The sequence below is a fragment of the Homo sapiens genome, chromosome 17, assembly GCF_000001405.40.
Source record: "Homo sapiens chromosome 17, GRCh38.p14 Primary Assembly".
In the NCBI taxonomy this organism is placed as follows: Eukaryota; Metazoa; Chordata; class Mammalia; order Primates; family Hominidae; genus Homo; species Homo sapiens.
In genome coordinates, this window is record NC_000017.11 from 12,153,752 (window position 1) to 13,288,548 (window position 1,134,797).

The 1,134,797-nt window shown below is 41.1% G+C and overlaps 3 protein-coding genes, 4 long non-coding RNA genes and 1 other non-coding gene across 26 annotated transcripts, besides 23 other annotated features; 3 read left to right on the forward strand and 5 right to left on the reverse strand.

Annotated features, from left to right (window-relative positions):
• Nucleotides 68,216-68,804: an enhancer, noted in NCBI's record as "OCT4-NANOG hESC enhancer chr17:12125284-12125872 (GRCh37/hg19 assembly coordinates)". NCBI's record gives its function as "activates a minimal SCP1, AML or CMV promoter by ChIP-STARR-seq in primed H9 embryonic stem cells {active_cell/tissue: H9 hESC(primed)}" and the evidence as "EXISTENCE:reporter gene assay evidence [ECO:0000049][PMID:30033119]".
• Nucleotides 230,590-230,793: a silencer, noted in NCBI's record as "fragment chr17:12287658-12287861 (GRCh37/hg19 assembly coordinates)". NCBI's record gives its function as "represses an EF-1alpha promoter that drives an FKBP-Casp9 reporter gene in an ReSE screen in K562 erythroleukemia cells {active_cell/tissue: K562}" and the evidence as "EXISTENCE:reporter gene assay evidence [ECO:0000049][PMID:32094911]".
• Nucleotides 277,385-277,834: an enhancer, noted in NCBI's record as "active region_11736". NCBI's record gives its function as "activates an Ori minimal core promoter by ATAC-STARR-seq in GM12878 lymphoblastoid cells {active_cell/tissue: GM12878}" and the evidence as "EXISTENCE:reporter gene assay evidence [ECO:0000049][PMID:35858748]".
• Nucleotides 301,292-301,904: an enhancer, noted in NCBI's record as "NANOG-H3K27ac-H3K4me1 hESC enhancer chr17:12358360-12358972 (GRCh37/hg19 assembly coordinates)". NCBI's record gives its function as "activates a minimal SCP1, AML or CMV promoter by ChIP-STARR-seq in primed H9 embryonic stem cells {active_cell/tissue: H9 hESC(primed)}" and the evidence as "EXISTENCE:reporter gene assay evidence [ECO:0000049][PMID:30033119]".
• Nucleotides 392,181-392,475: a silencer, noted in NCBI's record as "tiled region #9419; HepG2 Repressive non-DNase unmatched - State 12:CtcfO, and K562 Repressive non-DNase unmatched - State 13:Ctcf". NCBI's record gives its function as "represses a minimal TATA promoter and a strong SV40 promoter by Sharpr-MPRA in HepG2 and K562 cells {active_cell/tissue: HepG2 | K562}" and the evidence as "EXISTENCE:reporter gene assay evidence [ECO:0000049][PMID:27701403]".
• Nucleotides 396,217-483,436, forward strand: LINC00670 (long intergenic non-protein coding RNA 670). 2 transcript variants are annotated; one of them, NR_034145.1, is made up of 4 exons: nucleotides 396,217-396,326; nucleotides 430,809-430,970; nucleotides 436,690-436,997; nucleotides 481,250-483,436. It is a non-coding gene; the product is annotated as a long intergenic non-protein coding RNA 670 (long non-coding RNA). The 2 variants fall into 2 exon arrangements; NR_034144.1 differs by lacking the exon at nucleotides 430,809-430,970.
• LOC105371540 (uncharacterized) lies at nucleotides 438,001-452,209 on the reverse strand. The gene is made up of 3 exons (XR_934233.3): nucleotides 452,095-452,209; nucleotides 443,537-443,645; nucleotides 438,001-438,076 (listed from the first exon to the last, which is right to left on the reverse strand). It is a non-coding gene; the product is annotated as an uncharacterized LOC105371540 (long non-coding RNA).
• Nucleotides 476,716-477,915: an enhancer, noted in NCBI's record as "BRD4-independent group 4 enhancer chr17:12533784-12534983 (GRCh37/hg19 assembly coordinates)". NCBI's record gives its function as "activates an origin of replication core promoter dependent on BRD2, P300/CBP, MED14 and CDK7 cofactors, and independent of BRD4, by STARR-seq in HCT116 cells {active_cell/tissue: HCT116}" and the evidence as "EXISTENCE:reporter gene assay evidence [ECO:0000049][PMID:35650434]".
• Nucleotides 483,827-484,326: an enhancer, noted in NCBI's record as "H3K27ac hESC enhancer chr17:12540895-12541394 (GRCh37/hg19 assembly coordinates)". NCBI's record gives its function as "activates a minimal SCP1, AML or CMV promoter by ChIP-STARR-seq in primed H9 embryonic stem cells {active_cell/tissue: H9 hESC(primed)}" and the evidence as "EXISTENCE:reporter gene assay evidence [ECO:0000049][PMID:30033119]".
• On the forward strand, nucleotides 512,139-615,198 carry MYOCD (myocardin). Of its 5 annotated transcripts, NM_001378306.1 has the most exons (15): nucleotides 512,139-512,492; nucleotides 551,377-551,442; nucleotides 556,744-556,787; nucleotides 561,768-561,823; nucleotides 563,595-563,670; nucleotides 569,096-569,257; nucleotides 582,410-582,585; nucleotides 585,452-585,577; nucleotides 590,432-590,685; nucleotides 592,168-592,321; nucleotides 598,663-599,595; nucleotides 602,663-602,806; nucleotides 604,334-604,462; nucleotides 606,899-606,956; nucleotides 609,322-615,198. In NM_001378306.1, exons 5-15 carry the CDS (start codon nucleotides 563,655-563,657, stop codon nucleotides 609,891-609,893), a joined length of 2,724 nt encoding a protein of 907 aa, NP_001365235.1. In that variant the 5' UTR covers nucleotides 512,139-512,492; nucleotides 551,377-551,442; nucleotides 556,744-556,787; nucleotides 561,768-561,823; nucleotides 563,595-563,654; the 3' UTR covers nucleotides 609,894-615,198. The 5 variants fall into 5 exon arrangements, with proteins under 5 accessions (NP_001365235.1, NP_001139784.1, XP_005256920.1 ...); NM_001146312.3 differs by lacking the exon at nucleotides 556,744-556,787; XM_005256863.1 differs by lacking the exons at nucleotides 556,744-556,787; nucleotides 604,334-604,462.
• On the reverse strand, nucleotides 518,111-552,384 carry MYOCD-AS1 (MYOCD antisense RNA 1). The gene is made up of 3 exons (NR_104605.1): nucleotides 551,622-552,384; nucleotides 551,183-551,232; nucleotides 518,111-518,440 (listed from the first exon to the last, which is right to left on the reverse strand). It is a non-coding gene; the product is annotated as an MYOCD antisense RNA 1 (long non-coding RNA).
• Nucleotides 534,390-534,890: an enhancer, noted in NCBI's record as "H3K27ac hESC enhancer chr17:12591458-12591958 (GRCh37/hg19 assembly coordinates)". NCBI's record gives its function as "activates a minimal SCP1, AML or CMV promoter by ChIP-STARR-seq in naive H9 embryonic stem cells {active_cell/tissue: H9 hESC(naive)}" and the evidence as "EXISTENCE:reporter gene assay evidence [ECO:0000049][PMID:30033119]".
• Nucleotides 534,891-535,391: an enhancer, noted in NCBI's record as "H3K27ac hESC enhancer chr17:12591959-12592459 (GRCh37/hg19 assembly coordinates)". NCBI's record gives its function as "activates a minimal SCP1, AML or CMV promoter by ChIP-STARR-seq in naive H9 embryonic stem cells {active_cell/tissue: H9 hESC(naive)}" and the evidence as "EXISTENCE:reporter gene assay evidence [ECO:0000049][PMID:30033119]".
• Nucleotides 535,074-535,243: an enhancer, noted in NCBI's record as "experimental_46969 CRE fragment used in MPRA reporter constructs". NCBI's record gives its function as "activates a minimal promoter by MPRAs in K562 erythroleukemia cells, with activity observed for both the introgressed and non-introgressed 17:12592227 variant alleles {active_cell/tissue: K562}" and the evidence as "EXISTENCE:reporter gene assay evidence [ECO:0000049][PMID:34662402]".
• Nucleotides 537,706-537,875: an enhancer, noted in NCBI's record as "experimental_46971 CRE fragment used in MPRA reporter constructs". NCBI's record gives its function as "activates a minimal promoter by MPRAs in K562 erythroleukemia cells, with activity observed for both the introgressed and non-introgressed 17:12594859 variant alleles {active_cell/tissue: K562}" and the evidence as "EXISTENCE:reporter gene assay evidence [ECO:0000049][PMID:34662402]".
• On the reverse strand, nucleotides 606,383-636,533 carry ARHGAP44-AS1 (ARHGAP44 and MYOCD antisense RNA 1). The gene is made up of 2 exons (NR_104607.1): nucleotides 636,392-636,533; nucleotides 606,383-609,967 (listed from the first exon to the last, which is right to left on the reverse strand). It is a non-coding gene; the product is annotated as an ARHGAP44 and MYOCD antisense RNA 1 (long non-coding RNA).
• Nucleotides 635,674-636,023: a silencer, noted in NCBI's record as "silent region_8206". NCBI's record gives its function as "represses an Ori minimal core promoter by ATAC-STARR-seq in GM12878 lymphoblastoid cells {active_cell/tissue: GM12878}" and the evidence as "EXISTENCE:reporter gene assay evidence [ECO:0000049][PMID:35858748]".
• ARHGAP44 (Rho GTPase activating protein 44) lies at nucleotides 635,747-837,892 on the forward strand. Of its 10 annotated transcripts, NM_001321167.2 has the most exons (22): nucleotides 635,747-636,140; nucleotides 741,189-741,228; nucleotides 742,656-742,760; nucleotides 755,146-755,222; nucleotides 762,149-762,260; nucleotides 766,004-766,080; nucleotides 775,178-775,295; nucleotides 787,305-787,373; nucleotides 789,837-789,918; nucleotides 790,318-790,445; nucleotides 795,389-795,500; nucleotides 795,898-795,979; nucleotides 798,750-798,830; nucleotides 802,116-802,229; nucleotides 802,904-802,995; nucleotides 804,966-805,146; nucleotides 819,551-819,568; nucleotides 820,338-820,559; nucleotides 826,307-826,482; nucleotides 830,780-831,157; nucleotides 833,350-833,401; nucleotides 836,281-837,892. In NM_001321167.2, exons 1-21 carry the CDS (start codon nucleotides 636,088-636,090, stop codon nucleotides 833,355-833,357), a joined length of 2,325 nt encoding a protein of 774 aa, NP_001308096.1. In that variant the 5' UTR covers nucleotides 635,747-636,087; the 3' UTR covers nucleotides 833,358-833,401; nucleotides 836,281-837,892. The 10 variants fall into 10 exon arrangements, 9 of the variants coding, with proteins under 9 accessions (NP_001308096.1, NP_055674.4, NP_001308093.1 ...); NM_014859.6 differs by lacking the exon at nucleotides 833,350-833,401; NM_001321164.2 differs by lacking the exon at nucleotides 819,551-819,568.
• Nucleotides 662,058-662,147: an enhancer, noted in NCBI's record as "active region_11737". NCBI's record gives its function as "activates an Ori minimal core promoter by ATAC-STARR-seq in GM12878 lymphoblastoid cells {active_cell/tissue: GM12878}" and the evidence as "EXISTENCE:reporter gene assay evidence [ECO:0000049][PMID:35858748]".
• Nucleotides 705,921-706,260: an enhancer, noted in NCBI's record as "active region_11738". NCBI's record gives its function as "activates an Ori minimal core promoter by ATAC-STARR-seq in GM12878 lymphoblastoid cells {active_cell/tissue: GM12878}" and the evidence as "EXISTENCE:reporter gene assay evidence [ECO:0000049][PMID:35858748]".
• On the reverse strand, nucleotides 763,517-763,591 carry MIR1269B (microRNA 1269b). Its single transcript, NR_039747.1, has one exon. It is a non-coding gene; the product is annotated as a microRNA 1269b (primary transcript).
• Nucleotides 786,228-786,437: an enhancer, noted in NCBI's record as "active region_11739". NCBI's record gives its function as "activates an Ori minimal core promoter by ATAC-STARR-seq in GM12878 lymphoblastoid cells {active_cell/tissue: GM12878}" and the evidence as "EXISTENCE:reporter gene assay evidence [ECO:0000049][PMID:35858748]".
• Nucleotides 823,521-823,815: a silencer, noted in NCBI's record as "tiled region #8598; K562 Repressive non-DNase unmatched - State 21:Repr". NCBI's record gives its function as "represses a minimal TATA promoter and a strong SV40 promoter by Sharpr-MPRA in K562 cells {active_cell/tissue: K562}" and the evidence as "EXISTENCE:reporter gene assay evidence [ECO:0000049][PMID:27701403]".
• Nucleotides 837,861-864,276, reverse strand: ELAC2 (elaC ribonuclease Z 2). 5 transcript variants are annotated; one of them, NM_173717.2, is made up of 24 exons: nucleotides 863,952-864,276; nucleotides 863,320-863,370; nucleotides 863,111-863,181; nucleotides 862,017-862,081; nucleotides 860,688-860,745; nucleotides 859,456-859,524; nucleotides 857,912-858,031; nucleotides 856,862-856,920; nucleotides 852,170-852,228; nucleotides 852,002-852,074; nucleotides 851,238-851,350; nucleotides 849,728-849,823; nucleotides 848,690-848,828; nucleotides 848,523-848,605; nucleotides 846,405-846,523; nucleotides 844,661-844,757; nucleotides 842,796-842,934; nucleotides 842,189-842,227; nucleotides 841,952-842,061; nucleotides 841,212-841,311; nucleotides 841,013-841,133; nucleotides 840,674-840,752; nucleotides 839,936-840,080; nucleotides 837,861-839,294 (listed from the first exon to the last, which is right to left on the reverse strand). In NM_173717.2, exons 1-24 carry the CDS (start codon nucleotides 864,194-864,196, stop codon nucleotides 839,067-839,069), a joined length of 2,478 nt encoding a protein of 825 aa, NP_776065.1. In that variant the 5' UTR covers nucleotides 864,197-864,276; the 3' UTR covers nucleotides 837,861-839,066. The 5 variants fall into 5 exon arrangements, with proteins under 5 accessions (NP_776065.1, NP_060597.4, XP_024306629.1 ...); NM_018127.7 differs by having other exon boundaries at nucleotides 848,523-848,608; XM_024450861.2 differs by lacking the exon at nucleotides 863,952-864,276 and adding an exon at nucleotides 863,831-863,913 and having other exon boundaries at nucleotides 848,523-848,608.
• Nucleotides 863,592-864,092: an enhancer, noted in NCBI's record as "H3K27ac hESC enhancer chr17:12920660-12921160 (GRCh37/hg19 assembly coordinates)". NCBI's record gives its function as "activates a minimal SCP1, AML or CMV promoter by ChIP-STARR-seq in naive H9 embryonic stem cells {active_cell/tissue: H9 hESC(naive)}" and the evidence as "EXISTENCE:reporter gene assay evidence [ECO:0000049][PMID:30033119]".
• Nucleotides 863,604-863,713: an enhancer, noted in NCBI's record as "active region_11740". NCBI's record gives its function as "activates an Ori minimal core promoter by ATAC-STARR-seq in GM12878 lymphoblastoid cells {active_cell/tissue: GM12878}" and the evidence as "EXISTENCE:reporter gene assay evidence [ECO:0000049][PMID:35858748]".
• Nucleotides 863,734-863,793: an enhancer, noted in NCBI's record as "active region_11741". NCBI's record gives its function as "activates an Ori minimal core promoter by ATAC-STARR-seq in GM12878 lymphoblastoid cells {active_cell/tissue: GM12878}" and the evidence as "EXISTENCE:reporter gene assay evidence [ECO:0000049][PMID:35858748]".
• Nucleotides 864,314-864,393: a silencer, noted in NCBI's record as "silent region_8207". NCBI's record gives its function as "represses an Ori minimal core promoter by ATAC-STARR-seq in GM12878 lymphoblastoid cells {active_cell/tissue: GM12878}" and the evidence as "EXISTENCE:reporter gene assay evidence [ECO:0000049][PMID:35858748]".
• Nucleotides 942,215-943,414: an enhancer, noted in NCBI's record as "BRD4-independent group 4 enhancer chr17:12999283-13000482 (GRCh37/hg19 assembly coordinates)". NCBI's record gives its function as "activates an origin of replication core promoter dependent on BRD2, P300/CBP, MED14 and CDK7 cofactors, and independent of BRD4, by STARR-seq in HCT116 cells {active_cell/tissue: HCT116}" and the evidence as "EXISTENCE:reporter gene assay evidence [ECO:0000049][PMID:35650434]".
• Nucleotides 958,579-961,391: an enhancer, noted in NCBI's record as "VISTA enhancer hs1497". NCBI's record gives its function as "enhancer in: facial mesenchyme[3/5]" and the evidence as "EXISTENCE:transgenic organism evidence [ECO:0001131][PMID:17130149]".
• Nucleotides 986,974-987,594: an enhancer, noted in NCBI's record as "OCT4-NANOG hESC enhancer chr17:13044042-13044662 (GRCh37/hg19 assembly coordinates)". NCBI's record gives its function as "activates a minimal SCP1, AML or CMV promoter by ChIP-STARR-seq in primed H9 embryonic stem cells {active_cell/tissue: H9 hESC(primed)}" and the evidence as "EXISTENCE:reporter gene assay evidence [ECO:0000049][PMID:30033119]".

Consider the following 1,134,797-nt stretch of genomic DNA (forward strand, 5'->3'; position numbering starts at 1 on the left):
TAAATGATAAGAGGGATATCACCACTGACCCAACAGAAATACAAATGACCATCAGAGAATACTATAAACACTTCTATGCACATAAACTAGAAAATCTAGACAAAATGGATACATTCCTGGACACATATACCCACCCAAGACTGAAACAGGAAGAAATTGAATCCCTGAATAGACCAATAATGAGTTCTGAAATTGTGGCAGTAATAAATAGCCTACCAACCAAAAAAAGTCCAAGACCATATGGATTCACAGCTGAATTCTCTCAGAAGTACAAAGGAGAGCTGGTACCATTTCTACTAAAACTATTCAAAAAATTGAAAATGAGGGACTCCTCTCTAACTCATTTTATGAGACCAGCATTATCCTGATACCAAAACCTGGCAGAGATACAACAAAAAAAGAAAACTTAAGGTCAATATCCTTGATGAACATTGATGCAAAAATCCTCCATAAAATGCTGGGAAACTGAATCCAGTAGCATATCAAAAAGCTTATCCACCACTATCAAGTTGGCTTCATCCCCATGATGCAAGGTTGGTTCAACATACGCAAATCTATAAATGTGATTCATCACATAAACAGACCTAAGACAAAAACCACATGATTATCTCAACAGATGCAGAAAAATCCTTTGATAAAATTCCACACCCCTTCATGTTAAAAATTCTCAAACTAGATTGTGAAGGAACATACCTCAAAATAATAAGAGCTATATATGACAAACCCACGGCCAATATCATACTTAATGGGCAAAAGCTGGAAGCATTCCCCTTGAAAATCAGCACAAGACAAGGATGTCCTGTCTCTCACCACTCCTATTCAACATAGTATTGGAAGTTCTGGCCAAGGTAATCAGACAAGAGAAAGAAATAAAGGATATTCAAATAGTAAGAGAGGAAGTCAAATTATCTTTGCAGATTACATGATCCTATATGTAGAAAACCCCATTGTCTCAGCCCAAAGTTTCTTAAGTTGATAAGCAACCTCAGTAAAGTCTCAGAATACAAAATCAATGTGCAAAAATCACAAGCATGCCTATACATCAACAACAGACAAGCAGAGAGCCTAATCATGAATGAACTCCCATTCATAATTGCTACAGAAAGAATCAAATACCTAAATATACAGCTAGCAAGGGAAGTGAAGGACCTCTTCAAGGAGAACTACAAACCACTGCTCCAAGAAATCAGAGGGGACACAAACAAATGAAAAACATTCTATGCTCATGGATAGAAAGAATCAATATCATGAAAATGGCCATACTGCCCAAAGTAATTAATAGATTCAATGCTATTTCATTAAACTATCATTGACATTCTTCACAACATTAGAAAAAGCCATTTTAAAATTCATATGGACAATCCTAAGCAAAAAGAACAAAGCTGGAGGCATCGCACTACCCAACTTCAAACTATACTACAAGCCTACAGTAACTAAAACAGCATGGTACTGGTACAAGAATAGACACATAAATCAATGGAACAGAATAGAGAACACAGAAATAAGACCAAACACCTACAGCCATCTGATCTTTGACAAAGCTGACAAAAACAAGCAATAAGGAAAGGATTCCCTATTTAATAAATGGTGCTGAGAGAACTGGCTAGCCATATACAGAAAATTGAAACTGGACCCCTTCCTTACACCATATACAAAAATCAACTCAAGATGGATTAAAGACTTAAATGTAAAACCCCAAACTATAAAAACCCTAGAAGAAAATCTAGGCAATACCTTCAGGACATAGGCACAGGCAAAGATTTTATGATTAAAACGCCAAAAGCAGCCAGGCTCAGTGGCTCACGCCTTTAATTGCAGCACTTAGGGGGTCCAAGGTGGGTGGATTACCTGAGGTCAGGAGTTTGAGACCAGCCTGACCAACATGGTGGAACACTATCTCTACTAAAAATACAAAACTTAGCCAGACGTCATGGTGGGCACCTGTAATCCCATGGTGGGCACCTGTAATCTCGAGAGACTGAGGCAGGAAAATCACTTGAACCTGGGAGGCAGGGGTTGCAGTGAGCGAATATCATGCCACTGCACTCCAGCCTAGGTGACAGAGCAAGAGTCTGTCTCAAAAATAAAATAAAATAAAATAAAATAAAATAAAATAAATAAAAAAACGCCAAAAGCAATTGCAACAAAAGCAAAAATTGACAAATAGGATCTAATTAAACTAAAGAGCCTCTGCCCAGCAAAATAAACTATCATCAGAGTGAAAAGACAACCTACAGAATAGAAGAAACGTTTTGCAATCTATCCATCTGACAAAGGTCAAATATCCAGAGTCTACAAGGAACTTAAACAAATTTACAGGACCAGAAACAAACAACTCCTTTAAAAGGTGGGCAAAGTACTTGAACAGGCACTTTTCAAAAGAAGACATAGATGTGGCCAACAAACGTATGAAAAAAAAGCTCAACATTGTTGATAATTACAGAAATGCAAATCAAAACTGCAATGAGATACCATCTCATACCAGTCAAAATGGCTACTATTAAAAATCCAAAAAAACAGCAGATGCTGGCAAGGTTGCAAAGAAAAAGAAACACTATTACACTGTTGGTGAGAGTGTAAATTAATTTAACCATTGTGGAAGACAGTGTGGTGATTCCTCAAAGACCTGGAGGCAGAAATACCATTTGACCCAACAATCCCATTACTGGGTATATACCCAATGAAATATAAATCATTCTATCATAAAGATACATACACATGTATGTTCATTGCAGCACTATTCACAATAGCAAAGACATGGAATCAATCCAACGGCCCATCAACGACAGACTGGATAAAGAAAATGTGGTACATATTAGTCAGGCATGGTGGTGGTGCACACCTGTAATCCCAGCTACTCTGGAGGCTGAGGCAGGAGAATTACTTGAACCTGGGAGGTGGAGGTTGCAGTGAGCTGAGATCGTGCCACTGCACTCCAGTTGAGACTCCATCTCAAAAAAAAAAAAAAAAACAAAACAAAAAAACAAATCACAAATGCACAAGATACCAAGAGTGAAAACTAGCAGAGCAAATAAGCAGTAATAGTTACTTGAATTATCAGATACAGAATATAAAATGAATGTTTAATATGTTAAAAGGAAAGCTTGAAAGAGCCAGGAAAAGGAGACTATCAAATCTATTTAGAAGAAAAGAAAAGGATCAAATAAAACTTCAAGAATTGAACAATATAAAGATTGAAATAATAAACTCAGTGAATGATGGGATGGTGACTCCCATCACCTCCACCCTGACACACACACAGAATTTCCCTTCTCATTTTAGCAAAGAAAGAATAAAAACATGAGTTTTGTGTTGGTAAGCAGTTGTCTAGCTAGTGACTCTTTCCTCTCTTGCTTTTATTTAGATATTTGGTTAGTTAATACATTATATTAACCAATAATAAAGCAATGAACTCCTGTGAAAACAGAAGTTACAACTTTAGCAATAACCTATATCTAACCATACATTTTACTCAGTATCTCATTTTCCCACCTTTCCTGACAAAAGGTAATCATCCTGAATCCAGGTGGTAAGGGTTTGCTTGCTTTTCCTCCTAATTAGTTTGTTATATCTTTTCCCCCCTCCCTCCCCTGATAGATGAATGAATGGATACATGGATATATTTTGTTGTCGATACATAATAATGTACGTATTTATGATGTACATGTGATATTTTGATATTTGCGTACAATGTATAATGATCAAATCAGGGTAATTAAGATATCCGTCACCTCAAATATTCATCATTTCTTTGTGTTCATAACATTCCAGATCTTCTTTTCTAGTTATTTAAAAATATACAATAAATTATTGTTAACTATATGATATAGTTTGTATATTTGTTTCCTCAAATCTCGTGTTGAAATATAATCCCTAATGTTAGAGGTGGGGCCTGGTGGTAGGTGTTTGGATCATGGGGCAGATCCCTCATGAATGATTTAGCATTATCCCTTTGGTGGTGAGTAAGTTCTCACAACATCTGGTTGTTTAAAAGAGTGTGGCACCTCCCTGGCCCTACACCTTGCTCTTGCTCTGGCCATGCGACCTGCCTGCTCCTGCTTGCCTGCCACCATGAGTAAAAGCTCCCTGAAGCCTTCCCAGAAGCCAAGCAGATGCCAGCACCATGCTTCCTGTATGGCCTGCAGAACTGTGAGCCCATTAAATCTCTTTTCTTTATGAATCACCCAGTCTCAGGTATTCCTTTAGAGCAACAAAAGAACAACCCAATACAGTGTGTTACCCTATTGTGCTATCAGGCACTAGAACTTCTTCCTTCTAACTGTATTTTTGTACACATTACCCAACCTATCTTTGTCATCCACCTCACCCTTCCCAGACTCTGGTAACCATTATCCTACTCTCCACCTTCATGAGATCAACTTTTTAAGCTCCTGCATATGAGGGAGAATATGTAATAGTAGTCTTCTGTGCTTTGCTTATTTCACTTAATACCTCCAGTTCCATCCGTGTTGCTGCAAGTGACAGAATTTCATTTTTTTATGGCTGAATAATATTCACTGTGTATGTTTACCACATTTTCTTCATCCATTCATCCACTGATGGACACTTACATTGATTTCATATCCTGGCTATTGTGAATAATGCTGCAATAAACATGAGAGTGCAGGTATCTCTTGAAGATACTGATTTTCTTTCTTTTAAATATATACCTAGCAGTGGGATTGCTGGATCACATGGTAGCTTTATTTGTAGTTTTTTGGGGAATCTCTATACTGTTTTCCATAGTGGCAATGCTAATTTACCTCCCTGCCAACAGTGTATGAGCCTTCCCCTTTCTCCACAGCCAGCATCATTATTTTCTTTTTGATAGTAGTCATTTTAACTGGAGTGAGATGATATCTCACTGTGGTTTTGATTTGCATTTCCCTTAGGATTAATGATATTAAATATTTTACATATTTTTTTCAGATCATTTGCCCATTTTAAAAATAGGGTTGCTTGGTGTTTTTTTTGTTTTTGTTTGTTTTGTGTTTTGTTTTGTTTTTTGCTATTGAGTTGTTTGCAGTTTTTATATATTCTGGTACTATCCCTTGTCAGGGGAATAGTTTGCAAATATTTTCTCCCATTCAGTATAATATTTCTTCTTTCTGTTGATTATTTCCTTTGCTGTGCAGAAGCTTTTCAGCTTGATGTGATCTCATTTGCCTGTTTCTGCTTTGGTTGCCTGTGCTTTTGAGATCTTGCCCAAAAAATCTTTGCCAAGACTAATGTTCTGAGGTGCTTCCCCAATGTTTTCTTCTAGTAGTATCATAGCTTCAGGTCTTACATTCACGTCTTTATTCTTTTTTTATTTGATTTTTATATATGGTGAGAGATAGGGGTCTAGTTTCATTCTTTTGCATATGGACATCTAGTTTTCCCACACCATTTACTGAAGAGACTGTCTTTTCCTCACTGTATGTTTTTGGTACCTTTGTCAAAATGAATTGGCTATAAATGCGTGGATTTATTTATGGGTTTTCTACTCTGTTCCATTGGTTTACACATCAGTTTTATGCCAGTACCATGCTCTTTTGGTACGATAGCTTTGTGGTATATTTTAAAGTCTGGTAGTGTTATGCCTTCAACTTTGTTCCTGTTGTTAAGGATTGCTTTGGCTATTTGTTGTGTTTTTGTTTTTGTGTTTCTATACAGATTACAGGATTTTTAGAAATGGCTGTGCTTGGTGTTTTGATAGGGGTTGCATTGAATCTGTAGATAGTTTTGACTGGACATTTTAACAATATTAATTCTTCCAACCCATAAGCATGGGATGTCTTTTCTTTTCTTTTTTTTTTTTTTTTTTGGTTCCTCTTCAATTTCTCTAATCAGTGTTGATCATAGTTTTTGTTATAGAGATCTTTCACTTTTTTGGTTAAATTTATTCCAAGGTTTTTTTTGTATCTATCGTAAATGGAATTTACAATAAAGAACACTTACTACAAAGATTTACAATTAAAGGGATTGCTTTCTTAATTTTTTATTTATTTATTTATGTATTTATTTGTTTGAGATGGAGTCTCACTCTGTCACCCAGGCTGGAGTGCAGTGGTGTGATCTAGGCTCCCTGCACCTTCCGCCTCCTGAGTTTAAGTGATTCTCCTGCCTCAGCCTCCTCAGTAGCTGGGACTGCAGGCATGTGTCACTACACCGACTAATTTTTATATTTTTAATAGAGATGGGGTTTCACCATGTTAGCCAGGCTGGTCTGGAACTCCTGATCTCAAGTGATCCACGCGCCTTGGCCTCCCAAAATTCTGGGATTACAGGCATCAGCCAACGCGCCTGGCCATTTTTTTTTTTTTAGGTTGTTCACAGTTGGTGTATAGAAATGCTACTGATTTTTATATGTTGATTTTGCATCCTGCAACTTTATTGAATTAGTTTGTCGGCTATAACAGTTTTTTAGTTTAGGTTTTTCTAAATATAGGATCATGTTGTCTGCAAAGGAGGATGATTTGACTTCTTCCTTTTTAATTCGGATGTGCTTCATTTCTTTCACTTGCCTAATTGCCCTATCTAGGACTTCCAATATTATGTTGAGTAAAAGTGATGAAAGTGGGCATCCTTGTCATGTTCCAGACCTTAAAAGGAAGTCTTTTAATTTTCCCCATTATATTAACTATGGATTTGTCATATATGGCTTTTACTGTTTTGAGGTATGTTCCTTTTATATACCCAGTTTGTTGCATGTTTTTATCATGAAGGAATGTTGAATTTTATCAAACACTTTTTCAGCATCTATTGAAATAATCATATGGTTTTTGTTCTTGATTCTGTTAGTGTGATATATATTTGAGTTTAGGTTCTATTTTTATATTTTATGAAAAAGCTATATCTATAGTATTTTGGGATTTTCCCCCTTAATAACCTTTTGCTAAGCTTCATGTTGTTTTTTATAGATGTATAATATTTCATTACATGTTGTTTTTTAAAAAAATCCACTTTCCCATTGATGAACATTTTGGTTATTTCCAGATTTTTCTCTAGTGAACTGCACTACTATGAACGTTCTTGTATATGTGTCCTGCTATACAAGTGTCAAAGTTTCTTTTGATATAGGAAACTGCTGCTATATCGTCACATTGCTGGATCATAAAGCATGTGAATGCTCAACTTTAAAAGGTAATGCCAAACGGTTTCCCAACTGGTTACACCAATTTATTCTCCAGATCTTCCCCAACATTTGATATTTCAGACTTTTAAGTTCTTCCCAATTAACACAGTTTAAAATAGTATTGCATTGCGATCTTGATATGACTTTTCCTGATCACTAACAATGAGCAGCCTATGTATGCTTATTGGACAGATATGTTTCCTCACTCAAGTTTCTGCTCATCTTCCCATTAAGTTACTTATCCTTCCCTTATTGATTTGTTATTGTCATTTATGTATTATCGATCCAACTTGTTCATAGGTGTGTATTGAAAATATCTTCTCTTAGTAACTTTTCTTTTCATGTTTTTGAAGTTATGTTTTGATGAACAATAGTTATGAACACCAATTATTCAGACATTAGTACTTATAAAAATTAATAGATCTTGTATCTTATTAAAAGATAAAGGCCGGGTGCAGTGGCTCACGCCTGTAATCCCAGCACTTTGGGAGGCCGAGGTGGGCAGGTCACCTGAGGTCGGGAGTTCGAGACCAGCCTGAGCAACATGGAGAAACCCCACCTCTACTAAAAATACAAAATTAGCTGGGTGTGGTAGCAGGTGCTGGTAATCCCAGCTACTTGGGAGGCTGAGGCAGGAGAATCGCTTGAACGTGGGAGGCGGAGGTTGCAGTGAGCTGAGATCGCCCCATTGCACTCCAGCCTGGGCAACAAGAGTGAAACTCCGTCTCAAAAAAAAAATAAGATTTTAATACTAAGATTTAAAAATATTTACCTCATATTTTATTTATTTGTTTAAAATTTTTAAAATTTCAGCTTTTATTTTAGATTCAAGGGATATATGTGCACATTTGTTACAAGGGTATGTTGAGTGACACTGAGATTGAGGGTATAAATGATCCTATAACCCACATAGTGAGCACGGTACCCAATAGGTAGTTTTTCAGCCCTTGCCCTCACCATTAGTCCTCAGTGCCTGCTGTTCCCATCTTTATGTCCATATGTACTCAATGCTTGGCTGTCAGTTATAAGTGAGAACATGTGATACTTGGTTTTCTGTTCCTGCATTAATTCGCTTAGGATAATGTCCTCCAGCTGCTTCTATGTTGCTGCAAAGTATCTGATTTTATTATTTTTATGGCTATGACATATTTCATGGTGTAGCATGTACCACATTTTCTCTATCCAATCCACTCTTGATGGGCATTTAGTTTGATTCCATGTCTTTGCTATTGTGAATAACGCTGCAATGAACATATGAGTGCATAGGGCTTTTTGGTGGAAAGATTTATTTTCCTTTGAGTATATACCCAGTAATGGGATTGCTGGGTCAAATGGTTCTGTTTTAAGTTCTTTGAGAAATCTCCAAACTGCTTTTTACGGTGGCTGAACTAATTTACATTCCCACCAACAGTGAATAAGTGTTTCCTTTCCTCCACAGCCTCATCACCATCTGTTTTTGTTTGTTTGTTTGTTTGTTTTAGACGGAGTCTCGCTCCCTCACCAGGGTGGAGTGCAGTGGTGTGATCTCAGCTCACTGCAACCTCCACTTCCCGGGTTCTTCTGCCTCACCCTCCCGAGTAGCTGGGATTACAGGCATGCACCAACACGCCCAGCTAATTTTTGTATTTTTAGTAGAGACAGAGTTTCACCATGTTGGTCAGGCTGGTCTCGATCTCGTGACCTCATGATCCATCTGCCTTGGCCTCCCAAAGTGCTGGGATTACCCGCATGAGCCACCGCACCCGCCTTCTGTTATTTTTTCACTTTTTAATAATAGCCATTCTGACTCATATGGGATGATATCTCATTGTGATTTTGATTTGCATTTCTCTGATGATAGTGATGTTTAACATTTTTTCATATGTTTGTTGGCCATGTGTGTCTTCTCTTAAGAAGTGTCTGTTTATGTCTTTGGCCCACTTTTTAATGGGGTTATTTGTTTTTTGCTTGTTGAATTGTTTAAGTTCTTTATGGAGTCTGGATATTAGACCTTTCTCAGATGCACAGTCTGCAGGTATTTTCTCCTGTAGGTTGTCTGTTTAGTCTATTGATAGTTTATTTTGCTGTCCAGAAGCTCCTTAGTTTAATTAGGTCCCATTGGTCAATTTTTATTTTTGTTGCAATTGCTTTTGAGGACTAAGTTATAAATTATTTCCCAAGGCCGATGTCCAGAATGGTATATCCTAGGTTTTCTTCTAGGATTCTTAGTTTGAGGTCTTATATTTAAATCTTTAATCCACCTTGAGTTAATTTTTGTATACAGTGAAAGGTAGGGGTTCAGTTTTATTCTTCTGCATATGGCTAGCCAGTTATCCCAGCACCATTTAATGAATAGGGTGTCCTTTCCCCGTTGCTTATTTTTGTTGACTTCCTTGAATATCAGATGGCTGTAGGTATGTGGCTTTATTTCTGGGTTCTCTATTCTTTATCATTTACCCTGTATTTTATACTGAGAGTTTTAAAGTTCTATTCCTGAGTTTAAGCCCTAAATCCATTTGGAATTGATTTTTGTAGACGGTGTGTGGTAGGAATTCAATTTCAAATTTTCCATGTGAAAATCATTTTTTCCAGCTCGATTTGTTAAACAATCAACTACTTCTTTTCATATCGATCATGCATTCCATATTTATCATATGAAAATGTTCCTAACATACATGCATTTTTAGGCTGTCAGTTTTATTCCATTGACCAATTTATTTATCCCTGAACTAATACCACACTGTCTTTATTACAGCTCCATAATAAATCCTCATATCTGATCCCCTCTCTCTGCTCTTCTTAACAGGTATCTTGGTTATTCTTGACACCCTTTTCCTCCATATGTATTTTAAAAATAGCTCTGTTGAACTATAATCCACATACCACATAATTCAGCCATTTAATGTGTACGATTTAACAGTTTTTAGTATATTCAAAGATATGTGCCACCATTGCCACAGTCAATTTTAGAATGTTTTAATTACCTCAAAAAACTCACATACTCTGACAAGCTCTCTCTCACTCTAACCCTGCCCAGTCCTAAGTAACCACTAATCTACTTTCCTTCTATAGATTTCCCCGGTCTGGACTTTCACACAAATGGGATTAGATAATACGTGGACTTTTATGTTTGGCTTCTTAATGGATTTTCAGAGTTCATGTAAGTACCATATATTAGTACTTCATTTGTTTTTATGACTACATAATATTCCATTGTATGAATATGAATATGACTAAATAATATTCCATTACACGAATATACCACTTTTTAAATCCATTTATTTGTTGCTTAACATTTGTGGTGTTGTTTCCACCTTTTGGCTATTATGAATAATGCTGCATGAATATTTATGTGTGGATTTCGGTGTGGACGTATGTTTTCATTTCTTATGAATATTCCTAGAAGTGGATTTTCTGGGCCATATGTTAACACTACGTGCAACCATGTGAGGAACTGGCAGACTGTTTTCTAAAGCAGCTGTACAATCTCACATTCTCACATAGCAGTATATGAGGATTTTGATTTCTTTACTTTTTTTGTTCTCCCTAAGAGTTTTATAGTCTAAAACTATAAAGAGCAAAACTCTTACACTTATATCCTTGACTCATTTTGAGTTACCTTTGTATTTGATGTAAAATAAGAGACCAACTTCATTCTTTTGTATGTAGCTATCCAGCTGTTCTTTCCCCACTGAACAGTCTTGGCACTTTGCTGAAAATCAGTAGGCCATAGATGCATGGATTTATTTCTGGACTCTCAAGTTTACTCCATTTATTGATATATTAGTCCTTGTACTAGTACCACATTGTCTTGATTATCATTGTTTTGCAGTAGGTTTTGAAATTGGGAAGTATGAGTCATCCCCCTTTGTTCTTTTTCAGGATTATTTAGTGTATTGGTCCATCTTATGTTGCTATAAAGAGATACTTGAGGCTGGGTAATTTATAAAGAAAAGAGGTTTAATTGGCTCAAGGTTCTGCAGGCTGAACATAAAGGAAGCATAGTGCCAGCATCTGCTTCTGGTGAGGCTTTAAGAAACTTATAATCTTGGCAGAAGGTGACAGGGAGCAGGGAGCCAGCATGTTCCATGGCAAAGGGAGAGCAAGAGACAAAGGGGGAAGGTCCCAGACTTTTAAAAATAGCCAGATGTCATGTGAACTCAGAGTAAGAGCCCATTTATCACAAAGAGGATGGTGCCATGCCATTCATGAGGGATCCACCCCCATGATCCAATACCACCCACTAGGCCCCACCTCCAATATTAGAGATCACATTTTAACATGAAGTTTGGAGGAGGCACACATCCAAACCATATATTTTTCCCCTGCTCCCCCTAAATCTCACATCCTTTTCACATTGGAAAATACAATCATTCCTTCCCCAAAGTTCTTCAAAATCTTAAAGCATTCTAGCATCAACTCACTCAAAAGTTCAAAGTCCAAAGTCTCATCTGAAACTGAAGTCAAGTTTCTTCCATCCATGAGCCTGCAAAGTCAAAACCAAATTATTTACTTCCAAGATGCAATAGTGGTGTACAGGCATTGAGTAAACATTCCCATTCCAAAAGGGAGAAATTGGCAAAAAGAAGAGGGTACAAGGCCCCATGCAAGTCTGAAACCCAGCAGGGCAGGCATTAAATCTTAAAGCTCCAGCATAATTCTTAACTCTGTATCTTGCATCCTGGTGCAAGGGATGGGCTCCCAAGGCCTTGGGTAGCTTCATCCCTGTGCCTTTCCTGGGCACAGCCCATGTGACTGCTCTCGTGGGTTAGAGTTGAGTGCCTGCAGCTTTTCTGGGCTCAGGGTGCAAGCTGCAAGTGGACCTACCATTCTGGGGTCTAGAGGGTGGTGGACCCTTCCCACAGCTCCACTAGTATGGACTCTGTGTAGGGTGCTCCAACCCCACATTTCCCCTCAGCATTGCCCTGGAGTTTCTCTATGGGGGCTCCAACCCTGTAGCAGGCTTCTGCCTGGGCACCCAGGCTTTTCCATACATCCTCTGAGATCTAGCTGGCAGATGCCAAACCAAGATTTCCTTCATTCTTGCATTCTGTATTTCTACAGGCTTAACACCACATGGAAGCTTCCAAGGCTTATGGCTTGCATGCTCTGAAGTGGGAGCCCAAGGTATACCTGAAGTCCTTTGAGCCACAGCTGGAGCTGTAGCAGCAGGGTTATGGGGTGCAGCCTCTTGAGGTAGTGTAGAGCAGCAGAGTCCCAGTCCTGAACCTTGAAACCATTTTTTCCTACTAGGCCTTTGGGCTTGTGATGGGAGGGGCTGCCTTGAAGATCTCTGAAATGCCTTTGAGACTATTTTCCCATTGTCTTGGATATTAGCAGTTTGCTCCCTTTTAGTCATGCTAATCTCTCTAGCAACTGGTTGTTCCACAGCCTGCTTGGATTCTTTCTCTACCATAAGGCCAGGCTGCAAAATTTCTAAATGTTGACACTGCTTCCCTTTTAAATATAAGTTGCAACTTTAAGTCATTCCTTTGCTCCCACATCTGATAATAGGTTGTTAGAAACAGCCATACCACTTCTTGAACACTTTGTTGCTTAGAAATTTCTTCTATGAAATTTCGTCACTCTTAATTTCAAATTTCCACAGATCTCTAAAACATGCACACAATGCAGCTGAGTTCTTTGCTAGGGCATAACATGGGTAACTCCAGTTGATAGGGCATAACTCCAATAACTGGAGTTATTTCCTCATTTCCATCTCATCAGCCTGGACATCACTGTCCATATTTTTTCAGCATTTTAATCACAATAATTTAATCAGTCTCTAAGAAATTGCAAACTTTCCCTCATCTTTCTATCATCTTCTCCAAACTCTTCCACCTCTGCCTATTACCAAGTTGCAAAGCCACTTCCACATTTTCAGGTATCTTTGTAGCAATGCCCCACACCTTGGTACCAATTATCTGTATTAATTCATTCTTGTGTTTCTATAAATAAATACCTGAAGCTGAGTAATTTATAAAGAAAAAGTTAATAAAACTTCTTTATAAAACTTTATAAAACTTATAAAGAAAAGCTTAATTTGCTCACAGTTTTGTAGGCTGTAGATGAAGTATATCAGCATCTGGTGAGGCTCATCAGCTTCTGGTGAGGCCTCAGGAAGCTAAGAATCCTGGTGGAAGGTGATGGAGAGCCAGCATGTCACATGGCAAGAGCAGGAGCAAGAGAGAGAGAGAGAGTCGGAGAGGTCCCAGACTCTTAAACAACCAGATCTCATGTGAACTCAGAGCAAGAGCACATTTATCACAAAGGGGATAGTGCTAGGCCATTCATGAGGGATCTGCCCCATGATCTAACACCTCCCACTAGGCCCCACCTCCAACACTGGAGATCTCATTTCAACGTATTTGGATGGGACACACATCATATCCTTTGGCTATGCTAGATCACTTGCAATTTTATACAGATTTTAGGATAAAATTTTCAATTTATACAAAGAAGTCAGCTGAGATTCTTAGAGGGAGTGTGTTCATTCTTTAGATCAGTTTGGGAATCAGTTTATCATTTTAACAATGTTAAGTCTTCCAATCCATAAATATGGGATGTTTTTCCATTTATTTAGGTCTTCTTTAATTTCTTTCAACAATATTTTATAGTTTTTAGGGTATAAGATGTGCACTTTTTTGGATAAATGTATTCCTAAAGATTTTATTTTATTTATTGTTTATTTTACTTTTTTATTTTATTATTTCATTTTATTTTATTGAGACAGAGACTTGTTCTCTCAACCAGGCTGGAATGCAGTGGCATGATCTTGGCTCACTGCAACTTCTACCTCCTAGGTTCAAGCAATTCTTGTGCCTCAGCCTCCCAAGTAGCTGGGATTACAGTCATGCATCACCATGCCCAGCTATTTTTTTGTATTTTTGGTAGAGATGGGGTTTCACCATGTTGGCCAGGCTGGTCTCGAACTCCTGGCCTCAAATGATCCTCCTACCTCGATCTCCCAAAGTGCTGGGATTACAGGCATGAGCCACCACATCTGGCCTTATTTTATTTTTTGATGCTATTATGAACAGAATTATTAGGTCCTTCCTTCCTTCCTTCCTTCCTGCCTTCCTGCCTTCCTTCCTTCCTGCCTTCCTGCCTTCCTGCCTTCCTGCCTTCCTTCCTCCCTTCCTCCCTTCCTTCCTTCCTCACAGTATCACTCTGTCACCCAGGCTGGAGTGCAGTAGCACAATCAGCTCACTGCAGCCTTCTCTTCCCTGGGCTCAAGAGATCCTCCTGTCTCAGCCTCCTGAGTAGCTGGGACTATAGGCATGCACCACTACACCTGACTAATTTTTTTTTATTTTTTGTAGAGACAGGATTTTGCCATGTTGCTCAGGCTGGTCTTGAACTCCTGGCCTCAAGTGATTCTCCATCCTCGGCCTCCCAGAGAGCTGGGATTACAGGTGTGAGCCACTGTGCCTGCCCCAGAATTGTTTTCTTAATTTCATTTTCAGATGTTCACTGCAAATGTATAGAAATACAATTGATTTTTATATAGATACTGTATCTTGCAACCTTGCTGAGTTCATTTATTAATTCTAATTCTTTTTTCAAAAAGTAGATTAATTCATATTTTCTATATACAAGATAGTTTACTTCTTCCCTTCCTATCTGGGTTTTGTTTTGTTTTGTTTTTGTTTTTTTTGAGACAAAGTCTAGCTAGACATAGTCACCCTGACTAGAGTGCATTGGTACCATCTTGGCTCACTGCAACCTCTGTCTCCTAGGTTCAAGTGATTCTCCCACCTCAGCCTCCTGAGTAGCTGGGACTCAAGGTGCACGCCACCACGCCCAGCTAATTTTTGTATTTTTTGGTAGAGATGGGGTTTCACCATATCAGCCAGGCTGTTCTCAAACTCCCAACCTCAAGTGATCTGCCCGCCTTGGCCTTCCAAAGTGCTGAAATTACAGGCATGAGCCATTGCATCTGGCCTTCCTTTCCTATTCAGATGCCTTTTATATATTTTTCTTGCCAAGTTTCTCTGGATAAAATCTCTGGTAAATGTTTTAGTAGAGATGGGGTTTCTCCATGTTGGTCAGGCTGGTCTCAAACTCCTGACCTCAGGTGATCCGCCTGCCTCGGCCTCCCAAAGTACTGGGATTACAGGTGTGCGCCTCCGTGCCCAGTCATGTTTGTTTTTTTTTTAATACCATAAAGGCATGCTGGATTTTGTCAAATGCTCTTTGGGCATCCATTGGCATGATTGTGTGATCTTTATTCTATTGATATGTATGACATTAACTGATTTTCAGATACTGAAATAACTTACATTCCTGGGATAAATCCTAGTTAGTCATGGTGTGTAATTCTTATATGTTGCTGTATTTGATTTGTTAGCATTTTGTCAAAAATTTTTGTGTACGTATTCTTAAGAGATAAATAGTTTTATTTTCTTGTGACGTCTCTGTCTGGTTTTGTCATTTTATTCTAAAATAATTTGGGAAGTGTTTTCTCCTCTTCAATTTTCAGAAGAGTTTGTGAAATAAAGAATTGGTATTAATTCTTATTTAAATATTTGGTAGAATTTATAGGTGAAGCCCTCTGGGCCTGATATTTTCTTTGTGAGTAATTTTAAAACTACTAACTCAGCCTTTCTAGGTGTTATGGGTCTATTCAGATTGTTTATTTCTTCTTAAATTAATTTTGGTATTTTGTGCCTTCCTGGGATTTGTTTATTTCTTTTTTTGGGCATATAATCATTAATTAGAATTCCTTTCTAATACTTTTTATTGTTGTAAGTTTATAGTCCTATATCCTCTTTCATTCCTGATTCTAGAAATCAGTCTTCTGTATTTTTATTAGGGTCAGTTTAGCCAAGTGTGTTAATTTTATTGATGTTTTCCTAGAACAAGTTTTTTGTTTTATTGATTTATCTCCATTGTTTGTCTGTTCTCTATTTCATTTATTCTTGCCCTGATCTTAATTATGTTCATACCTTCACTTGCTTTAGGTTCAGTTTGCTCATCTCCTAGGGTCTTAATGTATAAGATTAGGTTATTGATTTGAGATCTTCATATAGGTATTTACAGCTATAAACTTTTCTCTGTGTATTGCTTTGGCTGTATCCCATAAATTGTGTCTTCATTTTTATCATCTCAATGTATTTTATGATTTCTATTTTTATTTCTTCTTTGACCTATTGGTTATTTAAGAGTATGTTATCTTATTTTCACATATTTGTAAGTTTCTCAATTTTTTTATGTTATCAATTTATAATTTATTTCCTTTGTATTCAAAGAATATTCCTTGTGTTATTTCTGTCCTTTCACATGTATTAAAATGTTTTATGGCTTTGTATATGGTCTACCCTAGATAATATTTTATGTGCATTTGAGATAAATGTATATTTAATTGTTGAATAACAGACTGTCTTCTTTCTTACAGAAGTTTTGCAGGTTTTCTTGAATAGATGATTCTTCATTTACTCTTTGCTGTCAGAACATTTCTAGAGGCTGTTTTATTAAAAAAGTAATTTTTACTCCTCCTAACTAAAATGTTGTACACTTTAACCAATAACTCCCCATTTCCTCGCATCTCCCCTGACCTCTGCTAAACATTTTCCACTCCACTTCTATGAATTAATTTTTTTTAGATTCCTTATATAAGTGAGATCATGCAGTATTTGTCTTTCTGTGCCTGCCATGTTTCACGTAGCCTTATGTACTTGAGGTTCATCCATGTTGTCCCAAGTGAGAGTTTTGTTCTTTTTAAAGGCTGCATAGTATTTCATTCTGTATATCTACCACATTTTCTTTCTTGCTTGCTTGCTTTCTTTCTCTTTCTTTCTTCCTTTCTCTCTCTTTCTTTCTTTCTTTCTTTTTTTTTCTTTCTTTCTTTCTTTCTCTTTCTCTCTCTCTCTCTCTCTCTTTCTTTCTTTCTTTCTTTCTTTCTTTCATCTTTCCTTCTTTCTTTGGAGTCTCACTCTGTCACCAGGCACCATCTCAGCTCACTGCAACCTCTGACTCCCTGGTTGAAGCGATTCTCCTGCCCCAGCCTCCAGAGTAGCTAGGATTACAGGCACGCATCACCATACCCAACTCATTTTGTATTTTTAATAGAGATGGGGTTTCACCATGTTAGCCAGGATGGTCTTGATCTCCTGACCTCGTGATCTGCCCGCCTCGGCCTCCCAAAGTGCTGGGATTACAGGCGTGAGCCACCGTGCCCAGCCTACCGCATTTTCTTTATCAATCCATCTGTTGATAGACACTCAGATGGATTACATATTTTGGCTATTATAAATAATTCTGTAATAAATTAGGAATTGTACATATCCCTTCAACATATTGATTTCAGTTCCTTTGGATATATTCACAGAAGTAGAATTGCTGGATTATATGGTAGTTCTATTTTTACTTTTTTTGAGGGACCTCCATACTGTTTTCCATAATGCTTTACTTCAGTTTTTTCTTAATCCTTGAAAGTCTTTATTTCTCCCTCACTCTTAAAAGATAACTTTTATTGATATAGGATTCTTGGATGACAGTTTTGTTTCTTTCTTTGAGCATTTTAAATATGTTATCCCGCTGCATTCTGGTTTCCACAATTTCTGTGAAAACATTAGCTGTTAATCTTATTGGAGTTTCTTTATAATTGATGACTCATTTTTTTCCTTGCTGCTTTCAGGATTTCTTCCCTTCCTTCTTCCCCCAACCACTTATTTCTGTTTTGGATTGCAGCATTTTTACCATCATGCATCTGTTTCTAGATTTGTTTGTGTTTATCCTGTTTAGTGTTCATTGAGCTTCCTGGATGTGTAGGTTATTGTTTTTCAATAAATTTGGGAAATTTCTTCTCACTATTACTTCGAATAATCTTTCATATTCTTTCTCTCCTCTTCTTCTGTTACTCCCATTACATAAATGCACAGTGTCCTACATTTCTTTGAAGCTCTGTTCATATTTTTCATTCTGTTTTTTTTCTGTCTTTTTCTGGCTTGCATAATCTGTTTGATCAGTCTTAAGGTTTGCTAATTATTTCTTATGCCAGTTCAAATCTACTGTTGAGCTCCTCTAGTGAATTTTTTAAAATTTCAGTTGTACTTTTCAACTTTATAATTTCCATTTGTTTCTTTTTAATGCTTTCTCTTTATTGATATCTTTTATTTGACGTGACTTTGTCATCATACTTCCTTTACTCCTTTAGTTATATTTTCCTTAGTTCCATGAACATATTTATAATGACTATTTTGAAATCTTGTTGTGTTAAATCTAATATCTTGTTGTAATCATGGGAAGTTTATGTTGCCTGTTTTTAATTTTATTTTTCTGTTGTATGGTTTATACTTTCTGATTCTTTACATGCCTTATAAGTTTTTGTTGGAAATTGGACATTTTAGATACTGTAGAAATATCAGCACTCATCCTTCCCCTCTGGGGTTTTTTATTAGCCTGTTTCATTTTTAGCAACTGGTTGGATAAGTTTAGTGAAGTTTACTTCCTTTGTACCATCCCCCTGCCCCCGACCCAGTGTGTTAAGCCTCTGATGCTGTTCCTGAAAAGGTGCAGCATATGGTGGCATACCCAGCCACCATAGCTCACTACAGCCTTGAACTTCTGGGCTCAAGTGATCCTCCCACTTTGGCCTCCCAAAATATTCTGGGACCACAGGTGTGAGGTACTGCATCCAGCCCTGCTTTAATTTTTTATAGGATGATTTATGAAATTAAAAAATTTCTTTTGCATCCGTTTTCATGTTAATTTCTCTATATCATCTAAGTTGTTACATTTGTTGGCATATGAATATTAATACTTTTTTTTTTTTTTTGAGATGGAGTCTTGCTCTGTCACCCAGGCTGGGTGCAGTGGCACAATCTTGGCTCACTACAAGCTCTGCCTCCCAGGTTCACACCATTCTCCTGCCTCAGCCTCCCGAGTAGCTGGGATTACAGGCATGTGCCACCACGCCTGGCTAATTTTTTGTATTTTTAGTAGAAACGGGGTTTCACTGTGTTAGCCAGGATGGTCTCGATCTCCTGACCTCGTGATCCGCCCGCCTCAGCCTCCCAAAATTCTGGGATTACAGGCGTGAGCCACCGCACCCGGCCAATACTTTTCTTTTTAATACAATTCATCTATTCTCTTTTTTCATTAGTGATATTGTTCTCATCTTCTCTTTTTTTCATTGATTAATCTTACCGGAGATTTGTCCACTGTGTTAGTTTTTTTGAAATCACCTTTTGCTTTTCTTTTCTATTTTATTTGTTTCTGCTGTTATTTTTATTACCTCATCATCTACTTTCTTTAGGTTTACTGTGTTGTTATTTTTCTAACTTCTTAACATGGACATTAGACCCAATAATTTTGAACCTTTATTCTTTTTTATGTAAACATGTAAGGTTATACATTTCTAAGAATGGGTACTGAACCATACCATACATTTCAATATATAGTGGTTTCACTATATTTCTGTTTTAAGTTTCCTTCAAATTTCAATTGTGATTAATTTTTTGCTCCAGGGGTTATTTACCATTATGTTTTAATATTCTCAAATATATTTTGTTATTAAATTGTCACTTAATTATATTGCAGTCAGAGGTATTAGTACATATAGTATTTATTTGAAATTGAAATTTTTTAGGAATAATAAATGATCATTAAAAAAATTTTCTGGCCAGGCATGGTGGCTCACACCTGTAATCTTAGCACTTTGGGAGGCCTAGGCTGGCAGATCACCTGCGGTCAGGAGTTCAAGACCAGCTTGACCAACATGGAGAAACCCCATCTCTACTTAAAAAAAAAGAAAAAATTAGCCGGACATAGTGGCACATACCTGTAATCCCAGCTACTTGGGAGGCTGAGGCAGGAGAATTGCTTGAACCTGGGAGGCGGAGGTTGCAGTGAGCTGAGATCACACCATTGCACTCCAGCCTGGGCGACAGGAGCGAAATTCTATCTCAAAAAGAGAATTTTTTTTTTCTCAGTGCTTGAGAAAAATGTGCATTCTCTAATTGTTAGGTTCAGAATTTTCTGTGGGTATTAGATCAAGCTTGTTTACTTTGTCATTCAGATCTTTTATATTTTTGCTGATTTTTGTTTGTTTAATGGCAGAGTAAATTTAAAGAAAATATCGAGAAGGACAAAGAACTTAAGAGTTGAGCTACCATTCAACAGGGCAATCCCACTACTGGGTATATACCCAAAGGAAAATAAATCATTTAACTAAAAGGACACATGGACCTGTACGTTCATTGCAGTACTATTCACAATAGTACTCCATGGATGCAGCTGGAGGCCATTATCTTAAGTGAACTAATACAGAAACGAAATCAAATACTTCATGTTCTTATTTATGAGTGGAAGCTAAACCTTGGGTACATATGGATGTAAAGATGGAACCAATAGACAATGGAAACTGCTAGAGCGTGAAGAGAAGAAGTAGGGGAAAGACTGAAAAACTACCTATTGGGTACCATGCTCGCTACCTGGATGACGGCTTTGATCATACCCCAAACCTTGCACCACATAAATGCCCATATACCAAACCTGCACATGTACCCCTGATTCTAAGATAAAAGATGAAAAAACATTAATTGTAATAAACTGATTCACTGTTCAATTTATGCTCTATGCCTTGCAACAAAAGGTTTGTAGACATGAAAGAAAGGAGATATTACAGTTTTGATCTTGTTAGAGACAAGGAAGCATCACTGTTTTGGAGGAAAGGTGATTCCCTGACATAGCCATAGCCACATGTCTGTTAATAGGTAAGCCTTCTCATCTCACTCTGTACCCTTTCTTCATAATACTGACCTGTATTGAAAGAATAGGCTCTTGATAAATATTTTTAAATAAATGAATGAATAAAAAGTAAAAGAAAAACAAAAGAAAATAGAAGGAAGTTTTTAGTAGTAGTAATAGCAGTATTTTTTGAGACAGAGTCTCACTGTCGCCAGGCTGGAGTGCAGTGGCGCAATCTTGGCTCACTGCAACCTCTGCTTCCCATGTTCAAGCAATTCTCCTTCCTCAGCCTCCTGAGTAGCTGAGATTACAGGTGCCCACCACCACTCCCAGCTAATTTTTGTATTTTTAGTAAAGACGGGGTTTCATCATGTGGCCAGGATGGTCTTGATCTCCTGACCTCGTGATCTGCCTGCCTCAGCCTCCCGAAGCGCTGGGATTACAGGTGTGAGCCACTGTGCCCAGCCAGAAGGAAATTATTAATCGCAGAAATAAAAGAGGGAGAATCCAATGACAAAATTTAATAGGGAGGATCAATCAAGAAAAAAATGTATTTATCTGGAAGGGGTGATGAAAGGATAAACCATTGGTAAGATTTCTATTTCTGTGTAAAGAAAGAAAAGGTGCAAACCACACTAGGATTGAATAGGGGTCTGTAATAGACTTGCTGCAGAGACTAAACAGTGGAATGTTAGGGAAAAAATGTATGCTGATAAACTTGCAAACTTAGTGGAAATAAAAAAAAAACGAATAGAGAACTATAGTTTACCAAAACTTATTCAAGGAGAAATAGAAAACACTAGTTCTACAATTATTAAAGTCAATGAAACATAATTTTAAAATATTAAAAAACATACCATACCTTAATGCTTGGTTTTAGTGGTAGTTCTACCAAATATAATAGAACAGATAATTTCAAATTTTCCCAAATTTTTCAGAGAATAGAATAAGAGGGGGACATGCTGTGACTCTTCTTTTTTTTTTTTTTTGAGACAGAGTCTTGCTCTGTCGCCCAGGCTGGAGTGCAGTGGTGCAATCTCAGCTCACTGCAAGCTCTGCCTCCCGGGTTCAAGCCACTCTCCTGCCTCAGCCTCCCGAGTAGCTGGGACTACAGGCGCCCACCACCACGCCCGACTAATTTTTGTAGTTTTAATAGAGATGGGGTTTCACTGTGTTAGCCAGGATGGTCTCGATCTCCTGACCTCGTGATCCGCCCACCTCAGCCTCTCAAAGTGCTGGGATTACGGGCGTGAGCCACCGTGCCCAGCCCTGTGAGTCATTTTTTTAATGCAATTGAATAGAACCACAGAAATAAACTCATGCATGCATAAAAAACTTGATTCTTGGCAGAGTGGAAATTCTCTGTGGAGAAAGGTAAATTAATGGTTCTGTGCCAATAAGTCTTTCAAATGGAAAAAATAAAGTGATCTTAGAGACCTAATTTTATAGCATATATGAATATTATATACAGATTTAGAATGAAAATATGAATGGCAACATTTTAAAACTTTAGAAGACAACAGAAAATATTCTCTCGAAGGCTTGGGATACCTAAAATATATATATAAAAAAACTCCTGTGAATCAATAAATGAAATACAAGCAAATCAGTAAAAAAAAGTGTAAAAACATTTATAGGCAATTTTTTTTCTTTCTTTAAGATAGAGTTTTGCTCTGTCACCCAGGCTGGAGTGAGTGGTGTGATCTCCGCTCACTGCAACTTCTGCCTCCTGGGTTCAATTGATTCTCCTGCCTCAGCCTCCTGAGTAGCTGGAATTACAGGTACGTGCCACCGCGCCTGGCTAATTTTTGTATTTTTAGTAGAGACGGGGTTTCGCCATATTGGCCAGGGTGGCCTCGAACTCCTGACCTCAGGAGTGATCCGCCTGCCTCGGCCTTGCTGGGATTACAAGCGTAAGCCACTGTGCCTGGCCCATTTATAGGCATTTTAACAGGAGACTAATAGGATATGAAAAGATGCTTGTTCTTATTGATAGGCAAATTGTAGATACCATTTTCATACTCAACTATTTGAAAATATTTTAAAAGCTAGGCAAAACCAAAGTTGGGAAGGATGTGGAACTGTGAGAACTCTCATCTCCTGTTGTTGGGAGAGTCAACTGATATAAATACTTTGGGGAGAAAATGTTGTAATCGAATAAGTCTGAGAATAATAATACTTTATGACCCAGAAACCTGCCCTAAGTATGTACGCCAGAGAAACTCTTGCCAATATATGGGAAGTATGTACAAATGTCTATATTGCTTATAAAAACAAAACCCAGAAATACTAAAATGTCTACTAACAGTGGAATGGATGTATAATTGGGCATCTATACGTGTATAATTATACATATGTTATAGAATATTAACAAATGTGTAATTATACATATATAGACATATATACAGACATATATATACATACAGAATGTTGTAAGGAATTAAAAATGAAAAAAAAATCCCTCCACACATCAACATAGATGAACCTCCAAAAAATAACATTGAATATAGGAAGCAGGTCATAGAAGGCTATATAGCTGTGAATCCACTTATATAAAGTTCAAAATCAGGCAAAACTAAAATATATTTTAGGAATACATTTAAAGATATTAAAACTCATAAAAAGCAAAAGAATGATTAACTCAAAATACAAGATGTTGGTTTTCTCTGGAGAGAAAGGAAGAGAGGGGCATAGAGGAACTTGCCTCTAAGAGAGTATTAGAGTATTAAGTCTGTTTCTTGTTTTTTGTTTGCTTGTGTTTTTGAGATGGGGTCTCACTCTGTCACCCAGGCTGGAGTGCAGTGGTACGATCTCAGCTCACTGCAACCTCTGCCTCCCAGGCTCAAGCGATGCTCCCACCTCAGCTTCCCAAGTGGCTGGGACTACAGGTGTGCCACTACACCCAGCTAATTTTTGTATTTTTAGTAGAGATGGGGTTTGCCATGTTACCTAGGCTGGCCTTGAACTCCTGGGCTCAAGTAATCCACAGGCCTCAGCCTTCCAAAGTGCTAGGATTACAGATGTGAGCCACCGTGCCTGACTAAGTCTGTTTCTTAAGCCAGATGGTGGTGGGTACAGTGATGTTTGCTTTATTTGAAAAACCGTACATGTATCTTTTATATATGCTTATTTATCTGAAATATTTCACAGTAAAAATTTTTAAAAGATTCTAGAGAGGAGAAGTCTGAGAAGATGAAGGAGTAGGAAGCGCCAGGGATCTGTCTCCCTAGCTAGACAACAATTGCACCGTCAGAATCTGTAAACAGGCTGGGCCCAGTGGCTCAGGCCTGTAATCCCAGCATTTCAGGAGGCCGAGGTGGGTGGATCATCTGAGGTCAGGAGTTTGAGACCAGCCTGGCCAACATGGTGAAACCCTGCCTCTGCTAAAAATACAAAATTAGCTGGCATGGTAGTGCACGCCTATAATCCCAACTACTTGGGAGGCTGAGGCAGGAGAATCCCTTGAACCTGGGAGGGGGAGGTCGCAGTGAGCCAAGATCGCGCCATTGCACTCCAGCCTGAGCAACAAGAGTGAAACTGTCTAAAAAAAACCAGAATCTGTAAACAAAACTTTTACATGCACTGGAAAACCAAAAAATTTGTAGGGCTCACTTTATTGCAACATTGGCTTGGCTTTATTGTGGTTGTCTGGAACCAAACCCACAATATCTCTGAGGTATGCCTGTTTGTTTGTTTATACACAAGGTGTCCCTCTGTGGCTCAGTCTGGAGTGCAGTGGCGCTGTCGCAACCACTGCTCACTGCAGCCTCGACCTTCTGGGCTCAAGTGATCCTCCCACTTCAGCTTCCCAAGCAGCTGGGACTACGGGCACACACCACCACATCTAACTAATTTTTAAATTTTTTGTAGCGATAAAGTCTCCCTATGTCGCTCAGGCTAGTCTCAAACTCCTGGGCTCAAGCCATCCTCCCACTTCAGCCTCCCAAAGTGCTGGGATTACAGGAGTGAGCCACCACACCCGGCCTCGCCTGTGTATTTAATATCACTGAACTGTACACTTAAATATATGTGAATTTCATGATATGCGTATTTTACCACAATAAAAAATTATGAGAAAAAAGCTGTTAGAGAACAACAACAACAACAAAAATAGTAGAGGAAGAACCTTGGCAGTTCTAATTATTCTAGATAGGGCGATGACAGGAACAACCTCAGGCCGCCACAGAGTAACAGGTGACAATACCTTCTACCCTCTCCGGCTGGTTATAACTTATTGGACCATGGAGAATTAATTGAGCCATAGGCGAGGCTATGACAGGGCTGATGGAAAACGATGAGTGGACAAATTATTTATTCTTTGTCAATAATTTGAACTGGGAAATATTGAGATAAGCAGGTGACGGTGGGAACTGAGGCTGAAAGAAAACAGAATTACGGAGCCCCTGAGGAGGGGAAGCATGATGTATAAGTCACACATAAGTCAAATTCCAAGGGAACAGAAGCCATTTGTGAGCAGAAGCTACACGGTAGAGAATGTTCATAGAAAGGAAAGCCCATTCGTGTAGGAAGAGAAACGGACAGACTTCAGGCCTGGAGGCATAGAGTGAAATTCCTTCAACTGCCCAGGCAACCTTTGCTGAAGGCCTTAGATCTGAGCATCCCTGAAGGTTCCGTCTGAGCCCCGGGGCTACCTGGCTCGGGTTCCTGTTTCCTTCTCCTTGGGACCCCTTCATGGACCAATCCATGACCTGCTCCCCAGCCAGTAAGGAAAGTTCTCTCTTCCTTACATACTAAGCCCAACTACTATACAAACAGATTGTTCTTTCCAAAATGTTAAAACTATCTAGAGGGCTCCGGGGCTGGCAGAGATGCAGTAAGCCCACCTCAACTATCTCTCCCATTAACAACAACTAAAAACTCCAGGCAGAATACAAGAGGCCACACTCCCTGAGGGTGCTGAAAAGTTAACTATAGTGGGTGGATTGGGGAAAGAAGTCAAAAGTTGAAGAAATGGCTATGCTTTGTCAAATCTCATAGAAATGTACAGCGGAAAGGGTAAATTTTACTGAAGTTAAAAATTGTTTTTAAAATTGCAGGTGAAAGAGGAAAAAGAATGGGATACGGGTCCAGAAAACCTGGATTCCACAGGCTCAGCTAATTGTTAGTTGCTTATCTTGGTCACTTAACTAAATCTTTTTTTTAAAATTTTATTATTATTATACTTTAAGTTTTAGGGTACATGTGCACAACATGCAGGTTTGTTACATATGTATACATGTGCCATGTTGGTGTGCTGCACCCATTAACTCGTCATTTAGCATTAGGTATATCTCCTAATGCTATCCCTCCCCCTCCCCCACCCCACAACAGTCCCTGGTGTGTGATGTTCCCCTTCCTGTGTCCGTGTGTTCTCATTGTTCAATTCCCACCTATGAGTGAGAACATGTGGTGTTTGTTTTTTTGTCCTTGTGATAGTTTGCTGAGAATGATGGTTTCCAGCTTCATCCATGTCCCTACAAAGGACATGAACTCATCATTTTTTATGGCTGCATAGTATTCCATGGTGTATATGTGCCACATTTTCTTAATCCAGTCTATCATTGTTGGCATTTGGGTTGGTTCCAAGTCTTTGTGAATAGTGCCGCAGTAAACATACGACTTTACTAAATCTTAAAACCAAAAGCCTCCCCTAAACTACCTGAAGGCAAACAAGCAAAGCAAGGCAAGTCAATTTCTATTCAGTTTCTAACTGTGCTATTGAAGACGTTGATCTAAGGAAACTGCCTGAGTAGAAGATACTTCTTCCAGTCCTGATGGATTTTAGAAGCCTGCCTTCTTTCCTATAGCACTGGGGGCCTGGACAGCATGGATAGCAGTGGCTTTTCAAGGGGACCTCGATTGGCTTCTGAAATCCTTTCTGACGTCAGGAAGTGAGAAGACAGCCAGCCAAGTCTCTCCACAGGCAGGTAGCCATTCATAACCTCTCCAAGTCAAGGGCCAATACCCCAAAAGCTTCTCCAGCCTTGGATGTTCATCCATTCTTACCCCTGAACAGTGACTTATACTGGAGAGCATAGTTGTTAAGAGTTTACATTCTGGATTTAGACTGCCTAGGTTTCAATCCCGGATCGTCATTTCCTGTTGCTATGTGGAATCCTATGTCTCAATTTCTTACAGATGAGGATATACACACAGTAACTGTCTTATAGTGTTCTGGTGAGAATTTAATGAGAAAATGCACCCGAAATGCTTACTACAGTGTCTGACACGTGATGAACGATCAATAAATGAACTCAATTATTAATAACCACTGCATAAAACACAAGGCATTCATTTCAGTTACATTCATCTCATTGGCCACTTGGGGGAGCCATACAGCTGTAAAACGAGCAGGTTTCAGGAAAGGTTTATTTTAGAAAAGATTTTTGTTGCTGACTATTAAGAGAGGGAGAGTTAAGGGTTATCTAATTCCACTCGCTTACTTTTACATACAAAGAAACAAAGGTTCAGAGAGGAGAAATGATTTGTTCATAGTCATACAAATAACTGGTCGTGTGAAGGCTAGAGACCATCTTTCCCAATTCATTGACAAATTACTGAATAAAAATCAAGTGTAGTTAAATGCCTACTAGCTTCCAAGCACAGCTAGACTTGGTTTGCTGTGTGTCTGTGTAGAATTTAAAATAATCCTGCCGTTCTCAAATTCTCTGCTGATGAACTTGTGTTGTGCTTTTTTATTTTGTTGAGGCCTGTGCTTAACAAGTAGCAGGGTAACAGACACGGGTAATACATATCATGACATTTGTTGCCTTGTTGTATATAGAGTTCTTATGAAACACAGGCAAACAGGCATTGTTTTTAAGAAACTTACTTACACGTTGAAATAAGGACACACACACACACGCACACGTACATACTCGGTTGATGATCACATTCGATTTCAAAGCTTTCAGTGGCACCTGTAAGAGAAAAATTCTCAAATTTATATTGGCAATCTGGATCTCTCCCCTGAACTTCTAGCTTATTTATCTAACTTCTTATGCAACATTTCCACTTGGAAGCCTATGAGACATCTCATGTTCTCGATATTTAAAGCCAAGTTCCTATCTTCTCTGGTACTTGCTCCTGCAACAGATTTTCCCATTTCAGGTAATGGCAACTCTGTTATCCGTTTACTCAGCCAAAACCTTTGTGTTTCCCTAAACCTCTGCTTTCTCTCCTACTCCACATTACATTCAGCATCAAACATTTGGCTCTCGATTCAGAATGAATCCAGGATCCACCCACTTCTTGCTGCCTCCACCGCTCCCACCACCATCTTACGATGGTTACTGCAACAGCCTCTTAACTGGTCTCTCCTGATCTAACCTTGTCTTCCCTGCACAGTGGCAGAGTGACGCTGTTAAAAATCTTAATAGGGCCGGGCACGGTGGCTCATGCCTGTAGTAATTCCAGCACTTTGGGAGGCTGAGGTGGGCGGATCACAAAGTCAGGAGTTCGAGACCAGCCTGGCCAACATAGTGAAACCCTGTCTCTACTAAAAATACAAAAAAAAAAAAAAAAAAAAATTAGTCAGGTGTGGTGGCAGGCGCCTGTAATCCCAGCTACTTGGGAAGCTGAGGCAAGGAGAATCGCTTGAACCTGGAAGGTGGAGGTTGCAGTGAGCCGAGATCTCCCCACTGTACTCCAGCCTGGGCAAAAGAGTGAGACCCTGTCACACACACAAAAAGAATTCTAATAAGCCATCAAGAGACTCTGTCTCAAAAAGAAAAAAAAAATCTTAATAGTATCAGGCAGCCTCCTGCTCAAAAGCCTGCAATGGCATCTGCTATGGTCTGAATGTTTGTGTGTCCTCCAAATTCAGATATTAAAATCCTAATCTCCAACATAATAATATGACTAGGTAGAGGCTTTAATAGGAAATTAGGTTATAAGAATGGAGCCCTCATAATGGGATTAGTGCCCTTATCAAAGAGACCTTGGGAAGATCCCTGGCCCCTTCTGCTGTGTTAGGACATGGCAAAAAGATGGCCATCTACGAGTCAGGACATGGGCCTGTTATACATGCGGCCTGTTGTTGACTGAAACGTTGCTATGTGATCCATGACTGTATTTCTTTTCTTGTCTAGTTGCCTTGGCTAGAACTTCTGGTAAAATATTAAGTAGAAATGGCTAGAGTGGACATCCCTGGAGGGCAGTGGTGTGATCTCGGCTCATGCGACCTCCGCCTCCCAGGTTCAAGCAGTTCTCCCTGCCTCAGCCTCCTGAGTAGCTGGGATTACAGGTGTGTGCCACCACGCCTGGCCAATTTTGGTATTTTTTAGTAGAGACGGGGTTTCACCATGTTGGCCAGGCTGGTCTTGAACTCCTGACCTCAGGAGATCCGTCCAACTTGGCCTCCCAAAGTGCTGGGATTACAGGCATGAGCCACCACGCCCGGCCAGGAGCTGTGGGTTTTTAGATGTCCTTTATTAGGTTGACTTTATCCCTAGTTTGTTTAGTATTTTTATCATGAAAGCATTTGATTTTGTCGTATGCTTTTTCTGTGTTAAAAGAAAAAACTGTGTCTTCTACACTCACGTTTCTGACACCAAATATGTGGAGGTTTTCCTACACTAAGCCATTCTCCAATGCTCCAGGTATCAACAGGTGTCCTACAGTTCAATGATGACACTGATTACTCAAAGTTAGCACAGACCCCCACAGGTTAAGGGATCGCCTCCACAAGACTGTCCCCAATTCAGATGCCAGTCTCAAGCCCAGGTTGTCACTCAGACGTCTGACCAACGAGCTAGAAATTGAGAGTTCCCATAATCCCCTCCTCATGTTTAATAATTTTGATAGAATGAGTCACAGAACTAAGGAGGGTGCTTCACTTACATTTACTGGTTTACTAGAAAGCCTACTCAGGAACAGACAAATGGAAGAAATGCACAGGGTGAGGTTTGTGGGAAGGAGTGTGGAGCCACTGTGCCCTCTTTATGAAGGCCACCCTCCCACACCTTTCTGTGCTCACTTACCTGGAAGCTTTCCAAACCTCATCATTTAAAGTTTTGTTTTGTTTTGTTTTTTGAGACAGAGTTTCTCTCTGTCGCCCAGGCTGAAGTACAGTGGCGGGATCTCGGCTCACTGTGAACTCCGCCTCCTGGGTTCAAGCGATTCTCCTTGCTTCAGCCTGTAGTTGGGACTACAGGCACGCACCACCATGCCCAGCTAATTTTTGTATTTTTAGTAGAGACGGGGTTTTGCCATGTTGGCCAGGCTGGTCTCAAACTCCTGACCTCAGGTGATCTGCCCACCTCAGCCTCCCAAAGTGCTGGGATTACAGGCGTGAGCCACTGCACCCGGCCTCATGGAGGTTTTCTTACTATTACTTTGGTCTTTTGTGTTACTATTACCACAGCTATGTTTAAAGTATTCATCTTTGCCTATTTCACCTACCATGGAAAACATGGGCTGGGTGCCGTGGCTCACGCCTGTAATCCCAGCACTTTGGGAGGCCGAGGCGGGCGGATCACCTGAGGTCAGGAGTTTGAGACCAGCCTGGCCAACATGGCGAAACCCGTCTCTACTAAAAATACAAAAATTAGCCAGATGTGGTGGTGGGCACCTTTAATCCTAGCTACTTGGGAGGCTGAGGCAGGAGAATCGCTTCAACCTGGGAGGCGGAGGTTGCAGTGGTCCAAGATCATGCCACTGCCCTCCAGCCTGGGTGACAGAGCAAGACTCTGTCTCAAAAAAAAAAAAAAAAAAAGTTTATATGGAGGCTTCATGACATAGGCATGATTGGTTAATTATTGGCCACTGAAGATGAGGTCAAATTTTCACCCCCACTTCCCTCCCCAGAGGCTACAGTTGGGGCTAAAAGTTCCAACCCTCTAATCACGTGGTTGGTTCCTCTAGCAACCAGCTCTGCTCCTCCGAGGGTCTCCTGATTAGCATCAATTCAGGTATAGTTGAAAGGGGCTTATTATAAATAGCAAAGCTTTATTTTTACTCTTATCACTAAGGAAATTCCAAGGATTTTAGGAGCTCTGTGCTAGGAACAGGAGATGAAAACCAAATATACGTTCCTTATTATATCACAATATCACATGTATCTATGGAGATAATCATGTACTTTTGTCCTATGTTTTATTAATGTGATGTATTATCCTAATTGAATTTGGATGCTATGCCAACTTGCATTGTGGGGATAAATCTCACTTGATCATGGTGTATAATAACTTTTATACATTGCTAGGTTTGATTTGATAGTACTTTTTGGGAGGGAGATTTTTGTAAGCAATTTATAAGGTACATTGATAGATTGCTTTCTTTTCCTGTCATGTTTTGTCTGGTTTTGGTATTAGGATAACACTGATCTCATTGAATAAATTGGGAAGTGTTTCCTATTCCTATTTTTTGGAAGAGTGTCTCTGTGTGTGTGTGTGTGTGTGTGTGTGTGTGTGTGTGTATTTGTATTTGTATTCTTGGGTCTATAACATATAGAAATATAATATATTTGACAATAACAGTACAAAGGAGATGGGTGATAATAAAACTGTATTGATATTAATTCTTTAATTATTTGGTTGAATTCAGCAGTGAAATAACCTTGTCATAAACTTTTCCTTTTGAGAACTTTTTTTGATCACTAATTCTATCTCTTTACCTGTTATAGGTCTACTCGTATTTACCATTTCTTTTTGTGTCAGTTTTTATAGCTTGTATCTTTCTAGGAGTTTGTCTATCTCATTGAAATGATCGAATTTGTTGGCATACATTGTTCATAATATTCACCTATAATCCATTTTATTTTGGTAATGTCATTGGTAATGTTGTTTCTTTTATTCCTGACTCTACTAATTCAAGTCTTTTCTCCTTTTTTAAAGTCAGTCTAGTTAAAGGTTTGTCAATTTTGTTGAACTTCTAAAGGGCGAACTTTTGTCTCATTGATCTTTCTCTGCTGTTTTTTGTCTTTATTTGATTTGATTGGGCTCTAATATTTATTATATCTTCGTATCTGCTTGCTTTGAGTTTGGTTTGATCTTCTTTTTCTCCTTCTTAAGGTGGAGGCTTAGCTTATTGATCTGGTATTTTTCTTCTTTATGAATATAGGCATTTACAGTTACAATTTCCCTTTAAGCCTGGCTTTAGTTATGTCACATAAGTTTTGATATGTCATGTTTTTGTTTTTATTCACCCTGAACTATTTTCTAATTTGCATGGTTTCTCCTTTGACTCATTAGCCATTTAATAGTGTTGTTTATTTTCCGTGTACTTAGGCGTTTTCTGTCTCCTTATGTTATTGATGTCTAATTTCATTCCACTGTGTTCAGAAAACATGCTTTATATGATTTCAATTTTCTTATATTTAATGAAGCGTGTTTTATGGGCTACCATATGGTCTATTCTGGATAATGTTCTATGTGCATTTGTGAAGAACATGTATTCTGCTGTAGCTGGATGGAGGAGGGTTCTATAGATGTCTAATGAGTCTAGTTGATTTGTGTGTTTTGGGGCTCTGTTAGGTGCATTGTAAGTTTATAATGGTAATATTTTCCTTTTGGATGGATGCTTTCATTATTGTAAAATATCTTGTTTTATCTCTAGTAACATATTTTTTTAAAGGCTATTTTATCTGTTATTATGTGGCTACTCCAGCTCTCTCATGGTTGCTATTACGTGGTGTATATTTTTTCATTCTTTTGTAAACTATTTGTATCTTTGAATCTAAAGTATGTCTCCTGTGGTTGGATCATATAGTTATATCTTGTTTTTTAAAAATCTAATCTGGCAATCTCTGTCTTTTGATTGAATTGCTTAATCCATTTTCTAATTATACACTTATTAATATAACTTAATTTATGTCTGATATTTTTCTTATTTTTATTTGAGACAGAGTCTCACTTTATCACCCAGGCTGGAGTGCAGTGGTGCAATCTTGGCTTACTGCAGCCTTGACCTCCCAGGCTCAAGTGATCCTCCTGCCTCAACCCCCAAAGCTGGGACTACAGGTGCGTGCCACCACACATGGCTAATTTTTGTATTTTTTTGTAGAGGCAGGGTTTCACTGTGTTGCCCAGGCTGGTCTCAAACTCCTGAGCTCAAGCAGTCTGCCCACCTCAGCCTCCCAAAGTGCTAGGAATACAAGTGTGAGCCACTGTGCCTGGCCTTATTTTTATGTTTTATTTTTGTGGGTACATAGTTGGTCTATCTACTTATGGGTTACATGAGATATTTTGATACAAGCCTGCAATGCATCATAATCACATCAGGGTAAATGGGGTATCCATTACTTCAAGCATTTATTTTTTGTGTTAGAAACAATCCAATTATATTCCTTTAGTTATTAAAAACGTACCTTTAAATTAATTTTGACTATAGTCACCTTACTGTGCTAGCAAATACTAGGCCTTATTTATTCTATTTTTATACCCAGTAACTGTGTCTGATATTTTATGTTCTATATATTTCATGTATTTTTCCTTCTTATTTCTCATTTACTGTTTTGTTTTTCATTGAGTGAATATTTTCTATTGTAACATGTTAATTTTTAACTGACTTTTAATCTATAATTTTGTGATATTTTCTATATTTTGTATCTATATTTTTGAGATATTTTCTTAATGCTTGCTCTCATGCTACAATATAAATCTTAAATTATCAAAACCTACTTCAGATTTCTGCTCTTTTAATTCCAGTGAGATATAGAAATATTACGCCTATAAAGTTCCACTCCCTACTCACTATTTGGTGCTATTGTTACATATAGTATGTTTATGTATGCTACAAACCTATCAATACATTGTTATAGTTATGATTTTCTATAAAGTATGTCTTTTAGAGAAGCTAAGAGAATGGAAAAGAGCAAGTATATATTTACAAAGTTTATATTAGTCCTCTTATTTAAATTTCTGATTCTCTTCATTTTCCCTGTGGATTCAACTTACTATATGGTGCTATTTCCTTCCTACAATACAGTTTTATTGTTACCATCTCCTTTGTACTACTATTGTCAAATATATTACATTTCTATGTGTTACAGGCCCAACAATACAAATACGCACACACACGTAGACACACAGACATGTGAACACAATGATATGCAATTGTTATTAAGTAGTTAAGAGAATAAAGAATACATATACACATATACTGTATTTTATATTTACCTGCATAATTACCTTTAGCAGAGCTTTTTGTTTTCTCTTGTGAATTTGAATTATTATTTTGTGTCATTCACAAGAACCTCCTTTATAATTTCTTGTAAGGTGGGTCTGCTAGCAATACATTCTCTCAGTTTTTGTTTATCTTGGAATGCTTTAATCTCTCTCTTGCTTTTGAAACATAGTTTTGCTGGATATAATACTTTTAGTTGACAGTTTCTGTTTTCAGTACTTTGAATATGGCCAGCTCACTGCCTTCTGGTCTCCGTTGTTTCTGAAAGAAGTCAGCTATTAATCTTATTGGAATTCCTTTGTATGCAAGGAATTATTTTTTCTCTTGCAGGTTTCCTAATTTTGTCTTTGTCTTTGAACATGTTGACTATTATGTATCTTTGTGTTTATCCCACTTGGAGTTTGGTAAGCTTCTTGTAAGCATATAATAATTTAAAAAACATGTTTGGGAAGTTTTCAGCTATTATTTCTTCAAATTTTTTTTCTGGATCTCTCACTCTTTTCTTTCCTTCTGGTACTATCACTAGGCATATGTTAGTGTGCATAATGTCTCATATTTTCTCCAAGGATTTATTTATTTTTCCCTAGCCTCTTTTTCCCTCTTTTGATTTGATTCTTTCTTCTGACAGCTGAAATCTACAGTTGAGCCCCTCTAGTGAATTTTTCATTTTGGTTTTTCTAGTTTTTAATTCCAAAATTTCCATTTTGTTCCTTATTAAATTCTACCTTAATTGCTATTTTTGATTTAATGTGACGTTATCATATCTTCTTTTAATCATTTAAGCACTGTTTCATTTAGTTATTGAACATATTTATAGTCGCTTGTTTAAAATGTGTATCTACCAAGTCAACATCTGGAACTCCACTTAAAGGCAGTTTCTTTTGTTTGCTTTTATTCCTGTGAATGGATCACACTTTCTTACATCTTTGAAAATCTTATTTGTTCTTTCTTTTTGAACACCAGGCATTTCAGATAATATATTGTAGCAACTCTGAATACTGATTTCCTGTCTACCCCCACCCCCACCTCAGGAAGGGCTTTGTGGTGTTGTTATTTGATAGTTTATTTGTTTAGTGACTTTGTTGCACTAGTTTAGTGAAGTTTATTTTTCATGCAGTATGAAACCTTTAATGTTTTTCCTCAAATGGCACAGACTTGGGCATTCTCATTTTTAGGGATGACAGTGATTTTAGGCTCTCCTTGACTTTCTCTTTTTCTGATATTCCTGTAAGTCTCTGGCTGGTCTGCCTCTATTGTTCTCTACCATGGCTAGCTGATCATTCTATTGTTTTTAACAATGCCCCTGGGCATACATTGCTCTACAGTCTGATCCAATTAAGGTCAAGCCCTGGAGGGATGAGTTTTTGAGGCCAGTCTTTGAGGCTTGTATTTCTCCCACGATGGCTCTTCTTAGCTGTCTCTCTGTCTTCCCTGGTTCTCTCTGGTAAACTAGCTGATCTACTATTTTGCTTATTTATTGCTATTCTGGAGCTACCAGCTTCCTCTAAGTGCTCACCAACAAAATCCTTCTTATTAATGATGCAAATGCCCTTAGGCCTGAACTTCCATACGGTCTGCTGAAGAAAAAATCAATCTCCTCTGACAGAGGTATGGAGTTCAGCTCTCTGTTCTTATGGCCTGCCTTACCCACTGGGCAGAATCTTTGCATCATTGCTCTGGAGCTGGGGTTGGGGATTGTCTTAGTCCATTTGTGCTGCTATAACAGAATACCACAGACTGGGCAATTTATAAAAACCAGAAATCTATTTCATAGTGCTGGAGGCTGGGAAGTCCAAAATCAAGGTGCCAGCAGGTTAGGTGTGGCGAGGGTCCAGTTTTTGCTTCCAAGATGGCACATTGAACACTGCATCCTCTAGAGGGGAGGAGTGCTGTTCCTCACATGGCAGAAGAGTAGAAGAGAGACAGAGAGAGAATCCACTCCCACAAGTCCTTTTTATAGTGACATTAGTCCACTCACTCGGGCAAAGTCCTCATGACCTATAGACCTCATATAAGGCCCACCTCCCAACACTGTTGCATTGGGGATTAAGTTTCTAACACATAAATTTTGGGGGACACTGTCAAACCATAGCAGGGCAATGGTCCACTTATCTTGGTGCGATACCCCTGCTTTATGAGCATAGCTCTGGGCATGGGTGGTAATCTCTGGTTTTCTTGGCTCATCTCCTTCACTACAGAGTATGGACTCCATAAGTGAGCTAGAGTAAGGGCGATCTGAACCAAGTATTTTTGGCCTGCTGTGTCTAGCTTTCACCCTATACATGCGGGCTGGATGGAGGAAGGAAGCCCCAGATCTCTGGGTATTATCCTCCTTCAATAGAGTTTCCAAAACATGGAGCTGGGGGAGAGGGATGAGAACTGCTGGCAATATGCTTCTCCCAGGGGGAACTGTACCCCTGGACTGAGAGCTGGGGGAGAAAGAGTTCTGTTCCTGGTGGCATCTGCCCAGAGTTGAGCTTTTGTCACACTGAGTTGCAGGGGGAGTGGCCTCTAAAGAGTTGAGTTGCAGCTAGGCCGGGCACGGTGGCTCACGCCTGTAATCCTAGCACTTTGGGAGGCTGAGGCAGGCGGATCACGAGGTCAGGAGATGGAGACTATCCTGGCTAACACGGTGAAACCCCGTCTCTACTAAAAAATACAAAAAAAATTAGCCGGGTGTGGTAGCGGGCATCCGGGTCCCAGCTGCTCGGGAGGCCGAGGCAGGAGAATGGCGCGAACCTGGGAGGCGGAGTTTGCAGTGAGCCGAGATCGTGCCACTGCACTCCAGCCTGGGCGACAGAGCGAGACTCCGTCTCAAAAAAAAAAAGAAAAAGAGTTGAGTTGCAGCTAAAATACCAGATTCTCACTGTTTTACTGATATTTAGTAGATTTTTTTCTAAAGAAATGTTTCTCCATTTGTTTTTAGTATTATCTCTGGAGACTTTAGTTGGTTGTTTTATAAATTTCACCCATTATGGTTGTTTCGTTGGGAGGAGGTCCTGTGGAGTTTCTCAGATTGCCATTTCAGAGTGGTTCTTGAGTGCTGTTATGTTTATGTGCTGATCTTGTGTCAGGAAATCTTGCTGCATCATCTCATTCATTCATTCATTCATTCATTCATTTTCTCATTAATTCAACAAACATTCATTAGTTTGATTGTTTTGAGATTTCTAAGTAAATGAATTCAAAGAATTGCAACTTTTACAATCATTCTGGGCCAGTCACGGTGGCTCATGCCTGTAATCCCAGCACTTTGGGAGGCCGAGGTGGGCAGATCACTTGAGGCCAGGAGTTCAAGACCAGCCTGGCCAACATGGCGAAACCCCATCTTTACTAAAAATATAAAAAATACCTAGGTATGGTGGTACAAGCCTATAATCCCAGCTGCTTGGGAGGCTGAGGCCCAAGAATCCCTTGAACCCAGGAGGCAGAGGTTGTAGTGAAGCAGAGATCATGCCACTGCACTCCAGCCTGAGCGACAGAGAGAGACCCTGTCTCAAAAAAATAAAAATAAATAAATAAAAAATAATTCTGTCTTCTGGAAGCTGAGATTTTTAAACAATTTAAAAAAATTATGTCTTTAAATAATTGCAAGTTTTCTCACTTTTTTCTATCTTTTACTTTTTCTTTTTTTTTTATTTTAATGAATTAGACAAGACCTTTCAAAGCTTGGCAAAAGTAGTGATTACAACAAGTATATCTGCTTTCTTTTCTATCTTCTAACATGTCCATTATGTGTGTTTGCTATAGGGTTTTTGTAGGTAGGCTTTATCAATTTAGGAACCTCTTTTATATTCCTGTTTTATAAGAGTTTTAAATGAGAATGTATTGACTTATAAAAATGCTTTCCATTGTCTACTAAGAAAATCTTCTGAGTTTTCTTTGTTACTTTATCTTTGTGAATAAGATTTATAGATGTTCTAATGTTGAATCATCCCCTAATATCTGAGGTAAAGTCTGATTATGATGGCTTATTTTAAAATATATGTTGGATTTTAGTAGTAGTCAATATTTTATTTAGGACTCTCATTTATATTCATAAGTAAAATTGGCCTATAATCCTCTTTCTTTGATTTTCCCCTGTATGGTTTTACTATCAAAGTTATACTTTTTTTCATACGAGTGAGACAGCTTTCCTTCTTTTTCTGTTTTCTTTGTGTGTGTGTGTGTGTGTATGTGTGTGTGTGTGGCACAACTTGTTTGACATAAAGATTAGTTTTTATTTGAAAGTTTGGTTGCAAACCTGTAAAACCTAGACCTGGCTTTGTGTGGATATGAGGTTTAGAGAGAAGTCTTTTTATTACTTCCTAAATTTCTTAAGCATTACTGGTATAAATACATTTTCTATTCATTTGTATTAATTTTTTTTGCATTTTGTACTTTTAAAATTGTTCATTCATTGCTTCTGGGTTTTGACATTTGTTGGTGTTTACTTGTTCATAATATTCCTTTAAATTATTAAAACATCCTTTGTGTCTATAGTTATTTCTCCATTTATATTCTCTATTGTGTTTATTTACACCTTCTTTTTTGTCCCTTGATCATTCTTTCCAAGTTTTATCTTTATGAGCCTTTTCTATAAACCAACTTCTTGTTTTGTTAGTTGTTTATAATTTTCTTTGTCCTGTGCTTTGTTGACCTTTACCTTTATTATTCCTGTTCTCCTTGTTTTTTTAAGGTGTTGAAGAATAGTCTGTCATTAACACACAGCCAATGAGGTCATCAGACTCTTTCATACATGGACAGGTTTTGAGATGTGCCCCTTGTGGAAGAAAACCACAGATGTTTTAGAGCACTGAATTGTAAGCATGCTTAGAGATGATTTATTCCATTAAGGGCAAATATTTAATGTGCTCAATTTGAATGCATGGTTCACGTTCATTTCCCCCCGCACTGAGGTCAGATGCATCCTGGTATTCCCAATACTGTTAGAGACGGCACTGCAGGTGAGGATTCTTTGCCATCCATAGTTCCCCCTACTTAAAGTGTGGCCCACGTTGCAATCACCTGGGAGTTTTTTTTAGAGATGCAGAATATTGGGCCCTAGGCCAGGCCTACTAAATCAGAATCTATATTTTAACATCTTCAGATGAATCATTAGGCATTGAAGTTTGAGAAACACTTGGTCTAACACCATTATTTTGCAGGTGAGAAAACTAAGAGCCTCAGAGGTAAGGTAATCTACCCAAGACTATGTAGAAGAAGGAGGTTTTCATAGCAAAATTAAGCAGGGGAAGAGAGGGAAAGAAAGAGAATGAGAGAAAGGGAGAGTAAGAAAGCCAAGAGACAGATGAATGCAATGGAAAATGAGAAACATGAGTGAGGAGAAGGCAGATGGGGAGTCAGTCTTCCCCCAGGATACAGTTCATCTGAGGCCAACTTCTGGGCATGCTGAGTAGCCAGAAGTTTTATTCACCATAATAGAAGCTTTTCTCAGTGTCCTTGGTATCAGGCTTGAATGACTGTCGGCAAACACACTCACATTTCAATAAAACTCAAGTTCTTTTTCTGGCAGTGGAAGTAGCAGTAAAAAAGGCTAGGAAATGAAAACATCTGTCACATGGCTTTTGAGGTGCCAGGTGTCACAGCCCTAGGGCCAACTGTCCTTTTGCAACATGGCTTCCTTGGACCTCCTACCTGTCTTGTAGGCCTCTGCCCTGGGCTGTGGATAGCCTGCTACCTCAAGGATGCAGTCATAAATCTGCAGTGACCCTACCCTGTCTGTTCACAGAGCTCCTTTCCAGGAAGACCAGGAATTATTTATTGCAGCCCATAGAATTCTCTGTAAGGTTTTACCCCCAGATGCAGGAGATGCATGTTCTGTTTCTGTTTGACATCCCATGTCAGAACTGAGCCCTGGAAGAGGAGTAAGTAATTCAGCATTATACACAGAGAGTAAAGTTATGTGGTTATATATCAACACAAGGCACTGGAAGTCCTTCGAAATCAGGAGAGTATAATTTTAGAATGAACGTAATGAAAATGTCAAAGGAGATCCATCTTTCTCTTCTACCTCTAAGATGTGCTAAAAATAATTGAGACAATTTTCCACGTGTGGATGCATGCCTTATACCACAGTTGCCGCCTGGGGAGGACACTGAGCTGGGAGAACAGACCTCTAGGTCACCAGCCCTGATCTCTTTGGACTTTCAAGAACTGAATGCCCAGCTGCTTCTCAAATGTCTTCTCAAGACTGTCCTGACAATAGCACCTCAAACTCAACATGTTAGAAACTGAACTCATTATTTTTCCTTCCAGATTTCTTCTTGATTTTATCTTTCCTTTTGTGCAATGCACCAAAGCAAGATCGTCTCAATTTCATAGCCAGGTTATTGGCATCACGCAGTTCCCTGTTGCTCAAGCTCCAACAAGTTGCTATCCTTGACTTCTCCCATTCCACTACTTCTCTATCCAAAGAATGGGTGGTTCCTGTCAATTCTGCTTCCCGAGAGGTCCTCAGATCCATCTTCCCAGTCTGGCTGCAGCTGTTCTGACCCAGGTCATTGTTTTTCACTGTATTATTGTGTATTGTGATGACCTCCAAAGGTTAGTCTCTGTCCACACCATCACCAGGTTCATCTTCTGAGAGCATCAACACAGCCCGTTTCTTGCCTCCTTAGAGGCCTTCTCTCTCAGTCAGAATCGAGAACTCGCTTAGATACTTGCACACGCATTTTTATAACAGCACAATTCGCAGTTGCAAAAATATGGAACCAACCCAAATGCCCATCAATCAATGAGTGGATAAAGAAACTGTGTTTTATATATATATGAAGGAATACTACTCAGCCATAAAAAGGAATTAATTAATAGCATTTGCAGCAACCTGGATGGGATTGGAGACTGTTATTCGAAGTGAAGTAACTCAGGAATGGAAAACCAAACATCTATGTTCTCACTTATAAGTGGGAGCTAAACTATGAGGATGCAAATGTATAAGAATGACACAGTAGACTTGGGGGACTCATGGGGAAAGGGTGGGAAGCAGGTGAGGGATAAAAGACTACAAATTCTGCTTGGTGTATTTGTACAGTGTATACTCCTTGGATGATAGATGCACGAAAATCTCACAAATTACCACTAAAGAACTTACTCATGTAACAAAATACCACCTGTTCCCCAAAAACCTATGGAAATAGAAAAAATCTTTTAAAAAGAACTCACTTAGAAGCATCTCCTGTCTTCCCTGTGAGCTGGCCCCATCCACCTTCTCCATGCTGTCTGTCACCATGCCCCTCCACACAGCTTTGGCCACGCCAGCCTGCCTGTTCTTCCTTCATACACTCACACCTTAGATCTTTGTGTATTCCCATTGCCAAGGCCGGGAATGTCCTTCCCTGCCTCCTACATATCAAAAAAACAACTGTTTGGATAGTGCTACTCTTTCCTCCTCAGCTCTCTGGGGATAATGTATCCTCTGCCTTTTGATGAAATCTTGGGTGTTTGAGTCTGCCAGCTCATTCTTCAGAACTAAAAAGTCCTCCAGTCATTTTTTTTCTTTACCACACAATAATTCTTATTTTAGTAATTAATATATCCAGCCCAAGGCAACGTTTAAGGAAAAAAAGGCACCCAACTTTATTCAAGGTAAAATGTTTTGTCCCCTTTCACTCCAGCTATGCCTATTGTCGAAGTTATAGTGTGTGTGGATGTGTGTATATGTGTATGTATGTATGTGTGTATGTGTGTATGTGTGTTTATATATGCAGGTATGTATGCCTAGGTATGTGTGTGTAGGTGTGTATGTGTATTTATGTGTATGAGTTTATGTGTAGGTGTATGTGTGTTTGTGTGTCTGTGTATGTGTGCAAGCATGTGTATACTATGTGTGTGCATGCATGTGTATGTGTGTATGTGTGCATGCATGTGTATGTGTGTATGTGTGCATGCATGTGTACATGTGCACGTGTGCATGTGCATACATGTGCATGTTCATGCATGTGTGTGTGTATGGTATATGAGTGTGCGTGTGCATGTCTGCACTGGGTCAGATGGGGAGTCGGAAGTGAGTGGGAAGCTTCTTTTCTGTTTCCCGTCTTGTGCTTTCCTTCCTCCTGCCCTGCCACCAGCTTATTAGCTGAGGTTGCTGACCTTCCAGGTCAGAATGGGGGTAAGGGAATGGGGATAGGTGAGGGCCAGGAGAGGTCTAGCAGAACTGGTATTTACATAAATGTGAGTTGACTACTTCTGACCACAGCAAATTAGTAGATGCAAAGCTGCCTCCATCTGTTGGAGTACATTTGTGGGCCCTTTGGGGTCTTCACTGGGAATATTTGACCAAGTTGCTTATAGTATATGCCATTTCTGTTCTCTGCTGCTGTTCTTAGGAATCCAGGTCTAGCGTTCCACCCCAGGCTGGGGTCCTCATTCTTCCCCAGGCAGATTTCAGGGGCAGTATTTGAGTGTTTTACAAATGTCCAGTCTCTCCTATGGCCCATACCTGATCCATTAGAAAGAGTTGTGCATCTTTGCCACTGATGTGGGTGGACATGTCTACCACTTCTGACTCATAGTGACAGCTTCTCCTATTTAGAAAGAGACACCATTGTAGGGAGGCTGAAAGTTCCTGAGAACAGTCCATTGTGCTAGCCAAACTCCAGGATGCAAGGGAAGCATCCAGAATCCAGAATGGTGCCTGGAATTCTTTTTTTTTTTTTTTTTTTTGAGATGGAGTCTCACTCTATCGCCCAGGCTAGAGTGCAGTGGCGCGATCTCAGCTCACTGCAAGCTCCGCCTCCTGGGTTCACGCCATTCTCTTGCCTCAGCCTCCCGAGTAGCTGGGACTACAGGCGCCTGCCACCACGCCTGGCTAATTTTTTATAGTTTTAGTAGAGCTGGGGTTTCACTGTGTTGGCCAGGATGGTCTCGATCTCCTGACCTCGTGATTCGCCCGCCTCGGCCTCCCAAAGTGCTGGGATTACAGGTGTGAGCCACTGCGCCCGGCCGGTGCCTGGAATTCTTACTAGGCTTAGGTGAAGAGAAAATATCCCTCCAACAAGGGACCTCACGACCCCATCTCAAAGACCATTTCTCCAACTTTTCCAACTTTAACTCTAGTTTTTGGGCAGGTCAAGGTGGGCTGTGGGCCACAAAATCATTCTATTACTTCCTTTGTAGGTCCTGCAGAGTTGGTCAAAGGGAAAGCCTGTGTTTGCTGTTTCGGAGCACCTGCTGAAACTGACCCTGCATTGATGTCTGTCTACATTGTCATTCAAGATTTTGCTCAAGTGTCTCCTCCTTAGAGGACAGTGAGGCTTCTATCCTCCTCAAGTGTGAATGATGATAGTGAGGTAGGAGGTGGGACTCAACTCAGGAGGTGGGACCTGACGCCGGAGGTGGGGCTTGAAAACTAGACCAAACTGAGGACTAGCTAAAACAGGGACAGGGTGGAAGCACCTTTTCATAAGACACGCCCACCAGTGTGCCATGACAATTTACCATTGCATGGCAATACTTGAAAGTTACCGTCCCTTTCCAGGGCAACGACCTGATGGCCTGAAGTCACCACCTTTTCTAGAAATTTCTCCATAATCCACTCCTGAATTTGCATATAACTAAAGGTGAATATAAATAGGACTGCAGGCCAGGTGCGGTGGCTTATACCTATAATCCCAGCACTTTGGGAGGCTGAGGCGGGTGGATCACTTGAGGTCAGGAGTTTAAGACCAGCGTGGCCAACACAGTGAAACCCCATCTCTACTAAAAATGCAAATATTAGCTAGGCATGGTGGCAGGTGCCTGTAATTTCAGCTACTTGGGAGGGTGAGGCAGGAGAATTGGTTGAACCCGGGAGACGGAGGTTGTGGTGAGCAGAGATCGCAGCATTGCATCCCAGCCTGGGTGACAGAGTGAGACTCTGTCTCACAAAAAATAAATAAATAAATAAATAAATAAATAAATAAATAAATAAAAATATGACTGCAAAACTGCCTCTGAGCTGCTAACCCCTCACACTGCCTAAGGAGTAGCCCTGCTCTGCAAGAGCAGTGAAGGAGCTGTAACACTGCTACCTCAATAAAGCTTCTACCACTGGCTTACTCTTAAATTTTTTCCTGAGTGAAGCCAAGAAGTCTCCTGGGCTAAGCCCCAATTTGGAGCTTGCTTGCCCTGCATCAGTGGCAGAGGGTTTCCTGGCATGAACCAGAAGTTACTTTTTCCTAAAAATGCCTGGGAACTGAAGAGGGGTGCCTTTGACCAGTGGAGCTTCAGCTGTCTTTTAAAAATTATTTTCCAGGCCCGGCGCGGTGGCTCACGCCTGTAATCCCAGCACTTTGGGAGGCTGAGGTGGGCAGATCACTAGGTCAGAAGTTCGAGACCAGGCTGACCAATGTGGTGAAACCCTGTCTCTACTAAAAATAAAAAAAATTAGCCAGGCGTGGTGGCAGGTGCCTGTAATCCCAGCTACTCAGGAGGCTGAGGCAGGAGAATTGCTTGAACCCACGAGGCGGGGGTTGCAGTGAGCTGAGATCATGCCACTGCACTCCTGCCTGGGCAACAGAACGAGACTCCATCTCAAAAAAAAAAAAAAAAAAAAAAAAAAAATATATATATATATATATGTATTTGCCAATATCTAGAAAGATACACATGTGCAAGGAATACACACCCAGGAATGATCTGTTCCCACATCTGTGTCCTTCCAGCTTCGCTCTGCCTTCTGAGCACTAGCTGTCTCTGAAGGAACAGGGCTGTCACCCTGGAATATTAGAGCAAGATGGGGGATTTGTTTGGGATCTGAGCCTTATCTTGGTGCAGGGAGAGCCAGATAAAAGTGACCCAGTTAGTCATTCAAGAAATATTTGTGCACCTAATATGCCAGGCCCTTGGCTAAGTACTGGGGATTTAATGATTAAAGGAAAATAAAAAGAAATAGTTCCTACCTTCATGGAAGGTGGGATCCCCAAATAATGGAAAGCTACTATCATTTGTAATATTTTTCCAGACCAGAGCTAGTTGGTGACCTGGAAGCCAAATCCAGATCATTGATGTGCATTTTTGCACATTATTTTAGAATATTCTAAAATAAGCTGCATTGGTTGATGACATTTAATAATTGAGAGATTTTACACAACAAAATCTGTTTTTCTGGCTTCTCCCGAAAATCAGCAGATCTGACGGCCCTGGGTTCTGATTTTCCCAGAGCAACAACCTGCTGGAGTTGATTACCAGCTACCTTTTAGAGGAAGCATGCACGTGCCGGTTTGCCTCAGTCCCCACCACTCCCTTTTGTACATTCCTCAGCCTGCTTCGCTCATTTAGGTTACCGGCCTGCCCCTGTAGAGGTTTGATTTTTGGATCTGGCTCTGATCTAGTAATTTTCAAGTTTTATTTTTTTTTCAGGAAAATGCCTTTACAAAAAAACAAAAAGCAAAATTTTATGCAAACCCAAATATATCAAATACTTGAAACCATAGCTGCTTTCGTTGGAGGAAAAGAGAGCAGGGAACCTCATCTTCCCTCATGTCCACTGAGGGGAGTCTTGGGGCTCTGAAGTATGTATTAATAGTTTGGAATCCCTTGCCCCTTGTTCAAACTCTGACCCTGTAACCACTTGCTGTAACAATCTATAACCGTAGTAGCAACCAATAGACCTTCAGGTTTGCCCTGTTCCCTTTGCTACCTGGAGCCCCGTCTAGCTCACACCGCCCTCTTTGCTCTGATGGGCTTAACAACCTGTATGCCTGGGTCTGAGTGGCCTCGAGGCTGATGTGGTCAGAGTGGGACTTGCCAGAAAGCATCTTCACAGAGGGCTCCACTGCTCTTTGTGCCTCCTTTAGCATTTCAGCAAACTATTGGATTTCACTGTGACTTCAGCCCCTGTCTGATGAGTTTAAACAAATGAGGCAAATATGAATGAAATCCTCACCTATAATAACAACAATTCAAGAGGAGGGCCCTTGGTCTTTGCATATATACAATAGTCCCCAACTTCTTGTTTCCTAAATATTTGCAACTCTGTATGCCAAAGGGTGAGCCCACAAGTGAAGGACGTGAGCTTGGAGGGTAAGAAAATTGTCTTCCTTTGCATTTAAGATGTTTTGAGACTAGGCCAACATGAGGCCCTGCCTTAGGTTTGGGCTTGGACAATTCTGCCTCTGTCTTCCTAAAGACTTCTATTTTAGAAGGAAAAGTTGCTCTTTTTCTTGGTCTGTCCCATATGTGTGTCTTGTCAGAAGGTCAGATGCTAGGTCAGGGGTCTTCATGTCCTCACTTTCCCCCCAGTTTGTCTTAGAGACTGTGGGAATTCAAAATTTGATGACCACTTTGGAAAACAGTTTGGCAGTTTCTTGTAAAGTTAAACATTTTCCTACCTTATGAATAGATGTTTACTCAAGTGAAAAGAAAACATGCTCACTCAAGGGGCTGTACCTCAGTGTTCACAGCAGCTTTTCTCATAATTGCCAAAACCTACAATAATCCAGGTGCTTATCAGAATGTGAATGGATAAGCAATTGTGGTATATCCATACCATGGAATACCACTCAGCAGTAAAAATGAACAAACCTTGAAACATGCAAAAACATGGATGGATCTCAAAGGCATTATGCTAAGGAAAGAAGCCAGGTACAAAAGACTAAATCCTGTATGATTTTACTTCATGTGACATTCTTAAAAAAACAGGCAAAGCTATGGTAACAGAAAGCAAGCAGATAATTAGCTGTCTGGAGTTCAGGCTGGGGGAAGAGGATTGACTACAAAAGGGCATGAGGGAATGTTTTGGGATAAAGTTTTGTGTTTTAGCTTTTGTATTTAGGTCTGTGGTTTATTATGAGTTAAATTTTGCGTATAGTGTGAGGTAAGGATTGAAGTAGGTTTTTTTTGGTTTTTGTTTTGTTTTGTTTTGTTTTGTATGTAGATATCTGTTGTTCCAATACATTTGTTGAAAATGTTCTCACTTTCCCATCAAATTCTTTTTGCATCTTCCTCAAAAATCAATTGGCCATATGTATGTCTGTGGATTGTAATTATTTTTCAAATGATAGATTTTACTTTAAATTTGCAATTAAAAAATCTGACTTTCCCTCTAGCTGTAGACTCTGCCTTTGACATGACTGCTTCCTAATAGTAATAACTGGTGTCATAATAGCTAACATTTACTGAGGACCTACCACCTACCTAGCACTATTTCAAAACTTTTACATCTATTAACTAACATAACCCTCACAACTACCCTGTGAAATATGTTCTATTATTTCCATTTTACAGAGGAAAGAACAGCTCTGTAACGTTAAATAATTTGTGCAAGTTCCAAAGCTAAAATAACAAAGCTGGGATTTGATCCAGGCAGTCAAACTCTCACAGACCGCTTAAATTCAGCCCTGCAACTGTCTCTCCGTCTCTCCCCAGCTCCTGGCGTATAGTAAGTGCTCAACAAGCGTTAATGGAGTCAGTAAATAGAATAATAATTTATAACACCAACTTGTGATTATTTACGTGTTTATCATTGCAACTTGATGGCGTGCTCCTTTGTTACAGAAGGAAATGTACCGTTGACTAATTCTAAAACATTTAGTGAGGCTTAGTAATGTGTTAAACAGTGTGCCAGATGGGAGAAACACAAAGATGAAAACACGGACAAATGATTAAATGAATGAACAAACACATTGGCTTAACCTGGTAGATTCTGTTCCCAAAAGGGTTGACTTAACTTACAAAACTATCCCTAGGATGTAGATTTGGAGTGGGAGCCCGACTGCTTGCTGTAGCTCCAACTTTCTGATCTTCAGTTGGATCATCCAAGGCATAGGGCTAATAAAACCTGCCCTGCATACCTCTTAGGGTTATTGTGAAGTCAAAATAATACTGCCCATAAAAGAATTTAGTAAACTGTACAGAGCTAAGCAGATGTCAGAGGCCGTCACCTTGACTTTAAACTTGTTCCAGGTGGTGCAAGGCCAAAAAAATATGTGATCTGCTCATGTGTATGTTTTGCAGCCTCTTTCTCAGGGCAGCAGAGCGGGTGCAGATTGCAAATCCACCAATGGTGCACAAGAAACCAGAAGGTAGGAGCTGACTCCAGCCTGGAAAATGTTCAACAGATTCTGTGCTGCTCATGAGGGGCACTGACAGTTTATTCTCACATCCTGGCTTCTGGCCTGAATAGAATCCCCACAGATTGGAGTACTGGGTGTAAGCATGTGTTAGGTGCCTGTGTGCCTGCTCTTGCACGGCAGGGCTGCACAGAGAAAAGCCCTGATGCAGGAGATGGACAGAGAAGACTGGACAGAGGCCTTAAAGTCCTTTGGATGTTGGGGATGAGCGTTAACTTTGTCAGTATCAGGAAGCTGGGAACTTCTCTCTCGATAAGAAAGAATAGAAAAAGAAAATCTATCTTTTTATTCAATTCAATTCAATAAATGTTTATTGAACACCTACTGTATGCCTGGCATTGTATTAAGTACTGTGGGGACCGTAAAGATGAACAAGATCCTAACCATGTCCTCTGGGAGCAGGTGTGCCCTCAATAAACCGAGGTACGAAGGGACATGACTTGTAAAGAAGTCAACCCACTGAAGGTTGTCCTCTGAGCCTCATGGGCTCTCTTGGTTTTGGCTGCATCTGGATTTCCACACAAAGCTCATCTCCTTCCTTGGCCTCCACTTGAAAATTAAACACTCTAAGCATGCATTGCTGAGTGTCAGTGAGCATGTCTGATGCTTTACTGGAGCTGTGGCATGTGATGGTGGAGGGGTAAAATTCTCAATACTTAGAGTTTACCCAAAACATGCCAATTCCACAGTTTCTCCCTAATCTCCCCTCCCAGCCCCAGCCATGAGGCCTGAACCTCTTCCATCCTCCCCCAGGCCTCTCCCTTACTCCTGCCATTTTCCTTTGGCAGATTCATTTCCTTCCATAGAAACCCTGGGATCCAAACAGGACTGGGAGGTTCTTTCTCCTTCCATAGACCCCTCATCAATACCAAGTGTCTTCTTTACCAAGAAGCTCTTTCCCTGCAAAGGAACGCTAAGAGAAGCACTTGGAAAATATACACAGACATAGGATTTACCAGTTGCTATGGCTGTGTACCCGCAAATTCACATGTTGAAACCTAACCCCCAATGTGATGGTATTAGGAGGTGTGGCTTTTGGGAGGTATTAGGTCATGAGAGCAGAGCCATCATGGATGGGGTTAGTGCCTTTATAAAACAGACCCCAGAGGACTCCCTTGCCTCTTCTGCCATGTGAGGACTCAGCAGGAAGGCATCACCTGGCAATCAGGAAACAGGCCCTCCCCAGACAATAAATCTGCCAGCAACTTGACGTTGGACTTCCCAGCCTCCAGAACTGTGAGAAAGAAATTTCTATTGTTTATCAGCCACTCAATTTATGGTATTTTGTGATAGCAGCTTGAATGGACTAAGACATGAATTACTTACTAGTTTTTTTTGATTGAGGTAAAATAGGCATACATAACACAAAATTCAACATTTTACCCATTTTAATGTGTGTAATTCAGTGGCTTTTAGTACATTCAAAATGTTGTGCATCAGTATCTAATTCCAGAACAATTAATTTCATCACCCCCAAAAGAAACCCTGTACCTGTTAAGCATTCACTCCTCATTTACTGCTCCCCCAGCCACCGGTAGTTATTTGTGTTGACAAAACTGGTTCCATTTACATGGCTCTATGGTTTGATTTTCTCACTTGAGACATCAGAAACATCCCTTTCAGTTTAAAAGTCGATTTTTATTTTCATGGCTGCAATGCAATTTTGTGACTTGCCTATACCACAACTAGTAGACATTTTCCTGTTTATAATCAGTTGTTTCCCTGTCTGAGCCTCTTCAGTGATCGTTGTTTGCATGTTCTCAGGTTCTGCTACTCAGTTTTTTATCTTATTTTGTTATTTTTTTAATCACTCTGTCACCCAGGCTGGAGTGCAGTGATGTGATCATAGCTCACTGCAGCCTCAAACTCCTGGGCTTGATCTATCATCCCACCTCAGCCTCCCAAGTAGCTAGGACTACAGGTGTGCACCACCACATCTGGCTAACTTAAAAAAATTGTAAAGATGAGGTCTCCCTTTGCTGTCTGGGCTGGTCTTGAACTCCTAGCCTCAAGCAATCCTCCTGCCTTGGCCTCCCAAAATGCTGGTATTACAGGCATGAGCCACATGTCTGGCTTGCTACTATTAGTTGTTGTTGTTGTTATTTTTCTTTGAGATAGGGTCTTGCTCTGTTGCCCAGGCTGGAGAGCAGTAGTATGATCATGGCTCGCTGCAGTCTTGACCTCCCTGGGCTCAAGTGACCGCCCACCTCAGCCTCCTAAGTAGCTGGGACTACAGGCGTGCATCACCACACCTCGCTAATTTTTGTATTTTTTGTAGAGATGGAGTTTTGCCATGTTTCCCCAGCTGGTCTTGAACTGCTGGCCTCAAGTGATCCTCCTGCCTCAGCCTCCCAAAGTGCTGGGATTACAGGCGGAAGCCACCGCAGCCAGCCCTATACTACCAGTTTTTAAAAGTTGAGTCCCCAAATGAAACTGCTTTGCCAAGGGCCTAAGAATTTTTAAATGTAATAGATATTAGAATATTACTTTCCCTAAAGGTTCGTACAGTATTTTTTTTTGTATCAATGACATTTTATTCTCTGTTCAGAAAGACCTTGCACATGACTCCAGTGTCACACATCCTTTAGTCTCTGCCTTTGTATGATCTTCACTTTCATATATTTGAGGAGATCTGGGCCCCTAATGCACTTGAAGCCGGGATAAACAAGAAGGGTTTGCCCCCAGGGACCTGTTCCCTATGCTCTGGGCTTTTCTGTGTACTCTCCTGGGGCAGATGAGATTGGCAAAGACTGTCTGTTGATTTTCTAACTTTTAGCAGGTTCAACTGTGGTGGTCCTTTCTGTTCTTCAGTAACAATCAATGACACAGCAGGCTGGCAGAAGTGTTTTTTGTTTTTTTTTTTTGACGGAGTTCTGCTCTGTCACCAGGCTGGATGGAGTGCAGTGGTGCGATCTCGGCTCACTGCAACCTCTGCCTCCTGCGTTCAAACGATTCTGCTGCCTCAGCCTCCTGAGTAGCTGGGATTACAGGCACCCACCACCACGCCCAGCTAATTTTTGTATTTTTAATAGAGACAGGGTTTCACCATGTTGGTCAGGATGATCTTGATCTCTTGACCTTGTGATCCGCCCACCTCAGCCTCCCATTTTTTTCTTTTTCTTTCTTTTTTTTTTTTTTTTTAGTAAGCATTTTCTTTTAGAGCAGCTTTAGATTTACAGAAAAATTGTGATGATAGTGCAGGGAGTTCCCATATCCCCCACACCCAGTTCCCCCATTAGGAACATCTTACACAGGTGTGGTACATGCGTTACAATGAATGAACTGCTACTGATACGTTACTATTAGCCAAGGTCCATCCTCTACTCAGATTTCCTCAGCTTTTATCTAATGCCCCTTTTCTGTTTCCGGTTCCCATCCAGGATACCGTATTAGATTGAGTTGCTTTGTCTTCTTAGGTTCCTCTTGGCTGAGACAGTTTGTCAGATTTTCCTTGCTTCAAATGACCATCATATAGCACTTTAAAAGATGAGATTTCAGCTGGGCACGGTGGCTCATACCTGTAATCCCAGCACTTTGGCAGGCTGAGGTGGGCGGATCACCTGAGGTTGGGAGTTCAAGACCAGCCTGACCAACATGGAGAAACCCCATCTCTACTAAAAATACAAAATTAGCCGAGTGTGGTGGCGCATGCCTGTAATCCCAGCTACTCGGGAAGCTGAGGCAGGAGAATCACTTGAACCCAGGAGGCAGAGGTTGCGGTGAGCGGAGATCACGCCATTGCACTCCAGCCTGGGCAATAAAAGCAAAACTCTGTCTCAAAAAAAAAAAAGAAGAGAAGATTTCTTCTTTATCATTAAAGGCATTATATAAAGACCAGCGATAGATGAATTCTGCCTGGGATGATGTGAGAAGGCTTCTTGGAAAATGCATGATTTGAACTGGGCCTTAAAGGGTGGCTTGGTAGGTAGAGATGCTGCAGAAAGCTTCTGGGCAGAAGCGATTATGTGAGTAAAACCACAGCCATGGGAATGTGTTGATGCGCTCTGGGAGTGGGAATTAGCGCAGCAGGGGTAGGGCATGTGGGGGCCCTAAGAAATGCATTTAGTGCAGTAAGTGGGCCGGTCAGGGCACGCAGACATGGCTAGTTTAGGAAGAGCTCTCACCTGCTTTCCCTATTTCTTTCTTTTCTTTTCTTTTTCTTTTTTTTTTTTTAGACGGAGTTTCGCTCTTGTTGCCCAGGCCGGAGTGCAGTGGCACGATCTCTTCTCACTGCAATCTCTGCCTCCTGGGTTCAAGTGATTCTCCTGCCTCAGCCTCCTGAATAGCTGGGATTACAGGCGCGCATCACCACGCCTGGCTAATTTTGGTATTTTTAGTAGAGACGGGGTTTCACCATGTTGGCCAGGCTCGTCTTGAACTCCTGACCTTAAGTGATCCACCTGCCTCAGCCTCCCAAAGTGCTGGGATTACAGGTGTGAGCCACTGCACCCGACCTTCCCTACTTCTTTCTTACCTCTTTTTCTAGCATGACAAAAGAAATAGCTTATCAGAGAAAGAAGAGACCCCTGCCCAACACGGCCCGAGGGTGGTGTCTGTCGGAGGGACTTGACACACAGATGTAATCTGACCTTGCCAGTCTCAGGAATCAAGCTCCCAGTGTGTCTCTCTCTATTATTGCAGATGTCCGTAGCCTTTGTGGGGTTAATAAGGGACACCATTTCTAAACTATTTTAGAGATTACTTTACAAAGTCATAAAAACGCACAATTCTACCAACATTATATTACGGTTGCTAAAAATATCACATGACCATTGGTTAGCTCACAGCAATAGATATCCCACAGACTAATTTAATCACTGGCAGGAGGCCACGCAGTCTCCAGACAGGATCAGAATCAAACTGAGGGCTGCTAAATTTAGAAATATAAATTTGGGTTTGTTTAGAATGATTTGAAAACTGAAAGAACACATAAGCCAGGACGCAAGTGTGGTTGTCTGCTCCGAAGGCAGAGCCTTTGTGGCATTCCTTGATCGCCTTGCACTTTGGTCTGTCCTGCAGACCCAACCCTGCTTTTGGCTTTTCATTGGAAATATTAGGTCAGGGACCCACGTTTGAAAGTCAGAGCAGACCTTTGATGTCGTCTGGGCTGGACCTACATTCTTCTTCTGGATATGATACCATTGTCATTGGCTTACTGTGAGGCCTCTATGACAGATTGATTTTAGGGTGACTATAACAATTCTCCTGTTCCTCTCTTTGACGTTGGGTCAATGCTACCTACTTTTCCCACCCTGATGTAAGAATGAGTGTCTGCAGAGTCGCCTTGAGGTTTCATCTGGGGCCAGGAGGCTAACGAGTCCCGTAGGGAATGACTGAAAGGGAAAGATGGATAAAGAAAAGTTGTGCCCTACACACTCCTCTTGTTCAATGTTTACTGTGAAGAGGATTTTTTTTTTTTTTTTTTTGAGAAGGAGTCTCACTCTGTCACCCAGGCTGGAGTGCAGTGGCGCGATCTCGGCTCACTGTAAGCTCTGCCTCCCGGGTTCATGCCATTCTCCTGCCTCAGCCTCCCGAGTAGCTGGGACTACAGGCGCCCACCATCATGCCCGGCCATTTTTTTTTTGTATTTTTTAGTAGAGACGGGACTTCACTGTGTTAGCCAGGATGGTCTCTATCTCCTGTCCTCGTGATCTGCCCGCCTTGGCCTCCCAAAGTGCTGGGATTACAGGTGTGAGCCACTGCACCCGGCAGTGAAGACGACCTTAAGACACAAATGTCCTTAGCCACAGGAACTCTGGGTAGGTGGGGATTCAAGTGGGTGATGGCCAGGTATGGAAAGGGGAGTGGTGAAACTCACTCATGTTACTATTTGGGATGTTGTCCCTAAAATCACTGAGGAAATCAGCATGGTTGAGTCAAAGGGCCCTTGAGTACATATCAGCATAACCAGCCCGCTTATCCAGCCCCAAGTACTTCTCATGTGGCCTTCAGGGTATCTGTGACTCCCCTCTTCCTTGCTCAGGATGCAGGAGGAAGAGGTCTCACCCATTGTCACTACTTCCTATTACATATCCCTCTTGCTGTCCTTCAAACATGCCAAATGCTTCCATGTCCAGGCTTTTGTCTTTACACCCTGCCTGGAATGCTCTTCCAGCAGATACTTCCATGAGCTTCTTCTCTCTTTATTTAGGGGTCAGTTCAAATGTCACCTCCTCCAAGATGTCTTCCTGGAAGTCATATCTACAACGGCTCTTTTATAGCCCCATTCTCTCTTCCTGCTTTATCTTCTTAGATATAACCCATTACTGTGTATTATATATCACATCATATTGTGGATATATATACACACACACTATATATATATGATGTGATATTGTATATATACATAAATTAAAAAATATATATATATATTTTTTAGAGATGAGGTCTCCCTCTGTCACCAAGGCTGGAGTGCAGTGGCATGATCTCAGCTCACTGCAGCCTTGAACTATCGGGCTCAAGCAGTCCTCTTGCTGGGACCACAGGCACACATTATCATTCTTGGTGAATTTTTAAAATTTTATTAGAGACGGGGTCTTGCTGTGTTGCTCAGGCTAAATATTATACACTTATTTGCTTATTATCTATTTCCTCCACACAAATGCACACTACATAAGGATGCTCAATAAACAGTTGTTGAATGAATAAATGAGTGAATGAGTGATGATAATGTCCATTCCTTATACTTGGATAAAACTTTACTACAAATATGGCTGTACATTTGCATGCAAATTCAATCAGGAATTCACATCCTCATTTTTTTAATATGTTGCTTATTTCTCCCTTGGTATTGTAACCACCCTTGTAAATGTGTAATTACCGACTGAGATACAGGCTCTGAAGGGAGGCCAGATAGACCACGGCCTCCCAGAGAGAGTATCCTTTGAGCTGGGAACTGAACGGCAGTAGTCTATTGACTGGGTGAAGTGCAGCGAAGAACACTGCAGAGAAAACGGTATACACACTGTAGTTCCTCAATGTTATGGCACATATTTCTTCAGCTCTTCACCTTTCTGGCTTTGGAATAGCCTTAGAATCAATAGCCATCTCACGATCACTTTTGGTCAGGTGGCAGCCGTGACATATTGTCATTGCCTGGACTCACGAGATCTCTACTGTTGTTGGTGATGGCATGGCTGGACAACAGAAGAGCCATCTGAGGGAGGCTTATCAGTCTCAATTGCCTTCTGAAAAACTCCCACTGACACCTTCTGGTTAGGCCAAGAAAGTGCCAACATCAAAAATTTGAGAATGCCTGTCCAGGCCTTGGGGAAAAAAAAAATCTAGAAGGCAATAGAGTTGCTGGGAACTGAAGATACCGAGTCATCAACACTCTTGAGGGCTCAGAGAAAGAAAGCTCGGAGGATGTGAAATAACACAGACATCGATGCCTCAGAGCTGAAAGCGATTCAGAAGTGCCAGACTCTCAACATGAGGAGATTTTGGAAATACCGTAATCAATGAGTTCAGCATGTATTTTCATTTTTATGTAGGCACAAGAGCAATAAACGATTCAGTCCTATGTCTAAAGAAGGCTACAAGAACTCCTTTGAGAAGCATAAAATAACAATTCTGAGCATTAATCATTAAGAAAGCATAGTGTCAGAATTTCATCGGCAGAGATTTTTATTTCTTAAAGTTACATAAAGTAGCAGTACATCTTGGAATTGGTGAGATCTTGGATTGGATGGAATACAGTAAGATTGGTTTGAGGATCTGAGGGTTGGGTTGGACAGTACCAGGGGACGTGGGCAAGCGGGTGGTGAGGAGCACCCATGTTGGTCAGAGGAGGCTGATCAGTGGCCCGTCACGGTGTGCCCTGAGAAGGGATAGCTTCTTCGAGATTGAACTAATGGGCTATTTTCTGCAACACCAATGCATTCTCATATTAATAGCCTTCAGCACAGTTTAAGTGTAAGAATTACTTTGCTACTGACATTGAGAAGAAACATATGGCAGATAGACACAATACTCATTCTCCAAATCACCCCAAATAAATAGAAAAATCCCAAAGGCACCCTTAGGGATATATAGAGAAGAGAAAAGGCAAGGCTGAATTAACATCTACAGGCCAGGAAGAGGAGGTCAGATGTCTGTGGAAATACTGTTTAGCTCTCCAGGTCATTCAGTATTTGCAAGCCGTAAATGAAATTGTCCAAATTTGTTTCCTCATGAAAATGTCAGCTTGAGAGCTTAAAGTGAGTAATTCTTTTCTTATGGTTTGAAAAAAGAAGCCCACTTTATTTTGTTGCCCTCAAGACAAAAGAGGCTTTTTGTTCTTGTTCCATGTTTCCAGTTTGCTGGTACTTTTCAGATTTTCTTACATAGAGTGATGATATAAATTTTCAGGTGGAAGAAACTAGATGCTGACATGTTTGTTTGGTTTAAGCCAGAGCTGTCATCACCAATCTGCCGGGCCTGGAGGGATGGGGTTCTTGGTTCCCCCTTTCCCTGTTCCCCAGGTGAGATCTGTGACCCACAGATGACTCTTTTTTTGCAAGACATGTTAATAGGATGGTGCATAAAAGGGATATGGCTACATAATTCTTGTTAATAAATGTCCTGTTTAGTTACCTCATGTTAATTAATCTCAAAGCAAAGACAGCTGTCAGATTTTGTTTGGGTTCAAGCCTGAAAATAACTTGTAGCTTTTAAAAAATACCTAGTTTTTCTTTTCCTCTTTCTTCTTCTCCCTCTCCTCCTCCTCTTCTTCTCTTCGTCTCCTCCTCCTCCTCCCTTTCCTCCCCTTCCTTTTCTTCCTCTTCCTTCTTCCTCTCTTCCCCTTCCTCTTCCTTCTTCCTCTCTTCCCCTTCATCCTCCTCTTCCTCCCCCCACTCTTAATGTTTCTTTTTCAAAGAATAGAGCAGAGACCAATATGTAGTCATCTGGCTTGTGAGGGAATCATCAGCTGTCATAGGTGGAAAGGATGTCAATGTGCACAGAAACTGGTGGTTTTCAAGCTGCTCTGAGGAGCTGAAGGGTTTTAATACCCAATCTATGGGATGAAACTGGAAGGCCTGATGGGCGGGGCTTCCACCCCTCCTCTGATTCAGCCACAGTGCCTTGTTTTTCTTTTTGATTTTACATATGTGATTTCTGTCTCAAGTTTTGCAAGGAGAAGAAGATTTGAGTCTTGGAAAGGTCTGAAAGCTGCTGGTGCAAATCAAACCTCTCACTTACAGATGAGGAAGCTCATGTCCAGTAACGCAAAGTGATTTGCCCAAGGTCGCAAAGCTTCTTGGTAAGGGAGTTGGAGCTAGGAGTCCTTTAGTTTCCCTGTTGTCTGGGGCTGAGTAGAGAGAGGTATTATTCTGAGAAGCAGAGAGAAAATGGAACATAGGAAAGTGTACTGTGTTTCCATCTCTCTGGGATGCCGAGTAAGACAGGTCTCTTGAAACACCTCTAGGGTGACAGAAGATGGCATCTCCACGATGATCAACAAGAACAACAATTCATGTGTGAATCACTTCTTTGGCTTTTGGCTGAGATCAAGTGCAATGCACGTGTGACCTCTCGTCCTCTGGTGTCTCTGATGATTAGATGAAGACAGGTAAGTCTGCTATAGAGTCTTCAGAGTTTGTGCTGTAGAGCTGCCGCCATTTCCCAACTTCACTGCTAATACAATTTTTCTTCTATACTCTTTGGTTTATTTTTTATTATTTTTGGTGGATTCCTAGGAGAGATTTATAGAAATATGCACCAAGTCAGCCATATTTCCCAGGAAGATTTACAGTTGAGTCATACTTTGATGTATTGACCAAGGCAAAGTTTTAAGGTAAATAATTAGACATAAATAAAAACATTCCATATATTTATTATTTTATTTTTATTATTATTATTCTTTTGAGATGCAGTCTTGCTCTGTTGCCCAGGCTGGAGTGCAGTGGCACGATCTTGACTCACTGCAACCTCCACCTCCTGGGTTCAAGTGATTCTCCTGCCTCAGCCTCCTGAGTAGCTGGGACTACAGGCACCTGCCACCGCACAAGGCTAATTTCTGTATTTTTCGTAGAGACAGGGTTTTGCCATGTTGGCCAGGCTGGTCTCGAACTCCTGACCTCAAGTGATCAGCCCACTTCAACCTCCCAAACTGCTGGGATTACAGGTGTGAACCACAGTGTCTGGTCAAGATATTTATTTTTTAAAGCAATGTCTTTGTTATTACATAAAACAGTGAAGATTTTTTTGAGAGATTATACAGCATTGTAGTGGGAGACTGGTAAACTATCTCTGCTCCTTGCTAGTTATGTGACACTGGGAAAGTTACTTACCCTCTCTGTGCCTTGAATTTCCTCATCTGTAAAATGCTAATAATAATAGCACCTCCATATAGGGTTGCTATGGGGATTAAATGTGTTAATACATATTTAATTATATATACATATACATATAACAGCCAGGCTGTTATAACAATGCCTGGCTTGGGATTCACTGTGCTTTGTTAATCTGAGTATTGGTATCTCTCAACAATTCAGGGAATTGCTTTAAACGTTGTTTCTACCCCTTCTGACTGCTATAGACTGAATGTTTAGTAAAAATTAATATGTTGAAACCTAATCCCCAGTGTGATGGTATTAGGAGAAGAGACCTTTGGGAGGTGATTAGGTCATGAGAACAGTAACCTCATGAATGAGATTAGTGCCCTTATAGAAGAGACCCCAGAGGCTGGGCATGACGGCTCATGCCCATAATCCCAGCACTTTGGAAGGCTGAGGTGGGCAGATCACCTGAGGTCAGGAGTTAGAGATCAGCCTGGCCAACATGGTGAAACCCCGTCTCTACTAAAAATACAAAAAATTAGCCGGGCATAGTGGCACTTGCCTGTAGTCCCAGCAACTTGGGAGGCTGAGGCAGGAGAATCGCTTGAGCCTGGGAGGTGGAGGTTGCAGTGAGCCAAGATCAGGCCACTGCACTTCAGCCTGGGCGATGGAGTGAGACTCTATCTCAAAAAAAAAAAAAAAAAAAGTATGAGACCGCAGAGAACTCCCTTGCCTCTTCCACCATGTGAAAACACGGCAAAAAGACAGTCATCTATAAACCAAGAAGTGGGCCCTCCCCAAGAGCCAAACCTACCAGTACCTTGATCTTTGACTTTCCAGCCTCCAGAACTGTAAGAAATAAATTTCTATTGCTGATAAGCCACCCAGTCTATGACATGTTTGTTATAACAGCTGGAATAGACTAAGATACAGCCTATTGACCTCCTCAGGACTCATCTCTTTTGTATTTCTATTTCTTTGTCTCTGGAGGAACTTCTGAATAATTTTCTTGTTTCTAGCCTTTAAGTTATTCCTATTCTGATGCACTCTGTCCAGTATGCTTTGAGATCTATTTGTGATGGAGACAACTTGCTGAACACAACAGTCCGTTATCTCCTTCTTTTGTATTAATGATATTGTAGTTGGACACCTGGATACTAAGCTAGGTGACATTTCTCAGACACCTTTGCAGTTGCATGTGGCCAGGTAACTAACGCTTCAATAGAATGTGACTGGAAGTAATGTGGGCCACGTTAACAGAGCAGGTGCATCTCTTCTATAGCTTTTCTCCTTCTTGTGAGCTAGAATAATGCTATCCTAAAATTGTCTCCAGAACACAGCAAGTCCTTAAACTGTCACTGGTTTGCAATGGGATAAGTTGGAAAATGGAAAGAAAAGCACTCAGAAACACGGCAGTAATTCAACATTGTCACAATACCCAAATGTAGTCATTTTTCTGATAATTCATTTTATTACATTTTAAAAAAGGAATGGTTCAAAAGCATTGAAAAATAAAAACTATCTTATCACCTGCACCTGTGACCAGCTGAGATTAATGTCCTAGGGGATAGTTGAGAAAGAAGAAGGAAGGAACTTGCATCCCTCAGTGACCACTCAGCAGAGCAGTCTGCCTGCTGCAATGTTCACCTCGGACTTTACATGAGAGGGAATTAAACCATCATCTTTTTAAACCTGTCGAATGATTATTAGGCCTCTTTCTGTGGCAGTCAAACCTTACCTCATCACACATCCATCCCATTTTAAACCCCAATTCTTACATATTTTATTTCTAGAAATTGTATTTGATTATTTTAAATATCTCTTAATATTTAAAAATAAATTCTCATTCCTTGATCATATTTGCAAGCCTCTGTTGTTTTTTAATCTTTCAACAGTTGTTAAAACAAAGTCTTGTTTCAGCACCAAGCTGCAACAGACATGAACTTTCAAATGGAGGTGCCAAATGTCCACGTGCAGATATTCATCAGGAATTTCTGAGAAACTTGCTCTGAAACACTGAGACTCTCTCAACTACTTGAAGAATAGAAACCCAATCTCTACTAAAAATACAAAAATTAGCCAGGCATGGTGGCACATGCCTGTAATCCCAGCTACTTGGGAGGCTGAGGTAGGAGAATCGCTTGAACCCAGGAGGCGGAGGTTGCCTCCTTAATCCAAAGGATTAAGAGCATGGACAAGAAAAGATTTTGGTGAAGAAGATTTCTTCAGGAAAATTGATATTGAGATCTCCCTCCTGTCTTCACCACAAAGGCGATCCTGCACCAAAGTTGATGGGAGGCAAAACCAGAGCCTGCCCTGGGGACAGCCAGTGTCTGGGTAGACCTTGACTAACTTAAAAACTAGTTGGAAATATCTTTGTTTTACTTCTCTTTCCTTTATTTGGTTGAGGTTAAAAATTATAAAAATAGTGCATATTACCACAATCTGGGTGCCGTAAACAACAAAAGTTTATTGTCTCACAGTTCTGAAGGGCAGAAGTCTAAATTCAGGGCATTAGCAAGGCTGTGCTCCTTCTGAAGCCTCTAGGATCATTCCTTACCACTTCTGGCTTCTAGTAGCCCTAGGCAGTCCTTGGCTTGTGACAGCAAAACTCCAATTTTTCCCTGTGTCTTCTTGTGGCTGTCTTTCCTCTATCTGTGGCATTCTCCTCCCTGTATATGTCTGTGTCCAAATGGCACTCTTTTTTTTTTTTTCAGATGGAGTCTCACTTTGTTGCCCAGGCTACAAGGCAGTGGCATAATTTTGGCTCACTGCAACCTCTGCCTCCTGGGTTTAAGTGATTCTCCCACCTCAGCCTCCCAAGTAGCTGGGATTATAGGCATGCACCGCCATGCCCGGCTAATTTTTGTATTTTTAGTCGAGATGGGGTTTTTGGCATGCTGGCCAGGCTGGTCTCGAACTCCTGACCTCAAGTGATCTGCCCACTTTGGCCTCCCAAAGTACTGGGATTACAGGCATGAGCCACCGTGCCTGGCCCAAATGTCACTCTTCTTATAAGGACACCAGTTGTATTAGATTAAGGGCCCACCCTACTCCGGTATGACCACATCTTAACTAATTATTGCATCTGCAACAACCTCATTTCCAAATAAGGTCACTTTTTTGAGGTGCTGGGGGTTAAGACTTCAACATATGCTTTTTTGGGGAACACAATTCAACTCATAGCATAGGGAGAGAAAGTAAAGGGGTGGGGGGTAACGAAAAGGTGAGAAGTCCATCTTCTGAGGTCCATCTTCCCAAAACCCCTGTTTCTATTCTACTCAGTTGGTCTGTATCCTTACTTCCTCAATAAACTTTTGGTACAAACTTCCTGCTTCAAAGACTCTTGACCTTCTGAACTTCTACTTAATTCTCTACTCCATTCCTGAAGACTGCCCTCCACCCTCACCCCCACTTTATGCCTTTGTCGCCATGATGGATCCTGCTCACCATTCCTCCTCGGTGCACCCCCACTCACCTAGGTCTGCTGTGCACACAAGGTCACAGCCTTGACCTTCTTGCCCTCCCCAACAGGACACATATCTTGCCTCTTCGGCTTCTTGCCCAGCACACAATGAGACTCACATGTCCAGAAATCTTGCCTTAGAGTCCCCTTCCTCCCCAACCTCACTGATCCGACCATCTGCTAGAAGCCAAGCTCCAGCCACCTGCTTGAGGACTGCTTTTGTGTCTCAGTGCTGAGGATCCCAGGGTAAACTGCTAGGGTGAGAAAATTCTCACGTTGGCCCTTGAAATTTCCCATATTTTTCCTTTAGGACTAGTATGGCAGTTATATCCATTTGTCAAAATACAGGGACCAGTGCTTGTAAAGGAGGAAAATATAACTGTTGGAGAAACATTTACTGTTAGAAAATCTTCATGTGAAGTGTATAAAATTAAATTGAGGCTTGGAGTTCAAACTTCTTCCCCTGATTAATCCTTTGTGTTTCTATGAATACACTAGTAAAATACAAGCCCAGTATGTTGGAAAAACAATACCTTAAACCTTTGAGTGAGGTTGACCCAGGAGCACTGAATAGCTTACTTGAGATGGTAGTTTCCTGAGGAGATACCTCCCAGAAGGCTGTGTTAGGTTGGTGAGAACTTTGCGTTGAGCATTAGGGAGCTGAAGCAAGTCTTTTCACCATTCTGGATTTTGGTTTCCTCACCTGCAATAGCACAGGGTAAGTGAGTTCTTTCAGCCTTACCATTCCAATTATTTTAAAAAATGATCAAAATCTTTTAAATTTGGGATTACAGGCATGTGCCACCATGCCTGGCTAATTTTCAATTTTGGGGGGAACAAAATTCAACTCATAGCATAGGGAGAGAAAGTAAAGGGATGGGGAATAACAAAAAAATGAGAAGTCCATCTTCTGAGGTCCATCTTCCTAAAACCCCTGTTTCTGTTCTACTCAGTTGGTCTGTATGCTTACTTCCTTTAGGAATAGTATAGCATTAAGCACATTAAGCCTGTTAAATATTTACATCCCGATTCAATACATTTATACACTTTTGTTGCCAGAAAATAATACAGTGACCTTTTATTTCTGTAACAATACTCACTCTACCCAAACCTAGGAGACAAATAAATCTACAAGTTATTTACAGAAAATTTAAAAACTATATGAATCTGGAAAACTTACAGCCCTCAATTCAACTTTCTGAAATTCAGGGTTTCATTTTTTTCCCCCAAACACACGAGCCAGTCTAAATTTTTTTTTATCTGAACACATTGTCCAGATACATCTTGATCCATCCCTTTCATGAAGGAATGCAGCCAAAAGTTTCTTCCTCCCTGAAAAGCAATTCTCTAAATCAAGACCAACTTTTTAATGATTCAAAGTCAAAGACGCATTTTGGATGTTGCAAAAAGCCGTTTAGCCAGAAGACCATGCTTCTCATTTGCCCTAATGAAGCAGTGGCTTAAGGTTTGGGAAAAGTTCTTTGGAGATTATGTACGACTATATCTACAGGTACATAGAGCCATTCAAAGTAGAATTTTGCAACCATATTTTCAGGCGATCACAGAAGTCTCTCATAAAATCAATTCTTCATTTTAAAAAAAGTTATATTATTTAAAGTACAATCTATGTGTACATAGACTAATAATTTGGCCAGAAATGTGTGTAGCCTGTTTGGGACTCAGGAGTGCAGTGGTGGTTTGGAAACAGATTGGGGTTGGCTGGTAGCTGTGGACATTCACTGGTGGCACATTTGGTATCCATTTCCTTTCTGCTTCCTTCCCCTTTGGAGGAAGCATCTGCCTGCATTTTGTGGCTGCCTAGCATTTTGTTTGGAGTTCCAGGGTAAGCGCTGCTTGGAATAAGCACATCTAGGAAATCCCATCTCGTTTGGATTAGCCAAACAGGCTGCTATGCTCTAAATGTTTGTGTCCTCCCAAAATTCATGTTGAAATCCTACCCCATAAAGTGATAGTATTAACAGGTGAGGGCTTTGGGAGGTGATGAAATCACAAGGGTAGAGCCTCATGAATGGGATTAGAGCACTCATTAAAGAGGCCTGAGAGAGACCCCGTTGGCCCTCCTGCCATGTAAATGGGCCCTCACCAGACACCACATTTCCTGGCCCATTGATCTTGGACTCTCCAGGCTCCAGAACTGAGAGCAAGAGATTTCTGTAGTTTAGAAGCTACCCAGTCTATGGTATTTTTCTAGAGCACCCCAAAAGGACTAAGACACAGCCCATAGCTTTCCTCTGGCCACAGGGATTTGCTCAGAGTTGCTCGGGTAGCATAAAAATCAGGGGCCGGGCGCGGTGGCTCATGCCTGTAATCCCAGCACTTTGGGAGGCCAAGGGTGGGGGGGGGGAGCGGATCACGAGGTCAGGAGTTCAAGACCAGTCTGACCAACATGGTGAAACCCCGTTTCTACTAAAAATACAAAAATTAGCCAGGCGTGGTGGCACGCGCCAATGATCCCAGCTACTCAGGAGGCTGAGGCAGGAGAATAGCTTGAACCCCAGGGGGGTGGAGGTTGCAGTGAGCAGAGATCGCACTACTGCAAAAAAAAAAAAAGAAAGAAAAAAAAGAAACTCAGGACTTCTGTGGGAAATGGCTCTGTTTGAGGAATCATAAAGCCCTAGTTTCTGCTGCTGGTAGCGACTTTACCATCATGAGGAAGGCAAAGCTGATATGAGCTAAGACGAAAACATGAGCGAATTGCAGAGAACTCTTGTGGTGAGAGTGGGGAACAGTGGAAGGAGGGAGGAGACAGTGAACACAAACCAATAAATAAATGAGGTGAGCATGCAAATAAATGAAATGGGGTCATATGATGTGTGGTGAAGAGAGGATGGGAGCCTGCCTTTGATGGGCTGGGCAGGGAGACGTGTGCCACAGCCCCATTGTGGACGCCAGGAAGCTGAGCTAGGGGGATTTCACATGAATGAGGGCATCGGCCATGTGTCTTTGCAGCAGACTTACAGTATGTATGTGTCAATTCCTCGGGACTCGGTGGACCTGACCCTCTTGTGTCTTTCCTGGCCTCTGGTGTCATAGATCCTGTGCAGTGTCTTGCTCACTTCAGTGGGTCCAAGTTTAGGTTTTTGCAGTTTCGCAAAGGGGTGTATGAACAAAAGGAAATAAACACATTTGTGTCTTACCCTTAGACTATGTCTGCTGAAAGAGAAGGAGACGGATTTTACCTTGGAGCGTCCCTCCCGGAAGACTTGCCAAGGAATGCACTTTGGACTGGAAGAATTTCCACAGCTGTGTGGAGGGTGGTGTTCTGATGGCCAAGCCCCAAATGATGTTGTTGGCCCATGTGGAAGACTTGATCTTTGCAGGGAGGTCAAGGAAACCTAGCAAAAATGATGGAAGGTAGGAAGGCAAGAATGGTAGGAGAAATATGAAAAGAATTGGGAGTTTTTCTCCTTGAGCAGAGGCACCTAAAAGCAGACAACTTTTACATAGTAGCTTGATTTTGAGGAAGTCCTTTTTCTGGGCCTCAGTTTGCTCATCTGGGAAATGAAGGAGATTAACAATATGATCCATACAGTTGCTTTCGGCCCTAAATTCTGTGATTCGAGGAAAAATTACATATATGAAAGATTTTTATGCATAAGCAAGGGTCTGTTTTCCAACTCCATTGCAACAAAAGAGGAAAATATGAGATCTGAAGCAGAACTTCTTGACTTTGAGAATTTTTTCTCTAGGAGAAAACAATGGATGTTTTAAAATGCCAGTTTCTTGGAAATTTATAAGGAAATAATACATTGCTATTTTTTTTTCTGGGATGAAATTATCTAAAGGATCCACCCCCTAAAAATGTGAATTTGAATTTGCATGGAAGTTAATATATTAAAATGTAAACGCCAGGTTCTAAGTTCTTAAAAAAAGTTCTTGCATGTCAGCAGGGGAGGTGTGAGGTGACTTCTTTAGCAAGTTACTTGTGCATTTTTAGCTATATGAATCCCTCTTAAAGAGGAGATACTTTCTAAATTGAGCAAGTGCGTTTTATAATCCTGAGATGGACACAGAGCAAAATTTGGAAGCATTAGTTTTTAAAAAAATATTATTAAAACCATGCTCTAAGTTTAAAAAATGTGGAAGGCAGAGTAACGTATCTTCCATCTCCCCAAGATAGCCAAGTGCTTATCCTAGGAGTTTGCAATATGTTAATTTACAGGGCTAAAGAGAGTTTGCAGATGTGCTTAAAGTAAGGATTTGAGATGAGATTATCCTGGGTTGCCCAATGTAATCATAGGAGCTCCGAAAAGATGGAAGAGGGAGGCAGAGAAGGAATGTGTCCACAGAAACAGAGCCTGGAGTGATGTGATTGGCAGAAGGGGCATTAGCTAAGGAATTCACCAGTCTGCTAGAATCCAGAAAAGGCAACAAAACAAATTATCCCTCAGAGCCCCTGCAGGCAGCATGGCCCCACTGACACCTTGATTTTGGCCCAGTGAACCCATTTCAGGCCTCTGATTTCCAGCACTGTAAGATAATAAATGTTTGTTGTTTTAGGCATTATGATTGTGGTCATTTGTTACAGCAGATAGGAAATTCATACAAAAAGAGAAGGCAAAATGAATTGATGCAGGAAAAAACAGTTAAGAAAAGGAGCAGGAGAGTCAAGATGAACAGGAAACAGAAGGAGCAGAAGAGTCAAGATGAACAGGAAACAGGAGACGCAAAACTGGGCTCCGGAGGGGCCAGGGGTGCTGCTGCCAGGGGCTGTGGACCTGGGCTGCTGATCTCCTGGAAGCAGGTGGAATGTGTGGGGCCAGAGGGGCTAAGAGAGGAAGAAGGTGATGGGCTGTGAGGGTAGTCAGAACAACGTTCCCTGCCTAGTTGTCCCAGTGATACGGCTTCAATGGCTGGAGGAACACCATGGTTCTTAGTCTCGCACCGATTTTGATAAAACGACACGGACACACGTGGAGTGGTTCTAAGGAGCGAAAAGTTTATTAGGCAAGAAAGAAGGAAGGAAGGAAGAAGAAAACAGCTCCCCTGTACAGAGACAGAAGGAGGGGGGGATTCGAACAAAGAGAAAACCCTGTGTGCGGTGGAAAAGTGGCTGCTTATATTCCTATGCTGGTGGAGGTGATGTCTGATTTGCATAGGGCCCAGGGGATTGGTTTGACCAGATGTGTCATTTACGTAACCCGTGAAAAACCTGGCCCTCCAACCTAAGCCCTTTAAATACGTAAATGTGGGTTGCCATGATGTTCTGAACACACGGTGTTATCTGGAGGTGGCCATGACACTTGGTACACCTGGCGATGAGAGGTGACAGCATGCTGGCAGTGCTCGCAGCCCTCGCTCGCTCTCGGTGCCGCCTGGCCTCGGCGCCCATTCTGGCCGCGCTTGAGGAGCCCTTCAACCCGCCACTGCACTGTGGGATCCCCTTTCTGGGCAGGCCAAGGCCGGAGCCAGCTCCCTCAGCTTGCAGAGAGGTGTGGAGGGAGAGGCGCGGGCGGGAACCGGGGCTGCGTGCCGCGGCGCTTGCGGGCCAGCGCGAGTTCCGGGTGGGCGTGGGCTCGGTGGGCCCCGCCCTCGGAGCGGCCGGCTAGCCCCGCCGGCCCGGGCAGTGAGGGCCTTAGCACCTGGGCCAGCAGCTGCTGTGCTCGGTTTCTCGCCGGGCCTTAGGTGCCTCCCCGCGGGGCAGGGCTCGGGACCTGCAGCCCACCACGCCTGAGCGCCCCCGCCCCCCGCCGTGGGCTCCTGCGCGGCCGGAGCCTCTCCGACAAGCGCCGCCCCCTGCTCCACGGTGCCCAGTCCCATCGACCGCCCAAGGGCTGAGGAGTGCGGCCGCACGGCGCGGAACTGGCAGGCAGCTCCACCTGCAGCCCCGAGCAGGATCCACTGGGTGAAGCCAGCTGGGCTCCTGAGTCTGGTGGGGACTTGGAGAACCTTTATACCTAGCTAAGGGATTGTAAATACACTAATCAGCACTCTGTATCTAGCTCAAGGTTTGTATATACACCAATCAGCACCCTGTGTCTAGCTCAGGGTTTGTGAATTCACCATTAGGCACTCTGTATCTAGTCAGTCTGGTGGGGACTTGGAGAACCTTTATGTCTAGCTAAGGGATTGTAAATACACCAATCAGCACTCTGTATCTAGCTCAAGGTTTGTAAACACACCAATCAGCACTCTGTGTTTAGCTCAGGGTTTGTAAATACATCAATGGACACTCTGTATTTAGCTAATCTAGTGGGGACGTGCAGAGCTTTTGTGTCTAGCTCAGGGATTGTAAATGCACCAATCAGTACCCTGTCAAAACGGACCAATCAGCTCTCTGTAAAACAGACCAATTGGCTCTCTGTAAAATGGACCAATCAGCAGGATGTGGGTGGGGCCAGATAAGGGAATAAAACCAGGCTGCCCGAGCTAGCAGTAGTAATTTGCTTGGGTCCTCTTCTAATGTGTGGCAGGTTTGTTTTTTCGCTCTTTGCAATTAAATCTTGCCATTGCTCACTCTTTGGGTCCACACTGCTTTTATGAGCTGTAACACTCACCGCGAAGGTCTGCAGCCTCGCTGCTGAAGCCAGCGAGACCACGAACCCACCGGGAGGAACGAACAACTACAGCTGCGCCGCCTTAAGAGCTGTAACACCGCGAAGGTCTGCAGCTTCACTTCTGAGCCAGCGAGACCACGAACCCACTAGAAGGAAGAAACTCCGGACATGCCCCCTTTAAGAACTGTTAACACTCAGCGCGAGGGTCCGAGGCTTCTTTCTTGAAGTCAGTGAGACCAAGAACCCACCAATTCTGGACACAGTGACAAGGAAAAGACAGCGGTAATTGCCACATTGAGTGAACCAAGTTTCTAAATGGCTGGCATTTGCATATTAAAGGTTGCCTGCCCGGCCCTTCAAGCCACCTTTTCTGTTAGAAAAGAGATGGTTCGGGGCTGTTTTTTTATTACAGGAAAATTTCCTCCGAGAACCTTTACCCTGAGTAGCTGCCTGGAAATTATTTCTTAAGAACACCTGTATCACCAGCCTGCATCTCCCTCAAAGCAGAACCTGAGATAAAAAGGCTTCTGTGTGAGTGTTTTTTCTGAGAATGAGGGAAATACAGAAAGACGGTGGAAGTGGGGAAGGAAAGCTCCTAAGAGTACGCAGTATTGAAATGGTCCCTGCCTGCAGGTGGCTGGTTTCTGACCAGGGTAGGTGTGCCGCCAGGCCTGGTGAGAGGGGCTCTTGCTTTTCTAGACACTGCCTCCCTGTGCTCTACCATGCTGTAGACTCATTTCTATTAATGAGTTGCTCCGTCAATATGCAACTCACATTTGGTGACAATTATTTTCATTAAATAACCAGATGAACAGCCTCTCTGAGTATTTGAGTAAAGAACAAAGGCCGTTTTGGGGGAAGTCGGACCTGAATGGGTCTTGGTGCACAAGAAGCTGAGAAAGCAGGAGAGAAGAATCCAGAGGAAAAAGAGGGATTCACACAGGAGGTAGGTGAATTCTCCCAAATACACTTTTCTAATGTTTGTTTTTTCTTTTCTTTTCTTTTCATTTTTTTTTTTGAGATGGAGTCTCACTCTTGTAGCCCAGGCTGGAGTGCAGTGGCGTGATCTCGGCTCACTGCAACCTCTGCCTCCCAGGTTCAAGCGATTCTCCTGCCTCAGCCTCTCAAGTAGCTGGGGTTACAGGCGCATGCCACCACGCCTGGCTAATTTTTGTATTTTTAGTGGAGACGGGGTTTCACCATGTTGGTCAGGCTGGTCTCGAACTCCTGACCTCAAGTAATCCACCCACCTCGGCCTCCCAAAGTCCTGGGATTATAGGTGTGAGCCACCATGCCCGGCCTAATGTTTGTTTTTCCTTAGGGACTTTGGTGGCAGCCAGTGAGCTGATGCCTAGACCTGGGGATTAGAACTCTTCAGTGTTACCTTCATCGGAAGCCTGGCCTTCTCATTCCACCTCACCTCCTTCTAGCTGTGTCCTTTCTGGGGTGCACACATCTCTCGAGAGCAGGGAACAATCTGCTGACTTTAGGGAATGCTATTGGCCTCATGATGCTCCCTGGTATCACAGGGACAGTTTAAATATTTCAAATTTGAGGGCTAGGAATCCCTTTGGGCTCTCTGACCCTTATCACCATTGTGGCATTTTAATAATTTCATCTTAGTCATCTACTCACTGCTCTCCACTTAAACCATTCATCATAATTTGTGGTTGGCGTTATCTGGACAGGTTGGGGGAATGAGCTGCAATTGTGACTTCTGCCCCCAATTCAATGATATTTATTCTGGGTAGGGTCTTTCACCAATCTCATTTTGTCTTAGTGGTCTCTCAGCATTTTTGAAACACGTGCCCATGAGCATAGGAAAGTCCCCAAAGAAGGGGGGACACTTCCAACTACTCAGCAAGAAGGACCTTTTTCAGATTCCCCCGTGTCCTTCTTGGATTACTATGATCAGGACCCAGCATCAGTCTGCAGGGAAAGTGCTAATAGCGCATGCATTTTACTGACTAATTGGAGAAAAAGGAGGAAGGGAGACCAATGTTCTGAGACTAAAGGGGATGCAGATCTCCCCATGTGGCTTTGTCCCATCCATAGATAAGGAAATCCAGGATAGGTCCTACATCCAGGAATAAGCCTCACCCAGGAGCGTTTTGGTCCCCTTCTTAAAGCCTCACTATGGGGAGTCAGAACTCTTGGAAAGTAGCTCCTCCCACAGGCTCTTATTGAGACAAATGTTCTAGGCTCAAGCCTTGGATGTTTCAGGGCTCCCTGATTTTGTGTCCTATTGAGGTGGAGACAATGCCACAGGTGCACTTGCTTTGTTTCTTCCTTTCCCTGGACACTGGGGAAGACTGTTACTTCCAGCCTTCCTAGCAGGTGGGTTGGGAGCATGTGACTAATTCTGGCCAATGAGTGAAATGGAAGAGACACGCATCACTTTTGCGCTGAAACGTGGCTGAGTGGGAAGGAGGTCTCCAGGCTTTCCCATCTCGTGCAGAGACTCCCACCAACCCCCTCTGGATGTGTAGCATAAGGGAGAAGTAAATCCTCACTGAAATTTTGAGACTAACTTGTTACCACAGCATAACCTCGCTGATTCTGATTATTAGCAAGGATAGCCCGTGTAATAGTTTGGACATTTGGAAATTTTCTTTCTCATTGAAATTTCCCACATTTTCTTTTCTTTCCTTCTTAATGCATTTAAGTGCTTATTCTATATTGAGAATATAATGGGAGGAAACAAATAATTCTTGAAAGAGAAATTGCAAAACGGGTGATGTTTAACTGGAGTTGTTTCATGCTTGGTACCCTGTGGGGGTATAACTCGGATGGTGGAGTAAATGGAGAGTGACACAGATTTTGGCCAGATAGAGCCATAGGGAGTGACGTCTGGGGCAGGGTGTATTTATGCTATCAAGATGGCATTTCTGGTCACAGCGGCCCGCTTTCCTTTTAATAGTTTCTATATTCCTACTCTGTATAAAACTCTGTGTTTAAGTGTGAGCACAGAGCCACAGGTCATATTTGGCCAGGATTGGAGAGAGTAGGGGAGGAAGAATTCATTGGCAGATGAGGACACAGCACAAATTTGGATTTTGGCATGCGTTTTCCAGCAGTTGCATGAAGGAAACCCAATCTTCCCTTCAAGACATCTCATTTTTGCCTTCCACCTGGACTTGTTCTCGGGGATCTGCTTTCCAGTCCAAAGGGACCGTTTCCTTTCTGTCCCTCAATGCCTGTGCTAGTTGTTATTTGCCGTGATGTCTGTTGCTATCGTTCCTTTATTTCAATTCCACTCCTGGGCCTGGCCTTCTAGGAGGCTCTCCATGCTCCCAACAGTTCTCTCCCCCATAACTCCCTGGCCATTAACCTGTTTTATTGTCATGGTTTGATGGTGAAAAGTTGCTCTTTGCTTTCCAAAATGACAGCTAGCTGATGCGTTTGTCCCATCCCTATCATTGTGGGCACTTATGTGGATGGCTGATTTCATAGGAATGGGGAGGGATATGGATTCACTTCTTCCTGCCAAAGTGGGTAAAAATATACCACAGTCCTTCCCCCAAAGAGGTAGATATTTGAGCCAGTTCTTTATCTGCCTCAGAGCAAGGATTCTCAGTGCTGGCTGCAAAGTCGAACCACCCGCAGGGTTTCACTAATACTAATGTACAGCTCCGTCTTCATATAAAGAGATCGGTTTTTTCTTTTTTGGAGTTGGGTGTTGGCGTTCATTTAATCATTCACTAATCAACAATCAACAGTGATTGATGAATGATGATCAAGTGATGTCTTATGCTACGGACTATCCTAGGGGCTGGGGATATAGTGATAAGAAAGACAAACCCGCTTCCCCATTCCAGCGGAGGTTACATTGTAGTTGAGGAGTGAGGACAGGCACTAAATAAGCCTCACAATAAGTAACCAGAGTAATTTCAGACGGTGACATGTGCTGTGGATGAAGGTAGGGAGTGTAATGGAGGGAGCCTGAGGCAGGTGTGTTGTTCACTTAATATGGATGCTTCTGGAAGGTTCACCGAGAAGGTGACAATGAGGCTGGTATTTGAAAGGCAGGAGGTGACCTGTCATGAAATGTCTGGGGCGGAGTGGTCAAGGCTGAGGGAACTGGGGATTCACCTGTCCTCAGACAAGAATTGGCTTAGGATACTTCAGGACCAATAAACAAGGCCAGTGTGCCTTGAGGAAGAAACTGATGGCAGAAAACCAAGGTAGAGAAATGAAAAAACGGATAGACATAGAGTCAGATCTGCAGGGTGCAGGCTTGCTGGGAGAAATGATTTGCCTCCATAGTAGTGATTTCTAAAGGTGAAAGCAGGCAGCTTCTCACCACCAGCCAACTACCCAGGCGTTCTGAGGCAGCCAGGTCTACGGGCAGGTTCCTCTCACGCCCCCCATCCTTCCCTCCTGTTTCTGGGACCTGTTGGGACCACTGTGCAGGTGGGACAGGTTGCTGTGGCAGTGCTGTGTCCTGCTTTGCCTGGGGCCTGAAGTCCAAGTCTTCTCTTTCTTTGAGAGCAACGTGGATCAGGTTGTGTCTTTTCTGGACCTCAGTTTCTTTATAGGATGTCGTGAGGATGAAAGAGTAGCATGTGTGAGGTTGCCTCCCACGTCTGTTCATCTGAGACACAGAACACACTTGGGGAACATTGGTTTCCATTCCTCCTTCTCTGAAATAGCAAAAAAGGACAGAGAAAAGACACTTTCTTTTCCCAACAATTTTGAATGACAGTAACAGAACTCTGTATCTCTTACTGAAAACTAATTTTATTGAGGTTCAACTGATATATAAAAAGCTGTACATATATAGGGCTGGACGCGGCTGCTCATGCTTGTAATCCCAGCACTTTGGGAGGCGAGGCAGGTGGATCACCTGAGATTAGGAGTTCGAGACCAGCCTGACCAACATGGCAAAACCCTGTCTCTACTAAAAATACAAAAAATTAGCTGGGCATGGTGGTGCATGCCTGTAGTCCCAGCTACTTGGGAGGCTGAGGCGGGAGAATGGCATGAACCCGGGAGGCAGAGCTTGCAGTGATCCAAGACCGCACCACTGCACTCCAGCCTGGGTGACAGAGTGAGACTCCATCTCAAAAAAAAAAAAAAAAATCATGAAACCATCATCACCAACAAGGCCATAGACATACTCAACACCTTTCAAAGTTTCCTCCCATCCCCATTATCATGATTATTATTGTGGTAAGAACAGTTAAGACAAGATCTAGTCTCTTAACAGATCTAATTATACTATATACTAACTATACTCCCTGTGTTGTGTGTTGTATCTCTTACGTAACTGGAACTTTGTACCCTTTGACCATCTCCCCACTTCTCCCACTCCCCAGCTCCTGGAAACCATCGTTCTACTCTCTGCTTCTATGAGCTGAACTATTTTAGATGTTACGTATCAGTGGACTCATGCAGCATTTGTCTTTCTGAGTTGGCTTATTTCACTTAGCATAATGTCCTTTGGGTAGATCCATGTTGTTGCAAATAGCAGGATTATCTTCATTTGTAAAGGCTGAGTAATATTCCATTGTGTATAGATGCCAGATTTTCTTTATTCATTCATCTGTGGAAGGACATTTAGGTCATTTCCATATCTTGGCTATTGTGAATAACACCACAATAAATCTTGATGAAATCTCATTGAGAAATAAACAACGTGTAACTATGATTGCTTTTAAACCTGAGGAATGGCTGCTGCCCAGACTGAAAGAAAATCGAAAATACTGCTGTTATCTGACTCCCAGAATAGCCGGCTCCTCCTCACTTAACTCTTACAGTTAATCTCCAGCCCCCAGAGGTGGGCCTCTTACACTTCCTTATCAGGGCACAGAGCATTTCTCAGGCGCTCTTTCCATACACGAAGGACCATAGTTTTAGCTGCAAGATCTGAGTTTATGTCCAGTCTTTATTTAACAAACAAATGTGTTCTAAGCTGCATTTTGCTTTCTACTTCCTGAAGTTAATAACTATTCTCATTGCGCGCTCCTTTCCCAGCAAAAAATTGTGGGACTTGAATAATGGAGTATTTTCCTGTCTCCAGTTGGATGACAAGAACTTAAAATTATTTTTAGAAACGCAGTTGCCCAGAGTGAGTGTAATTCTAACAGGGTTGTCTCCACTCCCTGTTTGTTTTAGCTGGTTCTCACTATGTTTGAATGAGAGTGCAGGCCAAACCACAGTCAACTCTGAATCCTTGTAAAAAACCTCCCTAGCTCGGCTGTTGAGGAGTGCTACAGGTAATACCCCGTTTTGATGGTTTCCTGTTGTGTTGTCATTTGCCTATATACATGTCAGTCACATATTAAGATTCTCCAGAGAAACAACATCTATATCTATATCTTTATCTATCTATCTATAGATATGTCTCTAACTCTATCTATAGATATGGCTGTATCTACAGATATCTCTGTGTGAGAGGAGATTTATTGTAGAAATTGGCTCACTTGGTTATGGAGGCTGAGGAGTCCCACAATCTGCCATCAGCAAGCTGGAGAACCAGAGAATCCAGTGGTGTAATGTTCAGTCTGAGTCTGAAGGCCTGAGAATCGGGTGGTGCAGTGGTTTGAGTCCCAGTCCGAGCCCAAAGGCTCGAGAGCCAGGAAGGCAGAAGCTGGATGTCCCAGCAGACATGGCAAGAATTTGCCCTGTCTCTGTCTTTGTGATCTATTTGGGCCCTCAGTGGATTGGGTGGGCCCTCAGTGGGTTGGATGGGCCTACAGTGAATTAGATAGGCCCTCAATGGATTGGATGGGCCTGCAGTGGATTGGATGGGCCCTCAATGGGCTGGATGGGCCCTCGGTGGATTGCATGGGCCCACAGTGGGTTGAATGGGTTCTCAGTGGATTGGATGAGCCCTCAGTGGGTGAATGGGCCCTCTGTGAGTTCGATGGGCCCTCAGTGGATTGGGTGGTGCTAACCTGCATGGGTGAGGATGGATCTTGTTTATGCGCTCCACTGGTTCAAATGTTAATCTCTTCCAGAATCACCCTGACAAATACATTGAGAAATACTGTTTTATCATCCCTTAGCCCAGTCAAGTTGACACATCATAAAATTAACCATGACAGTCACAGAATATTGTCCTATACTCAAGTCATAACTTGTCATGTAGACAAGTTAGCATCCATAAGGTACAGTGGTCATAGAATCTGAACACTTGTCTGGGAGTCATGGCTTTGCTACTTTCTAACCATGTTGCTCTCACACCTTTAAATGGAGAGAGGACCGCACCATACTCACAATGGAATCAACCTCTTATGACCTTTGTGAGAACTGAAATCTGGGTTTTGCAAACTCTGAAAAGTCTCTGAATACCAGAGGTTCCTGAGAGTCTTCCTACAGCTCAGGAGTGTGCTCAGTTGCCAGGAGGGAGGCTGAGCTCTTGGGACATTCAAAGTGAGAGGATGTTCCTAACACTTCATTCTAGCAGCTCCAAGGAGCTAGACAGAGAAAAGAGAAAATGAGAAGAGGCACAGTCTTGAGTTGGTGTGAGGCAATGGCAGGGGGAGGCAACAGCTTGTGAGGACAGGGAGGAGAAGTAGCCCTTCCAACATTTCCTAGACGATAGTGCCTGGTGTGTGGTCTGGCCTCATCGCTGGCTTGGCGCCTTCCTTGCTTCTCTGTTAGCCGACATCGGAAGTTGCTGCTTCTCCTTTGCTCAGGGCCAGGTGGCCTGTGAGACTCACAAGGCTCTCCAAGAGGGGAACTTGCCTCCTCCCCTAATTGCCTTCATTCTTGTGTCATCATGTAGAAAATCATTTACACTGAAGTGGAATTTAGCCTGGCTTAGCTGTGAGTATCTGGATTTCCACTTTCATACAATACAAAGGCAAATTACAGCATCACCGTTAACAGTGGCTGGACCCTGGAGACCTCATGACTTTCCAGGCTCCTCACTTGCTGGTGTGCACTGTGCTAGGGCTGTGGCGAGGGTTAAATGTGGCCATGCACCTGTCATTGGTCAGCCCCCGGTGTGGTTCAGAGGGACGTGATAGAAGAATTATGTACTTTCAGAATTTCAGCCTCTAGTTTATAGATGAGACCATGAAAATGATTTGTCTACGCTCATACAACTCATTAGTGGCTGGTCTGGGACAAAGCTCCAGTCCCCTGATAGCCACTCAAGGTGCTCTTCTCACTTGTGCGTGGCTGAGAACACAAGGAAAGGAGAACTTGCCTCATCTTTATGGCTGGGGCTAGAGCAGAGTGACATAAATGTAACTGGGTTTATGTGTCCCAAAAGACGAGGGCTGCTAGGTAAAATACAGGATGCCCAGGTCAGCAAAGGCTTTTTGGGATGTACTTACACTAAACATTTATTTGCTGTTTATCTGAAATTCAGACTGAACTGGGCATCCTCCATTTTTATTTTCTAGGTCTGGCAACCCTGTGAGAGATGAAATTCACATTAAAACTATTTAGCAAACCAAACGATGGCTATGTAACCTTGTCTTGGTCTCCACTTAGAGGCAGAATCTCAGTGCTTTCTGAAAGTTCTTAGGAGGCCTGTAGCTACATCTGCAGTGGTGCCAAATCTCCATATGAAACCAGAACAATTCAATCGCTTATTCACAGTCTAGATGTTTGCACCGGGTAGACAAAATATTGAAATGTTTGGCAGAATTGCTCAATTGTCCTTTGGAAGTCTGGCATCTTGCAGCTGCAGCCTTGGAGTTCATCCTGTGCTGGGACAGTATCTACAGCCCAGCTCTCTGATCTGTGATGACCCTGTAGTGTCTCTCCCCTCCTTTCTTAATGAGGCTGGGACATGCTACTAGAATTTTCAAGGATTTAGCTGAAGTCTGGACATGCTTTGCATTTTGTTCATTTTTTGGCCCGAGACTCACATGTATGTACAGTTGTTTTACTTCAGTCTGCTGATAAAGCTCAGACTTCTGCAGACTTCTTTTTCTTAGTTTCTGTTAGGCAGGAAACCCAGAAAAAAATTCAGACTTTTTTTTTTTTTTTTGCCCCAAGAGCACAATGAACTGCAATAAATCCTGTACATATAACAACACTTTGACCTCATTAAGAAGATGGATGAAGAACAGTGATTTCAAACAGCACTGGAAGCCCCTAGCAGCTCAGGGCTCCTTCTGGAGGAAGGTGCATTCATTGATTCAGTTATTCATTCATTCAACTGACTTTACTAACCCTGTGTGGCATAGGAGAGAGATGAGCAGCTGGGGAACACAGCAGATAGAAACACAGACTTGATGGCCAGTAGGCCTGGGTTCTGTTCTTGGTTCTGTCACCTATTAGTTGTGTAATCTTGGCCAGTTACTTCATGTGTCTGCACCTCCATTTGTTTGTTCATCTGTAAAATAGGATGAATAACAGTTCCTACTTCATAGGATTGTTCTGAGGATTAAATGAGAATTCATGTAACTGCTTAAGAACAGCGTCTGACATTTAGTAAGTACTTACAAATGTTAGCTATTGTGTTGGACGCATAGCTATGGAGATGCTTTGATCTCAGAAAGGGCAGGCTCTTCTCCCTAAAGGTGAAATTCAGAGTTATTGTTTGGCAAAGCTGGCTCTGAGTCATGGCTGAGGAACCTTGTGCTGTGTGTCACAACTAGTTGTCTCATTCCCCTTGGCTAGCAATTGGTCTGGGAATGGCCCTGATCCCTAGTTCTGGCTAATGGGATATAAATGAACACTTTCTTGCTTTTCTGACCAATAAAGGAAAAAAACAGAAAAGAAAAAGAAAGGTCCCTTTGACCTGGAAGCTGGTTACGACGCTTGGAGATACAGCAACCATTTTGTGACCTTGAGGTCACAGCCTAAGGACAAAGGTCAATGTGCTAAAGGAGGTAAAAAGAAAGAACCCAGGTCTCTAAGGCTATGTTCGAGTAACTTCACCAGATAGCCTACCTCCAGACCTCTTATTAAGTGATGAAAATTAACATCTACTTTTTTAAACCACTGTAACCACATTTTCCATCATTTGCAGCTAAATGGATTTTTCCTTGGTAAAACCAAATAAGCAAAAAAGCAGTCTCTTTCCTCAAGGAAATCACAGCCAAGTACAGGCAAAAATGCCATGTATTCTAGTACGATAAAATGAACTAGCAAAGTAAACAAAGTGCTCTGTGCACACAGAAAAGAAACAGTTAGTAGGCAAAGGGGATATTTTATTGGATTATAAAGATCCAACTCTGCATGATCTCAGTGTATGACTTATCACCCATCATCTGGTTCTCAATCAGAATACCCTTCCACAGGAAAAAGAGGCAAAATCCTCCACCTCAGGGCCAGATGATGATCACTCAACTTTGTGCTTCCCAGGTCAATGCTGAAGCATCCTTTTCTGTTTCCTTCTTGGTCCCAGCTCTCAGGACACTGACCCTCACTGTGTGGCCTGAAATCCTGCTGCTTTATTCTTAACACTGAAGTCTGGCATATCTGCTTGCCATCTGTTCCTCCTGCCTACTTCCAGCCTACAGTCCTTGCTGGAAGATTTGTTGCTTGTGGTCTGTGCTTGGTTTGGGTCAAAGACAAAAGGACAAAAGGATTTGTAGAGAGGAGAAGAAGAGTCTGGGGGCTAAGGATGTCACAGAAAGCATCCTAGAGGGAGGGAGGAGCAGAGAAGTTGGTTGGAGAAGAAAAAGTGAGTTGAAGAAGAACGAGAGATGACTCTGGAGTGGTGAAGAGAGGCTGATGGAATGAAGGTTTTGGATGCTAGCAGAATCCAGACTTGATGAGACTAGCAGTAGGGAGTCACTCGAGGTCCCGAAATGAGAATGTAATGATTGTGGAAGGTTCTTTTGGCAGTTGTGGAAAGGCTAGTTTGAAACAGTATTGACTAAGGAATGAAGGAAAATCTGTCAAAAGATTTGCAGTCATGAAAAAAGAGACTGGGTGCGGTGGCTCATGCCTATAATCTCAGCAATTTGGGAGGCCAAGGCAGGCGGATCGCCTGAGCTCAGGAGTTCAAGACCAGCTTGGGAAACATGGCGAAACCCTGTCTCTACAAAAAATACAAAATTTAGCCTGGCATGGTGATGCACCGCCTGTAATCCCAGCTACTTGGGAGGCTGAGGTGGGAGGATCGCTTGAGTCTGGGAGGTGGAGGTTGCAGTGAGTGGAGATTGCACCACTGTACTCCAGCCTGTGCGACAAAGAAAGATCCAATCTCAAAAAAGAAAAAAAAGAAAAGGGAGACTCTTCCAAATAATTTCAGAGGCATAATTGACCGTTTAAGTTATATATGGACACTGTACAAAAGGCTCTGAGCTGGGGGCTCCACTTTGCTGTCTACAGCATTAGCCTTGCTATCACAACTCATTAACAAGGATTTGCTGACAACAGCCGATTGAAAAGTGAAAACTTCAATCAGTCAATGTTTTGGCCACAGATTTTTTTTTTTTTCACTTAATTGGGAAGTGGTTTCTGTGTCTTAGAGACATAGCCTATGAGAAGACTTCTTGCTAGATTTGCCTGTCTCTGTTAGAAGAAAGTCATGGCAAATGAAAAAGTTGGAGGTATTGGGTAGTACGGCAGTTCATATAGAATCAAAAAAATTTTTATTACAGCGTTAACTGTGTGTCAAGCCGTGGTTTAAAAGCTTTACATATTTGAACTCATTTAATTATCTGAGAAACTATGAGGTTGGCACGTAGCATTCTCCCATTTTACAGATTACATTCTCGTTTCAGGACCTCAAGTGACTCCCTACTGCTAGTCCCATCAAGTCTGGACTCTGCTAGCATCCAAAGCCCTCACTCCATCAGAGGAAGCTGAAGCTGAGAGAGGCTAGGGAGATTGCTCAGTATCATATACCTACTAAATGGTGGAGGCAGCTTCTGAATCCATGCTATAGAGGCTGTCATCTTAACCACCACACTTGACAGCCTCCCATTTTTTAAGCCACATCGCCCAAGAGTAGGACTAAGTCCCTAGGGCTTATGATGGCCATGCCAAAGTCTAGATGTTCCCTAGAAAATAAAGGGAGCACTAATAGAAAAATGGTCCCTCTTCTTCATCTCATTATTGCTGGTCCAGTGCTCATAGGTTTCAACTATGAGCCCTATTGATGAAAAGTGACCCAGGGACCTTACCGAGTACTTACAGCCAGTGAGAGTGACTTGCAAATCCTAGTACGCTGACAGAGCCCATGATGAAGAACCGAGTCACCTCCCTTATAATAAACCAACAATTGAGGGAGAGGCACTAATCCAAAAAGGACATTGTGTAACACTTATGAGAGTTTTTGAAAATAGTAGAAGGGCGTGTGAAAGTCAAATTGACGCTTAAGCCTTTTACATATGGGTGCAAATTATACGGCAGTACAATTAAAAATATCTAATTTGACACTCAAGTCATCTTTGAAATTTTTAGGGTTAACAGAGGCTGTTTTAGGTGAGATAGGGAATGGCTTGTAGCTATGAAGGGAAGGGATGGACGCTATTCAGCGTGGAACTTTTGGGGGTGTTGCCAAAGCAAGTCTTACGAAGTGTCATGATATACCATCTGTAGGAGAAAATCCACAGTGATCACATTTTGATATGAAAGTCATCTCTTGGCTGGGCGTGGTGGCTCATGCTTGTAATCCCAGCACTTTGGGAGGCTGAGGCGGGCGGATCACTTGAGACCCAGGAGTTCGAGACCAGCCTGGCCAACATGGTGAAACCTCGTCTCTACTAAAAATATAAAAAAAAATTTAGCTGGGCATGGTGGCAGGTGCCTGTAACCTCAGCTACTGGGGAGGCTGAGGCAGGAGAATCACTTGAACCCAGGAGGCGGAGGTTGCGGTGAGCCGAGATTGTACCATTGCACTCCAGCTTGGGCGACAAGAGTGAAACACCATCTCGGAAAAAAAAAACAAAAAAAACCCAAAAAGAAAAAAGTCATCTCTTTTAGGTAGATAAGTGCAAACTTAATGAGAATAAATGGTAGCAGAAAAAGTTGTTTTTAATATGGATGAACTCACTCTAATTCCTTTAGAGTGAACTATCGAGTTGCGTGCCTATGATGAAGAGCATGGTGCTTCAAGTTACAGTTTAGTTAAAGGACTCTGAAGTCGTTGTTTATTGTGACCCGAGCTTGTAGTCTATTGTTAATTTGGGCAGTTAACAAAGGGTTGTTGCAAAGGGTTTTGTTAATAAAACAAACAGCTACATCTTAAATCGACACCTGAACACTGTATACAGATTCTATTATTACACCTTAAGAGAGAAAAATTGGATGGAAAGAAGAGCCAAAATATATGGGGATGGTCAAAAGGACAGAACAAGATAGGGATAGAGAGTCTACCTTAAAGTCAGGCTGAAATGAAAAGACCCCAACCCTTCAATGGGGGGCATGTTCAAAATCTGTAAATCCACCCACAGCGTAAATCTTTTCCATTTACTTCCCAAAGGCCAATGTAGCAGGTGTGATTACTATTCCACCAACTCAAATTAAAATCAACACTGAGCCTCCTCCCTCCTGGGGGGCAGAGGTTCCATCTCAGACAGAATTGGGGCTCTCTCATCTGCCCCATTCCCTCTACCATACTCAGGGACTTCTCAATGTTCCGAAGGCCTAGCACAGAGCAGAGTGTTGGCAAGGCCTCTATGGCTTTTGGTCTATGCTTATTACTGTCGAAGTACCTGTTGTTCAAACTAAAGTGGTCCTTTGACGTTTGATAGTTTCGCATGTTTCTTAGCCATGAGAATCTTTGCTGAAACCAGGACTTCAGAGTGTGGGGTTTAGTTCTCCCAACTGTACAACTCAGCCTTTTATGGCAAGGTAGGCTTCCTTCAAATACCCAAACTTAGGTACTCCTGCTGATCATTGATCTGAGCATAATAGGCTGCATTAAAAGACAACATTTTTTTAGAAAGGTAAATATCACAACTGCCATAGAAACATAAAATTAATATATATAAAATATTTCAGTTAACTGTTAATGAGAAGACCAGTAAGATGATTAAACCAGTTCAAAGGAGAACTCAAAGAATGCACACACACATAGTCAATCAAATACTAAAATCAATTTTCTAATATATGCAAAACTGGTTAATATCCACTGAGCAACAACCAACTGCATCTCTAGTAGACAAATCCATTTGTATTTTTATGGACAAGAGTCATCTGCATTACTATCAGTTTTCCACAACTTACATAGCAGTAAGATTTCTCAGTAGCAACAAGGCACAGATCTTTGTAGATCAAGTAACTCAGAAGGATGTACCTAGTATTTGATTGAAAGGATACCCAGTAAACATTTTTGCTTATTTTTTTTTCAATTGATGCAGGTCAGTAATTTTTATTGCAACTGGAAGACAATATGTCACAGAAACTTTATGGTAGGTCTGGGGAAAAGTGTTATTTACAATAAGTGATGAAATAGTTTGTCCTTGGCAATATGATTACATATGAAGAATGCAAAATGCAGGTATGGATGCCTTCTAAGCAACACCATCAAGTTCCTAGGGTTGGGCTGATGGCGCCTGCCTCCACATTGTTTCTTTAGGTTCACACGAACATCACTGAACATCACGTTCTTTCTCCTTTATGGTCCTCCCTTTCTATTCATGATATTGGCAGTTTCATACAGAAAATACAGAAAAAAATCGGTTTTTGAAAAATTAATACTCTTGTAAATTAATTTGGCCGTGTAGGTCTATTGGCCAACCAAGGTCAGACGACCCTAAGCATCAATAATAAACCTCTTGGTCGTCTGATCGCTTTATCACTTTTTTTTGTTTGTTTTGTTTTTTTTTTTCCGTAAAACAAAACTCAGAAATGTTACAGAATCAGAGTATTAATTTTTCCTCCACATTTTTACCATGGCAGTATTAAGTAGCGAGTGTGAATGACGCAGCATGAAACTGATTACTGAATCAGCTATGAGCTCAGTTGGCCTCAACATACATACTCAAGAAATGTTGCATGTTTAAATATTGCATGTTTAAATAACTGACAGTATGCTAAATCTCATCTAAAAAAAGGAGGAGAGGGGCTGGGGAACTCAGGCCACAGTCATGAAAGGATGAATACAATTTCTAGGTTTAATAGGTTCACCATATCGAAGTTTTTGAGAATCCAATATGGAATATCAATTATTTTGCAAAAGGTAGAGAAAGCAGTTCTCAACTTTTGCAAATGAAATACAGTGGAAAAACACTGTTGTATATATTCCAAATAAATAGTCTTGATTTCAACACTAACAAAACAACCGGAAGGGTACTCCTGATCATCTCACGGTTAGGTCAGAAATGATTGTTCACACAGGTCTGATTTCACAAGTACAACAGCAAGGTGCAGCACCATAGACACGTTGGTTTTAGCTGTTAAAAGATGGATCATTTTAAAAACTGTGTTTTCCTTCCTTAATTTTTGGTCAGTGAAGCTAGCACTTGTTTGCTGAACTGTGGAAGAACTGCAAGGTCACGCACATTATTCATGATAAAGCAACCAAGCTGATGAGTCTGTGCTTAATTATAGAATAACCAGTAGGAGAGAGAGAGAACACAAGGAGTTCACCACCACCGCAGGTGCTCTCAAAGGAAGAGGGGTTAACAGATGAATTCACAAAGGCAGATCTATACAGAATACTGAATGCCATGTGTAAATCCTCATGAAACTCCAGAAACAGGAACACCACACAATGCATATACTTTGATTTACACATTCCATTACAAAGGAAAAAAAGACACCATTACAACTTGGTATGTAACTGCATTAACTGCGATATAAACCAAGTCCAGAGTTTGGCAGGTAACTAAAAGTGGGTTATCACTTAGGTTATATAGCAAAAGTGTTGATGTATATTATATAGAGTAGTATAAATAATAACAAATTATTATTTAAATTAGATCACAGTGCTGCATTATGTGCATAACAGTGATATAGGGACCTACGACACTAAGGACTTAACTGTTACCACTGGGAAGTCACAATCAAGAGGAAACACAGAGTTCCAATGTTTTCTTTTGGTGGCAAAAAAAATCCTGAAGATGGCTGGGCGCGGTGGCTCACGCCTGTAATCCCAGCACTTTGGGAGGCCGAGGTGGGTGGATCACGAGGTCAGGAGATCGAGACCATCCTGGCTAACACAGTGAAACCCCGTCTCTACTAAAGATACAAAAAAATCCCCCAAAAATTAGCTGGGCGTGATGGTGGGCACCTGTAGTCCCAGCTACTCGGGAGGCTGAGGCAGGAGAATGGGGTGAACCCAGGAGGCAGAGCTTGCAGTGAGCCGAGATCGCGCCACTGCATTCCAACCTGGGCGACAGTGAGACTCCGTCTCAAAAAAAAACAAAACAAAAAAAAAAAAACTTGAGGATGAAAGAAAAATACTTCTCTACAGAAACAATAAAAATCGGTTGCAACATCTGGGCAGCTGTGATCCAGCAGAAAGAAACGAGTCCCAACCTGAATTAAAGGGAAAAAGAAACCATATGAATTTAATCCAGTCTCATCTAGAAAAGCTTCCCATTTAGGTCACTTGTATGTAACTCCAATTCCTTCTCCAAGAGCCCTTCCAGGAGAGGCGCAAGGTCCCCCCACACAGAGTGGAATGAGTGGAACTTGCGTCAGTAGCCCTTGGCTTAGGCATTCCTGGCATGGTGCAGGACTCTGAGCTGGGCACAGAAGGCGTCCACCTGGTTCTCGCTTTACAGAGCCCACTGCCTGATGCCCTCCCTCAGGCAGGAGCCTCCTTCAACACAGTGGTCCCTCCCAGAAGACTCCTTGGTAGTAACTGCTGTGGCCAGCAAGCACTACACACATTGAATGCCTCTGCATTTTTATTTTAAAGTCACTTTTTTCTTTTTTTCTGATACTTGCCTACATATACTGAATCAAAATGTGGGTTTCAGGCAGCAACCCAGCAACTAAGTAATTCTTAATGACTAAAGGTTGATAGTGAAAAATGAGTTGGCTCTGATTAATGAGATTAGCTAGCTGGTCATCTTAGAGAATAAAGGGGGTCATGTTGTGTCCAGAATTGGTGGGTTCTTGGTCTCGCTGACTAAAAGAATGAAGCCGCAGACCCTGGCAGTGAGTGCTACAGTTCTTAAAGATGGTGTGTCCGGAGTTTGTTCCTTCTGATGTTCCCACGTATCCGGAGTTTCTTCCTTCTGATGGGTTCTGATCTTGCTGACTTCGGGAATGAAGCTGCAGACCTTCGCTGTGTTACAGCTCATAAAGGTGGCGGGGACCCAGAGTGAACAACAGCAAGATTTACTGCGAAGAGTGAAAAAACAAAGCTTCCACAGGGAGGAAAGGAACCCCAGCGAGTTGTTGACCCTTGCTCTGTGGCCTGCTTTTATTCACTTATTTGGCCCCACCCACATCCTGCTGATTGGTCCATTTTACAGAGTGCTGATTGGTGCATTTAGAAACCTTTAGCTAGACACAAAGTGCTGATTGGTGCATTTACAATCCTTTAGCTAGACAGAAAAGTTCTTCTAGTCCCCACCCTATTAGCTAGACACAGAGCACTGATTGGTGCTTTTAGAAACCTTTAGCTGGACAGAAAAGTTCTCCAAGTCCCCAACCAACCCAGAAGCCCAGCTGGCTTCACCTCTCAATGTTAAAGAGAGCCTCTACTGCCAGGTATGTGCAAGGGAGAGAACAGATTGGAGATTATATCCAGATGACTGTATCAGAGGTGCCGGTGGGGTCAGGGGAGGAGTCCTGAAATTGGGCATGTTTTATTGAGGTGGTTTAAACAAGAGACTGGTTTTGATGTGAGGGTACCAGAAATCCTACACTTTTCATAGAATGGTTTTAGAATTTGCCTTGATGAAAATTTACAGAGGAAGAAAAAGATAAAAGAGAACACTCACTAGAAGTAGTTAGGGGTTGGGTCCCTAAATTGGAGTCTGATTTTGGTCTGATTTCCCGAAGTTTTCATTCTTTCATAGGGGAAACTCAAATACTACTCTTAATCTTCTTAACCTTAGGTGGAGTTCCATGCCTCCAGCTTATCAGCTTCCCCTGAAATCATGGACGGGAGTTTCTTAGAGTGTAGTCACACCTCACAGATCCTATAAGCATCTAGGCCACAGACTGTAAATTTTATTTTTTGCTTTACATCTCCCCTGTATCTATTGAGATTATCATAAACATTTTCCCCTTTAACTCTTTACTTATAGTTTTAATTTTGAAATAATTTTAGATTTACATAAAAATTGTAAAGATAGTTTAAAGAATTCCTGGATACCCCCCGCCCAATTTTGTATGTTACCGTGGTACATTTGTTAAAACTGAAAAACAGACATTGCTCCATTACTATTGAATTAACTCCAGACTTTATTTGGATTTCAACGTTTTTTCTATTAGTGTTTTCTTTCTATTCCAGGATCCAGTTCAGGATACCACATGATACTAATTCTGTGGTCTGTGAGTTTCTCAGTACTTTTTTTTGTTTTTAATGACCTTGAGAGTTTTGAAGAGTACTGGCTGGGCATCCCGTAGACTGTCCCCCAGTCTGAGTTTGTCTGTTGTATTTTTCTCCTAATTCGATCCGGGTTATGGATTTTTGGGAACGCAGCCATAGACGTGAAGCGCCCTTCTCATCACATTGTATCAGAGGGAACCTTGGTCACTTAGTGAAGGTAATGCTGGCAAGGCCTCTTCATTATAAAGTTACATTTTTGTCTTTTCTTCTCTATTCATTGGAATTGAGCCACTAGGTGATTTGTGATTTCTAGTTCCATCCTTTAGAATGACTTAGACATTTTTGTTTGTTTGTTTGCATGAAAGTTCCAAATAATTCACTGATAACACCATCTGGGCCTAAAGTCTTTTTGGAGGTAAAATTTTAAAAACCTTTTAAAAGAATTTTCATGATTTCTTCTGGGTGTGATGGCTCAAGCCTATAATCCCAGGGCTTTGGGAGGCCGGAGCAGGAGGATTGCTTCAGCCCAGGAATTAAGGCTGCAGTGAGCTATGATCATGCCACTGCACTCCAGCCTGGGTGACATAGCGAGACTCCGTCTCTTAAAAAAAAAAAAAAAAAAAAAAAAAAACAACAACCAACTTATAATTTCATGTCTATAAAGGTCTTCTACATCTTCTAAATGTCAGAGTTTTTGGTAATTAAAAAATATAATGATCAATTTCATTGTGATTTTGAAATTTAATAGATGGTGTTTTGCCTAGCATATTTTATTCTTGTATGTATATTTGGTATCTTTTTTCTGGATTTCTAATACAGATGTACATTTTGTTTTCATGAGTAGGCATGCTATTTATGTTGTTTAATTTGTGGAGGAAGTGGTAGCGCCTTCCAGACTTGTAAGTCTAATGCAGAAATGGGAATTAGTAAGGTATATGTGCTGCAACAGTGAGGTTTGCTGGAGCAAAGAACACTGGAGCCCAGGGGCAGATTCTTGGGTACTTTGGGCAGGTCTAGGTAATGGTGGACCATTAACATAGAAAACTAGGCTTATGCCTACTTCTCTTAGAAGCTCTTTTTGGTAGATATTCTAGTTTGGAAGTATAGAGGCAACATGGAACTCTGGGAGAGATAGAAGACTATTGTTTCCACCCTCCAGTGCTACTTCTTAGACTGCTTTCTGCTAATAGCTACACAAGATTTGGTTATGCCTCCTGCAAAGGGCTTCTGCCCAGCTTGAGATTTACAGCTCTTTTCACCACTATACCGGTAGGATCAGGTATTTTTGGGTATTTGGGCAGGAAAAAGAAATCATAGAATGTCAAGTCTGTGTAGGACCTCTAGTTCAAAGCTATCTTTCTTTTTCCTCATTTTTTTTTTTATTATTTCTCTCTCTCTCTCTCTCTCTCTTTTTTTTTTTTTTTTTAACAGTTTAAGTTCTGGGATACACATGCAGAACATGCAGGTTTGTTACATAGGTATACATGCGCCATGGTGATTTGCTGCACCCATCAACCTGTCATCTAGGTTTTAAGCCCCGCATGCCTTAGGTATTTGTCCTAGTGCTCTCCCTCCCCTTGCCCCCCACCCCACAACAGGCCCCGGTGCGTGATGTTCCCCTCCCTATGTCCATGTGTTCTCATTGTTCAACTCCCACTTATGAGTGAGAACATGCGGTGTTTTCTGTTCTTGTGTTAGTTTGCTGAGAATGATGGTTTCTAGCTTCATCCATGTCCTTCCTTTCTCCTCATTTTAAGGATATGAGAACTAAGGTTAAGTAAGGGCAAATGGATGTTCTAAGGCCACAGAGAAAATCAGTGGTGAAATTAGGACTTGCACCCAGATTTCTTTACTCCTGGTTTAGTGCTCTCTCGTAACGTCCCACTGCCCTTGATTTTGACCTAACAGACGTAGAGGCCATACACATAGAGAAAAGGCAATGATCAATGTGGTGGAGTTTAAACACTCTAAATCCAGGGAAAGTTCCATAGCGTGGGTGCTTCTGGGCTCTGTTGTGGAGATATAATTGCAGCGGGACCTGTCCTAGTCAAACCGCTCACAAAGGTTTGACCCTGCAAATCTCCATCAACTGAGCTTTACAAATCCCCAGGGAAAACATAGGCATATTTGGAGGAGTTGCTTTATCTCTTCAATCTACTTGTGAAGTAATCCTGAACTTTTAGAGCACAGCCAAGGGCTGGGATACTTGCCAGTCCATATACAGTGTCCATCTGTAGGGATAGACTAGAATTCAGGCTAAACGGAGATTCCCTCTTTCGGCTGCTGCGTGCTGTCTCAGACTGTGTATCTTGAAGCAGGATCCACATTCTTGGCAGGTCAGCTGTGAAACGTGTTTGACATTGGTGGAAAAGGGCAGTTCTCAGATCCAGGAGCCTTGCTGCTTGTCTGTCTGCACTCCTGAGGAACCCTTTGGCAGAAGCCAACTTCTTGCGAGTCTGTTTGGCTTTCTCTTTGACACTGATGGAGCAGGGTAAGCTGACTCCAGGCTCAGAAAGTTCCCTTCCCTCCACTTTGTGTAGAACACATACAAACCCGCCTATGTGTCAGACGGGTATGTTCAATGCCCATTTGAATTCCCTCATCGCAAGGAGAGTAATGGGAAATGCAAAAGCGAATTAAGGTTATGCTATGATGTTATGGGGTGATGAGGATTTAATGAAGGGAAGATCATTTATTCTCTTCTCAACCTCTAGGACCCAGGCTTGTTGATTTGTTTATACCACTGTCCAACTGTCTGTAGAATCACGGTACAGTGGGACAGATTTTAGACCTCAAATTCTGGGATCTTGGCATTAAGCCCAAAGGAGATCTGGGATTTCCCTACTGCTTTAATAATTTCTGCTGGCCCTCCTGGAGTCATCTTAAACTGTTCCCAAGGTAAATAAATCAGCTGCCCTAGAGTGGAAGCATCCCATTCATACAGACACAAACCCAGAGACAACAAACAAAGGTAAGAAAATGCCTTCCCCTGAGACTGCGCCTATACTTTGTAAAATCGATTCCTGGGGACGCTGTGAATGGTATTCCCTCAAATCATGCCCCATGTCCTCTTCTGCCCTGGCTAAGACAAGTTGACTGATGGGGTACACTGCAGTCTTGAGATATGCAAGAGAGGGCAGAGGCCACACTGCATAAAGCCAAACCACCTGCTTTAGAAAAGTATGTGCACAGTTGAGTGAGTGAAGGGACAGGTAGGTGATGAAGCAGCTGCCTCTCGTGACAGACATTCAGTGTAGCTCAAAGGAGCTGTGCCAACCAGGTGGGTTTAAATCCCTTCCTCCTTCCATGCAAGCAGTGATGGACACCTGACAAGAGGCCACCCTACCTTTGGTGGCTTCCAGAAGAAATGGAGTGAGGGTGGGGCAGGGTAGATAAGGAACATAGGAAAAATGCAGAGAAATGAGATGTTTGTAAAATTTGATGTTTATATTTTCCATCTCCAGGTATTTTTTTTTCCTGATTTCAGACTTTTTTCTGTTTCTCCTCTAGTTTTATAGATGCAATTTGCTCTTCACTCTCATTGAGATTCTACTCAGAGGCAGTTAGTTTACTTACCTTGGGAACAGAAAACAGTTCTTGTTTTTACAGTTTTTTTGAGCAAATTACAATGATAACAATGGTAATTTCTGGGAAGATTACAACTATGCAATTTTCAAATTATGAAACTTCCACTGGTCGGAGGCCTTACTGAGCAGCTTATTCAGCTAATATTTATACAGAAAAAAAGAAAAATCAGCAAGGCTCTAGCTTTAAAAGTTCTATCATCTCTTATCTGTAGTCTTTTTTTTGTACTTTTTATAAATATAGAAGTTCAAATCTGCACAAAGATGTATGTTTTCACGCTGACATCTTTGACATTCTTTGATCTTTTCATGCCTCCATGTATATATTATTTGAACATGTGTAAAACCTTGCAAATTAGAGGGAAACCAGATTATTATCCTGTATTCAAAATTCTGTCATATCTGCAATTTTAATTTGAAATTGCAACTGTGAGAGAGACTTCAGGGAAAAGTATTAAGATAGCTTCTAAAATATTTGCTTAATATTAATTTTAGAATTTTTAGAAAACACAAGAAAGAAAAATTAAGAAATCAAAAGTCATGATTGTATCATTTAGACTTTAACACTTTGGTGTACACAGTTCCAGTCTCTCTTTTTTATATGTATAGATATGTTAAAATAAAATGGAATTTTAAAAAATATAACTTTAAAAGTCCCTTTTACATATTTTAAACGTTTTCTTTTATTATTTTTTCTATTACATTATCTTAATGGGTATATATCATCCCACCATATAGCTATACCATAATCTATTTAATGAATCTCCTATTGTTGGAAATTTAGATTATTTTCAATAATTCACCATTACTGGCAGTACTATAATGTTAACCATTGTAGCTATATCTTTGTGCACAGTCATGATTATTTCCTTATGATAAATTCCTGGAAGTAGAGTTGCCAGATCAAAATGTATGCAAAAATTCTAAGACACAAAAAGATTGCCTAAAAGTTGTATAAATTTATCTTCCCACCACCTATTTGTCAGAAGGCTCATTTCCCTCTATACTTGGCAATAACTGATAAATTATTATTTTTTACTAATTTATAAATAATAAATACTACACCATTGTCTTATTAAGCACTTACTTGATAACTAGTGATGATACATTTTGTATGTTTACTGTTAATTTAACTTTCATGGTTTTAAATTAGCTTTTCATGTTTTTAAGTTTTTTTGCCTTTGTAAATAGTCAACTTAATTGACTCATCTTATTAGTTGAATAATGTCTTAGTTCTTGCTTTTAGATGTTTTTGAGCAAATTACAATTATAACAATGGTAATTTCTGGGAAGATTACAACTATGAAATTTTCAAATTATGATAATTCATTCCTTTGTTTTCATGTTTATACTTTTCTTTTTCTTAGTACATTGGCTGAAACTTCTGTGTGTGCTTTGCTTCAAATCCTTGGAGAATGTCTTGAGCTCGTGTTAATTCCCTGATTAATTGTCTTCAGTACATAATATGCTGCTCATTACCTCCACTGTGTTTTAAAATTTGATGTTTGTATTTTCCATCTCCAGGTATTTTTTTCCTGATTTCAGACTTTTTCCTGATTTCAGACTTTTTTCTGTTTCTCCTCTAGTTTTATAGATGCAATTTGCCCTTCACTTTCACTGAGATTCCACTCAGAGGCAGTTGGAAACAGAAGTTTTGATGAGACTGGAAATGCCAAGACATTTTCCTAAAAGTTTTCTCTTATTTCATGGACTAATACATGTTTTTAACTTATTAGTTCTCTTCTTTTGAATTGATATTTTCATTTTATTTAGTGATTTTTCTTTGTTTATTCTTTTTTTTTTTCTCTTTTGAGACAGAGTCTTGCTCTGTCACCAGGCTGGAGTGCAGTGGTGCCTTCTCGACTCACTGCAGCTTCCGCCTTCCTGGTTCAAGTGATTCTCTTGCCTCAGCCTCCTGAGTAGCTGGGATTACAGGCACATGCCACCACACCCAGCTAATTTTTGTATTTTTAGTAGAAACGGGGTTTCGCTATGTTGGCCAGGCTGGTTTTGAACTCCTGACCTCAAGTGATAGACCTGTCTCGGCCTCCCAGAGTGCTGGAATTACAGGCGTGAGCCACTGTACCCGGCCCGTTCATTCTTACAGTAGCAATGTTATGTTTGTCCAAAATGAAGAGTAGAGATGGCGTTTATCAAATACAGAGTGGATGTTTATTCAAACTCTTTAGTCCTGAAGTTGAGAGCCAGCTTGACTGTGTCCCCATTTTCATTAGTGTGCGCTTGGTGTTAACTGTGAGTTGTAGAGTCTGCATGTTTCTAACTCTTGCTAGTTTTATCAGAGAAGCTGATTAATACTGATCCTTCATTGACTGCCCCTGGCTTGCCCGCCCTACTAGCTACCATGGTAACTCAGACTTAGGGGCCCTCTAAAGTGACTCCTGCTTTCAACATTTTCTTTTTGGCTGTCTCTTAAATGTCAAGGTTCTGTGGACCCTACCTTTGTCCTCTTTTCCCCTCATTCTCTACACTTTCCATTGTTTCTGTCGCCTTCATACACGGCTTCAACCATCTCTTATATGCAGAAGACTCCCCAAGTCAGTATCTCCAGCCCAGACATTCCTCTTAAATATAAAACTGGACATCTCCATGTGGCTGTCCCTCAGCTGATCAAACAGAGCATGCAAAAAAATGATTGACTGCAAAAGAAGCAGTCTTAATCAAGCTTCATTACCCAATTTCTGGGTTGAACAAATTCACGCCATCCTCTCTGTAAGTCACAGTGACAATGGCAGCAGAGCTCTGCTGAGCTCTGGTACCACATCTACCCTTCTGTTTCCACCGGTCTGTGCTCTGCAGGAGTGAGTGTGGTTACTCTCAAACTTGGTTATATAAGTAAACCTGGTACTAAGACTTGTCCTGTAAAATAATGAAATTTGAACAAGAAGGGCGTTGATGCTCTGAAAACCATATTGGAAGCTTTGTAAAGAATTTGATAAAGTGAACTTACTTAAAAAAATGCTGCAAAACTGGATATGCTTTGGTTAACTTTAAGAGCGAAGGATTAAAACAAAGAAACAAACAAACAACAAACCTCTGTTAAAAAACCCTGAGAACTTTTTTTTTTTTTTTTTTTTTTGAGACAGAGTCTTGTTCTGTCGCCCAGGCTGCAATGCAGTGGCGCGATCTCGGCTCACTGCAAGCTCCGCCCCCGGGTTCACGCCATTCTCCTGCCTCAGCCTCCTGAATAGCTGGGACTACAGGTGCCCACCACCACGCCCGGCTAATTTTTTGTATTGTTAGTAGAGACGGGGTTTCATCGTGTTAGCCAGGATGGTCTCGATCTCCTGACCTTGTGATCCACCCGCCTCGGCCTCCCAAAGTGCTGGGATTACAGGAGTGAGCCACTGTGCCCGGCCAAAACCCTGAGAACTTTTAATTTAGATTGCTTTACAAGTATCTATAAGTTTCCACTCTACTTCAAAGATATCAAAACTGGGAATTATAGATGATTCATTACGGGTATTGCTTCTGTGAGAAAGGTGAGGTAGAACTCCCCACTAGCTAACTTGTTCAAAGGCCTTGGCCCTATATCAAATGATTGGTGATTGATTGATACATTTGAATGTTAAGATAAAATAAAAGGTTTAAGACATGCATATTCCATTTTCAGAAATTATTCTCTTTTTTTAATTTTTATTTTTGAGACAGTTTCGCTCTTGTTGCACAGGCTGGAGTGCAGTGGCACGATCTTAGCTCACCGCAACCTCTGCCTCCCGGGTTCAAGCAATTCTCCTGCCTCAGCCTCCCAAGTAGCTGGGATTACAGGCATCTGCCACCATGCCCGGCTAATTTTTGCATTTTTAGTAGAGACGGCATTTTACTATGTTGGTTAGGCTGGTCTCGAACTCCTGACCTCAGGTGATCTGCCCGCCTTGGCCTCCCAAAATGCTGGGATTACAGTCATGAGCTACCATGCCCAGCCCAATTTTCAGAAATTATTCTCCTATCATTGATCTCTTGATCAGTTATGAGTCCTGATTTATCGAATCAGAGGGCTTGTATTATTTGTATCTTTTATTCCCAACATCCTAGCAGAAAGCCAGGATGCAGTCCAAGCTCTGTGAAACTTGAGCTGCTGAGCTAGCTGCAAAGGCTGGCTTGGATCTGTACTGTAATGGCTCTATATAATTCTCTAAGATTCTCTTGTGGTTTCTGCAGACACAGAAGAGGGGGCATCTTTGGGGAAGTTTCCATTTTTAGAGAAGGTTGTTGGTAAAGCCTTTTTAGCTCATAGTATTTACACTTTCTACTTCATTAAATGTCCGTATTTGTCATCATGATTCCCAAGCACTTGTCGGTTCCTTTCGGTAGGGGCAGTACATTTGGCACAGCTTAGAGAACTACCCTTCATTTTCCCCATTAGCTATAATCTAAGACAGAATCATCCACATGGACACAACTTTGTAAAGGGCAAATAGACAACATATTAGAAATATTAAATATGAAATAGTACTAATATATTAGTAAAATATAAGTGTACATACCCTGTTTAATCACTGGCCTGAACTCAGTGGAATTCTAATGGAAATAGTTTTTTATTTTTTGCTCTAAATGATGCCTCCAATCTGACTTCCAGCCTCATTTTTCTGTTTTTTAATAAATCTTGAGCACAGACCATAATTTTCAGGTGATTCTTCACTGTTAAAATTAAGTCCACGGGGCCAGGTGCGGTGGCTCATGCCTGTAATCCTAGCACTTTCGGAGGCCAAGGTGTGCGGATCACGAGGTCAGGAGTTCAAGACCAGCCTGGCCAGCATGGTGAAACCCTGTCTCTACTAAAAATACAAAAATTAGCCGGGTGTGTTGGCAGGCGCCTGTAGTCCCAGCTACTTGGGAGGCTGAGGAAGGAGAATCACTTGAACCGGGAGGCAGAGGTTGTAGTGAGCCGAGATTGAGCCACTGCACTCCAGCCTGGGTGACAGAGTGAGACTCTATCTCAAAGGAAAAAAAAAAAAAAATTAAGTCCAGGGATGTCTGCTCTGGCCATGATGGAGTAACTAGTACTAGATTTATCCTTCTACCAGAAACAACTAAAAAATAAGAGAAAATATATGAAACAAGGGTTTTTGGACATTAGAAATCAGGTAGCAGAGGACAGGGATCAGAATGGGGGAAACAAAAAAGGGTGAGCCCTATGATGGCCCCAGCTTACTGCCTGGAGAAAGTCTCCAGGCTGCAGCACAGGGAAAGGAACTCGGGCAGAGCTGATGTTCTCCTTGTGTTGAAAAGACAGAGATGGGAGTGTGGGAACGCAAGGCAGCTGGATATCATAGGGCATGTATACAAGAGAGAAGAGGGATTTATGGAGAGAAAGCCCCAGAGATCTGCAGAGGGTCCCCCTTGAGCCTTAGGTGAGAGCTGAGTAGCTCATGTACGTGAAGAAATGTCCCCAAAGCTGGGGAAAGAACCACCTGAAAGGAGTAAAGGAAACAAATTCCGGTGTTCAGGATTTGAGGGTATATTAGAGATACAAAGGAAGATGCGGAAAGACCAGGGACTCTGGGCATCAGCAGGACATGGATGAGGAACTGGGTTGTGGAGGACTCGTCTTTGGGCAGAGATCTTGCTCCATTGCCCAGGCTGGAGTGTAGTGGCGTGATCATGGTTAACCACAGTCTCAATTTCCTGGGCTCAAGTGATTTCCCTAAATAGCTGGGACTATAGGTGCATGCCACCATACCTGGCTTAATGTTTTTAAATTTTTGGTAGAGACAAGGTCTCACTACGTTGCCTAGGCTTCAGTGTCCTTTTTAAAAATAGATTTTATTTTCATTTATTTATTTTTTTGAGACGGAGTCTCACTCTGTCACCCAGGCTGGAATGCAGTGGTGCAATCTCGGCTCACTGCAGCCTCTGCCTCCAGGTTCAAGTGATTCTCCTGCCTCAGTTTCCCAAGTAGCTGGGATTACAGGTGCCCACCACCACACCTGGCTAATATTTTTGTTGTTGTATTTTTAGTAGAGATGGGGTTTCACCATGTTGGCCAGGCTAGTTTTGAACTCCTGACCTCAAGTGATCTGCCCGCCTCGGCCTCTCAAATTGCTGGGATTATAGGCGTGAGCCACTGCGCCCAGCCTAAAAGTAGATTTTAAAGTGGAATGCAACATACAAATAGAAATGTACACAAATCATAGTGTGCTCATTGAGTTTTCACTAGCACACTTGTGTAAACCAGATTATGAAATAGTTCTCCAGAAGCTCCATTTGCACCCCTCCCAATCATTAACACTGCTCCCCTAAAGGCCACTATCGCCTCCCACCCCCTGTCCATCATCATCACCAAGGCAAACCTTCCTCCTCAGCTGGGCCCATTTACAATCCCCTCTGCAGTTGCTGCTTCTCTGGCGGACACTGCCTGGCTTAGTGCTGGGTGGCAGGTATCCAAGTGCTGGCTGTCTTAGGGGTACTGCTTGAGTTCTTTGGAAGACCCTGTGGGGTCTCCCCACTGCCCAGTTCCCTGACACAGGCTCTCTGGCTCTGGACTGATGTCCGTTCTTCGTCAGCTCCATTATTAAAGTCTGCTCGCCTGGCAGGCAGCCCTCTTGGTGGGGTACTGGAAAGATGGCTTGAGCCCAGCTACATTCCACAGTGTCCATTCAACCATGGGAAATTCATGCATCCTGGCCATGCCAGTGGGCCAAAGGCTGCTCCACGACCCCCTCCCATTTCCCTCCACTTCTCTTTTCTCCTGTTATTAAGGCTATGATGGATGGAGATCTCCAACTGGAGAGTGGAATGCTGGTGCCAGTACCCCTTCCTGCAGGCCCCCATCATTACTGTAGGAGACGATCTTGGATAATGCCCCTCGCTTGGCTTTGGGGAAGAGTGAGGAAGGCCACTGCTTGTCACGAGGCTGACAACGGCCTGTGCGTAATCAATTTTCCTCCACTCATTCTCCTTTTAAAGGGGGGCAAGGTAGGGAGTGTCTGTGGAGCAAGGGCAGTGTTCTAAGGGTACCTAGGATTTATTTTACCTTGGTGTGGTAAGACACAGACGGGGAAATGACTGTCATGAAAACAGTTTTTATACTCACAGATCTGTAGAAGCAGGGGGCACTGGATGCCATGTAGGGCCACACAGGGAAGCACCAGGTGGGTCAGGAGGCAGAGGGAGAGGGGGAAGTATAAGTAAGGGCCTTTACTGGGGTTTCCACAGAAGGAACAGGTGAGGCAGGGTGAGCAGGGTTACGATCGGCTAGTTTGCATGATTTCAGCAGGCTCTGGGGCATGGGGCTGTCCCTAGTTGTCTGGGACCTGGCCCTGGGGGGATTAAGGGCAGGTGGAGTGTGGCCCAGAGTGTAAGCGCCCAATAGAGGAGGTGGCTGGGGATGGAGGCTCTGGATTGGTTGGTTCGCATTTGAAAGACATGCTCAACCTGACTCATTTACTGTATCTAGGAATGAGCTAACCTTGGGAGGGGCAGTCCCAAGGGTCAGCAAAGTCCCAAGAAGCCAGAGCAGCCAAATGCAGAAAAAGACACAATTAATAAAGCCAATCTCATTATCTCATAGTGAGCTCTGGGGGGCCAGGGGTGGGGGTGGAGGGGTTCTGGTTGTTGTTGGGTCTTTTTAGAATGTATGTTACTTTTTACCTCTTTGTCCTCAGCTTTGGGGTACTGGCTGTTAATTCCGAGATGACAGGAAATATCTCAACATTCTGCTATATAGTGATTAGTGAAAACATGACATTGCATACTATCTGACTTTCCTATTAGAAATTAAAGCAGCAAATGCTGAAATGGTCTACACTGTTGACTGGGGCTCAGGGTCCAAAGATTCTTTGGTTGCAAGCAATGGAATTCAACTGGTTGATATCAACAAAACCACAATCTGTGAAATGTGTGTAGAGTAGCTCAAGGGGAAGGAAAAGTGACTTTCAGGCCTCTGAAAGGCAGAGAGCTACTGTTGGCTTCCAGCTGCCACAGCATTTTGTATGCCCAGGAGTCAGGTTCCAGGGAGGGAGGATCCTTGGCCAGAGGCTTGAGGTTCGGGGGGATCTTTGATTGACATTCTCATCAAGACTGTGTCATAAAGATCGAGGAGTGATTTCCCAGAGGAAAATAAAGGGCTAGTAACAAAAGAAGAGGCTATGAAATCTGGGTTGGAAAAACCAAAAGATGCTCATTACAGGTAGACAGGTGCACATAAAGAGTCCAGATGTAGCTTCAGAAAAGCCATATTTGAGCTCCTTCTCTGTCACTGATTATTTTGGTCATGATTTTTATGGACTTCTTTGTCCACCTATAATATACAGGTATTTAATACCTACCTTACCATATTGTTGAGACAAGTAACTATAAATGCTATAAAAATGACAAGCCGCTATATGATTCGTACCACATTAGTACAAACTACGTCATTCCTTGTGTTCCTGAGTTGCCATCATCTCGTAGATGGTGTGTGTTCTTGTCACTTTGTATGGATTCCCTATGAAGGCACTGATTTGATAGTAAAGCATAAAAACTTTAAACGTCCCATGGAAATGCAAGCATGTCCTAGTCTAATACATTTTTAGGCTCTGAATCCCCACATGGAGCCAATTTGACATCCAGTTGTACATCTAAAGTACCGTTAAAAACCCAACCCTTTATTTACCTAGATTCTCGATTTATCTTGAAATGAAAAGCATTTGCATGGAGAGAACTTCGTGCTTTTCAGCATGCAAAATGTCAAACAGATCTTATCTGACCTGTTGCTGCCCCCGTGCACAGCCCTGAGTGGCTCCAGGATCTGCGTTGACAATATTCCAACGTGTTCAGCTGATGTGCCAAAACCTATTGAAAACCCTAGGTCTGGATTGTGCTAACAGCACCCTTTCAAATTCTTGAAATCCAGGCACATCCTGGGAGGAAAGAGGCCTGCGAGGTGTCTCACTTCTCTTACAAGAGGGATGGGTGAGAAATGAAACCTCCTGGGATCCAGACAAAGCCTTGGGTATTGCTAGAGACATGTGTTTTGCTAATGGACAGACAATTTTGCATAGAGACATTCCAGCTTAACCTGGAGCTGTGCTCTCTGCTGGGATGCTGGCCCTTTCCCATGGGGGCCTTTGCTTGAGAGTCTAAGGACTTTCCAGTGAGAAAACTGATTCTGAGTGAGTACGAGGGTCAGGCACATTCTTCGTTGCCTTTAATAGTTGTTGGAGGAATGAGTAATTCTGAAAGCTGAGTGTGTTATTTATATTTATTTCCTAGCCCGATCTCCCCATGGTTGAGGGGTACTGGGGGGAAGTGTGGATTTCTAGTGTGTGTTGTGGATGTGAAATAAATCTCAGTGACCTATAGTCTTAAGGAAGGCAAGACACAAATGGCGTGGCTTTGGTGCTGGAGTGAAACAGCCAAACGGTGAAGCAGAGAGAGAGAGAGAGGCTGTTTCAATGATCTGTTTCTGCGGGACAGTCTATTCCAAAACAGTGGCTTAACACAACCACCATTGTATTAGTTCTTATGGTTTTGTGGGTGAGGAAGTTGCGCAGGCCCCGGCTGGGTGATTCTTTTGCCTCAAGTGGCGTCTGTTGGGCCATGTGATGGTATCTAGCCAATGCTTTTCTAGGCTAAGATGCCTTCATTTACATCCCCGGCACACTGGCAGGGATGGCTGGAATGCTTGGCTCAGCTGAGTCCTGCTTCTTCTCTGGAGCCTCTCTACTTGGTACTGGGAGGATACTCAGCTTCAACCTGGCAGCTCAGAGCTTCAAGAGACCAAGGCAGCAGCTGCCAGTCCTGTTCCAGGCTGAAATGGAGTGACTTTCACATTCTCTCTTGGTTAGAGTAGTTGCAGGCCAGCCCGGATTCGAAGACAGAGAAAGTAAGCCCAGCTTTAGTGAGAAGGAGGGTCAAAGGAGTTATGGTAATCTTTTATTTTCCATACTGGCATTGTCTCTTCTTCTGCAGGCAGTTTAGAGTAGCTACGGCCTAGGGTGGGTTCCTAGGAAAGCAGTGTTGTCCCTGAGATGGTAGAGCCTGGTTGTTGAGTATAGACAGTGCCCTGATGAGGTAGCTTGCCTGTATGTGACGCGGGGTTCCCCTCATGCAGTGAGGGAGGGAGAGTGGCCGACGCAGGTGTTAGCTGACTGGACTTGGGTGTATCACATGGAGACACCCTTTGGGAACTCCCAGAAGTACTTGGCGGGTGGGAAGGTTGTTGTACAAAAGCTCTATACACCCTCTGCCTGGACCTTGATGTACAAAAGCATATAAAGGCAGCAGAGTCTGGGATATTGCTGTTCATGTCATACTCCATCAATATATCCTCTCCACCTTACGTGCACACCCACTGGCAGATATGGTTTGTGCAGAAGTTGATTATGTGTGTTGAAGATTCAGCGCTAGCCTGACAGTTTCTTGAAGTCCTGTCCCTCAGAGGGCAGCAATGCTGTGCAGGCATGGCTCATCAGACCCCAGTCTCACCTCCGTGGTGACATCACCCGGGATGTAGTGAATCCCTCATGAACACCAAGCTCCTTTTATTGAGGGCTCACTCCTCCATATTGCACTTTCCTGTTTAGTTCTCACAGCTCCATTGAACTACGGAATTCAGACTCTCATTTGTACAGATGAGGAAACAGAGGCCGAGAAATGTTAAGTGATGTGCCAAGCTCACAGAGGGCAAGCGGATCTGAATGTCTGACTGCAATTGTCTTTCTTGAAGGACTCATCTCACGAGGAGCCCTTCCAGGCACCAGCACTGTAAGCTCTCTAAGAGGAGTGTGCTTATTTTTCCTCTGCTGCCAAGGTGTCCTCTACCCAAGCTCACAAACCTGGTAATGGCGCCCTTTCACTTCCTTTTTTTGTTTGTTTGGAGACAGAGTCTCACTCTATCCCCCTCGCCCAGGCTGTACTGCAGTGGTGTGATCTCAGCTCACAGCAACCTCCGCCGCCTCCCGGGTTTAAGCGATTCTCTTGTCTCAGCCTCTCAAGTAGCTGGGATTACAGGTACCTGCCACCACGGGTAGCTACTTTTTGTATTTTTAGTAGAGACGGGGTTTTGCCATGTTGGCCAGGCTGGTCTTGAACTCTTGACCTCAGGTGATCCACCCACCTCGGCCTCCCCAAGTGTTGGGATTACAGGCGTGAGACACTGCACCCAGCCCCCTTTCACTTTCTTTAGCCAAGAATCTGGTGGAATTCCTGCAAGACAAATGCTCTTTGCGTGTCATGTTTCCTAGTCTGACATGGTCCTGCCGGGTTTCAGCAGGTCTCATCCATCGTGAGATGATGCTAAAGGAGATCGAAGCAGGGTCTTTTGGTTTCTAATTCCTTTTGTTTCTAAAACAGCCTCGCTTAAGTTCTCCCACTGGTGGACTCCCAGGAAAAGAGGTTGGTTTTTCGGGCTTTTGATTGAGCTTCTGATCATAGATTCTGCTGCACACATGGGAATTGTGATGGGGACGTACCCAACTGCTGACTGGTGTCTTTGCCCCACACAAAGATTTCATCCCTATTGTTTGGGGCATTCTCTATTTTTAAAAACTGTCATCCCTCAGATGGCACATCTATTGCTATTTCTTCAAAATCCATTTGAAGAAGTCGTTTTTAAATGTGTTGGTGTGTGTTCAGAGTTCAGTATCCTCCAGAAATCAATTTTGAGGAATTCCACCTCCAAGTTCTACCTCCAAATAGTTGGAACAGGTTGGAGCTCCAGCTATTGCCTGGCAGTGCACATAACTGGGCAGCTGACAGCTGAAGGCTGTCATCAAACCTTCCGCTTTTATCCCACCCTTCCTTCCTCTCTCCCTTGCCTTCTCTTCTTGCCCCTCCACATACCTTACAATACCCACAAAAGTAAAACTCTGCAAATGTTCGGGGTCCTGGTATAAAGTGAGAATGAGCTCCTGTCATGTGCCATCCAAACAACCAAACTCAGTCTCCTCTATCTTCCCTGCTTTCAGCTGATTGTTCTTGCTGGCACACAGCTGTGAGATACAGTTTCTCCACTGGAAAGCCTTCCCCATTGCATATGGTGGACAATCCATTGTGCTCACATGCATTCAAGGATCTTCGCATTCCCACTCCAGCTTGTCTTTCAAGGCTTACCTCTCCCATGTTAGGACAAACCAGACTATTCACCTTCTTCACAATGCTTTCGACCTCTGTGCCTTGCTGGTATTATTTGTCTGTCTAGAATGCCCTTCTTTACCATATTTCGTTGTCAAAAGCTAACCAGTTTCTCTAAGCCATGCACAAATTTTTGTCTTCTCAGAGAATCCTTCCTTGAATTTCACAGCCTGAGTAAATCTCATATTTCTCTATGTTCTCATAGCATTTTCTAAGTACCTTTTTTATAGGCCTTCTTACATTCTTACACACAGAGGCTGGCATGCTTGGAAATGTTTGCTGAGCTGTGAATCAGTTATTTGTGTGCGTGACTAATTAATTACTGATGTTCAGGTTTGTAATTTTAGTTCAGAGACTATGCTCTTGCTTATCTTTGGGGCCTTTTCTGAAAACCAGTAGTAGGTGCTCAATAATTGCATAGAGTTAAATGATACTGGTTAGCGCACATATTTCTTCCCTTCTGGAATTGATTTAAATTTTCTTAAAATGTTTATAATTTTCAGTCATTTAAAAAAAGAGACAAATTTTTGCTATTCAAAAGTAGACAATCCCTGGTTTACATATTTGTTGAATAATTGGCCCATGAATCTGAGGCACGAATTTTTATTTCAATGTGAGCATGGCATTTACTGCCACTGGGTGGCAGTGTACCCCAATTACAAGACTGTCTAAGTGACTACTAGACCCTGATAAGTGCTAAAATTACAAACCAGAAGTTACAAAGTGACAGTCTGTAACAACTCACATCTAGATTCTATTTTAGTGACAGAGATTCTAGTACAATACCATAATACTTAAATACTTCCTAAAATTAATATCTTCGGGTATGTCACTATTCTCCTGTTGAATATGTCTTAATTATCTTGTACTTATGGATATAGAATAGAGATGTAAATCTTATGGAGAATTGCCAGAAAATTAACCACTGGCAACGTTTTATGAAGGATGTTTTAAATGTTTAAGATAAGGTGTTCGCATATGGCTACACAGGTTTAACCCCTCACTGTGATTTCCAAAATCTGTGCAGAAGGAAGAGTTCTATGTACATTTTCTACTCCTCCAGAAAGTAGTGCAAATATGATTCTGAAAGTAACAAGGAACATTCTGGAAAAATCAAAGCCCACAAACCCAGGAAGCACCAGCTGTGGGAGTGTTGTCAGCAGGGGCAGTTTGATAGTCTGTGGGAGGAAGCAAAGGTGATTTTGGAAGCTGGGTCTGGATACGAGTCACATTTTCTAAACTCGCATTTGTCCTTGCACATGCTAGGTCATGTCACTCAGGTTGTAACCAGAAAAGATGAAGCCGTGTTTTGCATTTGAGGGGAGTGGTGGAGAGAAGCAGCAGCAGCAAGATCAGGGACCTGCAGAATCAAGAAGCTTCTCTTGGATGAGGAACTAGGTTGCTGGGGACTCGTCCTTGGGCAGAGTGCATATTCTTGGTGTCTCCTTTTATGTAAGATTTTTGCTACTGCAGAGGTAAAAGGAGCTGCTTAATGGTGCCTTTATCTGCCAACCTAATTTCAGAGCTAAAGTTGGGAAGCTTGAGTGTCGTGGGAACACTGGGAGTGGCAGTCATTAAGCACTGCAGGGTTACCGAGAGGCTTGTCTTCTTTGTTCAAATGACTTAAGACAAACTAGGGAAAGAACATGACTATATATTTGATGCTTAGAGGAATCTGATTGCACAAAACTTTATTGATAATCAAAATTTATTTATAATTATATATTATAATTTAAATATATTATAACACATTTTGTAATTCTATTATAATGATTTACATCTTGTAATTTATTTATAATTAAGAGGGCACCTTCATGTGGGGAAAGTTGGCGTCTTGTAAGGAGAACATTTACTAAGGCCATATCGTATCAGCTGCAAGACCTGCTTTGAGTTCAGCATCATTTAGCACCATTAGTCCAGAATCCTTCTGGCTAATAGCTCTTGCACTGACAAATGAAATAACAAACAACACAAAGTGCTACTCTTACAGAACCAGCGGTGTGATTACCAGACTCTTATGGGTCCTATTACATAGTGAGTTCACTTAATCCTCCCAACACCTGTATGTGACAATTGTGATAATCTCTGTTGTAAAGATAAATAGCACGAGGCTCAGGGAAGTTAAATAACCTGGTTAAGCTCAGACAGCCAGCCAGCTGTGAAACTGGGACTCAAATCATTGTTTCTGATCCAGCCTTGGTTTTCCCAAGGTGATCAAACTTTGGAGGACAGATGGGCCACGGGAGGAGGCGAGCAAATGTTTGTTGGCACGCCAGCCACACTGCACAAGTCCCAGAGATGCCATTCGGATAGGATATCACTGCGCATGCTCTATTCTGAGACTAGTACCCCTGAATGGGGGCAGCACCGTGAGTCTGTTTGTTTGACTACCTTCTGATGTTGTCAGGGATAATTCAAGAAGCTACCATTTTTGCATACTATAAATTATATTGTCAGAGCCACAGTAAATAATTATGTCCACCTCTCTGGAGTGTTGAGGTGTTTCCTTGATCAGTATCTTGATTTTATCTACCTGCCTGGCTCCTAGAAACTAAACCATTTGAGATTTTCTTAGTCAGAGTCTATGGTGACATTCCTTGCATATGCAGGCACCAAATAAGAATAAACTTAATGGTTAATGTGGAATAACTGTTTATTACGTGCCAAGTGCTTTCCATACACTGTCTCATTCAACCATCACAATGAGTTTTTCCTTAACTCTTTGTTTTATGGGTGAGGAAATGGAGTCTTAGAGAGACGAACAGGCTGCTAAATGACAGAGTCAGGGCTTGAACTCATGACTCCACAGCCCATCTCTAATCAGTACTCTCTGCTACGTTGGTTAATGATGCAATTTTACTTCAGGGGATGGAGATAATATTGTCAGAAAGGACTTACTAGCTCAAGGGAAACAAGTCCATCTGTCTTAGAAAGTCCAGCTTAGACAATTTTTGAACCATACTAAACTGTATAACAATCTGTTCACCACCAGCTGTATGATCTTAAGTACATTATTTAATTTTCCTGTGCCTGTTTTCTCATCGGTAAAGTAGGGATAATAATAGTAACTACTTAATATTACTGCCAGGAATAAATGAGATAATGTACGTAAAACACTTAGCAAAATGCATGGCACATAGCATTAATAAATGCATTAATAAAATGCTTAATAAATGTGAGCTATCATCAGCAGCAGTGGCATTGTCACCATCATCCTTAACATTAGGTAAAAGCTACTTACATTTTAGCTACTGTGCTCAAGAGGAAGCAAGAAGGTAAAAATGATGTTAAGTCAATAAAACCAAGATACAAAGACAATATCTTTTGAGATTTGACATGTAAACAATGAGCCTCTTCAGGAAACAGAAATGGTTGAAGACCCTAAAGACCAAAGTGTCCCAAGGACCCTACTTGGGGAAGGTGTCTTTGAGTTCAGCTGCAGAACTTCCTGAGCATTCTGGAAGTTCCTCACCATCGCTGCATTTGGACCAGATGATGTGAGAGTCTCAGGTATTCCTCGCCTAATGGGTGTTTGCTGTTGGAAAGCTCACGTATACTTCCACTTAAAAAGTTTGTTGTGTAAATCCAAGATCTTTCTCAGAGAGAACAGTATCAGCAGGAGAAAGCTATCCTCAAGATTGGAGCTCATTCGTTCACTCATTGAATTTATTGCGCATTTTTTCTGGGCACTACAACTAGGAAGATTAAGAGATGGCCACATTCTTCAAGGAAGTCACAGACTGGGAAGGGAGAGAAATGTTATTAAATAATTACAAAATAGTGTCATGCCAGCAGTGTGCTAAGGAAGATGGTGGGATAAAGCAGGGAGAAGGCCAGGTTTCCTCCTGGGCTCTGGGAAGGCAGGATCTCAACAGTGTGCGCTCCAAAGGCCTTGACTGTTGTGCGCTACACTGTTAGCCCTACAAGTTTCCCCCACCTGCTGCCTCCAGAAGACAGGCTGCCCTTCTTCTCCTAGGTTGCTGCAAGAATAGCCATGCTCTCTGCCGAGAGATCCGCCCTCAGTGCTTTCCCTTCAGGGGTCTAAGGGGGGCCGCCTGGAGCTACAGCCTTTGCCAGATCTTGGGGTTCTTGGAAAGGGGGCACACATGGTAATTTGGCCAAATCTGGGCAGCAAGGTAGGCTTCCTAGACCTGGGAAGCGGGAAGCTAAGAGCCAAGCAAGGTCTCTGCTGTGTCTTAGTTGAGGTAGCAGCATTTTCCACTTAAGGCTGACTCAGATTCTCTCTTAAGCCAAACTGAAGTGTGACTCCTTTAAGAGATGTGAGGGCCCACGGGTGCCTCGGGGAACTGAGTGACATCTAGTTCAGAGAGGAAAGCCCAGACTCCTGCCATGAAAGATTTTGCACACACTCTTTCTCTCTCTCTCTCTTTTTTTGTTCCTTTTTTTTGAGACGGAGTTTTGCTCTTGTTGCCCAGGCTGGAGTGCAATGGCATGATCTCGGCTAACTGCAACCTCTGCCTCCTGGGTTCAAGCGATTCTCCTGCCTCAGCCTCCTGAGTAGCTAGGATTATAGGCGCATGCCACCATGCCCAGCTAATTTTTGTATTTTTAGTAGAGATGGGGTTCCACCATGTTGGCCAGGCTGGTCTCAAACTCCTGACCTCAGGAGATCCGCCTGCCTTGGCCTCCCAAAGTGCTGGGATTACAGGCCTGAGCCACTGTGCCTGGCTGCACACTCTCTTTGGTGCATCTTTCCATTCTTTTCTTCCATCAGTTCTTCATGCAGACTGTTGGCACCAGCTACACAGACTTCCAGGCGTCCCCAAGCAAGCTTCACCCTCTCCTGCAATTCCTCTTCCTGGAATGTGTGGCTCCATAACACCCCCACCTGCTGGACTTCTACTTGACTTTGGAGGTCCAGTCAAGCTACCCAAATATGTATTCATCTGTGATGTCTTTTCTGCTGTTCCTGATCTCAAATTATTTTTATTTCTGAACCCAACACAAAAAAATTAAAATTGTGTTGAAATACAAATAACATAAAATGTATCATCTCAAAAGGGTCCAGTTCAGTGGTATTAAGTACATTCATAATGTACCTAATGGTGGTCTGCAGCCATCAGCACCATCCATCTCCAGAGCTTTTTTATCTTCCCAAACTGAAACTCTGTGCCCAGGAAACACTAAGTCTGCATTTGCCCTATTCTCGGTCCCTGGCAACCACCTTTCTAGTTTCTGTCTAATAATTTGACCACTCTAAATACATCCTATAAGTGGAATCATACAGTATTTTTTGTTTTGTGACTGATTTAATTTAGCATAAGGTCCTCAAAGCCGACACATATTGTAACGTGTCAGAATTTTCTTCCTTTTTCATATATATCACATATATGCCTAGCTACGCAGACTTCCATGGCTCACCATATACATGTGGCAGAATATTATATATATATATCTCATATATATCCTATTCAGATATGTGTGATATGTATGTCATGTCACATATATCTCTACCATATATATCACACATGATATCTCATATCACACATATCTGTATCATATATCTCACACATGATATCTCTATTGTATCTCACACATGATCTCATATATCTCACACGTGATATCTCATATCACACATGTGATATCTCTATCATATCTCACACGTGTGATATCTCATCACACGTGATATCTGTCATATATCTCACACGTGTGATATCTATCATATCACACGTGTGATATCTCATAGCTCACGTGTGATATCTATCATATGTCTCACACGTGTGATATCTATCATATGTCTCACACGTGTGATATCTATCATATCTCACACGTGTGATATATATCTCACGTGTGATATCTCATATATCACATGTGTGATGTGTATATCTCACGTGTGATATCTCTATCATATATCTCACACGTGTGATATCTCATATATCTCACGTGTGATATCTCTATCATATCTCACATGTGTGATCTCTATCATATATATCACACGTGTGATATCTCTATCATATATCACACATCTCTATCATATATATCACACATATATCTCTCATATATCACACATGTCTATCATATATCACACATGATATCTCTATCATATCACAGATATCGCTATCATATATATCTCACATGATAGCTCTATCATATATCACACATATCTCTATCATATATATCATACATATCTATCATATATCACACATATATATCACACATGATATCTCTATCATATATCACACATATATATATCTCACATGATAGCTCTATCATATATATCACACATATCTCTATCATATATATCACACATATCTATCATATATCACACATGATATCTATCATATATATCACACATATCTATCATATCACACATATATCTCTAGCATATATATCACACATGATATCTAGCATATATCACACATGATATCTCTAGCATATATATCACACATGATATTTCTAGCATATATATCACACATGATATCTAGCATATATATCACACATATATCTATCATCACACATATCTCTATCATATATCACACATCTCTATCATATATATCACACATATCTGTATCATATATATCACACATGATATCTCTATCATATATATCACACCTGATATCTCTATCATAGATATCACACATATATCTCTATCATATATATCACACATATCTCATATATAGCACACATATCTATCGTATATATCACACATGTGATATCTCTATCGTATATATCACACGTGATATCTTGTATATATTACACATGTGATATCTCTATAGTACGTATCATGTATATATCACTATATATATTGACGATGGTTAAATTATATTTATCACATATATAAATGGTGGAATTATATATATATCACATATATATAATGGTGGTGGAGTTACATATATTACATTTACATATAAACGGTGGTGGAATTTAACTCCTGTGATGAAATAGGCTAAGCGCAAATGCCATCGATTCTGAGAAAAGTGCAGGTGGTAGAGTAGTAGTAAAAATATCTCCCTGCAGGGAGCCCCCAATTCAGAATAGATTTAGTTCTTCTAAGATGGTTAGGCTATCTCTCTTTTAAAGACGTGCCTTTTCTATTCCTGTATGCACTAATCAAATCTTTATTGGGAGTCTTCTGTGTGGTGTACAAGGCACTGGGATGAATATTTAAAAGCGCAGTGACTCCATTTTTCATAGCTTTTATAATTTAGAAATAATGCTGAGAATGATGGTTTCCAGCTTCATCCATGTCCCTACAAAGGACATGAACTCATCATTTTTTATGGCTGCATAGTATTCCCTGGTGTATATGTGCCACATTTCTTAATCCAGTCTATCATTGTTGGACATTTGGGTTGGTTCCAAGTCTTTGCTATTGTGAATAGCGCCACAATAAACATATGTGTGCATGTGTATTGCAAGGACAAAAAACCAAACACCACATGTTCTCACTCATAGGTGGGAATTGAACAATGAGAACAGATGGACACAAGAAGGGGAACATCATACACTGGGGCCTGTTGTGGAGGGGGGGAGGGGGGTGGGATAGCATTAGGAGATATACCTAATGTAAATGATGAGTTAATGGGTGCAGCACACCAACATGGCACATGTATACATATGTAACAAACCTTCATATTGTGCACATGTACCCTAAAACTTAAAAAAAAATGCAATAATAATAATTAGCGCAATATGGCATGTAGAGAAAAACAGTGGCCGAAGCAGATGTGATTGAGTCCAAGGTGTGCAAACACTGTGACCTTTGCATGCTGAAGAGGGAGAGCCTTTAACTCAGATGCATTCTGGGAAGGCTGCACGGAGGAGGGAACATGTTGCGGTTGGATTCTGAGGAATGCCCTTTTTTGAGAGTCTGTACTGGTATATTTCTTTGTTAGACATTTTGATGATTTCTCAGCCAGGAAAAAAAAACATGACATTTCACTCAAACTAACTGCTGCTACAACTGGGGTATGGGAGTTGACATTCATCATTTTGACTTTAAAATCTGACTTTCTGAGTCCATTTAGATTTAAGGTTTCATTTTCCCAGAATTGTCATGGAGGGGAGGAACGAAGCCACACACTTGCAGTACAGTTGAGAAGAAACAGTTATGGAAAAAGGCTTGCAACATTTCTCTTTTTCTTCATCAAATTTATATCAAAGTATTTTCTTTGCACCAGATTCTCATCTTTGAATCTTAATCCGCTAATCTTCAGGGAATTTAAGAAATGAAGGGGCTGGTGCTCCAGCAAAGATGTGAGTGGAGAGTTTGCAGCAAAGGCTCAACTTACATAAAAAATGAGAACAGAAGCAAGAAAATCACTTGACATCCATACAGTATGGGTGAGAGAGGTGGTGGGTTTTTTTGTTGTTGTTGTTTGTTTTTTTGGGGGGAACCATCGGTTAAAGATTCAACAGGAATAAAAAGGAAGTACTTGAGACTAGTTCGCTCACACGATGCCTTGTAGCACAATTTAAATTAAAAATAAGGGAATCGGCCAGGTGCGGTGGCTCATGCCTGTAATCCCAGCACTTTGGGAGGCCGAGGCGGGCGGATCACCTGAGGTCGGGAGTTCGAGACCAGCCTGACCAATATGGAGAAACCCTGTCTCTACTAAAAATACAAAATTAGCCGGGCATGGTGGTGCATGCCTGTAATCCCAGCTACTCGGGAGGCTGAGGCAGGAGAAACGCTTGAACCCGGGAGGCAGAGGTTGCGGTGAGCTGAGATCGTGCCATTGCACTCCAGCCTGGGCAACAAGAGTGAACTCCGTCTCAAAAAAAAAAAAAAAGGAATCTTGGACACATTTCTTTTTTTCACAAAACAAGGAAACCGCTTCATGAAACAATCTGGAAGCCCGGAACAGTGGGGATATGACTGCTTGGGGAAGGCTCATCAGGCCAATTATTGAGGAGTATAGAAAAATACCGAGGCTGGGTAGAACATAAAGTATGAAAGGAAATGTGTTTTTCTGTTTCTCAATGCATATCTCTTATTCATAACGTCATAGCGCTCGGCTCAGTTCTTCACACAGACTAGGTGGCCGATTTCTGTTGAAAGAATTCATTCATTCCCTTATTTAATTATTCAACAGATATTTACTGAGCATTTCCTAGGTGCAGGCAGGCAATTTTCTAGGCTCTGGGAATATAGCAGTATAGAGATACCCTGCTATATATGGTCCAGAAAGAATTTACCAGCCCCAAATACTCTCTCCTTCTCTTTCTTTGTCTTTAATATATCTATTCAGAGAGAAGAGAGAGAGAGAGAGAGAGAGAGAGAGAGAGAGAGAGAGAGAGACAGTTCTCTATATAAAGAGAATATAGTCTCTCCTATCTTCTGTAAGAAAACAATTCTTGGTGAAGGCAGTCAATAAACAAAATAAAAAGTATCAGCTGGGTGTGTGGGCTAGAGGAAAGAAAGAAATCTGGGAAGAAGGATTGTATTACTTTGCTTTGAGATTGCTGAAACAAATTACCACAGATGAGGTGGCTTAAACAACAGGAACTTATTATGTCACAGTTCTGAAGTCTAAGATCAAATTCAGCAGGGCCACACTCCCTCTGAGGCACTGGGAAGGGATCTGTCCCAGGCCTCTCTCCTGGCTTCTGGTGCTTCCTTGGCTTGTGACAGTGACAGCATGACTCCAATCTTCACATGCCATCTTCCCTGTGTTTCTGTCTCAGAGCCCCAATTTCTTCTTTTTATAAGGACACATGTCATATTGGATTAGGGCCCATCCTAATGATGTCAACTTAATGGGAGTATCTGCAGAGATCCCATTTCCAAATAAGGTCACATCCAGAGATACTGGAGATTAGGACTTCAACATTTTTGGGGGAGACACAATTCAACCCATAGGAAAGGTTAAGTGGTTGTGGGTTGCTGTTTTATAGGGGTGGTCAGGTGAGGCCTGATAAGGGTCATCTGACCATGGACCTGAAGAAATGGAGGGAATGAGCCATGCAGATATCTGAAGGGAGAGCCATTTGGGCAGAGAGTGGGAGAATACTCTGCATGTTCCAGAAACAACAAGGAGGCCCATGTGGCTGGAGCCAGGTGAGAGAGAGAGAGAGAGAACCCAAGTTCAAGAGATTATGAAGTTTTTCCTCTATATGAGATGGAGAGCCCTTGATGGGTTTGAGTAGTAGCGTGTCATAATCTATTGTACATTTTGAAAGGCCCACTCTGATGGCCGTCTAGTGAATAGACTGAATGGGGTGAGAGCAGAAACGGGGGGGCCATTGCAAGAGAGACTTGACAGTGACCTGGAGCAGAGTGATGAGAGGCGATTGGACTTGGGACATATCTTCAAGGAGGAGACAACAGGATTGGGGGGTGGATTGGACATAGGATATAAAACCAATAAGTGACTCAATGACTCTTAGGCTTTTGGTTTCTGCAACTGAAAAGATGGATTTGCTGTTTATAGAAATGGGGAGAATAGGTTTTACTGGGACAGAAACAAGAGTTGAATTTAAGTTATGCAAAGTTTGAGATGAGTTTTTACATCCAAGTGGAGATAGCAAATAGGCGGTTGGAGATACGAATCCAGCATTCAGGAAGTCATCAGTATAGACGGTTTGGGATTTAATCATCAAGGGAATGAGTAGAGCTGGAGAAGGAACTCCAGGACTGCTCCTTGTGTTCTCCAGCATTTAGAGGCTGGGGAGGTGAAGCAGAACAAGCAAAGGGGATAAAAAATGCATGGGCAATGGGGTAGGAACAGAACAAAGAAAAGAGAGGATTCCGTGGAGTTAAATGAAGGGAGTGTTTGGAGATGGGGCAGAGAATCTGCATCATGTACAGTAAGGACTGGATACTGACCATAGGATTTGGCAATGTGGAAATAACTGGTGACTTTGATATAAGGATTTTTAGGGAGCAAATGGAATGAAAAATAGATTATAATGGGTTCAATAGGGCCACATTCAGCATCTCCAACTCCTTTAAAAAATTGCCTTTACAGGAGAGCAGAGAAATTACCATAGCTAAAGGTGTATATAGGGCCAAGGGAGAAATTCTTTTTTTAATGGATGGTAATACAGTATTTTATATTCTGATGGACATGATGCAACAGAGTAAAAGTTAATGATGGGGAGAGATGGCAGGATTGATGAAGCCATAGCTTTGACCAGGTGAGAAGTTATGGGATCCAGCATCAAGTCCAGGAGCACAGGCAATTAATCCATAGAGACAGGAAGGCGGCAAAGGAAGGAGGTTCCAAAGGGCCGCTTGGTAGAGAGAGTGGTAAGAACGTATGGAAGGTTTGCTGTTGTGACTTCTGTTTCATCGGATAGATTAGAAGTAAGGGCACTTATGAAGAACGTAGGGAGTTCTTTAAGACTTGAAGACAGAGGTGATGATGTGAAAGAGTTTCCCAGGTGCATGGAAGAATGACTGGTTTTGAGAAATACAGTCGGATGGCTGAGCAGCTCTTGCTTGAAATTGGCAGTCATTGATTGAAAAATGGACTCAGGTCAGCATGATTGGATAGATTTCTGCAGCCATGTTGAGCTGCACAGGTTCCGGGTCAAAGAGGGGAAAAAGAGTAACGAATGGAGAGAGGAAAAGGAAGGGAGTTGAGGGAAGATACAAGTGATGACAAAGATAGATTCTGGAATCTAAGCTGGGTTAGAGGAAATGAGGATGAGAGAAGGGTGGAGAACAGTGGGCGCTGATTGGATAAGGTGGACTGAGGCCCTCATGGGGTTGAAGGATGCTGCAGTTGGGAGTCATTCAAAAGAACTAGCTGAGAAAGTAGGTGGCAGTCATGAGAGAGTTGTTAGGTGCCAGCGATTGGGATGGTGCAGTAGTGGGTGCAGTTATTGGTGATAATCAGGTCCAAAGCATGACCATAAAGTGGTGGTTGGGAGAAGGCAGAGGACAATATAATTAGAGGCAAGAATAAAGATTTGGGAGGCCAGGCTTCTGGAAGAATCATTGACTTGGATTTTAAATAACCAGGAATTATGGCAGGAGTATTATTAGAGAATTAAGAACTAAATCTTCAATAAATGAGGAGGAGTCTACTGAAGTCTGTGGGTAACTAAAGCATGGAGGGCCACCCTGTGGTGACATCTGAAGGCATGAACTTTGCAGTCGAGCATGTTGGGGAGGAGAGAGGGATAGTGGTTTGAGAATAGCTGTGAGGAGCAGGGAGGACAGATGCCACCTTCAGGTCCGGTGGCATGAGAAGTGAGAGGGAGAAGCAATAAGCACTTCAGAGGTTTGCAGGGAAAACTGTGTCCTTGGGGTGAGCCAGGTTTTAGTCAAAGCAGGGTGATGGGAACATTCAGAGGAAGGTTCAGAATACAGGGAGTCTGCTGATATTGGATGAGTCCAGAGAGGTAAAAACGTGTGAGAGATGTCCAGAATGACAGTGACAAGGGATGAGCAGAGAACCTTGGGCTTCCCACAGTGACTGACTTCAACAGGGATACAAACCATCGTGGCTTCCAAAGCAGATGAGGCTGCTGGAGTGTCATGGGGCCCTGGAGGGGGGCTTTTGTCAGGAGCAAGAGGGGTGCTGGTCCCCCCCATCTTCACTCTGCTTCTGGCATTTTGCAGCCTGGAGGGGCAATGTCACATCTGGAACTCTGGAACCCTCCTTGTGTTAAGGCCATGGAAGGAGGTCGCCAGCACATCTCAAAGTTCTGCAGATGCCACATGGAGCAGCCTGAAAGAGGAGGAGAGACACCTTAAAATTAGATGGTTTGTTGAAAAGGAGTGATGATTGGCTAGACCACGAGGGAAGCTCGCAGGCACTGTGTGTCAGGCCTGATGTTTAGTTACTGCTAGTTGTAACTGGGCTTGGAGATTCTGTTCAGTCAACTAAATAGAGCCTAATTATCCAAATAGATTCACAATTTTGTTTCAATATGTAAAGATAAAAGACCATTTTTCTCTAATGATAAACAAAAAGAATGTTTTCTCAGCTGAATAAAAGGTTAAGCTGTTATTCATGATGTTTTGTCTGAAAACTTTTGATAGGCGAAACTTTGGTTCTTACCATTTATAGCTACATAAAAAAGATAGAGTTTTGGGTAAGTAAGTATAGTTTATGAAAGGAATTTCAACACATATGTGACCTGAACAGAAAAAGTAAAAGAACCAGAGTCAATTCCGTAGAAGGGCTGAAATACCTCTTTGGTTTTGTTTTGTTTTTAATTACTTCAGAGATGAGAATCACTGCTTAATTCTAGAGTAACAAAGGGAAGGGATTGTGAGAATATGACTTTTGAAATATGCCTTTTAGGATGGGAAACATTTAGGAAGGTGCCTGGAGTCATATGAGGAGAACACCGGGCAGAAGAATTTTACTAGAGAGCTAGAAGGAGAAAACGTTTTATCGAACCTCTTAACAGCAAGTTTATATATACACTTCATGTATTTTTCTTAATAGAAAAGCAATATGTGGAAGACTTCCCAACAAAATGGCAGATCTGCCTGACTTGTACGAGACATTCCTTTCCTATCAGGAACACAGAGAAATTCTGGGTCAATTATTTGCAAATGATGTTTTATAATCCCTCCACAAGTTGAAAGAAAGAAGAGGATATCATAAGGCGACAGAAGTTAAGAGATAGATCCAGGCCAGGAGAGTAAGTGGGAACTGATGCTACACCTGCCCTCTGAGGATGTGAGACTCATACCGAGGCTCCTGGGGATGTGGGCTGCAGGTTTTGGTTGTTTGTGATTGTCTGCTCGCTGAGCAGATGAGCTAGAGCAGACCTTCAGGCATAAAGCCTGGAGCCTGCAATTGCTGCTCCTTTGTTAAAACCACTCCAGCTACTAGTCTAGAGAAAGCAGCAAGGGAGCTGGGCCCTTGGGTGGAAGAAGCAGAAAGTCACCCTTTCTGTTGGCCCATGGGTGGGAGAAGCAGAAAGTCACCCTTCTGCCTGGGATTCGAGTTTCAAATTCAATACTGCTCTATAAGGGTTAGTTTTCCAACTCAGAGCACAACAGAGGAAAATATGAAGAAGGTTACACTACGGAAGGGAGTTTGCGTATACTTTTAAAAACATCTGTATTCACTCCTTAGATGACGTCATCGAGTATTATTGAAATGTCCTCTTTATACTGTTGATTTCTGCATTTATATCTCCAGTCTGAACCTCTCCCCTTAATTCCAGATGGTTCTCAACTCTAGATTATTTTCAAGATTGTGCCTCTGAGGAGTCTAATAAGCATCTCAAATATAACGTGTGTGTTAGCCAGCCTCCCAAATGGCCCTCAGGAATCTTGGGTCCTGCTGTTCACATCCTGTGTAGTCTCTCCCACAGTATACTAAGGGTTGGTCTGTGTGATTGATGGAGTAGAGCAAAAGTGATATCAAGTCCTTTCTGAGACTGGTTTATAAAAGATGCTGTAGTTTTTATTTTGGTTGCCCTTGACCTCGTCCTATCTTGGATCACTTGCTCTGTGGAAGCCAGCTACCATATCTTGACACGCTGGCAGCCCCACGTGGAGAAGAACTAAGGCCTTCAACCAATAGCCAGCAGGAACTTGGCAGGCATGTAACTTTGGAGGTAGATCCTCCAGCCCCAGTTACATTTTCAGATAATGGCAGCTCTGGTCTAAGCTTAACTGTCATCTCACGAGCCGTCCTAGGCAGAACCACCTGGGTAAACTGAGGTCAGATTCTCAACTCTTAGACCCATACAATAACAAAGATTTGTTGCTTAACCTGCTAAATTTTGGGATAACTTGTTATGCAGAAATGGATAACTAATACAATGTGTCCAAAAAGGCTCTCTGCATCTTCCCCGAAGCTCTCTTCCTGCAGTTTTTCCTGTCTCTGTAAACGGTGACTCTATTCTCCCAACAGCTCAGGCCAAAAACTATTCTTGTCTGTGTTTCTGACATTTCACATCCAAGTTTTCAGCAAATCCCTGTTGGGTCTACCTTCATAATATATCTGACTACTTCTCACTACCCCAGTTACTCTCTTGCTCTAAGCTGCTATCATCTCCTGACTGTTTTATTATAATAGTTCTTTTGGCCTTCCTAATTTTGCATTTGCTCAATTTCAGTCTATTCTCAACGAAGTAGCCAGAGTTATCCTTTAACAATGAAATCAGATCATGTCACTTTTCTAATCAAAGCCTTTGAATGGCTTCCAATATCACTTAAGGTAAACCCCAAGTCTTTACATGGGCTCTGTTGCCCTTCATTATTGTCTTCTCTGATCTCATCTTTCCTCAGCTCTCTTCCCTCCGGCCACACTGGCATCCTGTTGTTGCTCCAACAGGCCAGGAATTATCCTGTCTTAGGGCTTTTGCACTCATGGTACCCTCTGCCAAGAATGTTCTTCTCTTCGGTAACTGTAGGATTTCTTCGCTCATTCCCCACTGGACACAGGTCTTTTCCGTGGCAGCCCTATTTAAAAATTCCAGCCTCCCTTTATTCCCTCCACATTTCCTGGTTTATCGTCTCCATAGGTTTATCATCATCTGTCATCCTATACATTTTACATATCTTATGTACTGTCTCTCTTCCTCCACTAGAATGCAAGCCCCACGAAGGCAGAGAACTTCATGGGTGCATTCCAAATCCCAACAGCAATGCTTGACATCTAGCCAGCCACTCAAATAGTTTTTTTTTTTTTTTTTTTTTTTTTTTTGAGACAGAGTCTCGCTCTGTCGCCCAGGCTGGAGTACAGTGGCACGATCTCAGCTCACTGCAAGCTCTGCCTCCCGGGTTCATGCCATTCTCCTGCCTCAGCCTCCCGAGAGCTGGGACTACAGGCGCCTGCCACCACGCGCGGCTAATTTTTTGTATTTTTAGTAGACACGGGGTTTCACCACGTTAGCCAGGATGGTCTCCATCTCCTGACCTCGTGATCTGCCCGCCTTGGCCTCCCAAAGTGCTGGGATTACAGGCGTGAGCCACTGCTCCCGGCCTCAAATAGTTTTTGAAAAAGCAAGTATTATAAACAGGAGAAGTAACATAATATTTAGACAAGATGGAAAAATCTAAAAGATACTATAAAGTAAGTGTGTTTAAAACTATTAAAAGTAAAAGAAGTAAAAAAAAAAAAATGAATGCACTTTTAAAACCATTCAGATGTGAAAACAACCAAGTAGAACTTCAAGAAATGAAAAACATAGTAGCCAAAATTTAAAAACAAACAGCCAAACAAAGGATCAGTTAAAATCAGCTTGATTTAGAGGGAAGATCTGAGGAAACCACCTTGAACATAGCACAGAGCTATGACAAGATTAAAATTATAAAAAATAAACTAAATGACTTGGTGTGAGAAGGCCCAGCATGTATTTTGTAGGAGCTCTAAAAGGAGAAACTAGTGATCATGAAGAATAGGCGATATTTAAAGAGACAAGGGCACACAGTTTTCTTTCTTTTTTTTTTTTAATTTTACTTTAAGTTCTGGGATACATGTGCAGAACGTGCAGGTTTGTTACATAGGTTTACATGTGCCATGGTGGTTTGCCGCACCTGTCAACCAGTCATCTAGGTTTTAAGCCCTGCATGCATTAGGCATTTGTCCTAATGCTCTCTCTCCCCTTGGCCCCCACCCTCTGACAGGCCCCGGTGTGTGATGTTCCCCCTCTGTGTCCATGTGTTCTCATTGTTCAACTCCCACTTATGAGTGAGAACAAATGGTGTTTGTTTTTCTGTTCCTGTTAGTTTGCTGAGAATGATGGCTTCCACCTTCATCCATGTCCTTGCAAAGGACATGAACTCATTCTTTTTTATGGCTGCATAGTATTCCATGGTGTATATGTGCCACCTTTTCTTTATCCAGTTTATCATTGATGGGCATTTGGGTTGGCTCCTATTATTCCCTATTGTAAATAGTGCTGCAGTAAACATACGGGTGCATGTACCTTTATAGTAGTATGATTTAGAATCCTTTGGGTATACACCCAGTAATGGGATTGCTGGGTCAAATGGTATTTCCGGTTCTAGATCCTTGAGGAATTGCCACACTGTCTTCCACAATGGTTGAACTAATTTACATTTCCACCAACAGTGTAAAAATGTTCCTATTTCTCCACAGCCTCGCCAGCATCTGTTGTTTCCTGACTTTTTAATAATCGCCATTCTAACTGGCGTGAGATGGTATCTTACTGTGGTTTTGATTTGCATTTCTCTAAAGCCAGTGATGATGAGCTTTTTTTCATAAGCTTGTTGGCCGCATAAATGTCTTCTTTTGAGAAGTGTCTGTTCATATCCTTTGCCCACTTTTTGATGGGGTTGTTTTTTTCTTGTAAATTTGTTTAAGTTCCTTGTAGATTCTGGATATTAGACCTTTGTCAGATGGGTATGTTGCAGAAATTTTCTCCCAATCTGTAGGTTGCCTGTTCACTCTGATGATAGTTTCTTTTGAATAGCAAACACTTTTCTAGGTTTGAAAATAAGACCTAAATTATTGGATTTAAATTATTGGATTTTTGGATTTAAATGGCGTGTAGAGTCTCAAGCAACATTAAAAAGTAAGCTCTACCTAGAAGCATTAGGTTAAAACTAACATTGAAGACCAAGGAAAAAATCCAAAAACAATGAGAATGAAAGATGAAATACCTAAAGAAGGACAACTATGAGATAGGCAGACTTTTCATAAGCAATATGCCAACATACAATGTAATTATGTCTTCAATGTGCTAATGGAAACAACCATTACCCTAGAATTCTATACCCAGCTAAAAGTATCATTCAACATCATGGCCAAATAAGAACATTTTCAGAAGAACCCTCACTGACTCTTGCTGAAATAAATACTAACGTATCAGCTTCAGAAGGAGGAAATTGAACACAGAGGACTGGAGTGGAATTGCAGTTACACTAGTACGAAACAAATTGGCGAACATTTTGATAACTTGAAATAAACAATGATGTATAAATAAGGAGCTAATTTGGAGGAGAGGATTAAAAACAAGGAAAAGCTGGGCACTGTGGCTCATGCCTGTCATCCCAGCACTTTGGGAGGCCGAGGCGGGTGGATCACGAGGTCAGGAGTTCGAGACCAGCTTGCCCAACATGGTGAAACCCTGTCTCTACTAAAAATACAAAAATTAGCCAGGCACGGTGGTGTGCGCCTGTACTCCCAGCAACTCGGGAGGCTGAGGCAGGAGAATCGCTTGAACCCGGGAGGCAGAGGTTGCAGTGAGCCAAGATCGCACCACTGCACTCCAGCCTGGGTGACAAGAACAAAAACTCCGTCTCAAAAAAAAAAGGAAAAATTAATACATTAAACATAAAATGGTAGCTTGGAAAAGGAGATCAGAACTGAACTGTTTCTGGTCTGGAGATTTTGATTGGCCTGATTTTCTTTTTTAATGTCAAGTATGCATTTTAAATATCTAAAAGAATGAATTAGAACGTGTAGTTTTCAAGCTTGTAGAAGGGAAAAGTAGAATGAAAAAACCAAATCAATTTAATAAAAGGCAGGAGAGAAGAAAAAGGAAGCAAAGAAAAAGTACATTAATCTTAAATGCAAAATAACATAATAGAAGTACAGTTGATCCTTGAACAACACGGGTTTGAACTTTGTGGGTCCACTTATATGTGGATTTTTTTCCACCTCTCTCACCCCTGAGACAGCAAGACCAACCCCTCCTCTTCCTCAGCCTACTCAATGTGAAGACAAGAATGAAGATCTTTATGATGATCCACTTCCATTTAATGAATAGTACATGTTTTCTCTTCCTTATGATTTTTTTTTTTTTTTTGAGACGGTGTCTCACTGTTGCCCAGGCTGGAGTGCAGTGGCGCAATCTCGGCTAACTGCAACCTCTGCCTCCCAGGTTCAAGCTATTCTCCTGCCTCATCCTCCTGAGTAGCTGGGACTATAGGCACACATCACCACGCCAGGCTAATTTTTTGCATTTTTAGCAGAGACGAGGTTTCACTATGTTAGCCAGGATGGTCTCCATCTCCAGACCTCGTGATCTGCCTGCCAGGCCTCCTAAAGTGCTGAGATTACAGGTGTGAGCCACTGCACCTGGCCCATGATTTTCTTAATAACATCTTTTCTGTAGCTTACTTTATTGTAAGAATACAGTGTGTAATACATATACAAAATATGTGTTAATCAACTGTTGAAATGTTGTAAGTAAGGCTTTCAGTGAAGAGTACGCTGTGTGCAGTTAAGTTTTTGGGTGGTTGATTTTGGTATGTGGATTTTTGACTTTACGGGGTTGGCATTTCTAACCCCCATGTTGTTCAAGGATCAACTGTCATACTAAATATACCAGCAATCATAATAAATATAAATAGCTTAACTTATTAGTTAAAATAAAACTTTTCAAATTGGATTAAACAATTTTAGTTTCATATTATTTATAAGAGAAATTATTAATTGGTTGACTTAAATATTGATTTCAGACATCATGGCTCAAAAGTTTGAAAAAGAAGTCGACAAAAATATGTACCAGGAAAAACAAAACAAAGAAAATTTGAGTAGTGAAATTTTTATTAGATGAAATTGATTTTAAGACAAAATGCATTGGTGTGGATAAAAAAGCATTACTAGTAATTAGTAAAAGCATTCATGAGAAAGCTACAGAAATTCTAGTCTAATGATATAGACTTAAAATATAAGGGAAAATGGGCTGGGCACGGTGGCTCATGCCTGTAATCCCAGCACTTTTGGAGGCCAAGGAAGGTGGATCACTTGAGGTCAGGACTTCAAGACCAGCCTGGCCAACAAGGTGAAACCCTGTCTCTACTAAAAATGCAAAAATTAGCTGGGCATGGTGGTGCGTGCCTGTAATCCCAGCTACTCAGGAGGCTGATGCAGGAGAATTGCTGGAACCTGGGAGGCACAGGTTGCAGGCAGCTGAGATTGCACCACCGCACTCCAGTCTGGACGGCAGAGTGAAACTCTGTCTCAAAAAAAAAAAAAAAAAAAAAAACACACACACACACACATACATATATTGGAAAATGAACAGAACTCTAAAGAAAATTAACACATTCACAATTATCGATGTCAATATATCTGTATCAGAAACTACTACATCAAGAAGACAAAGGAAGACTTGATGTCTGTTCTTATATATCCATGAACAACCTTTCCATTGTTTTTTTCAAGCATACAGAACAGTTATGTTTACTGACTACAAAGACCACATAATTGATATTGTACTGAATATATTCTTTGACTACCATACATTAAAATAGGAAACCATTTTTTAAAAGTAATCAATAAAAAACCCCTATTCTTTTAATAGGTACATTTCCAAGAAGTAGTTAAAAAAGGAATCATGTCAGGAGGTCTGAAATACTTAGAATCACACAACAATCACAGCAATATATGTGAGATAGAGATTTATATGCTAGAAAAAACAAAAAGTTGAAAAATCAATGAATTAAACATTTGACTCAAAAAGTTAGTAAAAGAGAAAACCTAAACAAATAAGACATTGTAATAAGAAGAAATTAAATAAAAAAAGAAATAATAAGGAAGGTAAACAAAAGTAGTGCATATATGTTTAATTAATTAATTAATTATTTTTTGAAATGGAGTCTTGTTCTGTCACCCAGGCTGGAGTGCAGTGGCAGAATCTTGGCTCACTGCAACCTCTGCCACCCAGGCTTAAGCGATTCTCCTGCCTCAGCCTCCCAAGTAGCCGGGACTACAGGCATGCACCACCAGGCCTGGCTAATTTTTTCTATTTTTAGTAGAGATGGAGTTTCACCATATTGGTCAGACTAGTCTCAAACTCCTGACCTCAAGTGATCCGCCTGCCTCAGCCTCCCAAAGTGCTGGGATTATAGGTGTGAGCCATCACGCCCGGCCAGTGGTGCATTTTTATTAAAACAGAACAATATTCAAAGAAGACATAAAACTCACCATACATCTCATTCTGTGCCAATGTTTTCTATTAACACTTTTGTGCAAATCCTTCCTGTTTTACGTAGAGAGATGGAACAAATAAATACTCATGCTATGACAAAGATTGAGGAAGAGAATTGCTGTCTTTCCAAACATAGACTGAATTTCTGAAGCAGGAAATGTGGTTTGCAAGAGGCAGCTGGGAGAAAGGAAGACTCCTACTCTGTTTCTTGGTCCTGGCATTTGGGCGTGGGAGGAATACACCAACATGAGAGAGTTGCAGAAGTCTCAGCAGACACCTGGGTTTCCACTGGGTAGGAAAGAGGCAAGGCCTTTCAGAGAAGAGATTGAGGATATAGGGAAGTGTGCTGGTCATAATCAGGAATTCCAGAGATCACACTGACGGGGGTTAGAGGGCAAGGAGATGGTGATGAATTGGATCAGTCTGGAGAGAGTACAAAATATAGGGAATAGAGTTCCAGTGATAATGGATCATTTTAGCACAGTTGGACACCTGAAAGGGACTGTGATCCACAGGGAGGAGGGGTGTGACATGGTTGTTCCTGGTGGTCTTTTAGAGAACTGATAAGTAATCAGTTGAAACTGTGGTCTTCAAACTTGAATAAGATGATGAGGGGGTCTTAGAGAGAGAGATCTTTCCTAAAACTCAAGAAGGTTGCTGGGGAAGGGGATGAAGTCAGAGGGAGGCTGCTCTACTCACCATTTAGTCACCCTTGCGGTTTCTCTTTCTGTATTTTCTACTAATTTCTGGTCTACTGAGAACACCTCTTTTTATTGTTTAGTATAATTATGCACTATTGTATTTAAATGTTCTCCTGCCAATTCTAGGAATGGGGCAGGAAGAAAAGTTTGTGACTTGAGCTCAGTGTCCCATCTAGATCTGAAGGCAAAGCTTCAGTTTGGTCCTTATTTTCCCTTGACTATGGGGTTCAAGTTCTTCTTTCTGCTGAGCTACTTCAAAAAATAATTTTTCTCCAAAGTTCACAGTTCCTGATTAAAGCCGACTAAGATGAACAACAGAGCAGGGCAGGATATCAGAAAAAAAATTTAAATGAAGAGCGTTGAATTAAGTTACATTTGTCATTCTATCAATCATATTTCCCATGTCACTTCTGAAATGTCCGTTGGGCTTGGCCTCCACAAGACCTGCAGGAAGAGGTTTATTTTCCCTCAAGACCTGAATGTGCTCTCTGTGGCCCCAGTAGGAGTCCTTACACCTACTGTGGCCACCTTCTTTGATTAAAATTCATTTCTATATCTCAGATGACTCAGGCAGGACATGCCTGTGTAGTTTTACAGGTGACAGTTTTTCCGAGTGCTCACAAACTCTGTGTTTTACAAGTACATTTGTTCCTTGCAGACTTTTGGCTGCACTATAAGCTCAGGCTGAGAAAGAATAGTTGATTCTGGTTATCAAAGCTTTGTCTAAATAAACGAGGACCTCACTGTATCTCTCTTGGCTATAGAGCTAGGTATATGGACAGTCCATCTTGGAGACTCTCCAAAGTGAGAATAGTTATTGAAGTCTAAAATAAGGACTCCTTATAAGGAAGTTTCACCTAAGAAGAAGGCCCCCAGCGTTGGCTTAGCAAATAACATTCTAGTGTAGCTCCAGGATATTGGAGCCAAATGTGATTCTCCCTGCCCTCAACCAAAGACCCAGCCTGGTTTTTATAGGCCAGACATAAATCTGAGAAAGTGTTTATAAAATAGACTGGGTCTATCTGGAAGGCTTGAAAAACAACTTTTATAGGTTCATTCTTAGGAAATCGATTTGAGGATATTTAGAGGAGTTGCTCTTGTACGAAATGGAATCCTTCTCACCTTATCTCCCCCTGTCCAGTTGGGGTGCATGATTCATTCAACAAAACAGCACTATTAATTTCAGGCTCCTCATACTCTTATGGGCAAGGAGACCTGCCTTACTGAGCCCACCATTAAAGGGCAGAGAGAACCTTTATTAAATATTTATTGGTGGACCTCAAATCTCAATGCTTGCCTTTCTACCTGGTGACACCATTTCAAGTTTGTATTCCCACTTGGTATTCCAGGATCTTATCCATAAGAAATTTTGGGCTATAAGTTCCTCTGAAGCACATTGTGCTAAACCTGCCGATTTTATAGTTGAGGAGGCTGATGACCTGAGAAAAGGACCCTCTTCTTTCAGTAAACACCAAAACATGATGCTTGACCCTTTGTGGGATACAAAAATACATGGGTCAATGTCCTTGTCATCAGTGATTGTTACTTACAGGTGTAAGAATAATTGTAATATGTAATTGTAATATGTGATGTGATAAGAGCTGTAAATGGGCTGGGTGCGGTGGCTCACACGTGTAATCCCAGCACTTTGGGAGGTCGAGATGGGCGGACCACGAGGTCAGGAGATTGAGATCATCCTAGCTAACATGGTGAAACCCCGTCTCTACTAAAAATACAAAAAATTAGCCGGGCGTGGTGGCGGGCACCTGTAGTCCCAGCTACTTGGGGGGCTGAGGCACGAGAATTGCTTAAACCTGGGAGGTGGAGGTTGCAGTGAGCTGAGATCGCACCACTGCACTCCAGCCTGGGTGACACGGTGACACTCTGTCTCAAAAAAAAAAAAAAAAAAAAGCTGTAAATGAAGGAAAAATACAAAATGCATTTTGTATTTAGGTAGAAATTAGCACATTTTGAGGGGGCAGGGTAGCAGGAGAAGCAACCTGGTAATTATTGTTATTTTTTATTTCCCATTTTTTTCTTTTAACTTTTATTTTAGGTTTGGGGTGCATGTGCAAGTTTATTATGTAGGTAAACTGGTGTCACAAGGGTTTAGTGTACAGATTATCTCATCATCCAGGTACTAAGCATAGTACCCAATAGGCTTCTTAAAAAATCCTTTCCCTCCTCCCAACCGCTACCCTCAAGTAGGCCCCAGTAGTAGGCCACAGTGTCTGTTGTTTCCCTCTTTGTGTCCATGTGTCCATGTGTTCTCATTATTTAGCTCCCACTTATAATAAGTGAGAACATGCGGTTTTTGGTTTTCTGTTTCTGCATTAGTTTGCCAGGGGTAATGGTCTCCAGCTCCATCCATATTGCTCCAAATGACATGCTCTTGTTCTTTTTTACAGCTGCATGTTATTCCACAATGTATATGTACTACATTTGCTTTATCCAGTCTAATGCTGATGGGCATTTAGGCAACCTGATAATTACTATGATGTACTTCGCATTTAAGGGCAATTGGGTGAATCTTGGGATTTTTGCCCTCTGCAGATGGGAGTTACAAGTAAATCTGCTGTATTGAGAAATCCTCTGGCATGGAAAGGAAACGCTAGGAAGTTCAGTTTGGTCAGAGGGTAGACCAAAGTAAGAAAAGAATAATAAATAAGGTGGGAGAAATGGATTGGGACAAGATTACAGGTGAAAAAGAATGGCCAAGGCATATTGAGCAGGAGCTAGATTTCAGGGGGCTAAGCAGCGAGTGGTTGATGAGAATACCGAGACAGACAATGAAAAATCCTTATGAGTCATTTGCTAATAGAGAAAAATAAAGATTAGTAGGAGTTTGTGGGAGAAAACAATGTCTGCAGGGAATAAGCATAGGTAGAGAGGGAAGTTGCAATGAAACTAGTTGCATTGAAAGCCAGGATTTTCTGATGACTGGAACCCTAGTGAGGGTGCATGCTCTGCTCCTGAATGCATTGGTATGACAAGCATTTCCCAGAATCTAAAAACCTGAAGGTGCTATTTCATCTCTCATGTCATCACTAAGAATCTTGAATTTAGAAATCTAGAGCTGAGCTGATCGTTATGAGGCTGAGAATTGCCCCCAGGTGAGTGGGACGCTTGGATGATGTACAGACTGACACACTGCACACCAGGGTGGGCTCACAGCTCTGTACTCATGCGTCATCTGGGGACACTGAGGCTGTGCAGTGTCATGATGGGAGGCATTCACAAGGTTCTGCAAAATATAGCGAATAGCCAGCCATTTGGATTACCCTGACTCTGCAGATCAGATCAAAGGAGATTAAGTTGAAGTGCATCCCTCTTTAGTGAAGCACTTGGCAAATGTCTCAATTCTTTTAGAGATGATTTTGAGTTTTGTAGAATTAAGTCTTTTTTTTTCCCCCAAGCATATTTCTCCCAGTTTTCAAAAGGTTGGTTACTTGTGGGAAATTTAATCCACATGTTTATGATTCACTTCGACTCCACTCCTTTCAAATTTATCTTTGGAGCATGAGTTGGTACTTGAGAAGCGTTTTAAAGTTCAGGACTTTTTAGAACTGGAGAGTTATTTTGCTAGATGTGTCTCGAAAACACATATCAAAAATTTTCGTAAAATCAAAACTCAGAGTTTGGAGGGTGGTCTGAATGTCCCAAACTCCCAACTCTTGGCAATGTATTTCCAACAGCTGATCTGTAGGCAAAGGACAGTGTAAGTGTGCAAGGAGCTCCTTCGCTGAGTGGTAAAGGAAGGGTGTCTGTGTTTACAGGAGTGCCATCCCAGTCTCTTAAAATATTCCCAGAGACGGCCAGGCGTGGTGGCTCATGCCTGTAATCCCAGCACTTCGGGAGGCCGAGGCGGGCGGATCACGAGGTCAGGAGATCGAGACCATCCTGGCTAACGTGGTGAAACCCCGTCTCTACTTTATATAAAAATTTAAAAAAATTAGCCAGGCGTGGTGGCGGGCGCCTGTAGTCCCAGCTACTCGGGAGGCTGAGGCAGGAGAATGGGGTGAACCCGGGAGGCGGAGCTTGCAGTGAGCCGAGATTGTGCCATTGCACTCCAGCCTGGGCGACAGAGCAAGACTCCGTCTCAAAAAAAAAAAAAAAAAAATATATATATATATATATATATATATATATATATTTTCCCAGAGACAGCAGGCCTGGGAAGCATCATGACATTTGTGTCCTTCCTGGTAGGCAGTCTTGCTTTTTATTACAGTTTCTTATGCCTAGATCCTTGGGCTGGCAGAACAATTCTAGATCACCTCATGTCTAATTTAACCTCTTCATTTTACAGGTGAAACTCAAAAAGATTCAATGTCTTGCTCAAGGTTTCACACAGTTTAGTGTTAGAATCTCTTCGTGTTTCCACCATGTCCATTTCATGCCAATAAGAAGAAACTTTGATAAGAGTTGAGGTCATTCCACTGGGACCAGGGGTGGAATGGTGGGCAAAGTGGTGGAGGCAGTTTTTGGTGGGTGGAGAGACATTGAGCACTTCCTTCCACCTGCTCTGCCCTCTTTGAGTTTCTTTCTCTTTCAGATTATCTGTTTGCTTTGGGTTGCTTCTCCCCTTTGGAAGATAGGGTTTCTGCAAAAGGATACTGATGGAATGGGGTTCTTAAAGTCTGACATCCAAAGAGGTGTCACATGGGAAAGGGTGGAGTACTCCATTGTGAAGTCCTGTTTTCTGCAGTATTATTTAAGGGATACTGGGATCCAGCTGATTGCTCTGTAAACAAATGCCTTCACTGCTCAAATGGATACATATTTCCTGTTCCAGAACACTAATGCTTACTTGATGAGTCAATGGGTGACCAGTCTAAGTATGTTGGATCCACTCAGTCACTGCAGGGGAAATCTATTGACCTTGGATACACACTTTAGCCCAGAACGGCTACACTTGGTTATTTAATTTAGTTGTACAAAATGTGGGAAATAGATGCATATCAGCAAAGGTCTTGGTCTTTGTTCAGCAAGGAAACTAGTGAAATTTATGAAGGGTTTTTATCAGACTGAGGTCAATGGAACATATTCACACACATACCATTTAAAATAGCATTTATTTGTTTTATAAATGATTATAAAAGTACTATAATTTCATTGTGGAAAACTTGAAAAATGCCAAAAGTATAAAGAAGAAAAAATGAACAAATCACTTACAATTTCACTACTTAGAGATAACTAATGTTAACATTGACATTGGAGAGTTTCCTGGGGTTTTTTTAGTGGATTTACAGATTTTTAATATTTTTTTACAAAACATACATTTTTCATAGGTTATAAACTGTTTTATTTTTTGGTGTTTTTTTTTAGTTGTAAAGATCAGAAAGAGAAAAAGATGTTTCATAAGCCTAGTCTAAGACCAATAACCATGGGTTTATTGGGTCTCTAGGACTCGTATGAGATCCAGTGCATTTTGGGCCCTTTGCAGGGCCTGAAGCAGATGAAATTCATAGATTTTTTCTCTAAAGCTCCCCCTATTAATGTAACTCACTTATTCGGCCTAGGTTGCTTTCCTTTCTGTCTCTTACTTCTCCTCCCACCACTACTAACCAATCTCCATTTTCTCTACCTGGTAGCTTCTTCTCACATCATAACTTCTCATTTCTTGTATTTTTGGTTTGCTGTGACTCACACACAGCCCTGTTCTACCTCATGGCCTCTCTTTCCACATATCATTTGTCTGACATTTTTCAGTTCAAACGATTCAGAGAGAGAATCTGATTTATTCAGCTAACGACTCTTTTTCTCTATTTGAGTACATCTTGCACACAGGCTCGGCCGTAAGTTGCTGGCCAGTTGAGACAATTACTTCTCTAACCCATTTACGTATGGGCAGATGATGAGGAAGTTCAGCTAACATTTAGCAAATTATATAGAAGACAGTAAAAATTTATCCCAAATCCTGCCACTCAATAGTGACTACTGTTAATACTTTTGTGATTTTTTTCTTTGAGACGGAGTTTCGCTCTTGTCACCCAGGCTGGAGTGCAATGGCGCAATCTCGGCTCACTGCGACCTCCGCCTGCCGGGTTCAAGCAATTCTCCTGCCTCCTACTCAGTCTCTCGAGTAGCTGGGATTACAGGTGACTGCCACCATGTATGGCTAATTTTTGTATTTTTAGTAGAGATGGGCTTTCACCATGTTGGTCAGGCTGGTCTTGAACTCCTGACCTCAGGTGATCCACCTGCCTCAGCCTCCCAAAGTGCTGGGATTACAGGCATGAGCCATCGCACCCGGCCAGTCATTTTTAATGTAATTATGTATGTGCCTATGTGTGTATGCATGTGTGAGTATATATTTTAAAACTTGATTACATTTTGTTTTTTAGCCGAACATTATAGCTTAAAATAGTTTCTTATACTTTTAGCTATTTTTCTAAAACCTGACTTGTAGTGGTGTACAATAGTCAATTTTATGAGCATAGCAATACTCTGTTTCACAATTTCAGTATTACTAGGTACTTTCTGGTGTGTGCCGTGGAAGAGCCTGCATCCTATGTCATATAATGGCAACATTTCCTAACATTGGAAAAGGTATTCCATTTCTAGGTGGCCAAAAAGTGCCAAATATCTATGATATGGTCACAGGTGGACAATGTAGTTTTATGATAATGAGGACATGTGTTCTGTCTTTTTTTTTTTTTTCAAATTTATTTTCTTAGACCATATGACATCTATTTTGCCATATAGTGTCAGGAAGTAATTTAACCTTAAACATTTTTTTTCCTAAAAGTTTAACTTATTGTCCTAGAACCATTTATTCACTTAACCGTTCTCTCTCAGTTGATTTGGAATGTCGTAGGATTATTTCCTTGATTCTCAGATGCAAATGACTGTGAGATTCATCCCTGACTTAGAAACCACAGCAAGTTGAAATTCTTTTTTTTTTTTTTTTTTTTTTGAGATGGAGTCTCCCTCTGTCGCCCAGGCTGGAGTGCAATGGCATGATCTCGGCTCACTGCAACCTCCAACTCCCGGGTTCAAGCAATTCTCCTGCCTCAGCCTCCTGAGTAGCTGGGATTACAGGTGTCTGCCACCATGCCCAGCTAATTTTTGTATTTTTAGTAGAGAGGGGATTTCATCATGTTGGCCAGGCTGGTGTTGAACTCCTGACCTCGGGTAATCCACCTGCCTCGGCCTCCCAAAGTGCAGGGATTACAGGTGTGAGCCACTGTGCCGGCCAAAATTCTTGAGTCACATCCTGATTTCAGAAATATTAAAATGAAGACAATGTGGTACTAACTCGTCATACCAATCTGGGTGTTTCTCGGCTTTCTAGTCTCTTGCACTGACCTATTTTGAAGCATATTATTTATCTGCTTATAATATTTATGTTTGTTTATTTATTCTCATTTATTCCTCTACCCCATCTCCATTCTCTTTCTTTCCAGCTCCCATAAGCAACTATTTTAACATTTTAAATATGCATTTGTTTATTTGACTGTATCATTTTGAATGTGTATTATCGTGTGGCCTATATTGTTATTTTTTTTCTGTTGTAGATCTCACTCTGTTGTCACTTTTTAGACTACATCCTATGTGTCTGAGAGCCATTGTGTTGCTGTTTCTGATAGCCGGGTAGCACTTTGTGGTGTGTTCACAGATCTCATCTCTTCAGGGTTTGTATCATGTTATGCCAGGTCCACTAAATAAATTTTGAGGTTTTCCACGTTTTGTTTTATAATATGTTGGCAAACTTTAACATGTACAGAATACATGTTCCTTAAAAGTTTGAAAAATTTAATCTGTAAAACAATTTGCCTCTGGTGCCATTTGGGGAATAGTTGTTAAAATTCCACACACACACACACACACACACACACACACACACACACAAAACAAAACAAAAAAAAAACAAAAAAAAAACAAAACAACAAAAAAAAAACACCCCATCATTCTTTCTGTCATTTTTGATTTATTCAAGTTTTTTTCTTCTTATAGGGAAATTTTTAAGAATTAATATTTTTGAGAACATATACTTTTCAAATCTAGTAGCCTATAGTTACTAATAATTTTTTTATGAATTCAGTGTAATCTCTTTTTTATGATTGTGGTTACATTGTTCATATTCCTAATGCTTCATATTTGTATTTTTGCACTGGCTTTTTAAAAAGTAACTTCACTTTTTTTCTGATATAAAAGTAATATATGCTTATTTAATAAGGGGTCTTTAGCCATTCCCTATGTGTGCAATTAACCTTGTCCAGAACTTGTTCTATTATATAATTTTTATTAAAAAACCAAGTTTTAAAAATCAATTTAAATGCTTTTTAGTTTTACTAAATACATTTAAAAAATAATTTTATCTTCGTCTATTCCCTCTACCTGCATTTTTTAGATTTATTTTTTGTTCTATTTTAGCTTATTGAATTGGATACTTCATTCTCATAGTTTCTGTCTGTCTTGTTTAATAATAAAATCTCAGTGCTATTAATTTTCCTCAGTATATCTTTGGCCACAGCCCCTATATTTTACATGTTCTGTTCTTCTTTGTCATAATTTTTTAAATAAGCTGTACTTGTAGTTTTTATTTCTTCTTTGTCTCAAGAGTTATTTAAGAGCATTTGACATTTCTAGTGTTTTTAAAAAATTCTTCTGTTATGAATTTCTGGGTTTATTACATTGTGGTTAGAGAATGTGAGAATGCAGTCTGCATTGTTTCTACTTTTTGGAAAATAGTAAGATTTTCTTTGTGGCTTAATATATGAACATATTTTGTTAATGTTCCACGGCACTTGAAAAGAATACGTGTTTCCTGAGTATATCTGAAGTTTTATATACATCTATTAAATCAAACATATTAATGTGTTATTCAAATTCTCTATATCTTTTTCTCTTCCTGCATACATGTGTATGTGTGTTTGGTCTATTTGAACTGGAAAAGCCTGAAGATGTTATATGAATGACTCCCACTGCAACTATAGTTTCGTCAGTTTCTTCATGTGTTGCCAAGTTTTTTGCTGTCTCTACTTCATTGGTGGAATTGATGAAGCATCTCCCTACGTTTCATTAGTTGTGTTCTCTAAAATGTTGAAAGGACAGGCACATCAGGAAGCAAAAGGTGTCTGTATTTTACCTAGCCTGGTTTGATTGGTGTTGTAGGGGAAATTTTGGCCCTATTCTAACATTAATTCAACCTTGGTTATCATTGGTAGGTGAGTTCCTATTTTTCTGTATCTTTGTGTCTTCCTTTATATACTCCTCAATATGTATTTATGGAAGACTTCTTCCATCTGTTTTCATTGCACACTGACTATGTATTTATTGGAAAACATTTTAAATTTTGTGTGCCCCTCCCAGTGAGAGGATTATTTGTTCTCACCTCAAAGAAATCTGGTTCTGCCATGTGACTTGCTTTGGCCAATAGACTGTGATCAGAAGAGATGTATGCCACATCGAAGTGTCTTGCTTACAGCATCATTGCACAGTCTGTCACTGTCCTTTTCTCTGCTCTAGGAAAAGCATGTCCAAATAGGGGCCACTCTCTCATCCTGGTCCCTGAATGAAAACAATCCAGTGTGTCAGCCAAAACTCAGAGAGAGCTGACTAGTATGGACATGCATTGTGTACTGGGTCCTGTTTTAGGCATTGCAGATCTAATCAGAATGGAAACCAGCATGGCCCCTGTTCGCCTAATGCTTATGGAAAGTTGGAAGAGTCTATGAAATGCTGCTAGCCACTATTTTTACAGGCCTCAGTCATATCTGATAGTTTTCTTTATATGGAATCTATATACTTCCTATTTGGCATTTCCAAAATACTTTTTGTTATTGTGAATATAATCTTTTTCGTCATGTTATTTAAGAACTCGTAGCTGCTATATGGGAAATCTATAGATTTGTATTTTTACTTATATTATCTGGACACATTATTAAGGTCTCATAATTATATAGTTATTTACTAGATTTTCCAGGTATATAATCATATTTCAAATCAATTAGTAATTTGCTTTTCCTTTGCAATGATTATAAACCAACTTCTCTTCTATATCTCATTTAATTGGCCAGATTTTCATAAAAGTGTTAAATAATGTAATAGTATTTTCCCTGATTTTATTAGGAAAGTGGCCAGTGTTTGACTCTTAAGATATGACTTATTTGTTTAAGACAAATCATCTTTGCCATGTTGAGAAGATCATTTTTTGTTTGCAGTTTTCTCTGAGTTCTTATTCTGAATATGTGTAGCATTTTAACAAATGCCTTTTTAGTGTCTACTGAGATTTTTGCATGCCTATCTGTATTTTGTTAATAGATTTCCCAATATTAAAATACGTCAGCATTCCTCGGATAAATCTAGTTATTATGATGGATGGTCTTTTAGTATACAATTTTGTTCAGTTGTCGTATATTTTATTTAGCACTTAAACATTTGTGTTCCTAATTGGCTTTTTCTATAGGTTTTTTTTTGTGTGTGTGGGTACTATCTTTGTGAGATTTTGGTATTAAGATTATACTTCCTTGTAGGAGAGACTTTAAATTTTATTTTATTTTTTTACTATTCAGGAACAGTTTATATTGCATGGGGATTATCTGTTCCTTGAAAGTTTGAACTGACTTGATAATAAAACTGTCTGGGTGTACATCTCTTTAGGAGTAATACTTTAGTAATTTCCTCAGTTCCTTTGATGGTTTTATTTTTCAGATATGTATTGCTTTAGTCAGGTCTGTGGTGGCTCCTTGGACTAGGAGTTGGTTCAGATCTGAGCCTCTCGCCTAATGGAAGATTACATCACCTGATCAGACTGGATGTTTAACAGAATTCAGCCTCTTGCATCGTAGTATTTACCTTGAGTGAAAATTTCATGTTAAGCACTTGTTAAATTGCCTAAAGCACAGAGAGCTGAGACTTCAAGTTGTGGTCTGTTTTTGTTTCTCCCCATTAGCCCATATTTTTATGTGTGCTAGAATTTGATTTGAGATGTGCTTTCATTGTAATAGATATCAGGAAATGAAACTGGTTGGGGTGCAGCACGCCTAGGTCCTTCCTAGATTTCTAATTATTGGAATTTGCTGGGTATTCACAAAATAAACTGGAAATTATGAGCAACCCAATTGGTCTGGGTTGGTGTGTTCTCAACAGTCCTTTTGCTGCCTATGAGTGGAGTTGGCAAAGGAGTATTCTGGCCGCCTCTAAAGCATTCCCTGCACAGTGAAGAAAGAGCTGCCATTGGTAGTAACCTTAAGGACCCAAGTGAATTGTTTTTTTGGAGCTGCCATAGCAAAGTACCACACACGGGGTGACTTAAAACAACAGAAATTCATCGTCTCACAGTTCTGGAGGCCAGAAGTCCGAGATGAGATAAAGATGTTGGCAGAGCTGGTCCTATCAGTGGGCTGTGAGGGAGAATCTGTTCCAGGCCTTTTTCCTAGCATCTGGTTGTTCTGATGGAGATCTTCGGTGTTTCTTGGTTGTAGATGTATTGCTTCATATTCACATGCTTCTCCCTTCTTCCTGCATCCCTTCACATCATCTTCCCTCTGTGCACATCTGTCTCAGTGTCCAAATTTACCCTTTTATAAGGACAACAGTCATTGAATTAGGGCCCACCGTAATGGCCTCATTTTAACGTGGTGACTTCTTTTAAGGCCCGATCTCCAAATAAGTTCACAATCTGAGGTTCTAGGGGTTACGACTTCCACTTATCTTTTTTCAGGGAATGCAATTCAGCACATAGTTCTGAGTAGGGCTGCCGAGAGAAGGGAAGTCAGAAGGGCTTTCCTACTGTTGCTTGGACTGATGGCAGCCTCTGTTCATGCGGTGAACGTGAGTGGGCAGACCATCAGCTGTCTTTTTTTTTTTTTTGTGATGGAGTCTCGCTCTGTTGCGAGGCTGGAATGTAGTGGCGCAATCTCAGCTCACTGCAACTTCCGCCTCCTGGGTTCAAGCGATTCTCCTGCCTCAGCCTCACTAGTAGCTGGGACTACAGGTGCGCACCACCCATGCCCAGCTAAATGTTTTTACATTTTTAGTAGAGATGGGATTTCACCACGTTGGCCAGGATGGTCTCAATCTCTTGACCTCATGATCCACCCACCTCGGCCTCCCAAAGTGCTGGGATTACAGGTGTGAGCCACCGCGCCCAGCCCATCAACTGTCTTTCTTACCCACTCTACCAGCCATCTCAGTAGATAGTCCTTTCAAAATCTATTAATGGATGGTTCCAACGTTCCCAATGTTAACTTTCCAAGAAATCTTCAGCTTTGGGATTTTCTTTGTCTTTAACATTGTTTTACTGGGAGGAGGAGAGGGGCCATAACAGGCCCTGCCAGCTAGGAGTCAGTTAAACCACAAGTTGTTCTTTCTCCTGGCTCTATTTTCCTGCCTTTTATTTTTTCCCTGTCCAAGGATCAGCAGGTTGCCTCTCCCAGGCCACACCTCCAAGAGCATCCTTGCATTGGGGTGCCCTGCTGATTGTGGCAGAGCTCGAAACTAGGGAGGCATCATTCACTTGGGCTGCAAAGACAAGGGCTTGTGCGGGAGACCATTTGTGGGTTTGGAGCTGCTCTTCACACTTGGGATATCATACTGATGGTCTCTGTGCAACCTCTGCAGGGATCCCCAGCTGTCTTTATTGCTCACAACTTTATTATCTTCTGAAGGTTTGGAGCTTATAAAATAGCTGTTTTGGCCAAAGCTGTACAATAAAGAATCATATTTGACTCTCACATTTCGCCTCCTCTCTTGCTAGCTAAATAATGTGACATTTCGAATTTGGAATCTTCAAGTTTAGCTTACATTTTTGGCTTTTACTAATTTTATCAAGGTCTTGCTGGGATGCTTGTCAGTTTCCAAAATGCCTTGATATGATCTCATCTTATTCTCGCAATAAGTTGCTTTTTCTGCTCATTTTTCATGGCAATAACTCACAGAAGTTACTGGAGGCACGGGGGCGACTTGGCCGAAATCACACAGATAGCAGTAGAGCCAGGACTCCAACTCAGGTCTGCTGACACTCAGCCCGGCTCCTTTCCATGAGGTCATCCTGCTCTCCTGCTACCTCATGGTCCAGCCAAGTCTCAGCTCGCACTCAAGATCCCAAAATACCACCACCTCCTCCCCAGAGCCTTCCCAGATTAAGCTAATAACTGACAGCTTTCCATTATATTGCTCAGTCTATCTAGAACAGGGGCTGGCAAACCACTGGCTCCTTGCCCTGGTGTTGCTGGTCTACAAATGTTTTTTACATCTTTAAATGTCCATTAAAAAAAATAAAAATATTGTGGCAGAGACATAAGTGACCCTCAAAGCCTTATGACTATTTACTATCTGACCCTTTACAGAAAAAGGTTGCCAGCCCCCAGGTTAGATAAATGTACCTCCCTTTATCTGCTTTTAAATGTCACCTACTCTCTGCTATGGAATGAATGGCCGTCAAAATTCTTGTGTTAAAACTTAATACCCATTGTGGTGGCATGAAGAGTTGGGTCCGTTTGGGAAGTGATTAAGTCATGAGGGCAGAGCCATTAATATGGATGGATCAGTGCCGTATTAAAGGGCAGGAAGGAATTACTGTAGCTTCGGCCTTTTGCCAAGTGAGGACGCAGTAACAAGGCACCATCTTGAAAGCAGAGCACAGCCCTCCCCAGACACCAAACCTGCCAGCGCCTTGATCTTGGACTTCCCAGCCTCCAGAATTGTGAAAAAATAAATGTCTATTGTGTACAAGTCACCCAGTCTCAGGTATTTCATTATAGTAGCCTAAATGGAGGAAGACACTGCCCATTTATATTTATTAAACCAATTTTTGTGTCTGTTTATTTATTTACTGTGAACCGAGGATTATTGCTTTGGAAGGTTCCAAGTTCCTGCTTCCTCTCCCCTGATACTTTTCTTCACCCCTCTATCAGGCTCTGAGGGATAGATAGATACAACATGAAATAGAACATCCTCTACAGCTTATTTGGAAAGGGAGGCAGGGAGGGCCTTGGCATCAAATACGTGTTGGATCCTGCTAGATGCCCACGAGTGGTATATACAGGAAGAACACATGTGCGCATCAAAGGAGAGGACATGCTTGAGGACTAGAACGTAAACCCCGCAGGAATGTATCTTTTTTGTTTACTGCTATCCCCAGTGTTCAGCATAGGTGCCTGAAAAAGATTTGTTGACCAATGAATGAGGCCTGAATTACCTGAGGAAGATTTGGGTAGGAAATTGGACTTCACACACTAAGATGTGAAGAAAGGGTAAGACTTGAATAAATAAATGAAAGCGAAGGTTGTCTTTTGGGCTTGTTATAAGAAGATATAGCCCATCGTATGTCTTCTTTACAGATTCGTTACCACTGAAACCAATGAACAGTTGGTGTATGTAATTATTGATTCAGCAGGAAATGGCAGGCCCCCTGAGTGGAGGGACCTTGGCTTTTTCACCATGTAGGCCCACTTCTTAGCAAAGTGCCTGCAATTTAACAGGGTCTTGATGGTTCTCTGTTAAAAGGAATAATGATTTATAAGACTATGACAGCTGATTAGAGCCTTAGAGTGGGGAATCTTCCATGCCAGGCCAATCACCTCGAAATTTATCCTTTCTATAGTCCAGGGGTCCACAAACTACAACCCGTAGGCCCAATCCACACATTTGTTTACCTATTGTCCATGGGTGCGCTTGCATTGCAGTTGCAGAATTGAGTGGCTGAGACAGAGATGGCATGTGGCCCCTTGGCCTACACAGGTTAAAATACTTGCTGTCTGCCCCCGGACAGGTGAAGTTCACCAACCTGTGCTGAACTTTGGAGAATGGCACAGGAAGTCTGATGCTTTCATGAGGTTGGTGCTGGGTTCTCATGGTTGGCTGGCTGCAATTGTACAGCGCACAAATCTACTAATGCCCTCAGGTCCAACTCTCTCATCTCTCCTTCGATCCAGAGACTTCTTGGGGATTCCAGTCTTGGCCTACAGTTCTCATGGGTTCAGGGAGGCCTTTGATTCTGAGGAAACATGGTGAGCTTTACTGGTGTCTAGATAGCTCTCTCACATCCTGCACATTTGCTAAGTTTATAATTTATAATGAGAGGGATCTAGCAAATGATTTCCTTGGGGATTCCCCAGCCTTCTCTATTGCTCATAACTCTCTTAGCTTCGAAGGTTAGCAGTTTTTAAAATGGGATGCTTTGGCCAAAGTTGCATAACAAAGAATTGCACTGGCCTGTCTGCTTCCTCCCCTTCTCAAGGTAGCTGAGGAATATGGCATTTTGAAATTTGAGTCTTCATGTTTAGCATATATTTGCACCTTTTATTTTTTTACTTTTATTTTTTGAGATGGAGACTGTTCTGTCGCCCAGGCTGGAGTGCAGTGGTGCAATCTCAGCTGACTGCAACCTCTGCCTCCCAGGTTCAAGCGATTCTCCTGCCTCAGCCTCCTGAGTAGCTGGGACTACAGGCACGTGCCACCACGCCTGGCTAATTTTTTTGTAGTTTTCATAGAGATGGGGTTTCACTGTGTTAGGCAGGTTGGTCTCAATCTCCTGACCTCATGATCCACCCGCCTCGGCCTCTGAAAGTGCTGGGATTACAGGCGTGAGCCACTGTGCCTGGCCCTCCAATTTTATTAATAAATTATCACCCAGGCAGCGTCTTAGGCAATTTTCTGGTTGTCCATGAGACACTCTTTAAGCTCAGAATTTTAGGCCATAAAATATAGTTCAAACGATGCTATAAAGAGTTAAGAGAGTTTCCAAAGAATGTTGGGTAGACCTTGAGAAACTATTTAGCTCAGGCGTGCAATGTTTGTGTGACTTCTCTTGCTCAGCTGTGCCTGATACTCTATAAATATGCCTTATTTATCTTCTTCATATTTTCATTATTTAATGTTCTTCTTTAAACATACTTTTGGGCCGGGCGCGGTGGCTCACGCCTGTAATCCCAGCACTTTGGGAGGCCGAGGCGGGCGGATCACGAGGTCAGGAGATCGAGACCATCCCGGCTAAAACGGTGAAACCCCGTCTCTACTAACAATACAAAAAATTAGCCGGGCGTAGTGGCGGGCGCCTGTAGTCCCAGCTACTTGGGAGGCGGAGGCAGGAGAATGGCGTGAACCCGGGAGGCGGAGCTTGCAGTGAGCCGAGATCCCGCCACTGCACTCCAGCCTGGGCGACAGAGCGAGACTCCGTCTCAAAAAAAAAAAAACAAAAAAAAAAAACATACTTTTGGGGCTCCTATATTGCCCAGTTACAGCTCTTTTTAAGTTTTTATGTTCCAATATAACTTAAAATGATTTCAGGGCCTTTGGTAATCAATAGTGTTATCAAATTGGGGGGATAATATATCAAAAATGTGTGACTTATCCAGTAGGCCAAGTATTGAAGCATGGGCTTCCATGGGACAGCAGTTATTAGCCCATCAGGAGGGAAAAGCCATTGTAACTTTCCTTATGCTTAGGGAATCCTGAGTCTCATCTTCCCTTATGCCTGTCCTACTAGAATTCTATGGTTTATATCATAATCTTCCTCAAGAAGATTGGGTCTTTTTGCTCAAATTTCTAAAATTTGAAAACTTAACATCCATAGGACTGTTTTTTAAACGTGAGGATTTTGATTTGAGTGGACATGGGTAATGGGGTATTTTCTTTGGGTAGGATCCAAGAGCAAGACACCTCTAGGTAGGGCAGTTGATCTCATTCCCCAACCTTCTGATCTGAATTGGGCTGGGACGTGGAGCTACTTTGACTCATTTGCATAGTGACTGAGGGTTCTACCTGGGGATCTAGGGGCTGGAGATTAACCCTACTGAGTTTTATGGGTATAAAAGCATTTGGTAGATTGAAGTAGGCTCAGCATGAGACCAGATTACAGGAAAAAAAAAAAAAAAAAAACACCAGAGGCTCTGAAAGGGAACGAACCCTAAGGCAAGAGGGGATCTGAAACATGAACTGGAAGGTTCAGCAGCGGAAGGACCCTGTTGTTTCTGGGCATAATCTATAACTGAGACTAGAAACTCCCTGTTTCTGTTTCAAGCAACTAGAATCTTCTGCATCTTTGGGACTAGTAGAGCATTCATGTTTGGAAAAAGTGACTTAACCATAAAATAAAACTCTACCTGAATGTCCCAATATTTGTGTGACCTTCTTACTGTGTCTTTAACATAAAACAGAGCAATGCAGTTTATTTCATGAAAATACGAGGTCTAGCTAGGTTGAGTTGTATACAGTTCTATTCAGAGGCGCAACACGCATTGTAGCTGATCTTATTTTTCTCTTGAGTCCCCACCACTTTCTTCTTCAGTGGCTGGAAAAGAAGCCATATTTTACTTTCCCTTTTTGGGTGGTTACTCTTTTTCCTCTCATGCTTCCCTGCCTCTTATTAGTCTCCTGCAGCAAGATAATCTGGTAATTTAAATAAGCGAATAAATGTATATATTTTATATTTTTCTCTAGACACATATAATTAACATTATATATGTACTAATAAACATACACATGCACATATATATTAAAGGGTTGATTTTTAAAAATTGGGATACCATTAAACACACTTTTCTGCATCTTGATTTTTTCGCTCAATTATGCCTAAATGAAAATCCTGCGTCAATACAATCAATCTAATTTGTTTTCTGTGGTTGTGTCATATTCCATGGTGTAGATGGATTACAGTATATGAAGTTGTTTTTTAATGGAGTTGCATACACATTTTTCAATTTCTTTCCTCAGATATTGCTACAATAAACATTCATCTTATAAATGAATAAATCAGTTTCCAGCTTGGGGTTGAAGAGTGGGGGAAGGTGTAGACTCTAGAAAATGCAGAGATGTAGACTCTAGAGAAATTCTAGGAATAATTTCTCCTTAAGTTGGGTAAATTAAGCTAAGTCTAAAATAAGCCAGAAATTAAAGTTCCCCATTCAAATATCAATCCATTCTTACAATCTGATTTATACTTACCATTAAGAAACTATATTCATTCCTTTGTTTATTTTTCCTTTTGTCCATCTATCCATCCATCCATCCATCCACTCAATTATCCATTCATCTATCCAAACATGAGCTAAACATCTGCTACGACCTAACACTGTTCTAAGGGCAATGGAAGATATAAAAGATATATATGCTTATAATATAGTTGGGAAACAAGCCATATCTATAGGAATAGCTGTTTAATGGTAGTGGCTGCCAAAGGTTGGACTGAGATTCAGGACACTGACCAGAGTCCTTACTCTGCCTTTGCTTACTTCTTGTTCATTCCGGGACTGTGAAGAAGTCAGTTTACCATTTTAGGCTTTGGTTTCCTCATCTGCAAAATGGCAGAGTGGACCTCGATCATAACTGAAGCATCAGGGGACCTGCAAGCCAAATCCACCCCATAGCCATCTTGTCTAGTCTGTCACAGTTGAAAAAACCCCAACATTTAAAAAGCAGTACATTTCTTATAAAAGTATAGATTTTTGGCTTCTTTCAAAAAACAATGGGAAGATTTGTTCACACAGTATCTACATGCCAGTCCCACGAAGCAAAGATTGGCTAAAGCTGGGAAATGTTTGCCCACTTCTTTTTTTGTTTGTTTTTGTTTGCCCCCTTCGAACAAGAAACTCATTCTCCATTTCACCATAGTCCCTACTATGCCCTAAAGTTGCCCTCCCATGTGAGCTGTCAGTAGCTAATTACCACTGTGCTCGCATGGCTGATTCTTCCTTGGTAGAAAAATGCATTGCTTGCATCTATGTCAAAAGTAGGAATACGAAAGATCTACTGAGAAGCCTTCACATTTCAAGAAAAGTGGGAGAGATTATACAGAGAGAGACAAAGTGAGAAAGACTCTTAGGTGTTTCAAACTCTAACAGAAACTGTGTTGAAAACCACACCTGGAAGTCCCAAGGCTGGCTTTTGCTGAGTGGCAGCCCACCCCTCCCCCACCACTGCAAGCCCTTGTCACTGCCTGTTAGACACAGCATGTCAAGCTGCACCAGAGGAGAGCCTGTTTGGAGCCAGCTCTGCACAGGAAAAAAAGACAGAAGGAGAACAGGCTCTGCTATTTAGAGAAACGTCCTTTCTCCTGCAAAGACTGTCTTGGAAGGCTTATGGTCTCTGATTTCTATATGGTTTTTGGCACATCGTTTTAATCAAAAGAAGAAAAGGAAACACCGCGATGCCTTCAAACTCTAAACACAATGAGCTGGCAATGGAGGATGCAGTTAAGTCATTCCAATAATATGCCAGGCTCCGAATAACAACATCTGTTCCTGCAGGGCAGCTAGCAGAGGATAAAAAACAAGAAAGAAACCTTAGATTTTAATGCAAATAGATTCACTGACAGGCGGCATGGAACATCTTTCTATTAGACGGGTCAGAGTTACTGTCAATAGCATGTCTTTGCCTAATTGTAGGCTGCCTGGGGCTAGGTGCAATGGTGAGTGAGTTGGAGAGAAATGACCTCTGACCTCCATAGTTTAAAATCCACGTACAGAAACACTTTGATGCATTACAAAGTGCCATGCACAACTATTATATATCAATATTTTAAAAAAGGGCCATGGCCCTGGTGGGAGGTCATCAAACCCTAAAAGATTCCCTTGGCTTCATTTAGGAGAGGTTCTGAATTCCCCTGTAATAAGTAGATCCACAGACATTTGCCCTGGGTATCAGTGCAGCAGACAGCTCTAAAGCACTCCCTTTCCTGGTAATTTTTCAATTCTTCTGAGTCCTTCCGAGAGAGATCCTCAATTAGGTGTTAATGATTAATGTCTAATTTCCCTCACACCCTAGGGCAAACCTTTCTGCTTCCAAAAAATCTAGGATTGTAGAAGTGACAAATTTGATATCATAAGATCTTCCCATGACCATTCTCCGAACCCCTTCTGTGCTCCTCTAACTTACACCACAAGTTTCAACTTCCTAGATTCAAACCCAAGATACGCCAGAATCTTGGCCATTTTGTGTGTTTTCCTTTTTCTTTCTTTCTTTTTTTTTTTTTTGAGACGGAGTCTCGCTCTGTCACCCAGGCTGGAGTGCAGTGGTGTGATCTCGGCTCACTGCAACCTCTGCCTCCCGGGTTCAAGCAATTCTCCTGCCTTAGCCTCCCAAGTAGCTGAAAGTACAGGCTCATGCCATCACGCCCAACTTTTTTGTATTTTAATAGAGACGGGGTTTCACCATGTTGCTCAGGCTGGTCGCGAACTCCCGAGCTCAGGCAATCAGCCCCCCTCGGCCTCCCAAAGTGCTGGGATTACAGGCGTAATCCCACTGCACCCAGCCCATTTTGTGTTTTAACCATCATCTCTTCCCAGAACACTTACCCTCTAATATATGTCATTCATCCCTCTACCTGGATCACCTGTGTAACTCCTGCATATTCTTTAAGGGTCACTAAAAGGTCACCCTCTCGCTAGGACTCAGGCCCCCTTCTCAGACTCAGGTAAGTTCCTCTCCTATGCCTTCCTTTGGCGCTTGCTGTTTGTGTGTGTCTGTACACGTAATACATGGCAGCATAGAAAGTAAAGTCTTCCACCATCTAACTGTGATAGATACCATTTAAAGGTTAATGAAAAATATGCAATCATTTGTTCAGCATTTACTGGTTGGTTTGTTTCTGATATTTGCTTTAGGGGCAAGTAATAAAAAACCAGATTTCCTCTCTGTCCTCAGTGGATAGGGGAGAAAAGCCACATCCCCCACTCATCACAGGATCACAGGCATTCTATTGCCCAGTGCAGCCTAAACCACAACATATTGAAAATGAATTAATTGACCTAGTAAGTCAGGAACCTTTGTTAATTTCTTCGGCATCATTAATGCTTCCCTTCCTAGTCTTTAGTTTCTTGTAAAATGAGGGATCCCTAGATCCCTTTTAACTCTCGGAGTCTGAATTCTTGAATCACTCTTCTAGTTGTCCTCCACATCTAACATCTGGGCAGATTTCTGCACATTTTCCCTACTTATGGTAGAAAGGTTTTGCTGCTTCTGTACATGGCTTGGTCAAGGGTCTAAACTCAAACTACTCCGTTTAACATCGAAAGTGCCTTTCCTTTCCCAAATAGTGTGTGCTTTGGTGTTAAGCAAACCTAGATTTGAATTGTGTCTTTCACTGTAGTTAACTAGGTGACCTCAGGTGAGTTTCTTAATCTCTCTATGCCTCAGTTTCCTCATTGGCAAAATGGAGATAACTCCACACAAGTCACGGAGTTGTTGAAATTATCAAATAAGATAAAGCAAATCCTTAGTACGATACTTAGTACATGGGTAGTGCTTACTAAATGTCAGCTTTTTATTAATTATTGTGACCCCTCACTTATTCACTTGATATGAAACAATGGCTTTATTAGTAGTATAACTGTGTCATGTAAAAATATTTTAGCATAAATATTGTGATATGTAAGAGTGAGTTATTTCTATTTGACTTCTTAGGGGCTATTAGCCTGTGAAATATTCTAGTATGAATTAATACTAGGTTTGTCAAATTACTATAAAAATAGAAGTAGTTTTAGAGTGATGATATTAATGGTGTTTAAGTTATATGATTAAGGAGAAGCAGTACAACAGTGTCCACCAATCTTGCACAAATAAGGTAGAAGGAACTAGCTAACTCTGAAGTCTATGCCAGTCCTGCCAGTTGTGCAGCACTGGCCCTACACCTGTCTATATCAATGGCGGCCCTGCTACCTTCCCTGCCTACCTGGGCCTGTGAACACTTCTTCATCCTCTTCCAAGGGAGCTTGTTCTGCAAGGGACTGGTTGGGGGCACCTGAGACTGCCTTTCCCAAGCTACGGAAACTTACGGTTTATGCCTGCTTGCTAATAGAGATGTCACATTTTGTCTGAGACTTGATTAGAACTGGTAGTAAGGTTGCAGGGAATGGAAAGATTATATCACTTTCTCCAACCACCAGCCTGTATAACAAGGATCTATCATCCCTGGATGCCAGATTGGCTTAGATTGGTTGCTTCACCAAGCGTTTCCCCCATACCTTGCCCAGCACTTGCTAATTCTTTTCTCAACCAGTTCTTTTGGTTCTCACCTTTCTTAAGTCTTAGGTGGAAATTTTAGCTTACATAAGTTTTCTTTATTTGCTCTATAAATAGCCAAGTATCATACTGATGGGAGGTACCTTATGCTGTCATTAAAATTAAGAGCTTAATAATTTTTGAAAACCATACTGCAGATATTACACATGATTTACTGACTTTAAAATTAATAAAAGTAATATTTACACTATACATTTGTTGGAAATACCAAGATTCCATGTTGCATTTAAAAAAATTCTATTATAGTAGAAATAAAAAGAAGAGATTTCCCCCCCCACCTTGTAAGGATCTGTTTGAATTAATTGTAACTCATAAATAAATGCTATTTCTTACCTCAAACAGGTAAACAAATATAGAATGAGGGATAATGAAAATATAACAAGCAACCATTGTACAGTAGTTAAAGTAGAATTTCACAGGAAAGTTTCTTGTAAACAAACTACTGAATTTTATGATGACAAGACACAGAATAAAGTATAAATATGGCAAGAAAGAGCCTTCACAGGACTTGGCTTACTGTTTAAATTCTTTGTAAGTTCAAGGTGAATGTCTTGCCTTTACCATTATCTATGTAACAAGGCAAAATGGCTCAGTACGTTATATTTTCGGAGCTTCATGCCAAAATAGCTCCACCTTTCTCAATCTTCTGGTATTATAAATTTGGTGGCCTTTGGCATCAATTTTAACTTTAATGGTGCTAAGTTAAAGAATTTGTATCCTGTAACTTAACGGTCTATATTTTTCAGTAACAAAGTGCATTTTACAAAGTAATGTCCATCTTCCACGTTCCTCCTCTTCCCTACCCCCATCTCCTACTCCAAGTGAGGCTTCCCAAACCTCCCTGGGAGCAGGGGCTGAGACCAGGGTAGTTTTTTCCTCTATGTGTTTATAAACTTTGCATTCTCTTGCCTGTTGTGGAAGTCACAATTTCGAGCACTGACTGTTTCTGGGTCTTCTCATTTTCATACCTATACTGCTACTTTCCTCAAGGGAAATAGGAGTGTGTAGAAAGGAGGGCACCAAGATGACTATTTCAAGATTTTCTCCTGCAATGCACCTCGTCTCATGTAATCCTCATAACCACAATGGGTGTGGCATATTACCCAGTATTATCTGCATTTCATAGCTGAAGATGCTGAGGTTCAGAGAAGCTGCATGGCCTACATAACAGTGACAATATTCACTCCTACCACAATTTTCTTCCATATACACATTGCACAGGAGCCAGCAAGCCAGGCCCAGCGTGAGCCTCCGTCTTCAGTTTCTGAATCCCATGCATCTTTATTCTATCTCACCGCAGAAATGAATCAGAGAAGGTGTGATGGTTAATACTGATGTCAGCTTGACTGGATTGAAGGATACAAAGTATTGATCCTGGCTGTGCCTGTGAGGGCGTTGCCAAAGGAGATTAACATTTGATCAGTTGGCTGGGAAATGCAGACCCACCCTGGGTCTGGGTGGGCACAATCTAATCAGCTGCCAGCACAGCTAGAATATAAAAAGGCAGAAAAATGTGAAAAGAGAGACTGGCCTAGTTTCCCAGCCTACATCTTTCTCCCGTGCTCATGCTTCCTGCCCTCGAACGTCGGACTCCAGGTTCTTCAGTTTTGGAACTCGGACTGGCTCTCCTTGCTCCTCAGCCTGCAGACGGCTGGGACCTTGTGATCCTGTGAGTTAATAATAAACATATATATATATATATATATATATCTCCCATTAGTTCTGTCCCTCTAGAGAACCTGACTAATACAGAATGGCACACTGTGGAATGGGGATTTTTACCAGAAGCTAGGATCCACCGATCTTCTATGACCGGGGAGCCATGTAAATGCCATTTGGGAAAACATATATCTACTCGGGAGGCTGAGGCAGGAGAATGGCGTGAACCCGGGAGGCGGAGCTTGCAGTGAGCCGAGATCGCACCACTGCACTTCAGCCTGGGCGACAGAGTGAGACGCCATCTCAAAACAAACAAACAAAGAACGTGAACAACGGATACAACAAATCACCAAAAGGATCAGGGAATCTAGACACAGACTAGAAATTTATTTCACGTGAAGCCCAGCTAATATCATGGTGATAGCTCTCAGACTTCAGGGGAGGATGAGTTTTCGGAGGCTCTTTCTTCAAGGCCCTCCCTGTTAGCCTCTCCGTTTTGCAGCCTTCCCCATCCTTCTCTTTCTCCTTATGTTTCTGAAGCCTGCTATTCTAGCGTCTTTGCCTTTGCTAGTCAGCAAGCCCAGGATTTTGTTTTTTCAAGCGTCTAGTATTTTTGATCGTCATCACAAACTCTTCCAGGGCTCTGAATACAACGTTTTAAAATAGCCTCCAGCATCCCTGGGGGTTATTAACTGACAGTGTGACAGTTTAGTCACCCTGCACCCCTCCCCATGCCTACAAATTTTTTCACAGTTCTATTTTCAAACAATAAATAACTATGTGGTGAGCATCTTTCCTGTAGTATCCTATTCCATGGAGAGGCTGTAGATATGTCTGTCTTTTGGGCAAGCTGGGAAGAAAGTGGGCTGAGGTAATTGAGTTTAAAATGAGTTGGCTGCGGTCTTTTTTTTTAATTGTAGTAAAACGTGTAGCATAAAATTGACCATTTTCATAATTTATTTTTTAAATTTTTATATTTTTGGAGACGAGTCTTGCTCTGTCGCCCAGGCTGGAGTGCAGTGGCGTGATCTCGGCTCACTGCAAGCTCCGCCTCCCGGGTCACGCCATTCTCCTTCTCGGTCTCCAGAGTAGCTGGGACTACAGGCGCCTGCCACTACGCCCGGCAAATTTTTTTGTATTTTTAGTAGAGACGGGGTTTCACCATGTTAGCCAGGATGGTCTCGATCTCCTTACCTTGTGATCCGCCTGCCTCGGCCTCCCAAAGTGCTGGGATTACAGGCGTGAGCCACTGGCCTGGCCCATTTTCATCATTTTTAAGGGTGCAGTTCAGAGGCATGAAGTTCATTCACATTGTCTGGCAACCATCACCACCATCCATCTTCAGATCTCCAGAGTAAGTTGTGTTTTAGGAGGGCCTGGCCCCCTGAGATAAAAAGTGGGACTGAATTAGTCTGCTAAAGTTCCCATAACAAAATACCACAGACTGTGTGGCTTAAACAACAGCCATTTATTTCTCACAGTTCTGGAGGCTGGGAAGTCCAAGATCAAGGTGTGAGCAAGGTAGATTTCATCCTGAAGCTCCTTCTCTTGGCTTGTAGGCTGCGCCATCTTGCTGTGTGTTCCTATCATCTCCTTTTTTGTGTGCCTGTGAAGAGAAGCAGCAAGTTCTCTGGTGTCTCTTCTGATAAGGGCACCAGTCCCATCACATGAGGGCCCCATCCTCATAACCTCAATTAACCCTAATTACCTCCCTGAAGCCCCATCTCCAAATACCATCAGATTTGAGGAACTGGAGGTTAGGAATTCAACAAACGAATTTTGGGGAGACATAAACATTCAGGCCCTAACAGTGATTTATCTGATGATTATGAAGGACTCATTAGAAACCACTGGGACTGGCAGAGTCCCAATGACGTTGACAGAAAAACATTGCATAACTAGGAATGGAGCTGTTCCAGGGGAGAAGAAGTAGACCAGCAGGTGTTGGGAAAGAAACAGTTGAGAAGCACAGGCAGCCCCTCAATCCACACTGGTCCTTCTGAAAGACATGGAATAAATAAAGCACCCAGCAAATTAAGAGTCAGCCGATGCTCTGTGGGGACACTAAAGTGGCCATGTGTAGACTACATCACATTTTAGTGCCCAGATGCTGAAAGCTTCTCTGCTGAAAATTGACCCAGAGAAGGAAAAATAGGGAATCCACAACAAAATATGACTAGAAGTCAAACAGTAATTTTGCAAGCATGAATTTAATAAGAAACACAGAGCACTTATTATATTGTAGATTTCCATTTTTTTAATGCTTTTTGAAGTTTCTATTATTTAGTATAATAGTATACTCAGATTTAACTATTGTTTGGGCATATATCCACCCAAACATCTTTGTTTATTTATATTTTTGGCAGCTGTTTTCATGCATTACTTTATATTTAATACATGTACATGGCACATAATTCCAAAGGTACAAAAGGGTACACAGCAAAATATAACACTCCTTTCCATCCTGACCCTCCAGCCACCCAAAGACAGCTCTTATTTCCAGCTTCTTATGTGTGCTTTGTGTGTGTGTGTGTACATGCACGTGCATAAGGAAAATTTTTACCCAAATAGCACATGATATTACCCAAATATACACATGGTTCTGCACCTTGCTTGTTACCCTGTTATATCTTGGAATTCATTTCATATCAATATGTATACAACTGCTTCATTTTCTGAAACAGCTTTAGAGTATTCCATTGTTTGTATGAACCAGAATTTATTTTTTTTTGGGTCTCTTTTGTTTATTGTCTGCCCCTCACCAAAGGTTTCTTCCATGAAAAGAGGAAGGATTTTGTTGTGCTTCCTGCTGTATCTTTAGCAATTATAACAATGCCTGATAAACACATAAATATTTGTACTCTGGGGTGTTGACTGACTACATAATTTCACACCTGAGTAATTTGAATTGCTGGAACGAGGGGAATGTGTAGTTGTCATTGTGTTAGGATCCATACTGCCCTCCATGGAGGCTGTACCAATGTATTCTACCACCACTAAGGTTGGAGTATATCTGTTTTCCCACACCTGTGCCAATACCTATGGTAACACCCATGCCTACCAACATAGCATGCTGCCAAGGTTCATTTTTTCCTGTCTGATAGAGGAGAAATGGTATCTTAAGATTTTATATTTCTGCATTTATTTTTCTTTATGTTTTTGCATTTTTTATTATAATTGAGTTGCACATGTTTAAAAGCATTTGTATTTTCTCATCCATGATTTGTGTGTGTCGTTCATTGAGAAAGGGATTTCTCCCTTTGTCTGAGACATGTTTCAACAGTTTTGCCCCAGCATGTCATGTCATTTGAGGTTGCCTGTAGCCCCATTCAGAACTTCTGACATGTATGTTTTAGAGCTTTTCATTTTGATGAAGTCAAATTTATCAATCTTTTCTTTTGGGGCTTCTTGGCTTTTGGGAGGGGGATGGTCATAATTAGAAAAGTCTTTCTCAGTGTAGGATTATTTAAAAAAATGTTCGCATGTGTTCTTTAGTACTTTTTCTAGTTTGTCAAAGTTTAAATCTGTGATACCTAAATTTATTTTAGTATTGGGAGTGAGGTAGGGATCTTTTTTCTCTTTCCCTAATTGGTTATGAATACCACTTGGTGAATGGCCAGTTTTCTTTTTCACTGACTTGTTGTGTTATCTTTATTATTTATGAAACTCCCAAATATTTGGGGGTTTATTGGTGGACTCCTTTATATTTTCCATTGATTTATTGTCTATTCAATCATGAGTGTCACATCATTGCAATTACTGCAGCTTTTAATATTTTTTCAGTGTGGTAGTACTGGCTCCCATTTTTCCTTATTTCATAAATGCCCCAAATATCATTGGATGTTTATTTATCTATATACATTTTAGAATAAATTTCTCTATTGTTTTGAAAACCTATTTGTAACATCTGCAATTACTATAGATTAGAAATATTTGAAATCTTTATAATATTTAGTATTCTTATTCAATAACTTTCTTTTTTAATGGAAATTTAATTTATTGTAGAGGTGACATTACTAATCATTAGGAAAAGTGATGGGTGACAGAATATGTGAAGCTGGTACAATTGCTTATCCCTGTAAAATTAAGTTTATTATCTCACATTATAGATAAAATAAATGTCTTCCTGGGGCATTAAAATATAAATGTTAAGAGCAAAACTTTAAAAATTTGAGACTAAAATGTAAGAGAATATCTTTATGATATCAAAATAGGAAAGGGTTTCTTTTTTTTTAAAGTTCAGATCTCCTTTTTTATTATTATTATTAAAGTTTTAGGGTACATGTGCACAATGTGCAGGTTAGTTACATATGCATACATGTGCCATGCTGGTGTGCTGCACCCATTAACTCATCATTTAGCATTAGGTATATCTCCTAATGCTATCCCTCCCCCCTGCCCCCACCCCACAACAGTCCCGAGTGTGATGTTCCCCTTCCTGTGTCCATGTGTTCTCATTGTTCAATTCCCATCTGTGAGTGAGAACATGTGGTGTTTGGTTTTTTGTCCTTGAGATAGTTTACTGAGAATGATGATTTCCAATTTCATCCATGTCCCTACAAAGGACATGAACTCATCTTTTTTTTAGGGCTGCATAGTATTCTGTGGTGTATATGTGCCACATTTTCTTAATCCAGTCTATCATTGTTGGACATTTGGGTTGGTTCCAAGTCTTTGCTATTGTGAATAGTGCCGCAATAAACATACGTGTGCATGTGTCTTTATAGCAGCATGATTTATAGTCCTTTGGGTATATACCCAGTAATGGGACGGCTGGGTCAAATGGTATTTCTAGTTCTAGATCCCTGAGGAATCGCCACACTGACTTCCACAATGGTTGAACTAGTTTACAGTCCCACCAACAGTGTAAAAGTGTTCCTATTTCTCTGCATCCTCTCCAGCACCCGTTGTTTCCTGACTTTTTAATGATTGCCATCCTAACTGGTGTGAGATGGTATCTCACTGTGGTTTTGATTTGCATTTCTCTGATGGCCAGTGATGATGAGCATTTTTTCATGTGTCTTTTGGCTGCATAAATGTCTTCTTTTGAAAAGTGTCTGTTCATATCCTTTGCCCACTTTTTGATGGGGTTGTTTGTTTTTTTCTTGTAAATTTGTTTGAGTTCATTGTAGATTCTGGATATTAGCCCCTTGTCAGATCTCCTTTTTTCTTAAATAATCTTAAAAAATTTTTTTCAATCATGGGTTTTTTTAAAAACTTGATCAGTTTAACTTTAAATTTTTCTTGAGATATATTTTGCAGATTTTCATAACTTTTTAGTCAGTTTATTCTTTTTGTTGCTGTTGTAAGTGAAATAATTTTTCTATTGTATTTTCTAACTTCCTGTGGTTTTTATATAAAAGGCTATTATTTACATTTTTACTATTTATAATAGTTTTAAGGCTAATTCTTCTGAGTTTTATAGGCGTACAATTATATAATTTGTAAATAATGAGATTACTTCCTTCTTTCTATGTTTTATAACCTTTTTATTCCTTTGTCATATGTAATTGATTCAGTTAGTATCTCTATGTTAAATTAAATAATGACAGTATTAGCAGACATCCTTATTTTGTTCCTTTTTTTAATGGTAGAGTTATTAGTGTGTTTCCATTAAGTGTACTATTGGCCTATGGATAGATATATAGCTTTATCTATTTCTATTCCATTTAGTTTTTTATTTGGTCAATAACAGATATTGAATATTATTATTAATAGATGGCTTCTAAGTATCTTTGAAGAAGCTCTCATGATCTTTCACTATCAAATAAAATACATTAATCAATTTCTGATATCAAATTATCTTTTGATTATTCTTGATTATAATTCCTGATATTACTTGAACTTGGACATTGATTTTGAATATGCCTTTGTAGTCTCACATCTTATGTAAGCTTTTTTTAACATCAATATTTACAAGTGAAATTTACCTATTTTAGTAATGTTTAGTTTTCAAGTGTCTGGCTTCATAAAAAGAATTGGAAATTTTACTTATTTTTCATGCCTTGAACAATTAAAATAGAATTGGAATTAAACCTTAAAGGTTTGACACAGTTATTTTGTGAAATTATCTGGAATATTTTATTATGGAAAGCAGGTTTTATTTATTAACTGTATCTGTGATTTCTATTACAATTGTTCCATTTTGATTTTCTTTGTCAGTCAGAGCAATCTTGTAAATGGCAAAATTGGATACTGCTCTTTCCTTCCTTCTTTTTTTCCTTCCTTCCTTTTTTCCTTCCTTCCTCCCTCCCTCCTTTCTTTCTTTCTTTCTTTCTTTCTTTCTTTCTTTCTTTCTTTCTTTCTTTCTTTCCTTCTTTCTTTTCTTCTTTCTTTCTTTCTTTCTTTTTCTTTCTTTCTCTCTTTCTTTCTTCTTTTTCTTTCTTTCTCTTACCTTTTTAAGGCAGTTTATTCTTTTTGTTGCTATTGTAAAGTGAAATAATTTTCCATTGTATTTTCTAACTTCTTGTGGTTTTTATATAAAAGGATATGATTAATTTCTTAATTTGTTTCTCCTCCCTCCTTCTCTCTCTCTCTTTCATCTTTCTATCTTCATTCTTCCTCCCCTCCGCTCCACTCTGCTCCCCTCCCCTCTCCTCTCCTCTGCTTTTCTTTCCTTTTCCTTTCCTTTCCTTTTATTTACTTTTCCTTTCTTTTCTTTTCTTTTTCTTTCCTTCTTTCCTTTTTTGACAGGGTCGCACTCTGTTGCCCAGGCTGGAGTGCAGTGGTGCAAACATGACTCACTGCAGCCTGGACCTTCCAGGTTCAGGCGACCCTCCTGCCTTGGCCTCCTAAATTGTTGGGATTATAGGCATGAGCCACTGCACTCAGCCTCTTCCTTCCTTGAGAGCATTAGTTTTTCATATCTTTAGGCTCTGAAGTTCAAGGTAAAATTGGAACTCTTTCCTTGGGTTTACTAGGCTTTCGCAGTTCATTTCCATCTCTCCAGATTCACCTCCTGCTGCATTTCCACCAACATTCTACTTCATGATGTGCTTCTCCCACAAGTTACTTCTTCTACTTCTTCTGTGGTCATATTTGGTCATTCCTACTTTTCTATTAAAACAATATGTCATCTGGCTTCTTAAGTATATTTGCATAGTGCTGAGGATGGTTTCTTATTCTCTTTATTTTCTCTGCATTTGTGCATATTTCTGTATTTAATTTCTTATTTTGTGTATTTACATGCTTTTTTTCCCAATTAGGGTAGATAATATCTCTTTTTGCCTTATTTTTTAAAAAACCACTTTTGTTATTTATTTATTTATTTATTTATTTATTTTACTTTTTATTCTTTTTTGAGACAGTTTCCCTCTGTCACCCAGACTGGAGTGCAATGGCGTGATCTTGGCTCACTACAACTTCCGCTTCCTGGGCTCAAGCGATTCTCAATCTCCTGAGTAGCTGGCATTACAGGCATGTTCCACCATGCCCAACTAGTTTTTGTGTTTGTAGTAGAGATGGGGTTTCATTGTGTTGGCCAGGCTGGTCTTGAACTCCTGACCTAAAGTGATCCGCCCACTTCGGCCTCTCAAAGTACTGGGATTACAGGCATGAGCCACTGTGCCTGGCCAGAAACCATTTTTGAATTTATCTATTTTACAATTTTTCCCTTTATTCTATTTTTCTACTTATTTCCCCTGACTTAGCTAATTTCTTATTTCTGTTAATAAAGTTAATTTTGTTGTTTGTTTCTAGCTTCTGGAGTTAAATCTTTAATATATTTAATTTTTAAAAGCTTACATTTTTATAAGTAGTAAGGTTATGATTTTTCCCCTGAGCACTGTTTAAGTTATAACCAACAGGTTTTGATGGCAGATGTCTTTATTGCTGTTAACTTCTATGATCTATACTTTTAGTTTGGGTGACTCTTAGACCCAAGAGCTGTTTAGAACTTTTTTCAACTTTTATTTTAGGTACAGGTACATGTGTAGATTTGTTACAAGAAAACATTGTGTGATGCTGAGTTTGGAGTACAGATCCATTTACCTTGATAGTGAGCATAGCACCTGATAAATATCTTTTTAACCCCCCTCCCATGCTATAGTAGTCTATAGTGTCTGTTCTTCCCATATTTATGTCTATGAGTGCTTAATGCTTAGCTCCTACTTTTAAGTGAGAATACGTGGTATTTGGTTTTCTCTTCCTGTGTTGGTTTGTTCAGGATAATGGCCTCCAGCTCTACTCATGTTGTTGCAAAGGACAAGATCTATTTGGTTTTTATGGCTGCACCATATTCCATGGTTTATATGTACCACATTTTCTTTATCCAGTCTACCATTGATAGGCATTTACATTGATTCCATGTCTTTGCTATTGTGAATAGTGCTGCCATGAATATACGTGTGTATGTGTCTTTATTATTAGATAGGATGGTTTATATTTCTTTGGGTATATACCCAATAATGGGATTGCTGAGTCAGATGGTAATTCTGTTTTTAGTTCTTTGAGATGTCTCCACATTGCTTTCTACAATGGCTGAGCTAATTTACACTCCCACCAGCAGTGTATAAGCATTGCTTTTTCTCCACAGCCTTGCCAGCATCTGTTATTTTTTGATTTTTTAATAATAGCCATTATGACTAATATGAGATGGTACCTAATTTTGGTTTTGATTTGTATTTCTCTAATGATGAGTGATGTCAAACATTTTTTCATATGCTTGTTTGCTGCATGTATTTCTTCTTTTGAAAATTGTCTGTTCACGTCCTTTGCCCACATTTTAATGCAGTTATTTGTTTTTTGCTTGTTAATTTGTTTAAATTCCTTATAGATTCTGGATATTAGATTGTTGTTGGATGCATAGTTTGCAAATATTTTCTCTCATTCTGTAGGTTGTCTTTTTACTCTGTTGATAGTTTCTTTTGCTGTAAAGAAACTCTTTAGTTTAATTAGATCCTATTTGTTAATTTTTGTTTTCGTTGTAATTGCTTTTGGTGTCTTTGTCATGAAATCTTAGTCAGGGCCTACATCCAGAATGGTATTCCCTAGGTTATATTCCAGGGTTTTTATAGTATTAGGTTTTACATTTAAGCCTTTAATGCATCTTAAGTTGATTTTTTTGTATATGGTGTAAGGAAGCAGTCCAGTTTCAGTCTTCTGCATTTGACTAGCCGGTTATCCCAGCACCACTTATTGAATAGAAAGTCCTTTCTCTAGTGCTTGTTTTTGTCAACTTTGTCAGACACCAGATGGTTGTAGGTATGTGGCAGTATGTCTGGGATCTCTATTGTGTTCCATTGGTCTGTGTCTGTTTTGGTTACTATGCTGTTTTGGTTACTGTAGCCTTGTAATTTAGTTTGAAGTCTGGTAACATGATGCCTCCAGATTGTAATTTAGTTTGAAGTCTGGTAACATGATGCCTCCAGCTTTGTTCTTTTTACTTAATATTGCCTTGGCTATTCGAGCTCCATATTTTTTTATTCCATATGAATTTTAAAATAGTTTTCTTGAATTATGTGAAGAATGTCATTGGTAGTTTGATAAGAATAGCACTAAATCTGTAAATTACTTTGGGCACTATGGTCATTTTAACAATATTGATTCCTCCTATCCATAAGCATGGAATGTTTTTTGTATCATGCTGTTTGTGTCATCTCTGCTTTCTATGAGCAATGTTTTTTTATTTCTCATTGTAGAGATCTTTCACCTCCCTTGTTAGCTTTATTCCTAGTTATTTTCTTCTTTTGTGGCTATTGTGAATGGGATTGCATTGTGATTTGGCTCTGCACTTGGACGTTGTTGGTGTATAGAAATGCTACTGATTTTTGTACATTGATTTTGTATTTTGAAACTGCTGAAGTTGTTTATCAGATCTAGGAGCCTTTGGCAGAGACTATGGGGTTTTCTAGGACAGAATCATATTATCTGCTGTAAAGAGATAGTTTCACTTCCTTCCTTCCAATTTGGATGAATTTTCTTTCTCTTGCCTGATTGCTCTGGCTAGGACTTACAGTACTGTATTGAATAGGAATAGTGAGAGTGGGCGTCCTTGTCTTATTCTCATTCTCAAGGGGAATGCTTCCAGCTTTTGTCCATTCAGTGCAATGTTGGCTGTGGGTTTGTTACAGATGGCTCTTATTATTTTGAGGTATGCCTAAGTTTGTTGAGGATTTTTAACATGAAAGGATGTTGACTTTTATTGAAAGCCTTTTCTGTATCTATTGAGATGATCATATGGTTTTTGTTTTTAGTTTTTTTCTATGTGATGAATCACATTTATTGATTTGCATATGTTGATCCAAACTTGCATCTCAGGAATAAAGCCCACTTGATGGTGATGTATTAGCTTTTAGATGTACTACTGGATTCGGTTTGCTAGTATTTTTTTGAGGATTTTTGCATCTATGTTCATCAAGAATATTGTCCTGAAGTTTTATTTTTTGTTGTTGTGTCTCTTCCAGGCTTTGGTATCAGGATGATGCTGACCTCATAGAATGAGTTAAGGAGGATCCCTCCTCCTCAACTTTTTGGAACAGTTTCACTAAGAACAGGGCTAGGTCTTTTTTATACATCTGGTAGAATTTGGCTGTGAATTTGTCTGGTCCTGGCCTTTTTCTGGTTTGTAGACTTTTTATTACTGATGCAATTTTGGAACTCATTATTGGTTTGTTCAGTGATTCAATTTCTTCCTGGTTTAATCTTGGGAGTATCCAGGAATTTTTCCATTTCTTCTAGATTTTCTAGTTTGTGGGTGTAGTCTCTTAGGGTTTTTGGTATTTCTGAGGGGTTAGTGGTAATGTCTCCCTTGTCATTTCTGATGTGTCTATTTAGATCTTCTCTCTTTTTTTCTTTATCAGTCTAGCTAGTAGTCTGTCGATCTTATTTATTCTTTAAGAAAACAAACTCCTGGATTCATTGATATTTTGTATTTTTTTTTGCATGTCAATTTTCTTCAGTTCAGCTTTGATTTTGGTTATTTCTTATCTTCTGCTAACTTTGGCATTGCTTTGCTCTTGTTTCTCTAGTTCTTCTAGGTGTGATGTTAGGTTGTTAATATGAGATCTTTCTTTCTGATGTGGCCATTTAGCACTGTGAACTTCCCTGTTAACACAGCTTTAGTTGTGTCCCAGATATTCTGGTATGTTGTATCTTTGTTGTCATTAGTTTCAAAGAATTTCTTGATTTCTGCCTTAATTTCACTGCTTATCCAAAAGTTATTCAGAAGCAGATTGCTTAATTTCATGTAACTATGATTTTGAACAATTTTCTTAATATTGAGTTCTATTTTTATTGTGCTGGGGTCCAAGACTGTGTTTGGTATGATTACAGTTTTTAAAAAATTTGCTGAGGATTGTTTTACAGTTCATTATGTGGTCAGTTTTACAGTATATGCCACGTGTGATGAGAAGAATATATATTCTGTTGTTTTGGGGTGAAGAGTTCTGTGGATTTCTATTGGGTCCTTTCGGTCAAGTGTCAAATTCAGGTCCCAAATATCCTTGTTAATTTTCTGCCTCAGTGTTCTGTCTAATACTGTCAATGGGGTGTTAAAGACTTCAACTATGATTATATGGTTATCTAAGTCTCTCTATTGGTCTCTAAGAACTTGCTTTATGAATCTTGGTGTTCATGTGTTGGGTACATTTATATTTTGGACAGTTAAGTTATTGGGTATACATATATCTAGAACAGTTCTTGTTGAATTGAACCTTTTGCTATTATGTAATGCCCTTCTTTGTCTTTTTTTAAATCATTGTTTTTTTAAAGTCTGTTTTGTCTGAAATCAGAATAGCAACACATGCTTTTTCTGTTTTCCATTTGCTTGGTAGAATTTTCTCCATTCCTTTACTTTGAGCCTGTGGGTGTCATTGTGTGTGAGCTGGGTCTCTTGAAGGCAGCATACAGTTGAGTCTTGTTTCTTTATCCAGCTTACTACTCTGTACCTTTTAACTGGGGGCATTTAGCCTCTTTACATTCAAGGTTAATATTGATATGGGTGGATTTGATTCTGTCATCATGTTGTTAGCTGGTTATGCAGACTTGAATGTGTGGTTGCTTTATAGTGTCAATGGTCTATGTACTTAAGTGTGTTTTTGTGATGGCCAGTAATGTCTTTCCTGTCCCTGTTTAACATTCCCTTAAGGACTTCTTATAAGGTGGGTCTCTTGGTAAAAAATTCCTTTAGCATTTGCTTATCTGAAAAGGATCTTGTTTCTCCTTCACTTGTAAAGCTTAGTTTGGCTGGATATGAAATTCTTCATTGGAAGTTCTGTTTTGTTTTTTTTTTTTTTAAGAATGTTGAATATAGGCCCCCAATCTCTTCTCGCTTGTAGGGTTTTTGCTGAAAGATTCATTATTAGCCTGTTGGGATTTCCTGTGTAGGTGACCTGCCCCTTCTCTCTAGTTGTCTTTAACATTTTCTTCTTTCATTTTAACCTTGAAGAATCTGATGAATATGTGTCTTGGGGATGGTTGTCTTGTATAGTATCTCACAGGTGTTCTCTGCATTTCCTGAATTTGAACATTGCCCTCTCTAGTGAGGTTGGGGAAATCCTTATGGATGATATCCTTAAACATGTTTTCCAGGTGGTTTGCTTTTTCTCCCTCTCTTTCAGGGATCCCAGAGAGACATAGAATTGGTTGTTTTACATAACTCCATATTCTTTGGAGGCTTTGTTTATTCTTCTTTATTCTTTCTTCTTTATTTTTGTCTGACTGAGTTATTTTGGAGAACCATTATTTGAGCTCTGAGATTCTTTCCTTAGCTTGGTCAATTCTGGTGTTAATATTTGTGATATTATTATTAAATTCTTGAAGTGGGTTTTTTTTTTTAGCTCAATCAGATCAGTTCTTTCTTAAAATGGCCATTTTGCTTTTATCTCTTGTATCATTTTCTTGTATTCCTTAGATTCCTTGGGTTAGGTTTTGAATTTCTCCTGAATGTCAGTGATCTTCATTCCTATCCATATTCTGAATTCTACTTTTGTCATTTCAGCAATTTCAGCCTCGTTAAGAACCATTACTGGGGAACTAGCATAGTTGTTTGGAGGTAAGAAGAAACTGTTACTTTCTGAGTTGCTAGAGTTCTTGCACTGGTTTTTTCTCAGCTATATGGGCTGATGTTCCTTCAGTCTTAGAAGTTGTTGTCCTTTGGAATTTTTTTTTTTTTTGATTTTTTGCTTTTATCTTCTTTGATTCCCTTGGGGGTTTGATTGCGGTATAAGGTGGGTTCAGTTGACTGGATGTGTTTCTGGGAGATTTTAGGGGGTCACGGCTCAGCTCTACACTATTGGTCTGCATCCTGTAACTCTGGGAAGCTGATATCCGGCCCCCAGCTTTGTTCTCTGGCCTCTGGAGGTTAGGAACCTGCTGTGCTGAAGGGACTGAGGCACTCTGGGTCTGCTGGCCACCCACTCTATTGGGTGGTACCAGCCAAAGCACTTTGTTGGGGGTGGTAGCAGCCAGATCTGTGCTTCCTCGTGTGTGTCAGCACAACGGGGTGCATGTGTTGGCTGGGGTGGGGTACCATCAGAAGTGGGGTTGCAGCATTCCTGTGCACACTCAGGCTGGTAGTGGGTCTCAGGCAGGGGTAGGGTTGCTGGTGTCTGTGTTCGCACTCACACCAGTGGCAGCAGCAGGAGGGTGGAGTGCTGACGGGTGCTGGGCTGCTGGTCTTTGCATGTGCTTTTGCACTGGTGGTGGTGGGAGTGTGGGGGATGGGTGGGGCAGCTGGCATCCAAGTACTTGCTCGTTTGCACTGGCAATGATGGCAGCACTGGGAGGTAGGGGGTGATGGAGGGAGGGACAGGGTCACTGGCATCTGTAACATTTTTTATATGCTAATAGCTACTATAAGCTCCATGAGCTCCCTGTTCACTCCCATATCCCAATATTTGGGATTTGTTAAATAAATGCTTCTTGGTGGCTTGCATTTCTTCTTAGCTAAAATTCATATTCATGGTCTTGCTCAGTCTTGTCTATTGGTTATATTACAACATCCTGTTTTTCCCATCTAGTATGTTTGCTATAATTTTTTTGCTTATTATTATTACTTATTAATTTTCGGTAATTTGTGATACCCAGAAGTTTAATTTGTGATACACAGTTTTTTTTTCAGGCAGTCATAATTTCTTTCACAGTTTTTTTCCTTTCATTTTGTGCTCAGTCTTTCAGTACCTTGAGATCAGATGAATATTCACCAATATTTTTTCTTTTTGTTTTAAGGTTTATGTCTGACTCTAAATCTTCTGTAATTTATATCAAGGGTATCCTTTGTCATCAGAACTCTAAGTTTTAAAATATATTTTATTATTTGAAAAATTATTTTTTGGTGAGAGCTGTGATGAGACTGTGAAGTGGAATATACTCAGTTTTTTTTTCCATTTAATATTTTCCAAAGTAACCTATGACTAAACAATTCAATTCTGGCACTAACAAAAAAAAGAACCAGCATGTTAGACAAAATTGTCGGACAAATTAAATAGAACACCAAACTAGCTTCATCTAGTGAAATTTGAAAATCTCTCACTGAAGACTTGGAAAATGGGTTATATTTTGGAAATTATCACAAAAATGGATTTCACCATTTGCTTGTGAGACAGAATAAAAATAAACCAGGTTCCAGATTCAGCCCAGCAACCTTCACATATGGCTTTAAGCTAATTAAATATTTTTCTTGACAACTGAACTAAAACTAAGAAGCTAAGTAATAATTATACTCATTGGTCTTCCTACATTATGGCTTTAATCAGCATTTTGTTTTAGTTTTAATACACATGAAATGGGACTCAAAATAAATGACTCTTTTTTGAACCAAGTGATTGTTGTTCCATTCAATGCTGCCACTCATCCTCATAAAACTGCCATCATTGGGGACATCTCTCAAAGTTGTCTTGTAAAATTGCCTTCAGGACTGACAATACATTCCATTTGCAGTCCTCAGTATACTTCCAGAGAGGATATAAGTTTTGACAACAGTCTAGAGAAATCTGGATTAAAGTTTGGAGCATATGTTTGCTGGGTATGCTTGATTAATAAAAAATGAGACTACAATGTTGTATCACTTACAACATTGTGTTCAGCTTCAAATAATAGAAAAATCCACTTATGGTAGCTTAAAAAATGAATTAATTTTTCTAACATATTAAGAAGTACAAGGCTTGTGACATGGGTATAAGTTGCTCAGTGATGTCAGGGCTCACATTGCTGCAATTCTTTTGTCTTTTACTCATGACTGCTGCCTCAGGGTCATAAGGTGACTGGTCTACTTCCAGGCATCACTTCTATATCCATGGAAGAAAGGGAAAGAGCAAAGAACATGGCCAGTGTTTTCCCCGTTTATTAGGGCAACCAATGATTGCTCCAGTGTCACTGGTCAAAACTGGGTCACACTGCCATCCCATCAGCAAGGGCACTGGGAAAGCTGGGAATAGGCTTGTCATTATTGCCTTGGACCAAGCATAATCCATAGCTTGGATTGGAGCACAGTGCTTTCCCAGACAAAATGGGGCTCTGACGACAAAGATGAGATGGGAATGGGGTGGTCACCAACTGTGTTTGTCACAAGTATGAATGGTTGTAGACTGGCTCTGAAGACAGTTCTAAAAAACAGTTGCAAAGTAAACTGTGGATGTCTCTTTAGATTTTTTGAAGAATACATTGATTTGGTCATGTGTGCTCTGTCACTTTATTAGAAAAATAATAGTAGTACTTTCATTCACACTTTCCATATATGTTTTGTTAGTATTTTGGTTTTGTATTTCTTATTAGGTTGCATTTTTCCTTAAGATAAGGGCTGTGTTTATTTTTTATACTACTATGTATTTAGAATTCCATGTAATTTCTGGGCACTAGGGACATGTCTATTTAGTGATTAAATGTAAGTCAATCAATTGAATTCCACATTTATTAATGACTGAACTAAAACTAAGAAGCTAAGTAATGGTTGTACTCATTGGTCTTCCTATATTATGGCTTTAATCAGCATTTTGTTTTAGTTTTAATACACATGAAATGGGACTCAAAATAAATGACTCTTTTGTGAACCAAGTGAGTGTTGTTCCATTCAATGCTGCCACTCATCCTCATAAAACTGCCATCATTGGGGACATCTCTCAAAGTTGCCTTGTAAAATTGCCTTCAGGGCTGATGATACATTCTATTTGCGGTCCTCAATAAACTTCTAGAGAGGTTATAAGTTTTGACAACAGTCTAAAGAAATCTGGATTAAAGCTTGGACCATATGGTCCAAAATGCAACATGCTATGCTTGATATCTTACACATTCATGGACAGTTACACATGTAACATGCATGATTGCTAGGGGACTTATCCCAACTCAGGACATGCCAGGATGTTCTTAGCAATAGGGTTTGGCTAAAAGTCTAAGGATTGATCAGAAAACTCTGAAATCATAGAAGCCTCAGAAATACTCAAAAGCTAACTTTATTAGTGCTTTTGACTAAATATTGAACAAAGAATGAGAAGTATACTAGCTAGAACCCTTCAGCTTTATCTCAATAAGGAGATGTTCCAGATTCCTGCTTTTGACATTTATTTTTGTAGTGTTGTGCTTCAGAGTATGAATAATCCAGGGAGTTATACAGGTGTACAAACAAGCATGTGTATTCCCATGCCCAGAAAAATGAAGTTTAGGGTTGGATAGCATGAGATTTGTGTGGTAGAAGTTCCCGAGTTAAGTTAATTCCTGAGAAAAGAAACAAGGTAAATAGATGGTAGACTTGGGAGCATAAATTATTAAACATGGGTTTTAGGCAATTGCACAGAGATCCTCCCTTAGCAACATTAAATGATAAGAGAACTAAAGAACAGTAGGACTCTGTGCTATAAAAGTCCAGAAAATTGGTGAATGATCCAGGATTCTTTTCTCACAAAATGGCAGGTAACCCAATCCAAACTACTCTTGTAAAAGAAGTAATTAATTGGCTCACATAATTGGTAAGGCCAGGGTCCAGCTGGATGCAGAGGTGCAAATATCTTCATTAGAATTGGATTCTCATAGTCTCTAACTTGGTTCTGTTTTCCTTGCTATATTGGTTGCTTATCACCTAGGTTGTTTTTTTTTTTCATGGGAACAAGATGGTTGTCTCAAATCCTGGTGTCGCATTCTTTGAGCCTCATATCTACAAGGAAAAGAAGCAGCTTTCTCTCCCAACAGTGAAACCAATGCCCAGAGCCTGGCTTATTGATCTGAGTAGGGTCACATGGCATTGTATCACCAATTCCTCCCAGTGGTCAGGAGGTAGGACATACTGGTTAGTTTCATCCACCAGTATCCACTCAAGCCCCAGGACTATCAGTAACCCTCACACTCTTTTCTTTCCAAATCATGTCAGAATATCTGCTGCTATACACCTTCTGCAGTATGCCTAGAACAGTGGATCTCAAAGCGGGCTCCTTGGACCAGCAATATCAGCATCACCTGGGAACTTGCAAGAAATAATATTTTTTGGCCCCACCCCAGGCCTGCAAAGTCAGAAAACCTAGGGATGTGACTCTCTGTGTGCTTTCTCAAATCTCAAATCTCAAATTTCTCGAATGTTTCTGGTGCACATTAAAGTTTGAGAACCATCAGCTCGGAGAAACAGACTCCTTATGAGAAAGAGGACTCGTTTAAGGGCAGAATACATTTTCATAGCAATAATGGCAGTTCAGCCAAAGGTCAAATTAGATAAACTTCTAGAACTATCAAATGCCAGAAAAAGAGAGAGGAGAAAAATAACTGCAAGAGAGATTGTTGTGTGCTGTCTTGAGTATGGCTATTTTGACCCTGAAAAAATGCAAATGCATTTTTGTTCCCTTAGCACACGCTTTGCAGTCCAGTAATAATGCATTGTAAACAGACCATATTAAAACAAACAGTTCTCTCTAGATCTTTTTTCAATATTTTCTCTAAATAGTTATTTGGTAATACACATTTTTCTGTTTTGTAGAGTCCCTAAATAGCAGAGGTTTCAGTTCAGAAGAGCCAACTCGTGCCTCCGAGTGCCAGAATGTTCATGGAGTTTTCTTTTTACTAAATAAAGAACTGGAGCTAATGTCGACCCTGTGGTGGCACCGGGCCCTCAACCCAGTAGGAAAAATAAGGAACTCCTAGTTCTCTTCCCTTCCTCAACCCAGAGCTGGTCTTAGACTAAATGGCGCCGAAAGGGAATCACATCCTCTGGTTTCCCATTTCTTCCTTTCTAGGCATTTGTCTTTAGAATGCTTGGATTGATGGACTTTGTCACAAAATTGGACACATGTTTTTAAACATCAGGTGACAATGCCTTCATTTATGTCACATAGCTAACAAATTCTCCTAAAGTTAAGGTTTTCCTGACTGGGTATGGCGGCTCATGCCTGTAATCCCAGTGATTTGGGAGGCTAAGAAAGGAGAATTGCTTGGGCCCAGGAGTTCAAGACCAGCCTGAGGCAACGTAGCAAGATCCCATCTCAACAAAAAATGCAAAAACTAGCCAGGTGTGGTGACATGCGCCTGTGGTCCCAACTACTTGGGAGGCTGAAGCAGGAGGATCTCTTTAAGTGATCCAAGAGTTCAAGGCTGCAGTGAGCTGTTATCACGCCATTGCACTCCAGTCTGGGCAACAGAGCAAAACCCTGTCTCAAAAAAAACCCAACCAACCAACCAACCAAAAAACAAAAACAAAACAAAACAAAACAAAAAACAAAAAAAATCAGCTTTCCAACATAACACTTACCTGAAAGGTTAATATTAAAAAGATAATTTTAACAGAAGCTGACAGTGTTCTGAAATTAACTGTATTATTTGACACCAGATCACTAGCTTTGGTGATTTGTTCTTCATGTTTATTCCTATAGCAGCTTTCATTAGCTGCCTGTTAACCCCTCATTTCCTTTGTCTTGGAAGTGGGACCACCAGGTCCCTATGACTTACGGGCTTTTGCACTCTGGGCCTCACAGATCCATGATCTTAGAGGTAGAGAGGACTTTGGCAACTGATCATTACCTGCTGATTTCCTCTGAGGCAGACTCTGTGCCAAAAAGCCACATGATCACTTAGGATTCTAGTCATAGAGAAGGAGGCCCTCTCTCATCCATGGTTTCTGGGGGCTTGTATTTCCTATCTGTGCCTCAAAGCACTTCTTGAAGGATATTCTCTGCCATTAGAACTATCCTGAGTTCCCCTTCCCCTGCCTGTCAGATGTAGTATTCTGCAAGAGTTTGCTTAGTGTTTAAGCATGTGGGCTCTGGAGACAACAGATGTTCTAATCCCTACCAGGCTGCTTGCTGGCTGTGCTACTTGGGTAGGTAATTAACCTCTCTGATCTTGACTGTAAAATGAGTATTATAATAGCACAAGAGGGTTATGGTGAGCAAGAGAGGAATGAATAGACATAAACTGCTTAGACTCATGGCTGGCGCATGGTGAGCACTCAACAGAAGCATTAGCAATTGTTTGTACCTCCCTGTAGTTGTGCTTTTCTCTCTCTGCCTCATATCCCGAGTTGGAAACATGACTCATGCTCCCCTACGGGATGGGAAGGATCGTGTCAAGGGCAGGAGCTGTATCTACTCATCCTTCAGCATCTAAACCTCAGCATGGCATCTTGGGCTTACTAGGAGCTCAAGAAATGAGTGACTTGAAACTCCTCTGCCCTCACCCTGAGCATATTTGGCAAATTCCAGAAAAACAGGCATCTGCTGCTCTTCTCTTTCACCTAAAAGTGAAGTTCTCCGATGTAATCTCCTGCAAGATCCTTGCCAGGATTTTGATTCTCTAAATTTCTTTCCCCAAATCATTCTTTTCACCCTCCTGGCTGCCCACTGCTCGCTTGTTCTCTCCCCTCCTCCTCAGCCTTCCTGGAGTCCCCCTGCCAAGCCTGCCCTGGTGTTCTAGTGCAGTTGGTTGACTACCGTGAACCACAGACTTCAAAACAGCGAGAAGAGGATTTTGAATGTTCTCATCACAATGACAAGTGTTTGAGATGATAGATATGCTAATCACCCTGATTTGATCATTATACCATGTATACATCTATCAAAATGCTTTGAAATAAAATATGCAGCTGGTTGTGGTGGCGTGCACCTGTAGTTCTAGCTACTTGGGTGGCTGAGGCAGGAGGATTGCTTGAGCCTAGAAGTTCAAGATTGCAGTGAGCTAGGATTGTGTCACTTCAGTCTGGGTGGCGGAGCAAGACCCTGACACTCCCCTCCCCTCACATTTACACTGTACCTCAGAAATATACACAATTATTATGTGTCAATTGAAAACAAAATAAAATTTGAAAACTAAAATAAGAACGGCCCAGTCCCTCATTTTGGTCATCTGATAAGATGCTTTTTCCGTTGTACTCAGGGCTTTTAAGTTTTTAATCTGGAAGTGTGGCTAATAGAGATGAAGGGCGGAGGGTTGGACATGGAGCTTTTGAGTTCTTTATCATGCGCTGTCAGTAGTACAATTATCCTCTTTTATCTCTTTTTTTTTTTTCCTTTTTTTTTTTTGAGACGGAGTCTTGCTCTGCTGCCAGGCTGGAGTCCAGTGGCGCCATCTCGGCTCACTGCAACCTCCGCCTCCCAGGTTCAAGAGATTCTCCTGCCTCAGCCTCTCGAGTAGCTGGGACTACAGGCACACGCCACCATGCCCGGCTAATTCTTTTGTATTTTTAGTAGAGACGGGGTTTCACCATGTTAGCCAGGATGGTCTCGATCTCCTGACCGCGTGATCTGCCCCCCTCGGCCTCCCAAAGGGCTGGGATTACAGGCATGAGCCACCGAACCCAGCCTCTTTTTATGACCCTTTTGGTCCCATCCCCACTTTGAAACTCACTTTCTCATTCAGTAGCCAAAGAGCCACCAGGTGAAGAAAGAAGCCGCCTGAGCGCTCTTCAGGCCACACCCACAAAGGTCTATCCATCACTCTGTGATTCTGTTCTAGGTCCCCAGCAAGCCTTCGTCTCTGGTCTGCTGTATATTTCTGATGGAATGACAAAAGGCCTGATCAGTTAAATAGGAGGGCAGAAATAAATTAGATACCAATGCAGTGTACTGTGAAAAAATGTACTCATTGGTGAAACCTTGACCAACTGATATTATCCCTTTCTTTTCTAAGTTTTCACTGCTCTTCCCTACTGTTGGTCTGAGGAAGTATTGAATAGCCTGAGTGGTGGATAGGTGTGTTCATTCCCTAGGGTTGCTTCTATAAGCACGGTAAAATGGGTGGTTTACAACAAAAGACACATATTCTCTCAAAGGTCTGGGGACCAGATTTCTGAAATCAAGATGTTGCCATACTCTCTCTAGGGCTCTAGGGAAGAATCTTCCTATGATTTTCTTGTAATTTCTGGTGCTCCTCGGCTTGCACATGTCATATCTCCAGTCTCTGCCTCTGCCTCTTTCATCATGTGATGTTCTTTCCCCGTGCCTTCCCATCATCTTCTCATAAGAACACCAGTCACGTTGGATTAAAGGCCCAACCTACTCCAGCGTGACATCACGCTTTGGGAAGCTGAAGCAGGTGGATCGTTTGAGGCCCAGGAGTTCGAGACCAGCCTGGGCAACATGGCAAAAGCTCGTCTCTACAAAAAATACAAAAATCAGCCGGGCATAGTTGTGCATGCCTGTAGTACCCGCTACTTGGGAGGCTGAAGTGGGAGGATCGCTTGAGCCTAGGAGTTCAAGGCTACAGTAAACCGTGATCGCACCACTGCACTCTAGCCTGAGTGACAGGGAAAGACCCTGTCTCAAAAAACCCAAAAAACCAAAAACCCAAAACCAAATTTCATCTGCAACAACCGTATTTTCAAATCATGTCACAATCTGAGGAGTCGGAGGTTAGTGCGTCAGCATATCTCTTTTTGGGGTACGCAATTCAACTCATTACAGAATAGGAGATGCTTTGATGTAGTTGTGCGATCAAAGTTTTGGTATCAGTGTGAACTGGGGTTTTTAATATCTAAAAATAGGACTGTTCTGTAAAATCTGAAAATGACTGGAAGAAACTATTGCTTCTTCCTGAAGGAAAAGAAGGTAGATGTATTGGGGCAGGTTTGAAGGTGCTGATGGAGAAAACATGAACCCACTGCAACCACACCGAATCCAGTCCACTTACGCTAGAGACAAACCACCAAACCCTAGGAAGTATAGAGCCTTGACACAAAGGGATTAAAACAAAACAAAACAAAAAAACCTCCCTTTTTTTAATCCCAGTACTTTGGGAGGCTGAGGCAGGTGGATCACGAGGTCAGGAGATCGAGACCATCCTGGCTAACACAGTGAAACCCCGTCTCTACTAAAAATACAAAAAATTAGCTGGGTGTGATGGCATGTGTCTGTAATCCCAGCTACTTGGAAGGCTGAGGCAGGAGAATTGCTTGAACCTGGGAAGCAGAGGTTGCAGTGAGCCGAGATCGCACCATTGCATTGCAGCCTGGGTGAGCGAGACTCTGTCTCAAAAAACAAAACAAAATAAAACAAAACAAAACCCTCCCGTTTTAGTTTTCTGTAGTTCACTCTGTTTTCTCATTTACAATGGAAGAGAAATGATCTCTTCGGGTTTCAATTTCTAACAGGAGGTAGCTTCCAGTCAGATTTATTGGTCAAGACTCCGTTGAAAATGAAAGAAACCCATCTGAAACTGAAGTTTCATGTAATTGAAAAGTTCAGGGGCAGAGCAAAATGAATGCAGATGTGCTTGATCCCAGGGTTCCAAAGATTTCCTCAGGAGCCTATTTTTCTCCATCTCTTAGTTCTGCTCTCCATTCTGGCTTCGTTTTTAGTCACTGCGATCACTTCCTCCCCAAAGGGAACTGACCCATTGTCCTGACTTATATCACCATTGATTAGTTTTGCCTGTTTTTGAATTTTATCTAAATGAAATCATACTATGCACCTTTTATTGTCTGCTTCTTTTACCTGATTTAATCATTGCACAATGTATAGTATTGTAAGAGTTATCCATTTGTGGATGCCGTCCACATGTTATGTTTATGAGAGCCATGCATTTTGTTGAACATGGTTGTAGTTCATTTTCAGTGCTATTTGTGTACTGTGCAAATATACCACAGTGAACAATTTGTTTTACTGTAGATGGACACTTCCCCCCAAGTTTTACTATTACCGATGATGTTGCTGTAAACATTTATATAAACATATATAATATTTTATATATAAATGTTTTATATATATTTATATATAAAATGTTGCTGTAAACATATATATATATTTTGCATATAAATACATATATCTTAGAAGTAGAATTGCTGGGTGAGAGGATTTGCATGTATTCAACTTTATTTTATTTTATTATTTTATTTTATATTTTTCTGAGACAGGGTCTCACTCCCATCGCTCAGGATGGAGTACAGTGGTACAATCCTGGCTCACTGCAGCCCCGGCTTTCTGGGCTCAGGTGATCCTCCCACTTCAGCCTCTCAAGTAGCAGGGACTACAGGCATGTGCCACCACACCCTGCTATTTAAAAAATATTTTTAGTAGAGATGGGGTTTCTCCATGTTGCCCAGGCTGGTCTGGAACTCCTGGCCCAAGCGATCAGCCTTTCTTTGCCTCCCAAAGTGCTAAGATTACAGGCATGAGGCACCGCACCCAGCCAGCTTGCACTCAGCTTTAGAAGATAATGCAAGACAGTTTTCCTAAGGCGATTGAATGAATTTATATGCCCACCAGCTCTTTATGAGAGTTTCATTTGCTCCACATCAGTCTTTTTTAAATTTCATTACTCTCATGGTGTGTTGTGATTCCCCATAGTAATATAATTTGATTTGCCCTGATTTGCAAAAAGGTGAGGGCTTTTCAATATGTTTATTTGCCACTTAATAAGTGCCCTGCTTTCTAAGGAACCTGTTCAAATCTTTTGCCCATTTTTGAGAGGTTTTCTTATTGATATGAAGGTTTTTAAAAATATATATTCTGGATACTAATATTTTTTGGGATATGTGTACAAAAATATATTTTCCCACTCTGAGTGCCTTCTTATTCTCTTACAATGTCTAATAATGAATACAAGTTTTTAATTTTAATATAATCCAATTTACCATTATTTCCCTTTGGAGTTTGTGTTTTTGCATCCGGTTTAAGATGTCTAAAAGCTTATTGTTTTACTGTTCGTATTTAGATGTATTATCCATATGGAATATATTTTTATGTATGATTTGATTCATTTTTTTCCATATTGATATCTGATTCACTCAGTACTGCTTAATGAAGACATTGGTCTTTCTCTATTGCTCTAAAGTGACATTTTTGTCATAAATCAAATGTCTTTCTGTGTGTATATGTGTGTGCATGTATACATTTCATTAATTGCATTGTCTATTGTCTGTCCTGTATTAATACTACACTGTTTTAATTATTCTAGTTTTATAACACACACTGACATCTGGTAGTGTAAATCGGTTCTTCTTCAAGATTGTCTTGACTTTTAACATTAGAATCACCTCACCAGCTTTCATATACATACAAAGCCTACTGAGATACTGAGTAGGACTATATTGAATCTATAACTTGGATTGGGAGAGTATACATATGCAATATATATAACATTGAGCCTTTTAATCCATGAACATCATGTATCTCTCTATTATTTAGATATTCTCTAATTTCTTTCAATAATGTTTTATAATTTTCTGGGTATATGGCTTTTTACATCTTCCTTTTGGTTTATTTTCAGGTATTTGATATATTTTTGGTTATGTTGTGTTACTATTTTTAGTATTTCATTTTCTTATTTTTATTGCTAATTGTATTTGTCTGTTCTTATGCTGCTAATAAAGACATACCAAAGACTGGGTAATTTATAATTGACTCACAGTTCTTCATGGCTGGGGAGGCCTCACAATCATGGCAGAAGGTGAATGAAGAGCAAAGTCACGTCTTACATGGTGGCAAGCAAAAAGGCTTGTGCAGGAGAACTCCCATTTATAAAATCATCAGATCTCATGAGACTTATTCACTACTATGAGAACAGTATGGGGGAAACCTCACCTATGATTCAATTATCTCCACCTGGCCCCGCCCTTGACACATGGAGATTGTTACAATTCAAGGTGAGATTTGGGTGGGGACACATCCAAACCATATCACTAACGAATAAAAATACAATGCATTTTTGTGTATTGAATTTCTGTCTATTGACCTTGCTAAGTTCGCTTATTGATTCTAATAAAATATCTGTAGATTCTTTTGAATTTCCTATACACATAATCTTGCCATGTGTGAGGAATGAATTTTTTTCCCTTTCAGTCTTTAACATTTTTGTTTCTTTTTATTTTGTTTGCTGTACTGGCTAGAATCTTTAGTACAATGTTGAATCGAAACTGAGAGTTGATGTCATTATTCTCCTGATATGATGGGAAAATCTTTTATTATTTTATTATTGAGTTATGATTGATGTAAATGCTTTTCTAAATACCTTTTGGCAGGCTGAGAAAATTACCTTCCATTTCTAGTTTACTACATTTTATCATGATTGGATATTGAGGCTTATCACATACTTTTTTTGCATCTTTTCAGATGATCATATAATTTTTAAAATTCCATTGATTGATTTTGAAATGTTAAACTAACTCTATATGGCAGGGATAAGCCACTCTTTCCTTTGATGTATTGTTTTTGTATCGCTGAATTTGATTTGCTGTTCTTTGGTTCAGAACTTTTGCAACTTTGCTCATGAGAGATACTGGCCTGTATTTTCCCTACTTGTAATATACTTGCCAAGTTTCAGTAATAAGATTTTATTGGTTTCATAAAATCAGTTGGGAAGCATTTCCTTTTTTCCCCAGTCCCTAGAAGTTTTGTTCAAAATTATTATTTCTTCCGTAAATGTTCAGTGGATCTCAGTGATGAAGCTCTCTGAGATTGGAATTTTCTTTGTGGGGAGGTTCAAAGTTATAAATTCAATTTCTTTATCAGGTATAGGATTATTTAGATTTTTTGTTTCTTCTTATGCTGGTTTTGTAAACTGTATTTTTCTAGGAATGTCATGTCATCTGAAATTTTAAATATATTTGCATAAAGTTGTTCAAAAACACATGTATTTTTTACTGTTTCTTGATTATCCATAGGATCTGTGGTGATAGTCTCCTTTTCAGATCCGATACTGGAAATTTGTACCTTCTCACTTCTTGACCAGTTGTATTACTTTTTTGAACAGGTAATTTAAAAAAAAAAATCAGTTGTTTTGGGGTCTTTTTAAAGAAATATTTTTTGACTCTGTTAATTCTATTTTGTATTTGTTTTCTATTTCACCAATTTTCCTCTTCTAATCATAATTTTCTTCTTTTTAGTTTCTTGAGTTTGTTTTTAAAAATCTTTATGATATTGAGATGGATACTTAAATCACTGTTTTTTAGTCTTTTTCTAGTGCATGTATTTAAGGCTATAATTTACCTCCGAGTACCACTTTAGTGATAGCCTAAAGTTTTGATATGCCATATTGTCATAATCACTCTATTAAAAGGGTTTTCTAGTCTATTTCTATTTATCCTTTTACCTATTAGTTATTTAAAAGCATTTTAAGCATTTGAGCATATTATATTATCTTTTATATTGATTTCTAATGTTATTCCACTGAACTCAGAGAATATACTCTGCATGGCTTCAGATTTTTGAAATTTATTGAAACTTACTGTAAGGGTTGGCATATAGTTTATAGGTTAACTTTAACTTTGTAATGCTCCATGTGAACTTGAAAAAAATGTGTATTCTGCAGTTGTTGAGTTCAGTGTTTTTTCTGTCAATTAGGTTAAGTTTGCTCACATTTTCTATATTTTAACTAACTTTTTGTCTGCTTATTTCATCAGTTACTTAAAGAAATGTATTTAAGTCTCCAATTTTGATTGTGGCTTTATCTATTTAAAAAAAATTTTGCTTTAGTGATGAATTAGCATTTTTTATTATTCCACTTTTTCTCCTTTACTGTTAGCTATATATTCTTTTACTCATCTTTTAATGATTAATGTTAGTGACAAAAGCATACTTCCTTGACATATAAGTGTGTAAATTGGTATTTTTCTTGCTTTCCTCATAAGGTTTCCCCACCTTTTGTGTTTTTTAAGTATTTTACATGCCTTTTAAGTCCACAAGGAATTGTTATTATTCTATTGTACCTCAAAAATTTATTTAGATTTACTGCATATATACTCTTTCTCTTGGTCCTCATTCTGTCTTGCATTTCTGGATTTCCTCTTAGGTAATTTTCCCCACTTTTTTCCCCCGAAGAACTTCCTTTAGTATTCCTTTTAAACCACTTTTGTTGGTAATTGCTTATTTAATATACTTCATCTCACTTTTGGTTTTTTAATAGAATATTTTCACAGGTTAGGTAATTGGGCTGCCAATTATTTTCTTTCAGCATTTTAAAGGATGATGTTCCATTGTCTCCTGACTTCTATCTTCTCTGTTAAAAAGTCATCTGTAAGTCTTATTGATCGTTTGAAGTAAAGGTTATCTTCTCTCTCTATTGTTGCTTTTCAGCAGTTCTACTATGATATGCTAAGGTGTAATTTTTCTTTGTTTAATTTTACTTGGATATGATAGTGTTTCTTAAAACTATGGCTTGCTGTCTTTCTCCAGTTTTGAAAATTTTTCTTGTTATTAACTTTTGAAATAAAATTTTATCTTCATTTTCTTTCCTCCTAGGATTTTAATTACACATTTATTACAGTCTTTACCATGACCCATATGCCTCTCGTATGACTTCCTGTACTTTTCATTGTCTTTTCTTGCTGCACCTCAGCCTGGGAGCACAGCTATATCCTTTCTTCAGCTGTGCTTAGCCTGCTGTTAGATCCACTTATTGAGTTATTAACTTCATGTATTCACTTTTCAGTTCTAGATTTTATATTTCATTCTTTCTTACAGATTTAAATTTTCTACTAAATTTCTCTACGTTTTATATATTTTAGTGAACATATTAATGTTAGTTATTTAAGAAGCCATAGAAGATAACTAATATCTGTATCATCTGTGAGTCTGTTTCTATTACCTTTTTTCCCCATCTTGATATTTGGTCTTTTGGTTCTGTGTCCTTGTATGTCTGATGTTTTTTGACTGGTTGTTGGACATTACGTATAAAAAATAATATAGGCTTTTAGCCCTTTTCTTTGGCTAATTAGCCCAAATTAGCATTTTAAATTATTGCATTGTTTCTCCTTTATTGTTACTTATCCTTTTACCCTTCTGTGAATGAAGAAATTCGAATTTCAGCACAATGGTGCTTATAAAGTAGCAAATGCTTTGAGTCCCTTCTCTATCTGTGATTTTGGTTTAGCTCCTGTCTGTCTTGTTATCTCTGATTCCTTTAAACACGTATTACTTATTTTTTTCTTTTTTAGAAAACCTAATTGTTCTAGCTGTTCTCAGTGGGAGATACAATGTAGCTTGTCTTAGCTAGAAGCAGAAATCTTCTAGAAGTCTTCCTCCTTGAGTTGTAAAACCCTTTTCTCTAAATATCTTAGGCTCCTGAAACCATAGGCTTAGCCTCATTGTATTGTGCTCAAAGAAGACTGTGGAGGTTACATATCATAAATAAAATTACACTTATTTCTCCTTATTATACATTGTATTGGTTCTCTTATAGGACGTTAAAGAAATAATTTTTTAAAAAACTCTTGCTAAAAAATTCTCCTAACTTTGAGTCTTTAAGGGATGAAGTCTTTGAGTCTTTTCACTCCTCTATGCTAGTAGAAGATTTATTCATATTTCCCAGATTTATCTGTAGTTTAAAAATATTATGTTACGGATGTGGATCTTGTGGCTTCTATTAATGAAAGAAAGTGGTCGCTTTCACAATGCTTCAATAGGTGGAAAATAACAGGTTGTTGGAAGTTTTGCCATGCTGAATTATGTAGAACTGTAGGCAGACAGACTCTGTTTCTGAAACTGGCCTTGGACTATGTCATGTCCTGTTTGAGTTTGATTTTGATTTTGAATTTCTTTGTGGGAATATGTTGGATTCTACATTCTTGACACATCTCTATTCATAAAACAAGATTCCCTCTGTATAGGATTGTAATCACTTATCAGCTTTTTTAGAAGGTAAAGATTACTACTATCTAGTAGCAGTTCAGAGCAAATCCAGGCATTCCTTGTCATTCTGGTGACTAAAAGGAGGCTGCAGTTTTTATGCAAAATAAGGATGAGCATTGCAATTCCCTGAATCATGATTAACTTTAGATAATTAATTCAAAATTTATTAAAGCATTGTTGCCCAAAATGTCTGTAGATACTACCTTCTGATGTGATCAATATGTTCAATGGTAAAGATGTGGAGTGTGGGGTTCCATGAAAGGGAAGGGATCCTGGATTAAAAAACAAAGTTAAAAACCAAATTTATTTACTGGTCACTTCTCAGGGAAATCTGTGTCTTTGTAATATACATTGTGAGTCTCCAAGGTGGGAAAGGGTGAATATAGAAGTGCAGCACTTCCCAAATGAATGTGAACTGTGCCCAACCTTAACTTTTTTACTAGTTCACAGAAAACTTACATTTTTGTTATAAACCCTAGGTTTCGTGATAATGCTGGGAGAGTAGGAGTGAGGAAATGTTGAACTAGAACTAGATGACATGATAAATTTCTACTCCTTATATTCATTTTCACTGTTGTCATGTTAGGAAATGTTTCTTGTTTGTATGGAGTGTTTTTGGTACTGACTTTAAGCTCTTGGCAGGAAAGTTTCTATAGAAACTAAGCAATCAGCCAGACAGAATGCTGAAAGCTCCTCCTTTCCTTTGAGAATTAAGTGTAGGTGTTGGAAAGAAGACAGAAGTAGTAATAGCTCCTGGGGGGAGGGTCCCCTTGGTTGATACTGGACACCTCTTGTCTTTTTATTTTTACATTTCAAATTTTTATTTTTCCATAAGTTTTTGGGGTACAGGTGGTATTTGGTTAAATAAGTAAGCTTTTTAGTGGTGATTTGTGAGATTTTGGTGCACCCATAACCTGAGCAGTATACACTGCACCATATTTGTAGTCTTTTATCCCTTGTCCCCCCGATTCTTATCCCCAAGTTCCCAAAGTCCATTGTATCATTCTTATGACTTTCTGTCCTCATAGCTCAGCTCCCACATATCAGTGAGAGCATATTATGTTTGATTTTCCATTCCTGAGTTACTTAACTTAGAATACTAGTCTCCAATCTCATCCAGGCCACTGCAAATGCTGTTAATTCATTATTTTTTTTATGGCTTCTTAGTATTCCATCATATATATTTCATCACAGTTTCTTTATCCACTCGTTGATTGATGGGCATTTGGGTTGGTTTCACGATTTTGCTACTGTGAATTGTGCTGCTGTAAACATGTGTGTGCAAGTATCTTTTTTGAACAATGACTTTTTTTCCTCTGGGTAGATACCCGGTAGTGGGATTGCTGGATCACATAGTAGTTCTACTTTTAGTTCTTTAAGGAATCTCCACACTGTTTTCCATAGTGGCTGTACTAGTTTACATTCCCACCAGCAGTGTAGAAGTGTTCCCTGTTCACTGCATCCACGTCACCATCTACTGTTATTTGATTTTTTGATTATGGCCATTCTTGCCGGAGTAAGGTGGTATGCCATTGTGGTTTTGATATGCATTTCCCTGATCATTAGTGATGTTGAGCATTTTTTCATGTGTTTCTTGGCCATTTGTATATCTTCTTTTGAGTATTGTCTATTCATGTCCTTAGCCCACTTTTTGGTGGGCATTGTTTGTTTTTTCCTTACTGATTTAAGTTTGTTGTAGATTCTGGATATTAGTCCTTTGTCAGATGTACAGATTGTGAAGATTTTCTCCCACTTTGTGGGTTGTCTGTTTAGTTTGCTGACTGTTCTTTTTGCTGTGCAAAAGCTCTTTAGTTTAATTAGGTCCCAGCTATTTATGTTGGTTTTTATTGCGTTTGCTTTTGGGTTCTTGGTCATAAAATCCTTGCCTAAGCCAATGTCTAGAATGGTTTTTCCAATGTTATCATCTAGAATTTTTACAGTTGCCGGCCTTAGGTTTAAGTCCTTAATCCATCTTGAGTTGATTTTTGTATACAGTGAGAGATGAGGATCCAGTTTCATTCTCCTACATGTGGCTAGCCTATTATCCCAGCACCATTTGTTGAAAAGGGTGTCTTTTCCCCACTTTATGTTTTAGTTTGCTTTGTCAAAGATCAGTTGGCTGTTAAGTATTTGGGTTTATTTCTGGGTTCTTTATTCTGTTCCATTGGTCTATGTGCCTATGTTTATATCAGTATCACCTGTCTTGGTGACTATGGCCTTATAGTATAGTTTGAAATCAGGTAGTGTGATGCCTCCAGCTTTGTTCTTTTTGCTTACTCTTGCTTTGGCTCTGTGGGCTCTTTTTTGGTTCCATATGAATTTTAGAATTGTTTTTTCTAATTCTGTGAAGAATGATGGTGGTATTTCGATGGGGATAGCATTGAATTTGTAGATTGCTTTTGGCAGTATGGTCATTTTTACAATATTGATTCTACCCATCCACGAGCATGGGATGTGTTTTCATTTGTGTCGCCTATGATTTCTATCAGCAGTGTTTTGTAGTTTTCCTTGTAGAGGTCTTTCAACTCCTTGGTTAGGTATATTCCTAAGTATTTTATTTTTTGAAGCTATTGTAAAAAAGGTTGAGTTCTTGATTTGATTCTCTGCTCGGTTGATGTTGGTGTATAGAAGAGCTACTGATTTGTGTACCTTAATCTTATATCCAGAAACTTTACTGAATTCTTTTATCAGTTCTAGGAGCTTTCTGGAAGAGTCCTTAGGATTTTCAAGGTAAATGATCATATCATCAGCAAACAGTGACAATTTGACTTCCTCTTTACCGATTTGTATGCCCTTTATTTCTTTCTCTTGTCTGATTGCTCTGGCTAGGACTTCTGGTACTGTGTTGAAGAGGAGTGGTGAGAGTGGGCATCTTTGTCTAGTTCCAGTTCTCAGAGGGAATGTTTTCAACTTACCCCATTCAGTATTATGTTGGCTGTGGGTTTGTCGTATATGGCTTTTATTACATTAAGGTTTGTCCCTTGTATGCCGATTTTGCTGAGAGTTTTACTCATAAAGGGATGCTGGATTTTGTAGAATGCCTTTTCTGCATCTGTTGAGGTGATCATGTGGTTTTTGTTTTTAATTCTGTTTATGTGGTGTATCACATTTATTGACTTGGGTATGTTAAACCATCCCTGCATCCCTGGTATGAAACACCCTTGATCATGGTGGATTATCTTTTTGATATGTTGTTGGATTCGGTTAGCTAGTATTTTGTTAAGGACATTAGCATCAGTGTTCATCAAGGATATCGGTCTGTGGTTTTCTTTTTTGGTTACGTCCTTTCCTGGTTTCAGTATTAGGGTGATGCTGGCTTCATAAAGTGAATTAGAGAGGGTTCCTTCTTTCTCTAGCTTGTGGAATAGTGTCAAAAGGATTGGTACGAATTATTCTTTGAATGTCCGGTAGAATTCTGCAATGAATCTGTCTGGTCCTGGACTTTTTTTTGTTGGTAATTTTTAAATTACCATTTCAATCTTGCTGCTTGCTATTGGTCTGTTCAGGGTATCTAATTCTTCCTGATTTAAGCTTGGAGGGTTGTATTTTTCCAGAAATTTATCCATCTCTTCTAAGTTTTCTAGTTTATGTGCATAAAGGTGTTCATAGTATGAATGATCTTTTGTATTTCAGTGGTGTCAGTTGTAATATCTCCTGTTTCGTTTCTTAGTGAGGTTATTTGGATTTTCTCTTTCTTTTCTTGGTTAATCTTGCTAATGGTCTATCGATTTTATTTATCTTTTCAAAGAACCAGCTTTTTGTTTCATTTATCTTTTGTATTTTTTGTTTGTTTCAATTTTATTTAGTTTGCTCTGATCTTAGTTATTTCCTTTCTTCTTCTGGGTTTGGTTTGTTCTTGTTTCACTAGGTTTGGTTTGTTCTTGTTTCACTAGTTCCTTGAGGTGTGACCTTAGAATGTCAGTTTATGCTCTTTCAATTTTTTTGATGTAGGCATTTAGGGCTATGAACTTTCCTCTTAGCACCGCCTTTGCTGTGTCCCAGAGGTTTTGATAGGTTGTGTCATTACTGTCGTTCAGTTCCAAGAATTTTTTAATTTCCATTTTGGTTTTGTTTTTGACCCAGTTTCATTCAGGAGCAGGTTATTTAATTTCCATGTATTTGCATGGTTCTGAAGGTTCCTTTTGGAGTTGATTTCTAGTTTTATTTCACTGTGGTCTGAGAGAGTACTTGATATAATTTCAATTTTCTTAAATTTACTGAGGCTTGTTTTATGGCCTATCATATGGTCTATCTTGGAGAAAGTTCCATGACTGTTGAATAGAATGTGTATTCTGCAGTTGTTGGATGAAATGTTCTGTACATATCTGTTAAGTCCATTTGTTCCAAGATAGTTTAAATCCGTTTTTTTGTTGTTGTTGTTGACTTTCTGTCTTGATGACCTGTCTAGTGCTGTCAGTGGAGTATTGACATCCCCCACTGTTATTGTGTTGCTATCTCATTTTTTAGGTCTATTAGTAATTGTTTTATAAATTTGGGAGCTCTAGTGTTAGGTACATATATGTTTAGGATTGTGATATTTTATTGTTGGACAGGGCCTTTTACTGTTATGTAACGGTATATATCTTTGTCTCTTTTAATTGCTATCACCCATCTTTGTCTCTTTTAACTGCTGTTGCTTTAAAATTTGTTTTGTCTGATATAAGAATAGCTACCCCTGCTTGCTTTTGGTGTCCATTTGCATGAAATGCCTTTTTCCACCCCTTCACTTTAAGTTTATGTGTGTCCTTGTGTGTTAGGTGAGTCTCTTGAAGACAGCAGATGGTTGGTGAGTTCTCATTCATGCTGTGGTTTTGTATCTTTTCAGTGGAGCATTTAGGCCATTTGCATTCAATGTTAGTATTGAAGTGTGAGATACTGTTGCATTCATTGTACTCTCTGTTACCTGTGTACTTCAGTGTTTTTGTTTTTGCTTTTTAACTCGTATTTTTGTTTTGTATGTCCTGTGTGATTTATGCTTTAAAGAGGTTCTGTTTTGATATGTTTCCAGGATTTGTTTCAAGATTTAGAGCTCCTTTTAGCAGTTCTTGTAGTGGTGGCTTGGTAATGGCAAATTCTCTCAACATTTGTTTGTCTGAAAATGATTTTATCTTTCCTTCATATATGATGCTTAGTTTTTCTGGATACAAAATTCTTGGCTAATAGTGTTTTATTTGAGGAGGCTGAAGATGGGGGTCCAATCCCTTCTAGCTTGCAGGGTTTCTGCTGAGAAATCCGCTGTTAATCTGAGAGGTTTTCCTTTTTAGGTTACCTGGTGCTTCTGTCTCACAGCTCTTAAGATTCTTTCCTTCATCTTAACTTTGGATAACCTGATGACAATGTGCCTAGGTGAAGATCCTTTTAAGTGAACTTTCCAGGTGTTCTCTGTGCTACTTGTATTTGGATGTCTAGGTCTTTAGCAAGGACAGGGAAATTTTCCTTGACTATTCCCCCAAATATGTTTTCCAAGCTTTTAGAATTCTCTTGTTCCTCAGGAAGACCAATTATTCTTAGATTTGGTCGTTAAACATAATCCCTTCTTGGAGGCTTTGTTCATATTTTCTTATTCTTTTTTCTTTGTCTTTGTTGGATTGGGTTAATTTGAAGACCTTGTCTTCAAGCTCTTAATTTCTTTCTTCTACTTGTCCAATTCTATTGCTAAGACTTTCCGTAGCATTTCACATTTCTAAAAGTGTGCCCAAAAGTTCCTGAATTTTTGATTATTCATTCTGTAAGCTATCTATTTTCTTGAATATTTCTCCCTCCATTTTTTGTATCACTTTTTGGATTTCCTTGCATTGGGCTTCACCTTTCTCTGGTCCCTCCCTGTTTAGTTAATAAGTAACCTCCTGAATTTTTTTTCAGGTAAATCAAGGATTTCTTCTTGGTTTGGATCCATTGCTGGTGAACTAGTGTGATTTTTTTGGGGTGTTGATGAGCCTTGTTTTGTCATATTACCAGGGTTAGTTTTCTGGTTCCTTCTCATTTGGGTAGGCTCTGTCAGAGGGAAGGTCTAGGGCTGAAGGCTGTTGTTCAGATTCTTTTGCCCCACTAACTGTTCCCTTGATGTAGTACTCTCCCCCTTTACCTATGGATGTAGCTTCCTGTGAACCGAACAGCAGTGATTATTGTCTCTCTTCTGGGTCTAGCCACCCAGCGAGTCTACCCAGCTCTGGACTGGTACTGGGGGTTGTCTGCATAGAGTCCTGTGATGTGAACCATCTATGGGTCTCTCAGCCGCGGATACCAGGGCCTGTTCCAGTGGAGGTGGTGGGGGTGGGGGGTGCAATGGACTCTGTGAGGGTTCTTAGCTTTGATGGTTTAATGCTTTATTTTTGTGCTGGTTGGCCTCCTGACAGGAGGTGGTGCTTTCCAGAAAGCGTCAGCTGTAGTAGTGTGGAGAGGAACTGGCAGTGGGCAGGGCCCTAGAACTCCCAAGATTATATGCCCTTTGTCTTCCGCTACCAGGGTGGGTAGGGAAGGACCATTAGGTAGGGGTGGGGCTAAGTGTGTCTGAGCTCAGACTCCCCTTGGGTGGGTCTTGCTGTGGCTGCTGTGGGGGATGGGGGTGAGATTCCCAGGTCACTGGAGTTGTGTATCTGGGGGGGTTATGGCTGCCTCTGCTGAGTCATGCAAGTTGTCAGGGAAGTGGGGGAAAGCCAACAGTCACAGGCCTCACCCAGCTCCCATGCAAACAGAAGGGCTGGTCTCACCAGCACCACATTCCCTGCAACAGCCCTGAGTCTGTTTCCAGGTAGAGGGCATGATGGGCTTGAAAACTTGCCCTGCGCTATCTGCCTCCAAGCTGCAAAAGAAAAGGGGCTTGGTTCTTCCCCCGACTGTGGAGTCTGTACACTGGATTTGCTCCCTCCCCCGAGTTCTGGCCAGAAGGCTTCTCACCCCATTCAAATTGTTAACAAAGTCCAGCTAGAGATTTCCTTCTCCCTATGGAGTTTTATGTCCTGCTCCTCTGGTCACCTTCCTGATGGATCTCTGTGGTGCCAGGCAGGAATGGTCTGCTAGGGGATGCAGCAAGCTCCCAGGGCCTTTCTATTGCTTCCTCTTCCCTTTATTTCACTTGGCTCTCTAAATTGACTCAGCTCCAGGTAAAGTCAGAAACTTCTCCTGCAAAGAGACCTTCAGCTTCTCCAGCGGGGGTATGTGTTTGGGAGAGGAGGGTCTCCCTTTCCCATTTCTGCAGTTGGGGCACTCAGTATTTAGGATGTCTCCAGGTCCTGTAGAAGCAGTCTGCTTCCTTCAGAGGGTTGGTGGATCCTCTCGGGATTGCTGCTCTGTTCTTGCAGTCGATTTGGAGCTAAAATGCACAATGTGAGTTTCTGCATGCTACTCTGTCCAGAGCTGCAATCTAGTCCTGCCTCCTCTCTGCCATGATGATCAGAAATCGACACCTCCTATCTTGAATTCACCATATAGCTTGGTTTCCCAGCGGTGAGTTGGTTTCCCAGTGGTGACTTGGTTACTAGGATTCACAGTGGTGGATGAGAGTAGGATGAACCTGAGATACCCTGAGTCCTCTTTGAAAGAAAACTGGGGCAAGCCACATCTTAGAGGATGAATTTTAAGGATAAGCCATCCCAAACCATACCTTTATGCCCATCCCCTTATTCAAGGCAACCTGGAGGAGAAAAGCGGCTACTGAGTTATCCTGGGAATAGTGCCTTGTTATTTATGTCACCAATAAATCTCTTTTGAAACACCATCTGATTGTTTTCTGGTTTTCATGAGACCACAACATTTATGAGTTACTGAATACCTATCACTGGTGTGTTGTGCATGTGTGTGTATGTATATGTGTGTGTATATATGTTGGGAGGCTGGGGGATGTATGACCCCATACTTAGTCCCCCCAGATCCTGCACAGAATAACAGCTCTTCATAGCTATAGGGAGTCAGAGGAAATCTTGCATTCTATTTGGCAACAATAGTGTAGCCAATTCTTTAAGGTGCATTGGAATAAAGGCAAAACTTAAGAGTGCTGGGGAGATAAATTGTAGATAACAGCAGATGACAGATCCCTTGCACTAAACCCACACCACAGTACCTGGGTCGGCTGTCCCTGTCACTCTAAGCAGAGCTGCTTCAAATAGCTTTGGTGGTAATGGTGGTGGGATGAGGAGGGGAGCTTGTTATTTTCCTTGACTCTTCCAGAGAAATTTCATAAATAGTTTACTTAGTGTGTTAATCTGTGCATCTGGGAAGCATAATGCGTCCTTGGCACCACAGCCCACTGTGATGTTCGTCGATTGCCTCTTGCAGAAGGAGAAGGGGTTGAGTCCATCTATTTAGAGTATTGGGAATTTTTGGTGTCTATTATTTAGAAAGTTGTGATTGGAATCTCTCTTCAAGCTGAAATTATTTTTGTCCCCAAATAATCAAAGCCAGACTCCCCACAGGAGGTTGTAGGGTGGTGGCTGGTGCACTTGAGTAGAACCAATTGCTGTCTTGCAAATCTCATCACTGCATTAGTGAAAAAGAAGGAGATTTGTACTATGAAAATTGTTCTGGAGAGGCTTGGCCTTATGGTTTTGATATATGGTAATTCTGTGAATACAAATATACTTTCTCTAGGATAAACAACATAAAACTGTAGCTTCTTTGATGATGTTTTGCCTTGATTTTAGAAAGGGAGATGACAAATTAGACATCGGGGTTAAATTATAGTCAGTGGAACCTAGTTTTCAATTTGTCTTCCTACTCTACTGTTGAGTGTGTCATTTTTGCAAGACTTTGACTCTCCTTCTGATATAGTCACTTATTTTTTCCATCCAAATCACAGATTTGAGAGTACCTATGCCAAATGCTATGAAAATAAATTTTGAAAAGTAAAAGACTTTGACATATGGATTTTCTTCCTTCTTCTTCCTTCTGCCACTTACCATTGTCATAGCAGTCATCCTCATTGTTATCATCATCATCATCTCCTAAACAGTCTTATCAATGCTGGTATTATTAACTCTTACACCTTGTCTTCGTCATTCGCTCTACACATCATTACCAGATTCATCTTCCTGAGACAAGTCTTTGATCCTGACATCATACTAGCCCCACACCTTCACCTGGTCAGTGTCTTTGCAGCCCTGTGCTCCAAGTCTAGACCCAACCTTCCTCTCTTGCTTCAGCACTCCATGCTGCTGTGAGACTGACCTCTCCTTGTCTTCCATGCACACTCAGGACTCACTTGTCTTTGCACATGCTTTTCCTCCATCTCTCTCTCTTTTTTTTTTTTTTTTTTTTTTGAGACGGAGTCTCACTCTGTCACCCAGGCTGGAGTGCAGTGGCATGATCTTGGCTCACTGCAACCTCTGCCTCCCAGGTTCAAGCAATTCTTCTGCCTCAGCTTCCTGAGTAGCTAGGACTACAGGTGCGCACCACCATGCCTGGCTAATTTTTGTATTTTTAGTAGAGACAAGGTTTCACCATATTGGCCAGGCTGGTCTCAAACTCCTGACCTCGTGATCTGCCCACGTAGGCCTCCCAAAGTGCTGGGATTACAGGCATGAGCCACCGTGCCCGGCCTCCTCCATCTCTTTATGTGTAAATGTCACTCGACCTTCATGATGTAGCTGAAATGCTACTTTCTCTACCCTCCCCCATGGCATCCTTCCTCTTCTAATTTCCTTCCACACTTAATTTGTTCTTTTATTGTGTCACTTACCCCATTTTCCTTACAGTATAGTTTTATATATATATATGTGTGTGTGTGTGTGTGTGTGTGTGTGTGTGTGTGTGTATTATCATCTTGAAAGCTGAGTTCGAATCTTCTTGAAGCTCAAGTTGTTCACCTTGTTAGACTTGCGTGTCTAGCACAGTGCAGCATACAGTGGTATATATTTATCTTAACTTTATCCGCACTTATTTCCCAGAGGGGACTATGTAAGTTGTCAGTGTTTTGCTGTACTAATTTGTGAAGCAAGTCAAATGGCCCTGAGTTGTTCTTCTAAACATATTGTACTAGAAATCACTTTTTTGCATCTAGAGAAAAGGAATGGGGCAGGCCTGGGTAAGATGCATCTTAATGGGCCTCTTCGGTATGGAGCAACAAGAGCACCATTCTCTTCCCACTGCCAACCCCCTCACCCCACCTCCCCTCACCCACCAGTCCCCACACACATGCTGGGCTTTCCAAACTGCTGTCAATCATTTCAATCTCATGATAGCCTCTCCATGAGGAAAGTAGAACTGGCTGTATAATCATCCCAAGTCTGATGGATGGTGAGGAAAAAAGTCACAGAAAACCTTAAATGACTTGCGGAATTGCATAGCTTGTTGGCAGCCAAAAGAGGGAAGGACCTCAAAACCTCTTAAATTCTCATTCCATGGATGCCTACTAGATGAGCTGGTGATTCCCACCCCTGCCTTTTTTAGAGACAGGGTCTCACTCTGTCACCCAGGCTGGAGTGCAGTGGGAGGATCATGGTTCACTGCAGCCTCAACCTTCTGGGCACAAGTGATTCTCCCACTTCACCCTCCCCAGTAGCTAGATCTACAGGCATGTGCCATCACACATGGCTAATTTTTATTTTAATTTTTTTGTAGAGATGGGATCTTGCCATGTTGCCCAGGTTGGTCTCAAGCTCCTGGGCTTAAGTGATCCTCCCATCTTCGCCTCCCACAGTATTGGGATTACAGGTGTGAACCACTGCACCCAGCCTGATTTTCCCTTTTTCTTAGGACACAGTCATACTGGATTAAGACCCACCCTAATGATGTTATTTTAATTTGATTACCTCTTTAAACACCCTATTTCCAAACAAGGTCATATTCTGAAGTACTGGAAGTTAAGACCTCAGTATATCTTGCTGGGAGTGACACAATGCAACCCACAACAAGACCCAATTTGAATTCCATCACCCATGACCAATTTGATTCCCATATGGATCTTTCCTTTAATCTGATTCCTTTTCATGTGTCCAGAGTCAAGAGCAAAAGGCTTTACATTTCATGTGGAGGGATTCCCTAGGTCTTTTGGAAACAGCTTGTGCTCCCCTCACATTCACAATCTCTTCAAGCTGTCTTCTTCACCTTCTTAAAGCAGACCGATTCACTTTCAAAAGGAGGGTGCTGGGTTGTCCCCAGTAACTCTAGCTAGGCCAGGTCAGAACGTCTGAAAGGCACTGTGGGAAATTTCCAGTGAACGCCATCCAATCACTGAAGCAGTGAAGAGGGGAATGGGGATGTGGCAGGAAGCAGGAGGAACCTGGCACCCACCGTGGGGGTTGGGCTGGGTGGGAGGCGGGGCTCCGTCATCTTCTCTCAGCCCAGGCTCCTCCTCGTTTGCTCGTGCTTTTTCCCACCTGCACATCACACATCTGCAGCTGTTTCCTTGGGCTCCTTGTTGCTGGAATTATGAAATAAAGTTAAAAATGGATAAATAGAGAAGGAAATGGGAGGGACCAGAGACTCACTCAAGGCTCAGATGGGCTCTGGTTGGAAGAAACCCACATGTGTTAGCTTGGTTGGGTTGTGGTCAGGGTGGAGTGAGGGGCAGGGAGTTGTGCACCACAGGGTGGGGCTGGGGGACCTGCTGTTACTGTGAATTGAATATTCATGCAAAGAAGAGGGTATGGGAGGGGTGCCTGGATGAGGAGAGATCAGAATTCTCAGCTGGTGTTTCTTCTCCTTCTTTTTTTCCGTCCTGAACTCCAGCTTTTCTAAAACTCTCTCCATCTTTCTGCTTTTCTGCTGGCGTAGCCCAACCACCTCTCCCTGAATCTCAGCACCATAAAAAGAAGCCAAATCCCTTTCCCTGAGTTCAGCGCATATAATAATATCAGTGACTATAAAGATGACATGTATTTGTGTGGTGCCTGGAGGTTTACACAGTTCTTTAATTTATATAATCTTATTTTATAATTTGATAAGGCAGACCTTTTACAAGTAGATCTGTATGGAAGAACTAGGGCCAAGGGAAGATAAGTAGCACCCCCAGTCCTAATAATGACAGGAGATTTCTTGTGTGGAATAAGGAAGACCTAGCCACAGAGAGGCTCTGCTAAACTCAGTCCTTTCTGGGGCACTGCACTCTCTGGGGGTATTTTGGAGGCTGCTTTTAGAGACACTAGACAAGTCCTTCCTCATACTTTCTAACATCCACCCTTTGGTGGCCGATGACTAAAAGGAAATTCACTTAAACACTTCCCTAGTGTCTACTATGCACTGGCTCCTCTAGGGATATTGGAGACAGGACTGATGGAGGAGGTAAAAAGAGAAGCAAAATGTGGATTGTTTCTTCAGGGAAAACATTTGACTGGGAATGAACAGCTGGGCGAAGGAAGGATTTATTGTCCCAACAGCTGCATGTTCTGGAGTGAACCTCCTGAGGACTGGCAGAGGGGGCGTGGTTGCAGGGGATGGGTAGAGGAAGCAGATTTCCTGATCGTCCCTATCTGTGTGAGAAGGCGTCATACCCATGGCCAGACAAAGGGACATTTACTTGAACTGACATTCATGACACACGGGCCCCATAAGGGCGTGTGTGGCCAAAACCCTCTTCTACACTTCAGTCTGTTCCTCTTTTCTTTGTAAGATGGGCCAATCCTAGAGCCTCTGTGTTTTCCAGGCTCCCAGGTTGGCCGGCATTAGGCCAGGGTCTCTCAGTGACAGCCTCAAGAGTGGAGGCAGAAAAGAGAGGTCAGGGTATTTGTCTCCTTCCCTCTCCACTTGTGGAGGCTTTTCAGCAGCACCTGCCTTTCCTCCGTGGCTCTAGCTACCACCAAACAGGCTCCTGTGGGTGAACCCAGGACTCCTGAGACTCTGCCTCCTCCCCCCATCCCTCCAGCAGGGGGCAGTAGGAACCTCTAGCTTTTGCTAATCTTGGGGTTGAATCATCATCTTCCACTTGGCATCTTAGCTCATCCATCACCTGGAAATCCAATTTCCTGCATGAAAGCCCCTCGGTTGTAAATATTCAAGTGGTTTTGTTTCCTGGTTAGATCCTGATTGATAAAACCTTCTGATAAGAAAGAGCCAGAACTCTTGGGCATATCTTTGGCAGATGGCTTGGCAAAGCCCCTCCCTCCAAAGCCCAGCACCCTCCACAGAGTCAGGGCCCACAAGCTCGGGTTAGCCTTTTCTTGGATCGAAGGGTTGGAAAATTGGGCTCTGTGATTTGTTGGACACATGTTTATACACAGAGCCTGCGCAGTCCTACAGATTTCATGACTCCAAGACGTTAACTGACTTCCAAGTTTTATATATTTGAATGTTTAAAAAATAAATTTGGCTCAAAGATGAAAGGGCTGGAAATAATTTCCATGTCCTCATTTGTGTGCCTCAGATATTGCTACTGACATTTTATAAATATTTTAAACCTTTCTTCACCTTCTATATGTCAAGATAAAAAAAGACATTTTAGATAATAGCTAGGTTTGTGGGTGGTGCTTCTTTCTTGATTGAGGATGGATGACCCACGAAAATAGTAAGCAATAGTCACTTTATGCAGCAGAGTTTTCCAAAGCACACAGGAAAGACACAAAGGAATATGTGTTCAGTGGTCATAGCATTTAGTGGCATGAAGATTTTTTTTTACTCCAGATTCTTTCTGTGCTGTATCCTCCCTTTTCCACTGCCTCCAAGCCTGTGATTTATGCCCCAACATTCAGCACAAACTTCCTCTGCTCCCTACCCTGACTCTGATTCTTCATCCAGCTTCGTCTCTCTTCTCCCTCCTTCTCTACAGGCCCAATGCTCTCTGCTTCTGTTGTCTCTGATGGGAGCACATCAGGAATTTTTAAACTTTTTTTTTTTTTTGAGCAATCTTATAAACTTGGAAAAATCTCATAAAATTGAGGACCTTCTGTAGGGTCACCCGCCTTAAACATTATATACAAGTTCCACAGGTTAATACTACCAAAAGCCATATGTGGATCACAGTTTAAGAGACTCTACTATATAGTCAATATCTTTTATACCAGAGTTTTTAAATTACCTGCTAACTAAATTGCTTTTCCTTTGTGACACACACCACTCCTCTTAGGAGCCTCTCTCTCTCTCTCTCTCTCTTTTTTTTTTTTTTTTGAGACGGAGTCTTGCTCTGTCACCCAGACTGGAGTGCAGTGGCACGATCTCAGCTCACTGCAACTTCCACCTCCCAGGTTCAAGCAATTCTTCTGCCTTAGCCTCCCGAGTAGCTGGGATTACAGGCGCTTGCCACCATGCCTGGCTAATTTTTGTATTTTCAGTAGAGATGGGGTTTTACCATGTTGGCCAGGCTGGTCTTGAACTGACCTCAAGCAATCAGCCCACTTCGGCCTCCCAAAGTGGTGGGATTACAGGCGGGAGCCACCGCGCCCGGCCAGGAGCCTCTCTTATAAAAGCCCTTAATTGAATTCGATTCCATTCAATTTCACTCTTAATTTAATTCCACTGTGGTCAGTTAACGTACTTTGTAGAATTTCAATCCTTTTACGTTTATCAAGGTTTGTGTTTTATGGTTTACCCTGGAGAATGTTGCAAGTGCTTCTGAGAATATTCTGTATTCTGCTGCTGATAGGTAGGGTGTTCTATAGATGTCTATTAGGTCTAGTTGGTTTACTGTGTTAAAATAGTCTATATCTCTGTTGATTTTTTTGTTACTTGTTCTACCCATTATTGAAGGTGGAATATTGAAGTCTCCAACTACTATCGTTGAACTATCGTTGTTGAATTGTGTCTTCCTGCAATTCTGTTAGTTGTTGCTTTATGTATTTTTGGGTTTTGTTTTCAGGTGCATTTATGCTTATAGTTCTTGTATCTTCCTGACAGATTAACTCTTTTATTATTATAAAACATCCCTCTTTATTGCTAGTAACCGCTTTTCTTTTAAAGTCTATTTTGTCTGATATTATTGGTGTAGCCACTGTGGTTCTCTTATAGTTGCTATTTTCTAGTGTAACATTTTAATTCCTTTAATTATTTTTAGCTATATTTTTGAGTCATTTTCTTAATGGTTGCTCTAGGCCTTACAATACACATCTTAACTCACCAGAATCTACTTCCGATTTAAACTAACTTAATTTCAGTGAGATATAGAAACTTTACTTTTGCATAGTTGTATTTCTTCTCCTTTCCTTTTTTAGTAATATTATTGTCATATGTATCATGTCTGTGTTATGAACCCAACAATACATTGTTATAATTGCTAATTTATCAAATTTTATGTTTTTTTAAGAAGAAAGAGCAAGAATGTGTTCATAGAGTTTGTTATATTAACTTATTTTTCCCTGTGAATTTGAGTTAATTCATTACATTCCATTTGATTTCTTTCCTACCTGGAAGATTATTTTCATAAATTTTGCTCTTGACATTTTAAAAACAATTGAGAAGCTACCACTGCCCCTCAAAATCCTGTCTCTTTGAAAATCCCTTTCATTCAAATGACTATCTCACTGTCATTGATAGTGGCTTTCCAAAGTCAAAATAACTTTCCTCAATGAGTTCATCCCCTGGTTCAGTCATCTTTTGTGCCATCTTTCTTGGTAACTTCTGATAACACATTGGTCATTGTTCTAGATCTCTTCGTTAATAATTCCTCAACTTCTTCATTTCCCAGTCACTATTTGTGTGCACTCTGACAGTCGCACTGTACACCTAACCATTCCTCAGAGGACTTTCCTGATAAAAATGCTGGCTCTGAGCGTGCCTTTTCCAATCACCACAGCCTCTCCCCACACCTTGCTGAAGGCTGCTGAACCTGGACTTTCTTCTTATGGAAATCTTTGTGTCCCAAATCTTGCCTGGTGTTCTTAGTCCAAAACACCCTTTCTGATTTTTGTGCTTTCTTCCCAAGGAAAGCCAATGTACAATGCACTTTCTGTTAGTACGTTGAATCCTTTTATTTTTAAACTCTTTGTTTTACTAATTCTAAACTTTAGCCTCTACTGCTTACTTGCTGAAGCCTCTATGATGATCATTTGTTGGTTTTGATGGTCCAGCACTCATTTACTGTACTTTCCTCTCTCAGGCCAGTTTGCTGCTGCAGTAAATTAGATTCCACCTGAGCTCTAGGGGTAGACTTTAGACTTAGACATAGCCAAATAGAACATCACAGATCCCTGGCCACAATGTTTGATTGAGAGATTGGTACTACCAAATCAGAAACAGTGAGATGCAATGAGAACTTGAGTGGGATTGTTGGTAAAGAGGCACAAGCTCTTTAGAGTGGATGCTGTCAAGACCCCTCACATGGAACCTGTAGAAGGCAGGGTCGAAAGAAAGAGACATATTGAGTCTTATGGCAGTGTTTGAGGCTCTTGATCAAGCCACACCTGAAGCTAGAAGAACTTGTAGACATTTTTACTATAAGACTAATAAATTCCTATTTTGTTCTTTTTGCTTTGGCTAGCTTGAGTTGGATTTCTGACTTCTGCTACCAAAAGAATTTTAACTGATAGATATACTTTCTTTACAGCTAGACATTTTAGGATACAACAAAAGTGAGACATCTGGATGAATTAAAAATCTTTAGATTCTTATAGTGATTTCAAGTCCTCAGATAACCTCTATCTCCCTCATATACCGAAAGATATACGGGCAAAGGGAATGGTTAGGCAATTCATAAAAGAAGTGAATCAAATAGCTAGTACACAGAAGAAAAGTTTAACCTTACTGTTAATCAAGAAATGCAAATTAAACCAAAAGATACATTTTTTTGCAAACAAAATTGGCAAGGCATGACCAATAATAATAATTCTCAGTAAACATATATTCTTAATATTGTTGATGGTACTGAATAATTTTTTTTTTTAAATTTAGAGGCTGAGTCTTGCTATGTTGATGAAGCTGGTCTCAAACTATTGGACTCAAGCAATCCTCCTCCTTTAGTCACCAGAGTAGCTGGGATTACAGATGCCTGCTGCCATACCCAGCTAATGGTACTGAATATTACTGCAACTTTTTTGTTGGTAATTTAGAAATATAAATTTAAGTCGCAGGCATTTTACATACTGTTTAATCCAGATATTTCCCTGATAGAAGTAATTAAGAATGCTCACAAAGATAAAACTACATGGTTGCTCTTTTCTGTATATATAAGCAAAAAATTTGCAAGAACAAAAATACCCAAATTGTAAAAGATTTTGCCCAGTAATTAAGTAATGACTTTGTACTATTGTTTCAGTTGGTTAAGAAATATTGCCTTTCAGTGGACTAAATAGTTCCTTAGGACTGGCTTTTAAACTATTATTTTAATTTAATAAAACAAACTTTTTGAGTGCCCATTATAAAACATAAACCCGACTAGACTTGAGAGCCATGGAACATAATTCCTAACCTCGAGAAACTCAATCCAACAGAAAACAACCACTGATGACACACATAAAAATGTTAAATGCCAGCCGGGCACGGTGGCTCATGCCTGTAATCCCAGCACTTTGGGAGGCCGAGGCAGGTGGATCATGAGGTCAGGAGATGGAGATCATCCTGGCTAACATGGTGAAACCCCGATCTCTACTAAAAATACAAAAAAATTAGCCAGGGATGGTGGTGGGCGCCTGTAGTCCCAGCTCCTCGGGAGGCTGAGGCAGGAGAATGGTATGAACTGGGAGGCGGAGCTTGCAGGGAGCCGAGATTGCACCACTGCACTCCAGCCAGGGCGACAGAGTGAGACTCCATCTCAAAATAAATAAATAAATAAATAAATAAATAAATAAATAAATAAAAAAGCCGGGCCTAGTGGCTCATGCCTGTAATCCCAGCACTTTGGGAGGCTGAGGTGGGTGGATCACGAGGTCAGGAGATCCAGACCATCCTGGCTAACATGCTGAAACCCTGTTTCTACTAAAAATAGAAAAAATTAGCCAGGCGTGGTGGCGGATGCCTGTAGTCCCAGCTACTCAGGAGGCTGAGACAGGAGAAGGGTGTGAACCCAGGAGGTGGAGCTTGCAGTGAGCTGAGATTGGCCACTGCACTCCAGCCTGGGTGACAGAGCCAGACTCTGTCTCAAAAAAAAAAAAAAAAAAAAAAAAGTTAAATGCCATCATTCCTGGTAATAGGTAGAAAATCATAAGGGAGGGCAAGATTCATTCTAATAGGTGGGATCTAAAAAGGCTTTGTGGAGGAAATGACATTTGAATTTAGCTTTGTTGGATCATCAGGACGCTGAAGAACCGCAAGGCTGTTGGTTTGTACATACCTGCTTCGATTTCATGGTAACAACTGAAAAGGGGAGAACATGTGATGGGAAGCGAAGCTCCTATCCCTCACTGAGGCCACCCTGTGGGCCTGGTGGTCTGCCCACTACCCTGAGAGCCCCCTTCTCTCCAGGGAGCACTGGCCCAAAAACTTGCCAGAGGTCCTAAGTGTGTTTGGCTCTGTGGTGTCATTCCTGCAAGTTCAGCTTGTGGTCTGAGTGTATTTTCCATCAGATTTTTCTTTGCAAAGAGTCAGGGGTTAGAGACATGGAACAGGAAACAGGGAAGTTCTTCTAGAAGAGAGCTTGATGAGGTCTTCATGGGTCTATATGTGAGCCATGGACTTTCTGGCACAGTACAGAGCTATATGAAAAATTCTGTAGAGATATTATTGCATTGCCCCTCTCACATTGTCTTACAATTTGCACTAAGAACCGTGGCTCTGAGATAATTAGAGCATGTGAAATATACGACCTATTATGGGCTTGAAATGGCCTGGATAAGAGCATAGTGACTCAGCAAAATCTGGATGAGGTAAACAAAAAGAGAAGTAACTCAGCAATTCCCATCCAGTGAACACTCAAAGACCCAGGGGTTTGTAGGCATCAGTGCAGCACAGAGCATGTCTCTGGCCCTGATCCTAACAGTTTTAGTGCAATAAGATTAAATTAGAAGATAAACTGTAGGACACAGTGAGATGTTGGCAGTCTAGCAAATGGCTTCATAAAGTTGAATTGATTTAAGTGAGTAACATATCATAGTCTAGATTCTGGCCTCAGGATCCTAATTTTGTCAGTGTACTTAATGATCTTTCTTAGGGCTGAATCACATGAATCAAGTTTTTTTGAGATCAACAGGTAAAACTAGAAGGATATCTGTGCTCTTCAATGCGAAACAATACACCAAGATCATTCTTGTTACTTGCAGTATCTTCTGCCTGACACATTTTCCCATCTTTCCTCCTGCCCACAGTCTTTGCACAGCTATCTACTTCTCATCATTTAGGTCTAAGGTGCTATTTTTATTAAGGTAATTCTGTAGGACATAAGCCAAAATGATGTATAATAGCTCAAGCCTAATAGAAGATCAATTTTTGCTCATGTAACAAATGAGGAACAAGGAAAGAGGTCAATGGGGGAGATTCTGCTCCATGGAGTCATTCAGAGATCCATGACAACAATGGTTCTTCTACTTTGAGACATTGTTTTCAAGGTCATCTTAGAAGTTGTCTTCATTCAGCCAAAAAGAAAGAGAAAAAAGATGAGGGAATATGTGTGGGAGATGTCTATGAGCTAAATCTGAAAGTAAACACATCACTAACACTTTCATTCCATTAGGTAGAACTCACAGCTAATTGCCAGGGAGGCTTGGAAATATATCCTAGCTATGAGTCAAGGAAGAAGAGTAAAACATTGATTTTGGTCAGCATTTCTTGCCATTGTAGTTCTGTTTGAGTGGATACTATTTTTACATAGACTGTGTTATAAATGGTGCCCCTGGAGTTGTATAATACGGTGGGCCTGTTATTGTATTCCTGGTACATAGAAGAGTGAGTGTTGATAGCAGGTCATAGCAGGTGATCACTGTAACATAGACTGGAATGCCTTACACTGGCATAGTTAGCATATGCTCTCTTTGTGTGCAGAATTTCAGGGCAAGCCAGATTGTAGCCGATGGTTTCTTTGGGATGTGGGCAGTTACTTGAGGATTTAATGAAAACAAGATAAGATAGTCATATTGCATCTGTTCCCGAGATAGTTAAATTATTGCTCCAAAGTCTGGGTAAGTTGAGGCCTTGAGTCAGGGCACTCTTTCAAGCAGGTAATATTAGGATGGAGACTGCAAAAATTTTCCGCCATTATCTTTACTTTCTACTCAACTCAACAACTGACTCAGTTTTTCAGAGCTATGGTCTAGGAGAATATGCCAAATTATGACTGAAAATTATCTGTTTTGATTTACTGCATGAATTTTTACAGTTGAACTCAGAATGATCTATCAAGGAGGCCTCACCCAACCCAAGTAAGGCCCACAATTAGCAATTACAAGATACTTTATCATTTACAATGCACTTGTTCTTAAAGTATGCCATTGGATTCTTACAACAATGCTGGGAGGAAGATCAGGCAGCTGTTGTGGCCACAGTTTTACAGATGAGCTCAGAGAAGTGTGAGTTACCCCAGTTCACACAGGAAATGGCACCATTGAGATCCCCATTCCTCCGCCATGCCTTCAACCATTTCCTCTCTACTGGCTGCTTAACCTCAACATAAAGATATGCTTACGTTTTATTTATCTTACGACAAAAGATAAACTCACCTCTTAATCCTGTGCTCTCTTTAATTTCTAATAGCCACAGGATTTCTTGCCTTTTCTTGATATCCAAGCTTCTTTCACTCGACATCCCTTTTCTCCTAATTCCTCCTCAATCCTTGGTAATCTGGCTGCTGCTGCCATCTCTTATAGGGACCTCCTCGTTCCCAGCCAGAGAACCATTGTTGACCACTCTGTGCTTTTGCTTGACTGTTGCCACTGCATCTGTCTATAAATCTGTTTCCTATAAACAACAGGAATTTTGACACACTATACTTCACATCATTCTCATCAAATAAGTTAAAAATATATAGGATGGGCCAGGCGTGGTGGCTCATGCCTATAATCCCAGCACCTTGGGAGGCCGAGGCTGGCAGATCACGAGGTCAGAAGATCGAGACCATCCTGGCTAACATGGTGAAACCCCTTCTCTACTAAAAATACAAAAACAAAATTAGCTGGGCGTGGTGGTGGGCGCCTGTAGTCCCAGCTACTTAGGAGGCTGAGGCAGAAGAATGGCGTGAACCAGGGAGGCGGAGCTTGCAGTGAGCCGAGATGGTGCCACTGCACTCCAGCCTGGGAGACACAGCGAGACTCCATTAAAAAAAAAAAAAAAAAAAAAAAAATATATATATATATATATATATATATATATATATATATGTATATATATGTGTGTATATATATGTGTATGTGTATATATACGTATATATACGTGTGTGTATATATACGTATATATACGTGTGTGTGTATATATACGTATATATACGTGTGTGTGTATATATACGTATATATACGTATATATGTATATATATACGTATATATACGTATATATGTATATATATACGTATATATACGTATATATGTACATATATACGTATATATACGTGTGTGTGTATATATACGTATATATACGTATGTGTGTGTATATATACGTATATATACGTATGTGTGTGTATATATACGTATATATACGTATGTGTGTGTATATATACGTATATATACGTATGTGTGTGTATATATACGTATATATACGTATATATGTATATATGATGGATTACTATTTTTCTGACAGGAGAAAATTTTGGTTTGGACCAAGTGTTCAAAATAATGAATCCTCTTACAATTTTGCCTATGTAAAGACAGGCGGGATTTTTGCCACACATTTCAAACCTTATTTTTCTTCACTACTCATATTTCTGGTGTCAAGATTTGTAGGACAGAGATATACCATGATATAGCCTGTGGTCTCACACCTTCATATTATGATGCTGAGTGAGTCAGACAGTAGGCAGTAGGAATATTCCTAAAAGCCATTCCTATGCCAGGATGGCAAGCAATAATTTAACTCTGTTTGGAAATGACCTTGGACCACATAAATATATACCGCTAAGTGAAAACAAAATGTATCCCCAACTAAACTTCTTTTAGCCTGGTTCTAAAAACCCCACTCCAGTGCCAACCATCGCCAGGGTGTGATAGTGGAGTTGCATAGAGATAGTAGTTGTGGCTGATTGAGTTTGCATTTTTATAAAACAGGCAGCCAGGTACACACGTTGCTATGTCTTTTGCTAGGACCCTGGAAGGCATCTTCTAGATGATGGTCTCTGGTCTTAGGCTTCGTTAGCCTCCTGGGGAGTCTGTCCACTCTGGTTTGGTACAAGGCCATTGAGAACTAATGGAAAAGAGCAAAATTGACCTAACTGCACCAAGTACAGTGGACTAAAGTTGATTTAGTATCTAGCCAATCCGTTTCATAAGTGTTGAAAGCCAAAAACATAAAATAGGCTTTTGTTGCTAAGGCCCTGTGCCAGGACTGGGCCTGTCTGCCCTTGGATCCATTCCTGGTCCTTGGCCTGCTCCCCTCCGCATCACAGAGTGGCTGACCCCCCAGGCTGACCCCTCTTCTAGGCTCCAGCTCTCACTGGACAGGCCCCTGGCTTAATCAGGTTCCCCTGCCCCGCGAGCTCCCATATCACTACCTTCTCCTGTGTCCCCTCAGCTAGGATGTGCCCTGGCCTCCTGCTGTTGCCAATCCCCAGGTTAACTCACCTCTGTCACATTGCCGCTGAATTTTTTGCTGTAAATTCCCTCTGCTAATGCACTTAAAGCGGTTTTTGTCTTCCTATTTTGACTTTGACAGGGAAGGTCCTGTTTCCTAAGATTTTGGAACTGTTGACTTTGAGATATAGGCAGGTTGCTCAGAGCTGCATGGTTCGAGCAAGGCAGTTATTGAAATGCTGTAAAGAATGCTCAATGAACTGGGATGCACATGCTCAGATAGTCCTCACAGGAGGCAAGAGAATTCCACACAGTCAGAAACCCTTTTGCTATTAAGAGTGACATCCGGCCGGGCGCAATGGCTTATGCCTGGAATCTCAGCACTTTGGGAGGCTGAGGCGGGCAAATCACGAGGTCAAGATATCGAGACCATCCTGGCCAACATGGTGAAACCCTGTCTCTACTAAAAATACAAAAATTAGCTGGGTGTGGTGGCACGCGCCTGCAGTCCCAGCTACTTGGGAGGCTGAAGCAGGAGAATTGCTTGAACCCGGGAAGCGGAGGTTGCAATGAGATGAGATCGTGCCACTGCACTCCAGCCTGGTGACAGAGCGAGACTCCATTTCAAAAAAAAAAAAAAGTGACAGCCCTAGGAAAACAATCAGTTAAGGGTGTAGAAATATTAGAGAATACATATTTAAAATATATGTGATGTAAATCAATGTTTACATAAATATGTATGAGATATATGGAAAAAATACTAAAAATTCCCTTTTAACAGTTGGACAGGAAGCATAATTCTCTGATAAACATCACAATAAAGTGTTTGGTCAGTGACAGGAAAATAAAAGGGCTGGAGAAGTTGCATGGGAAGGAACATGGCAGTGGGAAAAATGAGAAAAAGAGAGAAAAGACAAATACACAATATCATGATGAAGAATAAACAACAGTTGGAGGAAACTAAAATATACTGTGCTTAATATATAAAAATATTTGAAAATCTAGGTAGTCCAGATTAGAAAAATAGAATCAAGATGCATCAACCCAAGTTGATATCTGAAATAACAGGACTAAAGCCATTAATGAAATTTTATATGGAGTCAAATGTCCGAACCAAAATGGCATTTTGGAAAAGTTTTCAAGTATTCTATGAATAAAAAGTTTCTCACTCATGCAGTGATTCCAAAGCTTACTAAAGTGGATATACTTTCAATAATACCAAAATCCTAATACCAAAAACTTGAAAAACAAGCATAGCAATAACCAGTACTCTGTTTCATTTATAAATCATCCTTTAAAAACTCAAGTCAAATAAGTACATTGAAAATGTGAAAGACAATATAAGAAAAAAAAGGTGAGAAGAGTATTAAATATTAGAAAGAAGGAATTTTCATTGCTTTGCAGGTAGATTCAATTTACAGGAAAGCAAAGCAAATCAATGAAAAACAATTACATTTGTGAAAAGAGTTCAGTAAAGTCGTCAGTTATAAAATAACTATAAAAAGTCAATAGCTTTCCTACATGTCAGCAATAAGCTTTAGGTCATAATTGCATTCCCAATAGCAAAAGAAACATAAAACAGATAGAATTAAATTTAAGGCAGGAATATCCAGGATACACAAAAAATATGACCACACTTTATCAAACAAAAATAATTGATTTTACTACCTTTAGAAATATCGTATTTCTGGAATGTGCAGTATAGACATTATAGCTTAAATTAACTGGTGTATTGAATGTAATTCTGAAAAAAACTGAATTAAATTTAAGGCAGGAATATCCAGGATACACAAAAAATATGACCACACTTTATCAAACAAAAATAATTGATTTTACTACCTTTAGAAATATCATATTTCTGGAATGTGCAGTATAGACATTACAGCTTAAATTAACTGGTGTATTGAATGTAATTCTTAAAAAACTCTAATAATATTTTTTAGAGCTTGACAAAGTAGCCAAGAATCTTTTGAAAAAAAAAATTAGTTATACATTTTCACTATCAGAAACTAAAATAGGTTGCAGATTTACAATAAGTAAAACAGAATGAAAATCACATGAGATTAGTTGAAAAAGGATAAGAAATCGGGATGTGATTGTGTCATTAAACTTCATAGATTATCTAATAGTGGTGTAATTATTTCTAAAAATAATTGCTCACTATTTCTTATCTCAAAATAAGGTAAATTTCAGATGGAAATTAAGATTTCAGTGTAAAGAATTCTAAAAGGAGATTCTCAAAGGAGATATCAGAGATGTGGGCTAAAATTTATCTTCAAAAATCATCCCCAAAACATTTTTATAATGGAGAAAAAAATTAGTAACTAAATGTCCAGCAGTAGGGTATGGATTAAGAAATAGTAAAGAATTCTTAGGATAGACTACCATACAACCACTGAGCATGTTATATTTATTTATATGGAGAATTTTTCATTTTATATTGTTAAGTAAAAATATAATTTAAACACTATGTACACCTTAAGCCATTTAAGAATATATATATATGAAAAAAATACTAGTAAGACATATACCACAATGCTTATATATGTTTCCTTCTCTCCTTTTCTCCTCCCTCCAAGATTAGTCCCCCATCCCTCCTCCCTACTCCAGTGCACAGTTCCAGCAAATTCATACAGACAACAGGTAGATGGGAAATGAGTGATTCCTCCAGCATTTAATTTGTTGTATTAGTCTGTTCTCACACTGCTATAAAGAGCTGCTGGAGACTGAGTAATTTATAAAGAAAAGAGGTTTAATTGACTCACTTCCACAGGCTGTACAGGAGGCATGGCTGGGGAGGCCTCAGGAAGCTTACAATCATGGCAGAAGGGTGAATGGGAAGCAATCACGTCTTCACATGGCAGCAGGAGAGAGGGAGCACAGAGAGAAGTGCTCTACACTTTTAAACAACCAGATCTTGTGATAACTCATTCACTATCATGAGAACAGCAAGGGGGAAGTCTACCGCCATGATTCAATCACCTCCCACCAGGCCCCTGCTCCAATACGTGGGGATTACAGTTCAACATAAGATTTGGGTGGGGACACGTGGCCAAACCGTATCATTAGTCATTTTGCATTTTTAAGTGGAAATAATTTTAATGTGCAAATGCGGGACCTAAGTTACTTACAGGGAGGTTCACTAGGTTGTAAGCATTCAGAAAAGTGTCAGCTTCAGTAAAGTCAGTTAAGTTATGGGAGAACTCTTGATTTTTTTCCCATTCAGGTTAAAGATCCTTGATAGGAAATGACTGGAGGGAGTTATACTGTACCACCAGCTCTTTATGGGCTTGGATCAGGCTTCTCACACTTGAATGTGCACACAAACCACCTGGGGATCTTGTTCAAAGGTAGATTCTGATTCAGGAGGGCTGGAGCATGGCCTGAGATTCTGCATTTATGACAAGCCCCCAATTGATGTTGTTCCATGTTGAGTAGGGAGGGCTGAGCCGATTCTGATACATCTTTTTAGTTTGATTCTAAATGATTTTCATTTTTACCATGATACCACACAAAACAATAATCTCTCTATATTCATTTTCTTTCTTCTGGGGCCTGACCTGTTTGTTTTCCATTCCTGGGAATGAGTGTTCTACCTGGGGTTTGAGTCAAATGTGGAGTTAATGTCTCATAGATGCCAAGAGCAAATAGAGAATAAAAAATGCATGGAAAAAAGAATATTTTTTTATCCTAGGCAAATACTTCAGTCAGATAAAACAGAAAATATCTTTATGAAACTATTAATAAATCCCTAAGACATCTCAAATTAAACAATGGCAAGAAATGTTATGTTTGTAGAAATACATAAAATTCATTTGAGGTCAGGACATTTTATGGTGTCAGCCAATAAAGCAGATGGGAGATTCCACTCATTTGAATGGGTCTGGGATAAAGCTGTCAGTCCCTGGAGCCAGGAGACTGGGAGTTCTGTTCTGGGCCAGGTAACTGAGGGGCAATTGTGGCAGTCACCCTTGGTGGTTGGTCTGAGCAGTGGGTTCTTGTGTCCGGGACATCTGAAGAAGTATAAAAAGACATAAGGTAGAATGACTGAAATGCTGTTATGTGAGAGGCCCAGGGAACAATGAATTAAAGTGACTCTGAGAGTGGGCCTGCACAGACCCATGGCCATGGAGTTGTATTAGTTAGGATCATGCTAGATGCTATAACAAACAGACCCCATATTGTTCAATGGCTCAAAGACAGTAGAAGTTTACTTTCCCTCACATAACAGTTCAAGGTGGTTGTTTCCAACTGGTGGGCAGCTTTACTCCATGCAGTGATTCAGGGTCCCAGGCTGGTTCTATCTTGCCATCTCAATCTAGCTCACACAAAGGGAAAGAGAGCAGAGAGGTGGAACATCTGATTTTTAATTTGGGGGGGTCTGGATGTGGTCAGTTGAGTATCACTCACTTTGTATTGATGAGAACCCAGTCACAGAATCACTTTAACTACAAGAAAGGCTGCTAGAAAATAGAGGCTGGTTGTGCTCCAGATGGAAGAGAAAACTGGTGTTTGGTGAGCATGTTTGCCAGAGTTGACACCTACTGGGCATGAACAGGTGATCGCCTAAGCCCCCAACCAAAAATCTCAGACTTAAAACAGAAAGGACAGTTTAGAATGTTACAAAAGGAAGCATCCTATGGTTCTTCTTGGTAAAAGTGTTATGTACAGCAAATTGAGTGGTAGGGGGAAAATGGTGAGAATAATATTGGGGCAAGTACGTTTTGAGATTTATTGGGAGATAACTCATTTCCTCTGAGATGCTTTGTTTATAATTAGGAGAAGCTCTTATTAGGTGGTAATGAGGCTTCAAGCATGGAGAGATTGTCATTCTTTTTTAAAATTTTATATTGTTTAAAGTTTTATAGATTTAGGGGGGTACACATGCAGCTTTGATCAATCGGTATGTTGCATAGTGGTGCAGTCTAGGCTTTTAGTGCACCCATCACCTGAATAGTGAATGTTGTACCCAATAGGCAATTTTTCATTCCTCACCCCCCTCCCATACTCCCACCTTTTGGAGTCTCCTGTGTCTATTATTCCACTCTGTATGTCAAGCATTTCTTTATGAAAGAAACACTATGAAAGTTAAAAGCAGAGATCTCAAGACCTGCCATCATAGAGCTCCCCAGACAGTGGGCTAAGGCATGAATGGTGTGGTGCAGAGGTAGCAGAGAGCTGCCAGGATACTGATTGTCAGCTTTTAGAGTGGTGGCAGGGGCCCAGGCTGCAGCTCCTGAGCTTGTTGCCTTTGTCTGTGTGAATCCCATTTTATCTAACTCACTGTACTATTATTTTGCCATTAAAAGTAATGGCAAAAACCGCAATTACTTTTGCACCAACCTAGTATTATTACCCATGTATGCCTTGACATGAAAATGTTTGGAAAGCATTTCTATATATAAAAATATGCAAAGCATTTTCCAAGAATGTTACACTTTTCTAGTTAGAATTGGCTTACTATAACATCATTTATCTTATTCTCAAGCTTCGACCTCTCTTTCATTCAACATTTATTGAGCATCTACTGTATAGCAGGCACTGTTCTACACACGGACTCCTGACTTTCAACCTTCAATGTCATGTTGGCATCATGAGCTTTTACACTGCTTTGATTTTCTTCTTCTAGCTGTCTATATTGTTTTTCTCTTTCTTAGCCATGGGTGCATTTTTCCATTAGACTGATAAAAGTAAGTCAGAGCAGACACTCACTGGCCCTTAATTATGCTCCCGAGTTTTTGAGATCGCCTGTGCATTTTTTCTGAGCTATACAAACCGATCACATGACAGTTAGAAAGATGGATCTCTATACTGAAAAAAAAAAATGAACCTCACTGACAATGTTTTTCCAATCAAAAGAGAGGAATTTTCCAACCAAAACAAAGGGAAAAACCTCCATCTCTCGGCAGGTAGATACTAAGTAAAAGCAACACACAGCTGCCAGGTTTTTACATTAAACACTTAAGTTTCTGTTTAATGTTTTCTTTATCAAGATTCTAATACTTCATCAGACACACTCGGCTTCAGTCAAGGACTTCTTCAGAACTGATTTCTAAGAGCCTGCCTCCCTTCCAGAACCAAAGATGTTTAAACAACATTTAAACAAAACAAAACAAAACAAAAAACTTAACAAGGATTTTTAAACAGAGATTTATAGTGGTTTCATCACAGGCTCATTCCTCCAGAGCTCTGCCCCGGGTGGCCAGCCTGCGCTGCCAAGGCCTGTGTGGCTTGCTCTTGCGCCTGGCCCTTCTCCGACGACGGCTGGCCAGTCTGAGGACGCCCAGCACACGCTACTCAGAGCAGCCCAGGGTCCTCTGTGGTTGTAATGCTATAATCACCAGTGTATAGACACAGCTGCTGCTATTTGCACTCTTAACAGACACTTCTTGGAGGAAATGGCTTCAGGCGAAGCCCAAATTGCAATGTCTCAAGTTCCACCACCCAAGGATCTAGGAGTTTCCTCTCTAAAGATAGTGAAGATTGCTAGTTGTGAGACAGAAAATATTGTATTATAGTAGGTGGAAGTCTCGGAGGTACAAACTAACCCTGTAGTATTATTATTTGAACTTGTTCAGTGTAACTTAAGGCATTAGTGTAGATGTAGAATGTTCAAGTCGGCCTCAGGCGAACCTACTTGCTTCCTCACACTGAGCCTCGGGTGGCTTCATTCTTTCTTTCTGGACCACAAATCCACCCCTCTCTTCCAGGTTTCGACTGTCTCTCTGTGGTAGTCTAAATATTGACATAATGCTTCTCCCCCCTCTTGACTGACCCTTCTTTATCAAGCCCCTTTCTTTCCAGGCTCTTGCTAAGAGGCTGGGCACACGCTCTCAGTGTCTGCTCCAGTTCCCAAGCGTCTTGTGGTTGACCTTTGAGTGGTCAGTCATGTTTGATGTCTCAGCGCCCTACAGCATCCTCACTTGCTGCATTCCCCGTGGCCCGTTTCATGATGGATTGTCATTTCCTTTAATTCCCCTTCCTTGCCCCTTTCCTTTTCCTCTGCCAGAACAATTGATCAAGAATTCTGTCTCCCCCTCAAATAATAATAACATTACTTTTTCTAGGGCTCACATTTACATTTGAAAACAAATTTTAAACAGGAAACCAGTGCCATCCAAAATGGACATTTAGGAAAAGGGTTTCCTCACAGCCCTCAACAAACACTGTATTCCCTTCTTTTCATTTGATGGCTGCTTTTCTTGCCGGGGGAAGAAAGGACATTATAATTTGGCTACTTCTTTGTAAGTCCAAAACAAGGAGCCAGATGTAATTCAGTAGATTTGAAGCAGGTTTAACAAAGGATCTAGTTCAATGACTTGTTTTGCAATAAACTGTGTGCAAGATTTGGAAAAATCAGCAAATTAAAGACTGCTCGAGTTTCATTTCTTTCTGTTTAGAGAATACCTATTAGACGATGTTTTGAGAGGATTTATGCATGGGGCTGGTACTGAAATGAATTAAAAGACTAATACTGGGCTTCATAACACTGGAGCCTGGGGAAAATATCCGAGCTGCTCCTCCTGCCTTGGAAGAGTTTATAAGCTGAGTGGAAAAGATGGGCATGGGTGGTACAAGGAACAGTTGCAAGAAAGCAGGATGGCAAGATGCCCTTAACCGATGTGGGCTGTGGGACAGCTCACTCAGATTACCTGCTGCTTGTCTCTCACTCTGTCCTACTTCACTGTATCTTACTGTGTGTGTGGCCAATCCGACTGAGGTAGGGGTGTGTGTGTGTGTGTGTGTGTGTGTGTGTGTGTGTGTGTGTGTGTGTACATGCATGCATGTGTGTTATTTTTTTCTCTATTTGTTTCTTGCAGGTTAATTCCCTCCTCATTCCCCTGCTCCCTGCCTCCAAGTTCTTCTGTCCCGAGTAAATATACAGTTCTCTAGATAAGGGGCTATGCTACTTTAGTATTTCTTACAGTCCAAGTAAAATCCTAGGCACTTCTTAACCTCTCAGTAAATATGCATTGATTGATTGACTTAGCATGACCATTGTGACGGCAGTAAATGTATAAGAGAAGGACCAATCGACATTTTAAGTTCCAGAATCATCCATCTGCTGGGTCACGTTCTCCATATGTGTGGGTGGTTCTGTTTCAGCAAATGGTCTTTTCACTAGCCCACATCAAGACAAAGACATGTTCTGAACTGGAGATGATGCCAAGCCTGGGCTGTGAAGACCACCCACAAAGGCTTCAGTGGAAAAGAGAGAAGACACTGGAGAGGCATGAAACGGTTTGAGGATGAAGAGACTGGACAGATGGATGGAGGACCATGAGGTGACCCAACCAGGGGCAAGAAGGAAGAGAATCGGCTGCTGTAGGTCTTGGGCAGCAAGAAGTTTACATCGATCAGTTTATACTGTTGGATTAATACTGTTTGGCTGGAAAAATAGTGTAAATAAGATGAATATAAGCCATCTGGTTGGTATATTGGTGCAAAATGATGACCCATAAGTAATTGAGAGAAATGCTAGAAAAAATAAGAAATGTGTTTTCGCTTTTTGAAGAAGAATTAGTACAGCCTTGTTATTTAAATTTTGGGGAGATTTACTGGGTCACTACCGTAGTGATAATCACATAAATAGCAATTAAGTGGTCTGAAGCATTTGGACTCATCTTGCCATTACAATCACTGTTCTCTGAAGTTTCTCAAAGTTGGGAGCAGATGATAATGCCTCAGGGACAGCCAACTGTGATGTCTGAGCACAGGCCAACAGTTTTGTGTTGCAATTAATTAAAATTTACAACAGAGTTAATCTGGCAACATCCACATATTTAACAAAATGGATAATTGTTATTGTGCTGGGAGGCTTTTTCGAATGAATGGTGACCAGATCACGTAAATGCCTGTAATTTGTGTTTCTTTACACAGTTAAGCTGAGCCTTTACAGATTTTTCTCCTCTTTGTTAGGGCTCCAACAACCCAGAAACAAAGCCAATGTTAACAATTTTCTCTGACACTGAATTAATCCTACACACACACACAGACACAGACACACACACACACACACCTTAAGAAACAAAGGTCTTGGATTGATTCCTTGGCAATAGGATCTCCATGGCCTGAATGCCCACCCCAGAGTCAGGGCCCAGGACCCACCCTCTCTTTTCTCTCTCCATCTGCCTCATGCCTTCTCAGACTCATTCCTCATCCATCAAGAAGTCTGAGGAACCTAAGGTCTAGGCCCAGCCTGGCTATGGAGTAAAAGTTCAGGAGTCACTCTGGGAAGGTCAAGGAAAATGGAATTCTGGGCTTCAGAGAGAGGACTGGCCTGGGACACGGCAGGCAGATGAGCAGGTGGGTTTCCAGCCCCTGAGGGTCTTGGGAAAGAGAAGAGAAAGGTGAAGCATTACTCTCTAAAATGCTTTGTTTTTTTTTAGATTTTTTCCTACATGATAAATTCATGATTTTTGGAAAAATTAAACAAGGTCATGTGAAAAGAAGAAAATAAATATGACATACATTTGTAGCACCAAGTGATAACCACTTTTTTTGTGTTTGCTTGTTTGTTTGAGATGGAGTCTCGCTCTGTCGCCCAGGCTGGAGTGCAGTGGCGCAATCTTGCCTCACTGCAACCTCCACCTCCTGGGTTCAAGAGATTCTCCTGCCTCAGCCTCCCAAGTAGCTGGGATTATAGGCATGCGCCACCAGGCCCAGCTAATTTTTGTATTTTTCATAGAGGCGGGATTTCCTCATATTGGCCAGCTGGTCTCAAACTCCTGACTTCATGTGATCTGCCTGCCTTGGCCTTCCAAAGTGTTGGGATTACAGGTGTGAGCTACTGCGCCCAGCTACTAACCACATTGAACTGTAACTTGTCTATGCCTATATGCACACAGAGATAGTTCCCCCAAATAGGATCATACTGATTTGACATATCCTCTGAATATATCATGAATAACCCAAGTTATTTTATATACATTAGAGGCATGATTTTAACAATGACATAATGATAATCATTAATTATATTGTGTGCCTGCTTGGTATTGGAGGACTTACGGAAATTTACTTTTTAAGAAAGCTGAAATTGACATCACAAAAATAATAAGAGAGGGGCAGCTCAAGTATTACAAAGTTTTCTACACTGCAAAAGAGGAGAAAGAGATTTTTAAAAAATCTAAGTGAACATGAATATTTTAGGGACAAATGATTATGCCTATCCAAAGCTTCTGGCACTCATGGGAATTTTCCATATTTTTATATTTAATAGGTGTTTCTGAAAAGATACGGAGCATGGGGTCAGACGTGTCTCTAAGCATCTACTCTTTTGGAATCACAAGCTTATTCCTTTGACGTGTGTTTTGAGACCCTCTAGTTAAATTGGATCTCCAGTACCAGAGTGGCTAGCAAGCCTGCCCTAATGGGAAGTGATGGGGAGATGGGCGTTGGAGTCTGCAGTTTGTCTTTCACGGATATTTCTTTCACCTGGCAGACAGCCTAATGCTTAGTTGTCTGACCCATGACCAGGGGGTCCCTCACATGGGAAGCTTGTTTTTATTGGCAGATGCCCTTGTGGCTCTTGTCTGACCCATGTCCAGTTTATGCCTGCCTGACCATTGCTCTCGGCTGGGAGCTTGACCTCATGTTCTCTTCAGCGTCCTGGGGGAAAACCTGGCCTGGGACAGCCCCTGGTTCTTCATGTGGAAGGCAGAGATTCAGTACACCACCGCAATAGGAAACATGTTAAAAGATTTTTACTTACAGATCCTGGGCAGAGAGGAAGCAATGAGTTGGGAGGGCAGTCCTCCCTCCCTCCCTTGGTCACAGGAGGCAGGAATGAAGAGTCAGGAAGAGAGAGAGAGAGAGAGAAATGCATAACAATTGGTAGTAAATATGAGGGAGCAGGATGTGGGTCACTTGATGTTTTTGAACAAATGCCAGATGGTTCTTTTTTTATTATTATTTTGAGATGGAATTTTGCTCTTGTCACCCAGGCTGGAGTGCAATGGCAGGATCTCGACTCACTGCAACCTCCACCTCCTGGGTTCAAGTGATTCTCCTGCCTCAGCCTCCCAAGTAGCTGGGATTACAGATGTGCACCACTGCGCCCGGCTAATTTTTTTGTATTTTTAGTAGAGACATTTCACCATTTTGGCCAGGCTGTTCTCAAACTCCTGACCTCAAGTGATCCACCCACCTCAGCCTCCCAAAGTGCTGGGATTATAGGCATGAGCCATCACGCCAGGCTGAGATGGTCCTTTTAAAGGAAGCAGTGGGAAAGCGGGTAGCCCAGGCTGATAGGTGGAAGAAATGCTTCTGAGTTCTTATGTCTGGCACTGGTTCGAGCCATTTGGGTGTGATGTAGAACTGGAAACTGCCGAGGTGACTGAGCCTGCTTCTGCTATGAGAAAGTTAAACCTGTATTCGAAATGGATGTCCCAGCAACAGAAAATTGTAAGAATTCACTTTCTGATATCCAGAATACTTCTTTGAGGGGAATATATCATAACACCACCAAGTGTCTGAGGTTTACACTCATCCATTAATATATTCTTTCTTCCAATTTATAAAACAAATAATCACAAAGTTAGCATTTTTCTTCTGTACAGTAGACAGAGAGGTGCTGAGAAGTCTATGCCACAAAACATGACTTATTGCATTAGTTTGTTCTCACACTGCTATAAAGAACTACCTGAGACTGAGTAATTTATGAAGAAAAGAGGTTTATTTGACTCACAGTTCCACAGGCTGTACAGGTGGCATGGCTGGGGAGCCTCAGAAAACTTATAATCATGGCACAGGGGTGAACGGGAAGCAAGCACATCTTCACATGGCAGCAGGAGAGAGAGAGAGAGAGAGAGAGAGAGAGAGAGAGAGAGAGAGAGAGATAGAGAGAGAGAGATGGGGGAAATGCCATACACTTCTAAATCATAAGGTCTTGTGAAAACTCACTATCAGGGAAACAGCAAGGGGGAAATCCACCCCCATGATCCAGTCACCTCCCACCAGATCCCTCCCCCAACATTGTGAATTACAATTCAACATGAGATTTGGGTGGGGACACAGAGCCAAACCATCTCTCTTATCTATCATTCCCAAAATAAATAATAAAAATGCAGGGCAAATTGCTGAGAACAGAGAAAGCAAAAGGTGGCCTTGAACAGAAGAAACATGATATATATCAGTTAGCTACTGCTATGTAACAAATCACTCCAACAGCCAGTGGCTTAAAACAACAAACATTAATTCTTATTCACATATCTGTGTGTTTGTTGGGAGTTGACTAATCTAAGCTATATCCAGACTGGCCCATCTGGGCTGCAGGTTACAGTTAGGTCTGTTTTATATATGTTCACTCTGGGACCTAGGTAGAAAGGACAGCAGCTACTCAGAGGAGGAAAGTTCTTTTCATAGCAATGGCAGAAGTGCAGGAGCTCAAATATCACCACCTAAACATATTTCAAACTTTGCCATGTCATATTTGCTAGAATCTCATTGGCCAATGCAAGTTGCTTGGCCAAGCCCAAATACAAGAAGTGGAAGAGTCTAATCCATCCCAGTTTCCAGGGACTTCCCTGGTTTTTAGCACTGAAAGCCACATCCTGAGAAATCTCTCAGTCCTGGGAAAACCAGGATAGTTGGTCATCCTAGGGGAAGCATACTCTGCCTTTAGTTGAAAGAATTGCAAAGTTATATAGTCAAGACCATGGTTGCAGAAAGGCATACGGGATTGGGATTAATAATTCAATCTACTGCAGGATGGGCACTATGAGTCTAGAGCTACGAATTCTGTATCTGTGTGTTGGAAATAGCTTCAGATCCTACGTGGGTTTGTGGTCTATCTACCTAACATTTGCACACCACTTTATATATCCAAAGTGTGCTGGCACTCTCATGTGATTCTATAAGCCTGTGAGATGGGCGCAAGGGGCATTTTAGACAATCTCAGTTGACAGTGGAGGACACTGTGTGTCCAGGGCTTGCATGTCTTGGCCAAGTTGGAGCAAGACTGCTGAGAGCCTTGGTTAGTAAAGGGTGAAGAGAAACCTCAAGTCGAGTTCTTTTGATGCTCAGCCTCCATTCTTTACCTTCTTTCTAATAAGTCATTCTTTTTGATAAAAATTTGGGGTCAATGCCTGATAGGTTAAGTTGAAAAGCCATGTGTTGCCCTTTCAAAGCCTTGAATTCTAGCCCTGTTTGTAACTAAGGTCACTCGCTTTCCGCACAGTTCAGCAGCAGAGAAGGGAGGCACACATTACTGCTCAGTATGGGATACGAAGTGCCTTCCCCAAAGTAGCTGACAATGAGAATGTCTGCCCTTTATATCTGAGGACTCTTGAGAGCAGCCTGTGAGAAAGGTGGTTTATGAAGGGCTCTGAGAGTAGAAAGGAGATTAGAGTTTACTTACTGATGGCAGAAGCAATAGGAAAAGTCTATGGCAACTGAATGACCCCAGGAACATGGTCCACGCTGCCTTTGCCTTTTCTACCCAGGGCTTAGTGGCCTAAAGAGGTTCTGTATCTGTGAAAGGCAGTGCCCTTGTCCCCTTGGCAGGCTCTGAGGCTTACTCGAACTTGTCTGGCACCAAGGGACTGAGAGATTGCAGAGCTGGTACCCTGTGCGCATCCAGCCTCTGACTCAACATTTCAAGGAAGTCAAATGCAGCAGTGGGTGGTTATTTATAAGGACTGATGTAAGTTGCTCCTTACAAATCATTTATTACTATTTAACTGAAAGTGATGAGCTCATGCCTGAAAAAAAAAAAAAAGGCCTTCACGAAATGATGGACCTTTGGGGAGTGCTTCTCCTGGAGCCAGTTTGTTCTACATGGAGGAGGGAGGGAGGAAAGGAGAGGAGTAAGCCTCATATTCCCCTTCCAACAAATCTACCACAATCTTATAAAATAGGGGGTTTCAGCTGCATTTTCCAGTAAGCTTGGTGACTTCATTTACATGGCAAAGATTTATGAAAGAAGTTCACTACCATAGATGTCTATGACATTGAGTCTCTTGACCTCGCAAGAATTCTCCCTCTGGTTGAGATTGTTTTCTAAGTCTGAAACTCTGGGTTTTAAAGGCATGGTCCTATTTAAGGAGGAACCATGTCTATGAAGTTTGAGTATAATGTGAAATGAGTTTCATGTGGCCAGAGCTCAAATACTCATGATTCCTCGCAAATATCTGAGACCCAGAAATAATTTTGACATCGTTTAAATCAAGAAAATGACCTGTCTGTTTCTGTTTTCCTGACTGAACTCCCCAACTAACATGTTTATAGATTAACAAAAAATCAAACTCTGAGATGTTTCATATGGCACCTTTCTTGAAGTTTCCTGAAACACACACACACACACACACACACACACATGCACACACTATTATTGCTCAGAAAAAAAAGGCAACATAGTTTTTCATTTTTAAAAGTCAGGAAATAAAAATCATAGAAGTTTTTTTTCTTTCTTTCTTTTCCTTTTTTTCTTTCTTTCTTTCTTTCTTTCTTTTTTTTTTTTTTTTTTTTGTTAGATATGAAGCCTCTGTCTGTCACCCAGGCTGGAGTGCAGTGGCGTGATCACCGCTCACTGCTGCCTCAACATTCCTGTACTCAAACCATCCTCCCACTTCGGTCTCCCCAGTAGCTGGGACCACAGGCACGTGCCACCGTGCCCAGTTGATTTTTGAAAATGTTTTCTAGAGATGAGGTCTCGCTATGTTGCCTGGGCTGGTCTCAAACTCCTGGGCTCAAGCGATCCTTCTGCCTTGGCTTCCCAAAGTGCTGGGATTACAGTCGTGAACCACCACTCCCAGCCGATAAGCAGTTTTTCAAGCGAAGCGTTTTAACTAGAGAATCGAGAACTAAAAAAATTGTAACAGGTAGTTCGTGCTATATTTAATTCAATACTGTGAACGATTTAGAAGACTAGATCATCAAGACAACATTGACAACTGTGGAAAAGAATGGTGTGCAGTGGAGGGCAGACTTATGGAAAAGCAGGAAAATAAAAGAGATGAAAAGATTCACTGTCCCTGGATCCTACCTAATTCATCTCAAGGTCTACTCTACGCAAGGATCTGTTAAAAATCTGTCCCCGTAAGCATCTGGGTTCTTTGAAATTCTCACAGGCCAGCCTCGCTTCTGACCACATAGAAACTGGGGACATGTTGGTCAAAGGGTGCAGACTTTCAACTACAAGATAGATAAGTGCTCTGGATCTAATGTACGCATGGTGACTATGGTTAATAATTCTGTATTGCTTCTTTGAAATTTGATAACAGAACAGATTTTAAGTGTCCCTGGTGAGCACCCCCACAAATGGTAACTATGTGTGGTGATGGATGTGTTCGTCAATTTGATTGTGGCAATCAATATACAATGTATACATTTATCAAATCATCACCTTGAATATTTACCATTTTATCTGTCAATCAAATATTTTAAAATAAAACTCTGTAAAATATACACATATATCACATACCATACAATCGACTAATTTAAAACACGTATAGTGTGCAATTCAATGTTTTTTAGTATATTTCCAGAATTATACAACCATCACCACAGTTTTGGAACATTTTCATTACTCCCAGAATCAAACTTATTTGATGTCTTTTAAAAAATAGTCTTTTTTTTTTAATTGGCTCTGGAGTCTTTTACAACTTGTTCCTCAAATTATTTTTGGAATAGCTTTCCTACTGATAATATATTAATAGAAAAATCTAAATTTAAATTGAAAAAATGACCTGCTTCTAAAATGGAAAAAACTTATCACCCTTTTCCCCCTTCTCCACACCCCTTGATTACATGTTTCTTAGGTAAAATTTGTTCTGTGAAATGCTGCATATCTGTAACAAACAACCTCTGGAGTTTTTTCTGTTGTCCCATTTGCATTTCCATTTGCAAAAAATCCTTTTTATTGCATGGAATGGTTTATTCAAAGCTTCTGGCATTTTTGGTATTCATCTCACATTTTACAAAGCGATTACAACAGCTCTAAAGTTTCTTATATTAATGAGTTTTAACACAACCATTCTTTTTTTTTTTTTTTTTTGAGGCAGAGTCTCGCTCTGTTGCCCAGGCTGGAGTACAGTGGCATGATCTTGGTTCACTGCAACTTCCACCTCCTGGGTTCAAGCAATTCTCGTGCCTCAGCCTCCCTGAGTAGGTGGGATTTACAGGTGTGTGCCAACATACCTGGATACTTTTTATTTTTTATTTATTTATTTTAGTAGAGACAGGTTTGGCCATGTTGGCCAGGCAGGTCTCAAACTCCTGGCCTCAAGAGATCCACCCACCTTGGCCTCCAAAGTGCTGGGATTATATATAGGTGTGAGCCACTGCACCTGGCCTCCTGTTTTTTTCTTAACTGAACCCCAATTATGGTTCCTCTCTTGGGACTTGAGTAACCTTTGTGAAGGATCTTTTTTGGGATATCCTGTCAAAATAGGATACTGAGTTTTATTATGAAGTTATCTATATACCAGAAAGCCAACTCTCTTGAGAAGAGGTCTTATTTTGTACAATGGGTAATCTTCTAAAATTCCCAAGACATTTGGACATAAAATGTTCATATTTCATTTATTTAGGCAAAAATTGGCTTTAATAGGGGACAATGTGTTAATTTTCTTATTTGGACTGTGACATGTTTTCTAGAATTACACTGAAAGCTGAGGTGTGGTCCAGAGGCTGGAGGCTCTTTCTCTAATTTAAATTGCCCTGAGAATTGTTTATGAAAGCTTCTAGAAGTGGAAAAACCAACAGCAACAAAGGGACAGGCAGAATAAGAGCCACATTTTATTTTTCTAAGTCAGTTATATATATTTCCACAGGGTTTAGTACTAGAAAAATCTGAGGAAACTATGTGTAATACAGTCACTAAGAGCCAAGTGACTTTTATTTACCTAAAAAAAGGTCTCCTTGAGAATGTAGTTTCCAATATAGTTCCTATTCTTGCAGTCCAACTTTTTTTTTAGCATTCTAAAATTAACCAGACAAACCTGATCACTTGATTCCTGGGAGAATGTTTATTATCTTCTCAGTGCTTACAGCATAAATGAAGTTATAGTGATTGAAATCAAGCTGCAGGTTTAAAATTCTTCCAAAAATCAGGTAAATCCCTTGTGAAACCACAGTCAGCATGCGAAGGTGGATGTGCTGTAGCCCCCAATTTTCTTCTTTCCATCCTTCCCTACATCATTGTTAAGTATTTAATCAACACCTGCTCAAATGTACCACTCATGGAAACTTCCCCTGGCTCCCCAGGCCCGAAGAATTTTCCTCATCCTGCTCTATCTCTTGATCCTGCTTGATTGCTCATGCTAATATTTATTCATAACTGAATTGGTTTTTTTACTCTTTTCTTTATTTTCTGCCTGCTGTACTAGATAGTACCTCTGTGGGGCAAGGAAAATTGCTGTTTTCGATGTCTACAATTGTGCCTGGATATCCTAGCAGCTCAATGACTAGTTACTGGCAACTACTAGCTACAGCATACTAGTACAGGTTGAACATCCCTAACCCAAATAATCCAAAATGCTCTAAAATCCAAATCTTTGAGTGTTCACGTAGAACCATATGGGTGGCTGAGGTTGCCTTCCGATGGTCTGATGTACACAAACTTGGCTTCATACACAAAATATAATTTAAAATATTTTATAAAATTACTTTCAAGCTAGGTGGATAAGGTGTATATGAAACACAGAGGAATTTTATGTTTAGACTTGAGTTCCATCCCTAAGATACCTTATTATGTATATGGAAGTACTTCAAAATCCAAAATTGGAGATGCCTCTTCTCCCAAACATTTGAGATAAGGGATACTTAACCTGTAGGGTACGTGTGTGTGTGTGTGTGTGTGCGCGCGCGCGTGTGTCAGAGAGAGAAAGGGAATATTATAATTTCAGTTAAAATCATCCAATGTTTGATTTGAAGAACAGATTTTAAGGGGGCTGGAGAAGATGTGGAAAAGCAGCTGAGAACTTATGACAGTCCAGATGGGAAAGGATGCAAGCGGTGGCAACAAAGAGACATAGCAGATGATTTGAGAGAGTTAAGATGTAAAATCAACAAGACTTGACGATGGTGTGGCCGTGGAGAAGCAGAGAGAGGAAGGTGTCAGGTGCATGTCTTTGAACTGATGTAGAAAAATGAAGTCAGGGATTTGGGGTGGGGAAGGACACTGTAGCAGTCTGCACTTATCCTCTGGGGATACCTTCCAAGACCCTCAGCAGGAGCTTGAAACTATGGATAGTAACAGACCCTAGCCAAGGTCACATTTTACTTAAAGGAAGCACTTTATTTATTTATTATTATTATTATTATTATTATTATTATTATTATTATTATTATTATTGAGACAGAGTCTCACTCTGTTGCCCAGGCCGGAGTGCAGTGGCGTAATCTCGGCTCACTGCAACCTCCGCCTCCCAGGTTCAAGCGATTCTCCTGCCTCAGCCTCCCGAGTACCTGGGATTAAAGGTACCAGCCACCATGCCCAGCTAATTTTTGTATTTTTAGTAGAGATGAGGTTTCACCATGCTGGCCAGGCTGGTCTTGAACTCCTGACCTCAGGTGATCTGCCCGCCTCAGCCTTCCAAAGTGCTGGGATTACAGGCATGAGCCACCATGCCCAGCCCAGGAAGCACTTTATTATTTCCCTTTGGGATATCCAAATTGCCAGCATCACCACTCTTGTGCTTTGGAGTCATTACTAAGTCAAATAAGGGTTACTTGAGTACAAGTTCCATAATATTGTGGCAATAGATCTGATAACAGAGAGGGCTACTAAGTGACAACTGCAGAAAGAGAAACTTTGAATAATGGAGGACTAATGTATAGGCTTTTCACAGAGCAGAACCTATCCCTTCTCTCCAATTCCCTCTTCTATATAACACTGGTCCTGACCTGAACTATTACAATATAGACTGTTAATACATCATACTGCCCATTTGTGTTTGAATCCGTACTCCCTTCAAATGAATATCCCTAAAATAGAACTTGGTACATTTCACTGTTCTATAGAACACTGGGCCTGATCTGAACTGTTACAATATAGACTGTTAATACATCATACTGCCCGTTTGTGTTTGAATCCATACTCCTTTCAAATGCATATCCCTAAAATAGAACTTGGTACATTTCACACCCCTGACAAAAATGTCAATGGCTCCCTGTGCTGGCAGGATAAATAACAGTCTTAAAACTGTTTCTTAATTCCGTTACTCTGAATTTTGTGCTTCTGACATCCCCTCCTTGGGGAATGCCTTCCTCTTGGATTTGTAAATGGAAATGATGCTGAATCTAACCTCTTTTCCCATGCCTGACCAATGCAGGCTTTAGTGAGTTTCTCTCCTCTGAAACTGTAGACTGTTTACTGCATAGACCATTCATTTGGCACTAAGCATTTAGTTCAATTGGATGAACATTTACTGGCCACCCACCACAAATGTAGAGACTTGCACTAAGTAACATGAAGGTAGTAATCCTTACATACAAGGGTACTTTGAAAAGTTTGTGGAAAATAAAATTAAAAGATAAAAAAATACAAACTTTATTTCTCAATATAAGCTTCATCATGTTCAAGACACTTTTTAAAGTGCTGATACCAGCTATTTAGTCCATCCCTAAGGAGCTGAGGATCCTGGATATTTAAGCATGTCCATGCAGCCTTTTTTACATTATTAACTGAAGAAAAACAGGTGCCTTTTAAAGATTTTTTTTTTAATTGGGAAACAAAAAGAAGTCAGAAGGAGCCAAATCAGGACTGTAAAGTGGATGCCTAATGATTTCCCATCGAAATGCCTGCAAAATTGTCCTTGATTGATGAGACAAGTGAGCAGGAGCATTGTCGTGGTGGAGAAGGATTCTCCTGGGGAAGCTTACCTGGGTGTTTCTCTGCTAAAGATCTGGCTAACTTTCTCAAAACACTCTTATAATAAGCAAGTGTTATTTTTCTTTGGCTCTCTAGAAATCAGCAAGCAAAATGCCTTGAGCATCCCACAAAATCCTTGGCCACGATCCTTGCTCTTGACCCGTCCGTCCGCTTCTGCTTTGACTGGACCACTTCTACCTCTTGGTAGCCACTGCTTTGATTGCTTATTGTATTCAGGATAGTATTAGGAAGGCCATATTTGATTTCCTGTTACATGCTTTAAAGAAATGCTTCAGCATCTTGATCCCACTAATTTGGAATTTCTATATAAAGCTCTGCTCTTGTCTACAGTTGACCTAGGCACAATGGTTTTGATAGCTATTGAGTGAAAAGTTTGGTAAACTTTTTCAGTCAGAATTATATAAGCTGAACCAATTGAGATGTCTATGGTGTTGGCTCTTATTTCTGCTGTTAATCATCAGTCCTCTTCAATTAGGGCATGAACTAGATTAATTTTTGTTCTCACAAATTGATGTGAATGGTTTGCTGCTGCTTTCTTCATCTTCATAATTGTCTTGTCTCTTCTTATAGCAAGCTCTTCTACGTAAACTGCTGTTTTCTTTGGGGCATTGTCCCCGTAAACTTTTCATAAAGAATCAACTATTTTTCATTATTCTTCTACAAAAGCTTTACCATAAATTTGATTTTGTTCTTGCCTCAATTTTAGCAGAATTCATGTTGTTCTGATAAGGACTTTTCAAATTGATGTCATATTCATCTTAGTGCCTCACAGTGGATCTTATTCAGACATGTTATAACAAGTTAGTATGAGTTTATCGTGGTGCAAAAAAATTTTGAAATCCATGCAAAGTTTTTTCATAATATGCATTTTCATGAACTTCTAAAAGACCCCTCACAGCATTTTATAATTTACAATTAAAGTAAGTTTCCTTTATTAATAGTTTTTATTTCTATTTTTATTAGTTATCGTGTGAATTTGTGATTGCCTTATGACTGTTGAGAAAAAAAGTGCGGTGCATTTAATTATTGTATTTCTTCGTATTAAATCATTTATGTCCTTTAGCTAAATCTTGTTAAGAGCATTCTTTTAATTTTCTGATGAATTCTTTTTCTGAGTATTTGATTGAGGATTTTTTAAACTTCATACATTAGAATGGCCTATAATTTCTCTTTTCTGCTACAATAATTAGTTTTTTTTAAATTTAAATAATGGATCAGGACCCTGAAATGTTTATATAGTCTTAAATATTTTTGGTCTTTAGTACATTGGCTCTCTTCTTGACACATTTTTAGCCCTGAATCTTGTTAGATGGTAAATTCTTTGAACATCTTTTCAACATCTTTTCAGTTCCTTCTAATCTATTCAGGTTTACAGGGCTTTGGGGAGAAACATTCTAGTGATTTCACAGTTTTCAAATCATGATGAATTTCATCAGTTAGAAATCGTATGGATTGATTGGAATGTGATATTTACTTACCCTCTGCATTTGTTACTATGTTCCATGTCTTGATTTTAATTTTACTTTCTTTAGTTTTGCTTTTTTCCCTGATTGCATTTGCTAGAAGTTTGCCTATTTTATTGTTTCTTCTTACCCCCAAATCAAACTTGTTGATTTATTTATTACTTTTCTTCTAGTTCTATTTTCAAATAAATTAGCTCTAATTCTTACCTGCACTAATAAAAGCATTTAGGGCTATTAATTTTCCTTTCAGGATAGCTTCTACAGCTATACATATTTTGGTATGATATATTCTTTTTTTTTTTTTTATCCAGCTAGCTTGTGTTTTCAATTTTGATTTCCTATTTCTTTGTTCCAAGAGTTATTTAGAAGTATGTTTCCTAATTTCCAACTATTAAAGGTTTTTTCCACTCATATTCTTTATTTCTAACTAAGTTTATTGGATTATATTCAGGTAATATAGCCTAAAAACACTCTGCCTCTTTGAATTTGTAAGCTTTATTTGTGGCCAATTATGTAATTGATTTCAGTAGAGGGTCTATGGACATGAGGGAAAACATATATGTCTTTATATATTCCTTAGTTCTTTTGTGCCCAAATAACTTTAGTTTTTATTTTTTATTTTTTTTTTTGGTATACCAGAACCATCTGATTCAGAAGGAAAAATCATTGGAACTGTTTCATGATAGTTGTTTTTTAAGCCAAAAATTATTTGAACCTCTAATAATATTGTATACTTAGGTGCTATATTTTTATAGGACATGCAGCTTTATGATTATTGTTTCTTCTTCATAAATTGTCTTTTATTATTACACAATGTTCCTCTGTATTTTGTTTAGTGCTTTTAACCTTAAGTTCCACCCTGTGTGATATTAATATTGTCACTCCTGCTTTCTTTTTGTTTGCATTTGCTTGACATCTCTCTGTTTATCCTTTTATTTTCAAAATTTCTTTTCCATTTTTAAGAATTCTCCTTATAAACAGCATATATCTGGGTTTTGTTTTTTAACTCAATATGACAGTCTTAGTTATTTAATGGGATAATTCATTCTATCCACATTTACTTTAACATATGATACTTAATTTTATTAGGCCCATCTTTATGTTTAATATTTATTTACTTTGTGATTCTCCTTTATTTAGTTTTATTTTGTAGCTGATTTTGTCATTCATTCTATTTTTTTCTTATCTTTTGAAAATACGACTGTATTTTTTTCATTCTGCTAGTGGCATTTCATGTTTGACTCTCCTAATCATGTATATTTTCCACTATTCTACAGAAGTACAAAACTCCCACCTTTCCCCATTAAGATGCTTTCTTACTGACCTACTTCCCCAATGCTAATTAGAATATTTTTATTTTCTCCCTCCACCCTGTCCTCTAACTCCTATGTTTTAAGACATAGTTTAGAACTTTAAATTTCAGGTCAATATTAGATTTTCTCTTATTGTTTGTCTGTTTTTCCCCAAGAATCTTTATTTAGTGCTTTCTAATATTATGGCAGGTTATGTTATTAGGACCAATTCTCCTGCTAAAACCTAAAATTTATGGAGAACATATTCATTAAAAATTATGCTTAACAGCATCAAAGAAATGACCAGGTTGTAAGAGATTAGGAGGCCACAGTCTAAAGGATCTGAGAGAAGTAAGCAGAGCCTTGAAGCAACGTTATCCTTGAGGGCATTTGGCAAATAGGTAAACATTCTTTGTAACTGAAGGGTATTCAAACTAGAAACAACAAACAAACTCAAAAGACTGCTCAAAGTGCACATCTAAGAGAAGATGCTTCTATCATAAAACGGGGATCCCTAAGAGTCAAACCCTTAAGGGAAAGTGAATTAGATGTAAATTTTCCATTCTAGTTCCAGGGGACTGCAGGGAAATGTTTGTTTGTTTGGCATTGAACAGAACAGGTGAAAACTATCCCTAGGAAGTTGTAATCACAATCTTTCCCTTGTGTGGATTTCCCAAACACATCCAGAACACCTGGTTGTCAGTTACAACTTGATTTGCTAATTCATTTAAAAATGGTCCAGAATTAGTTAGTAGTGCCCCCAACACCTGGCTGAGGCAAAAGCAAATTATCTTTTCCTCCGTTTCAAAGAAGTTTCACAAAAAATTTTCCAAGGAAAATGAGTATTTACAACAAAACTAACTGAGCACACCAGGAAATATGGTACCATGACCAAGAAGCAGCAGAAACGACTGATGGTGTAGACTCAAAAGTGTTTAGATATTGGAATTACCAAAAAGAGATAATAAAACAACTGTTCTCTACTATATATATATTTTTTAAAATACATGATTAGAAGTATCTTCTTCTGGAAATAAGCAACTCTTAAAAAACTGATCTGGCAGTTTCAAAGACGAACCAAGTAGAACTTCTGGAAACATAAAAGGTAAAGTAATTGAAATAAATTAAATCAATGAATTAAATAGCAGATTAGACATGACAGAAGAGTTTGCAAACTGTTATAAATCAGATCTTAGAAAAATGTAACACAGTGGTAGTAACAAAATCAAAATCAACTGTCACCTGAATAAAAATTGTATAAAAAGAAAGGAAAGGAGAGAGAGAAAGAGAGAAAAAAAGAGAGAGAGAGACAGATGGGGTGAAGGGGGAGGAGGGAGGGGGGAGGGGGAGGGGGGAGGGGGGAGGGGTTGGGGGAAGAAACGGGGAAAAAAGAAAAGAGAAGAAAATTCAAATTTTTCCCTAGAGAAATACCAGGAAAGTAATTTTGGATAGCGTAAGCTACTGTGAATAAACAGAAGCCCCAAATTTAGTGACTTCAGCATGACGAAAGTTTTCATTTGCTCATATAACCACTCAAGTTAGGTATCCCTGGTCAGCAGACAGCTCTCTTCCATGTAGCAAGTCAGGCCTCTTCTCTCTTATGACTTTGTATCTCCATCACTGTCTGCGTTTAGCTGCTGAAAAGGAAAAGATGGTATGCGGAGGAATACTTGTTTTGTTTCTTGAAAGTTTTGGCCCAGAGTGACACTTATCCCTTTGTTTATTAATGAAAACCAGTTATGGTCAGAAAGGCTGCAATGGAGGCTGGGAAATGTAGTCCCTAGCTGGCCGTCAGTTCTGAGCTTGATCTGTGTACCCATGAAGGGGAGTGCAGGTTTGCTTGACAGCCATCTTTGCCACCTTTGTTTCACCAGGAGATATAAAGACAGAGTCTCAGAAAGCCCCCCTTAGGCATAGTAGAGGATAATATTGAAAGCGGTATGACAAATGTTGTAATTGTTTTTTAATAAAATGTTTAATTAGAGTGCACCAGATGTTGCAGAACTTTCTCCTTAGTTCAGCTAAAACCAGGCTCTTGTCACATGGCCAGGAAAGATGAGGCTCGCAGACACATAGAAGGGTGAGGAAAATGAAATTTATTGGGCAAAAAGGAAAAAAAAAACAAAACTCTCAGTAAAGCGAGATAGAGTCCTGCTAGCAGGTTTCCTGCCTCACAGATTGAATCCCAGGTCACCACACAGGAACAGGTCAGGCCAGGCCAGGCCAGGCCAGGCCAGGCCCATTCCCATCTCAAATGGCATGAACTTTCCGAGGCTCCACCCCATCCTCCCAGTGTGCAGGTAAGCATTATTCACAAAGAATCAGTCCAGAAAGGGCAGGCTTCATCCAGGACCAGAAGTCCAGTTTTTCAGTCGTCAGGCTGTTTTAGACTTGAAGGCAGAGTTTCGCCGGGGACCCTTGGCTGCTTCCTGTCTCTATCACACACATTCAGAAAAGTATACCAGTCCTCAGTGTACACAGCTTAACCCTTTTCTCGTTTTTCCCGAGAATACTACCAGCGGCACTGGCGGCTGCAGCAATTATCCTGAGATAACTTTGCGACAAAATATCTTGCTTTTATTATTATTATTGCATTGCTCTAGTGTATCAGCTTTGAATACAAAATCATTGTATTTATAGCTTCTGTTTTTAGTAGTGATATTTCCATTTAGAAAATATAGTAATTCTCAGTCACTGAAAATGTCAAATCCTAGAAAATGTAGCATTCCTATGTGTGAGGTTAACATCATTCTCCAACACTTGCTGGCCGAAGATTCATTTGATAAATCCAATTTTTCCGAAATAGATGATTCTCCTGATTCAGACAGTTCTGATGTTAATTCTGTTTAGAAACAACTCCAAGAAGAACAGTTTTTATATTTTATTTTTCTATTGAAAATCAGTCAGATTTGTTTCAGCCTCAAAGAATGTGTTTATGTAAAATTCAAAGAAGGCTGGCAGGAAGCTGCACTTTTTTTTCTAATCAGAAAAAACGGTTAATGAATGATCACAAAGTGAAGGAAATACCCATGTAAATACCAAACAGACCAATAAATAGAATATTGCCAGCACCTGAGAGGCCCCCACCTGTGAGCCCTTCCCATCACTATCCTGAACTTTCTACTCAAAGATAACCACTGTCTTGACCTAAAACACCACAGACTAGTTTTGTCTGTCTGTGACCTTTTTTTTTTGTTTTATTTTTTGAGACAGAGTCTCGCTCTGTCACCCAGGCTGGAGTGCAGTGGCACCATCTTGGCTCACTGCAAGCTCCGCCTCCCAAGTTCACGCCATTCTCCTGCCTCAGCCTCCCAAGTAGCTGGGACTACAGGCGCCCGCCACCACGCCTGGCTAATTTTTTGTATTTTGAGTAGAGACGGGATTTCACCGTGTTAGCCAGGATGGTCTCGATCTCCTGACTTTGTGATCCGCCCGCCTTGGCCTCCCAAAGTGCTGGGATTACAGGCGTGAGCCACCGTGCCTGGCCTGTTTGTGAACTTTATGTAAATGTTATACTGTATGGTTTCGTTCCTGTCTGGCTCCTTTTGCTAAAAGTTTTCTTGGTAAAATTCCTTTGTAGGAGAACAGAGAATGGAGAAGATCAATGTTGAAGCTAAAGCACTTGGTCCATCAATTCAAATGTTAATGTCCTCTGGAAACACCCTCAGAGACAGACCCAGAAATAATGTTTAATCAGATATATGGACATCCCATGGCCCAGCCAAATTGATGCATAAAATTAACCATCTCAGCAAGGGTGTATTGCTTACTATCTTTGAATTCAGAGTGCTCTGGGAAGCCATTAGTATACTTTAGGGGGAATAAATGGTGTTAGTTAATCTAGAACACTGGCTGGGTGGACTTTGGTTAAGGGAATTCTTACTCACCATGAATCCATCTGCCAAATGTTTATTGAGTGCCTACTGTGAATCACCTGGTAGAGGCTCACATTTGTCACAGACTGGTAAGAAGGTAGCTTACTTTTCCAATCTGCACTTTGATTTATGCCTTTGCACATTCTCTTCTGCCTACTTGGTGTCTTTTCTATGCATTTTTCATCACCTGGGAGATTTCTGCTCATCCTTCAACATATGCCTTAAAAATCACCTTCTCAGGGAAGCCTTCCCTGCCCTCTAAGCTTGACTTAAAAAGGTTTGCTGTTTTGCCTTTTGCATTCTTCCATAATAGCACCTATCGCTCTGTATTGTAAGAAATCGTTTCTAAGTCTCTTTAAGCTGTGGCCACAGTCCTTAGTACATAGAAAGTGCTCAATACATGTTTGTTAAATGCACTTGATTTTTATATATTAGTCCTATATCCAGCAACTCTGCTGAATCCAGTTTCTAATTTGGGTAGTGAAGCTGTTGATTTTTTGAGACTTTCTAAGTATAAAGTCATAAGTAGCCTTTTTCTTCCTTTCTAATATGTATATCTTTTTTGTCCCTTTCCTTATTAAGTAGGATGGTCACCAGCAAAATGTTGACAGATGTGCCTGTTCATGTTTTGGATTCTAGATGAATGTTTTCAATATTTTACCATTAAGTGTAATATTTGCTGTAGATTTTGATACATACCCTCTCTTAGATTAAAAAAATTTCCTTCTCTGCTTACTCTGCCAAGTGATTTTTTTAGTATCATGAAGGAATATTGCATTTTATCAAATGTTTTCTGCATCTATTATGACTACATAATTTTCTGAATTATGCTAATGATGTGATTTAAATGAATTTATTTTTAAACATTAAACCAACCTTGCATTTCTCAAATACACTCAACTCGGTTATAATGTATTATTCCTTTTTATATTGCTGTTTACTTATTTTTTCTTATATTTTATCTAAGATACTGTATCAAAGTTCATGAATGATATCAGCCTATAATTTTCCTTTGTGATACTGTCCTCATCTGCATGAAGGTTATGCTTGTATTATTTTAAAAGTTACAAAGTTTCAATTATCTGGAAGAATGTATAAGATTGGTGTTACGTCTTTTTTTTACATTTTTAAATATTAGATGCTAAAGCTATCTGGGCCTGGATGTTTCTGTGCTGGAAGATTTTTAGTTACAGACTGTAAGCCAAAAACAAAATTCTAAGCCCCGCAGCTGACTGAATGGATCATCCTTTCAGCTAAGGGGGCCCAACTAAACCCAAAAAACTAGTTCAGACCACGAGGAGAATGGGATATGGTCAGACATGCCTCATTATACTCGCCTGCCTTTGGAATTCAGGCACATGACCGATCAGCACTAACATTAAAATGGAGATCCTAAGACAGAACAGGCTCTTTGTAGCAATAAGACACCAAATTCCAACCTAACTCTAGTCAGTCCATCTAGCATAATAGTCCGTCTAGCATAATAGATGCTATCACATGACAGCAGGGCCCTAAAAGAAACCAAAGTATTTTTCCCCAAAATATATTTCTTTGAATATTTTGAAACGGTCCTGCAAAGTTGTCTCTTGTGGGGAAAATTTACACACTATAGAGAACCCCCTTCCCTTTCTAGGTCTTTTTCTGATCCTGAAGAGATTGACTGAGAGTCTCGCACCTTTTAAAGGTCTGAATATAAAACATTTGCCATCTACTGGCAGCCTCAGAGGGATGGCCACCTCTGAGACTGTATCCACATAATAAGAACCTTGGTCTCCACAACTCCTTATCTTTTTTTTTTTTTTTTTTTTTTTGAGACGGAGTCTCGCTGTCGCCCAGGCTGGAGTGCAGTGGCGCCATCTCAGCTCACTGCAGGCTCCGCCCCCCGGGGTTCACGCCATTCTCCTGCCTCAGCCTCCCGAGTAGCTGGGACTACAGGCACCCGCCACCACGCCCGGCTAATTTTTTGTATTTTTAGTAGAGACGGGGTTGCACCATGTTAGCCAGGATGGTCTTGATATCCTGACCTCGTGATCCGCCCGCCTCGGCCTCCCAAAGTGCTGGGATTACAGGCGTGAGCCACCGCGCCCGGCCCACAACTCCTTATCTTAACTCAAACATTCCTTTCTGTTGATTCCCGGTCTTTAGATAATAACTTAATTCTTTTAGCCAGTTGCCAATCAGAAAATCTTTGAATCCACCTATGACCTATCACCCCCACTCCTCCACTTTGAGCTGTCTTGCCTTTCCAGCCTGAATCAATATAAGCCTCACATGTATTGATTGATGTCTTAAACATTTAAAACCAAGCTGTAACTCAACCACCCCAGGTGCATATGCTCAGAACCTCCTGAGACTGTGTCATGGGTCATGATCCATAACTTGACAAAATAAACTTCTAAATTGATTGACACCTGTCTCCGACACTTTTTGGTTTACAATACTCAATTTCTTTGAAAGATACATAATTTTTCAGATTTTTAACATTTTTCTAGCTATTTGATAGGTTTTCATTTTACCAGGAATTTTTCCCTTCTATTGAATTTTTATATATAGGCATAAAGTTTTTATAATATCACTTTTTATACTGTGCTTTTGGATTTTTTATCTTCTTCTGTCTTTATCTTAACTATTTCCAGTCTTCCATTTTCTCTGAGTTGAGGAAATGGAGTTGTCTTTTTTTTCTAGCCTTTTGAGATGAATAGATAATTGATTTTAGCCTGTATTTTTTCTAATCTATGTATTTAAGGTTATACATTTCTGTCTTGAGGTATGTAGAGTGGAGCTGGAGGAAGGCGCGCAGGGGTGCAAGGGTTCTGCACGGTTGACTCTCCCCTTAAATGGTTGTATCTGTCCTTGGTTTATTCATATTTGGTTGGTTGGCTCTTCCCAGCTATGACCAAACCAGAAAGGAAACAATGATTACTGGGTCAATAATTTTGTTCGTTGCATCACTGGCTAAGAGACTTGCAGAGTCCTTGAGATCTTATCATTGTACAACTTCCTTACTACTTTCTACCTAAATTGCTCCTTACTGGGATAGTGGTGGTAGTGGGATTGTTAGAGGAAAGAGGTCCTGATCCAGACTCCAAGAGAGGATTCTGGGATCTCGTGCAAGAAAGAATTCGAGGTGAATCCATCAGGTGAAAGCAAGTTGATTAAGAAAGTAAAGGAATAAAAGAATGGCTATTCAGGGCCAGGCATGGTGGCTCACGCCTGTAATCCCAGCACTTTGGGAGGCCAAGGCAGGTGGATCACGAGGTCAGGAGATCACAACCATCCTGGCTAACACGGTAAAACCCTGTCTCTACTAAAAATACAAAAAATTAGCCCAGTTTAGCCAGGCGTGGTGGCGGGCACCTGTAGTCCCAGCTACTCGGGAGGCTGAGGCAGGAGAATGGTGAACCTGGGAGGCGGAGCTTGCCGTGAGCCGAGATCGTGCCACCACACTCCAGCCTGGGCAACGGAGAGAGACTCTGTCTCAAAAAAAAAAAAAAAAAAAAAAAAAAAAAAAAGCATTCCACAGGCAGAACAGAGGCACGGGCCACTGTTTGCCCAATTTTTATAGTTATTTCTTGGTTATATGCTAACTAAGGGGTGGATTATTCATGAGTTTCCTGGGAAAGGCATGGACAATTCCCTGAGGTAAGGGTTTCTCCCCTTTTTAGATCATATACGGTAAATTCCGAACACTGCCATGACATCTGTAAACTGTCATAGTGCTGGTAGGAGTGTCTTTTAGCATGCCAATGTATTATAACTACTGTATAATGAGCAGTGAGGACGACCAGAGGTCATTTTCATCGTTATCTTGGTTTTGGTGGGTTTTGGCCAGCTTCTTTACTGCAACCTGTTTTATCAGCAAGGTCTTTATGACCTATATCTTGTGCCGACCTCCTGTCTCATCCTGTGACTTAGAATGCCTAGCTTACTAGAATGCAGCCCAGCAGGTCTCAACCTTATTTTACCCAGCCCCTATTCAAAATGGAGTCACTCTGGTTCCAACACCTCTGACAGGATGGTGGAAAAAAGAATCCGAATTGAGGGCTATCAAAGGAAGATTTGGCAGAATTGCTTCATAGTATTTTACTTATTCAGTAAACATTTACTAAGGGACTAAGATATACAACATACTGTGGGGATGGGGGTTGTTGGCAGCATGAATAAGAGAAAATAAGTGTCCTGGTAGAGGTCACAGTTTCATGGGGGACTGACATGTTTACATGACTCCTACTGTTAAGAAGTGATAAACCAGGTCCTTAACAACAATATTCTAAAAAATAGCAACATGAGGACACTTTCCAAGAAGGACTGTCTCTTTCCATACTTTTATTTGTTCCTGTCACATCATGTTTTTGACTGAAGGCAAATTATTTAATGTGTTTATTATTTAATTTGCCTCAGTTTCTTCATCTGTAAAACACTTTCCTCATTTCTTAAATCACATAGTTTTGGAGAAACATAAATGAGAAAATTTCAGTACAGTCAGCCCTCTGTATCTATGGGTTATTCCACATCTGCAAATTTAATGAATCTCAGATGGAAAATATTTTTAAAAGAACAATAAAAATAACAATACAACAATAAAAACTAATACAAATAATACAGTGTAACAACTATTTATATAGCATTTACATGGTATTAGGTGTTGTATCTAAAGATGATTTAAAGTATATGAGAATGTATTAATCTGTTTTCACAAGGCTGTAAAGAAACACCTGAGACTGAGTACTTTATAAATAAAGGAGGTGCTGGGTGTGGTGGCTCACGCCTGTAATCCCAGCACTTTAGGAGGCTGAGGCGGATGGATCACCTGAGGTCAGGAGATGGAGACCATCCTGGCTAACATGGTGAAACCCCGTCTCTACTAAAAATACAAAAAATTAGCCAGGCATGATGGCGGGTGTCTGTAGTCCCAGCTACTTGGGAGGCTGAGGCAGGAGAATGGTGTGAACCTGGGAGGCGGAGCTTGCAGTGAGCCAGGATCACACCACTGCACTCCAGCCTGGGCGACACAGCGAGACTCTGTCTCAAAATAAATAAATAAATAAATAAATAAATAAAATAAAAAATAAAGAAACAAAGGAGGTTTAATTGACTCACAGTTCTGCATGGCTGGAGAGGCCTCAGGAAACTTATTATCATGGCGGGAGGGGAAGCAGGCACCTTCTTCACAGGTAGCAGGAGAGAGTAGAGTGAGAGTGACAGGTGAAGCCAGCTGGACTTCCTGAGTCCAGTGGGGACTTGGAAAACTTTTCTGTCTAGCTAGAGGATTGTAAACGCACCAGTCAGCACTCTGTAAAAACACACCAATCAGCACTCTGTGTCTAGCTAAAGGTTTGCAAACGCATCAATCAGCACTCTGTAAAATGGACCAATCAGCAGGATGTGGGCAGGGCCAAATAAGGGAATAAAAGCTGGCCACCTGAGCCAACAGCAGCAACCCACTGGGGTTCCCTTCTGTGGTGTGGAAGCCTTGTTGTTTTGCTCTTCACAATAAATCTTGCTGCTGCTCACTGTTTGGGTCTGCACTACCTTTAAGAGCTGTAACACTCACTGCGAGTCTCTGTGGCTTCACTCCTGAAGTCAGCAAGACCACGAACCCACTGGAAGGAAGAAACTCCAGACACATCTGAACATCTGAAGGAACAAACTCCGGACACACCATCTTTAAGAGCTGTAACACTCACCACGAGGGTCCGCGGCTTCATTCTTGAAGTCATTGAGACAAAGAACCCACCAGAAGGAATAAATTCTGGACACAAGAGTGCAGGAAGAACTGCCATTTATAAAACCATCAGGTCTCGTGAGAATTCACTCACTCTCACCAGGACAGCATGGAGAAAACCACCCCCCACAATCCAATCACTTCTCTCTTTGGATATGTGGGGATTACCAGCCTCTCCCTTGACATGGGGAATTACAATTTGAGATGAGGTTTGGGTGGGGGCACAGAGCCAAATCAGATCAGGGAGAGATGCAAATACTACACCATTTTATACCAGGGACATGAACATCCTTGGATTTTGGTATCCGTGGAGGCTCTGGAACGAATCCCTCTCGGATTCTGAGGGATGACTGTAATGTGCCCATCATGTTGCCTGGCACAACCCAGATCAGATATTATTGTTATCTCCTACAGTTTTTCTTTATGCTTTTCCCCCCTCCTATTCTTTAGGTGTCCCTTCCGTTTTTCCCTACCTTCTCTTTTTCTTCTATATAACTGACCATAATAAACAACAAGATAATTATTTTCAGTGTTTTAAGAAAATTTTTCAAAAAGGTAGTTTTTCTGTTCTTGATTTTAAAATCATACGCATGAGCTGTCATTGAAAAAATCTAATAAAAAATACCAAAAATATTTTTAAAAATTTCGTGGTGTAAGGAAAACTTACACACATTTCCCCACCATACAATTATTTTTGTATCCCTCTTTAGTACGTATGTCCTTTTATAGCCTAACCTTTTTGAGGGCAGATATGGTGTCTTAAAGTTTTGGTATCTTTTTCAGCTACAAATATTAGCTACCTAATAAATACTATTTTTGAACAATGGCATGCAAGAATAAATGTAGAGTTTTAGGTATAATTTATCAAGGAAGAAGAGAATGCATTGTCACAGAAGAAGAACACTGTGGAAATATAGTAGATCATCTGGTAACATTTATATTCATGTCTTGCCTTCCCTCTCCTATATATATGGCAGGTAACATTTGTTTGGCTCTTTTAACTCCAATTAAAGCATTTTTGTGTGTGTGTGCTTGTGTGTGTGTGTGCATATACATTTATTCTTTTTTCCTCAGAGGCACACACACATATTTATGCACTTGGAGACAATGAAAACTATTATTTTCCAGATGCCAGAAAAGAGTTGCTTTGACACGGAATTGTGAGCTGCAGTGTTGAGTTCATGTTGGAATTCGTTCCCACTGCACCCTGAGTGTGCCATCAGATAGTAAGTAACTCAGCACTCCCACTCAGAGACAGTGACTGAAGGGGGAAGCCTTGAAGCAACTTGTCATCAGTCGTGATGTTGCTTTCTAGCTGTCAGAGACCATGTAGACATCAAACCAGAAGGATTCAGCACGGTATTAATGCGCGTTTTCATGGAGATCTGACTTTTTCTCTGTGAATTGCCCAAATATTGAGACCACAATCAAAACAAAAACCTTGGAGTATCCCAGTAGAACTCCAAGGTGTGTATTGTGGGGGCGGGCGGGGAATCAGATTTTAAAAAATGTAATGTGGCCAGTCTGTGGTCTTCTTTTATTACCCAAAGATTTATCACATTCATTGTGTAATTAAATCTCTACATCTGTGGGGCACAAATGTTTTATGTTTCCAACATTTATGGTTTGACATCGGAAACATCTGTGCAGGCCCAGTATACAACATCTGGAAGACATTTCTGAGCTTTTATGACATGCAGAGTGATCTTTGTTTTGGAACAAGTGTGTGGTTTTCTCCAGTAGCTCTTCCTGCTGGTTATGTCCTTCTAATTGGCATTTTGCTGGGGGATTGAAAGAAGCCTGGCTTCCTGACCTCCTGCTGGGTGTCAGGAGATGCTTCAGAAGAATCTTCACATGGTCAAGATTCACAGAGGGAGAAGATGCTGAGTCATGAATTTAGCTGGCTTAAATCCCTGATCAAGGGGAGCAGGTTGAGAGCAGAGAAGGGAACATGCATTATTGGGCCAGAACAGTCCTAGTTGCTTTCTTCAGTTGAAGGCATTGATGGCAAAATGAACTTCATTGCTCCATTTACCAGTGAGGAAACTGAGTCTCTGAGAGGTTAGTTCACTTAAGGTCACCTGGCTTATAAGTGGCATATCTGAAATTTAAACTGAAGTTTGTCTAACATTGTATTGGAACATGGTATTCTCGCTCTCGAAGAGTGGGCAAGGTAGTTTAACATTCAACAAATACTTGTTTAGTATCTATGAGGTGTTAGGAAATGTTCTTAGTACTGAAGATGGATCAATGGGGAAAAACAGATAAAATTCCCTGTCTTCATGGTGCTTAAATGTGTGCAATCAAATAGTGCAATAAAATCATGCAACTAGATTATCTAGTACGACAGAATGAAAAGAAACAATAACACAAGTAACATTATAGGTAGGAAGTTGGTGGTTGCTACGGAAAAAAAGATAGAGCTATGTATGGGTTTCAAGAATGTTGTGGAAGAGTTTATTTTGGTTTGGGTTTCCCTAAGCAGAGCCTGCAACAAGGACTTGGAAGTGGGTAGTTTATCTGGGAGGTGATCTCAGGAAGCAAAATAAGGGCGTGCAGAAAGTGACTCGAGGTGAGGAGAAAGGACAAGAATGGACATATTAAATAATTGATTACCCTGGGGCTCAGTTCCCCTGGGAGTCCTCCGGGGGCCATGTAGAACACACCCTAGCATTGTCCTGTGGCAAAATGGGGAGCTTAGGCCTTTTATCCTTCCTTGATTAAAGGTTGCTAGTGAGGAACTTCAACTCTCCTAAACTATTCAGATTGTGTCTACTAAGCACGAAGGATATTCTGTGACTTCAAAGCAGCAAAACACAGAGATGTCTGGGCACAGGTGGAGCCTGGGGCACTGCAAATGTTGCCAGAGCACACTGAATTCAATGGACAGTTATGCCACATTTGACCTACAGGTATTTGTAAGGCTGCAGGCATTTGTGTCATATACCCTAAGTGTCCACTATGGGGTTAAAATGTAAAGTGATGAGGTCATTGTAGGCTTCACTGTGTAAGTGATGTATAAACAAAGACTTGAAAGAGGTTAGGGGTGGCTCTCTAGAGGTAGTGCCAGTGCAGAGGGCCGTACATAAGGCAATGTCTAAGGACATCTGGCATGGTCAAGGAACATTGAGTAGACCTGAGTGGCTAGAATGGGGTAAGCATGAATGGGAGTAATAAAAAATGAGGTCAGAGTAGCAGAGGACCAGATCACGTAGGCTTTGTGAATTACTGTAAGGAATGGTGAGCCATTGGAGGGTTTTGAGCAGAGGAATGCCATGATTTGACTTACACTGAAACAACCCATTCTGGTTCCTACATTGATAATTGACTGGAAGGAGGATGATGAGGGTGTCTGAGCCCAAGGTGGTGGCAGTGGGAGTGATGAGAAGTAGATGGATTCAGGATATGCTTTGAAGGTGGAGCCAATGGGATGTCCCAATAGAGTGGATGTGAATGATGAAAGGAAGAGTTGAGTGAAGGAGGAATATAAGTATTTTGGCTTCAGAAATCTGAATAATAGAGCTGCTATTAAGTGAAACAGGAAAGGCAATAGAGGGCACAGATTCAATGAGAAAGGTCAAGAGTTTAGTTTTGGACATTTACAGTTTGAGGTGAATATGGGACATAAAAGAAGAGATGCCAAAGTAGGAAGTAGGATCTGAGTCTGGAGTCCAGGGCTGAGGCCTGGGCTGGAGATGTAACTGTGGGAATCCTCAGCATACAGACATGCTTCAAAGCCATGAGACAGAATGAGATCACCAGGGGAGGAATGCCGAGGGAGAGGAGAAGCGCTCCAAGGACTGAGCCCTGGGGCCTCCAACATTTATAAGTCAGGGAGAAGAGGAGGCCCACAGAGAGGATGCAGAAAAAGTGTTCAGTGAAGAGAAGGAAAGCCAAGAGAAAGTTGTGTCTGCGAAGCCAGATTGGATCAGATTTAAGAGAGAATTGGAGGAAAGTAAATGCAGACAGGGAGGAAAAACAACTTCTTTGAGACATTTTGCTGCAAAGAAGAGCCGACAGCAGAGTAACAGCTAGATGGGAAGTGAAGACAAGAGAGGTGTTTTTTCCTTTAGTTGTGAGAAGTAATAGCAATTTGTTGGCCGATGGGAATAATCCATCATTTCCCTCCCTAAGCAGAGAAAACTCGAAGATTTGAGAGAGGATAATTTCTGGATCCCCAGCCTACCCTACCGTAGTCAAGAAGTGATGGGTATAAATCTCCATGGGTATTTTAGCCTTGGATAAGAACAAGTACAGGTCATCATTTTAACAAAGCAAATATGGATTATAGAATCTAGTAGATGTGGAAATGTGTTGGTGGGTTTTTGTGGAAGTTTGTTCTGATTGTTTCAAACTTCTCAGTACAGTGGGACACAAGGTCATAGTGTTGGGTGTTAAGAACAAAGAGTTGTAAAATATTTACCTAGGAGAAGTAGGAAGAGAATGAAATAGTGAAATATTTTATCATGGCCAGGAAACACCATTAAGGGACCTATTTGAGGTTCATAGTCATAAATAGTTTTTAGCAAGACCCATAAATCAATCATTAAAGAATGACAGAGAAGAGTGAGGTCAATGTTGCTGGTAGTTTAGGATCCCCTGCTACATGATCCCATGGAAATTTCTGTCTTACCCCTCCCCAGATACTGTGAGGGAGCAGGGAACAGGGCATTCTCCTACAAAATTGATGGCAATGAGAATTGACAGAGCCTTCTTGGTGAACAGTTTAAAAATGTCAAATTTGTAAAATATGTGCACCCTTGCATCCCATAATATTGTTCAAATACCCCTCCTCTGCATCACTCAGGTACTCAGGACCCCACCTCTCAGGACCCCACCATCACTCAGGACCCAACCTCTGCATCACTCAGGTACTCCTTTCTCTGGCTGCTGAGAGTGCTGACACCCTCTGCTGAGTTGCTCTCTGGGAATTAATAAGAGCTGCTTCTGTAGTTCGGAGCAGTCCACATCTACCAATTGTGCACTGTAGACTGGGTAAAAAGACCCACCTGTTTGCCTCAGGCTGGGATCATTCTGAAAGGCCATTATAGTTCCAGAGCTCCCTGTGAGATCTGCTGAGGCGCCTTTGTTGTAGCTACATTGCAGCTCAACAACTATTTCTGTCCAGTTCTTTTTTTCTCACTCCTCAATATCCAACAGGTGATGATGTTGAGGCCATTACAACAATTTTTCTTTTTTCTTTGTTTTTGAAATGGAGTCTCGCTCTGTCATCCAGGCTGGAGTGCAGTGACATGATCTTGGTTCACTGCAACCTCCACCTCCTGGGTTCAAGCAATTCTCCTGCCTCAGCCTCCCAAGTAGCTGGGACTACAGGCACACGCCACCATGTCCAGCTAATTTTTTTTTGTATTTTTAGTAGAGACAGGGTTTCACCATGTTGGCCAGGCTGATCTGAAACTCCTGACCTCAGGTGATCCACCCACCTCGGCCTCCCAAAGTGCTGGGATTGCAGGCTTGAGCCACTGGGCCCGGCCTCCAACAACTTTTCTATACTAAAATCATTATCTTAGTCTATTTCCAGGGAACCAACCCATGACCCCTCTGATTCAGAGATTCTACCATTAGGAATTTATCCAGAGGCAATAATAAGGAGGCAAAGATTTTGCTGATGTATTGTCTATAATAGTGATAAATAGAAATGACATTGATTGTAGGACACATTGCCTAAATTATTTATGGTACATCCATATTATAGAGACATCGATATGCCATATATGCATATTTAAAGACATGAAAAGATTTTCACAATATTTTGCTGAGTGGAGAATGTCAGTTATACAGCAGTAAGTTCAAGTAGGACCTCGTTAAAATGATCTACATAAATACATGTGTGTAAAACATATGTGTAGTAAGAGACTTGAAGAACAAGCATCAAAGTCTTTAATGTGGTTAACTGGGTGCTAGAATTATAGGTGGTTTAAATAATTTTTTGTTCATATTGGTTGTCTAATTTTCATAGGCTGATCATAAGTTGCTTTTGTAACAAGAGGAAGCGAAGTATTATTTTAATTTGAAGAAAAATGTATTAAAACTGATCTAGCTTCTGAGTAAGAGGAACAGATGTAGAAAACTTCCAGAACAGGAAGAGGAAGGTTGGCCACATGCACACCGAAAATGAACTTGGATTCTAGACCTCACTGGAAACTTTCCATGACTTCATATGAATGTGTCTACATTTCCAAATTTCAGGGTGCACAGTCTTTTAAAGGATGCATGTGCGGCTTGACGCATCTCTCCCAGAGGTAGTCTCAGAAAAATAGTTTAGTTGCTGAAATGTCTAAAGTTCCAGGACACTTCAGGGATGTCTGGAAATAATAAACAGAATATTTGAAATCAAGATATTAAACAAATCTAGCCTAGTCGATCACCATAAATGTGGATATTTCCACTCTTATCACAGAGGCCATTTGAGAGATGCCAACATTATGCTGCAACTTTGGACAAAATTTATGTCCATGCTTCCCAAACTTCAGTCATTTTTTTTTGCCACTTTTTTGATTTTTTAGGTATGCACCATCTGTAATATTGCTTATTCAATGCTTTTCCTTAAATAGACTCTTTGTTGAATTTTAAGAACTTCCCTAACTTGATTCAAAGTAATAGTATTCAAGATAAACTGACTTAATTTACTAGTAATAATTTTTAGATACACATTAAAATGAGTACATAACTGTCAAAATAGAAAACATTTGTCTGTGTGCCTCTGAAGAATCATCTCTTGTATTTGTACCATGCTTTGGGAACACATTGCACTAGGTTGTCAGAATCTGAAAGAACAGACATTTTTGGGACCTACGGTAACTTGCTAAACTAGAGGGAGAGAAGGAAGGCACTCTCCAACGTTTGGCTTGGTCTGTTCACAGCACAGGCAAACCCTGACTCCTGCTAAAAATTTGTTTGTAAGTCAGTCATGTGGAGCAAGAACATATTATATGTTAAATGGATTTTTATGGGCTGGTGGGAGAAGGTGATTGCCACATAGAAAAATGCAAACTTTTATGGTCTTTTTTTTCTCTGAGGCTGCTTGGATGCCACCACAAACATGATTTATGTATTTATTTTGGCCCAAGGACAATTTACCAGTTCCTGATGCCTAGTTAATGGACGTAGATGTTTCTTGAATTTAATTGATTAAAACTGTTTAAAACTTTGTCTTCAGCATCCGGGAAATTTCAGAAAGAGAATGATTCTTATTTGAAATCGAAAGGAATTCAGAAGCCACATTGGGACAAGGGACAGAAAGTGAGGGTGGAAACATCTACATAAGTAACCATGATGGTTTGCTAACACTGTAGTATGGGGTGCAGGAAGGAGGCTGTTGAGAAGATCTTTGATCTCTGTTGGAGGACTGTTGTCTCACCCTCCAAAAATAGGTTGTGGCAATTCACATAGGTACCAAGCAATCAAATTCTTGACTTTAGTTGCGAGGCCCAATATCTGGGAAACGTCTTATGCATTCGCATGTCCTGGTTCAAAGTCCGACAATTGGCTTTGATTTAAAAATGCCCAGTGTGGGGGAGACTGCTCTTCATTTTCATTTCCTAAAATCATCACTAGCTGGACTTCTTTCTTATCGGAAACTAAAAAATTCAACAAGAGACGCTATTTTTTTTTTTTTTTTTGCCATTTTCACAGAGTTTTCATTTCTGATCCAATATGCCAACCCAGCACACTTTTCCATATATAATTCTAGGAAAGTACTACTAATAGTACATGTATATTATAGTTCCATAATATGTCATATACAAATACTTTTATACCTGCTAGGTAGGAGCCTTCTAAGATTAGTCAAGTCAGTTGAAAGATAGTTATTAATAGCCTGTCTAGTCACTGGATATTTATTTATGTGTGAGCATGGAAGCTTGACTTGGGGAGGAAGGATTTGGATTTGCTAAGATAATCACTTAGTAAGCTTTTAAAATTCTATGCAGATATAAGGAATAATGATTATTATTCATCTGCTTTATTGGTCACGTCCTCTTCCCTCTCTCAGTCATTTCTTAGTAAGTTCTCTATTTATTTATTTATTTATTTATTTATTTATTTATATGTATTTATTTATTTTTTGAGATGCAGTCTTGCTCCGTCGCCAAGCTGGAGTGCAGTGGCACAATCTCGGCTCACTGTAACCTCCGCCTCCTAGGTTCAAGTGATTCTCCTGCCTCAGCCTCCTGAGTAGCTGGGACTACAGGCACCCACCACCACACCCAGCTAATTTTTGTATCTTTATTAGAGACGGGGTTTCACCATGTGGCCATGATGGTCTTGGTCTCTTGACCTCGTGATCCACCCACCTCAGTCTCCCAAAGTGCCGGGATTACAGGTGTGAGCCACTGCACCCAGCCTCTCTATTTATTATACACCACTTCTCTCTCTAAGATTTTGAATTCCAGTTGTGATAGACTGCTACTTTGTGGCTCCTGGCATTCATGCCCTAGTGTGCACCCTCTCATTGAATCTGAGCTGCCCTGTGATCTGCTTTATCCACGAGCTCAGGGAAGTAGTGGCCCTGATGTCGTTCTCCACTTAAGTCTTCAGAATCCCTGGAACCTTTTGCTTTCGTGTCAGGGGGAGCCATTTACCATGCAAGAAGTTCTGCTACCCTGAGACCTTCATGCTGTGAGAAGCCCAAATCAGCTGAGCCGAGAGTTCATGTGGAGGAGAAATGAGGCTTCAGGCAACAAATTCAGCTGTTTCCCAGCAAGTTGCCAGCACCAACTCTTCAGCCATGTATGTGAAACCATGTTGGAAGTGGATCCTCTTGCCCCTACTCAGACCTCCTCAGCTGATGCCACATGGAATGCAGGTGAACTGTGTGTACATTTTCAAGGGATTCTGTAGCAAAGAAACACAAATTAGGTGACTAAAACAACAGAAACTTTTTCTTTTACAGTTCTGGAGGCGAGAAGTCTGAAATCAAGGTATTAGCAAGGCCGTATTCCCGTTAAGGCTTTAGGGGTGTATCCCTCCTTGCTACTTGCAGCATTTGGTAGCCCCAGCTATTCCTTGTGTCAATAAAGCCAATCTCTGCCTCTGTCTTCACATGGCCATCTTCCCTCTATGGCTGTGTCCCAAGTTCCTTCTTATAAGGACACCAGCCGTTGGATTAGGGCCCACTCTAATGACCTCATCTGAACGTTATTACATCTCCAAAGACCCTATTTCCAAATAAGGTCACATTCATGGCACTGAAGATTAGGACTTCAGTATATCTTTTTGGAGGACACAATTCCATCCATAACAAACTGTCCACATTGAGCCCTGCTTTTTAATTGAAGAATTGTGATCAAATAAATAGAATGACGTTTTTGGCCCCTGAATTTTGAATTACTTTCTCACGTAGCAGTAAATAATGAACACAGCAAGTTATTTCCCTTTGATGCCTCCACTGTAAAGGCGCTGCCATTTCCTGCCCTGAATTGCAGGAAATCTTTCTTTCTGTCAGTTTTTTTTCTCCCCAGGCTATTTTTTTGTGTAGTAAATGTTGGTGTATACAGTTTTATTTCTTTCTCATTTTTATTCACTTCCAATTTTCTCCATCTCAAGCAAAGTTTCACTGGGAGTTACGTTATCTCTCTAGTATGATTATTCCAATATGACTACAAAGTCTTCTCTTCTGTTTTCTCAAGTACCAATGTTTTCCCTGTTGCCTCACATTTTTAGATCTCTGTTGAATGTCTGGCCCTACGATAGCTACAGACATTTGATTGATCTCTTCTTCCCTTCATCAGCATGCACTTCCTCCCTCACTAGAAGGATTTGACACTGGGTATTCCCTTCTCTGACAGACCCAACTCCTTTTCTTTTTATTGGCTTGGGCTGAGAACAAGGCAAGTGTGATCTGAGCCACCTCTTAAGTATAAGGAATGTGGCTTTTAAAAATGCATGCACCCAGGATTATTCTCAATTCAGATTACCTTAATTGGTGGTAAGAATTGAAGCTGGAGTTGGGTAGTTAATGAAGATGCCAGGTGGGAAGGAGTGAAATACTGGAGCCTGAATGAACCTATGGAATAATTCTTGTTAATCCATATTTTATTCCAACGTAACTTCTTTGTCACTCTTATACATCCAAATCCTGGCTTGTATCATTTCTAGTTCTGAAAATTACCTCCTTGTGACTTTTTGTATTTACCCACATCATCATCTCCTTAAAGACTCCAGCCTTGAACTCACTTCTCTTTCTCCCCACTCTTCAATCACCTTGAACCTCTGGCATTTCATCCATCTGCCCCATGCATTATTACTATATCACATCAGTCCCAACACATACACATACCCACATACTCACAGAGAGAGAATCTGGTGCCTCCAAAGGCTGACTGGTTGATCCAAAATACTACTGCTTGAAGATATTAAGAAATGAGGGTAAGAAAGAAGTGCACAATGATCCCCTAAGTCTCAGGACCAAAGGACATTCAAAAAGCAAGGAGCATGGAGCAAAAATGCAAAGGCAGGTACCTTCAATACACATCGTTCTACAGCTTTACAGGATCCAACTTTCCAGAAGGTATTATGTTTCATGAGTTCAGAATGCAGTTCTCTCTTATAAATAAACAGTTCAGTAGGCCTTGCAGTACCTGATCAATGCACCAAAAAGAACAAATAAGGGTAGAAAGAGGAGCTTAATTTCCAAGGAAGTTATATCTATTCATGTGTAGCTTATGAGAAAACTACCTTTTCCTCAATTGTATCTGCATTATCACATGTGCCCACTTTTGAAGTGGAAGAATTCTATAACGGGGTGACACTGAGATTGAGTTTTAAGGAAAAAGAATTATTCATATATTTATTCATTCATATCAACTGCTTTGTATTTGGTGCTAGATGTCTTGGGTTTGGTTTCCCAGGAGAAAATCTGAGTCAAGGATTTTGGGCAAGTTTTTTTATTAAGATGGTTTTTTTCAGGATAACCTGAAAAGGTAGTTGGATTCTGGCACTCCCCGATAAAGTCAGTGGAGATTATAGAATTCCCCAAGCCAGGAAGTTTTCTTTGTGTTCTAAAGAGGCAAGGAGAGAAATGGACAGAGTCAAGAATCTTGGTCCAAGCTCTAGCTCTGGCTCTAACCAGTGGTGGGTTAAGTTAGTTACCTCAAAAGCTTTCCAAAAAGATTTTGAAACCATTAAACAAGGTAACATACAATTTTAACAAATGGTCAGTGACAGCCTTCTATAGGGTAAGAAGATAAAGTTGCAGAACTGAAGGCTCCTGTCCTTGGGAGATTCCCAGTTGTGATAACCAGACTGGATTCTTGAGTCAGTGCAGCTGCCACATCCATCCAGTAGGGGCGCCAACTAACACAGGATTGAGATGGAAACATGACTGCTAATTCATTAAGGTTTCCACGTATGACTTTTTACATAATGGAAACGTGCTTCCTCTTGGGCTGAGGAAGATAGCACTCAAGCACAGAAATCTCTCTGATCCAGCCCCTGCCCCAGCAAGATGAGTGTTATTGAAAGAACCGAAAACTGGTTTAAAGGAAGGACCTCTAATTGCCTGGCTATGGCAACAAATAGTTGGTTTGTCCAAAGCTTTCACATGTTTGGACCTAGCCTTATGTGAGAAAACTTCCACTAGTGGGGAGCAGCTACAGCTCCAATGCATAACAGTGAGGGGCTCTAGGAAATATGAATGTTGAATTGTTAGGGAAAAAATTCTGCACCTAATCCGTCACTTCTTTGTTCACTCAACAAATATTTACTGAGTTTCTGCCAGCCGCCAGGCATTGTTCTAACTAAGCCATGCGGACACAGCAATAACTAGAACAAATATAATCCCTACCCTCTTGGAACTTACATTCTAGAGGGAAAGAGATGTTAAGTATAACAAATAAGGAAACATAACAGTGTTTCAGGTGATGATAGTGTGATGGAGAAAAAGTTGAGGTATGGAGTAAGGTTGCTTTTTTGTACAGGGTGGTCAAGGAAGGTGTCAAAGATAAGATAGTGTTTGAGATGAGCTCTGAAGGAGGTGAACCGTGCACCTCTTTTAGTGTGTGTGTGTGTGTGTGTGTGTGTGTGTGTGTGTGTGTGTGTGTGGAGTGCTCAGAGAATCAGCTAGAGTGGCTGTGGGGAATCCAGCAAGGAGGAGAGTGACAGGTTGTAGTGGTGGGGCGGGTGGTTGGAAAGGGCGGGTTATGTGGGACAATCGTTCTCAAACTTTGCTGCACGTTAAAACCACTTGTGAGGCTTTTAAAAATCCCAATATCCAGGCCTTACCCCAGATCAGATTCCCTGGGGTTGGGACCCTGAGATCAGTGGCTTTTAAAGCCCCCCAGGTCATTCCCATGTTCAACTAGGGCTGAGGACCAGCAATGAGGGGCTTTAGGTCATTGCTAGGATATTTGCTGGTTAATTGTAGGTACCAACTAGGCAGAGGTCATGGTGCCAAGATAGGTGGTTGAATATTACTCTGGACCTTTCTCTGAGGGTGTTCTTGGATGAGGTTAACATTTGAATTGGTGGACTTTGAGTAAAGCAGGCTGCCTTCTGTACTGCAAATGAGCCTCATCCAATCAGCTGAAGGCCTCAATAGAACCAAAGGCTGAGCTCCCACAAGTTAAAGGGAATTCTGCGGCAGACATCGTTTAGACTTGAACCATAGCATTAGCTCTCCCCTAGGTGTCCAGTTTGATGGACCACCCTGCACATTTGGACTTGCCAGCCTCCATAATTGTATGAACCAATTCCTTAAAATAAACCTCTTGGCTGGGCGCGGTGGCTCGAGCCTGTAATCCCAGCACTTTGGGAGGCCGAGGTGGGTAGATCACGAGGTCAGGAGTTCAAGACCAGCCCGACCAATATGGTGAAACCCCATCTCTACTAAAAATACAAAAATTAGCCAGTGCGGTGGCAGATGCCTGTAATCCCAGCTACTCGGGAGGCAGAGGCAGGAGAATCGCTTGAACCTAGGCAGCAGAGGCTGCAGTGAGCCGAGTTCGCACCACTGCACTCCAGTCTGGGTGACAGAGTGAGACTCTGTCTCAAAAATAATAAAATAAAATAAACCTCTTTCTCTACATATATGTAATCTGTTGGTTCTGTTTCTCTGGAGAACCCTCACTGATACAGGAAGGTTATAGAGGTGGGATAGAATCTGCTTTAAATACATCTCTGGTTGCTGAGATAAACTTTTTGTAGAGGGGTACTATGATTTGGATATGGATTTCTTGTGTCCACCAAAGCTCATGTTGAAATTTGGTCTTCAGTGAGTGGTGCTGGGAGGTGGGGGCCTAGTGGGAGGTGTTGGGTTTGGGGGCGGATCTCTCAAGAACGGCTTGGGTTGTTCTGTGATAGTGAGTTCTGGCTCCAGGATTAGTTCCCACAAGAGTGGGTTGTAATAAAGCCCAGAGACGTGTCAGGTTTGGCCCCTCTTTGCCTGTGTTCGATTTCCCTTTGGACTTCTTTACCATGTTTTGATGCAGTTCAAAGTCCTTCACCTGAAGCCGAGCAGATGCCAGCACCACGCGTCTTGTACAGCTTGCGGAACTGTGAACTAAATAAACCACTTTTCTTTATAAATGACCCAGCTTCCGGTATTCTTTTATGGAAACGCAAAACAAAGTAAGAAAGGAGGTCGAGGGTCAAAATGGGGAAACCACTTGGGAAGACATTGCAATAACCAGTCAAGAGTTAATGGTGGCCTAGACGCAGCTAATAACAGGAGGTGATGAGAAATTGTAGGATTCCGTATTCTCTATTAAGGTTGTGGCATCAGCATTTGCTGTTGGATATATGACAGGTTTGCTACAATCTATTTTGGAGATCTAGGGCTTCATCAAATCAACTGTTAGTTTAGTCACTTGTTTTATTTGATTCAGATCACATGAAACCAGGGAGAAAAGGGCCGTAAGTGTTAAAAGACACATGCAGTAAAGCGAAAGTCTGATCCTTAGAGAATTCTGGCCTCAACCAAACAATTCAAACGTTTTCAAACATGCTGGAATAAGCAAGAAACAAAACATACTTTGACAGATAATTTATTTCTAAACTATATGGATCTGAAGTGTAACTGAATCCAGCTGTTTCTCCTCCTTTGCTCTTTCTCTCTCCCATCTCTTTGATGAGGCACTGACAGCCTCAGAACACGTCAAGTGTAAAGTTTGCACAGTGGGACAAAACGTTTTGTTATTCACAATGACTCTGACCTCAGGAAGGCTGAGTTTTCATCTATAAATCATCACCCAGACATCCAAGTGCTGCAACAGTTGGCAAGACCCTCTATCCAACTGCAACAAGGCCAAAGTCGGGCATGCCCCAGGAAAAGCCTTTATCTCAAGGTAGAAGAGAAAGCGCTCCATGACTGCTCTTCGTCTCTTCTCTTTTTCAGCTCTGCCTGCACTAATTCTCAGGTCCAGAAACCTGCCTTCTGTCTTTCACCGAGGAGTCCTTGCAGAAGTGTCCCCTTTATCTGGTGGCTGTTTCTTCCATCTGCTTTATCCGCTTGAACACTTGATCTTTTCTGAAGGGCCTTTGCAAAAGGTGAGGCAGATTGTGTCTCCCCAGCCTCAACTTAAAGGCTACTTTTGTACTGAAGCCTTCCTTAAGTCTTCCCAAACGACCTGACCTTCCCTTGTTATTGGCCTTTGTAGTCAGTGCAAGTGCTGTGATCTGAATGCTTGTGTTCCTTCCAAACTTTATATCCTGAAATCCTTATCCCCAGGGAGATGGTTTCAGGAGGTGGGGCTGTTGGGAGGTGATTAGGTCATAGGAATGAAGCCCTTATGAATGAGATTAGTGCCCTTATAAAAGATTCGTGCCCTTCCACCATGTGAGGTTGCAGTGAAAAGATGACTGTCTATGATGAATGGGCCCTCACTGCGCACCGAATCTGCCAGCATCTTGACCTTGGACTTCCCAGCTTCCAGAATTGTGAGAAATCTGTTGTTTGTAAACTTCCTGATCTACTGAATTTTGTATAGAAGCCTAAATAAACTAAGGCAACTTTGAAGATCCACGTTTTCAGCACCTAGTATATATGTAGCCATCCTTCTAATGTCTGTTATATCCTCTATGCACTGAAGCACTGTTAAGAATAGCCTGAAGCCTGCCTGATTCACTCCTGCATGCCCAGCCTCCAGCAGTGTGCCTCAGACTCGAGCATTCAGTTAATAACTGAAAAACTGCTGTGTGCCTGGCACTATGCTAGGCTCTGAGTACACACCGATGCTCGACAAAGATTGGGTACCATGTGATGAAATTCAGATGTAAACATGTTCTAAATTCTTTATTATTTTACTAAAATGAGGTCTTATGTCCAAATTTCTAGTATCGAGAAAAGGTATCATCATTATATCTCTAAATCTCCAAGGTAGAAATGTTACTTTCTCCATTTTTTTGTATGAAGTACCAAGTCTTATAGTTTACTTCTTTCAAATAGTGCTTATAGTCACATTTTCTTTCATTTTTCTTACACTAATTTTTGGTCCTTTTCATGCCTGAATTACTAAAATAGCTATTTCATTCTTTCTTCTTTCCTGGAGGTAATCTGGTATATAGCATCATAAATCTGGTGCGTATTCAAATACGTATGCGTGTTCAAATTCTATACTTTTGCTATTATGTGTATAATATATGTATATATGTATGTATATATACACATACATATATAAATATGTTTATATATGTTTATATAGTATGTATCACACACATGCACACAAATGTACTTAATATGTGTATGTATATACAATTGTCCTTTTGTTTCTGTGGAGGATTGGTTCCAGGACCTCTCATGGATACCAAAATCCACAGATTCTGAAGTCCTTGAAATAAATAGTGTACTATTTCTATATAACCTTTCTAAATCCTCCTGTGTACTTCAAATCATCTCTAGATTACTTGTAACATCGAATACAATGTAGATGCTATGTAAATAATTGTTATACTACTTGTTTAGAGAATAATGACAAGAAAAAAACACCTGTGCATGTTCAGGTGCAATTTTGGGGAGGGGGATATTTTACATCTGAAAGTTGGTTGAGTCCACAGATGTGGAACCCACAGATACAGAGGGCCGACTGTATAAAATAGGTTTATGTGCTTTTAAACATTTACGTGAGTGATGTAATATTGTGTGGAACATTCTGTGGCATGCATTTCATTTGTTTTGTTAATTTTATCTTTTATAAAATATATATGACTTTTTATAATAATTTTTAAAATAAAGGTTATTATAATGAGGGGATTGGGAATTCCTGTTTCAAGATGGTAATCTAAAGCCATTTTTATTTTTATTTTCCTCTTAGCAAGTCTTCAAAAAATAAGAAAGGAAGCAAAATCACAAATTCACCTGGATAAAGCTGAGTGCTATCTACAACATATATAACTGCACTAAAATAAATGATGCAACTATAAACCAAGACATTGTGATGTTAAAGTAGAATTCAAGGCAAGAAATATATGGGGCAAATATTTCTTGTTTTTAGTGAAGCTTATAAAGAAAATATAAATCATAAATATTTGCACCTTCCAAACACCATTGAAATAGATAAATCAAAAACTTGCAAATTGCAGGAATAATTGCTAGAACACAGGAACTTTTGTGACATTAAGTATTTCTCTTAGTCATTATTAAACAGGATAAACAAAAGGAGAAAGGATTTAGAATTTAAATGATACAATTAGTAAGGTGGATTTAGGCCCGGCACAGTGGGTTACACCTGTAATCCCAGCACTTTGGGAGGCTGAGGCGGGTGGCCCAAGGTCAGGATATCGAGACCATCCTGGCTAACACGGTGAAACCCCGTCTCTACTAAAAATACAAAAAAAAAAAAAAAAAAAAAAAATTAGCTGGGCGTGGTGGCGGGCACCTGTAGTCCCAGCTACTAGGGAGGCTGAGGCAGGAGAATGGCGTGAACCCAGGAGGTGGAGGTTGCAGTGAGCCGAGATCGCTCCACTGCACTCCAGCCTGGGTGACAGAGCAACACTCCATCTCAAAAAAAACAAAAAAAAAATCAAAATAAGGTGGATTTAATAGGCATGCCATCTATTAAACAGAAATTGTATGGCACATGAATTCTGATTATTAAGGAATGCTACTAGAAATAAGTAACCAAAACATAATAATAAAGTAATCCGTCATCTGAAAATTTTAATGCAGTGTCTTAAGTATGTCTTGGAAGAAAAGAAAACATCAGCCCTTCAATTAAATTATATTTAGAAATCAATGAGAATATGAACACTATAAATTAAAGCTTATGAGAAATAGCTAAGAAAGCACTGTTCAAAGTTAACTCATAATCTTAGGTATTTTAATGACTAAAGTGAAATCAAAATAAACTGTACTAATTCAAGAAATTAGAAAAAAAGGAAAGAAAACAAAAAATAAATCACGAAATAAGGAAAATGAAATAGGAAAATAAAATAATATATTGAATAATATAAAAATGAAAATTAGTGAATTAGGATTTACAAATAATACAGTAATAAAATAGTAAAATATTTAGCTTGTCTAATGAAAAAATAGAGATCACTCAAAAACATACATTTAGGCATTAGAAAGTAATATAATCACAGATATGAAGTAGATGAAATACTAAAAAATGATAAGGCGCACGCAAAGCTATTAAATTTGAAAACTTTAGACAAATATAAATTAGAAAAGTTTACTGAAGTAGAAAACTTGAAATAAATATTTAGTCAAGGGAAAAATGGAAAAAAGTCAAGCTATTACCAACAATAGAGGATCCAATTCTAGACACTCTTATAGAAGCATTCTTTCAAACTTTCAAGGAACAGATAATTTCTATGATGTAAAAACTGTTCCATATTCTATCATTTTTTAAAGTTTATGTTGGAAAAACACTCAAACTCTCTGAACTCAGTTTCTTAGTTAATATAATTATGGTAATAATAATAAATATGCTTGACTATAAAAATGTAAGGAATCAGAGATACACTTAAAATATTAGAATTGATAAGAAACTACAGTAATACGGTCAATTATAAAATAAATATTAAAAAACTCAACTCCATTATAATAAAACAATTATAATTTGAAAAGGTAACAGAGAAAACATCCTATTCACACAAGTAACCAAAAAACCGTAATAAAAATAATACAATATATACCAATTTACTGAAGGATATAAAAGAATACTTGAATACATAGAGACATAGATTTAGAATTAGGGGAAGCTTGTCATAATTTCAGTTGTGGAAAATATGAAGTACATTGGCAGTATGATTGTTTACATAATTTTTATAATTTTTCTGTAAAATTAACTTTTGCATGTTCAGTCATTTCTGTTAAAGTCTTGACCAAAATATTTTCTATGATTTTCAACAAATAGGAGCATCTACTCTCCTATGATTCTCTAGCTTATATTTAGTTTTCTACTGAACACTAGCGAACAAATACATTTCCTGTGTTTAATTTGTATTATTGGTGGGGTTGCTTCTATATTCCAGAGAAATTACTTATCTTGCCCAGATGGTGACTCACATAAATACATGAGGATTCAGGGACTAATGATTAGATCACCAAGGAGGTATGAGGGACCTCCCAAGAGGCCAGAGCAAACAAGCATCTCAACCACCAGACTGGCACTCAGGGAAGGGGAGGGAGGACATTTGATCAGACCTAACACATCTCTGAGAAAGCCTAGGATGAATCTCCATTCCCAGGGATCTGTTGGAAATACTCTTCTACCTTGGAATTTGGTTTGGAAAAAGGGGCTCCAGAGCGAGTTACTACTGAGAGGATCTTGGAATTTTTCCATGTAACAACTTCCCACAGGCCAGAACATACCATTCGAGTCAATGGACAAAGTGTGGGCAGGTTCTTCAGAGCAGGCTAAAAAGAATTTCACGCACAAATTCTCCATTTGTCTGTCTTTTTACATCCTTCTCTTGATTCATCTCCCTCCTATGTTTCAAAGGTAGATTTTTTCCTTGTCTAAGTTCATGGGATACCTAGCATACGAACAATCTTTTCTTTCAACAATTCTTTCTTCATTGCAAAAAGACATTTATTGAGCACCTTCTATGTTCAGGGAATGGGCTTGGGAGCTAAAGTTATACAAACATTTAAGATATAGTTTCTGCTGTTGAGTGGTTTACAATCTTAACTAGGTAATCTTGATTTTAAAACAGTATAACCCCAAACTCCCCCCACACTCCCACCAGCTGCAAACACACACTATAGCAGAACTACTGCTGGGGAATGTGGCTTCTTGCTCCTGAATTTAAGATGCTCTCGTTGGATGCCCAGAGAAGGTTCTGGACAAAGAAACTGGAATAATAGGCTGTAAAGGCCTAAAATGTAGGCAGATAATCGTATCAGAGGGGTTGGGGATCCTGTACTGCACCACCTGGTCATGAGAAATGAGAGAGAGGTCACAGGCTGAGGTCTTTAAATCTCAGCAAACCTCCTTGCCAACAACCGATGACCGCAGATGTTGGAGCTCTGACTAGTTTCCACCCCTTTCTCCTACAGTCTTTTACAGTTGGCACCCAACTGTCTTAAACTCAGGAGCAGGAAGCCACATACCCCGGCAGGGTTCTGGTTAGGCTGGTGCAAAAGTAATTGCGGTTTTTGCTATTGGTTTTAAACACAATCACTTTTGCATCAACCTAAAATTTGCAGCAGATGAAGTATGAGGTGGGAAAGGGGTTTGGGTGTATTTGCTCAGCTACTTATAAGGCAGCACTGTATTTCCCATTTCTCCTAGGATGTAGGTGCCCTTGCCTGCCTTCCCACCTTGGCATCTCCAATTGCCCACTCCCCATCTCGCTTTCATTAACCCCCAATTTCCTCATCCCCAAGACACCTTTAAGCACTGTGGTCCTCAACATTCACTTAGTCCTTGGCTTATACTGCTTTACCCTGGCAATGTTTGAAACTCATAGTTACCAATACAGAGGCTGAAAATTGGATTTTGGCTCTGCCACTCCACAGTTTCCTCACCTGTAACCTGGGGAGGTAGCTAGAAAACCTCACCCAGGGTAAGAGCAGGGTCATCATAGGGGAAGACGAATTTGCGATTGGTCTTGAAGTTAGGGTAGAAGTTCTATAGTTAGAAGTGGCCCAAAGGAAACTATTCTAGAAAGGGAGAATAATGTGAGCACATCCTTGGAGAAGAGAAATCATGTGGTTTGTTCAGAAAGCATAAAGAAAGCCAGTGTTGGAGGGTGTAGACCATGAGTGAGAGGACTGTGGGAAGGCAAGTTTTGAGTGTTCAGCTGAGGACACTCATTGAGGCATTATGCAATACATATATTCAGCCATATCCCTATCCTCCAGTGCACTTTCAACTTGCTTCATTTTTTTTTTTTTTTTGAGATGGAGTCTTGCTCTGTTGCCCAGGCTGGAGTGCAGTGCACAATCTCGGCTCACTGCAAGCTCCACCTCCCAGGTTCACGCCATCCTCCTGCCTCAGCCTCCCTAGTAGCTGGGACTACAGGCGCCCGCCACCACGCCCCAGCTAATTTTTTTTGTATATTTAGTGGAGACGGGGTTTCACCATGTTAGCCAGGATGGTCTTGATCTCTTGACCTTGTGATCTGCCCGCCTCGGCCTCCCAAAGTGCTGGGATTACAGGCGTGAGCCTCTGCACCCAGCCTCAACTTGCTTCTTAAAGAGTGGTCCATAGGCCAAGATGGTGAAACCCCATCTCTACTAAAAATACAAAAAATTAGCTGGGTGCGGTAACAGGCGTCTGTAATCCCAGCTACTCGGGAGGCTGAGTCAGGAGAATCGCTTGAACTCAGAGGGCAGAGGTTGCAGTGAGCCAAGATCGTGCCACTGCACTCCAGCCTAGGCGACAGAGTGAGACTCTGTCTAAAAAAAAAAAAAAAAGTGGTCCACGGGCCAGCAGCATCAGCATCATGCAGGAGTTTGTGAAAGTGCAGAATCTCAGGCCCCATTCCAGACCTTTTGAAACAGAATCTATATTTGAGGCCAGGGGTGGTGACTCACGCCTGTAATCCCAGCATTTTGAAGGCCGAGGTGTGCAGGTCACTTCAGGTCAGGAGTTTGAGACCAGCCTGGCCAACATGGCAAAACCGCGTCTCTACTAAAAAGACAAAAATTAGCCAGGCGTAGTGGTGGGCATCTGTGGTCCCAGCTACTCAGGAGGCTGAGGCAGGGGAATCACTTGAACCTGGGAAGCGGAGGTTGCAGTGAGTGGAGATCGTACTACTTCACTCCGGCCTGGGCAACAGAGCGTGACCCCATCTCAAGAAAAGAAAAAGGCCGGACGTGTTGGCTCATGCCTATAATCCCAGCACTTTGGGAGGCCGAGGCGGGTGGATCACGAGTCAGGAGATCGAGACCATCCTGGCTAACACAGTGAAACCCTGTCTCTACTAAAAATACAAAAAAAAAAAAATAGCCGGGCGTGGTGGCCTGTAGTCCCAGCTAATCGGGAGGCTGTGGCAGGAGAATGGTGTGAACCCGGGAGGCAGAGCTTGCAGTGAGCCGAGATCATGCCACTGCACTCCAGCCTGGGCGACAGAGCGAGACTCTGTCTCAACAACAACAACAACAAAAAAGAATCTCCATTTGAACAAGATTCCCATCTCTATTTGAACAAGATTCCCAGACGACTTGCATATACATTAAGACTTGATGAACACTGCCAGTTCAATCACACAGTTTATTAAAAGCGCAAATGTCCTTGGAAGTCTAAGGCAGGAACAGAAGGCTTTGAAATGTACTTGACAACTGGCCTTTAAGTCATTACTTCGAACCTTCATTTCTCCAGCAGCTCTCAGCATCATCCTTGGAGATAGTATATCCCAAGCTCTCAAACTTCAACAAGCACAAGAACAACCAGACATAAGTGTTCACAGGCAGATTCTTGGGACTTACACTCCATTTCTCTTAGGGATTCTGATATCAATTATCCAGAAGCTATAATATGAGAAGCACTAGGCTAGAAGGACTGCTTATCATCATCAAGTAAAGGATTCTGGAAAAAATGGGGAATTGGAAAATATTAATTTTTTTGCACCAAAAAGCTTTGGATTTGCTGTATTGGTCTGTAACTTGCCCCAGCCCTGCTGTAGCTGGACATTTATCACAGTTAAAGTAGAAATAACACCATTAGCCTTTCAAGCAGTGATAAAATTAGCAGTGTAAACAAAGCAAGTAAATGACCTTAGTCAGATTCCTTGTTGACTCTGACCCAACACCTACCAAGATGATTAGTCAGGGCAAATGAGAACAGGGTGAAGAGGCCCCTGTGAGGAGAAAGATCCTCTCCCTGTTTACTTCCTGAGGATCCTCCAGCACACAGGACGGTTCCTAAAATGCCTGCAAATGATTAGGGCTCTGAATGTTTAGCGCTTTGGCCCCAATTCTGTGCCAAACTCTGTCATGGTTATTTTTTTCCAGGAGGGAAAGTTCCTTCCAACTTAGAGTCTTACTGCTGTGAATATTCCGGCTTCCTGAGAAAGGGGTGTTCTCTCCTAGAGTTCCAGCAACGCAGAATTCAGGGTGGGAAATGGGCCACAATAGTCACTTCCATTTTTCAGAAGATGGGCCCTGCATTGGGTGGATGGAAACTGTGCTGGTTGGTCCGAGACAGACATGAGTATAAACCTTGTCTCTTCCCGCTGGCCTTCTCAATTAGCCAAATTCAAAGTGAGCTCCTCTTCTTCCAAACTGCTTGTCTGTGTTACTGACTTGGGCTCCTTCTGCTATGTTCTGTTTTTGATTGCATTGTTTCCTCTCCTAATTGTTAAGTTATTGAGGACAGGGGCCCTGCATTATACTTCTTTTTGTCTTCCTGGTATAAAAAGTCCAGGATCTGATTCAGAGGGCCTGTCTTGCTGTCCTGGTTTTAACATTGCTGAGGAGGGAAACAGCCCTTTTATTCTCCACCTAACACTTCCCAAGAGAACAAAATCTTAATATATTTCAGATGACAGATACTAGGGGCTAGGTTGACAGGTAAGCCATGTGTTAAAAGGTCCAAGTTTACAGGTGAGTGTGTGTACGTGTGTGTGTGTGTATGTGCATGTGTCTATGTGTGTGTGTGTGCTCATGTGCATGCATGCACGTTTGTGTGCATACACACGTGCATGTGTACACATGTGCATGTGTGTTTATGTGTGTGTTTACATATGTGTGCGTGTGTGTGTGCATTACCCTGTTCCTTCCTTCCTCCTATGCAGCTGGAGCAGTAAGCTTAGCACCTGAAGGTGTGGGAGGGGTACCCTTCTCTTTGCATTCTTATCCCCTACATGCCCACATGGATGTGGCCAGGAGCTCATTGGAAATTAGGCCAAGCTAGTACTGGTTATTCATGGCAAATATAACAAATATATGCTCTTCCCTGGCTGTCTGGGCTCTCTCTGGCTCTATTCTCCTCTTTCACTCCATGTAAACTAGCCTCAGTATCATGCTCCAGCAGGGTAGAGCAGAGAACTCAGCATCAGGAATTAAGCTTACAGCCCATCTGCCAGTGCTTTGCGCATACATCCTTCTCTTGGGAAACCTATGAGGAAGAGTATCTTAGGTTTGGTCTCCTGGTCTGTTGCCATCAATGAGCCTGTGAATCCCAAGTTTTCCCTCACTCTCTGCTCTGTTCCAGCACTGTGCCTTCTTGTGCATGACATAAATGCTCTGAATCACAGTTTTTGCCTCTATCAAATGGACATAATGGCATTCATGATCATGCTCACAGAGATTTAAACGCAATAACTTGGTATATTCTAGAAGCGTATTCAAAAGGAACTTTTTTATTGTCTCGTTCCTCAGGCTTAGTATGATTTCTCGATGGAGTGGAGATAATGAATCCTTATGGGATGGCTGATTGAACAGATAAGATGTGATTCTCACCTATACCAGCTGAATTAATGCATCTATTGAGAGGTGATTTTCTATTTTTAAAGAAAGTATCATGCAGCAGAACTACCTGGTGAGGGCATACATATCAAATGCAATTTGGCTTTAGGAGATTCATTAGCGTCTGTTCTCTAAGAAGTGAATCTGTTGGAGTAGCTGTTTGTTTTTTTGGAAACAAACAAAAAAATCTGTTTTTTGTTTGTTTCTTTATTTTAGGGCTTAATTTTTTGAGACAATCTTGCTCTGTGCCCAGGCTAGAGTACAGTGGTGCGATCTTGGCTCACTGCAACCTCCCCATCCCAGGTTCAAGCCATTCTTCTGCCTCAGCCTCCCGAGTAGCTGGGACTACAGGCGCGAGCCACTACTCCCAGCTAATTTTTGTATTTTTATTAGAGATGGGGTTTCACCATGTTGGCCAGGCTGGTCTCAAGCTCTTGACCTCAGGTGATCCACTGGCCTCGGCCTCCCAAAGTGCTGAGATTACAGGTGTGAGCCACCACACCTGACCTGGAGTAGCTGTTTTTGAAGAGGGCTCTCTTAATTAAACCAGTATGGTTTGGCCAACTCGTTATGGTTGCTCTAAGCAAATTTTGATCGACTTTTACGCTGTATGTGTTTACAGAGAGCCTGACCTGCAGAAACATATTATCCATATGGAAATAAGGGAGAAACACAATGATGTATCCGTCTCACATCAGAAGAAAATCTAGGTCTTTTCTCTTGTCTATTTTGTCTTCTGTACCCAAGCTTGCAGAAAACCAGACACTTCCAATGAGGACAGTCCCCTGATAAAAAGCCCTCAAGGAAGCCTGCTGTGCTCTGTGTAGTGTCATTGCACTGTGCATGGGGCAGCTGATTCCAATCTTGACTCACACACTTGAATGCAAAGTGAGGTTGGATAAGCACAAGGCCTTACGTGTACTTGTACATTGTTAGAAATCAAAACTGGTCGAAGTCTCTGAGAATTTCAGTCCAACCTCTTATAACTCTATCTTTCTTAGTTTCTTCTTTTCTGCCTGCAAGCATAGTCATATCTCTTGTCTACTAAAACAAAAACAAATCTAACAAAGCAAAATAACTTTTCTCTTATCCTACTATCATACTGTAGTGCTGCTGTTTGTCTTTTGTTTTCATACATCTGCAGAGGATGCTACATTATCAGACAGTTTGTTTCTTAAATAAATTTTACTGGCCGGGCGCGGTGGCTCACGCCTAAAATCCCGCACTTTGGGAGGCCAAGGCGGGTGGATCACGAGGTCAGGAGTTCAAGACCGGCCTGGCCAAGATGGTGAAACCCCCATCTCTACCAAAAATACAAAAAAATTAGCCGGGTGTGTTGGCGGGTGCCTGTAATCCTAGCTACTTGGGAGGGTGAGGCAGAGGATTGCTCGAACACGGGAGGTGGAGGTTGCAGTGAGCCAAGATCGCGCCACTGCACTCCAGCCTGGGTGACAAAGACTCAAAAAAAAAAAAAAAAAATTTACTGTGTGGCCGGGCGCGGTGGCTTACGCCTGTAATCCCAGCACTTTGGAAGGCCGAGACCAGCAGATCACCTGAGGTTGGGAGTTCAAAACCAGCCTGACCAACATGGAGAAACCCCGTCTCTATTAAAAATACAAAATTAGCTGGGTGTGGTGGCACATGCCTGTAATCCCAGCTACTCAGGAGGCTGAGGCAGGAGAATTGCTTGAACCTGGGAGGCGGAGGTAGTGGTGAGCCAAGATCGCGCCATTGCACTCCAGCCTGGGCAACAAGAGTGAAACTCTTGTCTCAAAAAAAAAAAAAGAAAAAGAAAAATTACTGTGTATATTTGAGGTTTACAACATGATGTTATGGGATATATAGAGATTGTAAAATGGTTACTAGAGTGAAGCAAATTAACATATCTAACATCTCACTTAATTACTTTTATTTTTGTAGTAAGAGCAAGTAGAATCTATTTATTTTACAAAAAGCCCTAACAACAATACGGTGTTATTAACCGTAGTCCTCTTGATGTACATTACATATCTAGGCTAGTTCATGCTACGTATCTACTACTTTTGTCCTTTGACCCTCATCTCCCCATTTTCTCCCTCTCCTCCCCGCCCCTGTTTTTTTTTTTTTTTTTTTTTGGAGTTGGAGTCTCTCTGTGTTGCCCAGGCTAGAGTGCAGTGCTGTGATCTTGGCTCACTGCAATCTCTGCCTTCCGGATTCAAGCAATTCACCTGCCTCAGCCTCCCGAGTAGCTGGGACTACAGGCACACGCTGCCAGGCCCAGGTAATTTTTTTTTGTGTTTTAGTAGAAACAGGGTTTCACCGTGTTGCTCAGGCTGGTCTTGAACTCCTGAGCTCAGGTGATCCGCCCTCCTAGGCCTCCCAAAGCGCTAAGATTACAAGCATGAGCCGCAGCGCCCGGCTGACCTCTTTTTTTTCTTTGAAAGATTCCATGTACAAGTGAGATCATGCAATATCTTTCTTTCTGTGTCTGGCTTATTTCACTTAGCATAATGTTCTCTAGGTCCATCCATGTTGTGGCAAATGGCAGGGTCTCTTCTTTAAAGGCTGAAAAATGTTCCATTGCATATATATCTATATATACCACATTTTCTTGATCCATTCACCTGTCAATGGAATCTTAGATTGTTTTCATATCTTGGCTATTGTAATAATGCTGTAAGGAACATGGGACGCAGATATCTTTACAAGGCGGTGGTTTCATCTTAGACACTATTCACCCACTTCTTAATCCTCTCTGCCCTGACCACCCTGCCCGAATTACTTCCTAAAAGGGCTCACGTCAGCTACTTGCCTGGCAAATACAATACCTATTTTTTATTCCTTGGTCCTCTTTGCAGCATTTGATATTATTACATGTTGTTGTCCATTGTATTCACCATGTCTATTTTCTGGTTTTTGGTGCTTTGATATCTGTGGCTTGCTGAGCCTGGATGATGCTTCCTTCCAGGACTTGCCAATCCCTAGAGATAGAATATAATTTTCCCTGCAGCATGCCTTTCAATTCCAACCACCTCCTCTCCAGAAACCTCAGACTCAGGGCCAATATTCCCCTCTCCTAACCATCCCCGGGCCAGGTCCCAGACATCTGGGGATGGCCCCTACGCCCCAGAGTTCACTGAAGTTATTCAAACCACCAAATCCTAAACCTGCTCACCTTACCTCGCCCATTTCCCGATGGAAACCACAAGGAAGGAAGGCTCCTGCCCACATGCCCCCCTGTCCCTCTGCCTCCTGACCAGCCCTGGTACTTCTCCTTGTGGTCTTACGTCGAGTGTAGTGCTCTTGTTTCTAGGGATCTGTGAGTATAAAATTGTCTTCCTTTCCATGTCTGCATGTCTTACCATACCTAACTGAAACAGATCCCAGGTACTTAAAATATATCTACTCTTATTTTTGGAAAGTATCAGCTTCCTTGCCTTTGGAACCACTCTCTCTTTGACTTATTTCATTTTTTGCATTTTTCTGTTTTTGTTTCTGATTTACTTATTGCAGCTCTAGAATCAGAGTCATCCCTACAAACTAAGGGATTTCTCACTGTGAGATGAAGAGGATGGTAAGTTAAAAAAAAAAAAAAAAAAAGGCAGGACCGGGCATGGCGGCTCACGCCTGTAATCCCAGTACTTTGGGAGGTTGAGGTGAGCGGATCACAAGGTCAGGAGTTAGAGACCAGCCTGGCCAGCATGGTGAAACCCCGTCTCTACTAAAAGTACAAGAAATTAGCTGGGCATGGTGATGCGCACCTGCCCGGCTACTTGGGAGGCTGAGGCAGGAGAATAGCTTGAACCCAGCAGGTGGAGGTTGCAGTGAGCCAAGATCGTGCCACTGCACTCCAGCTTGGGCGACACAGCAAGACGCCATCTCAAAAAAAAAAAAAAAAAAAAAAAAAAGGTTTTGTGTTTGTTTTCCTTAAAGGGAATAGGGAGAAAGAGTTTAGGGAAGACAAAGTTTAGAACAAACTCTCATAACACATGCATTGAACATGCACTCCTGTAAGAAGAAATCGGAAAGCATCTTTATTTTAACTCTCACCGTCCCTTTAAAGTTGTGCTTGCCTTTGGATGAAAATGGCAAGACCCAGGGTTGTGCACTGTGATTCTCATGCTAATCTGAATTCAGTTATTAGAATGGCCAATTCCATGTAGTCACCAAAACTCCAAACCTGACTTAGCATTGTCTTTCCCGCCTCCCCCCACCCTCTTTTCTAAGAATGGCTTCAGTCGACTCGACCACCTGCTGCCTGGGAGGAAGGTTGTAGTCAACTTTTTCTTTCTTTCTGGTTGATCTCTACCAGCATCCTGCTAACTTTAGCATTCGTTCCTTCCAGGGCTGGAACACAGGAAGAGAGGAAGAGAGAAGTACTGTGATTTCTCGCTTGACTGATATTGTCACAAGATGGCTTTGCTCTCGTCCTGAGAAGGACAAAAGCTGGCTCTTGCTCCAAAGAGGGCATCTGTGGCTCTGCAGAGATGCTGCTGCTGTGGGGCCTTGCTAACTTCAAACCCTGGACGTCTCTTTTGGCTGTCCCTCTGGGGGACACCCTCAGCCCCTGGATTTCTGGTTGTCCTCTCTGCACAACATTTACTCTGTGGAACTCTTTCAGGCAGTCTTCTAGTGCAGGATTTAAAATAGCTCTAGGACAGCATTCTTTGTTGTTGTTGTTGTTACATGAATAAGTTCTTTAGTGTTGATTTTTTTTTTTTTTTTGAGATGAAGTCTCGCATTGTTGCCTGGGCTGGAGTGTAATGGCACGATCTCGGCTCACTGCAAACTCCGCCTCCCAGGTTCAAGCGATTCTCCTGCCTCAGCCTCCTGAGTAGCTAGGATTACAAGTGCCCGCCACCATGCCCAGCTAATTTTTTGAATTTTTTTTTTTTTTTTTGGAAATGGAGTCTCGCTCTGTCACCCAGGCTGGAGTGCAGTGGCGCAATCTCAGCTCACTGCAACCTCCGCTTCCTGGGTTCAAGCAATTCTCCTGCCTCAGCCTCCTGAGTAGCTGGGACTACAGCTTCATGCCACCACACCCAGCTAATTTTTTTGTATTTTAGTAGAGACGGAGTTTCACTGTGTTGCCCAGGCTGGTCTTGAACTCCTGAACTCAGACAATCCGCCTTCCTCAACCTCCCAAAGTGCTGGGATTACAGGCATGAGCCACCGCGCCCGGTCTTTAGTGGTGATTTCTGAGATTTTGGTGTACCCATCACCTGAGCAGGGTACACTTTACCCAAAGTGTAATCTTTTATCCCTCACCCGCCTCCCACTCTTGCCCTCAAGTACCCAAAGTCCACTGTATCATTCTTATGCCTTTGCATCCCCATAGCTTAGCTCCTACTTGTGAGTGAGAACATACGATGTTTGGTTTTCCATTCCAGAGTACTTCACTTAGAATAATTGTCTCCAATTCCCTCCAAGTTGCTGCAAGTGCCATGATTTTTTTCTAGGACAGCATTCTTATTTAAGACCTATAGGTGATCCCTTTCCTTTGGGGAGAAGCCCAGTCACTTCTAGATGTTGACCTCGCCACTGCTGCCACTCGCCGCTTTGCCTTTCCCTGTGTGATTCTGGGCCGTGGTGCTGCCTACCTACAGGAAGTACATCTTAAACCCGGTCAGGAGGTTTGAGGCTGGTCAGGAGGCAGAGGGACAGGGGGGCATATGGGCAGGAGCCTGCCTTTCTTGTGGTTTCCGTCGGGAAATGGGCTAGGTAGGGTGAGCAGGTTTAGGATTTCGTGGTTTGAATAATTTCAGTGGACTCTGGGGCGTAGGGGCCATCCCCAGATGTCTGGGACCTGGCCCTGGGATGGTTAGGAGAGGGGAATGTTGGCCCTGAGTTTGAGGTTTCTGGAGAGGAGGTGGTTGGAATTGAAAAGCATGCTGCGAAAAGTTAACCATTTCGCCCTCTCTCACTAGGCTTGTGTTTAGAAGGAAGCGCCACCCACAGGTGCCCTCTTGGTGGGCAATGAACTTCAACAGAAAGACATTTCTTTCTCAGGAAATATTTTTCCATTTCTTTGGAGAAGAGCTTTGGAAATGCTCCCCCTGGAACATTCCTGGGTATCTTTTCTATCTCCTCCAAGTTCCACAATCAAAACTTCCACTCTAGCATCACATAACACATTTTTTAAGAGTTAAGGAAAAGTAAGAAGAATTCTTCAATGATTTTAGTATACCTAGGTTTTTAATGATCTTCATTTAAACGATGTCACTACAAATATTTAAAGTTATATATGCAAGACAGGCATTAAGTATGATGTTTCTCCTTACAAATGTAAAGAAAAATCAGGCTAGACTCTCTAACACTTGGTTTTCTATGCCTGTGTAAAATCTCTCTGTTTGGACAAAGCCATGATCTATATCAGCGGTCCTCAAACCTGGCAGTACATCAAATATAACCTGAGGGACTTATTTAAAATTCAGATGTCAGGCTCTATTCCAGACCTACTAAATCAGCCTCCAGGCCATTGGTGTTCTTATCAAACTGCACTTTTGATGCTCTTGCACAAGTAAGTTCAACGATCTCCTGGTGGTGGCTGGTCAGAAATACTAATGCCACCTTGAAAGACGTACACAGCCCCTGATGGGCAAGTCTCGTGAACTCAAACTTAAAAATTTCAGTCTCCCCAGTAGTTCTATTGGGAGTAAATTCCAGCAAAGTCTTATTTGTATTTATTTGTCAAGAGGGCTTCTCTATCTCTGCTCCTGAATAGTGAAACCCCACCTCCAGGTCTACTAGTCAGCGCTCTGTTGAGTCCATTGTTATGGAATGTCCCTGTTTAACAGGGTTGCTAGGAAAGCCTGACTCACAACCTTCAACCCCATGGTTTCTATGTTCCGATGCTAAGTCCTTTATTAACCAGTTTATCCACTTGTTCTTTACTAGGCTTGACTCCTTGGGTCTCTGCTGCCAACTCTCTTGTTTTGTGTCTTGGTAGTCTTGGGGATTTTAAACATTTCACTCTTTTCTCTTACTCCTTAATCAGAGAATGGAAGTTCTCCATGGCTGTCATCAGTAACCTCTGGGTATGAAAAATTACATCAAAAGTTCCTGGCCATTCAAATGTTTTCCTGGTCTGCTATTTTGATTTTGTCTTCTACCAGTGGTAAAAAGCTTTCTGTCCTAATTCACAGTTTCAGCTTTGATGCTGAGAGTTATTTGGGAAATGCTAAGAGAGGTAGGTGGTGATGGCTAAGGTAGAAGACATGTGGCGGGGAGGTTCTAGGATGTTAGTCAGAATTTATAGCTCTCCCCTTCATCACTCTAAAATCTAGACAACTGAAATCATTCTGACTCTTCTCTCTGCTTCCAATCTCCCTCAGGCTTCACCTCCTTTTACTTTCTTAGTCACACAGCTACTAGAGTTACTCTTATAATTGAGATCACCCCAGCCTAATTCTTCCCTACCTCACCCCATTCTTCATGGTTTCCTGTGATCCACAGATTGAAGTCCAGAATGGCTTGGTGCTTTGGGGGCATTTCCAGTTTTGACTTCCATTTCTCTCAGCTATAATCCTAAATTTTTCAACTTTCTCATGATCCTCCAAATATGTTGTCTTAGCCTATTCTAGCTGCTATAACAAAAGTATCATAGACTGGGTAACTTAAACAGCAAACATTTCTTTCCCACGGTTCTGAAGGCTGAGGAGTCCAGGATTGAGGCTGCAGGTGATTTGGTGTCTGGTGAGGACCTGCTTCCTTGTTCACAGATGACCCACTGTCTTCTCACTGTGTCCTCACATGGTGGAAGGGGACAATGAGCTCCCTAAGTCCTCCTTTTTTTTTTTTTGGAGATAGAGTCTCACTCTGCTGCCCAGGCTGGAGTGCAATGGCATGATCTCGGCTCACTGAAACCTCCACCTCCCAGATCCAAGCAATTCTCTTGCCTCAGCTTCCCAAGTAGCTGGGATTACAGGTACCCACCAACACACCTGGCTAATTTTTCTGTATTTTTAATAGAGACGGGGTTTTGCCATGTTGGCTAAGCTGGTCTCAAACTCCTGACCTCAGGTGATCCACCCACCTCAACCTCCCAAAGGGCTGGGATTACAGGCATGAGCCACCGCATTCAGCCCTCAGTCCTCTTTTACAAGGACGTTAGCTCCATTCATGAGGGTTTGACCCACATGATGGAACCACTTCCCAAAGCCCCACCTCCAAATACCATTGCACTGGGAGTTAGGAACTAAATGAATTTAGAGAAGACACAAACATTTAGTGCATAACATATTTCATGCCCTTTCTTGTAAACATGATTTTCCCCTTGATGTTTTTCTGGCTGAAATTGGGAAAGAAAATAGAACTCATTTGTTGAGTCGCTACCACACTCCAGGCACTGCAACACATATCTTTACATATACATCATTCGTTTCTCACAGTAACCCTCTAAAATAGTTACTTGCAGCCCTATTTTATAAATAGGGAAACAGATGATTTAAAATATCTCATCCAGAATTGCATAATTATAAGGCTCAAGCTGGAATGAACCTGCATCTGTCAATGCCAAGGGCCACCTATTCACCCTATGCCTTCCTAATATCAATTCTTCCCAAGCTGGGCTTCCATGTCACTTTTTCCATGAATTCTCTTTCAATTTCTTCCCAGTTCATTGCTCTCATTCCCTAATTCGTAAGTAAGTATGTGTTGAGAATGTACTTTATGCCAGACACTGTGCTGGTTCCTAGGGGTAGAGGCATGAATGAGACAGAGTGGATTTCTGCCCTCCAGGAGCTTACATTCTCCTGGGGGAAATAAAGAATAAACAAGCAAACAAAGGACTAAAAAGATAAAGAATGTGTAAGTACTGTAAAAGTGATAAATAAGGCAATAGCAGACAAGAGTATCTGGGAGGGATCTATTTAACATATAAAGGATTAGAAAAGGTCTCTAAGACCTGGTATTTGAACTGTGACTTGGAAAATATGACAGAGCCAACTAAATAAGGTGCTGGAGAATGAGCACACCATGCAGCGAGAGAAGCAAGTGCAAAGGACCTGGGGCAGGAAATAGCTTTGCACATTTGATCAGCAGTTTTTCTGGGCCATTTGTGAGTGGTAGAAGATTAGCTTGAAAATTAGTAGGCACTTGGTCATGTAGAGCCATGAGGACACTTTGAGTTTTATTCTAAAAGCAATGTTAAACTTTTGAAGGATTTAAAAAATGGCTTTATGGAGGTATAATTGACATGCAATAAACAACATATTTGAAATACACAATTTGATATGTTTTGACATATTGTGTTAGGCTATTCTTGCATTGCTGTAAGTAAATACCTTAGGCTGGGTAGTGTATAAAGAAAACATGTTTATTTGGCCCACAGTTCTGCATGCCTTACATGAAGAATGGTGCTGGCATCTGCTTCTGGTGGGGCCTCAGGAAGCTTGCAATCATGGCGGAAGGGGACAGGGAACCAGTATGTCACACAGTGAGAGCGGGAGCAAGAGAGAGAGGGAGGAGGTCCCAGACTCTTTAAACAACCAGATCTCACATGTAGTAACTGAGTAAGAACTCACTCATCACCCAGGAGATGGTGCTAGGCCATTCATGAGGGTTCCACCTCCATGATCCGATCACCTCCCACGAGGCCTCACCTCCAACATTATGAATCACATTTCAACCTGCGATTTGGAGAGGACAGACATGCAAATCATCTCACACCATGAGATGACACCAAATTATACCCCCGTGAAATTATCATCATGATCAAGATAATGAGCATATCCATCATTCCCAAAAGTTTTGTCATGGTCCTCAAAACCCCACTCAAAACCCTACCTGACCCCAGCTCCAGGCAACCACTGATTTGCTTCATGTCCCTGTAAATTAGTTTCTATTTTCCAGAATCTTATGTAAATGAAATCATAAAGTATGTACTTGTGTAAGTGTGTGTGGCTTGTAGGTTTTCATAGATTCCTTTTATCAGGCTAAGCTCTCTTCTATTCTTAGTTTGCTGAGTGTTTTCATCAGGAATGGGTGCTGTATTTTATCAAGTGCTTGTTCTCTATCTTTGCAGATGATCATCTTGCTTTTTTTTTTTCTTTTTAAGACTATTAGTTGATTGTTTGGAATGTTAAACTAAACTTACATGCCTGGAATAATCCCTACTTGATCATGATTTATTATGCTTTTTATATATTGTTGAATTGAATTTGCTAAGATTTTGTTTAGAAAATTTGCATGTATGTGGTTTTTTTATTCTTGTAATATCTTTGCCTGGATTTGATGTCAAAGTAATGCTGGCCTCATAAAATGGGTTGGGAAGCATTCCTTCTCTTCCCTATTCTTTAAAAGTTTATTCTAACTGGTATTATTTCTTATTAATGTTTGGGAGACTTCACTAGGGAAGCTGCCTGAGGCTGGAGGGTTTTTTGTTAGAAGGTTTTAAACTACAAATTCAACTTTAAAAAATAGATACAGGATTATCTATTCAGGTTCTCTTTCTCTTCTTAAGCAAACATTAGTTATATGTTTTTCAGGGAATTTGCCTATTTTTCTAAGTTCTCAAATTTATTGCCATAAGGTGGTTCACAATAAGCATTTATCATCCTTTTACTTTCTGTATAATTTTTAGTGAGGTCTCATTTTTACTGATCTCTCATTTCTAATATCTTTCGTTTGCATCCCCTTCACCCCAAAAGTTGATAAGTCTGGCTGGAGGTTTATTAAATTTATTGAACTTCTCACATAACCACCCTTTGATCTCATTTATTTTCTCCACTATGTTTTCTGTTTCATATCTAATTGGATTTTGCCCTATTTTTATTATTTCATTTTTTTATTTGGAGTTTAACATGTTCTTTTCTAGTTTATTTAAGAAGAAAGCTAAGGTCTTTGATTTGAGGCCCATCTTTAGGTCTTCCACTCCAGCTGGTGGAAACAGGAATGATTCCCAGTCTCATGTGAATTCTAAAGAATTGTTCCCTCTAGGGGCGGGGCCTGGTGGCTCACGCCTGTAATCCCAGCACTTTGGGAGGCCGAGGTGGGCGGATCATGAGGTCCCGAGATTGAGACCATCCTGGCTAACACGGTGAAACCCCATCTCTACTAAAAAACAAAAAATTAGCAGGGCGTGATGGCAGGAGCCTGTAGTCCCAGCTACTCTGGAGGCTGAGGCAGGAGAATGGCATGAACCTGGGAGGCAGAGCTTGCAGTGAGCCGAGATTGCACCACTGCACTCCAGCCTGAGCAACAGAGCGAGACTCCGCCTCAAAAAAAAAAAGAATTGTTCCCTCTAATCTTTTCAAGTAGTTCTTTCCCTGGCCTCTGTTTCCTCACAGATATGCATTGGGCAGCACTCAGCACAAGACTTGAGGGGACCCTGTGTAGGTCTCAGGAGCTGTCTTGCAGCTCTCTCTTCTCCAGCGTTCTCCCCTGAATCCCACAACTCTGACTTCCTTGGCCTCCCAGACTACTAGTATTGTCTCCTCAGCTCCACAAGGCCACCAAGCCCTGCCTGGTTTCCCTAGAAATTCTCTTCAGACCAGGCGCGGTGGCTGGAGCCTGTAATCCCAGCACTTTGGGAGGCTGAGGCGGGCGGATCACCTGAGGTCGGGAGTTCGAGACCAGCCTGACCAACATGGAGAAACCCCGTCTCTACTAAAAATACAAAATTAGCTGGGTGTGGTGGCACATGCCTGTAATCCCAGCTACTTGGGAGGCTGAGGCAGGAGAATCGCTTGAATCCGGGAGGTGGAGGTTGCGGTGAGTCTAGATCGCACCATTGCACTCCAGCCTGGGAAACAAGAGCGAAACTCCGTCTCCAAAAAAACAAAAACAAAACAAATTCTCTTGGGGCAGTAGCTGGGGCAATCGAAGGACTCTTCCTTTGTTTTGAATCTCGGTTGAATGTTTTGTATACCATTGTTTTATACTCTTTGTGTAGTGTTTTAGTTATTTCATACTAGAGCATAAGGCTAGTCCCTGTTATTCCGACGCTATCAAAAATGGAAGTTTCATCCTTTTGGGGGATTTCAAGTGGAGGAGTGGTGTTATATCATCCAAGGGTTAAGAAGATCACTCTTCTGCTGTTCCATCTGAAAGCAGATGGGAAGTGGAGGACAGGTCTGCTATTGTAGGAATGCAGGCAGGAAGTGCTAGGAATTGAAGAGGGATTTTTTTTTTCAAGGGCCACGGGGGCAGAGGGTGGCTCCAGATCCACTTGGAGGTGGAACCCAGAGAACTGGCTGATAAACTGGATGTGGAGTGGGTCGGGGGGAAAGGGAGTTAAAGCTACCTCCTGGGTGTTTCCTAGAACAACTGGGCCAATGGGGAAAGCCAGGGAAGGAAGTGGGCATTGTGGACAGGCGGAGATCAGGAGTTACAGTTTGGATATAAGCTTGAGATGTCTTTTTAATCAGTCACATGGATCTAGTCAAACAGGAAGAGGGCTATAAGAAGGTAGAGCTCCAGGGAGGAGTCAGAGTTGGAGACAGAAAAACGGAGTCATCAGTATAGAATTATTCAAAGCTCTGGGCCTGGAGGAGATCACCCAGGGGAACAGTGTAGACAGAGGAGAAAAGAAGGCCTAGACTGAGTCCGTGGGACCTTCAGCATCTAGATGTCAGGAGAGCAGGAAGAGCTGAGAAGGAGTTGGAGAAGAGGCACCTGTCTTCCCAGGAGACTCAATTCCTTTATTTAACCATGTGTTTTTCAGTTTTATAATTACCTGTTTATCCACCTGTCGCTCAACTTGCCTGGGAGCCCTTGAGGTCGGATGCCCTGTCTTATTTTGCATTGCCCACATCTAACACGGTGTCTGGCACCTAGATGGACCTTGAATGAATGAATGGATGAATGAATGAATGAATGAATGAAGACTAAGGGAGTTAAAAGATTACTGGTATGAGGTCAAAAGGACAGAGCTTTTTTGTAGTCCAAGGGACTGCAAAAGACAATTCTGGGAAAGTTGAGCTCAGAAAAAAAAAAATCTAACAGTCCAGAAACATTTTCCTGAGTGCCAGTTTCCTGATCTGTCAACTAAAACGTCCCGGAGAAGTGATCTTTAGAGTTACTTCTGTTTACATGCTGCACACAGACGGGAACGCTCCATTTGGCTTTCTCTGCAGAGTCCACAAGGAGACAAAACAATGTGTTAAAGTTGCGCTTCCTTGGTTGATGTTTCTATTCTTTTGGTCTTTTGTCTGTTTTCAAACAGATCAAAGCACGTCTTGTGAAATGTTCTGGCCCCAGAGTAGAATTTAAGATGCACAAAGGGCATGAGTAGACATTAATAAAAAACTCATTTTGACCCTTTCGAACTGGCGGCCACCATGGAGGTCAGAAGAGGGCAGGTGTATTCCTGCCAGCCCCCTAGAGACATAAAGATGTCTGCCCCGAGGAATCAGGCTAGGGATTAGTGACAGGCTCCATGCCTGCCCCCTGCCACACTGGACAGCCAAACCTCCTTCTCTTGACTTACAGGACTGGCAAAGACAGTGACAGGGGCCTGGCCGTGGAGCCTGGCTGAAATCCGGGCCCCAGTGAAAGCCCCACAGAGAGCTGCAGAGAAAGGCAACCTTCAGAGGCTGACTTTGATATTTACACTTCCCCAATTTCTACGGAGAGCCGTGGTCTCGTGTTTTACACATTCAGCAATTGCACAGGCCCTGAAAGGTTTTAACTGTCCGGTTGAAACTATAATAAAGTTTACTGTGGTTAAAACCTGAAATGAGTCTGAGTTTGGATTTTTCAGCCCAGTGGCTTCGTGTAAACAGTTTACTTAACGTCGTTTTTGGCTCTTATTCAATAAACCACCATGATAATCCCGTTCACAGACAAAACAGATCACGGATTAGCAGACAGGCTGCTGTAACAAAAGCAGCGCATTACCTGCTCTTTGTGCAAAAGGTAGAGCTCCGTTTTGCAGAAAGTATTCGTCTATCTTTGTTTTCATAGTTGAAGAGAAGGAACGTTACATTGTTTAGCTCCTTTTTGTACCACAAAAATAGATTTTAATTAAGCACATAAAGTGAGCCGGGCTTGGAGCTGTTATTTTCCAGAGAAGGCATACTGGCTTTATTCAAATTGGAAGAGACCCCAGGCAAATGCCAAAATCACCTATTGCTTACATTTCATTTTAATGTGCTCAAGTTCAATAAAAGTTTATCATCTCCATTAAACCAGTACCTATTGGAACTGATTTAATCTTGTTAGCACAAAGAACCACATGAAAGAAACCAAGACCCCAGGACAAGACTGTACATAGCACAGTTGCGCCGGGGTAGAAATTACATAAAAGAAATGAAGCATCCACCGATGACAGAGTGCCTCACCTGCTCTTATGTGTGTGCGCTTGCTCGTGTGTGTGCGGAGTGTACTTGTGTGCACGGATCCACACACCCTGCAGTGCAGGTCTCTGGCCGTCTGCCACAGTGCAGCATGCTGGGGAGGCTGCCAAGTGCGGGAGTCCTCAGCTGCTCAGTGTCACAGCACCGCCACGCTCCCACACGGACCCTGAATTGTGTGACATTTGAACAAACACATGTCACGTGTAGGGGTGCTGGTCAAATGTCTACTGGCAACAGCACAATGAGGACATATATCTTGATTCTAGCCCCAGAGAGCACACACACTCACACACTGTCACACTCACTCACACACACAAACACAGGCCTTTCTTTACCGGGAAGAGTCAGTTTGCTCTCCGCCTTCAGTATTCTCTTTTCTGTCAACTAGAAAGCCTCCAAGAGCTCATGGCTAGACATGAGTGGGGTCCAAGAATTCAGGGGTGTTAGATCTTTGATTCAAGGTGTGGCTTGACATTAGGACTTGGTCACAGGGGACATAAATGACAAGTTGGTGGCACCCACAGGTGTGTGCTTACCTGAGACGGATGCAATGAGGAGGTGGATTTAGTGGATGATATCAGGGGCTGCAGGCAGAAGCTGAAGGATCCATTTCCTTAAAAGACTCAGCACTAAGGCACGAGTGGGATTTCTTAGGACTCCCAGTGAGAAAAGCGCTGAATGGAAGAAGTGATTTTCCCCAGTTCTGTGCCTGTAACTAACTCAGTGGCATCTGCAGGAAGCACAGCCTCATGTTGGCACCTCAGTGGCTTATAGCTTTGGGAACAGAGGGTTACTGTCGCTCTCAGCCTGTCGTAGCTACAGAGACAGTGGTGGGGCCCAGCTTTGAAAGTGACTTGGCAAGGAACAGAGCCTGGAGTGGAAGAACATGCCGTGGCACTTTTGGGATGGCTGTGAGACTCTCTGAGGATCTCCTGAAAATACGTGGTTAAAGTTTGAGTGGGAGATTGGAGGCCTTTCTTATACGGGGTGGCATGAGCCACTGAGGACTGAGGGAATGTGAATTATGGTCCTCTGCCTCCATGACTCAGTTATTGAAGGGAATTTATATATCTTCTATGGAGTGCCAGACACCCTAGTAGACCTGTATCAGCCAGCTCGGACTGCTATGCCATAATGCCACAGACTGGGTGGCTCAAACAACAGAAATTTATTTCTCAGCATTGTGGAGACTGAGAAGTCCAAGATCAAAGTTTTGGCAAGGCAGGTTTTATTCTGCAGACTCTTCTCTTGGCTTGTAGACAACCACCTATTGCTGTGTCCTCGTATGGTGAAGAAAGAGAGAGAGAGCAAGAGAGCTCTCTGGTGTCTCTTCTTATAAGGGCACTAATTTCATCATGAGGGCCCCACCCTCCTGACCTCACTTAGCCTCAAGGCCCCATTTATCTCCCAAAGGCCTCATTTCCAAATACCATCACATTGGGGGTTAAAGCTTCAACATATTAATTTTGGGAGATCACATGCATCTAGTCCATAAAAAGACTCTGTGGGAGGCAATGGACCTTCAAGATGCTTACACAACAGCCAGGAAGAAAGGACCAAAACCTACCCTGCAGAGGTCAGCTGGCTGCAGCCTGCTTCTCCCCTCTCTCACGTTAGCTCAGAGAGCACCGCTCAAGTTGCCTCGTGTGTGTTTCTCAAACATGCTAAGTTCACCTGCTGTTCTTCCATCCTGGAATGACCTTGTGCTCTTCTAAGTATGGCTGGCTTTCTTAGCCCTTGGCTGGTGGTCACCTCTTCACAGAGGGCTCTGTCACATCCCATGGAAACTTCCCTCTAGGCCCCAGTTGCTCTCAATTACCTAACCCTGTTTTATTTTCCCAATACATCCAAAACTAGTTAAAGGTATTTTGTGTATTTGTTTCCTTGTTTATCATTGAGATGTCCCCTGTCCTTGGTACTATGGACTCCATGACAGTAGGGACCTAATCTCTCAAGATCATTTGTGTGTACCCCAAAACTAGGAGAGTATCTGGACATAGTAGGTATTCAATATGTATGTGTTGATGAATCATAAATGCCATAGAGAGGGTGAAAATAATATTTTGTGGGCATCTGAGGTGGGTCTTGAAGGATGGGAAGGATTTTGACAAATGAACATTTTGAGTGAGGAGGGAAGGCAACCCATCCTTTAGCTTTGGAAGGACCACATTTAGATTAAACTTTTTTTTTAGTGCAAACTCATAAGCTTATTTAGAAAGAGCTCTTTAATGGTCTTATTTAGCGTATCAGAACTTAGACCATCGGAAGTTCTTTTTGAAGTCTGACCTAAAAGCTGAACTTCTTCCTTCACTCATTTCAGCCCACCTTTATCTCCCATTCAGTAGAAACGCTACAAACTCTACTCATCATCCATTCTAAATCTTCACATTTGGAAAAACAGACTCTGCAAGTGAAAACCAGTAATGCTTGTATTTTCAATGTCATCTTTTCTTTAAAATGATGTTAAATGATTCTAGGAGTGCAGATTTGTGTTTTAGGTGTATGGATGGTTCCGGATATCTGTTAGGTATACTCTCTGGGTTTTCATGGGATGAGAGATAGTAAGAAAAGTATAGCAAGAAAGCTTTGGAAAGAGCCATTTCCCTAGGTATTGTGTTTGCAAGCATCATAACCTCATTCCTGAGGGCACAGGCACTGTATCTGAAAGCTTTGCTGTGCAGACATCCATTCAGCAAACATTTAATGGCAATGTCCAGGGGCCAGGCGTTGCACTTGGTGCTGTCTCATGCATATAGGTGAATGAGACATGGTCCCACAAGCAGGGCAGGCGATGTGAGATCAGAGTCCTGTGGGTGGTGCGCAAGTGCGTAGAATGATACATACAAAGGTGGAACAAGAAGGTTGCAAAGGAGTGCCAAATAGTATCCTCAGAGAAGCTCCTTTTCAGGATGCACTAGAACATCAGATTCAAGTTAAGTCTAGGGCACACCATGTCTGAACCAGGGCCTTCTAAAACTCATAAGGATAATATCATAGGGACAACTGCCACTCTCCTGCCAGGCATAGTGGCTGCTCAAGCAGAACAGGAGGTGCCCACTGTCTCTGCAAAACTCACCCCAGCATTTCCCTAGGGCCATGCTCCTGAGGTCCCGTTGTTGGGTTAAGGTCTGGTCTGCTCCTCTCAGCATACAGACAACATAAATTCAGGTTCAAAAGCAGGACAGCAGCTAAGAAGAGAGCTGACTTTGAAGTTTAGAGCCTTAGGTTGAAGGGAATTCTCTTGGCCGAGTTACAAAGAGAATAAAATGCTGTCATAAGGAGAGTAGCTTTAGATTTTCACTTTATCTTCAAAATAAAAGATTAGGGACACAATTCTGGTTGAGATGGTTAAGTAGGTGCCTGTATAATTGAATTTCATGCTCATTATTTCTCTCTGAAGTGGTGTACACAAGCAGTCATTGGAAAGCAGGTTTAGCAAATATATTGGTCAGGGCTTTGCTGAACTTTCCAGCTTTCCAAAATGTCCAAGTTCCTTCAGTCTTCTTCATGTGCCGTGCGAGATGTACAAGACGACACTGATGGAGCCGGTGAGCCAGGCAGTTTCAAGACAAGCTTCTCTTCCATTAGCAAACTTGTCATAGGATTGGAAAGTTTTCTTTTTTTCCACAAGATTAGACATGGTCCAAAGAATACTTTATGCCGCTTTGGATCAGCAATCTGCCTGCACCTTTGACATCTCATAATTGAGGTATATGTCAGAGTCCAAAGTAAGAATACATGAAAGCTCTGTGTATGATACTATCATGGTGGGTTCATGTGGTTATACCCTTGTCCAAACCCATAAGATGAACAGCACTAAGAGTGAGCCCTAATGTTAACTATGGACTTTGGGCAATAATGATGTGTCAATGTGCGTTCATCAGTCATAACAAGTGTAGCACTGTGGGAGAATGTTCATAATCGGGGAGGCTGTGTATGTTTGGAGCAGGGCATATATGGGAAATCTCTGCATCTTCCTCTCAATGGTGCTGTGAAACTAAGACTGCTCCAAAACATAAATTTTTTTTAAAAAAAGAAATATACCAAAGGCGTAGTTGTGATGAAAAGTGAGGGAGTTGGCCTTCAGTGTCCCCTACAGGGAACCCTTGTTTCCTCTTTGCTACTCAAAGGTTTTTTTTTTTTTTTTAAATGATGCCTAAATGAGGTAGTTCAATGCAATTGATCGAATTGCCTGTAGTGAAAATCCAGGATTCAGTGGGGAAAAATTCTCAGCTCCTTGGAAATGACCACATTAAGCAGTTGGCCCTCTGGATCTGTAGCTTCTTCATCTGCCAATTCAACCAATCCCTCGAAAATATTTAAAAAATAATGCAACAATAAAAAATAACCCAAATACAAATAAACACAATACATACAGTATAACAACTATTTACGCAGCATTTATATTGTATTAGATGTTATAAATAATCTAGAGATGATTTAAAGTATACTGGAAGATGTGCCTAGGTTATATGCAAATAGTACACCATTTTATATAAGGGACCTGAGCATCTGTGGATTTTGGTATCTTCAGGAGGTCCTGGAACCAATCCTCCATAGATACGAAGGATGGCTATATTAATGAAAGCTTGATTTGGAGCAAATATTGTCTATGGATCCCATGGGATGGGGCCCCTCCTAGGGTGACAGAAGAGTGGCTTCTTACTTGGACCCTGCTGGGTTCACAATCAATTTGGTGACAAGCGTCACAGGCACATCTTTCCTCCCAGAGACTCCAAATGCAGCATGTTGGTAGGGCTCATCCTCATATTTTCTGTTGGAGCGAGATAAGAATTTGGTTCTCGTGTATTGACTGCAGGATTCTGAGTCTTCTGGGAAACAGAGGAATGGAGGGACCAACCTTTCCTGAGCACTTACAATATGCCACTCCCTGCTGTATAATGGGGGGGATGGGAAGAAGATGTCCCCAAGCCCCCTGGTCCCCCGTAGAAGGGATGAGGGGAAGATCCACGTACGTTCTCTGAGAGAGGTAGATGACACCATCCGTACCAGCACTTCTGGAACTTTCTCTAGAGAAATACCAGGTGGGTTTTGTTGTTGTTGTTTTATGTTTTTGCTTTTTCCTTCCCCATATTGTCACACACCTGTATTTTGGTCCATATCCTGTTCAATGAGACAGGTTCAAGGATCACGTGCTTGGGTGTTGCAGCAACGTCAAGCTGCTAAAAAGGTTTCAGGGTTTTTTTGTTTGTTTTGTTTGTTTTTTTGAGATGGAGTCTCTCAGTCTTTCACGCAGGCTGGAGTGCAGGGGCATGATCTCAGCTCACTGCAACCTCCACCTCCCGGGTTCAAGTGATTCTCCTGCCTCAGCCTCCTGACTAATGGATTACAGGTGCGTGCCACCACGCCCGGCTAATTTTCGTATTTTTAGTAGAGACAGGGTTTCGCCATGTTGGTTGTTGGTCTCGAACTTCTGACCTTGAGATCTGCCCGCCTCGGCCTCCGAAAGTGCTGGGATTACAGGTGTGAGCCACCGCGCCCAGCCCAGTTTTTTTGTTTGTTTGTTTGTTTGTTTGTTTGTTTTTAAATAGACTGTGGATCCCTCTGTCACCCAGGCTGGAGTGCAGTGGTGGGATCATAGCTCACTACAGCTTTGAACTCCTGGGCTCAAGTGATCATCTAGCATCAGCCTCCAAGTAGCTGGGAGTATAGGTACTCACCACCATGCCTGACAGCTTTCAGTTAACATGCTTCCTTCGGCATGGCCAGTGATGCACAGTGCACGGCTCAGCACCAGTCTGTGCAGCACGCGTCATCTTTGGGCAGCAAGAGGTGCGTGACCATCAGAGAAGATAAGTAACCTGCCCAGGGTCATGCAGCAGGTAAGACCTGAATGTCCACTGTAGGTCAGAATAACTCCAGCACCTATGCTGTAGGCCTAGAAACTGCCAAAAAGGCTGTGAAAATAATTCTGCCAAAGTTACTAGATTTCAAATGAATTATCTATGGAAAGAGAATGGAAGGAAGGATAACCTCTTACTTCTCTCAACTGTACTGTCCTGATTCTAGTCAAAGTAATTAGGCCTCTTCCTCTCATCCCTTCCACAGGGGACCAGAGGACTTGGGGACATCCTCTTCTTATCCTATCCTCTGCTGCAGCTGGCCCTTACTCACCCCTTCCCTTTAACTCCCTCAGCATAGAACAAGGAATTCCAAAGTCGGGGCAGAGCGGCATCAGAACGACGAAATAAATCATAGTGTCCAAAGAACTCTCAGGAATCTAAACATAGCAAAATTATTATGTTTAATGTAAAAATTGAACTTAAAATAATTCTGCTCTGTGTTTAATAACAACAGGTATGGCTAAACTAAGCCAAGTCAGCTAGGTCCTCCCGGCCAGGCAGGCTGTCTTCTCTTAGCAAAAAGATAAAGCAAATGAGAGCTCTTGAAGGTTAATAGACTCTATCACCTCCTAAAGAATGCAAACTGTATAAATATTCAGGTTTTAAAATAAAATCCCCCAAAGCCAGCCTTGCAAAATGAGGTCAGCTTGGTCTGGCTCGGCCTGTTGGCTTGCCTTTCAGCTGCACGGTGGTGTGTCTTGTGACCAGAACATCCGTGACATATAGATACAGTCTTTGCCTCCACGTTGTATATTGAAACTGTGAAAGTAGAACTCCCATAGCTCAAGTTTATAGAAATACGTGACAATGTTTGAAGTAGCTTAGCTGAGACTAAAACAGTCTGACATCACAGCCTTGGGGAGGATGATGGAAATTTCTTAATTTCTTTGAAAAATTTAAAAAACACAGACACATTCTTTTCAGGTACTTGATTGGCCACCCAAGTTTTCTTTTCTGGTTTTAGAAAATCACACAGAAATACAGAGACTCTGCACAAGGCATCCCCCATTCTAAATCTCCTGTGTTTCACAAGGCATCTTGGTGTCATTCTGTGTATCAGACTGTGCTGGCTTTTCTCCATTTACCCAATGGATCCATTTACCCCGTGGATCCATTCTCTTTCTTTCTGCTCCCTGGAAGACTGATTCCGATGGATTGCATCACTTGGGCTCCCCTCACCTCTGACTTTCCACTGGATTTGACCGATGGGAGCCATAAGCAAGAGACAGGAGGTAAAGAGGGGAAGAGACAGGTCACCTTACAGGTGGTGCCTCTTCCATACCTCCACCTTCTTCATCCTCTCCCACACAATTCCCTCCCATTGTCCCTTTTGGTCAAGAGATGTTAACGGCTTCTCACTGTTGCTGGTCTCCAGGTGACTCACCTTCTCCATCTCCATTTTTTTTTTTTTTTTGAGACGGAGTCTCGCTCTGTCGCCCAGGCTGGAGTGCAGTGGCGCGATCTCAGCTCACTGCAAGCTCCACCTCCCGGATTCACACCATTCTCCTGCCTCAGCCTCCCAAGTAGCTGGGACTACAGGCGTCCGCCACCATGCCCAGCTAATTTTTTGTACTTTTTTAGTAGAGACGGGGTTTCACCATGTTAGCCAGGATGGTCTCGATCTCCTGACCTTGTGATCCACCTGCCTCAGCCTCCCAAAGTGCTGGGATTACAGGCGTGAGCCACCGCTCCATCTCTTAATCCCGCTGATGGTCCCATCTGTTTCCTATTGGTATGTGGGGTGCTATGCAGACTTATCCCTTAGCTTTAAGTTCCTGGTCAAGAGCTTCTGTTTCCTCATCTTAATTTGGTATTCTCATACTATTCTCATCCTACAATATATTGATTGTGCTGAGGATAAATGAGGCAAGCTTATGTCATTAAGATCAAAACCAACATTTCTTCCTGTCTCTTAAGCTTTTTTTTTTTTTTTTGCATTTTGCTTCCTGTCATCTGTTGATGATGGAAGAAAACAGTGCTTTCTTATTTTTTTTCCTGTTTCTGAAATAATCTACCTTTAATCATCATCTCATTTTTTTAGCAAAGTCGGACATTTACAATCTATATTTTCCATGTTTCAGATCATTCTGTATGTGCGTATCTATACCTGTTTTTGAGTTTTTATTGCCACTGCTTATGTTGGGAGGATTTAGGCAGCCCTTTTCAGTTAAAAGTGAGCTCTTTGGGGAAAGCGATGTCTTCCATCGTTTTCCTCTTCATCTTCTTACAACTATCTTCACTTCTCTCTTCTGGTCAACTTAACATATGGGAATAATGGGAAGTTAATGGGTCCTCATGGCAGTGAGACAGGGGGCCTTGAGTCTATAATCATCTCTGAACCCACGGTGGTCTCTGCCCTGGCTTGACTGATCTGGTCTAATCCCTGGGCACTCACATCCATGTCTACTCACACAGTCCAAGCCCATCTGGCCTTTTGCAACAGCATGCTCACATTGACTATTGATATCTTGCTCCTCAACTTTGCTCTTGAAGGTTTTGTATTCTGTTCTGGCCCCTCTGTTAATAATCCACTGGTATTTCCAGCCTCTTTATACCCACTCATTCACAAGAGCTTCTAAGACACTCTAAATCTCCTCCACACCACATATCAAGTATGGAAGACCCAAAGTCTACCTCCAAGCCCCTTGCATAGATGCCCACCTCAGCTCCTGGGCTCCACGTTGCTCTGGCACCCAGTTAAGTATGAAGCATTTTAAATGAGGCTTAAAATGGTCCTAGTATGTGGCCAGAGAAGTGAGGAACAAACTGCCCTGCTCTGGAATTCCCCTCAAAATTCACCTTTTTTTCCCCTATTAATTCTTTGATGATCATTTTAAACTCAAGAGGATGGTCGTGACTCATATGTCTGACTTTTTGTTCCTCTCCTTCCCTGTACTCCTTCCACCTGCAGCTGTACACCCTTTCTTCACTTCCTCCTTAGACAGAGCGGGTACTTCTCGCACAGAGTATTGAGTTTTATCTACTCATGAATTATAGCAAAACTTGATATTTGAATCTCCAAACTCTGCCTTTAAAATGTCAGAGGAACTTTTGGCAGTTTGTAATCTTTTTTGTTTCTTAACAAAGACTAGTTTTCAAGACTCTCATTTCTCCAGGAAGAAGAACTTATAGCTGGAGGCCTCCTATGTTTCTTAGTTCTTTCTCTGCCTTTCTTCTTTTCTCTACTTCTTTCAACAAATATTGATTGAATGCCCACTATTTCCTCTCCAAGCCTGTTTTAGTTGGAGTAGAGAATAGTGTTCATTCATTGTAAAATTTTGAAAGTGGACTTACATGTACGTTAGCTGTGTTCTGCTAGGAAGAACAAGACTAGGATAAAAAAATACTGTCAGGCTGTTTAGTAGAACTTTTTTTTTTTCTCCCTCTCTCTTTCATAAGAGCCAGATTCTGTGTTTAATTTAACTACAACTTATAGTCACTGTCTTGCCCCTAAATTGGATTTTGATTGCTATGGTTATTTAGCTAGTTGGTTAGAGGCCAAAGTCATAGTTTTCATTCAAGTCTAAATTGAGCCTGTAAATGTTTTCATTACATTATAGACACACAGATTTTAAAAACGTTTAGGTCCAAGAAAAGAGAAAAAATAATTATTAAAATCTGCTGGGGGAAAAATATTGTAAATACAGGATGTGATGACAGTCACTTGGTGTGTCGTTGTCAGAGAGTGGACAGTACTGCTGTCATCTTGATAGCAAACCCATAGTATATATCCCCTTCTCTTCTTCCTGTGGGCACCTCTGGGGCTCAGCCCCTCAACCCCTTGCTTGTCTTCATGACAGCAGCCTCCTAACTTCTCCCTTAACCAGCCTCCAGTCATTCCCCACCAATCTATATTCTGTTGAGCAACCAGAATCATCTGGGGAGAAGGATGAGCCTAATTTTAGAATTTAGCTTGGACCTTATAAGTAGTCATTTTACAACTCAAACCACATTTTTGAAGCTAAGAGTTTGCTATTAAGAGATATGAGACTCAGCAAGGGACCATTGTCTACTCCTTGCCAGTCTCCAGGAATACAATATAAAAGGGAATGAGAAAAAGGATAAGCAAAGGACCGTATCAATTCTGTGCAACAGTGGAAAGTACTAACTCCATTGTGAGTGGTATAGCCTTGCAAACTTAGAAGGGGATGGGAAAATAGCTCTTCTCCACCTTTGGAATAAGAGTAAGGCTAAAAAACTCACCCACTTGCAGAGGACAGGTAGGTAAAGTCAACGCGCATTGCAGGCTGTTTTCAGATGAAAAGGAGTGGCTGAGACCATGGCATGCTGCAGAGAGCCTGGCTTACGCAAAGGGGCTGCCACTGCTTAGCTCCAGGACAATCAACATTTTTCATTTTTTTCTGAGGCATCTGGAAATCTAGATTTTCACGTGCAATTTTATAACTTTTTCATGCAAACTGTGTGTTGGATTTGGCCAAGGGACTTCCAGTTTGTGATTTCTGGTTTCGACTGTAATATATCTGAAAGTTAATGCTTGTTCTTGGGAGCTGGTGCTAGTTTGTGATGGTAGTAGTGGTGGTAACGTATGTGATTAAATAGTTACTTTCTGGAGGCCGGGCTCGGTGGCTCATGTTTGTAATCCCAGCACTTTGGGAGGCCGAGGCGGGCAGATCACGAGGTCAGGAGATCGAGACCATCCTGGCTAACACGGTGAAACCCCGTCTCTACTAAAAATACAGAAAATTAGCCAGGCGTGACGGCGGGCACCTGTAGTCCCAGCTACTTGGGAGGCTGAGGCAGGAGAATGGCGTGAACCCGGGAGGCGGAGCTTGCAGTGAGCCAAGATCGCGCCACTGCACTCCAGCCTGGGGGGCAGAGCGAGACTCCATCTCAAAAAAAAAAAAAAAAAGTTACTTTCTAGATAATTAGAGGATGAAAAGAAAGTCTGTGAGTCATCTTGCAAATGAAAGGGCTAGAGATGCTTCCTTTATCTCCAGCTGCTCCTTCTTGATTATTATTATTATTATTATTATTAGTTTTATTATTATTGAGACAGAGTCTCGCTCTGTCACCCAGGCTGGAGTGCAGTAGCCGAATCTTGGCTCACTGCAACCTCCGCCTCCTGGGTCCAAGCTATTCTCCTGCCTCAGCCTTCTGAGTAGCTGGGACTACAGGCACGTGCCACCACGCCTGGCTAATTTTTGTATTTTTAGTAGAGGTGTGGTTTCGCCATTTTGGCCAGGCTGGTCTTGAACTCCTGACCTCAGGTGGTTCACATGCCTCAGCCTCCCAAAGTTTCAGCTGCTCCTTCTGAAGTGCCCTTCACCCTTGCCCATCCCCTCCTCCATATGCATACGCATAAGAACAGACTATTCTGCAGGACTGGAAGTGTCAAGGCTTTGAAATGTTTGCTTCCATCCCCTGGAGCCTTTTGTAGCTTGAGTAACTTAGATTTGAAGACAAGTGCTGCTGGGGAACAGGCCATGACTTTTGGCATATGACCAGTCTGGGTGGATATGGGGTGGTGTATCTAGAAAGCTTGATATAAAGGCTCACAGTGGAGATTTGAGTACAGATTTATTTTTTTCTGAGAAAGGTAAACATGAAGTTTGAGAAGCAAGGGGAGGAAATGGAACTTTAGGAAGCATTTCGTATGGGTTATGAGAAAACTCATACTGAACATACAGTTATGAGGGTTCCCCCTGTGTTATCGTTTCAGTCTCATTGGAAAGACTGGTTTTTTTTAAAAAAGGTTTGAATGAATGAGGTAAGTGCAGAATGTGATCCTAAGAGAGTGTATGCACAAGAGAAACTGACTTCGATTTGAGGCAGGTGGGCAAGCATCAGAGTGGACCTCCCCAAGAAGTGAGGAAGATCCGAAGGATGGGACAGGAGGAGAGGAGATGGGAAATCATTCCAGGCAGTGGGGCCACAAAAACAAAGCATGTGGCAGGAAGAAACGTGGGGCATCCCAGGACCTGGCAGGAGATCGGAGCAGGTAATAGATCAAGAGCAAGGGTGTAGCACAGTGGGAGGTGAACTTGGAAAGAGGTGGAGCCACACTGGGCAAAGATTTTCATTCCCTAAGCACAAGGAGAATGCCAGAAAAAAAATTAAGTAAGGCAGACACTGAGTCAAAACTGACATGGGAAAAGAGCATCCTGGCTTCAGTGCAGAAAATGGATTCAAGCAGGAAAAAAGTGGAGACAGTGGAACCTTAGAAAGCTTATTTGGGCTAATATATTTTTATCTCTTACTATGCATTAGAGACTGTTCTAAATTCTTTTTAGCATCGTGATGGCTCATTTCATATGCTAGCTTGACTGGGCTAAGGGATGCCCAGATATCTGGTAAAATATTATATTTGGGTGTGTCTGTGAGGGTGTTTTTGACAGAGATGAGCATTTGAATTGGTAGACTGAGTCAAGAAGGCCTATCCTTACTAATATGGGGAGGCATCTTCCAATCTATCAAGGGCCCTATAGAACAAAAAGGCTAGGGAAGGGAAAATTCACTCTCTCTTCTTGAGCTGGGATGTTCATCCTCTCCTGGCCTTGGATATTCGTACTTCTGGTTCTTGGGCGTTCAAACTCAGACTGAATCACACCACTGGCTCTCCTGGTTCTCCAGTTGCAGATGACATATTATGGGGCTTCTAGGTCTTCATACCATGTGAGCCAATTCTATAATAAATTTATTCTTATACATATGTCTGTATTGATTCTGTTTCTCTGGAGAACTCTGACTAATCCAAGCAGAAATGTATTAAATCTTCACAAAGTTCTTTGAGTTAGGTGATGTAATTTGGATCTTTGTCCTCTCCAAATCTCATGTTGAAATTTGACCCCCCAGTGTTTGAGGTGTGGTCTAAAAGGGGATGTTTGGATCATGGGGTGGATCCCTCATGAATGGCTTGGTGCCATCCTTGTGATAATGGGTGAGTTCTCATTCTATTAGTTTTTGCAAGAACTGATTGTTAAAAAGAGCTTGGCACCTCCCTCCTCTCTCTTCCTTCCTCTTGCTGTGCGATACTGGCTCCACTTCACTTTCCCCCATGAATAGAGGCATCCTGAAGTGTACCCTACAAGCAGATCCTGGCACCATGTTTCCCATACAGCCTGCAGAACCATGAGCCAAGTAAACCTTTTTTATTTACAAACTACCCCAAACCTCAGCTATTCCTTTATATCAATACAAATGATCAAAGATGGTAGGTAGTATGCTTACTTTATATATGAAGACACTAAGACACAAAGAGTATGACTTTCCCAAGTTTATACAGCAGCTAACTGGCTTGGGTAAGGTAGTGCTAGTGGAGAAGATGAGAAAGGAATATACCTGAGAGATATTCAGAAGCTAAGACCAGGGCCGGGCGCAGTGGCTCACACCTGTAATCCCAGCACTTTGGGATGCCGAGGCGGGTGGATAACCTGAGGTCAGGAGTTTGAGACCAGCCTGGCCAACATGGCGAAACCCCATCTCTACTAAAAGAACAAAAATTAGCTGGGCATAGTGGCGCATGCCTGTAATCCCAGCTACTAGGGAGGCTGAGGCAGGAGGATTGCTTGAACCGAGGAGGTGGAGGTTGTAGTGAGCCAAGATCGAGCCAGTACGCTCCAGCCTGGGCAACAGAGTGAGACTCTGTCACACATACATAAAAAAGCTAAGACCTGCAGAACTTGATGGATTCGAAATGGAATATGAAAGCCAGGCATTAGAGAAGTGTGTGCTAGTGGATGGAGGGTGGAAATATTCCTTAACATTGAATTGCTGAGGAACCCCAGGTCACACAGCTAATAAGAGAAAGAGGAGGAATCCACCTAGGTATTCGAGCTCAAGGGTCCCTACTCCCTAACCAGTACATTATATCACATATTTTAAAAAATCACTCCTGGGAAGACGGAGGAGACATAGCATAGCTCCCAACAAACAGCATAATTAAAGTCCTCATTAGACAATTTTCTTTCTTTTCTTCAGTTCATATTGGACCACCAGCTGCCAGTCTTCTGGCCCTGGACCCTTGCCCTCCACAGCCTTCCTGCTACTCGAGGGCTGCCGTCCACCATCCTGGCTCAGGATGCCTCCTCATCTCTCTCCCTTTTTTTTTTTTTTTGAGTCAACTTATTTAATTCTGGCCTGAGTCATTTATTTTCTCTATAACCTCACATCCCATGCATACCAAATCTTTCTGCAAACTAAGCTCTCTCAGGTTACTAAAATGTACTTCATGAGGGACTAGAAATTATATATACAAAGCATAAACACACACACACTTATATACAAACGTATATACATATATGTATACTTATATATATGGATGTGTATGTATAGAAATAATTTACAAATACATAATTTTCTAGCAAAAACTGATATTTTTCTATTATATTGCTTTCTTTTACTCTCATTAAATTACAAAATAATTAACAGTTAATGGGTCCTCAGGGAACATGTAGTCCAATGCACCGACTTCACAGAAGAGAAAATTGAGTCCTAGCCTGGGGAAGGGGCTTGTCCTAATCTACCCTCATCCCTTTGTGATATTGCACCATCGTAGTCCTTCCTTTCCCAAATCTCTTTATTCCTCAGTCCATCCCAAACACCACTGCCAGATTTTTCATCATCTGACTTTCTTGGTCAAGCATCGCAGTGGTTTCTTCTGATCCTCAGGGTAAGTCTAAGTGTGACAGTAGGAGGCTCTAATCGTAACTTGGCTCCTGGAAAAAGCTAACATGATCCCAAGTTTACTTGGCCATTGGGTGTGTGACTTGGGCACTTGATTCTTCTCTATGCCTTAGTTGTCCTCATCTATAAATAATTTTTTTCGAAAGGATTAAATGAATAGATAGATAAAGATATAGGAACAGATTTAAATAAAGAAATAGCTATTAGCTGTTTATAATAAGATCTGGTACACAGTAAATGCTATGTGAATGCTTGTTATCATTATTTCTGTTGTTGATAATATTAATATTTGTTTTTACTCTGGTACTTCTGGGCTTCTGTAATTGGTTGTGCTGATTTTTTTAATACTCCACCCACTTCCCTTGTTTCATTTTTGAAGAATGTTAATGTCTGCTCTGTGTACCCCATTTCCCCCACCCCCACTGGACCTTGTATTAGGACTCCTCATTTTATGGGGATTGTTTGTAAACTTCTGCATGTTGGTTGTCAACAGTCGAAATGCCCTGAGGGAGGTCTGACATTGTGGGTCCAGTTTCCGTCTAAATTGTTAAGCTATTTCAAGTGCCCTGAATCTCTCTTGACTCAGAATCTAGGAGAATAGTTATTTCTCCCCGGTTTCACAATCAATGCAAAAATGTAGGCATCAAATCAGTTTTTATTCATCAAGTCCTGGGGTTAGTGCCTTGTTTTTTGTGCCTGGTGATCCTAAATCCATGTATTTGTTGATCCAATAGATGCAATCGAGGAGCATTTTTTGTATGTAAGCACCAGATCCTTTGCTAGGCAGATTGTAGGGAAAAGATGGTTAAGTCACAAAGTCTGGTTGACACAATAATATTATACACTCGTGAGACCTTGAACACATACTTAAGGATAAAAGAACAGGGACGTCATAATTTGCAACGGTTGTCTATTCCCTTTGATTTTTTTCAAAGACATAACCGAAATGACAATACTTTCATTTACTTTTCATTAATTTGCATTAGCTGACATCTATTGGATGTGTCACAAACTATGTTGAACTGTATATTTTATCTCATTTGACCCTAAAGACGAGGCTATGATGTAGGCATTTTTATTATCTCCACTTTAAAGATAAGAAAACTGAGGCTTAGAGATGTTAAGACTTTCCCAATTTCACAAAGCGTTGGAATAATTGAGGTATTAATTTGAATATTATCTTTGAGGCCAGCAAAGTTTCCTCATCGTCATTTTTCTTTCTTCATTGTTGTTCTTTGTTATCAGCATTTCACGGACAGTGAATTTCTTTGGAGGCTTTACTTTAGCTTAGTCGCTATGTCCTTGATTTTCCCATAGTTTTTTCCTCCATGAAACTGTTTCTTCGCCACTCAATTATTTAACATATATTCATTAAGTATTTCCTCTAAGTGAATCAGTGTTTAATTAAAAATAACCAAAGTAAGTAAAAGTCCTTTGGGTGCCCTCAATTTGAGCAAATCCCAGAACTATTATACTAGAAAAACGTGGCTGCTTAGAAGCAGTGTTTGTAAACTTTCCTCTGCCACTCCAACAAAAGAACAAAATGTACGTTTTTGAAATATAAAGAAAATAAGTAGCCCTCATGTCAAAGAGTGGGTAGTCTCACATCCATAATCTTGGAAAGTGTCATTGATATATAATGATGCTTTGTGATCTTAAATGTCTCAAAATGGAGTCACTTATGACAAGTGACTCAGCCTCCAGTGAAATTGCTGACCCCTCAGACTGATAAGCACATGTATGGTGATAAGATGACAGACACCTGCTGTGGCCAGACACCCTGGAGACCTGACAAGATAGTAAAGCCAAAAGGCAGCCGAAGATAATGGCTTTAGACACTCCTGAAAAGGGCCATAAATAACAGCAAAGAAACTGACCATGACCAGACGCCTCAGGAACTCCTCCCAAGAACTCTGAGGCCTTCTATCTGCTGCAAGCTCTGCTGGGAGAAGACCAGTGACCCCTCTCCCGGTTAGGGTGAAAATCTCCTATTTGGTGAAAACCCAGACTTTCCCATTGGTCTGTCGGCCTGCTGATCTCCTCAGTTACGCCCTGTGCTTCCTTTCCCCCTCTCTTTACCACCTGTGTGTATTGAGTATATTTCCATGATTGCTGGTGTGTGAAAGTCTGCCAATAAACCGTGAATTTGTAAGTACTTAATTGGCTATGGAGTCACTGTGAAACCTCCCAGCCCCCAGTCTGAGTTAGCACAACTAGGCCGCGGATGTCAGATGTTGATTTCTCTTGAAACAGAGAAACCGGCCACTGATAAAGCTCTGATGAGTGCTCTCATCAGACACCAGGGCTCTTATATCACCCCGAATTGGATAAAACAACACAGACACACGTGGAGTGCTTTTAAAGAGTGGAGAGTTTAATAGGCAAGAAAGAAGGGAGAAGAAAGAAGGAAGAAGCTCCCTTGTACAGAGACAGAGGGAGCGGGACTCCAAAGCCAAGAGAGGAAACCCCGAGTGCGACAGAAACGTGGCTGCTTATATGCGGGTGGAAGAGGTGGTGTCTGATTTGCATAGGGCTCAGGGGATTGGTTTGACCAGGTATGTAACTCACCTAGCCCAGGAAAAAACTGGCCCTCCCACCCTAGCCTTTTAATATGCAAATACAAGGCGCCATGATGTTCTACACACTTAGGGATATGTGGAGGTGGCCATGTTGCCAGGTGCGTGTGGGATCAAGGGCAAGGAGAAGAGGGCAGAATTGCCATGTTTGGGTGGCCGCAGTTTCTAATGGCCGGCATTTGCATATTGAAGGTTGCCAGCCTGGCTCTAAGAGCCAGGGCTTTCCTTCTAGATAAGAAACATTTCTGGAGCTGCTTTAAAAAGAAACAAAACTTCCCAAGGACTCCTTTTCCTATCTGCCTAAAATAATTTCTTAATAACTCCTGTAATACCACTATGGGAGTCAACATCTGACAACCACACCTTAACCATGTGGAGGGAAGAAGTAACAACAAAAATAACAACAACAATAACAACAAAATATCACGAGTATGCCCCAAACCACAGAAGTTCATTAAGAAGAATAAAAAGGTGATCTAGATGAAGAATAAATCAACCAACTAAGCATGAAACAAGTTTCTTCAGAATGGAAGTTCTTTCTGACTGCCATGATGAAACTGTGAATCAAGAGAGATTGACAAAATATAACTGCCAGGATTAACTATGCTGTTTTTACCTGGATGGGAGAAGGGCAGGCAAATCTCCCAGAGGTAATTATTTCTCACAATGAACTGAGATTTATCAGAATGCAAAGAGAAAAGAAACAATTCAAGAGCCATGGAAGAAGTGCCCATGCATGTGAAAAAGCATTTGCACAGCCCCCTGCAAGTTAACCTGTTCATTAGCAGTGCAAGTCAACACCAAGACGTCTCCCACCTTTTCTGCCATTTGCCTCTTAAGGGAGTGGAAGTGGCTCCAGTTATGAGAAGAGGCAATAAACTGATAGAGGATATGCTCAGGATTCTTTCTATCAGAGATGAAGACTTGATGGCATTTGCTAAATTGGGGAAAAAATTCCCAGGCATAAGGGTACCATTGATGGACATGAGCTGTCTCCCTAACTAGATAGAGGGAATATTAGCATAGAAATTTTTACAAATGTATCATAAAAAATAACAGACACTGAGTTCTCTTACAGTCAGTGGTGCCAGATAATTTTCCCCTTATTCTTCCCACCACCAAACCCTGTCACCAAGCAAATAAAAAAACACACTTCTGCATTAGAGAAAGTCCACACGGAGCTTCCTAAAGCCAAGGTGAATAAGATGAATAGAAATCACATTGGTGGCCAGGCCAAAACACAGTGAGTTTCCCTACCCCTTACACCCACAAAAGCTATCTAGCCTGAAAAAGGCTGATGAAAAATCCATTCCAACTTGTACTCAAAGAAACATGACTAAAATTCTGCAACAAATTCTTACTCCTCTAAAAGAATTTAAACAGACCAAAAAAACTTATGAAACAAAGAATAAATAATGTAATAAAACAACAAGATTAGATAAAAAGGGGAAACTGCAAACTAAAGAAATACATGGGGGATTAAAAATAAGGGTGGGAGAACCACTGGAAGACAATAAACACATTACAAACAGAAAGAAAGATAGAAATAGCTGAAATGGAATCACTAATATAAAGAAAAAGAAGAGGAAGTCCTAGCTACAGTGATTATATAAGAGAAAAAAATAAAGAACATTTGAATTGGAAAGGAATAAATCAAATTATCTTTGCTAATGATATGAAAAAACCTAAAGACTCTACCAAAAAATTATAAGAACTGATAAATTCAGTCAAGTTGCAGGATACAAAATTAATACACAAAATCAGTAGCATTTCTATGTGCCAACATTGAACAATCTGAAAAAGAAATTTAAAAAGTAATCCTATTTACAATAGCCACAAATAAATACCTAGGAATTAACCAAAGAGCTGAAAGATCTTTACATGAAAACTATAAAACACTGATGAATGAAATTGAAGAGGGCACAAAACAATGGAAAGATATTCCATGCTCATGGATTGAAAGAATCAATACTGTTAAAATGTTCATACTACCTAAAGCAATCTACAGAGTCAGTGCAATCCCTATCAAAATATCAATGACATTCTTAGCAGAAATAGAAAAAACAATCCTAAAATTTATATGGAACCACAAAAGACCCAGAATAACCAAAGCTACCCTGAACAAAATGAACAAAACTGGAGGAATCACATTACTTGACTTCAAATTGTACTACAGAGCTACAGTAACCAAACCAGCATGGTACTGGCATAAAGCAGATACATAGACCAATGGAACAGAATGGAGAGCCAATCAACAAATCCATACAACTACAGTGAACTCATTTTTGACAAAAGTGCCAAGAACATACATTAGGGAAAAGACAGTCTCTTTAATAAATGATGCTGAAAAAACTGGATATCCATGTGCAGAAGAATGAAACTAGACCCCTAGCTCACACCATATACAAAAATGAAATCAACATGGATTGAAGACTTAAATTGAAGACGTAAAACTATGAAAACTAAACTAAAACTTCAAGAAAACATTATATATTATATAATAATATATATTATATATTATATAATGATATATATTATATATTATATAATGATATATATTATATATTATATAATGATATATATTATATATTATATAATGATATATAATATATATTATATAATGATATATATTATATATTATATAATAATATATATTATTATATAATATATATTATATATTATATAATATATATTATATATTATATAATAATATATATTATATATCATATAATATATAATATATTATATATCATATAATATATATTATATATCATATAATATATATTATATATCATATAATATATATATCATATAATAATATATATCATATAATAATATATATTATACATCATATAATAATATATATCATATAATAATATATATTATACATCATATAATAATATATATCATATAATAATATATATTATACATCATATAATAATATATATCATATAATAATATATATTATACATCATATAATATATATCATATAATAATATATATTATACATCATATAATATATATCATATAATAATATATATTATACATCATATAATATATATCATATAATGTATATTATACATCATATAATATATATCATATAATGTATATTATACATCATGTATATCATATAATGTATATTATACATCATGTATATCATATAATGTATATTATACATCATGTATATCATATAATAATGTATATTATACATCATGTATATCATATAATAATGTATATTATACATCATGTATATCATATAATAATGTATATTATACATCATGTATATCATATAATAATGTATATTATACATCATGTATATCATATAATAATGTATATTATACATCATGTATATCATATAATAATGTATATTATACATCATGTATATCATATAATAATGTATATTATACATCATGTATATCATATAATAATGTATATTATACATCATGTATATCATATAATAATGTATATTATACATCATGTATATCATATAATGTATATTATACATCATGTATATCATATAATGTATATTATACATCATGTATATCATATAATGTATATTATACATCATGTATATCATATAATGTATATTATACATCATGTATATCATATAATGTATATTATACATCATGTATATCATATAATGTATATTATACATCATGTATATCATATAATGTATATTATACATCATGTATATCATATAATGTATATTATACATCATGTATATCATATAATGTATATTATACATCATGTATATCATATAATGTATATTATACATCATGTATATCATATAATGTATATTATACATCATGTATATCATATAATGTATATTATACATCATGTATATCATATAATGTATATTATACATCATGTATATCATATAATGTATATTATACATCATGTATATCATATAATGTATATTATACATCATGTATATCATAATAATGTATATTATACATCATGTATATCATATATCATATAATGTATATTATACATCATGTATATCATATATCATATAATGTATATTATACATCATGTATATCATATATCATATAATGTATATTATACATCATATTATATATTATATTTATAATTATAATAATTATAATTATATAAATATATAAAATAAAAATAATTATAATTATAATAATTATAATAATATATATTATAATATATATCCTTGAGGAATCACCACACTGTCTTCCACAATGGTTGGACTAATTTACTCCCACCAACAGCATAAAAGCATTCCTATGTCTCCACAGCCTCACTATTGTAACTGGTGTGAAATGGTATCCCATGTGGTTTTGATTTGCATTTCTCTGATGACCAGTGATAATGAGCTTTTTTCCATATGTTTGTTGGCTGCATAAATGTCTTCTTTTGAGAAGTGTGTGTTCATATCCTTTGCCCACTTTTTGATGGGGTTGCTTTTTTTTTTTCTTGTAACTTTAAGTTCCTTGTAGATTCTGGATATTAGCCCTTTGTCAGATGGATAGATTGGAAAAATTTTCTCCCATTCTATAGGTTGCCTGTTCATTCTGATGCTAGTTTATTTTGCTGTGCAGGAGCTCTTTAGTTTAATTAGACCCTATTTGTCAATTTTGGCTTTTGTTACAATTGCTTTTGATGTTTTAGTCATGAAGTCTTTGCCCATGCCCATGTCCTGAATATATGCAGCCATAAAAACAAATGAGATCATGTCCTTTGCAGGGACATTGATGAAGCTGGAAGCCATCATTCTCAGCAAACTAACACAGGAACAGAAAACCAAACACTGCATGTTCTCACTCATAAATGAGTTGAACAATGAGAACACATGGACATAGGGAGGGGAACAACACACACTGGGACCTGTTGGGGGGTAGGGGGCAAGGGGAGGGAGAGCATTAGGACAAATACCTAATGCATGTGGGGCTTAAAACCTAGATGACGGGTTGATAGGTGCAGCTAACCACCATGGCACCTGTTTACCTATGTAACAAACCTGCACGTTCTGCACATGTATCCTGGAACTTAAAATAAAATAAAAAATATGTAATTCACCAATAAATTCATAGAATATGACATCACAACCAAGTGCATTTCATTTTAGGAAAATAAGGATGGTTCTCTATTAGAGAATAATAAATTCTCTAATTGAATCATCATTTTAATTAGTCAAAGGGGGAAAAGTATATTATCAGATAAATTAATGCCTAAAATATATTTGATAAGATAAACATACATTTTTAATAAGAACCTTTTGGTAAAATAACAGTGGAAGGATAGTTTCTTGCCACTATTTTACACATACACTCCCTAAAACTTATCCAAATGCTTAACCAAGCAATTGTAGACATATGCCCATTTTCATGAAGATTGAGTTCAGGAACAGAAATGAGATGCTCATTTTTACTTCCTTTACTTAGCATTGCTCCAGAAACTCCAGACAATGCAATTAGACAAGAAAATACAATGGTGAGGAGATACTAAGAAAGAAGGAAATAAAATTGCCATTTGAAAATTAGATACCAGGAAAACATAAGAGAATCTACATGGAACCTATTAAAAATAATAAGAGAATTTAGACATATCCAGGCTTTCCTTCGTACATATGATAGCTTTTTAGAAGATACATGAATGTTAATCATGTTAATGACTAACATTTTTGAAATGCTTCCTATGTGCCAAAGTTCTTGTAAATGCTTTCAGTGTATGAACTCATTTAATACTCTAAACAATCTTACAATGAAAAAAAAAATCCCATCTCTTAAATAACAAGAAGATAAATGCCCTAAGAAGCAGTGTGATGCAGTGTAGGAGAGACTAAGAGCCCCAGCTACCCAGATTGGCTCCTGTGGGACCTGGAGCAAGTTAACCTATTTGTCTCTCTGTTTCCACATCTGTAAACTGAGAATGTCAGTGTACTTATTTCATCATGTTGCTGTAAAATGAAATGAGTTAACACATGTAAAGTCTAAGAACAAAACACTATACAAGTGTTGGTTACCATTATTGTTAAAAATAAACCTAGCAAGAAATGTACTTTGCCTAGATGAAGAAAAATTTAGAATTTTACCAAGAGCTATAAAAACTTTGTCCTTCCCTTTTATTCAATACACTTTAAAAAATTTTTATTTATTTCTTTCAACCCTTGCCAAGCACTGATCTTTTTACTGCCCCCATAGTTTTGCCTTTTCCAGAATATTATGTAAGGAGAATCATACAATATATAGTCTTTTTCAGATTGGCTTCTTTTATTTAGTAATATGCATTTATGGTTCCTCTATGTCTTTTCATGGCTGTATAGCTCATTACCTTTTAGCACTGAATAATATTCCATTGCTTGAAATACCACAGTTTATTTACCCATTCATCTACTGAAAGACATCTTGATTCTTTCAAGTTTTGTCAATTATGAACAAAACTGCTGTCAATTGGTCTTCAGGGCTTTGTGTGAAACTAAGTTTTCCGTTCATTTAGGTAAGTGACAAAAAGGATTGCTGGTTCATACAGTAAGAGTGTGTGTATAGTTTTGTAGGAACTGCCAAACTGTGTTCCAAAGTGGCTATGCCATTTTACATTGCCATCAGCAGTGAATGCACATTCCCATTGTCAAGGTTCTGGATTTGGGCCATTCTAAGAGATGTGTTGTGGTATCTCATTGCTTTTTTAATTTGCATTTTTCTACTGACATACGCTGTGGAACATCTTTCCTTTTGCTTATTTGCCATATATCTTTTTTGTGAGGTGTCTGTTCAAATCTTTTGCCCGTTTTAAAAATTGTATTGTTGATTTTCTTATTTTGTTGTGTACTTTTCAAAACTCTGACATTTTGTATGAGCTCTATATTAGATGTCTTTTGCAAATATTCTCTCACAGTCTGTGTCTTGTCTTTTCATTCTCTTGATAGTATCTTTCACAGAGCCAAAATTATTAATCATAATGAACTCCAGTTTACCAATTCTTTTTTTCACGGATGGTCTGAAGTTGCTGGGGAGGGAGTCTGATGGACTAAGCCTTTAACCTGTGAGGTCTGCATTAACTCCAGGTAGTCAGTGTCATAAATGAATTGTAAAACACACAGTTGGTGTCTGGAGAGATGGTGGATTGCTTACTGTGAGGAAAAATATCCACACATTTGGTGTCAGAAGTGTTGTGAGATTAGAGAAGCAGTCTTTTCCCCCTTTTTAATTCCTAAATATATTTTCCTTTTTGATACTACTTTAAATGGAATTGCTTTCTTTATTTCCTTTTCTGATAGCAAATTATTAGTGTAAAAAATGCAACTGCTTTTTGTATGTTGATTTTGTATCTTGCTACCTTATTGAACTCATTTTTCAGTTATTAAAGATTTTTGGTAGAATCTTGAGGGTTTTCTATACAAAAAACTAGGTCATCTACAAACAGATAATTTTAATTATTTCCAATTTGGATGCCTTTTATTTTATTTTTTTCTTGCCTAAATGCTCTGGCTGGGACTTACAATGAAGTAAGGAGAGTGGGCATACTTGCTTTGTTCCTAATCTTAGCAGAACAAAGCAAAAAAACCCCTGATCTTCAGTTTTTCACCGTTAAGTATTATGTTTGCTGTAGGCTTCTCATATATGACCTTTATTATGTTGAGGTACATTCCCTCTATACTTAGTTTCTTGAGCATTGTTTTTATGAAATGATGCTGAATGTTGTCAAATGTTTTTTCTGCATCTACTGAGATGATTCTATGATTTTTTTTTACCTTCATTCTGTTAATATGGTGTATTACTTTAATCGAGTTGTGTATGTTGAACCATACTTGCATTCTAAGGATAAATCCCACTTGATCATGATATATGATTCTTTTAATGTGTTGTTGAGTTTGGTTTGCTAGCATTTTATTGAGGATTTTTGCACCTATTTTTTCAGGTATATTGGCCTGTAACTTCTTTTTTCCTGCGGAGTCTTTATTTGGCTTTTGTATGAGGATAATTCTGGCCTCATTAAATGAGTTTGGGAGTGTTTCCTCCTCTTTAGTTTTTGGAACAGATTGAGGAGTGGTACTAATTCTTCTTTAGCTGTTTGGTAGAATTCATCAGTGAAGCCATCTGGTCCTGTATTTTTCATTGTTGGGAGATTTTTGGTGATTGATTTAGTCTCTTTGCTACATACAGGTCTGTTCGGTCTTTTTATTTCTTTGTAATTCAGTCTTGCTAGGTTGTATATTTCTGGGAATTTACTAATTTCTTCTAGGTTTTGCAATTTGTTGGTGTATAAATGTTCAAAATAATCTCTTATAATCCTTTTTATCTTTGTGGAATTAGTTTTAATGTCTCTTATTTCTGATTTCTTTATTAAATCTCTCTTCTTGGTCTAGTTAAAAGTTTGCCAACTTAGTTTATCTTTTCAAAAAGTTAACTCAGTCTAGTTAAAGGTTTGCCAACTTAGTTTCTTTTCAAAAACTTAATTCAGTATTTTTTATTTTTCTATTGTTTTACTAATCTCTATTTTGTTTATTTCTGCTATTTATTTATTACTATATTTATTGTTTTCTTCCTTTTGCTAACTTCAGGCTTAGTGGTTGTTTTTTTTTTTTTTTCTAGTTCCTTGTGGTAAAAAGTTAGGCTGTTTATTTTAGATCTTTCTTCTTTTTTAATATGGGAATTTATCCCTATAAATTTCTCACTTAGTAATGTTTTTGAAGGAGCCCATCAATTTTGGGATATTGTATTTTCAGTTTTATTTTTAAAAGATATTTTCTAATTTCCTTTTTGATTTCCTCTTTGATCCATTGGTTGCTTGAAAGTATGTTGCCTGATTTCCACATCTGTACATTTTCTCACTTTCATTCACATGATTTCTAGAAACTAGAAAGAAATCAATAATTTCTAGTTGGATTCCATTTTAGTCAGAAAAGATACTTGACCGGATTTTAGTCTTTTAAAATGTGTTAAGACCTGTTTTGTAATCTAAAATGTGCTCTATCCTGGAGAGGGTTTCATGTGCACTTAAGAAGTGCTGCTGCTGGTGGGTGGAATATTCTGTATGTCTGTTAGGTCCGTTTGGTCTGTAGTGTTGTTCCAGTCCACTGTTTTTTAGTTGATTTTCTGTCTGGTTGATTTGTTCATTATTGAAAATGGAATATCGAAATCTCCAACTATTACTATATTGCTATCTATTTCTCCCTTCAGTTCTATCAATATTTGCTTTATATATTTACATACTTTCATATTGGGTAAATATATATTTATAATTGTAAATGTTCCTGTTGAACTGATGATTCTTCATTATATAAAGTCCCTCTGTATCTTTTGTGACAGTTTTTGACTTAGAGTCTATTTTGGCTGGTATAAGTATAGCCACACTGCTCTCTTTTGGGTTCTGTTTGAATGGAATATCTTTTTCCACCTCTTCACTTTCAGCCTATGTGTGTCCTTAAATAGAAGGTAAGTTTCTTGTAAACAAACTATAGATGGATTTTGTTTTATTATCCATTCAGCCACTCTATGTCTTTTGGTTGGGGGACTTTATTCATTTACATTTAAAATAATTAGTGACAGGAAAGGATTTACAGTTGTCATTTTGATAATTGCTCTTTGTCTATCTTGTTCTTTTGTTCCTCTTTGCATCTGTTGCAGTCTTCCTGTGTGTTTTATTCTTTATTTCTTTTGTGTAACTCTCATAGGTATTTTTGCTTTTTTGGTAACTTACAGTTATAACAGGGTATTTTAAGCTGATAACAACTTTAATTGTGTACCAAAACTCTACACTTTTACCTCTCATCCCTCAACACTTTGCATTATTGATATTATAATTTACATCTATTTGTATTGTGTATCCATTAATATATGTTTTATTTATAGTTATCTTAATGCTTTTAGTTTTAATTTTTATATCAGAATTAAGTTACCCACCACCATTACAATAATATAGTATTCTGTATTTGTTTATGAATTTACCTTTCTCATCAGATTTTAGATGTTCTTAAGCTATTGTGTTGCTTTTTAGTGTCCTTCCTTTTTAACTTGAGGAACTCCCTTTAACATTTCTTCTTTTTTTTTTTTTTTTTTTTTTTCACTGTGTTAACCAGGATGGTCTTGATCTCCTGATCTTTTTTTTTTTTTTAATTTTTATTTTTTATTATACTTTAAGTTTTAGGGTACATGTGCACATTGTGCAGGTTAGTTACATATGTATACATGTGCCATGCTGGTGCACTGCACACACTAACTCGTCATCTAGCATTAGGTATATCTCCCAATGCTATCCCTCCCCCCTCCCCCCACCCCACCACAGTCCCCAGAGTGTGATATTCCCCTTCCTGTGTCCATGTGATCTCATTGTTCAATTCCCACCTATGAGTGAGAATATGCGGTGTTTGGTTTTTTGTTCTTGCGATAGTTTACTGAGAATGATGGTTTCCAATTTCATCCATGTCCCTACAAAGGACATGAACTCATCATTTTTTATGGCTGCATAGTATTCCATGGTGTATATGTGCCACATTTTCTTAATCCAGTCTATCATTGTTGGACATCTGGGTTGGTTCCAAGTCTTTGCTATTGTGAATAATGCCGCAATAAACATACGTGTGCATGTGTCTTTATAGCAGCATGATTTATAGTCCTTTGGGTATATACCCAGTAATGGGATGGCTGGGTCAAATGGTATTTCTAGTTCTAGATCCCTGAGGAATCGCCACACTGACTTCCACAATGGTTGAACTAGTTTACAGTCCCACCAACAGTGTAAAAGTGTTCCTATTTCTCCACATCCTCTCCAGCACCTGTTGTTTCCTGACTTTTTAATGATTGCCATTCTAACTGGTGTGAGATGATATCTCATAGTGGTTTTGATTTGCATTTCTCTGATGGCCAGTGATGATGAGCATTTTTTCATGTGTTTTTTGGCTGCATAAATGTCTTCTTTTCAGAAGTGTCTGTTCATGTCCTTCGCCCACTTTTTGATGGGGTTGTTTGTTTTTTTCTTGTAAATTTGTTTGAGTTCATTGTAGATTCTGGATATTAGCCCTTTGTCAGATGAGTAGGTTGCGAAAATTTTCTCCCATGTTGTAGGTTGCCTGTTCACTCTGATGGTAGTTTCTTTTGCTGTGCAGAAGCTCTTTAGTTTAATTAGATCCCATTTGTCAATTTTGGCTTTTGTTGCCATTGCTTTTGGTGTTTTGGACATGAAGTCCTTGCCCACGCGTATGTCCTGAATGGTAATGCCTAGGTTTTCTTCTAGGGTTTTTATGGTTTTAGGTCTAACGTTTAAGTCTTTAATCCATCTTGAATTGATTTTTGTATAAGGTGTAAGGAAGGGATCCAGTTTCAGCTTTCTACATATGGCTAGCCAGTTTTCCCAGCACCATTTATTAAATAGGGAATCCTTTCCCCATTGCTTGTTTTTCTCAGGTTTGTCAAAGATCAGATAGTTGTAGGTATGCGGCGTTATTTCTGAGGGCTCTGTTCTGTTCCATTGATCTATATCTCTGTTTTGGTACCAGTACCATGCTGTTTTGGTTACTGTAGCCTTGTAGTATAGTTTGAAGTCAGGTAGTGTGATGCCTCCAGCTTTGTTCTTTTGGCTTAGGATTGACTTGGCAATGCGGGCTCTTTTTTGGTTCCATATGAACTTTAAAGTAGTTTTTTCCAATTCTGTGAAGAAAGTCATTGGTAGCTTGATGGGGATGGCATTGAATCTATAAATTACCTTGGGCAGTATGGCCATTTTCACGATATTGATTCTTCCTACCCATGAGCATGGAATGTTCTTCCATTTGTTTGTATCCTCTTTTATTTCCTTGAGCAGTGGTTTGTAGTTCTCCTTGAAGAGGTCCTTCACATCCCTTGTAAGTTGGATTCCTAGGTATTTTATTCTCTTTGAAGCAATTGTGAATGGGAGTTCACTCATGATTTGGCTCTCTGTTTGTCTGTTGTTGGTGTATAAGAATGCTTGTGATTTTTGCACATTGATTTTGTATCCTGAGACTTTGCTGAAGTTGCTTATCAGCTTAAGGAGATTTTGGGCTGAGACGATGGGGTTTTCTAGATAAACAATCATGTCGTCTGCAAACAGGGACAATTTGACTTCCTCTTTTCCTAATTGAATACCCTTTATTTCCTTCTCCTGCCTGATTGCCCTGGCCAGAACTTCCAACACTATGTTGAATAGGAGCGGTGAGAGAGGGCATCCCTGTCTTGTGCCAGTTTTCAAAGGGAATGCTTCCAGTTTTTGCCCATTCAGTATGATATTGGCTGTGGGTTTGTCATAGATAGCTCTTATTATTTTGAAATACGTCCCATCAATACCTAATTTATTGAGAGTTTTTAGCATGAAGGGTTTTTGAATTTTGTCAAAAGCTTTTTCTGCATGTATTGAGATAATCATGTGGTTTTTGTCTTTGGCTCTGTTTATATGCTGGATTACATTTATTGATTTGCGTATATTGAACCAGCCTTGTATCCCAGGGATGAAGCCCACTTGATCATGGTGGATAAGCTTTTTGATGTGCTGCTGGATTCGGTTTGCCAGTATTTTGTTGAGGATTTTTGCATCAATGTTCATCAAGGATATTGGTCTAAAATTCTCTTTTTTGGTTGTGTCTCTGCCCGGCTTTGGTATCAGAATGATGCTGGCCTCATAAAATGAGTTAGGGAGGATTCCCTCTTTTTCTATTGATTGGAATAGTTTCAGAAGGAATGGTACCAGTTCCTCCTTGTACCTCTGGTAGAATTCGGCTGTGAATCCATCTGGTCCTGGACTCTTTTTGGTTGGTAAACTATTGATTATTGCCACAATTTCAGATCCTGTTATTGGTCTATTCAGAGATTCAACTTCTTCCTGGTTTAGTTTTGGGAGAGTGTATGTGTCGAGGAATGTATCCATTTCTTCTAGATTTTCTAGTTTATTTGCATAGAGGTGTTTGTAGTATTCTCTGATGGTAGTTTGTATTTCTGTGGGATCGGTGGTGATATCCCCTTTATCATTTTTTATTGTGTCTATTTGATTCTTCTCTCTTTTTTTCTTTATTAGTCTTGCTAGCAGTCTATCAATTTTGTTGATCCTTTCAAAAAACCAACTCCTGGATTCATTGATTTTTTGAAGGGTTTTTTGTGTCTCTATTTCCTTCAGTTCTGCTCTGATTTTAGTTATTTCTTGCCTTCTGCTAGCTTTTGAATGTGTTTGCTCTTGCTTTTCTAGTTCTTTTAATTGTGATGTTAGGGTGTCAATTTTGGATCTTTCCTGCTTTCTCTTGTGGGCATTTAGTGCTATAAATTTCCCTCTACACAGTGCTTTGAATGTGTCCCAGAGATTCTGGTATGTTGTGTCTTTGTTCTCGTTGGTTTCAAAGAACATCTTTATTTCTGCCTTCATTTCGTTATGTACCCAGTAGTCATTCAGGAGCAGGTTGTTCAGTTTCCATGTAGTTGAGCGGCTTTGAGTGAGATTCTTAATCCTGAGTTCTAGTTTGATTGCACTGTGGTCTGAGAGATAGTTTGTTATAATTTCTGTTCTTTTACATTTGCTGAGGAGAGCTTTACTTCCAACTATGTGGTCAATTTTGGAATAGGTGTGGTGTGGTGCTGAAAAAAATGTATATTCTGTTGATTTGGGGTGGAGAGTTCTGTAGATGTCTATTAGGTCCGCTTGGTGCAGAGCTGAGTTCAATTCCTGGGTATCCTTGTTGACTTTCTGTCTCGTTGATCTGTCTAATGTTGACAGTGGGGTGTTAAAGTCTCCCATTATTAATGTGTGGGAGTCTAAGTCTCTTTGTAGGTCACTCAGGACTTGCTTTATGAATCTGGGTGCTCCTGTATTGGGTGCATATATATTTAGTATAGTTAGCTCCTCTTGTTGAATTGATCCCTTTACCATTATGTAATGGCCGCCTTTGTCTCTTTTGATCTTTGTTGGTTTAAAGTCTGTTTTATCAGAGACTAGGATTGCAACCCCTGCCTTTTTTTGTTTTCCATTTGCTTGGTAGATCTTCCTCCATCCTTTTATTTTGAGCCTATGTATGTCTCTGCACGTGAGATGGGTTTCCTGAATACAGCACACTGATGGGTCTTGACTCTTTATCCAACTTGCCAGTCTGTGTCTTTTAATTGGAGAATTTAGTCCATTTACATTTAAAGTTAATATTGTTATGTGTGAATTTGATCCTGTCATTATGATGTTAGCTGGTTATTTTGCTCGTTAGTTGATGCAGTTTCTTCCTAGTCTCGATTGTCTTTACATTTTGGCATGATTTTGCAGCAGCTGGTACCGGTTGTTCCTTTCCATGTTTGGCGCTTCCTTCAGGAGCTCTTTTAGGGCAGGCCTGGTGGTGACAAAATCTCTCAGCATTTGCTTGTCTGTAAAGTATTTTATTTCTCCTTCACTTATGAAGCTTAGTTTGGCTGGATATGAAATTCTGGGTTGAAAATTCTTTTCTTTAAGAATGTTGAATATTGGCCCCCACTCTCTTCTGGCTTGTAGGGTTTCTGCCGAGAGATCTGCTGTTAGTCTGATGGGCTTCTCTTTGAGGGTAACCCGACCTTTCTCTCTGGCTGCCCTTAACATTTTTTCCTTCATTTCAACTTTGGTGAATCTGACAATTATGTGTCTTGGAGTTGCTCTTCTCGAGGAGTATCTTTGTGGCGTTCTCTGTATTTCCTGAATCTGAACGTTGGCCTGCCTTGCTAGGTTGGGGAAGTTCTCCTGGATAATATCCTGCAGAGTGTTTTCCAACTTGGTTCCATTCTCCGCATCACTTTCAGGTACACCAATCAGACGTAAATTTGGTCTTTTCACGTAGTCCCATATATCTTGGAGGCTTTGCTCATTTCTTTTTATTCTTTTTTCTCTAAACTTCCCTTCTCGCTTCATTTCATTCATTTCATCTTCCATTGCTGATACCCTTTCTTCCAGTTGATCGCATCGGCTCCTGAGGCTTCTGCATTCTTCACGTAGTTCTCGAGCCTTGGTTTTCAGCTCCATCAGCTCCTTTAAGCACTTCTCTGTATTGGTTATTCTAGTTATACATTCTTCTAAATTTTTTTCAAAGTTTTCAACTTCTTTGCCTTTGGTTTGAATGTCCTCCCGTAGCTCAGAGTAATTTGATCGTCTGAAGCCTTTTTCTCTCAGCTCGTCAAAATCATTCTCCATCCAGCTTTGTTCCGTTGCTGGTGAGGAGCTGTGTTCCTTTGGAGGAGGAGAGGCGCTCTGCGTTTTACAGTTTCCAGTTTTTCTGTTCTGTTTTTTCCCCATCTTTGTGGTTTTATCTACTTTTGGTCTTTGATGATGGTGATGTACAGATGGGTTTTCGGTGTGGATGTCCTTTCTGTTTGTTATTTTTCCTTCTAACAGACAGGACCCTCAGCTGCAGGTCTGTTGGAATACCCTGCCGTGTGAGGTGTCAGTGTGCCCCTGCTGGGGGGTGCCTCCCAGTTAGGCTGCTCGGGGGTCAGGGGTCAGGGACCCACTTGAGGAGGCAGTCTGCCCGTTCTCAGATCTCCAGCTGCATGCTGGGAGAACCACTGCTCTCTTCAAAGCTGTCAGACAGGGACATTTAGGTCTGCAGAGGTTACTGCTATCTTTTTGTTTGTCTGTGCCCTGCCCCCAGAGGTGGAGCCTACAGAGGCAGGCAGGCCTCCTTGAGCTGTGGTGGGCTCCACCCAGTTCGAGCTTCCTGGCTGCTTTGTTTACCTAAGCAAGCCTGGGCAATGGGGGGCGCCCCTCCCCCAGCCTCGCTGCTGCCTTGCAGTTTGATCTCAGACTGCTGTGCTAGCAATCAGCGAGATTCCGTGGGCGTAGGACCCTCTGAGCCAGGTGTGGGATATAGTCTCGTGGTGCGCCGTTTTTTAAGCCGGTCTGAAAAGCGCAATATTCGGGTGGGAGTGACCCGATTTTCCAGGTGCGTCCGTCACCCCTTTCTTTGACTCGGAAAGGGAACTCCCTGACCCCTTGCGCTTCCCAGGTGAGGCAATGCCTCGCCCTGCTTCGGCTCGCGCACGGTGCGCGCACCCACTGGCCTGCGCCCACTGTCTGGCACTCCCTAGTGAGATGAACCCGGTACCTCAGATGGAAATGCAGAAATCACCCGTCTTCTGTGTCGCTCACGCTGGGAGCTGTAGACCGGAGCTGTTCCTATTCGGCCATCTTGGCTCCTCCCGATCCTAGCATTTCTTCTAAGGCAGGTCTTGTGGTGATGTACTCCCTCTGCTTTTGGTTCTCTTGGAAAGCCTATCTATCCTTCATTTTTGAAGAACAGTTTTGCCAGGTATAGTATTATTGATTGGCATTTTTCCCCCGGCACTTCAAATAATTATCTCATTGCCTTCTAGCCTGCAAGGTTTCTGCTAAAAAATATGCACATAGTCATGTGGGCATTCCCTTGTACTTAACAGGTCCCTTCTGTCTTGCTGCCTTCAAAATTCAAATTTTTGAGTTTTGACAATTTGATTATAATGTTTCAGTGTGGATTTCTTTGGGTTCAATTTTTGGGGGTATTTTGGACTTCAAGGGTCTGCATGTTCATTCTCTTCCCAAGATTAGGAAAGTTTCAGTCATTATTTATTTGAGCAAACTTTTTAGTCTCTCTCTCTTTCTCTCTCTCTCTCTCTCAAACTTATATTAATCTGTTTGACGATGTCCCATACGTTTCAGACTTCCTTTATTCTCTTTATCTTTTCATTTTTCTCCTCTGACTGAATAATTCCCAATGACCTGTTTTCAACTTTGCTGATCTTTTCTTCCATTCAGTCTAATCCAGTGTTGAATTCCTCCAGTGAATTTTTTAGTTCAGTTATTGTATTCTTCAGCCCCATGATTTCTGATTGGTACTTTTTAAAGTTTTTTATCTCTTTTTAAAAATTCTCATTTGGTTCACATATTGCTCTCCTGACCTTGGTGAGCATCTTTAGGATGGTTACTTTGAATTTTCTGTCAAAAAAATCCATATATCTCTATGTTATGAGGGTCAGTTTCTGAAGTTATCTTGTTTGTTTGTTTGAAGAATATTTCTATGTTTCTTCATTTTCCTTAATACTCTGTGTTGGTGTCTGCACATTAGACAAAACAGCAACCTCTCCTACTCTTCACAAACTAACCTTGTCCTCGAGAAGACTACCAATCAGCCTGATCAGAGATTCTGGAGATCTCGCAAACCTTTTTGCTAGTCCCTCCTACTTTCTTTCTTCTTAGTGGCCCTCAGACTTCTAGAATATACCAAATCTAATTAGTGTTCTGAAACAAGCCAATTCCTCAAGCAGGCCCCACATAGTTGGGTATTTAGATGCACAGTGTACCTCTTTTCCTCCCCAAGTAGAAGCTAGGAGCTGAGATTTTTATCTGCTCATTCTGTGCTAAGCTGGAGGGAGTGGCTATGGCACCTGCCAGCCTCAATCATGATCTCTGCTCTTCTTAATTTTGGGTGGCTAGAGCATGCCATGTCCTGTCAGCACTCTAACACAGGCTAGACAGAAATGGTTATCTGGCTAGCCCTCAGGAAAGCCATGTTGTTAAACATGGGGTGCCTCTCTTTCCCTTCCCAGGGAGAAGGCGGGAACTGGAACTCTTTTACTCCTAACTCTGTGCTGAGCTAGGGAGAGTGACTTTGGTAACTGCCAGCCCAAAACATGATCTTTGCTCTTACTGGCCTTGGGCAGATAGACTATCCCATGTCCTGTGTCTCCTCAGTGCCCTGAAGCAGGCTAGACAGAAGCCAGTCTTCTGGATAGTCCCCTAAAAGTTGGGGTGTTGGATGTGTAATACACCATTTTCCTGTACCAGGGAGAAGCTGAGACCTGGAAGGCTTTGTCCCAAATGTATGCCATTTTGCTGAGGGGAAGAATTGTGGCAAGAAGATATCTCACATTTTTCTGTCAACTTCAGCATAGCTGGGATTGTACTCACCAAGGGTGCAGGAGCTTTTAACTAGTTTCTGGATTCCTCAAAAAGGGAATCTGTCTGTGAATTGTTATTGCATTAGTGTATTCATGGGGGGTGGCGAGGAGGATCCAGGGCTTCTTATTCTGCAATCTTGCTCATGGTATTATATTTTAGGTTTCAGATTCCACTTTTTCATTGCTGGTATTTAGAAAAGTGCTTGTATTTTGTAATTAATCTTGATCCTGCAAATTTACTATAATTGTTTATTAGTTCCAAGAGGTCTTTTGTCAGCTTTTTTGGATTTTCTGCAAAGATAATCATGTCATTAGCGAACAAAATGTTGTACATCTTCATTTTCAATATATATACCTTCTAATTTCCTTTTCTTGTCTCATTGCTTTAATGCTTTCCTTTTATTTCCTTTTATGCTACTTTGAGATTTGCAAAAGTTTTAAATTCTTTTATAATAAAATGTGTATTTTGAGTTCTTGGAAAAAATAGCCTTCAGTTTTCAGTAAGTCATAATATTGCAGCTTTCTGTGCAATATTTACATTTTTGTAACTATTGGATCTTTTTCATCTTTGATATACCTTCACACATTGTTTTTGCTATGATACATTTGCATGACCATAAATTTTGTATTCTTATTTCATTACTTTTAATTTTCTTCATGGATTATCACATTCTGCTTTTTTTCTTAATTTGAAAAATCTAACAATAAATTCTATTTTCTATCCATTTTTATGAACAAGAAAATATTAAAATCTTATTATTACTTCATAGAGATTTGTCAAAAATTACTTACTAGTATTGTAGGATCTTGACTTTGGACCAACTCTTAGAATTTACTAACTTCAAGTCTCTCATCCAGAGAGAATTACCTTCAATTTTTCATCCCTGAAAATTGCTATCAAACATTTTTTTTAATTTCTTACTTGTTTTGGAACTTGATAAGTCACAGAAAGTTTATTTTATTATTAGGGATATCTTTTTATTAGAAGATCATCACTCTGATGGTGCTCTAATTAGATCATTAGTCCTTCATCAAACCAACCAAGATCTGCCACTCTGAAAACTTTACCTCCTGACATTTTGCTCTCCAGATTAATAAAAAAAGAAGTTCCATGTATCTTCCACCTGTTCATGGAAGCCACTACTTGTTTATAGCTCTTCGTGTGTTTTTAAACAACTATCATCTTCCTTCTTTAATCTCTCTTTTTGAATTAAACATGCCAGACCTCGAAATATTCCTGGGAAAAGATGACTTCTCAACCTCCTTATTACTTTGGTTCTTCTACTCTAGAAATCCATTTTTAATTCTTCTTTTAAAATATGAACACCATAGTGTGTGATTACTTGAGACAAACTGTCTTGGCCTGCGGGGATAACTGCAGTGTTAAGGATACCTGACTAAGGGTTGATAGATAATAAATAGCTCCCACCAGGGGAATAAGTTTTGAGAAGCAACTAAGTGAGTCGTTGTCTTTTATTTCCTAGGATGGCTCACTCAGACAGGATCACACACCAAGGACTGGAGGTTGTGTTCAGAAAGTTTTCTAGTCTGCATCAACACTCAAAACACTTGTAGATGGCAAACCCTCAAAAAACAATGATTTATACATGCTCCTGATGGCATATTGCAATCTTACAATGGACCTCTGAATTTGGGATCTGGTTTATACTCAAGACTTGTATGCCACCCACTTCCCTGCAGAATGACTAAAACTAGACAAAGAAGAAGCTCATTTGGGAACTTGACTTACAAAAACCTTCCTCCTCTGATGTGTGTAATAACCTTGCTGCACCATGTTTGTTGACATTTTAAGGCAAATTTTGTTCCCTTTTTATATGTGGTGGTTGTTGTTATACCACTCATAGTGTGATTGAGAACATAAATTCTCCAAAGAACTACAGAATATGGGAAGAAATATTAATGTTTCAACCCCTCTATTTTACAGATGATAAAATGGAAACTTAGAGAGATAAAGGGACTTGGCTCAAGGTCCCTTAATTGTCTATCCTCAACGGACTCAGGCTGGAGTGAAATCTAAATCTGCCATTCCCTCTAAATAGTTTTGATGTGCAACAAAGTGATGGAGAAATTAGAAACCAGGAGACAGAAAAACAGCAGCAGGAGGGAGTAGGCAAGGAGCTGGAGAATTCAGTGTTTTATAAACTTTAAATTCCCAACTGCTACACTATAATTCTGTCTTGAGAGTCCATTATAAGGAAGTCATTTTGGTGACTTGGATGAGGTCCATGGAAGATGTGTCTCAGCATCTAATTTGTGAGTGTGTTATAGTGAGATGCCATTAAGATTCTCACAGCCTCTTTGGAATGTGGGATGGGAGGATATGTTTATTTTATAGTTCCACAGTTAATTCTCCTGGTGTCTAGAAGCTTTCATTCATTCATTCACTCATTCATTCAAACACATTTGATGAATGCTCATATTCATTTTGTATAACACACTATGCTAGATGTTTTGCATTTAAAGTTGAATAATTCAAGCCCTGAATTAAACCTTTAAGGTAAAGAAAGCAGCTCCTCACTGCAAATTAAGAAGGCTTGCTTTTAAAACTAGCTCATTTTACATTGATTCAGAACATCAGTTAATTGAAAAAATAACTCTTTTGCCTAGGAATTCAGTGTTCCTGTACAGTTATCAAGAAATAACTTTAGCAATTCCTCTTCTAGGAATTTATCCTAAAGATATACTTGCACATGCTCAAAGATTTATATACAGAATTATTTTACACCATTGTTTGTAGTAAAAAAAAAAAAAAGATTAAACACAAACTATTCAGTAATAGAGAACTGCTATCCACATAATGAAAAAAATGTAGGTGTAAATCAGAACCTGTTCACATCTTATGTATGATAGAGACTTTAGAGAGTTATTTCCAAAAGATATGATATTCTCTTTCTATCTTTTTCTACCTCCCTCTCTCCCACCCTTCTTTCTTCCTTTTTTATCTCTTTCTTTCTCCCCTAACTTTACATTTGGAAAATTTCCAATATACAAAAAAGTTGTAGAATTGCTATTATAAATATTATAAATATATACTTTTCATCTAAATCAGTAATTGTTAATTACAGACACATTTTGTGGAACTATTGGAAAATAAATGTTAGACATCATGGCCTTCATCCCTAAATACAAAGCTCCAGCACCATACTAAAGAAACTTGGCATTGAAACAATAGTATCACTAAATGCAATACAAAATAAAAAGCCACAGCACCATCCTAAAGAAGCTTAGCATTGAAATAATAGTATCATTAAATACAGTTCAAATTTTCTTAGTTATCACAAAAATATTATTTATGACTTTTATTTTTCCAGATCCAGGGTTTAGAATTTGATTACCATGTCTCTTTAGCTTCCATTTGTCTAGTTTGGTCCCCCTGGCTTTTTCTTTCATAATAATTATCTTTTTGAAGCATACCAGCAAGTTGTCTAGTAGAAATTTTTATAATCAGGATTTATCTGATTGTTTCCTCACAACCGGATTCAAATGAAACATTTTTGTGAAAAATATGACAGATATGCTCTTGATAATGCTAATGCTTATTTGGTTCAGATGGTGTCTGCCAGACTTTTCCATTGTAATTCCCTTTGTATTTAGGAAGACATCTATTATGAACTAAATTTTGTCCCCCCAAACTTTGCATGCTGAAGCCCTCATCTCCAGTACCTCAGAACATGACTGTGTTTGGAGACAGAGTCTTAAAAATGGTAATTAAAGTTAAATAAGGTTATATAGGTGGGCTCTAATCCAATCTGACTGGTGTCCTTATAAGGAGAGGAAATTTGAACCCACAAGAGATACCAGGGACATGTGCCCCTGAGGGATGACCATGGGGAGAGGCAGGAAGAGGATGGACAACTGTTTTGCTAAGGAAAGAGGGGTCAAAAGGAGTCAACCCTATTGGCACCTCGATCTTGGACTTCTGTCCTCCAGAACTGTGAGAAAACAAACTTCTGTTGTTTAAGTGACCCAGTCTATGGCATTTTGTTACAGCAGCCGTAGCAAACTAATACGTCATCTGAGGTGTGTTTTGAGACCACATAAATATGTTAACATTTCACTCAGTAGAGTCTGATTGCTACTTCAAGGAAATTTGTAAAAAATTACTAACTTGAATGATAAAATCTTAGATTTGGACCAGCCCTGCGACCTTACAGCCTGCAGTCTCTGTTAATTCTTGCCTTAATTAATTAATTAGTACAATGGATATGGAAAAATAGTCATTTTCTAAATCTAACCTTTCTAATTTTATTATTTGGTGTTCTTCTGAAAGAAGAGTCCTACTCTCTCCCTTTTTTGACTTTATACACTAATTGATTTTAAATGTTTAATATCCATTATTATATTTTGGAGGCTGTAATTACTCCACATCTGATTATCAGAAGCCCCTTCGACTGGCTCCTGTGTACCTTAGAATGTGTGTATCAGTCTTTGAGTATTTCCCTACTTTCCCACACAATAATAAAATGTTCCAAGACCACTTTTTACTTTCTTTGCTTTTGACCTAGAAACAGCCATTTCCCCAAGATTTCCTAACCCCTTTTAGTGAATAAGAGAGTTTAGAAACGAAGACCTAAGCACTCATAAGGTGTACTCATTACTTCTAGCATGGACACAGTCCTGGACCTTGTCTGTGCATAGAGCTAGTTTATCTTTATATTCTTCATTTTAATTCATCAACACAAGGTTCATTGTTATCTCACCCATTTGAAAATTTCCCTTCTCTCATATAAGAGCCCTTGATTCCTGACCATATTCAATTTTCCAAATTTATTTTTCTCTGTTCTGTAATGCAGTCAAAATAGTTTAAGAATAACTACCCCCATATTACCAAACAACAAATAAACTAAGAAAAATTCAGATTTCTTTATAGTTCTTTTTATCTTTAAAACATATCACACCAAGGGTATAGAGTCAGAATATACTGAGTTCGCAAGGTACTTGAATTCATCCTTTTTTTCATTCTCTGCACTTAAATGACAGCAATTTGAGATAGAGTTACTTCACTGGTTTCCACATGTGTCCAGTATTAAAGTTTGATCTCAAGCTCTATTTCAACTGAAAAAGGCAGGGTGCATCGTAGTTTGAATAGTAGGTTTCTATTTGAATTGAAAGGAGGAAAAATTAATGCAATTTTTATTATTCCTTTATTTGCTTGCATTTGCATAAAAATATGCGTGGATGAATATACTAGGAATTGATCCGTAACTCTGGGAAGGGAATTGGGTGATTAGGAGAAGAGCTGGGGGTATACTTTTCACCGTGGGATATTTTTACATTGTGTTGCTTTGTATTTTTAAATTTTTGAAACGTGACTATATTATCCACTAAAAATAAATTAAAAATGTAAAAGAAAAGAATCTACTTTTGCTTCCTCTATTCTTCCCCCTCACAGGCCATTACCCAAGTGTGTTGATACTTCAATGGAGGCACAACTTGGAGGATTTTATCTGATCCCAAGAAACTCCCAATTACGGTTACCTTGACTGCCTTCTGTCCCCTCCACTGGTGAATTATCCAAGCAAGGAGGCTGCATTTTCCAAGCCGTTTGAATCACATCCCCAGGATGTTTCCATGAGCCAGCCAAGTGCATTCTTGAGCTGTGCCTAGATGTACTTGTTAAGTTTCTTAAGAATTTTTAAAATGATTCAGTGCATGCTCTCTCTGAGCTGCATTTTGTCACTTGGAACATTCAACAGATGTATTTGGCTCATGTGCAGTTTTTGATTCTCATAGATGAGGAATTTTTCACTCTCTCTGTTCTTGGTACTTGAGGCATTTTCACTCAAATGCTCTCTGTTGTCTCTCCCTCTCTTTATTCATTCTCTCTCTCTCTCTCTCTGTCTCTCCATTTCTCTCTCCATTTTTAATTTCTTCAGTCTTCTGGGTCTCAGTTGAGCCCCAGGGACCACAGGTAACCCTCTTTAGGACAGTAGCATCTCTGGAAACCTAGCATCACTGCCAAAGTGGAACAAAATTCAAAATAAAAACAGTCTGTGGGCTTGGACATTCTTAATCATGCTTTTTTCCTTAGAAGTTCTTTTAGTCCAAATTACATGGATTATTATTTCTTTCAACTACCTTATGCCATAGCTGACCTAATTATACATTTGTGGTTCTACAGTTTGAATATAATTTGGCTCTGCCAAAACTCATTTTGAGGCTTGGTCCACAGTGTAGCAGTGTTGGAGGTAGGGTCTTTAAGATGAATTAATGTTTTTCTCATGAAATTGGGTTAGTTCTTAAGAGAGTGGGTTGTTATAAAGTGGGTCAACTTCCTTTGTGCCATCTCTTTCCACACACTTGGTTCCCCTTCTGTTTCTCCTCCATCTTTTGATGTGGCACGAGGCCCTCACTGCAAACTGTCAGATGCAGCTGCCCAATTCTGAACTTTGCAGCCTGTAGAACCATGTGCTAAATAAGCTTCTTTTCTTTATAAATTGCCAAGTCTCAGGTATTCTGTTATAGCAACACAAAATGATTTGTGCACATACATGTGTGTGTGTGTTTGTGTGTGCGTGGTGGTATTTTAGTACAATGATGATTGCCTGCCATCTGTTGTTCCAGAACTTAGAAATACAAACTATTTTAAAACACAGAGAAGAAAAACCCAGACACTTTCCTGGGGGTGTGGGGTGGAAGATAATTTTTAGAGGTCTGGCTGGGGGCAGGGGTGAGAGGAGAGCTGAAAGGAGGTATGATGTAAACACAAAGAACCCTATGTCAAGTGTCAGGTTACCTGTATTTGCAACCTGGCTTTTATCATTTTGCTTTTTCATTAATACACACACGCTTTCGCTCATTTATTCAACGTTTATTATCTACCGTATGCAAGGCATTCTTTTGTATGGCCTTAACTAAGCCATTTAACCTCTAAGACATATATTCATTTTTTAATAGATTTTATTTGTTGGAAGAGATTTAGGTCACAGCAAAATTGGGCAGAAGATACAGAGATTTCCCATATGCTCCCTGCCCCCACACATACATAGCTTCCTCCATTACCAATATCCACCAGAGTGGTACATTTGTTAACAATTTATTGACAATTTATTAACACATAATCACCCAGAGTTCAGAGTTGACATTGGGGTTCACTCCTGGTGTTATACATTTTGTGGGTTTGGACAAGTGCATAATATGTGTCTACAATTACAGTATCACAAAGAGTAGTTTCTCTGTCCTAAAAATCCTCTGTGCTGCACCTGTTTGACATCCTCACCCAACCCTTGGCAAGCACTGATCTTTTTACTTTCTCCATAGTTTTGCCTTTTCCAGAATATCATGTGGTTGGAATCATAAAATATTTAGTCTTTTCAGACTTTTTTTTTTTGTGAGACAGAGTCTCGCTCTGTCACCCAGACTGGAGTGCAATGATGGGATCTCGGCTCACTGCAACCTCTGTCTCCTGGGTTCAAGCAATTCTCCCTGCCTCAGCCTCCCAAGTAGCTGGGATTACAGGTGCCTGCCACCACACTTGGCTAATTTTTGTATTTTTTTTTTAGTAGAGATGGGATTTTGCCATGTTGGCCAGGCTGGTCTTGAACTCCTGACCTCAGGTGATCCACCTGCTTCGGCCTCCCAAAGTGCTGGGATTACAGGCATGAGCCACTGCGCCTGGCCCAGACTGACTTGTTTCACTTAGTAATATGCATTTAAGTTTCCACCATTTATTTCCATGGCTTGATAGCTGTTTTTTGTTTTTTTTTTTTGCACCGAATAATATTCCATTGTCTGGATGTGAGGTAAAAGGTGGGACTCGACTCTAGAGGTGAGGCTCAGACTGCAGACCAGATTGAGGACTAGCTGAAATGGAGGAAGCAAAAGCACCTCTCCATAAGACATGCCCACCAGTGCCACATCAGTTTATCATTGCTATGGCAACACCCAGAAGTTACCTCCCCTTTCCATGGCAATGACTTGATTATCTGGAAGTTATGCCCCTTTTTTTTCTGGAAATTTCTGCATAATAGACCCGTTAGTTTGCATGTAATTAAAAGTTGATATAAATCTGACTGCAGAGCTGCCCTTGAGCTGCTGCTCTTGATACACCATGTAGGGAGTGGTTCCTCTCTGTAGGAGCAGTCACGGAGCTATAACACTGCCACCTTAATAAAGCTGTTTCCTTCTACCATCAGCTTGTTCTTGAATTTTTGCCTAAGTGAAGCCAAGAACCCTCCAAGGCCAAGCCCCAATTTGGGAATTGCCTGCCATGCATCAAATGTTCCGCAGTTTATTTATCTAGTCACTTACTGAAGGACATATTGGTTGCTTTCAAGTTTTTGGCAATTGTGAATAAAGCTTCTATAAACATCCATGTACAGATTTTTGTGGAGACAGTGTTTTCACCTGGGTTGATAACAAGGAGCATGATTGTTGGGTTGTATGATATGAGTGTGTTTTGTTTAGTTTTGTAAGAAACTACCAAACTGTCTTCCAAAGTGGCTGTGCCATTTTACATTCTCACTAGAAGCAGATGGGAGTTTCTGTTATTCCACATCCTCACCAGCATTTGATGCTGTCAGTGTTTTGGATTTTGGCCATTCTAATATGTGCATATTTGTGTCTCATTGTTGTTTTAATTTGCAATCCCCTGATGACATGTTATGGAGTATCTTTTCATATGCTTACTTGCCACCTGTGTATCTTCTTTGGTCAGGTGTCTGTTTAGATCTTCTGCTCATTTTTCATTCAGGTTGTTTGTTTTCTTATTGTTGAGTTTTAAGAGATCTTTGTATATTTTATATGAGTCCTTTATTGGATGTGTCTTTTGCAAATATTTTCTCCCAGTCTGTGGCTTGTCTTTTCATTCTTTTGACAGTATCTTTTGCAGAGCAGAAATTGTTATTTTTCATAAAGTTCAGCTTATCAATTCTTCCTTTCATGGATATATATTCATTTTTAAAATGGGGATAGTATTACCTGATTTACATATCTCCTAGTTCTTTGTGTGATAGGTGTGGTATGAGGGTGCTTTCTTTCTTTTTTAAGAAATGTGGTGGTGGTCCACGTCTCTGTTCCATCAAATTCTATTAGCATGGTCATATTTTAGTCACTGAAATGTGACATATTAATCCAGGTGTAAGTTTCAAGAGGCAGCATGAACTCTTTATTTTCTGTCACAGATGCTGGCAATGTTCCATGGAGTAGATACTATATATCAGCCTGAGTCCCAGAGTAGGAATATCTTGGAACACAGCCCTTGGCCCTTCTACAATGGATACATAGCATGAGCAAGAAATAAACCCTCATCACTTTAGGCCACTGAGAATTTGAGGGGTTTTGTTATCTTAGCAAAACCCAGCCTATCCTGTCTGCTACAAAGAATCAGGAAGATATGATAACTTCAGATGATGTGGAGTGCTGTGAAGTAAGGGCATGAAATTGAGCTGACAAGTGAAGTGAGCTTGGGCCCATGTTGGCTAGATGAAGATCAAAACCCTCTGTAGTGGCTCCAACTCTTGCCACAAGATGTGAAGAAAAAAGAATGAGACTGGAGTCCTCTGGGGCACTGGCTCTAGATGCTGGTGCTATCCAGTAGGTTATCTAAGTGAACAGATAATGCTGAATTTCTTGGATGGTTTACAGTCTAATTTTTAGAGCATAACATAACATGGAAGTCAACTGGAACCAGAGGAAATTTTAGTAGAAATTCTGCTTTCTTCCTTTAGATATAAAATGGTTTTCATCTCAAGGAAGGTTATTTCCATTCCAATTAAGTAAAAGCAAGGAATCATGGCCTGAAAGTAGTATATTAATTATTTAAACCTTTGAGTAATTAATTTCTGATCCCAGGTCCCAAAGAGCTCATTGTGGGGCACTGCATTTCTGAGAATGATGAGAATGAGAAGGGAGAGCATATTTATTAAGCATATATTATGTACTAACTTTCATTCTAGGTTTTTACATGTATTGTCTCTTGCGTCTTGATATCAGAACTCTGAGTCTTAGGAAAACAAGATGCAAAGCAGTTAAACACTTGCTAAAAACTTTATCTAGTAAATGACAGAGGAGGATTCAAACCCAGGTCTAGGTGAACTCTAATTCTTCAGCTTTTTGCAGTATCCACTTCTCCTACTCCGTAAGTTGTTACTTAGGTCTAAAAAGTGAAGAAATTGAAATAGAAATTAGATCTACAGAGGCCCAGAGGAATGAATTATTACTTGAAGTTTTAAATAATTAATATACCACTTTTCTGAGCACTTTAAAAATTCTGAATCTAGGGGGTAGAGTTTGCTTCCCTGAAACCGAATGTTGGGCCTTGAAACAGTCCTCCAGCACGTTGCAGAGAAGCTACTGGCAAACTGAAGTGTGAGAATGAGGATGACAAATATGTGCATGGCTTTATGGTGGCTTTGCTGCAGGGTGCAAAGTTATCTTCTGTGACCTCTTTGGACCACACTGGATGATGAACACCCAAGCAAAGGTAAAACTGGCTCTCCTACTTGTCGGGCGACTATGTGTAATGGTGTTATTCAACAAAAAAGAGACTAGACTAAACTGCACTCACTCATCAGGATAATCATACAAACTTCTGCTAGACTTCTTGGACAATATGCCAGCAAGCATTCTTTGGGGTCAGGTTTGTTCAACAAAGTGTTGCCTGATTTAAAAAATAATAATAATAAAAGTAAGAGGGGAAAAAAAGGCCCTGCTGATAGTAAATTCATGTCTTAGGCCAATAAACACATTTGTTAACGTAAAATAACAACAATAAGGCAGACTCATAAGGCTAGAGCCTCTGAGTGGCCTTGTAACTTCTCAGTAATTGTGTAAAGGCTCATCAGTTCAGCTGAGGGCTGAGATAGAAACCAACAATCGCAAACACAAACCTCTTGGAAGAGCTTAAAGATTTAGCAATGGAACATCTCCAATTTTCCATCTTTTATTTAACTCCTTTGAACTCCCACTAATTTCCAGGCAACACTTGGAATTCCATTTTTAGCTTTGCCTTTTGAATTATTATTTTTTTCCCCTTGGTGTGGTGCAAATCTGCGTAGGAAGATGGTCTTTCTGTTTCATCAATTTTTTTTTCTTGATTGTTGAGGAATGTTCATTGCCAGAATGATTTAAAAATAGAGACTAATTTGAAGAAGAAAATAAAAGTGATCTGTAATCCCACCATTCAGAGACAAGCGCTATTAAGGTTTTGGTATATTTCCAGCTGGGAATTTTTTTTTTTTTCTAAATGTGTGTGTACTTTTTTTTTTTTTTTTAAACGTGACTGACAATATGCTACTTAGAGAGTTTCTTGTGGAGGAGGAAGTCAGGAGCACAGGCTTTGTGTCGCTTGGGCCTGCGTGCAGAGCCTGGCTCTGTCACTTAGTGACTTGTGGGACACAGGACAAGCCATAAGGATCTGTTAGCTCAATAGTGTCTTGACTACTAATTGCTTATAGGTATATTGAAGGGTAAATGATAAAATAAATGTAAAGCCTTTAAAAAAGGTCGCTGGAATTTACTGAACACTGAATAAATGTTAGCTATTACCATCATTTCATTTTTGCCCTTAATGGCCTGTTATGAAACTTTCCCATTAAAGCTTTTTTTCACAATCATGATTTTTTTTTCTTTCTTTGAGACAGAGTCTCCCTCTTTCGCCCAGGCTGGAGTGTAGTGACGCGATCTCGGCTCACTGCAACCTCCGCCTCCTGGGTTCAAGCAATTCTCTGCCTCAGCCTCCCGAGTAGCTGGGATTACAGGCAACTGCCACCATGCCCGGCTAATTTTTGTATTTTTAGTAGAGACAGGGTTTCACTATCTTGGCCAGGCTGGTCTCGAACTCCTGACCTCGTGATCCACCTGCCTCGGCCTCCCAAAGTGCTGGGATTACAGGTGTGAGCCACTGTGCCTGGCCCTGCAATCATGATTTTTAATGGCTGCATTAAATTATATTTTGTAGATATACTAGAAGTTAATTATTCGTCTCTTATTGAATATATATATTTGGCTTCTGTATATCATGTTGCAATGAAGATCTTAATAGACCAATCTTACTTTGGTGTACTATTTCTTATGTTCCTAAGATTGTTTCTTGTGAGTGGAATAACAGGGTAAGAAGAGTGTTACCATTTCAAAGTTCTTAATACATATGGAAAAGTTGTACTTATTTGCATTCTCACCAGGACTGTGTTAGCAGGTTCACATTCACTGTGAGGGTCAACCTTGAGTATTTTCACGCAACCCTATTAATATTTTTACCTTAAACTCCAGACTACATGTTAAATAACCTTTGCATTTTGTACATTTTTATCGTTTTAAAGGAGGTTGTATTTAATTTGCAATTACATTTATTTAGTTAAATTTTGAAATCACATTTATTTGGGTGAATCATTGCTTTTGACAGACAACATCCAATCTTTTGTACTCTGATTTTACCAATGTCTTAGTTTGGTTTTGCTGCTGTTAAAAAAAAAAATACCCGAGACTGGATAATTTATAAAGAACATAAATTTATTACTCACAGTTTTGGAGGCTGGGAACTTCAAGGTCAAGGTGCCAGCAGGTTTGGTGTCTTGTGAGGACACCTCTCTGCTTCCAGGATGGCGCCTCGTTCTGTCTCCTGCAGAGGGGATGAACGCTGTGTCCTCATATGGACTCACCACTTCAAGACCTTTTATAAGATGCTAATCCCATCCATGAGGGCAGAGCCCTCGAGCCTTAATCGCTTCCTTAAGGCCCCACCTCTTACTACTCTAACATTGGTGATCAAGTTTCAATTCAGTATGAATTTGCGAGGACACATTGAGACCACTGCAACCACACTAGGATCTTTAATTTTCTTTGTCACTCAGTCAGAACATGTTAAACTATCGTGGGGTTTTTTTTTTTTTTCAAATAAAGTTCCGGGATGGTAAGATTTCCTAAGTACCTTGTTTTTGTTTTGTTTTTTTCACACATGAGAGGCAACTTGACTTGACGTAAAATTCTTGAGTTAAAACCACCAAAAATGATTTGCCTCTAACATGCCACATTATATGGTAGAATGAGAAAATGTATAAACAAACAGTTGCTTTTTCTCCCCAAGAGCTAACAGAATTCATACAACTCTAGAACAGGGCTTTCCAGTACAACTTTCTGCAGTGATGGAAAGATTTTCTAGTCTGCACTGTGTGGTAAGGCCACCAGCCCAGTGTAGCTACCTGAGCACTTGAAATAAGGCTAGTACAACTGTGGAACTGAATTTTAATTTTTAAATTTTAGTTAGTTTAAATATAAATACCCACATGTAGGTAGTGGTTTCCATATTGAACAGTCCAATTATAGAAATATAGAATAGAAAGGAACCTTAGTGGTTCATGTTAATTTTGCTGCCTTGAGGATGTCATATTACCTTTCTGGACACTGGTTTCCTCGTCAATGAGATGATATAACTTTCTCAACGCTACATAATAAGTTAATGTTAAATCTTAGACAAGAGTCTTACACAACCCTTGTCTCAGTATTGTTTCTTTCATGTCATGGTGCAATTGATTTGTTTAAACTCTGAGATATGACGCTGAACAGTAAATTAGGTTGAATTTTTGTTTTTTTGAGACAGGGTCTTACTCTGTCACCCAGGCTGGAGTGCAGGGACATGATCATTGTTCACTGCAGGCTTGAACTCCTGGGCTTAAGTGATCCTCCCCGTTCAGCCTCTCTAGTAGCTGGGACTACAGCCGTGTACCACCACACCTGGGTAAATTTAAAATTTTTTTGGTAGAGATGGGATCTTGCTATGTTGTCCAGGCTGGTCTTGAACTTCTAACCTCAAGCAATCCTCCTGCCTTGGCCTCCCAATAGTCTAGGATTATGAGTCACCATACCTAGCCTGAACTTTTTTTTTTTAATTCCCAAAACTTCCAAGTTAATAGCTTTGGTATACCTGGCCACCCTACCTCAAATGGTATTCTTAGTTATTCTTTATTCCTATAACCTGATTAATTTTTCTTTATTACTACCTGAAATTATGTGAAGTATTTATTTAAACATACATTTATCTGTCCTCCCACTAGAAGGTCAGCTCCATGGATGCAGGGATTGTGCTTCTTACTGTATCTCCATTGTCTATAGAGGGCTGGATGCATGGCGGGTACTCAATACATCTTTGTTAAAGTGAGTAGATAAGTGAAAAATATCTATTAATCAAGTTCAGTAGGGGAAGGTTTACAGTTGGAACTATGTGTGTAAGGGAGTCACTTTCTCCAATCAGATAGAGTTTTTGGTTTGCAGTTAGCAGTTTTAATTTGAGAGTTTATCTTTGTGAGCTCTGCACTTGTAACATTGGGTAGACATGCTATCATGCAGAAGCATTTTCTCTGCAGTGAAACTGTCAGTTTCAGGGGACAGCTATACTTTAATTTTTATTATTCCCACTACATTTGGGTCAACCTTGGAAGAAGATGGTGATGTGTTCATCTAATGAGGTGACTGAGGCCTGGCCTAGGAAGACCTTTTATTTCCTAGAATCATTTTCAACTGTGTGATTTTGTAAAATGGGGGCAGTACTAACTCCGTAATATTATTGTCACAAAGAATCAATGAGATAACATATGAAAAGCATTTGGTACAATGCCTGTCAACAAGCGTTGTCTACTCTCACCTCCCTATTCTGACCCTAAAATTATACTCAAGTAAGTGGAGGAGCAGTCTTAAATCTGGACTTTCTATCTCAAAATACTGGGCTCTGTGTCTCTCACCAGGCTTGGTCCTCAGCTTATCTGCTTAATCATCATTCAGCATAACTAAGTTAGAGGGGAAGTGGAGTTAAGGGTGGGGATTGATGACGCTGATGGATTGTTCCAGGCCAAGTCTTCCAAATCCTGTCGAGCTTGCACATTGTGTATAGGCAAGGCCCTAACCCTAATCCTAACCTTAACTGCCTGACTAGGCAGGCTTTGGTCAGTCTGACCCAGCACCTTGCCTTGTCTAGCTGCGTGTCTACTCTGAGAGTCTATAAATGTGGAGGAGGCCTTACAATGAAACCCTTCACAATGGAGTGCCTGGATTTTATTGAGAAAAGCCAATCCCCTCCCATCTGTCATTTGGCACTTAGCACTGTAGTTATTCTAGATGAGTGAACACTTGTGTTATATTTTCCAATAGCAAAACTGGGGTCACCAGGGTGCCTGCTGTTTTAGCCGAATCCAGATGGGGTTTTCCTATAAACAAGTGCACATGGAATATTTATGCTGCCCGTGGCACCTGACGCCTTAATACTTAGGACTTCTATGTAGTAGCCACTCTTCCTATAAGTCACTTTAGCACACTAAGTAAATATTTTAATATAGCCATGTCACTGTTTATTATAGAATGGCTTGCACCCAGATCTTGCCTAATGCTTGGTTAAAAAGTCAGTTTATACCATCCTTTAAAGTGAATCAAAGAATGCATAAACGCCACTCTTTTGTTACTCAGAACTCTGTTTACTTTACTTTTCTGTAAACCTTGTGAAATGCTTGCTTACAAAAAGCTGACAGATGCCAGATTTGCTCATTAACTGGAGGTGTTTTCCAAGTCAGGAAGGCGAGGTGTGAATGTGGGAGGTGGATATCTTCTCCGAGGTCATCTCCTGGTGTCCCTTGTCCAAGAGGCCTGCTAATCTGTTGACCCATAACCGCCAGGCAGTAAACGGGACTGAGAAATACCAAGTAAGAGTAGTGATTTATATATCAACCGTGTCCTTTGCCTTGGGACATGTATACTACAATAAGGACCACTTGGACTGTTGGAGACCTGGAAGGACTTTGAAAAACTGAAGGTACCTCTGTCAGGTATTCATTTAAGACAAGTGATAATACTCCTTGTATAAGAACTTTGTGATATTTACCAACTCTCAGTAGCATTTGATTTCTAAGCCTTCCACTGAAGATTGGGACTTTTCTTTAACTGGTAAGGCCATTGAAGTTTTAGTTTCTGGCTATCTGACACATTTAGTGCTTATGCTCTTGGTTAACTAATGAGTGTGTAGTGGATACTTTAGTGCATAATATAAAGTCAATTATAATTTTTATATTAAAATTAGTGTTTAATAAAACAAAATTATGAATTGGTTAACTTTGACGAAGAAACAAACAGAGATACAATCTATGGCAAGATTTAAAGGAATAGAACTTTTTAAGAATGAAGTAGTAGGCTCTTCTTAGCACGTTGTCAGTCATTTCCTTGAGTGTCCACCCAGAGCAGCATTCACAAAAGATGCAATGAAGCTGTTTTGGGCAAACAGGAGAATGGCTGCATCCTAGTGGTAATTTCCATTGGATTCTTATTTATTGTTTTTTTTTTTTTAATCAGTACAAGATGTCACTTTTGATTTGTAAAACTCTCTTCGTGAGTACTTAAAGTGCATCTCCATGGAAGTTCTGTTTATATGAAAGTCATGTTTATTTGCATTTGTTGTACCAGCCCTGCATCCCAGGAATAAAGCCTACTTGATCATGGTGAATCAACTTTTTTTGATGTGCTGCTGGATTCAGTTTGCTAGTATTTTTTTTTTTTTTTTTGACATGGAATCTCGCTCTGTTGACCAGGCTGGAGTGCAGTGGTGCAATCTCGGCTCACTGCAAGCTCTGCCTCCTGGGTTTACGCCATTCTCCTGCTTCAGCCTCCCGAGTAGCTGGGACTACAGGCGCCCGCCACCACGCCTGGCTAATTTTTTTGTATTTTTAGTAGAGACGGGGTTTCACCATGTTAGCCAGGATGGTCTCGATCTCCTGACCTTGTGATCTGCCCACCTCTGCCTCCCAAAGTGCTGGGATTGCAGGCGTGAGCCACCGCACCCGGCCCACTTTGCCAGTATTTTGCTGAGGATATTTGCGTCTTTGTTCCTCAGGGATATTGGCCTGTAGTTTTCTTTCTTGTTGTGTCTCTGTCAGATTTTGGTATCAGAGTGATGCTGGCTTTGTAGAATGAGTTATGGAGGAGTCCTTTCTCTTTATTTTTTGGGAATAGTTTCAGTAGGATTTGTAGCAGCTCTTCTTTGTATATTTGGTAGAATTCGGCTGTGAATCCATCTGGTCCAGGGCTTTCTTTGGTTGGAAGGCTTTTTATTACTGACTCAATTTCAGAAGTTGATACTGGTCTGTTCAGGGTTTTGATTTCTTCCTGACTCAGTCATGGGAGTTTGGGTGTTTCCAGAAATTTATCCATTTTCTCTATATTTTCTTGTTGTGCACAGGGGTGTTGACAATAATCTCTGAGGATCTTTTATATTTCTGTGGGATCGGTTGTAGTGTCACCTTTTTCATTTCTGATTGTGCCTATTTGGAACTTTTTCTCTCTTTTTATTTTATTTTTTAGTTAATCTAGATAGTGGTCTATCTATCTGGTTGATTCTTTCAAAGAACCAGCTTTTGGTTTTGTTGATTCCTTGTATGGATTTTTGGGTCTCAATTTCATTCAGTTCTATTCTGATTTTGGTTGTTTCTTTTCTTCTGCTAGCTTTTGGGTTAGTTTATTCTTGTTTATCTGGTTCCTCTAGGTGCAATGTTACATTTTAGTTTGAGACCTTTTTAACTTCTTGATGTATACTACAATAAAACAATATGGTACATATTGTTTTGGTTACTATAGCCTTGTAGTATACATCAACACAACCATCTACCATAAAGACACATGCACGCATATGTTTATTGCAGCACTGTTAATAATAGCAAAGACATGGAATCAACCTAGGTGCCTATCGATGGTGGACTTGATAAAGAAAATGTGGTACATATGCACTATGGAATACTACACAGCTATAAAAAAGAACAAAATCGTGTCCTTGGCAGCTGGAGGCCATTATCCTAACCAAATTAATATAGGAACAGAAAACCAAATATTCAAATATGCTAAACATCGTGTGCACATGGACATAAAGGTGGGAAAAATACATGCTGGATTCTAGGGGCTACTAGAAGGGGGAGAGTTGGAAGGGGACGAGGGTCAAAAAACTATATATCAGGTATCAGGCTAACTACCTGGGTGACAGGTTCATTTATACACCAAACCTCAGTGACACCTAATTTACCAACGTAACAAACCTGCACATGCATCCTCTGAACCTAAAATTTAAGATGAGAGAAAAAATTATTTTAAATAATGTTTATTATTTTTTACCATTTGTACTGGGCAGTACAATGTCCCCACACACAGATGTCCATGTCCTAATGTGTGACATCTGTGAATATGTTACACTACATGGCCAAGGGGAATCAAGATTAAAGGTTGCTAATGAAATTAAGATTATTTGTCAGCTGACTTTAAAATAGAGAGATTATCCTGGATTATCAGGGTGGGCCCAATATAATTGAAGTATCCTTAAAAGTGAAAGAGGGAGGCAGAAGAGGAGGTCAGAGTGTTCTGATGTGAAAAGGACTCAACCTACTGTTGTTGGCTTTGAAAAGGATCAGAAGCCAAGGAAAGTGGCTAGCTTCTAGAGGCTAGGAAAAACAAGGAAATGCATCCTCCCCTAGGGCCTCCAGAAAGGAACGCATCCCTGCTGACACCTTGGGCTTAGTCCAGTGAGATCCATGTAGGACTTCCATCCTAGCAAAATGCAAGATTACAAGTTTGTGTAGTTTAAGCTGCTACATTTGTGATAATATTTTACAGTAGCCATAGAGAAGTACTGCATCATTTAAGAGAGAAAAGATGTGCATGTTAGGAAATAGCAAAATGTATATAGAATATAATAGAAATTACCATTTTGAGCATGCACAAAGATATTTAATGAATGTATCTTCAGTTCTTTTTCACTTTGCACACATTATTCTGAAGAATATAGAGTCACTTTGTTGCCTCATCTACTTTTATCACCTAACATTTTACCGTGAGCATTTCCCCATTTCACCTTTTAAATATTATAGAAAACATATATTCTGTATTATGAATGACACACAATTTGCGTAGCCAATTACCTAAATTTTATTTCTATGACAAATATATTTGTACATTGCTGATAATTTTTAAGTAAAAATTTCTAGAATTAAAATTACTAACAAAAAAGAATGGATACTATTGGTTTCAAAAAATATATATTATCACATTGTCCTCCAGAAAGACTGTATTAGTTTGCACCTCACAGGCAGCAAATAATTGTATCTGTTGACAAGCACTGGGCATTATTAGTTTTGAAAATCCACGTTGAAAGGTGAAAAAGAGGGCCTAATTGGTTTAATTATTATTTATTTGATGGTACATGAAGTTGAACTCTTTACTATATAATGATGATCTATGTGTTTCTTGCTTTGTGAATTGCCTGCTTATGTCCTGTTGTTTTGAAATGTTCCATTTTCATATTGGTTTGTAAGAATTATTTATATAGTAAGGACAGTAATTCATTGCCTATACCATATGGTATAAGTAATTTTTTCCTGATTATTTGCCTTTTATTCACTTACATTATTTGATGATGTATTATTTGATCTCTGTGTATATTTACACACATCTAAATATACATTATTTACACTAACACTTACTTAAAAATACTATTGGAAATTGCACATCATAATCTTAGGAAGGAACCACCATTATATATGTTGGCATCTATTTGAACAGACTGTTTCCTTGTTTTCATACACACACACACACACACGCACACACTTATATGTATATGCATATGAATATGTAAAACATAATCATATATACCATTCAGTGATCTTTTTTTAACATTTGACACTAGATAAATTTTTATGTAAATAAATCTTGATCAGTATTTCTCACGATTGCACTAAGTATTCTAGCTTATTAATATACCTTATTTAGCATTAATATACCTTATTTAGTATTTAATGAATCCTCTATTAATATTTCATCTGCTTTTGATTTTTCAGTACCATTACTAATACTATAACAAAGCGCACTGGGGAAGGCAGAGAAGAGAGATAATGTGTAACAGTAGCTATTGCTTAGGTGCCAGGCACTATTGTTAGCACTTTATGTTAATGTATATTAACCCATTTAGGCCGCTACAAAGTCCATTTTGGTATTTTGCTGGGTTCCTATTGTTCTCTTCCTCTTTTAACACATGAGGCAGTGAAGTCATAGACAGGCAAAGTCACTGCCCAAGGCTTCCCTGGGTTACCTAGACTGCAGGCAAATGCAGCATTGTCTGCCAGATCACCTACTTGCTCTAGAATAGACAGTTCACTTGTGTGCGCTCTTAGACAGAAAGATGAATTGCTCCATAGGAAATGTTCAAAGGCAGAGGACACTCAATGACCATCAGGAACAACATTTTTAGATTTTACATATAAAGGAGATCATGAGGCTGGGCACGGTGGGAGGCCGCACTTTGGGAGCCCAAGGTGGGTGGATTACTTGAGGTCAGGAGTTCGAGACCAGCCTGGCCAACATGGTGAAAACTCATCTCTACTAAAAATACAAAAATCAGCCAGGCATGATGGCAGGCGCCTGTAGTCTCAGCTACTCAGGAGGCTGAGGCAGGAGAATCGCTTGAACCTGGGAGGTGGAGGTTGTAGTGAGCCTAGATTGTGCCATTGCACTCCAGTCTGGGAGACAGAGTAAGACCCCTTCTCAAAACAAAAAAAAAAAAAAATGAAAGAAAGAAATAAAAGAGATCATATAATATTTATCTTTCCCCTTCTGACTTATTTCACTTAACATAATGCCCTCAAGATTTATCCATGTTGTTGCAAATGGCAGAATTTCCTTTTTAATAGCTGAATCATATTCCATCGTGTATATACACATATACATCACGACTTCTTTACCCATTAATTCATTGGACATTGTTTCCACATTTTGGCTATTGTGGATAAAGCTGCAGTGATCATGGGAGTGCAGATGTCTCTGTGTGCTGCTGATTTCATTTTCTTTGGATATATACCCAGAAGAGGGATTGCTGGGCCATATGGTAGTTCTATTTTTAATTTTTCGAGAACTCATAGGAACAGAAAGCGGAACAGTGGTTACCACAGGCAGAGGGTTAAGGGAAAAGAGAAGATGTTGGTCAAATGGTATAAACTTTCATTTATAAGATGAATAGTTTCGGCCGGGCACAGTGGCTCATGCCTGTAATCCCAACACTTTGGGAGGCTGAGGCGGGTGGATCACCTGAGGTCAGGAGTTCGAGACCAGCCTGGCCAACATGGTGAAACCCCATATCTACTAAAAATACAAAAAGTTAGCCAGGCGTGGTGTTGGGTGCCCGTAATCCCAGCTATCTGGGAGGCTGAGGCAGGAGAATCGCTTGAACCTGGGAGGCGGAGGTTGCAATGAGCCGAGATCATGCTGATGCACTCTAGCCTGGGTGACAGAGCAAGACTCTGTCTCAAAAAAATAAAAATAAAATAAAAGGATGAATAATTTCAGGACATTTAATATACAGCACAGTGCTTATAGTTAATGATACTTAATTGCATACTTGAAATTTGCTTAAGTGGTCTCACCACTTAATCACAAAAAAAGAGTAACTAGATGCAGTAATAGATGTGTAGGTATGTTAAGTAACTGGATTGTGGTAAATCATTTTACAAGAGATATGTATATGAAATCATCACATTGAATACCTTAAAATCATAGAATTTGTCACTTTACTTTAATTAAGCTTGAAAAAAATTGGCAAAAAATCTATGAGAAGTAAAATAAGCCAGTCACAAAAAAGACTGAAAAAAAAGAACGACAGTATCTAATATTCAGTGTTATTTTGTCTCCTGCTATTGGAAATTGCACATCATAATCTTAGGAAGGAACCACTATTATATGTGTTGGCATCTATTTGAACAGACTGTTTCCTTGTTTTCACACACACACACACACACACACTTATACACATATGCATATGAATATGTAAAACATCATACATACCATTCAGTGATCTTTTTTTAACATTTGACACTCTAGATAAATTTTTATGTAAATAAATCTTGATCATTATTTCTCACAATTGCACGATAGTCTAGCTTATTAATACACCTTATTTAGCATTTAATGAATCTTCTATTAATATTTCATCTGCTTTTGATTTTTCAGTACCATTACTAATACTATAACAAAGTGCACTGGGGAAGGCCGAGAAGGGAGATAATGCGTAGCAGTAGCTATTGCTTAGGTGTCAGGCACTATTGTTAGCACTTTATATTAATGTATATTAACCCGTTTAGGCCGCTATAAAGCCCATTTTGGTATTTTGCTGGGTTCCTATTTTTTTCTTCCTCTTTTAACACATGAGGCAGTGAAGTCATAGACAGGCAAAGTCACTGCCCAAGGCTTCCCTGGGTTACCTAGACTGCTGGCAAATGCAGCATTGTCTGCCAGATCACCTACTTGCTCTAGAATAGACAGTTCACTTGTGTGCGCTCTTAGACAGGAAGATGAATTCAAATAGCCTCAAATATTCAGGAAAATAAATTCACACAATAATTATATGTGAGTTGTGCATTGAGGAAAAAGGAGAGGGTGGGTGTATTTCTATTTGGGGGAGAAACAGAGCAGAGAGAGCTGCTACAATAAGGAGAGGCATCCAGGAGTGAGGTTGGGAACAGTCAGCATGATCAGAAAGAAGTTATGGGAAACACACGTGCTGCAGGATATCTTGATATTTACAATCAGAAGGAGGACCAGGAATAATGGAAGGCTTGAAGGTATTGAGAAAATAATTGCAATGGGACATGAAGATGTTTTACTCCTGGTGATTTTTGGAGCTATATAACGAGACATACTTCTCTAACATACCTACTTCCTTTATAGCTGCAGGCAACATGCTTATAGTTAAATCACCCTAGATACTGATCTCTAGAACCATTTATGTTTTTCTATTTTACCTAAATAGGGCCTCAGCTAAAAATATGAGGTGCTAGTTGAGGTCCAGATTTTAAATCCTGTCTTCTTGGTTTGGTCTTCTTTATTTCTTCTTTTCTTTTAATATTAGCACTTTTTTAGCTTAAACATATCATTGTTCATCTTTTATTTCTATATTTTCACCCTAAGCCCACTTTCTCCCTCAGATTGTTAGTCTTATTGCATGGAAACCACGTTTTTTTGCTCTCTTGAGTGAGGGAAATGGAAAATGAATCCAGCCCATGGCACAGCCTCAGGGATTTGGAGATCTGTGTAGAATAATTTCATTCAGTTTACATTTAATGGCATATATTTATGTGTTTTGCAGTTTCTTTTATGAATTAAGTTACTGACCACAGTACTGGTGTAGGACTGTGTACAAAGTCCTGGTGTAGTTTCTAGGTAAACTCCTATGGCCACTGTATCAGCTTCATTGAGACAGCAGAATTCAGGGCCAGAGGTCACCTCATATCAAGACATGACTATGTCCTGGGTCACCCAGCACCTGAGGATTGACATGTCTCAAACCAAAAGTAAGTCTATGGAAAGTTCTTCTAAATCTCACAATGTGAAAGAAACATTATGTAGATTTCCCAAATGTATAACAATCTTAATAATTTCTATAATATTACTAATGTTCTTGGGAAGCTAAAAGAAACTTTTCATTGTCATTATTTGAAAAGGTGATCAAAGAGTGTACAGTCAAGAAATGTAGGGAAAGTATCATGATAGGCAGTTAATTATTTTTAAAATATTAAGCACAATTTTTGGGTGTTTATGATGTTTGCTGTATTTGTCAATTTTCAAAATTTTTAATCTGTTGTGATTTATTTTCTCACTCTAAACAAAAATCTCATTTGTGGCTAAGTTTATATTCTTTTACCTAAAGAAGGTCCACACATTGTATAAGTTCCAGACTCAAGATAACCTGGATCTGCCTATCTAGTGGGTTGAGTTCCTCCATCTCTGAGTCTGGGGCCACATTTTGTGGGACTTCAGAGAGTCTGATCTCTTCTTGAGGTAGATTCATAGATGTCTTCTTGAGGTAGTTTCTTCATAAAGCAAAGATAAGCTGCATCATAAAAGTAGGGCCTGCACAAGTTTTTCTTCACCTAATTCTGTCTGTCATATAAGAAACCCAGTTCTTTCCATGTCTCGGCATTAAGTTCTCTATAAATTTAATTTGTCAACCAGACTGTGAAGTGTTTTTCTTGTTTGAGTCTTGTTGCGATTTTAGTGAGGACCTGGGAAATGCTACCTAGGAGGATATTCCTTAGATACTCTTTGAAACCAGAAGTCTCACTGTAATCTTAATTCCCAGTTGGAACATGCATAAGACATCTTGTAGAATTGTGTCCTGTTTCCAGAAATTACTATTTCCTAGGAAGACATTCATTCTGCTTATCCATATCAGCACTTGTATTCTGAGCTGTGGAATCCTTTTCATAGATCTGGTGGTTTTCTGTCTCGTTAACCTGAGAAGGAACAGGGGTTGGGAGGAAACACTTATTTACTCCTTTTGGTTTTCTTTATTGTCTTTGTTTTTGAGACAGAGTCTCACTCTGTTGACCAGGCTAGAGTGCAGTGGCGTGATCTCAGCTCACAGCAACCTCCGCCTCCTGGGTTCAAGCAATTCTCCTGCTTCAGCTTCCGGAGTAGCTGGGATTACAGTCGCCTGCCACCATGCCTGGCTAATTTTTTTTGTATTTTTAGTAGACATGGAGTTTCCCCTTGTTGGTCAGGCTAGTTTGGAACTCCTCACCTCAAGTGATCAGCCCACCTCGGCCTCCCAAAGTGCTAGGATTACAGGCATGAGCTACCATGCACAGCCCTTATTTACCCCTTTTGGACATTAAAATGGGTCCTTTCAGAGACTGATGTAAATCCTGGTTAAATAGTTCCAGTCCAGATGGAAGAAGCAAAGAAATGTTGAGGTTTTTAACAGTTTAGGTTTCGGTCGATGGTCGTTTTGACTTTACAGATTCAGAGATCCAGAAGCCTGGGGAAGAGGAGGGTGACCAAAGCTGGAGGCAACGTCTCAGAAAATGTCACCTCTTCCAAAGAATTGTTTTGCTGTTTTTTTGTTTGTTTGTTTTGCTTTTTTTTGCTGCAGCAGTCAGCAGTTACCTGGAACAGAGACCCCATTATTGGCAAGGCATCACCTTCATTCTCATTGGGATCCAGCCATTATAGTCATCCTGTTTTGTTTTGTTTTGTTTTGTTTTGTTTCTTTTTGTTTTTGTTTTTGTTTTTCTGGTATGTCAGCCAAGATCAAGGGTAAGGAGAGATAGTAGCATTATGAGCTTCCCATTCAGGGTCAACTTTAGTGCCAAGGAACTGGAGATACATCCCAGATGTGGCCCTTGACTGTCCCCTGGCTGTCCTTCACCTTCAGCATGCCCCCTCTAAGTCATGAAGCTTGCAGTAGATCTGCTATGAGTTCTTCCCTTTTCCTCCATAATGCTGCAGTTTATATATCAGATTGGCTTTGTTTCAATATAGACTCATCAACCTTCTATTGTAATAGCAATTCCTCAAAGTTTCTGGCATGTATTAGATTTTCTCTTGTTTCGGGTGCTTATTCATTGAACCATTCATTCACTCATTCATTTGAGAAGCTTTTATTGAGCGCTTACTCTATGCCAGTCAATCTCTGTTTTAGAAGCTTGGGATGCAGAGATGAATTTGAGGAATAAAATAAGTCCTTGCACTCATAGAGCTTACATGCTTGTGGAGGAAGGAGACAATAAATAATAAACAATGAGTGTGTATCATATTTGATTTATTCTAAGACAGTTTCACGTTTTAATATCTCTGAGATTGGGATGTATTTTACAATAATGACATCATACCACTGCTGGCAGATAGGCAGCAGTCATGCAATTCTCACTGCATTCATGTGTGCAAACTTGGCTAAAGCTATAGTAGTGTCATCAGTTCAATTGAGTTACCTGTGTATATTTGCTGGTGCCGAGCTTCATTGTCTTTGAAAATGTCTTCAAAAAGATTACCTTATGATTTAGCTTTGAAACGAAAAGTGATCATGTAGACAGAAAGATACTACATTGGGGCAGAAATGTGACATTCGGAAAGCAAATATTCATTGTTGGAGGAATGAACGCAGTTTTATATTTTCTTGCAAAACAACAGCCAGGCTTTCTGGGGCCTAAGGGATAAAACATGTCCATAAGTAGCTAAAACCTTTCCTAATTCAAACAGTGCAAGTGAATGTTAAAGAAATTGACCAATTGTCCAATACAGATGAAAAATTTCAAGGCCCTGTGAAACTGATATGAAGATGATAATGTGACATAATGGATATGTTCATTAGCTGGATTGTGGTAATCATTTCACAGTATCTACATATACAAAAACATCACAGTGTACACAGTAAATATATACAATTTTTATTTGTCAATTATACCTCAGTAAAGCTGGAGTTGGGGGATAGAAAACATTAGGGTATATATAGATGCTGACAACCAGGTTATACTCCAGGAGAAAGAAACTGATGATGCAGGAAGGGAGGGTAGTTGTAGGTTGGGATCTTCCCTCAGTATCCTGGGGGCTTTTATTGGAAATATGAAAGGGGTTTGGAAGACACCTGTATTCTCATGTGTTCTCATTTTCTTCTTACCTGCGATTCTATTTCTGTTCAGAATACAAGAGCTTTGTGCCTATTTCAAGCTGCTTGGCTCTCTTCTACTCTGATTCCCCTCTGCAGAACTCCACATTGCTCTAGAACGCAGTGCCTCGGTGCCTGGAAGTACCCTGTGGTTGTCCCCATGTTTAATCCTATTTATCTTTAGCTCTTTAACCCTAGAAATAAACATGTAATTGTCATGGAAAATGAGTTCTAAGGAAACAGAATGTTATAGTTCAGCAAGAGGCAATGAGTCACACATTTATCCAGCTTTATAGTCTCCTTTCAGGTTGAGCCGTGGTCCCTGAAGTCCTCAAAGATATTTAACACTCCCTTTTTTTGAGGGTGAAGTAAATAACTGGCAAAATAATGTTGCCATAGATCTTCTCTGAGGAAATTGCAGCACAGATGGAGTATCCTTAATTTGGAAATCCAAAATGCAAAACTTTTTGAGCAATGATATGACACTCAAAAGAGATGCTCATTGAAACATTTTGGATTTTGGATTTTCAGATTTAGAATGCTCAACCAGTAAATATAATGCAAATATTCCAAAACCCAATATCTGAAACGCTTCTGGTCCCAAGCATATCAGATAAGGAATATTCAACCTGTATAACTTTTATCTTAAAATTATTTTGCTGAACTCAAAGTCGAGTTTCAAAATATACTGTAGTGCTCAACAGGTCCTGTTCTCCCTTTCATCAACCATATTGCTCTTCTCCACTTTTTCTCTTCTTTTTCACATTCTGTGAAAGAAAAAAGCATGTTTGGACCAAGTATACCTGTGAAACATACAAAGAAGGAAGCACAGGTATTACAATTAATCATGAGAATAACTCTATCTATTTGTAATATTTATATAATGAGAATAAATGTGTGTGTATATTTATATGTATGTATGTATTTTTATCCACGTGTGAGGTTTAATACCTGCTCAACTGAATCACAATTTTGGTTGTGACCCCAGCGTTCATATGATTTGAGTGACTGATATGAAGAAAGACTGAAATGGTTAACTACATACAGTTAGACTTCTTATTTCATAACTTATGAACTGACCACTGTTTCTCACTTCCAATGCCTTAATCCACAGCAGAAAGTCTGCTGGGAGTCCAGGCCTCCCCACCCACCCCTTCCCTTGCCACACCATTGTAAATGGCTCCCTCTAAGCCAAGAGAATGTGCTTCTTGGCATAAAAGAGATGCCTCCTTCCAGCTAAGCCATCCTCCAAACGTGCTGCCAAAGAAGACCATTGAGTTCTTTCACCACTATGTCAGGCCTAGAAAGAAGTACAGGGTCCAGACCATCTGGAGAATGACTACTGGAGCTCCAAGGGCCCCAGGGGCAGGACTGGTCTCTGTTTGAATTGGGAATTCTGGAACACTGGAGTTCAGAGCCAGGAGCCACTTGTTCCTCTGTTCCGCCCTTTTCCTCACTTCTCCCTTTCACTCTCCTCCACTTTGCAGCCCTTCAGTGTCCTTTCTCTTCCAGTAGTTTCTCCCTCCCACCATCTCACAGCAGGACTCCTCTCTGTGCTGAAGAAGTTTCCAGTCTTTTATACGAACTCTTCCCCAACCTGACACAGCTTCACCATTTCAACATTCCCATGCTGTGTGTCATCCTGTCATGTGAATTATCTTTGTTGAGAGACAAGGGTGTTAGGGGCTGACACGATAATGGCTGGTAATGTGTTTAGTGTGTTACCCTTCTAGGTAAGATGTTTATGTTTTAACAGTCGTTTTCTACAGAAAACAAATGAAGCCACTTTTTTTTTTTTTTTGTCTCAACTCCCTAGGAAATACAATGCACTGACTTTGACTTGAATAGTGGTTAGAAGCCTACTCAAGTCTCTGACCCAGGGACAGAGAACTGTAGGTTTGATTGACCACCACACCATTTATACTAGCTGTGGGAGCCTGGGCAACTTTGTTTATTCACTCGTTCACTCCACAAAGGACTTTTGAGCTTGAACTACATGCGAGCCTCTGTTCTAGCCACCGGAGATACAGATTCACAAAACAAAGTCCCTGCCCTTACAGATCTTACACTCTACGGGGAAGATGGACAACTAAAAAAAAAAAAAATCATTAAAACATTGAACTCATTTTGTTTTCATTCCTGCAGAGGTTGAATGTGAATAATAATAGTATTTCCTTCCTACTGATGTTGTAGGAAACAAATAAGAATCCAATGCATTACATTAGGTACATATTCAATTACATTTGGTATATGTACAGTTCTTAGCAGCAACAGCAGTTACTATTCAGTGACTTTCACCCCCGGACAGGAAGAATGCCTATCCTTAAAGAGACTTTTGAGGACTTGAGGCAGCTGTTGTTTTGTGTGTCTAGCAAACTTTCCCATACATCGTGTCACTTCTCTGCATAATAGCGTCTATCCTCATCTTCATCATATGACCAAGTCCAATATCCCATCTTCTTAACAACCATGTTGGGTTGCAGAGGTGAACACACAACTCAAACAAAGCCAACCTGAGTCCTTCTGGATCTACATATAAACTGCAAGTGAAGGAAATGCTCTCTTTTGGGAATTCTAAGCTGGAGGACTTAGAAATCTGCCACTTGAAGAAGGCCTATGTATTAGTAAGGGCTCTCTAGAGGAACAGAACTAATAGGACAAATTTATAGGTAAAAGGGAGTTTATTAAGGAGAATTGACTCACACAATCACAAGGTAAAGTCCCACGATAGGCCATCTGCAAGTTGAGGAGCGAAGAAGCCAGTGGTGGATCAGTCTGAGTCCCAAAACCTCAAAAGTAGGGAAGCCGATAGTGCAGCCTTCTGTTTGTGGTCACAGGCCCAAGAGCCCCTGGCAAACCACTGGTGTAAGTCCAGGAGTCCAAAAGCTGAAGAACTTGGAGTCTGGTGTTTGAGGGCAGGAAGCATCCAGCTCAGGAGAAAGATGAAGCCTGGAAGACTCAGCAAGTCTGCTCTTCCATCTTCTCCTGCCTGCTTTATTCTAGCAGTGCTGGCAGCTGATTAGATGGTGCCCACCCTGATTGAGGGTGGGTCTGCCTCTCCCAGTCCACTGACTCAAATGTTAATCTCCTTTGGCAACACCCTCACAGACACACCCAGGAACAATACTTTGTGTCCTTTAATCCAATTAAGTTGATACTCACTATTAACTGTCACAGCCTCTCTGCAAAAGGAAATGAGCTCAACCCACAAAGAAAAGTAGAAGCCAATAAGCAGAATTGTTATTAATAGTGTTTTAATTCCATATCAAGCATAAACTTAATTCTCTTAATAACTCCTGAGATAAATACGATGAAGAAACTGAGGCACAGAAAGCTTCAGTAACTGTCCAAGGTCATAGAGCTAATGAGCCACAGGATCAGTAGCTGAACTAGGCATTCTGACTGCAGAATCTTTACATTTGACCCATATCTCGCTCTTCTCTGGCTGCTTAGAGTCCAAGGGTAATAATAGCTCAGGTCCTGGATCCCTCAGCCTTTTCTTTGGTTTTATGAGTAATAACAAAATCCTCCCCATGCATATGAGATTATCTGCATTGAAACTTGTATCTAGTTTAAACTGAAGAGTTTCAAGTGACAAAAATAGGTACTCCTTGTTGGGAAGAAATCCCCTAGGTCAATTCTAGTTTGCCCCTCATCACACTACTCCATCACTCTCTATTTGACAATCCCCACCTTAATATAATTTTATTTCTATAAGTAGGTTTTTTAAAAAAAATAGAGCCACTACTTAGAGATGAGTGTGTGGGTAATTGAAACCAACTTGGAATTACCTTCCGAGTTGATTTTGATTTTGACCCTCATGGTACCGTGACCGTGGACTGTTGCCAAGCTCCTCACATAGAAACTACCCTGAAGGGTTTTATAATATCTATCGTTACTAACAATTAATGTATTTATGGAACATTGCTTACAATTGTATTAATATAAAATACTATGTATGAATTGTTACCTATATGATTAACTCATCAGCTTGATTCACATGCAGAATTTCATTTTAAACTTAAGAACTCACATTCCTTTATGAGAATCTCCTGGGAAGCTTCCATCTTCATGCTTGAATTGTCCAAGAACCTCAGTCTAAAAGAGTTCCTATGTTTCTAAATGAGAGGCAGAGAAAATACTAGCACTTTCTTCTTTTTCTTTTTAGATGAAATTCACTCTGTTGTCCAGGCTGGAGTGCAGTGGTGATCTCAGCTCACTGCAACCTCCGCCTCCTGGGTTCAAGTGATTCTTCTGCCTCAGCCTCCCGGGTGGCTGTCACTACAGGCACGTGCCACCACACCCAGCTAATTTTTGTATTTTTAGTAGAGACGGGGTTTCACTGTATTGGCTAGGCTGGTCTCAAAGTCCTGACCTCGTGATCTGCCCACCTCGGCCTCCCAAAGTGCTGGGACTGCAGGCATTAGCCACCGCTACCAGCCAATACTCGCACTTTCTGACTACTGTGGTCTGCTGTTTCTCTTCATCCTACTAGTACTGCCACTGGAAACTAGCTCTGCATACTTTGATGAGTCTCTGTCCCCCTTGGAATGATAGCTTACTGGTTTGTATCACTATGCCTGCTGAAACGGTTTTTCCACGTGTAAGTTCCCAAGGTTATTGTTCCTTTTAATTTATTGTGTATAGTTCAGCCTTGTTCCCAAGGCACTGACATCATTGAAAAGTGGCTGGTTACAAAGAAGCTTCAACTCCATACTAGAGCAGAATCAGACATTCCAGATCATCTATGAGACTTGGTATCCTTTACTGCCTAGAGACCCCAATAAAGGAACTCCATATCCTTGAAGCTATACAGTAAATAGAGGGCTTTGCCCCTGCTCTGCAGTTCCAGCAGCTGTGAAGGACAGATACCATTGCATGAGCTATGGATCACCTACAGGAGGAAGGAAACTCATTCCAGTAACCAGGGGAAGAGTTGTGGTGAATCATAGACTGTTACTGAGGGAGAGAATTGTGTATAAACCCTCTGAGTAAGTTAAGAAGGAGACTGTATTTCTTAGATGGCAAAGAGTTATGGAAGAATGTTACCTGCAAAGATTCACCAGTCCCTCAGTTGCCAGGTGCAGAATCAGATGTGAATGAATCAATGCCACAACTAAAAAAAACCTGAAAGGCGTTTCTTGCCATGATAAACTTCAGGCTAGAAAAATGGAAGCACCTGTGTGCACAGGTGGTATTTTCAAGATAAAGAAGTGAATTGCAGCTAAGTGACTTGAATATTTACAAAAGATGCAAAGTGACCTTGGTATATCAGAATAGGAGTCTACCAAGGTTTGCAGTGATTTCAAAAGGCCTATGCACACAGCATTTGTAAGACGTACAAAAATCACTCAAGACCTGGGCTTTCTGTACATAAAAAAGAAAAAAAACCGCTCAGATACAATGCAAAATCAGTTTCTTAGGGTGACAGTAATGCGAAGATTGCATTCACATTTGCACATGAATATAATATGGGAATTCACTGGAGACAGTATCTGTGATCTCAGCTATCTATATATGCCAACATAAACAGTGTAGGAAAATGCAGTATGTTCCAGAAAGCTCAGAAATATATATCACAAGCATATTTTGTGTTATCTGAAGCCATTTTTAACACTTGATAAAGCTTATTTTATTTGAACATATAATGCTTTTTATAAGAATCAGATCAAATAGAAGGACAAGATGAATTGCATTCTAGGGTTTTTAAAGACATACTGATTTATTTAAGAAAATATTAAGCAACTACTAAATTCTACTCAGTATGCCAAATACTGGGGATTAACATATGAAAAAACAATCACTCTTGTCTCTAAACAATTCAAAATTAAATGGGGGAGATTCACGTAAGTTGATCATTATAATGGAAAGTCATATGGTCAAAAGAATAAAGGAATAAGTAAAATCATTGTTGAAATATATTGTGAATGGCATGGCCAGCCTGAGGAGTTGCAAACAAAATTTGCAAAATTGGCACAGAGGCAACATATTGTCATGATGGAAACAGCTCGCTATGCAACTGATGAACGTCACATTTAGTAAAAAAGCTGAATAATGACTACATTTTTGTCCTGTGTTGCTGACAGTAGAATATTAAATTTGCAAGAAGTAATTCCATTGATAAATGTTGATTAAACAACATTGTGTATAAGATTCTGTCCTCAGCACAGCCTAGCACATTAGAATGTAATTTTTAAGAAGGAAGAAGTAACTGTCAATGTGAAAGTCACAGATAATTTAGGAAAAAGAAATCATAACAACTCAAAATGTCTAATGTTATATAAAATGATATATTTAAAATGTATTCTAGGAAATATTGACATCAATAGGTTGAGAGAAAAAACGCAATGAACAGGAGCCATTCCTGAGTATGCAGGGAAGAGAAGATCTCTTTTTCATGCTTAATCATTTATTTGTATTTGTAATATACCTTGTTCTCAGTGTTTTTGAAAAAATTTACAAGAATACATTTACTGAAATAAAAACTAGAAATAAAAACAGAAAATCAGACAAAGGAAATACAAAGACAACAATGACAAACATAAGTCAACCCATGTGCCGTATTTACACTCTGAATTTAAGTCTTCTTTTCTCCCATGAAAAAGAAGACATGATTTGATTTGTTATCTCTTTCCCATGATCAGATATCAGAGGAACACTGAATTCTACAATTTCTTTGGACCATCAGCATTAGCATCTGTTGGAAGTGAAAACAATTAGAATCTGCATTTAAACAAGATCCCAGACGATATATATGCACATTAGTTTGAGAAGCAGTGTTCTAAAAGTCATCCTTCAGCCGGGATTTCATACAGGAAATCCTGAGTGATATAATCGTCCATGTAATGAATGACATAAACAATACATGTTTCCTATAGAAATTTTTGAAATGACAAAGGATATGATAAAACTAAACCCAGGGCAGAGAGTTCTTGGACATGACCTTGCAAATGCAATTCATAAAAGAAAAATTTGGTACACTGGACCCCATCAACATTTAAAACTTTTGCTCTGAGAAAAAACTTAAGAGGATGAAAAGGCAAGATACAGACTAGGAGAAAATATTTTCAAACTATACATGCAAGAAATGACTTGTGTCCCAAATATATAAAAACTCTTATTTATTTTTTATTTTTTGAGACAGAGTTTTTCTCTTGTTGCCCAGGCTGGAGTGCAATGGTGCAATCTCAGCTCACTGCAACCTCTGCCTCCCGGGTTCAAGCAATTCTCCTGCCTCAGCCTCCTGAAGTAGCTGGGATTACAGGCGGCCACCACCACTCCCAGCTAATTTTTTTTGTATTTTTAGTAGAGACGGGGCTTCACCATGTTGGCCAGGCTGGTCTTGAACTCCTGACCTCAGGTGATCCAGCTGCCTCAACCTCCAGACGTGCTGGGATTACAGGTGTGAGCCACCATGCCTGGCCTAGAAAGAACTCTTAACACTCAACAGCAAAACAAACAAACAATTGAATTCAGAAATGAATGGAATACACTGTTATGGGCTGAATTTTGTCCCCCGTACCCCAATTCATATGTTGAAGCCCTAACCCCCAGTATCTCAGAATGTGACTGTATTTGGAAATGGGAACTTTAAAAAGGTGATTAAGTTAAAATAAGACCGTTAAGGTGGCTTAATCCAATCTGATGAAGTCCTTATAAGAAAAGAAAATTAGGCCGGGCAAGGTGGCTGACGCCTGTATCCAGCACTTTGGGAGGCCGAGGCAGGCAGATCACCAGGTCAAGAGATAGAGACCATCCTGGCCAACATGGTGAAACCCCGTTTCTACTAAAACTTCAAAAATTAGCTAGGCGTGATGGGGCGTGCCTGTAATCCCAGCTACTTGGGAGGCTGAGGCAGGAGAATCGCTTGAACCTGGGAGGCAGAGGTTGCAGTGAGCCAAGAGATCGGGCCACTGCATTCCAGCCTGGCAACAGAGTCTCTGTCTTGAAAAGAAAAAGAAAAAGAAAAGAAGAGAAGAGAAAGGAGAGAAAGGAAAGGAAAAGAAAAAAAAAAAAGAAAATTAGGGCACAGGAGAGGCCCCACAGGATACAGCAGAGACCCTGGGGATTCACAGAGGAAAGACCATGTGAGACACAGCACGGAGATGGCCAACTGCAAGCCAAGGAAAGGTGCCTCAGAAGAAACCAAACCTTGTTACTCTGACCAACACCAACACCTCTGTTTTGGTCAACCAAACCAACACCTTAATCTTGGACTCCTGGATTCCAGAACTGTGAGAAAAGTATTTCTGTTGTTTAAGCCATGCAGGCTGTGGTGGGTTATGGCAGTCCTAGCAAACTAATAGAAACATGAACAGACTTTTCACCAAAAAGAGATATAGACAGCAAATAAACTCGAAAAGATGTTCCACTGAGAAAGTGTGAGTTAAAACCACAATACCATATCACCACCCGCCTATTAGAACAGCTGAAATAAAAACCAATGCTTACACCAAATGCTGGTGAGGATGTGGATAAACTGTCTCTCTCCCACACTGCTGGAGGGAATGTCAAAATGGTACAGCCACTATGGAAATTAATTTGGCAGTTTCTTATCAAAGTAAACATGCACTTACGTACAACCCAGCACTCACACTCCTGGGCATCTATCCCAGAAAAATGAAAAGTTACGTTCATGCAAGAACTTGTACACAGATGTTCACAGCAGCTTTATTCATAATAGCCAAAAAGTGGAAACAACATAAATGTCCTTCAGCAAGTGAATGGTTAAATATAGTCTGGTGTATTCATACAATGTAATAGTACCACTCAGCAAAAACCAAACAAACAGAAAAAGGAACTATTGATACACACAACTGGGATGAACTCAAAGCCATCTCAAAATACATACTGTGTAATTTCATTTATATAACTTTCTCAAAAAGAAAACATTATAAAGATGGAAATTAGATTTTTGATTTCCATGGACAGAGACAAGGGAGGGGAGCTGGTGTTTCTATAAAGGGATAGCCTGAGGTAGTTTCTTTGTAGTGACTGAACAGTTCTGTCTTGGTTTATGGTGGTGGTTGCACAAATCTATAAATGGAATCAAATTGAATAGAACTACACACACACACATACACACAAATGAACTTACGTAAAAACTGGTGAAAACGAATAAGATCGATTGTCCAGTGAGCAGTATTGTACCAATGTCAATTTCCTGCTTTTGATTTTGTACTACAGTGATACAAGATGTCACCAGATGGAACCTGGGTAAAATGTATTATGGGATTCTATGTACTATTTTAGCAGCTTCCCAGGAGTCTATAATGATTTCAAAAGAATTTAAAACATAAAAGATCATTATAAACCCAGATGACAACGGAATCTTGCAACCAAGTTATCATGACACACCTATAATTCACTTATCCCATTATCGCCAGAAGTAGCATCAGCAACAAAAGTTGGAACAAAGGGGAAACAACAAAAATTGGTACTAGAAAACCTAGTGGGGGAGCTTGCAAAAATTTAGTTCAGATCCAGACATTGATGATAGAAATGAAAAGACTGACTTCAGATCTAAGTTGTGATGGTTAATATTGACTGTCAACTTGATTGGATTGAAGGATGCAAAGTATTGTTCCTGGGTGTGTCTGTGAGGGTGTTGCCAAAGGAGATTAACACTTGAGTCAGTGGACTGGGAGAGGCAGACCCACCCTCAACCTGGGTGGGCACCCTTTAATCAGCCGCCAGGGAGGCTAGGATAAAGCAGGCAGAAGAACATGGAAAAACTAGACTAGCTTAGTCTTCCGGCCTCCTTCTTTCTCCCGTGATGGATGCTTCCTGCCCTCGAACATCAGACTCCAAGTTCTTCAGCTTTTGGACTCTTGGAGCTTCAACTACAGATTGAAAGCTGCAATGTCGGCTTCCCTGCTTTTGAGGTTTTGGGATTTGGACTGGCATCCTTGCTCTTCAGCTTGCAGACAGCCTATTGTGGAACTTCACCTTGTGTGAGTCAATTCTCCTTCATAAACTCCTCTTTATATGTACATCTACCTTATTAGTTCTGTCCCTCTAGAGAACACTAACATATAAGTGTTGAAAACTATATTCAGTATCCAAAGGTAAGTGATACATTCAAGAGAAGACCAGGGACCAGGCACGGAGGCTCGCGCCTGTAGTCCCAGCACTTTGGGGGTTGAGGCAGGCAGATCACCTGAGGTCGGGAGTTTGAGACCAGCCTGACCAACATGGAAAAATCCCATCTCTACTAAAAATACAAAAAAATTAGCTGGGCTTGGTGGCGGGCACCTGTAATCCCAGCTACTTGGGAGGCTGAGGCAGGAAAATCGCTTGAACCCAGGAGGCAGAGGTTGCAGTGAGCCGAGATTGCACCATTGCACCATTGCACTCCAGCCTGGGCAACAGGGGTGAAACTCTGTCTCAAAAAAAAAAAAAAAAAAAAAAAAAGAGAGAGACAGAAGACCAGGGTGAGTCCAGCTGAAATAGCATCAGAGGCATCCTCCCTGGCACTGAATGGCTCTATTCTGTGGTGGTGACTCTACTCTGTGGGCATCTTGAAGGCACTGTGTGGCCTAATGACCTGACAAATTAAAGAAGGGAATAGGAAATATTCGTTGATATATCTGTCAATTCAATCTTTAAAAAATACTTACCAGACAAAAACTACTATACTGTGAAGAAGAAAGTAAGATGATAAGCAGGCTATACTCAGCGATGCTATTCCAAAATGATATGATATAATGGAAGAAAGACATACCACATTTGACATTTACAATGATGGTGCAGTCTTTTACACATTGCTGGTAGGAATGTAATGCAGTGCAAACACTCTGGAAAATAATTTGGCATTTCTAAAAATTTAACATGCCCCTACTATACAATTCCACAACCATAATGTGTGGGTGATTCCATTAAATATAATAGAGAAAAGATCACATTAAAGAAAAATGAACTGGGAGTGGTGGCTCACACCTGTAATCTCAGCACTTTGGGAGGCTAAGGAGGGTGGATCACCTGAGGTCAGGAGTTCAAAACCAGCCTGGTCAACATTGGCGAAACCCTTTCTCTACTAAAAATACAAAAATTAGCTGGGCGTGGGGGCGGGCGCCTGTAATCTCAGCTACTCGGGAGGCTGAGGCAGGAGAATCTCTTGAACCTGGGAGGTGGAGGTTGCAGTGACCTGAGATCATGCCACTGCACTCCAGCCTGGGTGGCAAGGAGAAATTCGGTCTCAAAAAAAATAAAAATAAAAAAAAAATAAGGAAAATGAGACTAAGATAAAGTTTAAAACTGTGCAAAATGTGTTGTGTTACATTTAATGCTGTCCCCAAATAGCTCGGGCTATTAGAATTGCCTCTATTGAGGTTAACTTGAGGCACAGCATGAATAAATGCTCCAGAAAATAATTTCACTTCTAAGCAAAGCACTCGTACATCTTATTTGTCAGTGTGGATTCAGGCTCACCTAAGTGTGTGTTCTCATAGACATGGCACATGCGCCTACAGTGTGAGAGCGTTGTTTCTAGAATTACTTCCTTTATAAGTACATCCATGTTCCTATTTCAGAGAATTTGAAACTACCTTGGTAGGGTGATCATAGCATGATTAGAGATGAAACACCGTAATACATCCTTTAATTCTATTTCACAACATTTTCAGATTTGATCAACAAGGCTAATTAACTCACGATTTTATTCACATTTCAGTTTAAAGCTTGAGAAATTATGAAATCCTAATTTCAGTCCTTGTCCTCTTGACTTTTTCAGAAACTGCATTTTCCATGTGGGGCTAGTGGGGCTCTGTTTGACAGCATGAAGCTTCTTCTTAATAAATCTCCTCCTTAGACCGAATACACTGAATTTATCCACTCTAAACTCACAGTGGGGAGGTGCTGGCTCTGGGCGCTCTCCCTAAGCTCTTCTCTGATGGCTGTTTGCTTAGTATTCTATTGTACAGAGTCCCTGTTTATTGGAAACTGGTTTCTGGACCTACTCATTTGAATGCCACCACCAGCCTGGCAGATTTCACCAGGTGGAAATGAATGGATTTTCCGTAATGTAGGACCTCATCACAGCATGCCAGTTCAGGAATTCCATTGTTTAACCAATACCTAAAGTCATAACCTTTTGGAAGGTAAATATTTAATCTTCTAGCTCTCTATTACAAATTATCAACGCCCCCCCGAACCCCAGCAAACTCCCTCTGTCTTTTTAAAAATAGATGAACGTATATTGGTAGAACTGGACAGATATCAAATAATGAATGAGCTTTTCACTTTTGTAGTTTAAACATCTGAAAAAGACCAGATCATGTAATGGGGAACTTCAATGTTCCAGACTATTTTCTTTGGCTGAGTTTTGGAAAGAGTGCAGTGTAGGAAAAGTTTTGAGGTAAGTTTTAGATGACATGACTAGTGACAAGCTCTATTTGGTTAAGTCACCCCAGTTATGTGTGTAATGTTTCCTATTTCTGAGGAATCATTAAAGAAGGCGTAATTCTATCTAAGTTAGAATATTTGCTTAGTTCTAACCACCTTGAGGTTAAAATGTGCTGGTTTGTACCATCTAGACCTCCCTGCTGCCTTCCCTCCTGACCTCAACCCCTTCTCTTTTGTGTTGTATTTCTCTCCTTCCCTCCTTCTCTCATCTCTTCCTCTCTTTGGTTTAAAAAGAACAGTTTCATATTTCACACAGCATTTTACTTTGTCTTTCATGTATAGGACAGAAAAATCAGGTATAGGCTATAGTTGAAAATACATTTTCTGCACCTGCAGTGTTTGCAATAATAAGAAAAAAAACCCTTGAGATGAAATTGACATAACATAAAATTTACCATTTTAATGTGATAAGTCCACAGCATCTAGTGCATTTATAATGTTGTGTAAGCACCACTTTTATCTTGTCCTTAACCATTTTCATTTTAAAATAAACCCCCATACCAATCAAGCAATTTTTCCCAATTCCCCCTCCCCTCAGCCACTGGCAACCAATAATTGGCTTTTTATTTCTCTGGATTTACTTATTTTGAATATTTCATATAAATGGCATCATACAATATATGACCTTTTTGTTTGGCTTCTTTCACTAACATAATGTTTTTGAGATTCCTTCATATTGTAGTAGGTATTAGTACTACATTCCTTTTAAAGACTGAAGAATACTCCATTGTTTATATATACCAACAATTATTTATTCAGTCAGTCTTTCCGGTGGCCTCTAGACAGGTTAGAATATACCCACAATTTAATTTTTAAATAAGGTTTGCTCTTTTCGCTCCATAACCAGGGATCAGAGTTCCATGCTGGAAACACGAGCTGCTATCTTCAAGGCTGCCGCCGAGAGGGGAGTACGTGGGGCAAGGACGAGGCAAAAAATGCCACAAAACTCTCCTACCATTACTACATTAACTTTTTTTTCCTTTGATTTGTTGTTTAGTAAGTTGCTGTAAAACTTTTGGTTTGTTCTTCTGGTTCACTTTGAGCTTTGTCCATTCACTCTCTCTTTTGAGTTTTTATCGTTAAGAAATACTTAAATTTTGAAGATCTTTGGATACTTTTTAAACAAATGAAATCTCTTCTTGCCTCTCACTGATGATATTAGAAATATCTATTTTAAAGTCCTGGCATGCTTAATTTCCTGTTTCTTCAACCATTTGCTGGATTTGGTACCTCCCTTTCATGGGCCGGGTGCTTGGCTCTGTTTAACTGTATGCGAATGATTTCCTGTGAGTCTATTTATGACAATATTGTCGTTACCCACCACTTCCCTTGAGCATTTGCCAGAGAGGAAAGGCTACTACCAGGCTGGGCACCCTGCAGCGTGTCCTTAGCACCTGGGGTGATGAGTCTCAAGAGAGGTGAGCCAGTGTGCTTCCCGAGAGTGTGGGCTCCCTTCCCCCTCAGGTGTCCCACGTGTCCCAGAGTTACTCCCATTGCGCTTTATTTAGACCAAGTGCCTGCGCTTCTGCTCTATCTAGCAAGCAGACATTGGTGTTGGGTAGGATAGTCAACCTGTCTCATTGCCCAGAAAACCAGAATTCCACCCAGCGTGTCCCATCTACTCCAGAGTCCCTCCTGCTCCTAATACTTACTAATGAGTAATTACGGTGAGGGAGCACCTGGAGTGCTTCTATCTTTTGGCAGCTGCTCTCTCCCGCTCCTCTTTTTTTGCCTATGGTTTTCCTTGTTTATCCTCTATTCATCTTCCAAAGAGTTTTCAGGTCTCCACCATCAGCGCATTGTATTTTCTCTTAGTATGAGTCTGAACTCATTGTGAATATGATTTCTGCCATTTCTGGGAACTTGAGAACAGTGGAGGAATAGGTCATAAAATATTCTTAATCTACCTTTTGAACTCTTTCTACCACTCTCTTTCCTACTTGGCCATATTTCCTGACAGTGCCAATAGCATTTCCTTCCTCCACTCTCTTTGCAGAGATTGTTTTTCTCTGTCTTCCCCTCAAATTTGTCGAAATAGTATTCTTCTCTACTTCTTCATCTGGGCTGGGCAATGTTTCAACACACTTTTTTTTTCCTTGATATTTCTTCTCTTTGAGCAGAACGATAAATGTGGCATAGGTTAACAAAGAGTTCACAAGAATGCTGTCAGAGAGAAGACAGAAAAGTAGAGACACTGGTGTGTTTTACAAATGAGGCTGTTTTCTAACATACTTAAGCATTCTTCCCATAATTAACAATGGCAGATCTTGCCTGGCTGCAGCAACATTGAAATTTACGTTGGTTTTTAAAATGTTTTATGTTGAAACTCCCAAGACTCCCATATCTCCCACCTGAGTGAATACTAATATTTTCTGGCTATCGTATATTTCACTTCCAACCTAGCGTGTAATGCACTTCATACTTGTACATTCTTGTGTTTATGTAAATATCAATGTAGATTTCTGGAAACAACATCCATGTCAAGTGTGGCTTTAATCAGGCACATTCTTTTAAGAAGAAACTTTGGAAACACAATCAAAGCACAATCAACTTGAAGACTTTGATAAGGCTAAATTATGTCTTAGCTAGTTATTTGCTATCATTTGATGTTTTAGAGTGGACTGATACTGCTTATGGCTTTTTTCATTCAGAAATGCAAAACAGTTTTTTATTTCAAATGAACAAGAGTACTTCAGAATTAAGACTTCAGATAACATAGGATGACCTAAAAGCCAAACCAAATTCTATCACCTTTCTTAAGTATGGCCTTTTCCCAGTGCCCTAGAGTGAAGAATAAACCATCAGATAAGTCAGATTTTGTAATTTTGCTCAATGTAATAGACTAGTTTTTACCTTCTAGTTTGTTAACCAACCATAAGCATTCTTTCTCTACTAATCAGTGAGTTGTCTGAGAAAAGTCTGAGGCAATTTGATTTCAAAATGTATTGTCTTCTTTTTATCCCCTTGATGATTATATATCCCCCTAGAGAGAACCAGTTACTAAGTTCATTCCAACCTACTGAAAATGTATTTAACTTGAGTCTGAGTTTTCTTATTTCTAAAACAGCTGTACCAATTCATGAAGAAGACATAAAAATTCTAAATGTTTATGCACCTAAACACCTTGCTTTAAAAAAATGACGTGAAACTTTTCTAAAAGGGCAAACAGAAAAATCCACTATTATAGGTGGGGACTTTAACATTCTTCTCTCAGTAATTGAAGGATGTGAATACACAAACGTATCAATGTGAGTATAGAAGATTGAAATAAGTTTAACCAAATTCACTTAATTGACATTTGTAGAAGTCTACCCTAAAATCAGAATATACGTTCTTCTTACTATACTGTGGAATATTTCGTGAGATAGACTATATGCTGAGTTATAAAGCAAGTACCAATACGTTCAAGAGGATTGATGTCATTGATATGCTCTCTGACAACAATGGAAGTAAATTAGAAACTAATAAAGAAGGCTGGGCATGGTGGCAAACACCTGTAGTCCCACTGCTTTGGGAGGCCAAGGCAGGACCTGGGCAACATAATGAGGTCCTCATTGTTACACAACAAAACAAAATAGCCAGCATTCACTCATGCCTTTAATCTTAGCTACTCAGGAAGCAGAGAAGGAAGGACTGCTTGAGGCCTGAGGTTCAAGCCTGCAGTAAGAAAAAAAAAAAAAAAAGAAAAGGAAACAAAAAAAGATAAATAAAGGAATAATACCTGGAAAAATCATTTGAAAATTAAATAAGTAATTTTATGTAATCCATGAGTCGAAAAGGAAAAGTTACAAGAGAAATCAGAAAATATTTTGAATGAATGATAATGATAGCACAATGTATTCTTGAGATTCTTAAATTAGTATATACACAGAAAACTAGCTTTAACTATTGTATAAGAAAAGGAGAAAGACTTAAAATCAGTTCTCTATACTCTTACTTTGAAGAACCAGAAAGAAAAGAGCATATTAAGCCTAAAACAAGCAGAAGGAAGAATATAATAAAGATAACAGGAGAAGTTGAAACAGAAGACTGATTTAAAAAAAAAAACAACAGAAAAATTAGCAAACCCAAGTTTGATTCTTTGAAAAGATTAATTAAATTGATGACTCCCTGACAAGACTGGTCAAGTAGAAAAGAATACCTAAATACAAACGTAAGAAAACAGACACCACTACAAATCCTACAGACATAAAATGTATCCTACAGGCATAAAATCCTACAGGCATAAAGAATGAAACATAAGAATAATGAAAAAATAAGCTATTAAATTTGACAACTTAGATAGAATGGTCAACTTTTTTGTGAAAACAACTTACTATAACTAACACAATAATTAAAAGCAAATCTAATAGTAATTTATCTTTTACAAATTGTGTAATTAAATACTTACCTATGAAGAAAACCAAAATCCTAGATAGCTAGGATTTTGAATATCAATTCAACATAGATGATTTCAGAAACTAGAGGAGGACTGCTTGCTTTCCAATTTATTTCGTAAGTATCACCCTGGAAACAAAACCAGGCAGGGGCATTACAAGAAAAAATTATTACAGACCAATATCTTTCATAAACATAGACATAAAATTTTTACCAAAATATTAGCAAATAAAATTTGGCAATGTATAGAAAGATTGATATATCTTGGGCAATTACAACTTATCCAAGGCATATAAAGGTGTAACATCAAAAAATCAATCCATATATCTATATATGTGGAGATAATGTATCGTACTAGATACTATATCATAAGAACATTTTATATTACATATACCACAAACTAAAAATTGAGTCCAATGATCCAATGAACAGAGTTAAGTTCTTATATTGCTTTTTGCAAACAAAACTGGTTCTAAGCATTAGGTATATTCAATGATGTCTAGCCATCTAGAATATTAGATGTTAAAAAAAATATTCAACATCACAACATTGCTTGTCACAAAATGTATGACAATATCCACCAGCAATAGGTTAATGTTAAGAGGTGATTTTATAAAAGACTCCTAGGTTTGATAAATAAAAGACTCCTAGGTTTGATAAATAAATTCAGTAAAGTCTCAGGTTTCAAAACTAACGCCATTAGGGCATTGACAAGATAGATATCTAGTGTAATATGTCAGTGTTTTTCTGACAGATGCAACATGGTAGAAATGTCATTGAAAATGTTGATTTGCCTTTGTTTATCATTTTCAAATGTGTTTGTATATACATATACACAGTTATTTGTATAACAGAAAAATGCCACATATGGTCAAACAGCCTAAGTTAGAGAAGTTTCCATTTGCCAGTGGAATTTGACTTTCATCAATAGTAAATTGTTTTGTATTTAAAACGTTTCTCTTTGTAGAATTAATTTAAAAGTCTTCACGGGGATACTAGCAATAGTAGCACAGATGAATTCTACCAGACATTCAAAGAAGAATTGGCACCAATCCTACTGAAACTATTTCAAAAGATCAAGAAGGAGGGAATCCTCCCTAACTCATTCTATGAAGCCAGTATCACCCTGATACCAAAGCCAGAAAAGGATATAACAACAACAAAAAAAGAAAGAAAACTACAGACCAACATCCTTGATGAACACAGAAACAAAAATCTTCAATAAAATACTAGCAAACTGAGTCCAAGAGCACATCAAAAAGAAAATTCACCATGATAAAGTGGTTTTCATCCCAGGGATGCAAGAATGGTTCAGCATTCACAAGTCAATAAATGTGATTCACTACATAAACAGAAAAAAACCCGAAAACATTATGATCATCTCAACAGATACAGGAAAAGAATTTGATAAAATCCATCATCACCTTATGATAAAAACCCTCAACAAATTAACCATAGGAGGAACATATGTCAAAATAATAAAAGCCATATATGACAAACACACAGTTAACATTATACTGAATGGGAAAAAGTTAAAAAGCATTTCCCCTAAGAATCGGAATAAGACAAAGATTTCCGCTTTCACTACTTTTATTCAACATAGTACTGGAAGTCCTAGCCAGAGCAATTGAGCAAGAGAAAAAAAATAAAGGGCAACCAAATCGGAAAAGAAAAAATCAAACTATCTCTGTTTGCTGATGATAGAATCTTATATCTAGAAAATCCTAAAGACTCCTCCAAAAGACTCCTAGGTTTGATAAATAAATTCAGTAAAGTCTCAGGTTACAAAACAAGTTTACACAAATCGGTAGCACCACTATACACCAATAACAACCAACCTGAGAATCAAATCAAGAAGTTGATGTCAGTTACAATAGCTGCAAAAATAAAAAATAAAAACCTAGGAATATACATAACCAGGAAGGTGAAAGATCTCTACAAAAAAAAAAAAAAACAAAAAAAAACTGTGTAACACTGAAGAAAGAAGTCATACATGACACAAACAAATGGAAAAACATCCCATGCTTATGAACTAGAAGAATCAATACTGTGAAAATGACCATACTGCTCCAAGAAACCTACAGATTTAATGCAGTTTCTATCAAAATACCAATGTCATTTTTCACAGAATTAGAAAAAATTCTAAAGTTCATATGGAAAAAAAGGAGCCCAAATAACCAAGCAATCCTAAGCAAAAATAATAAATCTGGAGGCATCACATTACCCAACTTCAAATTATACCACAACATTATAGTAACCAAAATAGCATGGTGCTGCTATAAAAGTAGACACATAGATCAATGGAACACAATAGAGAATCCAGAAATAAAGCCAAATACATAAAACCAACTGATCTTTGACAAAGCAGACAAAAACAGACACTGGGAAAATGACGCCCTATTCAATAAATAGTGCTGGGAAATTTGGATAGCCACACATGGAAGAATAAAACTGAATCCCTGTATTTCACCAAATGCAAAAATTAACTCAAAATGGATTAAAGACTTAAGTCTAGGTCCTGAAACCACAAACATTCTAGAATAAAATTTAAGAAAAACTCTTCTGGACATTGGCCTAGGCAAATAATTTATGACTAAGACCCCCAAAGCAAATACAAAAAACCAAAAATAAATAAATGGGACCTAATTAAACTAAAAAGCTTTGGACAGCAAAAGAAATAATCAACAAAGAAATAGACACCTACAGAATGGGAGATAATATTCACAAACTATACATCTGACAAAGGACTAATATCCAAGCAAGATATTCAAACAAATCAGCAAGAAAAAAAACCAATAATCCCATTAAAAAGTAGGAAAATGACATTAGCAGACATTTCTCAAAAGAAGATATACAAATAGCTAGCGGATATAGGGAAAAATGCTCATCACTAATCATCAGGGAAATGCAAATTAAAACCACAATGAGATACCACCTCCCTCTAGGCAGGGTGGCCATGATTAAAAGTCAAAAACAGTAGATGTTGGCACAGATGGATTGGAAAAAAAACACTTACTCACTGCTAGTGGGAATGTAAATTAGTACAACCTCTATGGAAAACAGTATGGGGATTTCTCAAAGAACTAAAAGTAGATCTACCATTCAATCCAGCAATCCCACTACTGAATACCTAACCAAAGGAAAATAAGTCATTATGTCAAAAGGTCACTTGCATGCGTATATTTATCACAGCACAATTCACAGTCATAAAAATATGGAATCAACCTAAATGCCCATCCAACTGATGAGTGGATAAAGAAAATTCTGTGTATGTATATATATTGTATAATATATAATGTATATATAAAGTATATATGTGAGTGTATATGTATGTATATATACACATAAACACACACACATTTTCTCTATCCACTCATCAGTTGATGGACATTTAGATTGATATATATCATATATATGGCTCAGTATGTGCACACACACACACACACACACACACACACCGTAGAATACTACTCAGCCACAAAAAAGGTGAAATAATGTCTTTTGCAGCAACTTGAATGGAACTGGAGGTCAGTATCCTAAGTGAAGCAGCTCAGGAGCAGAAAACCAAATACCACATGTTCTACTTACAACTGGGAGCCAAGCTATGGCTATGCAAAGACATACACAGTGGTATAATGGACGTTGCAGACTCAGAAGAGGGGGTGTAAGGGGGATGAGGGATGCAAAATTATCTATTGGGTACAAGGTACACTACTCAGGTGATGGGTACACTGGAAGCCCCGACTTTACCACTATACAATTCATCCATGTAACCAAAAACCACTCGTACCTTTAAAGCTATTGAAATAAAAAAATGTAAGAAATCAATCCATGTCATCCACTACATTAACCAAATGAAGAAAATCAAATGGTCATGTCAATCGATGGAGAAATAGCATTTGGCAAAGCTCAACATCCATTTATGATAAAAGTTCTCAGCAAATTAGGAATAGAAGGGAACTCCTCCAATTTGATAAACAGCACACAAGAGAAACATGTGGCTAATATTATATTTAATGGTGAAATACCAAATGCGTTTCCCCTATGATCGGTAGCAGAGTGAGGATGTTCACATTTACTACTTCCATTAAACTTTAGGTTTGAGGTCCTACTCAGTGCAATAACATAAGAAATAAAAGATACAAACATTGGAAATGGGGATGTAAGACTGTCTTTATTTTCAGATAACATACTTGTATATATAGTAAATCCAAAGGAATCTATGAAAAATACAAGAACAATTAAATAAACTCATGTTTGTAAGATACATGGTCAGTATACAAAAATCCATTGTTGGTCTGTAAAACAACAATGAACAAATGGTAACTGAATTTTAAAAATACTATTCACAATAAAACTGTAGTCATACATTTAATGAAAGGTACACAAGATCTCTGTAAACTACAAGACATTGATAAAAATATGACCTAAATAAATGGAGGTATTTGTCATGTTCATAGTTTGGAAGGCTTACTGTTGTTCAAATATCACTTATTCCCCTCCCCCAAACTGCTTTTTGAAGATAATACAAAATTCTAGAGTAAATTAGCTATAAACTGGGAGACTGATGAGTCACCTACAATTGAAGTATAAGAAAATATGGTATCTATTTTGGCTACATCTGATGTTGTTTTAATTTTTTTTTTAATTTCTGGGTTTTTTTTGTTTATTTCTTTTTCTTCCTGGTTCTTGTTCCAAATGGTTGAATTTGTCAGACAAGGCATTTCAGATAATTATACAATTGTTGTTCTTTACAACAATATGACACACTTCAAGGTAGAAGTTTTCAGAATATTCAGTCATTCATTTATTCAACAAATTATTATGGAGAACCTACTATGTTTTAGCCACTGTTCTCTGTGCACTTGGATATATATACCAGGAAACTTGAGGCCACACCAAGCCTGTAGAAGAACTAAAGTCAGTAAGTCAGAGACTAGGATGTATGGTGCTTTCAGAGTTCCCACAACGAGAAACGATATAAGATATATCAAATGTAATTAACAAAGTATTTATTTTAAAAAATGCATCCATAGTATTTACTAGGTACAAACCTAGAGGTAGAAATTGACAGCAATCCAATATTAAGGAGGAGTCAATTGTTTATATACAAACTTTAATGTTTTAAAACATCTGGCTTCCAATTTACTAAACAGGTTTTGGCGAACATATGGTACAACTGAAACACACACGTGGTTGGAGGGAGTGCCAAATGGCAGAACCATTTTGCAAATCTGTTTGGAGTTTCTTCCAAAGTTACATGTACAAACACCATATGAACCTGCTCTTAGGCATTTACCCAAGGGAGATGAAAAAGTCCATTAAAAAAAAAAACTTGTTCACAAATGTGCTTAGCAGCTTTATCCATAATAACCCCAAACAGTAAACAATCCAAAGACCCATTCACAGGTGAAAGAATAAATAAATTATGCTATATTCATACAATAGAATACTATCTCACAATTAAGAGGAATAGCTGATAAATGAAAACACATGGATGAAACTCAAAGACATTATATGCAATGAAAGAGTCAGACACAAAGAATATACACTTTATGAATCCATTTATAGCATACCTAGAAAAGATAAATCTACTCAATAGTGGCAACAGAGACCAGTGGTTGCCTTCAAGGGATAGGGAAATATTATAGATCTTGTGATAGTAGTTTCATGGGTCTATATATTTTTCAAAACTCATCAAACTGTACACTATAAATGTGGTACATTTTATTGTATGTAAATTATGCCTTAATAAAATTGACTTAAAAAGAAAAATCTAAAGTAGGAAAAAAGAAAACTCACCATATAAGATTTTCTATTTTTGACCAATGTCATTAAAGCAAATCAAAGCCCTGGAATATCCACTATGGGTAAAATACTTATACCTCCCAAGAAAGACAAGTACACATTTTAAGTGGTAAGTTGGAAATGATCAAACATTAAAATGCATGACACTTGAATGGGCTGATATTCCAGGAATAATCGAGGAGCTAAAGGGAAGAGAAGCCACATCTGGCACGAATTCCTCCATGGCCATGAGTTACTCTACTTCTGGCCCCGAAGTGGAGGATGTTGGTCCCTCTGAAGCCTCATGCACATTCGGGAAGGGAGCAAATATCTACAGGACACAAAGGGACCCGAGACACAAAACCCTCTGTGTGGCCATGTGCAGAGGAAGGGAGACAGGGCCTGATTTGTGTCTCCATCTGCTCTGGGCTGGCAAGAGCCTTCAGTGAGAGAAGTGCTCAGCAGCCCAAATGTGCTTATGATTTGTAAATAAAATAAAGTCAAACAACTGCAAGCAAACAGTGTGTGTGGTGTTCTTCTGCCCAAATTCAACCGTCGAGTCAGTGAAGGCTGGGTGTGTTAAGAAAGCAAATGTCTCTGGGGTCAGTGTAGCATTCTGGTTTAGAAATCGAGGATCTTGGCCTTCACTTTGAAAACAAAACTGTTCAATGTGCAAAACCGGACTTAACATAAATAATGCGGCAGCTATTATAGAGAGGCCTTTTCGATGCTGGTGGTCTCCAGACACTCACAGTCTGGCATTTCATGTTACATTTCAAAACCACGAATCATTATAAGTCACATAAATCTGTCACATCACTTGAATTTGTACATCACCAAATCCCTGTCTAATTTTTCAAAGACTATCCCCTGCCCAAATGAAGTTGAGGCTCTCAGATCCGATGGGGTTTACTGCGTTGGCATATCACCCATGTCACAGCTTGTCTTTCTATTATGTGAATGAAAATTTTCCAAGAATGTTGAACAGAGTTCAGTGTTACTAATAGTTGATACAATATTTAGGCAACCAAGTTATATTAGACATTGCTGTAAAACTCCTTTCTCACAAATCCACCTAAAGGAAGGCATGGCTGTTCCATATTGTTTGCCACTGTCATCTTAGTTACAATTTCAGAGCCGGCACAGCACAATCCAGCACTCAACTTGTGTTTCTGGGCTTCTCACCCATGCTTCTCCCTGGAAACTCAGCTTCTCTTTACTTCCCTCGGGATTTATAAACATCTCCTCGAGTTTGTTCTGTCCGATTTACCCACTCTTGTCACTCCTCACTCCAATTACAAGTCCCCCTTCCCCAGATTGTATTATTGCCTATTGCATTTAAATAATTTAATTATATTATTAAAATTATTTTATTAAAGCATCACACACTAATGACATCAATATTATAAGGAAACATTTGATTTTTAAGGGGAAGGGAGGAATTTTCCATATTCCACGTTCACGTTTTAATCTCTTAACATGATCCCCATCACCATGCATACGATTGTTTCATTAGCTGCACCAAAAGTGAAAACCTTTTTTTAAGAACTTATATTTGCCTGTAATTCCAGCACTTTGGGAGGCCGAGGCGGGTGGATCATGAGGTCAGGTGTTCAAGACCAGCCTGGCCAAGATGGTGAAACCCTGTCTCTACTATAAATACAAAAACTAGCTGGGCGTGGTGGCGGGCGCCTGTAATCCCAGCTACTCGGGAGGTTGAGGCAGGGAATTGCTTGAACCTGAGAGGCGGAGATTGCAGAGAGCCAAGATTGCGCCACTGCACTCTAGCCTGGGTGACAGAGCAAGACTCTGTCTCAAAAAAAAAAAAAAAAAAAAAGAGCTGATATTCAACCCTTCCTTTCTTCCTGTCATCTTTTCATCAATAAGGCTTCAGATCCCAGAAAATCCACTCCGACTATGTTATGGTGGTGTCTCTCCCATGTTTTCATACATGAGCTAACTGATCAGTTGCCACCTGGAGCTTGCCTTTCCTTTTCCCTCTTCTTTCCAGCCCCAGATCTATTGCTACCAGGCACTTATATCCCCCACGGTGTTCCACTATCCTCTGCCTATCATCTGCTGGATGTTACTATTACATGGTAGTGCCTACCACCCTACCGTGCACAAGCATCTCCTGCCAAGCACCACTGTCCCCCTTGTCAAAGTACTAGTGCTGCCTAAGGTGTAGAAAGAAGTGGAGGAGGCTGCACGCTGTGGCTCACGCCTGTAATCCCAGCACTTTGGGAGGCCAAGGTGGGCGGATCACGAGGTCAGGAGATTGAGGCCATCCTGGCCAACATGGTGAAACCCCGTCTCTCCTAAAATACAAAAAATTAGCCGGGGTTGGTGGCGTGCGCCTGTAGTCCCAGCTACTCGGGAGGCTGAGGCAGGGGAATCGCTTGAGATCACACCACTGCACTCCAGCCTGGCAACAGAGCAAGACTCCGTCAAAGAAAAAAAAAAAGAAAAAGAAAGAAAGAAGTGGAGGGAAGGTCTAGCCCTCTTTTGAGTTACCCTCTGTTGGCAGTGACCTGATCTGTGACTCTCTGTGCTCCATTTTCTCAAGAGATTATACTGAACTGGCTCATCCTCTTTTCATTTATTGTTCCCCTATTCAAAAAAAGACTTGAATACAGGACTGATGGCATACCTGGTTTGGCTGAGTGACAGACAAACTGCTAAACTCAGAATGACCCTGCTCCTCCAGGCCCTGTCCTGACTTAGTACCTTTAAAAAAAATTAATGAAAGGAGCCTATTTTCCTGTTTCTTCTTTTCCTTTAAATGACCTCTAACTCAACAAGCTTCTCCTGTCTTCAGGAAAACTGACATCTGGTTGACCCACAGGAGCATGTCCTGATACATATGAGCTCTGGGGGTTAAAGCAGCTTAGACTAAAACTGAGGCAGCCACTGTACCTCTCTCATCAATGAAATTTACAGTCTTTTGTAAAACTTTCCACTCAAACATCTTATGAAATTAGTTGATATAAAAATGAGTGATGCTGTTTTCTGAATGCATTCAACCATTTTTAAGTCTTGACTTAAATAAAAATCAAGACTTCTTAAGTCTTGATTTTTATTCCAGAATTTGGTCCACATATTTGATAACTTTATCAGGAATTTTTTTTTTTCCTAAGAGTGATGAGAAGTTTTTTGAAATGATTTAAGCATGTGGTTAAACAATATCAGATTTATAGCTCTCTGGCTGCCATGTGAGAATCCAATTAAGAGGAAGGTTAACATGTATATAGCTGTCCAGGAGAGATGATGGAAGATTGGATTCCAGTGGAAACAATGAAAGTGGATAAAGGATCTAAGAAATTTAAGAGATATTTTGGAGATGAGACACAGACTTCATTCACTTTAGGTGTCTTTGTAAGCTTGGGTTGCCATAACAAAATACTGTAGACTGGATGGCATAAGCAACAGAAATTTATTGTCTCACCATTCTGGAGGCTGTAAGTTTGCGATCAGGGTGCCAGCAGGGTTAGGTTCTGGTGAGGGCTCTCTTCCTGGCTTGCAGATAGCAGCCTGCTTACTTTGCCTTCACATTTCAGAGAAAGAAGGAGAGCTGTCTAATATCTCTTCTTGTAAGGGCACTGACTCCATTATTAGAACCCATCCTGAGGAACTCATCTGTACCTAATTACTTCTCAAAGGCCCCCTCTCTAAATACTATAACATTGGGAATTAGAGCCTCAACATATGAATTTTGGGGGACACAGTTTTGGCCATAGCAGCATGTGTACACACACACAAACACACACACAAACACAGAGACAGACAGAATGTACACCTGGAATCACGGTGACCTAAGTGGCCACAAAATCTTCACCCATGTCTACTTGGGGAGAAGTTACTCTCTAGGTTTCAAAATCAACCTGGGTGATCTGTGATGGTGATGTCTGCAGCTTAAGATTTACACGTCATTAGCAAGTTAAATTACTTATCCTCTTCAATCTCGGTTTTCCCATCAGAAGACTGAAATTATTAAAATGTACTCTGTAGAAGCTCAGAAGTTCGAGATAGTACATTCTGAGGGCCTGTCTGAGATCCTGCTATATTTTAAGACAGAAATGGTTGTCAGATTTTAAAGCTGATGTTCTGCATGTTTTCTAGAAAACAGAGTCAGAGAATAAGAATTTATTAGTGTTTATCCAACATTCTCTTCAAGTCAGTAGACATGAGTCACCAGAAGTGTACTCTGCATTTAAACATTGGTGTTTTCTGTAACTTTAAAAATGGTCAAAACTATGTATGTAGTCAGGAGTTCTATGCATTGAGGACCAGCTCTGTGCCAGGTACAATGCTGAGGACTTGGGACCTAGCGGTGAGCCAAAAAAAAAAATGTCCTGGTCTCAGCCTCCCTGGAGCTCGCCGTCTACTATGAATATAGATTTTGAATAAGTGGCTGTAAGTTAGAGGGCTGTGAAATGGGAAGTCTGTGGTGGATGGGAGCAGGTAACAGGGGGAGCTAAACCAGTCTTGGCGATCAGTCAAGCCATCTTTGAGGAAACAACCATTGGGTTGAGATTTGAAGGATGAACAAGAATGATATAGGTGAAAATGGGGAAAGAAGCATATCAGGCAGAGAACAGTTTGGAGACACAAAAGAATATGGCTCCTTAGAGAAACTAATAGAAAAAGTGGTGCATTCAAGAGTAGAGTGAGCAGGACACAATGGTCCAGGATGAGGCCAGGGCACCAGACAGAGGACAGAGCGTGGAGGGTCTTATAAACCTTATTAAGATTGTTGGATAGTTGTGAGGACAAAAAATAGAAAGCTAATGAAGAATTGCAATGAAATATCACACAGAGATTTTCTACCCTCTAATCAAGAAATAGTAGTAGCAAGAACTATGACAGAGTAAAGGATACCAAAAGGCATCACAAAGAATAGTGACCACCACGAATTTTGAGGGATTCTGTCTCCTTCTTTAAGAAAATGCCGAGCAGTAACTCTAAGAGGCAGCTACCAAGAGATATTGGTAGAAAGAAATGGAAGGTAATTCTGTCCAGACATAAAGACATTTTTAGGCCTACAAATAAATAAGATTAACACAACATCCTATGACACTAGGTAAATGGAGTGAAAATATGTCTATTGGTTAAAAATTATTATGTTGCAAATAACAGAAAACCCAATACTCACACTAGCTTGAGTAATTAAATTAATTGTCTCAAATAATTGGAAATCCAGAAATAAGGCAGCTTCCAAGGTGAGCTAAAGCTGGATTCCAGATCTATTTCTCTGCATTTCTCTTAGCTGTACCCTTCTCTGTGATGGCTACGTTTTCTCCTGGTGGCAACATGGCTAGGGTACCACACACACCACCCAGGAGACGAGAGAGTGCTTCTTCCAGTGGGCCTCTATTAAAAGCAGAGAAGCTTATTTCCCAGAAACCTTGAGCAATCTTTTCCTCATATGATTCAAATTGGGTCCCATAACCATTTTTGAAAGAATCTCTGTGATTGGGAGGGTTTCCTTGTGCTGAGCGGCTGAGACCCAAGCTCCTGTTCCAGTTAATGTGGGGAGCTTGACGGGACCCCCATTGGACAGGTCAGGCTCACCCCCACCGATGGGGGACAGTGATCACCTCTTGAAACACCTGAGATGTATGGGGGAGAGATCGAACATAGATAAATCAGGATCTTGTTAGGAAAGAGAAAGCGAGGAATGGATTCTGGGTAGAAACCAACAATCGCTTACCCCAGGGATGGGCAAACTTTTTCTGTAAAGGGACAGATAGTAAACATTTTAGGCTGTTGCAACTACTCCACTCTGTCTTTGTAATGGGAAAGCAGTTGTATAGACAATACGTAAATGAATGTGCATGGTTATGTTCCAATAAAACTTTATTTACAAAAATAGGTCAAACGTGGCTCCCAGGCCAAAAGTTATTGACCCTTGATTCATTCTATCCTATATTAATCAGCACATTTTAGCTTTCTCCTCTAGATTATTTTCCATCTGAAATTAATCTTGTTGTGAATTTGCTTGTTAATTTTTACCTTATTTCATTCATGTATAAAATTGCTGGGGCCAGCGTGCAAGTGGCAATGAGTGGTTACAAGACAGCAAGGTAAAGAATGTATTTTATCCTGGAGTCCTGCACTCTGTGGGTAGACTCCTATAGGGATGGCTGCTTTGTCATGCTGTGACATTTTCAGATGGTGTTCTTTGAAAAGCTTTAAACTTAATCCAAATAAAGAATGCAGACCTCATTTCATATTCATTGCCTTGCACACTAACAAAGCTTTAGAAATTTTGCTAAATGTGGACTTGGACATGAGTCATATGATTTTTACTAGTGGAGTCATAGCTAAATTAGAAAGACAAGACACAAAGACATTAAGGGACATTAAAGGTGACAAATATGATATGTTACTGGGACTGAGGAGCCAGCGCTTGTATGCTCTTCCTGGTCTTTGTCGATTTTGGAATAGAGATTGGGAAATTAAATTCCAAGAAGGGAAAGAGAAGCATTTACTTTCAAGTTGCAAGGAGCAAAGAAAGAGTAAATACTTTCCCACTGAGCACGATACTGCTCATTTTCTGGCACCATGTTTGACAAGAAGTGATTTCTGACTCACTTGCAAAATAATCTCTTCAGATTTCAACTGAGGAGACTTGGATGAAGTCAAGAGTTGCAAAATGGACGCTTGGAATCAGAAGAGCCACTAAAACCAGGGAGGAAGAATGGGGTGGGTGAAAAAGGAAACATAAGGCAGAAAACTGCAGATATCAGAAAAATGTTACATATAAAAGATGCAATAATACCGATCAATCATGAGACATCATCACTGGCTGGAAGGAAACAGTTGAGATGTGTCACTTCAAATTTTTGTGAGTCTGAAAGGCACCAATAAAGAATGAAGGAATAAGTCACATTTGCAAAAATCAAGAAATTATATTTGTATAGTTTCTAAACCCATTGACAAATTTAGGGTTGACAGAATATTGTGGAGCTGTTACCTTTGGCCGGGCAACCATGAGGAGGTGTTATCGATCCAAATTGCCTTGACTGAATCTTTGTTTACCCCTCACACTGTAAAGGTTTCTTTTTTCTTTTTTCCTTTTAACAATATAAAGAATTAGAAGTTAGGTATCAGTCCTCAAAAATCTTTCTTTGTGCTCTTGTCCAATTCAAATGTTTACGAAGTTGCATCATGAATAGAAAGTTGTAGAAGGCTTGCAGCCTCCTGTGAATACGCAAATAAAGATAATAATTCAGAAAAACATTGAAAAACAACTTGACAAGAGGATAGAAGTGTGAACATAGCATTAATTGGGCTGGGCACAGTGGCTCATGCCTGTAATCCCAGCACTTTGGGAGGCCAAGTCGGGTGGATCACTTGAAGTTAGGAGTTCGAAACCAGCCTGGTCAACATGGTGAAACCCGTCTCTACTAAAAATACAAAACAATTAGCCGGGCATGGTGATGTGCACCTGTAATCCCAGCTACATGGGAGGCTGAGGCAGGAGAAGTGCTTGAACCCAGGAGGCGGAGGTTGCAATGAGCTGAGATCGTGCCACTGCACTCCAGCCTGGGCAACAGAGCAAAACTCCGTCTCTAAATAAATAAATTAATTAAATAATACGGGAAACTAGCTGGCCTGCACAGGGAAGACTGGAGTGGCCTGCTCTATCAGGGGGTGCCATCTCTCAGAGTAAAGTGGGAATGAAATCAGGAAAGATCTCAAGAGCTGTGCATTCCGAGGATTTTTGCTTTGCAAGCACTGCATCAGTTCAGAAACCCAAGAACCAAGTGGTAAGGAGTGATGGAACAGGGTGCTCTCATAGAAGAATGGAAACATACACGTGACAACCTGCTGGAAGCCAGAAATTAGACTAGAGCATAAAAATACTTTATAAGCTCTAGAGTTTGGAAGTGGATTTACCATAACAGAGTGTACAGATAGTAAGACCAAGATCCACCCTTTCACTTAATCTCCATGTGGGAATTGAGTCTGGATGGGTTTTTCTTGTTCAAGGATGTGAAGTTTGTAACATCGCCAAAAGTTTAACAAGGAGTTCATTAAAACTATACTCTAGCACAATAGAAAAGGACAGCATTTTGATGGCTAAGAAGAAGCATCTGAATATTATCTCATGCAGAATCCATGTGAAAATTCAGACAACTATTTAGCTTTCGCAACTTGGTTAAAGACGCCATACTCTGCGTGCCTCATCAGAAAGACTGAATAGATTGAGATAAAGGCAACTTGAGTTTGAGCAATAAAATTTGTGAAAGAGAAGAATATGGAATTGCTTTCAAGACATAGAAACTGGGATATAGACAATCTGCAAGAAATTAAAGACGTAGTAGCAGAATTAAAATCAGCCTCCAAGGCAGTAAAGAGCAATAAAAAATGATGCCATAGAGGCCAAATTTGCAAATTTCCCAGCAAGGGCATGGCTCCAATATATTTCTTTAGCTTTTAGCCACTCACCCCTTGGTCCCTCGTCTTCAGTCACAGGTTTTCTTTTCTTTCCTCAAATACATCAAGCTTTTCCCCTCCAGGACCTGTCATTACTTCTGGCTTGAATGTATTCCTCCGTCCTGTTCACTAGGCTGGGTTTGAATCCCAGCTAAGGCAATTTGCCTGATGTCTTGGAGACTCTGTCTCCTTATCTGTAAACCCAATTAACACCGTATCTTCTTCACTCTGCTGTCATGAGAATTCAAGGAGAAATTACTCTTTTAATGACTATCTTGCAGACGAGACTAACAATAAGCTCCAAAATACCAAATATTTGCCTTTTTATTTGTCCTTGTATACTTTGTACCTAAAAGACATAGCAAATGTTATAAAAGTTAAAGTTGAAGCTATAGTAGAAGAACATTTCTAACTTTTTATGTGTTCAGTGAGAACACTTATAATCTACCCTCTTAGTAAATTTCAGGTATACAGTATTGTTAACTATGGGAAGACATCTTCTGAGCCAAAAGAGTTATCCATACAGAATAATGCTCAGTGTGTTTCACTCAGATTTACACCAAGACACAATCTTTATAAAACTCTTTAACTATATAGACAAAGAAAATTTCAACTTCTACATAAGAAAATAGTTTTAAAAGTAATCCATCAGTAGGTAAGTAAAAGTTAGGCTGATTCATCTAACTTCTTGGCCTTAAATGCTAGAAGACAACAGGGAACCTCAAAGCAATTCTGAGAAGAAAAGGTTGGGATACAAGGATTTTATAGTGTTAAGCTGTGTTTTTATATGTGAAGGCAACAGAAATACACCCTCAAAAGAAAGGAGTCAGAAGATACTAGGCATATACTCTTCCTGGAAAAGAGTTCCTTGAAGAAGTGTTGTAACCAACTGTAAACTCAAAATCAGATGTTTGAAGCTGGGAAAAATAATCATAAAAGTATTGGCAGTGTGCACTGAAACAAGTTAAGCTGAAGAGAGATCCAAATAATTGTAAACCTGTCATAAAACTGAATGCAAATGACCATTGTCCTCACAAAAGATAAAATTTTTTAATGAAAAGTGATATGAATAATCTCAATCTATAAAACCATATTACATTAACAAAGACCAAGATGTGAATGGAGAAAAGAAAATGTAAACATACGTTAAATATTTTGCTTATATTAGGGTGACTGAAAAAATACAAGTTCCTTAATTCTAATAATTTGCAAACTGATAGGTGAAAGAATATATTTTAAAAGCCTAAAGATAATTCGTCAGAGAAAAGGAAATTTTTTTCTTTTTTAAAAAAAAGCTTTGTCTGCTTAAGAAAAAAGAAAGTAAAGAGAAATCTCAAGATGCAAAAACAGAAAGGAAAGAAGACATAGACAAAATATAGTATTTACCAGAGTAACTAGAAATGAGATAAACTCAATTATTCTAGAGGAGATCCTCAAATTTGTATGTTAATAAAGCAAAGTCCAGTTATCGTCTATTTACTTAAGACATACCTAAAACAAATTCATATAAAAATGTAACAAGGCAAATGCAAGCAAAAAGAAAAACATGAATTGTAATATTAATAGAGGACTATGTAGAATTTAAGAATGAGAGCATCAAATGAGACTGAGGTGAAGGACACTATTTGAATGTGTAAAAACTAGAAGTTTGTGTGGTGACAGAGCACCAGGAAACCTTTCTGTGCCAAAATCAGTGCTTAAAATGTACGTAAAGCTAAAACTCTTAGAAGTACAAGGAGAAATTTGTAGAGACATATCTATCTCAAAGTAATTAAAGAATAAGGAATAATATGGCAACATATTAATAAAAGTAATAAGGTTTATTTTAAAAATACATTTTGAACTATGAATTCTACAAAAAGTGAGTGTACCCCCTCCCAGAAAATAGGGGACTTTTAAAAAAGTACTATGTATTAAGCTTCAGATGAAATCTCCAGCTTCAAAACATAGAGATAAAATAAATATAAGAAGCCTTTCCCTATTTACCTCTAAGAAGTATTTAGAAAATATAGTAGAAAAAGATCCTAATCACTAAAGCAATCACAAATATAAACTGCCTGGGAATAAGCTTCAAAATAAAAGTACAGATAAAAAAAAAAACAATAAAATTTCTTGACAAGTGTAGAGTGAAATGGAAATCCATGGAGAAGCACATCCTGTTCAGGGGGTAGCAGGACCTAATAGTGAGAAGACATTTGTTCTCCCCTCAGATCTTGAATTTCAATGCAATTTCAAGTAACATTGAAATGGAATTTAGGAGAAACCTAGATTTCCTCTTTGGGAAAAAAGTGTGAAAATAGCCAAGAAAACTGTGAAATGAAAGAGTAATTTAAAAAGTATAATGCTATTGTGAATGTCTGAGGAAACTCTAACAAGTACTTCCTAAGTGCAACTCACTATAGAGGCAACCAAAGTGTGTAGGGAAGAGAAGCCATCTTCAAGAGGAAGAGTCTGGGACAGTGGTTCTAAGTGTGGTCCTAAGACCAGCAGCTGAGGCATCACCTTGACACTTATTAGAAATGCAAGTTCTCAGGCCCCACCCCAGAAGGTGGGGCCCAGGAATCTGTGTTTCAATGTACTCTTTAGAAAATTCCACAGTGAAGTTTGAGAACCACTCATCTATGTATAGTATACTCACTTATCCGAACCAGAAACTTGGTTGCACAGTTATGGTAATGCAATGGAAATTAACAGAATGAAAATAATTCTAGATGGCAGAATCAGGAGGATGAAAGAGTAAAGGGAATCTCCTGTTAGTGCAGACTAAAAAGTCTAGGACTGAGAAGTTACTTAACAGGAGTCTCAGGTCTAGGTCCTTACTCTTTTATAACACAGCCGGGTGACCTTGGAGTTGTTGCTTCATGCTTCACCTCACTTGTGGCCTGCATTCCTTAGATCCCTTGTCTTTGTGATGATGGGTGGAACGTGGTGACATGGGAAGTCCCTTTCCATCCTAAAATGCTTCTGAATTTATAATAAAATTGTACATCCACAAAACTCAGCTGGAAATGTACAAAAGATCCAGCTTTATTTTTTCTATAATTTAACTTAGTTTCTACCTCAATACTCCATTTCTTCTGCTGGCAGAGAAAAATAGAACTTCGTCATTTCTCAGAAGATCCATTTCAGTATAAATCACTTAATCCTGGATTTCAGACCTTCCTCTGTCCTTGGTGGCACTGAAGTCCTGAGGACTGCACATAGAAGAACAATATGGGACTAGAGTGGAGGTGCATGTGCCCCACACCTTTCGTCTGTCCTAAGCATGGCATTCACTGGAATGTTCTATGCTTCCTGGACATCCCTCCCTGTGGGTGTCTGTTGTTCTAATGATCCCATCCAGCCTCCAGAGCTACACAGTCCATGCTATTTTCTGTAACAGCATCTTCTCCTACTGGCAATGAGACCTCTTTAGGTCCATAACCTTTTACCCAGCTAACTCCAGTGCCTCTCATTTCACCTGGAGACCCTAGGACTCTGAGAGGCTGTTTGAGATACTCTCTGCACCTTCTATCGCACAAAACCATGTGTCCTCTTTCTGCTTTATCATGGTTGTTGAGGTTGCCTGAGAGGTTGCACTTGGCTGTTTAGTGCTGTTCGGTTTCTGATCCACGTAGATGTTTACATGGTTGTGGAGCACAGATACATGTTTTCTAATTCAAAGGAATTCCCCCACCCCCAAGTTTCTAGAAGTAAAAAAGATTCTTTGAAATTAAAAACTCACCAGGCAAGTTAAATTCTAGACTTGACACAACTGAAAAAAGAATTATTGAATTAGAAGATCATACTAAGAAAATAACCTAGAATGCAGCATCAAAGTCACTTGAAAACAAGAAAAGTTACAATGAAAGAAAGGTGACTGAGGGGTTTTAACATGTTTCTAGTAAGAGCTATTGTATAAGGAATAGATGGGACGGCCAAGAAATAACATTCAATGAAACATCCTTTGTTGATCAACAAATTATAGATTTTTGTAAATGTTCCATGCATGCTTACAAGAATGTATATCCTGCAGTTGCTACGTACAATTCTGTATATTGTCCATTAGGTCAGGGTTGCTGCTCGTGTCCCTCAAATAGTCTATTCCTTATTAACTCTTAACCTGCTTGTTCTAGGACTGTGAAATAGATGTGTTTTTTCTCCCATATGGCTGCATAGAAATCCAGAATTATCTCCTTCTGATGAACTGAAATATTTATCGTTATGAACCGTCCCTCTGCACTCTAATAGTACTTTTTGTCTAAAAGAAGAATCTGATATTAATACAGCCACACCAACTTTATTTTGGTCAGCGTTTTGCATGACATACCTTTGTCCATCTGTCTTCTTTAAACCTGCCTGTGTCCTTCTGATTGGATGGGATTCATTTAAATATCATCAAGCTTTTATCTAGTATGATAATCGTTTATTTTCAATTGGAACATTTAGTCCAGTTACAATTAGTGATTACTGATGCATGTGAATTTCAAACTGCCATCTTAATCTGTGTTATTTGTCTTGTTCTATTTATTCCATTTTAATCCTTGTTTTATCTTGGAGACAAGAGTTAGTGGTTACTCTACGGATGACATCACATATTTATAATTTATCAAAATCTAATATTAACTGATATTTTATTCCCTTCCTGGACAAGGCAAAAACCATTGAACCCTTTAACTATTTTAATCCTTTGACTTATATCCCATTATTGTCATGCATTTTGATTCTTTCCAAATTTTGAACTTCACCAAAACATTGTTAATATTTATTGATAGAGTCAACATTTATATAAATTTACCCACGTACTTACATATACTTTATCATTAAGAAGTTTTCCATATTCACATTCAAATATCTACAGATCTGTTATATGTTCCTTTGGGATAAATGGATGAGGCAGTGTGGCTTCAAAATCTTTAACGATGTTTCACAATCTCTTTGGTTTGCAGTCTAGTCACTGTAGACATTTCCTGAATGAAAACTCAAAAGCCTGCAGCCTGGTGCGTGCTATGACAATGGGCCACCAAAGTAGTAATTAGAATGACTCAGAAAATCAAGTACGTAGGAAGGCTTCATCTGGAATTGTTTGATTTATTTTAACATGATCCTACCCTCAACCACTTCATATATCCTAATTACAGTTCTAAATTAAAATGAGGTTTCTGTGGCCCTCCTCTGAAATGACTGGAAAAATTCTGGCTATGGCAAGTCCAATGGCAAGAATTACGTAAGTGAAATAAACCAGTCGGCTCAAATATTTGACTGAAATGCAATATTCTCCTGGGATTCTAAGTGAGATAACCCGCTCAACTTCAGCAGAGATGGTTAAGCAAGCAGGGTTGCTAGTGAGGGTAGAAGGTGGCCTATCTGGGAGGGCAAAGAAGTATTTCTGAGGTCGGGCAAATTATGTGAGCTAATGCCTTTCAGCAGTTAGTCCTTTTGGAATCCCAGGACTGAGATCCCAGGGATAAGGTTCCATTTTGCCAGATAAATGACAGTAAATAGAATGCTTGGGACACCATCTTTTCCTTGTTACTTGGAGAGTTCTGTGAGGTTTTCTGGGCTCTGTGTGTCCGTGGGTACAGAACAGGTTACTTCCCCACTTCCACTCTGATTTCTCATAAGTGACTTCCCCACTTTCAAGCTTAAAATGGGAAAAAGTGTTGGGGGCATGAAGATCGCAAGTGAATTCTTAGGTCTTGTCCAATGTGATGTTTTCACTACAGAGAGAATCTTCTGGCCATCCCCAGATCTCTGGCCATGGTGAGGAGAAGATCATGGTACTTTTTAGTATTGTGATTTTTTCCCCCTTCTTCTTTCAGTATAGGTCCTATGACAGTTTAAATCTGTCTGCCTGGTTCTGATCCACCAACTCCTGCAGCCTGGCTGCTACTAAAAACTCACTTCTACAGTAACACATGACTTCCACCCATGACAGCATGTGGACGCAGAGAAAAGTCTTAAATGCAAAGGTATAAGCTGTACTGTTTTCTCTGTTTTCTTTCATCTCTACACTGCACAGAGACCTAGAAGAATTTAGGTCTTATCCACAAGTGAAGACGGCAGTACAAAGGCAAGATATGCATTGTGATTTACTGTTAAACCAAGTTTAGGCCAAAGCTGCCTCCTTACGTATTTTAAGTTTGGCTTAAACGTTCCTCTGGACATAGAGAGCTGTAACCTAACTGGATATGTAAACAGACTGTAACCTACACTTGTGCCAGTCACTGAGTTTTGGCCAGTCAAAGGTGGCCAAGTGTTCAAACTGGATTCAAATAAGGCAAACACAGAGCTATTACCAATCTGGCTGTTTCTGTGCCTTACTTCCATTTGCTATACGTCACTTTCCTTTTTCTGTTCATAAATCTTCTCTCTAATTTTCTATAACCCTTGTTTCTTAGGGCTACAGAGTTAGCAAATAAAAAATGTAGGACACCCTCGTATTGTGTGGGACATACTTATCCTAAACAAATGATTCACTGTTTATTTAAAACTTTAAATTTAGCTGTGCACCCTCTATGTTATCTGGTAATAGCTTTTTTTGGCGTCTTGTGGCACTGCCTTCTCTTGCTCACTATCTGTTGTGTGTCATACGTTTTGCTCTACAAGCCCGTAAACTCTTGGGAATTGCCTCTAGTCCCTAACTGCACTTGATTCAGAGCTGAATTTGTATTATGACTGAATTAGCATAAGATGAATTTGGTTTAACATGGATTCCTTCGTATCACCCTAGATAACAGGTTTAAAGTCGTCGAGAGTATTAGAGGACCTAGCCCATAGGATCGAAAGATGTTCACGTCTGGCCCCATTTCCTAGGTATCTTCTTCCAGAAATGATCCTGCAAGCAATGCCCCTTCTTTTAAATCAGCAGGGGTAGCAGCAAGATTTAGATCAGTGCACTCCAACAGAAATACAATGTGAACTTCCTGCATGATTTTAAATTGTTCTAGTAGCCACATTTAAAAAACAAGAAGAAATAGATAAAATTAATTGTAATTATGTATTTAACTCAATGTATTCAATATTGTCATTTTATCAGAGTCAATATAAACTATTAATAAAATATTTTACAGTTTTTCATACTGAACCTTTAAAATCCAGTGTGTATACATTTGTTGGACTTCTCAATGTAAGTGCTAAATTTCATCAGAAATACTCAATTTGTATTTATTTTTCATGAAATGTCATAGAAGTAGACTGGGACATACCTAAGCCAAACAAAAAACACTTGAAAGTTTTCCAGTAATTTAATTGATACAGTTTTTATATTTAAATTTAATTTTATTGACAGTATATTAAAAAATTGAATTCATTATTCCCAACTAGCCGCATTTCAAGGACTCAGTAGCCACAGCACAGCCCTGGTTGATGACTAGAGCTTCTTCTAAAATCCTCGTAACCCAACCAAACAAACCAAATAAACCTGCAAGCGACAATATCTCCCCAGGGTATGGAATCAACAGCATTCTAATTCCCTCTCGTGTCTAGTAATTCCTCTTTGCGGCCATAGCAAATCTCCCTGAGCAATTTTTTTTTCCCTGTGACAAAAATCATACTATGTAGTTTTACTTGAAAGCCACAGAAAGACCTAACACCATCCATGCTGCGTGAATTTCTTGATTTTTTTCAGGTTGCTTTGCAGATGATGTTTTAATTAGGGAAGCCCATTCGAGAATCTTCCTAAAGACATATAACATCCTCAGCCATCTGAAACTATCTGAACCAGTCTGAAAATCTGAATGCCAGAACCACCCCTGCAGTCCAAACAGTTTGTGGACTATGTCTAAATAGTCTGTTGCACTAACCACAACTGAGGAATTTATGAGGGCATTAAAGTACTGTAACCAAAATGTTGTCATTCAAAGGCTCGCCTCGGGAGGAGTGGAGTATTCCGAGAGCTAGACGCTGGGGCTCTGGCAAGACTCCAGGCAAAGTGTCAGGATCCTGGGATCAAAAGGTGATTGAGAGACGTCTAATTGAGGAGTGCCGCCCTGATATTTGTGGTTTCCTTTCCAGCAGTGGAATTTGGTGCAGATCTTTGAACAGCTCCACAGCCAGCTCTGGGGCCCTGCAGGAACAGGCCAGGGTGGATTCCTGGAAATTACAAATAATGGGGGTTGGGCACTTGTCTGCATCTCTCTGGGACTAGACTCGTGGTTTTTAATTGTCTTTACCCAAGGCAGGACATTCTAACCAGTAGCTGGGATCTCGCAGTGTGATTAAATTTATACTTAAGGCTGATGCGAGTGCTCAAAAAAATTAATAAAAAGAAAAGCAAAAAGATGGTGAAAAAACACAAATGTGTACATTTGGGAAAAAGGTCACAGGCTGTTAATACAGTCATGCATTACTTAACAATGGGGATACGTTCTGAGAAATTTGTAGTTAGGCAGTTCCATCATTGTGAGAGCATCACAGGGTGCACATCACACAAATCTAAATGGCACAGCCATACTACCCACGTAGGCTATATGGTATAGCCTATTGCTCCTAGGCTACAAACCTGAACAGCGTATTACTGTACTGAATACTCCAGGCAATTGTAACACAATGGTAAATATTTGTGTATCTAAACATAGAAAAGGTAACAGTAAAAATACAGTATTATGATCTTATGGGACCACCATTGTATATGTGGTCAGTCGTTGGCCTAAATGATGTTATATGGCATGTGACCGTATAAACGTTAAACCATTAATCATCCAACTCATTATATGTATAATTTGTATAATAGGTATAATTTGGATTTTTGGCACCTTTTTGGCTATCATAGTCATTTCATTTGATGTCTTATGCAAATACATCTCTTTAAAGTACTTTCTTGTACTTGATTAATTTCCCAGACTGTTAATATGTTTTCACTGTATATCTTCTGGTGCTTAACATTATACATAAAGGTGGCAGGGGACATAAGGGGAAGAGAAAAGATAAAGTGATTCTTTCCTTTACGCCTAGAAAAGATTGGAGTCTTGATGAAGGGAAAAACATTTGTTTGGTCATTTAATCAATATTAACTGAGCACTTAATATGTGTGGAACATGAGGGGTACAAAAAGATGGAGGGAGGTGGATCATTATATAAATTCCAGCTTTACTACCTACTGGTTATGTGACGTTAGGCCAATTATTTACATTTTTTGAGGCTGTTTCCTCAATTTTTAAATGAAGTTAATAATAAAATGATACAGGAGAAAAATTATGTAGATTACTAATAAATTGTGTCTACTATAATCACGATTATTAAAGATGAGTCATCACCTCCTCAATCACCAGTAGACTTTTTTGTTTTGCTAATTTGGGTTGCCAGAAATATGTTGTTATACCTAGACAACAGGCCACCATCATTTAGATTTGGTGTAGATCATTCATTGGCTAGTTTACATTCTCACTTTTTTGAGGTTCAAATGCCTACATTTCTTGCCTAAATCAAAACTTACATTTATAAAAAAAAAAAAATACCTTTATATCCCCAAGGGAAGAAGATAATGTGACCCAGGAAAGGCTTTCTTGTTTTAAAATTAACATTTTAAAATGAACTATGTAGAAATCCAGCCACAGAATCCTAACATTAGAGAAACACAGGGTAGTAGACATGACTTAGAACTAAGTTCCTGCTTTCAGGTAGCACAAGAGGATGAGATGCAGGCATGTTGGGGTCACGTGAGCTCTCTTTTGAAATTGATTCCACAGGTCACTGTGAAATCCAAATATGCTTAATTTTAAGTGTCTTTGCTGCACTGAGACATTTTACCTTATTTGTATGCAAAGCCATCCCAGCTTTACATATGGCCACCTTATCAAATTATCTTATTAATTCTGAAATTTTCTTAACTTTCAACATATGCAATTGCGTCATTCCTAAATAATGATAACTCTACCTTTTTATTTTCATTATGTACGCTTTCATCATGTTTTTCTCTGTGTAATCCATTAAATAAAAATTCTAAAACCTTCCCCAGCAATGATTGTCATTGGAATAGCTTTATACATAATTATTTTACTTTACATATTATGCTGTCTTTAGGTAAATACTGCTAATTTGAAGAACTTTTACTTTTTTAGCATTTCTATTAGGAATGAGACTTGATAAGAGTGATCGACATTGACTTTACAAAACCAGATTTGGTTTTAGTTGTCATTTCCGGTGGGTTTTTTTTTCATATATTATTAATTTTGTCTTTATTCTTTTAATTCTCCTCTCCAACTTTCTCTATGTTTATTTTGATTTTTTAAAATAATAATTGTATTGAGATATTCACTTACTATAGAGTTCACCCACTTAAAGGGTAGAATTCAGTGGTTGTTAGTATATTCAATAGTGTATTCACAGATATGTGGAGCAATCACCATAGTCCAACTTAAAAAGAAATGTCAGGCTGTTTAGCTATAACCTCCAAACTCCTATTGCCCCCCAACCCCTAAGGAACCATTCCTCTACTTTCTGTTTCTGTGGCTTTCCCAATTCTGGTCATTTTATACAAATGGAATCACATAATATGGAGTCTTTTCTGACTTGCTTCTTTCACTTCACATGTTTTCAAAGCTCATGCATATTGTAGTAAGTATTGGTACTTCATTCCTTTATATAGCTGAATCATATTCCATTGTACAGATATACGTTTGTTTATCTACTCATCAAATAAGAAACATTTGGATTTGTGCCACCTTTCTGGCTATTCATAAATAATGCTATTATAAACATTCATGAATATGTTTTTATGTGGCTATACATTGCCAGTTCTCTTCGGTAGATGTTGCCGGATCATAAGTTTGACCATTGAAGAACTGCCAAATTATTTTCCAAAGAGGTTGTACAATTTTGCAGTGTAAAACGGTTCAGGTTTCCCCACAGCCTTACCAATACTTATGGCCTTACTCTCAGATTCTAGCAATCTTAATGAGTAAGTGTGAAGTGAATCTCACTGTTGTTTTGATTTGTATTTCCATGTTGACTAATGATGTTTAGCATCTTTTCATGTGCTTATTGACCATTCGTTTATCTTTTTTGGAGAAATGTGTCTTCAGTTTCTTTGTCCATTTAAAAAATTAGACTCTTTTTATGATAGAGTTATAAGAGTTCTTATACATTCTAAATGTGTCTCTTCTCAAATACATGGTTTGCAAATATGTTTTCCATTCTGTAGATTGCCTTTCATTTTCTTGATAATAATATCCTTTGATAACCAAAGTTTTTACACATTTTGATAAAGTCCAATTTATCTATGTTTCTTTTGTTGCTTATGCTTTTGATATCATATCTAAGAATGCATTGCCAAATCCAAGGTCATGAAGATTTGCCCCTTATAATTTTACCTCTTACATTTAAGGCCTTGACCCATTTTTGTTTGTTGTTTTGGTTCTTTGTTTGTTTTTCAGACAGAATCTCATGCTGTCATTTAGGCTGGAGTGCAGTGGTGAAATCTTGGTTCACTGCAACCTCTGCCTACCTGGTTTAAGCAATTCTTATGCCTCAGCCTCCAGAGTAGCTGGGAGTACAGGTGTGCACCACCATGCCCAGCAATTTTTTGTATTTTTAGTAGAGATAGGATTTTGCCACGTGGGCCAGGCTGGTTTCAAACTCCTGGCCTCAAGTGATTGGCCCTCCCTGGCCTCTCAAAGTGCTAGGATTACAGATGTGAGCCACCATGCCTGGCCTTGATTTGGGGTTAATTTTTGTATAACAATGTGAGGTGAGGGTCCAAATTCATTCTTTTGCATGTGGTATCCAGTTGTCCCAGCACCATCTGTTGAACAGAGTATTCTTTTCTTATTCAGTGGCCTCAGCATTCTAGTCAAATATCGGTTGAGATAGATACGTGGGTTTATTTCTGGACTCTCAATTCTACTCCATTGGTCTATATGTCTATCCTTATGCCAGTACCGCATCATTTGGCTACTGTAGCTTTGTAGTAAGTTTCAAAGTCCAGAAGTCTTCTGACTTTGTCATTCTATTTCAAGATTGTTTTGACTATTCTGGGTCCCTTGCAATTCTTGCAATTTCAAGTAATTTTCATATTCTATTTTGATTTCCTTGTGCTTTTTTGTCAAAATAACATCATAGCTCATTTAATTTCAATTTATTTTTATAAATAACAAAAACAAAACACCATAATTTTTTTTCCAAAATAAGTTTTAGCTATAAATCACAGGTGTTAATACAGAGTTTTCTTTTTCATTAGCTATATATTGTTGGGTTTATTTTATCAAACACAGGCATTAGAATTGTGTTCTTTAAAATCCATGGGGTTTTTTTTGACGAAGTCTCTTCTTTTTTTTTTTTTTTTTTTTTTGAGACGGATGTCACCCAGGCTGGAGTGCAGTGGCACAATCTCGGCTCACTGCAAGCTCCGCCTCCCGGGTTCGCACCATTCTCCTGCCTCAGCCTCCCGAGTAGCTGGGACTACAGGCCCCCGCCACCACGCCCGGCTAATTTTTTGTATTTAACATTTTTTATGTTTATTTCATGTTTTCTTGTATGATAGTCATGGATTTTGTTCTTTAAAACTGTACAGTCTGGAATGTGTTAAGGGTTTCTTTGAAACCAACTACATGATCAAAATTCATAGATGTTTATGGGCATAAGAAACCATATATAATTTTCCATTTGTTACATAGGAAAGGTCTATACTATACATCTTGATGATTGTATTTTTCCAATATCCTGTTTATTTTTTTTATCTACCATCAAGTTTTGAAAAGGTTATATGTACATATATAACTATATGTATGTAGTCTCTGGATCATGCTTTTTTAACACCATACTTTTTTTTTTTTTTTTGAGACAAAGTTTTGCTCTTGTTGCCCAGTCTGGAGTGCAATGGCACAATCTTGGCTCACCACAACTTCTGCCTCCCAGGTTCAAGCGATTTTCCCCTCAGCCTCCCAAGTAGCTGGGACTAGAGTCATGTACCACCATGCCCGGCTAATTTTGTATTTTTAGTAGAGATGGGGTTTCTCCATGTTGGTCAGGCTGGTCTTGAACTCCTGACCTCAGGTGATCCACCCACCTCAGCCTCCCAAAGTGCTGGGATTACAGGCATGAACCACCACGTCCGGCCACTCAATTTTTGTTTTTTAAGATTCAATCATGTGTGCAGCTCTAGCTTGTGCATTTTCACTGCTAGTTAATATTTTTTTAATGGTAATGAACTATGATGTTTTTAACTGTTTGCCTGTTGATAGAGATTTGAGCTATTCCTATTTCATTTGTCCTGGTGAGACATTCTCGTTCACCTCCACTGAGGCACAGGAACAAGAATTTCTGCTGTATATACAGCTATGAGTGGAAATAATTACATTTGTAGTATTTGTGGCAAGAAAGTGTGGATTTTCTTACTCAGGCTCTTTGAATTTTTGTAGAATTACTTGATGCCCTAGTCCATGATTAACTTCAGAAAATAAACCATGTGTGCTTGAGGAGAATGTATATCTCAGGGCTGTTGGATGCTGAGTTCTACTTAAGGGCATCAGTACAAATTTATAATTTGTGTTGTTCAAACCTAAATATTGTTATTGACTTTTTTATCTATTTGATTTATCCATAATTGAGAGAGATATGTGGCTATTTCTGACTCATCTTACTCTGAACATTTCAGTGTTCTTATATTTCTTATGTTTTAGTTGTGTCTCTTCCAAATGCAATGGAGTTTGATATTTTTCTTAATCTAACCATTCAATCTCTGTTCCTTTTTTTTTTTTTTTTTTTTTTTTTGAGACAAGGTTTCGCTCTGTGACCCAGCCTGGAGTGCAGTGGTATGATCTTGGCTCACTGCAACCTCCGCTTCCTGGGGCTCAAGTCATCTCCCACCTCAGCCTCCTGAGTAGCTGTGACTACAGGCGTGGGCCACCTATTCTATTTTCAGTAGAAACCGGGTTTCACCATGTTGCCCAGGCTGGTCTTGAACTCCTGAGCTCAAGCAATCCACCCAGCCTCCCAAAGTGCTGGGATTACAGGCGTGAGCCACCATGCCCAGCCTCAATCTCTGTATTTTAGAAGGTGGATGTAATGAATTCATGTTTTTGGTGATTATTTATATATTTGAACTAGTTGCTACTATTTTACTTTCTTATTTCTACTTGTCCCACATTTTTGGACAAGTTTTTTCTTTATTTTTTATTATTTTATTAAAATTATACTTTATTTTAAATGTTATTATAATTATGTAAAATATTCACATATAAAGAACACACAAAAGACAAAATGTACAGCTCAATTATTTAACCTCAAAATGAACCTCAAAGTACCACAAAATCAAGAAATAGAAAAAAAAAAGCCCAGAAACCTCAGCCATGTCTTCTATTAATCATTAGTTCCTTTCTCCTCCACTATTCTGACTTCTTGCATACTGATTAGTTTCACCTACTGAACATTATAAACAAGGAATCAAACAACACGAATTCTTTTGTATTGTGCTTATTTAATTCATTTGTGCGTTTTGTACCAATAATATTCCATTGAATATCATATGTAACATTTCACTGAAGAACATGCAACAGTTTGCTCTAGATTCTACCCTTGGTGGACATTTGGTTTGTTTCCAATCTGAGGTTATTACAAATAGTGTTGTAAACATTCCTGCACAGGTGTATGCATTTCTGTGGGGAATATACCTAGCAGAAGAATTGCTGTGTCATTGAAGATACACATATATTCATCTTTTGCAGCCAGATTATTTTCAAAGTGGTGATACCAATTTACCCTTTTACAATTAATTTATGAGAGTTTCTATTGCTCACTAATACTTGGTATTGCCAGTCCTTTTCATATTAGCCAGCTTTATGTGTATTCCACTGTGATTTTTATTTGCATTTCTCCAATGACAAAGATCTAACACCTCTCCCTGTGTTTACTAGCCTTTTAGATATGCATTTTTGAAGTACCTGATCAAGTCTTGTGAACATTTTTCTGCCAGGTTGTCTAGTGGTTTCTTATTGATTTTTAGGAATTCTTTTTACATTTGGTGGCGGGCCTTTCCAATTGCTTAATGGCATGATGTTAGCCATACAATGCATATTGTATATATACTTGTTACATACTATTTAATAAGATGCTATAAGACATCTTACAATACTCATTTATTATTTCACAATTCTGTAGGTCAGAAGTCTTGGAGAGTTTGGTGGGGTTCTCTGGTCACGGCCTCACAAGGGTGAAATGAAGGTGTCAGGCAGGATGAATTCTTATCTAGAGGCTGAAGGGGAAGAATTTTCCTCTAAGCTCATTTAGGTTGTTGGTAGAGTACAGCTCCATGTGGTGGTAGATCTGAGTTTCCCTTTCCTTACTGCCACCCGCATTCCATCTCAGATGACTCCCTCCAAGTTCAAAGGCAGCAATCGTGTGTGTAGTGTTTCTCACTCCTCAAATCTCTCTGACTTCTTATGCCTTCTTTTTCTGCCACCAAAATTTCCCTGCTTTTAAGGGCTCATGTGATTAGCCCTGGATAATCTCTGTTTTGACAAATGAAACATGCCATATACCATAACACAATCATAGGAGCGATATCTCATCGCATCCACAGGTTCCAGGGATTGGGGAATTAAGTCTTGGGGATGGAGCATTTTAAAAATTCAGGCACCCACAGAAATATTTTGATGAAGAGAAATTCTTAATGTCAAAATGGTAAAATTCATTATAATATTTTATTGTATTTAGAGTGTTTTGTATCTTGTTGCAAACACTTTTTTGTGACATGGTCATAAATATATTCTATATTATCTTCTAGAAGCTAAGTTGTTTTGTTTTTCACATATATATTTAAAATTCATGTGGAATTGATTTCTGAGGTAGAGGTCATTTAATTTTTTCTGTATATATATTGACCATCGTTTGTTGAAAAGGCCATCCCCAGTATGGTATTTCCCCACTATGCTATAGTTTTGTGACCATGCAGATCTATTCCTGGACGCTATTATTTTCCATTGCTCTGTTCAGCTATATTTGCAACAAGTAGGAGTATTTCTACACTCTTAATTATTGTAACTTTATGTATATATAGTCATACATATATGTATATCTTGATTTTTCCTGCCTCTTTCAGATTCTATTTAGATTTATAACGGTGTGCTTGAGAACATCTTTTAGCTTTTCCTTTAGTGTGGTCCTGATGGGAATAAATTCTCTCATTTTTGTCTTGTTTGAATACATAAATGTATACTATATTATTAAAAATTAGTTTTCAATTTGTAGAGAATTCTAGAAAGGCAGTATTTTTTTTTATTGTGAGATAACTTAATTAACTTGTAGCTTCCATTGTTTAGGTTGACAAATCTACTGTCTGTCTAAATGTTTCTTCTTTAAAGATAATCTTCAACTCCTTTTAAGATTTTCTCCTTGTATATTTTTAATAGTTTGACTATGATGTGTCTGTAAATGAATTTAATTTTGATACTTAGAGGCAGTACAAACAGGGCTTCTTGAATATCTGACTTGTCTCATTAATTTTGGAAATATCTCACTCACTTTCTCGCTAAATATTGCTTCTGTTTCTCTTCCTGCCTTTCTTCTTCTTAGATGTCGACAGTACATTTGACTTTTTCTTTTACTCTATGTAAAATACTTTTAATCCGATCATTCATTCCTAACAAGCATGCTATTTTTTTGTTCAGTAGTTTTGTTCTCTTTTATAGCCCCAAATATATTATTATAAACCTTACTATTTCTCCAAATGTAAATACTTGGCTTAAATTTTAATATCTGATTATCTTTTCTTTGTACACTTCAAGATGTTTTCCTGACATCATTTTTTTTTCTTTTAAACGATATCATCTATAAGTTTCCTAAGTGCAAGTTGCTTGGTTTTAAACTCTGTCTATCTCTACAGATATCTTTATATTTACCCTCATTCTTGAAGGTAACTTTCTTGGCAACCAATTCTAGGTTGATTGTTACTTTCTCTTATCATTTCAAAAATGTTATTCCATTGTCTTCTGGCTTTCATATTTGCTGTTGAAAAGGTTGTTATCATTTATTTATTTATTTTTTCCATTCCTGTGTATGTGGTGATCTTCCTTACTTGCTTCTAACTTTTTTTTTCTGCTTTTCAGTTTTGCTCTGGTATATCTAGAAATTTGTTCCCTTTAATGTACTTGTTTTTTGGCATACTTTGTGCTTCTTGGGTTTTTGAGTTTATGGTTTAAAAAATAATAATTTCTAAAAAATTACAACTACTACCTCTTAAAATAGTGCCTTTCCTCTGTTCACTAATCTCTACTTTGGGTACCCAATAAAATGTACAGTAGACTTTATTATTCCATAATTCATATTTCTTAACATCTATTACATGTTTTCCATCTCCCTGTTTCTCTGAACTGCATCTTTTTTTAGTTCTTATCTCCTATTTAATCTAACTTTGAAAGTTTTTGTTTCAACAATGATATTTTTCATTTCTAGACCTTTTGTTTCTTCAAATCGGCAAGTACACTCTTACTTCTGGTTTACAATTATACACTGCTAAAGCACCTAAAGGACCGCATTTGATGGTCTCTTGTTGCATTCTCCTCTTTGTAATAGCATCTTTAATTTTTGGAACATTTGAGATATTCAACTCTGTTTTGTATTTAACAGTTCCAATATTTGCAATACTTGTGGATCTAAGTATATTGTCTGTTGTTTCTGCCAAATGCCATTAATAGTAGCTTCACTTGTAATATGTTTGATAATGTTGATCTTTGATGTAAGCTTATTGCTTAATCTTAGTTTCTGGGAATCATTTGGGCCTCAACTGGGGAAGGTTTTATCCTGACTGAATTTACTTCTGCTTCTGCTGGTAGCCAGATTTAATTAACCTTGCTCATCTTTAGTTCTTCAGAGGGTCTTTATTCGTGAGTGAAAATACCTCGCTGTGAGAACTTAGCACACCAATAGCATTGCTGCTGTGGGCAACCTAATTCAAGCAATTACATTCTCCAAGATATTCACTGCTCTAGTCTGGGCTACCTACTAAATGGGAAACAATTTACTTATTTTCATGGCTTCCTCACCTCTTTTGACACAACTAGTACCTCAGAAATTGTTTCTATTCATCACATTGTTTTTATGAATTGTGTTGGGGGAATTTCTGAAAGCATTCATCAAATTAACCATATGTCTGAAGTTGAAATTTGTATTCCTTCTACAGTTATTGCTTTTCTTATATTTGACCTTTTTTTCTTCTTCTAGAATTTTCCTTATTTGCATATTAGGTATATTGTATCTATCCTCTAAGCTTCTTCTTCTTCTTCTTCTTCTTTTTTTTTTTTTTTTTTTGATGGAGTCTCACTCTGTCATCCAGGCTGGAGTGCAGTGGCGAGATCTCGGCTCACTGCAACCTCTGCCTCCCAGGTTCAAGCAATTCTCTGCCTCAGCTTCCCTAATAGCTGGGATTACAGGCGCCCACCACCATGCCTGGCTAATTTTTGTACTTTTAGTAGAGACGGGATTTCACCATATTGGTCAGGCTGGTCTCGAACTCCTGCCCTCAGGTAATCTGCCTGCCTCAGCCTCCCAAAGTGCTGGGATTACAGGCATGAGCCACCGTACCTGGCCTCCTCTAAGCTTCTTCTATTCTCATTTATGGTTTTAATTTGTTTATGTTCCTTGTAAAATATTTTTTTCATTTGATCTTGCAGACCATCAAAGCGTTTTCTCAGCAGTAGCTAGTCTGTCAATAGTTTGATTGCATTTACAATTTATACATATTGTTTTCAGATCCAGATGCTACGCTTTGTGCTCTCTTCATCTTTTTGAGAATTCTTACTATAATGCTATCTTACTGCAGAACCTTAGACCATCATGCCCTTAGTAATGGATGTGATGATTAGTTTTCTTTTGCAAAACTAAAAAATTTTAAACATATTGGATATTTTTCAGAAATATCAGAAATATTTTAAAATCACGGATATGGTGATTACTTTTCTTTTTGACTGAAAATGACCATCACTGAGTTGTCACAGAGGCTTTCCTTTCATTTTTTAAATTTTTTTTGAGACGGAGTCTCACTCTTGTTGCCCAGGCTAGAGTGCAATGGCGCGATCTCGGCTCACTGCAACCTCCGCCTCCTGGGTTCAAGCTATTCTCCTGCCTCAGGCTCCTGAGTAGCTGGGATTACAGGCTCCCACCACCACGCCGGGCTGATTTTTGTGCTTTTAATAGAGATGGGGTTTCATGTTGGCCAGGCAGGTCTTGAACTCCTGACCTCAGGAGATCCACCTGCCTAGGCCTCCCAAAGTGCTGGGATTACAGGCTGAGCCACTGCGCCCGGCCAGAGGCTTTCCTTTCTATAGTCCTTGCAAAAGAAAGCTGCAGCAAGTTGAACAAGCTTTGAACAGTGTACTTCAACCCCAGGATTTAGCTAAAAGAACCAGCATGTATATGGACCCATGAGAAAAGAATACAAAGGCTCATATCACCTTGTGATCTGAATTAGTGCCCTGTTTTTTTGTTTTGTTTTTAAAGTGAGTTAGACAATGGACTCTCTGTCTCAGGAAGTTGAACAAAATTTATAGAAGGATTGCAGCTGCCAAAAGAGGCTGAAGTCAGGAGGATATGGGCTAGAGCTAAGACCATAGGGAGAGTGATAAACCAAAGCCAGGAGTGAGATAGATGAACTTAAGAGAGAGCAATAATGTTGAGTACACAGAGAAGCCACCGCTCATCCATTCCAGGTAAGCCCCAGTAATCACTCCCTTTTAGCCATTCCTGTGGCATCCTTATTCCTTGGTTTTGAACACACCTCAATAAAACATTTTCTCCTGCTACTGAGCAGCTGGAACAAAATCATTGCCATAAAACTCAACAGGGTGCCGATCTCTGATACCCAAGGTTTCTAATGAATAGGGTACTGGACAGTGGCAATCTTTGTATATAAAATCTGGGGAAAAAAGAAAATTTTTCTGATTGTTTACGATAACTATATAACCTTTCCTCCAACTTATCCCAAGTCTTTGATTCTCTGGAAAAAAGTATAGGTGCTGCTTATGATGAACAGGCTTTAGTGTACCCATATCATCCCTGTCTCTTGGAGTCCATGCCCTTATGTAATTCTCTCTCCTTGAGGGTAGGCAAGACCTGTGACTTGCTTCTAACCAATGTGGCAAAGATAATGCATGATTAGGTGGTATTACATGCAACGATAGGTGGTATATCTCATGATTAGGCAGTATTATATGCAAAGGTGGTGGGATGTGATGGCCATTATTACATTACTTTATATAATACTCCATCCTAGTAGATTGAAACTAAAGTCCCTCCTTAGAGGCTTAATGAAGTAAGTGGCCAAGTTGGAGAAGCCTAATTGGCAAGAAACTGCGGGTGCGCTCCAGGATCTGCTGTCAGCGCCTAAGATCTCAGAGCAACCTTCAGTCAACAGCTAGCAAAAAGCCATGGCCCTCAGTCATGCAGCCACAGGAGATTAATTCTGCCAACATCCTGAATAAGCTTGGAAGCAGATTCTTCCCCAGCTGAGCCATTAAATGAAAATATAACCTGACCAACACTTTGGTTACAGCCTACTGACTCTGAAGAAATCACTCAGCTAGGCTATACTCAGTTTCCTAACTGTGAAATAAATGTGTACTGTTTGAAGCCACTATGTTTATGGTCATTTGATACGCAGCAATAGAAAACTTAGGCACTATCAAAGCAAGGGATGTAAGAAAGCACAAAACCAACCAGACGTGGTGGCTCACGCCTGTAATCACAGCACTTTGGGAGGCCGAGGCGGGAGGATCATGAGGTCAAGAGATGGAGACCATCTTGGTCAACATGGTGAAACCCCATCTCTACTGAAAACACACACATAAAATTAGCTGGGCGTGGTGGCGTGCTCCTGTAGTTCCAGCTACTCGGGAGGCTGAGGCAGTAGAATTGCTTGAAACTGGGAGGCGGAGGTTGCAGTGAGCCGAGATTGCGCCACTGCACTCCAGCCTGGTGACAGAGTGAGACTCCATCTCAAAAAAAAAAAAAAAAAAAAAAAAGAAAAGAAAAGAAAAAAAAGAAAGTACAAAACCAGAAGGCTAACTCTGCCCCTGCCTTACCCTTTTCAGTGTGGCCTGACACAGGCAGAACCATGCCACGTGCTGTTTCTCCACCTGGGTTACTACATTGCTTTATGATCTATCCTTCCTTAGGCATTTGCAAGACTCCAGTGTACCAAGAGAAAATTTTATCAGGCTATGATTAAGTGTGTTTATTCACCAAGGTAAACTGGCTGTGGAAATTGTTGAATTACACTTGAGCAGAACTTTAACTAGTTTTAATATGTGTTTACCCACATTACCTCACTTGATACTCATTATAATCCTGCACGATGTGTAAGTATTCTGTTGAAGCTGAGAGATTAAGTTGTTTGCTCAAGTTTCCCAGCGAGTAGTGGCAGAGCCAGAAGTGAATCTAAGTCTTCTAAAACCAAGGCCAGTTTTCTCCTTTATGTGAAAATCACCTCTTAGAGAGAAGGCCTTACCTGAACCTCCAGAATAATGTTTAATTATGACAATATGGTCTCAGTTCTTTCAAAAGTAGAATAAAATTAGAAAATGGAGATCAGCACTTCCTGTAAAATTGTGGAGGTCATCTGGTATAGAGTAGTTAATGAAAGAATGTAAATGTATCATATGTGATGGAATTTCTCTGTCGTCATCAAAGAACATTAACAGTGGACACATGTACTCTCATGCATGTGCCCTTGTGTCAAGTGTTGAATCTATACTGACTAATGTACTCAAAGGAAAACTTCAAGTACAGACATTATTTGTACTCAGAGGTTAGAAGTCAAAAAATCAAAAGTCTACTGTAGGCTTTGGATAGAATAATGAAGTCTTGCTTATCTTTGGAGGAGGATAATTATCCCCTTTGACATTCTGAAAAAAAAAGTTTGTGTAACTTAAAAGTCTTGGAAGTTTGGTATAAGAATGAGCATGTCCAAACTGTTCTGTTACTTGAAAAGTGATTGTCAGGCCGGGTGCGATGGCTCATGCCTGTAATCCCAGCACTTTGAGAGGCCGAGGCAGGCGGATCACGAGGTTAGGGATTTGAGACCAGCCTGGCCAACATGGTGACACCCCGTCTCTACTAAAGACACAAAAAATTAGCCAGGCATGGTGGCAAGCACCTGTAATCTCAGCTACTTGGGACCCTGAGGCAGGAGAATCGCTTGAACCTGGAAGGCGGAGGTTTCAGTGAGCCAAGATCACGCCATTGCACTCCAGCCTGGGCAACACTGGGCAACAGGGCGAGACTCCGTCTCAAAAAAAAAAGAAAAGTGATTGTCAGGTAAAAACAAAGGCAAAAAAGATGAGTAAGGAACTTACTCTTACTTCCAACTAGTCAAAGAAGTCTTCCAGAATCAATAAGACTTCTTACTTTACAGTAAATTCTAGTTTATGTGGTAATATTGACGTGATTCCTGATCCAAATCAGTTTTCCAAATGAGGTTTTAATAATTGTATTTGATGACTACAAATGTACTCTATGCTCGGTGGGAAATGCAATGGTCTCGACCCATTTTCTAGGTGCAAGTATGTGGTGATAACTCATAGACAAAGATGGTAGCCAGAGATATGATGAGTCAGATTCTGCCAACATCCTGAATAAGCTTGGAAGCATATTTCTTCCCTAGCTCAGGGAAGGATAGCCTGACCAACACCTTGGTTACAGCCTAGTGACTCTGAACAAAGCTTTCGACTTTGAAAACAGAGAGAGCATTTGATCATGTATGGAATTTGAGAGAAATAGGAAGAGTCAGGGTTAACTAGGTAATTTTTTAGCTTAAGCAACTGGAAGAATGGAGTGTATAGGAATTCAGTCTGGGAAATATCAAATTTAAGATATTTTATCAGACATTCATGTGAAGAAGTTGAATAGATAGTTGGGCAAACAAATGTGGAGTTCAAGAAAGAGATCTGGCTGCAGCTCTAATTTAGTTAACCAAATAATTTCTCCAAGGGATTGAATGAGGCAGAGAAGAAAAGAGACCAAACATTAAGCCCCAGGAAACACTGGAATTAAAAGGTGAGGCAGAAGAAGTAGAACAGCGGAGATGACTGAGATGACTGACTCAATATATTATCAGTGAGGTGAAAGGCAAGCTAAGAAAGTGTTTGGTGCCTTGGAAACCAGGTGAAAATGTATCAAAGAAGGAAGGAATGATCAGTTGAAAATATTGTTGATATGGCAAAAAAAAAAAAAGTGAGAACTTAATAATTGACATTGGATTTAGCAACATAGAGCTTATTGGCAACTTTGGTAAGAGGAGTAGTTTGGGTAAAGTTTAACCTTGGGTGTTTTGGGTAAAGTTTAATTAGAATGAATTTAAAAGACAATGGGAGGAAACAAATTGGAGACATTAGGATTACATAACTTTGTTGCTGCCGTTGTTGTTACAAAAAGAGTTTTGCTGCAAAAAAGAACAAATAAATTGTATAATAATCAATGAGTGAGGTAAGGCCAAGAGAAGAGGACTTTTTGGTTTTGTTTATTTTTAAGAAATAGTGGCATGTTACTTGACTGATAGGAATAATATGGTACTGATATTTACCATATCAGTCAAGTGGCATGTTACTTGACTGATAGGAATAAAATGGGTGAGAAGAGTTCACTGTTGAATAAGCTTCCCCGTGTGAGCAAGGGGTCAGGAGCCTGGTGCCTTAGTACAGCTGTTGGCCTTAGGTGGGAGTGGAGTGTGGATGGTTTTTGTGTAGGACCACACAGAGAGACAGAACGTGTGGTGTGCAGACACCGGCAGGTGGGTAGATGTTGTGGTGGACATCTGTGGAGGTTCTCTGCTGATTGCTTTGAAGATCTCAGTGAAGTAAGAGGCCATATGTCTAACTAAAAATAAGAATGGGGAAGGAGGTATTGGAGGTTTGAGCAGAGAGGGTAGGGAGTTAAATTGTCACTCAGGAGATTGGAAGAGAATTGTCTAGGCAAGTATGTACAATTGCAGACAGCATTAAGGTCCACTTGAGGGGGATAATAATGAACTTAAATTGAAGCCAGTGTGTTTGTACAAATTTTTCCACCTATATTCAACTTGAGTGCAGCAGCAGGAGAGGCAGAAAGTTGAGTTTAACCAACGTTCTGCTTTTGCTAAGTGAGAATTATAAAGTTAGGGAAGGACAAAGGAGTTGGGGGTATGTCCAAGGGAACAATTCATAATTATCGACCTTGGAATTTCAGCTGGGTGAGAAGGAAGTAGGACATCAAAATGTGAAAAACATTGAAAAATGCTTTTTAAATGGAAAGTCCTAGTGAAATTGAAAAATTTCAGGGTCAGGATACCAGGTGCTCTGAGTAGATAAGTCAGAATGAGACGTAAGAGATGACGGTAGAGAGGGCTTTGAGTTATTGGTAAAAGGTCTAGGTTACAGGCAGCTGAGGTATGCATGGTCTATTATCATGATCTAATCACTTTATTATCTTGGGATTTTCTGTTATCATTATCATTATTTCAGTCCTTTATTATGTGTTAGTAATTAAGTATTCAGTGATGTCAATTTTATTTCTTTCTACTAAATTTGTTGTATATTTGTGCAATTTGGGCCCTCAATTCATCCTCTCCAATTCATTTTTCTATTTTATTCTCTTTTTTAACCATATCCTTTTCAATGTCTTTTATCATTGAATTTATGCTATTCTTTTTTCTTTCTTTCTTTCTTTCTTTTTTTTTCTTTTTGAGATAGAGTCTTGCTCTGTCGCCCAGGCTGGAGTGCAATGGCATGATCTCGGCTCACTGCAACCTCCGCCTCCTGGGTTCAAGCGATTCTCCTGCCTCAGCCTCCCAAGTGGCTGGGATTACAGGAGTGTGCCACCACACCCAGCTAATTTTTGTATTTTTAGTAGAGACAGGGTTTCACCATGTTGGCCAGGCTGGTCTCAAACTCCTGATCTCAGGTGATCCACTGCCTCAGCCTCCCAAAGTGCTGGGATTACAGACATGAGCCACCACGCCCTGCCCGAATTTATGTTATTCTTACACTGCTCCTAGAACTTTCATAATTTGCATGGATTCTTTTTAAAATGAGACATAATCTACATACAGTGATGCATACAATTTCGATCTGTTTTGACAAATTACACCTGGGTAAGTTTCTCTCTCTCTCTTTTTTTTCTTTTCTTTTTTTTTTTTTTTTTGAGATGGGGTTTCGCTCTGTCGCCTAGGCTGGAGTGCAGCGGCGTGATCTCAAACCTGGGTAACTCTCTCTTATCAAGACAGAGAATACTTAGTTTATCCTAGAAATCCCTTGCGCCCTTCCCCAGTCATTCAACCTCAGAAGCAACCACTATCACCATAGATTAGTTTTGTCCATTCTAGAATTTCATGTAAATGAAATAATATAGCACATATTCTTTGGTTTCTGACTTTTCACCCAAAATAATGTTTTTGAGATTCATCCCAACTGTCATATGAAGCAGTAGTTTATTCCTTCTTACAATTGAGTAATATTCCATTGTACAATGTATCTGTTCTTCAGTTGATGCTGATGAATATTTCAGTTTGGGATTATTAAGAATATGCTATGAATATCCTTGTATAAGTCTTTTTGGGAACACATGTTTTCATTGCTTTTGATAAATACCTAGAAGTAGAATTCTAGGTCATAGGATAAAGGTATGCTTTTAAGAAACTTCCAAACAATTTTCAACGTTTGCACAATTTTACTTTCCTACCAGTAATGTATGAGAGTCTCAGTTACTTTGAATCCTTTCCAGTATTTGGTTTGATGTGATCAATCATTTTCTTTTTCTTTTTTTGCCTTTTTATTATTTATTTATTTATTTATTTATTTAGTGACAGGGTCTTGCTCTGTCACCCAGGCTGGAGAGCAGTAGTGCAATTCTATCTCACTGCAGCCTAGAATTCCTGGGCTCAAACCATCTTCCCACAAAGCTAGTGCTGTAGGTCACACCGCCACAACCACACCTGGCTGACTTCAAAAAAAAAAAGGTTTTTGTGGAGGCAGGGTCTTGCTGTATTGCCCAGGCTGGTCTCAAACTCTTGCCCTCAAGCAATCCTCCCACCTCAGCCTCCAAAAGCGCTGGGATTGCAGGCATGAGCCACCATGCTCAGCCCTATTATTTTCATTTTAACCATGCTCAGCCCAATTATTTTCATTCTAATGGTGTGCGGTAAAACCTTTTTGTGGTTTTAATATGCATTTCCCAAATCACTGATGCCGATGATGGAAACTTTCTTACGTATTTTTGTCTATTCTCCTGTCTTCTTTTGTGCAGTATCTCTTCAAATCTTTGCTTTTTTTTATTAGGTCATTTTTCTTTTATTATTGAGTTATAAAAGTTTTTATATATTGTGGATACGGGCCCTTCACAAGATATATGTGTTGTGAATATTTTCTTCCAGTCTGTGGTTTGCCCGTTAATTTTCTTAATGGTTTCTTTGATGAGTAAAAGTTTGAAACTTTGATGAACTTCCATCTATCACTTTGTTAATGTTTTTTGTGTCCTCTCTAAGGAATCTTTGTATCTCTAAGGTGAGAAGATTTTTTTTTGCCTTATGGTTTCTTCTAGAAGTTTTATAGTTCCGGGTTTTACATGTAGCCTGTGATCTACCTCAAATTAATTTGTGACTTGTTGTGAGATAGGGATTGAGCTTCTTTTTACCATATTAGAATCCAGTTGTTCCAATATCATTTGTTGAAGAGACTTTCCTTTCCGTTGAATTGCTCTTACATTTTTTCAAAAATCATTTGACTGTATGTAAGTGGGTCTATTTGTGGGCTCTGTATTCTGTTCCAATGATAACTTGTCCATTTTTGTTGTTGTTAATACAACACAGTTCTGATTATAGTCACTTAATAGTCTTGGCCAGGCGCGGTGGCTCATGCCTGTAATCCCAGCACTTTGGAAGGCCGAGGCAGGTGGATCACCTGATGTCAGGAGTTTGAGACCAGCCTGGCCAACATGATGAAACCCTGTCTCTACTAAAAAATACAAAAAATTAGCCAGGTGTGGTGGTGGGTGCCTGTAATTCCAGCTACTCGGGAGGCTGAGGCAGGAGAATCACTTGAACCCTGGAGGCAGAGGTTGCAGTGAGCTGAGATCGTGTCTCTGCACTCCAGCCTGGACAACAAGAACAAAACTCCATCTCAAAAAAAAAAAAAAAAAAAAAAGTAAGTCTTGAAGTTAGGTGGAATAGGTGCTCCAACTGTGTTTTATTTTCACAGTTGTTTCGCATCCCTTTGGCATGCCCATATAAATTTCAAAATTGTCTTGTCGATTTCTACAAAAAAGAATTCTGCTTGGTTCAATCAGTTAGGTTTGGGGCAATTGTTATGTTAATAATATTGAGTTTGCAATCCATGAACACAGCATATTGTTTTTGTTGTTTAGGTTAAATGTAATGTCTCAGCAATAACTTGGTTTTTTTAGACAGCAATCTAACATATCTTTGTTCATTTTATCTCTAGGTACTTTATATTTGGGGATGTTTTGTAATTGGTTGTATTAGGCCATTTTTGCATTGCTATTAAAAAATACCTGAGGCTGGGTAATTTGTGAAGAAAAGATGTTTCATTGGCTAATGGTTCTGCAGGCTGTATAGGAAGCTAGTGCCAGCATCTGCTCCTGGTGAGGCCTCAAGAAGCTTCCAATCATGGCAGAAGGTGATGGGGAGCCAGTGTGTCATATGGAGAGTGAGAACAAGAGAGATGGGGTGATACACACTTTTAAACAATCGTATCTCTTGTGAACTCACAGCAAGAGCACACTCATTACCATAGGGAGGGCACCAAGTCATTCGTGAGGGGCCCGCCCCCATGACCCAAACACCTCTCACCAGGCTCCACCTCCAACATTAAGTGTTATATTTCTGCTGGGTGCAGTGGTTCATGCCTGTAGTCCCGGCACTTTGGGAAGCCGAGACGGGCAGATCACGAGGTCAGGAGATCGAGATCATCCTGGCTAACACGGTGAAACCCCGTCTCTACTAAAAATACAAAAAATTAGCCGGGCGTGGTGGCGGGCACCTGTAGTCCCAGCTACCCGGGAGGCTGAGGCAGGAGAATGGCGTGAACCCGGGAGGTGGAGCTTGCAGTGAGCCCAGATCATGCCACTGAACTCCAGCCTGGGGGACAGAGGGAGACTCCATCTCAAAAAAACAAAACAAAACAAAACAAAACACCAAAAACAAACAAACAAAAAGAAAACAAAACAGAAATTAGCCGGGCGTGGTGGTGTGTGCCTGTAATCCCAGCTACAATGGAGGCCGAGGCAGGAGAATTGCTTGAACTCGGGAGGCAGAGGCTTGCAGTGAGCCGAGATCGCACCACTGCACTTCAGCCTGGCAACAGAGTGAGACTCCGTCTCAAAAAAAAAAAAAAGGGTTATGTTTCAAAATGAGACTTGGAGAGGATACATATCCAAACCATATCAATGGTATTTTAGTAAATTTTTAAAATTCTGAATAGTTTTAGATTTATAGAAAAGTCGCAAAGGTAATACAGAGTTCTCCCATACCCCTCATCCAATTTCCCTTATTGCTAATGTCCTACATTATCATGGCATATTTGCAACAATCAAGAAAGCAACACTGGTACATTACCGAAAACTACATTCCACACTTTATTCAGATTTCACTATTTTTTTCCAGTAATGTCTTTTTTCTGCTCCAGGATACCACATGACATTTTGTCATTGTGTCTCCCCTCTCTCCTCTTGTCTCTGACAATTTCTCAGTCTTTCCGTTTTTTTTTAAATGACATTGACAGTTTTGATGAGTCCTGGTCAGGTATGTTGTAAAATTTTCCTCAATTTTCTCACCATTAGACTGGGATTATGGGCTTTGGGGAAGGCTGCCATAGAGAGGAAGTGCCTTTCCTATCATATCATATCAAAAGTTCATGCTACCAACTGATGACGTTAACATTGAGCCTCTGGCCAAGGCAGCGTTTGTCGCGTCTCTCCACTGCGGAGTTACCGTTCTTCATCCCTCTTCATATGCTACTCTTTGGAAGCCTGTCACCTCCTGGAGAGAGCAATATTTACATCAATTATTTGTTGGCCAGGTGCGGTGGCTCACACCTGTAATCCCAACACTTTGGGAGGCTGAGGAGGGTGGATCACCTGAGTTCGGGAGTTCGAGACCAGCCTGACCAAAATGGAGAAACCCTGTCTCTACTAAAAATACAAAATTAGCTGGGCGTGGTGGCACATGCCTGTAATCTCAGCTACTCAGGAGGCTGAGGCAGGAGAATTGCTTGAACTCAGGAGGCGGAGGTTGCGGTGAGCCGAGATTGTGCAATTGCACTCTAGCCTGGGCAACAAGAGCAAAACTCTGTCACAAAAAAAAAAAAAAATTATATGTTATTCTTCTGTAAGGGAAGACTTGTCTTTATTTTTATTTTTATAATAAAATGCTACATTATTTATTTTGTTGCTCAGCTTGTTCCAGCTTCAGCCATTGGGAGCTCTTTCAGGTTGGCTTGTAAGTCCCTTTGACATGCATGCCCCCCATCAGTTTGATTTTTGAGCATTTTCTTACTTTCTCACCCTACAGGATACTCCAGGCTCATTTTTGTATGCTTGTTGCACCAGTCCTGGAACCAGCCATTTCCCCAAGGAGCCCTGATTTCTTGATTGGAGAATAGTAACTGAGATCAGGGTACTTGGCAGGCTTATTGTTACACAGGTGTTACTGCTTCTAGGCTTCTAGACCTAAGAACTGCCTGAGTATACACATGTACCATAAGGAGTTCTATATGTATGTATTACATATATATAAACCTAAACCTGACTTCATGCTGATGTCTCTCATCTAGGACAAACTGTTTCATCCTAGCTTCCTACCTTTGCTTTTCTATAACTTTCCTCTTGAACAGCAAGAAAACTGGCTACTGTCCTCCACCATCCATTTACTTATTTACTTGTCAAACCTGCTATGCATGGAACACAGTTCTGGAATTGTTAGCCAGTAATCCCAGGAGAAACAACATTACCAACTAGAATACATTGTATAGGTACAGCTGCTTTTGTGTTTAGCCTTCAAGTTTTCAGTCAAAATGCTGTTTTCCAAAGTTACTTAGTTCAATCCTTCCCTCCCTCACCCATATCCTGCAGTGAGGTTGTGTCGTACATTGTAACACAGTTAGATTCTTCTGTCACATTCTACATTCTTTTCTGGGGTCCCCTAACATCCTGTGGCTTTATTATTTATTTTTTTACTTTGCATACATTGAAATTCACATTTTGTGCTATAAAGTTTTATGGATCTCGACAAGTGCACAGTCATTAATCCTCTCCTACTTTGCCACACATAATGGTTCTATCACCCTAAAAATTCCCTTCTGCAGCCTCTTTGTAATCAACTACTCCTCCTTCCCCAAGCCCTGACAATTACTGATATAGGGTTTTCCATTCCTTGACAATTACTGATACAGGATTTTCCATTCTATAGCTTTGCCTTTTCCAGAACATCATATGAATGAAATAATACAATATGTAGCTTTTTAAATCTGGCTTGTTTCCCTTTTGCACACACCAGAGAAGTAGACATATTTTTGAATACATCATATTTTTATGGATGAGTAGCCCTGCAGGAGGATTAAATAAATTAATAGACTTTGTTTAAAAAAAAAGTGTTAAATGCAAATAAAGTCCAGTCACTGGCTGCAGTGCTCTGGCTGGCAGCTACGCAGAGCAGAGTAAAACACCTGGGACTATTGGGTAAATATGTGAATTGTGGAAAAGAATCACTACCACTTAAGTAGCTCTGTTATCTTCGCTAATTTTCTCCCACTCACTAAACAATTGTGGAAGAGTTTGTTAGGGGAGAATGAGCTTTCTTTGGGCATCAGTGCGGTCCGTTTTGCAATAGCATTCAATTGGTTTCTCACTTGCTTCTTTCTCGCTTCTGGGAAAATGTGGCCATAGAGCTTATTTTCCTTTTGCATCTGTCTCAGTTATTTTTCATGGATGTTGCCCGCCATCCTACTCCATGAGTGTCTCCAGCTAACACCCGCCCCCGTGCACCAGTCATGCCCTCTTGCCTCTCAGCTCCATACCCATCCTTCTGCAGCCTACGCCCTCATCTGCTGACTTCTTACGTTCTGCCAATAGGTGGTGCTAGAGAGAGAATGGACTCCTACTTTTCGAATTTAGTGTTGCTCAGAGAGAGGCAGCTGCCTGGAACTGGGCTTTTCTGGAGCTTCCAGAACCTTCTATGTCCTGTAGAGCCGCCATCAGCAGTGGCTATGCCCCTTCCTCAGAGATCTGAGCACCATTGCCTCAACAACTTGCATCTTTTTTCTTTTGTTGCGTCAGCTCAGGGGTAGTAGCAAATTTCATATCTAATTCCTGGGACAGAAGAAATGACAGGGCCAATAATTTATAAATGATGTAGGGATGCATGCATGTATGTACAAATTAATATATGCCTATTTATTTTCTTAAAGTTTGCCCTGTTTTCAGAGAAGGAAATTGAGGTAGTTTATAAGGATAGTCATTTATCATATACTGCTTAATAGCATATAATTTTATTTGTGGAAATGACTGTTTGGTTATTAAAGGAAACTGAATAACCAAACTTCCTCAGTATTCCTTTTGTGCTTCCAGTCTACCAACACCTGAGGAATCATTCTTGTATTAAATCCTGCGTGTTCGAAATTCCCGATATCGTTTCTCTTTCTCTCACTGTATCCTGACTGACAAAACCAGTTAAAAGTCCAGTCTTCCCACCCCATTCTTGTGGCATCTTACTCCTTTAGAAGATTTCTCATTCAGGCCAGGTGCGGGGGCTCACACCTGTAATCCCAGCACTTTGGAAGGCCGAGGCAAGCAGATCATCTGAGCTCAGGAGTTCAAGACCAACCTGGCCAACATGGTGAAACCCCATCTCTACTAAAAATACACCAATTAGCTGGGCGTGGTGGCGTGTGCCTGTAATCCCAGCTACTCAGGAGGCTGAGGCAGGAGAATCACTTGAACTCGAGAGGTGGAGGTTGCAGTGAGCCGAGACTGTGCCATTGCACTCCAGCCTGGGCAACAAGAGCTAGACTCTGTTTCAAAATAAAAATAAAAATAAAAATAAAAAAAGTGAAGAAGATATCTCATTCAGCGCTTCACATGATTCTCTTTTTTGAAGAAAACCTCCTGTAGATGTCAGGACATTTTATAAAGACTTTAATATCTATACTTTACAATAGGGGGAGCATGTTTACTGCTCTCAGGAGCATCCCACAAATGGAAGGCAGTGCTTTTATTATTCTGAGATGAAGTTTCAATTTCCTTTAATGACCAAACTCTGTCATTTCCACAAATAAAATTATATACTATTAACCAGTACATGATAAATGAGTATCCTTGTTAACTACCTCAATTTCCTTCTGTGAAAACAGGACAAACTATAAGCAAATAAATAGACATATATTAATTTCTGCATACCTGCATGCATTCCTACATCGTTTACAAATGATTGGCTTCGCCATTTCTTCTGTCCCAGGAATATGTAATTTGGTTTTTTTACACACGTAAAACCAGCAAATAAACAAAAGAAAATTGAAAACAATAGTAACGAGGAGAGTATTTACATTTTCAGCTACTCCATTCCCCAGTGTGCTTGGGGTCTAGAGCTCTAGGTTATCACCATTTTACACATGAGGCTTAAACAACAGATTCAAAGAAATTAGTGACTTGGCTCATTTATCCAGCTAGTAAGTAGCAGCTCAGCCGGCCTCACTATCCATGATTGTACGCACCATTTTCCTAAAGCCTAACCGTCCTCCTACTTCCCAGGTCCCTGACGGTAGGCAGTATCCTTGAAAGAATGCGGCTGTCCCTGTCAACCTGGATGGAGAGTTCAGCCCCTGGCTTGGGAAGTTAGGCCTCTGACCATGAGTTTTACTCTCCCTCCTTTAACTTTTCCCTCCCGTGAAGAAGAAAGTTATTTTCAAACCTCCATCTGTTTTGTGTTTAACGTGCAGAAAGGTTGCACATTTTCAGTCAGGGACCTTGTTCATAAGCAGTAGATCGTACAACAGTTTATTACACAAGTGGAGATTTTTATGGCTGGCCTTTGTTGAGTTGCCAACTGGGAGAAAGAACATAACGTGCTTAGTGGTCCCTATCAGGAAAAATGAGAAAGCATTAAATACCAGTCAAATCGTCAAGCATTGGAAAGCTGGTAATCAAATCCAGAAATCCCTGGAGTATGGTTGATGAGGAGGGTTTTCTCATCACATTTTTTACATCCATAATTGTTTTCCAAGTCACTTGTGTCACAGGCAGTATCCCAAAGCATTATGTGAGAAGTGCCTCAATGGTGGAATAAACGTTTGACCTAGAAAGACTCACGTCCACTTTGAAATCTGGCCCTGGTCAATGCAGGGCATGAAACTGGCACCCCAGGAAGAGCTTTATATATTTTTAATTACATTATCATGTTGAGGACATCAGCTACATAGAAACTTGCTCAAGACTTACTAGGCTTCTTTCCATACCCAGGCCATATTCTCTGTATTCCTAGGAGGGAATGTAATTTACTGGTGGTTTGTCCCCAGCCATGAGACAGAGGGTAGAAAACTCCACAAAGCATCCTAGTAAACATTGCATCTGAACAATTCCAACTGTAACCAGCCAATGCCAATGGTAATGGATCACTCTTGCCCCTTCCTTTTTAATTTTCCCAAAAGCTCAGACCATCACAGAGGCTGCCCAATAAAAGTCGGTAGAGACCTCAGAAACATTCCAGTCTTCCAGCAGTTCTCAGCCCAGGCTGCACGTCAGAGTCCCTGGGGGAGCCTCATCCCAGCCTAATTAAATAAAATCTCTTGGAGTGGGCGAGGACATTGGTACATTCTCCAGGTGACCCTAATATGCTGCCTGGATTAGAAATCACGGGTCTAGTCTAGCTACCTAATTTTACTGGTGGAGGAAATTGAGCCTGGAGAAGTTACTGTCCACAATACTTGATTCACAGTGCCTTGGTTCTTTCCCAGGGAGGCGTTTTCTCACAATCACGCTGTAACTCCATAACTTCATGTCTCACATCTCCTAACTCTGTGTTTATAAAAGCGACGCATTCAAACCTAACCCAGTCCGCTTTTTGCTTGTGCACAAATACCGTGCAGTAGCTTGTATGAGCAGTACCAGCAGCTCTGTGTTCCCCAAGGTATATGAAGAATAATGTCAGGACTGTGGAGAAAATGCAGGTAAAGAACCCACTTTTTTCTCCAGATGGTCCATGGAGAAGGGATTTAAGAAGTGGTCCTTAAACATGAAGGAGATTCAACTTCATTTTTCTTATTAGTCCCTTATTAAATCCTTCTCTGTTTGTGTTTGAAAAAACAGCTGTGTGTTGTGTGTTTGAAAAAACAGTCCTACTTTATTCCTGATGTCAATGTTAATGGTCTCCCCATCAAGTCCCAAAATGTTCTAAGATGGTTATTAAATTTTATGATCACCCTACTCTAGATGAGTCCCACCAAAAGTGTCACACTTGCTGTTATTGAAAGATCCTTCCTTTTTCAGGCTGAGAATCTCAAGCCTTTTTCCAACCCACAGGCCACGTTCTAATTGCTTTCTTCCTGGGAGTCTGATAAACAGTGTTCTCGATCTGATAGACAGCTAATACCCCGGGGGGACATTGCTCGGTAGCCTTGGACTTCTCAGCTTAATCGCCCTAGCTTTAATGCCACTTAAATCAGAATGTAAGCACTGAAAGAATTTCAGGAATCCAATGATATAAATTGTATTTTTAGAGCCGTGAATGACTTGAGCGAGTGAAACAGTGCAGTGGCTTAAGATAGTTCTCTTTAGTTTTCCCATGATTTATCACAAGCAAGTTCACAGCAGGTTAAAATAATTGAATGCGGTGATAGCATACATACTGGCATGATTTTATGAGCCGTCATTCATAACATATTTGTCCCAAAGCATAATTTCCATGATAGAACTCTGATTCACATGTAATTTTTTTGCAGCGACGACACAGTTGAAATAACTCCTTCGTGGAGGCTGGCTACATTTTCACAACGTCTGGTCCCAAGCTAGATCTTCGGGAAAAGGGATCAAGGAAATGACTATTCCTCCAAATAAAATGTAAGTATATCCTGATAAAATGTTCACTTTTTTGGAGAATAAAGAGAAATGTTCTTTCCGGGAGAATTGTGACTCGGAGGTTATGCCTTGCGATCTCTACCTATTTCTCACTACTTCTTTTATTTTTCTTTTTCCTTCATTGTTTATTTTCCACTTTTCTCCTAATGTACTTTTTCTTCTACTTATTAGCTGTGTCCCCTGGGCAAGTAATTTTTCCACTCTGTAATCAAATGCTATAATATGGGGATGATAAAAAATAACTCCACAGGTCATTGTGCAGAATAGAGATAATGAATGTGTGGGTACATATGTGCCCCAAAACTCAGCTGTGTAAGAAAAGCAACTTTCTTTTTATATTTTTATAACTCGACTTAGTTTCTATTTTGAATCCCTATTTGGCTTCATCGTGGAGATGTAATCTCAGTCAAAGCAAGATGCTCTCATCAAAACCTACATGACATCTACATGGATGTCAGATCCATGTAGCTTTCCACCTTCAGCCCTGCCTGGATGTTCCACCATTGCCCTGCCGGTTAGCCAGGCTGCAGGCAGGTGCTACACGCTAGGACTCCTTCCTGGGAACTCAACCATCACGTCAGGTTTCTTGGCTTCCCTGGATCTCCTTCTCAAATTTGAAAAGTCTTGTCTGGTCTGGAGAAAAAGTTTCCCAGCTTTTCATTTAATCTTCCAAATCTTTAGTTTATGACCAGAACCTGCCATTTGAGACTCAAAAGCTAAAAATATGACTCCTCTGTTATCTTTGTTTCACTGGTTTTCCCTTCCCTGAAGCTTTACAGAAGGCCTAGCTGCCTAATGGGGAGAAACACGGGAAATACCAAGGAAAACATATGGGCAAATATCTCCCAAGAATTTCCCACCACTTGTATGAAGCACCAAGAGGAAGGCCTGACATACAGTAGGAAGCCAGCAAAGGTGACTGCACCTTTATATGAAGGTTCCAAGTCTGGTTCCATGTTTCTGGGCTCTGTGTCCTTGGACAAGTTGTCTTTCTGTGCCTCAGTTTCCCCACCTGCAACATGGAGATGATAATAGTACTTACCTCACAAGGTAATATGTGTATAAAGTGTTCAATGAATTAGTTACACTATTATTGTTTTTTTTACCACTAGTACAAACTTCTGTCCTTGAAAGCCATTAGCTTAATACTATCGGCAACCATAATAGTGTTGATGCAGTTGACACATAGAGTGCATCCCACAGAGGAGAAGGTAAACATATCACAGGGAAAGAGGGAGCTACTGGTCCCAAGTATGAAACTGGGATGAGTTTCCTGGAAATGCATCCTTCTGGGTAAAATCTGGGTATAATGATGCTGAGTGGTGAGTTAAGAAGCAATCAGCCAACTTCAGTCAAGGCAGTTCTCAGGTGCTAGCAAGGAGAGGCAGATTCTTGAGGATCTAGAGTCTGAATCAGAAGATGGATCCAAGCTTGTAACCCAGGGGACAAAATGGAGTCAGAAGAAAGGGATGAGGAGCAAAGTTAGAGAAAGGCAGGCTAAGCCAATGTGAGAAATAGATCTGGTTGACGATGGCCAGCAGTTGTTGGAGAACAGAATACGCGTGGGGCCTCTCCTGAGATGTGAGGCCACTGAGGGGTTTTGCTGAGGGAGATACCACTTCTGTGAGCAAGGACAATGAGAGGAAACTGCGGGAGAGAGAATGGTCCACCAGTCCCAAGCTAAATAAACCTTTTTCTCTGGCCCATCCAGCTGATGAGCATGAGAATGAGAATGTGGGACCTCCACCCCTGCACCTGCCTACCCTCCAGTCCCAGAGCCAGTTTGGTCTATGTCTTTCTCAACCCACATTCTGCCAGGACAATTGAGCCCGAATGGGACAGTGGAAAGGGCATCGCATGGGAAGTCAGGAGACCTGAACTCCAGACCCAATCAATGACCAACTAGCCTGAGACTTTAGACATATTCCTTCACCTCTCTGAACCTTAGGGCCCTCAATGAGGAGGTAGGACCACATAAGAACAGAGCTAAATGGGCATAGTTAGCGGTATGGGAGCCAGAGGGCCAGTGATATGAATTCTGTCTTTGCCATTTACCAGATGTAGGTCAACTAATTTAATCTCTCTAAACTCCAGTGTCTTCATGTATAAAGATGGGGCTAATAGCACACCCCTCACCTGATTAATTGGAAGATGAAATTCAAGAGTGTCTGGGACATGTTTAGTAGTGTTGTGAAACACTATGCATACTCAATTGATTGTTGCCAATATCACTATCACGATTATCAGTGGAACCCAAGATCTCTATTAGGTCAGGGGCAACTAAGATAGTTGAGTGGGAGAATTCAAGACTGCAGACCCTGCTTCATTAGGAAGAGCAGAAGCGTTTTTCTCTGTTTTATTTATCTCTCTCTCTCTCTTTTTTAACAAAATTAAGTATTTCTCACTGAATAATAATAATAATGTTATAAATCACTGGACTAGGCCAAGGGTTGGCAAACTTTTTTTTTTTTGTAAAGGACCAACTAGCAAATATTTTCAGGTTTGCAGGCCACACGTGGTTGTCCACTGCATATTCTTCCGGTTTTATTAGAATTAGGGTTGAGTTAGGCTTAGATAGAGAATAACAGCATCTATTAGGGTAGAATAGTATTATGGTAACTATTATAACACAAAACCCTTACCTGTGTGTAACAGAAATCTCAGTGCCTAAACAATCAAAACGTATTTCTCACATCACAGTAAAGTGTGAGTAGGGGGTTAGGTTGTCTATGCCACATAATCTTTTGGGGATCTAAAAATCCTTCCTTCTAGTGGCTCTGGAAACCTCTGGATAGAAGGAAAAAAGAGATGGGCCCACATTCAAGAACATTTCAAAAATGTAAAAGCTATTCTTAGCTCAGGGTCTGTACAATCATGCCCCGTCAGCCGCTTTTGGCCTACGGGCCCTAGTTTGCCCACTCCCGGATCAGACCATCTCTCAGGTCCTTTCCAAAGATGAACCAAACTTCACTGTGAGCAATCTCTTTCTTTCTCCATCAAAGTAACCTGGCAGTGAACTCTATAACATCTCCCACTATCTTTCATGTGATAATATTTTTCATATTTACAACAGTTGTCATATTAAGTGTTTTTGTTACATTTTATGTGTAATGTTACACAGAGTTCCTTTGTGAACAGTTTTCGTAAAGGTGGTGTATTAATTTTCAAGGGCTGCTGTGAGGCAGTATCACTAATTGGGTGGCTTAAAACAGCAGAAATTAGCCGGGCACGGTGGCTCATGCCTGTAATCCGAGCACTTTGGGAGGCTGAGGCAGGCGGATCACGAGGTCAGGAGATCTAGACCATCCTGGCTAACACTGCGAAACCCCGTCTCTACTAAAAATACAAAAAATTAGCCGGGCGCAGTGGCGGGCGCCTGTAGTCCCAGCTACTCGGGAGGCTGAGGCAGGAGAATGGCGTGAACCTGGGAGGCGGAGCTTGCAGTGAGCCGAGATTGCGCCACTGCACTCCAGCCTGTGCCAGAGAGCAAGACTCGGTCTCAAAAAAAAGCAGAAATTTGTTTCTTCACAGTCTGGAGGCCAGAAGGCTGCATTCAGTGTTTGAAGGGTTGATTCTTTCTGAGGGAGAATCTGATCCATGCCTTCCTCCAGCTTCTGGGGATGACCAGGACTCCTTGATGCCCCTTGGCTTGCAGACACATCACTCGGGTCTCTGCCTCCATCTTCACACTGCATTCTCACTATGTCTCTGTCTTCACAAAGCCCCTTGGATTGGGGCCCACACTGATGATGTCATCTTAACTTGGTTAAATTTCCCAAGACCCTATTTCCAAATAAAGTCACATGCACAGGTACTGGGGCTTAGAACTTCTATCAGTCTCCTTGATGGACACGATTCGGCTTATAACAGGTGGTGAAAAGCATGGGGTTGCCTATTCATAACTAAGAACTGTTAAATATTAGAAATGGAAAGGACTGTTGGTTCCCCTGTGCTGCTGCAGGGATGAGTAAGATTGATGGCGTGTCCAAACAGCTTAAGTTTTACCCTTCACTGTAAATGGCAGAGAGAACAGTACTACTGCTGCTGCTACCTTGAAGAATGTAAAATTTGCCTTTTAAAAGTGTTTTTGTTTTATGGACATGGAACAATGAACTAGAAAATATGGCACATTCTGTACCCTTCTTCTGCTTTTAACTTATAAATGCTGTATTCAAAATACTGGAACCGTGTGGCTTGCGGTTACTAACAAAATTAAAAATAAAAGCAAAAAGCCCCTTCGCATCCATGTCACCCACTGAGGGAAATGCAGCTTGGTGCCCTGGAGAAGAAATGGACTTTCTGGTGAATTCTCACCCCTTTCTGCAGGGGTCAGGATTTGAAAATTACTACCAGCTGGTTGTAATTCCATCCTATTTTGAAACAGATGACTTAGACTGCTAAACCATCATGGGGCTAAGATTTATTTTCCCCTACTTGGACTAAGTCACAAAGACCCAATTTGCACAGTAGAGAAAAGGAAGAAAATATTTTTTTTTGGTGAGCTCACCTCACCTCTGCCAGTGGAAAACCTACCAATATCTCAGAATTTGCACGAGTGAATTGGGCCATGCCACGCCATCTCTGATATTCCAGAGCAGGAATTGTTTATCTTTTCCAAATTTTCACAGCACTTTCTGTCTCTGCACCTCTTCAGTGGCACTTATTGTGAGACTTATGTCCCTTCCTAAAGTGCAAACTCTCTGAAATCTTAGTAATTACTCAAGGTGGAGAGGAAGGACCCTGTGGACAGGGAGTGACTTGAAATGCTGGAAAGGAAAGAAGAAGCACAGGAGCGAATCCTTCAGGAACCAAGAAGGATGGAACAAGGTTCCAAACTGGAATAGTCTTCCCTGCATAGGAACACCAAGCAATTGGGAATTTCCTGTAAGCTTCACTGGAAGCCAGCTAAGCCTGTAAGGGCTTCTGTTGGAATTCAGCGTCAGGCATAGAACTCTAGTGAATGTGCCTGAAGAAAATCCTATCCAAAGTTTTTGGCATAAGCAAGTCACTTAACTTCTCTATGCCTCAGGGTTCTCATCTATGTGATAGGATTAATCATAGAATCTACCTCATAAAATTGTTGTGGGAATCAACTATCATAATCAATGAAAAGTACTGAGCACCTAGCCAGCCTGGCATACTGTTCCCCAACCTTCCCAAATTTATCCACTAGGAATTGTAATAGAGTAGATTTGAGTTGCAGCCTGGGAGTCCATGTGTTCAGCAAGCATAGTTAAGAAGTTCTTGTTTTCAGGCAAATTCGGGAAGCAATGCTGTAGCAATAGTAATAGCTCAATAAAGAGTAGTTATTTTTATTATGCTACCTTCATCATCATTAACTTATCATTATCATCATCATCACCACCACCACCACCAGGAATTGAAGATAATGTTAGGGAAAAGATTCAGCAACAATAACAGATTCTATAAGCATCATTGAATCAGTTATCTTGACTTTGGTCTGATACGAAGTTATTTTCACTGTTTGTAGAACCAGTAGACAGGTAACCAACTCCAACTCACTCCCGATTTGAATCTCAAGGCGATTATTTCCATTTTACTCTTATTTAGGTGAGGAGGGATCTTAACTTAGAACAAGAACTTGGGCCTTGCTCAATAAATTCAGTGGCTATAAATCTAATCCATGATTCATTTCCATTTTTACCCTGGGGATGAACACAGAGGAGTCTACGCAGTGCTAATTACCACGTTTTGACTGGGGCACCCCAAAGAAGGAAAGAATCACAGGACCACTCCTTAAAGGGACTGAAAAATCTCATTGTCCAGTACTTTCACGTAGGGGCTTCTGCCCCTTTTAACTACTGAAACTACCATGTATCCATTCTTAGACAGCCAGGGCAATGCTTTTTATAAACTCCTATCTGTATCTGATTGCTTTAATGGTTCTCAAAACTCCTTACGATCAGTTACACTTATTTTATTTTCTATTTTATGCGATGTTGTTTTCTTGTTTTTTTTTCCCCCAATCCTTACACCTGACTCCTACGAAGAAGAAACCAAATCGTGTTATTCATTGTACTTACTCCAGTGTCTAGCATAGACTTTCTTTCTAGTATCAGTGAAAAGATTCAATTGTATCCAACTATAAGGTGTCTTAATTTAAACTTCTTTATTTTGAGTGTACCTGCCTAAAGCACCTGACTGTTGTTTTTCTACTTCTTTACATATTTGTTGTTAAAATAATAACAACAGTAGATTGCTCTAAGGGGATGCTACATTAAGATGGCATCTAGTCCAAAGGGCCTTTAAATAATTGAATTTCCTTCATCTCAGGGGTGCCATCTTTTAAGGGGAAAAAATGAATAGGGAACAGTGGCGAGGAAAAACAAAGCAACTATTTTTAGCTTGTCCTCTGGCCCAAAATATTTATCTAGAGCTCCCAGAAGCTGGGCTGGATTATGTAAAATGCTTTACCTAGCCCCAGCTACCATATGTCTTACCACCAAAGCACAACCTAAGGTCTCAAAACTTGCTACTCCCGTTAAGTAAAAATTACATTCTGTAGTGCCAAAGAAAAAGCCCCCAGAAAGACAGAGAATAACAGTGTCTTTTACTTAGGATAGGGCGGCTCTATATCAAAGAGTTACAGCTAAGCAGGATTAAGGCTGATTTCTCACATCAAAATACGATGTATGAGTTGGTAGAAGAGGACTCTTCTCCATGCAGTGTTTCAGGGATCTATAATTCTTCTAGTGACTCCCCCATCTTTTAAGGTTCTGGAGGCCACCCATGAATGGAAGGAAAGATGTATCATGGAGCAATGCTGGGGTTGAGATAGTATAGATCACTTGAGACCACATTCAAGAATCCAGCCACAGGACAACCCTTTGTTATAAGAGAGGCACCTCGCTATGTGCACAGGAGAGAAAGAGAAGTGTCTTGGAGAACTCTTAGCCAGTCTCTGTTACAGACAGTGAGTACATGTGCCCCAAACCTATAGAGTAGCTGACCCAACCACGTACTCAAGGTTGTTGTAGAAAGTGTGGTGTCTGCAAAAGGGAAAATAAAAGGCAGTGTTTGGAAGAAGACAGAGAAAACGGATTCCCACACATCCTGAACTTTCAGTCCTAGTAAAAGTGGCCAACCCCAGTATTCTGGGATCTGAATTATTAGATCAATATTCTATTTTTTCAAAAGAGTAACAGAATTAAGAGCTTGTGGGTATGGGGCAGATAAGTCCTTTCTTCAGCTAGCAGAAAATGCTTGGTTTCCCTCAAAATCTGTGTTCTTAATGTAATTTCTCCCTATTTCTAATTTGGCTTCCCATTGAATACTCAGGCACAGTTCTAGAAGCGAGAAATATTATCTATGGTATATATACCATCATAATAAAACTATGGGTTTTCAAAGTACAATTTTGTTATTTTCTTCCCTAGGGACTATGTCTTCAATTCAGATAATGTGTCACCAGGTGGACGATAATGGTGACAGTTGATAGCCAGCATCTACCTTTATTTTATGCCAGAAACTATTCTAGACATTTTACAGTTACCTACTTCATTCCTCTAACAACCTATAAGGTAGGCCTTATTACTATTTTCTGCAGCTTACAGCTTTGGAAATTGAAACACAAGGTTAGGTAACTTGTCCAAGGTCACACAGTCATCACTGGGGCCAGAATTCCAACCAAAAAAAGAACTAGGTCTTAACCACTGCATTCAACCACTTTGGTGCCAAAAGCTGAACATCCCCTAAGAGTATTTAAGAAAGGAACATAGACAATCGTGATTTTGTACTCAATTATTTTTTTCTATCAAAAATAGAGCTTTTGAGTTTATCTAATCAGCAAAGCATAACACTAGTGTTACCATAGCATTACATTTTTAAAAGTTTAGAGCAAGATATACAAATCTAATTTTCTAGATACAAGTAATCACCTTTCCCACCAATCCTAACAAGAAATCTTAATCCTTTCCTTCTGTAGTTTATACTGATTTAAAACAAGAACTTTTTGTTCCTTTTATTTCCTATTTATGGTACTTTTTAATTCTTTCATTCCTTAGACGTTTACTTCATGAAACTTATAGCATTACATTTCTGAAAATCACAGAAAAGAATTTAACTCCTTTATTTCTACTTTCTATCAATAACCTCTTAAATATGGAATACCCTATAAAATTTTTTCTTCCGCAGGAAAAAAATAATCAGAGCACATTCAAATGCCTTGCATATTTTCATTATTTTCCTTTCATTCAGAAGAATTTCCTCCATTGATCAGTTGCTTTACTTCATTATGTCTCTATGTCATTTGAGACCTAAAGCTCCCATGTTTCCTGTTCGTTATTTGCCATTGCACTAGTGAGGACATGCAGTGTACTGCGAAAGGAAGAGGACATCACTTTCCTTACTCCAGATCTTCTGGGAAAAGCATTAAGTGTTTCAACCATTACTTATTATGTTAGTTTAGTGAATTTTTTTAGATGTTCTTTATCAGACTGAGAAAGTTCTTTTCTGTTCCTAGCTTGCCGATAGTTAATATCATGAAGGGATGTCGAATTTTGTTAAATGGCTTTTCTATATCAATTGAAATGATCATATGATTTTCCTTCTTGAGACTGCTATTGTGGTGGATTACATTGACTGATTTTTGAATATCGACTTATACTTACATTTCCAAGATAAACTTCATATAGTTGCAGTGCATTCTTTATTTTTTTACACATTGTTGAACAAATCCGCTTTTTTAAAAAATTCAGAATTTGTGCATCTATGCTTATGAGGGATATTAGTCAATAGTTTCCTTTTTTTTTTTTTTTTTTTTCAGACAGAGTCTCACACTGTCACCTAAGCTGGAGTGGAGTGCAGTGGCACAATCACAGCTCACTGCAGCCTCAACCTCCCAGGCTCAAGCACTCCCCCCACCTCAGCCTCCTGAGTAGCTAGGACTACAAGCACGCACTACCATGCCCAGCTAATTTTTGTAATTTTCGCAGAGACAGAGTTTTGCCATGTTACCCAGGCTGGTGTCAAACTCCTGAGCTCAAGTGACTGTGCAACTCAGCATCCCAAAGTGCTGGGATTAGAGGCATGAGCCACCACGCCTGGCCCAGTCTATAGATTCTCCTTCCTTCCTTCCTTCCTTCCTTCCTTCCTTCCTTCCTTCCTTCCTTCCTCCCTCCCTCCCTCCCTCCCTCCCTCCCTTCTTCCCTCTCTCCCTCCCTCCCTTCCCCACCCGCATTCCTTCCTTCCTTCCTTCCTCTCTTCCTCCCTTCCTCCTTTTCTTCCTTCCTCTCTTTCCTTCTTCTACTTGTCTGGTTTTAGAATCAGAGTTATGATGATCTCATAAATTGAGTTGGGAAGTGTTTTCTCTTCTACATTTTAGAAGAGATATTGTAGAATTGATGTTCTTTTAAAATGTTTAATAAAATTATTCATAAATAACATGGGCCTGGAGAATTTTGTCAGATAGTCTTAAACTGCAAATTCAGTTATAGGGCTATTTAAGTTGTCTATTACATTTTGAGTGAGTTTAGGTAATTTGTGTTTTTCAAGGAATTGATCCCTTTTGCCTAACTTGTCAAAAATGTGTGTATATAATTATTCACAGTATCCCCTATATTCCCCTATTATTATTAAATGCCAGTGGGGTCTGTAGGGATAACCTCTTTCAGTCCTGATACTGGCAATTTATTCTTGCCTTCTTTTTGTCTTTGTCCTTGCTGAAAGTTTATGGATTTTATTGATCTTTTTAAAGAACCAGATTTGGGTTTCTTTGAATTTCTCTATTATTTTTCTGTTTTCAATTTTCTCTATTTCTACCACTATATTATTTATTTTCTTATTTTTGTTTGAGTTTATTTTGCTCTTCTTAAGATGGAAGCTTAGATAACTTGTATAAGGCATCTCTTTTCTAATATAAGCTTTTAATGTTATAAATTTTTCTCTAAGCCCTGCTTTAGTTGTAGCTCACAAATTTTGGTATATTTTATTTTCATTTTTGTTTAATAGAAATTATTTTCTAATTTTTTCTTTTTGACTCAGATTATTTAGAAGCATGTTATTTAATTTCCAAGTGTTTGGATATTTTTCTCTTATGCTTCCTGTTATCCTGTTCCTGATTTCTAGTTTATTTTTATTATGATTCAAGGAAAATACTTTGTCTGATTTTAGATTTTATTTTTTACATAATTCTAACTTTTTGTTAATGTTTCTTTTATGAACAAGATATGGTCTACCTTGACTATTCCATGTACTTCTGAAAAGATTGTGTGTTCCACTGTTATGGGTAGAATGATTTTTTAATACTATTTAGATTTACTTAGTTGATGATCAGCTCAATTCTTCTGTATCCTTGTTGGTTTTTTATAAGTTCTGCATATTACTGAGAGAGGAGTGTTGAACTCTCCAAATATAATTGTGGATTTTTAAAATTTCTCCTTTCACTTTCATGAATTTTGCATCATGTTTTTGAAAGCGTTGTCAGTAGGTACACACATACATTGGATTATTATTTCTTCATGATGAACTGACCCTTATATCATCATATAATGTCTCTCTTTATCCCTGGTCATCTTATTCACTCTGAAATCTATGTCTGATCAGTTTTCTTTTGATCAGTGTTTCCACGGTATACCGTTTCTTTCTTTCTCTCCTTCCTTCCTTTCTTTCTTTCTTTCTTTTTTTGTTTTATGATCTCTGTTTTAATGTTTGGGTTATTTTTATTTTTTTTTATTTTAGTAGGTTTTTGGGGAACAGGTGGTGTTTGGTTACATGGATAAGTTCTTTAGTGGTGATTTCTGAGATTTGATGCACCCATCACCCAGGCAGTGTAAACTGTACCCCACATGCAGTCTTTTATCCCCCTCCCACCATTTCCCCTGAGGCCCCAAAGTCCATTGTATCATCCTGATGCCTTTGCCTCCTCATAGCTTAGCTCCCACTTATGAGTGAGAACATATGATGCTTGGTTTTCCATTCCTGAGTTACCTCACTTAGAATGATGGTCTCCAATTTCATCCAGGTTGCTGTGAATGCTATTATTTTATTTCTTTTTATGGCTGAGTAATATTCCATGGTGTATATATATATACCACATTTTTTTATCCACTTGTTGATTGATGGGCATTTGGGCTGGTTCCATATTTTTGCAACTGCAAATTGTGCTGCTATAAACATGTGTTTGGAAGTATCTTTTTCATATAATGACTTCCTTTCCTCTGGGTAGGTATCTATTAGTGGGATTGCTGGATCATACAGTAGATCTACTTTTAGTTCTTTAAGAAATCTCCACACTCTTTTCCTTACTGGTTGTACTAGTTTACATTCCCACCAACAGTGTAAAAGTGTTCCCTTTTCACCACATGCATGCCAACATATATACATTTTTATTTTTTTATTGTGGCCATTCTTGCAGGAGTGAGATGGTATCACATTTTGGTTTTGATTTGCATTTTCCCTGACTATTAGTAAGTTGAGCATTTTCCATATGCATGTTGGCCATTTGTATCTTTTCTTTTGAAAATTGTCTATTCATGTCCTTAGCCTACTTTTTGATAGAATTGTTTGTTTTTTTCTTGCTGATCTGTTTGAGTTCTTTGTATATTCTGGATATTAGTTCTTTGTTGGATGTGTAGATTGCAAAGATTTTCTCCCATTCTGTGTGTTGTCTGTTAACTCTGCTGATTATTTATTTTGCTGTGCAGCTTTTTAGTTTAATTAAGTCCCATCTATTTATATTTGTTTTTGTTGCATTTGCTTTGGGTTCTTGGTCATGAAGTCTTTGCCTAAGCCAATGTCTAGAAGGGTTTTTCCAATGTTATCTTCTATAATTTTTAAGGTTTCAGGTCTTAGATTTAAGTCTATGGTATGTCTTTTTTATTTATTAAGGCCTAATTTACTTATTATTTTGCAAATGAGTCTTGTAAATAGCATGTCATTGGATCATTCAAAAAATATATTTTGACAATTTCTGTTATTTAGTTTGTATGTTTAGATCATGTACATTTAGTGTAATTCTTTATGTTTAAAGTTAGATCTATTATTTTACTATTTGTTTTCTGTTTAGTCTCTGGTTTTTGTTCCTCTATTTTCTCATTTTCTCTTTCCTATCTTCTTTTGGGTTTTTTTTTTTTTTACATTATTTAGCATTCCATTTTAACTTATCTACTGTATTTTTTACTCTATTTTACACATATATTTCTTTCTTTGTGTGTGTGTGTGTGTGATTACTACATATTTACCTTTTCTCACTGTCCAGTTTTATAGTGGAATGTAAAAACTTTACCATTATGTAGGTCCTTTTATGTTGTAACTGTCTTGTATATTATATCTACATACATTGAATACTCCAGCTGACAATATTGTCATTGTTTTCTTTTAGCCATTTAATATATTTTAAACTCAAGAGGAAAAATAATCTCTTTTATTTATCTAGTTATTTACCATTTCTGTTCCTCTTCTTTTAATCCTTGATATTTTGAAATTTCTTCCTAGTATCTCTTTTCTTCAGTTGCAATGGCTTCATTTAGCAATTTGTTTAGAGTAGATCTCCTGACAATTTTATCTCAACTTTTCTTCATGTAAGAATGTTTTACTTTCACCTTCATTTCTGAAGAAAATTTTTCTGGACCTAGACTTCTTAGTTGATAGTTCTTTTCTTTAACACTTAAAAATTTCCACTACCATTTGGCTTACATAGTTTCTAAAGAGAAATATATTCTTATTTGAATCTTTGTTCCTCTAGTTAGAAGTAGTATGCCATTTTTCTCTGGTTGCTTTCAAGATTTTTTCTTTGTTTTTAGTTTTCAGAAACTTGAGATACCCCTAAGTGCTCATTTCTTTAATTAATTCTGTTTGGGGTTCTCTACACTTATATCTCTAGGTTTATTTCTTTTTTTCCAAACTTGGGAAGTTTTCAGCCATTGCTTCTTCAGTTTTTTTTCCACGCCATACTCCTTCTCCTTCTAGGACTACAATGACATGAACATGAGATTTTCGTTATTGTCCCACAGGCCCTGAGAGTCTGTTCTATTTTTCCAATCTTTTTTTCTCTCTCTCACTCAGCTTAGATTGTGTTTATTGATTTAGCTCTATCTTTTTTTTCTAAGTAAAGGTATCCTTAGATTTCATGAGATGGTGATAAAAATCCCAATTGATAGACAGGCTGATTTTTAAAATTTATATGAAAAGGTGAAGGAACAGGAACTGGAATAACCAAACAGTATTGAAAAAAGAAAACTAAAGTTAAAGAAATTGTTTTTTCAATTTCAAAAATTTTGTTATAAATCTACAGTAATCAAGACAGTAGTATTAGAGAAAAGATAGATACAATGATCAATGCAATAGAATAAAAGTCTAGAAACAGATCCACGCAAATATGGACAAATGATTTTTCACAAAGATGTGAAGACAATTCAACAGAAAAAGGACAGTATTGTCAACAAATGGTGGTGAAACAATTTAGCATTCATATACAAGAAAATAAACGTCTAACTAAATCTCACACCTTATTCAAAAACTAACTGAAAATGTATCATAGATGTGAATGTTAAATGTAAAACTATAAAACTTTTAGAAGAAAACAGAAAAAAAATCTTCATGACTTTTGGTTAGATGAAGAGTTCTTAGATACAACACCAAAACCATAATCCCTAAAAGAAAAAAAATGATATACTGGAATTCATTAAAATTAAAATTTTGCTCTGAGACAGACACTAAGAGATGAATAGACAATCTACAGACTTGAAAAGAATGTTTTAAAATCACATACCTGACAAAGAACTTGTATCCCAACCGTATAAAGAACTCTCAAAATTCAGTAGTAAGAAAACATCTAACTGAAGCAAAACATGGGCAAAATATTTGAATAGACACCTCACCAAAGCGAGTGTACAGAAGGAAGAAATAAGCACATGGGAAGATATTCAACATCATTTGCCATTAGGACAATTCCCACTGGAAACCAGAGCATTTGGATTCAGATGCTTTACCACATTAGAATTTCACTTATGGAGGAAATCATTATTATCAACAGGTATTGAAATATTAAACTTGCGCCATCAGAAAAGTTGTTAACAGAGAGTAGAAACACAAATTCAAAATTGGTTACTCAAAGAGGGAAGAGAGGCTGGTGCTGGCAGCTTCTTTTACTCTGGAGAATAAAGCCCAGAAGGTCTGATTTGGACCCAAGCCAAAACACCTGAAAAACTAGGATTCGGCATCTAAGCAAGTGCACTAGTACTAGTCAAAGAGCTCTTCCAACAAAAATCAATTTTATTATAAAATTCTGTCACCTTCTAAAACCAAGTTCTCGGGAGATGTCTTCTAGGGTCTCACAGGATAGGTGACTTGAGCTACACATACATAGGAGCAAATAGATGCAGCTATCTGAAGGAGGCAACCAACTGACAAATGGAGACCCCTATAAACTCTGACACATCAATTGCATGGCTGAGAATCCAGGTATAGAAAGTTGGAAAAAAGAAAAAAGTAGACGCAAGAGAGCTTGTGATTTGTAAAGACATTTTTGAATACAGTCTCCATTTTCTCAGCTATCTTCCTCAAGAAAGTTAGAAGTTTTGGGCCGGGCGCAGTGGCTCACACGTGTAATCCCAGCACTTTGGGAGGCTGAGGCGGGCAGATCACGAGGTCAGGAGATCGAGACCATCCTGGCTAACACGGTGAAACCCCGTCCCTACTAAAAATACAGAAAGTTAGCCGGGCACGGTGGTGGGCACCTGTAGTCCCAGCTACTTGGGAGGCTGAGGCAGGAGAATGGTGTGAACCCGGGAGGTGGAGCCTGCAGTGAGCGGAGATCGAACCACTGCACTCCAGCCTGGGCAACAGAGCGAGAGTCTGTCTCAAAAAAAAAAAAAAAAAGTTAGTTTTGTACCTGTATAAACCTACCAGTGTAGGAATATGCATAGTCATAAACCCCTTAGAAAAATGATACAAATAATTACCTATCACAATATCTGGATTGCTATGTTTTTATACAATGCTATGTTTTATGCTAACTTTCAATAGTGTAGTAAAGAGTGAATTCTCAGGAATCAGGTAGCCTGGAATGGAATATCAACTCTATCACTTCCCAATAATGTGACCTTGACTTTTCTTGGGCAAGTGACTTGACTTTTCCTCAGTTTCCTCCACTGTAAAATGGCCATAATAATACTTACTACATGGTTTAATAGTTATAAAGCACTTGGAATAACTCCTAATAGGTGCTGGCTCAATAAACTACATCATCATCATCATCCTCATGTCATCCCAAGACAACCGTGCTTTTATATTTCCAATAGAGACTTTTATGTTGCCCTTAGCTGTGATTAACTCGCTACACAGGAACATGTCAGCTGAGTGGGAGGCAGAAATCACCTGCAGAAATAGTTCCCCTACCTTGTAACTTTTAGGAAGAGAGAGAAAAATTGCTTCACTTACTTAATTGTAGGATACCCTGAAAACCTTCCTACCAGGAAAAATGAAAGCCTTCCTTCTTTCCATCTTTCTTAAGTGTGCATGAAATTGATTCTATATGCTTATTAAATCTGAAAGAGAAATTTCATGATACAAGCACTTCCTGCAATTGAATGGTCTTTGAGAACTCATATTGACTATAATTCATCTGGAGAGTGGCCACACAGTTTGACAAGAAACCCCGGCCTGTCTGTGCAGGCTGCTGAAGTGTGTTTCTGCACCTGCCTCACACAAGACTGTCTGTTTCTTTTTTAAGGCAATTAAAATATTTGTAATACACATATTGAAGACACACACTGCACCTTTGGGTCTTGAGCTGTGTGGGGTGTGGGAGAATGAAAGAGCATCAGAGGGAAATTGTGTGTAGGGGAGAGCCCGGTCTTAATTAAGACACGGACATGAGAAAATATTTACTGAAGAATGTGGTGATGTGGAGGAGCTTGGTAGTCAGGAAAAGTATTGTTTTGTGTTTTTTATCCCCAAATGGTAGGGTGAAAAGGTTTTGGGGAGAGAGAGATGGGAGACTGGCTCAGGAGGGAGGAAGCACAGAGCAAGTGAAAAGAAGTCTACAGATGGCCAGAGGGTGTGGTGGGCATGGCTGGACTCAAGAGCCTAAGGGTTCCCCTGGATGGTGGGACATTCAGACTAGCTGTGGCCCTGGCATGGGGCAGAAGGGCCTCAGCTTACACAAGATGGATGGGCCTGGGGGGTGGGGCAGAAAATGCTTTTCTCTTACACCCAGGGACACAGACAAAAGTGGGAGTGAAGATATCTGATGTTCAAGATGGGAGTAAAGAAGCAGGGGCAAAACCTAAAAGCAGGAATCCTTGCTGGTCCTTTGCAGTGCCTAGATTGGGCTGTCGCCCGCATTTACTTGGAACTGTGTGTTGGTCTCCTGGCAGCTCTCTCCATCTGTCCTTGCTCCCTCCCTCTCACTACCCCCAGAGGGATCATTCTTGTGTGTGAGACAGATCACATTACAGAACCCCTCCACCCATCCTCGGTCCCTTTGGGCAGCGGCTCCTCTGTCATTCATGGGTGCTGAACCAGTTTCTATGCTCCATTCCTCAGGTGGCAGGTTTTTATACTTTTTATTTTCTGCACAGTTTCTGTAAATTTGGACCCTGAATCTATAATAACAAGTTGAACAGGGCTTTCAACTTCTTATAAGAGCTGTTTTTTTGTTGTTGTTTTTTTTTCCATCCAAGGCATCACATGGAAGGCGAGCCCTCTCTTCACTTTGCTGGACCAGTGAGCCACAGCCTTTATCTGGCAGGGCCCTCCTAGAGACTCCACACTTTATGGAGGGGTCTAGTTCTAGCTTCCTTGCCTTGGCAATGAATAAAGCTGTGCCTTCTTTCCCCAGCTCATGCTAGGATCCCAGGGTCCCGGCCCCTAAGCTCTGCATTCGGATCTGAGCTTTCCAGTTACTCTTACCATTTGGATATTAAATTTCTTCTTTTTTCTTTTGGCATCTAGTGATTTCCTTTATTTTTTATGAGTTCTTCTATGCATGTGAAATTTTTTTTATATTCTATGCATTATTTCTAATGCTTCTACTCAAGGAAGAACATTCATATCGGTAAGTCACCACAAGTTCCATGGTTCCCAGGCAGATTTTTCAGGATTGCATTTCTGACACTTCACTCCCTGTGTTTGTTTATGTGTCTGTCTCCCTTCAGAAGTTACTCTGAGGTTGACAGCATAGCTTATCTGGGTTTATATCCTGGTGCCTAATACACCACATGGAAGGTGCTAATTAAATCATGGGATGAATCAAAGAGAGAGAGAGGGATAGTTTAACATGTGTTAGGCTCAAAGTGGAACTTTTGTTGTTGCTGTTATTTTGTTTTTTGAGCCACACTATTGAAAGCTATTACTGTTTGTTTAATATGAGATAGAGTCAGATCAGTGAACACAGTTTTGAGAAACATACAACTGATACCTCATCATAGTACTTATTAAGGGTAGCGGTTTAAGAACTGCAGAAAGTCAAACATAAATCCTCTAAGAACCCCACTGTTTTAATTTGTGTTTGCAACTGAAGTCAGCCACACCTCCTTGGGCTGATCTTAAAATAATTCTTTACTCAAAAAGTCACAGTATCCTGGCACTTAACAATAACATAAGAGAGCCCCAGCCCGGAGCGACTGTTTGTTTTGATAGGAACAGAAACAACTCTTTTTTAATGAACATAAAGCTCTCGATAGGTTTGGGGGTTTTATTCAGCTGTTTTCTGAATCTCTCAAAGCTCGTCTTATGAAATTTTAGCAAGATCTGACCCGTCCCCTCCCTAGCCTGGATGCCTCCCTGAGGTTGCTGTTCACCACCACTGAGCTCAGACAGACAGACGGACAAACAGATGGGCCTTGCTGACCAGGGAGCTTCGATTTCCTCTCATTTGCTTTGGATCCCTGCAGCAAAAGTGTTCTGTCCCAGAGCCTTGTCTGTGTACCAGAAATGACACACAACTCTCAAAGACGTGGTGCTTGTCTGCCAGGACTTGAATTCAGAGGAGATAACACCAGCCAAGGCACAGCAGGGCCTGGAGACCCTTGCTCTGTCCACTGAAGTATGGCAGACATTTAATCCCTTCTTCCAATGCAAGAAGGAATAGGCAGGGGCGGGAAGGTAGAAGAGCAGGTGTCTGAAACCCCCAGAGGACCTCCGTGGTGAGTGGGTCCTGAACCAGCATGCCAGGTTGACACAAGGCCATGACCTCCACACTCAGTCCTCTCTGGGCAACTCTGAAATGCTTGTTTTTCACCAGAGAAGCCTAGCATGTCAGCTGGGCAGCCAGCGAAGAAAAGCCAGTGCCGTCTCTGGCAGGGAACTTGAAAAGGTACAACCAAAACCATCTCCTGGTGTCCAGCTGGATCAGATGCACCTGTGGAGATCTCGCTGCACTCCAGAGCCTGGTCTCTCCACAAAACCAGAAAGCAGAGAGAAAAGCAGAGAAAGGGAGTGGGTTCCTGTCTGGTAGATTTCCATAATGTGGTGTCTGACGATAAGTACACAGGGTGTGATGAAATAGCTCTACCCCGTATGTGTCAAGTGGTGTAAGCACAAATGCCTAAAACTCAGTTCTTCAGAGTTAAATCTGGAATTCAGCCAGAGTCTCTATGGAAGGTGGAGTCCCCCCGACTGCCACTTCAGGCCCCTCCGTGAAGCGATTCATCCTGGAGCAGTAAATAAGTGTCTCCTGCTCCCTGCCACAGGCCAACCAGGAGTGCTGGAGGGTAGAGCCCACTGCAGGAACCAGATCTCTGGCGAAACAGGAAGCACTGATTTACTCATTCGATGCTTGTGAATCAGGCACCTATGCTGGGGGAGGTACCCCCCTAGGCTCTGGAGAGGAGGTATGAGTGAAGGGGTACTGCTCAGGGAGCCCTGGGTGTCTCTGTCCATGCACCCTAAGCCGTTGGGCTTAGACTGTGAGGCTTATTTGCACACAAATTGCTGCTTTCCCGTGGGGTGCACAGCACAGCCACCTGTGGTGAAGAGCTCTCTCAACAGCAGCAGGGCAGGCGTGCTACCCATCTATAGGGGCCGACTCAGCAACAGGGCTCCCTCTACCCAGCATCCTCACTTCCAGATCCTCTGAGAGGCCCTGTGGTTGCTTGTCTAATTGACGGAGGACCACTAACCAGAGATGACAACACTCCAGAAGCAAAACAGAAATTCACTTGCACTGAGCCCATTCAAATATTGAGACACACGCAAATGCAAAAGTAAATGAGACCACATGTGAGCCAAACTCTGAGTACAATTAAGCTAAAAGCTAGAGATTAGGTTCTAATTCAGGCTTCACTGATTAAATATGAGAATACAGCAAGTCACAAGACCTCACTGGTCTCAGTTTCCTCATCTGTGAAATGCGGATAGGGAGAGGAGATGGAGGAAATAATTTCTGCCTAGGGTTGCTAGATAAAATACAGGAAACCCAGTTAAACTTGAATTTTAGATACATTTGAATTTTTTTGTTTTGTTTTGTTTTTGTTTTTGAGACGGGAGTCTCGCTCTTTTCGCCCAGGCTGGAGTGCAGTGGTGTAATCTCAGCTCACTGCAACCTCTGCCTCCTGGGTTCAAGCGATTCTCCTCCCTCAGCCTCCTGAGTAGCTGGGATTACAAGTGCCCACCACCATGCCCAGCTAATTTTTGTACTTTTAGTAGAGATGGAGTTTCGCCATGTTGGCCAGGCTGGTCTCGAACTCCTGACCTCAGTTGATCTGCCTGCCTCGGCCTCCCAAAGTGCTGGGATTACAGGCGTGAGCCACCACACCCGGCCGAATAATTTTTTAAGTATGCCTCATGCCATTTTTGTGCCATGCAGTATTTTTACTTGTGAAATCTGGTGGCCCTGTGCTGTCGACATTCACCTGCCACGAGGTAGACGATGTGGGCGTCATCTTTGTAAACTGTGATATAACATTGTCTGGTACTCTGGGCGAGTCTCTTCCATTTGCTTGCCAGCTCCTGGAGGCAGGGCTGTGTATTACCAAACTGTAACTCCATAGTTTCCACATAAGGTAAGTGAGCTAGGTATCATGATTAAATGACATTTAGGTATTCTTTTTGGCAGATCAGCTGATGGGAAAGGTGGCTAAAGAGGATATTGCAAAGAACCCACAGCAACTGCAGCCTGACTGTTGCTCTGGGCTGCTGTCTGCTGACAACAGAAGTGAATGGCAGAACCTGGGCACCACCACCCAACTGGGCGGAGAAGGAAGCCGTATAGCAGTGAAATTGAGTCTGAAAGGGGTCGGAGCAGAGAGAGGGAGAACATTCCTGGTAGTGAGTTAGTGGCTAAGTGACAATGTTACTACATCACGGATGCACATTTTCCCCAGATTATAAAAATAATTTATGCGCATTTGAAAACTGGAAAAAATGCAGAAAATATTAAGAAAATTGAATCCATAACCTTGCAACCCAGAGCTAACCACAATTAATATTTAATTCTATACTTATAGCATTTTTGTTAAGATACATACATATATCTTAAATATAGGTCTATGAATTCAGAAAATAAAGTCCATACTATACTTTTTTCTTTTTTTTCTTGAGACGGAGTCTCGCTCTGTCACCAGGCTAGAGTGCAGTGGCGCGATTTCAGCTCACTGCGACCTCCGCCTCCCAGGTTCACGCCATTCTCCTGCCTCAGCCTCCCGAGTAGCTGAGACTACAGGTGCGCGCCACCACGCTCGGCTAATTTTTGTATTTTTAGTAAAGGCAGGGTTTCACCATGTTGGCCAAAATTGTCTCGATCTCTTGACCTCATGATCCACCCGCCTCGGCCTCCCAAAGTACTGGGATTACAGACATGAGCCACTGCGCCTGGCCTATACTTTATATATAATTTAGCTCTTTCAAATTAACACTTTATTGTGAGCATTACTCTATGTCCTTTAAATTCTTTGAGTGCATAATTCTAATAGTTTCCTATTATCAGTTTCTAGATGGGCCCTAATCTATTAAACCAAGCCCTAAACATTGGAAATTCAAGCTGTTTTTACTGTCTTCCCATTGTAAATAAAACTGTTATAATCGGCCGGGCGTGGTGGCTCACGCCTGTAATCCCAGCACTTTGGGAGGCCGAGGCAGGCGGATCACGAGGTCAGGAGATCGAGACCATCCTGGCTAACACAGTGAAACCCCGTCTCTACTAAAAAAATACAAAAAATTAGCCGGGCGTGGTGGCGGGCGCCTGTAGTCCCAGCTACTTGGGAGGCTGAGGCAGGAGAATGGCGTGAACCCGGGAGGTGGAGCTTGCAGTGAGCCGAGATCGTGCCACTGCACTCCAGCCTGGGCGACAGAGCGAGACTCCATCTCAAAAAGAAGAAAAAAGAAAAAAGAAAACTGTTATAATAATTAAATTGTACACACCTATATACACATCCCAAATTATTTCCTCAAGGCACTGCAGTGGAATTACTGGATCAAAGATTATGCACATGAGATTTTCATTTATTTTTATGGGTACATAGTAAGTGTATATATTTGTGGGTTACAGGAGATACTTTGATACAGGCATGTAATGCATAATAATTACATCATGGTAAATGGGGTATCACCTCAAGCATTTATCTTTTGTATTACAAACAATCCAATTATATAATCTTTTAGTTATTTTTAAAGGTATCGTTAAATTGTTATTGACTATAGTCATCCTGTTGCGCTATCAAATACTAGGTTTTATTCTTTCTAACTACATTTTTTACTCATTAACCATCCCCACTTCCTCCCACCCTGCCACTGCCCTCCCCAGCCTTCAGTAACCACCCTGCTATTCTCTATCTTCATGAGTTCAATTGTTTTCATTTTTAGTTCCCACAATGAGTGAGAACATGAAAAGTTTGTCTTTCTGTGCCTGGCTTATTTCACTTGATATAATGACTTCCATTTCTACCCATGTGGTTGCAAATGACGGGATCTCATTCTTCTTTATGACTGAATAGTACTCCACTGTGTATGAGTACCATAATCTCTTTATCTATTCATCTGTTGATGGACACGGGTTGCTTGCAGATCTTGGCTACTGTGAACAGTGTTGCAATAAACATGGGAATGTAGAAATTCCTTTGATAAACTGATCTCCTTTCTTTGGGGTATATACCCAGCAGTGGGATTGCTGGATCATGTAGTAGCTCTATTTTTAGTTTTTTGAGGAACGTCCAAACTGCTCTTCAAAGTGGTTAAGATTTTTGTTTAAGTATTAACATTTACTGAGCACTTACTCTATCCCTTTCACTATTTTAAATATTTAACATTATTATGTTAATGACTTAATTATTAATTACTTAACTACTAATTATTAGTTAGTTATTATCTTCATCTCCTGCTCCCAGCCCCATCTCACAGATGAGGAAACTGAGGCTTAGTGAGGTCTTGTGACTTGCTGAATTCTCATACCTAATTAGTGGAGCCTGAATTTGAACCTAACCTCTAGCTTTTAGCCTAATTGCATTCAGAGCCTATCTCATTTGGGGCCTCATTTACTTTTGTATTTACATGTGTTTAATATTTTAATGAGTTGAAATTTCATGTTGCTTTTTGTTTTGTTTTGCTTCTGGAGTGGGGTCACCTCTGGTTAATGATCTCTGTGAATTAGACAAGCAAGCACAGGAGTTCTCAGAGCATCTGGAAGTGAGGATGCTGGGTCAGAGGGAGCCCTGTGACTGACTGGATTCTTGTATTAAAGGTCACTACTATTGTTTTCCTCGTAGTAGAGAGGAGAAAATTGCAGCACAGAAAAATTAAGTAATAAAGTTTCACCCTCAGAAAATAAAAAGGAGGGACCAACCCAGTCAAACTCCAGTGAAGCTGTCTAATTACCCTTGACTGTGGCTTTACCCACTTTCCCACTGTTGCTTTACCCACGGATAGTTTATGAATGCTCATCTCATACTCTGAGAAATACAGGTGAAATATTTTATCTTTACCTTTGGTATATTGACAACATAGGTTGTTTCATTTGTATTTTTAATAACTATAGAGATTGAATTTTTTCATATTAAAACTTTGCTTTTTTGTAAACTGGCAATTTTTGGTTAGCAGTGATTGCCCTTTACTCTTTGGTATGTGTGTATAAATATATATAAATAGCATATAAATACACACGCATGCTTACATACATACATACTTTCTATAGTGAGAACAGTAACGCTTTGGCTATCATAAATATTCTGTTATTCCCAATGTGTCCTTGGCATTTAATTCTATAGTGGTTTTGATGTCTTTCATTTTTCTACACCTAAACTAATTTTTTAATTGTCTGTTACTTTAAAGAGTTTTACTTAAGACTTGCTTCTGTCTTTAATACTCATATTTTCTTTTAGCCTGTCATAATTGTAGTAATTTTTTCATTCAAATATTTGATCCATCTGGGGTTTATTTTGTAAGCGTAATTTTTGTCATTATAACATACATAACTGGTTTTTAGAACTAACCAATTTTCTCAGTAATATTTACTAATGAATTCATCATTTCTCCAATTATTTAAAAAGTTTCTTCTGTCATATATGTTTTGGTTGCCACTTCTTTCATTCCTTTATCTGTCTTAGACACTATCGTATTGTTCTGATTATTGCAATTTTATAAACATGTTAGCAGTGTCTCTACAGAACCCTTCTTTTAAATCCTGCAATTATCCATCTTCATTCCTCTATGTTTTTGAATACTCCTCAAAATCACTTTTTCAAGTTACCAAATAACATCATTAGGAAATTGATTGGGAAATATCTTAAACTTACATCTTATTTAGGAAAGAATTACATTTATAACTAATGTCTTTCCTTCTAGAAATAAAATTTATTTCACTTTTGTGCCATTTTTAATATATCTTGATAATATATTGGAGCATTTTTTACACAGATCCTGATTTTTAAGCTTGTTCCTAGTTATTATGTATATTTTCTTGAATAAAATCTCTTTAAAAATGTTCTTTGGTTTTTGAAATGTCTAAAAGAGTTATTGTGGCTTTTGGTGTGGTGGCTGGTGCTTGTTTACTTTGTTTTTAGCCAGCTTTCTGTGTAACTCACTAGTCTGAATATATTTTTACTGCCTATCTTGATTTTCCAAGGGAAAAAAATGAAAAAAAAAATCATATATCACCTGAAAATGACAACTTTGTCTTTTCGCCATTGACCCCTAACAAGAGGGGTCTCTTGTTAGAGTAGTTTGTTTTATTGCGTTGACTGGAACTTCCAAGAAATGTTGCATAATTGTAGTGATGGAAGATATGTATCTGACACTTCTGTGAAACAGTTCTCTTCACTGGTTTAAAATAAATAGATTTTTTATCTCATGTCAAGAATTACCTTTTTCCCAATTTTCTAATATTAATATTTGATTTTTATCTAATACATTTTTATTATGGTGATTATATAATATTTTTCTCTGGCCTATTTATGTTATATATTTTAATAACAGCTCTCCTAATTTTCTTTCTTTAGAAAAAATGCAACTTGGCCATGGGACATGATGTTTTTGACATGATATCAGATTCAGCTTCTTTCTATCTTCTTTCTGATTATACAAATGGGAAGATAGTTTGTGTTTTCCTTCTCTTGTGCTAGTGTTGTCATTTTAGAGCCAGAATTAGGATAGCTTCATAAAACCAATGAGGAAGCTTTGGATCTTCTATCCTCTCAGTTTTATAGAGCAGAAGAATGATTTGTTCTTCCAACTTGGAAAAACGTTCATAAAAACATTTGAGCCAGAGCCATTTTTGGAGGTAAGCCTTTGACAACACTTTCAATGTCTTCCCTAGTTATTTTTTCTATTCAGGTTTACTGCTCCATCCTGAGTCAATTTTGGTCATTTGTATTTTCCTAGAAAATCATCCCTTCCATTGAGATGTTCAGGTTTATTAGCACAGGGCGGCATGCAGTATTCTCTCGCAGTACTTTTACACTCTTATCAATAGCATCATTCTCTTGTAACTAATTTCGTATATTTGTGTTTTCTTTTTTTATTTTTAGTCAGACTTGTAAAGTTTGCTTATACTATTGGTTCAGATATGATACTACAAAGGTCCAGATCTCAGATTTTTTAAATAAATTTTAAGATTTCCTTCTTTGCCAATGAGTTTCTGCTGCTTTCTTCATTTTCTCTTTCCTGCTTTCCTAAAGCACTTATTATGCCATTCTTTCCTCATATCTTAGTTAAATAGTTATTTAATATTCATCTTTTCTTATTGATAATAAGATATTTAAAACTGTGCAATTGCCCGTGAGTACAACTGTGGCAACATTGCATAGTTTTTCATAAGCAGCCTTCTCATCAATATTTTCAAAGTGATTCTGAATTACAGTTTTTCTTCTCATAGATACAAAAGCTATTTATTTAGGACATCGTCTTTATTTTATGAGGTTGGGTTTGTTTTATTTAAACTGGCATCAGTAATTTATATATATTTTTACCACAGTATGTTTAGATCCTGCTATTATAAAATTTCTGCTTTGGGAAATAGAAGGTTTATTTTGTAAATAAATATGTGATCAGTTTATATTAATGTTTAATGTGTATTTTTAAATAAAATGAATTCCATTTTTAGGGCTCAAGTCTGTACTACCAATGTCTATTATAGTACTTTCATTAGCTTTCTTACTTAAATTCATTATAATCTTCATTATTTGTGACTTTTTGTATCTTTTAAAAACCAAGAGTGGTAAATTATTTTATTGGGATTCTATTCATTTCTCCTTGTATTTTTAATTGGTGTTCTTTGTGTACTTTGAGGTAATGTTGTTTAGTTATGTGTATGAGTTATATCTGCATAGTGAAGTGTGCCTTTTGAAATATGACTCCCTTTTTTAAAGTAACATTTTGTGTCTTGCATTTTGATCCAGTATAAATATTTGCACCCATCTTTCTTTGAGTGTTTATGAGTAAGGCTTTAACTATCAATGTTACTTTTAACTTTCCTGAGTCATTTTGATTAAGATGTGTTTTCTTTAAAGAAAAATAATATTAATATGTGCTTCTAATAGTTGTTTCAAAGATTAAATATAATAATACAATTAAAACAAATAGTGTAGTATTTGACATATAGAAAATGCTCAATGAATACCAACTAATAATTGCGTGAAAAGCATGCATTCAATTTTTTTTTTTTTTTTGAGATGGAGTCTTGTTCTGTGACCCAAGCTGGAGTACAGTGGAGCAATCTCAGCTCACTGCAACCTCCACCTCCCGGGTTCAAGTGATTCTCCTGCCTCAGCCTCCCGAGTAGCTGGGATTACAGGTGCCCACCACCATGCCTGTCTAATTTTTTGTATTTTTAGTAGAGATGGGGTTTCACCATGTTGGCCAGGCTAGACTCGAACTCCTGACCTCAGGTGATCTGCCCACCTCGGCCTCCCAAAGTGCTGGGATTACAGGCATGGCATTGAATTTTTAAAGCAAAATTGAAATTTAAGAATTATAATTCAAGACTATAGTCTTTATTGTTACATATTTTATTTTAGGCATTCTTCTTGACATCTGCTCTCATCCTTTCTAGTTTTCATTTGCTTTTCCTGGTTCTTTCTTGTTAAGTCTACTTTACTTCCTCAGGCCCTGTGCTAAATGTGATGGATGCTGCAGTGAGCAAACCTCAGGGCTTACATTGTAGAAGGAAAGGCAGACTCAAGTCAAATCATCACTCAAACAATCATGTGAAATTACAACCATGATACATGCTTTGGGATACATGAGAGTAGACTTGCAACTGTCACCTTAGATTCATATAACATTTACAAAGCACTTTTCATACATTATGTCCTGTGAGATAAATTACAGCCATAGAAGATGTATCCCTTGACCCTACATGATTAAAGGGTAGATGGTTAATTCTTTCAAAACACACATTTCTTGTACCAAATGTCATGTACCACTCACTCTCAGAATCTGTCATTCTGAGAATACAGAGAAATTTTGCCCACTAATGGGATTCAACATTTTCATGGGAGAAAGGCAATAGAACATTCCATTTCTTAGGTAAAACAACCAAGAATGCGGGCTGCAACTCTACCACTTTGGGGGTGGGGGGTGGAACTACCGAGCGATTAGATGTTCAATAAATATGTATTACCTGTCTTCTATTGACTAAGAACTGTGCTAAGCTGTGTAGATACAATGAAAATAAGACATAGTTCCTGTCTCATGGACCAAGCTACCTATATGAGAAGTTCCATAGTGAGGACCATGGAACACAGAAGACTCAGAAATTGGACAGTAGTTGGGGACAATTGTAGCCCTCTCCATATATTGAAATACAGAAAAGCTATATCTTTTCCGCAGTCAGAACTGTGTAAAGATGGAATGAGTTTTCTGATGAGAAAATATGTTTTTCTCCCACCGGTGTGTGGACTTTCAACTTCTTTATCTCCTATTATGTCAATGCTAGATGTCCCATATGCGTGACTTTTTAAAGTGTTTATTATAGGAATTTTCAAATATTCAGAGGGGTGCTAAAAATAATATCATAATTATCCATGTACCCAATCTCCAACATCATTAAGCGATAACATTTATCCAAATCTGCTTTAGATCTCTAATTAAGAAGCAAAATTTTAAAGATGAAGTTGAAACCTCATTTGTCACCCTACTGATCCCATTCTTCTTCCTGCCTCAGAGTTTGTGTGGCCCTAAAGTTGATGTCACTCTTTTTCATCCATGTTCTTGTATATTTACTGCATCAATACATCTGAATTTTTTTTTTCCAGAAACTTTAACCCCAAACCACCTTCTTGCTCAAAACCCTTCAGTGGCTCCCAACTGTCTACACCAATGATCCGCAAATCAAGTTATCTTCTGAATCTTCTCGGGAGTTTCAAAATTATATAGATTCTTGGGTTGTCCTTGGGGACTTTGCAAATTTTCAGGGTTTCTCAACTTTCATCCTGTTGAGACTAGGGGCTACATAATTCCTCATGGCAGGGCTTGTTCTATGTCTGGTGGGATGTTTAGCAGTGTCCTGGCCTTCACTCATTAGGGGTCTGTAGCTCCCCCACTAGTTGTAAGAACCAAAAATATCCCCAGAAACTGTGGTATTAGCCCTGCCTTTTATTTTCTGTATTCTGAGGCTTTGAGACCTAGAGCCTGGCTCACCCTGAAAGGCTGCTCTTCCCAGAGTTAGCCAGTTCCTAGGTATAATAAATATGATTTTCAAATACAAACCAATCCATCTGGAGCCCACACACCAACCACCTCCTCTATTGGGCTTTCACACTGCAGGCCACTCTCCACCTGACCTAATAACCTCAGGGCCAGGACCAGACAACTAGGGACAGCCCCATGCCCCAGAGCCACTGAAATTATCCAAACTAGCCAATCATGAATCTGCTTACTCGCCTCACCTGTTCCTTGTTGCAGGAACCCCAAGAAAGCTTTTGGCCCACAGTCCGCACTCCCCTGACTCCTGATCGATTGAGGTGTTTCCACACTTGGCCCTGTGTGGTGTGGCCTGCCTTCACTGTCAGCAACAACTTTGTTGTCACTGGCAGCTGCCTTCTGATCTTTTGGCCTTATTACATCTCAAATTTTCTTCAATCCCCGGTATTTTATTTTATCTTATCTTATTTTATTTTTTGAGACAGAGTCTCGCTCTGTCGCCAGGCTGGAGTGCAGTGGTGCAATCTCAGCTCACTGCAACCTCTGCCTCCTGGGTTCAAGTGACTCTCGTGCCTCAGCCTCCTGAGTAGCTGGGAGTACAGGTGTGCACCACCACGCCCAGCTAATTTTTGTATTTTTAGTAGAGATGGGGTTTCACCATGTTGACCGGGATGGTCTCGATCTCCTGACCTTGTGATCCACCCACCTCAGCCTCCCAGAGTGCTAGGATTACAGGCGTGAGCCACCTCGCCTGGCCAATCCACTATGTTTTAAAGCAATTGCCAACTGTCTTGCTCCAGATTGAGAATGACTAGGTTAATCTGAAACCTGGAAATCTGTATCTTAAAAAAAAATTATCTAAGTGATGTGAGATCATTGGATTTGGGGACCACGAACCTTTAGACTCTAGGCACAAGAGTTGAGCCTGGCCTTCATGGCCTCTGACGATCTAGCCCCATCACACGTGTGTTCCTTCTCCTCTCTTGCCACTCATGTTGCTGCCTTGCCCCTTCGTCTGCAAAACTGATCCTTGAGGATGTGCTGATCCCTCTCACTTTCAAACCTTTGCTCTAAATGCAGACTCCGGCTTTTCCAATGACCTCTTAGACTTCTAATCTCACGGGCATTTTTAAAAATAATACGTTTGTTTACTAAAGGAATTAACTCACCCCTTCATTGTGACACATCTGAAACAGTTAAAACGCTACTCTCATGCCTTAAAGCTTTACAAACCCTCATACAAATATGAGGCAGTAATTACAAGTTTACACTCTCATAACACAGGCTAAGGCCCTTCTCTCAGTTTAATTTTGTATCTGTTGCTATGGTTATTTGATTCCCGTCTCTCTCCCACACTAGACTAAAGATTTCCCAAGGTCAAAGATCAAGTCTATTTTTGCTCATATCCACATTACTTTACAAAGTGTCTGGCAATAAACATTTGGTGCACAAATGAATTAATTGATTAATTACCCGACTAATTAATTACTATCTTATGTTGTCTTTTCAACTGGATTTCAAACGCTTGAGGATTATTTCGCTTCCAAGTTTCCTTTCAACCCTATAAACATAGTTATGTTTAAACGGTACATATTGAAACAATAAATGATTACTATTATCTGAACTACATAGTGTTATCAGTAGTACTTTACTGAGCCTACCGACAGAAGCCAAGTACTCATTCGATTTATGTTTTTAAATGAGCAGAATCCCTTTGAACAAAAAACAACTGCATTTGCAAAGAAATATGATGTTATTTATGACCATTATGTCATCGCCTATTCAGAAAGGACAGATTTAAACTGAGTATTAGTGCCTAAAACCAAAAAGTATCCTCCCGTTTGATGAATGTCATTATTGTCAGGATAATTCCAAAAATTGAATTGAACTAGCAGAAAGTGTTTTCTGACATTTTTTATTTCTGTTTCATACACAGAGATGCCTTGTAACCTGAGGAAAACAAAGTTTGTTTTTCCATATTGGTGTTTTCCCTCCTCGGTGTCTTCATTTCTTACTTACAGAGAAGAATGCTAGGATTTTCTTTTTCTTTTTCTTTTTCTTTTTTTCTTCAGAGTGATACATGTGTGTGCTTAGGAAACACTGACTTGACAGTTTACTGTGAGAACGTGGAATTCCCAGCCTCAGCCCCAACCCCTGGGCAGGTGGGGTCTAGAAGCTCTGTGTAGACAGTTACACCCCGGGCCATGGTGGGGAGGGGATGGCCTTCCGAGGGTTGAAGAGCAGGAGCAGTGAATGGCTTATTCCCAAAAGACTTCTCTCTGTCCTTTCTGCCTTCATCATTTTAACACAATGAAAACCTAATTGCTCCCCAAATTTTAGATTTAGTTTGTACCTACAGAGCTTGGAACACTGAAAATAAAATACTGAATTACAGACAGCCTGCAGGCATTCTAGAACAGTCTGTCTACCTCTCTCAAAGAATAACTATGAAGCAGCTCCTCAGGGTCCAGGGAATTTGTCCACCATCGTTTATATAATAACTGCCAGTGCAGAGATCCTGAAAAAAAGTCTCTGTTCTTTCTATGATGTACGAACTTCCTTAAGAAAATAAACCTGTACTTCAAAATTTATATTCCAAGGCTTGAAAACAAAAGCACATTGCCGTTTCTCAAAGCAAGAAAAGATTTGTTCTAAGTGGCTCCAGAAGTGATTGCTGTTCAAAGAGCCGAGATAAGAACCCACAACCACTTCACATCATCAGCAGACAGGAGCAGTTCACGCCAGACAGCAGGAATCAGCTCAAATCCACTCTCTGTCCTTGCTGACTCTTTCTGTCTGGCTCCCAGTCCCACCCCAACCTCCGTCCCTGCCTGTATCCCACGGTCTCTTCCTCTTCTCTCACTGACATCTCCCCACTTTCTTACCTAGTATCTGACTCTCCCTCCCTTCCTTTCTTTCAGCTGTTCCCGCCCTCTCTCCTCTTTTCTGTGCCCCATAACAATTCTTTTCTCTCCTTTCTTCCTTCCTACCTTAGAACTGTCTGCATCACTGTTTAAGGTTTGGATCTGCCATTGATCTCTATAAAATTAGATACACTAAAAATAGATGTACAGAGGCGCCTTGAAGCCAAAGTGGAGAAATCTAAGAACTCTTTCTCTTTCACTATATTTGAGCCTTCTTTATCATTAATAATGGCCACTTAGAACACCTTAGAATGGATGTACCTTATTTTGGGAAGTTTTCTGAGAGTGGGATTTCCCACCCTCTAGGAATTCAAGATGCAAACACTCACCCTCCTGTTGGTCTCTAATAAGCCCACCATGCATTTGCTACAATGGGAATTGGTTTCTCTAGAGAATACATGAGACAAACAGGACTCTCAATGAGTCCAACAGAAGTGACAGCCCAAGTGATAGGGACACAAGGCAGGGAAATTCTGGGCAGAAGTGGGCCAGTCTCTGGCGAGGGCCCCACCCTCAAGCCTGGAAGTGTGGCCCAAAGTGAGAACTTACATTCCTGTTTTCCTGCTCGAATGTTTCCTTTCCCAAGACCACCTGTGCCCCTCCCCACCCCCATCCTGTGTCAATAAAAAACCCCAGGCTCAGCCAGCACAGATAGGAGAAGCAGTTGGACATCAGAGACTACTTTTGGATGTTGGAGAGAGGTGGCTTGACTTCAGAGGGACAGCTTGATGGTATAGCTTCAGAGAGGAGTCTGGCCAGGGACAGCTGGATTTCAGGGGAAGATTACCTTCCCACTCCATCCCCTTTTCAGCTCCCCTTCCCACCGAGAGCCACTGTCATCAACAATAAAATTTCCTGCATTTACTACCTTCAATTTGTTCTTGTGACCTCATTCCTTCTGGAGCCTGGACAAGAACTCGGTGCCACAAGTGTGGGTGCAAAAGGCTGTCACACTGACCCTCCACTGAGCTGTTAATACTTAAGCTGTCTGCAGACAACAAAGCTAAAAGGGTACGCTAACACTTTTTCTCGGGCTTTGGGGGTTGTGGGCACCCTCCCCTAGATGCTGGCATGGGGCCATTATGGAGTTCGTTCTTGCCAGCACCCAAAAGTGCTTACCCTGGCTCCTGCACCTGATCACCCGTGCTCCCCCTCCTGCAAGGAGTGAAGCAGTGAGTGAGTGGAGTTTGTCCCTGCTGGCACCCATGCACTCCAGTTTCCACCCAAGAATGGGGTCTGGGAAATATCCTGCTTCACAAGCACCAAGTTTGGTTTGAAAAACCACTAAGTTAAATGGAAGAAGAGGGAGTAGAAAGAGCAGGAAATAGGGGTTCAAGGCTAGGCCTTCCCAGCCAAGAGAGAGCGAGCCACAGCACCCAGACACTTCATTGACAGAAGCCCTCTCCTCCCAGGGCTCTTAGATTCCCTCCCCCAATCTGGCCCCAAGTATACCTCTGCCAGCCCCTTGGAACTCTGCATTGGTGATCCAGTCTGAAATTTACTGTGCAGCTCGAAGCTGAACAAGCTGATGACCACAGCTTCTTCCTTGTCCTTCTTCCCTGTCCTTGCCCAGCCCAAGTCATAGCAGTTCACGGATATTTTGAACAGGACGAGAGCTTCAGCGTCTTCACCTGCCTTTATCACTTTACATCCAGAGATCAGCTTATGAAAGCCTCATAAATGAACATATGTATAAGCCCATTTTGATGACAGATCACTTTTAAACAACACTTTGATTGAGATATAATTGAAACATGATAAACTGTCCATATTTAAAGTATACTATTGGATAAGTTTTGACGTGGGTATATACTGTAAAACCATCACAAAATGTATCTTATACAATTAAGATAATAAATGTATCCATCACCCATAAAGTTGGTTTTTCTGTTTGTTTTGGGCTTTTTTAATAGACTTTATTTTTAGGGCAGTTGTAAGTTCACAACAAAATTGAGAGGCAAATACAAATTTCTCTTACATCATCGTGTCCACACATGCACAGCCTGACCCCTTGTCGTCATTCTCCGCTGGAATGGCACATTAGTTACCGCTGATGAACCTACTTTGGCACATCCCTATCACCCAGGTCCATAGTTTAATTAGGGTTCACTCTTGCTGTCACACATTCTATGACTTTGGGCAAATGGCATACACCAGTATAGTATCATGCAGAATAGTTTTCTGCCCTAAAAGTCCTCTGTGCAAATGAATAGGATAAGTGGAGCACAGATCACTTTTTAGTAAAATGTTGCCTGGTTTTGATTTGACAAAGTAGGCAACACTGTCAATCACTGGAGAGGATGTAAAAATAGAAAAAAGATGACCTGAATCCAAATCTCTTTTTCATTCTGAAGTTCATTGTTGATTCCTTAGCCTCCCCCTTTCTTTCTTACTCTATTTATAAAGTTTTTACTTTCTAATACAGCCTGTCAATATTTTAAATTTTTTTCATTAGCAGCACACTGCATAGTGTGGGGAAAATATCATTATTTCAAAGCTAATTGTACATATAATCCATTTTTACATACATGTAGACCATAAGACAGTTCAAATATTTTGGGGTAGTTTGAGCTCAATCTGATTTCAGGCATTCGAAACCCTGATAACCCAGCAGAAAGTTAATGCTGGGTTATAGGATTTGGAGTGCCTGAACCATGCCACTGCCCTCCCCCTCCATCAATTTGCCCCCTCACTGGTTCTCTTTCAGTTCCTGTACATGTCACGTATTCTCCTCCCTCAAGGCCTATGCATTTTTTCCTTTCAGTTTCTAATGATGTTCTTCCATGTCCTTTACCTAGATATCCTCTTCTTACCTTTTATGTCTCAAATAAAATGTAACATCTTTCTTGTGCAACACCCTTAACTAAACTTCCTCCCTGTTGTTCTATCTCATACCCCTTGTCCTTTCCCTCTAGAATTGCACCATCCAGTAAGTAGTCACTACCTGCACGTGTGTGTTTAAATGTAAATTAATTAAATAACATTTGAAATTCAGTTTCTCAGCACATTGCCTGCATCTAAAGTGCTCAATAATCATATGCAATTAGTGGCTACCATATTGGACATGTAGGTACAGAAGATTTCCATTCTCACAGAAGTTTGCACTGGAGAGTAGTCCATCTAGATCATTTAGTATAGTTCCTAATTTTACATAAATTTTGTGAGATGTTTTTGTTCGGTCGGTTGATGCTTACCTGCTTCTGGACTGTATATTTTATGCGTGCAAGAATTACAAAATATTGATCAGGGCTCTGGCACTGAAAGGGTGTTCCATACATATTTTGGGCATGAAAGAATGTCATGAATCAAGTCCAAAGCCAGTAAGTTGCAAGAATACACAAGAGAGGAAACAAATGTGCAGATGGGAGGCAATGACCCTCATATTTCCAGCTCCTGTTAGCAAAAACCACGAAAGTATACAGAGGGGGATAAAAAGGATACCAGGCTGTCCAATTAACAATGGAGTAAAACCATGTTTTCCCACTCTCCTTCCTAAAATCAATTAAAGGCAACAAGAAGAATGAAAAAACGTAGAAGAGAAAGCCTCGTGAAACTGAGAAGCATCTGCAACCACAAACTACAAAATGTAGCTGCTAAACAAAATGAAAGTTGGATCAAAGTGGTGGCAAATATCAAGAGTGAATATACTCCACGGCAGAGTACTGCAAATGTAAGTTCCATCACCTTAAAAAGGCCAGCCAATGGCTCCTTGCTGGAATGTCTGGATGTGGGGACTGCTTGGGCACTAGAAACATCTCCAAGTCCCATTCCATGTTATCTAGTGACAGGGAGAGCTGGCGCTGGATGATAAATTACACAGACACAGTATCTTTGTGAAAAGCCAGTGCTCTGTATGGCAAGGTAGAGAGGTGGCAGTCACCATCTGCTGAAATGCGATACACACTAAATCCCGTTCCGTAAGTATGACTACCTGTTACACACAGGCGAACTATGTAGTCATTCTTAGCGGAGAAAGGGGGAGGAAATTGAGCTCTTAGCAGAAACCCACTCCAAAGTTCGAGGAAGAGTGCCTTGTCCCCTGTAAAATGTCCTCCTGTACTACTCCTCCTCCAATTTTTTAGCAAATGCTTGACCCAGGAAAAAATTGCTCCCATTTAGAGATAAGTAATAATCAGAAAAGAGCCAGCCTGAGAAATATGCATGGATATAACTGGCTGGAAGAAAGGAACATGCCAAACAAAGCCAGATGGAGGCTAGACCTCAGAAGAATTACTCTGCAAGCAGAACAACAGTACACACAAACATTTATCCAGAGTCAAAGAACTGATCATGGTGCCTGGGAAATCAGAGCTCAGAAAAGAGATATAGGGATCAAAGAAGATATGATAAGGCAATACAAAGAAATAAATGTGAGCTGAGAGAGATCTGGCGAAAATGCAGAAGAGAAAAATAATTTAAAGCTAAAGCCATGCTGAAATTAAAATAAATATTGCTGAGAAAGGGAAACATGGAGGACAGGCTGAGTTAGAAAGAAATGAACAAAATATGTGGAAAAGCCAAAGAGTTACAGAGAAAATAAGACATAGTGAATAAATATGCATGTAATTTGTGAACGCCTCCCCAAAGGAAACTGAACAAATGTGGCAGAAATAAAATATCCAAACATATGAGAGAAGACATTTTATAAAACAAAGGTAGATACATGTCTTATGATTGAAAGATCACACTGTGTCCCAAGAAAAACTGATCAACCAAAACATAGCCATTAAATTTTTTGGTTTCCATGATTACGTATCCTATAACATCCAGCAACTCCTCTGTATAGTCTCCCCAGCCTCTCAATAAATAAATAACCAAGCAAAATAATCACATATATTTTTCAAACTACCTATGGGGCAAAAGAAAGAATCAAACTAGGTTCAAAGTTCTCTATAGCAATGTCTACAACTCCTCAGTTAAGGAATGGGACCAAATGTTTTACAGCAAGACGGACATATTTAAATATGCAGGAACAAAATAAACATAACATCCTTAAGTTCTTGTGGGAAGAAAACAAAGTATCTGATAACTTAATTGAGATTTTCAAGAGGCAAATGAAAAGACATGATAAAAGATTGAAAATGTTTGTTAAACCAACTTAAACAAAGAATTTTGAAAACTATAGCCACAGAAAACAATGTAAATTTTTATTAATGCTGAAAAAGTAGAAAACATAATGAAATTTTCTATTTGGAGGGTAATCTTTTCCTTAAAAAATCCTTGTAGGCCGGGTCCGGTGGCTCACACCTGTAATCCCAGCACTTTGGGAGGCCGAGGCAGGTGGATCACCTGAGGTCGGGAGTTCAAGACCAGTCTGACCAATATGGAGAAACCCCATCTCTACTGAAAATATAAAATTAGCTGGGCATGGTGCTGCATGCCTGTAATCCCAGCTACTCGGGAGACTGAGGCAGGGGAATTGCTTGAACCTGGGAGGTGGAGGTTATGGTGAGCTGAGATAGCATCATTGCACTGTAGCCTGGGTAACAAGAGTGAAACTCCATCTGAAAAAAAAAAAAATTCCTTGTAAGGTGAATTATCAAAATAAAAACATAATTATAATTGTACTTCATTCAGTTACAAATAAAACATATCTACTCAATGTTTGAGTAATTGAATCTTTAATTTAAATAAAAATAAGGCCCGGCACAGTGGTTCATGCCTATAATCATAGTGCTTTGGGAGGCGGGAGGATCGCTTGAGCCCTTGGCATTCACGGCTGCAGTGAGCTGTGATTGCATTACTGAACTCTAGCCTGGGTGATGGAGGTGCGAGATCCTGTTTCTAAAAACATGAAAATAGTTAAAAATTAAAAATAAATAGTAGGCAGGGCGTGGTGGCTCACACCTGTAATCCCAGCACTTTGGGAGGCTGAGGCAGGCGGATCACGAGGTCAGGAGATCGAGACCATCCTGGCTAACATGGTGAAACCCCGTCTCTACTAAAAATACAAAAAATTAGCCAGGCATGGTGGCGGGTGGCCGAGTAGTCCCAGCTACTCGGGAGGCTGAGACAGGAGAATGGCGTGAACCCGGGAGGCAGAGCTTGTGGTGAGCCGAGATCGCACCACTGCACTCCAGCCTGGGCGACAGAGCGAGACTCTGTCTCTAAATAAATAAATAAATAAATAGTAAATGACCCTCAAAATCAGTACAAACAATGCAAATAATTCACAGGATCATCACCACTACAAACTAGCAAATCATGGACCTGCCAGGGCTTACTAAAACCTGTGCAAACTATACTACTGAGAACGTGGCTGCATAGTGGCGCTCACTATGGCTGAGTTGCTCTTAAATGTGCTTGCCAGGAGATGTCTCATAATCTGAATTTCTCACATATCATAATTCCCATGAGTCTCACGGGACCATCTTAGGCCATAACTTTAACAAAATCAGATAGACGTGGGCAGGAGAGAAGCTAAAGAAAGTATCCTTTCTTTGATTTCCTTACCTTTCATAGAAACCATCAACAGCTACTGTCTGAAGATGATAAAAATAAAGATATATGCGTATGGTTAGACAATTGTATGAACATATGTATCAGATGGAAAACACACACAGCAAAACAAATACCCATCACAAAAGAAGAAAACAAAGGAAGTATATATAATGAAGTCATTCAAAATAAACATCAACGTGACTCCCCGAGTGACCTCCCTAAATAAATAGCACTCCTTCCCATAACCATGCTTCTTATTCCTATTTTCCTACTTTATTTTTTTTCCACAGCGCTTATCACCACCACTGCATATTTATTTGTTGTTATTATCATAATTTTTTGCCTCTCCTAACTAGAAATCAATTCTACGAAGGCAGAAATTCTATTTGGTTCACTGCTGTATCCCAGCATCTAACATCGTACTTAGTATACTGTCAATGCTCAATAAATACTTTTTTAAAGAAATGTATGAGTAAAAACAGAGAACATGATACAAAAGGAAACTACAGAAACGAAGCCAAACAAAGATAACATAACAATAAATGTGAATAAAATAAATTCAGCTATCCAAAGGAGAATAATCAGAGTATGGGTCAAAAACATTAACCAAATAAAATATACTGGTTAAAATATGTAAGCTCTGAAGTAAAAATGCAAATTTGATTTCCAAATCAAGGTCTTATCAATCCTCTTTTAAGATGACATTCTGAGGCTATAGGCAGATCATCTATGTAAAGTAAGACACACAAGAGTGCCCAGTACATGGTGCACAGTCAGTAACTATTAGTGGGCAATGGTAAAAGCAGAAGTGAGCTTGGTTGTAATATTGGTGACAGCAGTGGTAACTCAAACCAAATGACTTTGTAAGACTGCAATGAAAAGAATCAGTGTCAATCAGAATGGCTATTATTAAAAAGTAAAAAGAAAAAAAATGCTGGCCAAGTTGCAGAGAAAAAGGAACACTTATACACTGGTGGTGCGAGTGTAAATCAGTTCAACCATTGTGGAAACAAGACAGTGTTGTGATTCCTCAAAGATCTAAAAACAGAAACACCATTCAACCCAGCAATTCCATTACTGGGTATATACCCAAAGGAATGTAAATGATTCTATCATAAAGACACATGCACGTGTATGTTCATTGCAGCACGATTCACAATAGCAAAGACATAGAATCAACCTAAATGCCTATTGATGGTAGACTGGATAAAGAAAATGTGGTACATATACACAGTGGAATACTATGAAGCCATGAAAAAGAATGAGGTCATATCATTGGCAGGAACAAGGGTGGAGCTGGAGGCCATTATCCTTAGCAAACTAACGTTGGAACAGAAAACCAAGTACCGCATGTTCTCACTTATAAGTGGGCGCTGAATGATGAAAAACATGGATACATAGAGGGGAACAGCATACACTGGGGCCTACACAAGGGTGGAGGAAGGGAGGAGGGAGAGGAGCAGGAAAAATAACTAATGGGTACTAGGTTTAATACTGAGTGATGAAATAATCTATACAACAAATGTCCATGATACAAGTTTACCTATGTAACAAACCTGCACATGTACCCCTGAACTCAAAATAAAAGTTAAATAAAGAAAGGAAAAGAATCAGTTATCATGACAGTATAAAAGAGTGAGTCTGTTGTGGTCTGGAGACTGTGAGAAATATTCTCCAAGGAAATTATATTTAAGCTGAGACCTAAGGATAGATGGGAACTAGTGGGTGGAGAAAATGGAAAACGAAATTTGTGTATGTGGTAGGGAAGGAGAGGAATAGCATTCTAGGCATCAGCAACAGCACATGTGAGCGGAATACATTGCAGAGAAGTGCCAAATACCCCAGCCTTGGGAAAAAGTCTCATCCCCGTAACACACACTTTAGTTAACAGATACTGCAATGGGAATTTTTGTTGTTAATTTATTCAATTGACTTAACAAATACTTACGTAAGCTCTTATGTGCCAGGCACTCTAAATCAGTTGCTGGGAATAGTACCAAGGTATGCAGAGCCCCTTGGCCTCACGGAGCTTCCAGTGGGAAATTTTTAAAAATAGATGAAAAGTACCCTGGGTTTTACTATGAAAAATAGCAGAGTGCCACAGAAGCATATAGCAGGTAAACCTAATCTAATTCTGGGGTCCAAAAATTATCCTAGAAAGCGTAACTTTTAGGAGACCACTCAAAAGAAAATTAATTGCTCTTAAGGCGAGTGAGGAGGAATGAACAAAACGTTCGTGAAGGTACCGAGGTAAAAGAAAGTGTAGCAGTTGAGCATTTGAAAGAAATGCATTATGTCTGAAACAAAGAGAAGCAGAGAGAGAGAGAGAGGAGAGCAAAAGAGTGTGAGAGAGAGAGGTGCAAGCAGAGAGAAGCTGGAGAGAGAGACAAGGCATGATAGCCTGCATTAAGGATTGTATTTCCGGTTGGGCGCAGTGGCTCATGCTTGTAATCCCAGCACTTTGGGAGGCTGAGGCGGGCAGATCACGAGGCCAGAAGTTCGAGATCAGTCTGACAAACATGGTGAAACCCCATCTGTACTAAAAATATAAAATTAGCCAGGCGTGGTGGCAGGCACCTGTAATCCCAGCTACTCGGGAGGCTGAGGCAGAATTGCTTGAACCGGGAGGCAGAGGTTGCAGTGAGCCGAGATTGTGCCACTGCACTCCAGCCTGGCGACACAGCAAGACTCCGTCTCAAAAAAAAAAAGAAAGAAAAACAATTGTATTTCCTAAGTCCATAAGAAATCATTGAACACGGATTGACTAATCCATTTTTCATATAATTTGAAAGATTGTTCTGGTTATTGTGTGGAAATTGTTTGGAGCAGCCGAACATGGAAGCTGCGGAGGCCACATGTATTTGTCAGTGTAAGTTTTGTTGTCCTATGGTAATAAATATCCCCCAAATCTCAGTGGCTCACACAATAAAAATGTTTTTCTCACTCAGGCTGCACATCTTTCATGGATTCTGGTCCACCTCGTCCTCACGCGGGGATGCAGACTGACAAGCTTCCACCATGAAGGGTTGTCATTTGCCATAGCAGGGAGAGGAAAATGGAGCAAATCAGTCACCAGCTCGTCATACAGAAGAGTGTCCCACGTCATATCTGCTGATATGTTATGGCCAAAGTACATGACTATCTCCAAGGAGCTGAGAGGTGAAATTCGGACATTTGTCTGGACGGAGTAGAACCAAGAGAGTCGTAAACATCCTGTGGACTACACACCGTTTAACAAGATGCAACAGTATTCTGGGTAAGAGATCATGGAGAGGCATTTATGAAAGCATTTTTAAATCAAATACAATTATTACAATTTGTCGATTAATTGGATGTGAGAATGGAGGGAGATGGAAGAGTCAGGGATCATTTCCCTGTGATGGAAAGGACAACTGGATAAATGCTGTAAAGTGTCCTGAGTTAGAGAATGTAGAAGATATTTTGGAGTGGGAGGGAACATTCAAACAGAGATGTCTAGTACATAGCTGGAAATGAGATCAGAAGAGAGGTCTGGGCCGAATAAATAAATTTTAGAGCGTTTGACATCCAAAAGGTACTTGAAATCAATGGAACAAAGATTTGTATGGGAGGGTAAGCAAATCATTCTTCTTTGAGACTTTCTCGATTTTGGCACTGAAAGTCGTATGTCATGGGAACATTCTCAGGCTTGAACAAACTGCAGTAGTTGGTCACCCTTTGAGAGTGTGTGAATAAAAAGAACACCAAGACAGATTTGTGAGGAGAAAACACGTACTGGTCAGGTTGAACAAGAGGGGCTGTCAAATGATACTGAGAAAAATAGTCATGAAGATAGAAGGCAAGTCAGAGGAATATCAGAGACCCAGAAAGCAAGGAAACAGTTTCAAGAAGGAGAGAGTGAGGGGCCAACGGGGCCAAATGGTACTCCAACATTAGGTAGGACTCAGATTGCAAATGCCCATTGCTGAGGGACCGGAAAACAGCTGAAATAGGACTCCCAGTTGTTTACGCAGCCAAGCAGAGATCAGGCAGGGAGGGGATGGCTTGTCCAAACACAAGAGGCTGACACATCAGGAAGGGGTCTGAGCTTGTCCTGGGTGTAGTGACCAGATACAGTAGATAGCATGGCAGCTTCTCACATAGCAGAAAACAAATGATGCAGATCTAGGTTCTTGACCTACAGTTCACTGCACACCTCCTCAGGCTGCTGGACTGCAGAATTCAAAAGGAATTCATTTAACACATAAGAGAAATCAAAAAGGATACTCGCCAATTATATGAATGCAAGACACGGATAAAACTCTCCTTTAAAGGTGAATAGAGAGAAAATAGCCAGCTGGGGCCTGTGGAACGACTCTGAAACATAAATGAAGATAAACTATAAGAAACATAAAGAAAATTTTAATAAACATGATTTTTTTCTCAGTATAATTCAAGAAAGCATGAATCAGTTATTGGGGTTTTTCCTATAGAGTTGTAGAAATTCCTTACATATTTTGGCTATTAACTCCTTATTAGATATATGGTCTGCAAATATTTTCTTCCATTCCACAGGTTGCCTTTTCATTCTGTTGATTGTTTTCTTAGCTGTACAGAAGCTTTTTAGTTAATATAATTCCACTTATCTATTTTTGCTTTTTTTTTTTTTTTTTTGCCTGTGCTCTCTTGGTGTCTTATAGAAGAAATTATTGCCCAGGCCAACATCTAGAAGCTTTTCCCCCATGTTTTATTTTAATATTTTATTTATCATGTCTTACATTTAAGTCTTTAATCCATTTTAGTGGATTTTTATATGTGTCATGAGATAGTGCTCTGATTTCATTCTTTTCCATGTGAATATCTCATTTTCCCAACACAATATATTAAAGAGATTCTTTTTTCCATAGTATATTCTTGGCACCCTTGGTAAATATAAGTTGACCATATATGCCTGGGTTCCGTTCTGGGTTCTGTATTCTATCCCATTTGTCTATATATCTGTTTTGATGTCAGTACCACACTGTTTTGATTACTGCAGGCTTTGAGGGTCTTTAGTGTTTCCAAATGAATAATAGGATTTTTTTTCTATTTCTGCAAAAATGCCATTGGGATTTTGTTGGAGATTGCATTGAATCTATTGATTGATTTGGGAAGTAAGAACATTTTCTTTTCTTAATTTTTTAAGCTATCTCCTACAGGAAGGAAGAACATTTTAACAATATTAATTCCTCCAATCAATGAACATGAAAAATATTTCCATTTGCGTCTTAAAAAAATTTTGTTCATGTTTTGTAGTTTCGAGTGTACAAGTCTTTCACTGTCTTGGTTAAGTTTATTCCTAAGTGTTTTGGGTTTTTTGATGCGTTTGTAAATGGAGTTGTTTCTTAATTTCTTTTTCAGTCTGTATAAATGAAACTAATTTTTTGTATGTTGATTTTATATTCTTCCACTTCACTGAATATGTCTATAAGTTAACAATTTCTCTCTCTCTCTCTGTGTGTGTGTGTGTGTGTGTGTGTACTTTAGGGTGTATATATATATATATATATGACTATGTCATCTGCAAACAGAAATCATTTTACTTCTGCCTTTCCAGTTTGGATGACTTTTATTTTTTTTTTCTTGGCTAATTCGCTGGTAAAGACTTCTAGTACTATGTAATTGAACGGAAGTGGCAAGAGTGGTTATCCTGGCCTTGTTCCAGATCTTAGAGTGAAAGACATTAGCTTTTTACCCTTGAATATGCTGTCCTGGCCTTGTTCCAGATCTTAGAGTGAAAGACATTAGCTTTTTACCCTTGAATATGCTGTCAGCTGTGAGCTTGTCATATGTGGCCTTTCTTGTGCGCAGGTAAGTTCCTCCTATATGTAACTTATTAAGAGTTTTTATCACGAAGTGTTCAATTGTGTCAAATACTTTTTTCTGCGTCTATTGAGATGATCATGCGATTTTTATCCTTCGTTCTGTTAACGTGGTATATCACATTGATTTATTTGCATAAGTAGAGCCATTTTTACATCCATGGGATAAATCTTACTTGGTTGTGATGTATAATTTTTTTAATGTGCTGTTATATTCAATTTGATTGTATTCTGTTGAGGGGTTTTGTGTCTGTTATCAGGGATATTGGCCTATAGTTTGTTTGTTTGTTTGTTTTTTCTTGAGGTGCCTTCATCTAGCTTTGATATCAGAGTAATGCTGGCTTCCTAGAATAACTTTAAAAGTGTTCCCTTTTCTTCTATTTTTGGAATAGTTTAAGAAGCAATAGTATTAATTCTTCTTTCTTTCTTTGGTAAAATTCACCTGCAAAGCTTACTGCAAAGCTTACTGGTCTTGGACTTTTCTTTGTTGACAGTTTATTATCATTATTATTATTCCTTCAATCTCCTTGTTATTTTGTTTTGTTTTGTTTTTTGAGATGGAGTCTCGCTCTGTCGCCCAGGCTGGAGTGCAGTGGCGCAATCTCGGCTCACTGCAAGCTCCGCCTCCCGGGTTCACACCATTCTCCTGCCTCAGCCTCCCAAGTCACTGGGACTACAGGCGCCCGCCACCATGCTCGGCTAATTTTTTGTATTTTTAGTAGAGATGGGGTTTCACCGTTTTAGCCGGGATGGTCTCGATCTCCTGACCTCGTGATCCGCCCGCCTCGGCCTCCCAAAGTGCTGGGATTACAAGCGTGAGCCACCACGCCCGGCGAATCTCCTTGTTTTTTATTGGACTGTTTAGGTTTTCTATTTGTTCTTTATTCACTCTTGGAAAAGTGTATGTTTCTAGGAATTTCTCCGTTTCTTTTCGGTTGTCCAATTGGTTAGCATATAATTTTGTATAATGGTTTCTTATGATTCTTTTCTATGAAATCTTTTGTAATGTTTCCTCTTTCGTTTCTGATATTTTAAGTCTTTTTTTCTTTAGTCAATCTAGTTAAAATTTTATTAGTTTTATTTATTTTTTCAAAATACCAGCTCATAGTTTTGTCAGTTTTTTAAAAATGTTTTCTATTTTCTATTTCATTTATTTCTGCTCTGATCTTTATTTACTTATTTATTTATTTTTGCTAATTTTGTATTTAGTTTGTTCTTATATTCTGGTTCTTCAGATATAATTAGGTTACTTACTTGGGATCTTTCTTTGTTATAATGTAGGTGTTTATTGCTGGAAACTTCCCTCTTAGAACTGTTTTTGTTGCATCTCATAAGTTTTGTTTTGTTGTGTTCTCATTTTTGTTGTCTCAAAATATTTTCTAATTTTCTTTTGACTTCTTTTTTGACCCAATAGTTGTTTGAGAGTGTGTTGTTTAATTTTCATGTATTTGTAAATTTTTCTGTTTTTATTCTATTTTTTTATTTCTCGTTTCATTCCATTGTGATTGGAAAAGAGACTTGAAATAATTTCAATCTTAAATTCTTAAGACTTGTTTTGTAGCCTAGCATGTGATCTATTTTGAAGAATGTTTCCTGAACACTTGAGAAGAATGAGTATTCTATTTCTGTTGCACTGGTCTAGAACCAGACCCACAATATCTCTGATGTATGTCTGAATACTTATCTTGAATAATTCCTCTACATAGATTGAGAACCTCATTAGACAGTGTTACAGCTTTGTGCTTCAACTGTCAACATATAGAAAACTCAAGAGGAGAAAGTCTATTGTCCTTATTTATATTTTTGCTCATGTATAATTTCTTCCTTTCTAATGTACTGAGTCTTTCTTTTATTCTGTTCTTTATGTTTAGAGAACTTTCTTGAGTCATTTTTTAGGGTAGGTCTGTGGGTTTTAAATTCTCTTAGTTCTCTTCTATCTTATGTCTTTATTTTATCTCTATTCCTGAAGAATATTTTCTCTGGATATAGGATTCTGGGCTGATAGGTTGTTTTTTTTTTTTTTTCTTTCAACATTTGAAAAATATTGCAGCACTTTCTTCTGGGCTCTGTGATTATTGAAGAGAAATCTACTGTTATCCAAACTGTTTTTCCCATATAACCAATATGTCATTTCTCTCTCAATGCTTTCAAAAATTTTTCTTTGTATTTAGTTTTTAGAAGTTTCACTATGATGTGTTTTGATGTAGATTTCTTACATCCATTTTTTTTTTCTTTTTTGGTCAATTTGGGATATTTTAAGCCATTATTTCTTCAAATACTTTTTCGGCTCCACTGTCTTTCTTCTCCCTTTCTGGAACTCAAATAATACTAATGTTACATCTTTATTATAGAGCCATATACCCTTGAGGTTGTGTTCTTATTTTGTTTTCAATCTATTCTCTCTTTGTTGTTTAGAGTGGATAATTTTTATTGTTATGTCTTCAAGTTCTCTGATTCTTTCTTCTATTCTCAGTTCTGTTGTTCAGTCCATTTGTTCAGTTGTCTATTTTGGTTATTATATATTTTAGTTCTAAAATTCCCATTTGGTTCTTTTTATCTTATATTTCTTTGTTGAAATGTTCTATTATTATTATCTTTTTTTTTTTTTTTTTTTTTTTGAGACTGAGTCTTACTCTGTTGCCCAGGCTGGAGTGCAGTGGCACGATCTCAGCTCACTGCAAGCTCTGCCTACCAGGTTCTAGTGATTCTCCCTGCCTCAGCCTCCCGAGTAGCTGGGATTACAGGAGCCCACCACCACGCCCAGCTAATTCTTGTGCTTTTTAGTAGAAACGGGGTTTCACTATGTTGGTCAGGCTGGTCTTGAACTCTTGACCTCGGGTGATCCACCTGCCTTGGCCTCTCAAAGTGCTGGGATTATAGGCATGAGCCGTGCCTCACCTGAAATGTTCTATTATTTTGCTAAAAAGTTCTTTGCTCTTGGTTTGATAAGTGATTTTTTTTATTGAAACCAGTATATTTTGTGCATCATGATACAAAACACTGGATCTTTTTTAAATCCTATTTTAGCAGGTCTTCTCTGACACCACTCTAGTGAATGAAAGGGGAGGCTGCCTCATTTCTGCGGGTAGGCTTGAAAGGTCTGGCTTCTCTTCTGTTGACACGTTGCGGCCAAGGGAGAGGATTCCTCATAACTTCTGGATGGGGATGGGAGTCGAGGCTCCCACTAGGAATTCTCTGACACTATCCCAGCAAGGAGGGCACCTCATTACTATTTTTTTTTTTTTTTTGAGACAGAGTTTTGCTCTTGTTGCCCAGGCTGGAGTGCAATAGCACAAACTCGGCTCACCACAACCTCTGCCTCCCAGGTTCAAGCGATTCTCCTGCCTCAGCCTCCAGAGTAGCTGGAATTACAGGCATGCGCCACCATGTCCGGCTAATTTTGTATTTTTAGTAGAGACGGGGTTTCTTCATGTTGGTCAGGCTGGTCTCAAACTGTCGACCTTAGGTGATCCACCCGCCTCAGCCTTCCAAAGTACTGGGATTACAGGCGTGAGTCACTGTGCCCAGCCCTCATGACTAGTCTTTACATGGCCTCCACTGACACCATGGAGAGGGGAGTAGGTGGCCTTGTACCCAGTGAGTGGGATGAAAGTCCTGAATCTGTATTAAGCTTCTTTTGATACCAGCTGACAGGGGTATTTTAACCTGGCAACACACTCTGGGCTCTTCAGTTGGTCTTTATTGCAGAGTATAGGGTATAATTACAGTTTTTTCTGTGACATTTCGCTGGAGTGGGAAGTTATCGTCTGAAAGTTTTCTGTCTTGTAAGGTTGACTCTTTTCTGGTCCATTGGCTAATGAGAACAGGCTTTCATTATGATCGCGCGCACGCGCGCGCGTGTGTGTGTGCTTATTGGTGGTTTCTGGGTTGCTGGCTTCTTCACTTCCAAGTTTAGGATACATGAGGCAAAAAAAAACAAAAAACAAAAAACAAAAATAAAACCTGAGGGACTCACCTCTGCGTCATTCATTGGGTCTCTGCATCTTTAGCCAGTCCCTCCTCTCCATCCTTGAGACTTTTATTTTGTTTCTTTTGTACAGAATATCCAGAATTTTTAGTTGCACCTAGCAGGAAGAAAAGGGAAGACTATGTCTACTCCATCTTTTCAAAAGTGGATGCCCAAGCTGTAATAATTTTAGAATGTAAAATATTAAAGTGTCAAATATTGTTAACAGAAATAGATATAAATCAGATAAAAACCACTTAAAATCAGTAAGAATCCTAGCCAATTGGAAAGAGTAGAATTCGACCTCTGCACATACAATACTCCAAAATTAATTCCAGATAGATTAATTGTATAATTAATTAATTTTAAAAGTGAAATAATATATAGGAGAAAATATAAGCACATTATATAATCAGAGAAGTGAAATTGTAACATTCTTTACACAAATAATGGTTGTCTTTAATATGTAAATAATTCTTACAAATCAGTAAGAGAAATATGACTACTATAAGCAAAAAATAATTAGAGAAAGGCCCAAACAGATGATTTGCATAAAGAATACAAGTACCTAACAAATATGGGAAAATGCTCTTCTTTTCAAATAATTGAAGAAACAAAAATTAGACAAATTAATTCCTTCGGGTTTTAGTTCGGTTTAGTTTGGTTCCTTTTTGGCTTATTCATGAGCCCTTCAAATAAAATGAAAGCAATTTTAGGTGGGTCTGAGCTGGGTCCTACCTTGCAAATCCAGCTGTGATGGGAACCAAAGTAATACAATCTTTTTGGCAGGAACTTTGCCAATAAGTATCAAAAATCGCAAACATCATCATTTTTTGGACCAAATAATTTCACTTTGGGAAATTTATCCCAAGAAAAAGATGATTAACATAAAGATTCATGGAGAAGAATACTAATAACATAAGTATTAATAGTGGTAAAAGGTAAAAAACTAAAAATCCTAACAAAGAAGAATTGGATAACTAAAGTGTGGCATATTCATAGAATAGAATACCATGTGGTTATTTTAAACCATGTTGTATAAGAATACTTAATGCCACGGGAAAAATGCTCATAATTTACCATTAAGTAAAAAATGAAAGTCAAACTATACAGTAGTTTAGACACTAATGCTACTTTAATAGGTAAAAATGTTCACAGAAATAACGTATTAAGAAAACACACAAAAATATTAGCACTTGAAAATTAAGTACAGGAATCATGATGTATTTTCATTTTTCTTCTTTGTATTTTTTAATTTTCAAAATATATTATTACAAAGCATACTTTTATATTTAAAACAAAACAATAAATGTATGTGGGGGATGTCTGGGGATGCCTTCAGCTGCTTAATGATGTCATCTGAGACGCAGGCTCTTTCTAACATTTTTATTCTGCCATCCTTAGCATTTTGGTTTTCCTTGTCACGCTTGTTGCTGCATCATTATAAGATAGCTATGGCACCTATAGATATCACAAATGCTCCAGGCTGGAAGAAGAAAGAGAGCCCACCCTCTGCATCTATACCTCTTTTGATCAGGACTATTTGTCAGAGACCCCTTTCAACAGATTTTGCTTACATCCCCTATGAACATCCAAAGCTACAAAGGAAGCCAAAAAATAAGTATGCAGTTTTGCAGACTCTTAGACTAGATCATGACAAGAAAGAAGGGACCAGGAATGGATGCTGAGTGAGCCAACTGCAGTTTTTACATAGTATTTTTATGTACAAAATTAAAAGCATATTTTGTAGAGTGCATGGATTGAATGTAGTGATAACCAAACTATGCAAGAATTGTGCTTTGCAGGCCCTGTAAAAAGCATTTTGTGACATCTGACCATTAAAAGAAGTTAGGAGATGTACTTGCAAACTATTCAGGCTCTGATCCCTACATTGCAGGAGTCTGACACTATAAATTGTACATTTTCATACTGAGAAAAGATTAGAAGGTTGATGTAGGGTACGCATGTCTTAACCATCAACTCATTCACAGGCACTTTGTTGTATGGCATAGGGAAGAGCCCTTTCAAGCTGTGTTTGGTTACATGAAACCTAAGTCAGCCATCCAGTCATTGTAGAAAAAAAAATCATCAAAAAGCAAGATTCGTCATACAACTGAAGGCAGCAAGCTGTTGGACAAAGAGCAAACAAAGCCTGTGGAGGTCAGGAGATCTGAGCGTTCCATCAGGTTCTGCCACTAAACAGCTGTGTGCTTTTGTGAATGTAATTAACATTGACAAATTTCAGTTTCTTAATCTATAAGGTCAGGGGTTTGCAGAAAAGATTGCTTAGGGCACTTTGAGCATAAAATGGCTATATTCTATTATAATTGATATCTTATAAAAATTACTAACTGCAAAGGTAATGAATCACATTAAACCTCTCACTGTGAGTTGACAGGAAGGAACACAGAGAGATCTGGAGGAACAGAGATGGGCAGAGTCACTGGCTCTGTGTCAGCTGCTGTCATTTGTGGTAGATGGTACATTCCACAGAGGAAATGCAACACATATAAACCTTTAGAACCCACTAAAACTCTGTCAACATTATTTTTGCATAATTGGAAAAATGGGTTTGCAGTGCAATATATTGAGCCCACACCCCAATTTCAAGACCTGGTGTCCTTGTTGATTTAATTTCACAAAGCAAAAAAGAAGATACATTAGGAGTGAAAGGAATCACATTGGTGGGGAAGTTGTTACAATAGTCACTAAAGTCTTTCAGTCCAGGAATCAGAGGCCATGCAAATGTATCAACGTTCAGGTTCAGATGAAAGTTATGGAAAGTTGTGGTTGTCAGCACAGGTTGTGATGGGGTTGGAATTCTTGCTCCACCATTTAGAGCTGTGTGACAGTCTTCAAGTTACTTACCACATCTGTGCCTTTGTTTCTTATCTGTAAAATTAGGGACAATATTTGCACATATCTCTGAGAACTGGGTAAAATTTAAATTTTTTTTTTAGTCCAGTGCCTGGCCTCTAGGTACTTATTATCAGAGAGGTAATTTTTAATTCTTTAAGTAACTCAATGAATTTGCAACTAAGCTTATAAACTGTTAGGTAGTTAGTAACTTGTGGTGGATTTCTTAATTTGGGGAATAAAGTTTCTCTATGCAGAAATGTATGAAATGGCAAAAGTAGAAAGCCTACCATAAAGCTTAAGGGACACTTTTACTGGAATACCTTTTAGGAGACTCAGGCAGTTTTGCACAGAGCTGTTGCCTGCAACCCTGAGCCGCTTCCTAGTACAGCTCTGCTCCTGGGTAAAAGGCAAGAGACAAGAGAGCTATAAACTCTGTGTAGTGCAGGAATATAAATGTATCATTGTATTCTGCTTGGACTATGTCCTTCAGCAAAGTGACAATTTAACTGAAAGTGGTCATACAGACAGAACTGGCAGGTTTTCCACTATTGCCTATTCCTATTTCTCTTGCTGGAAATCGCTCCAGGATCCTTAACAGGTGGTCTGCTTCTAGTCCCTAAATTTGGAATGTCAAAATGGATTCTCAGATCAATGGGGGAAGGCTGGGTTGTTCATTAAATGGTGTTGAGACAGCTGGCTAAGCATTTGGAAAAACAAAGTTAGGATCCTATCTCAAACCAAATTAAACCACAAATGGGTTCAATGTTTAAAGAAAGGCAGAGAGATGAAAATATCAGAAGAAAATACAGGTGAATAGCAAAATAGCTGTATTATAGGGAAAGGTTTCATGACTATAATACTAAGAGCAGAATTTATATTTATAATGGGAAAAATAATCATTGACTACATTAAAAATGTAAAACTTCCCTTTATATATATAAAAACTACTATGGAGAAAATAAGGAGAACAGAACCTTAAGAAAAGTCACTTTCATGTATCAGGTTAAAGGGCTACTGTCCTGTCTGTGGAAAGAGCTCTTATAAATGAGTGAGGAAAAAGATGACCCGTCCGTTCCCCTCTCCCCGCCCCACCCCCACCAATGTGGGCATACCCATAAATATAATTTTTTTAAAAAAGTCAAAAGGGTAATAAACATGAAAAAATTTCAGCTTCACATGTAATCAGCCACTTCTCATGTATCAAGTTGTCAAAGATGAAAAACAACAAAACTCCACGTTAGGGAAAGAAATGGTCGGCAATATGCAGTTGCAGACATGAATGCTGGCACTACAAATACACAAAAACTAGGGCCGGGTGCAGTGGCTCACGCCTGTAATCTCAGTACTTTGGGAGGCCAAGGCAGGAGGATCACCTGAGGTCAGGAGTTCGAGACCAGCCTGGCCAGCATGGTGAAACCCCATCTCTACAAAAAATACAAAAATTAGCTGGGTATGGTGGTGGGCACCTATAATCCCAGCTACTGGGGAGCCTGAGGCAGGAGAATCACTTGAACCCAGGAGGTGGAGGTTGAAGTGAGCTGAGGTCGTGCCATTGCACTCCAGTCTGGGCACCAAGAGTGAAACGCCTTCTCAAAAAAAAAAAAAAATACACAAAAACTTTTTGGAGAGCTTTTGGGCCATGTAGATAATATTCTCAGTGAAAAGTCTTTGACATCTTCTAGTATGTTACCCTTAGAAAATTATCAATCACATGCTTGGCGATTTAGATCTAGGAGTATCATCGCAGCATAGTTTGTAATTTCAATATAGAATGTTAAGGAGATATCTGTCATCTGAGGCTGGTTAATAAATTAAGACTTAGTCTACATAACTAAATACTATGAAACTTTTTAGGAAAGTAAGTTTTAAGGTAGCATGATGTCCGCACATGAAAAAAATATATAAAACGGGTATAGTACAAGTCATATTTGTATTAAAATTCTATAGCTTGTTATGTTTGGTATTTTTAACATATACATGGAAAAATATGAATATATGGTTAAAAATAAGTATCCTCCAGTCCAAGACCCCTTAAGGCTGTCAAGGTCATAAAAAAAGCAAAGAACAACTGAGAAAGTGTCATGGATGTGGAAAGACATAAAAATTAGAATCTAGTGTCGTTCCCTGGATTGGAACCTATAACAGAAAGAGGACCTTAATGGAAAACTGGTGAAATCTGGAGTTTCATCAATAGTAATGGACCAATGTCAGGTTCTTGGTTTTGACAAATGAACCACAGTAGCATAAGGTGTGAACAATGGGAGAAACGGGGTGAAGGGCATATGGGAACTCCTTATAAGCTATCTTTGCCATTTTTATAAATAACAAGTTTACTTGAAATATCAAGCCATTTGGCCGGGCGCAGTGGCTCACACCTGTAATCCCAACACTTTGGGAGGCCAAGGCGGGCGGATCACCTGAGGTTAGGGGTTCGAGATCAGCCTGGCCAACATGGTGAAACCCTGTCTCTACTAAAAATACAAAAATTAGCTGGGCATGATGGTGGGCACCTGTAATCCCAGCTACTTGGGAGACTGAGGCAGGGAGAATTGTTTGAACCCAGGAGGCGGAGGTTGCAGTGAGCCGAGTTCGCGCCACTGCACTCCAGCCTGGGCGACAGAGCGAGACTCCATCTCAAAAAAAAAAAAAAAAAAAATTAAACCTTTCAAAATGTGTAACCCTGAGGAGTGAGATTTGAGTATGGGACATAATGACTTTCAGATTCTATGTGGAAAATGTTGTACAATGACCACACATATTACATAATAAAGGATGAACTGACATAAAAAAAATTGTAGAAGTATATTTGTGAACATGGAATAATAAAAAAGCAAATTATAACAGTATAATCTTACTTAAATATATTTTAATTACTTGCTTTTGCTTTCATTTATGTTCCAATTTTTAAAACAAATATACATTTCTTATAGGACAAAGAATAATTTAAGTTTAAAATATCCCTGGAAGTAGATGTGGGGCAGGCAGAATCCCCAAATCTCCAGTCTTGCAAGTTAGAATCGGGGGTTTCCTGATCCTGTACCTGCTCCTTAAAACTCTGGGGCCACAAAAAGCAGATCGTCTTTGTTGATGGGGACTCTGGCTCTTTATTCCAGTAATAAATTTAAATGAATATCCCTTTTTTTTAACTATGATCCAACACATCTTGTCTGTGCTTAGATTATTCTATTCAAGACACAAGGGTGAAGGTATTAATTAAAAAGAAAAAGAATAATTTAACAGTATCAAGCATTCTTTCCTGCTGTGTAGGTTATTTATAATATGATTTTCAGAGAGAATAATGGCCAGTTAAATAAGAGAAAATACAAACTCACTACACTTAAACCCTGCTAATAGAAAATTGAAGACAAAATGTAAACAAGCATTTTGCCTTTTTTCATGTTTATCACATAATCACAGCACTGCCATATTTGGGAAAAATAGCCTAATATTTGAATGCAAATTCTACTGATATTTATTGTAATATTTTGGACACATATCCACATAATGCAAGATTTTCATGTATTTGTCTTACTCAGAAATGAATTTGCTGGATGGTTTCCAAGCAGTAATTTGGATTTATAAGAATGTAAATACATTATGATTGAGTTCCCAGTAGCATTTAAGCTCATGGATATTAGGCAATGCCTGATGCCAAGCAACTTCGGAAGCCCTGGAGACTCAGCGGCTCACAGCCCTTTCCCACGGGCCACCCACTCTCGAGGGCCATATTTCCAAATGCATTTCTGCGAGTCTGAGAGACTTGAGGATTTGCAAGGGCCTTCCTCACAGACACAGTGGCTTATGCCCACTTCACCCAGTTTCTCGCATTGTTCACACCTTACGTTACTGTGGTTCATACGTCAAAACCAAGTGGGAGTTACCAGTGGGTCAACTGGTCATTATAAAATGGAGAATGAAGTGCTGTAATTGGTGAGACTATAAGATTTCATGGGAGCGCAAAAGAGAAGCACCTTGAAACCTGGACCCCTGGGGACAGGGGTGGCCAAGATACAGGCTGGCCAAGATACACAGTCCATGGAACGTGAGGCTCGGAGGAAGCAGAGTCATTTCCCAGGAGAATGGGAGACCAGGGAGAAGAGACGGTGCTCCAGGCAGAGGTGACTGCACCTGAAAGGGCCTGGTGAGGGAGGGGAGTGAGCGTGGTGGGTCTAAAGAACTGGACAGAGCCCCCGCCAGACCACAGGATGCCAAGAGGTGGGTGAGAGCCAGAGCCCAGCGGGAGGAGCAGCCCCATCACGAAAGGCCTTGAACACCATATTAAGGAAATTGGATTTTATTTCATGGTTGCTGTGGGCTAAATTGCGCCTCCCCAAAACTCATATGTATGGAAGCCCTAATGCTATAGCACTTCAGAATGGAACTGTATTTACAGATAGGGGCCTTAAAGGGCTAACCCAGTTAAAATGAGGTCATGAGGGTGGGCTGTAGTCTGATCTGACTGAAGTCTTTTTTTTTTTTTTTTTGAGATGGAGTCTTGCTCTGTCGCCCAGGCTGGAGTGCAACGGCATGACCTCTGCTCATTGCAACCTCCGCCTCCCGGGTTCAAACAATTCTCCCTGCCTCAGTCTCCCAAGTAGCTGGGATTACAGGTGCCCATCATCATGCCCAGCTAATTTTTGTATTTTTTAATAGAGACAGGGTTTCGCCATGTTGGCCAGACTGGTCTTGAACTCCTGACCTCAAGTGATCCGCCCACCTCGGCCTCCCAAAGTGCTGGGATTACAGGCATGACCCACCACGCCGGCCCTGACTGATGTCTTCATAGGCAAAGGAAATTAGGACACAGACACACCCAGAGGGAAGGTCACATAAAGTCGCAGGGAGTATACAGCCACCTGCATATCAAGAAGAGAGGCCTCAGAGGAAACTGACACCTTGCTCTTGGACTCCCAGCCTCCAGAATTGTGAGAAAATAAATTTCTGTCATTTGAACCACTCAATCTTTAGTACTTTGTTACAGCAGCCCTAGCAAACTCACGCAAAGGACAATCAAGTGTCCTAAGGAAAGGCAGGGGGCAGGGGAAGGATGGTTAGATTCATCCTTTTGAAAGATTACTGGCTGGTGGGCAGAATGGATAGGAGAAGGTAGAGTTGGGGGCAGGAAGTTCAAAAGCCCTTTAAGTGCTAGACAATGGTTGCAGCTGCTATGGAGGTCTGTGCAGGCTGAATTTGCACAACTCTGGGGGGTGCCTTCTAAATACAGACATGCCTCAGAGATGTAATGGGTTTGTTCCAGACCACTGCAATAAAGCGAAGATTGCAATAAAGTGAGTCACACAAAGTTTTTGGTTTCCCAGTGCATATAAAAGCTATATTTACACTATATTGTAGTCTATTAAATGTGCAGTAGTGTTATGTCTAAAAAAACAATGTACATACCGGGCCAGGCGCAGTGGCTCACACCTGTAATCCCAACACTTTGAGAGGCTAAGGCGGGTGGATCACCTGAGGTCAGGAGTTCGGACCAGCCTGGCCAACATGGCGAAACTCCGCCTCTACTAAAAATACAAAAATTAACTGGGTGTGGTGGTGGGTGCCTGTAATCCCAGATACTAGGGAGGCTGAGGCCAGAGAATCGCTTGAACCTGGGAGGCGGAGGTTGCAGTGAGCTGAGATCACGCCACTGCACTCCAGCCTGGGAGACACAGTGAGACTCTGTCTAAATGGAAAAAAAAAAATGTACATACCTTAATAAAATATACTTTGTTGCCAAAAAGTGAGAATGATTATCTGAACCTTCAGTAAGTCATAATCATTTTGCTGGTGGAGGGTCTTGCCTCAATGTTGATGGCTGCTGACTGATCAAGGAGGTGGTTGCTGAAGGTTGGAGTGGCTGCAGCAATTTCCTAAAATAAGACAACAAGGAAGTTTGCCTCATTGATTGAATCTTCTTTTCACAAGGAATGTCTCCATCACATGCAATACCATGTGATAGCATGTTACCCACAGTAGAACTACTTTCAAAATTGAAGTCAATTCTTTCAAACCCTGCCACTGCTTTATCAACTAAGTTGATGTAGTATTCTAAACATTTTCTTGTCATTTCAACAAAGTTTACAGCATTTTCATTAAGAGTAGTGTCTATCACAAGAAACCATTTTCTTTGCTCATGTATAAGAACAACTCCACATCCTTTAAAGTTTGATCATGAGATTGCGGCAATGCAGTCACATCTGCAGGCTTTACTTTTAATTCTAGTTCTCTTGTATTTACCACATCTGCAGTGACCTCCTCCACTATAGTCTTGAACCCCTCAAAGTTATCCAAAAGGGTTGGAATCAACTTCTTCCAAACTCCTGTTAATGTTGATATTTTGACCTCCTCCCGTAAGTCACAAATGTTCTTAATGGCATCTAGAATGGTGAATACTTTCCAGAAGCTTTTCACTTTACTTTGCCCAGATCCATCAGAGGAATCACTATCCATGACAGTGATAGTCTTACAAAATGTATTCTTAAATAAGATTTGAAAGTCAAAACTACTCCTTGATCCATGGACTGCAGAATGGATGTTGAGTTAGCAGCCATGAAAACAACCTTTGTCTCCATCGGAGCTCTTGGGTGACCAGGTGCATTGGTCACTGTCAATGAGAAGTAGTGTTTTGAAAGGAATTCTTTTTTTCTGAGCAGTAGGTTCCAATGGTGGGCTTGAAATATTTAGTAAATTATGCTGCAAACAGTTGTGCTCTCATCTAGGCTGTTATTTCATGTAGGAAGCACAGGCAGAGTAGATTTAGCATAATTCTTAAGGGCCCTAGGATTTTCAGAATGGTAAATGAGCATTTGCTTCATCTTAAAGTTGCCAGCTACATTCGTCCCTAACAAGAGAATCAGACTGTTCTTTGAAGCTTTGAAGCTAGACATTGACTTCTCTTCTCTAGCTATCAAAGTCCTAGATGGAATCTTCTTCCAACAGAAGCCTATTTTGTCCACATGCAAAATCTGTTATTTATTTATTTATTTATTTATTTATTTATTTATTTATTATTTTTTGAGATGGAGTTTCACTCTTGTTGCCCAGGCTGGAGTACAATGGAGCGATTTCAGCTCACCACAACCTCCGCCTCCCGGGTTCAAGCGATTCTCCTGCCCCAGCCTCCTGAGTAGCTGGGATTACAGGTGCCCGCCACCACACCAGCTCATTTTGTATTTTTAGTAGAGATGGAGTTTCTCCATTTTGGTCAGGCTGGTCTCAAACTCCCAACCTCAGGGGATCCGCCCGCCTCAGTCTCCCAAAGTGCTGGGATTACAGGCATGAGCCACCACTCCGGGCCACAAAATCTGTTTTTTAATGCAGCCACCTTAATTAATGATCTCGGCTGGATCTTCTGGATAACTTGCTGCAGCTTCTACATCAGCACTGTCTGCCTGACCTTGCACGTTTATGTTAGGAAGACAGCTTCCTTCTTTGAACTTCATGACCTAACCTCTGCTAGCTTCAAACTTTTCTTTTGCCTCTTCCTCACCTCTTTTGAGCTTTCATAGAGCTAAATAGAGTTAGGGTCTTTCTCTGGATTAAGCTTTGGCTTAAGGGGATGTTGTGGGCTGGTTTGATCTTCTATCTAGACCACTAAAACTTTCTCCATATCAGCAATAAGGCTGTTTCGCTTTCTTATCATTCAAGTGTTCACTGGAGTAGCATTTTTCATTTGCTTCAAGAACATTTACCTTGAATTGACAAGTTGGCTAGCTGTTTGGCACAAGGAGCCTAACTTTCAGCCTATCTCAGCTTTCAACGTGCCTTCCTCACTAAGCTTAATCATTTCTAGTTTTTGATTTAAAGTGAGAGATGTGTGACTCTTCCTTTCACTTGAACACTTACGGAACACTGTAGGGTTATTAATTGGCCTAATTTCAATATTGTTGTGCCGCAGGGAATGGGTAGGCCCAAGGAGAGGGAAGGAGACGGGAACTGCAAGTCAGTGGAACATTCAGAACACACACATTTATCAATTAAGTTTGCCATCTTATATGGTGTGGTTCTTGGCAACCCAAAACAATTGCACTGGTAACATCAAAGAACACTGATTGGCCAGGCTTGGTGGCTCATGCCTGTAATCCCAGCATTTTGGGAGGCCGAGGTGGGTGGATCACGAGGTCAGGAGTTCGAGACCAACCTGGCCAACATGGTGAAACCCCGTCTCTACTAAAAATACAAAAATTAGCCAGGTATGGTGGCACATGCCTGTAATCCCAGCTATTCAGGAGGCTGAGGCAGGAGAATCTCTTGAACCCTGTGAGGCGGAGGTTGCAGTGAGCCGAGATCATGCCACTGCACTCCAGCCTAGGCAACAGAGCAAGACTCCATCTCAAAGAAAAGAAAAGAAAATTACTGATCCCAGATCATCAGAACAGATATAATAATGAAAAAGCTTGAAATATTATGAGAATTACCAAATGTGATACAGAGACATGAAGGGAACACGTGCTGTTGGAAAAATAACATCAATGGGCTTGCCCGACACACAGGTGCCACAAATTTTGAATTTGTAAAAAAGCACAGTATTTGCAAAGCTCAAAATAAAAAAAAAAACCCAAAGCACAATACAACAAGGTATGTCTATGGATGATAATACAAATCATGTGCCCACAGGTCACACAATACACACGTTGGCATTGCAAGCATATTCGAGATACCACTAATGACAAGCATAGGTAAAGGAATTGGGAAGAAATGCATAGATTCGAGAGAAACTTAGAAAATAGACTGAATTGTGTTTGAAGATTGGTTGGATACTACTAGTAAGGGAGAAGAAGGAGTAAAGCATGAAGCTATTTTCAGTCTTGGGCAACTGGGTGGGTGGGGGCACTGGCCCATGAATTAAGAAACCAAGCAGGAAGATCTGTGTCGGAGAGGATAATTGAGTCTGTTTTGGATTTGAGTTCGAAGAATCAAAAGGAGCTCTTCAAATTGAGATTTTCAATAGGAAGTTGAAAATATGAAGATTACAGACCTTTACATGCATCATGATTTTTCATGATTTAAATAGCCTAATATTTTAAATCATGGGGGTTGATAAGAACTGAAGGAATACTGTGTAAAATAAGAAAAGAACATAAAAAGGGGTCAGGCATGGTGGCTCATGCCTGTAATCCCAGCACTTTGGGAAGCTGAGGCAGGCGAGTCACCTGAGATCAGGAGTTTGAGACCAGCCTGGCCAACGTGGTGAAACTCCATCTCTACTGAAAATGCAAAAATTAGCTGGGCATGGTGGCATGCACCTGTAATCCTAGCTACTCGGGAGGCTGAGGTAGGAGAATTGCTTGAACCCAGGAGATGGAGGTTGCAGTGAATCAAGATTGCACCACTGGATTCCAGCCTGGGTGACAGAGCGAGACTCCATCTCAAAAAACAAAACAAAACAAAACAAAACAAAACATAAAAGGGAAAAAAGATGCCCTCTTGGCATCCAAACTCTTAAGTCAGAGGTTCATTACAGGACTTAGCGGGCAAAAATAAGAAAAACGGTGTTGCCCATTTTCTTCCCCTCTTCTACCTACCTGCTGGTTCCAGGCACAGGTATCTCTTCATGTTCTTAAGGCTTGAGAGTACCCTGAAAGCAGCAGCAGTGAATGTGTGGGGTGATCTCATTCACCCAGCAAATATGGGGTATCTACAGTGTGTCAGATACTGTACTAAGTTTCTGTTGATCAAAAAAAAAAAAATCATACTTCTCTCCATTCTCAAAACAATTCAGATGCTTGGGGTAATGCATGGACCCCAGAATTATAATTCTAGTGGCATTACAGGGCCTTCAGAATTGTAATTCCAGCATCAGAATGGAAGACCAAGATCGGGTCTTTGTCAGTGTCCTGGGGATAATCAGAAGATCTCTGCCCAACAGATTCACATGACTGTCTTGCTAAAGGAGGTTAATTCATTCAAAGATGGGAAGTGGGAGAATCCAAGAAAGTTCACTTCCTATATTCCCTGATCCTACACCTTGGGAACTTTTTTTGCCCAGCAGATATCTTTGATGTTACATTTTCTTGCCTCTCTTAGCTCTGAGTGTCAAAAAAATATATTTTCAGTTTTGAGGGGACTGTTTCTAACACACTTCCTTCACTCCTTATATAGGGTATAGTGGGCAATATCCATCCATCCTTTATGAGTCAGGTCACCTTATAAATATCAATTATTAAACTGAGTAATCACGTAGTGATGTCTCATTGACCTGAGTGCTAAATGGCTATAGATTGAGATGCTCTTGGTTTGTCTTTTGTCTTTTTCCTTTCTGACACAGAGCATTTTTCTAAGAATCATCTCTAATATGAAAACTAGAAAACAAAATTGGCAAGCTTGGGAGGCTCTGGAATATCTGCAGTGTATGTACAATAATAGAAAATAGACTCTTTGTAAGGGTCTTTGCATGAAATTTTGGGCATGGCTACTGAAACACCTATGTAGATATACAGGGGTGCTTTCATTCATTCATTTTTGCTTCCTCCTGAATACATAGCTGAAATTGCTTTAAGAATATATATGGATTTGGGAAAAGCAAAAAACAAAGCCACTGCCCCGGCTCCTACATTGTCACACCTGATCAAGGGATAATAGCTGAAGGTTGTGCTTCGCAACTCAGAGTCATACGGCACCTGTCATTATCTAAGCTGGGGTTCAGATGATGCTAGTTATCACCCACTCTCCAGATATTTGTTTTTATTCATTAACATGCCTGAGTGTTTTTGTCTAGTTATTGAGAAAGATGGGTTTAGAAATTAGGCTTCGCAACAGGACAGGCTGGGACAGAAGAGGCCTTCAGCCGAAAGCATGATTTGTGCATACCTAGGAAGAATCCCTTTGGGACCACCTGAAAGTGACCAACTAACAATAGGAAAGGAGGTTTTATTCTTTCTGGAGCTCACAGTATTATAATTTGGGCATAGATGTGGATGTAACCTCATTCCCAGCCCCAGGCTGGTGAGGCCTGGAGATATTTGGGCAACATGAGATAAGTAAATATATATTCAAATCCTTCTGGGAACCTGGGATAAGATAGTCTTGCTTTTTTAAAAAAAGAATACTTGTAACATGAAATAGCTATTTATGTTGATATTTGACTTAAGATGGCAGTTTGTTCAGCTTAGTTACTCCATCAACAGCAAAAAAATTCATATGTAGGAGATTATAGGAAAGCAGGAAGATTTACTGTTTTGGCAGGAAAAAAGGGAAAACACCAGCCATGATCAAGAAGTCAACAATCCTTAACAGAGTTGTAAAATTCAGTTCTGGAAGCAATGGCGGAATTCATAACTAGTTATTCAATCTATGTCCTTGTAACGGGACGGTCACGTCAAAGGAGAAACTGGACTTGGATGGGAGAAAAGGTTTGAAGTGATTTCTCACAACGTTAAGTCAAATTTGATTCCAAAGCATTCCAAGGGGCTATTTCAAGTCCTTTTATTGTTTTATACTTGTTCAATACCATTTCAGGCCAAATGAGAATGCATCAAGAAAGTCTTTGTTTACAGAGATGGGAGAGATGCAACAAAGTCCTATCAAGTCTGTAAGGAGAAGAAAAATCCACAGGTTGGAATTCTAGGAAACAGGCTCTACACAGATGGATGTGTCACCTGCCTCTGTTTACCCATCTTACTTTAACACAGATTAGCTGCCTAAAAAACATCCAGGTGACTCTACTGGGTATAGACATCTTGTGTGCAGTTCTTACAAATCAGTTCTAGGGAAAACAAAGCTGACTGTCAAAAGCCCGTTAATAGCAGACAAATTCTTCTGCAATCCTTCAAGCAATGTTTCTCAACTGTGATGTACATACATATCTCCTAGGAGGTATTGCAAAAATACAGATTCTGATTCAGAAGGTCCGGGGTGGGGCCTGAAATTTCATATTTCCAGATGAAATGCTGTTGGTCCAAGTCACACCTTAGCAAGTTGACTGTTTCTATACCATCCATAGATGGAGAAAAATCTCAATGCCCTTTCTCATCTAGAACTGTAGGAAAAAGCTATTAGCTAGAGAAGCAATGATTGTCCTTGTGTAGAATATGGGTTTAATTCTAGGCTGCCTGCCCTTGATGGATGAGCCTTATAGGTAATCACCAATTTAAAATAAAGAAAGATCAGTGTATAATTTTGTAGTCCCTGTCATCTGTCACAGTTATAAAATGCCATGTTGTGAAATGCTGAATTTACTCAGAACCCCCCCAGTTACTGGCAAAGTGTCCATGCTAAGTTTCTAATTTCAAATATGCTTTGTTGAAAAGCTTAGAAATTGTATCACTTCATGGAAAAGAGAGCACTGAGAAATTATATGACTTCATGGAAAAGAGAGCAAGCACTGCACTGAGATTCAGAAGACTTGCAATACAGTCTCAGTTTTGTCATTCATTTGCTGTGTGACATTGAGTCATGCCTTCTACCCTTCTGAGGCTCAAATATGAATTAAATAGCGCCAACTAGATGCCTTCTAGGAATGCTTTCAACTCTAATGTTCCACGTGCTATATAACATATGGAAACATAATTTAAGTTCTCACTAGCGATCAGGAAGTTGCCTTGTTAGTGGGATGCGGTTCATCATTAGTGTTAATATCTCTGGTTTTATATCAGTGAGAACAAAGAGGTGAGAGTGTAATAGTTGAGAGCACTGGCTTTGAAGTCAGGCAGAGTTGGGTTCAAATCCTGCTGCCTCATGTTCTAGGAGTCTCATGGATTACAAAATTGACTTAATTTGTCTGAAGTTCAGTTAGGTCATCTGTAAAGTCCGATCTGTGAAATGGGTAAGAAAATAAACCAGCCTCTTTGGAATATTGTAAGTAGAGTGGCCTAATGTTGTGGTTTGACGGGAACTGAGGGTTTTCCCTGGAAATGGGACTTTCAGTGCTAAAAGCAGAACAGTTCGAGGCAAACCGGGATGGTTGGCCACCCTACAGTCACAAGTGTCACCTGAGATAAACCTGTAAAGCACATAGAAAATATTCAATGGACACTAGCCATGGTTGTGAATAGCACATAAATATAGAGATATCAGGGTGAATTTTTTTTTTTTTTTGAGACAGAGTTTGGCCCTCGTTGCCCAGGCTGGAGTGCAATGGCACAATCTCAGCTCACTGCAACCTCCGCCTCCTGGGTTCAAGTGATTCTCCTGCCTCAGCCTCCTGAGTAGCTGGGATTACAGGCATGCACCACCACGCCCGGCTAATTTTGTATTTTTAGCAGAGACAGGGTTTCTCCATGTTGGTCAGGCTGGTCTCGAACTCCTGACCTCAGGTGATCTGCCTACCTCGGCTTCCCAAAGTGCTGGGATTACAGGCGTGAGCCATTCAACCAGAGCACGACCCAACTTTGCCTTTTTGACTCTAGATTTCTACTTTTTAAAGGTTATATGGTTTTCTTTCTTGAGAAACAGAGAGGACTGTGTAAATGTGACATATCAAGCCATACAAAATGGCTGCCTTTCTGCAAAATAAAATTTGAATCAAGGGACAGAATAGCCTCTTAATGATGAGCCCCCTACAAGCCTGGTTTGGGGATGCTGATGTGGCCACAGGCAGACATAGGCAGCACTCAGCAGCTCTGATGGATGCAACACCAGCCAGGAATGTGAGCAGCTGTCCTTTCTAACCCCGATGTCATTTGCTGAGGCAATGCCAACTTCCTTCTCTTCCATCAAAACATTCCAGAGTTCATCCTTGTCAGGCCATATACAGATATGTCTCCTACGATTTGCATAAGGCCATTGTTTCTGGAATTTGGGGATTTTCCAGCTAGAATGTCTCACGTATGCTATTCTGCACAGACAATTGAAGAGAATGCAGGAGCCAAATTCCCTTGTTATGGCTACTTCTGCCCTCTAACTGGTTCTCCTTTGGGAGCTTCTCTTCTCTTCCTTTCTACTCTCTGCCCACCTGGGCTACCCACTCCTCTGGGCTCAAGGTCCAATCAACCACACACAAAGCTTCAATTCTGGTTGTAAAGCTGTCAGTCACACCAGTTTCTCATATTTTCTGTCTTTGATTACTCTTAGTGTTATTTCTTCTCTAATTTCTCCTGTGGTTTATTAACTGCAATGTTGTCAACTTCATCCCAGCTTTAGGTGACCTGGAAACTATAACAGGACAACAGGTGATCTGTCCTGCTTGTCCAGGACAGTCCAGGATTGCACCTGTTGTCCCAGGTTACTAATTAATCGAACCCCCGTTTACTTTCAAAAATGTCCACGTTTGGAAGACAAACGATACAATCACACTATCCAGACCCAACCTCTCGAGTTCTACTTTCATCTGTTTTATATTGAGCAATGATCTCCCTTATAAGATTTTAATTTGAGTGTAACATTTTGATATGTTTGAACAAAACAAAATGAAAAATCAATCTTGCCAGAAAGGGCAAGACATTCATAAAAACAGCCAACTGATCAACCCGTTGTTTTGCCAGGCAGAGCGAAACATTTATGAAAACAGTCAACTGGTTTGAGGAGAAAATTCACCAAAAGCAATATAGCTAGAAGTCTAACATCTTAATGAGGAACAGTGCTCTTCGTCCAGACTTTATCGCTTTAGGTACAAGATGCCCAAAACACAAGTTTGTACCTTACGAGCAAAATTGTGAATTGTATATAGAAAAAAAAATAGAGGTGAATCACCAAGTAAATGGGTCATCAAAATGAATGTCTTCAATTCTACCTTAGGAGAAGCTTTTGGAGACAAGACTGGCAAATAAGTGGGCAGTATATATGACCCCATGGAAAGTCCTGGGGGTTTGGGATCCATCAAAGGACTGGAATTAGGATACTGACTTTTCTTCCAATGGTGTCCCTGCGGACAAATGGCTTAATGTCTCTGAACATTATTTTCATGACTTACGCTTTCATAAAAAGTTCAATTAACCATTGGTTTTCAAACTATGCTCTGCAGAGCCCAAGGATTTTTAGCAGAGGTGCCCTGTGCACCCTCAGGAGTTATACTTTTATTCGTTTTATATCAAGCAATGATCTCCCTTGTAAGATGAAAATTTGAGCTTAACATTTTGCTATGTTTGAACGAAAGATTTTGATGCAAAAATAAAACGTGAGCATTTATGGTTTAGGTAGCCTCTGAGCTCCCTCCAATTCTGGTATATGTGATTCTAAGGCCTTAGAAAATGTCAGCAGTTGGAGAACTATAGATAGAGATGAACAAAAGATTCCTCTGCTGTCTGCAAAGCCCTAAAGTAACTTGCTAATAAGTGCAGACCAAGAGGGCCTTAGGCCGTGTGCTCTGATCTATTAGAGAGGCTGATGGAGACCAGGGTGTGTCTGAGGAAAGTGCTAATACAGACATACAGAGCTGTGGCTGTGAGGTGTCTTCGCTGGAAAAGAGCATTCTGGGACTCTGAAAAGTGTTCCCCGAGATGTTCTCTATCACTCACAAAGACCCGGAGATTCTAAACTGGTCCAAAACTGATTCTAGATTTTTGGCAAAAGGCCTGGTGTCTGAAAATAATTACCAGTATGTCCAAAATTCTTTAAAAGTTCTAATAATAATAAAGTCTGGAGCATTCTAGCACTTGGGGGAGTGGGGTAGCATGTATAAAGTTAAAGAGATAAACACTCATCTGGGGTGAAAATTAAAATTCAGAAGAATTAGGTAAGATACCATCACGAGTGCAAAGGTAGATCAGGAAATCATGCTCCTTTCCTGTATTTCAGGTATCAGGAGAGAAAAACAGATAGTGGAAAGTGTGTGGCAGAAGCGCTTGCTTTCACTGGCCTGGAGGAAAAGTCAAATTTTGAGTCAGAAGAAAAAGGGTAGCAACACTGAGAAGTCTGTGTCCTGGCTGCTTGTGTGGTCAGGTGTACTGCTGGTAATCAAACTATGAACCTGGGGTCCATATGTCCTTCTCTTTATAAAAGTACGAAATAAGTTAGGGCTTAAGATTGAACTGCAATGAAAATTATTTTTGCTTTCCTTTTTTTATCTTAAAAATTTTTAAAGGGATTTTCCAAGTTTATATACTGTTTATCTCATATCTGGAACACTTTTAAATTTTGGTTAGATTTGGAGTAAGTTTGATTATAGTCTTTTCTATAGTCTTTTCTTGATCCTTAAAGAATGATTCATTTGATTGCTGTTTCTTATTTCACTGAACTTTTAATCATGTCACAATACTATTTTTAGGAGTGTCTATGGATTTCTACTGCCTGAGAAGATAAAGCCCCAAGTCTTCACATTAAAGACTCTCATAATCTCACATTGGCTTTCTTTTCAGTCCTTATGATCCAGAAACACCAGGTTACCCATTAGTTGCCAAGCACATTCTTTACCGTCTTCTTAGTGTCCATTCATCTACCCTCCCGCCACCATATCTCCTCCTTCATGAAGCTTTCCCAGCACAGGAACCCCAGGTGGAATGAATCACTTCTGCTCCCAGAATCCTCTGCTCCCAGTGATGGCCATTGTGGATCCTGCTGTTCCTATGTGTATAACCCCCTTGCTGTGTAGGCTGTAAGAAGCATGAGGACAGGGACTGTGCCTATTCTTTTTTATAACTGGCATTTAACATAGAGCCTGGCATATGACAGATGTCCAACAAATCATTTTAGAAGAAAATAATTTTCTTAATTAATGAATTTTTCATTGCATCTAAAAATTAGGGGGCTGAATAGTCCTTTAAATGGTGGATGCTTCTTTGGTCTGTTTTAACTTTATAAACTTACTTAAGTGGTTGTAAAATGAAGAGTGCTGTAAATCTGTTAAGACTACATCGTTTCAGTTAAGGATGACTGATTAAGCACATGTTTTTATTCCTACTCCTCTTCCAAATGTCCATAGAACTGCTATTCCCCCCACACAGAAAAACTAGTGAAAATATCTGCATTAATGCTGCAAAATAGGGAAAAGCATTATCCACATGAAAACAACTTGGAGGAATTTCTGCTGAATATAGTGCAGAGGCAAGAAGTCAGATGAAACCCACCCATAGTTGAAGATATGCAAAGTAGCCCCCACCGGAGCAGCCAATGGAAAAGCACCCCTGACGTGAGCTCTTGGAAATCTCCTTGAATCAAGGCCTTGGTGCGCCATCTATAAACGCTGCTAAAATGTCGTGGATATAAATGGAAAAGTTGAGGCTGGTTGACAAAGTTGATAAAACCTCTAAAAGATGATTCAAATGAACAAAATGTGTCAAAAACAAATTATGAGATAATCAGGGAAATGTGAACCCAGACTGGATATTTAATATTTCAATGATTGTTAAATTTCCTGTGGAATAATGGAACATGAGACTTTGGTTACACTTTGTATTTATTTATTTATTTATTACTATTTTACTTTAAGTTCTGGGATGCATGTACAGAACGTGCGGGTTTGTTACACAGGTATATGTGTGCCATGGTAGTTTGCTGCCCCTATTGACCTGTCCTCTAAGTTTCCTCCCCTCACTCCCCACCCTCCCAACAGGCCTGGTGTGTGTTGTTCCCCTCTCTGTGTCCACGTATTCTCATTGTTCTACTCCCACTTATGAGTGAGAACATGTGGTGTTTAGTTTCCTGTTCCTGTGTTAGTTTGCTGAGGATGTTGGCTTCCAGCTTCATCCATGTCCCTGCAAAGGACATGATCTCCTTCCTTTTTATGGCTGTGTAGTGTTCCATTGTGTTATGTACCACATTTTCTATATCCAGTCTATCATTGACGGGCATTTGGGTTGGTTTCATGACTTTGCTATTGTGAATAGTGCTGCAATAAACATACGTGTGCATGTGTCTTTATAGTAGAATAATTTATATTCTTTTGGGTATATACCCAGTAATGGTATTGCAGAGTCAAATGATATTTCTGGTTCTAGATCCTTGAGGAATCACCATACTGTCTTCCATAATGGTTGAACTAAATTACATTCCCACCGACAGTGTAAAAGCATTCCTATTTCTCCACAGCCTCGGCAGCATTTATTGTTTCTCGACGCTTTAATAATCACCATTCTGACTGACATGAGATGGTATCTTATTGTGGTTTTGATTTGCATTTCTTTAATGATCAGTGATGTTGAGCTTTTTTTCATGTGTTTGTTGGCTGTGTAAAAGTCTTCCTTTGAGAAGTGTCCATTCATATCCTTTGCCCACTTTTTGATGGGGTTGTTTGTTTTTTTCTTGTAGATTTGTTTAAGTTCCTTGTAGATTCTGGATATTAGACCTTTGTTAGATGGATGGATTTCAAAAATTTTCTCCCATTCTGTAGGTTGCCTGTTCGCTCTGATGATAGTTTCTTTTGCTGTGCAGAAACTCTTTAGTTTAATTAGATCCCATTTATCAATTTTGACTTGGCATTTTCATCATGAAGCCTTTGCCCATGACTATGTCCGCAAGGTTTGTCTAGGTTTTCTTCTAGAGTTTTTATGGTTTGGGGTTTTACATTTAAGTCTTTAATCCATTTTGAGTTAATTTTTGTATAAGGTGTAAGGAAGGGGTTCACAAGCATGGTGCTGAAACCCTGCATAGTGTTCCTAAGTACAAGAACGCTATGTGTGCCTTACAGAGAAAATGCATGTGTTCAGTAAGCTTCATTCTGGCATTACTTATAGTGCTGTTGGCGGTAAATTCAATGTCAATGAATCAACAACATAAATAAAGTGTCTTTAAACAGAAACATGCATTATACAAGTTTATGTATTAATCAGTTGACAAAAATGTTGTGGCCAGAGGCTCTCAGGAACCTAATCCTGTATTTTCCCTAGGAGCAATGATTCAGTATTCACTAATTCAGTGTTCACAGTGATTTTAAAAAACATAACTACCATGAATAACAAGAATTAACTGTAATCACAGATGAAATATGTGTCTGAAATTTGCTTCAAAGTAATCCAGGGGACTGGCAGTAGAAATATACATGGAACAGACTGGCCATTTGTAAATTGTTGAAGGTGTATGATGAGTACATGAGTGTTCATTATACTGTTCTCTCAACTTTTGTATATATTTGAAATTTCCAATAACAAAAGTTTTAATTTTTAAAAGAGAGAGACAGAATGGCATAGCAGAAATACAAGTTTGGATCTTCTTCAGGCATTAAAAAATCATTTAGTGTGGTATATAAAGAAATATAATTATTTAGAAGTAGAATGAATTAAATTTCATGTTAAGTATAAATGATCCAGTGCCATGTAAAGTCAGTATATACAAACCCCCCAAAGCAAAAGAGAGTGTATGAGTGTGGGCTCTATAAATTGTAGGTAATATAGAAACTTACATGTCATTTTTAGAAAGTGAAAAGAAAAAGACAAGAGACATCTAAATAAAAGCCTATGTTCTGCCATTTAACTGTAATAAAGCTCAGTTTCTAACTTTCAGGCTTGTCTATCCCATTAATAAATCTGCTTCAGGCTCCTGGGACAGCTCTGCCTGCCTCTGCTCCCTCCTCACTGGGAGAGTTCGTAACAGGTCAAGTCCGAGGGCTAATGCCCCACTTCGTCACTACCTGTTTCCACTGCAATGCCTCAACTTGCTCTCCAGCTCTCTGACACTTATTCAACAGTTAAGTTTGCCAAACTAAAGCCTCTATGTCCTTCCATCCTTCCTCATCTCCTACCACAGTGTTTTCCAAATCCATTCTGAGGGGTGCTACAGCTCCGGAGACATTCCCCAGGAGCACAAAGGCAGAGAAGCTGGAGTCCCGGGTGCTACTGCAGCATAGAGGGCTCTGCTTTTATCTGTTTTGTATTTTGAGTTTTGCAAAAGATTTTGCAAGAGGAAAAAATGTTCTGTTTTTTAGGAAAAAAAATTGAACAAGCCAAACTTCTGAGACATTTTTTATGATGGGAGCACATGGGGCTCAATGTGTGTGTGTGTGTGTGTGTGTGTGTGTGTGTGTATCCCAGCTGTTCCTGGTGAATCCTGGCTTACACCAGGTGAATGACTCAGACTTACTCTACATCTTTCATTCTGTTTTCTTAACGAAGAAAAGAAAAAGGCTCTTTTGCAGCCCAAATCGATATAGGTTCCTCTGAAGTGCTTAGCAATGGCCAGATTTGCATAAAGCTGTGTGTTGTTTTGGGATCTTCAGCTTGAGAAAGATTTGGAGAACTCTGAGAGATTTTAAATCATCATTATCATTTTTTGAGAGCCTTTTGTATGCTGGTCATCACACTAGTTACTTTGCATTTAGTATTGTATTTAAGGCTCTCGATAAACTTGCAAAGTAGTTGGTAGCATCTGCAGGCATCAGCACTCTAGCACAGGCAAGTGACCTATACCCAGATCTCATTAGCATAAGCCACAGAAGCTCACAAAAGCAAAATGCAGGAAATGACGAGTACAGCCTGTCTCTGGAAGGACCGGAATCCAGAGCTCCAATGCCAGCAGAATGCCCCCTGCCTTCTCTCCTCTCAGCCTTTATGTTTACTTAACATTTGTACAACTGGGAAGATGGTCACTTTACATGCTTTCCGTGAAAACAGAGACCTTTTTTGTTTATTTGTTTTATTTTCCTAAGGTCTTTTTTTTTACAGCAGGGTTAGGATAACAGAAAAATAAGTCGGCTTCACATGCACAACCTCTCCTATCATCAGCATTTCTCACCAGAGTGGTACATTTGTTGTAATTAATGAACCTACATTGACACATCATTATCACACAGAATCCTTAGTTTACATTAGGGTTCACTCTTGGTGTTGTATGTTTTATGTATAACGACATGGATCCATCATTAAAATATCATACAGAATAGTTTCACTGCCCTAAAATCTCTGTGATCTGACTGTTCATCCCTTCTTCACCCTAACCCCAGGAAACCACTCATCTTTTTACGGTTTTCATAGTTTTAGCTTATCCAGAGTGTCTTATTGGAATTGTAGTGTGAAGCCTTTTCAGATTGGCTTCTTTCACTTTGCAACATGCATTTGAGGCTCTTCCATGGCTTTTCATTGCTTGATAGCTCATTCCTTTTTCATGCCGAATAATATTCTGTTGTCTAGATGTACCAATGTATTTATTCATCTACTGAAGGACATCTTGGTTGCTTCTAAGTTTTGGCAATTATGTATAAAGCTGCTATAAACATCTGTGTGCAGATTTTTGTGTGGACGTAAGTTTTGAAGCCCAAGGAGTGAAACTGCTGGATTGTATGGTGAGACCTTGCATTTTCATTGCAATATTTCCAGCAGCTAGAACAATGTCTTGCACATGGAAGACACTCAAAATATACCTGTTGAATGAAGGGATGGAATGAAAGCGTGGTTGGAATTTTGCAAGTTCCGTCACTCTATGCTCATAGCAAAGAGACTGTGGCACATCCTGTTGTACAGTATATCATTGTGAGCATTGAGTATATCATTGTGAGCATTGAGTATATCATTGTGAGCACTGAGTATATCATTGTGAGCGTTGAGTATATCATTGTGAGCGTTGAGTATATCATTGTGAGCGTTGAGTATATCATTGTGAGCATTGAGTATATCATAGTGAGCATTGAGTATATCACTGTGAGCGTTGAGTATATCATTGTGAAAATTGAGTATATCATTGTGAGCATTGAGCAAATGCATCACTGTACCCTAGCCTGTCTCCAGCCAGCCTTCGGCATGGCCTCCACTAGTGGATTATTATATCTTACTTTTACCTAAGTTATTCCAAATAGGGGTTTGTTTTTTTTTTTTTTTTGGCATGATGTGTGTGACTCTAGAGATAAAACAAGATCAGAACATTGTCTTTCCATGAAACATACGGGCAGGTATGCATACACAGCTCTCTTTGACTCTGGGTGACCACAGAAGCCACTGTCATTTATTTAGGGGCAATTCCTCTTAGCTACAACCCACCAAATAATTTCGCTGTGCTTCTATAATTTTAATTTGAAAAAGAAGCATCCTCCCAAGAGTTGAGTCCTGAAGAGTGTCAAGCACTCAGCCTCAGATATCCTATACATTAAATGAAAGATTTGGAACAATGGCTCAAGGAATCATCTGGCTCATTCTAAACATCCTATCACCTGTCTCTCACCCACACCTAGGCCTAGCTCCTATTCATATTTTTTTACTATTTGGGACCAAATCTAGTGTATTTTCCTCCCCTTGGAGTTCTGAGGAGGTGCTATGTTTCTTCTGTATAAATCACACAAACGCATTCCAATATTAGTACTTAAAAAATGTAAGACTCTAGTAGGCCTTCCAGAGAAACAGACAATACAGAAATAATGCATAATATTTATATTGTATAATATAGACTCTATTAAAATATATAATGTTAGGTAATAAAAAGGCAAAGTATAGGACAATGCTGTCCCATAGAAGATTTCAATTTCTAGCAGTTACATTAAAAGTAAAACAAAAGCAATTAAATTAATTTAATAGTATATTTTATAAAACCAAATATATCCAAAATATATTTACTTCAACATGTAATGAATATAAACATTAAGGAGATATTTTACATTTTTCCCTACCTAATCTTCCAAATCCTTAAAAATCTTTGAAATTCAAATGTATTTACACTTACAGCATTTCTCAGTTTGGAAGCTAAATGTTCCAAGGTTAAAGAGAAATGTAGTTCCATCAGACAATCGAGTTGTTTTAACAGAGCAATATTTTACATTCCTTCAGTTTTCAAATTTAAATTGGCTACAGTTAAGTACAACTAGGAACTCGGTTCGTCGCTTGCATTGGTCACATATCACGGGCTCAATACTGGACAGCAAAGTACAGTATAGGAAGTTATGTTGCAGGGAGAGGCTGTTTGAGATAAAGAAGTCAGGGAGATCTTGTGTGAAGATGACACTCGAGCAGAGACGTGAATGGAATGAGAGCGGGAGGCTGCCAAGATGTGGGGAAAGAGCATTCCCGGAAAGGAGAAATAAAAAGTGCAAAGGTCCTGGAAATGGGATCGTAAACATCCAAACACACGTATAACCTTCAAAGCTGTGACCTTGTGGGCTGGGGAGATGGTGTCTATCTGCTTATTCTAAGGATGGTACAAAATCTTTTTGGTATCTGGGACACAAAGTTCCTAAAATATGCACTACTTCTCCTTTATGTCGTTCGTTGGAGCAAAACATGAGATTCCTCTTTGTTATTAAAAAAATAAGTAAAAGGAGCTTAAGGCTCTGAGTCTGGACCCAGGATTATCCAGCTGTGTCCCTCCAGCTCTGTGATGTGCACCAGTAAAGAGAAACGACAAGAACACAACTTCTAGATAATGCCACCTTGCAGACCGATGCTACTTGCTGTCGCCTCACCCGTGCCCTGGAGAAGGGCTCACGGTGGCCATCTGCATTTAGCTAATCTCAGTGTTATTTTCTCTCGGCAGTTTTCTGGACAGCTGACACCTTCGACAGTGATATGAGAAGTAGGCTCCCAAACAGCGCTGTCCAGAGTCCACTCAGAGAAGTCGAGCAAATGGATGAAAGCGTCCTTATCGTCGCTTTTTCTTAGGCAAGTTAGACAGAGGTGTGTACGCTGCTGAATAATCTCAGTCAGGGACAGAAAGTCTAGAAGGGCCAAATGGCCAAGAGCTGAAAGGTGTCTCAAGTGGGCCTTCCCCTCCAGGGAGCAGGAAGGACACGGAGTATAGGGGAGAAGGTCAAGGGACAAATGCTCCCAACTCCGTGCATATGGAAGTCCCTGCCGTACCCACACTCTGACATCTGCATACAAAAAGCAAATGCCAAGTGTGTGCACAGTATGGTTGAAATAAATAAGAAAGATAGAAGGGTTTAAAATAACCAAAATAGATTTGGTTAGAGTGATTGGTTGAATTTTTTCTACTAAATTATCTTAATAATTTGCATTAGTTAGAAGTCATAAAGAAACAAAGTTTGGGCTTTTTAATTTAGGGTTAGCCCTGTTTAGTCTTTCAGCTCCTCTGATCCCTACAGAATCCCCAGTGGGCCTTGAGAAGGAAGAATCCAGAGGTGTTTTGCTCAGGCCTGACTCCAACACGTCTCCTGAATTAAAGCCCCATAAAGATAATATTCAGCCTTAAAAAAGAAAGAAAGAAATATTGCCATTTATGACAACATGGATGGATCTGAAGGACATTAGGCTGAGTGAAATAAGCAAGTCACAAAAAGACAAATAGCACATGATCTCACTTCTATATGGAATCTAAAAAAGTCAAATTCATAAAAGTTAGAGTTGTTACCAAGAGCTGGGAAGGCCAGAGTGGGAAGCTGTTGGTCGAAGGATATAAAATTTCAGTTAGGAAGAATAAGTTCAAGAGCTCTATTGTACAACACAGTGACTACAGTTAATAACAATGTATCGTATGCTTGAAAATCCCTGGGAGAATAGACTTTCAGTGTTCTCACCACAAAGAAATAGTAGGTAGCTGAGGCAATACGTATGTTAATGAGTTTCATTTAACCATTTCACAATGTATGCAGATTTCAAAACATCATGTATACACCATAATTATATGCCATTTGTATTTGTCAATTTTTTTTAAAGCCTGTGAGGTTGAGAATACTCCTGCTTGTTTACCAGGTAGCTCCACACTCAAAAAATATTTATTGAATGAATGGCCAACATCGTATTGTAAGTCACAGCCCAAACTACCAGCCAGGAGAACAAATGCATAGAAGAAGAACCGTGCGCTGCAGGGAGAAGCAGAGGGTTTTAGAAAATGAGCTCGCAACAAAAATTAGCCAGGAGTGGAGGCGGGCGCCTATAATCCCAGCTACTTGGGAGGCTGAAGCAGGAGAATCACTTGAACCCGGGAGGCGGAGGTTGCAGTGAGCCGAGATTGTGCCACTGCACTCGAGGCTGGGTGACAGAGCAACATCCTGTCTAAAAAAAAAGGAAAAGGAAGGGAAGGGAGGGGAGGGGAGGGGAGGGGGGGGGAAGGGGACGGGAGGAGGGGGGAGGGGAGGGGAGGGGAAGGGAAGGGAAGGGAAGGGAGCCCCTGAAGGCATTTCTGGAGTCAGCTGAGGAAGGAGGTTCCAGGCAGCTGCTTTGAAGTTTATCCAATGCCTATGGATTTTTAAGTCCAGGGACAAAAGGGACTGGGGACACAATAACACCTGCCCTCACAGGTTCAAGATGCTTTTAACTAGCATATGTGTTTGCCCTGCCATTCGGAAGCTAAAACAAGACAGGCAGTGGACCCAGCCCCATGCCCTCACTGACCATCCAGCAGTAAAGATGAGCACCTGGCACCCTGCATGGGGACACGCAGCTGACAGATACAGGGGGAGTGCCGAGCCACGCCTCCTTGCTGCCCTTGGGAGAGATCTGGGAGAGAGAAGAGAAGCAAATGATCTCTCTTGACCCTCCAGTCAGATAGTATCTTTCCATCCTCTGGCCTCCCATACTACCATCTAAAGTGTCATCAGGTAGAAGGCAGAGCAGATGTCCTTGGCCCTTCCAGAAGGAAGCATTCAGCTCAGTCTGACAAAGAACTCCCTTGCCGTCAGTGCTACACGCAGGATGGGCTGCTTCTCAAAGCCAGGTCCCTGTCCCAGCCTTAAGGACCATGTCTGCAATGTGACAGAGGAAAAATCTCCATTTGGAGGAGGCTTGAACCCGATGATCTACCTTTCTAATAACAGGGAGCTGGCATCTATGGCCAACACCAACTGGCCTGCCCCAGCAATGGACCTGGATACATCATACTCCACTCCAACCTCTGGACTCAAAAGCCTGCGAGTCCTTTGTCCCCTGGCTGTGGAACAGCCTATAATTTATCATGCAAACTTAGGACACTGTTTTTTGGGTTTTTTTTTTTTCTTTAATTTTTTTTTTGAGACAGAGTCTTGCTCTGTCACCCAGGGTGGAGCTCAGTGGCGCCATCTCCGCTCTCACTGCAACCTCTGCTTCCCAGGTTCAAGTGATTTTCCTGCCTCACCGTCTGGAGTAGCTGGGACTACAGGCGCACCCCACCACACTTGGCTAATTTTTGTATTTTTAGTAGAGATGAGGTTTTGCCATGTTGGCCAGGCTGGTCTCGAACTCCTGACCTCAAGTGATCCGCCCAACTCAGCCTCCCAAAGTGCTAGGATTACAGGCATGAGCCACTGCACCCGGCCTTAGGACACTTTTTCAAGTGAAAGACGACAGTAATAATAACAATAGCAGTAGCACAACAGGGCAGATAAGGAGGTATAGTCACCATGACTAGAGTGCACTCTTAGCAAAAATGCCCAGACTTATGGTGGGATCTATAATTCTAAACCACAACATTTATTTTATTCATATTTTTATTTTTAGAGACAGGGTCTTGTTCTGCTGCCTTGGCTGTAGTGCAATGGGACGATCACAGCTCACTGTAACCTTGAACTCTGAGCTCAAAAAATCCTCCTGCCTGGCCTCTTGAGTAGCTGAGACTACCGGCTTCAGCCACCGTGCTGGCTAATTTTTGGTAGAGATGGGGGTCTCACTATGTTGTCCAGGCTAGTCTTGAACTCCTGGCCTCAAGCGATCCTCCCACCTCAGCTTTCCAAAGTGTTGAGATTACAGGCACGAGCCACCGTGCTTGGCCTAAACCACATTTATTAACATGCTAAAAATCTGCCTGGTACCATTAAAGACTGAAGCCTTTCAATGAATATAGCAATAAATATAGCAAGGCACTATCACATAAAAACCTGTGGGCTGGGAATTCTGGTGGATATGGAATACTTAATGAGGGTGGGAGAATTACAGAGAAATGGAAGTCCTCTGGTTTGAAGAGCAGGAGAGAAGTACTGAGAAAGTGAGAGTGGTAGGGGACAAATCAAATTGTATTTCTTTTTTTTTTATTTGAAATGGAGTTTCGCTCTTGTTGCCTAGTCAGTGCAATGGCACCATCTCAGCTCACTGCAACCTCCGCTTCCTGGGTTCAAACGATTCTCCTGCCTCAGCCTCCCGATTAGCTAGGACTACAGGCACGCGCCACCACACCCAGCTAATTATGTATTTTTAGTAGAGACGGGGTTTCACCATGTTGGTCAGGCCAGTCTTGAACTCCCGACCTCAGGATATCTGCCCGCCTCAGCCTCCCAAAGTGCTGGGATTGCAGGCGTGAGCCACCGCGCCCGGCCTCAGAATTGTATTTCTGTAGATATTTTTAATCATCCTTAAAATAACACTAAGGAAAACTCAACTCTTCATAAACGTGATTGATTTTGGGGGGCGGTTTGCGGGATGTCTGGAATAGAATTGGGGGAGATAAAGCTCCTACTCTACTGTCGCCTCACGGCACCATCACCAAGCCACACCTCTGTGCTGGCACTGCCTGGATTTACTATGAGCCACCCATGTGACTAAGCACATTTCTAAACATCTGACGCTCAGAGTCCTCAGTCTGTAAAGCCAAGCACCCAGAGGCCTTTGCCACTAGCTTTCCGTGTAGCTTGGACCTTCTGTGACCTCACTCTCCTGTTGACCTACAGCAAAATAGCTGACGTCATGCCAAGCCTCGCAGACCTACCAGAGTGATTCATTTAATAATATTTGTAATCTTTGAAAGATGAGGTTGCTCCATAAAAGGGTTAGAAAATAACTGTGACTTTTGTAATGTGTTAACATGCATACCTAGGAGTCTCTCCTGTCCAAACACCATTATAACCGCCTGCTCTCTTACTTTCTTTCACTGGCTTCTTATTTTTTTTCCCCTCTGGGGCTCCTAAAGTCAGACTCACATTGGAATGGTTTGCAAACTCCCGTCTTTCCTGATTGGGTCCATCTGAATGGAGCCGTCACCAATGTCTTCACAAATGGCATTTCCATTAACATTTCTATTTCTGTCCATTCGGGGCACCTAAAGATTTCCCACCAAGATTTACATCAACTATTTTAAGAACGTGCTTTTAAAAAGCCAATGAGTTTGCTAAGTTTAAATCTGACTTTCTCAAGGGATGCTTAAAAGAAATATACAAAGTTTTTTTAAAAGAACCTTTGTAAGTTCAAAATAACATTCCAAAAGGAGTCACTAGGAAAACATTCAAGGGAAGAGAAAAAATTTTTTTTTGCATTTGTGGCAGACCTGGCTTTATCTTAATGTTCTATGTTTGTTTTTCGACGCAGAAAAGTCAAATAGCCATAAGAGTCACAAAATAATTGAAAGAAAAATGGCTTGGTGCTTCTCATGTCTAGAATATTTATAGCAGAGGGAGGAGCTAGGCTGTGTATATCCATTATTCAACAGGCCAGGTAAAGACAGAAGATTGGCCAACGGCAGCTCAAAGACAGAGCCCTGGGGATTCTCTTAGGTCTTATGGAAGCTGCATCAGAGCTATTGCTAAACTATGTCAACTGTAACTTTCCATTAGCCTGATGACCTGTGATCTACCAATGCCACAACATGACTGGAATGCTCAGACAGTTACCAAACAGGAAGATAAGCCATGGGTAATTATTTCAATAGAAACTTAGAGTTGAAGTGATTGTTCCTGTAAGAGTCTATTAATTAGAATTAGATTTTGCTGCTAAACTAAAAAACTCTCCTAATAGTGGCCTAATCATAAAAAGAGTCCAGAGGTAGGCAGCCTGTGGCTGGTGTGATGTCTGGTATGGTGACACCAAAGAGTCATCAGGGACCCAGGCTCTGAACTGTATCCTCTGCCAACTTGAGCATGTGGCTTCCATTCTCCAGGTTACTTCATGGTCTCAAATAGCTATTCTCTATCATGGCTATCTATCAGAACGGCACACTTCAAGTAGGAGGAAAGAGAGAAAGGAGGGAAAGTGTGGTCTCCTCTATTTTAAAGAGATTTCTAGAAGCCCCGCACAACACTTCCATTACAGCTCATTGGCCAGAGCTTGGTCACATAACAATTACCAGCCCAAAAAAGACGGGGAGCTGCTAATTTCCACAAGTACCCATCAGTCTCTTTCACAAATAGCAACTGTGCTTACTGAGTCTTTTCGTGTCTTTCAGAAGCACCCGCTTGCCTAAATCCATCACTTCATACTGGAAAAGCCTTTATGAACATTTGCTCACATTAGGTGTAAAAAATAATCCAGAAGTTTAAAGAGAATGCTGTTTTCCATGAACTGTAATAAATGATAAGTATTTAAACCTTAAAATGGGTTGGGTGTGGTGGCTCACGCTTGTAATCCCAGCACTTTGGGAAGCCAAGGCGGGTGGATCACCTGAAGTCAGGAGTTCAAGACCAGCCTGACAAATATGGTGAAACCCCATCTCTACTAAAAATACAAAAATTAGCTGGGCATGATGGTGGGCGCCTGTAGTCCCAGCTACTCAGGAGGCTGAGACAGGAGAATTGCTTGAACCTGGGAGGCGGAGGTTGCAGTGAGCAGAGATCACACCACCTTGCTCCAGCCTGAGCGACAGAGAGAGACTCTGTTAAAACAAAAACAAAAACAAAACAAAAAAACCTTAAAATGGTAGGTAAGAGTATCTTCCTGTGCTTTCTCCAGAAATAAATAAGAAAAAAAAAAGTCCATGTTATAAATCTAATAATGATATGTTGTCCTAAATTTACTTTTGCAGGAAAATAAGAAAACCATTAGTTTTCCAGAGAACCCACGCTTACCCTGACATGCTTACAGCATTCATCAGCAGAGATCCTAAGGTCTCCATAATTCTATATAGAAGAGTTCAAGGGGTAACAGTCTGGTTGGGAGGGCAGAAGTTAGGGGGAGTTCGAGGTAGTAAAATTCTTCTTGAAGTTGCATGTCTAAGGCAAGTATGGTACCCATGACATGTCCAAAATCTGTTAATTTCAAGAAATATTTCCCAAACTTAGTAATCGCCCCTCCCATGAGGAAGCAGCTTTGCCACAAAAGGTAGTCTTGTGCTGCCAGCTTTCCCCGTGATCCTATACGATAAATGTTTACAGAGAAGGTGCCACTAACAGAACGGAGCCGTATTCAGACACCATTCTATAAAGGGGCTGCTTTTTCCTGGCAGCGTGCAAGATTCCTGGCAGGTTCCAAGATCTTGACTGATAATGTGAAGTGGGTCTTCTGGCTTTAACTATTTCTTTTCATTTTAACACAAAATAAGGGTTTCTTTACACCAAAATATATAATAATCAAAATAAAGGGCTTATTTGAGAATAACTGTGTCCATTATTTATACACTATGGGAGGAACTATGTGCCAGGCACAAAGCTGTTAACTTAAACTATGATCTACCACAAACTACCAATAACACGGCACTGGTGTTATCTACCACAACGGCTTCAGTGGGCAGGTTGTTGATTCAGTTAACGGGAAGGTGTTTCCATTCTGGTCTTTTCTGCCTCCTCCTCTTAAGCCTAGAGCCATGCAACCTCATGCCTACAAACAGGTTTAGGAACCTCCTGAAATCGTGTGTTAAGTTCTGTGTATTTGTGTGTTTGCATTGGGAGCAGGATGCTCGTGAGATTCCCAGAGAGGTCTGTGATTCTTAAAATTGCTGCCGTAATATTGTATATTTCAGCTAATGCAGATCTCCTAAAGAGCAAACCTGAAGGTTGCCTCTTTTCTCCCTATCTGCCAGGGGACAAGGAGAGGTGTCCTGGGTAGAGAGAACACCTTGTCTACCTGGTAAACTCCTGCTTAGACTTATTATCCCAGCACCAAATCTGTCTTTTCTGTAAAGCTTTCTCCCTACTTGTCTATGAATTCTCTGAAGCTCAGATTGACATTCCAGATACAGACGAACGAACAGATAGAGCCTCTCCTTTTGGTTGCCAGTTTTGCATTATTCACGGATCTACTTCTCTTCTGAATAAGATTAGTCTTTTCCTTAATTTGGGGTAAATATTAATTGCAGCGCGTGAAGTTGTGGAATGTTTAGGCTTCAAAACAAACAATTCTAATTCATTGAACTTTGATCCATCTCTTTCTCTTTTGTCTTGCAGATTCCAGTGCTGCAACTATATTCAATAAATGGGCCTTGTTCAAATCCTGAGTACAAATACTGTCTTCTCTTTAACGGAGCTGTTTCATGCTTCTGCCTTTCTGTAGAAGGAAAACAACGTCCATTCTCAGGCTTATCTGAATCTAGCACCACTTTTCACAAGTTATTTTTGCTTCAAGCTACTTTATGTGGTTCTCTATTAATTTCCTATCTCCACCCTCAACAGTAAGGAGATACTAAAAACTGTCCATTTGGTTCCGCTTGTGGGATTTTACTGATTTTTAATTTTGCAATACTGTCTTGCATATTTTAAATCTGCGTATCTCTAAGATGACTCTCCAGAGCTGATGAATTTTCTCTTCCATGCTGATGAGCCAGCCATGGGAGAGTGGAGGAGTGGGGGAGGAAAGAGTTACTGTCTCGCGAGCTGTGAGTCTGCCTGCCCACAGCGGCGTTTTGGATGAGACTCATTATTTGTGGAAATGGTGTGTTCCACAGGCAAAAATAACTTTTTAAAAAAAGAACATCTCTGCACTCTCCTGAAGTCATCTCAAAATGAATTCAAGATTTCTCATGAAATGGAGAAAGCTTTCTGATGGCCTGAATGGTTCCTTGTGTACTTGACCATGCCACGTTAAATCTAATCTAGGTAACATTAGGGTCCAGAAAAAGCTAATAGAGGCTTAATGATGAGGTAATGAGCACAGAGGTCAAGGGTAGGAAACAGGTTTTCTATTTGGAGCCTCATAGCCATGGGAAAATCTCAGTTGAGAACCAGAAAGAAGCAGAAAGGAGCAATTGAAGTAGAAGAATATGCTCCCTTTCCTTTACCTGATTTTAAATTAAACATGAAGGACACCACGTTTTGGATAATAACTTGTGTTCACATGAGGACCTGTTAAGGAAAAAAGAGAAAAAAGGAAGGAAAGGGAGAAGGTAAATAGGGGAGAGAACAGGTAAAGGAAGAATTGACAAGATGTCTGAAAAAAAATAACCAGGCCGGGCCCAGTGGCTCATGCCTGTAATCCCAATACTTTGGGAGGCCGAAGTGGGTGAATCACCTGAGGTTGGGAGTTCGAGACCAGCCTGACCAACATGGAGAAACCCCATCTCTACTAAAAACACAAAATTAGCCAGGCATGGTGGCGCATGCCTGTAATCCCAGCTACTCAGGAGGCTGAGGCAGGAGAATCGCTTGAACCCGGGAGGCAAAGGTTGCCGTGAGCCGAGATCGCGCCATTGCACTCCAGCCTGGGCACCAAGAGCGAAACTCCGTCAAAAAACAAACAAACAAACAAAACCCCAGCACTTTCTCTGTGCCAGGCACTGTTCTAAGTGCTTTACACTTATTAACTCTTTTACATTATGACAATTCACAAAGCCCACATTATTGCCTTCTCTGAAGAAGTAAAGCACAGAGAGGTTAAGTAACTTATCCAAGGTCAACACAGGTGGTATGTAGAGGAACTGAAATTCAGACTGAAGCAGTCAGGCTTCAGAGTCTGTGTCCTTAAAGACAATGTGATGGCAGTTGTAACTGAGGGACTGGGATAGCCAACCTCTCCTGTCCACAGAACCCTGTTCCAAATCCCATTTAGAGTCCTCAGATCCCCACTGCTCAAATCCCTTCTCTGTACTTTCTACCCGTCTGCTCCTGCCTGTACGCTCTTATTAAAGTATTTCTGAATGCCTAGCTTGGCTGGTCACCCCTCCTCCAGGTATAACCCCTGCCTAAATCCCCTGACCTATGAGACCTCAAGTCCTGTCCCTATTGGGCCTGACACCCTTGATGACACGGTCTCCAGTGAACCAGCCAAAGCATTGTTTTTCCACAGACCATGGCACCTGCAACAGCACCTCTGGCCTGTTTCTCACCAATTCATCTCATTTGCGTTCCAAGCTGATGGAGTCCCAGGTAGAATGCAGCAAGATGAACATGTCTGAACCTTAATGTCAGCATATAGGGGTTCGACAGACAGCTACTATGAGAGAATATGCAAAGTCACATGAAATTGAGGTACTTACCAGCGGATACGTGTGGGGTGGAGTTGGAGGCTGATGCTGAATGAATTCAGACACTCCTTGTCTCATCGCTGTTGAAAACTAGAAGTCTTCACTAAGCCAAGAAACTCCCTGGGGCTTAAGTTCTAGCCTTAGTAGAATGACCTTTGCAGATGGAAATAACAGCACAGAACTCTTGAATTGACGCATAAATAGTTCCAACCCTGAATATCCTCCTTGATAAACCACATGATATTGGAAATTTTTATTTTGTAAACAATACACTCCAAGCAGATTTCCCTCCATAGAAGTTCTAATCTAATGACAAGATTTGCCCCTAGTTGAGAGAAGGGGACAGTAGGGAAAGCCCTGGACTTGAGGTTAGTTGCGTTGGGAAGTGTAGTGGTTACAAGGCTGTAACTCCCAGAGCCGACCAGCTTCTGGGAGTGTTGGGGGCTTCTGGCTCTCAGCTGAATCCTATTCAGAGATTTGCTCTCAGCTAATGGGAATCACCCAAGCTTACATCTTCTTCCTAGGAACACATCTATCCAATAACTGGTTCTGGGGATGGGAGAAAAAAAAAGGCCTGATCTCATCTCTTTAAGGCAGGACAACTCTGAAGGATTATCCCAGATCCAGAGTTCCCTGGGATTCAGGGCCAGAACTAGGGTGAGGTGAGTGAAGAACTTGACTGAGATGCGAAATTTAAGGGAGAACCAAAAAATCTCAATAAACAAGCAAATAAATATTTAAATCAATATTTTAAAAAGTTAATGCAAAAAGTTTATAATAGAGTATTAAAATTTTGTGTGTGTGAGACAGAGTCTTGCTCCGTTGCCAGGCTGGAGTGCAATGGCATGATCTCCGCTCATTGCAACCTCCGATTCCCTGGTTCAAGCAATTCTCCTGCCTCAGCCTCCCAAGTAGCTGGGATTACAGGCAAGCACCACCACGCGCAGCTAATTTTTGTATTTTTAGTAGAGACGGGGTTTTACCATGTTGGCCAAGATGGTCTCGATCTCCTGACCTCGTGATCTGCCCACCTTGGCCTCCCAAAGTGCTGGGATTACAGGCGTGAGCCACCACGCCCGGCACAAAATATTTTATAGGGCTGTGGGCATAGTGGCTTTCTCCCGCAATCCCAGCATCTTTGGAGGCCAAGGAGAGAACATGGCTTGAGAACAGGCATTTGAAACCAGCCTGGGCAATATAGTGAGACTCCATTGCCACAAATAAAAAAAAAATCAAATCAAATCAAAAATTGGCTGGGCATGGTGGTGTGTGCCTGTAGTTCCAGCTACTCAGGAGGCCAAAGTTGGAGCATGGCTTGAGCTCAGGAGTTCTAGGCTGCAGTGAGCTGTGATCGCACCATTGCACTCCAGCCTGAGCAACAGAGTGAGACCCTTCCTCTAAAAAATTATAATCATAAATTTTTTTAAAATGTGGTAAATGCAAACCCTGACAGGATGGGGATTAGGGTGGGGCAAGTGAGGTCAGCCATGTAAATACAGGGTTGGATTTTGCCTTTTATTTGAAATTTTGGTTCTTTGTTCATCATGATTTTTTTTTACATTAGTTTAAACGTTTGAATACTGCATTAAAATATGTATCTTGATTACTGAGTTTTCTGGCACCCTGACATTTTGCCCTGAGGCGAGTGCCTAATAGGTCTTACTCTGCTTGAATCTGCTGAGACCTCGATCGGAAACACGTCACAGTTTAACTTCTCCTCATGCTCTATCCTGCTTTCCTCACTCCTTTGTAGGAATTATTTCCAAGCCATTCCCTGGAAAGCCTCCTGCCCCCAAACCCAACATTGGCAGAGTCACTTTTCTAGGGGCCCCCACCGAAGACAGGGAGATTACTTGGTAGTTTTGAAAGTTTATGTTTTAGACAAAGCTACATTTGAAGCTCAGCCCCCTGACCTACCAGAAGTGGGACAAGGCATGCAGTTTCTGAATCTCAATTTTCCTCTATTATCAAACGAGAAAAGCAATTCCTCCCTCTCATTTAATCCTGGAGTGCTAAGAGGAGTAAATGAGCTATCCCAGGCAAAGAACTCCATTTAGTGGTTTGTAGCAAATAACAGGTGTTCAGGAAATGTTATTATCCCTTCGTGTGTTTCAGCTTTGCCTTTCCTGGAGCCCTTAAACAGGCTGAAGTGAAAAGCACCATGACCTGTCACTACAAGACGAGAAGCCTCAGGAGAAGGAAGGAGATCCCTTTTCATTGGTTTTGCCGAGTTTCCCGAGCTCCATCCTCCTACAGTTAAATCAACACTCTTTATCCTTAGACTGCTGATAATCTCACCAACCGCTTCCTGGTAAGATCTGTAATGCGTGAGGTCTTCCTTCTTAGTTGTTTGCAAACATCAGTGATTAGGGACAATTAGGGACTGGTGTGCCTGTCATTCTTCTCCTTTCAGCTGAGGAGGAAATCCTCATGCACCGTTATCGGGAGTGAGACTTCATCTGTCAGCTGCAGTCTCAGGAATCCACGGGTTCATTCAGTCGCAACTCTAATCTCACTAACTTTATCTGTGTTCCTCAAATGCCTTAGACTATTTGCTTCCCACTGATAGGGAAACCTGACATCTCATTTTCTCAGTGTCCAGACAAAGATTCGTACATAGCAAGAAACTAAGATAGGTGTTACAGAACATGGAGGGAACCAGGAAAACCAAATAGAGGACCCCCTTCATGGGGCTTCCAACACGACAATAGGCAAAAGAGAAGAAACATACATGTAAGAGACAAGCAAAACCCAGAACCATCACTTATGAAGGATGTCCTCATCACCCTCTTTTGCTGCCTGTCAAAACCGGTGAGGGCTCATATGACACCTTAATTATGAATTAATCTTCGTTCCTCCTACACCAGCACTTCCCCTCACCCCAGTCGAAGCCATCTCTTTATATTTCCATAGCTTAAAATGCTATTTTTGGTTCTAGATGCTTTGCCTCTAGATTTGGATACTGCATCCATATTGTTGTATATTTTTTCCTTTCTATCTTTTCCACAATGTTTTTTTTTTTTAACTTTTAAGTTTAGGGGTCCAAGTGCAGGTTTGTTACATAGGTAAACTTGTGTCATGGGGGCTTGTTGTACAGATTATTTCATCACCAAGATATTAAGCCTAGTACCCATTAGTTACGTCTTTCTTCTCCCACCCTCCACCTTCCAAAAGGCCCCAGTATGTGTTGTACCTCTCTATGTGTCCATGTGTTCTCATCATTTAGCTCCCACTTATAAGTGAGAACGTGCGGTATCTGGCTTTCTGTCCCTACGTTAGTTTGCTAAGGATGATGGGCTCCAGCTTCATCCATGTCCCTGCAAAGGACATGGTCTTGTCCTTTTTTATGGCTGCATAGTATTCCATGGTGTATATGTACCAATTTTGCTTTATTCAGTCTACCATCGATGGGCATTTAGGTTGATTCAATGTCTTTGCTATTGTGAATAGTGCTGCAATGAACATACACGTGCAGGTGTCTTTATCATAGAATTATTTATATTCCTTTGGGTATATATCCAGTAATGGGATTGCTGGGTTGAATGGTAGTTCTGTCTGTAGGTATTTGAAGGATCACCACACTGTCTTCCGCAGTGGCTGAACTAATTTACACTCCCACCGGCAGGGTCAAAGCATTTCTTTTTCTCCACAACCTCGCCAGTGCCTGTTGTTTTTTGACTTTTTAATAATAGCCATTCTGACTGGCGTTAGATGGTATCTTGTGGTTTTGATTTGCATTTCTCTAATGACCAGTGATGTTGAGCTTTTTCTCATGTGATTTTCAGCCACATACATGTCTTCCTTTGAAAAGTGTTCATGTCCTTTGCCCACTTCTTTATGTGGTTGTTTGTTTTTTTCTTGTAAATTTATTTAAGTTCATTATAGATGCTGGATGTTAGACCTTTGTCAGATGCATAGTTTGCAAAAATTTTCTCCCATTCTGTAGGTTGTCTGTTTACTCTGTTGATAGTTTCTTTTGCTATTCCACAATGTTTTGTGCAAGATAAGTGCTTAGCAAATGCTTGTAAAGGAATGCCTGCACCAGGAAAGTCCAATAGCTATGAATAAAGAAAGAAAGGACAAGTTCCAGGGGAGGTGATTTTTTTTTCATTTTCATTTTTTTAGACAGCTTTTAAAGGAATGGAGTAGCATGTTCTTCTGGAGCAGGAGTTACAAATTGGACCTCTAAGGGCCACATTCAGCCTATCCACATGGTTGCAGCACTGACAGAGTGTTTTGAAATTTTAAACTCTGAATACTTGTAGATAACATATGCATGCCACAATAAACTGCATTTCCATCACCTCATGCTGCTCTTGGCGTCTATGACACATGCCTGACTCACAGGCCATTTGAATTCGAGAGTCTGGCTCTGCAGCCTGCTGTCTATAGCATTTCCCTCTCCAGAGTAAGTTCTCCCTGGCCAAAGCATGTTGAGGATTAGGTAAATGTGTGTGTGTTTCTCTAATTTCTCTAGTCTTCTTCTTCTTCTCTTTTTTCTTCTCCTTCTCCTTTTTCTTCTCCTTCTCCTTCTCCTTCTGCTTCTTCTCCTTCTCCTTCTCCTTCTTCCTCTTCTTCTTCTCCTTCTCCTCCTCCTCCTCATTCTTCTTCTTCTTCCTTCTTCCTTCTTTCTTCTTCTTCAGACAGAGTCTCACTCTGTCACCCAGGCTGCAGTCCAGTGGTGTGATCTCTGCTCATTGCGACCTCCACCTCTGAGGTTCAAGTGATTCTCCTGCCTCAGCCTCCCAAGTAGCTGGGATTACAGGTGCCCACCACTACACTCGACTAATTTTTGTATTTTTAGTAAAGACGGGGATTACTATATTGGTCAGGCTGGTCTCGAACCCCTGACCTCAGGTGATCCATCTGCCTCGGCCCACTAGTCATCTTCTTAAATGTAGATTAAGACCTTTTATTTCTAGGCCAATACCAGATCTGGGAAAAAACATAGCAATCATTCAGGGACAACCAAATAACAAGGCTTTATTCCAATTAATCCTCACAACAACCTTGAAATTAGGCATTATCATACCCATTTTACATATGAGCAAACTGAGGCTCAGAAAAGTTAAATAACTTGCCCAAAGCTACAAGAGCTGGGAAGCATGGGAAACAGAATTCAAACGTAGATCTGAGTGCTTCCCATACCCTTAATCTTCTCATAATTTGGAATTGCCAGGGAGGCAAGCAGGCATGTAGAACGTTCATTTCCACAGGCAGAGTTGCAGGGCGAGATGTGACCCGTGTTCCATGACACGTGTTCTGAGCAGCACAGGGGTCTGTATACAAGTAATTCCTGTTTATCTGCAGCAAGGCAGGCAAGTCATGTGCAGATAATCCAAAAATAGTTTCTAATTTTTCTTGGGATAAATATAAATTTTTGGCAACAGGCACCCCTTTCAAAGTGTGTTTTGATTAGAGTTACATGAAAAGACATTTTTATTCTCTGAGGATGTGCCAGCTAATGGGCAGAAGGGAACTAAGAAGAGTGCCAGCCTGATCTCCCTTCTCCCCTCCAATAAAAGGGCTGTGTACGGTCTACAGAGCCGCTGGTGAAAGACTTGGGGTGGAAATACAGCACCTGGGCTCCGGCTGACTCTCCACCACTCTCGAATGCAAAACCCAACTCAACACTCCTCTTTTTACTGATGAGGAACTAAGATCGGGTTGTGAGGTGTCTTGGCCAAGATCACATGGCAAAGTAGTAGAGAAATGGAATTCAGAATCTAGGTCCCTTAACTTCCTCTTTTTTCAATATAAATTCTCCTTTCTGATTTTAATGTCAGACAGCTCCAAAGTCAGTAATGGCCAGGAGCTGAGACAAAGAGATGTTTGCATATAATTCAAAGTATGGACCCAAAATATGAGAGACAGAAAATGATAGTTGTGCAAATCTGTTCTAAGCCCAGAAGCTGGGCTTCCATGAATACCTCTCTTCTGACAACTCATTAGGAACCTGGAGACAGTAGAGAGGCAATCTGTGCAGAGTAGACGGAGCTGAACCATGGGGGCAGGCAGACCTGTGTGATTGTGGACACATTACTTAAACTCTCTTGGCTTTTTCTCAACTGCAAAATTCAATTACTGTGAGAATTCATGGTGAGCATAGAAGCATCTGGCCTAGAAAAGCCTCATTGCAAATGGATGGTCTTGTTCCTGGGACTCAATGCAAACAAATGGTCAGATTCAGTCCCTGTGGCTGAATCTGGCTCCTGTTGAGTGATTTATTGATTAGATTTATTGATTTGGTGATTTACTGGCAGATCTCCAAAGTATCTCCTTCTAAACAAATGCAATAGATGGAAGAGAAATCAATATATTAGCATGGAAAGGAAAATAAGATCTATCCTTCCTGACCCTCAAACTCAAAACCTATACTCTTCTGTCCCACAATCAGTTGTAAGAGTGGAAATTGTGACGTAGTGGGCAGGGAATGTGTGAAAGGAAAGAAGCAGGAAATGAAGCAACCCTAGGGCCTCCTCTTCTGAGTGCCCAGGCTCAGGTAGACCAAGGTTGACCAAAGTTGCCCAGCCAGTGCAAAGAGGAGGGTCATTCTGCCCAGAAAAGACAAACCAATGAGCACTCATGTTTCTGCCTTTAAGATGAGACCTGAGAAGGCCAAAAGTTTGCCATTAGCATGTTCTTTAACTGTCATTTATTTGACTTTAGTTGAGACTTAGGAATGATCGGACAAGATTTAGTAACCCCATTTTATAGATAAGGAAACTGAGGCTCAAGGAGGTGAAATAACTTCTCTAGGTGTACACAGCATGTAATGGTAGAGCTGCTATTAGAACCTGCTTTACTATGAGGAACCATTCATATGCCTTGTAACTGTTTAAGACAGAAGCTATATCTCATTCGTCTTTGCATCCTTAGTGTCTAGTAGACAACAGGGCTTCGGTAAGCAGTTGCTGAAGGAATTAATCTCTTATGTATTGTGCTACCATGCATGTATTTGAGTAAGTCCAGTGTTATAAATCATCTTTCTATCTCACAGAGCATGTTACCTCAGAAAATCTCTATGATCACAAACCGAGCCAAGAATAAATTAGACAAATATTTATTTAGCCATATTAAAGACAGTCTTTCCATACAAATGTTCTTACATAATCATAATTTATCAATCATTTAAAAGTCAACTGTAAGCCTGGTATTAAACAAAATCAAGAGGCCTGCCTGAATTATAATTCTTCATGAAAAACTGAAGTTGCTTCATCCAGAGGCCTTTTTTGCATAGTGAGATACATTTGACATAATTAGGTGGGAACCTGATAAGGAGTTGAATCAACTGGGGATGTTTTTGGAATTAAAGATGCCAATTTCAGAATTTAATCTGTGAACAGCTCTCAGTCCATGATTTCATAGTTTTCTAAGATAGCATATTTTGGACAAAGGCAGTTCTTTGTGGCCAAAAAAAGGTCTTTTGTTCCTTATATGAAGATAACTCTGTCCGTCCATCATGTTTGAGCCCTTCACCCTTGACTTGTATTTGCACCTATGTGTGATTCTTCACACTGCTCCATTCTCTCACCTGCCTCACTGCCTATGAACACAAGACTCTGGGAGCAAGTGTGGGAAGACAAGGGGGAGAAAGGGATCAGCAGTTTTGCAGCATGAAACAGCTGACCTGGCCCTTGAGCATGGGATCTCTAACCCCATCACTAAACATGCAAGTTGATAAGTAGGATGTAGTTTCATTTCCTGATTCTATGCCATTCTGTAAAGAATTAGAAAAGTCCCTGATTGACATTCTAGTGGGGAAAGGGGGAAGGTGGAAAATGAGAAAGTACAGAATCATCAGAGGGGTATATTAGTTTGCTAGGGTTGCCATAACGAAGTATCGCAGACTGGATGGCTCAAAAAACAAATGTGTTTTCTCATGGTTCTGGAGGCTTCAAATGCAAGATCAAGACATCAGCAGGATTGGTATCTCCTGAGGCCTCTCTCCTTGGCTTGCAGATGGTCACCTTCTCACTGTGTCCTCACATGGTCTTTCCTCTGTGTATGTGCAACCCTGGTGACTCTGTATGTCCAAATTTCCTCTTCTTATAAGGACACCAGTCAGGTTGGAGTAGGGACTTAATACAATGACCTTAACAGCTTCATTTTAACTTAATTACCTCTTTAAAGGCCCTATCTCCAAATACAGTCATATTCTGATGTACCAGGGGTTAAGACTTCAACATATGAATTTGGAGAGGGGGCACAATGCAGCCCAGAACAGGGAGGAAGCGTCAAAAATACCAAAATCAAGCTTCAATTTCAGCACAGATTTTCTCAAGACATATTTAGACATTGGACATGGGAAAATGGAAAGCTAACTATGTTTTCTATGAGCAGTCATATGCTGGTAAATGTTTAACAAGCATCAGTCAGTGGCAGAGCAGGGAGCCATGATTTGTAGTGTTTGCCAATTTCAGTGGTGTAAATACTCCCACCACCATCTATTTTCAGTTAGCAATGTGGCATCACTGAACACAGAGTTGGGAACGCAGATTCACAGAGATTGAAGCAGTTGAATCTCACAAACCAGTGGGAGCTGGATCCAGCATACCTGCTGATAATTAAAATGCAGAGTGATGTCATGGTGCCCTGGCCTGGCTCCCCCTTCCCACAGATGCCTCTAGTGTGAAGTCTCCACCTATTCTCTACAAGATACTGGATCTCTAATCTGGCAAACTAAAGATCTATAAATCTAAACATTCCCCTTTCCCTTCATTTGGACCTGAAATATTTAAGTACCAATACTCAAAATCCTTGATAGAGCCCACCTCATCTCTGAATACTGGACAAGTCATCTGTTCAAATGATTGTGAAGCAAAGCAGCAGGATGTCAAAATATTCATCAGTCCTCCAAAAGGGAACTGATCTGACAAATCAAAGAAAATTACCCCCATTTTAATAACAGTTATTAAAATAATCACAGGCAACTTTATTTCTAATACATATTTTCAAAACTATTCAGGAAGATTTCACATTTATAAAAATGGTCCCATAAAGGAAGCAATCTGACATCAGAAAGTATTTATTAGCAATTTTAAAGTGACAGATACCTTTTAAAATGCAGTATATAGCAAATGGATTCTGTCTAAAGTGGAATGATTTAATTACAGTGCAAGTTCAAAAAGTTTCCATGTAACTTGGCATATGAGATAAACACGATAAGGTATTAAGAAGATGAGGAACCCAAGGAGAATGATCCAGAAGATCTAGTAGTTATGTGTAACAAGAATTCCCGAGCGATCAGAGTATTCAAAAGATTAACAGTCAAAGAAATAGAAGAAAATTATTCCTGAACTAATAAAGACATGAATCTTCAGTGTAAAGGATTCACCAAGTATTGCACAATGAATGAACTGAAACACACATCCAGACATCTTTTGTTTTCCCCTTTTTTTTGTTTAAATTCAAGCTTTAGGGAGAAAACAAATCCCACAAGCATCCAAGTATGTTTAATATTTACCCACAAAAGAAAAAAGTCAATTCCACATCAAACTTCTTCTTCACAGTACAAACACCGGAAGTCAACTCTACAAATTTTAGATAAGAAAAAGCCATGTCAGAGGGAGATGCTCTCAGACGTGCAGAGACTTTCAAACTTCACCAGTACATCAGTTCCTGCAAAATAGACCAGAGAAGGTGCTTCCCGCAAAATAAACAGGTAAGCAAAATCTAAAAAGGTAATGCAAGATTGAAGAAGGCAAAGTGTAAATAAGAACAGTGATATTTAGACTAGAGGGAAGTTTCATGTTTTTTTGTTAAAATGCTTTTGAAACGAAATGCAAATGTAAGGACAATCCTTGCCAAAAATACTGTATAATGGAAAAATAAATTTTTAAAGGCTAATTATTTTCATCTGGATTTAATATTCTTGGTCATTTCAATACACTTAAGAGACATCATTAACCAATTCCTTCAAAATTTAACTCATATCTCACCTCTGTTCCCCATTCTTATTTCTAACACCCCAGTACAATCCCTCATTACATTTCAGCTAAATTACAAAGATAATTTCCTGACTTCTCTCCCAGTCTCCAGTTTTACACACTTCAATCCACCCTGCACAGATTAATCTTCTTAGAACACTATTTTTAGTATGTCATTTGTTGGCTCAAAATGTATATACAAGATGAAATTCAAACTTGCCAGCTTGTTATTCAAAGCCCTCTAAAGTCTGCCATGATCCTACCTTTATTTACAGGCTTATGCTGTACTACTTCTCAAAATGAACTCTCCATTCCAATACTGTCTATCTTTCCAATTGCCCTGAACCTTTTTTTTTTTTTTTTGAGACGGAGTGTCACTCTGTCACCAGGCTGGAGTGCAATGGCACGATCTCGGCTCACTGCAACCTCTGCCTCCCGGGTTCAAGCGATTCTCCTGCCTCAGCCTCCCAAGTAGCTGGGATTACAGACACAGGCCACCATGCCCAGCTTATTTTTGTATTTTTCGTAGAGACATGGGGTTTTACCATGTTGGCCAGGATGGTCTCGATCTCTTGACCTCATGATCCACCTGCCTCGGCCTCCCAAAGTGCTGGGATTATAGGCGTGAAACATATTTTAATCATTTCACCTTCTATACCTTTCTGTGTACACATTTGAAACCTCATTTCACCTCCTTCCACTTCTACCTTCCCTGCTCCAACCTCCAGTTTCAATAAGTCGTTCCTTTCTCCTCTTTAAATGTGGTCTAGCCCAGTCCACAAAGAAATTTTCCCCTTCAGAATATCCAGGGAATTAGTTGTTGTATTCTAATACGTAATCAATAAATCCTACCTTGTATCATTATTTGCCATATGTCATCAAAGTTAACACAATTATTGTGAGATAAATCATTATTTTATGTAAGACTAAAAAAGAAAAAAAAAACCTTTGCAAAGTACAGTGTGACATTCCATTGGTTTTAAGAGGTTTTAGTTTTTTAGTGATAGTAAAAGATGAAAATATGTGCATTTCAGGTTCCATAAGACACAGTAGGTGTTACATCTATTCCTCTGTTCACTCACTAAATATTTCTTTGTTGCCTACCGTGTGCTCAGCACTGTTCAGATTGTATTAGCAAACAAGGCTGATGAGGCCCCTGCACTCAAGCTCATATTCTGCTGAAAAAAATGACTTTTACCAGCTCCTCCCCAGGGATTGTGAGATCTTCAGAGACAAAGTACAAATAATGTCTTGGACTTTGTCACCCACAGAATGCAACATTTCTCTGTTTTGCACATAGTAAACACCCTAAATATTTAGTGAGTGAGACAATGAATGAGAAAAGGGGACACAGGATATGTATACACTCTATTGTAAACTCAGGCACAGGAGACTATACAATTTGTTAAAAGTAGTTAGATTGTAGGCCTTTCAATATGAATGCCTTTACACTACTTCATAAAATAGGAAGGAAGAGTTTCAACACAGGTGAGTTGAAGCAATCCTGTTACGTAGATGTGACTGCGGGAGGCCTCAAGGAGTCTCTGAGTGAATCAAATGAATACAGAGAATTATAATTAGTACATTATTCACGTTGATTTATGAAATTACTTTCTTCCCAGTTAATGAAAATAGCAAACCAACAGTCCCTTGTCATTGGCTGTCTTAAGATTTCTGGTTTTTTACTGTTGATGGGCCTAGAGTCCATGTCTAGAAATTAGCCTTTTTCTTGGGAATTCAATCAGTGGGGTGGTTAGTGGAATGCAGAAGTGAGCTTCCTAGGCAGGAGTGGGTACAGACTGTCACCCCACAGTCACATCTCAATGCAGTTTTGTCTCCCCTTCAACATTATGGAACCTGATATGCACATATTTTCATCTTTTACTATCACTAAAAAACTAAAGCCTCTTAAAACCAATGGAATGTCACACTGTGCTTTGCAAATTCAGGAATTTGGAGCTTCTTGAGATTGCAGGATGTATCCCTTGAAAACAGCAAGGGCACATTGTGAGTCTTGATTAGCTGGGGTTCCTCATTCTGGAAGTTCATCCTCTTTGAACACACTCCTTGGAGAACTGGGTGAAAGGAGAATCTCTTAGGCTGCTGTTGGTGCTCATTCCTTAAAGGGCTGATATCCAGAATCTACAAAGAACTTAAATAAATTCACAAGAAAAAATCAAACAACCCCATCAAAAAGTGGGTGACAGATATGAACAGACACTTCTCAAAAGAAGACATTTATGCAGGCAACAGACACATGAAAAAATGCTCATCATCACTGGCCATCAGAGAAATGCAAATCAAAACCACAATGAGATACCATCTCACACCAGTTAGAATGACGATCATTAAAAAGTCAGGAAACAACAGGTGCTGGAGAGGATGTGGAGAAATAGGAACACTTTTACACTGTTGATGGGACTGTAAACTAGTTCAACCATTGTGGAAGACAGCGTGGCGATTCCTCAAGGATCTAGAACTAGAAATACCATTTGACCCAGCAATCCCATTACTGGGTATATACCCAAAGGATTATAAATCATGCTGCTATAAAGACACATGCATACGTATGTTTATTGCGGCACTATTCACAATAGCAAAGACTTGGAACCAACCCAAATGTCCATCAATGATAGACTGGATTAAGAAAATGTGGCACATATACACCATGGAATACTATGCAGCCATAAAAAAGGATGAGTTCATGTCCTTTGTAGGGACATGGATGAAGCTGGAAACCATCATTCTGAGCAAACTATCACAAGGACAGAAAACCAAACATGACATGTTCTCACTCATAGGTGGGAATTGAACAATGAGAACACTTGGACACAGGATGGGGAACATTTACCTAATGTAAATGATGAGTTAATGGGTGCAGCACACCAACATGGCACATGTATACATATGTAACAAACCTGCACGTTGTGCATATGTACCCTAGAACTTAAAGTATAATTAAAAAAAAAAAAAAGAGATTTTCAGTGTGCTAGGCTCAGTGTTAAATATTGGAGTACATACAAAGAGAGGCAAATTCTTTTCAATACTCTCTTAAATTAGGACTTTTATACTTTTAATTGTTCTATCTGGTTTTTGGTTTTGATAGTCACAACCATCCAGTGTAATAGCTAGGGGATATCTTTGTGCATGTGTGTATGTGTGTGTATAAATATTTTTATTTTGCCATTTTTAAAGTTCACCAGAATTTACAGATTATTTCTATGTTATACATCTTTTTAATGGAGTTTTAATTCCATGCAATAAGGAAATAAATATTGCACTTGCCTCATGTCTTCCCACAATTTAAAATGAATCTCGTGATGTGAGCCCAAAGTGTAAAAACCATCTTCCTCATAGTGCCTCACGGATTGATTTGTGGGTTGCTGGATGTGGCTAAATTGAAAACCGCCCTAATGGGTCAGGGACTGTGTTAACTATGTTACAATGTTTTTACCTTTAATCCTCACCAGAGTCAACTCTAGAGGCTGGGAAGTCCAAGATCAAGGTGGCAGCAGATTCAGGGTCTGGTGAGGGCTTCTTCCTCATAGATGGCACGTTATATGTATCGTCACACGGAGAAAGGGTAGGGTACATCTTACTAGTCTCATTTAACAGATGATAAAACTGAGGCCCAAAGAGATGAGGCGAATTGCCAAAATTCAAATAGCAAAACAGGTCTCTCAAACTCAGCCCTCTTAACTGCAAATCCAACGCTCTTTGGCAGATAATGCATGTGAAGAGACGAGGATACGGTGAGCTGGAGGGAATTTTAAAGTGAATCCATAGAAAGGATGCATATTATTCCAGAAACATCATTCATACCTTTCATCCCAAACACACAAATCAAAGAGTCATTTCAAAGAGTACCAAAAGAATGGGATATCAAAAGGATCAAACATAAACGATATGTAGAGACTTCTGTGCAAACCCAATTAGCCAGAGAAAGTGATAGGAAAATTTTAAATGTCCCCAAAGTGTCCTATTTAACCCTCTGCCCTGGTCTATGGCTTGATCCTGACCAAAGAGCTCCAGATGGAATGGATAGAGAGTCTGGGGTCGGCGTGGGGTTGTGTTTTGACTGCAAGTTGGCATCTCGCCAGGCTGGGCCTTCACTCTGTCCCCCTGCATGACCCTAGCCCACTTTGGCTTGCCGAATTACTTAAATGTTGTACATTACTAGTTAATAGACACAACATATTGAAAGTTTTACAATCAAATATTTATGCGGCTAGAAAACATTTTACATTATCTTTAAACAGCCATGTCATCTATTTATTTTCATTCTCTGATCTTTCTGTTTTGTATCAGAATCAGAGAATTTAGCCTATTTACCCAGAAGTAAATATTATGATGAAAACATTGGGCGGCTCAAAAGTAGACTTAGTAAAATGCAGAAGTATTTTTTTGCCAGTGTCAATTGCACAACAGCCCCTGCATGGTAATAAATTAAGAAATTTCTAAGGGATGCTTGAAGTATGGTGGTTAAATACTTCATGGCTAGATACTGTCTCTACCTGCCTGATCCCCTGATGGCAGGATATACCTGGATACATCTAGCAATTCTTTCTGGCTATTCATTCTTTTCTGCAATAGAGAGAAACTCTCCTGGGGCAATGAGGCAGCATTTGCAGGCGACTCCAGTAAGGGAAATATATTTAATACTGAATCTTGGGCTTCAAGTAAGAGTTGATAGCCTATGGTCTGAAGAGTCCTATTGGTAGTTAATGGTCACTAAGTTTTCAGCTTGGCCTCCTCCTTTCTTGCTAGATATTTCTAACTTCTGAATGCTTCCCCCAACTCTGTCCTGTATGGTTGTTTTACTAGACTTCAAGAGCTAGTCCCATGTTTGTGCACTTATCTCTTCCCTGGAGAGGGTATCTCCTCTTATCACTGAATACTTCCAACCAGTATCTCCTCTTATCACTGGGTTAGAGAAAAAGACCCTCATTCTTCCTTCTTCCTTCTTTTTTTTTTTTTTTTTTTTGAGACAAAGTCTCACTCTGTCACCCAGGCTGGAGTGCAGTGGCGTGATCTCAGCTCACTTCAACCTCCACCTCCCGGGTTCAAGTGATTCTCCTGCCTCAGCTGCCCGAGTAGCTGGGACTACAGGTACGTGCCACCACACCTGGCTAATTTTTTGTATTTTTAGTAGAGATGGGGTTTCACTGTGTTAGCCAGGATGGTCTTGATCTCCTGACCTCGTGATCTGCCCGCTTTGGCCTCCCAAAGTGCTGGGATTACAGGCGTGAGCCACCGCAACGGCCCCTCCTTCTTCTTTTACATACCACTTCCAAAGAACATTCTTAAAGACATAAGGAAGGGGTCAGAATTTCAGAGGGCTAGAAAGCACCGTCCTCCGACGGGCCTCGATCCCCAGCCTCTGGCCTGAGGTGCTCAAGACCTAATTTCTGTCCCTTACCCTTAACCTGGTTCTTCTGTGCTATTTCTTGGGCGTTCTTGCTTCACCCAATTTCCTAATCTTTAACTGGACTCCCAGTCAGTCTTACATCTGTCTCACCCTCAGGGTGAAGGCTGGTAACCTGCCCCCTGGGGGTTTCTTCCTTACCAGAAGCCTCCTTAGACTTGAGGAAGGTGGTGTATGGGTTTAGGGCAAGTAGCACCTGTGTCGGAATGGATGCTCTCGTCAGTAGCCTTAGGCAACCCCCTAACCTCCCTGAACATCAGCTTTTTCCCCTACTATAGAAGAATGATGCATGAATAGTAGGATTGATGTAAGGAATAAATGTGGTTTATGTGTAAATAACCTCATACTATGTTTGGTCCAGAGTGAGGACTCATCAGCCAAGTAGTGGTAACTCTTACTCCTACTATTTGTGGTACAAATGCCCTGATTTCCTTAAAGATTCCCCCAGGCTTGATTTCCTCAATTTCTTCCTGATACTGACATGGTTTCTCTAAGTCATTACCTAAACATTAACTCTTAGTCGGTGATTCATAACTACAAGACGATGTGGAAGATAGATGGGTGAAAGAAAAAGAAAGAGAGCAAGAAAGAATGAGAAAAGATTGGCGGAAAATGCAGGTTAGAAAATCCATGCTTTAGAATAAAATATTCATAATTTTTTTTTTTTTTTTGAGATGGAGTTTTGCTCTTTTTGCCCAGGCTGGAGTGCAGTGGTGCTATCTCGGCTCACTGCAACCTCTGCCTCCCGGGTTCTTGCAATTTTCCTGCCTCAGCCTCCCGGGTAGCTGAGATTACAGGCATGCGCCACCACGCCTGGCTAATTTTGTATTTTTAGTAGACACAGGGTTTCACCATGTTGGTCAGGCTGGTCTCGAACCCCTGACCTCAGGTAATCTACCCGCCGCAGCCTCCCAAAGTGCTGGGATTACAGGCGTGAGTCACTGCACCCAGCCAAGTATTCATAATTTTAAGAATACAAATTCAGTAAAGTACAAATTTTTATTGAATATAAATTCAGAAAGTAAAGAAGACAGGTCCCTTTCTACAAGAAAAATAAGACATAAATGAGATAGGAATTACCCCAAACAGGAAAGAGCCCCTGGGTCACAGAAACCCTGGTTTGATTCCCCGAGTGAGTACCTGAGCAAATGGGTCCAGGGTCCATTTACACAGGTCTCAGCTTCCTTATCTCTGAAATGAGACGGTATAACCAGATTCATTGGACAAACGCTTAGCAACCACTCACTGATAACCTACTCTGGACAAATTCTGGGCACTGAGGTTTCAAAGGAGCACAAGAGAATTAAGGTTCCTGCTCGTATTCCAGTAGTAGAGACAGAAAAAAAAGTAGATAACTAAATGAAATCATTTTAATAATCAGGAACTTAAAATTAATTGGATTGTAATTATTTGGGAGGAGTGGGCTACTTAAGCCAGGAAGGTCAGAGAACTCCTTTCTGCCAGGCTGCTACTTCTGTGAATGGAGTCCAGGCATGCAAAGATCTGGGGGGCTGGACATTCCAGGCAGCGTGGACTGCAAATGGCCATGGGGTATGTGCAGAAGGAGAGGGGGCTAGTGTGGCCAGAGGTCAGTAAACAAGGAGAGCCTGGAGTGAGGTTAGCAGGGCAGGCAGGTGCCAGGCTCGTGGGGATTCTAAGTCAGCAAGGGGCAGAGGGCATGTAAAAATCGGGCAAATGGAGGTGATTCTGACAAAAAGGGATATTTACAAAGTTGTGGGTGGGATAGGAAAACCACCAAACATAGTAGGTAGGACAGCAGACCCCTGACCACTCTTAGCACTGAACAAACAGGAGAGAGTGGTCACTGGGACCACAGGGAGGGAGTCAAATAGAGGGAACTTCTTGACTGGAGCCCTGGCGGGGACCCTGGGAAACAAATGCCCTGACCTCACCCTTTGCCTCCCTCCAATCCCCAGCAGAACTCCCCATTAACTGGACACACTCAGAAGCTAAAGGGCAAAGGAGTCCACTAATGCAGGTCCTATTGACCAGCCTCCCTGCGGACCCCCCAGGGTGAAGAGTGGGACAAGAGGAGAAGGAGGAAGATGCAGAGGGGCAAAGCAAAGCTGTCAGGAGATAGAGCAGCCGTGATGAGGTGTTCGCTTTATGCTAAGGGCACTGGGAAGCTGCAGGAGAGTTTTAAGCAAGGGAATACTTGGAACTGATTTATGTTAAAAGATCTTTCTGGCTGCTGTGTGGAGCCAGAGTTTAGAGAGGCTAGATCAGAAGTTGGGAGAATATTTAGGAGGCGATTACACCATTTAAGTAAGAAATGCATGCTAATGTGGTTCAGCATGATGGCTGAACATAAAGAGAAATAAATGGATTTGGGATCCACATTGGTATGAAAATTAAAAAAAAAATAAACCCAACTTCTACCATTGCCGTGAGCTAAAGTGAAGCTTTCATGCAGCCCTAATGGAAAATGAGAACATATGTGCACCGTGCATGCTGCAAACCCCGGAACTTCTGGCCAGTGCCAACTCATGTTGCTTTTACGGTGCAAAGAGCATTGAGATAAATTTATCAGCTCTATGCCATTTTTATTTATAATAAGGAGAACGAAAATAAAAGAATTTTCCAAGCCCGGCATGTAGAAAAATGATTTGTTCAGTCGACCCGACAAATAACAAATAGTAAAGTCTTCCAGTTTTATTGTTGGCATTATCATAAAGAACAGGCTGTGCTTATTATCTGGTTAAAGGGGGTTCGTTCTGTGTGATGTTGAAGTGAGTTATAATCTTTAATAAACAAATAACATCGGTATTTTTTTAATTTCATAGTCATGAATGTTTGTAGAATTGTCTTTTCTCTCTCTCTCTTTGGTGATGCTTTTGTCAGACGTCAGAAATGCTTTTGCTCTGTCCCCAGACATGGGGTGTCATTTCCAACTATAGAGTCGTGAGGCTGTTTCTAAATTCCATCAATGCTTCTTCAAGGACCAGGCTACACCAGTGATGGCAGCTTAATGGCACCTGTCATAATACCAATCCCAAGACATTAATTCACTCCTGGGAAGTCCCAGTGTCCCGTAATAAACCTGTGTAGACTATTAAAGTTATATTCTTATGTAAGGGAAGCCTAGCACAGAACGAGGTCATAGAGCAAAGAGAACCATGGAAGGATGGTTTGGTCCCTCTGCACATAAAAGATGTAACAAATATTGTAGAGAGAACTGATCATTTTTTGCAAAATTTACGTGTAAGGATCAAAACCCCTAGTATTTTTTAAAACAAAGAACAAATATGTGAGTACTTCAGACACATCTGAGGTCAAATGTCAGCCCCTATGCTCACCAAATTGCTTCACCTCTGTAAGCAGGGCTACCCCTAGAAGATGCAAGGGCTTTGCATGAATATATATATATATATATATATATATATATATATATATATATACACACACACACACACACACACATATACACAAATATATATATACACACACAAATATATATATTGTATATATATTTGTATAGTGTGTATTTGTATATATGTGTGTGTATATATACTATATATTATATATTATATATAATTTATATATATTTTATATATTATACATTATATATAATATATATTATATATATTATATATAATATAATATATATTATGTATAATATATATTATACATAATATATATTATATTATATAATTTATATTATATTATATTATATATATTATATAATATAATATATAGATGGGATCCCTGCTATATATTATATAATATATATTATATATCATATATAATATATATGATATATAATTATCATATATAATATATATTATATATCATATATAATATATATGATATATATTATACATTATATAATATATGTTATTATAATATATAAAATATATATAATATATGTTATAATATATAAAATATATATAATATATGTTATAATATATAAAATATATATAATATATGTTATTATAATATATAAAATATATATAATATATGTTATAATATATAATATATATAATATATGTTATTATAATATATAATATATATATAATATATGTTATAATATATAATATATATAATATATGTTATTATAATATATAATATATATTATATATATATAGCAGGGATCCCGTCTATATAAATAATTTGAGTCACTCAAAATCACGTCAGCTCCACCCTTGAGGCCTAATCTTGTGCCGATCCCACAGAAGAAATAATGCACAAGCCAAAGGAAGTTATCAGCTCACTAGGCTACCCTCCTGAAGTCTGGTCATGGGGACCCAGGACAATTCATTAGGCTCAAGTTTCAGAGCTCATTTGGGCATCTTGTTGATCCCACCACAGGACAGAGGGTTGGAGAGTACCCTGAGGGAAAGCAACAGGAACTTGCCCACCCTATGTGAGGGTCCCACCCTATGTGACATGGAGTCAGAACACCTAGCCAAGATGCCACCTCTCGCCTCCACAGTTCCCAGGTACCACAGGAAGACTTAAACTATTTCAAGAGAGGCACTCCAAAGTACAGGAGGATGCCTGAGATGTGGCATCTAGGATGGAGGCCCTACTTGCATTGGTCTAAGGATGGTACTCTCTCTGAACCTCAATTTCCCTATCCGTAGGATGGGAATAAAAATTTTACCTCTTGCTAAGGTTATTGTTAAGTGTTAAGTGAGATAATACCACCATTCAGATTCCTAGCATATAGTAAGCATTCTCTCCATATTGGCTAATGTTGTACTCATGTGTGTATATGTAAATACATACATGTAAATAAGGATGTTGCAGCCCAATTTCAGAAAACTTTTTGAAGACAGATGTGTTCATCAGCATTTAACTTTGGGCTCTGTTCCTCAGCGGGTGTGGTGATATGCCTGTCTTCAAAAACTACTGGTGAGCAACCTCAAATACAGCCAAAGGAAAAAAAAAGAGGACACAAAAAATCTTTAGCACTATTAGCTCTAGTTTCACAGAGTTCTGGCCAAGCAGATATTCGTCTGCAGGGTTTATTTTTTTTCTTTTCAAATAGGGCAAAAACAATACTTCCAAAATCTAAATGCCTCAAAACCGAATATAATTGTTTCCATTGTTATAATTAACTTAAGCATGAAGCATTCCTCATTTATATTTTGAGTGAAGCCTTCAGAAAACTCAGAAGCCTGCTAACCCAGGCCAGCATCTCAGGGGTTCTGATGGCAGCATCCCTGGAGATTGCCCCACCCCCCTTGCAGGGGCACCACAGCAACCACGAGGCACTGATTTCATGCAGTGCCAGCCTGGTCTGATGGAACTGGATGCCGTTTAAATGATATTGAACTTTCCCCTGGTTTGTAATTGGTCTGGATGTTTTACCACAAAAAAATAGTTATTTCCCAAAGGATCACCATTACAGAGTCTGAATATGTGGCATTTGTAGAGTACTTTAGAAGAGAAGAGGTGTTTCTTTGCACTTTAGCTTTGCCTGTAAATGGATTGGTTGATGTGTAGGGATTCTAGCATTATCATCGTCATTGCCATCACCACCACCATCATTATCATCATCGTCATCAACATCATCATCATGGCTCTCATTTGTAGGAAATCTACCATGTACCAGGCTCTGTCCCGAGTGTTTTCTTTATATCTGTTTACCCACGGAATTCTCTCCATAACCTATGAGCTAGATATCCTTGCTTACAGATGAAGAAACCAAGACACAAAGAACAGAGAGGTTAAGTTAGTTGCCCAAGGTCACACAGGTAATAAAAGGCGGAGTTAGGGAATTGCATTCTGGTGCCAGGCTCCAGAACCCATATCCTTTGCCATAACTAGCCTCTGTGCTGGTATTGCCAAAGATGAAGACTTAAAACATGTATACAAGATATACAAGATGAAGACTGACAGAGCTACCAATGACTAGGTGTTTCATTCATCTTCTTTCCAAACCGAAACCATCTGCAGTCACATACATTTTATCGGATCTTCTAGGATTCTCATTTGGTCATTTTTAACAAATTTGCTGTCAAACACACTGGAAGATATCCTAGACTCGTGTCTTGAAAGCCATAGACACAGTTACTGTTCTTTAGTTTTAAATGATAATGTAACAAAATCCTGTTTTTATTAATGGAATGGGTTAGTACCAAGGTCAGTTCGTAATAAAGAATTTTCCAGAAAAAAAGAAAAGGAATTGGCAACGTACTGTAAGAAAAGACTGCATGAGCCAGGAAGCAACTTAGAGATGTTTAAATTTTCCCTGACATGAATGCTGACCACCCAGGGGAATAAAAAAAAAACACCTGTCCCAGGCAGGCAGGGATTCAGGCAGGGTATGTGGATACCCAGAGAGGGAAACCTGAGCAGGCTTCTCAGTCATCTGTCACATTAGAGGCCCCATGTGTCCAAGAGTCACACAGAAGCCTTGTGACCAAGACCTGGTCTTAGGTCTGTCTCTAAGTAGAGAGGCCACTGTTGGTGAATCAGTGGTTCTTTGTCCTGTGTCCATTTTTTCAATGGTCCAAAAGTTTCTTAAATCTCTCAAAGGATTGAGATGAAAAATCGCAAAGGAAAATACACACGAACGGGCTTTAAAAAGTTAAAATTACTTGAGTTCATTGTAGATTCTGGATATTAGCCCTTTGTCAGATGAGTAGGTTGCGAAAATTTTCTCCCATGTTGTAGGTTGCCTGTTCACTCTGATGGTAGTTTCTTTTGCTGTGCAGAAGCTCTTTAGTTTAATTAGATCCCATTTGTCAATTTTGGCTTTGGTTGCCATTGCTTTTGGTGTTTTGGACATGAAGTCCTTGCCCACGCCTATGTCCTGAATGGTAATGCCTAGGTTTTCTTCTAGGGTTTTTTTGGTTTTAGGTCTAACGTTTAAATCTTTAATCCATCTTGAATTGATTTTTGTATAAGGTGTAAGGAAGGGATCCAGTTTCAGCTTTCTACATATGGCTAGCCAGTTTTCCCAGCACCATTTATTAAATAGGGAATCCTTTCCCCATTGCTTGTTTTTCTCAGGTTTGTCAAAGATCAGATAGTTGTAGATATGCGGCATTATTTCTGAGGGCTCTGTTCTGTTCCATTGATCTATATCTCTGTTTTGGTACCACATGCACACGTATGTTTATTGCGGCACTATTCACAATAGCAAAGACTTGGAACCAACCCAAATGTCCAACAATGATAGACTGGATTAAGAAAATGTGGCACATATACACCATGGAATACTATGCAGCCATAAAAAATGATGAGTTCATGTCCTTTGTAGGGACATGGATGAAATTGGAAACCATCATTCTCAGTAAACTATCGCAAGAACAAAAAACCAAACACCGCATATTCTCACTCATAGGTGGGAATTGAACAATGAGATCACATGGACACAGGAAGGGGAATATCACACTCTGGGGACTGTGGTGGGGTGGGGGGAGGGGGGAGGGATAGCATTGGGAGATATACCTAATGCTAGATGACACGTTAGTGGGTGCAGCGCACCAGCATGGCACATGTATACATATGTAACTAACTTGCACAATGTGCACATGTACCCTAAAACTTAGAGTATAATAAAAAAAAATAATAATAAAAAAAAAAAAGTTAAAATTACATATGACGTTGGAGAAAAGAAGCATAAAAACAGTGCAATTGTAAAACAGGAAGGTCCTTATCAAGACAAGCATATGACAGCTAAGGACTGTGAACTGCTGCTGGGACATTGGGCAGGTTATAGTCTGAGGACCGCTTGAGTCAGTTTCTATAAAACTAGCATATCTGCTCAAATCTTATGTGCAAAAAGGAATTTTGCTCCAAAAGCATTCAGTGGATCTGAATGTCCCTTGGCCATTTGCTGGATTGAATGATTATTTGTTAAGTTTCCTTCAACTGAACACTGGGTTCCTGAGACCGGCTTCCTGAGAGTATCGCTGGTGGACAAGCCTCCCACCGTGAATTTTCTTTACTGTTATTATAGCTGGTTTTAATAGCATTTGGAATTTTTCCTTTTCAGACATTCTCACTTGGAATGTACTAATTTTCATAGTCAGATGTTGGTTTTAGCTAATTTGTTGTAGCTCCTTGAATGGGCCATGCTATTTTCAGAGAGAGAAAAATATCTTTCCTAGTGCCCCCTAAAATGAAAAGCTCCCCTTCCTGACTCACAGCCCTGGAGATGTGGGGTGAGGTGAAGAGACTTAGAAAGCTCTGGGGGAATTTCTGTCCACTAAATAGTACCACCGGCCTTCCTCCTCCCCTTCCTCACTCCTGTTGCATACAGGGTGGTGCTTCACCATTCCTTAGCCATAATAGGCATCCTGAGTTAATGAGATGAGGCATGCATGATTTGTAAGGTCACCTGAAGCAGGTCAGGGATTTATGGGCCTCCATTCTGTTTTCTGCAAAGCGGGGGAGATAGTAAGCAAACTGAGAGAAAGGAGGAGTTAGGAAACAGAACACAACCAGTTGCAAAAAAGAAAGAAAGAAAAGGAAAACATTTAGAAGAGAAGGCAAACTCCCAGATCACACTTTATGAACCAGAAGAGGTTTAAGTGTATAATGTTGTATCAGGCCCTGAACAGAGTGAATCAGAACAAAACAGTTGCTGCATCCAAGCATCACACAACAAACCCCTGTTGGGCAGCTGCTTTTTGAAAGCCTCAATGTATCATGCCTTGGTAGAATTGAAGGATACAGGACAAGCCAGAGCTCTCAAGAAATGTGTAATCTATTCGCAGAAGAAAAGACAAAAGACAACAAACACTATTCTGTATATAATAATTCAAATACAAATTATGTCAAAGGGCGGTTTATTATGGAAAGAATAATAGAAAATTAGCAAAATAGTAATAAAAGGAAAAATAGATAATGGGTTATAAACATAAATGAAAACTATATTCCGGTGCTCCAGGAGCCTTCAAACTAGTGGAGGAATTTTTTTATGCTAAAAAGTAATTGATGGCCCAGGCATGGTGGCTCATGACTGTAACCCCAACACTTTGGGAAGCCGAGGCACTCAGATCGCTTGAGCCCAAGACCACCCTGGGCAACATGGCAAAATCCCTTCCCTACAAAAAATACAAAAATTAGCTGGGTCTGAGGCTGAGGTGGGAGGATCCCTTGAGCCTAGGGGGTGGAAGCTACAGTGAGCCAAGATCACGCCATTGCACTCCAACCTAGGCAGCAAAGTAAGACCTTGTCTAAAATAAAATAAAATAAATAAAATAAAATAAAATAAATAGTAAAGTAAAATAAAATAAAATAATAAAATAAAAGTAAAGTAAAAAATAAAAATAATTGATGATACTTTGAAAATGCAATAACAGGCTGGGCACGGTGGCTCACACCTGTAATCCCAGCACTTTGGGAGGCCAAGGTGGGTGGATCACTTGAGTTCAGGAGTTCGAGACCAGCCTGACCAACATGGTGAAAGCCCATCTCTACTAAAAATAAAAAAAATTAGCCGGCATGGTGGCAGGTGCCTGTAATCCCAGCTACTCAGGAGGCTGAGGCAGGAGAATTGCTTGAACCCGGGAGGTGGAGGTTTCCGTGAGCCGAGATCGCACCACTGCACTCCAGGCAGGGTGACAAAAGCAAAACTTCGAAAGAAACAAAGAAAGAAAGAAAGAAGAGAGAGAGAAAGAAAGAAAAAGAAAGAAGGAAGGAAGGAAAAGAAGGAAGGAAGGAAGGAAACGAGGTTGGGAAGAAAGGGGAGGAAATAAAGTAGGAGAAATTGACAAGGGCCATAGTATGTGGGGCTTTCTATGTCACACTTAGGAGCATGGACATAACCCTTTGGCACAAGAGAGCCAAAAAGGAGTTTAAGCAGGAAGCAGTGTGATCCGCCTTATGATTTAGGATTATCACTTTGATGACAACGTGGAAGATGGACTGGAGCAGGGAAAGCCTAAGAGGAAGAAGACCACTCAAGAGACACATGCAGTAAACCAGGGGAAAAGTCAACAAGAGCTTGAAGTAAGTAAGAGGCATTAGGGATAAATAAAGGAGGTACATTCAATAGGTATTTAGGGAGGAGAATGGATGTGGCGTGGTGATCGATTGAGGATGGAGAGAATGCAGAAACGTAGATTGTGGCCATCGTCCCCAAACCAGTCATTAGGTGGATACTTTTCCCCATTCATTGGAATGAGCAGGAAAGTTCAGGAAAGAAAGTGTGGGAAAAGGATTAGGTCTGAAGGAAAACTTGATGAGAGGAAGTGGTTAAATTTGGTTTTGCACCTCTTATTGTCAAAGAGCTTTTGGGAAATCAAGTGGAGAAAGCATTTGGATATATGGGTCTAGAGCACAAGAGAAGAATTTCAGAAAGATATACAGCTTTGGAAGGAGTTCTAAGAGGAAGAAAAGAAGCAGCAATGATCAATTTCAAGAGAACCTGGAAAAACAAAGATGGATAAATGTCTACTGGAAGACTGGGTGGTCTTTACTCACATTGGTACTGTTAAAATAGAGGGGGAAAAAAAACAAGTGAAATTGAAGAATTTGCACCCTGAAAATTGCACCTACCCAGAAATGAATGACAACTATGAGTTCATCTCCAGACAACACACTTCTCCATTGTCCATATTCTCTATGGCAAACAAGTCACAGCAGTGAGACAGCCATCTCAGATATAACTTGGACCCCGAGGAAACTATCATTGCATGGATCCAGTGCAAACAAGCTTGGGCAATATGTCTGTGTCATGTAACCTAAAGGCAAGAACGAAGCTGGAATCACGAATGGTTTGTATTTACACACTGCCAGAATGCTCACTGTTTCTATTTTACACTCCTCTTCACCCCTCTTAAAGTGAGAGTAGCAAGGATCCAGGAAGACGAAGAAGAAGAGGCCACACAGGGGTGCATGACTTTCAGCACAGAGACCCTGCTATCTAGTAAATGTGGCCCAACCGAGTGGCTCCAAATCGGGATGAGCAAATTGTATTCCCTTTTCTTGGGCAGGAACTAGGATGGAGAAGTGCAAAGAGAGAGAGGAAAGGTGAAAGCATTGCTGGCTGTCGGGCAGACTCGGAAGGGGCTGTGACCGATCCTGCAACTGAAACTACTTTCTTTATGTTGTTTAAATCTTTGTTTAAATTAGGCAAAAGTCCTTCTACATTCACTTTTATGAAAGAAAGCAGGTTATGTTAATAGTGTGGCTGACATGAGTTCCATCTGTGCTTTCATGACATTAACTCGTAGAATAATGACACTGGATTTCTGGTTTGTTGAGAGTTTGTGGATGACCCCCACCACTATATTCTTAGCCCCTAGAGGTTCTGGACCATATCTGCTTTATCTTTATATTCCTTACAGTGCTAGAACACAGTCTGCACTTAATAAATATTTCTGGAATGGAAAGAAATTGAGAGGCTGGGGCTGCATTTCTTAAATAGGTAATTCTTCAAGTAGGTGACTTGATGGTACATACTTCCTCCTCCCTACTGCAGTCAAGCTCTTGGAAAGCAGAGGAGAAATTTCACAACAGAGTTCACAAAGAAGATTCACAGGGGTCTGACTCAGTGTGCAGACATGCTCTATTGGCTCCATTTGACTCTTCTCCCCCCCACCCCACCCCCCGACACACACACACTTGTATGGGCCTTGTGGGTGCTGGGAGTAACTGGGAGTTTGAGAGACTTCAAGGTAGAAAGGAGAAAAGGCAGGATGCAATTAGAAAGCATTTCTACATTACCATTTCTGGTCAAATTGACTGAAGAATCTTAGAAATAAAAAAATACTAAATCTTCCATGCTACTGTTAGCTGTGATTTCATTTCTCATTCTATGTAAAAAGTCAACCTTGCACTTAAAATCATAGTTATAATTTTGCATTCATTTTTTAAAGAACCCTCAAATTTTATGAGACTCAGATTGTACAATTTGGATCTGCTCCTGGCTGACCTATGGTGTTTTAATACATTTTTTAAATGTACTGATAATTGTTCTTTTTTTTTTTCTTTTCTTTTTTTGAGACAGAGTCTGGCTTTGTCATCCAGGCTGGAGTGCAGTGGCGCGATCTCGGCTCACTGCAACCTCCACCTCCCAGGTTCAAGCAATTCTCCTGCCTCAGCCTCCCAAGTGCCTGGGACTACAGTCACCCGCCACCATTCCTGGCTAATTTTTGTATTTTTAGTAGAGACAGGGTTTTACCATATTGGCCAGGCTGGTCTTGAACTCCTGACCTTGTGATCCACCCACCTCAGCCTCCCAAAGTGCTGGGATTACAGGTGTGAGCCACCGCGCCCAGCCTAGTTGTTCTTATTTTTAAAAGCCAATACCTTTCACATTACAACCTGGATTTCTAGTGTCTTTGAACAGTTAAGGAGAATAGCAATGAGGGCCTGTGTTCCTTCTCTCATGGCTACAGTCACCTAGAGCTAGGTCATGGCTGCCCCCCTTGGATGAGCCACCTGCTAAACAGTTTGTTGTGTGAAACCCCCTCCTGCCTACATTTTATCTTCTCTCTGGCTCACTCGACTCATTTGAGTTTGCAAACCTATCTCTCTATGCATGCCTGCCAGGGCACTTGCCACAGTGACTTGCTCACATCCCTAAATGCATTTTCTTTTTCTTTCTTTCTTTCTTTTTTTTTTTTTTTTTTTTTTGAGACAAGGTCTCACTCTGTCACCCAGGCTGGAGTGCAGTGACACAATCATGGCTCACTGCAGCCTCAACTTCCTGGGCTCAGGTGATCAGGTGATTCTCCCACCTCAGCTTCCTGTGTAGCTGGGACTACAGGCATGTGCCACCATGCCTGACTTTTGTGTGTGTGCGTGTGTGTGTGTGTGTGTGTGTGTGTGTGTGTGTGTATTTTTAGCAGAGACGGGGTTTCATCATATTTCCCAGGCTGGTCTCAAACTCCTGGACTCAAGTGATCCACCTGCCTTGGTCTCCCAAAGTGCTGGGATTACAGGTGTGAGCCACCGTGCCTGGCCCCCTAAATGCATCTTAAATGAACTAATGAAAGATGAATAAATGCTTCCCTGAAGTTACTTATTCACCGATGTGTGAGAGAATAAAAAGAGAAAATGGACAAGAGGTGATACTAGAGACAGGTACTGAAGAACTCTTCATGTCTCAAGAAGACCATGAGATCCACTCACACAATAATGACCTTGGTGGGGAAGGGGATTTGCTAAGAGAGGACCACAGGGAGAATTCGAGGTCCTGAGAACAACATAGGTGAGCTGTCCCTCTGCTCACCACACTATCCCCTGTCTGTGACCCAGCAGCTGACCTCATGGTGCTCCTAGGAAAGGAGATGTGTAAGGGGTCAAGATTTAAGGTGGTGACTCTGCACTGTACTTTGAACTCACACCTATGGACATAATCACTTCCATTGTGGCTGAAGGCTGAGGACCACAGCTATGGAAGGCAGAATTGAAAGGTGACCTCTCAATGAGCTATCCCCTTGGATAATCTTCTCTCCTTCAATATGGGAGAGACCAGTGACTGTGATGGATGCACTGTTATGATTAGGTTACATTATTTGGCAAAGATGAAGAGGTTTTTCAGACATAATTAAAGTTCCTAATTACTATGACTTTGAGTTAAAAGAAAGATTATCCTGGGTAAGCCTGACCTAATCAGGTGAGCCCTTTAAAAGAGGACATTCTCAGCCAGGTGCGGTGGCTCATGCCTGTAATCACAACACTGGGAGGCCGAGGAGGGTGGATCACCTGAGGTTGGGAGTTGGAGACCAGCCTGACCAACATGGATAAACCCCTTCTCTACTAAAAATGCAAAAATTAGCCGGGGGTGGTGGTGCATGCCTGTAATCTCAGCTACTCAGGAGGCTGAGGCAGGAGAATCGCCTGAACCAGGGTGGCGGAGGTTGCGGTGAGCCGAGATCACGCCATTGCACTCCAGCCTGGGCAACAAGAGCAAAACTCTGTCTCAGAAAAGAAAGAAAGAAAGAAAAAGACATTCTCCTGCTGGCCTTGGAAAAAAGCAAGCCATTGTGAGTTCTAACACTGCAAAGACCTGAATTCTATCAATAACCAGTGAACTTGGAAGGGGACACTGAGCTTCTCATGGGACTGCCACCCTAGCCAGCGCCTTGAGTGCAGCATTGTTAGACCCTAAGCAGAGGTCCCAGATAATCCATGCCTGGACTCCTGACCATGAAAACTGTGAGATAATAAATATGTGCATTGTTTTAAGCTGCTAAATGTCTAGCAACTTATTACACAGGTAACTAACAGCAAAGGAGAGAAAGCCAAAATGAAGGGGAAAGGGACAGAATTGCTTGGAATCTTCATGAATGTTTGGAGATGGTTGGGGCAGGGGAAGTAAAAAGAAGGGTCCAAAACACACCAGGGCCGGGCACGGTGGCTTACACCTGTAATCCCAGCACTTTGGGAGGCCAAGGCAGGCAGATCACCTGAGCGCAGGAGTTCAAGACCAGCTTGGCTGGTCTTGATAGGGGGAAGCCCTATCTCTACTAAAAATACAAAATCATCTGGGCGCAGTGGCATGCATCTGTAATCCCAGCTACTCGGGAGGCTGAGGCAGGGAGAATCTCTTGAACCCAGGAGGCAAGGTTGCAGTAAGCCCAGATCGCACCACTGTACTCCAGCCTGGGCAACAGAGCGAGACTCTGTCTCAAAATAATAAAAAATAATAATAAAAAACACACCAAAATTGTTCTGGGCACCCCACATGTATTCTTTCATTTAAATATCCCAACTCTTCCTGGAAGTAAATATTTCTAACTCCATTTTACAGATAAGACGTTGAGTATCCCAGAGAACTCCAATAATTCACTCCAAAGTACAGGGTTATCCTGATGGAAAGAAGATCTTTCTCACACTGGAGGCTCATGTCTTGCCTTTGTGTCACATCACGGGCTTACTCCAAGCCCCAGGAAAAGAAGGTCATGGAGTAGCCTGGCAAGGAAAACATACTCCAAGGTGGTGGGTGACATTGCAGGACAGAGCCTGGCAGCATGCCGCTGCTGCATTAGCCTGCTGCTTTTCGAGCCTAGCAGCTTAGGAGTTCTGTTCTCCTTGAGAACATCTTCTCCAAATTCCACCCCTCTCAAAAATTTTTTTTGTTTTACCAAAAGTGCTTGGCTAGAGAGGAGAAATGATGAACTTCTTTATGAGCATATTTATAACCATAGATATTCCAAGCCATAGGAGGTATAAATTTCAGGATATATGTCAGTAGCTCCACACTGTGATGGGAAAATTGAGGGGGGCTATGGTTATTGGCATTTCCCAAACTCACTGAAAAAAAGAAACTGCTTCCCTGCAAACACACATACACACACACACACCACACTCCACACATACACACACGCGCGCACACACACACACACACACACACACTCCCCCTAGGCCTGCAGAGAGAAAACAACTTACTCCTGGCCAGCTCATCTAGGTCATGCAGACCCTACAATCAATGCTGGCTTCAGCTAATTTCATCCCAACTTGCACTGAAAAAATAATTCTCTGCCAAGTTGCCATGTATCTCTTCTCAGCCCCAAAGCCTTCGGGATAAAAATCTGTTTGGCTTTTTCTTTTTTCTTTTTTTAATGTTGCTCAAAATAGTTTTCTCTGCTCAGATAATTTTGCAATATTCCTTATCCCACCAATCTCTTCCCTGTAGAGTACCTCCCTGCCACACACATCTCAAAGCCGGTCAGAGCCCTTCCAGACTCCTGTGTGCACCCGTTCCCAAACCTCCCTCCACTTTCCTTCTTCTCATTGAAGACCAGGGGGCTGGGGGTTGACTGAAGACCAGGAGAGGTAGAAGAGAAAGAAAGATCTCAGGCGGAATCATGCCCTCTCCTCCCATGTTCATGTCCTAATCCCAGGAATCTGTGAATAGGTTACATTATACAGCAAAGGGAATCCAGGCAGTGGATGAGATTAGGGAGGATAATAAACTGACTTTATGATAGAGTTTATTTTTGCCGTAAGGTTAATGTAGAAGAGGGAAGCAGAAGGTGGGGAAGGGAGCATTAAAGCGGTAAGATGCAATAGGAACTTGACCCACGATTGCTGGCTTCAAAAATGGAGGAAGCGGCCATGAGCCAAGTACTCGGGCGGCCTCTAGAAGCTGGAAAAGGTGAGGAAATCGATTTTCCCCTAGAGCCTCCAGAAACTAACGCAGCCCCGCTGACACCTTGATTTTGACCCCCTGAGACCCACTTTGGACTTCTGCCCTCCATAACAGCAAGATAATTAATGTGTGCTGTTTTAAGCCACTACATTCGTGGTAATTTGTTATAGCAGGAATGGGAAAATGATGTTACGTAATCGCTGAGATGCTCCTGCACACGAAATCAGCCTATAGACAGGCGCCCAGGCCAGGACTAGATCCCCAAAGGGAACATGGATGGATTGTTCTTCCTCGTCTCTGACACATCAGCAAGAAGGTGTCTATCCCTGAAGACCTTATTTACAAAATCGCCCCGCTCAGATCCAGAGAGTAAGCTCTAGGGCTAACCCCTCTAATGTGTTTTCAGCAACAGGGGATGGGGCAGAGGCCGGGACCAGGACATTAGAGGTTGTCCCCATGAGCTATTGTCACCTCGGGTCTCCATCTGTCACCGACTGATCTTTTAAGGACTCGTAGTATGCAGGCAGGCTTGTGTGTAATAGACGACACCCGGGGTCCACGTGCATATGAAGTTGCAAATAAGCCCTAATTATATACGTATACAGAGTGGTTTTTATGTTCTGAGCCACCAACTATTTAACGGGCTTCTTGAGAGATGGGTCTTTGTTTTATTTCATTGATCCATGTGCCTATAACACCTCGGCCAGATGCACAAATAACTCTGGGTCGGTTACGGAATGGATTTTCCCCTAAGGAGAGACTCATTCGCAGGCAAAGTTTTTGAGCCTTCCCAAGCTAAGCCCAGCCCGAGCTCTGACTTGCCCCCTGCTCCAGAGCCCCTCCCTATTTAGAGCCCAGTAGGTTTTTCACTCCAACTCAGGTATCTTTTCCCATTCCCTCGGGGTTGTGAGGTGGGAGCGTTGTGTCGCAGCTGGATCTCCAGATGCGCCGTGTCACATTTGTCCCCCCAAAAAGCATATCCTAGAAAATGAAAGCCTTTCCATTTCCCCGTGGAAATGCATCTAAGTCCAGTATTGGAGCTGCGAGATACAGAATCGTCTCTGCCAGTGCCCTGAGCCCCTCAAACCGAGGGGAATGCGTGGGCTTCGGTCCGTCGGAAGCTTTTCTTCTCAGGGGTCCAGCTTATTTCCAAATTGCCCCGCGTGAACTGTCCCGCGGGCGCGCACGCCCTTTCGCGCAGCCTTTGCAGCCGGCTGGCGGGAGATCCCGGCCGCTTCCCTTTCGCCGGCAGAAGCCCGGCCGGGGAAGCCCCGGCTGCGCACGCCCATCCCCAGGACCTCGGAGCTCCCAGCGGCTGCCGCAGCCCCGCGAACCACCTGCAAGCCCCGCGGCGTCGCAGCCCTTCCTTCTTTCCTCCGGGCATCCGCTCTTTAGCTCGCGCCCCTCTCCCAGATTCCCGACCCCTGGCCCTGCTCCCGCCCTCTGTGCCTCGGCGGCTGCGGGGCCCGCCGCAAAGAGTTAAGAGCCGGTTCCCGAGACGGCTTCGGCGGCTCCGGGTCCCCAGACCCCGCTCGCCGCTCCTGATTGGCTGAGCGCCTGTCAGTAGTAAAGGGTATCAGATGGCAAAGTTGGGACCTTCATAAAGGCGTGGTGGCGATTCTCCGCAATCGCCGGCAGCCTATGACATCAGACAGGAACGCCTGGGATGCCGCGCTGCTCCTGGCCAACCTCCGAGGAGGAGGAGGGTCCCGCCGGCTAAGAGTTAATTAGCCCCGCACGGCGAGGGGGGAGGCGCCAGTTTTCTGGGGACACTGGCTGCCACTGTACTCCTACCCAGGGGAGCTCACGGAGAGTTGGATGAATTCTGGGTTGTTAGCTGCGGTCAGCTGGGCTCCCGGGAGCCTGTTGCTGGTGGAGAACAGGGGGCGCCTGGCCAAGGGACCAGCGGCTTGCTGAGACTCAACATGACACTCCTGGGGTCTGAGCATTCCTTGCTGATTAGGAGCAAGTTCAGATCAGGTAGGGCTAAGGCATTTAGCATTCCTTCTTAAACTTTCCTCTTCTGCAATTCTCAACTCTAGAACTGCTTTCCAATAAATGTTTCAAAGCCTGCCAGGTCTACCTCAACTTTGTTCCCCAAAAGCACATTGTGGAAGCGAAGAGTTTTGTTTGACTTTGGGGGCCTTTCGTGTCTTCCGTTGTAAGTGCTTTGGGTGGTCGAGTGTGGTTGTTCATCTGTGAAAAGGCCAATCCTTTTATTTTATTTTCTCTGCATCTATGAATAGAAATTTTGGAGGGGTACATTCAGAGGGAGCAACTTTGGAAATGAACAAATAAGGGATTTCAAGTTTGGAAGCTGCGTAGTATCGGTTATAATCGCTGAGAAGATGAACCTGATGTTGTGTGTTAGGTACAGGGGTCACTTAAAATGTAGCTAATCCAAACAAATGTATTTCCCAAAAAAAGTCACTTGGGGGAAGTAAAAATAGCAAATTTGGAGCACACCAAGTATTTAAAATGACATCACTGTAGAAAAAAAAAGAAAGCCCAGTGCCACAAATATTTTTTCCCAAACCATCTGATATTTATAAATAGAGAATTTCCCCCAAAATTTCTGTGTTAGTGGCACATGGAGAAACTTCTCAAAGGACGCTGAGTGGAGGTGAGTGGAAGGGAGAGACGGGAGCTCTAACCGCTTCTCCAGAAGGGCTTGTACACGCGCCCATGGAAGGTGTCTGTGTGGGTCTCCACGTTTAGACAAAGCAACACTTGACTTCTGAAGTTATTTTTCAGTAGCTCTGTGTATAATGTTGGTTTTAGAAAACTGGTTAACAACACACTCAACAATGTAGGACTTCTACTTAGATTGATGACTTTTAGGAGAACTCTGATGTGAACATTAGACATAACAGGTGTCAGAAAGATGCTGGCATAGGTTGCTAAGCTAAAGTTTCCTTAGCCCTTCTACATGGGGCCAACTCAGTTGTTTCACTTGGGATGGATGGTTCAAAAAGGAAAAATGTAGATGCTGGGAGGTAAGGTTCATCTGTGACTTTCTTAGATGCCCTTGGTTTTTAGATGCCTGTGGAGTCAACTGGAGATTTTCTTAGGATCTTCATTGTTGATGCAAGTTGAAAACTCAAGAGCTTAGGCGGTCACAAGTCTCACTGCCCCTGAAGCTCTGGGATGAGTCCGCCAGCCACTGGGGTCGGCAGTGGATTAAGTCCTTCCTTTCCTTTCCATGGTGAGGTGAGGCGGTTGATCTGTTAACCAGCTAGAGACCTCACCACTGCGTTGTATTCGGTCAAAACTGTAAGGCAACACTGCCACCTTTCTGAAGAAGAGAGGATGTAGATTTGTTTTCTATGAGGCTGCATTCATTTCAAATGCTTCCTTGCCAGTTTAAATGTGGAGGGTCTGGGGGTGCTGGTTTGTCTCTAAAAGGATCTGGTGATGTACTTGATAGTAGACTTGCAAAACGCTTATCAATCCCTCCTTCAGCTAAAGTGCAGTGGAGAGGGAAGTCAGTTTTTGCCACACTCCCAACTTCCATCTCAGTGGATTTGTGGAGTCCTGGTGTCTCCTAAGTAGACCCTGAAGACCCTGATCCTGGAGCTTCAGAGAATTCCAGCCTCACTTTTTTTAAAGTTGTGCAGGCTTTTGTGTCATAAGGAAAGGTAGCTTCGGGAAAACATGATATCACAGCAGAAGCAGGCATCCTTAATCCTCCCGTCATTGATAAACAGGGAATCTGGAGTCTGAGATGCAAACATTGATAGTCTCTTGACAGACAAGAGAAAAAAAACAAGTGGAATGTAAAACTTAGAAAATGTAATGTTTGAATGGAGGTTATTCTTTCTGGATGTAATTACTACTATGGCTGTGCCAGCACTGAGGTCGCAGCATGCTAACAAGAGGGCCTCTCTTTAAGAGAATGTCTTTTATTTTGTCACCAACAGTGAATAAGGGCCTTGACTTTATTTTGATTTCTCTCTCTCTCTTTCACTGTTTTCCCTTCTCTTTCATCATCTTCTTCTCCTCCTTCTCTTTCAAAAGCAACTCAAACAGTAAACTCATAAAACTGTTTCTATCTCACTGCGAATATTTGCTTTGATAGTAGATCGTGGTATTATGTATTCCATTAAACATATTTCAAAAAATAAATGCAACAGAACCATTCTCTGATTACAGCAACAGACCCACTGTGACGGGGTTTATTTATAGGTGAGCAGATAACTGCTTTTACTCTGAAATCATCATCGATGTCAACCATGGCCGACCAACTTTCTATAAGCTGTATTTGAGTGACCTCGTGATTAAGGACAAAATTGTGCTACAGCAGCAGTAAGCTCTGAAAGTTTACATGTATGAACATGTTTAGTGATATAAACTCATTTGAGAAGCCAAAGGGTGTCCTGGTTGAGTGCGTGGGTCTCGGGGGCCAGACTAGCTGGGTTTTTCATAGTGGTCTCTGCTTACTAGCTACATGACCCTGAGCGTTAGGTAAATTACATAATTCTCTGTGCCTCAACTTGCCTCACCTGAATAAAGAGGATGACTATAGGGTCATTGTGAGAATTAAATGTGAAGTAGAGAACTTCGAAAATGCCCAGGCCTTAGAAGGCTCTTACAAAACATTTTTCTATTATTAATATTGATGTGCAGTGGGACCGGCGGTTGGTCAGTTTCTCTGTCTCAGTTATTTAATCGGTAAATGTTGAGGTTGGATTAGGCAATGTCTTAGACCCCTTTGGTAACATTTTATCATTCTCTGAAAACACATAAAGATTGACTGGGAACAAGTGTAACTGTGATTGTGCTGTGTGGCAATTGTGTGTGAAGGAGAGGCAGTTTTACATGAATGTAGTAATTTGTGCTGATTTTAAACTAATCACATTTTTACAGTTTTTAATCTTCTCATGTTGTTTATTCAATATCTAATCAGTGTCACTATCAACAGTTCTCCTCCATATCAATCCTTGTGTCCTACAAAACACACAGGGAGGTACGTATGTGTGCCACACACAGGCACACACAGCCCTCAGACATAAAGGATCAAAAGTGGAGAGAGAGATCCATGAATGGATGTTGCTTCTAAAGAATCATTGTGTTTCTTTTGCTTCTCTCTCTCTCTTTCCCACTTCCCCATCTTAAACCGCGCAAACAGAGGCAAAGTCTGGCAATTGCCATGAACTTGACCCCACCCCCACAAATATAACCTTGTTCAGTTTAGCAAATAAAAATACAGAATGCTCAGTTCAATGTGAATTTCCAAGCAATAGTGATTACTTTTTCACTATATAGCAGTACTTGGGACATACTTTTCTCTGAAATCCAAATTTCACTAGGCCCTGTTATTCTTTTTGGCAACCCTACCTACAATCTGAGTGTTTTTTGTTGTTTTTTTTTTCTGAGACGGAGTCTCGCTCTGTTGCCCAGGCTGGAGTGCAGTGTCACGATCTCGGCTCACTGCAAGCTCCGCCTCTGGGGTTCACGCCATTCTCCTGCCTCAGCCTCCTGAGTAGCTGGGACTACAGGTGCCCGCTACCACGCCCGGCTAATTTTTTGTATTTTTAGTAGAGACAGGGTTTCACCATGTTGGCCAGGATGGTCTCGATCTCTTGACCAATCCGAGTGGTTTTTGATCAACACTTTCTGCTGCCCCATCCAATATCCTATCAAGCTCTTGAGATTCTCTGGGTCCCCAAGGACTCCCCAAAATGCAAAACTTGTACTTTAGGCATGAAAGCAGAAAACTCCAGATGGGGTGGGGGTACCATGAGAATGAACCCTAGGTCCCCCAGAGTACAGCCAGCTTATGGGTGAGGAAGAACATGGGAGCTTCACCTCTGGTCTCTGGTCGTCTGGCAAGGAGGAAGATAAGCTCAGCAGGCAGGCCGGTGCTCAAGCAGCAGAGGCTCCAGAGGTTGGAGCTGTAGTTAAAAGAAGGCAAAGAACATGCAAAGCAGGTACTCAAGAGGCTGTGGCTGAATTCAGGTAGTGGGACCCACCCCACTGTGTTCTTCTACTCCAATAGATGCAGGATCAGGCCCCTGGTGCCTGTAATTGGTTGCTTGTCCTTTCAGAGAGGGCAAGGGACATCTCAGCAAGACCCTGCAGTCATCTCTCTCTGTCGTTTCTCTATTCTCCATCCTTCAGACAACCTAAAAGGACGACTGATTCCTACTTTAAGCTAAATCCTCAACATCTCTGGCACTGAATTTTCTCTCTCAGGAATTGAGCTTAGCCTAAGAAGTCGGTCCCCAAGATTTTTATCATAATGGACAGTACTGAAGACATTTTCACCATGAGCTCGAGAGAAGCCCAGACTATCTACCTTCATTGGCAATTAGTTTTCTAGTTTAGAACAAATAATTTAACCTACAAGAGTACCTTTCCCATGATATGTAATATTTATGTATGTACATATAATTTAATTCACCTTTTTAGATCTCATTTTTACTTTCTACAAAATAGAGGGTTTTGACTGGTTTCTATTTCAAGTTGCTTTTAGCCCTAAGATTCAATACTTTTCCAAGGGAATGGCCCTAAATATTTTTGTAAATGCTTGATCAAAGCATTACATATGAGAATACAATTTAATGGACCTTAAAAAATGAACATATTTTAATTTCTACATGGAATGTAAAAGTTAAAGGAACATTTGGGGTCTGGCTCAAGCCACCTGCTTGAGACCATTCCTGTCTCCTCAAGTCCAGCTGTATTCGATTCACTCACAGCTCCCATGCCCTTCCCTCACCATCTTAATCACTATAGCAAGAACCCCAACCCCCACCTTCCCTGCCCTAGTTTTATTCATAGCTCTTATCACTATTGGACAGACTAAACCTTTTACTTGTTTATTTGCTTATTATTTGTCCATAACGGCAGAAATTATTACTTGTTTATTCGTGTTTGGTTTTTACTGTCTTTATTCTCTAGCACCTAACATAGTTTATAGGGTATTTTCCAGTCATTTCATATCATCTATGCTTGGCACAGAGAAGGAACCCATTAAATATATGTTGAATAAATAGGTTTTATTCTTCCTCTAAAGTCTATTCAAAAACATCAAAAACAAGCAATATAGGTTTATTGTTAGATGTGCGTTTGTGTGTACTAAAACTAGAACAAAAAGGAGAGGAGTGACTATAAATACAAAAGTCAAAGTCATAGCACAGTGGGAGAGGCTAAATAAGGAGGTAGGGGTGTAGCCGAAAGGTAAGAAGCAGGTTATCCCTATTGTTCTTAGGTTAGGCAGTAGTTGTGTCCATGTGTTATTAAGCAAATTAATTAAACAAAGGTCATCTATGGCTCAATGACGATAGTGTGACAGTGTCATGAACCAAGGATTGTGATTAATTCAATTCTGTGTACCCAGGATACTTTTTTAAAAACATATAAATTCTTTAAGACCAGGAAGAGTGGCATTTGTCTTTTATCTGCTACAGCATGTGACAGAAACAGTTAGCAAGATTGTGTCAAGTTGGCTTGAACCAGATTGAATGTGCTCTACTCTAATTGGATTAAATTGAAGAATAACAGAAGTGCAGGGCAGAAGCAAAATACTCCACCCAGGGTTAGAATTTTACATGCTTCAAAAAAGCCAAACCTGAATAGGAGATGCTAGAACAGGCTGCTTTTCATTTCCTTTATTTTCATCTAATTAGCAAGGCTTCCCGAGCATCTAATGAATGGTGAACAGGTACCCCACATCTCTGTCCAGATCAAGGGGGAGGAGCCAGCAGGTGCATTTCACAGGTCTCTGCTTTCCTGGTTCCATTCCTTCTGTCCTGTGGGCCAAGTCACAGTGGGAGCCCATCTGGGACTCCGTGGTCTTGGGAATATGTTTATATTCCCAGGGCTCTCTGGGCCTCTGTTTCCATATTGGTAAAATGACTCATGGTCTTCACATCCTCATACTTCTATGAGGGAAAGATCTTTGTAGAATTATTAAGGGTTTCTTTCTGAAAAGAAGGAAATTAGTGAACCTTTATTCACTGTGTGGAAATGGATAACTGGATCTGGTGGCATGTGAGTTGCATAAGAGTTCTTGCTTATGCGTGGAGTAGTTAAAAGTTTTCGATGAACACAAATAGGATTAATAACAACAACCATGACCATTAGCCCAATAATAGTTTTGCAGCCTTACGACGTTAGTACTTTGAATTTCTATTTTATTAGGCAGATAATGCTTATATGTTTCAGAATAGCTAGTAAGTCAAGCTGTCAAGCTTTACGTAACGAGATTTGGATCATTATTCTTAGATAAAACAGAAAGAGGTGTCCAATTTTTGTTAAAATAAAATGTATCATTTATCCCCAGAAATTTAGAATAAATAAAACTGTTTTGTGACTTTTGTTTTTCCAGAGCATAGCAAAATGAAGGGAGAATAATGTCTTTCTTTTCTCCTGCTGGTGAGGGAAGATAAGTTCTTTCTTTTCACTATTGGGGTACTTCTCTTATGAGTACAATCCCTCTGACTCATGGATGTTTGCTGTATTCAGCTACTTTAGATCACTAGAGAAGAAATTGAATTCAAAGTGAATTAAGCCACTGTAATATTGTGAGATGTATGTATTGGGTTCTCCTAGCTCTCACTTGGTTTGTGCAGCAATGATTAATGGATACACAGACCCTCAAATACTTAGTATGTCTTTATCAGCAATCCCTTCTGACACCTCAGTTTGAACTACTGCATTGAGTAAGTTTTCCCTTCTCAACTTGTATCTCCTTCCCCTTGGCCTCTTAAGTGGTACGAAAGCATCAAATTAGTTGTTTCTCATAAAATATGGTCAAATAACTCCAGGCAATATCCTCATTTCACAGATGATGTGAAATGACTAGAAAATACCCCATAAACTATTCTGCCTTTTCTATTTCCGGAAACACTCTCCTTAGGAAGCCAATCTTGTTTTCTGCTGACTGGTTGGGCTGGTTTTTCAGTCCTAGGTAAAGTTCCACAAGGAACTTTCTGTTATTTATTTGAGACTTACTGCCCTGTCTGGAGCTTCTAAAAAATGATTTCAAAAAAGTTAAATCCAGAAAATGCTGTTCAACATTAATTGAACAATAGTTCAATAGTTCTCCTCAATACATTATATTTTTTGTCATTTGTGTTCTCTTTCTGTCCTGGTCCAGTTGCATAAAGATTTTTACAACGTGATAATCAGAGTATATACATAAGTTTATACTCAGCCTTTTTATCGTTAGTATAATAGCATAAATATTTTTCAAGCGGCTACATAGCAACATAGTTTTTGCTTTAAAGACTGTATAATATTCCCCCAAGTGAGTATATAGTAATTTACTAAACCTTTTCCACTTGTATTGGAAAATTAAGCCAGTTATAATCTTTATATTATAAATAACACTACTATGAAAATCTGTATGCATAACACTACTGTGAAATCCTTCATGTAAAGAAAGAAAATATTTTCCTCCCTTTGGATTGTTTTGTAGGCTACTCATTATTTAGAGTAAATGCCTAAGTGTGGGAATAATGGATTTGAATATTTATGAGCTGTAATGATGGCTAGTGTTTTTGGAGCACTTACAATGTAACAAACTTAACTTTAGGCCTATTTCTATTTGGCGATGAATGCTTGTCCCTACTGTACAACTAACTCAGAGTAACCTTGGGTACTTACCCAATGGTGGCTGGTATCTGATGAGCCTTTCATACCTTTTCAGTAGAGATTGAAAAGGAAAATGAGTAACAGTTGCCTAATGCCTTTGGAAACTTCCATGTGGTCTGCTATTTAGGGACCACGTGTTACCAAATATGACTCATGCCTCATCAAAAGGGAAGAGAAGAGGACTAGGAGTTACTGAACCTATTATCTGTGGGCACCTTTATCATCTCATTTAATCCTTACAAAAATGTGATTATTCCTATCTTAGAGATGAAGAAGCTGAGGCTCAAAGATGTTAGACAACTTGGAGGCCAGGTATGAACGTATTTGTTCCACTGTCCCATGATGATTATCTCTATTATAACCTGCAGCTCCTTTCCTTCTTTCCCTGCCCCACCGCATAACCATACACACATACCTGACCCAGTAGATTTAATGTGCCTCTTTCTGGGCTACAACTCCAGGCATATATCCAATTACTGCTATCGTCCTTGATTTCCTAAATAGTGATTTATCAAACTAGTTGTTTCTAGTACTTAACCTATAAATTACACATGCCATTCCTACAAAGTCCCAGGGGTTTTAATAAAACTTGACTTTTTAAACTTCAGTTTATTTGAGAAAAAAAAATTAAGAAATTTTTGAAAGGCAACAAGAAGAAGAGATTTGCTCTAAGACATTAAACATAGTTATATAAGAAATATCTAGGAGTTAGTACCAGAAGTAAAACAGACAATTATTATCAGTGGATGAGAATTGTGTATATGTGCATGCATACACATATATACACTTATGTATATACGCATAGATTTAACCTCTGATAACAGTGGCTGTCCACTGTTTATCTACAATAAAATATGTAATGGGTTTGTTGAGAAAATTGACTATCTCTTTGGAAATAAGTAAATTGAGATATTTTATGATATACCTTAAAATAAATTCCGTATGGATTAAAGAGCTAAGGAAACCTATAAAATATTTGAAGAAAACAGAGGAGAATAATCTTTTCATCTCAGTGTAGGACAAGCCTTCCCAAGCTTATGGCCATGGCCAGGTTAGAAATAAAAATGGACATATTTGGTCACTTAAACACTTTAAAACTCCACATTAAAAAATCATCAAAATAAATTTAAAATCAAACTGTAGATTGAAAAAAATACTTGAAAATATACGTGAGACAAAATTATTAAAAGGACTTATATGAACAATAAGATTTAAAGCAAACAACCTAAGGGAAAGACAATTCAAGGGAGAAAATAATCAGTCAGCATATGAAATATACTCAACTCACTAGCGTTCAAGAAAATGCAAAGTGAAAGATCTAGATACTATTTTTTAAAAACTTCAAATTAGCAAAATTTTAAAATGTTGATAATATCGAGTATTGAATAGGCATGAAGACATAGATACACCTATCGTGTTGGTGAGCTATCCATACTGTAAAGTCTTAACAGATACAATTTTATCACAGTTTATAATGCCTAACCTAAAAAAGATGGAAACAGCATAAACATCATCTGTAAGGGAACGATTCATTAAATTACAATATATTCACAGTATAGAATACAATAAAACACAATGCAAAGCAAAAAGAAATGATAAAATTCTATATGAACTGATGTGAAAAGATCTCCAAAACGTAGAATTAATTTTTTAAAATTCAGGTTATAAAACAATCCGGCAACATATTTTCATTTATGTTTTTTAAAAAGTATTGGCCAGGCACGGTGGCTCACACCTGTAATCCCAGCAATTTGGGAGGCCGAGATGGGTGGATCACGAGGTCAGGGGATCGAGACCATCCTGGCTAACAGGGTGAAAACCCGTCCCTACTAAAAATACAAAAAATTAGCCTGGCACTGGTGGCGCAAGCCTGTAGTCCCAGCTACCTGGAAGGCTGAGGCAGGAGAATCGCTTGAACCCAGGAGGCGGAGGTTGCAGTGAGACGAGATCACGCCACTGCACTCCAGCCTGGGTGACAGAGCAAGACTCCGTCTCAATCAATCAATCAATCAATCAATCATATTTATATATAAGTACACAGAAAAAAGAAGTTTCAAAGATATAAGTAGAACTGTTCATTATGGTATCCATGGGTACAGAGAGCAAGACCTTATCTTTCCTTTACCATTTGCATCTTTTAAAATAAAACTGTATTCGTATCTACATAATTTTTAAATACGCCTAAAACATAAGAAGAAATTGACATCCTAATAGTGGTGGGGAAAAAAAAACGTATCTGTAAGTCTTTAATAAAGTAGGCAAAGATTTAAGTGAAGATTTAGAGGACGTGGACACTAAATAAAATTTGATTACATATTTTAATCCTCTTACTTGATATAGAATACAATTTTAGACTTAGCACCCTCCCCCTGCGCGCGCACGCACACACACACACACACACACACACACACACACACACACACACACACAGAAATGTCTTGACCATAAGACAGTAAAAAAAGAAATTTCTTTTAAAAGTTAAAAAACTTTAATCCCAACAAGTTGAGAATCAAAACATACCAAAAGTGCTAAAGCACATGCATGGAAAAAAGCCTGGAGGGATCCATTCCCAAAATGATTAGCTCTGGGTGGTGAGATTATCAGTAATTTTTAAATTTTCTTATGTTCTTTCTTATATTCTTGATTACAATTATCCAGTATCTCCTATACTGAGTATTATTTGCCTTTTTTTTTAAGATATGGAGTGATGGGGAGTGGGTTAACAATACCATATTTGCATAGCAGCTAAATCAGGAGTTGGCTGAGGCCATGGGAGGTTTAAGTTGTTCTCAAATTCTCATTAATCCTGGGTCATGCTCACAACTCAAAATACAACCAATGAAACTTGCTTCTTAGCTAAGAGACTGAAAACCCACAACTCTGCTATTAATTTTTGTTGGAAAATCTCAATGTATATGTGGTATAGGTATGCCATCTGGCTGACTTGGCTTCAAATCCTGGCCTCCATCCTTATTGATTGTATGATATGAACTCGAGTGCATGCTTTTAAGCTCTCAACCCTCTACTTTTCTATGTGTAAATGTGGAAACAAGAATGCCTCCTTCATTGGAAATTTTTGAGGTTTTAGTGGAAAAGCATATAAAAAGTGCTTGACATAGTGCAGGGATGTGCTGATGTACTCAATAAATGGTAGCTATCTTATTCACACATGAATATTAATTATACTTTAATTCACACTATGCAGCCATAAAAAAGAACGAGATCATGTCCTTTGCAGGGACATGGTTGGAGCTGGAGGCCATTATCTTTAGCAAACTAATGCAAGAACAGAAAACCAGATACCACATGTTCTCACTTACAAGTGGGAGCTCAGTGATGAGAACACATGGACCCATAGAGGGGAGCAACACATACTGGGGCCTGTCGGAGGGTGGAGGATGGGAGGAGGGAGTGGATCAGGAAAAATAACTAATGGGTATTAGGCTTAATACCTGAGTGATGAAATAATCTGTACAACAAACCCCCATGACACGCGTTTACCTGGGTAACAAACCTGCACATCCTGCACATGTGCCCCTAAACTTAAAAATTAAAAAAAAACTTATAGGCCGGGCACAGTGGCTCACGCCTGTAATCCCAGCACTTTGGGAGGCCAAGATGGGCGGATCACGAGGTCAGGAGATCGAGACCAACCTGGCTAACACAGTGAAACCCCATCTCTACTAAAAATACAAAAAATTAGCCGGGCATGGTGGCGGGCACCTGTAGTCCCAGCTACTAGGGAAGCTGAGGCAGGAGAATGGTGTGAACCCAGGAGGCTGAGCTTGCAGTGAGCCGAGATCACGCCACTGTACTCCAGCCTGGGCGACAGAGTGAGACTCTGTCTCAAAAAAAAAAAAGTGTATATTAATTCTCATATCAATGTTTATATCAATATGCTTTGATATGTTAATTTACAATTATTTATGTTATTATAAGATATCATATTGATTCTAAATTCACAATGACCAGCCTCTCATGAATTTCTCTTAAGATTCACTGCCCAGCTATTATCATTTCTCTTTCTTTTTTGTTTTTTTTTTTTTTTGAGGTGGAGTCTCACTCTGTCCCCAGGCTGGAGTGCAGTGGCAACATCTTGGCTCACTGCAACCTCCGCCTCCCAGGTTCTAGCGATTCTCCTGCCTCAGCCTCTCGAGTAGCTGGGACTGCAGGCGTGCACCACCACGCCCAGCTAATTTTTGTATTTTTAGTAGAGATGGGGTTTCACCATGTTGGCCTGGATGGTCTCGATCTCCTGACCTCGTGATTTGCCCGCCTCAGCCTCCCAAAGTGCTGGGATTACAGGTGTGAGCCACCGCGCCCAGCCTATCATTTCTTTTTACCCCAGATTGTGCTTGAGAGTTATGAAGATAATTATTGTCATTATATAACTTATATTGTATTTTGCAAAGTGTTTTATATATCTATCATCACTTATTCTTTTCCTTTCAAAAAAAAAAAACTGAAAAGGCATAATAATTAAACTTATTCTCCGGTGAGGTGTGGTTTTTATTCTGGATCTGGTCTTTTGATGCCTCTGAAGACAGTGCCAAGCCTTGTCTGGGTCTCAGCAAGATCATTACATGCTATGAGGACCAGCAAAGGCTCATGGCTGAGCCCAGATCCTCTTCTCTTATAATTGAGAATGCTGTTCTGTCTAAATATAAAACCAAAGAGAGAGAGAGAGAGAAAACAAAGTTTTGAGGATAGACAGCTGGAGGCAGTCTGCCAAATTATAGCACCTCTTATTTCTTTGATGTATTCAACTCTCTCCCCCACCAAAAAAGATCATATTCATTAATATTTTTATTTTTTTGTTTTCTTCTTATTATTATTTATTATTATTATTTGAGATGGAGTCTCACTCTGTCACCCAGGCTGGAGTGCAGTGGCGCGATCTCGGCTCACTGCAAGCTCCACCTTCCGAGTTCATGGCATTCTCCTGCCTCAGCCTCTGAAGTAGCTGGGACTGTAGGCACCTGCCACCACACCTGGCTAATTTTTTGTATTTTTTTAGTAGAGATGGGGTTTCAGTGTGTTAGCCGGGATGGTCTCAATCTCCTGACCTCGTGATATTTTTCTACCAATTCTGTGAGATTACAAGTTTGATTGTACAGATGAGGTTACTGAGTTTCCAGAAACATTAAGAAATTGGCTCAAGGTCACCCAGCAGATTCAGACCTAGAACTCTCGTCTCGGGGCTTGCAAAACCAAATTTACCACATGGTCCCCCAGAGAAATGCGCAGCCCAAGGGAACATGGTCTTTTCAGATAGGCAGATGCCTGGCATTTAACCTATTTCCTCTCTCAACCTAACAGTCCGTCTGCTTAAAGCTTTTTTTTTAATTTAATTTTTTATTTTAACATGGTAGCCATCTGCACTGGCTTCAAGATTGAAAGAATTAGATGAGAAGGGGAGATGGAAATTCAGCAAATGTAACTCAGGATTGGCTGGGAGAGGAGGACAGAATGAGGCATAGGGATAGCAAAGGAATCCCTGGCTTAGTAGAAATGCAGCCTTCACAAAGGATTGTGTTCTTAACACATAGATTAGAGCATGACACTACAGAATGTCCCAGAGACAGAAAGTATTCTCAAGCATCATGTTTGGTTGTTTCAAAACCTTGTGTCTAACAGTAGAGCCAGGATTATTTTCTAACATTTAAAGAATGGTTAATATACCTACATTTATATATATGTATATGCATATGTTTGTATATGATATATAACATATATATAGTATGAGAGAGGTAAAGATTATCTTTGAGGATGCTCTTTGCAGTGGTATATGTGCTACAGTAACACCGAGGGAAAAACTGGAGTTGGTTAACAAAAAGAAAATATTTAAATACATAAAAAATGGGATTTAACATGCACTTTAAATATCGTGTTTTCAGAGGATCATGAGATGCAAAGATGTTTACAATGCAAGAAGGAGGTTTCAGAATTGCATATGATATAGTCCCAATTCTTGAGAAATTGTAGGGTAGGTACCTTTTTATATCCATGTTCAGGTATATGAATCAGAAGAAAAAAGGCAAAGTATTAGCAGGTGCTGCTTATCTCTGCAGACTTGAATTCCTATTAATTTTGCCTTTCATCCTGAAACTTTTATACATTTTTCAAATTTTCTATAATGAACACGCACTTGTTTTATAGTCAGAAAAGGCAATACATGCTTTAAATGCTATAATAGAATAGTATATATCACAAGCTTCACTTAGGCTCTCAAAAGAACGTAAACCTGTATTCAAGAACCACAGCCCCATGGAATGAAGACTCTCCTCTTAATTTTAGAAGAACTTCTTTGCCTCATAAAATACACCCTTTCTTCCAAACTCTAATTCTCCTTTATATCTAATTTTTATTCAGCTACTTAGTGGATGCCCACGGTTAACCTCATTAATCTTCGTATGGTAATTTATTAGGGATAAAGGGCTCTTAATTTGACCACTATAATTACCCTAGAGGTGAGTATAATGACGTCTGTCTTACAGGGATGGGAAACTAAGGTATAGAAACGGGAATGACCTGCCCGAATTTACACATACAGCATGGTGAAGCACTTGAACTCAGATCTCCTGGCACCCAATCTTGTGGCCTCTCTCGATGAACAAGCGAACACAAGAAGGCGTAAATCTGAGTCCCTTTGTCTCAGGCATCTCTGCAGCAATAGCTTTCAAGGAACGCAGGTCAAATGGCAGGTCCTTTTCCCGGAGGCCCCTCCCACCGGCCCCGGGCGTGTGTGCGCGCTGTCTGCTTAATTCACTCATGGCTCTGTGCCACAGAATACATAAACAAGTGGGGAAAGCCTCAGAGAGGAATCTTGGTGCCCAAATGGAGCAATTTGTCTTCTGAAATTATTGTTTGAAATTGTTTATGTCAGTTGCCGAGTTTCTGTTCTGTACTTCAGGGACCTGTTTGTGATGGAAGGAAAAGTTCCCCGCGGCTGAACAGCCGTGCTAGTTGAACACTTGTAGTGACAGTGTTGTCAGCTGCTTCCCAGTCCTCCCTGACTTGGAGAGGGTTTTGATGAGGTTCCCTACACCCCAATAGAGCACCCCAAGAACTATCTGATGCTCACATGCCTGCTGCGTGTGCTAACTAATTTAATCCTTACAGCAATCCTGTAAGGAGGTACTGTTGTTACAGTCCTCCCATCCATAGAAGAAGAAACCAAGCCTCCAGCGCTGAAGGAGCTATCTCAAAATCCCATGCCTTGTAAATGGAAAAGCTGGGACTTGATCTCATGCACCTTTGGATTCTAAGTCCATGCTTGTGACTGCTACCCTGTACTGCTTCGCACAAGTATCCGAACCAGTCAGAGCTGGCTTGAGCCATCTGACTTTGCCACCCCATCCTCCCGGTGAGCATGTGAATTGTGGATTCTGCCCTCTTAGTGACATCGTAAGGCATTTCCACTTGAGGTTTTTCTTCCCTATTCCTCTAGTGTCTTGAGTTATTTTAACATGAAAGCCTCAAGCTCACAAACCTGGCAGCTTTGTGAGTGAGAGAGAATTCCTTTTGAGGCATGAATTAGTCTTCTTCAAATGTTTTGACAAACTGAGAGTGTGGTGCTTAGGGAAAGAATAGCTTCGCAGTGTTCGTGTGAACAGACATCTTTCTAAAACAACTTGAGCCCATGCGTGAGGCTCAATCATTGAAATCACTGCATGGTAATTCTGAGACCGAGCCTTTTGGCTTTCAGTATTCTCTTGGTTTTGACTCGCCAAATGCCCAGCACTAGATGCTGGCCTGAATTCATATCTCTTAATCTCCCTAAAGGAAGCAGAGCCGGGACATCCCTTAGGATGAAGAAAGAACAGTGTGTACCTGGTCTCAGCCCCCGCTGCTTGAGTGCTCTCCTGTAAGAGTCACTGAGGCCAGGCCAGCCCAGCACCCCTCAGAGCTCACCTTGTTCCTTGAGACCATCGAGGGCTACCTCAGTGACCTGATCATCATTTTCACCTCGTCCTCTCTGAGTACTCCCTGCAGTAGATGAGCAGACAGTCAGGCCTATGTTATTCTTGGTCAGTGAATACAACAGATAACAGCATGCAGGGCAACATTTGGCTAGGGAACAGTTATCATTGGTACCTGGAATCAGAAGGCAAGGAGCAAATTGAGCTCAGGCATTAGCACTCCACACAAAAATCATCCCTGGCTCTCAGCCTTGTTTGGGAAATGTGGCCAGGATTAGGGCAAGACCGACGCAGATAACCAGGTCTCTCATTTCACCTTCTCCAAGCATTCTGTCAGCCACCCTCTTCTCTTTACCGGGAAATTCGATGCTTCTGTACCCCAAAGAGGAACATGTCAGACCCACAGATGACACGGGCCACTGGTGGGGAACGGTGGCTTTGTCCTAGAGTCAGATAATGCCAGGCAAAGGAAAGAATTTGGTGGGTGAACCATGCACAGGAAGAGCAGAGGAGAGTTGTACATATGATGTGTGCCACACAGTATCAGCTTCCAGCTCTGGAGGAGACCAGAAGCCTCTGATGGTGGTCCTGCTTGTTACTTTCTAGGAAGTTATCCATTCATCAGCCAATAGCTTTCCCAAAGACCTATGCCTGGTAGTGTCCTTGAAGGCAATAATGTCAAGGTCAAAGATTACATATAAGGATGCGTCCAGCTAAACCTAGGGTAGGATTCAACAGAAAAGGGAAGGTAAAAGACTAAATTATAAACAGGTACCACTGCCCTTTTCGCGGAGAGAGTTTTCAGGGGGCTCATGCTCTGTTGTATCCAGGGTTTGTGATCTTGACCTGGCACCATATGGAGAGGATGCATCATAAATAGCCATCCAAGCTGCTGTTCAACACTTCTTAACCCAGGTCCTAAGTATGATAACTGCCATGTGCATTCTGTCAGAAGTGTACGTTTTGCTCACTTTTACAAACACCTGCATCCACATACCCAGAAGTCTTTGATTGGTAGAACAGGATTTAAAAGTAGATCTCAAAGCTTTACCTGGTTGTGCTGATAGCTTTCTGCCACCACGGGATGCCCCTCTTCAACAATTATCATATGGAACCTCTTTGTTTGCAAATAATAGAGAATCAAACACTAGAAACCCTGAACAAGCTTAAGCAAAAAGGAACACTTATTATAAACATACTGGGGTATCTCATCAAACTGAACGACAGGACTGTATTAGCGACTTGGGTGGAAATAAGCTGGAATTGGGGATTTGAACACTCTCAGGCTACTCTTCTGGCCGTCTTCTGTGCTCCATCTTCTCCCGCAATATTGACTGGCTTTGTTTCCCAATTCATGTGGGTGAAAATGGCCACCTCCGACTGCTATTGAATTTTCTCTTCCAGTCCCATTTCCAAAATTCCTAGGGAAAAGTTCAGTCTGGCTTGAGGGATGCCCATCCTCAGAACAAAAACTAGGACTAGGAAGAGAGACAAAAACCATGCGGATGGCAGAGGAGAAAAGCATTTCCTATTAAACCCAGTGGAAAACCGTTTCAGAAGAGAATAAAAGGGAGGCATCACCGGCTTCCCCTCCTTTCTTTCATTTGTCACTGTCACCAACAACTTTACTGTCAGTACCTGTCTCTGTCTTCCTCTGTCGCTTTCTCTCGTGCGCGCGCGCTCTCTCTCTCTCCCGCTCCTTCTCTCTGTCTCTCATTCTCTCTTTCTTATCAGGCCTGTCAAGTCTTTCGGGAATGAAAATTACTCACACATACACAGATACACACACATACACATACACATACAAGCTGTTGTTAAGTAGAACTGGAAGGAGGCAAATTAAATGCTGTGGGCCTGACAACTCCTTTTATTTATTTGTTTGAGTTTCCTGGGAGAAAAGGCCAGACAAGCTTCCCTAATTCCCAAACTACATGAAGCTCCTGGCATGACACTCCCCAAATTGTAATTATTTGTTTAACATCTTTCCCCCTCTCTAGGCTGTAAACTTTCCATAGGCAGAACTTGTGACAGTTTTATTCACAGCTGGATCCCTCATGTCTAAGACAGTGTTTGGACGTACAGTAGGTGATCAGTAAATATTGAATGAATGAAATGAATGAATGGACAAATGAATGATGTTAGCATGTTCACCTTACTGGCAAATTCCCAGATGAAGACATTACTTCAAAGGCTCCTGGCAGCCCTACCAATTTGGCTACCAATAATCATAGTAATAGTGCTTTTGTTGTTTTCAAAAGTCTGATCAAAGAGTGTGTCATATAAGTAAGTCTAATTCACATCTCTCTCTTTCTCTCATTCTCTCTCTCTCTCTCCATTTTTCATGAATTTATTATCAAGACATAGCAATTCTTTTTTTTCCACTTGTTTCTCAAATTTGCCCTCTTTTATTTATTCCCAAGTGGACTTTCTTCCTTATCCATGGATCATGATGAGAGTCTCCAAACCAACCCTGTCTCTTCCCATCGTCTGAGCATCAGATGAGTCCTCCTAAAATGTCAATGTTACTGAGTTACTTTGCTGCTCAAAAACATGCCGGTGTAGCCCTCTTTCTACAGGAGAAAGTGGAACGTAGCATCCATGGCCCTCTTTTTCTGAATTCCTAACTCCTGTTACAGTGTTATCCCTTACCACTCCCAAATAGGAACCTTTTCCTTGAACAAGGCAATGTCCAGGGGAACACTACATATTTTGTGGAGCCCTGTGCAAAATGACAGTGCAGGGTCCATTGTTCAACAATGATTAAGAATTTCACAATGGTGACCGGGTGCAGTGGCTCATGCCTGTAATCCCAGCACTTTGGGAGGCCAAGGTGGGTGGATCACAAGGTCAGGAGTGCAAGATTAGCCTGGCCAACATAGTGAAACCCCGTGTCTACTAAAACATACAAAAATTATCCAGGCATGGTGGCACATGCCTGTAGTCCCAGCTACTCGGGAGGCTGAGGCAGGAGAATCGCTTGAACCTGGGAGGTGGGGGTTGCGGTGAGCTGAGATCACGCCACTGCACTCCAGCTGGGGAAATAGAGTGAGAATTCGTCTCAAAAAAAAAAAAAAAAAGAATTTCGCAATGGTGATAGCACCTCATTAAACCAAGCACAGGGTCCTTCTAAAAATAGGGCTCTTTCACAGCACAAGTTATACACTTATGAAGCCAGCCCTGGGTAGGAAGTGCCATGTTTATTTGAGATTTAAGATTTTATTCATTTTGGGCCAGGCATAGCGGCTCATGCCTGTAATCCCAGCACTTTGGAAGACCGAATCAGGTGGATAACTTGAGGTCAGGAGTTCGAGACTAGCCTGGCTAACATGGTGAAACCCCATCTCTACTAAAAGTAGAAAAAATATTAGCCAGGCATGGTGGCACATGCCTGTAATCCCAGCTACTCAGGAGGCCAAGGCACAAGAAATGTTTAAACCGAGGAGAGAGAGGTTGGCAGTGAGCCAAGATCACACTACTGCACTCCAGCCTGGGTGACAGCGTAAGACCCTGTCTCAACAACAACAAAAACTGCAGAGGGGCTGGGCACAGTGGCTCACGCCTGTAATCCCAGCAATTTGGGAGGCCAAGGCAGGTGGATCACTTGAGGTCAGGAGTTCAAGACCAGCCTGGACAACAGGGTGAAACCCCATCTGTACTAAAAATACAGAAGATTAGCCGGGTGTGGTGGTGCATGCCTGTAGTCCCAGCTACTCGGGAGGCTGCGGCAGGAGAATCACTTGAACCCAGGAGGCGGAGGTTGCGGTGAGCCAAGATCATGCCACTGCACTCCAAGCCTGGGAGACAGATTGAGACTGGCTTAAAAAAAAAAAAAAAAAGTTATTTTATTGGTCAAGAATACCCTTTAGCATCTTAACCATAAATTTCTCACTTGAAAAGTTGAAGGTTCAGTTCTTCTGCCCTTAGTAGCCTTCTACATATATGGATTATTTAATAACATGTTGCCTAACACTTTAGTTAACTCAAGCGTGTGTATCTTTTCTCCATCAGAGTATATATGCCTTAAATTGCTTTGTATAATTCCTGGTGTCTAGAGGGACCTCAACAAATAGCAAGGAATTGTTCAATACTATTTGAGAACTTGAATTTGTAGATACACACACGAATGCATGAGCACCAGGCTGGCCTGGTGATCCCAAAGCCTTCTGGAGTCACCATAGAAGTAATAGCTGTTCTAGTTGACATTTCCCTCTAAAGGGTCACTTTGGTACCCTGCATTTCACCCTTAACCTCTTAGATCCCTTGGTGAGATATGCTTTACAATCTTGCAGCGTTTTCCTGTCCTTTGAACATAACATTAAGAACTCTTACAAGAAATATTGTAATCTCATGGGAAAAACTTGAGATTAAGAGGAATCTCAGAGCCCTGAATTTGGAGACTTACAAAAACAGACCTTGGTCAAAAATGAAGCCAAGTGGCATGAAATGTTAGCCCTCCAAGGAGCCTTTGACATCATCAGCTCATCTCTCTTGCTTTACAGAGGAGGAAACTGAAGCTGCAGAGGTGTCTCAGCCAAAGTCATATGGCTATTTAGTGGGAGGAACAAGGGCTCTTCTCCCAGGCTCTTATGTGACTTGCAAGACATCCTGCCAATATATCAGGGCAGAGAGAAATTTGAATGAACTTCTAGTCAACACTTGTAGGCATTTCACCTGTGTGCAAAGCAGAAATTGAATGTAGGCCCAGTTTTCTTTTTAAGACACTTTGATTTTTCACAAAATTCTGGAATTTGGCATCTAACTGTACAACACTCAAGTTATAAAGAAGGTTTCCATTTAGACACAGGGCTTATCGTATCTGCAAAACATGGACACAGTCTAGAGGCATGGGAGTACAAGCAGCATCATGGGTCTGATGAAATGATAGCTCTTGTAGTTGCCAAGGGCACTGGTTGCTAGGCAGGGTACAGAAGAGTCTAACAGTGGCCAAGAGTCCATTGTAAGAAAAGGTGCTGCAGAAGTGGTGAAAGCCCACCACCATCTGCTGATGGAAAGGGAAGGGTTCCCTCTGCTGCTGTTGCCAAGGGAGCTGGCTCTCTCCTGGATTTGAGAGCTTTCCAGTGCTCTGGAGCCTTCAGTATCCTGCAAGAAAGCTTCGAAGGACCCAGATGGGTTGGGAGAAAGAGCCATGTTGGTGTAATGGCACTGTAATCTACATCCGCTCTTTGCTCCTGAATAAAATCGTTCATCTATTCCCAAGCAGTGTCTCTTAGGAGGTTTGAGATTTTTAGAACCAAATCATAAAAATAGCACACCGAAGTTGGAAGGTGTTTAGGGGACCATGCAAACCGATGATTTTAAAACATAGAGTTTTAACATTTTGTGAGAGGTTTCGCTTTTGTTGTTCACCTCCATGCTATTTTTTTTTCTTTCCGTGTAAGATTTTTAGCTAAAAAACACTACACTTTCAGTAATATGTTTTAAAAAAAATTTGAAACCACCTATTTCTAACCGAGTCCTTCCCTTCATGAGTAAAGAGTCTGGAGCCCAGAGAGATGAATTTCTTGCATTATTATTATTTTGATGTGTTGCTAGAAAAAGACATGTGGGTTTACTCAGTAAAATCTGGGGAGTTATTTTCACCTTCCCACATAGGCAAGGCAGAGCCATTCCTAGAGGGACTAGAATTCGTGGACTATTTAGAAGAAATAGAGGAAGATGGCTTTGTGGGTGAGGGATGTATGGCTGGTACAGTGACTCCTCATCTTTTATTTTTGTTTTATTGATCACTCTTTTGAAATAAATGTATATTTTCTTCTTTCCCCAAATGATAACTTATTAAGTATATAATAAACAGAAACCATTTTATCATTTTGTTAAAAGTTTAAATATAAATTAATTTATGTTCGAAAAAATTATCTGGTCAAACCATGTATTCTGGTGTTCTTTTAGAAAATACGACCATTCTTTGGCGCTGAAGAGGTTGCAGCAAGTAGGGGGCACAAATAGGTCAAGCAAGGCTAGGGGGAATTTACTTAAGATAAATGGAGTAGTTGGGTAGACAAAAACCAAATAGTCGAGTGGAGAGGAGGTAGAAAGAAAATCAATCACATTTGAATAATACGATGGTGTTAAGGAAGCAGTGTATCCATGGCAACGTAGGAGAAGAAATGGGTAAGGATGATGCTTTTAGCAAGGATGATTTATTTGGTTGGATGAAACAGAAGATTAACACACAGATTCCAGTAACTTCTCTCTGATTCTTTGGATAATAAAACTTCATGGGCCCATGTTGTATACTGGATGAAAAATGGACAAGAACTAACAATTGCCAAAGAGTTGAGATGCACTAAGATACCTAGTGTTATTGGTTTAGGACAACAGTGTTGCTGAAAGCATTGGAAAGTCTCCTACACCCAGTGGAGGAAAAGGCAGCTGTTCTCCACCTTGATTGTCAACAGCAGACTTCTGGGTTTCAGCTGATCCCCCAGTTTTGTCAGTACAACCTGAACTGAAGCATGGATGGGCAATAACCCTGCTTATTAGAGCAGAACAGATCGCTTATAGGAATGATCCTGGGCCACTATTTGTGGCTTCCAAATTATCTAAACAGTTGAGCAGATAGCCAGATTCATTGTGAAATTCTTACAGCAAATCGTTTATGTAAAAAAATGTTTAGTTTTTTCCTTCCTTTCCTTCCTTCCATCTCCTTCCTTCCTTCCTTCCATCTTCTTCCTTCCTTCCTTCCATCTCCTTTTTTCCTTCCATCTCCTCCCTTCCATCTTCTTCCTTCCTTCCTTCCATCTTCTTCCTTCCTTCCTTCCTTCCATCTCCGTCCCTCCTTCCTTCCATCTCCTTCCTTCCTTCCCTCTCCTTCCTTCTTTCCGTCTTCTTCCTTCCATCTTCTTCCTTCCATCCCCTTCATTCATTCCTTTCTTCCTTCCTTCCTTCCTCCCTTCCTTCCTTTTTTTCTTCCATCTCCTTCCTCTCTCTCCTTCCTTCCTTGCTTCCTTCCTTCCTTCTTTCTTTCTTCAGGATCCTTTCCTTCTTGGGCCCTGGGTGGCAGCCCATGATGTGGGCAAAAGTATTGCCTTACAAATCAGAGTTCTGCTAGGACACTTGGCCTATTTCTTGTTTCCCTCCTGGAGCAAGACCTAGTGTACCCCCGGTTTAACACATCTTTCATTTTCACATCACATTAACTAATGTGAATTAATTAGTTGTCAGTGGAATAGATATTCACACCCATGTGCACACACACAAACACGTTGTTCTTAAAATTAAAAAATAAACTTTGTTTTCCTATTCCCGTTATCTTTTCTATTTCTTCTTCTTTCTACCCTTTCCCTTATCCTTGCTTTCTCTTCTTTTGTCTGCTCCCTTCTTCCCTAAAATCCTCAGTACATTTAGAATTGACTCACACTCCGATTTAATCAGATGAAACTTTTCCTACCTGCTGCATATAAACATTTACAGGAATATATAGCACTGCTATCATAATCTCATATATTGCTTCTGTTGCTGGTGTAGGTATAATTTTTGGTCTCTTGAAATCTTGTAACTTCTTGGAAAGAATCCTGAAGCCTTGATTTGGGGACTTAGACTCCCACACCCTATAAAGTATATATTTTGTCAGATATAAACCTAGTCTGACACCAAACAAAACAAAATATTTAGGTCAGGATGTAAAGAAAAAGTAGAGACAGATTTGATGTTATGTAAGCATATATTATATGACAAACAATATATCTAAAATCCATTTGATATAGAAATGAATGATATTAGAACAACTAATTAACAATTTGAGGCCAGGCACAGTGGGTCACACCTGTAATCCCAGCACTTTGGGAGGCCAAGGCAGGCGGATCACTTGAGGTCAGAAGGTCAAGACCAGCCTGGCCAACATGGTGAAACCCCGTCTCTACTAAAATACAAAAATTAGCTGGGCATGATGGCAGGCAACTGTAATCCCAGCTACTCAGGAGGCTGAGGCAGGAGAATCGCTTGAACCTGGGAGGCAAAGGTTGCAGTGGGCCGAGATCACACCACTGCACTCCAGCCTGGGTGACAGAGCGAGACTCAGTCTCAAAAAGTTTTTTTGAAAAAAATAATTAGAGCCTTTTGTAACACTATACACTAAAATTAATTCCAGATGCACTGAAAAGTTAAATGCAAATGTAAAAACCAAAACATAAATATATAAGGACATTTCAGTGATACATAATCTGGAGATGGAGAAGGTCTAAGTATACATCAAAGATAGAAATCATAAAAGAATATTCTAAGGGATTGCATATAGAGATGTTAAATGCCAAAAATCATCACAAGATTGAAAGGCAAACTAAAAAAACCAATGGAAATTCACAACATAGATGACTGACTATGTTTAATGTACTTCAAATATAAATAGATCTCCTAAGTCTATAAGGAAAAAAAAATCCCAGTGGAAAATCTGTCAAAGAATGTTATCAGACAGTTTGCAAAAGAAAAGATACTAATAGTAAAAAAATCTAAGAAAACATGTTTGACTCATTAAAAAATATAATGAGATACCATTGTTACTTATCAAATTAGCAAAGCTTTTTTCTTCTTCTTCAGTAGCATCATCCATTGTTAATAAGGTCGTAGTGAAGTTAAGACACTCCCATAGTCCTGGTAAGAGTACAAAATGGCTCATCTTTAATGAAGGAAAGAAAATTAAGTTTACAGGAAAAAGGGATTAAATAGATATTGAAGCATAATGAAATATTATGTGGCCATAGAGAATGAGAGTTCATATATACAAACCCACATAAAAAGTAAGAACATATTGAAAAAAATGGAAAAGCAAGGCACAAAATAGTATAAAAAATGGTCTCATTTTTGCATGTAGCATATTTGCTTATTTCGATTTCTCAAACATACTTCTTTTCTCAGAATTTCCTGGAATGTTTGTGAAAATGTATTCCCAGTCTACCTCGGACATACTAGACTATAGTCTCCAGGAAGGGGACGAGGGAAATTTGTGTTTATCAAGCCCCCCTAGGTGGTTTTTATATCAGGTAAATTGGGGAAATCCTGATCAAATCTAATGTAAACTCTTTCTTCAATTAATATTGAGACTGAGATCCAGCAAGGCTCTGGGAGCTGTCAAAAGCAATAGCTATTTAGTAGCAGAATGGGAACTAGAATTACGTGTGTATAATTCCAGATGAGCAATCCCTTTTTAAAGCCCCAAGCATATTCACTAATATTCTTAAATTTAACTCCCAACAACTTCCTAATCCCTTTGTAGACAGGTGGCAGAAGTTCTTAGCTCTATTGTTGCACATTCGGTAATGACCTTTCTTTGTTGATAGCGAATGGAAAGTTTTCCATTTTCACCGTTCCCTAGCAATGTCACATTTTCAAACAGTAGCTCAAAACTCTTTAAATAGAAAAGATCCATTTCTACTCTATCGTGACTCAGTAACAGCCACAGGATTCTTCTCAAACTTTCCTAAAAATGTCATCTTTGGGCTGGACTCAAGAGGAACATTTCAGCCAAGGAGACACATTTTCCACTCTGTGAAGAATGAGCGAGCATGGGGTTGGAACATAAAGTGTTTTGCAATCCTCAGAAAAGCAATACTTGTCATCAAAACCATGGCAACGTCTCCATGTGATGCCATCAGAGTCTGGGATCATTCAGGAGCCTCATTCTAATTGGAGACTTGGTCGGGGCCATCACCTGTGTTGGTCGGAACAGTCACCCAGCTGCCTGTTGGCTTCAGAAAGAAAACGGTACCCTACCTGACTGTTGCCATGGAGACACTATGGACAGTGATTCTGAGCTGAGCATCCCTTATGTTGAGTTACTAGGGGGCAGGTAGCATGAAACGTGCCTCATGTTCTAATGGCTTCTGATTCTTCATTTAAAAAGACATGCCCTTCACCCTCGCACCAAATGGAAGAAATACATTAAAACACAAGGTATAATATGACTAAAGTTACTGTTTTCTCATCCAAATATTAATAGTTCCATTTGGAACTTACACTCATGAGATAAAAGTTTAGAGTCCAAAATCATGGTTGGAAATTTGCCTGCCTAAGTTTATAACTCTATGGCCTTGGATGAGCTTTTATATCTTAGGAGCTATGACCAGGGGATAATAATACACACTCCTCAAGGACTATTGGGAGATTTCAATAGATGATTTATGTAAAACACTTCAGTCCCCAAGACTGGCACTTTTCAATTCTGTTAATAATCAGCCCCTTTCAACTTTCTTACTAGGAATTATCAGCATGAGAGAGAGAGGGAAAAGGAATAAAAGAAAGGAATAGGAAAGAACTGACCTGTAGTGAATTAATGACTCAGCTTCTTCTATTCACCTCATTTTGTGCCTTTTCCATCTCACTCGATGTGATGTGTTACTCCTGTGCCTTCAGTTTTCCCTTCATGTAAATGGCATAACCTCTTCTAAGGGACCATCACTCCTGGGCACAGCCAATGTTTCAGGCAGTAATGACTTTTTAAAAGGTATATGCTTGCATTCGCATCGCAACCTAAAGCTCCCTTTTCTTCTTTAGATTCTGCCATCCAGAAAATAGGTGGGCTTTCTTGTGAAGCAGCCATTATCGATACAATGCATAAAGGTCTTTGATAACCTTGTAGAGTTTAGAAAGTGGTAAGCTCATTAATGCCGTCCCAATAATCCTGAAGTTGTTAACTATTATTTGTTGTTAATATTGAGATTACAGCTATATACAGATGCTATCTATACAGAAGGCTGGGGCTCTTGGACATTGAGGATTATGACGCTTGGCAGACTCAAAGTTAAATCTATGTTTTCCGTTCCCAATGTCCTTGCCCCATCCTGTTGCTTCTCTTTGACATCAAGAAAGGCCTGCCCACCAGCAGCGGGCATGTGGCAGAGGTGACTGTCTAAGTAATAAGCAAAATGTCACAATGTCCTTCAATCCTGATATTTCCCTCCTCTTCAACCTGAAACTCTAAGGAGACCTATACAGCCGCACCTGGTTCTCCCTCTTCTGAGTGCCTCTGCTTTCTCTCCCAGGCACAGGTGAGTGAACTCTGCCAAGCTTCCTAACCCTCAATTTCCAAGAGCCCTGGCCCACCTATCTGTACATAGCAATAACCTTAATATTAACAACAAATAATAGTTAACAACTTCACAGGATTATTGGGAAGGCATTAGTGAGTTTATCACTTTCTAAACTCTGCACTCTCTGGTCGCAGCTCCCGTGTTGTGCAGAGATAGTATAGCTCCCATTCTTGAGTTGGAACCTAGTTCCAGCCCCGAGCTACAAGCGTGGAATCTAGTCCTGGTTCTCCACTATACTTGACCCACAAGTTTCTATGCATTTTTAAATAATTATTAAACAGTGGGCTGCTTCTCTGACTCAATAGGCTTCACACCTATTCTATGATTATAGAATATTAAGGGAACATATTTTCCCTTCTTTAGGAAGGTACATGCGTAGGGTGGTGGTAGAACTTGCTACTTGTTCCTGAAGTTCATTTTGGAGAAAAATCCAGGGTGGAGCTGTCGTGGGACATTTATGTTTTTTTAAAACAAACAAACAAACAAAAAAAACCATAGACCAGTCACGGTGTCTCACGCCTGTAATCCCAGCACTTTGGGAGGCCGAGGTGGGCGGATCACCCGAGGTCAGGAGTTCAAGACCAGCCTGGCCAACATTGTGAAACCCTGTCTCTACTAAAAATACAAAAATGAGCTGGACATGATGGTGTGTGTCTGTAATCCCAGCTACTCAGGAGGCTGAGGCAGGAGATTCGCTTGAACCTGGGAGGCAGCGGTGGCAGTGAGCCAAGATTGTGCCATTGCATTCCAGCCTGGGAGTCGCAGAGAGACTCTGTCTCAAAAAAAATAAAATAGAATAAAATAAAATAAAATAAAATAAAATAAAATAAAATAAAATAAAATAAAATAAAATAAGGTGCTCCCTACCAGACATGAAAATATATATCATTAGTCTAGAATAAAATAAATGGTGTAGCACTGGAACAAGAATATTCAAATGAGGAAATCAGAATCCAAAGCCCAGACCTCTGAGTAAAGAGACAACTTAAACACAAACATATGACTCCCAATTCTGATGACAATGGCCAAAAGAATGCAAGAATAGAAAAAAATACTGCTTTGATTCTGGAAGCCTAGAAAGACTGACACCCAAATGTCAGAATCATGAGAGAGATTTCTGCTGTTGATAAAAACATTGGGATGATGTAGAAAAGACACCAAGAACTCACTTCCCACGACCTTCCAAAGATAAGAATGAGGTCCCCAAAAAGGTGAATGAAGAGAAAACTCCAGGAATACCTGTCACTTAGAGGTGGGTAGAACTGGGAGTGGAAAGAAGGCATGGGCCAAAAAGTAACCTTCTGCTCAAACAGTACTTTTAGCTATGATGGGTTCATGGAGGTTTGCCAGGAGCTCTGGGACACAAATGGGCGCAGCAAGCTGAAAGCAGGGAAGGGAAGGGAAGCTCTGCTCAGCAAAGCACAAAAAGGCATCCGGGAAGGGGCCAAGCAAAAGCTGCAGGTGGCTGTGCCCAGAGAGCAAGGTAGCTTCACCAAGCATAAGGCCAGTGGGGCAAGGTTTCTGTCTGAAGTGTCAGGACTGTCCTATCTGCAGTGGGAAGCAGCCGCAGAGAGGGATGGGTGCATTTGAGCTCAATCTCTAGTATCAAAGCTCAGCCGAACCTGGAGAAGAAGCCACCCAGGGACGAATTCCACTGCTGAGATCATCCAGGACTTAGCTCTCTGCCCACTCCCTTTAGAGTTAGACCCTGACCCAGCAGCCAGGCCTCCAGCTTCAGAGGAGAGAAAGATTCCAGTAGCTTCCATGTGATAGGAGCAACAAGGCCAAGAGAAATGGGCAACCTGGTCATACTTTGTGGGAAGATCAGAACAACCTTTTAGGAGAGCTATTGTCATACGTACCAAACGCCTTCAAATTTGACATTTCCTGTGATGAAATCATTCTACTTCTAGGAGTGTTTCTTAATGTAATATCAAAGACGTGGCCAAAAATCAACTAGAAAGAATGTCCACTGTGATTTTTAATGTTAAAACTTTAAGAAATCTAAACCTTCAATAATGGCCAATGGTTCAATGACTTAAGGAATAACCAAAAAAAAAAAAAAAAAAAAAAGGAAAGAAATTTAGTAGCTCTACAGCTACTAAAATAGCATCATTTGATGGGTATTAAATGGCATGTGAATGTATCTTTGATATATTACTAATAAAAATCAGCTAATGAAGGAACCCTTATAATGTGATCCCACACAAACATATAGGAAAAAGGACCTAAACTTCATGAATGAAATATTAGCAAGAAGTATCCCTAGTTTAGAGATGATCTTAGTCCATTCAGACTGCCATAACCAAATGCCATAAACTGGGTAACTTATAAGCCACAATAAATTTATTTCTCACCGTTCCAGAGGCTGGAAAGTTAAAGCTACAGGCAGGCTTGGTGTCTGATGAGGGCCCCTTTCCTAGTTCATAGAAGTCCGCCTCTCACTGCCTCCTCCCGTGGTGGAAGGGGCCAGACAGCTCTCTGAAGCCTCCTTTATAAGGGCACCAATCCCAAATATGAGGGCTGTGCCCACATGACCTAGTGACCTCTCAAACTTCTTAATACCATCATCTTGAGGATTAAGATCGCAACATATAGCTTTTGGAGGGACACAAACATTAAGACCAGAGCAGATAAATATGTTTTCTCCTAGAAGCTCTTCTATATTTTGCAATGTTTCTGCATTAAGCTCATATTGTTTTTGCTTCTTACCCCTTTATCCCTTTGTGCTACATTCTAAGAGGACAGTTTAGCTCAATCTTCTAGTTCACAAGTTCATTTTTAGTTGAGTTTATTTTAATGAATGAATTTTTACTTTGCGATTAGTGTTAATAGGAAAGATACTATTTTTTGAATTTTAATTTTTTGAATTGTGGTATAATACACATAAAATGTACCCTATTAACCATTTTAACTGTACAGTTCAGTGGCATTACGTACACTCACACTGTTGTATAATCATCACTAAGATTTTGCAAAGCTGAAACTCTGTTTGCATTAAACTATAACCCCCCATTCTCTCTTCCCCCAGCCCCTGGAACCCCCCTCCTACTTTCTGTCTCTATGAGATGGACTACTCTAGGTACCTTATATAAGTGGATTCATATAGTGTTTCTACTTTTGTAATTGGCTTATCTCACTCAGCATCATGTCTTCAAGTTTCATCCATGTCGTAGCATGTCAGAATTTCCTTCCTTTTAAGGCTGAATAATATTCCTTTGTTGTTGTTGTTGTTGTTGTTGTTTTAGACAGAGTCTCGCCCTGTTACCAGCCTGGAGTGCAGTGGTGCAATCTCGGCTCACTGCAACCTCCACCTCCTATTTTTTTTTAGTAGAGACGGGGTTTCACCATGTTGACGAGGATGGTCTTAATCTCTTGACCTCGTGGTCCGCCCGCCTCGACCTCCCAAAGTGCTGGGATTACAAGTGTGAGCCACTGTGCCCGGCCCCATTTTATAAATATATCACATTGTGTTTATCCTTTGTCCATCGATGGACACTGGTGTCACTTCCCCCTTTTGGCTATTAAGAATAATGCTGCTATGAGGGTAGATGTACAAGTATCTCTTCATGTCCCTGCCTTCAATTCTTTTGAGTATATACCCACAGGTGAAATTGATGGATCATACAGTAATACTGTGTTTACTATTTTGAGGAGCTGCCCTACTCTTTTCCACAGTAGTTGCCCATTTTACATTCCCATCAACAGTGCACAAGGGTGTTAATCTCTCCATATCCATGCCACCACTTGTTTTCTGTTTTATGGACGGTAGCCATCCTGGTGGCTGTGAGGTGGTTAATGTATTATTTTTCTGTTGATGAATTATCTTGCCTGTTTCTGAGAAAGGCCTGTTCCCTTTGTTCATACTGTTGCCTTAAGGGTATGTTCTTTCCTTTGGTTAGGTTTAGAGTTTTCTTTCATACTGCTGATACTCCTCCCAGATTAGGCGATTCTTGATTGTACGCTAACATCGTGCCCTTGCAGATATCTGTTAGACAGTGCACAGGTGAGCAAGCTTACAGAGAAAACACATGTCACTGATACTTGTGTTTTGGTGAATTCGAGGATTGTAAGGGAGGAATAGGATGAGCCAGGAGCTAGTTTCAGAGGATGAAGAAATCATGACGCTCTTGGATATTGTCAGCAATCTATAAGGCCCATCGCTGTGTCTCCAAACAGGCTGGATTTGCTGCTACCACTCGAAGACCTGCAGACAGACATTCCCATGCCCCATAACCAATGCCTAGTCCAATGTAGGGACAGATACAGGATGTCACAGGGGTAGACCTCCTGTCTCAGTACCCCAGCTAACAATCCTGTTTGATTGAGCCTTGGGTCCCCTCCTGCTCCTTGGCATGGAGGGCTCTTGGCACAGCTTTCAATTCCTCACTTGCAGATCTTAGAACTTAGTTTTTCAATCCAATCCCATATGTTTTGTGTGTTTCATAAATTACTTAGGGTTCCAATTCGCTGAGGAATCTCATTCTTCTTTTCTGGTATAGGAGTATATATATATATATATATATATATTTTTTTTTTTTTTTTTTTTTGAGACGGGGTCTCGCTCTGTCGCCCAGGCTGGAGTGCAGTGGCGCAATCTTGGCTCACTGCAAGCTCCGCCTCCTGGGTTCATGCCATTCTCCTGCCTCAGCCTCCTGAGTAGCTGAGACTACAGGCGCCCACCACTACACCTGGCTAATTTTTTGTATCTTTAGTAGAGATGGGGTTTCTTCACGTTAGCCAGGATGATCTCGATCTCCTGACCTCGTCTCGGCCTCCCAAAGTGCTGGGAATTACAGGCTTGAGCCACTGCCACCGGCCTAGGTATACATTTTTAAAACTACCATTTCTGTTATTTATAGGAATCAGGTGTTTGCTCAGTTTGCCATCTTGAAACAGAAAACATTTAGTATTTTTGCTGCTAAAAAAAAATAGGAAGTATAAATTAATACGAATTAGAACTTAGCACCTAGAAACAGATTGTGGCTTATATTAGAACTTAAGTAAATGAAGAAGTTGGCATTATAAATCAGTAAGCAAAGGAAATTTTTTAATAAGTGGCAGTTATATATAGTTTCCCAACTATTTGGGATAAATTAGAGTTAGAGCCTAGCCTCAAACCATATACCAAATTCCGTATGCAGGGATATCATAATCAAAGGCAAACAATGTGAATGCATAGGTTAGGCTCAGGAGGGGCAGGCTGAACTGGAAAAGAGAGTTTGTGTGGGGAATAATGTGCATATAGGAAAAGACCTCAAAGGCTAGCATAAGGAGCCACCGCAAGATGCTATACGAAGTAATCTTATAAAAAGGGAGTTTACGGAAATTGATCTGCTAATGCTGCGTAACATGTATTGCAAGGAGATAACCCACTAATAAAAATAAGAAAAGAAAGATGTGAGATGGTTTAGTCTAGATCTGAACTGAAGGTTCTTAACTTTTGTAAGTCTCAGAGACTTCCGAAAATCTGATAAAAGTCATAAGCCAGTCCATAGAAATACTCATTTACACACATGCAAGCAACATTTTTGCATACAGCATCAGTGATTTAACAGGGCCCTTGAAGACCAAGTTCTTGAGGTGAGAGGGAGAGGAATTTATTTTGTATTCAGGGAAAATTGAGTTTATCTCCCCAGCTAGCATGTTACGGTCATGAGAATAGTAACTCTCCTATTCACCACTGTATGCCAACAGCAAGCAATGCTTTCACATAGTAGGCAGTCTAATATGTAATGAATGATTGAACGAATGTAATGAATTAATGCCTTCAATCTTTATAACTGAAAAATCTGCAAACAATTAAACCAAAAAAAGAAGTATGGAAATGAGTGATGTCAAGTAGGCCAGTGATTTCTCCATATAGAAGCAAAGAAATTTTGTCTCCTACCAGACCCTCTTTTTTTTTTTTTTTTTTTTTTTTTTTTTGTGAGACAGAGTCTGGCTCTGTTGCCCAGGCTGGAGTGCAGTGGCGTGATCTCAGCTCACTGCAAGCTCCGCCTCCCCGGTTCACGCCATTCTCCTGCCTCAGCCTCCCGAGTAGTTGGGACTACAGACGCCCGCCACCACGCCCGGCTAATTTTTTGTATTTTTAGTAAAGACGGGGTTTCACCGTGTTAGCCAGGATGGTCTCGATCTCCTGACCTCATGATCTGCCCGCCTCGGCCTCCCAAAGTGCTGGGATTACAGGCGTGAGCCACCGCGCCCGGCCCCAGACCCTCTTTAATGTCATTCTTTCATTATTTGTAATGGAATTTTTCTCTCTGTTTTTGTCTTCTCTCTCCTCTCCTCTGATAATATATATATATTTTTTGAGACAGGGTCTTGCTTGTTGCCCAGGCTGGAGTGCAGTGGCCCAGTCTTGGCTCACTGCAACCTCCGCTTCCCGGGTTCAAGTGATTCTCATGCCTCAGCCTCCCCAGTACCTGGGATCACAGACATGCACCACCATGCCCTGCTAAGTTTTGTATTTTTAGTAGAGATGGGGTTTCACCATTTTGGCCAGGCTGCTCTTGAGCTCTGACCTCAAGTGATCCACCCGCCTTGGCCTCTCAAAGTGCTGGGATTACAGGCATGAGCCACCATGCCCAGCCTTCTTTGATCATATATTTCTCTTCTTTTAGAAATTCTGCTAAAATGTTTTGTGGCCACTTACTTAAAGATGATGCCCGAAATCAGTGTTCCAGCCCTAACCTCTCAGCCTTTCTCCAGCCCTATATCTCAATTGTTTATCAGGCACCTTATTTCATATTTACCAGGACAACAAAAATTCAGGTTGTCTAAAATTATGCTCATCGTTTTTTCAGAGTTCTCTGTCAACTTTATTATAACATAACTCTGATACATGTTTTCAGAACCCTAAATCTTTAAGCTTTAAATTAAAGGAGCTTAAATTTGGAAGCCTTGGCTTTCTTTGGGAATCTAAAGTGTGCTACGGACCCATACCCAAGAAAATAATGCATATACGCAGATATAGTTGCATACATCAAGTAGCTGTATTTCTTGCAACATATCCAAAGATCCCAGACTAACAACCTCTTGAAAGATAGTAATATATATTTCTTTTTTTTTTTTTACCTTTTTTTTTTTTTTTTTTGAGATGGAGTCTTGCTCTTGTCACCCAGGCTGGAGTGCAATGGCACAATCTCGGCTCACTGCAACCTCTGCCTCCCAGTTCAAGCAATTCTCCTGCCTCAGCCTCCCGAGTAGCTGGGACCACAGGCGCCCACCACCAGGCCTGGCTAATTTTTTTGTATTTTTAGTAGAGACGGGGTTTTGTCATGTTGGCCAGGCTGGTCTTGGACTCCTGACCTCGTGATCCACTCACCTTGGCCTCCCAAAATGCTGGGATTACAGGCGTGAGCCACCACAACCAGTCAATAAGCATATATTTCTATCCTCCTTCATGTCCCCAAACTCTTCTAATTCTTTTTGTTCAAAGTGTTTTTAATATTTTCGTCTTTTGTTTCCATTTCCACTGCCTTTGTCCAGCTCAATCTAAGTCAAAATGGCTTAATATCTAGAGAACTGAAAGAGTCTTCTAATTGGCTAACTCTAGCAATGGGAGAATTTTTTTTTTTTTTTTTTTTTTTTTTTTTGAGATGGAGTCTCACTCTGTTGCCCAGACTGCTGGAGTGCAGTGGCGCGATCTCAGCTTACTGCAAGCTCTGCCTCCTGGGTTCACGCCATTCTCCTGCCTCAGCCTCCCGAGTAGCTGGGACTACAGGCACCCCCCACCACACCCAGCTAATTTTTTTGTATTTTTAGTAGAGACGGGGTTTCACCATTTTGGCCAGAATGGTCTCGATCTCCTGACCTCGTGATCCACCCGTCTGGGCCTCCCAAAGTGCTGGGATTACAGGCTTGAGGCAGTGGGAGATTTTTATAAACTTCGTCTTCATTTGATTAAGATCTATGATATTGAAAGATAAAATAATTGAGAATTCTTATTTATAATTGGTATAATGTATAAAATGTGTTATTTAATGGAAAACTTGGAAAACAACTTGTTCCTATCACATCTGGATAGAAATTCACCAGTAAGACTGCCGGGGCCTGAATATTTTTGTATGTGTGTGTATGTGTGTGGGGGGGTTATAATAATCAATCTATGATTTAATAAACATATTGCTATTCAGATTTTCTGTGTTTTTGGTATCAATTTTGGTAAGCTTTAGTTTTCACGAAATGTGTCCACTTTAAGTTGTTTAATTTATTAACACAAATTTGTTAATTATATTTTCTCATTATCTTTAATGTCTAGAATATATGGTTATAACACATTTTTTTAGTCCTGTTATTGATAAATTTTATTCTCTACCTTTATAATCAGTCACTTTGGGAGGCCAAGGCAGGTGGATCACTTGAGGTTAGGAGTTCTAGACCAACCTCACCAACATGGCGAAACCTCGTCTCTACTAAAAATACAAAAATTAGCCTGGCATGGTGGTGCACGCTTGTAATCCCAGCTACTCAGGAGGAAGAGGCAGGGGAATCGCTTGAACCTGGGAGTCGGAGGTTGCAGTGAGCCGAGATCGTGCCACTGCACTCCAGCCTTGGTGACAGAGTGAGACTCCGTCTCAAAATAAATAAAATAAAATAAAATAAAATAAGTCTAGTTAGGAGTTTGACAGTTTTGTTGATCTTTGCAAATAACTAGCTTTTGGCATTGTCAATTTTTTCTACTACTTGTCTGTTTTCTATTATAAAGATTTCTGCTTTAATCTTTATTATTTCTTATTTCTCCTTACTATGAGCATACTTCTTTTTTATCTTCTTACAGTAGAATCTTAGGTCACTGATTTAATGTTTCTCTTTTTCTAATATAAGTATTTAAAACTCTAAGTTTCCCTCTCATCACTGCTTTAGCTGTATCTCATAAGTTGTAATATGGGTTATGGGAAATTATGATATGAAGTAGTTATAATATGTTGTATATTTTTTATTATTCGGTTTAAAATATTTTTAATTACTCTCATGATTTTGTGTTGACTATGAATTATCTAGAAATGTATTGCCAAAGATTTTTGTTAATAGTATATTGCTTTTGAGTTAGAATTAATTCCAATGTGGTCAGAAAACATACTCTATATGAGAGCAATTATTTCAAATTTATTAAAACTTATTCTATGGCCTAGTGTATATTGGTGAATGTACCATGTACACTTGAAAAGAATGTTTATTCTGCAGTTGTTAGGTGTAGTGCTAAACAAATATTAATTATATCAAGATGTTTGATATTATTGCTCAAATCCTCTATGTCATTAGTATTTTTTTAAATGTAGTTATATCTGATGTTGAGAGAGGAGTCTTAAAATCTCCTACTGTCATTTTGAAATTGTCTATTTATTCCTTTAATTCTGTCCATTTTTGTTTCATGTATTTTGAGGTTCTGTTCTTAAATGCATATCCGTTTATAATTGCTATGTCTTCCTGATGAATTCTGCCACTTACAATTATAAAATTTCCATTATTTATCTCTGACAAAATAGACTTGATGTCTATTTTATGTGATATTAATATAGTTATTTCAGCTTTCTTATGCTTGCTGTCTGTATGGTATACCTTTTTTCCATCTACTTACTTTCAACCAATCTGACACTTTATATATAAAGTGTGTCTCTTGCAGACAACATATAATTGAATATGGCCTTTATAAATTCTTTCTGATACACTCTGTTTTATTTGAGCATTTCAACTATTAAAATTTGATGTAATTATTGGCATGGTTGGATTTGGATCTACCATTATATTACTTGTTTTTTGTTTGTCCCTATACTTTTTGTTCCTATATTCCCCCTCTCTTGCCTTCTTTGGATTACTTGATATTTTTAGCATTGTTTCAATTTATTGGGTTTTTTTTAGTTACACCCTTTGTGTTTTTATTATTGGTTACAATATAATCATTAACTGTGACAGTCTACCTATAGTTAGTATTATACCACTACATGTGAAGTATAGAAATTTGGCAGTCATAAGAAGTCCTTTATGTTATCACTGTAATCTGTATTACATCTATGTGCTTTAAGAGCATCGCAAGACAATGTTATAATTTTTCCTTATAAAGTTGTATATGTTTAAGAAGAAATATAAATATCTTTAATATTTATTAATAGAGTTGCCATTTCTGACATTCTTTATTCATTCCTGAATATCTGTGTTATCTTCTGGTATCATTTCCCTTGAGCCTGAAGAATTTACTTAAGCATTTCTTGTAAGAAATTATATTATTTTTTCTTTACCTGAAAATATCTTTATTTCACCTTCATTCCTAGAGGTCATTTTCTATTCTGAGTTGGTAGATTGGGGGGCGGGGTGTTTATCTGTTTCTCTTTTTGTTTTTTATTTTCTAGCTTTCATTGTTTCTGAAGAGAATTCTGTGGCTATGTAAATCAACATTTTTCTTTATATAATATGTTGTGTCTCCCCCACCTGTTTTTAAGATTTTTCTCTCTATCTTTAGCTTCAGCCATTGGATTATTATGTATCTAAGTGTGGTTTTCTGTGAATATATTTGGTGTAGGGTTTACTGAGCCTTTTGAATCTGTACATTTTTTTTCACCAACTTCAGGAAGTTTTTGTGATTTTGAAACTGTCTATTTATTCCTTTAATTCTGTCCATTTTTGCTTCATGTATTTTGAGGTTCTGTTCTTAAATGCATATCCATTTATAATTGCTATTCCCTCTTATAATTACGAAATTTCCATTCTTTATCTCTGACAATACTCTGTGACTTGATATCTATTTTATGTGACATTAATCTGCTCCACTTCAATTAAATTAAAACTTGCTCTATGACTCTGCTCTGCTTCTGGGACTCTTAATTCCCTAACGTTAGACTTTTAGATATTGTCACACGAATCCCTGAGGCTAATGTTAGACTTTTAGATATTGTCACACTAGTTCCTGAGGCTCTGCTCATTTTTTTTTCATCTTTTTTCTCTCTCTTCTTCAGTTTGATCTGTCTTCAAGTTTACTGACTCATTCCTTTGATATTCTTCTATTAAGTCCATTCAATAATTTTTTATTCCAAATATTGTATTGTTAAGTTTTAATGTTTCTACTTGGTTTCTTTTTATGTGTTCTATTTTGCTGCTGAGATTTCCTATTTTTTGTCCATTTCTTTTACTTCATTGAACCTAGTTGGAAATAACTATTTTAAAGTATTTGTCTGATAATTTCAACATCTGACCCATCTCGAGGTTTGCATCTGTTCATTGTCTTTTCCATTTAGAATTGGTCACATTTTCCTAGTTTTTTGTGTTAGAGTATTTTAGATTGTATTCTGGACATTGTGAGCCTTATCTAGTCTCCAAGTTCTGTTGCAGTCCTCTGGAAAACACGGTTTTTATTTTAGCAGATGATTAATCCAAGTGGATTCAAGCTTTAAGCTCTCTCTTGTCAGTGTATACAGAGAAAATGGAATATCCATGAGGAGGAGTCTGAATTTCCAAAGATAGAATGTGTTTGGAGGAGAGGGGGCAATGGGAAGGAGAACATTGTAAATACTGCCCTCAGAAGTTAATAATTCAATATTATTTAATTTTTACTATTACATGTATATGATATGTATAATCTATTTGTGTTATAGATACGTAATATTGGGAACATACTTATATTTATTTATAATGTATAATTTTGAGAATTTTACAGTGTTTTAATTTTTCTAAGAAAAGCACAACTCCAATAGTCCTTCTTTGAATTCCCAGGAGAATTCCAGATTCTCATAATACTACCACTTATCAAAATGTCATTACATGTGCCAGACATTCTGCTAAGCAATGTGCATACATTGTTTTATCAAACTTTATGGCAACACCACCAGGTAGGCATTGTTTTTATTTACAAACGAGGAAACTGAGGGTCAGAGAGGTTAAGCAACTTGCTTAGGGATACACAGCTATTAAGGGGGTAGAGATGAGATGTGAACCTAGGTGGGACTCTGTCTCCCCTTTTGATATCACTGGTTGCCAACCAAGTGGAATTAGATGATATTTATCTTGCAAATGACAGAGTGTAGAGAGAGAGAGCATGGCACTGCGAAAATAACAATCACTTCAAAGAGGAGACAAGTATTCTAATTCTAGTTTGGGACAGACTTACTGCAAAACCTTGTAACCTTCTCAGCTTCTCTCCTTCTTCTTCCACTGTGTCTACAACAGAAATTAAAATGTACTTCAAATAATTTACAGAACTCTTTTAGAAATAAAATGAGACGATCTATGAATGTGTAATGAAAATATAATGATTGTAATGATATTTAGCCCAACTCACAAACTAACACTCCCTTTTCTAAGTTTTACAGTTAAGACTTCAACAAAGAAGGACCCAGGAACAACTGGCTAACCAAGGCATAATACCACGTGAGTACCTGCATCTCTTAATTACTGATATACATAGGGCCACACCATTTGGGAGCTGGAAAGTGCCTCAGAGGTCATTTAGTTTAAGCCAATGCATTGGTCTCCGAAGATCTTCAAAGCATTGGTATCAGCAGAAATCCCAGACCTTGGATGCTTTGCCCCGACTGCTACCTACTCACCTGCAAGGGGCTCCTTTTAATGATACTGGTTATGCCTAAAATTCCAATGTAGTGGATTTGTTCTCAGGGTAAACACAATTCATTATGGGCACCCCTGACTCATCTACTTTTAAAATTGGATATAATTAATATTCTTTCCAGAAGCATCAATTACATCATCTTTTTCTCACTTCCTGAATTTCAGTTCTGTTTGGGATATTGGAGTCCACAAGTCATTGAATATTGGTCAAGTATTTCCTTTCTAGAAGGTGGAGTGGCAATACCATTTTAGCATAAATGATATAATGTTGAATTACTGGCCACGAACTGGGTAAAAGAAGAAGGATTATTGTATCTTTTAGAAGATATATTTTAAATTTTCTACCAATTCAGCAATGAAAGCTAACTCTTGGTTATCTGTAGAAATAGAGAAAAGGGTACCCTGGATGAATAAGTCATGGGTAAAGCTGCTCTAGGTCATAGATTCTAACTTCCTCTCCAACAAAATTTAAAAATCAAGATCTATAATGACTTGTGCAGAAATTCAGGTGTCTGTAAAATGCTGTTGTGACTGTTACTTCAGAGTTCAGTATACAACAAGCAGAAGTTTGCCCTTGAAAAACTGTAGTGTAGTTAGTTGTATTGAAGCCCTATGTATAGCCCTATATAGTGTAGTTAGTTACATTAGTTAGAAAAAATGTTGTGTAGTTAGTTATATTGAAGCGCTATGACCCATGGCTAAACATTGAAAGTTTAGTCTTTGTTTCAGAGCCAGAACAGAACTAAGAATTTTTCAGGCCTCTTGTTTTGTAATTCAAAAGTAATCCTTTGTTCATGGCTAAGCTCTAGAATAGTAAACAGTATGTGACCTTAAAGTGGGACAACTCTGTTAGAGGTTTGTGAAGTACAAAAGAAACAGCTCACCCTGTGATTTCAAGGCTGTTTAAACAACGTTGACAACTATGCTGAGGAAGCAAAGGAGCAAGTCTATGTGTGGCCTGTTTCATCTTAGCCTTTCTTTGGAGGTGCTAAAGACAGGAAGAAACCAAAGGTCTGCGGATGTCAGATCAGGTCAAGACAATTTCACTCAAAGCTGATAATCTATCCCTTCACCGATGTTTCTTTCTCTTTAATTCTGGAAAGGCAAGTGGAGCAAATGGACCTGCAACCTTTCCGTAAGCCCAAGTTGTACACATCTGATTTAAAGTTGGACTCATGTGCTTAAATACTCTGAGCCTGGGTCTTGCAGCTGGCATTTGGCTGAGAATAAATATTTTTGGAGGGATACGGGGTTAAATCTGAAAATTAGTAAAAACACCCAATGAAGATGGTAATTAACCCTAGCATACATTGTAAAATAACACCTATCATGTAAGTTATATAAATCAAATGTTCATTTGTATAGTAGAGTCCAATGAAATATAATATTTTGTTCCCCAGGAATTCCAGAATCAAATAATATGCATATTAACAAAATACCACTTATTAGAAATTTTGCATCATTAGTCCATGGCATCATTAAGATAATTTCTAGAAAAAAATCCTACAAATCATGAAATAATAAAGCATTTTAAAATCACACACTATGATGAAGGTTTTCCCCAATCTGCAGCTACCTCCTTTCAACCAGGCTTTCCAAGAGTGTAGAGTCTGCTGTGGAAAAGTGTCCAAGTCACGGCTGGTGCACACTGCAGGCCCTGCCTGTACAGACCTTTTCTACTTAGCTCTTCTCAGGAAGCTAGAGATAGGATGCATCTCTTCACCTGCTGATGGTTAGCCTCTTCAGTCCAATCAGAGATTAAACATGCAATCTACATGCATTTCAGCAGAGCAGTGTGTTTCCTCTGGCACCTAAGGAAACATGTCTAAATGCAAACAATTGGGAGAAGGAAAGAGGAACCAAGGGCCTCAGGATATTTTCAATTCAATATAATTCAACAAATTTTATTATAAACCAGGCTATGTACACGGGACCATGCCAGGCACTTTAGGGACAACAATAATAAGCAAGATGGTCCCTCAGAGAGAGTCAAGATATTAGGGGGAAAGCTGATAAAAAGCACACAGAAGCAGGCTGGGCACGGTGACTCAAGCCTGTAATCCCAGCACTTTGGGAGGCAGAGGTGGGCAGATCATGAGGTCAGGAGATCGAGACCATTGTGGCTAACACGGAGAAAACCCGTCTCTACTAAAAATACAAAAAAAAGAAAAAATTAGCCAGGTGTGGTGGCAGGCACCTGTAGTCCCAGCTACTCGGGAGGCTGAGGCAGGAGAATGGCGTGAACCCAGGAGGCAGAGCTTGCAGTGAGCAGAGATCGCGCCACTGCACTCCAGCCTGGGCAACAGAGCGAGACTCCGTCTCAAAATAAATAAATAAATAAGTAAATAAAAATTAAAAAAGCACACAGAAGCATAATCCAGTGTGCAACTCATTACCTTACACAAGAAGACTTTATTTTTTCATTCTATTATTTAAATTTTTTGAAACAGAAAGTAAAAGAAAAGGAGAAAGGAAAAGAGGAAGAAAAGTTAATCATCCTCAGAGCCTACCTAATTCTGTGATTTTCTAATTTTTTAATTGTTACGTCTTATGCACTATATATATGTGTGTGTGTGTGTATACATATATACATATATATGCACTGGCTGAGGCAGTGTCAAGGATCTATGCCCCAATTACTGGGCCTCTCCTTGTCCCTTCCAGAAGCCCCCTGATAATTCTCTCTGCAGTGCTGGTTCTCTTCAGAATAGAGTTTGAAAACCCCTGACCTACCCCAGTCCCTGTTTGTCTTTAATGTTCATGAAACTGAGGTTAAAGAGGCCTAAGAGGTTTTTCAGATGTCCCAAAGCCTACATCTAATATGGTCCCATTTTCTGCAGTTTGATTGATGAGAATGTAAATGCATGCCAGATAAAATTATTCATAAAATCTTGCTTTATTCATAAGATTTGAAATAGTTGCAATCTTTCTAAACATGTCATAAATTGTCAAAACTCAAAGTTGATGGCCAAGTGAACTGTTAATTGTCCTTATCAAATAGAAATACTTTTTTTTTTTTTGAGACAGAGTCTCACTGTGTCGCCCAGGCTGGAGTGCAGTAGCGTGATCTCGGCTCACTGCAACCTCCGTCTCCCAGGTTCACGCCATTCTCCTGCCTCAGCCTCCGAGTAGCTGGGACTACAGGCACGTGCCACCATGCCTGGCTAATTTTTTGTATTTTTAGTAGAGACAGGTTTCACCATGTTGGCCAGGATGGTCTCGAACTCCTGACTTCGTGATCCACCCACCTCGGGTTCCCAAAGTGCTGGGATTACAGGCGTGAGCCACCGCGCCTGGCCAGCAATACTATTTTTAACTGGTCGACAGAAGCACCTGCCACCAATTAGTCTTGAGTTTTACATTAGGTTAAATCTTCAGGGCTTATCCCCTGGATAACATGCAACCCCTTCCTATTGTGGAGGAGCTGAGGCCAGAACCTGTGTCTCCTGATCCCCGCCTAGGCTCCTTTTTTCAAACGTTCAAAATGAATCGCTTGGCCTTTAAAACCACTTATATTGCTATCATAAGGCATTTTATGGCCAAAAAATTCAGTTAGAACTTAGAAAATTTCAAAAGTGTGTCGTGCGAAAATGCCAAAGATAAAACAATGATTTAAATGCAATGGCTTCAGATTCTACATCATAATCTATGTTTCGCCATGATGAGCATTGAATGAAAGGTTTCACTGACTTAGCTGTATGGCAGGTCTCCCTTCAATTGCATTCCAAATTGATAATTAAATTATGAGGCTCCTCCCCCATTGACTCTAATGAGGTGAATCATGTGTAATTCTAGTGAAACTAATCCAAATGGATTGAAATTTTCTTCCTTCCCTTTTCCTGGGCATGCATTCTGCAGGGTTTGAGGTTGCTGCTGAGTAATAAACAGTGGTTAGCAACCAGCAACAAATTGTTTTTTATAATCCCCATGAATCACTTCTCTTAAACATTCACTTTGTTCTTATGTGTGGGCATTATGAGTTTAGGCTAATTTCCCTCTTTACATGCTTTGAATGAATTTAAAGGCACCATCTCTTGACTTTTAGTCAAGACAGGCAGGGTTCTGAGGCCAGCACAGAATCACTGGAACAACTTAAGGGTTCTCAGACCAGGTGCATTTACAATGGCAGTTGTGAAATTCACATTTTCAAACTCGGCATGAAACCTTAATAAAATAGTCTCTCAAAGTTAACTTAGAAATATTACTTAAAGGACTTATTGTTTAGATTTATCTCCAAAATCTCACCTCTAAATCTCAATATGGAGATTTCAAATTGCCTACTTTGCCATCATCAACCAGGATTCATAGGAAATGGTTTCACTATCCCACCCTTTTGGGCTCAAGGTTGCAAGAGAACATCAAGGTTCTCTACATTCTCGTGGCATTAGGACAGAGAGTCCACCTCCTTCCCTAGACCTATTGGGCCTGTTCATCATTTCTTATGCAAATTTTCTCTCCTGCAATTCTTCTCCCTGGGTATCACTCTCCTGGGTAAAATTTTAAATAACACCATTTTATTCCAACCGCTTCTGAAGACTTAGTGTGGAAAGATGACCAGCCATGTAAATCAGACTCAATAAACTGGTCATAGAGCATTTCAGTAAATCTTTATTAATCCTCTGCTGTGAGAAAGGCTCTGGGGAACACACACAGAGAAGTCAGACTCAACTTCTGTTTCAAAGCGCTTCCAGTCTAGGAGGGGCCCCAAACCACCCCCATTTAATCATCCCATTTAATGATTTTGGACAACCTCACACCACTACATGGGAATGGCTATCCAGGAAGATTGAAGGAAAGATGACTTTTTCCTCTCCGTCTCCCTCTGCTACTAAAGTGAATCTATGATGTTTAACCCAGGGGAGAGATGAAAGAAGGTTTAATTTATTCTCCTGGAATACAGAAGATGAGATTAGAGATCTAAAGTGGACTTGAGAGGACACGGGGCCCGGGGAGGCTGCTACGTGTCCACAGAGTCTCAGAGAAAGCCCCTGCTGGCCAGAATGAAATGTCTGGGCAGCTTGGTTTCATGATCTGATCAATGTAAATGAATTTAAAGATACAATGAGCTGTCTATGAATGGTGCTGCCTTTATTTTTTTTGCAGACTAATCCAAGCTACAGCAGCCACATACTTACTGCAAAACCTTGGTAAATCCCTGAATTTTGTGGTACTTCTGAATAGCAAGAAGAATGACCGGGGCAATTCCCGCACCCATATCACATGCAGCTTCACGATAGTTTTGAGAAGTTGACTGGACAAAGTCTCTCTTCCTTTTCTCAGTGCATTCATTTGACTTGGCTTTTCCCCCACAGCACCCTACCACACACTGTCGGCTGTCTGAGCAGTACACGGCGCAAGGGAATTAATCTGTCTGCCTCTTCCCTTCTTTCTAACATCTCAAATTCAGAGATAGAAAAAGGTGCCCTGGATTTTCATGTCAATCCCATTTGGGTCAAAAATCTGACCTTCCTTCTTTTCCCCCATCTCTCCTTCAATTTTCCATTTCCCTGTTCCTTAGAAACTAGAAAACTAGTCATTACAGGCACACTTTGAATTTGTCTTTGTACCCTCCTTCTGAGAAATTCCAAAGTGTTCACAGATGTTGCAATCAAATTCTCCAAGTATGCTAGCCAGGTCTTGAACATTAGAAAGCTACATTGGGAAAATGCACTGTTTTCAGACTGTTGAGACTATTATTGGGGTAACAGACCCTTAAGACTATCATTGGAGTACTGAACTAGCAATTTATTTCCAAGCATAAAAGAAAATATAATCTCCAAAGCATTATCATTATATATATAAAAAAAATTCTCATGACCCAATTTGTCTTTAAAACCAAGACAGAGAGAAGACAAACATGAATAGGCCCATTTTTATAAGTGGGAAACTGAGAGCACAGGAAAACTCTCAGGCTTACTCAAGGTTATACCAAAAGTAGATGGCAGAGCAAGAACAGAGCTCAAATGGATGGTTCCCAAATATTTAGTTACCCAGGACTTCTTTAATTCTACCCATCACTGCCATAGGTCTTATGTTTAAAATAGTATTGTCTTCCCTGTCCACCTAAAGAATCCTACATGCATTAATTATTAATCCATGCATCTTTTAAATAGTTAATTTTATGTTTTTGAGTTAATTTTCTAATTAATGGTATATAAATTTACCAGCTAGTGCTTGTTGATGAGAACAACCGTAACTAAACCAAGTTGCTATGATTCCAGGCAGGAGCAATGAAAAGTGACAGCTTTGTTAGTCCAAGCAGCCTTTCTCTGGACAGACATACTCTTTCTCTTCAGCTTCTTGAAATGCTGAAAATCAGTCCTGATGATTCATTGCTCCATTTTTGAAGTCCTAGGTTCCCAACACCCCTAGATCAAGATCCACTGGACTTAGAAATCCCATCACAGCGGTTCTGAAGCTTTTGCATCAGAATCACCCAGAAGGCTTGTTAAAACAAAGATTCCTGGGTTCTACTGAGAGTTTCTGATTCTGTGGGGCTGGGTTGGGGCCCAGGAATTGGGATTTCTTTTTTCTTTTTTTTTTTTTTTTTGAGACAGAGTCTCACTCTGTCGCCCAGGCTGGAATGCAGTGGCGCGATCTTGGCTCACTGCAACCTCTGCCGCCTGGGTTCCAGCTAATTTTTGTATTTTTAGAAGAGACAGGGTTTCACCATCTTGGCCAGGCTGGTCTTGAACTCCTGACCTCATGATCCACCTGCCTCAGCCTCCCAAAGTGCTGAGATTACAGGTGTGAGCCACCACACCCGGCCAAGAATTGGAATTTCTAACGTGTTCCCAATTGCTGAAGATGCTGGTCCGGAAGCTGCACTTAGAGAACGCTGCACTCGTTGCCGCCCCAAGTCTCTGGCTCTTTAATTCTTCCTCTTGGTCCTCTTAGTAGCAATGGATCTGGTATTGCTCCAAGCCTGCAGCTGAATGGTCCCATTAAGAGAAGTCAGGGTCTGCACCAGGCACAGCCCAACACCAGGTACAGCCCCTGCTTCTGTTGCTGGAGTTGCCCAACTCCAGGGACCCTACCCTGTGCTGAGGAGTGAGGCCCCTGCCTTCAATGAGTTCTCTGTGGTTCCACGACCTGTCTTCTCCTTTTTCTGGGATCCTGCTGGAGGCACGAGGTTACAGTGGAGAGCAGAGGACTGCAGGAAGACTGTTCTTATCTTGGGATCTTTTTTCTAAGTTCTAAGTCAGCAAATGTTTATATGCTCGGCTGACCCAAATTAGCGATAGCTTTGGGGACAGAAATAGGAATAGCCCACAACAAAACTCTGAGGCAAGAACACAAATTCCCTTGTGAGGAGCCATTAATCTTCCTCCAGGGAGAATGAGTTAGATGTGTGGCTGACTGAATTTACAACAGTATTTTAATTCAAAATCACATGGACTTTTTTAAAAATTTAGAATCCAAATTCCTTTTCAATCTTAAAAGTCAAAGTTCTTTAAATACAAAATGTTGCCATTTGATACTCCCCAGGCTGGCAGCAGAAGTGGTTTTTTGTGTATTTTCCAAAAACCCAACTGAGAGGTGGGGGGCTCCATTGCTTTTGTTGGCCTTCATGGGAGGTGGCTAAAACCCACGGTCTCTGAAGTCACTGAGAAAGCAAACCTCAACCCCAGGCCCATGGCAGGATAGTTTTCCATGGTGTGACCTCAAGCCAGTGGCCCATATAACACCCCTTAACCTCTGAGGAGAAGAGCATGTGGTAAAATGCAGCATGTGAACCTCTCTGGCTTTCTTCCCAAGTGCTTGCTAAATGGAGATAGTTTCTTCCACCCTGTGGCAGAAGGTTCCAGAAGACCTTTGTGCTCCTGGCATCAGAGAACTGGACCGTGTGAATCATCTCACAGGGGAGTTATTAACACCAAGAAGTGATGAATTGTAGTTCTACGAAGCTGAGATACAGGAAATACAGTGTTTCTTAGAACAATTAATAAGCTTTGCTAATAAGAATTGAACAGCCTCAGAGACATGAGAACCCATTAAATTCCTCCTAAACCCCAAGCCCAGTTAAAACCAATTGTGTTTGGAATGTCAGCGATATCCCAAGATCTATTCATGCTAATCCTTTCAGGGAGTTTCTAGAGGAAAAGGGCATGTTATTCTTTTTAACCACTTAATAAGGCCACACGAAGATCCATTCATTTTCTGGGTTATGTAAGTAATTAAACTACACTAATATACAATACCTAACTAAATGATTACCAGGAGATAGGACAGAGGTATTGATACAGATTGTGTAGATCCACAATGGCCCGCTGGACTTCAAGCAGACTTTGTATCATAATCTGGTTGCTTAGGGGGAAAGGGAGTTGCTTTGCAGAACTCCCTCGACATAAATTCCACCTGCGATCAAACACAGGAAAAGGCAAGCCTTATTAAGGATGATGACCAGACCCAACTCAAAGAAAATGCATGCGCAACACAGGACAGCTGCACGTTAATTTCTCAGAATCACTGAGTTGGGAGAAATGGGAGAAAAGGGTCATCTAAAAAGGGAGGTTTTGCAGAGAAGCTCATTTTAAGAGTAAAAAGCAGAAAGCAAAGATAACTGAAAAACAATTTCTAGATCAATGGTATTCAAGAAGCATGTTCATTTTTTTTTCTATAAGAAGGGAAGTCTCTTAATCTTTGGTCAAAGTGAGAAGGATGCCTGTCAACTATTTTTGGCACAAGGAAGCCAGATGGGGCAATTCTGCATGTTCCTTCAGCCAACATTGTTAATGTTGGGGTGAACAGGGAGATTTATAGAGAGCGTGACCTGTTAACTCCCCAAGCAGCATCCTTAAAGAGGATACTATGGCCAACTACCATTATGGTAGCCGTCATGACTACAACTATGTCTGCTTGATCTCCAGCAAACCCTGCTGAAAACTATGTTCAGATTCAGCATGGTCTTAAGGGTTGAATGAGGCACGTGCACACACACACACACACACACACACACACACACACACACCCCGATCTGGTCAGAAACCTAATTTTTGTGCTGGCCAAGATTTGGAAGAATATTTCATCACCTGCAGCTTACAGTAGACCACTGTTCTAGTAACATTGGAACTCGGGATCATGTGATTCCTCAAGTTGTCCAGACATACAATTCAGGGGAAAAAAAATCAATGCAAGTCTGTAACTGCTAATCAACCTCATCACTAATCATGAAAAGTGATTATTTGTGGCTCCTGATTGAGATTGTTCTAGATTAGGAAAATCAAGGCAAAATGTAGAATTTTGCAAAATGATGTTCTACTTCTTTGCTCAAAGGAGTTTATTAAATCCCCATAAGAGGTGCTATGAAGGGTGATGAGGAGGAGGTCATGGGAAGAGAGTGAAGGCTGGCATTCCATCCAGGTTGTTCACGGCTGCTGTGTGTTCTGTATGACTGACCAGTGCCTGTGTCTACTGGTTGTTAATATTTTACATATCACATCTTGAAAGAGGTTAGAGTTGTCACAGGACCTATGCTCCTAGCCCTAACTGATCCTGGGCAAGTCAGTCAATTTCTGTGGACCTCAGTTTCCCCATTCTGTTCACGGTTGGAGTTAACTTCCCTGTCTCCAAGGTTCCTTCCAGCCCTCAAAGTTTGATTCTCTGCTTCTCACTCAACACCCTTAGTTGCATGTTCCTGACCTACCAGCCACACACTTTATCCAGAGTACCGTCCCTTCCTCCAAAGCACCACCCCACCCCACAGACACAGACCACAGTCATCCCCCAAGCCTTTTGCACTCTAGGGCAGAGCAAAGTCAAAGAGGGTGGTAGTTACCCAAGTCTACACCTCTCCCTCAAACCAGAGCGTTATTTCTGTTTTCAGTTTTCCACCACCCCTTCTATTTCCTCCGGAACTTGGAATGCCCTGCCTCCATCACTTCTCTTCTTGTTGCACATCCTGCCTCTGCTACTCCCCGTTTGAGGCTTCGATTCCACTTCCTCTGTCTCCTACGGCTTCAGGGCCGCTGGTGTCCTCCAGGCCTGTCCTCTCTCATTGCTTGTGGCCTAATAAAGGCAATCACCTCCCTACTGTGCATAGCTCAGCAAGCACACCAGCAAACTCTGCGATACAGACCAATGCCCTTAACCCAGCCTCCACTCACGTTTTTGTGTTTCTGTTTCAGCACTGAAACGTCCAGCTGAATTCCATGAGCAAAGAAAACATTTGGATAGTGACAAGGTAATTTTTGCAAATTTCTTGACCCAAGCTTAGACTATAGGTTATGAATCTCTGAATGCTAATCCTTGGTGGATGCGTGTAGAATTCCTACAACAAACACAATCAATTTGCCAGTCCCCTGCCCTCATATCATGTGGAATCTTACTCCTATTAACCGGTAACTATAGAAATAGGATCAACTATATTAGCTTTGAAACTCCTATTTTTCAGCTTTTTTAAAAAATGTCCCCAATTTTTCTAATGTTGGAAGAAATTACAGTAGGGATGCACTGGAGTCAAAAACACTTTAGAGAAGGAAGTGGAGTCGGTTTTCAAGCTGCCTTACCTGTTATTACTGTCATTTCTTAACAACAATCAGATTTTAAAAAATCCAATTCAAGGGTAAGGCATGGTTTATGCATACAGAACTCATTTGTAGCTACTTAAAGGCAAAAGGTTATTTTGCTTTTTTCCCTTCTTTTTTTGTAACATTTGAGGGTGAGATTTGGCATATATTCTGTACCTTCATAACAAATCTCTGCAACTTGAATTTGTCAATAATATATTAATAAATACTATTTAGCAAGTATCAACACTTTGAGTGAGAAGGAAAGGCAAAGAGAGTATCTGCCTGCTGGTATTTCCTTACCTGAGAGTACTAGCCTTGCAGCTTGTCTATGGGTAGAGAGGAAGAGGAGGGATCTGCAACTCTTCAAAGTAGCTCACAAGTGGCTGTGATTCCTACTACCTGGAGAATAACAAAGAACAGCAGACTCTTATCAGAACTGGAGTGATTCCCAGACCCCTCTCAGGGGGCCACTGGGAGATCCACTGTAGTGAGATAAAAACCCAGAACTAGACATCAGAAACCTGGGGTCCAGTGTTGGCCCTCCCACAGCCTGTAACAGCCCTACCGACAGCCCCATCAAGAAGGTAATGAGACTGGGTAGATAACCCATCTCTTCATGCCCATCCAGTTCCTGGTGGGTCTGAATCTGTAGGCTTTACATTTTCACATGTCCTAAAAGAGAAGTCAAGCGAATAACGGGAAAGAGGCATACGTTGTCATGTTATATTAGATGGATTTAGGCAATGTTTTAACTCTGGTCTTGGTTAATTTTGTGACTGTTTTCAGAGGAAATGGAGGCTGGGTGCTGTGGCTCATGGCTGTCCCAGTACTTTGGGAGGCTGAGGTGGGCAGATTGCTTGAGTCCAGGAGTTCAAGACCAGCCTAGGAAACATGGTGAAACCCTGTCTCTACTAAAAATTAAAAATTAAAGAAAAAAATTAGCTGGGTTTGGTGATGCATGCCTGTGGTCCCAGCTACTCATGGGACTAAGGCAGGAGGATCACTTGTGCCCAGGAGGTCAAGGCTGCAGTGAGCTTTGATTGTGCCACTGCATTCCAGCCTGGATGACAGAGATGCTGTCTCAAAAAAAAAAAAAAAAAAAAAAAAAAAAAAAAAAAGGCAATGGAATAAGATTCATTATAATACAAACAGCCTAGTGTTCTGTTATAGTGACATGTTATTAACATGTACCAACCTGCCTGTCCCTGAAAAAGCTTTAGGTTTGTAGCCCTGATGTGGACCCAAGCTCTTTACCTTCTTATCTTATTTTCCCATCTAAAAATTACTCGAGGGGTCTTTGGAAATGTTCCTTCATCAAAATGTGGGACACCAAGAATATTTTCATGTTTCATTTATTATTTTAAAAGGTTATTTTCTCCTGTGAGATAAATTGAGTTTTTTAAAAGGTAAAACTAGGTGATTTCTCTTGTTTGGGTTCTACAGGCTAAAAATTCCCTGAAGCGCAAAGCCAGAAACAGGTGCAACAGTGCCGACTTGGTTAATATGCACATACTCCAAGGTAAGGCTGCAAGAAATCAGACACCAAGAGATGCTGCAGAATGGTGGGCCATTTTCCCAGAGTTACTTGTCTCTGTACAGTTGCTAAGCCCTCTTAAAAATCTCCCTTGCCGTTACAAAGTGGTAGTTTCAAGTAATCATCTAAGCCTTCTAGGCCACGTAGATACCCAAGTTGGGAAGCCATAAAATGGTTAAGCGGGTTAGAGACTTGGGCTCTAATCTCAGCTGTGCGATCTCCTAACTCTAAGGCCTGGGCAAATCACATAACTTCTAGGAGTGCATGGAACACGTCCAACATGTGCTGACAATTATTACTAATCTGGATCATCACTCACTTTGGAAGAGGATCACAGTTCCCTTGCTACCTCTGTATTCTCCAGGTAATTGATTGTCCTTTGCTGATGCCTTTACCTTCTGGTGTGCAGGGAATACAATCTGAGGAAATTAGTGCTGATCAAAGTAGGCCTAGTTCTGCCTTAGGGTGCCACCTCTGTGCTGGGGTATGTGAGACAAGGCAAACAAACAACTAACTGGTCCCCATATTCTGACATCTGCATGCAGGAGGAGTGGCTTCTACTCCCGCCTCATAAGTTGCCTTCCCTGAGACAGAATCCCCGAGACCATTGGTGCCCACCCTAAAAGAGGTCCAATCCCTAATTTGACAGTTACCTATGAGATATTTGTTCCTTGAACACACACTGTATTGGGTGTCTGCTAGGAGTTGGCTGCTCTGCCAGGCCAGTGGGTTCAACGATGAATAAGACACAGGTTTGTGCCCTCAGAGGGTCTCACAGTATAACAGAGGACACGAGAATCACATTTACAATCCAGCATGAAAAGAAAGGAAATGCCTGGTGTGGTGGGTGTATGGAAGAGGATCAAAGAAAAGAGCCATCGGAATCAGAATGGACAGGGGAGGAGTGAGGAAATGGGCTGGAACGTGAGGGCTGAGCCAGGTAGAAAAAGATGGAAGGGGGTCGCAGTCTGAGGGAACAGCCTGCACAAGGCCTGCATGCTATTTCTCTAGAATGTGGATTTCCTTCCAAGACTGAACACTAGCTTTAAAGCGCACGAAAGACTCTGAAATATATCCTGGAAATTGTGAACCTTGGTTCTTTGAGTGACATCATTTGTTATTTATTCTGGCTTTCCAAGACTGACCCTTTTTCAACCCTAAAGTAGGTGGGATATTTTAAGACGGAGAACTGTTTTCAGGGTAGGGAAAAGAAAGAGGCCAATGCTGAACTCAAGGGAAGGCTGTGTGGGATGGGAGGCTTTGATCTGCGTGAGGCAGCCAAAGGATGCCAGGTGTCTGGAAAACAGAAAAAAGTCCCTCAAAGGGAGGTGACAGAATTCTTACCTCCTTTGCAATGGTGTCTACAAGCCTAGAAGCAGCTGCTATGTCAGCACAAAAATCACTGCTGCACAAAAATCCAAACGATGTCATTTCAAATGACATACAGACCTTTCAGGCCGGGTGTGGTGGCTCACGCCTGTAATCCCAGTACTTTGGGAGGCTGAGGCTGGCAGATCATTTGAGGTCAGGAATTCAAGACCAGCCTGGCTAACACCGTGAAACCCCATCTCTACTAAATATACAAAAACTTAGCCGGGTGTGGTGGTGGGCGCCTGTAGTCCCAGCTACTCAGGAGGCTGAAGCAGGAGAATTGCTTGAACCTGGGAGGCGGAGGTTGCAGTGAGCTGAGATCGCGCCACCGCACTCCAGCCGGGGCCACAGAGGGAGACTCTGTCTCAAAAAAAAAAAAAAAAAAAAAAAAAAAAAAGACATACAGACTTTTCAGTGATCAAGTTAACAAATAAAAATAAGTATCATGTGTGGCAAGAGTTACATGCGTTCCCATACACTGCTGGTGGGAGTGCAATTGGATCAACTTTTCAGGAGGGCAATTTGATAACCTGTATCAAACTCCTTAAAAATGTGCCCACCCTTTAGCTCATAATATAATGTCTAGTATTTTATTCAAAGAAAATAATCAGACAAAGATTTATCTCACAATGATGCTTATCGTGGAATTACTTTAGATGGTGAAAAATAGTGAAATGTCTAACAATAGAGGATTGGCTGAATAAACTATGGATCAACCATACAATTTAATGCTAATACAAGAGTTATTAAGAAATTATTTTTAGGCTGGGTACAGTGGCTCACGCCTGTAATCCTAGCACTTTGGGAGGCCGAGGCGGGCGGATCACCTGAGGTCAGGAGTTTGAGACCAGCCTGGCCAACACAATGAAACCCCGTCTGTACTAAAAATACAAAAAAAAAAAAAAAAAAATTAGCCGGGCGTGGTGGCACGTGCCTGTAATCCCAGCTACTCGGGAGGCTGAGGCAGGAGAATCGCTTGAACCCGGGAGGCGGAGGTTGCAGTGAGCCGAGATCGTGCCATTGCACTCCAGCCTGGGTGACAAGAGCGAGACTCAGTCTCAAAAAAAAAAAAAAAAAAAAATTTTAGGCAGCTAGAAAGGGTAAAAGAATTCTCGGTGGAATTTTCCTTTAATAAATAGCAGCTCCAAACCATTTCTTCTCTGACAGAAAGCAGTCTGAAATAGATATGCAGACTAGGAGCTTTTATATGTAAATGTCGTTAGCTGTACCTGGAAGCCAGGAATATTGAAAATGGCGTCTCCCGCTCTTTTCCTTGTCACCACGTTTACCAGTGTCATGGCAGCCTCCAGGTACCACATGTACAGGGATCATGGCCGCCTCCAAGTGGAGGCCGTATTTGCATAATAAAAGACTAGGGTGGGAGGGCCAGTCTTTTCAGGGGCTATGTAAATGACACAACTGGTCAAACCAATCCCCTGGGACCTATGTAAATCAATCACCGCCTCCTCAAGCCTCTGTACAAAATCGATTGCTCTCTGCCACAAACCGGAGACCCTTCTTGGGCGATCCGCTTTCTCAGCATGTGGAAGGTTTTTCTCTCTCTCTTCTTTTTCTACTAAACCTTCCGCTCCTAAACCCATTCCTCGTGTGTATCCCTGTCCTGAATTCTTTCTCGACCATGACAAAGAACCAGGTATATATCCCAGACAACAGACCCATTTCAATACCATAGAGCTACTACAAACAAGGCTTTCAAAGAGTAATTTAATGAGAAAAGGTTTACAGGACAATGTTTAGGAAAAAGAGCAAAAATCAAAACTATATTTGCTGCCAAATTCTGGGAAGAAAAATTATATACTTATTATATACTTAAACTATATTCATAGTCAGATTCTGGGAAGAAAAACATAAACCTACCAATCAATATAAATAACTAAGAAAGACACACAGGTCTTAAAAATAGGTGACACCGGCCAGGTGCGGTGGCTCACGCCTTGTAATCCCAGCACTTTGGGAGGCCGAGGCGGGCGGATCATAAGGTCAGGAGATCGAGACCATCCTGGCTAACACAGTGAAACCCCATCTCTACTAAAAATACAAACAATTAGCTGGGCGTGGTGGCGGGTGCCTGTAGTCCCAGCTACTCGGGAGGCTGAGGCAGGAGAATGGCGTGAACCCGGGAGGCAGAGCTGGCAGTGAGCCGAGATCACGCCACTGCACTCCAGCCTGGGCAACAGAGCAAGACTCTGTCTTAAAAAAAAAAAAAAAAAAAAAATAGGTGACTCTAAGTAGGGATTTTCCTGAAGCCTTCATTTTTTTTTGCACACTTTTTTTTTTTAGCATTTTTCACATTTATGACAATGAGGACACAGTAATGCTATAATCAAAAAACATATGAAATGTTATTTCTTCCATCATTACGGTCTTGAATTAAAATAACAGGGTGTGAACTGCACCAACCCCCAGTTCAATTGCATGTCTCTGGTGCCTCCCATGGGGTCCTCTTTTGTCAACAGAAATTGGGAATTAGCTTCTTGGAGCATAAAAGATCTGCTAGATACAAAATGACTCCTGCTGCCCAGGAATTTATTGCCCAGTTTCAGAGGCAACAAGATGAAGGGTTTGTCCTTGTAACTGCTAGAGGCAGTCAAAGCGAAAGAGATCTATAAGAACAGGAAGAGTTAGGAAAGCCTTATGCTGGGACCCAAAAGTACGATGTTGGTAATGGGGAGTGGGGAAGAAGTTCAAGGTGGGGAAAGGAAATAAGCCAAGGTGCAAAGGTGAATGCAGCAAGACATAGAGGACAGAAGGATAAGGACCAGGCTCTCTGGAATGGTAGATTTGGGCTGGAGAGCCACAGGTCATGGCAGGAGGTAGATTAAATTTGTAGCAGTCTTGAAAAACTGGACTGAGAGATGTGGATGGTGGGAAGCATCTTGTACGGAGGCACCAGAGGAAAAGAGGGCTTTCTGAAGATCAGTCCTGAGTTGGTACACAGGATGAGTCAGAAAGATGGCTGAGGCAGAGAGCCAGCAAGCTGCCCTTGCAAGGAACTGTAAGGGGTGCTTTGGAGAGGACATGGGCTTTGGTATGCCCATTCTTTGGTTTGGAGTATTGACATTCCCTCCATTGAATGTGAAATGCTTTGAAGAGGCAGCTTCCACAGCCAAGCCTGTGGCAACCAATAAGACATCCCTAGACTTCTTCTGTATGGAGAGTTCTAGATCAGTGCCAGACACAGGGTCTGGGATTAGCAGGTTGATAATAATAAAATAAGGGGGCTAAGGGACTTGTCTGTAAATATCTCACTTTCTAGATTTATGAAGTTGAGAGTGAAGGTGCAAACTCTTATAGAATCTTAACTTACAGTTCTCCATGACAGCAATAAGTTGGCTGGATTCTCTTCTGAGTTCTTCCACAGAAATAAGTCAGGGCCCAACCTAAAAAGGAAGTTTGGTGTCAGCTGTATCGAAGTGGATTTAAGGCTCTGTACGTGACCTTTCACACCCTCCAAATGATGAGAAACTGCCTGTGGATGAATTCAACTTTTAAAAATCCCTCTGTTTAATTAAATAACTGTTTCAATGGAATTTTTTTTCTTTCGCAACTGACCTGGACATTTGACTCAGTCGGTCACAGCATTGACTAGTCCAAAATCCTTTAAAAGTCATACTAGTACTACTAATTATAACAACAGATAACATTTACTGCAGGCCTAGCCTGTGCCAGTCACTATGCAGACCAAATGTGCATCCAAGTGCCATAGCTTAGGGTTAGGCAAACAATACAGGCCCTGCAGACTGGTTGCTTACAAAATCTCCAAATTGTACATTTTTTCACGAATCCTCGCAAAGCAAGCTTCTCTAACTTTTCCATGTGCCTCTCGATTTGCCTTTATTTGGAAGTGTCTAGGCTTTGGTGCTAATCCCTGTAAAGTGATGATGATTGCATCGAAAAATTATTAGGATGGTAGAGCACAATGTGACACAATCGTTTGTAACCACAAGCCAAAAAACAAAAAAGAGAGAGACAGAGACATCAAATTCTAGAACTGATCCTTTTCATTTCAACCCTTTAGCTTCCACTGCAGAGAGGTCCATTCCAACTGCTCAGATGAAGCTGAAAAGAGCCCGACTCGCCGATGATCTCAATGAAAAAATTGCTCTACGACCAGGGCCACTGGAGCTGGTGGAAAAAAACATTCTTCCTGTGGATTCTGCTGTGAAAGAGGCCATAAAAGGTAGTTAGAACAAATGGCATGTCTCTCCTTGGTGCTATTGAGATCTGAGGGCAGCCCGGAGCTCTGACATACTAGGATCTTTGGGGATGAGGGCCTCTCACCAGATAAGAGCCATACCATGGGTTGTTAGTCCAGTTAATTCTCCATAACCAGGGATCCTGGGCATTTGTTGCAATCCCCATTCTTGTACACCCCAAGGCCAAGTCAACACAGGGTAATTTTGCTCTAGTCAGGCAAGTTGAGAACCTGACCAGGTGTAATGCTCAAAACATCTCCCCTATAAGACATCCATTACTTAGGAGTCACAGTCATGGTCCTGTTTAGCCTTCCTTGTTTAAAGAGAGGTAGACTGTATCAGCGGAAAGAGCACTGGCCCCAGACTAGAAAACCCGGACCCTAGATCCAGTTGCCCAATTCACTTCACCTTGAGATGGAGGTGACAGTACTCACCCTACCCAGCTCACAGGCTCCTGGGAGTGAAATTCATGGTAAACAGTACATGTAAAAACTCTGACAGCTCTCACTTGCTCCACGAAGTCAAAGGACAAATACTCAAAAAGGAGACACAAATACTGATTCTGTTATAAACTGTATAACATCGTTTTGTAGACTTTTTGAACAACTGATACTAGGTGGACCCAAACAGCCTGCCAGTACTGAATTCACTCATAGAGGCTTTGGGGTGGAACCCAGGAAAACTATGGTATCAGGGAGAAAGGGGAGCTTAATGCTCCTACAGACACACTTAGCTTTCTCCAGCTATGCCGCAATCCGCTCTGAGAACTATTGGTAGATATTAATAAGCAGTGTATATTTAAATGTTTTGACACATTGTCAAAAAGTAGGTGTAAGGGCATTTTATCCAAAACTAAGTTTATTATAAAACTTGTCATCAAGTTTATTCACATTCTAAAATCTTGCTCTCACCCTGCGATTCAGAGGCCACATGAATTTTGCCTTTGGAACTGGTAAATATGAAAATATCAACTCCAGGAGAGGCAATATACTTGTCTGTCAGTGTCTACTTAAATATCCCACTGTGATTTTCTCTCTCATCTACTCTCTCCCTCCCCACTAAATATCTGGGGCCTTTGAACTTGGCCTTGAGTATTCAAGAGTGCACTGCCACCATGTTTACTCTGATAAGCTCTTGGGCAGGTAAAAATCTCCATCAGGCATCTCTTATTGTTTCTTAAAACATTCTGTTCTGTGCCTGTAAATTTATTTATTTATTTTTCTTTTGTTGAGTGCATGTAAATTTAAGATTTATTTTTACATGATAGGAAAAAGGTCTCCTTTCAATTTGCATTCTTTGGTTTCTAGTAGATTATATTTTTCCTTGTGATTATGTATCGTTGGCAATACATGACTTTTTCTCTGAAAAAGAAAGCTGAGCATGTTCTCGCTTTACTGCTTTGTGTATGCTATTTATATAGGGAAAAAATGCTAATCCTCCATCTGTCACAGGTATCTCACATCCTTTTACCAGTTTGTCCTTCACTTTTTATTTTTTTATATGGTCAATTTTACCTATAGCAGTTCCTAATTAATCTATAGTCAAATCCGCTCATCTTTTTCATTATATTTTCTGAATTCATTTTTATTGAAAATATTTCCTAACTTAAAAATATAGAGTTTATTCACCTAGATTGCCTTGTAATATCTATATACTTTTATTTTTACATTTAAATCCTTAGTATGTCTGAAACTATTTAAGTGGTTGGTTTAAGAGAGAGGTCTAATTTTTTTGTTTATCACAATTTTATGATCTATTTTACAATTTGTGTTAATATCTGTCTTCACAAGTTTCTTTACATTTGTCTGATTTTTCTAAAGTTTCATGGCTACTCTTGCAAGTATATTTTAAGTGAAAATTAGAATCAATTTTTTGTGTCAACTTCAATTCTATTGCAATTTTGTTTAGGATTGCACTGAATTTATATGTTAATTTATGGTGAATTCATGTGTTTAAAATATATAATTTTATAAATTCTTCCATAGTATCTATCTCCACTTATTCAAGTCTTTTTTTTATTTCCCTTTGCAAAGTTTGTTGTTTTTAAGTAAAGTCACATTGATTATTGCTGATATATGGGAAACCTATTAATTGCGCACATTTATTTTATAACTGGGCAGTGTCAAAGATCTTAATAGTTCCAACAGTTTCTCAGTTTATCTTAAGTTGTCCAGGTCTAAGGGAATGGAAATTTGTTTTCTGCTTCATTTTTATTTTCTGCCTTGGTTCACTGGCTGGTACTTGAAAGACAACAACATGATTAGCATATTATAGAATTAATATATTTTCTAAAAATCTATGTAGTATATTAATAAAATAAATTACATGTCATGTTTATGTATTTTATTTATGAATATAGTATATATTATTTATGCATTATACACACTTTATATAAATTATATATTATAAAGTATACTATACTATATTATGCAAACCAAATAATATATATCTTATACAAAATATCTATATCATATAGATGTTTATCTTATATATAAAACTATATGTATGAATTATATAAAGCACATGTTTATATTATACAATAATATGTTAATATATAATTTAATAATTATTGATATATTACATAGTGGAATACTATTGTTATTGATACCTTGCCAGTGCCTCAAAAGTAATATTATATTATATGTATTATATTATATTAGTGTTGCTGTATGTTTTATATTATGTTATAATGTCTTATATTGATGATTACATACATTTTTGTTTTGTTTCTCTCTTAAATCGGATTTTTCTAGTCACTCACATCTGTATATGATGTAGCCTTTGGTATAGGATAGATATTCTAAGGAAGTATTTCTCTATTCCTATCCCACTAAGAGTAGTTTGCAAGATAGATGTTGAGTTTTTTTAAACGCTTTTAAAGCATATCAAAAGATGATGAGGTGGCTTTTCTTCTTTGACCAAGTAATGTGATATTGCTACCTTTCCTAATCTTCCTTGAATTTCTAGGGGAAAACAATCTGTCATAAATTTGGTTCTAGAAATTGCTAGTATTTTATTTGGGATTTTGCATCTATTTCATTATTAGTTGGGATAATGCTGGCTGGGGAACAAACCACAAAACTTCAACAGCTTAACAAGAAAGGTGTATTTCTTGCTTAGAAAGAGTTCAGAGAGGCTTTTCCTCCATGAAAAGCCTCCTTCAGTCTTGTTGCGCCATCATTCCCTACAGCGAGGGTGGCACTTTTTCTTAAGGGAGCAGATAATAAATACTTGAGACTGCCCCTGTCACTACTCAACTCTGATGTTGTAGCAGGAAGGTTGCCATGGGCAGTAAGTAAACAAATAGGCATGACTATGTTCCAATAAAACTTTATTTACAAAAACAGGCTGCAGGCACACAGGCCTCAGTTTGCCATTCTCTGCCCTAGAGCTTTGTCATTCTCTGAATGTATCCAGCAAAGGGGGAAGAAAAGATGAGAAGTTTCATCCACTTATTAAAAAAAATCTCAACCTGGAAATGAACACATCACTTCCACTCACATTCCATTGTGAGAACAGTACAAATGGCTGAGAAAGGTATTCTCTGGCTGAACAGCCATTTCCAGCACTGCCTCTGTATTATGGAAGGGGGATCCTGGTTTTTGATAAGTAGCTAGTCCTGTCTGCCACAATATTCATAAATGATGCTGGTCTATGTTGTTTTTTATTTTTCAGATTTAAATGTCAAACCTACACATACTTCACAAAATAGTTTATGATTACCTTTTCATATTTTTTCATGTTCTGGAAGCATTTAAATATGATCATAATGATTGGTTGCTTTAAAACATTGCTTACTAAAATCGTAGGAAACCAAGGAAATTAAGAAACCAGTGCCTTTTCCAAGAGTAGTTCTTTGAGTTTTTTTCAATTTTGCCCATGATTATTTGTCCACTCAAATTTTCTCCTTAATTTGTACAACTTACCTATTACTAAAAATTCTCACTCCCCTCCTGAATTTTAAAGTTATTGGCCTCAAGTAGTAGACAGTATTGGCTCCCAGTTGTTCTAAGTTTCTCTGAAGAATCATGAGCGCCCAGTGGAGGAAGGTAGTTGCGGGGAATTAGGATGTATAAAAAGAGAAGAGGTCTAAAATGAGGCTCCCACGCAGTAGTGTTTAACATAGAAACAGGGAATCTGTGACTAATAAACAAAAGGAATGGCTAGAGAAAGAGGCAGAAGATACAGGGTGACTTAATCCAAGAAAAATCCAAAAGTGGACAGCAGTAATGGGCAATTGAGCACCTGTTACTCATCTACGCATCAGCCTCTTTAGCAATGACCCTTTAAATGTGCCTGAGTTTTTAGGGGAAAGGTGAACAGGAATATCATAAAGACAGAGAGAGTTGCTTAGAGACAGCTACAGAGAGCGCATTTAGAGACAGCTATAGAGACAGCTATAGTCCTTCCAATGGCGAAGGTGACCCAGCTCACTATTCTGTATGTCACTTCTTGTGATCATATCTTCTCCCTTGGTTGTGGTTGCACTGTGTATCATTCTTCCAGCCTCTGGGTATTTTCCCTCCCCTGTCCACGTGCCTTTCCAGATGTGTTTACATTTTCCAGCTCTCTCTGCAGCTGTGTTTCTGAGTTTCTGCCAAGCTCTGAGAGGATCATTTACTCATTGTCTCCCTCCCTCCAAACTTCATTAAGGACCAACAATTCTCCAACCCTGCAATAGAAACTCTAGAATCTAGAACCTCTCCCAACACAGGGAAGGACATTTTTGACAGAGGACTGTCCCTACCCTGGGATTTTCCTTCTTACTCCCAGACATCATCCCTCTTGCAGTCAGCTGGATGAAAGCACCGCGTCTCTTCCCCTCTCCTCTTGAGTACCAGTTTCTGATCCCACTCCCAGGCTGCAAGTTGACTTTCTGAATTCATAGAGTCTTACAGTTTCCAGGTGGAGGGAAAAAAACAGGTTCATCACCCTAAAATGACATTCTGTAGGGTAATAGGGGACTTGGTCCTCCTCGGGGCTGTATCTGAGAGCATGCACCTCATTGCCTATTTCGCCTTCGTAGAAAACCGCTTATCAGGCCAGAACACTGAATACCAAAAGCATTGTGTTACATGAAAGCGATGATTCATGAGAACAGAAATGATATCCTGGAGTTTAGCATGGTCTTGCTCAGTTTATGAGTGGTAATTATTACTGAAATATCCCTCTGTGTTGAGACCCCTACAGGCTTACTTCTAGCTTGTTAATTCTCTCGCTGGTCATCAGAGCATTTTCTTCACTTAACGTGAACATCCCTTAGCTCCCACGAAAGTCGTATATTGTCCAGATGTCTGACTCCTGGCTTGAGTAAAACAGAACCCAGGCTGGCCTTCCCAGCTTTACCAACAGTAGAAGGGCCCAGGTTTTCAGCTCCAAAAGACAAGCATCTTCTCCTAAAGTGTTCTCACCTTTTCATGGGACTGGGCCAGTCTTCCCACCTGAGTCAGGTTTTTTTGTTGTTGTTTTTTTAAGACAGAGTTTCGCTCTTGTTGCCCAGGCTGGAGTGCAATGGCATGATTTCAGCTCACCGCAACCTCTGTCTCCCGGGTTCAAGTGATTCTCCTGCCTCAGCCTCCCAAGTAGCTGGAATTACAGGCATCCACCACCATGCCCAGCTAATTTTGTATTTTTAGTAGAGATGGGGTTTCTCCACATTGGTCAGGCTTGTCTCGAACTCCCCACCTCAGGTGATCCACCCGCCTTGGCCTCCCAAAGTGCTGAGATTACAGGCGTGAGCCACCGTGCCCAGCCAGTCTTTTTAAAAAAAGAACCCGTGATTTAGAATATATAGCCCCATTGTCAAACCTAAATTTGTTCTTTTTATCACCATGACCGTTTCATGTAGAAAGCAATAATTCAGCCCCTCCGGGGCTGGTCCAGAAGTCACCCATTTCTATCATTTACATTTATAAAAGATCCTGTGCTAGTCACTGCTCACCAATGTGCCCCACGCTTAGACTTCATAACAAAACCCTCCTATTCACTAAGAATCTAGTCATTCTTCAGAGACACCAAAAGTCTTCACCCTCTCTGATCGTTCATTTTGAAGGCAGCTAGATAATAACCATGGCCCTGAGTGAGATGGTAGGGCTGTTTGCTTTGGCATAAAAAAGAACATTTTGCTTTGGCATAACTTTCTCATGAACAAAATCTATCATTCCATCATGAGAAATAATTTCCAAAGAGTAAACCACCCTTGGGGTAAAGAAACACACTGAGGCATACGTGACAAATACTTTGCTGAGGATGGTTCTGGGAAAGAGTTGGGCAAGAGAATCAGGGAGCTGGGAGTGTTGGAGCGTGTGGGAGTGGCGGGAGGAAAGGGTGAGCGCTGAGAGAGAAAGGAAGTGCCTGGAGTCTGCCTCTGCCGCCCTGTGAAGTAAGGGCTTTGCCTCTGTGGAAGCCATCTCAGGCATCATTGAGAGGTGGGCAGGGCATGCCCAGGTGGGAGCTGAAGTTGGAGAGAGGCCTCTAGAAATCTGAGGGCAGCTTGAGGCTCTGGGAGGGGCTGAGGAGCATCCTGTCAAAGAGAAAAGGGAGACAGGATAAAGCACTTTTTTTTTTTTGAGATGGAGTTTTTGCTCTTGTCGCCCAGGCTGGAGTGCAATGGCGCGATCTCTGCTCACTGCAACCTCCCAGGTTCAAACAATTCTCCTGCCTCAGCCTTCCAAGTAGCTGGGATTACAGGTGCGTGGCACCACACCTGGCTAATTTTTGTATTTTTAGTAGAGATGGGGTTTCACCATGTTGGCAAGGCTGATCTCGAACTCCTGACCTCGTGATCTGCCCGCCTTGCCTAATGTTATTTTTCATCCCTAGAGGATTCACCTCAAGAGCAACGCAGGGCAGGTATTTACACAGGTTAACTGCTTTTCCTGACTTGTGTGGCCCTAGGATCAGGTGTATCAAAAGACATGAAGATCATCCTGGGCAGCATAGTGACACCTCATCTTTACAAAAAAATTTAAAATTAGCCAGGCATACTGGTGCATGCCTGTAGTCCTAGTTACTCGGGAGGCTGAGGCAGGAGGATCACTTGAACCCAGGAGTTTGAGGCTGCAGTAAGCTATGATCAAACCACTGCACACCAGCCTGGGTGACAGAGTGAGACCCTATCTCTCAAAAAAAGGAAAAAAAAGGCCAGGCGTGGTGGCTCATGCCTGCAATCCCAGCACTTTGGGAGGCTGAGCGGTGGTGGATCACCTGGGATCAGAAGTTCGAGACCAACCTGACCAACGTGGAGAAACCCCATCTCTACTAAAAATACAAAATTAGCTGGGCATGGTGACAGGCATCTGTAATCCCAGCTACTTGGGAGGCTGAGGCAGGAGAATCGCTTGAACCTGGGAGGTGGAAGTTGCAGTGAGCCAAGATCGCGTCACTGCACTCCAGCTTGGGCGATGAGCGAAACTCCATCTCAAAAAAAAAAAAAAAAAGACATAAGGCAAATTTCTAAAGTGCCAGGGATCTGAGTAAAAAAAATTAGTCATTCCAACATCTACCTATTATGCCATTTCCATAATAAAAGCATCTGATCGCTTTCCAGAGCAGTGAGTTCTGACTTTGGTTAGATAGTCCAATCAGTCTGTAGACTATGACATGCTAAATCTATGCAAATGTCTTTAGGCAACAGCTACACTGAAACTATAGCTACCTTTCTGTGTACGACTTTCTCCCTTAGGACACAAATTTTGCTTCAGTCTCTTCCAGGATGTCAGGAGGTAGTCTGTCCATGATTTAAAATAGCTTCTATTGCAGTGGACCGGGCCAGCTCACAGGTTGATAAGGAAGGAGGCGCATTTTCATATTCTACTTCATGGTTTCCTGCCCTTGGTGTGGGTCTTCACAGAAAGGTAACTAGGATTCCAATTATCTTGCTTTAATCTTGGCATTTTAAATGTTTATGCAAAGAAAGTACAGCTGACTCATTCATCTGATCACTTCCAAGAGGGAGAGGAGAGGCTCCGAGTCACCAGCCCAAGATCCCCAAGGGGCCAGTGCCCAGAGCCAGTCCTGCGAGCATAGCCAGAGGATGATGTCAGGGCTTCCCAAAGCAGGTCCTTGTCATCACAGCCCCGACGCGTCTGCAGGGACAATAGCCAGCACACCGCTCTCCATCAGCTCCCAGCCAGCCTCATGCTGGGGAAGATTGGAGCGGAGGCCCAGGGTCACACCACGGAGCCAGGAGACTTGGTCATTCCAGAGGCAGTCAGATAAGGTGACCTTTGTCCCTCTCTGCATGGGCTTGGCTTGAACCAGGAAGGAGAGGGAGTGGCATGCCAGCCTTTCCACCCACACTCCTCCTACTCTGAGGAAGGGCCGCCTTTGCTTTCCCAGAAGGAACCTCTCAGGACCAACCAGTTTTTCTGGTTCTGGAGTTGTGCTGACCTTTGCAAAGCTGACCAGAGGATAAACTGCCTCCCGGGTGGTCTGTTTATTTTTGATGATGTTAAACTTGAGACAAACAGATGCTCCTACCAAAAACAATAGCAACAATAGCAACAATAACAGCAAGAAATTATTAATCACTTACACGTCAGGAACTGGGCCCAGTGCTTTCCATATGTTATTACCTAATCCTCGAAACCCTGAAAGCTAGCTATTATGATGATGATTCCCATTTTATAGATGGGGAAACTGAGGCTCAGAGAGGTCAAATAACTTGCCAACTGTCACGCTATCCCTGAACTGGTAGAACCAAAAAGCAAACTCAAATGCGTCTGACTCCAGAACCCAGGGCCTTGTGGGCCACACCGAACACCACAGGAGGTGTTCATGCCAAAAGGAAGCCACTGCTATGTACTTACAGGAGCCCCTCCACTGTTAAGGTTTTTCCCATCAACAGCGACGAGCTAAGTCTATAGCTGTGTCTGGGCTCCCTGCCCTTTCCCTCATCTTCTGCCCTGGCAGTGGCAAATCTAAACCAGTCACTTGTAGCCCTGAAAGAGTGGTGATTGACAGGGGCCCCCATGGTGAGATCTTGTGGCCTGGACAGCGACCAGTGGTCCTCAGTGCAGCTGTCAGTATGTTCTAACTTGGCACATTGTGCTTTTTAGATACCGGAGAGGAGTCATATTTGGGGCCTTGGCACTCATCCTGGTTGTTTACGCAGGTGTAAACCCGTACGCGGGATGTAGTTCCATGCACTCATGGTTTCCTCATTTCATTGACTTAAGCAAGGGAGACTCCTACAAGCAATGTCTCTCCAGGGGTTGGCTCCTAAAATAGCCCTCTCCCCTGGCTGAAAGCACTTCTTTGTCATCCTCCCCAACCCAAGCATGCTAATGGCCACTCTATCATTTCTCGTCCACACGCCCCATCCTTTCATTGTCAGACGCGCCCCTCTCCCTTTCTGCTGTCCTGTCCACCGCTGACAGTCACTTCAGGCTCCATTCAATCCCACCTCCTCCGGGAGGCTTCTTGGACAACTTCGCATCGCTGTCTCCTCTCTGTAACCACCACCAGCACTCACCAGGCAGTCTGGCCCGTGACAGATTCTCTGATTGTGTCCCATCCAGATACAAGGATCTCCTTTCTCATGGTTTTCTGTCTCTTCTCTTAGCCATATCTTATCTGATCACACCTCAGCTTGTCTCTGCTCCTCTTAAAATGGGAAGGCTGGAGTTAAACGCAACAATTTAGGAATGCTCCGTCCAGCCCTGGGGAAAGGGGGATTGATTACCTACACCTTTATTCCAGATACTCAACTTCTAGACTTTTCGACATCATTCTTGTGCTTCGACCTGGGGTCACCAAATGCCAGGTGTCAGAGTGGAAAGGGCTGATTCACTGGTAGTAACTTCAGGGCTGCAACAATCTTTCCACCCCTTTACTGAGGCAAGTCCGAATTAAATTCATCGGGACTCTCCCTTCCCAGAATCTCCTGCCTTCTTTGTTCCTCAAAAGCAAGATGTCACAGTCAGTCCCTCAGATCTCAAAAATTCAGCTATTTTGTGGAATTCTGGAGACAGCCTTAGCATATGACCTATGTATACGAAGTAGGCTGGGCGCGGTGGCTCACGCCTATAATCCCAGCACTTTGGGAGGCTACAGCAGGTGGATCACGAGGTCAGGAGATCGAAACCATCCTGGCTAACACAGTGAAACCCTGTCTCTACTAAAAATACAAAAAATTAGCCAGATGTGGTGGCAGGTGCCTGTAGGACCAGCTACTTGGGAGGTTGAGACAGGAGAATTACTTGAACCCGGGAGGTGGAGGTTGCAGTGAGTCGAGATTGTGCCACTGCACTCCAGCCTGGGCAACAGAGCAAGACTCCATCTCAAAAAAAAAAAAACAACCAAATAGTAGAGATGTTGGTCATTTTCTGTGTTACCCCTGCCCTACCTATCCCCCAATCAACCAAGCAGGTTGATGATGTACCATAAACCATACAATGGCTTCACCTGCTGACTTCCAGGAAAGATGACTAATTCTGCCACCCCCTCTACCAGGTGAGTCTGAGATTCCAACGGCTGATACTGTGGTCCTAGTTCAGTCTCAAAATAACTGGGTAGACCTGACCTTACAATGTGTTCATTTATTAAAAAGAAATGAGAAGGCTGGGTGCAGTGGCTCACGCCTGTAATCCCAGCACTTTGGGAGGCCGAGGTGTGTGGATCACCTGAGGTCAGGAGTTCAAGACCAGCCTGGCTAACATGGTGAAACCCTGTCTCCACAAAAATACAAAAATTAGCTGGGCATGGTGGCGCATGCCTGTAGTCCCAGCTACTTGGGAGGCTGAGGCCAGAGAATCACTTAAACCTCGGAGGGGGAGTTTCAGTGAGTTGAGATCATGTCACTGCACTCCAGCCTGGGTGACAGAGCAAGACTCCGTCTCAAAAAAAAGAAAAAAGAAAAAAAGAAAGAAATGAGAAAATGTGCCCCCTTCCTGAACTATTATGAAGTCTAACAAAGTTAGCTGTTTTTGCTATTGCTGCCACTGCTAGGTAAACTACTCAGCCACCTGCTATTTTTATTATTTGCTCTCTCTCTACTTGAAACAATGAAATTAGGGTTTTGGGGTCATAAGAGGAGAAACCACCCTCTCTCCCCTTCTCTTAACATTTCCACCCATGTTAGAATATGTAGATTTTGCAATTTGGTTAATTTCCTCTAATTTGTACACATCTGGGAGGTGATACCCTGTGTGGAGAGAGGAGGAGTCTTTGTCATGAGAAGTATCAGATCAGAGAAGGTCCACATGCATTTAGACTGAAGGAAGTGGGCAGGGGAGGTGACATCACAAAGCTCTCAGACTGAGGGTCCTGCTGGGCAGAGAAGACTGGCTGCCCTGAGAGGCTGACAAAGTCACATGCAGGGTCTCTGAGAGTGTGAATGGCACTGGCCCGGGGCACGTGCCATGTGGATCCCAAGAAAATGCAGTGACTTCTAGAGTGGGGAACACTTAACCCCCTAACCCCCATCCACCCACCCACCTACTGCATGCCTACCTGGCCCTCAGTAATACACATGATCCTTTTTTTTTTTTTTTTTTTTTTTTGAGACACAGTCTTGTTCTGTCGCCCGGGCTAGAGTTCAGTGGTGTGATCTCTGCTGACTGCAACCACTGCCTCCCGGGTTCAAGCAATTCTCCTGCCTCAGCCTCCGGAGTAGCTGGGATTACAGGTGCTCGCCACCATGTCTGGCTAATTTTTGTATTTTTAGTAGAGACGGGGTTTCACCATGTTGGCCAGGCTGGTCTCGAATTCCTGACCTCATGATCCACCTGCCTCGGCCTCCCAAAGTGCTGGGATTACAGGCATGAGCCACCGTGCCCAGCCACATTAGGCATTTTTCTAAGGTATGAATTTCTATGATGAACATGTATTACTTTTATATTCATGGTAAAGCGATAATGACTTTTATAAATAACCTTGGAGCAGAAATGCTCAGCCCCAAACCCTTCCCAGTTAGTGGGCCGCCCCATGGGCCTGTGACTGGAGTTTCCCCCTGCCCTGTCCTTGCACGGCCTCCTTCCTGATGTGACACTTGGATGCCTGTGAGAGGGCCTGTGACAGATGCCAGCAGTGGTGGCGATGACAAGCCCAAAGCCACATTTGTTCCATTACTTCCAGCTCCTCGTTGCCTTTGCAATCCCTGCGGTGAGAGCTCCTTTCTCTTATCTGCACAAGGCAAGAGTCAAAAGTTCTTGTCAGTGTGATTGCAGAATATCAGACTGGAAAACTTCCTGATAATACCTAAATTCCTTTAGCGCAGAGCAGTCCCTGGACTCGGGTCAGGAGAGCTATGTGGCTTCAGCACATTGTGTACTGTGCAGCTGGATAATAAACCAGATGAAATTTGGCAAATAAAAATGTAAGGATGTCATTCTAGTCCCATCTGGTGTGATAACCCCTCTCCCACACCAATTTGTCTGTTCCCTTAGCAAAACCATGCAGGCGGCAGAGGAAGAGTCTCTGCTTGTGTGAGCCATTGAGGAATTCCAAAATAGACACAAAGATATGAGGAATACAAAGAAATGCCAAATAATAAAAAATGAGGATCAAGCTGAGGTTTCTGAGACACATTTATGGCTTTTGTAAACAGTCATGCATTCGTTGAATGGCTCTTTGGGATGCACTGGTGACATTAGCTAATTCTGACATTTAGGAATTTAAACTTAGTAGCTGTCCTAGCTTATCCTTATTAACAAAGTTTGCTAAACATTGCGTGCTGTGCGCCCTGCTTTATGTTTGAAGATGATGCAAATGGCAGGCTGTCATCTCGATTCCATCTCTCATCGTAAAACCCGAGGGACACGGGCGCATGCTCCCACCATGTTTTCCTCTGGCCTCATTCTGCACCCAGCATTCCCTGTTCTTTCCTTACCTTCCCCAGTTTAGTTTCAAAAACATATGGGTTCCCAAAGAAAACAGGAAGAAATGCAGAAACGTGAAAATAAAGTTTAACAAGTGATGATAGACCTTTGATAGAGCACTCTTTCCTCCATGCCAAACAAACCGCTTTTTATAAACCAAATAATTTAAAGTATAGCTTCACTCTTACCTAAACTTAAAACAAACTGGAGAGAGAGAGGTGTATTTTTAATAGAAATGACACATCGAAGCATTTCCAAAAATGCCCTTTGATGCTCCTAAGCCACTGACCAAGTTCCTGGATTTCACCCCCTCAGGTAACCAGGTGAGTTTCTCCAAATCCACGGATGCTTTTGCCTTTGAAGAGGACAGCAGCAGCGATGGGCTTTCTCCGGATCAGACTCGAAGTGAAGACCCCCAAAACTCAGCGGGATCCCCGCCAGACGCTAAAGCCTCAGATACCCCTTCGACAGGTTCTCTGGGGACAAACCAGGTAAAAAACAAAACAAACAAACGAAAAAAGTAAAACAGCATCTCAGTGTATTATCGTTTCAGTCTTAACATCAACACTGTTAACAGCTGGTTTTGCTTAGAGAATGCAGAGATGTCCCTGGCTGCCACAGCATTTTGATGCCTCTTCTCACTCTATTCAGCGCAGGCCTCTGTGTGGGGTGACAAAAGCTCCAGAAAACACTGAAAGAGAACCTCCAGAACTACACCCTTTAACTTATCCATTAAGCATCTGCTCTGCCAAGCAGATACCTTTTATCTCCATTTTTATGGACAAACTAGCTAAGACTCAGTGAGATTGGATGACTCGCCAACAATCTCCCAGCTAGAAAGTGCCAGAGCAGGACTGATTCAAAGTTCACCATCTCTCTATGCACTGAGGACTCACTACGGGGCTCCAGGGAGTGGAGAGAAGGAAACGCTGGCTCTCTCCAAGGCAGGGAGGCCCACGTTGCTTCTGCTTTTAGCAGGTTTCTACCTAGCAAGCTGCAGCAAAATTCAGCCCCAACCCAACCATAACATTCACCTCTTTCTGTACAAATCTACAAACCCTTGAGCATGAGGAACATGTATTGAGAATACTCTTAAAGCACATTTATAAAGAATAATGATGATTATGGGCTGGGCACGGTGGCTCACGCCTGCAATCCCGGCACTTTGGGAGGCTGAGGCGGGCGGATCACCTGAGATCAGGAGTGCAAGACCAGCCTGGCCAACACGGTGAAACCCCGTCTCTACTAAAAATACAAAAATTAGCCGGGCATGGTGGTGCGCGCCTGTAATCCCAGCTACTTGGGAGGCTGAGGCAGGAGAATCACTTGAAACCGGAAGGCAGAGGTTGCAGTGAGCTGAGATCATGCCACTGCACTCCAGCCTGGGCAACAAGATTGAAACTCCATCTCAAAGGGGGAAAAAAAAAGAATAATGATGATTATGAACAACAGTTCCTGCTACATATTAAGTGCTCACTCTGGGCCAGGGGCAGTGCCAAGTGCATCACAAAAGTTTCCTCATTTGAAATCAGAGACCCCTCCAAGTAGGTATCATCGAGGTTGATTCTGACAGAGAAGGAACTAAAGCTCTGTGAGGCCGAGCAACTGGTGGGCTCTAGAAGTATGGCAGAGTGTCAGCCACGCCGGGGAAATCCAGCCAGAGGTATGGAGCCCTTAAGAGAGATGCACCCGGGCATCCACATATGAGGGGAAGGAGATGCGTAAGTGTGAAAGCCAGATGTGAGCTCTTCCAACTCTGTCTCTATCCAGAGAGCCCTTCAGACCCTCAGCCCCTTCCCTTTACCACTCCTGGCCTCACAGAAATTGTGCAATGAACTGAAATTAGATACATTTGAAAGCTGGGTTATTTTTTCCCACTGAAAAGTACCATACAGATATTAGGGACAGTTAAAATAATTATCATTCAGTGCCTCGTTTCCCAAAACCATGCCAGTTACTGATCACCGTCATGCCTATCTTCACCCCATCAGAGCAAACCTAAAGCTGCCAAGGAGAAAAAGTGAAATGGGAGGAAAAAGGGAGGCATGGAAAGCTGAGCTGAATACTTGTGTGTTTATTGTGCAAGAGTGTATAATCAAAGCATTTTTCCTTCCCCTGCATGCCACAGCTGGTCTTTGCAGCCAAATTTCTTTGATAACATCAAACGGTGTATCAGATCATTTGTACACATTATTCTGACAGTAAATTCCTAAGCTTCTGATTTAAGAATGGTTTGAGGAAAAGGCAAGTTCTTTTCTGCTTCACCTTAGGAGAGGGGAAGAAGAGAACAAGCACCGAACAATGCCAGGCAAGATGCAAAAATCATTGTTTGTCATTTCTCCCGGCAATCATGTTTGACAGATGAGGACACTGAGGCTCCAAGAGAAAAGAATCCTTTGGGCCTTTGACAGGTGCCAGGCAGGGCTCAGGGAAGAACTGCAAAGCTCATTCCTCACCCCCCATGGAGAGATCATGGGCAGCCCTGGCTCCTTTTTGTCAGAGTTGAAACAGAGGAATATAGGAGAGAAAGAGAAAATAATTTTTCCCTTTACAGACTCTACCTCTGGTAAAGGTTTCTTATGACTTTATACACATGCATGCGCACGCACACACAAACACACACACAGACTCACATATGTATACACACAAAACCACATATACATATACATGCCTGTGTGCACACATGTGCACACACACACACGTATACACCTAACATGCACACACACATATATACACACATGCTCATAAGCACGCATGCACGTACACACATACATGCACATATAAACACTCAGACACACACTTGGAGATACACACACACACTTCCAAACACACACTTTCCCTTTTTCTGCTAACATCCTTTTTATCTACCTTGTTCATTGTCCTACTTTCCCCCCAAATTCCTACACTCACTCTTCCCTGCTGCTCTTTTTCAATTGCATTATCAAGACAGGTGGACCTTGTCACACACAGGTGGAACGCCCACACACCGAGACCAGATGTCCCAGTTTGCCTAGAACAGACCAGTTTTATACCTGTCTTTTGGAATCATTACTTAGAATGATTCCCTTTCTCTCTCAAAAGTGTTCTCAGCTGGATGATAAGTTTATATATATATATGTATATATGTATATACACATAAACATATTTATATGTGTATACACATGTACATATATATACACACACACATATATACACACATATACGTATGTGACTCCTCCCACTGAGGGAGTAGGCTGATATTTACTTGGGTGAGAAGCTAGGATGAAAGCAGCAGAGGTATATATACGGACTCTAACATTTCTGTGTCACACAACTTATTCCTGTATCTTCCTAATATCGGTAACATTTGGATTTCAGGATCTTGCTTCTGGCTCAGAAAATGACAGAAATGACTCAGCCTCACAGCCCAGCCACCAGTCAGATGCGGGGAAGCAGGGGCTTGGCCCCCCCAGCACCCCCATAGCCGTGCATGCTGCTGTAAAGGTACGGACACATCAGCCTCCAAGCCCTGCCTGAGCGCTCGGCTCACAGAGCCGACTTGGAGCAGAACTTTCTGAGTTAGGTCTGACAACACGAGGAGAGTTACACGGAGGACCCAGGCAGAGGTTCAGCTCACTAGGAGGGTCACAAAACAGGAGATGAGAAATGGGTCACCATCCTTGCAGCACAGCAGAAGTCACCTCTGCCACGGAGAAGGCTGTGGGTTTGCATTTCTTTGGAATCACAGTCCAGCCAGCACGTTCCCCACTTAAAAGATTTCATAAGCTCACCTTTGAGGTAGACACAGCTGATTGTAAGGCAGGATTTGCAAGTTTCATAAAATAGGTATGCAGCAGTTGGATTTTATGCAAGGGAAGTAGCCCTGAAAAGCTTGCATAACGTAAAACTTACATCATTCAAGCCAGTCTTCCTATGGAAATAACCACGGGGTTTCATTCATAGTAGGCAGGTAGCTAGAATCATTATAGCAAATGTTTAGTTTTCTCAGCATTATATCTTTTTGTTAATTTTTATTTTTATTTCAATAGTTTTGGGGGTGCAGGTGGTTTTTGGTTACACAGAGAAGTTCTTTAGTGGTGATTTTTTTTCTTTTTCTTTTTTCTTTTTTGAGACAGAGTCTCTCTCTGTTGCCCAGGTTGGAATACAGTGGCGCGATCTCAGCTCACTGCAACCTCCGCCTCCCAGGTTCAAGTGATTCTCCTGCCTCAGCCTCCCGAGTATCTGGGACTACAGGCTCCCGCCACCATGCCCGGCTAATTTTTTGTGTTTTTCATAGAGATGGGGTTTCACTGTGTTAGCCAGGATGGTCTTCATCTCCTGACCTCATGATCCACCTGCCTTGGCCTTCCAAAGTGCTGGGATTACAGGCGTGAGCCACTGCGCCCGGCCCTTTAGTGGCGATTTCGGAGATTGTAGTGCACCCGTCACCTGAGCAGTGTACACTGTACACAATACGGAATCTTTTATCCCTCACCCCACTCCCAATCTTCCCCCAATCCCCAAATTCCATTACATAATTCTTACGCCTCTGCATCCTCATAGCTTAGTTCCCACTTATAAGTGAGAACACATGATACTTGGTTTTCCATTCCTGAGTTACTTCACTTAGAATAATGGCCTGCAGCTCCATCCAAGTGGCTGCAAAAGACATTATTTCATTCCTTTTTATGGCTGAGTAGCATTCCATGTTGTATATGTACCACATTTTCTTTATCCACTTGTTGGTTGATGGGCACTTCGGTTGGGTCCATATCTTTGCACTTGCGACTCGTGCTTCTATAAACACCAGCATCGCATCTCACAGTACACAGGCTGCTCTCTCTTCAGTTAATTGCCTGGTAATCATGTGGCCTTCTTTATAATGTTTTATCCCAAATAACTTCCCTTTGTGTTCCTTTTTTTTTTCTTTTGAGATGGAGTTTCACTCTTGTTGCCCAGGCTGGAGTGCAGTGGCGTGATCTCAGCTCGTCGCAACCTCCGCCTCCCAGGTTCAAGTGATTCTCCTGCCTCAGCCTCCCCAGTAGCTGGGAGTATAGGTGCACACCACCATGCCTGGCAAATTTTGTATTTTTAGTAAAGACGGGGTTTCTCCATGTTGGTCAGGCTGATCTTGAACTCCTGACCTCAGGTAATCCACCTGCCTCAGCCTCCCAGAGTGCTGGGATTACAGGCGTAAGCCACCGTGCCTGGCCTATACCCAAATAACTTCCAACTGATTTGGGAACACGTTTTCTCAGCTCGAGTGCCACCACTTAATGAATGTTAAAATGACTCTTACGGGACTTAAAAAAGATTGTAAATTGAAGTAAAAATCAATGATATAGTAACAGTTTTATGGTCTAATGGATGATAGACACTTCAGTTTGCCAATAAGGCTCCCCCACCAAACCACAAGAGCTTAAACCCAGCTGACAATTCACTCAGCTCAACAGGTCGGAAATTATGTGACTATCAATGCATTTTGTTCATTGCAGGGGAAGGAGGAGGAGATGAGTCCCGTTATTTCTAAAGCTGAGTATAAAAAGAAATGTTATTCATATTTCTATCACAGTATTTAAATTTTGCATAATTTAAGTTAGCAGTGGAGCATGGTGGCTCACGCCTGTAATCCCAGCACTTTGGGAGGCCGAGGCGGGCAGATCACCTGAGGTCAGGAGTTCGAGACCAGCCTGGCCAATATGGTGAAACCCCGTCTCTACCAAAAAATACAAAAATTAGCCGGACGTGGTGGCGTGTGCCTGTAATCCCAGCTACTCAGGAGGCTGAGGCAGGATAATCGCTTGAACCCAGGAGGGGGTGGTGGCAGTGAGCCGAGATCGCAGTCACTGCACTCTAGCCTGGTCGACAGAGCGAGACTCTGTATATATATATAAAAAAAAAAAAAATTAGCAAAGCCTTCAACCTCACTGTAGTAGAAAGTATGATAGAAGCCCAGGAGATGAACAGATCGCTTTCTGTGAAAAAGGCGATTCTTACAGACACCCAGCTGGTCCCGGCAGGCTGGTTGTTTGTAGAAGAGCCATCATTTCTTCTGCTTGGTCAACAAACACAAAAACCTTAGTGTCCCCTGGGCTCAAAAAGAGAATAGTAATAGTAGCCTTTACCCCAGACTATCCAGAGTAAATGGTCCGATTTCAGTATCTTCTGGAATGTGCTAAGGCAACATAGAGAAAAAAAGCTCCTGGACCTCCGACTTAGCTGCGGGACCCTGCCAGGGCTGCAGCTCCCATCCTCCCCAGACAAGGCAAGCCTCAGAATGAGGCGACAACAGCAGCTGGTCTGGAGCAGGCCAGGGCAGAGCTGGTTTCGGGAGCCCTGCAGAAACTCTCCAAGGACAGAAGACTGATTAACTAACTAGAATGCTAATCGATTAGTAAGCAGAGAGAAACGGAGCCACCAAACACACCCAACTACTTGTGTTCATTATTCATTAGTCGCCAGGAAGAAGTCTCTTTGGAAAACAAAAGAGCCTTTGGGGGTGCATTGCGCTGAGTCCAAGTGAGTTGTAAGCTCCTTTGGATAAGGTCACATTCAGATGTGTAGTTTGTGGTTGAAGTGGGGAACCTGCCAAGTCAGAATATGCTTGCCAGCTGTTCAGGAGCCCCCTCTTCTGGACACCGGTGGAAACACACTTTCCTTCCAATGTTCCCCCAAATCCTAGCTCACTCGTGGTCATGACATCCGTGTTCTTCATTTCAACCTTCTGTAATAAAGTCAGGGTTTGAAAATTATTTTTTTTTTTTGAGGCGGAGTCTCGCTCTATCACCCAGGCTGGAGTGTAGTGGCGCAATCTCGGCTTACTGCAACCTCCACCTCCTGGGTTCAAGCTATTCTACTGCCTCACCCTCCCGAGAAGCTGAGACTACAGGCATCTACCACCAAGCCCAGCTAATTTTTTGTATTTTTACCAGAGACAGGGTTTCACCATGTTGGCCAGGCTGGTCTCGAACTCCTGACCTCAAGTGATGCGCCCACCTCCGCCTCCCAAAGTGCTGGGATTACAGGCATGAGCCACCGCGCCCGGCCTGAAAATTACTTTTTTTTAACCTGATAACAGGATGGACCCATTCCTTCCTAATATACAAAGGTCTTTTATTTCAGGAGCAGGTTATAGACATAATTACCTGTTCATTGACTACCTGTTATTATTTCAATATTATCTTTTATAGTCTTTATATTGATTAGTGAGAGAAAAAGTAAAGAATATTTTCTCCAACTTGCAGGTGAGGAAACTGAGATGTATTAAAGTTAAGTAATTGTACCACTTTCAAAAATTTGTCTTATCTTCCAAGACTATACCCTTAACTTCCTGATTCAGTGTGTCCAAATCATGCAATACATGCTTTGGGTTCCAACTCTGGGAAGTGTTCCAGTTAGGTGGATAACCCTTCCCATAATAAGTAAAGTGTCCTTATTTCAAAAGGTGTTACTTCCTGATCTTTCATCGGTATTTGGCAGGCAGGCGAGAGGGTGTTCAGCAGGCAGATAGGCAAGGTTTATCTTACTTTCAGCTCAAAGCAACAAATAACCACATTCTAGATTTTCAAAGAAAATCTTAGTTTTATCTTAGTTTATGTCATTAATAAGTCGACTTATTAAGTGTTTAACTAAAAGTGACTGCACATATGCATATGAAAGTTCTTTTTTTTTTTTTTTTTTTTTTTGAGATGGAGTTTCGCTCTTGTTGCCCAGGCTGGAGTGCAATGGCGTGATCTCGGCTCACTGCAACCTCTGCCTCCTGGGTTCAAGCAATTCTCCTGCCTCAGTTTCCCGAGTAGCTGGGATTACAGGCGCCTGACACCACACCTGGCTACTTTTTGTATTTTTTGTAGAGAAGGGGTTTCACCGTGTTGGTCAGGCTAGTCTCGAACTCATGACTTCAGGTGATCCACCCGCCTCGGCCTCCCAAAGTGTTGGCATTGGCATTACAGGTGTGAGCCATCGCTCCCAGCCATGAAAGAACTTTCTACAAGTAGTCTCAAGATCAGAATGCAACCTTTGTTAGGTCATCAGTTGGTTTTAGGTTAGGAGAATGCACTCATTGAAACACAGGATTACATTTTGCTGTACTCCAGAAAGGAAAAACTCTGGAGCTGCTTCTAAGATTCAACATTCCCTGTCTAAGGAGTGTCCTTCCAGTGTGATACATTTGCAATGGATTTGTTCATTAGCAACGTTAGTGTCCTAGGAGCTCTTTGTACATCATGCCTTTGCTATATTATATTTCTGAGATCCAAGAATGGCCATCAGACAAAACTGCCTCACAACGTGTCCATGATGCAAAATCATTCTCAGCCATCACCTAAAGCACATGCAATTTCCTCATCTTCTTTGCAGTCCAAATCCTTGGGTGACAGTAAGAACCGCCACAAAAAGCCCAAGGACCCCAAGCCAAAGGTGAAGAAGCTTAAATATCACCAGTACATTCCCCCAGACCAGAAGGCAGAGAAGTCCCCTCCACCTATGGACTCAGCCTACGCTCGGCTGCTCCAGCAACAGCAGCTGTTCCTGCAGCTCCAAATCCTCAGCCAGCAGCAGCAGCAGCAGCAACACCGATTCAGCTACCTAGGGATGCACCAAGCTCAGCTTAAGTAAGTCCGGCAAGGCTGGGAGGGTGGCTGTGGGCAGAGGTTGGGAAGGGTGTCTATTAATATCTATCTGCCAGCACCATGGGGCCTAGCAAGTCCTGTATTGCACCATTTCCTCATCCAGTATGTTTGGAAGGTGACTCAATTTAGAAACTATGCACACCTTTTCAGAGCCGTAAGACTGGGAGGAAGCAAATACAGGGCCCTCTATATCTGCAGATGTATTCCAAACCCTCATTGGATCCCTGAAACCTCAGAGAGTACTGAACTCTACATATACTGTATTTTTCTTAGGCATATATACCTGTGATAAGGTTTCACTTATAAATTAGGCACAGTGAGAGAATAACAATAATAGCTAGCAATAATGTAGAACAATTATAGCAAGATACTGTAATAAAAGGTATCTGGATGTGGTGGTTTCTCTCTCAAAATAACTTATTGTACTGGACACAACTATTTTTGAACTGCAGTTGACCTCAGGTAACTGAAATCTTGTAAAGTGAAACTGCCAATAGGTGGAGGGACTGCTATAAATCAATGCCCTTGATAAGAGGCCCCTTTGGGGAAAAGGAAAGTATTAGCACTTTCAAGTTGGACTATGGAAAGTCTAAGAATGTGATATTGGAATTATGAGCAATTCCGATGCCCTTCTGCTTTTAGAAGGAACAGGGCTGAGCAGCTGACAGACACTCTCAAAGATTGACTCCTGAGCCCAGGTTGTGTGACCACATTGCTAGGTCACCTTTTATTTTTTTTAAATATATTTATTTATTTATTCATTTATTTTTTCGAGATGGAGTTTCACTCTTGTTGCCCAGGCTGGAGTGCAATGGCGCGATCTTGGCTCACCGCAACCTCCGCCTCCCAGGTTCAAGCGATTCTCCTGCCTCAGCCTCCCTAGTAGCTAGGATTACAGGCATGCGCCACCACGCCCGGCTAATTTTGTATTTTTAGTAGAGACAGGGTCTCTCCACGTTGGTCAGGCTGGTCTCAAACTCCCAACCTCAGGTGATCCACCCGCCTCGGCCTCCCAAAGTGCTCGGATTACAGGCATGAGCCACCGTGCCTGGCCAGGTCACCCTTTAAATTGTCAATATCCCCACATATAAAGTTGAGATGTAGATTCCTCCTGTGTCATCCTCAGACTATATACTAGCAATTATGCTGAGCACTAAACGCAACCAAGCTTCACCAGGTGTGTTTGGCCTCCCCAGGACAGAGCATCAGCTGAATCACAGGTGGATGTGTCCTCTTTCATATGCCAAAGTCCCTGCCACTCCCTCTTATCTCCCTAAACAAAGTTCAGATGTCACGCACCGCTTACCGTCTAGCCGGCAGTGTTGTTTTTCCTCACCCTGGTCTCTTCTGCTGGTTTATTACATGCCTGACCCTTGCAGGCAATCACTTTGGGATCCGATCTAAATGCAAGTTATCCCACCAATATTTGATTGTACTTGAAATGCCTCTTTGTTTGTTTTTTAGGGAACCAAATGAACAGATGGTCAGAAATCCAAACTCTTCTTCAACGCCACTGAGCAATACCCCCTTGTCTCCTGTCAAAAACAGTTTTTCTGGACAAACTGGTGTCTCTTCTTTCAAACCAGGCCCACTCCCACCTAACCTGGATGATCTGAAGGTATAGGATTTGACATGAGTTTCTTTCTTTTTTTAAACAAATACAACAGTATGTTGTTAACATCACCAGGACCAACTGATATCTGGAGTAAGAGAGTGGGAGGGGAAGAAGACTGTAGGAAACACTGAAGGAGGTGACAGAATTTATCCTGCTGTGGTTGAACACCCCAGTTGTCTAGTCCATTTTATGCAGCCGTAACAGGATACTGGAAACTGGGAAATTTGAAAAGAAAAGGAATTTATTTCTCACAGTTCTAGAACTGAGAAGTCCGAGGACATGGCACCAGTATCTGGCAAATGCCATCCCATGGTAGAAGGGCAGAAGGTGGAAGGGCAAGAAAGGGCAAGAGCCCTTTCTTTTGAGATAGAGGGAAAAGACAAACTTTATGTTTATTTTACCATAGCAAAAAATAATTTTTAAGTAGGCTATTTCTAGATAAGAGTAAGACAGGAGACAAGTGAGACAGGAGATGCTTTAGCCAAAGAGAAACATGATCCAGATATGATAGTGCCATCTGTCAGACCCCTCAAAACCCACTTTTGGGAGGCTGAGGCAGGTGGATCCCTCTAGATACACATGCTCAGAATCATTGGCTGGTGAGAGTTACGGTAATTAGTATAGGTATAAGGAGATGATGATGATGATGGTGCCTACCTTTTTTTTTTTTTTTTTTTGAGATGGAGTCTTGCTCTGTCATCCAGGCTGGAGTGCAGTGGCACAATCTTGGCTCACTGCAAGCTCTGCTTCCCGGCTTCAAGCGATTCTCCTGCCTTAGCTTCCCTAGTAGCTGGGACTACAGGCACCTACCACTACACCCAGCTAATTTTTGTATTTTTAGTAGAGACAGGGTTTCACCAGTTGGCCAGGCTGGTCTCGAACTCCTGACCTCAGGTGATCCACCGGCCTTGGCCTCCCAAAGTGCTGGGATTACAGGCATGAGCCACCCTGCCCAGCCCCTACCAATTTTTTTTTTTTTTAAATATAAACCATCTGTCATTCATTCTGTGTAGATTTGCTTTAATTTTCACCCTGCAAGATAAGTTTTGTCTCCCCAATTTAAAAAGTGAAAATAAAAACCAGAATCATAAAGAGGTCAAATGATAGGCAGTTTAACCAGCTTATGAATGACAAAACTGAGGCTTAAAGCTAAGTAACTTATTTCAAGGGCTTTGCTATTGTATGAGACGTGAGTGGAAAGAGAGAGATGGGCAGGAGAGAACGTGGCTGGACTTGACCACTCACTGTGTGTATGGGGAGAGGCGCCATCTGAGTCTTGGGAGAGTGACATCAATGACAGAAGGAGAGTAGAATGAGGAGTTGATGTGAAGGGACAGTGGCAAGTTCATTCAGTTTGGGAAAGTCAAGTCGCGGGTACCAGCAGGACAACCGAGAGAAAAGTCATCCATTTCCATCAGTAAGAATTAGCCAGGCTGTCTTGTCAGGGGTGGGAAAAGAAATTTCAGACTCATGTGCGACGTGTGGAGCATTGAACCTAGAAGGGTGAATGAGATTGACAAAGAACAAAATGGAAAGAGTGAGAAGGAAAGAGAGAAGAGGAATGAAGGAGGCATATGATGCAACCACAATTGAGGAAAGGGAGAAATAAGAGGAATGGATGAAGGTGACCCCGCTAATAGTAATCAGAAAGGTCATATAATGAAGGTGACATTTGCAAGCAATTTTCATGTTTTGCTACACAAAAGGAAAAGAACACTGAGAGAAAAGTCTTTGATTTCTTTTTGAAAAGTTCATGGTTATATATCACAGTATGTGGATAATTTTTTGGATCCTATTTAAAAAAAAAAAAAACTGGCTGGGCGTGGTGGCTCACGCCTATAATCGCAGCACTTTGGGTGCTGCGGTAGGCGGATCATGAAGTCAAGAGATCAAGACCAGCCTGACCAACACGGTGAAACCCCATCTCTACGAAAAATATAAAAATTAGCTGGGCGTGGTGGTGCACGCCTGTAATCCAGCTACTCGGGAGGCTGAGGCGGGAGAATCGCTTGAACCCGGGAGGTGGAGGTTGCAGTGAGCCAAGATCGTGTCACTGCACTCTAGCCTGATGACAGAGCTTGACTCCGTCTCAAAAAAAAAAAAAAAAAACAAAAAAACAAAAAAACTGGAGAGAGAGAGAAAGAGAGAGACTGAAAGTTTAAAAAACTGAGAGAATACCTTATTGATATTAAGAAATAATAATTCATATTTTAAGGTGTGATAATGTTATTATATTATGGCTTTTTAAGAGTACTTATCTTTCAGAGATAGAGACCAAATTATTTGGATGAAATTATGTATGCTTTGCTTCAAAATAATTCAGGAAAGGTAGGAGAAGTGGGTTGGAGTATAGAAGAAACAAGATTGGGCATGAGTGATAATTGTTGAAGTTTGTTGATGAGTATATGAGGTTCATTAGACTTTCTATCTACTTTTGTGTATGTGTGAATTTTTCCATAATAGTTTAAAAAGTTATTAGTGATGAAAACACTAGTGAATGTAGGGAAGAGGTGTATATAAACCTTTGTCCTGAACAAGCGCATACAGTGTAATATTCTGAAGTTTAAGGTAAATTAAACTCAACTGTATTCATTTTTAGAATATGAGCTACATTATTTAATAATGTAGTTAAATTATTCAGTGGCAAGACAGATTCTAAAAATAAATGTAGAACTCATCAATTTTAAGTAATTCAAAATTAAAACAATAATGAGTTGCCATTTTGTACTTTTTCAAACCAGCAAATCTAAAAGAAAATGATAAAACAATTCCAGCAAGACTATAGGGTAAATAAATAATTGCTAATGTAAGTTAATTCAATCCTTTCCTTTTAGCTGATTATAAAGTAACATATATTGACTGTTGAAATATGATAGTGTGTAGAAAAGTAAACAGTATTTTGAAAGATAAGACTAACAGAAAGCAGATTATATTTCCTTCTAGGTTTAAAATGCATATAAACATTTTGTTTTAAAATAATTGTCTTGAAAAAATTACGTGCACATAAATTACTGGCATACTTCTTTTCTTAACACATCGTGAACATTTTTCATAACTGTTAATATTCAATAAATTTTTTATTTTTAATAGCAGCATATCACTTCACCACCTAGTTAACATTCCACTGCTGGACACTTCACTAGCTACCAGATTTTTGCTATTCAAAACGTGATTTCAGGCGGGGCGCAGTGGCTCACGCCTGTAATCCTAGCGTTTGGGAGGCCAAGGTGGGCGGATCGCTTGAGGTCAGGTGTTCAAAACCAGCATGGCCAACATGGTGAAACCCCATCTCTACTAAAAATACAAAAAATTAGCCGGGTGTGGTGGTGCACACCTGTAATCTCAGCTACTCAGGAGGCTGAGGCAGGGGAATTGCTTGAACCCAGGAGACGGAGGTTGCAGTGAGCTGAGATCGCACCACTACACTCCAGCCTGGGTGACAGAGCGAGACTCTGTCTCAAAACTTATATATATATATGTATGTATATACATATGTATATGTATATATACAAAACCTATATATATGTGTGTATATATATACACATGTCTCAAAACCTATATATACGTGTGTATATATACACACGTATATATACACATATGTATATACACATACATATGTGTATATATGTATACATATGTGTATATATATGTGTGTGTGTATATATATATATGATTTCAGTGATCTTTGTGCCTACATTTATTAGTTTCTCTGATTATTTCCTCAGGCTAGAATAAAATTCCTGAATTAAATATATTAATATTGTTTAAAGTTTTTTGTTTGTTTGTTTGTTTGTTTTTGAGACGGAGGCTCGCTCTGTCGCCCAGGCTGGAGTGCAGTGGCCGGATCTCGGCTCACTGCAAGCTCCGCCTTCCGGGTTCACGCCTTTCTCCTGCCTCAGCCTCCCGAATAGCTGGGACTACAGGCGCCCGCCATCATGCCCAGCTAATTTTTTGTATTTTTAGTAGAGACGGGGTTTCACCGTGGTCTCGATCTCCTGACCTCGTGATCCGCCCGCCTCGGCCTCCCAAAGTTCTGGGATTACAGGAGTGAGCCACGGCGCCCGGCTAAAGTTTTTGATACATATTAAAATTTCTGCCGTGAACATTTATGTGTCTGTTCCCAGAAGCAGCAAGTCGAAGCAGCACTTCTCAAACATTAATGTGTGAACTGAATCACCTGAGCTCTTGGTAGCATGAAGATTCTGATTTAGGTCTGGGGAGGGGCCCAAGATTCTGCATTTCCAACTAGCTCCCAGGCGATGCTGATGTTGCTTGTCTAAGGACCATACTTTGAATAGCAATGTAATAAAGAGCTTTACAAACACGTTGTAATTTTGGGCCGGGCGCTATGGCTCACGCCTGTAATCCCAGCACTTTGGGAGGCTGAGGTGAGTGGATCATCTAAGGTCAGGAGTTCCAGACCAGCCTGGCCAACATGGTGAAACCCCGTCTCTACTTAAAATACAAAAATTAGCCCGGTGTGGTGGTGCGTGCCTGTAATCCCAGCTACTCGGGAGGCTGAGGCGGGAGAATTGCTTGAACCCGGGAGGTGGAGGTTGCAGTGAGCCGAGATTATGCCGCTGCACTCCAGCCTGACCAACAGAGCAAGACTCCGCCTCAAAAAAAAACTAATTTAATTTTTGCCGCTACTTAACTAACACAAAGTCTTCTTATTCATTTGCCAACTTAATCAATACAAATAGATATATATTCATTAGATTTTCATTTCTTGGATTACTAATGATGATATACATACATTACTGTCCATATTTTAAATTTTATTTCGTTTCTGAAAAGCTGGATCATATATCCCTTGCTCATTTTTATACTGGGTATCAATCTTCTTTTTAATCAATTAGCACACTTGATACATTGAGCTTTTTAACACTTTATTATTTGTGTCACAATTCATTTTTCCCAAGATAGCTATTTGTATTTGCGCTTTGTAGTTTCTTGACTTACAGAAGTTTTAAATTTTGTTTTCAATATTTTTCTCAAACTATCTTTTCCTACAGAGTATCAGAATATTTCCCTATAGTCTTCTGTTTTATGAAATTATTGACATTTAGGTATTTAATATGTTTCCTGTTTTAATTACAAACGTAATACGTTTATGTGGCATATTTAGAACATACAGATAAGGAGAACCGTTGTTAACATTTTAGCATATTTTTATCTGGATTTTTCATATGCAAACATAGGTTCAAATATATATATGTATATATATATGTACATACATTGTTTATATAATTTTTAGAAAAATAGTCAATTCAAACTTTGTTCACTTGTTACTATACCACAACAATTAATCATCCAATGTCAGCAAATATTTATAGCATCAGCTTTAATGGATCTGTAGTGTCCCATCATTTGCATACACTATCATTTACCTAACCACTTCTCATATTTGTAGATATTTAGAGTTTCCAGTTTATGAACATTATAAAAAATACAGGGATAAGATAATTACAAGTGAATTAACATAATAATATTAGTAAAACTTTATATTGCACAACAATTTGCCAGGCACTATTCCAAGTGCTTTATACATTTTAAGCCATTTTAACCCTCACAAAAATGCATAAAGTAAGCATTATTTCCTCCATTTCCCAGAAGGGAAACTGAGGCACGGAGTGATTGATCACTGAGTTAGTAACAGACAGGGCCAGGAGTTGAACTGATGGTCTTATCGCCACATACTCTCTCAGTATACGACTATTATTCAGCTGGTCATTACAATTAGGACATAAACGTTTATATGGAGCCGTGGTTCTCAAAGTCAGGTCGGGGCACCACCTGAGGACTTGTTAGAAATGCGTATCAACTGGGTCAGAAACCCCACAGTGGGGCCCTGCAGTCTGCTTTGTAACACACCCTCCAGTGGTTCTGGCGCATGTTCAGGTTTGAGGAAGAGAACGTGGTAGGAAGAGCCCTCACCAAGGAAGCCAGAAAAGCTGCAGACTTTGCTGTACTTCAAGACTATTGTTGGAGGGCTTGTGTCTAAACCCAGGCAGATATGTTTTCTCATCTATAAAATGGGGACACAGATCGCCATGAGGGATGACGGGCAGTAGATTAGATGACTTCTACCATTCATTCAAGCTCTACATTTCTATGACTCTAAGGCCATGAAAACACCGTATACGATAAAGTTAAAAATAATTGTTAAAATTGTGCAGAACTGATTTATATCAGGGGTAGGAGAGGAAATCGGAAAGAAGTATAAAAAAGAGGTGGGTATTGTAGAATTCCATTTGTGATGTTTTGAAGCTAATTGTATAATGAATACACTTTTAAAAATATTGTCGTTAAACAGCACACTAACCACATTCTGATTTCTTTAGGTCTCTGAATTAAGACAACAGCTTCGAATTCGGGGCTTGCCTGTGTCAGGCACCAAAACGGCTCTCATGGACCGGCTTCGACCCTTCCAGGACTGCTCTGGCAACCCAGTGCCGAACTTTGGGGATATAACGACTGTCACTTTTCCTGTCACACCCAACACGCTGCCCAATTACCAGTCTTCCTCTTCTACCAGTGCCCTGTCCAACGGCTTCTACCACTTTGGCAGCACCAGCTCCAGCCCCCCGATCTCCCCAGCCTCCTCTGACCTGTCAGTCGCTGGGTCCCTGCCGGACACCTTCAATGATGCCTCCCCCTCCTTCGGCCTGCACCCGTCCCCAGTCCACGTGTGCACGGAGGAAAGTCTCATGAGCAGCCTGAATGGGGGCTCTGTTCCTTCTGAGCTGGATGGGCTGGACTCCGAGAAGGACAAGATGCTGGTGGAGAAGCAGAAGGTGATCAATGAACTCACCTGGAAACTCCAGCAAGAGCAGAGGCAGGTGGAGGAGCTGAGGATGCAGCTTCAGAAGCAGAAAAGGAATAACTGTTCAGAGAAGAAGCCGCTGCCTTTCCTGGCTGCCTCCATCAAGCAGGAAGAGGCTGTCTCCAGCTGTCCTTTTGCATCCCAAGTACCTGTGAAAAGACAAAGCAGCAGCTCAGAGTGTCACCCACCGGCTTGTGAAGCTGCTCAACTCCAGCCTCTTGGAAATGCTCATTGTGTGGAGTCCTCAGATCAAACCAATGTACTTTCTTCCACATTTCTCAGCCCCCAGTGTTCCCCTCAGCATTCACCGCTGGGGGCTGTGAAAAGCCCACAGCACATCAGTTTGCCCCCATCACCCAACAACCCTCACTTTCTGCCCTCATCCTCCGGGGCCCAGGGAGAAGGGCACAGGGTCTCCTCGCCCATCAGCAGCCAGGTGTGCACTGCACAGGTAAGAGCACCTTGCGCCATGCCTGGTGCACACTTCTTTCTGGAAGTGGGTTACAAATTTTCAACTGCTAAAGAGCTAATGTCAGAATTTTCAATGGGAAGGGTTTACCAAAAGCATAGCAGAATCTCCCAGACACTACAATCCTTGAATCCTCATGGTAGACCAAACTCACTCATCCTCTAAGGCAGGGGTTGGCAAACTTACTCTGTAAAGGGCGAGATGGTAAATATTTTTTGCTTTGCAGGTCACACTGTCTGTGTCATACCTACCCAATTTTGCCTTTGTTTCACAAAAGCAGCCATAGATATCATGTGAGCAAATGCACATGGCTCTGTCCCAATAAAACTTTATTTTAAAAAATAGTCAGTGAGCAAGACTTGGCTTGTGGGCTGCAGTTTGCTGACCGCTGTTCTCAGGATTCCCAGGATTCCTCGGTGTCCAACCTTATCATAGGCCAAACCAATGCCTCAAAGGTTTAAAGGGGAAATCATCAGATCTTACTCTTCATGTAATGGTCTGCATAGTGCAAACATTTACTGAGCACCTACTATGTGCCAGGCCCCGTTCTCATCTCTGGGACTTAGTGCTGAACTAGCCAAACAAAAATTTCTATTCTCATGGGAACAGAGACAGTTTAAAAGTAAATTAAACAATTTCAAAGTTAATTATGTACTATATTAGAAGATGACACATCTTATGGAGAAAAAGCAAAGAGGTGTGTGTGTGTGTATGTGTGTGTGTGTGTGTGTAGTTTGGAAGTTTGCAACTGTTTTTTTGAGATAGAGTCTCGCTCTGTCACCCAGGCTAGAGTGCAGTGGCGTGATCTTGGCTCACTGCAACCTCTGCCTCCCGGGTTCAAGCGATTTTTCTGCGTCAGCCTCCCGAGTAGCTGGGACTACAGGCGCACACCACCATGCCTGGCTATTTTTGTATTTTTAGTAGAGACAGAGTTTCACCATGTTGGCCAGGCTGGTCTCTAACTCCTGACCTCGTGATCCGCCCGCCTTGGCCTCCCAAAGTGCTGGGATTACAGGCGTGAGCCACCATGCCCAGCCGGAAATTTGCAACTTTAAATAGAAGAGCCAGGGACGTTTAGCAAAACCTTGAAAGCAGTAAAAAGAAAATGTCGTGGATATTTGGGGTGAAGGCATTGAAGGCAAACGAGAAATAGCACTTGCAGGGGCCCTGAGGTTGGAACTTGTAGGGACTGTTCAAGGATCAGAAAAAGGGCCAGTGGCCGGAGCAGAATGGAAGTGGTCATAGGAGATGGCTTAGAAGACTCACTAACTCAAAGACTAGGCAAAGGTGACTGACAAAGACTTTATGCTCATGAGCTGAAGAATTACTAGGAAAGCCTATGTAAGTCAAGTTGAGAAAGGTTACATTATCAAAAGGTTCTGACATCACCATTATTAGAAAAGGAATCAGAAGAAAACTTACATTAACTGAATACCTGCTAAGTGCCAAGCATTACAAGGCATGTCTATGAGTAATCTCAGTTATTGCCACAAGAAACCTATGAGCTCCAATGTATTATTCTTTATTTGTCATTGAGGAAAATGAGGCTCAGAGAGCTTAAATTAGTTACCCAGGATCACATGAACCCAAGATTTGTTAATTCTAAGTACAATGCCCTATTCAAGTGGAATATCTCCACCCCAAGAATGTGAAGTGTGGCAAAAGGTAACGAGAAGTAATTTTTACAAACCTACAGGAACAATGCATTCCAATGAATGATGTCTACTACCCCTGAGGGGCACTGTGGGAGAAATTAGGACCTAAAAAACTTATTGTCATAATTAACAAACATTTATTGAGTGTGTAGTGTCCTGGGAAACAAAGGTAAAAATAGCTCTTGAGACACAGCTCTGGACCAAAAATTTCAGTACTGATGATACTGCTGCTAACGTTGCACAGTGATTTATGGTTCACAAAGACTCTTTGAAGACATTAAAAATTTCATGATAAAATGATAAAGAACAGGCCAGGCGCACTGGCTCACACCTGTAATCCTAGCACTTTGGGAGGCCGAGGTGGGCGGATCACAAGGTCAAGAGTTCGAGACCAGCCTGGCCAACACAGTGAAACCCCATCTCTACTAAAAATACAAAAATTAGGCCAGGCACAGTGGCTCATGCCTGTAATCCCAGCACTTTGGAGGCCAAGCGAGTGGATCACAAGGTCAGGAGTTTGAGACCAGCCTAGCCAATATGGTGAAACCCCATTTCTACTAAAAATACAAAAATTAGGCCAGGCGCGATGGTTCATGCCTGTAATCCCAGCTTGAGAGGCTGAGGCGGGTGGATCACGAGGTCAGGAGATAGAGACCAGCCTGGCCAATATGGTGAGACCCCATCTCTACTAAAAGTACAAAAATTAGCCGGGCGTGGTGGCACGCGCCTGTAGTCCTAGCTACTAGGGATGCTGAGGTAAGGGAATAGCCTGAACCTGGGAGGCAGAGGTTGCAGTGAGCCGAGATCGCACCACTGCACTGCAGCCCGGGCGACAGAGTGAGACTCCGTCTAAAAATAAATGAATAAAATAAAAAAATAAAGAACAATATAGGTTAACAATGACTGATCTATGCTTACAACATTAAATGCTGGTGGGAGGGAGGGACAGATTGATTAGAAAGGGCTGGAAAGGTCCAGGAAGCTTTCATGAAGGGGTTGGACTTGACAGGAAGTGTCACGTTAAAAAGTAGAGGGCCAGGAAAGGGACAAGGTAGGGGGATGGAATGTACAGGGCATGCTGCCGGAGGTCCATGGCGGGAATAGTAGAACTTAAGCTTGCAGAAGTAAATAGCACCAAAGTGTAGAGTCTTGAACACCCATCCGGTTTGAAAGCGGAAATCCTATGATGTGGATACCTGGAGCCACTGGAAGTTTCTGAGCAGTAGGTGATGTCTAAAAAGCCAGATTTTAGGCAAGTTCATCTGGTAATGGAATTTAGGAAGGTTTGTAAAAATGACACCAGGGGACACAGGGCAGGAACCAGAATTGTCAGCAAAGGTCACACTCAAGTAAGCTGCTGCTGGCCATGTAATTTGTCACTTCTTCCTTTGCAGAACTCAGGAGCACACGATGGCCATCCTCCAAGCTTCTCTCCCCATTCTTCCAGCCTCCACCCGCCCTTCTCTGGAGCCCAAGCAGACAGCAGTCATGGTGCCGGGGGAAACCCTTGTCCCAAAAGCCCATGTGTACAGCAAAAGGTAGGCACCTGAAAAAAGGCCTCAACCTGGGATTCACTTTGCCTCTTCTCTCTTCTGTAACCCGGGAGGCAGAAGTTGCAGTGAGCCGAGATCGCACCACTGCACTCCAGCCCAGGTGACAGAGCGAGACTGCATCTCAAAAAAAAAAAAAAAAAAAGAATAAAATAAAAAAATAAAGAACAATATAGGTTAACAATGACTGATCTATGCTTACAACATTAAATGCTGGTGGGAGGGAGGGACAGATTGATTAGAAAGGGCTGGAATAGGTCCTCCAAAGTGAAAAATAATGAAGTTCCCTTTCAAGGCAGAAGTAAATTTCATTCTAGAGAGAAACAAATCCACTCCAAATGCATCTAAAAGGATGTACAGATATGAGTTAGAAGTTTTCCCAAGGAGTCATTTCCTGGGGTCATCCCAGAAATCATGATGACTAAAATGGCCATATGTTTGCAAAACAACTTGAACAGTAAACCAGTTTCTGTGAAGTTAAAGATTGGGATCAGGGTGTGTGGGAAACAACATTGGAGGAAGAGAGAGGGACACAGATCCATGGACAGGATTGGAGAGATGTGCAAAGCAGGGGTCACAGTGCAATATCTTTATGGAAAAGGAAGAGATATCACCCTTCAGCTGGTGGAAGAAGTCAGGGGTATGAAGGATCCAGGGTATGGAGAGTCTCAAGGGGCAAAGAAGAGGTGGCAGAAAGGAGACAAACAAGATAAGCCTGACATAAAAGTGCCACATACCACAAGTCGGAAGGGGCAGAGACCCTGAATTGGGCCAGGCACTCCACAGGAGAACACACTCAAAATAAACAAAGCTGGTTCATAAAGAGACCTCAGCAATGCCTCCAGCTCTCTGCAAAATACCCAGTTTGGAATAAATGACCTGTGGGGTAGATTAGTCTGGAAATTCCTGGGTTGATTATTTTTTATTTATTATTTATTTATTTTTGAGACACAGTCTCACTCTGTCGGCCAGACTGGAGTGCAGTGGCGCGATCTCGGCTCACTGCAACCTCCACCTCCCAGGTTCAAGCGATTCTTCCGCCTCAGCCTCCCAAGTAGCTGGGATTACAGGCGCACCACCATGCCTGGCTAATTTTTTTATTTTTAGTGAGATGGGGTTTCACCATGTTGGCCAGGCTGCTCTCGAACTCCTGACCTCAGGTGATCTGCCCACCTCGGCCTCCCAAAGTGCTAGTATTACAGCTATGAGCCATCACGCCTAGCCTGATCTGTTTGTATTGAATTGGACTGTTACTTATTTTCCCCTAAAATAAGAGGGTGCACCTTAAGGAGGAAAATAGATCTTGCAAGGTTGCCATTCTAAGACGCCACCACCAATGAACCCACAGTAGCATTCACTACTGTTAATATATGGGAGTTATTTTCTAAGCCCTGGACTTTTCTTTTTTCCTCTTAGATCAATTTTTCCAAAATTTAGCCTGTTGTTTCTAGAACAGAAACAACATAATTTCAGATCCATGAATTCAATGCCTTTCTTCATATTTTACCCATGCAGATGGCTGGTTTACACTCTTCTGATAAGGTGGGGCCAAAGTTTTCAATTCCATCCCCAACTTTTTCTAAGTCAAGTTCAGCAATTTCAGAGGTAACACAGCCTCCATCCTATGAAGATGCCGTAAAGCAGGTAACCATGTGATTTGTTCTTTATGGAAGAATAGACTGACTCAATGAACAGACATTGTTTGATATGATTAAACTTCACGCAGTTTGTAAATTCTGATATTGAGTGTGTCATGTGCCATACCACCAAAATAAGCAAATTATCTAGACAATAATTGGAAAACAGTGTTGCATGTGTAGCTGTGTGAGGCAGGGAGAGAAGAGGGTCACCTGTCTGGCTTTGGTACCAGTTCTGCCATCTGCCAGCTGCCACTGTCACTAAGGTGAATACTTCACCTCTCTTATGCAAAATAGGGATAATATTTACTTGGTAAGGATTCTAGATAGCCTCGCACTTACCACATTGTTCAGGCACATAATACCTTCTCAAATAGATGAGAGTGACTGTCAGGGTAATACTTCCTAAGGTTCTCCCTGGCTTTAAAATTCAGTGACCCTGGCAAAACACTGACGGGTATTGAAGCTGGATAATAAATGCAAGGAGGTTCACTGTATCCTCTACTTTCATTTGGATTTGGAAAGTCTCAAAATTAAAAAGTAAGAAAAAGAAAAAACAAGGCTGGGTCTGGTGGCTCACACCTGTAATCCCAGCACTTTGGGAGGCCAAGGTGAGTGGATCACCTGAGGTCAGGAGTTTGAGACCAGCCTGACCAACATGGTGAGACCCCATCTCTACTAAAAATACAAAAATTAGCTGGGTGTGGTGGTGTGTGCCTGTAATCCCAGCTACTCTGGAGGCTGAGGCAGGAGAATTGCTTGAACCTGGGAGGTGGAGTTGCAGTGAGCCGAGTTTGTAGCACTGTACTCCAGCCCGGGTGACAAGAGCAAAACTCCATCTCAAAAAAAAAAGAAAAAGAAAAAGAGAAACAATTAATGATCCCCTATTTCAAATAGTCTGAGCTTGGATAAGGTATTCGATAGCCCTTCATATGTGCTCAACCCAGAGAAGAACATTTACATCAATTGCTACATATGGGTATCCCACAGATCAAAGTCAGCCTGCAGTTAAGTTTTGTTTGGCTTAAAGAATGTTTTAAATAACAGGAGATGGTATGCAGAGTGGGCTTTCTCATTTCTAAAAAATTAGAGGATCTGGCAAACCAGGAGCCACACTGCTGCGAGACAACAATTGCCTAAACCAAGGTTCTTTTGCTACTTTGAGCCACAGCTATGCTCTGCTCTCTGCCTCTTTTTCTTATTCTATATTCAGTTCATTTCCATTACCTGCCAGACCCTTAGGCATCTGGTACCTTCTGAACTGATAAATGACTCATTTTTTGGTCAGTGCTCCCATCCATATTGATTACCGATACCTATGTTTATTGAGTCTGGGCTCTCAGAGGAGTGAGATGGATATATGCCTTTGTTCTCCCCATTCCTCTCCCCTGGTTTCTGTAAACATCAGCCGATTCTTCAGTTTCAAAAGAAAAGGGCCAGGCAAAGTGGACATCCAGAAATAAGACTCTACTGAGATGAGCCAGAGAGGAGGGGGCATACCCTACTGGTGTCTACAGGTTCCTCAAGCTACTGCCATGAGGAACCATCAAAATATGAGCCAAGTTCTTGAGCCACATTGGAGCAACCAAGCAAGAGGTAGATTCAGGTCACTTCAAAGTAAGAGCGTAAAAAGACATTTTCTATTTATTAAGATGTCCTGCTCCTGGGATGAAAACCCCTCAAACAACTGAACCGACTCTAAAGTACCCTGTGCTAGAAAGCATTCTGCCTTCTTTTTCCCTTCTCCTGTTGTAGTAGACTGTTTCATTCAGTAGATTATCTGCCTAAAATTACTACTGAAGCTTAATCAGACATGGTTTAAAAATTTTTAGGCAATAGACCTATGTTCATAGCAGCATTATTCACTGTAGCCCAAAGGTAGAAACAACCCATATGTTCATTGACAAATGAATGGATAAACAACATGTGTTATATCTATACAATGGAATTTTATTCAGTCTTTAAAAAAAAGAAATTCTGACACATGTCACAACATAGATCAACCTTAAGGACATTACGCTTAGGGAAATAAGCTAGTTGCAAAAGAATAAATACTGTACGATTCGCTTCTATGAGGGACTTAGATAGAATAGTCAAATTCGTAAAGGCAGAAAGGAAAATGGCGGTTGCCAGGGGCTAAAGGATGGGGTGTGGGAAATTATGGTTGAATGGGTACACGATTTTAGTCTTGCAGGATGAAAAGAATTCTGAAGACAGATGGTGGTGATGGTCACACAATTGTGTGAATGTACTTAATGCCCCTTAACTGTACACTTAAAAATGGTTGATAGTAAATTTAAAGTTATGTGTATTTTGCCACAATTGGAAAAAAAAATACCTTGACCAAACCTAGTTCAAAATCTTGCAGTGCTGCTTCTAATGATTTCCTACGGAGATAACCACCTTCTAAATTGTCTGTCCTCCTTTGGTTAATTTGTAATAGCAAATGACCCGGAGTCAGCAGATGGATGAACTCCTGGACGTGCTTATTGAAAGCGGAGGTAAGACTGCCTGTGTCCTGTCCATTAGGACATTCTGAGCCCACATGAACTCTAAGGAATGAACTCTCGGTACCAAGATCAGATGCACACTGTGAGTTGGATGTACCAGGTAGTCCTCAGGGAGAGCCATTTCCTTTGAGCTTCTCGCACATTTTTAGAGCTGATAAAAGAAGGCTTAGTGGATGATTCCTCACTGCCTTTGTCCTAGGAGCATTTTTCAGCAATCATTTTAATAGTTTTCATGTTTCAGCCTAATCCTTGTTTCCTTAAGTGTTTTCTCTTGCTGCACTTCTTCTTTCTATGTTCTAATCTCAATGCCCCTACCTTCTCAATTATAATAAAAGAAAAAAGCAGATAATGAACATTTTGTGCTACCTACTCAAAGTGAAATTCAATTAGCAACCTTCCACTGGATGGTTCATTCATGCTTAAATGTTATACATGCTAGCAATAAAACATAATCAGCATGTTCTTTTTGTCACCTTTTAATTTGTTCATTTATTTACTTAAAAAATTATGGAGTGTGTACCTAGAATTTTAAACCACACAAATGAATAAGATGACCTAAGGAGCATGTGTAGATCAAAATAAAAGCACTCAGGGAGGAATCCTTAAGCCAAAAACATTTAAAATTTCAGAGACGGAGGTAGCAAAGGACTCAGAGAAGGGGTAGCCAGGCGTTGTCATAGTCTCCGTGCTATGATCAGACAAGATCCTGATTCCTATGGAGTTTACAGTCTGGTAAGGGAGACAGACAACAAGCAAGTGAACAGACCTTTCCTCCATTGTAGCAAGAGGGAAGAAGGAAGAGATGGGTACAAACATATGTATGTAAATGAGTTCTGTAATGGAAAGATGAGAAGAGTTCATATCAGATGCCCATACACACACACACACACACACACACACACACACACACACACACACACATTTTTGAGACGGAGTCTCACTCTGTCGCCAGGCTGGAGTGCAGTGGCGGGATCTTGGGTCACTGCGACCTCCGCCTCCTGGGATCAAGCGATTCTCCTGCCTCAGCCTCCCAAGTAGCTGGGACTACAGGCGCGTGCCACCACGCCCAGCTAATTTTTTGTATGTTTAGTAGAGACGGGGTTTCACCATGTTGGCCAGGATGGTCTCAATCTCTTGACCTCGTGATCTGCCCACCTAGGCCTCCCAAAGTGCTGGGATTAAAGGCGTGAGCCACCACGCCCAGCCTGCCCTTGTATATTTTTAATGAAATATGTGGCAAGGCCAGAAAAGCGTGAGGATGCAGAAGGGGAGTGTGGAAGATTCAGGGGAAGAAGAGCAGTTATGACTTAATCATGAATGAACTGAGTTTTCTGGAGAAACACAGCTGGGTTGTTTTGCAGTCTTAAATGCCAGTTGTAGGTCTGACCTCAGAAATCTAAAGTGAAACCAAGTCAGCTTAGTTGTTTAATTTTTCTCTTGCAATGTTCTGCTGATCCAGAGCATGCTCAGCGAAGGCAGATGATCAGGTTCCTCCAGGTGTGGGGTTCTGCCAAAAATACAGGCTAGACAAGGAAAGAAGTGAAGACCAGAGGGGCTGGTGGACAGTGATAACATAGTAGAGTCTATGGATTAGTGTGACTGTAAATGGTTGGGAAATTATTGTTACAAGGTACATAATAAGTGGCTTGGAGGGTTGGGAGAGGATGGACAGAGAATAGAAAATATAGCTTGAAAGTGAGCTTTCAGAGGGATGCAGTATTTGGAGATGACACAATCCAAGGTGTGTCTGACAGAGTGGCAGTGGGGGAATCACTGGAGTTGAGGAGGAAGTCGGGAGCTCAGAGGCCAGCATGAACACTGTGATTTCCAAGGATGCTCAGGTTACAGAATGAGAAGGGTTCAAGTGGGGAAAAGGCAATGGAGTAGGAAGCAGAGTTTTCAGTAGATGAGGGGGAGTGACCAGGAGGCTAGGGGTGAGGCATTGCTGTCACCCTCAAAACCCAAAACTGCTGAGTTGTCATCAGAAGCGGGGGGAGTAGCAATCAGAAAGTGGCAATGGCATGGCGCCTGGTCCCTCATCTTCAGGCCCTCACTGATGGTGTTGGGATGGACTCAGTGTCCTCAAGGGACTACCAGGGGTCAGAGGAGTAGGCCAGGAACCTTCAGAGAAGAGAGTTTAATAATCACAGAGTGGAATTCCCAAGAGGAAAGGGTTTGGGAAAAACCAGAGGGAAGATGAATTGGAGATTGATAGAGCAGCTTAGAGATGAGACTGGGTGGTGAGCGGTGACCAGGGAAGCGTGGCCATCTTCTGTATCTAAGTGTAACTCACTCATATTGTGTGGCATGCTCAATTTGAAGTGATTTAACAAGTCACATCGTGTATTGCCCACAGAAATGCCAGCAGACGCTAGAGAGGATCACTCATGTCTTCAAAAAGTCCCAAAGATACCCAGATCTTCCCGAAGTCCAACTGCTGTCCTCACCAAGCCCTCGGCTTCCTTTGAACAAGCCTCTTCAGGCAGCCAGATCCCCTTTGATCCCTATGCCACCGACAGTGATGAGCATCTTGAAGTCTTATTAAATTCCCAGAGCCCCCTAGGAAAGATGAGTGATGTCACCCTTCTAAAAATTGGGAGCGAAGAGCCTCACTTTGATGGGATAATGGATGGATTCTCTGGGAAGGCTGCAGAAGACCTCTTCAATGCACATGAGATCTTGCCAGGCCCCCTCTCTCCAATGCAGACACAGTTTTCACCCTCTTCTGTGGACAGCAATGGGCTGCAGTTAAGCTTCACTGAATCTCCCTGGGAAACCATGGAGTGGCTGGACCTCACTCCGCCAAATTCCACACCAGGCTTTAGCGCCCTCACCACCAGCAGCCCCAGCATCTTCAACATCGATTTCCTGGATGTCACTGATCTCAATTTGAATTCTTCCATGGACCTTCACTTGCAGCAGTGGTAGAATGCCCAATGCACCAGTGCTATGGAAGACCAATGGAGTTCCATGGGGGAAAGCACACAGCCATACATACTTTACTGTCCAAAAACAGAAGAAGAAGAAGAGAATTAAAAAGAAGCAATGATTTCTGTGCCAATGAACAAGAACAAAAGTCATTTTTAGAAATACATATACTGTAATATTTACCAACAGTCAGTAACTGTTAATGATTTCAACAATGCATTAAAAGAATGTGCTTTCTCAGATTAAGGATGCCAAAAAAGATATTTCACTGCCTTTTCAAAGACCAGTATATTTTCTAGCCCATAATTTTTCTCAGGCATTGTTGGGGCATAAGCTCACACTGTAAGCTTTTCTCATGAATTCACTAGACATAACGTGGAAGGAAAACGTAGTCTTTTGGGAGTACAGGGAAGCCAGCCCCTCAAAGCTTATGGAAGACATACCTGCAATGGAAGCTGTTGCCCAATGTCTCCATTACTATCTTTCAAAAGAGAAGCCAGACCCAGCTTCAGATCAAAAGTTCTTGAGACAGAGGAACAAAACCAATCGATTTCCAGGGAAGCTAATCAACTCTCTTTTCCCTCTACCACAAAACTGCCCTGCTGGAGTGGTTCTGAACCTGTACCCAGGACTCGATGTGGTCACTAATAACAATTAACCTGAACTGAGTCCACAGAACTCCACTCGGAACTTTCTTCTTTTTTAACTAGTGGCCCAATCATTCCCACCATCTCTGTGCTGATAAGTACGTGTCCTAGATGAGAACCCTGAAGAATGCAGACCTTCTTCCCCCGAAGGAGATGCCACAAGCTCTCCAACACAGCCCCCTTTAGTTCCAAAGACTAGAGATGACCACATTGGTAGAAGTATATCTCGAGGCACAGGAAGGGAGCCCCACCAGGGATAATTCAGACAGGACTAGAGAATAACATCATTTCACATACCCTGGGATAAACACCCTGGGTTCCTATAGAAGGACTATTACTTATGGGAGTCCAACTTCTCCTTTTGTTTTGTTATTATCAGTTTATCTTTCTCCCACTCCACTTTTCCTTCAAGGTACCAATCCTTTCCTGTTCCTCGTTTGGCCATCTTTCTTTTTCTGCCTCCACATTGGGAGGGGAGGACTTCTCAGTTCTAACAAGCTGCCATACTCCTAAGAAAGCCATTTTTGAAAAATTTAACAATCCAGGTTCTTCTGGAGAACTCATTCTCCACACGCACAGTTTGCTGCAAAAGGAAGTTGCAAGAATTTCTTGAGGAAGAAACTGGTGACTTGGTCCATCAGTCACGAAGTTCTTTCTATTCTCGTTTAGTTTTCAAGAAATTATTGGTTTGTGTTGCTCTGGGGAAATTGGAAATCATTACATTGTAAAGACAAATATGGATGATATTTACAAGAGAGAATTTCAGATCTGGGTTTTTGAAAGAAAACAGAATTGCGCATTGAAAACGATGGAAGGAAAAAGACAATGGTCTAATGTGCATTCCTCATTACCTCTCGTGGCTTTGGCTGGGAGTTGGAAAAAGCTAAAATTTCAGAACAGTCTCTGTAAGGCTCTCTGTGGCTCCAGTTCACCATTTTATATTGTTGCATGCTGTAGAAAGGAGCTATTGCTGTTGTTTTGTTTTTTTATTTAAATCACTAAGGCACTGTTTTTATCTTTTGTAAAAAAAAAAAAAAAGTTGTTCACTGTGCACTTATAGAAAAAATAATCAAAAATGTTGGGATTTTAGAAGCTCTCTTTTTGATAAACCAAAGATTTAGAAGTCATTCCATTGTTAACTTGTAAAAATGTGTGAACACAGAGAGTTTTTGGTGATTGCTACTCTGAAAGCTGCCAGATCTTATTCTGGGGGTGGGATGTGGAGGAATACACATACACACACAAACATACATGTATGTATAATAGATATATACATATGTGTATATTATATCTGTGTGTGCATGTATCTCCAAAAGCGGCGTTACAGAGTTCTACACCAAAAGCCTTTAACCCTTAATCTGCTGTGAATGATACCTGGCCTTTCTCACTATGAATTTCTGATTAACCAACCAGACTACACGTTGCCTCTCTGTGTATGACTAACGGCTCCAACCCGATGACTCACAGCTACTTGCTTATCGTGAACAAGCTCATCTTGGCAATGAATATGGATGTGAAAAGACAGAACAGCTTCACCATTAGTAGCTGGAAATGGTATCACAGTCTCTTATAGAGGAATATGAAAGGAACAAGAAAATCATTTTACATTCCTTTTATCTGTATTGTGCTTTAAAAGATCCACATGGTAAATTTTTTATTTTGCTTTTATGTCAGTCATCAGAACCAAAAAAATCCAGAAGAAAAAATTGCCAGTGTTTCCTTTGAAGATGAAGCTACTGGGGAAGAAAACCTTATTAATACACTCCACACATTTGTTCATTCCTCAGCTGTTGGTGTTTTCTTGGGGTCTTGACAAAGCTTGCTGGTCAGTGCACTTTTCAGGTGTCACGTTTTGCTGTTTGTATGTTTTTTCTTCCCCTTACTTCCTTTGGAAAACAAACTCACACAGTGCCCCTACTCTGAGACCTGGGACTGAGTGTTAATTATTTTTTCCTTGGGTATTTCTATCTGAGAGACTAGACCTAGTTAGGAGGCCTCTGTACTTCTCCAGATTGTACCTTTTTATGGGGATCTTTGAGGCTATGACCCAGGACTGATAGATATGCCTTACGGAAGACAAAAGATAAAATGGTTCCTATATCCTAATGCAAACCAACACAGTTAAAAGAGCAGATCTCTGGATAACTGCTCTCAACCTGCTTCTACAGTCTCCACAAACCGCATTCACCCTCTCTCTTCATAGCTCAGACATGAAATTTGAGGGAGAAAACTGGAGATAATTGGGAGAAAATTGATGAAGTTGGCTGCTTCCAGTAGATCAGATAATCCATGAATTTGTCTCCCATTGAGAATTTTATTTTAAATTCTTTTAAACTCTTCGTTGTGTCTTTTGTGATGACAAATCAGGCATGACTAAAAGATGTACAGAGACTTACGAAGATGGTCACATTCAAGTTCCCTAATGCTCTTAGAACCTGAAGATGACCATGTGTAGTTTTCTTAAGACCTCTGAACCCCCATGGTGATGAAGACTTGAAGACATTTGCAGCTATCTGCTGCAGTCTGGTAGATTCATACTTATCTAAAGAAGTCAAAAAATTTATTCGTGCAAGTGCTTGCAGGAAGCCAGTGCTTATTAGTAGTGACCCTGCTTCTATCAACGTTATTGAGACAACACATATTCTATTCTAAGGGAGAAAGAGGGAGGAAGAGAGGGAGGGAGGGAGGAAGAAGAGGGAGGGAGCGAGGAAGGAAGATAGGAGATGGGTAGGGGGGTAAAGAGAAAAGGAGGGAGAAGGGAAGGAAGGAAAGAAGAGAGGAAAGAAAGGAGGGAAGGAAAAAAGGGCCAAACTTTCTGATCTATGAACTTCTCAGTTCAGCTGTCACATTATGAGAAGTAAATCAGAATTTTTTTAAGGAGAAGTCATTCTTAGCACTACAATAATTGTACCAGTAATTGAGGAAACCAAGACAATCTTCACCTGAATAATAGAGGGTCTGAGAACTGTCAGCCTTTTGCCATTCAAAAACATTTATGTCCAACCTGAAAAAAAAGCATCAATAAAACCTATCCCAAGCATTCAAAATAGTCCTTTCCAAATGTTATTTATTTTAAAGTCAATCAGCTCTTTTAGAAACAGATTCTGGTCTGGCTGAAAACTCCCACAACAAATTTACTCATCCAGTGGCTAATATTTAATGCCCACCATGGGCAGAGCACACAAATCTTCAGATAAACAATACTGAATTGATTCAGCACAGATTGTTCAGATTTGAATGACCAGGGAGTTGTATTTGCACATGCAAGAACACTAAGAATCTCCCAGTCCTCAAACTAGAAACCTTTCAGCTACGATGAAAAAAAAAAAGGGGTCTTCATTTTTCCAAGAGGGGGTGGAGGTGGGGATCACTTTTTAGCTAAAAGCTATCTCTCACTTCAAAATTCTTGTCTTTTTCTTTGTGGACAAACACCAGTAGTCTATCACTTGGAGATCTTTTAATATCTCCCATCATTTAAAACATCCACGAGAGTTTGAAGATTTGTGTTGATTGCCAGATACAGAAGCCCCTTGAAAATAAGGAAAGGGTGGAGGAAGCATTTTTGTGTCCTATCCCTACTTATCGTAGCAGCTCTATAGACAAAAGGGACACTTACTGGTGAGCCTCTGGCCCTTAAAAGAAAATCATCTAAGAATATGAAGGCAATTTGATTTCCCCCCACAGCCCTCAGCTGCCTTCCTCACAGAAGGAAGTTCCCAAAATTGCTGGTACACAGTTTGCAATCAAATATCAGATATGAGAAAACCTGTAGTGAAGAGTCTGGGTTCTTGGTTTTCTCATAAATCCAATATAAATTTGTAGGTTGGTTCAGGGTCAAAATTGCCAGTGCTTTATTAGACAGATGATACTGATAGACACACAGAGCCCAGGTCCTGGAACAAGACAATCCTGTAGTGCCAAGATCTGGTCAGTTGCGTTAAGGAGCTGGGTTTGATTCTAGAGTCCAGGTTTATAGAGAAACCCTGGCTAGATTGAGCCTACCCATGGGGAGACGATTTCAAGACAGGATGAGATCTGGGAAGAATTTTGTTGTCATCTGCCAGGGAAATTATCACAGGACTCATTGAATGCAATAACATGTGAGTAAGTTCCCTTTTGATTCTGGGAATCAGCGATTTTCCCTGTGGATTAAGACAAACCAACGCCAGAAGGTCTCCTGTGCTTATTTTAACCATCTGCTCCCATCGTGAACCCTGGAGCATGCATTTCCTAGAAGTGGTTTCATAGCTCCTGTGTGTTCATGGAAAAGGGGAGTATAATGATGGGGATGCTGGAAGCTTTTTTAATGTTTTCCAAAGGAAAGGAACCCACACTGCTCCCCAGAGTTCCTTTCCAATGGCCCTGCAGTAAGAACGGAGGACAATGTATTGCTGGGTGCTTAAAATCCTCCCTCAGTGAAGCACAAAGAGACACTTTGTAAAGAAAAAAAGAGCAAGCATAGGTTCTCTGTGGGACCTTGTGGAGTGGTGTTTTCACGTTGGTCTCTTTGGCTCAATTGAGCATAATCAGAAAGAAATGTGGGTTATTGGGAAGAGACAAAAAGCAGTGGCTAAAATACCAAAGTTGGCATGTGTTCTTTTTTAAAAAAAAAAAAAAATGCATATATTTTTAAATAAAATGTTTATTTTAAAAAGAAATGTAAAACTTTTTTTTTTTCGTGGCTGTGTGATGTACCCAGGCCTTATGCTATGTACTATTTATATGTGTTATTTCCTTTTATTCCCACAATGGGCCCATGAAGTAGTACCATTATTATCCTCATTTTTGCAAATAAAGAAACCAGGCTTAGAGGATACGTAAATTGCCTAAAGTTACACAACTGAGAAATGGCAGAGCCAAGAGTCAGACTGTGATTTGCCTGCCTCCAAAGCCCGGATCTTAAGCACTGCACAAACTGTCTGAACTGATACTTACTATGGATCATACTAATACAATCAGAACTTTCGCAAAACAGATTCTCAAGCTATGTATATGCCCATTAAGATACATACATACATATACAACTTAGCGAATTCAATGTTTTCATCAGTTTAGTAACTGAGCAAGTTGAATAATAATGTAGGATAAACTGGGTATCAAGAGGCCTATATGTATAGACTTCCTGAATAAGACCTAGTTTTTAATCTACTTTTTCCTCTTAAATTTATTCCTGCCTATTATTTTGTCATTGGTGAACCTATTAACCACATAGGGGAAATATCAGACTGTGAAAAGAGCCCTGGAATGGACAAATGTCCCAAGCCCTGGTTTAGCTAAGAACTGATCTTTCTCCCTACCACAGCTCTCTCTGCCCCTGCGTCAGCCTTACTTTCTGGTGGGCTCTCCTATGTAGAATCAACAAGGCCATGGGTTGCCAGCAGCCCCACATGTAGCAATTCCAGCAACAAGAGAGTTTCTCAGTCCTGAGAATCCTAGCAGAAATCTCAGAGCTTGCTCTCAGTGGTCCCAGCAGGTCATGGTCATCCCTGAATCCGTATCTATGGCCATGAGAAGCGGATATAAATACATGCACAGGAGCTGGATACCCTGCTCGGCCCTGAGCTATGGAGTGGGATCATTTGAATCTCATGGACTGGCAGTAGGGAAGGTGAGTTTTTCTAAGGGAAAGTTGGGGTGCTAGTACCAAAGGGTGCTGAAAAAGCAGAAATAGTAGATTTCTATGACATAATTCCTACTTTCAGGAAGTTGCCATCTAGCGAGGAGACAAGAAAATAGGGAATAATGCGTAGTCTGATAATCGCATGCTATGTGCTACCAGAAGGGCATTTAATAAAGTCTTGGTGGGTGGAGGTGGAGGAAGGATGGATGGCCAGGAAGAACTCTCCAGAGGAGGAAGGCACTATGCCAAGACATTAAATGACACAGGAGTTAGGCAGGCAAACTGCTAAGGAAAGGAGCATTCCAGACTGAGGAAATAGCCTGTGCAAAGGCCTGAAGATTTAAGAGAATTGACAGTATTCAGGGGATGTAGATGGTAGAACAAGGAGGCAGGGGTGCCGCTGGCAGAAGTGTAGGAAAGAAAAGAGGGCCAGGGCTGTTTGAAGAAAGTACCACAGTGGCCGGGCGTGGCGGCTCCCGCCTGTAATCCCAGCACTTTGGGAGGCCGAGGCAGGCGGATCGTGAGGTCAGGAGTTCGAGACCAGCCTGGCCAACATGGTGAAACCCTGTCTCTACCAAAAACACAAAATTTAGCCCGGCGTGATGGTGTGCTCGGGAGGCTGAGGCAGGAGAATTGCTTGAACCCAGGAGGCAGAGGTTGCAGTGAGCCAAGATCGTGCCACTGCACTCCAGCCTAGGTGAAACAGCGAAACTCCGTTTCAAAAAAAAAAAAAAAAAGAACTACAAACAGGGTGGCCTCACAGTTCTGGAGGCCAGATGCTGGGAATCAAGCTGTCAGTGAGGTTGGTTCCCTCTGAGACTGTGAGGGAAGGAGCTGCTCCCGTTCTCTCTCCTTGGCTTACGGATGGCCATGTTCATGTCCACATGGCATTCTCCCTGTATCTCCGCATCATTTTCTCTCTGTATGTGTCTATCTCTGTGTCCAAATTTCTCATTTTTATAAGGATTCCAGCTGTCTAGGATTAGAGTCCATCCTAATGACTTCATTTTATTTATTTATTTATTTATTTATTTATTTATTTATTTGAGACAGAGTTTCACTCTTGTTGTCTAGGCTGGAGTGCAATGGCACAATCTCAGCTCACTGCAACCTCTGCCTCCCAGGTTCAAGAAATTCTCCTGCCTCAGCCTCCCAAGTAGCTGGGATTACAGGTGCCTGCCACCATATCCAGCTAATTTTGTATTTTTAGTAGAGATGGGGTTTCTCCATATTGGTCAGGCTGGTCTTGAACTCATGACCTCAGGTGATCCACCCGCCTCGGCCTCCCAGAGTACTGGGATTACAGGCGTGAGCCACCGTGCCCAGCCTAATGACCTCATTTTAACTTGATTACCTCCGTAAAGGCCCAGCTCCAAGTAAGCTCACATTCTGAGGTGCTGAGGGTTAGGACTTCAATGTAGGAATTTTGAGGGAACACAATTCAACCCATAATAGGGGGCAAGATGGGGGCCAGACCATGAAGGGACTCATAAGACACATTGAGGAGTCTAGACTTGTTTTGAAGACAGCGGGGCATCACTGGAGAGTTTTAAGCAAGACAGTGCTGTCATAACCCTTTCACCTTAGAAAGATGATTCCAGCTACAGGGTGGATTGGAGTGTCAAGGACACGGGAAGGGCAGCATAGTACATTTGTGTGAATTCATCTGATAAATTGCTGTACCCTCCTTATTCTACAGACATGAGAAATGATGAGTAACCCGACATATCGAATTTAGGACATAAAGAATGATGGGGTGGCCAAGTGGGGTGGCTCATGCCTGTAATCCCAGCACTTTGGGAGGTCGAGGCGGGGGGATCACCTGAGGTCATGAGTTCGAGACCAGCCTGGCCAACATGGTGAACTCTCATCTCTACTAAAAATGCAAAAATTAGCCGGGCTTGGTGGCACATGCCTGTAGTCCCAGCTACATGGGAGGCTGAGGTAGGAGAATCTCTTGAACCTGGGAAGCAGAGGTTGCAGTGAGCCAAGATCACGCCACTGCACTCCAGCCTGGGTGACAGAGCAAGACTCAGTCTCAAAAAAAGAATGATGGGGTTTGGGAGGCAGGCAAAAGTAAAGGTAGCAACTTAGCTCATGGCAATAACCCAGCCAAAGGGCAGATGGTGGTGGAAATGGAGAGACAAAGGTAGGTTTGAAACATGTTAATAGAATGGAAAATACGGGACTTGATCATTGGATGTGGATGGTAAAGGAGAGAGAGGTTCTGGATTTGGAGGAGGAAGAGCTCAATTTTGAGTGTATGTTAGTGCCATTCACAGAAGTAAAGACCAGGATGAGGAAGAGTTACTTGATAGGAAAAATAATGAATTTGATTTTTGATCAGTTGGTGTCTGAGGGACACTCAAGCCAAAAGTCTTCACTAGAGAGGTCTGGAGCTCAGAGTGCCTTCAATGGAGATATAGATATGAAAGGGGTCAGCATTCAGATGTTAACTGAAATCATGAGAATAGCTATGACCTATACAGTATGTGGAGTGAGAATAAAAGAGGATCCTGAGGAATGCCAACATTTAAGGTATCGGCAAAGGAGAATGAGAGGGAGTGGCTAGAAAACCAGGAGGGGCTGGTATTCCCAGCACTAAGGCTGGAGAAAATTCCAGAAAAGAGGGGGGTCTTTAATTCCTTCTAATGCTACTGTGTTCCACTAAGATAAGGAATGAAAAGTGTTCATTTGATTTAATAATAAGAAGGTGGTTTATAATCAAGGTGAGAGCAATTTGGATGTAGTGGCGAGGCCAGGTGGGTACAAACTGAGGAATTAAAAGGAGATCAGTAAGTGGAGACAGTGAATCCAGGTGTTTCTCTCAAGAAGTGTGGCAATGTAAGAAGAAGACACACAAGACCATAGCAGACAGTCAGACATTTAAAGGACTGATTTTCAAGAGGAGAGAGATATGAGCTGATTTCAAAGCTAATGAGAATTAGGTAGTATAAGATAGAGAAAAGGGGGCAGATAATGAGATCCAGGTTAGGTTGCCTTTGGGACGTTGAGGCAGGAGAGAAAGAGGAGGGTGGGTGGAGATGCAGGTCTGTGTGCAGGTCATACAGGTGTGGTGGGAGGACAATGAGGAAATTTTCAGGGGATGGCTTCCATCTGATACTTGAAACAAGATGGAGAGATAATACTCACCTATGGGGCAGAAGATGAATGAAGTGGGAGTTTTAATAAAAATGGATAATGTCTGAATTAAGAGCTGTGGAGAATGGGAGAGAGAACTGATTGGGAGACATAGAAGGATACCTGGGAAGAGTTGGAAAACTTGACTGGAGATCATGCCTTCTGCACAATGGTAGGACTTTTCATCAACAGCATCAACCACCCAAAAGTGGAAGCAGAGAAGGCAGAGAGGCAGGTTGAGCCAAGTTGAGGGTGCTTTAGAAATGGGTATGAAAGCAAGAAAACAGAAACAGGGGCTCAGGATATGACTATAGAGGAAGTAAAATAGTGAACTACGGAATATGCAAAGTATTATGCTAAAAGTGAAGATAGGAGTCAGAAAGTGGTACAATCAAAAATTAGAAGTGGACTAAGTATTGATGCAAAACTACTAATCATGTAATTATATTGCCATCATTGTGATCATAATGTAAATGGGTACCCATGTTCACAGTTTAGTAGGAATGATAAGGACTGAAAAGTGTTCATTTTATTTAATAACAAGAAGATTGCAGGTAACAATTGCCTGACCTCAGGTGATTCTCCTCAGCCTCCCAAAGTGAAACCCTGTCTCTACTAAAAATACAAAAAATTAGCCGGGTGCAGTGGTGCACACCTGTAATCCCAGCCACTCGGGAGGCTGAGGCAGGAGAATCGCTTGCACCTGGGAGGCGGAGGTTGCAGTGAGCCGAGATCGTGACACTGTACTCCAGCCTGGCAACAGAGAGAGACTCCATCTCAAAAAAAAAAAAAAAAAAAGGTATAAAAACAACAGATGCTGGTGAGGCTGCAGAGAAAAGGGAACACATACAGTGTTGGTGGGAATGTACATTAGTTCAGCCACTGTGGGAAACAGTTTGGATATTTCTCAAAGGACTTAAGATAGAACTACCACTCGATCCAGCAATCCCATTACTGGGTATATATCCAAAGCAAAAAAAATTGTTCTATCAGAATGACATGAACTTGTATGTTCATCGCAGCATGAACAGTAGCAAAGACATGAAATCAGCCTTGGTGCCCATCAACAATGGATTGGATAAAGCAAGTGTGGTACATATGTACCATGGAATACTACACAGCCATAAAAAAGAATGAAATCATGTCCTTTGCAGCAACATGGATGCAGCTGGAGGCCATTATCCTAAGTGAATTAAGGCAGAAACAGAAAACCAGATACTGCACGTTCTCACTTATAAGTGGGAGCTAAACATTGGGTACTCACAGCTATAAATATGACAACAGTAGACAATGGGGACTATGAAAAGGGTGAGGGAGGGAGCTTTTCAAGGCTTGAAAAACTGCCTATTGGGTATTATGCTCAGTACCTGGGTGATGGGATCAATCGTACCCAAAACCTCAGCATTACACAATATACTTATGTAGCAAACCTGCACATATATTCCTTGAACCTAAAATAAAAGATGAAAGTACAGAAAACATAAAAAGCCACGAAGGAGTCAAAAGTACTCCCACTAGAGGAATTCACATGTGTGAGGACTTACAGGCAAAATAAATAAGTTGCATTGCAAAAAGCTGGGTGAATTTCAGAACAGTTGGAACAGAGGACAGTCGCACAGCTAGGGTGGAGGGAGGGGAAGACCGGGAAGAACTGCTGGAATATCCAGACAGAAGGCCAGAGTGATGGCCACAAAAGTGGAGGAAGCTGGCTGGGCATGGTGGCTCATGCCTGTAATCACAACACTTTGGGAGGCTGAGGCGGGTGGATCACCTGAGGTTGGGAGTTCAAGACCAGCCTGACCAACATGTAGAAACCCCATCTCGACTAAAAATACAAAATTAGCCAGGCGTGGTGCTGTATACCTGTAATCCCAGCTACTGGGGAGGCTGAGGCAGGAGAATCGCTTGAACCCAGGAGGCGGAGGTTGCAGTGAGCCGAGATTGCGCTATTGTACTCCAGCCTGGGCAACAACAGCGAAATTCTGTCTCAAAAAAAAAAGGGTGGGGGGGAGGGGAGGAAGCTGGGCAGATCCAGCAAATATTCATAAGTATTAGTAGAAATAAAAGGACTTAGAAATTGATGGAATAGAAAAGGTGGGATGAGAAGAGAGGAGAGAAAGGGAAGATTCAAGAGTAATTCTTGTCTATCTTTACTTCTGTAGCCCTGCCTTTACCACAGTGCCTTCCCAACTGTGAATACTCAATCAAGATTAAACAGAATACATAACATTCTCTTAAAATTATTCTTCTGGCCTCTACATCTGCGTGTTGTCACCTGAGATTCTGATGATCAACCAACAGATAACTCCCCTTGCTCCTCTACTTCCTAGGTATTTTTAATTTTTGCACCTGGCACCCACCCTACCTCTACCGTCAAAACCCCAAAGAGAAGAAATATATCTAAGGTTAACATGCAAGCAATGCATGGACTGTTACAATGGAAAGGGCTCTGCTAGGTCCAGGCAGGCAGGCAGAGAGACAGACCTGACCTAGCTTGGAGGTTTGCTCCACTGCAATAGGGGGTTTTCTGGGAACCCAAGCATCTTGGAGAGGTGCAAATGAGTTGCTTATCATCTAGAGTGGCATGGAAGCTGTAGAATTTTCTCCTAGCAGTTATAAGAAGTAGGCATTGGAGTTAGGTGGAAGAGAGATAGGCTCATGAAAAAACCTTGTGGTCTGTAATGAGGGTATATTCAACAGTGACCTAAACTGACATCCAGAAATTGGATGCATACAGGCTTCTGAGCAGATGATGGCAAATAAGAATAATAACCCAGGGCTGAAGCTCAACAACCTCTCCTCCACCCTCCAGTCATGGTACTACATATGGCACACCCTCTTCCCCTGAGAAAAACGAGTGCCAACACAGGAAAAAGGAGATAACTTCAATGCCTAAAATTGTTTCTGCTACTCCATAGAGTGAGTCTGAAAATGCAAAGTCTGGTCATGGAAAATACACCTGAGTTTGTGAATTGGAATCCGAAGCTACTACCCTTTTCTCATTCCTAATGTTGCATATCTATGTTTTCTCTCTTGGACTCGTCATATATTTCTTTTATTGTTTTATCATAACAGTAATTTTTATATTTATTAATCAATTTTTGTTTTTATCCTTATTCTTCTACTACCTTTATGAATGTATTCATCCATGTTGCTTAATATTGATTTTCTTTTCTTCTTTTTTTTTTGAGATGGAGTTTGGCTCTTGTTGCCCAGGCTAGAGTGCAATAGGGCTATCTGGGCTCACTGCAACCTCCACCTCCCGGGTTCAAGCAATTCTCCAGCCTCAGCCTCCCGAGTAGCTGGGATTACGGTCATGCGCCACCATGCCCAGCTAATTTTTGTATTTTTAGTAAAGACGGGGTTTCTCCATGTTGGTCAGGCTGGTCTCAAACTCCTGACTTCAAGTGATCCACCTGCCTCGGCCTCCCAAAGTACTGGGATTACAGGCATGAACCACCACCACCAGCTGTTATTGATTTTCTATTTTTCCTCATTTTGGGCTTTTTGAGATAAAAGCATAATTTGTTTCTTTCTTTCTGATAACATTAAAAATATTTATCTATGAATTTCTTTTGAGTGCAGTTTTGAGGTGAAACTATGGGTGTTTATGCAATATTTACATAGTAGTATGTTTCTATATATTCTGTAATTACATTCTTGATTTCCTTTTTGATCTAAGAGATAACTTAGAAGTCTGCCTTATAATTTCCAAGTGTTTAAGCTTCTGTTAATTTATATATAAACATTAATTTTTAAAATATGATACAGAGAAGTGCCCTATCATAAGTGTAGAGCTTGATAAATTTTTATAAAATGAGTATTCTCAATATAACCACCACTTAAATCAAGAAATTGGACATTTCTGTTAGCAGAACTGTAGAAGTCCTCCGTGTGCCACCTCCCCAGTACTACAGCACTGTTTCCCAGCTCCCCCAAGATAAATTCCATACTGACTTCTATTACCATTGATTCACTTTGCTTGTTTTTAAACTTGATGTAAGTGAAATCATACAGTATATACTGTTCTGGATCTGGTGTTTTTGCTCAGCTTCCATTGTGAGATTCATCCATATTTTCATCCACTGTTAGGTGAAGCATGAATACCTTCCTTTTTCTTTCCATGTATACACCACCTTTGTATGATTATGAATTCATACAATTCATTGTATTGTATGAATACACCACCTTTTTATTTATCCACTGTGTTGTCAATGGGGACTTCAAGTGGTTCCAATTTTTGACTATTACAAATGTTGCCAATACAAACATTCTAGTGCGTGCCTTTTGTGGTAAATACGTCCACATTTCTGTTGAACAAGTGAAATTGCTGGGTCATGAAGTGTACATACTGCTTAGCCTTAGTGCATACTGCAAACACAGCTCTCTAAAGTACTGTACTGGTTTCCCTCCCACCAAAATGCATTATATGACAGTCCCACTGGCTCTGCATCCTCACCAACACTGGTTTAGCCAGTCTCTTTTCATTTTAGCTCTTCCACGGGTGTGTGGTGGTATTTCATTGTCATATCAATGGCATATATTGGATGATTAACAAGGTTGAGCATCTTTTCGTGCTCTTGGGCCATTTGGGTAGTCTCTGTAGTAAAGTGACTATTCAAATCTCTTGATCTCTTGTCAGTTTCTCCTGAAGGTTTCTTCCTTTTTCCCATTGATTTGTAGGATTCTTTTCTTTCTTTCTTTCTTTTTGAGATGGGGTCTTGCTCTGTCACCCGGGCTGGAGTGCAGTGGTGCAATCTTGGCTCACTGCAACCTCCATCTCCAGGGTTCAAGCGATTCTCCTGCCTCAACCCCCAGAGTAGATGGGATTACAGGCGCCCAGCACCATGCCCAGCTAAATTTTTTTTTATTTTTAGTAGAGACGGGGGTTTTACCACGTTGGCCAGGCTGGTCTTGAACTCCTGACCTCAGGCGATCCACCCGCCTCAGCCTCCCAAAGGGCTGGGATTACAGGCATGAGCCACCGCTCCCAGCCCCGGAGTCTATATGTGTATATACACACACACACACATGCACACGCATACACACACACACAAATACACGCACACATGTATACACGTATATATACACACACACATCTATCTATCTATCTATCTATCTATCTATCTATCTATCTATCTATCATCTATCTATCATCTATCTATCATCTATCATCTATCATCTATTTTTCTTTGAGACAGGGTCTCATACTGTTGCTCTGTTGCCCAGGTTGGAGTGCAGTGGCCTGATCTCGGCTTACTGCAGCTTTGACTCCCTGGGCTCAGGTGATTCTCCTACCTCAGCCTCCCGGGTAGCTGGGACTACAGGCAAGCGCCACCAGGCTTGGCTAATTTTTGTTTTTTTTTCAGTAGAGATGTTGCCTGGGCTGGTCTTGAACTCCTGGGCTCAAGTGATCTGCCCGCCTCGGCTTCCCAAAGTGCCGAGATTACAGGCATGAGCCACCATACCCATCCGGATTATTTATATACTTTGGAGTTGAGTTCTCTCTCTCCCTGTTTTATGAAGGTTGAATGTATTGCAAATAATTCGTCTCACTGTGATGATTTCTTTTTCATTCTGTTTTTTATTTTTTGAGACAGGGCCTCACTCTGTTGCCAAGGCTGAAGTTCAGTGGCGCAATCTTGGCTCAATTCAGCCTCCACCATCCCAGGCTCAAGTGATCCTCCCATCTCAGCCTTCAGAGTAGCTGAGACTACAGGCACTGCCACCAGGTCTGGCTAATTATTGATTTTTTTTTTTTTTTTTTTTTTGTAGAAATGGAGTTTCGGAGTTGCCCAGGCTAGTCTCGAACTCTGGAGCTCAAGTGATCCTCCCGCCTCAGCCTTTCAAAGTGCTGGGATAACAGGCGTGTACCATGGGGCTTGGCCTTTTTCATTCTCTTAATGGTGTCATCAGATGAACCATTAAGAACCAAAGTTCTTAATTGTTAAGTAGTCCAATTTGCCAATATTTCCTTTAAGATTAGAATATTTGTTGTCATGTTTAAGAAATCATTGTCTACCACAAGATCATGAAGAAATTTTTCTCCTGTTTTTTATTTTGATTTTTATTTCTTTTGAAAAACAATAATTTTTGAGGTTTTTTTTCCAGAAAAAAATGGGTAGTTGATAAACCTTTTCAGTCATTACATGTCTCAAAGTGACTTCCTTTTGCCCTCGTTTGTGAATGTTAGGCCAGATGTAGACTTTTGAGTTGCATTTGAGTTATGACCTATTTTCATGGGTGCCCTGTAATCTTGTTCCAAATTTTATTGGCATTGAGCATTGCAGATGTGAAGCATGAGGCAAACCAGCTTCTCTTTTTGGAGAAAAACTTCTTTTTTTCTGGTGTGTGTGTGTGTGTGTCTGTCTTCGAAATTCAGAAATTTAATCAAGATATGTCTAGGGATTTTGTTTTTCCTGTGCAGTAATATTTTCTAGCACTTAGTGAATTATTTTAATTTTGACTTGGGCCTTTCTTCAGCTCTGCAAAATGTTTTTTTGTTTATTTGTTTGTTTGTTTGTTTCTTTGAGATGGAGTTTCGCTCTTATTGCCCAGGCTGTAGTGCAAAAGCGCGATCTCGGCTCACCACAACCTCTGCCTCCCAAGTGGCTGGGATTACAGGCATGTGCCACCACACCTGGCTAATTTTGTATTTTTAGTAGAGACGGGGGTTTCTCCAAGTTGGTCAGGCTGGTCTCGAACTCCTAACCTCAGGTGATCTGCCCACCTTGGCCTCCCAAAGTGCTGGAATTACAGGCATGAGCCACCGCCCGGCCTTTTTTAGTATTTTTTATGCTTATTTCTTCTTCATCATCTGCTCTGCAAATTCTATTACATATTTGTTTGAATGTTTTGAAAAAAGATACCGTGTCTATTTTTCCTTTCCTCACCATTTCATTGCATTACATACTTTTTCCCTCTGAATTTTGGGATCATTCTTCCAGCCCATCTTCTAATGCAGTAATTCCATTTTGGGCAGTGCCAGATCTGCTATTTCCTGCCTCTATGGAGTTTCATTAGTTTGGAAGTCATGTGTTTCTTATCCAAGAACTCTTTTTTGTTTAATGTGGCTCTTCTTCATGGCAACCAGCTCTTGTTATATTAAAGCAGCGTTCTCTCAGTTCTCACTAAGAATACAAATTAGAGTGAAAAAATATATTTCCCTTACTTCTTGCATAACTTTCACTAGAAGCTATTTTCTCTGGATTCTCAGATTAGTCTCCCTGTTTTATGGAGGTAATAGCCTATAATAAAGGCACAGGCATTTGAACTAGAAAAACCCAGGTTTGAATCCTAGTTCTGACACTTGAATGGCAGTTCACCTAAACCCTCTGAGCTTGGTTTATTTGATAGGTATAGTCAAACCCTCATCGAAGAGTTCTTCTAAGGATTAAATAAGATAATGTATCTCATAGCACTTACAGTAGTACTTGGCTATATAGTTTATTATTATTACCTTCTTCCTTCTCATCACTATTACATTGAAATGCTGTCTTTTTTCTGCTTGTCAGTCTCACATAGAGAGGTCTGGTTAGTTTAGACTTGGTAGCTGAGTTGGACAGAAAGGCGTCAGGTCAGAAATGATGCAGATCTTACTTTAATTTGCCCCAAAAGTTACTACACGTAGTAAATCTACCTGGCCACGACTCCCTCACTCAGAAATCACCTGTACCATTTTTTGACAAGATTGTGAATGGGACCTTTCTCAAATTTCCATGAGTGACACAGAATTGCTCTATTATGTTTGCTGAGTTATTTCGAATGGATATTGGAGGGAGAAATGGGTCAAAACTACTGGCTTTTGTTAACATTTTGTTACCAGAAGTTGAATGTAAAGTTTACTAAGAATAAAGAAAGTTAACACATAAATGTTTTAGGTAAAAATATAGTAAATATTTCTATCCTTTGGGGATAAGGGAGACTTTCTAAGCATTAAACCAAAGGCATAAAACATAAAGGAAAAGATTGATGGATCTGACCACATTAAAAATGTAGAATTTTGGCTGGGCATGGTGGCTCATGCCTGTAATCCCAGCACTTTGGGAGGCCGAGGTGGGTGGATCACCTGAGGTCAGGAGTTCGAGAGCAGCCTGACCAACATGCTGAAACCTTGTCTCTACTAAAAATACAAAATTAGCCAGGTGTCGTGGCTCATGCCTGTAATCCCAACTACTTGGGAGGCTGAGGCAGGAGAATCGCTTGAGCCCGGGAGATGGAGGTTGCAGTGAGCCGAAATTGTACTATTGCACTCCAACCTGGGCAACAAGGGTGAAACTCCATCTCAGAAAAAAAAAAAAAGTAGAATTCCTGGAAGATAAAAATCAGCATTACAGATGTTGAAAAGGAAAGGCCAAACTAGAGAAAACATTTGCCACAAGATACAATAGCATTAGTATAATTAATATGACTAAAAAGCTTTTATTTCTTTTTTTTTTTTTTGAGATGGAGTCTCGCTCTGTTGCCCAGGTTGGAGTTCAGTGGCGCAATCTTGGCTCACTGCAATCTCTGCCTCCTGGGTTCACGCCATTCTCCTGACTCAGCCTCCTGAGTAGCTGGGACTACAGGCGCCCGCCACCACGCCTGGCTAATTTTTTTGTATTTTTAGTAGAGACGGGGTTTCACCGTGTTAGCCAGGATGGTCTCAGTCTCCTGACCTCATGATCTGCCTGCCTCAGCCTCCCAAAGTGCTGGGATTACAGGCGTGAGCCATTGCACCCGGCTGACGAAAAACCTTTTAAAAATTGATAAGAAAATGTAGACCTATAACAGAAAAATGGGCTAAGGACATGAAGAATTAATTAACCAAAGAAGAAATACTAATGGCCATGAAACATGCGGGAAAATGTTTAATGTGGTAAAAAGAAATGCAAATTGAAACAGCATAATAATGCTATTTCTCATCTATTCATCTGGCAGGATTATTAAGAGTGGTAATACTCAGCATAGGTTAGGGTATGGAGAAAATGGCATATTTACACGCTGTAGTTGGGACTGCAAAAATTTCCATTATTTATCTACAGGATAATTTGGCAATACATATAAAAAGCTTTAAAACATGCCACATTTCAATGCAGAAATTTTAATTATTTGATTTTGATCTTAAGTAAATATATGCAATAAGTTTTAACCATTAACATGTTGATCACAGAGATATTTAGAATAACAGAAGATAAGAAAGAAGATATTGTCCTAACAACAGTCTGATCCTGTTTTTGAAACATGTTTATAAATTCCCAGTGTTATCTTGATTAGTAAGAATATGGGCATTTTTCACTTTTTAAATGGATCTGAGTTTTCCAATTTTTTTCCTCAATAACATTAAAATGTGTAACATGTTTATATATAAACACATATACTGTTGGACTTTATTTACTAACATTTTATTAATAATTTTTATATCTATTCTTTTTTTTTTTTTCCCGAGACAGAGTCTCGCTTTGTTGCTAGGCTGGAGTGCAGTGGTGCAATCTCGGCTCACTGCAACTTCTGCCTCCCGGGTTCCAGCAATTCTCCTGCCTCAGCCTCCCAAGTAGCTGGAAATACAGGCATGTGCCACCACACCCGGCTAATTGTGTACTTTATTAGTAGAGATGGGGTTTCTCCATGTTGGGCAGGCTGGTCTCGAACTCCTGACCTCAGGTGATCCACCCGCCTTGGCATCCCAAAGTGCTGGGATTACAGGTGTGAGCCACCACGGCTGGCCTGTATCTATTCTTGTAGTCGATATTGGTTTGTTGTTTTGGTGTCTGTGCCATCTTCATCAGGTTTGATAACAGAGTTAAGGCAATTTCATAAAGTGAATTTGGATGCTTTCATTTTGTTTCTGTGCTCTGAAACACTTTAAATAGCAGAAGAATTATCTGTTCTTTGAAGCTTTGAAAGTGCTCCCCATAAAACCATATGGACCTGGCTACTTTGGGGAGTGTCGTTCCTTGAAAAGTTTTCCAAGTTTTTCCCTGATCCTGGTCCCCTCATGCTTCCTACCTATTTTTGAAAAACCTGTAGCAGGCTGGGCACGGTGGCTCATGCCTGTAATCTCAGCACTTTGGGAGGCAGAGGTGGGCGGATCACCTGAGGTCAGGAGTTTGAAAAGAGCCTGGCCAACATGGTGAAACTCCATCTTTACTAAAAATACAAAAGTTACCTGAGCGTGGTGGTAGGCGCCTGTAATTCCAGCTACTCAGGGAGGCTGAGGCACGAGAATAGCTTGAACCCAGGAGGTGGAGGTTGCAGTGAGCCGAGATTGCGCCACTGCACTCCAGCCTGGGAGACAGAGCAAGACTCCATCTCAAAAAACAAACAAAACAAAAAACAAAAAAAAAAAAAAGAAAAAGAAGAGAAACACTTGTAGCAGTTCATATTCTCCAAGCAAATTAAGAGCTTCCTTTAAAATAAGTAAACATAAGGTTGCAAAAGTATTCTTACACTTTTTTTTGCTTCTGTGATTAAATCCTTTTTCTTGTTTCTAAAGTTGTGTGTTTTTCTTCTTTTTGCCTTTCTATCTATTCATTTTATCTATCTCTTTGAAACACCCAGTCCTGAAATTAATGGATCAATTACACCCTTAATTTATTCTAAGGTCTGCATTGGGTCTGCTGTACAAGTGTTCCTCTGGAACCCAGGAGAGAAGACAAGCAACTATCGGGGGAAAGTTTTTTCTTATGGCAGTGGTAAATGTGCCAGAAGACCAGAGGAAAATGTACAAAGCCTCTTAATGCACAGCTTGGAAGTGGCATACATCACTTCCACCCACAGGCCGTTAGCCAAAGAAGTCTCTTGGTCAAGTCCTAAGTTATTAAGTGGGAAAATACACTCTGCCTATGATGAGACGATGCAAAGGTATATTAAGGGAAGGCTGAAAATTGGAGTTAATGGCATCTATTAATACCATGCCCAAAGATGGGAACATCTATCATCCTATTTAAAAAATATTTTGGACTAACAGATATACTTTAATGGTGCAAGTCAAGTTTGATACCTGCAAGTATAAAGGTGATTGGAATCTGTAATATCCTTCAGTTGTATTGTAGCACTGAATGTTGTTTTGACATATCAAATACTGTAAGGCATAGGTGTATCTTCTCCAACAGCAATTTATTGAGCAAATAGACTGGCCAGTTAATTCCCCAAAACATATTACTTAGAGATTTTTTACTATAAACCCCCATATAGTAGATAAGAAAAGAGTGTCCTGGAGAAGTCCAGCAAGATGATTGGCCATAATTATAATGAGCTCGAGCTTCCTGTTCTGCTTTCTCTCTTCTGTGGACCCTACACAGTCATATGATGTATAGGATGTTTCAGTCAACAAAGAACCGCATATACAACAGTGGTCCCATAAGGTTATAACACTGTATTTTTACTGTACTTTTTCTATGTTTAGATGTGTTCAGATAACACAAACCCTTACCATTGTGTTACAATTGCCTACACTATTCAGTACAGTGACATGCTATACAGGTTTGTAGCCTAGGAGCAGTAGGCTATACCCTATAACCTAGGCATGCAGTAGGCTATACAATCTAGGTCTGTGTAAGTACTTTCTTTTTTTTTTTGAAACGGAGTCTCGCTCTGTCACCTAGGCTGGAGTGCAGTGGCACGATCTCGGCTCACTGCAAACTCCGCCTCCTGGGTTCAAGTGATTCTCCTACCTCAGCCTCCCGAGTAGCTGGGATTACAGATGCCCACCACCACACCTAGCTAAATTTTGTATTTCTAGTAGAGACGGGTTTTCACCACATTGGCCAGGCTGGTTTCGAACTCCTGGCCTCAGGTGATCCACCTGCCTTGGCCTCCCAAAGTGCTGGAATTACAGGCGTGAGCCACCACGCCTGGCTGTGTAAGTACTTTCTATGATGTTTTTGCAACAACAAAATCACCTAATAATGTATTTCTCAGAACATATCCCTGTCATTAAGTGACACATGAGGTTATTCTGAATTCTGTTCTGTAGACCAGCCCTGTCCAATGGAGCTTTCTATGATGATGAAAATGTTATTTTACATTCTCTACTACGGCAGCCACTAGCCACATGTAGTTATTGGGCACTTGAAATGAAAAACTGAAATTTTTGTTTTATTTAACCTAATTTAAAATAATATTTAAGTAACCACATGTAGCTAATGATTCCCATGTTGGCCAGGTGGCTCTAGTGAATGCTTGCTCTCAGAGTAGAGGTTAAAACCATTCTAATTCAGGGGATTCTAAATGGAGTATCAGATTTCTAAGGGAACATATCTCAGACAAATAGTACTACAATGTTGCTGAAGCAAGTAAGAAGCCCATATATTGTTGACCAAAGCAAGTGACAAGGTCAAAGTCAAGGTCAACAGGAGCAGGGAAGTGTAATCTTCCCATAGGTCAAAGCTAGGTATATAAGACATAGAAATTTCTTTCTTCTTTTCTCCTCTTCTTTCCCCTTCCCACCGTCCTTCCTCACCTCCTCCTCTTCTTTTGCAAATACATTTAAATTTTATATTAAGTCTATTCTTCTAGGTGGCAAAAATTAAGTTTTAGGCAATTCCATCTCCATCTTGGCCAATGCTGCCTCCTCCTCCTGATCATCATCTTTGATCTCAATAGCTTTCACATCCAGCTGTTTCAGGTACATTTGTGTATCCTCACAGCACACATGCAGACACCAAATCATCGCACATGGCTTGGGTGCAGGGAGCTCTGGGGCTGCCACTAGCCTGTGGTATGGGTACCTGAGGCACTTCATATAGATGTCTTACTGGTCCTCTGTCTTAGAAGGCAGAGGATCTCCACAAGCTTGGCCATGCCTAGCCTTCACTCCAGGAGTGGTGTACAGCTTCTCCACTGTGCTCAGATGCCCCAAAACGATATGATATATCTGTCTTCAGTCTGCCTGCCCCCAACCTAATTGTTGACCATGGGTAAAAGCAAGGTGCATGCTACTTTCTCAGAGAAACCCACTGTAGCAGTCAGCTTAGACTCAATTATGTTACAGCAACAAACCTCTGATTTAAAACAGCAAAGATACCTTTTGCTGGGGGGCCACATCACTGTTCCACAGCATCCCCTAACTGGTTCATTGGCAGCGTTAAGAAGAAGAGGGCAGGATCACAAAATGACTCCTGAAACTTCTGCCCTCAGAAGAAGCGTAAAAGTCACCTCTGTGCATATTCATTGTTCAAAGAAAATCACATGACCGATCTTTACCTCAACAGTAAGGTAAAATAGAGTCCTTCCCATAGGGATTGGCAGTGAAATTTTTTGGGCATTAATAGTATCTGCACAAGCATCATCTACTTTTCTTCTCTCTTTCTCTCCCGCTTTCCAGTCCCCATCACCATCTTCAACATCTCACAGCCTGTAGGTTCTTTATTTAGACTAAGCAGGATGATATATGCTTTATAATCTACTATTTCTGACATAGACTATTAAAGCTCCAAAGCCTGTATTCTGGAAACTCAAAACTCTTTTCTTGAAGAACTCTATTCTGTCACATGTGTTTCTGAAGCTCTTGTTTCTGCACTATTATCCCTTCCCCGGGGTAGAAAGCAGAAAATGTACTAGCTGCTTCCTGAGTGAAGGAAGCATTCAAAGGAAGACAGAAAATCTGTGGAGAAGCCACCAGTTAATAAAACATTATTGGACCACACTCTGGCAGGGGAGGCTGCCAAAGGGATTTCCCTTTGGAACGGAAAAATCTTGGGATTGAAGGCAGGGGCTGGCATGATATTGGAGTTGGCTACCAGAGTTCTTGAGGATTAGTGCTAACAAGTAGAACTTTCTGAGAGGATAGTAATGTTCTTTATCTGTGCTGTCCAGTACAGTAGCCTTTAGCCACATGTGGCTCTTAAGTACTTCGAATGTGACTTGGGTGACCGAGGAACTAAATTCTGTTTTTATTTTATTTTATTTTTTATTAAACTTTAAGTTCTGGGATATGTGTGCAGAACGTGCAGGTTTGTTACATAGGTATACACGTGCCATGGTGGTTTGCTGCACCCATTAACCCATCATCTATATTAGGTATTTCTCCTAATGCTATCCCTCCCCTTGCCCCTACCCGCGACAGGCCCCGGTGTGTGATGTTCCCCTCCCTGTGTCCATGTTTTCTCTTTGTTCAACCCCCACTTATGAGTGAGAACATGCGGTGTTTGGTTTTCTGTTCCTGTGTTAGTTTGCTGAGAATGATGGTTTACAGCTTCATCCATGTCCCTGCAAAGGACATGAACTCATCCTTTTTAATGGCTGTATCCATGTCCCTGCAAAGGACATGAACTCACCCTTTTTTATGGCTGCATGGTATTCCATGGTGAAAATGTGCCACATTTTTTTTTATCCAGTCTATCATTGATGGGCATTAGGATTGTTTCCAAGTCTTTGCTATTGTGAACAGTGCCACAATAAACATACATGTGCATGTGTCTTTATAGCAGAATGATTTATAATCCTTTGGGTATATACCCAGTAATGGGATTGCTGGGTCAAATGGTATTTCTAGTTCTAGATCCTTGAAGAATTGCCACACTGTTTTCCACAATGGTTGAAGTAATTTACAATCCCACCAACAGTGCAAAAGTGAGGAACCAAATTTTGAACTTTAATTAACTTAAATTGCAACAACCACATGTGGCTAGGGGATACTATATTCAACAGTGCAGTTCTGGAAGTTACCAGAGATAGTGTTGCTAAAAGTCATACAGTGACCTTAATGTCTTACCGTTTATACACATAAAAAGCATGTTGTACTTTGCTTTTTAAAAAATCTCAAAATGGAAATAATTTCACTTAATATAGACATCATATTGACATTATAGGTACAGCATAGTTGGTTAAAAGCAAATAATGCCTTCATTTATTCACTGGCTGGAGTTGTCTGACCTAATAAGCAGAGGCTAAATTCACAATTAATTAAAGATTTCATGTTCATTCAGCCAAGACATGCCTCAAACCACTTTTTGTTCAGCTAGCCAGCAAGATACTTAGAGCCATATTTAGGACATCTTGCAACTATAATCAACATATGCAAAATATCCTATTTCAAAGAAGATCCTTCCTTTATAAGATTAGTAATTCTGTTGTATGAACAGGATTTTTCTCTATTATGCTAAATATAATCATTTTGTAGTAAATGAATACGGCAATGTACTATATGAAAATTTATATGTAATTTGATTATTGTAATTTAACAAATAGTTCTCTTACTGAAGATCAGGCAGCATATTTTTCTATTTAGGGATGAGGAAACAGAGGTTTGGAGAGGTTAAGCTGTTTTCCTAAGGTTATATAACAGGTATGTGGAATTCTGATGCAGGAACTCCTATCTGTTTAATCCAAAGTGCCTCACACCCAACAATACTGCTTTTACTTGATATATAATGATAAAACCTTGATATATAATGATAAAACCTAACTGCAATCACCAATCTTTTTCTTTTTTTTCTTTTCTTTTTTTTTTGTTTTTTGAGATGGAGTCTAGCTCTGTCACCCAGGCTGGCGTGCAATGGCGCGATCTCCACTCACTGCAACCTCCACCTCCCAGGTTCAAGCTATTCTCCTGCCTCAGCCTCCCAAGTAGCTGGGATTACAGGTGCCCGCCACCACGCCCAGCTAATTTTTGTATTTTTAGCAGAGACAGGGTTTCACTGTGTTGGCCAGGCTGGTGTCGAACTCCTGACCTCGTGATCCACCCTCCTTGGCCTCCCAAACTGTTGGGATTACAAGCGTGAGCCACCGCGCCCGGCTCACCTATCTTTTTCTAAGGATAGAGACCAAAGAAGCCACAACCCCTTCCAAGGAGTCAACTGACGCCAATGGGATGCTGTGGTGCAGGACACTTGGGGGGTGCTGCAGCTGATGCCCCTTGGTCTCCTGGTGGTGGAAGGGAAATGGGACTAGATACGAGATTGGCATCTAAGCCATACAAAAAAGCTGTCTCAGACAGGTTGGGCCAGTAAGCACAACGTCACTTATCTATATTGGCTTCTGGTTACCTAATGGGTTTGGTTTGGTAAAAATTAAGAATCAGACTTCTGGGATGCAAGCTATGCCTGTTCAAAATCTGCTGTCAGCCCCTGTGTTTCAAGCTTAACCTTGAACCTCATCATTAATCAGGTGACCTTAGACCGTTTTATCAGCCACGTATCTGCTAGCATAAATCTCCCTTCTGTGAATTCAGAACACTGATACCTCACATTCACTAAAAATACAATGAGAGACAGATGCTCACTTTCTTTATTTGCTGTTGTATTCTTGGTCCCACTTTGCCATTTTTAAAACAGGAAAACGTTTCCCTTACTCGAACGCTAAAGTGCAAAGCTGCTGGTGACGCTGCCTTCTCCCACCTCCGCACTCCACTGTCCTTGCAAACTTTGGACAGAGGAAAGGTGGGCACGGGGCGCGAAACTACAAGTCCCGGCATGCACGGCGTTCTCCGCACAGGCGCACGGGGACCGCCGGGCCAGCCGGCCAGCCAGCCTGCGGAGACTCCCGGGTCCCCGCGCCGGACTGGGACTGGGAGCAGGCAGCCCGGGCGGAGCGGGCCGGTGCCGAGGACGGCCCCAGGCATTGCTCTGCCCCGGGCATTGCGCGGCGCGCGTGAGGGGGATGCGGCAGGAGGCGGCGCGGCGGGAGGAGTAGGCGGCGGCGCCCTCGGGAGGGAGCTGCGCGCGGGCCAGACGGCGCCCGGAGGCTCCGCAGTGCCGCCGCCGTCGCCCGGGAGGCTCCGCGCGGGAGCCATGTAACCCTGCGGCGGGCTCCGGGCTGCTCCGTCCTTCCCCAGCTCCCGGGCTAGCGCGGCAGCGGGGCCACGATGAAGAAGCAGTTCAATCGCATGCGCCAGCTGGCCAACCAGACGGTGGGCAGGTAGGTCACCCGCGGGCACCGCTGTCGGTGCGCGCCCGCGAGGCTGCATCCGCAGGGGCGCGCAGGTGATGGAGCCCGCCCAGCCTCCAGTCCTCCTTGCCTCAGTCCTTTCCCCTGCACCAGCTCCCTCCAGGCGCCGCTCGCAGGCGCGACCCCTCCTCCCTAACTTCCCAGACCCCGGAGCTCTTCTCACTCGCCGCCTTCTGCTCCGGGCTCCGGTTGCCAAGCGCAAAGTGTGACGCATCCTTTACCTGCGTCCCCGGCTGCCCCTTCGCTTCGTCCTCCCTGCCTTTCCCCGGGACTCCCTTCTCCCTCTGGCCGCCTGTCTTCCTGGAAACAGGTGTTTGCTCTGATTGTGCTGGAGGCAGCCGAACCGCAGTCGGTCTCCGGAGATCTCTTCCCTCCCCTCCCCTGCGCCGAGTTCAGGGCTGCTCCCGGGTCCAGGGAAAGTGCTGGGCCTGGTCGGCCTGCCCCTCCCGCCGTGTTTGTTTTCAGGGACTATGACTGTACGAGATTCTGGATCACTTTCCTGGCCGGGTTTCTTAAGGCGTTTGGTGGGGGGAAAGGGTGAGGGGTGGGAGAGGAAGGAAGGTGCTGGTGGAATGGCGTTGCTGCCTGCTTGATGTTAGGACTGATTTCAGTGGAGGGAGGGAGGCTGCAAAAAGGAGGCCCAAGTCCTCGGGAAGATGAGATAAGCAGAGAATCGCAGCCAGGTAGGGGAGGGGGACAGAGGCCCCACAGTCAGAAGAGTCAGGCCCCGGGAAGCTGCAAGACCCCGCCTGCTGCCATCACGGTGAAAATGGGCTACATCTGGACTCCAGGAGCGGCTCTGCAGGGTGCCAACATCTATTAAGGTTACATAAAAATCCTGGTGGGTCGCTCCCAAGACTAGACATTCTTTGAACACAGGAGCGTTAGGTAGAAGGGATTTTTCCTGGAACCCCTACTCCTGGGGAGGGATTTCCGTTGCTGCTGTGGCAAAGGAATTCAGGTGTGCTGTTCTAAAGCAATCAGAAAGCAAAGAATCCAGCCTTGGGTGCAGTTCAAATGCAAGCTCAACACCTCGAGGGCTCTCCACTAGGTTTACGGAGAAACCGAATACCTTTCTTGGGTGGGAAGTGGAGCCTGAACTGGCATCTGGTAGGATGGGGGTGGGGACATCCCTGGGGAATAGGGGACATCTGAACTCCCGTCTGAGCATACTGCCCTAGTTACAGTGGGCATTTGAGGGCAGGGGATGCGGTGGCTTCTTATGCTTCCAGGGACTCCAGATGGTTTCCAAGTAACAATGTCTAAAATTGACTTGGATTCATTTTTCCTTCCCAAACACATGTGCTTTAACATGAGGGGGAATTTATGAATAGCAGAGTCAGATTAGCCCAGATTTCTGGCATGGTATTGCCACAGATATAGCCTCACGTGGACTGCCTTTTGATGTGTTGGATGCCGAGATAGTGTTTCCTGGTATTCGTTGTTTAGCAGATGACAGTCAAGCCGACCCGTCTTTAATGTCTTGGCTTCTTCGTCACCCTGCAGGCGGGCATTGGCCATCACCTCAGACCAGCCAAGTGACCAGGAGGCCCCTGACACTAGACTTGGGTTGCTGGTTTCTCTTGGTCTTGGGGTTTCAGTGCCGTGCTAGAATCTAAATGTTCAGAACATGTTTATGCCTCCTCCCTGGCCTTCCTGAAACACAATTCTTCTTTTTTTCAGGACCTGTTTTTAAATGGGGGAGATTTTTGCGCCATGGCATCATATCTTATTTTTCAGCCTCATCCATGGGGGGAATGCAAAATGGTGAGGGGAGGTTGGATTTCAGAAAAAGTGGTCTTAGGTATTGAGAGCACGTTCTTGGAAGTCCAAGCAGCTGGTTACCAAGAGGTTCTTTCCTCTTCTTTGTTGGGGCTCTGGTGGATGTTGGCCTATGGATGAATTCTGCCTTTCTCCGTTGGTAGCCATTGTGTTGTGCACTGGGCCAGGTGAGGGCCAGCCTGTATCGCTTTTGATGAAATCCAGAGCAAGCCTTTTAAAGCAAAAACCAGTTCATGTTACCTTGCTGCTGAAAAGCTTCCAGCGACATCTGATTGTGCTTAGCATCTCATATCTTGCCAGGGTTCTACAGGACCATCCTTGGTTGGCCTTTTTTCTTAACTCTTTTTCTCCCCATTCTCATCTCTTCACATTCATGGAGCTCTAGCCGTGTGGCCTTTCTTGCCCCAAACACACTGAGCTCATATCCACCTTGAGGATTTCGTTTTTACTGTTTTCCCATTTTTTTTGTTTTTTGCTTGGCTGAGAATGTGCTCCTTCCAAGTAGCTTTTTCTCATCATTTCAGTCTTGGTTCCAAGGCCTTCAAGAGGCCCTTCCTCCCCTATTTACCTCCAGCTCATCATTTTTTCATTTCTGGACAGCACTCATCACTGATTGAAACGCTTTTATTTTTTATTTTCTTGTCTGTCTGCTTCCAGCAGAATCTATTGATTGCTGTTGTATGCCTGTGTAGATAGTGCAATGCCGTTTAGACTACTGACTCTCAATCGGTGTTGATTGCCGAGATTAAAACGGTTTACCCCAGGGTCCGTGAGGGTCAGCGAGAGGGGCAGTATCTCCTCTATTATTGAGAATGTTTTGGGTCATGATCCTATGAGTATTGGAGTAAAAGAGCCCGCGGTTGCCTGTTAATTTCTTAAATCAGTAGAAGCACATAGGATTGGAATTTGGACTTTAGGTGTGCAGTTATAAAGCACTTGATTTTTATCCTTATATTTTTCTAAAGTTTTCCTCTTTCCGAGGGAGGACTAAGAGGACTTGAAAGTCCTTCCTCATGGCTCGCCTTCCCTAAGTTGCAGGTTCTGGAGTTCTGAATATAAAACTTAAAGTCATTTTAACAATGTAGGAGTTGCCCTACTTAAACATACTCTGCTGGGTTACTAGTACTTTCTCTCGAAGTGCTCACATCCAAGTCATATTAAGGGCGTCAGCGACTATGAAAAGATTTGATAAAACCCATTGTATTTAACTGACAAAAGTTTCAGCCCCTCCTTGGTCTGTTTCCTTAGTCTGCACGTGTTCCTTCTGCTTTGAACTTTCCCCTTTCTGTCCCTTCACTTCAATCCGTCCTTTGGGAAGCACTCCCTGGCCACTGTGTGCCTCATGGTTAGGAGCACAGGCTTTCCACTGGGACAGGTTTAGTTTGTTGCTGACTATGGAATCCAGAGCTTAATTCTCTGCACATTAATTTTCTTACTTGCAAAATGGGAGTAGTTAAGGATTGCACTGTGGTAATGTGGTAACCACAGTGATAACATAGATAACCTGTGAAAAGTACCTAGCAGTGCTCAGCACTAGGAAATGCTTAATAAATGGTAGCTACAAGTATCTCTGGGCAAATGTTATGACTGTTATTGAATTATATGCACTATGGCATATGTACCTTTATTAGATGTCTACTGTGTCCCAGACACTGCTCTGGTTCAGGGAGTATTGCAGTACAGGGCAAACAAAATTCCTGTTTGCCTGGAACCTGCATTCTAGGCCGGGCGTGGTGGCTCACGCCTGTAGTCCCAGCACTTTGGGAGGCCAAGGAGGGTGGATCACCTGAGGTCAGGAGTTCGAGACCAGCCTGGCCAACATGGCGAAACCCCGTCTCTACTAAAAATACAAAAATTAGCTGGGCATGGTGGCGGGCGCCTGTAATCCCAGCTACTGGGGAGTCTGAGGCGGGAGAATCGCTTGAACCCGGGAGGTGGAGGTTGCAGTGAGCCAAGCTTGCACCACTGTACTCCAGCCTGGGCGACAGAGTGAGACTCCATCTCACACAAAAAAAAAAAAAGGAACCTGCATTCTAAAAGCATGCTATGGTAATAATGGCTCACTTGTGTTATAATTTTTATCTTTTGTCATTTACTTTCCCCACTAGACTTTAAACTCTTTGGAGGCAGGGACAGCTGCCCTAACGCTGCCCTGTATAGAAGGTCCTCTGTCATTCTTTGGCAATGGAATGAGTAAGTGAACAAAAGATCCATGCGCTATAGATAGGGGAGTCTTTTGAAGTAGTTCAAAGATGGGGAAAGCTCCTGATACCATGTTTCTTTAACGTTGTGATGGTGGTCAGAGGAGAGAGGAACAGCTGCACTTCTGGGCATTGGAAGGGCAGAGCAAGATTTACGGGAGAATTTGGTTCTTGCCTGATTGATGGCAGCATTTTTCTTTTTACCTTCAAGAGAGTCTAGCAGTTGCTGGAGTGAGAAGCATACCGAAAGGCATAGAGTATTTTTCTTGGAAGTGACATTTGCTTGATGTTGGGTGGAGCAAAGCCCTGAGCTAAAATTTGGCACCCACGAGACCCACTAAGATAAAGCAAATGGAAGAAGTAATGGTACCTTGATTTGGTGGGGAGGACTTTTTTTTCCAGTCTGCACAGTGGGTTCACAGCGGCCCCATCCTCAGAGGGCTGTCATGAGGTTGGAGGGAGCCTGGTCCACTGAAGTCCTCAACAAATGGTTGAGGTGGTTCGTTGTCACTGAACACCCATTCAAGTCTTCCAAAAATAATGTTGGCCTCCTAAGTAGAAAAGGATTCTTAGAAACGATTTCAACAGCTACTGCCCAGTGATGGTCCAAGTGGGGCTTGTCCTCTTGTTTAAAATGAGTGATGTTCAAAGTGTCTGGGAGTAGGTGAGGAACTGTGGGTGTGCGGGAAGGAGAAGGCTGGTTGGGTCGGGTTGAATTGTGTGGATTTAGAGGCTATGAGTTGGGGAGTGAAGACAAAGTTTTGTCTCTGGAGCCTTGTTTTCTATTCCTTGACTGCTTTGCATACATTGCAAAGCAGGCTTGGTTTCTGGTGCACAGCTTTGCAGGTATCATTGCTGCTGTGCAGCTCTTGGAATTCAGCTGCAGAGGCCTAGGCATTAGCCAGTGGTGGGGAGCCTGGGAACTGGAGGCTGAGGCTGCAGCAGCCTCTAGGAGCACTGGTGCTGCAGACATTTTTGTCTGGGCCAAAGCTGCCAAAGTCAGTGAGGATCTTTTCCTTGAAGGTATCTCTGAGACATTGCCCTGCCTTGTAGTAGGCCTTCTAAGAGCCGTGACCCAATCAATAGGACATTAGAGGAAAATCAGAACCAATTCCAAATTTGGCTTTGGACTGCTTTGTTCCTTCCCTTCTATTTCCCTTACTGTGAGTTAGACCTGCCAGACCAACACAGGCCCTGCCATGGGCTTCCTGTTAGCCCAGCAGGGCTGGGCGGACCCAAACTCGTCCCCCAAAGAGCGCTGTGCACATTGAATGGGTCTCAGAGCAAAGTTTTTCATTAGAGTTTTATGGAAGCCCAGGCCTTACTGCCTGTTCTGCTGTATATATGTGAGAGATAACAGAGTGTACTAACCCACCGATTACTGGGTTAGCAAATCTGGAGAGAATATTCTTTGCTCTTATCTTCTAAGATCCTCACTGTGTGGGTCTGCTGGGTTTCACCTTCTGCTGAGCTGCTGTCAGCAGTCAGCCTGAAGCTGTCTAGATTTCCTGCAGAATTCTGTTATCCCAGACCTGCAAGTCATCGTGAGGAAGCCATGCTCTTAAATAGCAATTAATCATTTTCCTTCCCAGTTTGTCTCCATCAAAGTAATTTATCAATGATTTTTTTTTTTTAATGATGGGCAATAAGGACCATTTTTTTTTTCTCTAGAGAAAGTGGATCAGTAGCCATACAAATATACTGGTAATTTATGGTCATTCCTTTTAGAGGGGATTAGTAAGTATCCCTTTTATTAATAATCAAAAGCAGTTTATTTCAAATGCTATTTGATAAAGACAGCAAATAATAAAATTATGCTACATCTGTGTGGATGTAGTTGTAGGTCAGGCAGGAGGTTGGGGGGAGAGTCAGAGAGTCAGGCCTCTTCCCTCGGGCGTGGGGCATCCAATTGAGCTGGCACCTGGAACTCCACCGCCTTTGGGAAGCTTGTGGCTGTCTAGCAATTTCAAACTCTTCTTTCTGTCCAGGAAGCAGATGTTTTGCTTTCATTTTCCAACTTTAGAGCTTATTTTTAGAATAAATGTTTATTTTCCCACAGAATTCAATTTACTTTTTTTAACCTTCATTTTGGTTATATAAGTAATATTTGTTTATGGTAGAAAAATCATAAACTTATGGATGGGCTAAAAGGAAAAAAAAATCACCTATAATCTCATTACCCAGAGACCATAGTTAATATTTTGGATATAGTCTTTCAGTTTTTGAGAAGTATATCTATCTATCTATCTATCTATCTATCTATTCTTTAAAAAGAGTACAGACCATACTCTGTATACTGTTTTGTAACCTGTTTTTTTTTCCTTTATATTACATCTTGGATATGATCCCATGTCAATAACTGTTAATCCCCAGCATAATTTTTGAAGGCTATACAGTATTCCACTGTAGTTAACTCATTTTCTTTTGCTACTCACTTAGCAAATATTTCTCATGAATTTAGCTTCTTAGGATGAAGTCTTAGAAATGTAATTGCTGGGTCAAAGAATATGTGAATTTTTAAGACTTTGAATGTGTATATTATACACACATACATACACACTACTTTCACTGCAGCCTTGAACTTCTGTGCTCAAGCGATCCTCCATCCTCAGTCTCCCTAAGTGCTGGGATTACAGGTGTGCAACACCATACCTGACCCCACCTCTTTTATTTTCTAGTGAGGCTGAACTTTTCTTTGTTTTTTTTTTTTGAGATGGAGTCTCACTCTGTCACCCAGCCTGGAGTGCGGTGGCATGATCTCGGCTTACTGCAAGCTCTGCCTCCCGGATTCATGCCATTCTCCTGCCTCAGCCTCCCAAGTAGCTGGGACTACAGGCACCTGCCACCACACCTGGCTAATTTTTTTTTTTTTTTGAATTTTTAGTGGAGACAGGGTTTCACCGTGTTAGCCAGGATGGTCTCGGTCTCCTGACCTCGTGATCTGCCCGCCTCAGCCTCCCAAAGTGCTGGGATTACAGGTGTAAGCCACTGCGCCTGGCCTTGAGGCTGAACATTTTTAAAGTTCTCTTGACATTAGTTGCCTTTTCTAAATTGCCTGCATTTGTCTTTGCCCCATTTTTCTAAAGTCATGTTCACAATTGTTTTCTTATTGATGTTAAGGTAATTTTTAATATATTAAGCATATGTATGCTTTGTCATATGCCACACACATCTCCCTAGAGGTTTTAAAAATTTTTGTTGTATGTCTCTTTTTTCTTTTGGCCGTGTATAAATTTAACATTTTGTGATCTTAAGTCTATCTATTTGTGGTTTGTTCTTCAGTGTTATGTCTGGGGATACTTTGCCCAGATGCAGATTATATAAATATGCATGCATTTTTATTACTATTTATAATAATTTCATTTTACCTTCAGATCTCTAGTGTGTCAGTCATTGATTTTGATGTATGACATGGCTTAGGTATAATACTTACGCTTTTTAAAATTGATTACCCTGCTATTGATTAGTGTAATTCATACCCACCATATTGAAGTATCATCATCATTGTGTACTAAAAAATTTCATCTACTTTTATCTTTTTCTGTGATTTCTAGTTTGTTTTTTATTGTCTGTTGGTTCTGGCAGGAATTTAAGACGGGCTCAGCTACCCAGATAAGCAGTGGTGGGTTAATCCTTATCATGAGACCCCGTCCATTGGGTGGGAGTGGAGTCAGGCTGAACTTCTCAGCTCAGCTTCAACCCGGGCCATTCCTGGGTCTTTAGAGCACAACAGCCTTTGCCTAAGGATCATGCTGTGTCTTAACCACAGTTAACCTCCAAATTGCTCCATTATGAAAGAAAGTTGATCAGTTTTCTTGACTGTGCTCATTTGTTTATTGTCTCTCAGTATTACTTTTTAAAAGTGTATATTAAGATGGAAAAAAATGGGCATTTTTACAATATTGAGTATAATGCGAATTCTTCTCATCTGGGAATAGGGCATGTTTATTCCAATCTATTTATAATCCTATAAAGTAGTTTTTGTCCATTTTGCTCCTGTACAATTTTGCTTTTACTTATAGGTAATTTGTCAGTGTTGTTACTGTAGCTTCAGTGATTTGAATCTTTTATTAAATTATATATTTTTTCTTACTCTTTGTTGCTGGAATGTAGCGAAGTTGTTGATTTTTATGTAATTATCTTAACAGCCGCCTTCATGAACTATCTCATTATTTTTAAATACTTTTTTTAAAAAAATTGAGTCTGTGGGATTTTCCAGGGAGACAATTAGGTCTTCTGCAAATAATAATTTTGTATTTTCCTCTCTGGTGGTTTATACTTGTTTTATTTTCTCACCTAATTGCATTGTCTAGGACTTATAGAACAATGTTAAAATATCATGGCAATATGTGGGCATTCATGTCTTATTAACCTCAATTAAAATGCATGATGATTGGTTTGAGATATTTTGTTTTTTAATTATGTTACATATTGCATAATTTTATTTTACTTTGAGGTTTTCTTTGACATCAAAGTTAAATTTGATTTATCATGGCATTTGCAGATAATCACAATGTGTTTTTTTCTTTGATTTTGACATCACTCAATAATTTATTCCGTATATATTTATTGGACACTTTTATGTTCCAGGCATCATTGATACATCAATGATAGAGTCAGTACCCATGAGGAGCTTGTGTTTTGGATGTTTGAACCTCAATAGATTTTCTAATATTGAGCTCTCCTTGCCTTCCTGCAGTTAATCTTGACTATGGTGTGTTCATATTTTTCAATACTGCTTGATTTAATTTGTTATTTAGGATGTTGGCATTCAACATTCATAAATGAAAGCATTTGATTTTTTTCCCCCATATCTGTCATGTTTTGTTAATTGTGTAAAATGAGTTGTTCAATGTTCTTTTTGTTCCTATAGAATGGTAAGATGGAGAAGTACTCATTCTTTGAAGATAAAAACAACTTTCCAAGGGTGTTTTCTGGATGTAGTTCTTTGACAGTTTTCTGGATTTCTTGAATGGTTATTGGACTATTCATGTTGTCTATTTTTTCTTGAGTCAGTTTGAATAACATATTTGATAGAAAAGCATTCATTATACTATGATTTTAAAATTTAATAGAAAGTTTTTGAGTATATCATTGTATTTCTATTGTCATTCCTAATTTACAATTCTGTTTTTCCCTTTGACAAGTTTTGCCCCAGAGGAAGTCTCTCCCTACCCCGGTCAGTAATTAGATTTAAGCTATTTTCATTTGGATTTCTTTCTCATTAGCTTTTGATCAGCACATATGTTTTCTAGTAAATTCTGCTTTTCTCAGATCCTTTCCTCCTGATTTCCCTGAGTTTACTTTGTTCTTTTCCTGGTCTTTAGTCTTCCATGTTGTGTTAGGATAGGTTAAGCTCTGCTGTGATAACACATGAGCTCTGGAATTTCAGGGGCTTAACATAGCAAAAGCTTCCTTTAAGCTCATGTGAATGTGATGTGAGTCAGGAGGACTCCCATGGACAGCTCTCCTCCGTGTGTGATTCTGGAACCTAGTCTATCCATCTTCCCCTCCACCTCAAAATCTCAGTATGTGGTTTTCAGTCAGTGCTAAAGGTAAAAGAGAAAATAGAAGTGGTATACTGGCTCTTAGATGCCTGGGCCTGGAATTCACAAACGTCACTTATGTTCACTTTTCATGGGCCAGTACTAGTTCCCTGGATATGACTGGAGACAGGGAGCCTCCACCCCTGTTGAATCTCCAGCAGTCTTCTTTCTCTCCGCTTCCACTGCTCATGACTGTCTTTTGAATCTACAGTCTTCTCTGCCCCGCCCTACCCTCCGACGTTCAGGTATGCTCACTGCAAACTCTGCCTCCCGGGTTCAAGTGATTCTTCTGCCTCAGCCTCCTGAGTAGCTGAGATTACAGGCAGCTGCCACCACACCAGGCTAATTTTTGTATTTTTAGTAAAGACAGAGTTCACCATGTTGGCCAGGCTGGTCTGGAACTCCTGACCTCAGGAGATCCATCTGCCTTGGCCTCCCAAAGTGCTAGGATTACAGGTGTGAGCCACCATGCCCGGCCAGAGAAAATTAATTTTTTGTTTTGAGCCCTTTCTACAATAGGGAGAGGAATAATGAAGAGAACAGAAACTATCCTACTGTACTGGAATGGCACCTACTTTATGGGGTTATTGTCAAGGTTAAGTAAGATAGTAAATATCATATCCTTAGAATAACCCCTGGTTGTAATAAGCACTCAATAAATGACAGTTATTACCAATATTCCTTGCCGTGCTGAAAGTGTCTTTGACATGAAGCATTTATTTTGTTATTTATATTCCTCGTTACCTGAAAATTACAACTTGAAATTGATACCCATTTGTCTCCTTTTCCCAAATCAAGCCCAGTTTTTCTGTATTTAGCCAAGAGCATGCCTGAAGGCAGCACCTTGAGGTATCAGTAATTGTAATGGCTTCACTCATTGAATCCCCATGGTGACTAATAGTTATTGTATCACTCAATTTAAGTCTAGGTTAAGCAGCTGTAACAAAAGCCCCCAAGTCTCAGCTGCTTATAGCACTGGCCAGTGGAGGGTTGGAGGCAGCTCTTCTGAGACCCAGGCTGCAGTGGGCTCGGTTCCACACATGGTGCAGTGATGGCAGAGGCAGTAAATGAGGATGTGAGAAGTTATATCCTGGCTCTGAATATTCTGGAAGTGACGCGTGCCACTTCTACTCTCAAAGTAGAAGGCAATCCTGATACCGGCCAAAAGTCATAGAGCCACAGAAGCCACATCTGTGTCATCTGTTGTCAGGAACTAGGCTATGTAGTTTATAAGCATTATTTTAATTCACTCATTGCAACGTCTCTGTGAATGGGGCTATTTACAGCCCCATTTCACAGATGGGGAAATAGAGGCTAAAAGCGGCAGAGCCAGATTTGAACCAGGGCCTAAGTAGGTCAGTCGTAGGCAAATGCCTCTCCTGCTTCTCTCCCCCTAATCTTGTTATTTCTGCTGCCTCAGAGTCCCTCAAAGTTACTTCAGTTTAGGTGGTTTTAGAAATGCTAATTAACTGCTCCTGACTTGAATAAAAATAAAAATGTCACGTTCATTTAAGATAATTGAGTGTCTTGTATGTACCCTTAACCACAAGGAGCATAAAGTGAAATTTCTGCCAATAGAAGATTCTTTCACTTTGTTTTTTTTATTGCAATTTCAGCAGAAAAGGTAAGAGAAAGTTCTTTGTAGCTCTATGCTGAGAGACAGCAGTTTATCTGCAAAAGCCTCTACAGACTCCTATGTAACACATTAACCAAACAAGGACCTGAAAACATAGAGTCTGAGAAAGGAATATGAAAAGTGGACAGAGCTTTTAGCACTAGGAATCTCATGCACACTGTTGCCTTTGCAGATGTGTGTGCACACTGGCTTGGTTTTCCTAGATGCTGTTTAAGTGTGTCCTCTGACGGACACTTGTGCAGTAACGGCACAGACCTTCCTGTTTTATCCTCCCAACAACTCTTAAGAGTAGGTTCTGGTGTCTCCCCCATTTTCTACACAAGTCTCAGAGCAGGTGAGTGCCTTGTTGCTGCTGGTTGCATAGCTGGTGAGGGAAGTGGTTTGAGATTTGCTTCCAGAAATGCTGGCTCTGACATTGATATTTTTCATCACTGTACTTTAATGACTCTGCAGTAGGGAAAGAAGCATAAACAATGAAATGTCTAATATTAATGGAATGATTAAGTAAATTCTGGTACATTTGCACAATTGTAACTATTAGTGTTTTTATGACATTCAAAAAATGTCTAAGGGCCGAGAGACATGTTTATGATAGGGAACAGGATATATGAGTGCATACAGGGTTAAGATTGTACAGTATTTTAAAAAATGCATAGAAAAGTCTGGAAGGAAATCAGGAAAGACTAGAAGATTAAGCATAAAATGTTATCTCTGGGCAGGATTATGAGTGATTTGATTTCTGCTGCTTATGCTTTTTTTTAACTTCCAAATTTCTTAAAATAAACGTGTATTTTATTGAAGAGAGAGAGAAAAAAAAAGCTTCCAGGGCTCAAAGTAGACAACTGTAGTCAGAATTTCTTAGAATGGTATTTTATTTTAACTTTGGGGCCCTAAAAAGTCTAAGTACAAATATGTTTCCAGTTGCCTTGACTCCTGGTTTTAAATGTGAGAAATCTCTTATCTTTAATGTTCTGGAAGGGACGTGATGTCAGATCTCATTTTCTAGGATAAACTAGTCTGCCATTGGAAAATGATATGCTAATAGCCTTTTAGGCCATTGCTACTAATTTTAAAGACATAACATTTTGAGACTTGGTCTGTATGACACATAGCTGAAATTTGCTGGTTCCCCCATAATCAGTTAGGGTTCTCTGGATGCAGCAGCAGAAATAGACTCTAGCTAATTTTAGCAAAAAAGGAGTTTTGGGAAGGGTGGGGATGGTTGAAAAATCAAAGGGAAGAGCTGGACAGTGCGGCCTGGGAGTGACCACAGAGTGTCCCTGCTGCAGGGCAAAGGACAGTGTCGTCAGAGGCCACTGGCAAAGGAGTTGCTTCAAAATTCTTTTCTGTCATTGGGTCACTCAGGTGATTCACATATGACAGTCTAGTTCGTTAAGTCCGATCTTCACTTGGAAACAGGGGGAGAATAGGAATTCTTTCGATTGACAGTCTACAATGACAGCAGTGAGGAGAGGCAGAGTGCAAAAGGAAAATCAGACTCTTGGCCCGAGGACAGGGAAGGGATGATGCTGTTTAACATACCCAGTTGTTGACCAGGCTCTTTAATCAGTGACATCAAAGACCCCACCTTGATCGATTTGCCAGGGTTCTACTTACTGATTTAGTGTGTTTCCTGGCATTCAAAGTAGTCCATTCTTTTTTATTTCTTTTTTTTTTTTTTTTTTTTTTTGATACGAAGTCTCCCTCTGTCGCCCAGGCTGGAGTGCAGTGGCGTGAGCTCGGTCCACTGCAACCTCCGCCTCCCGGGTTCAAGTGATTCTTGTGCCTTAGCATCCTAAATAGTTGGGACTACTGGCATGTACCACCATACCTGGCTAATTTATATATATATATATATATATATATATATATATATATATATATTTTTTTTTTTTTTTTTTTTTGAGGCAGAGTCTAGCTCTGTCACCCAGGCTGAAGTACAGTGGCGCGATCTTGGCTCACTGCAACCTCTGCCTCCTGGGTTCAAGCAATTCTCCTGCCTCAGCCTCCCGAGTAGCTGGGATTACAGGCGCCCACCACCAGGCGCCTGTATTTTTGTATTTTTAGTAGAGACAGGATTTCACTGTGTTGGCCAGGCTGGTCTCGAACTCCTGACCTCAGGTGATCCACCCGCCTCGGCCTCCCAAAGTGCTGGGATTACAAGCGTGAGCTACCGCGCCCAGCCAATTTTTGTATTTTTACTAGAGATGGGGTTTCACTGTGTTGGCCAGACTGGTCTTGAACTCTTGACCTCAAGCGATCTGCCTGCCTCTGCCTCCCTAAATGCTGGAATTGCAGGCGTGAGCCACCATGCCTAGCCCCAGAGAAGTCCATTTTTATCTCTTACCTATCCAGTTGGCTCCTATGAATCCATCCCTGAATTATATTTTATCTGTTTCTCCTTTTTAATTTATTTAAACTTGATTTAAGAGACAGTGTCTTACTCTGTTGCCCAGGCTGGAGTGCAGTGGCGTGGGTCGTAGCTCACTGTATGCTCAACTTCCTGGGCTCAAATGATCCACCCATCTAGGCCTCTTGCTTTTTAAATTTCTGTATCTTAATTATAGTCTGCTTCTCTAGCCTCGACTTTTGCAGGGACTCCTTTCTTTGTATTCTTGCCCTTAGCCTCTTCTTCCTCTGACTTCCCGCAACACAGCCCAGACCATATTTTTGAATACATGGACTGAAGAATGTAATTTTCCTTTTTTTCAAGTTTTGTTCTGTGGGGAAAAAAATCCTAGCACTGTTGGAAATACTGCATACTATAAATTTATCTTAGAAATTTACAATCTATATTTGTATTTACGGCTCTAAGAAGTTCTGCAGTTAAGAAAACTCGTGATCATTTGTATCTCTTGGATTGCTTTCGGTTATAATAACAGATGTCATAATTCAGAGTGGCTTAAACAATAAGGGAACTTTTATTCCAGGATGATAGGGCATCCAAAGGTAGGAGGAGTCCAGGTGTCTTGTGATTAAGTCACTTGCTGTCTTTCTCTCCATTTTTCTTCGCTTTGCCTTCATCTGTGTCTTGGCTTGTTTCCCTGTCAAAATACAGGTGTTTGCAGCAATTAGGGTGATTTGCCTCCACGTTCACAAACCAAAGAGGAGACAAAGAAGCAGCCCAAGTGGTCCTGATCATGGAATAAGAGCGCTTTCCTCTAGTCTAGGCCAATTTATTTCACACGTTTACTATTGACCATTAACACATGCTGGAGGGAGGGGTTGCAGAGGGCTGATGGTGCCCATGCTTCTGTCTTTGAAGCCAGAAAGTAGGATTATGATGACTGGCTTAGATCCATCAAGACCCCATCTGGAGTTGGACGTGGGGATAGCCTCGCCTAAGTCAGGAGACCTTCATGGCGAAGGGATGGGTACCTGGGCAAATCAGAGTTTTCATGGGAAGGAAGGAGGAGGAAAGTATTCAAGTAAACAGCCAACACTATCCACTGTGACTTGGTTTAAGCCAGCATTTTGAGTGTGAATACTGTTTTTCATGGGATACCCATTCTTCAAACTAGAGTTTGTAGGATGTGTCATGGAGATTGTTCTTCAATGAAGTTCAAGTATTCCCCTTTAGCATTCAACACTTTGACCTTTGATTAAGCTATTGCCTCTCCTTTCCATTTATCGAAACTGTTCTTTCAGATTCAAGAGTGCTGGTTCACACTGAGGTATAAAACTTGGTGTATTGTATTCTAGTTATACTTCTGCACACATCTGTCTCTGGTACTAATCTATAAATCCCTAGCACAGTGTCTGGAATGTAGACATAGAATAGACTCAAGAACTGTTTGTCAAATTCATTCCTAGAGTGCAATTCAGACATCCCCCCTTCCTAGCTTCCTCCATCATTCTTGAATGGGAATCTGGTGTCCACTATATCTGCTATGTTCTAAGTTCTCTGCTAGAAGTATGAGGGTGGTTAGAAAGCAATTAAATATGCCACTGAAATAGAGGTGGTATCTTTGATGGTAGATGAGGTGTTCATGGCATGATGAGAATATAATTGAGTTTGGCTGTAGTGGGGGGTTGGAAGAGGATCCTAGAACTGAGACCTGAAGGGGGAAGCACTGTTTCTTTCTTGGTGCTTCCACAGCACTCTGCTCATTTTCTCACACCACTTATTTTTTCCTGCCTTGATTTTTAGTTGCTGTTGGTTCTGTTTTCCTGACTCTACTAGAAGCTGTGTGTCTTTGCAGGGATTGGGGTTTCTTCATCTCTGTGTCCTGACTGGTGTCCACAGTGCTTTGCAAATAGCATAAGCAGGTCTTTATCAAGAGTGTGAAGAAGACACTGTATGTGCTCCTCTAAAAAGTCTCAAAGATAGATATTTTTATGGCCCCTAAATTGAGTTTTTTCCATGCTAAATATGTGTCTGTTGGCTTATATTCATGCCTTCATAATCTCCAAGATTTTTCTGTACTAACAAGAATCTGACTTTGGCGTTAGAATTATTAGTAGTTCCTAGTGTATTGTCTTTATCTCCAAAGCATTCTCAAGCCATACCTATGAATTGCATAGTCATATATGCTAAGAGGAGTATGTAAGACATGGCAGCTTATTGAGTACAGATGGTCCTTCGTTAAACAGATATTTACCGACCACTTAACTGGCATAGCTTGGGTCTCTGCAAAGCGGATACTGAGAATAGCATGCAGCATGTTTACTAGGGAGTGCTCTTAGCATCAGTACCTGTGGAAGGGAGTGAAAAGAAGCAGGACTAGGCAGAGGGAGTTGAGCTGTGATGCAGTCTCCACAAAGGCTTCAGCTGGTTCCATGTTAGGGGTGAGTTCAGAGTTATTCTGAGTTGGGAAGAGGGGAACTGAGCCTTTTCACCTCTTCATTGATTAGCCATTGCATGTGGGCTTCCCTTGAAAGGTGGTGTGACCTTCAGCAGAGGCAGTGGCAACGGACAGATGACCAAGGGTGGCCATCTGACAGCATTTCTACCTAGCAGAGGGGGTATAAGTCCTTTATTCCTGAAGGGAAATCTGGCGTACACTATATCTGCTGTGTTCTAAGTCCTCTGCTAGAAGTATGAGGGTGGTTAGAAAGCAATTATATACGCCTTTACAATTGAGGTGGTATCTTTGATGGTAAATGAGGTGCTCATGGCGTGATGAGAAAATAGTTGAGTTTGGTTGTAGTGGGGGCTTGGAAGAAAGTCCTAGAACTGAGACCTGAAGGGGAAAGCATGTTAGCAGGCTAAGGAAAGTGGGAATGGCAGGTGTGATTGCCAAGGGATATAGAGTATGTCTCTTTTAAGAAAGTAAAATAAATTCTTCATGTTGGGAATATCATTGGGAGTTGGGGTGAGGCTTGCAAATAGGATGACCATCTAATGTATTATACAAACTGGGGCCATTTCTGAGAGTGATCATGTAATTAATAATGCTGGGGACAGCAAGTGAAAACCTGGGTGAATTGTATGGTCACCCTACTTATAAGACATGGTTGTGCAGATTTGGATTCCATCTGAGAACCAATGGTAAATTACTGAGTGGCCACTTGACATCTCCCCATAGTTTTTGGTTATGAGCATGGATTCTGATGTCAGATTCCCATAGGTGCATATTTTGGCTCTATCACTTGCTAGTTGTAAAACCATGGACAAGCCCATTTAGGTTTTGTCAGCCTCAATTTTCTTATCTGCAAAATGCAGATAGCAATAAATCTATCTTATGTTCAAAGATAAACTTAGACACATTTACATTTTCATGACTTTATTTGAGCATTTAGGGATTCATGAATTGGGCAGCACCAGACCACCAGTGGTTCAGGGCTCTGTTGATAGGGGGTAAGAGGGAAACTTTTATAAGGTGTCGTGGAAGCAAAACAAAAAATATTTGATTGATTGAAGTGGAAAGTCTGGTTAGAGGTAAGTTTCTGTTTCTTGCTTGGTAAAGTAGTCTCTAGTTAGAGATTTGTTGGTGATTTCAGATTGGTTGAGCTTAAGTTTCATTTTGCAGCTTATATTGGGTTGAGTTTCAGTTTGCTTACATAGGAACCCAAGGCACAGGAACCATGTCGTCTCAGCCTAATGGCCTCCTAATTAATTTTATTGACACTTATGTGCATTAATACACATAAAGTGGAATTGAAGCATTGAATCGGAGCAGTGCTGAGCAGAGAGGAGGGCTGAGGAATAGTTCCTGGGACAGAGTAAGTCCTCAGTGACTGTGAATTGCCATTGTTATTATTTTAAATGGGAATAGCAAGGTCAGGCTTGGGTTTTAAGGTGATCACCCAGCATCCAGAGGGGAGAACCAGATGTAGAGGATGTATTTGTCTGTTCTCACACTGTTACTAAACACACACCCAAGACTGGATAATTTATAAAGGAAAGAGATTTAATTGACTCACAGTTCCACATGGCTGGGGAGGCCTCACAATCATGGCGGAAGGCAAAGGAGAAGCAAAGGCATGTCTTACATGGTGGCAGGCAAGGGAGTACGTATAGGGGAATTCCTCTTTATAAAACTATCAGATCTTGTGAGACTTAGTCACTATCACAAGCACAGCATGGGAAAGACCCATCCCCATAATTCAGTTACCTGCTACACTGGGTCCCTCTCGCAACATGTGAGAATTATGGGAGCTACAATTCAAGATGAGATTTGGGTGGGGACACAGCCAAGCCATATTATTCCACCCCTGACCCCTCCCAAATCTCATGTCCTCACATTTCAAAACCAACCATGCCTTCCCAACAGTCCCCCAAAGTCTTAACTCATTTCAGCATTAACTCAGAAGTCCACAGTCTAAAGTCTCATCTGAGACAAGGCAAGTCTCTTCTGCCTATGAGCCTGTAAAACCAAAATCAAGTTAGTTACTTCCCAGATACAATGGTTACAATGTGGATACAGGCATTGGGTAAATACACCCATTCCAAATGGGAGAAATTGACCAAGACAAAAAGGCTACAGGCCTCATGCAAGTCTGAAATCCAGTAGGGCAGTTATTAAACCTTAAAGTTCCAAAATGATTTCCTTTGACTCCATGTCTCACATTCAGGGGACACTGATGCAACAGGTGGGCTCCCACAACCTGGGGCAGCTCCGCCCTTGTGGATTTGCAGGCTACAGTCCCACTTCTGGCTGCTTTCATGGGCTAGCATTGAGTGCAGCTTTTCCAGACGCATGGTACAAGCGGTCAGTGGATCTTCCATTCTGGGTTCTGGATGACGGTGGCCCTCTTCTCACAGATCCACTAGACAGTGCCCCAGTGGGCACTCTGTGTGGGGCTCGAACCCCACATTTCCCTTCCATACTGCCCTAGCAGAGGTTCTCTGTGAATGCCCTGTCACTGCAGCAGACTTCTGCCTGGACATCCAAGCATTTCCATACATCCTCTGAAATCTAGGAGGAGGTTTTCAAACGTCAGTTCTTGACTTCTGTGCACCCACGGGCTCAATACCATGTGGAGGCTGCCAAGGCATAGGGCTTGCATCCTCTGAAGTCACAGCCCAAGCTGTACATTGGTCTCTTTTAGCCATGGCTGGGATGCAGGGAACCAAGTCCTGAGACTGCGCAAAGGAGTACGAACCTGAGTCTGCCTCACAAAATCATTTTTTCCTCCTAGGCTTCCATGCCCATGATAGGAGGGACTGTCATGAAGACCTCTGATATGCCCTGGGGACATTTTCTCCATTGTCTTGGTGATTAAGATTTGGCTCCTCGTTACTTATGCTAATTTCTGCAGGCAGCTTGAATTTCTCCTCAGAAGATGTGTTTTTCTTTTCTCTTGCATCATGAGGCTGCAAATTTTCTGAACTTTTATGCTCTGCTTCTCTTTTAAACGTAAGTTTCAATTCCAAACCATGTCTTTGTGAATACATAAAACTGAATGCTTTTAACAGCACCCAGGTTACCTCTTGAATGCTTTGCTGCTTAGAAATTTATTCTGTCAGATGCACTAAATCATCTCTATCAAGTTTAAAGTTTCACAGATCTCTAGGGCAGGGGCAAAATGCTATGAGTCTCTTTGCTAAAACACAGCACGAGTCACCTTTATTCCAGTTCCCAACAGGTTCTTCATCTCCATCTGAGATGAACAGCATTTGGTCAAAGCCATTCAACAAGTCTCTAGGAAGTTCCAAACTTTCCCACATCTTTCTGTCCTCTTCTGAGTCCTCCAGACTGTTCCAGTTCTGCCTGTTACCCAGTTCCAAAGTCACTTCCACATTTTCAGGTATCTTTACAGCAGAGCCCCACTCCCGGTACCAATTTACTATATTAATCTGTTCTCACACTGCTAATAAAGACATACCCAAAGGAAAGAGGTTTAATTGACTCACAGTTCCACATGACTGGGGAGGCCTCACAATCATTGTGGAAGGTAAAGGAGAAGCAAAAGCGTGTCTTACACGGCAGCAGACAAGAGAGCTTGTGCAGGGAACTCCCCTTTATAAAATAATTTCTTCAGACCTCATGAAACTTATTCACTATGACAAGAACAACATGGGAAAGACCTGCCCCATGATTCAATTACCTCCCATCAGGTTTCTCCCTTGACACTTGGGAATTATGGGAGCTACAATCCAAGATGAGATTTGGGTGGGGACACAGCCAAACCATATCAGGGGAGAAGACTGGTGCCAGAGTGACTAGGTAGGATGTGATACACTCAACCAGGAGACTAATTACGCAGTCAAAGTGAGATAATGGTCATCTAGATCAGATTTGTGGCCATGAGGAAAGGAGCCATGGAAGGGTTTCAGAGATAAAGGCCATGGTGGAACTTGCGGGAGCAGTGGGAGATAAAGCTGCTGCTGGGGTTGGTGCTTGGGCAAAGGGTGCTTGTGCCAGTCACTGAGAAGGAGCCTGTGAGAAATGCAAGGAGAGAAACCCAACAGGCAGGTGGGATGAGGGGCTGGAGCCTGGGAGGGAGATCTAGGGGATGGTGGTGAGGAATCATCAGCAGGGGGGTGGAACTGAAGCATTTAATCAGGGCAGTGCTGAGCAGAGAGGAGGGCTGAGGAATGGCCTGTGGGGCATTAGAAAGTACTAGATGTTGTGGAAGTAAAGGGAAAATACTGGTAGCTCCCATTTAGCTTAGAGTGTCACCCATAAGGGAAATCCTTGTTTGACCCACTGTGTTAGTTTCCCAGAGCTGCCATAACAAATCACCACAAACTGGGTGGCTTAAAACAAACAGAAGTTTATTCTTGCACAGTTCTGCAGGATATAAGTTTGAAATCAAGGTGTCACCAAGGCTGTGCTCTCTGAAGAATCTAGGGGAGAATCTCTTCCATGCTGGTTTAGGATAAGGAATATCTTATCTTGGTTCCCAGTTTCTGGCACAAAGCTTCAAACATCTTTGGAATATCTTCAGTGATAGGAGTCTCTTTATTATGCTAATATGGTGACTCATAATGGGGCGATAGAAAGCTTGAGGATGAGGGCTGGTCACCAGAAAGGACAACCATGTGACAAATGGGTTAGAACTTTGAGTCACCCCAACTTCTGGGGAGGGGAGAAGTGGAGATCGAGCTCAGTCCTGTGGCCACTGACTTAATCAATCATGCATATGGGATGAGATCTCTGGACATTGAAGCTCAGTAGGGCTTTCCAGTTGGTGAGAGCACATTGATGTGCTAGGAGGGTGATGCACCTGCAATTCCACGAGGAATCCCCTGCTCTCCACCCCAGACCTTTCCCTGTCTATGTATCTCTTTCACTTGGTTGTTTCTCACTTGTATCATATACAGTTGACCCTTGAACAAGGAGGGATTTAGGGAGACCAACCCCTTGTGCAGTCGAAAATCCAGGTGTAACTTTTGACCACCCCAAAACTTAACTACCAATAGCCTCCGGTTGACTGGAAGTGTTACCATAACACAAACAATCAGTTAGCACATATTTTATATATTGTATGTATTATATACTGTATTTTTACAATAAAGTAATCTAGAGGAAAGAAAATGTGATTAAGAAAATCATGGCCGGGTGCGGTGGCTCAAGCCTGTAATCCCAGCACTTTAGGAGGCTGAGACGGGCGGATCACGAGGTCAGGAGATCGAGACCATCCTGGCTAACACGGTGAAACCCCATCTCTACTAAAAATACAAAAAAATTAGCCAGGCGTGGTGGCGGGCGCCTGTAGTCCCAGCTACTTGGGAGGCTGAGGCAGGAGAATGGTGTGAGCCTGGGAGGCGGAGCTTGCAGTGAGCCGAGATCGCACCACTGCACTCCAGCCTGGGTGACAGAGTGAGACTCCTTCTCAAAAAAAAAAAAAAAAATCGTAAGAAAGAGAAAATGTATTTACCATTCACTAAGTGGAAGTGGATCATCGTTAAGGTCTTCATCCTGGTCTTCACATTGAGTAGGCTGAGAGGGAGAAGGAAGAGGATGGGTTGGTCTTGCTGTCTCAAGGGTGGCAGAGGCAGAAGAGGTGTGGAGGTGGAAGAGGAGGCAGGACAGGCAGGCATATTTGGTGTAACTTTTATTGGAAAAAGTCTGTGTATAAGTGGACCTGCACAGTTCCAGCCTGTGTTGTTCAAAGGCCAACTGTATATACGTCTGAAATGGGGCAGTTTTGTGAAATATTCTTTCCTTGTTGGGTCTGTATTAAGTCTAGGTAATTAGTGTCAGCATTGAGTTGAATTTTAGGACACCCAGTTGATGTCAGAGAACAGTATTGGAACAGGCATACCTTTCTTTTAGTTTCCGGTGTCAGCAGCAATCCTTAGTTTTGTTTGGCTTATAGGCACATTCCTCCAGTATCTGCCCCTGTCATCATGCGTGTTCTCCCTCTGTATCTCTGCGTCCCTTCTCCTCCTCTTAAAAGGGCATATATTGGATTAAGGGTCTACCCTACTTCCACTACAACCTTCTCTTAACTAATTATATCTGTGATAACAATGCTGTTTCCAACTGTATTCACATTCTCAGGTTCCTGTGGTCAGGACACCATAACTTCTGGGGGACACAATTGAACCCACAGGGCCCACGAAGCACACATTTCTCATTCAACAAAGAGTATTTTTTTCTGCCTGCTTTGTGCCAAGGTCAGGGGTGGGGAACATGAGGCAAACAAACATGAGTAAGTCTAATAATCTTACCCTCGAGGGGCTTATATTCCAGTAGGAAAAATAAGATTTATAAACACACTGCTGATATTTGAGGCTGGTTTTTACTTATGCCCTAAGATAGTATGAGATGCTAGAATAATTGGGAGGCCAGAAATATCACGTATGGCTTGAGTAATCAGCCAGAATTCAAGGAACAAAAGGTGATTTCGGTTGGACTTCGGAAGGACGCATGGGATTTCGACAGATGGAGATGAGGGAAAAATACAAGGGAAGATTTAAGCTAGCAAAGTACACTAAAGCAAAGGGGACATGCAAATCTAAGACCTGGATCTAGATGTGTATAGAATTTACTCCTCGAAACATTACTAACGCATTAAATAGATTGTGAGACATCTATAGATGAATTTTACCTGAATCAGATCCAAATGCAGCAATATGCAGCCACCTCCAAGACACGCTGACAGGGGAACAGAGCAAGATGCTCAACATGTTATATGTATTTGACCTAATTTCTGTAAAGAGAAATAATTTCTGTATGGTGGATAAATAGGTTCACAAACACACGTGGTTAACATGCTCACAAGTGCATAGAAGATCTCTGGAAGAATATAAAAAGTTGTGAACAGTGCTTCTCAACTGGGGAACAGGGAAGAGAAGCAGACTGCATTTCTTACTGAATGCATGAGCTACTTTCAACTCTTTTTTTAAACAAGCTACTCTTTGAACTGACCTTACTTTGGCATTTTGAAATACCTTATTTCCCTTAACAACTTAAAAAATCACAGTCATATGGTGTTCTATAAAAGTCTCTACTTATCTGGAGTATTGCCTTTATTGATCCACCCACTCAGCAATGGCAGGTCCCATGCACACATGCAAGGGCCTTGGAGTAATTGGACCTTGGTTTACTCAGCTCCATTACTTCTCACTGTTGGCCAATGCTGCAGTCAGGCCAGTCTCCTTAGAGCTGCTTTGCACCGTCCTGCCCACGCTATGTTTTATGTTTTGAATTTGCTTTGCATGTTCTGTTTCTAATCTCCTGCCCTGGGTGGGAGTGGAAGAGGGTGAGGAGAGTCGGGAAGGAAATTGAACGGTTTTCTCACAACAGTCTGACCCTATCAGTCAACCACGATTCAAGAATATTTACACTTTAAGATATGTGAAAAGTTAAAGGAGGTTTTTTGTTTTTTTTTTTTAGAAAGATAAAGAGCAAATCAAAAGTAAAAATAAGGAGACAGCAGGAGATAAGAAGGAAGAGAGAAAAACAAGAGGAGTACCTCAGTGGAGGAGTGTGCCAGATAGACATGAAAAGTTAAAACCACTAACAGTGTTTGTTATATGTAATGTAGGGTGCAATATATGTATGCTTGTCTGTATGCACATAAACATGCATATATATGCATACAAATACATACATTTCTATCTGCATATGAGCTTCCTTGTCTTTCACTGTGACTTCTATTCAAGTAAAGAATTAATCTGTATCTGCTCCAGGTACAGAAAAGTTACAAAAAACCAGCTTGAGAGATGGATGCTCAGTAACAGGAATGGATGTGTGACTTGGCACGTCCCCCACCACACAAAGAGAGTGTATCTTTCAGATTCTGATACACTCTCCTTGGGTGGTGGGAGGCATGTTTATGTGCATATATACAAGGATACATATATTGCACCCCACATCACATATAACCATGTGGGCAAATTATTCCCAGGCTGCTGCAGGCTGGCATTTCTCCTGGCTCACGGTGAGTACCAGTGTGGAACTGGGACACACGTAGTCCAACTGTCTGCCGTCGTGACTCATTGCCCCCTTCGACCTCACCTTCTTGGTGTTATATTTCGAGATTTCATCTAAATATTCAGAAGGGCAATCTCTTCCTTTCCTTCGGGGTTATCGATTATGTTTTATCTTCTTAGTGCTGACCAAAAGCTTAATTGTCTACAGCGGTGTTTATCAGGCTTTCTTAATTCATCTCCCTTTTTGATAAGCCTGAAATGTGTATGCTCTTCTCTTTGGGGTTTTTCAGACTCTGATACACTCTCCTTGGGTGGTGGGGGGCCTGCCAGGTCACACACCCTTCCCTGTTACTGTGCAGCCACCTCCCAAACTGGTGTTTTTTTTTTTTTTTTTTTTTTTGAGATGGAGTCTTGCACTTTCACCCAGGCTGGAGTGCAGTGGCGTGATCTCGGCTCACTGCACCCTCCGCCTCCTGAGTTCAAGCAATTCTCCTGCCTCAGCCTCCCGAGTAGCTGGGATTACAGGCGCCTGCCACCACACCCGGCTAATTTTTGTATTTTTAGTAGAGACGGGGTTTCACCATGTTGGCCAGGCTGGTCTCGAACTCCTGACCTCAGGTGATCTGCCCGCCTCGGCCTCCCGAAGTGCTGGGATTACATGGGTGAGCCACCGCATCTGGCCCCAAGCTTGTTTGTGTAACTTTTCTGTACCCGGAGCAGATATAGATTAATTCTTTACTTGAATAGAGGCCACCGTGAAAGACAAGCAAGTTCATATATTGATGGGAATATATGTTTATATGCATATATGCAAGCATACCTATATTGCACCCTCATATTACATATAGCAAATGCTGTTAGTGGTTTTAATTTTTCACGTCTACCTGGCACACTCCTCCACTGGGTGTACTCCTCTTGTTTTCCTCTCTTCCTTCTTATCTCCTGCTCCCTCCTTATTTTTACTTTTGATTTATCTTTCTGAAAAAAACCCCAAAAAACCCCCAAAAAAGCAAAAACCCTCCTTTACTTTTCACACATCTTAAAGTGGTAAATATTGCTGAATCATGGTTGACTGATAGGGTCAGATTGTTGTGAGGAAACTGTTCAGTTTTCTTCCCGACTCTCCTCACCTTCTCCCACCCCTACCCAGGGCATTAGAAACCCTGGTTTGATTTTCCTTGAACCTCCCCCACCACCTGCTTTTACTTCTCCTCTCTCCTGGCTTTAGAGAAGTGAGGACAAAAGGACTCTGCTGCAGGTTGTTCTTTTGATTTTTTTTTTTTAAAAGATTCTTGTCCTGGCTTTCCTGATTCTCCAGAGTCTCCTGGGATTTTGTAGAACAAAATAGAAGAGGGAGGAGAAGCAGGGTTCCCCTAAAGGTTATCCTGTAGGCATTTAGAATGTACAATCTCATACACGGCTGTCTACTGTATTTCCTTGCAAACATTCCGCCTCGCACTTATTCTGTGAGGGAAATAAGCAGTTTCCCCACATAGCCAATAAAAGTGTATTGTGTTCAATACTAGGAGAAATACAGAAATAGCCTTGGTGGGGTAGAAAAGGCTGGAAGCGTGAATAATAGAATATAGCACATAACAAAGAGGTAAAGACTAAAAGATCAGAAAGGATTTTGAGTGGGAGAATGTTATGATCCCTGAGGAAAATGATAGATTTTTAAACTATTATGAAATTAGAGCCCCCATGACTCCATTTTACAGGAGAGTATACCAGTCAGGAGAAGATAAGAAATTGGCTCCAAATCAAAGCAAGTAAGTGGCAGACTAGAACCTAGTGGAATCCAGGAACTGCCCAGGTCCCAAATTGGCCGTTGGGTGGTATGTACATAGGTCAGATACCAACAACATGACAAGAATTGAAAACTCTCTTTCCTCTCCTTTTATTGCTTGAGAAGCTTCATGGGGGAGGTGGAACTTGAAAGTGAGCCGTTAAGAATAGTTCAGAGTTAAATAAGGAGATGAGCAGGCAGTCTGTAGGAAGAGAACCAAGTACAGAGAGTTGGGAATAGATGTTGTGTTTCACAGTCACTGGACAGATGGAACTATTTAGAAGGAAGTGGGTATTGTGGAGGTTGGTGGAAGGTCAAATGCTGGGGAGACTGGGCTTTTAGTGGGGCTGTGGAAGCTGAGCACAGTAGTTGAGATATGGTCTGTGAGGCAGTGGGAGTTACTGAACGCAGTTGAAAGGGGAAGTGAGATTATAGGCATGGTTGATTTGGAACAGTACCTTAGTTGCAGTATGCAGGGTGGATTGAAAAAGGGGAGCCTGCCATGAAGGAAGCCAACAAAGAAAATGTCAAGTAGAAGGCAGATCTGTTTGAGCCTCTTGGTTTTTAGGCATATTTGGGTGGTGAGAAATGGTTTTCTCTGCTCCTCAGCACTCTTCTTTTATTCATCTTGAAGCTATAAACTTGAGCAAAGAAGGTGACCTTCTCCAGTTGAGAAGGTATAAAACTAACCATACACACCCCTGCTAAAACTGCCACACAAGCTTTTAGGACAAAATCAGTGGACACTTAAATTAATTTGAGTGGAATATGATGAGGAATTATATTAGGGTAGGGAAAGTCATAAATCTTAAATATGATAAAAAGGATGAAAATTGGAAAGGAGCTTTAAGCTGTCATTATTTTCAGATATGATTGTTTATGTAAACTAAAAAATTACTGCAAATGAATAATTAGAATTATTAAGAGTTTAGCAAGCTTGCTCAATTCAAAAGAAAGGTGGGGTGTATTTATTAATATATCAGATACAGTGGACTTCAAGGAAAATTACAGAGATAAAGGAAGACATTACATACTGATAAAAGAGTCAGTTTACCAGAAAGACAAAATAATTCTACGTGTGTATGCATCTGAGAATAGAGGCTCAAAATACATGAAGAAAAAAGTGATAGAACCAAAAGGACAAGTAGACAAATCCACAGTTATAGGTGAGGACTTTGACACTCCTGTCTTAGTTATTGATAGAATTAGTTCACAGAAAATTAGCAAGGACATAGAAGAACTGAACAACACTGTAAACCAACTGGATCTAATTGGCATTTATAGAATACTTCACTCAACAATAAGATATACAGAGGATACATATTCTTTTCTAGTGCTCGTGAAACATTCACCAAGGTTGACTATATCCTCATCCATAAAGTAAATTTTTAACTGATTTTAAAATGTGAAACCATACAGAGTATGTTCTCTGACCATAATGGAGTTCAACTAGAAATCTGTAACAGAAAGATAACTAGGAAACCCCAAATGTCTGGTAATATAGTTAAGTAAATAATCCATAGGTGAAAAGAGGAAATTTCATGGGAAATTAAAAAGTATTTAGAACTGAATGAAAATGAAAACACAACATATCAAAATTTGTGGGGTGCATCTAATGATTGGAGGGAATGTAATAGCATTAAATGCTTAATTAGAAAAGAGGAATGGATACCCCATTTACCCTGTGATTATTATGCATTGCACGCCTGTGTCAATAAACCTCATGTAGCACATAAGTATATATACCTACTATATACCCACAAAAATTAAGAAGTAAAAGAAGAATGGTCTCAAATCAGTAATATAAGGTTCTACCTTAAGAAAATAGAAAAGGAGGAACAAAATAAACCCCAAATCAGGCAGAATGAAAGAAGTAATAAAGAGATGAGTAGAAATCACTGAAATAGAAAACAGAAAAAAATTAGAATAAATGAAAACAAAAGCTGATGTTTTGAAAAGATCGATAAAGTTGATCTGGCCAGACCGACTAAGGAAAAATGTAAGTGAAAACACAAATTACTAATATCAGGAATAAACAACGGGATATCACTGCAGACCTGGAAAGTTGTTTAAAGGATTAAAAAGTATCACACACCATTTTGCACATAAATTGGACAATTTGAGTAAAATATACCAACTCCTTGAAAACCGCAAATTACTGAAATTCACCAAAGAAGAAATAATGTATCTTGAAAAGTGGAGATAATTGGAATACTTTTATTACTATAAATAGAGTTCTTTTTGAAAACAAAACTCTGGGACCAGGTATTTTCACTGACAGTTGTACCAAACATTTGAGGGAATAACACAGTCTCTTTCAGAAAACAGAAGGAGAGAGAACACTTCATATCTATTTTGTGAGGTCTTTATTACACTGATAGTAAAATCAAAGATATTACAGAAAAAGAGAATTATAGACGAACAGTCCTCATGAACACAGATGTAAAAAATCTTCACAAATCAAATGCAGCAATATGTAAAAAATATAAAACATTATGACCAAGTGAGGTTTATTTACCCCAGTAATGTATGGTTGGGCCAACATTCACAAATCACTGTAATTTCTCATTTTAAATGACTCAACTGGTACAGCCAAAGCAAATGACAAAATTCAAAATCCATTCATGATAAGACATTTTACCAAACTAGAATTATTAGGAATTTTAAACTGGTAAGGTGCATCTGGAAAAGAAAAAAAAAAAAAAAAAACAACCCTACAACTCACATCATATTTAATGGTAGAAGAGTGAACGCTTTTCCCCTAAGACTGAAATTGAGGCAGGGATGTTCGCTTTCATTTCTTCTACTTAACCTTGTAGTGGTGATCCTAATCAGTGCAATAAGGCAAGAAAAATAAATAAAAGACATACATATTGAAAAAGAATAAATAAAACTGCCACTATTTGTAGACGATGTGATCACCTATGTATAAAATACTGAGAACTCTATGAAAAATCTCCTAGAACTAATAACAATTTATGAAAGTCTCAAGACACAGAAACGTCTAAACGCCACTTATATTTCTGTATACCTGCAGTGAACAATTTAGAAAACAGTATTTAGAGAAGTAGCAAAATTATGTGCAGGATCCATGTGCCAAAGGCTATAAAACACTGTTGAAAGACATTTTAAAAGACTTTTAAGTGCAGACATAGCATATTCGAGATTGTTGGATTCAATCTGTTTATGATGTCATTTCTCCCCATATTGATCTATAGGTTTCGTGCAATTCCCATCAGAATTTCAGCAGCGTATTTTTGTAGATACAGACAAGCCGACTCTAAAATTTGCATGGATAGGCAAAGGAACTAGAGTAGCCAAGACAATCTAGAAAGAAGAACAGAGTTGGAAGGATCACACTATCCAATTTTAATTACAGTAAAGCTACTATGAACAAGGCAGTGTGGTATTGATAAAGACATGTACATTTAGATCCAACTCAGCAGACTAGAGAGTCCAAAATGAAACCTACACAAATACGATCAATTGATTTTGAACAAAGATGCCAGGGCAATTAATGGAGAATGGATCTCACATAAATTAGATCATATGGCATGTGTTCTTTTGTGCCTGACTTCTTTCTCAATGTATTATTTTTGAGATTCATACGTGTTGCATATATCAGTATTTTTTTTTGGTCTTTTTAAGTATTTTGTTGCTCAAATATGCCATAATTTGTTTATCCATTCACCTATTGGTGGACATTTGAATTATTTCCAGTTTTTGGCTTTTTTGAGAAACATATGCTATCAACATTATGGAACAAATCTCTTTGTGAATTGTGTTTTTGTTTCTTTGGATAAGTACCTGGGAGTAAAATTGATGGATCAATTTTGTAAGAAATCACCAAACAGTTTCCCAAGGTATTTATATCATCTGTACTCCCACCAGTTATGTCCAGTTGCTCCATACCCTTGTCAGTATTTGATACTGTCAAGTTTTTTTTTTTTTTTAATTTTTGCCACTTCAGTAGCTGTGTTGTAGTAGTTTATCATGGCTTTAATTTGTACTTCCTTAACAGGTAATGATGTGAAACACCTTTTCATGAGTTTATTGGACATTCAGGTGTCTCCTTTTGTGAAATCCTGTTCAATCCTTTGCTTATGCCAAAAATGGATTCTTCATCTCTTCTGTTTTGATTTGTAGGAGTTCTTTATCTATTTTGCATGTAAGTCATTTGCTGATTGTGTTATTACCAATGCTGCCCCCTCATTGTTGCTTGCCTTTTCGTTTTCTTGATGTCTTTATGAACAGAGTTTTTAATTTTGACCAAGTTCAAGTTATCATCATTTCTTTTATGGTTAATAGTTTTTGTGTCCTATTGAAGAAATCATTGCCTATGCCATAGAAGGAGATATTCTGCATTTTCATTTGGAGGCTTTATTAGTTTACATTTAGATCCGTAATCCAGTTCAAATAAGTATTTGAGTGTGTTGTAACATAGGAGTTAATTTCATTTTTTTTCCAGTTGAATATCCAATTTATCCAGCAGCATTTATTCCCCATTGTATTGCAGTTGACTCTGTCACAAATCAGTTGATAGTATAGTATATTTAGGTCTGTTTCTGGACTGTATTTGTAGTTTATTCATCTTTAAAATTTTTTCTGAATTGATAAATAATAATTGTACATATTCATGGGGTACGTTGTGATGTTTTGATACATATAATACCCATATTTTAAATGTTTTAAATATTATTTTGTAACTACTCAGGATTTAATAACACAATTTTTAAAACTTCAACTAAAAAAGTGAAAAAGAAAAAAAATTACCAGTTATGATAGGTGGAGAGTATTAAATTCCAGGTTTAAGTAAAATTAAGGTTAAGATGTATTTCTAGGTCATGACCTGGAAAATGGAGTTGATAAGCTGTTGTGGTGTCTGTACTGTGTTCCTGGCACTATCGTGGGAATACAAAAATGAAGAAGATGGATCTTGTCCTTGAGGAACATGTGGGTGAGTGAGAGATAGACCATATAGTAAGTCTGTGTTCCCTCAACACCACATGGATACCTTCACTGAGGCCCTACAGTGTGTTGAATCATGTGATTGAAGGTTTCTCAAGAAGACATGGCTACCAAACAGGCAGATTTAAAAGACAGACCTTGGAAAAGAAGATTGAATGATAGAGATTTTATGTTATCCCAGTGTGATTTTATGTTATTCCAGTGTGATAGTTATAGAAGACCTGAGAATATGTGAGTCTCGGAAGAACAACCTTTGTTTCTTTCACTTGTTCGGGCAGGCAGAGGCTTTGAAGACCATATCTAAAACCCTGAAGAATGGATAGATGTCTCCTGGCTTTTTGGAAGAGAAAGAAGTTATAAAGGTTTTAACTGTAGTTAACTGCCCTAATCTTTATGCTTTTCCAAATATGCCCATTAGATTTTAGTTTGGCATATGGGAAGATATTTGGCACTGATGACAATCTCACTGATTTGGCGAATTTATCATCTATTTGAACAAACAGCTAAGTCAGAAGAGGTGACATTATAGACTAGCAGAAGGCACTGGCCAAATCTGACTGAAATCAAAACAGGACAGTTGTGCAACTCAGCAAGGATTAAAGACAAAAACAAAAACGTGGGCATGGGGATGAGTAAGGGATGTGTTGTCTTCAGGTGTTTCCATTTACCTGGTTATCAATTGATAGAAAACAATGTTATCAGTAAAACTGAAGTTTTGAGATTAGATTATTGTGGTTTTTGTTTATAACCTGGGTCAGAAGGTTATTCACAAAATAAAAAAGTTCTAAATGTGCCTTGGGCCTTGGAATTTGCATGGCTTCATATATGCAGCTCTTTCAGCTGTGATATCCTTAAGGCAAACAAGAGTCATTTTATTATACATTGCACAATGTTAGAAAACCAGTCTTGTTACTGTATGAGTTACAGAAGTTGGACAGACAGCATAGGTGGGGCAGATAGCTTTCCCTGGCCTACCGTGAGCTAGAGAGCCATTGCAGTGCCTGAGCATTAATCTCAAACTTTGATCCTAAAACACCAACTAGAGAAAATAGAAAAGCAAAAAATCAAAACAGAGCATTATGTTTCTTTCTTCCAAAAGGAAGCAGAGCGTTATGTTCCTTTCCTTTTGGATGTTTTCCAAACAATGTGAATCACGGTTTTTAAAATCTTTACTTTCACAATGTTGCTTATTAAAAAAACAACATCTCAGCTTTGTATTATAGATCAACCGACTTCCTATAGGGAAAGGTAAGTAGTCTAGTTATTGCTTTGATTTTGATTGGCATCTCCTAGGATTATTCTGACACTACCATTAGAAGATTTATACACTACTTTACCAACTTACATATAAAGACCTATAGTCCTAGTGTTGGATGGGCTTGGGATTTCATTAGCTCTAGGTGCCAATTCTAGTTGATTGATACTTTGTTGAGGCACTAACTTAAAAGTATTGAGAGTCTGAGCCTGGATTTGGTCAAGGAGGGCTACAATATATAAAGGGTTGGCAAACTTTCCTGTACAGGGCCAGGCAGTAAATATTTTAGGCTTTGTGGGAAACTACTCTGCTATTATAGTGAATAAACAGTCATAGACAATATATAAATGACTGAGCATTGCTGTGTTCTAGTAGATCGAGTTATAATCATGGATATTTGAATTTCATGTAATTTTCATTTGTCACAGAATATTTTTCCAGTCATTTGGAAATGTAAAAATTATTCTTGTGGACCATAAAAATCCAGATGATGGGCAGAATTTGGTGTGTAGGTTATAGTTTGCTGCCCCCTGCAATGGATTGTCACTGGTTGCCCTTGGCTTGGGAGGAAGAGTGATAGCATTCCTGCTCTTTTTCTGGGTTAAAGCTCTGATACCTCAGGGAGTTCAATGCCAAGAGGTCTATGAAGCATAAGTAAGGCCATACTCTATTTAATAAAGCATTACTGTTAATTATTTATGGAAAGAAACCAAGTCTAGAATGCAAGCCATTGGCAAACCAGGATAGAATTGTTTCATCACTTTAGGCCTTGAGTGGAAGTGATGAGAGCTCAACAGAAACAATTATGCAGCCACAGAGCAAGGAAGAACATATGTTCAATAGTGAAATGTTGGTTCTCCTGGCTGCCCTCCTTGCCTGGCTACTCCACTGTCCTCCCCTTCCCAATGCACATGTCTGACTCTGAGGCTGGACTTAGGTAATTCAGTGTGAAGTCTGTAAAAGGGGCAGTTGATCTTAAAGCCTAAAAGAAGTGTTGCACAGCTTGCGTTCTGTTCAAGTATCCAGATGGTGGTGGTCCTAGGCAGAGCTCTCTCCTTGTCTACTGCACTGTGAAGATAGATTTTGCTTTCTTTCTATCTTCTTTCATCTGCAGAGGCCCGTAACTCAGAAATCGGCCTGGGTAAAATGTGCAACTTCGTGTCGACTCTGTAATATAGGGTATATTGTATCTGGCAATCCCTCTTGACAGCAGATGCCATAGCAGCTTGTTTTTTGGGAGGACATGATTGTCCTTATGATAAAATGAATCTTCAGAGTCTCAGTTTCCCTTAATACTTCTAATCAACTTGGTAACCATCAAACTCTCTTGAAATACTTCCCGTGATGTTTCTGCCTGCAGCTGAGTTGGAGGAGGTGACTCTAACGCAGGTTGGTACCACTGTGACTTCTTGACCACTCAACTTAAGTGAGCCCCAATTCTTGCCTCACATCCTTTTGTCAGATCAGCTTGTTCTTCATTCTCCAGAACGATAGTATTTCTTTCCTTTTTTACTTTCCTCAAACTTCTCCAGTCCTTTCTCTTATGGCCAACCTCACTTTCTCCTTCCTAGAGAAAATTGAAGCTCTGTCAGATGGATGGAACGATCTTAACTTTTTGCTAAGAAGTTAAGACTCACTATTTCTATTACCATCTCTCTCCTCTGCCCCACCTGTTCTAATAGAGAAGCTATTCTTTCTCTATCCTTCCATCTGGTTCTCATCTTTTCCCAAACTTTGCTGTGTTATATTATCAAGTATCTCTTCTCTCTCGTATATTCAACTGATCTCTCAAATAGTTTCCTCCATCAACATTTGAACATGTTTGATTTCTTCCATCTCAACAGCAGAAGATCTCTTGATACTTCTCCTTAACTCCATCTAGCTTTCCTCCCTTCTATGTTGCCAGACTTTTGGAAAGACTTGTCTGTATTCACTGTCTCCATTTCTTTGTCTCACATTCATGGTATATATTACCCTATCTGGCTTCTGACCCTGTTGCTCTACCAAACCACTCTGCCCAACCTCAGTAAAGTATCAAAGTCACCGAACTCCATCTTGCTGAATCCAGTGGTACATCCTGTGAGTCTTTCTTATTTGACCTTTTAACAGAATTTGGCATTGTGGATCACTTTTTCTTGAACTGCCTTTGTCTTCCCCTTGGCTTGAATGATACCACATTCTTCTGGGTTTCTTCTTGTTTCTCTGGCCACTCCTTATTGGTCTCCAGTGCAGGAAATAATGGATTTCCTCGTGGATCACTCTACAGTGTCTCCCTGTGCAATTTTCTTCATGCCCTTGGCTTCAGGGACCATTCTGTGTGGATGACTCTCAAACTTAATTCTCCTGAGCCTTCTTTGAGCTGCACATGGTCAATCCACAGGGCCTAAAACACCATGGAAAAGAGTTTGAATTTTGAGCAGAGGAGTGATATGATTTTGCTTACATTTTTGAAAAGATCACTCTTCCTGCTGGGTGCAGAGTAAACAATGGAGAGGCAAAAGTGGAAGCAGGGAAACCTCTTAGGAGGTTAATGTCCAGGAAAGAAGTTCTAGGGGCTGGGTCTAGGGTGTTGTATCCAGCTGGATGTTCAAAATGACCTCACACTCCCCATGTCATGACCTAATTCATGATTTCTGCCAGACTTCCTGTTGTCACCTGCCCCATCTGATTGAGTTGGAAACCTCGACCCTACTTTCTTTTTCTAATTCATCATTTGATACTCTGGCCCTCTTCCACTTTGCTTCTAACACAGTAGCCAGAGTTGTCTTCAATACAAGTCTGATGCCATCCCCAGGATAATAATTATTTTCGGTGTTTCCCATCACTCAGAGGAAAAAGACTAGAAAATCTGAATATGTCCATCTAAGGTTCTACACAGCCTGGCCTTAATGTACCTCGCTAGCCTCCCCTCGTACGTCCTTCCTTTTGCTTCTGCACTTCTCTACCTTCTGCTTGTGTTGTTCTCTGCCACTCTGACCACTTTTATCTACTCATTTCCTAGTCTTCCAGAATTCTGACTGAAGTATCACTTTTGGGGAAGATTTTCCGTAGTGCTTGACTACCCCAGTTTAGGTCAAATTCTCTTATTTTATGTTCTTGTGGAACTGGATTTCTTTCCTTTTGTAGGCTTATCTTAGTTTCTAACTACATGCTCATTTATATGATTATTTGATTACTATCTTTTTTGAGATGGTGTCTCACTCTGTCACCCAGGCTGGAGTTCAGTGGCATGATCACAGCTCTCTATAGCCTTGACCTCCCTAGGCTAAAGTGATCCTCCTACTTCAGCCTCCCGAGTAACTGGGACTACAGGCACATGCTACCATGCCCAGCTAAATTTTGTATTATTTTGTAGAGATGGGGTTTTGTCATGTTGCCCAGGCTGGTCTCGATCTCCTGGACTCAAGCCATCTTCCCACCTTGGCCTCCCAAAGTGCTGGGATTACAGCATGAGCCACTGCTCCCAGCCCTTGATTACTAATTTTTTAAAATGACATGAGGGACTGTATTAGGGTTCTTTAGAGAAACAGAACCAATAAGGAGTGTGTTTGTGTGTGTGTGTGTGTGTGTGTGCATTATAGAGAGAGAGAGATTGATTGATTTTAAGGAGTTGGCTCATGTGGTTGTGGGGATTGTTAAGCTTGAAATCTGCCGGGCGAGTGGCAGGCTGGAGACCCAAGGGAGAGTTGACGTTGCTGTCTCAAATCTGAAGTCTCTTTTTCTGGGGGACCTCAGTCTTTTCTCTTAGGGTTTCCAACTGATTTGATGAGGCCCACCCACATTATTGAGGGTAATCAAGTTACTCAAAGTCTACTGATTTAAATGTTACTTACATCTAAAAAATAATTCACAGTGAGATCTAGACTGGTATTTTACCAGTTACTGGGTACTATAGCTAGCCAAGTTGACACAAAAAAATTAAACATCACAGGGACCATGTCTGTGTTAGCCCATTATTATATCCTCAGTGTCTGCCACAATGTATGACATGTAGAAGGCAGTCAGTAAACATTGATTGTATGGATTTGAGAGCGTTAACTTTCTACTTTCCACCTGTAGCCAATGCCAGTGAGTGTTGTACATTTCATGGCTATAAGGACTGTTCTTTGGAGTAGTCCTTTGTGTTCGTTCTAAAATATTTTGTTGATAAACAGTTTTGTGATTTAAGAGAGATCTCTAATTTTTGACAAGTTTGGGTTTTTTTAAAAAATAATTTTAAACTTTTAAGTCAGGGGTACGTGTACAGGTTTGTTTGTTACATAGGTAAACTTGTGTCCTGGGGTGGTTTGTACAGATTATTTTATCACTTAGCTATTAAGCCCAGTACTCGTTAGGTATTTTTCTTGATCCTCTCCATCCTCCCACCCTTCACTCTCTGATTGGCCCCAGTGTGTGTTGATCCCCTCTATGTGTCCATGTGTTCTCACCAGACAAATTTGTTTTCTTGTAATTCATTTATAGACCCTCTTAGCCTGTTTCTTTGCAGACTCTTTTATTCTCATCCCATAAAAAAGCCTTGTCAGCCATTTGACTTAACCATTGGATTGGCTCTTTTCTTACATTCCTCTTGTGTATTTTTCCTGTATTTTCTTGGATGCAGTAGCCAGAGCCAACTTTGTTTTCAGTGTAATTGGACCATGACTTTATTTAAGGAGATAATTGCATTTTTATTTCCTAATGCTCTTCAATTTTATTGGCCATTTTGGCGACAGCAGCACATTGTGTTGAATATTCTATTTCTAAAACCAAACTTCTCATCCTGGCCCTGTGTCCAGAGTTGTCTATTTCTGTCACTGGTGCCAGACACCAAGACAAGAATGCTTGGATTTATCCTTAACTTTTCCCACCCTCACCATTCCTAGTCTGTTACAAGATTCTCTTGATTCTTCTTATGATTCTTCAACATTGATCCTTTTTATTTGTCCATTTCTTACAACAAGCCTTTATGGGCTCATGCCAGATAACTGATTTCTTCTTGGTGTCTTTACGACTGTTCCCTCCCAGCTTCAAGTTTTTGTAGCCAGCAACCTCAGATGAATCTTCCTAAGCATCAGCTTGAGTGTGCTTTCTTCTCCCTACCTCCCAATACCCAATCACCACCTTAAGCTTCTCCCTACCTCCCAATACCTAATCACCACCAAAGCTTAAGTTTGATTAAGATTCAAACTTGATTTCCTTTTCCTACTGGACCTTCAGTACAGAGGATTAAGTTAATTTTACTTCTCAGGCCATGACATACTATCATTTTTGGTCTCTGTAACCCTGTTCTCTTATTTATTTAATTCCTTTATTCTCTTTTAGTGACAATTTGAATATATTGTTTTTTGTCTGTGTTCTTATAAAATATGTATTGTTGTTTTGGTTATTTTAATTTATATGACTTGTACTCTAGATCTCATTTTATTTTGTTTTATATATTTCACTGCTTTTCACATCCTTCTGTGATGCCATGTAAACATGCAGTCTAATGCGTCTAATTGCTGTTTCTCTTTTTATTCACATCATTATAAGGATGATAAGAAAATAAAGTTATAAGTCAATTTTTTATGAATGTCAAATAAAAAAATCCAAAATAAAATATTAGCTAAACAAACCCAACTTTATATTTTTAAAATATATCACAATTAAGTAGTATTTATTTCCAGTAATGCCCACATAATAATATAATGATGGAATAGTAATATATTCAATATAACAATAACCTTTCAATTTTATTTACTTCATGTATATCTATGTATGTTTATTAGAATTTAATACTTTACTCCCTAGAGGTCTAATGTACTGGTTAGGTTAATTTTTCTATATTTCATGGTTTATATTGCCATTATGAATGATATACAGTTATGCTATATTTTATAGTTGGGTTTGACTGCTGGAGAGTCATGAGATTGATTTTTAAAAAAATTAGTAACAACCTTGATGAAGTCTCTTACTGCCAAGATGGGTGGATCTCTTGAGGTCAGGAGTTCAAGACCAGCCTGGCCAACATGGTGAAACCCCATCTCTACTAAAAATACGAAAATCAGCCAGGTGTGGTGGTGCACGCCTGTAGTCCCAGCTACTCAGGAGGCTGAGGCAGGAGAATCACTTGAACCTGGGAGGTGGAGGTTGCAGAGCTGAGATCGTGCCACTGCTCTCCAGCCTGGGTGACTGGCCATCTCAAAAAAAAAAAAAAAAAAAAAAGTCTAATAGTTACTTATCTATTAACATTTTAAAATATTACATTGAATCATATGGCAATGCTGATATTTGACCGTATTTTTGCCTATAATGTCTGTAATTTTAAATATTTCAACCTAATAGATGATTATATTGTCTACAAATAATGGTAGTTTTTTTCTCTTTCTTTATACCTTATATTTTTTGTTTCCCTAGATTTTTCAGAACTTCTAGACTGTGTTAAGTAGCACTGATAATGAATATCCTACAGTTTTCCTGTTAACCACATTTCTTCTAGGTTTTGGGTTCATGTAGAGATACTTTATCAAGCCTAAGAAAATCCTTCTTATCCCAGTTTGCAATGAGGTATTTTCATTTTTTTCCTAATCACAATAGAAGTTGAATTATAGCAAATGCTCTTTCTGCATCCATTGAGATAATCATGTAGGTTTTCTTTTTTATATATACATGAAGTAAATGAAATTGATAGGCTGTTACATTGAATCATCTGGGCATTACTGGGATATGTACTACTTAATTATGATATATTTTAAAAATATAAAGTTGGGTTTGTTTAGCTAATATTTTCTTTTGGATTTTTTTTTCTTTCTTTTTTTTTTTTTTTTTTTTTTAAAGACAGAGTCTCTCTCTGTCACTCAGGCTGCAGTGCAGTGGCGCCATCTTGGCTCACTGCAAGCTCCACCTCCCGGGTTCATGCCATTCTCCTGCCTCAGCCTGCTGAGTAGCTGGGACTACAGGCGTCCGCCACCATGCCCGGCTAATTTTTTGTATTTTTAGTGGAGACGGGGTTTCACTGTGTTAGCCAGGATGGTCTCGATCTCCTGACCTCGTGATCCGCCCACCTCGGCCTCCCAAAGTGCTGGGATTACAGGGATTACAGGCATGAGCCACTGAGCCTGGCCTTTATTTTGGATTTTTATATCACATTCATAAAAATTGACCTATAACTTTATTTTTTTACAATCCTTATATGGCTTAGGAATCAAGATTGCAAAGTTTAGTTGCATTAAACAAGTCACGCAACTTTCATTTCTATCTTCTGGAACAATTTGTATAAGGTAGGGATTAACTCCTATTGAAAGGTAGAACTCACCTTAAAACTATTGTGTCTTGGGGGGTCCAAACTACCTGTTCTTCCTAACCTTAACTGTGTTCCTATATCACCCTCTTACCTAATTGAGCTGGTCCGTCATTCCTATTTCTATTTCAGCATGTTTCTGCTTGCTGTTCTACTTGATGTAACAACTTTCCTTTCCTCTGTTTGTCTAAACCTTACCATTTAAGGCCAGGGTGCAGCCCAAATCACTCTTGAAACCCTTTCTGATGCCCTGGGCCTTCAGCAGCCCTCCTATTTTTGGCTTCTTATAGTATATATTGTCTCTTTCACTCTTTTGACCCTTGGCATGAGCAACACTGCATAAATATTTATCCCCATATTAGTATATATCTGGGACCTCTCTGCACCTCCTCATTTAAACCTGGATTTTAAGTCTCAATTGTACATAGAACCCAGCCTCTCTTGGAAGTTCTATTTGTTAGTGGTGATCATTTGATTATATCACACTCAGCTTTGATCAACCTGACCTGTTCGTATTGACATAATCACACCAACATATTCCACCTTAAGGCTTTTTCACTACTCTTTTCTTCTTTTGCATCATACCTGCATGCATGATTCCTAGTTTTATTGAGTCTCTGCTCAAATGTCATTTTCTTCATGTGGCCTTCCTTGACCACTCTATTTAAAATCGTAGTCCTACTGCCCCACATTCATGATCCAACCCCCATCCTCTGCTTTATTTTAATTATATTTTGTTGTTTATTTTCTTTCTCTGCCTATTGTAATACAAGGTCATCAGGGTCAGAGATTTTAATCTGCATTGTTTACTGATGTATCTTGGTACCTACAAGAGTGCCTGGGACCTATTTAATACTCAGTAAATATTAGAATAAATGAATGAAACCAAATATGTTAGCCTTCAGTTAAGAACTTGTCCTGCAATTTAGTCCTCCTACCACTAAGCAACAGCAAAGGAGAACTGGTTATTTAAGTCCTGGGGTTTTGGGATTGCAAGGGGATTGAAGCCTTTTTAGTAAATATTTATTCAAATGCTTCCCCATCTTTGCCAAAAAGAACTATGAGTCTTTTTCCTATGATTGCTAAATTATCTTAAGCCAAAGAACTCATTTTTTTCTTTTAAGATGCTCCGTTGAGAAAATTATCTTTTTGGGTACTTTTGGATAATTTTTGGATAATTGCTCTTTGGGGCTAGTTGTAAGAGAGGTCTTTTTTTTTCTTCCTGGTTCTTTGACTACTCTTGGGGTCTGCCTCCAGTCCTGTCCCTCTTACAGTAAGATGTGGCTGGGAGGAGAGTATTGATTCCTCAGATTGTTACATCTTCACTTCTCAGATTGTTTTAAATTCAGTGTCTCATGGCTCAAACTTCTTATCATAGGAGATATTTCCTAAGTCGCTCTTATGCTCTCCTTTACCTGGTAATATGAGGAATCAGGAAGATGTGGTGGGATTAGTTTCTAGGTCCAGTCTAGTCACCATTTGCCTTGCGACCTTAGGCAAGTCATTTTATCCTGGAGAGTTAAGACCTCCCCCACTGTAAAATGAGGGAATCAGATTAGGTGCCCTGTAAGGTCTTTTTTTCCAGCAGCTAAACAAAAACCGAAGAAATATGTTATTATTTTTTTTCCTTTTGATAGGGAGCTATTCCTGACAGCTCTCATCTGGTGTTTTGCTTAATTTACACACAATGATTAATTTACACACAAGCTTAGCTTGTATCCCTTAGCAACACTTAGCAACTGCCTGCTTTCAGAAAGTAGTTCAGTTAAGGTTGTTTAAAGGGACATTATCCCATATATCAAAGCAGAAGTGAAAATAAAGTTGACTTTGTCTGGGGACACGTCCCCTTCTGACTTTGCAGTAATTTTTCTTTATTACATTTTCCTGTTCGGTTTTTGTCCACTTGCACAGTTTTTATGAACCCTAACAGAAGTTTATTCTGGCTCGCTTTCAAAGGAATTAAGTATTGAGTGTTTACTATGCTCCAGAACATGGTCCTAAGTTCATGCCATACCTTATCTCATTGAATTCTTCAACAACTCTTGTGAGGTCAGGAGGGTGGTTACCTTTTACAGATTCAAGAAAACATCTTAAGCCTGCACAGCTAGTCAGTGAAGAGTCCAGCAGTGAGACTTGGCTGCCGGACTCCAGACACCATGCTGTTCACCTGTGCTGTGCTTTCTCCTGTTATTTTACCAAAATCTCCTGTTTACCTCTGTCAACAACCAGCAAAGCCGGACGCTTGTTAAAGTGGTAGGGGCAGTTTAATGGGTAACATACTATGGCAGTAGGGAGGATGTTTCAGCATGAACTGGACTCAGCTTCGTTTGTACAGAGGTTACTGGTGCTTTAAAGGGAGAATAGGGGAATGAGCAGAGGCTCCGTAGAGTCAGGGAAGTGAAAAAAATTACAAAGGCTTGGTCAGTGTAGATGCTGATTAGACCAACTGTGTCTGTTTGCTGGCAATGATCCAAGAAGTCAGGATTCAACCCTCCCATCGAGGCCCTGTTCTTTCTGATGAGTGCATTTCAGAGGGATGGATAGCTTTCAGGTCCTTGAGAAAGACACTCCTGAATTGTAGGAGATGTATATGCATCTCACAGGGACACAGGAAGGATTCACCATTGTAAGCCCTTTTTACTAAAGAGTGTAAGAAACAATGGTCAGGGGCCTACAGTCAGATGTTGGCTAGAAAAACAGTAAATTCTTTTGAGTGTTCTCAGGCAAGCATGTTAACAGGAGGTAGAGTCATTCTAGGGATGAGACCGTGACCTGTTAGAAACTGTTAATGTTTGTTAAATCTAACAAACTCAGAGAGGAGTTTGGATGATGCCATTTGTGTTGAGAGTCTTTAGTTCTTATAGGCCAAGACTGAAGCCTAGGCCAGAAGAGTGCTCTGATTGTAACTGCCCAGTAGGTTCTCTTTGCCCACTGCCCAGAAAGAGCCAATTTACCAAGACAGGGGAACTTCAGTAGAGAAAGAGTTTAATTCCTGCAGAGCCAGCTGAATGGGAGACTGGAGTTTTATTATTACTCAAATCAGTCTCTTCAAAATTTATTCAGAGACTGGGGTTTTTAAAGGATAATTTGATGGATAGGGGGCCAGGGAGTCAGGAGTGTTGATTGGTCAGGTCAGAGATGAAATAATAGGGGATTGAAGCTGTCCTCTTGCACCAAGTTGTTTCCTGGATTGGGGACACAAGGCCAGATGAGCCAATTTATTGATCTGGGTGGTGCCAGCTGATCCACTGAGTGCAGGGTCTGAAAAATACCTTAAACACCAATCTTAGGTTTTATAATACTAGTATTATCTGTAGGAGCAACTGGGGAGAGTAGTGATCCTGTGGCCTCTTAGCTTCATGACTCCTGAGCCATAACTTCTAACCTTCTGGCTAATTTGTTAGTTTTACAAAGGCAGTCTGGTCCCTAGGCAAGAAGGGGCTTTGTTTTAGGAAAGGGCTGTTCTCATCTTTGTTTCAAAGTTAAACTTTAAACTAAATTCCTCCCACAGTTAGTTCAGCCTATGCCCAGGAATGAACAAGAGTCAACTTGGAGGTTAGAAGCAAGATGAAGTTGGTTAGGTCAGATGTCTTTTATTGCCATAATTTTCTCTATTATAATTTTTGCAAAGTCAGTTTCAAAAGGAGCCTAGCTAGAGTTTGGTCAAGGAGAAAATCTTTGTCACTGCTCTTGTTTGTAAAAGGGAAACATTGGAAGTCTGTAAAGATCATTCTGGATTGTCCATGGTTGGTTTCTGGAGTTAATTTTGTTCCAGCTCATAAAATCACAGATCTCCCTTGTTCTGCTAGAAGCCCAACCTGGCATGGCCTAACCTTTTCCTTCCCCGACGATAGCTATTCTCTGTTTCACTCATGAGCATCACAGTTTCTGTGCCTGGGCACAGTACTATTTGAGAGCTCCCCTGTGTCCCTGCTCCATTCCCAGGCTCTGGCAAAGCTAGGGAGACTATCCTAGCTAGAACAGCTTAGGGTAGTCTTCGTTCTGTTTCTCTGTTTTGTCGGAGAGGGCAGTGCCACTGGATAGGAGTAAAGTTTGGGGAAGAAAGGGGACCAAGTAAGAATTACTGAGCATGACTCTGAGTATCCTTGAATAGTGTCCTGTGTCTGTGTAAGGCTTTAGCACTGCATATGTGTTTCATATTGATGGACTTTTTCGTACGTGTCTGTCTGTATTCATCATAGTCCTGATGACATAATAACCCCCATTTTATGGTTGGGAAGCTGATACCCAACTAGCTTAAAGTCGGTGCCTCCCTGACTCTCTTGACTCTTTTCCGTGTGTTTTGTTTTTGTTTTTTCCTTTCGTACTTTATAGAATTCACATTTCCCCAAGGATGTTTCTGTGATGCTTGATGGGCCCCTTGGATTACCACCTGGTCCTGCTCTTCCTCTTCTTTCAGTTTTCACTTTTTCTAACCCCTTGGTGATGAAATGAGTCACACTCTATAAAATATTTGAAGAGATTTATTCTGAGTGAAATATGAGTGATGCAGCCCTCAGGAGATCCTGAGAATGTGTCCCTAAGGTGATCAGGCCACAACTTGGTTTTATACATTTTAGGGAGACATAAGGCATCAATCAACACATGTAAGGTATACATTGGTCTGGTCTGGAAAGGTGGGACATCTGGAAGCAGGCGCTTCCACGCCATAGGTGGATTCAGAGATTTTCTGATTGGTAACTGTTTGAAAAAGTTCTTATCAATAGGAAAAAATGTCTGGGTTAATGTAAGGGGTTGTGGAGACCAAGGTTTTATCATGCGGGTGAAACCTCCAGGGTAGCAGGCTTCAGAGAGAATAGATTGTGAATTTTTTTTTTTTTTTCAGACTTAAAGAGGCTGTTCTATCAGTAGCGCCAAAAGGGAGGAGGGTATAATAAGGCATGTCCAGCTCCCCCTTCCCATCAGGGCCTGATTTAGTTTTCCAGGTTAAGGTTGGAATGCCCTTGGCCAAGAGTACGGGTCCAATTAGATGGTTGGGGGTGCTTCAGAATTTTATTTTTGGTTTATGCGTTGCTTTTTAGAATTTTAAGCATTTTAACTCTCAGGAGCTGCTCCTCTCTCCCCTCTCCACCGTCCACTCTTCTTGCTCCTGGCTCTAAGCCGCCAAGTCCTTGCATTTATTTCATTCTTGAGTCTTCTTCCATATGTCTAACTGACAATATGCTCCTTACTCTGCTAAAAGTATACATTGGGTTTACATTCTCTGCATAAGGAATATATCTGTTATGAATTTTTTAAATATTGGAAAGCTAGCCATAACACTCAACATTTTAACATTTAGTGACACTAAAATCCAGCAGTGAGCTATGATGGCATCACTGCATTCCAGCCTGGGCAACAGAGCAAGACCCTGTCTCAAAGAAGAAAAATCCTGCACAAAAATAAATAAACAAAAATTGTGTATGTTGCTTATTCATTCTACTAGTAAGTGTTTGTTATATCTTCCACACTGTGTTGGCAGTGGGGATAAAACATAGTTCCGTTACTAAAATGTACTCTTGGATAAAACAACATAAACCAAAAACATACACAAACAAAGTCCCTTCCCCCATGAAGTTTATTTTCTAGTAATAGTGATGTTCTCAGAAGAGGCATAATATTAGGGTGTTGGAGAATAAGGTTAAGAAATCAGTGGGAAATAGAAAATTTGGATAAACAACACATTTTTTGTTTTCTTTATGATGCTAGCATCTCCTTATTATTAATAATGTAAATACATGATATATAATTTTGTTTTATCCTATAATTATATCTACCATGTTAGATTATAAAAGTACAGCTTACTCTAATCATTGCAAGTTTAATTGCCTGTAATTATTTTGAGTTTTTGGTTGCTAAGGAGACTGAAAGGGAAACTTGCTATGAGGGTTGTAAAGGTCTGAAAAACCAAATGCATTTTTAATTCATCCGAATAATCTTGCATTAGAGAAATAGAGATTGTGTGTGATGTCGAGAAAGAACATCCCATAGAAACCCTTTTGGCTGCAGGGCCTGGCCTTTTGACAAATTTAATTTAGAATGTTCGTATCAAATCTTGGGGAAAGGTTTTCAACTAAGGTGTAAATGATCAAATGGTGTCAGTTAGTGTGAATTTTAATTGAAATAATCCAGTTGAGTTGAGGCTTGCCAACACCCTCAAGAATAAGAAAAACGTGTGCACAGATGTGTGCAGATGTGTATGTAGGTACTTTTTTAGTCATGTTCAAACAAGATGACTAATAAGAAATATCAGGTTCTGGGCATTGATAAAAGGCAGAAGAGATAAATCAATACCGTAGGCATGATGATAAAAGTTGGTAAATAAAAAGGAGAAAATTAGACTCCTCAGTTGCTGTTTGTCTTCTGAGAACAGTAATCTTCTGACTTAAAAAGATAAAATGAGTATTTGTGATTTGGAGTTAATACTCAGATTTCATAAGAAAGCATTATCGTGTTTTTACCGTGGTTACGTGGCATGGTCACAATTGCTGGTAATTTTATTTAATTAAAAAAAATTGTGAAAAACATATGACATACAATTTACCATCTTAACCATTTTTAAGTGTACAGTTCAATCTTGTTAAGTATATTCACATTGTTGTGTGATAGATCTCCAGAACTTTTTCATCTTGCAACACTGGAACTCGGCACTCATTAAACAATAACTTCCCATTTTTCTCTCCCTCCAGGCGCCAGTAATCACTATTTTACTTTCTGTCTCTGTGAATTTGACTACTTTAGTTACCCCATATAGTTGGAATCATACAATATTTGCCTTTTTGTGTCTGGCGTATCATTTCATTTAGCATAATATCCTCAAGTTTTATCTATGTTGTAGCATGTGGCAGGATTTCCTTCTTTGTAAAGGCGGAATAGTATTCCATTGTATGTATATCCACATTTTGTTTCTCCATCCATGTACATTTGGGTTGCTTCCATCTTTTGTCTATTGTGAATAATGCTGCTATGAATATGGGTGTGCAAATCTCTCTTCCAGATCCTGCTTTAAATTCTTTTAGAATTATATATTCCCAGAAGTGGGAATGACTGGCAACTTAAGAACTTGTAGATAAGGACAGAAATGCTTGAAGAGCAGAACGGAGCAAAGTTATGCCAATCTTTTTTAAAAAAAGAGTTTAGCAAGTGTGCTCAATTCAAAAGAAAGGTGGAGTGTATTTATTAATATATCAGATACAGTGGACTCCAGACCAAGGAAAATTACAGAGATAAAGAGAGACATGGCTGCATGCGGTGGCTCATACCTGTAATCCCAGCACTTTGGGAGGCTGAGGCGGGCGGATCACCTGATGTCAGGAGTTCGATACCATCCTGGCCAACATGGCGGAACACTGTCTCTACTAAAAATACAAAAATTGGCCGGGCATGGTGGCACATGCCTGTAATCCCAGCTACTCGGGAGGCTGAGGCAGGACAATTGCTTGAACCCAGGAGACAGAGATTGCACTGAGCTGAGATCACCGAGATCACGCCACTGCACTCCAGCCTGGGTGACAGAGTGAGACTCTGTCTCAAAAAAAGAAAAGAAAAAAAAGAAAGACACTACACACTAATAAAAGACTCAGTTTATCAGAAACACACAATAATCCTATGTGTCTACGCACCTGAGAACAGAGGCTCAAAATACATGAAGAAAAAAGTGATAGAACTGAAGGATCAGGCAGAAAAATCCATAGTTATAGGTGAGGACTTCACCACTGCTCTCTTAGTTATTGATAGAATCAGTTCACAGAAAATTAGCAAGGACAAAGGAGAACTGAACAATGCTGTAAACCAATTGGATCTAATTGGCAATTATAGAATACTTCACTCAACAATAAGGTATACAGAGGATACATATTCTTTTCTAGTGCTCATAAAACATTCACCAAGGTTGACCATATTCTCAGTCATTTTAACAGATTTACAAATTTGAAATGATACAAAGTGTGCTCTCTGACTCTAATGGAGATCAACTAGAAATCTGTAACAGAAAGATAACTAGGAAACACTAAAGGTTAAGTAATATAAGTAAATAATCCATAGGTCAAAGAGGAAATTTTATGGGAAATTAAAAACATGTTTTGAACTGAATGAAAATGAAAATACAATGTATCAAAATTTGTGGGGTACAGCTAATGTTGGAGGGAATTGAATAGCATTAAATTCTTACATTAGAAAAGAAGAATGGGTACCCCATTTACCCTAATGTGATTATTACACATTGTATGCCTGTATGAGAACATCTTATGTAACCCATAAGTATATGCACTTGCTATGTACCCACAAAAAAAAGCAAAAGAAAAGAGGGTTGATTTTTAACATATAGTTGATTGGCATGCTGGACTCAAATCCCAAGCAAGATGCTAGGACAAATGACTAATGAGTTGACCTGAGGAAATTTAGGAAAGGAAGCAGTGGTCACTAGGAATTAGCCTGAGAGGAGTAAGAGTAAGTCATGGGGAGGGTAACTGCATGTTGTTTTTTTTTTTTTAAATCAGGCCACTAAACCCATAGATCAGGGCAGGTAGTAGAACTGGTGAATGCGCAAGGCTTTGACGAGGGTTAACAATGACTTTCTGGGAGATACATGGAGAAGTGTGGGAGGTATCATGGGGATGTATCATTAGAATGAGTGAACCTGGGTAAATAACGTTATTATACATTGGGGGCTCCTTTCTGGGTAGGGGTGGGAAATGGTTTATGATATTGTGCTAGGTGGGCCCTGCCTTGTTTACTGATGGTTTGAGTAATAATCAGCATTATAATCTCATATTTGAAGATGATCAATGTGCTCCATTGAGAACCCATCCTTTGACTTCTCCAGCATCCTCCCTCTCATGGACCCCTCCGCTTTCCCATCACCCTGTGCTGCCTGCATTTGGCTGCTCTTAGCCAGTTTCCCTCCCCTCCCATCTCTCTTTGATAATAGATAACCAGTGGGTTACTTTACTATTGTTCATTTCTTCATCGTTGTAAATATTTAAATAACATTTTACAAAAACAATTTGGTCATTTTATACATCTTATTTAAGAGTAATTGCTAACACTATCCTTGTCACTAAAAATGGTGTGTTTACAGAATTTCCCAAGACCTGAAACGATTTGTTTCCCAGAAAATATAGTAAGAAAAAAAAGTAGGATACATATACATTTACATTTGTGTATGTTCACATATTTACAGTTTTGTTAAAAATGCCTATGTTTGCCTATAAAATATCAAAAAGAAAACACATACAAAAGTTGGGAAAGGTTTTGACTATTTCAGATGTTTTTTCTTTAGTAATTTCCTGCATTTTCCAAATGGTCAACTTTCTTTTGCCAGTACCCGTATTAGCCTCTGACTGACTGATTTTCCACACTAGAAATCAGTGGCTCCAACTTTAAAAAGTGCCCTAGTGCTCACCATTTTAAAGTGAATCGGTCTTAAGTGCGGTGGCAGTGGAGGGAATCAGGGGTGACGTTGACTTGCTGGAAAATTCCCTCTGAATTTGTAGTTTGAGTGCAGGAAGATTTGAAAACCTTATTCACCCCCCACCCATCTCCAATTTTGTTTATTTATTTTGAGAGGGAGTTTCACTCTTGCTGCCCCAGATTGGAGTGCAGTGGAGCGACCTTGGCTTACAGCAAACTCCGCCTCCTGGGTTCAAGCGATTCTCCTGCCTCAGTCTTCCGAGTAGCTGGGATTACAGACACCCACCACCATGCGTGGCTAATTTTTGTGTGTGTATGTGTGTGTATATATATGTATATATATATATTTAAATAGAGATGGGGTTTCACCATGTTGGCCAGGCTAGTCTGGAACTCCTGACCCCAGGTGATCTGCCCACCTCAGCCTCACAGAGTGCTGGGATTACAGACGTGAGGCACTGTGCCCGGCCCAATTTTAAAAACTGGTTTTATTTATACCAAGTTTGTTACCTGATTTCATGTCCACCAAACCCTCTTTGTGTCCTCTGAGAATTTTACTTACTGGAGTAACAGCAGGAAAAAGATCCACTGCTAGACTGTTTATTCAAAGTTAAAACTGGCACACAAGTGAAAGGAAGATTGGCCATTTGTCATGGTCTGTTCCCAGAGTATCTTATTTCTTCCCAGGGGTTTATCTTTAGAAGGTGATAATCTTCCTATCTTAACATCAAGGACTGTGGGCCTGCCCCTTTGAGGTATGTGTCCCTTAGTGTCCCTCGCTCTTCCAAGGGAAACTTCTTTAACCTGGGCCTTGCTATCTCCTCGGTCACCCTGTGGGTCCTTTACCATATCCTGTGAGCTTTATTAGTAGAAATGAACTCTAATTTGTTTAAAATGATCTCTTCTTGAATTACTACAAACGGCAGTTCATTCTTAAGAAAACACTGTACCGTAGTGTAGTACATTCTTTAAACTGATGAGACTTGGTCTCAGATACCTTTTATGATTTCCACGTCTGAACTTGCTGGGAATTATTTGTAGATTCTTGGCTGGATTATATTCTGCTTCAGAGTTTTGCAAACCAGATGAGTGGAAATCTGCAAAGATTTAGTAGAGGTATTTCACCAATGACCCTAGGCTTCGAGTGCTTTTGTTGTTGTTGTTAAAATGTGAAGAATTCAGTACTTTAAGTTGCGTGGATATTCATTTTTACTGTCCTTTAGGCTCCTCTTCTCTTTTCACATTATACCTCATCTTCATGTGGATCATATTTATTTTCAAATACAGTTAAGGGATTAACCCAGGAATAAAACAAGTCAAGCACTGATACTTACAGGAAAATCGTGTTAGTTTTGTTCTGCCACCCAAAGACTGACCTAAAAAGAGAAAGAAATAACCGCCATTCACACTTAGTTATTTTCTCAGTTGTATAAATTTCAGATACAGCCCCCTTCAGCTCTCAGCACATCCCTCAACCTTTATTGTTTTTTTAGTGAAACACCAGTGTACATTTTACCTATTGCCATTTGCTGTGGATATATGTATTAACACTTGATTTCTTAATTAATTCTTTATGGTTTAGATTTTCAGCAGAGATTTTTTTTTGTGTGTCATCAGGGAGTTTAATAATAAATATATTTAATTCTAGATCCCCATTATTATGTATTGATCTGTTTTAATAACCTCTGTGCAATCTGATGCAAATATCCCTCCATTGTTTCAGTCTGGAAGCATGTATGTGGTTAGTTTATTGAGGTCAAAACATCCTTAGGACTATGCTTCTGGCTTGGTCATAATGCTTCTGCCATGTCTTGGTTGTACTGTAATCTTAGATTTAAAAGGAATGACATATTAGTACCCAGGATGCTGACCTAGGGAGCCACAGTCAAATAAGCCACTCTTGTTTGCCACTAGTTGGCCATTCTCCTCATCTCATCAGTCTTTTAGTTGCTTTCTTTGTCCCCCAATTCCTTGGGATTCAACTTGTATCCTAGGTCACCTCTCCCTCTTCTAATAGGAGCACCCAATGTCTGGCCTGGGAGAGCAAAGTAGGGTGACTGAGGAGAGGTATTGGGATGGTTCATCTGGGCTGAGGAGGTAGAGAAGAGGTGCAGTTCCTGGGGGAGCAGCTTAGGGCTCCCACTCATCATCACCACGAGGGGGCCTGCAGGTTTCACCTGCTCAAGGTGCCCCATGTAAAGAGCGGAGATTCATGTCATAGACATAAATTAACCTGAGACGGCACAAGTAGACAAGCAAATTCTGGTGTCCTGGTTGAGGATCTTGAAGCTGCAGGAGAGAACCCCAGCTCCACAAACCCCACTGATGACCGCGATGTGAACACACCATCCTGTTTGTGCACAGTGGTACCCTGACCTGACCCAGCTCAGGAGTTCTTAGGGGTCGGTTCCCCATCCTGCAGGACTCTGACCTTGGCCTGGTACCCTCATAGTGTGTGTGTGGGTGATTAACGTGCACCGTCTTCCGTGCCCGAGGGACGTCTGAGCAGGTGAAAGCAGCAAGGATGGGAAAGCCCCTCCAGGTGGAACTCTTCACACTGTGCAAATATATAATAACCTTAGAAGAGTTTTACTTGAGGAAGGCGCCTTTTCCAGTTTGCACAGAGGCACATCCTGGGCCAACAGCAACCTGTACACAGGAAAGCACAACTTGGTGTAAATATGCTATGGAGGAAATTCACCTCGAGAGTGAGGGCCCAGAACTAGGAAATGGATTACCAATGCCTTTTAAGTTCTTCCTCAATACCTAGTCTTTGGAGGGGCCAGGCATGGTGGCTCATGCTTGTAATTCTAACATTTTGGGAGGCCAAGGCAGGCAGATTGCTTGAGCTCAGGAGTCCGAGACCAGCCTGGGCAACATAGTAAAACCCCATCTCTACAAAAATTAGGTGTGGTGGTGTGTGCTGTAGACTCAGTTACTTGGGAGGCTAAGGCAGGAGAATTGCTTGAGAGCCTGGGAGCCGGAAGTTGAGCTGAGATTGAACCACTGCACTCCAGCCTGGGCAACAGAGTGAGACCCTGTCTCTCTGTCTCTCTCTCACACACACACACACACACACACACACACACACACACACACACACAAACAAACAAACAAAAACCACACAACCAAAACAGTCTTTGGAGGGACACGCAGGGGCTCCATTCTTACTTTCTCCACTTGTGACCCTGGGCATGCTACTTAACCTCTCTGAGCTACAATTTCTTCATTGTTAAAATGGAGATAATTGAGGCAGATTCATTTGTTTGTAGGTATGAAGCTTATGTGATTTGGGAGGCCCTCTTAAAATAAAAGAATTTTTAAAAATTGTTCGGGGTTTGCAAATTTTTCAGGCACATATAGTTATGCAAACACGTTGAAAAAGAGCTTTCTGGTAGAAGGAATAGTATATACAAAGCCAAGGAAATTCAAAACAGCAATACCGGTTTAGGGAAAGGAAAGTAATTCTGCATGACCTCTGAGGTAAGGAGAATACAGACAGCAGTGTTATGCAGCCATGAATCTCAGCCTTGGCCGAACATGAGAATCGCTTGGACCCCGCTCCCAAAGATTTGATGTCATTGGTCTGCGACACACCTGGCCACTGGGTTTAAAAAAAAAAAAAAGTCTTTCCAGGGCTGAGACAGGAGGATCACTTGAGGCCAGGAGTTTAAGACTAGCCTGAGCAACATAGTGAGACCCCATCTATAAAAAATATATGTATCAAACAATTAGCTGGATGTGGTGGCACACACCTGTAGTCCTAGCTACTCAGGAGGCTAAGATGGCAGGATTGCTTGAGACCAGGAGGTCGAGGCTGTGGTGAGCCATGATCATGCCACTGCACTCCAGCCTGGGTGACAGAGCGAGACCATCTCAAAAAAAAAAAAAAAAAAAGAAAGAAAAAAGAAAAGAAAAGAAAAAAATCATCCCAGGTTATCCAAGCATCCTGCTGAGGTTGAGAAGGCTGATGTGAAACCGTGGTTCTCCAACTTTCATTTGCATCAGAACCACCTGGAGGACTCCACCCCTAGAGTTTGTGATTCAGTAGGTCTGGAGTGTGGCCCAGTAAATTGCATTCCTAATAAATTTCCAGGTGTTCTAATGCTGGAGGTTGGGGACTATACTTTGAGAACAACTTGCCTAGCTGCTAGCATGTGATGTTGACTAAACCCCGACTGTGTATCCTGAAGACAGAAAAACAGGGAAAACCCTTAGAACAGGTTTAGAAAAATAATTGTCCCAAGAGTAGCAGGAAGTGGGAATTAATGTGTATTAAACTGTTAGCATGTGATGGTACAGAGTCAGGTGGTATGTGGAAATAGCCCATTTAACACTCTGGGTAACACACATCATCCCTCAAGCCACGCAGGCTCCTGGTCACTCCTGTCACCTCTAGGTGCAGAAGGTCAGTATATTCTCCTAACTCCAAGGCTTTGCTGAAGCGGCCATCCTTATATGCTGAGGCTGGGAGAGGGTAGTTTTCTATTAATCCCATTCATATAGCTCTCCTCTCTGACCTTAGCCCCCACATTGTCAGCAACGGCCTATGGTGGAAGCCTTGTGTAAATAAATGCTGTGCCTGTGACAGAGAACATCCAAATGTCCCTTCTGCCCTATTATTGCAGCTGCTTAAGAGAGGTTATGCTGGCAGTTGGCTGGCCTTAAGGCGTCCTGAACTCTTTCTAATGCTAAACCTTCTCCCTGCCTCCCTCTGTTTCTCCCCCCACCTCCCCATCTCAGGAAACCATCTGTACCTAGCTACCTTAATTGACCTCAGTGGATCTCACCACGGTTCTCTTCAGATCTATGGTATCATCTGCCATAGGCCCTGTTGTCTGTTGAGAGTTGCTATCTGTTCATTCATTGTAAGCATTTTTTTTTCCCTTTGTATCTTTAAGCATGGTTTTAGACAGCTGCCCTAAAATTCTTATCTGCTGATTTTGGCACCTCGTTCATCTTTTGGTTGATCTCAATTGATTAACTTTTCTCTTGATTTGCATCGTGTTTTCCTGTTTCTTATGTCTAGTAATTTTGGTTTATATCCTGACTGTTGGGAATGACCCATTCTAGAAACTGTGGATGCTATTACATTCTCCCATAAGTATTGGTTACTTTTTTTTTTTTTTTTTTTTTTTGAGATGGAGTTTCGTCTGTCACCCAGGCTGGAGTGCAATGGCGTGATCTCTGCTCACTGCAACCACCACCACCCAGGTTCAAGTGATTCTCCCGGCTCAGCCTCCCAAGTAGCTGGGATTACAGGCACGTGCCACCATGCCTGGCTAATTTTTGTGTTTTTAGTAGATTCGGGGGTTTCACCGTGTTGGCCAGGATGCTCTCAATCTCTTGACCTCAAGTGATCCACCCACCTTGACCTTCCAAAGTACTGGGATTACAGGCATGAGCCACCATGCCTGGCCTACTTTTTGTTTTAGTAGTAAGTCTTGACTGAGCTCAAACTCAAAACTCTGTCTTCCCTCAGTGGGTAGCAGCTGAAAATTTCTGTTTAGTTTTTTAGCCTTACGTGGACTCTTTGGAGTCTGCTCTGTGCATGCATAGTTCAGGAGTCAGCAAGAAATCTGGAAAGTTTACGTGTAGATTGGGGGCCGCTATGCCGTAGAGCTCACTCATCTTTTTCTCTTAGGCTGTTTTCTGTTGCTGTGACAGAATACCAGAGACCGGGTAACTTATAAAGAACAGATGATTATTTGGCTCGTGTTTCTGGAGGCTGGCAAGTCTGAGAGCCTGGCACCAGCTTCAGTGAGAGCCTTCTTGCTGCATCATAACATGGCGGAAGGGGAAGTAAGCACATGAGACACAGGCACCAGGGGCTGCACTCACAATATAGCAACAGACTCTTGTGATAACTAACCTGCTACCGCAATAACAACGTTAATTCGTTCACGAGAACTCTGCCCTCATGACCCAGTCACCTCTTACTAGGCCCCACCTTTCAACACTGTTGTCTTGGGGATTAAGTTTCCAATGCATTAACTATGGGGGACACATTCAAATCATAGCACTCACCTTTCAGCTTCTAGGGTAGCTTCAAACTCTGTTCTCTGGTTCTTTAAGACAGTAACACTGATGATACATACATACTAAGTTTTAGCTCCCCTTCATGGTGTAGAATATGTCTTGTCCTTAAGCAAAAAGCTGGATAATGAAAAACTCACTCATTTTCATTTTCTTCTTCCAAGTGTTGAATTTTTCATGTTTTTATTTATTTTTATTTTTATTTATTTATTTTTTGCCTGCATTTGTATATTCTCCAATGTCTGCAAGCAGTTTTTTGTGTATTTGGGCCAGGCTTTATGGTTATCTGTCGAAGATTGGTCTGATAAGAGATACTATGCTGTTATCGGAAGCAGAACTGACGTGTACTTTTATAGCATTTGCCAAGAATCAAACAAAACTAAATTGATGGCCACATTTGCCGAGAGTTAGGCTCAGATTTAGTCCCTTCATTCTAGTCTGACTCTGTCATCAGTATTGGGAGCCTCTGTTCAATTCTGAATCTTGGAGGGTTTATAGAAGATTGCCAACTAAAGAAACCTTCCTGAACACCCTCCTATTCCCCATCCTCCACTTCTCTGAGTTACTCTATCCTATGACCTAGTGTTCTGGTCTTCATAGTATTTGTCACTTTATGACATTCTGTGTGTTCATTTACTTTAAAAAAAATCATCTCGGCTGGGTGCGGTGGCTCACGTTTATAATCCCAGCACTTTGGGAGGCTGAGGTGGGTGGATCACAAGATCAAGAGATCGAGACCAGCCTGGCCAACATGGTGAAACCCCATCTCTACTAAAAATACAAAAATTAGCTGGGAGTGGTGGCAGGTGCCTGTAATCTCAGCTACTCGGGAGGCTGAGGCAGGAGAATTGCTTGAAATCGGGAGGCGGAGGTTGCAGTGAGCCGAGATCGCGCCATTGCACTCCAGCCTGGTGACAAAGCAAGACTCCGTCTCAAAAAAAAAAAAAAAACAAAAAAACAACTCTTTCTTTCTTTTAGAACCTAAACCCATAAAGACAAGGACCTTATCTGTCTTGCTTCTCATTTTATTCTCTGTACCTGTAAATCTTTGCGCATAGTAGGCTCTTGGTTTCTATTAACTAAATTGGTTCATGCTTCATCTAACTATCTTACTGAGTTGTAGGACATTTATCCATACCTGGGAAGGCTGGAATTGGTTGAGTATCCCACCATTTGTGACATTTTAATTTATAATGTAACTGTACTAACAACTGCCTTTGCCAGATATTTACAACACACACACGTGCACTGTAACTCAAGAAATCCACAGAAGCTCTCCCTTCAGTTGAGCAAATTTCAGTGGAATACCTATTCTGGGTAAGCTATGAAGCCCATCTCTGTATATTGTGTAAGATCTGAGGTTCCATTGGTGGTAGGAAGTACACATAAGACAGGGTTCCGGTATTAAAAAATCTATTTAGGAAAACATATCTAAAAATAGGTGAGTGAGAACTTTGACCTTGTTTTTAAACTCTGTTTTTCACCGTTATGAGGAAGGTGATATAGTGAGGAGGGTGGTTTCCAGGAAAAAAAAAAAATACAGCTGGCAAATGGATAAATTTAAGTATATTCGAGGGCTTCAGTAATGTAATGCAGACTGTGATCCACTTAGGAATTAAAATCTACTAAAGATTTCTGTCAATAATTTATCAACTATTTTAAGTTGGAAAACAAATTCATAAACATGTTAACTTTTTTTTTAACAGTGTAAATTTAAAGTATAAGCATTTCCCCAACCCTGGATCTCCCAGGCCCCCTGTGCCATAGGCAGCCCCCATCTATTAACAGTTACAATGGATGCACAGCTGTGCACGCATCTGTTTGTGTGTGTGTACCCTCTTCCTTTTGAAAAACATAGACACATGCTGTACATACTTATACTTCTGTACATAAATACATTTATTAGCCCATGTAGGTGTGTTGTGCTTTTTAAAATGATTGTGTCGTATTTCATTACACTGATACATTGTAATGTATTTAACTAGTCCCCTATGGAAAAACATTTTATACTGAATACATAATAATTTGAGACTAGATAAACATCTGTCAAAGAAGTAGGAATGAAAATTACTTTCACAGTGTTTTTGGTTATCTTGAAAACCTGAGACATCTTCAAATGCCAGGACATCTCTCATGCTGTCATTCATGACGTAAATATATGAGCAAAAAACAGAATGAATGAAAAACAGGACCACAGACTATTGACAGTTACTTCAACTGTGGAATCCTTTTATTGTTTATTTAGTTCCTTTAGGCAGTTGAATTTCATTTTGCGTGCACAGCAATCATATTGACTTATGCTGCAAAATAGTTTTAAATAATCTCTTATACAGAGGAAAACTTTTGTGGTGCTGGAGTGGAGCTTAGAATTCTCTATTATGGCATTTTTAGGTCATTTAAGGTTAACCCACTAAGTAACGCAGTGCAGACAGCGTCGTTGAAGTGGCAGCTTGGGTTAACTGTGTTTCCACCTCTTCTGAATTACATCATTTTTACCTGTCATTAACTCAGCATAATGTAGCACAAATTGATTTTCCTAATTTGATAGGTTAAGTTCTTTAAAATAATAATTAGGCATAGCAGTATAGGCTGATTTGCTACAAAATGTGTTTTGCGTTGCTGATTGGGCCACACATGATTGGCAAATGGAGGAACTATGTCTCTACAAAGTGGAGGTTACATTGTTTCAAACAGTTTCCCCAGTATGTTAATGCTTTATTTTACCAAGTAACTGGAGCTGCAGGAAAATGAAACTAATATAGCTGAACTCATGAGGTGTGGAGGAATAAGCTACCATTTATGATGCTTTGTCTTGGAGGTTCTTGGGGTGGGAGAGATTCGGGGAGAGGGTTCTCTTTGATCTTTGTGCATTTTGTTCTTACCTCCGTAACTTCGTAGCCTCAGCCCTCCCCTACACCTTCCTTCAAGCTACCATCACTCTTTTTTTTTTTTTTTTTTTGAGACGGAGTCTCCCTCTGTCGCCCAGGCTGGAGTGCAGTGGTGCGATCTCGGCTCACTGCAAGCTCCGCCTCCTGGGTTCACGCCATTCTCCTGCCTCAGCCTCCCCAGTAGCTGGGACTACAGGTGCCTGCCACTGCGCCCGGCTAATTTTTTTTTTGTATTTTTAGTAGAGACGGGGTTTCACCGTGGTCTCGATCTTCTGACCTCGTGATCCGCCCGCCTCGGCCTCCCAAAGTGCTGGGATTACAGGCGTGAGCCACCGCGCCCGGCCCATCACTCTTTTTAAAGGTAGAGACCCAGTTTAACTCTATTTTTCAAAAAGTAAATTAGGTTTTCTGTGGCTTTGCAGCTGTGCCCGTGTCTTTGTTAGAATTGCTATTGCTTGTGTTAATGCTGTCCTAACAGTATTGTATAGGCTTGCCCCAACCCTGTCTTTCTCATGAGCCTTGTTATTATTAGTGTGCACTTTTGCCTAATGTGTCGTTTTTCAGGAAAACACATTTCTCTTTGGAGCAGAGGTGTTTCTGTTCTATAGATATAGATAGCATTGAGGTGCTCAAACAACTGGACAAGTGTTACTTAGAATGCGATGTTGAATAGAGACAGATATCAGACTGTTTCTTATGACTTGCTACTTTCCATAAGAATAGAATGGAAAATGTGAGAACTCGTGTTCAACTTACTTGATGAAGTATAGCATAGAATCTTTGTCTTAAATATTAATAATATCTTTGACTCAAAGGGTAGAAGTGCCATTTTTTTTCCCGAAAAAATGCCATCTCTCCTGGGATCTCCTTTACTGCCTTTTCGGGTGTAGATAGATATTCAGACTTTAAAACGATTTGTTAATTCTGCATGATAACACCATGTGCCACCTCAAGCCACATTGTCAGCATCGACCCACTCATTTCTCACTTTTTATTAAATTTGTTGATTGGGTATGAAATATGAGTATCCTTTGAAGTATTCCTGCTAATATGTTTTTCCTCTAATTCATGCCAAAACCCGTGATTTTTTTTAAAGTCAGAAAATACTTCTGGAAATGGCTTACCAAATTCTCTGTTAATAATTTTATAGCCCTCTGCCAGGGTGCTTGTACACCTCTGAAATCCCTCATTGGCTTCATCTTCTTTACTAGACTCAGCTCCTTGAGTGCAGGGACTCTTTCTTTTTGGACAGTATCATACATTCCTGGAAGGAACTAAATACATGTTAATCAAAAGAAATGTTGAGGCTGGGCACGGTGGCTCATGCCTGTAATCCAGCACTTTGGGAGGCCAAGGTGGGCGGATCACCAGAAGTCAGGAGTTCGAGACCAGCCTGACCAACATGGAGAAACCCCGTCTCTACTAAAAAAATACAAAATTAGCCAGGCGTGGTGGCGCATGCCTGTAATCCCAGCTACTCGGGAGGCTGAGGCAGGAGAATTGCTTGAACTTGGGAGGTGGAGGTTGCAGTGAGCTGAGATGGTGCCATTGCACTCCAGCCTGGGCAACAAGAGCAAAACTCCATCTCAAAAAAAAAAAAAAAAGTTGACTAGATTCTAGCATTCAGATCCTAGCCCACAAAAGAGCATTCAAATTTCTAGTCGCAGAGACCATTCAAAATGTATCCATTATGTTATAATGAGAATGAGTTTTTTCTAGGGTCTGCACGCCAGAGATCTTAAACTGAGGTGGGCGTGTGTGTGTGTGTGTGTGCGCACACACACAGATTTTTCATATTCTGTATAAGGCTGTTTTCAGATTCTATGAAAAGCGCTGGGTGAAGCCAACATTTAACCTATCCCTGTTCCTCTTCATCTGTTCTATTCATCACCCAACTTTCCAGCCTGACCCGTACCAATCTGTGAGTTTGTGCCTGGTATTTTGAATGCTTGACACTCCTTAACATGTGTTTGTAACCTTGTGGCTGGGCTTGTTCACCTGAATCCGATTTTCTGTTTCTGGTTTGAATTGTGGTTGTTCCCTGGAACCAAATCTCTCTGCTTCTGACATTAGTGCAGCAACCTAGTCTTTCCTTCCTACTTTTGTCCTTTTTTTTTTTTTTTTTTTTTTTTTTGCTTGGCTTCAGCGTTTTCACCTTGGATGTGTCTGATCCCAAAGCATCCTGCTGTTGCTCAACAGTAGGAATTGCCCAAACTTAGTTCTTAACAGATTCTGATAATAAAGTTGAACAGCATCCGCAAATTATTGGCTTTCTAAAATCCTAATTCCTTTTGGGTCCGAAAATAGGATGGCATGTGTCATAAAAAAATAGGTAGCATTTTCTTATTTATAACTTTGCTTTCTTTTTTCAGGCCACATTTAATGCTGGATGACTGAGTGTGGCATGGTTGTCCAGGAAGTGTTTGTTCGAGTGAGCGATTCTGTGATGCTGGGATGATTCAGTTTGTTTGTCATTGAAATGTTCATTTCATCCAAGACCGAAAAATAGCCCATAAAAGAGCATTCAGATTTCCCTTATGCTTCACTTTAAGGGCAGCAGGTTCTCTTTGGCCTGCTAGGTTGGAAGATGATAAGCATTGCTGAAGTTGAATGTCACTGACATATAAAGACTTGTCAAAGGATAGCTCAAGTATACCTAGAAAATGATCAAATATTAGAGCCGAGGAAACTCAGAGAACATTTTCCAACCAGCTCCATTTAATAGACAAGGATGTGAAAGTGTAGACTGATGAAGGAAGTTGCTCAGGATTCAACCCACAGCTGGCTGATAAGGACCTGGGGCCAAGTCAGACTTTCATAGTCACAAAATGGTGTATAGCCAGTTGCTTTCCACTGCCTTTCTTTACGCATTAATGGGACCTCACTTTACAATCAACAAGAGGACAAAGAGCAGAGCACCATTTTTTAAGAAATTGCGATTGCCTTACTCAGTTTCATTGGCTCATAAGGGATCCTTTGCCTTCTTGGGTGCAGTGACCAAGACTGGGTAGTCCCTGAGCCCACATGTCCATGGGCAGGGGTCATGGGGATGTCAAGGGCTTTCTCTTGCTCTGGCAAAGTTCACCTCTCCATTGGCCTCCACATCACCATGGGGTGGAGTGGAGAGAGGGCCCAGGGGCTCCAGAAAGAGAGTCTCACCCTCCTTTTTCCATTCCCTTGGCACCAGCACTCACAGCCTGATCTCCCGCTGATGTCCACCTGGAGTCACCAGGATTGATCCTCGTCTACCTGGGTCCACATAGACTGCCAAGACTCGTGCCCCAAAACCTTAACAAGCACAGGTATTTTGTGTTCACTGCTGTGCCTCTAGGGCCTAGGTCAGTTCCTGGTACGTAGCAGGTGCTCAGTAAGTATTTGGTGAATGAATGAATGAGGACCTGGCTGAGGATAGAAGCCTCTTGGAATCACTGAGTGTCATGCATATAACAGGCAGGCTAGGACCCACAAGAACATCACAGACCTGGACTGTACTTCCCACGTTGACTTTGAACAGTGGGTCAACTTTTGGGAGTCATTTCTGCTGTCCTCATTGGTAAAATGAGAATAAGATGCTATGATCTGTAGAGTCCGTTTCAGCTTTAAATTTGTGGTTCTGTGCTCCTCAAGCATCAGCAGAATGTGACTTGGAACAGCTTTGTCAGCATCAGACGTAGCAGTGTTTATTCCCCGGGTCCTGCCTGTCAGCCATGTGGCCTGCCCACGTAAAGGCTGGCACCTCCGCTGTGGCCTCTCCCTGCATCTCCCACGTGCAGTTGGCCCAGTCTCTGTCCGTTGGAATTAGCTTGAGTTGGTTATAATAGGAACATCCCAAACTGTACAGCTGTAAACCAAATAGAAGTCTTGAAAAAAATCAGAGGCTTATTTTTCATTTACAGAGAAGTCTAAAAGGTAGGAAAGCTGTGCTTGCCGTCGAGGACCCACTGTCATCACACCCTCCTTCTCCCTCACTGCTCCATGACACATGGGCCATTATCTTTACTTTCTCTTCTTTTTTTTTTCTCTTGAGATGGAGTTTTGCTCTTGTTGCCCAGGCTGGAGTACAATGGCGTGATCTCGGCTCACCACAACCTCCGTCCGGTTGTAGCTGGGATTACAGGCATGCGCCACCACGCCCAGCTAAGTTGGTATTTTTAGTAGAGAAACGGTTTCACCATGTTAGTCATGGCTGGTCTCGAACTCCTGACCTCAGGTGATCCACCTGCCTCGGCCTCCCAAAGTGCTGGGATTACAGGCGTGAGCCACTGCGCCTGGCCTGTCTTTACTTTCTAAATAGGAGAAGGAAGAGGCTGTGTCTCCACTCCCCTAACTGAGGAAGACTTTCCAGAAATCAAGTCATGAACGCTTTTGTGTTCATCTCATCGGCCCAAAATAGAGACGATGGCCGCATCTGAGTCGAAAGGAGGCCAGGGAATATAATCGTTTGGTGGAATGTTAGTGTGCTCTGCTGAAAATCAGTTGGTATAAAAATGAGCTTGTCCTATTGATTTCCTTGTGCTGTCTTTATTTCGCTCTGGTTTGAAGGGTTTAGGAATGAATTGAGCTCCACCTCAAGGGTTCTTGGAGTCATTTGAGTGGATGAGGCTGAAATGACCCATTTGTTCCTTGTCTGGGTGCAAAGCTTGCCTGCAAGGCTATCTGAACCTTATCAGATAAGGTTCAAATAAGGTTAAAGTCTATCCCACACAAAACCACCCTCCCCTAAGATTAGGCAAAACGATAGGGAGGGTGGTTTTGTGTGGGATAGATTTTAAATGCTGATTAAACACATTTCACCACTAAATCTTCACTTTTGAAGCTTTTTTTTTTTTTTTTTTGGTCAGTTTGAGCAATTTTTATGTTTCTGGAGATTTAAACCAAAAAACTCTTCGTTTTCGTTTCCAGTACTTGTCATTTGTGCCTTTGTTTGGTTTTTCTTGATTAGTTTTCCCAGGGGCTTGTCTATTTTATGTTTTTTTGAAGAACCTCTATTAGTTTTCATTAAATCCCTCTATTGCTTATATCTTTTGTATTTATATGAAAATATACATATATTTCTTGTTTTCTATTCTCTTTGGTTTGTTTGCTGTGTTTTTTTTTTTTTGATGGCATCTTGCTCTGTTGCCCAGGCTGGAGTGCAGTGGTGCAATCTCGGCTCACTGCAAGCTCCACCTCCTGGGTTCACGCCGTTCTCCTGCCTCAGCCTCCTGAGTAGCTGGGACTACAGGTGCCTGCCACCACGCCCGGCTAATTTTTCGTATTTTTAGTAGAGACGGGGTTTCACCATGTTAGCCAGAATGGTCTTGATCTCCTGACCTTGTGATCCGCCCACCTCGGCTTCCCAAAGTGCTGGGATTACAGGCGTGAGCCACTGTGCCTGGCTTGTTTGCTGTGTTTAAAAAAAGTTGTTTTGTTTTTTGAGGGAGAAATTAGTATAGATTGCATGGTCAGGTGGATTTTTTAAAGAGGAACATAAGAGCAAGATATTCGAAGTGTGAGGAACGGTATTTGTGACAGGGTTCTCTAGAGGGACAGGACTGATAGGATAGATGTATATATGAAAGGAAGTTTATTAGGGAGTATCAACTCACGTGATCACAAGGTGAAGTCCCACAATAGGCTGTCTGCAAGCTAAGGAGCAAGGAAGCCAGTCTGAGTCCCGAATACAGCCTTCACTCTGTGGCCAAAGGCCTGAGAGCCCCTGGCAAACCACTGGTCTAGGTCCAGCAGTCCAAAAGCTGAAGAACTTGGAGTCTGATGTTCGAGGGCAGGAAGCCTCCAGCACGGGAGAAGGATGGAGGCCAGAAGACTCAGCAAATATCACTCAATATTAACCATCACAGTACTTCACTTAGGAAGTATTTTGAGGCATCATCTACATTTATAGCATATTAGACACTGAAGGACCGAAACGTGTCATGAAATGCCCACGTCCCAGAGCCCCTGATCTACAGAAGGAGGTGGGGACAAAACATGTACTGCTAGAGTAGAGTGGAGAAAACAAAAAATAGAATGAATGAACATCGAGAAGGCAGAGGTGAATCGTTTGCAAGAAAGGTTTGGCAGTCACAGAGGACAGAAAGGTAAATGTGAGGACAGCAAGAATGAGGGAGCTGGAGGCACTGGGGCAGGAGCGAGGCGTCCTATCAGAAACTGTTTTTATCACTGACTGTTCAGTCCTTCATGTCAGCTAGATGTTCTCAACTACCCAAATCCACTGTAGATAAAATTCTTCAAGACATGACAGAGTTAACTCGCATTTTCTCTGTTATCAGGGCGGCTTTTGTTACATGGTTGCAAACCTGTTCTACACACCTGCTTTGCCACCTTCACTTCCTGACAATTTCTGATTTCCACTTCAGCTTCTGGAGCATTCTGTCTCCTGCCCTTCCTTTTCCCTTCTTCCTAGTGGACTCTTCATTTACCTCTGCCTGGCTTCTAATCTGCCTCTTGTCCCAATTCCCCATTTCCATGTGTTCTGGCCCCAGCTCATTCTGTTCCCGCAGACCTGATTTCTCACCTTATTTCCTGTTGATTCCTTCTCAGCTGTAGCAGGCATGCCTCAGTCTCCCCAAGGCAGGCTGCCTTGTGGCTTGGCAGAACAAAAGGCAGGTGGGGAGGAGGCTGGATTTAGAAACAAGTGCCGTGTCTCCTGGTGGTGATGAGTAGCCTTGCAAGAGCCCTTCCCAGATGACCTCAGTCCAGATGGAGATGGCACAGGAGGGTGCAGGAAGAAAACTGCAGTTTCAAACAGCTTCTGTAGGCACACCAAGCAGGGAGAATTAGCACTGCTAGCTACTTATGAACAGGGATGGCATAAGGTTGGCTTGTACTGAGAGTGGCCTGATCTGTTGTGGTCTTTTTTTCCCCAAAGCGTACCATACCCCTGAACTAAGTTAGAATGATATCATATAGAGAGAGTTTCTAACCATTTTTCCCCCCTTTGACAATATTATGACAGGTATGCAGAAAGATTAATGTGTAAGATGTTGATGGGTACATCATTTACAACAGTGAACCACTGGAAACAAATGTCCACTGGAGAAGATAAAAGAATGATGATACAGTTAGTGGTTTCTGACACAACTAATAAAGAAAGTGAGGTGGACCTACAAGTAGATGCATAGAAAGATCTCTGAGACATGCTCTATGGAAGACATCAGGTCACAGAACAGTGCAGAGGATATGAACCCGTTATGCCAAAAAGAAACAGTGTCTTGGCTGAGCGCGGTGGCTCATGCCTGTAATCCCAGCACTTTGGAAGGCTGAGGCGGGCGGATCACCTTAGGTTGGGAGCTCGAGACCAGTCTGACCAACATGGAGAAACCTCGTCTCTACTAAAAATACAAAATTAGCCAGGCGTGGTGGCGCATGCCTGTAATCTCAGCTACTTGGGAGGCCGAGGCCGCAGAATCGCTTGAACCCAGGAGGCGGAGGTTGCGGTGAGCCGAGATCATGCCATTGTACTCCAGCCTGGGCAACAAGAGCAAAACTCTGTCTCAAAAAAAAAAAAAAAAAAAAAAAAGAAGCAGTGTCTCTATGTCCACACATGTCTGTATATGTATATAGATATATATAGAAAGGACAGGAAGGGGAGGCTTTAGGATTACTTTAGGTGTTCAGCAGTAGAAGACCACCTTGCACACTGGGTGGGTAAAAGAAATCTGCTCAGCATTGTTCTTTCATATTTCACCTCGAGCTTTATAAACCCTGCCAGAGGAAGATCTCTGGGGCCAGGAGTTCAAGACCAACCTGGGCAACATAGTGAGACCCCCATCTCTAAAGATAATAAATAAATAAACAAACAAACAAATAAACCCTACAATGGACCTTTGCAAAGAGAAATTAGTCCTTTGTTGTGTAAGTTGCAAATATTTTCTTCCAGTCTATTGTTTGTCATTTATTATAATACCATTTATCTTGTAGCAATGTAAGAAAATTGTGTCAGGAAGTCTTTCTTTTTTTCATTACAATTTCTAAATTTGGAGTCCTGCTTGGGAAGGCCTTTCTCACCATAAGATTCTACATTATCTTCATTTTCTTCCCCTGATGTTTTTTTCAGCATTTTATTTTTTTTTACAACTAATTTAATTCATTTCCTATTTATTTTTCTGGGTGGGTGGTCAGAGTAATGGAACATATCCAAATGGATATCCAATTGCCCCAAAACTATTTATTGAATAACCAATGGACCCAGTTATATTTATTCCCAATTCCCATACTTCTTTGGACTGTTTATTAAAATTTGTCTAAAATTGAGTGTCTGTCTACAGAAGTCCAATTAAGTGAGCGATTAATGTTGAAGATTTGAGAAACACTTGTGTGATGAAGTGTCTAGCAGAGCTCTGGCACTAAATGGAAGATGTTATTGTAACACAGAAACAAAAATAACAGAGACAGTGTGGATATAAGGCTTTGAAATGCGTTGGGCAGGGTGTCTGGATAAAAAAGTCATGCTTGTGGTCGAGCTCCAGGTAAGGCCCTGGATTGCAAAAGGCAAAACAACACAAAACCCTCAATCTGCTTTAAGAAAAAGTAAGCTTCTTAAAAGGACTCAGCAGTAGACATTCTTAGTGATGCTACACCCTAATGATAGCCGGTATCCCCGCAATGGGAGATAAACCACTGTTGGGAGCCAAGGCTTCTCCATAGCTGAGGGGCCACATCTCCTATTTTCTTCTGTCTTTCTGTCCTCACCACCTGTATTCCTGTAGATTTTTCTGTAGATGGTCCATTGAAGCCACTGGCCCTTACAGGTCTAGCCCCACTAACTGTCCTCTCCTATTTTAAAATCCCAGGGGAATCTAGTAAACTGTGCATCCTACCTTGTTCAATCAACTCTGGCTTCAGGGATGAGAGTTGTCACATTGTCTCTGGGGTGGCTGCTTCCAGAGGTTTTAGGGCAGATGAATCTCAAGTCTGTTGAGCATGGCAGATAAATACCCTTCTTCTCTGCTTCCCTACAGGTAGGCTTAGAGCAATAATTTTCTACTATTTTTTAAAAGCAGTATGACTATATGTAGGAAAATATCGGAAGTTGGCCCTAGGCAATTGTGAAATAAGGGAAGTTTATTTTTGCATGCCTGTCCTCACTATCTTTCCCCATAGAAGTTTTTATTTGGGGATTGCCTGCATTTCTAAACTTTTGAAAGGCTGTTATAACATACGGGTTATGAAAGTGACCTCTGAGGTCAGACTGGGTTCCTAATCTGCTTCTCCAAGCTTTGTGACCTTGGACAAGTTTTGTAAGCTTGCCAAAACCTCAATTTCCCCATCAATAATATGATGTTATTAATAGTCCTGACCTCAGGGGTTGTTGTGAAAGTTAAATGAATGTCGAGCTTTAACAATCTGATGCTTAGTGAAAGCTTAATGTTTGTTTTGGTGCTTTCTAATGAATAAAGACCCTGATCATGATAATGCATTCTTGTTGCTCTTTCTGTGTATCCCTGTCCTTTCCCACATTTTGAGATTTACTTTCTGTAGTTTGTATTCTGAAAATAATATGTCATTAGAAGTATAATGAACATACTTTTTTCAAGCAAAATTTCTCTCTTCCCACCTCTTGCCACATTTTAGATATATATAAATTGCCTCAGCACTTTAAACCTCAATGACATGTTGCTAATTAGTGCAAAGCCATTAATCATCATACAGACCTCTGTTCCAAGTCCCTGGCAATCCACTTTCATCTCCTTCTCCTGGGTGCTTGTTCATGTGCAAGGATCTGGTTAAATCCTTCCTGCTTAGGCCGAAGTGGCTGATGAGGTCTGCGTTAGTTCATTTTCTGTTGCTTTAACTGAACACCACAGACTGGGTATTTTATAAAGAATAAAGAGGGTAATTTATAAAGAATAGAGGTTGATTTAGCTCATGGTTCTGGAGGCTGGGAAGTCTAAGAGCATGGAACTAGCATCTGGTGAGGCCCTTCATGCTGTGTCATAACATGGCAGAGGGTGTTACATGCAAGAGAGCAAGAGTGTGCATGTCAGCTCAAGACACTCTTCCTCATCTTATAAAGCCACCAGTCCTATCATGGGAGCCCCATCCTGATGACCTTATCTAGTCCTAATTATCTCCCAAAGGCCCCACCTCCAATCAACATAATGAATTTGGGAATTAAGTTTCCAGCACATGAAAGTTGGGGAAGAAAAAGATGGCCTTCCCATGCAGTTGTCCTGGTGAAGTTATTCTATTATGGTAGAATAGCTTGGAGCTAGATGTCTTTTATAGGAAATGACTAGTGACCGTATTTTCCATAACAGGATACCCCAACCACCACAAACTTTATTGCTTCGGTTGCCCATGTTATTTATTTATTTATTTATTTATTTATTTATTTATTTATTTATTTATATCCTGCCCCATTCCAAAGGGGACTTGCAGATTTAGTTAGCAGATATCACTAGGTGTTGCTAAAGATTATGTCTGATTTGGGACAAGATCTGCTTTTGGGGACTTGGATCACTAATAAGCTAGACCACCTTAGCCACTATTAGTGGCTTGAGGATTGGCTGCCACTAATCCTGCTCATCCCCTTACCACTGATACTCTTGTGCAAGGAACCCAGTAGGTTCTTGTATATGTATATTTTGAGATACCAGCATTTACTCGCAGTTGGAAGGAAGAACAGGACTAAGTCTTATGCCAAGTCTGTAGTAAGCCTTTGGCTACGTATTAGTCCATAGTGTGTGGGCACAGAAATCCTGTGAATGGAAAGTTCCAACCACGTCTGCTATTCTGAAGACACCCAGGTCAGCCAAATATGGGAACTGTGTATATAGCAACCCCATCTCCTTCCCTTTCTTTACCTACCCTGCCCTCTGTTAGTCATGTGGACTCTAAAATCCTCCAACCACACCCCTACTCACTGTCACCTCAGTTACCTGGGATGGATGATTAAGAAAGTCTGCAGATTACTGGCTGCAGTTGTGACCACATTGGCTTGGATCTTGCAGGTGTGCAAGGATTCTTTTGTATCTGTAAGCATGAGGTCAGACTAAATCAACCTTCTCAGGCCCTTTTCAAAAAGTTTAAGTCCACAGCCTTATCTGGGCATTTTGGGTTTTACCTTGAAAGTAGCAAAAGGGGGCAAATTAGGATAAACTAAAGAAAAATAACTCCCAGGGATAGGAAGCTCTTACAGGTTTGTGGGCTGAATTGTATCTCCCCTAGAAGATGTTGAGGACCTAATCCCCCAGTATCTGTGGATGTGAGCTTATTTGGAAACAAGGTCTGTGCAGATGACTAAATTGAGATGAGGCCATTAGAGTGGGCCTTTGTATTAGTACATTTTCATGCTGCTTATAAAGACATACCCAAGACTGGATAATTTATAAAGAAAAAGAGGTTTAGTGGACTCACAGTTCCACATGGCTGGGGAGGCCTCACAGTCATGGTGGAAGGTGAAAGGCACGTCTTACATGGTGGCAGGCAAGAGAGAATGAGAGCCAAGTGAAAGGGGAAACCCCTTATAAACCATCAGATCTCATGAGACTTACTACCACGAGAACAGTATAGGGAAAACTGCCCCCCATGATTCAATTCTCTCCCACTGGGTCCCTCCCACAGTGAATGGGAATTATGGGAGCTACAATTCAAGATGAGATTTGGGTGGGGACACAGCCAGACCATATCAGCTTTAATCCAATATGACTGTGGATCCTTATAAAAATGGGATATTTGGACACAGAGACAGACATGTGCTGTGAGAAGATGACGTGACAACATAAGGAGAATGCCATCTACGAGCCAAGGAATGCTTGCAGCCACCACGAGCTAGGCGAGAGGCCTGGGACAGATTCTCCCTCACAGCCCTTGGAAGAACCAACCCTGCTGACACCTTGAATGTAGACTTCTGGGCTGCCAAACTGTGTGGCAATAAATTTCTGTTATTTAAGCCACCTAGCATGTGGTACTTCATTATGGCAGCCATAGGGAACTAATACAGGAGCCTTTTATAAGTCCTAGATCTGCCCCCTTTTTCCTGGCATGAACCCGTTTCTCCATCAGTCAGTGTGAAAAGCCATCTTCTCATCATCACTTAAGATTTCGAGTTTGCTTTACTGCCCACATTTTGGTTTGGCGCTGGGGCCTAAAGATTGTTTCCTGACTCTTCTGTTATTCTCTCTTAATATTTCCTGAGATGTCTCATTGTTATTCTTGTTGAGTCATATCTGCCATCTTTTGCTGTTCTATAAATGTACCCAGGACTTGTTTGGAGCAGGTATAATACACACAGATGCAAAAACGATTGCCAGGAAGGAAGAAGTGTTTTATTACATTCGCAGTCGCCAAGAAACAGTAAGCACATGAGCCCATTCAGGGCCACACGGGAAAGCACCAAAGCCACATGAGCAGGCACGGAAAGAGGGAGCTGCACGCATTAGCCTTGATTGCAGTTAACACCGAAAGGAGTGGGCAAAGCAAAGTCAACACGTGGCAGAAGTTCACTGTCAAGCTTAAATCTCTGTGGTTCATGAAAAAAAAATTTACTATGAAGCAGGCTCTGGGCTATAGGGGTGGTCCCTAGTTGTACCTGGCTCCGTGGAGATTAGGGCAGAAGAACTGCCTAGCAGAAAAGCAGACTCCTGGAGGGCTGGACTCCAAGTAGTTGGTTGGCATATCAAAGGCATGCCCACAAGTGAGTTACTTGTTACCTCTAGGAATTAATTAATCCTGGGAGGGGCAGTTTCTTTGGTCCACAGACTCCAAATGCCACAGCATCAAGAATATAGAAAGTAGGAAAATATAATTAATACATTGACATTATCCAGCTGTTCAGTTTTATATAGCTATTCTTCCCTCCCCACTTCAATTTATACTTTAAAGAATTCCTTATAAGGTCAACAAGGCTCCTGACAATAGCATTTGCGATATACCCTCTTGTCTCTTGTCAGATAACTGTCTGGAAAGTGCAGGCTTGTTATATAGCACCCTCTATCCATGGATTTTGGCTGTTCCATTTATTGGTGTTTCCTCTTTCTTCAAAAGCTGTGACCTTCAGAGGGAAGCAAAGTTGGAATGTCATCAGTAGCCTAAGTTTTATCTCCAGCATTTCCAGTGCTAGGCAACATGGTGAAGCTCTATCTCTACAATATCTACAGATACATCTATTGATATATCCAGGGTTTTTTCTGGCCCTCTCATTTGTCCTCATATAGATTGGATATCTTTTTTATTTTCCTGCTTATTTTCCATTCCCCATTTCTCTGGTTATAGCCCCTGGTTTTCTTCAAGGAGCTATCCCTTCCCTACTCTTGAGCCGTGTGGTGTAAGTGGGACTAACTTCACCCTTTGATTCAGGGAAGGGATGTGACTTGGGTCTAGCCAAAATCATTGATTCACGCAGAGCAGGTGAATCAAATTGGACCAATCGGTATATGGTTTTTTTCTATTCTTTTTTTTTTTTTTTTTTTTTTTGAGACAAGGTCTTGCTCTGTCACTCTTGGTGCAGTGGTATGATCTCAACTCACTGCAACCTCCACCTCCAGGGTTCAAGTGATTCTTGTGCCTCAGCCTCCTAAGTACCTGGGACTACAGGTACGCACCACCATGCCCAGCTAACTTTTGTATTTTTGTAGAGATGGAGTTTCACCATGTTGGCCAGGCTGGTCTCGAACTCCTGGACTCAAATGATCTGCCCACCTCGCCCTCCCAAAGTGTTGGGGTTACAGGCGTGAGCCACTGCACCTGGCTAATTTTTGTATGTTTATAGAGGTGGAGTTCCGCCATGTTGGCCGGGGTGGTCTCAAACTCCTGAGCTCAAGCGATCTGCCTACCTTGGCCTCCCAAAGGGGTGGGGTTACAGGCGTGAGCCACCGTGTGCCTGGCCATGGTATATTGTTTTTCTATTCCTGCTATGATAAATTATCACAAACTTAGTGACTTTAAAACAACACAAATTTATCATCTTACAGTTCTGGAGGTCAGAAGTCTGGCACAGGTCTTAACTGGGCTAAAATCAAGATGGCAGCAGGATGTTGCTGCTCTCTGGAGGCTCTAGGGGAGAATTAGTTTCCCTGACTTCTCAGGTTTCTCTGGAGGCAGCCCACTTTGTTTGCCTTGTGGCCCCTTCCGCCGTCTTCAAAGCCAGTAGCACTGGGTTGTGCTGTCCTCATACCACATCGCTCTGATCCTTCTTTGGTCACATCTCCCTCTGAATTCCTCTTCTGCCTCCTCTTCCACTTTTTTTTTTTTTTGAGATGGAATCTTGCTCAGTCGCTGGAGTGCAGTGGCGCAATCTCGGCTCACTGCAACCTCCGCCTCCTGGGTTCAAGCGATTCTCCTGCCTCAGCCTCCCGAGTAGCTGGGACTACAGGTACCCACCACCACGCCTGGCTAGTTTTTGTATTTTTAGTAGAGACAGGGTTTTGCCATGTTGGCCAGGCTGGTCTTGAACTCCTGGCCCCAAATGATCCACTCGCCTCAGCTTCCCAAAGTGCTGGGATTACAGTAGTAAGCCACTGTGGCTGGCCTTCCTCTTCCACTATTAAGGACCCATGGGTGACACTGGACCCACCTGGATCATCTGCAGACTCTGCTTATCTCAGTGTCTATCTGAACCATCTTCAAAGTCTCCTTTGCCATGTAAGGTAACATATTCAGGGTGCTGGGAATTAGGATGTGGACTTTTGGGAGGCGGGGCATTATTTTGTCTACTACAGTCAGTGAGATTCAACTCTGGGACCTTGGCTGGGTCCCTTGGGATTCCTGAGCAGATGGGCTTTCAACCTGAAGCTGCTGTCAGCCACCTTGGATCTGTGAGGGGAGAGTCTGCCAAAGAATGGAGTCAACCTTAAGAAAAACAGACCTGAGAGACACGGGGAGCAAGACCATGTCTCAGTGTTGTCCTTAGGGCCACTAAGGCCAACTCTACCCTTGCACGTTTTAGTCATTGAGTCAATCAATTGACTGCCACCATCATTACATGTGTCCTCCTCCTGAGTTGGTAACGCAGGCACAACATAAATGAATTCCTCCTTCATTGTCCTTTGGAGCATAGGGGGCAGCCTTTTATCAAAAACATCTGCATTGATGACCCACAGACAGAGTGTCATGGTGGCACATTGTTCCAGTACTGGAAATTCTGCTTCTTTCTTTCCCAGGGATCATAATCTTTCAGGTTCTTACCAGGTCTTTCATCTGTGAAATGATGGGGTTGGATGTACAGAGTGTTCTTGGTATCTACATATGAATGTTCATTATACTTGCACGGGATGGCTGAGCTGGTAGAATCCTTTTTAAGATGATTGGGGCCAGGTGCAGTGGCTCAGGCCTATAATCCCAGTACTTTGGGAGGCTGAGGTGGCAGGATCACTTGAAGCCAGGAGTTCGAGACCAGCCTGGACAACATAGTGAGATCCTGTCTCTATAAAAATACAGTTTAAAAAAATGAGCTGGGAGTGGTGGTATACACCTGTAGTTCCAGCTACTCAGAAGGCTGAGGTGGGAGATTGAGGCTGCAGTGAGCCATGATTGTGCCACTGCACTCCAGCCTGGGCCACAGAGTGAGACCCTGTCTATTAAAAAAATAAAATAAAAAAAAAGGCCGAGCACAATGTCTCATGGCTATAATCCCAGCACTTTGGGAGGCTGAGGCAGGAGGGTCGCTTGGGCCCAGGAGTTTGAGACCAGCCTGGGCAACAAAGTGAGACCTCGTCTCTGTGAAAATAAATAAATAAATAAAATTAAAATAATTTTAAAAAATTAAAAAAATTTTTTTAAAGGTTATTGCACCTAATTTCCTTACTTAACAGATGAGGGAACTGAGACCTGGAGAAGCTAAGCATCTTCACTGGAGAATAGACTGCTTGGAAACAGCCCAACGAGAAATAAGAACTTCTGATTGCTAATCCTATTATATACCACATTTCTAAAATTCCTTGACCTAGTTTAGTGAATTCATGTAAGTTTGTTTTTCCCTACAATGTGTAAAAAATCTAATGTCATTCACTGAGATAACTCAAGATATTTGAGTCTCAATCTGAGAACTGACATAATATTTAGCATGCCATCTTTTGCTAAGTGTATTTTTATAAAATAAAATTATTGTGCCAATTTCCTCCCATTTTACCTCTCACAAGTGGATAGTTCTAGAATCTTTTTAAACCCATTTCTAAGATCAAGGAGAGACCTGGAGACAATACTAAATTCTTGAGCAATATGAAAATTCTGCATCCAAGTATTAATCCTAAAGGATTCTAGGGAGAAGCTGGTCTGAGTCCATGTCCCTGATTTCTTCTGGGGAATAGCACAGGGGACAAATAAAATGGTGGCTATTCTTATCTAATGCTCTCCAACATACCACCTCCAAACTTGTGGCTTAAAATAACAATATTTGTTTTCCTCTTGAATCTGCTATTTGGACAGGGCTCAGAGAACAACCCATTTCTCTCGCATTCAACATGGGCTTAAATGCTGGGGCTGGTGTCATTTGGAGTTGTGTTCGCTCACCTGTCTGTCCATCTGTGCTGGCCATCAACTGGGACCTTAACTGGAGCTGATGGCTAAAGACCCTCATGTGGCCACGCCATGTGGCTTGGACTTCCTCACAGTATGGTGGTGGGGTTCCAGGACTGAGCATCCATGTCACCTACCCTGGGATGTCATTACTGTCACATTTTATTTGATGAAGCAGTCAAAAAGACCTTCCCTGGTTCAAGGGGTTAGAAATAAACTTCACCTCTCGGTGGAGTGGTAGCAAGACTCTGGTGGTCATATGGGCTGGAAGTACTACTCTGGCAATTGTGAATGAGGCTGGGATTTCATCTAAAATGGCCAGAGATGCGACAGTGCTAAGCTTAGTTTTTCATTTGTGTGTATGATTTTTCTTTTCTTGTCTTCTTTGGCAACTGGTGTGAATTGAGAGGCCAGAGTGTTACTCTCCTCAGGCTTAGGGTAGCCACTGTTGGTTTTGAAGGAGCTATTTGATACCGTCAACCACAAGAGATTCAGAGAAGGCTGAACTGGAGGTCTGAATTACTCCTTGTGATTAGGACATGATGAGTATTTGCATCTAGTATTCTTCCAGTGCCTCACCTAACTCCGTCAACACCAGCCTACAAGAAATTGTATCTCCCACCATCTGCTGTTGTTCTACCACTCAACACAAATATCTAACCTGTACAAGTACTGAGGGATCACACGACTGTGACTAGGCAGAGAAACATCACAGCTTGCTTAGGAAGTCTTAGTAACACGAAGTTATGAGCACAAACTCTAAACTAGAAAATATGGCAGCTATTGAAATAGAACTGAATAAGGAGAGAGAAGAGTACTTTAACAAAATGGAATAAGAAAGATAATTAGCATGCAAAAAAATAAAAGACTGTATGGAACTAAAAGCATTGTTTCCACAATATAAAAACTATTTTTTTCAGATGTGCTAAAAGAAGATCACTGCTAAGAACATAATCACTATTCTGAAAGATGAAGGGGAAGAAATTCTTTTTCCCATAGAATAAAGACACTTAGAGACATGTAGAGGAAAAAGATACGAAACTTGGAGGACAGATTCACTAGACTTAACATGAATAACAAGAGTGCCTCGAGGAGAAAAAGAGCTAGAGAGAAGAAGAATAATAGTTAAATAAAAGTAGAAGAAAAGTTCTCTGAGTTGAAAAGTCAGGCAAGGTGAATGAATATTTCAAACTACATGTATAGACATTTCCTGGTGAAATCCTAGAATTTTATGGATAAAGAGAAAGTTTTATGCATCTGGAGAGGCAGAATTAGAAGAATCAGACTAGTGCCAGATTTCTCATCACCAGCCCTAGAAAGTAGAAGAAGACAATAGAACAATATCTGTAGATGATTTATACAAAAAAAAATTGCAATACACAATTCTACATCAAGCTCAATAACCATTTTTTGTTTGCAAGTTTGACACATGAAGGCCTTGGAGTTTATTACTCTTGTAACTTATTAAGGGCATCATGGCCTAGAGTTTATTACTTGTGTAATTTCACTGGGGAAAACAATTGGTAAAGTGTCAACATCAGTAGAAATCTCAACAAGCCGAAAGGTAAGAGGTCAGAAATCAGTAGTGAGGCTGGGTGCGGTGGCTCACGCCTGTAATCCCAGCACTTTGGGAGGCTGAGGAGGGTGGATCACGAGGTCAGGAGATCCAGACCATCCTGGCTAACATGGTGAAACCCTGTCTCTACTAAAAATACAAAAAATTAGCTGGGCGTGGTGGCGGGCACCTATAGTCCCAGCTACTTGGGAGGCTGAGGCAGGAGAATGGCGTGAACCTGGGAGGCGGAGCTTGCAATGAGCCGAGATTGTGCCACTGCACTCCAGCCTGGGCAACAGAGCGAGACTCATCTCAAGAAAAAAAAAAAAAAAAGGAAATCAGTAGTGAGCAGTGAATCTTGTGATGAATATGTCATTTAGTATAAGGAAATGAGATTATTTTTACCAGGACTTTATACTGTATCGTAAGTAATGACTATTGCAGCGAAGTCATTACTTAATTACAAAGTAATGACTGTTGCAGCAAAGTCATTACTTAATGACAAAGACAAACTGGAAGTGAAAACCCTAATAATAGCTTGAAGTCAAATCTCAACCAAACTCAAGAGTGGGGTGGGAGTTGGGGGTGGAAGACACTGGAAAAGTAAACATGTTCTAAATGTTTCCTCTAATGGATCAGGGGAGAAGACTGAGGAGGCAGAGTAGCTGGATAGGAGGACAGAATTATCTCTTACTAATATATTAGAGAAGAAGTTAAATTATGATTTTAGGGGTTGGAAGTTCCTGTATGAATTGAATTGAGATTTTAATCTCCTGGGTAAATTGCCCTACAACAGGGAGGTAGCTGATCCTCAGAAGGCAACTTACAGATCTGTATCTCATCGTCTGCCTTAATATTTTTGACCCTAAATGAATTGAGGTTATTTTGCTTGTAAGAGTTTTACCCGTAAGTTCTAACCTCAAAACACATAATCAGCACCCTGCCTTTGCACCCCACAGCATCAGCCTAGACCACAGTTGCCTAACTTCATGTGTGGCTGCATATCTGCTAAGAAGCCTTCACAGTGTAAGAGAGAGAGAGGAAAAAAAAAATCTACCCTCTTAAGATCTCTGGCCGGGGCCCTGGAAATTAGACCGGCAAAAGATTACCAAGAGAGAAACAGAGTTTATTAACATGTGCAGTGTGTATACATGCAGGAGAGAGAAACTCAGTGATGAGTAATTCATAGGGGTTATTGGAACCTGGGCTTGTACAGCATCTTAGCAAAGAAGAATAAATTTAGAGAGAGGTGAAAAGACAAAGGGAAAAGGTTTTTAGTCTTCTAGGAGCTGTAGACCCTGGGAAGGTAAATGTGTGGGGGAAACTCATACTATCTTAGCAGTGTTTGTGCAGGTCTGTCTTGGTGCTGACTTTTCATCTTCTTCATGTCCGTAAAACTTCCCCAAGAGAGGGGATTTACGGCAGCCTTTACTTCTCAGGAGTTTCTGCTTTTGACCAGATAAGGGGACCTCTGAGAAGGCTTCTTTCTGCATTTGTTGATTCTCATTTGCCTACAGCTCAAAATAATCCTTATCCAAAGTGGCATATTATAGGGTAGCATATTCTGATCTTCTATAACAGTGTGGTTTGGAGATTGATTGAGTCATACTTATGAAGAATGTGGAATTACAGAAAGTGAGAGGAGAGATCTAGTATGTTCACCTGTCACTCACAAGGAAACATGACAGGTCACAGTTATAAGAAGGAACCAACTGACAGTTCCAGCAGGATTATGGGGGATGGGGAAGGATACCAAAAGAGAGGCCACAAAGCATTCACATTAATGTTTTATCTAGACATGGACTCTTCTCCTGTCTCACGGAGGTGATCAGGGAAGAGCAGCCTTCCAAGCAAGCTAACTTTTTTATGAGTCCGTCATAGCCCTGCCCTGCTAGAAATGCCAGGGGTGGGAGGCATGTAAAGAGTAAGTCCCTGTTTCTTGTCTTGGTCCTCTCACCAAAGTGAATTGTCTCCATAGTCTTGCTTACAGGAAGCGGGGCAGGCTTCCCAGGGGAAATTTGCAAGTCACAATTGTGCACCAGGATATTTTGTCATTTCAGCATCACAGACTTGCACCTTGGAGACCTATATTTACAAGCTACTTTCTGTTGGACTTGATCACAGGTTTGTCTTTAAGGACAGTACCCAGAACATTAGGCTGGCAAAAGACTTTGGGAGTCATGGAATCTATCCTTACACGTTACACAGAGTCACACATAAACTCCACCCAGGGAATCTTTTTTTCAATGACAGATATCAAGGAAAATAATGTGAAGGAGTGATTAGAACCCTCTTGGGACACTTTTCTTATAGATTAGATGCTATTCGACCAGGTTTATGCCATGGTCTCTGACAAACCACATAAATCTTGTTGAATAGCACCTAACGTATAAGAAACCAAAACTGGGAGTAGAGAGGTGATGTGGTTAGTGCAGGCAATGCTTCCTACTCTATTCTACAGCTCCATGATTACGTTATAATCAACCCTTATAACCACAAAGGTCCCAGAGCCCTCAGAATTTGCAGTGACAAAGAGACGGTGGATGAGGGAGGTGAAGAATATGCTTCTGATGAGTCTGTTTGGGCTGCAATTGCAAAGTACCAGACTGAGAGCGTTGTGCTACAAAGACTCTTTCCTCCTATTTCTGGAGGCTGGAAGTCCATGAAAGAGGTGTCGGAGGGTCGTTTTCCTCTGAGGGCTCTCTCCTTATATTGTAGATGCCATCTTCTCTCTGCGTCTTCATATGGTCTTCCTTTTGTGTGTGTCTGTATCCTTGTCACTTCCTCTTCTTATAGGGACACCAGTCATACTGGATTAGGGCTTACCCTAATGACTGCATTTTACCGGAATCCTCTTTTAAAGACCATATCTTCAAATACGGTCACATTCTGAAGTACTGGGATTAGAATTTAATATGAAATTTTTGGGGAACACAGTTCAGTCCTTACCAACTACAGAAATCAAATAAAACCAAAACCACCATATCCATTATATTACATTCCAAAACCACATGCAAGATCGTGGAGAAAGTCCATTCTTCACAACCCTAATCCATGTGCAATAAACTGAGAGGCTAAAAAGCCAAAAAGTCATTTAAAAAGTCATATATATGCATTTTATATATATATATATATATATATATATATATATATATATATGAAATGTGTATATATTTTATTTATTTTTTTAATTTTTTTTCTGAGACGGAGTTTTGCTCTGTCACCTAGAGCTGGAGTGCAATGGCGCGATCTTGGCTCACTGCAACCTCCACCTCCCGGGTTCAAGCAGTTCTCCTGCCTCAGCCTCCCAAGTAGCTAGGATTACAGGCATGTGCCACCACGCCTGGCTAGTTTTTGTATTTTTAGTAGAGACAGGGTCTCACCATATTGGCCAGGCTGGTCTGGAACTCCTGACCTCGTGATCCACCCACCTTGGCCTCCCAAAGGCTGGGATTACAGGTGTGAGCCACCGCGCCCAACATATATATATATTAAAAATATGTTATATATTACCATAAAAGAGCATAAAATTATTTGGAGGACACAAGAAATACATATTTAAGGGTTTGGTATAATAAAAGTAAAGACATTTGAGGTTAAAACATCTTATTTTTGAGAAGAAAGTTTTAAGCCTGGGGCTCGAAAATAACCTTGGGAAAGATTCATGTTGTTGGAGAGACTCAGAGAGCAGTGAAGAATATAGGATTTGGATTAGAGATTTAAAAATAATGTCTAGATATTTTGGAACGAGCAAGAAAATTCCCATTTTAGGACGAAGGAAAAGGTAACATTTGGAGAGAATCTAAAACATATACTGTGTTTTCATAACTCCTCTTACAAATGTAGTCATTTGGTTAACATTAGCAATATTAAGATAAGCTATCTATAACTTGGTTTGTTCATAAATTTATAACATGTGGTATACAAAATATTCCAATCTTCACTATTTTGTCATTTTTAAATTTTTTTTTTATTTTTACAACTGGAAAAATACATACAACATAATAAAATTTACCATCTTAACCATTTTCAGGTATACAGTTCAGTGGTGTTAAGTGTGTTTACATTGTTGTGCAGCCATTGCCACCGCCCATCTCCACAACTCTTTCCGTCTTTGAAGCTAAAACTGTGTCCATGAAACAGTAACTCCCCACTCCCCTTCTCTCATCCCCTGGCAACCACTTTTGAAAATACATTTTACAATGTATGTAATGTTCATTGTAGAAGAATTAAAAAATTTAAAACAATAAGAACAGAGAACTAATAACACTTTGACTTATACCTTAATGTATTTTTTCTCTGCATATACATATATGTAACTTTTTTTTTTTACTATGCATACTGTTTTATAGCCTGCCCTTTCACACTTAATATATCTTCAATAGCTTTACATGTCAAATAAATGCCATCCTTTTTAATATTGAAAGTCAATTTATTTAAATAACCCCCATTATATTTTTCCAGTCTGTGAAGGGTTGGGGACAAAAGATGAAGTACAAACATAGACCTTTATAGAGCAATGCTCTGATTACTTTTTTTTCCATCCTCAATTATTTCTTGTCAACAAATACCGTCTTTTTTTTTTTTTTTTTTGAGATAGAGTCTTGCTCTGTCACTCAGGCTGGAGTGCAGTGGCGTGATCTCAGCTCACTGCAACCTCCAACTCCCAGGCTCCAGAGATCCTCCCACCTCAGCCTCCCAAGTAGCTGAGACTACAAGTGTGCACCTCCACACCCAGCTAATTTTTGTATTTTATTGTAGAGACAGGGTCTCATCATGTTCCCCAGGCTATTCTTGAGTTCCTGAGTTCAAGCAGTTCTCCCGCCTCAGTACTGTGGGATTACAGGTACAAGCCACTGTGCCCAGCCTGAATTCCTTCTTTACTTTGAGGAAGGTTTTCTACATTTTTAGCCTTTTAATACGTACTGCCAGATTGCCCTCAAGAAAGGTTGTATCAGGTAGTACTTCCAGCAGCAGTGGATGAGCATCCCTATTTCCAGACCTCCAGCAACCCTGTGTATTGTCCTTAAAGAAACAAAATTGAAATAATAGGTGGATGTGGTTTTCAAAATCAGGTAGTGGAGAAGGGTTTATAATGAAAAGGTATCAGCCCACTTAGCCTGATCCAGCTCCTAGTCCTGCTCCCTGGAGACACTTTTTAATACCTTCTGTGTTTATTTCCTCTGGTGATTTACCTCCATCTCTCTACATAATAGGTTTATACTGCTAGTTTACATACACATATGTTATTTACACACTATTTACTTCCTGCTGGTGAGATGAGGTTTTGGTTCCATTATACCACCCACTTTCTCCTCCATACCCATTTTTAAAATTGTTATATTACCTTTTTACTTATATTTAAAACTCCCTGCAGTTAGCATGGGCAGTTCAGTTTCTCTTGACTGCCTTTAGTGAGCATTAAGGAATGGGACTCTTCTACTCTTTTCTTTCCTTCTCTACTTTTGGCTTTGGTCAATTTTTTTCTTTTTCTCTCTCTTCTTTTACTTTCTTTCCCGCCTTTCTTCCTTTTCTCTTTTTGTTTGTTTACATTTTGAAGATTGATACAATTTACATTTCTTGTTTCGTAATCACATAGTTTGGCCTTCTATGCCTTGTCCATAAGTTAGCTCTAAAAGTTCAAAAGTCAATTAAGTGCTTTTATCGTGGCTCCTTAAATGTAGTTCCTTGTGGACCTAAGTAACATGTTGATTACCACCTGGTACAGTTTGGTTCTGTGTCCCCATCAACTCTCACGTCAAATTGTAATCCCCAATGCTGTAGGTGGGGCCTGGTGGGAGGTGATTGGATCGTGGGGGTGGTCTCTCATGAATGGTTTCGCACCATCCCCCTTGGTACTTGTATTAGTCCATTCTCGCACTGCTGTAAAGAACTACCTGAGACTAGGTGATTTATAAAGAAAAGGGGTTTAATTGGCTCATGGTTCCACAGGCTCTATAGGAAGTGTGGCTGGGAAGGCCTCAGGAAACTTACAGTCCTGGTGGAAGGTGAAGGGGAAGCAATCATGTCTTATGTAGCCAGAGCAGGAGGAAGAGAGCAAAGAGGGAGGTGCTACACATTTTTCAATAACTGGATCTCGTGAGAGCTCACTGTCTTGAGAACAACAAGGGGGAAATCCACTCCCATGATCCAGTCACCTCCCACTAGGCCCCTCGTCCAACATTGGGAATTAACAATTCAACGTGAAATTTGGGTGGGGACACAAATCCAAACCATACCAGTACTGTTCTTGTGATAGTGAATGAATGAGTTCTCCTGAGATCTGGTTGTTTAAAAGTATGTAGCACCTCCCCCCGTCTCTCTCTTATTCCTGCTCCTTCCATGTAAGATGTGCCTGTTTCCCCTTCACCTTCTACCATGATTGTAAGTTTCCTGAAGCCTCCCCAGAAGCCAAGCAGATGCCAGCATCATGCTTCCTCTATAACCTGCAGAACTGCAAGCCAATTAAACTTTTTTTCTTTATGAATTACCCAGTCTCAGGTATTTCTTTATAGCCATGTGAGAAAGGACAAATACACATCCCCTTCTCTGTGGATCCAATATCAAGATACCTATTCCATATAAAGGAGAATTTTCTTAGTGCCAAGGCCAAATGGATTCTGTTTTCTTGCATTCTACAAAGTATTCAATTGTCTGTGACTTTTCTTTGATTCATCTTTTAATCATAACTTTCCTGGGCATATTTTTTTGCCTGCAATTTTATGGACTATCTTGTTTTTCCTGTCATGAGAATCATATGCCTTCATACCTTCCAATTTACTAATTCCATCTGTTATTTTGACTGCTTTCTTTATCTTGGAGCCCACTGAATTCTAATTTGGTTAGTCTGCTTTCTAAGCCTCCTGCAGGTCTGACATCCTGCAATTTCTTCTCGCTGGACTTGGATTTAAGTCCATCATATCTTACTGGATTAGGTTTTTATCCTTATTTTTCTTGGAGTACATTCTCAAGAAACTTTCTCGAAAGATAGGTAACCTCCTAAATAATATGATTTTATTTTGCTTCTATATTTGACTGATAAGTTACCATAATATGAACTTTTAGATTCAAGCGAATTTTCATTCAGTACTTTGGAATTGCTCTGTTATATGCTAGCATCGATATTGCTGATAAATTCTGTTACTGGTTACTGTTGCAGCCTGATGGTTTTTTCCCCTCTGAAAGCTTTTTAGGATCTCTTTATTTTTCACTCTGCCCCTCACAGTTCAGGACCTTTCAGTTTGAGGACTTTTGTGTCTCTTCAGCTCTATGAAAATTAATATTTATCTGTATCTCTTTTTTTTCTCCCTCTTTCTTAAAAATTTCCATTCTATTTTCCCTTTCTTTTTTCAGGAACTTCAATCATACATGACTTTACTTTGAAAGTCTCAGCAGAAACTTAGGAATTTTATTTTGGTTTTTAGTAAGTTTTCTCTGTGCTTAAATTAGTCAATTCCGCGGTAACATTGTTTTGAAAACGTGGATTTATCCCGACATTAGCGTAACCATGCCATTTTTTCCCCTCCTCTCTGTTGTCCCCTAATTCCCATGAGGTGACTTTCCTTTCCTTAGCTTAATTCTCTTTATTTAATAGCCTTTCGTTGCTGCTAAGGGACAGCTTTTGGCGGCTGCTTTGCATCCCCACATTAGAGTAACCATGCCATTTTTTTCCCCTCCTCTCTCTTGTCCCCTAATTCCCATGAGGTGACTTTCCTCTCCTTAGCTTAATTCTCTTTATTTAATAGCCTTTCATTGCTGCTAAGGGACAGCTTTTGGTGGCTGCTTTGCCATTTCAGACTTTTCCCATGTCTCTATGTGGCAGATCTTACCCAGCCTTCAAGGCTTGCCTATGCCCTCCTCCTCCAGGAAGCCTTTCTCAATGACTCTCCAAACTATCTGTCTAGTGAGTATTTCTGTACTTAGGTTTATATACAGCTTAGTGTTATATGAAGAGCTTTAGGGAGAAGTCAATAATTGCTCTAATGATTTGTGTGAAATATGTGCAATTTCAAGAACATCAAATAATTGCATTTTTACTCTGAATAAAACTAATCTTAAAATGTGTTCCTCTGCTGCAAGTATATGAAACTAGAATTGCATTGAAGTATAGTATAAGAAACCACCAGCTGGGCGCAAACCACCAGCCAGGCTTGGTGGCTCACGCCTATAATCCCAGCACTTTGGGAGGCCAAGGCAGATGGATCACCTGAGGTCAGGAGTTTGAGAGCAGCCTGGCCAACATGGTGAAAGCCCGTCTCTACTAAAAATACAATAATTAGCTGAGCATGGTGGCGGGCACCTGTAATCCCAGCTACTGGGGAGGCTGAAGCTGAGGCAGGAGAATCACTTGAACCCAGGAGGTGGAAGTTGCAGTGAGCCGAGATCACGCCATTGCACTCCAGCCTGGATGACAGAGCAAAACTCAGTCTCAAAAAATAAATAAATAAATAAATAAACAAATAAATAAATAAATAAATAAAAGAAAGAAAGAAGGAAAGAAACCACCACTTAGAACGAATGGCTTTGGACAGAGTTTGTTTCTGTTGAAAATAAGTCCAGGTATAAGTGGTTGTTGGGGATGGAACAGTGAGTCAGTGATGTCATGTCTGCCATTTCTGCAGTTCTCTGTGCCAATCCTTCATGGTTACAAGATGGCTGCTGCCACTCCTGCCATTATGTCAGCATTCAAAATAGAAAGAAGAAAAAGAGGCTGACGGTTGAGTCTTAATCATTTTTATTAGGAAAGCAAAGCTTTCACAGAGGACTTTGCAGCATACTTCTGTTTTTGTCTCATGGCTGAAGACCGGGTCACATGGGTCCCCCTAGTTTCAGGGGAAACTGGGACAGTATGGCTTTCCACCCTCTGTCGTGGGAGGCAGCAAAGAAGCAGAGGTGGAGATGAGCTTTAGGAGAGCCAGTTAACAAGGTAACAGAGCCTGCCACAATGGGCAAGAGAGGGCATTAAAAGCAGTTGTGCCCAGGCGCGGCAGCTCACACCTGTAATCCCAGCATTTTGGGAGGCTGAGGCAGGTGGATCGCCTGAGGTCAGGAGTTTGAGACTAGTCTGGACAACATGGTGAAACCCCGTCTATACTAAAAATATAAAAATTAGCAGGGTGTGGTGGTGGGCACCTGTAAATCCCAGCTACTTCGGAGGCTGAGACAGGAGAATCGCTTGAACCCAGAAGGTGGAGGTTGCAGTGAGCCAAGAGTGTGCCACTGCACTCTAGCCTGGGTAAGAAGAGTGAAACTCTGTCTTAAAAAAAAAAAAGGCAGTTGTGCCCAATTGTATTAAACATTCTACTCCATTTTAATAAGCAAGTGCAGGATACTTGCTATGCCAGGTGACTGTGCTGGGTGCAGGTGGTGCTGTGAATCCCACGAAGGATTGTCTGGGGAAAAAGGGAAAGTTAGATATGCCTGGAACACAGAGTATATCGGGCAGGGCAGGATTGGAGAGGGACAGAATGGGGGTCAGGAGATGGCGGGGTGGGGGTGGGATGGAAAATGGGGAAGATTTAGAAGACATTGAAGAGATGAGTTTGTTAACTCAGAGTGGGTGAGCTCCAGGTCAGATATTTTGGATTTTACTCCACACACCAGTGGTTCTGAACATGTCTTAGAATCATCTGGAGGGTTGGTTAAAACACAGATTGCTTGACCCCACTCCCAGAATTTCTGATTCTATGGGTCTGAGCTGGGGCCTGAGAATTTTTATTTTTAACAAATCTTCAAAGTGATGCTGATGCTGCTGGTCCAGGGACCACCCTTTGGCATACTGTGCTAAAACCATGACTTAATTTAGAGTAGATTCATTTTCTTGTATAAAAAATTGGGGTCTGGGCGTGGTGGCTCATGCTTATGAACCCCAGGACTTTGGGAGGCCAAGGCAGGAGGATTGCGTGAGCCCAGGAATTTGAGACCAGCCTGGACAACATAGCAAGGCCTTGTCTCTACTAAAAGTTTTAAAAATTGCCAGGTGTGGTGGTACGTGCCTGTAGTCCCCAGCTCGGGAGGCTGAGATGGGAAGATGGCTTGAGTCCAGGAGTTCAAGATTCCAGTGAGCTATGATTGTGCCACTGCACTCCAGCCTGGGCAACAGAGCAATACTCTATCTCAAAAATAAATAAATAAATAAAAAGGGGGGGTGCATTATAACACCCTCAAGCTATTTTAAGAAATGTATTAGGCTGGGCGCAGTGGCTCACGCCTGTAATCCCAGCACTTTGGGAGGCCAAGGCAGGTGGATCACCTGAGGTCAGGAGTTCGAGACCAGCCTGGCCAACATGGTGAAACCCCGTCTCTACTAAAAATACAAAAATTAGCCAGGCATGGTGGCAGGTGCCTGTAATCCCAGCTACTGGGGAGGCTGAGGCAGGAGAATCACTTGAACCCGGGAGGTGGAGTTTGCAGTGAGCTGAGATGGCGTCATCGCACTCCAGCCTGGAGGACAAGAGCGAGACTTCGTCTCAAAAAAAAAAATGTATTGATGATATTTTCTTATATTCTATGTTATTCCATCATGTGGGTCACACTGACCAGTTAGAGCTAGAAGCTCTAACTGCTTTCTCGAGCTAGAAAACACCTTGCCTGAGAGCATATCTTGGATATTCAAAATCAACCAATCCATACCCCCACTCAGCTCTTTTTATCAGGCCCCTGCAGCTCTGACCTCTTTCCATGTGTCCTAAGTCATCCCAGGGCCAAGTACTGGACACTGAGGACCTTCCTATAGCCTTGAGCCCACCAAAATTATTAAAAGCATCCAATCCCAAACCTGTTCGGCTTGCTTACCTTGCTTTACTAATTCCCTCCCACGAAAACCACAGGAAAGGCTTTTGCGGGTACTCTTCCCTCACTCCCTCTGCCTCTTGACCAGCCCTGGTGTGTCCCCATGTGGCGCTACCTGCTGATTCTAGGGATCTGTGAGTATAAACTTGACAGTCGTGTTCATCTCTGTGTGTCTTACCACAGCCAATAAAACAAATCCTGCGTACACATTAAAATAGTGATACAATACTTGTAAAGTGCCAGCAGAACACCTGCTAGGCACTAGGCAAAAGGGACTGCTGGGAGGAATATTAGGAGGAATGTCTGAGGGTAGTGTGAAGGATGAATGGGAGGTGGAGATGGGGAGATGGGTTAGAAGGATATTGTGGGCTGGGCGTGGTGGCTCATAATCTGTAATCCCAGCACTTTGGGAGGCTGAGGTGGGCGGATCACGGACAGGAGATCGAGACCATCCTGGCCAACATGGTGAAACCCTGTCTCTACTAAAAATACAAAAATTAGCTGGGCATGGTGGCGTGCACTTGTAATCCCAGCTACGTGGGAGGCTGAGGCAAGAGAATCACTTGAACCCGGGAGGCAGAGGTTTTAGTGACCCGAGACTGTGCCACTGCACTCCAGCCTGGTGACAGAGTGAGACTCCGTCTCAAAAAAAAAAAAAAAAAAAGAAGAAAAGATATTTTGATAGTCCAGGGCTGAGTCTGATGGGGCCTAGCTCGGGACTATGCAAGTAGAAAGGGACCAATAGTTGCTGAAAATATTTGTGATATAAAATTAAGAGGATTTGACAGTTTTGTCAGTGTTGCAAGTTGGAAACTTATTTATCTGAAATTGTTTGTAATAAGACCGTCTCTGCATCATGGCTGAAAAAGCAGCAAATGCAGCAGGAAAACAGTTCTGAAAGAAGAAATTTTGCAGTTAAGATTTACCCAGCAAACTGCAACATTTTACATTGCCCCTTTAGTTACTTACTAAAGATGTTTTGAAAACGAACACCATCATCTAAATTCATTTACCGTAGACTGGTCCTGTTCATATAGCCATTTCTATTTGGAAAAGGTTGATTTGATTGATCACATGCCCTTGGAAAATAGGGGTGTCTACAAGAGACCCACCCTGGCTTAGACTCTTTAAGGGAAAAAAGGAAAAAGAATCTCAACCATTTTAAGATCATCGTTGGTTTATAAAATTTTCAATGCTTAGTTATTTAAAGAAAATTTAATTAAAAGATATTTAGGAAGTATTAAATTTGCTAACATGTTCAAAGAACTTTAAAAAATGACCAAAGATAATCCTGGCTAACACGGCGAAATCCCGTCTCTACTAAAAATACAAAAAATTAGCCGGGCGAGGTGGCGGGCGTCTGTAGTCCCAGCTACTCGGGAGGCTGAGGCAGGAGAATGGCATGAACCCGGGAGGCGGAGCTTGCCGTGAGCCGAGATCGCGCCACTGCACCCCAGCCTGGGTGACAGAGCGAGACTCCGTCTAAAAAAAAAAAAACACTAAAGATATATAAACATTATTGTAATTAATAGGTTAAAAAAATAAAAAGACTGTCTCTGCCTTAAGTGCAGCCTTGCTGCTTTGTTCAGTGACTTCTTGGATGGCATCAGAGAAGTCCTCCTTGCTTGACTCTAGTCCACATAAATGTCTTTTTGGATGAGGCCAGAACTCCCAGGTAGCATGTTAAGGAAGATATTGCAAGAGTCAAGAGGTGCTGTAGTGATTATCAGCTCCACATTTCCTAAAGTGTATTCACCTGGTGTTCATCCACACCTCAGTTATGAATTAGCCGTTACATGAAATATGTTTTCATATTTTTAGAGATTGGGAAATGACAGGTGAACTAAAATTAAGCCATTTTATGTATTGCAGACCTTTTCAGAGCCTTTAATATGGTAGTGGGATTCTGTTAATGGAAATTATTGTATTCAGTGTTTCTCTAACTCGTTTGTTCACAGAACCTTTTTTTTTTTCAGAGCGTCTTATGAATCTATTTTTTCATGGAACAAATTTTGGGAAACGCTGCCATGACCTAACAAGCTGATGTATAACACTGGTGGCAATCAAGATTTTTGTGGGTGGTGTTGATTGTTCTCCTGAAACTCATAAGTGGAACAGTGCACAATTTCAAGATCAGTTTGCCCAGGCTCTGTTTTGCTTTTAGTCTCTCGTATACAGAAAGTTTAAAAAGATATGACTTGTACCCAGATGTCATCTACACAGCGCCTGTCATCCTGTGGAATGACTCATCCCTTGAAAATGGTGGATAGTGCTTTTTACCTTGATGATGAATAATGATCCTTGTTTCATTTACAAAGATGAGACCTAAAATACCAGCCTTCCTAAAAATACTATCACCTGTTAGGCCGCTGCGTTTCCTTGAAGGTTAGCTTCCATAGGTCAGGCCTTCACTAATGCTCTGCTGAAGTGCTTCAGGAATAGTGAAGGAGGGAAGTCTCAGAGGAGTGGAGATTGGGCTAAGTGACCTCTGTTGCTCCTTCCAACTCAACAGTCATGAGTCTTTTCCCCAGTCAGTAAAACCTGTTCTAGAATTTTCTTAAATCCTTTTGATCATTAAATGAGTTTATGACCTTACATTTTTAAGAACAAATTTAAGCAGAATTTGTTTCTAGCATAAATCTTTTTCCTTCAAAGAAGAGAGCTTATTCCTCTTTTATCAGCTATGTAGCTGCAATACTTGTATCAGTAATTTTATTTTACTGTTTTTATTTCAATAGGTTTTTGGGGAACAGGTGGTGTTTGGTTACATGAATAAGTTCATTAGTGGTGATTTCTGAGATTTTGGTGCACCCATCAACCGAGCAGTGTACACTGTACCCAATGTGTAGTCTTTTATTTCTCACCTGCCTCTCACCCTTTCCCCCAAGTCCCCAAAGTCCTTCTTATGCCTTTGCATCCTCATAGCTTAGCTCCCACTTATGAGTGAGAACACACGATGTTTGGTTTTCCATTCCTGAGTCACTTCACTTAGAACGATGGTCTACAGTTTCATCCACGTTGCTGGCAATGCCATTATTTCATTCCTTTTCATGGCTGAGTAGTATTCCATGGTGTATATCACATTTTCTTTATCCACTCATTGATCAGTGGGCATTTGGTCTGGTTCCATATTTCGCAGTTGCAAATTGTGCTGCTATAAACATGCATGTGTAAGTATCTTTTTCGTTTAATGACTTCTTTTCCTCTGAGTAGATACCCAGGAGTGGGATTGCTTATTGGTGATTTTAATTTGCATGTAGTTGATGTATGAGTACTTGCTGTAGCTAGCTGTTAGGATACCCTACAACTCAGCACTTGTTTTTAAGCAAAAAGTAGTAAAAACTTTAAAGAAGTGTTACAGTTAAAATTATATATACATTTATATTTTATGTATGTATAAATATATGTGTGTGTATGTGTATATATATATATACACATACACACACACAGTTAAAAAATATATATATATACACACACACACACACACTTACAAGGGGTTTGGGGCACTCATCCCCCATGCAATTGAAAATTTTTGTGTAAGTCTTGACCCCCTGAAAACTTTACTAATAGACTGCTGTTTACCTGAAGTCTTACTGATAACATATGTAGTCAATTAACACATATTTTGTATATGTATTATATACTGTATTCTTATAATAAAACAAGAGAAAATACTAAGAAAATCATAAGGAAGAGAAAATATAGAGAGGGGTTGGTCTTACTGTCTCAGGTGTGGCAAAGGTGGAAGAAAATCCATCTATAAATGAACTCATGTTGTCTGAGGGCTTGTGTGTCTGTGTGTTGTGTGCACATATATATACACCCCAATAATATACAGAATCTAATGAACATTTTGTTTTTCATCTTGTAGGAATCATTTATGTAATATGCTTAAATACTTAGTACTTTGTTTTTGTTAATTTTCATATTATTTATTTGATGCATAGATTCCATATGCTCGTATATATATTATGAAACAATGTTAAGAAGAAAGCTATGAACCTATACGCAAATTTAGAACCAAAACATTACCAATTCTATGGAAGCCACCTGTATTTCCTTCCCAAACCCAGTCTCTTTCCGTTTTTCAGAGATAACCATCATTAAAAATTTTGTATTTATAATTCTCTTGCTTTCTTTTCATTTTATTACATATACATTTATCCTTTCCCAATAAGGTGTTTAATGGTGTTTGCTTTTGAGCTTTATGAAAATGGTTATCGTAATTTAAGTAGTCTTTTTGTTATTTTTTTCCAATCAACATTGTACCTCTAAGAGTCACTCATGTTGTTTGGGTAAACTTTATTTTATTGCTCTTTATTACCATATAATATGACATTATGTGAATATATTCCAATTTCTTTATTCTCCTCTCGATGGCCATTTTTTGAATGCTGGCCCACTCACTAGTGGTAGTGAAATCAACTAGTGGTAGTGAAATCAACTTAATGAGTATAGTGGAAAAGATTAGTGTGCATCACATGTAGAGGGAATATTGTTCTGTTAAAAGGTGTTTCATGTGGGTACTTAGTTTCATTGTCAGATATACAAAATAATGACATTGTTTTCTACAATGCTTTTAACAAGTTATCCTTATAGTAGTGGGTTCCCATTACTCCATATCTCCACCAATTGGAATTGTCAGACTTCTACATTTTTACCAAAATGGCAGATATAAAATGGTAATGCTTTGTGGTTTTAATTTGTATATTCCTCCTTACGAATGAAGTTGACCAAGCTTTTATATATTCAGTAATAGTTACAATTTCCTCCTTTAAAAAGTGCTGATCTTTAGCTCATTTTTTTTAGGGTTGATTTTTTTTTCTGGCAGTTGTATTTTCTTATATATGTCTTTTTTCTAGTGTCTTTCTTTTTATTGTTTTTTCAACCATCATGACAATTAATATAAATATGTCTTTTAATCTTTTCTTTTATGGTTAGTGTTCCTTATTTTTATTTTCTGTGATGTCATTCAATGGTCTAAAATATAAGATATTCTATATTTTTTCCCTTAGGCGTTTTAATATCTCACCTTTTACATTTAAGTCTTTAATTCATTGGTATTTGACTTTTGTGTACCGTGTAGAGTAGAAACCCTATTTCTTTATTTTTTTCTCATTTGGATAAACAGTTGACCCAGCACTACTAATTAAATAAGTCATGTCTCCTCTTCCTCTCCCCCAATCTTAGATAACACTTTTTTATCTGTCATTTTTTTCCATTTTTGTGAGTTTATTCCTGAACATACCCTTCCTTCTGTTTCAGTGACCGATGCAAACATTGATATAATACTTTCTTAATTACTGTGACTTCAGTAAGTTTCAGTATGTGGTCACTGAAGCTCCCTCAACTTATTCTACTTAAGGATAATCTTATTTTTTCTTAAGCCTTTGCATTTCCATACAAATTTTATTTATTTATTTTGTTGTTGTTGTTGTTTGTTTATTTTGAGACAGGATCTCTCTGTTGCCCATGCTGGAGTACAGTGGTATGATCATAACTCACTGTGGCCTTGAACTCCTGGGCTCAAGAGATCTTTCTGCCTCAGCCTCTTGAGCAGCTGGGACTACAGGCATGCATCTTCGCACCCAGCTATGTTTTCATTTTTGTAAGACAACGTCTCACTATGTTGTCTAGGCTGGTCAAGACCAGTCTTGGCCTCTTGGCCTTCAGTGATCCTCCTGCCTCAGCCTCCCAAAGTGCCAGGATTTCGGTCCTGGGCCACTGTGCCAAGCCTTCCATATAAATTTTAGATTCTGCTTGTGAAATTATTTTTTAAAATTCTTATTGGGATATTTAATTGAAGCTGCATTGCTATGAAGAGAACTGATATGTTTTCAGAACTAATTCTTCCCATTCATATATACACTGTATCTCTCCATTTACCTGACTTCATTCATGTCTTTTACTAATTTTTAAATTTTTCCCTATGAAGACATTGCTCATCTTTTGTTAAATTTATTTCAAGTTTCTTTGCTGTATGGAATGAATTTTTAAATTAGACTTTTGAGTATGTACTGGTTATATTAATTTTGTTATATTGATCTTGTATCTAGCCATCTTTCTCAAGTTTTATTATTTATAATAATTTCTGTAGATTACTTTGGATTATCTTTGTGAACAAACATATAATCTTCAAATGTCAGTATAGGTTCTTCCCTTTTAGTTTTAAAATCTTCTATTTTAGTTGCTTACTGAGCTGGGTAGACAGTAATAGTGGGAATCCTTGTCTTACTCATGATTCTAAAGAGCATGGTTTTATTTTATTTTATTTTCACCCTCTCCCCAAGGGCATGTTTTTAACATGTTTCCAGTAAGAATAATGTTTTATAGGTGCTTTTTAAAAATAAGTTAGGGATTTTCCCTGTTATATTTTTCATCAACAGACATGGAGTTTTATTAAATACTTTGTCTGCATTTTTGAGATAGTCTTATTTTGCCCTTTAATTTGTGCATGTGATGAATTATACTTGCAGGTTGCTAAAGTTAAACCATTCTTACATTCTCTAGTAATTAATCAAACTTTTTCATAATGTGCTAATTTTTTTAGGACTTCTGTGTCATTAATACATGAAGATGGTCTATAATTTTCTTTATACTGTCCTTTTCTAATTATGGTATCCAGTTATGCTTGTTTCTCAGAATGAGTTGCACTGTGTTACTTCTTTTTCTATTTTTTTCATAATAGTATATTAGGCATATTAAGAATTTATATTCTTTGTATAAGTTTAGAAAGAAATATTTCTTGAAAATTTACCTGTAAAACATCTTGGTCTTCTGTTTTCTTTTTGGAATGATGTTTAATTACTGGTTTAATTTCTTTGATATTTATAGAATGACTCAGGCTTCCTCTGTATTCTTTAGTGAATTTTGTCTTGCTTTTGTTTTTCTAAATGGCCATTTTGTCTAAGTTTTTTTTTTAAAAACTTGCTCACAAATGTTATATATCTTTTAAATCTCTGTAGCTTTTCTGTTTATATTCCACTTTTATTTCCTATTATTATTTACCTGTTTCTTTTTCATTTTTTCTCTGAGTAAATCTTGTAGAGGCTTGCCATTTTGTTAGTTTTTTTCAAAGAATTAACCTATATGATTTTTACTATATTATTAGTTTCTTTTTTTATTGTTTTTTCTTCTAATTTATTGAAGTTTATTCTGTTTACTTCTTAAATATTTTCTTAAATATTTTCAGCTTCTTAAATATTTTCAGCTTCTCTTCTAAGAAATTGAGTTTCTGTATTTTTTCTAAATATCATTTTGCTACCGAACAAATTTGATATACAGTATTTTCATTGTCTTTCAACTCTAAATATTTTAAATTCCTAACAGTAATTCTTTTTGACCTGTTATCGATTTAGAAGTGTTTACAAGATCCCAGATTTGTTTGCTGTTAAACTTGTTATTTATTTGAATTTAAATTACACTGGGGTCAGAGAACATCATCTTTGTGACTTCTGACCTTTGATATTTGTTGAGATGTGCTTTACAGACTTACAAGTGGTTAATCTTTGAAAATAAATTATTGTGTGCATAAATCAATCTAATAAATCTTGCTATCTTATCCTTTTCAAATCCTCTATGTCCACTTTTTTTCTGCCTTACTTCTCTAACTGAAAGAGGAATAATGACATCTATTGTGGCAAAATTTCCAAGGCTTCCCTGAGTTTCTGTCAGTTTGATTTTTATATTGTGTGATTCGTATCAGGTACCACCAAATTCAGAATTCTCGTAACTTCTTGATGAGTTAAAGTTTTCTAACATTATATTGCTGTCCTCTTTCTTTCATAATGTTTTTTTTCTCCCTCAAAGTCTATTAGATTAGTTTGAAATAGGCTGGTATATGTTTTTATTTCTCTTTTGATCTCCCTGATTGTTTGTGTTTTAGATACAGCTTTTTATTATTAGCACAGAGCTAGATTTTTTGTATCTGAGCTGAGCATCTTTTGCTTTTAACTAGAATATTTAGTTTATGTATGTTTTGTGATATATTTGAGTCTGTGTTTACTATTTTACTTTGTGCTATTTTTTCTATATTGCTTTATGCAGCACCATTTTTTGTTTTCAATCATTAACTTTTTATTATATTGTCTGTTACTTTGGAAGATATATACTCTATTTCTACTCTTTCAGTGGTACCCTTGTAATGTTTATTACATTTTAGTTTAACAAAATCTGCTAAGAGCTTAGAACACTTAACTTCAACCACTTCACCTTCTTGATTCACATGATATTGTTGTCTTGTATCTCAGTTCCATCTTCAAAGTTTCTTTTTTACTTTTAAAATTTACATGAAGTAAAATTTACTTTTTTGTAGACTCTTATTTGTTTTAACACAGACATAGATTTATGTAACCTCCACCACAAACGAATTACAGAACAATTCTGTTACCTCAAAAAGTTCCCTCATGCGGCATCTTTGCAGTCAAACCTTCCCCACCCCCATCTACATCACCCACTGCGCTGCTTTCCGTCCCTATGACTTAGCTTTTCCAGGGTGCCTTATAAATGAAATCATTCAGTATGTATGAGGCCTTTGGGGACTGGCTTTTTACACTGAGCGTAATGGTTTGACATCTATCCATGTTGTAGCATGTATGAGTGGTCCATTCCTATATCTTGCTAAGCATTTTTTGTTTGTTTGTTTGTTTGTTTTTGAGATGGAGTCTCGCTGTGTCACCCAGGCTGGAGTGCCATGGTGTGATCTCAGCTCACTGCAACCTCCACCTCCTGGGTTCAAGCGATTCTTCTGCCTCAGCCTCCTGAGTAGCTGGGACTACAGGCACCCACAACCACATCCAGCTAATTTTTGTATTTTTAGTAGAGATGGGGTTTCACCATATTGGCCAGGTTGGTCTCGAACTCCTGACCTCGTGATCTGCCCTCCTCGGCCTCCCAAAGTGCTGGGATTACAGGCGTGAGCCATCGCACCCAGCACCTGCTGAGCATATTCTGTCATATGCACCTATTCTCTAGTTTATCCATTCACCTGTTGAAGGGCATTTGAGTTGCTTCCAGATTTTTAGTATTACAAATAAAGCTCTATGGACATTCACAGAGTAGGTGTGTGTGTGTGTGTGTGTGTGTGTGTAACATAAATGTTCTTTTCTCTAGAGTGGCTCTGCTGGGTCATATGGCAAGTGTATGTTCAAGTTTATGACAAACTGCCAAAGTGTTTTCTACATCGGCTGTACCATTTTGCTGTGCCCAACTCCTAGCAATGTGTGAGAGTTCCAGTTATTCCATATGGTCAAGAACTTGATGTGTGTGTGAGTGTGTGTTTGTGTGTGTGTGTGTTGTCACTCAAATACTAGTATCTCATTTTGCTCTTAATTTACATTGTCTTAAGGGCTAATAATGTTGAACCATCTTTTCTGTGCTTATTTTCTGCTTATCTGTCTTCATTGGTTAAGTTTTTATTCTGATTTCTAGCCCATTTTAAATAGGATTTTTTTTCTTATTGTTAAGTTTCAGAGTTCTTTGCATGTTCTGTATACAATTCTTATATATGTGAGTTACAAATAATTTCTCTCTTTTTCTGAGTTATCTTTTCATCTTTTAACAGTGTCTTTCACAGAACAAAAGCTTTTAGTTTTGAAGAAGTCTAATGTATCATTTTTTTTCTTTTATGAATCATGGTTTTGATGTTCTAAGAATCCATTGTCTAAAGCAAGGTCACAGATATTTTCTTCTATGTTTCCTGTAAATATTTTATAACTTTTTTTAATTGAAGTGTGTGATCTATTATAAATTAATTTTTGTGAATTATGTACAAATGGGCCAGGGTTCATAGTTTTGCCTATTTATGTATTCTGTAGCAATTTGTTAGACTATCCTTCCTCCATTGAATTGCCTTTGTGCCTTTTTTAGAGACCACTGATCATATTTGTCTAGGTCTACTTTTTGTACTTTTATTCTTTTCCACTGATCTGGGTTTCTTTATTTTTGCCAAGACCGTACTCTCTTGATTGACTACTTAATTTTATACTAAATCTTAACATTGGATCATGTGAGTCCTGCTTTTCTTTCTAGAAAATTTTAACTATTTCCTTTGTACTTTCGTATCAATTTTAGAATCAATTTGTCTGTAACTATAATAAATCTTATTAAGATTTTGATTGGGATTGCATTTAATCTGTGATCAGTTTGGGGAGAAGTGATATCTTTGCCAGATACAAATACCACAGACATGCTTTTTCTCTCTATTTAGATTTGCTTTTATTTATTTCATAAGCATTTTTTAGCTTTCTGCCTATACATTCTGTACATGTTTTAATGGATTAACACCTAAGTGTTTTTTTAAGAAACTGTCAGTGGTATTTTTTATTTCAGTATTCATGTGTTCATTATTAGTATGTACAATTTATTTTTGTATGTTTATCTCATATGCAATCTTGCAGAAACCATTAGTTCTACGAATTTTTTTATAGGTTCCTTGGCATTTTCTACATAGACTATTATATCATCTGCAAATGGAGACATTTTTATTTGTCCCTCTTATATCTACATGCTTTTTTTCTTTTCTTGTCATATTACACTAACTTAAACTTCCAGGACCATGATGAATGAGTGGTAGGAGCAAATGCACTTGCCTTGATTCCTGTTTTGGAGGAAAGCATGTAGTCTTTCAAAAGTATAGATTTTTTCATATATGTTATTTATGAAGTTGAGGAAGTTTCCCTCTACTCCTAGTTTTCTAAGAGTTTTTTTTTTGTTTTTTTTTTTTACCATGAATGGGTTTTGAATCTTGTTAAATGCTTTTTCTACATTAATTGCTATGATCGTGTGGTTTTTCTTCCTTACTCTTTTAATACAGTGAGTGGATTACACTGATTGATATTTGAATGTTGAACCAACTTTTTATCCTTGGAATAAATCCCACTTGGTTTGTTATTCATAATGGTGAATTAGTCATACATAATGAAAAATTATTTTTATACATTGCTGAATTACATTTGCATTGACTGATAGATTGATTGACTGATTGACAGGGCCTTGCTCTGCTCTCCAGGCTGGAGTACAAAGGAGTGATCATGGCTCACATTGAACCTTGACCTCCTGGGCTCCAGCGATCCTCCCACCTCAGCCACCCGAGTGGCTAGGACTACAGGCATGTACTACCATGCCTGGCTAATTTTTTCTCTCTCTCCTTTTGTTTTTGTAAAGTTGGGGTTTTATTATGTTGTCCAGGCTGGTCTCAAACTCCTATCCTCAAGTGATCCTCCACCTTGGCCTCCCGAAGTGTTGGGATTACAGACGTCAGTGACCATGCCCAGCCTATTTACTTTTATTTTGTTAAGGACTTTTACACCCATATTCATAGAGGAATATTGGTCTATAATTATTTTTTTGGTCATGTTTTGATATCAAAGTAGTATTAGATTCATAAAATGAATTGAGAAGCGTTCCTTCTTTCATTTTCTGGAAGAGATTGTTTAGAATAGGTGATATTTCTTTTTAAAACATTTGGTAGAATTATCTAATGAAATCTTCTGGGCCTGAAGATTTTTGCAGGGAAGTTTTTAAAGTACAAATTCAAATTTTTATAGCTATAGAGAATATTCAAATGATCTATTTCATATTATGTGTATTGCAATCATTTTTGTTTTTTTTTTTTTTAGGAATTTGTCCATTTCATCTAAGTTGTCAAATTTGTGTGTGTAGGTTTTTCAAAGGCATCCTTTTGATTTCTGCAGGGTATGTTAATGATATTCCCTGCTTCATTCCTATTGTTGATAATGTTCTTTTCAGTCTTGCTAGAGATTTTTTAAACTTTATTGATCTTTTCAAAGAACTCGCTCTTTGAGTTTCTTTAGTTTTTGTTGTTGTGTTGTTGTTGTTAAAGTCATTATTTTCTTCCCTTATGCTATAATTTCCTTCTTCCTGCTTGCTTTGGACTTTATTTGGTCTTTTTTCTAGGTTGTTGGAGTAGGATCTTTTATTGACTTGGAACTATTCTTTTCTAATGTATAGATTTAATGCTATAATTTTTTTCCCAGCACAACTTTGGTTGTGCCCAACATTTTTACATGTTATGTTTTTATTTCATTCAGTTTAATTTTTAAACATCTGCCTTGAGACCCTCCATGGATTATTTAAAAGTTGTTTAGTTTCCACGTATTTGAAAATTTTCTTCTTATGCTGCTGTTACTGATTTCTCATTTGATTCCATTGTGGTCACGGAACAAACTGCATATGACTTTCATTCTTTCAAATTAGTTGAGGTTTGTTTTGTAGTTCCAGATGCTGTCTATCTTGGTATATGTTCCGTGGAAACTGGAAAATAACATATATTCTGCTCATGTTGGGTGGAGTGTTCTGTAAGTATCAATTAGATCTTATTGGTTAATGGAGGTGTTGTGTTTTTTATATATTGTTGCTGATTTTTAAAATTTAGTTCTATTAATTATTGAGAGAGAAGGTGTTGAAGTTTCCAACTATAGTTGTGTATTTGTCTATTTCTTCTTTTCATTGTATCAGTTTTTTGCTTCATATATTTTACAGCTCTGTTTTTTGGTGGATATACACTTAGGATTGTTGTGTCTTAGTGGCTTGACCCTTTTGTCATTATTTCATGCTCCCCTTTATCTCTGGTAATTTTCTTTGTTCTGAAATTGTCTTTATGTGACATTAATATAGATACTTCTGCCTTTTTGGATCAGTGCTTCCATTATGTCTTTTCCAATTTTTTATTTTTAAGCTGCCTGTATAATTTATTTGAAATGAGATTCTTGTAGACACCATATTTTTAAATCCATTCTTCTAGTTCTTGTCTTTTAATTGGTGTGTTTAGGCTGGTTACATTTAATGTAATTATAGACATGTTAAACATAAATCTGCCATTTTTGTTTATTTTTTGTTTTCTGTTCTTTCTGTTTTTCATTGCTTGTATTCCTTTCTTCTTTCTTGTATTCATTTCTTGTTTTCTTGTATTCCTATGGGTTAATTTATCATTTTTGAGAATTCCATTGATGTATTTCTTGTGTTTGTCTTGTTCCATTTTGTGCTCTAACAGAATGCCACATTCTGAGTAATTTATAAGAAGCTGAAATTTTATTTTCTCAGAGTCCTGGAGGCTGGGAAGTCCAACAAGGGGCTAGCATCTGGTGAAGGCCTTCTTGAAACATTATAACATGGCAGAAGGGAACACATGGGTGAGAGAGCAAGAGGGGGCCAACCTTGTCCTTTTATAAGAAACCCACATCTGTGACAATGAACCCACTCCCACAATAACAGCATTAATCTGAACACTTCCCATTAGATCCCACTTCTCAACACCACTGCATTGGGGATCCGGTTTCCAACACAGGAACTTCAGGAGACATATTCAGCTTTTAGCATTCTGCCTCTGACCCCCAAAATTCATGTCTTCACATGAAAAATGCATTTGCTCCATCTCAATAGCCCCAGAATCTTAACTGGTTCCAATACCACCTCAAAAGTCCAGAATCTCATCTAGATCAGATATTGATGAGATTCAAGGTACAATTCTTCCTGAGGCAAACTTCTTCTAGCTGTGAGATTGTGAAATCGAAACAAGTAATCTACCTTAAAATGCAGTGGAGGGAAAGACATGGGATAGATGTTCCTATCTCAAAAGAGAGAAATAGGCAAGAATAAAGGGATAACTGGTTCCAACTAAGTCCAAAATCCAATAGGGAAAATGTTAAATCTTAAAGCTAGAGAATCATTTTTACTCCATGTGTAACTTTTGAGCATACTGGGGTGGAGGTTTTGACCTCAAAGCCTTGGGCAGTCCTGTTTTCATGGTTTTGCTGGGTGTGGCAGTTTTCTCAGGCTGGGGCTATGTGCTGGTAGCTCTACAGTTCTGGGGTTTGGGGGCAGCCCTGTCCCCATGGCTCCACTAGGCATTGCCTTAGTGAGTACTCTCTACAGTGGCTTTGTCCCCACAGTTCTGCTGGGCATCACCCTAATAGACTCTCTCTGTGGTGGTTCCACTCTTGTGACATGTCTCTTGTGACATGTCTGTGCCTGGATCCCTAGGCTGTCTGATACATCCTTTGAAATCTAGGTGGAGGTAGTTTTGTACCCCTGTCTCCAAAAATGTATACCTCCACAGCTTATGAACTCTGTGCACCAGCAGAGTTAGCATTATATGGATGCCACCAAGCTTACCACTTATGCCCTCTGGAGAGCAGCAGCCCAGACTACACTTGGGGTTACTTGAGTAATGGCTGGGGCAGCCAAGGAGCTCTGCACTGGAATGCAGGGAACAGAGTCCTTGGGCAGTGAACCCATGGAAGGCATCTTGGGCTAGTCTGATGAAACCATTCTCCCCTCCTAGAGCTCTGAGCCTGTAATGGGAGGAGCAGCCTCAAAGATCTCTGAAATATCTTGGAGGTAATTCTCTCATTGCCTTGATGAATAGCACCTGGCTTCCTGCTATCCATGCTAAGCCTTTTCTCAAAGGGGACACTTGGCACATTTTTGTGTTTTACGTGGCCAGGCTGTGAATTTTCCAGATGGTTACATTCTGCTTCTCTTTTAATCATAAATTCCACCTTTAAATATTTTCTCTCCTCTTGCATCTTACTGTATGCAGTTAAAGGAAGCCATGCAGATTCTTCCATATTTTGCTTAGAAATTTCTTCCACCATGTATCCTAGTTCATCACTCTTAATTTCTGTCTTCATTAAAACCCTTGGGGATGGACATAGTTCAGTCAAGTTCTGTATAACTTTATAGGAAGGATGGACTTGACTTCAGTTTCTAATAAGATATTTTTCATTCTCATGTAAGACCTCATCAGAGTGGTCTTTACTGTCCATATTTCTGCCCACATTGTGATCATTAATATCTAAGTAACCTCTAAGAAGTTTTACCCTTCATACAGCTCTTCTCTTCTGAGCCCTCACCAGAATCACCTTTAACTCTTTGTTCACAGCAATGCAGCCTTTTTCTAGCCTGCTCTTCCAGACTCGTCTAGTCTCCACTATCCAGTTCCAAAGCTGCTTCCACAATTGTAGGTATTTGTTATAGCAGTACCTCACTCTCTGGTACCAATTGTCTTTGTGCTGCCATAAATGAATACTATGGTCTCTAATTTATAATAAACAAAAATTTATTGGCCGCAGTTCTGAAGGCTGGGAAGTTTGAGATGGAGGAGCTAGCGTCTGGCAAGGTCCTTCTTGCTACATTGTAACATGATGGAAGTCATCACATGGGCAGGAGAGAGCAAGAGGGAGCTCACGTTGTCCTTTTATAAGAAACCCACCCTCATGATAATGAACACACTCCCACAGTGACAGCATTAATTCATTGAGGGTTGTGTCCCCTTACCCATATACCTCCTCTTAGGCTTCACCTTTCAGCACTGCTGCATTGGAGATCAAGTTTTCAACATGTGAACTTTGAGGAACACATCCAAACCACAGGAGTATAGTTGAGATGGCTCTAGGTGTTACCTACTATTTACATAACTTATCATAGTCTGCTGCTATCATTATTTTACCGGTTTAAGTGATAGCTTCCTCCATCCTTGGTATTTCAAGTTTCCTTCTTTTATCATTTTTGGGGTTTTTTTTTTTTTTAGATGGAGTCTCACTCTTGTCACCTAGGCTGGAGTGCAGTGGCATGATGTCGGCTCACTGCAACCTCTGCCTCCCCAGGTTCAAGCGATTCTCCTGCCTCAGCCTCCTCAGTAGCTGGGATTGCAGGTGCGCACCACCACGCCCGGCTAATTTTTTGTATTTTTAGCAGAGATGGCCATGTTGGCCAGGCTGGTCTCGAACTTCTGACTGCAGGTGATCCACCCGCCTTGGCATCCCAAAGTGCTGGGATTGCAGGCGTGAGCCACTGTGCCCAGCCTTTGGGTTGTTTTTAGATAACTTTCTTTAGCAATAAGAAGCCTGCTGATGACAAATTTTGTCAACTTTTGTATATCTGAGATTGTCTTGATCTCCCCTTCATTTCTGAAGAATATTTTCATTAGCTAAAGGGTTCTAGGTTGACAGTTTCTTTCTTTCAACCCTGGAAAAATGATGTGCCACTTTCTTTTAGTCTCCATTTTTCTTGAGAAATCTGCTGTCATTCTAATTGCTTTTCCCCCATTGTTAAGGTATCATTTCTTTCACCTTGGTTTCAAGATTTGTCTTTAGTTCTTAGAAGTTTGACCATGATGTGTCTTGGTGAGGATTTCTTTATGTTTATCCTCTTTGGGGTTTGTTCAGCTTTTTAAATATGTAGGTTTGTGTCTTGTGCCACATTTGGGACATTTTTAGCCATTATTTCTCTGAGTATTTTTTAGCCTATCTTTTTTTAACTTTTTTATTGTGGCCAACTTAGTCTAATATAGCTACCATTTTTTCCCTTCTTCTTCTGGGACTCTGATGACATAAAATATTTGATCTTTTGTTATAGCCCCACAGGTCCCTGAGGGTTTTTTTGTTTGTTGATTTGTTTGGTCTATTTTTGCCCTGTTGTTCAGATTGGAAAATTGCTGTTATGCTTCCTCCAGTTCACTGATTCTTTCATCTGCCCGCTCTGTTCTGCTGTTGAACCCATCAACTGAGTTTTTTTTTTTTGTCAATTAGATTGTTGTATTTTTCAGATCTAAAATTTTTGTTTCTTCTTTATATCTTCTATTTTCTTTCTGAGACTTCCTATTTCATTTATTTCAAAAGTGTTTATTACTACACGTTGAAGCATTTTCATAATGAATACTTTAATTGGAATCTATTGTCTTTTTTTCTTTCAGTTTGAGTTTTTTTTTCTGCTTCTTGGTGTGATGAGTAACTGAAATCTGGATATTATGGCTGTTATATTATGTGACTCTGGATCTCATTTAAACTTTGTCTTGTAGCCAGCTTTCTCTGATGCTGCTCTAGTGGGGGGAGCAGTTTCTAGTGCTTTGTTTCTGATGAGCTGGGGTAGAAGTCCAGATTCCCCACTTGGCTGGCCTTCATTGACCCTTCGAAGATGGAGGTTCTTCTTGTTAATACTTGGTGGGTGTGGGAGTTCTGGTTCTCTACTGGGCCTCCACTGATACCTCAGTGGCTGGTGGGAGTGGGGTTATGAGTGTCTCATTATTGCTCCCTACTTGGCTTTCACTAATACTGCAGAAGGGAGCAGCCTTGTTACTGCTGGGTGTTGGCAAGAGTCCTGTCTGTCCACTAGGACTCCTTTGACACCACACCAATGGGAAGGTGAAGAGATGCTTCGTTATCACCACATGGGCGTGGGTGTCCAGGTGACCATATGATTTCCACTGGTCCTGCAGCAGAGGAGGATGGGCTTTGTCAGTTGCCTAGTAGTGATAGACGCTTCCACTCCCTAGATGGATGTTCTCTTTATGTTTCTCAGTGTTCTCTGATGCTCCCACACTGATGAGGGGTACGGGCTTGGGTGGTTGTTACAGCCTGGTAGGAGTAGAAGTCAGGGCTCCCTACTCAGCTTTTGCTGGCTTGGGTGGAGTAGGACACAGTTCTTTTCTGTGGTGTTGGCTGCAGTGAGCAGTTTTCTAAAAAGTGTCTGTCTTTCTAGGCTGCTCCTTTCTTTGTCCTTTGTCTACAGAGACCAGGCTTTTGTTGGGGTTTGTTTTGTCTGAGCCTCTTGGTGTTTTAGGTGTTGCTGTTGTTCTTAAGCTCCAAGTCTGAGAAATGTGAAGGACAACACTTTTACCATGTTATTCTGAAGGTTCCCAGCCAGTATGCCTTCCTTCTCCTTTTCAGGGTCTTACGTTTCTAAACAATCCTAGGTTTTTAGTTGTGTGAGTGAGGAGAATTGCTAAAATACATTCACTCCTTCCTCCTGGAAGCAGAAGTCCTACTGCTTATTTTTTAATATATCATTTGTTCTTTGATATTTTATACATGTATTATAGTCTTTGATCATTGCAATAGTCGAAATTCTTTAGACTTCTTGTATGTTGTTTCTTCTTTCTCTGTACTCTTAAATCTTGATGATTTGTTTTCATGTGAATTTGCTGTGTTTGTGTGTGTGTGTGTGAGAGAGAGAGAGAGTGTGTGTGTGTGTGTGTGCACGTGCGTGCGTGTTGTCAGATAAAGAGAGAGTGAGAAAGAGAGGGGGAGAGAGAGAGAGAGAGAGCGTTAAATCAGAATGCTTTGTTCCTGAGAGAATTGGCACTCTTCTCTGACATGAGGCAGGCAGTGCTAATGGGTTAGCTGGGACCAGTTCCTCCAGCATCCAGGTTCTTTCTCTAAATGTAGAAGTTTCAGGTTCAAGCCCTCCACTTTCTTGTGGACATAACACTTGGTTGCCAGACCGTGGTGGTGGCATTTGCATTAGTTGCCAAGATTCAATACTGTCTCTGTGTTTGTTGTTAATTGATCCTTTCTCAGATTTCTGCTACATTAGCTTACTTATTTGGGGGAGGCCAAGCGTTATGGGTGGGGAAACCTTAATTCTGATACTTAAAATATATACATATCTGGAAACAAAGGCATACATTTGTTGTCATGAATCCAGGTTCCAATCTGTAGCAGGAGAGTCTTCAGGGTATCTGCTTTGCTGTGTTTGCTGGTGTGTTGGTTTTTTAAGTTTCCTAATAAATTCTAGTTTTCTCTATTCTCTTATTAAATGTTTCTACTACTCATGTCTCTGTTTTTCTGGTATTGCCTTAATTGAAGAGATTAGGGAGTAATTATGAGGCTCTGTTGTTAGTTTTGTTACTGATATGTTTCTCAATGTTCTTTTTAGGGCTGAAAAGACAGAAGTTTTGAGTGAAGACCTTCTTCAGGTAAGGCGGCCATTGACACTGGCTCACAGATACCAGAGATATATGGGAGGCTGAGGCAGGAGAATTGCTTGAACCCAGGAGGTGGAGGTTGTAGTTAGCCGGGATCGTGCCACTACACTCCAGCCTGGCGATACAGCGAGACTCTGTCTCAAAACAAACAAAAAACAAACAAATAAAAAAACAAACAACCAAAAAAACCAAAAAACTAAGCCATCCCTCGATGTGGTTAAAACTGCTCCAGCTGCTCCTTACGAACTGTTAGGAGAGAAGTTTTTTTGTCTTTTACGACAGTACTTTGCATGATGAATACTGATTTGGGTTAAGCTCTTTCAGGAGAGGTTTAAAGTCATTTCACCACAGTTAGCCCGAGGGTCCTGGAGTCTGTGATCACTGCCCCTCCAGTTCTCCAGCATTGAAAGCTGTCTCTCATTGCAGTTTTGATTTGCATTTCTCTGGTGACCAGTGATGATGAGCATTTTTTCATGTGTCTGTTGGCTGCATAAATGTCTTCTTTTGAGAAGTGTCTGTTCATATCTGTCACCCACTTTTTGATGGGGTTGTTTGATTTTTTCTTGTAAATTTGTTTCTTTGTTAGAATGGTAATCATTAAAAAGTCAGGAAACAACAGGTGCTGGAGAGGATGTGGAAAATAGGAACACTTTTATGCTGTTGGTGGGACTGTAAACTAGTTCAACCATTGTGGAAGACAGTGTGGTGATTCCTCAAGGATCAGAACTAGAAATACCATTTGACCCAGCCATCCCATTACTGGGTATATACCCAAAGGATTATAAATCATGCTGCTATAAAGACACATGCACACGTATGTTTATTGTGGCACTATTCACAATAGCAAAGACTTGGAACCAACCCAAATGTCCATCAATGATAGACTGGATTAAGAAAATGTGGCACATGTAAGCCATGGAATACTATGCAGCCATAAGAAAAGGATGAGTTCATGTCCTTTGTAGGGACATGCATGAAGCTGGAAACCATCATTCTGAGCAAACTATTGCAAGGACAGAAAATCAAACACCACATGTTCTCACTCATAGGTGGGAATTGAACAATGAGAACACTTGGACACAGGCTGGGGAACATCACACACCAGGGCCTGTCATGGGATAGGGGGAGGGGGGAGGGGGAGGGATAGCATTAGGAGATATATCTAATGTAAATGACGAGTTAATGGGTGCAGCACACCAAGATGGCACGTGTATACATATGTAACAAACCTACACATTGTGCACACGTACCTTAGAACTTAAAGTATAATTTAAAAAACAAACAAACAAAAAAACAAAGCTGTCTCTCCAGGAGTCCTTGTCTCCATGGAAACATGAGTTGTGATTGTCCACACCCACAATCCCTCCTCCCCTGACCTTGCCCTCTCTCAGTGGCACCACCCGCTCTTCTCTCTGCAGGTGGAGAAGCGTCTGGAGCTGGTGAAACAGGTGTCCCACAGCACGCACAAGAAGCTCACCGCATGTCTGCAGGGCCAGCAAGGGGCAGAGGCTGACAAGCGCTCCGTAAGTGCCCTCCCAGCCCTGGGGAGCTGAAATCTTGCCTACTGAGGACAAGGTTCCTACTCCTGTGACACTCCTGGATGTAGCTGTTTATGTAGCTGCTTACGTGCCTGAGAATTGACTCAGCAGCTCTAGCTGCCTATTTTCTGTTTTCTGTGGGGTAATGACCCTCCCTACTGTTCTTGCTCTTTAGCCCAGCCTGAAGCATCCCCCGCCCTCCACAGGCAAGTTGAGGTCCTCTCCCTGTCCTCCCCAGCTTGGAGCAACTGGGAAGACGGCAGGGGCGTGCTTGAGATCCCACCTCTAGGGAAGCTTTATCCTTGATCGATATCTGACCCCTGATTCAGCTCATTCATAGATTGCATTTGCCTCAATAGTATCTTAAGATCTCATGGAAAAAAAGTGTATTGTGGTTTTAGAGGTTACAAGTGACCTATAAAGGCCCTTGAAAATTGTTTTCGCCCTAATGAGACACAATAAAAAGAGCCTGCTAAATAAAGCTTCTCTAATGCCTTTGTCTATAACCTGCATTAGAAATAACAGGCATTGTATAATGCGATTCCATTTCAACAGTTCTTGGCATGAACAGCCTCTGCAGGTTTACCTTCCTCTTGACCCCATCCCTCTCAGCCCCACCAAAGATTAAAAGATATTCTTAGACATTCACTTGGCTTTATTACAAGGGATATACAATCTAGGTTTTTCTCCTCCTTCCTTGAGTTTATAATCTACATGATTGGTATCATTTAGACATTTTTTTTTTGACTTGCAGTTATTGCTGATTTCTGCATCCCCTTGGTCCCCCGATGCCCCTCGGCTTATGTTAGCCTCATTTCTGTTGGACTGTCATGTAATGTGCCACAATACTTCTTCCCAGCTCCTGCCGCAGTGCAAAAACCCACTCTACTTGTCCTACGAGTCATTTCTTTTTTTTTTTTTTTCCAAGCCCTGGTTTCTTCTTTCTTAATATTCCCAGCAGGAATCATTTGTGTGTGTATAAATAAAACTTTCACAGCTCTGAAAAATATCTATAGAAATAATTCTGCATGTATCAGGAATTCAGCAAGAGGAACTGTCTAAAGGGAGAGTTTGCAAAATGACTTTGGGCATGAAACCCTTTTATCAAACCCACATCTAATGGGGGACTCCAGGAACGGTTCCGGATGGGGGTGCTGGAGCCAAGCCTGCCTTTGATCTGTGTCTTTTTTTTTTTTTTTTTTTTGCTCTAAGAAGCACTATTTTTAAAATAACTGGTCCAAAGTACAGTATGTTTTGGTATCGGGAGTATCATCTGAATGCTACCACCAGAGGCTTGAATTCGGCCTTTGGTGTTGGTAGGCGGATTAGTACTAACATTATTTTTCTGGGATCAGATGAATTTACCTGGATTGGTGGAGTTTTCATTGGATTGAGAGTCTTACGTATTATATCAGTAAGGATACATTTGGATCCTTGAGTGATCTGAAGTATAGGGCACTGATAGAAGATTTGAGGTATGGCAAAGCCAGCAGATCAGGAGATGATTGCCAAGGAGAGATAATTATTCACCCTCCCCAAGAGAAGGGGACAGGCCACATCACCCAGAGGGCCACAGGGGAAGCTCTAGGGTTGGTCAGGAGGTAAAGGAGGGGACTGTGGGCCAGAGCCTTTGTTGTGGTGTCTGCAGCAGATATAGGATTGATTAGTTTGAATTATTACGGACGATTTCTAGTTGTCTGACCTACCAGTCAAGGGTGATTAGGGCAGATGAACAGTGGCCTGCGGTGTGACAGCCCCTTAGAGGAGGTTGTTGAAGTGTGAGCTCCAGATTGGTTTGCATTTAAAAAGCATGCTGTGAGTGAGTTGTTTACTATTTCTAGGAATTGCCTAGCCTGGGAGGGGCAGTCCCTCTAGGGTCAGCAAGGGCCCAAGATGTTGTCAGAGCATCTGAATACAGAAAATAAAACACATGGTTAATAACTACACTGCTTCCTAGAGACTTGAGAAAAAGGCACTTAATTGCCTCACTTAACAAGATTCTGATGTAGCCAGTTCCAAGGTTTATTCAGCAGCTTTGGGTCAGCAGCTATGTGACGCTTGGGCCTCCACTTACAACTGTAATGTGGCTGCTCCAGCTCCACGCATCACATCTTCACATAACCATATCACAGGCAGGAAGTGGGAGATTGATAAGACCATGAATTCATTTCATTTATGTTTCTCTAGCTGCAAGGGAGGCTGAGAAGGTGAATATGTGTCCAAGATAAATGGGTTTGCTATGACTGGCCATGATTCACCAGCGAGGACGTACACTATCTGGCTTCTCTTACTAGAGAAGACACACAGTGGTTGTTACCAGGCTCTGAAGGCTGCAGTCACATGCATGCAGTGATAAACGTGTAAACTGGGAGAAGTCCGCAGTGGAAGTAGGTGCCCAAGCATGTATAGGTCAGTGATTTCACTGCATGGATTTATTTATTTATTTATTTATTTATTTATTTTGAGACAGAGTCTCACTCTGTCACCAGGCTGGAGTGCAGTGGCGCAATCTCGGCTCACTGCAACCTCCACCTCCCAGGTTCAAGTGATTCTCCCACCTCAGCCTACTGGGTAGCTGGGACTACAGGTGTGCGCCACCATGCCCAGCTAATTTTTGTATTTTTAGTAGAGACAGGGTTTCACCATGTTGGCCAGGATGGTCTTGATCTCTTGACCTCGTGATCTGCCCACCTAGGCCTCCCAAAGTGCTGGGATTACAGGTGTGAGCCACTGTGCCCAGCCTCACTGCATGGATTTTAAGTGCTTGATTTTGTCAATGATTTCTTATGCTGATTCATCTTTGCTTGTCATCATATGACTGAATAAATGGTCTGAAAGTCAAAGAGCCATTTAAAATAGGAAACAATCAAAGAACTGTGGGAAAAAAATTTCCAAACTCAATTTTTTTCAGTTTTTCTCTGAACACATTAAGAGATGTAATAGGAAACGTGACACTTATAAATCACCTCAAATACTGAAATGTATATCCAGTTCTTTGTGATGATTAAGTAGGGAGATATGTCAAGATCGGAGCAATGGGTGAAAAGGAAAAGAAATAAAATGAAAAGGATCAGGTAAAGGGAAGGTGGGGTGGGAGGGAGGGAGTGAATGAACAGACACTGTCTCGGGAATTGAATGTTAAGGGAGGGTCCAGAGATGGACAATCACACGGGAGTGTGGGTCATAGAGTCTCAGGATCAGGAGAGACTTTATGGGGATCCATGCAATATTCTGCTTTTTATTTGAGCACATGTAAGTTGCTGCTTGAGCACATGTAAGTTGCTACTTGAGCACATGTAAGTTGCTACTTGAGTACGTGTAAGTTGCTTTTTGTTATTTCTCTTTTAACAAGCTCAGTAGCTCTTTAGTCATGTGTTCCAACTCCTGAACTTTTGTCATACCACTTTTAAAAGTTTTGCCCTGAAAGCTGTGGCTGCCAGCCAGATGTGGGTAGGCATAAAAATCGGATTTTGTTGCCATTATCTCAGTGACCAGAGAGAACATTATTGTCTTGTGGGTACTGAGTAAAACTGGATTCCTTATGTGGAATGAAGAATAGAAAGCATATGAATTACCTTTCCATGTTGCCATCTTTTTTTATTTTTATTTTTATTTTTTTTTGAGACAGAGCCTTGCTCTGTCGCCCAGGCTGGAGCGCAGTGGCACCATTTCGACTCACTGCAACCTCTGCCTCCCGGGTTCAAACAATTCTCCTGCCTCAGCCTCCTGAGTAGCTGAGATTACAGACGCCCACCTCCACGCCCAGATAATTTTGGTATTTTTAGTAGAGATGGGGTTTCACCATGTTGGCCAGGCTGGTCTTGAACTCCTGACCCATGATCTGCCCGCCTCAGCCTCCCAAAGTGTTGGGATTACAGGCGTGAGCCACCACACCCGGCCTCCATGTTGCCATCTTTAGTCCTGGATAATAACTGGTTAGTTCCTAGGTTTTTGAGACTCTTAATATAATGAAGATGTTTAGTTTTTTGAAGTCCTTGCATTTCTCATTAGGAAGTCATACCCAACAAATAAAGTGCTACCGTGTGGAAGTGTTTCTCCACCTTATTCAGCAAATATTTAGAAAGCAACAAGTCTGCCACGCAAGGCGGTGTGTATGCCAAGTGCTGAGCCAGCTGAGCAGGATTTCTGTGCTGCAGAAGCTCACCACCCAGGGGGAGGCAAGCATCATACTCACAGTGCATTCGCTGCTCAGACCGTGTCTTAGTGCCAAGAAGAAGTGCTTGCTAGGAATTAAATGGTGGGAGGTTTCCATAAGGAAGTGGCCGTTAAGGACAGGTGAAAGGTAGCAGCACCAAAAGGGGTAAACACACTTCTCAGATAAGAGGACAAGATGTGCCAGGTTCCGAGAGACAGGAGAAAGTTTGGCTTTTTTTTTTTTTTTTTTTTTTTAATTGAGATGGAGTTTCGCTCTTGTCACCCAGGCTGGAGTGCAATGGTACAATCTCGGCTCACTGCAGCCTCTGCCTCCCGGGTTCAAGCAATTCTCCTGCCTCAGCCTCCCAAGTAGCTGAGATTACAGGCACCTGCCACCATGCCCAGCTAACTTTTGTATTTTTAGTAGAGACAGGGTTTCACCATGTTGGCCAGGCTGGTATCAAACTCCTGACCTCAGGTGATCTACTTGCCTCAGCCTCCCAAAGTGCTGGAATTACAGGTGTGAGCCACCACACCCGGCCAAGTTTGGCATTTTTGAGAAACATAAAGGTGGCCAGAGTGACCAGACTGTAGCGAATGGGGAAGACGTGACATGGGGCGGGACTGCAGAGGATGGGATCACGCCTTACAGGAGGACATGGTGAGGGTTTGGACTTTATCCCTAAGAGCAGAGGAAAGCCAGCATTTTAACAGAGGGAGACATGATCAGATATGTTCAAAATTGTATGAATAAAGGACTCATGGGTGGGGCCATGGTAGAAGTGAGAGGCCAGTTACACAGAGATGGGAACAATTTCAGTGAGATGCAACGAGGACCTGAAGATGGAGAAAAATCGGCGTCCATGGTAGATCCTGGAGGGAGAGTATCAGGGCTTGGTAACTGAGTGGATGTGGGCGTATGAAGAAGAGAGAGAGGTCTCATGGTCTCAACCCCAAGTGACTGTTGAATCCATGGGAGCTGCTGTGATCACCTGGGGAGAAAATGCAGGGTGAGAAGACATATGGCTTTTGAATCAGGAACCCTGGGAACTGCAGCATTTCCTGCTCTACCAGGAGGAGGACCCAGCAAAGAGGGCAGAGCAGTAGAGAATGGTACTGTAAATCCACGCACTTGCTCCTCTAAATCCCAGACACCATTCTTTATTCTTTCCTTTCCATACCCGCCATGTCCAGGCTGTCAGTAAGCCCTGCTGACTCTTCCTCCAAAGAATTTCCATTTGGCTTCAACATTTACCACCCTAGTCTAAGCAGCTGTCAGCTCTTTCTGAACACAGTGGCTCCTATCACATCTTCCACCCCAAACCCTTCCCTCCTCCTTCCTCTTCCCTTCTCTGCAAGCGCAGGAGCCAATGTTTAAATTGGAAATCCAGTAACTCACTCTCCTGCCTAATCCTGCTCCGGGATTCCCTTTGTAGAATAAAATCTGAACTCCTTATCTTGGCCCTTGGAACACTATGATGTGTCTTCTACCTGCATCTCTGAGCTTAGCTCTGGGCTTCCTTCCCCTCTGTCATCATTCTTCAGCTGTGCTCACCTGGTACTGAGCATGCCCAGCTCACACTCCTCTTGGGCCATTGTGCTTGCTCTATCCTCCGCAGGGAATGCTCTTACCCAGCATTTCAAGCCAGCACCCTGTTCGGTTCTCAGCTCAGATGTCACCTTTTCAGGAGGCTTTCTTGACCACCTAATGTGTCTGCTTCCTCCCTCACCCTAATCCCATCTCCCTATTTTATTTTCTTCATAGCACATATTAGTATCTGAAATCACTGTGATCATTTATTTCCATCATTGTGATGGGAGCAGGGATCTTGTGTCCCCATAAGCTCCGTTCTCCGTGCCTAAAAAAGAGCCTGCCCCAGCAGGGCAATGGTACAAGTAGATGTGTGTCATGAATGGATGGTCTGTGAATATTTTAGGCACAGAACTTGCCTACCACACTAGCATGCCCTTCCTTTTCTGTAACAGGCAATTCTGAGGTTAAGCTCTGGAATCTGACGACCCAAGGGTGAAGCCCAGTTCTGTCACTTCCTAATTTAACCTGAGCTTGGGCAAGTTAATTACCTCATAAGCCTTAGCTTCTTCATTTGGAAAATGGTAAGAATCATAATAATTCCCTACCCAGCAGGGTTGTTTGAGAGGTCAGTGAGGTAAAGCACGTACATGCCTTGTGCAATGTTAACTTAAGTAAATATTAAAGAAGTGTAACCTGATGCTGTTAGCAGTGGCCCGCTATTAGACTGGAGTGGCTGTTGAGAACCACTGAGACCCAAGCATCAAGCCTTGGCTGTGTGTCTGTTTGGGGCTGAACCACAGAAGAGCTGGTTGCCTGGGGCTGGAATTAGAGGACAGTAGACAAGAATTTTCCAAGATAGGGAATATATGAGAGAGAGAGAGAGAGAGAGAGAGAGAGAGAGAGAGAGAGAGGAGAGAGAGAGAGAGTGTGTGTGTGTGTGTGTGTGTGTGTGTGTGTGTGTGTGTGTGTGTTTGGAGGAATGGAGTGGATATTAGAATGAGGCTTATTGTCTGGGTCATCCTACAAACTGTGTTGCTTGTGCCCAAGATAGTTTTAGAGAGAATAGTCATCTCAGAAATGTCAGATTGACTATATCGAAACTCTGGGACAGTCTGTCTTTCCTTCCCTTAATTCTCAAGGTTCTATCTGCATTCTAGAGCTAGGGAGAAAAATTATTTCAGTAGCTCCTCTTTGGCTCTGAAAATCACTGGCAGCATGAAGTTTGCTAAGATCTTTTTACCTGGGCACTAATATTTACCAGGGATTGGGACTGGCTTTGTCAGTGTGGATCCTTGGTACTGGAGGGAAAAAGATTTTGGGAGCTTTTCTAGATTTTTGAGCAATTTAATTCTTCTAAGACTGGATATCCTTTTAAAAAATTTTTAATTAATTTATTTCAATAGGTTTTTGGGGAACAGGTGGTGTTGGTTACATGAGTAAGTTCTTTAGTGGTGATTTCTGATATTTTGGTGCACCCATCACCTGAGTAGTGTACACTGTACCCAATGTGTAATCTTTTATCCCTCACCCTCCTCCCACCCTTTCCCCTGAGTCCCCAGAGTCCATTGTATCATTCTTATGCCTCTGTAGAAGACTGGATATCATTATACTTGAAATGGGGGCGACCAAAGTTTGAGGGAGAGAGCAAACAGTATCTTAGTTAGAGGCAATCTTAGGTTATATGAGATTGCTACAATGCCTGGCATCTCTTGAGCAGATAAAGTCCCTTCACCTTAGAGAATCTTTTTAGAAAGAGAAATCATTTGTAGTCTGTTGTGCGTTACAGTCCATTAACTTCTTCTTACGTACTGTCTTTGATTATGGGGTTGCTAACGCATTTCTTCCTTTCTCTTGTCATTTGGTGGCTTCCTTGTAATTTCTTGATTCTTTTGTTTTTTTTCTTTTTAATTTGAGACAGTCTCGTTCTGTCACCCAGGCTGGAGTGCAGTGGTGCCATCTCGGCTCACTGCAACCTCTGCCTCCCAGGTTCAAGCGATTCTCCTGCCTCAGCCTCCCGAGTAGCTGGGATTACAGGTGCATGCCACCATGCCTGGCTCATTTTTTGTATTTTTAGTAGAGATGGGGCTTCACCATGTTAGCCAGGATGGTCTCAATCTCTTGACCTCATGATCTGCCCACGTTGGCCTCCCAAAGCTCTGGGATTACAGGCGTGAGCCACGGTGCCCGGCCAATTTCTTGATTCTTAAAGCATTTACACAAATAAAAACTCATGTTGATTTTCACCAGCTTACCCCCACCTTGGAATCCAAGCTCTCAAATTCACCTTAACATCTCTCCTCTTAGAGTGACAGTTACACCATTGGTAGGGTACTTGAGTAAATACATTTTGTCATCTTCATTCAATGATCTGTGTAACCATTAAAATAAAAGAACAAGACAGTTCCATAGGTAGTGATAGGAAATGATATGAAAGGTATCTATCTCTATGTGAAAAGGAAAGCAAGGCACAGAGTGGTGTGTATATTTAGTATGCTAACGTGGGGAGAAATACTAAAAGTAGACGCACACACATGTATGTATAATTGAATCTGCTTAGAATATTTATGAAAGGATACACAAAATCTGGTCACTATTAGGGTCTTTGGTGAGGGGAATGAAGTGGTTGAGGGATGAGTGAGTGTGGGAGGGACTTTTTACTATAAATCCTCTAGCATCTTTTAGTTTTATTTATTTATTTATTTTTGAGACGGAGTCTCACTCTGTCACCCAGGCTGAAGTGCAGTGGCACAATCTCAGCTCACTGCAACCTCTGCCTCCCAGGTTCTAGCAATTCTCCTGCCTCAGCCTCCCAAGTAGCTGGGACTACAGGGGCGTGCCACCACACTTGGCTAATTTTTTTTTTTTTTTTTGTATTTTTAGAAGAGACGGGGTTTCACCATATTGGCCAGGCTGGTCTCAAACTCCTGACCTCATGATCTGCCCGCCTCAGCCTCCCAAAGTGCTGGGATTACTGGCAAATTAATTCTTTTCCTATAATAGATATGATAGAGAATGAGATAGGGCAGGAGGGAGAGGTTATGCTCCTTGTTAAAATTAAAAAGCATATCCCTTAAGAATTCACTTAATTCTGTCCTCTCTGCTACCTAAGAGGATGTCAAAATCATTAGTGCAGGTGTTAAATGACTCAAAATGATGAGAAAATGTAGCTTCCTTGGCTCAGGAGCAGGGTGCCTCCAGCCCTATAGCTTCAAACTGTGTTTTCCAGTCTGCACTTTGCAGAACAGTTGCCTGGCTGTCCCCTCTCCATCCTCCCTCCAAAAGTCCGATCAACCTCATGTTCCTCCAGTGGCCGGTCTTGTCCTGTTGATCTTGACCTTCGTTCATTTGGTCCCCCTTGGGCACAGTTTTCTGCTCCACTCACTGACAGGATAATCTGACTAGTCTTTTTCCATATTTGGAAAAACTCTACTTACCTTCTGGTAGATGTATTTCTTCAAAGGATGTCAACTCTTGGACTATCAGAAGTCCCCTTTACTATAGGCAAATCCTCTCTTCTTTGTCCAATTTCAGAAAGATTCAGAAATGCTGAAGTCTTGTCCTGATGGCAGGTCATGGGACTGTGAATGTTTATCACAAACCAGAATGGTCTTTTTATGTGAGCTCATCAATACTATGATCGTACCATCTGACATTCAAGACGAAGCATCTTCACTGACTTGTCACTGAGGTATTGTAGACACTTGCAGATCAAACCAGGTTTCTCAACCATGGCACTATTGCCATTTTGAGCCTAGTAATTCTTTGTTGGAGGAGACTGTTCTGTGCCTTGTAGGATGTTTAGCAACATCCCTGGCCTCTACCCATCAGATGCCAATAGCATCTCCCATGCTGTGCCAATCAGAAATGTCTCCAGATGTTGCCAAATGACCCCAGGAGGACAAAAATCACCCCTGGTTGAGAACCAATACCTTAAGTTATGCCCTCTCTGTGAGGCTACAACTGGAATATTATGCCTGCTTCTCTGAAAAACAGACTCTGTTTGTCTACACTTACATAACACTTCTGTGACCACATGTGTGGGGGGATTTTCTCCACACACCAAGCAGTTCCCCAACTCTCTGAACACCAGGTGTATGTCTTGCAATTTATTCTGACACTGTATACCTGGAGTTGGTGTCAGATCCCGCAGGTTAAGGGCTCAGTCCTACAAGACTGCCCCTACTTAAGATGTCAATTGCAAATCCAGCCTTCTGGTATTTCTCAACAACCAGCTATAAATTAGGGGTCCCACAACTCCCCTCCTCAGGTTTGATAATTTGCTAAAATGGCTCGAAGAACTCAGGGAAACACTTTAGTTGTATTTATCAGTTAGGATATTATAAAGGATACAAATGAACAGCCAGATGAAAAGAGTAAACTTAGGGCAAAGTATGATGATGTTTATTATTTATCTTCACCATTAGAAGTAAGTTCTGTGGCTGGGTGTGGTGGTTAACACCTGCAATCCCAGCACTTTGGGAGGCCAAAGCAGGAGGATTGCTTGAGCCGAGGAGTTCAAGACCAGCTTGGGAAACATAGTGAGACACCATCTCTACAAAAAATTTAGAAATAAAATTAGCCAGGCATGGGGGTGCATGCCTGTAGTTCTAGCTGCTCGGGAAGCTGAGGCAGGAGGATTGCTTGGGCTTAGGAGCTCGAGGCTTCAGTGAGCTATGATTGCAACACTGTGCTCTAGCCTGGGAGATAGGGCCAGACCTTGTATCAAAAAACAAAACAAAACAAACAAAAAAAACAGAAAAAAAGGAAAGAAGAAGAAAAGAGAAAAGAAAAATGTTCTATGAGAGCAGTGTCTAGTTTTGTTTATCACTGGTTTGGTGCCTGCCCTCCATAAATATTGGATTAGTAAATGAATTATAAGTGGAAACGCTCTATGTGTTAACACCAGGAGGCTCTGGGCTGGGTGTAGTTCAGTCACTTTCTTTTTGAAGAACTACCTTTGTAGCTACGTAGACTGGAAGACCTGAGAAGGTGCTAGTGGTTCTTACCTTGTTTTTGTTCTGTCTGTGTGTACTGGCTGGTCTTAGTTCAGAAAGGAGAGAGCTCTTTGATATTTAGCCTGGGGAACGGATCATGCTAAACTCCTATCACAGCTTGTCTCTCCCTCCCTGTAACATAAAATGTAGCATTTAAAAGTGTACAGTGGTTTTAACAGTTAGTCTATTTACCACCATTATCTAGTTCCAGAACGTTTCCATCATCCCCAAAGGGAACCCCATACCCATTAAGCAGTCCTTCCCTATTTTACTCACCCCTGCAGCCCTGTGACAAGCACTAATCTACTTTCTGTCTCTGTGAATTTGCTTATTCTGGATATTTCATTAAATAGATTTATATAATATGTGTCCTTTTGTGTCTAGGTTATTTCACTTAGCATGATGTCTTCAAGATTCATCTGTGTTGTACCATGCAGCATTCCCTTTTTCATGGCTGCATAATGTTCCATTTTATGGATATACCACATTTTGTCTGTCCATTTATTCATTGGTGGACATTTGAGTTGTTCCCACCTTTTGGCCTTTGTGAATAGTGTTGCTCTTCACATTTGTGTACCTCTTTTTTGAACATCTGTTTTCAGTTACTTTGGATATATACCCAGGAGTGGAATTGCTGTGCCATGTGATAATTCTGCTTAACTTATTGAGATACTAAGTACACCTTCACAGTGCTGCACCAGTTTAAACATCTACTAGTAATGCATGAAGGTTTATGCTCACCAATCCTTATTTTTTTTTTGCTTTGTTAAGCATTAATATTATTATAGCCATCTTAGTGAGTGTAAAGTGAGGTCTTGATTGGGGTTTTCCTAATGACTAATGAGGTTAATTATCTTTTCATGTGCTCTTTGGCCATCTATCTTTTTTGGAGTGTGTCTTTATTTTCATGCTTACTCTTTCTGGGTTATAATTGCATGTGAACACTTTTCTGTCTCTTTTTTGACCATAGCTGCCTCATTTCTTTTTTTTTTTTTTTTTTTTTGGAGATGGAGTTTCACTCTTGTGGCCCAGGCTGGAGTGCAGTGGCACAATCTCGGCTCACTGCAACCTCTGCCTCCCGGGTTCAAGCCATTCTGCTGCCTCAGCCTCCCAAGTAGCTGGAATTACAGGCATGCACCACCACACCCAGTTAATTTTTATGTTATTAGTAGAGACGGGCTTTCACCATGTTGGCCAGGTCGGTCTCGAACTCCTGACCTCAGGTGATCCACCCGCCTCGGCCTCTGCCTCATGTAAAGTGCTGGGATTACAGGTGTGAGCCACCACGCCCAGCCACTGCCTCATTTTTAAAATAAGGCTAATACACTCCTTAAGAGACATATTATTTTTGGAAATTAAGGCATTGCTCAAATCTTTGTTAACATCATTTTAAATTTTTCTCATTTTTCCTTCTTGCCATCCTACCTCATTTTAAAATGCAGCATGTAAGCCTTAGGCTTATTTCCCAAAGTGGCAAATATAATTCAGTTCTCGTTTTCTGAATTTTGACATCTCTAAGTCTAACCCATCATGGTGCACTATGAATTTCTATGTTTAAACCTATTTTAAAGTTAGCTTGTTTCATAGTTAATATAATACCTTGGCAAGTATTTGACTTTTTGCTATTTTAGATTCAACAGATGAATATGGAAAGTAGCTTTCATTACAGCATTTGCTTTCTTTTCAGAAAAAGTTGCCTTTGACAACACTGGCTCAGTGTCTGATGGAGGGGTCAGCTATCCTGGGAGATGACACACTTCTTGGGTAAGGTGACACCTTGCGTGAGTTTGGTGCCAAATCTAAGTAAGTCCCCATCCGTGAAAAGGGGACTAGACCCTCTCAGGGAAGCACCTGAATTCTCACTGGGGACTTTAGTGGAAAAAAGGAAAATGTTACCAGTAGGAAATCAGAACTCTTGGCTCTAAAGTCATATTGTCTGTGCGGTGAGGCAAGGCCCAAGTGGAGAGATTAACATGAAACTGATGAAGGACAATTGAAATCCCTAGGGCCCTAGCAGAAGCAAATATGAAACCTGTCAATTCAAATGTCAGAACTTACGAGATTCTCAGAAAAGCAGCCTTTGCCGATGTTGAGCTCACAACAAAACAAACTGAAAATAGAATCGTCATGAGAGAGCATCAGCAGACACAATCAGTAGAAGAGTCAGTACCCTGAGAACGAAAAATAATAGAACTATATGGAAGAAAATATAACAATTATTTAAATGGAAATTTTAAAATTAAAAAACAGAATCCTTGACAAGAGAATCAAACAATATTAAAAAAGAATAGGCGGGATTGAAGGCAAACCAAAGAGAACTTTCCAAAATTATGCTGAAAATTTTCAATGATCTTTAGTCAAAAGAAACTCAAGATTATACACAAATAAATAATTGCTGAACTTGAAAACAGATGTAGAGCCGCCACCCAGAATGAAGGGAATGAAGTGCAGAGATAAGGAGGTAGGCATTCTTAAACTGAGAAACATGGGTGATAGAATGCAAAAGCTTAACATTCCATCTAGTGGGAATTCCTGAGGAAGAAAATAGGGAGAAAGGTAAGTTTGTGGTTGAATTTTTCTTTTCCAGATTTAAAGAAAAACATGTCTTTGGATTTAAGGAGCACAAAATGATTTGATTGAGATCAACAAGAAAAAAATGCATCCCTGGACATATTGTAGTAAGACCACAGATTATCAACAAAAAATAGAAAAATGTAAAATTGACCAGAGGGAAAAAAGATCATTACTATAAAATAGCAATTAAACTGTTAACAAACTATGTATTCGTCAGCCACAATGAATGCCAGAAGATAATGGAGTAATATCTTCAAGTATTGAGCGAAAATGTAAGAAACCTAGTATTCTATGATAAAATAGGGAAGAGTAAGGATATTTTCAGGCAGATTTGAAGAAGATACTACCTGCATATTCTCACTGAAAGGACTAGTTAAGGCTACATGAAATAGATTACATCTCTTTCACAGAAACAGAAGAAAGATGAGAAGTACAAGTACCAAGGTAGGAAAAAGATTGTGTTGTAGGGGAGGAAACTTTTTTTTTTTTTTTTTTCCTCTCTCTAAACATCTTAGGTTCTTTGGTTGGGCCCTGAAAGTTAGATTGACAAAAGGTAGATTAACAGGAGAAAAGCAAATAAATTTTATTAAAATGTGTAGTACATACACATGGAAGAACTCAGGGATGAGTAGATCAAAGGATAGAACATGGGCTTATGTAGCCTTTTTTTTTTTTTTTTTTTTGAGATAGATTCTTGCTCTGTCACCCAGGCTGGAGTGCAATGACGCAATCTCAGCTCACTGCAACCTCTGCATCCCGGGTGCAAGGGATTCTGCCTCCACCTCCCGAGTAGCTGGGATTATAGGCGGGTGCCACCACGCCGGGCTAATTTTTGTATATTTAGTAGAGACAGGGTTTCACCATGCTGGCCAGACTGGTCATGAACTCCTGACCTCAAGTGATCCACCCTCCTCGGCCTCCCAAAGTACTGGGATTACAGGAGTGCTTATGTAGCATTTTAACAAAGAATGATATTTTTTTAGAGAAGTGACAAGACAAAAGAGAAGGACTTTTACGTTTCTGTGGTGGCAGAATCAGTATTTCAAGCTCCTGTATTGTTTGAAAGGAGGATAAAGGTATTACATTTAAATTTAACATCCAAAAAATAAAAAAATAAAATAAATTTAGTGTCAAATATGCATGTTATAAAACTAAGACTAACCACAAAAAGAATAGAAATAGGATATATAACTTTCAAACTAACAAAGGATGAAAAGGAAAATAAAAAAAAATACATGGAAGGGACTACAAGAGAAAAAAGTAACCAAAAAAAAAAAAAAACCACATAATAATTGGAAAACAGAAAATGAGGGTGGTAGCAATCATTGCATATATCTCTGCAATCATAGGAGATGTAAATGGAATAAACTCAACTGTTCAAAGAAAATTTCAGGTTGACAGACATGAAATCCTGTTGTATGGTATTTCCAAGAGTCATGCCTATAATATAATGACAGAGTAACGTTGGAAATAAAGATGACAGATTGAACATGCATCTGATTTTCTCTCCTTCCAAAATCCGCTAAAACTACAATATGGAGATTTTTTTTTTTCCTTAAAAGACATAAACCCACAATGGCAGGAAAAAGCAGACAACAGCAACACAGTTTTGTGAGCTGTAAAGCATATGAATGACTGGGAACTAACTTGGCAAGTCCCCAAAAGCTGACTCCCAAGCCAGAAGTAGATATGCAAAGATCCCATGTAAATTACATCACGTAATGCTTACAGTGCTCAAGAATTGGCACCAGGGATCTCTGGAATAGTGGGTCTTTGGGGGTGGAGTGGGTGATTAAACTCACGAATGTGGTTGAAAGCTTTTCAGTTACCACTTGGATCACTAAACTCTGCCCCAACCACATGTCTAGGAACCTGTCATCCCCCGACTCCCGCCTGAGCAGAATTCTCTAGAGGGGATAAGAGAGCATCTCTAGAATGGGGGACTCCCGGTGCAGTGGAGTGTATGGGTACCATTCAGTAAAGAAGAGGCTCGAGTGATCTAATGTGTACTGGATGTGGATGCTAATACTCCACAGCCGTCTTCTTCCACTCATGCAGCCCCCCAGGACTTTACCCTCTAAGCAGGAAATTAGAAGAGGTTTCTCAGGAGAATCAGGTTAGTCCAAAAGGAAGGACCTAAAGATCTGAGGATGTTGGAGGGGGTCAGTGCCTCAATAAGTGACGCAACCACGTCTTTCTACAGATGAATTCACATACTCTGAACTTTTTAGTCTCCACTCTTGAATATAGAGAGGCACCAAAGATCATCAGACATCTGAGGAAAGTCTCTAACCTGAAACCTGGAGACCAAAACAATTGGGTGGATACAATGCAGCTTGGAAGAAACAGATTGTGTAGGGGAGGAAAAAAGGTTAGGAGAACAATCACTTGTGTTTTCAAATGGTAAGGGAAGATAACATGTCCATGAAATGAAAAACAGGATGTTAATACAAAATATTTATGGGAAAGAAATAGCCAGAGATCAAAAGCAAGCTTGTAGAAATGAGAAAATATGATAGAAGATATGAAATTCTCAGGAGGTTGGGAAGATAAATATGAAGAAATCCTCATACACTCAGACAATAGAACACACAGACAGTAGAAAAAATTAGAAAATTAAAAAATTAGAAAATTTTAGAAAATTAGAAAAAATTGGAAAATTAGAGGATCAATCCAGGAAGTCTTATGCCCGAAAAACAGGAGTTCTTAGAAAAGAAGAGGAAGAAATAATAATAAATAATCCAACAGCATATTCCGGATCTTGAGGACATGAGTTTCTATACTGAAAAGGCCCATTGAGCTCCAATACAATGGGAAGAATTAAGCGTATGCCACAGAGCTCACCATCATGTATACTGGTGACAAAGAGTCTACAACCTTCTAGAGAGAAAACATGTCACATACAAAGGATCAGAAATGCGAATGCTTCCAGACTGAGCAAAAGCAGCAATGGAAGAAAGAAGGTTATTAAGCAGTGCCTTTAAAATTCTGAAGGAAACCATGCTCAGCCTAGGAGTTCAATATTCTGCCCAAGTTTCAATCAACGAGAGGGCAGAGGAGAATACCGTGACATACGTGGCCTCAGAAATTGACTTCCCACCTATTCTTTCTCAGCAAGCTAAAGCAAGACAGCAAGATGTGTCCTTGGTGAGGAAGTGACCAAAAGAAAGGTAGACTCAAGATAACAGAATGTCCAATACAAGACAGAGGAAGAGAATCCCAGGGAATGGTGAAGGAAGATTCCAGGAAGACAGATGTGCCTTAGGGATACAGGAAAACTCAATCCGCATTGAGACAGGTCCAGGAGGGATTAATTCAAGAAGATGAAATTCATTTACATGATGTGTGGTTCAATATTTTTTGGTAATATTTTTATTTTAATATATAACAGAAGAAAAAAATTAGCACACAAAACTCATAAATGTGATGTTTATCACTGCTTAGGATGAGGTTTAATTTTTTTTTAATCAAGTTAAGCAAATTTTGGTTCAATATCTTAACAGACAAACTAGGAAAGTGGCAGAGTATTTTGAATTCGATTGGGTACGTAGAAAACAAGCAAGCCAAAACAAGGCAATTATTAACTCCAGGGAGAACAAATAAGTGTGCAGGGAAACCAGTAATTATAGTATACTACCCAGATTAACTCCAAATAATATGGAGTCAAAGTGTAATATAAATAATAAGCATTTATTAATATGAATAAAGGGAGGGAGGGGAAATGGAAACGGAAACATAGCTAAATTCTCATTTTCTGTAATGTTAATAGCTAATATTTAAATTTTTTTAATTAAGTAGTATTAGAAATATGGAATAAATACCAGAAAATCAGATATAAGACACCATTAAGCTGGGTGCAGTGGCTCACGCCTGTAATCCTAACACTTTGGGAGGCCGAGGCAGGTGGATTACCTGGGCTCACGCCTGTAATCCTAACACTTTGGGAGGCCGAGGCAGGTGGATTACCTGAGGTCCAGAGTTCAAGACTAGCCTGGCCAACATGGTGAAACCCTGTCTCTACTAAAAATATAAAAAATTAGCTGGGTGCAGTGGTGCACACCTGTAATCCCAGCCACTCGGGAGGCTGAAGCAAGAGAATTGCTTGCACCCGGGAGGTGGAGTTTGTGGTGAGCCAAGTACGCGTCACTGCACTCCAGCCTGGGTGATAGAGTGAGATTTTGTCTCAAAAAAAAAAAAAAAAAAAAAAGGCACCATTAAAGACATACAAAGATAAAAGCACACCTGGGCACTGACATTTGTAGCAGATAGGAAAAAGAGTGAAAATCTGCCTTCACACACGTGTGTATATGAAGTTCCTACAAATAAATTCAAATAAATAGATCCTAATACAAAAATAGCCAAGGAATATGAACAGGCACTTCATGGGAGAGGGATATTAAGTCTTACTAGCAGTCAAGGAATGTAAATTAAAACCAGAAGGAGATAATAATTTGTATCCACCAGTTTAACAGAAATTAAGACACCTACCAGGACCAAGGGTTGGCAAGGGCATAGGGCAATGGGAACTCCCATTTGTGCTAGTGAAATTTCCAAACATGCACAAAGAGACTGCACAAGCATATTTACTGAAGCGCTGCATGTAATAGCCAAAAACTCTTGTTTGTGGGACAGCTTAACATAATGGTGGTATATTCAAAGAACGAAATTCTCCATTGCAAAATGATCTGATTCCGCATGTACCAACATGGGTAAGCTCCAGACATAATGATAGAGTAAAAAAGCAAGGCTGCCTGTAGTCCCAGCACTTTGGGAGGCCGAGGTGGGTGGATCACCTGAGGTCAGGAGTTCGAGACCAGTCTGGCCAACATGGTGAAACCCCATGTCTACTAAAAATACAAAAAATTAGCCGGGTGTGGTGGCAGCCTCCTGTAATCCCAGCTACTCAGGAGGCTGAGGCAGGAGAATGGCTTGAACCCAGGAGGCGGAGGTTGCAGTGAGCCAAGATCGTGCCACTGTACTCCAGCCTAGGCAACAAGAGTGAAACTCCATCTCAAGAAAAAAAAAAAAAAACCTCAAAAAAAAAATCCAAACAAAAAAAGCAAGTAGCATCAGGATATGCTCAGTATAAAACCATGCATGTAGACTGAACTAAGCAAAGCAGCAGTATTATATATTGTATGGGGACACATACATGTAGAGTAAAAATGTGAAAATCTGAACAGGAAAGGAATATCCTCACAGTAAAAAGGCAGTTACCTCTGCTCATACGTTTGTTGACTTGTAAAAGCTTTTTTGTTTGTTTATGTGTTTTTGAGACAGGGTCTCGCTCTGTCACCCCGGCTGGAGTGCAGTGGCACTATCTAGGCTCACTACAGCCTCTGCCTCCCAGGTACAAGTGATTCTCGTGCCTCAGCCTCCAGAGAAGCTGGGTCTACAGGCATGTACCACCATGCCCAGCTGAGTTTGATATTTTTAGTAGAGGCGGGGTTTCACCATGTTGCCCAGGCTGGTTTGTAATAACTTTTTACTTGAGTTTTAGTTAAAATGGGTACCAGACAATGGGAGAATGGCCTGTGTACAATTTGGGTAGAATTTAACATCTTTGAAATAGTATATTGTGTCATCTGGGAAGATGGCATGACTTTCTACTCATTCAGGTCTTCTGTCGTTTGCTCATTATTAATCAACTTTTGGATTTTTTTTCATTGGATAATTGTCTATATATCCATGTACTAATTACATTTTCGTGGCTTAGGAGTCAGGGCTTTCTTTCTATCAGGACCTATTGAAATTGAGCTTTTGCTTTGTATTTGAAGATGATGTTTTTTTAGCGGGCAGATTTTAGCTATCCAATGTTCTCCTCAGAGATAGAAGCATGTGTTTATAGGCATGTGTGTCTGTTTTCTCTCTCATGTTTCCCCACATTTCCCCTTGTGCCCCAGGCACACAATGAGTGGCACCTTTTGGAAGAATTGATTATTTCAGAAATGCAGAGAGCTGGAACAGGTTGGCCCAGGGGAAGCCATGGAGATCAGCCAGCTTATTAACACTGACTTGTGAAAGTTTACAAGTGAGCCAGGAGGTGAGGGGAGGGTAACGCCAGTGAAATGTTGTCTTCAAGAGTATTCACTATTTCTTTCCCCCTTGGATTACAGGAAGATGCTGAAACTCTGTGGAGAGACGGAGGACAAGCTGGCTCAGGAGCTGATACATTTTGAGTTGCAAGTAGAGAGAGACGTGATTGAGCCCCTGTTTTTGCTGGCGGAGGTAAGCAGCAGGAGTGAGGCCAGGCCTGAAAGAGCAAGGAGGTACCGAACAGGAGCCCCTCAATCATTCTGTTTCCAGCATTCTACTTCTTTCCCTTAACCTTCTCCCCAACATTGTTTTTCATCAGGGATTCTTACCTAACCACATGGTCAAGATTCCCAAATATGTCCTTTTAGCATTTGCTACCCCTTCTCCTACCCATTCTCTTCCCTGCAGGCATTCCTAGAAGTAAGGTGGAAAGCTGGCAGCTTACCCGCTTCCCCACCCACAGCCTCGACTGCCTTCATCCCCACCTTCCACCCATCTCAAGTCTTCAGTGCTGTGAACAGCAGCCACTCCTTACTAGGATTCTGGGGGCCCAGGCCTCCTGCAGTTTTATGTTTTTTTTTTGAGATGGAGTCTTGCTCTGTCACCCAGGCTGGAGTGCAGTGGTACGATCATGGTTCACTGCAACCTCCGCCTCCCAGGTTCAAGTGATTCTCCTGTCTCAAGCCTCCCAAGTAGCTGGGATTATAGGCACCCACCACCATGCCCATTTAATTATTATATTTTTAGTAGAGACGGGGTTTCACCATGTTGGCCAGGCTGGTCTCGAACTCCTGACCTCAGGCGATCCACCCGCCTTGGCCTCCCAAAGTGCTGGGATTATAGGCGTGAGCCATCGTGCCCAGCTGCAGTGTATGTTTATATGGGTCCCTTGTCTTTGGACTTTAAAGGACACTCAATTAAACTATTTTATTAAAAAGCAACCTTAATGCCTATGTGAAAACTTTGCTAGCTTCAGCCAAGTGAAAGCTTCTCACGGGAGATAGGAAATGCTTGGGGAGCTTTGAACCCTGAATCCCTCTCAGTTGTTTTTAATTCGTCATCTGTTAATAGATTGAGCATCTCAAACCTGAAACAATCCGAAATCTGAAATATTTTGAGCACCAACATGATTCTTAAAGGAAATGCTCATTAGAGCATTTTGGATTTCACATATTCGGATTTGAGATGCTCAACCGGTAAATATGATGCAAATATTCCAAAATCCCAAAAACTCCCAATCCCAAATATTTCTGGTCCCAAGCATTTCAGATAAGGGACACTCCATCTATATAAAATCTAACCAGCACTATCCCCTAGAACTCTGTATTAGTCAGGGTTCTCCAGAGAGAGAGAACCAACAGGATATATGAGAGGGGTTTCTCCCCTATTAGGGGAAGTTGGGATTCTCCCCTATTAGGGGAAGTTGGCTCACATAATCACAGAGGGGGAGAGGTCCCATGATAAGCCATCTGTAAGCTGGAGAACCAGAGAAGCCAGTAGCATGGCTCAGTCCAGAAACCTCAGAACCCGAAACTCAGTCCAGGAACCTCAGAAGCTGATCGTGCAGCCCCGAATATGAGGTGGAAAGCCAGAGAGACCCCCATTAAATGTCAAAGAACCTGGAGTCTGATGAGGGGAAAAGGCATCTCACTACGGGAGGGAGGGAGAGAGAGAGCAGAGAGAGAATCCTCCTTCTTCCACCTGTGTGTTTCAGCTAATTGGATGGTACCGCTCCATTGTGGGTGGGTCTTTCTCCCAGCCTGCTGACTCACACATTGGTCTCTTTTGGAAACACCCTCTCAGCTACACCCGGAAAAATACGTCACTAGCCTTTGAGGCATCCATCAGTCCAGCCAAGTTGACACCTAAAATTAACCCTCGCAGACTCCCTACAATGATGGAAATATTCTCAATCTGTGCCGTTTGATAGCCACTGCCCTTAAGTGGTTTTTGAGCACCAGTGCGATTCAGGAACTCAATTTTTTAGTTTCTTTAATTTTCGTTAATTTAAATTTAGAATTTCATAGCTACGTGCGGTTAGAGGCTACTGTATTAAACTGCCTTGCCCTAGACCCTGTCTGGCTTCCTCTCTGAACCACAACGAGCACCTCCACATCCCCTGACACTCTCTCTGGGACAGAGGTATGGGCCGGTAATTACTTATGGACCTGAAACTATTCAAGGAGAAAATCGTGGATGAAGTTCTTTGGGATTGACCAGCTCTCAGCTTCTCAAGTCATCTCCTCGCTTGGAGCATTCACGAGGTCCCCTCTGTGCCTCAAAAGGAGGGTCCCGGGTCTGGCCAAAGCCTAAAGCAAACCAAGGAGCAAGTCCGTTGTGGGTGCTGACAGTCACTTGGCTCAAGCAAGATACCCAGTGGCCCTCCAGCTTAGCTTCGGAGCTGGGTGGTGACTCAGGTTGCCTGGGGACAGTTACACTTCTCCTTCCTACTGGAAGTTGTTACACGCAGAACATTACTCATCCCTGCTCGGGAGAGTGAATAGAAAGCACTTCAGAGAACATTGGATTCTCCTCGAATTTTTTCCTTATATAAAAACCGCAGCCCGAGATGATTTTAGTTCAATTTTCGGCCAATTTTCGTTTTGCATTCTCACATCCTGCCCTACTTTTGCTGGGCCCGGAACCAAAATCCTGCACTGGGATGTTCAGTGAAGCCATTTTTAGAATGAAAAAATATAAAAAGAGCATCTACATACAACCAAAATGGAAGAACTCGTAGCCGAGAAAAGCCATGATGGCAATGTTTATTCATTATTGACTGGAAAAGTCTTACTTTATTTCTATAAATATAAACATTTGCTTCCTTTCTTTTTATAAATATAGAATCTGTATCCTAGATGCAGCCATAGCCTCTCCACGCTCTTCCTCCTTCAGCTGTCCATTTTGCCTCAGGTCTGTGTCAGACATGACTGCGTGGCTCCCTTCATTTCTCCCCACTTTTGGCCCTTCTGGAAGTAAAGAGGGATGTGGTTGAGCCCTGGTTTTTTTTTGGCAGGGCGGGAGTTGGGGGCAAGGTGAGGGCAGGAAAGTGGCCAGGCCTGCATGAGCAGAGAAGCACAGGACCTGTGAGATGGTCTGGCTTGATGGAGAGCCTGGCTGGTGTCCAGCAAAGATGGAGCAGAGTTTAGCTCAGGAAAGGGCATCAATAATTTCATCTGATGTTGGTCAAAGGGTACAAAGTCTCCCTTAAGCAAGATGAGTAAATTCTGGAGACCTGATGTGTAGCACTGTGTGACGATGGTTAATGATACTGTATTGTAGACTTGAAATTTGCTAAGAGGATAGATCTTCAGCGTACTCACCATCAAAAAAAGAAAATAGAAACTATGGGATGTGATGGATATGTTAATTAGCCTGAGTGTAGTAATGATTTCACAATGTGTGCATATGAAACCATTAAACCGTACACCTGAAATATATACAATTCCTATTAGTTAGACCTCAGTAACACAAAAGGGAAAAAAGGATTTCATCTGAAAATAAGGATTGCGAGACCGCTAGTAAACTTGTTGGGTGACTTCCAATAGTTCTTTAAGAATAGTTCTTCTTTTTTTTTTTTTTTTGAGACGGAGTCTCGCTCTGTCACACAGGCTGGAGTGGAGTGGTGTGATCTCGGCTCACTGCAACCTTTGCCTCCTGGGTTCAAGTGATTCTTCTGCCTCAGACTCCCGAGTAACTGGAATTACAGGCGCATGCCACCACATCTGGTTAATTTTTGTATTTTTAGTAGAGTCGGAGTTTCGCCATATTGGCCAGGCTGGTCTCGAACTCCTGACCTCAGGTGATCCACCTGCCTTGGCCTCCCAAAGTGCTGGGATTAGAGGCATGAGCCACCGCGCCTGGCCAGGAATGGTTCCTAAAGAATTTATCTTGAGCTTCAGTTTAATTGTATCTTTTATGTTGTGTAACCACAGGTGGAAATCCCAAATATTCAAAAGCAGAGGAAACACTTAGCCAAGTTGGTGCTGGACATGGATTCCTCACGAACCAGGTAGAATCTCTTTACTTTCTTTTTTGCTTCTTTGAAGGGACAGTGATCATATTTTGGGCGGGTGGGTTTTAAGTAGGCAATTGTGTTTTCATTCACCAAGTTTTTCTGGACACCTAACGTGTACCAGGCACTGGAGGTAGTCACAGTGAACTCGAGACACTGGGTCCCTGTTCTCATGAAGGCTGCAGTTGAGTTTTGGAGGTAGACACTAGGCAAGTGAAGAAACAAGACAGTTCTAGAAAGATATGTCATATAAAAAATGTGGCCGGGTGCAGTGGCTCACACCTGTAACCCAGCACTTTGGGAGGCCAAGGCGGGCGGATCACAAGGTCAAGAGATCGAGACCATCCTGGCTAACATGGTGAAACCCTGTCTCTACTAAAAATACAAAAAAATTAGCCGGGCATGGTGGCGGGTGCCTGTAGTCCCAGCTACTTGGGAGGCTGAGGCAGGAGAATGGTGTGAACCGGGGAGGCGGAGCTTGCAGTGAGCCGAGATCATGCCACTGCATTCCAGCCTGGGCGACAGAGCAAGACTCCATCTCAAAAAAAAAAAAAAAAAAAGTAACACAGGGTAGTTTTGGAAGGCGATGATGGAGAAAGGGAGCAACAGCATTAAGGATAAAAGAGAAAAAGCTTTTTTGAGGTGGGTCATTTTGGTCTTAGACTTAGATGATGAGAAGGTGGCAGCCTTACAGAGATCTGGTGCAAAGCATCTATGGCAGAGGGCACAGCAAATGCAAAGGCCTCTTCAAGGCACAGAAGGAAGGTCGGCATGGCTGGGGCGGAAGGAGCAAAGGGAAGAGAAGTAGGAGGTGAGAGCCAGGAGGTAGGATGGTTGCTATGTCCTGTCCATTACAGGAAATTTCGCATTTTGGAGACTCACTCACCTTTTCCTGAAGCTGATGGTGTAGGTGTCTGCTTTCTGTAGCCTTTCTCTTAACTTGAGTCCTTTCAGAGAGCAGTCAAGTACCTGTAGGGCTGTTCTTCCACACCCATCTTCCAGAGTCCACCAGAAAATTCCTGTAGTAGCAGGCGGGTGCCAAAGGCCCTGAGACAGCATTGCCTGTGGCTGTCAGAGCAGGAATTGTGCACATATGTCCTTTTATTTTTTACAGTGGGATATGTGTATATAAGTTGAAAAAGGCAGGTGCGTGAGTATTAATATGGAAAGAACTATTTGGTTCTACCTTAGGTTTTTCGTAGACCAACTTTATTTTTTTATTTAATGTATTATTTATTTATTTATTTTTGAGATGAAGATTTGCTCTTGTCACCCAGGCTGGAGTGCAGTGGCGCGGTCTCTGCTCACTGCAACCTCCGCCTCCCAGGTTCAAGTGGTTCTCCTGCCTCAGCCTCCTGAGTGGCTGGGATTACAGGCACCTGCCACCACGCTCAGCTAATTTTTGTATTTTTAGTATACACAGGGTTCCGCCACGTTGGCCAGGCTGTTCACGAACTCCTGACTTCAAGTGATCTGCCCACCTCAGCCTCCCAAAGTGCTGGGAAATTTTTATTATTTTTAAAAATTTTGAGACAGGATCTCACTCTGTAACTCAGGCTGGAGTGCAGGGATGTGATCATAGCTCACTGCACTCTTGAACTCTTGGGCTCAAGCAATCCTTCTGCCTCAGGTCTCCCAAGTAGCTGGGACTACAGGCATGTGCCACTACACCTGGCTAATTTTTTTATTTTTAGTAGAGACAGGGTCTCACTGTGTTGCGCAGGCTAGTTTCAGACTCCAGAGTAGGCCAATTTTAATCATCTTCACAGCTTGTTTTCATTTTCTTGAAATAAAGAAACAGAATATATTTGGGCAAAGAGATGTAGCATACAGAGTTCAGAAGGTCAGATTTCAAGGTTCAGATTTCAACTATTTTCTAGATATGTGACCTTGGTCAAGTCACTTAATCTCCCAGAATATCATTTTCTTCACCTGGACGCAAGGAGTAACATTCGTGGGTGGCTGTTTTGAGTACTAATATCACTTCCCAAGTGCTTTATAAAAAGAAGCTGATACTGTAAGTAATTGTTGCACTGGAATTCTGCATCAGGAAGAATAAAAGGTACAGAGCAGTCCCCCAAGACCAGACATAAAACAGGTTAAAATCAGCAAAGAAACAAGGGTTTCTTTGGTTAACTTACTTGTCCCCAAACCCTCAGTCCACCTGAATGATTTTTGCCATCTGTGTCGATACATCTTTTAAGAGAGTTGATTACTTTTTCAAAATAAATATATTTTGAAAAGAAATCCTTTCATGCTACCATAAATTGGAAAGCAGTATCCTTTGCTACAAATACCAGGTAAGCATAAAAGTGAACAGATGAAAGCAAAGCCAATGTTACTAAATTTTAGAGCCTGTTGACTGTGGAAGAATGTCATCCTGAAGCTCATCTTCCTTTGTTAAAAAAGAAGAAGGGGAGGCGAGGCGTTAGGTGGTTTTAAAATTATTCTGATGCAAATATGAGACTAACCTCTTTAGCGTGCTTGGAGGAATAGACAGCAGAATGAGTGGGAAGTACTGATTTGCTATTACCTCTATGACCTTGTGCCACGTAAAATTGCATCCCATAATATGAGTGTTCAAGTACCCTATTTTGGGAGTCATGTAAGATGGCTGAAGAAATGCAGATTGCCCCATTGTTTTCATGAGGTGGACACCATGCTCCTGGGCAGAGTGACATCCTTCTCTGAAACCTGGGGCTTAGCTCTGAAGTCTTTTCTTTGCATCTACAAAGAAAACCCACATTTCCACCACAGAGCCTCTTGTTAGCAGGCTGAATGCTAGTATCAAACCATGTCATTACCATACATATTTTTGTTTTGTCTTCTTATGAGAAGGAGAATTATTCCTGGTCACATTGATGGTCCGTTCTCCTGCCTCAGCCTCCCGAGTAGCTGGGATTACAGGCACCTGCCATCACACTCAGCTAATTTTTGTATTTTTAGTATAGACGGGGTTTCGCCATGTTGGCCAGGCTGGTCACGAACTCCTCTAGCAGGAACACTAGACAAAGTCTAGAGTTATGTTTTCAGTGGTGACACCAAGTAGTCTGTAGGTTCTGCAAACGTACATGCCACTTGGTGTCATTAGGGACCTCTCCCCTGTGATTTAACAAATGTTTTTATATCTTCAGCTTATCATCTCCTGTATATTAAAATCTAGTAAGGAAATTCTACCCCACCCCCATGCAAATTTCTGTTTTTATAAACTTCAACTTGGACCCTTTATAACCTTTGTTGTTTTAGACTAAAAAAGTCTTGTTTGCATTGTTTTCATATAAACTTGATCCGTCTCCTTTATCACATCGGTGATTTTTCATAGCCCACTTTGTGCAGTTGTGAGTTTAGGGATAGGGAATTGCTTTGGGGGATTGTTTGTTTTTTCGTTTTTTTGAGACAGAGTTTTGCTCTTGTTGCCCAGGCTAGAGTGCAATGGCGCAATCTCAGTTCACTGCAACCTCCACCTCCCAGGTTCAAGCGATTCTCCTGCCTCAGCCTCCTGAGTAGCTGGGATTATGGGCGCCACCACACCCAGCTAATTTTTGTATTTTTAGTAATTTTAGTAGAGACGGGGTTTCGCCATGTTGGCCAGGCTGGTCTCGAACTCCTGACCTCAGGTAGATCCGTCTGCCTCAGCATCCCAAAGTGCTGGGTTTACAGGCGTGAGCCACTGTGCCCGGCCGCTTTGGGGGATTGTTGACAGTACAGTCCCCTTGAAAACTCAGTTGATTTCCCCTTCAGGTGTCAGCTTTGGTAACCGTGGCGGGAGATCTAACTCAAGGCCTCAAGTTATAGATTCCCCATAAGTATGAGTTATAGGCTACAGGATGAAAAGGGCATTTTTAGCAAAGGTATACTCTTTGTTTCCGCTTTACTCTCAGACTGGCCATTTCTAGCCTGAGTCTACCTGTCTTGTAGGACCTTGCCAAAAGCCATAAGAAGCCAACCCAACACAACTTCCTGCCATTTTCCCTAACTCCTCACTCTTAGCCCGTATGAGGTCTGCATCCCAAGATATAGCAGTGAGAGCAAGACCAAATGCTGTGCTATTGAACAGCAGGGATCACCAGCTCCTCTTCTGGAACAGCTGGGTTCTGAATGCTCCCCCCCTACCCCCTGCATTTCTCCATAAAGCCAATGGCACAGGTTAGTTTTTCTTCCTTGCAGCATCCTACTTCTGATTTATTTCATATTGTTCTGTCCTTCATGAAGTATGCTCTGCAGCACTGCAACAGTGAATTCCACATAGAGACCCTCCGCCTTTCAAGACAGGAAGTAGATTTGTATATATTATCAGCACATCTTGAACAATAGTCCCATGACTGGATCTTTAATTTCTGCCACAATTCTGATGGATACTGTCAAATCCAATTAATTTATCTCGTGTTTAATTAGATCCCAATAAGATGTGTATGTTTGTCACTATTGAAGTAAATCTGGCTTGTCTGCTTCAAAAGCCAATGATACAGACCTCAATATTCTCAGAGAAACTGATGCTTACAGGACGCTTTATGCTGAATTAAAGGTTGTGAATTGAATTGAATGATACGCAAATTTCTTTTTTGTGTGTGATAGGTTTGGTTTAGCAGTGCTTAAAGAAGGAGCCTAATTTTTCTCCAAAGTCAGCCTGACTTTTTTCTGGTCATGTAGCTCAAGGTTAACCCTCCCGAGTCTGGGACACATACACATTCCATTTCTGCCGAACCAGCTGCCTCTGGGTCCTAGGGACTGAATGGTATCTCTCCAAAATTTGTATATTGAAGCGCTAACCCCCAATGCGACTGTATCTGGAGATAGGTTCTTTAGGAGAACCTTATTAAGGTTAAATGAGGTCATAAGAATGGGCCCCTATTTCACTAGGATTGGTGGCCTTATAGGGAGAAAGAGTGATCTCTCTCTCTACACGCACTCAGAGGAAAGCTGTGTGAGGACAGAAACAGCAGCCATCTGCAAGTCACAGATAGAGGTCTCCAGCCTCTGTCTTGATCTTGGATGTCCAGCCTCCAGAATTGTGAGAAGATAAGCCTCTGTTGTTTAAGCCACCCAGTCTGTGGTACTTTGTTATGGAAGCCCTACCTTCTTTGGAAGCAAGTGAACTAGTGTAAGTAAGACAGGAGGGTTTTGGAGTGGAAACTGTGCAGGCTATGGAGTTAAGAAGTGGAATTCTGGAGGCGGGGCAGTGTGAAGTCTTGTTAGAACTGGCAGTGGAGTCTCGATGGCCATCAAAACTCATTCCTCGTCTCTCACCCCTCCCCATACAGGTGTCTTTTTCTCACATCTGATTTCTTCAAGGTCACTGGATGTCGCATGGGCTCATGTCTCCCCACTATGAGCCCTCTTCCTTTTGCCCCAATTCCGAAAGTGCCAAAGAGGGACTCCATTTGTCTGGACTTTGCTCATATGCCCACTTCCATGACTCGTCAGTTGGGTCAGTGTGAGGAAGGATGGCACAGGCTTGACTTGGATCAGAGGCCCTCACCTGGGCCACTCACTGCCTGGGTCATGCAGAACCTGGCAGTCCCCTTTTTGACCACACATTACTGCAGAGTGGAAGCAGGAACTTAAAAAGTGGGGGATGCCCATGGCAGAGGAAGGGGCAAGACTAGACAGAAGGAACAGTGAATGCCCCAATGAAGACACTCTCCTGTCTGCCTTTTAAAATTCTTCTTCTGGACATTCTGTTGTCCTGAACTGACCTGCATTTGCCTTCTTTACATATTCCTGGTACCTGAAATTTTAAACCCTTATTCCTCTCCCTTCTCTCTCATCTCTCCCAAGGCTTCATTAAAGCTTGTGTCCCATCTTCATCTCCCCCAGATCACATAGTCACAAGTCCTCTTTCCCCAGAGAAGGATGGTGGTACATCAGCTACTTTAGTGAGAAGAAATGATCCTTCTGCTCTTCAACTTTCAAAGCTCAAAGTTTCCTTGGACAATGTCTAGTGTTCCTGTTTCTCCTCTGACAGAGCAGCCCAACTCTTGAGTTTATGTGTAGAACAGAGGTCTGAAAAGACTACCAAACCTTGAAATTCATAATTCGTGTTACTTTTCCCAAAATGACTATCTGTACAAAATTTTCCCAACATGACTATCTGTACAAAATTCATGTCACCTTTTCCAGCATGAGTATCTGTACAAAACTCGTCTGTTCACATGACAAGAGTTTACCTTGGTATTTTGTTTGCTATTTATGTTCCACAAAGAGAACATATTTTGGACATCTTGTCACTGTTTTAAAATATCAAAATAGACCAGGCACGGTGGCTCACGCCTATAATCCCAGCACTTTGGGAGGCGAATGAGGGTGGATGGCCTGAGGTCAGGAGTTCAAGACTAACCTGACCAACATGGCGAAACCCCGTCTCTACTAAAAATACAAAAATTAGCTGGGCATGGTGGCATGTGCCTGTAATCCCAGCTACTCGGGAGGCTGAGGCAGAAGAATCGCTTGAACCCAGGAGGTGGAAGTTGCAGTGAGCTGAGATTGCACCACTGCACTCCAGCCTGGGTGACAGAGCGAGACTTGATATGAAAAAAAAATTATATATGTATTATATATAATATATATTGTATATATATAATATATATGTATATATAATATATATGTATATACATAATATATATACATATATAATATATATAATATATATGTATGTATAATATATGTATATATATTATATATGCATATATATTATACATACATATATATTATATATATAACATTGTAAATTGTAAATAAAATTTCTTATAAAAAGGGGAAATGTATATGTTTTTAAAGCATCAAGATACTGACTACAGGATAAAATCTGGAGGAAAAAATAGATGAGAATAAAAAGAAAAGAAGGAACTTGGGAAAATGTCTTCATTTTAATATACCTATATTTAGTATGATTCTGTTTTTTAAAAAATTTAATCCTGAGTTACAAAGCCATAAAAATCTACTTAGTGTTTGTAGTCACTTTATATATATTTTAAACACTTTCATATTGGTTAGTTATTTTTTCTTCAGGTAGCATGAGTCAGATGGTGGTTCTAACTTAATTCCATAATCTACCATTGTGTTGTAGTTATTGTCTGAGATCTAAATTACAGCCATGGCATCTCGTATTTTATTCTCCAAAACTCCACAACACTTTAATACTTTATTTGAAATGATTCAACTGGGAGAGTATTAATCAAATATATCACTTGTATAGGGTAAACCTTTATAAGAAAAAATTACCCAGGAATTCTTCCTAATCTTGATCTGTTATTTTTTTTTCAACTTAGATGTTGAAACATCTTTCAGTAGAATATTTCCTTTCTAGTTTGCCCTGAATTCTTATCTTGGAATCAGGAATCTTTCAGAGAACATGTGTTCATCTCTGGAGCTTCAAGCCAGCTTGATGTCTCAAAACCTTTTTAAAGTAATTTTCCCGTGATTGCATTCTTTAAGTGACAGAGAATCCTCATTTTTGCTCCTTTTTGCTAACAGCAAGGAGACTTTTAGTTTCCATTTCTTGTATTATAGAGCCTTGCATTCTTCTGTTTTTCCTGCAGATAGCAAAAGAGAAAAGAATAGTGGAGTAGAGAAAATACTAAATGATTAGATTCTTGACTCTTGACATGAGAATGACATTCTACTTTCTGTCCTCGCATCAGAGGCTGCAGACTGATGGTCTGAGATCCAGATAGAGCCCCCAGAGCTCTCTTGTTTGGTCTGTATGCTGTTAGCCTGCATGGTTTTTAAAAGAAATTATTTGTTGCCACATTTCACTTGGGAGAGTTCACATAACAATTTCCTCCTTCTCTAGTCAGTTGAAACATCTGGCAACCCATGACCCAGCTTCCTGCCCACCTCAGCCCCATCAGCTGGAGCTCATGAACAGCTACCCTCTCTTAAACAAGGCAGGATCCCTCCTACCAAGTTCCCAGCTCCCCCTGCTCCCGCCTGACTTCCCAAGACTAAAGCCAGCCTTGGCTGCTGTTTGTCCTCCTGATTACAGGATTGTTTTTCTTAGAGCTGAGAAATAGTTTTATATTTCCTGTCTCCATTACAAGTAGGAAATAGAGGATCGTGCGGACTAGTTTTTAAGATAATGGCCCATTTGATTTATTTTATTTTTTTTTAACTTGCTGGCCTCTATAACCCATTGAGTTTACAGACTCAGGAGAGGAACCCACTGCTGAGACCTAATTCAGCTACTACTATAGCATAATTGGAACCATCTTTCCAATTATGCCTACTTTTGGTAATTCCCTGCTGATAACACAGCAGCCAGAAATATTTGTATTTCCTCCTAAAGTTTTCTGAGTGACTTCGTTAGAAGGCCAAATTTTTAAGAAAACATTCATGAGGAATCTAAATGTTGCCATAAAAATTGTTTTGGGCTTACCAGTGGAGATTTTTGCTATCAGATTTGTTTTTAATCTTACCAGCATGTCTTCTCACTTAGCATACGTCACTGGCTTCAAGCCAAGAAGGTGAGGATTTCCATACTCAAATTCCCACAGGATAGGCAGGGGACTTAAACCAATGATAGAGACTGTGCTTAAAGGGCAGTGATAGTTATTTTGAAATATATAATATACAGTATATTACTATAATCACCCTGATTAAACTTCAGATGTCTCACCACAGAAAATCATGAGTAAGTGAGGTGATGGATATGTTAACTAGCTTGATTTAATCATTCCATACTGTGTGTGTGTGTACATGTGTACATATATCCCAACACATCACATTGTACCCATAAATGTATATGATTATGATTTATCCATTAAAAATAACATTAATTTTTTTAAAAAGACAGCAGTAGTGATTGCCATTTGGCTTTAGTGTTTGGAAGACAATAGAGAAAATAGTGACAAACCAGGGGATGCTCGTCCTATCTGAAGGGGCAGCTGATTCTCAGCTTCAGTAAGCAGTTGACGCATGGAAATATGGGCCCACTGTCTCCTTGCCTAGTCCTTGGTGCCTTTTCATGACCTCCCTTTTCCAGTGAGGGTATGTAGTTCCCTGGGTGATATTTGTAACCAGATGTTTTCTCAGTGCTCCCATGGGATCCCCAGGGCTCTACCTGTCTCACATCTCTTTTTCTCCTATTTTCCATCAGGTGGCAGCAGACTTCCAAGTCTTCAGGTTTGTCCAGCAGCTTACAGCCTGCGGGTGCCAAGGCTGATGCCCTCAGGGAAGAAATGGAAGAGGCTGCCAACAGAGTGGAGATTTGCAGGGTACCTGCCCTCTTTGCTCCTCTCTACTGGGACAGGCTGGGGAGCCCTCAGGGATTCCCTTTTTGTTCACTGGAGTTCTCTTAAAACTCTGTCAGTGAGGCTCTAGTTGAACTGAATGTCCCCAAGCCCGCCGGCTAGCATCTCCAAGGAGTCCAGGATGAACCCAAGGAGTTGGGGCTTTGATGGTGACCTAGACAGGGAGGCAGCATTCATTTATCATTGGTGGTCCTGCATGCTAGGCAAAGAGGAATGACCTTTATTTCTGTGTGAAGCTTTTGTAAATCATCTGAGTCCCAAAGAATAAATTCTAGGTGACACAGGACAGTTGAGAATTTGACCATAGATGAGCCTTGACTCACTGTTGATACTTAGTTATTTCCTTTTTGGCTGCGTTTTGATATTTCCTGAGTTGCTTTATCCATCCTATGCCTCCTGGAAGACACTTATCTATGAAGTTGAAATGCTAGCCATGAAAAGAGTCACAGAAAAGAAAACTTCCCACTTGTTAAGAGAGAGGACATCGTTCTGAAAACTGCGACTCTGTACTCGTGTAATGATGTCCTTCGTTGTACTCATTCAGATGTTTCCCATCTCCTTTTCTTGCAAATATTTCACAGGACTTAGGTAGCAATAGACCATTCACGATGCTCTGTGTATATGTACATCTCTTTACCTGCATATATGTCAGCTTGGGTTTCTAAGGAAACCAAAACTCTATTTAGACCCAAGGAACAAAAACATCACATTTCTGTAACTATTCTGGGAACCTGTCCTAATCACATCCAGTTTTGAAGGAGAATAACCAGTTTGCCTGTGGACATCTCTGTTCTTCATGGCTCTGTCTAGTCTTAGCTTGTCCATAGGCTTTTTCTCTTACAGCCACCCTGTGCAAGTGGCTTTGACCTTGCATTCAGGTGACATTCAGAATCAGGGAGAATTTCTCTCTAGAATTAGAAACATTGAAAGATTTTTAAAGAATTCATTATCTCCCAGCCTACAGTACTATGGAACCAAGCAAAGTAAGACTAGTACTTCATATGCCAGATTTTTTGTGAGTGCAGCTGATTTGTCATTTGAACTCCTGCATATATGCCAAATATCTGGCGTGTGTGGTATTCCTGAAGCATAACTCTTCTCTCCTTCCAATTTCATTTTTACTGTGTTTTCTTTTTTTATTCTTTTCTCTCTCTCTCTTTTTTTTTTTGAGGCAGAGTTTCGTTCTTGTTGCCCATGCTGGAGTGCAATGGCACGGTCTTGGCTCACCGCAACTTCCGTCTCCCAGGTTGAAGTGATTCTCCTGCCTCAGCCTCCCAAGTAGCTGGGATTATAGGTGCACACAACCACGCTTGGCTAATTTTTTTTGTATTTTTAGTAGAGACGGGGGTTTTACCATATTGGCCAGGCTGGTCATGAACTCCTGATCTCAGGTGATCTACCTGCCTCGGCCTCACAAAGTGCTGGGATTACAGGCGTGAGCCACCGTGCCTGGCCTACCGTCTATTTTTTAACTATCTACCATGGATCTATGTTCCTCTGTTAAGAATTCTTTTTTCTTTTAATTTCTTTTTCAATAGACAAGAGAGGGTGGTGGTAAGCAAGGATGCTGGATGTGAATATCCAAATAGATCAGGATAAAAGTTCAGTAGCTTTATCCATTCCTGTCTAGCTTATATTCGCTATTGTGCCAAAAATGTATTCATTTCCTCTTCAAAGATTCGTAGTACATGTTCAGCATAATGAGTTAAAAAATACAAAAATATATAAAGAAAAACACTAATATTCTCTCCCTTCCTGTCCAGCAACCTTTCTGTTTCCAAACAGGGTAGAAACCTCCCCACCAATATTTGTTAAGACTTCATTATGACAATGCACTTTGTTAGGTGCCAAGCAGCCATAACAGTTATAAGGATAAGGAAGCCAGTGCTAGATAGAACCTGTTATATCATACTCCAGACTTTTCTTCATAATCATACATAGTCATAGCATTTTTCTAGTTATTTATATGTTTGTTTGTTTTTGTTTTGTTTTGTTCTGTTTTGTTTTGAGACAGAGTCTTGTTCTGTTACCCAGGCTGGAGTACAGTGGCGTGATCTCGGCTCATTGCAACCTCTGCCTCCTGGGTTCAAGCAATTCTTATGCCTTAGCCTCCTGAGTAGCTGGGACTACAGGCGCATGCCACCACTCCTGGCTAATTTTTATATTTTTAATAGAGACAGGGTTTCGCCGTGTTGGCCAGGCTGGTCACAAACTCCTGACCTCAGGTGATCTGCCCGCCTCAGCCTCCCAAAGTGCTAGGATTACAGGTGTGTGCTACCACGCCCGGCCTATATGTTTGTTTTTAATAAAACAGTCATATTATTTATATTAATCTACCATTTAATTTTCTCAGTTAACACCACATCCTGAACATCTCTCTAGGTTAGTAGCTGTAGTTCTAACTTAGTCTTTTTTATTTATTTATTTTTTTTGAGACGGAGTCTTGCTCTGTCACCCAGGCTGGAGTGCAGTGGCGGGATCTCCGCTCACTGCAAGCTCCGCCTCCCGGGTTCACACCATTCTCCTGCCTCAGCCTCCCAAGTAGCTGGGACTACAGGCGCCCGCCACCACGCCCGGCTAATTTTTTTGTATTTTTTTAGTAGAGACGGGGTTTCACCATGTTAGCCAGGATGGTCTCAATCTCCTGACCTCATGATCCACCTGCCTCAGCCTCCCAAAGTGCTGGGATTACAGGCATGAGCCACCGCACCCAGCCGTTAGTCTTTTTTATAAATTGCATGATATTCCACAGTAGGGATACACACACACACACACACACACACACACACACACACACATATCATGATTTATTTAGCTATTTTCCTATTAATGGATGTTCAAACTGGTGTGTTTTAGTTTTAGTTTTTGGCATTCCCAAAAATGATACAATAAATATATACTTATATGTATATCCTTATACCCTGGTAATTTTTTTTCTATAGGATAGATTCCAAGAAGTGACATTTTTAGGTCAGAGTCTATGCATACATTTTTAAATTTTCATACCTATTGACAGTTTACTTCTCTGAAAAGGAAATTGCATTTTACATTTCAACCAGCAATATATAAAATTGCACATTTTTCTTCATCTCGTAATGCATGTTGCTCCTATTTTCAATTTTTGCCAATTTGGTGAGGGAAGAAAAACTACCTCTTCACTATTGTGTTCTTAATTTCCCTGAATATAAATGTTGATGAGTATCATGTATTTATTGGACATTCTTCATGTATTTATACACATTCTTAATTTGGTGAATTGCCTATTTGCATTGGCAATTGGCCCAGTATTTCTATTGCTTTTCTAAAATATCAATTTATAAAAATTATCTATGTATCAGCAGTTTTAAACTTTTTTCTGCCTGCTGTGCTGCAGATACCTTTTCCAGTCTGCCATTTGTCTTTTGACTTTATGTTGACATCTGCCATTAAAAATTTAATAATGTGTTTCCTTTGCATGGGAAAAGATCCTGGGTAGCCCTTTGGACATCTTCTACACAAAAGTTAAATGATTTTTCTTCTTTAATTTTATGTTAATGTTTTAAATTCATGTTATACACCTATTTTATATACTTTAATACATCTGAAATTTATTTTTGTATATGATGTGAGGTAGGGGTTTCTTTCTTTCTTTTTTTTTTTTCCAGATAGATAGTCAGTTATGCCAGCATCATTTGTTAAATAAGCCACCTTCCCCTGAAGTGAAATTTCACTATCTAATTACTCTAATTTATTTCTGGACTCTATGTTTCATTAATCTGTTTGCCTGCACCTGAGACGATAGTATACAGTTTCTATTCTAATGATTTCATAGCAAATATAATCTTCAGTAAGGTAGCCCCCACTCCTTTTTTTGTAGTTATCTTGGCTAGTCTGTTACATCCATTTTATTATATGAACTTTGAAATGATCATATCCAGTTCATGAAACCCTACATTGTGCTCAAGGGAGTCTCATTTGTGTGCTGAACTGACCTCCTTGAGAGTGCTTAATGCTGGTTTTGTTAAAGTTCTCTTCTGATTATTCTTTTATTTTTACTTTGTTGGTTGCCAACTGTTTTAAATATCTACCTTGGTTTTCCTACCTCCCCTTGCTGGGTTTCCTCGAATGGGTTATTTCCCCTGATCTCTTCATGGTTTTATATTTCCTCAGCAGGCAAGTGTTTGGGATCTCCTATATTGTGGCAAACCAGCCAAGTGCCAGTTTGTAGGCTGAAAGTTAATGAAGTAGTAATCTGATTCCTCTTTTTTGAGGACCAAGCAGAGCTCCCCAGATCTTTGGGAACCAGAGAGATTTAGCCCACCAGGAAAACCAAGTCAAGATGTGTTCCATAAGACAAAACCCACTGAGCCCTCAGGCAGGCTTGCAGGTGCAGCACTGCCTTCCTGTGTTCTTTCAGGAGCCCATCCAAACCCTGCCTTCCTCCCTACTTCAAGATGAGACAAGCCCAACTCTTCACAAGTGGTACTTGCTTTCTCTTTTCTTCCCAAGGCTTTCTATAAAAGACCCCTGAATCAATACATCCAAGGAAGTATAAGTAGTTGGTAATTTTTCAATAAGAGGAGAGAAAGTGAAGAAGGACCTGTGAGCAATGATGTAACAATAGAGAAGACAGTGAATAGAAACCTAATCCACTTGGCAACAGCAGTATCAGTTTCATTTTGCTTCGTACAGGAGACTGGCTGCAGTCTTAGGATTTTCACTGTAAAGTGACACTTTCCATCATCACCTTTCCTGCTTTTATCTCCCCATATTTCATCACATAAATTCTTTTTTTTTTTTTTTTTGAGACGGTGTCTGGCTCTGTCGCCCAGGCTGGAGTGTGGTGGCACGATCTCGGCTCACTGCAAGCTCCGCCTCCCGGGTTCATGCCATTCTCCTGCCTCAGCCTCCCGAGTAGCTGGGATTACAAGCGCCTGCCACCATGCCCGGCTAATTTTTGTATTTTTAGTAGAGACAGGGTTTCACCGTGTTAGCCAGGATGGTGTCGATCTCCTGACCTCGTGATCCACCCGCCTCAGCCTCCCAAAGTGCTGGGATTACAGGCGTGAGCCACCGTGCCTGGTCATCACATAAATTCTTATCCTTGCTTCACCCACGTCTCTGTTTTTCTCATTTAGCCTTGTCCTCTCTCTCTTTTAGTTTGTATCTCTTCTTTTCCATTTTATTCTTCTTCAATGTATAATCTTTCCTTTTTGAAAGTCAAACTTGAGTCTGGGAAAGACAACAACAGCAGGACAGATGTCTAGCTCATTTTGTCCTCCCCACAATCTGAAGAGCACATATATTGTTAGACTAAAAGACAACCTTGAGTCTGAACCTACAATTCCTTACTACAAAATTAGTGCCATGTCATGGGAAGTAAATGAGATGCTGGAAGAACCCATCAGTACTCTCTAATTTGGAAGGCTGTGGAATGGTTGGGAAGCATTTACGTTACTTCAGATCCCTTCTGCCAAAAGTATCTAGCCCAGCAAACCTACGAGCAAGCGTGGCCACACCCAGTGGGAAGCCAACTGGTGGCAGAGCTTCCACTGGTGTGGATTTTTCTGAAACACCAGTGGAAGGATAGGAATAAATAGGAGGAGCACAGAGGACTTGGGGGCAATGAAATTATTCTTAGGATACTATAATGGTGGATACATTGACATACATTTGTCAAAGCCCCTAGAATATACAACACTAGGAGTGAACCCCTAAGTAGACTATGAACTATGGAAGACAATGATGCACCAATACAGGTTTATCAATTGTAAACCTGGGCTGGGACCTTCCTTGGCGTGTCAGGCAGGAGTACCACAAGGAGGCTGGACACAGCCAGATCATTTACCTAACATGGAGGACAGAAGACATCATGTACAAAGATGTTCTTTGGTCTGTTAGCTTCAACAAATTCAAATAATTTTTATTATGATTTCTGAAGTTGCCTGCAGGCATCCTCTGTGGCAGCAGCCCCACAGGTTCTGAGTCACTAAATTTATATCGGACAGAACTTAGATCTGAGAAGATTCTATCAGAATAGGCAGGAGGGGCAGGAAAGAGATGCTTACCATTTTAAGGTCAAAAAATAATCCTGAATAGATTACTTTTCTATGTTGAAGATAATAATAAAATACTCAAAAAGAGAACACTTTAAAAAAATATTTACTTATGATAACAATAAATTTCAGACAACATGTCTTGGTGCCTCAAATACGATTAAAGGGCATATGGGCCGGGTGCGGTGGCTCACGCCTGTAATCCCAGCACTTTGGGAAGCTGAGGCGGGTGGATCACCTGAGGTTAGGAGTTCAAGACCAGCCTGACCAACATGGTGAAATACTCTACTAAAAATACAAAAATTAGCTGGGTGTGGTGGCTCATACCTATAATTCCAGCTACTTGGGAAGCCAAATAAGGAGAATCACTTGAACCTGGGAGGTGGAGGTTGCAGTGAGCTGAGATTGCAACATTGCACTCCAGCTGGGGCAACAGAGTGAGACTCCATCTCAAAAAAAAAAAAAAAAAATCAAGGGAATATGGATTTTAGGCACCAATAGATAAAGGTGAGATAAAATTGTCAAGTAAAGTGGAAAGGGAACTGAATGAGATTAGGAAATATTTTTTAAGTAGGAAAATAATGCAGGTATGGAATCGATTTTAGTAAACAACAGAATTGACACTGCAGAAAGGTGAGCCAATGATGTAGAGAAAAATTTGAGAATTTCTTCTAGAATGTTAAGGTGAGAGCCAAAAAGAATGAAAGAAAAGATGGCAGATGTTGAAGATAATGGAAAACCAATGTACAGATAATAGGGGATCCTGAAAAATAAGCCAAACAAATCAGAAGAGCATAGAAAAATAAAATTGACTTGCGTCAAAGATCTCAATCTCAAATCTGTGATTCTGAAAAACAGAGATTTTGCACTTTTCTTTACCTTTGAAATGATTTTTTAAACAAACGTTCTTAAATCAGTAAACTTTATTTTTTAGAGCACTTCTAATTTTGCAGCAAAATTAAGTGGAATACAAAGAGGCCTCCCATATATGTCATTCCCCCACAAACATACAACCTCCCCCAATGTCAACATCACACACACAGTGGTAGAGTCTGTTACAATTGATGAACCTGTATTGGTGCATCATTGTCTTCCATAGTTCATAGTCTACTTAGGGGTTCACTCCTAGCGTTGTATATTCTGGGGGCTTTGACAAATGTATGTGAATGTATCCACCATTATAGTATCCTAGAGAATAATTTCATTGCCCCCAAGTCCTCTGTGCTCCTCCTATTTATTCCTCCCTGCTGACCCTTGACAACCACTGATCTTTTTATTGTTTACATGCTTTTGTCTTTTCCAGAAAGTCATATAGCTGGAATCCTACAGTATGTAGCCTTTCCAGACTGGCTTCTTTCACATAGTAATATGCATTTCAGTTTCCTTCAAGTCTTTTCATGGCTTAACAACTCATTTCTTTTTAGCCCTGAATAATATTTCATTGTCTGGATATACCACAGTCTATCCACTCGCCTACTGAAGGACATTTTTGTGGCTGCCAAGTTTGGGCAATTATGAACAAAGATGCTGTAAACATCCACATGCGAGCTTTTATGTGACATACGTTTTCCATTCATTTGGGCAAATGCCAAAGAGCATAATTGCCTGATCATATGGTGAGAGTATGTTTAGTTTTGTAAGAAACTGTCATACTGTCTTCCAAAGTGACTATACTCTGTATTCCCACCAGCAATATATGAGAGGTCCTGTTGCTCCACATCTGTGCCTGCATTTAGTGTTGTCAGTGTTTTGGATTTTGGCCATTTCAATTAAGGTTCTGATCCTTGTTCAGTCTGTTTTTTGCCTTTTACTGTGTTTGTAATTTTTTGCTGAAAGGCGGACATGATGTATTATAAAAGAAACAGCGGTAAATAGTTCTTTGGTGATGTGGTAAGGTGTGGGAGAAGGGGAAGCATTCATAGTGCTATGATCGGTCTCTTTCTTTTGGTGAGCCTGTGCCTTAGGGCTGTGAATTTCACCAGTGCCTCTCATTTTGTTGTTGTTTTAATTATTATTATTCCTTTCTTAGGTGGGACAGAATTGCTAGAGGGGGTTGGCGTTGAGTATTTCCCTTCCTCTTGGTAGGTTAGGCAATTTTAAAAGCCCAATAGTTTAGGCTTGGGTAAAATAATTTCTCTTTAGGGGAGACCTTGTTAAGAATGGAGTACTCTAGTATATTTCAAAATGGCTACTTTTTTCCTCCTGGTGCTGAAAGCAGGAGAGGATTTTTCTCTGAAATTTCCTGTGAGAACCTGATCTTAGAGCTCCTAGAGGTAAAAGTGGGTCCCCCTGGAGGATTTAACTTTCACACTTGTCCATGCTGGGCCTCCATCAACTCGTCAATTACAGTACTGGTTTTCCTGCCCCAGTACTGATTTCCGCAGAGGTTTCTGCTAGTATCTTTTTACTTCAGTGAGTTATAATTCTTGTGTTTGCCTGCCTGTGTCTCCAATTTTCAGGGCAGCAGTTTGCTCTGTGAACTCACTTCACTGCCAAATCTAAGAGTTGTTGAGTTTCAGTTTGTTCAGCTTTTTACCTGTTAGTACTGACTTCAAAGCCCCCTGCGTGCTGGACCAGAAACTGGAAGTCAACAATAAAAATCAAGGTGTGATTTTCACCAAGAAAAATTATTTAAAAGACCAGTATTTATAAATATCTTGGAGGCTTTTTTAAACAACAGAATATTTAAAATCCTACCATTGGCCAGGCGTGGTGGCTCACACCTGTAATCCCAGCACTTTGGGAGGCCGAGGTGGGCGGATTGCCTGAGGTCAGGAGTTTGAGACTAGCCTGACCAATATGGTGAAACCTTGTCTCTTCTAAAAATACAGAAATTAGGTGGGTGTGGTGGCATGTCCCTGTAGTCCCAGCTCAGGAGGCTGAGGCAGGAGAATCGCTTGAACCTGGAAGGCGGAGGTTGCAGTGAGCCAAGATTGTGCCACTGCACTCCAGCCTGGGTGACAGAAAAAAAAAAAATTCTGCCATAAAATCATGAGCTATTCTACCACAAACTCATGAATTGTAAAATATTGCTAACAAGATTTGACAAGAAGACAATCTTTGACAATATAATGACAAGAAGACATTATAAAATTGAGAGTTGTTTCTAGATGAGAAGAGTTAATATTATAAACATTTTGAATTTCCCAGAATTAATTTGATTAATACTGTAGTAAGTAGATATAATTGTAGTAAATTTTTCAAAGAATGAAAAAAGATTTCAAAAGTTAATATGGAAGAATTACTAGAGCTTTGAATTACTAGTTCTTAAAATACATTATACAGTCACATGATTAAAACTTAGGAACTATTTCAGAAATATATAGATCAGTAAAAAAAAGACATTCCAGCATGAAGAAAATCCAAATACAATGTGATTTCATCTGATAAATAAGACATTTTCATACCATAGAGCAGTCTGCTCAATTCATGAACAGTTCTGGGACATTTGGTTAGCTATATATTAAAAAAAAAAAAAAAAAAAAACAGCTGCCTGGTGGGATTACAGGTTAATTTGGTTACTTTTATATTTTTCTGAGTGTGGATTAGTTGTAAAATCAGAAAACAGGATTTTTCAAAATGCATTAAATTCTGTTGATTAATTATGAAAGGGTTTTTTACCTTTATAAAGAAAATTTGCTAATGATTTAGATAAATGAGAATTTGATTTATAGTTTCCTTACTTGAAGTGTGATTTTTTTGGAATCCATATTGTTAGCTTAACAACACAGTAATCCAATCATGCCTTTAAAAATCCTTTCTTCTTCCTGAGGGCACATATAGATTTTTGTAGGGTCATCTGTTAGAGAAGCACAGATGCCGAGATGTTGAAGGTGTATTTGATGCAACGTTTAGTCCTTCAGGGCCTTCTTTCCTTTCCTCTGTCTACTGAGCCATTTGTATCACTTAACTCTTTGTTTTTCTCTGACTTGAAATGTCCTCCTCCAGCTGCCTGGCTGGTGATGGATATCTCCTGAGCAAAGCTGCTGCGGGGAAGACAGACAGGGTTGATTCCCACCTTGGCAGCCTACAAAAGCATTCATTTAAGGGACCTCAGGTGAAATGGAGCTGAGGTGATGTTTGAGCCCATTTTATTATTCTTTGGGAAATTTACCATCCTTGAGCCTTGATTTTTTTTTTCATCTGTTCATTCAGCAAACAGTTGTGGCGCCCCTACTGTGCTAAACACTTTGAGACAGTGGGTAACAGACAGATAAGATCCTTGAACTCTTGCTACCTATGGATCTGAAATTGGAAATTCAATACTAAACCTAAGAGAGTTAGAGGAGAATTCCTTGTAACATTGTGCCTGGCATCTAGACCCAGTGAATGTTAACTTCTTTATTTTTTATTTTTTTTTTATTTTGAGACAGAGTCTCTCTCTGTTGCCCAGGCTGGAGTGGAGTGTTGTGATCTCAGCTCACCGCAAGCTCCGCTTCCTGGGTTCACGCCATTCTCCTGCTTCAGCCTCCAGAGTAGCTGGGACTACAGGCGCCCACCACCATGCCTGGCTAATTTTTTGTATTTTTTAGTAGAGACGGGGTTTCACCGTGTTAGCCAGGATGGTCTCGATCTCCTGACCTCGTGATCCACCTGCCTCGGCCTCCCAAAGTGCTGGGATTACAGGCGTGAGCCACCACGCCCGGCCAATGAATCTTAACTTCTTTTACTCTTTCTTTATTCTGTGAAACTGGACCAAGCATAACATTGTCTAATCTGTACTTCAAGCTCTCTGGAGAACACACTTCCTCTTTTCACTCTGTGAGTCTGTTCTGTTGCCTTGTGTACAAGAACTCTTGAATGATGTTCTCAGCAATTGCTTGCCTGTCACAGATACTGAAAATGAAACATATTGCTCCTGCAAATCCCAGTGTTCTTAATGAGAATAGGCTTAATTAGCAGCTAGAGAGACTGAGGGTTATGGGGTTGGTGCAGATTGCTTGAGGTTTCATGGAAGAGCCTCTTCCTGAAGCATATAGTTACCTGCTTTCATTAGTTCAGCATCTAGGTCAGCTTTCTTGTGCTGTTGCCATGTTTGCCCCAACCTGAACACGTAGGCTCTTCTCTCCTCAACTGAGTGCCTCTTCTAAGGATCTGCAGCCTAGAGCAGCTGCACAAGGGAGGAACCTTAGAGATCGTATGACTTGAGCAAGCAAGTTCGGATAAGTGACATGCTCAAAAATATGGTTAATGACAGAGTCTACATTCTGCTCAAAATGTACTTCTATTATGCCAGGCTATGAGTGATTCCATAGAACTGAAAGCTGTTCTCCTTGGAGGACAAAACATTCCAGATTTCAATGCAGCATTGGGTCACCCAATCTCATGGACAACTGAATATAGTGAAGGATTGATAACACCATTAGATCTGTGTGCAGTTTTGCATGAGTCCAGATTTTGCCAAGTTTTGAGTCAGCAATCCTTTCCCTGTGCACCTGTCTTATCCAAGCTTCCTCCAAATTGGTGCATTTCCATCTCTTTCCCATATGCTTGTGATCAACCAATCAGTGTTGAGTCAGTATTGAGAATGAAGGGAAGCAGACCAGTGGAATGATCAAAGAGAAGAAATGGCATTATCAAAAGAGCAATAGCACAATGTGTGCTTGGAGCTTGCTTCAGAATAGGGGCACAAGCTGTAGAGATGGATGGAACTAATTTGCACATCACTCCTCTACACCAACTTTGACTTTAACTGTGGTCCAAATGTCAAAATCTCTGGGGAAATGACTGACATAGGTGTTCTTTTCAAACTTACGCATTTTTCAGAGTTGTGGTTGACAAATATGCAAATGCCCATGGAAAGTTTGTATCATATCAAGTATTAAAAAGGAGATTAAGCAGTGTTTAAGGCTCTTTCTCACGTGATGTGTTGACTTATGCATTAGCCACTCTCCATTGGTTTATGTTTTACCTTGGTTGTATATTTTACCTTGCACAGGACCAGCTCTCAGCTGATATGTACAGTTTTGTGGCCAAAGAAATTGACTATGCAAACTACTTTCAAACGGTAAGTGCCCAGAAAGGTGAGATTGCTTAAAGGCTGTTCGTAGGAGAAGGGAATGTGGGCATGGAATTAAGAGTCCCTTAATTGATCACATCATAGAAAAAGGTGGGAGCTTTGACCATTTTACTAGTGAAATAAATCCTGCCATGCTCCTGATATGGATTTCTCCAAAAACCTTAGAATAAAACTCAATCCCATCCCTCGGGATTATTGCAACTCAGTCCACTGATTCTCAGCCAGGAATAATTTTGTTCCTTCTCTTGGTGGGCAGTTGGCAATATCTGGAGACATTTTTGATTGTCACAGTTGTGGAGGGAGGTGCTACTGGCATTTAGAGGGCAGAGGCCAGAGATGCTTGTAAATATCCTGCAGTGCACAAGACAGCCCCCACACCAATGAATTATCCAGTCCAAAATGTCAGTAGGGCTGACATTAAGAAACTGTGGTCTGTGCTAACAAGGGGCTTGAGAAAAATAGGAAGGCAATTCCTTCCCCCTGCACATTTTCTTTTTTAATCTAGATTTTATGAAAGGCAGTGACTGATAGGTATATGATGATTGATGTGGCCTGTTGGCCTGCCTCTCACCAATCAAAGTGATTTAGACAGTAAGAAACAGGATCAGAGTCATCTAAACTTGAATAAACTGGTACAAATAATTAAGACTCAGGTTGTTTACCAGGGTAAATGCAAAGCAAGTCAAAAAACTTCGAAAGAGAAAAAAGTTCAAATAAAAAAAAATCAGTTATGCTCACCTGCCTTTAAAGTTGGGAATAAAAGGCTAAGACCTAAAAGCTCTTGATTTATAATCGGGGAAGGAAAGGAATGATAAAGAAGGAAGGTAAGGAGAGGAAAATCAAGAAATTCTGCAAAGTTTAAAATGCTTTGATAAGTATGGTCAAACAACTGTGGGCTGTTAGAAATTTTCCAACATTTCATTAGTGGTTCAGAATGCAGAGAAGCCCCTTCTACTGGAAAAGGAGTTGATATGCATTACTTCCAACTTGGAAAGTTTAATTAATTAATTTATTTATTTTTATTTTTTGAGATGGAGTCTCGCTCTGTTGCCCAGGCTGGAGTGCAGTGGCGTGATCTCAGCTCACCACAACCTCCACCTCCTGGGTTAAGATGATTCTCCTGCCTCAGCCTCCTGACTAGCTGGGACTACAGGCGCATGCCGCCATGCCCAGCTAATTTTTGTATTTTTAGTAGAGTTGTGGTTTCACTATGTTGGCCAGGCTGGTCTGGAACTCCTGACCTCGTGAGCTACCTCACCTCAGCCTCCCAAAGTGCTGGGATTATAGGCGTGAGCCACCGTCCCTGGTGGAAAGTTTATTTTAAAGTGGTAGAATTTTTTCAGGTGTATTCCATTGGTTGTATTCATGAAGGTAATATTTAATTTTAGAAACTCAAAGACGTTAGAGTTTTACTGATGACCTCATTGACATTCCAAGCTTTACTAGACAGCCTAATTGTCATTCGGATACCATTTATTTCAATATTCTGATTTTTAAAAAAGTTCGTATTAGTTTTACTTTAATTTTACTTAGGGATATTAGTGTCCACCCTCCACAACAAGCCTTCAAGCAGATTAATTTCCTCTGTTTTCCTTATACATGCCCAGTTTTGGGGAAGGGATAGGAGGAGTCAGTAAACAAATGAAGTAACTAGTGTTTATGAGTTTCATCTGCTCTTATCAACATGTTGGCCACTTTTAATTAATGGGATGGTCAAAATAGAATACTTTGAAGGAATTTGTTCTTTGGACTGCATCATTTTCACCAAAGCAATCCCACCTCCAGGGTATTTGAAGAAGATTGCAGATCAAGCCACAAGTTTTCTGATCAGTTATATGTTAGACTAACTTTGCAGAAACAAAAGATGTATACAAGTTAATGACATTTAAGTCGTACATATCTCATAAGTAAATTATTTTTCATATTTATTTCAACAAATTTGTTTCTATTTTAAGAGATGGGGTCTTGCTATGTTGCCCAAGCTGGTCTTGAATTCCTGGGCTCAAGTGATCCTCCAGCCTCAGTCTCCTGAGTAGCTGGGATTACAGGCATGAGCCATCACACCTGACTCAGTAAATGTATTTCTAAATGTGTTTTCCATTTCCACTTGCTACAGTTACCCCTTTCTTTGTTGCCTTTTGCACTGAGGATGGGTTGCCAGAGGAAGAAGGGTGGTGATAAAATCAAGCTCTCTAAGCCACGTTCCAGCTCTGAAGAGCTCCCCCTATTCCTGTCTGGTTCTCCTGCTTCCCAAGTTTCCACTTGTAGTGACTTTGTTGTTATGGAGGCTAAAGAGGAAGCATGCTCGTTATTTTAGGTAGATTGGAGGAGGGAATGGGTGACTACCTCCTTCCGCATGTGGAAGCACCTTTCTGCAAAATGCTTTGCATGCCATGGCAGCCTGTGTCCTTGCCCCTCACTAAGGGTGATGCTTGCCTTGTGTCTTCTCAGCTAATAGAAGTGCAAGCTGAATACCACAGGAAGTCCCTGACACTATTGCAGGCTGTATTGCCTCAGATCAAAGCACAACAGGGTAAGTGCAGGCCTTCCCTGGAGAAGGGAGGGCCGGGGTGCCTGCTTGCCTTCCCGGATGAGATGAATTCCTTGTATGTCGTTGGCCCTAACACTCTGCCCAACAGCATCACCTGTAGATGAGCCTTTTGGACTTACTTCCAAACTGGTGCCTTGAGTCGGGGGTGCGTAGGGGTGCCCATAGAACATTAACCCCAGTGGCCCTGGACGCAATTGGCTGGCCATCCCCCACCCCCTCCTCCAGTCCTCCTGTCATCCTTAAAACCACAGAATGGAGGCTCAATTGGGCCTCCCTCTCTTTGGTAATCTTAGGAGAATCTGGACAACAAAGGAAAGCGAGATTCCAGCATGAGTGAACTTGGCGAACAGCTGACTGACTCTTTCTCACTCCTCCCCTCAGAGGCCTGGGTAGAGAAGCCTTCCTTCGGGAAGCCGCTGGAGGAGCACCTCACCATCAGCGGCCGGGAGATCGCCTTCCCCATCGAGGCGTGTGTGACCATGCTGCTTGAGTGTGGGATGCAGGAGGAGGTAGGTCTGAGCACAGCCACACGCCGCCCCGGGCAGGTCTCCTCTTCCACGAGACAGAGCTTACAGGATCCTCTCTCCTGTACCATCTCCACTCCGGCCCCCACGAATCCAAATGGCTTAAGACAGTGGCTCAGACCCATCTTCTGCAGAACACAAATTGATCCTGCCTTTTACCGTGAGCCTTCATTTGACAAGAAGAGAGAATTGTGATGGCCATGAGGAACGGATGGCCATATTCTAGTCATTCTTTCCCCTGGTTTAACATGTTTGGATAATTTGGGCATTCTGCTATTTTTTTTTTTTCTTTTGAGACAGAGTCTTGCTGTGGCACAAGGCTGGAGTGCAGTGGCGCGATCTTGGTTCACTGCAACCTCTGCCTCCTGGGTTCAAGTGATTCTCCTGCCTCAGCCTCCCAAGTAGCTGGGACTACAGGCGTGTGCCACCACGCCCAGCTAATTTTTTTTTTTTTTTTTTAGTAGCAATGGGGTTTCACCATGTTGGCCAGGATGGTCTCGATCCCTTGACCTTGTGATCCACCTGCCATGGCCTCCCAAAGTGCTGGGATTACAGGCGTGAGCCACTGCGCCCGACCCTGCTGCTATTACTACTCCTTCTCCTTTCTCCTCCTCTTCATCTTCCTTCTCTTCTTCTGCCTCTTCCTCTTGCTTAATAAGTTACCTAATTTTAGGTAATTTTAAAGGTTAAGGCTCTTAAACTTTTTTATCACAACTCTTATAGAGATCCTGAAAATATGATTGATAGATATATTAGAAAGTACTTTTTAAGAGCCACATGTAAAAAATGTCTATGAGAAATTTTTTTTTTTCTTTTTGAGATGGAGTCTCACTCTGTCACCCAGGCTGGAGTGCAGTTGCAGGATCTTGGCTCACTGCAACCTCCGCCTCCTGGGTTCAAGCGATTCTCCTGCCTCAGCCTCAGAGTAGCTGAGTTTACAGGCATGTGCCACCATGCCTGGCTAATTTTTGTATTTTTAGTAGAGACGAGGTTTCAATATGTTGGCCAGGCTAGTCTTGAACTCCTGACCTCAAGTGATCTGCCCACCTCCGCCTCCCAAAGTGCTGGGATTACAGGCATGAGCCACTGCACCTGACCCAAGAAGTTCTTGATAAGTGTTGTTTTATTGCTGTGTAAATCATTTCCTGGGAGATAGAGCTCATCTTTGGTTTCTTCCATAGACTATTTTAATATCTTTACTCCGTCTTCCTTTGATCTGATTAGCCAATCAGTATTTATTTAGGGCATGCGGTACGTGTTTTATTGAGCAAAGTATGAAATAGTGAGATAGGAGACTTATAAACTTATTGCCGGAGATGAATCTAGCATCTCTCAGTTAAGCCTAATTCATCCAGAACAGTCTGTAAGTCTCTAAGGGAGCACTAAGTTATATGGGACAAAGTAAGGGCTATGGATGAGAAGGAAGCCAGTGAGCATGCGGGTGTATGTGGCATGCTTCCTGTAGGCCAGCCTGTTCTAGATGCTGGAAATTCGAAAAGGAATGGGAATAAATGTGTATTTTTAACACATTTTATATGCCAGGCATTTGCATGTTTGTTATCAAATTTTTTAGCTTAGCTTAGCTTAGCTTATGAGACAGGGTCTTGCTCTGTTGCCCAGGCTGGAGTGCAGTGGTGCGATCTTGGCTCACTGCAACCTCTGCCTTCCAGGTTCAAGCGATTCTCCTACTTCAGCCTCCCAAGTAACTGGGATTACAGGCTCCCAGAGCCTGTAATGGAATTTCAGCATGCTGGCCAGGCTGGTCTTGAACTCCTGACCTCAGGTAATCCGTCCACCTCGGCCTCCCAAAGTGCTGAGATTATAGGCGTGAGCCACCGCACTGGGCCTCAATTTAAAACCGAAAAGGTCTCTACCATCCCTGAGAGAGAGTTTCATGGAAGAAGATGAACTGGACCTTTTCTTTCCCTGAAATTTTTAAAAAAATTATGGAAAACCATAAACACATAAAGATAACATAATGAGCCTTACCACTCAGTTTATGGGCATTCTTGTTACGTTTCTGCCTCCATTTCCTGCCCCCAAACCCCTGCCTTGGATATTTTGAAGTACAACCTAGACATTATATCATTTCATTTATAATACTTAAGTATGTATCTCTGTAAGATAGCGGATGTTTTGAAATATAATTTTTGGCTGAGCACAGTAGTTCACACCTGTAATCCCAGCAGTTTGGGAGGCTGAGGTGGGAGGATCGCTTGAGCCCAGGAGTTCAAGACCAGCCTGGGCAACATAGTGAGATGCTCTCTAAAAAAAAAAAAAAAGAAATTAGTTAAAAAATATAATAGGCTGGGCTTGGTGGCTCACACCTCTAATCCCAACACTTTGGGAGGCTGAGGAGGGCAGATCACCTGAGGTTAGGAATTCGAGACCAGCCTGGCCAACATGGTGAAACCCCGTCTCTACTAAAAATACAAAAATTAGCTGGGCATAGTGGCACACGCATCTGTAATCCCAGCTACTCAGGAGGCTGAGGCAGGAGAATGGCTTGAACTGGGGAAGCGGAGGTTGCAATGAGCCGAGATCACGCCACTGCACTCCAGCCTGGGCAACAGAGTGAGACTCTATCTAAAAAAAAAAAGTATTAATATTCCCCAAAAAGTAACAGTAACCTATTAAAATCATCAAATATCTAATCAACATAAACTGGTTTTTGAAGAGCAGTACCTTTGACATCTCCCAGCTCCCGTCTCTGCCCTTTCTGGGCTACTCCATTCCTCAACAGACCTCGCTCTGTCACTTGCATTTTTTCCCTGTTTTGTGTCAGCTCTTTACTTTTAGTAACAAATAGGTTCAAGTTTCCCCTAGCCTAAAACAATATATCTCTTTTCAACACAACCACAGCCTCATATGTCTTCCCAATCTCTTTGGTTTTGTTTTTTATGCTATCCAATTTCTTAAAATAGCTCTCAACATTTGCAGCTCCTGCATCTTTGCCACCACCTACAGATCTTCCTCTGGTGTTGCTTCGCCCCTGTCACTGGGCTAAAACTGTCCTCCGGGATCCCCAGCAACCCCCAAATTGCCAAATCCGATGACTTACTGCCAGCCTCCTTGGCCACAGTGCTGCCTGGTGTTCCTAATGTAACCATCCTCGAAACTTCTAGTTCCTTTGGCCCTCTGGTTCCCTCTGGCCTCTGACCACAGGGGCATCAGGGTTCTCTGTTTAGCACCATGGTCCCCTCTGGCCTCTGACCTAGGGGCATCAGGGTCCTCTGTTTGGCACCATGGTCCCCACCCTGCCCTGCTAGAGGTGCTCCTCAACCTCAGTGAGGACTCCCCCTGTGAAAAGGCTTCACTCGTGCTCACTGCCATCCTTCAACATTTCCATGCACACTTTCCTCTAACACCCCCGAAACAGGACTCATTAGCTAATATAACAATCCCCTCCTCCACCTAGTTTTTATGCTTTGCTCAGTTACACAATCAAAAATCTAAAGGCTTATCTGTGACAGCTCTGTTTCCTTCTCTTTGGCATTTTCCATCACCAAATCCTATTGGCTCTTCTTGCATGGCAAGGGCATGGTTTTATGAAGATCTGAGTGACTCCTTTCCTGTATTCTGCAGTTGGCTGTCTTTGTCGTAGCAGCCTTACTGATACACTCATCCAAACATGTTCATGTAGCTTCCTCACATATATGCCCAAAGAGCTTTGCACATGTGTGTATCTGATGTACCCTATATTGAGAAGGGAGTTAGTGATCCTAGCAAGGCATAAGCTTGATATTCCAGAGTAGGAACACTTTTTCTAAAGGAAATTGGAAGTCTATATGGCCATAAAAGATTAAAGGAGTAAGGACTGTTCTGCCTGCTTGTTTATCAGCCTGTGGGTTGCATTACAGAATGCAAGGAACTAAGATGAAACAGAAACCGATAGGTCTTTAACCCGTGTGTCACTTACCTGTGACGTGGAGGTTTCTTTCCAACTCTGACCTGCATTCATCTTCTCTTCCACACAGCCCTCTCCTCTTCTCTTTCGCTTCATAGCTCCCTTTCACTCTCTAAGGTGCAGTGGTTCACTTGGAAGAAGTGGCAGTGATTTGAAAATAACTCTTGAGAACGGAATGCAGAGGAATGGAAGGAGGCTACCTCACAAACCACCCCACCCAGTCTGCCCTTCCCCTGAAGGCATAGACTTTATTTGATTCTAAAAGTGTAGGCCGGGTGCTGTGGCTCACGCCTGTAATCCCAGCACTTTGGGAGGCTGAGGCAGGTGGATCACTTGAGGTCAGGAGTTCAAGACCAGCCTGGCCAACATGGCGAAACCCCATCTCTTCTAAAAATACAAAAAATTAGCTGGACATGGTGGCGGGTGCCTGTAATCCCAGCTACTTGGGAGACTGAACACGAGAATTGCTTGAACCCGGGAGGCAGAGGTTGCACTGAGTCAAGATCGGGCCGCTGCACTCCAGCCCAGGCAACCGAGCCAGACTCTGTCTAAAAAACAAATAAACAAAAATAAAAAGTATAGCCCTGGTTCCTCCCAACACACATACACACACACACACACACACACACACACCCCCTGTAGACCTCCTCACATTCAACTTACCAGACTGACCAGGTCTTAGTCGAATTCTTCTCCAAGATTTATCTTACACGTACAAGAACAAGATGTCTAAGTGCCCAAGATTCATTTATCCAGTAAATAGTTACTGAGCCAGTGTGATGAGCCACCCCTGCCTGAGGCTGTGGGGACACAACAGTGGGTAAAGCCAGTTCCTGCTCTGAAGTTGCTTATGTGCCAAGAGGGAGACATTGAGAAAGCAGGCAACTGGGGGATTGGGAGATGGTGTTGGGCAAATGCATGTAAGAGGTTTTGGAGAAAAGAAGCAGGCAGTTGCGGGGTCTCTGCGCTTTGATGTTGTACCTTGGAGTTGCTGTGCGCTGACCCTCTGTCCTGTTGGTAGGGACTCTTCCGAGTAGCCCCCTCTGCCTCCAAACTGAAGAAGCTGAAAGCGGCCCTGGACTGCTGCGTGGTGGATGTGCAGGAGTACTCGGCAGACCCCCACGCAATTGCAGGTGGGCACCTCTCAGCGCTCCTGTGTGCCATGGAGGCTCACAGGGAAGGGGTAGAGGGGAGGCTGTGTGGCTACAAGTCCAGGACACTCAAGTCAGTGGCTGCCCAAAGCACTTCAGATGTGTCCACTCAGTGCCCAGTTTCAGGGCTGGGTGCTCTGGCCCCTTGAAGGAAGGCCTCCCCGCATGCCAAGGGAAGACGAGGTAATTGTGGGAAGAAAGAGGGGCCAGGTCCCCTGTCAGAGCCTCATACCCATTTCCATAGGAAGCTACCATTTGCTGTTGACATGGTGGTCAGGAGGCCCATCCCCAGATGGAACCCACATAGGCAGTGCTGGCTGGTGGGTCTTGCCTCTGCCACATCATAACAGTTCACAACCAATATTTCATTCATGCCTAGGAGCTTTGAAATCTTACCTCCGAGAGTTGCCAGAACCTCTTATGACCTTTGAACTCTATGATGAGTGGATCCAGGCTTCCAAGTGAGTACCCCTTGTTTTGGAATGTCCTGTGAGTTACAGTTTATTTGGGAGTATGTGCTGAAATTATAGAAGCATGTAACCTATGATCTCGCAACCCCGTTTCTTGATCTCTGCCATGAAGGAGTGCTTATACATTTGCCCAAGGAGGCAGGTCCAGGGATATTGATGGTAGCATTATCTGAGATAGCAGAAGCCTAGAAGTCACTAAAGATTCATTGGAGAAGGGGGTTGGGAAGTGGCTAAGTAAACTGTGGAGTGTCTGTACCATCGCACACTCTGGAACAATTAAAAAATAGGTAGAGTTATTCATGCTAACATAAATAGATAATGAAAGGAAGTTAACAAGGACTCCTGTGACATTCTATTGTTATAAAAACGAAAACAAACACCCAGCACACTTAAAACAATAGAATTTTAAAAGGACCTATATTTGTGTGTAAGTGTATAAAAGAAAGTTCTGGAAGGGCTCACGTAGGCTGACAGCAGTGATTCCTCCTGGCCAGAAAAGTAGGACAAGTGAGTGGGCATAGAGTCTTTACCCTCATCTATAATAGCTGAATATATTTTAACAATAAGTAATAATGAACTTAAAGGGAGGTCACGTGTCATGACACGTGGGCAGCAGCAGCCTCTCTCTCCCCTCCTGAAGATGCGCCCAAGGGAGAGGCCGCAGCCCAAAGCCAGGCGCAGGGCTGTAGCAGTGTGTCGGGAAGAGTACAGCTGCATGGAGCAGGCAAAGCCACTAGCCCAGCCCTGATGCATGCTCTGGCTCCCACGCATGGTTTTTGAGTCCTGGCTTATTTCCTCGGTTATGCGTGCATTAGGATGGCATTGTATGTTCTTTTGGGCATAGGTAAGAGCTGTCTTAAGTAAATAGTATTGTTTGGAGGAATGTACTTTTACTGAGCGAATGGACCCCCACACAACAGCAGGGTGGGAGAATTGCTACCAGCACAAAGATGATGGAGACGAGGGTAGAGATAGTCTAGGTGGGAGATGAAGGAGGGAGAAGAATGTTTTCTGAGAGCAGGACTAGAGCAAATAGCCACCTTAGCCAGGGGCCTGTGAAAGGAAATGATTTCTAGAGATTTCTAGTCATAGGATTTAGTTGTTGGTGTGTTTCTCAACAACACCATGAGGAACAGGTGTTGTTTCTCATTACCTGTCAGGAACAACAGTGAAATATGTGTCTGATGCTGCTCCTTCTACTTTTTGAAGAACTGGGCCTGAAAGAGACCCACCTGACCTGGAAGGGAAGCCAGGCTCAAATGTGTAGAGTGAGAAAAGCCAACTCCAATCAAGTTGCATAATGGTATTTTATTTCCAAAGCAGAATGGAGATTATGCACTTCAAAAGGCTGGCTGAATATATGGTTCTCTTTTATCTCATTGTGAAAAGGGAGTGCTGGGTTTCATGACATTAATAATTACAACGTTACCATTTATTGAGTGCTTATTAGAGACTTGACATTGTTTTAAGCTCATTGTGTGTTTTTAACTCCTGTAATTTTGACAAGAACCCTATGAAGTGGGGTGTGCTGTTTCTCCTATTTTACATTTGAGGAATTTGAGGTATTGAACAGGTATGTAACTACAGGTTACCTGCTGGCTAATAAGTGGCAGAAGGGGAACTTGAATCCAAGGAGTCCGGTTTCAGGGCCTTTACACTTAACCACAGCACTTTTTGCCTCTCTAGGACAAGAATGTGGTCCTAGGGATGAAGCCAAGTGAGAACATATCCTTTGATGGAAACTGTCACTCTTATTATTTATTGGATATATAAGTGATCTTGATGATATACAGTTAGATAAAGGCAGGATAGCTTAGTGCTTCAGGACCTATCCAGAGATACTCCTGTTCCCACTTCATTTGCAAATGTGGGTCTCCATTAAGAAATAGAAATGATCCAGATGACTCAAAGAGGTCAGTGTCTTTGAACCAGGGAAAAACAAGAACCTGTTTCTACCACTGGATGACATGCATGTAGTACCTAAGATCACTTCATCTAAACCAAGTAATTTTGCCTAGAACAGTGATTTCCAACCCTCTGTGTGCATCATTATGTCCTGGGAAGCTTTTTAAAGATACTAATGCGTGAACCCTTTTTTCAGAGACTTCGATTGAATTGGGCTGGGTTCTGTGATTCAAAGCTCCCAAGGCTATTGGGTTGATAACCTATGAACCTCTGATGAAGCTGAGTTTCATCAGAGGCCAACACTAACCTTAATAAGACATTGCACTTCAGGCCAACTCAGCAGGACACAGACAGATCTGCCATAAGATGGGACATCCGGGGGCCACAGGAGGAGCCAGGGAAGCAAGGGCTGAAGTTAGGGATTACCAGGACAGTGCAAGATAGCCGGAAACTCAAAAAGGACACATCCTTGCAAGCCATTTACATGATCTGTTTCCACGCTGGAGTCATGCAGAATACAGGCTCAGAATAGCCCATGGGCTGAGCTCCCTGACTGGCATCTGTGTCCTCCTGCAGCCCCATAGCCCTGCCACACCAGAGCAGGTCTCTGGCTCTGGCACATATTCACTTGGGGCCTCTGAGGTGTGTGGAGGAAGCACTGTTAAAATCGCACAGGACAAGACAGAAGGAGAACATAGAGGGGTAAATAATAACAACCAAATTTTTAAATACTAGCTTGCTGATATGGTCAGTTACAGTGGTTGGTATCAAATATTACAATGATTGGTTAATATGATTTCCGATGAGACTTTATTGATTCGTGCTCAACCAATGACCTTTCCTATCAATTTCTCAGTGTCCAGGAGCAAGACAAGAAGCTTCAGGCTCTATGGAATGCTTGTGAAAAGTTGCCCAAGGCCAATCACAACAACATCCGGTAAGTGGATACTTACCAAGTATAGACACATGGCTTGGGCTTATGTAAGCCTCAGAGATACAACTGCCCGGGTAAAAGTCATGGTAACTACCATGCATAGCATTTTATGATGTCCAAGGTATTATTAACATGCATGGTCTCTTTTTTTTTTTTTTTTTTTTTTTTTTTTTGAGACAGAGTCTCACTGTGTCGCCCAGGCTGGAGTACAGTGGGATGATCTCAGCTCACTGCAAGCTCCGCCTCCCAGGTTCACACCATTCTCCTGCCTCAGCCTCCCGAGTAGCTATAGGCACCCACCACCACGCGTGGTCTCTGTGTGTGGTGGCACCACCACAGGTCCCAAGCCACCCTGTGAGGGAAGGCAGGAATAATTGTTGCCATTTTTTAGATAAGGAAATGGACTCAAAGAAGCGAACCATTGGCTAATTCAGTTAAAGGAGCAAAGATGAATGCAAGCTATCTTAAGATATTGGGGATTTGTGGTAAAGACAGGTAGGTGTTGGTGGACACCTGGGAGAAGCTGACCTACATGGGAGCTGGGGGAGGCAGAAGTGTCCTTGAGCAAGTTCACAGGAAGGAGAGATGAGGGAGCGTGTTCTCCAGTGCTCCCCCATTCCCGAGCCCTAGCTGTGTTCCACGTCTGCCTCTCGCTTTTCTTGCTACCACCCGAGCTTCCACTTCCGGCGCGCTGCAGATCCTTCTCCACGCCTGGCTCCTGCTGCTTCACACTCTGCTTCTTTACCGCTTTGTCTTGCCAGCACCCATCCCGGCCCTGCCGCCTTTCCTCCCAGCTTCTTAGGAGGCAGATTTTCAGCATCAGCACCTACTGCCATCTGCCTGGTTATTTCTGTTTTCCTGTTAAAAATCCCCAGAATGATGGGATGGCAGTTCCTCAAACAATTAAACACAGAATTACTGTAGGATCCAGCAATTCCACTTCTGGGTATGTACCTAAAAGAATCGAAAGCAGGGACTTAATATTTTCACACTCGTATTCGTAGCAGCAGTGTTCATGGTAGGTAAAAGGTGAAAAGCCAAATGTCCGTCTACAGATAAGTGGATAAACAAAATGTGGTATGTTCATGTAACGGATGCCATTCTGATTCTTGTCATCACGTGGATGAACCTTGAGGACGTTATGCTATGTGAAAGAAGCCAAACACAAAAGGACAAATGCAGTATATGATTCCACTTATATGAAGTACCTGGAGTGGTCAAACTCATAGAGAAACAAAATGGGATGGTGGTTGCCAGGGCTAGGGGATGGTTGCCAGGGGCTAGGAGACAGGAGATTATTGTTTTTTGTTTTGTTTTGTTTTTCTTGAGACAGAGTCTCACTCTATCTCCCAGGCTGGAGTCCAGTGGTGCAATCTCGGCTCACTGCAACCCCCACCACCTGGGATTCGAGTGATTCTCCTGCCTCAGCCTCCTGAGTAGCTGGGACTATGTGCATGCGCCACCATGCCTGGCTAATTTTTGTGTTTTTTTTTTTTTTTAGTAGAGACGGGGTTTCACCATGTTAGCCAGGCTGGTCTCAAACTCCTGGCCACAGGTGATCCGCCCGCCTCGGCCTCCCAAAGCCCTGAGATTACAGGCATGAGCCACGGCGCCTGGCTGAGATTATTGTTTAATCGGGACAAGGTTTAGCTAGGGAAGATGAAAACATTCAGGAAACGGATGGTGGTGACAGGTTCATAACACTGTGAATGTACTTAATGCCACCAAATTGTACGTCTAAAAATGGCTAAAGTAGTAAATTGTACGTATATTACAAATCAGATCCGAAGAGCGGGAATCGGGTGGTTTCAACTTATGGCATGTTGCTGACCACAGCCCTAGGCCGCTGGCCAGCCCATGGGTTGGCCTAAGCTCTCAGCTTAGGTCCCACATCCTGGTCCAGACCTGTGTGGCCTCTTGGAGGGTGGGGCATGGCCAGGAGAGGCCGTGCGTGGAGTTGTCACAGTGACAGCTAAGTGATTACATGGTAGGACATGAGTCTGCTGGACTTTCTACCGGGCTCACGAAGGTGAGCAGAAAATCCCGAATGAGTCGCTTCACTATGATCCAAGCAAAATGGGGTTAGGACCACAGCCTATTGTAACTGAGAGGCCAGAGAAAACATGTCTTCTCGGGGTCCTGGGGCCTCTTGTCAGGTTCTGGCAGATTTTTAGTGTGGTTTGCCAGAGCTGTTTTTTTTGAATTTGCACGTAGCTTCTTCATTGTATTTGTTTTATTTCTATATAGCTTCTTTGTTGGCTCTTTTTATAAAATAACTTTATTAAGCTATGATTTTCATACCATTGAACCTTTTTAACATGTGCAGTGTAGTAGGTTTTAGTGTGTTCATATAGTTTTGCAACTATTACTGGTGTCTCATTTTAGAACATTTCCCTTACCCCAAAAAAGAAATCCCCTTCCGATAAGCACTCCTTATTTTCCCCAACCATGCCCCTAAGCAACCACTAATGTACTTTCTGGCTCCATAGATCTGCCTATTCTAGGCATTTCATATAAGTGGAATACTATAATATGTGGCCTGTTGTGTCTGGCTTCTTTCACGTAGCATAATGTTTTCAGGAGTATCCATGTTGCAGGATGTCCCAACACTTCATTCCTTTTTATGGATGAATAATATTTCATTATATGGACATACCACATTTAATTTATTGGTTCATCCCTTTATGGACATTTGGGTCATTTCCACCCTTCGGCTATTATTAATAATTATGATTCCATGAACATTCATGTACAAATTTGTGTGTGGACAGCTTTCTTTTGGGTATTATCCCTAGGAGTAGAATTGCTGGATCATATACTAAGTCTGTGTTGGACTTTTTCTTTATTAGATCTTTCCAGAGCACCCAACTGAGGGTAACTCCAAGAAACACCACCCCTAGCATGTAGATGTTCCTGCCAATGGTACTTAGACATACTGCTTATCACTCCTGCACACAGGGAACATGGCAAGAAGTAATGGGGTTTGTAAAAAGTGAGGCACTTCAGGTCATTATATACTGAGTCAGAAGGAAAGAAGGAGACTTTCTGGCCAGTGTTAGTTGAAGCAGATGTCGACACCTGACCCAGTGAGATCTGAGCCTGCCTGTTTTTGGAAAGAGGATGCAGAATTTCCATTTCCTGACACGTGACGCATGTTCATTACATTGCAGGTGCACGAGTCTCCTAGTCAGTGAGATATGTGACATGAGAGAAGCTTCTGTCCAGTCCCCGGGGGACATGGCTGGTGTTGAGCCTTGGTTAAACCTGGCCCTTCTAATTTTCTTTTAGATACTTGATAAAATTTTTATCCAAGCTGTCAGAATATCAAGATGTAAACAAGATGACTCCCAGTAATATGGCAATTGTTTTAGGACCCAACCTCCTATGGCCACAAGCAGAAGGGTAAGTACAGGGCGGAGAAGTAATGTGGGTGATCAGGTGGGACTGCAGGGCCTGAGCAGGGTGGGCAGGACAGCTGGGGCCTAGCTGAGCACCAGCCTCATGTATTTTCCAAACCCTATTTCTTTGTTGGCCTGCTCCTCTTTTAGGCTGAGGAGGAGGCACAGAATTCTGCAGATCTTTCTTTTTGTTGATGGTCCCAGAGCTACAGGTCTGAAGTCAGGGTCTTCTCTGAGCTAATTAAGTCAGCATTGGGATGAGGGGAAAGGAGGGCGTAGGACATGGTGGCACAGGTCAGGCAAGCTCTTAGACTCTGTCATAAGAGGACACATCCCAGCCTCAGGATTCGGAGGGATAGAAGGCTGTCTCCAGAGATAGCAGTGTTGGAAAGAGGATGAGAATCACAGGGACGGGAGGGAGGAGAATCACACCTCACGTTGAAAGTGGCTTTGTAGGGATTGTTCATGTGCCTCGGGTTTATCTCCATTCTGCAGATGGAAAAAGAGAAGTTCAGAAAGGTGAAGATTCCCTCCCAAGAGAAAGTCTGCTCTCAAACCTCTGTCTGTGGGGTTCCAGTCCAGGGCCCCTTCCTGGGCTCTGCAGCCAGAGGACCATGGGCCTCAAAGCTTGCCTCAGCTGCTAACTCCACCCTGTTTGCCTCTGCTCTCTGCTTACAGGAACATTACAGAGATGATGACCACAGTGTCGCTGCAAATTGTTGGGATCATTGAACCTATCATCCAGCATGCAGACTGGTTCTTCCCTGGGGGTAGGTGACAGCACCTAGGTGTGGGGGCAAGAGGCAGGGAACAGGAGTATCACTGCGAGTTCTGAGCCTTTGAAGCCAAGTACCACTGCCCACAGGCTTTTTTTTTTGATTCCCCTATAAACACACACACACACACACACACGCATGCAGACATGCACAAAGGCACACACGTATCAGGGTGGAGTCATGGCAGCTTCCTGTTCTGTAATCTCTATATTTTTTGAGATGGAGTTTTGCTCTTGTTGCCCAGGCTGGATTGCAATGGTCCGATCCGGCTCATCGCATCCTCTGCCTCCTAGGTTCAAGCAATTCTCCTGCCTCACCCCCTCTACCCACTGAGTAGCTGGGATTACAGGCATGCACCACCACGCCCGACTAATTTTGTATTTTTAGTAGAGACGGGGTTTCTCCATGTCGCTCAGGCTGGTCTTGAACTCCTGACCTCAGGTGATCTGCCTGCCTCATCCTCCCAAAGTGCTGGGATTACAGGCGTCAGCCACTGTGCCCGGCCTGTAATCTCTATTTCAAGGGACACTCTGGCCTGAAGGTGTCCACTGTCTGTACTAACCATGTCCGTGGATTTTACTGGTCTAATATCCATACCATAGTTTCTTCAAATCTGCAAATCTTAGAATGCTTGTGCAGGAAGGAAAGATCCTCTGCCCCAAATCCTTCACTTTGTAGATGCAGAGGGGGAGACAGGTTCCTGAGATGGATGGGGACTTTTATTCAGGACTTGCAGATCACCTGGATGCCTTACAGACCCACCTTTTGCTACCCTAGGTTGTGCCCTTTGAGTTGTCCCTCAGCATGTGAAGGTGGGGCTCAATCTCAAAGGCAATGAGATTCTTTTTTTTAATGCCTGCTTCAAAATTAGGCTCTGAAGATAACTTCCTAAGAGGGAGTTTCAGAGATGTTCTGAGCCACAGAAGCCTCACTCCATAAGTAGATGACTCTCAATGGTGACAGCTTTGAAGAGATAGCAGTTGTTACACTAAATTCGGCATCTGCTTAAAAACATAATAATTGGTACTGTACCGTATGTTTGGTAGACATTAAGGGAATGCTTTTTGCTGTGCTGCAACAGCTGTTAAGGCATGTGAGGATAGGTTAGTAATTCTATGCTCTGCCCATTAGAGGTAATCAATTAAATCAATTAATGCTGTTCTAACATTGAAGAAGTTTGATTGTCTTTCTTTTGCTTCATGTGTTTTAAGGTCGAACTGCTGACTCCCTAAGAGTTGCGTTGATAACAGAGTTGGGTGGGTGTGGGAAATCAAGATAAAGAAATAAAGGAGGTAGGAGTCAAGACAGTAATCCTATAGGTTCTGCGGCTGAGCTAATTCATTACCACTGCACACAGACAGAATTGTGCAGAGCTAATTTATTCTCATTGACTGGGAAAGGATGGGATGAGTACTTCTGTATATCTCTTTGACAGCCAAAAAACAACTTTAATGAAATCTATATTTCTAATATCTTGAATTTATTCTCTATGGTTTTCCAGAAAGGCAGTGTCATCATCTATAAATATTAATATTGCCTCTTATTTTATTTTCTTGACTAATTCCATTGGCTAGTGTTTCTCAAATGGTGTTAAGTAATGGTAGTGGTAGTGAGCATTGCCATTTCTCCTGATTAGTTTAGGACAGCTGTCGGCTTTCAGTCTTAAGCATGAGGTTTTAGAAAGATGATTTCATATATTTCAGAAAGTATCCGTTCCTGTTTTTACAAACTTTTTTTTTTTTTCACAAATTGACATTGCTTTATTAAATGCCTATATAGGTGATCACATGTGTCCCCCTTTTTGGCCTGTTAATGTGATGCATTATATTAATAAGGTGAACCATGGGATGAAATTTTCTAGGGATGACATACGAGGGAGTGGGTGTCTGGACTCATTCCTCCCCTGCCCAGGAAGGGTGTGGCAGACCAAGAGTTCACATGTACCAATTCTTTCTTCCCCGCAGAGATAGAGTTCAACATTACTGGCAATTATGGGAGTCCAGTACACGTGAACCATAATGCCAACTACAGCTCAATGCCCTCCCCAGACATGGACCCTGCTGACCGGCGCCAGCCCGAGCAGGCCCGCCGGCCCCTCAGCGTCGCCACGGATAATATGATGCTGGAGTTTTACAAAAAGGATGGGTATGAACTGGTGTCTCTTTCTCAGCACTGGGGATTAGGGGAGGTGGTGGGGGTGGATGGGTGACGCATAAGAAAAATACAATTACGGGAAGGCTGCACTGACTCTCAGCAGTTTAGGTGACTCGTAGCAATTAAACTGTATCTGCTGTGTCTGGGATGAGTTTCTTTGGCTTGCCGCCCTTTAGACCAGAGGTCAGTGTAGCCTTCTTAGCTGACACAGTTGTGATCAGTATTAATTAGTTCTCATCAAAAGAAAGAAAAAGTAGTCACTGAGTGCAATTAAAAAAAATACATACGCACTTTATTTGGAATCAAAATGTATACAAGTAGATCAATTCCAGAATTTGTAGTGGCTTTACTTTGATTATGAATGGGCTCATTGCATTCTTCAGAAGCATCCTGGCACAAACAATACCTTTAATGTACAGTTTAACGTTCCCAGTTTCAGCCTAAAACTTGAAACAGCCTGAGCGTAAAATCCTTCTAGGTTTTTAAGATGTTTTCCTATCTTTTATTATTAACATCCATAACTACTTCAATGCAGTTATTAAGAGGCTTGTAAGTACATTCAATTTAGTTTGCTCAGCAACAACCCTGTCCACACTCATGTTAAATTAGTTTATATAATATTGAACTACATAATGATTCCCATAGCAAGTAAGATGGGCATAAACAGGTTTCGTAACAAGCACAGCTGACTCACGGTGAGCACCGGCTCAGCCATGGCAACCAGAGGACGTGGACTAATGAGCGTGTTCAGCAAGCTGCAGGCATCCACGAATACCTCTTACAGGAGGGGATCGTCTTGGTTGGTCAGGCAAGTCAGTTCAGTGAACTTTGGTTAGAAATTAAAAATTACTACTGTAAAATAAAATGTAGCAAGTGCTCCTTTAGGATAGATGAGAGCATAAAGCATTGAATGGGAGTATCGGAAATGCAGACAACAGGAAGTAACCTAGCTAGAACCTTCCCCTTTCCGGACAGACCACTGGGCAGCCAGAAAGATATGCTTGAAAAGGCCCATGGCCTAAAGCGGTGCAGGAGGGAAGGTTGAAAATCCAAGAACTGTTAGAGGTGTGTGAATCTTACTTTTCACCCCACTTCTTTCTGAATGGGAGTTGGTATTGGAGAACTAAAGTTGGCAGAGGAGACCTAGGCTTGTTTCCTGGGATGACGGTCAAGCTTTCACAATGGCCAGTATCTCTTCTTTGTTACTTCACCTATCAGAGACAATTTGTATGTGGCAGATGGGAGTTGTTTGTGTGCGCTATGCTGGTGTTTATTGTTCTCCACTTAGTGGAGAAAGAAAAAAAAAGGAAATTCTTAGAAATTCAAATGAGTATGAAAAAATGTCTTTCTTTTTTGTTTTGTTTTGTTTTAAGACAGTCTCAGCTGGGCGCGGTGGCTCACGCCTATAATCCCAACACTGGGAGGCTGAGGTGGGTGGATCACAAGGTCAGGTGTTCGAGACCAGCCTGACCAACATGGTGAAACCCCATCTCTACTAAAAATACAAAAACCAGCCGGGAGTGGTGGCACGCACTTGTAATCCCAGCTACTCAGGAGGCTGAGGCAGGAGAATCACTTGAACCTGGGAGGTGGAGGTTGCAGTGAGCTGAGATCGTGCCATTGCACTCCAGCCTGGGCGACAGAGCAAGACTCCATCTCAAAGAAAAAAAAAGAAAGAGAGTCTCGCTCTGTCACCCGGGCTGGAGTGTGGTGGTGCAATCTTGGCTCACTGCAACCTCTGCATCCCGGTTTCAAGTAATAATTCTCAGGCCTCAGCCTCCCGAGTAGCTGGGATTACAGGCAGGAGCCACCATGCCTGGCTAATTTTTGTATTTTTAGTAGAGATGGGGTTTTACCATGTTGGCCAGGCTGGTCTCGAACTCCTGACCTTAAGTGTTCCTCCCGCCTTGGCCTCCCAAAGTACTGGGATTACAAGTGTGAGCCACTGTGCCTGGCCTCAGAAAAAATTTCTTTAATCTATAAAAAAGAACATACTTAGAATCTGCGAGTCAGAGACAGAGAAAACTAGACAGTGCATTGGAACTTGTTTTTAAATCTTATTAACGCAGTTCCTATGTGAAATCTCTGTAAGCTGAAGGGATGCTCCTGAGGGTAAATTCTGGTCCTGGTTGGGTGATACAGCACTCCTGATATTCCTTCCCAGGTGTTTCTACCCCAAAGTGTGCCCCTCCATCCCTCCTCCATCCTCTCTGCCAGATCTGGTTTGATTCCAGTGCCTCCTGGGCGCACTCCAAATGGCCTCTGAGAGAGAGTTACCACTGCAGATGCATTGGAGTACTCAGAGTTCACTGGCCCACTATCTGCAGGCAGATGCAGAAGCTTGAGCAATATCTTGAGCAGATACCTTATCTCTGATAAAGCTCTCCTGCTTAAGAATTTTCTAAATGATATGTCCACTCTGTATACTATTCTTATTTGAAGTTGAAACTGCCACCATCTACTTTAAGAGTATAGGAAATTTATTACATAATGTATTGTTGTACATAAAATAAATGTTTCAAAATGTGTATTAAATGTTAAATTCAGGCCGGGCGTGGTGGCTCACACCTGTAATCCCAGCACTTTGGGAGGCCAAGGCAGGTGGATCACCTGAGCTTGGGAGTTCGAGACCAGCCTGACCAACAGGCAGAAACCCCGTCTCTACTAAAAATACAAAATTAGCCCGGTATGATGGCGCATGCCTGTAATCCCAGCTACTCGGAAGGCTGAGGCAGGAAAATTGCTTGAACCTGGGAGGTGGAGGTTGTGGTGAGTCAAGATCACGCCATGCATGGCAGCCTGGGCAACAAGAGCAAAACTCTGTCTCCAAAAAAAAAAAGTTAAATTCAATGAAGGTCTTACCGGTTTAGGGTGGCTCTCCCTGAGTTGTCTGAGGTAGAGCATCTGTGCGTACGTTTTAAGGAAGTGTAGTGAATTGTAGAAGATCAGTTCTTACCTGACCTTAAAGAGTGGGTGTTTTTGGAGAGAGGAGAGAAATTTGCATCTCTTGAGTCCCTATGTTATCTTAGTAACATTAGGCCAGTTCTCTATATTGGCCCCATTTCTGATCTTTTGAAATCTATGAGATACATTTTAAAGTCTTCACACTGCTCATTGAAACCCTGACAAATTAAAGCTCATGTTATTGAAGGTTTTTGGCCAAGTTAAAAAAAAATATATATATATATGAATTATATATCAATAAAGCAGATACTTATTTAAAAAGAAGAAAATTGAGGGGCAGAAAAACTGGGTAAAATTGCAAAGAAATGGTAAGTTACCGATTTGTGTCAGTGACACTTTCCTAGGCTGATGGCTGTTATGTCCTAGATGTCATACAAAGCTTCTTACTTCCCTCGCGACTCTGGGCTTTGGTCCTGATGCCTTTCTGATTTGAAATGATGCAGGAAGCTGGGTTTCTTTAGCAGGGCTTGGTGACCAGTTCAGGAGCTTACATATACATTTTTCATCATTGTGGTAGGTAAAATAATGCCCATCCACCAAAGAAAAATAGATCTAAAGACCTGGAAACTATCCATATTTCCTTATTTTGGAAAAAGGTCTTTGAATATGTGATTAAAATAAGGATCTCGAAATAAGGAGATTGATTATTTTGGATTATCAAGGTGGGCTCTACATGACATCATGTGCATCCTTATTAAGAGGGAGGCAGAGAGAGATTTTACTACACACACAGAGGAAATGTGAAGATGGAACAGAGAGAAATTTGAAGAGATGGCCACAAGCCAGAGATTGCCAACAGCCACCAGAAGCTAGAAGAGAGAGCAAAGCCTTGCTCCCTCCTTGATTTCCACCTGGTAATACTGATTCTAATTTATTTAGAAAATCAATTTCTGGGTCAGGCGCGGTGGCTCATGCCTGTAAGCCCAGCACTTTGGGTGGCCGAGTTGGGTGGATCACCTGAGGCCGAGAGTTCAAGACCAGCCTGAACAACATGGAGAAACCCTGTCTCTACTAAAAATACAAAATTGGCCAGGCATCGTGGCGCATGCCTGTAATCCCAGCTACTTGGGAGGCTGAGGCAGGAGAATCGCTTGAACCCAGGGAGGCGGAGGTTGCAGTGAGCCGAGATAGTGCCATTGCACTCCAGCCTGGGCAACAGGAGTGAAACACCATCTCAAAAAAAAAAAAAAAAAAAAAAAAGCAATTTCTGTTGTTCACCAACCTTGTGGTTGGTACTCATGACAGCAGCCATAGGAAGCCAATACAATCATCCACTGCAGCTCCACACCAAGAGCTTTGATAAAGATGGCAGCAGATGCTTTGCTTGTCCTCCCAGGGAGTGTTGGAATCTGATTGCTTTCCCTTCGAGTCTGAGTTGCTCTAGTGAGTTACTTGACCTAGTAGGATGTGGGAGAGGTGATGTTCTGGGACTGCTGAGGCCAGGTCAGAAGAAGCCTTGTAGATTCTTCCTGGGTCTCTGGAGACAGTCACTCTTGGAGCCCAGTACCATCCTACATGGAAATCCAAGCAGCTCCTTGGAGAGAAATGGAAGTCCCCAGCCCTCAAGCCCAGCTGAGCACTGTCCTGACAGCCAGCACAGCTCCAAGCTCTGAGAAGGAGTCATTCTGGAGTCTTCAACCCAAGTCAGACCACCTCTGCCAATGCTGTGTGTGCAGACAGGCCAGCCTTGCATCAATGCTGTGTGTGCAGACAGGCCGGCCTTGCACCAATGCTGTGTGTGCAGACAGGCTGGCTTTGCACCAATGCTGTGTGTGTAGACAGGTCGGCCTTGCACCAGTGCCGTGTGAGCAGACAGGCCGGCCATGCACCAGTGCCGTGTGTGCAGACAGGCCGGCCTTGCGAAGCCCTGCCAGAACTCTAGATTGGTGACCCAGATAACCATGCTAAGTTTTAGGGTAGTTTGTTACATAACAAAGAGCCAGAACAAGCTTAAAAAAAAAAATCCTTCAACCTGTCCCAAATCTACCCATCTGATTTAAATGGCCTGGCCTGGGATAAGTATGTGATTCTAATGTGCTGGGGTTGGGAACTACTGAATAATTTTGCCACTCTGAATGAAGAATTTGGCAATGCTACATTTTTTTTAATTTATCAAAACTTTCCTACTTTAGCCATTGAGTATTGGTGTGATATATAGGGTGTCCTAACTCCACCAACACTCTGAGCAACAAAGTATTAAATAAATCACACTATTGTTTTCTGTACTTTTTAAGCTCTTTCTTAGAAAGTTTTGGGTGCAGATTATGTTTTTAGTGTCTTTTTTGTTTGGGTTGTTTTACTGTTTTATAGAATAGTGAAATTTGTGTGTTAGGTCATTAGTCCTAAATAATAAATGAAAGTAAATCTACAGTCCCTTCTATTTCTCTGACAGTGCCAGACTTCCTGGTCAAATCAATTTTTTTTTCTACTGCCTTCAGAAGAGTTTGCCAAAGTGTCTGCACTCTTGCTGGTTGGTCAGGGAGCACCCATGGAGCCAGCATTGGGCTTTGGACTCCAAGCATTTGTCAGATGCCTCCACTGGCTACATCCCCGACTGAGCCTGGACAAGCTGGGCCAGGACTGTTGAAGGACCTGTGGAGAAGCCCAGAGGCAAGAATAGAAGCGACAGGCTGGGCGCAGTGGCTCACACCTGTAATCCCTGCACTTCGGGAGGCCAAGGTGGGCGGATCACTTGAGGTCAGGAGTTCTAGACCAGTCTGGCCAACATGGTGAAACCTCATCTCTACTAAAAATACCAAAGAAATGAGCTGGGCGTGGTGGCAGACGCCTATAATCCCAGTTACTCGGGAGGCTGAGGCAGGAGAATTGCTTGAATCCAGGAGGCAGAGGAGGTTGCAGTGAGCCAAGATCGCACCACTGCAGTCCAGCCTGGGCGACAGAGTGAGACTCTGTCTCAAAAAAAACAGAATAGAAGCGACATGGGTAATGTGACCTCCTTCCTAGCATCACGTCCCTCCCTTCCAGATAGCTATCAGATAACTGCCATCTTCCCCTTCTCTCCTCTCTGTCTCCACGACCTGCAAGATGCCCATCTGAGACTTCAGTAGACCACTGCCCACTCCCTACCTCTGTGTTTCCTCAGTACCTTCCTCCCTACTGCCTCTTTTCTTTCTTCTGGCTCTGGCCCCTGCTCCCTGCACTTGCCTGCTGGCTTGTCCATCTGTTCTGTTGCCCCTGCTTAGTTCTAGCCTCTCGTAGCCTGAAACCCACGGATGTCAAGGCCCTGACAGCATCTATGAAGCTGCCCCACAGACCCCATCAAAACGTCCTTGGATCCCGATGGGCCGGCGATCTGCCACGGAGATCCAGCTACCTCAGGCCGTGATTCTCAGAAGACCAACATACAGCTCCTCTTTGCAGGCCTGAAACCCGACGCACCTACTGTCATTACACTTGCTCCACCGTGGTCTGATCCTCAGGGGTTCTCTACCAGAGCCAGGTGACAGCAACCCGAATGGTCTATGGGATATTTACATCAGGGCCAGCAGCCTCCCTTGAGCTCTGTTTAGTGGGTGACCCATTCTCAACCTGTGCTTGAGAGCTGCACTGCAAAGGGCTTGTCCCACCCCTGTGGACTTTAATCTAGATGTTCAGTAATTTGGAAAAGGCACACTTGATTGAGAGGGTTCTAGAATAATTCGAACTGTGCCCTATGGTATACCAGTTTCCACTGGTAGTTGGTTATATTATGAATGGGGAGGAGGGTGGACTCTGATGTCTAATAAGTTCCTGAAGCACATGATCAACACATTGAAACCAGTTTCTTTAGTGTATGACTTCTTAGAGTCTTTAACATGCTGTTACAAGGCACAGACCTCCACAGGGGGCTGTAGCATGTATCATTTCCCAAATTTAGTATATCACAACACCTGAGATAAATTGAACCAGTGCCCCAAGGGACTTGTTTTTGTAATTGCAGATGTGGATGTCCTCTGTAGATCCTGTGGTGGAGGGTTGAACAGCACATTAAAATCCCTGAGGCCAGGTGCAGTGACTCACACCTGTAATCCCAGCACTATGGGAGGCTGAGGCAGGAGGACTGCTTGAGGCCAGGAGCTCAAGACCAATCTGAGCAACCCAGTGAGACATCATCTATACAAACAATTTTTAAAAATTAGCCAGGCATGGTGGCACACACCTATAGTCCCAGCTTAGTCAGAAGGCTGAGACGGGTGAACCCCTTGAGCCTGGGAGGTGGAGGCTGTAGAGAGCTGTGATAGTGTCACTGCACTCCAGCATGGATGACATAGTGACACGCTGTCTCAAAAAAAAAAAAAAAAATCCTTGAAAGAGATTATGTCATGGATAAGTGATGCAGTAATTTTACTTCAGAGCTTGAACCTATGATAAGACAAACTTACCTAGAAAGTCTTCTGCGTATGGATGGAAAATGTGACTCCTATTTTGGTTTAGGGTTGTCTACATGGAGAGGGATGTTTTGGTCCAGGCCCCTTATCAGCCTCCTCCCCTGGACTTAGACATTGTTGGATGCTGGGACCAAGTCTGAAATGTTGTCAGAGGACTTGGCCTTTATGTGTACTGGAGAGGTTAAGGTGCTTCGTCGCTACTTACTGAAGAGAGGAGTTACTTCCAGAAAAGCTGGAAAATACCGAATTCAGGCCTCACTGGGTGTGTGTAGGCCAGGCTAAGTCTTAGGAGCTTTGGGTCCCCTTTTCACTCACCTTTGCTGTCCGGGACATCATCTGCTGACCCTGTGGCTCCCTGCCACAGTTCATCTTACAGTCCCTGAATGTGCACGCCTACAGTGGGTGTTTGGGAAGCTTCTGTGGATATTTGGGAAGCTACCAGGTTTCCCTGCCCCCTCTTTCTTGGCTGGCCTTTGCCAAATGTAACTGATCTCTAGAACAAAAACCAAAACCTTCCAAATCTCTATAGACTTGAACACTTCACAGCCATGTATTGGCTGACACCTCCCCTGGCTAGGATTCTTCCTGACCAGGAGTCAAAAACAGCACTGCAGATGTCTGATCTTCAGAGGTCCGTTCTGCTAACCCCAGACAACTCAGCTAGAATGGTCCACAGCAAAATTCTGCCCGGTGATAAGTGTATTCTACCTATAGATACCTATTCTTCTTGGAGCTGGGATCTTCCAAATTTTATATTTTGGCTTTTTTTTCTCCTTTTTTCTCCCCCTCTTCTTCCTTCTCCTCCTCCTTCCCCTGCCCCAACCCCAGCACCCTTCTTCCTCATTTTTTTTTTTTTGTTTTGCTGGGGCAGGTCTTTGTTTCTCTTTAATTTTTGTAAGGTCTCCATCCAGGGTGTGTCAATGCCTGGACACTGGCCAGGGTTAAACTTCGGGGTGTGAATCAGAAGATCCTGATCCACAACTCTTTTTGCTTTTTTTTTTTTTTTTTTTTTTTTTTCCTGAGATACAGTCTTGCTCTGTTGCCCAGGCTGGTCTCAAACTCCTGGGCTCAATGATCCTCCCACCTCAGCCTCCCAAATAGCATGGCCCATAACTTTTAGTGGGCAGATACACAATAGAATATTGTACACTGTGGTTGCAATGTCTGGAACTGAATTTGTCCACGCTCCCCTCCTGCCTCAATTCCTCAACAAAGACAGGCTTATTCTGAACCCTGCCATCATGGAGTGCCCGGGAAGGCATTTTTCTCACATGGTTTCCTTGCTTGCCCCATCACAATACCAGTGACCTTCTCACTTCGAGTAAAAGGAATGACCCATTTTCTAAGTTCAGGGGGCTTAGAAGTGAGCAGACAACATCTTCTACTGGTTTACCCTTAGCTGCTCTAGGTGATCGCTGAGCACCTCCTCACCAACACATCACTTCATTGCTTCCCTCTTGAACCCTGAGCCGTCGTTCCACTGGTCCTGGGCCTAATCCTCTCCCTGTATGGTCTACCAGGTTGCAGACTTTAAAAGAAGCATGCCATTTCATCTCCAGCATCAACGAGCCATTTATAGTTCTTCTCTTTCTACTTCTCCCTGCTTACACGGTGTGAAAGTCATAACCCTATAAATAGCCCTGCATGCAGAGTCTTGAGCTTTGGAATCAGGCTCCCTCTGAGTTCAAATCCTGGTTACTGAACTCTGAATGCCTCAGTTTCTTCATATGCAAAATGGGGAAATCATGGTAAGCACCGACTTGAATCATTCTGAGCATTGAACGAAATATTGCTTACAAAGTGTTTAGAGCAAAGCTCAGCACATGGTAAATGTTAGCTGTTCTTAGTACAGGAACCAGATTTTTGAGTGACATCCTCATGTTTTTAAGGGGGCAACGTGGCGGGGCCCACTTTCCCACTGATGAGGCGTCCCGATCCAGCCCTTTCCTTGCCACCTCGGGTGCTTGAATGTTTTTATCTGTCTCCACCTTACCACGAGCAATTGAGCTAATTCTACAAGCAAGAGATATACAAACACCAAGGGCTTCGTGACAAAGCACGAAATATCCTAACAGCCAAGGACAGCTGACGGTTGCAGGAGGCTCCCCAGGACGTGGAAAACCCTGTGTAAGCAGGAAGTGCTGTGACCATTCCAGGCTGAGCCTCCTGCGCCCTAGTGTATTTTGTTTTCCAAAGAACCTTTCAGACAAGATGACCCTTCTGACTCCTGCCTCCTTTACTGCCCCAATGACCTGGGTTGGGCAGTAAGACTTAGAAGGGTTTGCAGGCATCCCCTCTTTATTTGTTTGTTCCTTAAGCTTGGAATCATCTAAGTAGCATTTTAGCAAGCCCCTATTCTGAAACCCAAATTGGGTCATCCAACTCAGCAGAGCCCCGCGAGACTAAGAAACCTAGGGAAATGGGACTGATAATAAACTCCAGTCCTCATTTTTTTCCAGTCCCCATTTTTTGTTCCCTGTTCTATTTCTTTTTCTTTTTCTTTTATTTCTTTTCTTTTTTTTTTTTTTTGATACAGAGTCTCACACTGTCGCCCAGGTTGGAGTGCAGTGGCGCCATCTCAGCTCACTGCAAGCTCCGCCTCCCGGGTTCACGCCATTCTCCTGCCTCAGCCTCCTGAGTAGCTGGGATTACGGGCACCCACCACCACGCCCGGCTAATTGTTTGTATTTTTAGTAGAGATGGGGTTTCACAGTGTTAGCCAGGATGGTCTCGATCTCCTGACTTCATGATCCGCCCACCTTGGCTTCCCAAAGTGTTGGGATTATAGGTGTGAGCCACTGCACCTGGCCTCCCTGTCTATTTCTATCAGAGAACTCACCCCAAAATCTTTTGATGTTTAGGGTCACTGTTAGGAAGGGAAGAAATCTGATGAGAAACCTGATAAACCCAGGTGACATGGGCCAGATGGGGTCTTCCTAGCATCTCTATCATGCTGTGCCTGATGTCAGCAGTAGAGTATCCTTTTCCCCCCTTTATCAACATATTTTAGACCTGCGTTCATTCTCTTTCTTTCTCTGAGGAGATTTTCAAAAACAAGTCATATGCGCTTGGCACCTATAAGCACAAAGCATTCTCATTGACACTACATCTTACTGATTTCTTAGTAAGAGCTAAGGGCTTTATGGCCACAGTTTCATTGGCTCCTTACAACAAATCGAAGGAAGAGAAGCATATTATTCCATTTTACAAAGGATGATTCGAGGATAATCAGATAGAACTCCTCCATATTATAGAGTTAGTCATTGGAAAATCTAGGATTCATACCCAAATTCTCTGCTTTCAAAGCCCTGCTGTCCTGAGCTGGAGAGGCTGTGGAGTCACCACGTTATACCCAAAAAACACAAGCCAGATACTAGGCCTTTATATTCCGTCCATCAAGGTGTTGTCTGATGCTCTGCATCTCCAGCTTGTCCACATCATAAAACACCATTGGCTTAGCTAGCTAGACCCTACTACAACCCACTGTATGACCGCTCAGCTTCTGCCACCAGGTCATGGTGCAAGGACATGCTAAATACATCTCAGCACTCAATAATTGATAAACTATCTTCATGGAAATGCCGGAAACAGGAAGGGAGGTATTAGCTCCATTCTATGGGTGAAGAGAGAGCTCTACTGAGTCAGCAAATGGTTAACTGGGACTAGAGGCCTGGGTCGTTCTAGAACCTATTCCATGATACCATCTCATGAAAAATACCCACGTTTCCATTATGATAAATCCTATGCAAATATAAGATGCTGGCAGGCAGGGAAGATTGTTCTTCAGTGGGTCTACCTTGCCAAAATGAGGACTTATCACCTGACTCCCATCCTGTGCATCTCAATGATGAGCAGTGTCAATTCTGGATTCCCTGCCCCTTGTCTTCTTACTCTGAGAGAGAGCAGTGGTCCAGCCTGGGTAACATGGTGAAACTCATCTCTAAAAAAATTATGAAAATTAGCCAGATGTGGTGGCATGTGCCTGTATTCCAAGCTACTCAGGAGGCTGAGATGAGAAGATCACTTGAACCCGAGAAGTTGGGGCTGCAGTGAGCCATGATTATGTCACTGCAGTCCAGCCTGGGCGACAGAGCAAGACCCTGTCTCAAAAAAAAAAAAAAAAAAAAAAAGAAAAAGAAGAGAAGAGAAAAGAAAAAAGAAGCAGTGGAGAGAATCACCTCAGGTTCCACTCCCCAGATTCTGTAGGCTCCCTACCTCCTGCTTAGTGATTTCTAAGCCCTTTGCTTCACATAGATTCTTGCTGGCCTCTGACTTCTTGCTTTCACCTTGATTCAACTATAAAGGGATCTAAAAGCCAAATTGTTTTCAGTTTTCAGCAGAAGCCTGGGAAATCTTTGCCATCTAGATTGTCCTTAGGTATCCATGCAGGGATGTCTGCTGGAGTCAGATATGTTTTATTAATTCCACTTCTTTATTGCTCCTTTCTTAAGAAACAGCAGCAGTGCCTTGATTCCAGCTACTGTTTCTTTATGCAATAAAACAATGAACAGAAGCTTGTGAACTGCTGATATAACCTTCTAGTTGGATCCCCGATCTGTGAATAGATTCCCCTTCTTGGCAGCATACTGAGCAATTTTATTATTTCTGTCTTCAGGTTGAGTTTTATCTAGACATTTGAACATTTACATATACCATCTTGCTTTGGAAGGTAAATGCACTTTTAGGCTTCCAACAGCATTGCTGCTGCCGTTGTGATTGATTTACTGTGTAAAGATTTATATTACTGTTTGAAAATGTCAGTGAACATTTGATGTGAATTCACAGTGGAACATGTGATGCTCCCTCTTATGAGAAAGTCATTTCAGCTGGGAAAGTCGTGATTGCATATGGCACTGTAGCCTCTTTACAAGAGGAGAAGTAGCACGTTGAACCCATATTTCTCAGTTGCCGAAGTTTGCCAGTGTTATTTAGCAAGTCTCGCCCAGTACCTACCCCATGCCCAAGCTGACACCTTCCCTTGGTAAACCAGAAGATCACCAAGGAGGCTGGTGTCTGAGATTCCTGATGCTAGAAGGTACTGTTGGGGAAATAGAAGGCATCCCCCACCAGCTTTGGCCCAGACCTTCTCACCAGGTGGGAAAGCCTTTTTCAAGTAGAAGAGAAAGGGGCAAGGAAGAGAAGGTGGGGTAGGACTTAGATTTTTAGGACTCCTTGTGCTGGTCACCATGTGAAACATCTCACATGCCCGAAATCCTCACCAACCATTGCAACTAAGTGGTATCAGTTCCGTTCCCTAAGAGGAATGTTAAGCTCTTTGTTCTTTTCATCCTGATACATTCTGAAGCCTGCAGACCACAGTTCGATGATCTTCGGCAGCCCGCTGTAAATACCAGGGGATGTAACCAGACTGTGTCCCAGAGTTTCAAGTGGCCTCCAAAAGCATTTCTGGGTATCGTATAGGAAGTGTTTGTTTATTGGTAGAAGGTTCTCAGACCCCAGATGACTTTGGAAACTATTGGGTCCAGGAAAGAGACATCCCTCCCCTTTCCCTCCATCCCTGGTGCCTCCTTGAAGCCATCCAGCGGAGATGAGAAATACCAGCAATCGTACTAGACATGAGAAGGCCTCTGGTGATGGAAGGAAGGGGATCAGGAAGCCCTCCCATGCCAGTGTGTGCTTGGTTTCAGCATCACTCCCCATATTTCCTTAAAACAGCTAAATCCCACCATCCCACCTTCTGCAACCAAATCTCCATACTTGAACTTTTTCTGTTATTAAATCTTGCTGTACCTCTACAAGGTAAATATGACCTTTCTAGGTGAGCAGGATTTCATGGTGTAATAGTTTTGTGCTTCTGACTAGTGTAGGTGACCATTTGGCAGGGAGGAGGTGAAAGTGAGCACATCATAGTCCTCATACACCTATCTCTCTGTGCAGATACGTGATAGAGACAAATGCTGGTTGGGAGTATATGTTTTCTCCCTGAATGAATGAATGTTTCTCCCTTAATGCTAGAAATGTGAGCCCTTACCTTAGTCAATGAGTCAATGAAACCTTGGCTGAGATGACAGCAGCAGTACCTCCTAGACCAGAGGAAAGGGAACTAACCACCTGCTAGTCTATGTAACTTAGAAGTCAGTGGATAAGGCCAGGCGTGGTGGCTCACACCTGTAATCCCAGCACTTTGGGAGGCTGAGGCGAATGGATCACCTGAGGTCAGGAGTTTGAGACCAGCCTGGCCAAGATGGTTAAACCCTGTCTCTACTAAAAATACAAAAATTAGCTGGGTGTGGTGGCGGGTGCCTGTAATCCCAGCTACTCGGGAGGCTGAGGCAGGAGAATTGCTTGAACCCAGGAGGCAGAGGTTGCAGTGAGTGGAGATCGCACCATTGCACTCCAGCCTGGGTGACAAGAGCGAAACTCTGTCTCAAATAAATAAATAAATATTTTTTTTTTTTTTGAGACGGAGTCTCACTCTGTCACCCAGGCTGGAGTGCACCGTCGCAGTCTCGGCTCACTGCAAGCTCCACCTCCTGGGTTCATGCCATTCTCCTGCCTCAGCCTCCCGAATAGCTGGGACTACAGGTGCCTGCCACCACTCCCGGCTAATTTTTTGTATTTTTAGTAGAGATGGGGTTTCACCATGTTAGCCAGGATGGTCTCAATCTCCTGACCTCATGATCCACCAGCCTCGGCCTCCCAAAGTGCTGGGATTACAGATGTGAGCCATGGCGCCTGGTCATAAATAAGTAAAATGTTTTTTTAAAAAAAGAAGTGAGCAGATGACTACTTTTACCAGTTTCTTTCTTCCTTCTGCCTCTTTCTTCCCCATGCCACACCAATATCAACTCTTCAGCTGCTCTCTTTACCTGTGTGCATGGTAGGGTATGACTTACACTTACACAAATAGGAGAGTCACTTTAGAGAGACCAACTAAATTGTAATAATTTTATAGCACAATAAAAATCCCACCCCAAGACCCTGGACCATGGAGAGAGACCCCTTACAGAAAGACAACCTTTATGTCCAAAGGAAGGCCTAGATTTTTTGAAACTAATATCTGTATGTTTCTGTCCCTGCAGCCTTAGGAAAATCCAAAGGTATGGTATCCTCTGGTAGCTATGAGGCCATGCTCAGTCTCTTCAACTGAGCCACCTATGCATCGTAGTGAGTTCCACCAGAGGGTGAATGCGCCGCGTCTGGTTGCTTGGCCGACTTATTTGAAGCTGTGTGCCCATCATTAAAATAGAATCAGAGCCCAGAGGGACCATAGGCACAAGCAGCCCCTTCCCTGCTGTGTAGACAAGTGGGAGTGGCCTGCAGAGGTGTGCCTTGGCCAGGGTCCCAGCAGTGGTGGAGCTGGGGCTAGACTCCAAGTTACAAAAAGAAGGATTCATATTTAGATGTCTCCTGCTGTCAGTTCCACGCTCCCCCCTTCGCTGCCCCTCCCACCTCGTCTTGCACTTGGGAGGAGTGAGTGTCCCTGCCCCCCCAGTTAGGCCACACACCGCTGTGAGGAAGGCTGGCAGTTTACACCCAGGGAGCTTGCCGGGCCATCATCCTGAGCTGGCTTTGGCAGAGGGTTGAAGCACAGCTTGTGGCCGCCAGCGCTGCCGACTGTGCCCTGCTCCTTGCCTCAGTGAGGGGGCCGCTCTTGCCAGGACTGGGCTGCCCAGGGCTGTGTCTTGGCCGCCGGGAGCAGCCAGGGTGCTGGGAGCACAGCCCCCAATGCATCGCTTCCCGGGCCCCCGGGGTGCTAAAGCTGCGCTGCTCTTCTCCCAACGCGGACCTGCTTGAATGTGGGGGAGGGAGCCTGTCTCCTGTCATCTGTTACGCGTGGGTAAGCGGTGTCTTTGTGTCCCTCGCCAGCATGGGTGTGAGGGTCATGGACACAAACTGGGTGGCTCGAAGAGGCTCCTCGGCCGGTCGGAAAGTGTCCTGCGCCCCGCCCTCCATGCAGCCTCCCGCCCCGCCCGCCGAGCTGGCTGCGCCCCTGCCTTCGCCGCTGCCGGAGCAGCCCCTGGACAGCCCCGCGGCCCCCGCGCTCTCTCCATCCGGCCTGGGCCTCCAGCCTGGGCCCGAGCGCACCAGGTAAGCGCGGGCCACTGCCGTCCGGGCGGGCTGGTGTGCGGTGCAGGGGGTGTCTGGGTTGGCCGCACTGGAGGCCTCTTGGATTTCGTCGTTTCCCATGCCCCCGCCCCCATTTCTAAGCATTCATATTTGGCTTCTGCGTCGCGCTGGCACCAAGTCAGTCATCCACAGCTGCCTGGATTATCACACGAAGTCCAGTCTTCCCCAGCATAACATCGCAAGCAAGCAGAAGGTGGCAGCTTGCGAAGGCAGGGTGAAGAGTCTTAGGTTCCCCAACTCTGTTTTCCCCTTCCTCTGTCTTTGTCGTTACAGTGGCCCCCCATATCCGTGGGAGATACATGCCAAGACCCCCAGCGCATATCTGAAACAGCTGATAGTCCCAAGCCCTATATATACTGTTATTTTTTCTTATACACACATACCTGTGATAAAGTTTTAATTTATAAATTAGGCACAGTAGGACATAAGCAATAACTGGTAATAAAATAGAAGAATTATAAGCATATGCTGTAATAAAATTATGTGAATGTGGTGTCTCTCAATTTTTTTTTTTTTTCGAGATGGAGTCTCGGTTGGTCGCCCAGGCTGGAGTGCAGAGGCGCGATCTCGACTCACTGCAACCTCCGCCTTACAGGCTCAAGCGATTCTCCTGCCTCAGCCTCCCAAGTAGCTGGGATTACAGGCATGTGCCACCATGCTTGGCTAATTTTTGTATTTTTAGTAGAGATGGGGTTTCACTATGCTGGCCAGGCTGGTCTCAAACTCCTGACTTTAAGTGATCCACCCGCCTCGGCCTCCCAAACTGCTGGGATTACAGGCCTGAGCCACCATGCCTAGCCTGAAAATATTTTATTGAACTGTACGCACCTATTTGGACCACAGTTGACCACAGGTAACTGAAACTACAGAAAGTAAAACCACGGATAAGGGGGACTACTGTATCCTATTTTGAAGTTTACAATTTCTGTGTTTCTCCTTCTCTTTATAGTCATAGCAGCCACTTTTTTTTTTCTTTTGATGCCGCTAAAATGGGTGCAAGTCAGGGAATGAATGGAGGTGGCGGTTGTACTGGGCCTGATGACCTTTGCAGCTTGCCACATGGTTGAATTGCCATTATTTTAGGGGAAGGAAAAAGACAGGAATTCATTCCATGGGTAGCTTGATGAATATTAACTGATAACTTTCTCTTTTTAAAGATAAAAAGATGGCCGGGCACGGTGGCTCACGCCTGTAATCCCAGCACTTTGGGAGGCCGAGGCGGGTGGATCACGAGGTCAGGAGATCGAGACCATCCTGGCTAACACGGTGAAACCCCACCTCTACTAAAAATACAAAAAATTAGCTGGGCGTGGTGGCGGGCGCCTGTAGTCCCAGCTACTGGGGAGGCTGAGGCAGGAGAATGGCGTGAACCCAGGAGGCGGAGCTTGCAGTGAGCCCGGATCGCGCCACTGCACTCCAGCCTGGGTGACAGCGTGACTCCGTCTCAAAAAAAAAAAAAAAAAAAAAAGAAAAAAAGACATGATTGCTGCCCTTAAAAAGTTCACGTTCCAGTGAGCAAACAGGCCCTGACAAATAATGACAGCACTTGGTTATGCATACCCAGGGTGGCAGGGGAGGAGACAGTACCTGGCCCTTCCTTGAAAGGGGCATGATCAGGGGAGGCAGATTCTGGATGTGAGAATTGCACCATGAAACAGCTTTGCTGTTTGTTTCTATCTTTTCTCAAACAGCAATTTAGAACACCAGAAAAGCAATATGAAATCACATGCCACCGTGTCTCCTGTTAGAAGACATGGCATTCCTCCATGACCACTGCCAGAAAAGTTTTGGAGACTTTGGGAAGCTGAATCTTCTAACCCAAATCTTTCTCCAAACACACATGCATACACATGGACACTCATCCTCACACACCATCACCACCAGCACACAAACACACACCCACACCCACACCAACCCCCTACATGAGAGGCTTCCAGGCTTTTTTGTTTTATTTTGTTTAATGAGTAAAAAGTATTTTCACGGCCGGGCACGGTGGCTCACACCTGTAATCCCAGCACTTTGGGAGGCTGAGGCGGGCGGATCACCTGAGGTCAGGAGCTCGTGACCAGCCTGGCCAACATGGTGAAACCCCATCTCTACTAAAAATACAAAAATTAGCTGGGTGCAGTGGTATATGTCTATAGTCCCAGCTACTCAGGAGGCTGAGGCAGGAGAATCGCTTGAACCCAGGAGGCGGAGGTTGCAGTGAGCCGAGATGGTGCCACTGCACTCCAACCTGGGTGACAGAGCGAGACTCTGTGTCAAAAAAAAAAAAAAAAAAAAGTATTTTCACTGTAAAACCAGGAAATGACAAAGGGACAGGGGGTTAGATAGTCTTAGAGCATAGGAGGGGGCACCTGACCCTGGGCATGCTGGGTTGCTGTTGATGACTTCAACTCAGAGGATGCTCGGTCCTGGCTGTGTAATTGCTAGGCCACAGATGGACCTGAGAGATGCAGATGCGGGCACAGTGAGTTCATTGGAGAAGCAGAGTCTGAGAGTGGTGGGCCAGGTGAGGCCGACCAGGAGGAAACGGACCCACAGGCGGGAGATGGGCTGGGACTGCTTCCTTTTTGGACACTCCTCAGCTTCATCCTAGTTTCCCATCTTAGAAAGGGGACTCAGTGCCATATGGTATTTGGCATATAAATGATATTTCTAAAAAGTGCTCCTTGAAGATGGATTCCCCCAGGCTCTGAAGGCATTCCAGGAACATTCTCGGTGGGTGACCTTGCAGAGTTACTTGTGGGCAGGCAATGGCACCCTCTGGTTTCGATTATTTTAAAGCCAACTCACATTGCTCTATAGCCAAATGTCTTTCCCCTTTGCCCGGGCTGACCGGTTTAGTAACTTTTCTTTGGATGTTAGTGTTTTGTGTTTTACACCACTTTTTGTTCTCTCCCCGCATGGGTTTCTCCCAGTACAAACAGGTGTTCCATTGTTTTTGTTTGTGTTGTTTGTTTCTGTTTCCTGGATGTTTGCAGCCCAGATGATGTTCCCTCGAGTGGCCGGATTCTCGTTCTGGCTCCCCCTCCCCTGATGGCAGGCCCTTCCTTGCCTCTGACTGGTTCCCACCTTCCCACTCCCTACCCCAGGCCCCACCTTCAGTTCTTTCCCTGGCTCTGTCCAGCCAGGCTCTGCCTCCACATCCCGCCCAACTGCTTAGCATGAATGCTAACCCCAAAATTCTCCTTCCTGCTTCTTGGCACCAAGGTCATGGGCTGAGTCATGCATCTTCAGAGCTAACTTGTCCTCAAACGTGCCTTAAACATGCCTTGTTCAGGTAGCGCCCCTAGTAGCCGCCCTACGCCCCACCTCTCCCCACTGGGTCAGCTGCACCTATGCTGGAGAAAGAGGACAAGGCTAAGTGGGTAAATACTTGTTTCTGTGCTGGAGGAAGTGTGTCCGGGCCGGGCGTGGTAGCTCACGCCTGCAATCCCAGCACTTTGGGTGGCCGAGGGGGGTGGATCCTGAGGTCAGGAGATCGAGGCCATCCTGGCCAACATGGTGAAACCCCGTCTGTACTATAAATACAAAAATTAGCTGGGTGTGGTGGCACATGCCTTTAATCCTAGCTACTTGGGAGGCTGAGGAAGGAGAATCGCTTGAACCTGGGAGGCAGAGATGACAGTGAGCTGAGATCATGGCACTATACTCCAGCTGGGCAACAGAGCAAGACTCCATCTCAAAAAAAAAAAAAAAAAAAAGTGTGTTTCGTGGCAGGGAACAGAAGGAAGAGCTCATTCCTAGATTCCTTGGATAGATGTGTGTCCAAAGGAAGGAAGAAGAGTCTACCCACCCACAAGAAGCAATTTTTTAGTTTGCTGATTATGAGATGTTTTTGATTGGTTGACTGGCCTTCCTCTTGATAGTGGCAGAGATAGATGGAAGGGTAGGTAGATATTTGGCATTGATGCCCGGGTACCTGGTAACCTGCAGCCTGAGGTCCTTGTCCAGCCTGAGTGAGGCAAGGGTTTTCTGTTTCTGTTTTTCATGAACAGAATAGAGAAAGGAATTACTGCTCTTTTGGTTCCTCTGAATAAAATGGTTTTTGCCCCTTGGGGAACTAGGTATAGTGTGTAAGACTCATCCCAAGTGGGAGAGAATGTGCCTCCACATTGAATGTGATCTTCCTTTTATTTCTTTGCATGAGGAAAATGACCTGTGCTTTGACGCTATGGGCTTCCCCGGCCCAGCTCCCTGCTCCCAGTCTTTCTCACCTCAGTGGACGAGAGTGCTCTATTCCTATTGGAATTTTCTCCAAATTAACACCTGGAGTTTCTAGATCAGTTTAGGAAAGAAATAGGCTGTGCCTGCCTTTTTTTTTTCTTTTCTTTTTTCTTTTTTCTTTTTTTTTTTGACAGGGTCTCCCTCTGTTGCCCAGGCTGGAGTGCAGTGGCACGATCTCAGCTCACTGCAACCTCCATCTCCCGGGTTCAAGCCATCCTCCTGCCTCAGCCTCCCGAGTGGCTGGGATTACAGGCACATGTCACCACGCCCAGCTAATTTTTGCATTTTTAGTGTAGACAGGGTTTCGCCATGTTGGCCAGGCTGGTCTCAAACTCCTGACCTCAGGTGACCTGCCTGCCTCGGCCTCCCAAAGTGCTGGATTACAGGCATGAGCCACCATGCCCGGCCCAGGTTGTGCCTGCTCTTGTGGGATAGAAACAGCCATTGCAGAGGATTTGGGTTCCCAGACTCTTCATGCCCCACCTGTGGGCATCAGAATCCAGGTAGGTTCTAGCACGGATGACAGATGGCTCCCAACTGTGGGGCATCTCCCCTGATTCACTAAAGGCCACCTGGAGAATTTTCTTGGAAAGGATTGAGAACACTGTGGGGGAAGTGTGGAGATCAATTAGTAATATCTACCATCAGCGTATCAGGATGACAAATCCCTGGTTTGTGGTGTAGAGTGAGGTGTCTTCTAATACGTGCTTCATCCTCAGAAGAAGGCTGAGGAACAGCCTTGCAGTAACGATGAATCCTCTTTAGGAAACCTGGTGACCTAGGGTGCCTCATTGTCAATTCCAGAGGTCAGAGGCCAGAGCCCTCACTGCCATCGACCTTCACCTCTCTTGAAGCCTGGGACTGGGACTCAAACTGGCCCACATTTAAGGGCATGGCCTGGATTTCTGTCCACCCTAGCTTCTGCTGGAATGGGTATTGAGTTTGAGGATGAGTCCTAGAATCCCTCCTGCCTGGGGGGTGGCTGGAGGCTCAGGGCAAACAGCTGGAGAGCTGGGCCACAAGCTTGGCAGCAGGAGTCCGTGTCATCAGCACTCGTTGGGCACAGTGGCCCTGAGAAGTCCTCTTGGCTACAGTAGGAAAAGCACTTTGGTGTTCCAGTTTGAGAATGTTCTAGAATTCCTGGGTTGATGGCAGGATACGGTAGAGGTGCTCAGGCCCCTGCCCTCACATTGCTCACGGTCTCCTTGAAGAGAGGAGGGCAGAGGCATGAAAAGGGCATTGGCAGTGAGTGCCAAGTGCCACAGAGATGGGGGCAGAACCCAGGCCATCAGAGCTCCAGGAAGGGCAGTCACCCCAAGGGGCACCTGCGAAGGTTTTAGGAAGGGGCCAAGACAGACCAGAGCTGGGACAGACTTGCACGGGGCCCAGAAGGACACACAGGGTGGCCATCGGCAAGGCTGGTGCTGCCGCTCACTGAGTTCAGGGCTTTTCTTTTGTCTCATGTGCTTTCGTTTCAGCACAACAAAAAGCAAGGAACTTTCTCCAGGCTCTGCACAGAAAGGAAGTCCAGGCTCCAGCCAGGGCACAGCCTGTGCAGGGACTCAACCAGGGGCTCAACCTGGAGCTCAGCCGGGCGCCAGCCCCAGCCCCAGCCAGCCGCCTGCAGACCAGAGTCCTCACACCCTCCGGAAAGGTATGGCCCTGCTTCCCTTCTCCTTGGTCTCAGGCCGGAGGTGGCTGTGACATTCCCTGAAGGCTCGTTTTCCTCTATGAACTTGGATATTGAGAAACTGTGTGGTTTAGTGACTAATTCCCATCTGGACATTAGAGCTTTGGAAGTTAAAAGGGATCCTTTCTCTATTATTCCTCAGTTTACTTATTTGACAGGTGGGCTCATTAGGGGCGTATAGAGGCCAGTGCTTCCCATACACCAAATGATGCCACCAGGGCAAAATTCATTGTCCACAATGATGTGTGTTTTCCAGAGACCTGCCGGGCCCTACCTCTGTCATTTGAAAAGCTGTATAGGGTCATCTACAGGAGTCTCCTTCCCCGCAGGGCAGCCTGGCACAGCTGCCTACCCCTAGATCACTCGTACAGGGTGACAGGAGGGAGTCAGGATAGCTTCTGTAGTACCTGAGTCTCAGCTCTGAATGGCCCAAGAATGGCCACACTGACCAGTTATTATCTCTTCAGATAATCACTTCCAAAAGCTAAAGGTATGCTCCATGTGACATTTCATAAATGGGGAGCTGTACTGAGCGTACTTATCTGAACCTTTTTGGTTTGTTCTTACCTGTGTCATCTCTTTGCAGAGTCTTTCACTCGTCTAAAATAATACATCATCCTGTGTGTTCTAATTTCAGACCACTCGCACTTCTAGGAGCGGCTTTTAACTCCTGGATTTGTCGAATAGGGCCCGGATTTAGCTCATCCACATGTGCCTTCATGACAGGCCCTTTTCCAGCCCCCTTAGTTCCGATCTGCAGTGGCAGTTTCATTCTCTTTGTCTGCCCTCACCAAGCCCGTGGATCTTATTCGATCCCTACTCATTCCTTTTGCATTCTACACAAATTTATTAAATCCTGCTATGTACAGAGCTCTGTGCTTTCCAGAGAGGAAGGCAATGATAAGGCAAAGGTGTTGGCACTGTGCTGGGAGACACTCAGGGTACTGTAAGGACACCTGGGAGCATGCTTTCTCGACTCAGGAGTTAGGACAGGTGGCCCAGCGGAAACGACATCGTGAAGGTTGAATAGGAGTTGGGCCAAAGTGCCGGCGTGAGATTTCAGCATCTCAGAGCATTTCTCCAGCACCAATGGTTTCTCCTTGGTCTAGATGCCATATTCTTGGTTATGTCTTTTTTTTTTTTTTGAGACGAAGTCTTGCTCTTGTGCCCCAGGCTGGAGTGCAATGGCACAATCTCGGCTCACTGCAACCTCCGCCTCCTGGGTTCAAGCGATTCTCCTGCCTCAGCCTCCCAAGTAGCTGAAATTAAAGGCGTCTACCACCACACCTGGCTAATTTTTGTATTTTCAGTAGAGATGGGGTTTCACCATGTTGGCCAGACTGGTCTCGAACTCCTGACCTCAGGTGATCTGCCCACCTCGGCCTCCCAAAGTGCTGGGATTACAGGCGTGAGCCACTGTACCCGGCCAGGCACCTCTTTGTTTTAGAGTCCTTTAACTGGCCGGACGCAGTGGCCCCTGCCTGTAATCCTAGCACTTTGGGAGGCTGAGATGGGCAGATTGCCTGAGCTCAGGAGTTTGAGACCAGACTGGACAACGTGGTGAAACCCGTCTCTACTAAAATATAAAAAAATCAGCTGGGCGTGGTGGTGGGCGTCTGTAATCCCAGCTACTCAGGAGGCTGAGGCACAAGAATTGCTTGAACCTGGGAGGTGGAGGTTGCACTGAGCCAAGATCGTGCCACTGCCTTCCAGCTTGGGCAGCAAAGCAAAACTCTGTCTCCAAAAAAAAAGAGTCCTTTAACTTTCCCCACAGCACTACAATACAGGGGTGATGGCTAAGTCATTGTCTCGTCCAGTGGGAGAGCCAGGGCTCCTGTAGCAGCCACCCAGCCTCCTAATGCCAGTGACAGGTTGACCCTTTTCGTTTTTGCAGCACATTGGACCTAGGCAGCCAGTGTAGCCTAGAGTGACTCAGGTCCCTTTCCCAAGTGACCTTCAATAGCTCAGACCCATCTTTTGAAAGGTATACATTTCTTCTCTACTCCCCATCATGCCCACAGATGGCACACTTAGCAGGTCTTTTTTTTTAATTTTTTTTTTTTTGACACCTCAGTCTTCTGACAGCGTGCCGACAATTTCACATCCTATTCCTGTCACCACCGGAAGTGGTAAATGTCATCACAGACATGGTGATGCATCCTCTGTCCCCCAGCTCCTTCGTGAGAAGGCATGTGCAAGCATTGATACCTAGGGTCTCCACCTGCTTCTCATCCAGGGGTACCCCTGCGTCTGTCACCCATGACCACGTGGCTGCCATGAGCTGCAGTAGCAGCTGCTGGAAGCACTTCCCCTGTACTCAGGAAGTAGAGTTGAAAAGTGAAATTGGAAAGTTAAGTGGTTTTATTATGTCATGATTATGTGGTACTTGACATGTATGATCTCATTTAATTATTACACTGCTGCAGAGAAAATCTTTTTCCTCCAATTGCATAGAAGATGTTTGAATAAGTTGACCCAGGGAATACAGCGGGTAAGTGGCAGGATAGAAATTTGAGCCCACGTTGGTAGGATTCTGAAGGGCATGTCCTTCTGTCCACACTGCAGACTGACACACCCAGAGAATACATGAGGTGTCCTCCTAACAGACCTTGTTCCTTGGAGGGAGTGGGGGTGGGGTGGGGAGAAGGAAGAGCTTCTGACCTCTCCCTTAGGACTTACAAGATAATTCCTTCTAGAATCAGACCCACACACATGGCTGGGCACCGTGGCTCACGCCTGTAATCCAAGCACTTTGGAAGGCCAAGGCAGGTGGATCATGAAGTCAGGAGATCGAGACCATCCTGGCTAACACAGTGAAACCCCATCTCTACCAAAAATACAAAAAATTAGCTGGGCATGGTGGCAGGCGCCTGTAGTCCCAGCTACTTGGGAGGCTGAGGCAGGAGAATGGCATGAACCCGGGAGGCGGAGTTTGCAGAGAGCCGAGATCGCGCCACTGCACTCCAGCCTGGGTGACAGAGCGAGACTCCATCTTAAAAAAAAAAAAAAAAAAAAAAGGAATCAGACCCACACACAGCCAGTCCTCACTTAAGCCTAACAGGTTAGTGATCACTCTCTCAAGATATTTGCCCATCAAGTATCTCCTGGACGTTTGAATTTATTGTCTTTACCAATTCATTTTCAATTAAAGGTATAATGGATTTGTCATCCTATAGGGAGATTGGGAAAAGGATAATGAAGGTAAGGCAAAGGAGGTCAGGGCAATAATGTACTTTGAAAAATGCGGTTGATTGGCCGGGCGTGGTGGCTTACGCCTGTAATCCCAGCACTTTGGGAGGCCGAGGCGGGCGGATCACCTGAGGTTGGGAGTTCAAGACCAGCCTGACCAACATGGAGAAACCCTGTGTCTACTAAAAACACAAAATTAGCCAGGCGTGGTGGTGGGCGCCTGTAATCCCAGCTACTCAGGAGGCTGAGGCAGGAGAATTGCTTGAACCTGGGAGGCGGAGGTTGTGGTGAGCGGCGATCGCGCCATTGCACTCCAGCCTGGGCGACAAAAGCAAAGCTCCGTCTCCAAAAGAAAAAAAAACAACAAAAAAACCCCAGAAAAACAACGAAAAATGCAGTCGATCCATACATGCTTAGACCAGCGGGTACAATTCTAGGAAGAAACAAGAATGAGAAGAAAGCCTCAGCAGCAGGGATGCAGGATTGAGGCACAGCATATAAAGTAATGAAGGAACAGGGGTTCTGTGGCCGGAGGATTTGCTCACATATCACTGTTAGGGGAGCCAGAAGCCACTGGACAGGTTCAGCCAAAAGTCAGTTTTCTATCCCGAGGACCTGCCCCTGTGTCAGGGCTCCTCTGTCCATTACAGCAAATTGAACTGGAGTCATCCTCTGCTGGACCCTGCCCCACTGACTCACTCTTGCTCAGAGAGTAGCAGCGATGCCTCTCACCACTGGGAAGGCAGCCCACTCCTGTGGATGGGAAATTTGTTCTCTAGTTTGGCTGGGTGTGCGTGTGTAGATCAGGGCAGAAATCCAGAAAAGAGGAGGAAAAATTAGTTAACAGATGGGAAGATAGGAAAACTTGCAGTTCTCGGTTAATTTTTAAAAATTGTATTGGCTGCTGTCAATGTGGCAAGAGGCCGGGGGGCAGGGCAGGGAGGTGTGGGTGGGTGGCGAGGGGCAGGAGGTGGGGACAGCTTTGAACGCTGAAGGGTGTGTGAACAGGCCCCACAAGTGGCTTCATTCAACAACTTTGTGTTTTGTTGTTGTGTTGTGTTTTCTCTTTCAGTTTCAAAGAAGCTGGCACCGATTCCACCCAAGGTCCCCTTTGGCCAGCCGGGGGCTATGGCAGACCAGTCCGCTGGCCAGCCGTCCCCAGTCAGCCTGTCCCCCACCCCGCCCAGCACCCCGTCACCCTATGGACTGAGCTACCCTCAGGGGTACTCCTTGGCCTCGGGCCAGCTCTCCCCAGCTGCAGCTCCTCCCCTGGCCTCTCCTTCTGTCTTTACAAGCACTTTGAGCAAATCGCGGCCCACTCCTAAGCCGCGACAGAGACCTACTCTGCCGCCTCCTCAGCCTCCCACAGTAAACCTCTCGGCCTCTAGTCCACAGTCCACGGAGGCCCCCATGCTAGATGGCATGTCCCCTGGGGAAAGCATGTCTACAGGTAACCAAGCCACAGGCTCCCTCACTTTTTTTTATGAACTTTAGTGAAATGTGCCTAGGGGAGGGATTGCTAGTGTTACTGCCAGTGAACACATTCCTGCGTGCTTTGGGATGACTGGGCTGGCACCAGGGGTAGCTCATAAGATCTCCTTAGAAGCCCACCAATGGAAAGCAACCCTGGAATCCATGTGTCCCACACAGGGGCTTCTTATGGGATCTCTCTCGGTCTAAGCCCACCAGCCTGGGGTTCTGTTTTTGCTCTTATTATCGGGGGTTGAAGACACTGAGTCATTTGGAGTGGGGCCTCAGGAGAGGCTGGAAGCTGGTTATGATCACAAAACAGCATCAAAACTCAGGTATTTCCTGGATAGAGCCCAAGCAACTGACAGGTATAAATGCTTATCTGGAGAACAGGGGCTAAGAACCCAAGATGTTTTTTACTATTACTAAAATAAGCCTTGCTAGAAAAATATACTTCCAGATAGATATTTAGAGAGGGGTGAATTTCAGAAAACATGCATGTCTCCATTCTCCTCCACCAGACTCCCCTCCCTGGCCAATTCCCTGAGGAGCTAATTGGACAAACCCACAACGACTTAATTTAGTTTGGGCTTAAATTTAGAAACAAAGACGGAGCTCTCTTCCCCCAGAAAAATCTGTAAGCACAAAATCGCAAACACACACCACGTTTAGCCAAAACCATTCATTGGCTGGAAGGAACGGGATGTTTTTGGAACATCTCCCCAGACACTTCAACCACATAAGATTATAAAGTCAGGGGCCTATTTGTGGTGGCTGCTAAAGTCATTTGAGCATTTTCCTTGTTCAGGGAGACAGGCACAGGGTTGAGCTGTGTCTTGGGCTAGAGCCAACCCACTTAGTAAAGTGCAGTAGCATGGCGGTGAGCTGGAGCATATGTGTACCTAGTGTTGTCCCAAGTAGCAGAAGGTGAGGCAGCTTGGGTTGGAACACACACACCACATACACACACACCCACTCACCCATTTCAAAGAACAGTGCTGTCCTAGGATGCACTGGGACTTTTTGTGATAATGCACTTTTCCCTCCACGTCCTTCTCCAAAAGAGTGATTTATTTCTTCCGTGATTAGACGGAAGCAGTGACCCTGTGGGGTTCAGCTCCGTGCTGCCTTTGAAAAGGCTAGTCCAATTTGCAAGTGTTTGTACTGGGTCAGATTTAAATATTACGGGGAAGAGCCATCTGGTGATTCGGCTTCTTTATTTTTGGATGTGATTAATGTTGAAGGTACAGCTGCTGTCATCTACCCCGAGGCTTATTAAAAATTAGGCAAATTTCTCCCTGGAAAATGCAGTAGCACCACGCCCATCTTGGTGGGTCTTGGTGCTGAGGTGTCTCCTGAAGGAGCCCATGATAGGAGGGCACAGGCTTGCTGCCCTCGGGGAAGGTCACAGCTGCGGAGGAGCTGAAGGTCACCCGAGCCAGGTCTCCAGGGCTGCTCCTCCCAGTGTGTCACATCTGGTGACTCTTCCAGCCACCCCAGGGAAGGGACACAAGGTAGTGTCAATACATAAGCAATAGAATGAGCAGAAGATGGCCAGGCACGGTGGCTCACGCCTGTAATCCCAGCACTTTGGGAGGCCGAGGAGAATTAGTTGGGCATGGTGGCACGTGCCACTAGTCCCAGCTACTTGGGAGGCTGAGGTAGGAGAATTGCTTGAACCTGGGAGGTGGAGCCGAGATTGTGCCACTGCATTCCAGCCTGGCAACAGAGCGAGACTCCATCTCAAAAAAAAAAAAAAAAAAAAAAAAAAAAAGAATGAGCAGAAGATATCAATGGAGAAGCAGAAAAGAGCAGAAGGAGAGGAGAAATTGGGGAACAAAAGTGGGCAACAGAAGGCCTGGGAGGACAGCACCCCCAGGGCTCTAAGAAGCGGAGTGGCTCATGTTCCATCTTGCAGGTTTAAGAACTCCTGACCTTCAGGATTCATAATGTCCCTCGCCCTGTGCGGACCCTATTTTAATGTCCTTTTGGCAGCAGACTGTTGTTTTGTCCCATACGTTCAGGTCTCTGAGCCAGTGTAGAATCCATCATGGTTTGATGTGGCCCGTCTGGGACTGTGATATTGGCATAGCTTTTTTTTTTTTTTTTTGTGACGTTCATGTTTTGTCGTGTTGATTCCTTTCTCCGAATCCTATCATTGTGTTCTTGCAGCTGTGTGACATGAGTGGCGCAGTTTTGGATACGTGTGAGGGGGATTTTCAGGGTAAGCTGGCCCCGGCCTCGCCCCTCCACCCCGCTAGCTAGCCAGGCCAGCTGCCCGCTCCTCCCCTCCGCTCCTCGTCTCTGCATGTGGCTCAGACCATTTGCATGGCAGCTTCACTCTCCAGCCTTCCCCGGCCTCAGCAAGGATGAGTTGATCCATGAGCTTATTTGGCTTTGGGGCATCCCTGGCCTCCTTTTCTTTCTTTTCATTAGGAGGAGCTGGGGGAGAACCCAGCCAGCCCCTTTCCCCCACCTTCTCTTTCACTGGAATCACATCTGCAGCTCCTCCCCCTCCGCCCTCCCTCAGGCTTAGACCGTGGAGCTGTAACAGATCTGTTCTTCGTGTGAGACTTTTGTGCTGGAGACGCTTGTGCCCAGCACCCTGGGGGACATGCACCTGCTCACCTTTGTTTAGGAAGGCGTCCTGAGGGGAGGTCATACCAGGTGCAGCCCAGCACAGGGTCCACACCACAGCTTGGACCCCATTTTCTGTGGCCCCGAGTTTGCACCAGCAGATCTCCCCTTCCAGACTTAGATCCTAACGTCTGGCTTCCTCCAGGCTGAGACTGCTGGCAAATCCTAAAGAATCCATATCGGAGCTCATCCCGCTCCCCTTCTCCCTCATCCCAAGTGGATATGGCCAGACAGATCCTTTCTATCCAACTCAATAAAATTTGGGGGAGCATTTATATCAGTATCTATTTGGTCTCCTCCTCCTATAAAGAGTAAATCCTCAAAGCATAACTGAGGGAAAGGCACGAAGGAAGCCAGAAGGACTTTGGTGTATTTGCCTCAGTAAGTAGGGGTGGCCAAAGCAAACCAGGTCTTCTCCCCGATTTGGCCCATGGTCCTGCAGAGACTACCGAGGCGCACCAGGATATCTGGTGCTCACAGACAGGTCTCCTGGCGGGTGCTTCCCGAGTGTCCTGGAGACAAGCAGCCACTGTGTCCCTTTTCCCAGGAATGCTGATGAGGGCTTCTGCCCCTGAATCCCATTCCCTTGCATAGTGACTCCTCCCTTGGGGGTGTCTTTAAGGGAGCAGCAAGGATAAAGGTATGACAGCTCACACAAGTGCTTGTTCTGGGCCTGTCTAAATTCATCACCGCCCTGTATTATTCCCATTTGACTGCTGAGGCACAGGGAAGGTAGGAAACTTGTCCAAGGTCATGCTCTTCCTGCCTGACATATTTGGGATTTTTGAATCTAAGCAGGGGAGCTTGGTGCTCTTACCTGATAGCGAACCCTGCACAGTGAGGTGGGCCCCGGGCCACTCAGCCTCACACCTGTGTAGAGACATGACCCAAGTAGCTGGGGAAGGGCAGAGGTGGGTCTGAGGCCACCTGCTTCAGAGGAACAAGTGGCACTGGCTGTTCCTCCAGCCCCACGCCCCAAATCTCTGCTTCTCCATCAGGCAGCAAAACAAAGACTGGAAGGACGTGAGGGCTGCCTGGGGGTTGGGGCAAGGGAGGACCTTTGTTCAAGAGCTTCCATGTTTGTATGATGTCTTTCAGGACAGTGTCCAAATGTATGTCTGTACACTTAGTATGGTATTCCCCAGTCTGAACATGTGTTCCCTTCCTCTGCCTCCTGGAGTGCTGCTCCCAGCCTTGCAAAGCTAAGTGACGGCCAGAAACTAAGCAGGCAGGCCGGGCGTGGTTGCTCACGCCTGTAATCCCAAAACTTTGGGAGGCTGAAGTGGGTGAATCACCTGAGGTCATGAGTTCGAGACCAGCCTGGCCAACATGGTGAAACCCAATCTCTACTAAAAACACCAAAAAAAAAAAAAAAAAAAAAATTAGCCGGGCATGGTGGTGGGTGCCTGTAATCCCAGCTACTCGGGAGGCTGAGGCAGGAGAATCGCTTGAACCCAGGAGGCAGAGGTTGCAGTGAGCCGAGATTGTGCCATTGCACTCCAGTCTGTGTGACAAGAGCGAAACTCCACCCCCCCCAAAAAAAAAAAAAAAAAAAAAAAACTAAGCAGGCGGAGGAAGGGGACAGCATGACGAGAGTAAAGGACCCAGGGGATCTGTGGTTTTCTGGCTCTCTGGCTGTAGCACATCCTGGAGGAGTCAGCAAGCACAGCCTCGTCAGTGTCCCCCAGGGCGGCGGCTGCAGCAGCAAGGGGATTTTTTTTAACGTGGTGTGGCAAAGAGGCTTCGTGTCCACTCAGCTGCCAGTCTAAGGACTTCTGTCGTCTTTGCCGACTCAGAGACGTCCAGACACTGAGCTGTTATTTCAAGTACATTTCTCCTGTTCATCTTGCCGGGAAAAATGACCTTTTAATGCTCCTAATAAATAAGGATGTAACCAGAGGTGGGGGTTGTCCTGCAGTCAGGGACAGTTGGCACCAATGACAACCAGGGTCCTGAGGGAGACCTTCTACTCCACCCATGTCAGCCATCCAAAATGCAGCTGTTTCTTAGAGTGAGGACACTGGCTCAGGGTTCCCCATTCTCTCACAGGCTTGAGAGGAGAAAGGGGTCCACTGTCTCACGTCCTGTCCCTGCAGATTCTGGGGAATGAAATGCAGTCGTCTGATATAGATCCCCAAAAAGGTGTCATTGAGACCTACTCAGCATCCTTCTTATCAAGAATAAAGGACCCTGTGGCTTGGCAGGGGAGTGCTGTTCTGGCCTTCCTCTGAACCACAGTGGCGTATCCTGGGTGCTTTGGTTCTACGAACTTATGGGGTAGAAGCAAAGCAGGCATGAGCACAACCTGATCGACTGTGCAACACAATGCTTAAACCAACCTCCAAATGATCTATCCCTAGAATAGCAGCACCCCTGCCTCCTAAGGCTGACATTATTTGCCTACAACTAGGTTCTCATTTGCCGGGAAGCCTCCTTTCAACCACCTCTCTCTCTGCCGCCTTCCAGATCTTGTCCACTTTGATATTCCCTCGATCCACATAGAGCTCGGGTCGACGCTCCGCCTGAGTCCCCTGGAGCACATGCGGCGACACTCAGTAACTGACAAGAGGGACTCGGAGGAGGAGTCTGAGAGCACCGCCCTCTGACATGACACCGCCCATCCTGCCTCGCGTGTACATACATCACGGGCCCTAGGAACGCCGCCAGGAGCAGCGTCCATGAGCTTGCCAAGTGTTCTCTGCTGGCTCTTTCCTGCCACTGCCAACACGAGGTTGGAATTTGGCAGAAAATTGTGATCTCCAGTCCGTGTGGTGATGCTGGTGGTGCAGGTTTTGTTTGTTCCTTTCGGGTGGTGACTTCGGCCTTTTGTTTGACCTTTGCCTTTTGACTTTGTGCCTCTTTTGATCCACTTTCAGCCTCCATGCCAGAAAACACCCACCTCTCCATCCAAGGCTGGTCAGGAACGTCCTTTGCAGGGTCGGGGTGGTGCGGGAGAGGCTCACTTTGCCTGGTTAGACCCAAGGGCTGCTACCTTTTCCTTGGACGGCTCATGTCAGGTCTTGCAGGATCAGTTTAATGGCCACAGAAAGGAAGCAGGACAGCAGGGCCCCTCTCACCCACAACTGGACCAGGTCCAGGATTCTAGCAGTCCTGGGGCACTGACCTTTGCCAGCTACCTGGGGGAGGGCTTGCCACTGGAAAACCTTTCAGGCCGCCCCCATCAGTGGGCTCCAAAGTAAATGGCTGAAAACAAAAATGTTTCACTTCCTAACAGTTTTCCTTTTTCCACTGTGTGACTGAAAGCTCCTATATCATTTTATATTTCTGAATCTATAAAACAAAACAAACAAGCCTGACAGTGTCTGGAGGAGCCAAAGGTGGCCTCCCTGTCCCCAAATATATTGGCTATATGAGAGTAATTTTACCCCTCTACGTACCTAAAGGCACCCAGTTCACTAGTCTGTGGGGTCCTGGAGCCTGTCTCTTCTTTCTGGAGGTTCAAACTGAATAGCAATAATTACGTTACCCAAAGCATGTGGAGGAAAAGTGAAACCAGCCACGGAGACGCTGGCCCACGGGCTCGGCCTGCGGTGTGGCCTGCTTTGCTCACCAGCGTCAGCCGCTCATTTCCTTCTCATGAAGTCCCATCTGGTCATGGGGACGAGGGCCGGGAGGGCACCGGGTAGCCTTTTCACACTTGGGGATTAGGGGAGTGAGAAAAGATTTGGGCCATGCATGCAAAGTCAAAGTTTAAAATTTTATCCTTTTCAAATAGATGATATAATATACCTATACATGATATAATATTTGTATATATGAAATCTCTCTATATTTGTTTAATTTGAGCCATTCAATCTAAACCAATGTACAGGTGTACAATGAAAAATTTAAATGCTTAGTTATTTTTCCCAACACAGTGTAAAGTCACCCTCCTCTGAGAGTGGGATGTGCAGAGTTTTGATGTTGCAGCTTTGCTCACTTCCTGGCAAGGGCAGGTCATGCCTCAATTTGTAATGGGAGTCTGGGGTAAGGGTGGGGGTTGAAAGTTGTTATCTTTAAATACATGTACAAATCGTTGTCAAAAGTAACGTTATTAAAATAGATTTATTATCCCTGAGCTTGGCATCTGTTCTTGCTTTAATAAACCTGCGGGGACATGGCCGTCAATCTCAAATGCACACCGGGATGGAGCCTGAAGGTCACCACCTGTGTAAAGCCAGGTCCCTGGCTGATCTCTCGCTTGCTTGTCTTTTGAGTTTTTAAAGCTCTTCTTTTTACATTCTCCTGGGTAGGGAATATACACAATAAATACTAGATTCAACTTACTTACTTACTTACTTACTTTACTTACTTACTTCCTTGGAAAATGCTCTCCATTTGTCGAGCACTAATCCACGTCTGTAAATCCCGCAAGGAGGACAATGGAAACCAGCCCCGTGTGCCATTTCTCAAAACCTTCGAGGGCAAAGTGATCCTCACTCCTCTCAGTATGGAAGCAACAACACAGCAAATCTATTGTCTCCACTTTTACCCAGAACCACCAGAAGACTTGCATTTCCCTGACCAATGACACCAGCCCAGCCAGGCTCTCACTGATTGATTTGATTGATTGATTGATTGATTGATAGAGAAAGCACGCCCTGCTGTGAGCTGGCACAGCTCGAGTTGTCAAAAAGACTTGGCGAATAAGGGTGGCTCTCTGAGGACAGGTTCCAGAGGTGCTCACTACGACGGGAGCTGACTTCTTCCAAGCCACCCGGGTACCAGGCAGCTGCCACACTACAGCACAGAGAGCCTTCTCCAAGGTGGTGCACAGCAGACCCTGCTCTGTAGCAGCAGCAGGAGGAAGCAAAAGAACTCACAATTGCAAACTCAATCTTTATTGCAGCTGAAATACTATTTTCGTTAAGTCTCGGACACTTAGACCCACTGATCCTGTTACTCTGCTTGTCTCTGGTGTGCAGGGAATCACTTTGCTGGATTAGAGGAAAGGTGCCGCCGTCTGTTTCCAAGACTTCTTTAAAAACTGCCTTGAAATGAAATTAGTTCATCTGCTTGCTTCCGTGTGGCAGCCTCCTGGCCCGCGGCTGTGCCAGGCACCAGTCCTAAGAGGCATCTATAGACTAGTGCTTATGTGGGAGCCCAAGCCTCGGCACAGCTCCATACCACCTATCCTGAGCTGCCTCCTGGGGGACCGTGCTCTTCAGCTTCTACCAGCAAGGAGGGCAGATACGGGTGCGTGCGTGGGGCAGAAGACACACAGCCTTCTGAGTTCAGGGTCTCCCAGATCTTCACTGGGCTCTGACCTTCTTGGCCTGTGGCTCCTCTGTGTGGGCCCGCTTCTGCTGAGGCTCCCCATCCTCCAGGCCGCCTGCCAGCTCCCTGGACAGGAGGGCCGCCCGCACCTGCCGCAGCTCCCGCTTCTCCCTGCGCTCCTCCATCTCCTCGATGTCGCCAGCAAACAGGGCTTTCAGTGGGGGAATCAGCTTGGGCATTGTTGGAAAGTCTCCAAAGCAGACCTAGAAGACACAATAGAAGACAAGGACATGTCTCAGAGGGGCAGGGGTGGGGGACAGGAGCTGGAAGGGATGCAGTCATGTGCTCACACAGCAGCGCCAACGCCCCTTCCTTGGCACAAGCCAACAGGCCACAGCTGAAATGGAAAAAAGAATGGCATGGAGGGAACCCTCTAAAGGGGCAGAGGCTCCCCAGGCCTGGCTAAGGGCCTCCGGAGAGGGAAGGGAGAGCAGTCCAGATGCTCTCAAAATCAAGCTCCTGAAAAACGAGGCCTGGCTCCGGCTCTGCCCCTTCATTCCGGAAGGCCAAGGGTCAGGCCTGGCTTTCCCACTCACAAGAGGCAACCACCTGTCTCACAGGTCTGTGCTGAGGCTCAAATGCCATGACTGTGTGAGCAGTCCAGGCCTAAAAGGATTCTCAGAAATTTCCAGTGAACTGAGACTGAAGACTAGTTGGCCCCTGCAGGAGGTGGGTCTCACCAGCAAACCCAGGGTGGTTCGACCTGGTTAGTGATGGGTAGATAACCTTTTCCCACGGTGGCCCCAAATAAGAAAGCAAACTCCAGCTGACCGTCCTACTCAGTGTGTAGAGTCCTGTCTCCCTGCCCCGTCCCCGCCCTGTGCTGTCCGTGTGACATACAGACCTTCATGTGGTCAAAGGCAACTCCCACTTTCTCGCTGAAGTTGGGGCTGAAGAGGGGGACCTTGGCATAGCGCTGGCTGAAGTGGTTCAGCATAATGAACTCCGCGTTCATCCGCATCCCCACGCTGATGGCTTGGGACGTTGTGCTGCAGGTGAAGGACAGAGCAGACTGAAGCTGAACTCAACTGCAAGACTGCAAAGCAGACAGTGGCACAGACCCTGGCCATCAACTGCCAGGGCACCCGGGGAAGCTGGTGGGTTTTCTTAACGGGCACCTCCGTAGCCAGCACAATCTCCCCTGAGGGCCAGAGCCTTCGCACACACCCCTGGATGAAGCCCACCCTCTGTGCTGGCTGCCAAATCTGTCCATGAGGGCACCCAAGAGAAACCACAGGGCCCACCTGGGGTAATGCACTCTTTCGTTGAAATTAGCAGCCAAAAATTCAGTCCCCCAGCCCCCGCCTTCCCCTGGCAATTCCCTGACATGGCTTATAGTTTATTCAGCCGATTTCTAGATGCTTTCAAAAAACTGTGCCTCACTCTAGAATCTTGCTTAGAAAATTCTGCAAAAATAAAGGCCAAGAGCCTGTGAGCACTGCCACAGGTCAAGGAAGCCCCCATAGCCCTTGATAGGAAGCAGGGCAGCCCCACATCAGTGGAGACAAACGACGGCTGCTCAGTGTCACGTAGTGGGGGAGGGAGAGGATGTGGGCGACAAGGACTGACCGGCCTTTGCTACCTGTGTGTCTTTTCCACTGCTTCCTCTTCCAAACCATCTTCCAGGGTGGCTTCATGTATCAGGAGGGTGGCATCTTTCCCTGGAGAAGCAGCACAAGGATCAGGGCAGAGTTCTCTGCGAGAGCGGCACACAGGCCTCAGTCACGTGCTGTTTCCTGGTCTCAACACTCAGCTCCCCTGGCCCTGGGTCTGCCTACTAGGATGACAACCAGAGACTCTGAGGGTGGGGACCTGAGTCTCCTGCCTCTGCTGACGTTTCCCTGCAAGCCCACCTGCATTCACCTCCAGCTACACAAACCCCAGAGCAACCTCAGGGTGGCTTGCTTCTTCCTCTACTCACCCATCCGGACCAGAGCCTCGCAGGGCATGGTGTCCCCGGAATAGACCACTTTCCAGCCAGAGGTGTGCACCAGCGCACAGCCAAACGCATGCTTGCAGTGCCGCACCAGACAGGTCTGAAACTGAAAGGGTGGGGCTGGAGGGCTCTGCAGCTCTGCTCCCCACCTCGCCCCCATGATGCCTGCGGCTGTGCCCCTTACCTCTTCCAAATCACATGTTCGCAACAGCGAACTGATCAATCTTTCCACTGCAGGACTGGAGATCTCAGCCCCTTCCTGAAGGCATTTGGCAGGAATCATACTGTAAAAAGACAAAACATTTAAAATGATAATAAACGTTTCTTGGACATCTGGAACCAAAGTTTAAGTCTTTGGCTGGAGAACCCCAAAATCATTCTTAGGAGAAAACATGAGTTAAATCATAGTCACTATGATGAGGAAACAGCAGTCAAATATAAAGAGCCAAACCAAAGCCTCTAGGCCACTGGGAGAAACCCAGCAGGTGAATGCTGCCTCCGGCTCAGGCAGCACGGGCCACGGATGGCTCCAGCAGAGGGGACTCCTTCCCCTTGGGGTGAGGATGGTGCCACCTGCCAGCTAGCCACACACCTGCTATGGACATTCTCTGTGCTAGCCACTATTTGGGTGCTTGGCTCTGGAACTGTCTCATCAAGAAAAGCTGCTCGAAGTTTAGAAAGCAGCTCAGAACTCAAATGAGGACTGGGAAGAAATGCTTCTAAGAAAATAAGCATTACATGGGAACTATCTAATGGTTTCTGTCCTTCAGCCAATGCACTTCTCCCCTGCTTCTGCCATCTGGGACCATGTCAAGGGCAAGGCTGCTGGGGGATATTGGTAACTACCCCAGTGTCCACCTTGAGCTTCTGAAGGAGACGGCAGCAAGCAACAGCCCAGCGGGCCAGGCTGCCCTGGATGCTCACCTGATGTGGTGCAGGACCTCCTGGCACTGGTTGTGGTACTGCTGGAGCCAGGCTTTGAGCTGGTTGGGGGCAACCACCAGCAAAGGGTGAAGCGGCTTTCCCAAAGATGCCTGGAACAAAAAATGCAAGTGCCGACTCGACGACAGAACATCTCAATAAAAACTGGAGTGCCAAGAGGCATGGCGGATGATGTGTAAACCGCTGAAACTCAGAACGCCCATCAAGTGCCACACTTACCAAGGCGCGTTCTCTCTGCAGCAAGATACTTGGCAAGCCCTGGCAAGGAAACAGGAGACATGCGTCAGCCAGGCCCCAGGGCCATCCCCTCCGGGTTAGGGTCTGCAGCCCTCTCTCTTGCAGGAGTTGCCAGCCCGACGTCACCCACCAGCCTCTAACACAGCCGCAGTGGGGGTGGCACAGGCCGAGCCCCCTGCGCCATGGCCCTGAAATGTCACAGGCAGAAAGCGACACGACCCGTGCTGGGAAGAGGGCAACGGCCCAGGGCCCGGCACCCCAGGAGACCAAGGTGAGGGTCTCATAGCCACACCTCCTGCATCCGGTCAAAGCTTCCGCTGAGCAGGCCGTGTGAGATTCAAGACTCAAGGAAGGCTGGGTAAACTCAAACCTGTCCTGCTGCAGGAAAGGAACTGAACAGGAAGAGAAGACATTCTTGTGGCGCAGAAGGACTATGTTGAGTTTTGCAAAAAACCATTTCCTAGCCAGAGATGAGTAACAAAAGCTCTGGGCAAGTTTGGAAGCGGAGGAAAAGACGCAGCCAAAGGGCCAACTCAACGTGGCAGTGCCTCCTCCAGGCTCCAGCTTTGTGGTCCAGCCCAACACTCACCGTGTGGTGATCTGCGTGCAGGTGGGACACAAACACAGCAGCCAGGGTGCCCAGGACCCTGTCCACCTGGTCTCCGTAATGACGGCACAGCTGCCCAAATGTGCCCTCACCACAGTCCAGTAGCAGAGACGTGTCGGGGCTGCAGAAGAGAAGAGGAAGAGAGTCACTGCCACTAGGAAGACTGCTGATGGTTCAGAGGCTGATGTCTGCTTTGGACAGGACCAAGAAGCAACTGCAGAAATTTCTGTCTCTCCTGCTTTGCTTTGAGGAGCTAATATAAAAGCCAATTAATTTAACCATAAAGGTGATTTTACATGTGTCATCCTCTTTATAGCAAAGAAGTATCCATGGAACCCTGAAACCCTTTCAAGTAGACTTACACAAAGGCTGGGCATCAAAAAAAAAAAAAAAAAGTTTATAGGAGGCTTAAAGCATTTAGTCCTAACAATGAATCTGACCATGCAGATTGACTGTGGCCACAGCCTCTGTTGAAAATACCAGGACAGGCACTGGGCCATATGAGACTCTTTCTAGGTCCAGCTGCCATCGGACTTTTCCCCCTTTGCAAGTGGTCGGGGTTTCCTCAGCTCATGTCCTCAAAGACACCTGGTGCAGGGCGGGCTGCAGGTGCTTCATTCAGGGAGCCAGTTAACGCAGACTCCCAGGTGTCACTCGGGGTTTCTGACTTGGTTTTAGGCAGGGCTCTGGAAGTCTGGATTCTGACAAACTTCTTGGGCTATTCTGCTGTGCAGTCCATTTCAGAAGCTCTGCTCCAAGGCAGAGAGAGTGCTGACCCGCTCTGGCCTCCTTCATTCTCTGGGAGGAGCCACGAACACTGAGAGGGCTGCACCCATTTTGCAGAGAGAAGCCCCGGTGCTAAGACATTACCTTCTGGGGGAAAAAGGAGTCGGGAGGCGGAGGCAAGGTGGCAATAGCACCTTCCCATTAGCTTCAGCTGGTTCAAAAGCTGCTCGCAGGGTGTCAGGTCAAACTCAAAAAGCCCTTCTTCCCCCAGGATCTCAGCCCCCGGGAGAGGCCGGCTCACTCCAAGCTGCTTTATTGCATGTCCTCATCCACAGAGAAACACACCCCAGATTGTATATTTCTGATGTCAGGGCACATCTCGTCACTGCTGTATATATTTAATGCACTATTTGGTTGTTTATCATCCACCACTAGCATGTAAGATGGCAGAGCAAAATTTAAAACAAACCTGGTAATTCACAATCTTATTTTCTTCACATACTATCTGTAGAGATAACGTGTACATGTCACAACGCATTTGACTAATCTCTCTGCTGATGACCCCAGGCAAACCCAAGAGAATCAACTAAAAAACATGTCAAGGGGAATCCAATAAAGGTTCTGAACACAAATGTGCAAAACCCTAAAGCTTTTTAACATACTACCAACAAATGGCTGGGGGACAATACCATGTAGCAATCAAGACCCCAAGTCCCCGCTCAAACTTCAGATGCCCCACTTACCAGCTGTAGGAACCATAGCAAGTCACCTCTCTGAATATCAGGTCACTCATCAACAAAATGGGTAGTTATTCACCACTTCATAGGATTAATGTAAAAATTAAAGGAGCTAATTTCTTAGCTAGGTGTACTGCCCACAGTAAAATCAGCTGTTTATTAAAAGACATCATGGGATGAATTTTGGTGATTCCCAGGGTAAAGTTTGCTACTGAGGCTATAAAATGCAGTAAGGCCACGCTCCTCTCCTGGACACTCCAGTCGACATGACAAGTGACAGGGCTTGATACCGCATTTCAAATCGACTGGTGAGTACAGCAGGACTTTTGTTTAAAAAGTAAACGTGCCCTTGATGGAAGGATGCTTCCTGGGAAAGCAGCATACCTTATGTTGACAAGTGTGGCACTGACATTTCGAATCTTCATCGGGATGGCAGACCCTGTTCCAAGGAAGATGATTTCTGGGTACTGACTTCTTTTCTCTGTGAAAAAATCCATGTGAAACAATCCATTCCTTTGGGTCAAAAGTGAGCCAGCATGCAGCCATGAGAAGGTGCAATGGTTTGAGTGTCATTGGTTTGTCCCCAGACCTCATGTGGAAACGTGCTCCCTAGTATGGCGGTTTTGGGAGGCGGGGCCTAGTGGAAGGCGTTTGGGCTACAGGGACGGACCCTCCTGAGTGGCTTGGAGCTGCAGTAGTAAGTACTGGCTCTCAGGAGACTGCATTACTTCTCAAGGGAATGGATTTGTTCCCAGGAGAGGGGGGTTGTTATAAAGCCAGAGTGCAGCTCAGGTTATCCCGTCTTCACAAGCGTCCACTTCCTACTTGCGCTCCTCTGCCACGTTATGATGCAGCATGGAAGCCTTCACTGGAAGCTAGGGCCGTGACCTTCAATTCTCAGCCCGCAGAACCGTGAACTAAATACACCTCTTTTCTTGATAAATTACCCAGTCTCACATATTCTTTTATAATAACAAAACACAGACTAAGACAGATGGGTAAGCAACATAGTTCTATCCAGCTTCCCAGGAGGGGGACTGGCAGGCCCCTGGCAACCGCTCTGAAACAAAGGACTTCGCACCAGTGTGGGACCCACAGGCTATCTGTCACCAAAAGGCTAAGAAGAACAAATAAATTCTCCAGTCCTTTCTTCAAAAGAATTGCTGTAATTCTTTTACATTTAAAAAATGACATTTCTTTATGCTGGGAACTGTCATTTATTTCAAGAGAACAGTGTGTGCCTTGCATCCAGCTCTCACTGCAAGACCATGCACTTCGGTCGCATCCTCCCAGCCCTACCAGGTAGGAAATGCTCTGCTTCCCAAGGGGGAAACAGGCTCAGACGCCCAGGTCTCCAGTGAAGATGGTAAGAGGCAGGGTCAGGATTCAAATCCAGGGAGACCCGATGGTTCCAAAGCCTGTGCCCGGCCCTCAGCCTCAGTTGAGTGACGTGGCCAAGATCCTCCATGGATTTGCATCCGCAAAGCCAGGACTAGATCTCTGCCAGCCAAGTCCCTGCTCAGAGCTCTTTCCACAGGTGTTCACTAAAACGTTTCACTCAGTGCGTGCCTTGCCAAGAATGCCTGGGTGCCATCGCCAAATGCTCTGATTGGGTGGGATGGGGCACAGGAATTGGGATTTTTTTTTTTGAGACGGAGTCTCACTCTGTCGTCCAGGCTGGAGCGCAGTGGCACGACCTTGGCTCACTGCAAGCTCCGCCTCCCGGGTTCTCGCCATTCTCCTGCCTCAGTCTCCCGAGTAGCTGGGACTACAGGCGCCCGCCGCCACGCCCAGCTAATTTTTGTATTTTTAGTAGAGACGGGGTTTCATCATGTTAGCCAGGATGGTCTCGATCTCCCGACCTCGCGATCCACCTGCCTCGGCCTCCCGAAGTGCTGGGATTACAGGTGTGAGCCACCGCGCCCAGCCAGGAATTGGGATTCTTAAACTCCCCAAAGCCCCCTCCTCCAATGACTATAATTCTAATGTAGAGCTGAGTAGAGAAGCCCTGGATTAGACTGAAAAGCCAGGTTAGAATGCGCCCCACCAGCACTCCACTTAATGCTAGGAAAACAGCAGCAGGGGCAGAGCCCAGGAAAGAAAGGCTGCTCTGTGGGCTCCCACTCACCTGCTGGGGCTGGGCCGTCCTGCGCACTCCTCCTGTACTCCTGCACGCTCTGCTGGAAGTTGGGAAGCTGCAGCGCCTCAACTATGAATTCCTCAGGATTGCAAGTAATAATGGCATCCCTGCAGGAAGAGAGAGAAGCATCTCAGGTGACGGACAGGGTATATGGCCTCAGCAGACCCCATTGGGGATGTCCAGAATAAATTCAGGGGGACAATCTGCAGGAAGTTCCTTCAGATCAACACTGAAGGTTAAGTGACTAGGATCTGGGGCAGGTCTGCTCCACCGCCTTTTGGATGCTGCATCGCTCTGCCTCAGGGCCAGTCAACGGGGAACTACTGATGCTCAGGGCAAGACAGTTTTTTTCTGTGGCCAGTGCTGCTGTCCTGGTGCAGTACCCCTGACCTCTACCCACTAGCAGCACCACTACCCACCTCCTAGGCTGTGACAACCAAGAACGTTTCCAGATGTTGCCAAATGTCCTCTGAGGGGTCAATGGTCCGAGCTGAGAAGCAGGGGCCCTAGAGGAGTGACTCTGAAACTCATGTTCACACCCAGGAACCTTGGCAAAACGCAGAAGCCAGTTCGGCAGCTCTGCAGTGAGGCCTGAGATCCCACTTTCCTAGCAAGCCCCAGATCACACGGAGTGGCAACTCCTTGGACAGGCGGCTCTTCAACCTCGCTGAGCATTAAAATCATCTGGGAGCTTGTGAGTCCCAAGCCTAACTCTCAAGATTCTAATTCACTAGGTCTAGGGCAGGCCCTGTGCAATATTTTTCACAAGCACAAGGTAAATCTGAATGTCGGCTAGGGCTGTGTATCGCTGCTGTGTGTTAAGAGCCTGCGCAGATGCCAACAAAGGGACACCAGGTTCTTCAACCCCGTGATGTTGCCTGTGGGCCCGAGTCTTGCTAGTATAGTCTCTTAAAGGGCCCCAACTACCCAACCTCAACAGCACACAGCATCCAGTCATAATCCAGCACATGCTCTATTCTAATACAAATACTGTGGAGTGGGCAGGAAACTTAAAATCAAGGTTCAGATCCTTAAAAATTAAAACAGGCCGGGCACGGCTCACGCCTGTAATCCCAACACTTTGGGAGGCTGAGGTGGGTGGATCACCTGAGGTCAGGAGTTCGAGACCAGCCTGCCAACATGGTGAAACCCGTCTCTGCTAAAATTACAAAAAATTAGCCGGGCGTGGTAGCAGGCGCCTGTAATTCCAGCTATTCGGGAGGCTGGGGCAGGAGAAATGCTTGAACCCGGGAGGCGGAGGTTGCAGTGAGCTGAGATCACGCCATTGCACTCCAGCCTGGGCAACAAGAGTGAAACTCCGTCTCAAAAAAATAAATAAATAAATAAAATAAATAAATTAATTAATTAAAATAAAGATGTGGGGCAGTAAGGCTGTTCACTTTCCTGGTTGGATTGTACTGGAAGAGGCTTTCAAGATGGCATCTTACATTTATCAAGTACCTTAACAAGTCTCACACTCTGGGCCAGTAATCCCACATTTAGGAATGACTTGAAGGGAACAGAGTTCCCATCAAAGATTTATATATAAGACATTTATTGTTTCATTCATTAAAAACAACAAAAAATTGGAAACATCCCAAATGAGTAAACATCCCTATTTGGAATACCAATAAAAATCTTGTTACTTAAGACTGTTTAGTGATACAGGAAAAGACTGACAATATAAACCCACATACACAAATCAAGAAACACAAAATGTTATCAATCATTATCTCTGGGCAACAGGATTATGGGTGACTTTGTTCATCACACATTTCCTATTTTCTATACTGTGAAACACACGAGCTCTATCACTGCTATTCCCATGCAAGGCAATTTTGGAAAAGGAGAACTACTGGCCCCAATCCGCCCACCTCAACCCAGCCTGGAGTAGGCTGCTTTTCTAAATAAATTCACGCTGGCACACAGCCAAGCCCATTCATTAGCTTATTGTCCGTGTTTCTTTTGTGCTCAAAGCGGAGTTGAATAGTTACAACAGAGACCATATGGTCTGGAGAGCCTCCTGGAACATTTACTATGTGGCTATTTACAGAAATGTTTCCCAACTCGACTGAGACGATTCCATTAGTTCAAGATGGCACAGACCTCTGCCACTCCCTCCTGGGACGGAGCTGGTACTTGAGGAGGCATTCACCCTGAACCATGGGCACACTGAGGGTGGGGCCCTCCTTCTGAAAGAGACAAAACACATTCATGGAGAGAAAGAGAGGGGACGAGAGCTGGGCCGACAAGGGGCCGGTCTGAGACACTACCTTACAGCGGAAACTGGTGAGCAGGGGGAAGATGTCCGGGTGGATGAGGTTGAGCTGGGTTTGAATCTTGTGGCTGCGAAGGTTGTGAACTGAGGCACAGTTCTCATTCAGGACCAAGTGCTGGGTGTCAGGCCCAAACCTGTGAAGAAACAGACCCGGCATTTGCAGCGTCTGTTAGGAGGCAGCTCCCCCTGAGGAGTGGTGCTGAGCTCAGGAGTGGTAATGAGGATGAGGTGTTCAAACAGTTCAGTGACTTGCCCCAAGCAGTGTTACTACATGGCCAAACATGGTCCCACTCCTGCTGTCTCAAAGCCCGGTGTTCCCTAGCTCAGCTGCCTTTCAGGTGTGCTGGGAAGAGTGAGAGGAAAAACAAGAAAAAGAAGATGTCCAGGGCATACAAATAGGGGACCCAAACCCTGAGGAATGAAAGAGACAGCAGGAGAGCAGGCCATGGAGTGAGGGGCAGGTAAACGGGCCATGTGGGGAGATACGGGCAGGGGCCAAAAAGCAGCCCAAGGTCACCCCGCACCCGAGCTCAACTCATACTCCTCCACCTGGCCCTGGCCAGCGATGCCCCGAGGAAAAAGATGCCTTCCAGTGACTAAACATCTACCTCCCAGGGCTGCTGGCGACGACCCTAGAGGAAATGAAGTGAAATGAAGGGTATTTCACACACTGCCTCCCACAAAGTGGGCATTCAGTAAATGGAAGCTATCATTTTATAGCTGCAATCTCTTCTTTGGAATTCACTTATGGAATCCTCAACCAAACGGCAGTATTTGTTCAGACACCCTGAAGAGTGTGGAGGGTGTAAAATAAATGGAATCGTGTGGACACTGCGCCACCTAGCGGTGCATTTTCTTCACGAGTGTAGCACAGATCTGGGAAGCCTAGAATTCTGGGAAGGCAGGAATCCCACAGAAAGTTTAGGCAGGTGCAGAAGGGTAGGTAGCGCTGGAAAGAGCACGAGGGGAGGAAAGGGGAATCCACCACTGCCCAGAAGAGTTACCCCAAGTGCCGCTGGGCTGGGCTCCATACCTCTCCATCCACTGCTGGTACCTGCTGTCCACAAGCACAGATGCTGGGGCCATGTGAACCACCAAGGCCACGGGGGCATCTGCCTTTCCTTGGTACCTGGGCAGAAGAGTGGGGCTTTACAAAGTGATGCAGACTCAGGACACACCAAGACAGGGACCACGCAGCCAGGGAGGGGTATCGTGCGGCCCTCTGCAGCACTGCAGTGAGCTGACAGCCTCCACGCCCAGGCCATGCTCTCACAGCAGGCTGCTCACGGCAGACCCCGGTGCTGGGCCATTTCCAATGGACGTGGGATTCCTGTATCTGGCAAGCTCTGCTCTGGGCTTTCCAGTAGGCCTGGCTGATCCTTTCTCAGCACTGCACTTCCTTCCTACCCTCTCCACTCATACGGGTCCAACCTGCAAAGCCAGACCCAGGCTCTCCCTGCCTCCTCCTGCTCCCTCTCTCCTTCCTCTCTCACAGTCAAATTTCCTCGAATAAACCTCCTGCACCTCCAATGCCACCCTGGTGTCTGCCTTCCAGAGGACCTGAGACACAGGCACGAGAAATGAAAATCATCTGAAATTTCACCACCTGGACAACAGACCACTTACTAACATGCTGATGTGTTTCCCTCCAGTTCCCTTTAAAAAGAAATATACACAGTAGCTATTTTTATCTATCCCAGCATCATCACACATCCACACATGGCTCTCAAATGACACCTGATTCATTGAAGAGGTTTTGCTGCCCAAAACTGGATTAAAATACAAAGCCGGGGCTACCAGCGCATCCAAATTCACCCACAGAGAATAAAGCAGACCATGAAACAACTCCTAACGCTCTGACTCGGAAGGGGTACAGCAGCCCAAAAGGATTTGTTGTGGTAAGTAGAAAAAAACAAGTGAAAAAATACAGATAGATACAAACTAGGAACAGGAAAAATACAGGTAAACCATTAAGAGTGGGGGAAAAGATTCAAACTCAGATAGGTGGGTCAAAGATGATTCCATCTGGAATGAAAGCTGAACCGCAAAACTGGTTAACTTCGATAGAGGACAACAACAGAGTGGCAGTTAGCCCAAAAGACATTCCCCAGCTGTGAGTCCATCCCATAACACGGACTCTTGACCACGACAGTCTCACACACTCTGACCCACCTCATTTGTTTCAATGCAGGTAATGGAAGAAAATTAATTCAGTTCAAAATAATCCAAATGATAATCTGGGGCATTAGTTAGAATTCAAAAAAGTTCTAGAATTTCTTCTGGTATAAGAGCTGTAAGAGTTCTAGTTGAATTTCTAGTCCTCAGTTGTTTCTAGTTTTCAATCTTTTCTAATTTCACTTTGAGGCTGTGTACACCGGAGCCCACCAACTACCAACAGTGACTTAAGGCAGGAGTGCCGGCCTCTGAACTGTAAACCCAGATAGTGGTCTTCCCAGAAACACAGCTCTTGCCACAAGATGCCCATGTCGATGCTGGGCTGGGTTTCAGCTCTCACTTCTCCCACCCTAGAGACCCCTCATTACCTCTGAAAGGTGGCATTCTCACAGATGGGTTGAATGAAGCTTTCATCTGGACATTCTACCACCACAAAAGCAGCACCAGGATCTGGAGGAGTACACAGCTCTTCAGCCAAAATCTGCAAAACCAAATAAGCCCGCCCACTGGGGGTCACAGCTCAGCCACCAAACTGAACTGCCTTCAAGGCAACTGCTAACATGACATATCCTATCCAGTGAGCTGAGAGGTAAACAAAGCACAAAACCAACTTTACACATCACCATCAACACCCTTCTGGTCTCTTTGTGGATACCTAAACAGGTAACTGTCAGGTTGAGGCACTTCAGGCCTACACTGGCCAGGAAAGGAGGCTTGGCATTAAGGTTTTCTTCAGTCTGTGGCCACTGGTCCTAATGTCCTCAGAAGTCAGAGGAAATATCTTGACATAGAATACTGTGGCATTCCTCTGGACCATAAACCCCAGGCCCATCCATATGGGGTCTGTTGTTAGACACTGTCCTGAGCTCAAGTACCAAGGAAAGCATGCACCCTTTAAGGAGGACGGTGACTAGATCCTAAATGGACAATCTACAAAAATGCTCGAATGCAGCCGTGTTGACATGCGGGACAAACACAGATAAAAGAGGCCATTTTATCACTTAGCTGAGTGATGTCCAAACTGTTCCACGTCCTTCAAAAGTGGTGTCTGTAGGGCCTGAAGAAGACAGACTCTGCCCAGCATTTCAGACCCTACCTGTAACTGCTGAATCAAGAAAACCAGGCATCTCACCTCTCTTCCTTCATGAGTGATGCTTTTCCCGTCCTTGACAGCAGCAATGATGGGAGCGATGGCAGCTGTCCCACTGAAATGAAGAGGCAAGGCCTCTGTGAAATGTGATTTCCTTAAGTGGACAGGTGTACCCAGTGAGTCCCCAGAAGCCTTACCCCCCACACTCACACTGGGAGGCCCATCTCCTTTGCTTTGAGCACCAAGAAGTTTCCTCTCTTTAAGTGAAGCTGCAACAAAGAGAACATAGATGTGATCTTAGGGGCTAATGAAGAAGGTTGGTTTTAATCAATTTTCTTAGAAGTGTATTTTTCTAGATTAAAAAAAAATAATAATGTTGGCCAGGCACGGTGGCTCACGCCTGTAATTCCAGTACTTTCGGAGGCTGAGGCGGGCAGATCACCTGAGGTCAGGAGTTTGAGACCAGCCTGACCAACGTGGAGAAACCCCGTCTCTACTAAAAATACAAAATTGGCCAGGCGTGGTGGCACGTGCCTGTAATCCCAGCAACTCAGGAAGCTGAGGCAGGAGAATCGCTTGAACCCAGAGGCGGATGTTGCAGTGAGCCGAGATCGCGCCATTGCACTCCAGCCTAGGCAACAAAAGCGAAAGTCTGTCTCAAAAAAAAAAATAAAAAATAAAATGATGTTGTTTCCTTACAATTCATTAAAATGCGTTTATTGCTTTCAGAAGGTATACCATATTCTGAAGAAGTCATTTATTGTCAAATGCTTTAGTACTAAAAGCCAAAATGACTTAAATCAGTGTTTTATTTCCCAGCATTAACTCATTATAAATTTAATAAAATGTAATTCAATATGAAAGTTAATAAATATCCTTCAAGTATCATTGAGGAGAAACACTGTTCTGTCATTCTACATTCCTCAATTAATAGCTAAAGGAATGTCACCAGAGCGTTGCCTAACAGAGCAACCAGCAAGCAAACTGCCATGTAACATAATATTTCAATGACAGTGATAGGCTAACAAAAGCATGGATGATTTTTATTTCTCTTGTATTTTTCAATTATGTGGCAATATAATGTCACTGCTTTTATCTTGGAGATAAATTATAATAAAAAATCTCTAATAGCCAGGCACAGCGGCTCATGCCTGTAATCCCAGCACTTTGGGAAGCCGAGGCGGGTAGATCATGAGGTCAGGAGATCAAGACCACCCTGGCTAAGACGGTGAATCCCTGTCACTACTAAAAATACAAAAAATTAGCCGGGTGTGGTGACGTGCGCCTGTAGTCCCAGCTACTCGGGAGGCTGAGGCAGGAACCCAGGAGGCGGAAGATTGCAGTGACCCGAGATCGTGCCACTGCACTCCAGCCTGGGCGACAGAGTGAGACTCTGTCTCAAAAAAAGAAAAAGAAAAAAAAAAAAACCCTAATATGCTATTACATTAGAAAGGCAAACAATAATTCTACCAGAAAACTTCACAATCATTTTATAGGAAAAAAAAAATTTCACACAAACAGAAAAATGTCAGAAATGACATGTAGGCCTTTGAGTGCTAAATGACATTTGATTTCCATTTTCTCCTTTAAATCTTCATCAACTGTGCATCTTCTTTTAACTCTCTGAAGTTAAAGAGTTACTCGTAGGGCTGAGTCTCAAATTTGGATCTGAAATCCTTATTCTCAGGGTTGTAGAATTTTCCATCTTAAAAAATATCATCCTAGATGAAGGATTACAGCTTCAGTGTGCACATCACACAGTGATGATTGATGGCTGACATCTTTAGATAACTAACAACCATGTCACGACCCAACATTCTCTCCACACACCCAAACGGGTTTGAGGATGGCAACTAAATGTCTCTAATGTTTAAAAGGTACTTGCTGTTGGGGGCAGTGGCTCACGCCTGTAATCCCAGCACTTTGGGAGGCTGAAGCAGGAGGATCATTTGAGGTCAGAAATTCAAGACCAGCCTGGCCAACATGGTGAAACCCCGTCTCTACTAAAAACACAAAAATTAGCCAAGTGTGGTGGCGGGCACCTGAAGTCCCAGCTACTCGGGAAGCTGATGCATGAGAATCACTTGAGCCTGGGAGGAGGAGGTTGCAGTGAGCTAAGATTGCGCCACCGCACTCCAGCCTGGGCAACACAGAAAGACTCCGTCTCAAAAATAAATAAATAAATAAAATAAATAAAAGGTAATTGAAGGCTGGGCATGGTGGTTCACTCCTGTAACCCCAGCACTTTAGGAGGCTGAGGAAGGCAGATCACTTGAGGTCAGGAGTTCGAGACTAGCCTGGCCAACATGGCGAAACCCTGTGTCTACTAACAATACAAAAATTAGCCGGGCATGGTGGCAGGCACCTGTGATCCCAGCTACACGGGAGGCTGAGGCAAGGAATCACTTGAACCTGGAAGGCAGAGGTTGCAGTAAGTCGAGATGGCAACACTGCACTCCAGCCTGGGCAACAGAGCGAGACTCCATCTCAGAAAAACAAAACAAACAAAGAAACATAAAGGCTGGTCATGATGGCTCACGCCTGTAATCCCAGCACTTTGGGAGGCCAAGGCAGGCGGATCAGGAAATCAAGAGATCCAGACCATCCTGGCCAACATGGTGAAACCCCGTCTCTACTAAAAAAATACAAAAATTAGCTGGGCATGGTGGTGCGCTCCTGTAGTCCCAGCTACTCGGGAGGCTGAGGCAGGAGAACTGCTTGACCCTGGGAGGCAGAGGTTGCAGTGAGCCAAGATCGCACCACTGCACTCCAGCCTGGTGACAGAGCGAGACTCTGTCTCAAAAAAAGAAAAAAAAAGGTACTTGCCGACTTAAGGCAGGGAAACCCATCTCCCTGGGAGCTGAACTCAACCCATGGAGATATGTTCCTCTCTGAGGAATGCAGAGTATCTGGAAGACTGATGAGAGCCAGAACGCAGCCAATAACGCCCCAACAGTGCACCAGCTGCCCAAAGCCGAGGTCTTCCAACAGATGAGTTTTTCAGGTCCTCATGCCAAGAGACTCCTGGAACTTGACCTAGCTCAGCTTTATTGCTTTCCAAAACCTCACCTGAGAGCAGCAAATTAATTAGAAGAGGGGAAAGGCGTTATAGGCTAATCCAGTGACAGCAGCCCTCAGAAGGAGCCGCAGAAGACAGCAAGGAAGGAGATGGAAAAGCCAGGGCAGGCAGCTGGCAGCCCCCAGGAACGGCTGCCTGATAATAGGGCAACTGCCCGAGTGTGTAAAAGTGAGCTTGTCACTTTTCATCATGCTCACTGTTACCTATTCCGGAAAGCAGGAATACGATTTAAAGATTACCATAGAAAACAGTTTAAAAATCAGACAATATAAATATAGATTATCAAAAATAAAATATTTTTAAAACTTTAAAAAATGATTTTGCTATCTAAAACTCAGAAACATACAAGTAATAAGCCTGTTAACAGTAGTACTTAACTTTTATGAAAATCACATTATTCAAATAAATCGATAGAAATGATACTGGCAATGATCTTGCCACTAATATTAACTACTTACTTTCATTATTATTTTCACTTGTAGCTTTTAGAATTTAGATAACAATTCCAAATATATTTCAAAATCAACATTAAAAAATAATCTAAGCCCACAAAAAGGCAATGAAATCTTTTCACATATTTAGACAAATTTGTTGCAAATTGTATTGATAAAATTTTAATGCAAAATTCTATTAAAAATAAGCCACTAGTCAGATCTTACAAACAGCTTATTGTAACAAAAATTTTTAATGGAATTTGACCAATTTCAGAGTTACAGATCTAGGCCTTTGTGAATGCTAGCTAATATTCCAATTAATCTGGTGTTAGACCTTAGCTATTGCAGGGGAATGAAATAAAGTAAAACAGAGTTAAAAGACTTTGAATAAAGGCCTGATGGAGTTGAAGGAAAACAAACACAGCTGCCTTCAATAATTTCTGAATTCTAAAAGGACCAATCATTGGCAAATATAAAAGAATATGGACCAGGCACAGTGCTTCACGCCTGTAATCCCAGCATTTTGGGAGGCCAAGGTGGGTGGATCACCTGAGGTCAGGAGTGAAACCAGCCTGGCCAACATGGTGAAACCCCATCTCTACTAAAAATACAAAAATTAACTGGGTGTGGTGGCGCGCACCTATAATCCTAGCTACTTGGGAGGCTGAGGCAGGAGAATCACTTGAACCTGGGAGGTGGAGGCTGCAGTGAGCCGAGATTGTGCCACTGCACACTCCAGCCTAGGCGATGGAGACAGACATGGTCTCAAAAAAAAAAAAAAAAAATGTACGGAGGCTGACAGGGCACTGGAAAAAAATTTAAAAGGAAATAAAAGTATGGGGTTATTTTGAGAAACAGAGCATCTAAACTCTGAAACCTACAAGTGATGACAATTATGAAAGGTCAGTAGTAATACTTGTTGCAGGCTCATTGCCAGTGTCATTTCTATCGAATTTTTTTTTTCTTTGAGAGAGTCTTGCTCTGTCACCCAGGCTGGAGTGCAATGGTGCAATCTCAACTCACTGCAACCTCCGCCTCCTGTGTTCAAGCGATTCTCTTGCCTTGGCCTCTCAAGTAGCTGGGATTACAGGCATGCGCCACCACACCCAGCTAATTTTTGTATTTTTAGTACAGACAGGGTTTCACCACGTTGGTCAGGCTGTTCTCAAACTCCTGACCTCGTGATCCACCTGCCTTGGACTCCCAAAGTGCTGGGATTACAGGCGTGAGCCACTGCACCCGGCCTTCCATCAGCTTTTCTGAAGATCTGCTATCTCTTCTTGTCTCAGGTAACAGGAGTGCCTACCCTCAAATTAATGAAAAAGTGCAAACCAGAGGTCGCTGACCAAGACCCCAGTCATGTACAGCCCTCCGGAAAGTCTTCCTTACCTTACAGATGAAAGCTACGACCAGGGAAGAGTCCCTGACCCCTCTTCTCTGGCTAACACCTGAGGAAAAACACACTTGATTATCACAAGGTAAATGTGAAAGCTGTGAAGACATCACAGACTGATTATGACCCGATACCTAATTTCACTTCACATAAAAATTAATGGACGCTACTGTCCCAATACAAAGGCTGAAGACACTAATATACTCAAGAAGACTTTTTTTCCCTACTTATGTGGAGATGTGTTTGCGTAAATGAAAAACACAAAACTCTCACCAGAAAAACTTTAGAATGGCAAGTGAAATTTTTTTTAAATGACACATTTCACCTAGGACTGGAGAAGACAGAGAAAAATATATTGTAATGTGCTTTATAACACATATAATATATGAAATAACACAAAAGTTCAAAGGCCTGCAGAGAAAATGCTGGTGTCAGTCTTTACCCGGTGCCATCCAAACAAGGACAGCACATAGGGGTCAGCCTGTTCTCAGTCACTAGACAAGACCTCAGGACAGAAAGAGGAGCTGCCGAGCTTTGCCAACGCTGACCTTCTGTTAAGGACAACAAACTCCCGAAGCGGCCTGACTCCTGAGCTACATCTCATCTTGGACTTTTAACTCCGTTTCCCAGTGGGCTGTCATTCTGGAAGACGTGCAGAGCCTCTCACTGATTTGACTGTCTCATTGGCTTAGCAGTTATAGTTTCCACATTAATGGAAAATTTGCATAAATGTTACATTAATGAAAAATACAAAATGAATCCGTTTGTCAGGCCCTGTTCTCCTCTGGGAAAACAGAACACAGTTTTGGGCCTACCCAGACCCTGGGTGGCCAAAACTGTGGACTGGTCATTATTAAAGTTGCAGGCTGCCACCTTTACAACAACCCTTCTCATTCCCCCAACGGGCCAAGTTATAGTAAGCCCAGGAAGAAGGATCTGTTTACACACCTGGCTTTCTTACAATAATGACTCTCTACAAGCATTACAAGGCAGAGAATTAAGAAAACGCAAGCCTTTCTGCTGCTCTGTTTTGTTTATACTATTACCATGTGGAAGGTGTGGCTCATTTTCATTCGACTCGGAGTCTGAAGATCGCTCTGGACTGAGCCTGCTGAGAGGCCTTTCTGGACTCTGCCATGGTTGGTGCTTTCCCCTCCTCTGTTCACCTGGTCAGTACAGATACCACCAAATTACACACTGCACAAGGTGAGCTGACAGCCAAGGCCCAGACGTTCATACATGGGAATGCCAGAACGCCAATTAAATCAGCACACCTTTTACTATACAGTAGGAAATAACTAGTTAGTTAACTTCCTACCTGGTTTCTGGGCTGCACCTATGTCCTATTAATGTTTATGTTTCTGCTTAGCTCACAGCCTCGGCCACAGTACCAACTCAACAACGTGTTATCTAAACAGCATGTGGGTTGTAGACATGCTTATTTATTATCATCACTCCCGCTAAAACACATAGACCCAAAGGGTACCTATCTCAAGAAGGAGCCTCATTTTACATTTAGTTAAGGCTCAAGATCAAGGGAAAAAAATTCGCTGCTCTAAGAAGCTAAAGCACAGCTGCAACGAGAATGAACGTAAGTTCACTCACTGAGGGCCGCTGGACACTGAAAAAACAGTGATCGGCAAAACTGAGCATGTTAACATCGATCACGCAAATCACATATGAAAGTTAACTGTCACATGCCATGGAGCGAAGAACAGGGTGCTGGAAATGGACAACAAACAGGTGGATGCAACTCAGGCTGGGGGTGGCTACAGCAGGGGTCAGGTGAGAGAAGGCATCTGAGCAGGAGGAGCAAGCCAGGCAATGGGAGTGCTGATCAGCTCATCACAGCACTGGCCTAGGAGCACTTGTGCCATTGCTCCGGCACATTCCTCTCCTCCCTGCTGCCTTCTGCCTTCAGTCAGTGTAAGCCTCATCTCCTCGCCAGGTTCTGGACTTCTCTGGCCTTTGCTGGGTGCTCTGGTCTGTCACCCATCAGCACTACTTAGTAAGCATCACATTAGTTAGTACTAACAAGGAAATACCCCTACTGCTTGGTACTCTCTTCACATGTAAGTAAAACCAGACATGAATGTCTTTAGCCAAGTTCAAGGACAAGACTAACTCTTTTCCTAAGCTAAGACCACATCATCTGGCCCTGATACTTCGGAATTTGCAGGAGCTTCTAACCCCCAACAACACTTCTTTTAGGTTGCTGTAATCATTATTTATTTAAAAAAATCTATCTGTGCAAACCTCTTCATGATCGTCTGATCAAAAGAGGGTATTACGCCTGTGGGAAAAAACCTCCAAGCAATGAATGTGCAAACTTGAATGCAATCTATTTACCAACAGTGCTTGATTATCTAATATTCCAAAGCATAATCACTATCATTAGGCATAAGTCAGACATCCGTAAGTTTATAAGCCAGGGCAGGAGCCATATCTTCATTCCTCAACTAAATTTTCTAATCATGCTCAGAACACAAAACAGGGTGCCCACAGCAAGTGTTCAGTTTCTATTTTCATCCATGTTTTCTTTACTCAGGACGTACACCCTCCTCCTGGGAAACCTGGCTTTCATACTCACTGTGTATGGGGATCTGGTAAACTGTCATGGTTTCATCCTCGTATTCTGGGGCAGAGTGGGGCCGCACAGCTACAAGAAAACCACACAACAGCAAAGTGATTGCATTAGTGAAGATGTGTGGGAAGAGTAACTTCAGGATCACCAACCACGAGCAACTGAATTGCCTCAGAATTATGGTGGGAATCTGACACGAAAACCAGACTTTCTAAGGAGATTACCATTTTTAGGAAATAAATAAAAGTGTATTTTGGTCAGCCATTTATATTTACTACAGCCAGATGAAAAGACATTATAATCTTTGGTGACTATCCGTTAAAAATTGAAAAACAAGAAACTAGTACTCAACTTTCAGAGACCCAAGTTAACAAACAGAATAGTGAAGCCAGGGAACCTATCATCGCAAACCAGAAGAGCTGATGTATATTTTGAAACAAAGTATTAGTGTTTCTATAAAAGAGGAGTATTAACAAGCCACAGATACACACCAGTGCCAGGACAAGAGCCCTACTAGCATCCTCAGTGAGGCCTCTTCCCATCAAGAGGCTGTAAGCCCCCCTGCGCAGCTGGAGCTGCGTTTCAATGTACAAAGTTGGCCACAAAACCTCTAGGGAACCCTTGTCACCCCCGCCCCCAACTCAAAGCAACTCAACGACGAGAAGCACCTCTGGAACTGAGGCAGGAGCCCTGCCGTCTGGATGGAGAATGCCACACAGCATGTACACAGGCAGGCATCAGCTGTTCAATCACTCCTGCCGACCTGGCCCCTATTTTTACAGCATGAGGTGGGAACACAGAAAATGTCACTATTTAGAAATCCCATCTCCAGCCACATGGTAGCTCATTTTGGGAGGCTGAGGCGGGCAGATCACAAGGTCAAGAGATCGAGACTATCCTGGCCAACATGGTGAAACCCCGTCTCTACTAAAAATACAAAAAATTAGCTGAGCGTGATGGCATGCGCCTGTAGTCCTAGCTACTCAGGAGGCTGAGGTGGGAGAATGGCTTGAACCCAGGAGGTGGAGGTTGCAGTGAGCCGAGATCATGCCACTGCACTCCAGCCTGGTAAGAAAGCAAGACTCTATCCAAAAAAAAAAAAAAAAAAAAAAATCTCGTGGTGATGAAGCATTTGATTTTGAGGTTTGATGTTGATGTTTTTAATGGATTCTAATTTGAGAGGTCAGGGCATATATAAGTTAGAAATAGCAGAGGATGAGTCACAGACAAAGACGTACCCAGTTCTATTCCTTTCAATGGACCAGAAAATATTTTGATTGCTTCGAGGTATTTTTCCTAATGAAAAACAAAGAAATGAGCAGTTATGGTTGAACAAATGTAGAACACAGCAACTATTCAAGTATTTAAAAGGTTACCAATAGGTATCAACATAAAACAAAGCTTAGTAAATATTTTGAACATCATTTATTACAAATATTTACTGAGTATCCATTATATCAGATGCCAAGGATATAGCAGGAAAAAGAGATGGAGGCCTTGCTCTAATCAGGCCAGTGGAGGAGACAAAAGGAAACACGATAACAGAAACAGCTTAGTGGCATTATGCTAAGTGCTCTGCAAGGAAAATGAAAAATACAGAAGGCTGGGATCCAACTTGTCTAGAGAAGAAGAGGCAGTTCTGGAGTAAATGACCCTCTAGCTGAGCCCTGAAGGTTCAGTAACAATATAGGCAGCAATTAGAAGAGGCAGAGGGAACCCGCGGAAGGGCGAAAGTCCTGAAGTGGCCAGGGAGTTAGAGGGACATAAGAGTCAGCCCATGCAGCTGCAGTTCAGCGATGGGTACAGATGGAAGTGTGGGTAGCGGCCGGGGCCTACAGGACTTGTAGGCCATATCAAGGTGTTTTGATTGTATTGCAATGGGGAGCCCATGAAGGGCTTTAGGGTGGCAAGTGACACACTACTTTTCTGTCTTGAAGTGACCTCTCTGGCTGCTGTGTGGCAGATGGATTACAGGAAGGCGAGAATGAATATGGGAGGCTATTGTAGTTTACAGGCATAGAAAACAGAAATAAGGAAGGCCTCAATAAGAGACAAATGGATGGATTTCAAACGTTATTTTGGGGAAAGACTTAACAGGTCTTGGTGACTTTCTTCTTAAGGACTGGAAAATGAACTGTTATATTCAACAACACACACACGCCTTCTCAAGAGTGTAATAAGCTGGACTGAAAGGTAAGAAGATGTCAGAAATTTATTGAATAAAAACAAAAGCTGCCCTTTCTTGTGTGCCTACTTGGTGCCAAACATATATCTAATAAAGTGATTTAGTGCTTTATATGTGCTGCTACGTCATTTAATCTTTAACAACTCTATGAAACGTGATAGTCATCTTATAGATGAATAAACTAAAGCTCAGAAAGGTAAAGTAACTTGATCAAGGTCACATAGTTAATCAGAACTCAAGTCTTTTTAACTTGAAAGGGGAAGCGTTTCAACGACCAGGTATCTCTGGAGGGCAGAAGACTGATTTGCAAAAAGGAAAATTCTTGTTACTGATATTACAAAAGGAAAGATTGCTTTTGAAAGATGTGTCAGGAAAGACTCACCAGTTGTGGAGGTCCAGAAAGTACACACTTTGGAAGCCCGGTTTCCTTTAAAGTAAGAATCATTCCTAAAAAGGATGCATAAAATCAGATCTCTCATCAATTTGACCTGTCGTCACTAACAGGAGGAGCACCCCGTACTAATCCAACTATTTATCTACATCTCCACCTTCCAGCTTTGGAAGTACAACCAGGGAAGATGTACAGAGCAGAAGTGATGCCAGCTAGAGGTGTAACAGACACCAAATATTCTTTAAATGCCTCTAGAATGGGCTGAGCTGTCACTAGGGTGAAGCAGCAAGGCACCCAGTGTGCAAAATGTAAGGAATCATGCAAGTGAAGGGCTGGCACCCTAAGTGCCTCACCCTAGTCTCAGCCCTGAGAAGGGAGACTGGTCTAACACTTCACTCCTTCCGGTCCATGCCACCAAGCCCACACAATTTGGCTGCAACACAATCCTGACCTTCCGGTTGATAGACATAAATGACAGGGTAATCTGGACAGTGGGTATGTGTGTGGCTGCCAATGTGCCAATGGCGTCTGCGGTAAACATATTAACTGTAATCACCACTGCTAGACTCTCCAGTTTACTGCCACAAATCTCTGTCCCCGCAACGCAAGAAACTAAGTGGATGGTAACACTTAAGAGGTGGTATCCATATTAAAATCTGTTCTCCTGAGTCACAGCTTTTAATGCTCTGTGCTGCTGCTGACTGGGCTGGTATAAAAAGAATTCCAGGCCAGGTGCGGTGGCTCATGCCTGTAATCCCAGCACTCTGGGAGGCCGAGACAGGAGGATCGCAGAAGTTTGAGACCAGCCTGGGCAACATAGCAAAACCCCGTCGCTACAAAACATACAAAAAAAATTAGCCAGGTGTGATGGGGCACACGTGTGGTCCCAGCTATTTGGGAGGCTGAGGTGAGGGGATCACCTGAGCCCAGAAGGCAAAGGTTGCAGTGAGCCAAGATCACGCCACTGACAAAAAAAAAAAAAAAAAAAAAAGTAGCTGCCCACCCCAGACTTGGAAAAATGGTAAAGCCGGTTAAAATCCCAGAGACTTCCCACCAGCCTCTGACACTGCAAAGAATATACTCACCACTTAAGCCCCCAACATTAGACCAGTGCATTCGTGTCAGGAATATGTTGTCCAGGCGAGCAACCTTTAACCTAAGAATGAAAAAACATTTAAACAGGATAACATGAACAGAACAAGGACCACTTTTGCTATAAAAAACAACTGGCCTCTCATTTCGGCTTTCAAGCCCCGTAATCAACTCCCCCTCCGAAAGCAAGAGACTGACTCACTTGTGCTCCTGCATGAGTCTCTGAACGCCTTCTCCACAGTTGAAGAGATACCTACAAGACAAACATTACACAAGACATTCAGAAGGTTTTATTCTGTAAACTCTCTGACACCAATTAGATGTTTTATTGTAGACTCTGGAAAAAAAAAAAAGAAAAAAAAATTAAAAGTCCACGTTGGACTACCGAGCCACATTTATGCTGGTGGGTTTTGAGCCCTCCTTAGCAGAGGTGGAGAGGAGTGGGGGCCTGTGTGTGTGGGTGCTAGGACAAAATGAGTCCTTTCTCCACCACCGGCTACACACCAGATCTGTCCACCCCACACGCTAACAACGACACACTGGCCTTGGGGTGCACGGAAGAGGGTGGAGCTCCGAAAGTGCTGACAGCCAGGCCGGGGCCCAAGGGTTGGGAAAAGGACGCTCAGACCCAGGCCTGAAGTTCTTCACAGATCCGCAGAAATCACATGGATGCAAAGAATCTCGGATTTCCCACCCACCATAACTCCACGAACCCCCGCAACAGTGAACCACATGTGTGAAGCAGGGAAGCCGAAGCCCTGGGAGGTGCCCCGATGCTCAGAGGCTGCGCCGCACTGAGGGCCCAGCGGGACGGGGCGTGGCTCGTTGACTGACCGGTTGAACTCGGAGAAGACGTAGAGCGCGGCGCCCGAGTCCCGGCTACCCGCTGCCACCACCTGCAGGTACACGGTGTTTGGGCCGCCGGAGCACCCCGACGGTCCGCGCTTCTCTCGCGTGCGCAGGTGCCGCAGCGGGTCCTTGCGCGGCCGCTCGCGGCGGGCGGGTGCCTGCGATATGGTGCGTCCCTGCGACATGGTGCGTCCGGCCGCGGACCGCAGCAGCGAGCAAAGCGCCCACATGCGCCCGTCTCCACCAAAACTGAGAAAGCCGCCGGTCACCTACGCCCGCGTTTCCCGTGCACCACCTAGCCGCTCCGCATGGCGGATCCAGCCAATCAGCGCGCCGTGCACCGAGCTTCCCGCCTACGCGAGGCTGCTCATCCAATAGAAAGGAGCTTTACCGCTCGGGACTTGTCAATTGACAGTGGCCATAGAGTAGAGGAATACTAGAGCGTCTCAAGCGGCCCCGCCCCTAGTTCTGTTCCGGTTTGCCGGCCGCAATTTTTTCCGGAAGCTGTTTTTCTCCTGGGGCGGGACTTCCGGAAGCACAGTGCCAGGAAAAGCCTTCCTGGGGAAGGCGGGACCTAGGAGTTTGGAGTTTCGCTAAAACGCTCCTGTTCTCACCAGATAAGAGCTGTGTCCTCCGGGCACGTCAGTCCCTCAGAGCTTGAGTTAGAGGTGGTTGTAGTGGTTGTGAGGATTAAATGTGAGGAAATCAATTGTATTGAGCATTAGCATAAGCGCTTTGCTAATTTTATTTCCATTGTAATTCGTATGCATACATGTTAGAACTTGATCATTTTTACGTGGTGTCCCGAGCTTGTAGTCCCAGCTACTTGGGAGGCTGAGGCAGGAGAATCGCTTAAGCGCGGAGGCGGAGGTTGCGGTGAGTCGAAATCGCGCCACTGCACTCCAGCCTGGGTGACACCTCGAGACCCTGTCTCAAAACAAAACAAAACAAAACAAAAATTGTAGTGTTTTTTGGAAAGAAAAGCAAGAATAGAGGACAAGCTCTAAAGCAAGAGTCTTGGCTCATTTGTTAGCTGCGTGATCTTGACCTCTCAGAGCCTCAGCTTTCTTATGTGTAAAATGTAATAACAGCAATAACAGTATCTCCTACTTCAGAATATAGAATTCAGTCACCTGATAATATATCAATAGACCTTTGAGTGGCACTGTCACAGAAGAGGCACCCAGTAAATGATAGAAAATTAATACAAAATGTTTCAACTCCTAGACAATATAGCTGACCAGGGACATCACAGAGGTAGATGTCCCAATACCAGCTTTTTGAAAAAAACACCCAGTCCCCTCTTATGTAGCTAATGAGGATTTCTCACTGAAAGGGATATCAGTTAAAGCCGCTAGAAATACAGGGAGCTCCCTTAAAAGAGGAAGATAATTTACCTGGAAGCTCCACTCAAATATGATTTTTTAAAGATAATTTACCTGGAAGCTCCACTGACATATGATTTTTTTAAATAAATACTGAAAGATGTCACTTTTATTCAGGAAGTAAGGGAGATTCAAGTCATGTAGATTCCTACTCGAAAATCTTGACACCTGACTTTCCAGGATCACATTTTCATATGGAGACCAGTTTCCTCTTGGTTTCTTCAGTTAAGTCAAAACTACACGTTCCTCTTTCCCCATATATTTTTGCTCATTAGTGTATTTCTTGAGCTGTTTTCATTCAAATATGAAATTTTTTATGGAAGATTATCACCCACGGTGTGAAAACGTTTTGTACTTGAAATAACCATCCCAGTGAGGGTCAGGAAAACACTTCAGATCTACTTTACACAGTTAGAGGGCGTTACAAACTGAAAAGATTATCATACCACCATCTCCATAAGTATTTGAAATAAAAATGATAGTTTTTAAAAGTTGCTTAAAGCCTGGGCACCGTGGCACATATCTGTAATCCCAGCACTTTGGGAGGCCAAGGCGGGAGAATAGCTTCAGGCTAGTAGTTCAAAACCTGCTCTGTGGCCAGGCATGGTGGCTTATGCCTGTAATCCCAGCACTTTGGGAGGCCGAGGCAGGTGGATCACCTGAGGTCAGGAGTTCGAGACCAGCCTGGCCAACATGATGAAACCCCGTCTCTACTAAAAACACAAAAATTAGCCGGGAGTGGTTGCATGGGCCTGTAATCCCAGCTACTGGGGAGGTTGAGGCAGGAGAATCACTTGAACCCCAGAGACAGAGGTTGCAGTGAGCCAAGATCACACCATTGCACTCCAGCCTGGGTGACAGAGGGAGATTCCATCTCAAAAACAAACAAACAAACCAGCTCTGGCAACAAAGCGAGACCTCATCTCTACCAAAAAATACTAAAAAATTTAAAAATAAGTAAAAATTAGCTGGACATGGTGGCACACACCTGTTGTCCCAGCTACTCTGAAGGCTGAGACAGGAGGATCACATGAACCCAGGGGTTTGAGGCTGCAGTGAGCTATGATCATACCACTTTACTCCAGCCTGGCTGACAGAGTGAGACACTCTCTACAAAAAAAAAAAAAAAAAAAAAAGAAAAAGAAAATTAATTCATTAAAACTACTTTTAAAAAGTGTAGTGCAATAAATAAAATACTGATTTTTTTCCTGTGATGACTGCTTTGATCCTTTTAAAAAATATATCAAATTTCACAAACAAAAATACATTGGTTCCTCTATTTTATTGGTGCCCTATGTGCATATCTATCTGTTGGGTAATCTCAAACTACTTATCTCAAAATTATAGGAGGAATCACTTTTGGTCATCGACTTATATAAAATTCTGAGGGCTGGATGCTATTTAGGTTGTTTCTAGGGCCCAGTGTACTTTCTGCACTTATGCTTTGGGTCATATTTTTATTCCTGGTATATGAAGACAATAGCTAGTACTTCTTCAATCTGAGGTTATACTGGAATGTAAATTTCATGAGCCTGGGATTTGTCTATCTGGTCCTCTGCTGTATCATTAGCTCCTAGGACAGAGTCTGGCTTGTGGCAGACAATAAATACTAGGAAATTAGAAGCAAGCCAGTAGCTTAAATGAGGTTTTCAGTTTACAACTAAGCAGGGCCTAAAATTGAATCAAGACAACAATGTATGTGTTTTCTGAAGGGGATTGGTGTGACTGGTACCTCCAAAAGGATAGTTCAGAGAGTCTGAAACAGAAAAGTGTCTCTGGACTTGCTGGAGTAGAGGCAGCCTGACCATCGGGACAGCAGAGAAAGTGGAAATCGAGGCGACAGACTTTCAGAAGTCAGTGATATTAACAATTAATATAATACAGCCACTTCCTCTTGCTTTGAGTCTCTTTTTGTTATCCATTTTGTATATGGGCAGCTTGTGGCTTGAAATCACTTTCAGTCCTTTTGTTGGTCACGGTTGTGTTTAGTAAGAATAGCCTGTCTCTGCTCCTTGCAGTGGCTGCTGGGTGGCTCAATGGGAGTGGAACCTCACACTCACAGGTGTGGGTCCTGGGTACTGGCCCTGCTGGGGGTGCTTTGGTTCATTTCCCATTGCCTCTCCATCCATGTAGACTGTCCACATTCAGTAGTTAGGCTGAGCTTCTCTGAATGGTGGTCAGCCTCCAAAAGGATGAAATGAAATTGCAATGCTTCTGAAGAATTAGGCCCAGAAGTCAACGCAAGACACAGACAGCACCCACCTAGATTCAAAGGGAGGAAAATTATATTCTACCTCTTGAGGGGAGAAGTATCAAAGTCACATTGCAAAAGAGCCCTTGACGTGGAAAAGTCCAGGCTTTCTTGGAACCCTCTGATTATCCTACGGGGGGGTCCTATGAAGAGATGGCTGCCAGGCAGAATAATCTGGCCAATGAATGCTGGGAGCAGTACATTTTCATATGCCTGTAGTTACAAAGGTATAATTTATAACTTGACTTTCTTCTGTACACGCTTGTAAGTATGGTTGCCATAAGCTAGTCCACTCATATGTGGCCATCTCTTGGGTATATTTATAAATCAGACTTTTGTACCTACAAAGCTGGGGCAGTTCCTGCGATCCCCAAGATCTGGTGATCTGACCAAGGGACACATACTTTGGGACCCTGTCTGAAATACCCTCTGGCTTTCTCCACACAGACATTCATTCATTGATTCATTCAGTACACTCACACACACACACACACGAGTTTCTAGACACTCTTCTAGGGTTCTAGATGCTGTACTAAGACCTTGGTGTACAGAAAGATGAACAAGGTCTTGCTCTCAGAAAGCTCAGAAAGTTGGTGTCTTGGGCACAGGGATGGGGCCCCAGGGCACACAGGAAAACATTATAATAGATGCTTTTGTCTTCATTGGGTCTGAGGTGTTTCTGGTTTAGAGCCCTAGAAACCCAACAACTCCAAACTTGATGGCCACAATGCATCAGAGGGATAATTGGTTTTTGAAACAAAAGTTACTTTGGGCTGGGCACGATGGCTCACAACTGTAATCCCAGCACTTTGGGAGGCCCAGGCGGGTGGATGACTTGAGGTCAGGAGTTTGAGACCAGCCTGGCCAACATGGCGAAACCCCGTCTCCACTAAAAATACAAAAATTAGCTAGGCGTGGTGGTGGGCACCCGTAACCCCAGCTGCTCAGGAGGCTAAGGCAGGAGAATCACTTGAACCCGGGAGGCGGAGGTTGCAGTGAGCCAAGATCGTGCCATTGCACTCCAGCCTGGGCAACAGAGCGAGACTCAGTCTCAAAAAAAAAAAAAAAGTCTGCAGTCACGTACAGCAATGTCCTAGACCTTCACATTCACTCACTGATGCACCCCAGGCAACTTACAATCCTGCAAGTTCCATTCATGGTAAGTGCCTTATTCAGGTGCTAATTTCTTTCTTTCTCTCTTTCTTTCTTTCTTTCTTTCTTTCTTTCTTTCTTTCTTTCTTTCTTTCTTTCTTTCTTTCTTTCTGTCTCTCTCTCTCTCTCTCTCTCTCTCTCTCTCTCTTTCTTTCTTTCTTTTTTGAGATGGAGTTTCACTCTTGTTGCCCAGGCTGGAGTGCAATGGCACGATCTCGGCTCACCACAACCTCCACCTCCTGGGTTCAAGCAATTCACCTGCCTCAGCCTCCCGAGTAGCTGGGATTACAGGCATGCACCATCACACCCGGCTGTTTTTTTTGTATTTTTAGTAGAGATGGGGTTTCTCCGTGTTGGTCAGGCTAGCCTTGAACTCCCGACCTCAAGAGATCCACCCACCTCAGCCTCCCAAAGTGCTGGGATCACAGGTGTGAGCCACAGCGCCCAGGTCAGGTGCTGATTTTTTATACCACATTTTCACTGTGTCTTTTCCATGTTTAGATAGATTTAGACACAAATACTTGCCATTGTGTTGCAATTGCCTGCAGTATTTAGTACAGTCACATGCAGCCTGGTTTGTAGCCTAGGCGCAGTAGGTTGTACCATACAGCACAGGTGTGCAGTAGGCTGTACCATGTAGGTTTGTGTTTGTGCCCTCTGTGATGTTTGCGCAATGACAAATTTCCCTAACAAGGCATTTCCCAGAACGTATCCTTGCCATTAAATGATGCATAACTGTACACCGGGAACCAGAAAGAAAGAAGAAAGGAAAGTAGCTCAGCCTGGCTCAGGCTTGGAGCGGTTGCAGCTCTGCCATAATTAATGCCACCCAAGCTTTATTACCTTTAGATCCTCAGGGCCAAGCACGGTGCCCGGGAATTCGTGGAGCTCAGCGAGTCTGTGCTGAGGGCATGGAGCATCTGCCCAGCCCGAGTCGCCCCAGGTTGCCATCCCAAAATACCACAGACTGAGTGGCTTCCCCAAGACTTCAATTTTCTCAGTTCTGGAGGTTGAAAGTCTAAGATCAAAGTGTGGGCAGGGCTGGTCTCTCCTGAGGCCTCTCTCCTTGGCTTGCAAATGGCCTTCCTCTTGCGGTACCTTAATGTGGTCTTTCCTGTGTGCTCACATGCCCTGGTGTGTCTCGTGTGTCCTAATCTCCTCTTCTTATAGGGACACCGGTGAGCTTGGATTAGGATCTACCCTAACAGCCTCGTTTAATTAATCACCTCCTTAAAGGCCCTATCTCCAAATGTAGTGACATCCTGAGGTACTGGGGGTTACGGCTTCAACAAGTGAGTTTTGACCAGCCTGGCCAACATGGTGAAACCCCGTCTCTACTAAAAATTCAAAAATTAGGCGTGGTGGCGGGTGCCTGTAATCCCAGCTACTGGGGAGGCTGAGGCAGGAGAATTGCTTGAACTCGGGAGGTGGAGGTTGCAGTGAGCTGGGATCACGCCACTGCACTCCAGCCTGAGCGACAGAGCGAGACTCCGTCTAAAAAAAAAAAAAAAAAAAAAAGAATGGTGTCAGAGAAGGCTTCTCACAGAACATATGGCACGATTAGGATTTTGAAAAAATTGAGAGATTTCCAGGATGGCAAGATGAGGAAGGGTATTCTATCCAGAGCGGGCAGCATGGAGACAGGAAAGGTAGGAGTGTGCCAAGAAGCGATAGGATACACAGCAGTTCACTGAGGGTTCACTTCATCATAGGCACACTTTCCACACACGTGTCCAGATCACCTGCTCCTCCTAGCGCTCTTGTGAGGTGTAGCCTATTACTATTCTCATTGTACAGATGGGAAACTGAAGCTGAAAGGGCTTAATTTGCAGAAGATTACAAAATTAAGTAATGCAACTAGCATGCACACCCTAGCTGCTTAGTTCCTGAGTTCACGTTCCTCCCAAGCCACTATTTCGCCTCAAACAGTTGCTATTACTGTAGGATACATTCAGGATGAAGTAGGATGAAGGAGGGTCGGCGAGGAGGCTGGCAGTCGGCGAAAGTCACAACATGAAGGGCCTTGGAGGTTTCCTTTTATCCTTTCATCCTGCAGCCCTGCCTCCAGTTCTCCCGGGTCAGAGGAGGGGGCGCAGAATCAGGTCCTAGAGGAGTGCGATGCGCGCCCTTGGTCACTAGAGGGCGCAGAAGCGCAGGCCCTGGGGAAGGCGGAGCCAGGAGGAGGGATCTCAGATCCCTGCGAGTTTGTTGATTTATTCTCAGGGATCTGAGAATTCTAGAATTCTTCAGTTTAGCACTTTCCACTGAAGGTATTCTAAAATCATGCACACAATCACTGCAGGGCTGAGGAGGACCCTTAAATAACTAGGAATGCCCCTCGAGTCGGTGTCCACATTTGCATTCCTGGTTATGGCGCTAATGGTGCCAGATGATCCCAAAAGGACCAGAGTTTACTGTTTAATTCTTCACTCAAACTGGAGCTCAGAGATACGTTCTCAGGGGCCTCAACGTGTGTGTGCGCGCCTGTGTGTATGTGTTATGTGTGTATGTGTGCGTGTGTGTGTGTGTGTTGTGTGTATATGCGTGTCTGTGTGTGTGTATGTGTGTGGGGTGTGTGTTTCTGTATGTGTTGTGTGTGTCTGTGTGTGTGTGTCTGTGTATGTGTGTGTATGTGTGTGTGTGTATGTGTTGGTTGTGCATGTGTGTGATTGCGTGTACATGTGTATATATGTTTGTATGTGTATGTGTGTGTATGTATGTGTCTGTGTGTGTGTGAGCATGTGTGTGTGTGTGTGTGAGTGTGTGTACGTGTGTGTCTTTCATTTAATTGGGTTCTTTATGTTACTTGCATTTGAGCAATGCTGGTGCAGGATCCTGTGCTCCCTGGAGGTATCCCAGGAGGTGAGCCTAGGTGTGTCAAGGTGTCCCGTGTGGAGACAGTAATAACCCGGGGTGTCAGGAGCTGTCCAGGGAGAAGGGTGAGGGTGGTGCGGCTGGCTTCTGTGGAGACGGTGTGGTGCAGTCAGGGGTTCATGGACTTTGGGGTGCTGAACCTGACCCAGAGTAGCCAGGTAACCTTGGGCAAATGTCTTAGCCACTCTGCACCTTGCTCTCCAGGATTGCCATGAGGATGAAAGGAGGTAGCAGAGGGAAGGAATAGGCATCTCTCCCTCCTTCTCCTTTCCCCCATCCTCTCCCTCTCTTTCCAGCCCCCTCTCTCCCTCAACCTCATTCCCTCCCTCTCTCCTCTCTCCTTTCTCTGTCTCCCTTCCTTCCTCCCCCTCTCTTCTTTCTCCCTCATTCTTCCTCTTTCTTCTCTCTCTTCCCTTTTCTCTCTTCCCCTCCCTTTCTCTCCTTCCTGTTCTTTCTTTCCTTCTCTCTCTCCCTCCCTTGCTCCCTCTCTTCCCTCTCTCTTTCCTTTTCACTCTCTCCTTCCCTTTCTCTTCCTCCCTTCCTCTTTTTCCTTTCTCTTTCTCTCCCTCTCCTTTTTTTCTTCCTCACTCTCCCTCCCCTTTTCTGTCTCCCCATCCCTTTCTCCCATTTTCTCCTTCTCTTTGCCCCTTCCTTCCTTTCTTTCTCTCCCTCTCTCTCTCTTTCTTTCTTTTTCTCTCTCTCTCTCTTTCTTTCTCTCTCTCTCTTTCTCTCTTTCTCTCTTTCTTTCTTTCTCTCTCTTTCTTTCTTTCTTTCTTTCTTTCTTTCTTTCTTTCTTTCTTTCTTTCTTTCTTTCTTTCTTTCTTTCTTTCTTTCGAGACAGGGTCTCGCTCTGTCGTCCAGGCTGGAGTGCAGTGGCGAGATCTCGATTCACTACAACCTCCGCCTCCCAAGTTCAAGCGATCCTCCCACCTCAGCCTCCCAATTAGCTGGGACTACAGGCTTGCACCACCACGCCCAGCTAATTTTTGTATTTTTAGTAGAGATGAGGTTTTGCCACGTTGGCCAGGCTGGTTTCAAACTCCTTGGCTCAAGTGTTCTGCCAACCTCGGCCTCCCAAAGTGCTGGGATTACAGGCGTGATCCACCATGCCTGGCCCCTTTCTCTCTTTCCCCCTCTTTCTCTTTCCCTTGCTCCCTCGTCTCCCATTTTTCTTTCTCCCCCTCCTCTTTCTCTCTCTTTTCTTCTCTTCTCTCTCCCCCTTCCCTCTCTGTCTCTCTCAGTCTCCCCAGGTTCAGAATGCTTTCCCATTTCTTTTTCTGGCAGTTAACGCACCAAATTGTCATCATTTACTTGTTATATGTCTTTCTAGACTGTTATATGTCTTTCTAGGCTTCAATAGGGGAAGTGACAAGGAGTTTGTATATCATTCTAAGGGAACAGGAAGCCCCCAGAGGGTATATGAGTGGACAGTGGAATTGATCAGGTTTTCATTTTCAGAGGCTGGCTCTTGCCGCTGTGTGGAGAGGAGGGGGGGAGGACCCAGGGGCACAGTGGGCCTGTAGGGGCGGGCTTGTAACCTGGACTGAGGTGGGAATGGCAGAGATGAAGAGAAGTGGACAGATCAGGACCTGGTTTTACACGGAACCCTCAGAGCCTGCTGACGGATGACGGGTGTAGTCAGGGGTAAACAATATTCAGGAATCAAGGAGAGCTCCAAGGTTTTGACCTGGCCAAGCGGGTTGATGAAGTTGCCTTCGTGGGGATAGTAAAAGACAGATGGGGAGCAGATTTGGGTAAAAAGCAAGAGTTCTGTCTTCCACATGTCATATTTGGATTGCCAATTGTAGGTAGATCCAGCATGTGCTCTGTTCCACCCCTGACTCTGGAGTTCTAGGAGAATTTAGGACTGGGGACATAAAATTGTGGTTCATTGACATTCGGATGTTGTATAAAGCCAAGCGACTAGCTGAGATCCCCTGGGGAGAGTCATCTCATATAGTGAAGAAGACATGTCCCAGGCCCAGCCCGGAGACTGTGGCATTCCCAATATTGAAACTTAAGCAGAAGAGTTGGAGCCTGGAAAAGGAGGCCAAGGAGGAGCCACCAGTGAGTCATTGGAAAACCAGTAGCACGTGGAGTCTCAACAAGAAGAAATGAAAGCATTTAAACAGAGTGAAAATTCTGGCAAACGCTGCTGAGAAGTCAGATTTCATACAAACACAGGTGGGCAAATCACCCCCACTCTGCATGCTCAGCTACCAGTCATGGCACCCTTCTCCACACCCATCCCCACTTCAGACAGCACCTCAGCATCCTTCTCAACACAGTCTTATTTTTTCTTATTTTATTTTATTTTTGAGATGGAGTCTTGCTCTGTTGCCCAGACTGGAATCCAGTGGCGTGATCTTGGCTTACTGCCCCCTCCACCTCCCAGGTTAAAGCCATTCTCCTGCCTCAGCCTCCCAAGTAGCTGGGATGGCAGGCGGCCCCCACCACGCCTGACTAATTTTTGTAGTTTTAGTAAAGATAGGGTTTCGCCATGTTGGCCAGGCTGGTCTTGAATTCCTGACCTCAGGTGATCTGCCTGCCTTGGCCTCCCAAAATGCTGGGATTACAGATGTGATCCACTGCACCCAGCCCATTTATTTATTTCTAATTTTTGCCATAGGCGGTGGGGGAAGAAATCAACATGGTGTTTCTGGAAACCACTACTCATGGATTGAAGATGGCAGGTAAATGAAATGTATTTGCCATTCTTCATATAATCTTATTTCCCAGCTATCTAGATGAAGACATTGCGTCCCAGAGAGATAGTTACCTTGGCAATACTTCACCACTAGACATCCAGTATTCACCTTTCAGTCTAGCAGTGTAGTGATAGGGTCATGAGGAAAGACATATTTGTGTGGATTCTATGACTTTTTTGTGGCATCCTTGTGTTGTTAGTCAGGGTTATCCACAGAAACAGGATGTGAAGATGAAACGATAGATACATAGATAAATAGATGATAGATAGATATAAATATACCTAGAAACATAGATGATAGATAGATAAATATAAATCTTTTATTATTTATTTATTTATTTGCTGCTTATTCAGTTTTTGAGATGGAGTCTTGCTGTGTTGCCCAGGCTGGAGTGCAAAGGCACGATCTCGGCTCACTGCAATGGCATGATCTCAGCTCACTGCAACCTCCGCCTCCTGGGTTCTGGCTATTCTCCTGCCTCAGCCTCCTGAGTAGCTAGGACTACAGACACATGCCACCACACCCGGCTAATTTTTGTATTTTTAGTAGAGATGCGGTTTCACCGTGTTGGCCAGGCTGGTCTTGAACTCCTGATCTCAGGTGATCCACCTGCTTCAGCCTCTCAAAGTGCTGGGATTACAGGCATGAGCCACTGTGCCCGGCCAGATAGATATAAATCTTTTAATAATTATTTTAAGGAATTGGCTACAGTGATTGTAGAGACAGACAAGTTCAAAATCTGCAGGGTAGGCTGGCAGGCTGGAGACTCGGTGAAGAGTTGCTATTCAAGGCTGAGGACAGCCTGCCGTCAGCATTCCTTTTTTCTTTGGGAAAGTCAGTCTTTTCTTGAAGGCCTTCAGCTGATTGGATGGGGCCCATCCACACTACAGTGAGTCCTCTGCTTTACCCAAAGTCCACTGATTTAAATGTTAATGTCACCTAACAGATCTCTCACAGAAACATCTAGAGTAATGTTTGACCAAATACCTGGCTACCATGAGCTAGCCAAGTTGACACACAAAATGAACCATAACACATTGGTTGACCTTAGTTACTTCTAAGAAACTGAGTTAAAAGTGGTCTCGTCTGATGTCGGAAGGAGGGGTAGGGGTGGAAAGAACAAGAGTGGTGGATGCTGGCTGTCCGTTGCTGAGGAAGCGTACCTCCGCCTGCCATGGTGAACTTGGCTTTGGTGATTTTTAAGGCACTGGAAAACTGAGTACCCTCATAAAAGCAGTAACAGCTGCAATTTACTGAGCACTTACTGTGTGCCAGGCATCCTGCTAGGTGCTTTTCATGGTTTATCTTGTTTGGAATTACTCTGGCTCCATCTGGCAGACACCATGCACAGCTTTCCCTGCCTGGGGTCAGCTACCTCCTCAGGCCTCTAACTCAGGAAGTTGGCTGGACACAAGGCCCATGTCTCTGGGACCCACCAATCTTTCCGATCCCTGCTCCACAGATTGGGAAATGTTTTTCAAGAGAGATAACGAGCAGGAGTTTCTCTTCTCCTTCCTTAGCTTGAAGCTTTTGTCCTCTCCATGTCCCCAGGGGCTTAGGCTTTTGAAACCAAATCCTGGAAGACTTCTTTGTTCTCAGCTCTCTCTTCTGCCTAATTCCTCCAGAGAGTGGGCCTAGCTCTTTGGTGAGGGAAGGGCACAGGGGGACTTTTCCTGGAAGAAAAAGTTGGTTAATATTTTTAAAGACATTACCCCACCTCATTGGTGACAATCGATCATGTCAGCGCATCTCCTTTTCCTGGCCATGTATTTTACTTTTCTTTTCCCTTCCGTCACTGCTTCCCTGCGCCTCTATAATGTCATAAAGGAAGGGAGACGAGCTCAAAGCTTTGAATATACCTGACCATTACTGACTCAAGACAATGCTACAGGCTCCTGTTTTATAAGAGAAAAAGAATTCATGGAAGCTTTTCTGGAATACGGCTTTATGTTCATATTCTACCCACTCCTCTCTCTCTCTCCTCATAACTAAAGGGAGCTGGTAGCAACCACCCTGCTTTGCAGCTCAGCTGGTAGAATGCCTGGAGAGCAGCCAGTGGCCTGGGTTCAATCTCCTGATAAGTCATCAATTTCTTTCTCACCCAAAACATCTGGTTTGGGATCCTGAGTTATGAGCTAATATTAAATATAAAAGTTTATAGCATCACATATATAATGCTGTTGATTAGAAACATCAAGAAAAGTAATTGACTGGAAGGGACTTGGTGTGACCAGCTGCTTGAACATCTGGATGGTATCCAAGGGGCCTGAATTGAATTCCCAATTCATCCATTCGTTCTTGGCCAGCAGTATCTGGTTTGGGATCTTTAAAGATTTGACTCTCCTCCTTGGCTATGGCTTTTTCTCAATGTTTTATACATAAGCGTGTGAGTGTGTGTTTCAGTTAACTGAAAAAAGCTAAAATAAAATCAATGTAGTTTTTATCTTCTCTTGCATCTGTTCATTAGACATTTATGGTTTTTATGATTTCCCGAGCCTCATCGTGTTACCAACAATGAACACTAGGGGGCAGTGTACACTCATGTTTTTCCTCCATGGGCTAAGATGTGTGAAGAGTGCCCCAATCCACCTCTCCATCTGGTTTGCAGTTGAGATGCCCAAGAGCGGGAAGGGTTCCTACCAGCATGGGGCTTTGTTCTCAGAAAGCTTCTCTAAGATACGTTACTTAGATACATCCGTAAAATCCCTCAGTCAACTGCACCCCTGTGGCCTATAGCCTGAAGTTAACCAAGTCTTTTCGTGACAGCCTATGTTCTGTTTGCTGAATAGCTGCCTCTCCTTCCTTTCTCTTTTCTGTTGGGTTTGGTTCCTGCCAGAACAACACGGATTTGCCCATCTCCCCTGACACACTCCGGTCCAAGGTTTAAGCAGGGCAGTCATTTCCTTACTGGAATCCCTTCCCAAACAGCTTCTTCCCAGGCTATCAGGCAGAAAGTATTTTGCATCTCCTGTGCCAACTCAGACTGAGGTAGCTGCTTGGAGTATTGTTTTGAGAAGGCCTCAGGGTCCAGGCTCAAGAGCAAGAATGCTATGCTCGATTGGCAATGTCTTCCTCCCTTCCCTTCCCTCCTTCCTTCCTTCTGTTCCTACCCCACTCCTTCCCTCCCTTCTCCCCTCCACTCCTTCCTCCTTCCTTTCTTTTTTCCTTTTTTCTTTTCTTTCTTATTGAATTCCGTTGAAGAGCCAGGTACTGGGCTAAACATTTCAATAGTGGACAAGATCATCTTGGTTTCTGCCCTCACAGAATTTACAAACCAATGGGAGAGACAGTAAAAAAACTGGGCACGTGGTAAGCCCTATGCTAGGGAAGCAATCGCGTGGTGTGGGGCACGCAGAAGAGGTACCTCACCCAGGCTTGGGGGTGAGTGATGAAACAAGGATGCATACCATAAAACCAAGGAGGGAAGGGGCAAAGAGTCAAGAGTCAAGGGGGAAATGTTAGAGCAGAAAAATACATGCAGGCAGCTCTTGCTTTTCACTTTGCTGCTCTGAGTCAATCTTTGTCTAGAAACCACCCATATCCCTCACCTGCAGATGTCTTAAGTGGCTCTGGGCTATTGGAGTGGCAAAGTCTACGGCCTGCAGTGGCCAGGAAGGTAAGATGGGTGATCCAGAGGATCAGAGCAAGCTAAGTCTCTGTGCTCCATCTGAGGGGGTGGTGCTCCGTCTTGAGCCAGGCAACAGTGGCTCTGTAAAACGCAGGCTCAGACAGTGTCAGATCTCGGGACTGTTTTGCAATGGAGGCTGAGAACTAGATTTTATGTGAAATTTCCTGAAAATATTTACTAACACTTTATGGGCCAAAAAGCTTAGGCATGAAGGCAAATTTAGGCCCTTGGGGATCTCTGGCCTAATGGCGCCTTTGCGTCCATGTCCGCCACCTAGTGGTGGATGTGGGTTCCTTCACTCTGTTTTTCTGTAACAGCAGCCGGAACCAACTTCCTTCCTTGCTCCCTTCTTAAATTTGGCTTTTGATTTCCAAAAAAAAAAAAAAAAAAAAAAAAAAAAAAAAATTGTTATGAAACGTTTAGGGTGCCACCCTGATGGCGGTTTTCGCCTTTCTTTTCCGGAAATCAGTGAAATCGAAGTTGGGGCGGATGGGGATGATGTTGAGAAGGCTGTTTGGGACGTGGGGGGTGATGACAGTGACGGGCTTGAGCACCTGCTTTGCTGGTGTGAACTTGCAGGCTGATTCCAACCGATTGAATGAAATATGATTACCAGCTTGACCTGTCTGGAGTCCAGATCCGGAGACTCTGAGTGCTCCTTGCAACATTAAGGATATATGATTCCATCGTGAGAGTGGGCCTTCTCAGCCAGGGTCTCCAGAGCCTTAGGGCTTTTTTCTGAATGGGCTGAATTCATGGTGGTCTTTGAGCCCCCTAGAAATTGTGTGCAAAAGTGTTTGCTTGTGCATTTTTCTTGGAGAGAGCTGCTAGCCTGAGTCAGATTCTCAAAGGGCCTATAACTCAGGAAGGGGAAAGGCAAGGCTGAAAAATGGGTTTCTCAAACTGAATGAGTACCCCAATGCTTGTTAAAATGCAGATTGTGGCTGGGCTCGGTGGCTCATGCCTGTAATCCCAGCACTTTGGGAGGTCAAGGTGGGTGGATCATGACATCAGGAGTTCCAGACCAGCCTGGCCAACATGGTGAAACTTTGTCTCTACTAAAAATACAAAAATTAGCTGGGCATGGTAGCGGGTACCTGTAATCCCAGCTACTCGGGAGGCTGAGACAGGAGAATCACTTGAACCCAGGAGGCAGAGGTTGCAGTGAGCTGAGATCATGCCACTGCACTCCAGTCTGGGCGACAGAGTCCATCTAAAAAAAAAAGTGCAGATTGCTGGGTCCCACCCCCAACGTTTCCGATTCAGTAGGAGTGGAGTGGGACCCCACAAATTGCCTTTCTAGCAAGTTCCCAGGTGATTAGACCACACAGTGCGGACTCCTGGTGGCGAGTAACAGCACTTAGAGAACAGGTCTCACGCATTCTGCCCTGATGCTGGAACTCATAGTTGGGAATCTTGCTTTCAAGCACAAAGCAAAAACAAACAAACAAAAAATGCACTGTGTTTTATTTCTGGATGCTGCCTAACTCCTAATCCCATCCTTTGCTTTGTCAAAAATATTTTAAAGATTCTGGGCAACAACTCTTCCTTTTGGACCTTTGACTTAATGATTTGCTGCTTAGAAGCCAAAAGACAGTGAGCTGGCTTCTGGAGAATGGGAGGCTGAGGAGTGTGATGGCGCCGTAACAAGGATAGGCAGTATCTAAGGGCAATATAATCATATATACATTAAGAATATATCATATATTCTTAAAGTTGCAAGGAGCACTCAAGGTCTTTGGATCTGGACTCCAGAAAGTTCAAGGTGTTAATCGTATTTCATTCAGTCGATTGGAATCAGCCTGCAAGTAGCAGAGATGCTTAATGGCTGTCTCCCTCCACACTGGTGTCACTGCATTAGAATTTGCTCAGAGGAGTATCTTGGTGGTGGTTGCGTGAATTGGTTCTGAGGGACATAGCCCATGTCCCCTTAGTACCCTTGTATGATGCACCTGAAGTTTGTCTAAGGAATGACTAAGACCCCTTCCAACTCTAGGAATTTCTGAAATCTGTTAAAAAGACACATCAGAACCTTTAAATTCTATTTCCAGGTAATCTTTGTCCACCTGCCATGTCTGCTTTCCTGGAGAAAGCTCATAGCCTTCTGCTGAGAAAATCACCTTGACATAGAGAAAATCACCTTGACATAGAGAAAATCATCATCCAAGAGCAATTCAGCCCTCATTGCATGCTAGATGCCTTCCTTGCCAAGGGCACTAAATGTGCCAACAAATGTCAGTGTGCTCTGGGAGGTCTCATTTGCATAGTGTGAGGCCCCAAGAATAATGGGGATCCAGGCTTCCCATCCCTCTCTCCATGGAAGCTGGGAAGGTTCCAAGCTTCTAGCACAGCACTCGGGGTGGCCAGAGCTTTGTGGGAACCTGAGTAGGGTATTTGGCCTGCAGAGTCTGGGCCTGTGGAAGTCCTCCATCACCTGACTTCCCATCTCCATCTTCTCTGTTTCGAGCTTTCCCTGTCTGTCTGCAAAATTAAAAGGTGGATGTTTGCCTCTTGAGATTGTTGTTTGAGGAAGTGGAATAGCACACAGGAAAGGGCTTTGGGTTCCTGTGAAGTGGGCTCTGCAAAGTAGGAGAGGGTGGGTGGAATTTTCCAGATGGCAGAAATAATAGTCCTCCCAGAGGTTAGGACTTTCCAGGACTTTGGTGGTGGCCAGATGTACCTAGTAATGTGGCTGGTGGGATCCCTTTGCAGCCAGGAGCTGAGTCAGTGGGTAAAGGGTAAAGTACTCAGGGGTGGGATAAGCAAGGCGCCTCCCTAACTTGGGAAAAATGGAATTTTACGAGGGGAAATCTCTTTGATCTTTGTAACTGTTCTGCCCTCCGCTGGGTGCTGTATGTTGAGAGTGCTTGGCAGTAGGGAGTGTATTAGTCCGTTTTCATGCGCTGATAAAGACATACCTGAGACTGGAAAGAAAAAGAAGTTTAATTGGAATTACAGTTCCACATGGCTGGGGAGGCCTCAGAATCATGGCGGGAGGCAAAAGGCACATCTTACATGGTGGTGGCAAGAGAAAATGAGGAGATGCAAAGGCAGAAACCCCTGATAAAATCATCAGATCTTGTGAGACTTATTCACTACCACAATAACAGCATGGGGGAATCCGTCCCCATGCTTCAAACTATCTCCCACTGGGTTGCTTCCACAACACTTGGGAATTTTGGAAGTACAATTCAGGATGAGATTTGGGCGGGCACACAGCCCAATCACATCAGGGAGACAGGGAAGGGCTGTTTTGATCCCTGTTCTTTTTGGAAATAGAACGGGGGTTGTCTCACCACTTTGGGAGAGAACATGTGGACCAGGAAGATTCTGGTTTCACAGAATAGCGGGGAGGATGCCACTGCAGGACATTACAGGTTCACCTCCCTGTACTTTTCTGGGAGTCCCAGCATTAGATGAAAGAGAGAGGCAGAGTCATGTGGGGAAAGAGCCCTGGATGGGAGTCAAATCCTTTAGCTCTTGTCTCTGTTAGGGCAGAACCTAGGTATGATTTGGGACAAGTCTCTTCATCTATCTGAGACTGTGTTTTGGAAACTGGCCCAATTTCCTCATACAACTAATATTTATGGGTTTTTTTTTAAATAAACAGAGAAATTGACCCTCCTGTTGTTGAAATATGAAATTTCCCTTTGTCTCATTTTAGTTCCTTCCTCAAGAAACCAACCATCAAGCAAGGGACTAAAACTCATCAGATTACTGCATCCAGATAATGAGATGCCAGGCCACTTATCCATTCTGATTGCTTCCTTATTCCTCCCTAGTTCCTGTTTTCCCATCTTCCCTGCCATTTTAGTTTCCCTCCAATTTTAGTTTGTTGGAGAGACAGATTTGAGGCTGATCTCCCATTCTCCTTGCCTGCTGCTTGCGATTAAAGTCTTCTCCAGCTGGCAATACTTGTTGTCTCAGTAATTGGTTTTTTGTGCAGTGAGCAATGGGACCTAGACAGAAACCCTGGCATTCTGGTAACATTTGCAGATCCATAAAATGAGGGCATTGGATCTGATTCCTTAATAAAAATGGAAATCTAGCATTCTTGCCTTTCTCTTTAATAGGGAGGATTAGAGAATTTAGAAGTTGAAAATAGCTTTTTTTTAAAACCCTTGCTTTCAAGTTTATTGAGGTATCATTCCCGTATATGAATGCATCCACTTTAAGTGCAGTGGATGAGTTCCATCAGAGGCATATGCCTGAGTAAGCACTACCACAGTCAGGAGATAGAAGGTTTCCTCCTCTTGGGATGGTTCTCTGTGTCCCTTCCCAGGCAGTCCCCTCTCATCCCCTCCTGGTCCCAGGTGACCTCTGCCACTTCTGACTTAAACCTAACTTTTCTCTGTGCTCACTGTATTAGTGCCCCATTGCTGCTGGGGAAAAGTGCCACACAGTTAGTAGCTCAACACAAATGTATTCACTTACAGTTCTGGATGTCAAAAGACTAAAGTGGGTTGGCAGGGCTGCCTTCCTTCCAAAAACTTTAAGAGAGAATCTGTTTCCTTGACTTTTCCACCTTGTAGATGCTGCCAGCATTCCCTGGCTCATGGCCCTGCATCCCTTCAATTTGCTTCAATCACCTTTCCCTCCCTGACTCTGAATTCTCCTGCCTCCCTCTTCTAAGGACTCCTATGATTAGAGTGGGCCCACTTGGATAATCCAGGATTATCTCCTCATAGCAAGACCCTTAACTCAACCACATCTGTGGAATTCCTTTTGCCCTGTACTCGTAGGTTCTGGGGATTAGGATGTGGATACCTGTGGAAGGAAGGGAAGGGATTGTTGAACCCACCACAATTACACAGCCCAGGAAAAACATCCAAGATGACAGCCAACTTTTCCAGATCAGATTCCCCATCAGGGGGTCATGTTTATCTTCTCAGCCACATCTGCTTCTCTGCTTCAACTTCACAATACAAGGAGGTTTTCTCCCCGTTCAAATAAAAATAGGACTACCTAATATTAATTCTTCATCTCATATGTGCTAGACACTTTTCTAAGCACTTTATATACCCTTAACTCACTTAATCCTCACAGCAATTATATTAAGTAAATGCCATTTTTATTCCTGTTTTATCACTGAGAAAACTGAAACACCAGAAGCCTAAGGAAATTTCCCAGGTCATGTAGCAAATATGTTGGAGCAGGGATTCAGCTGAAGGAGGCTAATACTGGCCTCCTTCCTGTGAGTCACTGCACATATCAGACTGCCTCTCTCCATGTTTCCTTAGCCATACACTTGGGACCAGACAGTTTCCTCATTGCTTGTGAAAAAATCAGAACAGACCCAAATGTGCCACTTAGGCCTATTGATCATCCTGAGTCAAAGGCAGTTGAGAAACAGCAGGTGCTGACCTTCTTACCTAAAAACAGGGCATAAATTTCCCATGAGGAATGCCCTTAATGTACTAAGAAGAGGAGAACATTCTCATCACTGGAGATGAAGAGCAGATGGCAAGATGAATCTGTACAAAGAAATATACTAAAATAAACCTTGCTTTCTATTCGTTGCCCCCAGATATTTCCTAGTCACTTTTCCAGTTTACTGCCCCTAGCCCAAACCCTTTTTCCTTTGTCTTGACTGTTCTCCACAATTTATTGTTAAAATGGTATATAAGCTTTCATGCCTAACAATTTCTTTGGATACTCATTTTTTTTGTATATGAAGGTCTCCATGTACACACAAAAATATTAATATCAGGCTAGGTGTAGTGACTCACACCTGTAATTCCAGCACTTTGGAAGGCCAAGGTGGGCAGATCACCTGAGGTCAGGATTTTAAGACCAGCCTGGCCAACATGGCAAAACCTATCTCTACTAAAAATACAAAAAAAAAAAAAAATTAGCCAGGCGTGGTGGTGCATATCTGTAGTTCCAGCTACTTGAGAGGTTGAGGGAGAAGAATCGCTTGAACCCAGGAGGTGGAAGTTGCAGTGAGCCAAGATCACTCCACTGCACTCCAGCCTGAGCAACAGGGCAAGAGTCTGTCTCAGAAAACAACAAACAAACAACACAAAATATTAATATCAAATAAAATGTGTATGCTTTCCTCCTGATAGTCTGTGTTTTATCAACTGAATTCTCAGGCCCAACCACAGAACCTAAGAGGGTAGAAGAAAAGTTTTTCCTTCCCTAGAGTTCTCACGCATTGTATTTCCCCTCAATTTCCTCTTTGTCTCTACCTTGACTATTTTTATTATTTTTGTTTCGTTTGGTTTGGTTTGAGATGGAGTTTTGCTCTGTTGCCCAGGCTGGAGTGCAGTGGCATGATCTCGGCTCACTGCGACCTCTGCCTCCCAAGTTCAAGCGATACTCCTGCTTCAGCCTCCCGAGTAGCTGGGATTACAGGCGTGTGCCACCACACCAAACTAATTTTTGTATTTTTAGTAGAAACAGGGTTTCACCATGTTGGTCAGGCTGATCTCGAACTCCTGACCTCAGGTGATCCACCCGCCTTGGCCTCCCAAAGTACTAGGATTATAAGCGTGAGCCACTGTGCCTAGCCTACTCTGACTGTTTTTAAAATCCACATTCAAATCTTCACTTTTCCATAAATGCTTCCCAGGTCACTATTGGCTTGTTGATGAAACTGCAGACTCTTCCCTCACCCCCAGTTCACCCTGAGGAGTAGGACGATTGTGCATATGAAGGGTGAAAAGCTTGGATGGATTAGACTGGAGAGGTTGGGAGAGGAGCTCGTAAGACCATCTGCTCCCTTTCAGGTGTCATGTGGCATTGGTTTGAACTCTTTTCAGAATGAAAAGAACAACTTACGGGCTTCAGCAAAAAAGAACAGTTACTAGCTCAATGAAGTGTAAAGGCCAGAGGCAGACATGGTAGGGAATCTTCAGTGATGACTATATCTAGGCACTTGCTATAGTTTGGAAGTTGACCCTCCTAACCTCATATTGAAATTTGATCTCCAGTGTTGGAGATGGGGCCTGGTAAGAGGTGTTTGGGTCATGGGGGCATGTCCCTCATGAATGGCTTGGTGCCATCCTGGTGGTAGTGAGTGAGTTCTTGCTCAACTGGTTCTTTCAAGAGCTGGTTGATAACAAGAGACTGGCACCTCACCCTTCTCTTGGTTCCTCTCTCACCATGTGATTTCTGCACACACTGGATCCCTTTCACCTTTCAGCATAAATGGAAGCAGTCTGAGGCCCTCACCAGAAGCAGATACTGGAAACATTCTTCTTATACAGTCTGCAGAACCATGAGCCAAATAAACCTCTTTATTTTAAAATTACTCAGCCTCAGATATTCCTTTATAGCAACACCAATGTTCAAAAGATATCACCAGGAATTTGTCCCACTCTACCTCTGAGTCCCACGCTCCTCTTTGTCGGTCTAATTCTCAGATGGGCTCTACCCAGGAGGAAGCAGATGGATATTGGAAGCTCCAGGCAGATGGTCCATTATCTTAGTATCCCTGGCAGAAAGGGAAGGTCTTGTTCACAAATGTTCCAATGAAAGTCTTGGGGATGAGGTTCATTAACTTTCATTGGCTAGTTTGGATTGTATGCCCAACTCTGAACAATCCCAGAAGTAGGGGGACTTCTTATTTGCCAAGATGGTTTCCTTGCCCACCTATAGAATGAAGGGAAAGGGCCAGCCCATCCTAACCTTATAGACTGATGGCGAGAAAGAAATGGCCTCCTAAAGCAAAATAGGGATGATATTATCACCAGAAAAAATCATCTCTGGCCATCCAAAAATGACAGATGGTTCTTCATACACTCTTTTGAATCTGATAATTTTAGAAGTCTGCTGTCCTCTTTCTGTATTGGCCTTGGAAATATCTCTTGTCAAAGGACTGGGTCTACCCCTGCCTATCAGACTGTTTCTCCTCTTAATGCTGTTTTAAATTCTGTACTTACAACAAAGGAGTCACGCAGTCACACAGGCTTAATCAAACCTTGACAAAATTTGTCTTTATAGCTCATACTCATTCCAGGCCAGTAACTGGAAAGCCAGTTAACCAGAATATAGGATTGTGTTAGATCATGGTGGGCTGTACCAGATGCCCTTTTCAAGGCCCACACACCCGTTTCCTAGCTCCTAGGAATATCGTTCATAGCTGTGAGGGCTCACAGTCATGGTCATCGTTGAGAATTGTCCATGGCTACAGGGAACTGCTTTACCCTGAGATTACAAAAGCTCAGCCCTCTTACCTCAACTGCGGGCATCTCTGAAGAGTTACTCCAACTGCAGAGCTCCCTGTTGTACTGGCTGAGGCGTCAGCTGCAGCTACATTGTGGGTCAATTTTCCCCTCTGCCTATTCTTGCCTTTCCTCTTTCCTTACTGCTGTCTTTTCCACAGTGAACTTTCTATATGCAACTCATTCCAGAATCTGTTTCCAGGGAACCCAATAAGACATCTGGACTCCTCTCTTTATGGTCAGTCCACTTATTGCCCTACAAGAAATAAGTAAACTTCACCTTTTAAAGTCTCTAATTTGGGGAATAGGTTTTCTGTTGTCCTGGTCTAACCTCTGTCTTAGGTAGGCTCTGGGTGCCTGGGGTTTGGGGCATCTTCTTGGGACAATTTCACCGGAAACAACACACAGATGCAAGCATGCAACTGAATTGGCTGATTTCTTATTAGTTGGATGAATATTTTGCTGAATTTTCAAGTGATAAATGCAGAATAGACTTGGATGGAAGTGAAGTGATCACGCTTAGTGGGAGAGAGAAAAGCAGATTTGTTGTTCTGAGAGCTGTTGTCTCATGGGTGTCTCTGCTCATCACTCAAGGCTCAGTTCAATGTTACCTCTTATAAGAAGCTTTTCCTGCTCGTTAAAGGCACTTGTTGTCTGGCCTTTCTTTTTATGTTTTACATGTTTTTGTCAAGTCTTTGCACACAGACACAAATCATTACAAATACTGTATAATGTCTCCTCCAGAAAGGTGTTTTACAAACTTCTTTTAAGAAAACACATGGAACATAAGATTTATTATAGGAATTAGATCCTATACATCGTAGGAGGAGTTGGGGAATGAAGATCCAGAAAGAGGAGTTGAAGGATCGGAGAAATGTCATCCACCAGCCCTCCTGAAGCACCAGCATAGTGACGTTAAATTAAGCTTACCCTAAAGCTGTCTCCTTGCATATATTTTACATTCAGTCTCCAAGTTGCTCCCTACATAGTGAACTGGAACCTAAGCAGATGTGTAAACAGGTTGTCTCCTATTCTTGTACCAATCACCGAATTTTGGCCAATCACAGGCAGCCAACTGTTCAAACCCTGTTCAAACAAGGCAGAGGCTAAGCTGTAACTAATTTAGCTGCTTCTGTACCTCATTTCCATTTTCTGTACATCGCTTTCCTTTTTCTGTCCATAAATCCTCTCCGATCACACAGCAGCGCTGAGTCTCTGTGAACCTATTCTGGTTGGGGGAGGAAAGGGCTGCCCAATTTGCGAATCATGCTTTGCTCAATTAAACTCTGTCAATTTAATTTGTCTAAAGTTTTTTTTTTTTTAAATTTTAAACAGTGAACATGTCAGACTTTACAGGGCAGTCTTGGAGGCAGGCATGTCTAGCTGCCAGATTTTTAAATGTTTTTACCACAGTCCACAGTAAGAAACATCTTTTATATCAAGATCCGGAAGGAAGACACACAAACACATATATGAACAGTTGAGAACAAAACTTCCACAAAATAACACTAATTCCTACCTTGTCCAACTGAGGTATTATCATAAAATATGTTTTCTCTTTGTTACTGATTCTTGACACAGAACTCCTAAAACCCTTGGAATTTCCTGAGCTATAGGAGTGTCTTTTGTATGCTAACAAGATGACTCGTAGGGTGAAGTATAAGATAGCTTTAGAATAGGGGCTAGTTGTACAATTAAAGAGTTGGACTTTTCAGCTGCAATCCCCAACCTCCAAGAGAGCAGAGAAGGGCTAGAGATTGAGATCAATCACTAATGACCAGTGATTTAATCAGTTATGCCCACATAATGAAACCGCTCTATGAAACACAGAACTACAAGGTTTAGGGGAGTTCTCTGGTTGGTGAACCCATCTATGTACTGGGAGGGTGATGTACCCCAGCTCTACAGGGACAGAGGCTTCTGAGCCCTGGGTCCTTCCTGACCTGACCTTCTATCCTTCATCTGGCTCTTCATTGGTCTCCCTGATAATAAACTGGAATAGTAAGTGTAGCATTTTCCTGAGTTCTGTGACTCATTCTAGCAAATAATCATGATCCTGGTGGGCTGAGGGAGGTCACCAAATGCCAGTGGGACCTCAACTCCAGCCGCTGTCTAGATTCTTGACACTATTATGAGAAGGAATTCAAGGATGAGTTGGAAAATAGTGAAAGTATGGAGATTTATTGCAAAGCAAAAAGGACACACTCAAGAAATGAGCTTATGGGCATACCCAAAAAAGTCACATGGAAGGGACTTTGGCGTTGTTACCTTTATGGATTTCTTTAACACGAGCTGGAATATTCATGAAAGTTCCTGGAAAAAGATTTCTTGGAACCGTGGTGCCACCCAGTTTTACACCAAATATGGGTGTTCTAGGAACAGTCATGATGCTAGTGGATGTGTGTTGAGTATGTTAATGAACATATAATGAGGTCCTAGGAGAAACCTAGGTCAAAGTCAGTGCCATGTTAGGTCCAGCCTGCTTGGTCCACATCCTGTTTTTCAGGGTCTTATCAGTGCAAGTAGCCTGGAGACCCCATTTGTTGTTGGCATCTGAAGTAGGGGGTAGTCTTGTGGGGCTGAGCCTTTAAACTGTGGGGTCAGTGCTGACTCCAGGTAGTTAGTGTCGGAATCAAATTGAATGGTTGGACATCAAGTTGGGTTGGAGAATTTAAGAATTAGTTGTTGTTGGTGATGTAAAAGTGAGAAAACACTAATAGTTTCTATCCTATTCTATTTTTTTGTTCTATTATATTTGCATTTTTTACAACGCTATTTGTGACTAATTTTATAACTCTCTATTGGCCACACTATAAAAAACGCTCTGTAACATACTGGAAGCTTCTTAAGCACAGGAACATTGCAATTTGCCTTAGCATCTCCGCGCCTAACACAACATCCAAGACAGAGATGTCAGGTATTACAATTTCATCAAATACATGTGTGAATGAATGAATGAAGTTGTCTGACTTTTGGTATGATTCATACTGGTTCGGGATTCACTTTTATGAATTTACCCAGTGTATTAGTGCAATTCATACTGGTTCAGGATTCACTTTTATGAATTTATCCGGTGTATTAGTGCATTCTCACACTGCTATAAAGAAACACCTGAGACTGCGTAGTTTATAAAGAAAAGAGGTTTAATTGGCTCATGGTTCTGCAGGCTGTACACAAAGCATGGTGCTAGTATCTGCTTCCAGTGAGGTCTCAGGAAGCTTCCCATCATGATGGAAGGCAAAAGGGAGCCAACATGTCACATGGTGAGAGATGGAGCAAGAGAAAGAGGAGGGAGAGGGAGAAAAGGGGAAAAAAAAGAGAGAGAAGGAGGGGAGGCACCACACACTTTTAAATAACCAGATCTTGTGTGAACTAACTGAGTGAGAACTCACTTATCACCAAAGGGATGGTGCCAAGCCATTCATGAGGTATCTATCCCCATGACCCAATCACCTCCCACCAGGCTCCACCTCCGTCATTGACAGTCATATTTCAACATGAGATTTGGAGGAGACAAACTTCCCAACCCTATCACCCGGGGACATTCATACTTAATTAGTGTGAATTTGTTCCTCAAATTCTGGCAAGCCTCACCTACTGGGAAGTTAATGTGTTAGTTCACCATGAGAACCATTTTGGGTGGGGTAACTGGTATTGGTCAGCAGGGGAAGTTTGCTTACAAGTACAGAATTTATCAAAGGGCATCGGTTGCTCTAGGAATTATTTCCTTCAAGGTGGGGTCACTAGAATTACCCTTTCTAGATGTTTCTCTCAGGACATGTCTGCCAGGGGCAGCTCCACCCCTCGTTTCTGAGAACTTCATAATAATAGATGCCTTATATTTCTTACATTTCACTATTCTTCTTCTTCTTTTTCTTTTTTCTTTTTTCTTTTTTTTTGAGATGGAGTTTTGTTCTTGTTGCCCAGGCTGGAGTGCAATGGGGCGATCTCAGCTCACCGCAACCTCTGCCTCCCGGGTTCAAGTGATTCTCCTGCTTCGGCCTCCTAAGTTGCTGGGATTACAGGTGCCCGCCACCACGCCTGGCTAATTTTTTGTATTTTTAGTAGAGACAGGATTTTGCCATGTTCAGGCTGGTCTCGAACTCCTGACCTCAGGTGATCCACCCGGCTTGACCTCCCAAAGTGTTGGGATTACTGGCGTGAGCCACCGTGCCCGGCCAATTTCACTCTTCTTGAATGGTTATGGAGACAACGTGGCTTCTGGGTGGAGACTGAGGGAACATCACAATCTCATCTGTAACACATTGCCAAGAGGCAGTTTTCCTCTACAGATGGCTAATTGCTCCAATTTCATGTTCCTTCTTATTAGCTTCAGTCTGAGAAGGTAATATTTTCTGACCTTGTTCTGAAATTCTGGCGCTGAACCTTCTCTGAAGCCTGTTGACCCTTCTGCACTGAATACACACACAAAAAATAGTTGCTGAGTGATTAGACTGATATCATCGAACACAGTTTTGATTTGTGGCCGACCTGGTCTGACCTGCAACATCTTGGTTCCAAAGGCTGTTAGGATCATCCATTGGGTCAGCTTTATCCAAGATGGGTGAAGGCCTCTTCCCCCACCAGGTACGAACCTCCAGCCAATTCCACTATCACATAACGATCAATGCAGATTTCCCAGAACAGAAGACGAATGCATGAAACACACCTCCTATTCATTTTCCATGTGGAGCATATAAAAATGTACTTTCCTCTTGCAAAGGCTCTCTGACTGACCCATCTGGTTTGCATTTATGTGAATTGCTGCCTGCCGAGAAAAGGGTTAATGACAACAGGGAGGGAGAATTCTGTTTCCAGGCTGCGCTTTGCAGGAGTTCAGTTTCTCCCAAAAGTCAAACCCAATCAAAAACAATCCAGGAGGCTGAGGAGCACTTCCTGTTAGCCCTGATACAACTCTATGTGAGCAGGACAAATGTGGCACTGAGAAAAAAGGAGAAGAGAGGATGACATTTTGGCCACTGAAGGAGGCAGCGGCAGCAACCGTGCTGCTGGGAGAAACATCTGCTGCAAGTATGGCCTGCGTAATAACAACTAGCGCTGTAACAGCATAATGAAAATCACATTTCTGTAATTGTATAATATACAGGCCCAGGATTTTAACATCACTTGTCTAAATGTGATACAAATTGGACACAGAAGCTTGGTCCCTTTGGCAAACGCTTATCCAGAGATTATTACATTCATAGAGACATAATTTCGGACTGGACTTCAGTCTTATTAAGGCGGACTTCCTTTTCAGATGGTCCATTCTAAACATTAACCCCTTCATGTTCTCCTTTGTAGTTCTCCTGGAAGTTTTCAAGAGTGTACCATCCACCCCCAAACAAAGAGGAACACTTGGATGTGTGGGCTGGGACACTTTGGGTGGTTATTTCCTTAAGGGCTCTCATGGAAAAGAATTCACATGAGGCTAAAGTGAATCTTTTTTTTTTTTTTCCAGAAGGGCCAGTGTCTGGAGATGTTTCAGCTGGAAAGATGGCCAAGCTCGAATAAGCAGATTTATATAAATCTCATTGTTTCCATATTAATAAAATGAGCCGCTGGGCACAGTGGCTCATGCCTGTAATCCCAGCACTTTGGGAGGCCAAGATGGATGGATCATGAGGTCAGGAGTTCAAGACCAGCCTGGCCAAGATGGTGAAACCCCGTCTCAACTAAAAATACAAAAATTAGCTGGGCATGGTGGTGGACGCCTGTAATCCCAGCTACTTGGCAGCCTGAGGCAGGAGAATCGCTTGTACTCGGGAGTTGGAGATTGCAGCAAGCCGAGATCACACCACTGCACTCCAGCCTGGGCGACAGAGTGAGACTCCATCTCAGGAAAAAAAAAAAATGAGCCGGGATCTTTGATGACTTTATATTTTACATGGAGGCTGTTATTATGATGCAAGGACTTGTTCTTTCGGCTCTAAGACCAGAAGGAAAATAAAATGGGATAGTATATTAAAATGCAATGTGGGACAAAGCAGTGCTATATGTGACCAGTGAAAATGTTTGCAGTTCTTTCTCTATAAGAAGATGATTTTGCATCCCATATTTGCTAATACTGCACTCCACTGAGCCCAATGAGAAGTTATCAATACTTTATCATATGAAAGCGTGTTGAAATTTCTCATATATTGTCTGGTTCAGCCTTCAAAGCAGCCATGTCAGGTTAAGCAGGGCAGTTATGATTTCTATTTTTCAAATGGTTCAGTGGCATGTGTAGTGCACACAGATAGTAATGGGAACAGCTGCATATTCACACCTCCGTGGAAGTTTCCACGCCACACTGGGTGTCCTTTCACATAATTCCCCTCTGTTATCAGCATAATCCAGAAATGCCACAAAGTAACATCCATAACCCCCAAGCAACATGAAAACGACAGCTACTGCTAAAATCCATTTGCATTAAACCAGCACTAACATGAAATCCACACATTTGATTTTTTTTTCTTCATGTCCCAGTGGATATCTCAGAATAACAGGGCACTTCTGATCTGGTTTCTATGAATTTCTTATGAGCTACAACTGTGCTATTCAAAGTGTGGTCCACAGATCAGCAGCAGCAGCGTCACCTGGGACTGTGTCTGAATGCAGAAGCTCAGGCTCCAGCCCAGACCCACTGAATACAGAGCCTGTGTTTTCACGACAGCCCCGCATGATTCATACGCATGTAGTGAGTTGAGAGCCGCCGCGTCTACAACTCATGCTTTCGCTCAGCCCTGCCTGTTGTAGGTAGTGAGTTTGTGGTTTAAATCTAAGAAGAGGGGAGGAGAAGCGCACAGGCGGGACATACCTGCGTGCTCACTTTCAGTAGGGACTGGAGGAGAAGACAGTTTGGAGACAGGGAAAAACCGTGGAAGACAGAACCTGGAGAAGAGTTGGGAACCTCAGAGGAGGTTGCAAATAGCTGTCTGTGGACATCTGGTTTGTGGTCTCAAGGAAACAGAGACAATATTGATTTTTGAAACAAGAGGGGCTCCAAGTGCCTGTTATTCGGGAGCACTTTGAGAAACACTGCAGGGCTCCTGAAGGAGGACAGAGTCAGGCTAACCATCTCTAGATGCAGTGACCTGCCAAATGGGCTGTTGGGCTGGAAGAAATGCAGATTGCTTATTGCTTCCATTTATCCCCGGGCTCCTCTCCTGTCATCCTCCTTTCTCGGCTTCTGCAGTCCCAGCTCTGGGCATGAGACTTACGGCTCCCTCGATCCAGCATCAGGACCTCCCCTCTAGTTGTACTAACTTGGCTCCCTCTTGAAGCTCAGAATTTATGCAACCAAAGCCCAGATTCCTTCACTGGTGGGTCTGAAACCAACCCCCTCCTCTCCTGCTCTGCTCTTCCTGGCCTGCATCTTCGCTTTGCAGGAGGTGCCAGACGTCAAATTGCCCCACATTCTGTGGCTTCGGGACCCAGGCAAACGTCCATGAAGGAGAAACTTGTAACCACTGGGACGCGGGATGAATGCAGGGCCCTGGACTCTGTTGTGGGCAAATACGTTGAGCGATTTGAAATGACTCTCCCGGGAGCTGGTTGTCAAATTTTTGGTGTGTTCAGGAAATGTCTGCCACATTTTACATCAACATTTTCAAACGGTAAGTGAGTGAAGTGTTGAATTGTAACAATGAGTGAGTGAAATGAATGGATCGCAGCTCCAGTGGTAAACCAGCTTGGGTAATAGAAGTAACTCACTTTTTAATTACGAAAAAAGCAAAGAAAAGCATTGGTGTAGCACAACTGCTCCTGGTGCTTTGCTGCATGGAATTTAAAACCCATCCTGATGTCATGTGAAGCCACAGTATGTGGAAGTCTTTTATGTGGATAATGGGTGGAAAGAATGGGGTGCATTTTGGCTATTTGCCATCACTCATATTTCGAGGTCCAGAAGGGCCAAAGTCAATCAAAATTCAGTTAAATATGCTTCTAATCATCTTCTTATTCAATACTCCCGGGTTTGTTACTGAAAGACTGCAAGGTATTTATGTTACTATCTTTGTGATTCTCAGCTGCTTAAAACTCTACTCAAATCCAACTTCCTCCCTGAAGCCGTCTGCCCAGCGGGGATCAATGTCTCCTTCTAGCTCCTGGTACAACTTCTGCAGTTATATTATGTGAGGTTCTGCTTTCTCATATGCTGACTGCTGGCTTAGACACATTCTCTTCGTTCATCTTCCCACCACACCTGCACAAGAAGAAATGGGAGCTCAGCTCCATCAGCCTGCTGGAGGTCAGGCAGCTATGACGGGGCAGGAGCAGTATTTGAACTCAGGACTATGTGCTCCGAAGCCTGTTCTTGTCTCTGTATTAATGGTTCTCAAAGTGTGGTCCTTGGACCAGCGGTATCACCTGGGAACTTGTTAAAAATATAAGTTATCAGGCCCTACTCCAGACGTATGGAAACAAAAACTTCGTGGTTGAGGCCCAGAAATCTGTATTTTAACAGGCCCCTTGGGGATTCTGGTGCATGCTTAAGTTTGAGAACCACTCTTCCATACCCAGCTTGCTTCTGATGTATGGTTCTGTGATATGTGTTATCTTGGTCACTAGACTGTAAGCTACCTGAGGGCAGGACTTCTGCCTTATTCACTTGGGAGCAAGACACTATACTAGGTGCTGCTGTGGAAATGTAACAAGAGTAACAGCGGACATTTATTGAGCTCTTCACGCCACATGGCATGCTAAACCTTCATGTGGTTTATATTATTGAATTCTCAGAATAACCCCTTGAGGTCAGCACTATTATTATCTGCCGTTTACAGATCAGGACACTGAAACTCAAGTGGGTGAAGCAGCTTGCTTAAAATCCAATGCCATGCATGAGGAAGCTGGGATGTGAACCCAGAGGTTCTGACTCCAGAGCCCGTGCTCTTACCCAGCAGGCTGCCCTGTTCAGTGCATGCTTCCCGAATTGACTATAACCATCTGACCTCTTCCATGCATCACGTGAAGAAAAAGTCTCAACTGTAAATAAGGGGAGAAATGTACACAGAGCAGCTTGCGAGGATAGAGAGGGCTTGGATGTCTTTCTGAAAGGAAGCCATCATTTTCTTTCTTTTCTCTAGAGACAGGGTCTCGTTTCATCACCCAGGCTGGAGTGCAGTGGTGCAATCATGGCTCACTGCAGCCTTGAACTCCTGGGCTCAAGCAATCCTCCTGCCTCAGCCTCCCAAGTAGCTGGGACTGCAGGTGTATGCCACCATGCCCAGCTAATTTTTTTTTGTTGTTTTTGTGGTGGGGTCTTGCTGTGTTGCCTAGACTGACCTCGAACTCCTGGCCTCAAGCAATCCTTCTGCCTTGGCTTCCCAAAGTGCTGGGATTATAGGCATGAGCCATTGAGACTGGCCAGAAGGTATCCTTTTTTTAGAGAAACTAAAAGCATTCTCAAGCTCCCTTAATTTCACTTCTGATAGATGAGTTATCTTGACCTCCTGTTCAGGATAGGGCCAAATCTACTCAGTCCTGTTGTATCCAGGGTACTTAAATGTCTTGAATTCCTGCACCAGAAGGTACAGTCTTCTGGGGAGTCACAGTAGGGGGTGAGGGGGCACAGGGGAGAGGAGGGTCTACAGGTTAGGACTCCAGCAGTGATGCTTGAATTTGAATCATGATTGTGCTGCTTGAAATCAATGTCATTTTAGATATAAGCTGCTTACACTTTCTGGAACTCGGTTTCTTCAACTGTAAAATGGAAATAATGATAATAGCTGTTTTATTTGTGCTGAGCAGGAATGAGACTGTGGCTGGGAGAATGCTTTATAAATCAAAAGGGATGTCTGGAAAGTTCAGTGTTCTTTCCTGGACCATTGGGAGTTGCAGCGTAGGGAGGTATTGAGGAGGTGCCCACCAGTCTTGATTTCTAACCTGAGATTCTTTTTTTGTTTTGAGCTGGAGTTTCACTCTTGTTGTCCACAATGGAGTACAGTGACACGGTCTCAGCTCACTGCAATCTCCCGGGTTCAAGGATTCTCTTGCTTCGGCCTCCCGAGTAGCTGGGATTACAGGCACCCCCCACCACACCCAGCTAATTTTTGTACTTTTAGTAGAGACGGGGTTTCACCATGTTGGTCAGGCTGGTCTCAAACTCCTGACCTCAGGGGATCCACCCACCTCAGCCTCCCAAAGTGCTGGGATTACAGGCGTGAGCCACCATGCCTGGCCCAACCTGAGATTCTTTTCTGCCAGACTTCCTTCCTTAGAACACAAACATGTGATTTCTCAGTGCTTGCCAGAGATGCAGACCTGTTCCTCTGAGGCTGGAAATGACTTCACGGTACTTTTCAAACAGTAATTATCTACAGAAAAGCGCCCTGAGACCCTCGGAGACCAGGAGCCGAGAACCCCTTATAAGGACACGATGCTGTTTCTCATCCCAACCCTCAAGATAAGGGCGTTTCTCTGCCTGGATTTGTAGAATCCAATTTGGATGCCTGGATTCTGGGTTTCCCCCATGGAACAGACTCCTTCCCCCTCCTTCTCACCCATCCCTCTTCAGGCACCAAAGCCCCTTCCAAAATGTCTTCACCTTTCACATGACACCAGCACTCAAATCCACCATTCCAAATAAATGAGAAAGAAACCCCTTTCCGCCAGGTTTTGCTTGTGCCCCGGCAACCCAAAGCTAGGATACAGTTTCATGGCAGGGCACATGTGTGTGTAATTGCTACCTGAGAGGAAGACCAGGAGAGCCTGCTCGAAATGGGGTGTTAATGATAAGCACCACAAGATTTGTTACTGTAGTGAAGCCCCATCTGGATGGACTACATTAAGTTGCTTTTTAATGTGGCCCTTTGATGTGGCCCTTCATAGAGTCCCTCCAGTGCTTGTTAGTTAGGGAGCATCCCACGATAGAAAAAAAAGCAAGAACAAAACCATAAACGAGAACAAGAACCACCCCTTTTGCTCAGCTGAAACACTACAATCATGCTAGTTTACCCACCTGTCAGCTTCTTTCAGACCTGTGACCACATCTAGGGATAGGCTTCCTTAGAGGAAAGGAACTTGAAACTGTGTTTCTGGATGCATTGTTTTAAGCATCAATTATTTTTTTTTTTTTTTTTTGAGATGGAGTCTTGCTCTGTCGCCCAGGCTGTGGCACGATCTCCGCTCACTGCAAGCTCTGCCTCCCAGGTTCACGCCAATCTCCTGCCTCAGCCTCCTGAGTAGCTGGGACTACAGGCGCCCACCACCACACCCAGCTAATTTTTTGTAGTTTTAGTAGAGACGGGGTTTCACCATGTTAGCCAGGATGGTCTCGATCTGCTGAGCTCATGATCCGCCCGCCTCAGCCTCCCAAAGTGCTGGGATTATAGGCCTGAGCCACCAAGCCCGGCCCTTAAATATCAACTATTGAGCAGTTAATGAGGAATCGGAATATCTAGCATTTAGTCAGAAATGTGAGGTTTGGAAAAGACTAACTTGAACAAATTTCAGGAAGATTTATGAGTAGTAGCTTTTCCATCTGTAAAATAGGCTTCATAATACCTGTCCAATCTCATTTTATCCTTCCAAAAATGCTGGGCATGGTGGCTCATATCTGTAATCTCAGCACTTGGGGAGGCTGAGGTGAGAGGATTGCTTGAGTCCAGGAGTTCAAGACCAGCCTGGGCAATATAGTAATACTCTGTCTCTACACAAAATTAAAATGTTTTTCAGGCATGGGGTGCACACCTCTAGTCCCAACTACTCAGGAGGCTAAAGTGAGAGGATCACTAGAGCCCAGGAGGTTGAGGCTGCAGTGAGCTGTGATGGTACCACTGCACTCCAGCCTGGGTGACAGAGCCAGACCCTGTCTCAAAAAAACAAAAACAAAAACAAACAAACAAACAAAAAGGGAAAGTAACCCAAAAGAAAATAAAAGAAGAAAACTCTTTGAGGTGATATATCCATAGAATGATAGCATTGAAAGAAACCATAGTTAGAGTTTAGGTCCAACCACCTCATTTTCTGAACCAGAAGACAGAATCGCAAAAAAAACCAGAGCATCCTGCCTGAGGACACAGAATTGCTGAGTAGTAGGAGGAAGAAGAACCCAGATTTTCCAGCTTTGAGAAGGATGGTGGTTAGTTAGAATTTTGGCTAAAACAGAGCCTTGCTAATTCCTAATCTCTCCTCTGCAAATGACTTCAGTCTCATTTTCCTAAGCAGCAGAGCCATTTGGCTGGCACAAAGTGTGGCTGTGGCCCTGGCATTCTCCACGGAATGAGAAATTTATCCCACTTCTGTTCTCATCCTACGTGCCAAGCAAACAAACCATCTTGTTGACTGCAGACATGGCCTCGGGAATCCTAGCCAGCCAGAAAAACCATTCCGTCTCTCTTGATGAGGAAACCAGTGCTTGGAATTCAATAGATGTAATTTAAATAGGCTGAATCCAAATAAAATTCTACATTTTCTTAGCTATGACATCTTACTTACTTTTTCTTTTATGAAGACATGCTGTAGAGTGAATGTATATGTCCTCCTGAAATTCACATGTTAAACCTTAATGCCCAAGATGATGGTGTTTGGAGGTGGGACTTTTAGGAGTAAATTAGGTCATGAGGATGGAGCCCCTCATGAAAAAAATTAATGTCCTTGTAGAAGAGGATTGAAGGAGCTCACTCTTCCCTTCCACCATGTGAAGACAAGCAAGAAGATGGCCATCTATAAGAAGTGGGCAGTCCCCAACCACCAGATCTGTCCATGTCTTGATCTTGGACTTCCCAGCCTCCAGCACTGTGAGAAATAAATGTTTATCATTTATAAGTTACCCAGTGTATGGTATTTTTGTTACAGCAGCCCAAACAGACTAAGGCAAAACAGGACAATTAGCTTGATAAAACAGGGAATAGTTGGAGCCTTCCATTGTGGTTGGGACCTGTTTGAGTGTCTGCGTTCCTGTCAGAGAAATGATAGTTTTAATCGTGTAGTCCTCCCAAAAAAGTAAAATTGCGGGTCCAACTTTGGAATTTACTTCAGCCAACTGACGTTGCACAAATAAATAAATTTTCTTTCTCTCATTTAAAAGCAAAAAGAGATTTCTAGAATGTTTGCGGTGTGTGGCAAATGGGAGATGTTAATGTTTTCTAAATGCTCTCAAGAAAGACCCGATGTTCATTGGTGTTCATCTATATTCTGAGAAGGGATTTGGCTGTAGTGCATTGTGGTGAACACAATGGGATATGTTTCATTAAGACTGCACTTTCCTCTTTTAATTAACTTCTTGTTCCTGTCTTTGGTGAAATATTAATTATTTTTTAATCATCACTGGGATGCACTTTAAGGAGAAGCGCTGGAATCATCCAACCTTAGTTTCATTATATGGATAGGTGTTATAATAATTAACTTAATTAGCTTGTCACTGCTTGAATAAAATATGACTGTATTTGGAGAACAGATATTGCTTTGCTGATCCAAGGTTAATTAAAAAATAGAGTGTGCAAAAGGTCAGGTTAAATGGAGTTGGTGGCACCCTGATATCTGGCCAGCGTGATGAAGAATGTAAAATGCAAGTGGGCTGGGACCAGAAACCAGACAGAGTGGGGTTTTGAAGCCATCCTTGAGTGTCCACACCTGAAAGAGATGGAATCACCATCACCAGATCCAGGAGTCTGCAGCCCACTTGTGATATTCTCTCTCTACATCAGTGGTTATTGTTCTGGACTCTTGGGTAGGGGGTCACCCTGTCCACAGAATAGAGGGAAAAATCGATGGAACAATTTCTTTTTCTTTCTTTCTTTCTTTTTTTTTTTTATTCTTTTGAGATTGAGTTTTGCTCTGTCACCCAGGCTGGAGTGCAGTGGCGCCATCTTGGCTCACTACAACCTCCACCTCTCGGGGTCAAGCGATTCTCCTGCCTCAGCCTCCCCAGTAGCTGGGATTACAGGCACGTGCCACCATGCCCAGCTAATTTTTGTATTTTTAGTAGAGATGGGGTTTCACCATGTTGGCCAGGCTGGCCTCAAACTCCTGACCTCAGATGATCTGCCCACCCCCGTCTTGGCCTCCCAAAGTACTGGGATTACAAGCATGAGCCACTGCGCCTGGCCTGAAACACTTTCTTTAAGTGGAAGATGGTTCTTTTTCATCCCTTGAGATCTGGATGTCCCTGAGCGCAAGGTAATAAAACCAGGAACGAATGTGCTGGGTGGGAAGCTGCTAACATTTACTCAATGCTTTTGATGTGCCTAGTACTGAGCTAAGTGATTCATATGTCATAACTCACTTAATCCTCACAACAATTCTTATTATTTTTTTTTTTTGACGGCACCTAGCTCTGTCGCCAGGCTTGAGTGCAGTGGCGTGATCTTGGCTCACTGCAACCTCTGCCTCCCGGGTTCAAGCGATTCTCCTGCCTCAGCCTCTTGAGTAGCTGGGACTACAGGCATGTGCCGTGATGCCCAAATAATTTTTGTGTTTTTAGTAGAGATGGTGTTTCACTGTGTTGGCCAGGATGGTCTTGATCTCCTGACCTCGTGATCTGCCCACCTCGGCCTCCCAAACTGCTGGGATTACAGGTGTGAGCCACTGCACCTGGCCGACCCTCACAACAATTCTATGAGGCACATAGTATTATTCCTGTTTTAGAGCTGAGGAAACCGAGGCCCAGAGAGATGAAATAATTCATCCGAGTTTACATGGTCAGTGGTAGAGCCAAAATTTAAACGGAGGTAGTTTGGCTCCAGAAGCTAATTCTTAACCACTGCTCCTCAATAATTGCTTTTGCATGGAATATTGCTATACTATGCTGCCAAGTCGTAACAGTAATAAGAACAAATAAGATTATTCCTGGGGAAAGGAGACGTAAAATGCAGACTCACACCTCCAGTAGCAGAATCTCTTGCAATCCAAACACTGATTTTCTGGTGTTCCAGAATGTTTCATCCTAATAAAAAAATGCCGAGGAGCTGGCCTGGGTCTGGAAGAGTAATTTTGCTCACTCCTCGTCAATAGATGGGTGTGTTTGATGTTTATAACTGTTTTTGTTTTGTTTTGTAATTACATAGCAGTTCATTAAAGGTTGATTTGGTTCCCCTATCAGTCAAGCCTTCTAACAACTCATTTGGAAGAGTAAATATCCTGCACAGAGAAATTCACAGCTTTGGTCATGATGAGATAAGAGCTTGCTGCAGCCCTTGAATATGGCTCGTCTAATAAGGGTTGGGCCGTCTGGAAAATAATGGAAATCTCAAACAGAGGTTGTTACAAAATAGTGCAAGATGTTGTTGGCATCAGCCGTGAAAGGTTAACTGTGCTCTTTGGTGACTGGAAGGAAATTTCATATTCAACAGATGCTACCTGCATTATAGACTGAGATGGATGATGATTGACCTGGAAGGCTTGTCTGCGTTTCTGAGAAAATGATCTCAAAATCGTTTGCTCTGATTCCTCATGGACTCCTGGGTTTGATTTCACATGATGGTTTACTGACTCTCTCAATTGGAATGACCGAAATTTATTTTAAACTTAACTATTTGCTCAACGCTGCTATTATTTTACTTTAGGCTGTTATTAATTTGCCCTGGTGTGGTGTGTGGTTTGGATTCCACCGTGCTGATGTGGTTTGTCATGTATGATGCTGAACATAGGACAGAAGCTTGGAAAGGAGGAAAATGAAAATGGTACCCCAAAAAGTCAGTTCATATTACTGTGACTGTGGATAAGCTGTCATATGCTGCTACTATTCGGATCAATATTGTCCTTTTTTAGATCTTTATGTGATCCAAAAGGTGCAGAGTAATTTAGTAATAGGGGAAGCATTATGGGATTTACATACCCAGGAAGAAAAATAAAATCCAGAAGAAAAAAGGATAAATTGCTATTGCATATACAGAATATTATCTCTCACTGTGGAAACAGTGATGCCTTCAATGAGATGCACACTCTAGGGTTAGAGGGAGCTTGGCCCTGAGAATCGGACACCATTAGGTTTCTTGCTTTAGTTCTCCCCTTCCTTGAGCTGATGAGGGAGGGGAGATGGCAGAAAACATTATCACCCAGGCAGCCACGGTAACCTGGAGAGATGTTCTTGTGAAGTGAGTAGATTAACAAAGTATGGTGTGTCCATATAACAGAATACTACTCACCAATAGAAAGGAATAAATTGGCCAGGAATGGTGGCTCACGCTTGTAATCCCAGCACTTTGGGAGGCTGAGGAGGGCAGATCACCTGAGGTCAGGAGTTCAAGACCAGCCTGGCCAACATGGTGAAACCGCATCTGTACTAAAAATACAAAAATTAGCCGGGCGTGGTGGCGGGAACCTGTAGTCTCAGCTAGTTGGGAGGCTGAGGCAAGAGAATTGCTTGAACCCAGGAGGCGGAGGTCTCAGTGAGCCGAGATCACGCCACTACACTCCAGCCTGGGTGACAGAACGAGACTCCATCTCAAAAAAAAAAAAAAAAAAAAAAAAGGAACAAATTGTTGACACACAAAACAACATGGATAGGTTTAAAAGGCCTTACACCGAGTACAAGAAGCCAGACTCAAAAGTAACATATTACAGAATTGCATTTATATGACATTAAAAAAAAGACACAACTTTTGGGACAATAAATGGATCAGTGGTGGCCAACGTGACGTGACGGGATACCTGACTATAGATGGATGGCAGGAGGCAGTTTTTAAGGTGATTTAATTATTCTTTATTCCTATTATAGCATTATTCACACAAATCTTTACACATGCTGAAACTCATAGAAGTGTACATATACCAAGAAAGTTACAATTACTGCCTGGTCATTTGAAAAATAAGTATTGAGATGTTTTGTTGTTATTTTAATTAAATCACTTCCATATTTTATTCTAACATTGGCTTAAAACCATGTCCCAAAGATCTACCACGTTTCTGTCATGTTAAATTGCCGCCCTGTTTTCTCGTATCTGAGAATTGTCGGGGTTTTCCATGAAGAATCAAGGAGTTTGGAAGTGTTAGTGGGTTGGTTGATCCTTTGGGGGACCTCTACCAATGGAGCCTAGGAGAGGCGCAAGGACAGGTGTCGAGATGCTTTCTTATCCAAATCAGCTTTTTTTGTTTTGTTTTGTTTTGATAGAGTCTTGTTCTGTTGCCCAGACTGGAGTGCAGTGGGGCGATCTTGGCTCACTGCAGCCTCTGCCTCCCAGGTTCAAGTGATTCTCCTGCTTCAGCCTCCCAGGTAGCTGTGATTACAGGTGCATACCGCCATGCCTGACTAATTTTTGTATTTTTAGTAGAGATGGGGTTTCACCATGTTGGCCAGGCTGGTCTTGAACTCCTGACTTCAGGTGATCTGCCCACCTCAGCCTCCCAAAGTGCTGAGATTACAGGCGTAAGCTACCATGCCTGGCCTAAAGCCAGCCCTTTTCAACCATGCTTCCATTCTAGGAACAAGAACCATGCAAAGGAATGGTTGGGCATGTGTTTGTTTTATGAGAACTTCAGTTACCTCAAGTAATGGGGGCTTATTGAAAATGTACACTAGCATAGAACCCAGGAAAAGCCAGACACGGAGGCCTCAAGAAGAGTAGGAAGCTGCAGATGGGTGTCTTCATCCGTTCTTGCACTGCTATTAAGAAATAACTGACACTGGGTAATTTATAAAGGAAACAAGCTTAATTGGCTCACAGTTCTGCAGGCTGTACAGAAAGCATAGCAGCTTCTGCTTCTGGGGAGGCCTCAGGAAGCTTCCAATCAAAGGGGAAGCCAGGCATCTCACATAGGTAGGAGCAGGAGGAAGACTCGGGGGAGGTGCCACACAAATTTTGTTTGTTTGTTTGTTTTTCAGACAGAGTTTTGCTCTTGTTGCCCAAGCTGGAGTGCAATGGCACGATCTCGGCTCACTGCAATCTCCGCCTTCTGTATTAAAGTGATTCTCCTGCCTCAGCCTCCTGAGTAGCTGGGATTACAGGCACCTGCCACCACGCCCAGCTAATTTTTTGTATTTGTAGTAGAAACGGCGTTTCACCACGTTAGCCAGGCTGGTCTCAAACTCCTGACCTCAGGTGATCTGCCCGCCTTGGCCTCCCAAAATACTGGGATTACAAATCTCATGAGAACTCACTCACTAATCATGAGAATGGCGTCAAGGGGGATGGTACTAAACCATTGATGAGAAGCCACCTCCACGATCCAATCACCTCCCACCAGGCCCCACCTCCAACATTGGGGATTACAATTCCACATGAGATTTGGTTGGGCGGGGACGGAGATCCAAACCATGTCAGTGGGATGAATCCAAGATGGCTCAGTGGACTTCCACAGCTGGAGCTGGTGAATCTTTGCTCTGGGTTCCACCATTCATCATGATTAAGCTGATCTTCTCCTGTCTGCTTCTTCCTGTCTCACTACTAAATGGTTTATTCTTTACCTTAATTCTTCATATCCTTTCTCTATCTCATAGCTTTTCTTCACTAAATTCAGCTAATGGCTACAGCTGTACCTCAGTTCAGCTCTCACTGCTAACTGTGTGTTTCTTGCTGCATAGGAACTGGTCCATTTATGGTTTTGTGCCAGTCCACATCTCAGGTTGCTGGCCAGCTTACAAATGGGGTCCTATTACTAGGTGTGGGAAAAGCCACCTGGCTTTTCGGGCTGCATCTTCATGGGACAGTCTTATCTGGAAGAGGCTGTGGGCTTGGAGGCACCATGGTAACCCCGTGGAGGATAATATTCCACAATTAGCAAACCATATAAAATAGGACATAACAAAATGGCACGTTTTGTTTAAGAAACAGTAAGAGTCAGGCCGGGTGCGGTGGCTCAAGCCTGTAATCCCAACACTTTGGGAGCTGAGGCGGGTGGATCACCTGAGGTCAGAAGTTCCAGACCAGCCTGGCCAGCATGGTGAAACCCAGTCTCTACTGAAAATACAAAACTTAGCTGGGCGTGTTGGCGGGCGCCTGTAATCCCAGCTACTCAGGAGGCTGAGGCAGGAGAATTGCTTGAACCTGGGAGGCAGAGGTTGCAGTGAGCCGAGATGGCCCCACTGTACTCCAGCCTGGGCGACAAGAGCAAAACTCTGTCTAAAAAAAACAAAAAAAAAAAACAGTAAGAGTCAAAGATTGTGAAAAGTCTGCCTCATTTATTTCTTGCTGGTCTTGGGGTGGAGCACAGACAAATGAGGACATAAGCAGTATGATGCGATGGGCCTTAGGTGCCCCTAGATGTGGGCATCTGGGACAACTTCTCTCATGGCGATTCCTGCAGTACCAGAGGATTTCTTAAGTACCTTGAGCTACCCATGGTGGAAGGATTAGTTCTCCCACTGCACTAGCAGCTTGGATAATTTTTCATCCACAAGGTGTGCCGATGCCTGGCTCCTGGGATAGAGAACTAGGCTTGGAGCCATAATGGGAAGCAAATCTCTCCGGATTGGGGCACATGAAGTGATGAAAAGCTTTGACGGTGGGTGAGAAGGAGTGCTGATCCCACAACCGGCGGCATGGCCTCTATTAAAACCAGGCCTCCTGCCCCATCAGACACACAAGTTTCTCTTAACTCTGCCCATCAGGTATGAAAACTTTTAGGAAAATAACATTGACCAAAGCCCAGGGCTGCGACTGGGGAAGTGATCCTTGGTGTGCCGAGACATGAGTCCGTGACATCTGGAATGATCCTTTGGGGACATTTGGGGCTCCAATTAAATATGATTCAGCCTGGGTGGTCAGGCAAACCCTCAGGGACCCATGTGACCGGCCCGAAGTTTTCACCACTCTCCACACAGAACAGTGTTTTCAAAGCAGTTTGAAGCACATTGTACTCCCATTTAAAAAATAACCCCTTGCAGCCGGGCGCGGTGGCTCATGCCTGTAATCCCAGCACTTTGGGAGGCCAAGGCGGGTGGATCATGAGGTCAGGAGTTTAAGACCAGCCTGGCCAAGATGGTGAAACCCATCTTCACTAAAACTACAAAAAATAGCCAGGTGCGATGTCAGGCACCTGTAATCCCAGCTACTCGGGAGGCTGAGGCAGGAGAATCCCTTCAACCCGGGAGGTGGAGGTTGCAGTGAGCCAAGATCACGCCACTGCACTCCAGCCTGGGTGACAGAGTGAGACTCTGTCTCAAAATAAATAAATTAATTAATTAATAAAAAAAAAACCCTTCCATATTTAAACACATTTAAAACTGAAACAACCATAGCCCCACTCCCGAGGGATGACCATTGTTTACATTCTGCTGTATGTCTTTCCAATATTATTATTGTACATATATTTGGAGGTAAAATAGTCTCATACCATCAGTCTGCACAGTTCAATATGGTAGCCACTAGCCACATATAGCTCTTCAAATTAGAATAGAAAAAAAACTAAAATCAAAATTAAAATTCAGTCTCTCATTTGTAGTAGCCACACTTCAGGTGCTCAGAAGTTGTACATGGCTTTTGGGAAATACAGATAAAGAACATTTTCATTAACACAGAAAGTTCTGCTGGACAGCATTACCGTAGCTATAGTCCTAATAATCTTTACTCACTGTGACCATCTTTTCGTGTTATAAAATATGACTGTGTAGTATCATTTTTAATGACTGCATAATATTCCATTGTGTACATCTATAATCAATCACTTTTTTTTCTTTTTTTTGGTGAGACTGAGTCTCACTCTGTCGCCGGGCTAAAGTGCAGTGGCTCGATCTCTGCTCATTGCAACCTCTGCCTCCCGGGTTCAAGTGATTCTCCTGCCTCAGCTTCCTGAGTAGCTGGGACTACAGGCATGCGCCACCATGCCAAGCTAATTTTTGTATTTTTAGTAGAGACAGAGTTTCACCATGTTGGCCAGGATGGTCTCAATCTCTTGACCTCGTGGACTACCCACCTTGGACTCCCAAAGTGCTGGGATTACAGGCATGACCCACTGCGCCCGGCCTGTAATCACTTTCTAAAAACCATTTCTCTAAAGTTGGAAATTCAAGTTATTTCTAGTTTGTCACTATTATAACAATGACTCCATAAACCTTTTTTTTGAGAGGGAGTTTTACTCTTGTTTTCCAGGCTGGAGTGCAATGGCTTGATCTCGGCTCACAGCAACCTCTGCCTCCTGGGTTCAAGTGATTCTCCTGACTCAATGTTTATTTGCATGTGTGATTACTTCTTTACTATTACTACTGGAGCAGATTGCGGTTTTTACACATTTTTCATTCCTAGTACAAAATTGCTTTCCAGAAAGACTGCTTAGATTGACACTTCTCAAAAGTAAGGTATGGAAGTGCTTCTTATCCTAAACTAGACAACAATTGAGAAATTTGTTGTCATTTTGACACTTGAAGCAGCATTATCCCAAAGATGTTTTGCTTTGCAACTCTTGGATTTCTAGTAGGATTTATAACCACTTGTATTTTTTTTGTGACTTGCTTTTGCCGAGTTTTTAACCAAAATGTATATCCTTTTCTAAATTGAGTCATACAAGATTTTTTTTTTTTTGAGACAGGATCTTGCTCTGTCACCCAGGCTGGAGTGCAGTGGTGCGATCTTGGCTTACCACAACCTCTGCCTCCTGGGTTCAAGCAATTCTCCTGCCTCAGCCTCTCGAGTAGCTGGGACTACAAGCACACGACACCACCCCTGGCTAATGTTGTATTTTTAGTAGAGATGGGGTTTCACCATGTTGGCCAGGCTGGTCGTGAACTCCTGACCTGAAGTGATCTGCCCACCTTGGCCTCCCAAAGTGCTGGGATTACAGGCATGAGCCACCGTATCCGGCCTCGATTCATACAAGATCTTTATATATGGAGGGGTCAAGTCTTTACCACATAACATACAAAAGCTTTTTGTGTTTATCATTTGCTTTTCATTTTTAAACTTACGAATATTATAAAATCATATTTAGTTGAATTTCACAGTGTTTTCCTTTTAGATTTCTGCTTTTGATAAGATACTTTAGCTCTATCCTGCTAAAAATTACACATAAATATTTACTGTTTTATGGTTTACTTTTTTAACACCTAAAACATTTAATACATCTGGAATTTATTTAGGGTGTGGTATGAGTTCGGTGGTTATTTACATTTACCTTCTAAATGGTTAGCCAGTTTTTCCCAATTTGTTGAATGATTTATTCTATTTCTACTGATTTTAAATTTCACCCTTATAGAATACTATATATATATATATATATATATATATATATATATATATAATATTTCCTATTCTAGTTCATTACTGTCTTTCTAATTTGGCACAAGTAACATATTGCTTTAATTATTTGTACTATGTGTCACATATTAATATTGGTGTGGCAAGTCCTTTTTGTAACTCTTCTTTTCCAAAATAGTTTTGGCTTTTATAGCATGCATCTCCTTCCGTATGAATGTTAAAATTATTTGGTTAAAATTTTAGAAAATGGCCCTGTCAAAGTTTCCACTGACATTGTTAAATGTAAAACTAAATTTGTGAAAAATTGGTTTCTATCAATATTAAATTTCCCCTTCAGAAATATGGTATACTTTTTTGCTTATTTTCATTTTTTATATCTCTCAGTAAATTTTTTTTAGTTTTTTTCCATCATCTAGGCCCTGAATATTACTTATGAATTTCACTCCCACTTTGCCAAAAACTTGGATAAATTTTCTTCAGTACATACTTGGTACTGGGCTCGGTGGCTCAGCCTGTAATCTCAGCACTTTGGGAGGCTGAGGCAGGTGGATTGCCTGAGCCCAGGATTCAAGGCTAGCCTGGAAAATACAGCGAAACTCCAGCTCTACAAAAAAAAAAAAATCAAAAATTAGCTGGGCATGGTGGTGCACACCTGTGATCTCAGCTACTCGGGAGGCGGAGATGGGAGGGAGAATCACTTGAGTCCAGGAGGTGGAAGCTGCAGTGAACTGTGATTGTTCTTCTGCCTGGGTGACAGAGCAAGACGTTACCTGAAAAAAAAAAAAAAAAAAAAAAAAAGACGTACTTGGCCCTGGCTTCTGGGGAGTAATGGGGAATTAGGCTGGGAGCCATAATAGGAAATCTCCTGGACGGAGGCACATGATATGATATTAAACATTTTTAAATTGCTTTTATAAGTGAGATTTTAAAATGTCATTATATTTCTTTGTTTTTTTTTTGAGATAGGATCTTGCTCTGTTGCCCTGGGATGGAGTACATTGGTACAATGACAGCTCACTGCAGCCTTGACCTCCCAGGCTCAAGCAGTCCTCCCACCTCAGCCCCCCAAGTAGCTGGAACTACAGGAACCACCACACCCAGCTAATTTTTGGATTTTTTGTAGAGACAGACCATGTTGCCTAGGCTAGTCTCAAAGTCCTGGGCTCAAAAGATCCCCCTGCCTCAGTCTCCCAAAGTGTTAAGATTACAGGCATGAGCCACTATGCCCAGCCCTCCATTGTATTTCTGAACATATTATTAAGAATATATAGGCAAGGTATAAATGTTAGGTATTTATTTTATAATTAACTTTAATAGCTTTGTATATTTATATTAGCTATAATCATTTTTAAGTTGGATATCTTGGGCTTTGCAAAGAGATAATCATATTATTTGCAAGAAATGTTTGTCAATATTTAGAATTTTTACTTCTTTTTCTTATAGACCAATATAGTATAGTGCTAAAAAAAAATAGGTGTTTGAGACAGACAGACCTGGGCTAAATTTCAGCTGCACCACCTATTAACTTGAACCTTCTGCAATTTATCCAATCTCTGAGGGTCAGTTTCCTCAAAGAGGAATAATAATACCTACTTTATGGAGATCTTAGGAGGATTAAATGAAATATTGTCTATAAAGCACATAACCAATTAGCTGGCATATACAGCTGCTATTATTGCTTGTCTGATTGCATTGGCTGGAACTCCCAGAACGTTAAATAATAATGGTAATTGTGGACATCTAGACTTTAATGGTAATAGAGTCATTTCTAAATGAAAATACCAGGCACTGTTGATGATGATGATGACTAACATATATTAAGCATTTGTGCCCCATTCAGCATATATATCATAGAGACTATTGCAGAAAATTACCCCAGCATCTTGCATACTTGCTCTTGATAACACTGCTTTTATTCACTCATTCCCTCATTCAATTAATTCATTCAACAGACATTTGTTGAGCATGCCTAGAGGCTCTTATTTAATATGCCTCAATTCTAACTATCTTCATTTTGGATATGATGTTACTTATGTGTTGAAGGAGGGAGAAACAGATACAGAAACAGGCAGTGGAAGATAACTGCATTGAGGCTTCATGTATAAACCACTCATAGAGCTACCTATGTGCATAGATTATGGCGCTATCCTTTTATTATGTCCATTATGCCTGGGCTGTCTGGCCTCATTGAAAGCAAAGAATGAGGTTTAGAGTTTGTAATGAGATGAAGAATGGGGCTGAGCTTTTTCTGACGGAAGCTCTCCATTCATTCAACCATCACTGGCTGGTGCTAGTAAAAATAAGATGGGTAAAATGTGGATTTTGCCTTTGAGTCTTCATAACTGAGAAAACCAGGAGTGTGAGGAATATTATTCCAGAACATACAAAGTTGACGAAAACATAGAGAGAGAAGTGCTGGTGCAGGAAGGCAGGGGGCTTGAGGGCTTGTTTAAGGGTGGGGACATGGGGCTATAGAGATGGTGGAGTTAGGACTGGCCTCCCAGAGTTCTGAAGTCATGAGAGATTGGCAAGAATTTTCTGGGTGGGCAGGAGAGGGCATACTAGTGATGGGAACGATTATGCAAAGACGCAGAGACTTGTGGGAGTGGGTTGCTTAGTCTGCCAATAAACAGCCCATTCTTCCACAGTGAAGTTGTATGGAAAATAAGTGGATTTTGTGACTGAATTTGATTTGATGTAGCCCACCTACAAACTGGAGCTTATCTTGGATGGTTTAATGAGGTCAGCAGAGTAGAGAAGGGAAACAACTATGCCTTGTTAATATTCATAGTCATGATATTTACTGGGACAAAACAAAAATAAAGCCCCACAATTTAACCTTTGCTGGAAAAAAGATTGGGGACCAAATGAGAAACTGAAAGAATTTACTGCCTTTTGTAAATGCAAAAGAATGAATTAACTTTCTTCAAATTTGCTCAGTCTTTCTATTTCTCTTCCCATTTTTCTCCTCCTAGACCCTCACTGAGCAGCTAGTTTCTTACAAAATGGATGATAAATATTAGCTGGGAGCATAGAAGAAGATTATTTAACTATCTCCCTAAAAGCATATACAAATGGTGTACACAGGAATGAATTCAGAATTTGGGGATTAATTCATTTTTCCTCCAGAGTCAGCTTCTCCTTCTTTCTCTCTGTACCCTGCTTCCTTTCAGGTATTTGGGTTTGGCAGGCTATTAATGGGTGGAACCCACAGACACAAGGAAGTGATTTTATAGGCTTTCTTCTGGGCTTATGTACAATTTTTAAAAATTCCTTTTGATCCTCAAAGATCCCAGCAGCCAACTCTGGTTAACATCACCAAGAAGCCAGCCGCACCCAGAGCTGTCCTAGGAGCTAGACTTCTCATATGCCAAACTGCTGGCAATTCTGTCTCCTTGCCTGAGACAGGAGGCATCTTGAGAAGATTCAAATGAAGGGAAATAGAGAGTTGGATAATTAACATATGAATTTGATTAATGTTTACATCTGTGAAAAGCATTTTGTACCAAATAAATATCAGATAAATTTCTTAAAACTTCCATCGCCGTCTTTCCCTCTCTGGGGGAAAAGAGTTGACTAGTTTTAATCCTTGTTTTCTACACAAAAATTCCTGAGTGTGGGTCCAGTAAGAGCTTAAGATTGATCCTGTCCTGGTCATCTGAAACTTCTTCCTGTTTTTCTAAAATTCCTAGAGGTGTTTGTAATGGAACGACTACTAGGGCACATTGAGGGGTTGTGGGAAATGCAGGGAAAGTGGAAGACTGGAGAGGAGCAAGTGAACAGATTTTCAAAAGGGGATACCTCAAAAAGTAACCATCCCTGTGAGCTAGAGAGCAATTATTGTCTAATGAGGCTGGACCAGTCCTTTAGCTTGAGACCTTTGGCCTTTGATGAGGCCTGCTGAGCAGGGCATTTGATGGCTTTTTGAGCACTTACAAATAAAAATGGCCATGTATTAGTTATGAGTGTGTTCCCGACTGGACCCATTGCTTTAATGGGATTACTAGGCTAGTTCTATCAAGGAAGTACTGGAATCCTACTGCATATTAACCAACATCTTGCTTAATCACTTCATTGAATTTGAGTAAGGTTTCTGAGTTATGCATGCAAAGTCTCTCCATGTAGATAAGATAGAAAATTACAGATTGGTGATAATGTAATGAGAAAGAATTGCATGCCATTGAACACCTGGGTTCCAAATATGAAGAACAAAGATTAGCATCAATCTGGGAGATTATTTTAGTGCTGAACCACAGGGCCCTGTCATATAGGACGTTTTTATTTATGGCATGTTTGAAGGCAAATTTTAGGTTCATTGTATTTGTAGATAACACAGTGGAAACCCTAAATAATGGAATTGTACCCATCAAATGAGCTGGAACCATGAATCAAAAGCTATGGCTGGAAACAGTAGAAGTTGGTCTTCTATTTTCTTCTCCTTCTTTCTCCACATCCCTCGCCTGTCTCTCCTTCTTCTTTACAGCATGTATAAGTTTATAAACTCCATGCAGTACTGCCAAAAAATTAAATGAGATGAAGAAAAGTGGGAGAGGTAATATTATTCCATATACTCTTCAGATGAGGCTCAGAATTTTAGCGAGGTCCAAGATCACATACCTCCTAAGTAGTATCAGTAGGGGCAGAATTCAAATCCTAGCTCCCACTCCTTTTTTAGTTTTCTTTTTCTTTTGAGATAGAGTGTCACTTTGTCGCCCAGGCTGGAGTGCAGTGGTGTGATCTCAGCTCACTGCAACCTCTGCCTCCCGGTTCAAGTGATTCTCCTGCCTCAGCCTCCCGTGTAGCTGGGATTACAGGCATCCACCAATACGCCCTGCTAATTTTTTGTATTTTTAGTAGAGACGGCATTTTGCCATGTTGGCCAGGGTGGTCTCGAACTCCTGACTTCAGGTGATCCACCGGCCTTGGACTCGCAAAGTGCTGGGATTACAGGCGTGAGCCACCGAGTCCAGTCTAGCTCCCCTCTTTTGCATTCATAGTATGCTGAAGTTCTCTAGACATATTCTTTGAGAATGACAATGGCTGCTTTGCTGAGCACAAGCATTCAGTGCAATAAAATGGTGGTTACGGAATTAGGCACATGCTTAATATGTTCTTTCAATCAGGCAACCAGGCCTGGGATCAAGCAACTGCTTCTAACTTGTACTTCTGCTGAGTCAAACCCATCAAAAAGGCCACCAGAGCTAAAAATAAAGGGGTCATAAAATGTATTCAGGCCACAAGATCAAGAACCAGCACTTTAGATGGGCTACCGCATGTGCTGAAAATAATGATTCAGTGCTGAAAATGAAAATTTTAGCGAAAAAGGGACTAAAAGAAATAATGTAATGTAATCCCCCACTTGGATATGGAGAATGCTGGACAGAGAGAAATTAGTTGGTTTGCTCAAGATTACCCAATTAATAATTGGCAGGATTGGTTTCTTGTACCTGGTTCGGGGTTCTCTGTATTCCATCATAGTGTTCTGATTTATTATAATGGCAATGACTTACATTTGTGAAGTAACTCTTTACACTCTAAAAATTCTATTATATTAAAAAAATGTAAGGCAAATATTATACCCATATTACAGATGGGGCAACTCAGGCAAAGAGAAACTAGATGATTTGTCAAAGGGCACACAACTAATGAATGATAAACTATGACACAGGATTTGTCTTGGACCCTTTGCCAGGCTTGCAGCGGGGGGCACCCAGTCTATTCAGTTCTCTGGGCTGCATCTGGCTTGTGCTCTGGCCCACAGTTCCTGTAGTCATGCAACTACACACTCAGCTCCTGGTGGGAGGGAGTTTGTGAGTGAGCAAGGGTGGGGTTCAGCTGGCCGTTGCAAGCCCTGACACAGGAGCAGGCTCCGTGTGGGGCCTGAGGCCAGACCAGGCATGTTGCCCTGAGGGGAACACAGTTGCACTCAGGCAGGTGTGCCTGCAATCCTGAAGCCCCAGAGGGAGTATTACAGTGTGCTAACTAGCTCTTTTAGTTCCACTGTCTGCAGCCCAATAGATGGCTGCAGGACCGGCTTGGCCCTGCCTCTTCTTCCATCATGTGGGGTGGCTGCACTCTACCAGCGAGGGTAGAAGGCCAGTCTTACAGCCTTTCTGGGTGCCCGTGTTTGGTGCATCCTGAGCTCTTGTCCCGCATCCAAGAAGAATGAGGTCATGCTGACAACTGAAGGGTGTTGAGGTCGGAGAATTTTATTGAGCAATGAAACTGCTGTCAGCAGAGAGGGGATGGAAAGGCCAGGTTGTCTCTTTCAGTGTGGCTGAGTCTGGGGATTTTTATAGGTGCAGGATGGGTGAGGGAGAGACCATAGGTAGTATTAAAAAGGATAACATTTGATTGTTTAAAAGGCATTATTCAGAAAGAACCAATTGGGAAAGGGCAGACAAACAGGAACAGAAGTTCTCACTCTGGGTCACAGGTTTCACCCGGAACCAGCAGTCCAGGCTGTTTTTGGCTTGAAGGTGGAGTTTCACCGGGGACCTGACCCTGTCTGCCTAGGCATTTGTCTGCCTCTTGCTGCTCTCAACAAGAGAGTTAAACCTAGGTTTTTGGGCTTCCAATCTACTTGCCTCTTAGCTGTTTTACTCATAATACTTCTGATGCCAAATGTGTGGGATTTTTCTTCTACCTCCAAACCCATTCTCTGGTTTTCCTTACACCAGCTATGTGTCCTGCAATTCAATTATGCCACAACTACCTGGAGTTGGCAGAGACCCCACAGGTCAAGACTCAGTCCCACAAGACTACCCCAAGTTCAGACACCAATTGCACGTTCCAAGTTTCTACCTGTACTTCTGACCAACAGGCTGCAAACAGCCTGCTCCCACCACCCAGTTCTCATGTTCCATAATTTGCTAGAATGCCTCTCAGAACTCAGGAAAGAGCTTTACTTAGGGTACAACAGACACATGGTCTTCTATCTCTTGATGCTTAGGGCAAGGTATGGGGATGGGACATGGAGCTTCCATGCCCTTTCTTGGTGTGCCACCCTCTCAACATCTCAGCGTGTCACCACATAAAAACTCTCCAAATCCCCCTTGTTTAGGGGTTTTTATGGAAGGTTCATTATGTAGACATGATTGATTAAATCATTAACCATTGAAGATTGACTCAGTCTCCAGCCAGTGGCGATCAGAGGATGGGACTGAAAGTTTCAACCCTGTAATCACATCAGAGTCTTTCCGGCCACCAATCCACATCCTAAAGCTATCTAGGAGCCCTAAGCTACTAGATATCTCATTAGCATACAAAGGACACTTGCTTTTGCATTTTTTTTTTTTTTTGAGACAGAGTCTCACTCTGTCACCCAGGCTGGAGTGCAGTGGCGTGATCTCGGCTCACTGAAACCTCTGCCTCCCAGGTTCAAGCAATTCTCCTGCCTTAGCCTCCCGAATAGCAGGGACTACAGGTGTGTGCCACCATGCCAGGCTAATTTTTTTTGTATTTTTAGTAGAGACAGAGTTTCACCACGTTGGCCAGGCTGGTCACAAACTCCTGACCTCAGGTGATCCACCCACCTCAGCCTCCCAAAGTGCTGGGATTACAGGTGTGAGCAACCACGCCTGGCCACTTTTGAATTTCTTTAGCATAGAAAAGACGAGGGTTTTAGGAGCTGTGTGCCAGGAACCAGGGAAAAAGATGAAATATCTATTTATTCTTTTCACACTGCCTATTCCTGCACTTGCCACAGGGTAGGTGTTTCACTAGACTGCACAGGCTCTTTGGCTGGATTCACCAGGGCACACCTGAAGCTAGTGGTCCTGGTTTGCTGCAAGTACAGTAGCCTCCCTCAGCATCCTCAATACGTTCTTGGAAACTGATTTGAAGCAAAGCAACATATAGCAGGTCCTTGAATAACATCGTTTCCTTCAAGGTCTTTACTTTGTTATCATGTTGATGAGAAAAAAAAATTGTTTGGTTCTTTGTCGTGTTGCTTACGTTGTAGTTTCCAAGAACCTATCAACAACATTAAGTGAGGATTTATAGTATCGCTTCTGCCATCTTTCTCATGGTACTTGTTTGTCGCAGGAAGAAGTGGTGGAGGGTGAGCTATTATCCTTACTCAAAAAAACAGCAATCTTCCCTTCCCTTCCCTTCCCTTCCAACTCCATTATGCTATAGATCATGAGTTTTTGTTGTTGTTTACTGGGACTTTCCCAATTCCAATTTCATTGCATTTCTGTAAAGACTAACCTCATAGCTAGAGCAAAGGACTGACAAGTGCTTTTTTTTGTTTTGTTTTGTTTTTTAAGCTTACTGCGATGGGCAGATATTTGTGTCTTAATCCTCAGAAAATGTGAATATTTCATGTTATCTGGCAAAACAAACTTTGCAAATGTGATTGATGAAGGTAAGGGTACAGACCTTGAGGTAGAAAGGGTATCCTGGATTATTCAGGTGGGCCTAATCTAATTGTGAGTCCTTAAAAGTGGAAAACCCTCTCAGACTGTGGTCAGGTTGAGAGAGAGAGAGAAAGAAAGGGAGGGGGAGAGAGAGAGAGGGGTAGGGGGAAAGGGAGAGAGAGAGAGAGAGAGAGAAAGAAAGGGGGGGGAGAGAGAGAGAGGGGTAGGGGGAAAGGGAGAGAGAGAGAGAGAGAGAGAGAAGCAATAATGGAAGCAGGGTTAGAGAAATGCAACTTTGCTGGCTTTGAAGATGCAGAAAGGGACTGAAATCCAAAAAATTCAGGGAGCCTCTAGAAGCTGGAGAAAGCATGGAAATGGGTTTTTTTTTTCCTAGAACTTCCAGAAAGGGATGCAGACTTGCTGATGCCTTGGTTTTAGACTGGTGAAACCTATGTTGGACTTTGAACCTACAGAACTGTAAGATAATACATTGGTCTTGTTTTGAGTCACTATATTTGTGTTTTATTTTTATTTTTTGCTGCTATAGCATGTTACAGCTTCTCCTCAGAGACAGGGTGGGCCCCTACTGAAAATTTGGTTCAGATGTCAAGCCTGATGATGATGCCTCCACTATACACATGTGCCAACAGGGTATTAAAAGGTTTCTTACTTACATAATAAGTCTTTCAGTATGGCTTCCACGCAGGTCCAGAAATGGCTTGAAAAAGCAGAGAAAGGAGACTGGCTTGGGAATATTGTGGTAGTTAGGTGGTAGGGAAGGAGTGAAGGTTCCCATGCGTGGTTTGATAGTTCCATTGGCTCCAAAGGAGAGAGCACCCAAGCTTTCTTAGCAGCTTGCCAAGGTGTGGGGCAGTAAAGGAATAAGGTGGAGTGAGGCTTAAATAATGTCAATAGTCAAACAGCAAGAAATGGAGTCAAACTCCATTATACGGCAAGAAGAGAAAACTGGTACACTAATCTTCCTCTAGCTCCATCTATGCAGCCTGTGAATCCGCCCATTCATCCACCTGTATTCTATTATGTATCCACTGCATGCCAGGTATAGTTCTAGAGATTATGGATGTAGCGATGTCCGTGAAATAATATTTTTTCCTGTTGTACTCACAGTCTAGTAGAAGTGAACACTAAATTGACTCATAATTATTTGATTATTTGCTGAGGATCACAATTGTGGTATATTGAGGACCATAAGAGACCACAATGGAGAGAGAGACTTTTCTTCATACTAATTTTAGGAGAATTTTCCCTGGAAAGGTGAGAGTTGGCACAGTTGAACTAGCAGTTCAACACACAGTGGTAGAGATGAAAGAATTCTAGGCAAAAGAGAAAAGCATAGACAAAGGCATAAATGCATCAAGTTATGTCTGTGTTGCTGTAAATGGGATTAACAAATGAGGATTTTTTTTTTCACCCTCTGATTTCCTGTGGGCTTGGGATTGGGGAATGAAGATTAGGGAGGTGGTTTGGAAGGAAAAGCTGGAATAGTAAGGGACAGTGAGGTTAAAGATGACCAACTGTTGGTAACCTGCACTTTGACCTAATGTAAGGATGTGAGTTTGTTTTTAGTCTAAAGCCATTGCCTCATACCCAGTTTAATATACTTGAAGAAAAACATGTGAGATCTATAAAGTAGACAAGATTGGAAAGAAATTGTTTCAAGAAAAGGAAGTTAATCAGTAACTGAGTCTAACTGGTATAGACTACAGTTTCTTTTCCAATAATGGCCCAAGGAAATGATGCACAAAATATGTCGAATTATGATTGCTTATTGAAGAGGGAGTTTGCTTTGCGGGGTGGACTAGGGGGTTTGGCGAAGGAATAAAGATGCTCATCATGACTCAGAATGTGTCCTCTCTCCCTTGGATCCTCCTCTCGGTGACACCCTAGAACATCCTGGGACATCACTGGTTTTTTGTTTTTTTGTTTTTTTTTTTTGAGACAAAGTCTCGCTCTTGTCCCCCAGGCTGGAGTGCAATGGCATGATCTCGGCTCACTGCAACCTCTGCCTCCCAGGTTCAAATGATTCTCCTGCCTCAGCCTCCTGAGTAGCTGGGATTACAGGCACCTGCCACCATGCCCGACTAATTTTTGTATTTTTAGCAGAGACAGGGTTTCACCATGTTGGCCAAACTGGTCTTGAACTCCTGACCTCAGGTGATCTGCCTGCCTTGGCCTCCCAAAGTGCTGGGAATACAGGCGTGAGCCACCACGCCTGGCCATCATTGTTGGTCTTTAAACTCCATTCCTCCCCAGAGGGCTGGTACCTTGGTAGTAGCCTCCACCCTCATGTGGGTATCAGCTGGGGCTGTCTGGATTTGTATAAGAATTCCAGTGTTAATGATGGAGTTCTGTTGGAAATAGGGACAAGTGTTCTTTCAAGTTCTCATTCCCACCTGGTGCTGCGTTCTCCCTTCTCTCTCCCTCTGTGTTGTATTTTAGATTCAGGGGGATCTTTCACATACATAACAAGTTCTTGCTTTGGACTTAAAAATAAACACTATGAAAAAAGAAATGCGTGTTCCAATCTGACTTGAAATGCCCAAATATGATTAGTATTAGACTGTGAAATACCACTGTTTATCTCTAGGAGCCAGCTGCTGGGAGCATTTTGAGGGATCAGGCTGGTTGTTGTGGATGACGTTTTTTTTAAACAAAACATGAGCCCCAAATGTCTGTACATGGAGAGTGTACAGACTCTCCATGAAGTCCCCTTTGTCGAAAACTCTGTCTTTCTAATTTTTATTCTCCCCTCATTTGTCCCGATCACAATCATGGAAGACAGTGTGGGAGCCAAATAGGTTCCAGTTTCAATCTGAACATTTCCCTCTGACTTCTCTCTGTATTTCAGCCTTTCTCTTTTCTAAACTTGCCTGACTGCATCTAGGGACTTTCCAACTGAAGAAACAAATTATTTGGGTCACACAGGCCACCACTGCTATTTATGAGCCAAAAAAATGCCGCTTGGCATTTGGAAAACTGATTTATTAATACACGCAGGGTCTTGCATGTCAACAACTGCAAATTATGGATAACAGATTTGCATCTTCTATCATTTCATGACCTCATTCAAAAGGACTTAATGAGCTAACAAAAAGGGCTAAATAATGAAATGTTTTTTTTCTCTCAAAGCTCTTTTTGACCTACCTGCCTACCTCTTCCCTCAAAAAGTAAGAAGAAGGAAAGAAAACAAAAATATTAATTTACTGAAAAGCTTAACTTTAAAGCATTATGAGATTTTAAATCCGTGAATTACTCTGTATGATATATGAATCAATTACAGAAAGAACAGGAAATAGTAACAGGTTTGCATCAATCTTCAGCTAAACTATGCTCAGGGAAATGAAGCTAGAATTCAATCAAACAAGGAGCTAACATTAAATTCCTTCTGAACACACTACTCTGGAAGAATATTTGAGGGACACTGAAAGTGAAAAATAAGGTATATTTGTCTTTGGTGAATGTGCACTGTATTTGAAGAGACAAGATATTAAAAGTCGTGTATTGACATTGAAAACTTCCTTAACAATTTACTCCCAAGAGAGGTGAAGCAGCAGAGGGTCATTACTTGGCAAATAAGCAAAAAGGATATTAATTACCACTAACTGGAGGCATTACTGTGGGATCGTAGGGGTCTATATTAGTCCATTTTGTGTTACTGTAAAGGAATACCTGAGGCTGGATAATTTATAAAGAAGAGAGTTTTAATTGGCTCATGGTTCTGCAGGCTGTACACAAAGTATAGTGCCTGTATCTGGTGAGGGCTTCAGAAAGCTTCCAATCATGGCAGAAGGTGAAGAGGAGCCAGCCTGTCACATGGCAAGAGAGAGGGCAAGACAGAGAAGGGAGACGTCCCAGGCTCTTTTAAACAACCAGATCTTGTGTGAACTAAGTGAGCAAGAACTGACTCATCACCAAGGGAATTGTGCTAAGCCATTCATGAGGGATCCACCCGCATCATCTAACACTTCCAGTAGGCCCCATTTCTAACAGTGGAAGTCACATTTCAACATGAGATTTGGAGGGGACAAATATCCAAAGTATGTCAGGGTCTGAGAGGATTTATTTCTCCCACCCACCCCCCTCCACTCCCCTCTTTTTTGGAGACAGCATCTGGCTCTGTTGCCCAGGCTGGAGTGCAGTGGCATGGTCGTGGCTCACAGCAGCCTCAGCCTCAACCTCCTAGGCTCAAGTGATTCTCCCACCTCAGCCTCCCAGTCCTCAGCCTCCTGGGACTACGGGTGCATACCACCATGCCCAGCTGCTTAAAAAAAATTTTTTTAAGAGATGAGGTCTCCCTATGCTTCCCAGGCTGGTTTCAAACTTCTGGACTCAAGCAATCCTCATGCTTCAGCCTCCCAAAGTGCTGGAATTACAAACATGAGCTTCTGCTCCTGGCCCCTGAGAGGATTTCAAGTAAGAGATATATTTTTTTTTCTGGATTTCAAATATAATCAGGATCCTGGTAAGTTGGAAAAGCAAGAAGAGCATCTCACAAGAGAGGGGATGAAAAGAGGACTTGCAGAAGGATGTTCTGTGGGTGCTCAGGGTTTTGTGTACAGAGGTTGTTTGTTAGTTTGGAGAATTAATGGAGAGTTGTCATTCAAAAGAGCATCAAAAACATCAAATGCCTAGGAAATGCCAATGAAAGATACTCGAGACTCCTACACAGAAGACTACACACAGTTACTGATGATAAATGGAAGGAAATGCCAAGTTTATGGACTGAAAGAGTCAAAGTTGTTATATCTTGTTTTCTTGAAATTCATATATATTTAATCCAATACCAGTCACATCCCAGCAGATTTTATAGTTGTGGAAATTGACAAGCTGATTCTACAATACATATGGGGCCGGGCGTGAGTGGCCAAGGTGGGTGGATCACTTGAGGCCAGGAGTTTGAGACCAGCCTGGGCAACACGACAAAACTCCATCTGTACTAAAAAGACAAAAATTAGCCAGATGTAGAGGTGCATGCCTGTAATCCCAGTTACTTGAGAGGCTGAGGCAGAGAATTGCTTGAACCTGGGAGGCGGAGGCTGCAATGAGCTGAGATCATACCACTGCACTCCAGCTTGGGTGACAGAGACTCCATCTCAATAAATACATAAATAAATAAATAAATAAAATTTATATGGAAATAAACAGAGCTAAGAATAGCCAACGTCAAAGATGAGTAAGATGTACTAAACTTTAAGATGTATTTAAAACTATAGTACCTAAGGCTATGGGTTACTAATATGATCAATGGATCATATTAGATGTACTACTAAAACCATAGTAATTAAGCCTGTAGGTTATTAATATGACCAATGGAGTAGAGAGTCCAGAAACAGATTCACACATATTTGGTCACCTGATTTATGACAGAGTTGCCAGTTGCGTTACTGCTGACAGTGTAAATTGGTGCACCCACTTTGAGAAACATATGAATCTTCTGAGACACAGCAGTTCCATATTTCAGTATATTAACAGAAATGTGTATGTGTGTACCAAAAGACATATCCATGGGTGCCTATAACATCACTGTTTCTTATAACCCCACCCCCCATTACCATTGGAAACAACCTAAATGTCTATCAACAACTAAATGACTAATAAACTAATAAATTATAATTCATTCACACCATGGAAGACTACATAGTAGGTTTGGTAAACTTTTTCTGTAAAAGATCAGATGGTAAATCTTTTAGACTTTGCAGGCCATTCAGTCTCTGTCACAACAACTCATCTCTGCTTTTGAAGAATGAAAGCAGCCACAGAGGATACATAAGTGAACACGGCTGTGCTTCTAGAACTTTATCTATGGATATTGAAATTTGAATTCCATACAATCCACTTTAGAAAATATTCTTTTTCTTTGTTTTTTTTTGACTATTAAAAAATATAAAAACTGTTATTAGCTTGCAGGTTGCACAAAAACCTGCAGTGAGACGTACATGAAGAAGGACCAGCAACTGCTACACACTCCACAACATGGATAAACCTTACAGATTTAATGGTGAATAGAAGAAAAACAGACTGAAAGCAGCATACACGTTATAATCCCACTTACATAAAGTTCAAAAACAGGCAAAACTAACTTATGGTGATGAAGGTCAAAAGAATGATTACCTTTGGAGAGGTAATTATACAGCAGGCTTCTGCACCGTGGCTGATGCTCTATTTTGTGATCTAGGTGGTAGCTAATCAGGTGAGTTCTCTATCTAAAAGGTCACCCATCTATACTGTGAATTTGCAATAGAACAATGTTTTTTATTTGTTTATTTGTTTTAAATAATCTAGGAGCAATTTAAGAGACCATATCATGCCATGTCTGAGAGTGTAGATTCTGTACACAGACTGCTAAATCCTAGTTTTATCATTAGCTGTGTGACCTTGGGCAAGTCGTTTCACCTCTCTGTTCTTCGGTTTTTCTCAACTGTAAAAAAGTGATACTCAGTTGACTCAGTAGTACTCGACACTTGTAGTATTGCTGTAAGAATGATGAGTTAATCCATATAAAGTCACTTAGGACAATGCTGGCATGCCCTAAGAACTCAATAGATGTTAGGTATTATTACTGTGGCCAATAACTTTTTTGCTTTAGGTCTTAAGCTCCAGTTTGTTAAGACATTTATAAACTCTTGATTCTGCCACAAACATACTTTTAGATTAAGCAAGGCCAGGAGCACAAAGAAGCCTTTTTTAACTCGCATGCGGTCCAGCCCAGCTCACCAGGAATCTGATTCTGAAGAGTCTGGGAATAAAGGCTCAGAGTCATAAATAATATAAATATCCCTTGTCTTATTTAGAATGTACATATTGCCTGTGAATAGTTGCAGTGTCAGTAGGTGTTAGCTGAAGACTCTGAGATCTGGGATTCCAAACAAATATACACTTCCATTCTGAACTAATCATTTTTATAGAAAACAGATGAGGCTTGTTCAGTAGGTGCATGAACAACATCTTATGCTGCTCGCCTGTTCTCCAGGCCGAGGTTCTGCATCCAGAAAGTGCCAGAGACAGGATATCTTGACCTCCAGGAATTTTATAAGGTAAATCCTGCTCATCCACCTAAAATATTTTCCTGGAAAAAAAGCCATAAATAAATAAAGTCTGAAATAATAATCTAATTCCTACCCTTTATGCCCTTTTTATTTATTTTTATTTATTTTTTTGAGATGGAGTCTCGCTCTGTGGCCAGGCTGGAGTGCAGTGGCGCAGTCTCAGCTCACTGCAACCTCTGCCTCCTGGGTTCGAGCAATTCTCCTGCCTCAGCCTCCCAAGTAGCTGGGAATACAGGTGCATGCCACCACACCCGGCTAATTTTTGTATTTTTAGTAGAGATGGGGTTTCACCATGTTAGCCAGGCTGGTCTTGAACTCCTGACCTTGTGATCTACCCGCCTCGGCCTCCCAAAGTGCTGGGATTACAGGCGTGAGCCACCGCACCTGGCCCCTTTATGCTCTTTAAATGATTACTATACCATCCTGGGAGACATCATATTCCATGACTTAAAACAATGAAGCAAACATGCCAGGCGCAGTGGCTCAGGCCTGTAATCCCAGCATTTTGGAAGGCCAAGGAAGACGGATTGCTTGAACTCAGGGGTTCATGACCAGCCTGAGCAACAAAGTGAGACTTCATCTCTACAAAACACACACACACACACACACACACACATACAAATTAGCCAGACATGGTGGCATGCACCTGTAGTCCAAGCTACTCGGAAGACTGAGGTGGGAAGATCACTTTAACCTGGGAGGCGGAGGTTGCAGTGAGCCGAGATCATGCCACTGCACTGCAGCCTGGGCGCTAAAGCCACACCCTGTCTCAAAAAAAAGAATTTTTTTAAAATGAAGCAAATAGCATTTTTACCAACTACAAATATCCATTCATCTGTTCAATCATTTGACAAATTTTATTGAGTGCTTAATATATGCTGTATAAAAGGCAAAGGAAGTTCCTGAGTAAAATAATTTTTTGACTGTATTCTTTGTTTATGGTGATGTTTCTTTAACATTTATGACCATGGTATGCTACGATCTCTTCCTGTTCTTCTTTTTTTTGTCTTTTCTATTAATACCCATTCATATCACAGAATACACTTTGGGAAATGCTGAGTTAACTAATCTTTTATTGCTGAATACCAAGGTTTCCTAACTCTTTGCTGTCATAAATAACACTGCAACGAACATTTTTGTACCTACAGCTTTGCACACATGTTGGATTATCTTTTTAGGATATATTTCTAAGAGTGGAATTGTTGAGTTAAAGGCTCTGTGTCTTTTTATGTGCATAAAAGACCCTATGTCAGTTTTACAAATCTTAGGGAATCACAGACTCGTAAAATATCAGAGTTGGAAGGGATCTTAGATAGCATCAACTCAAGCGCTCCTGTCACCGTGGGAAGACTAGAGCTTGAAGCCAGGTCAGTCTTAAGGCACTTCTCACAGCTCCACGTGGGCTCCTGGGGCAGCTGTCCAGCAGAAGAAAGACATTAGAGGGAAGTCAGTGAGGTATCACCAGTGTTAGCATTCGCCTCTTCTGGCTCAGACTACTCTTCCCTTTTTTTCCTCAGGGTCTGTTTTAAGCCATGGTGTCATATTTATGAGCCACGGGGTATTTACCAAGAAGAAAATGTCAGGAAAACAAAGATCCAATCTAGCACCCTTTCTTCCTCTTGAAAAACAGACAAGAAACCAGGTAGTTTGCAAAGGGCACAGGTTTTGTGTGTGTGCATGTGTGTGCACATGTGCACTCTCCTGTAGTAATTGCTTTGGGAAGCTTGGGATAAGACGCACACACTACACCATGTGATATTGATTTCTCTTCAGCACAGCTATGACCCTGAGGCTTATACTGCCTTAAGAGAGGGCTAGGCTGGGGATTGTGTGAATTATTTCCTAGTCTCGCCCGCTGTTTCCAGTAGAATTAGCTGCCATGTGGTGAGCGCATGTTTTTGAAAGATTCTTGGTAGGAGGTAGCATGCGGCTCAGGTCAACTGATTTGAGCAGCCTTCTAGGCAGGGGAGCAGAGCCGTGAGTGACTAAACCCAAACCAGACCCAGAAGCTGGGGCACTGGCCAACCCCGCCTCCAGATAGGGACGAAGGTGCATTCCCTGGCGTCTCCCTTGGCGTCCCCCTTGGTTGTATTTGATTTGAACAGAATCCAGCTCTCCTCAAAATGAAAAAGGAGTGGCAGCTTCCAAGTTGCCTCTAACTTTAATTTGGGGAAGAATAACATCTTTTCTCTGTTGTACAGACACACATCACCACATCAGAGCAAATGCCCCCAAAGCTCCATTCTGATTTCTGGCTTGGAAAAGTTCTTGATGTTTCACGGAAAACCTTCCCACATCCTACCACACCCATCTTGTTCTTCCACCCACCTCAGGCATCTTCTGCCTCATTACTGAGGTATTATTAATGGAACGGGAAATTGGCAAAGAAATTCTTGTCAATGGCTGGCCAGAGCCGCCCACCCAATGCCATCTGCCCAGCCTCAAGCCATCCTGGTTTGTGTGGCTCAGGAGATTCCAACTCAGATTGGAGGTGATGCCAGGGAGGGCCCTGTTGGGATACTTTGTTCGGGCACAAGAGCCCTCCTTGGTTTACCTTGGAGTAATTAAGCCCTGATAATGCTTGAGACAGAGATTGTGTAAGCATCTCTTTCCATGGCTTCTATCACATCCCTGGGCACATATCAGAGATTCAACAAACATTTGTTGAATAAATGAGCAGATGGCTTGGGACTTGTCTTGCTTTCAGATATATAGTCTTTCTTGGTCTATTGTTGTGGTTACACACGTGTCTGTGTTTACTTTAACTTCCAGCCATGTTCACCATTTGAGGATTTCATGGGGAGGCAGGACAGGGGATAAGATGCCGTCTTCAATGTTAGAAAAATCCCTTTTCTTCTTTGTGGAGTCTCTTCCCCGCCTCCACCTGTTGCCTGCGGTGATGCTCTCGGACTTACTAAAAGTGAAAGACTAATGCCAGACCTGATTTCAGGCAGACATATATTTCAGGCTGAGTTACACCTGGGCCTTTTGGGAAGCATAGACAGACAGAAAGAAGAGGAAAGGTCAAGTCCAGGTAATGGAGTAAAATTTGGGCCTGGTTCCAACATTCAAGGCTTCCATGTATCCATGGGCAGTTTGGATATTTCATATGTGCCAGCAGAGGGGATCTGTTGGCACTCATATTCAGCCTACATACACTATTCTTGACACTACACACTCTGTCACAGGTCGTGTCCACAAGGAGGAAGAAGCATCGTTTTTGTAGCACAAGGACAGTAACCAATCACGAAGCTGGGCATCTGCTCATTGGGGATAGTATGTCTTTCTCTAATTTGCACAAAGTCTTCATATATGGCAATGTGGCCTGAAAACTCAATTCCATATTTTATGTTTCTCCATTCTTTTTTGAATGTCCTGGATTTGTGAACAGTGAGTGTGTGTGTACATATGTGTGTGTGGGTGTGTGAGAGAGAGAGAGAAAGGGAGAGTGTGTGTCTTTGTGTATGCTCTCAATGTGGCTATAAGGGCTGAATTGAGTAGTGGTATTAAAACTAGTGCAGGCTCGGAACAGTGGCTTATGTTTGTAATCCCAGCACTTTGGGAGGCCGAGGCAGGAGGCTTGCTTGAGGCCAGGAGTTCAAGACCAGCCTGGGCAACATAGTGAGTCTCTGTCTCTAAAAAGTAAAAATTAAAGCAATTAGCCAGGGTGGTAGTGTGTGCCAGTAGTGACACTTGGGAGGCTGAGATGGGAGGATCACTTGAGCCCAGGAGGTTGAGGCTGCAGAGAGCTATGATGGTGCCACTGCACTCAAGCCTGGGCAACAGATCAAGACCCTGTATCTAAAAAAACCAAATACATAAAAATAAAACTAGTGTACTTGTATTTATACCAAAATGCCTTCTCCTTTTCTCCTGATAGTTGAGTAGAGAAACGAGCTTTCTGAGTGAATCCCTTCTTTCATTTTCTAGGCCTAGTGTGGTAGACAGGCATGTAACCACTGCTTGGCCAATTAAACCCTTCCCCTCCCATCTCCGTTTCTCTGACTTTGCATGGAAAGGAGGGAGGCATAATAATGTGACCTGCAGTGTCTTCCCCATTTTGAGGTATGGGCTGGGAAGGGAAATTGGGAAGGTTAGAAATGCTCCGGGTGAATTCACCTTCTCCTTCAAATTGGCCACATCACCTCCCGTGACTTCCTGACCTTCCTCTCCCAGTTTCTAGGAAGTCTTCTTATTGCTCCTTATAAATTGACTACTAAAGCATGGGTGGCTCTAAGTACTAGACATAGCCCATAAATCTAAAGCCAAGGAGACCTCCCACTAGTAGTTCCCACGGTCATCCCCAGTCCTCAACTTCCTCATCTCTAAAATAGAAGTGCCCATTGATATGGCCCTAGGATATAAGATGGGCCTGGGAGAACCTGTGTCTAGTCTACAGAGTTCCTGGGCTCCCGAGGCACCTAACATCACAGGCATTGTGCCAGGAAAGCCTTTTGATGTCCTCCTGGCTCTGTTCTTTTCTTGTTTTATAAGCTATACATCATCAAAGACTCAGCACTTGTTCCTTTTAGACATCACAACTCACCCTTTTCGCTCCTATCCAGATCCCCCTTTTCCTCCTTAACTCTTCCTTAATTTATAGACTTCCATGTAAAGAGAGCTACAAACAAACTGACATTTCTGAATGATGGCACATTCTTTAAATCAAAATTCAGGCTCACAGCAGTATCACATGAGCAAAGGATAATTCTCCCCTCACGGCACGGGCCAGGCTTCAGAGGAGATTCAGTTTGCAATGTGGAATCCAGCTTGATCCTCATTTTACCTCCTCGGCCTCCCACATAATGTAAAAGCAACATCAGTTTTTTTCTCGAGTTGGAACAAAAGTCTCTTAGATTTGCTCTCTTTACTTAATCATCTTTAGGTATGTATGAAATTGGTAAGTGAATGACAAAAACAAAAACAGGTTGGTGAGGTTGAGAGTTCATGGTTCTTTACCTAATGTCCAGAAAGGCACTGCCCCGAGACACTCTGATGTGTGTGTGTGTGTGTGCATGCGTGTGCGTGTGTGCACACAGTAGTATATTCAGAAACGTTTCTTTCCTCCTAATACTCAGTGACTAGGAAGAACAAATTGAGAGCTCCATACATTAAAAAGAAACTTTAGAACACAGATGTCAAAGAAGAGTAGTTTGAGACAAAGGCATAAATATGAAATGTCTTACATGCTTTGTAATTGAAAGAAAGATAAAATGATGTTTAATAGGAATGACAGAGTCACAAATAATTTAGTAATAAATTATAGTCATATAAAGAAGGAGGAGGAGGGATGGGTTGAAGGGAGTCAGAAACCAGAAGAAATGTTACGGAAGGATGGGGGTAGCAGAGGGGAGGTAGAGAGTATGTCTTAGTCTGTTTTGTGTTGCTATAAAGGAATACCTGAGAATGGGTAATGCATAAAGAAAAGAGGTTTATTTGGCTCACAGTTCTGCAGGCTGTACAGGAAGCAGAGCGCCAGCATCTGCTTCTGGGGAAGGCCTCAGCATGCTTCCATTCATGTGAAAGGGGAGCAGGCGTCACATAGTGGGAGAGGAGGAAAGAGAGAGAGGAAGAGGTGCCAGGCTCTTTTTAACAATTGGATCTCAGGGGAACTAATAGGGTGAGAACTCACTCATTACCACGAGGACGGTACCAAACCGTTCATGAGGAATCCGTCCTCTGACCCAAACATCTCCCATCAGGCCCCACCTCCAACACTGGGAATCACATTTTAACATGAGATTTGGAGGGGACAAATATCCAAACTACATCAGACTGTGAAAAGAGAAAGAGGAAGATGGAAAGAGACAGACAACAAAGATAACAAAGACCCAAGACACAAAGACCCATTCAATTTTTCTATTGATAGTTTTTGAGCAGAGCTCAAAATGATTTTTCCACCAGAGTTCTACATTGTGCCAGACCCTTCCCCACGTGTTACTTTCACTGCCTCTCCCCACAAAGCCAGCATAGATGGATAATGGAACTTGACTATGGATGGAGCAAAGCAGGAAGCTGAGGTCTGCAAAGGTAGAAAGGAGAGCAATACTAGGTGTACCCGGTAGGAAGGTGCTGTGTGAGGGAAGGAGGGTTTCTCAGCACCATAACCCATGTGGCTGAAGGTGCTCTGGGCTGCCCAGGCAGATGTGCACCCTCGACCGGCAACCTTGCAAGGGTTAAGTCCTACAGGTTGCGCCTCTGGCTAAACAATTTTCCACTGCTGTGATGAAATTTCAAGTGACTGCTGGGTAGCTGGAGGTTTAGAGAAAGCTGGGCTGAAGATGAAGTCATTTTTATGAGAATCACTTATTTTTTCTTAATTATTATAAATGCATACACCATGATACCTCACTTCCCACAACCAAAATTTGGTAAGCCTGGGAAGGACCCAGGAATATAAATTTTTGAGGCACCCTGTAAGTGATTCTTTTTTTTTTTTTATGGAGACTTCTGTCACCCAGGTTGGAGTGCAGTGGCACGATTGCAGCCTCAACCTCCTGGGCTCAAGTGCTCCTCCCACCTCAGCCTCCTAAGTAGGTAGGACCACAGGGGCATACCACCATGCACAGCTATATTTTGTAGAGAGGTGGTTTTGCCGTGTTGCCCAGGCTGGTCTTGAAATCCTGAGCTAAAGCAATCCACCTGCCTCGGCCTCCCAAAGTTCTGGGGTTACAGGTGTGAGCCACAACCCCTGGCCCCAACTAATTCTGATGCAGGAAATCCTAGGCTGAAACTGAAGGCCCCCATTCATTGCATGTTTCAAGCCCAGCTTCTGCTTTTAGGTTCCATGATCGCAGAAACATTAGACTCTGAAAAAAGTCACAAGAGGGGTTGGAAGGTGTTAGGAAATGATGAGTGTCATTGATAACTTTAAGGCCATTACTTCCTCTAGATTTATTTGCTTTCTTTGTGTAGTAGACTGTTAATGACCCTCCCATAGATTTTGACCAACTCTGGAAAAAAATCAAAAAACTTTCTTCTGCATCGTAGGTGTGTATTTCCTGTATACTCTAAAATACACCCTCCCTAAAACCCTGTTTCTGCCTGAGTGTTTTTACCTGGCCTCTAGGGTATTCTCAGTCGGTGCTGGAGCTTGCCAGAAGCACCAGAGAGTTATCCCTAGGATGGACTCTCATGCAGAGATAAATGGGAGTTGGTGGATAAATACCCCAGCTTCCTTGCCTCCTGAAGAGACAATTCTGAAGCATCTTCTATTCGGTCTATAAAAAGTCCCAGCTGCCCACGCAGGAAGTCACTCAATCATGTAAACAACTTACACCCAAATCATTGTCCTAGAATCTACCTGGGGGGAACCAAAACTAATACTTTCTAAAAAAAATTTTTAAATGCTCCTTGTAGCCTTGCATACATTTTCAAATACAGCTGTAGGGGAGGAGAAACAGCTTTTCCTCACCCATCCCTAGGTTCACAAGAGAAAAGCATACACATTTATTTAATATAAGTTTTATGTGACATGGGAGCCTTCATAAGCAAATGAAAACCCAAAGAAACAGTTAAACTTGTGTATTTTTATACAAAGTTTGGTGAAGAGCGGGTAGTTGTGAAGAACTATAATTGGACAAAGGGGGTCTGATCTAAGGGTAATAAACTGGGGGAAACTCAGCAAGGTCTGTGTGTTCAGCTTCCTTTCTTTGATTCTGTGTCTTCAAAGACAAGAAAGTTCCTTTCCTCTGGGTACAGGAAGGGCACCTCCGGAATGAGAATCCTATGACCCGCTTCAGGAAAGAAGAGTTAGGGGGTGGGAAATCAGAGGGAATTTCCTGATTCTGCTGTTTTCTCAAATGCCAACATGCCATATTTTGGGGTAGCATGTCCTGAACCCCATCATGGCCAAGATGTGTGTCAGCAAAAACAGTCAGGGCATAATAAAAATTTGCTTAACCATAAGTTAGAAAAACAAACAAACAAACAAAGAGAAATTTAGTAACAACACTGCAAACTCCCTAGCTGCTGTACATATTTCCTTGTCATCTTAGAATTCAGATAACTGCTCAACCAAAATTGCACCTAAGAGACCAAAAAGATTTCTTTATTAAAACGCCTCATTTACATCTCATTAAAGTTTGATCAAGGGGTACACTATTATTTGAACTTGACATTGCCTTGGCCTGTAGGTGACCAGTGGTGCTCCCACAATTTTCAGTACCTGAGCTCCTCCAACTCCGTAATCAACTGGTGCAGAGCTTCACACAGCCACGAGATTACATTGTCACCCCATGGCGTTCCCTTGCATTTGAAATGGGCTTTATAGAGCTTCCATATATGTTATCTTGCTTGTGCTAAATAACCATCTTGTGGAGCAGTCAGGGCACGCTGCTCTATTCTCTATTCTGTGGAAATAGAGGGTTAGAGAAGGCAAATAGTTTGACCAAAGTCAAAATGAGGAAGTGTCCATTATTCATTCATTCATTTGCTGGGCAGTTAGTTCAAGCTAAACAGCCTTTCCTAAGCCTGCAGAAAGAATGCTCTATGCAAAATTGTTTTCTAGACATTTTTCTTTTTTGCATTCTATTAAATGGTGGATACTTTTTATTAAACAGATTCACCCCATGAAGTCATAGGTCTTCAAAACCCTATCTACAAATTGTAGAGAAGTAAATCACCTCTGCCTCTTCTTCCCTATTGTCAGTTTGTCAGTAGCAGAATTCCAGAGATGGTGAGCAACCAGGATGATCCCCAGGTTCTTTGCCACTTCCAACAGGCAAGACCAACCCTCAGCCCTCCTCCTGCCCCCTCCCCGTGCCTGCTGGTGCCCATTTTTTTGAGCCCTCAGGTCTTGTGGGAGCCTTGCTCTCCAGGCCACTCTGTAGGAACACTCACTCATTCCGACCACTCCCAGCCTCCTTCACCCTTCCAACAATGAGCGTTTATAGCTGCAGCACTGCAGCTGGGAGCCATAAGGCACGAATGAACGTGTGTCCATAGTTTGGAGCCGATTTTTGTCAGGAATGTACTAAACACTTCATAAATTAAGTCCTTGGCGATCAAGCTACCTCGATATCAGATTAGTCATCGCTAACCATTCCCTGCACAAAACCCAGGGGACAGATACACCGGATGGTGCCAGGATTTTTCTTTTTCTTTCTTGTTCTTTTTAATAGAAAATGTGTGCAGAGGAATGAGCCACCCATCCTGCACTGCACAATACAGATGTGTGTGATACACATTCCCCCTGGTTTTCACAGCTCTCCAGCCTTACTGTCCTTTTCTCAACATATCCTGTGTGCAGAATGGCTTTTGGCAGAGTGGGAGAGGCTGGCAAAGACCCTGCCTGCCTTGGACTCTCCGCAGGCTTTGGCTATGCCAGGAACTGTTGTCAAGACTGTGTACGCTTAGAGGAATTCAGTCCTTACTACAGTCTTATGAGGGACTTACTGATACTGTCCTCATTTGACAGCTGAGGAAGCTCAAGGACTTGAGTAACTTATCCAAGGCTGTGTAACTAGTTCATGGCAGAGCAAGGATTCATTCCACCTGCCAGGGCCCCCAGCCACCCACTGCAGTACCTCTGCTCAGGTACCTCGACCCATAGTCAGAGCTACTCTGCAGGCACAACAGGGCAGGAGATGTTGGGGTAGGGGTGCTAATCTCAGTCCCGTAATGCCTTCTTATTCATTTATTGATGCAATAAACATAGGTACTCAGGACCTAGCAGCAGTTTCTGCTACTTTATTAAATTATATTGAAATATATAATTACTTTACTCCAATATATAAGTAATGCAAAGTAACTCAAATATATATTCCAATAAACAAAGTAATTCAAGGCACAGCTTCCCTCATTGAACAGAAGGTGGGCTACAAAAGGCCAAATCCCCCATCTCTAGAGGTGGCTCTGAGGCACTCTTCAAACAAGGTCACTATGAGACATAAATTGATATTTTTCCATGTATATTTAGGAGGCATAGGTATTGCATAGGGGTAAGGGTGGAGCAGGGTGACAATGGCACCAGTTGTTGTGTTTTCTTCAATTTTCTGGAACCACTGAGCTCTGAACACAAATTCACATGATTCTTGATGCATCGGAGTTACTTAAATGACAGGAAAGGTTAAAAACGAAGTGTGCCGTGCAGGACCATGGAACATTTCTGTATCCCATGTAAACCACGGGTGCAATGGGAATAGTTCAAAGAAAATAGATGTTAGTAACTCACGTACACTGTGTTCCTCTGCAGGGATTCCCTAGGAAAAGCACAGTTATAGCTATGCACAGCTTATTGACAGCTGTTCTTAAGAGTAATAACATTGAATTCCCTAGTATGCTTTTGCCTGCAAATGAGAAGAACATAACTTAAACTAGCTTAGACAGAAAGGAAATTTATTGACTTTCACAAGCAGGGAGCAGCAATTGATCTGGCTGGAGCACAGTGAAGACTAAAGGTGTTGTCATCCTCTTTCCTCTCTTTCTTTCTCTCTTTCCTGTCTCTGCTTCCTAATACATACTGATCAATTTCTCCCATCCTGCAGGTGGATAACCTGCGTATGCATCCTGGGTTAGGGGGCTGCCATCAGCTCCAGCTGCCCATTTTCCCAATACCTAGATTTCAAAGCCAAGAATAACTTTCTTGCTAGCTCCAGCGGAGAAGTCTTGGGACCTGGTTGGCTTGGATTGAGTCACATGCCCAGCTCTGAAATAATCTCCAGAGTCACTTGTTCTCTGACTAGCTTAGGTCACATGCTTGCCTTTGGGAGAGGGCAGTGGGTACCAAGATTTTCATCCTGCTGGGAGCACAGTAGGAAAGGGATTGTTTCTCAGAGGAAAGGAAGGAAAGCCATATATTCACTACAAATTACTATTATTATTATTTGAGATGGAATTTCGCTCTTTTACCCAGGCTGGAGTGAAGTGGTGTGATCTTGGCTCACTGCAACCTCTGTCTCCTAGAGTTCAAGTGCTTCTCCTGCCTCAGCCTCCAGAGTAGCTGGGATTATAAGCACCTGCCATCATACCTGGCTACTTTTTTTGTTTTTAGTAGAGATGGGGTTTCACAGTGTTGGCCAGGCTGTTTTGGAATTCCTAACCTCAGGTGATCCAACTGCCTCAGCCTCCCAAAGTGCTGGGATTACAGGCGTGAGGCACCACACCCAGTCTACAAATTTTTTTTTATTTTTTGGGGACACGGTCTCGCTCTGTCAGGCTGGAGTGCAGTTGCACGATCACGGTTCACTGTAGCCTCAGCATTCCCAGGTTCAGGTGATCCTCCCACCTCAGCTTCCCGAGTAGCTGGGACTACACATGTGCACCACTGTGCTCAGCTCAGTTTTGTATTTTTTTTTTTTTTTTTTTTTGTAGAGATGAGGTTTCACTCTGTTACCCAGGCTGGTCTCAAACTTCTGGGCCCAAGCAATGCCCCCCGCCTCGGCCTCCCAAAGTGCTGAGATTGCAGGCATGAACCTCCGCGCCTGGCTACTACAAATTATTTATAAACATTCCGTGACTAGAGTGACCAAGAGCCTGAGTTCTCTCATTATTTGATTTATTACTCATTTGTAAAATCTCTGAGGTTATATACTAGGGGCCAGGCTGTGTCTGTGTTTTGGTGTCCAAATTAGTCTCCTTGGGCTGCTGTAACAAAGTGCCACACACTAGCCAGCTTAAACAACAGACATTGTCTCACAGTTCTGAAGTTCAGAAGTTCAAGATCAAGTCAGGGTTGGTTCCTTCTGAGGACTGTGAGGGAGGATCTCTTCCATGCTTCTCTCCTGGGCCAATCATTGGCAGCCCTTTGGTTGTAGAATCATCACCAGGTTTTCTGCTTTCATCTCCATGTGGTGCTCTCCCCTTGCACATGACTGTTTCCAAATTTGCCCTTTTTTTTTTGTTGTTGAGATGGAGTCTTACCCTGTTGCCCAGGCTGGAGTGGTGCAATGGCGCAATCTTGGCTCACTGCAACTTCCATCTCCCAGGTTCAAATGATTCTCCTGCCTCAGCCTTGAGAGTAGCTGGGATTACAGGCACCTGCCACCATGCCCAGCTAAGTTTTTTTGTATTATTTTTATTAGAGAGGGGGTTTTACCATGTTGGCCAGGCTGGTCTTGAATTCCTGACCTCGTGATCCGCCCGCCTCAGCCTCCCAAAGTGTTGGGATTACAGGGGTGGACCACCGCGCCTGGCCCAAATTTGACCTTTTCATAGGGACATGAGTCATGTTGGACTAGGGCCCACCCCAACTACCTCCTTTGAATTTTAGTACCTCTATGAAGACCCTATCTTCAAATAAGGTTACATTTTGAAGTACTGGGAGCTAGGACATAAACATATAAATTTTTGGGGGAAGAGGGGCTCAATTCATCCCACAAGGGTATTGTAATCATAGGAGAGGTAAGCTGGCTAAGGAGGGGGCAGGATGAGGCTTAGGATGAAATTCTCCAGCTCTTTACTTCCCGGAAGATACTCCCTCTCCCATTACAAAAATTCACGGTATTCCTAAACTTTTACTGAGAAGGAATCCTGGTCCAGGTATTATTTTAGTCAATGAGCCTTTGAGCAACAGAAAAGAAAATGTTTAAATCTAGATTTCAACTACTTTCTTTACTAGGGATAAAACTGATCTAAAGTTTCACCTTAAATTTGACCATCTCATCTTAAATAGTTTCGGTGGCTTTCTATTGTCTAAAGATTTAGATCTAATAGATCTGGAAGGAAAGCCCAGGAAGCTGAGTCACAAATAGACCTTAGTTAGATAATTCTGATACAGGCCACGCTTTGAAAAATGCTGGCCCATGGGATAAGAATTACACTCATAAGTATATTACACAAAGTTCTCTGTGATCTGTGTCTTGCTTCCCTTTTCTGTCTTTTCTTCCATGACCCCTCTGACTCCTCAACAAACATTGCTCTTTAGAAACTCCTTGGCCAGGTATGGTGGCTCACGCCTGTAATCCCAGCACTTTGGGAGGCTGAGGCAGGCAGATCACCTGAGGTCGGGAGTTCAACACCAGCCTGAACAACATGGAGAAACTCTGTCTCTACTAAAAATACAAAATTAGCCAAGCTTGGTGGTGCATGCCTGTAATCTGAGCTACTCGGGAGGCTGAGGCAGGAGTATCACTTGAACCCGGGAGGCGGAGGTTGTGGTGGGCCGAGATCAAGCCATTGCACTTCAGTCTGGGCAACAAGAGTGAAACTCTGTCTCAAAAAAAACCCCAAAAAAAACCCAAAAAAAAGTGGGGGGGCTGCAAATTAAACTAACAGAAAAAATTAACAAGAGAAAAGAGACACAGTTTTATGTCCACAAGAGTTCACAGGAAAGAAATGGAACTCAAAATAGTGGTTAGATTTGGGGGCTCATATGCCCTTTCAAGAGGTATATAAGAGGGTTTTGGTATGAAACAGAGCTTGGGCTAAAAAGGATGACACATTGTAGGGAAGTGTCTAGAAAATATATCAGGGACTAAAGGAAGACAAGGGCTATTCTAGTAAGATCCATTTATACCAACTTATCTTGGTGTTAATTCCCTGTCTTGAATAAGAAGAGCCACTCTTCTCTCTCTGGTAAAGGAGGATTACCTTCCTCAAGGGGAGATATGTCCTACTTTTCGCATATAAGGGGAGGGCAGGAAACTCTTTCTGCATCTATTGATTCTTAGTTATCTTCAGGTTAAAATAATTCATATGCCAAAATAACATATTTTGGGGTGGCATATTCAATTCTAATCAGGAAGATGGATAAAAATGTCAAGTAAAACAAATAATTACAAATTTTGGCAAGTCTTGCAAATGAAACAACTACAATATGGGAAATAGGTGGAGAACAAAGCAAGAGACACAGTTTGGATATGGTGGTCTTGGAAGGCCTCCCCGAGAAGGCGACATTTACACTGAGACCTGAAAGAGGAGAAGGAGCATCAGTGATCAATGAGGGAAGAGATCTTTATGCAGAGAAAGCAACATGGGAAAAGGCCTTGAGGTGTGAGAGACTGAAATACAGACTGCACTGGTTGCGGTGGCTCATACCTGTAATCCCAGCACTTTGGGAGGCCGAGGCAGGTGGATCACCTGAGGTCGCGAGTTCGAGACCAGCCTGACCAAAATGGAGAAACCCTGTCTCTACTAAAAATACAAAACTAGTGGGAGTGGTGGCGCATGTCTGTAATCTGAGCTACTCAGGAGGCTGAGGCAGGAGAATCGCTTGAACCCGGGAGGCAGAGGTTGCAGTGAGTCGAGATTGCGCCATTGCGCTTCAGCCTGGGTGACAAGAGCAAAACTCTGTCTCAAAAAGAAAAAAAAGAAATACAGACTAGCCATGGCCAGACCACATAGAAAAATAGAACTCTGATCTACAATCTGCAGCAACCTGCCCAAGAAACCATTTCATTAACCAGCCCAGAAAGCCATGCAACTTTCTGTAAGTCAGATTTATAGGAAGTCAGACCACTCACAATTGTTAACAATCAGAGAAGCCAAGCAAAATCCATATGACAATTGGCTTAAAATGGACAGGAATACATGAGGGGACTAAATGAAGATAAACGGCAGTTTACCTAAGTTTTGTTCCTGTTTCTAAATTAGGACCACTCTGCCGGGCACGGTGGCTCACACCTATAATACCAGCAATTTGGGAGGCCGAGGTGGGTGGATCACTTGAAGTCAGGAGTCTGAGACCAGCCTGGCCAACATGGTGAAACCCTGTCTCTACTAAAAATACAAAAAATTAGCCGGGTGTGGTGGTGCATGCCTGTAATCCCAGCTACTTAGGAGGCTGAGGCAGGAGAATCACTTGAACCCAGGAGGCAGCGGTTGCAGTAAGCCAAGATTGCACCACTGCACTCTAGTCTGGGTGACAGAGTGAGACCCTGTCTTGAGCGATAAATAAATAAATAAATAAATAAATAAATAAATAAATAAGGACCAATCAAAGAAGGCTAAGCATGTTCCCCTAACCAATCATAGGATGCCCCACTTTTAGCCTACCTGCAGCTTCCTTACGCCAACTGCCTCCAATCAGGGCACACGTGAAGCTTTCCCTTTTTCCATTGTAAAACTGTCCCACTCTTCTTCCTGTCTCTGAGTCTCTGTCAAAATACAAGTGATGATGGCTAACTCCCTTCTAGCAAGCTTTAAGCAGCTAGCCTTTGCTTGCTGTCATTTGGTTGGTCTTCATTTATTTCCACAGGTGAAAAGGAGAAATAAGAAATCCAGGCATTGAGAAAGCACAGGGACTGAGCCTAGTGGGCTGTAGAGAGTGGGATGGGATGTGGCTGGACAGAGTGGGGTGGGGTGCAGCTGGAGAGAGTGAATGAGTGGAAGCCAGGTGAGGGAGGGCCATTAGTAGGGGCTAAAAGTTTATTCTAAATGCAATGGGAAGTGCTATGGTCTGAATGTCAATGTTCCCCCTCAAATTCATATGTTGATACTTAATTTCCAATGCAAGAGTAGTGAGAGATAAGGCCTCGGGAAGGTTATGCCCTCATGAATGGAATAAGGGCCCTTATGAAAGAGGCCCATGGAGGCTTGTTTGCCCCTTCTGCTGCGTAAGGGCACGTAGAAGTTGCCATCTAAGAGAAAGTGGTCCCTCACCAGACACCGAATGTGCCGGTGTCTTGATCTTAGACTTCCTAGGCTCCAGAACCATGAGTAGTAAATTTCTGTTGTTTACAAATTACCTAATCTAAGGTGTTTCATTACAGCATCCTGAACAAACTTAAGCCATTGAAGAGTTTTAAGCAGATAATATGCCACTCTGATTTACATTTTAAGATCACTCTTGCTCCGGAGCAAAGATGGAAAGGGTCAAAGATGGAACCAGGAAGATCTGTCTTGGGCCAGGAGGGCAGTGGAGGTCGAGACAGATGGGTAGATTTAAGATAGATTTTTGGTTCAGGCAGAGTGTGGTGTCATTTACAGAGATGGATATGATCGATGGTTGATGGACAATTAGTTATTGATGGGAAAGAGGAGACATTTAATTTTGTGATACATCAAAGTACAGATGACAAGTAAGTAGTCAGATATTAAAGTCTGGAACTCAGAGGACTAATCTGAAATGAAAAATATATTTTGACATTATCAGCACATGGATAATTTTAACCATGAGAATTGATGAAATCTTCTAAGGAAAGAAATGGAAAGGAGATGGGCCCATCCATCTGGTGATTTTACAGAGGAGGAAGAACCAACTAGACTGAGAGGTAGGAGGAAAAGCAAGGATAATATGGGACAAAGAAGCAAAGAGGGACAAGAGTGATTCACTGTCATGAATGTTTCTGAGAGGGCAAGATGAGACAGGGAAAGATCTGTCCATTGCCATTTGCCAAATAGAAGTCATTGTCAACTTTGTCGAGTGGTTTTTGGAGTGACAGAGATGCAAGCTGGATGGAAGGGGGCATAAGAATAGAAGTGAGAAAGTGGAGAAAGCATGGCTAACCCTCTTGCAAGGTCAGCTGAGAAGGAAAGTAGCAAAACATGGCAGAGTGGGAGACCAGAATATGCCTCCCCCAAATATAAAGAATTGTTGAGCTGAAGACAGTTAAGAATAAGCAGATGCAGGAAAGCTCTCTGCCCGCCCTCCATTTGCCTAAAAGCAGGGCATAGATTTGGAAAGACAAAAGGTAACCTGGCCCCTCTCTACCAGGGAGAACAAAGCTTAACCACTGAAGACACCTTTAAATGTTTATCAGCCTGGAGATGGTACCAGAGAAATCTACATTAACAAGCTTCACTGGCTAGCCCTTATCTGCCATTTTTTTTGCTTTTTTGCTGCTAGTAGAGACTCAAAGTCCTTTTTCTTTGTCTTGTCACTTCTCTAAAAATTTACTATTCTTTGAGGGTGCTGTATAGGCTGGAATTCAAAGCCACCTCTTTGAGAACTACTCATTCTCTAGGTGTCTTCCATGTATAAATAAAATGTACACATGCCTAAACTTCTGATTTTTTTTTCTCATTGATCGGTCATTGGTAACCCGGATCAATTCCAACTAAGAACCTCTGGGAGTTATTGTCTTTTCTCTACAGCAGAAGATGGTGGGATTATCTTTTTTTTTTTCTTAAAAGAGGAGCTGCACTAAGCTTCCATGCAGATGGAAATGATCCAAATATTCATGGTATGTTTGCTTTTTTAAAAATGTCTAATTTATTTATATAATTGTAAAGCAATATTCAATATGTTTTGTTTTGCTTTTAGAGGTAATGAAATAAAAAAATTCAGAAAGCTTCAATGATGTCCGTAAGGCCACATGGCGTGGGGAGTCAGTGACTGGATCATGGCATTACCCACGTGGCCTCCAAGAATAAGGTCTTCTTCAACCTGCCCTGCCCCACTTTCCTGATACTGATTAAAACCCGAGAAACCATTATTAAGTGGCCATATGCCAAGAACTTTGCAAAATCAGAGCAGAGTATGATCAGAAAATATTTAAACCCAGAGCAGAAAACATTTAAACCCGCTACAAAGATACGCTTCAGAGAGAAAAAAAAAAGACAAATTGTGAAATTAGCCAAGGAGCAAAAGGATTCCTTAATCCACCAACCAAGTTCACCAACAGTTAAGTGATAACTCCTTCCCCTCCCCTGCATCCTGTATTCCCCAAACAGGGCCTTATGAATGGAGGGTGGGGAATCTTAAACGTTAACTTTTCTGCACTTTTATTTTGGCTTCATTTGTAGATTTCACACTTTCTCTGCTTCCTTCCTCCAGGGTGTTTTTAATTATTGGAGATGAGAGCCAGGTGAGGAAGCAGGGCTTGGGGCTGGGTAGTAGAGGGTTCACCTAAAGGAGGGCTTTGTTGGGGATCCATTGACACCACAGGTTCCTGCAAGCCCTGCCTAGGACAGCAGATCATTTGTGGGTGAATGAGGGAGCACCCCTTGAAGCCTCTGGGCTTCGTTTTCCATGCCTTGTTTTTCCTCAGAAAGTTATCCCCACAACCCCAACCCCAAACAGCACAAGTGAGCAGACTTTTGTTTCAAACTCCTCTAAGAATTCTCAGGAAAGTGTCTCCATTCTCCCACCTGAATTATCACCTTTTTTTCTCAGAAGGTTCTGTGCTGAGGGTAAATTGTCAGGAGGTCTAAGTTAGCCATGGCTGTGTTAGCTTAGCCGTCTTTACTATCCATGGCCACTGTCCTAGCCTCGCCAGGCTTCTCTTGGCAAGTCTGTGGCTTTGAGTCTATGAGTCCACAGCACTGAGCCTGGTTCTACTTCTTACTGGGTCTGTGATCTTGGTGCTTCTGAATCTCTCTAAGACTCAGTTTCCTCAAAAGGAGAGGCACTGTGATAGCTGTACTCGCCTTACAAGTTATATATATATATATTGAGCACCTACTCTGTCAGGCATGCTGTAAACGTGCACTAGAATCCTCATAACAATCCTAAAGGCAGGATTCTAACGTCATCAACAAGGAAAAACATTCTATTTTCTCCAGGGAGGCAATGCTTTTCCTAAAAAGTTGAGAATTTAGACCTGGACTTGGCTGAGCTGTTTTACTGATTTTTGCAAGAGCAAGAGTAAGGTGACCCATGCAGGGAAAATCATCCTAGACTAAACTTCTAAAACCATACGTGTTGCCTATCGGTTATAACCCAGGTGGGGCATCTTTTCTGCTGCGACATGTGTACCCGTCAGCCAACGTGTGATGAGCTCTCACGTTCAGACCTTGGTCTGTCAGCTGTCACCACTCCCTTATCTCATGCTGGAAAGGCACACCAAAATACAGGCGAGTGAAAGCCATATTTATGCGGGGAAAACTTGGGATTTGCCCTAATTTTCAAAAAGAGTGAATTTGAAACTTAGGCATTTAAATTAATTATTGTGTAATATATTACACGTGTTGGATTAGCTTCTCGTTAAAGCTGTGTGTGGTGTTGGAAGGTTCTTCAGTGTTTTAAGCAGGATCTGCAGGAAACAGCACCACGTATAAGACGAGATCTTTCTCTTGCAAGACGAGATCTTTCTCATGCTCTGAGAAAACCGGAAGTTTCTTTGGGCAGGCAGTTAGGATGACTCCAATTGACCTCGGTGTGTATGTAGATCTGGCCCTGTGGGAGTTTATGACATTTAGAGACCTACAAATCTCCTGACATTCTGGGTCCTGAAACTGTTCCCCACAGCACCGTAGATCTGGCGAAAAGCTGTGTTTGTGTCCTGTTTCCTAAGAGAATAACATTTTAAGCCAGTTGTCCAGGAATTCTTTCAAGGCAATCTTCTAAGTACTCATAGAATAAACAACTCTTGCTTTCTGCTTTACTCAAATAATTTGTGTCAAAGAAATTCTCAGTTAAGCATGAAAGGGAGCTTGATTTGAAGTCCAAGCTCTGGCTCCAACAGTTTTTTTTTATATTTAGATTCATCAGCTGCAGATAAAGGGGCTGGATGGCCCCTAAAGTACCTGCCAGCTCTGCCTTTCTAGGATGCCAGTGATTTTGATAACATTTATTGACTGCCCACTGTGTTTCAGGAATTGTTTTGTTGTTTTAAGTGCTATACTATTATTAGCTCATTTACTCCTCTTGGTAATTCTTTGATGAAGGTGGTATTTGTACTTCCATTATACAAGTGAGGAATCAAAGGGAGAAACAGAAACCTCTAAGTTCACTTTGTGAAATGGGATTCTCACCTTTGCAACATGGCTCTGGAGACTTGCTCTTCACAATGACAGTTGCAAGAGAAAAAAATTACCCAATGACACTCGGTAAAGCATGGTAAGTGTATTCGTCCATTTCCATGCTGTGATACAGACATACCTGAGACTTGGTAATTTATAAAGAAAAAGAGGTTTAATGAACTTACAGTTCCACATGGCTGGGGAGGCCTCACAATCATGGTGGAAGTCGAAAGGCATGTCTTAGTTGCCTTATGACGGCAGCCAAGAGAGAATGAGAACCAAGTGAAAGGGGAAATCCCTTATAAAACCATCAGATCTTGTGAGACTTATTCACTACAATGAGAAAAATATGGGGGAATGGGGGAAACCACCCCCACGATTCAATTATCTCTCACCAGGTCCCTCCTACAACACGTGGGGATTATGAGAGCTACAACTCAAGATAAGATTTGGATGGGGACACAGCCAAACCATATCAGTAAGGAAGACTACTCAGGACCATTGTGACAGGCACATGGACCACTTCAACAGGGTCTTGCAGCTGGGGAGAGAGACTGGGCTCAACTTTGAATACAGCATGGGCAAGTGGGAGTTTATAGCCAAAGAACAGGGTGAGGGTCAGTGGGTGGAAAATTACCAACAGAAAACAATACGAGTAAGGGGGATCCTGGCTAAACCCACCTAACAGGATTCTTGCTGAAGACAGGCCAGGGTGACCTGACATCACCTGGTGGGTGGTGGAGGATGGGGAACCTGAACACATATCAAGGATGATTAGATACCCAGGACTGGGTGGTTCTGGCTAAACTGACTTACCAGGGTTCTTTGCTAAAACTGGATTTTACAAGAAAGCGCATAGATGGGCCTAGGAGAAAATTCAGAAGTCCAACTAAAGTTTGGCCAAGCACATAATCTTTGTCACACTGGACTGCCAATTTTTTTTTTTTTTTTTTTTTTTTGAGATGGAATCTTGCTCCGTCACCCAGGTGATCTCGGCTCACTGCAACCTCTGCCTCCCGGGTTTTAAGCAATTCTGTGCCTCAGCCTCTCGATAGCTGGGATTACAGGCATGTGCCACCATGCCTGGTTAATTTTTGTATTTTTAGTAGAGACGAGGTTTCACCATCTTGGGCAGGTTGGTCTTGAACTCCTGACCTCGTGATCCACCCGCCTCAGTCTCCCAAAGTGCTGGGATTACAGGCGTGAGCCACGGTGTCCGGCCTGGACTGCCAATTTTATGAGGCTATAATAGAAATGAGAAGTAAGGCAATGAGTGAATAATAATCATTTATCACTATCAAATCGATAGCCAGTATTTATTTTGCAAAAGGATATGACATTTTGTTTGAAACATAGTCACCTAGTTTACAGACTTGAATTCTGCACATTTTCTTAGCACAGGAATTAATTTCTTAAGAAACAACAACACTAAGGGGCTATTAAAATGCTCTGGTTGGATGTTAATTTGATAATAGATCATTTTGCTTGAAATAGATGGGCTCTTAAGTTAGGCTTAGACAAGGATTCTTTTTCTTTGCTCTTCACATTTAATACTGATTGATCAATGATAGACAGAAAAAGGAAAGTGATATACAAAACACAGAAGTGAGGTACAGAAACAGCCGTATTGGGGCTGGGTGCAGTGCCACATGCCTGTAACCCCAGCACTTTGGGAGGCCGAGGTGGGCAGACCACTTGAGGCCAGGAGTTTGAGACTGGCCTGGGCTACATGGTGAAACCCCATCTCAACTAAAAATACAAAAATTAGCCGGGCATGGTAGTGTGTAGTCCTAGCTACTCGGGAGGCTGAGGCAGAAGAATCATTTGAACCCAGGTGTTTGAGGCTGCAGTGAGTTGAGATCACGCCATTGCACTCTAGCCTGGGAGACAGAGTGAGACCCTGTCTCAAAAAACAAACAACAAACAAACAAACAAACGAAACAGCCAGCTTGGTTATAGCTCAGCATTTGTCTTATTTGAACACAGTTTGAACAGTTGGCTGCCTTTATTGGCCAAAACTCAGTGATTGGCATAAGAGTAAGTTATAGTCTCTGTATACCTCCAGTCAGACTGTAGTTCACTATGCATAGAAAAACCTGTAGGCCAAACTTAAAATAGGTAAGGAGACACCTTTAGGCTAAAGTTAATTTAACAAGTTTATTTACAACCTCTGTGCTACAGGGTTTTTTTGCCTCCAACTGCAGCATTTGAAGTTGTTCCTGGGGGTCCAGGGTGTGCTCGTGAGGAAGGATAGTCCTGGCCCCGTGAGAGGGTCTTCAGGCCTGGGGAGGCATCCATTGTGCTGCTTCTTTCTTGCGCTCTGTTGCTTCCTCAGCTAGGCGCTGCATCCTGCCCTCCCCTGGACACTGCAGCTATTCACACACCAGGGCTCTGGAGGGACTCGGGCCCCAGAGTGGGGAGAATCCTCCTCTTCCTCTCTGATACCCTCTCTTTATTAGGTGACAGAATGGTGTTTCCTCCGCTAGAGTGCTGGGAGCTTTCAGTCCTAACAGAACTTGATTTTAGTCTCTTTGAAAAGCAAGTATGAGTCCAGTCCGGGGAGGCTGGCCTGGAAACAATGGCTTGCTGTACACACCATCATTTTTCTCCTCTGATTGGGAAACCCTTGTTACGGGTCACACTGCCTCCCTGACACTTTTCTTTTCCACTGAGTTCTGCCTGGACCCTCAGGCTTTCCGAATATAGATTTCTGGCCAACAGCCCCCAAATTGTGTTAGGCATGCTTGAACATGCCTGAACGTGGAGTAGAAACAGCTTAGGTCCAGGCTGGGGATAACAGAGCAACCCACATAAGGCTTATTTCCTTAAAAAAATAGATTGATTTGTTTAAAATTCAATTTCCTGTTAAAGGAATTCCCAAGTCCAGTATCCACTGCTCTTCTCTGCAAAATTTTAAAGAAATTATTACTTAAAAATAATTTGTCTAAAGAGACTCTTGACTACAGTTAATATTTTTAACAAATATTTTTGGTTTCTTTAGAAAAGAGGGTTTTTTTCTTTTCTTCTTGTTTTTTGGTGGAGCGGGGACAGTCTGGTGATAAGTATCAGCTGCCTGAGCTCTGTTTACGGGGTGCGGTGGTACCAGCAGATCTGCTAAACACAGGCTTTCAATGAACCCGTTCATTTTAGGCAGCCACGCTTCCCCTCCGTGAGTTACATTGTGCAGATGGTCCCCGGTCTTCTCTCTAACTCCCTCCTGTGCTCCAAGCTGCTGCATTCAGCCGCCTGTTGCTCTGCCCATCCCACCTGCCAACACTCAGGCATCCCTTCTATGTCTTCTGGAAATTTGTTGAAATTAGTGATTTCCCCCCTTCCTGTTCTTTTAATTGCTCAAGGATAATATTTTTATAACGTCTCATTTTTATTTCAGAGAACTTTCAGAAAGGCACCATCGGTCTTGAGCTGGAAGCCCGCCTTTTAGGTTTTGAAGAGAGAAGAGGTGGAGGAGGATGTGTGCTCCATGAAGACGTGTTCACAGACTCTAACTTGCTATGGAGTGGCCAGAGGGCTCGACGAAGATGCCAACTGCCTTCAGATGTCTCCAGCTCCTATCACGGCTGTGTGAAGCTATAGGCTGTGGTAAAGACCAACCAGGGGAGAACAAGCAAAGGCCATTTATTCAGAGGCTGCTGTATCAGGGGAGTCAGCCACCCACACATGTCTTATGGAAAGCTGCTTCTGCCCCAACCCTGTTTTAGCTAGTCTTCAGTTTAATCTGATATCCGGTACCACCTCCTACCCCATTTCTACCCATCTTAGGTTCATTGGCTGGGACGCCTGTGACAAAAGACAGATTAACAAGAGAAAGGTACACAAATTTATTTAATATGTGTTATGTGACACAGGAGCCTTCAAAAGGAAATGAAGTTCTGAAGAAACAGCTAAACCTGAATGGTTTTTGTCGTAGATTTGAGAAGAATGAAGCATTGTGGGAAAATATGACAAAGTAAAGAAAAAGAATGAGAGAAATGTAATAAATCGGGGAATCTTAGAAAAGCCTGTTTGCTCAGATTACTCTCTGTGTCCCTTCAAAGAGATAATACCCAATGCTTGTTTCCCCTGTGTATAGGGAGGACCCCTCGCACAAAAGGGTTTTGATCTGCTTCAAGGGAAGGTCAGACAGAGAGTCTTTTCCTGTCCATGTACTTTCTCAAATTCCTTCAGCTTAAAATCAACATGTCAAGGTGCCATACTTTAAAGTAGTGATATGGTTTGGATCTGTGTCCCCACCAAATCTCCTGTTGAATTATAATCCCCAGTGTTGGAGGTGGGGCCTAGTGAGAAGTGATTGGGTCATGGGAGTGGAGTTGTCATGAATAAGTTAGCACTACCCTCTCAGTCCTGTTCTCCTGATAGCGTGTGAGTGAGTTATCATGAGATTTAGTTGCTTAAAAGTCGGTAGCACCTCCCCAACCTTCCTCCTGCCCTGGCCATGTGAAGTGTCGGCTCCTCGACTTTGCCTCCCGCCATAATTGTAAGTTTCCTAAGGCCTCCCCAGAAGCTGATGCCGCCATTCTTTCCGGACAGCCTGCAGGATTGTGAGCCAATTAAGCCTTTTTTCTTTATAAATGATGCAGTCTCAGGCATTTCTTTATAGCAATAAAAGAATAGACTAATACAGGTAGTATGTGCTGAAACTCATCGCAGGTTATCAAAAAATGACCAGGAAGGGTATGGTAACCTAGGGTTGTTTAATAGGTCTTGTGATGCCGATTTTAGCCTGGCCTTCTTCATTGGTAAGAGTTGTTAAGCATCTTCTTTCTGGCACAGGAGAGGGAGACATCTTTTCCAAATGTAAATTTCCTTTACAAAAGGAAGACGTATTAGAGCTTTTCCTGGATCTACTGGTTCTCAATGGCCTTTAGTTCAAAATTGTCCATATGCCAAAGAGGCATATTTTGGGTGGCATGCTTTGCTACCCTTCAAAGCCAAATCTGCACTCCTACCTGATCACATAAGACACCTTGCTTCCACCAGTGTGCCACATCAGTTTACCATTGTCATGGCAACACCCAGGAGTTACTGCCCCTTTCCATGACAATGATCTGGTGACCCAAAAGTTACTACCCCTTCCCTAGAAATTTCTGCATAAACCACTCCTTAATCTGCATGCAATTAAAGGTAGGTATAAATATGACTGCAAAACTGCCCTGAGCTGCTACCCTGACTGTGGGGTAGCCCTGCTCTGCAGGAGCAGTCACGGAGCTGTAACACTGCCAGAGTTGTAACACTGCTGCTTCAATAAAGCTGTTTTCTTCTACCTCTGGCTGGCCCTTTAATTCTTTCCTAGGCAAAGCCAAGAACCTTGTGGGCTAAGCTCTGCTTTGGGCCTCACCCACACTACATCGCACTACATCAGAAGGAACATATATTTTTCCTCTTTTATACTTTCCTCCCTCACCCTGAAGCCCTAAACACCTTTTCCTTTGTTTGGCCTAAGATAACCTTTAGGTTACTCATCACTGCCTACTCCCACGTGTATGTGTGATGCACATGTCAGTAAACATCATCTGTTTTATTTCTTGTTAACCTTTTACTTGCCTAATGTATAGGGCTCCAGCTGGAGAAGCTACAATGGGTAAAGAAAGATGATTATTATTTTTTTCTCCCCTACAGCTTTGCCTCGTTGGTCCAGAGTTAGAAGCAGGGACAAAAATTAGAGAACTGTCAGTTATCAATCAAGTCCTGGTCATTTGGCCAATTGCTATAGGGGTTATTGCTTTGGCTTCCTGGATTGTTGGTAGAGATAGCAGTCTGACTTCCTGCAAGTCTGAATTATGGCACGCTGGCTTCCTTGGGTGGTTATTGTAGATAAGGAGTTGGTTTCCTGGGTAGGTTGCTGCAGGTTGTGGGTCAGAGGTCTATTTTTATATACTGTCTGGCCATTGTCCATGGGTACATTCAGTTTCTCATGACTATAACTGATTTGGAAATTTTATTCATCTTGGGTTTTCAAGAGTAATAGATAAAATTTTTTGGTAGTGCCAGGCATTTCATGCATATTATCTCATTTAATCACCGTGCCAGCTCCTCAGTGGGTTAATATTTACCTTATTTTTTGGAACAGAAAATGGAGGCAAAGAGCCTGAAAAATTTGCCAAGATCAAAACACCTCAGGAGTAGCAGAGCTGAGGTTTTGAACCTAAGTCTAATTCTTTTGAAGCTCATCCCTTCTTCTAGATGTGTGACAGAACTTCTCAAGCCACGAATTGTGGCAGTAACCAGGCTGTGGGACTGGTGGATCGGGGAACATGAGTCCCCTTCAATGTGGCTCTCTTGTCTGCATGCCAGGGGGCTTTCCAGCAAATCCATAGTTGGTTCCAGTCCTCCCTTCAGCCGCTTTTATTTTTTTATATTTTTTAATTGTGCAAAGTACACATAAAATAAAATTTACCATTTTAATGTGTACAATTCATCAGCATTAAGTACATTCAAATATTTTGCAGCCATCATCAGAACTTTATCATCATCCCAAATGGAAACCCATACCCTTTGGCAGTCACTCTCCCTTTTCCCTTCCTTTCCACCCTGTGGAGAGGAGGAAAAATATCTTTTTTCTCTACCTGTCCTCCATTCCTGGCTGAGGTCCCACACCAAAAAGGAGATTAATAGGAGAAAAGCAAACAAATGTATTTAATATAAGTTTTGTGTGACACAGTAAACTTCATAAGAAAATAGAGTCCCGAGAAATAGCCAAACCTGAATAGTTTTATGCTAGGTTTGATGAAGAATGGACCATCATGGAGAAATAGAACAAAAAGAGTGTGATCTAACAGCGATAAACTGGGAGGAACTTAGCAAGGTCTATTTGTTCAAAATCAGTGTCCTTGTGTTTTCAGAGAGGAAGATGTTTCTTTCCTCTGGGTATAGGAGGGCACCTCTCACATGAGACTCTTATGACCTGCTTCAGGGGAAGGTCAGAAAATCCTTCCTGCACATACTTTCTCAAATTCCTTTAGCTTAAAATATTCCTTCAGCTTAAAATATTCACTGTGCCAAGGTGCCATATTTTGGCGGTAATGTGTCTTGAAATTCTGTCATCTGGAAATCACGAATCTACTTTCTGCCTTGTGGATTTGCCTATTCTGAATATTTTATATGAATGAAATCATATTCTAATCATATACTAAGAGGCCTTTTGTGTCTGGCTTACTTCACTTCGTGTAAGATTTTCCAGGTCCATCCGTGTTGTAGCCTGTGTAAGTACCTCATTCCTTTATTTAAGGCTGAGTACTATTCTGACATATGGATATGACACATTGGTTTATCCAGCCATCTGTAGATGGACACTTGTTTCTACCTTTTGCTACTGGGAGACATTATGCTGTGAACATAGGAGTATAAGTTTTTGTCTGGACCTCCAGCAGCTTTGGCTCTGTGCTCCCAGAGAGCTCACTGTATCATCATCCCCTTGTTTCTCTACCAGACCTAGAATTCTTCCATTTTATTTTTTTGAGAGCAAGTATCGCTCTGTTGCCCAAGCTGGAGTGCAGTGGTGTGATCTCAGCTCACTGCAACCTCCGCCTCCCAAGTTCAAGTGATTCTCCTGCCTCAGCCTCCTGAGTAGCTGGAATTATGGGCACCTGCCACCATGTACGGCAAATTTTTGTATTTTTAGTAGAGACACGGTCTCACCATGTTGGCCAGGTTGCTCTTGAACTCCTGACCTCAGGTGATCCACCCGTCTTGGCCTCCCAAAGTGCTGGGATTACAGGCCTGAGCCACCACGCCCTGCCCAGACCTGGGATTCAACCCTGGGGCAGTCCATCTTCTGGAACAGGTAGGGCAGGCTGTGGAGGTAAGCAGGAGAGCTCTAGGAAGTACCTTGAGTGAACTCCATGCAGGTGCCCCTTCTGTGACTGAAAGTTATACCACGTAAAATATTTTCTTAGGCTGAATGCCTGACCCTTTCTCTGCCTGTCAAACTGTGACTCACCTTTTACATCTGGTTCAAATGTCACTTCTCTGACTTATGTTCTTGGCAGTATTCTTTTGGGTATAAGATACTGAAAGAAAAGATGGTGTAAATCCTAAAGAAATCCATAGGCATTAAGGATAGGAGCTATGGTAATAGCCAGGATTCATGGTAACTATAAGCAAAGAGTGGAAAGCTACCAGAGCCACGCTGCCACTTTCTTAATCTCCCTTCGTCCTGCCCCTCCCTCTTGTCTTCTCTCCATCTCTCACCAGACGCCGAAGTATCTTTGCCTTTCTCTTTGCTTTGTCTCTACTGTGGCACATGACCCAGCATGGCCATTGCTAGCCTTTCCACGTTGTAATCCTTCAACTTCAGTTACTGTTTTCTGGTGACATCTCTTTCTGTCCTTTTGTTGACTCAATGCATGGATATCTGGCTTCATCATGGGTGGGTCCCCTCATGTAATGTGTCCCCCCTCCTGGTCTTTGACCCCTGAAACCAGGGTCATGTGACCTCCTGTCCCCTGTGGGTAGACTTTCCAGATGTATCTATAAGAATCCCCCAAGCATATGTAATGTCTCTTGCTTTTGTATTTATTTATTTTTTTGAGGCAGAGTCTCATTCTATTGCCCAGGCTGGAGTGCAGCGGCATGATCTTGGCTCACTGCAACCTCCACCTCCTGAGTTCAAGGGATTCTCCTGCCTCAGCTTCCCAAGTAGCTGGGACTAAAGGCGTGTGCCACTATGCCCAGCTAATTTTTGTATTTTTAGTAGAGATGGAGTTTCACTATATGTTGGTCAGGTTGGTCTCAAACTCCTGACCTCAGGTGATCTGCCTGCCTCAGCCTCCCAAAGTGCTGAGATTACAGGTGTGAGCCACTGAGCGCTGGCCACTTTTGTATTCTTATAGCACTTTGTCATGTAGGTGCCTAAGCACTTTGTCATGTATCCACCTAAACAAGTGGATAACATTCAAATACCACATTTGCTCTAGGAAAATGAACTATTGCATGGCAGGGACTGTTCTGGGTATAGCTGATATTTCCAGCACAGCCACTTGCATATTGTTGTTTAATACTAATATGCTTTAAAAATACAGAATCGGATGAGATTAAGATACTTAAGTTTCTTCCAAATGTATGAGAACATATTTAAAGGCAATGTCAGGGAATTCCAAACTAGAGGCTGCATTTGGACTAATAATTTGAGAGCACACTGAGTTTATCAGATTTGTTTTCCTTACCTTGAACAAGCTGCTTCAAAGCAGAAAGATGGGGGTGTCATTTCTCAGCCATAGGGGTGACAGAGTCACTTGCATGTAAAGAATGTGCAGAAAGGCAGTTCTAGCGGATACAGAGCCCTGCAAAGAGATCACCTAGTGAGTTCAGAGACGGCACTGGGTGGGCTGGCGTCTGTGTGTGTGTGCGGCACTCTCAGAGGACAGCACTTTCTCACCCATCATCCCACTTCCTGCTGGAATGGTTATATGGCAGCCACCAGTAGAGCCTTCATTAAGCCCCTCCCTTGGGTCAAGCAGGCCAAGGAAGCGGAAACCTGAGCTTGTACAATAGCAGTCTAGCCTTTGTTTAATGTGGCTAGGATTTAATGTGTCTAATGTGGTTGAGTGAGGTTGAATGGGGAGAGGAAATTATTGGCAGTAGGTTTGGTGAGGACTGAAGCTGGCCAAATAGGCACTTTATTCTAATGATGACCGAATGCTCCTGTTCCTACTCCTTTTACTTGCAAATTAGTTTACTCCCCCCAGGCTAGGCGACGAGGTGGCTCACGCCTGTAATCGTGGCAATTTGGGAGGTGGAGATGGAAGGATCCCTTGAGCCCAGGAGTTTAAGACCAGCCCGGGCAACATAGTGAGACCCCTAGCTTTACAAAGAAAATTAGCCGGGCACAGTGGTGTGTGCCCAGTCCCAGCTACTAGGGAGGCTGAGGCAGGAGAATCCCTTGAGCCCAGGAGTTCAAAACTGCAGCAAGCTGTGATTGTACCACTGCACTCCAGCCTGGGCAACACAGTGACATCTTGTCTCAAAAAAAAAAAAAAAAAAGAAAAGGAAAAGAAAAAACAATCAAATCAGTTTCACTTTCCAGTCATTTTTTTTCTGGCCTTCAGTTCAGACTCTGTGGTTGCCTGCAGGGAGGAAGAGTTCACACATTTTAGGTACAAAGATTAGGGCAATATTGACATGGCAAATACACTTCTCAAAGAACAGTGGACCGAAAGATGTGGATGCAGTTAGCTTGGAGCCAAATGGGTGCTGCTCTTTGACTATGCAAAGACAGTCTTGGACCTCCAAGAAGAAGTAATTGGGCCGGGCATGGTGGCTCACACCTGTAATCCCAGCACTTTGGGAGGCCGAGGTGGGTGAATCTTTTGAGGTCAGGAGTTCGAGATCAGCCTGGCCAACATGGCGAAACCCCGTCTCCACTAAAAATACAAAAAAAACTTAGCTGGACTTGGTGGTACACACCTGTAATCCTAGCTACTAGGGAGGCGGAGGTAGCAGAATCACTTGAACCTGGGAGATGGAGGTTGCAGTGAGCCAAGATTGCACCACTGCACTCCAGCCTGGGCAACAGAGTAAGACTCTGTTTCAAAAAAGAAGTAATTGGACCAGGCAGTGGGAAGTAGAGATGGGGTCTTTGGGATGAGAACAAGTGGAGGATTCTCCTTTGGATCTGGTTTCTAATATTTCCCAAAAATGTGGCACGCAGACCAATGATGATAGAATATAATCATTGGTTATATGGACTGCTAGGTATTAATTTTAATGTGGATTAGAAAAAGCAATATAACTTGCACTCCAAGTGTGTGATTCTAAAGCTGTGGCAATCCAGTTTATGCAGAACATACTGATCCCAGGCTTGGTGTAAGCGCATGCTCGTCAATATTTTAAACCCGTAACCGGACTTTCTTCCGTGGTATTTTTAGAAATACCAGTAGAATGAATAACCATTGCTGTATTGCCTTCACACCCAGGAAGCTTTCTTCAGCCCTCTCTCTTTGGGACTATCAGGCTCTGCTGGGGATGAGAGTGATTCGGAAAGACTGTTGAGCCCACTCTCCCAGACAGACCACACAGAAATGAATGCTTGAGCAAGAGTGGACTGTTCTCGGTGTGCCTAGCCTGCATGGTGGCACCGGTCCCTGAAATAATGCCACAGTGAACCAAGGGAAGCCTGGGCCTGTGCCAACAGTGCCCATGCAGCCGAGCCTCTTGGAAACATAAAAGGGGAATCTAATACAAGTTTGAGTTATGGGCTACTTCTTTTCAGCTTAAAAAAGTTATTTAAAAATTCAATTAATTGGCCGGGTGTGGTGGCTCACGGCTGTAATCCCAGCACTTTGGGAGGCCAAGGCGGGCAGATCACAAGGTCAGGAGGTCGAGACCATCCTGGCCAACATAGTGAAACTCCATCTCTACTAAAAATACCAAAATTAGCTGGGCATGGTGGGTGGCACATGCCTGTAATCCCAGCTACTCAGGAGGAGGAAGCAGGAGAATCCCTTGAACCAGGGAGTTGGAGGTTGCAGTGAGCAGAGATCGTCCCACAGCACTCTAGCCTGGCGACAGAGTGAGACTGTCTCAAAAAAAATTCAATTAATTAATTTTATTTTTATTATTTTTATAAGAGATGAGGTCTCACTCTATTGTCCAGACTAGAGTGCAGTGGTGCAATCATAGCTCACTGCAGCCTCCAACTCCTGGGCTCAAGCAATCTTCCCATGTCAGTCTCTCACGTAGCTGGGACTACACGTGTGTGCTACCACATATGGGTAATTTTTATTTTTGTTACCTTTTTAGAGAAAGGGTCTCACCGTGTTGCTCAGTCTGGTCTTAAGTTCCTGGCCTCAAGTGATGCTCCTGCTTCAGCCTTCTGAGTAGCTGGGATTACTTGTGTGAGCCACCACATCTGGCTGTTTTTAAATGACCAATAATAACTGTATAAATGTATTGGGTTCAATATGATGTTTTGATACATGTTTACATTGTGGAATGATTAAATCAGGCTAATTAACTTATCCTTCACCTTACAGACATCATTTTTTGGCGGTGAAAACATTTAAAATGTACTCTTTTAACAATTTTTAAATATGCAATGCATTATTATTTATGGTCACCATTCTGCGTACTAGATCACTAAAACTTATTCCTCTTGTCTGTCTGAAAGTTTGTACCCTTTGCTGAACATTTCTCCTTTCCCCATCCAAACCCCTCTCTCAGCCTCTGATAATCACCATTCTACTTTCTACTGCTATGAGATCAACATTTTTAGCTTCCACCTATAAATCAGGTAATGCAGTATTTGTCTTTCTGTGCCTGGTTTATTTCATTTAGCATGATGTCCTCTAGTTCATCCATGTTGTAGCAAATGACAGGATTCCTTCTTTTTAAAATGCTAAATAGTATTCCGTTGTGTATATATACCATGTTTTCTTTTCCATTGATGGATTCATAGTTTGCTTCTGTATCTTAGCTGTTGTGAATAATGCTGTCATGAGTGTGGGAAAGCAGGCATCTCTTGGACATATTTAATTTACTTTGTATGTATCCTCAGTAGTGGGGTTGCCAGATCAGATGGTAATTCTCCTCTTAGGTTTTGATGGAACACCCATACTGTTTTCTATAACTGGTTGTATGTGGTGGGGATTTTTGGTGGTAAATTATCAAGGTATCTCATTTTGAGTATTATTCTAACATTCTTTTCTAAATACAATTTTAAACTTAAGAGCATTATTTTGTTTTTTAATCTCATATACTATTTTGGGCTACTTCTGGATTTTTGACCAAGTGTTTCTACTTTTATTTATTTTTTCTTTTCTTTTCTTTTTTTTTTTTTGAGGCGAAGTCTCACTCTGTTGCCCAGGCTGGAGTGCTCACTGTAACCTCTGCCTCCCAGGTTCAAGTGATTCTCCTGCCTCAGCCTTCTGAGGAGCTGGGATTACAGGCAAGCGCCATCACGCCTAGCTAATTTTTGTATTTTTTGTAGAGATGAGGTTGGCCAGGCTGGTCTTGAACTCCTGATCTCAGGTGATCCTTCCACCTCGGCCTCCTAAAGTGCTGGGATTACAGGCGTCAGCCACTGTGCCTGGCCTCTACTTTTCAAATTGCAGTAGTGAAGGAGTTAAAAACATGCCATCCCCAAATATATTTCTCTAGCATATTGACTATGTGAGTTAAAGACACTTGAAGTACAGCAGATAACAGAAGATCACACTGACCTTCATGCTGTTTCTTAAAAGCCAGAGATGCAATTCCCACGTGAGAGACACCCTCCCCGTACGAAGAGAAATAACACGCTTATCCTCAATGATATAAAGTTGAGACTAAAAGAATTCTGTAAGACTCTGTTAAAATAACTTCTCTTTTAAGTTTCCCCACATATTTCAGATGCTTCTTTTTTTAAATTATTATTATTATACTTTAAGTTCTAGGGTACATGTGCACAACGTGCAGGTTTGTTACGTATGTATACATGTGCTGTGTTGGTTTGCTGCACCCATTAACTCCTCATTTACATTAGGTATTTCATCTAACGCTATCCCTCCTCCCTCCCCCCACCCCATGACAGGCCCCAGTGTGTGATGTTCCCGTTCCTGTGTCCAAGTGTTCTCATTGTTCAGTTCCCACATATGAGTGAGAACATGCGGTGTTTGGTTTTCTGTCCTTGCAATAGTTTGCTGAGAATGATGGTTTCCAGCTTCATCCATGTCCCTACAAAGGACATGAACTCATCATTTTTTATGGCTGCATAGTATTCCATGGTGTATATGTGCCACATTTTCTTAATCCAGTCTATCATTGATGGGCATTTGGGTTGGTTCCAAGTCTTTGCTATTGTAAATAGTGCCGCAGATGCTTCTTTACAACTTACTATTCTTTGTTCAATTCAGCACACAACTGACTCTAACTGCTTCTAAGAGCCCCTGTGCCACATAAAATCTGTATTAAATAAGCTTATATATAGGCATATCTCGGAGATATTGCGGGTTGGGTCCCAATCACTGAAATAAGCAAATATCTCAATAAAGCAAGTCACATGAATTTTTTTGGTTTCCTAGTGCATATAAAGTTTATACTTACACTAAACTGTAGCCTGTTAACTCTGCAGTAGAATTATGTCTAAAAACAATGCATAGACCTTATTTGTAAAATACTTTATTGCTAAAAGATGCTAAAGAAATAAGTGCCTCATGTTGGAAAAATGGCACGGACAGACTTGCTTGACTTGCAGTTGCCACGAACCTTCCATTTGTAAAAAAAAACACAGTATCTCTGAAATGCAATACAGCTACGCACAGTATGCCTGTATTTTTCTCCTGTTAAGCTTTTAGATGTCAATTTAATTCTTGGGTCCAGCCTAACAGGATAGAGGTGGAGTTTTGTCTTCCCTGTAGTATGGTTATCAAGTTTCCTTGAAAACTAGATTTAAGGGGTTTTCTTTTAAAGGTAATTTTTTTTTTGAGACAGAGTCTCACTCTCTTGCCAGGCTGGAGGGCAGTGGTGCGATCTCGGCTCACTGCAACCTCTGCCTCCCGGGCTCAAGCGATTCTCCTGCTTCAGCCTCCCAAGTAGCTGGGACTGCAGGCGTGTGCCACCATGCCCAGTTAGTTTTTGTATTTTTAGTAGAGATGGGGTTTCACCATGCTGGCCAGGATGATCTCTTGACCTTGTGATCCACCCTCCTCGGCCTCCCAAAGTGCTGGGATTACAGGCATGAGCCACCGTGCCCAGCCTAAAGGTAATATGTTTTAAGAAAAATATGAAGTACTGATAAAGTGTCTTGGAATGTGACACCTGGTGCCTCTAGGTGACGTGTGGATATAGCAAAGATCTGGAAAGTAGCAAAAGTTAGGCAAACACTGGCTTACATCATTACTTTGTTCTTACACCTCCTGCTTTTGGAAACTGTGTGTCCCAAGGTCAAGATTGAATCCCCCCTCTGTCTTAAATGCAGAAGCTGGTGTTCCCCTCTCTGAACTTTAGTGGTACTATCTATCTATCCCATTAGTTCCCTATTTTTTTTCTTTTCTTTTTCTTTTTTTGAGACAGAGTCTCACTCTAACACCCAGGCTGGAGTGCAGTGATGTGATGTTGGCTCACTGCAACCTCCGCTTCCCAGGTTCAAGTGATTCTTCTGCGTCGGTCTCCTGAGTAGCTGGAATTACAGGCATGCACCACCACACCCAGCTATATATATATATATATATTTTTTTTTTTTTTTTTTGCATTTTTTAGTAGAGACAGGGTTTCACCATGTTGGCCAGGCTGGTTTGTATCTCCTGACTCAAGAGATCTGCTTGCCTTGGTCTCCCAAAATGCTGGGATTACAAGTGTGGACCACCATGCCTGGCCCCGATGGGCCCTTAGAGTAGTGGTCCTGTGTGGTTAGTTCTGCTTCTGTATGCTCAAATCCTGCCTTCCCAACAAGACCTAACACTCTTTGAGGGGAAGAATGGGGTCCATATCTCCAGCCCCAAGTAGGGGAAAAGAACCATCTTCCCCCACCCATTGCTATGTTCATGGCTGAAGCCCCTGTGACAAAAACAATTAACAAAAGGAAAGCATAACAAATTTATGTAATAAGTTTATGTAATACGGGAAACTTCAGAAATGAAGTCACAAAGAAACAGGTAAACCTGTGTATTTTCAGTGCTTGGTTTGATGGAGAACTAAGTAGACCTGGAGAAGAGTGACTGTATTTTTTAAAAGTATGCAAGAAACTTGTGGGAACTTAGCAAAGCTGATTTGTTCAGATTCTTCTCTGTGACCCTGCGTCTTCAGAGAGAAGAAAGTTCCTTTCCTCTGGGCATAGAAAGAGCCCCCGTGGAACGAGAATCCTGGGACCTGATTCAGGGGAGAAGGGCAGAAGAAGGTGAGAGTCACTTTCCTGTTTCTGCTGTTTTCTCAAATGTGAATGTACCATGTTTTAGGGTATCCTGAACCCCATCTCCCATCCACCCTGCCTCGGCCCATAGTCTCTTGTACTGTTTAATGACAAGAGCAAATTCCTTATCCTCGCCAAGATTCGGTTTCCCCATCTGTAAACGGAGATAATGATGAGCTCACTTCATACTTTTACTTCATTGTTGCCAGGGCTAAGGGAGTGAAGCTGGCAATAGATAAATGGTGCCTGATACCATACACCTTGCGGGGCCATACAAAAGGACACAGCACTCTGTCCTCCTAGATTGTTAACTTTCAGTCTTAAATAAAAGAGCTAGGGAAGAAAAAGCTGTTAAGGGGCCAGTTTGAGAAAGAGACAGTAAGTAACAGTTTGTTTCTCAGGGGGCGCAGCCTCCCCTGGGTATGGGCAGGAATTTACCAGGCAGCACACACACAGGGCACTTTGAGCACAGCCCACTTACCTGCTAAGACTTAGGGGGTGTCTGAGGCACTCAGAGCACTGAGCGGGCTATTGTGGGCCCCGAACCAGGAAAAAGCGTCCCTGTAATTGAGCAAAATGCACCCTTTCTCTGGGTTAAAATTCCCAAACTCAAAAGGTTTCAAGTGATCTTATTTTATTGTTATTTTCTTTAACAGGAGACTTTGAGGTGTGAACTGAAAGTCGTTACTCCTCCCCTGAGCTTGACTGCTGGGTTACCCAGAGGAGCCCAGTGTCCTGCAATGAATGGGCATATTATGCCTTCCATTAAAAGTTGTGGCTCTTAATTAAAAACGTGATCGTGAGTCTTTATGGAGACATTGTTTAGGTTTTCTTTAGCTGTTAACACATAATAAATCATTTTAAAAGGACCTTTTCCCCTATCTTTTAATGGTTAGTGCATTTTAAAAAAGTGATTTGAAAATAAAACTGGGATTAAATTTAGTGTTTGACAAGGTGCTAAGGGGCTCACCACCTCTGCCAGGATAAGACAAGAGGGCTTTACTTCATTTGCTACTGACCTTCTTGTTTTCCTAGTTCTAGCCTGGCTTGATCGATTCAAATGGCAGGGTGACTTTGGTGTCAGAAGTTTAACTGGCAGGTATCAGGAAAAGCTGCAGGCAGCCTATGCCACCCCATCTTTCCTTTATTATCTTGCAATTACAAAGCATTCAACTCTGCTGAGAAGAAAAGCCTGCTTTTTTTTATGAACTCTCCAGTAATGCTATAAAGCAAGGAATGACGTGGGTCGCGTGTGGGCGCATGTGTATAATCCACGAATGCCGGAGACCTCGCCCTCATTCTGTCTTCCTAGCACAGGTTCCTTGAGAGTGCAGTGAATGGCTTGAGATCTTGGCTGCCAGTCATCTTGGGAGTTCTGAGCGAACAGAGGCAGGGACTGGCTTGTGTCTGAATGACGGTCACAAAGACTTCTGCATTTATTGTGCAAGTTCTTAGGGCCCTTGGGTTGGATGGAACAGAGGACTCAAGACGGAAGGACAAGCCGGGAGATGTGGCACCGTGGGTGTGCAATGTACCTATAGGAATGCCTGCAGACAGCATTCCTCTGCAAAGGAGGAAAACAATACTCCATGCGGGTATTATGAGAGGGCACGTGCGAAAGGGTTTTTGCAAACTGAGTGTCACCAGACAAATAGGAGAGATGATGATGATGCTTCTGCCAATTCTGCTTCACAATCATTTTCAAAAATCATTTCTTTGCAAAATTTCTAGTTGGCTGAGAAGATGGTTTCAGCTCTCTGCGTCCTGCATTCTAATGAGATTTCCAGATAGAGAAAGGCACTATGTTGTTTGCTGCTAGGCAAGATGCTTGCTGTCCATGACGTTTTCCTTGCTGCGAGGTGCCCATCTCTAAGCTAGGATTCGGCCTCAGAGCCTCGGTGTTGAGCAGTTTCGCCGTGAGGCCAGGAGAGGGCGGGCTGCCCCTCTGCTCTTCCGCTCCTGGGCTCCCGTCTCCCTGTCCTGGCTGTGACCCTCACTCTTGTGTGCCACGGAGACCACACACATGGCGGGCAGTGGTTTTTCATCATGTTTACTGAAGGGAAAGGGAATTTAAGAGGAATTCTCCAGAAATTACAAAATGCCAGACGTCTCATTCCTGGTTACAGCCCATTCCAGCGTTTATCCCTGATTCAACCTGGGGTCACTCTCGGCTCAGACTCTCACCTCCCGCAGCCTCTCTCCTCTGGCTTTGCCCAGCCTACTGTCTGCCTGCCTCCCTGGCTCTCGCTCTCAGTCCTCCCTCTGGGTCCCCCCGCCCAGTCCCTACCTCATAATTTTCTTTTTGTATCTCAGGCCGGTCTCCCCATCTCCCCCACCTCAGAGAAGAGGAATGATCTCATTGCTTTCACACGTTTCGAGGAAGACAGTAGCTTCCATCCAGCCTAAGCAGAAAACCCGCAAAACTCATGACTTCCGCGTTGACCTGGGAGTGCACCTGCCAGTACGTGGCTTTCCACTTTGAGAATGAATGACAGTCATTCCCTTTCACCTGAAGGAAAAGCTCTGTCCTCTCCTAGTCAACTCTGCAGCCTTCGACTTTAGAAAAAAGAATCTTCTAGCAGGAAGGCTTAAAGGGGGTCCCCGATGACCGGTCCAGTGGGCCGGGCTTGGAATACAGTGGGTGGCAGTGAGCTGCCCGCCGCTGGGGGCAGCTGGTTTCATCTGGAGAACCATGTTGTCTCTCCTATAGCTGCAGTCCGGTGGCCTAGTCCTTCTCTCTGGAAACATACGAAGTGAACCTCATCATTTTCCTGACAGTCCTGAAGTTATTCAGAGACAGCAATCACATCTGGGGTGTTTTCTTTTCCCGGTTAAAAAAATCCCCGTTTCTGGGCCGGGCGCGGTGGCTCACTCCTGTAATCCCAGCACTTTGGGAGGCCGAGGCGGGCGGATCACGAGGTCAGGAAATCGAGACCATCCTGGCTAACATGGTGAAACTCCGTCTCTACTAGAAATACAAAAAATTAGCCAGGCGTGGTGGCAGGTGCCTGTAGTCCCAGCTACTCGGGAGGCTGAGGCAGGAGAATCGCTTGAACCCGGGAGGCGAAGGTTGCAGTGAGCCGAGATCCTGCCTACTGCATTCCAGCCTGGTTGACAGAGCAAGACTCCGTCTCAAAAAAAAAAAAAAAAAAAAAAAAAAATACTATGTGCCAACAGTAAGCACTCAGTAAGTAAAAATTCTAACACTGTTATATTTCTAGTATTATACTCTTAAATACTATCATTTGATCAATCCTATCTACACAGAAGTATAAAACAGATGCAATGCATGAAATAGAATGAAAACAAAATCTCGTTCCTTTCCCGGTCCGCTAATTCCATTCCTACAAGAGCACCTGTGCAGATTTTGTGTGTATACTTCCAGGTATTTTCTATGCATGGACAAGTATACATTTGTATATAATCTCTCTCCCATGAACGGCTTTATACTAATAGGTACAGCTATGTCTTAATTTTTTTCCACATAATAATAAAATTGGGACATCATTCTAGCCTTTCCATCTCAAAAAGTAGAAACCTGCCTCATTTAAAAACTATTTTTATGGCCCGGCGTGGTGGCTCACTCCTGTAATCCGAGCACTTTGGGAAGCCGAGGCGGGTGGATCACGAGGTCAGGAGATCGAGACCATCCTGGCCAACATGGTGAAACCCCGTCTCTACTAAAAGTACAAAAATTAGCTGGGTGTGGTGGCGCATGCCTGTAGTCCCAGCTACTTGGGAGGCTGAGGCAGGAGAATGGCATGAACCCGGGAGGTGGAGGTTGCAGTGAGCCAAGATCACACCACTGCATTCCAGCCTCACAACAGAGCGAGACTCCATCTCAAAACAAACAAACAACAACAACAAGAGAAAACTATTTTTATTATATATGCACCTATGTACAATTTTTGGAAAGTGCATGGGTATGGCGTATACACTGTAGTTTTAGCAGAAGCATTTGATACCATCAAAAGAGTAAACACAACCCATATATAGCCTCTGAAGCATAATAGAATGAATACCTGAGACTCTACCACTCAACATCAGAAATAAAACATGAGTGATAGTGTTGAAATACTATTGATATTCCTCCCTATTCTCTCTCCACTTCCCCATCAGGAATCCCTCATTTTTCTCATTCCCTCACTCTTCTTACTAGTTTTAGCATATATATATTTGTCTCCAAGTAATGCATTGTTTTGTTTTGCCTGTTTTTACTAGCTTAAAAATTGTATTATATTGAAGAGATCTGTGATTTGCTTTTTTTTTTTTGAGATGAAATCTTGCTCTGTCACCCACTCTGGAGTACAGTGGCGCAATCTCAGCTCACTGCAGCCTCTGCCTCCTGGGTTCAGGTGATTCTTCTGCCTCAGCCTCCTGAGTAGCCACCACACCCAGCTAATTTTTTTGTATTTTTAGTAGAGATGGGGTTTCAGTACCTTTGCCAGGCTGGTCTCGAACTCCTGACCTTAAGTGATCTGCCTGCCTTGGCCTCCCAAAATGCTGGGGTTACAGGCTGAGCCACCACAGCCAGTGTGTGATTTGCTTTTAAATTCAACATTATGTTTCTGATGTACATGTCAATGTGCTTAGCCCTATTTGATTTCCACTGTTGAACTTATGTCATTATATAAAAGATTTATCTACCAATTTTGGGTTATTTTTCATTTTCTGCTGTGGTAAATAATGCCATAAAGACTGGACGTGTCTTTTGTATTTTTTTAAAAAATGGTTGTATTGTGCGACTGGCCATAATTATTTATTCTTTTATTAATAAATATATGTGTGTGTGTGTCTATATTTGTTCTTGAGTTATCTTCTCTGTGCGGATAAAGATCATGTTTATGCTAATTCTGAATACATCTGTCTATCTAATTGTTGACTATTGCCTTTCTGCATGACAGATAAGAATTTTCATTACTTTTTTTTGGAGACAACATCTCACCCTTTAGCCTGAAGAGACAGGCTGGAGTGCAGTGGTGCAATCATGGCTCATTGCAGCCTTGAATTCCTGGGCTCAAGTGATCCTACCACTTTAGCCTCCTGAGTAGCTGAGACTACAGGCACATGCCTCCATGCCTGGCTAATTATTTGGAAATTTTTGTAGAGACAGTGTCTCACTATGTTGCTCAGTCTGGTCTTGAATTCCTGGCCTCAACTGATCCTCATGCCTTGGCCTTCCAAAATGTTGGGATTACAGGCATAAGCCACTGTGCTCCACCAAACATTTTCATTACTTTTACCATCAGCAATCTGGTACACTAATTATAAAATGCTTATATTATTTCCTAGCTCCTTTAGTCACATCTGCAAATTCAAACGTTAGCCTTCAATTCCCATTTCTCCATTCTGTAGTATCGCAAACTTGTCTCTTATCCTTTTCTCTGCTAGTTCTCTTCCCCTACTACCTCTCAAACTTTATTCAAGTTTTTATTATTAAAGTTTATAATATTTATATGTTGTTATGTAAGTAACATTGCCTTCTCTGCCAGAATTGATTCTAAAAGTTGAAAACTAACCCACAACACTTATCATTCATAGGTATGCAATTACTGTTGTCTGCAGAACCAAGTAATCTGCTGTGATTACATTTTGTGGCTATATGTAAAATATGATGATCCTTGGGACACTTACAGGACAATCTTTCTCTAGGTTCAAGTTCAAATGGGGTCTGCTTTTTCTCTACTCCATAATTGCCTTTATCATCTTCTCACATTTCCCCAGTTTTCAATCCTGAGAGATATCCTATCCATTTCCCCTACTCAGCCCCTCCCTAAACTCACTCTGTATCCTAATTGGTTATGATCCAAACCTGTTGCTGTCATCCTGGGATGGTTATCATACAGAGCTAGGTAATTCCAGAGTTTACCCTCTTTTTCCCTTCCTTCCTTTCTCTCTCCTTTCTTTTCTTTTCTTTTTCTTTCTTTCTTTCTTTCTTTCTTTCTTTCTTTCTTTCTTTCTTTCTTTCTTTCTTTCTTTCTTTCTCTTTCCTCCTTTTCTGCATTGGATTGATTGAAGATTCCACATCTTTCTCTATCTTGGTTTATCCTCTTGTTTTACAAGTCATTTCATAAGAATAGTTTCATTGGAGGTAAACTTTCTGATCTCTTTAAAATCCTGAAAAATACTTTACCCTTACATTTCATTGATGCATGAATCAGTCAGAACACAAAGAAAATGGATGTTATTCAATTTGTTTATAAAGTCACTTACTCAACAAACGTTGAATAAGTATTATGTACCATACACTATAAATAAAAAGATGAATAAAACAGTTTTGCCCTGGAGTTGTTCCTAGTGTAGTGACAAAGGACAAATATACACACTTAATTACAATACAATGAGGTAACTGCTCTCTCAGAAACATGTAATATTAAAATATGTACTCTAGATAATTAGATAATAAATGCATTGGCCAATCATCAAGAAAAAGGTGTGACTGTGACTTGGTTTTTGAGAAATATTAATAGCTATGTTCTAAATATTTGACATATCTCATTTCATTCTCACAACAATCCCTATGAGGTCAACTCTTTCTCCTTTTTTTTTTTTGAGACAGAGTTTCACTCTTGTTGCCCAGGCTGGAGTGCAATGGCGCGATCTTTGCTCACCACAACCTCTGCCTCCCAGGTTCAAGCGATTCTCGTGCCTCAGCCTCCCAAGTAGCTGGGATTACAGGCATGTACCATCACGCCCAGCTAATTTTGTATTTTTAGTAGAGATGGGGTTTCTCCATGTTGGTCAGGCTGGTCTCAAACTCCCAATCTCAGGTGATCCACCTGCCTTGGCCTCCCAAAGTGCTGGGACTGCAGGCGTGAGGCACGCGCCCAGCCCTTTCTCCTTTTGTTTAAAGATGAGAGGATAGGGTCTCAGAGGGATTGAGTATATTGCCTATTATTACAGAACAGGTACATGGAAAACAAATGGTTATCATACAGAGCTAGGTAATTCCACAGTTTACCCTCTTTTTCCCTTCCTTCCTTCCTTCCTTCCTTCCTTCCTTCCTTCCTTCCTTCCTCCCTTCCTCCCTCCCTTCCTTCCTTTCTTCCTTCCTTCCCTCTCTCTCTCTCTTTCTTTCTCTTTCTTTCCTTCTTTTTTTTTTTTTTTTGGACAGGATCTGGCTCTGTAGCCAGACTGAAGTGCGGTGGTGCGATCAAAGCTCACTGTAAACTCAAACTCCTGAGCTCAAGCGATCCTCCTACTTTAGCCTCCTGAGTAGCTGGGACCCCAGGTATGTGCCACCATGCCTGGCTAATTTTTTAAAATTGTTTGTAGAGACGAGGTCTTCCTATGTTGTTCAGGCTGGTCTTAAACTCCTGGCCTCAAGTGACATCCCACCTTAACCTTTCAAAATATGGTGGTTTTAGGGGGTAACCACTGTGCTGGGCAAGAGTTTACTATCCTATTCACTCCATTATTTTATATCACAATAAGTGTTCAGTAGAAGAAGATAGAATGGTGGCTGTTGTCCTAGAGATGGTTTTCTGGAGACAGTGAGGTAGGAACACAGTCTTGAAGGATTTTCAACATTTGAATAAACATAGAAGATGCAGGGGAGAGGATTCCTAGTTAAATTCCCTTGAAGGGGGTTTAACCAGGGTGAACTGAATTGCAGTGGGTGAAATTCAGGTGGTAACTATCTGTTTTCTTTTTTAAAAAACACTTTTACAAGAACTTTCTAAGCTCAAGAAAATGTCTTAATGAGGATTCTTCCTTCTCTCTTTCCCCAGGGTTGTGTAGTGATCCTAAAAGTTCAGCTGGCCAGACCATCAGAGAGGTCTTTCTTCTCCCCTCCCCCTGGGTGGTGGCTGGGATGTTCATCCTCTTTGTCCACATGGCTTCTGGAGTTTGGCAGCTCAGCTGGTTTTGTTTTTCCTCGAGAACCTTACTGAGCTTTTCCTGGGTTCATCACCAGCCATCCCTCTGTGGTCTGACCACATTCTATCCCAGAGAACTAAATGAGTCCTCACTGCTCAAGTGACCAACCTGTAGTCGCTACAGTCTGGGGAAAAATCTCTCCCCTTCTCTGTTGGCCTTCAAAATCTCTCTCTCTTTCTCACTCGCTCATACACACATACATCTCTTCTCTCTGAACTCCAAACACGATCTTTTCAATGAGCTCAGGCTTCTGAAAACATGCAGATCTGTTGACTTGAAGCAACGTCTATTTTCAGTGCTACAAGAGTCATGAAGGCAAGAAAATGGGAAGGGAGAAAACTGAGAAACAGAACTGGGGGCAGGCTAAGTGGGTGCAGCCACTCGGAGGAATTTGACCATATCTGGTGACGCTGAAGAGACACATGTTCCAGGAGGGCAGCTGGCGGTTTTACTGGGGCACAGCAGCATTCGCTGATTTTTGTATTGTCTACAGCTGCTTTCAGGCCACAGTGGAGAGCTGAGAAGTTGTGACAAAGACCATTTGGTGTCAAAAGACTGAAACATTTCCTATCTGTGTTGTTGACCCCTGTTTCAGATGAACAACTCGACTTCTAGATATGCACGGTTGACTCTCACAGATGTGTTTTAGAGGACACGTTCCCTACAGTGCTGCTTGTAGTAGAAAAACCTGGAAACAAAAGAAGTATCTTTCAACGGATAAATACATTATAGTGTTCTTCGGCTGTGGAATACAACAAAGAAAGAAAAACGAGTGAACTAGGACTGAATGCATCAACATAACTACAAATACCCTGAACAAAATGTTGGCCAGGCACGGTGGCTCACTCCTGTAATCCCAGCACTTTGGGAGGCCAAGGTGGGCAGATCACTTGAGTCAGAATTTTGAGACCAGCCTGGCCAAGACGGTGAAACCTCATCTCTACTAAAAATACAAAAAATAACTGGGAGTGGTGGTGCACACCTGTAATCCCAGCTCCTTGGGAGGCTGAGACAGGAGAATTACTTAAATCCAGGAGGCAGAGGTTGCAGTGAGCTGAGATCGTGCCACTGGACTCCAGCTTGGGCCATAGAGCGAGACTCAGTCTCAAACAAAACAAAACAAAACAAAATAAAAAAACCAAATACTCTGAACAAAATGTTGAGAGAGAAATGTGTACCATATGATAAATTTATTTAAATTTTAATGAAATCAAAAGGCATTATACATATTGTTTACCAATATGTGTATTTATATCTGTATTCCCTATATATGCAATATATATTTTATATCTGTTATAAAGAGAGGGAGGAATAGAGACAGGAGAGAGAGGAAGAGAGAAAAAGAGATATACTAAACATCTGTGTAGACTTTAAAAAACACAAAATATTATCCATACTGTTCATATATACATATATGGGTATGTGTGTGTGTGTGTGTGTGTGTGTGTGAGAGAGAGAGAGAGAGAGATCTCCAGAAAAGGTGAGGAATAGTATTGGTGAGAAGAACAAAAAGTGATCTACCTATAATGTTTTATCTCTATTATTTAAAAAAAATGAAGTTGAAATGGCAAAACATTAGCATTTGTTAATTCCGGATAGCGGGTACACAGATATGTAGGTTTATCATTTCCCCCGCCCCTGTACTTTAAAAAGCTTCTTAAAAAACCCACTAAGGGCTTAGCAACTTGTTCGAAACGCAGGCCGTGAGAAGGAAGAAGACGGGGGAAAATGATCCTGGGACATACTTGTAATTTTCTTCCCTGGTTCAGCTCCGTGGCTGAACACAGTGGGGGAGGTCACCCCTCCGCGTCTTTCCCTCTAGATAGCAAGGGTGTCTGACACCCTATTCACATTTCTCTTGAAGAAGCCCTGCTGTTTTACTGCAGTTTCTCTGCATCAAGGACAGCAATGCAGCTTTACAATGAAGGTCTTTGGTCTGCTTGACTTTCTGTGCTTGGATGTCAGAGACCCACTCTGACCTTGGTTTGCACTTGATCAATTGCCTCCATGTTTAAGAATCGTCAGTGGAAATCCTCCAATCCTCTGTGATAAACCTGCTCTCTAAGGAACCCAGTGGGGGCAAAACTGTGTTTATTTATATCTCTGAGATCATCAGAAGTGTCTACAAGGTACTCTAAAACTGGTAGAGTGAAAACAGTTATTTGAGCTTGATGAGTTTTGTAAGAGCTGTTCCTGAGGGCTAGTTAGGTTCTCTAAATTTCCAGAGCTGTTTAACCCTGTTAACAAGCGTGAAAGAAAAATGGATTCTAGCTTAGGCCTGCTTTATACATTAAAAATACGAAACATGATTTTTTTCTTTTTTATTTTTTGAGACGGAGTCTCGCTCTGTCGCCCAGGCCGGAGTGCAGTGGTGCGACCTAGGCTCACTGCAAGCTCCGCCTCCCGGGTTACGCCATTCTCCTGCCTCAGCCTCCAGAGTAGCTGGGACTACAGGCACCCGCCACCAAGCCCGGCTAATTTTTTGTTATTTTTAGTAGAGACAGGGTTTCACCGTGTTAGCCAGGATGGTCTCGATCTCCTGACCTTGTGACCCACCTGCCTCGGCCTCCCAAAGTGCTGGGATTACAGGCGTGAGTCACCGCGCCCCGCCGAATTTTTTTTTTTTTTTAATTGAGATTTGGGCCTCACCTACCTTTTGAAAAGTTAAAAAAGCAAGTGTAGTGAAAGTTCTAGTTTCATCAACTCGGACAGAATCACTGCTTAAGTAGAATTGAAAGAAGCTTCGGGAGAAAGAAAGTGTCATCTCACAAACCCCTAGGGAGGGGGCCCTAGACACAGTTAGATGTGAATACTTGTCCCTAGGTCTTCAAATTTCAAAAGCTTTAGGGAAGAAAGACCTGTTATTCCAAACCTGAATCATTATGAGGGACAATAACCCAGAAAGGAGAAAATGCCCTCAGAAATTAAATTCTGACAATATACTTACAAATGATTTTTGATGAAGAAAAGAGGGAGATATCTTTAAAAATCAAAACGGCTATACTCTCTGATTAATTCATATTTTAAGAGAACATGTACAAGAGATATAAGGGGAGGCCTAGTACAAGGGACAAATGGAGAATAGTGGCTGGCATGAATGTGCAAAGGCAGAGAAGCACCGAGGCTTGGAAAAGCCTCAGAAGACAGGAGCTTCCTCACAGATGTCAGAGAATTACGAAGAATGGATGAAGCCTCTCTTTGAAGTGAATGTGAAATAGATAACACAGAAAAAACAGAACGACTCTGGTATTTTAAAACTTATTTTTAATCTGTTTTCTGTATTTGCCAATCTCCAAATTTGAAAGAAGCTCAACAAAAATCTTAAAGTGGGAATTGAATCTCTGCGAGATAGTAATCATATATGCAATATGAACATTTTAATTTTTCTTTTCATGTTTTTGTCATCAGAATCATTCTTAGAAAATGAATTGACAAGTTTTCTCTCTTTTCTATGCTCTGAAACCATTGAATTGACATAAAAGGTAACTTTTAAACACTTGACAGAATTGATTTTTTTTTTTTTTGAGATGCAGTCTCGCTCTGTAGCCCAGGCTGGAGTGCAGTGGCACGATCTCGGGTCACCGCAACCTCTGCCTCCCAGGTTCAAGCAATTCTTCTACCTCATTCTCCCGAGTAGCTGGGATTACAGGCGCCCGCCACCAAACCCAGCTAATTTTTGTATTTTTAGTAGAGACGGAGTTTCACCATGTTGGTCAGGCTGGTCTTGAACTCCTGACTGCAAGCAATCCACCTGCCTTGGCCTCCCAAAGTGCTGGTATTACAAGCATGAACCACTGTGCCCAGCCCATCAGAATTCATTTTTTTAAAAAATTTATTTGTTTATTTATTTTTGCTCAGAAGACTTAGACCAAAGTAACCTTGGTTATGAGCTCCCAATAGAATTCATTTTTAAAGCTGCTTAAAATTAGGACTCTTTGTATGGATAGGTCTTGAACAGATTTCTTCACTATTTTTTCTATCATTATTAGGCTTTTAAATTTTATATGTATTTAGTGTCAGTTTTTATAATTTATGTTTTCCTGGAATTTTTTTATTTATTAAAATAAAAAAGCATTTTTCTTTATTAAAATAAAATATGTAGCATTTGTTTAGGGTTTTAAAAATTGTCTCTATCCATGGTTATAAATGGCTATAATATTCCTGTTTTCAGACTCTGACTTGTGTACTTCTGTTTTTCTCTTTTTGATTCATTCAACATTACTTCTGTTTTTCTTCAGTTTATTGACACTTGCCTTTATCCTTATTCATTTCTCTTTTTACTGGATATATGTATACATGTGTATATTTTTAGGCCTCTCACATGAAAAGATTTTAGTACTTGTATTTCCATTTTTCCTTTTGATAATGAAAGGCATTTAAGAATAATTTCTCTAACCTTAAACGCTATTGTTATTTCCTAAAGAGTATGTAATTATACGTTTAAAATTTTTTAATTTCAAAATATTTTTGAATTTATAGAAAATTGCAGGCCGGGCATAGTGGCTCACGCCTGTAATCCCAGCACTTTGGGAGGCCGAGTCTGGCGGCTCACCTGTGGTTGGGAGTTCGAGACCAGCCTGACCAACATGGAGAAACCCCGTCTCTACTAAAAATACAAAATTAGCCAGGCATGGTGGTGCATGCCTGTAATTCCAGCTACTCGGGAGGCTGAGGTAGGAGAATTGCTTGAACCCGGGAGACGGAGGTTGCGGTGAGCCAAGATTGTGCCATTGCACTCCAGCCTGGGCAACAAGAGCGAAATTGTGTCTCAAAAAAAAAAAAAAAAAATACACAAAGTAGATGTTTAAAAAAAAAAAAAAAAAGAAAGAAAGAAAATTGCAAAAATAGAGAATCCCCCAACTTTTTTTTTTTTTAGGCAGAGTCTTGCAGTGTTGCCCAAGCTGGAGTGCAGTGGTGTGATCTCTGCTCACTGCAACCTCTGACTTGTGGGTTCAAGCGATTCTTCTGCCTCAGCCTCCCGAGTAGCTGGGGTTACAGGCACCTGCCACCACCGGCTAATTTTTGTATTTTTAATAGAGACAGGGTTTCACCATTTTGGCCAGGTTGGTCTGCAACTCCTGACCTCAAGTGATCCACCCACCTCAGCTTCCAAAAATGCTGGGATTACAGGTGTGAGCCACCACGACTGGCCAGTACCCCAACTTTTTAAATGTAATAGTTTGAGATGTGTTGGAGATATGTGAAACAGGCCTGATTTATACATTGAAAATATGAAACGTGAATCTTTTCAGAAAAATTTCTATAATCATGATACAGTTATTAAAGCTAGGAAATTAACATTGGTACACTAACACTAAGTAAACTACAAACTTTAATCAATTTTTTTCAGTCATGTTTTCCAATCCAGGGCACCATATTGCATTTAGGTGTCAAGACTCCTTGACCAAACTATATTGTTCCTCATTCTTTTTTTTTTTTAATTTTGAGACTTTGATGCGTTTGAAAACTACCCATCAGTTAGTTTGTAAAGTGTTGTTCCATTTGGATTTGTCTGATGTTTTCTCATGATTAGATTGAGGTAATGAATTTTTGGCAGGAATGCTGCAGAGGTGATGCGCATTTTCAGAGTACATTACATCAGAAGGCACATGATATTAATGTGTCTTATTACTGGTGATGTTTATTTTCACCACTTGGTTGAGGTCTACTTGAGTTTCTTCAAAATAAACTTACCATCTTCCCTTTTGTCATATATATCATGGGATATAACTGTAGAGTATTCAAATATCCTATTTCCCCTCAAACTTTTACCAATTCATTTTATTATGCATTAATGGATTTTGTCTATAATTACTATTGGTTACTTTCCATCTTCAAACATCCTATCTCCCCCCAAACTTTTGCCAATTAATTTTATGATGCATTAGTGGATTTCATCTCTAATTATTACTGTTGGTTATTTTCCATCTTCCTCGTTTCTTTTGCATTTATTAATTGGAATTCTCCTGTAAAAGAATAGCCGTCCCTTCTCTGCCATTGACTTATTTATTCAATTATTTACTTATACCTGTATGGTCTCATGGATATTGATTTTAATAGATTGATTACAATCTAATACTATTGTTGTTTTCTTTGTTGTTCAATTGGTTCCAGTTTGGGATACTAGGTGCTTTCTCAGATTGGCTCCTATGTCCTTTTGACAAGCCCCCATCCTTGCTTCAGCACTTTCTTACTTTCTAGCCTCACAAGATGTCACAGGTTCATCATGTATTTTTCTTGTCTCAACCCAGGAATTAGCTACTTCTCCAAGAAGCCCTGTCACCTTTTATTAAAGAATGGTATTTAGAAACTAAGGTCTAGGCACAGGATGTGCTCATTGTTACTGAGATTTCATTGCTTCTAGGCTCGCTCCATGGAAAGAGCTTGAGAATACTACATGAATATGTATTAACCCATGTAGACACAGAAACCTGTACCTATCAATCTACTTACATAGCTATTAAAAAACACCCTATGAGTTCATTTTGATACCTTTAATTCAAATGCCACACCACAGGACTGGGCACAGTGGCTCACCCCTGTAATCCCTTTGGGAGGCCAAGGTGGGCAGATCACCTCAGGTCAGTAGTTCAAGACCAGCCTGGCCAACATGGTGAAGCCCTGTCTCTACAAAAAAAAAAACACAAAAATTAGCCAGGCGTGGTGGAGTGTGCCTGTAGTCCCAGCTACTCAGGAGCCTGAGGCAGGAGAATTGTTTGAACCTGGGAGGCAGAGGTTACAGTGAACTGAGATTGTGCCTAATTATTCTCATATATTTCTTTTTTCTTCACCCCTGAAGAGTTAGTGATGGTGACAACTGCAGCTGTGGGTTTGACGGCTATAGCAATGGTAGTGCAGGCAGTCATTGTTTGTTTGTTTTTTTTTGTTTATGAAATGATTGAAGGAACTTACAATATTGTTCCTGAAGGGGTGAGAACTTGGGGTAGTGACAGTTGCCTTCGACTCTATGATGTGCTTTATATGTAGAGAAACTGCTGGACTTTTCTGTTTTGCTCTAAACTTTTGAATAATAGGCAGTGGGCATTGAAAGGCAGGTTGATGTAGGGTGTGGTGGTTCACACCTATAATCCCAGCACTTTGGGAGGCTGAGGCGGGCGGATCACAAGGTCAGGAGTTCGAGACCAGCCTGGCCAATATGGTCAAACCCCGTCTCTACTAAAATTACAAGTAATTAGCCAGGCGTGGTGTTGGGTGCCTGTGATCCCAGCTACCGAGGAGGCTGAAGCAGGAGAATCACTTGAACCTGGGAGACGGAGATTACAGTGAGCTGAGATCTCGCCACTGCACTCCAGCCTGGGCTACAGGGCGAGAGGCAGTCTCAAAAAAAAAAAAAAAAAAAAAAAGGCAGGTTGATAACAGCTTAATATGTGGAAGAATTTCTAACAAGTGTAAGTGGCCAGCGGTGGAATGAGCTTTCAGTGAGGAAATGGGTTCAGTGTTAGATGTAGGTAGATAAAGAGAGTCACTTGCCAATGGTGACATAGAAAGTAACCTATATGGGGCAGGAAACTGGGAGTGAGAGTGATCTCTGTGATCCTGTTGGACACAAAGATTCTCATAGTCTTATATATAGTCCTACATAAATTGTTACAAAGTGAAAAACATTATTGGGAGTTCAGTCTTCTGAGCCACAGGCCACCTCTTACCTCTTTTAGAGTGACGTCATGCTTAAGAGCAGGGGCTACATAATCAGCTTGCCATGGGCTACATCCTGGCTCTGCCTCCCGCTAGCTCTGTTGAACACGAACAGATCACTTACCGCTTTGTTGTGTGAGTTAAAGGAGATAATGCATGTAGGGTGGAGTGTCTGCCTGGTGCATAGTGAGGGCACTATTCATCGCAGCAATTGTTATAACAAGTTCCCTCCCTCAACTGCCTTAATCTCTTTGCCTTCATTTTAGCATGTTCTATTGTTTTCATTTTGTATTGCCTGACAGTCCTCGCTACATTGGGGAGGACGTGATATCTTGGTTCTTTTGTCCAGAGACTTGCTGCGTATCTTGGAGCTCCTTTTGGGGAGACCCATCCCTTAGGCACATTCTGACTTACTGTAGTCTTACTTTTTCAGCTCTGCTACATGCAATATTATGTTCTCCAAAATTGTGCAGGTAGGAAATCCTTCATTCTTTCCTTCACCTTTGTAGGTAATGAAGGAGCCAAAATTCTCTCACCATCGTGAATATCTACCAAGAGTTTTCACAATGCTGCTTGACATTGTTGTCTGCTCTGGGAACCAGATAAACAAGTTTATTGCACTTCAGCCTAAATAACCTAAGTCATGTGTTCATGATCTTGTCTTGGGCCTAGCTTTGGTATTAGTGTTGGCTTAATAACTGAAGAAGACATTTTGTTTAAATTCTCACTTTGATAAAATTTTGGAACCAAGGGGATTTTTTTTTTTCAAAGCAAAATTTTACAGGCTCTCGTGCCTTGCTCCTTAGAGCTCCATCCGGTCTGCAGCCGCGCCTCTTCATTTACCACCAGTAAAAGCCTGGTCTCGGGGTGGGCCACACAGTCTGTTTCCACTTTCTGCACTTTGGCTGACACCTAAAGGGGAAAGTTTCCTAAAACCATGACTTGGTGAGATATCCTAGCTGCCACTTCCAAGGGAGTGTTTCATAATATTGTCCAATCACCTGGTGTCTGGTATAAGAGGGCCAACACAAGTGTCTTCAGGCTTTGTCTTTCAGAACCAATAATTCCATGAAATGCGAAAGGAAAGGTTGATTTCTGCAAGTCCCTGCTTTCAAGTTTCACTGCAAACCATTTGCACAGGAAGTCAAAAACATCTGTATTGGAAGGGTTTGGTCATTTTCTGAAAAATTCTATCTTTTCTTTAATCAAACATACCACATTTTCTTCCGCTTGGCAGGACTAAAGCAATCTGGAAAACTGGAATTGTAGGATCTTAGAGCTGGACAGAACCTTATGAATCATCCAGTCTCATCTTTCCTCAGTGCAGGAATTTCCTTAGAAACATTACAAATGGCTCTAAATTCTTTCCTGGGTTGAGGTCTCAGTGCTTCCTAAGACAGACCATCTAATTGTAGGCTGATTTTTATTGTTAGATACCTCTTTCTTTTTGGCTGTGGCAAAATGTCACTAATAACTTTCTAGTCATTCATAAGGACGGGCAAAGATTTCATGACAAAGAGACCAAAAGCAATCACAACAAAGGCAAAAATTGACAAATGAGATCTAATTAAACTTAAGAGCTTCTGCATAGCAAAGAAAACTACCAGCAGAGTAAACAGCCTACAGAATGGGAGAAAAGTTTTGCAAACTAGGCATCTGACAAAGGTCTAATATCCAGCATCTATAAGAAACTTAAATAAATTTACAAGAGAAAAACAAACAACCCCATTAAAAAGTGGGCAAAGGACATGAACAGAAACTTCTCAAAAGAAGACATATATGAGGCCAACAAGCATATGAAAAAAAGCTCAATATAACTGATTATTAGAGAAATGCAAATCAAAACCACAATGAGATACCATCTCCCACCAGTCAGAATGGCTATTATTAAAAAGTCAAAAAATAGTAGATGCTGGCAAGGTCATGGAGAAAAAGAAACACTTTTACACTGTTGATGGGAGTGCATATTAGTTCAACTAGTTCAATTAGGTTTCTGGAAAGCAGTATGGCAAATCTTCAAAGAGCTAAAAGCAGAACTACCATTTAACCCAGCAATCCCATTACTGGGTACACACCCAGAGGAATAAAAATCATTCTCCCATAAAGACACGTGCACACAAATGTTCATTGCAGCACTGTCCACAATAGCAAATACATGGAATCAACCTAAATGCCCATGAATGGCAGATTGGATAAAGAAAATGTGGTACATGTATTCCATGTAATATTATGCAGCCATAAAAAAGAACAAGATCATGTCTTTGGAGGGAATATGGATGGAGCTGGAGGCCATTACCTTAGCAAACTAATGCAGAAACAAAAAACCAAATCTGCGTGTTCTCACTTATAAGTGGGAGCTAAATGATAAGAACACGTGGACACAGACTTGAACAACAGACACTGGGGTCTGTTTGATGGGGGAGGGGGAGGGGAGGAACAGGAGCAGAAAAGAGAACTGTTGGTACTGGGTTTAATACCTAGGTGATGAAACAACGTGTAGAACAATCCTCATGACACATGTTTACCTGTGTAACATGTACCTTCACATGTACCTCCAAACCTAAACTAAAGGTTAGAAATAAATAAATAGGGCCAGGTGCAGTGTCTCATGCCTGTAATCCCAGCACTTTGGGAGGCCGAGGTGGGTAGATCATGAGGTCAGGAGTTCAAGACTAGCCTGGCCAAGATGGTGAAACCCTGTCTTTACTAAAAATACCAAAATTAGCTGGGCATGGTGGTGGGCGCCGGTAATTTCAGCTACTTGGAAGCCTGAGGCAGAGAATTGCTTGAACGTGGGAGGCAGAGGTTGCAGTGAGCCGAGATCATGCCACTACACTCCAGCCTGGGCGACAGAGCGAGACTCCATCTCAAAAAAAAATTAAATAATTAGAAAAATGAGTGGGAACATGCACATACAACACAACACACACATGCGTGCACACACACACACACACACCCCTTTCTAGTCATTTGTGTTAGGCAAAAACGTGGCCCCAGTGATCTCGGCCTCTTGGTGTTATTCCTGTGAATGCGTTATATTACAAAGGGACTTTGCAGATGTAATTAAGGTTGCTAATCAGTTTTTTTCTGAATTATTGTGCAGGCCTAATCTAATCACACGAGGCCTTGAAAGCAGAGCTCTTTCTTCAGCTGGTAGCATAAGGGAAGGTCAGAGATTCATGGTAAGGAAAGGATGGGATGTGCTGTCATTGGCTTAAAGATGAAAAGTGTCATGTGCCAAGGAAACTGGGATCTCAGTCCTGCAAGAGCCAGAAACAAAATCCTTCCAACAATTCAAAGGGGTTTGTACCCTTTGATTTCAGCCTTGCAGAACTCTGAGCAGAAGATGCAGCTGAATCACACCATGCCCGGACTCCTGACCCACGGACCTGTGAAATAATAAATGGGTGTTCTTTTTACTTAAGACAGGACCCCCAGAGTCATCGGTGACTCTTGACTCTCCTTAGCATCCACATGCTAGTTATGACCTGTGCATTCCGCTTCAGGGTAGCTCAGGCAATGCCCCTCCTGTCCCTCCCAAATGCCACTTACAGTACTTCAGCCCCTTCCTGAGACTATGGCCATGTCCTTGCCACCTGGTGTACTCCTCCACCACACTACATATGAACAGTATAACACATGGGTGGCCAACCATCCAGTTTGCACAGGTCTGAGGGGCTTCCCAGAATGTCCAACTTTCCGTTTTAAAACTGGGAAAGTCCTGGGCAAATCAGGATGAGTGAGTGGATCACTCTGCTGTTGGTTGTCTGCACATGACTGAGATGCCTCTGTCAAAAAGGCTGGTCATACTAGATATTTGTTTCTGGATCCTTCTTTGCAGCTTGGGCTTCGGCATATAATTTAATGTCGGTCAATGGTATCAAAGGGAAATCTTCTGGGATGTGAATTAACAGAGATGCGCCAAAAGAAATGACCATTCTTGTTGGTTTCAAGTGTTTCTGTATAAAGTTATGATGCCTGGAGCTGGTCATGAGCAGTTAAGCCTAAGGACCAAGTCATTATGCTGATGAGAAGAAAGAGGGAAGGAGCCGGGCTCCTTGAACACATGGCTGGCCCACTGCATCAAGCCTTCAGCCATTTCCTTCTGGACATTGTGTTATGGAAGAGAATATCATTGCAGCCACCTGTAGTCAAGGATTTTGTTTCTTGAAGTTGAAAACATCCTAATGGGTAAGATACCATGGCTATTACTCATTCTGCCTCCTGAACACCTGTTTATATATCTATGAGCATTGCAGAATACAGCCTTTCATAGTACTTTGGTCACATTTGCATTGCCATTTTGAGTCCTTATTTGAAATTCTAGTATATAGAAATAGTTTTCTTTCACATACAAGCGCAGTAGGTGGAGTAGATAGCAGGGCAACATAGAGACTTTGACAATGAAATTAGGAGAGACAAGGGAGGTTGAAGGAAGGCAAGCCAGAACTTCAGAACTGTTCTCTTCCCTCTTTAAAGACAAAAGGTGCTGGGGAGCATATGACAAGTTGGCAGTTCGTGTGGGGCAAAACATTATCCAGAGCAAGGCTTGGGGGATACAACCCTGCAAATTGGGGGAAGTGGGTGGAAAATATTACCTGGCATTGGTTAATATGTGTTTATGTATTCAGCATATCTAATTGCCCTACTCTGAGTCTTAGAGACAGGCAGTCAAGGGAAGAGGGGGCCTACAACTCTGGGCCATAAGTGTGAAGTTACTGAACATTTACATCCAAGACCAGTTCTGAGGGGACGCTGCAACTCCGTGTGCATTCCATCAGCAACAATGCACAGTAGATTTACAAGTGTCTCCACAGATGTGTTAGTAAGCATCAAATATGAATGAAATTCATATTCATTTATCCATTTCAGAGAAACGCCATTGGTAATGTTTATATTTGGTGAAGAGCCTTTATAATTATGAACATAAACATATTTATAAGAGCTTTCATGAGCTCATTTGTGACTGCGATCCCCCAACTGTATTTGAAGATCTTAAGTTCAGATATGTCAGATTTTCCTTCTGTGAGGTTTTCAGGGGGATGACCCTCACAGTTCGGCATGGGGTTGCGGAGCAGAGAGTGGATTTGTCTCTGCCTCTGCAGGCACAGTACCGTCTTTGTGTTTGTATCTTCAATGTTTATCAGGGACAGGCAATAAATATTTTTCTACAACCTAAATCTTGTAGGATCTTGTTGCCCCATTGCCTAAAAACTTCCAGTAGCTCTCACTGCCTATAGAATTAAATCCTTAGCATGATGTATAAGGCCTTCCACAGTCGCATCTCAGTTTATCTGGCCAGTCTCCTCCTCAGATCCTCTGCCATTTCCTCCTGTACCCTCTGATGTTGCACACAGTAGTCACTGTTCTCCAAATGCAGCTGGCACTTCCTCACTTGTGTACCTTTACTGATTCTGCCCCCTTCGATGGCATACCCTTTACTCAATGTATTCCTGGTAAAGTCCTACACATCATTTATATCTAACTGAAGGCCAGCTCCTCTTCATGATTTCTCTTTGTGCATATGCCTTAAAAGCAGGTGAGCACCTAGCAGAATGCCTAGCATGTCTGATGTACTCAATAAGTGCCTGTGGCATTGAGTTGAGATGAGATAAATTGCAATCCACCTCTTTGTAAGTTTGAAGATGGGCACTAGCTCTTTCCTGAACATACACAAGACAAATCCATTGCCTTTTCCACACAACCAATTCAATATTTGAAGGTACCCATCCAGCATCTATTTAACCTTTGCTTTTCCAGACCCTTCCAGTGATTACAATGAATATATGAGTCACTGATGATCAATCCTTAATAGTGTGCAGAGCTTTTTATGCATTTATGTCATTTGGCCCTCAGACAACTTCATGAGGAAGGTAAAGCAGATATAAATCTGTCATGATCCCCATGGTAGAGATGAGGAAATTCAGTTCTAGAGAGGACAAGTGACTTGTGCAAGGTCACATGGCTATTCAGTTGAATAAGGTGAGTCAGAAGAATGACATTCTCATGTTCTTTTGTTTGCCTTTTTGAGTCCTAACCGTCTTGGCCTTTCTATTCTGAGGCACCTCTAATGTGGATTTAAAGGGTTTTTGTTTGTTTGTTTACTTTTGGTCCTAAAGTTAGCCAGGAGTTCTGTTTTTCTTTCTGTGGTTGTCTTATTTGGCATTGGATGGAAGTTGAGTGGAGCTAGAAAGCCTGGTTCTGACTGAGCACTCTGTGTCCTAGTGCAAAATGGGCACGGAGGGCTTGTGAACATCAGGGAGTGTGCCAAGTGTTACTGGTCAGTCCTGGTGATAGAAATTTTTGCACTTTTTTTTTTTCACTCGAACCACATGGGGATCTCCATCTGAAAGCTCCCAGACTGTGATTAGAGCCAATCTCTGACAGAGTTTCCAGGTATAAGCACCCTAATTGTTCACAAGTCATACAACAAATGTGCATCATTTTAGCCAGGTGATCTCAATGGCCTCCCAAAGTTTGAGAATTGTTCTTCGGAGTCCATGGAAATACCACCTTTTCATGTGACAACCAGCAGGCTTGAATTTCTCTTTCTTCTCCTAAATTGTATGTATGCAAATGTGTGCTTTTGTGTGTGTTGTTTTGTGTGTGTTGTATCTGTGTGGTTAGTGTGTGTGTGCTGTATCCCTGTGTGTTGTGATGTTTTGTTGTGCATGCTGTGCGTGGGTACATGCATTATGTTGTATGTGTCTTGTTGGGTGTGTGTAGGGAGTATATGTGTTGTAGCTCTGTGTCCTGTTGTGTGTGTTGTCTGCTTGTATGATGTTAGGTGTGTGTGTGTGTGTGTGTGTTGAATTTGTCTCTGGTGCCTGTGTTATATTACTGTGCATTGTGCTGTGCGCGTTGGGTAGGTGTGTTGTGTTGGGTGTGTATATGTTGTATCTGTGTTGTGTTGTGTGTGTTAGCTGCTTGTATGATGTGTGTGTGTGTGCGTGTGTGTGCGTGCGTGTGTGTGTGTTGGTGGCAGAGGGAGAAAGGATTGAGGAGGAGGAATCTGTCTTCTTCTTAGGAATGGCAGGGATGTTGAAAAACCTTCTCTAAATCCCTAATCTTTTCACCCAAGATTAAGCATATAAAATTGTTGGCTTGAAGAAGTCAGATTCTTGATGACTCCAAAGAGACAGCAGCAAAGTGAGTCAAGAAGCTTAGCTTCCTATCAGCAAAGAGATAAAGGGGCTTCAGCTCTGAATGACAGTTTGAGCAATATACCCTAATCCGATTACCAGGGAATTCAGTGTCACTCTATATTAATGGTAGATTTTAAAAAATGAGGGCTAAAGAGTTAGTGTTCATTATCCAAAGACTTCAGTTATTCCTTAGGATGAAATCACCCTTGCCTGAAACTCAGGGTTAAGGGGCAGGAGACTGGGGTGAGGCTGGGGCGAGGGGCAGCGGCGGCTCATCTCCTAGAAGCGTCCTTTGTTCCCCCAGGCTTTGTTTAAGCTGTCAGCTTCTCCTCTGCTCAGAAGAGAGAAGGAGGAGTGGAGCCCAGGGGGATGTGGCAAAGTGAGGGGGCTGAATGAAACACCAAGTAAATTCTGCTTTGAATTTTCTAGCTGGAAAATTGTCACATTGAGTACATTTGCTGCCTCCTTTAACCTCCAGGCTAAAACAATTCCTCATTTTAAAATTGTCCTATGGGATTTAGCATCTTTTAATACTTTATTTGGTATTTGGAGGAAAAGAAAGGCAATGCGGTGTGAAAGAATAGAAAAGTATTTTTCCATTACAGAGCTAATTAATCTCCAGGGATTTCAATGGAAAGCCTAGTGTGAAACCGGGCAAAAGAATACAATTTGCAGGTAACAAACATACTCGTGGGTCCTGAATTCTGTTTTTTTGGCTTCTCTGTTTTAAATCCAAACCAGGTCCTTAAAGACCAAGGCTCACTACTTAGCTGGAGCACTGATATTTTGTGTTTCCTTAATGAAAGACTGATTTCTAGACCAGGTGCCCAGAACTTTTATGGACTGGATTATGCTTTGAAAATAGTCTCACCTGGAAAGTGATTGGCAAACATTTCAACTATTTCTACCCTTGGCCTTAGTTGGGAGGGGATGCCTTGTGAATCTTGGGCAGTAAGCTGGAATGTGGTCTTTATGAAAGTGACTCCCAATATTCCCCTAAGATTCTAATATGACACTAGACTTGGACTGAGCATTCAGTTCACTTACCTGAGTGAAAATAATTCGCTTTTAACTCTGGTTAGAAATCAAACTTATGAAGACAAGGAGAAAGCCTTATATGGTTCCATGGAACTTCCTGATCTCAGAGAACCCTTAATTGGAGTCTGTTTTTCCTAACATACGCAAACGTATGTGAAGCAGTCTCGTGTAGAAGGTTCTCTTGTTTTAGCAGCTTGAGGGTAAAGGCAAATGTCTTCACTAAACTTATAGGAATTGCCAATTTGTTCTATAGGGATATTGGTAATTCCCAAATCTTGTTGATCATCATCACCATGAGGATACTTACCGAAATACAGAATCCTGGTTCAATTCTAGACCTAATCAAATTTTCAAGGGGCAGGGCACATTTTAAGAGCTCCCCACTTGAAGCTGGTGATGAACCAGGCTGGGGAGTCACTGAGGCAGGACATCTTGAGGCAGAGGAGGACTCCTCAGGGAATGTAGCTGAAGTCCTCAAGACGGTTTGGTCCCTTATTGTCTAATGATCTTTAAAATTTTTTAAAATTAAAACCTTATTTTGATATATATAATGTCGAGTTTGGAAAATCTATAAAGGGTGTAGCTTATGTCAGAAACATAAATATTTCTATGGTTCAAATCATTGCCCTTTATATTTTCCAGCTGATGAATGTAAGGCTTACAAAAAGCAGACAACTTGGTCAGGCTCAACCACGGACTAAGTGGCAGAGCCATGTTTCAAACTCAGTTTTGTTAGATCCCAAAGAGTCCATGCTCTTTCTCCTACATCATGCTTACAAGTGAAGAGGAAATACATGGGGCCTGAATTCCATGGTTCCTCTTTTCCAGGTGGATTTTTAACTAAGGGTGTGTCTTCTTACAGCCTTCTAGTTTTCATTGTGTTTGTTGCTTATAATTACAGATTGCTCCAGAGGAGAATAGGGTCAATTCTTTCCATTTGGCATGCAGGTCCTTAGCTATTTGTGAGGGCTGAACCAGAAGCTGTAGGCACTGATGTTACTGGCTGAAGTCGCACTGGAACATGTTGCTCTTCATATTTACGTATGCTATTTGCTACATTTCTCATTATCCTGAATGTAAGATGTGTGCTTGCACTCAGTGCAGTTGAAAGAAGTTAGGCTGTTTGATTCAGCAAGAAAATCCTCTTCTTCCCTAAGGAGTTCATGGTTTACATGACAAAGCACTTTAAAAATCAAGTGAGGTATTCTGCATTCAGAAATAACGGTAAGGTCTCAAGTCAGGGAAGGGAGTAACTGGGCAGTGCAGATGTGTACTTTGAAATAAGGCTGGTTTGATTCTAAAGACTGGAGCGAAAATGGATGTCATCATAGAGAATAACTGTATTGATATGGTTTGGTTGTGTCTCCACCCAAATTTCATCTTGAATTGTAGTTCCCATAATCCCCATGTGTCGTGGGAGGGACCCAATTGGAGATAAGTAAATCATGGGGACAGTTTCCCCCATGCTAGTCTCATGATAGTAAGTTTTCACAAGATCTGATGGTTTCAAAAGGGGCTTCCCCCTTTGCTGAGCTCTTATTCTTCTCTTTCCTGCTGCTATGTGAAGAAGGATGTGTTTGCTTTCCCTTCTGCCATGATTGTAAGTTTCCTGAGGCCTCTCTCAGCCATGCTGAACTATGAGTCAATTAAACCTCTTTCCTTTATAAATTACCCAGTCTCAGGTATGTCTTTATTAGCAGCATAAGAACAGAATAATACAGGAAATTGTTACCACAGAGAGTGGGCTGCTGCTGTAAAGATACCTGAAAATGTGGAAGTGACTTTGGAACTGGCTAACAGGCAGAGGTTGGAACAGTTTGGAAGGCTCAGAAGACAAGAAAGATGTGGGAAAGTTTAGAACTTCTTAGAGACTTGTTGAATGGCTTTGACCAAATGCTCCTCCTCTTAGACGGAGATGAACTTGTTGGGAACTGGAGTAAAGGTCCCTCTTGCTATGCAAAGAGACAGGTAACATTTTGTCCCTGCCCTAGAGATCTGTGGAACTTTGAACTTGAGAGATATGATTTAGGGTATCCGGTGGAAGAAATTTCTAAGTGGCAAAGCATTCAAGAGGAAACAGAGCATAAAAGTTTGGAAAATTTGCAGACTGATGATGGGACAGAAAAGAAAAAACCATGTTCTGGGGTGAAATTTACATCAGCTGCAGAAATTTGCATAAGTATGAGGAGCCGAATGTTAATCACCAAGACAATGTGGAAAATGTCTTCAAGGCATGTCATAGATCTTCATGGCACCACCTCCCATCACAGGCCCTAAGGCCTAGAAGGGAAAAATAGTTTTGTTGCCTGGGCCCAGGTCCCCCTGCTCTATGCATCCTTGGGACATGGTGCCCTGCATCCCAGCTGCTTGAGCTCCAGCCATGGCTAAAAGTAGCTAATGTACAGCTCAGGCCATTGCTTCAGAGGGTGCAAGCCTCAAGACTTGGTGGCTTACATGTGGTGTTGGGCCTGCCGATGCACAGAAGTCAAGAATTGAGGTTTGGGAAACTCTGCCTAGATTTCAGAGCACATATAGAAATGCCTGAATGTCCAGGCAGAAGTCTGCTGCAAAGTCAAAGCCCTCATGGAGAACCTCTGCTAGTGCAGTGTGGAAAGGAAATGTGGGTAGTAGCCACCACACAGAGTACCCACTGGGGCACTGCCTAGTGGAGCTGTGAGAAGAGGGCCACCATCCTCCAGACCCCAGAATGGTAGATCCACTGACAGCTTGCACCATGCACCTAAAAAAGCTGCAGATATTTAATGCTAGCATGTGAAAGCAGCCAGGAGTGGGGTTGTACCCTGAAAAGCCACAGGAACAGAGCTCCCCAGGGCCATGGGAGCCCACCTCTTGCATCAGCATGCCCTGGATGTGACATATGGAATCAAAGGTGGTCATTTTTGAACTTTAAGGTTTAATGACTACCCTACTGGGTTTCAGACTTGCATGGGCACCTGTAGCCCCTTTGTATTGGCCAATTTCTTTTATTTGGATTGGGTGTATTTACTTAATGCCTCTATCCCCATTGTATCTAGGAAGAAGTTAACTTGCTTTTGATTTTACAGGCTCATAGGTGGAAGAGGTCTTGTCTCAGATTAGACTTTGGACGTGGACTTTTAAGTTAATGCTGGAGTGAATTGGGACTTTGGGGGATTCTTGGAAGGGCATGATTATGTTTTGAAATGTGAGGACATGAGATTTGGGAGGGTCAGGGGTGGAATAATATGGTTTGGCTGTGTCCCCACCCAAATCTCATCTTGAATTGTAGTTCCCATAATCTCCACATGTCATGGGAGGGACCTGATGGGAGGTAATTGAAACATGAAGGTGGTTTCCCCCATGCTATTCTTGTGATAGTGAGTAAGTTCTCACAAGATCTGATGGTTTCATAAGGGGATTCATTTGGCTCTCATCCTTCTCCTTCCTGCTGCCACGTGAAGAAGGACATGATTGCTTCCCCTTCTGCTATGATCATAAGTTTCCTGAGGCCTCCTTCAGCCATGCTGAACTGTGAGTCAATTAAACCTCTTTCCTTTATAAATTATCCAGTCTCAGATATGTCTTTATTCGCAGTGTGAGAATAGACTAATACATGTGCAGTCTGAGTTGATAATGAGTTGGTGAAATTGAGTGGAGACCTTGTTACAAATGGAGCAAGGGAGAACAAAGAATGAAGAAGGGAACAAAATGGGTGAAGCTGATTGGAGACAAAAGTTACAAATTGAATCAGTGGGAACAAAAAATGGATTGGAGACAAATTGTTAAAAATAGAGCCAGTGGGGACAAAATATAAAGAAAGAAACAGAGATGGATGGTGGACTTGGGATTAAAAGAGATGAGATAATGAAATGGCCATATGCTTCAAAATGGAAAATTTAGAGCAGAATTAACCTCTGTCAACTTTTGGAAAAATTCTCCAGATTTACTTCAAGAGTTGTGGCAGTTGCCCCCCTCAAAAGAACTTGCCCATCTTAACTATTCTGTTGATGATATAATGAGCACTAAGTAAACCTTGGATAATAAGTAGATAATGTATAGTATACTGATGATAGTATATTCCAAAATGACATACTCTCTGCATGACAGTAATACTTTATACATATAAACTATTTCCCTTTATGTGTCTGAATCAAAGCCGGGTGGAGAATGAGATTCTTGTGGAAAAACCAATGCAGGAAGTGCCTAAACTTGGGTTGAACTGGAGGGTAGGGGACAGTGGCTTTTGATAGGAGAATTTTTTTCTCCTCATTATCTCTGGGGGGCAGAAAGGCAGGCATCCCTTGGAGCACCATGTTTGAGCAGACAGTAGGTTTACTACTGTCTTTTAAATGAATACATTTAAAAAACCTTTAAAAAATATGAGAATTGGAACAGTTAAGTAAGTAAAGAAAAGGAAACAGCAAAGCTAAGTCAGCCCATAGATGTCAGTAGAATCAAAAGGATCTGGCTAACAGGAAGTGGGATTCCAAGCTGCTCCCACTAACAAGAATAGGGTTTCATTGATGTTGCTTCTACGCTTTGTTTGAGGCAGAGGCTGTATAAGCCCATTCAGCAGGAATCTCGGCCTTTGGATTTCCATATCAAAGACAGACTGTAGTTCTCTGCTTGCCTTGGTGGCAGTCTGACAGCCAATATCCTACCTCAGATCAATGCACTCTGCCAGTCATGACCACAATGGGAACTTCCTAAGTTATCTGTGCTGAGAAATGTATTCTTTTCAAATTATTTGCGAGGCACATTTCAGCAGGGAGGAAAAACCCTCCAGCCTTTTGGCTCTGGAGGTGAGATGAGACTCTATTATCAGCTGAGCTCACCTCCCTCTATGTTTTCTTCTGGCATCAGAATTCAGCGGCATCTAAGAGTAAACAACTGTGAAAGCAAGGTATTTTGATATTTTCAGCTTTAACTATTGTTTCCAGCTCTTCAATTGATTTTGTAAAACGCACAAAGGCTCAAATGAGGATGAATTATTCTCTGGAGGCAGGCCACACTCAGAAAAGGTATCTAGTTTTCCTTCCTTCCCATCTCTCCTTCCCTCTTCTCTTCCTTTCATTCTTCCTTCCTCCTAATTTTTCTCCTTCCTTTTTTTAAAAAAATTCTTTTTATCTTGTTCTCTGCATAAAAAAGGGCACAGGAACAGCAACACATCATACAAATGTGATTATTATATTCCAGGAATCACTAGATGGCTTGGCCACAATGGACTTTCTCTAGGAAAGTTAAAGGAGAACTTCATTTATTGTACCATGTTATGATTAGTGTTGCTCCACTACACCCTCAAATAGTATTTTTAAGGCTCAAATTTTTATTGTAGACATAACTTTTAGATTTTGGACTATTAGAAGGGCCGAATCTTTCAAACAACTCTGGCTGCATTTGGATAGCAAAGACTTCTATGTCATTGAGTAATTAAGCCATGCATTCTTGTGCAGGATTATATGATAACCATTCATAACTTCTTAAGATCCTTTCCTCCTTTTGTTGCCATACCTTTACATCAGTGTTTCCCAGACTCTAAGTATCTAGGAACACTGGTGCTCCTTCTTTGAGAAGTAAGTAGGGGTAACTCTAGATAGGCAAGTATCTTACTTAGAAGTAAGTAGGGGTAACTCTACATAAGTCTCTGGTTGTGTAAGTTGGGGAAATGTCACAACATAGTCTAAAGTCCCATAAGGCAAATCTATATATCAAAGGCTCCATAAAGACCTGCAGTAAATAAAGCTTCTTAACTAGGTTAACCCACTGTTTCACTTAGAGATTTGACCAGAGAACATTAACTTGTGTGTTCTCCGCTAACAATTGTGAATCTAGGGCACTGTTTCAGTCTACTTTTCTCTTCTCTGACCATGCTACCTCTTGCCTCTGAATCTTCTTTCTCCTTTAATACCCAGACCTGGACTTTTTTCAGTGCTCAACTTTTGCTTCTAGGTCTTTTCTCCTGTGCATTGTTTTGAGAGTTTTATAAACTTCTGTGCATTTATACAGAATATAAACTCAACCCAGTGGAAGGTCTTGGTCCTTCTCTTTTGTTCCCATTTGCATTTCCAACTGATTTTCTTATAAATCCATGCAGAAGTCCCACCACTTCACTCTCCTCAACTGAACTAAATTCATCTTTTTTCTGCAATCTACTTTTCACTTCCAATCCCTCTATGTGTTAATGATACCACCATGCCGCCTTGACAGGAGGAAATCTTGAAGTCATGTTTAACTCCTTTTTCCCCTCTTGGAAATACGATTACTGACATTTCCCATACATATCTTAAGACCTCTTGCTTCTGTGGAGAAACATTTAACATTAAAAGGATGATAGCAGTCTTTATTTATTTACTTAAATATTTATACAAGTTTGAGGAGTCCAATCTGTGAAATTAAATAACTACAACTAATGGTTGGTATCATAAAATGTAAGTTAAATTGGAATAGCATTACTTAGGGAACTCTGTTGGAATTCTCTATCTTCCAGCCTCCCACCTACCCCAACTTAGAGTCCAAATAAACACATGAAGAAAATGAACATCAGAATAAAATTAAAAAGAAAGCAATACTCTTTCCCAAACTGGGAAAAAATGGAAGTTGGTGAGGGATACATTTTGAGCAACTGTAGGAACATAGAGAGGGGAGAATGCATTGAGTCAGTTATTGAGTCCAATGCTGATACATGCACTGCTCTGGCACGCAGCAGGGAGTCCTGGTGTCTGTGGCTGTAGGTTTTATTGGGGCAGCAATGCTTATTAAATTGGGTTTCATAATATTTGAACTTCCTGTGTGGTCTGGTGAATGGGGGGCCCCCTGCATTCCCTTCAGCTTGTTCTTTAAAATGTACCTTGGCCACATTAGCTAAGCTCCTCATAGAAATTATTTCTTTGAGTTCTGGAGTTCTGTTGCCTGGCTGCCACCTCCCACTGCTTTTTTCTTTTTCTTTTTTTTTTAACCTTATGCACAAAAGCAGTGCATGGTCACCAAATAAAAATACAAATTCACCAAGAGAACAAATAAATAATACCTGTAATTTTATGCAACCAGGTGGCTTGGTTTGTATCTTGGCACCTACGTCTCTGCTCCTGTGTATATATGTGTGTTTCTTTACAAAGATCATTCTGCTATCATTTCCTAATCTGCATTTTAAGATTTATAATATATTTGAAAATCTTCCCACACAATAAATGTACTTCCACAGCCTTATTTGTGAGGGCAGCATAGTACTTCATTTCTGAAGGTCCTCTGATGTTTTTTGGACAGTTCAATTAATGGAATTTCTTCTGTCATGAACAGTGTTGTTATGAATTCTCACAGCTAAAACTGTGTGCATGATTTTAGTTTTTTATTTGGATGAAGTACTTAAAGTGGATTTTCTAAATTAAGGAGGCAAACTTTTAAGTTTTATAAAGTATATTCTGAGAAATTAACCTCCAAAGAAGCAATTATTATTGCTTCTTTCTCTTATATAAATGTTTCATATGATTCAAATTAAAAAGTCATTTTATTATTTTTATTTATAATTGTTTTATTACTTATTGTGTTGAATAAACCATTACATCTTCATTCATTATTAATATTACTTTACTAGTTAGTAATTCATGGGAACTACTAGCTCAAGTCTTCTCTCCTTTTCTACTGGGATATTTAATTTTTGTTACCAAGTTTTAAGGGCCTTTTCTATATTAATGGCAGATATTTTATAGTGAGTAAGGATTTGTTTGGCATTTATTCTGTGCCAGAAAGCCTTCTAAGCTTTTACTCATATTATCTTTGTTTTAAGCTTTACAGCTTTGTATAAAGTAGGTACAATTGTTATTTCCTTTAATTTTGGATGAAGAAATGAAGGCAGCATGAGAAGTTTGTTGAAAGGTACATGGTTTATAAATTTAAGAGCAAAAACTTTACTGAGGCAATTTGATTCTTATCCTGCTTGCTATCCAGCCTTTTTAAGAACATGAATATGTGTGTATATACATATACACATATATGCACATCTTTACACACACACACAAACATTTCCTTTCTGATTGTGTTTGCAAGGACTTCCAAATTTAATAACAGTGGTGCTGATATTCATGTCATTCCTGATTTTCTCTTTTTAGATTTTTAGAAATGTGGTCTCATGCTATTATTCAGGCTGGAGTGCAGTAGTGTGATCATAACTTCCTGCAGCCTCAAACTCCTGGGCTCAAGTGATTCTGCTATTTCAACTTCCCGAGCAGCTGGGACTACAGGAATGCACTTTCGTGCCTAATTAAATTTTTTTTTTTTAGAAATGGAGTCTTAGTATGTTGCTCAGGCTGGTCTCTAACTTTTGTCCTCAAGGGATCCTTCTGCCTCAGTTTCTGGGTCTTCTGTTACAGGTGTGAGCCACTATGCCCAGCTTCTGATTTTAATAAGAAGGTCTCTAGACTTCCAGGGTTAAGAATGATCTCTGGGAGGCCGAGACGGGAGGATCACCTGAGGTCAGAAGTTTGACAGCAGTCTGGCTGACGTGGTGAAACCCTGTCTCTACTAAAAATACAAAAAAAATTAGCCGGGCGTGGTGGCGGGCTCCTGTAGTCCCAGCTACTCGGGAGGCTGAGGCAGGAGAATTGCTTGAATCCAGAAGGCGGAGGTTGCAGTGAGCCGAGAATGTGCCACTGCACTCCAGCCGGGCGACAGAGTGAGACTCCGTCTAAAAAAAAAAAAAAAAAAAAAAAGAATGGTCTTTGCTGTTGGTTTCGGATAGATATATGGTTTCACATTAATTTAATATATTTTATTCTTATTTTACAAAAAACCATGATTGTAAAGAAGTTAACAGCACCTTTTTATTTAGAAACTTTTTTTAACATCTAAGAAAATGACTATCTTCACTTACCCACAGTGGATAGTTTCTAAGACCTCTGGTCTGAAACTGAGGATGGTACTGGACTCTATGTGTATTACGGTTTTTTTATACGATAGTACTGGACTCTATGTTTATTACGGTTTTTTATACCTTCATACCTGTGATAAAGTTTAATTTAAAATTGCACACAGTAGAGATTATTAATAATAACTAATAGTAGAGTAGAAGCATTATACTATAATAAAAGTTCTGTGAATCTGGTCTCTCTTTCAAAATATCTTTCTATACTATACTTCCCCTTACGTGGTGATATGGGTTAGCTCTGTTTTCCCACCCAAATCTCATCTCAAATTGTAATCCAGGGGAGGTAACTGGTGAGAGGTGATTGAATCATGAGGGGTGGATTTCCCCCTTGCTGTTCCCATGATAGTGAGTGAGTTCTCCTGAGATCTGATGGTTTAAAAGTGTGTGGCACTTCCCCCTCACCTCTCTCCTGCCACCAAATGAGATGTGTCTTGCTTCCCCTTCACCTTCAGCCATGATTGTAAGTTTCCTGAGGCCTCCACAGCCAAGTGGAACTGTGAGTCAATGAAACCTCTTTTTTTTTTTTTTTTTTTTTTTAATAAATTACCCAATCTCAGGTAGCTCTTTAGGGCAGAGTGAAACAAACTAATACACCTGGATACACTGGAAAAAGGGATGATTCATGTCCTGTGTGGAATAGACTGGATAGCAAGAAATTTCATTATGCTACTCAGAACAGCACCGACTTTAAAACTTATGAATTGCTTATTTCTGAAATTTTCCACTTAATATATTTGGACTGTGAGTAACTGAAACTGAGAAAAGCAAAACCGTGGAAAAGGGAAAACTGCATATGCTTTAGAAAATCTTTTTAGATTCATTGATATAATTAATTATGTTCATAGTTTTTAAAAAAGACTGATTCATTTTCACAATTCTGGAGAAAGACTATTGTGCTGTCTTCAATGTATGTGATTGATTGATTGATTTTCTTTATACCCTTGTCTAAGACTATGTGATTTATTTAATATGTGGCTAGGTTTGTTTTGCTGATATTTTCCTTACCAGTTTTCTTGTATATTCATAACTAAATATTTGTCTAAGTTTTTTGTTTGTTTGTTTTTAAGGCAATGTTTTTCAGATTCTGTTATCAGGATTCTGCCAATTCTCTGTCCATTTACTTGCTTTGGAACAATTGCAATGCCATATGAACTATCTGTCTCTTGATATTAGCTAGGACTCACCAGTAAAATTCCTCAGTCCAGGTTTATTTGGGGTTCCTTAAAATCATTAACGACTCTTTTGGCAGCTATTTCTGTTTTCAACCTTGTGTCAAGTTTGGAACCTTAGTTTTTGCTGGAAAAATCTCATTTCATTGAAATATCACATTAGTAGATTTGTACGTAGTGTTTTATATTAAAATTTTCTTTTATATCTTGGTTACATGCCCTATCTCCTTTATGATTTTTTTTTGTTTTGGAGTTAAGCTGACTTAGAGCTCTGTCCACTTTACTGTCAGTAAATCAGCTCTTGGACTTATTAATCAATCCATCTTTTATTTCCAGTGCATTACATTTTTCCTTTATCTTTATTAGTATTCTCTAATACTTACCTGTTTCCTTTCTGTAAATTTCCTGTGTTGTATGCTTAGGTCATTGATTTTCATTCTTTCTAGTTTATAATGAAACAATTTAAAGCTTTATTAAAGATAAATAATATCTTTAACTTTTATTTACTTTATTTGGTCTAAAATATGATGAATAATGCTAATTAAAGCAATAAAAAAGCTGAATCTAGCCATCTCCCTACTCATACTTACTAATTATATAACTCATATCTTTTGTAAACTTTTTAAGGGTACTACTTAATCTTACAATGACTTAGAGAGTTTAATTACAGCTTTTCACTTCAGTGTTTTGTCAGTGTTTCCAAACATTCAAGCAATTTTTCCTTTATACATTTCAATATATGCCATTTTCTTCATAAAGATTCAAATCAACTAACTTCTCTGTTAATATTTTCTGCTTTTATTATTATTTTTAACTGACACCTAATAATTGTACGTATTTATGGAGTAGGGTATGATACTTTGCTACATGTATACAATGTATAATGATCAAATCAGGGTAATTTGCATATCCATCACATCAAGTATCTGTTAATTTTAAAGTTTATGAGTTTAAATTGACTCTCCTTTTCCCATTTTATAGCTTTTGCTCAGAATTTCACTTGGTTTAATACTAATTTGGGGACTCCTGCTTCTAGGGGTGCCATTTGTCTGATTCAACATTTTCATCAATTTAATCTTTCTGATGCCCTTTGTCGAGTATGACACAAAAGTGCCCCTGGATTTTGCCACAAGTCCATTGGCAGTGGTGAATCAGGGGGTTTCAGTGGAAACGAGCCTGCCAAACTTCAGAGTACTGAGCGCTCCTGGCTGTATGGAGCTACTGCAAGCGACTCTTCCCATGAGTGTGTCTGTGAAGAGGGTGTGACATGAGAATGAGATAGGATGAGATACATAAAAAGAAAAATAATTTGGGGTAGAGGGTGCGGGAAGAGAATTAAGCACCTTTAAATACTGATGGGAAAAGCCCCAGTATAGAACAGTGTTGAAACCTCAGGTGAGAAAGTAGATCATTTATGAAATTAAATCCCTGGAGGAGCTGTTGAAAATAGGATCTAGATCATAAGGGGAGGGATTAGTTTTATGCAAGAAGAGAGATGCTTCTTCCATCGTCCTAATTAGGAAGGTGAACACGACCCTTTAGAAACACCGGGAAGCTTGAGGTGGCAGCAAAGGAGAAAGTATTTCCTTCTGTCTTGTGACTTCTATTTTACCATAAAATAGAAGGCCAGTTGTCTGTTGAAAAGAAGAAGGGATATGATAATGTACAGATTTTCAGTGGTAGAAGTTTGAAATAGTCACCCTGAAAAATAAGTGGTAGATTTTTGTTTTGTTTTGTTTTGTTTTGTTTTGTTTTGTTTGAGATGGAGTTTCGCTCTTGTTGCCCAGGTTGGAGTGCAATCGCGCGATCTGGGCTCACCGCAACCTCCGCCTCCAGGGCTCAAGCAATTCTCCTGCCTCAGCCTCCCGAGTAGCTGGGGTTACAGGTGTGAGCCACCGTGCCTGGCCAAGAGGTAGATCTGATGAAAGAAAAACGGACAAATTGTCACAGATTGCTGAAAACTCAAGAGAAGGCAGAAATCATGGATTTGAGGTCATACTGTTTCATGAGGTTGTATAATTTCCTTCACTGTTATTTAGCAGCCTGGAAGCAAGAGCAGAGAAAGTGAAAAGTTAAGTTGATCCATGGTGTGTGGATTTCGCAGGGCCAATGGAACAGAATCACAGCACAAGGGTGTTGAAGATATTGCTGAGAGTGGCTGAAATGACAGTGGGATGCAGAAGGAAAAACAATCAGAGCTGGGCTCGAAGAGTGAACTGAAGAGGAGGAGGTTCTGGAACTCATTTCTTAATGAGATATGCCATGCCATGAAGTATATAACATATGCCATGAAGTAATGGAGAGAAATCTGAAAACGTAAGAAGTGTATTTTCAAATTTCATTTTATTTGGGACATAATAATAACAGTTGGTCCTGCTGTCTTCTGTTTTTCTGTTCTATGCGATAAGATGCTTTATTCAGAGTTCTTGAAATCAAATTACCAAAACTTACTCAAAAAGAAATAGAAAAGCAAGTCCAGGTGTGGTAGGTTATGCCTATAATCCCAGGGCTTTGGGAGGCTGAGGCAGATTGATTGCTTGAGCCCAGGAGTTCGAGACCAGCCTGGGCAACATAGTGAGACACTGTCTCTACAAAAAATAAACTAAATTAGCTGGGTGTTGTGGTACACATTTGCAGCCCCAGCTACTCAAAAGGCTGAGGCAGGAGGATCAATTGAGCCCTGGAAGTTGAGGCTGCAGTGAGCCATGATCGTGCCACTCAACTCCAGCCTGGGAGACAGAGTAAGATCCTGTTTCAAAAGAAAAAAAAAATAGAAAAGTTAGAAAGCTCTATATAAATAAAATAAATTTAATTGAGGATAAAAAAAAAAAAAAACTTCCCACAAACAACCTTCAGTTCCAGATGGCTTGTCTGGTGAGTTACATAAACATTTAAGAAAGAAATAGTACCAATTTCACACAAACATTCAGAAAATACAGAAAAATTCCTAACTAATTCTATAAGGCCTATACTACTCTGACATACAAATCAGAATAGGATTACAATGAAATAAAACTACAGACCTATATCTTTTATAAAATTAGATTAAAAATTCTTACCAAAGTTTCAGCAAATCAAGTTCAACAATATAAAAAAAAAGTACATCATGACCAAGATGTGTTTATCCTGGTAATAAAGGGTTGATTTAACATCTGAAAGTCAATCAATATATTTCAACATAGTAAACAAGCAAAATAAGCCACATGATTATGTCAATAGATGCAGAAAAAATATTTGACAAAATTCAACGTTTATTTTTAATGAAAGCCATCAGTAAATTATTAAGAGAGAAAGCTTTCTCAACCCGAGAAACTAAGATGATACTCAGTGATGAAAGCTCAATGCTTTCTACAGGAGCAAGGCAGGGATGTCTCCTCTCCCCACACCTATTCAAAATTGTGAAGTTCTATTCAATGCAATAAGGCAAGAAGAAATAAATAAATGGCATTCAGAGTGGAAGGAAGTAAAGCTGTCTTTATTTGTAAATGCCTTGTTGGTATATATAAAAATCCACAAATGAACAAAAAGTTACCAGAATTAATAAGAAGTTTAGCACAGTTACACCAAGTCAAAAATACAAGAATCAACTGTATATCTCTATACTAGCAATTAACTATTAGAAATTGAAACAAAATTTCACTACAGTAGCATCCAAAGATAAAATATTTAGGAGCCAACTAAATCAATGATGTTCATGACCTTATATATTAGAATGTATATAACATTGTAAAGGAAAATAAAAGGCCTAAAAAAATGATTAGATGTACCATGTTTAATATCCTAGCAGGCTTTTTGTTGTTATTTTGGGTTAATTTTTTAATAGACTATTTTTTAGAGCAGTTTTAGGTGCACAGGAAAACTGAGCAGAAACACATTATACTTCCTGCCCCAACACAGGCATAGCCTACACCACTACCAACATAAACACCAGAGTGGAACAGCTGTTACAATTGATGAACCTACATTGATATTTCATCATCCAAAGTCCATAGCTTACATTAGGGTTCACTCTTGGTGTTGTATATCCTATGGATTTTGAAAAACGTATGATGACATACATCCACCATTATAGACCATGCAGAATAGTTTCACTGTCTCAAAAATCCTTTGTGCCCTTCCTATTCATACCTCCCTCCTCCTACTCTCTGGAAACCACTAATTTTTTACCGTCTTCATGGTTTCGCTCTTACCAGAATGTCATATAGTTGAAATTGTACAGCACTTAGACTTCGGGTTGGCTTCTTTCACTTAGTAACATGCCTCTAAGGCTCTTCCATGTCTTTTCATGGCTTGGTAGCTCACTTATTTTTAGTGCTGAATAATATTTCATTGTCTGGATGTACCAGTTTATCCATTCACTTAAGGACTTTTTATTTATTTATTTATTTATTTATTTATTTATTTATTTATTTATTTATTTTTTGAGACGGAATCTCGCACTGTCATCCAGGCTGGAGTGCGGTGGTGCCATCTCGGCTCACTACAACCTCTGCCTCCCAGGTTCAAGCGATTCTCCTGCCTCAGCCCCCCAAGTAGCTGGGATTACAGGCACCTGCCACCAAGCCTGGCTAATTTTTTGTATTTTTAGTAGAGATGGGGTTTCACTATGTTGGCCAGGCTGGTCTCGAGCTCCTGACTTTGTGATCCGCCAGCCTCGGCTTCCCAAAGTTCTGGGATTACAGGCGTGAGCCACTGTGCCCGGCCCACTTAAGGACATTTTGTTGCTGCCAAGTTTCAGAAATTATGAAGAAAGTTTCTGTAAACATCCATGTGCAGGTTTTTGTGGGGACGTAATTTTCAACCCATTTGGGTAAATGCTAAGGAACAAGATTGTGAAATCATATGATAAATGTATGTTTTATTTTGTACAAAACTATCAAGCTGTCTTCCAAAGTGACTGCACAGTTTTGCATTTCCATAAGCAATGAATGAGAGTTTCTGGTTTCCCACATCTTCATAAACATTTAATGTTTTCTGTGTTTTGGATTTTGGCCATTCTAACTGGTGTGTGGTGATATCTCATTGTTGTCTTAATTTGCAATTCCCTGGTGACACACGGTGTTGAGCATTTTGTTTTTAAATCTATTTGGCATCTGTATGTCTTCTTTAGTGATGTGTCTGTTCAGATCTTTCATTCATTTTAAAATTTATATTGCTTATTTTTCTTATTACTGACTTTTAAGAGTTATTTGTATATTTTGGATAACAGTCCTTTATGAGGTATGTCGTTTGCAAATATTTTTATCACAGTTTGTGGCTTGGCTTTCAATTCTATTAATAATGCTTTTTGCAGAACAAAAGTTTTTAATTTTAATGAAGTCTAGTTTATTATTTCTTTCATGGATTGTGCCATTGGTGTTTTATCTAGAAAGTCATTACCAAACCCATGTTACCTAGATTTCTCCTATGTTATCTTCTAGTTTTACAGTGTTTCATTTTACATTTAGGTCTATGATGTCTTTCTAAGCTAATTTTTGTTAAGGTTATAAGGCCTGTGTTTGGATTCATTTTTTTTTTGCATGTAGATGTCCAGTTATTCCTGCACCATTTGCTGAAAAGTCTGTCTTTGTTTCATTGATTACCTTTACTCTTTTGTCAAAGGTCAGCTGACTATATTTATGTGGGTCTATTTCTGGGCTCTATATTTGTCTACTCTTTCACCAATATCACATTATTTTGATTACTGTAGCTTTATAGTAAGTCTTGAAGGCTGATAGGGTCAGTCCTCCAACTTTGTTTTCTTCTCTTCCAGTACTGCATTTATTCTGGATCTTTTGCCCATAATATAAATTTTAGAATCAGATTGTTAATTCCCATAAAATAACTTGCTAGAATTTTGATTGGGATTAAATTGAATCTGTAGACCAAATTGGGAAGAAGTGACATTTTGATAATATTGAGATATGTGAACGCAGACTATATCTCCATTTATTTAGTTCTTTGATTTCTTTCATCAGAATTTTATAGTTTCCCTCCTATAGATTCTGATTATATTTTGTTAGATTTATATTTCATTTTAAATTTTAAAATGTTCATTACATATTGAATTTTCAGTGCTGTTAATGCAAATGGTGATGCAATTTTGTTCATTTTTTTCTTGAATGCTGCCTGCTTTCTCCAATATAATGCTTAACATATGAATCATAGTTGTTTTAAGTTCCAGGTTTGATAATTCCAACATCCCTGACGTATCTGTGTCTGATTTTGATGCTTGCTCTGTGTCTTCAAACTGTGTGTGTGTGGTTTGTTTTTTGTTTTTGTTTGTTTGTTTGTTTTTGCCTTTTAGTATGCCTTGTCATTTGTTTTGATGGTCGAAGATGATATACTGTGTGAGGGAGGGAGAGCGTTCTGTATTCCCATGGTTAGGTCTCAGTGTTGAGTAAGCTTGTGCCTCTGGATTGTGAACTTCACAAGTGCTTCTCGTCTTCCCTTCCCTCCCACATGGGACAGAATGGCTAGAGTGGGCTGACATTGGGTATTTCCCCTCCTCTAGGTCAGCTAGCCTCTGATAAAACCCAGAAGGTTAGGCTCTGGCTAGTTTCTCCTAGGGGCAGACATTGTTAAGAACTGAATGCTCTGGCACATTTCAAAATGGCTTCTTTTACCCTCCCCCTGATTGAAGCACCAAGGGATTTTTTGTGATTGTTTACATCAGTGAATTGAATCAGTTCATTGAATTCAGTGAATTCAATTCAATTCAGTGAATTCTTGTAGGTAATAATCACGAAAGTTTGTGGGCTTCTTGATGACTGGGTCCTCTGGATTCCTAAACTCTCAGACATGTCCATACTGAGCCTTCAGAGGTTCTTCAGTTACAGTATAAGTTTTCCTATCTAGGCACTGTTTCTGGAGCAGATTTCTGCTTGTGAGTTTCTCCTCTGGTGAGCTGTGATTCTCTGCATCCTCCTGTCTCTTTCCAACTTTGGGGCATGCCCTGTGATCTCACTCTGATGAATCTAAGAAAAGTTGTCAATTTTTCTGTTTGCTCAGTTTTTACTTATTTTTAGAATAAAGTGACAATTTCCATGCTCCTTGCATCCCAATTGGAAACTGGGAGTCAGAGTAGTATTATATATATTTATAAATGAAGATTTTATCAGTTGTCTTGTCATACCTCTCTATAGAACATATATTTAAATTATTTGTTTTCCTTTGACTACAAGGCTTCAAATATTACGTTATCATCATAGTCAGAAAGTAATTAATTAAACAATATAAACATGCTGCAAATTTGGTAAATAATTGTTAACCATGAAAAATAAAATTTTCTGATTTAAAACAATTTGTTAACCCAGTCTTTGCCATTCATCTTCTTATTTTCAGGGAGGTACACCAAGAAATCTTTACTGAGGCTATTGAAATGATACTAATTTTACTTGCTTTTCATTTATAGGCACTTTTTAAAAAAGTTAAAATTAGATGGAGCTCAGTTTGAACATCCCTACAAAAATTGAAATCATGCCTTTTAGTATTTCCTCAAGAAGCTAAATAAATAAGTGAACAACTACTTATTTATTCATCTCAAAGTTTAATTCTCTCTATCATCTCAAAATGCCTTTACAAATAATAGCCAGATACTTGAGAATTTATATATATAATACACATAAAAATTATATATAACATGTATACAAATTTTATATATTATATAATATATGATGTATGTACATATACATTTATATATATACACACATAATTTTATGTTATGCTTGAAAACAATTTCATAGAATTAGAATAATATTTAAAATTTGAGAAGGAGCAAGTAATTCAAATTAAATAAAGGCATTTTCTAAACGTTAGGACATCACTAGATGTATCATTTACATTGCATACTGGAATATTTTGTCTTTATATATATACATTAATGGATAGTCTCTTTTTCAAGTGGGAGTTTACTGTGCTTGTGGAAATAATATGCAGATAAAGAAGGGAAGATTTGGGGTCACTAGTAAGCTAGTGAATGAGGAGCTTACAACTGACATATTCGTGGTTGCTGTAAAGTGCTATGTAACATACCAAAGAAACAAATACAAATCTGAGAAGTACGTGGTCAAAGTGGATGAATAAGCAGATGGTGAAAAGCAGTCAGCAGGAGACTCTTCACCAAGTAAAAAGTAAATATAGATTTACAGTAGCTCATGACCTACTATCTGAAGTGAATGCAGTTATTTCTCTTGTGGAGCCTGAGTATTTACACAAGGATTTACTCAATAATCAAGAAAATATAAAATTGTATCTTACTTCTAATCTACTCTTACACTCAAAGTTGTAACATTGATCCTTTGAAAGAAATCTTGAATGTTTTCACTTCCTTTTCCTTGAAGTGACACAAAATGTGCCCTCACTAAGCTCTTTGTTTTTCCTGAGAATGGTAGCCACGCAGAGGGGATGTGCTTGTGCCAGGTTGGTGTTCTCCCTGATGTGGGCATGTGTGCGTGTGCAAATTCTGACTACCCTAATATTATGACAGATAGACAGAGGTAAGACATGGATCCCTGCCCTGAGTTTGTGGCTTTGTTAAAACTAAGATTCCACTGCCTTTAGTATGTCATCCTGACAATTTCTTTTCTTTGCTTTCACCAGATTCCCTAAGGAGTGATGTATGCATTGAACTTGTCAGAGGATAGAAGAGGTGAAGTCATTAAACAACAATCGCCATGTCTCCTGCTGCCCCAATCTATAGTATGTCTGAATTCAGATATCTCAACATAGTTCACAATACCGTGCTTTGACTTTAATAGAAATATTATAGCATGAGAATGACTCGAAACCCTGCATGAGTTTCTGGGGCCTTGATTAAAAGAAGTTTTGCAGACACCAACCTTTTGAATGATCTGCCCTCGAGACATTTTACACCCTGGGGTACTGCATCACAGTAAGATTTGGGATGAATGAGAGACATATCTTTCTTTTATAAAATGGGAGAAAGTGACACTAAAAGGAGCAGTGATAAAAGAAACCACCCGACACGGTACATTTTTAGGCAGCTTCATTTCAGGAAGGAGTCCAAGGACATTGGGAATATGCAGTTTGCGTCACTTAAATTCTCCTTGGCTACATACCTCTTGGGAAGTGTTTGCATGCCCCCAGAGGAAAAATGCCTCAGCTTAAAACAACTTCTCATTAGATACCAACCTTCTTCTTTACCTATGTTGGTTTCCTAGGGCTGTTATCACAAATTTCCACAAACTCAGTGACTTAAAACGACAGAAATTTATTCTCTCACATTTCTGGAGGCCAGAAGTCTGAAATCCATTTCACAGGGATAAAATCAAGGTGATATCAAGTAGGGGGGTGCTCCCCAGGGAGGCTCCAGAGTACAATCCATTCCTTGCCTTTTCAGCTTTTGGTGGCCGCCAGCCCTTCTTGGTGTATGGCTGCGTCACTCTCCAATCCCTGCCTCTGTGGTCACAGTATTTTCTTTTATTCTTCTGTGGCAGATCCCCATCTGGCTTCCCCCTGTATAAAAACACCTGTGACTACATCCAGATAATCCAGGATGATCTTCGAATCTCAAGATCCTCAACATAATCACATCTGCAAAGACCCTTTTTCCGTAAAAGGTAACATTTATAGGCTCCAGTTGATTAGGACCTGATGCCTTGGAGGCCGTTATTCACCATACTGCTGTAATTAATAAATATTTTTCATCTGCTTTATTTTCTGCTGTGTCTTCAGCACAGAAATGATATACACTGAAAGAAGATAACTAACAGTTACATTAATTTTTTAAGTTCTGGTAGTGGTGAGTTTTCTTGTGTTCTGGACAAATGTAGCTTTTTGGTCTTTATTTTTTTTTTTAAATTTTTTTTTTTTTATTTTTTTTTTGAGACGGAGTCTCGCTCTGTCGCCCAGGCTGGAGTGCAGTGGCGGGATCTCGGCTCACTGCAAGCTCCGCCTCCCGGGTTCACGCCATTCTCCTGCCTCAGCCTCCCAAGTAGCTGGGACTACAGGCGCCGCCACCACGCCCGGCTAATTTTTTGTATTTTTAGTAGAGACGGGGTTTCACCGTTTTATGGTCTTTATTTTTATAAAAGTTATGAATTTTGGTCTCTCTGTGTGTGTGTGCACACATGTATGAAAGATATCCTTATGGATATTTAATGATGCATTGGGCAATGTATCACTAAAATATCAGGTGCTCTTTAAAATTTTGGAAAGCAAAGTAAAGTGGGCCATACCAAAGAAAGATAATGCTCATCAAGTCAATGTACCGGGTTCTGATTTTCACAAAACCTTGAACACTAAATTATATTTCCTGGTGCCCAGGCCCTTTTTAGGTACTCCCTAATTCACTCCCTCCTTAAGGTAGTAAACCCCAATAATTATCAATGATTCTAGATACCATGGAACCAACGCCCATTTCTTTGCTGGGCTATTGCAACCATAATACTTAGCACCATTTGGTCCTGAGTTTTTGGGGTTCAGAGCCATTTACCCCATAAAGATCATGCATTCTAGAGAAAGCCAAACTCTCCAAGAAATAGAAATGATAATAAAATAAAAGTGTTATTTGGGCATGAAAGGCCTCTTATTAACTAAATAGGCCTGTTGCATACCGGACAAAGTACAGCAATGGTATCTTCAGCACACAGCCCAAGACCAACTATAAACGATCCATTCAAGTCACTTAGGGTCCATGTGTTAAAGGACTTCCAGATGTCCTTGAAGGCAGACCCTCTGTTCTATAATCTGGATCTCATCCACCATATGGTGCTGATTTGGTTGTCGTGGTGGAGCAAGGATGAAACACAGGCTGCTTTGCAAGCTCCCAAAGAGTTGGAAAATTGTTTAAGGCCTCATCATTTATCAGGTTGGAAGTCCCTATGGCAAACACTTCCTGACTTCAGTGAAGTAAGGAGATGCATGGTACACTCTAAGGACAGGCTGTTTATGAAGAATATAAATTATTATTTCAATGCCCTGGAATAACCCCAGATATTTTGGGATCTTAGCAAAATTCTCAGTTCATGGCCAGATGTTTTGAGCTAAATTGGAATTGTTAAATGTAAAATGATTATCAGAACCTTCAGGTTCTATTCATCTTTAGGGATCTTACTTCATCACTAAAGGTGCTTACTTCTCTTAATTATGGCCAATGGCCGCTCACACTGCAGTGTTTCAGTGATACTTAAAGAATCAGAGACAATTAGAATCAAATGGGGCATTTAGAGAATATCTATTTCAACACTCCTATTTTCCAAATTAGGAAACAGGCACGAATAAGGTGAATAATTCATCCTTGACTCACAACTGGAGTAAATGCCTCCAGATTTCTGGTATAGAACCCATTATACTCCTAGGGATGACCTCTCTGCCATGGGTGTCCTCTTAAACAAGGTTATCTTGCTGGGCGCAGTGACTCAGGCTTGTAATCGCAGCTGAGAGACTGCAGTGGGAGGATCACTTGAGGCCAGGAGTTCGAGACCAGCTTGGGCAACATAGTACGACCTCATCTCTACAAAAAAAATAAGAACAAAAAAATTAGCCAGGCTTGGTGGTGCTACCCTGAGTAGCTATGCCTGTAGTCCTGGCTACTCAGGAGGCTGAGGCAGGAGGATTGCTTGAGCCCAGGATTGGAGGCTCCAATGAGCTGTGATTACACCATTGTATTCTAGCCTGGGCAACAGAGTGAGACTTCATGGCTAAAAATAAATAAAATTAAAACAAAAACAAACACACAAAAACACTGAAGCCTTCTGATTCTGAACTGCAGGCAGGTTGAGTTAGACATGCTCATTGGGAGGAAAATCCAGAGCCACCTTGTCTAAGTCTGTTATTGCTGCTATAACTGAATACTACAGACTGGGTAGGTTATAGAGAACACATTTATTTCATATAGGTCTGGAGGCTTGGAAGCACAAGATCTAGGTGCCAGCATTTGGTGTCTGGTGAGGGTCTTCTTTCTGTGTCCTCACATGACAGAAGGCAAAAGGGCAAGCTAATATAATGCTAGTATAAGGGCCTTAATCCCATAAATGAGGGAGGAGCCCTCCTGGCCTAATCACCTCTTAAGGACCCCACCTCTGAATACCATCAACTTGGCAACACCTAAATTTTGAAGGAGACACATTCAAACTATAACACAACTGCAATCATATTCTAGTCTGCTTTGCTAATGTTTTCAGCCATGAAGTAATGCTCTGACTCATCTGCCTGCCTCCAGTTGCTTGCTCCTTCAGCCTCATTTTCACATTTCTACCAAATATAATGTCCTCTATTCTTCAGTCTTCCCCCTCAAAAGCCATCAGTGGCTTCCTGTTGAATAATGATCAAACTCTGTCTTAGGGCATTCAAAGCCTAGCACCAAAACTGGCAAGTAGGTTTTAATTAGTGCACCAGCCCTGATGGATTTTTGTCCTTTCTGCCTGGAGCTTTGTGTTGAAAAAGGATCTAAAGCTACATCTGAATTCAATGAGAAGATGTGTTGTGATTGATTGGGGATTGCTGCCATGACTTTGGTATCTGAGAGCAAAAGCCCAAGGCCAAGCATTTCTTATCCCTGCCCAACACGACCCAGTCTCATCTTCTCATCTATCATTCCATCTCTGTGTCTCACTGTATTATCAAACTGTTTGCTCCAGCAACTTCAAACTATGTTCAGTCAAGGGTGAGTAAAAACGTACAGCAATATATTCCTCATTAGAGTGTCAGATATTTAAGAATATCCATGTATTCTACTTCTTTAAAACTTTCGTATCTGTCCCTTCTTTGCCATCTCCACTGCCTCTGACTTAGTTCAGACCCTCGCTAACTCTCCCTGTTCTGTTTTACTATTGTCCTATCTGACCATCATTTATTGTGAATTAAGACCCTCAGTAGATCCCATTTCAATTTCCTTAGCTTGGTTGGAAGTCCCTACCCCCTAAGCTCACATACACACTTTAGCCACTGCTAACCTTTCCAACATTATCTCTGCCCCATTTTCCAATGCAACTTGCAATGGCAGTCAACTTTCAGTGCCATTTCCTTGAAGGCAAGGTTCATTTCTTACTTAACTTTGTATCCCACACCACCCATTATGTTGCTTATAATACTGTGGATATTCAATCACTGTTTTAATGAATGGATTAATGAATGAAGAATCTTGAGGATCTAGGTTTTTGTAGATCTGTTCTAAGTATAAGAAGTGCTGAAAATATGCTATAACCTCTGAGACTTGGAAGTGGGAGGGGATATTGAGAGCCTTGGCCACACAAAGAACGGCTCACCAGAGGTAAACAAAAGTTCTGGAAAAATTACCTGGCTAGGTAGCCAGACCTAGACCTGCAAGCCTGGGGAACTCTAACTTCTGTAAGGAAGGCTCAGACATCAGACTTTTGCAAAGCCAGCTTCTTCCCTTCACTCAGGTCTTGCTTCAAACACTACCTCCCCTATCCATTGCATTACCCCATTTATTTTCCTCAAGGAACCTTTCATCTATCTTACTTATTGTTTTGACTCTTTATCTATCTTCCATCTTTCCCAGTAGTGTAATATCAACATGAGAGCACAAGCTCTTTTGGTTTGTTTACAGCAGTGTCCCCAGCTCCTAAAACCATGTCTAGTACTATTCAATTTGTCTAATAATTGGATCGATCAATTCTCAGTACTAGTATTCACTCAGATAAGAGAAGGGGGCAAATGAGGTAATCTAGGTGGTGACCAATAACTGGGGGATGGATAGGAAGAAAATGATTATCAGGAGAATTAGTCAATGGGTTCTTGCTCCTAGCCTCAGGAAGAGGGCTGGCAGTAATTAAGTCAAGTCCCTACCAGTTCTAGAGTTTGGGGAAGAGTGAGGCTTGGAATGCTTTGAAGGGAAAGTGGCAAGAGAACTCCTGTGGGTAAGCAACCTTATGGGGATAGCGAATGCTCCACAGCTATCAGATTCTGGATCAACTTGGCAGTCCAGAAGAATTGCAGCCATGGGACCTGGCTCTGGGTGGACCATGGTTTTTAAGCCATGAGATTCATGAGAGAGCTTTGATGTGGGTATTACATACGTCCCAATGTTGCTGGTCTTAAATCAGGAATTACAGGAAGCTCAAGTCCACTAATGGAGTCACATACTTTTAAGATTACGGGGCTGGGGAAGGCTACAGAAAGAGAAAAACAGAGAGGGGATGAGATTCAGAGAAGGAAACTAGTAACTGTTGAAGCTTATTGTGTGCCAGTCACTGTATCTGGTTACTTACATGAACCATCCCATTTAATCCTCTTCAACCCTACAAGGTAGATATATCAACTCCATTTTATAGATGAAGAAACTAGGTCTCAGCAAAATTAAGGAAACTCCTAAAGGAGGTAACACAAATAATAGAGAAACCAGAATTTAAGCCCAGACCTAGACGACTCCCAAATCCATGCATTTTCTTTTCATTCAAATACAGTAGTTTTCTGTATTGCTCTGCCCCTTTTTCTTCTGTGATATGTGTGACAGATAATCACACCTCTGACATACTTCTATGTGACTATAAATCATTGAAGGTGTCATCTGAGACTCTCCCTCTTTCTCACGCAATAATGCATATCAGAATGTGACTATGATATCATGGGAATAACTTTAAATTTGTGTTAAAAAACAGATGATTATTAGATTTCCAATCTGCAAAAAGAACTGGTCATGAGACACTGGATTTGGATAGACAAAGGCTGGAAATGGGACATTTAATTGTTCAAATCTTTTTGGGTTACCATACTTGGTATGGAGTTAAATTTTCAGGGGGAGCTGGGATTGCTGTCATTAAAATTTATTAAGAAAGGCACAGTGAAAAGAGGAATTGGTCTGAATTTGGAACTCAGCCTGATAAAGTTGTCCTGGATCAATAAGTGGGAAATTAGCTGGACTGAATCCACAGTTTGGGCAATTAGTGAGGGAAAGCTATTTTGTTTTTTGATAAGTTGGAGTGTATCATGGACTTAAAACAAGAGTCAGGCTTCGTTTTGATGCAAAAACTGTCTGATTTGGGCTCTAAACCTACAGATGGACAACTCTACCTTGTTTTAATTGTTCTCTGAGTTCTATATAAAAAAATTTTGGGAATTTGTTAATTTCATATACAATAACAACAAAAATGGAATGGCCATTTTATGAGTTCCTAGAACTGGAATAAAAAATTATCACAAATTTGGTGACTTCAAATGACAGAAGTGTATTCTCTCAAAGTTCTGGAGGCCAGAGTCCAAAATCAAGCTGTGGGAGGGCTGCACTACCTCTGAAGGCTCTAGGAGAGGATCTTTCTTTGTATCTTTCAGCTTCTGGTGGCCCCAGATATTCTTTGGCTTGTGGCCACCTAACTCCAATCTTTGCCTCCATCTTAATAAGACTATCTTCTCTGTGCCAGTCTTCTCTTCTGCCTGTCTCTTATAAGGACATTTGACAAATCTCACTTGTTATTAGATTTTGGTCTCATTTGGATAATCTCGTGTGATTGAAATATCAAGATCCTTGAAATAATTACATCAGCAAAGACTCTTTTTTCTAAATAAGGTCACATTCACAGGTTCTAGGGATGAGGAGGTGGACATTTTTTGAGAGGCCACTGTTCAAACCACTATTGTCCTCTTTTTCCATGTAGAGGACATTAAAATACAAGTGAACAAATTTACATAATGTACAGAATGTACAGAAATCACCTGATTTTTTTTTGGAATGCAGAATGTATTATAACAGAGACTAGATATCACAAAAGGGTATTAAAGCAAATCAGGTGATTGTAGACATCTGGAAGTATGATTCCAGCCAGGAGTGAGACGATGATGCATCTTCTGGAGAACTTCTTGTTGAAAGGCTTGGGAGAAATGTGAGAAAGACTTGACTTCCAGGTAAAGAGAAAATGAATGAAGTGGGTTTTGTAGCAGACAATGTTAGCTGCTAACCTAAAACCCCCTCTCCCTGCCACCTGACTTCACTAGGGCAGCTGGAACAGCCAGAAACTAGCTTTCCCAGCCATCTATGCAATAGGGGTTACTGTGCAACTCAGTTCTGGCCAGTGACACGTAGGCTGTGGATTCCCAACTTATCATTTGAGAAAAAGAAATCCTTATCTTTCAAGCCAGTGTTTGCCAGGTGTTCTGGTCCTTGTAGTTCAAAGCATTCCCTATTGATAGAGTTGCTTTTCTAGAAGAATTCAGTCCTTTTTTCTAAACAGGAAAATTCCTAACTACATCACAATCTCCAGGCTTAGAAGATGAGAAACCTGAGGATGGAAATGTTTCCTTCTGACTTAGACTGACAATAAGCTTACTGTTGGGTTTGGTACCTGGATTTACTGACCTCTCATCTTCAAGGTGCTGGTTGGTTGCTCACAACATATAGTCTTAGGGTAGCCTACTTGTAGTTAAAGGCAAACTGTCCATACTGAAGCTAGTAGAGGAAGCTTTGCCAGAGAACTCTGCTTATGAAATCTACTCTCATTATCCAACTAGCATTTTAGATAACCAGCAGTTTAAAGAAGGTGACAAAAAGGGAAAAATGCACCTGGGAAGAAATATGTGAATTCATGATGGTCCTGAGAGTGGCCTTCAAGTTTTGTGATTATACCTATGTCTCATGGTATGATCACATTTACTCAATTTTCACATATGCATATTTACCATTCTTTTCCACTGAATATTCTGTCCTCCATTTTGTGTTCACATATGTGAGTTAATACATATATATGTTTTTAATTATATGGGAGTATTATGCCATTCTTGCAAAGAAATACCTGAGACTGGGTAGTTTATAAAGAAAAGAGATTTAATTGGCTCACGGTTCTGCAGGCTGTAAAGGAAGCACAGTGGCTTCTGCTTTTGGAGAGGCCTCGGGAAACTTACAATCATGGTGGAAGGCAAAGGGGAAGCAGGCTCATCTTAGAAGGCTGGAGCAGGAGCAAGAGATGGGGGAGGTGCTACATACTTTTAAGCAACCAGATCTTGTGAGAACTCTATCACACTATACAGTACCAAGAGGGAGATGATGCTAAACCATTTATGAGACACCTCCAACACTGGGGATTGACTTGACCTGAGATTTGGTGGGGACACAGATCCAAACCATCCTCAATAAGTAATACATGAATAGCTTTCTCGTTGTAAAAAAAAATCAGTAGTGCAGATAAAATTAAGAACGTCATTGATTATCCTACCCTCGATTCCCAGTAACCAGAGATAATGAGTCATAACTCTTTGGATACTCTTGTAGGTTTTTATTTATGTATTTATAAAATACGTGTCTAAAGAAATTTGTAACTCCATTTTCAGATGTTTGCATGCAAGCATTTAATAGAAATGATGTCATGTAGTAAGTACCGTTGCAGTATCTTGCTTTTTAAAAAACTAAATGTCTTGTATGTCTTCTCATATCCATACGTATGAATCTTGATTATATATTTTTAACAGCTACATAGTATTACCTAATGTGGTGGTTTTAAAATTTGTCCACAAATTCTTCTATACTTCCTTTTGCAAGAGGTGGAGCATAATTCCTCTCTTGTTTATTGTCAGTTGAACTTAATCACTGTCTTCTAATGAATAGAACAAAGTAGAATAATAGCATGTAACTTCAAAGACTAGATGGTAAAAGAAAGGCATTGGGATTTCTTCTTTGCTCTTCTTTCTTGAATCTACTTCCCTGGGAGAAGCCAGCTGTTATGAACGTTCAACAGCTCTATGGAGGTGCCCACTTGAAGAGGAACGGAGGCCTCCCTCCAACAGCCATGTAAGTGAAGAAGACTTCAGTCCCAGTCAAGCCTTCAGCCAACTGCAGCCCTAGCCAACATCTTTACTACAAACTCATGAGACCATGAGCCAAAACCACCCAACTACCCAGCTTAGCCATTCACAAATTCCTCACCCATAAAACTATACTATAATAAATATTTGCTGTTTTATGTCATTAACTTTTGGGATAGTTTGTTACATAACAATTGATAAATAACACATCTAGTATGGTTTTAATTGTCTTTATTGATCCATTCCCATATTGATAACACTTATATTTTTGTATTACAGGGGTACTAGCTGCCATCCTTTTCTTATTTCTGATTGTAAGAAAATGGTTCTAATATTTCATTTTTAGGTATGACACTTTTTGCTGATTTTGTTTGATACTTTTTACCGGGTTAATAAAATTCCCACAATAGACCAAATTTGGAAGCAACCTAAGTGTCCATCAACAGATGAATAGATAAAGAAAATGTGGTACATATACGCAATGGAGCACTATTCAGCCATACAAAAGAATGAGATCCTTTCATCTGCAACAACATGAATGGAACTGGAAGTCATTATGCTAAGTGAAATAAGCCAGGCACAGAAAGACAAACATTACATGTTTTCACTTATATGTGAGACCTTAAACTCAAAACAATTGAACTCATGGAGATAGAGAGTAGAAGGATGGTTACCAGAGGCTGAGAATGTAGTGGGAGGGGGAGGGGGAGATGGAGATGGTTAATGGGTACAAAAAATAGAAAGAATAAATAAGACCTAGTATTTGGTAGCACAACAGGCTGACTATAATCAACGTAATTTAATTGTACATTTAAAAACAACTAAACAAGTATAATTAGATTGCTTGTAACACAAAGGATAAATGCTTGAGGGGATGAATACCCCATTTTACATGATGTGACTGTTATGCATTGCATGTCTGTATAAAAACATTTACTCAGTAAACACATACACCTACTATGTACCCACAAAAATAAAATAAAATAAAATTCCCTCATAACTTCAGTTTGCTAGGTCTCCTACATAAATGATAAATGAATGGTAAATTTTATTGGCTTCTTTTTCTTTACTTATTGAGATGACCAATTTTCCAAACCTATTAATTGGTGGAATACATGAATAGATTTTATATTAATTAAGGTTAAAAATACTTGTGTTTCTGGCATATATCCAGCTTGGTCTTGATGTTTTTTATACATGTATAGATGTGGTCTGTTTTATAATTGAATCAATTTATAATTTTTAACCCTATGATCATAAATAAGATTGACCTTTAATCTTCTTTTGTTGTCTAAATCAGGTTTTGGTATCAAGATAATGATAATCTCATAAAATGAGCTGGGGCTATACCCTCTTTATTCTCTAGAAATTTCCTTTTAAATAGGGAATTTTTAAAATAGGTTTGGAAAAAATTTGTCTGTGGTTTTCCAGTAAGATTTTTTGTTAATAAGCTTCTATTTTGAGCTTATTTTTGATTTATGGAAAAATTACAAAGATATTACAGACAGTTCCCATATATCCTTCACTCAATTTCTCCATCTCATATAACATCTTAACATCTCATATAATAATATTACATTTGCTAAAACTAAGGAATTGACATTGGCATATTATTATCAACTGAATTTCCTATGATATGTAGAATTTCCCAGTTTTTATTTTGGGTTCTTTTTCTCTTTCATGGTCTAATTCAGAATAACACATTGCATTTAATTATCATGTCTCTTTAGTCCCCTGTGGTCTGTGCAAGTTCCTCAGTCTTTCTTTGTTTTCCAAGACCTCGACAGTTTTGAGTAGCACTGATGAGGTATTTTGTAGAATGTCCCCCAGTATGGGCTTGTCTGATGTTTTTCGCTTGATTAGACTGGTGTTATGGGTTTTTGAAAAGCATGCCACGGAGATGAAGCATACTTCACATAACATCATCTCAAGGCGAAAGGTGGTATCCATGTGATATCACTGGTAATGTTAACTGCATGCCTTGGCTAAGGGCTTTCTACTGTAAAGTCACTATTTTTCTCTTTCATATACTATTTTTTTTGAACCAAATCACTAAGTTCGGCCCATGCTTGGTGGGCAGGGGAATTAAGTTTGGCATCCTGAAGAGGGGGCAGTATCTACATATATTATTTGAAATTCTTCTGAAAATAAATTTGTCTATTCTCTTCCATTTCTTTGTTTATTGATTTATTCAATCATTTGTCTGTATCAGTACAGACTCCTGTATATTTATTTACACTTCGGGTTATAATCCAATATACTTTATTTTGTTTCTCCCATTGTTCCACTTTAGGCTATTGGGAGATCTTTCACGTTGGTTCCTGTGTCTCCTTGACATTCCCCCATTCTTTTATTCTCTTGAGTACTTCCTTATTTCATATTACTACTGATCCTCCAGGCTTGTCTTCTCGTTTCGCTGCCCCAGTCCTAGAAACAATTTCTTCAAGAAATCTTTGTTCCCTTTTTTTGAAGAATGCTATTTAGAAAGCAAATTCTGGTTTTAGGGTGTGCTTGTAGCTATTGGGTTGCTATTATTTCTGCTCTGTGATTTTTTGTAAGCAGCTTTATTGAAATACAATTAACATGCCATACAAATAAACTATTTTAAATGTACAATTCAATGGTTTACAATATATTCACAGAATTGTACAATCAACATTAAAGATAATTTTAGGATATTTTCATCACCTCAAGAAACGACCTCATGCCTGTGTTGTTGGGCTAATTAAAAAGAAGAAACCCTGTCATATTTGTGTACCACTTCTTTATTTTGCCCTTCCCTTAGCTCTAAGCAACCACTAATCTACTTTTTAATCTTTACAGATTTCTTTATTTTGAACCTTCTTATGGATTGAGTCACATAACATGGGGCCTTTTGTAATTGGCTTCTTTCACTTAGCATATGGTTTTCAAGGTTCATCCAAGTTGTAGCATGTATTAGTACTTCATTCCTTTTTTGGATGAATAATATTTCATTGTATGGTTTTACCACACTTTGTCTATTCATTCATCCACTGATGGACATTTGAATTCTTTTCACCTTTTTGCTCTTGTAAACAATGCTGGTATAAACATTTGCATAACTTTCTGTGTAGATGTATATTTTGGGGTTTATACTTAAGGGTAGAATTTCTGTGTTTTATGGAACAATATGTTTAATCATTTGAGGAACTCCCACACTGTTTTCCAAATAAACTGGACTTTTCTATATTTCCACTAGAAGTGTATGAGGTTCTGATTACTCCATATCCTTGCCAACACTTGTTATTTGACATGTAAATTTTACTTAATCTAGTGGGTGTAAAGTGGTATCTCATTGTGGTTTTGATTTTGCATTCCCCTGATGGCTAAAGATGTTGAGCATTTTTCCACGTTTGCTGGCCATTTGCATGTCTTCTTTGAAGAAATATATCATATCATATCATATCATATATAAATATCTCTTCATATACTTTGCCCACTTTTTCATGCATACAAGAAATTTAAACATAAAGGCACTCTCAAAAATGGTGAAACTATCTTGGGAGGACAATGTGGGAGGATCACCTAAGCCCAGGAGTTCAATACCAGCCTAGGCAATATAGTGAGAACTTGTGTCTACAAAAAATAAAATAAAACAAAACAAATAAAAAATGGTGTAGGTTGTAGTGAAGGGAATTGAGAGGAGATTCATAAATGTAATGAAGGTATGTCCTGAACTGTAGGCCAGCTAGTTTATAGAAATAAGATAGCTGGGAGGAGCCTTCTGTAGTCAGGATAAATATAGATTATTTAAAAATTAAAATAAACAGAATAAATATCTTGGTACATATTTATACAATCAATTTCATCCAGGTGTGGTGGCTCACGCCTATAATCCCAGCAATTTGGAAGACTGAGGCAGTCAGATCACCTGAGGTCAGGAGTTTGAGACCAGCCTGGCCACCATGGTAAAACCCCATCTCTACTAAAAATACAAAAATCAGCTGGGTGTGGTGTTGCACATCTGTATTCCTTGCTACTTAGGAGGCCGAGGCACGAGAATTGCTTGAACCCAGGAGGCAGAGATTGCAGTGAGCCGAGATCACACCACTGCACTCTGATGGCATCAGAGTGAGCCTCTGTCTCAAAATAAATAAATAAATAAATAAATATTTAAAAAATAAATTTCTTTGCCATCTCTTTAATATCTTGTCACTGGTATTTTCTAAAGAATGTATTTTTAAATGTGACTCTTTGAATAAATTTCTTTCAATTACCTTCAAAATTGGTAAACTTTGGCAATTATTGCCTTCATTTCAGTTAACATAATATCAGAGCTTATTTGAACTCAATTTTAAATGATGTGTTCACCAAAGATATTTTTAAGTACATTTCTGCTTCTAGATTATTAATTTAGTAGAGAAACATTATTTTTTCATGGTACTATGTTCCATCACAACTTATATACCTATAATCAATGTAAGCTAAATTATTTTACATTAAAATTTTAATTTTTAAATACAATTTACAATGTAATTCACAATAATGTCAGACACTTTATTTTTTAACAAAAGAAAATTCCAAAAGGTTTACGTTGATTCCTGGTTTTCCAGGCAGTTCATTGTGTCATTTATAAATAACAAAATCTGTGCCTCTTATTTTTCTGTCTGTATTGGTCTTTAGCATCCACGTGGACCTTCTGAACAAAGTTGAATAAGAGAAGTGATAGAGGATTGCCCTGTTTCTAACTTCAGCTGGAATGCTTCTAATATTTCTCCATTAAAACTGTTGTACAGGCCGGGCACAGTGGCTCAAGACTGTAATCCCAGCACTTTGGGAGGCCAAGGTGGGCAGATCACGAGGTCAGGAGATCGAGACCATCCTGGCTAACACGGTGAAACCCCGTCTCTACTAAAAAAATACACACACACACACACACACACACACACACAAAAATAGCCGGTCGTGGTGGTGGGTGCCTGTAGTCCCAGCTGCTTGGGAGGCTGAGGCAGGAGATTGGCATGAACCCAGGAGGCGGAGTTTGCAGTGAGCCGAGATCGCGCCACTGCACTCCATACTGGGCAACAGAGCAAGACTCCATCTCAGGAAAAAACAAAAATAAACAAACAAACAAAAACTGTTGTACATACTTTGGTTTAAAGAAGATACTCCTTTTCAAGTAGAAGAAATGCCCATCGACTCTAAGTGAAGATTTATTTTAAATCAGGAATCAATATTGGATTTTATCAAATGTTAAACGTTTGTTTCAACAAGTTACATTAATGCCTTTCAAAAATATTAAACCATCTTTCTATTCCTGAGTGTATCCAAGTAAATCCCCCATAGTAATGCAGAGACTAGGTTTCCTTTAAATGTGGAACAAAAAGACAGACAATCTTTGGTAAAGTGCTGTTGAGGTGGAAGCAGAAAAGATTCCTGTGTAACAGCAAAAGTACAGAAAACAGACTAAATATCTGTCAATATGACAAGAGTTAAATAAATTATGGCAACACTCATACAGTGTAATAAATTAGAATCACAAGAATCATGAGAAAGCTCTCCAATTACCTAAGTGGAGAAATTGCCAAGATACCTTGTAAAACCCAATAGGTAGTTTTTGAACAGTATGCATAGTGTGCTAGCATCTATGAATTTAAAAGGGTTTAGAGAAGACAATCTATAAAATGGGAGAAAATATCCATAAACTATGCATTTGACAATATATAAGGAACTCAACTGAATAGCAACAGTCAAATAATCCAATTTAAAAATGGGCAAAAGATCTGAATAGATATTTCTCAAAAGATGATATACAAATGGATAACACGTAGATGAAAAAAGTTCAGCATCACTAATTATCAGAGAAATGAAAATCAAAACCACAATAAAATGTCACCTCACCCCAGTTAGGGTGGCTATTATCAAAAAAACAAAACAAAACAAAACAAACAAAACAAGACAAATGATGGTAAAGATGTGGAGAGAGGGGAACTCTTACACACTGTAGGTGGGAAAGTAAACTAGAATTGCCACATTGACAACAGTATGAAGGTCCCTCAAAAAATTAAAACTAGAACTGCCATATGATCCAAAAATTCCACTACTGAGTATATGTCCAAGGAAGTGAAATCAACATGTCAGAGAGATATCTGTATCTCCATGTTTATTGCATAATTATTCACAATAGCCAAGATATTGATAGAGACAGGAGACAGCCAAATGCCACCCAGGTCATTGAGCACAAAAGATGTTCTACTATGCCAGGACCCCAGTTATCACTGTTCATATTCTCTGTATCACTGTTTATATTCTCTGTAAAGTTTTGATTATGAAAAGGGATTTATGAGGTTAGTCTTAAGCTGTAGCCAATCTGGTGTGCTTTGCATGTCTTTCTGTATGGTTCTGCCAGAAAGAGGGGTACCTTAGGTTGGGGCGCCAGCCTAGGACTCCATGTTCCTACTGTTTAAGCCAGCCTGGCAGACTGATCAGTAGCAAATTTTGCTGCAGCCCTCTATCTTGTTTTATGTCCTTGGGAGAACCACGTGGCAGTGCTTTGTTTTAGCCTCCACCATTTTACAAAGGCAGCCTGGGTTCAATCTTGGCTTAGGGAATGAGTTCTTTCTAGTTAGATATCTTTGTGACCTTTGCCATTTCTTGATTCTCTTCCCCTCCATGAACTGCCTTGAACTTTTCTTTCTCTGAGCACCTGGAAGCTTACCTTTGTAAAATTTGAAAGATGGAAATATTGGCTACTTGGTGCAGCTAAAGTTGGGTAATAAGGGATTTAAAAGGATTTTCTTAAAGAGTGCTCAGCTTAATTAAAAGTGGATATCCAACCTATAGGTATATTTAAAAGGCCTTTATGTTTTTCTCTTCTTGGATCTTGTTTTGCTGGAAAAATGTTTTTTCTCAGTTGACTGAACTCTTTCTCCATTTTGTCTTTCTACTCTTAATGCATGCATAAGGGACCCTAAGATAATTTCTGATGGCCTGGGACTGCTTGGGAAAAACAGAAAAGATGCCATGGATTCCATTTTGGAAGAGATCTCTGTTTTCCTCATGGACCTCCTGGAATTAAAGGTGGTCCATGCTCTCAAAATGTTTTTGTCTTCCAGCTATACCTGTTTATTAGGCCCTAGAAACTGCATGTTTTCTTAGCCTTGCTCTTAAAGGGCTGAACCCAGACGTGCTAATTGGTCCTAATAGTCCAATTAGGAGACTGGCAAATGAAAAATCTTATAGTTGCTGAATCTTCTGCCTATGTAGTTATATATGTGTTGCATGTGTGACATTAATAAAAAAAGACCTCTAATTAATTGACTTAAAGAAGGATAAATGTTTGGATCAAATATTTTTTTAAAGGAAGATAAAAGCTGTGGTACCTTTTGGTTCATATGACTTTAATATTTGATAAATAAAAACAGCCTTAAAGATTATTGGTAAAATGCAGATGTCATCAAAATGCAAATTTGTGCCTAGGGTTAAAGGATTGCTTTGAATTAGATGAGATAAAGCTAAAAGTTTAAACAAGTTGTGGATGGATTGTAAAAATTAATCTTGCAAAAGAAATTCCATGTGTGAACATACTGACAAAATTCAAAAAGGTATTATATAGCTTTTCCATAAATTGAGCATTGAAATAAAAGCACAACAAGGTTCTTCTAAGGCACCAATCTGCTGTTTAGCAAAATGTGTAAAGAGTAATAAAAGGTTTTTGCTTTTTTAAAATTTCTGAGTCATCATTTTGGCAAAATGAATAATTTATGGTAATCTGGAATTCTATTTCATAGCATCAAGTGTTTTAAACCTCTTACATACTTAACAGACTTCCCCAAATCAAACTTCAGTTTCAAAAATTGCCTTTTTTGATTCCTACCTTTTGGATGCTACAGAGGGCCCTTGGCTTCTCCAGAATTTGGTAACTAGTTATGAGCGTTCTTAACTTATGGCAATATAGTTGTTTGCATTAGTGCAATAAGAATCTATTTTCTTTTGCAACAGGATGCAATTAGAGAAACTGGTTGTTCTCCCAAGGCTTTGACTGGAAAGGTATGCTTCCCTTTAAGGAGTTAAACTTGACTTGCAGAGCCAATAAAAGCCATTTGGGAAAACTGGCCTCATACCTTGTCTACACAGTCTCTGTACAGGGTTCCTAACCTGTGGTGAATAAAGAATCTCACTTTCTAACAGGCCCAGGAACCCCTTGCTCTTGGGACCTCAAGAAGAGAGGAGTTTACCCATCTCACAGGTATTTGAGGATACAAACCCATGGCTGGGCTCAGCTTTAGAAAGTCCTATCTGAGATTCCTTGTGGAACAGAGTTCCATCAAAGCCAATCTAAAATGCCTATGTAAAAATAATTATTCTTTCTGCACTTTATGCATATAATCAGGTCAAGTATAAGACTGAAGGCTATTTTGCAAACAACTCAGTCCTATCACGATTTGTTTTTAACAAAAATGAGGGCTGAAGAGAAAGAAATTATGTTTCAAAACTTAAATGTTTGCCATTAAATCCTAAACTCATTAGTTTTTAAGTTTTTTGCCTACATTTTAGACTAACCCTGAATATTCATGTGAATCAACCAGTGATCTCTGACTGCAGCTCAGGAGGAACAAAAGGGATGGGTAATTTAAAAATCTTGATTAATATTCTAGTTCTGAGCAATTATCCTAAAATCCTGCTGGATGAAGGAAATAAATAGATGTCGATCACCCAGAGATTTTTTTTTTTTTTTTGGGAAACTAAGACCAAGGGAACTAACTGAAGTCAAGCCTCATGCATCCACATCTTAGCAAGTGTAACTACAGCCACCAGTTATCTGGGCATGTCACGGGACATCCTGTTCTCTCCCTTTTTGGAGGCAGACTGAATTCCACAACTTCATCTTAGCATTTGGCCTATGATAAGAAGTCTATGTAACCTCCCCAAGACACATTTTTGTCCCAATTTCAAGCTTTGGGTGGAAGCTGTGGGAAAGAAAACTGGAGGTGAGGGATCCAGAGGCAGACAATAACAGAAGTTAAAAGGCACAGTACAGGTGAGCATGACTAATTCCTGCTGATTAAGCCAAGCCTCCCATTTCATTGATAAAGATCATGCTAATATCCATGGAATAAATTAGGTCTAGGGAACTCGAAGGTTACTGACAGCAGGGGAGATAGGACATACATGGGTAAGATGGACAGTCCCACCCTCTACACCCTCTAAGCCCCCCTGTTAACATGGGTGAAACCCGCTTTGACACCCATGGATGGCACCCTGTCATGCTTGCTGGGACTCAGGGATATAAGGGCAGAAGAAAGAAAGAGGGACCCCTCACTTTCTCTCCCTCATGTATCTCAGGTATTTGCTAGGAAGAAAAAGGAAACAGGGATGCCTGATCCCCTCTTTCTAGATGAGTAGCCATTCATCTTCAGTCTGTACTCCTTTCAAATGCATCTGGAACCCCTGGGACTCCTTTGAAAAAATGCCTTCTTTTTTTTCTTTTTCCTCCTCTGTCTTGTCTTCACTGATAGGTAATTGTGTCTCCATACTATAGGACACTCCCCTCAGATGCATTCTCCAAACTGGGGAAAGTTAATTTCCCAAACCTTAAACTGGTTGGTTTAGGATTGGGTTCCTAAGGGAAACCAGATTTTTTTTTTTCCTGTCAGGCTTTTGGCCTCCCTCTCCCTGTGCCAGTTGGTAAAAGGTCTTGGGATTTTTCAGCTGTCCTTACTCCACCCTTGTTTCATTTTGATACATGTTTTCTAATAACCTGGTTGGTTTCTTCTCGCCTTCAGTCCATCAAACTCTAAACTGTCATGCAACCGGAGCTTCGGATGATGGCCTCTTTTGCCGGGGACTCTTAAATAGTCCTCTGAGGGAGATCTGACTGCTGTTTTCCCAAAACAGCACCATCTGCTAGTAGGAAGCAGTTAAGATCGGTCTTCATCCTTATCCTTATTCTAATGGCAGTTAGATGCACTTCTTTTTTTTTTTCTTTTTATTATACTTTAAGTTTTAGGGTACATGGGCACAACATGCAGGTTTGTTACATATATATACATGTACCATGTTGGTGTGCTGCACCCATTAACTTGTCATTTAACATTAGGTATATCTCCTAATGCTATCCCTCCCCCCTCCCCCTACCCCACAACAGGCCCCAGTTTGTGATGTTCCCCTTCCTGTGTCCATGTGTTCTTATTGTTCAATTCCTACCTATGAGTGAGAACGTGTGGTGTTTGGTCTTTTGTCTTTGCGATAGTTTGCTGAGAATGATGGTTTCCAGCTTCATCCATGTCCCTACAAAGGACATGAACTCATCATTTTTTATGGCTGCATAGGCATGGGCAAGGACTTCATGTCTAAAACACCAAAAGCAATGGCAACAAAAGCCAAAATTGACAAATGGGATCTAATTAAACTCAAGAGCTTCTGCACAGCAAAGGAAACTACCATCAGAGTGAACAGGCAACCTACAGAATGGGAAAAAATTTTTGCAATCTACTCATCTGATAAAGGGCTAATATCCAGAATCTACAATGAACTCAAACAAATTTACAAGAAAAAAACAAACAACCCCATCAACAAGTGGGCAAAGGATATGAATAGACACTTCTCAAAAGAAGACATTTATGGAGCCAAAAGACACATGAAAAAATGGTCATCATCACTGGCCCTCAGAGAAATGTAAATCAAAACCACAATGAGATACCATCTCACACCAGTTAGAATGGCAATCATTAAAAAGTCAGGAAACAACAGGTGCTGGAGAGGATGTGGAGAAATAGGAACACTTTTACACTGTTGGTGGGACTGTAAACTAGTTCATCCATTGTGGAAGTCAGTGTGGCGATTCCTCAGGGATCTAGAACTAGAAATACCATTTGACCCAGCCATCCCATTACTGGGTATATACCCAAAGGATTATAAATCATACTGCTATAAAGACACGTGCACATGTATGTTTATTGTGGCACTATTCACAATAGCACAGACTTGGAACCAAGTGAAATGTCCAACAATGATAGACTGGATTAAGAAAATGTGGCACATATACACCATGGAATACTATGCAGCCATTAGAGCAGGGAATGATAGATACGAGAGACAGCCAAATGCCAACCAGTCATTGTGCACAGGGGGCTTGCCCAAACATGTCCAAAGTGAAAATTCCATCCCTTAACACATGTGCAGGAAGGGAAATAAGTTAATGTGGAGTGGCTCAGACTGAGGACCCACCTGTGCACTGGGAGAATGGGTTGGAGCCACAAGGAATTCATATCTTATGTAAGGGGGAGGAGCCTGGCCTCTCCAGCTTGTGTGTGGTGGTCTGGTATTGAATCAGTGATGTGGAAGCCTGTTGGCAGGATGCCCTTTTTTTCACTGAAAGCTTTCTTTTAATAAATTCCCTTCTCCTCACCTTTTAATGTGTCCATGTGCCTAATTTTTCCTGGTCGTGAGACAAGAACCCAGATTTTAGCTGACCTAAGGAGCAAAAAATCCTGTATCAGTATAGAATAAATCTTAATGTCCATCAATGGATAAATGGATTAAAAATGTGGTATATAGACACAAAGGAATACTATTCAGCTGTAAAAAGAATGAAATCCTGTCATTTGTTACAACATGAATGAACCTAGAGGATATTATGTTAAGTGAAATGAGCCAAGCACAGAAGGATAAATACCATGTGATCTCACTTATATGTGAAACCTAAAGAAGTCAATCTCATAGAAGTAGAGTGGAATAGTGGTTACCAGGGGCTTGGGAGAGTAGGGGCAGAGGAACGAAGAGAGGCTGGTCAATGGGTACAAAGTTACAACTAGATAGGAAGAATATGTTCTGGCATTCTATTGCGCAGTAGTGTCACTACGGCTAACAAGAATGTGTTGTATATTTCAAAATAGCTGGAAGAGCAGATTTTGTGTATTCCTAACACAAAGAAATGATAAATATTTCAGGTGATGAATATGTTAATTACTTAGATTTGATCATTATACATTGTATATGTATCAAAATGTTATTCCATTCCTCATAAATACGTACAATTATTATGTGTTAATTAAAAAAATAAAACCTTTTTTATTTTATTTTTTAATTACTGGGGAATGTATATATATTTGCCACTTTCAAACTCTGTCTGGAATTCACCTTATTCTTACCACCCTCATTGTGGCCACTCAGGTCCAAATCCCCCTCATCTTTTACCGGGGTCACAGAGATAGTCTCCAGAGGGTCACTGCTTCTACCTTTTCACTCCACTGTTTGTTGTCAACAACGCAGTCAGGATGTCCTTAAAAGAAAAATCAGATTCTGTCCCTCTTGTGCCCTCTGAAGTCTTCCTACTTTCTTCCAAGTAAGAGCCAGAATCCTTAGTTGGCTTACGGAACCTCCTCTCCCATTGCTGTCATTCCATTCCCCCTGATCTAGCCAAACTAGTTTTCACAGTCTCACTCAAGCACACTGGGCATGTTCTCATGGGGCTTTGTTGTTTTTGAAAGAATCCTGTTGTTCCCTTCCTGGACGTCTGGCTCTTCCCAGGGTGGCCACATAATAGCTTCCCCGGTGCCTCCAAGTCTTATCTTTAAGTCATTTTCTCAGTGAGGTCTACTTTTACCTCCACTTCTAACATTTCAACCACTCCCACATCAATATTTCACATCTATCTTTTCTGCTTTTTTTCCCCCTTTCTAACACTTGTCATCAGTTATGTTTCTTACCCCCTCTCTCTATTCCTGCCTCCCTAATTAGAATGAACATTCTATGATGGCAAAATTATTTTGAGGAAACTTCTTTGTTTATTACTGAATTGTCACAGTGGGTGCTCAACAAATGTCGTTTTGAAGGAATAACTGAATGAAATAATAAATATAATTAACATTTCAGGAAAACTACAAAGGAAACTGATAACATAGTTGCCTTTGGGGAAAAGAACTGGGTGGTCATGTTAAGAGGAAGATTGGCCGGGTGCGGTGGCTCACGCCTGTAATCCCAGCACTTTGGGAGGCTGAAGAGGGCGGATCACCTGAGGTCAGGAGTTTGAGACCAGCCTGACCAACATGGAGAAACCCTGTCTCTACTAAAAATACAAAATTAGCTGGGCATGGTGGTGCATGCCTGTAATCCCAGCTACTTGGGAGTCTGAGGCAGGAGAATCGCTTGAACCTGGGAGGTGGAGGTTGCAGTGAGCCGAGATGGCGCCATTGCACTCCAGCCTGGGCAACAAGAGCAAAACTCCATCTCAAAACAAACAAACAAACAAATAAAATAAAAGAGGAAGATTTCTCACTGTGTATCCTTCTGCAGTATATTACAAAATTAGAATATTTTACCTACTGAAATATATATATATATGAATTAATTCAAAATTTTAAAAATATTTCTTTAATTGGCAACCACTGTTACTCAAGAAGCCAGCCTAATTGGCTTATTAATTTTCTGTGTGTTGCCAATTGAATTATGAATAGTGTTCCTTGATTCTAGTTTTAATATACATTTGTATAAGGAGTGAGCTTGAGGATATATGAATATGTTTCAGAGTCATGTATATTTTCTGTGAACTGAATGCATATACTTTGCTCATTTCTTTGTTAGGTTTTTTTTTTAGGTGTATTGGTTTGCAGGAAATCTTGAACATTAGTGATAATAGATGCAAATATGTTTTTCCATTTGTTGTTTGTTTTTTGCCTTTGCCAATAGTAGTTTTGTCATGCATAAACTGATGGTTATATGTAGTTCAATTTATCCTTTTTTTTCCTGAAAATGGTTTATTCTTTCCTAAGGAACAGTTTAAGTAAAATTGCAGTTATCTAATCTGTCCTTTAAAGATTTGAAAGCTTTTTCCCATGAAACTTATGCAGAGTGTAGCTCATGACACCTATCTCTATTTCTTCTACAGTAATTGGTATGTTTAGAATTTTTATATGCTCTGGTGTCAATTTTTTAATAAATTTTATTTTCTTAAAAAAATTTTGAGTTCTCAAATTTATTTTCACAAAGTAGAACAAAGTAGTTACTTGTCATTCTTTAATTCCTCATTGTATTTGTGGTTATTTCCTCTTGTTTCTTGTTTTGATACTTGAGCTTACTTTAAGTTAGATAAAAGTTAATTTATTTTAATTTTATTTCCAAAAGGACCAGATCTTGAAATTATTTGTTAATTCTTCTATTTTATGTTTTCTTTTCTTTCTTCTTCTTCTTTTTTTTTTTTCTCAGACAGGGTCTTGCTCTGTCATCCAGGCTGGAGCACAGTGGTCCTTTGATGGCTCACTGTAGCCTTGAACTCTTGGGCTTAGGCTATCCTCCCACTTCAGCCTCCTGAGTAGCTGGGACCACAGGTGTGCACCATCACACTTGGTTAAGTTTTGAATTATTTGTAGTAACAGGGTTTCCACATATTGCCCAGGCTGGTCTTGAGCTCCTAGCCTTAAGCGATCCTCCTGCTATAGCCTCCCAAAGTGCTGGGATTACAGGCATGGGCCACCATCCCCAGCCTATTTTGTTTTCTAATTCCTTACTTTCTTTTTAAACTAATTTATTTGGTTTTCTTAGCTTTTTGTAATTTTTTAAGTTTTTGATTTGAATGTCTAATTTATTTATCAATCTTTTATTTAAAAATGTTATTGGAGACTATACATTTTCCTCTGAGCACCACTGTAGTTATATTTCATAGAATTTAATACTCAGCATTTTCATTATTGTTGATTTTCAGAAATTCTACAGATTAAGTTGCATTGCATCTTTGATCGAATAATTGAGTAGAGAGGGTTTTAAAATTTCTAAATGGCTTTTTGTTTTCTGGCTTGATATTAATTTATAGTTTTCTTCTTTTTGAAATGTCTTTCTGGGCTGGGGGTGGTGGCTCACGCCTGTAATCCCAGCACTTTGGGAGGCCGAGGCGGGCGGATCACGAGGTCAGGAGATCGAGACCATCCTGGCTAACACGGTGAAACCCCGTCTCTACTAAAAATACAAAAAATTAGCCGGGCGAAGTGGTGGGAGCCTGTAGTCCCAGCTACTCGGGAGGCTGAGGCAGGAGAATAAATCGAACCCTGGGGGGCAGAGCCTGCAGTGAGCCGAGATCGTGCCACTGCACTCCAGCCTGGGCAACAGCGAGACTCCGTCTCAAAAAAAAAAAAAAAAAAAAGTCTTTCTGTTTACTAATGGCTTAATAGATGGTTAAATTTGAAAAATATTGTTTTCACTTAAAAAGATCTAATTTTTTTCTTTATAATATACAGACCATGGTATGTATTATGAACTCCTTTTTATATTATTTTTTCTTCCCTCTTCTTATTTACTGATTGTCTGTTTTTATCCTTACAGTCTGAAATAGTTGAATTAAAGAATTAAAACATCCTCTCCATAATGACTGTCTCTTATATATCTCCAATAGTTTTTGCTTTATGAATATTGATGCTATGTTAAGAAGAGTCACTCATAAGTGCTTTGTTTCATTAATCGCAAAGCACTTTTTGTCCTTCTCTAATGTTCTTTGTACAATTCAACTTCTTTTCTTAAAGACCACACCCATCCTTCCCTTTCATTGACTTTTGTCAGTCTACGATAGTCAGTCTTTCAAAATCATGTTTTAGTTAGGTTCCATATACAGAACATTTGTTTTGTGATTCAATCCAAATGCCTTTTTTCTATTGATTGATGAATTTAGTTCATTTTTATTTAATGATATGACCCAGATTTGGTCTAAGTTATGTTATCTACTTTACGTTATGTTTTCTGGTTTTGTAACTTTAAAATGTTACCATTATAAGTCTACGTGTTTTGTTTTGTGGGTGTATTTTATCAGGCATTGGAAAAGTTTGAATACTTGTTCTAGTGGTTACTTTAAAAAGTATAATTTTTGCAATCCTATTATGCTTCATAATTTTTCTAAATTTTGTATTATGGGGAAGGAATAACTTTCTTACCACTCATCTCACTTAATTTTAATTGATCATATTATTTTTATGGTGTATATTATTATTCTTTTAAATATACTTACACATCAATTGCTAGATTTGTGGATCTTAATTTTTATCTTTGACCCCTAGTTGTTAAAGATTATGAACTCATGCACCTGTATTATACAGAACGAATCCTGAATTTCCACCCAGGGATAAATACCCGAGGCAAATGTAAAGTATAGTTGTTACATCATCCAGTGTCACTGTCCTGGGGACACAGAAGGGAACATCTGGCTACCAAGAATGGACTCTGGCATTCTGTCTGTTTTTACACACCTACCACCTGGCCTGACTTGTGCTATGCAGATCTTACAGTTATGCTAAAATCTGGGGTATGGTGAGTAAGCAGGGGTGTGATATATTTTGTGGGAGGCCAGTTTTCTCAAGTAATGAGAATCCAGCAGTGCCTAGCCTTAAATTCTAGTTATGTAGTGCATTAATATAGCATATCGTTAGAAGCAGGAAGAAGGTAAAGGAAACACCAAATACATTTTCTGCTGTGCCACTTCACCTGAGTTTGCTGCTGATGGAGGCCCAGCACTCCCCTAGTATAGCTTTAAAAGGCAACACAAAGCTTATTATGGTTGTGGCTTATCCAGACTCCCACCCAAGTACAGCAAGTAACAGGCAGTGACTCAATGTCCATTTAAAAAAATCTGAGTCTTGGGCCGGCCATGGTGGCTCATGCCGGTAATCCCAGCACTTTGGGAGGTCGAGATGGGCGGATCACGAGGTCAGGAGTTTGAGACCAGCCTGGCCGACATAGTGAAACCCTGTCTCAACTAAAAATACAAAAAATTAGCTGGGCATGGTGGTGGGTGCCTGTAATCCCAGCTACTTGGGAGGCTGAGGCAGGAGAATGGCTTGAACCTGGGAGGCAGAGGTTGTAGTGAGCCGAGATCGCACCACTGCACTCCAGCCTGGATGACAGAGCAAGACTCCATCTCAAAAAGAAAAAAAAAAAAGAAATATTAAAGTGTACATATATTTAGCAAAGAACTCATGTCCAGAATATATGATTCAATTTTACAAATCAACAACAAAATTTTCCAAGTAAAAATGGGCAAAAGACTTGATCAGGTACTACCCAAAAGAAGGTAATCCAAATTGTCAATAAGCATATAAAGGGTTGGTGCTGAATATCATTATTCATTGAGGAAATGCAAATGACAACCCAAATGAGATACCACTACACCCCCACCTGAATGGCTAAAATTAAAAAGTCTAACAATATTAAGTGTTAGCAACAATGTGGGTTAACTGAAACTCTCCTACTTGACTATTGACACTGTAAAGTGGTTCAGCCACTTTAGAAAACTGTTTGGCTGTCTTATTTTTATTTTTTTCAAAGTTAAACATATTCCTACCCTACCTGATCCATCAAATCTCCTTCTAGCTATGTACCCAAGAAAAATCAGTGCATATGTCTCAAAAAACATTTGCAGAAAAAAATGTTAAAAGCAGCTTTATTTCAAAAGACAAAATTTCAGCAAATGTAGTTTAATGATCTATTTGGCATTTATTTGTGATTTATGAGTTGGGCAGCATCTCGTCTAAAAATAGAGAGGTGCTTTGCTGTGCATGGCAGAACAGCCAGTTTTGATGAGGTAGCTTGAACAGGAGCAAGAAAACAACATAGTACAAAAAGTGGATTTGTTAATATCAGGTTACTTAAGGTTACTTTCCTTGTAAGGGTTAGAGCAGAGGAGACTTCCTTATCGTGTTGACAAATGCTGGACTGTTCAGGGATTTGGCTGTCATCTCTCCTGACTTCTTGGAAGGTCAGATAAATTTAGTTTTGATTTGATGACATGGAACTTTAGCACAAGTGACTTAATTTTGGTTTTGTATGTTGGAGCCTAGGGCAGGAGCTGAGTCCAAACCAATGGCCTCCCATACATTTTATTTAACAATTATAATGGCCCAAACTATCAAGAACTCAAATGTCCATATCAACAGGAGAATGGATACACTGTGATGCATTCGTGCAATAAATACTGCTCACTGGTAAAAAAGAATGAACTGCTGATACATGCAACATGAATGAATCTCAGTCGTTAGGTAGAATGAGAAAAGCTCAGCCACAAAGGCATGGGTACTGTGTGATATCAGAAGAGACACCACTAATCCATGATAATCAGAATCAGAATAGTGGCTTGTTCTTGGAGAGGAGTGGTAAAAGGACACAAGGAATTTTTTTGTAGAAATAAAGTATTTTATATCTTGTGACATCCAGTGTGCAATGTGCAATGATAATATGCATTTTACTGTTTATAAATTATGTCAATTAAAAAAAGACAAAAGGAGAAAAGAAAAGAATAAAGTATATGTCCCAAGCTTATAGAGCACCTGCAAGACCTTGGGTTTATACTGAGTTCTCTTTGGCTTCAGCCCTTTTCCCTTCCTGTTAGAACACAAAGCTTTCCAGGGGTCACCTGGTTTGTCCCTGGCACTGCTGCTGGGTGTCACCTCATCATAAATCCATCCAATGTTGCTGCACATCACTGCTTCCTGGTCCTCAGGAGGCTAATGCTCCTGACAGGTGCCATCTGACCATGTCACTACCTGAAGAGCTGACCTGCTTCACAGGCAGGGGGACAGAGTGGCACATCAGAAAGCCACTGCTATGCATTTCACCTACAATTAAGTGCTAAGGAATAATAGTGGGGCTTTTATGCTACATGCATGTTTTCCTTTCCATTAAATCTCAGATATGCTGTTTGCATATCTTAGTTCAGGCTGCTCTGAAATCCATAGGGGGAAAGAAACCCTTCATTAAGTTCAGCAGCACTGTCCGGCAATGCAGCAGCACTCCTATTTATTTTTCCTTCTGTAAATATTTGTGCTCTCTCAGGCTAAGGAGTGGCCTGTGCTAGAGACTAAAATATCCCCATTTATATCCTCCAGGTGCAGCAGGAAACGCCTGACCTCTCACCCTGCCCCTGCAATGACCTCAACCTCACTTATGGGGACCACCCTCTGGGCTGCCCTAATGCAGACCCATGATCACCTCTCCAGGTTGACTGCTGAATAGCAGGAGAAGATGAACCTGAAATTGAATGGTTATTGCAACCCAGTTTTTTCGGTCGAAAGGTGAAGGTTACTTAGCTTTTGTTGCTGCCTTCAAGCTTGTTAATGAAAAGATGGAAAAACAATATTGACATCAGTGAAGTCCAATTTGTTCAGAAATGGAACTTGATTTATTATAGAAATGAGATAGAAGACAAATGAAAAAGTAAGATATGAAATAAGACCAATAATAGGAAGAAAATTGCAAAAATCTTAAAGAAATATTATTACTTTTTCTACTGAGTCCATCCATCTGGGTTTTCAAATTTCTGCGATTCACAAGAGGATCATGACATGAATGTTAATCCAAAATAAGAGTTCCTATTGTAGCTGCTGAATGTATTTGCCTAACTATCTCTCACTGTTAACTCAACTTGCAGCTAAGGAAATTTTGTTTGTTCATTTAATAAACATTTATTGAACTGCAAATTAGTCCAGTATTTGGTTTATGAATTTAATTTTTAAACTTTCAATTTTCCATCTCTAGAAATTTACTTCCTTTTACATTTTCCCAAGTTTTTATCTTACTAATTCGTGTCAAAGCTGTGATGCTCAATGTATTTCTAAGTTATCACTTACGTAAATTGCCCTATCTAGCTTATAAGACCATGATGAGGAGCAAATGAAGCAATTTTGATAAAAATATATGAGAATATTTTTCATTTTGAATACATTATTTGACTTTTGATGGAAAAGAAAAACACCAAAGACATTAATTTATCTTTATAACTTTAATAATAAGCTTATAAAAATTAAAACAAAAATACAAAAATAGAACAAAATAGGGAAAGTGAACTAATATGAGATCAAATTTTTTTTACTAAAAAATGTGATTGTGAATTTAAAAATGCAATAAAGTATATAAACATTGGATGAAGGTCATAAACAGCAAATAGCACTTGGAAATATCTTGTCACATTCTAAACGTCAAAGGAATTCTCAAAAAAGTCCAAAGAAAAATAGTATAAGCCATAATTTCTTATCACTTTGCAATAAAATTAGAAATTAACTAAAAAGGGATAAGATGGGAAAAAAACCCAAATCAAATACAAAGAGATTTTAAAATACTTTCTGAAGTAACTTGTAGAATGAGAACTTCAATGATAGCCTACTTATGAAATAATGATTTATCTATCCATCTCCCTTTCTCTGGATGAGAGCCTGGGGGAGGGTAGTGAGTGACACATTCACCTGCCTTCTTGCTTCTATAGCTCTTCCAGTAGCTGGAAAGGTACAATCTGCAGTTGACTCTTGAACAGCATGGGGGCGTGGGGCGCCAATCCCCTGTACAGTAAAAAATCCAGGCATAACTTTGGACTCTCCAAACTACTAATAGCTTCCTGTTGACAAAAAGCCTTACTGATAATATAAACAGTCTATTAATACATATTTTGTGTGTTATATGTATTACATGCTGTATCTCTACAATAAAGTAAGCTAGAGAAAGGCAAATTTTCTTAAGAAAATCGTAAGGAAGAGAACATACATTTACTATTCATTAAGTGGAAGTGGATCATCACAAAGGTCTTCATCTTCTTTGCCCTCAGGTCGAGTAGGCTGAGGAGGGGGAGAAAGAGGAGGGGTTGGTTTTGCTGTCTCAGGAGTGGCAGAGGAGAAAGAAAATTCACATATAAGTGGACCTATGCAGTGCTAACCTGTATTGTTCAAGGTTCAGCTGTATTTCATTTTCTTCTGCAAGATAGGATCACTCGTACTAAATACTCAAAGTTTAGCCCCTGAAGCCTGTATCATTCAATCTAATTACGTAGGAGAAGGAGGAATTAGAGACTCTTTTTTTCAAGACAAAGGTATGTCTTGCTGCAAAATCCTACTCTTAAATACCAGAAGCTGAACATTCATTGTTTCAGTCTTCTTACCTGAATTCCTTTTGCAACAATTCCTAATTACTTCCGGGGCAAATGGGATGCCTGACGGGAACAGGGGTGAAGATTATTTTTTAGGCAAAATAGTAAAGCCCGTTAAGAAATTTACAAATATTACTACTATTGTACTTTTTTGTTAGAAAAATGGTAACATAAGAACTGAATTAAATGAGGAAGCAGAAGCCAGGGAATAATAAAATGAAAGTAGCAATTAATAAAACAGAAAAGAAAAAAGTGAAATTGATAAATTAGTCAAATGCTAGTCCTTTGAAAGGGATAATAAAATATATAATGTTAAGGTGGAATAGTCTTAATAAAAAAATTAGAAAAAATAGGCAATCTGAGAAGCAGAAGGGATATAAAATCAGATATCAAGAAGTATTAAAACTACACAAATAATACAATATAACACTTTATGATAATAAATTTTAATGTTGATGAAATGTTCACTTTCCTAGGAAGTATAAATTGCCCAATTAAAAAATCAGATTAATAATAATAAAACCTAGTTATCCATAGAAAAAAAAATTATGAAAAAAAGAGGCTAAACACAGTTTTACGGTCAGTTTTTCTTGATTTTTATGAAACAGTTACTTGTGTGCTGGAATAGGCTAAATCTTATTAAAAAAGTAAAAATCTTTCATATCTCTCATGCTAGAGCCTAACAATATATAATAAAAATACAACATAGGGAATGAGCTGTTTGAAAGAGTAAAAATCTTGTAGAAAAATAACAACAGTCTAGGCCAGGTGTGGTGGCTCATGCCTGTAATCCCAGCACTTTGGGAGGCCGAGGCAGGTGGATCATGAGGTCAGGAGTTCGAGACCAGCCTGATCAACATGGTGAAAACCCGTCTCTACTAAAAATACAAAAATTAGCCGGGTGTGTTGGCGTGCGCCTGTAATCCCAGATACTCAGGAGGCTGAGGCAGGAGAATTGCTTGAACCCAGGAGGCGGATGTTGCAGTGAGCTGAGATCATGCCACTGCACTCCAGCCTGGGTGACAGAGTGAGACTCCGTCTCAAAAAAATAAAAAAGAAAAGAAAAATAACAACAATCTAAATAAAGCAGTACATTAGGAAGACAATTATGCGTAACCAAACAGGATGTGTCATGAGACTATAAAGGTAAATATATAATAGAAATATATAATAGAAAAGCTGTTAATATAACTACTCACAATGCAAATTCACAGAATTCTATGATCCTATATATAAATATCAAAATATTATAGATAAAATTCAATATTATATTGAAATATTGTAGATAAAATTCAATATCCACAACTGATAAAACTTTTTGTAATCTAAAGAAACTTTCGAACATCACAGAAACCATCTACCTTAAATTTTGTCATATATGATGGTGAAGTGTGGTATGTGGTGAAGTGCGATACATGATATGATGGCGAAAGAGTGATATGCCTTTTCAAGTCAGAAGCCAGATAAAGATGCTTTGATAGGAGCAATTTTTCTTAATATTTTTCTGAAAGTTTTTTTAATCAATTAGATTAAATAAGAAAACAATATGAGGAGAAGTTATAACTATTGAAAATAAGGACAGAAGTTTTTATCCATTGATAATAGGATAGCATACCAGAAAAATTCAAAATGAAATGAAAAGTACCTGAAGATAGTAAGCAAATTCAGAAGATTCTGGGAGTAAAGAAATAGAATTATAGAATGAAGGACATCAAGCAAGAGGGGAGAAATCACAGCATGTTTGTATGCTGATGGGATGATACTGAACAGAGTGAAAACTGAGTGACATAGAAGAGAATTGATTGGAAAACATCACAAGCATGAAGAGGGTGAGAAGGAAGAGAGAGGACCCAGAACCTCATGGCTCATGCCAATAAGCACATCAAGGATGAGGCAGACAGAATCACCAACAGAAGATCCAATGAGGTTGAAGGAAAACCCACAGCATGCGGTCACAGAGGCCAGGAGAGGAAATGTTTTCAAGAGAGGGGAGTCTATTGCTGAAAGGTTGGAAATGTGGAGGCCAGAGAAGGTTGTGGATTTTTCAGCAGGAAGATATTTGATGTCTTCACAGGATCGTGTGATGTGGTGAAACACCACAAGAAGAATCCCATCTAGGTAGGTTAAATAGTGAGTGGGAGGTGAGTATGTGTGATCGGTAATTGATTGCAGACAGCCCTTCCAGATATTTTGATGTGGAGGGAAAGCAAGATTATGAGGATGCGAGGTTTTGGAAATTTTTTTTTTCCAAAGAGGATGGAAACTAGATCATGCCTATTTGCCAATGAAAATAATCCAGGAGGGGGTCAATTAATTGTGCTGTAGAGAGGGGATCATTGCTGAAAGGAAATATTTGAGAATGGGAGAGAGAATGGCTTCTGCATAAATGGCTAGAAAACCCTGTTCTTAGATACCATGATACATGTTACTGCCAAATGAACCTCTGCAAAATAAATAGTAGTTTTCAATTAAAATTTTAACACTTAAAATGTTTAATTTGATAAAATTAAATGCCTGAAAATAGGTAAGATGATTTGGAAAAAAAAAGTCATAAAGAGAGTGTTGCTCTAACATATATTAATATACTTTATAAAGTTTCAATTATTTTATAATGTAAGGAATAAGCAAACTGGTCAGTGGAATAGAATAGAATTCTAAAATAGAATTTCTAGAAGTGAGTCTCATATAATAAGTTAGCACGTGTCAAATCAGTGGAGAAAACATTATTCATTTAATGTCATCTCACTCCTTGTTGACTCCCAACTGGTGACTCATTAAAAAAAAAACAAGGTTAGATCACACTGTTAAATCATATGTTAAAATAAATTCCAGATAGATTTATGCTTTAATGAACACTATAAACATGCTAAAATAAAACACAGTGAGCTTCTAAGCATACTTTCAAAGGCAAATTGAGTTGTAAAAGGACTGATAGGTGGATTATGTAAAAATTAAAATCCTCATTGTAAGATCCAAAAATGGTAAAGTCTACATGGCTATGAAAAGCATACTGTAGAAAAGCATTTTATGATAAGGGTAAAATAAATTACAAAAATAATGTATTTCTAAGCCACAGACTAAAAGATTATGAAAGAACTTTCTTGTATGATCCTTATTTTGCAATAAAAATATTTGTATATGTACACAGCAAAGACTGGAAGAAAGTATTTTTAAAAATTAAGTAGCCTAGAAATGCAAGTCAGAGACACTTTTCATATTTGCTCATACACTTCACTGAGGGTTAAAAATATTATGAAACCAGTAGAGAGAAAGGATATGTCTCAGTGGGGAAGGGTCCTCAGTTGTCTCCTATGCCTCATTAGAACACAGCCAGGGTAGTGGAGATGGTCAGTGATTATTTGGTGTTATCAGATCTGTAGAGACTCGAACAAGAGGACTCCAGGACTTTTATTGTTTACCCTGCTGGAATGGCTACACCAGGACCCAGAAACAACTTATTACCATGGCAATTTTACTGCTTAAAAAGTTATTGCATGTAGGACTAATGTCTGAGTTCTGAGTTGTTAAATACTTGGTGGTTTGTATTTATGTAACTACCATTTGCTGTACCTGTACCATGAGCTATGGTTCTTCCTTTTGTGTGTACCTGTTTCAGGACCTAGAAATTTTTATTACTTAGGGGCTTCCCACGTGCAGATGTGCCCATGAGCTACGAATGTGTGATCTTCAGTCCAGCCTACCATCTAACTCAATACTCATATTCCTAACTGATTATTTAACATTTATACATAGCTGTCCCACCATCACTCCAAATACAATATGTTCTTCATGTTCTTCCCCAATAAAATTGCTTACATATCCTAATTTCTCTCTTTTCATCAAAGATTTCTATTGCTCGTTTTGTAATAAGACTTGGTATCTTGGTATTATACCTGCTTTTTAAAATTCTCTTGTCCCCTATCTCCAAGCAGTTCTGTCCACTACTGTTTATTTGTTTGAAATCTCTTCTTGGCTGGGTGTGGTGGCTTACACCTGGAATCCCAGCACTTTGGGAGGCAGAGGCAGGCAGATCACCTGAGGTCAGGAGTTTGAGGCCAGCTTGGCCAACATGGTGAAACCCCGTCTCTACTAAAAATACAAAAATTAGCCAGGCGTGGTGGTGAGTGCCTGTAATCCCAGTTACTCAGGAGGCTGAGGCAGGAGGATCGCTTGAACATGGGAGGTGGAGGTTGCAGTGAGCTGAGATCATGCCATTGCACTCCAGCCTGGGCAACAAGAGTGAAACTCCTTCTCAAAAAAAAAAAAAAAAAAAAAAAATCTCTTCCCTCTGATTCTCACTGTTTCCACTTCAGTCTCGTATCTCACAACTCCCCCACCCCATGTAATATTAAATGCTTTGTACTTCCATTCTCCTTATTCCCCTAACTGGGGTGGTTCTATACTTAGGTAGAGTGGGTAGGAATTTTCATGGCACTGAAGAAGCCTTCTACACCCAAAACTCTCAAGCTCAGTTGGCTAGAAATTCATCACTGAGTGCCCACTCCATTGATATCTAGCTGAGAAGTTGCTTGTGATCACCATTAACTAAAAACGATACAAGGTGATCATGTACTCTGGACAGCTTAGCATGAAGAAAAAAATAAAAATAGGGTGAATTGAAGAATTCAGAACTTCACCTTACATAGTTTGGAAATGCCATGGAAATTCACCAACTTGATGTTTGTTTCAACTTTAAAAACCTTAACACAATTAACTTTGTCAGTCATTTACATTTTAGAGTAAATGGATTTCTTAGGATTTTTTGGAAGAGCTAGTTATGATAAGGTTGAAGATAAAAGTAATTATAATTTAGTGTTGGAGAAAAGAACACTATCAAAAAGGAGGATGAAGAAAGAGTAAACTTGAAGAGTAGTCTTTTTATTCTACACAACTTTAAATGCTAATAATAAATATTGAATTCTATTTCTATTCAATCAACAAGTATCTGATAAGGTGTGCCTTATGTGTCTGGCTCTGTTATAGAAACTGGAAACAGAGAAGTAAGCAAAACAGACAAGATTTTACTTTCTTGAAGTTTATACTCTAGTAAAAGAAAGATAATAAACAAATACATAATTAGTAAACAAACAAATAAATACACAAACTAAGTGAAGATAATGATACTTAATATGAAGAAAATAAGACAAGGTGCTATGATAGCCACAGAAAGTGGTCACCAAGTGGACTGGATGGTCAGAAAGGGCCTCTCAACAGAGCTTATTTTTAGCTGAAACCTAAATGACAAGAAGACACCAGTCATGGAAAGATCTGAAATAATAACACTACAAAGAGGGAGAATAGCCTGCCATTGCCCAAAGATGGGAAGGAGCTCGTTGGGTCCAAGGAGGAGGAGAAAGGCTTGTGTGGCTGGAGAGAAAGGGAGAGAGGCATGTGATATGAAGTCAGTGGCAATCAGATCATACAGAGTTTTGACGAAGATGGTCATGAATTTGTTGTATTATTTTAAATGAGTCGAGAACTCCATTGAAGGGCTTGATAGTAACATGACATGCTATGATACGGACTTTGAACATAGCACATGGGCTACTGTGTGAAGAATGGATTGTTGGGGGAAAGATGACAACTACTAAGTAGGCTATCAGAGGAATCTAAAGGAGGGACAGTGATGGTTTGGCTCAGAATTGTGGAAGTGGAGTCTGAATGTGGTTGGATTTCAGATATAATTTGGATTTGGGGTATTATTCCTGCAAAATTAGATACTGGTTGAGAAAGGAAGAGGGATCAAGGATGGCTTAATGTCTTTCTTTGAGCAACTGGGTTACTCACTCTCTGAGATGAGAGAGATGGATAGGAGTAAGGAAAAATAAAAAGTTTTATTTGGACATGTTGAGATGCCCACTTGACATTCCAGTGGAAATGTCAGGTTGTAGGTTATGTGTGCCTGGAGCTCCACGTAGAATTCACGTCCAAATATATAAATCAGAGCACTACCAGCTTATTAAAAACATTAGACTGGGTAAGATTGCCTAGTAAGAGTGGAGGGAGGAAGTAGAGAGACAGACAGAGAGAGAAGAGAAAGGAAGAAAAGTAGAGCTTCAGGTTCACATTAACCTTCCAAAAATATCTTTTTTTCTTTTATTAGGGCGTTTTCCTACTCCCTTGCTCAAAGGTCTCCAAAGCTTCTATATTACCATTAGAATTCTATTTACTTTAATGTTTAAAATGCCGAATGAAAATCCTATGTCCTTTCCAATTCTTCTAGTCCACACTGACCTTTCCATATTCTGGCAGTTTTTATACCCTTTGGTATACTGAAGAAGCAACACTGTCTAAAGTAAGTTCTGGCCTTTCTTCTTTGCTACTGAAGATGATCTGTAGCCCTTAGAAAGTCCTGCCAGATAGAAGTGTTTATGTTTGCCTAGCTACAGATCTAACAATGTGATTAATGTTAAAGCCTTTAGGCCACGTGATATCAGTTCTGGCTTCTAGAGGACCAGGGACTAAAGATATTAACTTGATTTCCAGGAGGGCTGGACACAAAGCTCAGTGTATTAGTCAGGTTTCTCTAGAGGGACAGAACGAATAGGTTAGATGCATATATAAGGGGGAGTTTAATAACAAGTATTGACTCACATGATCACAAGGTGAGGTCCCACAATAAGCCGTCTGAAAGCTGAGGAGCAACAAAGCCAGTCCGAGTCCCAAAGCTGAAGAACTGGGAGTCTGATGTTCGAGGGCAGCAAGCATCCAACATGGCAGAAAGATATAAGCCAGAAGACTAAACCAGTCTAGTCTTTCCACATTTTCCTGCCTGCTTTTATTGTGGCCGTACTGGCAGCTGATTAGATTGTGCCTATTCAGATACAAGGTAGGTCTGCCTTTCCTAGTTCACTGACTCAAATGGTAATCTCCTTTGGCAACACCCACACAGACACGCCCAGGAACAATACTTCGCATCCTTTAATCCAATCAAGTTGACACTCAGTATTAACCATAACAGTCAGCCATGCAGGCAATATGGGCTTGGGCCTCAATACAAACTGTGGACACCAAGGACCTGCCTGGACTTCCCTGGCTGACAATACTCCCTGCATGTGGCCAAACGTAGTAGGAGGAGTTAATGTTGTCTATGACTCCATGGGGAAAGGAGGACTAGAACTCTGTGTATTAATATTTCCTGGGCACTGCCCAATGTGTCTCTTCTCTTGGCTGATTTTCATCTGTGTTCTTTCCATGTAATAAATCATAACCATGAGTATAAACAGCTTTCCATGAGCTCTGTCAGTCTTTTAGTAAATTATCAAGCCAGAGGGAAGTTTTGGGAACCCTCCTTATATGGTTTAGCTGTGTCCCTATCCAAATCTCATCTTCAGTTATAACTCCCACAATTCTCACATGTTGTGGAAGGAACCTGGTGGGAGGTGATTGAATTATGGGGGCAGGGTTTTCCTGTGCTGTTTTCATAATAGTGAATAAGTCTCATGAGATCTGATGATTGTATTAGAGGGAGTTTCCCTGCACAAGCTCTCTCCTCTTGTCTGCTGCCATGCAAGACATGCCTTTCACCTGCTGCCATGATTGTGAAGTGTCCCCAGCCATGTGGAACTGTAAGTCCATTAAACCTTTTTTTTTCTTCCCAGTCTTGGGTATGTTTTTATCAGCAGCATGAAAACTGACTAATACGCCTCCAAATCTGTATTTGGTGTTAGAAGTGAGGACAGTCCTGTGTGGGGACTTTTCTCTCTAACTTGGTAGTTGGCATAACTCTTTGCACCTTATTTTGGTAGTTAATTAGGTTTCTATTTTCTTTGTTATTTAGCTATTTTATGTGCTTTGTGTCCTTCTCCGTGGGAGCTGATCTCCTATAGGGCACTTATTTCTTTCATATTCTCCTTAACACCTAGCACAATCTGGGGACTCCTAGTATTTACATTCATACTCGTATTGAATTTAATTGTTGTGTTGAGTCATTATCTTGCTTTTTCTTTTACAAAAATAATTGTGTATTGCTCAAGAAATACTTGGGAAAATTTAATCTTTATTTAATTTCCTTTTTGTGTTTACTAAAATGAGGGCATTTTCTATGTGTGTTTGACCAAAAGGAAGATATAGGAGGGAACAATTTTTCAGAATGTGATTTTCTATTCTGTTTGACCTCCACTGAGTAAATAATGTACTGCAATGTCCTGATGCATAGGCTATAGATTTGGGGGCCTCCTGCAACACTATGAAGAGCCCCAGAAGTTCAGAAACAGGTACTGCTGTGTTTGGAAGAGAAGATCCTTCAGGGAGAACCCTTGAGCCCTGAAACCAAACAGTTCTCTGTTTGGTGTAGTTGTACTTGTCCTGTAAACCTGTTCTCTCCAATATGGTGGCCACTACCCACGTGTGGCTACTGGATGCTTGAAATATGGCTAGTCCGACTTGAGATGTACTGTAAGTATAAAATGCACATTGGATGTTGAAGATTTAGTAACAAAAAGAAAGTAAAATGTTTCATTAATGATTTGTATGAACTGTTCTCATGTTGAGATGATAATACTTTGGAACTATTGGGTTAAATGAAACAATTATTAAAATTAACTTCACCAGCTTCTTTTTACCTTTTTTTTTTTTTTAAAATGCGGCTGCTAGAAAATTTAAAATTACTTATGTGGCTTACATATTTGTAGTGCATCATATTTCTGCTGGACAGTGCTGATCTAAACTCTGAAACAGTTGCTTCCTATCCAGTCATGCGACTGGGGCATTTATCTTTATTTCCAGGTGGCAATAACTCAAAGCCTGCAGGACGCAAAAAGTTCTCTCCCCTTGTTTGGGTGCTAGGAAAGAATGCACAGTTTCCCTGCCTGCTTTTTTGTTTCTAATAGTTATTTTCTTTATGGAATTTTTAAGAGATAGGGAAGATGAAGGAAAAGAGTGAGATCTTTGTTTTCAGTTGTCATCCTTCCAGATTTTCTTGAAAAACCATCTCTAGAAACAAAAGTTTGAGACGCATAGCGAGAACTTAAAAAAAAAGTCTAGAAATCATCTTAAACATGTCAACTCTTCTAAGACTTATCTAAAATAGAAGCTTCAAAAATGTTACTTATTTTCCCCCTTTTAAGTTTTCCGAAAAATGTTCCAGAGCCGAGATTGCATATGCCAAGACTTTGTGAAAAGGACTTTTATTGCAAAGTTACTAGCTCTGAGAATTTGGCTTTAATAAAGAATCCACATAACCTTCCATGAAATGTCAGGAATGTGCTATTTTAGTAATAACCTTACCTGTGTCCTAGGGCACAATGAATGAGAATCTCCATAACAGAGAAAAAAATAATTGAGAATTGGCAGGTGAAATCATCTAGTCATGATATTAATGATTTCTTCAAAGAAGAAGCTGGCTCCTGACTTTATCAAAAACTCATTAAATGCTTGCCAATTTTATAAAAGGAAATATCTATTTTATTTCTCTAAGTATATAGAGATAAGGAGATTTTTAAAATATATAACTGCAGAGGCTGTCTCTGGACAAGTTTAACAATTACTAGTAAATAACCAGAAGATGATATGCTAGCCATGGCCAGATGTGAACATTCTGCACACACCCCTTGTGGTGTGCAAATGGTTGGTCATTTTCTGGTGGTTATCAACTGTGAGTGGTCCTGACCCTCACAAGTGCAGCGAGTTTAATTATATCCTGTTTTAAAGCCAGTTTAGTCATTCAAAATACATTTTTAAAGGCTTCCAATGTAAAGCATAAAAAGAAAAAAAATCTTTTAACCATAATTTAGTAATTCTCCAGCCTTGATTTTTGGCTTTCCTTGCTGCCTAAGTGGTCATATATTTTATAAGCCTTGCTAATTTGCTGTTAAATTTGCTATTTATATGATCCTAGATGATTTGTTGGACTTCATTGAACAAAAAAAGATTTTTATTAGCAGCCAGTGCTTTCAAAGAAGTGGTTTTTTTCACACCATCAAGGCCACTTTCTCAACTTATTGACAGCTTTATGAGTGTAGCTGGATAAAGAACAGTTTCCTGTATCCAAAAGCGTTTTGCATTCCATGGGGCAAAAACTTGGACTTTTAATTAGGATATGAGAGCCTTCCTTTCTCTCCCAACATTCCCCGGGGGCACAGAGCAGTAACACTTGCATTTAGATAGTTAATCACTTTTCCAGACTTCAGCCCACTGAAATTAGGAAGGTTTTTAGGTCAAATGCTTACCTGGCTCTCAGCCAGCCTAGGATGGTATTTATTTCTGCACATCTGCATTTTGTATACATACACACACTGTTTCTCCTTTCTAACTAATTGAGGGTATTTTGCCTACTGCAGAAACTGTCAAATGAATCCTCTTTAGAATCTTATTTGAACCTGCATTTGATATTTGTCACAAGAGAATGAAATATATTCTAGACTTTTCCCATCTGAGATAGCTTTCTGCATTCCCCTCATTCCCTCATTCTTGTCTGACCTCACTATCCAGCATGTTTAGAGAACTTTTAAGGTTTCATGTATCTGTTACATTTTTCTTTATTGTTATAATCCTACCCAGTACAACGTTTTTCCTTTTTCAACATGGTATTAGGGCTTTGATTGTGAAAACAATGAGACACCAAACAGTAAGTGAACATTTTGGGGTTCAAAGTGGTAGCCTGGTTGAGATAATTTGGTAGTATTTGTGTGTCTTTCTACCCTTTGGGGGAAGCACATGCCTCCAGAATATGCCAGTTGGCTGGCTTGGGTTTCTTGCCCCATCCTTGCAGAAATTTGCTGTCAGATATGCAGACTAAATGGGCTTCTGTCGGGCATATGAAAAAGCATAATCTTAGAGTCTTGACTGGTGGCATTGAGTTAATAATAAAGACACTAGGACCAGTTGAGACCTAGTTACTTAAGAAACTGGTAGGTTTTTGATATAAAGATGCTTCTTAGGAAATTTTTCTGAGTTGCCCATTTTTTTGTTTATTTTGTAACTATCTTGAGAAGACTGAAAAATGAACAAAAATTAACAACCCCCACTCTGCCCAAAACATGGGTTTTTATCCATTGCTCAAAATCTGGTGTTTTAGCAATGCCACTGGTAAACTTCTGCCAAATTTTACTATGTTTGAGATTGTAAAATAGAGACCTGCCATATTATCTCAAGATTAAGATATGCATGCATCTGAGTACCTGGCAATAATTTTATTATTTTTTTTTTATTTTAGATTTAGGAGGTACATGTGTAGATTTATTACATGGCTATATTGCATGATGCTGAGATTTGGAGTATGATTTAATCACACAAATAGTGAACATAGTACCCAATAGGTAGTTTTTCAACCCTTGCCCTCCTTTCCGCCTCCCGACATTTGAAGCTCTCAATGTCTATTGCTTTCATCTTTATGTTCATGTGTACTCAATGTTTAGCTCCCACTTATAAGTGAGAACATGCAGTATTTGGGTTTCCATTTCTGTGATAATCCACTTAGAATAATGGCCTCTAGCTGCATCCATGTTGCTGCAAAGAACATGTTTTTGTTCCTTTTTATAGCTACGTAGTATTCCATGGTTTATATGTACCATATTTTCTTTATCTAATTCACCAAGGATAGGTACCTAAGTTGATCCCATATCTTTGCTACTGTGAATAGTGCTACAATAGACTCAAGAGTGCCAGTGTCTTTTTGTAGAGTGATTTACTTTCTTTTGGGTATATACCCAGTAATGGGATTGCTGAGTCGAATGGTAGCTTTGAGTTGTTTGGGAAATCTTCAGACTGCTTTCCACAGTGGTTGAATTAATTTACATTCTCACGAACAGTGTGTAAGCGTTCCTTTTTCTCCATAGCATCATCAACATTTGTTATTTTTAGACTTTTTAATAGTAGCCATTCTGACTAATGTGAAATGGTATCTAAAATTCATATGGGACCAAAAAGGAGCCCAATAGGAAAAATAATCCTAAGCAAAAAGAACAAAGCTGGAAGTATTACATTATTGGACTTCAAACTATACTACAATGGTATAGCAATCCAAACAGCATGATATTGATACAAAAAGAGACATATAGATCAATGGAACAGAATAGAAAACCTAGAAATCAAGCCATATGCCTGCAATCAATTGATCTTCAACAAAGTCAACAATGGAGAAAGGACACTCTATTCAATAAATGCAAACTAGATATCAAAGGAACATACCTCAAAATAATAATAGCCATATTATGAAAAACCCACAGCTGACATCACATTGAATGGGCAAAATCTGAAGGCATACCCCCTAAGAATTTAGAACAAGACAAGGATGTCTACCACTCTCATTATTCAACATAGTACTGGAAGTCCTAGCCCGAGTAACCAGGAAAGAGAAAGAAATAAAAGGCATCCAAATAAGAAAATAGGAAGTTAAATTATCTCTCTTCACTGATGATATGATTCTATACCTAGAAAACCCTAAATATTCCACCAGTACTCGTAGACCAAATGACTTCAGTGAAGTTTCAGGATACAAAATCAACTCACAACAATCAAAAGTTTTTAACTATCTTCTCATGCTTTTTATTTCCATCTTATCTTCCGTGAACACACCTACATATACACACGCTAACACACAAGCATTCGCAACATCTAGGCAATTTACAAGTAGCAAGAAAACCCAAACTAATTCTGAATGTATTGCTCTATGAGCCATTTGCTTAGAATGTGCTGACCACTGTGTTGAAGTAATGGGAAAAGTCACAGGATGCAGTAAGCACACTGAACACATTCTGATTTAGAGCTTGGCTGTATCAATTATTTGCACAAAGCTTTTAGAATGCCAATATTTGCAACTAAGACAACTAATGCTGAGGGTTAGTCTGTTTGCTTTTTTAACAGATTATGGTGAAAGTTAGATCTCTTCTAATCTGTGTGAAATACATATTTTCTTCACGGGCTACTTTATATTGATAATCACAGAGCCTGAACTCCAGCATCTTTGGGGGAACCCACTCTGCTCTTCTTGAAATCAATAAGATAGTAAAATTGAATTTTAATATCTTCCATTTCTACCCTTACGATTCTGGCAATTACATTTTTTTTCTTCCTGGTCTATGCAATCACTCTGCTTGCTCTATTTTTAGCAACTTATCTCCTGGTGTTTCCTTTTCTGCTACAAGTTCCTTCTCTCACACAAGGGTGATCTTCATCCTGTAGAAAGGAAGTCAACCCAGGAGCTAGGGAGTCTCTGGTTAGCTCTGGCCCCTATTAGCTGTGATGACTTAGGCAGATCAGTTCCTCTGGGCCTCAAGTTCTTTACTCACCTAGAGAAAGGAATTAGACCAAATGTTTCCTACGGTACTTCCCAACTGTTAAATTTTGCTATCCCCCAAAGGCAGCTGCATACATTAGAATTCTTGGTGCAGAAATAGGCCTCAAGGAACAGTACATCTAGACTGGTTTCAGAACTTCACTTTCCACCATTTTGCTATAGGGTGTGTTTCAGAAAAAAACTCTGAAACTGTGTTGTCCTCTGTTCTCACCACAACAACGATCAACACAGAAGACTTCTGTGTCCAAACGTGGAGATTTCCTCCCCACCAAAAAACATGCAGTCAATTGTGCAGCAGACACCAGCTGAGTGTCTTCCAAGTCAATCCCGACGTTATCTACCTGGATCCCACAGGTTGAGGGCTCCATACCCAAGACCAACCCCTCCCTCCCACCAGTCATCAGTCTGGGTCTCTAAAACTTTTGATGTCTTCATTTGGCTTTACATTGGGGTTCCCATGATCCCCTCTGTGGGTTCAGTTAATTTACTGGAGCAGCTCACAGAACTCGGGGAAACACTTACTTATGTTTACCAGTTTATTACAAAGGATATTTTAAAGGATACAAATAAACAGCCAGATGAAGAAATGCATAGGGCGAGATCTGGAAGGGTCCTGAGTGCAGGAACTTGTGTCCCAGTACAGCTGGGGAGTGCCACCATTCTGGCATGTGGATGAGGTCTTGTTAGCTGCCTGTCCACTTTCACATGTTCAGACATCTGGAAGCTCTCTCAACTCTGTCTTCTTGGGTTATTATGGGCTTTATGATGTCAGCATTCCTTCCCATACGATATAGAGCGGTACCCTGGAATGACGGTCATATGACACACAATCACAAAGGCAGGGAAAGATCGGAGTCCTGCCTTGGGTCAGGAAAAGGAAAAGCAGGAGAAGGATAGAGAAATTATCTTCTGAGACCTAACACACCCAGAATTATAACAAAAGACCGTAACAACAGCTATAGGAGTTATGAGCCAAGACCCTGAATGAAACCCTATGCATATCTCATAATACAACAGTGCCCTAGAAGATTCTTGTAGCCAATTTAATACATTTGATGTATGAAATATTTTGGAAATTTTTTTAAGATTCCATCTATGTATTTCACTTTAGCTCTTGGATTTTTTGGCCTTCCTAGTCAAACAGTGCACACTTTTCTTGTTTTCTTCCTTTTTCCTCTCTTTTTTTCTCTCTCTCTTTCCATCTTTCCTCCTTCCCTCCTTGTTCCCTTCCTTCCCTCCCACTCTTCTTTCTTTTTCCTTCCTTCCTTTCTCTTTTCCTTTCCTTCTTTCTTTCTCCTCCCTCCCTTTCTCCTCCTTCCCCTTCCCTTTCTTCCTTTCTTTCTCTCTCTCTCTTTTTCTTTCTTTCCTCTCTCTTTCTTTCTTCCTCTCTCTCTCTTTCCTTCCTGCCTTCCTTCCCTCCCTCCCTTCCTTCCTGCCTTCCTGCCTTCTCTCTCTTTCCTTTCTTCTCTCTTTCTTTTCTTTTTTCTTTCTTTCTTTCTCTCTCTCTCTCCCTCCCTCCCTCCCTCTCTCTTTCTTTCTTTTTCTCTCTCTCTCTTTCTTTTCTTTCTTTCTTCCTTTCTTTCTCTTTTCTTTTGTTTTATTTCTCCCTCCCTTCCGCCCTCCTTTCCACTAGTGACAAAACAAGCTATTCCCTCTTCACTTGCTTCATAGAAAAATGCTCCTTGACTCACTGTCCCCTGCTTATGCTGATATACGCAGCCATACTCTCCAATAAACCTACATACCCTTGGATTATACATATAGGAGAACAATTGCTACCTCTATATTTATATAGATATAGTGCCTAGGTGTGTGTGTGTGTGTGTGTGTGTGTGTGTATGCACATGTGCATGTGAGGAAAGAATGCAGCAGGCTTTTACTCCTTCACCTCATCCCAATTTTCTGCTATACAGTTTAATGTTGGGTGTGCAAAAAGATAGTCATCACTTTGTTCTAGATATCTGTATTAGTTATCTATTGCTCTGTTACAAATTACCCCAAAATGTATTGGCTTAAAGAGGTGAATCAATAAATCCAGTCCATACTCAAGGGGAAGGCATTACACAAAGCTATGAATACCAAGAAGTAAGGATCACTGGGAGTCATTTTAGAGGCTACGTATCTCAGGTCTCTAGTATCTAACAATTTATGTTCCTCCCACATGCAAAATACATTCACCTCCTCCCAACGTCTTGAAAAGTGTGAACTCAGAGTCTAATATATCATCATCTAAACCAGGTTCTGGTGAAGAGGAGGCTCCTGGGGTGTAGTATCTTAAGTACTGCTCTTTGAATATAGTTACTCTTGGTCAGTCGACCTGAGAAACTAAAGAGACAAGTTATCTCACTTCCCTGTGCCCAACAAACAATGGTAGTACACGTATAGAATCATTGCAATAGGCATTCCCATTCAAAAGGGGAGAAAATGGGAGGCACAAAGGAATTACTGGTCCATAGCAATTCTGGTCCATAGCAATTACTTGTCCATAGCAATTCTGAAACTCAGCCAGGCAAATGTTGGAAGTACTTTAATTCAATTTCATGGAGTGGGAGATTTTCTGTGGCTCTTGGCTCTGCCTTCTGGAGTGTTTGTTCTGAGTCATTTCTTTTCCATGAAAGATAGCATATGTTTATAGCTGAGAGACTCTTTCAATCTGCTTCCTGCCAGGAGAATTCTAGGAACCTAAAGATTTGGTCTTTTCCCAGAAGAAGCCATTTCTTAATTTTAAAGCCATCACTTGCCATTGGGAAGGGGTGAGACTTTTCAAAATCATCAAGCCTTAGTTCCTTGTTATTTAAGAGTCCTCTTCTCAATTTATCTCTCTCACATTTTACCATAATCATCAAGGTGAAACAAACGGCAACCTCAACGATTTGCTTAGACATATTTGCTATATTACCAGTTGATTAACCATGTTGTCCTCTCTCTACATAACCACAGACAACAGTGTTGCTATACTCTCTGCCCCTTCATAGCAAACATTTTTCTTACTCCAGTTTCCAGTGAGATTTTCTTCATTTTTCTTTTCTTTCTTTTCTTTTCTTTTCTTTTTTTGAGATGGAGTCTTGCTCTGTCACCCTGACTACAGTTCAATGGAGCGATCTTGGCTCACTGTAACCTCTGCCTCCCAGATTCAAGCGATTCTCCTGCCTCAGCTTCCCAAGTAGCTGGGATTACAGGTACCTGCCACCGCACCTGGCTAATTTTGGTATTTTCACTAGAGACGGGGTTTCACCATTTTGGTCAGGCTGCTTCATTTTTCTTTAAGCCTTCAACTGTAGTATCTCCAAAGATTAATAGTTTCTTCCAAGTACTTTCATTAACACTCTCCATAAAGTCCACTGCCTGCTTCCAAAGCCATTCCTACATTTTAGAGTTTTTGGTTTTTTTAAGCAGAAGAACAATTGCAATATTAAGGATTGAATGGACCTAAAGAGAAATATTGCTGTGGCTCTCCTTGATTAAAGTGCTCAGCAAGACTCTATAACTTTTCTGGAAGCCAATAGGGCTAAGATAAAATTTCCAAGTATCTAGGAATGTTTAATCTTGTACTTTCTGAGGGAAGGGAAATAAACTTGCTAGCCTCTTATGTTTCCTTATGCAGACAGACTCAAGGATTCTGGAATAGCAGCTCATTGTTCTTTTTAGATTTTGAGATTTGGCAGGTTTTTCTGAGAATGCTTTGACTGTGGGTAGTGATTAATGTAGACCATGTCTATTTAAGGTTTTGGCCATGTCAGACATTTAGACTGAGGGTGGCATAACCACCTTAGGACTTTCCCAAGGCTCCAGAATAAAGGATAGAATAAAACCAGGAACTTTTCTATATTTGACAGACAATGGTATGCTTCTTACATTTACCCATTTGTCTTATGTTTTCTCCTTTTTTTGGTTTTACATACGTCACACATATTCGTGTACATGTATCTCTGTATATGTGTTAAGGGTGGCTCTGGTGGTCAGAAATTCACATTATTAATAGTTCAGAAATAAATAATTTTGCTTGAGAAGTTACCTAGGCTTTCATCTTGTCAATAGTAGCCTTCCTAACGTTCCTTCAAAAAAAATTTATGCCTAAGCTCTTCCTGCTTCAATATATACCAATGTATACATCACTATTTCTATCCAATAATGTAAATGTTGGTTTTCTAGGCATTTCTTTTAAGAATGCAGTGCTACTGGGGGGTGTAGCAAAAATCACAACTATTTGCCCAGTAATTCAGGCAATTTATCTTCAACTGGTTTGTTGGTACTGCTCAGAATCTTCTCCTGAAATAAACCTCATTTGGTTTGAGCTCATTGTACAATATCTTCCTCCCAGCCACAATTGCAACCTTTTTTCTTTCAATAAATATTTATTGAACACATACTATGTGCTAGGTATAAACACTAACCAAGAGAGTTATGATCTCTGCTCTTAGAGAGTTTAGCATATAGTGAAAATGTAAAAATGAAAATAAGTATAGGATGAAAATAAGTATAATGTGATAAATATTTTGACAGATAAGGAATATGTGTGGTGGGCAAGAATAATGAGGAATGTCCTGCTTACAGGTTAGTTAATCAGGAAAATTTTCAATGAGGAGAAAAAGATGAGGCAAAGAAATGCTGAGCCAACTGTGTGGCTGGAGTGCAAACAGATACAGGGTTGAGAAGGCTTGTTGCACTTTGCTAACTCCAAGCAATTTATTGTGTCTGGAATATTGAGTCTAACTTGGGGAGTGGCGAGAGTTCACACTAGAAATGATTGACAGAGTACGATCATGCAGTCATTATACACTATGTGAAGGAATTTGGATTTTATGTGAAGGTAAGATGAGGTGACTTAACCAAACATATATTTGGAAATAATCATTCTGATAACAGCAGTGCTAGACCCAGGTTTTGTGGGGCCTGATAATGTGTAATTTGGGAGCTCTCTTTAAGAAAAAAAATAGAATGAATTTAAAAATACAAATTAAGTTCGCAGTGAATATTTGTTTAGAATAAGAAAACATAACAAATTACAAATTTTAAACTGCTGAGACAAATCAGAAAATCCAGAAAATAAATATGTTTTATGACTTTATTGCCAGCACACGTCTGTTGTCTATAAAAGATTTTCCCCTGCCGTGTGCGGTGGCTCACGCCTGTAATCCCAGCACTTTGGTAGGTCGAGGCAGGCAGATGACAAGTTCAGGAGTTCAAGACCAGCCTGGCCAACATGGCGAAACCCTGTCTCTACTACAAATACAAAAATTAGCTGGGCGTGGTGGCGGGTGCCTGTAATCCCAGCTACTAGGGAAGCTGAGGCAGGAGAATCGCTTGCAACCGGAAGATGGAAGTTGCAGTGGGCCAAAATAACGCCACTGCACTCCAGCCTGGGCAACAAGAGTGAAACTCCGTGTCGAAAGAAAAGATTTTTCCCCTATGTATGTAGATACCAGACCCTCTTATTCACTTCTTCATAGGGCAGTGATTTTGTTCTATCACTTCCCATTGACAGAATAGAAAGATAATGTAGTTTTTCCTCCATCATGATTAATAGCAATTTGATTATTATTAACAGTTTATTATTTATCTATGTTTTTTAGAGACAGAGTCTTGCTCTGTCACCCAGGCTGGAGTGCAGTGGTATAATCATAGCTCACTGCAGCCTCAAATTCCTGGGCTCAAGCAATCTGCATGCTTCAGCTTCCAAAATACCTGAGACTATAGACACATGTCACCATGCCTGGCTAATTTTTCTTATTATTTGTAGAGACGATATCTTGCTATGTTGCCCAGGCTAGCCTTGAGCTCTGGCCTTAAGCCATCCTCCTGCCTTGGCCTCCCAAAGTGCTGGGATTAGAGTTGTGTGCCAGGATGCCAATTGTTAATAGTTTAGAATAATTTTTTCACCTTCACAATTTTTTGGTTGTGTTATACAGATTTTCCAGTTTGTCTGCCAAATTTGAGAAAACCACTAAAGGAGTATTTTACATATTATGAATCATAAGACTTTGATTTGGCATATCAAGGTATCTTACCTTGGCACATTTGAAAAAACACGTGGCCATAGAAACATACTAAGAAGACTCTGCAAGTCTCAGAAGGGGCTAGTGCAAGCAAGGGACCAGGAAACTCAAGTCTTAGTGGCTTTAGAGCACTTCTGCTGCTCAGGAGCCAAAGAGAAAATGGACCAAGGAGATGTTGCTTGAACACAGTAATCTCAGTGGGGCCATGGGCTAAGGCATGTTACTAGGAATGAAGAAGAAATACATATTTGATTTTTACATGTCTCCTTTAAGGAGGAATATAATTGATAGGATTTCGGTAATTGACTTTTCGTAGGGGTTATGCAAGGTGGAAAGGGAGCAAACAGGGAAGACCAGCAACTTTCTGGCTTGAGTCACTGGAGGAGCTGATGTCATTGAGGCTTGAAACATGACTAGGAGATAAGATCTGTGAGTATAATTAAACTTGAGGGTCTGTGTGGTAATTGAGTCAGCAACGTGGGTCTGGAGAGCAACCTGGGTGATGGTGAAACTGACGGGGTTGAGAAATTGATGGTGCCATCAATCAGCGGAATGTTGGAGCTGGAGTCAGGGATTTGCCCCTTTGCTGCAGCCAAAGAAGCCCTATAATTACTGAAAGCCAGGCTGATGGCCCTAGAAGTATCATAGAGGCTTGGCTTGCGGCAAGCCCTACCTCTCCAAATGTGCTGGCTAGAGTATCTCATCCACTGTTTCCACTGCCACCACCACACCCTCTTGTTAAACTTGATTTAATATGTCTCACGACAAAAAGCCCCGAGCACAAAGTTCATAGGCTTTTAGTGGGCTAACTGTCTCAGTTTACAGTCAGGTAACAAATCAGGGCATTTTTTTCCCACTTCTGTAAGTTCTAGTTGATTCTTTTTATCATCTTTTCTGCCTATTATAACCAGTCTTTTTTTCCTTACTCATACTCTCTTATTCTGACTTATTCCAAAATAATTTTAAACATTCTTACTTATGTTTTGTGTCTGATAAAAACAACCTCTGAAGTCTTTTCTGTTCTACTGTTCTTTATTATATCGGCTTATTCTCACTCATGGTGTCTTTTTTGTTGTATGCTTTGTCGTTGTTTTCTAGTTTAGTTTTCATTTTGACCTTGTATTCACTGGAAATTTCTCAGTACTACAGTAGGAATTCTTTGAGGTCTGCAGTGGGAACAAATTCCCTGAAAAAGATTATGTTTGATCCTGCCTGGAGGCACTGTGAATTCCTGGAATTACTTTAGACTAACATCTCGATTTATTAGTTACTTTGCTTGTTTTTAGAATATGTTTTTAGATTTCCAAACCAAGTAAAAGCCAGCCCACAGTTGCAAATTATGAAGGGAGACTTTTTCTCTTTACCCAAAGACAAGGTAGTAGTAGGAAACCGTCTTTGCTGTCTTTCTTCATAATGTAGATTTCCGTATTTGTCTTCCGATACTCTATTTTGCAGAGCGTTTTCCAGATCCACAGGAAGTTTTGTATCCAACTCTTCACTTCATCAGGTATATAAAGGAAGTTTTGTTGGGAAGGTGTCATGTTCCTAGACTTAGACTTCTTTCTCTGGACAGTTGCTAAAAGTGAAGATTTGGGTAACAGAGTAATACAGATGCCCTTAGGGTAATCAGCAGCTTCAGAGCTCACTTTGCTGGATTCATGAATTGGCTCTGTAATTGGCCTCTAAGGATTTTCCTCATTTTCTCGCCAGCTCAGTCACACATGTAAAATGATCATTTTTAGATATTTCATTCCTGGTGGGTTATTCAGATTATTGCTGGACCTGGAAGTCAACCATGGTTTTCTTATACGTTTCCCAGCCCTGCACAGCATTTCTAATTGCTTTCTTTTCTCCTGTTGATAAGAGCATGGTGCGTCTTTTACCATACACTCCAATTATCTAGCTTATCTTTCATATCTATAAGGAATCTACTGCCTTCACACCCATTTCTTGGAGACCTTTTTTTTTTTGTCTCAACTTTTATTTTAGGTTCAGGGGATACATGTGCAGGTTTATTACGTGGGTAAATTACATGTCATATGGGTTTGTTGTACAGATTATTTTGTCATCGATAAAAGAAAAACTTTAGCTGAATTAAATTTAATGGAGTTTAATTGAACAATGAATGATTCACAAATCGGGGAGCCCCCAGAATCACAGCAGATTCACAGAGACTCCAGCGCAGCCACGTGGTGGAAGATTTATAGACCAAAAAAGGGAAATGACGTACAGAAATCGGCAGTGAGGTACAGAAACAGCTGGATTGGTTACAGGTTGGCGTTTGCCTTATTTGAACACAGTTTGAACACTTAGCAGTCTATGAGTGATTGAAATATGGCCTTTGGGACCAGGCCAAGGCTCAGTTACTGTTACAGGCACATACTCCTAAGTTAGGTTTTCAATGTTGTCTGACTATTAAGGTAGGTTACAGTTCATCCATCCACAAGGACTCAAATATAGAAGTACAGAGTCCTTCTCAGGTCATATTTAGTTTGCTTTAACATCATCCAGGTAATAAGCACAGTACCTAACAGGTAGTTTTTCCGTTCTTACCATTCTCCCACCATACACCTTTACACCCTTAAGTAGGCTCCTTGTTCCCTTCTTTGTATCTATGTGTAGTCAATGTCTAGCTCCCCCTTGTGAGAACATGCCATATTTGGTTTTCTGTTCCTGTGCTAATCGGTTAAAATAATGGCCTCCAGTTGCATCCATTTTGCCGCAAAAGACATGATTTCAATATTTTTTATGGCTGTGTGGTATCCCATGGTGTATATGTGTATACCACATTTTCTTTATCCAATCCACCATAGACGGGCACTGTGGTTGATTCCATGTCTTTGCTATTGTCAATAGGACTGCAATGAACATATGCATGCATGTGACTTTATGATAGAACAATTTATATTCCTTTGGGTATACACCCAGTAAGGAGATTGCTGGGCTGAAAGGTAATTCCGTTTTAACTTATTTGTGAAATCTCCAAACTGCTTTCCACGGGGGCTGAACTAATTTACATTCCCACTAGCAGTGTATAAGCATTCTCTTTTCTCTGTAATTTCTTATTTTTTGACTTTTTAATAGTAGCCATTCCGACTGGTGTGAGATGGTATCTCCTTGTGGTTTTGATTTGCATTTCTCTAATTATTAGTGGTGTTGAGCATTTTCTTATATGCTTTTTGGCTGTGTGTATGTCTTCTTTTGAGACTTCATTTCTTGGAGACCTTGAACATTCTACCCCACTATGAACCAGTGACTTTTCAACCACCATCCTGAGATCTCTTTTCTCTTGCTAGGGTGAACCTACTATTTCCTGAATCCAATGGCTTCCAATATTTTGAATGTTTCTGCATTTTCCTTATCATTTCATTAAACAACTTCTCAGTTATTGGACACTTTTAAGTCCATTCACATCTAAAAATGCCTTTATTTTGCTCTCAAACTTGATGGATTTTTTTGTATGAAATATAGGTTTAAAATAAATGACCTGAGCTTCCAGTTTTACTTCCAGCATCTGAAGAGCTCAGAAGTCATCACTCTTGTCCTCACAACAAGAAAAAAGCTGAACACATTAATAATCAATAACTTTTCTTGGACCATATTGAGAATTGAAGTCCCAGGGCAAACCACCTTATAAAATCTGGAGAGACTAGCAAATTCAGAGTCACAGCCAAGATATTTCTACCTAGAGCAACAGTCACTAAAGCCTTAAACTTAAATCTTTATCACTAAAGATATTCACATGAAAGTGAATATCTCCTAGGGCTGCACACTCATGGGTTTTACTTCCAGGAACCCCACCAGGTTCTTGCAGTGAAGAACAAGGAAAGATCTCCTGGTTTTATATGTATATATACATACATATAATAGCAGGGGGAGGAAAAAAGAAATCTTTTGGAAATGCCCAGAGTATTCTCTACAACAAAGGACTACTCTCTAAGGGGCATGACTTTTCCAGGGCCTATGAGAGCCAAGGAGAAGGTCACTTACCCACCTCTGGTCCTCTCTATCCTTCCCGTCTCACGTAAGCAGAAAGAAGGAATGCTAGGAAACATTTGTGAAAGTCACAACCCAGGAGCACAGTTCCACTGAAATATTTAATCATAAGATTTTAGAGTGCTTTCACTATCCTACACCTTACTACCATATCAACAGGGCCCCAGTATAAAAACTGTATATTAGAGTTGTAAGAGGAGCAATGTGCAGACCCTATTTAAGAAGGAGTTCCTAGGGAATCCCAAAGACAATAGGGAAGACAAAAACAGGGACACTAGAAGAATTTGAAGCTTCTGTCACGTACATCTACAGGAAACGTTAAACAGCCCAGCACCTGGCCAGATTAACATAAAACCTCACATTAAAGTGCTTTTACCTCAGTTCATACAACCAATACATAATGCCCAGCTTTCATTAAAAAAATTACAAGGCAAAAAAGTAACACAGAGCAAAGACAGAAGGCAAGCATCAGGACCAGATTCTTACAAGACACATATTTTGGAATTATGAGACTGGGAATTTAAAATAAATGGGGGAGGGGCTCAAATAAAAAAAATGATGAGCTGCAAGAATGATTAATAAAATAAGCAAAGAGATAAAAACCCTAAGAATCAAAATAAAATGTTAGAAACCAAAACACAGTAACAAGCATGGAGAATATCTTTAATGGTTCCATGAGTAGACTGAATGTGGCTGAGGAAAGAATCAGTGAGCTTGAGGATATGTCAATATCAGCTTTCTAAACTGAAATGCAAAGAGAGAAGAATTTTTTAAATACCGAAAAAATATCTGAGAAATATGGGACAATTTCAAAAGTATAAAATATACACAATTGCAACACTAAAAGAAAGAGATAACAGAGTAGAAAAATATTTGAAATAATAGTGGCTGAAAATTTTCCAAAAGTAATGACAAATACAAAACCACAGATCCCAGAAGTTCAGAGAATGCCAAGATAAATACCACAAACTATGCCTACTAGGTACATTATATTCGAACCAAAAAAAACTAAAGACAGAAAATCTTGAAAAAAGCAGAGCTGCGATTTGGAAATTTACCAACAGAGGATAAGTTATACAAGCTAGAAGAGAATGGAGTGAAATATGTAAAATGTTGGGAAAAGAACAAAACTCACCAACCTAGAATTCCATACAAGAGAGTTTTTTTTTTAAATTTCTAATTTTTAAAATTAGAAAATAAGTGCTCCTTTTTCTCCACAACCTTTCCAGCACCTGTTATTTTTTGACTTTTTAATAATAGCCATTTTGACTGGTGTGAGATGGTATCTCATTGGGTCTTTGATTTGCATTTCTCTAATGATTAGTGATGTTGAGCTTTCTAAAATATGTTTGCTTGCTGCATGTATGCATGTCTTCTTTTGAAAAGTGTCTGTTTATGTCCCTGGCCCACATTTTAATAGGGTTGTTTGTTTTCTTCTTGTAAATTTGTTTAAATTCCTTTTAGATGCTGTATATTAGACCTTTGTCAGATGCATAGTTTGCAAAATTTTTTTTTCCATTCTGTATGTTGTTTTCTTTGTTGATAGTTTCTTTTGCTGTGGAGAAGCTCTTTCAGTTAATTAGATTCCATTTGTCAATTTTGGTTTTTGCTGCAATTGCTTTTGACTTCTTCATCATAAAATCTTTGCCCATGCCTATGTTCTGAATGGTATTCCCTAGGTTGTCTTGCAGAATTTTATAGTTTTGGGTTTTACATGTAAGTCTTCTATCCATCTTGAGTTAATGTTTATATATGGTGTAAGGAAGGGGTCCACTTTTAATCTTCTGCCTATTGCTAGCCAGTTATCCCAGCACCATTTATTGAATAGGGAATCCTTTCCCTATTGCTTGTTTTTGTCAGATTTGTTGAAGATCAGATAGTTATAGGCATGTTGCCTTATTTCTGGATTCTCTCTTCTGTTCCATTGGTCTATGTGTCTGTTTTTGTGCCAGTACCATGCTTTTTTGGTTACTGTAGCCCTGTAGTATAGTTTAAACTCAAGTAGTGTGATGCCTCCAGCTTCATTCTTTTTGCTTAGGATTGTCTTGGCTATTTGGGCTCTTTTTTGGTTCCACATGAATTTTAAAATATTTTTTTCTAGTTCTGTGAAGAATCTCAATGGTACTTTAACAGGAATAGCATTGAATCTATAAACTGCTTTGGGCAGTATGGCCATTTTAATGATATTGATTTTTTTCTATCCATGAGCATGGGATGTTTTTCCATTTGTTTGTGTCATCTCTGATTTCTCTGAGCAGTGTTTTGTAGTTCTCCTTGTAGAAAACTTTCATCTCCCTACTTTGCTGTATTCCTTGGTATTTTATTCTTTTGTGGTAACTGTGAATGTGATTACATTCTTGATTTGGCTCTCGGCTTGAGAACTTGTTGGCGTATAGAAATGCTAGTAATTTTTTGCACACTGATTTTGTATCCAAAGACTTTGCTGAAGTTGTTTGTCAGCTTAAGAAGCTTTGGGGCTGAGATTATGGGGTTTTCTAGATATAGGATCATGTCATCTTCAAGCAGGGGTAGTTTGATGTCCTCTTGTCCTATTTGGATGCCTTTTTTTTTTTTTAATCTTTCAGTTGTCCTGTCTGAGACAACTAATATTTTGGATAAGAGTGGTGAGAGAGGGCATCCTTGTCCTGTGCTGGTTTTTAAGGTGAATGTTTCCAGCTTTTGCCCATTCAGTATGATGTTGACTGTGGATTTGTCATATATGGCTCTTATTATTTTGAGCCATGTTCCTTCAATACCTAGTTTATTGAGAGCTTTTAAGATGAAGAATGTTGAATTTTATTGAAAGTCTTTTCTGCATCTATTGAGATAATCATGTGGTTTTTGTCTTTAGTTCTGTTTATGTGATGAATCACATGTATTGATTTGCATATGTTGAACCAACCTTGCATCCCAGGGATAAAGGCTTCTTGATCATGTTGGATAAGCTTTTTGATATGCTGCTGGATTCAGTTTGCCAGTATTTTGTTGAGGATTTTTGCATCAATGTTCATCCAAGATATTGGCCTGAAGTTTTCTTTTCTTTTTTTTTGTATCTCTGCCAGGAGAAAAATGAGTGCTTATACATTGTTGTTGGGAAGGTAGATTAGTTCAACCATTGTGGAAGACAGTGTGGCAGTTTCTCAAAGACCTAAAGACAAAAATAACATTTGGCCCAGCAATCTGATTACTAGTTATATACCCAAAGGAATGTAAATCATTCTATTAATAAAGACACATGCAGGCACCACTATTTGAAATAGCAAAGACATGGAATCAACCTAAATGCCCATCAATGATAGACTAGATAAAGAAAATATGGTACATATACACCATGGAATACTTTGCAGCCATAAAAAAGAATAAGATCATGTCCTTTGCAGGGACATTATCCTTAGCAAACTAATGCAGGAACAGAAAACCAAATACTGCATGTTCTCACTTATAAGTGAGAGCTAAATGATGAGAACTCACGGACACATAGAAGGGAACAACACACACTGAGGCCTATTGGAGGGTGGAGGGTGGGAGGAGGGAGAGGATCAGTAAAAAGAACAATAATGGGTACAAAGCTTAATAGCTGGGTGCTGAAATAATTTGTATAATAAACTCTCATGACAGAAGTTTACTTATATAACAAACCTGCACATGTACCCCTGAATGTAAAATACAAGTTAAAGAAAATTAGGAAGAAATAAATACTTTCTTAGGCAAATAAAAACTGAGAATTTATCATTAGTGGAACTGCCCTGCAGAAAATGCTGGACAAAGTCATTCAGGAAGGAGAAAAACGTAGTAAGTTAGCAACTTGGATCTACATAAAGAAGGAAACAGCATCAGAGAATGCATAAATGAAGGTAAAACAGCATCTTTTACCTCTTAAGTTCCAAATTGACCTAAAATAACTTTATCTAAAGCAATGATAGTGACAATATATTGGGCAATTATAGCATATGAATAAATAAAATAAATGGCAGTATCTCGCCTGGGACAGGAAAGAAGAATTAAGAAAAGTCTGTTAAGGTAAATGCACTACATATAAAGTGGTAGAATATTATTTAAAGGTGAAATTGTGCTAGTTGTAAATGTGTTGCAAACTGTATGGCAAGAACCAACATTTTCGTTAAAAGAAATTTAATTGATAGACTAAAGGAAGAGCTAAAATGGAATTATGCAAAATGTTTAATTAAAACCAGGGAAGACAGTAAGAGGAGAAAAAGAAGAAAAGAAACAACAAATACAATAAATAAAAAACTGTTACAAGCATGATGGATATTCACCCAAGTATTTCAATAATCACTTTAAATGTGAATGATGTGAATAAGCCAATTGAAAGACAGAGGTCTGCAGAGTAAATTTTAAAAAAAAGCTTAACTGTATGTTTACTCCAAGAAACTGACATTAAATATAAAGATAGACCAAAAGTAAAAAGAAGGAGTGACATATACTGTGGTAACACTAATCAAAAGAAGGCTGGAATTGCTATATTAATTTCAGCAAATTTCAGGAAAAAATTATCAGGGATAAAGGGGATAATTACATAATAATAAAAGGGTAAAATTTCCCAAAAGACATAACAATCCTTAACCTAACAGCAGAGCATCAAAATATGTGAAGCAAAGATTGACAGAACTGTAAGGAAAAAAATACATTACACCACTATTATTGTTGGAGACATCAGTACCCCTTTTTCCATAGTGATAGATGAAGGAGGCAGAAAATCAATGAGGATAAGGTTGAACTGAACAGCTGTGTCAATAAACTTGACCTAACTGGCATTTATAGAGAGCTCTATGCAACAGCAGAAGAATACAAATTCTCAAGCTTACATGGAATATTCACAAAATTCTGTGCCACAAAACACAGCTTAACAAATTTAAAGTAGTAGAAATCATACAGAGTATTTTTTCAGACCACTATGGACTTAACATAGAAATCAGTAACAGAAAAATAGTGGAAATATCTTAAATATTTGAACATTAATTTTTATCTCAGTTCATTTTCTGCTGCTATAACAGAATACCACAGACTGGATAATTTATAAATAAAAGAAGTTTATTTGGTGTGTGGTTCTGGAACCAGGGAAGTCCAAGAGCAATGTACCAGCATCCAGTGTGAATCAACCCACTGGAGAAAGGTGGAAGGCAGAAGGGCAAGAGAACTCACGTAAGAGAGTTCACTTTTGTAACAAAACTAGAGCAGAAGTCAATGAATTTAAAAGCACATAATAATAATAATAATAATAATAATAATAGTAATAATAATGAAAATCAACAAAATCAAAAGCTAGTTATTTGGAAAGACCAATAAAAATGGGAAAACTCTTGCCAGGATAGCTAAGGAGAAAAAAGAGAAAAAACACAAATTACTAATAGCAGACATGAAAGAAAGATCATTGCCACTGATCACATAAACATCAAAAAGAATAATAAAGAAACAGTATGTAAAACTGCATGCCCACAAATTTGATAATTTAGATAAAATGGACAAACTCTTTGAAAGACATAAATTATCAAAACTCAAACAAAGAGAGGCAGATAATTTCAACAGGACTATATCTATTTTAAAATTAAGTCAATAATCAATAACTTTATGAAAAGAGAGCACCAGGCTCAGGTGGTTTTCGTGGTGAATTCTAGCAAACACTAAGGAAGAAATAATATGAATTTTCTACGATCTCTTCCAGCAAACAGAAAATTTAACACTTCCTAACTTATCCTATGAGGCCAACATATTACCATCACACTAAAACCAGATAAACTCATTATAAGAAAGAAAAACCATAGACCAATATTTCTCATGAACATGTGGTAGATAGAATTATACACCCCTATCAACCCTCACCCCCAATGGTATCCACATTCTAATCCCTGGAATCTGTTACCTTACATGACAAAAGGTACTTTGCAGATATTGTTAAGGCCTTTGAAATGGAATGACTATCCTGGATTAACTGGGTAGGACTAATGTAATCATAGGGATCTTTAAAAGAAGAAATGATAGGGTCAGAGTCAGAGAGGAGATGTGATGACAGAAGCAGGTGTTGGAGTAACATTCTCTGAAGATGGAGGGCGGGGCCAGTAGCCAAGGGATACAGTAGGCCTCTAGAAGCTGGAAAAGGCTTGTAAGTAGATTATCTCTTGAAAATTCCAGAAGGAATGAAGCTCTGCCAACGTCTCAGTGTTAGCCTGTAACACTCACTTCACACTTCTGACTTCCAGAACTGTAAGGTAATAAATTTTTGCTGTCTTATGCCATTAAGTGTGTGATAACTTTTTATAGTAGGAAAAGAAACTAATACAACATAGATGCAAAAATGTTTAACAAAATATTAGCAAACCAGATCAGAGAAAATGTAGAATAGGAATTGTACACCATGACCAACTGGACTTTATTCTAGGGCTGGCTCAACATTTAAAATGAATTAATGTAATTCACAACATCACCAGGATAAAGAAGAAAATCATCTGGTCATGTCAATTGATACAAAAAAGCATTTAACAAAATCCAATACCCATTCATAATAAAATTCTCAGCAAACAAGGAATAGAGGGGACTTCCTCTACTCTGTAAGGAATACTTACAAAAATCCAACAGCTAACTTCATACTTCCTGGTGAGAAACAGATGCTTCCTTACTAAGATCAGGAACAAAGTAAAGATACTCCTTCACAGCACTCCTATTCAACATATTACTGGTAGTCTTAGTGCAATAAGACAAGAAAAGGAAATAAAAAAAAAAGATTAGAAAGGAATAAATAAAACTGCCTTTGTTCACAGATAATATTATTTTCTATGCATGAACTCTCTTCAAATTGACAAAAACAATCCCCCAAACCCTTCTGAAATTAATAAACAAATGTAGCAAAGTCATAGGATTAAAAGTTAATATATGAAAGTCAATTATTATTGGAATTTGAAATAAAAATACCATTTACAATAACACCAAAAACTGACATACTTAGGTGTACATTAAACAAAATAGCTACAGGAACTGTACGTGGAAAACCACAACACTATGTGAAAAAAAATCAAAGATGATCTGTTTATGGTTTGTAAATCTCAATATTGTTAAGACATCAACTTTTCCCAGCTTGATTTCCAGTTTTAATGGAATCCCAATCAAAATCTGAGCAAGTTATTTTGTAGACACTGACAAACTGATTCTGAGCTTACACAGAAAGGCAAAAGACCTAGAATTGTCAGCACAATGCTGAAAACTGCAGAACAAAGTTGAAGGACTCACATTACCTGATTTTAAGAGTTGCTATAAAACTATAATAATTGAGAAAGCATCACATTGATGAAAGAATAATTATATAGATCAGTGGAACACAATAGACAACCTAGAAATAGACCCAACAAAGTATAATCAACTGACCTTTGACAAAGGAACAAAGATAATTCAATGGAGGAAGAATAGGCTTTCCAACAAATGATGCAAAATATCAGAGAGGCAAGAGAAAGAAAATGGATCTAAACACAGACCTTAGTACTTTCATGAAATTTAACTCAAAATGGATCATAAGCCTAAATGTAAAATGCAAACAATAAATCTTCTAGCAGAAAACACAGGAGATATATATATATATATATATATACATATATATATATCTCCTTGGATTTGATGAGTTTTGATGAGTTTGATGAGTTTTTAGATACAATAAGATAAGTACAATTCAAGAAAGAAAAAATGGTAAATTGTAGTTTATTATAATTAAAAAATTTTATTCTGCAAAAAACAATGTTAAGAGAATAAAACATAAGCCACAGATGGGAGAAAATGTTTACACAACACATATCAGATAAAGTACTTGTATCCAATATACAAAGAACCCATAAAACTCAACAATAAGAAAACAAAAAATCTAATGACTAAACATGCAAAAGATCTGAACAGATACCTCACCAAAGAAGATGGTGACATATAAGTTTACAAAAAAATGATCAATATTATTTGTCATTAGGAGACCCCAAACTAAAACAATAATGAGATACTACTCCTCACTAATTAAAACAGCTATACTTTTAAAAAATGACAATACGAAATTCTGGAAAACATGTATACCAACATTGCTGGGGTAGATAGTGATACAGCCACTTTGAAAGACAGATTGGTAGTTTTTTTTACAGTTATATAGTTTTGCCACACAACTCAGCAATGTACATAGATATTTATAGCAGCTTTATTCATCATCACCACAAAATGGAGGCAACCAAGATGTCCTTCAATAGGTAAATCACTAAACGTTTGTACATTCATACAACAGAATATTATTTGGAATTTTCAACATTAAAAAGAAAAGATCTAGCCATGAAAACACATTGAGGAATCTTAAACACATATTGCTAAGTGAAAAAAGACAATCTGAAAAGGCTACATATTGCATAATTCCAACTCTATGACATACTGGAAAATACAAAACTAGTGAAAAGACCAGCGGTTGCCACATGTTTGGAGAAAGGTGGGAAGGACTGAACAGGTAAAACCTAGGTAATTTTTTAGGGTGATTAAACCCTTTAGTTTGGTAATACAATGGTGGATACAGACATCATGCATTTGACAAAACCATAGAATGTCATAGTAGAGTAAACTTTGATGTGTGCAAATTAGACAAAACCAATCCAACCTCAGTGATGTTTACGACAGGAAAAGTTCAACCTAAGTAACTTTGAAAATGGGTGGATTCTGTAATTCTAAAGGTAAAAGGATCTGCACAAAAGGACTATACTTTGGTTGATAAAGTTGCTTCCCATGGGTGTAGAGTTAACAATTCTGATTCTGTATATGTATACTGGAATTGAACAATCAAGTTCAATCAACTGGATGGCAGATAGTGGGAAACAGGTTTCTTACTGTGGGAATGGTAGTTTATAGGTAAGCAAGGAGGGGGCTAGAATAATCCATATGGTAGTTAATTATAGCTGAATTCATATTTAGCTTAATATAGACCCAGATTGTTACCTATAGAAATATTTATAGATGCGTGCATAAATATGTAATAGTATACACACATATATTTCCTTGCTGTGTCAGCTTAGAGAGCCTGGAAGCAGTAGTACCCCAGTAGTAAGGAACACACCTTCCTCAGATCTTATTTTCAAATACCATCTTCAATAAAAGAGGCAAGGCTCTTTGGATAAATGGCAGATTTTAGGATCAGGTCAGGAAATATACAAGATGAGCCTGGAGTAACTTGTCATGATAGAAAGTAATGAGGTGCTCAAAAACCAAAAAAATAGAAACAAAAACACAACAAACACACATTGATGGGGTTATGTCAAAGGTACACAGAAGCCAACCGAAAGAGCTCCTATGACCAAAGCTGGAATAATTTGGGCGAAGTAAAAATGTAATATTGGATTATAACTCAAATTATAAAATAAATATTAGTGAGTCCAAACTGATATAAAGAAATGATTGATTAATGGGGGAAAGAGGCAAATCTCTCGGCAGACATAGTCTAAATAACTTACATGGATGTTCTACTTTCGTGGAGGTGGATCGTGAGGCCCCATTCCTTAAATGTGGCTGTGCGTAGTACAGTATGAAAAGGGGGAAAAAGAGTAACGTTACCACAGGAAAGCCTGACAAACCTTACCCTAGCCAGGTAATAAAGGTCAACATCCATAGTGATGTCTTGTTGATAGTATTTACCCTTGGTAGGAAGTGAGGAGAATGACGTTTTACTTCTGCGATCTTCTTCCCCTAACCCCATAACCTCAGTCTATACATGAGAAAAAAATTAGACACCTTATAAGAGAAGGACATCCTACAAAATCTGACCAGTATTCCTCAAAACTGTCAAGGTCATTAAACACAAGGAAGTTTGAGAAATGGTCACAGTCAAAGGGAGTCTAAGAAGACATGGCAAGTGGCACACTGGATGGGATCCTGGAACAGAAAAAGGACATTGGGTGGAAGCTAAGGACATCTGAATAAGTATGACTAGTATTGGTTCATTCATTGTAATAAGTGTACCATTGTAACAAATGTAACAAAAAGATTGTAAAATATTAATAACAGAGGAGGCTGAGTGCCAGGTTTATGGCAACTCTGTATATCTTATATATTGTTCTGTACACTATCTTATCAATTGTTCTGTACATCTACATATGTTCTAAAACATGAGGTCTATGTTTAAAAAATTACCCTCAGAACCATGAAGGCAGTGTCTTTTAGTAGCCAGTGGTGTTCATGAGAAATAAGATTGTTGCTCCTTTTGGGAGATAAGAATTTTTCCCCCTTTCTCTTCTGGAAGTTTTCAGACATTATTTATTTTGTTAAATCCATGCTGTTCTTAAGTTTCCTGACAATGTTTCAGATGTGATCTTCTGTCATTCATCTTAATCTTCACACTATACTCTTTTTATGCTGAATAATTTTGTATTTTTTTCCGGAGTTTCTTTTATTACACATTTGATCATTTTCTTTTCCTTTTCTTCTCTTTCTTTTTCCTGCCTTCCTCCCTTTCTCTCTTTTTTCTTTTTCTTTCTCTCTTTTCCTTCCTTCCTTTCTTTGTTTCTTTCTCTTTCTCTTTCTTTCTTTCTTTCTTTCTCTTTTTCTTTCTTCTTCTTTCTCTTTCTTTCTTTCTTTCTTTCTTTCTTTCTTTCTTTCTTTCTATCTCTTTTCTCTCTCTCTTTCTCTCTCCTTTTTCTTTTTTTTTTCTTTCCTTTCCTTTCATTTTTTTTTTTCTTTCTTGCCCAGACTGGGATGCAGCAGTTTGATCTTGGTTCACTGCAACCTCCACCTCCCAGGTTCAAGCAATTCTGGTGCCTCAGCCTCTTTACTAGCTGGAATTACAGGCATGCACTACCATGCCTGGCTAATTTTTGTATTTTTAGTAGAGATGGGGTTTGTCATGTTGGCCGAGCTGGTCTCGAACTCCTGTCCTCATATGATCTGCCTGTCTCAGCCTCCTAAAGTGCTGGGATTATAGGCATGAGTCATCACACCTGGCCTCCATTTTCTGATCTCTTGTGTGTGTGTGTGTGTGTGTGTGTGTGTGTGTGTGTGTGTGTTTGGCTTCTTTTTTTTTTATTACTATACTTTAAGTTCTAGGGTACATGTGCACAATGTGCAGGTTTGCTACATATGTATACATGTGCCTTGTTGGTGTGCTACACCCATTAACTCGTCATTTACATTAGGTATATCTCCTGATGCTATCACTCCCCGCTCTCCCCACCCCACAACAGGCCCTGGTGTGTGATGTTTCTGATCTCTTTTCTAGTTACTTCTTTTACTGAGATGTTTGACTGCCTGGAACTAACTCTTACTTGCCTTCTTCATTCTGTCTACTTCTATAATTCTGATCTATGTTTTAGGAGAGGTACCCTAACTCTATCTTGCAATCATTCTACTGATATTTTATTTTTAATTTCTAATAACTCTTTTATATATTTTTATTTTTCACTTTTTAGCACACTATTTTTTCTTAAGTTTTTTTTCTTTTTTTTAACTTTCATTGTACATTCAGGGGTTTGTTATATGGGTAAATTCATGTCATGGGGGTTTGTTGTACAGACTATTTCATCATCCAGTTATTAAGCCTAGTACCAAAACAGTTATTTTTTCTGATCCTCTCCCTCCACCTGCCCTCCACCCTTAAGTAGGACCAAGTGCCTGTTGTTCCCCTCTTTGTGTCCATGTGTTCCTGTCATTTTGCTCCCATTTATAAGTGAGAACATGTGGTATTTGGTTTTCTGTTTCTGTATTACTTTGCTAATGATGATGGCCTCCAGTTCCTTTCATGTTCCTGCAAAGGAGATTATCTTGTTTTTTTTTGTGGTTGCATAGTATTCCACAGTGTGTATATACCACATTTTCTTTATCCAGTCTACCACTGATGGGCATTTAGGTTGATTCCATGTCTTTGTTATTGTGAATCAGCATTGTATTTTTAATAGATTCATTTCTACTCAAATTTTATTGAGGCTAAGACATATAACTATCTTATTTGTCATTGTTTTACCTGATTTTTGGGGTTATTCTGCTCAGTTATGTTGCCTTTCTTTTTTCCACGCTGCTGATTTTTATCATATACCTTATAATTCTTGGTTTCCTTTTTATATGTAAGAATTAAGAGGCATGCTGATAGTTGTATGGAGTTGATGTAAGGCTTCTGTGCACATTTATAGGTAGGTCTGTCTTGCTGCTGGGCTTCTGGGAAGAGGGAGGCTGGTTTCCCTTCAAGGTGGCCTAAAGTAAGAGAACTTACTGCCTATGAAGTTAAGGTTATTCAGGTGCAGAACCATAAGGGCTTTACTCAGTACCAAAAGCAACTCGTTATACAAACTCTTCCTGAGAAATTTGTTTAACTTACTTAGAGGAGGGATTTTTATATTTTTTACTTTTGGAGGAAATAATAGACTTCCTAGGCTCAGGGTGAAGGCAAGGTAGATGGCACTGCCATTCATGGTTAAACCTTCAAATAATTACCTTCTTCCTCTTTCCCTCCTTCCAGGCTTCAATCCACTTTTGTGCCTGTCATCTCCAATCTAGGATCACTTATAAATGGGAGCTGGGGCAGGTCATGGTGGCTCATGCCTGTAATCCCAGCATTTTGGGAGGCCAAGGCAGGTGGATCACCTGAGGTCGCGAGTTCTAGATCAGCCTGACCAACATAGAGAAACCCTGTCTCTACTAAAAATACAAAATTAGCCGGGTGTGGTGGCACATGCCAGTAATCCCAGCTCCTTGGGAGGCTGAGGCAGGAGAATCGCTTGAACCCGGGAGGTGGAGGTTGCAGTGAGCCGAGATCGCGCCATTGCATCCAGCCTGGGCAACAAGAGCAAAACTCTGTCTCAAAAAAAAAAAAAAAAAGAAAGAAAGAAAAAAGAAAGAAAAAAAAAGGGGAGCTTAATGATGGGATCACATGAACACAAAGAGGGGAATGACAGGCACGGGGGCCTACTCGAGAGTAGAGGGCGGGAGGAGGGAGATGATCAGAAAAAATAACTATTTTGGTACTAGGCTTAGTACCTGGGTGATGAAATAATCTGTACAACAAACATCCATGACATGAATTTACTTATATAATAAGCCCCTGAAAGTAAAAGTTAAAAAAAAGAAAACAAAAGTAACAAAAGAAAAAAATAGGGTCCTAAAAAGTGAAAAATAAAAATCATGGGTCCTCATGGATCCACCTGGACGATGGACTCCTCCTTACCTGGAGGTTTCTCCTGCCAGGATGCCCACTTCTTGCCTCTATTTCACTGCTTACCCGCTCCCATCTGCCTCTGACACCCGAAACATTCTGGAATTGCTTGTCCGCTGGTGTCAGCCATTCCCCTTCCTAAGTGGCCATGGGTTTGTTTCCTTGCATAATGACACTGACATTTCCCTGAAAGTTGGAAGAGAAGGGGAGAGGAGGCGTGTGATGGACCCGCCACCTTGAATGGAAAGCCTTAAATTACTTCTCAAATAAAAAGGCTTCAAAAATCAATGACAAACTGGTGAAATACCAAATTTAACACACACTGATTTAAATTGCCTTTGTCTTCAACGTATAAACAGATGGGAAGCTTTTCGAGGATTGCATTTTATATTTCTATATCTCCTCATATTTTATAGGACTGAAGGGGCCCTTGGAGATCATTCTGCCTGTATCCATGAGGAGACCAGATCTCTGAGCAGTGAGCTCTTAACTGACTGTGGAGAAGCCCTTCAGTTCTGGAGTAAGATCCGTCCCACTTGAATTGTAGCTTTTACGCTGACTGCGAGATTTTGAGCAAGTACTGATTTCTCTAAGAGCCATTCTCTAATCTATAAAATGACGTATTAATGGAACATGCATAATAGAATTGTTATGAGGATAGAATGAGATTATGCATGTAAAGTGTTCAGTACCATGCTGCACCTAACACATATTGCTGTTATCATTAATTATTATTACCAAGCAGGTTTAGACTACTAGTGTACCCAATGAACTTTTTTTTATGGTAAATGATCATCTAATTTGTTATCTGTTCACTTTGTGACATTATAAGTGATTAAAGTTGTATAAGGGAAATGAGAAAAGAAATTTAATTTTGTTAGGAAGAAAGATTAAGAGAAAAAAATTACTGCTACAATGAGGTAAATGGAACAAAAAAGAAAGAAACTGTGAGCAGAGTCCATGTGAGCAGTCCTCACAATCCATATGCATTTGTTTGTTTCGCCTAAGCATTTTGGTGCCTTTGTAAATGCGAATTATTAAGAACAACTTTCAAATGTTTGACAATAGCAGAACTTGGAATTAAGATTGTAAGGAACTAGATGGATGCAGATACACAGCGTTTTAGAGCAGTTGGATGGAAGAAAGAGAAATATTAGGAAGCATTTTACCTTTCAACATGGGACTCGATAATAGTGTAATTACACAAACAGCCTTCTGAGCACAGAAAGCAAAACAAACAAAACTTATGAGTGGGAAACAAAAAGAAGCCTTAGGACAACCATAAATGAGATAATGCAATGGAAGGAGAGAAGAAGCTGTTGGAGCCAAGATGGAGAGCGGGGTCTTGGGACTGGACACATTTAACCTCAATGTCCAAACCCAAAGATCAATTCTATAGTTATGATTCAGGGGCTGTGGGAGTGGTTGTGGGGAAAAGATACCAGATTCCCTCTTCTCAGTGTTGTATTCATTTTACAGGGTCTCTCTGTTGAGTGTCTGTTTTTCCCATTTGTTTGACCAACACAGGCAGGGAATGAGTAAGCTCCTCCTGGCGTACATTGTCCCGTTTACTGGGTCAGTGTTTACATTCACAACACACCACCCTATATGAGGTGCTCTTTTGGTTAACCCCACACAGCTGCTAATTAGCAGGTCACTTGCGGGTTAGAGGTGTGCTTGTGTTGTGCTTCTTGGCTGGCTGTTGTGTTATTATAACAACTGTAAATGCCATATGCAGCTGCCATACGGGCTGTGCTCAGAAGGCTGTTTGTATAATTACAGGCATTAGCCAGAGATGGAGCCTGCCAGCTGACATTCAAGAGGCAATAATAACTTAATTTCCCTCACAGCAAATTGGCTCTCTAATAGGGAATTTAGTTATTCTCTGGACTTAGGGATGGCTTGAGAATTCCAGCGAGCACATTTTAGTCCAGTTATTATGATCAGGGGCAGGGTAAGCCCACTCATAACCAAGTCAGTTTCCTGCCCTAAGATCCACTAAGAGGTGCAATCACTTCATATTATAACATAACTCTTTATTTCCAAAGGAAAATAATATATGTATGTAAATAAATATATATATATAATATACTTCAAAGAATACATAGGCATTCCAAAGGTAAGATGTCTAAATATACAGGCGTGTGTTTGTGTGTGTGTTTGTATACAGTTGTCTCTTGGTATCCAGGACCTCCCCTGATACCAAAATCAGTGGATGCTCCTCAAGTCTCTTATGTACAATGTTGTAGCATTTGCATGTAACCTTTGCATGTGCTCTCTAACACTTTAAATCACTTCTAGATTACTTATAATACCTAATACAATGTAAATGCTATGTAAATAGTTGCTGTACTATATTGTTTAGGGAATAATGACAAGAAAAGGAAGACTGTACTTTTTTTTGCTACAGAAATAATTTTTTTTGGAATATTTTCAATCCAAATTCATTGATCAAATTTCTGGATGTAGAACACATGGATATGAAGGGCCAACTGTGTGTGTGTGTGTGTGTGTGTGTGTGTGTGTGTGTGTGTGTAGTATTCAGGGAAATAAAACTTCAATTGGCTTCAGTGAGGGATTTGTCACAATAAGTACAACTTTAAAGGTGCCATGAAAGGTTGTTGCCCACCTAATGTCTTAGTAGTGAGCACAGTTCAGAAAATTCTGTCTGTGTTTGGAATTGAATCAATTTGAAATTCATCTGGGAAGATACTGCGACTGTAGCTGCACTGTGTCTTTGCTCATGTTTTCTCTCAGATAAAATATTTTTCCTTCCATTCTCCATCCAACAAGCACTAGTGAAAATTCCATTTCCTCTGTGATAGCTTTCTTTCTCCTCCTCTTTCTACCTCCAGAGAGATAAAAAGATCATATGATCTTTCTTTTTGGTATTTTTTAGTACAATCATTAAAACATTTTATGTCTCTTATAATTATTTGTGCCCAGGTCTGTCCCTAAGTGTTGACCGGGAGACTTTTCTAACAGCATCTGTTTCTTACCCATCTTTGTAACACCTATGATGTTTTTCCCCCAGCAGGTGCTAAAAGAAATTGTTAAAATGATTTAAATATGTACATGTATGTATATATATAAAATATATAATGATAATCATTCTGCATTTTAAAATTTGCATAGAATTTCAATTACATGGCAAGGACAGAAATTGTTTTAAAAAGTATATGGATTTGATTTATTTAAAAATAAAACCTACTTTTTGTGCAATATGTATAAATATATTTTATTAAATACATATATGTTGTATAATATTAATATTTCATATGTTTGTATCTATATATTATACATATTTATTCCTATACACATTCCTAATCATATTTATTCATATCCATATCTATGATTTGGCTATTCTGTGCAATTTAAATAAGATTATAAAACTTTTAATGATCTAGAAAGATGTGATATCCTCTGAAATGACAAAAGAAAGTTACAAAACATTACACACACTATGAATATAGCTTTGTATTAAAATAATCTAGTAATAAATGTTTGTGCACCAAAAGTCTAGAAAGATAAGCATAAATGATAATATTGTGTGTTTCTATGTGGTGGGATTTAAATTGCTTTTTATTTTGCTAACTGTATTTTGTAAAATGTCTACAATGTGTATATAATGCTTTTGCATTCAGAAAGAAATTATTATTGATATATAATTTGATTAATAGAGTCCCAAAATTCCATATGAAGAAAAATTTTAGCATATCTAAATTCTCTTTAAAATTATTTCCAGGCCATAAGTGTTAGTTTTCTATGCTTAATGAACAGGCTTAATTTATTTTCTATATATTAATACCTCAGGGTTGAGGCAGGTGGTGTGTTTCAGAGCTCACAGGTGCAACAGGGGGTAGGGGTAGAAAGTCAATATATTTTGAAGAGAAAATGCTGGCACTGGAGTTAGAGCAATATTAAATGAAGCACGGGCTTTGTGTGTTTAGCTATGTGTTTATTTCTTGTTTATTTTGTAAGAGGGTCAAACTTAGATTAAACACTGTCAAAGGAACAATCAGCTAAAGCTTGATGGGCTTATACCACATTTCAGACAATGCTGTTCATACTGATATAGGGTCTCTTTTAATCTTTATAGCTACCCTTTAAAGTAGGCTTTTACAAAATAATTGTATCCATTTTACAGAAGAGAAAATTCAGGCCAAAATTAGACAATTTTCCCATGTCATAGTTGTGGAGCTAGAACTCAAAACCAGTCTATTTGACTCTATAGCCCAGGCTATGTTTGCCTTCCAAATGGCAAATATTTGTGAGTAAAGGGCTTCAGTGTATTTTGGTGTTGTAGTTCTTTATGTTTTGCTCTCAAGCTTGATTTTATATATTATGTCACGAGCAAAGGCTGTACTGAGTGCAGTGGATGGGTTTAGTGTCCTTACCCACATCCTCTTCTCAGGGCCAGTGGTACTCAGGGGAATCCCCTTGTCAGGAGATTGCATCCTCCCTCCTCACCCCAGTGGCAGAGAAGGAAGGCAACCAGAGGCAAATGATTGACATGGGAGCATGAGGTGGGCACTTACTAAGTTCTTACATTGTTCTAATGGTGTTTTGAGCCAATTCTCTAGTATGTTTCAAGAGTACAATCATATCATATACTATGAGTGGTAAGTTTACCTCCTCTTTCCCAATGGTTTCACCTCTAATTTCTTACAGTTGGTTAATAATATTGGCCGGTGCCTCCAGAAAGAGGAAAAAAACAAATGTCCATGATCACTATTAATGAACATTCTTCAATTGTCCCTAATTTCCATAGAAATCCTTCAAGTATTTTTTAATGAAGTAGGAGGCTGGCTTCTAGATTGAGATAGATGTATTTTTTGCATCTATGCATCTTTTTGTTTTATTAATTTATTAAAACAACGGAATTACTAAATTGCAAAGGTAGGGGAATCAACTCATCTTAAAAGTTGGTTAAAAAAAGGGAGAGAATCAACCATTCATTGTGTGTTTCCCTATTTGATCTGTGCCGTGGGTTGTTAATTATCAGGTGAGAGAAAACATCTCTTTTCAAAGTATTTCAGCTGATTCATGAAAAAAAGAAATGACAGAATTAGATTATTGGTGTTTTGCAATCTCCAATGAATTAATGGATCTAAGCATTGGGCATCAATGACTGAACATTGTAAGGAGAGAAAGAACTAGATATTACATGTCTTCTGATGGGAGACCACAATCCCACCTTTATCTTGCTGAAGTATCAAACCCAAGTCTGATCAAACCATTAGATCTAGATGCTAATGTCAGGAAATACGGAGGACAGAGGGCTATGTTAAATTGTACCATGAGTGTGCAATCTGTAAAATTCAGACTGTGGGAATATCCATGTGGCTTATGTTTCTCAAACAGATAAATTTTAAGAAAAATAAAAGAATAAAAGGGGAACTTGTCAATTAAAAGAAACTTAACAGGCGTACCACGTTTTTTTAAGTTTGCAAGTATGGTAAAATGTATAGATATACACTTGATAATAAAGCAATACAGAAGTGCAAGGAGGAATTACTCTAAAGGTTAGGACGGTAATACTTTTATGGGGAGGGATAGGCTTATAATTGAGATAGAACACATGAATTTGTGAATTTGTTGAGGACTTGGTCTGGTGAATATTCAAAGCAGCCAGCTTTACAAAGCTAAGATTACCAGGAAGATAGTTATTTAGGAAGCAAAGCAAATGCATCTTTGGCACAGCAGGTTGCTGGCAAACCAGCTTTCTGATAAAGGAAGACCTGATTTGTAGCATCTTGCTCATTTTTATGATGTAAACACTCCAACCATGGCCTTTTTCAAGCTACCAAGGAGATGTCACTAAACGTGGAGATGGGAGATGTGTTTATGTATTCATCCATCTGACATTTCACTGGCTTGTGAAAGCCAGTTCCAGGAGACTGCTGAGAAAATGGTCACCGAAGATAAAGCCCATGATCTTCCACCTTTGCACTTGTGGGGTTTATTGAAATATGTTTTTATGAACATAAACTTTGCTCTGTTTTGATCAACACTCAACGTAAGATAAATGACCTTTGTAAGAATCAAGCCGGGGGATCAGCGGACCCTTGATCCTTTGCTTCCTTTGTCCTTTGCATTAAGAGATGCCCACCCTTCTACTGGAAGAGGGCCAAGAGTATTTCTGAACCCTGGTCTTATGTTGTAATGAAAAAATTCTTAGAAGAAAGTGTAGAGGATGAAGCTGAGCTGGTAAATAATTTAGGATGCCTGAGTTACTGAAGGGCATGGGGAGAGATGGCTAGGAAGTGAGATGCTGGTGACTTGAAGGATTAAATAATATCTGCCTTTGGGTGATATGAGGGTGGAAAATAGAAGGAATGCAGCAAAACTCCAAAAGTCTCTATGTGCTACCCTGTGGATTAAGCCAATGTATACCTTTCAGGGAAATCAAATTTTCTGGCTTAATGACTTTTGAAAACTGATTTAGAAGACATGAAATATTAATACAGCCTCCCCGGGCGTCTCCAGGCTTTCAGGGCACTGAGACAGCTCATGAAGCAAAGTTTCTCCAGAATTGCTGTATTGCTGTTTCCAAGGTCACCAGAAGCTGGGAATCTGGCTCTGCCTCTGAATCACTTAAAATCCAGCTTCCTGGTCCCTACTCCAGAACTACCAGATCAAAGGATTATCGGAGCAGGGCCTGAAAATACCTATTTTCCAAAAAAACTCTCCCATGGGTTCTTAGATAACCAGTCCAGAAATTGGCATTTTGGAAAAGCAAAGAAAGTGGTAAAACCCTTAGAAACATTAAATTTAACAGAGTTTAATTGAGTAAAAAACCATTCACAAATCGGGCAGTCCCTGAAGCAGAATAGATTCAGAGAGGCTTCAATCCTGCTGTGTGGTTGATTTATAGACAGAAACAGCCAGGCTGGTTACAGCTCAGCGTTTGCCTTATTTGTACAGGGTTTGAACAGCTGGCTGCCTGTGATTGGCCAAAGCTCAGTGATTGGCCCAAGAGTAGGTTACAGTTGGTTTACATTCCCAGTTAGGTTAGTGTTCAGTATGTACAGATAAACTTTTAGGCTGGGCATAAAATGTAGAAAGAGGCAGCTTTGGACTACCTTAGTAGAAGTACTAACAGCTCATAGAAACATATTTTGGGGCAGAAAACATGGCAGGAAGGAGGAAGGACTGGAGTGAAAAAGAGAGGACAAAAGGAGCAACTATTTGCCATAAAGCTCAAAATGTGGTCCAGGGACTCAGCCTGTGGTTCAGCGTCTCTGGCGCCCTTTCCCACGCGGATGACATCTCTTTGTCTCTGGTCTGCACCATTCTAACTTCACGTTGAGTTTTTCTAACCACATATATCCAGATCTAAGATAAATATTTCTAGCAAGACTCTGCTACCACTCCTGGGCCCTGACACTTTCACAGGGGATAAGCGATTTAAAGCAGCCATTAATCTTGAATTATGGACCGTCAGACGTAGCGTGCACAGGGGCAGCGGGGGTCGCGGACTTGACTCAGGGACTCTCTCTGAGATGGTAAAATCACACCTCATAAATGCTCTTCTGTGAACAAAATGTGCCTTTCCTAACACTAAGGAAAATCAGGTAAGGAGTGACAACAACACAGTGAAGAAACTTTTTCTCTCAGTTCCCATTAGACCGAAGTTTCACCTTGTTCATTTCACTGAAGGAAATGCAGTGTGTTAAGTCTCCAGCCCTGTTCCTTGCCGACCTTAAACCCTCGGTACAGGAGAATTGCCTTCCCATTCTCTGTGAATCCAGTGGACACTCAGAAAACATGAACAGTCTGCAGCTGCTTCAAGAACAAGATCCGGGAATATAAATATGCAATATACTTCAGTACTTGAATTTTGCTTCCGAGTCAAAGGGGGACTGTGGAGTTGAGTCTCTAACTTCAATAACTGCGGAGGATCTCACTGAAGTACTCGAATGAGTGCAGGGCTTTCCACACTGTCCTCTATTTTAATATCATAGAACTGTGGAGAGTTGTGGTTAAGAGCACAGGTTTTGGAATCAGAAGGTGCTGAATTTGAATCTTGACTTGACCCTTTATGATCTTAGTTACCTTTTTTAGCCTTTATTATTATTATTATTTATTTATTTATTTTTTGAGACGGAGTCTCGCTCTGTCGCCCAGGCTGGAGTGCAGTGACACGATCTCGGCTCACTGCAAGCTCCGCCTCCCGGGTTCACGCCATTCTCCTGCCTCAGCCTCCCGAGTAGCTGGGACTACGGGCGCCCGCCACCATGCCCGGTGTAGCCTTATTAAGACTTTCTTTCTTGTAAGATTGGTGTGTGTAAGTATGTGCACACCTGTATATACACTGGTAATTATATATAACAATATATTCACACATATGTATACATTTGCTTCATGGAGCTGTCATAAGCAATACATAATGTAATTTAAGCAGAGTTCTTTGTACTTTTCCCCAGTAACAGTAATTGCTGTTTACATGTTATTGCCTTCTAAATGTGCTCCTAGTACTCCACCATATATAAACTAGAAGGAAGAAAAATCTATCCTTACCATCTTATTTTGAAAACCAGGTGATTAGAGGCTGTTAGTCACAAATTGATGGTATCATTCTTTGCAGTATCATATGCTATTACACGATTCTTTCTTCAAAATTATGTTCTTGCGTTATTTACATATTTAGTCAATTACTGTGTCTCTGTGAGTGTGTGTGTGTGTGTGTGTATGTGTGTGTGTGTGTGTGTTACATGAATAACTGAGGGGTCTGATTTTCTGTGTCCCGTATCTGTAAGGGGAAAACATTGCAGACAGCCTGTCATTTTAACAAATCTCCCTGGCGATATTTTTACACATTAAAGTTCCAGAGTCTTTCTGAATTCTCTTCTTTTATGTATTCATTCATCTGACAACTATAAACTGAGTGCCAACTTTGTCCCAAAAGTCGAAAGGGTTAAATATTGCCGAGAGTGTCCAAGTTCATTTAGGCTATTCTCTAACCCTCAGAAACCTTGACTTTATTGCTCAGGAGATAAAACCACTTCCTTCACCCTGTGGCCACAGTAGCATTCTCTTTGGCAGGCACATATGAAACCATGACAGCGGGAAGGGACTCATGTCTGCTTGAAACAATGACTATTTCAGTGTGGATAGACATTAAGGTGTGCTGGACCAGGCCTCAGGGAGGAACACAGTCTTGAGAAATGAGCCTGGAAAAGGTGGGTAGAGGGCAGATTGTAAATAACCATTCTGATTTAGACAGTGCCACCGTGTGTCTGGCACTTTCCTTTACAAATGTTATTTTATTTAATCAGCATAACATATAGGTATTATTATAACCTGACATTAGCACATCAAGAGTCTACTTTTAACTCCAGCCAGGGCAAAGAAACTTGGAAAACAGAAGCATTCCCATCAGGCAGCCATGCTGGGCAGCAGAAAACTGTGCAAAGCGAAATGCAGATCCAAAGTCTGAAGTGTCAATTGTATTTCTAACAATTGCATATGGACTTCATTAGCCGGCTAAATGGTACCTATTTTAGCATCCCGCCAGCTGGAGGGATTTCCAGTAGGAAACGTGAGAAGGGAATAAGTCTAGGAATCTCAGGTTCCCCAGGGCCTTCTGGAATTCATACAGATGAAGCAAGATAAGGTCAGCTCTAACCTCCCTTCCCTTCTTCCTGCACCCTCTTCATAGTTAGCTCATGAATGAGTAAGAGCAGAGCACCTGTATCTGTCTCTAGGAAGCCGGGGCTGCTTTTCTCGCATCCCTTTGGGCCTCTGAGGCTGAGTTCCCCTCCGGGATGGTAGGCAGAAGGAGAAAGAATTCGTTCAGCACCAGCTCTCTGTGGGAAACTTGTATCTCTTTGACATGAGGATTCTTTATTATATGCTTCCTATTACATCTTTAGCAGAGCTTTGTGTTGGCTTTTCCCATAGGTTAAATATAATGATGGGTAACCTAATCCTGAAGGTAACAGAATAATCTTAGAGGACACAAGGCTCTATTTAATTCTTGCCAAATGACAGAATATACCCAAACTTTGAACAGGTCCCTACAGAACTCCAATAAGTTTTTGTGTCTTGCCGAGCTTGGAGCCAGCGTCTTCCCTTTCTATTCTTTTTCCCACTCCCAGGCAGGATCTGATTTCACACCAATTGGTCTGTAAGAGGATAATGGTATCACAGTTCAAGACAGGCAACCATGTAGAATTGTTTTATATGCTTCTGATACTCAAGAAGTTTCAGTGGCCTGGGCTTGGTCTCAGTTTTCAAGGAGAGTCAATTCCAGGGCAGAAGACACTGTGGCAAAGTAGAAAAAACACAGGTTTTGGTATCAGGTTGACATGGGTTGGAAACACAACTCAGTCTCTTGTTAGCTATGATCTTCGTCAGTTTCTGGGCCACAGTTTTTTAATTAGTAAAATGATGATAAAGACATACCTAGCTAGTAGAAATTATGCAGGAAAAAAATTAAGGAAATGTATAGAACGCCATTTAGCGGCGGAGGTGGAACATCTTTTCACACGTGGGTTCATCTTTAAGATCATTTGAAAATAGAGTGTTGTCCAATCAATTCTTCCCATACTTGGGATTGCAGCTCTGTTCTGCACAGTCAACAATCATTGTGTTTGACATTGGAAGAGTAGGAGGTAATAATTTTGATATGTTTGGAGACAGATTTTCTACCTGAACACTTTCTCTCTTTCTCTCTCTCTATGAATATATATATATACACACACACACACACACACACACACATATCTGTGTGTGTATATATATGTACACACATACATATATACATATATGCACACACACATATACACATACATATATATTTTACTGAGGGCCTTTTATATATAGTGAAATAGACATTGTTTTAGGTGCTGAGGGTTTATGCAAATAAGAAAAGCACAGTCCCTGTCCTCAAGGAACTTACAGACTGATAGGGGAGCTGAGTGCTACAGAGGTGGTGATAGACGGCAGGTGCTTGGGCTGCAGTGGTTGACAGAGGAGGCTGAAGTCAATTCTGTCAGCAATGGGAAAGAGTCAGGAGAGGCATCAAAGAGAAAGTAACTCTTGAGCTAAGACTTGAGGGTGATTTGCTGTTTTAAAGAAAGACAATCAATGACAGCAAGTTCTAAACAGAGAGAGCTGCTTGGGCAAATCAATGAAACTGCCTAGGCAGATCAGGAAATAGTTAAAAGTTCACAGTGGCAGGAGCATAGAGCAGGAGAGAGTCCACAGGTGAGGTTGAGAGTTGTCCTGGGACCAGGTTCTGAAGGGTTTACAGAACAACTTAAAAATTAGACTGGTCCCAAGTTATGGAATAAACAGAATTTTCTCTGTAAGGAAGTGGGATAATTATATTTCCAATTTAGGAAATTACTTTGGCTGTAATAATGAAGAGCACCTCTTAGAAGTTAAGTTGTCTGATTCACATTTTCTGCTTGGGGTTTGTAGTATTTCTTGTGTCTTTGGCTTGAAGTTTTTCATCCAGTTTGGGACATTCTTAGCCATTATCTTTGTGAATATTACATCTGCTTCATTCTCCCTCTGTTTTTTTTCTGTAAATTTTATCATGTGCCATACGTCTCTTAGAATCTTTTCCAAATTTTTCTTCCGTCTTTCTTTCTGTGATTATGTAATCATTGATGTTATCTGTTTTTGTAAATAAAGCTTTATTGGAACCCAGCTATGCCCACTCATTTGTTTATTGTGAATGGCAGCTTTTTGAGTCCAATCAGAGGTGAATAGTTTCAACAGTGACTGTCTGGCTACAAAGCCTAAAACATTTACTATCTGGACCAGAAAAAGTTTCCTGATCTCTGGGCTGATCTATTGTTAAGCAATCTACTGTGTTCTTTGTTTCAATTATCCTTTTGTTAAGCTATGCAATTTCTAGTTGATTCTTTTTGTTTCTAGTTCTTTGCTTAAATTCTCCTTCTTTGAATTTTTAAACATATTAATCAATTACAACTATTTTTAAATGTATGTCTGAATAACACCAATCTCTTTTGGGCATCTCTTCTTGGTTTGTACTGACATTTTTTTCTTCTCTTGTGTTTTGGCCTTTTTGTGCCTGGTCCTCTGGTGTAATGCTTATTAAATTGTGACTGGTTTATGATATATTCCAGGGTAATTTTGAAGCTTTTGTCTAGATGAGATTTTTTTTTAGTTTAGATAGGATCCACTACAGTTTCTTTCTTTCTTTTTTTTTTTTTTTTTTTTTGAGAGGGAGTCTCGCTCTGTCAGGCTAGAGTGCAGTGGCGTGATCTCAGCTCACTGCAACCTCCACCTCCCAGGTTCAAGCGATTTTCCTGCCTCAGCCTCCTGAGTAGCTGGGATTACAGGTGCCAACCACCATGACAGGCTAATTTTTGTATTTTTAGTAGAGATGGGGTTTCGCCATGTTGGCCAGGCTGGTCTCGAACTCCTGAGCTCAAGTGATCTGCCTGCCCCAGCCTCCCAACGAAATATAAAGGACTATTTTGCATACAAATAAAGACCCTGAATCATACATTTGGTTGAACAAGGTGCTTACAAGATCAGAATGTAAAATACTTGCAGATAGGAGACCCAGTAGGATTGGCTTTTTTAGAAGCAATTTCAGAGCCATTCCTACTACAAAAACAGTGGTCCTCCACATTGTAGAGTAGTGAACATTGCACCTAAGATTTGTAAGGAAGTGGCATAAGGTCATCATGGAAAATAGCGGGGAGTGATCAAGACCTGGGAGTGACTGCTACCATATTTGAGCCCAAGAAGACAGTTCTCCTTAAAACCTGTCACATAGGAACAGAGCAGAAAGCTGCAGTGATGGTCATGGCTCAGGGAGATATCTCTAGAAAGTCAAATTCTTTAATGCAGTATAAAGAAAACCATACACTCCCAGAATGAAATACTATCTTCTGCTTAAATTCTTCTGTCACCTGACCTAGTAGTGACCTCACTGTGTGTTCTGTGATGTCAATTACGCTGCAGCCTGAGACTCAGTCAAACGGAGCCCCATCTCACATATGCTCAACCTGAGTGTCCCTACTTGTCCAAACCCCTTATCGATTTGATTCTCCATGAGTATGGCTGAAAATCATAGATTGAGAGCTGGAAAGCATCACCATCACCATTTTCCTCTCCTCTTTCTCCTCTTTCCCCAAAGAGCCCTGAACACACATACTCTTTGAACACAAAGAGTGAACTTCCAGGGAAAGAAAGGACAGAATAAATATGTATCCTATTTGATATTTAGGGGAGGAAGAAGAGGTGCAACTGTTTATCCTGGCCATTAGCATGGGAAAGTCTATATCTTTATATATTTCTTAATGTAGAGTTTATTCTTCCCAACTTATTTGGGTTCTCCTTCTTAAGAATTTCTGGGCCAGGTGCGGTGGCTCATGCCTGTAATCCCGGCACTGTGGGAGGCCAAGGTGGGGGGATTGCCTCAGCTCAGGAGTTCAAGACCAGCCTGGGCAACACGGTAAAACCCCGTCTCTACTAAAATACAAAAAATTAGCCAGGTGTGGCGGCATGCACCTGTACTTCCAGCTACTTGGGAGGCTGAGGCAGGAGAATTGCTTAAACCCAGGAGGCGGAGGTTGCAGTGAACCAAGATCACGCGGCTTCACTCTAGCCTGGGCGACGGAGCGAGACTCCCTCTTAAAAAAAAAAAAAAAAGAGAGAGAGAGAAAAAGAATTTCTAAGTGTGTGTGTGTGTGTGTGTGTGTGTGTGTGTGTGTTCTGTACAGGGAAGGTTAAGGTCGGGGTAGCAGGAGCACAGAGAGCCATCACCTACTCACTACAATCTGGGGCTGCCTAAACATCCAGCTTGAGCAGATGGAACTTTCCAAATAACCATGTTAGCAAATAATTGTTCACGTAGTGACTATAAAGTTACACCAAGTTTTCCTGTGTTTAAGAAAAAGATACAGCTCTTAAGAAACATAAACTCAGGAGCCAAATAATGATTGAGCTGGAGGTGTAGAAATGGATTTCCACTGGGGATGATAAAATTATAAAATATCATGAGGACTCTCTCCACCAAAATGTGAAGCAAGGGAGCAGTAAAGAAATAGCAACTTAAATTTATTTTCTTCAGAGACTGAATCAAAGTTTCCGTTAACTTTGTTTGTTAAGACAGAAGTAATGGGTGCTTCATAACTTGTTTGGCAGCTCCTAACAAATATTAATTTTTAGATTTCAGATTCAACAAACATTTATTGATGCTCAGACTTTCTCAGGCATGGAGCACATAATTTCGTTTAAACCTCACCATATTTCTTTGAAATAAATAGTCTTACTAGTGAGACAGCTGAATACCACTGAGTTTAAGTAATTTGTTAAAGGTCACATAGCTACTAAGCCATGGAGCCAAAGTTCAAACCAGGTATGGGTCCAAGTAAGTTAATGAATCTTTTGATAGAAAGGGAAAATAATGAGTTATTTCTGGAAAGTAATCTAAGAAAATTGTTTCAAATACTATTATTACTTGAGGTGAGACACCCAGAGAAATGGAAAAATCACTATGAGCAAAAGGTGGGCTGGCCATTCTTTTCTGAAGTTTATCTTCTGCCATTAAAAAAAAAAAAAAAAAAAAAAAAAGCTCCATGATCCCCAGTCAAAGAATAATTTTGCAAAAGCTCAGTGGGCTTACTTGTATCCTATCTGGACTTAAGCTTAACTTTGACTTTCTAACACATAAAAAGTTAAGGAGGTTCTAATTATCTGTGCTCAAAAAAATTAAAAAGCAACAAATAAGGATAATTGTTTTCTCCTATTGTAAGATCATTGGAAATGCCCTTTCCCTATGGGTGCCCAATTTTTCAGCTAGTAAAGAAAGACTTACATTTGGTGGTTCTGACATCAACAGTTTAACAGTGGAACACTAAAGATTTGAGGCTATCAGGCAATGAAGGCAGTACCAGTATTGGCAATGTAACTACAACAATTGTTGGGGGCCAAATCCTCAGAACACCTGAGTTCTGGGTTTCAGATCAAGTCAAAAATCTCATTTTCGGGGGTAGGGGTAGAATATGTAACTTTGAGGTCTTTTGCCATGATTTTTATTTTTTTCATAATATATCACAACTGTTTTTAAACACAGGTGTTAAAATTTGTTTTACATGGCTTTTCAAGAGAATAAATATTTCTTTTAAAACACCAAATACAAAGTCCTTAAAAATAAGTAAACAATATTATTTTAAAAATACAAAGATGTTTATTATTAATTTACAATATTTTTAACTATGCAGAATTTTTATGTAAAAATATTTTTAAATTATTTGAACATCAGAAAAATACATATATAATAATCTACCTTTTGATTTTCCTCCTATATCATAGATGCTTATCTGGTCCAAAATATGGTTTCTTTCAACTAATTGTCTCAATACACTTTAACACCACTGTGTGTAAAAAGTTCCATTTAAGAGTACAAATTATGTTGTGTCTCACGTAGGAAATGAAGCTAGAAATTGTATAAAGCAATCTTTACAGCAAAAGCATAAATTAATTCAATTTTTATTTCCCATGTAAAGCTTCATGTATTTTAAAATAGAGTTTTAAGACATTTTATGTACTAAATGTTCTTACAATGAAAGATGTAATATATTCTTATTATTTAAAGGATGTCCAGGTTAAAAAAAAAACAAAAAAAACTGGCAGTTGATTTTCTTTTTGCTCCTCCATCTCCAGGTAATCAGTGTATAAAACTTAGTATGTGTTTTTCTACAACTTTATCCTTGTTCAAACAATTATACACAAACAATTATATAATACTTACTAACTTTTTTTTTTTTTTTTTGAGACGGAGTCTCGCTCTGTCACCAGCCTGGAGTGCAAAGGTGCAATCTTGGCTCACTGCAACCTCCGCCTCCCGGGTTCAAGCGATTCCCCTGCCTCAGCCTCCCTAGTAGCTGGGATTACAGGCTCCTGCCACCATGACTGGCTAATTTTTGTATTTTCAGTAGAGACAGGGTTTCGCCATGTTGGCCAGGATGATCTCGATCTCTTGACCTAGTGATCTGCCCACCTTGGCCTCCCAAAGTGCTGGGATTACAAGCGTGAGCCACTGCTACAGCACAGAGCTACTGTTTTATGTCTTTTTATTATAATTGTTTTATACTGGAACAGTTTAAAACTAACTGAAGCTGTAAAAATGATACAGAGAGATTCCATGAGCCCTTTGTTCAACTTTACATGACCACAGTACATTCTCAAAGTGAGGGTATTGCCATTGGTATAATACTGTTAACTACCAAGCTGCAGACTTCATTTGAGTTTTACCAGTTTGTACATGCACTTTTTTACTGTATATTTCTCTGAAATTTTATTATATGTGTAGATTCATGTAACTATCACTGCAACCCGGATACAGAACTCTTTCGTCAACACCAAAAAACTTCCTCATCTTACCCATTAGTAGTCACACTCTCCCCACAACTGTAACCCCTGGCAACCACTGATTTGTTTTCCATCATTACAACTGTATTACTTTGAGAATATTACATAAGCAGAATCGTGGAGAATTTAACCTTTTGCGATTCCCTTTTTTGGTTCTGTATAATGCCCTCGAGGTTCACTCAAGTGGTTGTGTGCAATAATTTGCACACTAATTGCTGAGTAATATCCCATTGCATGGTTGTACCAGTTTTTATAGCCACTCATCCATAGAAGGTCATTTCAGTTGTTCCTAGTTTTTGGTTATTACAAGCAAAGCTGTTATGAACATCTGTGTACAGGTTTCAGTAAGAACACACATTTTCATTTCTCTAAGATAAACACCCAGTAGTGGGATTGCTAGATTATATGATAGGTATATATCTACCTTTATAAAAAACTACCATAGACTTTTCTAGAGTGCCTGTATCATTTTGCATTCACATAAGCAATATATGATTCACATCTTTTAAATCTGTATCCTTTATATAAAATTAGGTGCTTGTTATGTAATTTCAAATCACATTTTAAAAATTCCTTGAGTATTCTTTGAAATCATTATTTTATTATCTGCGAACTATTTTATCATGTGGATATACCACAATATATTCGATCAAACCACTTATTACTAGATATTCAATTTTCAAATTTTTGTTAGGAGAATTATCATTATGATCAATATCTGTATTAGTCAGAGATTGGCCGGGAAATGAGAAATCACGCTAGGTATTTTAGAAGGAATTTAATCTAGGGAATTTACGATAGAGGAGGAGCTGAAAAACCAGTCACTGAGCAACCCAGCATCTAGAGAGAGCAGGAGGTTGCTATCAACCCTGGAGGAGGAGTGATAATATGGGGAAGGCAAACTACTGAGTGGGAACTGGAAATATGACAAGAACTGCTTGGAAAGTACTGGAAACACAAGAGATTTCTGTCTACTAGCAGCTGAGGCATAGAAAAGACAGAACTGCTTCCGTTTAGGTCACAAAAGCAGAGACAGAGTTGAGAAGTATCTTGGGTTCTCCCTTCCTCTGATCTGCTTTTCTGCCAGTGCCTTCTACAGCAAAAACTATCCAGAAACCTGAGGACAAGAGAGCCTGGGAACAGTTTCCCAGCCTTGGGAAAAGCCTGAGCAGTTTCCTCAGAATGGCAAAGGTGGGTGTGAATTGATAGCAAACAAGTCTGACGTTGAAGAGCATGTCATCCTTGCACACAAGTGTTTTTGATTATTTGCTTAGGATGCATGCTTAGAGATGGAGCTGTAGAACGAGCAGATCAAAAGAAAAACCATTTTGAGGGCTTTGATATGTATTTGGTATGTATCACTAAGGTGTCCTCTGGAGAAACTGCACCATTTGCCCATGCCTCAGAGTCCCTGGCACTGAAACTGCCATTGGAAACAATACCCCAGTGTGACAGAAAAATAAATTATTGGCCGTGTGCGGTGGCTCATGCCTGTAATCCTAGCACTTTGGGAGGCTGAGGCAGGTGGATCACCAGAGTTCAAGATCAGCCTGGCCAACATGGTGAAACCCCGTCTGTACTAAAATACAAAAATTACCCAGGCATGATGGCGGGTGCCTGTAATCCCAGCTACTCAGGAGGCAGAGACAGAAGAATCGCTTGAACCTGGGAGACGGTGGTTGCGGTGAGCTGAGATCATACCACTGCACTCCAACCTGGGTGACAGAGCCAGACTCTGTCTCAAAAAAAGAAAAAAAAAAGAAAAAAAAAGGAATATTCAAATGTTTTTAATGTCTTTTACCAAGACTTTATCCTTTTCATGAGAATTGATGGCTGACATTCTTTCTTATTTCCTTTTAGATGTTTACTCATTTTAAAAGCAGGTTTATTGAGGTATAATTGACATATGACAAACTGCACATATTTAAAGTGAAAAATTTGATAAATTTTGCTGTATATATACACCGATAGAACCATCAACATCAAGAAAATGAATATATCCATCAGCTTCTAAACTTTTCTCTTGCCCCTTTATAATTCTCCCTTCCACCTCTGTGCACCTGCCCATACTATCATCAGGCAACCACTGATCCACTGTGTGTCACTCTAGATAGCTTTGCATTTTCTGGGAACTTATATCAAATTGAATCATATAGGCTATTCCCTCTACCTCTGTCTCACTCTCATTTTTTGTTCTGGCTTATTTCACTCATCATGATTATTTTGAGATTTATCCGTGTCTTTTTTTGTTCATTTAGTTTTATTCCTGAGTAGTATTCTATTATATAGATGGACCACGTCATCCATCTACCTTTTGATGGACACTTGGGCTGGTTCCAGTTTTTGGCTAGCACAAATAAAACTGCTATGAACGTTTGTGTGCAAGCACATGCATGGACAAATGCTTTTTATTTCTCTTGGATAAATAATTAGAGTGGAATGAAAAGTATATGTTTAACTTTTAAGAAACTGCCAACTGGCTGTTTCAAAGCAGTTGTGGCATTTCATATTCCCTGTGGCGTCTGAGAATTCCAGTCTCTCCTCATCTCTGCCAATGCTTGGCATAGTCAGTCTTTTATATATTTAAACATTTTTCCTCATGTATGTTGCAAATGTCTTATTGTTTTGAAAGAGCTGCTTTTTTTAGCTCCCGTTTGATTATTCCATTCTCAGTGTGGGCTATGTATTTTATCAGGTTTTCTAGGTTGGTTCCTGGCCTGAGTTTACCTTGGTCCCACCCAACAAATTCCTCATTTCCCTCAGGGATTTCACAAAACTCTGGGTTCTTCTACAAAAGAGATCATTCCCATTATCTTCATGGCTCCTCAAAATAATCATGAATTTTTGTAAGGTAGAAAGCAAGCTAGTGTAATATCACAACGTGGTACTCTCAGTTTCTTCTAAGTGTTTTTATATTGCCCCCAGTTTTTGGTCAGAGACAAGGTCTACAACTTCAAACATGGCCCTCATAGGCAGTTGCACAGTCAAACTTCATTTCTCATGACAGCGATACCCAAATGCAGGATGTAAAGCATCTGATAAACAACACCAAATTCTGGATGTATTCCCCATGTCACAATGGCACATTTGCAAACTGAGTTGCAGAGTTAGCCGTAGGGAACTTCTCATTGGTCTCCAATGTAAATGTAAAAATGTAGCTCTCTGAACAACCATAACTGTTGATTTGTGGTATGTGTTTGGAAAGCAAAGCATTTAGGCACTGACCCAAATGTAAAGTGGAAATAAGGCCTACAAGGCAGATGTTTACTATCCTCAAACAAATGGACCATAGGGCTCCATGGATACTCCAGCTGTTGATTTGATCCAGTTTCAGAGAAAGAGAGTTCCTTCATACAAAATCACATTTGCTTTTGCAAAAACATGGTTATGAGTGAAAAAGACATTGCCTTTTAGAAATATAATCTGATGATGATTTGTTTGGAAATACATTGAGTCCAAGCTCCTTCCCCACTCTCACAGGGAACAGAATAGCATTTTCTAAGTAAGTGAATTAGGTTATTGGAATGTATGTTACATATATTAAAAATTCATTTAGCAAAAAATTATTGATAATGTATGTCATACACTTTGAAACATAATCTTTTGACTCATGTAGCTTAGATTATAGAAGTAGAAGATGGATGTTATCTGAAGAAGATACAAACAGATATATAATTAAAATGGAGATGAATGTTTCCATGGGAAAGTACAGAGTGTTATGTAAAGGTATATATCTGGGACTTGCCCTCGTCTGGGGTTTTCTCTGAGAAATGATATTTGATTTGAAACTTGAATGATAATTAACTGAATGAAGAGATGAGAAAGTGAATTCTAGTCAGAGGAAACAGCATACCCAAAGGCCCTGTATCAGGAGGGAACAGGGCCCTCTTAGTCCCTGAAGAAGGCCAGTGTAGATGGCATGAAAAGGAGGGTGATAGAAAAGGCAGGCAGGGGGCTGACACTGAGGGCTTTATTGACCATGTTAAGTTGCTTTGGTTTTGTCCCAAAAGAATTAGAAAAGTCACTAAAGGGTTTGAAGTGATGGTGATTCATCTGATTTCTGTTGCTGAAAGATTGTTCTGGCTGCGTTGTGGAGAGCTGTTTAGAGTGGCATCTGATTGAAAGCAAAGAGACCTGAAAGCAGGCTGGGGCAGGAAAACCCCGGGTGCCAGAAGAGCAGGTTTGGAAGTTCAATTCAGTTTCAGTCATGATGAGTTTCAGGTGACTTTGAGGCACTCTGAGGGAAGACAAATGGGCAGAGATATGTGTGGCTCTGGAGCTCAGAAGAAAGACCTGAGTTCGAATGATGCATGTGGCTGTCACTGTCACACAGATGGTGGCAGAAGCTGTTGGTAGGTATGCCTTGGACTTCATAGACTTTACAGAATTGAGAGTAGGCTTAAAACCAAATCATGACGGATCTCAGTATTTAATGTCTGGATATTTAGGGCTTGCGAGGTCAGGAGAATGAGAAGTGTTCTGGAGGGTGGGGAAGTATCAAGGGAATGTGGCATCATGAAAATCAAGGGAGAAAAGTGTCTTCAGAAGAGGGTGGTTAAGAGCATCACCAATTGCTGAGAGGTTAAGAACTATGAGGCCTAAAAAATAATGTACTAAGTTTAAAGTATTTTATCCATTCTTATTAAAACAGGTAGGTTTGTTTTACCCCTATAAGTTTGTTTTGTGCTATATCCTTGTTATTTCCTTTAAGTTACGTTTTGGTCTATATGGATTTTTGTTGTTGTTGTTGCTGTGACATTTTTCTGTGTTTTGGAAAGAATATATATTGCATATAGTGGTATATATATTTTTAAATCTAGGTTTAATTTCCACTTTTCCTAATTGCTAGAGTCATTCAATAAGTATTCTTAAGTCCCCTTATAAAAAATGAGAAATTAAGCAATTTATATGGTTTCTTCCTGCTTTCTGTATCTATTGTGCAAAAAAATGATATCATCTGGGATTATTTAGTACATTTCACATTTTCTGTTCTAAGAATTTTTTTACATTTACTTTTTTTGCATTTGCAACAAATAAGCATTCTGTGTATGTTTATTTTTCTTTCATTTTCTCTTTTCTCTCTTTCTTTTTCTTTTCTTTTCTTTATCTCTCTCTTTCTTTCTTTCTTCCTCCCTCCTTCCTTCCTTCTTTCCTTCCTTCCTTCCTTCCTTCCTTCCTTCCTTCCTTCCTTCCTTCCTTCTTTGCTTCCTTGCTTTCTTTCTTGGTTTCTTTTTTTATAGGGTCCTTTTCTGTCACCCAGGCTGGAGTGCAGTGGTGCAATCATTGCTTACTGCAACCTTATACTCCCGGGCTCAAGCCATACCATACCATATCTGCCTTACATCTTTTAGGCCATATCTGCCTCATTCTTGTCGTCTGCATTTTTTTCATTTCTTGATTAGATTGCATCTTTAATTATATTTAAATAAAAATATTTTAAATGTTTGGATTATAACATAGTTCTCAAAACAAAATCCAAATAATGTAGAAGTATAGACAATGAAAAATGAAAGGTCTTTACACTTCCACCCCCAGGACAGAACCACAATTAAAGACACAATTTCTTAGTTTCTTTTTTCTTTGAAAACACATGGGATGGGGATGTCTAGATTTTAGCCTACTTGGCAATTTGCGGCCCTATTTAATGTGAAATTTGTATCTCTCTAAACTTGTAACTGTTCATCCCTGGAAAATTCTACTTTGATGATTTCTTTTCCATCTTTTCACTCTTTCTGCAACCCTTTCAGCTGGTTATGAAATCATCTTCAGTTCTCAACCTACATCAGGTAACACAGTTCTACACCACCTTCCCTCAGTTCCACCTAGTTGTTGCAAGTTGCTATCCTGGAATGGATTCAGGCGTCGGGACTGAATAGATACAGTGATCCGTAATATGGCTGCCTAAAAAGTGACACCCCTGTGAGAAAGGGATGGCCACCTGGTGTTCTGACTGGTGTAGCCCTAGATTTCTGAGTTGTTTGCAGAAAATTGGAAATGAAGAATCTTCTTCATTTGTCGGAGGTTTGCAGGAGGTCTCTGTTTCAGGTGAAAAAGTCAAGATATATGTTTCTCAATTGAGTTCTATGAGTCTCATAGTCAGGAGTGACTCCTTCAGGTTTCAGGCATTTATATTGCCTATCTTTTTCAGTATAGTTGCACATTTTTATATTTCTGAATTTTGGATTATTTCAATGGACTGCCTTAGGCTTAGTATTTTAAATGGGAAATCTCCAAACATGTTTATTGAGTACAGATTATAGAAGTGACACATGATTAACCTCCTTTATTTAAAATGTATATGTGAAGAATGATAAGAGAAAGGTACAAATCTCCCGATTTTATATCAAAATAATATTTTTGCCATTCTGGTAACTTTTTCCCTTGTCTTAGAGTTTACTACAGACAAAAAAAAAAATCCCCTTAAAATATCTATTGCTTTGCCGTTTTTAAGTAGCAGTGAACTGGCCTACAAATTTATTCTAACTGCATCCACAGCTTTTTGCTCTCACAACTGTCCTGCTGGAATCGATAAACTGTTGATTAAAAACCTTGTTACTTAATACATTTAGTAAGCTTAAACTGTTTTTTAGAAACCTAATCACTTTCATGTCACTAGCTGCAGGGATAGAGACAAAAGCTGTGGCTAATTATTAACAACTTCACAAAGCTGATATTGAATTTCTAATGTATCCCAAATGCCCGTTTTCTCTGATTTGTTCCTGTGTCCCGCTAGCTAGCACATTGCTAGCTTGGAGAATTGCTTCATGTCTAAGATCCTAAGGTTTCAGAAAAACTTGAAACAGTAGCAGATTCTCTGGTCATTTTGAAACAGTCTTGTACTGTTGCAACATCTGGATACCAAGGGGAATAATCGCTGGCTGGTAGACCGCCAACAGCATCCTCATACACCACCTGCTTCAAGATGGCTGACTCCCAGCGGCTGAGTAAAGAGGAGGAAGAGGATCAGAATTGCCTTGTAGAACAGCCACCCTGGTTCAGACATATTCTAACTCTGAGATATCTGTCTCCTCCCTTGAATTCTCTCCTGAGCCCCAGAACTGTATTTCCAATGGCCAAATACACAAATATTCCCCAAGTTGCAGGGGACCACAGCTATCTGCCTGAAACACTATATTGAGAATTGGAGACTAGAGACTGAGAATTTGAAGTGAAAACCCGTTGTCAATCTGTCCCTGGGGTTATGTCCCGGGAGTGAAGGTGAAATAATTAAGGCATCCAATTAAGTTGGCGTTTATTGGTGAATGCTCTGACTTCTGAGTAGCTCACCTGCGTATGTCATATAATCTTAGAAAGAGCATGCTGGAATCATTATGCTTCAGTCATGAGTCTCACTGGTAGAACAAGGTCTAAGGGCAAGACAGAAAGATCATTTTCCCCTGAAATCTGCCTATCTCATTAGCCTTTTCATGGGTGATAAAACTTCTCCTTCTCTCCAAATATGCAGGGGTCCCATGGCTATCAATACTAAGCATGCCATTTCCATTATTGTTATAAATTATGTGCCAAGTCCCTGGAGACCCTTGTCCCAAGGTACAGATACTTACTGAAGATGAACTATTATATGACAGCACAAGCGAAAAGGAACTTCAGGAAGTAAAACTAACAGACATTTTAATAAACCATTAATCCATTTAACATGTGTAAAATGGCAATTCCAGAAAGTGGAGTACCTAGTTCACAATGATTATTCCTGAAATTACACCACACACACAAACGCACACGCCCCCACACACACACACATACCCCTCCCAAGTAAATATGACCAAGAGTTTAATATTCTAATTTTTCTTAATGGCTTTTGTTTGATTTTTCTACCTTTTCTAATTTTTCCAATTGAATAATGTATTAGATTCTGCCCATCCCCCCAGATTAGTTTTTGGTTTTCTATTTTTCGGGATCTGAAATGCAACAGAACTAAAAGTTGACCCTGCTAGTTGTATAACAAAGATACTGTAGAATTATATTATCAAATTATTTATAAGTCTATATTTATAATGGCATTGGAGGTACTTGGTTAAAATTTGATAAAGTTGCCACAAAATGAGATTGGTACTCCTATCAAAGTGCTGTGCATTACATGCTTTGGTCAAATGACCAAATCAGCTCCACAATTTTACACAAAATGTTTATTTCAAAATACTTATTTAAACAACTCATCTTATATCTTTACTTTCTATCACCAATCACTGTCTTGAAGGTATTTGACGTAAATATAAATAGTTATAAATGAAACTAATACATAAATAAGGCCAATTTCCTTCCTAAAAGCTAAATATTAGTTTTCTTTCATCCCATGAAATTTTAAGAAGAAAAGTACTCTTCCTCAACAAACAATGAAAGAATTTGTTGCTGGCTGATCTGCCTTACAAGCAATACCAAAGGAAGTCTTTCAGCTGAGAAGGAAAAATACCAGATGGTAACTCAGATCTGTATGAAGAAATGAAGAACACTATAAATGGTAAGGGAATAGTGAACATATAAGATTGCATAAAAGTGGGCAGATCACCTGAGGTCAGGAGTTCGAGACCAGCCTGGCCAACGTGGCGAAACCCCGTCTCTACTAAAAATACAAAAATTAGCCACGTATGGGGGGCACAAGCCTGTAGTCCCAGCTACTCGTGAGGCTGAGGCAGGAGAATCGCTTTAACCCGGTAGGCGGAGGTCGCAGTGAGCCGAGATTATGCCACTGCGACAGAGAGAGACTCCATCTCAAAAAATAAAAAGGTGTATAGATATGTATGGTACCACCTTTTCTCTTCTCTCTTAATTTCTTTAAAGATTTATAATTATGTATTGTATTGTTGAAATTATAACAGAAAGGTGAAATATATATGACAACATTAGCACAAAGAAAGAAGAAAAGGGAGCTATATTGGGGCAAAGTTTCTGTATTTTACCTGAATTGTTAGTATTAATTTGAAGTACATTGTGATAAACTAAGATGCAAATTACTATTCCTGGAGAAACTACTAAAAAATATAAAAATATTTATAGCTGAAAAAGACGAAAGAAAGTAATACACTAAAAATAGTCATTTAATTTAAAAGGCAGCAAAAAAGGGATAAATACATGAGACATATAGCAAACAAAATAGTATAATCACAGATGTAAATCTACCCATTTTGAAGATTCTATTGAAAGGTGAATTAAATAAACAATTCAATCAAATGGCAGATTGTTAGACTTAATTAAAAACAAACAAACAAATAGGATCCAAATAGATGCCTTCTGTAACAGATACATTTTCGATTTTAAGAAGTTGAAAGCAACATCCAACAGTAAGAGATATAAAATATTTATATAAATAACAGACAAAATAGGCTTGAAGACTACAAATATGACTAGAGACAATAGGGCTATAGCATATGAATAAAAGGATCAATTCATCAGAAATATATAATAATTATAAGTGCATACACAACTAAAACAGAACCCCAAAATACATTAAGCAAAAGTTGACAGAACTGAAAGGAGCAATAGATAATGCAACAATAATAAACTTTAATATTCCACTGTCAATAATTAATAAAACAGCTAGACAGAAAATCAGCAAGAATATATGGGATTTGAACAACACTATCAACTACTTTGACCTAACAGACATTTATAGAACAGTCCACACAATGACAGGAGAATACACATTGTCTCAAGTGCCAATGAAACATTCTCTAGGATAGACCATAAAACCATTAACAAATTTAAGAGGATTCAAATAATAAAAAAATAAGTTCTTTGGCTACAATGGAATTAAAGAGCAATGAAAAACAACAATGGATGCTTGAGGGGATGGATATGCCATTCTCCATGATGTGCTTATTTCACATTGTATGCCTGTATTATAACAACTGTTGTACCCCATAAATATTTATATATATATATATATACACCAACCATGTCCCCACAAAAATTAAAAAATAAACAAAATTTGAAAAAAGTAAAACAATGGAAAGAAAACTGGAAATCTTCAAAGACTTAAATAAACCAAGGGTAAAGAAAAAAATTACAATGGAAACTAGGAAATATTTTGAACTGAATGAAGATAAAAACACAATATATCAGAATTTGTGAGATGCAGCTAAGTTTAGAGGAAAATTTAGTGCTTTAAATGCCTATATTAGGAAAGAAAAAAGATCTCAAATTAGTAACTTGAGCTTCTACTTTAAGAAACTAGAAAAAGAAACAGCAAACTAAGCCAAAAGCTAACAGAAACAAGGAAATACTCAAGACTAGAGGATACATCAATGAAATTACTAACAACATAACAGAAGTTAAAAGGATTACAAAGAAATAGTATCACCAAATTTAGGCCAATAAGATAACTTAGACAAAATTGAAAAATTCTTAAAAGGATTCAAATTACCAACATGAGTAAAAGAAGACATAGAAAATCCAAATGGACCTATTACAAATAAAAAGCTGACTTAGTAACTAAACTCTCACAAAGAAAAGTCATATTCAGCAGGTTTTGCAGATGAATTTTATTAAATATTTAAATAAGAAATAATATCAGTATATTTTTTTACAAACACATTCATGAGTCAAAAGAGGAGGAAGAACTTCTTATTTATCCTGGGGTAATATTAACTTAATATGAAAGTCAAAAAAGACATCACAAGAGTGGAAAACTACAGGCTAATAGTCTTCATGAATATACACACAAAATTTTTAAAAGAAATATTAGCAACCTCAATCCAGCAATATATAGATAGGATTACACACTATGGCCAAAAGGGGGTTTGTCCCAGAAAGCAAAATTGCTTTAAGATCTAAAAATCAATTAATGTTGTATACCAATTATTAATGGAATAATAGACAAAAACGCACAATTATCCAAATAGACTAAAAAAAGTATTTGACAAAACTTGATACTTATTTATGATAAAAGCCCTTAACGAACTAGGAATAGAAAGAGAAAAAAAAATCTATGAAATATCTGCAGCTAATATTATACTTAAAGGTGAAAGACTGAATACTTTCCCTCTAAAACTGGGGACAAAGTAAGGATGATTCTTTCACTGTTTACCATCAAACATTGTATTTGAGGTTCTATCCAATGTAATAAGGCAGGAACAAGAAATTGAAGGCATGTGGATTAGAAACGAAGAAATAAAATCATATTATTCATGTACCATTTGACCTGAATGTAGAAAATTCAAGAAATTCATTAAAAATCTACTAGAAATAATAAATGTTTTCAGCAAAGTTATAGGATACAAGATCAAAATATAAATATCAATTGTATTTCTATATGCTAGTAATAAATAATTTGAAGTTAAGAAAATAGTTTAGTTCAAATCACATAAAAACTAAGAAGAATAATGTTAGCACATGAATTACAAGAGTTTTACACTGAAAACTATAAATCTTTGCTGAGAGAAATTAAAGAAGATTTAAATAAATGGAAAGGCGCAGTGTGTTCATGAATTGGAAGACTCAATATTGTAACGATAATGACTCACTGAAGTTGACTTGTAGATTTAACACAATTCTCATGAAAATCTTATATATAACACAGTATAATCCCTTATCAAAATACCAGTAGGTTTTGTGTAAACCTTGACAAGAAGATCCTAAAATATATATGGGAATGCAAAGGACCAAGAATAGCCAAAACAATTTTGAAAAAGAACAGAATTAGAGGATTTTTATTACCCTATTTAAAACATATTGTAAACCTGCAGTGTTTGAGACAGTGTGCTCCTGGCATAAGAAGAGGCATTCTAGTTCAATCATACAGAATTGAGAGTCCAGAAATAAATTCTTGCATTTAGTTCAATGTGTTTATGACAAGGTGCCAAGGCAATTCAATGAGCAAGAATAATCTTTGTAACAAATATTGGACAATTGGACATCCAATGGACAATTGGATAGTCACAGAAAAAGCTGTGAATTTAAACTCTTACCTTACACCATAAATATACATTTACTCAAAATGAATCATATACCTAAGTGTAAAGAGCTGAACTATAAAAATTCTAGAACAAAATCTTATGAACTTGGTTTAGACAATTCATTCTTAACTATAACACTGGAAGCATAAAGATGAAGAAAAAAATTAAGCTTCGTTAAAGTTTAAGAACATAAAAATACAATGCTGAAACGAGAAAAATAGTTACAATCATATATCTAATAAGAGATTTGTATCCAGCATATAAAAACATTTACAACTTAATATGAAGACACACAACCCAATTTTTAAAATAGATAAAAGATTTGAATATAGATTTCACCAAGAAGATATACGACTGGCTAATAAGTACATGAAAAGATGCTCAGCATCATTAGTCATTAGGAAAATATAAATTAAAATCATATGATACCACTTTACACTCACGAGGATGGCTGTAAGAAAAAAGTCGGCTGGGCACGGTGGCTCACGCCTGTAATCCCAGCACTTTGGGAGGCCAAGGTGGGCAGACCACGAGGTCAGGAGATCGAGACCATCCTGGCTAACACGGTGAAACCCCGTCTCTACTAAAAATACAAAAAATTAGCCGGGCGAGGTGGCGGGCACCTATAGTCCCAGCTACTCAAAAGGCTGAGGCAGGAGAATGGCGTGAACCCCGGGGGGCGGAGCCTGCAGTGAGCCGAGATCGCGCCACTGCACTCCAACCTGGGCGACAGCGAGACTCCGTCTCAAAAAAAAAAAAAAAAAAAAAAGAAAAAAGTCAAAAGGAGAATAACAGGTGTTGGAGAGGATATGGAGACACAGGAACATTGCTGGTGGGAATATGAGATGGCACAGCCATTTTGAAAAACAGTTTGAGAGTTTTCCAAAAAGTTAAACTGTGGATTAGAAAGTAAGAAAGAAAATCATCGTATTCATAGACTATTTGACCTGAATATAGAAAATTCAAGAAATTCACGAAAAATCTACTAGAAGTAATAAATATGTTCAGCGAAGTTAAAGGCTACAAGAAACCACATACTATCTACAAACAGGTATCTACTCAAGAGAAATGAAAATATGTGCTTCCAAGAAAGATATGTGTGTAAATATTCATAATCTTGTGATACATCATAGCTAAAAACTAAAACTTCCATATGTCAGCCAATTGGCAAATAAATAAAACATAGAATATCCATACAATGAAATATTAGCAATAAACCCCCAAAAATTATTGATACATACTAAATATGGGTAAATATGGATAAACCATAGTCAGGCACAGCCAAGGTGAATCAAAACCCCAAGTTGCTGAAAAGGCCCAAGAATAGGAATTGGAAAATGAGTGTTTGAGTTGTGGCTCTGCCACCTGCTGTCTGAGGAAGCTTCAGTGAGTCGGGCAACTAACTGGAAGAGCTTCAATATATTCACTTAAAACATGAATGGCTTGAACTAAATTGCGTCTAACCTTCCAACCATAATATCATAATATAATATTTAAAACATTCATATTTAATTTAACAATGTATCTGTAGGCAATGTCATTCTACCCTCCAACATAATTTTTACTCTTCTCCCGTTTTGCAGTAGCCACACATGTAGGGGTGGATTGAGCCTACCTTCTGGCCACTGCAGTTGGTTCGGTGATGTGAACTAGAATCCAAGCCTAAGCCAGTTGTTTGTTGCTTGTCATTTTGCTGGACAGAGAACTGTTTCTAAAGCTCAGGATGTCTCTCTCTGTCTCCTGGAATTTCAACTATAAGGCTTGTCTTGAATTGCTGCTGGCGTCTCTGCCCCACAACTGGAAGCCAACCTGAGGGCACAGCTGAAGTGTAGAGAAAAGCAGAGGAGAGAGGCATGCAGAGCAATAGTGCTAAGGGCCTTGATCAAGCCATGTCTGAAGCCAAACATATCTCCAGATATTTTATTCCCATGATTAAGTATATGCCTCTTATTATTTAAGAGCATTCTCTATTACTTGCAATCACATGTATTATGTCTGATAAAATGGCTATGCCTTAAAAATCTAAGTCCTAGATCATTAGAATCTTAAACTAGAAAGGTTGAGGACGAGAACTTGTTCTCCCAAACATTATATAGTACTGGGTTTGGCTCTCTGATATGTGACTGCGAAATGATGGGGTGAGTGAATTTACGCAAGACTGAGACCAAATATTTTGGATATATATTTAGATTACAGACTCCAGGACAGGGTGGGGATTTTGTACGTATTACTACCTTAAAGATGATGAATAGTTTTTAGACCCTATTTGGCAGCTGGTTGGTTGACACCTGGCTGCCTGGAATATCACAGCCACTCAATAAATATTTGTTGAATAAATGAATAAATGGATGAAAGGAGATGAGGCAAGAAATTGGGGGGATGGAGGAGAGTATGTGTTAGCATCATAGTTGTACTAATGTGGGCAATTTTGTAATGCAAAAGTGGGCCAAACCAATTTGAAAGTTTCCCGGTAATCCATGGCCACAGCCATGATTTGCAGATCTGAGACTTGCATCTCTAAAAACAAGCTATAAACATTATGACGAAGAAGATTTAGCTGATGAGACAACTTGATGACAAAAATCAGAAAAGAAGAAAGTTGGCTCAGTTAGAGTCTTTCATGATGTATATAATTCAGGACATTCTTTAGTGAGCCCTTCTTGCTGGCTCACATTGCAATCCCACATAATTATATTATGAGATTGAGCTCCTTAATTCTGTCTCCCACCTTGGTTTCCATTGCAATCCTTAGCATGATTCATTCAAGAGCAGGATATTTGCTTATTGACTCTGGTCTTCTCTTCTTATAAACAAAAGGTCCATTTTCTTCAGAAATTTCCCATTTGGTTCTCTAGGACTATGTACAAAGTAAGCTCACAAACTCTTGAAACAAAAGAACTTTAAAAACATATATTTGAAAGAAGACCACACAGGTGTCATTGGACATGAAGAAGAAGTTGCACTTTTATAGGATATGACAACAATCTGCCAAAAGACTGGGCCTTAAATTTGAAATCTCAGGAGGAGAAAAGCCATATAAATACGTTAAACATGTTAACTGAGCCTTGGTATTTATGACATAAAGCGGAACAAAATTTTATAGCATTCGATTCCACTTTTTCTTCACAAAAACTATGTCCTGAGATATTTTGGACTCAATTTTCTTTTAGTCATTCAGAAAAAGAAACACAATACCCCTGTATCCATTTCTGCCAAGCACTCAAGATGGAGTGTTTTCTGAAATGTTAAAAAAAATGAGTCCAACATAAACTTATTATTAATACAAACAATTTTTTTTTCCTTAGACTAATCCTTTCACCTACATGATCTCATTCTTCTTTACAGCATTTCATGTGATAGGATATCATGTAATAGGGCTATAAAGCTCAGAAGAATCATATTTCAGATAAAAATGGAAGTTGGTAATAAACAAAGCTGGCTTGTTTCACTGAGGATGGAGCAGTATAGTAAAATGTAAACACCCCGAAAACTAAGCCTGGGTAGAAGGGTTGGAAATCCTCTCTAACACAGGCAAAGACAGCGACTCTCTTATCCTTCTACTAGAAAGAAAGAGTGAAGCCTCTGATTTGCTGATGACACATAATACACCCAGAATTATCTCCACTACCCCTGTGATTGCCACTCACCTTAGAATGACAAGACTTGGCCAACTGGCTTCTGTGTAATGAGCCGAATGCCATTTTAAAGTTTTATTTTGCTGTTGGTATAAACCCAGGGGAAGACACCAATCCCAACTGAAATCTAAGAAGAAGGAAGAAAATAAATGAGATCTCAGCTATGAACGATACATCAGCCTTTCCAGAGGGGAGATGTTGGCAGAGGTCACTCCGGTCAAAGCTGAGAGTGAATCCCTCTTCTTCTTATAAGAAATCTGCGGGCTGGTGTTACATTCACTTGCCACAAAAGCAAAGCCTTAAGTCTTCCATCAGTAGCACCTGGTCTACTCCTGATGGATGAGCAGAAATAATTAAAGGTGTCAGAACTTTCTGGAAGAAATCCAGGTGACAAAATTCTCTGGGGAAAGTACATGATTACAAAGTGAACAGAGCTTAGGAACACATTTCCTCGCTTTCACTTTATGTCTCTCCTCATGTCTCCCCAGGAATATGCAATCATTTGCAAATCACTTGTCATGGCAGGAACTGTGTCTGGGCTGAAAGCCTAGGGAACAGAACAGTGTGGATATGGCCTCCTTCCCACAGCCCATGCACTTTCCACACCTCAATGGCACGTTTCCTCTCAAATAACACACAGTGCATGCAAGCTGTGAGAAGGGGCGGATGCAGGTAGGGAGTCATATTTAAACCAGACCTAGCTTATGCCTGAAATAGGAGGCAGCATGTATTAGTTGACATAGCAATGACCTGGGTTGACAATTTCTAAGCTCTACAAATATAAGGAGATGACTGTGCTTTATTAGCAGGACTTTTGCCCTCCTGCAGAAAGTCTGCATGGTTTCAGTCCAGACTGAATCTACTGAGCAACAGAAGAGACACATTGCTCAGCAGGTAGGTCCTGCCACCTGTTCTCCCATACAAGGCTCACACTCTTCTCTAAATAAATGTTGGACAAATAGTTAAACAGTACTGACTTGAAGTGATGGAAAATGCATGGCTTGACTAGACCATCTACATTTCTCTCTCACCTTCAATCCAGGAAGACAGATGTGTGCTTTTCAGCACAGAAGGAAACAGCATGAAAACAAACAAGCGAGCAAGGAAACCAACAAATATAACAACAAAACCGATTATGTTGGGAACCTGAGGAAAACTTGAGGAGGAGGAGGACTTGAGAACGTTCTGGCACTGGAAAATCTTCACTTGAAGGAACCAGAAGACAGGGAAAGAACTACTCCAGGAACATTTAACAATCTAGACTCATCCAGTGTTATAGTAGGAAGGAACTAGAAATTCTGGTGTTTGGAAACATTTTCTTGGTAGATTTCTTCTTGCTTTGTATTGTTCTTCAACATGGTATAGAAAGCCTGATACTGAAACAGAAAACTGGGTACTTTTCTTGTTGGAGTGAGGGAGGCAGCAGGGGCTTGTGTCTGTAGAGTCCTCTTGGATGACTCTCAGTGGTGAATTCCACAGGACCAAAGGTTTGAAAGAATGCAAATTGGGCTCATTTTCAGATGAGAATAAAAGGCCTCAAGGTTCTTATTAGAAAGAATCGTTGACCTATTAAATAAAAAACAAATAAATCCAATTCAATGAATTAAGATTTTCAAGAGACGTCAGATGTGGCTCCTGTACTCATGGACCTTTTCATCTGTCAAGGAGGAAAGACGTGTATAAAAACATGCTTTGGGCCAGGTATGGTGGCTCACGTCTGTAATCCCAGCACTTTGGGAGGCCGAGGTGGGTGGATCACCTGAGGTCAGGAGTTCGAGACCAGCATGGCCAACAAGGTACTACTCTACTCTACTCTATCTCTACTAAAAATACAAAAATTAGCTGGGCGTGGTGGCAGGTGCCTGTAATCCCAGCTACTCGGGTGGCTGGGGCAAGAGAATCGCTTGAAACCAGAAGGTGGAGGTTGCAGTGAGCCGAGATTGTGCCATTGCACTCCAGCCTGGGCAAAAGAGTGGGACTCTGTTAGAAAGAAAAAGAAAGAAAGGAAAGAAAGAAAGGAAGGAAGGAAGAAAAGAAAAAGAAAGAAAGAAAGAAAAAGAAAGAAAGAAAGGAAAGGAAGGAAGGAAAGAAAGAAAGGAGGGAGGGAGGGAAGGAAGGAAGGAAGAAAGAAAGAAAGAAAGAAAACATGCTATGAGCTATGCAGTGAAGAGAAGCAGATCGTATGCTCTGGGAGCTTACATTGGAGAAAGTTTTCATTTAACCATGGAGATACTCAGGGTGCCTTTAAACAAGGTCTGATATCATGGGTAGCGTTGGGGTCTATGCGGGGGTGGACATCAGGTGGGAAAAGGTCAAGTGGAAGAGCTGAGAAACAAAAACGCAAAGTGTGTACAGACTGCAGTAGGTAATTGGGATTTATATTTTGTATGAAGAAATTCCTGGAAAGTAACATTAAAGATTTTTAAATGTGAGCTTAAAGAATGTAACTTTTACTCTGTGGGTGAATTACCATTTTGAGATGGGAAGTGGCAGAAAATCAGAGCTGAGATTTAGGAAGATTAGTCTGGCAGAGGTTTTCAGAATGGCTGATTGAAGGGACGGACTTCAAAAAATTGAATAGTGACAGAATAGAAAGAAAAAGACATGTGTGAGATGAATGACCACTGAGTTATTGTTCCAACACAGTCAATATAATGCAACCACGACTCAATGAGATGGCACATGAGAAAAAACTCCATTAACTTTTAGTGCTAATTAAATGGCAGAGAAAGAAGCCATTAAGGGATGGGGTGCTGTGGGTCAAAAACTTGGAATTCTAATCTCAACTTTGAGGCCCTGATTAATGACTATGTGTAACAATTTCCTTATAAAATTAAGAGGTAAAACAGTGTCTTGGGAAGAATCAAGTTAGTAACACAGGTTTAACCTGACTTTCCCAGAACTTACAAGGCTGGGTGCAAATGCAGTCCAAGTAGCATTAACACCAAACAAACAAATAAACAAGCAAACAAAACCCAGAACCTCAAGGCTGAATCCACCTCACTGCAGGGCACTATGACCTCAACTCCTTCTGAAGTCTATGCCCCTTACTTATGGTACTTTCCAGAGAGGGCTACCAGATTTAGCACACATGTACAAAAGTTGCAAAATGCTCAGGTAAATTTTAATTTCAGATAAGCATGCATTTTTTAATATAAATATGTTCCAAATGGGATATCTGCCTTGGTCACTTCTCTACTCCATTGGTGAGGGAGGAGTCCCATCTTATGGTTATGGGGATGGTCAAACATATGACACCTGACATTAGAGAGATGAGATTGGCAGCAGCTTATTAGTCACATACAACCTGGTATGGGAGAACTCTGCACGCCACGCAGGGCCACCTGGAGGTTAAACTTGGGAACCGAGTAAACATAACAGGAGCCATGGGAAGCAGGCTTTGTAGTATCAAGAGGGTGAGGTGAGCCTTGTCTCTGGCAGGAGAATGAAATTGGCTTGTTTGAACAATTCCATGGACTGGCAAGGAACTGAAGCCCATTATCTAGGGAAAGGCAGGCACTGTGCCTGGTTTTCATGAAAAGGAGGGCTGATTGGCTGGCAAATTTTATCTGTGGAATACAGTGAAGAGGGGAACTTGCAGTTAGGCCATTTAAGACCCTCTTAGTTTTAAACATTAAGGCAACACGTAATACTGATTTTAGGTCTCGTACCACAATATCATTCATTGTTCATCTGAAATGAAAATGTAACTGGGTGTTCTATATTTTATTTGACCAGCTTGTTTCTGTGGGTTGCTTCACATGAATATCCATCAGCCTCACTTTTCTTGGGTACAGTTGGCCACTTGAAATGCTCTGCTACTAGTGCCATTCATAAGAACCTGCTCTGAGGCCTTTCTTGCCCATCATTAACCACAGCATCTCTGCAGGTGTGAGCCTACGCTCCTGGCTCTCAGGGCCAGATGCTTTGAAACCTGTGGCAGAATGTGTTAGGACCGTTCCATATTGATATCTCATTCTTTGAATGGGCCTGAAGAATCACAGAGCCTATAACCAAGACTCAAGCGTCATCCAGAAATACAATTACCCTCACTTTTGTCCTTAACCTCTTTATCCTCAGAGTTTAAATCTAATTCCTCAGGCTGACATAAGACATGAATGCCTCTCCAATAGACCTTTGTTCTTCCCCAAGTTTTTCTTGCTCAAACACAACTCTTCTTTCGGTCACCAAACATCCAAATCCTATAAGACATCCTTGGGGGAACATCTCTGCATCTTCTCTACACGGCCAAGATTCCCTGTAACCTGGGGGGTTCTCACCAGAGCTACTTACAGGTGGCTAGATAATCTGTAAGATCTTTTTCTTCTCCTTCTCCTCCTCCTCCTCCTCCTCCTCCTTCTTCTTCTTCTTCTTCTTCTTCTCCTCCTCCTCCTCTTTCTCCTCTTCCTTCTTCTTCTTCTTCTTCTTCTTCTCCTCCTCCTCCTCCTCCTCCTCCTCCTCCTTCTTCTTCTTCTTCTTCTTCTTCTTCTTCTTCTCCTCCTCCTCCTCTTTCTCCTCTTCCTTCTCCTCCTCCTCCTTCTCCTTCTCCTTCTTCCTCTTCTTCTGTTTTTTGAGACAGGATCTTGCTCTGTCTCCCAGGCTGAAGAGGGCAGTGGCGCCCCTTCCTCTTCCCCTTCCCCTTCCCCCTCCACTGCCTCCTCCTCCTCCTCTTCCTCTTCCCCTTCTTCTTCCCCTTCTCCTTCTCCTTCTTCCCCTTCTCCTTCTCCTTCTCCTTCTTCCCCTTCTCCTTCTCCTTCTCCTTCTCCTTCTTCTTCTTCCTCTTCTTCTTCTTCACAGGATCTTGCTCTGTCTTCTAGGCTGAAGAGGCCGGTGGCACGCAATCATAGCTCACTGCAGCCTGGAACTCCCAGACTCAAACAATCCTCCTGCCTCAGCCTCCTGAGTAGCTCCCAAGAACCACAGGCACACGCCACCATGCCTAGGTAATTTTTTAATTTTTTGTAAAGATAAGGTCTCACTATGTTGCCCAGGCTGACCTGTAAGGTGTTAACTGGTATTTTCTTTCTGGGTCTGTGGGAGGCTGAGGGAATCAAGCTTTGTGTTCTGCATTCTTAGTGCTTTGCCTCAGTGGGTTGTTAATGGTTTTTGTGTAACAGGACAAAATGTCTCAAATCTTAGAAGCAGATATTTTGGTGGGGAGCGTGCTCTGATAAGCCTAAACGGGTTAAAGGCTTTACATTTTTTGTTTGTTTTGTAACTGACAGAAACTCCTACCCCTGAGAGGAAAGAAGATCTTTTGTGGGGTGAGTCAGGGATGCAGGGTTATGAGAGCTGTGACTTTGGAAGCCACAGGGAAGGACCCACTTGCTTCTCATAGAAACAGCTGAGCTACCTGACTTTAAGCAACTGTGTGTGCTTGGAAAGTAGCCCATTGGGGAGGACCTCAATTGTTATTCATTATTTACACAACAAATACATATTGAGGACCTTCTATGTGTCAGCTTTCTGGTGAGTGCAAAAGACATATTTTACTTTTTGGAGTCTACAGTTTAGTAAATCATAATCAGTCCAAGCAATGAATAGTGTTGGCCTTCTGTAGTTGGTCAAAGAACTCAGTGCTTCTACCAATAATTTATATGGAAACATAGAAAGTAAGGGAGGTTTTTAAATATGACCGTGTCATATGCTTGCTTAAATTCCTTCACTGGCTCAGCATTACATCCAGATAAAAATAATTTTTTTTTTTTAGACAAAGTTTTGCTCTGTTGCCTAGGCTGGAGTGCAATGGCACAATCTTGGCTCATTGCAACCTCTGCTTCCAGGGTTGAAGCGATTATCTTGCCTCAGCTTCCCAAGCAGCTGGGATTACAGGTGCCTGCCGCCACACTTGGCAAATTTTTGTATTTTTAGTAGAGACGAGGTTTCACCATGTTGGCCAGGCTGGTCTCGAACTCCTGACCTCAGGTGATCCACCTGCCTCGGCCTCCCAAAGTGCTAGGATTAGAGGTGTGAGCCACCACACCCAGCCTGAGCTAAAGATAAAATTAATGAATACATCCTTGAAGTCCTGCTTAATCAGGCCCGCCTACCTCCTAATACTCATCTTGCTCCACACTGGCTTTTGTTGTCTCTCCCACAGGTCTTGTTCTTCCTGCCAGAAAGTCAGGACACACACGGTCCCCTCTGCCGGAGGGCCCCCCTCTATTTCTCACCTCATTAACTTCAGTTGCACTGCCCCATGTTGAAACCACAAGCCACATGTGGCTATTGAACATTTGAAATGTGGTTTGTCTAAATTATAAAATAGACTCTAGATTTCAAAGACTTAATGCAAAAAAAGACATAAAATACCTCAATAGCTTTGTATTGATTATATGCTGAAATGATATTTTGGATGTAATGGATTAGGTGTAATATATTATTAAAATTAATTTCACTTTTTTCTTTTTTAGTAAAACAGCTCTAACAACTCTAAAAAAAGCTTTAATAAAGAAGTCATAAAATCTCACCACTCAAAATTCTTGCCCTAGATTTTGTTCCCTTTCTCCCATTCTTTATTTTGAATGTATTTTTATTCTTTTTTCCTGTTTTTTTAATTGATAAAAATGGCTTACATATATGGTGTACAACATTATGTTGTAATATACATTGTAAAATGGCAATTGACATAAGAATCATCTCACATACTTACCATTTTTTATAATGACAACACTTAAAATCTAGTCTCTTAGCAATTTTATTTTTTTTTATAGGCGGGATCTTACTATGCTGCTCAGGCTGGAGTGCGGTGGCACCCTAACTCAGCTCACTGCAGCCTTGACATTCTGGGCACAAGCAATCCTCTCACATCAGCCTCCTGGGTAACTGGGACAATAGGCATAAGCCACAATGCCCAGCTAATTTTTAAAACTTTTGTAGAGATGGGATCTCGCTGTGCTGTCCAGGCTGGTCTTGAACACCTGGGCGTAAGTGACCTTTCTGCCTCAGCCTCCGAAAGTACTGGGATTACAGGCATGAGCTACCACATCTGGTGGCAATTTTCAAGTATACAGCTATTGTACCATGCTGTACAATAGATTTCTTGAACATATTCCTCCTGTCTGGCTGAAATTCTGTGCTCTGTGACTCTGTGACCAGTATCTTCCCAATCCCTCACACGTCCCTCAGTCTAATTTCACTTTAAAAAAATATGTTTTGGCCGGGCGCAGTGGCTCACGTCTGTAATCCCAGCATTTTGGGAGGCTGAGGCGGGCGGATCACAAGGTCAGGAGATCAAGACCATCCTGGCTGACACGGTGAAACCCCATCTCTACTAAAAATACAAAAAAAAAATTAGCCGGGCGTGGTGGTGTGCACCTGTAGTCCCAGTTACTCGGGAGGCTGAGGCAGGAAGATGGCGTGAACCCAGGAGGCGGAGCTTGCAGTGAGCCGAGATCGAGCCACTGCACTCCAGCCTGAGTGACTGAGCGAGACTCTGTCTCAAAAAAAAACAAAAACTTTTAATGTAACTACTAGATGATCTAAAATGATATATGTGGCTCCCATTATAGACCTCTTGGATGGCTCTGCTTAGCTCTCTACCCTGTCTTCCTTCCTTCAGAAAAGTCTTCCCTGCCCTCCCAGACTAAATAAATTGCTCCCATTTCATGTCTTCATGGCCTCTGCTGACCACAGCTCTTAGCACACTCACCTGTGTGATATTTGACTTATGTCTGCACCATCAGTAGAGCATTGGCACCATGAATGTGGGAACCAGTTTTGCTCATCATTGACTCTCCAGCACCAAATGCAGTTCTTACTCCTTTGATCAATTCAATATGTATTTAAATAAGTAAATGAGTGATGTTTACATGAAAGGACATTTACAATTGGCTGTTAACACAGAGCTAGGGATGAGGTCTGATAACAAAAATATGGAGACTTAAAAGTTCTCATTTGGCTAGAGAATGTGGTCAAATCATGAAAGATAAAGCTTAATAGAAATAAAAGCATAGTCCAGTGCATAGATTTAAAAAATCAATTGTATCAGTTAAGGATGGGGACAAGACACATTTGAGTTTATGTTGGCCCTGGGCTTTTAATTAACTACAAACTCAATGCTAGCCATTACTGTGAGGCTGTTATTACAAGTGATAATATAAATCCTATTGTCCAGGTGGAGGCAGGAATATTCCTATTGAACTATCTATTTGTCAGAGGAAGTCTGGTGTAACTTATATCACTGTAAGCAACAAGAGTGATTCCAAAGGAATTTAGTCAGTCTGAAAAGAAGCCTTGATACCTCTTTACTTAGCAGAGCCGAACAAAATAGAATGTTTTTCCTGAAGAATTGGGAGAATATGACATTCAGTTTTCAACTATTAGAAGTTATTCTATGGAAGAGAGACACAGGCTTTTTTGCTTTTTTCTGGATGGTAGAACTAGGATCTGTTAGTAGCAATAATGTAGTACCAATTTTCAGCTTAATATAAAGAGCTTTTTTTTTCTTTTTTTTTGAGGTGGAGTTTCACTCTTGTTGCCCAGGCTGGAGTGCGATGGCATGATCTCGGCTCACTGCAACCTCCACCTCCCAGGTTCAAGCGATTCTCCTACCTCAGCCTAACAAGTAGCTGAGACTACAGGCGCCTGCCCCCACTCCTGGCTAATTCTTTGTATTTTTAGTAGAGATGGTACCATGTTGGTCAGGCTGGTCTCGAACTCCTGAGCTCAGGTGATCCACCTGCCTCGGCCTCCCAAAGTGCTGGGATTACAGCTGTGAGCCATTGTGCCCAGCCTATAAAGAACTTTTGAATAAAAATTCCCCGGGGATTCAGCATTTTACAACACAAAGTAATCAGTTTCTTGTTATTCATAGGTATCTAAGCAGAGACTTGGCATAGAAGGATTTCTTTAGATCTAGCTAAATAATGTTATGGGGCACCTGCCAGAGGCAGGGAAGTCTATCTCCCACAGCCCCGATTCACTGTGTTTGGGTGACCCTCAAGGGATTGTCAACTCTGTACCTGGACAGAAGGTGAGTGAGAGGCTACCATGGAGCCACCTGGGTTGGGAGCTGCTGCCCAAATTCCCTTTCCCGGAAATAACAGGGCATGTGTGTGCCTGGCCCACCCCAGGGTACAGAGGGTGATGGCAAAAGGCAGAGGTTTTCTCCCCTCAGCTGACATGGCCCAGTTGCCACTTGGACAGCAGCAACCATCGATGTGTGGAAGGTCAGGGATGGGGAGGCCAGGCAGGGCCTGGGGCCAGGAGACAGAGATCATGCAACCAGAAACCCAACCTAGGGAGGGTGGGAAGCAGTGGGAAGGGAGACTAAATGTGAGTCAAAGCTCTAAGTTGCTGGAGGAAGTTCCCTGGTTCCATCAGATGCAGTTTGCAAAATAACAATTCATCGATACAATTATCAACAATGTGAAGACAGCTACTGCAGAGCATTAAACCTCAGGCCAGCCCTTCTGAGCATGGGTCCCTGTGTGCATGAGTTTCAGCCTACTGGTTTTGGTCATGAAGTCCTTTCAGGAGAATACTGGATGGCTTTTTTTTTTTTTTTTTGAGACGGAGTCTCACTCTGTCGCCCAGGCTGGAGTGCAGTGGCACGATCTCAGCTCACTGCAAGCTCCACCTCCCAGGTTCACGCCATTCTCCTGCCTCAGCCTCCCGAGTCGCTGGGACTACAAGTGCCCACCACCACACCTGGGTAATTTTTTGTATTTTCTTTTCTTTAGTAGATGCGGGGTTTCACCGTATTAGCCAGGATGGTCTTGATTTCCTGACCTCGTGATCTGCCCTCCTCGGCCTCCCAAAGTGCTGGGATTACAGGCGTGAGCCACTGCGCCTGGCCCTGGATGGCTTATTCTTTGGTCAGTCGTCAGTCTGGTTTGGATCTGAATGCACAGTTCAGGGGATAAAGATGACAATGAGAAGACCATGTCAGCTGCATCAGAGAAAAGATTTTCTGCTGGAACAGGTGATCAGATATTCCAAGAAAAGGGGTGGAAGCCCTGCTGTGTGAATGATGAGAGTAGCTCAGCCAAGTCATACGGAGGCCTTGAAGAAGGGAATGGCAGTTGCATTGAGCTGAGAGAGTGAACACAGGAGACGCTACCTGACCCTGGCTCTCGACTTCATCTCTGGTTTCAGTGACATGGCTCCCTGCTCACATTTGAGAGATTTGTTTCATCCCTAATAGCACATGAACACATAAAACATTTTTCTTTTATGCCCAAATCAAGGCCGCAGGGCTCAGTATCTGTTCTTCTCACTTCTCTGTGGTCTCTCAGGTATTTGCCCAGTGATTATTGAAGAATTACTTTATGCTTATTCTCCTGGGAATATGAAAAAAAAATCACACTCAAGTTTTCATTGTCTGAATTTAAATGATAATAATTTAAAACACACATGTCTTAAAAAGCAACCAACACCATCTCTGTTTGATCATTGTAATGGGGAGTAAATAGCTCTCTCCAGATTTCGGTCATTATACACAGTTATTTGTTTCTATTTATTATTAAAATATTTTCCTGCTATCTCATATGGAACAGCTTTTGAAGATTCCTGTGAGCCACAGCTGGAAAATTCCTTCTTTGAAGTGCCCCGTTTATTCATCTTTTGTCAGTGGCAGGCCCTTTATGCTCAGACATTTAACACTTTTCACAGTTATTTCAAAATCTATTTCATTTGACGTAGAGTCAATTTATCATTCTGCACACATTCCCATTTCTCTTTTCCCTCATTTCTCTCACTTTGGCATTCTTCTAAGTTCATCCGAGTGCCTTTTTTTTTTCCTTTCAAGCTGTATTTTGGAGCCTTGAAAAAGACACTGAAAGCCACTGCTTCAAAATATCCATACCTGCAATTTTTCTGTGGGTCCTGATTAGGCCCAGAGCATATCAAAGATGACTAAGAAAAGCTGAAGACTGGAACTTACGAATTTGCCTAATAATAAGACCAACTGCTCTCTGACATAAATCGGAAGTAGTTCATTGAAACATATCAGTTTGACTCTAGAATTAATGTGTGGCTGTGATTGGTTAGCCTGGGAGCTAAATATTTTTACCCCAGGCTTTCTCAATGGACCAGTTCTGCATATGGGCAAAATTTGCATCAAGTTGTCTAGGTGTGAAATGAACCAAGGTGATAATCCCATCGTTCTGAGACTATTTCAGTTTTAGCACAGAGTATCTCTCAGCAACAGCTATACAAAAGGACTTTTTTCTTTACATTCATTTTAACTGAGTATGACTATTTTTCAGTTGACTTAATCAGGAGAAAAGACAATTTAGTATAATGGAAATCCAGATAGTTGATACCTTGGGATCATTCTCTTATTTGGTATGATAGCAGACACGGCATAAACTCAGCAAAAAATGCTTACCTACTAGCTAACTTCTGGCTACTAACAATACAAATAACATTTAAGTTTGCATAAATCTTAGGAGGTAATCATTTCGTTGTACATTGCACACATCGGAACTCTGAGGAATTTCTTTTCAGTTTGGAAAAATTCTCATAAGAGCTTCTTATAACAAGCTTTTATTAATGTCATGATACATGCTCAACTTTCATCAATGTTCTATAGATGTTTGAAATGTAATATAATCTATGTGTAAATTTAAAATATTTAAAAAACTTTAAATTCTTAATATTTTTACTGTGCTCATTTACTTTTGTCTAATTGGTCTATCAAAGTCCAAAAAGACATTAAAAATTTCATTCAAATTGTATTTTTATTAATTTCTCTGTGTTTGTTTTATAGTTACAGTGGCATCTGTAATTTGGCATCTAAATATTGACGACCACATCTTCAATGTGGGTTATATTTTGATTGATTTTCTAAAATCAGCCTCTTTTCAGCACTTATTATTATTAACATTTGCCTCAATTTTCTACTTTGTCTACGTCGGAAAGCAGCTCCCATGCATGAGGTTGAAGACTAGATAAGTTGACTCCTGGTTGGAGCAGACGTTGGGACAATGAGTGGTGGGAGAATGTCACCCTCGAGCCACTCTTTCATGTCCTCTCTGATTTATTAGAAAGACTCTCTCCTGGTGGCCTTTGAAGTGGATCTGCACTGTTTTCTCAATCCAGCTCCACTGATCTTAAATTTAGCAGAAGTTCCTCTAGAGATGTGTCATTACCTTGCCGGCTGGACATAGTTTTCAGTGTTGTCATGACTTTTCTTGTTTTATTATAACAGAAAATATGTGTATTCAAATAATACAAAGTTTATGACTCTGGGATCCAGGAATGAGAATAATCATATCAGGTAGCAAGAAGCTATGGAAACAGCAATTAGACCTAAATGCAGGGATTAAAACCCTCTTAGACCTCAGTGGAAAGTATCTTTTTATCTTAAGAACCAGGCAAGTAATACATTTACTCTGTAGATGGAACACATTGGATTTTTTTTTGAGAGTCTCGCTCTGTTGCCCAGGCTGGAGTGCAGTGGCATGATCTTGGCTCACTGCAACCTCTGCCTCCTGGGTTCAAGTGATTCTCCTGCCTCAGCCTCCTGAGTAGCTGGGATCACAGGCATGTGTCACCACGCGTGGCTAATTTTTGTATTTTTAGTAGAGACAGGGTTTCACCTTGTTGGTCAGGCTGGTCTTGAACTCCTGACCTCAGATGATACACCTGCCTCAGCCTCCCAAAGTGCTGGGATTGCAGGCATGAGCCATAGCGCCTGACCCACGTTGCAATTTAAAAACTAGGAATGTGGGTTAAGCTTCCCCTATCAGTACCCAGTAATTATGAAATTCCAAAGTTCTAATTAGTATGACAGTGAAATCCTACGATTCCCTACTATAGCTAAAAATGGTTTTGCTCTTAAGATCTAAGTCACAGTATTTGGGAAGCAAATGAAGAGGTCAGGTTGTTTCCCCAGAATTAGCGTCAGATTGGCAGAGGATGGTCAAGTGATATGAGGGGCTGCATTTTAATCATCTACAACAGCACATAAATAATTCAGACCTCCATGAGTTGCTTTTCCTTAGACAAGAATACCTTAAAAAATTCCATCCCTCCTATCAATATTGCAAGCCTATTTTTAAGCCTGTTATTCCCCAGAAATACTCCAATTTCTTTTTTCTAACTCAGAACTTTCCAAAAGTAAAGTATCTATCAAAAGAACATCTGAGAGTATAAAGTTGGTCCCTCTTTCAAAGGGGAATCAACCAAAATTGGGAAGAAATGAAGCGTTGAGTAAGTCCTGTTTTAGATGCAATCAGATCTAGATACAATCTGAAAGATGGAATTTAAAATATTTGGGCAATTCCTCATCCTTATCTTCATCACGCTTGGACTGGAGGTCTGGCTGATGCATGCAGCACTTACCGTCCACACCAAAGGAAATCCCAGATCTTTACAGCACCTGGAGAAGAAAGTCATCATCTTGACACACCATTTGTTATAGTGAAAAGTCTTTACATAACCATCTGTTTCTTATAAACGTGTTTATTTGCTCACCCTCGAGGAGCAGGATCTTGGCTAAGGAGTCCCCAGTGGCATAAGGAACGTCATGATTATCATCAGCATCTTCAAGGGCTGACGATGAAAGCCATGCTGTTTAGTTTCTTCATCATGTAAATCAAGACACATAGGTCTTACTAAATGTTTGTTCAATGATTCATGTCGATGTAGTCAATGTCCAAAAATTGTTTTCAATCGCACAAAGATCCAGAGGTAAAAACATGAATATTTTGTAGTGTAGTGTGTCTCTATGCATCATTAAAATAACTGGTTTAAAAGTAAAATTTATAAACATATAGCAAAGGCCAGGACACAAGGGAATGGCATTCTTAAACACCGTGTTGGGGACAGTGAATTGGTTTGGCATTTGTGGAAAGGAATCTAGCAATGTCTATCTACAAAAGGTAGATATGTTCTCTGACCCAGCAATCTACCTACACAAATTTGATGCACGGAAGTGAGACCTAGGATTAAATACATGTGTATGGAACACCTGTTGTGTGCCATATCTGAGTTGGTGGCTTCACATTTATCTCATTTAATACATCTAGTGTAGTCAGAAATGTGTCAGTTGATTTCATGGCTCTTTGTAAGCAAAGTTTTAAGTAGTTGCAAAGAAGAAAATTTGGAACACATGATGCCTTGAAATTTAAAAATTTGCTTCTGTGAATTTCACAGAACTGTGCTCAACAAACAAACAAAAAACAAGGACAGGAAGAAGGAAAAAAGAACCCAGAGATAATTGTGAGCTTAGAAACCAGAATCAGTTCTCCCTAGAGACTCATTTTTAAAAATTCACAGTTTTAATAAAATCTACTCTGAACAGAGCTGTTTGTGACATATTGCCAGCCGTCAGTTATTTCACTTGAAGAATTTCCATGTTCTTTACTTCCTTTTCGTTCCTTTGACCCATGCATACTCACCTCAAAGCAAGGTTCTTTTCCTTAAAATATGCACACACACGCACACACACACACACACACACACACACACACACACCACCTTTGCTTGTCTATAATGATATGCTGGTCGATAATAATCATACAGTTTGTTTTCACATGTGGACATTAATGCATAATCTGCTTTAGATCATAAACATCTTGGTTTGTGCCTAGCACTGTCTCCATAACATGAAGTCTGGTTGAATTGCCAAGTCTGTTTGTATTTCCAGAGCTAAGTTTTAACTCTCCCAGCAGTAAGGGAACATCATCACCAGATCATGGGGTTCTAGAATCTAATGAGAAGAATCCAAATCTGAGAGTCAAATACTCAATGTCTCATCTTGTCTTGGCCAGGGATTTTCTGCAGTGCCAATCCCTTCTGTTTGATTTTCTTTTTCTCCACAATGATAATCACGAAGTCCACTCCCCGCCCCCCAGATAGTCTGGGAACCCAAATCTTTGTTGTCTGGATATTCTCAATCTTTGGTTTTCTCTTGACTTCCTTCTTATTAACATTTAAATAGAAATGGCTTGGGATATGACTGTATTTTCCCCCAAATCTCTAGAATTAGGCAGATGGGTGGGTATTCCATTTTCACATTCACTTTGTGAGTTTCTGGCCCTCTGAATTCCCAGTGGTCCTGCTTCCATCACAGCACCCAAAGCTGAGATCTCACTTCTGCTCTGCTCTGTCCCACTCACGGGATCCTCTCTTCCTCTATCCCACAGAGGCCCTGATGATGAGAGCTTTAATGATGTTTAGCAGGTAGGCAGTGAGAAATGATTATATCACAGAGAAGAGAACAATTTCCAATCTAATGTCAAACATAATTTTATAAATGTATTAGCTACTTCCTAAGAGAGAAACCCTCCTATAGGTTGCATCCCTTTATGGAACCTTCTGCTTCAGTCTCTCTATATCACGGTTCTCAGTCTTTGCTGTGTGTTAGAATCAACTAAAGAGCTTCCAAAAATCCCAGTGCACAAGCCTTACCCCAAACCAATGAAATCGGAAGCATTTGGGGCGGGATCACCGACATTTTCAAAGCTACCCAGTTGATTCTAGTGTCCAGCCAACTTTGAGAACCACTGCTTCAGATCGTTCTTATATCTGTCTCTTATCTTTTCTCACACCCTTGAAGGCTTCTCTCCCAGAGTTCCCAAGAAAACCAAAAATTTATCTCATTTTATTACAATGAATCAGATCTTTTAGGTATGTCTGTATGTCCATTTATACTTTTGGTCTCATACTAACTCATTCATGATGTGTGCATGGGTCTTCATTTTTTCCCTCATGGGTCGGGGTGGGGGAGCAAAAATAGGCTGAAACAAAAGGACTATTTACCCCAAAGATGAATTATGTCACTGGCCGAGAAAGCAGACACAGCTGCAGTCAGGTTTTGTTTAAATAGCATTTTTTTTCCTTAACAGTACACATGGAAAAAGTTCCTTCAGCCCCCTGAAAATAAAGGGCTTTGCACATTTAAAAGCTCTTTCTGTTTGTACAGTGCCCACTTCTGCCTCCTTGGGAGATCAGAATTTCCTTCTGTGCAAGCAGTGCGATCTCAAAGAGAGCTGTCCTCACCCCAAACACACAAAACCAGACCCTCCAAAGTGAGACCCACGGCATTCTTGCATTGGTGCCTGGGGCTGGATAAAATGAGCTGTTACGTCTTTTTGATCTTTAACTCCTAAGATTCTGACTCATCTGCTCTTGCGGGGAGAACCTGGAGCAAGCTGACCCACAGGTGTGAACTGAACCTGACTAACCTCTCCTCTTGACATGTGTTCTCTTTGCCTTGGTGTTATTTGGCGTTTTAATGGACACTTTTATTGAGAATTGGACAAGAACAGATGCCAATGAGAAAGCATGCATTTCTACAGCTTCATCTATCCAAGCTTGCTCTATCGCCCAAGATTTGGCCATTCCAGAACAAACAACATTTTCAGCCTCTATCCAGGTGCTTTGGAGGTCTCATAAAGATGCCAGCGAGTGCCTGTGGTTGTGTTTTTGGAAGCCTAATTACTAAAGCAGCTAGCAGCTATCCAAGACACAGGATTCCTTCAGTCAATGGGACACCTTGTGCCTTCCACATGGACAATATAGGTGGTCTTCTGAAGTCTTAGAAGGAAATAGTAGTTTTCTTTTTTAAAAACCACAAGTTCTCACCTAGAAAGTTGCAAAATACTATTGCCTGATGATAATCGACTGTTGGATGTTTCTGTAATAATAGTGGTTTAGTGACAATATGTGCAAATACTTTGCCTTTCTCATATGTTTGAGTAGGTTTAAGATTATTTCTATTAAAAAAAAACTGTCTGTTACCTATATTCCAATATACTTCCTCCAACCTGAAAGAAAGTCACGAAGTTACAGTGAAATCTTGGGAGTCCGGCACAGCATAGTGTAGACACACGGTAATGGGTTACACATGCCATCCATCATGTGTGTAGGGGATAATTAATGAGGTAACAGTCAGTTAAGTTCCAGAAGACTTCAGTGAAAATCACATGAATGATCACCTTCTTTGCACACAAGCTGTTTCTTTGTGTGGGTTAAGATTTCTACACCTAGGAAGTTGTATTCTTTGTCCTTTCCAATTTAATAGTAATTTATCCCTTGTTCTTTGAGATGTTGTGTACCTCACTGGGGGGTTTGGGTATGGCTCTAGAACAAAATCACTGATTAAATTTTCACTGAGTTCAATTTATTACCAAGTACATCTTTCCCAGTCTAAACTGTAGCCAATAGAAAAAGACTACATAATTAGAACTAAATATTTCTTGATGGAATAAATGAATTTCTATGGCATATAACATACAAAATGTGGCTGGGCACGGTGGCTCACGCCTGTAATCCCAGCACTTTGGGAGGCCGAGGCGGGCAGATCACGAGGTCAGGAGTTTGAGACCAGCCTGGCCAACATGGTGAAACCCTATCGCTACTAAAAATACAAAAATTAGCCGGGAGCGGTGGCAGGTGCCTGTAATCCCAGCTAGTCAGGAGGCTGAGGCAGAAGAATCACTTGAACCCCAGAGGTGGAGGTTGCAGTGAGCCGAGATCGTGCCATTGCACTCCAGCCTGGGCAACAGAGCGAGACTCCATCTCAAAAATAAATAAATAAATAAATAAATAAATAAATAAATAATAACAGACAAAATGCGACCTGAGGAGGTTACTGTTTCCTGCGAGCACAATGTACTCTTTTTTTTTCCATTTTCACCTCCCTATCATAGTACATTTTCTTGCATTTCTCTTACTTTCAGAGAAGAAAGTAAGACTGCTTTGATAAACTGCTAAGCTAAATGGTAAAAACAAATCTCTTCTCTTGAAGCGAGAAGAGTAGAGTGACCCCAGCCCCAGGCCCTGAAAAGGGATAGGATCTGTTAAGGCCCATTGTGGGCACTGGTTCCTGCATGGCAGAATGTGTACCGCTTGTACAGTAGCTGTTCTTGCAAAGTCTGTTCTCCTTCTCCTACTCAATACAGATTGTTTTCTTTGATCTTTTTGCAGTCTTGGAAACTACCAATCTTTTCCTCCTTCAACTCGCCTCTGTGGATTTCATGACACTATACTCTTCCAGACTTGTGCCAACTCCTCTGACTTCTCCTTTGGCCCCTACACTGATTTCTTTCTCTCCCTGCTTCTAGCTGTCCCCTAGAAAGTCGCATAGAGTCTAATTATTAGCCTGCTTATTACTTCATGTTTTCCCCTGAGAAAACTCATGGCATTTTTTGTCATCTCTATTTCTTATCTTGGTACACTTCTAAATCAGTATGAAGAGATCTCAACATCCTTGAGCCTCGGTTCCAAACGAACACTTCCACCCGGAAGACCCACCATCTCTTTTTTTTTTTTTTTTTTTTTTTGAGACAGAGTCTCACTCTGTCGCCCAGGCTGGAGTGCGGTGGCATGATCTCGGCTCACTACAAGCTCCACCTCCCAGGTTCACGCCATTCTCCTGCCTCAGCCTCCCAAGTAGCTGGGACTACAGGCACCCACCACCACGCCCGGCTAATTTTTTGTATTTTTGCTTAGTAGAGATGGGGTTTCACCGTGTTAGCCAGGATGGTCTCGATCTCCTGACCTCGTGATCTGTCCGCCTCGGCCTCCCAAAGTGCTGGGATTACAGGCGTGAGCCACCGCCCCCGGCCAAGACTCACCGTCATTTTAAGATCAACTTACCATGGAAGGAAATTATCACCCAAACCTTAGACTGAGGGCATTACCCAGGCTTCTGTCAGAGCAGGACAAAACAGGGCAGGGTATGGAAGAAGGGGTTCATTATGGAGATGTGACTTTACTACACTGTGGGAGCTGGTGAAACAATTTTTCTTGTACCCCTTGATCCTGCCCCTAGTGTTTGAGCTTGAATTCAATAGAACAAGCAGTTGGGAAGAAATGATGACTGCGATGTGTAAGAAAGCAAGGGAAAACGGAAACCCACATCTTTTTCTTGCTCTTCTAAGCAGCCGACTTCAAGGATGTGGTGGGTCTGTTGGAGCACCGTCTCATGAGCTAAATATACAACTAGCCCAGTCTTCATCTGAGAAACTGAAGGAGATGTGGCAGGAGCTGGAATTACTGTGGGCTCATGGCAGCATGTGTGAGCTGCAACAGGCACCGAAAACAGCCAATCTTGAACACAGCTGTGTTCATTTCTGCCTTTCAAATCCCACACAAGATCTCTTGTGGCCAACTCCAATCCAGAACCCTGCAGAGAAGAGAGATCTGGGACCACAGCTCTAGCTTAGTCATGTGCACACTGTGCACAGTCACCACAACAAGTGCTATCACTGGTCCTCCCCATCATGTTTCACTTTTCTACTCAGTTGATCACCACGTTGTTAAAAAAAAAACAGCAAGAATTTGGCGCTGGCTGCCGTGGTGATTTTTGTTTAAGTGTGTTTTTTTTAGAGGGTGTTTAGGTGTTTTGCAGGAGGCACCCTGGGGGTTCTGAGTAGAGTAATCTCTGGGCCCCTCTTCCCTTCTTCAACCAGAATAGTTTTGCCTTTATCTGCTTTACATGTTGAACTTCTCAGTGAGAGCCCATTTGTAGGAAATCTACCTGTTGGTGCTTACAGAAAAGAAATAGGGAGAGGAAAGAAAGAAGAAAAGAAAGAGAGAAGGAAGGAAGGATAGAAGGAAGGGAAGGAGGGAGGAAAGGAAGATAGAAGGAAGGAAGGAGGGAGGAAAGGAAGGAAGAAAGAAAACCAGTAGCCCACAGAATCAAGTCTTAATTCTCCCACCTTAATCCTCCCATCTTGATCCTCCATATTCATTCAACTTTGTCTCCTTTTATTAACTCCAATGGAAATCTTCTGCTTTTGCCTGACTGGGTCTCTTACCCATTTCTCAAAAGACTATTCATTACCAATTTTAGGCTTTGACTCTCACACTTCTTTTTTTTTTCTTTTTGGCCTAGAATGTCCCATCTCCCTTGACCTTTTCTAAGACAACTGTAGGCCAGTGCTATTTCTGGATCAAGGTAGAGAGGTCTAGTCTTGCCTCTAGAAAACAGATGAAGGTGGCATCGGGTGTCATTTCATTTAAATGCACAAATGCACACATAAAAGCAAATGCATGCACACACACATATGTGCATATATGCACAGATATATACAGTAACTTAATATGAAAACCCTTCTATAAATGACTTTATATGTATAAATTTATGTGTAAATAATGTTATTTAATGGAGATAAATAAAGATGAAAAGATACCAGAAACCATTTAGAAGGAGAGAGGAGGAATGTTAGTAGCATTTATTAAGTGCCTCCTAGGCATTAGTCTCATGACTTTAACCTCATTTAATTTTGAAAGTAACCATAAGATGTAGGAGTCATGAGCCTCATATAACCAGTTTAATGAGGAATCTAAACTCTTTGTAGGACAAACTTGAAACAGTTTTATTTTTTCTAATTATCTTGTCAACCACATTCTCTATTCTGGGCAGTGGGGATGTTTAATGACATCTCAGCTTAACTCTCTGACTTTTCGGTCTCTTGGTTTTTTGAAGTGTCTCATTTGGGTTCTTGAAAGTCAGTTCTGTTTATTTAAAACCTTCCATCTAATTCCTAATAACCTCTGTCTTTCCCTTCTGCCTGGGTGGGCTAGGTCTGTGGTTATGGTGGCTTTGGGAGCAGAAGGGATGGGCTGGGTGGTCCTCTCTGACACGGCGCCTCCTTCCCTCCCTATATTCTGCCCTCCTTCTTCCCCTTCAGTTGTGGTTGGAAGGAGAGAGTGAAGACAGTGCCTTTTTACTGAATCCTGTGAATGAGGTCACAGCTCTTGAATTGCAGAACTCTATATGCTGTTTTGACTCATTTCTTTGGACTCTACATTTATGAGCAGCAGCTCCTGATTGCCTGCTTGACAAGGAAGTCATCCCTGGCAACTCCCTTAGGTATTTACAGTACCCTGTAAGATCTCTTCCCATTGCTCTGGTATGTGCACCTTTTTGTCCTCAGGTGAGACTGTCCCTAGTAAAACAGTTACTACAAATCACATCTACCCTTCATATTTGAGTTTGGAGTTACAGGTGTCCATCTTGAATACTTCATTGAATCTGAGAACTTGAAGGCGGCTGCTATGAACTGAATGTTTTCACCTCCCCCACCCCTAATTTATATATTAAAACCTAATCACCAAGATGATGGTGTTCGAAGGTGGAAATTTTGGGATGTGATTAGGCCATGAGGATGGAGCCCTTATGAATGGAATTAATGCCCTATAAGAGAGACCCCAGAGAGCTACCTTCCCCTTCCACCATGAGAGGATACAATAAGAAAAGAGCTGTTCATGAACCAGGAAACAGGCTCTCACTAGACACTGAATCTGCCAGCACCTCTGTCTTGGACTTCCAGACTCCAGAACTGTGAGAGATAAATTTCTTGTTTTTATAAGTTACCAAGTCTATGGTATTTTGTTATAGGAGCCCAAACAAATTACAGGGGCAATCACAAATAATAAGGACAAAGTATTTGTGACATTCCGTAGAAAAAGTTACTAGTATCATGTCCAACTACCTAATCCCTCATTAAAATGCTTCTGATTCTGATGAGAAAAAAAGGGAAGGGTATGAGGTGTTGGTTTTTATTGCCTTCTGTAACTCCATACCACTGAATCAGTAATGGAGCTCACTGGGTCATTTAGCAAATATTTACCAAATATGTATATGTAATGTACACCATTTTCACATTGGGTATGGATAACTCCATAAAGAGAACTTTACATGTAGGTAGAGAGGTAGAAAAATTAAAAACTCCACTACTCCAATGTACAAAAAAATAGCCTAACTTTTTTGTTTTTTATAATTGATATAACTTTTCTTATATGGCCTTATCATGCTGTATGTTGACTAGATGCAGGGAATGCTACGTAAACTTTCCAATTAATATTTCAGTGTTTGGGGTTTTAAACAGTCCTTTTATACTTATAGACCTTTTTGCAAAATGTTCAATCTATGAGAGTATCATTGATCCAACTCACCCATTCCTGTCCATACATATGAGGGACCTTAGATGACCTCATGGCAATGGGAGGGACCTCAGAGCCATGGGCTGATCTCACAGTTGGCTGGGCTGGGCTGGGGGTGGAGTTTGACCCTACTGAGGGCACTTTGCAGGTACCCAGAGCTGTAGTCTATGATCTTGGTTCTTTACCTCTGATGACTAATTCTCAACAGTCTGTGTCTCCATTTTAAATCCAAGTGGACGTGAATCCCCTGACCCTTTTAGCACCTTGACATTTCATCATTTGGGGTATAGAAATTTCTGGCTCTCTTGCACACCATATTTAGGACATGAGCCACATTCAACAGTGTTAGCAAGCTTATTTGTCTAATTCTCTCCATCTATCAACGCTGCACTATTGATGATCTCTCAACTAGAAGCAAGTATATGGTTTTCTCAGGGCACAGTTGAGAAGGCAGCCACTAGTCTTGATTTTCCAGGGTTCCCCACACTTATATGGAAATCTCTACAACCCCCTCTTTTTTTGAATCAGCCCCGCACATGTGGAGGAGAGGATTTATATCTGATCTTCTTATTCTACCTCAGTCACTCTTCTTCTTCCCCATACTTTTCTAGGCTGGAAGCAGCCAGTCTCCTACTTCCTGTCAAATTGGACTTCCTCTACTTCATACTTTCTTCTTCCTAGGGACTCTGCACCTCATGGATTAGCTTCCTGCCTCAATGGAATAATGTGACACAGGAAGAGACACAAGCTTCTGATAAAGGAAAGGGAATACAGTGGGTGCAGTTATTAAAAATATTATTCTTATTTTTCAGTATAAAGAACTTTTTATGTTTCATCTCAATGGAAGGTTAATAAAACTTTAAGAAAATGTCAAGGAGTTTAATAAAAGAGACTTTGGAAGGAAAAATAACTCTAAGCCTCTGTAAATCCTATTGCTCTAACACTTCAGCCAACTATAAAGAAGACCTAATACCTCAAACTGATGAAACATGAAGTTAGATGTGCTGTCTCTTCCTGAAACACAAATGCACAGTAGTTTACAGAGTCTTAAAGCAGAAATCTATCATAAGATGTCTTTGAACCTGCATTTTCAAAGTTAACATTTACAGGTGGTTCAATGGGAATTCAAATCAAGTGCAAATTTCTGAGGAGTTCCTGAGGAATAAGTAAGAATTCAAAGCATATCTTTAGGTAGTAAATGTTTAAGTCGATACCTAGTTTTCTTTCTGTATGTAAGCATGGGGTAGAAATTCCTTATTCGCACCGTACACGATTCCTGTGATATGACAGCTGAGATTCTGAATAAAACTGAGAGACATAAAATTTATGGTTAAAGGTTTACACTATTTCTGTGAAACTACAGCTGGATTAGGAGATCAAAAATAAGCTAAGTTTAACAAACTCCAGAAAAATCATTATCTCAGTGAATGGATGTTTTAATGTTCATTACCTACAAAGAAGTGGTTTGCTTACAGCTGGTAAAAATTTAGTCAAGTTCTGAGATCAACTTCTTTACAAAACATCGGTTTTAACTTTGAATGAAAGCAAATGCTTCTGTTTAGCTTTATTTTGTATTTAACACTATCTGCCATGTGTTGTCATAGTCCCTGTCCTCAAAGAATTTCTGACCTTAGGAAAGAGACATATCATTCAACTAAGAAATCACATGCTTTGACTCTTGGCACGTCTAATTCTGATGGTTCTATGGGATTGGGTTGTAAGGGGTTTCAAGCAGGTAGCATCTTAGATCAATTAAGAACAAAGCGGCCAGGCGCGATGGCTCACTCCTGTAATCCCAGCACTTTGGGGGGCCAAAGCAGGCGTATCACAAGATCAGGAGATGGAGACCATCCTGACCAACATGGTGAAACCCTGTCTCTACTTAAATACAAAAAATCAGCCGGGCGTGGTGGCCGGCACCTGTAGTCCCAGCTACTTGAGATGCTGAGGCAGGCGAATAGCTTGAACCGAAGAGGTGGAGATTGCAGTGAGCCGAGATCATGCCACTGCACTCAAGCCTGGTGACAGAGTGAGATTCTGAAAAAAAAAAAAAAAAGCAAAGCTTGATGGAGAAGAATTATTTTAGACTGTGCTTTCAATTATAGAGATAAAACTACCTGCTAAAGGGAGTTTGGGGTAACACTGAGTGCTCCGTGTTTGTCAGTGAATGAAAGGCAAGGAAGACGTGAAGACCCCCACCCTCATGTGAGCCACACACTGGATGTTAATACAGGAGAAACTTTCAAAGAATGGCGGGGCCCCAGTCACAGTGGACAGTAGCAATGTGCCAGTGTAGAGAAGCTCTAAAGTTGAGAACAGTATCTATTATAGCTTCTGCTTGACATACAAAATGCATTTTTGAAGAAAAATAAATGTGGATCCAGTAATTAAGCAGTTAGAAAGATGTTATTTAGGCTTTGTTGCATACAGATGCCACCAATTTTCATGCCAAAACATTTTTGACCTAATCATTTTTTTCTATTCCAGGCACTCTCTTGAGTTGAATCAAGAGCAAACTGGCGGGCGTGGTGGCTCATGCCTATAATCTCAGCACTTTGGGAGGCTGAGGCAGGAGGATCACCTGAGGTTAGGAGTTTGAGACCAGCCTGCCCAACATGGTGAAACCCCATCTCTACTAAAAATACAAAAATTAACCTGATGTGGTGGCACTCACCTGTAGTCCCAGATACTTGGGAGGCTGAGGCAGGAAAATCACTTGAACCTGGGAGGTGGAGGTTGCAGTGAGCCGAGATTGGACCACTGCCCTTCAGCCTGGGCAACAGAGTGAGACTCCATCTCAAAAAAACAAAAAAAAAAAATCTGGTGCAAAAGTTTAGACATTTAACTAGGAATCTTACGCAGTTCTCACCAGGACACATGACTGTTGTGAGGCAGAGTTTGGTAGCAGCTGAGATGCACGAAGGGTTAGACTGGGAGGCATTGCAAAGGCAGAATGTTGGGTCTTAGGAGGCAGAGAGCATATGGGGGATAAAGAAAGGATACAGATTTTTGAAACAACACTCAGGTTTTAAAATTGTATAAAAGGTACAATGACAGTGTTGTTACAAGACAAAGAAAACTAATGTTGTGGAACAGATTTTACAGGGGGAAGGAGTTGACTTGTGCTGAAACTTGTTCACTATGAAGTGATGTCAAAGTTAAGTTGAGATATATGGTTGAAGGCATGGGGTCAGGATTGCAAAATGAGATTTGGGACCTAAGGGACAGTGGTGGGTTGAATAGTGGCCCCAAAGGTGTTTGCATCCTAATCCCCTGAATCTTCGAATGTCACCTTATGTGGCAACAGGGAATTTGCAGATGTGATTAACTCAAGGATCTTGAAATGAGAAGATTATCTTGCATTATCCTAGTGGGCCTGATGAATCACAGGCATTCTTATAAAAGTAATGACAGAGATCAGAGGGAGGTAAGAGGTAAAATGATGGAGGCAGGAGTTGAGTGATGTGAGGTAGGGGTCATGAGCCAAGGAATGCGGGCAACCTCCAGAAGGAACCAGCCCAGCTGACACCTTGACTTTGGCTCAGTGAAACTGATTTCAAGCTTCCAACCTCCTGAACTGTAAGATAATAAGTGTGTGTTGTTTTAAGCCACCAAGTTTGTGGTAGTTTGTAACAGCAGCCATGGGAAATAAACTCAAGGACCTAGTGAACACTGGAAAGAGAAGATCCTCATTTGCTGTAACTAAAACACATGCTTTTCAACGTTTGGAGGTCCTTTCAGTTCTGTTTCAATAGCCTGCAACAGAGTGGAAAGTGGCAAAATTCCATTCAGGTCACCCAGAAATTCAGAATCACATAGGCTGCATGAGAACACAGATGATCTGTTGCTCTCCACTCTCTCTTTTTTTGACAGAGAGGGAAATCCATAATGAGCTTTGTAGGCCCAAGGCCTGTTATGGTGCCTGATACATGGTAGGTATTTAAAGTACATCAGGCTGGGCATAGTGGCTCATGCCTGTTATCCTAGCACTTTAGGAGGCTGAGGTGGGAGAATCGCTTCAGGCCATGAGTCTCAGATCAGCTGGGGCAACATAGCAAGATCCCATCTATACCAAAGAAGAAAAAATAAAAATAAAAATAAAAAATATATTATTAATTTCTCAAACTAAAGAGAATTTCAAAATTTTATGTTTTTTAATTCTATGGAAGTATTTTGCCCAGTATAAAAATACAATTTACTTTTATTTTGCATTGACTATTTTGCATTACAGGACATTTTCCTAAGAATCAGATTTTCAGTTCTTAAGTCAGTGTTTCTCAAGCAAATGTTCACGTATCCTGGTTATGCGGGGGTGGATCTGTGGATATATATCCTTGGGGTTTTAAAGACACTTATACATTACTAAAGTTTGAGGAACACTGAAATACGCACATGTTGAAGGAACAAAGGGATAAGGAATACATGTTTCCAAAAAACCAGATTTGGTAGTTAGTTTGGTGGGGAAAAAAAATGTAAAGCAAGCCGTTTGGTGGTGTGGAAATCAAAGAACTGATTGGCATGTTAAACTGTTTTATATTTCAAACTGGAACAATCATGTAGACGTGCCTTGCAACACTTTTCTCTCCACTCTTTGTTTTCTCTTTTACAATACTAAGTGTACTACAACAGTGAGAAGTAATATCTTAGCACCAGAGTACATCTTGCACCTATTATCTGTCCTGGCTGACAGTAAAAAGTTAATGGCAGCATCCCCCTTTGGGCCCCTAATAGATGGTACATCATTGTTTCAGAACACCTGAAAGAATGTCTGGGTGCACCTCCCCAAGCACCTAACGAGGGAGGGGTAAGGGCCCAAGAAAAATTGCCATGTCACTGCCATGTGATTTATTGCAATGCTTAATTATGTCTACAGGGCACCATCTGGAGACCTAATTTGTGTGCTTTATGAGCAAAAATTGCAGTCAAAATGTTCCTTCTTCTGAATGTAACTGTGTCCCACTTTGGACTTCTTGCACATTAAAAAAAAAACTGGGTCCCACTTTGGACTTCTTGAATATTACCTTAATGCTTGATCCCTACACTATGTCCTAGTTCTTTTAGTTTAGAGGGTCCCAGCCACACAGAGCAACTCTTATTCTAGAGGCAATGGGCTTTTCCTTCTTATACTATGTTATTTAAAGGGTTAAACATGTAGGAAGTTTTGTCTTATACCAAAAACTCTACAGTAGAGTGAAATCACAATCAACATGTTTCTGAACTATTACTGGCCATCAACCAAAAGCAGTATTGCATTTATTGACAACTATTTTTTTTTTCTAATTACCTGTTGGCAAGTAATTGTCCCCAAAATATTTGCTTAACAGAAATGATGGCAAATCACCATTACATGATGAGGATTGCTTTTGAAATATTATTCAGTTTTCAAATAAATTTTAACCTAGTCTAGGAATCTTTTTAAAAAATCATATTACTGTGCTGAGTTGATTTAAGAAATGCTTACTCCTTTCAATTAAATCCCAGAGCATTAATCAAATGTTTGACACTATAAATGTTTCCAATTAACATCTAGCTTAAAACCACATGTGTTCCAAGTGAAATTCAAAAGATCTATCTGTACAGGTGACCTCAGAGAAACCATTAACACATGGCTGGAGACAGCAAGAAACATTCTCCATTTGTGAGTCTGAGATAAAGAATCACTTTATGACTGATTAGTACTTCAAACATCCTTTTCTGATGTGGGCTTCTTAAACTAGAAGTTGAGTATTTCTCACTGAGTCAAAAAGAAAAATTGAATTACAAAAACATATACAGAGAGATTGAAGTTTAAAACAATCCTATCTGGATGAGCCGTTAGTAGTTCCAAAACCTAACAAAGGCAAATGGTTGGTCACAATACGAGCCTAATCCGTAATCTTAGGTCTAAGAGAAATTTTCCAAGTTTTTTTCACTTCCTCATGCAGAGGTTGCAAACTCAAATAGCTCCAGAGTCCAAGCAGGTAACCTAAATGAATGAAATGAGAGTGTCAGGTGTACTGGAGGCCTCAGCAAACTAAAGGCAATGCCTCCTGCCTAAATGGGAGAGTTCCCACCCTACTGCAACCAACTATTATCATGTGAAAATGGAAGCCCTGTAGGGCTAAACATTCTGCTATTCCAAGAGAAGCCAGAAAAAATCTTTTTCATGTGAACTCATAGATTTGAAATGATGGCAAAATTAATTCAATGGAAAACAAAAACAACACAGACCTCTTTCCAGCCAACTTGTGACCTTTGTGTCTGCTGCTGTGCAGAACTGGGAAGTGGGGATGACACAGTCAGAGACACTAAAGGCCAATATGAGGATGAAGATGATCCCCTTTCAGTAATATGTCAGCACATCATAAGCCTTGGAGAGCATGCTTTGGCTGGCTCACTGTTGAGTCCACCAACTCCCGGCAGAAAAAGAGAGAGCACATACCTCCCAAACAATTTCTCAACTGATCGGTCAAATATAGCTAAATTATTCCAGCTGTGCTATGCAGGGGGTTATTATGACCATAAGGAAAATGGTAACATTAAGACAAGCCCATTTGCCCAGTGAACTGATGAATTGCGTTCTCTCTCTCCTGTCTCTCAGTGGCCTATCAACAGCTGGGGTTGTCTATCCCACAGTGAGGACTGCTAACAAACACCTAGGCCTAGTCTGCTATGGCTAGAAAGACACATATTTCTCTTTTTCCCCCCTTCAAATATCTTTCCAGAAGAGGAAAAGCAGATGATCATAATAAGATAAATGTCTGGCAGTTTACACAGAGAGAAATATTTGACATTCAGAAACAATTTCAAGACACCAAGAGCTATTACATTCATGTTTGTGCAAAGATACTTTTTCTATCTAAAGCAAAGCCAAGGCCTGTATGCCTTTGGTGGAAATTGTTCAATGGCTTTGAAAATAAGACAGATGATCGTTTTAGCTTATCAAGGAGATGACTCAGTTCATAACTAGAGCCAGAAGACTTGGGTTTTTGTCTTTTTTTTCCGCTCACTAACTAGCTACATGGTTGTTGAGTAATTTGCATTACTCTTCTCATCCTTAGTTTAAAAAAATTCATCAGATACCAAATTTTATATGTAAAATGTAACTAACAACACCTGAGTAAATAAGATCAGATAAAGCCCATAAAGCAATTTGTAAACACTAGCTTGTTTCTTTATTTGAATTTTTTTTCTGAAAATATTTTCTGGGTTTCCTTGAGGACTTATTTGATTGCAAATGGCAGGAAACCCAATTAAAACTAGCTTAAGAAAAAAACAAAACAAAACAAAACAGACAAAAAAAACGATTATCTTTCACAACAGAAAAATCTAGGTATGGACTTTAGGCCTGGCTTGTCCCAGGTGCATAGCGAAACCACCATGACCCAATCTCTCTCTACATCATAGCACCATATTGGCTTCACTCTGTATGGTTGGATTCTAGGAGTTTAAGGCTCATATACTGCCAGGTTCAATTCTACTTGAAAGAAACACCCTCCTTTTCTTCATGTAGGAGTCTCAAATTGGGCCAGAGTAAGGTTTAATTTAGTGATAATTTGGTCTAACTGTTCAAACCAATCTTTGTGTCTAAGGTAGTATGACACTTTGAATGGTCAGGTGTCAGTCACCGCAGGAACTCAGTCACCATGTGAAACAGGGGTACAATTAGCCCCACCTCAGTATGTGGAGTCTTTTGTCAAAAATTGGGGAGAATGGATGTCCATTATACTCTATGACTTGATACATACTTTTAGAGTTTTGGCCTAAAGCAATAGTTTAGACACCTTATACCTTAAATGAAGGTTAAAGAAAAATCTGCTTTCCTAAAGAAACTGCCTTTGCCTGATATTCCTTTCTTTGACTGTAGGAAAATTTTAAAAATGATTTTGTCCAAAATGTATTCTGCTAAAATCAGTTCTTCTGAATTAAAGGGAATTTTTTTTTTCACAGAACAGTTTTTCTCATGACTAACGTAACTTTTTTTCTTTTTTTTGAGATAAATTTACATATCACAAAATTCACCCTGTTGAAGTGAACAATTCAGATTTTTAAAGTATATTCACAAAATTGTGCAACCACGATTGCTAGCTGATTCCAGGACATTTTCATTGCCCTAAAAAGAAAACCTACATCCATGTGCAGTCAGCATCCATTTACTTTACCCCCAGGTCCTGATAACCATGAAGTTACCTTCTGTCTCCAGGGACTTGCCTAGGCTGGATATTTCATATGTGCCTGTATCAACCACATGGTTTATTTTCTGTATTCTGAAAATTTAACATCTGGGGTTTTGCTAATCCTGGAGGGACTGCTCCTTCTGGTGTTAGTTACCCAGTTCCTAAAGATAGTAAGCAATTCGCCTGTTTTTCAAATGTGGATCAACCAACTCACAGCCTATTCCCCCAGCCACCTTCTCTATGGGGCTCTCACACCATCCCTTGTGCTAATCATCCCAGGCTATGTACCAGGCAATTAGTGTCAGCCCTTGTACTCTAGAGCCTGATAAAATTCTTCCCATTAGCCGATCTCAAGCCTGTTTACCTTACCTTGCCTGTTTCTTCCCATGGAAACCACAATAAAGGTCCTTGCCCACATTTTCCCTTTCTTTCTGCTGCCTAAGTAACCCAGATGCTTTCTCATGTGGCCCCCTGTGGTGTGGCATGCTCTCTCCTCTTGGGAACTGTGAATAGCAAGCCATCTTTTCAATGGCAGTCATCTGATGTGTTGTTATTACTATATCTAAGTAATAATAAAACCTATATGAAAACATTATGTAAATGGGGTCCTACAATATGTTTCATATCTGGTTGCTTTCAGTTAACATAATGTCAAAACCTTCAAAAAGGTTTGTAAACCAAAATGTGTCTGAGACAAGTCTCAATCAATTTAGAAGTTTATTTTCCCAAGGTTAAGGTCATGCCTGTGACACAGCCTCAGGAGGTCCTGACAACATGTGCCCAGGGTAATTGGTTTTATACATTTTAGGGAGACGTAGACATCAATTAATGCATGAAAGACGTACATTGGTTCCACCTGGAAAGGTGGGACAATTGGAAGTGGAGACTTCCAGGTCATAGGCAGATTCAAACGTTTTCTGATTGGCAACTGGTTGAGTTACTATCTAAAGACCTGGAATCAATAGGAAAGAATGTCTCCTTTAAGGTAATGGGTTGCGGAGACCAAGGTATTATCTTGCAGATGAAGTCTCCAGATAACAAGCTTCAGAGAGAATAGATTGTAAATGTATCTTATCATACTTAAAGAGTCTGTTCTATCAGTCTTTGCTTTTTTGGGTGGGGGAGTGCGGAGTCTCAGTCTGTCACCCAGGCTAGAGTGCAGTGACACCATCTTGGCTCACTGCAGTCTCTGCCTCCCAGGTTCCAGTGATTCTCCTGCCTTAGCCTCCCGAGTAACTGGGATTACAGGCATGTGCCACCTGTCTGGCTAATTTTTGTATTTTTAGTACAGATGCGGTTTCACCATGTTGGCCAGGCTGGTCTTGAACTTCTGACCTCAGGTGAACCACCCACCTCGGCCTCCCAAAGTGTTAGGATTACAGACATGAGCCACCGCACCCAGCCTGTTCTATCAGTCTTAAGGTCTCTGTTGATGTTAATGGTAATGAGGCATGTCTGACTCCCTGTTCCCATCATGGCCTAAACTAGTTTTTTAGGTTAACTTTAGAATGCCCTTGGCCAAGAAGAGGAGTCCATTAAGAATGGCTGGGGAGCTTAGATTTTTATTTTTGGTTTACAGTTTCATCCATGCTGTAGCATATATCAGTACTTTCTTCCTTTTATGACTGAATAATATTCCACCATACGGATATATCACATTTTGCTTCTCCATTGGTCAGTTGATGGGAAGTTGGGTTATCTCCACATGTTGGCTATTATGAGTAATGCTGCTCTGAACAAACTTACAGTATAGGTTTTTGTGTGGACATGTGCTTTCAATTCTTTTGGGTATATACCCAGGATTGGAATTGTAATGTCATATGGTAACTCTATAGTTAACTTTCTGAGGAATTACCAAACTTTTTCCAAAGGGGCTGCAGAGACCATTTTGTATTCCCATCAGTAATATGTAAAAGTTGCAATTCCTGGTTTTGATATGCATTTCCCTAATCAATAGCAATGTTAAGCATCTGCTCATGTGCTTATTGTCCATATGTATTTATATATTGGCCATATATTTACCTGCATATAATTTCTGGACTCTCAATTGTATCCCATTAATCTCTAGATCTATCCTTATGTCAATACCCCACACGACCTTGATTACTTCAGGGTTGTACACTACCTTTTGATGGTGTTCAGGACGTGCTACCTACCCCGAAATATGGCACTTTGGCAATTGAGAAAATAGGAGAAATTGGAAGGTCACTCTTACCTTCCCACATCTTTTCCCCTGAAGCAGGTCTTAAAACCTAGAAAGAATTTTCTGATCTTCCCCTGAAACAGGCCATACAATCTTCACTTGAGAGCTGCCCTCTCTATACCCAGAGGAAAGGTGCTAAAGACACAGAGATACCAAGAAGAATTTGAACAGACAGGCTTTGTTAAGTTCTCCCCGATGTATTATCATTAGGTCATACTTCCTTTGTCCAATTATATTTCCCCACAACTGTTCACTCTTCCTCAAACCAAGGTATAAACATACACAGGTTTCCTTATTTATTTGGGTCTTCATTTTCTCGTAAAGACTCCCTTATCATGTAAAACCCATATTAAATAAATTTTGTATAGTTGTCTCCTGTTAATCTGCCTTTTATTATAGGAGTCTCATCCATGAAATTAGAGATGGGTGAGCAAAGTCAATCTCTTCTCTCTTATACTTTAAATTCCACCATAATGTTTTGAGATAAGCTTTCTTGTTTTGTTGTCAAGGTAAATTAGTAAAATTATTTATTTTCTGCTTTCAGCAGATGATTTCCAGCCACTGCCAGTTTCTCTTTCATATATCTGATGAATTTTGTGTTCATAATTCTATGATTCTCTCGTTAGGAGCTTGAAGCTATATTTCTACAATATTGTGATTTGACTCCCCTAAACTTTATACTCAGGTTCCTATATTTCTGTGAGGCCTACAAAGATGCTTCCATACTTTTAATTTCAATATTTTACTTTTCAAAACGTTAAACATTTTCATTGCCAAATTCAATTACTAAAGTTCATATTAAGGCTTGTAGCGATTCATACTAAGGCTTGTAGCAATTCATACTAAGCCTTGGTTAAAATTCAGAACGCTTACTTCCTCTCTAGTGATACTATTAATGACTAATTGAATTGTTATTCAGGAGGGAATCTGGGGCTATAATTATTCCATATGATTTTCCAAAAATCTATTTTTTGAGTTATAACTTACATATCGTAAAATACACCCACTTAATGTATAGAATTCAATGGTTTTTAGTGTATTTAGTATATTTACAGAGTTGTGCAACTATTAGCATAATCCACCTTTTGAACATTTAGGATTTTCATCACTTCATAAAGAAACCTCCTGACTCACAGCCACTCTTCATTCCCTCCACCCTGCCAGACCAAGCTACCAGCAGTCCATTTTCTCTGTCTATAGATTAGTGGGGCTTCCTAGGATTGGCTGCTGGGTCAACGTAGCTTAGTGTTCAGCCACTGTTTGGTCAGAGGTGGTATTTAAGGCCCCTTTTATGGATGGAAAGTTTGTGTTTCTCCCTCCAAATTCATACAATGAAGTCCTAACTCCCAATGTGATGGTATTTGGAGATGGGGCCTTTGGTAGATAATTAGGGTTAGATGAAATCCTGAGGATGGGACCCTCATGATGGGATTAGTGCCTTAACCCATTAGTGTGTGCACATGGAGCCAACTCTCCCCCTCTCTCTCTTTCCATCTGCACACACTGAAAAAAGGCCATGTGAGAACAGAATGAGAAGGTGGCCATCTGCAAGCCAGGAAGAGAGCCCTCACCAGAACCCAACTTCGCTGTTGCTCTGATCATTACTCTTAGCTTCCAGATCAGCGAAAAAATTATTTTTTGTTGTTTAAGCCACCCGGTCTATGACATTTTCTTAACAGCAGCCACAGCTGACTAAGACACTTCCAGGAGAATAAGATTTTCATCTTTTACTGTTGGATCAGTACGTAGCTTGGAGACTACGTCCGCGGTTCAGAAAATTTATAAGTTTGCTTTGCAGGTAGCCAGGGATTGTAATCGCCTGATGAGTCCTTCCTTCCTGCTGCACAGGCAAAGCCAGTTCATTGAGACCAATGAAGTATTGCATTGAGGTACTGCAGGTATTGTGGTAAAGTAAATACTTCACTGAGGCTTTTCAGTAAGGAAGGAGTTTAATTGACTCAAGGCTGGCCACTCCAGAGATGGAGTTATCACTCAAATCAGTCTTCTGAAAGGCTCATGGGTTAGGATTTTTCAATTATAGTTTGGTAGGCAAGGGGCTAGAGAATGGGGAATGCTGATTGTTTTGGGATAAAACCATAGCAGGTATGGAAAACAGTGCCCATGCACTAAGTCCACCTCTGTGTGGGAATCACAGGACTTTTTGAGTCAGGGGTCATAATTCTGAGTGGAGTCAGCCGGTTGTCATAAATGCAAAAGTCTGAAAAGACATCCCTAAAGGCCAGTCTTAGAGTCTACAATAGTGATATTATCTACTGTAGTAATTGGGGAGGTTACAAATCTTGTGACTGCCAGAACAATGGCTGGTTATTGTTTATGCCTGCATCTTAGCAGAATTCAGGCCCCTCTCATAACCCTAGACTTGTGGACGTTTATTAGTTTTACAAAGACAGTTTAATTTTGGGGAGGGCTATTATCATCTTTGCTTTAAGGTTAAACTATAAACTAAATTCCTGTCAAAGTTAGCTTGGCCTATGCCCACAAATGACCAAGGGCAGCTTGGAGGTCAGAAGCAAGATGGAATCAACCTTGTCAGATTTATCCTACTGCCATAATGTTGCAAAGTCATTTTCAGGGCTAGTAGCTCAGAAGTTCTCTTTCCCATTGCTACTGAGATGGCATAGCCTTGAGTATGCTCATGGTCTTCCCCAGACCACTAGACAAGGCTGTGAATTTAGCAGGATCGTCTTTGACCATCTCTTACCTTGCACTCCCCATTAAACTTCTGGCTTTTGGGCTGCCATTGGTGTTAACCTTGAGCTGTTAGCTACCGCTGATAGCCAGCTGATTGCTGTATTGTTTTTGACCACATCCTGGGCATACATTTCTCCTTGGTCTTATCCAAATTAAGTATGGCCGCTTGGGTTTACTCAGATTACATCTTCCCCACCCTATGGAATGGGGCCTGGGAGAGGAGATAGCTACTCTTTGCTAGCTG

What these genes read in the sequence shown, in the direction of transcription:
- MYOCD (NM_001146312.3), top strand. Translation starts at nt 512,438, where the DNA reads ATGACACTCCTGGGGTCTGAGCATTCCTTGCTGATTAGGAGCAAGTTC. An exon ending in GCCCATGTGTACAGCAAAAG is followed by an intron (nt 602,807 to 604,333) that starts GTAGGCACCTGA and finishes TTACCCATGCAG; the next exon opens with ATGGCTGGTTTACACTCTTC. An exon ending in CGTGCTTATTGAAAGCGGAG is followed by an intron (nt 606,957 to 609,321) that starts GTAAGACTGCCT and finishes TATTGCCCACAG; the next exon opens with AAATGCCAGCAGACGCTAGA.
- ARHGAP44 (NM_014859.6), top strand. Translation starts at nt 636,088, where the DNA reads ATGAAGAAGCAGTTCAATCGCATGCGCCAGCTGGCCAACCAGACGGTG. An exon ending in ATGCAAACTACTTTCAAACG is followed by an intron (nt 787,374 to 789,836) that starts GTAAGTGCCCAG and finishes GTGTCTTCTCAG; the next exon opens with CTAATAGAAGTGCAAGCTGA. An exon ending in AGACCCCCACGCAATTGCAG is followed by an intron (nt 795,501 to 795,897) that starts GTGGGCACCTCT and finishes ATTCATGCCTAG; the next exon opens with GAGCTTTGAAATCTTACCTC.
- ELAC2 (NM_018127.7), bottom strand. Translation starts at nt 864,196, where the DNA reads ATGTGGGCGCTTTGCTCGCTGCTGCGGTCCGCGGCCGGACGCACCATG. An exon ending in TTACCAGATCCCCATACACA is followed by an intron (nt 858,032 to 859,455) that starts GTGAGTATGAAA and finishes TGTACTGACCAG; the next exon opens with GTGAACAGAGGAGGGGAAAG. An exon ending in CGAGGCTCTGGTCCGGATGG is followed by an intron (nt 840,753 to 841,012) that starts GTGAGTAGAGGA and finishes CTGCTTCTCCAG; the next exon opens with GGAAAGATGCCACCCTCCTG.